The following is a 1,153,433-nucleotide window of genomic DNA, read 5'->3' on the forward strand; positions in this document are numbered from 1 at the left end:
GGGCGACCCCGCGACACTCAGCGCCCCATCCCGGCGGACGCGGCGGCGGAAAGCGACCCGGGCCGGGTGGGGGGTGGGGGGACACGACGCCTGCGATCGCCACGCTGGCCGCTCCGGCCCCGCCCCGCGGGGGCGCGAGTAGCCAATGAGCTCCAAGAGCGGCGCCGCGTCACGCCGCGCTGGCCAATCGCGGAGGGCCACGACCGTAGAAAGGCTGCGCGGCGGCGGCCCGGCCCGGCTGGGCGGCGGCGGCGCGCACTCGCGAGGACACTCTACGGCCATGGTGGTGGTGGCCGCCGCGCAGAGTCCGGCCGCCGGGGCCCCCAAAGTCCTGCTCCTGTCCGGCCAGCCCGCCGCCGCCGCCGCCGCCGGAGCCCCGGCCGGGGGGCCGCTGCCGCTCATGGTGCCGGGCCAGCGCGGCGCCGGCCCGGAGGCGGCGAGCGAGGGGCCGCCGCAGGCTCGCAAGCGGCAGCGCCTCACGCACCTGAGCCCCGAGGAGAAGGCGCTGCGGAGGTGGGCGCGGGCCCCGCGCGGGCGGGGGCTGCTCGGGAGGCGGCGGGCGGGGCAGGAAGCGTCGGGGGGCCCCGCGTCGTCGGCCGCGGCTCCGCGCTGGCTCCGGGGGCTCCGCCGTGGCGGTGGGGGGCGGGCTCGGAGCTCGGCCGGACCCCGGGACCCTCCCGAGGCGGCCCCCCGCAGCGCCCGGCGCGATCGCGGGAGAAGCCCCGGCGGTGCCTCCGGAGGCGCCTCCCCGAGCGGCCACGGGCAGGGGCCCGGCGTGTCCCCGGCCCCGGAGCCGGCGCCGCGAGCGGGAGGGCGCTTGTCCCCGCGCCGAGCGCGGCCCGCCGTGGGTGGGTGCTGGGGGGCCCGCGGGGGAGGGGGGGGAGGAGCCCAGTTTCCCCTGATGCAAGAGGAGTCGCGCTCGCGGCCGGCTGGACCCGGAGCCGGATGACGCAAGAGCGGGAGGTGCTCGGAGCCGCCCAGGCCGGGCTGGCGCGGAGGGTGGAGGGCCGAGGGGGTCCCGGGGGTCCCGGGGATGTCGCTCTCGGTCCACCCTCGCTGCCGCCGCCGCCGCCGCGCGTTCTGGTGGAAGCACCGGGAGGAGACCCACATTTCCAGAGAGACAGACAGACAGACAGACAGAGGGATGTTTGAAGATCGAGGCGGTTTCAGTGCGACTGTGTTCCTCGTCCTCAGGAAACTGAAAAACAGAGTAGCAGCGCAGACGGCCAGAGACCGCAAGAAAGCGCGAATGAGTGAGCTGGAACAGCAAGTGGTAGATTTGGAAGAAGAGGTAAAAACGCCAAGTCCGGTGTCATTCGTCCCCTGCCTTAGTGACTGTGTCTGCTCCGTGTTTCTCATCCCCTTTCAGATGCGGAGGATCACGTGATTGACGGCTAAACTAGGGCCAGAGAGACGGTTCCGTGGGCTGAGCACGTGGGTTGCATACTGGGGGGCCTGGTTGGTCCTCCCAGACCCCCCCGAGTGACCCGGAACACAGGGCAGGGGCTGGTGCCATCCCTTACGCCTACGTTCAACTAAAAGAAATAAGGAGAGTATGTGAGGAAGCTTGATGAGAGCGAAGTGATCGGCCCCCTGGTATTTGTTACTAGATCTCTCTGGAGATTGTAAATTATTCTGTTTCTTGACGAAAAGTAAACAGGAAATCATTGCTCAAATTCGAGTCCTATCCTAGCTTGGTTAAAAGTCCACGAAGTTGTTTTTCCCTTTGACAGTCTACTTAATGTTACTGTTGATCTAATACATTCTACTGCCAGTCACACATTTTGAATACATGAAATATTCATATTGCCTATATTCTTTTTTAAAAAACATACTGGGGCCAGAGTATAAAGGGTAAGGCTCTTGGCTTACATGTAGCCAACCTGGATTCAATCCCAAACTCCCTATATCATACACCCCCCTAGCCCCACCAGGAGTGATCCCTAAGCACAGAGCCAGAAGTAATCCCTAAGCACTGCCAGGTATGGCACCCCGATTTTTTTAAATAGGGTGTTTTAAATACATACCGAAATTTAAGCTAGAAATCACCATTTGCAGAGGTTTGCATTACTTGGAGACATTGTGCCATTCCTGACCCCGTAAAATAGAACTTTTAAATAGTCTTATTTTCATAATTACTACTTTGCTTCATAATACTTATTGTGAACAACTGCATAGTTTTTCAAAAAATCAAGTAAAAGGAAAGGAAGCCAATTGTAGTGAAACTCACATCTGGTGGATTTTTTTCTTAAATCAATTTGAAGACATGATTTGAAAATAAGCTATTATAGATTACTATTATTGTATTGTTTGGTACTAATCTGTTCGACATGATTGCACAATTTATGTATTGTTTATTAGTGGTATCAGCTGAAATTGATTAGATGTCATTCACCATATGGGGAGTGGATCATTAGTAAATTCAGATATTAGAATCTTTAAGGCATATAGTGCAGGGATTTAGGTGCGTGCTGTCCACACTGCTCACTCCAGGTCAATCCCTGGCACTGCATGCCTATGGTCTTCCGATCACTGCCAGAAGCCCTGTTTTCTGTTTAATGTGGCCCCAGACAGAAATTAACTAATAAAAGATTCTGGAGAAAAACTGTATAGACAAAAGTCTTGTATTTAATACGGTAAATTAAGAAGTCTTAATATTTCCTGTCTACAAAAGCGTAAGACAGTAAAAATAAAACTTTTGTGGAAACAATTCATAGAGTTGGGTTCTTTAAAAAAAAGCATCAACTTTTGGGGCGGGAGAGATAGCACAGCGGGTAGGGCGTTTGTCTTGCACGCGGCCACCTGGGTTCAATTCCCAGCATCCCATATGGTCCCCTGAGTACCGCCAGGAGTAACTCCTGTGCATCGCCAGGTATGACCCAAAAAGCCAAAAAAAAAAAAAAAGCATCAATTTTTGGTATAGAGGCTAAGAAGACTTGATAATCAGGACTTGGCACATAGTAGGGTACTTAACTATTGAATGGAGAGATGTGGGGTCTTGGTAGATTATGATATGGGAATAAATATTTAAAAGAAGTATGAAATAGTTGTATATCAACAGTTTCAGTTACTTACTTTAAAAATTTTTTTATGTGGCCTCATGCAAGGCACATGCCTTGCCAGCTGTATTCTCTCTCTGGTCTCTGTTTCAATTTTTTTTTTTAAAGAATAAAACTAGGCCTGCTCTTCAGCCCCCAGTTCTCCCTTGAACATCCATTTCATTTGCTTGTATCTTTTGCTTTCCTATTTCCACTCCTGAGAAACCTGTTTTCTAACAAACATTTCCCTCTTTCTCTCCCCTCACATCTTTTCAAATAAATTTCAATAAATTGTCCTGCTTTGAAAAAACAGCCCCCCAAAAGCCCAAGTCTAGTTTCCTCATTCAACCTTTCATGTTAAAAGTCTTTTGCTGTTTTTAGCCAAAATATAGTTATGTGCATGGTTGAAATCCAGTGGATTTCTCAAGAAAGAACGAGATATTTTAATAGCCTCTAATTCATTTTGTTCCAGAACCAGAAACTGTTGCTAGAAAATCAGCTTTTACGAGAGAAAACTCATGGTCTTGTGGTTGAGAACCAGGAGTTACGGCAACGCTTAGGGATGGATGCCCTGGTTACTGAAGAGGAGGCAGAGACCAAGGTAAGTCATCTCCTTCACTTGATGTTTTGAGTGGAAACTGATCAAAAGTGACATGACCTCAACTAATGACAACTTTTTTTTTTGCCTTTTTTTTTTTGCTTTTTGGGTCACACACAGTGATGCTCAGGGGTTATTCCTGGCTCTGCACTCAGGAATTACTCCTGGTGGTTGGTGGTGCTTGGGGAATAGGATGCCAGAGATTGAACTCTGGTCGACTGCGTGCCTTACCCCCGCACCACTGTTCCGGCCCGACACTCATTTTTCAAATGTATAGTGAGTAGTAGGAAGTGCTAATAAAAATAAATGTTATTGCAAATAAGTACAAAAAAGTGACCAGCAAACTCCACCCTGTTACAATTAAGGAGAATCTGAATAAATGATCCTCTATCTGCATCTGAATTCCCAAAATGTGACTAAAATTAAGGATTTTTTTGGTGAAACAATAAAGAATTCTTTCTGATAGAAGTTATTTAATACTCTTTGGACAATGGCAAATTCAAACAAAATATTTACGGTGCCTAATACAGTTCTGCTGTATGAAAGGAATGTTAAGGGCAAACTGAAAAATAAAAAAATTACTGCCTTGCTCTTTCAAGCACGAGTTTCCCTTGAATACTTAATTGCTTGTTCTGACAAGCTCACATTCTCTTAAAAATGTATTCCTTTTCTCTCCTCCCCCATCTTTCTAAGTTTCATTCAATTAAAAATTATCTTGCTTCAGAAAAAAATTACTATCCAAAGGATTCTGGGCCTAAATTCAAGAGCTTACTAATATTATTATTGACATCCTCAGAATGTTAGCCCTACAGCCAGGGAGAGGGCTTAAAGGACTGTGCCACATGCTTTACATGTGACGGGGCCAGATTCAATCCCCGGAGCATTTCTGAGAGTGGCCCCTGAGCACTATCAGTTATGACCCCCAAATAAAAAGATGTTAGTCCTGCTTGAATCTTTGCTTGGAAAGGAAAAAGGTTTTAATATACAGAAAAATCACAATGAACTGTTAGTCGGAACTCCCTTTTCTAATTTCTCAATGAGCACTCCAGAAACTGGAATAAAGGAAAAGAAAAATTTAAGCCGAGTTTTGGGGCCATAGTTCTAGCACAGGGGAAAAGGCACCTACTTGCCTTGTACATGGCTGCCCCAAAGTTCCATCCCTGCCATTGGATATGGTCCAGTGGTCCTCTGAACCCAACCAGGATGATTACTAAGCACAGAGCCAGGAATAAGCTCTGAGCACAATCTCAAAAAATACTTTTTTCCCCGACTTTCATTAGACATTCAGAGCCAGGGAGAATATTCAAGGGTTAAGGCATTTAACTTGCATGCAGTCAACCCCAGTTCAGTCCTCAGCATTGCATTTGGTTCCCTGAACACTGCCAGAAGTGATTCCTAAGCATAGATCCAGGAGTCGGCCCTGAGCACTGTAAGTGTGGCCTCAAAATGAGTTGAGACTCACAGGCTGTCTGTTGAATGTTCTCAGAAATTTGTGGCTATTTGAGGTGATTTGCTTTGGTCTTTCTTCTAGGGGAATGGAGTGAGGCCGGTGGCCGGGTCTGCTGAGTCCGCAGCACTCAGACTACGTGCACCTCTGCAGCAGGTGCAGGCCCAGTTGTCACCCCTCCAGAACCTCTCCCCGTGGATTCTGACAGTGTTGACTCTTCAGACTCTGAGGTAGGCATGCTGTAGCTTTACTAAAGAGCTAGGTCATTCTGTTTGATGGCGCATATCCCTAACTAGATGGATGAATGCTGGCTTTGGTTTGGTTTAGTTCAAAGGCAAACACTGCCTATTTCCAGGTGATTTAGGAAAAGAATGAGGTATAAATGGGTCAGGTGGGTCCTAGAGATTTTCCTACAGCATGTTGGTTGGTATTATGAAACTTAAAGAAGTGTGGTGGGGGAAGGGTGGAGAGATAGCACAGCAGGGAGGGAGCTTACTTTGCACACAGTGACTCGAGTTCGATGTCCAGCATTCCATGTGGACCCCTGAGCACCACACAGAATAATTCCTGAGTGCAAAGCCAGAGTAACACCTGAGCATCACCGGGTGTAGCCCCCAAATAAAACAAAACAAAGAAAGTACTCTGGGGGCCAGAACAGTAGAAACTAGTGGAACAGGCAGGGTGCTTGCCTTACAGAAAGTGGTCTAGGTATTTTTCCCTAGTATGTTGTTGGACCTCATTTGATTTTTGCTTCCTGCAGTCTGACATCCTGTTGGGCATTCTGTTCAACTTGGACCCGGTCATGTTCTTCAGATGTCCTTCCCCAGAGTCAACAAGTTTGGAGGAGCTCCCAGAGGTCTACCCAGAAGGACCCAGTTCCTTACCAGCCTCCCCTTCTCCACCACTGGGGGCGTCATCAGCCAAGCTGGAAGCCATTAATGAACTAATTCGTTTTGATCATGTATACACCAAGCCCCTTGTCTTAGAGATTCCCTCTGAGACAGAGGGCCAAGCTGATGTGGTAGTCAAAATCGAGGAAGCACCTTTCAGCCCTGCAGAGAAAGATCACCCTGAATTCACTGTCTCAGTGAAGGAAGAACTTGTAGAAGATGACTTCGTCCCAGAGCTGGGTCTCTCAGATCTACTTTCATCCAGCCACTCCCTGAAGCCGCCATCCTGTCTACCGGATGCATACAGTGACTGTAGATACGAGAGCACCCCGTCCCCCTTCAGTGACATGTCCTCTCTGCTCGATGTAGACCACTCTTGGGAGGACACTTTTGCCAATGAACTCTTCCCCCAGCTGATTAGTGTCTAAGAAGTAATCCAGTGCTGTTGCCCTTTTCCGTGACCGTCACACTGCCTGGAGGACAGCAGAGAAAGCTGTCTGCTTCATTCAGAAAGCCAAAGTAGAGGGTGTGCAGTTTTAGAGAATGCCTTTAAAGTATTTGTTCAAACTTCACAGGTCACCTAAAGTATTGTCTTTTGACACCCAGCAGTCTTTAAGGTACTCGTGTTTTCCTATAATTCAGAATTGTAATTTTTATATTGTACCTTTGTCTTTAGGGTAGTGGTTTGCCCTAAAATACTTATGTTAAGGGTCACTGGAAAAATGTCTCAGACATGAGACTTAAATATTCACCATTTCTCTTTCCCCTCTTGGCTTCCCAGGCTTGTTTCCCATGTTAGATTCTCTAGTTTGCTTCTGCAAGCAGAGAACACTACTTGAGTGCGATACTCTCCACTCATGTACAGTTCAAGCAAAGATAAAGAATCTTGTGTAAAATGATAGAAATTTACTATGTAAATGCTTGATGGAATCTTTCCCTGCTAGTTTAGCTTTTGAAAGGTGCTTTCTCCATTTATTTAAAACTACCCGGGCAATTAAAAAGTGCAATGAGCCGCTTTGTTCTTTGATTCCTTAATGGGTCTTTAACTGTTCTCTTTAGGTGTTTCACTGTTCGCTGTGGTAGGGATATACTTGCCATCACTGGGGATGCCCCTTTCTTATTGCTATTGTTGACTAGTGTAGGAACCGTTTCAGGTAAATGCTGGGGGTCCCCCAAGCTATAGCAGTGCTGGGTGCTCTATAGTGCCAGGGATCAAAGCCACAAGGCATATATTCTACTTGAGCCCCAGCCTCAGCATGCCACTTTTTAAAAGCAACTGACGACTACCCTGTCCCCCACAGACAATCCTTAACTATTGCCTGGCTGCGCCAAGTGACATAATTTACTCCGAGAAGTCACTATAGTTCTTTAACCTTATCCAGATTGAAATAAGTGGCAGAGCTGAACCTTTACAAGGTTCTTGCAATATTAGGATAGAGGACATACCACTAAATATCAAGGTTTCTTGCCATTATTAACAAGAGTCGATGCAGTCTTAGCGCTTGATAGAAACAAAGCACCTTCCTAATCACTTGAAAGTTAGATATTCAAGTTCCTTGGAAGGGCTTTCATCTACAGATATTATCTGTACTCTCTAACTTGTTTCACAAAAGTGAAAAGTCTAGACATTGCTAAAGCCAAAGTTTAATCCTATTGCTGCGCAATTCATATTTGCTAGGAACTTAGTTTCCTGCATAAATATAAGACTATAAAAACCTTATCACCTGGATTTCTAAACTGAAAGCTTTAGAGCTAAGTATCTATTTAGGAACACACAAGCAGCTGTAATTAACAGATGCATTTTAGGCCTCATCATAATGGCACAAGCATCTGGAGACTGGGACTCAAATAATTTACATTCAGTGACAACATATGAAAGAGGCAGCTGTACTAACAGAAATAACAAGCCATACATAACTTGTGTAAATTATCAGGGTTTTCGTTTCCTGCACAGATGGGTGGTAATTACGAAACACGGGCTCAGCCTTGAGAAAACACCTGGTATTCAAGGACATCTTCATATTGAAACATTAAGTTTAATGGTTAGAAATAAAAAGGTATTTTCCTGAAAATACAAGGCAAGACGTTCACTAAATGCAGAAGATTGTTCGTAACTGAGACGGAAATAACTGGTGCCAGATGTCTGTACACCATTTCTCTGGACCTTGCAAGTATTAGTCCCTGTGCTCCACTGCCTCTCTACTTGGTATGCTATAGGAGCAAAACAGAAGGGCAGAACTCTAGGCAGGTGACAGTGCCTAGTTGGGCATAAAAACTTGACCCTAGATCTCAAATTCTCCAAGAATGGCTTAATGGCTAAAAACACCAGGTTGAGTTCACTCCTCAGGTCCACCCACATGCTCCAAGTGGGGTTCCAGTGGCTCAGTGTGCAACCTGACAAGCAGGCTATGTGAACCCTGGAACTCAAGTGTGATTCCTCGTAAGCACTGCAGCCAGGAGTCTGACCACCCTTACCCCAGCCCCCACTGTCCTCAAAGGGAGCACTGTATGAGCAGTAGGCTCACTCCAGCCAGCAATCTAAGCAGAATGTGTGAGAGCACAACTAAATGTGAATCCTGGTCAGCATGTATACAGGCAATGCAACTTAAGTGTGCAAACCCAGATGAGCTGTGAGCTCAAGTGTGTGAGCACTGCAACCAGATGCGCAAACCCCTCACCACAACAAACTGCTACCAGGGAGGGAGAAACTAAGTGTGTGATGGGTGGTGCCCCACAATCAAGTGAGTGGGAGTACCACTGAAGTGTGTAAGCACCCCAACCAAGTATATTTTATGCCCTATCCCATCCCATCATCACAGAAAGGTCACGGTCGGTCCTCCCGTTATTCATCGATTTGCTCGAGCGGGTCCAGTAACGTCTCCATTGGAGACTTTGTTGTTACTGTGTCTGGCATATCGAATACGTCACGGGCAGCTTGCCAGGCTCTGCCGTGCGGGCGAGATACTCTCGGTAGCTTGCCAGGCTCTCCGAGAGGGGCGGAGGACTCGAACTCGGTTCGGCCATATTGGCCGATTGCAAGGCAAATGCCTTACCCACTGTGCTATTGCTCCAGCCCCACAGAATAAAGAGAAAAAAATAAGCGAAATTCATTAGAAACAAGAAAGTGTTTTCTCACTAAGGTGTTGAAAGACACTATTTGGCATGCCGGAATTAGTTTAACACTATTATTTCATCTAGTTCATCTTTAAAACGGTACCAGGGACCTTATAGCTGAGACATCTGCCTTGCATGTGGCTACTTTGGCCATAACCCTGGTTTGATGCTCATCAAATACAGTCCTTTGAGCACCGCCAGGAGTGATTCCTGAGAACCAGAAGTAAGCCCTGAGCACGCAAGTGTAAGCCCAAAACAAAATAACAAAATGCCATTGGTAGGACATATGAAACCAAACCATAAGACTGAGCTTACAGTTTTTGTCTCAAGAGTTTAAAGTTACAGTGCCTTCATGAAACATACTTTATTATAGATTATTTCAATTAAATGTAAATGACATTTTAGGTATTACAGTTAAAAAGCCTCTAAAAACTATTAGGTCGGAGAGATAGCACAGGGGTAAGTAGCCTGCTTGGCATGCAGCTGCCTCTGATTCAATCGCATCACCACACTACATGGTCCCTTGACCAAGCACTGCTGGGAATGTGACCCCTGAGCAGAGCTGAGAACAGTTCCCAAACTCTATTGGGTAGGGTTCAAAACTGAAATAAAACAAACAGTGATCAAGCTGGAAGAATCTTGGACCTGGTGGTTGGCTAATATGACTAAAATTTCTCTATATTCCTAGGCTTTAGTTTCCAGGCCTTTAAAATGAAGCAAGATTCACTTCTATCATTTTCAAATTTTGATTAAAAAAACCAAAGCAATATCCCAACTTTTCTGCAATTGCAATCCAGACTTAATACCATCTGCCTGCAAATGCGAGGTCCAAATTCATCAGTGGCTTTAAGTGTATAGGCAATACTGCCCCCCAGTGACCTGTTAATTCTTAAGAGAATCGGCCATGTAATTATCTTATTCCCATCTTTAAAATTATCCCAAACCTCTCTCTGTGTACTCTAGGTACCATTTCCAACTCCGTATTTGATCCTTCTAAAGACTGAATAGGGGCTGGAGAGAGAGCACAGCAGGTAGGGCGTTTGCCTTGCATGTGGCAGACCCGGGTTCAATTCCCAGCATCCCATATGGTCCCCTGAGCACCGCCAGGAGCAACTCTTGAGTGCAAAGCCAGGAGTAACCCCTGTGCTTTGCTGAGTGTGACCCAAAAAGGTAAAAAAAGGTAAAGGCCCTCCCGTTGATCATCGATTTGCTCGAGCGGGCCCAGTAATGTCTCCATTGGAGACTTTGTTGTTACTTGTGTTTGGCATATCGAATACATCACAGGTAGCTTGCCAGGCTCTGCCGTGCGGGCGAGATACTCTCGGTAGCTTGCCGGGCTCTCCGAGAGGGGCGGAGGAATCGAACTCGGGTCGGCCATGTTGGCTGTGTGCAAGGCAAACGCCCTACTGCTGTGCTATCCCTCTAGCCAAAAAGCAAAAAAAAAAAAAAAAAAAAATTCAATATTGCCAACTGAACACTGGTAATCACCACTGAAATCAGTTAAGACAACTGATAGAAAATAGTACCAAGTAGCTGAGTATAGTGGAAATCGGTTTCAGGATAAAAAAAATGACCTTTGTTTCGTTTTGGGGACACACCTGGAAATGCTCAGGGACCAAATGGAATTCTGCGGGTTGAATCCAGGTCTACCAGGTTCCATCCCTGGGTGCCATATGGTCCCCCACCACCACCCAGGCCTCCCTAACAGGAGTGATAACTGAGTCAGTACTAAGTCCTGAGCACTACAGGGTCTGGCTCAAAAACAAAAAACCAACAGAAAAATAATCTTTAGAACAAACTTCTAAAAATAAAAATGAAGTCCCTAATACATGAATGCTACTTTGATTACAATTTAGAGAAAAGCAATGATACCTGACTTTATTGACTCAAGTATATGAATATAATATCTCAAAGGTCCAAAACACACATTTTATTGAAAACAGTAAAATACAGAAACACCAGATTCTCATTTTTAAAGTAAAATTGACAGCATTTTTCAGAACTTTCCTAACACTATGCCATTCATATCACTATTAAAAACAAAACTAGTCCAAATCCAACATTATGAACCTGTTGATAAACATTCTTCTTATATTTCTAGCTCCTATCTTTTTTCCTAAATTTTACATGTGCACCTTTTCAAGAATGAGTAGCAGGTTTTATTTTTGCGTTTTTAAAAAATACCAATCTATTTCTGACAACCAAACTTACTTTCTCCATATTAATTTCAAAAAATCAAACCACACACACCCTACTCAGCTCACAGAAAATATATGTTTGTTCATTAAAGCTCACCTGCTTCAGAAACTTTTCTCTTCAGACACTAGCATAAGAAGCTAATGTCGATCCATGCGTCAGAAGCTGTACAAAACGAAAAGACCTGTTAACTCCTAGGGACAACCTTAAGGCAAAAGCAAAAGCTTCCCACTCCAAAAGAAAAACAAAGCGAAAGACATAGGACTGTGGCTCAGATGAGTAAGCACCACATGGATGAAGACGATTTGTACAAACATATGCCACATCAAGTTTTAAAAGGAGCTTTAAATATCCATTTTCCTGCAGAAATAATTATCATGGCAGATAATCTGACTCCTGAAACAAGTTCTGTTGGTATCCCATGAACAGAACCTCAATTCCCTCCTCTTTTACCAACAGCATTAGAGCCTTGTTCTGTGGGCTTGTTCCTCCTTTTCATTGTACAGACTGCTGATGAGAGAACTGTCCCAGGAATTCCTCCAGAGGACAGGCAGTATGCTGGGCCCTCCTTCGGAAGGCAGTTATCTCCCTTTCCAGCCTGACTTGGAAACTATGCTTACCTCACTTCACGTTTCTACGTTGTACTCAAACCAACCTTTCAGCGTGGAGATTTAAGGCTACAAAATTTTAAAGTTGGTCCCATTACTCAATGACTTCAAGGCAGGAATTTTTTAAATGGCATGAGTCAAGCGCTTGCACATCTCAACAGAATACAGTTTACATTCATCTCTAAATCTGAGATTAAGAAACTATTAGCTGGTTTCCAACTGGTTTCAATACTGGTTTGAAGTTTGAATAATCTTATCTTTAGATATTAAATATTGTTTAAATATTAAACATTAAATCTTTTCCTGACTATCCAGAAAGAAATAGAAAAAGCAGGTACAACAGGCAAGAGAAGAAACAGTCCAAATAACAGACTTATGACTTCTACACCATCTGTAAAAATGAGAGGGATTTCAGCATGGGTTTAAAAAATGCCTGGGAGTTGGTTTCTAAAAAGTCACTTCTACTTGAAATAAACATTTTTTTTTAACATAAGTATCTGTTCCTACGAAGAGGGAAGAAAGCCAGATAACAAAACAAAGAACTGGGGTGGTCTGTAGTGTGATGAAAGGGCCAATCTTACACTATGATACTCATTTCATAAGTTATAGTGGGTATTCTGCAGCTCTAAAGGAATTGTTGCTGTACTTTGCACTACAAGTGCTTGCCACACAGAAGATAATTTCCTGAGAAACAAAAAACTTTCAATCTCGGTTATCAATACCTTAAGCCTGGTTGAAGACCTCAAGATGAAGATTTCCTGATAGCAGGATGCTTTTTCCTACTAGTTTTAGGCTTACCATGTCATAGTTGGAGGACTAGGCAAATTAGCTATTTCAGTAAATATGGGTGTCATTTGCCCAAAGTTCTGTCAACTATTCAGTCCTTTTTCTCATTAGCCTTAAAAAAACAACTCTGGGCACCACTTTTTTTTTTTAAATGACAGAAATTTCCTGGGGTTAGCTGACAGCACTTTCTGGGGATTACCTAAACATGGGATGCTTCTTCCACAATTTGTCACACTTTGTTTGAAACTTTCAGAGTTAAGTTGTCAACATTACTGAATAACTGTATTTATCAATTATGTAAGAGAAACCAAGGGGAAACAGTAGCAGAAGGCAAAAAAAGCCTTGAAGGAAACACTTTTCCTTTGATTTTCCTAAGTACAGAGGTGAGCCACGATGCTACTATTTAATCAAGAAAGCTACAATAAGTTGACAACAAATACCCAACCCCAGAGCCTGTTCAATTTCTTAGCAATAGGCTTAGGCTACTGCTTCTTTCCCTCCTTCACACAAACCATATATATGTGTGGGTAATAATATAAATATTTGTGTAGATCTGAGCTTTGTTGATTCTGGTGAAATACATTATTCATATACATGAATACAAATACATATATTCACCAGGGTTAACAAAGCTCCTATCTATAGACAAAATCCTTCTTTCTTAATGCATCTCCATCAAGTACCAGAATGGTGTTAGACAATTTGATGATGACTAAGTCACCCTCTCACATATAGCTTCTATACTTGCCACTGTAGTCTGTAATGTCACGTTTAAGTCCCCTAAAAAAATTGCTTTTCCCTTGAGATGCGCTTCCTTGGCAAAATGCTGAACTCCAGAAATAGCTACCCAAAATGAGAGGCCCACCCCAGATCATAGGTGGAGATATTAAGACACCCGTTTCATAATGCTCAAGTCCCTTACTATACAAACTGACTCACGACTGAACACATGAGCCTTCTAAATGTGGACAGCTTTAGTGCAGACACCAATTTCTAGAGTTCCATCTCTTCTTCTGTGCAAGCTGCTGACTCCAAACTACTGTAAACAGGCATCGCTAATTGCTGAGGCTCCAAGAACAGTTCAGTTCTCTGAGAGAAGGCAGTCGCAGGAGTTGCATGCTTAGTTTGGCTCTCTCCTGGGTAGTTCTTAGCATTAGATGATGGCTTTGGCTTATCAGAGAGGAGTTCAGGGAGAGGTTTCCAGAGCACAAGTTCCATGGAAGGACGGCTCCTAAAACATTAGAGATGCTTATAAAATTTTTAGAAAAATATGTCAGGATATAAAAACAAAAGACATATGTCCAAAAAAAAGCCAATTAGTTAAAGTTAATATTTGAAGTGAGAGCACTAGATTGGAGAGATGGTGCAACAGTGAAGGCACTTGCCTTGTATGTAGCTGACCCAGGACTGATCCGAGCATTGCCTATGTCCCCTGAGCACTACCAGGGATACTCATATTAGTAACAGGGGGGAGGGGGAGGGAGGGTAGTATTTAAGGCACTGGCTTTGCATGCAGGTAACCTCCGTTCTATCCCTGGCACCACATGGTCCCTAACCACAGGCTCAGTAGTTAGCCCCCCAGCACGACTGGGAATGACCTGGGACCAGCTCCCCCCAGCCCCTGAAGAAAATTATTTCTATGGGCTGGCAAGATAACTCAATGAGATGAGTTTATGCTTTGCATGCAAGAAGGCCCAGATTCAATCCCTGGAACTGTGCGGTCTCCTGAGCAGTGAGCCACGAGTTAAGTGCTCAACACTGTCCAGTGTGGTCCCTGAACCAGGAACACCAAGGTATCCCAGTTTGAACCAGAGCAGTAACTCAAGTGGTAGAGCACATATCTAGCAAGCAGCTGCTGAGTTCTATTCCTACAGAATAGGTGCTATCCCAAGTTCTGCCTGGACTGGCCCCTCACTTCTAAAAAATGTATCTGGCAAGAGAGAGAGAAGTACCTGCTGCAGAAGCAGGCTGTGGGAGGTGGGGGCGGGGGGAAGGAAGGGGTGTTGGAACATTGTATGACTAGAACCCAATCACGAGCAATTTTATAACTGTGTATCTCAGGTGATTCAATAATAAATAAATGAACAAAATGTATCTCAACTCTAACCTTTGCTTAGTATAGCTAAGAATGATGTTTTTTGAAAAGGGGCTAACTCTGGGCCGGAGCAGAAGGACCTGGGGCCTCTCTGGCAGTGTACAGGCCTAGCAGTGCTCTGTGACCAACAGGGACATACCCAAGGTGCTGGATAAGGAGAGGCCTGCACAGCACCAGGGACTAAACCCAGGGCTTCGCACATGCCCGGCATGAATTCCACCACTGGAGTCATATCCCGGGCCCTTGAACTGCAGTGTCTTTCGCAATAAGTCAAAACACCAATGCTGGGGCTAGAGTGATAATACAGCAGGCAGGGTGTTTGGGTTTGATCTCCAGCACCCTATATGGTCCCCCACAACACTACCAAGAGCAATCCCTGAGCACAGGCCAGGAGTTAGCCAGTGCCTGCCCTTTAGTTCCTACCCACCCAGTGATGGCTTGATGGCTTCTGGGACTCAGGCTAACTGCTCTCTTAGGGTGGGGTAGTTCTATTATAAGCTCAACAGGGCTAGAAGCACTTCAGCGACTTAACATCTAGCAGCAGCCGAAGCCACTATTTATATAAAGTCAATAGCTCTCTTCTACCCGGCATCTTTGCGACTGTGTCCTAGGAGAATCTTTCTGTACCTAAAACTCACCCCCAAGGAACAGCTGATCTTTATAGTCCTTTCTAGGGAATAACTAGCAGTGCTTTATAACTTGCCTACCATTTTACAAGCAGGTAATGATAGTATCATTGAAGCTCAGGAATTACAGAACTATCATCAATTTTTATCTTTTTTTTTCTTTTTTGCGCTTTTTGGGTCACACCCGGCTATGCACAGGGGTACTCCTGGCGGTGCTCAGGGGACCATATGGGATGCTGGGAATCGAACCTGGGTCGGCCGCGTGAAGGGCAAATGTCCTACCCGCTGTGCTATCGCTCCAGCCCCATCAATTTTTATCTTAAGAGGTTCTTTCATTTGTTCTCCGGTTTCCCCTCCTGTCTTCGCACCGCCCTGCCACTGCTGCCTACTGAGGGCTTGTTGTGCTCTCACTTTGTGCTTCTACTCTGATGATTTGGAAAACCAGTTAACTGAACTTATTAAGCGGTAGCTAATTAAGAGCAAACAGTTCTTAGAGCTGAAGCCCTGTCCTGAGGGCTTATCTACTATGAGACAAAAATGAGAGTTTTGGTTTGTGCAGGGGTAAGTAACTCGAGCTGCTTGGAGACTTGTTTCTTAGGTCTCAGAGGTGCTCCCAGGTAACTAAATGAGCCAGGGAAAGCTGGGGGCTCTCCTAAGTACTTTCATTTACAAATATTAGAACCATGATGTACTTCAGGGCTACGGAAGAATCCAGGGGAGGGGTTGGGGAGACGCTGGCTTAACGGCGGGAGCATATGCTCTGCATTCCTGAGACCTGAATCTTATCTCTGGTACTACAAGGTACCCTGAGCACCAAGCCAGGAGTAGGTAGCCCCAAGCACTGCCAGATGTGCAAAGTGCCCTCACTCCTCAAAAAAACAAAACACCTCAAGGAAAGTAGACAGATAAGGCCATGATTTCTGCATCTTCAAACTTCTGCTTTATACTGTATTTTATTCACTCCCAATGAACTTCCAAAGGACTATCTCCAACCTAGGTTACTCACAAAACCTAAAATAACCTTTCCTGGCTGGCAATAAGGAGATAAAGATGGCTGTGACTGGATGGCAATGTATAGATACATTTTGTAAGATTCAGAATCAGGAGACCAGGAACAAAAACTTACATGGACTCTATCATTTTCTTTGTAAAGACTTCATCAAATTCCCTCTTCAAACCTGTTTTCATTGTATCCGAAAGGACAAGACTAGGGAGATGGTTAATATTTCTGTCTGCTTCAACTTCTTCATCTTCATCAATTATCCTAAATAAAGGTAGCAGAAGCAAAGAAAAAAATCATGTAGTAAAGCTATTATTTGTTTCATCAATTGAACATAATCCCCCCATCCTCCTATCCCAGTTTTTGGGCCACACCTGGCTGTGTTTAGGGCTCAGGGCTTACTCCTGGCACTATGCTCAGGGAACCATATGGGGTACGAGGGATCGAACCAGGATCAGCTGCATGCAAGGCAAATGCTTTAACCCATGTGCAATCACTCCAAGCCAGGCTGTTTCACTCGGGTGCCCCAGAGCGGGGGCGGGTGAGAGTCCTACCTGCCCCAAGGGATCCAGCCCCAGAAGTCAAAAACTCCCAGAATTCAACCGCTGCCAGGCTCATGGCAGCTCTCCACATACTCAGGCTGAGCCTCACCCAGGAGTGAACCTATTATTGGAAACTTTATACCACACATACTCCAAGAGTACCATACCACATTTGATGGAGTTCAAAATAGGAGGCAACCAATTATAGATGGAAATATTTTTTTACATATGTATAAATATATATATATATATATATATATATAAAGCACACAAGGCTCTACTTCTAACAACATGTTAGTAATCTCTTATAGAAGGGCTTAATGGCCTGTGGGTGGAATACAACAATCCTCACCCTCTTTCCCCTAAGGAAACTTTTTTTGTAGCATTTTCAGCTGTTTTTCAGAACAAACAATACAAAATATATTATTTCAGTTCTACTTTGGGGCAGGGATTGGGGTTCGGGATGGAAACACCTGATGTATGGTGGTGGGAAGGTGTCATGGTGGTGGGACTGGTGTTTGAATATTAAATGTCATGAAATATTGTGAACTACTTTATAAAATAATTATAAAAAAAGAAAAAAAGTATTACAGAAAATGCAAGAATCAAATAAAAGCAACAGATACTGCAGAAAAAAGATCACATAAAATGTAAGTCTCTCTCTATATATATACACGTATATACACATATATATATAATATCAATGAAAAAAGTATAATTCAGGAGTTATCAAACATTCCCTAAGAGTTTCACATTTGATGCAAATCTGAAAAATGTGTCCTTATAAACTAAAAAATTTGCATTCAGAAGTAGCAAGTGAAACTATTTCGTATATTTCCATGAGAAAAGCTTAATATGGCGCAGTGTCGATACTGAACCCAGGACCTTACACTCAGAAAGCAAATGCTCTAATGTTGAATTAGAATAAGAATCCCCATGGAAAATCTACCATATTTAAGAAAGTAGAAGGAAACCACAATTGCACCCAAGGTTACTATTACACACTCACACCCCCATCATTCCAGTGCCCAAGGGGGCAGTTTCACCCACTCTGGGAAACACTGAATTAGATCTTAAGAAGCAGATGATATAGAAAGAGCAAAGCCAACTATATATGCTACCCATTTACCTGTCTTCAATTTCTTGAAGCTTTCTCCGGGCAACTTCACTCTGTGGTTCTCCAGTTGTCTGATCCATTTCTTCACAAGCAACATCTATCATGCCAGGGGCAGAAAGGCCACTAGTGCACAGATTTACTCCATGTCCCTCTAAATCCTGATGTGCACAAAGAACCCAGTCATTAGGACCAGCACAGAGCCCTGCTTCAGTTAGTCTTTTCTTTCTTACTGGACAACTGAAAATAAAGCAAAAAATAAAATTCAATAATGACCCTGACTGATAGTGAAATGCATTATACCCCTACCTCTCATCAAATTCATAGATTTTGCCTATTCAGATCCTAACATTCAATGTAGGAACTCAAGTCATTCCTTCTGATCTCACTCCATAAAGGTCAGGTGGGAAGAAATCACAGATCTCACAGCAACAGTTCAGTACCAGTTCTATTTTGTCAGATTGTGGATGGATGCTTCAACAAAGTGCTCATATGTGGAGGTAGTCCAGCAGTCATCCTCTGTCCTTGAGGGCAGAATATATCAGTTCTATTCCAAGACTGACAGATTCATAGAACACTAATTTCTTGGGCCTTTCTGAAAACATCAAGTGTTCGTTTGATCTAAGTACCTGACTAATGGGGTGCACATTGCTTCCCTCCTACAACTTAGCAACTTTGTTTCCTAGAAAAATTATTTCAGGGAGCTGGAGCAATAGCACAGCAGGTAGGGCATTTGCCTTGCACGTGGCCAACCCAGGTCCGATTCCCAGCATCCCATATGTTCCCCTGAGCACCACCAGGAGTAATTCCAGAGTGCAAAGCCAAGAGTAACTCCTGTGCATCGCCAGGTGTGATTTCCCCCCCGCCAAAAAAAAAAAAATATATATATATATATATATATTTTTCAAAGACTGTGGAATTTACCAAGTATTATTTTCTAGATTTTAAATTGAGGGCTTGGGAAAGCTAAAATATGCCCTCTGAAGTGTTATGCAGTGACTAACATTTTGGAGACTAGAACCCAAAGTTCCTAACTCCTACCAGAATGTTATTTTCACTAAAATTTCCTGCCTCCTTTCACTGAACTATTCAAGTTCTTAACTAAGAACAAGGATGTGCAAGCACCCCAATGTCTCAGTAGCCAGAAGTTGTCTGAAGCGAGTTAAATAGAAAACGGAGCCAAGTTTATGTACTTAGAAGTACAATTAAGCCTGGGCACCAGCAGGGCAATCGCAGGATCACAAAACAGTTCTGCAACCAAAAAAAGTTCACTAATTAGCTTCTAAGTCTTGAAACTGAGGGTATAGAAGCAGCACAAAATGTACAGGAAAAAATTTCTATTTCCTGTTAAGATTATGAAAACTGTTAAGAGTACTGAGGTAAATATACAGTAATAATGCATTCCCCAACCTGTATTTTTAAAAAGAAATCAACAATTATATGTTCAGTTCATAATTAGCTTTCCTTTTTTGGTTTCAGTAACTGGACCCAGGGCGTCACACACACAAAACATGTGCTCTTGAATTGGTTTTTTTTTGAGGGGGATGGGGGTTGTGGGCCACATTCAGAGATACTCAGGAGCTATTCCTGGCAGGGAGTGCTAGGGGACCAATACGTGGTGTTGGGACTTTGACTGGAGTATGGTCACATGTGAGGCTAGCACATTTCCTGTATCTCTCCCACACCTATAATCATTTTAATTAACAAAAGAACATTAAGAATGTCTTGTAGGGGCTGGAGTGATAGCACAGTGGGTAGGACGTTGGCCTTGCATGCGGCCCACCTGGGTTCGATTCCCAGCATCTCATATGGTCACCTGAGCACCTGTCACTGTCACTGTCCTCCCGTTGTTCATCAATTAGCTCGAGCAGACCCAGTAACGTCTCCATTGGAGACTTTGTTGTTACTGTGTTTGGCATATCGAATACATCACGGGTAGCTTGCCAGGCTCTCCGAGAGGGGCGGAGGAATTGAACTTGGGTCGACCATGTTGGCTGCGTGCAAGGCAAACGCCCTACTGCTGTGCTATCGCTCCAGCCCTGAGCACCGCCAAGAGTAATACGTGAGTGCAGAGTCAGGAATAACCCCTGTGCATTGCCCAGTGTGACCCAAAAAGCAAAAAAAAAAAAAAAAAAAAAGTATGTCCTGTAGTATTTGGATAGCTTTAAAGTATGTGGTGTTTTAAAAAGTGGAAGGGAAAAAATTATACACCTAAGAAACCAGCTAAATCAAGCAGAACATATCTAGCGAGAACAGATAATTTCCTAGCCTACCTAACAATTCAACTCTTTGGGGCTGGAGCGACAGCACAGCGGAGAGGGCGTTTGCCTTGCACGCAGCCTACCCAGGCTCAGATTCCCAGCATCCCATATGGTCCACCGAGCATCGCCAGGAGTAATTCCTGAGTGCATGAGTGAGGAGTCGCCCCTGTGCTACACGGGGTGTGACCGAAAAAGCAAAAATAAATAAATGAAACCCCAATTAAACTTTTCTTGTTTGTGGGTTACACCACATAGGATTCATGAGGTGCTGGGGATCAAGTTCAGGGCTTCCAAGGCAAAGAAAGCGCTCCAGCCCTTAAAATTCATCTCTCTAGCTCCTCAAATATTGAATGTAAATGAGTATAAAGACCTATGCTCTCAAGTATTCAACATGATGTAATTTATATTAGCTCATGTTTATAGGTCTAATACGTAGAGATCAAAGCTGATCCAGTGCTGGTGGCTGGAGCAATAGCACGGCGGGTAGGGTGTCTGCCCTGCACGCGGGGCCAACCCAGGTTTGATTCCCAGAATCCCATATGATCCCCTGAGTACCACCAGGAGTAAATCCTGAGTGCAGAGTCAGGAGGAACCCCTGCATCGCTAGGTGTGACCCCGCCCTCCCCCAAAAAAGTGAATCAAGTGCTAAAGAAAGTAAGTCACAGAGAGAGCTCGGTAAGTTAATTCACGCTTTCCCTGCAGGAGGCATGGGTTTGATCTCTGGTGCTACATAGTCCCATGATGCCCCGAGAACTGAGCCAGGAGTAACCCTTGAGCACAGCACTAAAGGGTGTGCCCCCAAAACTAAAAAGAAAATAATATTTTTATTTTTATTCATTGCTTTTAGGCCAAACCCAAAGATGCTTGGAGGTCACTCCTGGCTCTGCACTTAGGAATCACTTCCGGCAATGCTCAGGGGACCACATGGGATACCGGGAACTGAACCCAGGTAAGACATGGAAGGCAAGTGCCCTACCACTGTACTACTGCTCCAGTCTCCAAAAAGTAAGATTTTTAAAAGACTTTAAAGTACTGTAGAGAAGTAGGAATGTGTCAGCTGGGCAGCACATTCTAGCCCTGGACATCAGTTGTCCTCATTCTCATAAAGTCTTCTGTAATGTAATGGTGGTTAACTTTTGAAGTTAATGGTTTTTCGGTGTTTTCTTTAGAGAGCAGGAATGGGCTCCAGGGCCATTCCTGCTTATACCTCGTAGGACAGGTAGTTTACCGCTTGGGCTGGTGATGTTATGCTGCTCAGGCGCTGTGTGCTGGGAGTCACCCGGTTTCAATGCAAAGCCTCAAGCACCGAAAGCGATCTCCTAGGCCCCAAGCCAAGAGTTTTCACATTTCACACTTTTTATTTTTGAACAGTACTTTACTTTTGAACAGTGTTTGATCAGAATACCTTTCAGGATACCACAAATGATTAAAGCAAAACATTACCCTCTGGCGCTTGGGGAAAGGGTTCAAAGGGCTGGAGTGTCACCAAGGAGCCCCAGATTGGGCCTCCGGCACCACATGCTGCTCCAAGCACTGCCAGGAATCCCCTCCTTCACCCCTCCCCCAAGTCCCTGAATCCACAGTAAGTCCAAAGCCAGAAAAGAAACAAATACTGTGAGGTGCTGTATTTTCTTTCCTATTAAACTAAGGCAATATTCAAATCCACTGTTATGAACCTTTTTCAGTAAGTTTCCACTGGCAAAATAATCACTTACAAAGTATGATAACAATAGACAGATGACAAATTTGTGGAAAATATTTATAAGACACATAATACGCTGAATTTAATTAAGATTGCTTATAGATTAACAAGGACTAGTAAGTCAATAATTTGTAGAAACATGTTTACATAAGATTAAACACACAAAAAATAAACACAAATGGTCTAAACAAAATGTTCGATAGCACAATTTACAAAAAAATTCTTTGATTAAAAATAAAATCACGTGCTCATAAAAAAAGGGGGGAGGGGCCTGAGGATAGGGCACTTGCTTTGCAGCTGCTGACCTGGGTTCGATCCCCAGCATCCCACATGACACCAGGCCCAGAGTCAGGAACAAGTCCTGAGCACGGTGTGACCCAAACAAAAAAGAACAAAAAACAAACAAACAAAAAGAGAAAATACTATCCAAGATACAACGATGTCAGCACCCAATGATGCTCTTCTCCCACCCTCCTTACAGGCAAACACTCTCTTTTACAGTATTCCTTCCAAAAATATACAGCAATTCAAGCCCAGAGGAGGCAACACTAAAAACGCTACTTCTCAAGAAACACTGAACCTATTGCCGAGCGCAAGTCTCCCCCTGATGCCGCACCACAGTGCCTCTCCCTCCCGGCAGGGCCAAGTACAAAACCATCTGAAAACGAATGTGAAGACCAGGCGAATGACAGCGTTAGTGTTGAGACAGCTGGGCCGGAGGATGTTGCGCGTCAGGAGCACAGTGCTGGAGCGACTTCTGTTCTTGAGCTTTCCACAACTACCAAGGAAGACTCTGTAGGTGTTGAAATGACGGTGCCAGAAAACAATCCATCTAAAGCTGAAGGCGATACCAAAGAAAGAGACCTGGAGAGAAGCGATGAGAAGACAGAGCCTAGAGACAGACCTCAATCTGCTGGTGACTCAGCAAGTAAAGGCCCAAGAGCTGAGCCTCAGCCAGACACACACCTCCAGCGCCACCTGCAGTGGTGATGAAGATGTGGATGGAGAAGCAGAAAGGCAGAGGATATTTATGGATTGGGAGAATTAATACAGTCAACACGCTCATACCACTAAAAGTAAAACGCAGATTCAGGGGGCTAGAGAGGTAGTATAGTGGGTAGAGAGCTTGCTTTGCAGGCAGCCAAGCCGGGCTTGACCTCGGCATCCCATATCGACCCCTAAGCGCCTCCAGGAGTGCATAGTATTGCCAGGTGTGGTCCCAAAACAAAGATACATAAAACATACATAAAAGTAATATACAGATTTAATTCACTCCCAATAAAAATTCCAAGGATGGGGTCAGGGAGACAATTTACTGGGCAAGATCACATCCTTTGCGTGCAGAGCCCATGAGTGACTGCCAGCAGAGGACATTTCCATAAGCACAGCCAAGTACAGCAGAGATCACCGTACAGGGGAGATCACTCCCTCCCATCCCTATCCCCAATTCCAATCACATTATTTAAGGAGACAGAACAGAAATAATAAGATTTTTTTTATTGGAATCTGAAAAGATCTCAAAACAGCTATTAGCAATCCTGAGGAAGAAAAGGAAAATAAAGACTTCATATTACCTGACTTCAAACTATACTACAAAGCAACAATAATTAAAAACTGTATGTAACTGGAACAAAAGTAGAGATAATATATCAAAGGAACAGAACTGAAAGCCCAGAAATAGAACCATACAATTATCAGTATTTGATTTGTGACAAATAATCTAAGATATAAAAAGGAGAAAGGAGTCTCTCCAGCAGATGGTGTTTTGAAGACTGGACAAGCACACACAAAAGAATGAAGCTAGACCACTCTTTAAGCTCATATACCAAAAAAAAAAAAAAATAGGGTCAGAGCAATAATACAGCGTTTGTCTTGCATTCAGTCAACCCAGGTTCGGTCCCCAGCATCCCATACGGTCCCCCAAGCACCACCAGGCATAATTCCTGAGTGTAGAGCTGGGATAGAACCTGGGTGTGCCCTAAAAAGGCAAAATAAAATAAAATGTATTAAATTTTAAGTCCCCAAGAGCGATAGCACAGCGGTAGGGCGTTTGCCTTGCACGCAGCCAACATGCCGATCCGAGTTCGATTCCTCCAGCCCTTTCGGAGAGCCCGGCAAGCTACCGAGAGTATCTCGCCAACATGGCAGAGCCTGGCAAGTTCCCCGTGACGTATTCAATATGCCAGACACAGTAACAACAAAGTCTCCAATGGAGACGTTACTGGGCCCGCTGGAGCAGATCGATGAACAATAGGAGGACAGTGACAGTGACAAGAACAAATTAAGACACTAAGTCATAAAGTACATACCCAGGAAATAACATTGGTAAAATGCTCCAAAACGTAAGTTCTAGAAATTTCATTTTTGGGGGGGAGAGAGAAAACCATAACCAGTGGTGCTCCAGAGCCTCCCCTGGCTCTGTGACCAGAGGCCATTCCTGGCGGTGCTCGGGGAACTCTATGTGCAACAGCGGGGATCAAACCCAGGCCAGCTACATACGGCAGGTACTTTATTCCCTGAATTATCTCTCTGGCCCAAGAGATGGTTTCAGAGTTGTTTCCGCAACAGAAAGGGATATGAAAGTAAAGCAAGTAATTGGGAGGCAAGTAACTGGGTCTAAATGAAAAAGCTTTTGTACCGTAAAAGAAATTAAACAATATAAAAAGGCAGACACTGAACGGGAGAAGATACCTGTCAGGGCCAGAGAAGAGTGCATCAGGTAAAGCGTTTCAGTTGGACCTAGCTGACCTGGGTTCCATGCCTGGCACCCCATATGATCCCCTGAGCACCACTAGGAGTAATCCCTGAGCACAGTAGGGTGTGTCAGCCTTCCACTCCCAAAATATTTCCACAATGTGTATCTGAAGTTACTATCAGAGGTACATAAAGAAATCACAAAATTTAACAACAACAACAACAACAAAATTGGTACAAAGTTAAATAGGTATGTCTCCCAAAAAGGAAGAGAGAGCCAAGAGAAATATGAAAAAAATGATCACTGATTATCAGGGAAACGTAAATTTATGCCACAATGCGATACCACCTTTACAGTTGTGCAAACAGCTTAGTAAGCAACAATGCCAATGTTACAAGGGGCACAGAGAGAAACTCTTACATACCAGCACAGTAAACTGGTTCAAGCCATTTTGGAAAAAACTATCGAGCTTCTTCAAGCTTCTTCAAGAAGCTAAAGCTAGGGTACCATAACAAGCACTAATCACACCACTTTTGGATCTGTATCTTCTTTTGTATATATATAATACATAACACACACATGTATGTGCACACAGACACACATACATGTATACATATATACATATATATACGCACAAACACACATACACCCTAACTTTTACTGCTGTGTCATTTAAAAGCTAAAATATGAAAGCAACCCAAACGGCCATCAATGGATGACAGGATGAAAGATGATGTGGTAGAGGTTGGAGCGATAACGCAGTGAGTAGGCACTTGCCTTGCACATAGCCTACCCAGGCTCGATCCATAGTAACAAATGGTCCCCTGAGCACTACCAGGAATGATTCCTGAGTAGAAAGCCAGGAGTAACAGCCAGGTATGTCCCAAAAACAGTAAGAAAAAAAGGTTGATCTGGGAGTAGTCCCTAAGCACTATGGTTTGACCACAATGGAAATTTTCCACTCCTACTAAATGGAAGAAGCTTGAGAAAACTATGCAATGCCAGTAAGAAGGAAAAAGTCAAGAATTTTTTTTATTTCACTGTGTATGTGTGCATCAAGATATGAAATTGATGAACTGAGAAAACAAAAGAACCAACAACGGGACATTGATAACAGAACTTTAGGTTACCTGAGAAGGGTGGAAGGAGGATGCTAAGGGTGGGGGAACACACGCAGTGCTAAAGAGAAAAAGTTAACGAGATAATATAAAACAAATTAAAATAAATGGGAAGGGGCTGGAGCAATAGCACAACAGGTAGGGCGTTTGCCTTGCACGCAGCAAACCCAAGTTTGACTCCCAGCATCCCATATGGTCCTCTGAGCACTGCCAGGAGTAATTCCTGAGTGCAGGGCCAGGAGTAACCCCTGTGCATCACAAGGTGTGACCCATAAAGAAAAAAAAAAGGGAAATCCAGAGGTCTGACTCAGTGGTAGAGTGTCTACTTTTCACGTGTGAAGTCACAGTCCTATGTAGCAGTCTTATTCCCAGATTCCTGGTGCCACAAGATTGTGATCCTGGGCATACTATAACTACGTGTGAGCACTGCAACAAGTACAATTACATACTACAACAGCAACAACAAAAATAGTTGAGATATACCCAATTACCTAGTCCTGAAAAATTTTCTACTTAAGGAATTATAGCACATATATTTTTTTGCTTTGTTCTGTTTTCACTCCTGGCTCTGTACTCAGAGATCATTTCTGGTGGGATTTGGGGGACCATATGGGGGATTGAGGATCAAACCTCGATCAGCCACGTACAAAGCAAGTGCTCTACCAGCTGCACTCTTTCTCTAACCCAGTACACACAATTCTTCTATTTCTTTTGCTCACGTTATGCTTCGAAGACATTCATGTTGATGACTATAGTTTTTGCTTGTTCTGCAGAATAGAACTCTACTGTATGGACTTGTAATTTACTTATTCACTGTTGAAGGATATCTGGGTTGTTTCCAATTTGAAGCTATTATGAAGATTGCTACAAATGTTTCTGTGTATCTCCTGTTGCCTTTGATGTATGTGTACACAAACTCAGGGGAAGAACTACTTGAAAGTATGTTTTCTGCTTTATTAGATGTCAATCTATTCCCCAAAATGCTTAAATCAAATTATAACTGCATCCATCGTATCTGGGAGATTACGATGCTCCATAACCCATCGAATACCTATGGTTGTATATTGTATAGTATCTTACTGTAGCTTTCAAGTACATTTTCCAGGCTGGAGAGAGAGTTCAGCAGGTAGGGCAGTTGCTTTGCACACACCCAGCCCAGTTTCGATTCCTAGCACTGCATGGTCCCTGGAGCATCACCAGGAGTGATCCCTGGGAGCAAAGCCAGGAATAAGCCGAGTACCACTGAGTATGACAAAAATAAAGAGAAAAAGGACATCAAATAAAGTGTACTTTCCGGCTTGCTCTTTAAACCCTTGTTCTCTCTTGAACATATATTTCGCTTGCTTGTCTTTATGTCTCTGCTTGCTTTATCCATTCTAGAGAAGCCTGAATTTTCTCTTGAACGTGGAATTCCTCTTTCTCTCATCTCACATCTCGGTTTCTTCCGTAAAGGCTGTTTTGCTTCAAGTTTGCTCGTCAAGCCCCTGTTCTCCCTTGAACACGTATCTCACTTGTTGTCTCTATGTTCCTTTGCTTACCTAGTTCCACTTTGGAGACTGTGTTCTCTCTCAAACACAAACTTCACTTTTCCCCTCACATCTTTCTGAGTTAATTTTAATAAAAACTTTCCTGCTTGCGGAGCAATAGTACAAAAGGTAGGGCATCTGCCTTGCACAAAGCGACCCTTAGGTTAGAACCAGGAGTAAGCCCTGAGCACCGCTAGGTATGGCCCCAAAATAAAAACAGAAACTTTCTTGTTTAAAAAACAAACAAACCAAAACCAAAAAAAGTTTTTTTGCTTTTAAAAAATTAACAGCATGTATTTTCCTAAAGTCTGAACTCTTCAAAAGATAGTTTTGTTTGGTCGGTGATCTGAGTAATCTTTTTTTTTAAACTAGTTCTGTAATAAGCTACTTTTCTATAACTCTTTTGTTCCATCAGTGCTTGGGGGCTACTCCCAATTGTGTTCTGGGGGTGAGGTTGGGGTAATGAACCATGCAGAGGTGGGGATCAAACCCAGGACTCTAATATGCAAAACTTGAGTTCTTTATAAAGGCTATTTCCCTGGCCCACGAGGTATCTCCTTAAAATATTAGTTTTGGGGCCACCTCTGGGATCAGTAGTTAATCCTGGCTCTGTGCTCCAGAATCACTCCTGGTAGAGCTGAGGGGACCAAACGGGGTGCTAGTGACTGAACGCAGGTGAGCTGAGTGCAAGGACAGTGCCTTATTCACTGTACTATCTCTCCTGCCCCATCACTTTTTGACACTTGTATAAAGTGGCAGCAAAAATTTTTTTTAAAAAGTTCCGGTGAGAAAATGTAGAAAGAGGAATTCCCACTGTGAAAAGGAATGCATGTAAATTGGCAGCTCTTATTTCAAAATGAAAATGAATATAGACTTTGAGACCCAACAGTCCTGCATCTGTGCATTCATTGTCCTATTTGCAAATATATACAAAGAACTTTAAAAGTTCATGGTAGATCTGTTAGCTATGGCAAAAGATTAAAAATACTTAAGAGGGGCTGAACAGCAATACACCAGGTAGGGGATTTGCTTTGTCTGCAGTCGGCCTGGGACCTCATGTAGTCGCCCGAGCCCAGCAGGAATGATCCCTGAGTATACAGCAATGCCAGGTGTGACCCAAAACAGAAAAATAAAAATAACTTAAATGAAAAGGTGAATGTTTTTCAGCATGAACTTCCTGTAATATATCTAACCATTAAAAACTCCAAGGTATATACAGTTGTAAATGTGTAAAATTTTATATCCTCTTCCAAAGAAGAAATAATGAGCGGACAGTGCCTCACAGAGAACTGGGAATAAGGAAAATCTGTACCCTTTTGCACTCTGGGAATTCTTCTGAGTATGCAACAATAGTCACATGATTAAAAAAATTTTAACATTACTACCAGCTAAGTTACAAGTTTCTTTCTAGTGTAGTAACTGTACATTAAAACCATAAACAATAAATAACACTATTGAAACATGTTACCTAAACTATACTACTAATAAAAAATGTTTCCCTCTAAACTACCTGTCACCCTGTTAGGGCAAAAAAGGCAAACAATGTGACAAATTCCTTGTACTTTCTTTTCAGATATAGCCACTTAATTTTGTTGACAAAAATACAAAAATCCTTAACAAAAGTTTGGTGAATCAAATCCAACAGTACTTTTAGAGACTCGTAACCAAGTGGTATTTGGTTTAATATATGCAAATCAATCACTGTGATATACCACATCTGTAGCACTGTCCTCCCGTTGTTCATCGGTTTGCTCGAGCAGGCACCAGTAACGTCTCCATTGTGAGACTTGTTACTGTTTTTGGCATATCAAATATGCCACGGGGAGCTTGCCAGGCTCTGCCGTGCGGTGGCATACTCTCGGTAGCTTGCCGGGTTCTCTGAGAGGGATGGAGGAATCAACCCGGGTTGGCCATGTGCAAGGCAAATGCCCTACCTGCTGTGCTATCGCTCCAGCCCAGACAGAATTACTTTATGGAAAAAATAAACTGGGAATACAGGGGCCAGAGAGATAGTACAGCAGGTAAAGTGCTTGCATTATACACAGCCACCCCAGGTCCAATCCCTGGCATGGTTCCCTGTATGGTTCCCTGAGGCCCAGCCAGAAGTAATCCCTGAGTACAGAGCCAGGAGTAAGTCCTGACTCCTGCTGGGTGTGGCTCAAAAAACCAAAAAAAAAAAAAAAAAATCCAAAACACTTACAAAACTGGGAATACAGAAGCATATCTCAAATCCACAGCTAACACCATAATCATAAGAAAAAACCAAAAAATCCTCAAAACTTTCATAACCTAAGCTGAAATCAGAAATAAGTCAAAGTTATGCCAATGTCGATTCTTAGCACTATTTTTTCAACAAAGTTTTAGAATTCCTAACTAGAGCAATCAGGTACCAAAAAAGACAGAATTTGGGTGAGAAAATAAAACAATGATTATGTGCTTAGCAGATAACAATACACATAGAAAACCTAGACTGAAAGAAAAAAAGAAGAAAACCCAAACACTCCACCAAGAAACTACTAGTATAAATGAATTAAGTAAAGTGGCAGGATGCAAAATCAACACAAAAATTTTGCATATTTACTTGCAACGAATTTTGAGGAGGAGAAAAAAATCTATTTACAATCCCATCAAAAAAGGATAAAACAGGGTGAAGGATGTGGCTCAATAGCAGAGTAATATTTGGAACGTGTGAGGTTCTGGGGTCTGGTTCCTGCTACTGTGGCACTGCACTGTAGCACTGTCCTCCCGTTGTTCATCGATTCTCGAGCGGGCCCAGTAACGTCTCCATTGTTAGACTTCTTCTTACTGTGTTTGGTATATTGAATGTGTCACGGGGAGCTTGCCAGGCTTTGCCATGTGGGCGAAATACTCGCGGTAGCTTGCCGGGCTACTGTAAAAAAAAAAAGAAAAAACACCAAAAACCCTGCAAGTGCATGTCGAGCAGGGCAAGAGTATAGGGGTTAGAGCAGGTTACATGACAGCTGGATCCCTGGCACCTGACAGTCCCCTGAATACCAATGGGTGGGGCTCTGGAGCCCCAGTGCATCACCAGGTCCAAGCAGCACATCGTTTGGTACCCCCATATGGTCTAAGTCAACCTGGAGTGATCCCTAAGCAAAGAGCCAGGAGTAAGTCCTGAATACTGCTAGTGTGGCCTCAAAATAAACACTGTCACTGTCTTCCCGTTGTTCATCGATTTGCTTGAGGGGGCCCAGTAACGTCTCCATCGTGAGACTTCTTGTTACTGTGTTTGGCATATCGAATACGTCACAGGGAGCTTGCCAGGCTCTGCCGTGCAGGCGAGATACTCTCGGTAGCTTGCCGGGCTCTCCGAGAGGGGCGGAGGAATCGAACTCGGGTCAGCCATGTTGGCTGCATGCAAGGCAAACGCCCTACCGCTGTGCTATCGCTCCAGCCCCAAAATAAACAAAACAAAAAAAAAAATAGATCTGGAGCTACAAGACTTTGTTAAAAGAAATAGAAGACACAAACTGAGATCAGAGACACAGTACAAGGGTTAGAGAACCTGTTTTCCAAGTCACTGACCCTTGTTTGATCCTTCACCATGTATGATGCCCCAAGCACTGTCAGGAGTGATCCCTAAGCAAAGAATCAGAAGTAGGCCCTGAACACTGCTGGTTGTGGCCAGAATATTCGCCTCAAAAAAAAAAAAAAAAAAAAAGAGAGAGACAAAAGAAAGGCAAGTTATACAATGTTCACGAACTGGTTAAGTAAACACAGTTAAAATGGCCATATAACCCAAACACAGATTCAATACGATCCCTATCAAAATTCCAATGGCATTTTTCAAGGAAATAGAAAAAAGAATTCTAAAATTTTTACAGAATCACAAAAGACACCAGAAATCAACGTAGTCCAGAGGGAAGAACACTGGAGGCCTCTCACTGACTTAAACTCATAATGTGAAGTACCACTACTTGACAGCATAGAATTGGAACAAGATTCACAGATCAACAGAGCAGAATTTAGAGTCCAGAGATAAGCCCACACGTTTTAGGGCATTTGCCTTGCACAGCTGACCTAGATTTAATCTCCAGCATCCCATATGGTTTTCTCAGCACTGCCAGGAGTGATTCCTGAGGGCAGAACCAAGAGTAACCCCTGAGAATCCAAAAACAAAAACAAAACAAAAATCCACAAATGATGCTGGGAAACCTTGATTAAACCATATATCAAAAAATGAAACTAGATCATTATTTAATACCACACACTAAAATAAACTAAAAATGTATTCAAGACTTAATATAAGACCCAAGACCATGAAATACACAGAAAAAAACAAAAGGTAATGTTTGGACATGAAAACTTTGAAAAGTCATCTACAAAGGCAAAGGGGACAAGCAAAATTATCTGGGACTAAACTGAAAAGGTTACAGCGAAAGAAATCACAAAACAACAAAAAGCATCCTCTTACCAGAAGATATTTTCATGCCACGCATCAGATAAGGGCTTAATCCTAAAACACAAAGAATTCGCTGGAAGACTTGAGTGCCCATCAACAAATAATGAGATAAAGCAGCCCTGGACCCCAGACCCAATGAAGGACAATTAAAAAGAAGAAAATCTTGCCTGCTGCAACAAAAAGAACAGAAGTTGAGACAATGATGCTAGGCAAAGTTAGCCAGAATGTTAAATTCAAGTATCAACTGGATCCTCCAACAGACAGAGGTTAATTACCAAAGTAAACAAACAAATCTCAAGTGAAGCGAGTTTAACAACACTCGGGCCACCGTGCCAGGGGAGAAGGGAGAGAAACGGGGTGGAGGTGCTGCGTGTCCAGGGTGTCCGTGTGATCACCAGCACGGAACCGCAAGTTTAAGTGGGTGCCAGGAGACTGAGACACGTGCAGGTGTCACTCCCAGCTCCCGGGATGCATTAGAGGACTGAAAACCGGTGGCAAAGCAACGTAGCCTTTGGTTTGATTTTTGGCACCACGAAACGAAACGAAACGAAATAACGAACTGGCCGACGTCCGTTCAGTGACCATCAACGAACAGGTGACAGCCGAAACTTACTCATCGTCCTCTTCCTCGCGCTTGTGCTTCTTCCTACAGTGAAGCATGAAGCTGAAACAAACAAAATTGGCGCATTGAGAACCGTGCGGGGCTGGGGGGTGGGGTGCCGCCCCCCACCCCCCCCAGCCCCGGCTGCCCGTCTCCGCTCGCGCGCGGGGCGCGGGGTGCCCAGACCCGCGCACACGGTCGCTCGGGAGAAAAGTTGGAGCAGCGTGACCGTGCCCGCGGTCCCGGGGGTGGGCGCCCCGCCGCGGGACGGGGGGCGCCCGCGCGGGGACAGCCCCCGGTTCCCACGCTCGCCGAGCGTCCCGGGGGCGCCGAAGTCGTCCCCGGAGGCGGCCGCGGGGGGCGTCCGGAGGGCAGCGCGCCCGCCCCGCCCGCCCGCCCGCCCGCGGGGCTCCTCACCGTCCGCGCGCCGCGCTCCCGCCCGGGCTGCTCGCGCCGACGCGGGGTCCGGCTCGCGGGGCCAGCTCGGCGCCGTCCGGCCCCGGCGCGAAGGCCCGGCCCGCGAAGGCCGGCGGCGGCTGGAGGAACTCGGCGCCGCCGCCGCCGCTCAGGGGGAGGCCGCCGAAGGGCCGGCCGAGCGCCGCCATGGCCGCGGAGGGGAGGAACGGCGCCCGTCGCCGCGGCCGCACGCGTCCCCGGGCCCGGCGTAGCGGCCACAGCGCCTGCCGAGCGCGCCCGCCTCCGAGCCCACTCCCGACCGCACGTCACGCCTTCTAGAACCCTCCACCCCGGGCCGCCCCGGGGCACGCCGGGATTTGTTGTGGGGGGGGGGGGGCGGGGGCCGAGCGGCCGCCGCGGGGGCTGCTGGGAGTTGTGGTCCTGGCCGACTACGGGCAAGATGGCGGCGGCAGCGCTGGCCAGGGCTGGGGGATGGGATGGGACGGGATGGGATGGGTGGATTGGGTGGATGGATGGGTGGATGGATGGATGGATGGGTGGATGGATTGGGTGGATGGATGGGCGGGTGGGTGGGTGAGTGGACAGACGGACGGACGGACGACGGACGGACGGACAGGGCCTAGGAAGTGGCGTAAGACTCGACTCATCCTCATTTCCCCCAAGTTGTTGGCCGCCGTACTTTGGTCTCCTCGGTAGTAAAACCCGAAAACTGCAGTACCTGTCTGCATGGGTGCTATGAGAAAAGTAGGCGAATTAACCTCTGGGACCCTGAGAACCCACTTGACACACAGTTCCCCATGTTATCAACTACTAAGTCCTTCTATGCCTTTCTGTTGTTGTTGTTGTTGTTTGGGGCCACACCCGGAGGTGCACAAGGGATTACTCCTGGCTCTGCGCTCAGGGCTTACTCCTGGCAGGACTCTGCAGACTTAGGTGGTGCTGGGATGGGTCAGGAACGGAAGCCCAGTACCTGTGGCAAACACCTGCTTCACTGTTTTTTTTGCTTTGTTTTGTTTTTTTTCTTTTTTGGGTCACACCCAGCGATGCACAGGGGTTACTCCTGGCTCTGCACTCAGGAATTACTCTTGGCAGTGCTCAGGGGACCATATGGGGTGCTGGGAATCGAACCCGGGTCAGCCGTGTGCAAGGCAAACGCCCTACCGGCTGTGCTATCGCTCCAGCCCCACACCTGCTTCACTGTTCTATCTGTCCGGTTCCTCCTTCTATGTAGCACTGTACCACTGTCCTCCCGTTGTTCATCAATTCGCTTGAACGGGCACCAGTTCACAACAAATTGTGAGACTTGTACTATTTTTGGCGTATCGAATATGGCACAGGTAGTTTGCCATGCTTTGCTGTGCGGGCGAGATTCTCTCAGTAGCCTGCTGGGCTCTGATTTAATATAAGTGAAGTTGTTGATACCTTGAAGGGAAAATTGTGTGGCTTAAAGCTAGAGTACATACCTTGGTTGTATGAGGTCATGGGTTCAAAAATACAAACTGGGGCCGAAGAGGTAATACAGCAGGTAGGCCATTTGGTAGGGCACTTGCCTTACAAGCAAGCAGTCCCAGGTTCAGTCCCCCGCATCCCATATGGTCTGCCCTGAGTAATTCCTTAGTGTGGAGCCAGGATTAACTCCTGAGCATTGCAGGGTGTGGCCCAAGAACCCAAAACAAACAAACATCTGATACTGGCAAGGTACAAAAAAGTCTGTTAGGCACTGAGTGGGCCATCTGGAGATAAAGTCTTAGAGGGGTTATCAGGGTTAACCTACGCTATACCATACGCTATACCATACGCTATACCATACCCACCCTACGCTACCCAACTGCTCACAGTCCATTTTTCCCACCTCAGAACGTGGCCCCATGGCACAACCTGAGATGATTATTTCAGCTGACCTCCAGCCAAAGAAGATACCCAGAATAGAACAAAGATGACCCTTGCAGTGAAGGACCATCAGTAAGTAGGTGACAGAAAGGACTTGGGTGTGATTTGAAGAAAAACTCAAAAAAACCTTAGGGTTTTCCTCTCTTATTAATACTTCCAGGAGGCAGGGATGACTCTTGGCTTGCTTAGTTCACATTTCAAGGTGAGACAAATGAAGAGACACTAAACCTGTAACTGGCAAAGATGCAGCAGTCCCTTATATGAGCCAGAAAAAAAAAAGGGAGTGTTTAGTCATTTTTGTGGTGTGAACAGTGTTTACTTTTTAAATATGGTAACAAGAGTGATTCTTGTTTTTATTTTGATTCATAAAAGTCACATTTTTGTCCTGATTGATGTTGATGTTACCTAATAGAAACTGCTTCAGAGGGCTGGAGAGATAGCAGAGAGGGTAAGAGAGATAGTACAGCCAGTAGGACACTTGCCTTGAACATGGCCAACCGAGACCTGGGTTTAATCCCCAGCATCCCATATGGTCTCCCCAGCACCATCAGGAGTAATTTCTGAGAGCAAAGCCAGGAGTACTCCCTGAACATCACCAGGTGTGACCCCAAAACAAAAGAAAGATGAAAGTAGTAATGAACCCCTTTCCCCTGATATAATGTTATATAGTGTATTTTTTTTATGTTTCTTAGTGACATTTACAATTAAGTTTAGCCTCCAGTTCGGTTATTACCCCAACTCAGTTTTGAGTAATATTCTAGTAATATATGTGCATATATATATGTATGTGTGTGTGTGTGTGTATGTGTGTGTACGCATGCGCGCGCACAGGTGCACACGTGTATCCTAAGAAACTCCTGCAAATATTTTCAGATGTTACATATACAAAAAAGCAAACCGTAAAAAAAAAAAGGTAAAATTTTTGGCCTGGGGTGCCAGAGTATAGGCCTTGTTCTATCCTCAGCTTTAATCCAAAACATGGTTTCCTGAGTACTACTAGGTGTAGCCCAGGTCCGGCTGAGTCCAACCAGCATTGCAGTGCCAGTCCTGAACTCAAAATGGTCAGACTCGCACAGCACTGCCTGGAATGACCACTGCTGGAGAGGGTCAAAGCCAAAAACAAATAACAGCAACAGATGACTTTCTGTGTTATTATTATTGTTATTATTATTTTGCTTTTTGGGGGTCACACCCAGTGGTGCTCAGGAATTACTCCTGGTTCTGCACTCAGAAATTACTCCTGATGGTGCTGGGGAGACCATATGGGATGCTGGGGATTAAACCCAGGTCGGCTGCATGCAAGGCAAACGTCCTACCTGCTGTACTATCACTCCGACCCCTCTATATGTTATTTTGAAACTAATGTTGCACCTAATTATGTTTCCTGATTGTCTATCCAAATTCATTCTTTTCTTCATAATTCTATACTAAGATATATGCCCTTTAGGTCTGGAGTGATAGCACAGTGGGTAGGGCGTTTGCCTTTGCATGCAGCTAACCCGGGTTCGATTACCAGCATCCCAAATGGCCCCCTGAGCACCGCCAGGAGTAATTCCTGAGAGCAGAACCAGGAGTAACCAACCCCTGTGCATTGCTGGGTGTGACCCAAAAAGAAAAAAAAAAAAACCGAATACATCACGGGTAGCTTGCCAGGCTTTGCTGTGTGGGCGGGATATTCTCGGTAGCTTGCCAGGCTCTCCAAGAGGGGCAGAGAAATTGAACCCGGGTCAGCCCTACCCAGTATGCTATCACTCCGGCCCAAATGTTTTTATTAGTATTATTATTAATTTTTTAAGGAAATCAAGCTGTGGACAGTTCATAGCTATGAGATAGTGACTTTATCCTAAACATCTAGACTTTGCTCCATTTAAAGAAAGGAAGGAAGGAGGAAAAAGGAAGGGGGGAGGGAGGGGAAAAAAGCCATGGAAGGATAGTGCTTCAGTGGACTCAGTCAAGGCCTTATTCTCGTGTATCTGAGAGAAATTTCCTGAAGCTCGGACCTCTGGAAGCAGCAGACAAGGGTTTCGTGTATGGTCTCCCTCACTAGCCTGGGAAGTGCAGAACATGAGAGTGGGCACTAAGACATTTTTGTCTTATCAGGGACAGTGCAGGCATGCCTCTGTGACACACCAGTCCTTTCTCCTTAGCTCACATTATCAGTTGTCTTTAAGGAAAACATCAACAATATTTTCTAGTTATGAAACTCATAGGTCCTTAGAAGGAAATGAATGGGTGGGGGTTGGAGAAAGGCCAGAGAAGCGAATCAAAAATCAGCTTAACTCTAGTCTCTTGCATGCGGCTGAGTCAGGCTCGATCCCTGGCATCCCTGCCAGAAAGTAATTCCTGAAAGTGCAGAACCAGATGTAATCCCTGAGCATCACCGGGTGTGGCCCAAAACAAAACAAACAGAAAGAATGTCCTTGCAGGGTCAGGGTCGGGAGATGGCCAAAGGGCTGGAGCACAGGCTTTATTCTGGGATGCTGTTTCTTATTTTCCTTTGGTAATGCTAGGAATCCAGTTTAGGGCCTTACAGAAGGAAGGTAAGGAAGTAGTCTACTGTTAATCTATATTCTCAGTCCTGGATTACAGACTTTGTGTATAAGAGCCTTGAGTTCAACCCCAACACTGCCTGTCTCACCCCCACCAAGCACAGCTGGTAGTAGGTGGCCTACTAGTGGCCTAAAAGAAAAATAAAGGAATTTCTTTCCAGTCTCCCTCTCTCCCTCCCTCCCTCTCTCCCTCCCACCCCTCCCTCCCTCCCTTCCTTCCTTCCTTCCTCACACCTGACTGTGCTCAGGGTTACTTCTGCCTCTGTGCTTAAGGGATCATTTTCAGAAGGGCTCTGGGGACCCTGTGTAGTGCCTGGAGTTGAATTGGGCTCAGCCATGTGCAAGGCAAGCAGCCTCTCCACCTTCCTGTCCTTCTTTGTGTATTTGCACGAGCACACGCCTGTGGGGGGTATGTACTCCACCGATAGGAGCTCTGCATTTTCTCAGCTCCCTATCACTATGAGAACACAGTTACCCATGTCTGATATAAAGATGATAAAATGGGCGGAGAGATGGGATAGTGCATAAGGCACTTGCCTTGCACACTGCTGACCAGGGTTTAATCCCCATTCTCCAAAACACTGCAGGAATGATTCCTGAGCACAGAGAAAGGAAGGAGCCCTGAGCATGCCAGGGGCAGCCCTCAAACCAAAGCTAACAAACACACACACACACACACACACACACACACACACACACACACACACAAATAAAACCAGCTAAGGCTTAGAAAGTCTGCCAAGAATATCCACTAAGAAGATCCCTGTATTGATCAGGGTTCTCTAGAGAAACAAAATAAATAGGAGATAGCTAGAGATAGGTAGATAGATAGATAGATAGAAGAGGGACTCTATTATAGGAATTTATGGCTTGATTTCTTGGTGGGTAGATTTAGACTCTTCATCTTCCCTCAGACAAGCCTGAAGCAGAGGCTCTGGGCTTCATCCCACATTAGAGACCTGCTCTAGACAGGAACCTCACGCAGGGCGGTCCTTGCCTCACATTAAAAAAAAGAAGAAGAAAGAAAGAAAAAGAAATCGTCTTACGTAGTATTAGAAACAGAAGTTCCACTGTTTTTGTCTGTAGGCTAGAGAATCAGAAAGATGGTAATATAATTAAGTTTCAGTTCAGAGGTCTAAGAATAATGGGGTTGATGTAAATTCTTTTTTTTTGGGGGGGTCACACCCGGCGATGCCCAGGGGTTACTCCTGACTCATGCACTCAGGAATTGCTCCTGGCAGTGCTCGGGGGACCATATGGGATGCTGGGAATTGAACCTGTGTCGGCCATGTTGGCTGTGTGCAAGGCAAACACCGGACCCGCTGTGCTATCGCTCCAGCCCTAATGTAAGTTCTTGTCTTAATTTGAATCTCAAACTGTAGGAACTAGGGATGTGGCTGAGGGGTAAAGTACATATCTTGGTTTCTCAAACTGCATATTTCTCAAGCACAGCTGGCAGCAGGCCCTCATCAATATCGGGTGTGGCCCAAAACATATATATATATATATATGTGTGTGTGTGTGTGTGTGTGTATGTATAAGCATATGGTATGTATATACAGGCATATGTGTATCACCTACAGTGATTATTATCATTGATACTTTGATAACAGTCAGGTTATTCCTGACTATGAATTCAAAAATTACTCCTGGTGATGCGTCGGGGCCCATATGGGATGCCGGGGATGGAACCTGGGTTGGCCTTGTGCAAGGCAAGCACCCTACCCATTGTGCTATCGCTTTAGCTACTCATTTTATAATATTTGGCTCTCAAATAATATAATTCCCACTACTTTTTTTACATTTTGGCAAGGGGATTCTGGGAATTGAACACAAGGCCTCACACAAGTTGATACATACATATATATATATATGTATATATATATAGCACAGCGGGTAAGGCATTTACCTTGCATGCAACCACCGACCCAGCCAAGCTGGGTTTAATTTCTCCACCCCTCTCAGAGAGCCCGGAAAGCTACCAAGAGTATCTCGCCTGCACAGCAAAGCCTGGCAAGCTCCCCGTGACGTATTCAATATGCCAAACACAGTAACAAGTGTCACAGTGGAGATGTTACTGGGCCGGTCGAGAAAATCGATGAACAATGAGAGGACAGTGACAGTGATATATATATATATATATCGGCCATGAGACATCTTATTATGACATCTTATTATCTCATTCCTACTTTAGACAAACTGGCGGGCTACCGAATGTAACCTGCCCACACGGCAGAGTCTGGCAAACTCCCCGTGGCGTACCCAATATGCCAAATACCAGTAACAATGATGGGTCTCATTCTCCTAAAGAGCCTTGAATATAGCACTTTCTTAAAAATCTCAGGGCTAGGATGAAGGAGACGTTACTGGGGCCTGCTCGAGGTAATCATCGTGATATGGAGAGCCCGGCAAGCTACCGAGAGTATTCGATATGCCAGACACAGTAACAACAAAGTCTCCAATGGAGACGTTACTGGGCCCGCTCGAGCAAATCGACGATCAACGGGAGGGCCTTTACCTATATATATATATATATATATGGATATATATCTTCCCAGATCAGCCCACCCACTATGTATTTTCTATTCAGTTAACCAATTCAGATACTTCTTCTGGAAATATCCTCACATTCAGAAATGATGTTTTACCAGATATGTGGATATCCCTGATCTTAGGTAAGTTGACACAAAAACTGACCCTTATAGTCCCATAGAACATAATACTAAAAGTGGCAACACCCACTATTTTCAAGAATGGTATGAAAACTGCATGTTCAGATGTTCCCACTGACATTTCAAGGGGCTCCTTCTCAAAAACAGCATTTCTTCTCGGAACATGAAAGAATTGGGATGGAGACGTAGTTCAGTCCTTGATACAAACCCCAAAAACACATACCTAGACCCAGAACCACCCGCACACACACACTGACCCCCCCTTCTCCCCTCCCCCCCCGCCCCACACACTGGATACTGCTTCTTCCCCATCTTAGTGAACTGCATTTTGATGAAGATGAAGAACTGGGGCTGTCAGCATTACCGTGATCTCATAGGCTCCTTTGGGAGATTTCTCACTGTTCTTTCTACTGCATGACCCTTCCATTCCACTCGGTGCTAGGCATCGAGATTTTAGTCTGCTTTGCCACCTTGAAATAAAGTTTCTCTCTCACTTTATTTTACTATTTTGGGGCCACACCCAGCTATGCTTAGAGCTTATTCCCGGCTCTTCACTCAGGGATTATTTGTGGTACTTGGGGAACCCTATGGGTTGCCAATGATAGAACCTGGTCAGCTGTCTGCAAGACAAGGGCCGGAACTGCTGTATTAGATCTCTGACCCTGGCTTCTCTCTTGTTTTAAACTCTTCCACAACTCTCCCTTACTCTTGGGAGAAGGTCCAACCTCCTTTCCAGGAAGCAAATTCCTTCACGATTCCTCTAATTTCCTACCTCTCCAGTTCATTACTTCTCATTCCCTCCTGCTGCTTCAAGCGTTCTGTTACACTTCTTAGTTCCTCTCTCTCTCAACGCCAAACTTTCACATACATTCACCTTCTCCCTGGTAACAACTGCCATCTTTGGCCCCTAAGTAGGCTCTTTTAGCTTCTCAAATCTTTGTGATCCTTTTGGAGTTAGAAGAAAGGCAGAATTGAAGACCGCAGTCAATGGCAAGTGGTCCTAGTTCGAGCCTTATGGAATGTACTCTGCCAGCAGCTTGAAAACAGGAAATTAAGGGATTTCACACAGCTCTTTGGCGCTAACATCAATGAGAAGAGCCACAGTGTTCTTGGTTTCCTTGGCGCCCGTGACTAGAACAAAGAAGCCAGGGTCTTCTTCTAAATGGGCAATTGGGTTGAGCAGTGAAGCATCACCCCTGTTTCTGCGCTGTCCCAAGGAATGATGGGGTTCCTGTAGACATTCTGAGCAGTCTATTGTACTTTGGACTCAGCTTTTTATATCTTACAGGTTTTTGTTAAAAGCCATTTAAAGTTTTACTGAGAGAGTTTCCGGTACTCTGATGTGGTCTACAGGTTTCCTTATATGATTTCTGCACAGTGTGAGAATGTGTGAGTTGGCATTGATCCACCTCAGGGCTAGTGTGCACATTCTAGTGGAGTTACGGGATTTGATCAAAGGCAATTTCTCTAAGTGCTGCTTCTGCTAGCTCACTTTTTTGAACTCTAGAGACTTCTGTTCATTAATGTGACCAATGTTAAATTTTTTTTTGTTATTGATATGAGAGTGGTATTTAAGAAATGTAGATTAGGAGTCAGAAAGATGGTATAGCAGGCAGGGCAGTAGCCTTGCATGCTGTCAACCCTGGCTTGATCCCTAGTATTCCATATGGTCCCCTGAGAAGTGATTCCTGAGAGAAGAGCCAGAAGTAAGCCCTGAGCACCACAGGGTGTTGCCCAAAACAAACAAACAAAAAATTAATTTACTATCCTGGCATTTATATCACAGCGAGTAGGGCACTTGCCTTGCATGCAGCCAACCCAAGTTTGATCCCCGGAACCCCATATGGTCTCTCAAGCCCCTCCAGGAATGATCCTGAATGCAGAGCCAGGAGTAAGCCTTGAACACTACCAAATGTGACCCCAAAGTAAAAATAAAAATAATTAAATGAGCCCTTCATTTGCCCATACTAAAAATAGCAAGTAAATTTGAGTGTCGTTGTCATCATCTTCTCCTCCTTCTTCTCCTTCTTCTCCTTCCTCTTCCTCCTCTTCCTCTTCTCTTCTTCTTCTTCTTCTTCTTCTTCTTCTTCTTCTTCTTCTTCTTCTTCTGTCTTCTCCTTCTCCTTTTTCTTCTCCTCTTTCTCCTCCTCCTCCTCTTTCTCCTCCTCCTCCTCTTCTCCTACTCCTCCTCCTCCTCTTCTTCTTCTTCTTCTTCTTCTTCTTCTTCTTCTTCTTCTTCTTCTTCTTCTTCTTCTGTCTTCTCCTTTTTCTTCTCCTTTCTCCTCCTCCATCTCCTCCTCTTCCTCTTCTTCTTCCTCCTCCTCCTCCTCCTCCTCTTCTTCTTCTTCTTCTTCTTCTTCTTCTTCTTCTTCTTCTTCTTCTTCTTCTTCTTCTTCTGTCTTCTCCTTTTTCTTCTCCTTTCTCCTCCTTCTCCATCTCCTCCTCTTCCTCTTCTTCCTCCTCCTCCTCCTCCTCTTCTTCTTCTTCTTCTTCTTCTTCTGTCTTCTCCTTCTCCTTTTTCTTCTCTTTCTCCTCCTTCTCCATCTCCTCCTTCTCCATCTCCTCCTCTTCCTCTTCTTCTTCTTCTTCTTCTTCTTCTTCTTCTTCTTCTTCTTCTTCTTCTTCTTCTTCTTCTTCTGTCTTCTTCTCCTTTTTCTTCTCCTCTTTCTCCTCCTCCATCTCCTCCTCTTCCTCTTCTTCTTCCTCCTCCTCCTTCTCTTCTTCTTCTTCTTCTTCTTTTTCTTCTTCTTCTTCTTCTGTCTTCTCCTTCTCCTTTTTATTCTCCTCTTTCTCCTCCTTCTCCATCTCCTCCTCTTCCTCTTCTTCCTCCTCCTCCTCTTCTTCTTCTTCTTCTTCTTCTTCTTCTGTCTTCTTCTCCTTTTTCTTCTCCTCTTTCTCCTCCTTCTCCATCTCCTCCTCCTCCTCTTCTTCTTCTTCTTCTTCTCCTCCTCCTCCTCCTCCTCCTCTTCTTCTTCTTCTTTTTCTTCTCCTCTTTCTCCTCCTTCTCCATCTCCTCCTCTTCCTCTTCTTCTTCCTCCTCCTCCTCCTCCTCTTCTTCTTCTTCTTCTTCTTCTTCTTCTTCTTCTTCTTCTTCTTCTTCTTCTTCTTCTTCTGTCTTCTTCTTCTCCTTTTTCTTCTCCTCCTTCTCCATCTCCTCCTCCTCCTCCTCCTCCTCCGCCTCTTCTTCTTCTTCTTCTTCTTCTTCTTCTTCTTCTTCTTCTTCTTCTTCTTCTTCTTCTTCTTCTCCTCCTCCTCCTCCTCCTCCTCCTCCTCCTCCTCCTCCTCTTCTTCTCCTCCTCCTCCTCCTCCTCCTCCTCCTCCTCCTCCTCCTCCTCTTCTTCTTCTTCTTCTTCTTCTTCTTCTTCTTCTTCTTCTTCTTCTTCTTCTTCTTCTTCTTCTTCTTCTTCTTCTGTCTTCTCCTTCTCCTTTTTCTTCTCCTCTTTCTCCTCCTTCTCCATCTCCTCTTCTTCTTCCTCCTCCTCCTCCTCCTCCTCCTTCTCCTCCTCCTCCTCCTCCTCCTCCTTCTCCTCCTCCTCCTCCTCCTCCTCCTCCTTCTTTGTTTTGAGGCTACACCCGGCAATGTTCAGGGGTTACCGTATGGTTAGCATTCCCTTTTCTCTCGGGGATCACTCCCGATGATACTTAGGGGACCATACGGAATGCCAGGGATCAAACCCAGGTTGGCTGCATGTAAGGCAAGCACCCAACCTGTTGTACTATCACTCCAGCCCTTACACTTGAGTCTTTTGTTTTCTTTTGGGGCCACACTGGGCAGTGCTCAGGTGTTGATTTCTGCTTGGTGCCTGAGAGACCATCTGGTGCCTGAGTTGGAGCTCAGGCCTCCTGAATGCAACATCGGTGCAGTTGAGCAATTGCCCTCGACACCCAGATTTTATTTTGGTGGTGTGGTCTGGGGGACTTTGAGTCACACCTGCCAGTGCTCAGGGGTTATTCCTGCTTGGTGCTCATTGGGGATTCAGCCAGCCAGGGTCAGCTGTACGCAGGGCAAGTGCCTGCACCCCTGTTCTATACCTCTGGCACTCAGGTTTGGTTTCTGGTACCCATTCTGTTGAGGAGGGTTCTTGGAAACATCCTGCCACTAGAATGTTTTTCTTTTACTTCAGACAAACCTCTGTGTAAGGAGTTTTTAGGAGGTAACAAAACCAAACATGTAAGATCTGGAAATTGGAAATTATAGAATTAAGTTGTATGACTGCTTACAAGTGTAAAATGTTTCCATACGAGGCAGAATCTTGCTTTCTGAAAACCTGGCAGATTCAAGTTTGTAGCAAAGCAAAACAAAGAAAACATAAAAGCAAGAACCACAATAAAACTGGAAGGACCAGAGAGTCAAAGAAGCCACAGGAGAAATTAGAAAATGCTTTCAGTTTAATGAAAATAAAACGCAATATAAAACTTACAAGATTCAGCAAAAGCTAGGCCTGAGGGAATTTTGTAGCTATAAATGTCTGTTTTAGAAAAGAAGAAAGATTTCAAACCAATAACCTAAATTTCCACCTTAAGAAACTAAAAAAATATCTTACAGGGAGTAAGACACTTGCTGTGGATGCAAATGACCCGGGTTCGACCTCTCGCACCCCATATAATCTCCCAAGCCCCACCAGGAGTGATCCCTGAGCCCAGAGCCAGGATTAAGTCCTGAGCACCGTTGATGTGGTTCCCAAACTAATAACAATAATTTAAAAAGAAATGAAGCTATAGGCAATGATTCTTTGTATCGTTTATTATTTGTATCTCCTTTGTATCCTTTATTACATATATGATCGTGTTCTGTGTTTCATTAAGGTTTTTCTATTGAAACAGAAGGGTCATGGGAAAGTTCTGGATTTGCAGCAAATCTGGTTTTCTGGTTTATGGGTTTTTTGGTTTGTTTATTTTGTTTTGCTTTTTGGGACACATACCTAGTGATGCTCACATACCCTATTCAGCACTAGGGAATTAGTCCTGGTGGTGCTCAGGGGACCATATAGGATGCTGGGAATCGAACCCGGTTTGGCCACATGCAAGGCAAATGCCCTCCCTGCTCTACTGCCGCTCTGCCCCCAGTTTTATGTTTTTGTGTTTGGGGGCCTTATTTAGGGCTGCTCAGGGGCTACTCCCAGTTCAGTGCTGTGTGTTTTGGTTTGGGTTCTGGACCACACCTGTTTGTGTCCAGGGCTTACTCCTGACTCCTGGCGAGGTTTGGGGGACCATATATGGTGTTAGGGATTGAACCCGGAGCTGTTGTGTGCAGTGCAAATGCCCTCCCCACTGTACTATTTCTTCGGCCTCCAGTGCTGAGTGTTGCTCTCAGCAGTGCCCAGTGGACCCTATAGTAGTACCAGGGATGAATATAGGTATTTCAAATGCCAGGCAAGCACTCTGCCTATTCTTGAAGCAATATGTCAGGAGCAGAGCAGGCCTGAGGAACCCACTGAGGCTGCTATTTGAAAAGCAGACTCATTTAGGGCCTAAGGAAATAGCACTGTGAGTTGGAGGGATTGTGTTGCATGAAGGAGCCCCTGATTGAGACCCAGACACTATATGGTCTCTTGAGCATCTGAGTACTGACAGTGTGTCCTCCCTAAAAATAAAAGTAGAAGTTTTCTTGCTGGATTTAAGTCTATGCTCTTAATGCGTGGAATCTGACTATAACTGTGTATTACTAGTGTCATGGGCTGGAGCGATAGCACAGCAGTAGGGCGTTTGCCTTACAAGCGGCCAACATGGCCGACCCAAGTTCGATTCCTCCGCCCCTCCCGGAGAGCCCGGCAAGCTACTGAGAGTATCTCGCCCGCAGCACGGCAGAGCCTGGCAACACAGTAACAACAGGTCTCATGATGGAGACGTTACTGGGCCCACTCGAGCAAATCGATGAACAGCGGGAGGACCGTGACCGTGACTAGTGTCATTATTATTACACTGTAGCATTACATGGTTTCAGAACAGCAGGGGGCCCAAAATAAGATCAACTGTTTATTGCACTGGAGGGTATTGGGCCATACCTGGATGTACTTATGGCTTACTCCTGACTCTATGCTCAGGAATCCCTCCTGGTAGTACTCGGAATCATATGTGGTATTGGAGATTGAACCAGAGTTGTCCTCATGCAAAGCAAGTACCTTAACCCCTATACCGTCTTTATAGCCCCCTCAATTTGAGTATTAACACTCAATCTTTGGGGACAGGATCGATAGTACGATCGATAGTAGGTAGGGCGCTTGCCTTTCACGCAGCTGACCCAGGTTTGATTCTCAGAAACTCATATGGTCCCCTGATCTACTCCAGAAGTGATTCCTGAGCACAGAGCCAGAAGTAAGCCCAGAGCACTGCCTGGTGTGACCACAAAAAAAAAAAAATAAAAATAACCCACCACCAACTAAAAAAAGTAAAACGTACAGATTCCCCATGACAGCGGGCCTGCCTGACTTGAGTTCAGAGAAAGCCACACTCACGTGTGGAGCGGCATGGACTGGTTGCTGGTGGGTGAGACACACTTCTTTCATATATTTGTGGTGGTGGTGCTGAAACATTTATGCTTTGTCAAATACTTGTGTATTCTCCATAGTATTTATAATGTAAATAGCTGCTGCTTTTAAAGCCACTTGGCAGAGGCTGGAGCAATAGCACAGTGGATAGAGCGTTTGCTTTGCATGCAGCTGACCTGGGTTCGGTTCCCAGCATCCCATATGGTCCCCCAGCACCGCCAGGAGTAATTCCTGAGTGGAAAGCCAGGAGTAACCCCTGTGCATCGCCGGGTATGACCCAAAAAGCAAAAATAAAATAAAATTAAAAAAAATAAAGCCACGTGGCAATGGCACTCAGCACATTCTCACTATTGGACAAGGCCATCTTCCTAAATATGCATATGCGCTGAAGCCAGGAGTCCTATCGTCTGAAGTTGAGGCCCTGAATTTGACTTTCCCCCAAACGGTTACTATGAGCCATGTGGGCACATGCAGCCCAGCCTTTCCCTCTGTGAAAATGACAGCCCCTGACTGAGGGACCAAGTGAAGAATTCTCTAAGAAGCGGAACACGGCACCCTCCTGGCACACCTACCACCCTGCTTCTCTTTCCCTGCTCCTCTAAGCTGGAAACAATTGTCCAGTGGCCTCTGGGCCTGGAAGCCCCGAGGGCCCCATCCAGCCTGTTGCGGACTCAAGCTCAGTCCTTCCTCATCGTCTTCCTGGGTGTTTTCGAGAAGGGGCGCCCCATTCTCCAGTGCTCACATCAGAAACTTGAGGTCTCGTATCGCAGAATGCCCCAAGTCTCCCCAGTTCCCCCTCACAATGCTGCCTCAGCTGAGGACCTATCACCTCGCCACTAGACCCGAGACCGCCTTGCCACTTCTTCCTTTCCCAGGCTCTGCACCCTTGCCTGATGTGGCTGCCTCTTCTTCAACATCACATGGACCCCTCCCGTAACTTGCCTTGCGCGCCACTATCTCTGTTTCCCTGCCTAAACATGCCAAATGCCTCATCTCTTTTAAAACGGAGCTCTGGGGCACTGCCTCCAAGGAGACAATCAGGGTCCAAGTTAGGGCTCCCTTACTCCTGCTCCCATCCCATTCCTTGTTTGTTTGGTTGGTTTTGTTCTGTTGTTGGGCCACACCCGGCGATGCTCAGGGCTTACTCCTGGCCCTGCACTCAGGAACCACTCGTGGCGGTGCTCAGGGGACTATATGGGATGCCGGGACAGCCTCTTGCAAGGCAAACACCCTCCCTGCTGTACTGCTCCACCTGGTCCATTCCCTGCTTCCTGACACACGTTTACAGAGGCTGGAGAAGGGCTCCTTAATTCTGGGGGTTAGCATATGCTTTCCTGATGGCCTATCTCAGCTGGGTTCCTCATTACTGAGGGTCTGTGTTGGTTCATATTTCACAGGTGAGAAAACGAAAACAAAACCCAGCTCAGGTCACCTGGAGACCAAGAGGAAGTGCCTGATGTTAAATCCAGCGCCCCCGGAAATCTGCAGGGCCACAGTTACAAGCACAGTCTCATATTTTATTTTTTGTTCACGCACCGCCTCCTCTGCAGTGCCGCTCTCGCTCTGCTTTTCTTGGCTGAGTGTGCTGGGTTTTGTTTCTCTCTCTCTCTCTCTCTCTCTCTCTCTCTCTCTGGTTCAGGGTGGTGGTTTGTGACATCTGGCAGTGCCTGGGGACTATTCCCAGCTCAGTGCTTGGGGCTTGTTTCCGGTGGTGCCAGAGATCAAACCTGAGTCTCCTGTAAGCAAAGCATGCACAACAGTCGGCCAGCATTTCCCCAGCCATTTCTTGTTCCTGTTTCTTGGGCTGTCCTCGCCGGGGCCCCTTGGAGGGGAGTGGGTTGAGTTTCCCTCCCCGCCCCGACCAGGGCTGCAACAGCCGAAGACCTCCAGAACCAGCCACCACCATGCTGAGACCACTCTCCGCACACATGAAGGTACCGGCAGAGGAACAAAGCCACGCGGGTCCCGGGGCTGAGATCTCCAAGCCTGCTTGGATCGGGGCTGAGCATCCTCCACCCAGATCCTCCATATTCCAGTAGGCAGGGGTCACACCCACCAACTGGCCCCCTGGCGCTGTGTTATCCCATCAACGGCCAAGACCCAGAGACTATAAAATTCAGCTCCCAGAGGCACGCGGCCGCATTTGCAGCCGTGCAACATCTTATTATCTCATTTCTACTTTGGACAAACTGGCAGGCTACCGAATGTAACCTGCCCACACGGCAGAGTCTGGCAAACTCCCCGTGGCATACCCAATACGCCAAATACCAGTAACAATGATGGGTCTCATTCTCCTAACCCTGAAAGAGCCTTGAATATGGCACTTTTTAAAAAATCTCAGGGCTAGGACGAAGGAGATGTTACTGGGACCTGCTCGAGGCAATCGATGAATAACAGGATGGTTGTGATGTGATGTTGTGATGTTTCTTGGGCTACACCTGATGATACTCAGTGATTACTCCTGGCTCTGCAATCCTGGTGGTTCTTGGGAAACCAAGTGCGATGCTGGGGGTGAACCCGCGTTGGCCACGTGCAAGGCAAATATCCTAGCGGCCAGTTGCACTATCACTGCAGCCCCAAGTTCTGTTGATTTTGAATCCCCATTTTCCTGCCTGGGATCTGAAGACACTTGACAACTGGTGTATGTGGCATATGCCTGTGAAATAGCACCCTGGGGAACAGTACCGAGAGAAAGTCTTGGTACTGAGTCTCCAACATGTTTCCTGGGCCAATCACACTTGTGGCTGGTTCCCCCACAACACAGGGAGGTAACAGGGAGGTAATTAAGGGAATGCTTAATTCCTTAAGCGTTACCTTGTGTTGTGACTTCACAGAAGAAGAACCTTGGGAGCTGGTGCCTGTTTTTCATCTGACTTTTCTTTCATGCTGACTTTTCACCAGGCTTCTTTTCTCTTAATTTTGGTGTTGGGGTCACACCCAGTGGTACTCAGGGCTTACTCCTGGATCTGTGCTCAGGGATTAGTTATGGTAGTGCTCAGGAGACCATACACAGTGCTGGGGATCATACTAAAGTTGGCTTTAACTCCTGTATTATCTCTCTGACCCTCTCTGTTGATGGAGTTTTGTGTCCATTTGCTCTAGTCAACCCGTGTCCTGAGAGAGACAACATACTGAGTTGTCTGGGTTCTCGTAATGGTTCATTGAACCTAGGCCCCTTGGCACGGCCTCTCTCTCTGCTTAGCTGGATTCTGCTCCCCTTCTCCCCAAAGCCGCCTCTCCGCTGCCCATGCCTGGTAGCGATCCATCCTTTTGCCCATGAAGCTGTATGCAAGGGCTTCAGAAACAGGACTGGCACCAATGTCTGCTACTGCTTGGCAGGGTGCATGTCCTGCCGAGTGGTCTTTCGTACAAATTGTTTAACCCCTTGAGTGGTACGTAATCTTTCTGGGATCAGAGCCCTAAGGAAACAGGCTTTGGAAACAACTGGTTTGTATCCTTGCTCTTAACTCCAAGCTTCTGGGAGCTCTTCATCTGTGAGATGAGTTGCAGTGGGTTTAATTGGACAGAATGATGCAAAGTTACTCTGTGTAGTGCCTAAATCACAAAGTATGCAAAAAGCGAAAGTTTTCCTTGCTGTTGAGTCCTTCATTAGTACAAAGTTCCTCTCTCCAAATGGAGAGGAAACAGCTAACTCAGCATTTCCCAAAGTGAATAATACCATCCCTTGGGATTCTGGCATAAACTGGGGGGATGCAGTTGCCTCAGATGAAATTGAGGGGGTGCTTTCTGTTTATCTGCTTTAAAGTCATAGCAATTTCCAGGGGGGTGTCAAACAATTTTATTTTTTCTCAGAAATGGGGGCAGTGGGCCAAATAAGTTTGGGAACCTCTGATTCAGCTGTTCTGTGTATCTTTCAGAGCCATTTGTTGATTTTGGTGCTTGCAACTTTGTTGAAAGTATAATATTTACTCTCTTTTAGGAGGCAAGTTGCAGGCCAGGAAGATAGTACAGAGGGTAACGCCACTTGCCTTGCAGAGAGCAAACCCTGGTTCAATACCTGGCACTGCATGTGATCTCCTGAGCCCTGCCAGAAGTGATCCCTGAGCACAGAGCCAGGAGTCAGTCCTGAGCACCGCCAGGTGTGGCACCAAAACAAAACACACACACACACACACACACACACACACACACACACACCCCAAAACCTGTGATTTGTCCTGACACTTGTATTAGGAGAGAGTGAGAGAGGTGGATGCTTACTTTTCTTCACTTAATCTTTATTCTTTTTTAATTTAATTTTTATTAGTGAAACACCATGAGGTACAGTTGTAGACTTACAAATTTTTGTGCTTGGGTTTCTATTATACAATAATCAAGTACCCATCCCTCCACCAGTGCCCATTTCCCACCACCACGGATCCCAGTATCCCTCCCACCCTCCGTCCCCCCCCATCCCACCCTGCCTCTGTGGCAGGGCATTCCCTTTTGTTCTCTCTCTCTTATTGGGTGTTGTGGTTTGCAAAAGAGGCAATGGGTGACAATCATGTTTGGTCTGTAGTCTACTTTCAGCATGCTTCTCCCATCCTAGGAGGATCCGCCCAACACCCTTTATTTGGTGCTCCCTTCTCTATCTGAGCTCCCTTTTCCCCTAGCATGTGTGGCTGGCCTCCAAGCCATGGAATGAACCTCCTGGTACTTATCTCAGCTATTCTTGGGTGTTTGTCTCCTATTTTGTTACTTTATGTTCCCCAGATGAGTGCAATCTTTCTATGTCTGTCCCTCTCTTTCTGATTCATTTCTGATTCATTTCGCTTAGCATGATACTTTCCATGTAGTACCACTTGTATGTAAATTTCACGACTTCATCTTTTCTAACAGCTACATAGTACTCCATTGTGTAGATGTACCAAAGTTTCTTTAACCAGTCATCTGTTCTCGGGCACTCAGGTTTTTTCTGGATTCTGGCTATTGTAAAGAGTGCTGCAATGAACAAACAGGTGCAGATGTCACTTCGACTATACTTTTTTGCCTCCCGGGGATATATTCCCAGGAGTGGTATTGCTGAATCAAATGGGAGCTCAATTTCTAATTTTTTGATAATCGTCCATACTGTTTTTCAAGAGGGCTGAACCAGTCGGCATTCTCACCAACATCTTCACTTGATCTTTTTTTTTTCTTTTTCTTTTTGGGTCACACCCGGCGGTGCACAGGGGTTACTCCTGGCTCTACACCCAGGAGTTACTCCTGGCGGCGCTCAGGGGAGCATATGGGATGCTGGGAATCGAACCCGGGTCAGCCGCGTGCAAGGCAAATGCCCTACCCGCTGTGCTATCACTCCAGCCACATTCACTTGATCTTTAATCTTAACCGGCCTTCTAACCGTCCAGAGGTTCAGGAGTAAGCCTCCTGGAGCGCTTTCATCTGGGGACACTCAAAAGAGTTCCTGGAATCAGAAGTCCAGCTAAACTCAGGGCTTAGACTAAAAGGGAAAGAATGTAGAACAGGAAAAAAAAAAACCTCCACTGTCTTAGAAGCTGTGACTCAGACCAAGTTTTTGTTTTTAAAAAATTTTGGGGCCACACCCGGCTTTACTTAGGGCTTACTTCTGGCTCTGCACTCAGGGATAGCTTCTGGGAAGCTCAGGGGACCAGATGGGGTGCTGGGAATTGAAGCCAGGTCAGCCGTGTACAAGACAAACGCCCTATTCCCTTTTGCATTGCTCTGGGCCTCAGACAAAGTTTTATTATCTATCCCTTAAGTCAGAAATGGTTTTGGGAGGCTCAGGAGCCTTTCCAGCTAGGGGCAACAAGGTCAGGGGGAAGGTTCTTTGAAGTTTCTCCAGAGTTGTCATTGGAGGCAATGTTTATCTGATTTCTTTTTGTGATCAGATTCTTTTGGTCCTGATCATTGTTGTTAAGGAATGAAGAGGCAGAAGTATTTCAAACACCTCTTTCATCTCTCTTTGCAGGGACAACCCACTTAGTCAGGACACTTGTTTGCATTGTAATTATTGAAAGCAGAACAAGCACTTAAAGGAGTGAGTTTCAGCAGCCTGTCTGCAGACTGGTGCTGGTCCTCAAGATAAGTGATTGCTGCTTAATACAGGGTATTCCTGGATTGTATTGTGGTATTATTATCAACACGGACATGTTAATATTTATTGTTGCTACTTGCTTTTAATAACATAACACAAGCCCTATCTGTACTCAGGGCTTACTCCTGACTCTGTGCTCAGGGATCACATCTAGCTGACGGACTCAGGAGACCATATGTGGTGCTGGGGAGCAAACCCGGGTTGACTGCATGCAAGATGAGCATCTTCCTCACAGTATTATCTCTTTGACCCACATACAAACATTTTCTTTTTCTTTTTTTTGGGCTTTTTGGGTCACACCCGGCGATGCATAGGGGTTACTCCAAGCTTTAAACCCAGAAATTACTCCTGGTGGTGCTCAGGGGACCATATGGGATGCTGGGAATCGAACCCAGGTCGGCAGCATGCAAGGCAAACGCCCTACCCGCTGTGCTATTGTTCCAGCCCTAAATATTTTCTTATAGGTTTAAGAAAAATTCTTCCTTGGTGATCACTATAATATTTCTCCCATTTATCACTGTTTTTGGGTGTAAAAAGTTGAAAATCACTGATTAAAGGACTTCTTGTTGGGTATTTTAGACAAGTAACTTCATTCTTCCTGTACATTGCAGAGTGCTACTATGACTATGTTTTTTCATTTTTTACTGTTTTTTTTTCTTTTTGGGTCACACCCCGCAATGCACAGGGGTTACTCCTGGCTCTTCACTCAGGAATCACTCCTGGCGGTGCTTGGGGAACCATATGGGATGCTGGGAATCGAACCTGGGTCGGCCACGTACAAGGCAAACGCCCTACCCGCTGTGCTATCGCTCCAGCCCCTTAATTTTTTACTTTCTTTGGAAGATCCATAAATTCTAAAATATTAACTGAGTATAGCTGAATCAGAATTCACAAGATATAAAATCCTAGACAAGGGGAAACTGTGTGCAGTTGATAGTTTGCAGCCTTCCCTTCATCCAGTTTGCAGGTCTAGGAGTTATATTTAAATCTCAGTTCAGGGGGTTGGAGCAATAGCACAGTGGGTAGGGCGTTTGCCTTGCATGCAGTCAACCTGGGTTCGATTCCCAGCACCGCCAGTGATTCCTGAGTGCAGAGCCAGGAGTAACCCTTGAGCATCAGCTGGGTGTGACCCAAAAAGAAAAAAAAAAATCTCAATTCAGGAGCTGAAGCAATAATACAGTGGGTAGGATGTCTGCCTTGCACGAGACCAACCCGGGTTTGATCCCTGACATTGCATATGGTCCCCTGAGTATGTCCAGGAATAATTCCTGAGTGCAGAGCCAGGAGTACCCCCTGAGCATTGCTGGGTGAGTCTCAAAAAACAAAACAAAACGAAACACCTCAGCTCAGATCCCTGATCTTTTCAAATATAAGCAAGCAATTTTAATTTTAATTAAAATTGTTGTTGTTGTTTTGGGTCATAACTGGTGATGCTCAGGGGTTACTCCTGGCTCTGCACTCAGGTGTTACTCTTGGCAGTGCCTGGGGGACCATATGGGATGCCGGGGATTGAACTCAGGTCAGCCACATGCAAGGCAGACGCCCTACCTGCTGTGCTATAGCTCCAACCCCTAAGCAAGCAATTTTTTCCAAGAGCTCACAAACCATTTTTTAGAGTTATAAAAGAAATTTTCTATTCTAAATGACCTTGGGACAGAGAAAAAATGTTTTTTTTCTTTCTCTAAATGAATCAATAATTTTTTTGGTTTTTCTTCTTGGATCACTCCTGTGGTATCGGGGTTTCCACATCCTGGAAAATGATTCAGTAATTTAAGCTACATTGCCGAGGTCCAGAGGTGAAGTGGAGTGGCATTGAGCTAAATATGAATGATATGGAAATTATGGTAAGTTTGTTCACTGTATGGAGAGAAGTTAAAATGCTCTGCTATACCAGGATGGAGCTGAAGTCATGGCTAGTGTTTAATGCCAGGCAAGTTTTTTGTGTGTGTGTGTTTGGGGACACCACATCCACTGGAGCTCAGGGCTCGCTCCTGGTGGTGCGGGGGGGGGGGGGGGTGGAAGAGGGGGGAGGGAGCACAGTGAGGGATCAAACCTGGAAGGCAGGCACCTTACCTGGTGTACTAGCTTTCCGGGCCAAGATACACTTTTTTTTTCCTTTTTGGGTTATACTCAGGGGTGACTCTTGGCTCTGTGCTCAGGAACTACTCCTGGTGGTGCTTGGGGGACCATATGGGATGCCAGGGATTGAACCCGGGTCGCCGTGTGCTAGGCAAACGCCCTACCTGCTGTACTATTCCTCCAGCCCCTCCAGATACACTTTTGATAATCTTTTCTAGCTTTTTTTGTTTTGGGTGGTCTGACCAGGGAATGCTCAGGGCTTTTGGCTCTGTGCTCAGGATTCACTCAGGATTCACTTGGGTTGCCAGGATCAAACCCAGGATGGTCACCTACAAGGCCAGAGCCTTACCTGCTGTACTAATCTCTCTGACACAGTATCCACATTTTGAAACGTAGGCCAGACTCCTTTTAGCAGCTTTGCATGATCACCAAACAGAATGCACCTGAAAAATATATTAAAAGGAAGGTGGGGTGGAGGGAGGGTAAGGGGATTCCCTGAACAAAATACCCTGAAAGCCACACTGAAAGGTAGATTGCCTGTAAGTGCAGGACCTACCCTAGGACAGATGTCAGGGAGGCCAGCCAGCCCAAGGCCATCTCTGGCCCCTAACTGGTTTGTAAATTGTGGCCCCAAAGGCAGCATCCACGTATTGGAACAGAGCAGGATGTCTCACCAAACACACACTTACTGCCTGTCTTTCAGAAACCTTGGTGAACTTCCACTTAAGGCATCAGCGGGGCCCCTCCCCGACCACTAACCCAGCATCGCTTAAACTTCCATTCAAACCCCTTTTCGCCAGAGGAACATAACAAGATTGAGTGCTTCCAGGAACAGTTGGGATTTGTGATTGTTTTGTTTTGGGGCTACCTCAGTAGTGCTCAGGAGTGACCCCTGGCGGTGGTGAGGGGACCATACCTTGGTGCAAGGCAAGCAACTGAATCCCAGCAGCATCTCTCCTGCCCAGCGGTTGGTTGTGGATTAGTTTTTGGTTCCACGGTTTTTTGTTGTTGCTTTGTTTTGGAGTCACACCTGCTGGTGCTCAGGGCTTACTCTTTTGTCAGGAATTGCTCCTGATGGAGCTTAGGGAACCGTATGGGGTGCTGGGACAAAACCTGCGTGCAAGGCAAGTGTCCTACCTGCTGTACCAGCCCTGGTTCCATGTTTTGAAATTTTTACCATATCTCAAGTTTTCATGATCCCTTCACTTGGTGATGTGGACCCAGATGGCCTCAAAGTTTAAGAAGCTAGGCCCTTAGCCTGGAAGGTAGGTGTGGAATAACATACAGAACTTATCCCTCAAGTAGATGAACAGCATAATACAGGCCTATGCATGCTTGAACCCCAGCTTTAATTAAAATGACCCAAGAATGACAGCAACTCTATTTATAATGAGCAGAAGCCAGAAAAGAAATACACGAACTTTTATTTTTCAAATGCTACAGTTAGGGGAGCTAGAGGGGAATCTTCTTTAACTTGATCTTTTCTTCTACGTTGGAAAAGTATTTCATCTTTGTTAAAATCTCCTTGGCTTTTTCAAAGTCATCTGAAATAGAGACATTCACGTGAGGCTTCATTTCAAGCAAGAATCAAACCAGGTCTCTTGCTCAATGGAGAACATCAGAGTGAGAGAGAGAGAGAACATTTGGCTGGTTAAGGGGACGAAGGGATTAAAAAGATGCAGAAAAGTAGCTGTATGGGATTCAAACTTTAAGTTAGAAAAATGGATTCTGAGGGCCGGAGCGATAGTGCAGCGCTCAGGGTGTTTGCCTTGCACTCAGCTGACCTGGGTTCAATCCCCGGCATCCCATATGGTCCCCCAAGCAACTGCCAGGAGTGATTCCTGAGTGCAGAGCCAGGAGGAACCCCCGAGTATCGCTGGGTGTGACCCCAAAACAAAAAACAACAACAACAAAAGGATTCTGAGGCTGCAGAGATAGTACCATGGGTAAGGCCTTGCCTTGCATGGGGCTGACCCAGGTTCGATCTCTGGCACCCTGTATGGTCCCCTGGGTCCCTGCCAGGAAGAAGCCCTGAGCACTGCTGGGCATGGCCCCCAAATAAAACAAATTCTCCCCACCATAATCCCAGCAAATCAATGATTTGTGCTTTAAGAGATTTTCCTTACTTTGGGGCGAGAGAGAAAGTACACCGGGTAGGGATTTTTGCCTTCTACGTGGCCAACCTATGTTTGATCTCCGGCATCCCATATGGTCTACGGAGCACTGCCAGGAGTGATCCCTGAATGCAGGGCCAGGAGTAAGTAACCCTTTAAGCATCACCAGATGTGGCATAAAAGCAAAAACAAATAATTTTTCCCCTAGGGAGGCCAGGGAGACAGCTCCAAGGGTGTAGTAAATCCCTGCGAGCTCGAGGCTTGGGATTAGATTCCCCAGGACCACCTGGATGTGACCCTGGTGGTCCCCTGCACCAGTGCTGGGCCTGAGCACTTGGGAGATCACCCCCAGGAAACTATTAAAGACTTTCCTGCCTATGGTGACGGTTCACCTCATATGGTCTCCCGAGCCCCGCCAGGAGTGACCGGCGGGGTGCAGAACCAGGAGTACGCCTTGAGCACTGCCAGGTGTGGCTCCAAACAGAAGGTCTGGTGATCTAACTCTGAGAAGGGTGCAGAAGCGCTGGGTCCTGAGGCCCGGCACCAAGCGCCAGGGGCTCCCGGTCTCCTGCAGTGATACCCTCGGAGGGCTTGGTGGGTCACGAAGGGTGATTTTGCACCCAATGGGAGGCTTGGCGATATCTGTTTTGTTTTGTTCTGTGCCTTCGGCCATATCCGGCAATGTTTGGGGCCTGCTCCTAGCTCTGGGTTTGGGAGACCACGTGGGATACTGGGGACTGAACCTGGGTCAGCTGGGTACAAGGCAAGCAAGCGCCTTACTCCCCGTACTCTCCAGCCCAGTGTGGCCACCTCAGAGACATTTCTGGAGGTCACAGTGAAAAATGTGTACTGACAACTTCCGAGCAGAAGCCAGGGGTGCTGCTCCAGGTACTGCCGAGCAGGATCCCCGCAACCAAGACCTATCTGGCCCCAAATGTGGGCAGTGCCAAGGCTGAGGACTCATCCTGAGATATATGCAAAAGTAAACACTATTCCTTTCTACTCATCTATGGTTTAAACGAAGCAGAACGGTTGATGCAAAAATTCAGGAGTGGTTATTATGGAAGGGGATGCAATTGTAAATTGGAAACGCAAGGGCATGCTTTATTTCTTTATTCCAGTTAATTTATTTATAAACAGTTTTAACTGTGGTGATATTGACGTCCATGAAATTGACCACTTCCACCATTATTTTGGTTGTTGCTTGATTTCGGTCACACACCCAGCGGCGCTCAGGGCTTATTCCTGGCTCTGCGGTCAGGGATCACTCCTGGTGGGGGGGTCAAGGGACCATATGGGGTGCTTGGGACCGAACCCGGGTCACCCAGCTGCAAAGCATGCATCCTACCCACAGTACTATCGCTGCAGGCCCTGATGCTGGATTCTTGACTTTTAGCATCGAGTGGTTTATAAAGTACAATCTGTTTCTTATTAAATGCCTAATGGGTCATGTCATCCAGCAAACCCAGCAAACCGCCTCCATTCCCGAGACTCAACAGATGGTTCAGCTAGTCCTTGACAAAGGCAGCAGGATAAGAAATGAATTGGCAGTGTTTAGAGAAGAGAAATTAACGGACAGTGTTGAGAGTGTCTCATCTTACTGTCTCTTCATGTTTGTTTCACTCACCCCAGGAAGATGGGGCCCCCTGCCTCCCAGGCTCTGGGAGGGAAGGAGCCTACGGTGGCCAAGTCAGATGCATTCCCCATGAGCCAACAACCCTAGCCAGCTTTTTATAAACTTCACATCTGACCCTACTGAGCCCCCGCTCACCCTTGTTCTTCCTTAAAGATGGAAGTTTTGGGGACAGAGAGTTTGCTCAGGAGTCAGGGCACACGCATAAGATTCTGAGTTCTATCCCTGACACTATGATTCCTCCTGAGAGTCACTGAGTGTGTCCCTAGAGGTCCCTGGCATTGTGGGGCCCAAACATGGAAACTTCCAGTGGTAGAGTATCACTGTCCAGTAGTCCCCAGGAATCCTCCATGCCAGCAATGAATGGTCAGTTATTTCTATAAAAGTTCAGTTTGTTTTTTTTTTTAGTTTTTTGGGTCACACCTAGCGATACACAGGGGTCACTCCTATCTCATGCACTCAGGAATTACCCCTGGTGGTGCTCAGGGGACCATATGCTGGGAATCAAACCCGGGTTGGCCACAAGCAAGGCAAATGCCCTACCTGCTGTGCTATCGTGCCAGCCCTCAAGTTTTGTTCCTCCCAGTCTTGTTAACCACTAGTGCACAAGGATTCTAACTTCTTGTGTCCCTCCCAATGCTTACAATTTCTTTTTGACAGTAGTAGCTATCCTGGTGGTGTGAGGTGTACTCTCACTGTGGTTTGATTTTCCCTCAACTAACAGCTAGTCATGCTGAGCTTCCTTTTGGAGGGAGGGTATGGCATGGCCTCCCAAGCAGGGGCTGAGGGGGCCTGGAGGCCATCCAGTGACACTTGGCAACCTGATGGTAGCTGAGAGCAAGGGCCGGAGGACGGGATGCCGGGTGAGCCTTGCAGTGCTGGGTGCACCAGAGCTGCCTTGGCAGCACTCAGAGGATGCCAGGGCCACACTCGGTGATGCTCAGGAGGTAATATGGACCCAGAGATCAAATTTGGGTCACACACATGCCCTAATCCCTGCACTATCTCCCTGGCCTCCGGTTTTGTTTCTATTCATATAGTTACTAATCATACAGGTATCTTCATTATGTTCTATTTCCTTTTGTTTTGTCTTTGGGTCATACCTGGCGATTCTCAGGGGTGACTCCTGGCAGTGCTATGGGAACCATAAGGGATGCCAGGGATTGAACCTGGGTCAGTCATGTGCGAGGCAAGTGCCCTCCCCGCTGTACTATCTCTCCAGCCCCACACGTTCTATTTCTTAAGCGAGGTGATAGCAGACATGGATGCTTGTTCTGTTACCATTCTTTAAATTGTATTTACACATTATGTATTCATAATAATAATAAAGTACACTAAAGTAAAATAACAGCTGGGGTTGGGGCCCAGTAAAACACCATCTGGCCATTTTAGCCAGTGAAATGGCTACTTGGGTTTCAGGCAGACTTACTGGGCTAGGCGCCTGTCTTTTGCTGTTCATCTACAGCCCCCCTGCGTATTTTTAGTTTTGTTATTTTTGGGTTACACCAGCTGTGCTCAGTGCCTACTCCTTATTCTGTGCTCACTCTTGACAGAGCTCAGGGAACCATAGATGGCGTCAAGAAACTGGGGTTCGCTGCTTTTAAGGTAAGCCCCTTAACCTCTGAACTATCTCTCTGGCCCAAAATGTGTTTTTGTTTTGTGTACATGTGTGTGCGTGCGTGCGTGCATGTGTGTGTATTTTGCTTAGAAGAAGATACTGCAGTCTGCAGTCTCTTTGACCTGAGAGCCAGGTGCAGTAAGAGACGAGAACAAATGTTTCACTGGTGTCATGGGCACAGCTCTGCATGCATTTTCTTCCTGGGCTTTGCAGAAGAAAGGGGCATATGCTGGGCCACGTGCTGTGTTGGCTCCCGCCCCCTCCCTCATCTCATCTCCTCTGCTCTCGTACAGAGAAGGGGAACACTGTCTTGCACTTCCTCTTGCGCAGTCATGGTATTGCTGAGCTTCCAACTTGTTTTTGCATCCAGATATATAAAAACTTAAAAGGCGAAAATGCAGACCCAAGTATATTTTATACTTTCCCATGTCCCTATCCTGGGATGGGTGTGTAATAGCTATTATAGAATAAACCTCTTTTCAAAGGAAGTCAAGAAACAAAGGAAGTACCTTGTTCAAAAGCTCTGCTCACACTGTCAGTCAATTCTTTCTGTTTCTCTGCAAAAGAAAAACCATTATCTTCACTTTTCTACTTAAGCAATCATGATTTGGAGACAATACTATGTCATCATTTTGGTTTGACAACATGGCAGGGAGGTGCCATAACTTTGGTCACTGTCCCTTGACCAGCAGTTCTTGCTCAGGGCAGAGTGGCTGATCCAATTATGGGATCCTTTTTTACCAATGTAAAGCCTGAGAGGCCATAACGAACAAACCAAGAAAGAATGAGAAAAGGCCTTGATGATCGCTACCAGCCTGAGACTTCCAGATTCCAGCCAAGAGTTAACAAGGTGGACAGGGGATCAGCCAAACACTTGTCAACCACACACCTTCCCTGGGAAAACTAATCGAATAGGTCATGTTGTCCTTCAAGACAGTGTCAGAAGCCAAAGAGATAGTCCAGCAGGTTGGGCCTTGCAAGTGCCAGTAAGAATTCAATCCCTGGCACCCCATATGTCTCTTGAGATGCCAGGAGGAATCCTTGAGCATAGAGTGAAGAGGAAGACCAAGCACAACCAAGTGTGGCTCAAAATAAACACAATAACAGCAACAACAACAAAATGACAAAAAAGGACAGAAGATGTCAAATGAAGCAAAGGAGCAGCCACTTTTTTCTACTTGTTTCTTTAGTAGGAAATAATCATTTTTATTTGTTTTGGGGCCACACTTGGCAATACTCAGGGGTTACACCTGGATCTTCACTCAGGAATTACTCCTGGTGGTGTTTTGAGGATCAGACCCAGGTCATGCAAGATAGGTGCCTTATCTGCTGTACTATCTCTTTGGCCCAGGAAATAAAGAATTTTGTATTTTGGATATAAAGAAATAAGTATTTTGGATGTAACCAGTATCAATCATTATTATGGTATCTAGTTTCAAAGGACTTTCCAATATATTCTTTGTTTTTAAAGTTTTTGGTCCATACCTAGCAATGCTCAGGGATTTCTCTTGGCTCTGCACTTGGGCATTACTCCTGGCAGGACTTGAGGGACCATACGGGATGCCAGAAATTGAACCCAGGTTAGCTGCATGGAAGGCAGCAAACACTCCAGCTCCTGATTGACTTCTCTGTTAATTATGCACTCACTTGCTAGTTATAGAGCCTCTATTATACTCAAAGTACTGTTCCGTGGGTACTGGGAATGGATGGGAAGCAGTGACACAAGTTCTGATCCTGTAGAACTGTCAAGTCTAACAGGGGAACTTGAGAGAAACTTGAGACTCCTCTGATATTCTTACATAGAGCATTATGGAGTTTTTATTTGGTTTTGGTTTTTGTGCTACATCCAGTGATGTTCGGGGGCTACTCCTGGCTTTGTGCTCAGGATCACTCCTGATGGTGCTCAGGGGACCACATGGGATGCCGGTGATTGAACCCTGGTCAGCTGCATGTAAGACAAGCACCTTACCTGCTCTATTATTTCTCTGGCCCTGAGCAGTATGGTTTTCGCTGGTTATTTCTACAAAGGAGCAGTACCCAGTATAAAAAAAAAAGGTTTAAACTATAGGTACCACAGTCTAAATGATGATAGCCCTCATATCTGAAGGAGAAACATAAATACAAACTGGGGTGGGGAAGGTTTCTGGCAGAAGCAACAGCATATGCAAAGGCCCTGGGGTAGAAAGGTATTACCCCCAGCCTTTGCACATGGTATAGGTAAAGAACTGGAAATGGCTTGTGTAAAGCAGAAGCCAAATAGTGCAAAACCTTATAAATTAAGCTGAAGAGTTTGGTGTTTTAGGTTAGGTTGGAAACCTTACCCCTTGTTGGAAAAATGAACGAGGCAAAGTGCTTGTCCTGTGTGCAGCTGACCCCAGTTGGAACACTGGCACTGAATAGTTTCTTGAACACCCAAAGAAAGGCCTGGGGCTGGAGCCATAGCCATAGTGAGTAGGGCGTTTGCCTTGTATGTGGCTGACCCGGGTTTGATTTCCAGCATCCCATATGGCCCCCCAAGCACCACCAGGAGCAATTTCTTAGTGCAGAGCCAGGAGTAACCCCTGTGCATCACCAGGTGTGACCCAAAAGAGAGAAAAAAAAAAAAAGAAAGGTCTGAGTACAGAACCAGGAGTATCCCTGAACACTGCCAGGTGATTTCCCCATCCCGTCTGTCACCCCACTCACCCTCCCCAAATAAAAGTTTGATTTTTTAATCTAAGAAGAATGGGAAACTACTTAACACTTTTTCCTTTTAGTTCTGGTGGTGCTGGAGGTGCTCATCGGCTACTCCCAGCTTGGTGCCCAGGGATCACACCTGGCAATGCTTAGGGGATCAGGAGGTGCCAAGGATCAAATCTGGGATTCCTTCATGCAAAGCAAATTCTCCAGCCCTTTGAGACATATTCACAGTCCTGCTACTGAATCAAATGTAAGCAAGGTCTAGGATCATAGTAGGTCTGAGTGTCCCAGAGGTCCCATGGTGACAGATGGCAGAGGTACACATTAGATGTGCCTTGAAGGTCCAGCTGGATCCATCAGGGCTCCCTCAGATGTTCAGGTGACAGCATGGTAGTAGGACCGGTGGAGATGGAGAAGGATGGACAAACTTGGGACATTTGAGGTCATCCTTCAAGATTTGGTAAGAGGCCATGAAGGGTGCCTCCTCAGGGGTTTGGACGTGTGCAACTGGACTGTGTTATTCTCTGTCAGAGAGTCAAGTTCTGGGGGAAATGAGGGGAGATGCTCAGGAGTTCCATCCTGGGCACATTGAATTGGAATGTGTAAGTGCCACGAAGGCCCGGGAGTATCGTTTTGCTCAGGACTCAATGCCATGTGCACTGCCTGATCCACAGCGGGCCTACCACAAACATTTGTGAAACCATAGCCATGAAAACCGTTGGAATAGGCCTTGATGCATTTCTACACAGCGTGGTTTACTTGTCTTTTTTCTAGGAGGGGAGTTCGGGGAGGGAGGGGGTAGTTGGGCTGGAGGTATTGAGGGATCACTCTTGGTGGTCAGAGGACTACACATGGCACCGGGATTTGAACCAGGTTTGGCCACTTGGGAGGCAAGCACTGTACCCACTGTGCTCTCTCTCTGGCCCTCAGCATGGTTCATTTTGTGTGTAAAACTGGTTGGTCTATGGAGTCCAGTTGTTCGGTTAAGATGTGAAGGTATTTTGTAGCTGTAACACTGACAAAAAGGTTGACTTTAAGTAAAAGTGATTATCTTTGATAATGTGGAGGGCCTTCATAGAATCAGTTCAAGGCATTAAGAGCAAAAACATGTTTCCTGGACAAAAAGAAATTTTGCCTCAAAGACCTTCAGAGATGTTTTCGCTGAGTTTCCAACTTGTTGGTTTGCCTTAGGTATTAAAATTCGTTAGCCACCCCAACTAGTTAATTCCTTGAAACAAATTTCTCTCCCCCAGCCCTACACACACACACACACACACACACACACACACACACCCGTACACATAAACTGTTGGTCCTACGGAATAAAGTAGAAAGCAAAAGCAAGACGGGATCAAAACATCCATCTTTGCTCTCTATCTGCGATATCTCAGGCATTTCCATTTCTGAGGCCGGTTTCACTCATGAGCCAATAATTTAAATGGTGTTATGGGTGGGACAGAGCCAAACAACCTGAAAATTACTATTATCTTGATTTGAGACTCCCTGCTAGAAAGGGAAGTTGTAAATCTAACCTCCAGATAAAATTGGTTTTAATTCAATCCCAGAAAAATCCTCTCCGATTCATTAGAATAACCCATATTACAGTCTTTATGCTAATTTCCCATTTAACAACGGACATCTATTCCTGACAGCAATCAATTGCATCTGGTGGCATTTTATCTTTTACCTCTGACAACAGACTCAATCTCTTTCATGGCAGCTTCACTTCGAGCTTCTGTGAGTTTTTCATTGATTTCCATTATTTCCATGAGGAACTGTGTGTCCATTTTATAATCTGTTCCTTCAGTAATCTCTATTCCACGGAGCTTTAGCTAGTGGGGCAAAAAACAGGAGAAAGAAGTTGGGTTCAAAAAATCATGTCTAGCATCATGCAAACACCACTCACACTTTAAAATATCAGATAAGCAACACCTTCTGCTGGGGTTGGAGCGATGATATAATGGGTAGGGCATTTGCCTTGAACATGGTTGTCCTGGGTTCGAACCCCCACATCCCAGATGGGTCCCAAAGCTCTGTCAAGAGTAATACCTGAGTACAGATCCAGGAATAACCCCTGTGCATTACTGGATGTGGCCTCAAAACAAAAACTGCATAAATTAAAAAAAAAAAAAACCTTTTCCTGTCCTTATCATGAAGGTGTGAGAGAAGGGTGCTGACCTCTGGAACTGACGCAAGAATGCTGGGAAGTTGTGATGGAGATCTCCAAGCCCACTTGGATGGGGACTGGGCCTCCTCCCCCCAGGTCCTCAGTTTTCCAGTAGCTTGGCAGACACACCCACAAACTGCCCCATGTAATCTCACCAACAGCCAAGACCCAGAGATTATATAAACTAAAGCTCCTGGAAAAGAGCACTGCAGAATGTGCTGGACATTATATTCTATCCATAACAAGCAATACGAAACAAATCATTGAGACTTTGCCTTTTCGGCAGGTTTGAGCAGTGGTGGGACTGGTGTTGAAATATCGAATGTAACCAAAGTAGAGAGAGAATATGGGGGAAATTGTCTGCTACACCGGCAGGGGAAAGGTTGGAATGGGGTGGGTGGGGGGAATACTGGGGACTTTGGTGGTGGAAAATGTGCACTGGTGAAGGGTTGGGTGTTTGATGATTGTATGACCAAAGCTCAAACACGAAAGCTTTGTAACTGTATCTCACGGTGAATCAATATAAAGGGGGGAAAATAATAATAAAATTAACATTCTGAATTAAGAAAAAAATGTGGCATTCCTGCCCAATTTAATCAGCTTAATCAATGGCTGAATAAACAGTACTCCCACATTATTGGAAAAAAAGTGCTGGGAAGTGACCATCCTCAGTTACTGGGAACTGCAGGATCCTGCGGGAGTTACTTCTCTTCTCAGGAGGCTGAGTTAGACGTGTGCAAAGTTCCTACTCAAAATCCTTAGCAGCTCACCACCTCCTTTCCCCCTGAAAAACAAAAACCCCCGAAAACTCTTTCCCAAGAATCATCACCCAGTTCTTCAGATGGTAAGAAAAAGAAAAAAAGGCTGTTGATCAAATTAAAAAAATGAAAAAAGGCTTGTGTAGCATCTTGGTGTTTTGTTGTTGTTGTTTTGGGGCCATGCCCGCTGATGCTCAGAGTTTACTCCTGGCTCTGCACTCAAGATTCGCTCTTGGGAGGTGCTCGGGGGCCCGTATGGGATGCTGGGGATCAAACCTAGGTTGGCCCGGTGCAAGGCAAAGGCCCTACCTGCTGTACCATCATCCTGGCCCTTACGTAGTGTCCTTGCCGTGGACTCCCATTGGCTTCCTGACTGCCCAGCACCCCCAGGCACGCTGCCGCTACACAGCAGGGGGCAGGTGTTTCATGGGGAGATGGAGGCCAGGCAGACCGTCACACAGAAAAGGGCTGGAAAATCACCTTACAAGGTAAAGTCCCCTGCTCAGGGGGGCCTGCAGGGTCTTATAGGCGTCATTCACCAGGGTCGAGTGCTTCTTTGAGAAGTCCTTTTCGGTCTGTCAGTAGAGAGGAAGACACGCTTATTACCATCCATGTTAGTCACCTTACATTCACTGACTGTTTCATAAAAGACTGCTGGGCAGGCGCCTGAGGAAGAGAACCAGGTCGAGCTCATGTGGGACAAGCTGCTTCTTAATTTCAGTGGGTGGTTCGAAGTGGGGAAAAAGCCAGGCCTAGGGTCTGGGTGGCTGTGGTCATGCAGCCACAGGGAGGGGCCGGCTGTCCAGTTGTGTCTGCTCATCCACAATCAGAGGGTTAGGCTCTCCACCCCAGGCTCAAGCATGATTTGGTGTGATTAGGCCTGGCTGGTGGCTACCTGAGATTTCTGGCTGAAGAAATCTGGGTGGACAAGCCGCTGTAACTGCTGGTACTTATGCTGGAGTTTCCCAGTGTCAATTCTGAAGGAACGGTGGCTGGAAGGAGAATGGGGGGGGAGGGGGAGAAAGTCACGTCAAATACTGATGGAGCTGGGGGCCTATTTTCTGCTCTCATGTGGCCAGGCACAAGAAACATCTAGATAGATAATTTCAAAATATAGGAGATGATGTGACAGAAAACAGGATAAAGTCAAAGATAGTAGTGGACGCGGACAAAGAGAGAGATGGCATTTGAGCTATCCTGAATAATGACGACAATCAATTGAGGACCAGAAGAGGATCATCCAGGTGGAGGGCACACACACACACACACACACACACACACACACACACACACACACACAGTGGTTTTGCGGTGGGAAAAGATCGGTGCTTGAACCCAAAAGCCCAGCATAAGTTGTCAGTGAGGGTGGGGCTGGGGGCCCAGATATAAGGACATTTCTAGTCCATCTTGTCATCTTTTTTTTCTTTTTCCTTTTTCCCATGCTTGAGTGCTCAGGGATCACTCCTGGTTTGGCTCTTGGGCCAACTTTTTCTTTTACTTTTTTCACCCTTGGTTTTTGGGCTACACCCGGGTGATGCTCAGGGGTTACTCTTGGCTTGAACTCAGGAATCACTCCTGGTGGTGCAGGGGGGACCGTTTGGGGCGCCGGAGATCATACCCAGGTCAGCCGCGTGCAAAGCAAGCGCCACACCCACTGTACTACTGCTCAGGACCCAAACTTGTCTTTTCAAGGCACACATTCCTTCATCTCTTTCTCCTACTTATTTTTTTTTTTCCTTTTCGGGTGACACCCGGCGATGCACAGGGATTACTTCTGGCTCTGCACTCAGGAATAACTCCTGGCGGTGCTCAGGGGACCATATGGGATGCTGGGAATCAAACTGGGTCGACCTCCTGCAAGACAAACGTCCTACCCGCTGTGCTATTGCTCCAGCCCCCCTTAATGTTGTTTTAGAGGTGAAGGGGTGGGGCAACATCTGGAGGTGCTGGAGACTGCACCAGGCTCAGGGCTCTGTGACCACTCCTGGCAGTGCAGGTATCAAACCCAGACTTCCTGTATACAGAGCAGGAGTTCTAGACCTTTGAGCTACCTCTCCAGTCCTCTTCCACTTATTTAATTTTGGTTGGGGTCGGGGTCAGAGCCCGCAGTGCCAGGAGGTGGGGCCACTCCCCTCCTTTCCACAACCTCCCCTTCCCCCCATCCCAGGGGCTGCGGAGCACCCCTGTGGTGTTTAGGGACTATCCAGGCCCTGGGATCATTGGTGCGCCAGCCCAAGGAGCCACCTCCTCGAGCCCCTCTTCCTCCTCCCCTTCATTTTCAGCCCGTTTCCTTCTCTTCCAGCAGTGTGCCGGGTCTCACCAGTTTTCCTGCGAGTTTAGACCCACCTAAGGCTCAACCTCACCGACACCTCGCCCTCACCTCTCCGAACTCCTCAACCTTGGGGAGGGCGGAGGCGGGGAGAGGAAGGAGCTGGAAAGACCCACTCTGGGCTCCTGTCCCTCTTTTTTGCACTTTCCCCGTACAACGCCTCCCAGAACGGGTTTTTAGATTTCTTTTTTTAAACTTTCTTTTTGTTCTAGTATGACCAGGGCTTACTCCTGGCTCTGTGCTTCGGGATCACCCCTGGCGGGGCTCGAGGGACCATATGGGGTGTAGGGGATTGAACCCGAGGCAGCCACGTGCAAGGCAAGTGCCTGAGCCCTGTCCCCTGGCTCTTAAGTTACCCCCAACGGCCCCTGATCCATTCCCCATCCACTCCCGCCTCGATCCCTCGCCCCCTCCCCGGCGGTCTCTCCCCACCCCCCTCCGTAGGGTTCCGCCCACCTGTCTCCTACCGGTTCCGCCTTCTTCCCAAAGTCCTCACCCCCCCTCCGGCCCCCAGCCCTGGCGGCCGCCGACGTCCCTCCGCCCGGCCACGCGTGTTACCAGTCCAAGAGGCTGAAGTAGTCCCGAGTGGGGTCAGGGGGCTGCAGGGAGTGGCACTGCGGGCAGAAGAACCCATCTCCCCGCGCCGCGCCCCCCGCTTCGCCGCAGTTCCAACACCGGGCCGCGGCGGCATTGCAGCTTAGCGGCCTCCTTCTCAGAATCCCCGCGGGCCACGACCCCCAAGCCCGGAGGAAGGCCCCGGCCCAGCAGCCCGACATCCGGCCCGCGGCCTGTCTTCTAGCAGCGGTCACCGGAGGGGGCAGAGCGGGAGCCGCGGCCGAGCGAGGGGTGCTCCTGATTGGCTGGAGGACTGCGGAGGGGCGGGACCACTCGGAGGGGAAAACTTGGAGCCTGTGTCCCGCTCTTGGTTCTAAACTACACTTCCCGGCAGGCACCGCGGCCGCGCCTGCTCGGCGACCTCCGCTGCTCCTGATTGGTCGCGCCGCGGCGGAGGGGCGTTCTGATTGGTGGAGGGTGGAGTTTGTATATGCGGCTTTAGCGCCACGCTGTTGGCTGCGGCTGCTAGGAATGTGCCGCTTCAGGTGGGCTCACGCGGTGAGTCATAGTGGGGGAAACTGCTCTCGGTTGTGTGTGGGTTCGAGTCCCCTCCGCAGGGCTTTAGTGCACGCGGAATATCCCGAGCTTCCGCTTCTTCTGCTTTCGCGTTGGGAGGGGGTGGGGAGGACTTGAGATGCCTGGGAGATTCTTCCTTCTTTGTAGGAAACAGCGTGCTGAAATGCACTGCCCTCCCCCTCCCCCCTTACGAGCTGAAACTGGCCCAGACGTCAGACTAGGGAAACAAAAACGTTGTGACTTTCAGAGTCAGTAAAGTTGCTTTGGAAATAACTGCATGTTGGTAATTGTTACCATACTTCAGGTTCAGTCTTAAAAATGCCCACAGGGCATCCGACTCTTGGCTGCGAAGGCACAGGCTTTGGAAACACAGCCCTGCTCTGTGTAAGAGGAAACCCCCGGGAGTGCCCCTAACTAAGTGTGTGTGGTAGGGGGTAGTGCTACTCAGTATCTCCGTTTGAAAAAAACATGTGTTGTTTACTTGTAAGGAGATTTTGAGTGTTGAAGCCTTGGGGAAGGGGATTATTCAGCGTTTCTGGGGCAAGAGTGATCATGCATCATCTTTCTGGGTGTGTTGGGCTCTTTGAGACTGCAATTCTGCCCTCCAGGTATCAAACATTACTGGGGGAGGGGCATTCGTGCATCATCTCAGTTAATCCAGATTTTATCTACCTTTTATTTCCGTTAAGGAAATGGGCTCAGTGAGGTTGTGCTCCACCTAGAGGTGCTATGAAAATTTGATTCGGATGTCTTGAACCTGTTTGCCTCTAATCACACCTCTATGGATATTTTCAGGGTTTATGCCAAGTGATTTATTTATTTATTTGCGAAGTAGTGGGGTGTGGCCGGTATATAAAGCGGGTTTTTTTCCTCTTCATTTTGCCACTATTACTGAAAAACAAAAAATACGATGAGCGTTTTTTATTAGGAAATGCCCATATCTTTTCTTTCTGGGTGAGGCCGATTGTGGTCTGACCTCTCGGAGCCTTATAGATCATGACCTATGAGAGCAGCTAATACCTGGCACACACACTGTCTTTTTGCCACTTTTTCAGGCCTGAGAAGTCAGAAGTGGCACAGGACAAAGCCAGAGTGGCTGACTGCTCTGTACCCTCTTCCTGGTGTGCTCTGCAAACAACAGGAGCTATCTGGAAAGCTGAGCAAATGCAGTATGTGGGACCCATGTTTATTATATTCTGGGGAAGTAGAGGGGATTAAAAAACGCATTTTTAAAATGAAGTTGAGGGAACTGGAGAGAGAGAAAGAGAGGGAGTGAGTGTGAGTGTGAATGGATGAGTGTACTGGGCCAAGGCGCTTGCCTTGCTTGTGGCAGACCCCTTCCATCTCCAGCAACACATGTGGCCCCCCACCTTTGTCCCCAGCACTACCAGAAGTGATCCCTGATCACAGAGCCAGGAGTAACCCCCTAGTATAGCTGGTGTGACCCCAAACCAAACCAACCCAAACCCGAACAGATTAAAGGCCAGGGATTTGTCTCAGCAGTAAAGAACACTTGCCCTACCTGGGTGAGACCCTGGGTTGGTCCCAGACAGCGCAAAAAGAAATAAAAAAATTAAGATTAGGAATTATCGCTTTGCCGTATTTCTATTAACAGTTTTAACAATTCATCATATTATTCGTTTTTAACTTTTAAAATTTTTTTGTTTGCATTTTTTTTGTAATATTTTTTGGTTTGTGGGCTACATCTGACAATACTCAGGGGTTACTCCTGGCTCTGCGCACAGGAATCACTAGTGGCAGTGCTCTGGGGACCATATGGGATGCTGGGATTGAACCCAGGTTGGCTGTGTGCAAGGCAAGCTCCCTACCCACTGTACTATTGCTCTGGCCCATTTATTTTTTTTAAGCCATACCCAGCAGTGCTCAGTGCTTATTTCTAGGTGTGTGCACAGGAATCAGTCCTGGTGGTGCTCAGGGGACCATATGGGGTGCCAAGGATCCAATCTCAGTTGGCCATTTGCAGGGCAAGCACCTTACCTGCTGTATTCTAGCTCTGGCCTACCCTCTACTTTTTTGTTCGGGTTTTATTTTCTTCTGGTCATTTGTGACTGTCAGAAAACTGATCTGGTGAAAATGATTTGATAAAAATCTCAGCTCAAAAGTATAGAATTTTCTTTCAGTTTATTCATTTATGGTTTTTTGGGCCACACTCCGCTGTGCTCAGGGCTTACTCCTGGCTCTGTGCTCAAGGATCGCTCCTGGCATGGCTTTAGGGGATCATATACTGCTCTGGAGATGAACCCTAGTCAGCTGCTTGGGAGACTGGTACCCTACCCATGGTAGGTCTCTCTGGCCCAGAGGTATAGAATTTCTAGTTATAGAATAATAGGGCTAGAATTTTAGGATGTTTGGGGTTGGGGCAGTAGTTCAAAGGGTCAGTGCACAGGCTTGATACTGGAGGTCTGAGTTTGAGCCCATGTGGTCTCTTGAGCACCACTGGGTATGACTCAAAACCCCAAAATAAAAAGAATGCCTGTTTTGATTTTTGGGTCACACCAATGGTGCTCAGGGCTTACTCCTGGCTCTGTGCTCAGGGATCACTTCTGGCAGGGCTTAGGGGACAGTATGAGATGCCTGGGATAAAACCCAGTTTGGCCGCCTGCTAGGCAAGCGCCCTATCTGCTGTTCTATAACTCCGGCTCCCATTAAAAGAAAAAACCCAACTCATTCTTCCCTTTTTCGTGGTGTCTGGGGGTGGGGGGTGGGGGGTGGGGAATAGTGTTTGGGCGACACCTAGTGGTGTTCTGTGGCTCCTCCCAATTCAGTGCTGGGGGTTGGGGGGTGGGGGCTGGTCTGTCCTCCCTTCCTTGCAGTGCTCAGGGGACTATTCGGTGCTGGCGATTGAGTGCAGACTTCCTGCATGCCAAGCCTGAGCTCAGTCCTCTGTGCTCTCTCTCCAGCCCTTTCTCATAAACTTTTGAAGTTTTGTCCCTTGAAATGCATGCTCTGATTGTTTCCTTGTCCCGTTTTGAGGTGGCGATGTCTCATGAGAAGGATGTAGAACATCAGCAACCCCACTGCAGTGCCTCGCAGTGCCAGGGTAGTGGCGGGGCGGGCGCCCAGGCCCCCGGCGGCCTCCTGCTGCCCCTGGGCCCCTCCTCCCAGACCCACGGCTCCTCCTCCCAGTCACAGGGCACTTCCAGCTCCTCCAGCAACAGCGTGCCCACACCCAGCCAGTCCTCTCAGTCCAGCTCCGGGACACTGAGCTCCTTGGACACAGTATCCACGCAGGAACTCTCCAGTATCCCCGAGGACCAGGAACCGGAGGAGCCCGTCCCCGTATCTTGGGCTCGATTATGGGCCCTGCAGGATGGATTCTCCAATCTGGGTAAGAGGGTGTGTTCAGAAAACAGAGGCTGAAGAATACTCTTGGGGTAATGGGGTCGTTTGAAGGCAGTGATTGAGGAACAGCGGGGCCGTTTGTAGGAGTACCCTGTTTCTCAGCTGCTGGGGATCCCCTTCAAGAAGCATCAGTTGGGTTTCTGCAGGATGCTCTCCGTCTGAGAGGAAGCTTTCTCTCTGATCCTCAGAGGCAGATTCATGCAAACTTGAAAACGTTTGTCATATAATGAGAAGCTTCCCATTGGCAGCCACTGCAGAACCTCCAATCTGTAGTTTCATCATGGGGAAGATGATTTGTTGACTCCTGTTTATTAAATTTATTTTAGTTGATTTGATATTTAAAGAGCGATTACTACCGTGATACTGGCTAACTCTTCCATCCCAATGCATAATTACCATTTTAATTTTTTTTTAGATCCACTCAGCAACTTTCAACTATATTATGTTTCAACATTATTATGTTTTTGTTATTGTTTGTGGGGGGGCACACCTCACAGTGTTAAGAGTTTATTTCTGGCTCTGTGCTCAGAGATTACCTTTGGAGGGTTCGGTGGACCATATGGGGTACCAGGGGTAGGACCTGGGTCAGCCGAGTGCAAGGCAAGCACCCTACCTGCTGTACTGTGTATCACTCTGGCCCCAATATTACATTATTATTAACTGGGCTGGAGTGATAGCACAGCGGTAGGGCGTTTGCCTTGCACACAGCCAACATGGCCGACCCGAGTTCGATTCCTCCGCCCCTCTCGGAGAGCCCGGCAAGCTACCGAGAGTATCGCCCGCACGGCAGAGCCTGGCAAGCCCCCCGTGACGTATTCAATATGCCAAACACAGTAACAACAAAGTCTCCAATGGAGACGTTACTGGGCCCGCTCGAGCAAATCGATGATCAACGGGAGGGCCTTTACTTTACTATTAACTGGAATCACATTAGTCCTCCAGTGGACTTTTTTTTGTGGGCGGTGGGGTGCACTCGATTTGCTCGAGCGGGCCCAGTAACGTCTCCATTGGAGACTTTGTTGTTACTGTGTCTGGCATATCGAATACTCTCGGTAGCTTGCCAGGCTCTCCGAGAGGGGCGGAGGAATCGAACTCGGGTCGGCCATGTTGGCTGCGTGCAAGGCAGACGCCCTACCCGCTATGCTATCGCTCCACTCAGGAATTATTCCTGGCAGTGCTCAGGGGACCTCACGAAATGCCAGGGATCAAACCCAGCTCAGCCACGTGCGAGGCAAATGCCCTACCTGCTATATTATGGCTCTGGCCCCCTGAACTATATTTTTTTCCCTTTTGCTTTATGGATTTTTTTGCCAGCCCTGGTGATTCTCAGGACTTACTCCTGACTCTGCTCAGGTGTCACTCTGGGCAGTGCTTGGGGGGCCTGATGCAGTGCTGGGGATTGAACCAGGGTCGGCCACATGCAAGACACGTGCCTTAAGCCCCAATTTTGTTATCTGTTCATCCATGGTCAGACATTTGGGTTTTTTCCAGACCTTGGCTATCATGAATTATGCGGTCGTGGACACACGTGTACATATGTCTTTTGGAATTTCAGAACTGCAGGGACCTCACCTGGTGCCTGCAGGCAGCGTCTGCGTCTGAACTCAGGCCCTCACACTTGAGTGGGCATTGCCTGTCTCTGCACCATCCGTCAGTCACTCCTTGGTGGTTTCCAGGTGCTGATGTGCATCTCGGTGGTGGTGTCCTTGTTTGGTTTGGGGCAAGTGTCTCTGGGGCAGAAAGTGAGTGGAATTGCTGGTCATAAAGTAGGCATTTCTGTCTTTCTTTGTTTTGTTTTTGATTTTGGGACCATTCCCAGAGAGGCTGAGGGTTTACTCCTGTGTGTGTTCAGGACTTACCCCTGTCTCTGTGCTCAGGGATTACTCCTGGCAGGGCTTTGATCCCTGGCACAGGGATCAAACTAGAGTCGGCCACATGCAAGGTATGTGCCTTAACTCCTATACTAAGTGTCTTCGGTCCCTGAAACTCGCCTTCAACAGAGGCCTTAGGATACCACCTCACTGCCCACTGATTGTGTTCTGACTAGAATGTGGGGAGCCACTATAGGAATAAGCTAATTTTCAATTTTTGTCCAGATTGAGAGGGAAACTAAATGCAAGACCATTATAAGCAGGGGGGCAGTGAGACCCCTGGAGTGCTTGGGTGAGAGCTGGGTGGGAGGTGAGCATGGAGTTCACACCGGCGCATTCTGAGTCCAGAGAGCTGGGACTGAAATATGACAGACCACCAGGCTGGCCGTGCCTGGCACATTTGGGGCACTGCAAGAGGGTCAAGGGATCTGGGTGTGGCAAAAAAAGGAGGATGAGGAGCGGCTGCCCGGTGATAGGGAGAAGTGTAGGTTTTACTCTTAAGTCTTTTGACCATCCAGAGAGCTGGGAATGAAGGGTTGTAAATGTTATAACTGGGGCCAGAGCAATAGTACAGCAGGTAGGGCATTTGCCTTGCACACAGTCGACCTGAGTTTGATCCCCGGCATCCCATATGGTCCCCCAAGCACCGCCAGGAGTAATTCCTGACCACAGAGCCAGGAGTAACCTCTGAGCATTGCTGGGTGTGACCCAAGAAGAAAAAGTTATAACCTCTTGGAGGGTTATAAATGTTAGGGAGGGCTGTCGGTGTCTCTCAGAATTGAAGGCACAAAAGGCAACCGATTTATTCTCACATAAGGTGTAGCACTGTGGGCTTGCAAGTCCAAGAGACCTGGGGCCGGGAGCATTTGCTCTGTAGTCAGCTTATACCTTAAGCCCCCATTTCGTACCCGGACGCTCCTTACCCTTTCCCAGAATCTAAGTATTTAGGATCAAGTGCTTAGTCCTGCTAGTAACTTCTTGTTCTCAAAAATACAACTGAAAAATTAAAAAAAAAAATGATTACCGCTGGCAGCAGTTAGCTCAGACCCTGTTACGGCGGGTCCCGTAGGTCCAGTCTGCTCTGCCCTGGCCAGGCAGGCAGAGGGCAAGCAAGGGAGTCCAGGCGGTTGGGCCTTTAGCTTCTCTGGGGTTGTAACAGTCCTCATACAGTAAGTAGGAATTTATTTCTCCAAAGAAAAGGCGAGAATTTCCCCTTTTTTTGGGGGGTGGTGGGTTGGTACCCCCAAGCGGTGTTCATGGGACCCAAGGGCAACTCACAGTAATGCTCAGCCCAACTCTTGCTAGTTGGGTCAGCGCTTAAGCCCCAGTGGTTCTGGGAGCTCTTGGGCGGCTGTGCAGTGCCAGAATTGGACTTGGTCCAGTCATGCATGACACGTGCATGCATGATGCCTGAGCTGTTTCCCTTGCCCCTCTGTGAACTTTTTTTTTTGTTGTTGCTTTTTGGGTCACACCCAGCATTGCTCAGGGGTCACTCCTGGCTCTGCACTCAGGAACCACTCCCTCCTGGCGGTGCCCAGGGGACCATATGGGATGCTGGGGATCAAACCCAGGTCTTCCGGGTGCAAGGCAAACGCCCTACCCGCTGTGCTATCACTCCGGCCCCTCTCTGAGAACTTTTGTTGTTGTTGGGGGGGGCGGGCAGTGATTTCTACTGAAGTCTCTGCGCCCCCATGGGTGTCTTATGTAAGGAGAGAGACAATCACTTTCTCCCAGTCTGCCTCTGCCACCCTGGGACCGGGTGGAAGACTAGGAATGATAAAGTCTGTGATGAGCCCCTGGGTGGCAGCCCCTGCCAGCCCCACCAGGTGGCCGATGCCACTTGGTCTTCTCTGCATGGGAGTTGATCCCCATCATCGAATTTCTGAGGGCTGGAGAGAGGAACTGCGCTTTGCAGGGAAGGAGAGCCAGCCCTAGGCCTTCCCCGGGCCTTCCAGATTTGTCCTGTCTCACAGAAAAGCATTTCTGGAGGAGACAGCAGTGAAGTAAAAACATTTTATTTGGAGGCTTTCGGGAAGGGGAAGGCGGAGAGGAAAGGGAGGGAGTTAGTAGGCCGCTCCAGAGGTCCCTAGGGAGAGAGCCTAGAATGGCCTTCCTGATCACCTTTTATATGGTTATTCTTAGGGTTGCCTAGGTTTTGGATTTCCTGCCAGAGGTAAGGGTTGAGCAGGTATTGTCTTCAATTGGAAGAGCTTTGAAGTTTTTGGCAATCTATCTCCTTAATTGCAGTCTCTGTCTCTGCTGACGTTTATCTTCTCAGTTGGAGTCCAGCCTCCTCAGGGTCTGTTTCTGGTGCCAGGAAGGTCTTATCAGGCCTTAGTTCCTGTGCTCACAGGTGAGCTCTTTGCAGCTTCAGGGCTATTTGGTTTTATTTCTTCCCAGGAATTCCATTGCCCTGGGCCCTTTCTTATCTACCTGCCTGCCTCACTATTGCAGCCAAAACTTCACAGGGCTTACTCCTGGAAGTAAGTTCAGGAATCCCTGATTCATCTGCGTTCAGGAATCCCTGCAAAACTCTGGGGACCATGTGGGGTGTCCCCGGGATTCAACCCAGGTTGGCTTCACAAATGCCCTACCCACTATACTATCTCTCCATAGCTCCCTTTAAAAAATTAATTTTGACCACACCCAACTGTTCTTGGCATTACTCTCTTTTCTGCTGCAGTGCTGAGGTCAAGCCTGGGTCTCTTCAATGTAAACCATGAGCTCAACCCATCAACCATCTCTCTGGCCCATGTTATAAGAGCTTGATAAACAAATTTATAACTTTGATGACCTTCTTTGGCTTTTTTCCCCCCCTCCATGTAGATTTTAGAAATGATTTTTTTTTTTTTTTTTTGCTTTTTGGGTCACACCCAGTGATGCACAGGGGTTACTCCTGACTCTACACTCAGGAATCACCCCTGGCGGTGCTCAGGGGACCATATGGGATGCTGGGAATCGAACCCGGGTTGGTCGCTTGCAAGGCAAATGCCCTACCCACTGTGCTTTTGCTCCAGCCCAGGAATGATATTTAACGGTATTTGCTATATGGCAGTCAACAGCTCTCTGATGTGTGCTTTGGTGTTACAGAGTGTGTTAATGACAGCTACTGGTTTGGGAGGGACAAAAGCTGTGAATACTGCTTTGATGAGCCACTGCTGAAAAGAACAGACATATACCGGACTTACAGCAAGAAGCACTTTCGGATTTTCAGGGTAGGTGACAAGAATCCTTTTTTTTTCTTTAAATTCATGTATTTATTTGTTTGAGGGTCACACCCTACAGTGCTCAGGGGTTACTCCTGGCTGTGAGATCAGGAATTTCTTCTGGTGGGCTCAGGAGACCATACGGGATGCTGGAGATTGAACCTGGGTCAGCTGCATGCAAGGCAAGGGTCATACCCACTGGACTTCCGGCCCCAGCTGACAAGTATTCTCGTATTTGGGGGTTGGAACCTTTAAGTGTCTTCCCACTGTACATTTCCTGCATGAAGACTTGGTTTATTTTACTTATTTTTGGTGGTGCTGGGTCTGAACTAGGGGCCTCGAACATGTAAGACATAGGCTCTTTCACTGAGCCACATCCCTGGCCCCTACTGTTAAACTCTTGAATTAACATGTTCTCTCTTTCAGGAAATGGGACCGAAAAACTCTTACATAGCGTACATAGAGGATCACAGTGGAAACGGAACATTTGTAAATAAAGAGCTTGTAGGGAAAGGAAGACGCCTTCCTCTGAGTAACAATTCTGAAATTGCACTTTCAGTGTGCAGCAATAAAGGTAATCTCATTTTATGTTGCTGGCTTGCTGGATTTCCCCCTGGTATAGAAAGGAAAATTCATGACTATATTCATTTGTGGTATATATAAATATACGTATATATAATAGAAGACGAATATCCATGGCCATGGAAAACAAAGGTTAGGAGGACTGGTCAGTGGTTGGAACTAACCACAAGTGTGTGTGTGGCTGAGGATGGTAAGATAGAGAAGAGACCAGTATAACAATAATAGCTGGGAATGATCACACTGAGCAAGAACTGAGTGTTAAAAATGGGTAAAACAAGCGGAGGCTGCTACTATTTAGTATAACTTGGTACACTTTGGGGTGAAGAGGAAGAGACTTTTAAAGCATTATTTTTTAAAATGTTTATCTACGCGTTTCAAAATAGATTTTAAGCCTGAAAAAAAAAGTGGGTAAAAAGATATTCTTGATAACCTTTCAGTATCAATATTGTAAACCACAGTGCCCAAAAGGGGGTGGGGAGAGGGAGGGAGTGAGGGAGGGAGGGAGGGAGGGAGGGAGGGAGGAGACCTGCCATAGAGGCAGGCAGGGGGTGGGGGTGGAGGGTGTTGGGAGGGAACTTGAGGACACTGGTCTTGGCAAATGTACACTGGTGGATGGATGGGTGTTGGAATACTGTATGACTGAAATCCAATCATGACAGCTTTGTAAGGGTCTGTCTCACAGTGATTCAATGAAAAAGTTTTAAAAAAATGAAAAAAAAAATAATAAAATAGGAGCTTAATGTAGCTTAATGTAGGACTGTTGCACTGTCCTCCCATTGTTCATCGATTTGCTCCAGTGGCTCAGTAATGTCTCCATTGTGAAACTTGTTGCTGTGTTTGGTATATCTAATATGGCACAGGGAGCTTGCCAGGCTTTGCCTGAGCAGGTATATACAAAAAAAAAAAAAGGAAATTCACATTGTTGCTGTAGGGAGTCTTGTGAGCTGGTTAGCATTTAAGTTTCGGCTCAGTCCTAGGTTGCGGTTTTTAGTTATGAATGACTTTCGGCAAGACAGATTTTTTCCAAGGAGTGTTAAAAGCTAGCGGCTGTCAGGTGAATTATATTTGTGCTCTTTATTTATTTATTTTTACTTTTTGGCTCACACCCAGCGATGCTCAGGGGTTTCTCCTGGCTCTGCACTCAGGAATCACTCCTGGCAGTGCTGGGGGACCACATGGGATGCCGGGGATCGAACCCCAGTCAGCCACATGCAAGGCAAATGCCCTCCCCGCTGTGCTATCACTCTGGTCCCTATTTGTCCTCATATTGTGTGAGTCGCTGCCCACTATACTTACTTGTAATTCCCGAGTCAGTTTTCCGTGGTAAATATGGAATACATAATGTACAAGTAGCATTCCAATTTTGTAGATGAGAAAGTTCATAGTTCATTGTACTTTTTTTTTTTCTTTAGTCATTACTGTCTTCTATATCTTGGAGTTGAGATTTTTTAATTTGCTTTTGCTGCTGGTGGTACCGAGGGTTCTTTCTGGCTCCATGCTTCCGGGTTGCTCCCTGCAGAGCTTGAGGACCTTGTGATGTCAGGATTGAAACCAGGCCTCCTTGTACACCAGCCCATTGACTAGTATCGCACACCTGTAACGTTAGTTGCACAGAAAGAATCCTTGTTTCTTTTATTAAAAAAAACACACACACAGAGGACAGAGTGACAGACAGTACAGTGATTAGGACATTTGCCTTGCACGTGGATGACCCAGCTTCTGTCCCCAGCATCCCATATGGTCCCCTTGATGTCGGTGGACCCCACGGGTGGCTCACACGAGTTGGGAGGAGAGAGACGATCACTCTCTCTCACTCCGCCTCTGCCACCCAAGAATCCCTGGGTAGGCTAGGACCGGTAAAGTCTGCAGTGAGCCCCTGCTCGGCACGGGCCTAAGCCCCGTCAGCCCCACAAGGTGGCCGTCAAGCCACACCTGAAGTCCTCTTGGTCTTCTCGGCACGGGAGTTAATCCCCGCCACCCGATTGCTCGGGGAGCCACGGACTCAAGCTGGGGCGAGAATTTGCTCTTTGCAGGAAAGGAGAGGCCAGTCCCAAGCCTTACCCGGGGTTTCTAGGGCTCTTGTCTCGCTCGCAGAAAAGGAATTCCAGGAGTAGACAAGCAGTGAAGTAACAGATTTTATTTGGAGGTTTTGGGAGAGGAAGAGAGAGGGGTAAGCAGATAAGTGGGGAAATGAAGAGTAAGAGAGTAACGCGCTCCGAGGGAGCGCAGTCTTCTCCAGAAACGGAGAGAGCCTTGAATGGGCTTTTGAGTGGGGTTTTATAGGCTCTTGGGGTCATCTTGGTCCGGAAGCTCTGGAATCTTCTCTGGGCTGATTCACCAAAAGTGGATTAAAGGATGCAGGTGTGTCTGATGGCTCCCCGGTGAAGGATCAAATTTCTTCGGGGTCTGCTGAAGGGCTTATCAGGTCTTGTTTCCTTCCCAAAATTTTGTTATCTAAATTTCATTACCAAGGGCCTTTCCCTGTCTACCTGCCTACATCACCCTAAGCACCAAGAGTAATTCCTGAGTGCAGAGCAAGCAGTAACTCCTGAGCATCGCTGGGCGTGACCCTCCCCCCCAAATAAATGAACAAACAACCAGAAACCCGCAAGATTCTCCAAACCATCTAAGAAGGTTCAGTGATTGGGGGGTGACCTCTTAAAAATAGAGGTTCCCATAGGCACTCTTCTGGAGATGCTGGTCCAGTAGTTCCATTCCAGGAATTTAAATTTCCTGCCCAGGGGCCTGAGAGGGTAGTATAGTTACACTTGCTGATGCTGGTTCGATCCTCAGCACCCTGTATGGTCCTCTGACCCCCGCCAGAGTGATCCCTGAGCACAGAGCCAGGAGTAAGCCCTGATCTCCTTGGGGTGTGGCTGCAAGACAAACAAACACAGAAAACAGACATTCCTGCCCAGGAAATTCTCCTGTAGTCAGTCTTCAGGCTGACACCCAGAAACTGCATGTTTTAAGAGTGACTCAACTTTCGGTGTGTTTTGGGGCCTCCTCTGTAAGTGCGTGAGAGCTTTCCTGGCTTGCTTCAGGCTGGACTGGGTGAGGTTCTCTCCCTCTGATCCTCAGGAAACTCTTCAGTGTCTTGAATCAAATTTGGGCAGTTTCTGCAAGCAAAAACCCAGTGTTCCAGCCCTTGGAGTTACTTCCCTGGCCCCGTTCCTAGTATTTCTTCCCCCATTGATAATGATAGGGTAACCAGATAGTTTTCCTACATGTTGATGAGCACGTATTTGAAGGGGCAACAAAGCCCTGGAATTGGCCTGCCTTTCACATGTTCAACTGTCTTTTTCTAATCGTTCCGTCCAAGGGGCATCTCTTGTAATTTTTTTCCCCTCCTTTGGTTTCTGGGACACACCTATCAGTGCTCAGGTGTTAGTCCAGACTGTACTCTGGGTACCATGCAGTGCCGGCCTTTGGCATACATAGCGTGTGCAGGGCACACCAGCTTTTTGAGTTCTCTCCCAGGCCCACCGCTTCTAATTTTGGGCAGGCATCACGTAGACTAAACAAGGCCCTGATTGAAATAAATCACATTGGACTCCACAGGCTGCGTTCAGCATGTTGATTGGGGAGGTGTGGAAAGGGCCCACACCCAGCTCTGCTGAGAACTGTGTTCCTGGCTCTGTGCTCAGGGTTCATTCCTGCGGGAGCTCAGGGGACCTTAGGTTGACTGCACGCAAGGCAGGTGCCATCACCTCTGTACTCTTTCTCTATTTCCACATACTTGCTGACATTTTGCTAGACGTTTGCTTATATTTGTACTTTATCATGAAAATCTAGCCTATCTTGAAAAGTTGGGTATCTTCCCGTACTGAAACTGTGATACCATAATTGGAGGATTTGAAGTGACAGACTCCTTTTAGATGGGGTGATGTTGTTGGTGCCCAAACAGATTGTTAGGATGAGTCTGTGGAGACTAACCCGCAAAGGGGCAGGACCCGTAGACCATGAAAATGGGGAAATGGGGTAGACGTAGACCCCATGAAAATGGGCGAGAGATTCTGAAAATGGGTGTGTCTGACTGGTCTGGAAAGGGTTAACATCTCTTTCTTTAACTGTCTTTAGTTAGCCTTCACCTAACTTAGTATAACAAAGAAGCAGTCTAGCCTTTCTCACAGATCCCAGAAGCAGCTTGGCTTTGAAATGCAGACATTCTCACATTCCCCTTTTCACCCCAGGTGAGGATGACTCCAGAATACTTGACCTTGGCTTGACCTTGCATTCTTCTATTCATATATTCAAATGGTTGTAACCATTTGGCTTGCAGGCATGACAGAACAGTGTATGCCTTGATGTCTCAATGTAACTCCTATTTTCTATGATTCATGACTTCACTGTCATGAGCCCATTAGAGGTGTATACTATAGGATGTCACTGTCCTCCCGCTGTTCATTGACTTTTCAATGGGCCCAGTAACATCTCCATCATGAGACGTTGTTGTTACTGTGTTTGGCATATTGAATACGTCACGGGTAGCTTGCCAGGCTTTGCTCTGCAGGTGAGATACTCTTGGTAGCTTGCCAGTTCTCTGAGAGGGGTGGAGCCATGGGATAGTAAATAAAAAGAGGGACACTCTTCCTTCGGTACAGGGCCTTGTAGTGGGCTCATGATTGTCCTTGATTTCCAATTTCTCTGAGTCTCAGCACCTGACCAAAAGAATATTCACACAACAGATGTGTTTTCTGCTCCACATTGTCTTACACACATTGTCTTAACACTCCTCACCCCAGCCTTGCCTGTGGTAAGGTGTCACCTTCCTGGAATGTGTGGGCAATGAATTTGCAACCCCTGAAGCTGACCTTGACATTTGGGGGCATTTAAGAATCTCTTAAAGCCCCAGATTGTCATGCTGCTTAAACAGCAGTGCCCAGGGGTTACTCCTGGTGATGCTTGAGGAACCATATGGGGTGCCGGGGATTGAACCCTGCTTGCTGCATACAGAGCAAGCACCCTACCCTCTGTACTATCTCTCCAGCCCCATAGTGTGTTGTCTTTTGTTTGTTATTTTTGTTTCTTGGGCCATCCAGTGGTGCTCAGGGCTTACTTCCGGCCTTGTGTTCAGGAATCCTTCTTAGCAGTGCTCAGGGACTATATGGGGTGTCAGGGATCAAATCCAGATGGGCAGCATGTACCCTACCCACTATAGACAAGTGCCCTCCCCACTATGCTATCGCTTTAGCCCCCAAATTTCAGTCTTTAAAGCTAGAGATGCAAATTTGCCACTTTGAAAGTTAGACATGTACTGCTTCTACAAAGATAACTTCATCAGGACTGGAGTGATTTCACAGCGGGTAGGGCGTTTGCCTTGCACGCGGCCTACCTGAGTTCGATTCCCAGCTTCCGATATGGTCCCCTGAGCACCGCCAGGAGTAATTCCTGAGTGCAAAGCCAGGAGTAACCCCTGTGCATTGCCAGGTGTGACCCCCCCCAAAACAAAAAGATAACTTTGTCAAAGTATGTGATAACAGACTGTAGACTTGACCTGCAATCTAATGTGCATCATTAGCTTATTAAACGAGAAGATTTTTTTTTGTTTTTTCTTCTTTTGAGCTATTCCTCGAGTAATGGAGAAATAAAAGGAATTTTGTTGTTATTTGGGAACCACACCCAGTGATGCTCAGGGCTTACTCCAGATTGTACTCAGACATTTTTGGTGGTGCTTGGGGAACCATATCATATGGTATGCTGGGGATCAAACCTGGTTTGACTGCATGCAAGGCAAGCACCCTACCTGCTGTACGATTGCTCTGGCCCCTGAGGGGAAAATTTATTTATTTATTTAGGCTTTTTGGGGTCACACCTGGCAGTGCTCAGGGGACCATATGGGATGCTGGGAATTGAACCCAGGTTGGCCCCGTGCAAGGCAAATGCCCTACCCGCTGTGCTATTGCTCTAGCCCTGGGAAAAAAATTTTAAGTGTTATTTACAAGTAGGTTCAAAATGGTTTGGTGTATAAAATACCAGGTGTGGAAAGTTATAAATAGCTAAGAGAAGATAATGGTAGTATGATGACCTATGATCTAATTTTTAGTGGAATATTTATTTACTTGTTTGTAACCACTTTTTTTTTAATTCTAGTCTCAAACTAATTGCTTTTTGGTCTGGATTTCTAATCTGGACAGATTAGAACAATTATGAGGACAATTGATTAATATTCTGACATCAAGAAATATGTCCAGCATTTATTTATGGATTTTTTAAAAAAATTTTATTAGTGAAACACCATGAGGTACAGTTGTAGACTTATAAATTTCTGTGCTTGGGTTTCAGTTATATAATGATCAAGTACCCATCCCTCCACCAGTGCCCATTTCCCACCACCACGGATCCCAGTATCCCTCCTACCCCCCCATTCCCCCATCCCACTCTGCCTCTGTGGCAGGGCATTCCCTTTTGTTCTCTCTCTCCTTTTGGGTGTTGTGGTTTGCAAAAGAGGCATTGAGTGGCAATCATGTTTGGTCTATAGCCTACTTTCAGCATGCTTCTCCCATCCTGGGAGGATTATTTATGGATTTTCTTTACTATGGTGAGAATAATGCTGTGTTTTCCATAAAAATCAAATTTGACTATAGCTTTTCTATAAGTTATGTGATTTGTTAGCTAAACAATCCCTTTACAGTTAGATGGTAAATGCAATAATTGTCTTAGAATTCATGTGTTTGCTAAATTTTAGGAGCTTTAATGAAATTAACAAGTCCTATTTCTCTCCCTTTTTCCTTAGTTTTTGTATTTTTTGATTTGACTGTGGATGATCAGTCTGTGTATCCTCAGGAATTAAGAGATGAGTACATCGTGTCAAAAACTCTTGGAAGGTAAAATGATTTATCTTACAGAAATAACACTTAAGGCTTTTTTTTTTGTTGTTGTTGTTACTTTTTTATAATCTCTTTTCGCTGTGTACTTATAGGGTATACCTGTTCATGATTGATATTGGTTTAGTCAATGAGCATCACTGAAATGAAGAATTTTTCCATAAATTTTATTTTTGATAGCTCTTATTTATTTTGTTTTGTATTTTTGGGCAATGACTGGCAGTTCTCAGGGGTTACTCCAGGCTCTGTACTCAGGGATTACTCCTGGCAGTTCCTGGGGACCATGCTGGGTGCTGGGGCTCAAGCCTGATTTGGCCGCATGCAAGGCAAGTGTCCTACTCAAGACACTTTTCAGAGGGTGAGGCATACTCCACAGAAAGGGACAGGGTATTTATAAATGAAATATCTAATAAGGGAAATAGAGAATGGTCTCATAGAATGCAAAGACATAAAAAGACTTTTTACCCCACTGAAAATGGGTGAATATAGGGCTGAAGTCATAGTACAGGGGGCAGGGTGTTTGCCTTGCTTGCGGCTGACATAGGTTCGATTCCTGGCATCCCATATAGTCCTCTGGGTACTGCCCTTAGTAACTCTTGAGTGCAGAACCATAAGTAACCCCAAAGCAGCAGCAGGTGGGGCCCCAAAAGAGAAAACCAAACCAAACCAAAACCAGAATGGGTGGATGCTAACTAAACCAAAAGTGGTAAACATTTCACCGTATTTACAAATACTGAGTCATTCTGTCCCTCCTGAAACGAATCTGCTATCTTGTCCGTTACTAGAGCAGCCGAAATCATAAAAATTAAAATCGGCAAAGGATTTGAATAGAGAGTTCTCCAAAGAAGACAGTTGACCAAAAACCACATGAGAAGATCCCATGCCTCAGCCATCTTTAGGGAAATGGAAATCAAAATCACGATGAGATACCCGCTTTGTAGCCTCAAGGGTGGCATATGCAAGAAACCGAGGGAAACGGCCTATGTGTGGCGAGAATGTGGAGAAATCGGAACCCCTTCACTGCTGCTGGAGAATGTGAACTAGTGCAGACAGTGTGGGGGACTTTGGGGTGGTTTCTTCAAAAGTTAGTCCTCACAGCACCCACCCATTTTCCCTCCCAGGTAGACACACCCCCAAATTGAAAACAGGTGTACAAGAGCAAAACTGTGTGCAAAATGATCTAGCCTTTAGAGCCAAAAGGTAGAAAGTCCCAGTGTCCACCAACAGGTGAATGGATTAGTAAAACGTGATCTGTCCTTGCCCTGGAAGTAGGGTTGAGGGCGATACCTGGCTGAACTTAGGAGTTACTCCTGGCTCTGTTTAGGGGTCACTCCTAGTGGTGCTTGGGGGACCATTTGTGGCACTGGGGATCAAACTGGGGTCAGGTGCCTTAAATCCTGCGCTCTCTCTGGTGCTGTAGTGGAATATTATTGAACTCTAGGAATGAGAAAGGAATGAAATACTGACTCATGGTATAAGGTGAATCATGATAATACGCAAAATGGGATGCCAGACACAGCCAGGGCGTCATCGTATGATTCCACTGCCATGAAATATCCGGAGCCGGCAAATCTAGAGAGACAGAAAGTAGATTAGATTAGATTGTCAGGGTCTGGGGACAGGATACTGCGGAGGTATGGGTTTTTGTTTTGGATGGATGAAAAAGTTCTGGAACTGGGTAGGAATGATGGTTGCAAGTCATTGAGGAAGGACTTAGTGCTGCTGAATTGTATAGTGTGTGTGTGTGTGTGTGTGTGTGTGTGGTGACACCCGGTGATGCACAGGGGTTACTCCTGGCTCTGCACTCAGGAATTACCCTGGCAGTGCTCAGGGGACCATATGGGATACCGAGGATCGAACCCGGGTTAGCCGCATGCAAGGCAGATGCCCTACCTACCTGCTGTACTATTGCTCTGGCCCCCTGAATTGTATACTTTAACGGATTACAGGGGCCAAAGCAATAGTACAGCGGGTGGAGTGTTTGCTTTGCATGCAGCCGACCTGGATGATACATGGCATCCCATTTGTTTGCCCCACCACTGCCAAGAATAATTCCTGAGTGCAGAGCTCGGAGTAAGCCCTGAGCATTGCTGGGTGTGAACCCCCCCTCCCAACCTCCTATCCCCCACCCCTCAAGGGTGGGGGGATGGAGAGCCTGATTTGAGCTCGCCTTTGTAAATAAATAAATAAATAAATAACAGATTTTAATCGGGGGGTGGGTGGCGGGTGGCAGAGTGATAGTACAGAGGCTATGGAGCTTGCCTTGTATGTAGCCAACCAGCCTGGGCTCGATCCTCAGAACCCCATATGGAACCCTGAATGCAGCAGAGACAGGAGTAAACCCTGATCACAACGAGGTGTTGCCCACAAACCCAAAAAACAAACACGAAACAGACTATGATGGTAAAGTGTGTGTTATGTCCGATGAGCAGTAAGAAGGAGCTCTTAGGCCGCTTACCCACAGTGGTTTTAAGGTACTGTGAGACTGGCAGGGGGACCCTAATAGGAGTTCCCTTGGCCAACCTTCGGAGGAGAGCCGTAAGTCGAGTTCTGGGTACATTCTTCCACCATAATAGTATGCCAATTAAATGCAAATATTTGACGCATGCAGCAAACAGGTTAATTTTGTAACGCATTCATTTCACTTTGCAGGTATCACCGTTTTATTTAGGGTGTAATTTGTGACATAAGTGCTTATCCTTAGAAGATAGAGAATATTAAAGAAATGAATCCATGAAAGTAATTTACATGTTTCTTGTTTCAGATACTGTGTGTGTGTGTGTGTGTGTGTGTACTGAAGCTGCAGGCCTGCTCGGCCCTGAGGTGCCAGGGAACACTGGTGCCACCGTGGACAGTGCTGGGAAAGGGGTCCGGGTAGTATCAGCACTGAACTGGGATTGGCCCTATCCCCTGTGCTGTCTCCCTGCCCCTCAGGTGGCTTGCTTGTTTTTTTTTTTTTTTTTTTTAAGGAGGCCACACCTGGCAGTGCTCAGGGTTACTCTTAGCTCTGCATTCAGCGATAACTTTTCTGTTTTTTTTTTCTTTCCTTTTCTTTTTTTTTTAAAATGATTTAACCAAATGGTCCAAAAGTGGGGGGGGGGGGAGGAGGGAAGGAGGGAGGGAGGCCTGAGATGGGAGTGGGAAAAGTGGGACCATTGATAGGAAAAGTACACTGGTGAAGGGGCAGGTATTGGAACATTATATGACTGAAATCCAATCATGAACAACTTTGTAAATGTGTATAGCGCTGTGATTCAAAGAAAAGTTTTGGCACTCTGGTTTACTCTCCTGTTATTGATAGGGTTTCACACATACCTTCACCACCCTACACTTCATAACACAGCATCACCTCTTCCTCGTAGTTTTTTGGTTTTATTTATTTTTTTGTTGTTTTTTTTGCTTCTTGGGTCACACCTGGCGATGCTCGAGGGTTACTCCTGGCTTGTGCACTCAGGAATTATTCCTAGCAGTGCTCAGGGGACCATACGGGATGCTGGGAATTGAACCCGGGTCGGCCGCGTGCAAGGCAAACGCCCTAGCCGCTGTGCTAAAGCTCTAGCCCTCTTCCTCGCAGTTTAATGCTTTGTTCCACTGCAGATGTATGCGCTCCCTATTCTGTCCCACCAGGATCACTCGTAGGGGGACTCAGGGCACCGTCTCTGGTGCTGGGGCTTCAGCCCAGGTCTGTGTGTGCAAGCGCCTTCCCTGCTAGACTCCAGCCCTTCGGTTTCATTTTTGCCATCCTCAGCCATTCTGTCATTTTGCTTGTTTCGTATTTGGGAGCTACGGCCAGCTACACTCAGGGCTTGAGCTCAGGACTCAGTCCAGGTGGTGCTCTTGGAAGGATCTACGTTGCCTGGGGCCCAAGTGGGGTCAGCCTCATGCCAGGCAAGCGCCTGAGTCCTGTACTTTCTTCGGCCCTAGCCATTCTGTCTTACTGATTCTCTTATTTCTGGGGATTATCACAGTCAAACTTATTGTGAGTCTGTATTACTCAGCTCGAATTTAGAGGGATGGAATTTGGAGCTGACTCATTGTTATTGTGAGACTTTGTTGTTATAGTTTTCATCCTTCTAGGTCCTTGACACTTGACCTGGACCAGATTTCATGTGTTCTTTGAAAATTGCGACTGTAGAAGTGGAAAAACCTTGTGGTCAGGGTGACTCAGTTGCAGCTCATGATGAAAAGGTCCTGACAATCTTTGCCTTTATTTTTCCCTCCTAGTGGTGCCTGTGGAGAGGTGAGGCTGGCTTTTCAGAAGAAAACATGTAAGAAAGTCGCCATCAAGATCATCAGCAAAAGGAAGTTTGCTGTTCACTCTGAGAGAGAAGTAGTGAGTACCGCATTTTATTTTTATTTTTATTTTTTTATTTTTTTGCTTTTGGGGTCACACCCGGCGATGCACAGGGGTTACTCCTAGCTCTGCACTCAAGAGTTACTCCTGGTGGTGCTCAGGGTACCATATGGGATGTTGGGAATCGAACCCGGGTTGGCTGCGTGCAAGGCAAATGCTCTACCCACTGTGCTATCTCTCCAGCCTCAGTACCGCATTTTGGATTGCTTAGCTGTTCTGAAAACTTTTATCTTCCCCAGATCGTTTTAGAGTGGTGATTTTTGGGGACCAGCAGAGATTTTCAGCTCAGATATGCAAATGTATATCCAAGAACATTGAATACTTTTGAGCATCCGGATGGATTTAGTAAACTTACTTGGAGATCTTTTGGTTGTACATAGTAATGTACCCAGCAAGAAATTTCTCCCTGCCCTCCACCTTGTTTCAAGATTGCTTTCCACAATAAATGAAAGGGAAAAATTAGGGAACAAAAAAACCCCTTTATAATCCAGTCCTGGAACCACACAGCTGTTTTCAGTTTTTCCTTTCTCTCGAGCCTTTGTTCGTATGATTCATGTTTTTAAACGGTTGAAATCATGTCATATATACAGTTTCCTGTTCCGCTTTTCCACAGAAGCATTAATGCGTGAAGTTTCCCGCTAATATATCGTTTCTGATGATTGAGCTTCTATTGCATCGATGATCATATTCAACCATTGCCCTCGTGCATTATTTCCGTCATTTCCAATGAATGTTGTAGCATTTAGAGATTTTTAGTTTTGGGTCCTAGTGGTGTGGTAGGGGGCACATCGCTCAGTGCCCCAGGCCCAGGGCCACTCCTGGCAGTGCTGGGATGGGGGTGGGGGCCATCTGATGCCCAGGACCGGACACATCAGCTATGTTCTCTGCCACTTGAGTCACATCCCTGGCCCCTGAACTTTTGAATCTTAATTAGAAATTAAATTGTTTTAAAGTAACTTAATATAATAGCTATTCTTTTTTTAAGAGAGGAAACTTATGCCGACACATCAATTAAGCAGAGGCAGCTTTTTATAACTATACTTAAAAAGGAATAATGGGGGCTGGTGCGATAGTACAGTGGGTAGAGCATTTGCCTTGCACGTGGCCGACCTGGGTTCGATTCTCAGCATCCCATACAGTCACCCAGCACCGCCAGGAGTAATTCTGAGTACAGAGCCAGGAGGAACCCCTGAGCATCGCTGGGTGTGGCCCAAAACAAAAAAAGGAATAACGTTTGAAACCAAGTGTCCCTGTCTTACTATAGAATTGAGCTACACAGAGATTGTAGTAAACAATTGCTTTCAGCAGGGGAAAAGGACAATATAGCACTTCACAAGCTATTCTTTTTTATTTTAGTTTTTAAACTTTGGGATTTGGGGCCACTCCTTAGTAGTGCTTGGGATTAACTCCTAGCTCTGTGCTCAGGAATCACTCCTGGTAGGCTCAGGGCACCATATGGGATGCCAGGGATTGAACCAGGTTGACAGCATGTAAAGCAAGAGTCCTGCCCTCTCTAGTCTTAGTAGCTGTTCTTTTTCATTAAAAAAATTTTCAGGGTCCCAGAGAGGCAAAAATGTATAGTTGAAGTGACATCTGCACTTGTTTGTTCATTGCAGCACTCTTTACAATAGCCAGGTAAAGGTAAAGGTAAAGGCCCTCCCGTTGATCGTCGATTTGCTCGAGCGGGCCCAGTAACGTCTCCATTGGAGACTTTGTTGTTACTGTGTCTGGCATATCGAATACTCTCGGTAGCTTGCCGGGCTCTCCGAGAGGGGCGGAGGAATCGAACTCGGGTCGGCCATGTTGGCCGCTTGTAAGGCGAACGCCCTACCCGCTGTGCTATCGCTCCAATAGCCAGAATCTGGAAAAAACCTGAGTGCCCAAGAACAGATGACTGGTTAAAGAAACTTTGGTACATCTACACAATGGAGTACTATGTAGCTGTTAGAAAAGATGAAGTCATGAAATTTACATACAAGTGGTACTACATGGAAAGTATCATGCTAAGCTAAATGAGTCAGAAAGAGAGTGACAGACATAGAAAGATTGCATTCATCTGGGGAACATAAAGTAACAAAATAGGAGACAAACACCCAAGAGTGGCTGAGATTAGTACCAGGAGGTTTACTCCATGGCTTGGAGGCCAGCCACACATGCTAGGGGAAAAGGCAGCTCAGATAGAGAAGGGAGCACCAAATAAAGGGTGTTGGGAGGATCCTCCCATGATTGGAGATGCATGTTGAAAGTAGACTATGGACGGAACATGATTGCCACTCAGTGTCTCTTTTGCAGACCACAACACCCAAAAGGAGAGAGAGAACAAAAGGGAATTCCCTGCCACAGAGGTGGGGGGATGGGGGGATGGAAGGTGGGAGGGATACTGGGACCCATGGTGGTGGAAAATGGGCACTGGTGGAGGGATGAGTATTTGATCATTGTGTAATCAAAACCCAAGCACAAAAATTTGTAAATCTACAACTGTACCTCATGGTGTTTCACTAATAAAAAAAAAAATTGGTGCTTTCGAGGCCTGTGGGCCCCACAGCAACTGCCAACTGATGGAGGTGGCGGTTCATTGTGAGAGCCGAGGAGTAGGTGCTGCTCAGGCCCGGGGTGCCAGGGATTATCTGGGCCACCCCAGCAGGGCTTGGGAGTTTCCAAGGCTGCACCCAGCAATTCTTTGGGAGCTGTGTGGTGCAGGGAATTGAACCAGGGTCATGCACAGGCTAGACGTGCATAGTACAGCTGTAGTACCCTTGTCTTGCACACGACTGACCCGGGTTCGATCCCCAACATCCGACCCATATGGTTCCCTGAGCACCGCCAGGAGTAATTCCTGAGTGCAGAGCCAGGAGTAAATCCAGAGCACTGCCTGGTGTGATCCCAAAACAAAAAAACAAACAAAAAAACCCCCAAAAATCAAAAAGACAGAAAGAAAGACACACATCGTAACCTTTAAACTGTCTCCCAGCCCTGCCCATTCATTTTATTGTATTTCCATAAAGCATGCTCATTGCATGCGAAAAGTGGCCAAATGCATGACCCAACAAATTTACATAAATCATAGCCCCTAATCATATTTTCCTTGGTGACCAACTGTTTCTGGCTTTCCTACCGAGCGTTTTGAAATGTCTACTCCTCCCCCACCCTCAGCCCCCCACGAAAGGCAGTGCCACTCTCTCACACAGCAAGAGTTATTTCCTTTCTGTGTGCACTGGGTTATGGTCTGTTCCCCTGTGATTGTGGATTTGGTTCCCATTTTGGCAGGGGACAGGGGGCAAACTTGGAGCCAAGTTTTATTTCTTAATTTCACCCTTCCAATCTTGTTGAACTCTTAGCTCTCTTTATCATCAGAGTACACCCTGACTTGGTAATGAATTTAACGGCTTACAGGAAGAGGGAGACTTAAAATTAAACATCTGGCTTTCGTAGCTGAAGTTCATTTTACATAAATATGTAACCCTACCTCCTCTTTGCCTGTGAAGGGTGTAGCCCGGGAGATTGTGTTACTCAGTTCATCCTTTTGGAATTGTAATGGGGAGAAATTTCAGTTCCCTGACGTTTCCTCTCATCAGACTCTCAGTAAACATGTCAGAAATCAGAACCCGAGCGTGCTGTGTTGCTAGAAATCTGATTTAACATGTTCTTCATACAGTTTAACTGAATTACCTTTTCGTCTATGCTTTTGTTTATTTTGGTTTTAGAGACACACCCGGCGGAGCTCAGGAGACCAGGCAGTCTTTTCAGCCATCTCTCTGGCCCCTATTTTACCGTTTTTGTGAATTTAAACATTTCTGCAGCTCCTGAAACAATGGAGTTTAAGCAGTTGAGCTGTGGTATCAGAAGAAACTTTTCTGGCTGTGGGAACCGGGACGAGGCAGCATTCTCTGAGCCTCAGTAAACTCTCGAAAGTGGGAATGATTTTAGAACCCAGTTCCAGGGGCATCTGAGATGATTATTTTTAAACAGAACTTGGCGTCAGGCCTGGTAATTTAGTTCATGCTTGTGCTATTTGCCAAGCATTTGATGAAGTCATTTTTGTGAATTATTTAAGTCGTTGACCTTAGGCTTTGATTTTTCTATATAAGTAGAACTCAATTTAGTATTTGAAAAGCCTTTCATCAACAAAGTTTAGAAAACTACAAGTATATGAACTATTTATAAACTATAAGTAATTTCTAACTATGGGCTATTAAAGTACTTCTTTTTTAACTCAAGGATCCAGCTCTCAATGTTGAAACAGAAATTGAGATTTTGAAAAAACTGAATCATGTAAGTATATGACCAGTATTTACATTCTCTTATCTTGAAATATGGGAAGTAGCAGTTTCATAAAACTAGTGTTCGCTTGGCTTCTTTGAGCATGTGAGTATGCATGTGTATGTTTCATTCTTGCTAACACTCATGTGTGCATGTAGCGTGTATTTCATGCTTGCTAATACATGTGTGTGCACATGTAGTGTGTTTCATGCTTGCTCATACACATGTGTGCACTTGTCCCTTCCGAGCTGTCATTTAGCTGATGAGCTTTATCCCAGGATATTGAGAGGACAGTATACAGATTTCATGATTAAGGCACTAGGGAAATGGTTGGGGGGGGGGGGGCGCACGTGTACTTTGCATGCATAAAGTTCCAGGTTTCCTCCCTGGCATCACCTACTTTTCTTCCCTGTCCAGAACAGCCAACTGTGGCCTGCATGGTCCCTGAGCACTGTTTCAGTGACCCTGGTGACCCCCGGCATGACAGACCCTCACAGTACTCCATTAGTAGGCCCAGGAATTGAATTGTCCAGCTTGGTTGGTTTTTTGGTCCCTTGAGCACTGCTTGGAAGTCTTCTAACTCCCCAAAAGTAAAGATTTCTTAAATAATTATATGATCCTTTCATTGGCTTAGTTTTTCATCAAAGGATTTGGTACGCTGCCGCAGACTGGCTCGGTCGGGAACCACCAGGCTGAGGGACGTGGGAGAAGGTTTACAGGAAAGCAGGAGATTCGGCGATGACAGACAGACACCAACACAAGTGAGGTTGAGTGCTGCTGCGATTTTACTGAGCACAGAGTTCCTTTTTTATACAGTCAAGGCAAAATCATAGAACAAAGGGCCAGAATACAATCGGACATTACATCATATCGTGGTCACTTATTGGTGACATATTCCAAAAAATATCGAGGGACAAAAACACTTTCTTAATACACTTCCTGCTTCAAATTAGGACAAAACATTTACCTATGAATTCTTTACAGTGATTACACAGGATTTAATGTCTAACCATGGTTCCCCTTTCTACAGAGTTCTTTATCATTGTTTTTCTTCAGCAACTTTTGTTTTCATCTGACAGGGTCTTAACCACACATCACAATCCAGGAAGGGTCTCGGACCTTCCCATATATTGGTTTGCAACACTTTGTTTTTCTGTTAATAAACTCCAGGGTGTATGTGCTTGAATCAGTTTTTGTATGGGGGGATAGAGGTTTCACAATGTCCCTCATTCTCTCAGACGGTAACTTATTGTTTTCTTTTATGTTAGGCACCCTTGCTTGAAATTGAGGGCTGTACTGTATGCTAAGGATCTAATTGTTTCAGCCACAATATTTGGCGGTTTTTCTGGCTCCTGTTATTGTTTGGTTTCACTTATGACTCCTGACCTTTGTCAAACCTAACATCTCCTTAGTTTCCTACAGATTTCACAATGATTAAAAGCAAACTATAACTACAAAGCTTCTACTTATTAATTCTAAATACCTAACTTATAAGTAAAATTGGCAGGCAACCATTATAAACTCCATCCGGGATGCAGAAGAGCCACATACCAAAGTGCCACAGAAGCACACAAAGCAGGATAAGAAAAAGGGGGCGCCGGAGGCATAGACCCAAAGGTCGCGAACCTCCCTTTCCCGCGGGACCTGGGCCAGGCCCAGGTCACCTTAGCAGGTTGCTACGCGGGCGACACCATTGACGGCGTGGCAATTCCTCCCTTTTTATTTTTTAGACGCTCGGCATACAGATCTTCTTTAACCCGTTGGAGAGATTGTGCCATGCCTCTAAAACAACAAGGAAATATGAACAAAATAACTCCTATGACAGCTGCTAATAAGGCAAATATAAGAATATATTGGATCCAATCTAATGGGTTTAATGCTTTGATTCCAGCAGTCAGGCTAGTAGCCAGGTCACTTAATTCCGTTGTCTTATCATACGCTTGACTCATGGCTGCAATATCTCTTTGTATTCCTTCAAGATCATGTGTAATGGATTGGTCTTGCCAAACACCCATGAGATGATGTTTAACCTTATTCCCATCTAAAGAGGTGTTGTATGGCAAAGGGGTAACGCAAATAGCTTTAAATTGTTCGTGACAACGGGTTTCCATTACTCTTTTTAAATTATTAACGTCCTGACCAAGGGCTAACACTACTTCTTCCAATACATTTAATTTTGCTTCTAATTTCTTATCAATAATAACTTGTTCAGATAAAGCAAACGTAATATTTTTGTTTAGGTTATTCACAAAATGGGCTGTATGAATTTCTTGGACCAATGCTGTTGTGGCTACTGCAAATGTGGTAATGATAGATATTAATGCTGTGATTCCTAAAATCAATGCAGCAATAAACCTTTTTGGTCGAATTAAAGCTGTTAACTCTTCAAGAACTTGCATAGCTGAATTATCATACCAAGTTATATTGGGTAAATGTACTGGTAACATCACAAAAGATGGCCTCCATACCAATAACAAGACTGTTGCATTATTCCTTTGTTCCGGAGAGACACAATTAGTTAAGATGCAATTAATGCAAGACACATGATAGGAATTGTTACCAAAGGAAGTTATAGCTAAATTTTTTGAAGACCCCAATAACACAGCATAAGGATAAGAAACACAACTTCTCACAGCCAGGATAGTAGTTTTTGACCACTGTCCAGGGCGGTCTTATAACACCATATTAGAAGCAACAATTAAGCAAAAAGGTCAAAGTGTATTCGCTGTCTAACAAAAGCGGTAATTCAGTTAAAAATGCAGGGCCCACCCAGAGCTAGAAGACTCGCTCTAAACCTTCCCTTAATTCTCGCATGGAGTTTTTAATCACTACACTGTGGTTAACATAAAAGCAACATTCTTCCCCCAAGGCAGCACACAATCCCCCCTCTTTCATAAAATGCAAGTCCAGTCCTCTGCGGTTTTGAAGAGCAACTTCCGAAAGAGATGTCAGAGAATCCTCGAGGTGAGAGATGGATTGTTCAAGGCACTCTAAATCGGCATCCACGGCAGCACGAAGTGTGGCTAGACCAGAGTGCTGAGAAGCCAGGGCAGCGATGCCTATGCCGGCGCCCACAAGGCCAAGGATGAACAGGGTGGTGATGGTGAAGGCGGAGACAGGCTCACGGCGGAATCGGTGGGGTGAGGCAACATCGCTTGGAGTCTGGCATCTACACCCCAAAGATCAGGCCTGGCTAGCACCTGAGATCTGCTCTGTGAGATAAGAGAAGCTGCCTCTAACAGCAAGGTTTCTGTGAGATAAGGGAAGCTGCCTCTTGGAGTATACTGAGATTATTACTTAAGGCTGTTTGAAAGGAAAAAATGTTTAGCCTCATCCAAACTAGTCAGAACATTCTTCTAGGACAGATTCTCACTTAGCAGATGACTCACAATTTACAACACAAGTTCAGTGTCCTAGAAGGATCTGATCTTACAAATTAACAGATTCTGACTAGGGGGAAAGCTGATTAGCTGGTTGGGGAGGAGAGCATATAGATATAGAAGTGATTACGAAAAACAAAGGAATGGAAGTAACTCAGGAGCACTGTGATGGGTGTAGCCTGATAAACCTTAGCTCCTTGTGTCAAGGGAGAATGGACAAATCCAATTGTTATCCTATAAATTGCCACTGTTTAGGAAAATAAGGAAACTTAATGTCTTTTGTACCTATGTAGTTTGTAAAAGCGGCCTAGTTTTTCATTAAAGTTAGCTGAGGCTTGTAAGATAAGGTCTTGCTTTCTCTGAACTCTTATTTCACTTTAGCTTCAGGCTCTAGTTCCATAGCTCTTCTAGATACTACAAGATTCTTAAGATCAAAAGGATTTCAACTGTTAATCACATAATCATTAATGTTATTCTACCAAGAAATTTAGATTGAGAATTCTGCTTTCTCTATAGGCTCAACCTTCTGATAAGGATTAACCCTTGTCTAACAGGTTCCAAAAACAACTGCATTTCTTAAATCACTGGGTTGCATATCACTAACTTCTCTAAAATTTCTACTTCTGATTTCAGCCTGGTTCCAACACTCGAGTGTTTCACAGAGACAGATAGACAGACAGGCAGACAAAACAGACAGACAGACAGACAATGAACTGACTAAAACACCAAACATACATGTGCACACATCTGCAATTGATTGATCAATCTGACCCTTCAAAAATGACAGGGAAAAACTGATGGTCTGAGAAAGGAAGGGACAGTCCCCAGGGCGGAGAAACACTGCTCCCCATTTCCCAGCCTGACCAGCCAGTCTCCTGCTTGTTAAAAATGGGTCAGGAAAGCGCTTTTGTTGATATAAGCCGGCAAAATAAACTATGACAAAGATGTTACCGTTTTTTAGCCAAGGCTAATTCTGAGGCAGGGAGATTCTTATCAGACATGGGGATTGGCTCCTTAGTGACACACTTCTTTGTTTCTGATGTCAAACAGTTAATCATAAGATGTTGCATTTTCCTGCCTCCTCTGCTTTGATACTCCTATTTCTTTAGTTTACCTGCAAAGATCTGACTCTAAAATAATCTGGTAATGCAAACTGCCATTTACTGGCTATCTTTCCCCACTATACTCAGGCAACAAGGTGTTACAGAGGTCAACAAGATACTCTTTATCTAAACTACCTAGTTGGAGGCTCCTAGGATGTTTTTCTAATTGCAAGCAATAATCTATAAAAAAAAAAAGGATGGTTCCTTGGCAAAACTTTTTTTCCAGGTCTGTCACTTTGGCCTCTCCAAGGGGATTCTAAGCCCTTGTAAATTGGCCTTTACTTTGGCCTTTTACCCCCCCCCTTTTTTTTTTTTTTTGAACTGTCTTCATTAACATTTCAATTGACCTCTATCTTCTAGTTAGACCTGGGTGGGGAAAAGGATCTTATGCCTGGAAATTGGCCTGCCTTAGTTTCCCAGAGTCTTTCTCACTAGTGGGCTTCCTCCTAGTGGAGGGTGACACAAAACAGGCAAAGAAGGGGTGCCTCTTTTGCAGAGACCATTCACACAGAGGTTATCACATTCCTTCCCCATGCCCCCTAGAGATTTCCAGGGGAGTATACCTTCACAGCAGATTTTCTACAGGTTACCTCTTTTACTGGAGCCACATGGTTTGTTGAGAAGGAATCTTGTGGGGGCCAATCCACATCAAAAGAAGGTCATTCTGATGAACAATAAATGCCAAACTTTCTTGACCCTCAAGCCCAGATCCTGAACTTTCCTGTGGATCTCAGAGAAGTGATTAAGAATTAAAGCTTTGGGGGTCGTTCGATTCTGACCCATGTTAAACAATCTTAATTAACAGAACTAGGAGAAAGATATTAAGAAAATACACACACTAGGAACACACGCACAGATCACACTCCTACACTTGCTCGGACCGGTCCTCCACTTACACGGGTGCGCACCACACTCACCAGTCACACAGAGATTTCTGAATTTGCCCAAAGGGCGTGTACGTGATTTTCACTTTTGAGGTTTCAGTTCTTCCAAGTCTTCTCCTGGCGCCAGGTTTTCCAGATCAAGTTACTAATTAGCAGTGCATAACTCTGGAATTCTGCAGCCAAAGAGAGGTCAATTTTCTCTTGCAAATACATTTTAGGGTTGTAAGGGGGAGGTCAGGAAGAAAAGGTAGGGAGGTGTGGGGGCCATTTGCACTCTAGATATCGGGCAGCCTCCTGCTGGAGGTCTGCCTCATCTCTGGGGATAGGACAGAAGGGAAGTCATGGTGGGGAGCAAAGGGTGGATCTGTGGGATTGTCCTTAAGAACTGGGTATAAATGAGGAACATTAGCCTCGGAAACAGGCATGGGGATAGTAACCAAGGGGCACTGGGATATGGGCTTCTTCATGGGAGAATGGACAAATCCAATTGTTATCCTATAAATTGCCACTGTTTAGGAAAATAAGGAAACTTAATGTCTTTTGTACCTATGTAGTTTGTAAAAGCGGCCTAGTTTTTCATTAAAGTTAGCTGAGGCTTGTAAGATAAGGTCTTGCTTTCTCTGAACTCTTATTTCACTTTAGCTTCAGGCTCTAGTTCCATAGCTCTTCTAGATACTACAAGATTCTTAAGATCAAAAGGATTTCAACTGTTAATCACATAATCATTAATGTTATTCTACCAAGAAATTTAGATTGAGAATTCTGCTTTCTCTATAGGCTCAACCTTCTGATAAGGATTAACCCTTGTCTAACAGGTTCCAAAAACAACTGCATTTCTTAAATCACTGGGTTGCATATCACTAACTTCTCTAAAATTTCTACTTCTGATTTCAGCCTGGTTCCAACACTCGAGTGTTTCACAGAGACAGATAGACAGACAGGCAGACAAAACAGACAGACAGACAGACAATGAACTGACTAAAACACCAAACATACATGTGCACACATCTGCAATTGATTGATCAATCAATTTCTTTTCTCTCATAAGAAGGTACGCTTCTTAAGATATATATCACATAAAACAGTTGACATATTGTATTTTAGACGAAGATGCTAATTTTGTAAAGTGGGCTTAATTAAATCTGCAGGTTTGGGAACTTTTTTTGTTTTGTTTTGTTTGTTTTTTTCCTTTTTGGGTCACACCTGGCGATGCTCAGGGGTTACTCCTGGCTCTGCACTCAGGAATTACTCCTGGCGGTGCTCAGGGGACCATATGGGATGCTGGGAATCGAACCTGGGATGGCCTTGTGCAAGGAAAACGCCCTTCCCACTGTGCTATTGCTCCAGCCCCAAGTTTTGGAACTTTTTATGTGGAAGATGGGTTTGGCCCACCCACCCAAGGGGAATATTCCTGACTCAGTTCTCTGGGTACCACTTAGTACCAAGAATCAAACTGCATGCAAAGCCTGTGCTCCAGGGCCAGAGTGATCGTTCAGCAGATAGGGCACTGGCCTTGCATGCAGCTTCCTTGCGTTCGATCCCCAGCACCACATATGGCCCTGAGCCCTACCCAGGAGTGAGCGCAGAGCCAGGAGAAACTGAGCACCGCCAGGTGGTTACCTGAAAACAAAACAAAACAAAAAACAAAAAAAGCAAGTGCTCTATTCCTTTGAGCTATCTCGCTGGCCTCTCCCTGCAGTTCTAATAACTCTAAATACCTTTCGATGTTATCTGATAGTTAGAGCAAATCCTGGCCATAAATCTGATTAATTGCCATCAGGGACTTTAGGAGCGGGAAGATGAAACTTAGAATTGTGGTACTGAGCTTGTTACTGTCCCTCCCATTTCTTCATGATCTCATGCAGCCTTATGAAATCAGGAACTCGGTAGGTACTTGGAGTTAAACTTGGGGAGCTCCAGTCTGCCCAGCAAAGGAGGATCATACTCTGGTTCTGACCAGCCAAATAACCAAAAGATTTCTTCCTTCTTTCACCCAAACAAACTCAGAACTGCCAAAATCAAAGCCATCAACACAATAATGTCACAGGTTTCTGTAGAACTCACTCGTGGGAAGAGCTGCAAGCCAGGAGAGTCTGAGTGGCCAGTTTCCTGCCTGGTCTCTATTCTTTTGGGGTTTCATTCTCTCCCCTACATTTGACTCATTTCCCCCAAAGGATCTGGGATCTTTTTTTTTCTTTTCTTTTTTTGGGTCATACCCAGTGATGCATAGGGGTTACTCCTGGCTCCGCACTCAGGAATTACTCCTGGTAGTGCTCGGGGGACCATGTGGGATGCTAGGAATCGCACCCTTGCATGCAAGGCAAATGCCCAACCTGCTGTGTTATCCTCCAGCCCAGGATCTGGGATCTTTTGTGAGAGAGAGAAGCCCTCTTTCTGGGGTGGAGTTGCTTTAACTCTCTACCTTTAATCCTTAAAAAACTTTCACTGGTGTCGGCATCTCCAAAGGGGACAGTCTCGCCTGTCTTGCATTCACTGAAGTTAAGATGTGAAGATGAATTCTAGACCCTAAAGAAGAGAGCTGGAGGCGGGAACTCTACTACAGCAGGCAGGGCACGTCCCTCACCTGCAACCAACCTGGGTTTGAACCCTGGCCCTCCATAGGGTCCCCCAGAGCCCACCAGGAGTTATCCCCGAGCAGGGAGGCAGGAGTAAGCCACATGAGCACTGCCACATGCGGTTCAAAAAAAGTGTCCCCCTCCCGCCTCGCCCCCCTCCAAAAAAGTCCTTGGGGATATTTCTTGGCAGTTGGCCAGTGTACAGGTGTGAAAAGGTTGAACAACAGTGCTGTCAAATTCTTCTAAGATTGGAAGAACTTCCCTTGCGCTTCCTTGATCAGTGGTTGCGCCTTGCCACAGGCGTCCCCGTTGCATTTGTCTGAAGCTGCATAGCCCTTTGGCAGCATGGTTAGCTCCCTCCCCGTCCCCGTCCTTGATCCAGTATATGGAGTGGCCCCCAGGTTCCTTCTGCTTGGAGAGGTGGCTTGGAAGTGCCCCTCCTACCTGCCTCCTTCGAGCACCCACTCACTCTCCAACTCTTTCTTTCCCTCTTGTGGACCTCGCGGATTCTCCTCTGTCTGCTCTCGGGTCAGGCCTCCTGAAAAGTCTCACTACGTTTTCTTCTGTCTTCTCCCCTTTCCAGCCTTGTATCATCAAGATTAAAGACTTTTTTGAAGCTGAAGATTATTACATTGTTTTAGAATTGTAAGTAGTTCATTTTTTGTTGTTGCTTCCATTTAAATGCTCACCAGCCGGGAGAGGGACCCAGGCTGGCGCACGTGTCTCATCCTGGAGGATTCTGCATCTATATATTAGTGGGGCTCAGAGAATATATGGGGGTGGCTCGTATCAATCCTAGAAACTTCCCCATATTACCAAAGTCTGGTAGCTTAGAGCAGGTTCTCGACTCTCGCTGGGCTCTGGACTAATCCGAGGGACCACAGGTGAATAGCATGTAAGTGGGGGCCGTGGCTGGCCGTTGCTGGGAACAACTTGTAGGACAGGAGAGGCCACAGGGAAGGTAACAAAGGTTGAAGGAGCAGCGGTTGGACAAAGGAAGAGAAACATGGGCACAGAGAGGCCAGCGTGTCTTCTCTCTCTTCTGCCGACTGCCTGCAGATTAACTTACTCCTGCTATCACTTTTCTGAATGGGGATCACAAAGCCCCAATGTACAGAGAAAGTGATGCAAGGAGTGGCCAGCCTGTCCCCGGCAGAACCCCCACATGTGTAGAAGCTCACCAGGGCAGCTGGGGGCCTCGTCCACCTCGCCACAACACGAGACCAAGCCGCGCTGACATCAGTACACAACAGCCGGAGAGTCCAGCCTTGCAGGGGGAGGCGGCCCCAAGGGCTGGAGCACACAGTTTTTTTTTTTTTTAAATAACCCGGGTTCCATTCTCTTAGCACATGGTCCCCCAGCACTGTTGGGAGTGACCCCTCCAAAACCAAATCAATATATTAAGAAAAAAAAACTTAAAAAGCTCTTTTTTTTTTCTTTTTGGGTCACACCCAGCTATGCTCAAGGGTTTCTCCTGGCAGTGCCTAGGGCACCATATGGGATGCTGGGGATTGAATACGGGTTGGCCGCGTGCAAGGCAAATGCCCAACACATTGTACTATCCCTGCAGCCCCCATTAAAGCTCATTTAAAAAAAAACAAACAGGCCTGTGTTTAGGCTGGGGAGATATTACAGGAAGTAAGGTGCTTGCCTTGCGCATGGCTGACTCAGTTTTGATCCCTAGCACTGCATATGGTTCCATGAGCCCTGCCACGAGCAACCTCTGAACACAGTCAGGTATGACCCAAAAAATGGGGTGGGGGAAAAGAAACGAAAAGGAGAAGTCCTGTTTTATTTGTTGTGACAAAGACCTGAGCAATTGTTCCTGAGTGAGTCCGGCTGTTGTTGGAATGGCTGTTAAGGCAGACAGGTGATGCTTGCTCTGGAATGGTACTTTATGCCTGTTGGGTTGAGTACCTCTTTTTTTTTAAAAATTAATTAGTTAATTATTAGTGAAACACCACGAGGTACAGTTGTAGACTTACAAACTTTCGTGCTTGGGTTTCAGTTATATAATGATCGAGTACCCATCCCTCCACCAGTGCCCATTCTCCACCACCAATGATCCCAGTAGCCCTCGCACCCTGGATTGTGTACCTCTTGTGTAGGAAATAAAGAGCTCGGTCATAGCTCCCAGGAGGCTGGATGTTTCCTGGTTTGCTAGAGGATCTGCCTGTTGCTGTGAGAGGAGAAACCGGAACCTGACTGAATGTAGTTAACCGTTTAATAGTAATAACAGTAGTACAGTAACTGTGGCTAGTGTGGATTAAATACCCTTAACATTTTACAACAGCCATTTGCATGGAGGGTGGGAGGGCGTGTTGGAGTTTTTGGGTCATACCCAGCGATGCTCAGGGGTTACTCCTGGCTCTGCACTCAGGAATTACTCCTTCTGGTGCTCAAGGGACAATATGGGATGCCGGGGATCGAACTCAGGTCGGCCCCTTGCAGGGCAAGTGCTTTTCCTTCTGTACCTTCTGGCCTGACAACAGCCATATTTATGAGGCTGAAACAAGCTCAAAGGGGTTCAGTACCTTGCGGGATGCCCTACTGCAGGCTCAGAGCAATAGTTAGCAGGTCGTGAAGCAACCTTGCTGCAGCCAACCTGGTTCCATCCTCTGCACTTCACACGGGCCTCTGAACCCTGCCAGGAGTGATCCTGAGCACAGAGCAAGGACTAAGTTCTGCGTATCACCAGTGTGGCCTGAAAACCAACCCCTTCCCCCACCCCAAAAAAAAGGAAAGAAAAAGCCAACCCAGCGACCTGATAGAGGTGGAATTCAGACCCTACTACTCAATACCAGTCTCAGAATCCTGGCGGGGGAGGGAAGCATTGCAAAAATGAAAATTCTAGGTCTCTGTTTTCCTTTTTTTTTTTTGCCTTTTTTGGGTCATACCCGGCGATGCACAGGGATTACTCCTGGCTCTGCACTCAGGAATTACCTCTGGCGGTGCTCAGGGGACCATATGGGATGCTGGGAATCGAATCCGGATTGGCTGCGTGCAAGGCAAACGCCCTACCCGCTGAGCTATCTCTCCAGCCCCCTAAGTCTCTGTTTTCTACCTATGAATTATGTGGGTTTCTTTGGTTCTTTTCTTTGGGTGGGGTGGGGCTTCTTTTTAGTTTTGGGGCCACACCCAGCGGTGCTCAGTGCTTTCTCCTGCCTTTGGGAGTAAGGGGACCACATGAGGTGCTGGGGTCAGCCCTGTGCCAGGCACACTCCTTCCTTTTGGCTTGGCAGTTTCCAGTGGGAACATCTTCACTGTGGGAGAAGCTTAATGTTTCATTGCCTTTAAAAGTGGCAGCAGGGGCTGGAGCAATAGCACAGCAGGTAGGGTGTTCCCCTTGCACGCGGCTGACCTGGGTTGGATTCCTAGCATCCTACTTGGTCCCCCAAGCATTGCCAGGAATAATTCCTGAGTGCAGAGCCAGGAATAACTCCTGAGCATCACTGGGAGTGACCCAAAAACAAAACATAAATAAATGTCACTGTCACTGTCCTCCCGTTGTTCATCGATTTGCTCCAGCGGGCCCAGTAATGTCTCCATTTTGAGACTTGTTGTTACTGTGTTTGGCATATTGTGTAGTTTGCCAGGCTTTTCCGTGCGGGCAAGATATCTCAGTAGCTTGCCAGGGCTGGAGCAATAGCACAGCAGGTAGGGCATTTGCCTTGCACGCAGCCAACATGGCCAACCCGAGTTCAATTCCTTTGCCCCTCTCGGAGAGCATGGCACCAAGAGTATCTCGCCTGCTCGACAAAGTGGCAAAGCCAAGGTATTCAATATGCCAAAAACAGTAACAAGTCTCACAATGTTACTGAGTCCGCTCGAGCAAATTGATGAACAATGGGAGGACAGTGACAGTGATCATTCTATAAATAAATAAATAAATAAATAAAAATAAAAGTGGCCTAAAGAGTGATTTATGCTGGCTGCTCTGGCAGGTACGGAGCTCCATGATGTGTACGGCTCGCATCTTCAAGGCCCTGGCTTTGATCCTGCAGACCCCAGACAGAAAAAAAGTAGATCTTTGTCTTAGTAAATGTGTTTCATTTGTGTTCCTGTCTTTTATCCAAGTGAGTTTTCCCGAAGAAAAGTGCCCTTCCCCCCTCTTTGGGGGCTGGGGTGGCAGTAACAGTATGTGTGGGTGGGGCACTTGGCCTTGCACACGGCCAATCTGGGTTCGATCCTTGGCATCCCATAGGATCCCCTAAGCACCACCTGGAGTAAGCCCTGAGCATCGCCGGGTATGCCCCCAAACAAGCAATGAACCCTCGTCCTTTGCCTGTGTGTTTCAGGATGGAAGGAGGAGAGCTGTTTGACAGGGTAGTAGGGAATAAACGCCTGAAAGAGGCTACGTGCAAACTCTATTTCTACCAGATGCTCCTGGCTGTGCAGGTAAGAAGCTCTTCTTTAGAGAATCTGCTTCTTTTGTGTTTATTTGGCGAGGGGTCACACCTGGTGACCCCCAGACTCCTGCCTCTGTACTCAGGAATTATTCCTGGTGGTACTTGGGGAACCACATGGGACGTGGGGGATTGAACCCCAGTTGGCCACATGCAAGGCAAGCACCCCCTCCCTGCTGTACTATTGCTCTGGCCTCTGAGAGAACCTACTTCCAGAGTCAGGCAGAAGCCGAGGGTCCACGGAGGTAACCTGTAGAGCCATATGTGTGTGTTTGTTGGAAAAAAAACTTAACGAGTAAGCTTGCTGTGGAGCTTAAGACAAAGAGAAGGGGCTGGAGAGATAGCCCAGCGGGAAAGGTGCTTGTCTTGCACGCAGCCAACCGGGTTCGATCCCCAGCACCCATGTGGTCCCTGAGCACAGCCAGGAGTGACTCCTGAGTGTAGAGCCAGGAGTAAGCACTGCTGGGTGTAGCTCAAAAGCCAGATCCAAAATCAAAAAGAAAGGGGGGCCAGAGGGATAGCCCAACGGGCTCATGCACATGCCTTGCCTGTGGGACCCCCGGCTTCAGTGTGCAATGCATGAGCTCCTGCCCGTTTAATTCTCTGTCCTTTACTTGATTTTTAAATTTTATTTTTATTTTGGAAGCCTGGCACTGGCTCAGGGATTACTCCTGGTGGTGCTTGGGGAATCATAAGTGGTGCCAGGGATTGAATTCAGGTCCACCAGGTGCAAGAAATCGAGCAAGAGCCCTGCCTGCTGGATTATCTTTCTGGCCCCTTTGTATACTATTTTATTTTATTTTATATTTATTTATTTTTTTCTTTTTGGGTCACACCCAGCGATGCACAGGGGTTACTCCTGGCTCTGCACTCAGGAGTTACTCCTGGCGGTGCTCAGGGATGCTGGGAGTTGAACCCGGGTTGGCCGCGTGCAAGTCAAACGCCCTACCCGCTGTGCTATCTCTCCAGCCCCTGTATACTATTTTAGAACATAAAGTTTTCTATTTTTTTTAGAATGTATTCTCTTGTTTGACGAAGAAGTCTGACCATCTTATAGGTGGGCGTCCACGTGATCTTTTGATGTCTCGTGGAATCCAATCAGTAATGGCTCTAGTCCAGCGGTTGTCTGTAAACCTCATTACATGTCCAGCCCATCTGATTTTTGATGTCTTGGCAAATGAGACAGCGTCTCTGATTCTTGAGCGTTGACGAAGATCAGAACTCCGGATTCTATCTCTCATTTGAGTGAATCGTGATATTCCAAGCATAGTTCTTTCGATTCCTCTTTGAGAGACCCGAATAGTGATCTATATAATAATAAATGATAATAAATAATAAATAATAAATGATCGGTTTGAGGCTCTACATGTTCCTAAAATGAACAGATACCATTGGGCTACGCTAGCACGCAACCGTGATGAATGGAGACGTTACTGGCACCCGCTCGAATAAATCGATGAATAACGGGGATTAAGTGATTAAGTGATTAAGTGATTCTCTTGTTTGTTTTGTTTTGGCTTTTTGGGTCACACCCGGCGGTGCTAGGGGTTATTTCTGGCTGTGCACTCAGGAATTACTCCTGGCAATGCTAGGGGGACCACATGGGATGCCAGAGATCAAACTCTAGGTCGGCTGCATGCAAGGCAAACGCCATACCTGCTGCTCTGGCTCCGAGCATAAAGTTTTTGAGGACTGTCAATCTTTGAGTAATATTTTGGGGAGAGTGCTGTGAATTGAGGGCTATGCTCAGTATTTAAGCAGATAATTTTGCAAGTATGTATTTTAATAGATTCTTTAAAATATGGTCCCAAAATATTTATATCACCAAATATTTGCCTTAAAATCTTCATATCACTTTTATATTTTTTTTTTATTGGGTAACGGGGCTTGGACCACTTACTTTTTGGCATTTTTGTTTTTTGGGTCATGCCCGGGCTGGAGCGATAGCACAGTGGGTAGCGTGTTTGCCTTGCACGCAGCCAACATGGCTGACCTGAGTTCGATTCCTCCGCCCCTCTCGGAGAGCCCAGCAAGCTACTGAGAGTATCTCGCCCGCGCGGCAAAGCCTGGCAAGCTCCCCATGACGTATTCGATATGCCAAACACAGTAACAAGTCTTACAATGTTACTGGACCCGCTCAAGCAAATCGATGAATAACGAAAGGACAGTGACAGTGACAGGGTCATGCCCAGCTATGCTCAGAGCATACTGCTGGCTCTGCACTAAAGGATCATTCCTGGCAGGTCTTGGGGGCCCATATGGGGTCCTGGAATTGAACTCAGGTAAGCCTCATGCAGGGCAAGTACCCTACCCACTCTGTTATCTTGCTGGCCCATTTGACATTTTTATTACTGAACTGACACCTTTTATTTCTGCAGTTGTGAAGAGGTATGTATTATGAAGTGAAATAACAGGACTACTGTTATAAATTGCTTTTTTTTTCTACTTTAGAAAAAGTAGATTTTTGGGGCCGGAGCAATAGTACAGTGGGTAGGGTGTTTGGCGTTTGCCTTGTAAGTGGCCGACCTGGGTTCGATCTCCAGCATCCAATATGGTCCCCAAAGCACTGCGAGGAGTAATTTCTGAGTGCAGAGCCAGAAGTAACCCCTGAGCATCACCGGGTGTGACCCAAAAAAGCAAAAAAAAAAAAAAAAAAAAAGCACTGGTAGCACTGTCCTCCCATTGTTCATTGATTTTCTCGAGTGGGCACTAGTAATGTCTCCATTCTGAGACTTGTTACTGTTTTTGGCATATTGAATACGTCATGGGTAGCTTGCCAAGCTTTGCCGTGCGGGCAGGATACTCTCGGTAGCTTGCCGGGCTCTCCTAGAGGGGTGGAGGAATCGAACCCGAGTCAGCTGCATGCAAAGCAAACGCCCTACCCACTGTGCTATGGCTCCGGCCCGAAAGAAAAGAAAAGAAAAAGTAGATTTTCTTAAACTAGTAAACACTAACTCATTGACACAGTAGTTTCCTATGCATTTGGGAATACCATTGTAAATTACATACAGTTTCACATACTTGAAAGAGGCGATGTCTATCTTTCTTTCTTTTTCACATATTCCTCCAAAAATCTAAGGGTTGTGCCATCCTTTTTGTCTAGTACCTTCATAAAAATGGCATTATACATCGGGACCTAAAGCCAGAGAATGTTCTACTCTCGTCTCAAAAAGAGGACTGTCTTATAAAGGTAAGTAATGAATGGTCTCTGTGTGACCACTGAAGCAGATTTCTGTTCAGAAACTGATTTTCAACAAATCAAGTTAAAAAGTGTAACTATGAATTTGAAATTTTTTTTTTCCTTTTTTTGGTGTGGGCATGAATCTCAGAGCTGTGTGCATGCAAAACTTGAGTTCCACAAGTGAACTTTTTGGAGGGGGGAGATGAGATAGAAGGGTTTGGGGCTATATCTAGCAGTGCTCACGACTTATTCCTGGCTCTGTGCTCAGGGATCACGTGTGGTGATGCTTGGGGGACCGAACGTGGTGCTGGGGATTGAACTGGGATTAGCAGTTTTATCACTTGGCTCAAGAATTCATCAAGCATTCTTTTTTCAGGGCTTGAGCGATAGTGCAGCGGGTAGGACATTTGCCCTGCACGTGATCGACCCTGGTTCGATTCCCAGAATCCCATATGGTCAGTCCCCCGAGAACTGCCAGGAGTAATCCTTCCCCATCGCTGGGTATGATCCGAAAAGAAAAAAAAAAAAAAGAATTTTTTTTTTTTGAGGGTGGGGACTGTAAGACCCAGCAGTTCTCAGACTTACCCCTGACTCTGTGCTCAGGGCTCAGGATTGGTCACTCCTGGTCGAGCTTGGGGGACCATATGGGATGGCGGGGATTGCATCTAGATTGACTGCATGCAAGGCAGATGTCCTTCTTGCTGTACTGTTGTTCTGATCCCACCGGCCTCACTTGTAAAGTGTTATTCTAAAAATTATTTTAGGGGCTGGAGCAATAGCACAGTGGGTAGGGTGTTTGCCTTGCACGCGGCCAACCTGGGTTCGATTCTCGCATCCCATATGGTCCCCTGAGCACCGCCAGGGGTAATTCCTGAGTGCCAAGCCAGGAATATCCCCTGTGCATCGCCAGGTGTGACCCAAAAAGCCAAAAAAAAAAATTATTTTAGGGCCATATGTGCATGCTTTGCATGTGACTGACCCTGGTTAGATATGTGACACCGCATATGGTTCCTGTACAGAGCCAGGATTAAACCCTAAGTACTACTAGGTGTACTAGGTGTGACCCAAACCTACCAACCCCAAATATTTTAGAGATTAATTGATATTGTTTCATTCCTAAGAGCATTAATCCTCTAAGAGCATTGAGTCCTACTATAAACTGCTTTTTTTTTTGCTTGTTATTTAGAGGGATTGAAGAGGGGTCCGGGTAGCCGGGAGAATTGGATAGCCTGTCATCTCCTTCCCTTTCATGTCAGAAGGCACTTCCCAAAGTTGGCTTCACTTTTCAATTTCTTCATCTCCTTCTGAGGAGTAAAATAGTTACGACACCCAACCCAGGTAGCTCCTCAGAATTTCGGGGTTTCATTTTGTCATTGTGAGGTGCTGGGCATCAACTTGAGGGACCCCGGGCATGGGACACGTGACCTCTGCTGCCAAGGAACAACCCTATGGGCTAGAGATGACAGTGGGTGAGGCACGTGCCTTGCACACAGTTGACCCAGGTTCTACCCTGGCACTATGTAAGGTCCCCTGAGCACTGACAGGAGTGGTCCTGAGCACAGAGCTAGGAAAAAGCCCTGTGCATCTCTGGGTATAGTCCCCAAGCAATAAAAGAAGATGCAGCCCACCTCAGAATTTCTGGGTGTGCCTGGTTATAAGTATCTTTTTCCATTTGTCCTGTGTGCGGCCACATGCACAAACCTGGGGTCTGTGAGAAACCAGGATGCTCCGTAAAATTCTAGACTGTCTGGTCTGTGCCAAGATGTGTGTTATCACCTTTTGGGGAACTTTTTATAAATGTACAAATCATAGGTAACTTGAAAAACATAGGTCTGGATACTTTGGCTCTAGAATCTTATCTATTTAATTATTGTTATTATTATTATTATTATTATTATTATTATTTTGGTTTTCTTGGCTGCAATAATAGCACAGCGGTAGGGCATTTGCCTTGCGTGCAGCCAGCCTGGCCCAGCCGGGTTCGATTCCTCCATCACTCGGAGAGCCCAGCAAGCTACCAAGAGTATCTCGCCGACACGGCAAAGCCTGGCAAGCTACCCGTGACATATTCAATATGCCAAACACAGTAACAGCAAGTCTCAAAAAAAAAAAAAAGAAGATGTTACTCGGCCAGCTTGAGCAAATCGATGAACAACGGGAGGACAGTGTTTGTTTTCTTGACCACACCTGGCTGTGCCTTAGGGCTTACTCCTGACTATGCTCATGGATCACTCCTACTGGGGCTCAGGGGACCATATGGAGTGCCAGGGATCGAACCCAGGTTGGCTGTGTGCAAGGCAAGCACCCTGCCTGCTGTATGATCTCTCCAGCCCCTGGATTTTAATGAAATAGCTTGCAAAGTGTAAAATTTTAATGATATAGCTTGCAAAGTGTTAAAAAAAAAACTCTTTAACTTGAACATAAATTTGCAGATTCCAAATTAAGACCAGGCAGGAGCTATAGGATTGAACCTGAACTAGGGCTGGTGAGACTGTGCAGTGGGTATGGTGCTTGTCTTTTAAGAGCTGACCCAGGCACCCCTCAATCCCCAGCACCCCTCAGGGTCCCCTGAACCCTGTCAGGAGTAATGTCTCGAGTTAGTTCTGAGCACAGATGAGTGAGCCCCCCCCCCAAAAAAAAAAATAAACCAAATGAACCTGATCTAGCTTGCGGGACTCTGGGGACTTACAGGCCATGCTGAACTTTTTGTTTTCTGACCTCGTTAAAAAATTACTCCCTTATGTCCTTAATTTTAGATTACCGATTTTGGGCAGTCCAAAATCTTGGGGGAGACCTCTCTCATGAGAACCTTATGTGGTACCCCGACGTACTTGGCCCCAGAGGTTCTCATGTCCTTGGGAACTGCTGGATATAACCGCGCCGTGGACTGCTGGAGTTTAGGCGTTATTCTTTTCATTTGGTAAGAAGAGATTTTTATTGCCTTGGCGTCTGGTTGGAGATAATTGCATGCAATCAGAAATGTGTGCAGGTTGAGAGCTTGTGTTTAATTTAGGTCATGTTTGGAGACAAAATGAAACAGTAGTGCTAACAACAAAATCTGTGTATCCAAATGCCACCGAGAATGCCACTTGATTTCTTTTCCTTTCTCTCTTTGCCAATATTAAGCCTTAGTGGGTATCCACCTTTCTCTGAGTATAAGACTCAAGTGTCTCTGAAGGATCAGATCACCAGTGGAAAATACAACTTCATTCCCGAAGTCTGGGCAGAGGTCTCAGAGAAGGGTATGGATACGGAAGGGGGACCAGCCCTGGGCTGCTAACGTGTGGGCGTGGCGGCGGGACTTTGCTGAGCTTGTGATTGTTTGCACCTGTCGACTCCGCTCTTGTTTCTCTGCCAGTTTCATTCTGTCAGTTTCATACCGGGTGAGAGGCGGCTGATCTCATGCGGTCTCTGACTCCATCCATCCAGGCGGGCAGAAGTCCTGGCTCTCTGATCACAGACAAGTTACTTATGTCTCTAAATCTCCTTCCCTCCCTCCTTTTATCTCTCCCTTCCTCCCTCCCTCCCTTCCTTCGTTCCTCTTTCCCTTTCCTCCCTCCTTCCCTTCCTCCCTTCTTGGGTCATTTCCAGCAGTTCTCAGGACTTACTCCTGGCTCTGCATTCAAACCTAGGACGCACACTCCTACCCCAGTCACCTGTGTGCCTCACCCGCTGTCCAGTCTCTCCGACCCTCTTCCTTTATTTCGTAAAGGGGTCACAATGGAACTGACTTAAAGTATTTTTTTTTTTTTGGTGAACATTTAGTGTAATGAAAATGCCTAGTCCCTGTTCAAGTGTGCAAAATCAGGAGTTCCAAGTTTCCCTTGAGTAAGCAAGCGCCCTAGGGCTGAAAATAATTAGTGACTTGTGGTGGGAAATTCAAAGCGCAACTTTGTAATTCTTAAAAGATTTTAGAGACTTTCTCTCTATGTGTTGTAGTAGTGCCAGCATAGACCGTTGTGTTCCAGTGTCGGCCAGTCTAAGGAATAATATTGTTGCAATACTCAGGCACCCACTTAACTGCGGGCTGTCAAGGTTGATTCCTGCCAGGCCTGCTTTCCTAGGAGCCTTGTGCTGACCCAGGAATTCTCACCATCAGCTGGAGGGGCTCAGGGAGACCCAGGACGCAGAGTTGAAGTTCAGGTCTTTTTTTTTTTTTATGTCTCTTTTTAAAGTTTATTGTAAATTTTTATTAAGATGCCATGCTTTACAAAGTTATTCATGATGAAGTTATTTGCAGCATGTAGTGTTCCAGCACCCGTCCCAACACTAGTGTTCCCTTCCCTCCATCAGTGTCCCCAGTTTTCCTCACACCCCCATGAGTGCAGTTGTAATGGGTCTGAACTGGAGTGCAGCCGTAAGAGAGAGAAAAGGGGCTTGAGGTTGTGACTATGAATGAAGTTCTCAAAGGAAGAACTGGGGCATGTCCTTCTCCCTCCTGACTATCTTCGAGCCATCTCAGGCTCCTTAGTGTGACCCTGCTCAACCTCTCTCTCTCTCTCTCCTCCTCTCTGATGTTGACTTGTGGTTTTGGCCAACCGGTAGTAGTTGTGCCCGTTCAATGTGTTTAATCCTTTTCAGTCTGACTTGCCAAATGATCTTATTGCCTTAGCGCTAGACCTCGTCAAGAAGTTGTTGGTGGTGGACCCCAAGGCACGTTTTACGACAGAAGAAGCCTTAGGACACCCCTGGCTCCAGGTGGGTATGGGTGGCACTGTCAGGGGGAGCCCTGCTCTGTGCCTGGCGTGGGACACAGAGAGTCCCCTTTCTGTTCACGGTGTGTCATAGCTCCTCGCAAGTCTGTGTTGTGTTGCTTCTGATTGGGGGTTGGGTTGGGGCGGTGCTGACCTCATTCCAGCCCTCAGAGAGGGGAGTCCTTTGTGTCTTTGCTGCTGTTGCAGGTTCCCATTGGACGTCAGGCCTTCCATCCGCTGAGCGCGCAGTTCCATTAAGGGCCTATCTTGAGTCACTTCTGTGTGGTCTCTGTTTCCCTCTGTTCAGGGATGGGGGTCCTAAGCCCAGGAAGCTTGAACTCACAGCCTTACTCTGGGGGTGACTGATCTGCCAACTCCCAGGGCCCTTTCCCCCTCCACTCTGCCTCTGGGCCTTTGGAAAGATTGGTGTGTGTGTGTGTGTGTGTGTGTGTGTGTGTGTGTGTGTGTTTCTCTTTTCCTACCTCCACACTGAACTTTTTTTACCCAGGCCAGTTTGGGTTAGCAACAACAAATCCTTTTTTTTTTTTAAAGTCAGTGTTGGGATGTTGCCCTGGAAACAGCAAACACCCTCGCCCTCCTCCCTCCACCCTCCAGTCTGTCAGATGATTTATCACTTAATAGACCACAGAGATTTGAAACAGCAGGACCCTGGAGAAAAGGAATTTGGAAACAAAAGGACCTTTGCATGTGGGGATTTAATTTTTGATGAAAAAGGAAAACATTCCTCCTGGCTCTTTTCTCGGGCTCTGGAAAGCAGTGTAGAGGTCCAGGAGACTGTCCATCCTTGGGAAAGGGTTTTCATCAGCCCGGGAGTTCTAAGAAAGCACAGCCTTTCTTTCTTGTACGTTTTGTCTCAATTGCAAACTGTTGCTAACCACCAAGGAAGAGGCGAAGTTCAAACCAGGCAGGGTGAGGTGGCGGTGGTGGGGGGGCTGGGGGTCGTCATTTGAATTTGCTTTTGTTTATTTTTTTGAAGCAGCGGAGGGCATGAGCATTAAGGTGCTGGGAAGGATGCAGCTGGCCCTTCTAGCTCATTGGCTCTTGATAGTTCAGGTTTTCTTTTGGGCGAAAATTCAGTGTTTTGGCGGGCACAATTGCCTTTTTGTTTTGGCACGGGCCTGAGTGTTTGGAATGTGAGTTCCGGTTGGTTTCTGTTCTGTCTTTAACATAGGGTCCAGTTGCGGGGAGCAACCCTTATTTCCATTTTCTCCCTTATTTACTGCCTGAAACAGAGGGTTCTTTCCTGCCCACCTCCTTCTAGACATATTCTGGTTCCAGTCTCTGAATAGATGGTCGGGTCTCGAAGGAAGGGTCCCATAGCTGTGCATTCCCACCTGCGTTACTATGTGATAAAACTCCCATTTTCCTGTTAGTGGTAATTAATGGCTTATTTCAGTTTTGGGTTTTGTGGGGTTTTTTGGTTTTGTTTTTTGCTTTTTGGGTCACACCCAGTGGTGCTCAGGTGTTACTCCTGGCTCTGCACTCAAGAATCACTCCTGGCGGTGCTCGGGGGAATATATGGGACGCTGGGAATTGAACCTGGGTTCGGCCGTGTGCAAGGAAAACACCCTACTGGCTATGCTATTGCTCCAGCCCCTCAGTTTTGGTTTGGGGGCCACACCCAGTGATGCTCAGGGATCACTCCTGGCTCTGCACTCAGGAATTACCCCTGGGAGGGGGGGTTGCGCCCAGGGCACCATGTGGGATGCTGGGGATTAATCCCAGGTGGGCCACATGCAAGGCAAGTGCCTGCCCGCTGTACTGTCTATCACCCCTGCCCCTGGAGCCCTTATGCTTTTGTGGCTGCCTGTAGCTTCAGCTTCTGCCCTGCCTCTGTCCCACGATGGCCGTGTTCCTCAGTGGCCAGTGCTGACAGTTTGTGGTCTACCTCTCCTTGCCCGGGGCTCAGTGGTCTTTGTCCTGTGGGTTCTTGATGCTGTGGATGTGCTTGTGTGAAGGTCTGTGTGCAGGCGAGGGGCCCGAAGAGGAACTCTTGTATCTTGCTTATCTCTACCCTGAGCTCTACCTGCTGCCTGGCTAGTTGTGCCCCATGCCAGCCAGATTTCAGGTGACCGGAAAGATGAACTGGACAGCCCTGTGCAACCCCCTTCCACCCTCACAGGTTTCTCTTGAGATCTTAGTGACCTCTTTGGAACCATTGTCTACAAATATATGTACAGTACTGGGGAGTTTGCTTTAAACTTATGAATTAGGGGGATTTGTCCAAAATAGTGGAGACAGCATTTTCTTTTCTGTTTTTGTTTGGCGGCCACACCCAGCTTATTCCTGGCTCTGCACTCAGGGATCACTCCTGGCAATTCTTGGAGGACCATATGGGATGCTAGGGATTGAACCCCAGTCAGCTGCATGGAACGAAATCCCTTTACCTACTTTTAACCCTCAGATCTTGTCCAGGGTGGTCATTCCCAACTATTGTTTCTTAGACATATTTTTACTTTAGGGGTCACATTCAGTGGGGTTCAGGGCTACTCCCAACTCAGTGCCCAGATTCCCATGCTGGGGAATGGATCCTTGGGCTCCCATATGTTAAGTCATCACCCCTGCCCTTTCCTTTGATTCTTTTTTTATTGATGTTTGGGGGTCATACCTGGTGATGCTCAGGGATTACTCCTGGCTCTGCACTCAGGAATCACTCCTGGCAGTGGGATGCCAGGGCTCAAACCCGGGTCAGCCACGTACAAGGCAAACACCCTACCCACTGTGCTATTGCTCTGACCCTCTTAATTCTATTCTATTTTTGGGCCCCACCTGGTGATACTCTGGGGTTACTCCTGGCTCTGCACTCAGCAGTCACTCTTGGCGGTGCTCAGGGGACTGTATGGGATGCCGGGATCAAACCTGGATTGGGCAGCATGCAAGGCAAGAAGGCACCTCACCCTCTGTACCATCTCTCCAACCCCTTAACACTTTTGACAAATCTTGGCGAGTCACCAACTTGGTGACTAGGTTCACGCTTCCTGCACCTTTTTGTCATTCCGCTGAGCTGCTGTCACCCTGTTTCTCACTAGCTGTCCAGCATCCTCCGCTCCTGATGTCACTGGAGTCTCCGCCACCAGAACCCTGCCAGCTGGCTAGCAAGGAACCGAATGATTTGCGGCCCGCAGAGGCTCAGGGCCTGGTGGATCTTGACCAGCAAAGCCCCTCGTTGCCACATCCCAGCCTTATTCTTGTTACCGAAACTTCATCACTTGGCTGTTTGCCATCCTAAGCTGCTCCATCTACACAGCTCATTTGTTTGCATGACTTTTTTTTTTTTTTTTTTTTGGCTGTGAATAGAATCTGTGGAGTGCCGAGTGCCTGTTTCAGTAAGCAGCTTAGGAACGGAGTTGTACTGAGCCCTGCCTGGACCGCAGACCTGCCCCGGGCCTGTAGACCTAAGCCACATGCAAATTGGAGCTTTGAGTTTTGATGAAACCCAGCGTGTTCGGCGTCTTGGAAATCTGAGTAATTCAGGACAGGAGCCCAACCTAGTAGCTGACGCATACCCAGCACATTGCCGAGATGGTGGTGTCAGAGATGGTAGGATCTCTGGACGCCCAGGAAGATGTGATTTGAACCACTGACCCCTCTGAGATGTTGTCCCCTTCCACTGCCAAGCATGCTTTCTTACCTGATTAACAGTGAGACTGGGACTTCTCTTTTTTTTTATTTTAATTTTAAATTTTATTTTCATAAAGTTGTTCACGATAATTAATGACATTCAATATTTCAACACCCATCCCACCACCATTACATCTTCCCGCCACCATTATTTCGAAGTTAATCATCACCACTCAAGCCTGCCCCACAGGCAGATGCGAGATAATTTATTCTGTATTTCTTGTTATAAATAGTATGGGACGTCTGTAAGGGTCTATCTCACAGTGAGTCAACAAAAAGCAAATATATATATAATATATATATGTATATATATAGCACAGCAGTAGGGCATTTGCCTTGCGCGCCCGTCTGAGCCAGGTTCAATTCCTTCACCCCTCTCGGAGAGCTTGGCAAGCTACTGAGAGCATCTCGCCTGCACGGCAGAGCCTGGCAAGCTCCCCATGACGTATTCGATATGCCAAACACAGTAACAACAAGTTTCACAATGGAGACGTTACTGAGCCCGCACGAGCAAACCGATGAACAACGGGAGGACAGTGCTACGTGTGTGTGTGTGTGTGTATATATATATATATATGTATATATATGGGCTGGAGTGATAGCATAGTGGTAGGGCATTTGCCTTGCACGCAGTCAACATGGCCGACCCGAGTTCGATTCCTCCGCCCCTCTCGGAGAGCCTGGCAAGCTACCGAGAGTATCTCGCCTGCACGGCAGAGCCTGGCAAGCTCCCCGTGACGTATTCGATATGCCAGACACAGTAACAACAAAGTCTCCAATGGAGACGTTACTGGGCCCGCTCGAGCAAATCGATGAACAATGGGAGGACTGTGACTGTGACATATATATGTATATACACACACATATAATGAGATAACACTCCTGGGATTATAAAAGTTTAAATAATAGAGGTCCAGAGCCATCTCTGCAGTTAGCTGCTCAGTTCCGAGAGTCATTTGTAAGTCTCTGGGTCATTGCTGTTAATGTGCTTAAATGGCACCCAGAGGCAGTTTGTGAGTGGGACAGCCAGGACCCCGTAAGGGCGGGGAGATGGGAAGGGATGGCCCAGTCCCGACCCCATGAGGCCTGGTGTTTTCAGTCACTGATCCCGCATACCTGGGTTTTAGTGGATTTAGTCTGTTACGTGAGAAGCCCAGGTCAAGCCCGTGAAGATCAGTAGTGAGGGTGGCAGTGATCGGTTTCTGGGAGTTGGGGGCTGCTGTGGTTCATCTGGTGCAGGTGGAGAGAGGACGCTTGCTCCCATCTGAGTGAAATCAGCCAGGTGCATGGTCTGGAGCCATCCCTGCAGTGAGCTGCTTGGTTCCTAGATTCCTTTGTGAGTCTCTGGGACTTATTTACCTCAGGGCTGGGGAAATAGTACAGAAGTTATGGCAATGCCTTGCTTGTGGCTGACCCCCTTTCCATCCCTGGCGCCATATATGTTCCCTCGAGCACCACCAGGGGTCAGTCCTGAGCACCTCTCTCCTTCGGATTGCTGTCTCTTGGCATGGGATGCAGTTTCTGAATGTCTTTTGCCTGCTATCACATGTGGGTCTCTCCACAGAGAGATCTTAGGTGTTGGGTTTGATTCAGACAGTGTTGATCAGCACTCACTTCTAATGAGAGGACTGGGGACAGGCGCACTTGAGAAACGTGTGGTCTTTGACCCTGGAGTTTCGACCTGGGCTTGGTCTTTTGGGGGTTAGACACCTCTGCCCCTTGGCTGTTGCCAGGGGCATCCTAGCCCCCAGGTGCCAAGAACATCCCTTCCGTTCAGATACAGCCAATGGCATATGCTTTTCCTCTCCACAGGATGAGGCCATGAAGAGAAAGTTCCAGAATTTGCTTTTTGAAGAAAACACATCGACGGGTTTGCCTCACCTCTCGGCTCAGGTATTTTGAACTAATGAATAGGGGCTGGAGCGATAGCACAGAGGGTAGGGCGTTTGCCTTGCCTGCGGCTGACCCGAGTTCAATTCCCAGCATCCCATATGGTCCCCTGAGCACCGCCAGGAGTAATTCCTGAGTGCAGAGCCAGGAGTGAACCCTGAGCATTGCCGGGTGTGACCCCCCCCCCAAAAAAAAGCAAAAAAAAAAAAGTAAAGAGTTAATGAGCAGGGGTGATCAGTTGGGATGAGTTAACAGCAGTTACTGGGGTTGCTCTTTTTCCTTTTTCCTTTTTTCCTTTTTCCTTTCCCTCCCTCCCTTCATCTCTCTCTCCCTCCTTCATCCCTGGAGGCCCCTGGAGTAATCCTCGTTCCCACTGGGCCCTCACATCCAACTGCTGGCCTGGTTTGTCAAGAATTGCTAAGTGAAGGCATCACTAAGTCAACGATGGTTGGAGGGATTGCTTGGGATGGGAGATTTGTGCTGAAAGTAGATAAAGGGCCAAATGTGATGGCCTCTCAGTATCTGTATTGCAAACCATAATGCCCAAAGTAGAGAGAGAGAGTATGGGGGAAATTGTCTGCCATAGAGGCAGGGGAAGGGTCGGGATGGGGGAGGGGGACACTGGGGACATTGGTGGTAGAAAATGCGCACTGGTGGAGGGATGGGTTTTCTATCATTGTATGAATGAAATTCAAATAATGAAAGCTTTGTAACTATATCTCACGGTGATTCAATTAAAAAAAGAAGAATTGCTAAGTGATGCCCCCCACCCCCATCCCTGGGTGTCCTGAAAGCCACTTGAGAGTCTGTGTCCCCCATGAAAGGGTGGAAGGAAGAAATTGAAAATTTGGATAAGTGTTTGATGCTTTATTGATTATAATTTTATTTTTCTAAAGTTCTTTGTAAGTAAAAGGTCCTTGTAAGTATAAGTATCTATCCATTCTTCTTTTGTTGTGGGGAGGTGCTGGTGTCTGGGGGCACACCTGTCGTGCTCAGGGGTTTTATTCCTGGCTCTGTGCTAAGGAGTTACCCCTGGTGCTGCTCAGGGGACCATATGAGTGCCAGGGCTCAAACAGGTTGGCCACTTGCATGGCAAGTACCTCCCCCTGTACTATCTCTCTGACCCCCCTGTTAATTTTTATCCTGTCTTATTTTGGTGAATTACACTCTCTCTGATCTAAGAACCCCCCCCCCCCCCCACCACCATCAATTAATAATGGGGAAAAGATTGTTTGCCATCAAAGATTTTCTCTTCCAGTGAGAGCTAGTAGAGTCACTTTTTTTTTTTTAAATTTTTTATGGAGCAATAGCACAGCGGGTAGGGCGTTCGCCTTACAAGCGGCCAACATGGCCGACCCGAGTTCGATTCCTCCACCCCTCTCGGAGAGCCCGGCAAGCTATCGAGAGTGTTCGATATGCCAGACACAGTAACAACAAAGTCTCCAATGGAGACGTTACTGGACCCGCTTGAGCAAATCGACGGTCAACGGGAGGGCCTTCACCTTACCTTATTAGTGAAACTCCATGTGGTACAGTTGTTGACCTTACAGATTTTAGTGCTTGGGTTTCAGTTATACAATGATTGAGTACCCATCATTCCACCGGTGCCCATTCCCCAACTCCAATGCTCTCAATGTTCCTCCCACCCCTCTCCCCCATCCCACCCCACCCCTGTGGCAGGGCATTCCCTTTTGTTCTCTCTCTCCTTTTGGGTGCTGTTTGCAAAAGAGGCATTGAGTGGCAGTCATGTTCGATATATAGTCAACTTTCAGCATGCATCTCTCATCCTGGGAGGCTCCTCCCGACACCCTTTACTTGATGCTCCCCTCTCTATCTGAGCTGCCTTCTCCCTCAGCATGTGCGGCTGGTCTCCAAGCCATGGAGTGAACCTCCTGGTACGTATCTCGGCTATTCTTGGGTGTTAGTCTCTGAATTTGTTACTTTATATTCCCCAGATGAAAGCAATCTTTCTATGTCTGTTCGACTCTTTCTGACTCATTTCGCTTAGCATGATACTTTCCATGTAGTACCACTTGTATGTAAATTTCATGACATCACCTTTTCTAACAGTTGCATAGTACTCCATTGTGTAGATGTACCAGAGTTTCTTTAACCAGTCATCTGTTCTCGGGCACTTGGGTTTTTTCCAGATTTTGGCTATTGTGAATAGTGCAGCAATGAACAGAAGTGCAAATGTCATTTCGACTATACTTTTTTGCCTCTCTGGGATATATTCCCAGTAGTGGTACTGCTGGGTCAAATGGGAGCTCAATTTCTAATTTTTTGAGAATTGTCCATACTGTTTTCCAAAAATCAGTATGAATCAGTCAGCATTCCCACCAGCAGTGAAGGAGGGTCCCTTTCTTGCCACATCCACACCAACACCGGTTGCTTTTGTTCTTTTGGATGTGGGCCTAGTAGAGTCACTTTAAAGGCTATGATTTAGAAAAAAACTGCCAAGAGCTGGTAGGGTTTTTTTTTCCTTTTTTGGGTCACACCCGGCGATGCTCAGGGGTTACTCCTGGCTTTGCACTCAGGAATCACTCTTGGCGGTGCTTGGGGGACCATATGGGATGCTGGGAATCGAACCCGGGTTGGCCACATGCAAGGCAAACACTAGACCCACTGTACTATCGCTCCAGCCCAAGAGCTGGTATTTTATGCTGCTCTTTGTCCATAGATAGTCCGAGTGGTTGGGAGCACAAGGGAGAGAATTGTGGGGAGGTGAGGGTCTATATGTGATTGAGGACAAGCAGTATGTCTTAGTGTGGGAAGTTTTCTGTGAAGTGCCCCTACATCATTAAATGCACAGTGGGGGACTTTACTCATCCTCCTTTGGTCTGTGTGTGGGAGCACACCCAGTGGTGTTCAGTGCTTACTCCTGGCTCAGTGCTGGCGGTGTTCAGGGCTGTGAAACCAGGGATGGAACCCGGGTCAGCCACATGCCAGACAGTCGCCTCGCCCTCTGTGTTATTGCTCGGGGCCGATTTTGCCAATTTTTTTTTTTTTTTTTCTTTTTGGGTCACACCTGGTGATGCACAGAGATCACTCCTGGCTCTGCACTCAGGAATTACCCCTGGTGGTGCTCTGGGGACCATGTGGGATGCTGGGAATCAAACAGGGGTCCGCCGCGTGGAAGGAAAACGCCCTACCTGCCGTGCTATCGCTCCAGCCCCGATTTTGCCGATCCTAAGGAAGCAAATTGTTCTCTTTGACCATGTCGCCCTTTTCATCATTTCCAGCCTTCCACGAGTCAGAAGCGGCGCCTGGAAGGGGATGCCGACAATGCTGGCCCCAGGAAGCGCCGGGCTGTGTGTGCCGCTGTCTCATGAGCTCAGGCGAAGGAGTCATGGACCTTCCCAGAAGCTGCTGCGATTCCCAACCCCCGTCCCCCCATCACTTTATTTGATTAAGGGAACAGTGACTCTTCTCCCATCATCAATACACTATTAAAAGGTAGTTAGAACTGTGCTTTCACTTGAGCTCGCTGCCTGGTTGCGTGCCGCAGTGCGCAGACATTCATTTGAAGTCGGGGGTGTTTGGTTTGGTGCTCAGCCTTGGCTCCCACCTGATAGGTGCCTCAGGATGTTGCCCTGGACAAGCGGTTGCAAATTAAATTGTAGCACTGCCTGTAGCACTGTCCTCCCGTTGTTCATCGATTTGCTCTAAAGGGCCCAGTAACGTCTCCATTGTGAGACTTGTTGTTACTGTGTATGGCATATCAAATATCTCACGGGGAGCTTGCCAGACTTTGCCGTGTGGGCGAGATACTCTCGGTAGCTTGCCGGGCTCTCCGAGAGGGGCAGAGGAATCGAACCCTGGTCGGCCAGGCCAGCCGCATGCAAGGCAAATGCCCTTTAGTTTAGGGCCCACACTTGGCAGTACTCAGGGCTTCCTCCTGACTGTGCTCAGGAATCACTCCTACTTGTGCTTGGGGGACCATACACAGGGTCAGGGATCGAACTGGGGTCTACCTGGCTCCAAGCAAGTACTTTTCTCGTTCTCGCTCTGCTACCTCTCCACACCAGTTTTTTTTTTTTTTTCTTTTTGGATCACACCTGGCAATGCACAGGGGTCACTCCTGGCTCTGCACTCAGGAATTACCCCTGGCGGTGCTCAGGGGACCATATGGGATGCTGGGAATCGAACCCAGGTCGGCAGTGTGCAAGGCAAACGTCCTATCCGCTGTGTTATCACTCCAGCCCCCCATGCTGAGTTTTTTAAGAATTGTGATGTACAAAGTTACTGGTCGTTGAGTTTTGGACTTAAAATATTTTAGCACCAGTCCCACCACCAGTGTCAGTTTCCCTTCAGCAGTGTTCCCAGTACCTCCCCATCACCCTGAGCCTGTCACCTGGAGAGGAGGCATATTTTGAAATTTGGATCTCAAGGTTTCAGTGTTGTGAAGTCTGTGTTTTGGATACAGCTATACCACTCCCCCACACCGGCAATTTACTGAGGCCCTTGGCCCTGCCCCTCTCCACTAGGCCACTAGCCTTTTCCACATTACTTCCCACCTGTCCTTCTTCTTCTCCTCTTCCTCCTCCTCATCCTCCTCCTCCTCCTCATCCTTTTCCTTCTTCTTCCCTTCCTCCTTCCTCTTTTCTTCCTTCTTCCTCCTCCTTCTTCTTCTTCTTCTTCTTCTTCTTCTTCTTCTTCTTCTTCTTCTTCTTCTTCTTCTTCTTCTTCTTCTTCTTCCTCCTTCTTCTTCTTCTTCTTCTTCTTCTTCTTCTTCTTCTTCTTCTTCTTCTTCTTCTTCTTCTTCTTCTTCTTCTTCTTCTTCTTCTTCCTCCTCCTTCTCCTCCTCCTCCTCTTCTTCCCCTCCTCTTCCTTTTCTTCCTCCTCTCCCCCATCCTCTTCTCCCTCCTCCTCCTCCCACTCCTCCTCTTCCACTGATAGTGCTCAGCACTTACTCCTGCCTCTTTGCTCAGGGATCATTCCTGGCAGACTCGGCGGACCATTGGTATTGCTGGCTGGGGGTTGAACCCGGGTTGGCCATGTGCAAGACGAGTGCTCGACCCACTATGCTATTGCTCTAGCTCTCCCTCTTTTTTGCTGGGGAGGGGAGATTTGGGCCACACCTTACAGTGTGTGGCTTACTCCTGGCTTATCACCAGGCTCACTCCTGACTCTGTTCTCAGTTTTCAGGCATCACTCCTGGTGGGAATCACCCCAGGACCATATATGGTGCTAGGGATTGAACCCAGGTTGACTGCTTGCGAGACAAGCACCTCACCTGCTGTACTCTCCTCAGCCCCCACCTGCCTCGTTTTACTTCTCCCCTATGTCCTTCTCCTTCCTATACTCTGGGGTCATGGTTGGTTTAGCGACCTCTTTTTACTGTATTGTATCCATCCTGACTTTTTAAAATTTTTCACTGTCATTGTCACTGTCCTCCCGTTGTTCATCGATTTGCTCGAGTGGGCCCCGTAACATTGTGAGACTTGTTACTGTGTTTGGCATTTTGAATATGTCACGGGGAGCTTGCCAGGCTTTGCCGTGTGGGCGAGATACTTTCCGTAGCTTGCCAGGCTCTCCAAGAGGGGCAGAGGAATCAAACTCGGGTCGGTCATGTCGGCCGCATGCAAGGCAAACACCCTACCCGCTGTGCTGTCGCTCCTGCTGTTCAAATTTTTAAAAAAATTTTATTTTTATAAAGTTGTTCACAATATTTGATTACACTTAGTATTCAAACACCAGTTCCCCCACAATTGCACCTTCCCACCACAGAATTTGGATGTCTCCATCCCGAACTCCAAACCCTACTCCCAAAGCAGAACTGAAATAATTTTTTTTGTACTGCTTCTTATGAATAGTTGCTAAAAATGATCCAAAAAAGGTTTCTTAGAGGAAAGTGTGTGAAGATTGCTGTATTTCACCCAGGAGCTTTTAAGCCCTTCTATAAGAGATTAGTAACATGTTGTTAAAGGTTGAGTCTCGTATGAAAGTTGGTTGCCTTCTACTGGCTGGCTCCGTCGGAGCGGGGAGGGGAATAAACCAGCTCCCCTCTGGATTGCTCTGCATATGGTGTATCGGTCTATCCTCTCTTCCGAGAGATTTATTGTTGAATCTCTGGATCATGGTTATTGATGAGATTATGATGGTGCCAGAGATGGCTTGTGGGGGTGACTGCCAAACTGCCAGAAAAGGCGGGAGATGGGGGGAGGTCACCCATTCCCGTTTCCATTGAGCCTGAAGTTTTCAGCCATGCTGACAGATTTCAAAGGTTTCTGCAGCTGCTGAAATTTGCCAGGAAAGGGCACCAAATGATGGGGGTGGGGTTGTGGAGAGTAGCTTTCCCAGGCCTCAGGAGATGGCTGGTACCTGTGCACTTATTTCACAGGCAGTGTGAATTCTTCTCACCTTGACAAAGACACACACACATACTCCTTAGACACTGAAGCCTTGGGCTGGTTAAGTTGCAAAATCAGAGTTTCCCTGAAGGGGAAATGGGACATCAACTTCATTGCCTTTGACACCATGCAGAGTCCTATAACCAAATAACTGAATATTTCTGAAGCCATACTTTATAATAAAAGAGAAAAGTTCTTCCATCAGTTCAGGTCAGTGTCTTCTGCCAAGTTAATCATGCATGACTCTTCATTTCCAGAGCTGTTTGGCCCTGGGGAACGTGGATAAGACATGAAGATGTCATGTTGACCCAGAATGATCCTGGATGTCTGTATGAAACCTGGCCTCTGGCTGGCTGACCTTGTCTGGGTCCCACAGCGATGCTTGGGTAGTGATCGGTGAGGAACCCAGGCTTAGCAGGGCCGAGCAATTTCAAGTGCAGAACTAAGACTCAACCCGGGGCTTCAGGATGAAAACGAATGTGGGGCCCAAGACATAAAAATAAGGCATCTGACTTGAACATGTCCACACATTTGATCTGGGTTTGATCCCCAGCAACCCACATGTGCCACGTCCCGCACAGCTAAGTCGAACATGGTCCCCGGTGCGAAGGGAGAAGGGCAACGGGGTAAGCTGACAGTGCTCATGCAGCATTTATTGAACAGGCAACAGACTTTTATAGATCTCCAGAAGGGAACATACATTGGAAAAATATATAGGAATGTTCAGTATACAAAGTTTGGAATGTACTGGGCTTTTATTTATTTTATTTATTTTGCTTTTCGGGTCATACCTGGAGATGCACAGGGATCACTCCTGGTTCTGCACTCAGGAATCACCCCTGGCGGTGCTCAGGGGACCATATGGGATGCTGGGAATCGAACCCGGGTCAGCTGTCCAAGGCAAACGCCCTACCCGCTGTGCTATTGCTCCAGCCCCTGTACTGGGCTTTTAGACATCAGTGATGTTTTTCTATAATTACATAGTTTCCATGGTATTTTCCTTGGTTATATATTGATACACCTTAGCAACATGGTCTGCCACAAGAACTGAAAAAAGCCTGCTAGAAAAACAAGAAAGTCAGCCCTTAGATTGTGTAAACCCAAGACAATGGTTTCTATGAACCAGCCTTTAGACAACATGTCCCCAGGACAAATTTCTTAATATTAACTAGCACAGGCTCCCAACACACTTGGATCCCACCAAGCCTTGACAGAAGTGATCCCTGAGCACAAGACGAGGAGTAGCCCTGAGCTCTGCCAGGTTAATCGTCGATTGCCTCGAGCAGGCCCCAGTAACGTCTCTTTCATCCTAGCCCTGAGATTATATTCACGGCTCTTTAGGTGAATGAGACCCATCATTGTTACTGGTATTTGGCATATTTGGTACGCCATGGGGAGTTTGCCAGACTGCCCTGTGGGCAGGCTACATTCGATAGCCTGCAAGTTTGTCCAAAGTAGGAATGAGATAATAAGATGTCATAAAGAAAAGTTCTGATAAGATGTCGCGAGGCCGCGAATGCGGCCGCGTGGTTCCGGGATCTGGATTTTATAGTCTGGGTGGAAGATGCTCGACTCCAATTCGAGTAGGCTTGGAAGTCTCGGCCCCGGAACCCGCGTGGCTTTGTCCCTCTGCCAGTACCTTCATGTGTGCGGAGAGTGGTCTCAGCATGGTGGTGGCTGGTCCTGGAGGTCTTCGGCTGCCGGAGCCCCGGTCGGGGTGGGGAGGAAAGCTCGACCCACTCCCCTCCAAGGGGTCCCAGCGAGGGACATCCAGGCCCGGGGGCAAAAGACTGCACTGTTCTGGCGCCGTGTAATCCCATCAGCGGCCAAGACTCAGAGACTATAAAATCCAGATCCCGGACGAGGACGAGCTCTGCCAGGTGTGAATAAAAAAAACGAAACATCTCATCTCCATAGTTGCATGTTCAACCATGCTTCAATATTTACTCCCACTGATAAAACTGAAAAGAGGGCTGGGGGGAAGGCCTGAATGGCTGGAACAAGTCTTGCATGTGAGAGACAGGGCTTGATCCCTGGCACCCCATGATGCCTGGAGCATCTCTGAGAGAGCTCCCGTGCACAGCTGGGGCAGGCCCCACAGCACCACTATTTGTGTTCCTGGGGCTCAAAACAAGGAAATGAAAGATATGCTGGAGAGAACATCCCAGTTGGAGCACAAGCTTTACTACAGGATGTCTCGGTTCCATCCCCAGTACCTCAGTCCTCTGAGCACGGAGCTGGTCACACCAAGTCGAGGGTGACCCAAAAGACAAACACGGTAAATTCTCCAAAGGGGCTGATGTAGACATCTTTAATGTTGGACCTACTATGAGTCGGTCCAGCTCTGTGATCTGGAAGCCTGGACACCGTAGGCCAGGACTAGGCCCATGCAGATTACATCTTGGAAAAGATGGGTTGTTTCAAGATTATAGAAGCTCGGGCCATTCCATTGACCAACTTCTCTTTCTGACCTGCTCCTCTTGGACCTTCGTCCAGCTGATGTCAGGCACGAGGTAGCTGGCACATCAGATCATGAATCTCACACACCTGGTTCAGATGCTGCTGGTGAGGCAGCTGGGGCCGCGCATGCAGGCAATGGCAGTGGTGGCTGTGGTGCTGGTGGTTGGCAATCTCCAGTCAAAGGGTCTGTGAGTCTTCTGAGGCTTGGCCGGTCTGGTGGAAGGGGCCAGCTGGGGATTTAGATGGTTTTCATATGTAAAGGAACAAGCCTGAGATCGCCAAGTTAGATGAGCTGGAGCTCATTTTCACATTTATTGTGAAGGTGGTTGTTTCTTAGGGCATTTTCCCCCCTCCTGGGGCAGAGTCAGGCAGCTCCTCTGATTCCAGGACTTGGTATTAATTCCCTCTGATTGTACCTGCTGTGCATGGCAGGGTAGTAGTCTCCAAAGATGTCTTTATCTGAATCCACGGGACTTAGAAGTCTATTCTTCTATGTGGCGAAAGAAAGTTTGCAAGTGTCGTTAGGATCTTCAGACAGGAAGATTAACCTGTATTCTTCAGGCGGGCTCAATGCCAGCCTAGAGTTCCTTCTATAGAGGCACAGGAAGAGGGAGAAGGGATAGTATTGCAATCTGAAAACAGAGGAAGAGGTCACAAGCCAAGAATTACAGACAAACATTAGACAATGGGAAAGGGGAAAAAAGGATTCTCCCCTCAGACCCTTTGGAAAGAACCACAGTCCTTTACACTTTGACTTTAGCCAAGTGCAAGTGATTTCACACTTTGGATCTATAAAACACGAAATAAAATTTGTGCAAATTCTGGACATATGGCTCGGTTGTAGAGCATCTGTCTTGTGGACATCTTTAATGTTGGACCTACTGTGAGTAGGTCCAGCTCTGTGATCTGGAAGCCTGGACACCCTCTGTCTTGTAGTCATGAAGCCATGAAATTTTTTTTTTGTCTGTTTTTTGGCCACACCCACTGGTGCTCCGGGCTCTCTCCTGACTCTGTGCTCAAGGATCACTTCTGGCTGTGGTAGCCTTGGAGAACTATATGCAGTGCCAGAGATCAAACTTTGGATTGTGGGGGCTGGAACGATAGTACTGCGGGTAGGGCGTTTGCCTTGCACGCGGTCAAGCCGGGTCCGATTCCCAACATCCCATATGGTCTGAGCACCACCAAGGAGTAATTCCTGAGTGCAGAGCCAGGAGGAACCCCTGTGCACCGCCGTGTGTGACCCAAAAAGCAAGCAAGCAGACAAAAAACCTGGGTTGTCTATGTGCTAGGCAGGTGCCCGGCTTGCTGTACCACATCTCCCAAAGCCATGAATTGGTCCCTACCTTACTCCATGTGCCACAGTGGCCCTCTGCAGCACTGCTATTGTGGACTCTGGTGCCACAAGTATGCTGTCTCCAGTGAAGTGCAACCAAGTGTTGGAGCACTGAGTGCGACAACAATAATGGGAAAAGGAGTGGGAGACAGGCACATTGTGTTTCAAGTCACAGTCACCTAATTCGGGGTGATTTGTTATAGCAGCCATAAGGAAATGACATTCAAGAGGAGGATTCAGCTGCTGACCAGAACCCACCCCGCATCCACCTTCTCTCTCTAACCAAACCTTTCCCTATCTCACCTCACTTCAGTCTCTCCCCCTGCAATCCCGGAAGTGTTACAGTCTCTCTCTATCCCTTCCCACCCCTAACCTCCTCCCCATCTCTGTTTTGGTAACCTTGAATCTATTATCAGAGTCCAAGACAAGTCTGTTTCACACATTCAGCATGGTTTATTCTCCTGCGTTTTCTTTATACACCACATATGAGTGAATCATTCAGTATTTGTTGCCCTTTTTCTTTCACTTACCATTAACCCCTCTGGTTCCACCCAGGTGTTCTCCAAAGGTAGGATTTCATCTTTCCTAATCGTTGGAGGCCAACTTGCAGTGGTTGGGTGCAAGCCTTGAACACGCCGAGTCTTAGGTTCAGTCTCTGGAGCTTCATGCCCCAATTGCCCAGCACTGCTGGGAATGGCCCTGCTGGGCATCAGGCTCTGCTGGGTCCCCACTCATGCCTGGGTGTGGTCCCCACAATTAAAACTAACGTGATAGGACTGGAGAGGTGGTGGAGCAGGTAGGGTGTTTGCCTTGCATGCAGCTTACCTGGATTTAGTTCCAGGCACTCTATATAGTCCCCTGAGCCCAGCAGGAGTGACCCCGATGCAGAGCCAGGGGTAAGCCTTGAGAACCACCTGGGTGGTGCGGGTGGTGGTGATGGTTCCCCTTTCCTTCAAAAAAAAAAAAACCCAAAAACACAAACTAAAGTGGCTTTCATATGGTAGTTCTCCATGCATGTCGCTTTCTGTCTTTAAAGACAGGAGCACAGGTAGAGGGAGCCTTAGAAAGTTTATTCTTTGGTTACACCCAGCAGTGCTCAGCAGCTACTCCTGGCTCTGCACCTAATCAACTTTTGGGGGAGCAAGAAAATATGGGTGGAGAGTTGAGATCCTGTGACGAACTGCCTAGGGCAGGTAGGCGAGAAGGGGAGGGCCAGGTCTTGTGAGAAAAAGTCTCTGCTGCCTTCTGAAAAATAAGTGTGTGCTCCTTAAGTCCCTGAAGTTCAATGATGGGGCAGTGAACAGTTCTCGTTGCTGGCCCTACATCTGAGGGTCCCCATGGTAATCGCATCTCTATTCTTCTACAGAGTAAGCATCCTCTAGCCCCCTCCCACCCTCGCGCGTCTACTCTATGTCCTTTTGGAGTGGCAGATCTTACCCCTTCCTAGAAGATAGCGATAAAATATTCTCTACCACTGTTTGTTTTTGAGCCACACCCGGCGATGTTCAGGGGTTACCCGCTGTACTATCTCTTTGACTCTCTACCGGTCATTTTTTTTTTTTTTTTGCTTTGTGGGTCACACCCAGCGACGCACAGGGGTTACTCCTGGTCTGCACTCAGGAATCACCCCTGGTGGTGTTCAGGAGACCATATGGGATGCTGGGAATCGAACCCGTGTTGGCTGCGTGCAAGGCAAACGCCCTACCCGCTGTGCTATTGCTCCAGCCCCTCTACCGGTGATTTTTATTCGTCCTTGATTGGCGTGCCTTAGACGCTGTTGTGCTCCTCTTCCGTGATTGGCTCAGGTAGGAACATGTGACCCAGACGGCTCGTATGAATCAACCCTAAGGCTTTGGCTGGAACTGGTGGGAGACGGCGCCTGCTTTTCTGGTCAGATAGGAACTGGGAAAAGTGGTCACGACGTTGTGGAGAGAATGGCATGAGGATGAAGTCATTCCTGGGAAGCAAAGCTGAGAGAAGAGATCAGAGAAAGACGTTCTTGTTTGAGCACCTGGGTCAGGCTCTGTCTGGTAGTGTGGTACCACCCCGGGATTTTTCAATTACTTGATGGGTACTTACTGGCTTCTACAGATTGGCTTGTTTTGTCATTTGTATCTGAAAAAGGCCAGATTAATGAGTGCAACCCTCTACAAACAGCAAGGGATCCTTGGAAACTTGTCTCTTCACGGCCAGTGGGGAAAGTCATTCTGTGCTGTCGCTCCTCTGCCAATGTTAGGGTTTTCAGAGAGGTTTGGGAAGAGTCTCTGCAGCCCCAAGGTTGAGCGAACCCCGCCCAGCTAATTATACCGCAGTGTCTGGGAGTCCAGGCCCCTTTGATGCAACTTTTAGGAGTTTTGGAAGCGTAGGGCCAGGATGATTCCAGCGGTGCTAGGGGCGTGCCAGGCACCGTGCTCAGGGATGCAGCCGCATCAACCTGCAAAGCTCCCGCCACCAGCCCTGCCAGATCTAAGGCTCCGAGCCCGCTCTGGAGCTGCAGAAACCAAAGCTCCGGCTCTTGGCCGGGTCCCTTGTTTAAGACGTCCCGATCTGGAAGACGTGGAGGCGAGACACCACTCCGGGAGTTGCCCCCTCTACCATTACCGAATTCCGGAAGGCCTTGCCACCCAGTTGCCACACGGCCTGGGACACTTGATGCGGCTTCTTTCTGGAACCCTCCAACGCGTCTTAGTTTTGCAGACCTTCCTTGCGACGTCCACGAAAGCCCGTGGCATGCCTCGAGCTGTGCACGGAGTCTGGCATCGCCGTGCACCTCAGTACGCTGGCGCACGTGCCTGCATGCGTGCACGTCGGGGGGGTGGAGGTTGTGGGGTGGGGGCGCCCTGACCGTGGCACCCTTTTGCGGGGTCGGGGAGGGAGGCATTTCTTCCTGGCCCGCGAGCCCCCGCCCCACGTGCACGGTGCCCAAGTCTGGCGATGCCAGGCGGGGGGCGGGCTGGGGGGGCTGGGCCCCTGGGTGGGGGGTGGGGATGCCCCGGCCGCCCGGCGGGCGGGGGCGCCCAGCCGGGAAGAGTGAGCCCTCCGGGCCGGGCCGCCGCGGAGGGGGCGCGCGCCGTGCCGGGAAGAGCGGCCCGCGGGGAGGGGGCGCGGCGGGGGCGCGCGTGCGCGGTGCGGCCGGCGCGGGGAGGCGTCGGCGGGGGCGCGCGCGCGTGCGCGGCGGGAACATGGCGCGCGGGGCCGGCGCGCGCGCCTAGGCTGGCGGGACCGTTAGCTGGAGGCGGACGCGGCCGGCCGGGGCCCCGCGCGGGGATGGAGCCGTCGCCGTCGCCGGCGTCCGAGCCGAGCCCGGGGCCGGCCCCGGCACGGAGCCGTAGGCGGCGGGAGCCCGAGTCGCAGCCGGCGCCGGCGCCGGTGAGTGCGCGCGGGGCGCGGGGCGCGGGGCGCGGGGCGCGGGCCGGGAGACTTTCTTTGTGGAACTCCGGGGGTGCCAGCCGGGCCGGGCCTGGCGCGGCCCGGGCGCTCGCGAGGCCGTGCCGGGGCGGGGGGAGCGCGCGGGCGACCCGGGGCGCCCCTCGGGCAGCGCCGCCCCCGCGCCCCGCCCCCGGCCCGGCCGAGACAGGTGTCGGCCCCGCCCCCGGCCTCAGGTGCCCGCGGCCCTCCAGGTGCGGGCGCGGCTGGGCCCGGGCCCGGGTGAGCGAGCCTGGCGGCTGCATCGTGCCGCGGCTGCTGCTGGTGGCGGGCACGCTCTGCCCCCTGCCCCGGGCAGCTTCGGCGGGAGTTGGGGGCCGTCGGGGCGGGCGGAGGACGTGCAGCCGCGGGGGCCTCGGGGGTGTGGCCCCGGCCCCGGGAGCCGGGAGGGACCCCCCCACCCCCGCGCTGCGTTTCCGCGGCCGTCGGGGCGGAGGAAATGAGCTGGGGCGCGCGCAAGGCAAAGGCGGACACCCCCCGCGGCCCTTGGGGGGCCGCGTCTAGGAGGGTTATTTTGTTTTCTCCTTCCTTTCACGCTCGATCTCGAAGTTTTTTTTAAGGGGCGAACTTGGGGGAAAGTGTCCCGCGAGCGCCAGCCCGCGCCGTTTCTAGCTCACCAGGACACCCTGGCGCACTGCTTGGCACCCCACGAGATGCTCCGAGAATATGCGCGTGGAGACGAAAGGACTTGGGGAGTTTCCAAAATAGGACTCCCGCAGGCACTTTTAAGGAGCCAGTTTGGAGATTAGTATCTGTGTCAGATTTAGCCCGTGCAGTGATTCCCGCTCACCACCCCCCCCCCCTTTTATAATGCCATGTTTTCAGTAGTTTTAGGCAAGAGCGGAGTATACATTGTTTAGTGTAAACCGTCGGCTGTGTTTTACCCTAGCCAAATTAAATGAATCCTGAATAAAGTTTTGAATAAAAAAAAAATAAAGCATGATACTTTGTCTTCCTCTTTTGGGAACACTAGGCTTACAGAATTCTGTCTCTTTGACCCAGGTAAATATTTACATTTTCATCAAAGCAGATGTGAATTGCTGTTTATCCAGTCAGGAAAGTCAGCAATTTGTTCAGGTCCCTGAGTTATGTTTGTCGTCTCAGATTCAGGATGAAAGAATGCTAGATGCTAAAATGAAATTGACATTTCTTTTATATTTCAGTTTTTTAAAAAGTTATGTTGAATTTCAAGGGTTGATTTTTGTTTTCATAGTTTTTCTGTGTTCACTTGAAAGAATATGAATAGGAAGCCAAAATTATTAGATCTGGTAATGAGTGGGCATTTGGCTTGCACATGGCCAACTCGGGTTCAAGTTCAGGCATCCCAGATAGTCCTCCAAGCACCGCCGCCAGGAGTAACCCCTGAGCAACTCCAGCTGTGGTTCCCCCCACAAAAAAAAATTGAACTTGAGGGTCTGGAGTACAGTGTGTTTGGGCACTTGCCTTGCACATGACCTACCTCAGTTTCTTCCCTGGAACCCTTCCAGGAGCTCCAGAGTCAGGTGAAAACCCTGAGAAGTGCTGGGCATGTCCATATACAAACACCTGGATTTGATCAACAACAACAACAACAACAGCGACAAAAAACAAAGTACAGGAGTTGATACTGCATCCTTAGAAGAAACATCGAAAAGTTGATGCTGTATTTGCAAAGTCATTTTTGAGATCTGTGCGGATGTCTTTTTCTTTTTCCTTTTTTGGTGTTTTGGGCCACACCTGGCTATGTTCAGGCTTACTCCTGACTGCTCTCAGGTATCATTCTTGGTGGGCTTGGGGCGCGTTACGGAGTGCTGCGGATCAAATGCTGTAAACTGTGTGCATTTCCTTGCCCCGCTGTACTGCTCTCTCTGGCCTGTGTGCAGATGACTTTAAAAAAATTTTTTTTTTGCAGATGTATTTTGTTTTTGTCTTGGGGCCATACTGGACAGTGTTTAGGGGTTACTCCTGGCTCTGCACTGAGGAATTACTGCTGGCGGTTTTCTGAGGACCACACGGGATTCGGGGAATGGAACCCGGAACAGCTGTGGTGCAAGGCAAGCGCCATGCCTGCTGTATTATCACTCCGGCTTCTCAAAGACTGTCACTGTCACTGTCCTCCCGTTGTTTATCAGTTTGCACGAGTGGGCCCAGAAACATCTCCATTGTGACAATTGTTACTGTGTTTGGCGTATTGAATATGTCATGGGTAGCTTGCCAGGCTTTGCTGTGCGGGCGAGTTTTCAAAGACTGCAATGCCAGGTGTCTCCCAGAGCACTGTCTCGTGTGCCCCTACCAATGCGCCCCCCAACCTTGCTTTGTTAAGATATAATTTACCTATCATAAAATTATATAATTTACCTATCATAAAATTAACCTCTATAGTGTACAAGTGACGGTGTTACAATTTACTCACTCAATGTTCAACATCATATATACATTATAAATGTTCTAGATCATTATATTATAGCATTTTCATCACATCCCACAAAAATTCCCAATGCACAGTACCATTTTTGTTCTTCCTCCCAGTCCCTGCTAATAACTAATGTACTATCTTTGCATTACACTTAATGTAATGGAGTTTTACAATATTTAGTCCTTCATGACTTGCTTCTTTTCCCTTGGCGCAGTGTTTTTAGGTGCATCACATAGTCATATGTATTATTACACTTGCCCTTTCCTACCAAATAATATTCCGTTGAATGGATATACCCCATTTGTTATTCATTTGTTGTTAATCACGTGGACTTTTCCTACTTCTTGGTTATTATGAATATTGCTGCTCCAAGCATTTGTGTCTTAAGTTTTAGTTTTAGTAAGCACATATGTTTTTTGTTTCTCTTCGTGCATATTCATATGAATAGAATTACCAGGTCATATGGTAACTCTTTTAACCTTTTGAGGCTCTGACAAACTGTTTCCTAAAGCACTGCATTATTTTACGTTCCCACCAGAAGTGTGCGGATGTCCCAGTTTCTCTGCTAATGCATGCTTCTGTCTTTTAAACTTTGCCGACCAAGTAGGTATAAAGTAGTATCTCCCTGGAATTTTGATTTTTATTTCTCTGATGACTAGTAAGTTATTTGTGTGGATCTGCTTATTGGTCATCTGTGTGTCTTTGATTTTTAGTAGGTCCTTTATTTTGGGGAAATCTCCGGGAGGGACAGTCTGGTGGTGCACACACCTTACTCCTGGACCTGTGATTAGGGAATCACTCCTGGCCAAGCTGGGGAACCATATGCCATGCCGGGGCTTGAACCAGGATCGGCCTTTTACAAGGCAAAAACGCATTGCACTGTGTACCCAGTCCCTCAGTTCTTTTTATTTTTTTTTTGAAATGTTTAAAAATTCTTTGGGGGGCTGGAGCAATAGCGCAGCGGGTAGGGCGTTTGCCTTGCACGCAGCCAACATGACCAACACAGGTTTGATTCCCAGCACTCCATATGGTCCCCCGAGCACCGCCAGGAGCAATTCCTGAGTGCACGAGCCAGGAGTAACTCCTGAGCATCGCCGGGTGTGACCCAAAAAAGCAAAAAATAAATAAAAAAAATAAAAATTCTTTGGGCCACCTGATGGTGCCCATGGATCACTCCTGGGGCGGGGGGGGGGGGGGGGGGGCTCAGGTGACCGCCTGTGATGCCTTGCATCAAACCTAGGTTGGCCGCGAACATGCAAGGCAAGTGTCAGACGTTTGCCTTTATTTTAAATTTTTATTTTAAAAATTAATTTGGATTTTGGGGCCGCACTTGGGCTATTCCTGGCTCTGTGCAGCTCAGGAGTGACCCATGGCAGTGCTTAGGTGCCAGGAATTTGAACCTGGGTGCAGCCACATGTAAGGGAAGTGCCTTACCTCCTGAATGAGATCTCCATCCCTATCCCCAAAGAAACCCCGTGTCTGGGAGTGCGCGCGCACACGTGTGTGTGTGTGTGTGTGTGTGTGTGTGTGTGACACACACACCTGGCAGTACTCAAAGGCTATTTCCTGCGGGGTACTCGGGATTGCTATTGGTGGGTGCTGCGGTAACCCTGGAGTGCCAGGATCTAACCTTGGCCTTCATGAAAATTAGGTGCTTCAGGCCTTTGAGCCGTCTCTGTGATTCTAGGTTATTATTTTTATTATTGCTTTTTTGGACCACACTTGGTGGTGCTCAGGGCTCCTGACTCTGTGCTCAGAAATCCTTCTTGGCAGGCTTGGGAGACCATAAGGGATGCCAGTGATTGAACCCAGGTTAACCTCATATAAACCGAATCGCTCTGGCCTCTGGTCATCTCATTCCTGCCAAAAAAGTATCCGAAATTTTTATAGGGATTCTCTTCACTCTGTCCTTTCAGTGTCGTTTTGTAGATTTCAGATCCAAGTCTTGCATTTCTTTCTAAAGTTTATTCCTGGGCTGGGGCTGTACCTCAGTGATAGGTACACAGTTTATGTATTTCAGGCCCGAGATCCAATCTGTGGCTCAAGAAACTTAAATAATTTTATTCTTAAATATTTTATTCTATTTGATGCTGTTTTTTTTTTTTAATAAAAAAAATTGTATTTACTTAGAAGCATTCAGAATGTCAACAAAACAGCTGCAACTTTTTTCTTTTTCTTTTGCAATTACAGAGTGGTATTCAGTTAACAGAACAACAATTATTTCGTAGAAGCTGTATCAGAGACAACTGAAGATGAAAAAAACTACCATCCCCATATATAACTAATTTGTGCTGTGCACCAACAAGAACCTGCTTTAAATTTCCATGCCAATTTACAACCCCCATACTGTACCAGGCAAGGTTAGTGGCTATTGAAAATACCACTGGGACAGGGCTATCTAAAGACACATTCGGTAGTGTGTTAACTATACAAAAAAAGACACTGTACAGTTTAAAAACAAATCTTACACAGCCTTACATTTCAATTTTTTTCTTTAAAAGGAGTGAGTTGTGTACAGGGGGGTTAAATGCTTTATAGACAAGAAAAAAAAACTGCGCTAGAACTGACTTATTCATCATCATCATCCTCTTCTTCATCTTCGTCTTCTTCATCCTCCTCTTCTTCCTCATCCTCTTCATCCTTGTGGCAGGGCAATCCCCTGTGTTCTCTCTCTCCTTTTGGGTGTTGTGGTCTGCAAAAGAGGCATTGAGTGGCAAACATGTTCAGTCCATAGTCTACTTTCGACATGCATATTTGATGCTGTTTTATATAGAACTATTTAACATTTTAATTTCATAGCGTTTTTCATTATTACTACCGGTTTGCTAGTAGAAATATAGTTAATTGGTGTGGTTTTTGTGTGTGTGTGTATGTGTAGGATCGAACCCACATCCTATATTCCTGTGACCTGCACCCTCAGCCTTACGTCTATTTTTGTTTGGGTTTGGGACACTCCTGGTGATGCTCAGGGCTCACTTCTGGCAGTGCTCATGGGACCATATGGGATGCCAGGATCAAACCTGAGTTGGTCACAAGCATAGCAAGTGCCCAACCTACTGTACTATCGCTCCTGCCCTTGGGCTGCATTTTTTAACTTAACTGTAGGGACTTGTAAAAAAACAAACAAACCATAATTTAATTGTAATCTTGCAGTAATCTTTTCTTTCTACTCTTCCTCCTGAAATGGGAAGAATTGTTTCTGAAAATGTAAGAGTGCTGCAGATCTGTGATTCTATCTAAGTTTTAGCTCTGCTACATGCTAGTTATAAGACTTTAATAATCTTAATTATTAACTATCTCAGTGTCCTTGTACGTGTAATAGGACAATAATATTCATTCCAAACAGTTCTTTAAAAAAAGAGAATGTAGGAAGGCATTTATAACAATACATTTGTTAGACTTGATAATTAGGAAAAAGTTATTTTGTTAATTAACTGCATTTAAAAGCAAGTAACAAAAAAAAAAACCCAAGAAAATAAAAAAAAAATCAAGTAACAAAAACAGAAAGCTAATGAAATCCTGTGTGTGCTCATTCCTGCACATGAGTGGGCAGGCGCGCGCACACACGCGCGCACACACACACACACACACACACACACACACGCATGCATGCACAATCTCTCAGACTCACTCCAAACAAACCCGAAACCACATAAAGAGAGAGAGAAAGAGAGAGAAAGAAAACCACAAAGGAAAAACCACAAACCAGAACCTCAAACCTCTTCCTGTCCCCATCTTTTTCTATGGCTCAAGAAATCCCTGTGAGTGTTTAAGGAACCATGCAAGACAAAATCTTATACCACAGGGACTGGAGTGATAGTGCAGTGGGTAGGGTGTTTGCCTTGCATGTGTCTGACCTCGGTTTGATATCTGGTACCCCATATGGTCCCCTGAATGTTGCCAGGAGTGTTCCTGAGGGTAGAGCCGTGAGTAACTGGGCATGACTGGGTGTACCCTCGCACCCCCCCCCCCCCCCGCCAAAAATAAAAACCAAAAAAAAAAATCCCCAAACCCTCCCCTCCAAATCTTATACCACATGATTATAAAAACCATTTAGAATCTAAGGTTCTCTAAAGCACGTTCTCAACCTTTCCCATCCTTGGCCCCCTTTCAACCTTATTTCCTCCCTGTGACTCCCTATATTCCTAGCTGACGTCCCACAATGCCTTTGGGAATCACAGTGATTTGATTTTCACCTGTGGCTTCAAATATTCTCAGAGCCCACAGTTGGCCATAGGGCCCTGGCTGAGAAACTTTGTGTTACTGGGATAGAAACTGGGTTGGCTGCAACAGCCTACCTGCTGTACTATGACTCTGGGCCTACTTTTTTGGGTTTTTTTAGTAGAAACAATGTTTAATTTTTTTTGCTATTCCCAGTGGTGCTCAGGGAGCCATGTGGGGGCTAGGAATCAAACTTGGATCAGCCATCTACAAGGCCTTACCTGCTGCACTGTCTTTCCAGCCTCTTTATTTTATTTATTTATTTATTTATTTATTTATATTTTGAGGTTTCTATTTGAGTTTAGCATATCGAATATGTCACGGGTAGCTTGTCAGGCTTTGCTGTGCGGGCGAGCTACTCTTGGTAGCTTTCCGGGTTCTCCGAGAGGGGCGGAGGAATCGAACCTGGCGGCTGGCTGCGCACAAGGCAAACACCCTACCACTGTGCTACCACTCGGCCATAGCACAGTGGGTAGGGCGTTTACCTTGCACGCAGCCAACATGGCCCACCCGAGTTTGATTCCTCCGCCCCTCTCGGAGAGCCCGGCAAGCTACCGAGAGTATCTCGCCCGCACAGCAGAGCCTAGCAAGCTCCCCGTGATATATTCAATATGCCAAACACAGTAACAACAAAGTCTCCAATGGAGACGTTACTGGGCCCGCTCGAGCAAATTGATGAACAACGGGAGGACAGTGACAGTGACAGTCCTATTTGAGTTATTTTATTTTTTTAATATAAATTTATTGAATCACTGTGGGAAAAGTTACAAGGTTTTCAGGTTTAAGTCTTGGTCATGCAGTGATCAAACACATTTCCCTTCACTAGTACTTATTTTTCATCACCAAGAACCCCAATATCCCCCCACACCCCTCCCATTGCCTGTGAGGCAGATGTATTCTACTTAACACTCTACTTTGATTACATTCATTATTTTGACAAAAGATGCACCATTATTGTTTAGAGTTTACACCCAACAATCAGAACTGCTGAAAAGGCATTGTGAAATAATTTGTTTTCTACAGTTAGTTATAAGAACCGTATGATGTCACATGGCCGCGATAGTGGCCGCGTGATTTTGGATTTCTGATATTTTACTTATTAAGCCTGGAGGTATTTCTGCCAAGAGCCAGATAATTACGAGATTGGTTTCTTTGGCTCTGGAGGCATGGCCGTGCTGGAGAGCCACTCGTGACCTTGGTAGGGCTTGAAGGATGAACTAGAACACCCCCCTTCCCATGAGGTTTCAGTTGCCCGTCGCCACTGGCTCATACCTGGCTTTCCAAAAAGCTCCGAGGCGGCTGCCATCTTGCTGCCCAGGGGGAAAAAGGCGGAAGGGAGCGACACCCCTTCCCTCCCAGGCAGGCATGGTACCAAGGATTAATGCAAAGTCCATTCACTTCATTCGCTTTTCTGCTGCAAGCTACCGGGCTCTGCATTAAATCCTTGTGCTTCTGGAGCCATGGCCATGCTGGAGAGCCGCTCGTGACCTTGGTAGGGTGTGAAGCTTTCCAGCCTCTTTAAAGTAACATGATTTAACAAATTTGGCACTTACAGTTTTTGTTTGTTTTGAAGGATTGGTATTTAAAAACAAACAAACATGGGCTGGAGCAATAGCACAGCGGGTAGGGCGTTTTCCTTGCAGAGGCCAACCCGGGTTTGATTCCCAGCATCCCATATGTTCTTCTCCCAAGCACCGCCAGGAGTAATTCCTGAGTGCATGAGACAGGAGTAACCCCTGTGCATTGCCAGCTGTGACCCAAAAAGCAACAAACAAACAAACAAACAAACTTTGTTAGCTGGGAGGGGGGGTGCAGGGGAATGTAGCTCAGAGGTAGAGCACTTTGCATGTGCGAGACCCCCAGGTTTGCTCCCCAGAGCTGCAAACACCAAAGCCCTAGGGACAAGGCCAGCACTTGAATTTAAACTTGATTGTTGTGGGGCCACATCTGGCAATGCTGGGGAGCGACCATGTGGTGCAGGGGCTTGAACCCAGGACCCCGCTCAGACATGGCATGTGTTCTGCCACATGGGTTACATTCCAGGCCCCAGCTGCACTTTTGTTTCGCTGTCTTTTCTATATATTGGTATTCATGTTCCACTGGAAGAAACCAGAGACACAATACAATCCATATGTATTGCTTGGAACAGATCTTGCTCATTGAATGTGTACTCATACGAACCAAACAAAACAATTGCTTGCACAAAAAATATTATTTTAGCAATAAACAGCTTCTCTCCAAAAATCACAACTCTGATAAAATTTATGTCCTCCAAACCCCTAGATGAATAGGTCAAACATTTCTGTGAGAAAATATTAAATCAAAGGTGGATTTTTAATATAATTAGATTTTTTTCATAGTTACAATGCTGTTCATGATTGGGTTGCAGTCATATAATGTTTCAACACCCGTCTCTCCACCAGTGTACATTTCACCATTTCCCACCACCAGTGTCCCCAGTTTCCCTCCCATCACCCCACTCCTGCCTCTTCTCCCCCCCTTCCCCCCGTCTCTGTCTTTCCCTCTCTGTCTCTGTCTCTCTCCCTCATCCCTCCCGCTTTGGGGCCTTATTAAAGGTTGATCTTTATTTAAAAGATATCTCAGCTATATAGTGCTGGATGTAAGGAGCTTGTTTGGCAAATGACTGGCTCAGGTTCAACCCCTGGACCCACTTAGGTCCCCTGAGCACCACTGAAGTGTTCCCCTGAAGCCAGGGCTGGGAGTCGCTCCTGAGTACAGAGCTAAGAATAGCACCTGAACACCCCCAAGCTGCTCCCCACCACTGTATCCCTGTCATCCTGTTGTTCATCGATTTCCTCGAGCAGGCAACAGTAACGTCTCCTTCGTCCTAGCCCTGAGATTTTAAGAAGTGCCACATTCGAGGCTCTTTCAGGGTCAGGAGAATGAGACCCATCATTGTTACTGGGTTTTGGCATATTGAATGCACCACAGGGAGTTTGCCAGACTCTGCCGTGTGGGCAGGATACTTTTGGTAGCCTGCCAGGTTCTCCAGAGTAAGAACTAGATAATAAAAATTAAAAAATAAAAATATTTTTTCACTATTTGATTTTTTTAATTGAATCACCTTAATATAACAGTTATAAAGTTGTTAGTGATTGGTTTTAGTCATACAGTGTTCCACCAGAAAAAAAAACAACGATTTTTATTTTATAAAAGCTGCATGTGCACATTATACCAAATTACAAAGTATAAGACAAGCGCGTGCACACACACACACACACACACACACACTCCAGTCAAGTTACCAAGAGTCAGGGCCAGAGAGATAGCTGAGGTGGTGCAGTGGATGCTTTGCACGTCGGAGGCCCAGGTTTGGTTCCTAGGTTGTGTATTTCCCACGCACAGCTGGGAGTGATCCTGAGCGCCGGGTTGGTAGTAGGCCCTCAGCACCTTGGTGTGGCCCCAAACAAATACATATTTGTATATAATTGATTAGAGTGATTGTTCCTATTGATAGGGGATCTGTACCCTGTGGTGCTTGGGGACAACCCCAGGCTCAGTGGGGGATTGCTTCCAGAGGTGCTTGGAGGACCAGTTAGTTCTGGGGACTGAATTCAGGGCTTCTGCCAGCAAAACAGCATTTCATCTCTCGTCTCCTTGAGCTATCTCCCCATTCTGATAGGTAAAGGTAAAAGGTAAAGGCCCTCCCGTTGATCGTCGATTTGCTCGAGCGGGCCCAGTAACGTCTCCATTGGAGACTTTGTTGTTACTGTGTCTGGCATAGCGAATACTCTCGGTAGCTTGCCGGGCTCTCCGAGAGGGGCGGAGGAATCGAACTCGGGTCGGCCATGTTGGCCGCTTGTAAGGCGAACGCCCTACCCGCTGTGCTATCGCTCCAGCCCTTCTGATACCCTTATTTATTTCTTGAATCCTTCCTGTACATATTTCCTATCATATGTATATACTTAACCACAGATATATTAAATTTAATATTTGCCAGTAAAATTAAACAGGGGCCAGAGCGATAGTACAACAGGTAGGACATTTGCCTTAAACGGTTCAATCCCTGGCATCCCATACGGTCCTCGAGCACTGCCAGGAGTAACCCCTGAGCTTTGTCAGATATGATTCCAAAAGCCATAAATAGGTAAATAAAACTAAACAAAATCACTAATGTTGTCTTAAAGTCAGCTTTACTTGGGTATATTTGAATGAAATAATGTTTACCAATTAAAGGTGTCATAGTTCTGACAAATGCATGTAATTATGTTATCATAAGTCAGTAGATATAATAGGAGACCATAGATTTTTTTTTTTGTGGGAAGGCCATACCTAGCTATAATCAGGGATTATTCCTCGCTCTGTGGCAGCGCTTGGGGGACCATATGGGGCTGGGGATAGAACTTGGGTTGGCCTTGTCCAAGGCAAGTCCCCCGCCTGCCATTCTTTTTTTTTTTCCAGCCCAGAAGACTATAGCTTTTTATTACTTAGTAATTCTCCATTGCATATGTCCTGAAGTCTGTTTTCTATTAATAGCTGATAAACATTGTTTTCAGCTTTTGGCGAATTATGAGTAGAGTTACATATAAACAACCATATATATATACAGGTTCTCATTTCATTACATATACAGATGTATATAAGTTTATGTGTACATATATAATATATATTATTATATAAAATTTATTTGGATGGGACTTTTTTGTATGTGAGCATTTTTGTATGTTTATATGTGAGCCTATATAGATACTGTCTAGAAACCTTTATGTATTTTTAATGACTAACCCACTCAATTTTTTGGTGGGGGGGCACACTCAGCATTATTCAGGTGTTATTCCTAGCTCTGCACTCAGGAATTACTCCTGGCAGTACACAGGGGACCATATGGGATGCCAGGGTTGGAACCCGGGTTGGCTGTGTTAAAGGCAAGCACTCTACTTGCTGTAATATTGCTCTGACCCCATCCCCCCTTTTCATGTAAGTAAAATTTCCTCTTAGTAAGTGCTCAGAAAATACCTAATTTTTCTCCCAAATTCCAAAATAATTGATTGTGTCAAGATTGGTATCTAATCCATGACAGTGCCTTATTTAATGTTCCTCAAGTACCTTTTAATTGAGTGTGGTCCATTTTTTCATTACACTGATTCAAAAAGCAGGTGGAGACCACACTAGTTTGTCCTACAGATGTTGGAAAAACTTCTGGGTTTGTCCAGTAGCTTCCATGTACTATATAATTTATCTGTTTACCCTGTTTCCTAAAGAACCAGAAGCTGTTGGGACAGCTAATCTCTGACAAAGAAGCCAGGTACAGGAGTAAAGACAACTTCTTCAAATGGTGTTGGTAAAACTGGATAGCTACATTAGAAGGAAGAAAAGGATGGAAGGGAGGGAGGGGATCCATATCTCACACTTTACACAAAAATCAATTCAAAGTGGATCAGAGACCGTAAGATTCGATCAGAATCTATATGTACACTGAGGAAAACTCAAAGATATTTTCAATGATGCAATTCTATTGATAAAGACAGCAGAAACGAAAATAAAAGGGACTATGTCAAAAAGTTTCTGCTTGGCCAAAGAAATGTGAGCTAAAAGTAGCAAACTAAGAGTAGAGCTTCCATTCTACTCTTGGTTTGATTTCACTTCTTCATAACTACCCCACTGAGTGGGAGAAAATATTTGCACAGTATGATAGATAAGAGATTAATATCCAAGATCTACAGCTCACAAAGATCGGCCTCAATAAATTCAATAATCCTGTAGAAATAATCCTAGAGGAAATGGACACTTCTCTGAAGAAAATAGGTGGCTAGGTAGTGAACATATGAAAAAAAAATTTGGGGGGCTGGAGTGATAGTACAGTGGGTAGGGCATTTGCCTTGCACGCGGCTAACCTGGGTTCGATTCCCAGCATCCCGTATGGTCCTCCAACCACTGCCAGGAATAATTCCTGAGTGCAGAGACTGGAATAACCCCTGTGCATCACTGGGTGTGACCAAAAAAGCAAAAAAAAGTTCATAATTTACTATTAGGGAAACCCAGGTTAAGATGACTATAATATGTTCCGTACAGCAATAAAAATGACATATATCAGGCTAGGAACTACCTGTACTCACAGGACGTGGTGAAAAAAGAACTCTAGAATGTTGTCTGGTTTAGTTCCTACGGAAAACAACATGGAGATTCCTCAATAAACTAAGAGTAGACCTTCCATATGACCCAGTGATTTCTCTTCTTCATATCTGTCCCAGAAAATATATATGCACATCTGTGTTCAGGGCAGCACTTAGTACAATAGCCAGGATATGGAAACAGCCAGGCTGTCCAGTGACAGATTAGCGGATATTGAGGTTGTTGAGTGTATCTATCTTTCTCTGTATAAAGGAATATTGTGCAGCCATAAGAAATAACGAAATCATGCACTTTGCTGCAACTTGGATGGAACTGGAGGATCGCATGGTAAGTGAAATAAGCCAGAAGGGCAAAGGCAAATACCGGATGTTCTCACTGATCTGTGGTATAGGGGGAATGGAAGGTACGAAAGATGGGCAAACCATTGGCTCTAGCTCGCAGGAACAGAAACGCCTGGGAAGGAGAGAAGTGGAGGGGGTGTGAGAAGAGGAGGTTGGGCAGGGAGTTCGGGGCGAGGCTCAGGGTTATGGCCTCAGTTGTGTGCGTGTGAGGTATCTGTATTGAGATCATCAGAGCCAACATTACTGTAAGCATGGGCCCCAGGCTAAAATATTTAATGAGACAGTTTGTGTGGGGGGAGGGAACCTGGGATTATTGGTAGAGCGATGCTGTTAGGATTGGAGTTGGAACGTTGTATGTCTGAAGCTCTATTCACCACCTCTTAAATCTGCTCTGTAGCACTCACTGTCCTGCTGTTGTTCATTGATATGCTTGAGCGGGCACCAGTAAGTAACTTCTCACAACAACTTGTGAGACTTGTTGTTACTGTTTTTGGCATATCAGATACGTCACGAGTAGCTTGCCAGGCTTATGCCGAACGGGCGAGATACTCTCGGTAACTTGCTGGGCTCTCTGAGAGGGGTGGAGGAATCAAACCCAAGTGAGCCACGTGCAAGGCAAACGCCCTAACCACTGTGCTATTGCTCCAGCCCCTACAATAACAAAACCAACATAATTAATAGGAAACGGGGCAAAAGATCTAAACAAATTCCTCAAGAAGAAATATATAGAGGGCCAATAAGCATGTGAAATGATACTCAGCATGATTTATCACTGAGTAACTGCAATTCAAACAATGCTGACAGAATACAACACACCTACTAGAATGGCTAAAATCCAAAACACTGAAAATAGCAGATGCTAGAACTGTGGAGCAATAGAAATTCTCATACTGTACTGGCGTGAATGCAAAAATGATACAGCCACTTCAGCAGTTTCTTACAAACTGAGAAGTAGTCTGGTTATACAATCTAGCAATTTTGCTCTTAGTATTTTGCCCAGATAAGAGTTGAAAACTATGTCCACACAAAACCCTACACTCATTTATAGTAACTTTATTCATAATTGCCAGAAACACTAAGTTAATGTGTCCTGCAAAAGATGATTAAACAAACTGTGTTGCATCCATCACTTCACTTATCACTTAATCCCCGTTATTCATCGATTTACTCGAGCGGGTGCCAGTAACGTCTCCATTCATCCCGGTTGCGTGCTAGCATAGCCCAATGGTATCTGTTCGTTTTAGGAACATGTAGAGCCTCAAACTGATCATTTAGGGTCTTGACGAAGAAGTCTGACCATCTTATAGGTGGGCGTCCACGTGATCTTTTGATGTCTCGTGGAATCCAATCAGTAATGGCTCTAGTCCAGCGGTTGTCTGTAAACCTCATTACGTGTCCAGCCCATCTGATTTTTGATGTCTTGGCAAATGAGACAGCGTCTCTGATTCTTGAGCGTTGACGAAGATCAGAACTCCGGATTCTATCTCTCATTTGAGTGAATCGTGATATTCCAAGCATAGTTCTTTCGATTCCTCTTTGAGAGACCCGAATAGTGTTCTCATCCTGTTTTCGTAGGGTCCAGGTCTCTGAGGCATATGTTAATGCAGGAAGAATAGTGGACTCAAAGAGATGTGCTCGTATGTGTTGCATCCATACAATGAAATATTATTCAGTGGTAAAACAAACAGGCACAAAATGTTAAAAATAAACCTTTGGGGCCTCTTAAATCATGGTGTCTAAATAAAAATGAACAGAAAACTAAAAGCTGTTGGATGGAGGTATGACGCAGGTAGTAGAGCTCAGGCTTTGCATCTTTGAGACTCTGAATTCAGTCCCCAGCATCATGTGGCCCTCATGCAAGCGCCCCCGACCCCCAGCACCATAACTCCTTATTGCTGAGCTGTTGAGACCACTTGGGAGGCCCTCACCTACAAAACAAAACAGGAAGTAAAACCCTAAAAACTGTCGAAAAGGACTCTGCACACAAGTTACACATTTTTGGCAAAGAGTAGATCATTAATAATGTCTGCTTAAGAGGCTAGAGCGATAGTACAGCAGGTAGGGTGTTTGCCTTGCACGCAGCCAACCCGGTTTTGATTCTCAGGATCCCATGTGGTCCCCCAAGTGCCGCCAGGAGTAATTCCTGAGTGCAGAGCCAGTAGTGACCCTTGAGTATTGGCTGGGTGTGATCCAAAAAGCAAAAAAAAAAAAAAAAAGTCTGCTTAATGTTTCCATTTATGGATGGTTTTTCTTCTTGTTTTTATTTTGCTGGTTTTTGATTTTGTTTTTGGGCCACACCTGGTGGTACTTAACTTACTCCTGGCACTATCAGTAATAGAGAAGGAAAATAACCGAGTTATTTTTAGACAAAAGTATGAATTTGGGCCCCCCAACTTACACCATAAGCAAAAATGGACTCAACATGAACAGAAACCTTAAATGGCAGGACCGGAACGATGGAAGTGTAGGGCCTTGGTGGCACTCAGAGTGGGAGCCTGTGCCCTGAGGATGACGTGGCGCCTCGTGGCTCCTGAGCACGGCTGCTTAGCTCTGTCACCAGCACGTCTCTGAGTGGTCCCGGGTTTCCCAAGCACAGCTGGAGGGCCCTCCCCTAATGCCAATATAACAGAACAACGGAGAAGATCTTTGTGATCCTGGGTTAGGCAATGATTTCCTTTCTTTTGGGGGGGGGCACATCTGACATCACTCAGGGCTTACTCTGGAGGGCTTGGTGGACCATGTAGAGAACCAGGGCTTGAACTTGGGTTGGCTTCAACCAAGGCAAATGCCCTACCTACTGTGCTGACTCTCCTTCAGTTTCTTTCTTTGTTCTTTTTTTGGGCCACACCTGGTGGTGCTTGGGGGCTCCTACTGGTGCTGATTGGAAGTCACTCCCTGTAAAGCTTAGAGCCTCTGTGGTGCCAGGGATCCAATCTGGGACTCACAGAGGAAAAGCATATGGCCTTAGTTCCTGCAGTGATGCTCTCTTTAGTAGTAATGCTTCTTTCATCATTATTATTTTTAGGCAATATGGTTACAGCAGTATTAGCATTTATGTTTTATACACCTTACAGTTACTATACTCACCCCACCAGTATACCCAAGACTCCACATCACTGTCCTTATGTTGCTTCTAGTCTGTCTCCTCTGATTTCTTCACTATCCCAAAAGCAAAAATAACAAAAGAAAAAGGAGATAAGTTGGATCATGAAAATTGAAATTTTTTGTGTCACAGCTGGTGAGATAGTGCGGCAGGTAGGGTGATCACCTTGGATGCAGCTGACCCGGGTTCAATCCTCAGTACCTCATTTGGTCCCCTGAGCCCTGCCAGGAGTAAGGATGTGTAGATACTGGAGCTCCAGCCCCTGGGGATGGGAATGTGAAGTGGTGCAGTCATTCTGGACGGCAGGGGGGGAGTTCTCGAGAATGCTGACTGTAGAAGTGCCATCACGGTCACGGTCACGGTCCTCGCGTTGTTCATCGATTTGCTCAAGCAGGCTCAGTAACATCTCCATTGGAGACTTTGTTGTTACTGTGTCTGGCATATCGAATACGTCACGGGGAGCTTGCCAGGCTCTGCCGTGCGGGCGAGATACTCTCGGTAGCTTGCTGGGCTCTCTGAGAGGGGCGGAGGAATCGAACTCGGGTCTGCCGTGTTGGCTGCGTGCAAGGCAAATGCCCTACCCGCTGTGCTATGGCTCCAGCCCAGAAGTGCCATATAGCTTAGTAATTCCACTCCTAGCTAGAGGCTGGAGATAAATGAAACATTATTCACAAGAACCTAAAAGAGAGACAACACATAAGCAAAGGAGCTAATTGCTGAGTAGATAAACAAAACGTAGTTTATCTGTACAGTGGACTGTTACTCAGTCATAAAAAGGAAGACGTGCACATGATAATAACACATGATCCAATGAAAAAATACCTTGAATATAAATATTGCTTTGAATAAAAGGAAGCAACATCAAAAGATCACATATTGCATGATTCATTCATGTGGAATATTCAGCCTAGTCAAATCTGTATACACAGGCGGAATGGGTTAAGAATTTATCCCAGACCTGTAGGGGAGGAATTGAAAAGGACTGCTAATGTATGGGGCTTCTTTTTTGGGTGCTGGAAATAGTAAAATTGTGGTAATGGTTCTAAAACTCTGAATAAAAGTTACTGAGCTATACCCTACACAGGGCTGAATTTTTATTTTGGAGGCGAGCACAGGGATTGAAACGGGCATCATACATGTCAAACATGTACTCTGTCATGGGGCATCATACATGTCAAACATGTACTCTGTCATGCCTAGCCTCTGTAATCTCTTCAAACACCGTTGAAGGACTAGAGAGACAGTGCAGCAGGGACGGTGCTTGCCTTTCACGTGGCCAATCCAGCTGCAATCCCGAGCACTACCAGGAGTCATCTCCGAGCACAGTCAGGCGTGAAAACAAAACAAACCAAAAAGTAAATAAAATGCCATTGAAGATGTTTCCCTAAAGTCTTCATTCTCCTCTTGTTTTTGTTTTCACTATCATAGTTTATTTGCACTGGACAGGAATAACCTGATGCCTGTATTCTCAGGCGTTCCTGTCATTGAAGGCTGTCTCAGAAATGACAAACTGAATTCAAAGCTAGTTAGCATCTATGTATAAACAATTTGAAGCAGCTAGAGAAAAAGATCAACTCTAATCATGTAGTTAAGCCCTTATTTTCTGTCAGTATTTTGATTTAATAATATTTTTTCTCTTTTTGGGGGGTCATACCCGGCAATGCACAGGGGTTACTCCTGGCTCATGCACTCAGGAATTACTCCTGGCAGTGCTTGGGGGACCGTATGGAATGCTGGGAATCGAACTCTGATCATCCACGTGCAAGGCAAACACCCTACTCACTGTGCTATTGCACCAGCCCCTAATAATATTTGACAACTGCAAATATTTTGAGAAAATTAAGACAAATAGAATCCTTCTGCTTTCTAAAATATAATAAAATTTTACTAAGCATTTATGTAGAGAACACCTAAATTAAGATGGGTACAAGGTTTCTGGATATTGTGTGAGCCTGTCTCAAGTCCCTTTGAAATAATCAGCATTATAAGTGACTGTATTTTATTTAATTTTGTTTTGTTTTTGATTACTTTTTATTGAGCCACTCTGTAACACTCTGAGTGTTACAAATATATTTGTGATTGAGTTTCAGGCGTACAGTACTCCAACACCAATCTCTTCACCAGTCTTCACTACCTTCCACCAATGTCCCCAGTTTCTCTTCCGCCCTCCCATACCCATTATTTATTTATTCATTTCTTTTTATTTCCCCCTTACACTATATATACACATTGTGGTTTACAAATTGTTCTTGATGATTTGTTACAACCATTCAATATTCCAACATTAATCTCACTACCATTCGACCTCTCCTACACCATTATTTTCAATTTTTCCAACTACCCCTTAAGCCTTCCCTCATAGCAGGCCCTTAGTCATTTGTTTCATATTGTTTGTTACCAATAATTTGCTAACAGAATGATCAAAAATATTTCTTAGAAGTTAGTGAAGATCATTGTGTCTCACCATGGATCCATTAAGTCCTTGTATAAGAAATTACTAATATATTGTTACACGTTAAGCCTTCTGTGTTTACACTTTGTTAATCAAGATTGACTGCCTTCCACATTACAGTCCATCCAATCTTTTGTTTATGGCTTATCAGTGTTTTTGGTTTATTTGTGGTTTGTATCTGGTTTATCAGTGTTGTAGAGTTTGAGATGTCGCATGGCTGCATTTGTGGCCAGGAAGTCCAATATTTGAACGAGATGATATAGCAGGAGTTAAATTTTTGACTGGGTGGTGGCTTTGGGGCATGTGTGTTACTGCTGGGGCTTCTGGAAGTACAGGGAGATTGGGGGGAGGTAGCCCATCCCTGACTTCATGAAAGCCTGGCAGATTTCAGTATGCACAAAACCTTCGTACCTGAGTTTTTCAGCAGATTAATTGAGACTCGTCTGAGCGGTAGAGTCCAGCTAGGGACATGGTGGTGATTGTGCAGTGTAGAGGTTTTCAACTGCCGGGGCTCTGCATGGGCAGGTGGTGGACTCATCTGCCCTCCTCCAGGGTGCCCTGGACAGTGCAGCCTTGTGCAGTTTCCAGAAGCATCTCTGCAACTTGGCCTCTTTTGGGATTTATTTATGAGTCCTTGGATCATGGCCAGTGAATGAGCTTATATGGTGCCAGAGCTGGTTCATGGATGTGACTGCTGAGACTTTGGGAAGTACAGAAAGATGGGGGAGGTAGCCCGTCCACGACCATGTGAAGGCCTGGATATTTTAGTCACAAAGCCTGCATACCTGAGTTTTTTAGCAGATAAATTTATGGATGAGGCTCACTTGAGAATATTTTAAATTGCAGATATATCAACCTTTTTGTATTTGAACCTTCATGAAGTTGAACCTTCATGTACGTGCCTTCATGTACTTAAAAGGTTACAGTACCAAATAGTTGAACAGAGGAGACTGTTCACCAAACTTTTCTGTGTTTTATTTTATTTTTGCTTTTTGGGTCACACCCGGCGATGCTTAGGGGGTTACTCCTGGCTCTGCACTCAGGAACTAGTCCTGGTAGTGCTCAGGGGACCCTATGGGATGCTGGGAATCGAACCTGGCAAACGCCCTACCTGCTGTGCCATTGCACCAGCCCCTGTATTTCAATAAGCTAAGGAAATGCCTTTTGTTTTGGAGTTAACTGTTCACACATCAGGGTGTGTTCTCCTCCTCCTTTCAGAATCTCCATGATGCCAATATTATCTGGAGTTCATGTGCTTTTATTGGCCATTTAACCTGTGTGTAGTGTTGTCTTTTTTTTTCTTTTTGGGTCACACCCGGCAATGGACAGGGGTTCTTCCTGGCTTATGCACTCAGGAATTTTTCCTGGTGGTGCTCAGGGGACCATATATGGGATGCCGGGAATCGAACCTGGATTGGCCGTGTGCAGGGCGAACGCCCTACCCACTGTGCTATTGCTCCACCCCCTGTTTGTAGTGTCTTGGCACTTGGGAGAGCACACTACAGTCGATTGCTCAATTTTCTGAGAAATGCTAAAAACTCTCCCATGCTTTTGTTCTCTGTGTGATATTTGTATTGAATGCTTCTTGGATTTTTTTTCTTAATTTTAACTTACATCAGAAACAGAATGTTTGAAAGTTCCCAACTGTCCAATAATAGTCTTACTAAATTCATTGCACCTTAATCTCCTCAGAGATTCATGAAATCTATGAAAGTTGTTCTGAAAGTCGGCCATAGATTCCAGTCTACTGTATAAGAACTTAAGCTTCCATCAGGCATATTTGGAAAAATCATGTACTTGTTTGGCAGCAGTGTTCCTCCATTGTTATCGCTAATGTTTTGTGCTTAGCGTGTGTCAGGTATAAGTTCTATATATAAACTCATTTAATTATCTTATTTTTTTTGGCGGGTGGCACACCCAGCGACGCTCAGGAGTTAGTCCCTGCTGTGCTACCTCTCCATAAACTCGTTTAATTCTTTCGTATTTAAAAAATGTAAAGAATTGTGATTTAGGGCTGGAGAGTTCGTACAGTGGGTCCGGCACATGCCTTTGATCCCTAGCATCCCATCTGGTCCCCTGAACCCACCAGCACTGATTCCTGAGTGCAGAGCCAGGAGTAACCCCTGAGCACCACTGGGTGTGGCCCTCAGAACAAAAACAAAGAAAAAGTTTAATCTTTATAATATGGAAAAGATGTTTTCAGTGTTGTTGAGTCTGTGCTTTGGATATTTGACTCTCCCAGTCCCTCATTTTACCAGCGTGCCTGCGGCCCCTGACCTCTGCGCCTCCGTTACTTCCCCTTTTTCTCTTCCTGCCCTACATTTCTTTCTTTTTCATTCTCTTCTCTATATTCTGGCCTTAAGGGTGGCCTTAAGATGGTCCCCTCCCCACCTTTCTATATTGCATCCCTTTGCCCAGTTATTCTGTAGACCACGGATAAGTGAGATTATCCTGTTTGTCTCTCCGACTTCACTCATTGTGACATCATCCAGTTCCATCCAGGGGGGTGTGCACGATTTCATCATTCCTTGCTTTGTGTATATATACCACATCTTCACAATCCATTAAAATACATTTAATTCTTAGAATGTAAGTAGGAAACTGAGGCACAGTGAGGTTGTCACTTGCTCAGTATCACACAGCTAGGAATCTGATTGCCCGAATTCTAATTCAGCAGCTTAGTTCTAGCAACACGTCTTTTTTTCTTTCTTCTTCTTTTGTGCCTGCATTAAAAACAATTGAGGTAATACTGATTTTTTAAATTTAAATTTAAATTTTTAAAAAATTTTTATTTAAATATAATATATATAGCACAGCTGTAGGGCATTTGCCTTACAAGCGGCCAACATGGCCGACCCGAGTTCGATTCCTCCGCCCCTCTCGGAGAGCCCGGCAAGCTACCGAGAGTATTGGATATGCCAGACACAGTAACAACAAAGTCTCCAATGGAGATGTTACTGGGCCCGCTTGAGCAAATCGATGATCAATGCGAGGACCGTGACCGTGACCGTAAAAATTTTTATTAATGAGACACAGTACAGTAGCAGACTTACAAATTTTTGTGCTTGGGTTTCAGTTATACAATGATCAAATACCCATCCCTCCACCAGTGCCCATCCTCCACCACCACTGATCCCAGTATCTCTCCCACCCACCCCCATCCCACCCTGCCTCTGTGGCAGGACATTCCCTTTTGTTCTCTCTCTCTCCTCTTGGGCACTGTGGTTTGTAAAAGAGGCATTGAGTGGCAGTCATGTTTGGTCTATAGTCTACTTTCAGCATGCTTCTCCCATCCTGGGAAGATCCTCCCAACACCCTTTATTTGGTGCTCCCTTCTCTATCTGAGCTCCCTTTTCCCCTAGCATGTGTGGTTGGCCTCCAAGCCACAGAGTAAAATTCCTGGTACTAATCTCGGCCATTCTTGGGTGTTAGTTTCCTATTTTGTTACTTTGTGTTCTCCAGATGAATGCAATCTTTCTATGTCTATCCCTTTCTTTCTGAGTCATTTCGATTAACGTGATACTTTCCATGTAGTACCACTTGGGTAAATACTGATTTTTAGCATAGTATATGTTTCAGATGTACAGCCTTATATTTCATCACCTGTGTGTGAATACTGTTGAAACTCCATTCCACTCCACTCCCTTTTTCCCTTCTGGAAACCCGCGTTCTGTTTTCCGAAGCAAAAGGGTTTGTTTCTGTTTCATTCTGCTGGTTCATTTGCTTTCTTCATCTTGCACATGAGTGAACTCATATGGTATTTGTTTTTCTCTGTCTGTCTTATTTCACTTAGCATAATCCCCTCAAGTTCCATCCTTGTTGTCACAAATGGCAAGATCTCCTCTTTTGTGTTTATAGCCAAGTTACATTCCTCTGTGTATTGACAGTCATGCTTTGCTTAGTGATAGGAACACATTCTGAGAAATGTTTTAGGTGATTTTGTCATTTTTCTCTGATCTCAAAGATGTGTGAGGCCGCTTGCTGGCCTAAAATGCAGAACTGTAGGCGCCCATGTCCATATGCAGTAGGAATTTGGGGACTGCCATCTTACATGCTGGCGTAAGTGCAGATCAGATGTCCACATGCAGCCGTTCTGCTGCGTGCTTCCGCATACCACTTCTGTAACCCACTTCTTTGTCCACTTTGTCAGCTGCCAACGTGCGCTTCGTTCTTTCCATATACTGAAGTTGCAGATAATGCTGAAGTGAGCATAGGGGTCAAATATGTATTTTCCAGATAAATATCCAGAAGTGGAATAAATGGGTCAGGTAGCATTCCCCAGCCTTAATTGTTTTTGAGGATTTCCAGAGTTTTCCATAGTATCTGTACCAATTTCCACATCAATTTTCATCCCCACCAACAGTGTACTAAGCTTCCCTTTTCTCTATTTTCTTTTTTCTTTTTTTCTTTTTGGGTCACACCCGGTGATGCCCAGGGGTTAGTCCTGGCTCATGCACTCAGGAATCACTCCTGGCGGTGCTCAGGGGACCATATGGGGTGCTGGAAATCGAACCTGTGTCGGCCATGTTGGCTGCGTGCAAGGCAAATGCCCTACCCGCTGTGCTATCGCTCCAGCCCCCTTTTTCTCTATTTTCTTGCCGACATTTGTTGCCTATCATTTTGATAATGCCATTCTAACTGGTGTAACTGGTATAAGGTGGTGTTTCATTATGGTTTTGATTTGCACTTTCCTAATAATAACGATGGCAATTATTTATTTATTCTTGTGTCTGCTGGCCATCTGTGTCTTCCTTGGTGAAATGCCTCTCTCTCTCTCTCTCTCTCTCTCTCTCTGCTTTTGTTTTTTTTTCTTTTTTTGTAGGAGTACAGCTATTTATTCAGCCACTGATTAGCTGATTGAATTGTGCATGAACTCCACCTTACTTTTTTTTTTCTTTTTCCATTTTTTATAATTTTATTTATTGAATCACCGTGAGAGCAGTTACAAAGCTTTTGGGTCTAAGTCTCAGTCATACAACGAAACACCCGTACCTTCACCAGTGCCCATTCTCCACCACCAAAAATCCCAGTATACCCCCATCCCACACTCTCCCCCTGCCTGTGGGGCAGATGATTTCCACATTATTCTCTCTCTCTCTACTTTGATCACATTCAATATTTCGACACCAGGCCCACCATTATTATTTGAGATTTACCCCAACACTCAGATCTGCTGAAAAGGCAACAATAGACAATTTGTGTTCTATTGCTGGTTATGACTAACATATGATGTCGTGTGGCTGCAGTAGGGCCATGTGGTTTTGAAATTCTGAAATTTTAACACTTAAATCTGGAGGGATTTCTGCCAAAAGCCACTGGGTTTAGAGATCTGCTCCTGAGTCTCTGGGATCATGGCCATTGAGCAGCTTGATGAGGAGCCAAAGAGGCCTTTCGTGGGCGATGACTTGGGGTCTCATTGGGGTGGGGAAGACAGGCCGGCTCCACCTCCCCCCCCCATCCTGTTAGACCCAACAAGTTTCGTCACTGCGGGCCCAAGCCTGACTGTCCAATGGCCTCTGGAGGATGACAGCCACCAAGTCACCAAGAGGGAGCAGGTGGAGGGACAGCACCCATTCCCCCCTGGGGTGGCCCGGTGACAGTAACCTACTGCGGGGTCCGGACACATTTCTGACAAAAGCCGCTGGGTTTCGAGATTTGTTTCTGAGTCTCTGGGATCAAGGCCGTTGAGCAGCTTGATGAGGAGCCAGAGAGGCCGTTTGTGGGCGATGACTTGGGGTCTTGTTAGGGTGGGGAGGACAGGCCCGGCTCCCCCCCCCATCCCGTGAGACCCAACAAGTTTTGTCACTGCAGGCCCAAGCCTGACTGTCCAGTGGCCTCTGGAGGATGACAGCCACCAAGTCGCCAAGAGGGAGCAGGCGGAGGGACAACACCCTTTCCTCCCTGGGGTGGCCCGGCGACAGTAACTGTGGAGTTCGGATGCATTTCTGCCAAACACCACTGGGTTTTGAGATTTGTTTCTGAGTCTCTGGGATCATGGCCATTAAGCAGCTTGATCAGGAGCCAGAAAGGCCATTCGTGGGTGATGACTTGGGGTCTCGTTGGGGTGGGGAGGACAAGCCCGGCTCCACCCTCATCCCGTGAGGCCCTGTGTGTCTCATCACTGGCGGCCCAAATGTGACTATCCGGTGGCCTCAGACGGATGGTGGCCAGGGGGAATAGGCCAAGGCACTAAACCTATTCCCACCTGGGTTGGCCCAGCACACTGGTAGCCTACTGCAGAGACCAGACGCATTTCTACCTAAAGCCACTGGGTTCTGAGATTCGTTTCTGAGTCTCTGGGATCATGTCCATTAAGCAGTTCAATCAGGAACCAAAGAGGCCTTGCCTCCAATTATATAGCTGAGCCGGAGGTGGTTTGTGGGTGTGTTTCCCACATACCTAACTTTTGGCCGTTTACTTTCTTGGTAAACTTTGCCCCAAGTTTTTGGGGTCTGGCCAAAGGCACAGCAGCAATTTTGGGGTATCTGGAAGTCTGAAGGTGCCATCAGGCTGCTGATGCACTCGCCTCACAGGTACAGATTGACCTGCTGGCGGCACCATACCCCCTCTCTTTGCTTTTGGACTACCAAAAAACAGTGCTCATGGCTTAGTCCTGGCTCTCATGTCAGGACTCACTTCTTACCGTGCTTAAAGTTGAGCACATTAGAGTTAGTGCATTCCTTGGGGCTGGAGAGATAGTAGAATGGATAGGGTACTTGCCTTGCATGTGGCTCACCCAGCATCCCATATGGTCTTCCGAGCACTGCCAGGATTAATTCCTAAGCGCAGAGCCAGGTATAACTGCTGAGCATCACCTGGTGTGACTGAAACACAAAAACGAACAAAAGAATTAATATGTGTGTTTACTAGTTAATCATTTACTAGTTACCACTGGAGCGATAGCACAGCGGATAGGGCGTTTGCCTTGCATGTGATCAACCCGAGTTCAGTTCCTCCATCCCTCTCGGAGAACCCGGCAAGCTCCCAGTAGTATCCCGCCCGCACGGCAGAGCCTGGCAGGCTCCCTGTGGCGTATTCGATATGTCAAAAACAGTAACAACAAGTGTCACAATGGAGACGTTATTGTTGCTCCCTCAAGCAAATCGATGAACAACTGGGCGACAGTGTTACTGTGTTATGGTGTTTACTAGTTAATATTTGTTTCAAATGGTTTTTCTGTACTTGGTTTTCTGTCATCGTCATTTTCTTAGTGTATGTGTCAAATTTGGTTGCTAAAACCAGGTGCTGGGTCTATTTGACTCACAAGCTGAAACTTACAGATTAATCGATCCCTGATCTATATCTTATAAAAGTGTTTCCTAGTCCAAGATTCAACTTTAAAAACATGCTATTTTTTTTTTTAGGTTTCACTTTTATAAGAATAAAATAGGAATCAAGTACCTCACCATAACCAGCAAACCAGCTCCAAGGTGGCTACAATAAATAAGGGTTCACCCGTGAGGAGGAGTTTGGGGGTGTATGTGTGTGAGAGTTCTTGGAACTCACAGAGGTAGTGGGGGCTGGGGGTGGACACCTGGTTCCAGCTCCTCATGCTAGAGAAACTGACCACTCAAACAACTGCATAACAAAACTAGTCATGTCCCAATCAACACAATATCAAACTCCAGTCACTGTCACTCAGCAGACAATGGTGTTATTTTCCCAGGGGACTGGGAGGTGGGGAGGAATATATATGCAGATGGACCTGTCACAGAAGTGCCATGGGAGAATGTCCATCCAGTGACAGGCAGGCTCTGATGCCCCTGTCACCTCCAAGTATCGCGATGGTGTGCACCAGGACCTTGCTCCTTGGAGCCTGCGCACAGAGTCAAGAAAGCTGCTCACAGACCCCCCCCCCCCCACCCCCGCAGCAAACATGGGGGCTCAGGGCCAGTGAGGCACCAAAACTGCCTTGGAGGGGGGCAAACAGTCCCAGGCTTCTCTTGTCGTTGCTGGGGCCATGACACAGCCTGGACAGGGGGACGTGGGGGGCCGCTAAGGTAGGCCTGGATGTCAGGTAGCAACTTTTGCGACATGGAAGTGAGGACAGGAGAGACAGTGTGCCCAGCTGAGCCCACGCTTTGCATGAGGGAGGCCCGGATTTGGCCCCTTGCTCTGCACTGTCTCCTGAGCTCCTGAGTAACCCCTGAGCCCTCGTAGGTGAGGCCTGAAAAACAAAAAATGGAAATGAGAGAAATTGACCTTGATTCTGTTTTATTTCTCAGGCAGAATGCCATGGAGTGGTTTGTAGGAGATTCCTTCTCTTAAAAAGAAAACTCAGTTCAGTAAATTAAAAATATCATACTGATTTTGGGACTGGAGAGAGAGAGCACAGCGGGTAGGGCGTTTGCCTCGTATGCGGCCGACCCGGGTTCGATTCCCAGCATCCCATATGGTCCCCTGAGCACCGCCAGAAATAACTCCTGAGTGCAGAGCCAGGAGTAACCCCTGTGCATCGCCAGGTGTGACCCAAAAAGCAAAAAAAAAAAAAAAAAAAAAGGGGCATTTGCCTTGTCTGCAGTGACCTGGGTTCAATCTCTGGCATCCCATATGGTCCTCCAAGCCCTTCAGGATCACCCAAGAGGGCGGAGCCAGGAGTAAGCCCTGAGCACCACCGGGTGTGGCCCCCAAACAAACAAACAGCAAACAAAAATGGAACTCTGAGGACTGATGAAAGACTCTTGGACGGAAGGAAGAGGAATATGGAAGCTGCAGATTGGAAATTGGTTATTTCTCCTCCTTTTTATAGGAGATGGTTTGGGGCCTATATGGAGGGTTATACACCTAGTATTGATCAGCAAATCCTGGAGGATTGATTTATAATCACATTTCTGGGAGAGCCAAAACTGTTCAGCCTCAGTTTGGTGAGATGAGGGATTGGTGATATGGGGGCTTGCTCGAGGTAAAGGTAAAGGCCCTCCCGTTGATCGTCGATTTGCTCGAGCGGGCCCAGTAATGTCTCCATTGGAGACTTTGTTGTTACTGTGTCTGGCATATCAAATACTCTCGGTAGCTTGCCGGGCTCTCCGAGAGGGGCGGAGGAATCGAACTTGGGTCGGCCATGTTGGCCGCTTGTGAGGCGAACGCCCTACCCGCTGTGCTATCGCTCCGTCATTTCATGTTGGGTTTGTCTTCTACCTTTTGTTAGCAATGGGCTGGAGCGATAGCACAGCGGGTAGGGCGGTTGCCTTGCACGCAGCAGACCCGGGTTTGATTCCTCCATCCATCTCGGAGAGCCCGGCAAGCTACCGAGAGTATCTTGCCCTCACGGCAAAGCCTGGCAAGCTACCCGTGACATATTCGTTATGCCAAAAACAGTAACAACAAGTCTCACAAATTGTTGTGAGACGTTACTGGTGCCCGCTTGAGCAAATCTATGAACAACGGGAGGAGAGTGCTACAGTGCTACAGTGAGAAAAAAATCGTGTAAGACTTGAAATGGATAAAAAAAGATTACTGGCTATCTTCAAGAACTGGGAAATAGCATAGTTTTCTGGGCTCTCTGGTTCTACAATTTTGGTGATTTTCTTGTCTTTGTGCTGCCTATTATGTTATGGGTAAATTAGAGCAACACCAGTATGCTTGTCCATAGCTACTGAACTCTTAAATGCCTTATTTCCTCTTTGTCTAAAAGTTGGGAAAGTAATAGTGCCAACTTCACAGGGTTTTATGGCAGTTAAATGAGTTAACACATGTAAAGCACTTTACCTAGATACAGATTAAATGTTCAGTAATAAAATAATCATATGTAAATTGTGTATATACTGTTTCTTGTAAACACAGTATAGTTTGAGCATGCTAAAGTCGTCAGGATAGCTTACAATAACATTTTGTCCACATTTTAAAAAAACCACTGTGATTTACAAAGTTATTCATAGTTGAGTTTTAGAGGTGCGATATTGCATCACTCCATCCCACCACCAGTGTCAACTTCCCTTCACCAATTTTTCTGTGCCCCCTCCTATGTCTCCCTCCAGCCTGCCCTCTTGACAGGCTGGGTTGGGTTGTTAAAGTCTGTGTCTCTTGATTTCAGCGTTGTTGACTCTGGATTTTTGGGTCACATCTGCCGGTGCTCAGGGGTTATTCCCAGCTCTGCACTCAGGAATTACTGCTGGCGGTGCTCGGGGGACCATATGGGTGGCCAGGGATCAAATCCTGGTTGGCCTCGTGCAAGGCAAATGCCCTACCCATTGTGCTATTGCTCCAGCCCCTCATCTGTCTCTTCTCAACCCTACTCCCCTTCACTATTTCTTTTCTTCTCCTCCCTATTCCCTGGGGCTGAGGTTGAGCAGGACAACCCCCCCCTTTAAAACATTGCATTCCCTCATCCAGTTATTTTAAATACCACATATGTGTGATATACACACATTTTTTCCCCTACAAATTAATTCGTTAACCTTGGCAGTTGTTAAGCTAGAGTCAACTGAAAGCTCTTAAATATATTTTGATGAGGGGGTGGTGGGGTGGGGATGTGTTTTAGCCATATCCAGTGGTGCTCAGGGATAACTCTGGTAGTGCTCAGGGAACTGAGCACTGATACACAGTACTGGGGATTGAGCCAGGGTTGCTGAGTGCAAGGCAAGCGCTTTAACCCCCGTAGAGTCTCTCCAGCCCAGCTCTCAAATATTGAGAAATAAAAAATATTTAAATCGCGTGGAGAGGTATTTTCCTCAAATTATTTCTGTTATCCCCAAATAGTTTGACACTGGGACATCTTGTTTATGTTTTGGTTTTTGGGTCACACCACCTGGTGGTGCTTGGGGACTAACTCTTGCAGTTCCTGGGGGACCACGTGGTGCTGGGGTTTGAACCTGGGGCTCAGCATGTAAAACGTTGCCTGTGCTCAGGATACTGACCTGTCTCCAGCCCTGATGTCTTTTTTATACAGAGGTGGGGGTGGGGGCAGGTATTGGGTCAAAGCAAGTGCCTAATCTCCTGTGCTATGATGCCAGCCACCCCCGAAATATCTTTTATTTTTTATGGTTTTATTATTTTAAAGACATTTATTTATTTATTTATTTGTTGCTTTTTGGGTCACACCAGCAAAGCTCAGGAGTTATTCCTGGCTCTGTGCTCAGGAATTACTCCTGGTGGTGCTCAGGGGACCATTTGGGATGCCAGGGATTGAACCCAGGTTGGCTGCATGCTAGGCAAATGCTCTACCTACTACATTATCACCCGTCCCCCCTTTTTTCTTTTTCTCTTTTTTTTTTTTTTTTGGCGTCACACTATATGGGATGCTGGGAATTGAACCTGGGTCAGTTGTGTGCAAGGAAAACGCCCTACCTACTGTGCTATTACTCCAGCCCTTAAAATGTTCTTAATTTTCCTCATTCTTATTATATTGTATACTTAAAGTGTACTAGCATTGAACTATCACTGTCATTATCACTGTCCTCCCGTTGATCGTCGATTTGCTCGAGCGGGCCCAGTAACGTCTCCATTGGAGACTTTGTTGTTACTGTGTCTGGCATATCGAATACTCTCGGTAGCTTGCCGGGCTCTCCGAGAGGGGCGGAGGAATCGAACTCGGGTCGGCCATGTTGGCCACTTGTAAGGCGAACGCCCTACCTGCTGTGCTATCGCTCTAGCCCAGCATAGAACTATTTATACTAATTTTAAAAATTTTATGCCTTTAAAAAAGAAAGATACACAGTTACTGGAAATTTTTTTGTCAACTGGTTTACAATTTCTTGGAATTTCAGGAGTTTAACTTTATTCAAGTATATGTGTGAACGTGTCACACATATATAAGACAATAAATTAAAAAAAACACCTCTCATAGTGGGCTGGAGCTATAGCAGGGAGGGCATTTGCCTTGCAAGTGGCCAACCCGGGTTCAATCCCCAGCCTTCCATATAGTGCCCCAAGCACCACCAGGAGTGATTTCTGAGTGCAGAGCCAGGATTAACCCCTGAGCATGGATGAGGGATTAAAGAAAAGAAAAAAAAAAAAAGAAAAAGAAAGAAACATACTGAGGGAACAGCTAAGGAGCAGAGTCATCACTGCTGGTCTGCAGGACTGATCCTTACATGAGAAACACATTCTTAGCAACCTTGAACTCATGTTCACCTCTGCCTTTTGTGTTATTCATATCTTAAGCTTCACGAGACAGAGCTCTTATTCTGCACAGGTGATGCCCATTTTACCCTTACGTGTTCTTTCCTCTGTTCTCCCTGCCTGCCTGTCTGTGTTTTTGTCTATGAGTATTTTAGTTCAGGTTCACTGTAGACAAATTCTCTGTTTTTGTTTGAACAAATATTTGTTTTAACCATTTGAAACATTGAGACATGATTCCTATACTGTAAAATTCTTTATTTTAACCTGTATGTCTTAGTTTTCAAAAATATTTTTATTTCACAACCATCCCTGCTGCCTGATTCCAGAACATTGCATTACCTTTAAAGGCATTCTTACAGTTGTTAAGAATCACTCCCCTAGTTGCCTTCTGTTAGTTCTTGTAATTTCTGTCTCAGTGGGTCTGGCTTTCCCATGGGGGAAGCAAAAATATGTCATTGGTATAATTACAGAGAGTTATTTTTTCTCTCTTTTGGGTCGTACCTGATGATGCTCAGTGGTTACTCCTGGCTCTGTACTCGGGGATTACTCCTGGCAGTGATCAGGGACCATATAGGATGTCGGGGATTGAAGGGGGGTGAGCCACGTGGAAGGCAAACTCCCTACCTGTTGTACTATCGCTCCGGCCCTTAAATGAGAATTTAAAATCCATCCTTCCTTCCTTCCTTCCTTCCTTCCTTCCTTCCTTTTTCCCCTCTTTTTCTTTTCCTCTCCCCTTCTCTCCCTCCCTCTTTTCTCTTTCCCTCGTCCCTCCCTCCCTCTCTCCCTCCCTTCTTCTTTCTTACTCTCTTTCTCTCTCTCTCTCTCTCTCTTTCTCTTTCTTTTTTTCTTTTTGGTTTCTGAGTCACATCCAGTGATGCTCAGGGGTTACTCCTGGCTCTGCACTCAGAAATCACTCCTAGTGGTGCTCAGGGGACTATATGGGATGTCCAGAATCAAATCTGGGTTGACTCTGTGCAAGGCAAATGCCCTACCTGCTATGTGCTATCTCTCTGGCCACATAGCTTTTCTTTATCTTCTTAATTAGTATTATTCACTCTGTGTTTTATATATATATAATATATATATAAAATGGGTGGAGCGATAGCACAGTGGTATATATATAATTAAGAAATATATGAATTCTAGGGACCGGAGAGATAGTATAGGAGGTAAGGCACTTGCCTTGCCTGGGCTGATCCAGGTTCAATCCATGGAACCCCATTTGATCCCCCACGCCAGCTAGGAATGATCCCTGAGTGCAGAGCCAGGAGACAGCCCTGAGCACTTCCAGCTGTGCCCCTCCCAAAAACCAAACTCAAAAACTAACAAAAGAAATCCATGGATACCGCCCTCCTCTGTCATGTCAAATTCATGGGCTGCGGAAAAGGTCGAGACGGGCTCGGGAAATCACACTCCCTAAAACATTTAGAAAAATATTTCCACCTTTCCCTTCATGGCGCTTGTCAAGACTCCCGAGGTTTGCACACAGGCCTGGTTGTGCTCGCCCCGTGTCACACACGGGTGTGGTGCTCTCCTGCTCAGCCATGGTGTCTGCTGGGGCTCACCCCCGCTGAGTTGTGGTTCTTGCACTTGTGCTCCCCAGGAATCACATGCATGACCGAGGTGCTCTTCCGTCACTGCAGTGCTGCTCACACACACCTGGAGGTGCTCTGGACTTGGGCACTTGTCATGTCAAGGTTATTGCCATGTTCGGGGGGTGGCCAAGTAACAGGCCCACCAGCGCTTCCGGTGCAGGGCCATCCCCTAGGCCCTCAGTTCTTTTTCATTCAGGGAGAGTCACTGATGCATTCAGGGAATGCAACCTGGGGTTCTTGCTTTCAAAGTGTGTACTCCCAAACCGCTGAGCTATCGCTCCAGCCCAAGATTAGTATATTTTTTTAAAAATCCATATACAAAATTGCATTCCCTAGCCTCCTAAGGCCCACATTGTGACCAGGAGCATGGACACATGCATATTGGGACAAATTAGAAGCTTCTGGGGAGCACCAACAGAGTGTATTTTTCTCTGAAGTTTGTGGACACTTGGTGGTGAGGATGGTGTTTGGGATTCTCAGTATTTATAATCTTTCTGCACTCGCTTTAACTTTTCCCTGATGTTTTCCTTTGCTCTCTGTCTTAATAGTTTACATCAGTGTTTGAAGTCATTTCTGCTGCAGCTAGATCCTTCATCCAGAAGGTCCTTTGATCTTATAATGTACATCTCCCCTCTCAGATTCGCAAAGAAAAGGTCTGGGATCTCTTTTTTCTAGAGAAGAAGTCTGTTTGACTTTGTTCATATCAGGATCTTAAGTTCCTCAGGGTTCCTTGCAACATAGTTTGGGAAATGTTTACATTAGCACATATGGAATAATGGACTGAAGATCTTTAAATTTTTTTTTTTAAACTTGGCTGTTTCTTTCCATTTTTATTTAGGGATTATGATTTACAAGACTGTTAGGGCTTCAGGCACACTACGTTTCAGTTCCACCCTGGCAGAAACAGCGGACGAGATAAGGTGCATGCCTTGCACCCGTTGACCCTGATATGCTCTCTGACATATGATCCCCTGAGCACTGTCAGGGGTCATTTCTGAGCACAGAATCAGAGATAGCCCCTGAGCATCACAGGGTGTAACCCCAAAGCCAGATCAACAAAACCCAGCCAACTCCCCACTCACCAGTATCAGCCTCCCCCTACCAAAGTATCAAGGTCCTCCTGCACACCCCACCCTGTTGACAAGCTCATAACAAGTCTGTGTGTGTGTGTGTGTGTGTGTGTGTGTGTGTGTGAGTGTGTGTAGCTGGAGTGGTGGAATGATAGTACAGTGTGTAGATCACTTCTTTGCATGTGTCCAACCTGGATTTGATCTCTGGAACCCTAATATGGTGCCCTGAGTCCTTCCAGGGTTGATCGCTGAATGCAGAGCCAGGAGTAAACCCCAAGCACAACTGGGTGTGATCCAAAAATTCGAACCATTTCTTAAAAAATTTTAATCTGTAAACATCACATGCTTGCAGTACTAATACTTTTTATGGTTTTAACATAGACAATAGACAGTCTAACATAGACAGTCACCTCACCTTCCCACCACCCAGATGCCGAAGATCCCCACCAACATCCTTCAGTTCACCTTGTTTTCCCCTACCTCCACCTCTCCCCCCAACCCTTATTCCACCTTTCATGCATTCTCAGTTCTGAAATTCAGGATTAAGAGTTTGCCGTCCCTTCGTATCTTCCATTTCCTTTTCCTATTTCTCTCTGTATCACAGAGAGAGATTTGTCCTTGTCCTTCTGACTTCACTTTAACATGAAACCCTCCAGTTCCGACCAGGTTGCAGTGAAGAGCCTGAGTTCATCTTTCCTTACTGCTGTACCCTATTTTATTGTGTATACATTCTACGACCTTGCTAGCCATTTATCTGTTACTGACATTTGGGTGGCGTCCATATCCTGGCTATCGTGTTGAGCACTGCAGTGAACATAGATGTGCCTACATCTTTTCAAATCAATGATTTGTTTTTGTTTTTGGGCCACCTGGTGACCAGGCTCTGCACTCAGGAATCGGTGCTGATGGTGCGAGGGTTGGCTGCATGCAAGACAAGCACCCTACTTGCTATATTATTGCTCTGACCCCCTAAAATCACTTTTGTGTTTGAAAAGTAGATTAAATTCGACTCTCTCCTTTGTTGGCGTTGAACTGAAATTATTTTTCTTTTTAAGAAGGAGAGGTCACGATCACGATCATCCTGTTGTTCGTCAATTTCCTAGAGTAATTTCCAGTAACATCTCCTTCTTCCTAGCCCTGAGATTTTAAAAGAGCCACTTCAATGCTCTTTCAGGATTAGGAGGATGAGACCCATCATTGTTACTGGTATTTGGCATATCGGCACGCCACGGGAAGTTTGCCAGACTCTGCCATGTGGGCAGGATACTTTTGGTAGCCTGCCAGGTTCTCCAAAAGGAAAAATAAAATAAGATGTCGCGCAGCCGCATTTGTGGCCTTGTGCTTCCAGGAACTGGGTTTTATAATCTCTGCGTCTTGGCCGTTGATGGGACCAACCTGGCAGCTGGTGGGTGTGACGCCTACCTACTGGAAGATGGAGGGTCTAGGTGGAGAAGGCCCAGTCCCAATCCGAGTAGGCTTGGAGACCTCAGCCCCGGGACCCGCATGCCTGGATTCCTCTGCCAGTTCCTTCATGCATGAGGCCCTTCCAGACGTGTGGAGAGTGCTCCCAGCATGGCCGTGGCTGGCTCTGGAGGTCCTCAGCTTCTGGGCCTCTGCTCGGGGCGGCGGGTGGGGTGGAGAGAAACTTAACCCTCCCCCCTCCAAGGGGCCCCGGTGAGGACAGCCAGGCGCGGGGGCAGGAGACTCTGGAGACTTAGGATTCGGCACTCTCAGAAGGAGAGGATGCTGCAATATTAGGATAATGTCTTTCATACTTCAGAACTATTTATACCTTCGTATTTTACTTCAAAGGCAATTTTGTTATTTTTTAAATGTCATGCACCTCAATTTTTATTTGCATATTTAAAAAATTATGTTGTTTTTGTTTCGGGACACATCTAGTGGTGATCAGGGCTTGATCCTGGTTCTGCACTCAGGAATCACTCCTGGTGGACTCAAGGAACCATTTAAGATGCCAGGGATTGAACCCAAGTTGGCTGCATTCAAGACAAGTGCCTTACTTACTGTACTCTGTCCACTACACCTCAGTTTTTTTTCTTTTTTTGGTTTTTGAGCCACACTCAGTGATGATGCTCAGGGATAACTCCTAGTTCTGCATTCAGAAATTACTCCTGAGAGAGCGAAGAGGATCATATGGGATGTCAGGGATTGAACCTGACTTGGCCATGTGCAAGGTGAGCACCCTACGGACTGTACTATCTCTCTAGCCCCTACACCTCAATTTTTTAACACCTCAATATATATTTATTTTAACACCTCAATATTTTAAATACAGAGTTTAGAATTTATAGCGCAGCAGGTAGGATGCTTGCCTTGCACGCGGCCGATGCCAGTTCTATTCCTTCGTTCCTCTCGGACAGCCCGGCAAGCTACCAAGAGTATCCCACCCACACGGCAGAGCCTGGCAAGCTACCTGTGACGTATTCGATATGCCAAAAACAGTAACAACAAGTCTCACAATGGAGATGTTACTGGTGCCCGCTCGAGCAAATCCATGAACAGTGCTACAGTGCTACTCAACTTGTCTAGGGTTATGATGACTATTTTCCAGAATGAAACCAGTCCTGTGCACTGTCAGTCTTGTCCGTTGGCTTAATGATGTAGATAAAAAGTTAAAAACCAAAATTGTTTACAACAGGCAAAATTTATGTAGACCATTCATTTTCTTCTTTTTTTTTTAATTAAAAAATTTTATTATGGAACCGATATACAAAGCTATTGATACTTGAGTTTTAGTCATATAATATTTCAACCCCAGGCCTACCACTGGTGTCAACTTCCCTTCGCCAGTGTTCTCATATTCCCTCTCCACCCCAACCCCCAGCTCCTCCTCACCGTCAGTTTGACAGACACATTGCCAAGTTTCCGTGGTTGCCACTTAGATCTCATGTTTTCAGTTTTGCTGATAGATCCTTCATTTTCAAGTGATATGATTTGAAATTCATAATGACAACAATAACCAGAATACATTGTGCAGAACACATTAGCCATTTCTGGCATGAGGAAGTTGAGATATATAACTTGGGCAATGATATTTGAAATTTCCAGGATATACCAGTGTTTCCAATTATTCTGGCAGTATAGGATATGATTGATACCTCTGTAAGCCAAGAAAGAATAGTTGCATATTTGAGAGATTCCATCTGCCTTTCTTCCTCTTCTTTGTGGGATTTATTCTTTTTACAAATATCTCTGTCTTGTATCTAATGATCGTGTAGTTAACATTTTGATTTTTTTGTTAATAATTATTATTTTTGGTTTTTGGGTCACACCCGGCTGTGCTCAGGGTTTGCTCCTGGATCTCTGCTTAGGGATCATTCCTCACAGTGCCCAGGGGATTATATGCAGTGCTGGAGATCTAACCAGGGTCAGCTTGTGTGCAAGGCAAATGCCCTACCTGCTCTACTGTCTCTCCAGTCCTCTTAATTTTTAAAAGTAGATTTAATGTCTTCTCATGAGATGACATGTTCCAGGTGTATGGCATTTTAAAACTGTATACATTATATCATGATCTACATACAAGTTTCATTTCTGTCCACCTTTATTTCACATTTTGTTTTTGGGCCCTCACCTGGCAATGCTCAGGGCTGACTCCTGGCACTGTGCTCAGGGGTCACATCCAAGGCAAATCCAGGTTGGTTGCATGCAAGGCCAGCTCCCTGCTGTGCTCCCTACCTGCTGCGCTATCTCTCAGGTCCCCAGCTGTCAGTTTTAAATGATACCCATCTTAATATCGTTGAGATCATTCTATTTATAGAGGTTTATATTTTGATATTATCCTTAGTAAAACTTTATTTTTAAAAATTTTTTGGGTTTTGGGCCACATCTGGTGATGCTCAGGGGTTGCTCCTGGCTCTTTGTAGGTTCAGGAATTACTCATGGCAGTGCTTGGGGGACCATCTGGGGTTCTGCGAATCAACTCAAGTCAGCCATGTGCAACGCAGGCGCCCTCTCCACTGTGCTATTGCTCTGGCTCCCCTTGGTATAACTTTAAATTGCCAAAGGAAAGCCTGTGTAGCATTTTCTTTCATTCATTCATTCATTCATTCATTCATTCTCTTAGTCAGAAGTGCAACTATAAATATGTGCAAATCTGTAGCTATACACACACGTACACACACACACACACATCCAAAACAATATGTGTATACCTTAGTTTGCTATCTTTCAAGGCATACAGGTTTGTTTTGGACCATGAAGAATGTCTTTATTCTCTTGAATGTCAGGCAAGGTATTGCTCTGGATTTTTTTGGAAGTTTGTCTCATAAAGTTTCTTTCCTTGTAGATTCCTCTTTTTGGTGCTAAGACTCTTGGCCAGAGAAGTCCTGATGGGCCAGTGCTGAGCAAAGCGGAATTTGTGGAGAAGGTTCGTCAGAGTAATCAGGCCTGTCACGACGGGGATTTCCACACGGCCATTGTTCTGTATAATGAAGCCCTGGCTGTTGACCCTCAGAACTGCATCTTGTACAGCAATCGATCTGCAGCCTACATGAAGATCCAGCAGTATGACAAGGCCCTGGATGATGCCATCAGAGCTCGACTCCTCAACCCTAAATGGCCGAAGGTAGAGATTTCACCTACGTTCAAAGTCTTTGTGTGCTGATTCCTGATTTTAATGTAACTTTACTGACTCACTGCATTTCTTTTCTTTTTTTTCGGGGTGGGGGGCACACCTAGCAGTGCTCAGGGGTCACTCCTGGTTCTACACTCAGGAATTATTCCTAGCAGTTCTTGAAGAGAACAGGGCTTGGGAAAAAAACAGAGGAGACAGGAAAGGAGGGAGTAGGGGAGAGAGAGAGAGAGAGAGAGAGAGAGAGAGAGAGAGAGAGAGAGAAAGAGAGAGAGATGGGGAGGGAGACGGAGAGGGAGCGGGAGAGAGGAGAAAGAGAGAAAGAAGACAGAGACATTCTCTGAAGAGAGAGAGACAGAGGAGAGAGAGACAGAGATACAGAGACAGAGAGAGACTCAAGAGAGAAGTCAGTAGTTTTACATTTCTTCCTAAAGCCAGTTTTTCTTTCTTTTTTTTTAAAATTTTTATTAGTGAAACACCATGAGGTACAGCTGAAGACTTACAAATTTTTGTGCTTAGGTTTCAATTATACAATAATTAAATACCCATCCCTCCACCAGTGCCCATTCTCCACCACCAATGATCCCAGTATCCCTCCCACACCCCCGTACCCCCATCCCACCCTGCCTCTGTGGCAGGGCATTCCCTTTTGTTCTCTCTCTCCTTTTGGGTGTTGTGGTTTGCAAAAGAGGCAACGGGTGGCAATCATGTTTGGTCTATAGTCTACTTCAGCATGCCTCTCCCATCCTGGGGGGATCCACTCAACACCCTTTATTTGGTGGTCCCTTCTCTAAGGCCAGTTTTTTTAATTAAAATTTTTTATTTCCCCCTTGTACACCGTGGTTCACAGAACTGTTCATGATATGTTTGTTACAGGCATTTGGCTTTCCGTTTTTCCATCACCAGTCCCACCAGCAGTATGACCTGCCCTCCACCATTGACCCCATTTTCCCAACCACCCCCCAAGCCTGCCCCCTTGACAGGCACAAAATCACTTATTTTGTATTGCTTGTTACAGCTGAGTGACTAATGGAACTATCAGAAAATACTTCAGCAAAAGAAAATTTGTGAAAACTGTTGTTTCACAACGTGGGGTCACTGAGTCCCTGCCCGAGGGTTTGCTGAGCTGTTTGTTGCTAGCTGAGCCTTCTGTGTTTTTGTTCGTGGTTGTAGTCGGCTTCTCTGTTACTTTCCCACCTCATCAATGTGCTCCTACTGGGCTGTCAGTACTGTGGAGTTCGGAGGTGTCTTGGCTGCCTGCCCCAGATCCGCCAGGATACTGAACTGGGCTGTGAGTGTGCACAGCGGCAGTAGGGGGATGTGGGGCTGGCTGCTTGGACTGCCCACCCCGGCTCTGTGCCGACCCTGGAGTTCTCAGCCCGAAGACTCGTGTCCCTGGAATTTTCAGCAGATGGGCGTCTTTGCAGAGCTTCGTCCTAAGGCAGTGGAGTCGGCAGCTCAGGGGCGTGGGTGAGGCTTCAGCAGAGTGGGGGCTTGGCTTACCCCCCTCACGAAGGTACCCCAGAGAAAAAACACTTTTCAGTGGTGGCTTATCACACCATTTGAAAGTTAGAAGGGTGTTTTTGGGCACAGACCCGGGATTGAGATTTCTTCCCCTACTCCAGTGACTGGGTTTGGACAAATATCTTATGTTTTCAATAACTCCAAAAAAAAAGGGAGTTAAGAAAAATGGGGATAAGAATACTTATCTTCAGGCCAGAGTGGTAGTACAGCAGGGAGGGCCCGTGCCTGGCAGACGGCTGACCTAGGTGCAGTCTCCGCATCCCATATATTCCCCTGAGCACCGCCAAGAGTAATCCCGGAGTGCAGAGCCTGGAGGAACCCCTGAGTATCACCAGGTGTGGCCCCCAAACAAACAAAAACCCCAAGCCCCAAACAGCATAGCTTCTAAGGCTATTTTCTGAAGATTAAAGATAATTTGTCACTTGTATATACATTACTTTTCATTTTTTCATCATCCTGTTATTCGTCGATTGCCTCGAGCAGGCCCCAGTAACGTCTCTTTCATCCTAGCCCTGAGATTATATTCAAGGCTCTTTAGGAGAATGAGACCCATACTTGGCTTATAGTAATTATGGTTTTTAACATTTTTATTTGCATTCAAATGAGAAAATTGTTGTAGCCTTAAGCTGCAGGTGTGCATCACTGAAAATTGACATGCGCATAACTTGCATTAATTTTTTTCACTGAAAGTTCAACGATAGTATTCACCATGTGGTTGTCTCCTTTGTCGGGGCTTACCCACCTCTTTTCCTTGCTGGTAACCACCGACTGACCTTAGGTTCAAAGGTTTATCTTTTTGTTTTATTTAGTTCATCTGTTTTCTCTCTACTACAGATGACTGGAATCATCTGGTGTTTATCTTTCTCCATCTGGTTAACTTTAATCTCCTCTAGGTTCATCTTTATTCTTGCAAATGGCAGGATTTTCATCTATTTTTTTCAATAAATATTTATTGTGTGTTATATCTTATCTACCCATTTGTTATTCTGTGGGCACGTAGTTTGTTTTTCTTTCTTGGCTATTACAAATAACGCTGCAATAAACAGGGGTGTGCATTTGTGTTATTGAATCAGTACTTTTGTATTTCGGGGGTAAATACTGCGGAGTAGAATAAGGGTCAAATGAAATTTCTATTTTAAGTTTTTTGAGGACTCTCAAAAACTGATATCCACAATGATATCCACAATGATGGAATTTGGCCCAGCACCACAACCTCCCCACTGGGTTGGTCTCGTCCCCCCACCCACACACACTTTGGGAACTGATGCTTTGGGTCAACGGGCATTCCCACTGTGGAGGGGTATCTCGTTGTTTTGATTTGCTTTTCCCTGGAAAGAAAGATGATGAACTCATTAACCATCTATGTGTTCCCTTCCGAGCAATGTCTATTCCGGTACTCTGCCTATTTCTCATGGTGCTTTCTTCCTTGTTGAGTTTGAATTCTGTGTATATTTTAGACATGCGCCCCAGGTCAGATATATGACATGCAGATATCTTCTTCCAGTCAGTGGAGTGTCTTTTTTTTTCCCTTTTGGGTCACACCCGGCGATGCACAGGGGTTACTCCTGGCTTTGCACTCAGGAATTACTCCTGGTGGTGCTCAGGGGACCCTATGGGATGCTAGGAATCGAACCTGGGTTGGCTGCATGCAAGGCAAACGCCCTACCCACTGTTCTATCGCTCCAGCCCTGCGTCCTTTTGTATTGAAGCAAGTTTCTTGAACGGTTTGATGTAGTTCATTTGTTACTTTTGTTTTCTTTGCCATTGTAGTCCCTAAATATGTTTTTTTGGCTGACATTAGGAGTCTAGCACCTGCTTCCTTTCAGGTAGTTTATGGTTTTAAATCTTACTCCATTTTGGATTAATTTTTGTCTGGGTATTAGTGGTTAGTTTCATTCTTTTGTATGTGGCTGGCCAGGTTTTCCAACTTATTTTTTATTTTTCCAAGATACTTTCCTTGCTCCATCGTAAACTCTTGGCACCTATGTCGTAAATTAATTGTATATGCATATATGGTTTTATTTCTGGCCGTCAGTTCTGATCAATTCTCTAATTTTATTGTTTGATTTGGGAGAGGGGGCTTGGGGCCCCAACTGGCAGTACTGAGGGTTTACTCCTAGCTCTGGGCTCAGGGAGCACTCTTGGTGGGGCATGGGGGACCATATATTGTAGTGGGGATGGAACCCGAGTCGGCCACATGCGAGACAAACACCTAAGCCCCCGAACTAGCCACTCTAGCCACTGTGTTTATACTGTTTTAATGACTGTTGCTTTGTAAGGTAAAGGTAAAGGTAAAGGCCCTCCCGTTGATTGTCGATTTGCTCGAGCGGGCCCAGTAACGTCTCCATTGGAGACTTTGTTGTTACTGTGTCTGGCATATTGAATACTCTTGGTAGCTTGCCTAATAGTTTGAAATTGGGGAGGCTAATTCCTCCATTCCTGTTCTTCCTCCCCCACTCAGTTGTGTGGGCCTTGCAGTTTAGTGCTTAGGTCTCTCTCCCCCCTCCCCCCGCTGCCCCGCCCTGCCTCCACCCCCACCCCCATCTCTCTCCCCTGCCCGTTGATGGCAGTTGTAAGTCCTTGTAGGGTATTTTGCAGATCTCTTAGACTTTTTTTTTTTGCTTTTTGGGGTCACACCGGCGATGCACAGGGGTTCCTCCTGGCTCTGCACTCAGGAGTTTCTCCTGGCGGTGCTCAGGGGACCATATGGGATGCTGGGAATCAAACCCGGGTCGTCTGCATGCAAAGCAAACGCCCTACCCGCTGTGCTATTGCTCCAGCCCCTCTCTTAGACTTTTTAAATTTGCTTTTAGGATTACACCCAGTGATGCACAGGGGTCACCCCTGGCTCTACACTCAGGAATCATTCCTAGGGTGCTCAGGGGACCATATGGGATGCTGGGAATCGAGCCCTGGTTGGCTGTGTGCAAGGCAGAGGCCCTACCCATTGTACTATTCCCTCCAGCCCTGGATCTCTCTCTCTCTCTCTTTTTTTTTTTTTAAATCTGTACATGATCCTGTTTTCTGCAAGTAACAATTAGTCTACTTCTTCCATTCTTCCACATACGCCTTTTACTTCTTTTCCTTGCCTCATTGTGCTACTTAGAATATCCCGGATGGGTTTGAATAGAAATGGCCAGTGAGAACTTCCTTTGTTTCCTGGGAAGCTTTGAGCCTCTCATTGTTGAGGATGCTGACCTTAACCTGGTGGAGGATGGTGGGGGATGCTCCCTTCAGTTTCTGTTATGAATGAATGTTTGTCTATTGAAATTCTAGTCTCCTCCCACTTAATTTATTAATGTGTGGATTAAATTCACTTTCAATTTTTTCCACTTCTTTCAGTTTTTCCTCCTTCTTCCCTTCTCTTCGTTGTTGCTGATGCAGTGACTTAGAGGGTGCACGTACCTGACTGTGGAACCTGCATATTTGATTTCGGTGTTTATTGTGGAGGGTAGTGGGGCACGCAGGTCATTTGGGTGCTTGTACACTTAACATCTGCTTGCCAGGGGTCACACACTTGTCCCCAGTGCTTTCACATGTGCTTAGTGGGGGGGTCACGTTCCTTTAATTCTGGTGTTTGTGCACAGTGTGGCTGTAGTAGTCATGAAGATCCTTCGGTACTCACAGGGACTTGTGAGAAGCTCTACTTCCTGTGAGTTTGACTGATGCTACAGTGAGGAGATCATTTGCCTTGCATTCAGCCCAACCCTGTCGTCCTATCCCTGGCACCACATATGGTTCCCTGGGCCTACCACCAGAAGTGATCTCTGAGCACAGAGCAAGGAGTAAGCCCTGTATACTGGCCGGGTATGGTCTCACCCAAAAGGCCCCCCAAATTGTGAATAACATTGACTTTTTGTTTGTTTTTTGGGGTGGGTAGAGTGTGGTACTGGGGATCAAACCCAGATTGGCCGTGTATAAGATGAGCAGCCTTCCCCTGAACTATTTCTCCAGCATAAATTTTGAATAACATTAACTTTTATTCTTGTAATTTCTGTTGACTCTACAGTGGTGCGTATTCCTTTACTTATAGTATTGCTAATTTACATCTTTTCAAAAAATCTCATAAATTTGTCTAGATGCAGTTGATTTTGTTTATCTTTCCAGATGATAAGCTATTAGTTTGGTTTTCTTTTTTCTTTGTTTAAAAAAGTATATTCACTGTACTATTACTCTGATCCCCCCAATTAAAAAATTTAAATGGGGCTGGAGGGATAGTACAGCGGGTAGGGTGTTTACCTTGCATGTGGCCGACCTGGGTTCAATTCCCAGAATCCCATATGGTCCCCTGAGCACTCCCAGGGGGTAAATCCTGAGTGCAAAGCCAGGAGTAACCCCTGTGTATTACTGGGTTGTAACCCAAAAAAGCCAAAAAAAAATTAAATACATAAATCAAGGTTATAGCTATTTTGACAATGGACTATAATAGACGTAAAAAGAAATATCTGAACTAATAAACAAAGTGACCTCAAAATAAAGTTTAAAATAAAACACCTTGACAGTCTAACACATCTCTACAATTATCTGAACTAATCAACACATGAACCAAGTCAACCTAAGTCTTTTTAGGAATATTTTATATTATGTTTATTTTATATTTATACATTTATAAATATTTATACATATTTTAATCTTAATTAAGTTTATATTAACTAACCTGGTTACAATCGTGTTAATATTTGTACTCTTAGTGTTACTTGGGGTAGGGACCTTGCGGACGGCACCTGGGACCCCTGGGTTCTTCTCACTTCTCAGCCAACAGGGCCCACAACTCAGTGGAGGTCCCACGGGGGCCCAGGCGTTTCTGGCCTACTCCATGGCCACACTCGAGCTGGGGAACTGCAGACCATGCAGTTCAGATCAGATGGGGGTCAGCCGCATGCAGGACACGTACCTCAACCTGTGCTTTCTTCCCGGGATCTAAATTCAAGAATCTAACGTAGGTTCTTAATAGCCTCACTGTACTTCAGTTAGCAAGAGGGAAGTATGTTGATCAAATGAGATCAGATCAGAAGGCATCCCTCCTGGAAGCTACAGTAATAATAGCAATGTTTGGGAATATTATCTACAGGTAATGTTTAAGTAAAATGAAAATCAATTCTTTTAATAGCGCTCTTCAAAACTAAAATATTCACCAGTTTCCTGCAAGGGAAAAATCATTATGTTGTATCAATAACTAGATTTATTTAGTGACTCCACTGTTGCTATAATAATGCAAATACAAAATAAGGAACATAAAGACAAAAATTAAAAACCACAAAATTAGCAATACAAACAAAATAAGAATGTTTCAGTTTTCATAGTAGTAGTATTTTAATTTCCAAAAAGACTGACATCATTTCTGGAGCAGTTTTCATGACTTCTGATCTAAAATGGGCATGTTAGAGTTTTTGTTTTGATTTTTGGTCTCGAGACAATTTTTGGTCTCGAGACAACAGTTTTGTAGATGAGAGTGAAAACCCTGAGGGTAGTTGTCTCCTCCAGGATCTCAAAACTTAGCAGCAAACTTTCATTACAGGAGACAAGGCAGATAAAAACCTTTAAAAGCTGAGTGTCCTAATAAATTTTAAATGCTGTCACACATTTCAAGTCTGCTGTTCAATCGACAGCTATCAAAGATAAATGACGAGCTTTCACTTCGCGCGAGAGTATGCTCATTCTCCTTAGCGATAGAGAGGGACCATCTGGGAAGTGAAACTTGTCAACTGCCACATTATTATAACTTGGCCCTTAGAACACGCTTGTGTCACGACAAACAAATCTGAAAATCGAAGTGACTGAGCTCCTATTTCCTGAAATTCCTTTACAGCAAAACTTCCTTTCTTGTCAGACTTCCTGAATCATTTCCTAAGGACACGGCTCCCATCTTAAAGGAGTTGTTTTTCCCCGCCCCCCCCCAAAAGCCTGGTTGCTGAGGCGATGCTGTGGCCTCCGCATTATCCCAGGCCGCCGACACTTGGAAAAAACTGGCCGTTCCTCTTAAGTCAACATGGTAAAATTAAAACTAAATTTATAAATAAGTAAAAAGAAACAGCGGGCTTGAGCCGCTTTTCAATTCCAAATAGAAGAAAGACGCTAAATCGTGGCAGCTAGAAAAAGCTGTGGGTTTTCGTCTTTTAGTAGTGGGGTTCCTCCTTAGTGGCACTCAGGGCCAATTGTGGAGAAACTCTGCTGCAATGTGACCCTCACGGTCCAGAGCCGAAGTGCCATTCTGGTGCTGTTGGGGTCCGTGGTGCTGGTGGGGCTGGGCGAGTGCGGGGGCCTCCCACACACAAACCATGTGGTCCAGCCCTTTGAACTGCCTGTCTCCCAGTCCCTTAGACTTTTCTTGAACAACAAGGAAATCAAATTATTTTGTGCCTTCTAATATACTTACCCAAGAAAAGACAAAAAAAAAACCAAAAAACCACTCCCCAATTTTACCCCAGCAGGTTTTTTGTTTGTTTGTTTGTTTTTGTTTTTTTTTGGGTCTCACCCAGCGATGCTCAGGAGTTACTCTGCACTCAGGAATTACTCCCGGCGGTGCTCGGTTACCCCATCAGTTTTTATCCTCTTACATAAAAAAAAATATTAAATGTATGTGTTAACAATATGGGTCATTATACAGCTGTTAAAATAATTGTGTTTAATTAGCAGAGAAAAACAAGATCAGTGCAGAGGCTGGAGAGACAGTACAGTGGGTAGGGTGCTCACTTTGTGCAGGCAGTTGGATCATCAGTACGAGACACACACACACACACACACACACACACACACACACACTGCTAGGAGTGATCCCTGTGCAAAGACCCAGGAATAAGTCCTGAACAGTACGACACACACACACACACACACACACACACACACACACACACACAGTGTCAGGAATGATCCCTGCACAAAGAGCCAGGAGCAGTGCTGGGTGTGGCCCCTAAAACAAAAGGAAGAACAGAAAACAGAGTGCAGAGACAACACTTTTAAATTATTCCTTTTCTTAAAACACAAAAACAAAGCCCAGAACCCAGGTAGGTAGCCTTCTTAGTACAGTAGGGATGGCTCTCTAGTAAAAAGAGGAGCAGGAACATAGTGCAGGCATTAAGGCCCTTGGCTGAAAATTTCTGGGAGGGGCCCTCAGACCTTCCGAGCACTATTTGGGATGCTTTCCCCTCCCCTCCCCCACCAAATAAAATATGTGTGGTGTATGTGTGTTCACATATGTTCATGTATGCAGAAGCTACCCGTGATGTATTTGATGTGCCAAACACAGTAACATGGAGTCTCAAAATGGAGACGTTACTGGGCCCGCTCGAGCAAATCGATGAACAGCGGGAGGACAGTGCTACGGTGCTACATAATACTCAGAATACTTCAACTAGGTAAAAGCTTCGTCTAGGACTAGAATGGGGGATGGGTTGAGAACAGATAAACAAAATATCATTATTGGGGGCTGGAGTGATAGCACAGCAGGTAGGGCGTTTGCCTTGCACGCGGCCCGACCCGGGTTCTATTCCCAGCGTCCCATATGGTCCTCTGAGCATGGCCAGAAGTAATTCCTGAGTGCATGAACCAGGAGTAACCCCTGTGCATTGCTGGGTGTGACCCAAAAAGCAAAAAAAAAAAAAACAAACCCCAAAAATATCATTTCTGTTGTTTGAAATTTTTCCAAAAGCAATTTTTGGTTCCTTTTGTAATTCTGGGTGCACATGTCTAATTTGTAGATTAACTTCAAATTTAGTTTCAAATGCATATAACTAATCAGAACGGTAAAAAATAAAATTACATGAGGGACCAGAGTACAGCAGCAATAGTACAGAGATAGCAGGACACTTGTCTTGCATGTGGCTGATCCGAGTTTGATCCCTGGAACCCGGTATGGTTCTCTCGACCTGCCAGGAGAGACCCTTGAAGGCAGAGCCAAGAGGAAGTGCACCACCAGGTATGTCCCAAAAAGCAGGAAAAAGAAATCACTTGTTTGAGACATAAGAAATAAGGACTATATAAGTCAGTTACTACCCCCAAAATTAATGTAAGATTCATTTTGATAAGAGTTATCACCTTTAAAGTTGACTGACAAGTTTCACTTGTGAGAAACTCAAGTTCCACTTGAAGAGATGCCTTGCATTCTTCCATAGAAACCACGTTTCCTGACTGTTGTTCCGTCTGCCTACAAAAAGCTTCTGAATAACTGTAATCTTACTCTCTTAAAAGCAAGAACAGGGCAGAGGGGAAGCCCAAGGGGCAGACCATGTGCCTTACACACAGGAGGGCCAGGCTGATCCCTGCCACCCCCTGGTCCCCAACCACAGCCTGGAATGACGCCTCAGCAAAGAGCTGGGAGCAGCACCCAAAGCACTACCAGGTGTGATCCCAGACACACACACACACACACACACACACACACACACACACGTAAATAAGAGAGAGACAGAGGAGGAGTAGAGAGAGATTACATCAAGGAGCTAATCAAGAGACTGGAGAGATAGCATAGCGGGTAAGGCAAGGCAAGCTCCAACCCAGCTTTGATCTGCAGCATCCCTTATGGTGCCCCAAGCACTACCAGCCATGATTCCTGAGTGCAGTGCCAGGAGTAACCCCTGAGATTGCCTGGTGTGGCCCCCAAACCAAAATAAAAAATAAAAAAATATATGGCCAAAAGAAGATAATCAACTATAAATATTTACTGTGGTTTATAACTTCAAGATCGAGTCCACGACCAATTGATGGGGGTAAGGAATTCCAACCAGGTGATGAGCAGAGAAGGACATGCAGGGTGGAAGATGGTGACCCCCCCATCCCAGAGAACTGTCTTGCCTGCGTGATCACAAATATTAGTTCCTATCAGAAAACAGGAAGGAGAGTATTTTTAGAAAGGATGGGTCGGAGAGCACCCGGATGGGGGTCATGAAAAAAATTCCGCCACTGTGTCACGTCGCCCACCTGCCCTGCTCTTCAGATTCACGAACTAAATCTCCAAGGAGATGCAAACCAAACAGCTGAAATTCATGGGCACACCAATCCCGGCTCCTGAAAACTGGGGGATGCTTTCAGGAGGGGGTTGGGCTGAGTCTCCACCTGCTAGCTCCGGTCAGCTGCACCCATACCCTCTGCTGCACCACCAGTGGCCCTCACCCTAACCCTACAGCTTCACTCAGAATCTCTGCAGATTCTGTAGACCCTGCGGCTTCTGCAAGGCGTGGCCAGGACATCCCCAAATTCCACAGCACTGAAATCCCTATAGGGCACACCACATTGGGTGAGATAGGAACGTAGAAGCCAATGGCCCGCAGCAATCAAAACAGTAATGCAGAAGGCTCAGCTAGTTGCAGACAGTTTAGGAAACCCTCAGGCAGGGACGCAAACACCCCTTCTTGCCCTTTGTGAGAGAGAACAATCTTCACAAGTTTTCTTTCACTGAAGTGTTTCGGATAATTTCTTCAGCCATTTGGTTGTAACAAGCAATAGAAGACGAATTATTGCGTGCCTGCTGAGGGGGACGGGCTTGGGGTCGTTGGGGAAATGGGGACAATGGTGAAGGAAGGTCACTTAGGTGGTGGGATCAGTGTTGGAACATCGAAAGCCCCTAACAACTCTATTATGAATGACTTTGTAAATCATGGTATTTATTTATTTATTAAATTTATTATTTTTATTAGTGAAACACCATGAGGTACAGTTGTAGACTTACAAATTTTTGTGCTTGGGTTTCAGTTACACAATGATCAAACACCCATCCCTCCACCAGCGCCCATCCTCCACCACCACGGGTCCCAGCATCCCTCCCACCCCTCATCCCCCCCATCCCACCCTGCCTCTGTGGCAGGGCATTCCCTTTTGTTCTCTCTCTCTCCTTTTGGGTCCTGTGGTTTGCAAGAGAGGCATTGAGTGGCAATCATGTTTGGTCTATAGACTACTTTTAGCATGTCTCTCCCACCCTGGGAGGGTCCTCACAACACCCTTTATTTGGTGCTCCCTTCTCTATCTGAGCTTCCTTTTCCCCTAGCACGTGTGGCTGGCCTCCAAGTCATGGAGCAAAATTCCTAAACCATGGTATTTAAATTAAAAAAAAAGAAAGAAAAACATTTGCTTGTGTACTGGCCCTCAGAGGGATGTGCTGATGTAATGAAATCTGTACAAGGATTTCTCTGTGAGTGTGTGTGTGTGTGTGTGTGTGTGTGTGTGTGTGTGTGTGAGAGATGGGGAGGCTCATAGAGAAGGATTTTTAATTAAGTGTTCAGCCTACATTTTTATCTTTGTTAAGGTTTTTGGAGAATAGACAAAAACATTTATATTATGTTAGCCCAGCGGAGTTTACTAGTTTTAGTTTTGAGCCTAGCTCTTAATTCCTTTTGGGCCAGTTGCAAATTTAGTCTTGAGAACTCAAAACTTTTATTCATTTTCGGTTTTGCGGCCACACCCAGCGACGATCAGGGGGTTACTCCTGGCTCTGCACTCAGGAATTACTTCTGATGATGCTCGGGGGACCATATGGAATGCCTGGGATTGAACTCAGGTTGGCCATGTGCAAGGCAAGCACTGTATGTACTGTACTCCAGCCCGTATTTATTCAAAAATTTGGGGCTTTTGCACCACTCTTGGTGGTATTTAGGGCTTACTCCTGACTCTGCGAGCAGGGATCACTCCTGATGGGATGGAGGACCACATGAGGTACCAGGAATTGAACCCATTGTTGGCCATTGCAAGGCAAGTGCCCTACCTGCTGTACTATCTCCCTTGTTCTTCAGAATTTTTAATATCATTAAGCAGAATGTACCAATGTTTAGAAAATTCAGAGCCAGATAGATTTTAACCCTGGTTTCTGTCTTACTCTCTGATTCCAGGCAAAATATTTAAATCTCCCTGAAACTTACCTTAGATATAAACTAGAGAGAGTCTGCTTATGTGCTCTTCAGTCTGGTTTATGATCTCAAGATCTTTAATCCATTTTTGGATTAACTTTTGAGCATGTTGTGAGATAGGTATGGAAGTTCATTTTTCAAAAAACGTGATTGACCAGTTTTCCCAGTACCATTTGTTAAAGCGTCTTTCCTTGCTCCACTTTATACTGTTAGCTGTTTTGTCAAAGATTAGCTGAGTGTATACTTGAGGATCTGTCTCAGGGCTTTCAACTGCATTACATTAATCTGAGAGTCTGTCTTTATTTTAGTATCACATTGTCTTGATGACTGCAGCTTTCTAGGATAAAGTTGGGAAAAGAAAAATCTCCCATTTTCATTCATTCTTTCTTTTTTTCTTTTTGGGTCACACCCAGTGATGCTCAGGGGTTACTCCTGACTTCACTCAGGAGTACTCCTGGTGGTGCTCAGGGGACCGTATGTGATGCATGCAAGGCAAACACCCTCCCCGCTGTAGTATCACTGCAGCCCAAAACTCCCATTCTCCTTTTTCCTAGATTGCTTTGGTTATTTTGGGGCATTCTATCACCATATATAATCTGGAAACAATCCAAGTATCTAAGAATAAATGGCTGGATAAAGAAACTGGTTTATTTAGACAAATGGAATACAACTCAGCTCTAAGAAAAGATGAAAAAGTGTAATTTGCTGCTACATGGATGGAACCAGAGAAGGTGATGCTGAGTGAAGTCAGCCAGGAGAGAAAAAGATCCAGAATGTTCTCTGTCATATGGGGGCTATAAAGCAGCATAGTCACAGAATAACAAATGACCAAAAGTAACAGAACCTTGGGACATAAGCACCCATCTTCAGAGTGGAGGTCATTGTTGTAGAATAACCTGGGAGGGGGTGGAGGAGGGGAAGAAGGGAAGGGGCGGGCAGGGGATCAGGGACAATGGTAGAAGGAAGTGGACCCACTCGTGGGAGCTGTGGTGTTGGAATGCTACATGCATGAAACCCTCCCGTTGACAGTATTGTAAGATTGTAAAGCACAGTGACTAAGATATCATTTTTTTAAAATGTAGGAGCACTGCTTTTTATTCAGCCCTTGATTAAGCTGGTTGAATTGGGCATGAACTCAACAAAATAAAATTTCTAAATAAGGGCCGGAGCAATAGTACAGCAGGCAGGGCATTTGCCTTGCACGTGGCTGACCCCGGGTTGGATCTCCAGGATCTCATATGGTCCCCAGAGCACCACCAGGAATAACCCCTGAGCATTGCTGGGTGTGACCCAATCCCCCCCCAAAAAAAGTGAGAGAAATTTCTAAATAAATAATGATAGACCACCTATAGCAGACTATTGTGTCAGGGAAAACTTTTCAGAAATAGTTCAGTGAGCCCTTAGAAAGAAGAACTCGGGCCCTTCGGCTTCTCTGTTTCCACAGTCACTGGTCTAGTCAGGTTCTCACCATCCTCATTCAGTTTCTGTTCCCATGCACCTACTTTCCACCTCTCACAGTCGTTCATACTTTACCACAAACGAAATTATGGTGAGGCATTCCTGAAACATCAGAGTCACGAGCACCCCAGACCTGTTCTTCCACTAAAGCAAAGGAGAACTAGCAAAGTTTGTCAAAAACATCTTTTTTCCCCTCAGAATTCTGGAAATTGGCCAGCAACTTGTAGCACAAGTTTCTCCTCAAGAAAGATGGATGACTCTCAAAGAACAACAAACTTGTGGGTTCCCAACTTAGGCTATTTTTATCCCTCTTTCCCCCAGCTCTCTCCTCGGCTTGAAAATTGGCAGTCTCTCCATCACAAAACCTACGAGAACCAAAAGCTTATTAGGAGCCAGTAGAGGAATCAGAATGGCTTGGAGCGACCCCAACACTCCTTATCCACAGAAACCTACCACTATTTGATGCGTGTTGTGGTTCCCAGGGAAAGCCCTATTCATAGAACTTTCTCTTGACTCAGAGATGGCTCCATGGAACAGCCTTCTCTTTGCTTTCTCTTCTCTGCAGGGCTTGTGTCCAAAAAAAAAAAAAATAAATAAAATCCCAAACCCAAAAATTTTAGTCAGCAGCAGCAGGAAGTTATCATCACTGTTGCCTGAGCAGCAAAACAAGTTGTACAAATAAGAAAAGAAGAAATAAAAAAGAGAGAAAAAGAAAAATCTGGAAAATTAGATGTTCACACCAAGCTTTGATAAATTCCAAAGTATCCTTGGGACTCTAGAAATACCCAATATTCGAGAAACTCCCTGAGAAACCCCTTATCACTCACCTCTGGCTGAACCTGAGGTTCTACACAAGCAGGAAGTGAAAGCTGAAACAGTTGGGATAAGTCAGTGTTGAAGGTGTTTCCTAACGGAAGGGAATAACGCCTTCATCAATAGGCTGGAGCACTTAATTGTTCCAGTGATTGAAAGAACCTGGGGCCAATCAGTAGCTGATCTCAAAGTCAACCGAAGCTTCCGTGATTATACGTGACAGAGAACATGCACTTTTAAGAATTAGTTCGGAAAAATTATTAACAGAAAAAAGACAACAAAAGCAAATCTGTTGTAGGGAGTGATCTAATTTCCATAGTTATCATACTATACTACTGAAAACACCCGATTTTCAATAAACAATTACAAAACACTCTCTGTGTTGAAAATGTTTCTCTAACATTGCCAAATATTGAGTGGGAAGAGCCATCAGCACTATCTGTTTCTGATCCCTACAGTCATGTTAAGGGACATTATCTCAGTTAAAAACAAACTTTCTGGAAAAAAAACCTCTCATGTTGGACTAATAGACAAAGACATATCATCAACATAAACAAAATACTGTAAAATGCCCGCTCTCGCGCGGCTGTGTAAAGTCCTTCACTTGGGGATTGATTACACATGGAAGGATGTTCCCAGGCTCTCTGGCAACTCTCTCTCGCCACCCGACTTCGGTGCTCTCGAACTGCTTCCTCACCCGGGATGGCTGTTGCCTTGGACAGATGAAGGAAGAAAGAGGGTCAAGGTGGTTGCTAATTGGTTGCTGTTTATTAAATCTCTCGTCTCTCCCAGCTCTCTCCAACCCTCTCTCTAACTCACTCTACAACGCTCTCCGTGATTCCTCTCCAATCTCCCCAGCCACTCTTACTCTCAGCTCTCAGCCTTCTCTAACTCACAACCTTATCTCTAACTCTGTGTCTCTTCTCTCCATCTCTGTCTCTTCCTCAGTCTTCTCGAACTCTCTGTCTCACTGTGACCCTGCAGTTCTTTCTTCCTGCTGTATCCGTCCCTCTGTCTCTGTCTCTCCTTCCTTTCTCGAACCCCGCAGCAACCTTCCTTCTCCTCCTAGCAGCCGTTCTTTTTCTTCTCTCTCTATGCCTTCCCAACCACGCCTTCCCACAGGAAGTGTGATCAACATTTTTTTCCCAGTCTTCCCAACCACCTGCATCCCACAAGGGCAAAACAGTCCCTAAGGTGTGTTTCTCCTCTCCTTAGACCTGCAGCTTGGTTAACATCTTTAATTCTACTTCCAAATATTTGCCATTCTGTATAGACATAGTAATAGACACTTTTAGGCTTTTAGGGTGACTCTCCTGGGGACATCTCACACAGACTCAGTCTACAGTGATCAAGCTGGATCAATCATTCCTAACCCCAGCAGGGTCCAAATCTAGCTGTTACTTTCTGGATCATGACAGAATTTGTCCATGACCAAGCTCTTAACTTATAGTTAAGCATTAGGGCATTTCGGCCAGGCCCATTTTGATGCCAGGATAGCTAGTTCACCGCTTGCCCTGGGTCCATCCAGTCCCTCGGCGGGACCCTACTTTTGGGAATCTAGGAAGTAAGGGCAACTGAGGCTTAAGTCGAGAGAGCAGATGTCCAGGAGGTAATATTATCTTGAGTCAATCAACTCCCAAGCCACAGGCTTGTCTTTTTAACTGTCTTCCTGTATCTATACAAAAAGCAATTGCTTTTAAATAGCCAACCTTGCAAAGGATAGCAAGGAGAAGAGAAAGACAATACTTATAAGTCAGAGTCTGATAAGGAGACAAGGTAATTTACAGGTTGGGGGGCAGTCAACAAACACAGCTCCTAGCAGCCAGGGAAGAAGGGCAAACCAATATTATCCGACAAAATACTAAAGAAACCATGTCTAACAAATTTAAGGACAGTAAGAGTATGATATTTAACCACAGGATATCAGTAAGAATTTCCATCATTTAAAACAGGACATAAAAATTACATTGACTGGCTTCTACTGTAAAAGAGATATGATTTGAATGGCAATAACACACAGGCAGGAGAAGGGAATGGGGACTATATTAGGGCAAAGCTTTTGCTAAAAAGTTAATTACAACCCACCAAGAAACCCTGCAAAATATGTAGTAAAAAGAACAAGGGAGTTTATGGTATGCCAAGAAATGTTTAAAATAAAGCACGGAAGTAATGCAGAAACAGAAAAGACTTTTTAAAAATTGGCAAAAAAGCTGGTGTAAATCCTGCCTGCCTGTAAGCATACTAAATAGAAATAGATCAATGACTTAAAAAAACAGGGCCTGGAAGAATAGGTTTTAAAAAATAGAAAATTGAGCCAGGGGCATAGTTCCGCAGTAGAACACTTGATTTGTGGGATTTTTGTCTGTCTGTTTGTTTTGGGGATACACCTAGCAGGGTTCAGTGTTTCTTCCTGGATCTGCTCTCAGAGATGACTTCCGGTGAGGTTCTGTGATCTTGTGTGATGCTGGGATCAAGCCTGGCTTGGCTGCCTGCAAGGCAAGCGCCCTCCCCACTGTACCATCTCCAGCGCAACAGTAGCACACTTGGCTTGTGTGTGAGGCCTTAGATTTGATCTCCAGCACATCGTGCACCCTATCCCCCAACCCTCAACCCCCCCCCCCCCCCCCCACCAAAAAATAGCACCGTGGCACTGTCCTCCCGTTGTTCATCGATTTGCTCAAGTGGGCCCAGTAACGTCTCCATTGTGGGACTTGTTACCGTGTTTGGCATATCAAATACGTCACGGGGAGCTTGCCAGGCTTTGCTGTGTGGGCGAGATACTCTAGGTAGCTTGCTGGGCTCCCCGAGAGGGGTGGAGGAATTGAACTTGGCTTGGCCGGGCCGGCGGCTTGCAAGGCAAATGCCCTACCGCTGTGCTATCGCTCCAGCCCTTAACCAAAAAATAAAGAGCTAAATTTTACTGTTGGAATTTTAACATACATATAGGTGGGGCTATAATTCCCCATATGAGTGAGAAGTATGTAAGCTATTAAACCTTTTGCTTGATGTTTTCGTGGGGTGAATACTTCCTACACTATGCAGTGGTGCAGATCTGAGCATTTACTGCTTGGGCCTGGGGTGCTGGGGCCTCCTGGGACACCCTTGGTGGTGCTTAAGAGTCACCAAGGATGGACATCCAGCAGTCCTGGAGGAGGACATGCAGCCTGGAGGATTGACCTCCAGGCCTGCCAGGAGGCCCGTTTTGTGGTCCAGCTTCCTCACCTATCTCCCTTGTCCCCGTTTTGTTTACAACAAAATGAAGTGAGTCAGGGATGTAGCTCATTCCTTGCATGTCTGAGATATGGACTTGATATTGGCCTAACGATAAACTGTCTAGCACTGTGACACTGTCCTCCCGTTGTTTATCAATTTGCTCAAGCGGGCCCAGTAACGTCTCCATTGTGAGACTTGTTGTTACTGTGTTTGGCATATCGAATATGTCACGGGGAGCTTGCGAGGATTTGCCATCCATGTGGGCGAGATACTCTTGGTAGCTTGCCGGGCTTGCTGAGAGGGGTGGAGGAATTGAACACCGGTCGGCCGAATTGGCCGTGTGCAAGTCAAATGCCCTACCTCTGTGCTATCGCTCCAGCCCAAACAGTCTAGAAGACACTTTATTTTTTTTAATTTAGTTTTTTCATTTTTAATCGAATCACTGTGAGATAGACGCTTACAAAGCTGTTCATGATTAAGTTTCAGTCATACAGTGTTCCAACACCCATCCCTCCACCAGTGTACATTTCCCAGCACCAGTGTTAAGGACACTTTGGTTTCCAAGACACAAATAGGCGGAAAGGATAAGGATGAGGAAAGATACATGTACCACACGAACAAAACTCGAAAGAGGTTTTGGAATTCGGGATGGGGAGAACAGCACCAAGGACTGGAGCACGTACCGTGCATGCAGGAGGCGGGTCTATGTGCCAGCAGCACATCACGGGAAAACAGAGGAAACTGAACATTCTAAGTAACCGGACTTCGTCGACTTCTGTAGCACACCCACACGAATAAAGAGCGCGATAGCCATTTTTCTCAAGTGCACATGAAAATTATTCAGAACAGACCATATGTTAGGCCATAAAAAGTCAATATTTTTCAATAGATTGCAAAGTATGTTGTCCAATAACTGTTACTGCAATTTGAAGTCATTAACAAAAGGAAATTTGGAAAGCCACAGATCTGTGGAAATTAAGCAGCATAATCATAAACTTTAACGAACTGGACTGTAAATTTTTATCCTTTTAACTAAAACCTTCCAATGAAGGTTCAGAGATAACGGTTCCAAGCAGAAGCACATGCTGGCATGTGTGGGTCTCCAGGGTCCGTTCCCAGCACCGAAGGTCCCTTCGTGCAGCCTGGGGGACGGCCAGCACCACTGAGTGTGGCCCTTGGTTAAAAAAAAAAAGCAAAAAACCTTATAGTCACATCCCCTCTGTGATAAAACATCACATCCTCTCTGAATAAAACATCACCTCTACACTGTATTAGAAGACCCTCTCTAACCTGACTCTGCTCGTCTGAACAACATCACCTCCTCCTGTCTCTTCCACTCACTCGCCCGCGAGCTCCAGCCTTACTGCTGTTTTCTCCAGGGACACAGTTTCGCTTCAGCTTTCCTCACTGCTGGGATGTGCCTTGCCAGCTCTTCATGCTTGCTTCTTTCCCGCCTTCTCTAAACCACCTCCTCCTGTCAGCTACCCCATGTCTCTGAAGTTCTCTCCCCTCACTACGCGTTTCCATTTCCTTCTTGAAAATCATCTTCAGTGTGCGTACCACTTTCATGCACCAATGTAGGCCCTCATGACTTTATTTTCCGCTCTCCCTCACTGGAATATGTGCTGCCTGGTTCTTGGTTGAAGTACGATGGTCCAGAACTATGCCTTAGTCGATAGGCGTGCTCAATAAATAATTTGTGTTTTGTTTCTAGGATACGCCCAGTGATGCTCAGGGGTTGCTTCTGGATCTGTGCTCAGGAATCACTCTTAATGGTGCTCAGGGGGATCATACAGGATGCTAGGGAGGAAACCCTGGTCAGCAGCATGCAAGGCCAGTGCCTTACCTGTTGGCTGTTGCCGCTGCCCCAAATAAATCTGGCTTTGAAGAAATAAACTAAAATCACAAAACTCAGATAAGACCAAAAAGGTTTGCAGTGAATCACAAATCACGAATCACGACCATCCTGTTATTCGTCGATTGCCTCGAGCAGGCCCCAGTAACGTCTCCTTCATCCTAGCCCTGAGATTTTTAAAAAAGTGCTATATTCAAGGCTCTTTAGGAGAATGAGACCCATGATTGTTACTGGTATTTGGCATATTGGGTACGCCACGGGGAGTTTGCCAGACTCTGCCGTGTGGGCAGGTTACATTCGGTAGCCTGCCAGTTTGTCCGAATGTAACCTGCCCACAATGAATGCACACTGTAAAAGTGCAAAAGATTATTTTATGCATTATTTTATTAAACCCCAGAGCCCCAAGTACAATCTCAACAGTAGCATGAACATCAGAACCCCATGTGCAAACTCTGTTGCCCCTCAGTGGAGTGTGTGCGTAAGCGTGGCAGCTAAATTAAGGATGCCTGAGAGTATTGGAGAGTGAAGGGAAGCAGGCAGGAGAGAGAAAAGAGGGGAGGAGGAAGGGGAGGGGAGGGGAAGGGGGAGAGAGAGGGAAGAGAAGACGAGAGAGGAGAGGGTGGAAGAGAAGGGGAGAGAGAAGAGGGAGAGGAAGAGAGGGAGAGAGGGAAAGAGGGAGAGAGAAAAGGAGAGGAGAGGGAGTGAGAGGGAGGGGAAGAGAGGAGAGAGGAAGGGAGGAGAGAGAGGGAGGGATGGGGGAGAGAGGAGGGGGGGAAAGGAGAGAGGTAAATGGAGAGGAGAGGGGGAGAGGGAGAGACGATTCTCAAAACATTAGAAATCGAGCTCCCATCTGACCCAGCAATACCACTCCTGGGAATATATCCCAGAGAGGCGAAAATGTATAGTCAAAGTGACATCTGCACTTGTTTGTTCACTGCAGCACTCTTCACAATAGCCAGAATCTGGAAAAAAAACCTGAGTGCCCGAGGACAGATGACTGGTTAAAGAAACTTTGGTACATCTACACAATGGAGTACTATGCAGCTGTTAGAAAAGATGAAGTCATGAAATTTACATACAAGTGGTACTACATGGAAAGTATCATGCTAAGCGAAATGAGTCAGAAAGAGAGGGACAGACATAGAAAGATTGCATTCATCTGGGGAACATAAAGTAACAAAATAGGAGACTAACACCCAAGAATGGCCGAGATTAGTACCAGGAATTTCGCTCCATGGCTCGGAGGCCAGCCACACATGCTAGGGGAAAAGGGAGCTCAGATAGAGAAGGGAGCACCAAATAAAGGTGTTGGGAGGATCCTCCCAGGAGGGGAGAAGTATGCTGAAAGTAGACTATAGACCAAACAGGATTGCCACTCAATGTTTCTTTTGCAAACCACAACACCCAAAAGGAGAGAGAGAACAGAGGGGAGTGCCCTTCCACAGAGGCAGGGTGGGATGGGGGAGGTGGGTGGTGGGAGGGATACTGGAACCCATGGTGGTGGAGGACGGGCACTGGTGGAGGGATGGGTACTTGATCATTGTACAATTGAAACCGAAGCACAAAAATTTCTGCAACTGTACCTCATGGTGTTTCACTAACAAAAATTTAAAAAACATGTAAATGATGGAGAATGGGCACTGGTGGAGGGATGGGTGCTTGATCATTGTATAACTGAAACCCAAGCTCAAAAATCTGTAAGTCTACAACTCTACCTCATGGTGTTTCACTAATAAAAATTAAGAAAAAGAATGAGCGAGAGAGATGCAGAGAGCGCTGTGAACAGAATTCCCATTCTCGAGGGGCAGGAGCCGAGTACAGTGTGAGAGTCACCAGCGTGTCCTGACCTGGGCGAGTGGAATAGTGAGGCACAAAATTCCACAGCCTTTGGCTGAGGAGAAAGCAAATCTCAGAAGGGAAATAACCAGAAAAGGCACACTCAAATTCAGTCTTTCCACATATTTAAGCAAACTCTTGGGTCATTTATATCCAGAAGAAATTCAAAACAGTTTAACCAAAAGACAAACTATCTGAACCGAAGCCAGTTATGCAAGCAAGGAGCAAAGTTTGCAGTTCTAGTCTAGGTCAAGACGATCATCTGTCAAACTAAATTAGCAATCAAAGAAAAAAAGAAAGGAAACTTTCCCTGAGAGGAAACATCTCAGGAATATTTAAATAAACCAATATATGTTGCAGGAAAAAAGAGACCAAGTCACAAAAACAGAACAGGAAAGAGATGCACAGCTGATGTGCTTGAGGCCTATTCTTGGCCTGTTGAACTAGGGTCACTGTGGACAGGTGACCACTCAGTGGTGCTGAGTTCAAACTTGGGCCTGACAACTCTTGGAATTGGTCATTAAGAGACAGAATAGGGGGCTGGAGCAATAGTGCAGCAAGGAGGGTGTTGCCTTGCTCACGGCCGGCCCAGGTTCGATTCCCGGCATCCCATGTGGTCCCCCGAGCACCATCAGGTATAATTCCTGAGTGCATGAGCCAGGAATAACCTCTCTGTGTCGCCAGGTGTGACCCAAAAAGCAAAATAAATAAATAGAACATTAACTTTTCATTAAACAGTTATCTATTGACATGATATAAATTTTTCTCTATATCTAAAAGTTGGAGGTCTATTTCCTTATAGTAAATTACTCCTGGTGGTGCTCAAGGGACCTGATGGGATGTCGGGGATTGAACCCAGGTCAGCTGCCTGCAAGGCCAGTGCCCTCCTCACTGTACTATCGCTCTGCACTCAGGAATTACTCTCGGTTTTGCTTGGAGGACCTATGGAATTCTGGGAATTGTACCCAGGTCGGCCACGTGCAAGGCAAACGCCCTACTCACTGTGCTATCGCTCCAGCCCCCAAGTATCTTTATTTTGATGCTTTTTTTCTCTTGGTTCTACCTGGTTCTTAGGGACACTGGGGATACACCCGGAGCCTGCTTGAGGGACCAGATGGCTCCAGGGATTATGCAGATAGAGGCATGTGCTGTATTCCTCTGCGCAGTGCTGGACTGCAGGGTGGACCCCATTCTCCTCCGAGCAGGGCATGCACTCGCATGCTGAATTTCATCCCCAGCCCCTGGATGACTTCTAAATAGTAACTCTGCCAGGGATAGACTCAAAGGTGACATAAACTTCTGATTAAAAGCTCTAATTTTTCTTAGGATGTAATGTTAAATTTAGGTTTAAAGTCAATGTAGATAATAAGTTTTTATTATTAGGGAAGCAAGGATGTGATTTATATGAAGTATATTGAGAAGGAAAATGTTTTAGTGCTTCTGGCCTCTGGTGCCTGCTTGAGGAAGCTTTCCTAAAACCTGGGATGGAGATGGAGCGCACCCTGGGTTAAATGAATTTCTCAGGCTTGTGCGCCCTCTTGTGTTTGTAGTGAAGGCTTGTACTTTTTTTTTTTCTTTTCCGGTCAGACCCAGCGATGCAGTGCTCAGGGGTTATTCCCGGCTCTGCACTCAGGAATTAGTCCTGGCAGTGCTTGGGGGACTATATAGGATGCTGGGGATTGATCCCAGGTTGGCCACTGACAAGGAAATTGTCCTACCCGCTTACGATCGCTCCAGCCCCAGGGCTTGTACTTTAAGTGACTTGCATTCAGGAGTTGGGCTGAGCTTTTTTGGGAAGAGGCAGATAAAAAGGTTGCAGAAGAAAGGATAGACTTCCAAAAATTATTACCTGGACACCCTATTATAGAGAGGGAAAATGTTACGTGTTTCTGCGGTTATGTTTCCTACATTTACTTTCATACACTCTACCTCAAAATCTGTTAGATTTAGTTAATACGCTTAGTGGGATAGATGTCACAAAATGTTAATTGCTTTTAAGTGTTAAATAGGTTATTGATACTTTATATGAGGTAAAGGTAAAAGGTAAAGGCGCTCCCGTTGATCATCGATTTGCTCGAGCGGGCCCAGTAACGTCTCCGTTGGAGACTTTGTTGTTACTGTGTTTGGCATATCGAATACGTCACGGGGAGCTTGCCAGGCTCTGCCGTGCGGGCGAGATACTCTCGGTAGCTTGCCGGGCTCTCCGAGAGGGGCGGAGGAATCGAACTCGGGTCGGCCATGTTGGCTGCGTGCAAGGCAAACGCCCTACCGCTGTGCTATCGCTCCAGCCCTTTAGTAAATTATTTTGCTTGATCAAGTTGGTAAATGCTTCTTCCCACACTGTCGGCCCTCAGCAAATGTTTGCCATGAGGAAGAATGGAAAACGTAAGTGTGATGATCTATATTTTTCTTTTCTTTCATTCTATTGTTTATTTATTTTTTGTTTTGGGGCCATACTGAGTGTTTTTCAGGGCATACTACTGGCTCTGCACTCAGGAATCACTCCTGGCAGTGCTTGGAGACCATATGGGATGCCAAGAATCGAACCGGGGTCAGCTATGTGCAAGACAGCTGCTTTACCTGCTATATTGTCTCTCTAGCCCCTGGTCTGTATTTTTTTGTTTGCTTTTTGGGTCACACCTGGCGATGCACAGGGGTTCCTCCTGGTTCATGCACTCAGGAATTACTCCTGGCCGTGCTTGGGGAACCATATGGGATGCCGGGAATCAATCCCAGGTTGGTTGCGTGCAAGGCAAACGCCCTCCCCACTGTGCTATCGCTCCAGCCCCTGACCTGTATTTTCTTATTCACCAAAAGAATTTAAATTAGTTGGATACCTTCCAATTTGACTCCCCCCCCAAGAACAAATAAAATCATGAGTTTATTTCAAATGTCAAAGTCATTCTGCTCTTGAAATGCCCATAAAAGTTAGCATGCTGGTTTATTTATTTAGTTATTTATTTATTTTTGATGGGAGAGGGATTGCCTAGTGGTGCTTTGGGGTTATTCCTTCTGCTGGACTCCCAGCAGTGCTTGGGGAACCTACGGTATCGGGGATCGAACCCAGGTTGGCGGTGTGTGAGGCAAGCTCTGTAAGCCCTGTGCTCTCTCTCTGTCCATTGACATGTTCTCTGGGATCAGTTTGTTATTCTGGTTCAAGAGACAACGAGAGAACAATGATTGTCAACCATTTGATTGTTTGAAATCAAATGTGAAGTTAAATTAGTATGTAATTAAAATAGGACCTTAAACCTCGTGACACTGATAACTATATTAAAACCTCAATCTGTAGCCTTCTGGTTGGCACGAATCCTCCCTCCCCTCTCTCTGGGCCCTTCATGGACTGAACTACTCTAATTCGTGCATTCCAGGAGAGCAGATGAACTCCAGTGTAGGTGCATGAACCACTGTGCCAAGCTGATGATAGAAGCTTCATGGAACATTCGGTTCAAACAAGGGAGGAATTAAAAAGATAATTATAGGGAGCCTGAGAGAGAGTAGCGTGGTGAAGATGCTTGCCTTGCGTGGGGCCGACTCTGACTCAGTTCCCAGCACGGTTCATTTCCTGCAATTGCGGTGTGTCCTCTGCACCACTGGGAATGACTCCTGAGCACAGAGCAGGGAGTAGTCCCAGAGCACTGCCAGATGTGACTCAAGCCTCCTCCCTGTAAAGGAAAAAGATAATTAATAGAGCTGGGGGTCTGGCTTAGCAGCAAAGCATAGGCCTTGCATGCATGAGTTCAAAATGGGCTCGAGTCTCTGGTTCACTAACAAATAAATTAAAAGATGATTATAAAAAGTTCATTGCAAAAGACGCAGAATTTGATAATGCCCTGCTTTTCTGGTAGATAATAAATGACATTTAATTTTTGTAGGTAAATTATAGGCTGGATCACACAATTTAGAGATAAAAATAAAAGACTTTGTATGCTCTTCTTGATTAAATTATCAAATTTAATAAATCTACACTTTAGGGCTGGAGAGATAGTACAGGGATTAAAGTGCTTGTCTTTAAATTTTTTTATTGTGCTTTTAAAAATTTATTGATGAAACATAAAATTTTTTTATTTAGTGGATATGTAAGATTCTTCATGTAAATTCCTACATAGTTCTATAACTTCATAGTGCCAGTAATTAGTCCATTCTTGATTTTTAATGTTTATTTATCTGGAACAGAATCATATAATTTTCACTGAACATGCATTCCACTAATAGTTTTGGTGCCTATCAAATCACTAATTCAAACAATTTTTTTTTTGGAAAAAGTTAACTTATATGTTTTATAAAAATACATATATATTACAATTTTGCTACCTCATATCAAGAATAACCAGGTCCAGGATTCTGCACCTTGTGTTTATTATATGCAGTATGTAATTTATGTTTTGATCTTATTTAACTACATTATTAGCAGATTTAAGGGAATTCATTTTCTATGGACAAATTGTATACAGGATATGTTGCATCTCTTCAGATCCAGGACACTCTATACGCTACTTTGTAAATATTTAGTAAACAGTAATTGCATGCTTATTACCATGTCAAATATTCCTCCATTATAAATAAAGCTCCTTTTTTTTGCTTTAGCTATAGGTTGTATAGATCTAGTAGTGTTTACAACATGCAAATTATGTTTGTATGTAAAAAATTTTTTTTTCAACTCCCTGTCAGCTGCGTGCAAAATAGCACTGTACTATTGCCCTGGCCTTATCTTCTCCATGTTTACCAGATGACTAAAACAGATCTGGAGGGACTGTGATTTGTCTAAATGAATGCTGTATATGAAATTCCTTGTAAAATATTAAAGCTAAAAGTATAAAATAATTTTATCTATTAGGCTTCACAAACTTGGGCCTTTTTATTTTGTCCAATATTCATTTCTATGCAACATACATTTTCCATATACATAGATCATATATTGGCTAGTTCCCATAGTGCTAGTTACCAGTTAGCCTGCTCTATACTAATTTTGGTGGTATTCATGGTGCATTAAAGCTAGTGTGGTATCTAATATACTTCTTATCATTTCTTCTATCTTCCTGTTCACAGATTGAGACAACTCTTTGTTCCTTCTACTGTCTACATTTGAAGTTGTGAGCTAGGGGAAAATTATGTTAAACAGACTCAAGTACCAATACAAATCTTGTATTCACCAGAGTCTCTCAGATATTTCAATAATGGACATCAGTTAAAAGAAAAAAAGGACTGAGGATATTGTACAGTGGGTAAAACCTTTGTCCTGCAAATGACTGACCCAGGTTTGATCCCTGGCACCCCATATGGTCCCCTGAGTTCACCAGGAGTGATATCTGAGGGCAGAACCAAGGATAATCCCCAAGAATAGCCAGGTGTGGCCTAAAACGGAAGATAACAACAACAACTACGACAAAACAAAAAACAAAACAAAACAGGAAATGATGCAGGAACAAAGCAGGACGTGACTGTCAGGAGCTAAGGGGCATAGGGAATTGTTCAGTGAGTCTAGAGTTTTAATTTTGCTGGAGGAAGAGTTCTGGAAGTTTGTTATATAGAAGTGTCAATATGTTCAACACTACTGAACGGTATCTGTAAAATGACTCCGATGGTAATTTTTGTCCTGGTGGATTCAAAACACAGTTTCATATATCAAATGTTGGACCAGAGATAAGTAAAGAGATACTTGCCTTGTATGTAGGTGACGTCAGTTTGATCCCTGACACTGTGTAAGTTTCCTTTAACGTATCTAGGAGTGATTCCTGAGCACAGAGCCAGGAGTATGCCCTGAGCATTGCCAGATGTGCTGCTATAATTTATCCCCCACAAAGCAAATATTTCAGATGTTCAGAGCCTGCTAATTAGAATGAGTAAATGATATTTCACTTCTCTCTAGTGACTGTGAGTTAAATTTAATGAGATCTCGGTATTATAGAGTGGCATTTGTCTGCAGTACCTTTATCACCACAAGTAAAATATGAACTGGGGCTTAAAACGTGGGTAATTGCTGTGTTTTGTTCAGTTCATATGTTGAGAAGCGTTTCCAGTTCTAAATGCACATTGCTTTTTCTTCCTGGTTTCTCTGGCAAGAGGGGATAGATGATGTGAAAGCTCCGTTCTTCCACGGGGGAACCTTCTTTTCGGAAGTCTGCCTGGCACTCCTTCCTCACAGACTACGTGGAGATACCTTAGGCTTTGCAAGTTATTAAGCGATTAGCGGAAGATCCCAGTGTAGTCGTCTGTACGTGGTATCACAGGAGCGCTTCAATTTCTTCCAATAATAACTGTCAGGATCTCATTATTCTAACTCTTCTGAAAATGTTAGGAGATACTGCTGTTTTATTCCTTCGTCTGAAGATTTAATTATAACATAACTCCCCTAAAAAGTAATTTATTAGAAACAGAAAGACTCCCTAACTAATAGCAAAGTAATTTCCCCTTTTCAGTATTAATTTTTCTCTCCGTGCTACAAAGTAAGCAAATCAAGCAATGTAAATCAGTAAATACGTATTATGGATACTTAAGTAACTTCCCAACTCACCGAGAACATTTGTACTGCATGTACTGCAGCCCTGATCCAATGCCTGCCCACCTCTCTGACTTCATCTTTTTTACTCGCGTTCCCGCTGCACTTGAACTAGATCCTTTTCCACCCGTTCGTTGACTTTTACATTTCCTTTTCGCTTGGGACCTTTGGCACTTGCCACCTAGAATTGTCCATAGAGTTTTGTCTTTATGTGTGGCTATGATATTTTCTTACATTCTTCTAAATGCTTAACTCTCTTTGCCTCTTTTATTCTCTATAGCATTTTTCATTATCTGTTTTTTTTTTTTTTTTGGCCATGCCTGGCTATGCTGAAGCTTAGCTTCTGGCTCTGTGCTCAGGGGTCACTCCTGGCAGTTCTCAGGGCACCATATGTGATGCTGGGGATCGAACCCTGGTCCGCTGGGTACAAGACAAGAACCTTCCCTGCTGTACTATTTCTTCAGGCCCCTAAACATTAAGAAAAATTTTTCTTCTTTTTTTTTTTTTTGCTTTTTGGGTCACACCCGGCAATGCACAGGGGTCATTCCTGGCTCATGCACTCAGGAATTACTCCTGGTGGTACTCGGGGGACCATATGGGATGCTGGGAATCGAACCCGGGTTGGCTGCGTGCAAGGCAAACAAACGCCCTACTCGCTGTGCTATTGTTCTGGCCCCAACCCTGAGGTTCTTAAGCATAGTAATAACCCCTTTCTAAAATTGGTAGACTTTATTACGTACTTTATTGCCAATTACTCAGAAATAAATATGACACTTCAAGAGAATATTTATTTAGGGAAAGCTTACTTTAGAGGAATTATGTAGCTTTCTGGTTATGTTTTTAGTATAAAATAATGCTCTCTTTTCCTTTTTTACGCCATTGTTTTCTCAGAAGAGTAGAAGTGTGGTCTAACCCCCAGGAGGCAGTAGTATACCAAGGATAGGACTGCTTGAGCTCCAAGGCCGTGGAAACCACACTGCGAGTCTGTTAGTCATTAGTGACTTGCTTTAACGTATAGAGACTTCTCTTTTTATTGATCAGAGGTGAAGGTTTCAACAGATATTTTAACTTTCCCTTTTCTATGATATTGTATTAACTTGTTTTGAGTCTTCCCCCCACCCCCTTCTTAAAGAGAAGGAATTCTGTTTATGAGGGTTCTGTTTACTTTAGTACTTGGAATGTGATAATATCTGGATTGTTATCTGTAAACAGTGATACCTAATCTTATGCTATCTTATTTTCTAAGAATCTATGGATTTTCTAAAAGTTAAGAATTTAAAAAGTTAACACATTTATTATTATTAATAATAAAATTATTGACAATGAATTATTCAATATAAATGAAAGATGATTGAATAATAGTGTCAATATTAATTTGGCAGTGAATTTCAACTTTTTTTTTCCCCTAAATTTCGAAGGAGCAGGACAGATGTAAAACTCTTGACAGGGGCTTGTTGCTTCAATGTTTCTGATTTATGAATTTCATTTTAGATCTTACATGGTTTCCTGGCTTACTGCCTATTTAAAGACTCCTACCTCAGTGAGTTTGGGTTAGCTGTCTTCACTGAATCAGTGTAAGTGGTGTTCAAAAGGAAGAAAAGGAAGTTAATTTATTTATTTTCTGCTCAGGGATTACTCCTGGCACTGCACTCAGGAATCACTCCTGGTGGTTTTTTTTTTCTTTTTGTGTCACACCTGGCTATGCGCAGGGTTTACTCCTGGCTCTGCACTCAGAAATTACTCCTGGCGGTGCTTGGGGGACCATATGGGATGCGGGGATCAAGCCTGGGTCGGCCGCGTGCAAGGCAAATGCCCTCCCCACTGTACTGTCACTCCAGCCTACTCACTGGCACTTTCTTCTTTCAGGAAGACCCTCTCTGTATTCTCATAAAAGCTTATCCTTACTCCTTGCCCTGAGCCGTCACACAGTGTTAGCCCAGTGTCCGGTCTCTGTGCCTCACCGTGGGTTAATGAGGGTGGACACTTTTCATGTCCACATGCATCCTCCAGGCCGGGTTTGGTGATTGGCACACAGTAAAATCAGTCACAAATACTGCGGATGAATTCCACCTATGTGTGGACTTGAGATACTTTAAATAAAGTTTCTTTGTGCAGAAGCAGAAAGATGCCATTCACACAGGTTTTCTTCTGTGGAGGAGTTGGGAGTCGTTTTCCATGATGCATCGTACACAGGCGCAATGTGTGTTTTACACAGTGCAGTATATTTTTAAGAATTTTTTATGGGCTTATTATTTTTTGGAGTTTCCTAAAAGCACCGTCAGAGACTTACAGCTGATTTTCTTCCTCTGCAGTCTTTCTCAACCTTTTTCCTAACTGTGGACCCCTTCCAACCCTTATTTCCTTCCTGTGGCCTTTCCTGTCCTCCTGCTTTTCCCCACCCCCACAATTTACATAATTTTCACCTGTGGACTATTGTGGTGGGCCATAGCCCTGGTTGAGAAGTTATCCATGGTGGCAGCTGCCTGTCTGCAGACCCAGGCAGTCCGCAGGTGTGAAAAGGTGGAAGAAAGCTGTGCTGTAGTGTTTCCCAATATGGGGGTACCCACTCCAGGGGTGCTTGCAGGACCGAGGAGGTTAGTTGCTGTTTCTGGTACAGTTTGGGGGTTTCTTTCTGTAGATGGAACTGGAGGATATCACACTGAGTGAAGTCAGCCAGAAGGGAAGGGGCAGATACAGAGTGATCTCACTCATCCGTGGGTCTTCAAAATGTACAGCAAGGTAGTAAAAAAGGTCCCCAAGCAACGGAATGGGAGAACTGACCCACAAAATATTGAGTTGGGGCAGGGGAATGAAAGGGAGGGATGTTGGGGTTCTTGGTATGGTGTTGGAATTATGCGCATGAGAAACCACTGGTGATAGTAATATAAGCTATGGAATATCAAGTGAAAAAATTGAATAAAACTTAGGGTTTGAGGGAAAAAAATAGGGTAATCAAACCTAATGTTTGAAACCAGAATGAACATAAACCTCTGTGAACTGGCTTTCACACATTGCTGATAATTTACATTAATTTTATGTTGTGTGATGAAAATACAAATTTTAAATTAAAAAATATGATGAAAAGGTAGATTTCTTGGGCGGGGGGGCGAGGGGAGCATTGAGCAATTTTTTTTTTCCTGTCAAGAGGATGGAAATAGCCCAAATAAGTTTGGAAATCGCTGCTCTGTGACAGATAAACAGGATTTAGATTTTCTTTTCAATTGTCTGGAACTGTTTTCAGAAGGGAGTTTGGCACATTGTTACATTGATTACTAATTCTTGGAAATTATACAGAGTTGATGAGAACCAGTGTTATAACTGATTTTAGAAGAAGTGTTGAGGCTGGATTTTCATGTTTTGTATTAGGGTTCCTAAAAAAAACAAAACACAGCAAACTTCTCTCTACATAAGGTGTTTATTTTCTATTCTCTATAGAGATATGAAGGCTTGAACCCTCCTTAGCCCGACTCCCCACGACATGGGTATTACCCTAGTACTGATTTTCACTCAGCATATGTATGAGTCATCCATATGTCAACCCGGGTGGCTTAAATATGTGAGTGACTTATGGCACCGTCTGTCTAGAACTTTGGCTAAAGCTTGATTCATCCCTCTCTCACTTGCCTGTAATGATGAGCTATACCTTCTCTCCCATCAGCTGTCTTAAAAGGTGCCCACTATTTGGTGCTCTCTTCTCTATCTGAGCTTGTTTTTCCCCTAGCACGTGTGGCTGGCCTCCAAGTCATGGAGCAAAATTCCTGGTACTAATCTCGGCCTCTTCTGGGTGTTAGTCTCCCATTGGAAGCTCAGATAGAGAAGAGAGCACCAAATAAAGGGTGTAGGGAGGATCCTCCCAGGGTGGGAGAAGCATGCTGAAAGTAGACTATAGACCAAACATGATTGCCACTCAATGCCTCTCTTGCAAACTGCAGGACCCAAAAGGAGAGAGAGAGAGGACAGAAGGGAATGCCCTGTCACAGAGGTAGGGTGGGATGGGAGGATGGGGGGTGGGAGGGATACTGGGATCCGTGGTGGTGGGAAATGGGCACTGGTGGAGGGACGGGTACTTGATCATTGTATAACTGAAACCCAAGCACAAAAATTTGTAAGTCTATAACTGTACCTCATGGTGTTTCACTTAAAAAAAAAAAAGGTGCCCAGTGTGAGCTACAGAGATAGTTCAATGAGCTGATACACATTTTTCCTGTTGGAGACCCAGGTTCAATCCCTGGCACAGCATAATCTCCGAGAACCTAAAGAGGGAGTAGTTCTTGAGCACCAACCAATATGACCCCCAAGCAAATAAAAAAACGTGTGAAAAGTGTATGGTTTTGTTTTCTGGGTCCATACCCAGCAGGGTGGTGCTTAGGGCTTACTCTTGGCTCTGTGCTCGGGGGTCACTCATGGTGCGGCTGGGGGGACCATATGCAGATGCTGGGGATTGAACCCAAGTTGGTTGCATGCAAGGCAAGGACCCTCCCTTCTGCGGTATCTCTCCAGCTCTCTGTAGGTACTTTGTTGTTTTTATTTTTCATCATCTGGAACATGCAATGTGCTAAAAAATCGAAGCTACAGGGGGAAAGAGCCTCGGATTTTTGTTTTTTGGCTTTTTGGGTCACACCTGGTGATGCTCAAGGGTTACTCCTGGCTCTGCACTCAGAAATTACTCCTGGTGGTGCTCGGGGGACCATTTGGGATGCCGGCGATCGAACCTGGCTTGGCTGCATACAGAGCAAGCACCCTACCCTCTGTACTCTCTCTCCAGCCCCATAGTGTGCTGTCTTTTTTTGTTTATTTTTGGTTTTATTCGTGTCACACATCCAGTGGTGTTCAGGGCTTACTCCTGGCTCTGCACTCAGGAATTACCCCTGATGTTGCTTGGGGGACTGTTTGGGGTGCCCGCATTGAACCCAGATTTGCCGCATGCAAGGCAAGCACCCTACCCACTGTATTATTGCTCTGACCCCTTGAATTTTTTTTTTTTTTTTGCTTTTTGGGTCACACCCGGTGATGCTCGTGATGCTCAGGGGTCACTCTTGGCTCTGCACTCAGGAATTACTCCTGGCGGTGCTCAGGGGACCATATGGGATGCTGGGAATTGAACCCGGGTCGGCCGTGTGCAAGGCAAATACCCTACCCACTGTGCTATCGCTCCAGCCCCTGACCCCTTGAATATTTTTACTGCAATGATTAATTTAGTTATTTGGGGCTCATTGACACATAAGTGCAAGGAATTCCCTCCCTCCACTCCCCCCTTACACACACACTTGTGATTTATAAGAATGAGGAAATAACTTAAAAAAAAACCTTGGGTTTCAGGTCAAACCTGGCTTTCTTCAGGGCTTACTCTGGGCTCAGCACTCAAGGGTCACTCCTGGTGGGGCTTAGGGGAGCATTTGGGTGCCGGGACTCAAACAAAGGTTGGCCACAGGCAAGACAAACATATCTACTGAACTATCACTCTAGTCCCACTAATTCTTATTTTTGACGGTATCTTTCTAGAGTGAATATTAAACACATCAATAAAAGAATGAGAAAATTTCTTCTTCCAAATGTGATATAAACCTTGAATGATAGAGCTATAGGTGTTTTTTTTTCTCTCCCCGTAATTCCAAAATCTCATTCCTGAGACGTCATTATAATCTTTCCTACCTTGCTTTTTCTTACAGCTCAAAGTATACAGCAGTAAACTTGTGAATTAAGACGGCCTTTAGGTTTGTGGGACCCTTAAAACATCTTTCGATCATTATTTTGGGTGCTTTAATAATTGCTTCAAATGCTTAGAATATAAAATTAAAGAAGTTTAAAAAAGGTATGTAGTCAAAAATGAAATTTCTTCCATTTCTGTCTTCTAGCTTTCCACTTACTCTCTCCAAAGGCAACTGCTGTTACTAGATTTTTTTTATTTTTGCATCCTATGGGAGTTTATAAATGTTTGAACCTCTGTTTCTGTACACATATAAATATGTATATAAGCCTTTGCTACATATTTAGCTATATAAGTAGTACGTACAGAGACATAGAAGTACTAGTAAGCATATACGTATCGGTACTCAGTTTGTATATTATTAACAGTAAAGAAAACAGAAGATTAACAATGTCTTAGGAATAAAAGTGTTTTTCTTTAAAAAAAAATTCAAAAAAAATTTTTAGCCACACCTGGCTATGCTCAGGAATTTCTTCTGGCTTTGCACTTAGGGACGTGGGCCTAGGCTGTCTACATGCGAGGCAAGCACTTGACCCATTGTACTGTCTCTCCGGCCTCAGGAATGAAGTTCTAATCTAATCTAATCTAATCTAATCTAATCTAATCTAATCCAATCCAATCCAATCTAGTTCTAATCTATGAGGGCTGATTAGAGCTGGGGCATAAGAGCTGGGGAGTTGGGGAGGTCACTGTGGAAGGTGAGAGGAACCATGTGGGGAACCCCTGCAGGGGTCTCAGGCTGGGTGGGAGATGGAGGCAGCCCGTGGGTCATCGAGGAACGTCCACCTCTCCCTGCAGGTCCCGACAGGCGCTGCTCTAGGTCTTGCTCCCAAATGCTTACGAGTCCAGCATCTGCCTCTCTGCTTCTAGCCACCTCCCACAGAGCAGTGGCTGTGATTTTTCCAGTTTGCGCAGGAGGCTTCCAGGATTTCTGACAAAGTCGGACCCAAATCAATGCTGAGAAAGGGATTCTGGGAAATATGGGGGGCTTCGAAAAGTGGAGGACCGTGCTGTTTCCCAGCTCAGATTTTTAACCTGGGGGCGATAGAGAGTGCAGCAATAAGGCATTTATTTGCCTTGCAGGCAGCCGACCCGGGTTTGATCCTCGGCATCCCATTTGGTCCCCCAAGCCCTGCCAGGAGTGATTGCTGAGTGCAGAGCCAGGAAGAACCCCTGAGCTTGCTGGGTGTAGCCCCCAAATCAAAAAACCAATATTCTGAACCTGAACATGGAGGGAAAACACCTTAAAAAAACCCCAAACCAAGTATAGCTCTTTTTTTTTTCTTTTTGGGTCACACCCGGCGATGCTCAGGGGTTACTCCTGGCTCTGCACTCAGGAATTACTCTTGACGGTGCTTGGGGGACCCTATGGGATGCTGGGAATCAAACCTGGATTGGCCGGGTGCAAGGCAAACGCCCTACCCGCTGTGTTGTCGCTCCAACCCCGCAAGTATACTCTTAGCAGCATTAGGCCTTTGGTCACTCAGGATTCAGGTTTTATTATTTTATTCTTTTTTAAAAAAAATGTGGAAAAAAGTGGTGGGGGGCATTCCCATGATGCTTGACCAAGCAATATGGCCCTTATGTTTCTGTGCTCAGGATCTTGTGGTATTTAGGGGGACTTTCAGGTGCTGGGGGTTGAATTTAGGGCCTTGAATTTGCTGTATACGTGGTCTGCCCCTTTGAATTATCTCCCTAGTGCCAAGCTTCGGTTTTTTTAAAGAGAATGAAAGATTTTTGGGGGGTGGCCACACCCAGCAGTGCCCAGGAGTTACTCTTAGCAGTGCTCAAGGGACCATATGGGATGCTGGGGATCGAACTCAGGTCAGCCATGTCCAAGGCAAAGGCCCTACTTACTGTATTATCGCTCCAGCCCCAAAGAATGAATTTGACATGAAAGGATCCTTTTTTGCTTTTCTTGGCCACACTTTACAGTACGCACATACTGCTTCTGTTGCAGTGCTCTGGAGTCACTCCGGGTGTACTCAGGGAACCGGGCAGTGCCTGATATTGAACCTGGGCCTCCCACATGTGCAGCTTGTGCTCCCAGCTTTGAACTATTTCTCTTGGCCCCTCTTTTCTTTTTTTTTCAATTTGGAAATTTTGTTTTGTTTCATTTTGGAGCCACATCCAGCAGTGCTCAGGACTTACGGGCTCTGCACTGAGGGATCCTGACTTGGGGGACAATGTGGGCTGTTGGGGATCGAACCTGGGTCAACCTTGTGCACTGTAAGCGCCTTGCCTTCTGTGCTATCTCTCTGGCCCCTGGCAAAAAGTTTTCATTCACGATTTGAAATTCCGATGTAGCTGGGGAACCTTTACACCCCGACCCTGCCAAATTATCACACCAGTATACTCAGTGGTGCTTAGGAGGCATCTGCTACTTGAGCTGCAACATTCCAAGACTATTATTATTTTTGACAGGTTTTGTGATCTTTATTTATTTATTTATTTATTTATTTATTTTTTGCTTTTTTGGGTCACACCCGGCGGTGCACAGGGGTTACTCCTGGTTCTGTACTCAGGAATCACTCCTGGCGGTGCTCAGGGGACCATGTGGGATGCTGGAAATCGAACCCAGCTCGGCCCCATGCAAGGCAGATACCCTACCCACTGTGCTATCGCTCCAGCCCCTCAAGACTATTTTTTGTTTGTTCTGGGGACCACATCTTATAGTGCTAGGGACTACTCCCAGCTCAGTGCTCAGGAGTCCCTTTGGTGGTACTCAGGAAGCCATGTCATGCTGGGAACTAAAACCAGACCTCCTGCATGCAAAAGCATGCGCTCTAGCCTGTTGAGTTCTGTCTCCCTCTGACCCCCAAGACCATTCCCAGTCCCACACGAGTGTCCTTGGGTAAGTCCGAGAATTTCTGTGAAATGGAGATAAAGTTTACTCAAGTTTGATTTGGGGAACTAAGTAAAATGGCCTAATTACTGTGAAAGTAACTTCTTCCTACTTCTAGGACATGATAAATTCTCCATGATATTTGTTTCCTGCTTCCTTTCTTTTTTCCCCTTCCACGCTAGACTTGAAACAGTGCTAGGATTCATGTCTCCTACTTCAGTAAGGTTTATTGTTCCTCCATGTCACGATTGCTCAGTCTGAGATTCCCATTGGTCTCATCCAGTGAGCACTTTCCAGACTTTCTGCATCAACTTCCTCATCAGAATATTGTTTCCCAGCCCCTGAAATCATTCTCCCACAGATCTACCAGAAAAAAAGCTTTCTGAAATGAACGCCCAGCCATTTAGTATCTCTCCATCATTTACAAGATAAAATCAATCATTTCTGGCACAGAAAGAAAAATAAGAAGCACTCAGTTGTCTATGTGGGCTTGCCGTCTCATAAGGTATGTGACTTTTTATGTTTAAATTTGAGTTACAGGGTCAGGGATGTAACTTAGTGGTAGAGAATGTGTGAGCCCAGAGTTAAGTTCTTGGCACTTGGAAAATAAGGACAGTAAGTTCAAGTTAATTACAATGATAAGAAATATAAAAGTTTAGTTCCTCAGGCACATTGGACGTCTGAAGTGTTCAGTAGCTTCATACGACTAATGGCTACCACATTCGTCTGTCTGGGCAGAGAATATTCTCATTATTGTGTCAAGCTCCATTAGACAGTGTTGATTCAGGTCGAAGATGTACAAAGCGAAGACTGGGGACAATCTGGCATTGTTCCGCACCCAGTTGGCCTGGACACAGCAAGCAAAGGTCCTGAGAGCAAATATTACTATCATGCAGTTATGGTTCCTGCGTGGAAACGGAATCTTCCTTGAGAGGAGGAAAACCGAAAGGCCATCAGGTGTGATGGTGGTATTTGGAGAGGAAGGTGCTACCCCTGTCTTGATATGAGCCTGTGACTGAGCAGTCAAGGAATCGTGTTGACTTAGTGACAGAAACAAAAGGAATACTGCTAAAATCTCTCCCCTTCCTTTGTTTTGCACCAGGTTGAACGTTTATCTCAGGGAAGAAAAATATGGTGCAATTTTATCATTAAGGGAAAGGAATTAATGTTGAGAAAGTTTCTTGGGATCGTGACCTCCTGGTACATACTATCTCGGACCTGATAGAAAAACGCATCTGGATTTTTGGCTTAACCAAATCAAATCTTGCAAGTAGAATATGCTTATTTTTTTTCTTTTTGGGTCACACCCGGCGATGCTCAGGGGTTACTCCTGGCTCTGCATGCTGGGATTTGAACCCGGGTTGGCCGTGTGCAAGGCAAACACCCTACCTGCTGTGCTATCGCTCCAGCCCTGCAAGTTGAATATGCTTTTGTCGAGACAAAGGAGATATTTTTATTCTCTCTTGGGTCAGTAGTCATCATCTCCAGTCTTTGTATGTATTTTCTGTTCAATTTGTAGTTCAAGAATGCTATCACCATCTTACTCCCATATGCGTAAGTTATTAATGTTGTGATTTTTAGAAAGCTCCTGGATATTAATGCATTAGGTTCCTGGGTCTCCGCAAATTAGGACCCAGACTAAGGGGGCATCTGTAAAATGTAAACACTTAAAAAAAAAAGTAGACACTGACAAGTTGAAAAAGAGATTTTCAAAGGGAATTGTGGATATTTAGCCTAACTCTTTAGTTCAGTTAACTAAAACTGTACTGTTTCCTTAGTGCTACATTTCACATTAATCTTCTGCTATATCAAACACCTGATTTTAAAGGAAGAATGTTTGTCATCTGTTTCTTATCTTGTATTTTAATTTTCAATCCTGAGAAAGAAATACTCGTATTATCCCATTTAAATAGATGCAGTTGTTTTGTAGATATTAGAGCTTTTCTTGTTTATTTGTTTTGGGGCCATACCCAGAGGTGCGCAGGCTTTACTCTTGGCCCTGCACTCAGTAATTACTCCTGGTGGGTCTCTGGGGAACCATATGTGATGCCGGGGATTGAACCTCAGTCGGCTGCATGCAAACGCCCCAGTCTGCTGAACTATCTCCTGATATATTTATAACTTTTAGTTGTTTAAGAAGGGCTGGAGCGATAGCACAGCAGGTAGGGCATTTGCCTTGCACGTGGCTGACCTGGGTGACCTGGGTTCGATTCCTCTGCCCCTCTCGGAGAGCCAGGCAAACTACCGAGAGTATTTCACCCGCTCAGCAAAGCCTGGCAAGCTACCCGTGATGTGTCTGATATGCCAAACACAGTAACAACAAGTCTCACAATGGAGATGTTACTGGGCCCACAGTGACAGTGGTTTAAGAAAACCAGTTTGTATTTCATCAATTCTTATAAGATTGCCAATCACAAATTGTAAGTGAAACTGACCTTCTATTCAACTTCCTTTGTTTACGCCCTGTAACCCTTAAAAATGAACTTTAGGGGCTGGAGCAGTAGCACAGTGCGTAGGGCGTTTGCCTTGTATGCGGCCAACCCGGGTTCAATTCCCAGCATCCCAGATGGTCTCCCCTGAGCACCGCCAGGAGTAATTCCTGAGTGCAGAGCCAGGAGTAACCCCTGTGCATTGCCAGGGGTGACCCAAAAAGTGAAAAAAAAAAAGAGCTTTAAAAAAATGGGTATACAGAATTGCTGTGAGAAAGAAGAGGTGTTTGCATGGCAAGTGGATGAAGGGCAGGCTGGGAGGCATGTAGCACTGTTCATCTGTGGTGTCATGTAGCTGTGGAAGAACCAACCAAGAGCCTCACCTGGTTTTGTTTATCAAGTCCAGCTGCTGGTGAACGTAATCTTTCTGGGCACTGGGCTTGTGCTTTTTCCATTCCGTTGGCATTTATTTATTTTGATTTTTTTGGCCACATCCGGCAGCGCTCAGGACTTACTCCTGGCTCTGTGTCAGGGATCATTCCTCACGGGGTTGGGGACCATATGGGGTGCTGAGTATTCAACCTGGGCTGGCCAAATTCAAGGCAAGCACCTTATCCACTGCACTGGCTCTCTAGGCCCTCCTTTGGTTTTGAAAACGGCTATTTCGTAGGTATCACCTGGAATGTACTCATTCATATATTCGAGAAACCCCTGTTACCATACTCAAGTCTTAGATTTCTTTATGAATCACAAGTAAAATGTTCTTCCCGAGTTGCATATAAAAACTTTAGATGAAGGAATGTGACTTGACTGCAAAAGTATTCTTCTCCTTTGTCTTCTTTTTCTTTTCTCTTCTTTTTTTCTTTTCTATTCTTTTCTCTCTCTCTCTTTCTCTCTCTCTCTCTTTCTTTCTTTCTTTCTTTCTTTCATGAATAGAACTCTTGTTTTTAATTTGATGAGTGGGGAACTTTCCAACTCTAACCCTGTCTTTACAATCTGTCTTGAATTTGCAAAAAAGATTCATTCCAATTTTTCAGACATAAAACTGTTTAATAGACTTTTTTGGATTTGCCTGTTCTCTAGTCATGTTGGGTTGCCATGAAATTCTGCAGAAGCCATTTCATGGATTTTGGCCTTCTTTTTCATTTGCATATTTATAGCTACTACTTTGATATTAAAAATAGTAAGATGGTGTTTCACCCTAGTCTTTAAATAATTAAATAATACATCTTTGCATTTTTTTTAATTGAGTGCTGTTACCAGGCAGGTCTTCTCTGAGAAAAATATGAAAGCACTTTCAACATCTTGGATCATTTAGTTCATTTTACTTACCCTCAGTGAGACATAAGCTGTGTGTAATTTTAAGACTGTTCAGTGTTTAAGCATGGACCCTGCTTCTGCTCTGTTTTCTCAATGGCACTACGAAATACATGTTTTCATCCTTGTTTTCTGGGATCATGTACTACTCCCCATTGCCCTTGAATACTGTACCAAGTATTTAAAACATTGTAAGCCCCACCGCTGCAAAGAGCTTGCCCAGTTAGTAATTCTGATATATTCAGGTAAGATAAATCTGAAAGCCTTTAAATTTTTTTAAACCATTTAAAAAAATCAAATCACCATGCCATACACAGTTACAATGGTGTTCATAATTGGGTTTCAGTCATACAGTGTTTCAATAGCCATCCCATCACCCACCACCAATGTCCCCAGTTTTCCTCCCTCCACCCCCACTCCAGTCTGTCTCTCTCTCTCTCTGTCTTTCTTTCCTTTTGGGCATTATGATTTGCAACACAGCCCTCTTCTCTGTCCTAACTTCTGTCTTGCCCCCCTCCCCCTCCCAAGCTCTTCTGCAAGCTTCCAACCACGGACCAGTCCTCCTGGCCATCATTTCTATTGTCCTTGGGTGTTAGCCTCCTACTCCCTTCTTAAGTGTCCCACAAATGAGTGCCATCATTTTGTGTCTGTCCCTTTTCCTCTGACTTATTTCACTCAGCATGATACTCTTCTATGACCATCCATGTATAAGCAATTTTCATGACTTTCTTTTTCCCAGGGGCTGTGTAGCATTCCATTGTCTAATTCTTTAATTGTTAATTTCTTTAACCAGGTATCTGTTCTCAGGCACTCAGGTTGTTTCCAGATTCTAGCTATTGTGAATAATGCGGTAATGAACCTAGGAGCGCAGGCGACTTTTCTACTGTGTGTTTTTGGGCCCCAGGGGATATTCGTAAGAGCAGTATTGCTGGGTTATATAGAAGCACAATTTTTAGTATTTTGAGAATGCCCATATTGTTTTCCAAAAAGTAAAAGCCATTTTTTAGTCTTATAATGCATTTATTTATTTTATTTTTTTAAATTAATTTTTATTAGTGAAACACCATGAGGTACAGTTGTAGACTTACAAATTTTTGTGCTTGGGTTTCGATTATACAATGATCAAATACCCATCCCTCCACCAGTGCCCATTTTCCACCATGGATCCCGGTATCCCTCCCACCCCCATCCCCCCATCCCACCCTGCCTCTGTGGCAGGGCATTCCCTTTTGTTCTCTCTCTCCTGTAAAAGCCATTTTTAGTCATAATACAGTATTCACCGAGGAAAAAAATATGGGTAGAAATTATAGGCATAAATATTTGTTTTATAGGCCACAAATTATTACAGTAGTATTGCTTTGTATTATAAAAATAACATCCTGGGGTCATAGAGAAAGCTCAGTGGATTGAATGCTATGCATGCAGGGTTCAATTCCTGGCACTGCATGGTCCTCTGAGTACTTCTGATTCCTGAGCTGGGATTAGTCCCTGAGCACTGCTGGCTGTGGTCTCCTAAAAACAATAACAAAATCCCAGACAAATATAAAAATATACCAACTCTTAAGGGTTCAGGGCATCGTGGTTCATTGGCAGAGTGCTTTGCATGCATGAGGTCCTAGGTATGATCCAGAAATGACACACCAAAAATGAGACCACTCAGTGTTGTTTATTAGTTTTTAGACCACACCTGGCGGTGCTCAGGGATCACTCCTGGCAAGGCTTGAGGGGCATATGGGATGCAAAGGATGGAACCCGGGTCAGTCACATGCAAGGCAAGCACACTGCCTGCTATTCTGTCTCTTCAGTTTCCACTTAATGTTAGTCTGAATAAAAACGGCTGTGCTTCCCAAAGCTTTCGAAAGAGAAGACTCAGGTTTGTAAAGTCTTTAACTCTATTTTATGCCTTGTACCAGGTACTTGGCGGACTACACATATCAGTGTGTTATTTGTAATGCATGATCTACTAGTAAGATTATGCTAAGTAACATAGATATCTGGGAAAATAACTGTGTGATAAATGCTCTTGCAGTGATTGTCTGTGTATAAAATCATAATCATTGAATTACATATGTTATTATATTAGCCCTACTTGTTGAAACATCATGGTGTATCTGTTTGAGTGTTACTCGTGATTATTATTTTCCCTAAATATTTCTCCTCTAAATCACGAGTTGCTACCTATTTATTCCTTGGAATTTCCTGATATTATTTCACTCACCACAAAGTTACCATTTTTTGGGTAGTATTCCAGAGTATAGTAGCTATTTACAGAAATATTATAAAATTATTAAAGTCAAATAATTTTATAAGTATAATTTTTAAATTATTTGTAAGGTAAAGTTTTTTTTGTGAAGCAAGAGACTTTTCATGGAAACTTATTTAGAAAGATGTGACGGGAGAGAAGGAGAGATTTTTTTTTTCTTTTTGGGTCACATCCTGTGATACTCAGGGGTTACTCCTGGCTCTCCACTCAGAAATTATTCCTGTTGGTACTTGGAGAACTATATGGGATGCTGGGGATTTGAACCTGGGTTGTCCATGTACAAGGCAAACACCCTATCTGCTGTGCTATCGCTTTGGCCCTGAGAAGTAAGTGTTTAAGAGAGAACACAGCCTTCTGCAGAGTGAAAATAGGCAAGAAAAGAAAACAAGCAAGATCATGTTCAAGGAAGAACATGGGCTTGAAGAATAAGTCGAAAAGTTTTTTTTTTTTATTAAATAAGAGATAGCAGGGCTGGAGCGATAGCACAGTGATAGGGCGTTCGCCTTACTAGCGGCCAACATGGCCGACCCGAGTTCGATTCCTCCGCCCCTCTCGGAGAGCCCGGCAAGCTACCGAGAGTATTCGATATGCCAGACACAGTAACAACAAAGTCTCCAATGGAGACGTTACTGGGCCCGCTCGAGCAAATCGACGATCAACGGGAGGGCCTTTACCTTTACCTTTAAATAAGAGACTGAGAATTTCTGGGAGTTCCAGTGGTGCAATCGGTTAGTGCGCGGTACTTATATGGCAGTATGTGCAGAGTTAGATAAATGGTAATTTTTGTTAATCCCAAGAGGATATAACTTAAATTCCCTAGGATTTTAGCTTCCTAAAATGATCTTTGCATTATTTTTAGAAATGGGTAGGTGAAACACAAAGGTCTAGTTTTTTTCTTCCCCCAAATGTCATATTTGTTAGATCACTATCACCAACTTGTCAAAAAAAATAAATTGAGATTAGAAAATGTGTACTTCTGTGTTCATTAGGAAGACTATTTAATTCTACACCTTACACAATGTTTAGTACATTGCTGGTGTTGGGTAACTATTGTTTTTCTAGCATTTCTAGTAAATGCTTAATTAAGCATAGCCATGTTTGAAATTTGTGTGAAAACAGCATTAGTTCTAACTCAGTAGGATACATTCTTGGGATTCTTGAAAAAATAAACTTAACGTCCAGCACAAAGGACGTATCTCTGGAGAGGTCAATGAGAGTGCAAGATGGCAGGGCACTTAATTCAGAACAGATTAGGGCTTCCCAGGGGGCAGGGCTTGCAGCATGGGAGGGTGAGGGTGGTCAAAAGAAACAAGGTCTAATAATAGGGTGAATCTGGTCTGGGATTTCAACGCGCAGTACCGTGGCCAGCAGTTAGCATCACTGGGTTGTCCATTTGAAAGTTACTAAGAGCACAGATGTAAACACGGGCGTTACACTGAGATAAATGATGCATGATAGACGTTAAGTAAACTTTGGAGTACTAATTTTAGAATCCATACATATCTAAAATCTTTATATTGAAAGCGTTGAAATTATGCGTTATGTCAGTTATAGCTCAATTCATCTCGGAAAAATGAAAGACATTTTCTGAGGGGGAATAAAAGAGATGGTGTTGTGCCTTAGAAGATTTGGAGCAGAGGGACCAGAGCAGTGGGTGGGGCTCCTGCCTTGCACGAGGCTGACTGGGTTTGAGCCTCTGTGTTTCTTACCATCCACCGAGCCCTCCAGGGATGATCCCGGAGCGCTGCAGGGAGTGTAGTGGAGTCACATTGAAAAGACATAACCCTGATGAGAAAATTAAGAAGGTCCAGGGCTGGACCGATAGTACAGTGGGTAGAGCGTTTGGCTTGCATGCGACCAACTTGGATTTGATCCTCAGCATCCCATATGGTCCTCTGAGCACTGCCAGCAGTAATTCCTGAGTGCAGAGCCAGGTGTGACCTGTTCTGCCCCTTTCCCTCGTGGGGCAGGGGTGCAGGGGGGGCAGGTGGGAAGGAAAAGAAGAAGGTTCAATTTTCCTCTCAGATCAAAGAATTACCTTTGATTTGGCAGAGAAGTCATACCATCTCTAGGTTGGATAATGCCCTTCTCTCCATTTCCTTGTTATCCTTTTAGTTTACTTTGTCACACACGACACTGAAATCATCTAGGTAGATATTTTAAAGAAATAGTATCGAGTACAGGCTAGGATTTTTCCAACCCATGTCTTTGATAGTGTAAGGTGGGACTACCAGACAGTTGTCAGGACCCGGTCAGAAAGATGTGGGTGTCCACTTTTCTGAGAAAGAGAGAAGTGGAGCATTCCACAAACCATTCAGCCCCTGCTTGACAAGTAAAGGAACAGAACATTCTCGACATCATTAACCCCCAGCTAGGTGTAAACATCTGGGCTGCTGTGCAGTTGAGGCAAGAGACCCCTTCCTTCCCTCCTCCTTGCAACTTAAGATATCAAGCGTGCACCCAGCCTGCCCAGAGTGGCACCTTTCCTCCAGAGCTAGATAATTTATTTTCTGTTGCTTACTATGAATATCATGCGAGGTCGCACGAGGGTGCTTCTGGATTCTAAAATTGTAAATGGTTGGGGTCCAGAAACATCTCTGTAGGGAGCTGATCCATTTTGAGATTCATTTGGGAGTTTCTGGATCAAGGCTGTTGATGCGCTGAAGTGGCGCCCAGAGGCAGATCGTGGGCATGACAGCCAGGACCCCAAGCTGGTGAGGGAGCCGAGAAGGGCGAGCCCATCTCCAATACCGTCATGTGGCCTGGAGTCGTAGTCCTCGAACCCATGTACCTGGGTTTTTCTTCTGGAAGCGGATGGAGAGGGCACACCCGCTCCATCTGAGATGCCCTGGTGGAATTGGCTTGGTACCGGGTCCCGAGAGATCTCTGGCCAACTTCTGTCTTCCAGGCTTCACTGCTGTTTCTCTCCAGCGTGATTCTTTCAATAAAGCCCTTCTCACTTGCAAGTGGAGTACGGTCTGGCTTCTGGCAGTCTAGCCTAAAAGCATTTTTTTAAAAAACAATGAAAACTTGCCAGCTGCCCAAGGACACAAAAGCATACTGCAGAAAAGACAGCTACACACCTCTGTTCATTGCAACTCTGCTCACAATTGCCAAAATTTGGGAACAACCCAAGTGCCCCAAGATGACTAGATAAACTACGGTACATATGCATAGTGGAGTACTACTCGGCTGTAAGAAAAGATGAAGTCCTGCAAGTTACTGCAGCATGGATGGATCAGAATGATGTTCGTATGTGGGATAGAAAGAAGCTGTGTTAGGGGAAAAAGAAAGGTCCCAGAGCAATAGAAGAGGGAAAGCTGGTCTTTTTAGGAAGTCTGACACTAGGGTGGGGTGAGGGGAGTAAGTTAGGGATAGTGGTGGAGGGGGAAAGTGCCTGCCATAGAGGCAGGTGGGGAGCCGGAGGGGCAGGCGGTGGGAAGGGGGGGCTGGGGGCATTGGTGGAGAGAAGTGGATGCTGGCGAAGGGACAGATGATGAAACATTATATGCCTGAAACTTAATATTGATGAGTTTTGTAACCCTGTAATTCGTGGTGATTCAACAATAATAATAAAAGATAATGAAAAATGGAAACAGCCTTAAGTCCTTTATTAGGTCATATGAATCAGGTCCTTTTAAGGAGTGAATTATGCTGGCCTCTTCAGATTAGTGTCCCCACTGCTGGCGATCATAGTTTCTTATGCCATCAGTCACTCAGAGGGTGAAGAGGTGCACTGTTTCCCACATCTCTGCTGGAGCAGCCTGAAAGTCTTTTGTGGAAGTCTCCGGTTGACTTTCTTTAATCACAGACTATCATTGTGATTTCCTTATCATGGTTTCCCCAGTGTTAATTTGTGTCTGACACATAGCAGGTCCTTAGTAGTTGTTGAATCAAACCCAGTTTTGAAAGCTAAAAAGAAGTGAGCAGTAGGAATGAATATCAAAGAGGAAATTATTAATGACAAAGTTACTATATGGGATGCCAGGGATCGAACCTGGATCGACCGCATGCAAGGCTAGCACCCTCCCTGCTGTACTGTCATTGCAGCCATCAAAGGAAAAGTTCTTGAAGGAAACAAAAAGTGCCATGCTAGTGAATACATGAATGACAAGAAAGTAAAGTACCCTTCTTGCTGAGAGGAAGAAAGTTTTAGTGGTCTGGAGAGAAAACTAAATAAACCACCATGACATTTTCTTAATACAAAGTAATGCCATAGTTCTCTTTAATTATGTGAGAGTCGGGAGAAACGAGAAAGTTGCAGAAGAAAATTTGAAGCTAGCAGAGGTTGCCTCATGAGATTTTAGGGAAGAATCCCATCTCCATAAAGGTGCAGGTGAGATGGGGCCAGAGACAGCTCAGCAGGTAGGGTTTGATCCCTGACACCCCATATGGTTCTCCAAGCTCCTCGAGAAGTGATTTCTGAGGTCATAGTAAGCTCTGAGCACTGCCACCTGGTGTGGTCCCCAAACCAGAATAAAAGTGCAGGTTTAGTAGCACGTATTGACAAAGTAGCTTCAGCTCTTTACCCAGAAGATGTAACAGAAGACAGTTGACGAATGTGACTATACTAAGCAGCAGATTTTTCAGTGTTAGACTAAAGAACCTCATATTGTTCGTCGATGCCTCATCCAGGGCTTTTGCAGTGAGCGTGAAAAAGTAAGTTCTTGGCTTCAAAGCTTCAGGAGACAGACGGACTCTGTTAGGAGGTCATGCAGCTGGAGACTTGAGCTCAGAGCCAATGCTCATTTACCATTTCAGAAATCCTAGGGCCTTTAGGAATTACGCTAACTGTACTTTGCTTATACTCTATAAACGGAACAGGCACAGAGTTTGGGTGATGGCACATCTGTTTACAACATGGTTTACTAAATGTTTGAAGCTCCTTCTTTGAGACCTTACTGCTCAGGGAAGGAAAAATACTCCCTGATAAGTGTTACTGTTCCTTGACAGTGCTCTTGGTTACTTAAGAGCTTGGATGGAGAAGTGCAAGGAAATGAGTGTAATTTCCACACATGCTAACACAACATCTTTTTTTTTTGGTAGTCCGTGGATCAAAGGTGTTTCAATTTTCAGATCTTATTATTTAAGAAATACATTTCATGGAGCTGTAGCTGCCCTACTGATTCCTCTGAGGATCTGGATAAAGTGAAAAAAAAAAAAGAACCTTATGGAAAAGATTTATCATTCTAGATGCCATTAAGAACATTCATGAGTCATTGGAGGAGGAACAAAATATCAACATTAGCAGGAGTTTAGAAGTTGGTTCCAACACTGAGAATGACCTTGAGGGATCCAAGACTTGAGGAAGTAACTGCAGATGTGGTGCAAATAGCCAGAGAATTCGAGTGGAGCTGGAAGATGTGAGAATTGTAACAATCTCATAAAAGTTTAATGAATGAGTTGCTTTTATGGAGAAGCAAAGAAAGGGGTGTCCTGAGACCGAATCTATCCTGGTGAAGATGCTGTGAATATTGTTGAAATCACAGCAAAGGATAGCCTGGCACGGGGTCTGGAGGCATATGTTTCTCTCTCGCTTTAGAATGTCTTGTCTGGTTCCCACCCACCCCCCATTTTATTTTAACTTTAACCAAAACTTTATGTTAATTTCCTTACTTTTTTATCTTTATTTTTATTTTTGCGTTACATCCAGCAATGCACAGGGGTTACTCCTGGCTCTGCACCCAGAAATTACTCCTGGCGGTGCTCAGGGGACCATATGTGATGCTGGGGTTCGAACCCGGGTCAGCCGTGTGCAAGGCAAACGCCCTACCCCCTGTACCATAGTTCCAGCCCCTGTTAATTTCCTTTAAAGACCAGAGATACATCTACACTCCTTTGTGACCTTTCCTTGCCTTACCTTTCTTCAGTCTTCTCATTTTTTCACCATTTTGGATGCAAGGGGTCCCCACACCTGGGTTGGATGTGATGCTGCGAGGATTGGGGTGCATTGTCTATGGGGCTGTGTGCTGCCTGGGATCAAACTCAGAGCCTTGCTCATGCAGGGCTTGGACTTTATCTTTTTTTGGGGGGAGGCACACCCAGTGATGCTCCGGGGTTACTCCTGGCTCTGCACCGAGGACTCAGTGAGTGCAGTAACTGTGCTTAGGAACCAGATGGGCTGCTGGAGATAGAACCCAGCTTGGCTGCGTGCATGGCAAGTGTCCTGCCTGCTGTACTGTCCCTCCAGCCCAAGAACCTGGACTTTATCTTGAGCTGTGTCACCAACCCTACTTGCCTTTTCAGCAGGCTTCCTCTGCTAAGTCTACCCCTTTTGCAGCTTATTTTATAATTTACCCCCCCGATATTTTTTATTTCTCTTTTTATATATATTTTTGGGTTTTGTTTTTGGGTCACACCTAGTGGTGCTTGGGGGGAATTACATTGGATGCCGGGGATTGAACCTAGGTCGGCTACATGCAAGGCAAGTGTCCTACCCGCTGTACTATCTTTCCAGCCCCTTTTAATCGAGGTAAATATACATAGCATAGAAGTTTGCATTTGAACAGTTTTAGGTATACAGTCCAGTGGCATTAAGTAATCCACTTTTTTTTTTTTGCAGAACCATCATGATCTGCTAGTTAGTTTTCTTTTTCTTTTTCTTTTTTGTTTTCTGTTTTTCATCTCTCCATGTTGAGTTGGGAGGATTTAACTTTGTCTCCCACCCCCTTTCTGGCACATAAGCACACTTCTGTACTCACTGGCTCCTAATATAATATCATACATTTGCATATATTAGTATTGATTGTTCCTATTAGCATTGCTCTGAAAGGCAATTCACAGCTGGATCATTTCGTATGCTATGTTTGCTTTTTTATTTCTTGTAAAAACTTTGCTTTCTCTTGAATTAATAATAATTCCCTCACTGCCTCCATTTTTTGTTTTCTATGTATTTATCACCAATTAAGTCCCAAATTATTTCTTAATTCCTTCCCTTCTCGTTGCATTTTAAATACACTTAGTGTTTGGTGAATTTCATCTTCTTGATGGTCTCAATTAAATCTCAAACTCTTCTGAAATTTAATTATTGGATTCTGTTAATACTGGATTTCTTTCTCCTCATCTTTAGCTTTTATTTCACAGCCCTTCCTTTTCAGACTGAAGCTCTCCCTTGTCTGTAGCTTGAGTTCAACTCTGGTTCCTTATTCTCTTAAGTTCTGCAATTCTTCATTCTCTTCTTTTGGCAGTATACTTTCTTTTAAGTAGCTGCTTGAAAAGGAGTGCTTGGGAGGTAAATCGTTTGTTATACCTCAATTCAGAGAATGCTTTTTCTTCTCTTTACACTTGATATTTTGATTTTGGTAGGATTCTAGGTGGAAATAAGTTCCCCTTAGAGTTTAATTTTCTTCTACTTGGGTTGCCCTTCTATCAGGCTTTCTCAAGTTTCAATCATCCAAAATTTTTATCCCTGTATTATTATCACTCATATTTTACTATATGAGCCTTGGCTTCCTGCCCTCCCTCCTCCTCCCCTTACCCTCAGTACCCCTTCCCCCACCCCCCACACACATAGACTCAACCACTGGCCTTCATCAGTGGCCCCATATGAAAGTTGTACTTTCATACAGTGGCCACGCCTGGAGGTACTTGGGGCACCCACCTGGCTCTGCACTCAGGGATCAATCCTAGTGGGGCTCTGGGGGACCATATGTGGGGCTGGATTGAACCTGGGTTGACTGTGTGTGAGGGAAGCCCTGTATTTGCTGTGCTGTCACTCTGCTCCTGCCCCTAAAGCTTTTTTTCCCTGTTGTTGTTTTGCTTTGGGGCCACATCTGGCGATGCTAAGGAATTACTCCTGGCTCTATACTCAGGAATCACACCTGGCGGTGCTTTTGGGACCATATGGAAATTGGGGAATGAGCCCACCTGAGTGTGTGCAAAGCAAATGCCCTACCCACTGCACTCTGGCTCCAACCACCTGCCCCTAGAAGTTTTTTTTTTTGACAGTGTTGTGAAATTTCCTGATGATTTGTTTTAAGAATACTGAATTGTGTCTTTGACAGTTTCTTTCAGTCAGGAGACCATGCAGTGCTAGGGATCAAACCTGGGCATCCCGCATGCCAAGCGTGTGCTGCAGCCCTTTGAGCCATCTCCTCAGCCAACCCCTTCTTTTTCAGTTTAACCACCCTGTCTTGTTTCACGTCGCAATGTCTCTTTTATGGTTATCATACAAATAATGGTAGTATTTTTGAATCTTGATTTTTTTCCTTTTTTTTTTCAAGCACAGTATGGTTTATTTATTTTTTTCAATTTTTATATATTTTATTTTTATAAAGTAGTTCACAATGGGTGGAGCTATAGCACAGTGGGTAGGGCATTTGCCTTGTATGTGGCTGACCTGGGTTCGATTCCTCCATCCCTCTCGGAGAGCCCGCAAGCTACCAAGAGTATCCTGCCTGCACGGAAGAGTCTGGCAAGCCCTCCATGGCATATTCAATATGTCAAAGACAGTAACAACAAGTCTCACAATGGAGACCTTACTGGTGCTTCTTGAGAAAATCGATGAACAATGGGAGGACAGTGCTACAGTGCAGTTCACAATAGTTTATTACAGATAATATTCAAACACCAATCCCACCACCAAGCACCTTCTCACCACAATAAGAGTTAAGTGTGTAAAAGTTGTTGCATTTCATTCTGGAGCCATTAAAGCCCGTATATAAGAGATTGCAAGCAGGTATGTTAAAACCAAAGAAATGTGTGATACTTTTGGTACATCAGTGGGCTAGAGTATAAGAGGTCGTGCGGCCACTAATGCGGCCACCCACTCCAGGAAATACTGCATCGCTCTCTTCTGGGAGCTTTAGTTTATAGTCTCTGGATCTTGGCCGTTGATGAGATTACATGGAAGGGGCAGTTTGTGGGTGTGACTGCCTCGTTACTGGAAAACTGGGGGGCTGGGGAGAGGAGTCCCAGTCCCGAACCAAGCAGGCTTTATTTCTTGGAAAATAAGAAAACGAAAGCAGAATTAGCAGATATTGTTTGTGTAGCAAAACAGAAAACTTCCCCATTTTATACGCATACACTCAAAGAAAATACAGGTTTTTCTTTTTTTGGGGGAGGGGGGATTGGGCTGGGTGGGTGGGCGAATCTTTCCATGAGCATCTTATCCAAGAAAGCAGTGACAGGTCAGGAAGGAACAGTGCAAGTAAATGGCAGGTTTGTTTTTTTAAAACTTGTTTTAACTAAGTCAGCTTCTCTGAGGATATGCTCCTCTTTGACTAGTCCTTCCTTCCCTTTCCCCCTGTTGTGCCTGAAGATGTTCTTTAAGTAATGTGGGTGGGGGGGCTTTTGTCTTTAGGTAACTTTGTGGTGGTAAACAAGAGTGTGTGGCAGGTGTATCCTGTCCTGGTCTTCACTGGTGTCTGCTGTGGGTGTGTCTCTGGTTATGTTCCAGACTCACCTGATTGCTGAGGTGTTTTATCCTGTCCTCGGGAGTCATATCTCCAAAACACATGGAGCTCCCGGCGCCTTTAGGTTTACGGAGGCCACGGGACCTTGGAGTATCACAACAAGCTCATTTACTTGCTAAAATTGTTTATCTTTCTTCCAGACCATAATGTCCCAGGACCATGCTGCAGTACAGTCTTCAGTCCTAGCTTCGCAAGGCAGAAGCCTCCCCCTACTTTTGATGTAAAGCCCCCTTTGGAAAAATTTGATATGCTAGGAGAGGAGGGTGTGGACTGCTCTCTCTCACTTTTTCTTTCTGCTCTTTGCAAGGTTCTGAAAGTGTCATTTTTTCCCCCTTCCCCTGACTAGGGCCATAGTGGCAGATAGGGTATAAGGAAAGTTATTTGACATTAAGGAAAAATATTTTATTAAAATTTTATTATTATTATTTTATTCAGGCTCAGGGGCAGGAGACTGCGCTGTTCTCTTCCAGTAGGCAGGGGTCACACCCACCAACTGCCCCCCCCAGCGCCGTGTAATCCCATCAACGGCCAAGACCCAGCTCTCGGAAGCATGTGGCCACATTTGCAGCCGTGGGACATCTTATTATCTGATTCTTTGGACAACGTGGCAGGCTACTGAATGTAACCTGCCCACACAGCAGAGTCTGGCAAACTCCCTGTGGCGTACCCAATATGCCAAATACCAGTAATAATGATGGGTCTCATTCTCCTAACCCTGAAAGAGCCTTGAATATGGCACTTAAAAAAAAATCTCAGGGCTAGGACGAAGGAGACGTTACCGGAGCCTGCTCGAGGCAATCAACGAATAACAGGATGATTGTGATCGTAATTATTTTATTCATTTGCCATGAGATATAGTTTCAAAGCTGTTCATGGTTGGGTTTTAGTCATATAATATTCTAACAACATCCATCCCTCCTCAAGCGTACATTTCCCACCACCAATGTCCTCAGTTTCCCTCCCTCCAGACACCTCCCTCCCCGCCTCTTCTGCCCGACCAGCCTCTGTGGCAGGCACATTTTTTATTTCTCTCTCTCTCTCTCTCTCTCTCTCTCTCTCTCTCGCATTATGGTTTGCAATACAGGTACTGAGAAGTTACTGTGTTTGAAGAAAAAACATTAAAAAAAACTACCCTAATTGTATTAATGAACTATTGTATTATATAGTAGGAGAAGTTTTGTTATCTCCCTGGTACTTGATCATTGTATAACTGAAACCCAAGCACAAAAATTTATAAGTCTATAACTGTACTTCATGGTGTTTCACTAATAAAAAAAATTAAAAAAAAGATATATCATCTCCAAAAAAATAAATAAATTAAATAATCTCAGCACTTCTGAAGGTCTTCCTCCTTTAACAGTGAATATATTTTCAGTTATTTCAGTCATGATTTGTGACAAGGTGATCTCAAGACAAAATTAAAATTAAGAAGAAGTTAGTAAAAAGCTCTTTTTATATTGTAGCATTTCAGAAGTGGGCCAGAATGTGTAGGTTCTGTTTTTTTTTTCTTTTTGAGTTAGACCCAGCAATGCACAGGGGTTACTCCTGGCTCTGCACTGAGGAGTCACTCCTGGCGGTGCTCAGGGGATCATATAGGATGCTGGGAATCAAACCCGGGTTGGTCATGTGCAAGGCAAACGCCCTACCCGCGTACTATCACTCCAGCCCTGGGATGTGCAGGTTCTTATTGCTGCTTTTTCTTTGGGTCAGATACAGTTTTTCAAAAGATGGGCATATAAATAAATATGCATTCTAAGAGCGGACGGAAATATGTGGTCTAGGAATCCTTTTTGATGGTGCTCTAGCACTTTCGAACTAATCACTTCAAGCACTATATCTTGTTCTTTATTGTTCCTGCAGGATATAACAAAATGTCTTTGCTGGTACATTTTGAAACATAATTTTGCATAGAAATTTGGGTAGATGGAAATTGTTCTTAATTTTCTCTTTTCTGGAGACAGGCTGAGCATGTATTACCCAGGTATATTGATTTTCTTGTCTGCCCAGCTGAAGTGAGTAATAGTTTTTCTCTGCTATGGATTATTAAGTCAGCCTAGAGTACTGTACTATATATATATATATATGAACCTCATTAGATATAGAGAGATTGTTCCCTTTGAGAGGGTTTCTGTGTTGTATTCATCTTTGAAAGTCGGAGAAAGCCTATTGACCACTTCTCTTAATCTTTACCCCAAATTAGTACCTAAGCACATTTGTTTTTATTTTAATTGGAATCTATTCAATTTGTAACTAAAATTTATATCTTTTCTCATTTTTGAGTTATTTTTTGTATATTTTACTAGGTAGGTATGATTAATTGTTTGAAAATTGCTGTTAGAGTAAGTGTTACTGATGTATAATGTTCACATTGAGGGAGTTGGAGTGGCAAAATTTGAAAAAATATCTCAGACAAAAATACATAACAGCTCTCTTAAGACATTATGTTAATCTCAAAGCAAACAAATATCTGATTATTTCCTTGAAAGATTGAACTGCAACCAAATTTGAAAAGTGAAGTAAGTTCCAACATTAAATTTGTATGTTACTCTGATGTGACATTTTCTAAGTTGACTTACAATTGATTTCAAACTTAAGTGCTTTATTTTTTAAATTGTTTTGTATTTTTGGGCCACACCCAGCAGTCCCCAGGGCTTACTCCGGGCTTTGCACTCAGGGATCACTCCTCGTGGCACTCGAGAGATAACATGGGGATGCCGGAGATTGAACCTGGGTTGGCTGTGTGCAAGGGAGGTAGCAGGAGACAAGGAGAGAGTGGGAGGTACTGAGCATGCTCATGTAGGGAGAGGGCAGGGGACCCGTCACTCAAGGGTTGAGAGCGAACGCTTGCACCAGGAGGCGCAGTACATGTTAGATCCCCTGCAGGGTCGGACCCACACCAGCCCTGCTTCCTGCCAAGTGATATCAAAGCCAGCAATATCGGTCCCCCGGAAAGCCAGCAAACAGGCTGGAGGAGGAAGAGGAGCCAGCATCAAAGTGGGAGGACATCCAGAACCCCTCTTCTGGGGCATCCTAAGGCCACCTGAGGGTTTCTGTGTTTGCCAGCCTGGCTCTTGTCCAGGGTGGGGACTGACAACCTGGTCTCTGGCCCTTTTTTAGAGTTTAATGCCAGGAGTTCAGACACCTCCCGGGGAAGCTCATTTGGAATTGAAGATGGCCTCCTTTTTAAGGCCCTTGGGCTTTCCTCTCTGCTGTGGCCCTGGGCTGTGGAAGCCACACACTTGTTCCTCCCACTCTTGGGGCCATTGCTTGCATCAAGGCTTTTCACCTGTTGGCTGGGTTGATGGTCCGACGCCAAGGAACGCCATCTATGCCAGAGGTTAGTAGCTGCAGGTCAGGAGACAGGTGCTTGGGCAGTGGCCAGTGTTCAGGTGTGAAATGGTTGCAAAACCACTGACTTAGCATGCACTTAGGGTGCTTCCTGCCTCTCTCCAGAGTCTGGAGCCCCTGGATTGAAAACAGCCTTTAAGAGACTTAAAAAAAATTCATAGTACCTTTTAGACTCTGAGAATCGCCCTCATTCTGTTGCCTGTGACTACTGTTGGGAGTGTGGCTTGACCAAAGTCCAAACCCACAGCTCCTACATCACTCTGCTCTTGTCAGCACCCCGGGAGAGAGTTTGGGCTGGGGTGGGGGGCTGGCAGAGCCTACAGAGCAGGACTGGGACACGGCAGAGGGATTACTGATAACATGAAGCAGCTGGGGAATCTTGGCCTGCAGACCAGGCATAGGGAAGGGGGAGGGGGTGGGGAGGTGGTGTATCATGCCCCCCCTCAGCCTGGACACTTGCAGTTCCTCGGGGTGGGGGAGGTTGCATTCATGTTGGTCCCCCAAAAGTGGATGCTCTGTTGGCATAACTTCTACATTTTTTTGGCACTACCACCCTCCCCCCCACCCCCCAATTGCTAACTTGGTGCAGGAGTGTCAGGTGACAGGTATATACAAGACTCTGGGAAAATTCCCCTAGCTGACACCTTGCAACTTATAGATCTGATATAAGTTGCCCAAAGCCAAGGGGCAGATGACAGTTCAGTTCAGCACATGGTAGTTCATACTCCAGAAGTGAAACCAGGGGCTGGAACGATAGCACATTGGGTAGGGCATTTGCCTTGCACACAGCCATCCAGGGTTCGATCCCCAGCATCCCATATGACTCCCCGAGCACTGCCAGGAGTGATTCCTGAGTGCATGAGCCAGGAGTAACCCCTGTGCATTGCTGGGTGTGACCCAAAAAGCAAAAAACAAAACAAAACAAAAAAGAAGTGAAACCAAGTTAGAAATTAGAAGAATTTGCCGCAACTGACAGAGCACGAATGGAAACCTAAGGGAAAAATTGAGGACAGTGGAACTGAATAGCCCGCGTGAAAGAAGAATTTTAAATGACAGGTAAAACCATGCTAAATGAAATCAGAAAAAACAACAGTAGGAGATTTCTAATAGGTACGGAGGAACTTAAGCAGCTTCAAACAGAAGTAATGGATTAAAAAGAAGAACAGTGGCTGAGCTGGGGATTACAATAGAGCTACTTCAGAGCAAACGAGAAGAGACAGTCAATAGAGTTGGTGAATTGGAAAGTATTAGAGTGGAAACCGCCAAACTGAACAGCAAATAGAAAAAAGTTATTAAATGTGAAGCCAGGAGCTTGATGGTTCTACATCGAGGAACAATATTCACACTGTCGGGGTCCCAAAAGAAAGCCGGAGAAATCTGATTTGAAGAAATAATAGCTGAGAACTTAGAGGCTCGGAGTACAAACAAGATATACCCAACTGACATGCCCCAAGGACATGAAATGTTAAAAATGAAAAATAAGAACAAAACAATAAGCGTTTGGGGGAGGGTAAATTGTATGTAGGGAACTCCAGTTTCTCCTCCAAAGACTTTCCTCAGAAAATTTACAGAACAGAAGGAAAGGTGGTATTCAGAATTTTGAAGACTTCAACCAAGAACTCTGCCCTGCTAGATTATCATTTAGGGTAGAAGGAAGAATCAAAGTTTTATAGAGAAGAAAAAGTGAAACAGTAATCACTACCCAATCAGCCTTGTAAGAAATTTTAGGGGGCTGGAGCGATAGCACAGTGGGTAGGGCATTTGACTTGCATGCAGTGACTCGGGTTCAGTTCCCAGCATCCCATATAGTCCTCTGAGTACCGCCAGGAGTAATTCCTGAGTGCATGAGCCAGGAATAATCCCTGTGCATTGCTGAGTGTGACCCAAAAAGCAAAAAAAAAATTTTTTTTTTGAAGTGCTATTACTCTTTCATGAATACAAGAAGTATTCTCACCTACTAGTGGTGAGGCTTCAAGATTATTGAATGTGGGAGCACCAGGCATGGGGAAGAAGAGTTACTCAACAATGAGGTTTGGGAAAGTGAATGTGGACCCGACCAGCCTCGTAGACCACAGGCTGTAGAACCTCCCCACGAACCTTCTGACACCCTTAAAACCAAAACCAAAGCTCTGGTGGAAAAGCACAAGATCTGGGAGAAGGAAGCCAACCAAATGCAGCTCAGGTCCAAGAGGAGAGAGTTGGGGCAGACTTGGAGTGCCTGCCTCGCAGCAGCACCACCCCCCTGCCCCCAGCGTGTGGTCCCAGAGATGCTGCTCTTGGGGTCTCCCTGGTGTGTCATCTCTGGCACCCCAAAACCCTGCGTGCTCCAGCACTGTTCCTGGCAAACACAAGAGAGGGAAGGCCACAGCTGAGAGTGCCACTCCTCGAAGGTACTACCATGAACCAAGTGTGTGCGTCCCTGGAGGGCCCTGCCAACAGGGATCCCTGGATGCAACCCCCAAGTTCTCAGGGCTGCCCTCTTCGTTCACTGGGCATCTTCTGCAGCTGGAGGGGCTTCTCGTGTGCTGTGGTGTGTCCTGGCGGCTAGAGTCCGGGGGTCTGCGTTTGCTCTGGGGAGAGATGAAGGGGAAGAAACGCTTAGCTGCAGAGCGCCGGGATCCTGGCCTGGGGGGCAAAATGGGGATCCATGGGGGTGAAATGGTGATTCTGAGGAACAAAGAGGGCCCCATTGGAGGCCTCAGTTCCTTGGGATCTGGGACTGTGCACTGCAACTACATATGGGAGCATCACAGCTGCGTAAGGGACCCCCTCCCCACCACCCCACAGCAGAACAGCAGCAACAACAAAGGGAGGGGAGAGGGGTGGCGGGGAGAAAGTATAAAATCAGAAAATAAAAGAAAAACGAAACCATGACAAAACAAATTGAAAAAAAAAAACCCTCCTAAAATCAATAAAATATCAATAAATACTTTATACATTTTTTTTTTTTGCTTTTTGGGTCACACCTGGCAATGCACAGGGGTTACTCCTGGCTCTGCACTCAGGAATTACTCCTGGTGGTAGCTTAGGGGACCACATGGGATGCTGGGAATCGAACCCCGGTTGGCCACGTGCAAGGCAAACGCCCTACCCGCTGTGCTATCTCTCCAGCCCCAATACTTTATACTTTTATTTCAGTATTTTAAATATTGATAGTCTGAACAAATCAGTTCAAAGGGCTAGTGTGGCAGAATGGATTGAGAAACAAATTTCAAATTTCGTCGTCTATGGGAAGCATATGGGAAGCTTTCAAGGTGGGGTGCCTCGGAGTGGTCCCCTACACCCTGTTGGGAGCAACCCCTGAGGTCAGCACTGGGAGTAGCCCCTGGGTGTCACTGGGTATGACCCCAAACAAACAGAGGGAAGATACAGTCATGTTTATGCAAGAAAACATATTTTCAGCCCAAAGAACTAATGATTAAGGGTTTAATAAACAAAATTTATACTTATTAATATGTATTTTCCCCAAGAAGGAATACCAAAGCACATCCACCATTATTAGTAGAAAGAAAGTGGGGCACTTGTTCTGGAGTTGCCTGCAGCCCAGCTAGAGGTGCCTAATTTCTTTTACTTTTTGGTACACTCCGTTTTGTAACTGCTGACACCTCTCCAATTAGGAGAGGTAATTTCCCCCTTTCTGGGTTGCCTGCATCTCGGGCTGCCGGCATCTTGACTTGTGCTGTGTAATGTTTCTGTGTGGCTCATTCTTTTTCCTTCTTCTCTCTCTCTGAAGAATCCCACATTCTCCTCAGAATCAGCATCCGACCTAAATAAGACCATTTTACTTTATAAAAAGTGATATCAAGGGGCTGGAGCGATAGCACAGCGGGTAGGGCATTTGCCTTGCATGCGGCTGATCCAGGTTCTGTTCCCAGCATCCCGTATGGTCCCCCGAGTACCACCAGGAGTACTTCCTGAGTGCAGAGCCAGGAGTAACCCCTGAGCATTGCTGGGTGTGACCCAAAAAGCAAAAAAACGAAAAAAAAAAAGTCATATCAATAATATAATCATATACAGTAGTTGTAGGGGATTTTAACAGCTCATTTACAGCTGTAAATGTATAGAACAATTAAACAGCACAAATAAGGAAGTAACAGCCTTAAATTCTGAACTAAGGGTTCAGAGAGATAATAGTTTCTACAGTTTGTACATGGCTGACCTGGCTTCAATTTCCTGAACTGCATCTGTTGCCCCAATGCTAGGAGTGATCCTTGAGCACAGAGCCAAGAGTAAGTCCTGAGCACTGCTGGGTGTGGTCCCCCCAAAAGAGTAAAAAAATTATGACCTAGGATAAATGGACTTAATAGATACATGTAGAACAGTTCACCCCCTAAAAGTGAAATTTACATTTTTTTAAAGACCATGAGGAATGTTTAAAAAGATATACCAATTATACTGGGAAACAAAACAAATGTTAGTAAACTTAGAAAAATTGACATTAGACCAAGTATTTTATTTTGGACCACAGAGCTGTAAAGTTGAACTTAACTGCAGAGAGAAAATTGGTAATTCTCAAATACGAGACTAAGCGCTGTGCTTCTCAGAAACCATGAGATCGATGAAGAAATAAAAGCAGAAATTGAAAAATACCCAAAGACACGTAAAAATGAAAACACACATTATTAGTACCTATGGGGTGGAATGCAGTGAAAGTGGTACTAAGGAAAGTTAATAGTGATTCAGATCTTTATAAAGAAATAAGAAAACTTATATACAATTTATCCTTGCGGTTAAAGCACCTGGAAATAGAACGCCACACGAAACCAAAAATTAGCAGAAGGAAATAAGAAAAATCAGTAGAAATAGTTTAAATAGCAATAGCAAATATGAAAGGTCAGTGCAATTTAACTTATTTATTATTACTGTTATTTGGTTTTGGGGCTGTGCTCAGCATTACTCCTGGCTCGGTGCTCAGGGATCACTCCTGGCGAGCTTGGGGGACTGTTATGGAGTGTCAGGAATTGAACCCGGCTTGGACAGGCACAAAAGGAGTGGCTTATTTGATGTACTATATCTCTGTTTGAAATTATGCTTTTTTAAAGAGATAAAGAAAAAAAGGATAAAATCAATAGACCTGTAGTTGGGCTTACAGAGAGAGAACCAATAAATCATCACAAATGAAAGTGGAGAAATTACAACAGATACCAGAGAAACACAAAGGCTTATAAGAGGCTGCCATAAACAACTACATGCCAGTGAATTTAATAACCCAGAAGAAAGGAATAAACTTTAAGACAGTCTACCAAGGGGCAGGAGGTAAGCAGGTAGGACTGCAGGTAAGGTTCTTGCACGTGGCTGACCTGGATTCAATCCCTGGCATTCCATTTGGTCCTTTGAGCCCCGCCAGGAGTGACCCTGAGTGTAAAGCCAGGAATAATCCCTGAGCACCGCCACGTGTGGTCCCAAAATAAAAAATCCACCACCACCACCACCAACAAAAAGATAGTCTACCAGGACTGGTACAAGAAGAAATAGGATGAATTGATCAATAGCAAGTATGGATATGTAGAACTTATCAGTCATCAAAAAACTGTCATCAGAACTATTACCCAAAAACAAAAGTCCCAGACTAAATGGATTTACCAGTGCAATTCATCAAACCTTGAACGAACATAAACCAACCAGAGAGACAGTACAGCAGGTAAGGCACTTGCCTCGCGTGTGGCTGAAAGCAGCAATTGTGAATGTGAATGAGGATGTGGAGTTAAAGGAACTCTCACATGTTGTTGGTGGAAATGTGAACGAGTGCAATCACTTTGGAAAAATGCTCTGAAGCTTCCCTCAAGAAGCTAATAATAGAGCTGCCAGCTGACCCAGCAATCCTTCTGGGTTTCTATTTAAGGAACATGAAAGCACCAACACAAAAAGTTATACGTACACCCCACTGCGTGTTGCAGCATTATTAGTAACGGCTAAAACATGGAAGCTGTCCAAGTGCTTATCGACTGATGATTGGGTAGAGCTGGTAATTCACACAGTGGAATACTATGCAGCTTTCAAAGAAAGATGACACTTTCTCATTTACATGAAAAAGAAAGGACCCAGAGGAAGTTACGGGAAATAAGTCAGAAGGAAAAAAGACAAGCATTGGGTGCTTTCATCAAAGTATATAAAGCTATAAAATTGATGGATAGGGGGAAAAAAACGAGCTAGAAGATACCAATAATAGAATTAAGATTACTTTAGGAGATGAGGGAAGAGGGTGATTTTTGTTGACAGTGGGGAGTGGGATAGCTGTGAGGAATAGAGAAAGTCAATCTGAGTGAGGTCGGTCATTTCAGATTCCTGATGAACTCAAACAAACTTCTGTTTTCGAAAATGAGTTTTGCTGTCCAGTAATTTGAAACTAGGCTGTACTCATAAACTCCTGTGTCAATTAGGTTATCTACTGACATGCAGACATTTAATACATATTCTGAAACCACATAAAAGTAGTCTTTGCATTTATTGATACTAGAAGTTACATTTTGAGGGGCTGGAGCGATAGTTACAGTGGGTAGGGCATTTGCCTTGCATGCAGCCAACCCGGGTTCGATTCCCAACATCCCAGGAGTAACATCCAACAACCCAACATCCTGAGTGCAAAGCCAGGAATAACTCCTGTGCATTGCCAGGTGTGACCCAAAAAGAAAAAAAAATTACATTTTGACTTCTGATTTATCCTTTGTTATTTAGTTATTTATAGAGGAAAGGCTGTGCTTGTTCAGTCTGTTAATATGGATAATTTTACTAATGTTCTAGAATCTCTTAGCAATTTTTTAAAAAGTCTTTTACAATAAGCTCTCAAGTAAAAATGCTGCAAAATTACATCCTAAGTAGAAATATTATCCACTAATTTCAGAGCTTGGTGGGGTATGCATATGAATAATATAGGCTAATAGTTTTTAAATGGATAGTTTTGAACTAATAGTTTTAAACCTAATTAAGGATGAAAATGTTGAAAATCCTTTATTAATGATACTTGTCATGTAATCTGTAAAAAAACACTCGGCTGAAAAAAAGGGCATTACTTTAAAAAGAGAAAGCTAGGGCTGGAGAGACAGTAGAGCTGTTAAGGTGCTTGCCTCGCGTGTGCCTGACTCAGGTTTAGAGATTTGAATAGGTAAAGGAAACAGAGTGGATACAAAGCAGAATCCACAAAAATAATTTCACGCCTAAGCATGCTGTAGAAAAATCTGTCTGGGAGTCAGCCTTGAAGATTATCCTCTTTTCTCCTGGTGGTCATCATGTTCATCTGATTCTTTCCTACGTGTAACGGGACTTGCCTTTGTAATGAGCGGGATATTTTGCAGAGGAAGGAGTGTGACTTCTCAGGCTAGGCTATGAGAAACATCCTGCATTCTTCCCTGGCCTAGTCTCAGAGCACTGTGGGGTGAAGCTGAAGATATACTCCGAAGAGATGAAGCTGCCCTTGTAAAGGTCCAGTGGGGAAGGACAGACTCCAATTCCACTGTCAGTTTAGGAGGCAACTGAGTAAGTGGAGCCTCAGCCCTGCCTTTTCCCCCCTTTTCTTTATTCGGTCACACCTGGTGATGCCCAGGGCTTATTCCTGGCTCTACACTCAGAAATTACTCCTGGCGGTGCTCGGGGGACCATATGAGATGCCGGGGATCGAACCTGGGTCAGCCGTGTGCAAGGCAAATGCCCTACCCGCTGTGCTATCACTCCAGCCCCAGCCCTGCCTTCTTGGGTTTGGTTTTGTTTTGGGGCCACATCTGGCAATGCTCAGGATATGCTCCTGACTCTGCCCTCAGGGATCACTCCTGGGAGGTTCAGGGACCAAATGGGATGCTGGGGATCAAACCAGGGTTGGCTGCATGCAAAGCAAGAGCCCTGCCCATTATATTATCTCTCCGGGCTCTTGTTCAAGCATGCGCACGCGTGCGAGCGCGTGTGTGTGTGTATGTTTGTGTTTGTGTGTGTGTGCATGCCTGTGTGCTTTTTCTTTTTTTTTTTTTAATTTTTATTAGTGAGACACCATGAGGTACAGTTGGCATGTGTGTTTCTTTCTTTTTTTTCTTTTTGGGTCACACCCGGCAATGCAGAGGGGTTACTCCTGGCTATGTGCTCAGGAATTACCCCTGGCGGTGCTCAGGGGACCATAGGGGATGCTGGGAATCGACCCCGGGTCGGCCACGTGCAAGACAAACGCCCTACCCGCTGTGCTATTGCTCCAGCCCCTGGCAGGTGTGTTTTTTAATGGGATTATTGTGTCAGCCTTTTAACATTGAGGAAGGCAGGACGTAAGATGTGAGTTAGGGTGAACACTTGCCTATTTCCCCTCTACTTATGGGGCTATAGCGGATGTTCACTTCCCCCACAGTTCCCTAGCATTTGGTGCTCGTGGTTGCATTCCTTCTAAGTTGGTTTTGTATCCACTTGACTGATAGAACTATGAAACATCCCCTCTATTTTAAGTGAATGACACTGAAGATGCCCAGGGCTATCCCTTAAAATAGCAACCTTGTGATCTTTTTCTAATTTTTCAAACTTATTTTTGAATTCTAGAAAGTAGAAATTTTTTTTTTCAAAGACTCCTCAGATGTTTTCATTTCTCCTCGGAAATGCCAAGTCCATTAAAACATTTCTTTTGACATGATTACACTGTCAGATAGACTTGGGTGGAAACAGGAGTTTTTTAAAAAATATTTCTTTCTATTTACAGTTTTCCACTGATGCAAATAAGAAAGGTGCAAGTCTGGGGGAAGCAAGACATGTTCAGTATTCCTTAACAGCGTGGGTGACAGGGAAAATACAACCTAGTGAAAAGTGATTTCTGAGAGCACCGAGTTATTTGAACAGGTTCATAGATACTTAGGATTGATGAACTAAAATAGTCACGCTTTAAATATTCATAGCTTGAATAAAGATGGAACCGTACTCATGTTGCACTTTGGAAGGGGACCTGAGGTCTGTGCTACTTTGGCTAAAATTTCAAAATGAATTGTAGTCACAATTCTGACACTGTGGCTCTCTGTCCCTAAGATAATCTTGGAAAGAAGCCTTTTTTTGGGTTCTTATGAATCAGGCTGTTTATGAACATAGGGTGCCAATATTCCTTTGAAGTGCTGTTTTTATATTCTTTGGAGGCGTGCCTGGAAGTGGTATTGCTGGAGCAGATGGCCTCTCCATTTTTGGTTTTTAAAGGAATCCCCACCCCGTTTTCACGGAGGCCGTACAATATACGTTCCTTCCAGCAGTGTACTAGGGTTCTTTTGCTCCACGTCCTCAACTGGCACTTGTTCCCAATCTTCTTGGCATGTGCCATTCTCACCAGTATGAGGCGATATCTCAGGATATTTTGATTGTAATCATGAGCTCAGTTGGACATTTTTATGTGAGTCTGCGGGCCATCCATCATGTCTTCTTTGGAGAAGTAGAATGTTTTTAGGTCTTTTGCTTATTTTTGTGATTGAGTTGCTTGCTTTTCTGTTACTGTGCTGAGTTCTTTATGTATTTTGGATATTAACTCCCCTGCCCCCCCCACTCCCCCCCCCCCCACACCAGGTATATGAGGTGTGTGTGTGTATACAATATCTTCTCCCAGTTGCAAGATTTTTTGTGGTAGCTTCTTTTTCTGTGGAAAACCTTTTAATTTGATGAGTTCCATTTGTTTATTCTTGCTTTTGTTTTCCTTGTCATTGAAGTTGCATCTCCAAACACCTCTAAGGGAGCAGGAGAGATAGTACAGCGGATGTGTCAACCCGGGTTTGATCCCAGGACCCCCCAGCACCACGATCCATGTGTGCATCCCTGGGAGTGACTCGTGAGTGACAGGAGTAAGCCCTGAGCCCTGCTGGGTGAGACTCCCCCCAGATCAAGCCAAAAGGGTCTCAGATTGTACCACCTATGTTTTCTTCTAACTTATAGCTTCCAGTATAGAATTTAAAATGGCTAGTTTTTGTGAATGATGATAAATAGTTCCTTCTCCTCCTCCTCTCTCTCCATCTCTGTTGTGTAGTCTTGGCTCCTTTGTTGTAGGGAAGAAATCCAGATATGTGTGGGTGTATTGCATTGATCCTTGTGCCTGTTCTTTTTTTTTCTCTTTTTCTCAGAATTTCTTGGGCTATTTGGTAATTTTATATTTTTTTTCTTAGTGAAGCAAAATAGTTTTATTTAGTCTACTTTGAGTTTTGGGCCCTGATGGTGTTCAGGGTAGGGCTTGGGGAACCATATTTGTTGCCAGGAATTGAACCCAGGTTGACTACATACAAGGCAAGCGCCCTACTGGTTGTACTATCGCTTTGGTACTAAAATTTTGTTTTGTTTTGTTTTGGAGGTGCCCAGTGGTTACTTCTGGCTCTTCACTCAGGAATTACTCCTGGCAATGCTTGGTGGGTCATTTGGGATGCCCAGGATCAACCCGGTCAGCTGCCTGCAAGGCAAATGTCCTACCTGCTATGCTATCGCTCCAGTCTCTAAAATAGTTATTTAAAGTAATTTAGGGATGGGTAATTGGTGGCAGGGTGGGGAGGGAGAGAAAGACAGAGAGAGAGAGAGAGAGAGAGAGAGACAGGGCGAGGAGAGACACAGAGAAAGAGAGAGCACATGGGTTTGGGGAAAAAGCAGAGAAGAGAAAGAGAAATACATGCTCAAGAGAGAACATGTGCTTGGAAGAAAAGTCAGTTATTTAAATTTTTTTCTTCCTAAGGTCAGTTATTATTTTTTTCTTTTTTGGGTCACACCTGGCCATGCACAGGGATTACTCCTGGCTTTGCACTCAGGAATTACTCCTGGCAGTGCTCAGGGGACCATATGGGATGCTGGGAATCGAACCTGGGTTGGCTGCTTGCAAGGCAAACGCCCTACCCACTGTGCTATTGCTCCAGCCTTGCCAGTTATTTTTTAAACTCCACCCAAATTTTGAATTTGCTTCTTCTATGTTGGAAACATAGAAAATCAATGGATTGCTAACAAAATGATCAAAAAATTTTCTTAGAAGAAAATTAGTGTAAATTGTTGTATCTCACCATGCAGACATTAAGTCCCTATAGGAGGGATCACTAAGATGTTGTTATAGGTTAGGCTTTCTGTTTTACTGTTTGGTTGGTCGAGATTGGTTGCCTTCTATGATCTGGAGTGCTACTACTGGATTATCAGTGTTGTAGGGTTTGTAGATGTTGGAACTCCAGAATTTTTAACCTGATGTGACAGCTGGAGTTAATTTTTTTTAAACTGGGCAGCAGCTTTGGGGTGTGGAAATGACTACTGGGGCTTCTGGAAGTACAGGGAGGTTGGGGAAGGTAGCCTGTCCTGCATCTGAGAAAACCTGGAGATTTTCAGTCACAAAGACCCACACACCTGAATGTTCAGCAGGTTAATTTATGGGTAATACTCTGCCCCAGACAATGTAATTTGGCCAGAGGCATAGCAGAAATTTTGCATTGTGGGAGTGAGTGGCCCATGGGCTTCTGTTTGGTGGGCTCTTGGGCTGGCCCACCCCCCTCCAGGTGCCCCGGATGTCTGCCATGCGTGGGTGTCCAAAGGACTTTTGGTGGCTGATTGATCTCTTTGGAGAGTTGTTCTTGAGTCTCTGGAGCAAGGCTGGTAGATGAGTGAGTTTACTTGTTCCCAGAGGAGGTTTGTGGGTATGACTCTCTTCTATTTCTTTCAGTAGTTATAAAAATAGTTTGAAATAGTACAGGCATTTCCATTACTTTGGTTGGTTTATTCCAAAATATTTTATCTTTTAAGTTTTACTTTGTTTTGTTCTGTTTTGGGCCACCCCCAGAAATGCTCAGGGGCTCTTCCTGGCTTCTGTGCTCAGGTGTGACCCCCCTGCCCCCCCAACCAACAGTGCATGGGGACCATGCAGTGCTGGGAGTGAACCAGACTGCCTGTGTGCATGGCATCTACTTAATCCTTTGAGCTTTCTCTCATGCCCTATTTTATCTTTTTTGTAAAAAGAAATATGATTGTAAATCCATTGTAAATTATAATTAAGAAGTGATTAATTTCTTTTTCCTTGAACTCACTGTTTGCATAAAATGCAACAGATTTCTGTGTATTAATTTTGTATACTGCCACGTTCCTGAAATTATTTCTGATATTTTTGTTGTATGCAAAGTCTGTAGAGTTTTCTGTGTATATTATCATCTATAATCGCTATAATTTTGCATCTTTTCCAATTTGAATTCCTTTTGTGTCTTTTTCTTGCTAATTGCTCTGTCTCGGACTTTCACAACTCTATAATGGTGTGAAAAGTAATGGTGAAGCTGGAGAAAATGTAAGAGAGCCCGAGGGGATAAAGGAAAAAGGTCAGAGTAGAGGTTTGAGAAAGGAAGGATGGATTTTGTCCACGTTACAGTTATATTCAGAACTTACGGAGAAAGAATTACAGATAGGGGAATGTAATTAAGGAGCTTGTAGTGTTTTAGTCAGGATTAAATTTACTGACTGGCTAGAACTGACCAGTATGGATTAGTAATTAGAATTGAGTTCTTGTTTCTGTTAATTAGGTATATAATTGTTGAAGAAAATTGTTCTCTCTCTCTCTCTCTCTCTCTCTCTCTGTGTTGGTGATTTTGGGGGCATTTGGGCCACACCTGATGGTGTTCAGGGCTCTCGCGGCTTTGTGCTAAGGGCTAGTTAGCAGTTCTTGGGGAGCCAGGAGGTGTTGGGGATCAAACTGAGGTTGGTTATGTGGAAGGCCAATGCCTGATTTCCCTGTATTGCTTCTCTAAGACCTCATTTTTCTTCCTGTCTGCCCTTCCCTTCTCTTTGTTGTTTTTGTTGTGATAACTGGGGCCATTCTTTTTCTTTCTTTTGCTTTTGGGTCACACCATTGGTACTTGAGAGCTACTCCCAGCTCTTTGCTCAGAGAACCAGATGGTAATGGGACTCAAACCTCTCCAGTGCAAAGCATGTGTCAAGTCAATTGAGTATGTTCTGTCCCTGTGTCTTTTTTCTCACTAAGGCAAATATAAAACCAAATGAAGTGATCTTGGAGTCCCACGTTTTAATTCTAAAACGTTCAGGACTTTTGTGGGCAATTGAACAACATATCAGGGAATGAAATGCACGGATACATAGAACAAAACCCCTAAAATTCAATTAGGACTAAAATGCTTAATTGAGGAATTTTTTTTAAACAGAGCAAAGCTAATTGTTCACAGATATAATAATTTCTTATTTTAAAAACTGGACATTTCTTTCTGCTATACTGTTCAATTCTTAATTAGTTTTATTATATTTGAGATTTTATATTAGATTTTAAAAGTTTATATCAGCTGTCCAGTTGTAAGCATTATTGATTTTAGCTCGTCAACATTTTTTATTGATCTAGTAGAAGTATGAAACTATAAATGCCTGAATAGTGAGATAAAATTCAACTTAATAATAAACAGTCCCTTTTTTGGTGGATAAAGTTGGTCATACCCACCCGTGTTTGGCGCCTATTCCTGATTCTATCTTTGGGGTCGCTCACTGACAGTGCTCGGGGTACCATGCAGTGCCAGGGATCAAACCCGTATCAGATGGTGCAAGGCAAGTGGTTTAACCCTGGTACTATCTCTCTGGTCTCCTAAACACACAGTTTAGTAGATACCTAGATACCTGTATAAAACAGTTTGATTTTGTAGAGCCTGCTGGTCCATGCTAGAATTGTCCGGGATACCTTTTCCAGTCACCGGTCATGTCTTAGGAAAAAAATTTTTGGTTTGGATTGATGACCGGGCCAAATCTATTAATTCTTTATCTATGCTGGAGACAGCCTTTGCTCTGCTTCAAAGCACCGTTCAACCTTCAGATTTGCTTTGGGGTATTGGGATCCTTTATCCTTCCAAGATGATCTGGGGTTACATCGTATCTCTAAGGGTAACACAAATGGTCTCCACTTCTTCTGCTGTACAACGGTGTCAAGACCAGGTGATGCTGAAGTGTGGAGAAGAAAATAAAACACACTTGGTAGAACTTTTGCCCTTTGTTGCATAATGTTTAGATGATAATAAAAAATAGTATTTTGGAATTATGTGACAAAGAAGTTTTACGAGAGCAGCTCTGATGTGTGATGGGAGAGAGCTTAGAGGCTTATGGGCGTCAAAGATTGTATTTGTGATGAAGTAACTGTGTGTTAAAAATTATGATTGCAGATGTCCTCACTCAAACACTGTGTAAAGATGACTGCTCACTGTTAAAACGAGTATCTCGAGAGAATTATTTATGTTAATCTTACCGTTACTTCTCAATCTTTCCCTTAAAACCAGAATTTAATGGAGAGGCAGGCAGGAAGCATACGTTCTGACTTTGCACAGTTTAGTTATTTATTTTTTTTTTTTGCGAGTGAGAGTTAAATGATACATATTTGTGGAATTGTTTTATGATATTTTCTTTGACATGCCTTAGCTTTAAAATGTCCTGAGGAATATTGCATTATATCATAAAAGTCTGACTGTGGATGGAACCCAGCCATATTACAGTGGGTGAATTTTTCATGACTGCCTCCCATGGTTGTTAAATAAAAAATGATAGCTTCTTGGATTTGGCTGCACTGTAAAATTGTGACTTTGAATACTCGATTCATAGACTCGGGTGGGAAGACGGCAGACAGGACACAATGTGAGAGGCGGTGTTTTACATACCTTATGAGAGAGAGAGACAAGAATCTTGAATGTAGTTTTGCATCATTTATTATAGAACTACTTAGGTGAAATGAATTAACTATAGCAGCTCTCCTTGTTTCACCTTCATTCATCAGCGGATGTAGAAGAGGGTGGTTGTTGATTAGAAGAGCCTTTGGCTGCCTTTGTGCACATCAACACTTATTTGGTGTCCCAGTCACAGACCAGGACAGTGGTGCCACAGAAGGTTGTGATGCTGCATTTCTCTCTCTCTGTCTCTCTGTTGGTCTCTCTCCCTTTCTCACCCCTGTTACATTCTTCTTCTTTCTTCTCCTTTCTTTTACCTCCCCTTTCTCCCTTACACACAAACACACACACACACACACACACACACACACACACACACACTTATATTAAGAGTGTCACTTGAGGGGCTAGAGCGTTAGCACAGCAGGTAGGGCGTTTGTTTGCTTTGCACATGGCTGACCCAGGTTCGATTCCCAGCACCCCATATGGTCCCCTGAGCTACCGCCAGGAATAATTCCTGAGTGCAGAGCCAGGAGTAACCCCTGTGCATCGCCAGGTGTCACCCGAAAAGCAGAAAAAAAAAAGAATGTCACTTGAGGCCTGGGGGTGTGACTCAGGGTGGTCGAGCAGAGGCCTCACGAGTGTGAGGTCCCGGGTTTGATGGTCAGTGCCACGATGTGCTTCTTCAGCATGTTGGATGCAGGCCCCACAAAATTTTTAGAAAGCACTTGAAGCATAATTTACATACAAGGAAAATGCACCTATTTAAAAAAATGAGCTAATATGTCTGTATGATCACATTTCCACACCCCCCCCCCCCGGGTGCTCACTGTGTCCCACCCAAGCCAACCATTGCCCTGCTCACTTGTCATTATGGATCAGATTGTTTTGTAATTCAGTGAAGCACAGTCATTTTTATTTAAAAAATTGATTTATTATTTTAAAATTTTCTTATTTTATAAGGTCGTTCACAATATTTGATGACATTTAATATTCAAACACCAATCCCACCACCATGACACCTTCCCACCACCATATTTGGGATGTTTTCATCCCAAGCCCGAATCCCTGTCCCAAAGCACAACCAAAATAATATATTTTGTATTGTTTATTATGAAAAACTGCTGAAAATGCATCAGAAAAGTACCCATAGAGGAACCAGTGTGAAGACTGTTCTATTTTGGCAGGGGCTGTTAAGACCTTCTTTAGGATATCATTAACATGTTCAAGTTTGAGTGATATGAGCTTTCATCTATATATTTATATATATCTGAACAATTAAGCATATATATATTTCCTTCTGTGATTGGTTGCCTACTATTTGAACCCTATCAAATGTGGTGTGGAACTCTTGGAGAATGGGTAGGGAGTGTCTTATCATGTGTCATTTGGCTGCATTTGCTGTCCAGGAATGGGCTCACTCGTGTCTGTGAGGAGTGGCCTTGAGCATGGTGGTGGTCGGGCTGTGGAGGTTTTTGGCTGCCAGACTGGGTCCCTTGGGGTGGGGAGGGCTCTCACCCGACCCCCTCTGGGGCGTCCCGAGTGAAACAGCCTGGCGCGGGGCCTGGTGGCATGGTTATGGCGGGTGTCATGTTTCTCCTTCCAGGAGAGAAAACTGTTATGGTCATTTGTATTGGACAAAACGGGAATGTTTGTACATCAGGTAGGGTGCTTGCCTTGCACACGGGAATTAATTCACTTCCTGGCACCCCCATATGGTTCCCTGAGCCCTGCCAGGGTGATCCCTGAGCGCAGAGCTAGGGGTAAGGCCTGAGCACTGCCGGGTGCCTCCATCCCCCCAAAACAATGATGTGAGGGGGTGAAAAGGAAAGGAACACGTGTTCAAGAGAGAACATGAGTCTGGAGGGGCAAGCAAGCGAAGAGACATACAAAGATATGTGCCCAAGGGCTTGAAAAAGAGCAAGCCGAGATTGGTTCTTTTCCAGAATTCTCTGTGTGTGAAGCATAGAGCATGGGCTCTTGTGTTCCAGTCCTTTGCTCGACTCGATATTTTTGTGAGATTCATTCATGCCTTTCTGACGTCATAATTCATGTTATTGCCATAGAGTTTAGTGTTGTGGTGTTTTCGGCTACCACACTTCATCCCTTCCCCTTCCCTCTCCCTCCTTCCTTCCCTTCCTTCCTGCCGTTGCGAAGACCAGGGGTCTGTGCTGGGGCTCTGAGAGGTGAACTGCGTGGACTGTGCTGGGATTTGAAATCGAGACCCTCGGCTAGCAAGGTGGGCGCTCCAGGTCCCCGCCCTGTTCCTGCAGGACCACCCGGCACTTGCTGTGATGCATCCGTCACCCGTCGCTGGCACTAAGGTGGCTGCGGTGTCTCACATAGTTATTAGAAGCAGTGCTGCCACAAAAATGCTTGGTTGCACCATTTCGTACACAAAATGTACCCCAAATAGAATTTTTTATATATATATGTATATATATGTATATACACACACACGTATATATATATATTTGAGTTAGTGTTTTTATTTTCTTTTTCTTTTAATTATTAAGGGGTATACACTTAGCAGTGCTCGGGGGGCCTTGCAGTGCTTGGGTTTGGACCCAGACCCTCATACATGTTAAAGCCTGTATTGAGCCACTCTTTTTTTGACGGGGGGAAGATGTGGGGACACTATGCTTGGCTGTGCTTGGGGGGCTGCTCCCTTCTTGGCACTCAGGGATCTCTTCCAGTGGAACTCAGGGGATCATGTGTTGCTGGGGCTCAAACCCGGGGCCTCGCACACGCGAGGTGAGTACTTTACCACGGAGCTGCCACTGGTGGCCCCACGTGGTGCCCTGCCACTTGAGCCACACCCCTGGCCCCTTTCTGCTTGTTTGTGGGCCACCTGGCCGTGCTCGGGAGCCACTCCTGCCAGTGCTTGGGAAACCGTATGCGGAGTTAGAGTTCAGCCAGGGTCACGGCTGCAGCTGATGTTAGACAAGTTCCTTAACTTAACTTTGGGCTAACTCTCGCCCATCTCTTGTCCTTATTTTAATTTTTTCTTATTTTTTGAGGAAACTTTGTCCTATTTTCCGTAGCAGTTGGTTGGATTTTATCCCCACTAACAATACACGAGTGTTTCCTTTTCACTGCATCCTTGTTTGAACTCGTTTTTCTTTGCTTGTTTATTCGTTGGTTGGTATTTGAGCCACACCTAGCAACCTGGCAGTGCTCAGGGCTGACTTCTGGCTCTGTGCTCAGGGATCACTTCTGGCGGGGCTCAGGGGATCATATGGGGTGCCGGGGATTGAACCTGAGTCAGCCGTGTGCAAGGCAAGTGCCCTACCTGCTGTGCTATCTCTCCAGCCTTCTAAATGCCTGTTGAAACCCTGTGAATTCTTGTCTCCCAGTTCAGTATCTTTAAAAATTTTTATTGCATCACAGGGAGAAACAAAGTTACAGTTCTTTATGATTTTCAGTCTTACAGTGTTTGAGCACCTGTCCCTTCACCACTGTGCCCACATCAGTTTTCTGAAGGATCAGATCATAGGATTGGGGTCCTGGTATTCAGTATCACCTATCCCCCAGGGTACACTTCTGCGCCTTAGAATGTCTTTCTCTGTGCAGCTTGTTACTGCTGCCATTATAACCTTAGTGTTCTATTTTTTTCTCTTTTCAGTTGTTTGTGGATTTAAAAAAAAATTAGAGCTGCTTCTTTCAACATTTCTTGACAGTGCTTGGGGGACCATATGCAGAGTGAGAGTTCAACCAGGGCCACACCTGAGGGTACTCAGGGATGGTACGGGCACATCTCCTGTTGTTACTGCTTGTCAGAAGGCAAATATATCTGAAAGCATCTTGGTGGATATAGTATTTTTGTTGGTAGTTTTCCAGCATTTTGAAAATCCCATTCCACTGTCTCCTGGTCTGGTCTGCTGGGAAGTTTGATGCGAGCTGAATGAATTGATTTTTTTTTTTAAATCCTAGGTGACTTCAATAGCCTTTCTCTTAAGCTCTTTATATTTTTACTGTGTGTCTTGGTGTAGGTCTCTTCGTTTAAGTTGCCATGCATTTTATTGACTCTGTGAACTCGCATAATCAGTTCCCTTTTCACGTTGGGAATTTTTATTATTTCTTGGATAAACTCCCTGTTTTCTTTTGTCTTTCTCTTTCCCTCTGGGATGCCCTTGTCCTTATGTTGCCTTCCATTGTGCAGTCTGATCATTCTTGTAGAGCTGCTGCTCTAATTTATTTTTTTGGGGGGGGGTGTTTACTTATTTTGTTTTGGGACTACTCCCAGTGATGCTCAGGGTTTACTCCTGGCTCTGCTCTCCGCAGTCACTCTTTGGCAGGCTTGGGGAACCCTCTGGGGCACAGGGGATTGAACCCTGGGTCGACCTGTGCAAGGCAAATGCCCCACCCAGTGTACTATTGTTCCGGCCCTCTTTCTCCTCTTCCTCCTCCTCCTCCATGTTAATGCTAGGGTTTCATGCATAAAATATTCGACCTTCTCCTGCTTCTCCCTCTTTCTTCTCCTTCACCTTTTTTTTTGCCTCTTCTTTTTTTCTTCTCTTCATCTGCCCTTTATTTTTTTAAATTTTGAGTTTTGACCAGACCTGAGGGTACTCAGGGCTTACTCATGGTGTCAGTCATGGTGCAGTGAACATAGAGGTACAGATGTTATTTCTACTGTGCTTTTTTTGCATCCTCGGGATATATTCCCAGCAGTGGTATTGCGGGGTCATATGGAAAAAAAAATCATGGTGGTGCTCAGGGATTGAATTGGATTCTGCCATGTGGAAGTCAAGCAAGCACCTTACCTCCCTGTACAACCTTTCCCATCCTTTTCATTAAACAGACAGACGAACAATAAAACTTTCTTTTTCTTCCTCCTGTATCGTCTATACTCCACTATGTTTGAGTGTACCAATTCAGTTCTTCATTTGCTCGGTCCCACTTCCATAGTTTTTCCCTGGCATATTTGGTTTCATTTCTTGAGCTCTTCCCATCCTAAACCTGTTATTATCATTTTTTTTTAAAATTTAAAGAGTCAGTTTCTTCCTTCTGTTACTGATTTGATTTCTGAGCTCATAATTTTATTCTTTCTAAGTTTTGGTGTGTCTTTGATGATTTTTTTCCGAGTTCTCTTGTGTCACTTCGATTTGCCTGTTTTGTATTTTCTTCAACTTTGATGCCTTTCTTTATACTGGCAGTTTTGAATTATTTATCTGATTTCCCGTATCTTCGAGCTGGATTTCTGGAGAGCTGTTCATACTCCTGGTGCTAGATCCCATTGAGATGTCACAATGCTCTTTGGTATTGTTTTTGTCTGCGAATTTTGCTAATTTCATTTTCCATGTTTACATTTTTTTAAGGCTACCTAGATTAGTGACTTAGAGGATTAAGTGACTTTTACCTTTCCAGTTGGTGCTGTTGTATTAGATATTATTTCCTATGTCTGATCTTACATTTTAACATTTTCCTACTTATGTATGAACAGTTTTTTTTTTTTGGGGTGGGGGGATGTTGTTGTTGTTGTTGTTTTTTTGATCCACACTCGACTTTATTCTGAGCTTACTCCTGGTTCTGCCCCCAGTGATCATTCCTGGCAAGGCTTGAGAACTATAAATGGTGCCCTGGATTGAACCTGGATTGGCGTGTGCAAAGCAGGTGCTTTATCCGTGGTACCATCTTCCCATTCCTGGGATTTGAGGGTTTATATTCAAGTTGTTGTCTTAGCAGGGTGGGGGAAAGGGCGTGGGAGAGTGCAAGGGGTCCTGAGAATGTGTGTGTGAGAGAGAGAGGGCGGGGGGAGAGGGAGAGAGAGGGGGAGAGAGAGAGGGTGAAAGAGAGAGACAGAGAGACAGACAGGAGAGAGAGTGAGCTGTCCCTTCTTTCTGGAGCCCGGACAAGTTCACTGGCATGCTCACCATGCGGCATCCTGCTATGTCTACAGTAAAGAAAACACAATTTAATACTCGGGATGCATTCTGAGAAATGTGTCATTAAACAGATTCATCACTGTGTGACCCTTATGCCATATAGTGGTCCTGACCAAAACGGCTGGGATTCGCCGGTGTGGACATTTGGGATCGCCACAGGGTGTGCAATGATCCCCCCTCATTGACTGAAAGGTCCAGGGATAAGCGGTTGTGTTTATGATCTTAGCATTTTTCCAGCTTGCAGTAGGTTTGATTTTAGTCTGCGGATGCTACGTTATATGGCCGTGACTTAATCATTTTATGACTTAAAAGTTTGTACCTTTTGTTTCCCACCCCCCATTTTCTTCTCCTTTCCATTCTCCCCCGCTTTCTGGAAACACCAGTGCCTTCTCTGTGTGAGTTTTGCTTTATTTTCTTGTTTGTTTTTTAGATTCTACAGATAAGTGAAACCAGATGGCATTTGTCTTTGTCCGACTTTTTTTTTCCATGTAGCATAATATCCTCATCTCCAGGTCCGCCCATGCTGTTGCAAATAGCACGATTTCATTTGATTTCATGGCTGAGGGGAGTTCCATTGCGTGTGTGTGAACCACATCTTTTTTATTCATTTATCGAAGGATGCTTAGGTTGTTTCCTTGTCCTGTCTGTCCTGAGTGTCACTGCAGTGTAATTGGAGTTCATCACGTGCCCTTTTGAATGTGTGTTTTAGTTTTCACTGCATAAATACCCAGAAGTAAAATTGCTAGATTATAGGATAGCTCTAATTTTAATTTTTTGAGGTAGTTTACATTGCTCATATTCATCTGTCAATTGTACGTTTGTTTGGATGGGTTTGGGCCACACCCGGTGGTGTTGCTGAGGGCTTACTCCTGGCTCTGTGCTCAGGGATCACTCCTGGTGGTGCTTGTGGGGCCATAAATGGTGCTTGGCTGCACACAAGGCCAGTGCCTTAACCCCTATATTATGTCTCTGACCCTGTCTATTGTTGATTCTGAATTTGGCATATTTATTCTAAAGATTTGAAGATACACATTTCCAGCAAACCTCTGCTTTTTTGCTGCACTGTATAAGTTTTGAGTCTTGTGTTTTCATTTCTACCCATTTCAAAAATACTGTCTTCTATCTCAGTGTTTTTCTCTTGACCCATGGGTGGTGCTTTAAATAAACTAATTCAGGATTTCTGTTGTAGCTTTTTGTTATTGTTGTCTTATTTAATATTGAATATTTTCACTCATTTCTTTATTTATTTGGGCTGGAGCGATAGCAGAGCAGGTAGGGTGTTTGCCTTGCACGAGGCCAACCTGGCTGACCCGAGTTCGATTCCTCCGCACCTCTTGGAGAACCCAGCAAGCTACTGAGAATATCTCGCCCGCACGGCAAAGCCTGGCAAGCTACCGTGACAAATTCGATATGCCAAACACAGTAGCAACAAGTCTCACAACGGAGATGTTCCTGGGCCCACTCAAACAAATCGATGAACAACAGGAGGACAGTGCTACAGTGCAGTGCTATTTATTTATTTATTTGCTTTTTTGGGTCATACCCGGTGATGCACGGGGGTTACTCTTGGCTCATGCAGACAGGAATTACTCCAGGTGGTGCTTGGGGGACCATATGAGATGCTGGGAATCGAACCCGGGTCGGCCTGTGCAAGGCAAACACCCTACCTGCTGTGCTGTCGCTCTAGCCCCTCACTTACTTAATGTATTTTTATGGGCTCAGGGTCATTCCTAGGTGATGCTTGGTCCAATGGCCTGTGCATGGTGATATGATGCCTGGACATACTGGTACACAGGGGACACTACTGCCACTCCCAAGGGTGCCAGGGATTGAGTTCAGAGTCTCACACATGCTAGGAATTTGCTGTACCACTTGCGCCATGGTGGTAGCACAGCAGCACTATCCTCCCATTGTTCATTTATTTGCTCGAGTGGGCAACAGTAACGTCTCCATGGTGAGACTTTGTTATTATTATTATTATTATTATTTTGCTTTTTGGGTCACACCCGGCAATGCACAGGGGTTACTCCTGCCTGGCTCATGCACTCAGGAATTACTCCTGGCGGTGCTTGGGGGACCATATGGGATGCTGGGAATTGAACCCGGGTCGGCTGCGTGCAATGCAAACACTACCTGCTGTGCTATCACTCCAGCCCCATTGTTGTTACTGTTTTTTGCATATCTAAGATGCCATGGGGAGCTACCAGGCTTTGCCGTGCAGGTGGAATACTCTCAGTAGCTTGCCAGGCTCTCAGAGAGGGGCGGAGGAATCGAACCCGGGCAGGCCGCATGCAAGGCAAACGCCCTACCTGCTGTGCTATTGCTCCGTCCCTTATTTGTTGTAAATAAACACCTTTTTAAAGTTTATCTTAATAAAATAAATAATCCCTATTTAATTTTAATTGTGTGACATGTACACAACATAAAATTTTGTCACGTTAGCTACTTGTATAGAATTCAGGGGTATTAAATATGTTTACGTTGTAATGAAACCACTATAGCACAGCAGGTAAGGCATTTTGCCTTGCACACGGCCATGTCAGCTGACCCGAGTTCGATTCCTCCGCCCCTCTTGGAGAGCCCGGCAAGCTACCGAGAGTATCCTGCCTGTACGGCAAAGCTTGGCAAGCTACCTGTGACGTACTGGATATGCCAAAAAAGTAACAACAAGTCTCACAATTTGTTGTGAGACTTTACTGGTGACCGCTTGAGCAAATTGATGAACAACGGGAGGACAGTGCAGTGCTACAGTGTTACTATTAATATATCTCTAGAATATTTTCCATCTTGCGAAAAAGGAAACTATATTTTACTAAATAATAACATCCCATTCTAGAATGTGTATTCTGCTGTTAGCACACAACACATACTTCAATATGGTTGTAATTGCTTTGAAAGAAAATATTTTCTAATTTATCATGTCATTTGGGGTTATCTTTTCATTGATTAATTTTTCTCCTGGCTATTTTTCACTTTTTCCCTCTTCATATTTTGGCACTTTTTGATTCGATTGTGGACATTGTTAATGTTTTATGTTGTTTTAAAATTTTTTCTTTTTGTCATCCTTTAAGAAGTGATTGGCTGTTTTAGCAGGCAGTGATTTATAGAGTTGTGTCATTCCTTCGTCTGTTGTTCCTTTCCAGCTGTCTTCAAATACCTCTGTCTTCCTGAACTTCTGCTCACCTCTAACTGTACTATTTGGGAAAATCTCTCTGCTTGGTATTAAAGAGGGTCCCAAAAGATAGAATACAGAGTACACATAGGCCTTATCTCATTTATTTTCTTATTTTCTGAAGAATCTCAGTTTTTTTTTTTGTCTATTATCCAGGGTCTAGAAAGATATATTTAATACATTTTGGCTGGAGTGATAGCACAGTGGGTAAGGTGTTTGCCTTGCATGCAGCCAACATGGTCGACCCGAGTTTGATTCCTCTGTCCCTCTCAGAGAGCCCGGCAAGCTACCGAGAGTGTCTCGCCCACACGGCAAAGCCTGGCAAGCTACCCGTGATGTATTCGATATGCCAAACACAGTAACAGGTGTCACAATGGAGACGTTACTGGACCCGTTCGAGCAAACTGATGAACAAGGGGAGGACAGTGACAGTGATTCTTGTTACAACAAAGCATGAATTTGTATTGTGATTTCATTGTTACCAGAAGTGGAGAAAACCTCTTATTTTAACTTAGTAGGTGACACTTTTGAGGATGTGGTCAATAGCAAGTAAGTCTAACAAAGATTCATTTGGAGAGATCTGTGAATATTGCGCTGAGATCTGAGAAGATCTGACTTTGTAAGTAGTCTTCCCATGTTTTATGGTGAGGGTACAAAGCCGTGAATTGGTAACTATGGCAAATGGAATGAAGACTGGGTCTGAAAAGATGTAGTTTCATATGGCATCTGCCTCTTGTGTGACTTTAGAAATATGCAAACTCTTCAAATACCCATTCTTCTGTAAAGTGAAGAAAACATATTAGACTGAGCCAAGATCTGAAGCCATTTTAATCACAAAACTCTCATTCTGTACTTTATAAAGCTCTCTGAAGTTGAATTCCAAATCCAGTTGTTTAAAAAGGCAGAATCTGCGTTGTATCCCTGGCAAAGTTTGTTTCTTATTTGATCTAGCTAAACAATGAATCACGGAGGAGAAAAGCAGCAGAGTATTGGATTTTAGAGCATAAAGGGCATTTGTTCATAAATATTGTACATCCTAATAGTGTTTTATGCAAATAGGTGGTAAAATGCTCTTATGTTGTCTGTGAGTTTGCATAGGATTTCACTTAGAAGCAACTTCCTGCAGGGAGAGAAACAACCAAATATATGGATATTAAATTCTTAATCGCTCTTAAAAATTTTCACCCAACTCCTTTAAAATATTAACTATTTTGATTATGGATAACATGCGAATGGTTCTAACTATGAAAGGTTATTAAGGGGAACTTATGGGTATGCAGAAATTTATCTTCCTATCACCCTCCCTAAACTTTCAAAATCTAGTTTCTCCATCCCCTCTCGGAGAGCCCGGCAAGCTACCGAGAGTATTCGATATGCCAGACACAGTAACAACAAAGTCTCCAATGGAGACGTTACTGGGCCCGCTCGAGCAAATCGACGATCAACGGGAGGGCCTTTACCTTACCTAGTTTCTCCAGAATCCCACCTCAAAAGCAGTGCTTTTGAGTTACCAGTTTCTTATTTGTACTACCACAGAGTGTGCATATTAAAATATCCTATGTATATCGGGCTGGAGCGATAGCACAGCGGTAGGGCGTTTGCCTTGCACGCAGCCAACATGGCCGACCCGAGTTCGATTCCTCTGCCCCTCTCGGAGAGCCCGGCAAGCTGCCGAGAGTATCTTGCCCGCACGGCAGAGCCTGGCAAGCTCCCCGTGACGTATTCGCTATGCCAGACACAGTAACAACAAAGTCTCCAATGGAGACGTTACTTGGCCCGCTCGAGCAAATCGATGATCAACGGGAGGGCCTTTACTTTACTTTATGTATATTAGAATTATGTGTATATACATACCGAGCAGTATACAATATATAGCCCATTTATTTTTGCTTTATTTGATTTTTGATGTCTGTTCATAGAGAACTACTTTGGTCTCTCAGCTGCTCAATATCGAGCGAAGAAAATTTGGACATCCTCCACTAGTTAACTCTTTTCAAAGCTTTACTGTCTTTTTTTTTTTTTTTGTGGGGGTTACACCAGGCGATGCACAAGGGTTACTCCTGGCTTTGCACTCAGGAATTACTCCTGGCAGTGGTCAGGGGACCATATTCGATGCATGGGAATTGAACCTGGGTTGGCAAGTGCAAGGCAAATGCCCTACCTGCTGTGCTATCGTTCCAGCCCTCGTACTGTCATTTCAGTGCTCTAAGAAGTATATTTACTTGAACTTTCTTCTTTTATTGTAGACTATTGGCTTGAGACTTGGTTTCTGCTGCTTTTTTTAAAAAAAAACCAGGCATAACATTTTAATTTTTAGGTATTTTGATATGCTAGTTTTTTTTTTTAAATTTTAGGCCTTGGGCTCTTTCCATTATTCTAAAAAAAACATTTTTAAAATTGTTATTTTTTGTTCCTTTTAAGTCAACACCTGGTACTCAAAGCCTCCTCCTGGCTCTGTGCTCGGGATCACTCCTGAAGGGCTTCAGGGACAGGGACCATACAGGGTGCCAGAGATTGAACCTGAGTGGGCCACGTGCTTGGCAAATATTTGCCCTATCTACTATCCTATGGTATTTGCTCCTGTGTCCTTTTAACATACAAAGATTTCTTAAAATGCTTTCAACCTACTATGTATCTTGTTTTCATTTCTTGGGACATACCTGGCGGTGCTCAGGGCTTATTCCTGGCTCTGTGCTCAAAGATCGCTCCTGGCAGGACTCTGGGGCCATAAGTGGTGCCAGGATCGAATCCACACTGGTCAACTGCAAGACCAAAGCCTGTTGTACTATTATTCTGGCCCTCAACTTATTGTATTGTTATTTTTATTTATGCATCTCTTTGTTTCTTTAGGTATTTCAATTTTATTTCTGTGAACTTTAGATGGTCAAACTATAATTTAAGTGGTGTTTTTGAAATACAATGAATAGAGGCACTCTTTTATTACTTTTTGTTTATGTTATTTTCTTCTCAAAACTTATAATGTTGAGTTTTATAAACTAAAATAAATGAGGAGAGCAAAATATAAACAGACATTTCTACAAAGAAGACAACATATAGATGGCCAATAGACACACACACAAAATAAAATCATGTTTATTATTTCAGAAAATTCACTCATGAATTTAAAATGTAAGACTTAAAGTACTTGAATGTAAGATTATGGCCTGGATGTTATAATTATGCAAATTAAGAGGAATAAATGTCTTTTGAGTTAAAAAGAAAATGAAGTGGTCTGTTTGAAAGGAAACAAAAAAATGAAAGCCCAAAGTGTATTACAGGGAATGAAAAGCAAATAAAACTAGTTTCTATTGGAAATGGACTGCCAGATTTGTAAAATCATTGCTATAGCATGAGTTACAGCCAAACTCTTCCTGCATCGTGTTAAAACATTGTTGAATTGGGGCTGGAGTGATAGCACGGTGGGTAGGGTGTTGTTGTTGTTTTGTTGTTGTTTTGCATGCAGCCTATCTGGGTTTGATCCCCAAGCACCCCATGCGGTCTCCTAAGCACTGCCAGAAGTGATCCCTGAGCACAGAGCCAGGAGTAAGCCCTGACCACTGCCGGGTGTGGCCCTCCCCCCCAAAATATAGAATTATAATACATGATTTTAAGTATCATATTTACGTTTCTATATTTACGTTGAAAGCTCACTTCTTTGCAGTGTAGAATATGCTATTCTAGGCTTTAGTTGCCCGTTGAGAGATAATATACGGTAATATAAGGGACCACTTAAGAAAAGGCAAGAACCTTTCTTGGGTGGGGTGCGGGGCATGCCACATGCAAGGCCCGGTAGGAACCTTCCTAAAACGTATTTTTTTAGGGGGCCAAGAGTGATAGTACAGTGGGTAGGGCATTTACCTTGTATATGGTGAACTCAGGTTCGATCCCCAGCTTTCCTTATGGTCCTCTGAGCACCAGGAATGATCCTTGAGCACAGAGCCAGGAGTAAGTCCTGAGCACAGCCAGGTATGACTCAAAGACGGCAAAAAGATTTAAAAGTATTATTAATTTTTTATTGTGTCTCCGTGAATTACACAGTTATTCCTGACTGCATTTCAGGCTTACAGTGTCCTTTCACCAGTGTCCACTTCCCTCCACGACTGTGCCCATTTTCCCTTCTGCTCTTCTTCCAGGCTCTGTGCTTTCCTCCCTGTTAGTCACTGTGATTTACAATGCTGTTACTGATAGGGTGCCATGCATCTTACTCGACCACCTTTCAGCACCCCCTCCTCCTTCCTCCCACCATTGTCCTAGTGCTCCCGCCCTTGTGCTATTAGCTTCCCAGTGGCAAGCTTCCTCCTGGAGACCAGTTCTCATGTTAAAGGTAAGAATCTTGAGTAGTATAGAGCGAGCTTTTATGATATTACTGGCAAGTATATTGTATCATACATTATAGATATCCCAAAATACTGTTTTAATCTTTGCTTTGAGATCATGTACCCTTTACGACTTTAAGAGAAACAAAGGTATGTGCTTTGTATTTCTTCATCAATTTATCGTTTCCTGTGTGTTTTATTCTTTTTCAAAGATGTATTTGGTGTCTGTTCCTTCAAGAAGAAAAAACACTTCCTATAGAATTTTTATAGGGACGTCTCATAGATAATAAATTTTTTGGTTTTATTTTTATTAAAGTGACTATTTGGTCTTAATTTTTAAAGGCTGTTCTCAATGGATGTGGAATTCTTGGTGGACAGTTTTTTTTTCTTTCAACATTTAAATATATATTTTATTGTCTTCTGGTCTCATTTATTTTACTAATCCAGTATTTCCTATTTCAAGTTTCTGTCTCCCATGCTTTTTCACTGTGGTAAGTTTTAGAGTAGGAATTTGGTGAGGCAGCGAGTTTTGTTGTGAATTTGCCAAGCCACACAATTAAAGTTCGCGCGTCAGTTTTAGCAGGATCTTTCCCAGGTCTGCAAAGAATGAACGATTATTTAACAATTGTCATGGAAGCTGTATGAATATCAGACCGCAACTTGAACTGAAAGTCAACAGAATTGGGCTTGCCTTTTTCTTCTTTCTCTAAGCAGTGAAGTGTGCTCAAAATAATTCATCCAGTGTCATCGACTTGATACTCACGATTGTCAGCATTGCAAAGTGTATCAGTCACGTGAGCCTGTAAGGCACTTGATCACTTGGCATATTATCAGATATGGTCGTGGTTCATAGTAACTGTGACACCTCCACATACCATGTTTTGTGAGTATCTCATTTCCCTCTAATAAGGAGCTCAGGGGCTGGAGCAATAGCACAGTGGGCAGGGTGTTTGCCTTGCACGTGGCAGACCTGGGTTCGATTCCTCCATCCCTCTCAGAAAGCCCGGCAAGCTACCAAGAGTATCTGCACACATGGCAGAGCCTGGCCATCTCCCCGTGGCGTATTTGATGTGCCAAAAACAGTAACAACAAGTCTCACAATGGAGGCGTTGCTGGTGCTCACTCGAGCAAATCGATGAACAACGGGAGGACAGTGCTACAGTGCTCAGGAGCTCAGACTCTCCTCAAACTCCAGGGTTCAAGCAGACTGATTCCAGAAGTCCATTTTTTAGAACTTGGTTTCCTGGCACCATACCCTGAAATAATTCTGAATAAGTCTGTGTCCAATCAGGAGATAGTGATTTAAATATGGAAAAATTATTATGAAAAATAATGAACTGGGGCCAGAGTGATAGTACAGCAGGTAGGGCATTTGCTTTGCATGTGGCAGACCCGGGTTTGACCCCCGGCACCCAGTATGGTCCCTTGAGCACTGCAAGGAGAGATTCCTGAGGGCAGATCCAGGAGTAACCCCTGAGCTTCACCAGGTGTGGCCCAAAAGAGCCAAAAAAAAAAAAAAAAGAAAAGATTACTAAAGGATGTTAAAAATTTATCTTGAAGATTAAAACAATTTCTCTAGGGTACTATACGTTTTATGCAGATTATCCAAGGAAGGACAGACTTTGGAAGGCTCCCCTTCCTCAGGGTTGGAAACTTTACCGGAGTGCTCATTGGACTGCAGAGAAGTTTTTGGTTGACCCCAGCCAGGACGGGTTTGTATGCAAACATGAAGCAACTCTTGGGAACTGGCAAACCTCATGCTGATTCCCTCATGTTGGTGAGCAGTGCCATGAAGAGGACGTGAGAACAGCAGCGCATGCAGCACCTAGAGTATTGAGCATACACGTTGGTAGGGTGTAATTAGAGAAGGTGGTTAGAGACGAGGCGAGTTAGAGATGGGAAGGGGACCGAGGCAACCAGGTGGGCAGCAGAGCTGGAGCACAGAGTGGGGAGGGGGGTAGGGGGGAGGACCAGCAGGCTGAGGGTGCTCAGTGCTCTGCTTCTCAGGGCTGAATGCCATGAGCGGTCCTCATGCTGACATCACAGAAGCAAAACCAGTATGGCAGTTGTTGTGTCTTCTCCCTGCAGAGAAGGTTCCAGAAAGTTCTGTTCCATGTTGAATGTTGAGAATTCCTTCCATTGCTGTAGGGCAGGTTCCGAAAGATGGATTTGGAGTTGATAAGGCAATAGATAACACACATCTCTCAGGCCAGTGAGACTGGCTTTCTATTCAAATTTAATTGTATTATTATTATTATTATTATTATTATTATTATTATTATTATTGCTTTTTGGGTCACACCCAGCGATGTTCAGGGGTTACTCCTGGCTCTGCACTCAGGAATTACTCCTGGCGGTACTTGGGGATCCATATAGGATACTAGGGATTGAACCCAGGTTGACTGTGTGCAAGGCAAATGCCCTACCCGCTGTACTATCACTCTGACCCCTATTATTATTATTTTTGTTCTTGGGTCCCACTCCATGATATTCAGAGGTTACTCCTGACTCTGCACTAGGATTTATTTCTCACAGTACTCAGGGACCATATGGGATGCCAGAGATCAAGCCAGGTTGCCTCATGAAGACCATGCACCTACCTGCTATACTGTCTCGGACCCCTCTGTTAGAATTTTCTATTCTCTTCTCTGTGTGGATGGGGATTATCCTACAGCAGTAAACTGCACAGGGAAGATTCTTACTAGCTGCAGTTCTCTTTCTTCAGGGATTGATTCTTTCCCATTTTCTGTCTTTCTGGGGGGTTATTCTACATCAGATAGTTACTTTTATCCCTTTCATCATTATAACATTTACTTGGGGAGATTCTGTTTTACTTAAATATGCACAAATATGTCTATATATCTATATCCATTTTGGTGGTAACTGCATTTCACTCTGCCATTACCGAAAGTGGAATATTATTATTATAGAAAGAAAAAAATTTAAACTATGAAAGATATTTGATGGACCAATTTCATCAAATGTATGTTGAAAATTCAAGATGTATCAAATGAGATATGCTATTTTAGTCAGTCTTAATACTAGGTACTTATTATCTCCAGTGATTTTTCAAATTAAGAGTCTTGAAGCTCGGAGAGAGAGGAAGAGGCTCTTAATTCAATAATACCACATGACAGCTATTAGTTGTGTGCAAATGTATCTGCTATATTAATTAATTCTTGTATGTGTTTGTATGAGTGAACACTACAACTTTGTTCATAGTGTTATTATAGAAGTAAAAAAAGTTTCGTAATATTGTATTTTGTCTTCACTAGAATCTCTATCCTTCAAAAGGCTGAAATGATATGTCATCTTATTTTATCTTTTTAATTGTATTTTTGGATTTTTTTTGTCACACCCAGTTGTGCTTAGTGCTGACTCCTGGCTCTGTACTCAGGGATCACTTCTGGCAGCTTTGGGGGACCATACGGGGTGCCAGGGATTGAATCTGGGTTGGCTGCATGCAAAGCAATTGCCCTATCACTGTACATTGCTCTGGCCCCTTCATATTTGTTATTAATTCTTATGGCACTTGGAACATAGTGGGAAGGATTGACTGAATTGATTGATTTCTGTCTAAAAAGGCTGCAAACACTTGTCATTGATATATTATGAAATTATTACCTAGTTTTTAAAATTTAGTAGTTAATTCTTTTGGGGGGAGTATTGCCTGAAGCCCGAGGGGTCACTGCCAGAGCATTAGGTCACTCCCAGGTTTTGGAAGTGCTAGGCCTGATGTTTAGGTATTTGGGGGAACCAGACAGTGCTGGGGAGCAAACCTGGAACCTTGCACATACCAGGAAGGCGCTTCAACAACTTCTTTTTTTTTTTTTTTTGGCTTTTTTTTGGGTCACACTCGGCGATGCACAGGGGTTTACTCCTGGCTCTGTACTCAGGAGTTATTTCTGGCGGTGCTCAGGGGACCATATGGGATGCTGGAAATTGAACCCGAGTTGGTCGTGTGCAAGGCAAACGCCCTACCCTCTGTGCTATCATTCCAGCCCCCACTCCAATCCTTTTGACTGTTTTTCTGGTTCTTGGTTTATTCTTTTTTTTTTCTTTTAGGGTCACACCTGGCGATGCACAGGGGTTACTCCTGGCTCTGCACTCAGGAATTACCCCTGGCGGTGCTCGGGGGACCATATGGGTTGCTGGGAATCGAACCCGGGTCTGCGGCGTGTAAGGCAAACGCCCTACCCACTGTGCTATCGCTCCAGGCCCCTCTTGGTTAATTCTTAAATATGCATTCTGTTTATTTATTCTTATGACCCCATGAGGTTTTCATTAACATTCAGGATAGAAAATGAATCATAGAGCTTCACAGACTACATGTATAGTCTTGGTTGCAGAGGCGTCTATCCTGGAAGTAACTGCCAGAGGAAATTCAGTATGGCACGGTGGGAGGGGAAACCTTGCTGGGGTAAGGAATGACTCTTTTGAGCAGAAGGAGGAAACCTATGGAAAGTAACTAATTTTTGGAAGGAAGAAAATAACTCACAAATGTAGGGAGAATCGTGGGCAAGTTCAGCTGTTATGTGGGCTAGAGAGATAATTGAGCAAGTAGGGTGCTCGCCTTGCATGTGACTGACCCACGTCTGGTCTCTGGTATCGCATATGGTCTTCAGAGCACTGCAAGGAGTGATCTCTGAGCACTGCCACACTTGGTGTGGCACAAGACCAAACCCCCACTAAAAAGTCCTGTTCTTTTTTTTTAATTGAATCACCATGAGATACAGTTACAAAGCTTTCATGATTGAGTTCCAGTCACACATTTCTCCACCAGTATACATTTCCCACCCCACTGTCCCTCCTGCCACCCCACCCCACCCCACCCCACCCCCTACCTTTATGACAGGCACTTTCCTTTTCACTCTTTCTCCACTTTTGAGCATTATGGCTTGAAATACAGGTACTGAGAGGCCATCATGTTTGGTCCTTTGTTGAAAAGTCCTGTTCTTTTTTTTTTTTTTTTATTAGTGAGACACCATGAGGTACAGTCGTAGACTTACAAATTTTTGCACTTGGGTTTCAGTTATACAATGATCAAATACCCATCCCTCCACCAGTGCCCATTTCCCACCACCACGGATCTCAGTATCCCTCCCACCCCCCATTCCCCTTCCCACCCCGCCTCTGTGGCAGGGCATTCCCTTTTGTTCTCTCTCTCCTTTTGGGTGTTGTGGTCTGCAAAAGAGGCATTGAGTGGCAATCATGTTTGGTCTATAGTCTACTTTCAGCATGCTTCTCCCATCTTGGGAGGATCCTCCCAACACCTTTTATCTGGTGCTCCCTTCTCTATCTGAGCTCCCTTTTCCCCTAGCATGTGTGGCTGGCCTCCAAGCCATGGAGTAAAATTCCTGGTACTAATCTCGGCCATTCTTGGGTGTTAGTCTCCTATTTTGTTACTTTATGTTCCCCAGATGAATGCAGTCTTTCTATGTCTATCCCTCTCTTTCTGAGTCATTTCACTTACATGATACTTTCCATGTAGCACCATTTGTATGTAAATTTCATGACTTCATCTTTGCTAACAGCTACATAGTACTCCATTGTGTAAATGTACCAAAGTTTCTTTAACCAGTCATCTGTTCTCAGGCACTCAGGTTTTTTCCAGATTCTGACTATTGTAAAGAGTGCTGCAATGAACAAACAGGTGCAGATGTCACTTCGACTATACTTTTTTGCCTCCCGGGGATATATTCCTAGGAGTGGTATTGCTGGGTCAAATGGGAGCTCAATTTCTAATTTTTTGAGAATCGTCCATACTGTTTTCCAAAACGGCTGAACCAGTCGGCATTCCCACCAACAGTGAAGGAGGGTCCCTTTCTCGCCACATCCGCGCCAGCACCGGTTGCTTTTGTTCTTGTGGATATGGGCCAGTCTCTGTGGTGTGAAGTGATATCTCATTGTGGTTTTGATCTGAATCTCCCTGATGATTAATGATGTAGAGCATTTTCTCATGTGCTTTTTTGCCATTCGGATTTCTTCTTTGAGAAAGTTTCTGTTCATTTCTTTGCCCCATTTTTTTGATGGGGTTGGATGTTTTCTTCTTGTGGAGTTCAACCAGTGCTTTGTATATCCTTGATATCAACCCCTTGTCAGATGTGTATTCGGCGAATATCCTTTCCCATTCTGTAGACTGTCTTTGTATTTTGGTCACTGTTTCTTTGGAGGTGCAGAAGCTTCTTAGTTTAAGATAGTCCTATTTATCTATCTCTGTTTTCACTTGCTCGGCCAGTGGCGTGGAAAAGTCCTATTCTTAAGCTTGAACCTCTCACCTTGCTGTTCTGCATTTTGGGTTTTTGTTTAAATCACATTTTGTTGATTTACTTCTTGGCTTCCAGCACTCTAAAATTTTGGGAGTATAGCTTTACTTTATATGTATATCACTGACATCATCGCACTGTCAAAATGACCTCCTCTCCCCATTCCTCCCATTCGCATTCCCCTTTCCTCTGGTTACCATCATCTTTCCTAGAGACTTATTTTTGGGAGATAGCTGAAAGAGAAAGAGCTCATATTTTATTTCTGGGATGTCCAGATTTGGTCCATGACACTCTCTAGTTTCCTGAACACTGCCAGGCGTAGTCCCTGAGCATTGCTGGGAGTGACACAAGAAACCAAACATCAATGACAACAAAAAGTTTTTTTGTTTATTTTATTAATTCAGTTGCTTGGGCCATTTATTCATCTGTTATGGTGCATTCTGAATGTTGTAAAGACTTTCTTCACATTGGCAGCATAGATTGATAGACGTGCAAAGCCAGTAAATAATGACACCATTAGCTTGCTGTTCCCCTGAAGCAGATATTTTAGGGAAGTGTTTTACTAATGAAGCTAGAATGACTGATTTATCTTAATCTGGGTTCTGATTTAATTGTTCTCAGAGGTTATGGCTAGTCTCCACAGTGTGCTGCCACTTGATGTTGCTAGCTTAAAAGTTTTTATTGATAATGTTTTTCAAAAGGCATAAGAATGCTGTGTAATTAATATTTGGCTATTTAATTCTCCTGAGCCTCAGTGATTTTTGAGCTTTGGTAAATTGCAAGAAACTGGAAAACCAAAAAGAGAGGGACTAAAATCATCTTTATTTATTTATCTTTTTAACATTTCTGAAATTAAATAATTGTGAATTAGGGTTTTTTGTTGTTTCGAAACTGTGTTTGTGACTTTCAGTTAGAGGCAACTTCTCGAATTCTTTGCATTTTTTTCCTTTGGCTTAAAAGGTAAAGGTAAAGGCCCTCCCGTTGATTGTCGATTTGCTCGAGCGGGCCCAGTAACGTCTCCATTGGAGACTTTGTTGTTACTGTGTCTGGCATATCGAATACTCTCGGTAGCTTGCCGGGCTCTCCGAGAGGGGCGGAGGAATCGAACTCGGGTCGGCCATGTTGGCCGCTTGTAAGGCGAAAGCCCTACCGCTGTGCTATCGCTCCTTTGGCTTAAAAATCTTATTTTAGAGCTTAGGTGATTGCTCAAAGAGCTTAAACATCTACTATACATGTAGGAGACCCGGGTTCAAGCCCAGACATTTTGTGATCACCTGAGCACTGCTGGGAACAGTTCCCGAGCACTGTCCCAGGAGTATCTCCCTGAGTACTGTTGGGTATGTTCCCACAAACAAACAAACAAATACTTTGCATTTATAGCCCCGGGGATGTAGCCCAGCAGTAGAGCTTTTGCCTCCATGTGTGAGGTCCTGAGTTCGATCTCTAGCACTCCAAGAAAATCGAACCGACCAACAAAACAAAGCAAAAAACCAACCTCACACTTATATCCCATTTCTGAGATTTCCAATGTATTGTATTTATCAACCTGTCTTTTGAGGTCTTTGCATTTCTGGTGAGAAAATTTAAAAAAACACATTAAAAATCCTCCTTTTCCTTTTTCCTCATGTATCTAAATTGTTACTTACCTGCCTAACACAGGATAAATTGTTTGAATACTTCTAAATATTTTATAACCTTTCCCCTCCCCCTCCTCCAGGATGTGTGTTTGGGAGAGGGAGTTCCCCTCAAATTTATCTTAATAACAGTTGACTTAAGAGAGGACCTCAGTGCTGCAGGAAGATGTACCATGCTTTTAAAAAAATGGTATTTGGGTTTCTTCCCCATCCCTGTCTCTTTGCCAGCATGGTCAGCAGTCTTTTAGGGGAGTAATGCTTTGTATTGTTTCTGCCTTTTTTGATATAATCTAACTTAGATGGAGGACAAGCTGGAAAGTTATGAAAGATCCTTAGCTGAGTCTTCCTCTAGGACTCTCCCTGAGTCACATTCATGCGGGTTCCCCATGTTCTCGCCTCCGCTGGATTCCCTGACAAGAGTTTGGTCATTTTAACAGCAGAACCACCGCTCTGCTGTTTTCTTTGCTGTGTGCTGGCGAGTCCAGTCACGTGCTTTCTGGGGAATCCGTGTCCTTGCTCACGAACTTGGGGTCATCATGCAGCTGACCCGTCCGGCTCCCTCAGCGCTGAGGGGTCTGCCTGTGCAGACACACCAGCTACATCAGCAGTCTCAGATAACAACTCACCCCCATCTCCCACATCCCCATATCCTCCCAACACCCCACCGAAAACCCTGGTGGAGCAGGACTGGAGCAAATTCACCCAGGTTGGTGGACCCTAAAGTGAAAATCCCTGTGACAGGCCAGGCTGAAGATCGCTGATCTTAGAACTCTCTGGAAAAGTACCTCCGAGGACAGGTGAAGCCAATGCAGGTGGCATCTGATGCAGGCTGTGCAGACTTTATTCTTCTTCCTCCTCCTCCTCCTCCTCCTCCTCCTTCCTCCTCCTCCTCCTCCTTCCTCCTCCTCCTCCTCCTTCCTCCTCCTCCTCTTCTTCCTCCTCTTTCTCCTCCTCCTCCTCCTCCTCCTCCTCCTCCTCCTCCTCCTCCTCCTCCTCCTCCTCCTCCTCTCATATCCAGCGATGCTCAGGGGTTACTTCTGGTTCTGCACTCAGGAATTACTCCTGGCGGTGCTTGGGGGGACCAAACGGAACACTGGAGATTGAACCCGGGGTCAGCCGTGTGTAAGGCAAATGCCCTACCCGCTGTACTATGGCTCTGGCCCCCAGACTTTCTTTCTTTTTTTTTTTTATAGACTTATAAATTTTTGTGCTTGGGTTTCAGTTATACAATGATCAAGTACCCATCCCTCCACCAGTGCCCATCCTTCCCCACCATGGGTCCTAGCATCCCTCCCACCCCCCATTCCCCCCCCCCCCCCCATCCCACCCTGCCGCTGTGGCAGGGCATTCCCCCTTGTTCTCTCTCTCTTCTTTTGGGTACTGTGTTTTGCCAGAGAGGCATTGAGTGGCAATCATGTTTGGTCTATAGACTACTTTTAGCATGTCTCTCCCACCCTGGGAGGGTCTTCACAACACCCTTTATTTGTTGCTCTCTTCTCTATCTGAGCTTCCTTTTCACCTAGCACATGTGGCTGGCCTTCAAGTCATGGAGCAAAATTCCTGGTACTAATCTGAGCCATTCCTGGGTGTTAGTCTCCCGTTTTGTTGCTTTATGTTCCCCAGATGAATGCAATCTTTCTGTGTCTATCCCGCTCTTTCTGACTCATTTCGCTTAACATGATACTTTCCATGTAGTACCACTTGTATGTAAATTTCATAACTTCATCTTTTCTAACAGCTACATAGTACTCCATTGTGTAAATGTACCAAAGTTTCTTTAACCAGTCATCTGTTCTCGGGCACTCAGGTTTTTTTTCCAGATTCTGGCTATTGTAAAGAGTGCTGCAATGAACAAACAATTGCAGATGTCACTTCGACTATACCTTTTTGCCTCTCTGGGATATATTCCCAGGAGTGCTATAGCTGGGTCAAATGGGAGATCGAATTCTAATTTTTTGAGAATCGTCCATACTGTTTTCCAAAAGGGTTGGACCAGCCTGCATTCCCACCAGCAGTGAAGGAGGGTCCCTTTCTCGCCACATCCGCGCCAGCACCTGTTGCTTTTGTTCTTGTGGATGTGGGCCAGTCTCTGTGGTGTGAAATGATATCTCATTGTTGTTTTGATCTGCATCTCTCTGATGATTAGTGATGTAGAGCATTTTCTCATGTGCCTTTTAGCCATTCTGATTTCTTCTTTGTGAAAGTTTCTGTTCATTTCCTCGCCCCATTTTTTGATGGGGTTGGGTGATTTCTTCTTGTGTAGTTTAACCAGTACCTTGTATATCCTTGATATCAACCCCTTGTCGGATGTGTATTTGGTGAATATTCTTTCCCATTCTGTAGGCTGTCTTTGTATTTTGGTCACTGTTTCTTTTGAGGTGCAGAAGCTTCTTAGTTTAAGATAGTCCCATTTGTCTATCTCTGTTTTCACTTGCTCGGCCAGTGGCGTGACATCTTTGAAGATACCACTAACTTCAATATCGTGGAGAGTTTTGCCAACTTTGTCTTCAATAAACATTATGGATTCCGGTCTGATGTTGAGGTCATAAATCCATTTCGATCTTACTTTTGTGCATGGCGTTAGGCAGAGATCTGAGCCCACTTTTTTGCATGTAGCCGTCCAGTTTTGCCAGCACAATTTATTAAAGAGGCTTTCCCTGCTCCATTTCACTTTTCTTGCCCCCTTATTGAAGATTAGATGATTATATGTTTGGGAGGAGATGTCAGTATATTCAACTCTGTTCCATTGGTCTGCAACTCTGCCTTTGTTCCAGTACCATGCTGTTTTGATTATTACTGCTTTGTAGTAGAGCTTGAAGTTAGGTAGGTTGATTCCTCCCATTTTCTTTTTCCCAAGAATTGCTTTAGCTATTCGTGGGGGCTTATTGTTCCATATAAATTTCAGGAGTGTTTGCTCCATTTCTTTGAAGAATGTCGTGGGTATCCTTATAGGGATTGCATTGAATTTGTGCAGTGCCTTGGGAAGTATTGCCATTTTGACAATGTTGATTCTCCCCATCCATGAACAGGGGATATTTTTCCATTTTCTCGTGTCCTCTTTTATTTCCCGAAGTAGCGTTTCAGACTTTCTTCTTAAAAGGATCCCCACTCTGTTTTTTTTTTCACCCCCTCAGAAAATTTCCATTAGTTAGGTGAAACACCCAGACAGAGTTGGAGTCAGGAGCTACAGAACGCCAAGATTCAGTTCCAGAAGTCCGGCAAACACAATGAGAAAGGCCCAGTGTTCCTTGGTGACATATCAATGAAGTTATTATAGAAGTTCCCATGGAACTCTTCAGGAATGGAATAAATACCACTGAAATTTGTATGGGACAATTAAAGAATCGGAATAGCCAATGCAATCCTGAGAAAAAGGAAGAATGGAAGAATCATGGGCTCTGACTTCAAACTACAGTGCGAAGTTATCATAGTCAAAATAGTAGGGCATTGAGTTAAAGATAGACCCACAAATCAGTGCACTAGTATTTAGAACCCAGGAATAAACCTACATAAATGGCCCGTTAATTAATGGCAATGGAGCCAAGAGTGTAAAGTGGACAAAGGGAAAATTTCCTTAACAAATGGCGTTGGAAAAACTGAACAGCTAGAGAGGGATAAAACTAGGTCACAATTTCATATCATAAACAAAATTAATTAACATGAGTTACCTGATGTAAGACCTGAAATAATAAAATAATGGCAGAACCAGTGATTCCAGTTATGTCGTTGATACTCACCTCTTCACAAGAGAAACTAAAGCCAAACTAAATATATGGGATTTCACTGAACTAAATGCTTTAGTGCAGTGAGAGTACTACTGTCTAAATGAAAAGCACTGTAGTGTGTGAGGAAAAGAATACTTACACAAACAATTGACAAGAAGCTAGTGCCCAAGAGATAAAAAGAACTCAGTGTCACAATTCAACAAGTGAAATAATCCACTGAAAAACCTGGGCAAAAGACCTTAAAAGATACTTCTCCAAAGATGACATCCAGAGGCCAGCAGACAATGAAAGAATACTCATTATCTCTTTTTATTGGGTAAATGCAAATCAGAATATCAGTGTAATACCTCTGTTCCCCCTTGAGAATGGCCCAGATCCAAGAGACCAGGCCCAGCATGTGTTGGCAGGGGTATGAAGAAAAAGGAACTTTGGCACACCACCCGGGGGAGCGGGTGTAGACCGATGCAGCCTCTGTGGAACAGTGTGGGGGTTCCCCAAAATAATAAAAATAGATCTTTATGATCTCAGGCACAGGCAAGTACCAGTCTGCTTTCTGTCTCTATGGAATTGCTTATTCTGGACATTTGATGTAAATAGAATCTTACTGTACTTGGTCTCTTGCAGCTGTTTCTTTTCATGTCTATTGTTTCCTAGGCTCATTTATATCATGTATATCACGGCCACGGTCACGGTCCTCCCGTTGTTCATCGATTTTCTCGAGCGGGCCCAGTAACGTCTCCTTCGTGAGACTTGTTGTTACTGTGTTTGGCATATCGAATACGTCACGGGGAGCTTGCCAGGCTCTGCCGTGCGGGCGAGATACTCTCGGTAGCTTGCCGGCCTCTCCGAGAGAGAGGGGTGGAGGAATCGAACTCGGGTCGGCCATGTTGGCTGCTTGTAAGGCAAACACCCTACCTGCTGTGCTAATGTAATAGTACTTCATTTAATTTTTTTCTAATTCTTTTTCTATGCTTCAGTTTGTCTGCTGTCTTGCCTACATTCTAGTCATTCATTAATTCTTCTATTAGTAAACAAACAAACACTGTCCTCCCATTGTTCATCGATTTGCTCGAGTGGGCCCAGTAAGTCTCCGTTTTGAGACTTGTTACTGTGTTTGGCATATTGAATATGTCACGGGTAGCTTGCCAGGCTTTGCCATGCAGGTGAGATACTCTCGGTAGCCTGCCGGGGTCTCGGAGAGGGGTGGAGGAATCGAACAAGGCTCGGCTGGGCTGACTGCGTGCAAGGCAAACACTCTACCGCTGTGCTATCGTATTCTCATTATCTGCTTAAATTCCCATTACATTCCCAGTATATATGTCATTCCATTTTTAGAAACATTATTCATGGGAAAAGCTTTTGTTTTCTAATATTTTTGCATAGCCTGTGATTTTCTTGTTTATTTCCCCCACCTCTTGGTTGTCTGTCTGTCTTGGTATATCTGATGAGTTTTGGTAGGACAATGTATAGAATAGTTGATGATTCTGCAATCTTACCATATTTTCTCCTGGAGAGGTTCTTTCCTCTGTCAACAGAGAGAGAGTGGTGATCAACAATTAACTTAGAGATTGGCCTGCAGTTAGCTTTCTAGAACTTTCTACTGAAACCTCTCTGTGATCCCCAGAGCTTTTTGCCCTGGTGGGTTCTAAGCTGTAAATTTTGTCTGAAATTCAATATTCTGAAACTGCTGAAAATTCTTTCCTTCTCTTGAAAGCTTCCAGTGACACTTTCTGTCAACTGTGTTGTGGAAAAACACAGTTGGCTTTTAGGTTTCTCCAATCTCTACCTGTCTTCTCTAGGATCTTTGCCACTCAAGTCTCTCATTGTGTTTTACTTGCCCTAGGATGTAGACAAAGCTCTGCTTGGGTCTGTATCTTCCAGAAGCAGCCTTCTGTCTGGAGGAAGGCCACAGGTGAAATTTTTAGCCTCTTAAGCCTTTACCTGGAATTGGCTCCAGAGAAAAGGGGGTAGCAACACACACCCACTCACCTGTGCATTCCTTTCTCTTCTGTGGGATCTCAATTTCTCTGTTCGTAGTACCCTCACCAGCTCTTCAATGCCTTGAATACCTAGATGCTGCCCTGTACCACTTGTGGCTCACACTTGACTGTGGCTTAACACAAATTGCCGTGCCAGTGTCAACATGTTAGACAGAAATGAAAAAAATCATGTATGATGGGTCAGAGAGATAGGAGAACAGGTTGGGGCTTGCCTTGCAGGCAGCTGGCCCAGGTTCTGTCCCTACCACCCTATATGGTCCCTTGAACATTGCCAGGAGTGGTTCCTGAGCACTGTCTGGTGTGGCTCCCAAACAAAAGAACGTATTCTTTACATATTTAGGAATATGTATTTACCAATTTATTTTGGGTCTTCCTGAGCGGTGCTCTGAGGGGCCCAGAGGCTGCTCCGTGGGGATACCCTCTCTGACTGTGAGGGTAGGATGGTCCTGTACCCAGCCAAGACTGGTCCTACTCAGGATCATTAGTGTCAGGGGCCAGGTGGCAGTGCTTAGGGGCCTGTGGTGTGTGGGACGAGCAAGTCAGGGGGTGCTTCGGTGCCAGGAAATGAACTCAGGTCCCTGCATGCAAGGACTGTGCCCCTTACCACTAAGCTATCTTCCTGGCCCTCATTTATTTTTTGGGGACCACATTCATCAGTGCTTGGTGGCCTCTTGGGTATTGAATCTAGAGCTCCTGAAGCAAAGTATGCCCTCAAGTCCTTTGAGCCATCTCTGTGCTATTTCGAACTAATTTTGGTGCCAGAGTTGGTCCACAAACTACTCATTCTTCCAACTTGGCCTCACTAGATTGGCTTGCTGGTTTTATTTATGAGCTGAGCAGTGTTGCTCCGACATGCACGCTAGTTTTTTGTTCTCTGTGCCAATTGACTATAATTATTCACAGTAAAAAGGTTTGGGGGCTGGAGAGATAGTCCATTTGCATGTAGCCGGCCTCATAAGGTCCCCCGAGCCTGCCAGGAGTGATTCCTGAGTGCAGAACCCAGAGTAAACCCTAAGCACAGTTGGGTCAGTCCAGAAACCAAACAAAGAAACAAAGGTAGACGCTTGATACGAATTACTTCAGATTATGGAAATTGTACTTCAGAGTATACACGCTGCTCACACATGGAGATGTTGGTTTATGGATGTATGAGATATATTTTTATGAGCAAATATAAATGTATACTCATGTCTATTGTGTCTGTATGAATTTGTGGAAGACTTTAGTGTAATTACAAAATACTTTTAATTTTATTTTATTTCTTGGGTCATACCTGGAGGTATTCAGGACTCACTCCTGGTGGAGCAGGGGGGCCATCTGAGGTGCTGGGGATTGAACCCGGGTCAACCATGGGCAAGGTGGGTGCCCTTCCCTCAGTACTATTACTCCGGCCCTACAAAACACTTTTAAAAGTTGTCTCTTAATTTTATGCTGTCATTTTTGTGCAAGTAAGCATTATATCTCAGATTTTCCAGTCAAGAATTTGAAAAGATGGGGCTGAAGTGATAGGTCAGCGGGTGGAGTGTTTGCCTTAACACGTCCGGCTCGCGTTCAATCCCCGGCATCCCATATCGTCCCCCAAAGTACCATCAGGAGTAATTCCTGACCACAGAGCCAGGAGTAACCCCTGAGAATCTCTGAGTGTGACCCAAAAAGAAAAAAAAAAGAATTTGAAGAGACTGTGAGTTGCCTTTGTTTATTTCCTGTTTTAGGGCAGCATTAAGTCTCCAACTACCTCCAATCCAGTACTTTTCCCCCACCTACCTGTATTTGGAGCCCTAGAAATTGGCTTCTATGTAAATCGGTTTTTCTTGTTGCCTAATAAAGTGAAATAAAGTACTTTTAAAGTAGTGTATCTCAGACATACTTAGAGGATAAACTTTGTTTCTCTTCAACTTGTCCTAAGGAGGATATATGCTCACAAATAGTTCTGTTTTGCTTTAACTGTCAACACTTAAAAGTGATACATTTTATTTCTATCTTGTCTGCTTTTCTTCATTCAGTGAAATGACCAAAGCAAAACTGGAAGTGCCAGAAGAGAAATAAAACCCTTGAATTGCCTGCAGAGAGCGGCTTTTCATTCCTAGCAAGCCCAAATTACTGACGGTTTCTGGGTCTGATTGTCAAATTATTTCAGTCACATCCTTTGTCAGCTGCCACTTATGCCATTATCAATGGTTTGCTTCTCAGTACACATTTCTCTTTTTAATCTCATTGACAGTTTTTGATCTGTTAGTACTTGGGAAACTTTGTACAACACAAGTTTTGCACTTGTTTTCAAGGTAACAATACTATCTTTAGGCCTCAGAAGAGAACTGGAATAGTTTTCTTTTATTTTATAGATGATGACATTAAGGTCCAGAGAAAAGAAGACAGGTGCCTGTCTTTACTAAAGACAGGCATCTGGTTAGTCAGTGCACCAGTATAAGAATGGAAGGGGCTGGAGCGATAGCACAATGGGTAGGGTGTTTGCTTTGCATGTGGCCGACCCGGGGTCAAGTCCCAACATCCCATATGGTCCCCTGAGTACCGCCAGGAGGAATTCCTGAGTGCAGAGCCAAGAGTAACCCCCAAGCACTGCCGGGTATGACCCAAAGAGCTAAAAACGAATGGAAAAGAAAAAAAAAAGGAAGAATGGAAGTATCTCATACAGCGATCTTCAGTTTCCCCATCATTTTAATTTCTTTAGTTTTGGGGCCACACCTACCGGTGCTCAGGTCTGACTTCTGGCACTGTGTTCAGGGATCACTCCTAGCAGGGCTTGGGAGACCCTCTGGGGTGTGAGGAATCAAACCCGGGTCAACTGTGTGCTAGGGCGTGCCTTGCCTGCTAATAGCTTAGCTAGTATTTCTCCATGATTATTTTTTGAGTCCTCAATGAGGAGGGTCTAGAAGACTAAATGAGTGAAGCGCATTATTTTTCAATGTTAACAGACTTTTCAGCCCTCTAAATGAATCATGTCTTTTTGAAAGAGGCCTTTGGCTTCCTAATTAATTGATGAATTCTCCTAGACTGATTACTTCAACATAAGTTTGGTTGGTTTGTATGTTTCACCGCTTGTTTAATCTATACTAATGCTTATTATTTTTTTATTTAATTTTATAAAGTTGTTCACAATATTTGATTACATTTAATATTTGAACACCAATCCCTCCACCATTGCACCTTCCCACCACAATATTTTGTATGTTTGCAGCCGGGCCTCCAAACCCTGCCCCCAAAGCAGAACTGAAATAATTTATTTTATATTATTTGTTGGGTTGGAGCGATAGCACAGTGGTAGGCCATTTGCCTTGCACACGGCTGGTCTGGCTAACCCGGGTTCGATTTCTCTGCCCCTCTCTGAGAGCCCGGCAAGCTACCGAGAGTATCTCGCCCGCAAGGCAAAGCCTGGCAAGCTCCCCGTGACGTATTCGATATGCCAAACACAGTAACAACAAAGTCTCACAATGGAGACGTTACTGGGCCTGCTCGAACAAATCGATGAACAATGGGAAGACAGTGATACAGTGCTATTGTTTGTTATGAATAATCCACTAAAGATGATACAAAAATGTGTCTTAGAGGAAAGTCCGTGAAGATTGTTGTACATCACCCAGGAGCCATTAAGCCCTTCTATAAGAGATTAATACCATGTTGTGAAGGTTGAGCTTTGTGTGCTTATATCTATATCTGTATAAATATATTTTCCCCTGAGATTGGTTGACTTCTCCTGTAAACCCCATCAAATGTGGTGTGCTACTCTTGGTATATCAGTGATGTAAGGTATGAGATGTCGTGTGGCCACAAATGCGGCTGAGCCTTCCAGGAATACATTCTCTTATGGGTGAGGCTTGACTAAGCGTGTGGAGAGTGGCCATGAGCATAGCGGTGGTTAAGTGCTGGAGGTTTTTGGCTCTCAGGGCTGGGGCAGGTACAGGCCTCACCCACCCCCCTCTGGACTCCCCCGAATGAAACAGCCTGGTGCGGGGTCTGGGAGCATGGCTATAGCATATCGTTCTGTGCTGTCTTTTGAGAGATTTATTATTGAGTCTCTGAATTGTGACCATTGGTGAGATTATATGGTGCCAGAGGTGGCTTGTGAGTGTAGAAACGGGAGGACATGGGGGAAAGTCACCCATTCCTAGTTCTGTTGAATCTAGGGGTTTTAGTCACAAGTCCCACATAAAGCTTGTTTTTAGATGATCTGAAATATGTCCTTTCTGATCTTAGACCAGGTTTCTGTAGATGTAAACCAAAAGCTTCAGGCAGGAGAAAAATTGCAGAAATAGCAATTTGGAATAAGTTTACTTTTAGCGTATTTTGAGATATTAAAACAGCGTTGGGGAAGTAAAGAGTTGGGAATATTTTATGTGTACAGCTCTAATTAGGATAATCAGAATGTTGGTTTAGTGGGTGTTTAACAAATATATTTATGAAATTTACTACTAGTTTTTTTCAGTTATGATTAATTGTGGGACCTATGTTAACCTGAATATTTGGAATGAACGTTCTTGGTTTGATGGTTGAAACATTCTTTACCTTAAGCACCTACAAAAGTTTCCCTATCATTAACCTAGCCTCACATCTGCTGGGATGTTGGATTGAATGAGTTCACTGACTGTTCCATCTCTCTGGGCTCTGCCTGGAGTCCCCTAGATATAATTCAATTGAAGAGAGGCGTGGGAAGGGGGATGGAATACTTGCTTATTCTTGGTGGAAATTTCCCATTTTTCTCTTGAGTCAAACCACTTTGCTGGGCAAGGCACTTACTTAATGATGCCCTGTTTTTTTGCCTAGAGCATGGCAAATTGTAAGAAACTCTTCAGCCATTTATTAACTCTTTATAGTCTTGATATTTAGAATCCACCCGTTTTTGCCTTTGGAAGGCAGTTTTCTCCTGTGATTTTGGGGGGACTGTGTCCTTCAAACATTGGATGACAAGTTGAAAGACAGAACTTAGAAATGGAATGTATCAGGGAGTTCGTTAAGTGCTGGAGCTGGTGAATAGTTTGCTGAATAGTTTGAATTATATGTATTTTAACTCAGCAGTTAGTATATGGTATAGCATATCTTTGATTTATCTTACTTTTGGCTGTCAAAGAATGCTAAATTTCTGCTTTTATCCTTTTTACTTTCATATGATAATAACTATATTTTAAACCAGATCTTCTCCGCTAGAGAATTTGAATGAAAGAATGAAGAACTTCAGTTTTATATTTTTTAGTAAGACTTTTTAAGTTTCATTAGTTTACTAGAGAAGAAATCTAAAAAGGGTGCTTTATGGGTTTGCTTTTCTTTTGGTGGGTGGGGGGCACACCAGGCTTGCTCAGGACTTACTCTTGGCTCTGCTCAGAGATCACTCCTGGTGGTGTTTGGGGGACTATATGGGGTGCTGGGCATTGAACCCATGTCAGCCATGTGCATGTGCATGTGCATGTCAGCCATGAGCGTACCCATTGTACGCTCTCTCTCTTCAGCCCCTGGGGCAGGGGTGCTTTAAAACCTAGGAAACCCCGCTTTGCCCCATAGCAACGTGCAACACTGAGTAAAGTATTTATTATCTCTGAGTCCAAGTTCCTCAACTATAAAATGGATTGCAGTATTACTTACTTGCTACAGAATAGTGAATTTTGGTGAATATTATTAAGTTATGAAAACAATTCTATGTTATTGGAATATTATGCATGTATTTTACAATTTGATTATATCTCTTTCAGAACCAGTATTGTGTATTTAATTCCTAAATGGATTTTGGTTTCTAAATGCTTAAGTAACTTCCCCCCACTGCACTGTCCTGTGGTGGGGACTCCAGACCCTTGGATGTCTGCCTTGGTACATGCACACATAGGACAGGGGCTGCAGTTAGGAGATCATGTGTGCCCTGGCGCTTTCTAAACCACGAGGCATCTCCTAGACGCTTAGAAATAAATAGTTCAGGGAGTAGGTACCTTGCCGTGCATGTGGCCAACCCTGGTTCCTCCTTGATACCACACGATTCCCCTGAGCAACACCAGGAGTTACCAGTGAGCACCAAGCCAGGCATAGCCCTGGGCACAGCCCTAGGGACCACTAGGCGTGCCCCCCCAAAATTTAATAGCTTTGTCACATTAAAATATGGATAATAATCTAACTTCCAAATATGCATTCCCTGAAATCTTCTTGTAAATGGATGTCAGAGAATTATTAAGAAGATGTAATGTTTATTATTTCATCACTTAAAAAATCACTTAACTTCCCGTTAGCCGTTGATTTGCTTGAGCGGGCGCCAGTAACGTCTCCATTTGTCCCTGTCGCGTGCTAGTGTAGCCCAATGGCATCTGTTCGCTCCGGGAACATGAAGGGCCTCAAACCGATCGTTCATGATCTTGACGAAGAAGTCTGACCATCTGGTAGGTGGGCGGCCACGCGGTCTTTTGACATCCCGTGGAATCCAGTCAGTGACAGCTCTAGTCCAGCGGTCGTCTTTAAATCTCATTACGTGACCAGCCCATCTGATTTTCGACACCTTGGCAAATGAGACAGCGTCCCTGATCCTTGATCGTCGACGGATGTCAGAACTCCGGATTCGTTCTCTCATTTGAGTGAAACGTGATATTCCAAGCATAGCTCTTTCTATTCTTCTTTGGGAGACCTGAATGGCGTTCTCATCTTGTTTGCGTAGGGCCCAGGTCTCTGAGGCATATGTTAATGCAGGAAGAACAGTGGAATCAAAGAGATGTGCCCGGAGCCGGAGGTTCTTCGTCCTCTTAGCTATTTCTTCGACGTTCTTGAAGGCGTTCCAAGCCGCTCTCTTCCCTTGGATGTCTATAGAATTTCAGGGGTCTTCATTACATACACCATGGGTAGTGGCTAGTGCGCACCCATCTTCAGATGAGAACAACTAAAAGGAAGGGATGCTGATGTCCCCTTGGCGTTGCCCAGAGGGAGGTTCCTTGACCCTCGGCTTCAGACTCTGAATTGCTGGTTCTAAGAGCGCTACTATTCGCTAAACTACCCTAGTAACAGGCATTTTGTAGAGGAAGTCTCCACTTGAAATCTTTCAGCAACATCTTTGCACTTCAATTGTTATGCACTTACACGTGTGGTTAAAAAGTCTTAGATGAATGGAAAACTGTAACTTGATGTGAGCCATATTTTTTTCCTCAAAGTTTTTCAGGAGTTGAAAAAAAAAATAAATGATTGAGGGGCTCTTCCTACGTCTTTGAAGATAGTGAACACAGTTTTTGAAAACTATTTTGGGAGATCCTAGACGCCACTGTATAATAACTTTAAAATCTCTTAAGTGGGATGTTTAAATGATAAAAATTAGCATATTAATGAAAGCCTTTCTCCGCGAGAAAAGCTGCTTTGATTTTTATTTCATAATAATTAATTAAAAATATCAGTTACACGAATTATGATTTACAGCTCTTCTAGCAATTTCCATCTATCTGCATAATACAGATTCGCTCTAATCTCCTGCATAAAAAAGGGCGGTAAACAGCACCTGGCAGCCCGCCGCGGGCGGTGGTGGTTCAGACCCTGGCCAGGCCGCTTGCCATCCCCGGGCCCTGGGCAGTGCAGCGCAGCGGCGAAAGAGTTAACGGGAGCGGCCTGCAAGATAAGATGACACCGTGTTTTTTTTTTTGTGTGTGTGTGTGTTTTTTTTTAATTTATTAGGGCAGAGGGAGGGGGCGGCGTGGACGGGATGCGCTCCAGCCCCCTCGGCCTGCGGCTCCCCAGCCCGCGGGGACGGTGCAACTGCGTTTTGGTGGTCCCGGCTCGCGGCTGCATGAGGTCACCCAATGCGTTCCATATGCGGCCCCCGCCCCGCCGCGCAGGCAGAGGCAAGGCTTGGGATGGAAAAGTCATTTCTACGAAAACACGGAGTAGTAAAACAAGAATGTTCTGTCCCGAGCCCGGCCGGCCCGCCGGTAGCTGCCAAGTCCGAAAACTCCCCGTCAGGTTTTTCCCTCTGCAGGCTCCAGCTTCCGACCCGGGGCTGGCGCTCGCAGGCCAGCCCCGGCCCTTTGGAAGGCCTTTGGGGCCACGTGTTCCTGCTCTCGGCCTGATAGGGAGACCCGAATGAAAGTCCCGTTTTTCGCCAGCAAAGTCAAGTGGGAAAGTGTTTGAGCGTGCTTGGTCTGCAGCAGAAGGAAATGATTAATTGACTGAACCAACTTGCCAGATTCTCCCTCTCTCTCTCTCTCCTCTCTCTCTCTCTCTCTCTCTCTCTCTCTCTCTCTCTCTCTCTCTCTCTCTCTCTCTCTCTCTCTCTCTCTCCCCCCTTCCTCCCTCCCCCCCAGTAGAGCAGGGTTATCTGAGTGATTCCTACTGCTCATCCTTGTTCCACTCACTCATGTATCAGAGAGGATTATGATTGTTGTGTTTTAATTATTCCCGTTGCTCTTCTTTAAAGCATGATGTTCTAGTGGTACCAGTAATGGATACGTCTTGTACGTAAAGCAGTTGATTTCTCTTAGGAATCCGCAGCCTTTAAGAATAGAATACAGGGCTAGAGTGATAAGCACAGCGGGTAGGGCGTTTGCCGACCCTGGTTCGATTCCCAGCATCCCATATGGTCCCCTGAGCGCCCCCAGGAGTGATTCCTGAGTTCACAGCAAGGAGTCAGCCCTGAGCATGGCCGGGTAGGACTCAAAATGCAATAATAATAATAAGAATAATAATAAAAGAATGCATAGCAATACAAAAAAAGTAAGTCTTCAGTTATTTTCTTTCTACATTTTACTAAGTCTTAGTAAAATTTCAGTATAATTTTTCTCTTTTCTTTGGGGGGGTGGAGGATTGCATGAGTGCCTCCCCAGCAGTTCTCAGAGAGTGGGAAGTGTGTGTGGGTCGCTATTCCCTGAGATACTCAGCCCAGAGCTGTGGTGTTTCTCAGGCAGCCTGTACTGGCCCTACCTACTCAGTAGTGCTCTGCTGGTCATGTGTTGTTAGAGACCAGATTCCAGGCCGAGCAAAATCACGTGCTCCTAGCCTTTGAGCTAGCAGCCTATACCCCAGTGGTCCTCCTCTTCCTCTTCCTCCTCCTCCTCCTCCTCCTCCTCTCCTTCTCCTCCTCCTTCTCCTCCTCCTTCTCCTCCTCCTTCTCCTCCTTCTCCTCCTCTTCCTGCTCCTCCTCCTCCTCCTCCTCCTCCTCCTCCTCCTCCTCCTCCCATTGTGAGATACACAATTACAAAGTTTTGAGTTGTGATTAGGTTCCACTTAAATGATATTCAAACATGCATCTCTTCACCAGTGCACATTTCCCACCACCAATGTCCCCAGTTGCCTCCTGCCCCCACTTGTCTGCCTGCCTCTCTCTCTCCCCCCCGACCCCCAGCTTTGGGCCTGATAATTTGCAATATAGGTCCCAGTGTCATTCTTAAACTGGAACCTATGTCATCTTGAACAGTTCAGTGTTTTATACATCTCATATGAATGTGTGATTTTAATATTGCATAAAAATAATCCAAATCCTTGCTTGCTTTGCTTGCATGCGGCCAATCCAGGTTTGATCCCCGGCACCTTATATGGTCCCCAGTCACTTCAGGAGTGGTCCCTATGCACAGAGCCAGGAATAAGCCCTTGCATTGCTGGGTGTGTCTCCAAGACAAGCAGTTTCCCCCCTCCCCCGCATCCCTCCAAATTAAAGATAAATAAGAGTAATATTTGCCCCTCATATATTAGACGATGTAGTAACTATAAAAAATTTCATAAAGTAAGAATTCTATTAACCTTTTGTCGTTGTTTTGGGAGTCATCATGGTGGTACTTGGGGACTACTCCAGTTTTGTGATAGGGGTTGCTTGGGGAACCGTGTGGTCCTGGGGATTGAACTTGAACCACCAACTTGGGCCTCCTGCGTGCAGCCCATCAGGGCTTCTCCCTCACACTTGTTAACGTTTTTACATATTTTCGTCTTGGTGTTTTCTGTATATGTACCCACATATGCATATACAGGAGCATACATACGCACATATACGCATGTTTATGTAAGTATATTTTAAACCTCTGAAATTAAGATTTTTCTTGACTATTTCTACTTAATGATATATCACGAGACTTTCTCATGTCATTAACGTGTCTTTAGACGCCTCTTGTGAATTTTTCCTTTAAAAAGAACATGCTGCAGTTTGGACTAGGAAGTTTATGTCTTTTCTCATTTCCCAAAATTTAAGCCAGGAACCAGTGGATCGGATTAAGTAGGAAGGTAGTTGACATTATCACTCGACATGTTAACTCTCACATTTGCTTTTTTTCATTCTATATTAGAGCATACTATAGAAAGTGTAAAAAAGTGAGTGTTGGTATATAACTTTGTATCAGAGTTTGTCTTAGAGTGTTAATAACCAATGGTTAATCACCACCACTTACTGTTGTCCATGTTTGAGTATAGAAAGAAAAGTGAAGATTGGTACATGGATGGATAGATAGCTAGCTAGATAGATAGTCATACTTCGGCCGTGCTTGAGGCCATTCCCAGTATTGATCAAGGGACCATGTGGGACCAGGAATCAAACCCTGGGTTCCAGCATACAGATCATACTCTCCAGCACTCTGAGTCCTTTCCCAAGCCCTCCAGGTTAGAGTATTTTCTTTGCTTGTTTGTTTTAGGGCCATAGCCAGTGGTGCTCAGGGATTGGGACTTGGCTTGGCTCCTGACTCCAAAAGGATTTTTTTTCACTTTAAAGTTCTTTTACTTTAGGGCTGGAGCGATAGCACAGCGGGTAGGGCGTTCGCCTTACACGCGGCCAACATGGCCAACCCGAGTTCGATTCCTCCGCCCCTCTCGGAGAGCCCGGCAAGCTACCGAGAGTATTCGATATGCCAGACACAGTAACAACCAAGTCTCCAATGGAGATGTTACTGGGCCCGCTCGGGCAAATCGCCGATCAACGGGAGGGCCTTTACCTTTACCTTTAAAGTTCTTTATTATGAAAAGATTTCATACATTACAGAAGTGGAAAAAATAGTATAATGAACATAAGTAAAAAATTGTAAAAAGAGAATCTCCTTTGTAGTTTTGTTTCACCTTTGTATCATCCTACCCCTACACTGTATTTTCATTCTTCTTTTTTTTCAAAATTTTTTAAACAGAGATCGCACCCAGGGAAGCCTTGGGTGAAGGGCTTAGGTCCATGCCTGGCTTTGCCCCTGGTGGTGTAGGAGCTGAGGGTCCTGGGCTCATGCCGTGGTGCTGCCCAGACGCAGTGTGCTGGGGGCTACCAGGGGCACTCCCTGGTGTAGCTTGGGAAACTGTGCAGTACCAGGGCCTGAAGTCAGGACTTTGCACATTGCACTTGAACTTTTTCCCCAGACCGTCCTCTGGATTTTCCTAAAACAATGGAAAGTTTTCCATAAAATTATATATATATATATATGTGTGTATATATATATATTTTATCAAAGTAGATTCTCTTTCAGACCTGTGAATGAACATGCCTAGATGCTAACTGCTATAAGGTATGAATCAGTGGTCAGAAAATTATTATGATGGCGAAAGCCCCTAAAATCCATTTAGCAAACATTTTCTGAGTGCTCGTTTACTGCACCTGGTGTGGAAGATGCAGGATACCCGTGTTAACTGTATCTTCTGGGAGCCTACTCTGTAGAGAAGGAGAATGCAGATAATTACTACATACTTTTAATATAATAGAGCAAGTGTTGAGTTTATATATTAGATTTACATATGTGTATTGTGTTTGTATGTACATGTGAGATGTATATTTATGCACGTAGCTGCATGAACAGACATATATACATACACATATGTAGAACGCTAGGGGATGTATTTAACTCAGAATGTAAAAGTTCATATAGTAACGACTACATGTTTCAGTCTTCCCATTGATGACAGTTACCAGAAAGAGACACTTAAAAGTGATGGAGCAATTTAGCTGGTATTTATTACAGAGGTGAGTGGGAAAATGGATTTTTTTTCCTCTGCCATATTCACGATCAGATTATTGTAGAATGCAGGAAAAGAAATATATGTTGTTTCATTGCCAGGTTTATATTAAAGATCAAAGTCTGTAAATGCAGCAAATATAACAAATTATCGATTTACATGAGTCTATTGACTCAAGGGTAGCCATGAGTGAATTGGAGAAGCTCATCTTTCCACTATTGATCCACACTTTTAACTAGCGTATCTGTTCCCGAGACTGACTCGCTGGGAAATGCGTCTCTCTGAAGCATGAATTGCAGTTGGCCTGCCCGGCTTTCCTGCGAGATGGACAATTACTGTGAAACTGGCAATCGTTAGGTCAGTGTTTGACTCTGTCACAGCCGGCTACTGACTCTAATGACTGCTAATTAATTTTTTTTTTGGTCAAATCGTTTCATTATTTATTAGCATCTTGATAATCTAAAGGGTTTTTAAAAAGGTTTTCTCTAACCCTGTTCGGGCTTAGCTGAAGATATCATTAAATGTGAAATGTCAGTGCTGATGATAATAGGAGACGAACGTTTTCCCTACAACATTTTAAAGCTTAGCAGCCACCATAAATCCCAGCAAATCAGTCAGAGAGCCCTTTTGTTACCATCATTTCTCAGATGTGGTAACCAGTGCTCAATGATATTAAGTGACCTTTTCAGCGTTTACCTCGCAAGTTGTAAAGCGAGGGGTCAAATTCATTTATGCATTCAACAAATGCTCATTGCGGATCTGCCTGTAAAAGGCACTGGGGAGAAAGTTGTGAAAACTCCCGGCGCTTAGGTCCTAAGGGAGAGACAGATATTAAACTAATCAATCACGGGATTAATTATTTAATTACGGTCGTGATTAATGGAGCAAAGGAGGATAACACAGAACGAGAGCATACAACCGGAGGATCTGACCTCATCGGATTCCCTGGAGAAATGCTTCGCCTGAGTTGTGAAGGAAGTGGCGGAGATGGGGGGACGTGTTCCAGGTACTGGGATGGGGCGGAGTCCTGGGGAATAAGGAATGTTGTGCGGGAGAGAAACGGAAACTAGGCAAGTGTCTGTGAAGCACAGGGAGTGAGGGAAGAACATCTGGTGAGACAGTCATGGGTCAGGGTCCGAGTCTCAGACTTTTTCAGCAGAAAAATTCAACAGATTTTACAGCATTTATCTCTCACAAGGTAGAGAGCGATGCAGTCTAAAGGAACACAAACAGCCCATGTAAATTAGAAAATTCACATGTGTACAGTCAGTCAAAAGACATACTCACAAGTCAGAAGCCAGCTGTGAATTTTTATGAATCTTGTCATATTAAACGATAACTTGTTAATGAAATAGCCCAAACCAGGGTATGTTTGCTTTTTTTTATCTTGGTTTAAATTATTATTCCTGGGCGTGAGTGATGGTACAGCAAGTAGGGTGTTTGCCTTGCATGCAGCTGACCCAGGTTTGATCCCCAGCATCCCACATGGTCCTCCGAGCACCGCCAGGAGTGATTCCTGAGTGCAGAGCCAGGAATAACCCCTGAGCATCGCCGGGTGTGACCCAAAAAGCAATCAGGCAAGCAAACAAACAAACAAACAAAAAAGGTATTATTCTTTTTCTTCTTATTTTAAAAAAGTTTCTTTGATACACCCCTGGCTGTGCTCAGACTTACTCCTGGCTCTGTGCTCAGGGATCACTCCTGGCAGTGTCCCAGGGGACTCTGTGGTGCAGGGGATCAGTCTCCCAGGCTGGCCACATGAAGGCAAGCACCCAACCTGCCCAACCAGCTCTTCAACACCCCTCGCCCCCTCCCCAACACACACACCCTTAAAAAAAAAAGGAGGTCTTGAAAGATTTATTTAGAGATTTTTGCAATGAGAGCCTTTCAGAATTTTATAAAGGTTTGTTAGAAGAATGTTTAGGTGCTAACCTTGTATTATTTCTTTAGAAATAAGTCCTGACAGTTTCTACTGTGTTGCTACTCAGCAAGTCATATCAAGGGATCTTTAAATCAGTTGATGAACATTTTCTAATCTACAGCTCACTTGGATGCAGAGATAATGGGGATCAGGCTATATATTAGATATTGATACTCCATTAAAAATAGTAGATATCTCTTAACTGATTGTTATCTGATATATTTACAAGGCCTTAGTTATAGACCATCCCCCAAATGGATATTCTGTTCTGTTGGGGAAATATGTATTAGTATACTCTGTGAGCTTTGTAAGTCTTAAAAAATTTGGTTGGGATTCATAATGCTGTTGTAGATGCTAGAGAAAGCTCTTAGTAACCATCAGCTCTTCAACTTAAAATATTAGAACACACTCTAGAACCCCAAACTTAATGTGTCAAAAAGGAGTAGATATTCTAGGGGAAGAGGTGGTTATTTTTAAAAAGTATATTTCTGATAGTGCATAGATGATCAAGTGTAGTATAGATGATATAAAAAAGTAAAAATAAGAATAATAGCATTATCAGTTTACCATGACATGGATGGGCTGGGACAGTATGCTGAGTGGAGCAAGAGAGCAACAAAGGACCAAAGGCAGCACAATAGGGAGCTGATCTTAAGAACCGAGTTTGGGGAGGGGCACTTGAAGGGGGTGCAGTGAAAGGGGGGGTTCTCTGGACCTTGTGGGAGGGAAGCAGTACTCTGGAGATGGAAATAGTGCTGGAGTTATGTACTCATGAAACCATCATTAGTGTTGCAGTTCACAGTGCTTTAATCAATAAAGATTTTTTAAAAAGAGAATAGAATAATGAAAAGACTTCTGTCTCGTCTATTTGCATAATCACGAAAGTGCAGTGTTTTGACATTTATCTGGGAAAGCCTTACTCAGTAAGATTTGAATTCGTGGAGCCATAGCGCCAGTTGTATGGTCTGGAGTGCGTGCAGGAGGCCTGATTTGACCCCCGTTACCATCTGAGCACTGCTGGGAGTAGCCCCTGAATACTGCTGGGTGTGACCCCAAAACTAAAACAAAAAACCCTTTCAAAAAAAGATTCAGATTCACTTTTTAAAAAATCAAGATCACAAAGAGGATGCTTTTCCCCAACAAATAGGATTTTAAAAACAGACATATATATATAATAGCTGTTTTGGAGTTGGGTAGATAGCTCAGGTGGTACAGCTTATGCCTTGCCTATGTGGAGCCCCAGGCTCTATCACTGGCACTGCTGGCATAGTCCTGGTGGCCCCTGAGCACTGTCAGGTGTGTGACCCAATATAAAAAAGGACTTTAAAAAAAATTGAATCATTCCGCCCCTCTCTGAGAGCCCGGAAAGCTACCGAGAGTATCTAGCCCTCACGGCAAAGCCTGGCAAGCTACCCGTGGTGTATTCGATATGCCAAACACAGTAACAATAAGTCTCACAATGGAGATGTTATTGGGCCCACTTGAGCAAATCAATGAGCAGCGGGAGGACAGTGCAACAGTGCAGAATCACCATGAGCTACAGTTATAAAACTTTCATGTTTGAGTTTCAGTCATACAGTGATCGAACACCCATCCCTCCACCTGTGTACATTTTCCACCACCAATGTTCCCAGTGTCCCTCCCCCCTCCCTGCTGAACCCCTCCCCTTGCCTTAACGACAGTTTCCCTTACTCTCTCTCCTACTTATGGGTCTTATGGTTTGCAACACAGATACTGAGAGGCCACCACGTTTGGTCCGAAAAAAGGAATTCTTGAGTCTTCTCAAGAAGTAGAATAATAAGGAGTATAATATAATTTCCATCTTTTTCTCACTACAGCCACTTTGACATTCGAAATGTGAAGCTCCTTTCCACATAAATGTATGAAATATAAGCTTAATATGTTTTGAAGTAATGTCCTGATAATATATGTATTGTTTCCTTTGTCATGTCAGATAATAGAATTCTGCAAAAAATAAAACCATCTTCTCTCTAGTCTCTCTACCACTAACCCGCATCGACTTGAAAAACCACCATTTTCTTCTTGTATAACATACATACAGAAAAATGCAAAGGTGTAAGTGTACAAGAGTGAGCATATCCATATGGCCATCTTTCGAATAGAAGAAATGGCCTTGGTCCTAGTGTTCCTTTCCCTAAATTATCCCCCTCTTCCCTGCCACAGTGCCTATTAAAGACCAGTTCTGTTCGTCTTCATTTTGATTGCCATTGGGTATTTGATATTCCTCTATGAGGTTTCTTTATATCCCAAAAGAGATAGCTCTCGTTTGAGGAGATGCAAAGTATTGTCACATTTTTTTACTTTATGTGTGTGTGTGTGTGTGTGTGTGTGAGTTTAACTCTAGTTGAATTTTACCAGTTTTTGCTATATGGTTCTACAGGTATCTCTTTTTTTTTCAGAATATTTTCTCACATCCTTTGTAAGAGTTTGTATTTCATTTATTAGTTTTTAATATTTATTGCTTAACTTCTAAATATAACCTTTTTTGTTATTGATGTCTAGCTTAATTGCTTTGTCAGAGAAAACTTTATATATAACCAAAAGTCTTTGAAATCTATTGAAATTTGGTACTTTTTAAAAAAAATTTAGATTTTTATTAGTGAAACACCATGAGGTACAGTTGTAGATTTACAAATTTTGGTGCTTGGGTTTCAGTTATACAATGATCGAGTACCCAGCCCTCCACCAGTGCTCATTCACCACCACCACCACCACCACGGGTCCCAGTATCCCTCCCACCCCCCCTCCCCCCATCCCACCCTGTCTCTGTGGCAGGACATTCCCCCTTGTTCTCTCTCTCCTTTTGAGTGCTGTGGTTTGCAAAAGAGGCATTGAGTGGCAATCATTTTTGGTCTAAAGTCTACTCTCAGCACGCATCTCCCATCCTGGGAGGATCCTCCCAACACCCTTTATTTGGTCCTCCCTTCTCTATCTGAGCTGCCTTTTCCCCCAGCATGTGTGGCTGGCCTCCAAGCTATGGAGTAAACCTCTTGGTACTTAAAACCTGGTACTCTGCTATTCTTGGGTGTTAGTCTCCTATTTTGTTACTCTATGGTCCCCAGATGAATGCAGTCTTTCTATGTCTGTCCCTCTCTTTCTGACTCATTTTGCTTAGCATGATACTTTCCATGTAGTACCACTTGTATATAAATTTTATGAAAATTTGGTACTTTTTTAAAACCTAGTTTAAGTCAATTTTTAGAAGGTCAACTCTCTGGAGATATCATTTATATAAAATAAAATACACTTATTTTGAGTATTTTTGTTTTGTTTTGATTTGGGGCCACACTTAAGATTTACTCCTGGCTCTATATTCAGTTCATATTTCATTCCAGAAAGAAATGTTCCACTGTTTTGTGAAATCTAGCCAAATAAATACCCTGTTTTTCAAGTTTGCAAGTAAATATATTTAAAGGGAAGTATATAGAGTGATTGATGTGTGTATTATTCCATCCACAGAGCAGAATACTTAGATGCTTTCTAGTTTCTTTATTATTTCATTTTGTAAATTGTTTTGTTTGTTCATTTTTGTTCATCACATCCAGCAGTGCTCAGGGCTTACTCCTGGCTCTGCACTCAGGAATTGCTCTTGTAGGTTCAGGGGACCATATAGGATGCTGAGGATTGAACATGGATTGGTTGTGTACAAGGCAAGTGCTCTACCCACTGTACTATCTCTCCAGCCCTCATTTTGTGAAATTAACTCAAGATTTTATTTTATTCTTTATCTAACCTTATAAAACTTGAGTTATCAAGAATCAAACAGAAGTGTGTTGCTAGTAGCAAGCAAAAATTGTTACTGCTAATGGAATTTGTAGGGTTACCATAATAAGGAATTGTCCATTATAAATGTTGAGGTTTCTTAATATTGTAGACTTTAGTGTAATTAGCTGTCTCCTAGAAAGACTATTATTCAAAAGAGAAAACTAATCTGAATATTAAGGGTAAATTGGACCTACATTAGACTTTAATTACCATTTTCTGATCATTTTCTCTTTGTGATGATGAATCTGTTGATAAAAATATTTTTTACGGATTATTACATATGTCTCATATCACCTTTGAATTCTTTTTTTTTCCTTTTTTGGGTCACACCCAGCGATGCTCAGGGGTTCCTCCTGGCTCTGCACTCAGGAATTACTCCTGGTGGTGCTTGGGGGGACCATATGGGATGCTGGGGATCGAACCCGGGTTGGCCACGTGCAAGGCAAATGCCCTGCCTGCTGTACTATTGCTCTGGCCCTGGTATTTTATCCAAGTTACTAATAGATCATGTTAGTAGGACAGTGGTGAGTGGTGGGAATGAAAGCATTTGCAATCGTTTAAGGAATGATGGGAAGGATTCAGAGAGATAGTATAGGGCACAGGGCACTTGCCCTGCACATGACTGATCAGGGTTCGATCCCTGTCATCCCATATGGGCCCCACAGTGTCACCAGGAGTGACCTCTGAGCACTGCTAGAGGTGGCCCAGAAAGCTAGAAAAAAAAGAAGATGGAAAGAATGCAGAGAGATAGTACAGTGGGTTCGGCACTTGCCTTGCATGCAGTTGACCCTCGTTGGATCCCCAGCACCCAGTATGGTCCCCTGAGCATGGTCAGAGGGATCCCTGAGCACAGAGCCAGGAATAAGCTCTGAAAAAACTCCAGGTATGTCCCAATAACAAAAATGAAAAGAAATGATGGGAAGACAGTATTGGAGAACATGACTGTATATTGCGAATTAAGTCACCCGAGTCCCCCCAGTTGTGTAATTAATATGTTGAGATACATGAAACATTCTAACAACTTAATTTTCTTGACAAAACTCTCTCTGGAGACTGTGATCTACTCCAATTTGGATGAGTTTCTCTGCAGCTATTGTATTATGACCTTTATTTACCGTCTGCCAAGGGCTGCCTTTGCTCCCTCTTAGAATTGACTCATTATCTTCTGGGTCCTGTGTCATCCCCCCATCTTTACGATTGTGAGGTACAGAGAAGTTTTACAATAAATTAGACATAAGGGAGAAAATGTAAAACACTGCAGCATTGCCAAAAAAATCTTTACTTTTATGAAAAATGAATAGTTTGGAGGGTTACGTATACTAGGTTGGAGTTATATATCTTAATTTTGAAAACAGTGACCAGCCATTCCTTTTCTCTTTTTTGCTATTGAAAATTCTGATGCAGCTTCAGGCCTTAATTTTTTTCATGTGAAGTTTCTTAACTTTTGAAGCCTCTAGAAGTTTCTTTGTCTAAGGTGTGTTCTAGGGAGAATCTGTTTTCATTTACTCTACAGAACACTTGAATAACTCCTTACCTAAAGACCTACATATTTCAATTCTGGAAAGCTTTCTCGAATGAGTTTTGAAACTTCCTTTTCATGATATTCCCTGCTCTATTTTTGCTAAACCATTTTTTTCCAGATGTCACAAATCCTTAGCTCTTATCTTATGGCATTTTTCTCTTTTGTTTTCAACCTCTCTTGTTCCCTAACAAGTATTCTGCAGTTTTTCTTCAAATTTATTAATTTTTTCATTTCTTGCCTATGACTTATTTGTAAGAACATTATTTTTTGATTATTCACTTTTTTTCCCCAGTACCGTCTTGTACTAGATAAAAAGAATAGTTTGTCATTTCTTAAAGGTATTCTTTTGTGGGGGGGCTGGAGAGATAGCACAGTGGTAGGGCGTTTGCCTTGCATGCAGCTGGCCTGGCCGACCAGGGTTCAATTCCTCCACCCCTCTTGGAGAGCCTGGCAAGCTACCGAGAGTATCTTGCCTGCACAGCAAAGCCTGGCAAGCTCCCCGTGATGTATTCAATATGCCAAACACAGTAAAAACAAAGTCTCCAATGGAGACGTTACTGAACCCGCTCGAGCAAATCGATGAACAACAGGAGGACAGTGACAGTGACAGTGACATTCTTTTGTGAACTATTCTCCTTCAGTCTGTTTCTTCTACATTTCTCCTCTCGTCCTTACCTCTACCACCCATTCTTCTCTGTTTATTAAGGTTCTGTTTTCATATTCAGATATTTTTCTCAAATGTTAGCTGGTCTTGGATCTTTGTCTAAGGCACAGGGTGGATACATACTGGTACTACTGGTACTGGTCTTTTGATATTGTTGCTATGAGATAAGACACTGAGTTGTTTCCTGGCCTGAAATTTTTTGGTTTATTTTGTTTTTTTGGGCCACATCTGGTGATGCTCAGGGCTTACTCCTGCCTCTGCACTCAGGAATCACTCTTGGCAGGGCTTGGGGAACCATATGGGCTGCCAGGGATCTTACCTGGATTGGTCCGTGTGATCGCTCTGGCCCGAGGATGAACTTTTTATGTCAACCTGGTTAGGTTATTTTGGGGGTGGGGGCAGTGAGAGGGGTGGGGTGGGATTTTTATTTGATTTTGGCCTAAAGGGCAGTCTGGCAGTGCTTCTCAAGTCCAGTTGGAGAAGAGGTTCCAGAAGACTCTCAACACTCATCAAGTAAGATTTCAATTTTTATTTCATATAGGATCCTACACGTAAATGTAGGATCCCCACTGTCCCTTACGGCAGTGACCCGGTGTTGAACTCTCCAGCCGATGATGTTGTGCTGTCTTCTTCCAGGGCGGGAGGAGGAGCTGTTAAATTCTTTGAAAATATGTCTGTGGGGTCTGATTGCTTTTTGCATTTTTTTATTAAGGAAATTCAATCTGGGTTTGATCCCTGCCACTCCATTTGGTCCCCTGGGGTTCACTAGGAGTGATCCCTGAGCACAGAGCCAGGAGTAAGCCCTGAGCACAGCTGGGTGTGGTCTAAAATCAAACAGAAAAAAAAAGAAAAGAAAGAACATTTTAAGCACATGGAAATAGAGAAAGACCAGTTCTTATATATAGTTACTAACTCATGACACATTTTTTAGTTAATTAATTTATTTTTTATTTTTACTAGTGAGACATCATGAAGTACAGTTGTAGACTTATAGATTTTTGTGCTTGGGTTTCAATTATACAATGATCAAAAACCCATCCCTCCACCAGTGCCCATTTCCCACCATCACGGATCCTAGTATCCCTCCCACTCCCCATCCCCCCATCCCACCCTGCCTCTGTGGCGGGGCATTCCCTTTTGTTCTCTCTCTCTTATTGGGTGTTGTGGTTTGCAAAGGAGGCAATGGGTGACAATCATGTTTGATCTATAGTCATGACACATTTTTTAAAGGTACTTCCTGAGATCACTTTATTCATGTGTATTTCAATCAGATACATATCTATAAGGGAAAGAGACATTTAAAAAAGCAGAACATAACTGTAATACCATCATCACACCCAAATATAATTAATATTAGTATCTCATTAATATCTGTAGCACTGTAGCACTGTCCTCCCGCTGTTCATCAATTTGCTCGAGCGGGCACCAGTAATGTCTCCATTGCGAGACTTGTTACTGTTTTTGGCATATCGAATATGCCACGGGGAGCTTGCCAGGCTCTGCCTTGGGGGCGGGATACTCTCAGTAGCTTGTTGGGCTCTCCAAGAGGGGTGGAGGAATCGAACCCAGGTCGGCCATGTGCAAGGCAAACGCCCTACCCGCTGTGCTATCACTCCAGCTCCTTAATATCAGATAGCTTAATCGGTGGGTTCAGATTTCCTGTTATTTCATTTCTGCTTCCACTTTCTACCTCCTGGCATGTTTATTTTACTCATGATCTAAATTAAGAGCCATGTACTGCTAGCACCTCTAGCTCAGTCTCTCTGTCTCCTCCCAAGTCCTGGCTCCTGTCGCCTCGCTGACTTTTGTCGTTGCTCTAGTTCACTTTCTGACTCTTGCACTTTCTCTTCCTCTGCAAGCTACTTGTGGGAAGACAGATTCAGCTGTCATAGGGTTTTTCAGTCTGAGCTTTGCTGTTGGAATCTTTGTCAGAGTTTTGAATACATTATAGTATCTTTTCTATTTCCTGAAAGTCGATGGCTGGATTTAGAGGCTTTTGGTCAGTCTCACTAATGCACTTAGGGGTATGTGTCTGAGACCAGACTATTTCAGAGAAATGTGGCTGCATACTTCTAGCATGAAAGACTAATATCTTGTTTTCTGTGTTTTATGCTTTTAGCCCCTGCTGGTGATTGCCTAGATCTTTAAATTAATTCACAGTTGTACAATGAAGATATTCTCATTTCATTCCATCTGCATTTATTAGCTAGTGAACTCTATAAAACAATATTCTCTTAATCAGGAATTGGGTTATCTGTGATTTGGTTCCTATAGAAAGGCAGGATGAATGTTTTTGTTCCTTATTGTTTGGTTTTGACAGTAATGAATTGGTTCCTTTATATCCTTCGAAGGAAACAAGTGAATATTTTTTCCCCCTTTGTTATGTATCATCATGGAATGTTGGGCTTTATGTCTGTCAGTTTTTTGTCATGTTACTCTCTTTTAAAATTTCTTAACTTTTGAATGTAAGAAATTGCTGGAGCAATAGTACAGGATTTGCATGTGGCTGATCCGGGCTCAATCCCTGGCACCCCAGATGGTCTCCCAAGCCCCACCACAGTGGTCCCTGAGCCTAGAGACAGGAGTAAGCTCCGAGTACCACCAGGAGTGGTCCCAAACAAGAAAAAAAACAAACAAAAAACCCAAACAAAAACCTTTTATTTAATTTTAAAAAATTGAAGTAAAAAGGATTTGCAAAAGTGTAACTTTTTAAGTTTCAGGAGGTACAAAACATTGTACCACACCTTATACATTATATATACATATATAATGTATATACATTATACATTATACCACACCTACCACCACAGTAACTTTATTTTCCTTGTTGATCTTTGTTAGGGGAGGGATCATAACCTTGAGGTGGTTGGGGGTCATGCAATACCAGGGATTGAGCCTAGGCAGGCAGAACCAGTATTTTGTGTTGTGTTCCAGATCCCATCACTGGTCTTTGAAAGTTATCTTACCATTGAGAAGAACATGGTATTCTGAGCACTTTTTTTTTAATGTGTGTGCATTATCTGTCTCACACCAGACTCAGGCATTTCTCTAAAGAATCTGCTGTCTCTACGTGGCCGAGCACATGTGTCGTCTGATCACATGTGTTGTCCGCATCTCCCCTTTTGAGATAGATGTAGACGTTCATGCTTTCGAGTATAATGCTGGGATGTGTGTAGGGGCTCTCTCCGCTCTCTTTTTGCTTTTTGGGTCACACTGGAGATGCACAGTGGTTACTCGTGGCTGTGCACTCAGGAATTACTCATGGCAGTGCTCGGAGGACCATATGGGATGCTGGGAATCGAACCCGGGTTGCCCGCATGCAAGGCAAACGCCCTCCCCCCTGTGCTATCGCTCCAGCCCCAGCCCCAGCCCCTGTTCTCTCTCGAGTGCATTTCTCTCTCTCTTTCTCTCTCACTCTCCCCCCACACCTTCAAAAAACCTCCAAATAAAATCATTTACTTAAGTAATAATAATAATCTGCTGTCTGTGGAGAGAGCTGAGTTGATAAGAGGGGCTACTTGCTTCTTAAGCAGATTGTCACTTGTGTTTTAGGTGAAAAAATGTAAGTGATATTAGAGTTTCCTTGCGGGACAGGGGCCTCCCAAAGTGTTGCCAAGTGACGTCCAAGGGCCCCACCTGTGATTTTGGCCAACAGTTCAATGTAAAGGCCTGAGAATGTACGTGGGAAACCTTGGGTGCATTGGTGCTGTGAGCCTCTACGATCACACCCAGTGGTACTCAGGAGCCTACAGGACTGTTCCCAGCGATGTCTGGGGGACCATGTGGTGCCGTGACTTGAACCTGGGTTGCATGCAGACTAGACATGCACCCTAAGTGCTGTGCTAGCCCTGACCCTACATGCCGTTTTGTAAAAGTACATAGTATATAATGGTTTTTATTGGACTCTTCTGTTGTGTGTGAGCCATTTTCATTTTAAATCAGTGAAGCATTAAATTGGGGGGTAAAATTGCTTTGAAGAGCAAGAGCCCTGGATGATTCTCTGCTTACTCAGTTGGTAAAGTCAACTTCCCATTCTGCAACAGCCAAGGCCTACTAGTGTCATTTAACCCACACTTCTCTGAACCCATCCTGTGGCCCTCCATGAAAGCCGAGCTCTGAAATTGTTGCATGAACTTCCATCTGTATTCATTTCAGCATGTCTTTGTTGATATTAATAGAGGTGCATTTGAATAATTAAAAAAACCTCATGGGATGGAACTTAGTGATGTTCATCGTTATTTCTTTTTCTCCCCTGAGTATGTGGTTAAACGTGTGCTCTCTACCCCTGAAATTAGTCATATATTACTTGCTCTGATGAAGGGAATGCCCAGGAATCAGTACACAGTTTGCCATTTTCTCCCCCTCCTCTCTCTTCTTTCCTCTCTGTCTCTCTCTCTCTCGTTCGCTCTCACTCTCTCTCTTTTTCTCTCACTCTCAGCTTTTTTTTTTTTTTGTGACACCCAGCAATGCTCAGGCCTTACTCCTGGCTCTGCATACAGGAATTATTCCAGGTGGTGCTTGAGGGACCATATGGGATACTTGGGGATTCAGCCCAGGTCACCTGTATGCAGTGCAAACGCCCTACCCGCTCCAGGCTCTGCTACGGTCTCTCTCTTCTACCTGTTGCATGACCAGCCTTCTTTCACAGTTGAGGGGCTCACGGCTGGTATCTGTGAGTGAGATTTGCAAAGAGCAGAGCAATGGACATGCAGGAAGAAAAAGGTGGTGAGGGCATGCTGTTGTGGTGTAACCTCATTTTCTTTATTTCCGCCCTGGGACTATAAACCTAGTTACTCAGAAAATTGTGCTGCTGCTTTCCTGATTCCTGCTTATGCATTTCAAATGAAAATATATGGATAATACATCAAAGATGTACGGATTTTTAAAAAATCATGGCCGTTTTGTAATGCCTTAAGCTTCTGAAGGATAATCTGGAGGGCTTTTTAGGGCCACACTTGGTGGTGCTCAGCATTTACCCCTGGCTTGATGCTCAGGGAATCACTCCTGGTGGTACTGGGGATTGAACCAGGGTTGGTTGCATGCAAGGCAAGCATCTTAACTGCTGTTCTGTCTCTTCATACTGTACAAAGGATGAAATTCAAAGTGCTCTGAGGGTGAGAGGTTTAAGGATTATCTTCATCATTTCTTTTTTTTTCACATGGTATTTTTTTTTTTTATTAGTGAAACACCATGAGGTACAGTTGTAGACTTACAAACTCTCATGCTTGGGTTTCAGTTATACACGTTCTTCATTTCTTTACTACTTAAAGTTGTATTATAGAACACAGGAGTAAAGTTTTTAAATTTTGTTCTTAGATTATGTTGCCTTTGGGCATGTTATTCCCCTGTTATGTTTCTTTATATCCCACATGTGAAGAGTGATCACCCTGCATCCATTCTGCGCCTGACTAACTTCACTTAGAATGATACTTTCCAGATCCGTCGATGTGGCAGAAAATTATATGATTTCATCTTTTTTTTTAAATGGTGGAGTAGTAGTATTCCATAGTTTCTTTAGACAGTAATCTACTCCTGGAAACTTGGGTTGTTTGTAGATTTTGGCTACCTTGAGTAGTGCTGCATTGAACATAGGTATGCAAATGTCTTTTTTGAATATGATGTTTGGGGTCCTTGAGGTAGATGTCAAGAAGTGGAATCTCTGCATCATATGGAAGTTCATTTCTTAGTTTTTTTGAAATATGTCCATATTGGTTTTTAAAGAGACTAGATAAGGGGCTGGAGTGATAGTACAGTGAACACGGCATTTGCCGTGCATGTGGCCAACCTAGGTTTTATTCCCCGCATCCCATATGGTCCCCTGAGCATTGTCAGGAGTAATTCCTGAGTGCAGAGCCAGGAGTAACCCCTGAGCATCTCTGGGTATGACCCAAAATCCAAAAAGCAAAAATAAAAAGATTAGATAGGTCGACATTCGCACCAGCAGTGAATGAGGGTCCCTTATCCCCCTTTTTCCCTCTCCATGCTAATAGTGATTGTTTCTGCAATTTTTGTTTTATTTTACTTTTTTTTGTGGTCATGGGGGCCAGTCTTATTGGTATGAGATGATATTCATTATTGTTTCAATATGTACTTCCCTGATGATAAGCAATACAGAGCATTTTTCATGTGCCCTTTTGCCATCTGTGTAGCTTTTTTTTTTTTGTTTTGTTTTAAAGGAAAAGCAGTATGGTTCAAAGTTTTGTGCTGTTGGTTTTCTCTCTTTCACTCATGATTGCTTATTTCCTCAAATGGTTTAATCATTTCAAAAACATCATAAGTGTGCCAGAGAGACAGCTCAATGGACTTAAGATCGTGATTTGCAGGCAGGAGGCCTGGATTTGATCCCTGGCACCACATGGCCCCCTGAGCACTACTGGGAGCAAATCTTGAGCACTGAGCCAAGCCTGGAGTAGTCCCTGAGCACCTCTGAGTGTGGCACAAAGACAAACACAACAATCAATACACGCTAATTTGAACTTAATTGTTAGAATCCTAAGGGCCTGAATTTGGGATTATCTATTTCTGGGAGGAGTTGCATTTATTTGTGTGGGAAATTGGTGGTTCTTGGCTGGGGAGAGGAAACAAGTGATTGGAATGTATGCTTTGCATGTTGGATCCAGGTTTGATTCCCGGAATCCTATGGCATGGTCCCCGGCTTGGTCCCCGAGAACCTGAGTACTTCACTAGAGAAGTAGAACCATGCACTGCTGGGTGTAGCTCAAATATCAAGAGGGACAGAGGTTTCGAGGTAGGGGTTGGGGGATGGGAGAGAGAGGTCAAGGGTTTTATAGATCTTGACACGGTTTAGCACAATCCATACATTTTGGCTTAATTTTGGGCAGGAGATTCTCAGGTATTTCATCCAAATTTAGTTCCTCCATGCTCCCCCAACCCCCTTCTTAGAGATTTTCTTAATTTTCTTGTCAGTCCAGAAACATTTAAATATTAAAAATGACAGCAGACCTTGGACATTCTTGTTTAAAAGAGGAAGAGTCTTTTTCAGTGGGCACTTGTCTTGCACACGATTGGCCTAGATTTGGTCCCCAGCACCCCATATGGTCCCCCGAGCCCCCCAGGAGTGATCCCTGAGTGCAGAGGCAGGAGTAAGTCCTGAGCACCATTGGGTACGACTCAAAAGCCAAAAAATTAAAACAAAAACAATATAGCAAGGCCCTGGAGTCAACCAGGTGTTTCACAGCAGATGAGTGGATGATGCAGTGGTGACATATATACACAATGAAATGCCACACAGCTGCAAGGAAGGATAGAACCACGCAATTTGCAGCAACTTGGGCGGAGCTGGAGGGCATCGTATTGAGCAAGCAAGTCAGAAGAAGACAGACAGTTCACTGACGAACTCACTTATCTGCGGTATGTAGAATAACAGGACAAGGGAAAGCAAGGCATCAAGGGGGGATACCTAGGTCCCCCAGGTACCTGAACTATAGAACTGAGGATAGGGAAGGAAAGAAACTGCGGGGGGTGGGGAAAGCAAGAAGAGATGGATGGAGGGTGACAGACAGGGACAGGGGCAGGGGCCATGGACACGCCAGTGGTGAAGAGGTGTCATGTAACTATATATCTGAACCATAGAACCAACAGCACTCAAAGCAGGAGATCCAAGTTACAACAGCCTGGGGCTGGAGCAATAGCACAGCGGGGAGGGCGTTTGCCTTGCACACAGTGGACCTACGTTCGATTCCCAGCATCCCATATGGTCCCCCGAGCACCACCAGGAGTAATTCCTGAATGCATGAACCAGGAAGAACTCCTGTGCATTGCCGGGTGTGACCCAAAAAGCAAAAGGAAAACCAAAAAAGAAAAAAAAAACCCAGTTACAACAGCCAAACTTAAGAATATGCCTATCAAGGAGAGGCAGGCTAGGAGGGTGGGAGGCTAGAACGGGGGTATGGTGGAGGGAAGGTGACACTGGTGATGGGATTGGATTGGTGTTGGAAGTCGTATGCCTGAAACTCAACAATGAATAGCTTTATAAATCATGGTACTTAAATAAAAAATTTATAAAAATGAAAAAATAAAAGAGGAAGAGTCTTATTCTGGCTGTCATCAGCAAAAGTTCTAGAAAAGTCAAATACTTGCCATATTCATCATTCATAACATTCTGTTTCATCAGTAATAGTAATTTCACAATCGTATGTATTTACTATGAATTTTCACAGTTACTTACCTTCACAGCAGCAAAGTATAAACCCCTTAAAAACAAAAGTTGGTATAATTGTTATTAAAGTCAGTCATTTCCCAGAATGTAAAAAAGACTTTATAAATCATAATATGTAAGGACATTTTTTTATATTAAATTAATAAAAAGCACTCATTTGTTGTATTTTATTTAAGTATTTTCATGCAGCCACACAGAACATGCTTCCAATGGAGAAAGAAAGAATATGTATATTTTATAATTGTGTCAATTACATATTCACGTGGGTAGGCATTGAAAATGTATGTTTGAAAAAAGCTCTTGATTTACTGTGTCGGAATTATGGAGATTTCGCTCATTTTATTTTAGCGTTGTTCTTATAATTTCGTACCAGCACGGTCTCTGGAAGAGTAAGCCTTCCCTGCCCTTTATCTTACTTGGTTTTGCTCTGAATTTCTATCATTTCTATTTGGCCCTTGGTTGTTATAACAAAGGAAGATGCTGAAAATTACACACAAAAAGTTGATTAGTTGTAATTCTCATAGGATTTGAGGGATTGCCCCTTTCTTTTTTGGCAGTCTACAAATGGTTAAACTTGATGTAATACTAATGAAGAATTACAGAGTTATTTGTTCGACTTTGCCACTTGGGACACTTGGAAAATGAGACAATTCATCTCAGTGTGCAGCCGGTCTCATTTCTTAAAGAAAATTAATTAATGCAGTTTGTCTTCCTCCCATATCTCTGATGAGAGTCCTTTAACTCTACCTTGACTTTTCAGGTTTTACTTTTCTTCCCTGGATGTATCTGTTCTCTGTGGCTCCTGGGTTTCTCTTAGCCTGATAAGTAAGAGTAATTTTCCTCACTTGAGCCTGTATTTGTAATTTTAGTACACTTTAGACAAGACAAAGGCATTGGTGTTGTATGCCCTGGAAAAAAGTGTTCCTTCCAGAAGAATTTCAAAGACATCAACCCATATTTAGGGTGATCTAGTCATTATCTTTCTCTTATAATTGTCATTGTTGCTGTTTGTCTTCTTTTTGGCAAGATGAGTCAGTGTGTGAGCATTCTCTCCTGGTGGTTCTTACTCCTTACTTAAATTTATTAACAATACAACTCTGTTTCTAATACCTGTGCATTAAAATAAAGTACCTGTAGAATTTAGAACCATATTTTAGTGGGTTTTTTTTTGGAAGAATAGGGAGTTGTTTTCTGTAATTTTAACACTTATAAGCAGAAATGCAATTTCTTTTCAGGAAATGGCCCAAGCAGTTTGTTAGTCTCTTTGAATATATTTTTTGCTCTATTTTCACAGTGTGGACCTCACATTTTAAAAGTGAAATAGTACTTGCTCATTTTCATTCTTTTTGACACTCATCTGCAAAGATGGAATTTCAAAAAAAAATCTAGCTTTTAATCATATTTTAAGCTTTTTTCCCTCTCCCACAGACCCAGGAAGAAATCAGTTTGAAAAGTAAAATTGTTATTGGTTATCTCCCATACCACTGTTGTATAAAAGTTTTTTAAAATCATGCTGGCAAGAATGAAGAATCGACATGAATATATTCAAAGCCAACCGAAAGAAAAGATGCAGCGAAGAAAGGATGGAAGGCAAGTTAATTAAGTAAGCACCTCATGTTAAGATAGCAGTTTGTATTTTTATATGAAAATTAAATATGGAACTCACTGCTACAGATTATTTTGGTTATCAGATCATTTTATAAAATACATCGAATACCAACTTCCATTTGACTAAAAATTAAATATAATAAAGATAGCTCGACTCAGTCATGATGTAATATCCATTCAACAATGAAAAAGATTTGAGTTCTCCTAAGATTTGCTGATTTTTTTTTTATAATTTTCTCGTTAGAGAGTGTCAGGTCATTTCATCCACTCACAACCTTTTAAAAAAAAAATGTTGACTGTGTAGATTAAAGAATACTCTTCCATTATTTCCCCTGTGATAACTGATATCTGGCAGTTGAAGGAATGGTAACCTTTAAAATGAAATAACTGTCATAATATCATAGCAGAAAACTGACAGAGTGGTAAAAATATGCTGGGCTTTGAGGGGCATTCTAAGGGGAACAGCTTATAGATATTTTTATTAGAGCCTTACAGGTGCTGGGCTACTGGGTATGATCAGTGTCAAGTACAAGAGATGGGACAGACACGCAGCTCATGTCGGATGGTTCTGAGGGAACCCAGAAGAATCTCGAGATTTCAGAGAGCAGTGTTTGGTTGACCTGCAGTCTTTTTTCTCCTTGCCTTTGTTTAATTATTCCTCTTGCCCTAAGTTTTCCTGTAATTATTTCAATGCAAATATATGCAGATTTTGTTGTTCAAGGGTCTTTGGGGGCTGTCATTATGGGAGTTTCTTTTCCAGCCACAGTCTGTTAGGAGTGAGTATCCGGGAGAAAGATCTCGGATAAGGGACCTGGGGATAAGGGGAAGAGATTAATTATGGAGTTAGACTAAGGGCACAAGTACAGGGGATGTTTTTTAAGGTTGTTTACTCCTGAGGCTCCTAGGCAGGGCTCCCAGGAGATCCAAATATTAAAAATGACAAGGCATGGAGTTTGCCTGTTTTCACAAATATGTTTGACATTCTGAGATGCTAGAATCATAAAGCCTTTAATAAAATTCTGGGGGTGATAGGTTATGGCTGTTGCAGAGCTTTTGAAGATCAAGGTCAAAAGGCTGTTGCTTATCAGTCTTTAAAATGTTGAATTGTGTATTATGAAAATACATAACCTCAGAGTAACCTACTCACTAATCTACTTCATATTATTTTTTATATGTATAACTCAATGTTTCAGAATATTTTATACTTCTTTAGTACTCTCTTAAATTTCATATTGGATCATATACTTAATAGGAAGCTATAAATCCAACTTCCACTGATTATGAATTAAGTTTGTGCTGTACAGTTCTTGCATGTAATTTTTGGCATACCATAGCGAAGGAAACTATTCTACCTTGTTCTGATACCAAGTTATCGGTAGGTGCAATTGAAATAATGGGTTACAAATGTGGCCTGAGTAAATTTGTGTAAGTTTAGAAGAGCCTCAAATTCTTAAAAGTCATGAGTTTAAATGTGTCAGTGGAAAGCTCTTTCTTAGATTATTTAGCTAATACAGATACTTGTCTTGAGGAGTAATGTTGAGGTTCACATTTCAACTCTGCTACTTACCAGCTATATATTATGTTGGGAAAGTTGCTTCAACTGGTTTTTTTTTTTTTTTGGTCATACCCAGTGATGCTCAGGGGTTACTCTTGCACTCAGGAATTACCCCTGGCGGTGCTCAGGGTACCATATGGGATGCTGGGAATCAAACCCAGGTTGGCCGTGTGCAAGGCAAACACCCTACCTGCTGTGCTATTGCTCCAGTCCCTGCTTCAACTGTTTAGTACTTATATTTGTCAAATGTGTATAATGACATTTTTTTACCTCATGGAGTTGTTAGAAGTATCAATACTTTGTGAGACCACAAAGTATTGAAACAGGGTTGGGCACATACTAAATGTGCAATAAATGTTGACATATTTAGAATAAAGTTTTTTATATGTCGATGAATAAGTATACTTTCTTTTTGTGATTTAATTTGCATGTGTGTGTGTGTGTGTGTGTGTGTGATACCCAAAGGGACAAAGTAAAGCCTCCCAAAATACATCTATTGAGCAATATCTCCAGCCTCTCTTTTAAACACTTTAGGACAAAATTTTCTTTATCGATTTAAGTCATTATTTCTCTAGCACCTATAGTATGGAAGGCATCTACAGTATATAAGATTCTCAGGAGATTAACAGAAGAATTAGACATAGATTCTGCTTTCAAGATGGTAGAAAATGGTAGAGTGACAATTTTGTCTGGTTAAAAACAATCCTTAGTAGAGGACCTGCCAATAGTTCAGTGGCATCCAGGGCCTACCTTGTGGGTGTAGTATAAGGTCTACAGCTCAATGCCTGATACAACCACATAACCTGCATGTCATCTGGCAGCTCTGCTGTTTGTGATTGGTGTCTCTGCTCTCTGATCCCTGGACAACAGCACTTTCTGACTATGCCGTAGTCAGGGGTGTGGCCCCTGGTGAGCATCATGAAATGATATTTGAGCAACCACCAGCAGGAAGTTCAAGCCCGAGTACCCCAGCCTGCCCTGATGAACACGACAGCCAGAATGTGTGCAGGAACCACAGTGGAGGAGTGTGGCCCCGGAGAGCGTGTGTGAAGGCCACAGCTCAAGGAGTCCAACCCTTGGGGAGCATCACAGCTGAGTGTGGAAGCGCCCCCGCTCGCTGAGCACTCCCTGGTGAGCACCACAACTGGGAGTGTGTACAACCCTAGGGCATTGCAGCAACCACAGACAGTGACTGTGAAGGGAGAGTAAGCAGAGGTTTTTTCTGTAGGTTACTTCTCAGTTACTTTTTCTTTACTCCTTTATCGTTTTCTTTGTATCTCAAGGGGCTCATCTTTGGTTTGAATTTTTAAGGTGTTTGAGATATAAATATGAACTAAGCCAGATGACGGCTCTCCAATAACATTTTTTGGGAGAAGAAGTGAAAAATCATTTCAGAGAGAGAGAGATAGTGCTGCTGAAGAAAATGAAGTATCTGCTTATGGAGGTGTGGGGCTAGACTAAAAACTAAAATTCTATAGTTTTGCAAACCAGTGGTAAAACAGTGAAACCTGTTTCCACAATGAATAAGCAGTAGTTTATGTGATAGAGTGTAATTTGGTCTCATTGAAGAGGTAACTTTAAAGCAGTCCTACATCAGGGCTGGAGCAATAGCACAGCAGGTAGGGCGTTTGCCTTGCATGCGGCTGACCGGGGTTCGATTCCCAGCATCCCATATGGTCCCCCGAGCGCTGCCAGGGGTGATTCCTGAGTGCAAAGCCAGGAGTAACCCCTGAGCATCGCCAGGTGAGACCCCCCCAAAAAATAAAAAAAATAAAGCAGTCCTACATCGAGTTGCTCCGGCATCCGGGCACTGTGGCGGTGCTGAGCGCATATGGTCCTTTTCACCAAGAAGTGGGAGGATCATTGGTGGTAGAGATTGGGCACTGGTGGAGGGATGGGTACTTGATCATTGTATAACTGAAACCCAAGAACGAAAGTTTGTAAGTCTACAGCTGTACCTCACGGTGTTTCACTAAGGTAAAGGTAAGGTAAAGGCCCTCCCGTTGATCGTCGATTTGCTCGAGCGGGCCCAGTAACGTCTCCATTGGAGACTTTATTGTTACTGTGTCTGGCATATCGACTACTCTCGGTAGCTTCACTAATAAAAAAAAAAAGCGAGAGGAGATGCAAACACAGGACCAGCCCATGGAGGGGGAGTTGGTGGAGATGCTCGCTTTTCAGACACAGTTCATGTTCCTGAGCATCCACGCTTTACACTCCAACAAAGAGCCCATCTGCAACTCGACTGATGAGCTGGGTAAGATTCGCTGAGAGCCTGATCGACCCCAAGCAGTGCCGCAGAGAACAGTGATGTCCTGATAAGTAACTTGGGCACCACCGGGACAGAGGCCCTTATGGAGCTCTGCAGGTGGGCACCGACATCTCCATGACTGTCCATTTCGCAGTTGGTTTTACTCGACCCGCCTGCTGGCAGAGAAGGTGATGGTCACCACTAAGCTCAATGATGATGGGCAGTATGCCTGGGAGTTGTCTGCTCCTTCACGGTCTAGACTGACATTGGTGAACCGATGGGTCAAGGGACTAAGGTTATTCTCCATCTTAAAGAGGACCAGACCGAGTACCTGGGGGAGGGGAGAATAAAGGAGGTGGGACCAGGATGACAATGACAGTTGGAAATGACCCCTCTGGACAAGGACTGAGTCCTGAAAGGAGGCAAAGGGACAAACATGATAACCTTTCCTAACCTCTCAGCACCTTCTGCCACCCAGGCAGGATGGGGTGGCGGGACATTGGTAGCGGGGACATTGGTAGCGGGAAATGTGCACTGGTGAAGGGTTGAGTACTGGAATATTAAATGACTGAAGCCCAATCATAAACAACTTTGTAACTGTGTCTCTCATGGTGATTCAATAAAAAATTAAAGAATTCAAAGAATATGTAAAGAGTGCAGTGGGTAGGGTGCTTGCCTTGCATGCAGCCGACCCGGCTTCCTGGAGACCATATGGGATGCTGAGGATCGAACCCCAGTTGGCCACATGCAAGGCAAGCCCCATACCTGCTGTACTGTCGCTCTGGTCCCTACAATGCAGTTTTGTCCTAAAATGTTGTCTGTGAAAAAGGGATAGTCAATTCAATAGTTGATAAGGTAGTCTTGAGCTTAGATTAAGAAATAAGAGAGGTAACTTTCAGAGAAGAACTTAAAATGAATTTGATAAGGGCTAAAATTTTGGGTTTTGTTTACATCCTGGGTTTATTTACCAAAACAAAATTTGGGAATTTAAAGAATGTTATCTCTTCATATTGTTTGATCTTCCACTGTCATAACGGACTTCAAATTATTCAATTCTTGTCTGGATTAGAATCCCACTTTTACTTTGTATATCTTAATGATCTTCATCATTTCTTTTATCTCTCAGAGTCTTAGTTTCTTATATGTAGGATGGGAGTAAGGAATGCTTATTATATGTATTCATATACAAGTGTGTTATATTTTGCCTGACTGTACCAGGCACAAGTACTGCTAGCACTAAAAGGGTAGTTTTATAATATTCTGTGCTGGGGCCAGGGAGATAGTACAATGGGGTAGGGCGTTTGCCTTGCACGCAGCTGACCCATGTTCAATCCCTGGCATCCCATATAGTCCCCCATGCACCGTCAGGAGTAATTCCTGAGTGCAGAGCCAGGAGTAACTCCCGTGCATTGTTGGGTGTTATCCAAAAAGAAAAAAGAATCTGTGCTGAACCTCTGGTTCTTTCTACGTATTACAACTTTCAATATATATTCTGTTAATCTAGGGTTCCTTAGCAATGTAAATGTTGATACTTGCTTTGGGTATACACTTTCACCCTTTGTTTGTTTAAATGGGACTAATTTAGGTAAAACAATGGATTCTTTAAGTCAACTCAATCAATTTAAAGATAATCACTGCACTGTATTAGCCCATAACTGTGTTTGGGCTTCTTTTGGAGGTTTGTAGGCATACTAGTTGAATACCTAGAAAAATCTGTCTTGCTTTAAAAAAAATCTTTCTCTTTATATATAAATGTATAAAAATAAAAAATTACTGGTATCAATTAGCCTATGTTAATGCATTAAAAATGAACACAAAATAGATAAATCCTACAAATATACAATTAAGTCAGAGCGAAGGGTGAAGAATTAAGAAAATTTTAAGGGAAAATGTAAATGGGCCTATAAAAGTATAAAAGGAAATAAATTTCTTTTTGAATAAATATTTGTTTTGTTTTGCTCTGATTTTGAGCCACACCTGGCAGTGCTCAGAGACTATTTCTGGCTCTGTGCCTAGGAGTGATCTTTTGTGGGAATTGAACTCAGTACTGGGAACTGAACTCTGATCAGCTGTGTGTAAGGCAAGTGCCTTAACCCTTGTGCTATATCTCAGATAACTCCTCTTCCTCCTCTTCCTCCTGTTCTTGTTCTTCTTCCTTCTTCTTTCGTCTTCCTATAAAAGAGAATTAAAGTAGGTGTGGGCCAGAGTGATTGTACAGTGGGCAGGGCCCTTGTCTTGCTTGCAGCCACACTGGGTTTGATTCCTCCACTGCATATGTCTCCTGTCCTCGGCTGACTGCCAGGAGTTTTCCCTGAACACAGAGCCAGGAATTTGCCCTGAGCAATCCTGGCTTTTTTGGGGTGTGACCCAAAAAAACAAACAAAAAACAAATGAAAAAAAAAAAAAAGGAAATGTAGGTGTGTTGTCACAGGGTATACTGGTGATCAACAAAATTAAGCAGATGAGAGAGAGAGAGAGAGAGAGAGAGAGAGAGAGAGAGAAAGAGAGAGTGTTTGTGTGTGAGTGACTGTTGTACCAAAGAAATAGAAAAGAATTTTCATATAAAATTACCAGTCTGAAATAAAAATCAGCAAAGGGAACATTATTCAAGCCAAAAAAGATGAATTTTTTTTAGAAAAATGTCATATGAGAAATAATGCTTCATAAAAATAATGTCTCTCAGAGCCAGACAGATAGCCCCAGGGCTAGTGCGCTGCATGCTGGATGCGTCGTGTCGGTCCTACCACCTCATGTGTCCCCCAGCACTTTGGGGGCAGCCTCCGAGCGGCAAGTCAGTAGAAACTCTCAAGCCCAGCTGGGTGTGCTCCCACCTCCTCCCTTCAACACAACCCCCGAACGAAGTGCTTCTATTGAGGTCTAAGGTATTTAATGATCTCATTTTATATTGCTCATGGATTGGCCTTTCCTGGCCACTTTCTATTAAGTTCTTATAATTCTCTGCTTCCTACTTTGCTTAAATACTTTTCGCATTACTCACCACCCTCTGATGTAGCATGTGTGTGTATCCATGTTTACATAGGCCATGTAATGAGTGATTTTTTTTTTCTCATAATACTGTTTACTTCTCAGGACCAGGAACTTTATCTGGTATGTTTGATACTCAGAGTACTGGGTTGTCATTGTGAAATGATTTGGCAGTTCCTCAAAATTTTAGACATGAAATTGCCATATAATGCTGCGATTTCAATCCTAGACATAGAACCAAAAGAATTAAACACATGTACTCAGATAAATACATAAGTTTACATGTTCTTACAGCACTATTCAAAATAGCCACTGGGTGAAACTGGCCCAGTGGCTATTGATGGATGGATTTATGGGGCTGGAGCGATAGCACAGCAGGTAGGGCTTTTGCCTTGCACGTGTCTGGCCTGGCCGATCTAGGTTCGATTCCTCCGCCCCTCTCGGAGAGCCCCACAAGATACTGTGAGTATCCCGCCCGCATGGCAAAGCCTGGCAAGCTACCCGTGACGTATTCGATATGCCAAACACAGTAACAAGTCCAGTAACAACAAGTCTCACAATGGAGACGTCACTGGGCCCACTCGAGCAAATCAGTGAACAACGGGAGGACAGTGACAGTGACAGATGAAATATATATAGGAGCGATAGCACAGCGGGTAGGGCGTCTGCCTTGCACGCAGCCAACACGGCCGACCCGAGTTCGATTCCTCCGCCCCTCTCGGAGAGCCCGGCAAGCTACCGAGAGTATTCGATATGCCAGACACAGTAACAACAAAGTCTCCAGTGGAGACGTTACTGGGCCCGCTCGAGCAAATATATATATATATATATATATATATATATATATATAACATCTGCCCATTTCATGTGAACGAACATAAGACACATGAAGGAAAAGTGGGGAGAAACTGCTTCTGAGTGGGAGGTTTTGCTTTGGAGTTGACTCAGGTACCTTGCAGTTAGAGACAGTGACTGTGCGGTGCTGTAAATGTGCTGGGTACCACTGTCTTGTTCACCTTCAACTGATGAATTTTATGTTATGTAGATTTTCCCTCTGTAAGTTATGTTTTTAAATACTTGCTTGTTGAATACCAAGTGTGATGGGTTTGCTGCTGGGCCGGTTCCCACCGCTACCACCTCAGCAACACGGGGGAGAGGAGAACAAGCAGCAAGTAGACTAAAACTGTGCAGAAGTATTTGACTCAAGGACTGGAGTCCTTTTGCCTTGCACGTGGCCGACCCGGGTTCGATTCCCAACATCCCATATGGTCCCCTGAGCACTGCCACGAGTAACTCCTGAGTGCATGATTCGGGAGTAACCCCTGTGCATCTCCAGGTGTGACCCAAAAAGCAAAAAAAAAAAATTGGCTTAGTCAGGAACAGGATGGTGCTTGATTGACACGGAGTGCACAGAAGTAGTTACCCAACCCTGGTGGGAAAGGAAGGGCAGAATGGAGTTAAGATTGCCAGTGCCTGGGGTCTCCGTAAGGTGACATTCACTTGTCAAGTTCAGAGATGCTAATTCTTTGACTCTTGCCTTCCCTGGAGACTGCCTGCCTGTACGGCAGAGCTCATTTCCCTCCTCTTCCTTACTTGATCCTTTCTTGTGGATCCCACATCACAGCTGAAATCTTTCCACGGCAGCACTGCAGCCCCCAACCACCCCTTAATTGGCCAGAAGTCTCACTGGTGAGTGACATGCGCTTTCATCGTCGGGGGATGGAGGAGGACAGCAGTACCCAGGAATGAATACACACGCACGCCAGTTCCACATTTGAATCCGCTCGTTTTCACCCCGGCGGCAAGAAAAGCTCGCTCGCCTTAAAAATAGAACAAATCTCCCATCGTCTCCTTTCGCTTGCCTCCGTTCTGTTGCTTTGTTGTTCTCTACAGTGACTGTCATCGATCAGGCTTCCTGCCTTTTGCTAACCAGAAATCGAGATCCACTTGGATTATTGTGAATTTATATCCAAGTGTCCAGGCTGGGTGTTTTTTGGTATGAAATTATAGCTTTTTAATATATGTCCTGCAACCACAAAGTACGTTTTCACTGTTCATCGATTTTTATCCGCTATTTGTATTTCCCTGTATTTAATTACCAGCAGGGCATTCTCTCTCTTATAGGAAGCTCAAAACGAGGAAATAGCTAAGCAGGAAACCCAGGCTTCTTTTCAGATATTTTGTTTAGTTTGGGAGCTCTGCTTGGTAGCTCTTGGGGAGGTAATCTCAGAAGTCTCTGTATACAGTGCTGGGGGTCTCTGCAATGTATCAGACCCAGGCTTCTGCATGCGAACCCCACATTCCTGCCCTTCTAGCCACCTCCACAGCTCTGTAACTTTTCATTTTTGCTTTTGTGCTACACTTGGGGTGTTCCGGGCTTGCCGTTGGCTTTGTGCTCAGGGATCACTCCTGGCAGAGCTTCGGAGCTCTTATGGGGATCAGAACCTGGGTCAGATGTGTGCAAGGCAAGTGTCCTACCCACTGTACTATCACTCTGATCCCTGTAACTTTTACGAAATGGGTATTAACAGTGAGCAACCGAAATATCTGTGGGTTTATCTATTTATACGATGAGAGTGATCTATCTCTGGCATGTCAAGTGCTTTTTAAAAATATAGGTCCTAGTATATGATCAGGGTGACAATTCTTTTAAGAAACATAATTTTGAAAATGCAGTTGGGGAAATTGGGGGGTAAGTTTCTTTTTGCAGCAGTGAATACTTGACTGCATTTCCCCTTTCTCGGTTTGCTCTCCTCTCTTCACGATTCTCACTTTTATCTAATTTGAAAGGAAGCAGTCTTAAATGGGTTTTTTAAAAAAGCGTTAAAGGTAATATGCGTAGGTGAATGAATGAAAGAAATGCCCTTCCTTTCTTTTTAGGTTCTGGAAGCTCAGCTTTTAAACTTGGTTCTGAGGTCCGTATGCAGATGCAACCCTGGAGAACTGTAGAAAAGATCTAAATAAAACATCAGTTTACCAATCATCAGATTGTTAGTATGCTAGCGAAATGCGCCAGACTGCTTTTGACAGAACCAGAATGAAAGGGTTTTTAAACAGCACGCCAAATGCTAATTAATTTTCTGAACATTTCAAGATTCCTACTGATTTCATATTTCTAAGTCTTTCTGTAAAGTCTGTGACCCGATGTGATTGCCAGAAAGTTGATGATGAGGTCATAAGTGTAAAATTTTAGTTTTATGGCAGGATTGTTGGCACGAAACCCTCAGGATCTATGTATAGCTTTAGTTACATGAGAACTAAGTTCCTGAGAAAACAAGAGAAAGAAAATTGTTGGAGATGTTTGCAAAAATTTCCCCAACTCATTAAACAAACGCTGTTAGAATGAATGCTTGCTGCAGCGCTCTTGTCTCTCATATGAGCCTTTGTGAGATTGCTGTGGTAATCATTGTGACTGACATTCACATCTGGAGACTTGTAAAATCTGCATTTTGATAACCCCCACTTGGCTCTGCCTCGTCTTCTTGAGCTTGCCTGCCTTCTCTCCCTCCCTAAGGAAGGAGGTGTTCAGTGTGATCGGTAAAAACGATTCCTTCCGATGGTCTTATTTTTCATTTCTCACGTTGCTTAATATGTATTGGGAATGTATGTGGGGGTTTGTTTTAACAGAGGGCTGGAGGGGAAAAGAAGTCAGAGGAGTGGGGACTGGGATTCAAATGGGTGTGGTGGAGATGGGAAAGGCAAGGATGCAAAACTGAGATGGGATGGCAGATGGCAACGATGGAGAGAGTGGGGTGGTGGGGCATTAGGGGTGGAGACAAACGGGGAGAACAAAGATGGTGATTTTAAGGCTGGCATCAGTGAAAATGTATCAGTGGAAGCTTCATTACTGCGCGTTGAAGCTTCGCCACTCTGATGATCACCTACTCTCCACTGTCCTTAAAATGCTTATTAATTAATGGCTGATTCATTAATTATGATTCATCAGCCCTGATACTTCTGTGGAGCTTTCATGCCACATGGAGACATCAGAGCCTTTTGCTCGAATGGAAATGCTCTGAGATGCAACAGCAGTGCCTCCTGTGAAATCATATTGAGGTCAGACTTGTTAGCCTCTTGTGGGGAGGTAGGTCTTTGCCCTTGCAAACAAAGGTATTTTCTAGCTTCTTTCTGAGAGTTTTTGATGCAAACTTGGGAGACCGCTGGCTGGAAGGGAAAGTAGCCCGCTTGTATTCGACAGTGTTGTCTTAGCGGGTGTTTCCCATGACTGTTGGTCTGTCTTGAAGAGAGTACCCGATGGGTCAGCATGGAGTATCCTCTGGGTTGTGGCTCTGTGTGGATACCTCAGAGGTGTTTCTTTTCTATTGTGCATGTACATTTGGGCAGAATTTGTGCTTTTGAAATTTTTTTGGGGGGGGGGAATCACACCCGGCGATGCGCAGGGGTTACTCCTGGCTCATGCACTCAGGAATTACCCCTGGCGGTGCTTGGGGGAACCGTATGGGATGCTGGGACTTGAACCCAGGTTGGCCACATGCAAGGCAAATGCCCTACCTGCTGTGCTATTGCTCCAGCCCCTATGGTTCAGTTTCTTTATTCACCGAGCACCTTCCTTGAGTCAGATGGATGCTAGATGCTGGAAGATCCGACATGAGCAAGTTAGAAAGGCCTGCGCCTGTGGGAATTCATGTTTTGGGGAATGGAGGTGATGAGACAGTAAAGAATTAAACAGAGTGATTTCAGTTAGTGATGAGTTCTGAGCAGATAATAAATCTGAGGGGTGTGACGAGAGGGTCTGGTGAGAGGATCTGTTTTAGACAAGATGGCCACAAGAAGAGAAAGCCACTTTGAGAATGTAATATATTAAGTGAGGCCTTCATGAGTGCAGGCTGGGAAAATACCTGCAAGTTGGAAGGTCTTGTAGTTGGTTGGCTCTGCTAAGAAAGAAAGAAAGAAAGAAAGAAAGAAAGAAAGAAAGAAAGAAAGAGGGAGGGAGGGAGGGAGGGAGGGAGGGAGGTGGGAGGGAGGAAGGGTGAGCTGGATTTTGGATTATGGAAGATTTCAAGCACAGATAGGCAACTGGAGAGAAAATATAATGAACCCTCAAGTCCTCTTCATCAGTTTCAATAATTATCTCATGGCCATCTTGTTTCATTGGTGAGTCTTTCCTTCCTGTTCCATCCCATGTTATTTTGACATTTACAAAAAAGAGACACCCTGTTATTTTATCTAAAAATACTTTCCTCTAAGGTGTAAGAGATGAGAACTTTGAAAAATATGATCTTGGATCAGCAGAGCAGATTTCTTGTGTTAATCTGAGCACACATAATCTGTGACCAGCGGTAGGTAGACTAGGCAATGTTGATCTCTGTGGCTCTTTTCTACACATTTAGGATCTTTGACGGGGCCATCTTGATGTTGTTTCCGTCTAGCAGCTGCTGTTGGGTACCTGTTTGTAGTAAAAGCAGATGAGTCAGTTTCACCGTGAAGAGCAGTTGAGAATGAAAAAATGTTTTTCAAACCTCTGCTTGCCCTCTCACCTTCGATGACATCTCATTGACCAAAGTTAAGTCAGAGTGGCAAGGGACTACAGATTCCGGACAAAGCGTGGGAGAATTCAGGAGTGCCATGCAATCCAATCTAAGCGTGGAGAATGGTTTTCTCTTGCAGTTGTTTAAACCAGAATCCAAGTAAAGTCAAAAGTGATTCGTTGCTTTTTTTAAGTTTCCCCTATTCTCTGCTCCCTATACCCCAGCTGCTTATATCCTGTATTTTTAAGAGAATTAGGAATTCCTGAGAGATGTTGGGAAGATCACTGTGATTGGAATATGTAATTTCTGATGAGAGGGATCAATGACCAGGCTTGGGAGGTGTCAGTTTCATTCAGTGCCTTGTGGATTATGGGAAGGAAGCATTTTGGTTTTTGTGCTAAGAGCAGTTAGGAAGTCATGCTGGGTTTAGAACTGAGAAATGACATGATCTGATTTATAATCTGTTTTTTCTTTTTAAAAATTCTTGGTACATTTACATGCATTAAATGTGTGCAAGTGTATATACTCATGTAACTGCTACATCAGTCATGATATTGAACATTTCCATGATCTCAGACTGTGCCCTCTTGACTCTTCATAGTCAGTCTCTCTCTCGTATCTTTCTAGTAACCACTAATCTGGTTTCTGTCATCACAGATTAGTTGTATATATTCCAGAAGAACATCAATGTGATAATTCCCATGTATTTCTTGTATCTGGCTCCTTTCACCCAATGTAATGTATGTGCAAATAATCTATGCTGTTTCAGGTATTAGGAATCAATTTAGTTCTATTTGACCATACCACAATTTATTTGTTGATTAATATTTGAGTTCTTTCCTATGTTACTACTGCGAATAAAGTTGTTGTGAGTTTTTGTGTACAAATAAGTCTTTTTAGAAACATGTTTTCATATTTCCTTGGGTAAAAACCCAAGAGTGGTATTGCTGACTATATGGTTTTGTATATGTTTCATTTTTATGAGGAACTGTCAAATTGCTTTTCAAAGTTATACCTCATAGCTAATCAAGAAAAATAAATGAAGGCCACAATGAGGCATGATATTCTCCTAGTAGATTTAGAGAAATGCTGTTTAGAACAGTTTTGTGGGGAATCAGTAGGAAATATTGTACTTCATAAGTAGGACTATTTGTTGTATAACTGATTTTGAAAACTGAGTTTGAGAATATTTTGAAGGTTGATCTTTAAACTTTATTCTGTAATATTTGACAATAAAAGACCTAGAGAAACTATTGTAAATGCACTAGGAGATACACTAGAAATTCGGAAGCAACATTATAATAGCAAAACCCTGGAAATTACATGTGCCCAAGGATAAATTATGCATATTCACATATTATAATATTAGGCACTAGGGAAAATGAATGAACTGCAATTACATGCACCATTGATAAAGTTAATAAACAAAACTAAGTAATGTTTTGTTCAGGCATAATATGATTAAAAAAAACTATGTCAGAAAGGCAAGAGGACCATAAACAAAACATTAGGAATAATCACTTGATCACTTGACATCCCGTTACTCATCGATTTGCTCGAGCGGGCGCCAGTAACGTCTCCATTCGCCCCTGTCACATGCCCAATGTATAGCCCAATAGCATCCCTGTCACATGCCCAATGTGTAGCCCAATGGCATATGGTATAGTATAGCCCAGTGGCATCTGCTCATTATAGGAACACAAAGAGCCTCAAACCGATTGTTTAGGGTCTTGATGAAGAAGTCTGACCATCGTGTAGGTGGGCAACCATGCGATCTTTTGACGTCCCATGGAATCCAGTCGGTAATGGCTCTAGTCCAGTGGTCGTCTCCAAATCTCATTACGTATCCAGCCCATCTGATTTTCGATGCCTTGGCAAATGAGACAGCGTCCCTGATTCTTGATCATTGATGGAGGTCAGAACTCCAGATTCTTTCTCTCACTTGAATGAAGCATGATACTCAAGCAAAGCTCTTTTGATTCCTTTTTGGGAGACCCAAATAGCATTCTCATCCTGTTTTCATTGGGCCCAGGTCTCTGAGGTGTATGTTAATGCAGGAAGAACAGCGGAATTGAAGAGATGTGCCTGGAGCTGGAGGTTCTTCGTCCTCTTAGCTATTTCTTTGATTCTCTTGAAGGCGTTCCAAGCCGCTCTCTTCCTCCTATGCAACTCAGGTGCCAGGTCATTCATCATGTTGACTTCTCGACCTAGGTATATATAACTATTGCATTTGGAGATGTTCTGTTGAGAGTGAATGGAACATCAGGAACGAGACCGTTTCTCATAAACATTGTCTTCATGAGATTCAGCTGTAGTCTGACCTTTCCACACTCACGGTCAAAGTCGGCCAGCATTTGTGCCACTTGGCTAATGTTTGGTGTTATTAGAACAATGTCATCAGCGAAGCGGAGGTGGTGTAGTTGCCGACCATCTACCTTCACTCCCATTCCTTCCCATTTCAGACGCATGACGTTCTTGAGGGTGGCACTGAAGAGTTTTGGTGAAATGGTATCACCCTGCTGAACCCCTCTCTTGACATGGATGATCTCTTCCTTGTAGAATGGTGAGATCCTGGTAGTGAATCCGTAATACAGCTCATGGAGGATCCTGATGTATTGAGTTTGAATGCCCTGTTTGACTCGGGCTTTGATGACTGCTTCAGTCTCAACAGAATCAAAGGCCTTCTTTAAATCAATGAACGTTAGACAGAGTGGCATCTTGAACTCCTGAGAAACCTCAATGAACTTGGTTATCATGTGGATATGGCAGGTGGATGGAATGGTGAAGGTAGATGCAAATTATTGGTAGTGTTCTAGACCTGGATTGCCTTAGAACATGCAATTTTCAGTATATGTCTCAGTATACTAAGTATTTTAGAAGATCATACACACTTAAAAATTATGGTGACTTTTCTGTAGGAGAGTGAATTATAGTGAGTCAAAAAAGGGACTGGTTTTATTTACAGCAGAATTCATGGTAATTATTGTAGGAAAAAATTAGTTCCTACTTTTTTTTATTTTTGAAGGGAACAGTGTTTTTGACAGGAGCAAACAAGCTTGGTGACCCATCCCATAAACATGATTTTGGGTTAATGCTCCTCCACTTGCACTTTTTCATTTTGTGAGTTGGACACATTTTACGAAAGTACTTTTATAGCATTAATTCATCACTTAGTCACTTACCACCTGATTGGCATCTACTTGATTATAGGATTGATGTTACTGCTTACAGTAATAGTCAGAATAAGCCTTTAAAGATAGATTACATAAAGAAGCCAGATTTTTCACATAGGTAAAAGAGCCAATCAAGAATTAATTACTTTTCAATTTCCCACTCTTGCTTTCACTTTGTTTCTGTTGTGTTAGCTGACTCGATTTCCTTTTATCAAGCTTCTTACTTTTTTAAGGTCTCTTTTCCCCTTTATCTCTTCTCTTCATCTTTTGTGTGTTTTGTTTGTTTACTCTGTCATTTCGGAAGAGCACATGGCCCAATACTTTCCTTAGGAGCATTACAGATGTTTCTTGTTCTCACATTTTATTTAATTCTAAGTTTAGAAATTATTTCCCCTTATTGTTTGTTTTTTTAGTGTATTTTTGTTGCAACTGAGAAGTCCAGTAATCTTTTGCTTCCGGATTCTTTGTATTTTTTCCTTTTTCCCTTTGGATGTTTGTAAGATCTTTTCTCTATCTCCAGCATTCTGTAATTTCACAACATTCCTTAATATGGATATGTTTAGATTCCCAGTATTCAGGTAACTTTTTACCAAATTTACAAGTAAATATTTATAGCTTTCTTTTTAGAAATTTTTCTTCATTCTCTTTAGAGCACTCTTTGTTTCTTTTTTTTTTATCATTTTTTTATTAGTGAAACACCATGAAGTACACTTATAGACTTATAAATTTTTGTGCTTGGGTTTCAGTTATACAATGATCAAGTACCCATCCCTCCACCAGTGCCCATCCTATCCCACCACGGGTCCTAGCATCCCTCCCCCCCCATCCCCCGCCCCCCCCCCCCCCCCCCCCGTCCCACCCTGCCGCTGTGGCAGGGCATTCCCCTCTGTTCTCTCTCTCTTCTTTTGGGTACTGTGTTTTGCCAGAGAGGCATTGAGTGGCAATCATGTTTGGTCTATAGACTACTTTTAGCATGTCTCTCCCACCCTGGGAGGGTCTTCACAACACCCTTTATTTGGTGCTTTCTTCTCTATCTGAGCATCCTTCTCACCTAGCACATGTGGCTGGCCTTCAAGTCATGGAGCAAAATTCCTGGTACTAATCTGAGCCCTTCCTGGGTGTTAGTCTCCCGTTTTGTTGCTTTATGTTCCCCAGATGAATGCAATCTTTCTGTGTCTGTCCCTTTCTTTCTGACTCATTTCGCTTAACATGATACTTTCCATGTAGTACCACTTGTATGTAAATTTCATAACTTCATCTTTTCTAACAGCTACATAGTACTCCATTGTGTAAATGTACCAAAGCTTCTTTAACCAGTCATCTGTTCTCGGGCACTCAGGTTTTTTCCAGATTCTGGCTATTGTAAAGAGTGAAGAGCACTCTTTGTTTCTTTTGTTGCTGTTTTCCCCTTGGTTTTTCTTTTTTGAGCCACACAGAGCAGTGCTCAGGGATGACTCCTGTCTCCATGCTCAAGGATCACTCCCGGCAGGACTCCGAGAACTATGTGGGGTACTGGGATCAAACCCCAATTGACTGTATGGAAGGCAAATCCCCTTCCTGCTGCAGTATTGCTGACTCCCTTTGAGTATTCTGTTACTGAGAATTTGAACCTAGTGGAATTGACCTTCAAAATTTGTATTCTCTTCCCAGTTTTGGCTCTGATTTCTGGGGCATCCCCCTCTAGATTATCTTTCTATTTTACTTGAAAGTTCTTGAGGCTGGAGAGATAGTGAGGGTTGAGATGCTTGCTCCCTCTGTAGCCCACTCCTGTTAAATTCCTCGTATGGCATTATTGCCCCCTGAATCCCACCAGGAGCGATCCCTGAGCACAGAGCCAAGTGTAAAACCTGAGCACAGCCGGGTGTGCCCTCTCTCTCCAAAAATGAAAGAAATTAAAAGTTTTCATTTGGGCCAGGGATGTGACTCTGTGGTACCACACTTGCCTTGCATGTATGAAGACCTGAGTTCAGTTCCTGATACGGCACAGTCCCACGTATAGCCAGGGACTGACCCCCAGCACTGAGCTAGCAGTATCCTCCAAGCACAACTAGATAGAAGTTAAACAATTTTTCTGTTTCTTTTAAAACTTGATTTATACACCATAGTTTACAAAGTTGTTCATAGACAGTTTTTTTCAGGCATTCAGTGTCCCAACACCAGTTCCAGCACCATCACCAGAGTGACCTTCCCTCCATCAATGTCCCATTTTCCCAACCGATCCCCAAGCCTGCCTCCCTAAAGCAGGTACAAAATAATTCATTTTCTATTGCTTGTTTCAACTAAATAGCTGTTGGAATTATCCAAACACAAGTAAAAGAAAATTTGTGAAAATTGTTATATCTCACTGTGGGGTCATTAAGTTCTTGTTTGAGGGTTTACTGAGATGTTTGTTGCTAGTTGAGCCTTCTGCATTATTGTCTTTTATGGAGCTCAGTTGGGTTTTATGCTGTGTTTCCATCTAATTTGGTGTGTTTCTAATAGGGATGTCGGTATTGTGGAATTTGGAGGTGTCACGTGACCGCGTGCTCCAGAAACTTCAGAATCTGTAGAACTGGGCTGACGAGTTTACATGGCAGCGGGTGTGGGATGTGGATGTGGCTTCCGGGGATTCTGGAAGTGTGAGGGGGTTGGTAGGCTGCCTATCCCCATCCCCCTCTCCAAGACGACCCCAGAATTCTCAGCCTGAGAACAGGTGTACCTGGAATTTTCAGCTGTTTGGCATCCCTGCAGAGATTAGTCATGAAGTAGTGGCGTTGGGCCATTGGCATGGTGGCAGCTGTGGTATGTGGGCCATTGGCATGGTGGCAACCGTGGGGTGTGGGTGCAGCTGCTGAAGCTTCAGCAGGGCGGGGCCAAGCCCTGATCCCCTCCCGAGGGTACCCCAGAGTTTTCAGCTGGGAGACCAGTGTACCTGTGAACTTTAGGGGCTTGGCTTGCATCTCCTCAGAGATTTTTTTTTTATCTCCTCAGAGATTTAATGGTTAATCTGTAAAGCTTGACCAGACCAGTGGATGTCTCTGTGCTCAGGAATCACTTCTGGTGGGACTGTGGGTTGTGGTTCAATTTCTTAAAAAAATATATATATCTCTATATAAATTTCACATAGCATGCAACTCACCATTGAAGGGCCTGGGATGTATCTCAGTGGCAGAGTACATGCTTTGCGTGACTGAGGCCATAGGTTTGATCCCCAGCATCACATACACACAAAAAATTTGCCCCTTCAAAAAATGCACAAAACAGGGGCTGGAGCAATAGCACAGCGGGTAGGGCGTTTGCCTTGCATGCGGCCCACCTGGGTTCGATTCCCAGCGTCCCATATGGTCCCCGGAGCACTGCCAGGAGTAATTCCTGAGTGCAGAGCCAGGAGTAACCCCTGAGCATCGCTGGGTGAGACCCAAAAAGCAAAAAAAAATGCACAAAACAGCAACTTTTACGTTGCTCATTAGATTGTACAACCATCTACGTCATCTCATTCCAGAAAAATTTCATCCCCCAGAGAAACCGCTATCCAGTGAAACTCGGTTTTTCTTTCTCTCTCCAAGCTTCTGGAGAGGAGGAGGGGCACTGGCAGGCGCATGTCAGGCTTCTCATCAACTCAGCCCCTTTGTGTCTCTCTCTTCATTTCCGTTCCCAGGGGTTGCCACTTTTGAGCCTGAGAGTGAATTCAACATAAATTGAGTTGTTTTGTGGCTTCCCTCACTAGCTTATGTTTGGGTTCTGCTAAGTCAGTTGCTACTTACTCATCTGTGTTCTAACTCTTTGAACATTGCTGGTTTTGCCTCTTCTGGTTTCTTTTTCCATGTGTGAGTTTACAGCAGTTTTAAAGGCCATTTTCAAGTGATATTTTTGGAAGAGGGAAAAAGCCTAAATACATATGTTTAACCCACCCCATTTAATAGTAACTGTTTTCGAAAACTCCTGTAACAAAGTACTGCAGGTTGAGTGTCTTCTGCAAGAGGAATTTATTTCTTAGAATTCGAAGACCAAGGTTATCAGTGGGTTTGGTTTCTTTTTGTTGTTGTTGTTGTTTTGGGGTCACACCGGGAGATGCTCAGGTCTTACTTCTGGCGCTGTGCTCAGGGATCACTCCTGGTTGGGCTTGGGGGACCGTGTGGTTTGCAAAACTGCTACTGGAAGGGTATATGCATATATCACTTTTACCTCGTTCCAGCACCCCGTTCTTATCCAAAGGGATCATTTCCAGCTGTCACTGTCCTAGTATTCCTTTTTGTCTGCACCCCCCATTCCCCTTGGTGGCAAGCTTCATACCATAAACCAGTCCTCCTGGCCCTTGCTTCTACTGTCTTTGGGTTTTATTCACATACTATTTCTTTTATATCCTGCAAATGAATGAAGTCATCATATGTTTTTTCCTCTCCCACTGAATCATTTTACTTAGCATGATACTCTTCATGTCTATCCATGTATAAGAAAATTTCATGACTTTATTTTTCATAACAGCTGTTGTATTCCGTTGTGTAGATGTACCATAGTTTCTTTATCCACTCATTTGTTTTTGGGCACTTGGGTTGTTTCCAGATTCTGACTGTTGTGAATAGTACTGCAACGAACATAGAAGTGCAGATGGCTTCTCTGCATTGTATTTTTGAGCTACTAGGGTATATTCCCAGGAGTGGTATTGCTGGGTTATATGGTAGCTCAATTTCTAATTTTTTGAGAAAATGTCATATTATTTTCCAGAAAGGCTGGACCAATCAGCATTCCCTCCAGCAGTGAATGAAAGTCCCTTTATCTCCACATCCATGCCTGCATTGGTTGTTCTTTTTGATATGTGCCAGTCATTGTGGTATGAGGTGATATCTCATTATTTTGATTTTCATCTCCCTGATGTTTAGTGATGTAGAGCACTTTTTCATGGACTTTTTATATTTCTTTTGTCATTTGTATTTCTTTGAGGAAGTTTCTTCCCAGTTTTTGATGGGGTTGTATTTTTGTTGTTGTCGTTATTTCTTGTAAAGTTCTCTGCCTTATGTATCTTGGATCGCCTTATCGGATAAGTGTTGGGTGTATAATTTTTCCCATTCTGTGGGCTATATTGTATTCTGATCACTGTTTCCTTTAAAGTGCAGTAGCTGCTTAGTTGAATTTTGTCCCATTTATTTCTCTTTGTTTTGGGGCACTTTCCCAGCACCACTTGTTGAAGAGGCTTTCCTTGCTCCACTTCAGTTTTTTTTTCTCCTTTATCCAAGATTAACTGATCATATACCTGAGGGTCTGTCACAGGATATTCAAGTCTGTTCCACTGATCCGAGAGACTGTCTTTATTCTAATGTCATGTTGTTTTAATTACCGCCACTTTGTAGTACAGTTTGAAGATGGAGCCTGGTTTTTTGATGTCTCATTCTTTTCTTTTTTTCTTTTTCTTTTTTTGCTTTTTGGATCACACCCGGCGATACTCAGGGGTTACTCCTGGCTCTGCACTCAGGAATCACTCCTGGCGGTGCTCAGGGGACCATATGGGATGTTGAGGATCGAACTCAGGTTGGCCGTGTGCAAGGCAAATGCCCTACCCGCGGTGCTACCACCCCAGCCCCTTGATGTCTCATTCTTGAGCTTGTATATGTCTGTAGTTTCCATTGGTCTTTCCTCTGCATGTATGTATGTCTGTATGTCTGTGTTCATGTTCTTTTTTTTGAAAAACACCAGTCTCTTGAATTCAGACTCATTTTACTTTGATTATTTAAAAAGAAAAAGAAAAATCCTATCACTTAAAGCAGTCACATTCTAAGGGGTAGGACTTCAGCATAGGAATACAACTCATGCCATGAATAGTTTTGACATGCGTTTGATGCTTTGATTTTTATTGTTTTCCTCTCTGTATGTCTCATTATTTTCTTTTCATATGCCAAAAACAGTAACAAGTCTCACAATGGTGCCCCCTTGAGCAAATTGATGAACAATGGGAGGACAGTGCTACAGTGCTACATTGCATAATGTAAATAGTATCTTTTTGGGAGTGGGCTGGCCATACCTTGTTGTGTTCAGAGCTTATTCCCAGCTCTGTGCTCGGGGATCACTCCTGGTGGGATGTGGGGGCTATACAGGTGCTAGGGATTGGACCCAGGTCAGCTGTGTGCATCCTCCTCACTGTACTCTTGCCTGAGTAAATCTCATATTTAGGGGACTAATTTAATGGGTAATTTACCCTTTATATTTTTGAATTATGTTTTTTTCCAGTTATAATAAGATTGTAATGTTTTAGCTAAGATTCTTTTACCATTCTTTCACAAGAATCAGAAAGTCACGGGTCAGAAAAAGGATAAGGCAGTTGCTTTGCACACAGCCAACCCGGATTCAATCCCTGGCATTGCATATGGCCCCCGACCCCCAAACTCTGCCAGGAGTGATCCCTGAGTGCTGAGCCAGAGTAAGACTTGAGCACAGCTGGCTGTAGTTCAGAAAATTAAAAGAAAAGAAGTTAAAAATGGTCTCACTTATCTTATGTCTGAATGGTTTAAAGCCAATTTTTTGGGGCTTTTCTTGGTCACACCTGGTGATGCTCAAGGGATACTCCTGGCTCTGCACTCAGGAATTCCTCCTGGCGGTGCTTGGGGGACCATATGGGATCCTGGGGAACCCAGGTCAGCCATGTGCAAGGCAAACGCCCTACCCGCTGTGCTATCGCTCCAGCCCCTAAAATAATTTTGATTATAATTTTTCTTCACAACTCTTTAATTTCATTTTCTAAGAGCTTATAAAATTTTTAGTGTCAATTTTTTGTGCTCTCTCTTGTGTTTCTCTCTTTCTCTCCCATCATATTTTCCAAACATTTATTTTACTGCACTAAAATAAAAACTAAAAAAATTTTGATATGATGCCATACTTTTTGTTATTGTTACTGTTCTGGTTTTTTTGCTTTGTTTTCTTGTGGGGGCCACACCTGGTGGTGCTCAGGGCTTACTCCTGATTCTGTGCTCAAGGATCACTTGTAGTGGCTTGAGGAACTGTGTGGAGTAGAACCTGGATTGGCCGCATGCAAAGCAAACACCTTACCTGCTGTACTATCTCTCCAGCCCCATGATGGCATGCTTTGAAGTATATTTCCATCCATTGTGATGGATATTTGTTGAGATTTTTCAGTTTAGAATTAAATACTCAGGAATTTTCTTTTTAAAAAAAAATGTGCCACACCCAGCGATGCTTGGGTTACTCCTTGCTGTGCACTCAGGAATTATTCCTGGCGATGCTTAGGGTCATTATTGGATGACAGGGATTGAAATTGGCTTGACTGCATGCAAGGCAATTACTGTGCCCACTGTACTACTACTCCAGCCCCTCTGGAATTTTCTTGAACTCTTTCTTTAACAGTTTTTCTGTCAGTTTTCTCTACTCTTATTTACTAGAATATTTGCTTTGTCAATGTTGGCCTTCATAGACTGAATCTTGATATTTTTCCATCATCTTTCCTGTCCTTGTCAAGTCATTTTTCTTTTCATTATACTTTTGGGACCTTCCTTAGTTTTGTTTTCTTTTTCTTTTTTTTTTTTTTTTTGCTTTTTGGGTCACACCTGGTGATGCACAGAGGTCACTCCTAGCTCATGCACTCAGGAATTACTCCTGGAGGTGCTCGGGGGACCATAATGGATGCTGGGAATCGAACCTGGGTTGGCCGCTTGCAAGGCAAATGCCCTACCCGCTGTGCTATCGCTCCAGCCCCAGACGCTTCCTTAGTTTTATCTTACGGTTCTCCTAATGATTCCTTAATAGTTATTAAGTATTTAATTACCAAGAGTTCTTTCTGATTCCTTGAAGTTTGTTTTCTTTCTTTTTTAAGTTACCAACTTTTTATTTTATGGTTGCAGCTTCTTCTTTTCTATATTTGAGGGCGCACACACATATATTTTGTTTTTTGGAATCTATATACATAAAGCTATACAAACAGGATGCTTAATTGAATGATTTATCACTAAGCAAACACCTGTGAAATGTCTAGCCAAGACAAGGAATAGAATGTAATTCTCTTCTCCTTTTTCTTCCCACGCTTCGCCCACCCATAATGATTAGTTCACTGAGAGTCATAATCCCCACTGGTATAAGAATAACTATACAAGTTCGTCTCTGCCATCATTCTTTATAAAGAGAATGGTAGGCATTAAACTAGGAAATGTCATTGTATTAAAATAAGAGTGATAGGGACATCAGGAAGAAAATTATCCAGGGTGGAGAATGGGATATGAATGTGATGTTTGATCTGAACTAATAAAGGGGTGATAGCTTATAAATAGAAGCTCTTTTATGTTTCTTAGATGGTGACATGGTATTTGGGGCTCTGATTACATATATGGAAAAAACGGATGCTTTGAGGAAAGGTTTCTGATATTAACTGTGTCATTCATGAATCAACCAATCATGCGTCGTTTGTTGAGTACTCACAATTCAGGGATGCATGGAGCCCTGTCACTCCCCGCCAGCGATTCCAAGAGGCTCTTTTTTCTTCAAATGGGCCTTTCTTTCCAAAGGGCGGGTCCTCAAAAAGGCCAGTAGATGAAGCATGAAGCTTTCTCCAAGCACAAGAGCTGTATCCAGGATAGAGCTGGCAAGAGATTGGAATATTATGTTAATGTTCTCCGTGTTTTTTCTCATACAGAAATCACACTTCACTGATTCCAAGGTTCAGTGGATTAGAGGAAAAATCTTAAACACAAGAAGATAAATTTAAATCCTTTATTAACCTATTTGATCATCACAGAGTATTACTGGATAATTCGTGACTAGTGGCATGTATTTAGAGTTCACAGATAATCCTATTTGGGTGACTGCTCTCTGCTTCTGACTTTTCATGCTCTCTGTTCAAGTGATTAATGGGCACTTGACTTATCCGTTGTTCAGGACACTGCTTTTCCTTCATTGAGTGCACTAGTATCTTCCCAATTTATGTTAAGCGGGCATCCAGCCCCCACCCTCTTTTGTTAGAGGGCCTTTTCCAGGATGAATATATCATTAGTTCCCATAGCATTCATTAGCTTTAGCATTTCAACCTGGATTAAGTTTCTGTTACGTGGAGATTTTGTTTTCCACATCACTAATCAAATGACTGCCAAAGACATTTTATCTTTTCATGTGAATTAAAGATTGAAGTACTAAGAACTCCAGCCCAACAAGGAAGGGGAACACTTTCTGGGAAAAAGAATAATGAGTTCATACCATTAAAAAGGCAAGTAAAACAATGAGAGAATAAATATCATTTACAAAAACACAACTTCCCAAGATCTGGAAGGTGAAATGGTTGGTAAATGTGTGTGTTTCTTATTGTTGAAAATGAGAAATGCTTCTGTCATTCTTTTGAGATCTGGTGATTCATGTGAGAGGGAAGTGTCAGTATTGAGCTTTTCAGGTAGGCTTGGTTTGTGAAGTACATTTTGATTTCTGTGTTGATTATTTAAATTTGTAGACCTTAGAGGTTGAAATGTAGAAAAAGTCTTCTCTTATCAGCTTCAGGATTTGAATATAACCCTTCAGGATATCCACTTCTCTTATACTACTATCTATCTGCTAAAACCTACTCCTTTTCCTGAGAGAGAGAGAAAGAGAGAGGGAAAGAGAGAGAGAGAGAGAGAGAGGAAGGGAGAGAGAGAGAGAGAGTGAGAGAGAGAGAGAGTTTTCCTCCCAAATAATCAGTTTTGTGATTCTCTGGACATCAACTGGTGATCCTGTAATTTAATATGTATGTTACTGTCACTGTCACTGTCCTCCCGTTGTTCATCGATTTGCTCAAGCGGGCCCAGTAACATTGTGAGACTTGTTACTGTGTTTGGCATATCAAATACATCACGGGGAGCATACCAGGCTTTGCTGTGCAGACGAGATACTCTTGGTAGCTTGCCAGGCTCTCCGAGAGGGGCAGAGGAATCGAACTCGGGTTGGCCATGTCAGCTGTGTGCAAGGTAAACGCTCTATCCACTGTGCTATTGCTCCAGCCCTAATATGTATGTATATTTTTATATATATGACAAATCAATGGAATATTAATTTATTATATGTAAATATAATACTTGGGGGGTTGGATCACACCCAATCATGCTCAGATCTTACTCTTGGCTCTGTGCTCAGAGATCACTCCTGGCGGGGCTGTAGGCACCATATATGGTGCCGGGGGTCAGACTTCGGATGGCTGCATGCAAGGTGAAAGCATTCAGTGCCTTACCTCCTGTGCTACCTCTCTGGCTCTCTGGCCTAGAGTCTGTTTTAATTTTGATGGTCCCTTTAGTGAGTGCAGGCCCCACAGGGTGGGGCTTGCTGGTCCCAATGTGCCCTCCTGTCCTTCCAGTTCTCCCAGTCACCCAGTGATCAAATGGAGGTCCCTGAGTTCTCCTCCTCCAGTTTGATGGTTTGCTGCTCCACATCGCTAGCCATCAGGGAGATGCAGATCAAAACAACAATGAGATATCATCTCACACCACAGAGACTGGCACACTTCAAAAGAACAAAAGCAACCAGTGCTGACGTGGATGTGGGGGAAAAGGGACACTCTTTCACTGTTGGTGGGAATGCCCACTAGTTCAGCCTTTCTGGAAAACAATATGGGCATTCCTTCAAAAACTAGAAATTGAGCTTCCATATGACCCCACAATACCACTTCTGGGAATATATCCCGAGGAAGCAAAAAGGCACAGTAGAAATGACATCTGTGCCTATATGTTCATTGCAGCACTGTTCACCATAGCCAAAATCTGGAAACAACCCAAGTGCCCTAGAACAGATGACTGGTTAAAGAAACTTTGGTACATCTACACAGTGGAATACGATGCAGCTGTCAGGAGAGATGAAGTCATGAACTTTGCTTATAGATGGATAGACATGGAGAGTATCATCCTAAGTGAAATGAGTCAGAAAGAGAGGGACAGACATAGAAGGACTGCTCTCATTTGTGGAGTATAAAACAATATAACATGAGGCTGACTCCTAAGGAGAGTAGATACATGGGACAGATAGATTGCTCCATAGCTGGAAGCCTGCCTCATGAGCAAAGGGGAGAAGGCAGCTGGGATAGAGAAGGGATCACTAAGAAAAAGATGGCTGGAGGAATCGGTCAGGATGAGATATGTGTTCAGAAAGTAGACAAAGGACCAAACACGATAACCTCTCAGGGTCCGTATTGCAAACCATAATGCCCAAAAGTAGAGAGAGATTATGGGGAATCATGTCTGCCATGGAGGCAGGGGAAGGGTGGGAAAGAGAGGGTATACTGGGGAATGTGCACTGGTGGAGGAACGGGAGTTTGATCATTGTGTGATTGTAACCCAGACGTGAAAGCTTCTATCTCACGCTGATTCAGTAAAATTTAAGAAAAGTCCAAAAAAAAACAAGTTTGATGCTTTGCTACCGATGTTCATACATACAGGAAAACACCCTATAAAAGAGGTGAGTAAGGTAGGGTAGGGGCAGGGATGCTTATCTTCCTGGCCTTCTCTGGAAGCTAAGCCTTCCCAGGGCTTGAGTGAGTTCACCAACTCAGATGTTCTAGGAGACGTTTTGGAGTTTTAATGAACTCTCCAATATATAGTTATGATTGGTTGAGCTCACCCAGCAGCCCTGTCCTTCTCCTTAGAAGAAAGGACAGGGCTGGAAGTTCTCATCATGCTGGCCTTGATCTTGCTGGACGCCAGGCTCCAGGCTGAAGCTATCGAGAGGACTTCGTGACCAGTGAATCATTAGTTTATGAAAGATTCTACTTCAGGGTCAGAGAGGTAGTACCGGGGTTAAGGCACCTGCCTGAGCAGGCCCCGGTTCGCTCCCCAGAACAACTTATGGTCCACTGAGTCCCACCAGGAGTGATCCCTGAGCACAGAGTCAGGAGTAAGCCTGAGTAATGCCAAATATGGCCCCCCAACCAAAAATAGGATACTCCTCCAGAAGTACTAAGTATATTTGGAGCTCTGTGGCAAGAGCTGAGGGCAAAGGCTCGCTGTATGTAGAGTTTATTGTACCATGTCCACCTCATGGAAGTGAGTCCTTTCAGATGCTGTTTTTATGGTTCCAGTCTCATCAGATTCCTCTGTTCTTTCTTTCTTTCTTTCTTTCTTTCTTTCTTTCTTTCTTTCTTTCTTTCTTTCTTTTCTTTTCTTTCTCTGTCTCTCTCTCTCTTTTTTTGCTTTTGGGTCACACCCAGAGATACACAGGGGTTCCTCCTGGCTCTGCACTCAGGAATTACTCCTGGCCGTGCCTGGGGGACCATATGGGATGCTGGGAATTGAACCTGGGTCGGCTGCTTGCAAGGCAAATGCCCTACCCGCTGTGCTCTTGCTCCAGCCTCACCTCTGTTCTCTTTCTTTAGGGCCAAATATAAAACCTGAAAGAGATCTTGTTGCATTCTTGCTGATGTTTCGACTGCTGCTGTGACTTTAAGGAATTTTACTTTATGGTTAAGGTATTCTCAAGTCATTCTGGAGCCAGAACCTAGACCTCAAAGGGGATATGAGGATGACTGATGTGGTAGAAATTTGGGGCACTGTGATCATGAGGGGCAGATACAGGTTATTTTTGTTTTTGTTTTTGTGGGAGAGGGGAAACAGTGAGTTACGGTTCTTTTCAAATTACATCGCACAGCTGTTTGTTTTGTTTTTGGTCTGCGCCTGGTGATGCTCAAGGGTTACTCCTGGGTCTTCACTCAGGGGATAACTCTTCTTTTAACAAATTTTATTTTCATAAGTTGTTCACATTAATTGATTACATTCAATATTTCAACACCAATCCCACTACCATTACAACCTTCCCACCACCATTATTTCGAATTTTCCCACCACCATTCAAGTCCGCCCGCCCAGGGAAGATGCTAGATAATTTATTTTCTATTGCTTATTATGAGTATCATGAGAGATCACGCACTTCTGGATTCTAAAATTGTAAATGGTTGGGGTCCAGAGACATCTCTGTAGGGAGTTAATCCATTTTGAGATTCATTTGGGAGTCTCTGGATCAAGGCTGTTGACGTGCTGAGAAGGCTCCCGGAAGCAGATCATGGGTGTGATAGCCAGGACCCCAGCTGGGCCGAGAGACTAGAAGGGACACCCATCTTCGCTGCCCTGTGGCCTGGAGTCTTAGCTCCTGAACCCACATACCTGGGCTTTTCTTCTGGAAGCTCCTGGCCACCACGGTTTCATCTGGAGTGGGCAGGGAGGCCACACCTGCTCCATCTGAGGTGCCCCAAGGCTTGGTACGGGGTCTGGAGAGGTTTCTGATGACCTCTGGTGAGGTCTTCCGGGATTCACTGCTGTGTCTCTGGATCAAGGCCATTGATGCACTGAGATGGTGCCCAGAGGCAGATTGTGGTCATGACAACCAGGACCCCAAGCAGTCTGGGGATAACTCTTGGTGATGCCTGGGGGACCAGATGGAATGCCGGGATCAAACCTGGATCGGATGTGTACGAGGCAGATGCCTTGCCCATTGTACTACCACTCTGGCCATGCATAGCTTTTTATGCTTTCAGTTCATTGGACTTGTTTTCCATCTCTGGTTGGCCTAACAAAACGTTGAATTTATTGCAAAGATTCACTGGTATCGTGTGGAATCCAATGGCCTGATGTATCAGCTTGGCCACATGAAGGAAATGAAATAGAAATCAGAAAGTAATCACCGTTTTTTTTCTTTTTTTTAAAAATTATTAGTTTCCTTTTGCTGCTGTTACAAATGACCCTGTGCTTAGTGGCTTAATCAACATGGATGTATATTAAAGTTGCGGAGGCGCCCATGGACTAAATCAAACCCGCTGTGCTCAAATCAAGGTGCTGTCAGAAGCTCCAGGGAAGAATTTGTTTTCCTGCCTTTTCCATCTTCTAGAGTGACATTTCTTGCATTTCCTGTCTTATGGCCCTTCCTCCAGCTTCGAAGCTGCATGGCTTCTTGCTTCAGTAATTACATTACCTTGAATACTAAAATCTCCCTGGGCTTCGCTCATATCAGAGCATTTGTAATTTTATTGAGGGCTTACCTGGATAATTCAGGATACTCTCTCCATCTAAAGATGTTTCTCTGTTCTTTCTTTCTTTCTTTCTTTCTTTCTTTCTTTCTTTCTTTCTTTCATTTCTTTTATACTGTATTTTTTTGAGGAATTCTGATTTATAATATGGTTCATGATTGTTTCGTGCATGTATCATTCTAATACCACATCCACCACCAAAGACCCTGCTTCTACCCACCAATGTCCCAACGGTCACTCTCACCATCCCCCAACCTCCAAACTCAGTTCTGTGGACCAACACTCCAGTTCTGTTGCCTTTTGTCCGTTTATTGCTCCCTTAACCACACGTCTTAACTTGTTCACCTTTGCAAAGGACTTTTCAAATACAAGATTTACAAGATTTACATAGGGACCTGGATATCCTTGGGATCTATTATTCCATTTATTGCATTCTCTTTTTTGCTGTTCTCCTCTTGTAAGCTGATCGTGCATATTTTTTTTTTCCCTGAAGACCAGCTTCCTTTGTTTTGGTATATAGATATAAAGGATATTTAATCCACAGTGAAAGTCTAAGTTTCTCAGGTCACAAAAGAATAGTGAAAACGTAGTAGACAAGGGTTAGTTTGGAACCCTAACTTGGTCACATGTCCTACTCTGGTCCAGTTTTCTGTGGTCAGGGATTTTGGGCGGTACAAGCGAGTCTGGAGGCTTTTGGTTTTACTGAGGAGATGTACTTGTCAGAGAGAGAAAGCTACGTGAAGGACTTAAGTGGAGTTAGTTAATTCAGTTACAGCTAGAGAAAGAATAAATGTCTGTTCCTGAAAATCATTGGAGTGCTTTGGTTGTACCATGGAGGATGAGTCTAACAATAAAGGTAGATAGTTGACAAGTCTTTTTTGTCTCTCACTTGATTTAAGAGCAAATTGTAGGATCATTAACATCAGCGTGGCATTGTAGAGGTAAATCTTTCTGGATAGTGGTTCACACAGGGACTCACAGAGTGGGAGAAGGCAGCCACAAAGGAGAGAGCTCTGCCATGCTCACCACACAACGCCTTTCCTGATGTGGGCGTAGTGGGATTGGTGAATCTGCAGGAGAACCTGCCTGGCTGTTCTGTTAAAGTCCCACCAGCCTCAAGGTATCGTGTTAAGTGAAATGAGTCAGAAAGAGAGGGACAGGCAAAGAAAGATTGCACTCATCTGTGGAATATGAAGAATAAGAATGGGAGACTAACACCCAAGATAGTAGAGATAAGTACCAGGAGGTCTGCTCCACAGCTTGGAAACTGGCCTCACATGCTGGGGGAAAAGGCAGCTCAGATAGAGAAGGTAACACCAAGTAGAGGATGTTGGGAGGACCCATTCGGATTGAAAGATGCGTGCCAGAAGTAGACTATCGACTGAACACGATGGCCTCTCAGTACCTCTATTGCAAACCAAAACACCCAAAAGCAGAGAGAATAAAAGGGAATGCCCTGCCGCTGAGGCAGGGTGGGGTGGTGGGGGATGAGTTGGGGGTGGTGGGAGGGATGCTGGGAACATTGTTGGGGGAGAATGGGCACTGGTGGAGGGACGGGTAAATGATCATTGTATGACTGTAATGCAAACACGAAAGTTCGTAAGTTTGTTAACTGTACCCCATGGTGATTCACTAATAAAATATTTAATAAAATTTTTTAAAAAATTTTTTAAAAAATCAAAAAATTTTAAAAAAGTCCCACCAGCCTCACAAAGGCGACCACCAAGCTTCCTCCAAGACCTACGTGATCTGTGGGGGATGGGAGTAGGTCACTGCTACCCAAGTTTTGAGGGAGCCATGGTTCACAGATTATGTTCTATGCACGAAAAGGGAAAGTCAGTTCTGTTCTCCACCAGGTTCTTGTCTAGGGGTGTTGTCTAGTCTTTTTGTTTTTGGGCCACAGCTGGCTGCGCTCAGAACTTACTACTGCCTCTGGCTTAGGGATCACCCCTGGTGGGTTCAGGTATACATCTGGGCAGCTAGGATGGAACTTAGGTTGCCATATGCGTGTAAGGCAAGAGCCACACCTGCTGTACTATCACTCCAGCTCCTTGTCTGTTGTTGTAGAAAAGAATTTCAGAAGAAGAAGGTGAAGCAAGATATGTTTATTAGGGGCCTTAGAGATAGTACAGGAGTTTGGGTGCTTGTCTTGCATGCAGCTGACCCTGGTTCAATCCCTGGTACCACACAGGGTCCCCTGAGCACCACCAGAACTCAGAGCTAGGAGAAAGTCTTCTGTATCACAAGGTGTTGCCCCCACCCCCAAACAAAAACAACACAAAATGGTTTTATTAAATAAATATGGAAAGAGAAGAGGGGGAAAAAGAAACATCATTCTTGAGAGAGTGGAGAATGTTCCCTAAAACACAGGAAGGAAATTTGGAAGGAAACCATGCACTTGGATATGGGGGTGACTTTAGAACGAGTTGGGATGCACGGAGGACTCCGGTGTGAGCGCGCCAGCCTTGCTGCTCCAAGCTGGTTGGATACACCTTCTCCAAGCTTGAGACTCCCTGTGCAAATAAGAACCCCTCATCAGGACCACCCATGTCATGGAAAAGGGTGTTGAGCCTTGGTCTTCTCCCCTCGGTCTCCTCAGGGCCCATGTTCCTGCTGCTGATCTCTTGATGGGTTTTGGCTTTTACTTGGCATCTTCAGTTTGGAGCTGAGGACAGGTTTGGGCCACTCCCAGACCTTTCTCATTTCTTTTTGTTGTTGTTGTTTGTTTGCTTGCTTTTTGGGTCACACTCAGTGATGCACGGGGTCTCTCCTGGCTCATGCACTCCCCTGGTGGTACTCGGGGGAACATATGGGATGCTGGGAATTGAACCTGGAATTGCTGCGTGCAAGGCAAACGCCTTACCGTACTGTCGGCTCCAGCCCTGATTTTCATTTATTTTTATGGCTTCCTGAAATCGCCCGGACCTCCCAACCTGATGTGTGGAGAAAGGGAAGAAGGGCTAGTCCGGTGTAAAGGAGGGATAAGAGGCACAGACTGGCTAGTATAGAGTTGCTTGTCATTTCTGTTTTTTATTTCCCAGAGGATTTGCTCATTTAAATAGCTTTTCCCAACACTTGGATAGGTGATGTAGTTCTGGGATTGCAACCTGAGGCTCTTCTAGTTGGATCAGAACCCGAGGATACTGTTCCTTGAGTCTCCGCACCATCCGGAGACTAGCTGCAGACTTGGAGGGTTCATACCATTTCACATTTTCTTCAGAGAGAGCACTGTGTTTTTTGCCCCTGAGTCAGGCTGTTTTCGGAGGATGATTTCCTTTGGCTACATGATCTCCTTTTTATAGCGTTTTGACTTTGCACCGTCTGTGTCTAAAATAAGCAGATGTTTTATGAGATCTTTCAGATTTCTTTCATTTTAGGCTACCATAAAAATTCTAAGCTCGTGAGTGCCTGGAGCATGCCTTTATTTTATATATGCTTGTCTACTTATAATTCCTAATATGACAGTTTCATGCTGAAGACTAATTGAGGATCCATTAATTGATGGCACTTGAGATAGAGGAAAATGACCACATTCAACCGTATATTGTGAATCTGGAAACAAATTGCCGTTGCAGCTGCCTGAGTGAATGGGCTCACATGACGTGTCTGCGTGGTGTTAGATGCCAGATCAATAAGGACCGAATTATTACTATGATAATTGAAAATCAGTATTCAGATTCAATGAATAAAAGCATTGTTTTTTTGGTCATTTTTATTAAATTTTCAAGAATTCCAGTTATTAGTCTTTAATGCGATAGGCTAGGCTTTATATTAGAAAAATATATGATTTCTATGATTGGATAAGGGGGTGTTAATTTTTTTCACAAAAAAGGGCCCCTTTTCAAAAATAGCCCTTCTAATGTGTCTGCAGGTAACTAGTTGCAACTTCACACCTTCAACAGAGATTACTTCGCTAGGTTATAGAAAATGTTGGCGTAGGTTTATTGGGTGCAAGAATGCTGATTATAGGGATTGGGGAAAAATAATAATGAGGGGGTTTATTCTTAGAAACTAATGATGGATTGGGGTGGGTACAGCCAGAGCCTGGGCACCCATAAAGTACAGGCGATATGGGTGCTGACCCACGAGGATATTCAGCGTGCTCGTCTCCCAAGCCATCTGGTTTAATGCATTTATATGAGCAAATTAGCGATGTAAATTCAGCCGTGCTGGATTCCTCGTACAAGGCACTGCTCTGTATTGGTCACATTTCCCTTTCTCGGTGCGCACTGCACTTTCTTAGATGACTTTTGTGTGGTATACTGTTTATACTTTATTAGCACTTCACCGTGGAATTTTTTGATGTCTGGACATGCAACACAGATGGAGTTCAAGGGAGGGAAAAAAAGAACTGTGATAATCTCATCAACATTGTTCTATTTCCCTTCATGGCTCAAATGCTACCGAATATCCTGAGTAACTTTCTGCCACCTCTAAGTTAAGATTTTATCAGTGTCCTCAGTACAACCCTGCATTTTTTATCCCCTGTCAGCTCTTTGTTTCCTCAGCTTTATTAGGATATAACTGACGACCAGCATTACGGAAGAGTCCGGTGTGCAACTGGTGCAAAAAAACTGTAGAGCTGAATTCAGATTCTAACACCAGCAAAGTCTTGAGGCTAGATAGTACAGGGGGTAAGGCATTTGCCTTATATGTGGCCAATTCCCTGGCATCTCCTATGGTCCTCTGAGTAGCACCAGAATAACCTTGAGCACAGAGCCAGGAGTAAACCTTGAGCATTGCTCAGTGTGGACCAAAAAACAAACTTAACCAAAACCAAACCAAACCAAACCAAACCAAACGGCCCTAATACCAAGCAAAGCAAACAGAAAATAAGCAAAATCTTAAGGGCCGGGACATTTGTCCTTACCTGGTCCTTCCCCAAAGTCCAAGGTATGAAGAAAAACCTTAATTGGTGAATCCTTACTCAAAACTCTTTTCCTTAGGTTGGCAGGTAAGAGGGATTAATGAACTCAGGAGGGCAGTTCCTGAGAGATTGATTAATCACGTGGCAGCCACGTCTTTCCTAAAAATGTGCTTTCTGTCCTCTAAGAATGGCTTCTTGTGGCCAATACAGAGGGACAATTCCACCATGTTCTCAGGTTCCCATCAACAAACTAAACTTGATTTTCTCTCGCCAAATCTTTGCTCTTTAATATTGGCAAGCAGCGGATCCCACACGAGGGGCTCAGTAATGATTTGATATATTTCATATTGTAAAATGACCATCACAGTATTAACACCTAACACCCCCGTCACTTTATATAGCAACTTCCAAGTCTATAAAACAGTATCATTATTTTGGGCTGCAGGATGGGGGGGCTTTGGGCCAACTTGGTGATACTGAAGGACCACTCCTGGCTAACTCCCGGCACCTTCTGGGGAACCTGGTGGTACCAGATACTGGGCCTGGGTCTCCTGTATATAGATCCTCTCTCATTCCTGTGAGCTGTCTCTCTAGCCCCTACAGTTGATATTCTTCATCCAAAAGTTAGGAGTGAGCAAATGTAAATTGAATGAGGTCAAAACTGAAGTCCTGGAACTAAGGAAAAATGAGATACACTCCTTGCCATGGTGGAAATTCCTCTCTGTTCCCAAGTATTCACTTCCTTTTCTTCTTCAGCACTGAACTCTGCCATTATTAACTGGACATTTGGAGACACCCAGAGTCAAGACTACGTTTCCCAACTCACAACCATAGTATATTCATAAAACTAAATTCTAGGGCTGGAGTGACAGTACAGCGGGGAAGGCATTTGCCTTGCACATGGCCAACCCGGGTTCAGTCCTTGGCATCCCATATGGTCCCCTAAGCACCTCCAGGAATAATTTCTGAGTGCAGAACCAGGAATAACTCCTGAACATCACTGGTTGTGACCCACAAAGCAAACAACAACAACACCAAACCCCAAAACAAAAACCCTAAATTCTAGCCAGTGGGACATAATCAGAACTGTCAAATCCGGTTTCTCAGAAATACCTTTATAGGAAGGATGTACTGTACTCTTTCTTACTGAATAGAATGCAGATCTTATGGCTGGTGCTTAATGCAGCTGTTCAGAGTATAGTTGATATCTTTATATCAGAGACAGAGTGAAGAAATGAGAATGAGCTTATACAGGGAGTTCTCTCAGCCTTGAACTCTTGATCTAGAATTTTGTTTATATCAGAAAAAATTAAACTTTTCTTGTTTAAATTAAGTCATTGTTATTTTTAGTTATCTAATACCTGTGGCTGAATCTACCCCTGAATAATTAGTGTGTTCAGATAGCAGGCTGTTTGATAGCTGTTGTAAACTTGGGGGAATTGACAATTTCTGGAATTTACAACATTTTCTGTTCTGATCATCTAGTTCCAGCTTATTGTGCTATTGCCATTTTTCCTACATGCAGAATTCCCCTGAATAATTATGTTTTAGGGAGACAGCTGACGAACATGGTTTTCTCCCCAAATGAGAGAAACCAGAGTTGTAAACCTAAGTCAGTAACCAGAAAATAGAAACCTATGATGTTTTATAGTTCTGCTGGTTATATATGATCGTTGGACACAGAGGTGCAGAAATGCAGTTAGAAATTGAAGTTTGGGGGGGAGTCTATAAAATGGAAAGCATCTGGTGTGAAGTCTGTAAAAGACCACAATGTCAGGTCATTTCACGTTCTTTTTGTGAGCTTAAATTTGGCTTAATATAAATGGCTTCCAAGTTGTATTGCTTCCTTCTGTTCTGGAAGAGGGCATTAAAGCAGTCAGGAATATTGTAGCTCGGTAAAATCCCAGGAGGCTCAACACTGGCTAAGTATCATCTCCTCTCGTATTGAAAACGAAGTGATAATAGGGGATGAGCTTAGGGATAAGAAAAACACAGAGATAAAGTAAAACCCGTGATACTCAGAGAGGAAGCTTTACACGTTTTTCTGAAGATGATACAAGTCTGAGGAATCCCTCCCCCCCCTTTCTGCAAACAATCGAAGACTGAAAGAATAGAACCACTTTCTTTTCTTTTTTTTTTAATTAAAAAATATTTTTAAAAAATTTTTGGGTCACACCCAGCAATGCACTCCTGATTCTGTGCTCAGGAATTACTCCTGGGGGTGCTCAGGGGACCATATGGGATGCTGGGAATCGAACCCAGGTCGGCCCCGTGCAAGGTAAACGCCCTACCTGCCGTACTATTGCTCCAGCCCCACCGCTCTCTAATTTCCTCTTTTTTTTCCTCATAGAGAGGCAAAAACCTTTCTTATAGAAAATGGAAAAGTGAGCATCATCCAAAAAAACCCTAATATAGATTTGATTGTAATCGGGATCTATGATGCTCGTACGGGAAACTCACCTCTGACCTTCTCCTGACTCTTATGAAGGCACAGACATGGTTTGCCTTTATTTTCAACATCACTTCCTTTCGCCACAGTTCACCAAAACCCTGTGTCCCATCAGATTCCAGATTTCATAATTTCCTGTGCTTTTTTTTTGGGGGGGGGGAGCGGGAGGCGGTGTTTAAAATTATTCTAGTCCAATTTTAAACTCCAGTATAACTAATTAAAAACATTGCTCTTCTCCCACGCCCAGTGGGAAGGCTTCACTGGGAAAAAGTCTTTTTCCCTTCTCTTCCCCGTCTTCTACTCTTCCAACATATTAGAAGGAAGGGGATGGAAAAGGATGGAATATCCCTATCGGTGCCCTTGTCGTTCACTCGCTATTGCTGCCGCAGTTTCCCCAGTCAGCATTGCCAGGTGTCCCCGCATGCCCGCTCTCTTCTAAGCCTGTGCTTAGATATTGTAGTGGTCTCACAAGAAGCATCTCCATTGGAGCTGCTTTTTTTTCCTTTTCTTTTTTAAATTTTTATTAGTCAAACACCATGAGATACAGTTGTAGACTTGCTACAATGATCGAGTACCCATCCCTCCACCAGTGCCCATTCTCCACCACTACTAATCTCAGTATCCCTCCCACCCCCCACCCCCCCAATCCCACCCTACCTCTGTAGAAGGGCATTGATGTGAGGGGAGTTCCCAATCTGTCTCCTGCAGCCTCTCTCAGCAGCCCCCTCTAGTGGTGTGTCCTCGAACCTACCTCCGTTGGCACCCTCTTGCCCCCCCAGCGTTTCTCTTTCCAGGGATGCCTGTCAAGTGTTTCAAGACGCCTTCACTATTTAAATTTTGGAAATTCTCGCATCTTCGCCCTCCCCCTCCCCCCACTCCGTGGGAGTTTAGCGCGTTCTGCTGTTGGTCTCCCCTACCCGCCTCTGGCTAGTTCTCTCAAAGTACCAGGATAGATGATGAACACAAGAAAAATCTGGCAGTTCTCAGATTTTTGCTCGGAAGCATCAACTTGGAGCTTTGTTAGACAGACAAAGCTCAGGCCTGGGGTGGGCAGGCATTATCTGTGTCAGCATGTCTTACAGGTCAGTGGTCTTTATTTTGTTTTATCATATATTTTTTTTATTAAATCACAGTGAGACACACAATTATAAAGTCATTCATGATTTGGTTTCAGTCATATAATGTTCCAACACCCATCCCTTCACCAGTGAACGTTTTCCACCGTCAACGTCCCCCAGTTTCCCCTCCCACCCCACCACGACAGGCACTTTTCTCTGTCTGTCTGTCTGTCTGTCTGTCTCTCTCTCTCTCTCTCTCTCTCTCTCTCTCTCTCTCTCCCCCTCCTCTTGGGAATTGTGGTTTGCAATACAGATACTGAAAGGTTATCATGTATATTCCTATACCTACTTTCAATACTCAGTTCTTGTCCAGGGTGACCATTTCTATTATTGTCATAATGGTCCCTTCTCTATCTCTATCCTAACTCCCCTTTGCCCCCATCCCCTACTCCACCTCCTTACACACACACATACACACAAACACACGCACACACACACACACACACTCTTGTAGCAAGCTTCCAGCCATTGAAGGTCAGTGGTCTTTAACCTCTGGTCTGCAGACCAGGGCTGGTTCACAGGCATTAGAACGTTGAAAACCTCTGGTCTGCTGCCTTGGTTGGGATTGTTGGTCTGTGAGCCAGTATATCAGACAGGGGTTGGTCCACAGATTTGAGCAACACTGCCATTTAGTCGACCTTCTCTGGATCATGGCCCTCTGTCCACTTGCTGCCCTCCAATCCTACCAGTTGGCCCCATAGGTGATGCTGTGGCCCCCTGTTATGTGATTTTCGCCAGTGTCCACCTTGGGCTATTCTGGGGCCCCACAGGAAGACCACCTAGACCCTGGTTGCTGGTTGAGAAATGGTTCCACCAATGGCCAGAACTAGAAGGTAGAACAGGTGTTCTTGAGGGCAAGACCCAGGCGTTAGTTCAGATTTTTTTTTCAATTTAGAGACATATTGAAAAAACAAAACAAAACAAAACATGGGTGAGGAATCAAGACTCAGGTTGGGAGATTAGGGGCCCAGGCAAGCTCATCGCATTGTTAGGATGGAGCAGTGGCAGCTACAGGAAAGAAAAGAGACGGTAATTATCTACAGTACTACCTGCTCTCAGGAAGAAACAAACTGGTTTTAGAGTGTGGATCGGCCTGGTGGGGAAGAGGGAAGGTGGAACTTTGATCCTGTTTTGAGAGGAAGGAGAGAGAACAAGGCAGTTGGTAGTAAGTTTCTGTTCACCTTTTGTAGATTTACTATGGGAATAAAATATTGGTGGGTCAGGGATGAGACTTAGTGGATGAATAAAATATTGGTGGGTCAGGGATGAGACTTAGGCCTGGCATATAGGAGGCCCTGGGTTCAGTCCCCAGCATTGCAAAGGGGAGAAGGAAGGGGCAAAGAAATAACTCGAAGGAGCTGGGGTACACGCTTTGCCCACTGAGCACCACCTTTGATCCCCAGTGCCGTGTGGTGCCCTGAAGAAGTAACCCCTGAGCATCAAGTTGGGAGTAGCTCCTGAGCACGGCCAGGGGTGGCCTCCAAGCTGCTCCCCCCACCACTGTCACTGTCACTGTTCTCCCATTCATCAATTTGCTTGAATGGGCACCAGTAATGTCTCCATTATGAGACTTGTTACTGTTTTTGGCATATTGAATACGCCATGGGGAACTTTCCAGGCTCTGCCATGCGGGTGGGATACTTTCTGTAGCTTGCCGGGCTCTCCAAGAGGGGCGGAGGAATCGAACCTGGATTGGCCGCGTGCAAGGCAAACGCCCTACCCGCTGTGCTATCGCTCCAGCCCCCCCCACCCCCACACTAAAAAAAAAAGTAATGAAAAAGGAAAGGAAGAAAAGGGAAAGAGGGAAGGAGACAAAAAAGGTTGATATCTTTGGAGTAGGAATATAAAACTCCTAAACCAAACTTGTTCACTTGCACACTCACAAATGTTCCTGTCCAACCACATCTAGGGGGCCTTTTGGGCTTGAAACTTTAGTGTTTGTTTGTTTGTGGGGTTTTAGGACGTTACCTGGCAGTGCTCAGGAGTGACCTCTGAGTGTTCTTGGAGACCAAATATGAGGCTTGGCTGCATGGAGGCAAGTCCCTCCTGAAGTGTCTCTCTAGTCCTGGGCTGTAGGATTTAAGGATATTTCACTAGAGTACACAGTTCATCAATGATTTTGATAAAACTAGAGTACATTGCCGTTATTCTGATAAATACTTAATAGCATTTTTTAGAATCTGAGTTTTAAAAGAACAAGATGTAGCCTCTCATTCAATCGATGTTTGTGCCTTTACCAAATCCTGGTTTGCATTAAAACTTTTATTTCAGGAGGGGATTGTAAAGGAAGATATTGACAAATAGGCTTAGATACATCTGGAATCTTTCAAACTGTTGGATGCATTTCTGGGTAGTTTTTAGGCTTAAATTTGAATTGAAGTTGATACCACCTTTATGCTAAAATTTGCTTCTTGAAAATAATTATTATAGGAATTACCCCCTTTGGTGCTTGGGCAGGGGCGACCTTGGGGGTCACTCCTAGTGGTTCTCAGCCCAGTGATAGTAAGCTGGTTGGTTAACTGCTATAGCTGATGTTGCCTGGGCGGGGGAGGGGACATGTGCCTGGGGAGGGACAGGGGGGCATGGGGAAGGTGAGGGGACAGGCATCTGGGGGAGGGGGAGAGACATGTCCCAGAGACCATGTGGTGTCAAGGATCAAACTTGGGGTTTTGCACAGGGTGCGTATTTATCCTACCACTGAACTCCTTCCCTTTCTCCTAAAATCTCCTCTCTAGGGCCAGAGTGATAGCACAGCGGGGAGGGCATTTTGCACGCGGTTGACCCAGGTTCAATCCCCGGCATCCTAATGGTCCCCCAAGCACCACCAGGAGAGATTCCTGAGTGTTGAGCCAGGAGTAACCCCTGAGCATTGCTGGGTGTGGCCCAAAAAGCAAAACAAACAAACAAAACACCCTATTCTCTAACGTATTGCATTCATGTCTGGATAGATTTGTTATCTCATGTTTTAGTAGCTTTGTTGCTGTTGTTATTTATTTTTGTAGCTTTTGAAAACTTCAGACTTGGCATTCTTATTTAAATGTCTTTGGTTATTTCAAATCATACTTTAAGCTTTTTCAGGTAAAACTTTTATCATCTTTTATTATTTTTGTCTTGGTTTTGAGGCCACACCTGAATGTGCTCAGGGCTCCTGGCTTTATGGCCGGGGGCCCATACGGGCTGCTGGGCATGGGTTAAACTCAGGTTGGCAGAGTGCAAGGCACATGCCCTGCCTGTGTACTCTCTCTGGTCCTTTGACCACAATTTTTAAAATATAATGTAAATAGCCAGGCACGGTGGTAGGAGACTCTGCGTTGTTCTCTTCTAGAAGCTTGGTTTTATTTATTTATTTATTTATTTATTTTTAAGTTTTTTAAAAATTTTTATCAGTGAAGCACCATGAGGTACAGTTGTAGACTTACAAATTTTTGTGCTTGGGTTTCAATTATACAATAATCAAATACCAGAGGCTTGGTTTTAATAGTTTCTGGATCTTGGCCATTGGTGGGATTACACGGCAGTTGGTGGGTGTAACTGTCTAGTTCCTGGAAGATGGGGGATCTGGGTGGAGGAGGCCCAGTCCTGATCCAAGCAAACTTGGAGATCTCCGCCCCGGGTCCCGCACACCTTGGTTCCTGTGCAGGTTCTTTCATGTGTGAGGCTCATCTGAACGTGTGGAGAATGGTCTTAGCATGGCTACGGCTGGGTTCCAGAGGTCTTCAGCTGCTGAGGCTCTGCTCCCAGAAGCACGTGTCCACATTCGTGGCTGCGCGACCTCTTTTTGCTCTCAGAGAACCCGGCAGGCTACTGATAGTATCCTGCCTGCATATATGCCTGACTGGGAACACCTGTAAAGGTGATTAGAGGCTGCCCCAAAAGCCTCCATCCCTCTTGGAGAGCCCCGCAAGCTACTGAGAGTATCCTGCCCGCATGGCAGAGCCTGGCAAGCTACCCATGGTGTACTCGATATGCCAAAAACAGTAACAATGGTTCTGACCCTGAAAGAGCCCCCAATATGCCATCGGGCTTCACTAGCACATGACAGGGACGAATGGAGATGTTACTGGTGCCCGCTCGAGCAAATCCATGAACAACGGATGACAGTGACACAGTGAATGTAAATAGATCCTTGTTTAATGAAAGCAGTAAAGTGTCACTTATCTTTTTTTGGAGTTCATGGTTAATGTGAAATTTATGTGAAAGAGTGGATATATAAGAATATCAGAGGTTGTTTTGAAATTAATGAGAGGGACATAATCCTACAACATAATAAGACATACTTTAAACAAGCAATCACTAAAATGATATAATATTTGATTTCACTATTATAGCTAAAACTCATTTACAAATAACTAGCTATGATGAGAAGCTGGAAATTTCTATAATCATGAGTTTTGAATTTTCAAATATGAAAATTGTGACTTGTCATTAAAATATCACTGTATCTCATGAAATAGTTTTTCTTTTTTTAAAAAAGATCTCTTATTAAGTTGGAACTGACTTTGACTGACGCGCTGCCTACTGCGCTAAGGAGGCAACTTTGACACATAGAATAGTCGCTGTTTTGGATTGGAACTTAAAAATTTTACACTTACGTTTTAAAATTGCTGATTATAAGGAAAACCTTTCTGCCTGCTTGGTTGAGAAAAAAAATTGTGCATAGGATTTTTTTTTTAAATTCTTAATCTTAGGTGAGATGTATTAACATTCACTGTTATAAAGATCAATTTTGTGGGCCAGGAAGATGTCAGAGAGCTGGAGCTCATGATTGCATGTGGGAGCCCTGGGTTTGATCCCACAGTACGTGGTCCTCTGAGCACTGAACTGGGAGTAGCTGTGAGCACTGTAAGACATGACTTGAGAGAGGGAGAGGAAGGAAGGAAGGAAGGAAGGAAGGAAGGAAGGAAGGAAGGGGAAGGAAGGAAGAAGGGAAGAAGGAAGGGAGAGGAGGAGGAAGGGAGGAAGGAAGACATTTTTTCTTCATTTGACTTTTGTTCTGTTTCATTGTTTCTAACATGCCCAAAACAAGCCATGATATAAGCCCTGGTGGTTCTTAGTAGAATTTTATGATACTGACATTTTATCATATCTTTTGAATGAGCTGTAGGCTGTGATAATTATCCAAAATTATTCTGTGGATTATACTTACAATAAATTGATATTATCAGCGCATGCCCATGAATAAAATAACCCATTCAGCTAAAAATGTCGATGTGTTTTTCTCAACTTTCCAAGCTGCTGACAGGGCTTTGCTAGTTTTTCCCCCTCCATTAATCTGGTGCTAGAAGACAAGTGGCATCTCAAGCCGTAGATTTACAAAATTTATGAGAGAGAAAGTTTTAAATAGAGCATTAACTTGATTGTTGTGCAGATTAATAGGAGATATTGTTGTGTGAAGTGATACAGGTTATTTTTAAATAATACCTTTATTGTTATCTATTTCATAAATTTACCCTTTTAAATGTATTTTGAGGCTTGGAATGCATCTCAGTGATGGAGTACTTGCCTTGCATATGTGGAGTCTTTTTTTTTTCACTTTTTGGGTCACACCCGGTGATGCACAGGGGTTACGCCTGGCTCTGCACTCAGGAATCATTCCTGGCAGTGCTCGGAGGACCAAATGGGATGCTGCGAATCAAACCCGGGTCAGCTGCTTGCAAGGCAAATGCCCTACCTGCTGTGCTATTGCTCCAGCCCCATGTGTGGGGTCTTGGGTTTAATCCCTGGCACAGCGTAAGAATCCCTGTCCCTGTCCTTGTCCTCCTGTTGTTGATCAGTTTGTTCAGGCAGGCCCAGTAATGTCTCCATTGTGAGACTTGTTGTTACTGTGTTTGGCATATCAAATACGTAACGGGGAGCTTGCCAGACTTTGCCATGAGGGCGAGATACTCTCGGTAGCTTGAGGGGCAGAGGAATCGAACTCAGGTCGGCCGTGTCGGCCGCGTGCAAGGCAAATGCCCTACCCAAAGGTATATTGTTCGTGGATTTCTTTGGCATATCCAAAGTTCTGCAGCTACTGTGCAATTCTAGAATGTTCCCGTCTGCCCCCAGACACCCCGCAGGAGGCTCTGTGTGCCCTATCTGGCAACCGACATCTGCTTTCTGTTGACTTCCCTGCCGAGACATTTCACATAAATGGAATCAAACAATTTGTGGCCACATAATTTTTTAGTAGCAAAATATCTGAATCTAAGCCCAGAGATCCCAGCATTCTCACCAAATCAAGTTTGAGAAAAAAGCCAGTTATTTGGCTTGTTTGTTTGTTGGGGGTGGGGGTGGGGGTGGGGAGGTGGCAGCAGATTCGGATCATACCTGGAAATGCTCAGGGCTTAGTCCTGGATTTGTGCTCAGGAATCACTCCTGGTGGTACTCAAAGGACCCCATGTGATGCTGGGAATTGAGTCAGGATTGGCCGCATGCAGGGCAAGAGCCTTGTGCCCTATGCCAGCTCTGCCCTGCCCCTTCACCCCCAATTTAGTTTTATTACCAGACTGGATTCTACTTTCCAGGAAAATGGGTGAAAATTGAAAATTACACATTTGGTGTTGAAATTCATCAGTCCAACAGTACAAAATAATATGTGAAGAAACTGCTTTCAAAGTTGTAGGGTTCGAGAGCAGCTAGGGCATTTGCTTGTATGCAGCTGACCCGGGTTCCAGCCCTGGCATCCCATGTGGTTCCCCCAGGCACTCCCAGAAGTGCAGAGCCAGGATAGCTCTTGAGCCGTGGAGGTATGACCCACTCCTCCCACCTGCCAAAATAACTTTGCTGTTACTGTTGTCATCCTGTTGGGGTCTTTCTAGCGGAGCTCAGGAGGACCCATAAGCCAAATCAGGCAAAGACCCGGTGAAGCCATGCTCCTCTGGGCCTTCGGTGCAAGGGGCCCCCTGGCGCCCTGGTGGTGTTGAGGAGGCTCCAGGCCACACCAGGCAGTGTGTGATTAGGGGCCTCCAGGGCAGTACCCATTGATGCTTGGTAGACCAAGGAGTGCCAGGAAGTCAGCCAGGGTCTGTCACATGCAAGGACTTAACCTCTGGCTCTAAATTATTATTTTTATTATTATTGCTTTAGTTTTAGTTTTGGGGCCACACCTGGCTGTGCTCAGGGATTATTCCCAGCTCTCAACACAGTGATCACTCCCAGTAGGCTCCAGGAACCCTGTGTGGTGCCAGGGATTGAACCCCAGTCAGCCGAAAGCAATCAAGTGTACCCACTGTACTATCTCTCCGCCCCAATTTTTTTTTAAAACTTTTCATTGTTGATTTTGGTTTTGGGGCTATCCCCGGTGCTTGGGGGCCAGTGCCATATTCCATGTGGTGCTGGGGCTGGAACTTGGGCCTCTGGCAAGCAGAGCCCACACGTCTGTTTGTCGCCCTGTGCGCTCTCGCAGACCCCGTCTAGAATTATCAATGTTACCGTGAGGAATGTGGAATAGAAACTGGTACAAGAAAACCCCTTAAAGTAGTCAATGGATATACTAAGAATAATTGCAGACATGAGTTACATCTTTAACCCACTTGGCAGTTTTCTCCCAATTCAACTTTTCCTGTTTATAGTATATAGCTAACATGGAAAGTTCACTTTTGCCAGTGTTCTATAGCAGATGGCTATCAAATAATTGTGTTAGATGGTAAAAATTGATGCCTGTTTTTTTTTTGGGGGGGGGAGGGAGAGCAGGGGTTGGATCTTATGAATTATCTCCAATGTAGGAAAGATGGTATTTGTTTTGTATATACTTTTAGAACAGAGATTTCCAAATTTATTTGGATTACCGCCCTCCTTCTCAGGGATAATCAGCGTATTACTGAGCGCCTCTCGGAAATTCAGCTTCTTTAAGTGAGTGAACAGAAAAATTGCAGTGCCTTCTCATCCCCACGGACACAATTGCTCAACTTTGGAAAACACTGATTTGAATTAGAACAAAAATGGGGGTCAGGAACGTGGCCTACCAGCAGGACACATGTCTTGTCTGTGTCCTGGGTTCCATCCCGGGCAGTGTGGCCCCATGTGCACTGCGGGTGTGATGGTGGTTAACCTTAATTAAGCACAACTAGTGTGGCACAGATGACGCTGGCACCTCCATCCCCTATAGGGTCCCAGAATATCCAGACCCTAAGTAAGCACCTATAGTGTAGCCTTTATCTATCTATCTGTCTTAAAGAAGGCTAATCTTTATTTATTTATTTAATTTATTTTGCTTTTTGGATCACTCCCGGCGTTGCACAGGGGATACTCCTGGTTCTGCACTCAGGAATTACTCCTGACGGCGCTTGGGGGACCATATTGGATGCTGGGAATCGAACCCAGGCCACCGCGTGCAAGGCAAACGCCCTACCTGCTGTGCTATCACTCCAGCCCTCTGGTGTAGTCTTTATTTGAAAAAAAAAAAATCTGGCTATTGTAAAGAGTGCTGCGATGAACAAACAAGTGCAGGTGTCACTTTGACTATACGTTTTTGCCTCTCTGGGATATATTCCCAGGAGTGGTATTGCTGGGTCCAATGGGAGCTCAATTTCTAATTTTTTGAGAATCGTCCATACTGTTTTCCATTGAAACCCAAGCACAAAATTTGTAAGTCTACGACTGTAAGTCTACAACTTAAGACTACAAAATTTGTAAGTCTACAACTGTAAGTCTGCAACAAAATTTGTAAGTCTACATGGTATCTCACTAATAAAAATTAAAAAAAAAAAAGAAAAACCCAAAACTTTATGGGAAATCTCTTCATGATCTAAATTGCTGGCACTTAATTTGGTGGTCAGAATATCCACTGCTTGACTGGTCCTTAAACTTCTGAAGTAGGAAGGAAAAGCCCTTACTTTGTAAAACAGGATGGCCCAAGAGGCAGCACTTAAAAAAATTAACATATGAATGTTTTGACTCTCCTACTTAAGACAGCCTGTCAGTTTGGCAGCTCGGAGCCCTTTATTTCTGTGTCTTCTCCCTTTTTCATTTTTCTGTTTTGACAAATGAGATTGTACTTTTGACAAGTGATTTGTACTTCATCTAAGGATTTCGTCGTGTTTTTAATTTATTTATTAAACCATCTAAAGATCGTTTTATCCACCCATTTTTAGATCATGTAAGATTCTGCCTAAGACAAATGAAAATAGAAAGTGATAGTCCTGGAGTTCTTGCAATAAAAGATGATTGAGCACCAATTATTATCCGACTGATATTGCATATTTTTAAGACGCCTGTATTTCTTTCAGTTTATCATCTTTGGACTTGGGCCTGGCCATAGGGCCGAGTTAGGGGAAATGGGCCTTTCTTTGAACTACGTGCCGTGCTGTTTAGAACCGCGGGTACTAATACTTATGAAAGTATCCCTTAACAAAAGACCCTGCACCGCGCTGAAAGTGGGTCCACAAAAGGAAATCCCGCGCACTTAATCTTACCGCTTCACTGATATTAAAGTCTTTCACTCATTCAGCAAATGTTTCAAGGCGAGCCTAATAAGCACCTCGCACTGTTCTAAATACTGGACTTGGAGGGCTGAGCGCGGCTGACCGCTCTCCATGGACCGTCCACGCTGTTGGGTGGCGCCGCCGAGATCAAAGGAGTCAATAGTGTGATTTCAAAGGACAGTCAGTGGTTGGAAGAAAAATGAAGTCATAGCCTATATTGAGTGGGGAGTTGAGTTCTTTTTGGCCCAGGAGATCTCTCGGAGGACTCGCTGTGTGAAAAGAAATATGAATATTGAGAAGGAAATAGCTCTTCTGGAGGGAAGAACTGCAGGCAGGCATTGTTGCAACCAATAAAGGCATGAAAGAAGCCTCAGGTATGCCTGGCCTCTGCCGGGCAGGGGGAAATAGGGTGAGTGAGGTGGATGAATGGTTGTGTGCGTCATAGTAATGTGTGAGGGCCATGTGGGTCAAAGTCTCTTTGTGTGAAGGGAATCCAGCCTCCCACTTTTTTTAATAAGAGATGATAGATATGCTGGGAGTGGGGTCACACCTGGTGATGCTCAGGGGCTGTTCCTGATTAAGCTCAGGAGTGACCCCTGGTGGTACTCAGGGACCCAGCCAGGGTCACAGCCAACACAACGGCCTGGAAGGCAAACGGCATGACTCCTGGACTGTATCTCTCTGTCCCCAAATGGAATTATTTTTGTGTTATTTATCACTTTTTTTTAACGTTGCAGAGCTGTAATAATACACTTTGAGGCAAATGAGGTTCAATTACGGTCCCACCACCAGTGTCAACATTCCTTCACCTCAGTCCCCAGGCTCCTTTCCCCTGTCCAGCCCACCTCCTTGACAGGCAGATTTTAAAGTTTTATTATTTAGTATTATTATTTTATCATTATTTTACTTTTGGGCTGTGACTCCAGACAGAATCCAAGGAGGAATTTTTACAGTTTCCTCCCTGGGTTTCATAGAGCCTTATTTAACCCTTTTATGTGAGCCTCTGAAAGCACCAAGTCAGTCTTAGGAGGGCACAGGAAAGGCGTGAAGGGTTAGTCACTAGAGTTTGGGCCCCATGCTTTCAGCAGCGTTGACACATAGATACCACACCTCTACAGCACGAAAATGTTCCAGGTCCCTGTCTTTGCTCTGTGTTAGTCCAGATCACCCCATTCTCATCCCCTCTTCATTTCTCTCCTTTCCTGACCTTTCCATCTCTGTAATATAGGGCCAAGGATTTATCCATGCAAAGGGAATTATTCAATGTTCTTCCTTCCTTCCTTCCTTCCTTCCTTCCTTCCTTCCTTCCTTCCTTCCTTCCTCTCTCTCTCTTTCTTTTTTTCTTTCCTTCCTTCTTTTTCTTTTTCTTTTTTTTAAATCGTGGGCCACATCCAGTTGTGCTCAGGTGTTACTCATGACTCTGAACTCTAGGATCACTCCTGGCCATCCTCAGGGATCATACGGGGTGCCAGGGATTGAATCTAGCAGGCAAGGCAGAAGCCTTACTCATTGTATCATTTCTTCAGCCCTTAAAATGGGTTTTAAAATGAACTTAAAAAGCGTGATTCTGTAGAAGTGCACCCTACAGAAGGATCATTCTGACGACATCGAGAGACCGAAGCTCAAGAAGCAAAGTGGAAACTACTGCAGTGGTTCAGCTGATATTCATGACCTCTGGGGCTGAAGAGAAAGGGGCCAAGGCGAGGAGAAGGAGCAGGCAAATTTGTGTTGGAATTTGTAGGTAAAGAGCCGAGGGCTTGCAACGTTGGGGGTGCAGAGAGGAGAGAATCGAAGGTTGCCAAAACTTGTGGTGTGAACTGCTGTATGACCAGAGGTGCCGTTCACTGAGGTAAAATCAGGATTCTTGGCGGCAACCCAGAGTTTTGTGCCTGCTACATGAGAGTTTTGTTGGGCATCTTAGCGGAGATGTCGGCCAGCGGTTCCCCTTCTCAGCAGTTGCACAGCTCTGAGCGAGGCATTTGTGGCATCAGTCCAGGCTCATCAAGCACGAGACAGTATGTTGAGGCTTGAAGCCGGTGGAGATCTCTGGAGGAATAATTCTAGGCAGCGAGAAGGTGGACCTGTGCTTAGTGCTCTCCAGCAGACACGTCTCTGACATAGATCTGTAAGCAGGAGCAAAACCCTGTTCAGGATAAGCAAAGGCAAGTGTCCCTGCGTGGCTCCGTTGGGAGAACCGGTTGCAGGTAACAAACCAACGGTGACTGTCTGAAGCAAAAGGAGCTTGGATCTCAGCCTAAGGTGCCACAGTGACTGTTGCATCCTGGGTGCCGGAGCTGGACCCATGACAGCTGAGCTGCATTGGCGGCAACCCAGTTGCCTTAATACCGGTGAGCCAAGGTACTGCTTTCTCCAGTGACTGCCGCTGGGTGAATTCTGTGACTGTTACTTGTGTCACTTGTTTCCTCTTCAAAGGTCTGCTGAAGAAAGAACTGGGCTTATGTCTTTGTCTGCGCTGTCAAGGTGCGCGCGTGTGCGTGTGTGTATGTATGTGTGTGTATGTGTGTGTGTGTGTGAGAGAGAGAGAGACAGACAGAAAGAGAGAGGTTGTGTGCATGTGTGTGTGTGAGAGAGAGACACACACACACATACACACCCCCCTGGGTGGAGTGTGTATGAGAGAGAATGAGATAGTGAGCTGGAATGTGTGTGTGTGTGTGTGTGTGTGTGTGTGAGAGAGAGAGAGAGAGAGAGAGAGAGAGAGAGAGAGAGAGAGACAGAGAGACAGAAAGAAAGAGAGTTGTGTGTATGTGTGTGTGTGTTTGAGAGAGAGAGACACACACACACCCCTGGGTGGAGTGTGTATGAGAGAGTGAGATAGTGAGTTGGATGGGGTGTGTGTGTGTGTGTGTGTTTGTGTGTGAGAGAGAGAGAGAGAGGCAGAGAGAGAGGCAGAGACAGAGAGGGAGAGCGAGAGAGACAGAGCGAGAGAGCTGGATGGTGTGTGTGTGTGAGAGAGAGTGAACTGGGAGGTGTGTGTATATGTGTGTGTATGTGTGTGTGTGAGCGTGCACTTATGTGTGAGAGAGTTAATATTTTAGTTTTCTTTCTGAGAAAGAGTTCCTTCATCCTGCCAGCACTCAGATAATGAGGGAGGTACCCTCCCTACCCCACCCTCCCCAGAAACAAAAACAAAAACAGAGGAGGGAATTCAGATACCAGACAGTTCAGTTACCACCGTAAAAATGTGTCAGTTGGTGAATGTAATCCATTTGGTTGCTTATAAACTTAAAATTATGAAGTTAGCAACAAGTTCATAGAGGGCCTCCAGATGGCCCTAGGAATAGCTTCCCTTTATAGACTTGCCTCCCATCCCTTTTTCTTCCCTGGGGTCGAGGAGGACCCACATCCCCTTTGTCTCGTCTCTCCAGAGCCTTAGAAACACTCCTGCAAGTCCCCAGCTCATGCATCTTTCTTAGGTACAATTTACATGTCAAACAGACATGCACACAGTTATCCTACATACTACATATGGTTGTTTTTTTCCTCCCTTTGTTTCTTTAGGAATCCAAAGTTGCATATTCTGACCCAGATACCTGACAACTAAATATGTTCACGATAAATTCTGCGATTTTTTTTTATTAAAGAATACATTTACTGAAAATTTCCCCAGATTGACAAATTACACCACAGGAAAATTACACATGCTCTGGAGTTATGGCTGCCTGGAAGAAAGAAGTATCCCCATTTAATCAGATTTATATGAGAAAAAATGTATAGCACAGCTGCAACATTCTTATGATACAAAATTAATTGCTTGTCAGAAAGATAACAAAGGATGTCCAGGGTAACACCCGTGTTCTTTAATAAGCATCTCCGGAGGATGGGTCACTGCATGCTTGATTTTTGTTTTCCTTCAGAGTTAAACTTTATCATAATTTACTCGTAAATTGTTTTCTTCCGTCAAGATTTTTTTTCTTTTGTTTGGGGGCCACTTCCAGTGGTGGTACTATGGGTTGAATCTGGCCTTCTGCATGCAAAGTCTGTGTCCTGCAAACTATCTCCTCAGACCCCAAATCTTTTTTGTTGTTGTTGTTTTGTTTTTGTTTTGGGGCCACACCCAGCGATGCTCGGGACTTACTCCTGGTTCCTGTGCTCAGGGATCATTCTTGGCAGGGGGATTATATGGTGTGACACAGATCGAACCTGGGTTGGCCACATACAAGGCAAGCTGTTACACCACCTACTTCCTATACTATCACTCTGGGTCTCAAATTTTGTGTTATAAGCTTGGTAAGGTTTAGGGTTTACCCTGGTCTAGACTAGTTGACCCCTAGACTAGACCAAGGGTTTATACGTGGATGGTCATGGAGAGTATCATGCTAAGTGAAATGAGTCAGAAAGAGGGTCAGACATAGAATGACTGCACTCATCTGTGGAATATAAAATAACAAAATATAAGACTGACACCCAAGGACGGTAGACCCAAGGAATATTGCTCCATAGTTGGAAGCCTGTCACATGAACCGGGGGAGAAGGCAGCTGGAATAGAGAAGAGATCACTAAGTCAGTGATGGTTGGAGGAATCGTGCGGGATGGGAGATGTGTGCTGAAAGTAGATAAAGGACCAAACGTGGTAGCCTCTATATTGCAAACCAGGATACCCCAAAGCAGAGAGAGAGTATGGGGAAAATTGTCTGCCATAGAGGCAGGGGGAAGGCTGGAAAGGGGGTTGGTATACTGGGGACATTGGTGGTGGAGAATGTGCACTTGTGGAGGGATGGGTGTTTGATCATTGTACGACTGAAACTCAAACACTGTAACTGTATCTCATGGTGATTCAATTAAAAAAAATTTAAAAAAAAAAGAAGAAAGAACATGAGTGTTGGTCCAAGCTGACTGGTTGAATGGGCCAGTCTTGCAGCCTGGGGGAATTCCTGTCTCCAAGGAATTTCTGCTTTCCTTGGCTGAGCTCACCTTCCATCCTGCATCCTCATCCTAAGCCCAGACCCTGTGCCGGTGTGCATTTCTGAAGCCATGGGGGCGGGGGGGGGGGAATCTTAAGGTTTACCTCATTTGTTTTTGTTTCCCTCAAGGTTCAGAGCGCTGTTCGAGTATTGTCCGAAACAGTATTTTTTTTTTCTCCTTTATTGTCCACCCAATTTGCTAGTTCTCTCAGGCACGTAAGCCTGGTTCCTGCCACTCCATCAGAAATGGAATCAGAAGTCCTATAAGAAAAACGATGACACCACTGAAATTTAATAGCGGCAGTTCTGGCACGTCGTCCCCCTTAAGCGCACAATCCAGGGAGAAGAGCTTCACATATAGTACATGTGTAATGAGAAGTAATTTAGCCTTGTTGACAACTGTATTTTGGTTAGTTGCAGTTACTCTCTCCATTTTGCAGAGTTGGAAATGGAGGGACCCCAAACGGAAGTAGTACAGGATTACACAGTTTATGATGGAGTTAAAAGTTGAACCAGGCTGAACCAGCAAATAAAAATTGCTGCCTCTGGCCAGGGAAGTGGCACAAGTGGCCCTAGGTGTTTTTTGTTTCCTTTTGTTTCGGTTTTGATTTATTTTTTATTTTTTATTTTTTTTATTAGTGAAACACCATGAGGTACAGTTGTAGACTTACAAATTTTTGTGCTTGGGTTTCAGTTATACAATGATCAAGTACCCACCAAATACCCCATCAAGTACTCCTGGTGGTGCTCAGGGGACCCTATAGGATGCGGGGGATTCAACTCTGGTAGGCCATGTGCAAGACAAGTATCTTACAGTCTTTCAGGCCCCCAAGTGGCTGTAGTTTCAGTTCCATCCAATTCCCCAATACCAAATGGTGTTCCCTGACCTCGGCCACCAGATGTGACTTTTATAAAATAAAATTAAAATTGCTACCTCCAGAAATTGGGTAGGTCTCCTACCCCGTACAAGCTAGGCAGTGAATTACATTATGTTTATAACATTGCTCAAAATTTACCTTTTTTTTTTTTACTGCTCTCTCTGTCTCCCTCATTCTGTCTCTCTCCCTACCCCCTTCATACCCCCTTCTCCGTCTCCTACACTCTTCTTCCATCCCTCCCTCCTTGTCCCACACTCCATTCAGAGTAGAATAATCTTTTTCTTAGAGGCCACACCTGGCAGTGTTCAGGGGTTAATCCCAGCTCTGCACTAAGGAATTACTGTTGGCAGTGCTTGGGGGACCCTAGGGGGGTGCTGGGGAGTGAACCCGGGTCGGCCTTCTGCAAGGCAAATGCTCTCCCCGCTGTACTAGTGCTCTGGCCTCAGAAGAATAGTCTTTTATCCTACAGCTCACATCATCAAATTTCTTTAGCACTTAACTCCAGACCTTACTACTATATACATTTTCCATATCCCATACATATATTTCTTCTCACTTCCTCAGACTCTTAAGTCGCAAACTCGGTTCTGTCTTCTTATTTAGTGACCCATATCACTAGGATATGTGTTTCATGCGGAGGATCACTTTCATTTTGAGCACTGTAGCACTGTCCTCCCGTCGTTCATAGATTTGCTCGAGCGGGCACCAGTAACGTCTCACAACAAATGGTGAGACTTGTTACTGTTTTTGGCATATTGAATATGTCACGGGTAGCTTGTGGGCGAGATACTCTCGGTAGCTTGCCGGACTCTCCAAGAGGTGTGGAAGAGTCGAACCCGGGTCGGCCATGTCGGCTGCCTTTTGAACCCAGGTCGGCCATGTCGGCCGCGTGCAAGGCAAACGCCTTACCTGCTGTGCGATCGCTCCAGATCGTATAAATCTTCCATTTTGAGGATCACTTTAAAATCCTCCCCACCCACTCTCTGTTTTTGTTTTGGGGTCATGCCTGGTGATGCTCTGGGGTAACTGCTGGGAGCAAGGGGAAGGGGATGGTGGGACACCATATGGGAATGGGAACCCGGATCAGCGACGTTACCTAACATGTTGTTTCTGTTGCCCGGCATCATAACCTTTTCATTCTCTTTTCGTTCGCTTTGGGTTTTGGGCCACACCTAGTGAGACTGAGGGGTTACTCCAGGCTCTGCACTCAGGAATTACTCCTGGTGGGGCTCAGTGGACCTATAGGATGCTGGGGATGGAACCAGGGTCAGCCAAGAGCAAGGCAAGTACCCTCCCTCTTGTAACCATTGTTCTGGCCCAGCCTTTTCATTCTTTGTTGTTCAGTTGCATCAGGAACGTAATTGGTTTTTCTATTAGTATTTTGCCTGGGCCAGGGAGATTGATCAAAAGGATGAACCTGCCTGTCCCTTTGCATGCCCGGATCCTGGTTTGATCCCAGCACCATGGAGAGTGGCCCCTGAGCATTGCAAAAGAAGAAGGAGAAGGAGAAGGAGAAGGAAGAGAAAAGGCTTTAAAAAATACTCTGTTTTAAATTGTGTGCCTTTTTATTCTAAGTCAGGACTCAAGAAAAAGAGTTTTTAGGGGGACATTTATTAATTTGTATTTTCTTTCTGTGATTTTTCTAGTAAATACATGTTGGCAGTTTACTTTTTAGCCTTAGTTTTTCCTTTTGTAAAAAAGGGCATAATACTTGTTCTTCTTCACTAAGGTGGTAGCACTATAGCACTGTCCTTCGTTGTTCATCGATTTGCTCGAGCGGGCACCAGTAACGTCTCCATTGTGAGACTGTTTTTGGCATATCGAATACGCTATCAGGAGCTTGCCAGCCTCTGCCATGCAGGTGGGATAGTTTCGGTAGCTTGCTGGGCTCTCCGAGAGGGATGAAGGAATCGAACCCAAGACAGCCTCATGCAAGGCAAATCCCCTACCCGCTGTGCTAGGAAGAATCAAATAAAAAATAAATTTGGGGCTGGAGCAATAGCACAGCGAGTAGGGCGTTTGCCTTGCACGCGCCTGACCCAGGTTCGATTCCCAGCATCCCATATGGTCCCCTGAGCACCGCCAGGAGTAACTCCTGAGTGCAGAGCCAGGAGTAACCCCTGTGCATCACTGGGTGTGACCCAAAAAGCAAAAAAAAAAATTTGTAGACTATTTTATGACTCGGCACATCAGCGGGTGATTCTTGTTGTTCCGAGAAGTGTCATACTCACAGTCCTCTGGGCTTCATCCCACCGGACCTTGTGTGGCCTCCACTTACGTCCCTCTGTGTTCTGGCCGGTGCTTTGCTCGTTCTGTCTGAGCACTCCTCCCCAAGCCCTTTCTGCCTGTTGAAAGCCCGTGTACCACCTGTGCTGTGAAGCCGTCTCAATCCCTGAAGCTCCCACGAACCATTCTTCGGGCCTCCCTGGTCCCCTGGGAGCTTCTGGGGACAGGCACTCTGATCTCCACGCAGTTAACCTGCATTCGTGCCCGGGCTTTCGAAAGCCTGATAATAGCAGGATTTTTAAGTATCCACTTCTACAGCTATTTTTATTACTATTTTTCCATTGTGGAGGCCACACCTGGGGGTGCTGGGTGTCCGGGATCGCTCCAGGGAGCCACCAGGGCTACACCTACTGCAGCTGCAGGGCCCACTAAAGGTCACCCCCTGGCAGTACCAGGGATGAGAGCCAGACATGCGGTGCCAGGGATTCAACTCAGGGTCTCGCTCATGCAAGAAATGCACTTTACCCCTGGAGACACATGTCTGGAGCCTTGCTAGTATTTTTTATTATTATTATTATTGGTTGCGTGTCTGTTTTCTCCACCAAGCTACTATCTTCCTCAAGGGCAACGTTTATCTGATCTATTTTTATCTTCCTTTATAAGGCCGAGCATAGTTGCCCGTACATAGTGAGTACCGGGTCACTGTGGACTGAATGGAGAGCAGTGGGCTTTTTACCCTCTGCATGCCGCTTTACTGGCTTCACTGGGGGAAAAGTGAGAGGAAATCTTTCCTGGAATTTATAGAGCAGTTCCCCCCCAAACCCCCCCAGTGGAATTGGAGTATGGTCCTGAATCAACTTGGCTGTATAACAGAAACCTTGCTGTGCACAATTATTTTGATTTTCTTCTTGTTGTTCTTTTAAAACATAAAGTAAACCAAGTTCTTAACCATTTTTTTTTGGCGGGGGGGGGGAGGTCAAACCCTGCAATGCACAGGGGTTACTCCTGGCTCTGAACTCAGGAATTACTCCTGGCGGTGCTCGGGGGACCATATGGGATGCTGGGAATCGAACCCGGGTCAACGTCTGTGCTATCGCTGCAGCCTTAGTTCTTAGCATTCTTAACAGTCCCACCAGGAATGATCTCTGAATGCAGAGACAGGAGCAAGCCCTGAGCACCACCAAACCAGATGTGGTCCCCAAACCAGATTGGGTACCAAAGTACTCAGTAGTGTGAATTATCACAAAGGAGACCCCCATTTCCCCCCTCCCCAGTAGATTTATACCTTTGTTCCTTTCCTTTCCTAATATCTCTTTAGGTACTTGTAAGCAATTTAGAGGTCTTTAGGAAAATTAATATATTTGCCAAATTGTGTTTTACATTGAGTTGAATATTCCGCTTATAAAACACAATCAGTGTAAATAAGAACAAGGTTAGCTTTTTTTTTTTCCAAACAGATATTTACCCTGTGATCAGTGTCAGACTTTTCACTCCTTAGGGTATCTTGAAGAAATTCCCAACAATAAAAAAAGGTGTGTTTTTTCCATTCATTTCCTTTCTTGCTTTTGTTCAAATTTGAATGGGCAAATAGTTATTGAGGAAAATACTATTTTAAGAGACTGTTTTACAGTACCTGCTTATACAGAAGTGATTTGCAAAGTGCTACGTTAAAAAATGAAGGAGTTCTAAACGCTGCCATTTACAACTCGATTGCGAGTAACTGCAATCTGAAAAATCGTGTTCTTTCTGCTTGATATTGGATCTTTGAAACAGTAAATCAAATTCTACCATTTTTGTTCTGTCTTAGCTTGTTTTATATAAATAATTCCCAACGGAGAAAGTGTATTGGTGTTGCAGTTATTCTAAAAATATTTCAGGTAAATTACAGTTTATTTGATTAAGCAAAATAAGGCCATAGAGAAAAAAAATAAGTTCATTTCAGATCATATTGGTGTGTAAAGGCATCTAGGACCTGGCCTTCTATTATGTGGTACCTATTAAATGAAAACAGAAACAGCAGAGAGCAGGGGAAGAAATGTCATCTCCCTTACACGTAAGTGACATGGAGGAAATATATCACAAAAATGAAAAACCATTAAAGCCTCTATCAGTTTGAAGTTTTGAACTGATTCTCTTCCTGTAGAAATAGAAATATATTTTCTTTGTCTCTTTTCCTGATGCAATCCACTTTATCTTAGATCCTCATCCTACCTATTTAAGTAACCAATGAAGTCCAACTGCACCTGAACACGGGAAGTGATCGCAGTCTGTAGACCATACATGGGACACATGTGGATTCTTAGAGGCTTTTCGAAGAACCAACCCCTGTTTTAGGAACCATGTATGTCCCTCCACAAGGTAAAATGAAGCCTCAGGTGGTTTAAGTCAGAAGTCACAAATTATGACTTGTGGATATGGATATTTAGATCTATAGACTTGTTTAGTTTGGCTTATTAAGATGCTTTCAGAAAAATGTGAGCAAACAAATCAGGAAGTTTCTAGCTTGTCATGGAATTTCAGAGGCTCTGTACCATTAGAGAGGCATTCCTTCTTGCTGATGCCTCTTGAGTCAAGTTGGGTCACAGCTACCTATGTTTCGTGAGTATCTAGCCCCAGGCTTGCCATCTTCATGATTCCCCTATGTCTTAATCTTGACTCAGTTTCATTTATTTATGTTGCCTGCTTTGCTTTTCTGGAAATGTTTGTTGGATATGAATTCAGAGGCAGAATGGAAAGTAGAAACTTAAAAATTTTTTTTCAAATTTATTTTAATGTAGACAAACCCCACAACTGTTGATACAGTTCCACAGTTGAAATTGATTAGATAATAAACCTCTAATGTAAAATCAATATTAAAAATCTTTTTTGGGGTGTGAAATTAAAATTATTTTTAATTGGATCACTGTGAGGTCTACAGTTACAAAGTTGTTCATGATTGGGTTTCAGTAATACAATCTTCCAATACCTGTCTCTTCAGCAGTGTATATTTCCTACCACTAATGACCAATGTCCCCAAGTTTTCCTCCTGCCCTGTTCCCCCCCACAGACTGCCTCAATGGCAGGCACTTTTCTTTTCTCTCTCTTTCCCTCTCTCTCTCTTTCTCTCTTTCTTTCTCCTTTTGGCATCATGGTTTGCGCTATAGGTACTGAAAGGTTATCGTGTTTGCTCCTTTTCCTACTTTCAGCACTCAGTTCTTGTCCAGGGCAAAGAAAATAGAAATTGTTCTCCTGACCCTTAAGCAACTGTAGGTTCCTGACCTCCTTAGTAAAGCAAATATTTATAAAACCCAGGCTCTAGCATTTCTGTCACCAGTGACTTGCCATGAGTCACTGAATCAGTTCTTCACCCCCTATGAATTTTAATTTTGATATCAGTATATAACAATCATGCACATTAAAAAAAAACAGACTTATAAGGCCAGGGGTGTGACTCTGATAGAGACCCTGGGTTCCATCCCGGGTACTACACAGACTCAAAATTGAAAGGCTTGCATACAGATAACTCCAAAAGTCATCGTATCTTTTTATGTATTCAGTTCCTTAAAACTGCTGCTTTCACCAGGGCCTTTGCTTCCTGCTAATACTCTCGGTGCCCTGCATTCTGAAGGGTGATGTCGGAACATCTTTGCTTGGCCTTCATTGTTCCCTACCAGTTCGTTTCAACAGACCTGACCAAAGTAGCTTTTACTTTGTGTGTAACGGAATGAAATTTTGCCCACTCACTATTTCTCTCTGCACCACACCTCAGTTTGTTCTTTTATCGAATATCTATTAAGCACTTCTAGGCACTGGATATTTTTACAGAGCTGAGCACCACAAAGCTTCTGCTTTAACGCATTATATTTTAGGTAACTCAGTGTTTTATATCTCGAACACACCTGGCAGGCCCATCTCCTTCGCTCCTATTATTCTCCTCCCCTCATTGTTTTATCCTGCAAGTATATATTGATTGCTTATTGTGTCACTGTTCGCCGAGGTTGATATTATAACAGATCAAAGCCCCTGCTCCCTTGGAATTTATGTTCTTGTGGGACAGATAAGGCATTAAATGAACAAGCACATAAAGCATATGTCATGTATGAAGTAAAGTGTAGCAGGTAAAGAAGATAGAAAATAGCATGGTGTGGGGCACAGTGCTGTAATTTTGGAGGACATAAGAGAAGGTCTCTCTGGTATATTTGGGCCAAGTTCTTACAGAACTGAACATGTCAAAGAGGGTGTCTGGGAGAACTGTGAATCAGATGATATGTTTGGTTTGTTTATGGGACCGGAAGGTGGCCAGGAGGGCAGGGACTTGACAGGAAGCGGAAGTGGGTGTAAGAGATGAACTCCAAAAGGCAGAGGAGTTCAAATCTGGAATTTATGTGTGGTAAACTCCTTAGCTCTGTCTCTAGAATAAGTAGTATCTTCTCTGAATTTTTACTTAAAACACCTTATGAAACTTTAATATTTTTTTCTGGTTTTTTTTGGAGGGGGGCACACCTGGTGGTAATCAGAGCTTGCTTCTGGATCTGTGCTCTGGACCAGTCCTGGGGGCGGGGGGGGGGTGCTTAGGTGACCATATGGGTTACAAGGCAAGTGCCCTATCTGCTGTACAATCGCTCAGGCCCCTCCCTGGTTATCCTGTTTGCAGTGATTTCTCCTCCTAATTCTTGGGACATTTAACTGGTAGCACTGTAGCATTGTAGCACTGTCCTCCCATTGTTCATTGATTTGCTCGAGCGGGCACGAGTAACATCTCACAACAAACTGTGAGACTTGTTGTTACTGTTTTTGGCATACTGAATATGTCATGGGTAGCTTGCCAGGCTTTGCCATGCAGGTGAGATACTCTCGGTAGCTTGCCGGGCTCTCCAAGAGGGGTGGAGGAATTGAACCCGGGTTGGCCATGTGCAAGGCAAACGCCTTACCCGCTGTGCTATCACTCCAGCCCATTTAACTGGTAATATAATACATTTCTTTTTTTTTTCTTTTTGGGTCACACCTGGCATTGCACAGGGGTTACTCCTGGCTCATGCACTCAGGAATTACTCCTGGCGGTGCTCAGGGGACCATATGGGATGCTGAGAATTGAACCCGGGTTGGCCGCGTGCAAGGCAAATGCCCTACCCGCTGTGCTATATCACTCCAGCCCTAATACATTTATTTCTTAATTTGCTAAGAGCCTGGTTTCCTCACTCTGGATCTTCTGTTTTGTCCCAGCTTCTTTGCAGCATTCTTTAGCAGACAAGCGTAGTCTTCTTTACCTTGAAAGCCTCTGTGATGCTTTTCACCTGCTTTGTACTTTTTGTGAGTCTCTACACGCAGGTGGCGGCAGTAGGAATTTGCAAGTAATGTCTGTGAAGGAAGAGACAAGGGTTTGGTGATGGGCTAGATACACGGAATGATTTAAAGTTTTAGTTTGTGATCCAGGAGGATTGTCAGAGAAAAAAAAGAGAGAAAATAAGGAAAGCTGAGAAACACACTGGGGGTAGCTTGCTGCATTTGGTTTGGAATTGATGGAAATCTTTATGTTAGTCGGACAGCCAGGTTGAGCCGCACAGAATGATTTGGATATGTGAGAAAACACATCATGTATTGGTGTTCTTTGTGACTGCTGCCTGCAGTGCATAATTTCAAGATCAGAGATTGCCTCTTAGTCCTGTTTCTAGTACCTGGAATAGGGGCTGGCATAAGTCACCAGCATTTGATACTTGGATGGAGATGGGAGCAGGACTGATCCGTGGCTATACTGTGTGCCAAGACAAGGTACTGGAGTCGGGCTGTGGTGCTTCTGAATTGCAAGCCCAACGCCTGCTATGTGTTGTCGTCTTGCTTGAGCACATGAATCCTCTGATTTCTTTGCCCTCCTCTGGAAATGACGGCAATAATGCCTTCTTCCTACAGCAGTGTGAGGCTATGAGTCTAGGCCCAGCACAGAACAGTGGAGTAAGAAATAATACCTCCACCTCCAGCTGTACTTGTTAATACTGTAACTGTGAAAAGGATAGCACTCAAGGTGAATTTTAGGCTCTTAAACATAGGAAAGATCCCAGAAGCACGGTTTCAGTAATTTTTTTTTCTCTACCCTATGCCGAGATTGAACCCAGCAAGCAGAGCATGTGCTCTACCACCTCGCCACACACGCAGCCCTATTTGGAGTATTTTGATGCCATTTATAGCCTGGTCTATCTGTATATAATCACCCATATCAGCCGGTCTTGCCAGTAGATCCACACTTCTGACTGTAGTATGAGCAGCATGGAACAGTAGACTAATCATAAAATATTACTGCTCCAGTTACTGTTATTATATGTATTAGTTATTCCAGTCATTTATACTACCTGATGTATTCCATAGCATTGAAATAACCTCTTGATCAGATTGGAGTTAATAGCCATGATGGATACCAGTTAGAGATATAGCATAATATTTTGCATTACGAGATATAATTCCTTAAATAGGATGGACTTGTTTTGCAGAGGGTGAGTAAGAATCTCGATAGGGATGGGGGGCAGGGTTGGGTTTGGGGGACAAACTCATGAGTGCTCTAGGGATCGTGCAGTGTCTGGGATAGAACTGGGGTCTTCTGCATGCGGAGAGCGTGTGCTCCAGCCCTTGAGCTATTTTCCTGGCCTCCACCAACCTTGTTTAGGGTGGTAAATTGAACTCTAAACCGAGAGCAGAGCCTATTCTTTACTTTTTCAAATTCAGATTTTTAGTTTTTAGTTTTATTTTATTTGCTTGCTTTTTGGGGTCATACCCGGCAATGCTCATGGGCTACTCCTGGCTTTGCACTCAGGAATCACTCCTGGCGATGCTCAAGGGTTCGTATGGGATGCCAGGGACCGAACCCGGCTTGGCCGCATGCAAGGCAAATGCCCTCCCCACTGTACTATCACTCCGGCCCCAAATTCTGATTTTTAAAATGTAGAGAATTATTTTTTAAAGTGTCGCTTAATCTCTCATATGCCTCACACTTCTTTCTTTTTTTCTCCCTTCCTTCAAATCAGATGTTAAGAGTTTGCAGCATTTGGGTCTAGAGTTCTTTCCTTTATTATTCCCTAAGCTCCTCTCCCCCTGCACCACCCCTCCATATAACTCACAAATGTTAAGTACCTCCTTTGAAATGGTTTCCTGATTCAGTGGGTCTCTTCTGGCCGGGATTTTGTGAGGAGCTGTTGGGAGTCTTTGAAACCTCCCGCTGGATGTACTTTTTTTTCCTGCTCCGGAGCAGATGTCGTGGCACTAAGACCCAGAAGCCGTTTGCTCCGTGCGGCTGGAGCTTGGGCAGGCGGTGCTCGCGCTGAAGGGAAGGAAGTCATTAGTGCAGACTGGGCTGCGGAGTTGGGTTCTTGCAGGATTTCCTTCCAGCCTTTCCCCACTAAGGTTCTTGGGAATTAAGAGGAGAGAAAAAAAAATCTAAACACACAAACCAAGTTTTCCTATTTACGTGTTCAGGGGAGGTAGGCATTTCGGGGGGGAAGGACAGCTCCTTTCACCCAAGTTATCCAAGAAAGAAGAGAGAGAGAAAAAGAAAAAAAAAAAACAGCATCAAGAAGCTCTGATTACAGATCTTTGGAATTTTCTTTGCAAAATTCTACAAACGACAAATACACCCAGAATTTTGGGAATTGCTCCAGGCTGCGAGTGAGGGTTTGATTGCTTGTCTAAATCTTTTTTTTTTTTTTTCCCTTTCCCTCCCGGGAAGAAGAGAATTCGCCAAGAGGGGGTTTGGATGGCAGGAGCCCGCCCGGATCTCCGCGGCAGCTAGCGTGCCCGCTCTGCTCTCGGAGGGAGGGTCTCGGAGACCCCCAGCCGCAGGCGCGGTCCGCGGGAGCCGGCTGGGGAATGCCCGGGCCGGGCCGGGGCACGCGGGCGCCGGCGGGGACTCCCTAACCGGCTGGCAAGTGGGCTGGGGACGCTTGGCATTGAACGGAAGGACGCCTCCCGGACTGGACTCTCTCGGGGCGCCCCCCGCGCTCGCTCGAGACCATGGGGGAGCACTAGGGGGGCGGGCGGGAGGCAGCATGTCTTGCAGTCGCCGCTGCCCTGCATCTGCCCCCAGCCCCCTGCATCCAGCATCTTGATGTTTCCCGTCTCGGCTGTACAAATATGATGAAATGGCAGCCCCGGAAGAAGGTAAGTGTCCCGGAGTGGGCGCGGGCACCCCCTGCACCCCCTCCGCTGCCCCTCGGGTCCCCCCGCCGATCCCCCCTTCCCCTCGTGGGCTGGGCCGGCCCGCGGCGGCAGCTCCGAACGGCCCCGCCGCCCCGGCTCCTCCCCGGGGACTTTGGCCGGACCGTCCCTGGGGGACAGTCCCCGAGTCCGGTCCGCGTCCACTCCCCCGCGTTAAGTTTTTCCCTGGGCTGCCTGGACTCTGCGGGCTGACAGCTCCCGCGAGCCCCCGAGCGCCCGTCGTCGGCGTTCCAAGCCCGCTGGCGATCCCGTTGGCAGGAGCCGGCCCGGAGCTGCCAGGCACCGAGGACGCGGGGGCGCCCGGGCTCCGGGTGGCCGTTCGGAGGCTGGGAGGGGGGTGTGCGTGGTGTGCGTGCGTGTGTGTGTGTGTGTGTGTGTGTGTGCGCGCGCGCGCGCTGCACCCCAGTCCCCCGCCCCTCGCCCCGGACCCCCCTCCCCCCTCCTCCAGGACCCCGACCCACGGTCGAGTTTCCCAGCGCCCCCTCCCCGGCCCCGCAGGTGGGCGAAGTGGCACCTACTTCCCCAAGGGGTTGCTCGGCTCCGAGCCGCTGGCAGCCGCTTCCCCAGGGCCCCGCTGGGGGGCGAGCATCCCCAGCGCAAGCGGCCGGTCCGCGGGTCCCCGCCGTGGGCGCCGGGTGGGTGGGGGGCCGGGCCGGGCCGGGCCGGGCCTGCAGCCCGCAGCGCTCCGGGGCGGCCGTGTGGGCCCGCGTGCGGGGCCATTGTGCACGGGCGTGCGTGCGAGTGTGTGTGTGTCTCTGTGTGTGTGTGTGTGTCTGTGTGTGTGCGCGCGTGTCAGCGTGCGCGCGCGCGCGTGTGCATCGATCGTGGGGGAGGGGGCACTTTGCTTTTTTGCGAGATTATTTCCTAATATGGCTCCTTTGTTGGGAGAACTCGGGGAGGAGGAAAAAAAAAATCCAGTGGTTCTATCAAAATAAATTGCGATTGGTCCCAGAAATAACGTTTCTAAATGTGGGACTGGCCCCGACCCTGGGGCCGCTGCGCGGGCGAGAGACTCTTGGCTCCAAGTTGGCGGTGGCTCGCCCGCCCGGGGCTCCCGGTCCGCTAACTTGTGTCCGCCGACGGGCTCGCGGCACAGCCGGGCTCCCCCCTCCCGGCCCCTGCCCGCCCCCTCCGGGGACCCCCGCCGGCCCCGGGTCGCGCTTGACCGTCTTCCGAAGGGGGGACACGGAGCGGGGCGCGACGTGCGCGGCCCCTCCCGGCCCCGACCTGCCCCCGCGCCGCTCCCGCGGGCCCCGCGGACTCTGCCTTTGTGGCCCCGCGTGTCGGGGGCGCGGGGATGTTCCTCCCGGGCCCGAACCCCACGCGGTGGGAGACGCGCGAGGAGGCACCGTGGTGTGCGTTTGCTCCTCGCCGGGTCTCGCTGCCTCCGCCTCGCCTGCCTGGCGGGTCGGCCAGGGCGTCTCTGATGATACCTGATGGATCCGACGTGGGTCCCTGACGCCGAGTCATCCCTAGCTGGTCCTGAAGTTAGGTCCTCGCCCGGTGTGAGTTCTGACCCCAGAGCCGCTGTCAGGGAGATGGGCTCATGTGTCTCTTTGACAGATGAGATCTAGGCATCTCTCCCTCGTGCCCCATCCCTGCCCCCCCCCCCCAAGCCTTACCAGCCCCCAATAAAAATCAGATGAGGAAAAACCCATAGAAGAAACCATATAATTAAGCAATTTTAAACAGATGCTGCTTATTCCGGAAGCACACCCCCCTTTTCTTCTATATTTGTAAATTGCACGTTTATGAGCACTTTTTAAGATGCCTGCGATCTATACATTCATAAGTGCCTGCTTTCCCCCCCATAAGCAGTAACTCAAGTGGTCTTCTAGCTCCCCCCCCCCCCCCCACTGATATTGCTTGAACCACGGAGGTATTATTCTTGGCAGTCAGGTGGATTTTTGGACTCTGGAAGATTCTGTTTCAAGTGTTAGGATTCACTCTGCAGTATTTATTCACTCTGCGGCGCTTAAATGGCTATACCAGAAGGTTGTGTTTATTCTTTGTATTCCTAATCCCAAGTCATCATAAGGATCCAGATATAATGCTGCACAGTTCACAGGAGATTAAAAAATAATCCAAGTCACCAAAATACTTTCTAAAATATTTGGTGGTGACTTGCTCCAGAACAATCCTTGCTTCTTGTACATGATGGAAATGGAAACTTCCTTGGAACAGACTCCGCATTCAACTCTGGGAGGGCACCAGTCAATCTTTCAAAAGATGAGGTTTATTTTCTTACTCTCACAAGAATGCTCCCACGAGCAGATCACGGCCCATGTTTTCTGGCTGGGTCTGCTAACACGTTTGGAGGGGTACAGTCATATGCCATGTGTTTTGCCAAATTGTTTTATAAAAACCATTTACACTCCAGATGAAAAGTGATACTCCATTGATGTGATTGGAACCAAACGAGGGAGGGAGGGAAGAGCATCTGTAGCAGAGAGCGGGTGGCTGGAGCCCTGCTCGGACGGGCGCTGGGAATTTGCCGTCATGGTACTCAGTTAGCCACTACCAGCTCCGGCTTTTATCAATTCTGGACTCATGAGAAAGAATGACCCTACGTGTGCTAGGTTTCTTTGTTTCTAAGTGTATTAGTTTGGGTGCATGGTTGAAGGAGATCTCTTTATTCCTCTCCCTCTCCCTCTCCCTCCCTCCCTCTATGCCTCCCTCCCCCCCATTCCCCCCTTTCTCTCTCTCTCTCTCTCTCTCTCTCTCTCTCTTCCTATCTCTTCCTGCTTACTTGCCTGGTTAAAGTTAACATTAAAATTCAAAATGAGAGCTTTGGAGTATTCCATTAGGGTCAACAACTACCTTTTCACAAAGAAACCACAAGAACTATGATAAATGGTGTTCTGCCCTCAGGACCAGTGAAGAGTTTAGGACTCATTATTCCAAAGCACATGTGCCTCCTGCCAAGAGCCCCCCCCCCACCCCACGCCCACCCCCCCACCCCCCCAGTAACTTCCCTGCAAAGCAAGATTCTGTGAGGTTCTGGTCACTTCCTGGTAAGAATGGCATTAATGTCATGTAAATTGCAGCACCTGCTCTATGCAAGGTGTCGCTCCTTGTGTGTGTGCATTCATCTGGTGCTCATTCATGGAGGGGCTAGCTGTTGTATGCATTTTACTGATAAAGGAAGCTGAGGTCTGGAGACCAGCAGTGGCTTACTCAGGTCACATGAACTGGCAGTGTTAGAACTTGAATTTAACGAAGCTTCACTTTATTTATTTTAACAATTTTGGTTTTCATAGACAAATTATAGTAAATGCAGCAATTTTAATAAGCTTTATTTATTTTTTCTTTTTGGGTCACACCCGGCAATGCACAGGTGTGCAAAATTCCTGGCTTTGCTCTCGGGAATTACCCCTGGCGGTGCTCAGGGGACCATATGGGATGCTGGGAATCGATCCCGGTCAGCTGTGTGCAAGGTAAACGCCCTACCTGCTGTGCTATCACTCCAGCCCCAAGCTTTATCTTTTGATATTTATATTAGAGTTAAAGGTAAAGGTAAAAGCCCTCCCATTGATCGTCGATTTGCTCGTCGATTTGCTTAATTAATTAAATCTACTATCTATTTGCTCGAGCGGGCCCAGTAACGTCTCCATTGGAGACTTTGTTGTTACTGTGTCTGGCATATCGAATACTCTCGGTAGCTTGCCGGGCTCTCCGAGAGGGGCGGAGGAATCGAACTCGGGTCGGCCATGTTGGCCGCTTGTAAGGTGAACGCCCTGCCCTACCCGCTGTGCTATCACTCCAGCCCCAAGCTTTATCTTTTGATATTTATATTAGAGTTATTCACTTTAAACACATGTTCTTTTCACTAGACTTCTTGGGAGTTTTGATAACTGCCTCTCTTTCACAAAGAAACATAAATCTCAGAGAAGAGATGATCCCAGCATAGATTAACTATCGTTTTTGTCACTCACTAGTGCTTACCAGTACCAGTATGCTCTTCTTTCTTGGGGCTGGCGTGATAGTACAGCAGGTCAGGCGCTTGGCTTGCACACAGCTGATCCTGGTTCTATCTTGGGCGCCCAGTAGGGTCCTCCAAGCCTGCCAGGAGTGATCCCTGAGTATAGAATGAGGAGTAAGCATTGAGCACCCCTGGGCACGGCCCCCAAACAAAAAACAAAAAGGGATACTCTTTGTTCCTCCCCTTCTTAAAAAAAAACAAATGCTTTATTACCTCTGAATTCTTGTAGCATGGAATCTTAGGGCCCCTTAAAGCCATTTGTCTTTTATTGATAGCACCCATATACGATCTTTTCATGTCTGTATCCTTCTATCTTTATGAAAACCCAGGTTCTCATTTACACATCAATCTCTTTGAGGTCAGAAACCACATGCCATGCCTTTTTTTTTGGTGCCAAGGTTAACATAATTTCTCAATAAATATTTGATGTGAAAGTGAAAAAAGAAATATATATATATTTAAGATTTGTATTTTTTTAACTTTTTCTAAGAGTTGATATAAACTTAAGCTGTAAACAGTTTAAAGTATTTCAGTTTGGTGGGAATGATAATACAGTGGGTAGGGTGTTTGCCTTGTATTCAGTGGACCTGGGTTCAATTCCTGACATCCCATATAGTCTCCTGAGGCCCACCAGGAGGGTTCCCTGATCTCAGAACCCAGAATCGATCCTGAGCATTGCTGGGTGTGACCCCAAAACAAATTAATTAATAAAGAAGATCAAAGATGTAGTACTCCTAATCCTTTGTGAATACCATCAGGAAAGGGGCAGTCATATTTTCCACAAAATCTCTTTGAAAGTCAGGGTTGAAATACACTTCCTGAGGCTGGAGAGATAGTGGGGAAGGCCCTTGCCTTGGATGTGGATGATTTGGGTTCTTCCCCCAGCACCACAGATGGTTCCTTTGACGCTGCCAGAAGTGTCCCTGAGTACAGATCCACGAGTAAGCCTTCAGCACCACAGGATGTGATCCCAGTAACACCTTCCTTCCCCCCTTTGGTGGGGGGAACCCACCTTCAGGCTCTGTGGAGCTGAATTTTGTTTTGATTGGGGGTTACACTTCGTTGTGCTGTGCACAGGGCTTACTCCTGGCTCTGTACTTAGGGATCACTCCTGGAGGGCTCAGGGGACCATATGGGTGTCCGGGAGAGAGCCTAGGTTGGTTGCATGCAAGGCAAACGCTCTAGCTACTGTATGTTGCTCAGCCCCTGGGGAACAGGCTTTGATCGAATGTCATGATTCTTGATTCATGTCAAATGGCAAATATATGGATAACATACACCTGCCCCTAGTTTCACGTTCAGAGGCGCTCACACAACACACTGTTTTCATCTGGTATTTGTAGGAATGATAGTAATTAAAATGCTCACCTCACAGGAACATGTTTGTTTACAATTCTGAAGTGATTTCTGCTCTTTGAAATCCAAGGATTAGTATCAGATAACACTATGTAAATAAGAGTGTAGTGGAAACCTTCCTGAAAGCTTCTGGCGAGTGGATTTTTTTCATTGCTTATCTAATGTTATTTTACTGTTCACACATAATAAAAGATCATTAATAGGAATATGTCACATAAACTACATTAATTATGTCATTTGAGAATCATATGATGCATTTATCTTGTTATGCTTGTCACATTAATATAATGTGAATCTGGCTTCTTAAGTGACTTCTGATGGAGCTTCGTCTAAAGAGCCTGTTTGGAACTCACTTGTGAGCAGTCCATCTGTAAATTGGTGACTTGGAATGGCTTATTATTGCCACAAAGAGTGCTTTTCTGTATTGAAAGGCTAGGTCTCAAGTTTTGATAGAGTTGCATTTCACTTGCCTGAGTACTGTGCTGGTTTGTGCTAGTCTGTTTCATAGGGTAAAATTAAACTTCAAAATCATTGAGCATGAGGCCAGGAATATGGCTCAAAGATAGAACACATGCCCTGGGTTCAGTCCCTACCACTGACACACCACACGCATACAAATATATGGGTGTGCGCACACAGACACACACACACACACCACAACTTTCTCCCTCTGTCTCTCTGTCTCTCTGTCTCTCTGTCTCTCTGTCTCTCTCTCTTTCTCTCTCTCTCTCTCTGAGAGTGATGAAGCATTGTGGACTTAAAAAGCAATTATCAAGGGAAGTTTAAAAAATTTCCTAGTATAGGGGTTGGAGTGATAGCACAGCGGGTAGGGCATTTGCCTTGCACACAGCTGACCCGGGTTCAATTCCCAGCATCCCATATGATCCCCTGAGTACTGCCAGGAGTAATTCCTGAGTGCATGAGCCAGGGGTAACCCCTGTGCATCACTGGTGTGACCAAAAAGCAAAAAAAAAAATATTCCCAGTATAGTTCTTTTGCATATCCTGTTCTCAGATCAGTGCAAGCTAGAGAGCAGGTTTGTAGTCTGACTGTCCTGGTGTCCTTGGGCATGCCACTTAATCTTTCAATCCTCATGTCCCACTGTTAGAGTTTAGCACCTCGTTATCACTTGCCTATCCATGGAAATGGCATCGGAATGATTTTTCTTTTTCTCCTTTCTTTGTTTCTCTGCTTTTTCCTTCTTTTGAGAGTATTGTTAACATAGCACACATCTGCTCACTTTATTCCTCTACTTAGAGCCTTGCTGTGTTTCTTGCTGTTCAACATAGTCCTCCAAAGTGGGATAAGCATACTTTGGGAGATTGTAAGAAAGTGACTGGGGTATGGGGAAAACAGGAGAACTTCTTTACGTGTTTTAAAAATAATCAAATCCACTGCTGGTTGGAATGTTGTCTGGTTCAACCCAGACAACATGGAAGGTTGGAAAACAGCATTGAGGGTTGTCAGTAAACTTAAAATTGAGTTACCATATGACCCAACAATTCTACTTTGGGTAGAATGACCCAAACCCTTTTCTGGGTATTCCCAGAAAAGAAAAACATTCATTCATTCAGAACATACACACACACACACACATGCACACAATAATACACACACACCATTATTCATTACTGCAAAGATTTGGAGTCAGTCTAAATGTCCAACAACAGATTAGTGGTTCATGAGGAGGTATATATACACAGTGGAATACTATGCAAGTGTAAGGAATGATGAAACCATGCAGTTTGCTGCAACATGGATGGAACTGGAAAGTATCCTGTTAAATGAAATAAGCCAGAAAAAGAAGGACAGACACAGGATGATGTCACTCACATGTGATATTTAGAGTAACTGGAGGAGGAAATGCAATCTTTTAAAGGGGGTATTTCACCCCAGAGTATAGAGGGAAGGAAAGAAACAGGATGAAACGACAGGGGAGAAGAGAGAAATTAGAAGTAACAGGGACCAGGTCGGGGAGATTCAGGTACATCAGTGGTGCTAAGGAACGACGGAGCTGAATATCCAAACTACAGAGTCAACAGCACTAAAATCACGAGCTCCAAACTCTAGAAACCAAATTTAAAAGGTGCCCGTCAAGATGGCAGGCTGGGGCGGGGGTAGTTGGAGAGGGAATCTGGGAATACGGACGGAGGGAAGTTGACACCGGTGGTGGGAGAGGTGATGGGACATGGTGGGTCAAAAACCCAACTCTGAATAACTGTGTAACTCACTGTGCTTAAGTAAAATAAAATTTGGAAACAAACAAAAAGAATAAGAAATAAATGAACTCTCTGAGCCGTAGTACGTACAGCAGGGAGGGCACTTGCCTTGCCCGTGGTCAACCTGGGTTGTCTCCCTGTCACCGCACACGGTTCCCTGAGCACTGCCAGGAGTGATCTCTGAGCATAGAGCCAGGAGGAAGCCCCGAACATAGCCGGATGTGGCCCCCAAACAAACAAAAGGGCAAAAGCAACAATAGGAAGACAGGAAGTCCACTGAGAGATCCTTTTGACTTGCTGCTTGCACCCTCGTGTGTGGTGTGTGTGTGTGTGTGTGGGGGGGGGTTGTCCTGGGGTTCATTTGCCCTTCTTTCATATGCACCGGTGAGCTGTAGTTTCTGTCATGACAGAACTCGCTTAAGGGACTCATTAAAGAGAAAAAGGAGGAGGGACATAGTGAGGAGCGCCCTGCTCGAAGGCCAGACTGTCCGTGTTTGAATTCCAAGCGCCCACTTAGTAGCTGTGTAGCCAGGTTTCGCTTAACGTCTGGCTTTCAGCTCCCTCATTTGTTGAATGTGAATGGCACCTTGCTCAGAGTGTGACTTTGAGGAAAGCCTGCCAGTGGTTTGTGAGCATGCCGGGTGCATTCAAAGTGCTGGCTTTTTTTTTTCTCCTGGTAAGATCCTACCTTGCCAGGTGCAGCTAGCTGGTAAGGGCTCTCCGGGTTTTCACACATTTGCATTTCTTTCACTCAGAAAACCCGCTCCTCATTCTTCTCTTAACTTGCCTTTCTTTTGTCACTGGTCATCCCTACCTACCCTTCTCCTTAGTGAATCGGTCTATAATGTCTGAACATTGTTGGTCACCCCTCTACTGGGACCATGTTTGTTAAGACCCCGGTCATAGTTTTGGGTTGTCTTGCTTGTTTGTGTGGGGAGCTGGTATTTGGGCTTTCTTGTGGTGATGTGACTTTCCTGTTAGTCCTGCTCTCTGGATTTTTGTGCTCACAGGGGTAGGGGTAGGGTGGGGTTCCTCCAAGCAGCGTTTCGAGGGTCTGGGGGAACAATCCTGGTGGTACTTGGCTAACTGGGCTGAATGGTTCAGTGGTGTTGCTCTAATCGTATGGGGGAGGGGGTCTCCGGGTATGTGGTATGTGGTGCCAGGGATTCAAATTGGGGTTGGCAGAATGTAAAGCAAATGCTTTAGCCCTTGTACTCTCTTCGCCACCCTCAGAGTTCTGCATTCTCACTGTATGTGTGTATGTATGTCCAGCTCAACTCGTGTAAGATTTCAGTGGTGTAGGCACAGGACTGCACAAGAAAATGTTTTTAGAAAATGTAGCAGATTTATGGAATAAGAGAGCCAATGAGTTTCTGTCAGTTGGCAAAATTTTCTCTGACCTATTTATTAGAATGACTAAACTGTAAGCTAGTTTCTCTCCGTTTTCTCAGCCTCTTACTAATACCAGATTGACTACAAGGGAGGGTGATTGAATAAAAATGTACAAACTTCACCTTACCCCTATTAAAAATCAACACAGTTACAATTGTGCAACATTGTGTCTGTGGATGAATTTAAGATGTTATTTTTTTCCCTTTTGTTTTTGGGCCATAACTGGTGGGGCTTAGGGAATCATGTGATGCCAGGGATCGAACCCTGGCCTCCAGCCCGTAAAGCCTACACTCCATCCATTGAGCTAGCTTTCTGGCCCCCAAATGGTTAATTCATTTGTAATTCACAGAATAACATCAAAGGGTGTGGTTTTAGCTTCACTACCATAGAAAACAAAGGGGAGGGGCATTTACTTCCATTCATAACCCATTCATAACCCCTGTCCAACCAAGACATTAGAATAGCAACACCAAGGTTATAAACCTCTGGAATAAATATTTATTCCCTTCAGCCCGAAGTCTTTTTTGATTTTTGTAAACTGGGAGGGAATGATCACATGAGAAAATCTACTTCCAGGACCACTGGAGAAAGCTGGGGTTGGCTGGTGGCCGGGATGAGGAGCGAGGGAAGTCAGGGATGAGAAGATCTGATTTGGCACCTTGGCTGTGTAGAAACCAGCCAGTAAGCGCTGCCAGGGGAGAGGCTGCAGAGTTTAATTGGCCCAACTTCAAGAAAGGGCACCAGCAGCCACCTTCATTTTGCTAGTCAGTCACAGTGATGACATGCTGTGGAAAACACCACGGAAGTAAGAAAAGACCCGAGGTCCAGGCTGGCCCTGTCAGCCCTCGCTTCCACGGCGAATTCATTATATCATTAATAACAATGCATGTCTGAGCTTTAGGACTCTGCCTTTATTGATGTGCCAAGACCATGTAGTTATATTGAAAGCCATAAAAATGAGATCATTTCACTGACATGTTCAGGATTTACATGACGCTTTGTTCTGAACTTTCTTGTTAGTCCTTTTATTTAGATCTTTTTGCTGGTCGGGATAGGATGGGTTTGTGCCCAGCAGTGCTCAGGGTGTCTGGGACCACTCCTGGTGATACTTGGCTGAACTGGGCTCAGCGGTCAGTCCAGTGGTATGGGGCCTTTCAGGGCTACATCTAGTGGTACTCAGATTCCTTTCAGATCAAGGAGCGTAACTAGGAGTCTTGTATTGATTTAACTGGAGCCTCTTTTTTTTTCTCTTTTTGGGTCACACTCAGCAATGTACAGGGGTTACTCCTGGCTCATGCACTCAGGAATTACTCCTGGAAGTGTTTGGGGAACCCTATGGGATGCTGGGAATTGAACCTGGGTCAGCTGCGTGCACGGCAAATGCCCCACCCACTGTGCTATCGCTCCAGCCCCTAACTGGATCCCCTTTTTCCCCCAGAACACTGGAAGGCCGTAGTGGTTAAGACCATCTGTTAATTCCCTGTCCCCTCCCTGCCTTCTTCCCTTCCCTTTCCTTTGTTATTGCCATCACAGTGTGTGGGAGGATGCAGGGGGTTCACCCTGCACTACCTTGCCCAGGCATTTAGTTGCAGGGCAGTGCCAGGGTCACATACACTGGCAGAACTATGTTCTTACCCTTGGCAGTGATGCGGAGTGATGCTGGACTGAAGTATTGGCCTCACACTTTCAAGGTGGGCGCAATTTCTTTCTTTTTTAAAACTTTTTATTAGTGAGACACCATGAGGTACAGTTGTAGACTTAAAAATTTTGGGTTTGGGTTTCAATTATACAATGATCAAATACCCATCCCTCCAACAGTGCCCATTTCCCACCACCACGGGTCCCAGTATCCCTCCCACCCCCCATCCCCCCCATCCCACCCTGCCTCTGTGGCAGGGCATTCCCTTTTGTTCTCTCTCTCCTTTTGGGTGTTGTGGTTTGCAAAAGAGGCATTGAGTGGCAATCATGTTTGGTCTATAGTCTACTTTCAGCATGCTTCTCCCATCCTGGGAGGATCCTCCCAACAAGGTGGGTGCAATTTCTGATCCCCCTTCCTGGGCTCCTCTTAGGTTTTTTGGGGGCTCTTAATCAAGATTTTCAGACATTAATAAAATTGTTGTATTGATGAGAAGAAGAAAGAGATGTCCTATGAAGCGATATGACATGGTCCTTATGGTGGAATTTGGGTTTTTACTACTAAGAGTTTTTTTTTTCTTTTTCTTTTTTTTCCAGCACAGGGTGGGCGGGAGAAGAAAAGATAAAATGCAGGCCAGTTACTGCTGATACTTTTGGTAAAGGTATTTGCTTGAAGCATGGCAACTTGCTGGTATTTGATGATATCTGAACTAGGAAGAGAATAATTTACTGATTCGGTTAATAGATTGGGAATGAAAGTGATAAGCATCAGTAATCTGTGATATTGTAACCTGAATGAAAGGTCCCTAGGTGAATAGGGTCTGTAACTGTGAACTGTGGATTTGGTTTGGCCAAAAGGTCTAATTTAAACCTCTCAATGACATAGAATCCAGCCCAAATTCAGAGATTTTGTTCTTATTTTTTGTTGTGCTGTTTTTCAAGTTTTCTAGGTTAGACTAAGGTGGTTAAATAAGCAAGATATTTATTTGATGAGCAAGATATTGATTATGCCCTTGATAATCTGAGAGATATATGAGGGAGCATGGTCACGGGAATGAAAACATTATGGAGATTTGATAAATATGGCTATAACATTCCATTTTATGACATTGCCTTGGCATATCTGGCTGGCATATTTTTCCAATAAATTTATTTTTAAAATTCACATAATAAAAAAAATTGGAGGCTGGGGATGTGGCTTAGTGGCAGAGCACATGCCACACATATATAAGGCACCGGGTTCAGACCCAACACTGCAAAAAGCAAACAGAAAACAAGCAAAAAACTGTGGTAGAGGCACCCACATCAGAGTTTGTATGAAGGGTAGGTCAAATTATATATTACAGGAAGTATATACAAATGTCTTTGAGAATTAATGACCAAGGAGTGCATAATTAAAAAATTCCCCATTAGTTGCCATTTATTTGTATATTTTCTAATGTTGAAAGAGAGATGATTATAGTTTTATCTATGCCCTGGTATCTATTTTTTTAATTAAATTATTTAAAAATATTTTTTCAAAGATTACCATGATTAATAAGAATATAATTGTTTGTTTTGCTTCAGGAGTATAAAAGTAACACACTGGGGCCCAATACGTAATTCAAAGTGCTGAGCACACACTTTGCATGCGGGAAATCCAGGTTTGATCTCGGCATCACATGTTCCCCTGCCCACCCCCAACCTCCATCCCCCTGCCCCCTGGCAGGGGAAAATAAAAGATACCACGCCATCTCCACCACTCAGGAACTGACACCCCTCATCACAGTCCTTGGTACTTTTCACACCCCTCTGCCTTGGGAACCTTGATTGTGTGGTTGGAGCCTAAGACTCGGTTTCGTTCAACTTCGTCTTTTCCCTGGCTTTGCTTCTTTAATCGCTACTTCTGCCAGTCACCATCCAGTCCTTGTCTTTCTCCTCTGACTTGTTTCATTTTGTAGAACCCCCTCCCCCAGTTCTGTGCATGTTATCACAAGCAGCAAAGTGTCATCTTTTCCAACAGCCAAGTAGCAGTCTACTGTTCTTTTATACCACATCTTATTTATCTTCTCATCTTTGAGCCATTTGGATTGTTTCCAAGTCTTTGCTATTGTAAGCAGGACTGCAGTGAACAACGGTGTACATCTAGAGTTTCAAATGACTTTTGTATTCTTTGAATATATACCTATGTGTGGATTTGCTGAATCTTGTGACAAGTCCATTTCATTTTAGTTTTTGAAAAATTTCCATATTGTTTTACATAATTTGGAACCAGTTTATATTCCCACCAGAAAAAGGTTAAGTTTCTTTTTCTCCATATCCTGCCAGCCCCCCCCCCCTTTTTTATATGATAGAGACCGTTTTCACTTGTGTAAGGCAATATCTCATAGTTTGATTTACAGTTCCTTAATGTTCAGTGATGGAGAATCTTTTTTCTTTCTCATGTGCCTATTGGCTGTGTATGTATGTGTTTTCTCTGGCCTAATAATGTTTGCTTATCTCCTCTCCTCATTTATAAGATTTTATTTATTTATTTATTTATTGTCTTTGGGCCACATTTGGAGATGCTCAGGGGTTACTCCTGTTCTGCACTCAGGAATTATTCCTGACAGTGCATGGGGGACCAAATGGGATACTGGGGATTGAACCCAGGTTGGCCACATGCAAGGTGAACATCCTACCTGTAGTACTATGTCTCTGGCTCCTCTTTCCCCATTTTTGTTTTGTTGTTGTTGTTAGGTTTTGTGTGTTCTTCATATACCTTGGCTATATAAAGAACAAATATGCAAATATTTTCTCCCACTTAGAAGATGTCTGTTTATTTTAATGATAGTTTTTTTGGTAGTGTGGAAGCATTTTAGCTTGATATAGTCCCATTTGTCTCTTTTTGCACCTCCCCCCCCGCTTCCTTATGGAGTTGAGTCATCAAAGACTGAAGCCAGCATCATGCAGTGTCTCGCTTATGTATTTGCCTTTGTATATTATAGTTTCAGCTATAATATCTTAAGTTTTGCATCTGTTTTGAGTTAGCTTTTGGGTATGGTATGAGATACTGATCCAATTTTCATTCTTTCACTGCCCAATTTTATCAACACTATTTATTAGAGATAGTTTCTCTCTTCAGTTTTATACTTTTGACTCTGTTATCATAATTTTGTTGTTCTTCTATGTGAGGGGTCGGTTTTAGCTTCCAAATTCTATTCCTTTGGTCTGTGTGATTGCTTTTATTTCAACACCATATTGTTTTGACTACTCTAGTTTTAGAGTATAGTCAGAGGCTGTGCTATCATCTATCTTCTTTTCTTATGATTACTTTGGTTATTTGGAATCTTTTGTAGGAGATGTAGATTAGAAAAGAAGAAATGAAACTATCACTATTTGCAGATGTAATAATAAACATAGGAAAACCTAAAGGCCCCACAACATTACTAGAAACAATAGACCAGTTAGTAGTTATTACAAGAAACAATATACCAGTGGGATCAGTTAGAAATATAAAGTGGCAGAATACAAAATAAATATATAAAAATCCATGAACTCATTGTTGTTGACCATTTTGTTTATTTCTAAATCTTGGCTATTGTACGTAGTTCTTCAGTGAACACAGGCATGGATATATCTTTTCAAATTAGTTTTTGCATTTCATTGGGCAATAACAAATGAGACGAAAGAAATCAGAAACTCAATGTGATTTACAGTCGCATAATAAATTAAGAATCACCCTTACACAGGAGACCCAAGTCTTGTGTGTTGAAAACCAGGTTGTTGTTAAAAGAAATAGAAGACACACAGACATGGAAAGGTGATGTACACATAGATTGGCAGAATTGGCAGTGTTAATAATAACTATTGTAGTGGCTGGAGGAATAGGACAGGGTCAAAGTTCTTGCTTTACATGTAGCCGACTCCAAATTTGATCCTTGTCACTGAATATGATCCTTCAAGCACAGAGGGAGAGACCCTTCAGCACAACGGGGTGTGAACTTCCCAAACAAAATGATCACTGGGGATCGAAATTATATACAGGTCAGGCACTTGCCTTGCATGTGCCTGGCCCTGTTTGATCTGGGAAGGTTCCCTGAGGTTCATGAATATTTGGGAGCGCCCCCGACCCTTCCAGAGACTACCCTACCTAAGGTCTTATACAGGTTTAGTCCAAGGCCTAACAAAATTCCAGTAGCATTCTTTAAGGAGCAAGAGCGTCACTAAAATATGTTTATGGAGAGTTGGCACTAGGCGCTCAGCCCACTCTCTGGCCTTGGGTAGCATCTTGTTCTGCTGTGTGTTAGAGTTGCTAGTCTGTCACAGAGCAAGACAGTTAGAAATGGACTCCATAGGCCTAACTGACATAGCTGGGAGGGCAGAAATGATGAAAATGTTAGGGTGATAGTCACTCCGAGCCCTGCTTCAGCGAAGGCAAGATGAGGTCTCCTTGGTGGGGAACCTTGGTGGGGAACCTGTGTAGTCCAAAAACAGGACTAAGGGGACAGGGGAAAATGGCATTTGAAAGTGGAAATAGATGATGTATGAATGAATGACAAAATATTTAGATATATAGACTTTACTAACATTGGAAATTGATTAAAGGGCTGGAGCTATAATACAGCAGATAGGGCATTTTCCTTGTATGTGGCCGGCCCGGGTTTGATCCCCAGCATCCCATATAGTTCCCTGAGCACTGTTAGGAGTAATGAGCCAGTAGTAACCCCTGTGTATCACTGGGTATGACCCAAAAAAGCAAAAAAAAATGATTAAAGTAGTATGAAGAAAGTGAGTAGATTATTTTATTTTTCTTGTTTAAAAATCTAAACATAAAAATTCTAATATTAAGAGATACCAGTCAGGGCCAGAAAGATAGTGTAGTGGGTAGGGCCCTTGCCTTCCATGCAGCTGACCCAGGTTTGATCTCTGCCACTGCACATAGATCCCTGAGCACTGTCAGTAGTAACCCAAGTGCACAGTCAGGAATATGCCCTGAGCACACCAGATGTAGCCCAAAAATGTTTTTAAAGGGAAAAAAACAGTCAAAGGAAGGACTTAAAATTACAGATTTTTGCATGTGTGTAATTGCATATTCAGTATAATTTATGTTTATACTAACCATATAAACTAGGAAAGTTTAGTAAACATAGAAGTTGTAATATCACCATGGATAATTTAAAATATTAATATATTAAAATGCACAATTTTGGTTAAATAGAGCCAACTATTTAAAATGTTATATGTATATAATTCTTCATGGGCTCTGTAACCATTTTAGAAGCCAATTTCAGTGATAAGCTTCTCAATAAGAATAATGACAATAACAACAACAAAAAACCCAACAATTAGGGTCACATATGTGGCTCAGTGGTAAAGCATGTCTTGCATGTGTGAGACATAGATTTGATGCCTGGAACCAGCAAAAAAATGTCATTAAAAATAATCGAGTTATTGAAAATTTACTATCCTAGCAGATGCAACTATGAGTAAAGCTCATCTCCTCTGTGGGGCCAAGTGCATAACTAATGAATCCAAGGTAGCATGTGTTAATCATAACGGAGGGAGAGAAATGTTTTCTGGAGAGTTAATAATAAAAGGAGAGGCCACAACTGAATTGGTGGAAGGAGGGACAGGATTTTGGGGTTGGGGGTAGGAATTAGTAGGCCCAGAGAATCTGGGTGGTGGAGTAGGATTTCAGTTAGACTCAGTGAACTGATTCTTACCAGATGGAGATGAGGAGGCCGTTGTGTGCAGTGAGAATAATGTAGGGAAAGGCAAGCTCGGAGCATGTTTTTACAACATGGTAAGGGATCCCAGTTTGGCTGGAGAATAGATCCGCAATGCCAGCTGAAATCCAGACAGTAATTGGTCCCAAAGATGTGAAATTAGGTTTTCACATGCTTATTCTTCTCCTAATATCAGTGAATAACTGGTTTTCTCACATTCTCTTATTAAAGGAAAATGAAAAACGGAGTAGGTTGCAAATGATGGAATTCTATTTGGCTCTGCTAGGAAAATACGACAGCAGCTGTTTACATGTTTTTCATCATTGCCTTGTGCATTTAAAAACGATTCTCCCCATTGTTTCATGCACAAGTCTACAGTTCACTCAACTTTATCTTTGAATGTTTGCCATTCTCATTTTGTTTGTACTCCTTTGGGTAGTATTAGTTACCTGGTGATAGGACTATCATAAATTTGGAATTCCAAGTGTTTCCAACTTTAGAATGTTATCCCTTTACTACACATATTATGGAGTACCGTTAAACAGTCAGTTTGAGGTCTATAGCACAATTCACAAAGCAATAATCTCTTGTATTTCCAAATAAAGTATTTGAAGGGAATGATATTTGCAGAATGTGCTATCGTGGTAAATTTAGAGAGTACAAGATAATTACTTGTAATTATGGCAATTTCTGTAAGGGAAATCATCTTAATTTGTTCCTACTAAGAAATAGAATTGTTCTGCTCATAGCATTTGAATCTTTTTAGGAGATTAATGCTGTGTGCCTTCATTACTTTGAATGGACATTATAGCTTTTCACTACATCTGAAATTACCCCTTTAATTCATGATCTTTTTTGAATTTCTGTTAAATGAAGTTTTCACTTTGGAGAAAAAATCATATTCTAGTTGTTGGAATTAGTTATTGGAGAGAACTTACTGTCCATCGTAAGCAAATTGTGAAAAAAATACCATATTTCTACTGGGAGAATAAGCTCCCAAGGAATTTATAGTCTGAGATGGTGAGAAGTCTTTAATTCATATTTAGAACAGTCTTCTGTCACCCTGTTCCCTGAAGATAAAAAATTTAGATGGCCTTTAGACTGATGGGTAATTAATTGCAATGGCTTAAAAGGAATGTGTCACTGGGCATTTTTATGAAGACAAAATTCTAATTTTAAATATTTAATTACACTGTTTGGGAAAGGTACCCTGTATGTAGTTAAGACAAATAAAATTGGAATGGGAAGAATGGCTCCTACTAGAATATAATTAATTGGAAAGGATATTGAAAAAATAAATGATGGGCATATGTCCAGATAGATGACAAAGGTGCTAAGTCTGGAAAATTAAATATCACATTATGGTTGCCTATGGGAATAAGTTATTTTAGTCTTAAGAGCTTCTGGGTGGCTTCAAAAAATTCTGAGATTTTCAATTAACATGAGTTTCTTTACATTATAGAATAATTTCTTTTGGCTTAAGTACATTGAGGCTGGTGCTTCAGTTCTGAAATTTCAGTCCCGTACAATGCCAAGTGTAATACTTGACACTTTGAAGATGCTTTTGTGCTTTAAGACTGAATGGCAATTGGCCAGAGAGATAATTAAGGTGCTTGCATTGCATGTGGCCAACGCTGGTTCGCTGGTTCGATTCCTCAGAGCACCACTGTGCGAGGCCAAACCCCTTCCCTGGAAAACCAGTGAATAGAATGGTATAAAGTTAGAGGTGACGGGCTACTGCCACTCTGGTGGTGGTGAAATGCTGAAGCAGTTTGAAACAATAATAGGAAACTGTTCTAAACTGTTGTAAACACCTTACCGGATTTTTTTGACTGACAAGAATAAGGGAACTCTACCCATTCCTCTCAGTAGCAGTCAGTAGCCATGCTGGAGGACGGCAGCTATTAGCCGGAATTAGGCAGAGCTAAAGAGAGGCAGAAGCTACAAGGGACTCCAAGGCAGTCGTTTAATTTTGAAGTGGCCAGCTCCTTTGTGAAAGGCTAAACTTGGAGTCAAACGTGCGTTCATTGACTGAATGAGTGTTTATTAAAAGTCTTTGATATGTCAGGTGTTGGCTACTTATACCATGATGAGGTCGAAAAAATGAGTTGCACTTCATAGTGACTCCATTAGTTCAAGATTTGGGATTGTTCAGTTTATCTTTGTGAATGTTTGGCTAATAAGTTAATAACTACGTTTGAGACAACCAGCGGACTATAAACATTCTAATAATTAATGAAGTATTAGACCTCAGGCATGTCGATTCAGATATAATGGAATCTCTATTCTCAAGGAGCTCATAGTCTAGACAGGAAGCCGGAGGGGAAAATAAATGATTGTGATACAATATAACAGTGACACCGCATACACTGAAAAACTGGGAAAAGCAGGTGATAGAACATTGCACTATGTGTAGAGGCTGTCTAGTTTTTAATAACTATACAGACTTTCTCATCATTTCATTTTCATTACAGTGTTTTTTTTAAATTTAATTTTCATTTAGTCATCGTGATTCGCAAAGTTGTTTAAATCCTATATTGTAATATAGGATTTCAGATATACAATGTTCCCACCTATGGTCCCACCCCAACCATCCACCAATGACCCCAGGTCTCCTCTAATAGGCCCCCTCCACCAATTGATAGATACAATTTTAATTTAATTATTATGTAGATGTACCATAGTTTCCTTATTCAATCATCTGTTCCTGGGCACTCCAGATTCTGGCTATTGTGAATAGTGCTAAACTGAACATATACATGCAGATGACATTTCTGCTGTATTTTTGTGTCCCTGGGGTATATTCTTGTAAGTGGTATTGCTGGGTCATATAGAATTTTGAGCCCCCTCTTTTATTGAGTAATGCCCACATCATTTTCCAAAAAGGCTGGACCAGTTAACATTCCCCAAGCGACAATGAGAGTCCCTTTTTCCCCTCATCTGTGCCAACACTGGTAGTTCTTGCTCTTTTTTAATATGTGCCAGTCTCTGTAGTATGAGATGACATCTTGTTGTTTTGATTTGCATCTCCCTGATGATTAGCGAGGGAGAGAACTTTTTCATGTGCTTTTTGGCCATCTGCATTTCTTCTTTGAGGAAGTTTCTGTTCATTTCTTCTCCCCATTTTTTGATGGGGTTGGAGGTTTTTTTCTTTACACTTCTACCAGTGCCTTACATACCTTGGACATTAATCCCTTGTCTGATGGGTAATGGAATACTATATGACTATTAGGAAAATTAAAGTCATAAAATTTACCTAAATGGATTGACATGAAGAGTTTCATGCTGAGAAATGAGTCAGAAGGAGAGGGAAAGACAGAATGATTGTGCTCATCTGTGGCACATAAAAAGTATAGTATGAGACTAATACCCAAGGACAGTAGAAACACTGGCCAAGAGGATTGGTCTACAGTTGGAAATCTGCCTGGTGCTGGGGGAGAAGGCATTTGGGATTGAGAAGGAACCACTATGGCAACAATAGTTGGAAATGAATCACTCTGGGTAAGAACTACATGCTGAAAGTAAGTAAAGGAACAAACATGATAACCTCTTAGTGTTTGCATTGCAAACATAATACTCAAAATGAGAGGGGAGTGAAGAAGGGAGAGAGGGAGAGATGGAGAGAGGGAGAGAGGGGAGAAGGGAGGGAGGGAGAGAGGGGAGAAGGGAGGGAGAGGAAACCTGCCATAGAGGCAGGCTAGGAGTGAGGGAGTGTATGAGGGAAACCAGATCATTGGTGGTGGGCAGTGCACACTGTTGGAGGGATGGGTGTTGAAATATTGTATGACTGAAACCTGATCATGAACATGTTTGTAACTGTGCATCTCACAGTGGCTCGATTAAAAAATTAATTATTCTATTACAATGATTTTTAAAAATAAAACAACCAATTTAAAAATGGATCGCCATTTTGATTTCATTTCTTCTTTTATTTATTGAATCACCATGAGAACAGTCACAAAGCCTTTCAGTTCAAGTCTTGGTCAGTCATACAATGGTTAAACACCCGTCTTCTTCACCAGTGCACATTTTTCATCACCAAGAACCCCAGTATACCCCCACCACCCACTCCCCACCTGTGTGGCAGATTTCCACTTTACTCTTTCTCTCTCTCTCTACATTGATCACATTCAATATTACGACAAAAGACCCAACATTATTATTTGGAATTTTCCCCAATGTTCAGACCTGCCAAAAAGACATCATTAGATAATTTGTTTTCTATTGCTGATTGGGCTGGAGCGATAGCACAGCGGTAGGGCATTTGCCTTACAAACGGTCAACATGGCCGACCCGAGTTCGATTCCTCCGCCCCTCTCGGAGAGCCCGGCAAGCTACCGAGAGTATCTCGCCCGCACGGCAGAGCCTGGCAAGCTACCTGTGACATATTCCATATGCCAAACACAGTAACAAGAAGTCTCATGATGGAGACATTCCTGGGCCCGCTCGAGCAAATCGATGAACAATGGGAGGACCGTGGACCGGATCGTGATTTTGCTGATTATGAAGAGCATATGGTGCCGTGTGGCCAATAGCAGCCACAAAAACTTGGATTTCTGATATTTTGGTAACAAACCAGAGGGATTACTACCAAAAGTCCCTGGGTTCCGAGATTGGTTTGTGTGCCTCTGGGATCATGGTCGTTCAGAAGCCAGAGGAAGCGTTTGAGGGTGGCAACCCAGAGCATTGTCATGGCGGGGAGCAGGGCTGATTCCCATCCCATGAGGCCCCACGTGACTCGTCAGTGCAGTCTCATACCTGGCTGTTCATTAGGCTCTAAAAGATGCAGGCCACCATGCTGTCACCGCAATGGGGGACAGGTGGAGGGACAGACACCCTTCCCCTCCCAGGGCGGCATAGCACCATAGTTAAATGCAGTCCAGATGCATTTTGGTTGGGCATTATATTTGACTCAGATTTTCCCACCACCATTCAAGCCTGTTTTCAGGGAGAAACGCTAGATCATTTACTTTCCATTGATCACTTTGCATATCAAGAAATGTTACACAGCCACATAAGCGGCTACGCGGTTCAGAAAATAGTCCTGGTACCCGCATACCGGAGCCATGCTTGTAGAAGCTCATGGTTGCTGGGATTCCATCTGGAGAAGGCGGGGAGACAGCACCTACCCCATCTGGGACCTCCTGGTGATATCGGCTCAGTATGGGGCCCGGAGAATTCTCTGGGAGTTGTGGAGCCTGCCAGCCGTTTTTTTTTTTCCCACTGCTGTGTGCTGTAAGATGGCACTGGGGGTGGATTGTCTCATTTATTATTTTCATATTGTTAATCATTCAGTTCCTTTTAAACACTTTCAGTAGATAATGCATTCCCTACATATTCAACTCCAACTAGATTAATTTTCACAGTTGGTTCCTTTTTGGGAGAGGCTCATCCCTGGTGATGCTCAGGGGTTACTCCTGGCTCTGCACTCAGGAATCACTCTTGGTGGTTCTATGGAACCTTAGGTTGCTAAGGATCGAACCCTGGTTGGCAGTGTGCAAGGCAAGTGCTCTACCCAACTGTACTATCACTCCAGGCCCCACTTTGCTTTAAGTACTCTTATTTTTTGTTCTCTTAATGAGTGTTGTCTTTAGCCTTTTTTGTGGGACTGGGGGTGGTGGGTGATAGGAGGCTTACGGTATAAAGTTCTTCCTTTTCCAGTATTTTAATTTGGATCATGTGACTGCAATATTCCCACCTTAATTTTCTCCCTTGATTTTTCAAACTGGGAGAAGTGGTCCTTAAAGCGTATTTCACTAAATTCTCTGAGGAGAAAAAAAAATTCTCTGATTAAGTAAATTTAGCATTTATGTACATATGGTCTTCCTTTTGGAAAGTCACTCAGCATATTTTGAGTTCTGAGAAATGAAAGGAGCAGAGAGTATTATTTATCTTTATTCAAGTAAATATTTTGCATTTGTAACCTTTTTGTTGTTTTTGAGCTACACTTGGTAGTACTAGGGAGTGGGGTGGGGGTGGGTCACACCTGGTAATGCTCAGGGGACCATGAGATGCTGGGGATTGAACCTGGGTGTCCTGCCTGCAAAGCGTGTGTTCAGTTCATTCAACCACTTCACTAACCCTATGACTTATAGCACAGGTGGGTAGGGTGTTTGTCTTGCAAGCTCCCCACCTGGGTTTGATTCCTCTGTCCCTCTCAGAGAGCCCGGCAAGCTACCGAGAGTACTTTGCCCACATGGCAAAGCCTGGCAAGCTACCTGTGACATATTCGATATGCCAGAAACAGTAACAGCAAGTCTCACAATTTGTTGTGAGAAGTTACTGGTGCCCGCTCGAGCAAATTGATGAACAACGGGAGGACAGTGCTTATATATAATATTTTGCCTTTTGGGTCACACCCGGCAATGCACAGGGGTTACTCCTGGCTCTGTACTCAGGAATCACTCCTGGTGGTGCACAGGGGACTTATGGGATGCTTGGAATCAAACCCGGGTCAGCCACGTGCAAGGCAAACACCCTACCTGCTGCGCTATCGCTCCTGCCCCAATTTAAGTATATATATATATATATATATATATATATATATATTTTTGCTTTTTGGGTCACACCTGGCGATGCTCAAGGGTTACTCCTGGCTCAAGCACTCAGGAATTGCTCCTGGCGGTGCTCAGGGGACCATATGGGGTGCTGGGAAGCGAACCTGTATGGGTCATGGCTGCATGCAAGGCAAACGCCCTACCCGCTGTGCTATGGATCCAGCCCCCAATTTAAGTATATTTTTTGTAAGTTATAAGTCTCTGTGTTTGGGCTGGAGAGATAGTACAGGAGTTGAGATGATCACTCTGCATGTACAAACATGGGAGGGACATCTGACACTGTACTCGGGTGCCAGTGACCCCTGAGCTGAGAGCTGGGAGTAGCTCCTGACACTGTGTAATAATTTTACATGATATAGTTATATTTATAACATATAAATTTTATATTTATATTACCCACAAGGTGTGGCCCCAAATCCTCAATCTCCCTGTCCCCCAAAGGCATACATGTGTCAAGAATTGCTTTCTTAATGTATTTTTTCTGTATTAGCTACGAGAGTTGATACACAGAGTTAATACAGAAATATATATTTTTTTACATGACTGAAACAAATGGAGATAAAATAACAGACAAAGGAAGGCAAGGGAAGGAAATAAAATAAGACTATAGGAATAGAGAAGAATATTGTAGCTATGGAAAGGCAAAAAGAAAATGTACCATGGAAAAGTTATAAAATGTTACTAAGATGTGACATTGTGAAATCCATTTATCAGGTTTCCGGATTTAACATTTCCCAAGAGGTATGAAAATATTGCTAAGTGCCAAAGTATTTTTCTCACATTTAATTTTTTTCACAGAGCTTCAATCATTTTTCTACTGTTTTTCCTGAAATAATATTATCTGAGAGTTCTACTTTATTATTAATGGGTAAAGACTCATGGGCCGGAGCTATAGTAGAGTGGGTAAGGCATTTGCCTTGCATGCAATTGACCCAGGTTTGATACTGGGCATCCCCTATGGTCCCCTGAGCACCACCAGGAGGATCCCTGAGCGCAGATTAGGGGGAGTTTGTGGGCGGATAGAAAGTCTCTTCATCTGCCCTGATGCTGGAACTGGAGAGAAGTGCCTGGAGGTCTCCTGAAATGCATAGATTCTTATTTTTTTCTTTAAGTGCTCTTATTTGTTGTGGTCTTTGGAGGGAAAAGGCAATTTCTGCACTTGATTACGAGGTGGTCAGGAAGGTCCAGGAGTCTACTCTTGCCCGTGAGCTTCTAGAAGATCCAGAATCTGATGGCTGCAGCAGGCTCTATGTGGGCTCAGAATTTTTCAGGCAGATTTTGCAAGGATGCCGCCTCGAGTCAGAGACCTGGAGGACTGGAGCCACTTTTTGGGGTTAGGAAAGAGTTATTTTTGGAAACTGGAGTGGCCTGATACAAGTCTTTGGGGAAACCAACTGACTCTAGGAAGATAAATTGAGAAAACTGGGTGTATAAGTCAGACTTTAATTAATTGAATTATTTATGATTTTCAGCTTAGTTTTTTTTTTTTTTGAATCTTGGTTTTCCAAGTCTTTTTGAAACAGCTTTACTGAGGAGAAGCAGAGAGATGCTGTGTAATTTTCCTTCCTTCTTACTAGGACAGAGATTCACCAAGTGCCGTTGAATTTTGGTGGTATGAACCCACCTGTTGGTGCCCATGGGCTGGTGACAGTTCCTGTTAAAGTAAGGGGACCTTGGGGGCAAGTGGGGCAGGAGATACGACTGGCCTCTGTGCTTTTGTGTGCAAAAGTGTCCCTGGACTCTCTCCAAAGTTCCTCACCCCGTTGCCACTGGTCGCAGTTGAGTTCATTCTTCAAGGCCTTACTCAAATCCTTTCTTTCCCTGTAGTGCTTTACTGAGAGCAGTTTGATCAGTTGATCAGTGTGTTAATTGATTGTTAATTTGTGCAGTGCGTATTCATTACACATGATGTATCAGTTCATCGGCATATCAAGGAGATGCGTCAGACTTCCTCTGGGTCTCCAATGAGTTAACTGTGCACTGCTTACTGCTTGTTTTGATCCATTTGTTCTATGAGATTTAAACCCCTGAATGTGGTTTTATTTATCCTCTCCTGTTGCCCAGAAGAATGCCCCATTGGTGCAAGGCGTTCAGCAAGTGCCTTTGAGTACATTGAACTGGATTCTGTTTCTGACACAGAACCGAAGATTGATGGAGATTAGTCCACTAAACTTGGAATTCATATGATAGACTAATATGGGAAGAAAGCAGATTTCTGACAGCTTGTATTAAGTGACACATCCAGCTGTATTTAGTAAGTCAGTAATTGATGAATTACTAGTTTGATACTCTTACGTTAATTTGCGAGCCACTGAACTATAGTACATTACTTTAGTTTATTTTAAATAAACCAAATAACCAAAGAATTATGTTTTAGAAATATAATTTGTAGTAGAAACAAAGGAATGGATCTTTGTTTAGATGTACAGTGATTTAGTAAGCAATGGAGTCAGATGTCAAAAGGCTTTTAGGTCACTGGTTGAGTAGCATTGTGGTTTATTATTTACCTTTTGCCTACCACAAATGTTCTTCTAATCCAAGAACCCAGAGTAAATGTTTGCTGAGCGTCTCTGCAATGCCTAAACAATGAAATATTCACATGCTTTAGTGGGAGCAAAGTTGAATGGCAAACAGCTGCCAGCAGCTATTCCTCACTGATCTAATCCAGGAGGTTTGTGAAGAGGGAACATATGGATGGGGGCTAACTGGAAATTAGCAAAGATCTAAATGTTTGACTAGATGTGGTTAGAGTTTGGTGTGGTAACGCCCAGAGGTGAGAAATGACCTCCTGTCAAAACTTGAGTGGTGAAAAAGACCTTGACTAGAAAGAGCTCAAACTCAGACACAACTCTGTGTGTGTGTGTGTGTGTGTATGTGTGTGTGAGTGTGTGTGTAAATGTGTTCTAGAGGCTGGATAAAGAGATAATAATCAAAAGGTCCCGGAAAGACAGAAATCCTACGAGATGAGTTGCAAAGCATTTATGAATGTTCAATCTTGATACAGTGTTTTAAATATTTGAATGAAAGTATTTTATTTATTTATTTTGAATACCCATCCCTCCACCAGCGCCAATTTCCCACCACCACGGATCCCAGTATCCCTCCCATCCCCCAAACCCCCCTTCCACCCTGCCTCTGTGGCAGGGCATTCCCCTCTGTTCTCTCTCTCCTTTTGGGTGTTGTGGTTTGAAAAAGAGTTAAGTCTGATTTTCAGGGAGAAACGTTGAATGATTTAGTTTCCATTGATCACTTTGTATATAAGGAGATGTCGTGTAGCCACATAAGCGGCCGCGCGCACAGTTTGGAAAGAATGTCCCGGTGTCTGCTTGCAGGCTCATGGTCATCGGGGTTCCATCTGGAGAAGGCGGGATGCAGCACCTACCCCATCTGGGACCTCCCGGTGATATCGGCTCTGTTTGGGAACCTGGAGCATTCTCCGAGAACTGTGGTGCCCCCAGTTGGTTTTCTTCTTTGTTGCGCTGTAAGATGGCGCTGGGGGGCGGGTTGTGGGCGTGACTTCCGGAATCAGAGGTTGCCTGGGAGCCAGGGCAGCCCCATTGCAGTTTGGAAAGAATGTCCTGGTGCCCGCTTGCATGAAAGTATATTTTTAAGTCATGGAAATATTGAGGGAGGAAGTAGAGGTTCTCCAGAGAGACAGAGGGTTTTGTTTCAGGCAGGGCTTCCCAGGAGCCAAGACATAAAGGTATGAAACAGTAGACTTATTTACTGTTGCTTCCATAAATTGTGATTGGCAATTCATTGATTAGAACCTAATTCCTGTACACCTTGATGGGCAAATGGAAACCAGAAGAATCACATTTCTCTGACTTTGTAGGATAGCACCTGTGAAAGAGTAAAAGAAGAATCTTGTTGCATCTTTTTACGAGCAGGCATGTCATCAGGAAAGTATTTTAATTTTCCAAATGATTTCCTGAGGTTCAGTCACATGAGTTCAGTAGGCCAATAAACTTGGCATTTTCAGAGGTAAAACCTAGGCTCTGGATTGTTGCAGTGATGGCAGAGAGTGAGAGTAAGAGTGTCTGGGCAGACTTGATACCGCTCTGCCACCATCCCTGTGCCACCTGTGACTTCTGTGAAGCCACTGCGTAAGTCTCTTTACATTGGGATTGCTGGGTGCCTTCTCCCTGCAGGTCTCCTGTCCCATCGGTGATGGTGGCCTGTGTGCCGTGTCGTCATCTGTACTTGCCGGCTCTGTCTTGGATGTGCAGAGACAGGTAGAGATCATGTAACTGTTCGAATGATATAACTTAATGGAGTTAAGAGTTTATTTGCGCAGCAGGATTTATTATAATGGCATCACGGGTGTAGTTCAATATTTATAGAACCAGAGCAGGTCTGAAAGAGAGAGCTATAATTTTCAGTCATACTTTTCATGAAATTTGCTTGGAAACTCTGGGTTGTAATCTGTTTTGCAGATTTGGTGGGGACTGAGTCTGGGGTTGGGGGCAAATTCCAAAGATCCTGAGGGATGCTAGGAATCTACTGTAATCTTTTGGTTTGGATCACTAATCTGGAATCTTTTTCATGACAGATCTATGATATCTTCATTAACAAACTGAACTGGGGCTGGAGGTGTGGTTCGGTGTGTAGAGCATGTGTGTCGCATGTGTGAGGCCTTCCCTGGGTTTGACCTCCAGCACCACTCATACATACATAAATAAATACTGAACTCTTGGGGCTGCAGCGATAGCAGAGTAGGTAGGGCATTTGTCTTGCACGCTGCTGACCCAGGTTCGATTCCCAGCATCCCATATGGTACCCTGAGCACTGCCAGGGGTAATTCCTGAGTGCAAAGCCAGGAGTAACCTCTGAGCATTGCCGGGTGTGACCCAAAAAGCAAAAAAGCAAACAAACAAACAAAAAGAACAACCAAAAAAAAAAAACCAACAAAACAAATGGGAACTGGAGCAATAGCACAGCGGGTAGGGCGTTCGCCTTACAAGCGGCCAACATGGCCGACCCGAGTTCGATTCCTCCGCCCCTCTCGGAGAGCCCGGCAAGCTGCCAAGAGTATTCGATATGCCAGACACAGTAACAACAAAGTCTCCAATGGAGATGTTACTGGGCCCGCTCGAGCAAGTCGACGATCAACGGGAGGGCCTTTACCTTTTTGTAGATTAGTGTTTATTTATTTATGGATTAGTGTTTTTGTGGGTTAGTGTTTGTGGTATTGAATTTTGTGACTCTAAAATAGACATTGCACCTGCCTGTTTATACAGTGAATTTCTTCCTGCCACTGACGTCTTGTAGCAGGAGAACCGTTCAAGTATGAAGTGAGGGGATGACAACTTTCATATTTTTGAATATCGCTTCTATTTCAATGTTGTGTCTGAACATTTTGTGCTCTGCTGACTTAACAGAGATTTTTTGCATTTTGTGCGCTTCTGTTTGCCTGCTTGCCTGGAGCCGCGGCGCTTGGACGCACACACAGGTGCCCTCTGCGGGGTGCAGCCTTCCATTGGGGTGCTCGGGCACATGTGCAGGCGCCGGACTGTGAGTGTCCTCTCAGCCACGCTGGCCCCAGAACCTTCTCCTGGCGCCCTCCTGTTCTTCTTCGCCGCAGGCTTATTTATAACTTCCATCCACAGGTCAGGAGATGACCTTACGGAAGGAAGCAAAGCTGTTCTTTCTTAAAGGTTTCGCTCAATTATGTGTATTTTCTCATGAGTGAGAGAATCGGTTTTTCAGAGTGGGTATTTCAGTTGAGAACAAAAAATTCTTTTGCTTAGTGTGCTTTTTACTTTATTCATAAAAGGGTGCAATGGACCAGCCTATGTTAGATTCCTCTTCGGTTATTAAATTGACGCAGGAGAAAAAGAGAAGAGTACAGCGGTTAAGGTACCCAGGTTCACTCCCTGGCATTGTATAATCCTGCAAGCTCTGTCAAGGTGTCCCCCCCCAGTGGTCCCTGGCACAGCGTGGCCTCAGTCACACGCATTCTCCGGCCTTAGCATTGAATGGTCTCGCCAAGTACTGCCAGGAGACGCCTTGGCCCTCCTGAGCTCTTCTTGGGAGACCCCCCCCCCCAAATAAATCAGTTAATAAACGTATACCTGGGGATGGGGAGGTGGCTCAAAGGCTAGAGCACATGCTGGAGTCCTGGGTTCTATCCCTAGCATGACCCCAAGCACCAGGAGTAAAACCCAGAACTAGTGAACTAGACACTGTTGAGTGTGACCCAAAACAACTAAAAGAGTAAAAAGAAGGAAGGAAGGAAGGAAGGAAGGAAGGAAGGAAGGAAGGAAGGAAGGAAAGAAGGAAGGAAGGAGAGGAAGGAAGGAAGGAAGGAAGGAAAGAAGGAAGGAAGGAGAGGAAGGAAGGAAGGAAAGAAGGAAGGAAGGAAGGAAGGAAGGAAGGAAGGAAGGAAAGAAGGAAGGAAGGAGAGGAAGGAAGGAAAGAAGGAAGGAAGGAAGGAAGGAAGGAGGAAAGGAAACAATAATTATATAGAAATATATGGCAACAAAATTTGTCAAAGTGCCATCTTTTTGTTTATATATTTTTAATTGAATCACCGTTAGATACATTTACAAAGCTTTCATGTTTGAGTTTCAGTCATAGAATGATCGAACACCCATCCCTCTACCTGTGTACATTTTCCACCACCAACGTCCCCAGTATCCCTCCCACCATCCTCACCTCCCTCCCCTTCCCCCCCCTCCCCCGTCCCCCTGCCTTTATGGCAGACACTTTCCTTTTCACTCTTTCTCTACTTTTGGGCATTGTGGTTTGCAGTACAGATAAAGTGCCATCTTTATAGATTGCTTTTTCAGGTAAACCAGAATTGTTGGGGCTGTTTCTGAGGTATTCGGTTTATAGTCAATAGTAGCACTAGCCTCTGCCGGTTGCAAGTCAGGAGTAGGGTACTTTCTTTCTTGTGCTTGGTACCAATGTGTTTGTTTGGGAGCTGTTCCCAGTATGTTCCTGGGACTGGCTCCTGGCAGGGCTGGGGCGCCTTGTGGTACTGGGGCCAGGGCTCTGGCCTCCTGGTGCAGAGCAAGCACACTAGTCCTTTGATGTCTTTTCCCAGCCTCAGTGTCATTCTAATGTAAAAAAATTAGTTCTAAGCCTTATTAGGTGATAAATATGATACTTAGTCTGAGGATAAAAAGAGGCATTATATGTTGAAATAAAATGTAATCGACATAAAATGTAGCAAAGAGGAAAGACACCCATTTCCCTTTTTTTTTGGTCTCGGCTAAAATCGTATTTAAAATGTTGTTCTTGGGTATGTAACTATAAAAACAGAATTAGAGTGTTTGCTTTCAACTGCTTGGACAGGAAAGAAAGAGAGCCAGAAGTTCAAAGAGTTAAGGTGAATGCTCATTCTTTATTTTTCAAGTGTGATTTTGAGGATTATTGTAGTTGTGGCAAAAAGAAACTCCCGGGAAAGCACAGACCTTTCAGCTGGTTGTTTGTATTGAGTCATTTCTAATTGGTATCAAAGTCTTTTCTTCAAAGAAAAAAAATGTGAACTTTCGAATTATACCTCATGTGTTCTTTACTGAACTCTACTTATTACTTAGTAGTGAATAAAAACAGGCTGGTAATAGGAAGGGACAGAAATCGCCGTGCTTATTACTCAAGATGAGAAGTTAGTCATCCAGCCAAAAGCTTTCATCTGTCTTCTCTTACAATTAAAACAAAATCTATTAGTCCTGTCAATCATCAGTCAGCTGGGGTGATGACAGGGGTTGTACAAACACCAGCAGTAGCTGCCAAAGAACCAAAGATGTAACTTCTTAAAATCAAACTTGTCCAATATGAAATAAATCAATCTTTCATGAGCGCTTGTTGCTTGACTTCTGATAATCCGAGGATTAATATTCTGCAATATGCACTTGAGACGTTTTCCTTTTACTTGTAATCATCGGTAGCTTACTTTCTTGAGAGCTCTCTGAATTTCAGTGCCATTTTCGAGGTGCTGCTGGGAAAAATAGCGTTCTGAGTTAGCTGCGTGTTTGTGATGTTTGGAAGAAGTGAGCAGAGAGAAACGACGTGCACGTAACATGTCTGAGATTTATTTAAAGTGAAATAATGTTGTTTGTCTATGTGTCTGTCACGGTTGTTTTGTTCATCATGGAGTGCTTCAGTCTGACTAGAATGGCAAAGTACCATGTCTTAAAAAGGGGGTTCTTTTTTCACAACGTCGACTGACTTTTAGCAGCATCTTTCCAGCAAGAACCCTAAGCCAATTGCCTTTCTTCTCAGTGGCCCTCAGTCAGTAAGAAAAGTCGAAGTTCTGTGTTGGCTTCTAAGTTTAGTTTGATCAAACAGTTGTAGGTGGAACTTAATTTTAGCAGAGGATTAAATGTTCCGCTAGGTAGAGTGATCCTGTAGGTGAAGTTTCATCTATTAAGAGGTGAATCCTTGGGGCTGGAGCAATAGCACAGCGGGCAGGGCGTTTGCCTTGCACGTGGCCAACCCGGGTTCGATTTCCAGCATCCCATGTGGTCCCCTGAGCACCGCCAGGGGTAATTCCTGAGCGCAGTGCCAGGAGGAACCCCTGTGCATAGCCAGGTGTGACTCAAAAAGCAAAAAAAAAAAAAAAGGAGAATCCTTGTCAGGGCAAGCAGTGCAAATAACCTGGTTTAATACAAGACAATATAAGAAACATCAAGGGCCAGTGAGATAGTACAGGAAGTAAGGTGCTTACCTTGCACTCAGGTGACCCTGGTTCAATCCCTGGCACCCCATATGGTCTCCAGAACGCCACCATGAGTGGTCCCTGGGTATGGAGCCAAGAGTGATTTCTTAGCAAAGAGCCAAGAGTAAAGCCCTGGCCCAGTCCACCCCTCAATGCCCCCCCTTCCCCAACTTTGAAAACAGGGAAGAGGATAGATACTTCCTGCTGAGAGGCCAGAAAAAAATTATGGAAGGAATAGTATTTTAATTTTTCATGAAAAATAGGTAGAATTTCTACAAGTGGATATGAAGGAGGGAAAAATACAAATTTTAAACGTAATAAATTTGAAAAGGAACTGTTTACATAGTAAAAATTAAGGCTTCAGGTCTTTATATATAATTATTGGTTACAATTCCATATTTTATAGGGGTTATTTAGCTTTTCAGTTCTTAAGAGAGGGAAAACAATTCATCAGAGTGATGGTTTCTAAACTTCACCGGTTATTTAATCATCTAGATCTAGCAGTCTACTCATTTCTGGATTTTTCTCCTCATGAGTTAGTCTCAGTAAATCTTGAGTAGGGTTCAAAATACATATTTTAAAGTTCTCTGAGATTTTTGACTGGCCAGGTTTGGAATATAACCATCCTCCTCCTCGTTCACTAAAATAGCTTTATTTCTTCCCCATCCCCCATTCCCAAATTAAAAAAAAATTAGATTCTTTCAACTTTTGCATCATTATTTGATTCTTGAGATTGTAGTGTGCAAGTGAGATTGGAATGCTATATGTAGGAACATAGGTGCTCAATTACATTTTGTAGACTAGGTTAAAAAGTAGAAATCTAGTAAACAACCTTAAAATTAAGGTTGTACTGAGGAGCGTTCTACTCAGTGCTTCACTCCCTTTATTGGTTCTCTCTGTGATTTGGTCATAGGAAAAGAAAAACACTTAGAGTTTTTTTTTTTTAAGTCCTACATATTCCTTGTAGCAATGCTTTAAGAAGCACTGATGGTTATATTCCTATAACATTATGAAAGGTAGTTCAATAAAGTGAGTCATATTGCTGTAATGGAATTTTAAGCCTCTTTTGTAACCTGTGTTTTTGCTTCTGCACTCAGTCAAAAATCTGTTTCCTAGAGATTCTGCAAAGGAAGTGTATGCTGATGAATATTTTGAAGTTCTGAGCAGTTCAACTGCTGTCATTGGGGGTTGAACTGTGTAGTAGATTTGATTTGCTACAGCTTCTTTATTCTACTCGCTCAGCATTTTCCTGGCAGTTAATTACACAGTGGCTTTAGGGTGCATTCCATAAGATGCTGAAGACACAGCTTCACTGAAGTCTGACACACTTTCTTCCTTGGTTACATAGCTAATGGCCACTCCGGGATAATTAGTGAGAAGAAATTCCAGTGGCCCAATTAACTGTCTTCTCCAGGTTTTCTTTCTTAGTTCCTCTTTGCTCAGATCTTGAGAGATAGCTTCCATTGTGGATTATACTTGAAGAGTGTTTCAAAACCGTGGTTTCTTGGTCATAGCCAGACAAAAGGTAAAAAGATCCGTATTTCAGTATGTTGGGAGCTCTGTGAGAAGTTGATTGTATTTTAGGAAAACTGTAGTTTTAGTACCTTTCTTTTAGTACCAAGAAATTGCTCATATTTTCAGACTCAGTCATTCTTTCCTCCTGCCCTCATTTATGTAGTGAGAAGGCATAAGGTTACAGGATCAGTGCTAATAGGGTTTCCAAAACTTTGCCTGATATGTAGATTAGTAATCAAATATCGTGCCATTTTTCTGTCAGGAAGCTTGACTTGGGATGTTGTAACTTACTGAGGTAATGAAAATGCATGTGCATATGCCTTGGAAACAAAACTATGTGAACACGTCAACCACAGTGTTTGGTAGGTAGATAGGGTCTAAATCTCATAAATTCCTAAATCATCTAAACCAGCCATATGTCATCTGTCTTTTAAAAACTCACTGCTAACATAGCTCCAATGACTTCATTCTTCATCCTAAAGTTCACGTGAACATTAGGTTCTTCACATTGCAAGGTGCAAGCAAAGATCTTTTTCTAAACTTTAGCCAGACTGGGGAAAGCGCCTGTTGAGAAGAGCCCCCCTGCACGGTCGCGTTACGGGAAAGTTATTAGTATTCTTCTGGCTCTACTATGGAGACATCATATTCTATGGACGTGTTCTTTGTAGACAGTAGGTTCTCAGTGAACGTTTGTTGATTGAGTGCCTGTCATGGAGTTTTATCATGTGAGTTCTAAATCTTTCCTTTCTCTTCAGTCTTTCTGTTTGGTTCAAAGATTCCAAGCCCTTTATTTATTTATTTATTTATTTATTTATTTATTTATTTACAGGCCCCACTGCTATCTCACCCAGCCTTTGGCTTCATTGTTGTATGCTGGGCTATCCCAAGGGACTAGTGAGGGTTGGGAGGGGTAACTTAAAACCCTGGAACAGTGAAACGGGAAGATCACATTGCCGGGGAGCACCCTGACTTGTCATGTTTTATTGAAGCAGAAAGATTGATGGGCAAAAGAAAATAATAAGCTAGGACTATAACAACAAGAAGTTCCATTTCACAGCCTGGAAAAATCGTCTTCTGGGTTGTCTTCTGCAAAGAAAATGACACGGAAGTGGGGGTGGATTGTATCTAGGGTGTAAATGACCCCACGATAGCACCAGTAATCTCCATCACTTCCGATGGACACAGGAAGGGCATCATCTACTGGGACTGTTGAGAATTCTGTAGGATGTTGTGATGGTACAAGGCCTAGTTTCCTCTGATATTGTCTCATGCCATCAACATTTTTGTTAAGCTCTCTTTCAGTGAGTAAGAAAAAATAATCAATCCATAGGTAATGTGGCTCTTGCATGAGGAAATTAAAGATACCAGAGCTGGAGAATCAGACTGTCAAACTTACTGCTCATTACTGAGGCTGGTTTCTCCCATGCATACTTTAGAGTTCTGTGTACTTTGCCAAAAGAAAAATCGGGCAATTGATTTATGGAGACTTCATTTTTAGCTAGGTGGTATTTAGAAAATTCAGATTTAATCCTAAAACACTGAAACTTCTTAAAGACATCAGCTCTAAGTCCTCTTTCTTCAAGAATACTGTTTTCCTAGAAATTTTGAGCTTTGTAAATAACTATTTTCTTAAACCTTTTATTGAAGGTTGCAAAATGTGGAATGTATATACATTTGGTATCTAAATTTTAAAAAAATGACTCTGGCCCTCTAAATAAATTGCATCATTATTTGGATTATGCCCAATTTAGAGGTTGAAATGCCTGAGACAGCACGGAGGGAAGATTTGCAGCTGTAGTAGCATAAACTAAAAAATTTTTTTCTTGCCTTTCAAATGAATACAACTCAACAAATTGGGATTTGCTGGCATTTCTTCTGCATCTCCTAGCTATGTGATCAGAGGTGCATTATGTACCCAGTTAGAGCCTTAGGTTTTTCATCTTTAAAACAGGATAAAAAAAAACCTTGTCTCGTGTCAGAGGGCTTTTATTAGGAACTCAAGGGATATATGTGAGAGCATTTGGAAAAACGTAAAGCAGTTCATTATTATCATTTCTCAAAAAGGGAATTCTAAGTCATATTTACCTTTTGGTTGCTCTGGTCTATGATAAGTAAATCTGTATTTAAGCTTCTCTTTATATCCAAATGGGATTTCACCATAGTTCAGGGGTCACAGTGAACATATGTTTCATTCTGATTTAATAAAATGATAGATTTTTCCATTCGAATCCATGCCATATATTATTTTTCAAATAAAAATAATTACTATTTCTCTGCATACCTCCAAAGGATGGCTTCTATTTTCTATAATTGTTCCTTCATTAAAAAACTTTTTTTTTAATATTTCAAGGGGATTTCATGTATTATCTTATTTTCTTTTGTGGTTAGAGGAATGTGTTAATTAAACGCAGATCCAATACCAATCCTGGCACATGCAACAGACCCTCCTCCCATTTGACATATTTTCTTTTATCATTTTCTTATGTGGTCTCAGAGCCACTTTTCAATCCATCTGGCAGTGCTCATATTAGGCCAATTTTAATTAAGCTTGTGAATTAGGCTCTGAGACCCTGTCTCAGAGATTTTACTAGGATACAGTTTTAGATCATTGGTTTTACCATAAATCAACAAATTATATAATTAAAACATTAAAAGTAAATCAGCCCAATCTGTTCATCCTGATTACATGTTTTTTTTTAAAGTTGTAAATATTGTCCTGATTATTGGTTATTACCTCATTTATGTCAAAGAAATATATTTTGAAACCCCGTACAAATTCAGTAACTGAACTATACGGATCGTGAATGCATTGGACAATTAGCAGAATTTTACTTCTTCTTTTGGTGCTTGGATCGTTGGGTATTTCTTTCTCCCTTGTTTGGGTAACCTGCATCCCTGATCCGTTTTGCTCCCTCTAATCCTTCCCCTTCTCTACCTGCCAAAACAGTGGAGCACCCTGGCCTTTGGGATCCTTGTTCTCTTTCTATTCCCCTGGTCTGCACGGCTCCTCCTTTTCTGAAGTACACGTCTCTGGGGAACTTGTTTCCTTGCTGGATGGTTTTCCCACCAGAGCCCAGCTCTAAAGCGATTTTCAACCCAAGCCTGAGATAGCCTAGTGTGACGAGAACCTGGTCTTTTAAGAACTTAACATGCTGGGCTTCGTCCACCCTCTCCACCATCTTACGTTTTTCTAGGGGGCTGTAGTCAGCAACCCAGATGTTTTCAATATTCCTTCCTTCAGACACCCCTGAGTTACTGTCAGATCAACTGCAGATTTACTGTTACTCTCTCGAGAGCTGTAGAGCATCTGGGCAGGGTGTTTGTCTCTGAAAGGTCATTTCCTGGTGTAAATTCCAACCAATAGAGAGCCAGCCAGAGCCTCGCCTTTCCCACTCTCCTGTGCTCATTTTATTGGGCAGCAAAATTGAGACTCCATTGTAGTGCCTAGATGTGCTACAAGGTCACAAAATTAGATGATGGGGTGACGTATTATTGGTAAACAGAATAGGTGAAAATAAGATTTAAGCTCTAAGCCTTGACATGTGTCTTAAGTTTCCCAGTGCTTTAGATAGACAATTGTTTGCATATGAATTAGGCAGTAGTTTAGTCTTCTCTCGATTGTAGTAGTCCCTTCGAAGTTCAAAAATAATATCGTTTCTCATCTCTATTGGTTTCTCTGTTCTTTGACTGTTCGTTGTACTTTGCTTTTGAAAAAAACCCACACAAAGAGTAGTTCTTTTATTCTGTTATCAGTATCGTCCTGAATTATATGGGGGTATCATAGTGGGAATCATATTGGAGGGGGTAGTATCTAGAGTTTATTTGGTACTTTCCAAGTGCCCATTCTTTTTTTTTTTTTGCTTTTTGGGGTCACACCCGGCAATGCACAGGGGTTACTCCTGGCTCTGCACTCAGGAATTGCTCCTGACGGTGCTCAGGGGACCATATGGGATGCTGGGAATCGAACCCAGGTCGGCTGCGTGCAAGGCAAACGCCCTACCCGCTGTGCTATCGCTCCAGCCCCAGCCAAGTGCCCATTCTTGATTTAAGAATTTGGGGCCAGTGATTTGTACCATCCTTACAGTTTTTTTTAAAACCTTAACTAACCTTCTATGAAAATAGGTCCAGGGAGAATGGCTGAAGTGGCTGGAGTACGTGGTTTGCACACAGGAGGCCCAGATTCAATCTCCGGCACCACTGGGTCTCCTGGGCCTTTTGAGTATGCGCCCCCCCTCTCCCCACTCCCCCCAGTGTTCTGAAAACAGATTTATTTCTTTAGTATTCAAAATAGTTTTTGACAAGATAGTATGAAGTAGAGGACATTCTTTCAGCTTGATTATAACAAAATTCATTCTATTCTCTTTTGTTTGGAGACCACACCCAGCAGTGCTCAGGCTCTGCCTGGGGTCAGGGGATCATATGTGGTGCCTGGCATCAAACTCAGATTAGCCACATGCGAGGCAAGTTCCGTGTTTACTGTACTATTGCCCCAGTCCCACAAAATTGATTCTTTTGAACCCACGTGGCTGTTTTCCAAACCATTTATGGTATCTAAGTACTAAGTTTGTTTAGATTATATGCTGTCTCAGGATTTTGTGAAAATATGATATAATTCACATTGGTTATTACCCCTCCCGACCCCCAATAATAAATCTGATGTCAGAAATTAACTGGTATTGGCACCTTGCTTATTTTTTAAAAAAAATTATTTCAAAATTTTTTACAGACTTACAAACTTTTGTGATTACGTTTCAGTCATAACAGTGGTCGAGTACCCATCCCTCCACCAGTGCCCATTCTCCACCACCAATGTTCCCAGTATCCCTCCTGCCACCTCCCACCCCAGCCCTCTCCCTGCCTCTGTGACAGGCACATTCCCTTTTATTCTCTCTCTCTCTCTCCTTTTGGGTGTTATGGTTTGCAATACAGTTACTAAGTGGCCATATGTTCTGTCCATAGTCTATTTTCAGGTACCTTGCTTCTTTAAGGAAGCCCACCGGAGTCTGCTCGCAATCCCCACAGATTGACCTAATACAGCAAGTGAAATGATAGATGTGTGTATATGTGTGTGTGTGTGTGTGTGTGTGTGTGTGTGTGTGTTGGTGGGGGTGTGTGTGTGTTCACTTCTGTCACACCCTGCAGTGCTCGGGAGCTACTCCTGGCGTGGTGCCTGGGGGTCGTGTGGTGCCAAGGATCAAACCCAGACCTCTGTCTTGGAAAACCCGTACTCCTGTCCCGTGAGCCATCTCCCATGCCCAAAATGATATGTTCAAAGTCAGCAAACAAGGGTTAGATGAAAAATTTCAAACAGACAGAGTTTGCCTGTGGTTTCTCTCCTGGCCATCCCCCGGAAGCCTCCCCGTCCCACACCTGCTATACAGTCCCGGGCATCTCTGTTCCCAAGGGTAGAAAGAGGAGAGGAGCTTGGAGCAAAGTGCAGTGCATGTTCAGACTAGGAGATGAACAGAAAGTAGGAGAGTCAGAGGCGATGGGGATATGGGGAGAACTTATTGAAGCATGGGGGGGGGGGAAACTTAGTGGAATCCCAGCGTCCCCTCTGCAACTAGAACAGTAGGTAAGTGGTCAATGACCTGTTGGTCTACTTGTCGACATAATCTGCCTGCTCTCTTCATGGGACATTTATTTTTAAATTAAAAAAATTTTTAATTAAAATTTTTTTGTTTATTAATTTGCTTTTAATCGAATCACCATGAGATACACAGTTGCAAAGTTGTTCATGATTGGGTTTCAGTCTTACAACGTTCTCGGGGGCTTTCATACCAGCGTACTAGTCTTATTGCTCTAAAGTTCTGATGCTTTCATAGTTGATTATTCTGAAATCACATTGCTCTGCAGGCTCTTTGTCTGAGGAAACACACCAGCAGGGTCTAGCCCTTTTGGAGAGCCGAGAGTAGTACGTGATGTTTCTGTTTGCCAGAGCTTGACTCGGCAACAGAGGGTGTGGTGGTCTCCTGCTCGCTCTGGTCAGGAAGATCTAAGTGATTTCGGTGTTCCCTTTGTGTCTGCCTGTGGCTGCTAAACCAGCAGCACTTACAGTTCCTACTGGACTGGAGCTGGGCTTTGTAAGGCGCTGCTCTCCCTGCCTCTGAAGCAGAGATCATCAATAGCAAAAGCCATTAAAGTGACATTAGAACCGTTGCTGTGAAACTGGCGCTTTCCTGCAGGCATCATTTCATCCCGCGCCATTTTGGAAAGGTTGTGGCTTGCCTTTAGTTGTCAGGAAAAACGGGGCTATCTTATTTATAATGAATCCTTGCAGGTGAGAGACTGGGTTATTATTTATTTATTTCCGTATTTATGTATGTGTGTTTTGATTCATTTTGCAGAGGTTCTGAAGGTAAGTAAGAATGCTCTTCTGAACGAAAATCCTTATCTCAGTCTATGTTCTGGTAATGGACCTGCTACGGTCTGGCTAAACCGGGAACGGGAATGCTCAAGGAATGCTCACTGGGAATGCTCACTGTGGAGACGGCTTAAGGGATGGAGCGCAATCTGGCTCCCATTAGTGCGTGGTCCCCCAAGTACCACAGCAACCAAGCACCATGACAGGAATAGCTCGTAGGTAGCAGTAGCTACGAGCCCCAATCAACCAGCCAACCAACCAACCTACCAAACCAAACTAAACCAACCAACAGAAAAGAGTTGAACAACCACATGTGCTTTCCCGGCTTTCATCTGTGTGACTGTCATTAACAGCCAGACTTGAAAGTTGTTTTGGGGGGGTCGGGGACTCGGGGGTTGCACTTGGGGCAGAGGTTTTGTGTGTAACACGCTTGTTGCAGAGCTGGGGTTCACAGTCTTTACTGCAGTTGGGCAGGTTACACTTGTGGCCCTGGGAATTTCACCTGGCAGTGCCTAGGATTAAACTCAGGGCCTCATGCTTGCAAGGCAAATGCTCTACCACTGAGCCACGTCCCTGGGCCCAGGAAGAAAAAATAAATTTTTTTTCTGCGTTGTGGGTAGGGGAAATCATGACATTTGGTTGTTTCTGGCGACTGCTTCTGGGAAAGCTTGGGAATCATACAGTTTTGGGGAGAACCCAGGTCTCTCATGAGAGAGTACAAAGCATGTGCTCCTTTGAGACATCCTCCCTGGCCCTCAACAGAAATTGTTCAGAGTGAGGAAAGAGGGGCCAGAGAGATAGTACAGGAGTAAGGTGCTTACCATCGCATGGCCCACCCGGGTTTGATCTCAGGCACCACACATGGCCCTCTGAGCACCTCTGGGAATGATTCCTGAGCACAGAGCCAGGAGTAACCCTGAACACTGCTGGATGTGCTTCCCTATGCCCCACCCTCCCAAAGGAGTGGCAAAAGATATGAATATCTAAGATTGACTAGAGGAATTTCAATGGAGTTTTGCTGAACATATCAAAAACAAATTAATACCTACTAGAGAAGAGATTTTCATTATCATATTTAAAAATTTACCTGCAGGGGCTGGAAAATAGTACGGTGGGTAGGGCACTTCTTGCTTTGCATTTGACTTCTCTGGGTTTGATCCCCAGAATCCCATATATGAATCCAAGCCTGCTGGGAGTGATACCTGAGCACTGCTTAGGCCCTGAAAAAAAAACAAACCAAAAAATTACCTGCAAAGTAAGCAAACTTTTTTCTTTTATTTTGCAGAATAAATAAAAATGATCTAATCTGCAACATACCCATATTAATTACAGAACTAAACTGTTACTCAGTGTATATGTGTGTGTGTGTGTGTTTCCTGTTGTTTCAGTTGCATTTAAGGAGGGGGAAATTACTAATGAAAAAAAAATTGTATGTTGAAGTTGACATAATTAGAGTTGACTTTATCTTTGGGAGAGGTTAAAAAGAAAAAAAATGTTACAGTATCTGTTCACTTTATTTGCTAGATCACTTAATTACTGTTTGTCTTTATTAGAGGCATTTTAATCTTTGTATTCTCACAAGTACATACTAAACTGTTCATGTTAACATTTCATAATTGCATCTCTAAATGCTGGTTTTCTTATCCTTATACTACTTTCAGCCCTTCTGAAAGGCTTCTTCTTGTAAGATACTCTTTTTTTAAAATGATCTCTTTTTCTGCCTGCTTCCCCCTGGCGGCTTGGTGGCCGTCATCCTCCAGAGGCCATTAGACAGTCAGGTTTGGGCCCACTGAGACGAGACATTTTGGGCCTCATGGGATGGGGGTGGAGCTGGTCCTGTCCTCCACACCCCAACGAGACCCCAAGTCATTGCCCATGAATGGCCTTTCTGGCTTCTGATTAAGCTGCTTAACGGCCATGATCCCAGAGACTCAGGAGCAAATCTCAGAACCCAGCAGGTTTTGGCAGAAATCCTTTGAGATTTAAGTGTTAAAATTTCAGAATTTCAAAATCATGCGGCTACTACTGCAGCCATGTGACATCATATGTTATTCATAACCAGCAATAGAAAACAAATTGTCTACTGTTGTCTTTTCAGCAGATCTGAATGTTGGGGTAAAATCTCAAATAATAATGGTGGGTCTGGTGTCAAAATATTGAATGTGATCAAAGTAGAGAGAGAGTAATGTAGAAATCATCTGCCCCATAGGTAAGGGGAGGGTGTGGGATGGGGGTATACTGGGGTTTTTGGTGGTGGAGAATGGGCACTGGTGAAGGTATGGGTGTTTCATTGTATGGCCAAGACTTAGACCCGAAAGCTTTGTAACTGCTCTCACAGTGATTCAATAAATAAAATTATAAAAAATGAAAACAAAAAATAAAATGATCTCTTTCTTTCCAAATCCCAGCTCAGTGCTTAGAAGTCAGTTTTCTCTTTTTTATTACATGATGCTTCTTATCATAACCTTTTATCATAATTTAGTATTTAATAAAGTTCCATATTTGGGGGTGCCTCCCAAGCCATGCTCAAAGGTCACGGGGTCTATTCCCAGCTATCCCCGGCCTACCATGCCCACAGTTCTATTGAAGGCCTGAGGATGTGATGCTGTTTGGGGCCTGCAGTGCTGAGGATGCCCAGGACCAAACCCAGGGATGTTTGGAACGTATTGGATCATACCCAGGATGCTCAGGAGGTCATGTGCTGCCAGGGATCAAACCCACCTACCAAGTGACCTAACCCCCCAATTTTCTTCTTGCCCTCCACTGTTTATTTTATGCATATATCTCAGAATTATGACAAATCACAAATAAACTTAAGATTAATGTAGATCAATTGGCTACCACAATTAAGACAGTGGGTGATGGGTGGGCTTACAACTGTCGGGGTGACAGGAGATGGCTCAAAAGGGCTGGTGACATGCATTGTTTGTGGGAAGAAGGCCTGGGTTTAGACCCCTCTGAGCACCACCCAGAGTGACCTGAAGCTCCACGCTTTGAGTATCCCTGAGCACTGCTGGGCATGGTCCAAGAACAAAAAAATTAAAAAAAAAACCGCAGAAAGCTGTTTTGAATAACAGAAGGAATTGGATATGTTTTGTACTAGAATGGGACCTATGACATGTCCTCAAATATTTAAAGGATTACTGTGTGGAAGAGGAATTAGCATTTTTTTACACTGTTTTAAAAGGTGTTTGAGACAAAAAAGGTTTTAAAAAAGAGGGCTAAATTTTATGCTGAGTAAATTTCATTTCTAAGAGAAGACAAGTGCAAGGACCAGCAGAAATGACAGGAATGCATGTTCTGGCTTATGTTTTTGTGTAAAATTTACGGTTTTATGTGAGAACTTTCATATCATTAGAATGATCTACTGATCTCTGTCTCTGTCTCTCTCTGTCTCTGCTTCTCTCTCCTGTTCCTGTTTACGTCTGTGGTACAAGCCTCCTGTCAGTGGGATTTAAACCTCAAGTGGAAATTGAAGTATCTGACCTCTCAACTTTATTTGATTCTGAAAGGTGCACTATTCGAGCTCTTTACCAGAGGGGTCAGTAAACAATAGGTCTGATTATGAGCATGATCTCACTTTTATTTTTTAATATTTATTTATTTATTTTGCTTTTTGGGGTCACACCCATCGATGCTCAGGGTTACTCCTGGCTCTGCACTCAGAAATTACTCCTGGCGGTGCTTGGGGGGATCATTTGGGATGCTGGGAATCAAACCCAGGTTGGCTTCATGCAAGGCAAACACCCTACCCACTGTACTATCACTCCAGCTCCTGGTCTCACTTTTAGTTTTAAGTTTAGAACTGTATGACTTGACAATGGCCGTCTTTCTTCCCGGGACTGTCACCAGAGGAGAAGGGCGGATTGAAATTCCCAGGTTGTGAGGGTTGGATTTTGTATAACATTGCAAGGAGGGTGAGGAACCAAGGACAAGAGTCATAAATTGTAGCTGGAAGGTTAGAGCTTATTCTTTACCCTGTGATAGCTCAGAAAGGATTTGACTCCAAGTTTAATGAGTGATGAAACGTGATCTGAAGAAATTCCTCGAAAGAAAATACTTTGCTTCCTGGTTCTTAAATGACTCCTAATTGTACCTTCCGTTTAACATGAGATGCTTGTTCTTCTTGTTCATGTGCTTTCAGAATTTGAGGTGATGGTTCAGAATTCACTTGAGAAGCTCACTTTAATTGCAGGTTAATTTTCAGCATGTGTTGGTGGACTAAAATAGATTCTAAAATAGAATAAATAGAATAAATAAATAAATAATAGAATAAATAAATAAATAAAATAGAATAAATAGAATAAAATAAAATAGAATAAAATATTCTAAAATAGAGGATAAAAAAAGATTGAGCTTTTAAAATGAAAGCTGGGGCCTTTTCTTCAAAATATTTGCTGATTATGTTTTCTTTACAAAGTTCAACATGAATTTGAGAGTCATGGAATGTCTAGGTGGAAGGGGTCTTCGAATTTATCTGATCCAATTTCCTTGTTCTTCCTAAGGAATTAAAATAAATTTCTTGGAAGTGAGACTGGAAAATTGTACTTGTCAATAAAACAGTGATACTTTAGGAACACCCTTTATTATTTTTTAATATCATTTGCTACTCTCAGGAAAGTCTACCGCCTAGCATCTCATTAATTCAGTCTACTCTATAAAAACTTTTTTACAATCCCGAAAAAACTGAAATTAGATTTAAGTTTCTGTAAAGAAATTATTCTGCATTGTAACCAAGATATAAGGAGGCTCGATTTGCTCGAGCAGGCCCAGTAACGTCTCCATTGGAGACTTTGTTGTTACTGTGTTTGGCATAGCGAATACGTCATCACGGGGAGCTTGCCAGGCTCTGCCGTGCGGGCGAGATACTCTCGGTAGCTTGCCGGGCTCTCCGAGAGGGGTGGAGGAATCAAACTCGGGTCGGCCATGTTGGCTGCGTGCAAGGCAGACGCCCTACCCGCTGGGCTATCGCTCCAGCCCTTTTCCGAATTATTACCACTGAACAGAACCAGTTCTGTCTTTCTTTGTCATCCTGCAATTCAGTTGGAACTTCGGAGCCTTAATTCTCCTCTCTCCAGCTCACTGCCCCTGGAGAACTGTTGGCTTTATGGCATACAGGGATGCACGTCTGACTGTGCATTTAGCACTGTGCCAGGTCCAGTAGCCTGGTCTTTGGCTCTTAAATGGCCCAAAGAAGTGATTGACTTTGTTAGAAGCAGAAAGAGAGGAGGTAAGAATTTGTCAGCAGAGTATTTTTACCCTTTGCATTAATTATATATACAAACAACAATCATACAATGCTTCTAAAAATACCTGTACTGAAGATGTTATTGTGATCTATAACAGCTACATGCATTTTTCTTTCCTGTAAATAAGATTAGAGTTTTGAGAATTTTACTCAGTAAAGCAGTTCTGAGGATAACTAAGTCATATCTGTTTTGACTCTTAGCCTTACAGAGAATCAAAAAGACATTTTGTCTTGTCTGAGCAACAAAGCATTTATAAAACACTCTGTGCATATACAAAAAAATTTAAAAACATGTAATAGTTATCTCATAATCCCAAACCTTGGAGTCCTAGCCTATGCTCATCATCGTTTTGAAAAAGTACCGGGCCCAAAATATCAGAAATGTTGAAAATTAGCATAGCTGTTTACTTTTCTCCTTTTCGACTTTCTACAGAACTGTCTTTACCCCAGGTGTAGGAAAAGTCTTCGCAGGGTGGTAGAGTGGTGTTGAGGAGACTGGGCAATAGCACAGCGGGTAGGGCATTTGCCTTGCACATGGCCAACCTGGGTTTGATTCCCAGCATCCCATATGGTACCTTGAGCACTGCCAGGGGTAATTCCTCAGTCCATGAGCCAGCTGTGCATCACCATGTAACCCCTGTGCATCACCGGGTGTGACCCAAAAAGCATTAAAAAAACCCCAAAAAACAAAGAGTAGTGTTGCTCCTCTTCTCCAACTAGGCCAGAAAGTCTTAGAATAAATGGAGTTCTTCTGGGGTGCCTATTGAAAGAAATATACTTGCTCTTAAATGGGTAGAGACTTGTCTGTGATGTATCAAGAAGAACAGTACTTATTCAGCTGTTAAAACATGAAATGTGGTCTGTCCTTTCTAGTTGTTGCTTTCAAGTACATCTATCTTGCTTCAGATCTGCCACAGATACACTTCGTTAACACAAGACTAGAATTTCTAGGACAAGAGACTCCTTAGAGGGCCAAAACTCACCCAGTAAACATTTCTGTTAAATTTTTAAATAGCTTTTCCAAAGTTTAAAGCATCTCTCTGAATAATGATGAGCTGAAAGTGGTCCCATTTCCAACAGAAAGTGAAGCACAGAACAGAAATTCATTATGAGTTGGTTCTTGTCAGAGAGAGAGCAGACTAGTCCCGGGTTAACTGGAGAACTGGTCGACCTGGGACCTGCGTGTGCCCATCACGCATGCGGCATGTGACTTGGATGCTGGAGACTTGTGTTTCTGCGATCAAGCCTTTCTCCCCATGCTTAGATGCTCAGTAGGAACATATTTTGAACTTTGCATGTAGCAGATGTTACCGAAGTTTTGGATTGTCTTTCTGGGTTTCTCCAGGATTGTTTTGCTGGATCCCAGTGGAAAATGCCTTTCTAGCCCCACAAGGCTGTGCCTCTGCAACACAGCAGGGCTCGGCGCTTCCCCATCTGTCTCAATCATAGACTTCCCTCTGAAATTCAGGAGAACGTTTGCTGCGTTCAGTCATTAACAACTGTTTCAAAACAGTCTGATTTCTAACAGTTGGTGCATGTGGAGATACCTAATTAAAATAATTCCAGTCTTGTTAATAAGATAAGTGTGTTTTCTAGTTGCTGCGGGATTATCGCTATCAAATACAAAGGGCATAAGGCTTAGCTGAGTAAACGGTGCCTCTGTTCTAGTCCCTTCTGGAATCCCATTGTGATTTAAGAATTAAACCTTTATTTATTTAGTTATTTTATTTTAGTGAATGGAGGAGGTAACCAGAGAGATTGCTGATAGGAATCAGCATAACCATAGACAAAGTACCAATAATATAATACCTATGAATTCCATGGGAAATTTGGTTGCCCAGAGAAAATCACAGGATTTGAAATCCTAGTTCATCGTGAAAGTGTGTGTGTGTGTGTGTGTGTGTGTGTGTGTGTGTGTGTGTGTGTGTGCTGGGGTTGAATCCAAATCCAAGTCCCACTGCCCCTGCATCTGAGACGTGTTCTCTACTTCCAAGCCATATCTTCAACCCCAAGAAAGAGATTCCGGGCAAACATTTATTTATTGTTTTGCAGTACCTGAAACTGAATCCAGGGCCTCGCACATGCGAGGCAAGTGTTCTTCCACCAAGCCACTTTCCCAGCCCTGAAGGGTCCTTTTTTATAAACTCTTACCATCACACACTCTCTCCACAAAGCTCTTAGTTGAAATTGATCTCTTCTTTCTCTGAACTCTTTATCTATATCCTTCTCATGGGATTTTGTGTTTTCTGTTTCTGCTGTTACTGTATATATACACATGTGACGTAAATGCTTGTTGAATAGATCCTATGACAGGCTACTCCAGACTCTCCTGGAACCCAGTATAGTGGTGTGGACGTTGAGATTTCCTCAGTAACTTGTGAGAGTATGGCCAGGAGAAAGAAGCATTTTTTTGAGTAGGTTTTAATCTGTTTTATATATAATCACATTCCAAGTCTTGAGAAGGAATGCAAAACCTGTACTTAGTTAGATAGGAATGTTTTTATTTTTTAAAGTCCCCAAATCCTGAAGTTAAAAATCGCTTTAAAATTTCTGCATATTGAATTTTATATAAGAAGTTGACACATGGCCTTAGCAGAATCAACATAACATGCAGACTGAATATCAAGTATACAAAACCTTCCTAAAGGAAATCCAGAGGGCCAGAGAGATAGCACAGTGGGTAGGGCACTTAGCTTGCATGTGACTGACCCGTGGCTGACCCAGGTTCAATCCCTGGCACCACATATGGCCCTCCTAGCCTGCCAGGATCCCTGAGGACAAGTCACTGTGCCCTACCCTCTAAAATAATCCCAGAGCCCAAAGCTTAGGTCCTCTAGAAGCTGAACTGCATTTAGCTCAAAGCTAAAGAGTGTGAAGTTTGCTATCTTGATAGTATACCCTCTTAGATTATAAACTACTAATTTATAAACCAAAGGCTTCCATGAATTTCAGGCAGTAATAGAAAGTGTAACATATTGATCACATACTACTTCCATTGGCCTTTGGTTAATCCCAGCTCTATATAATTTTTTTTTTTTTTGCTTTTTGGGTCACACCCAGCGATGCTCAGGGGTTACTCCTGGCTCTGCACTCAGCAATCACTCCTGGCGGTGCTCGGGGAACCATATGGGATGCTGGGAATCGAACCCGGGTCAGCCTCATGCAAGGCAAATACCCTACCTGCTGTGCTATCGCTCCAGCCCCCTCTGTATGATTTTTTGAAAACAAATTCTACCACTGTATTCTCAGAACACTTTTCTGACTCTTGGTGATGATCATTGGCATAAATACAGACCTCTTTTTTTTTTTCTCTTAACTCTGTCCTCTCCAGATAATTTTCATGAAATGAGCAAGAGATTTTTGGCAACTGGCGGACATGCCATTGTTAACGCCCCTTAGAAGGAGTGCTATAGGGGCACCTGCAACTATAATGAGGCCTTTCGGATAGAGATGATGGAAAGGAAAACTGGAGGCAAGGAGGAACCTGGAGGCAGGAGGGCTGTGATAAGTAGCAGCAGAGAAGTAGGCAGAACAGGCCTGGAGTTTGGCCACCGTCTTTGAGAAGACGGTGGGTTTGTTGTAGGGTAGCACTGGTCCACTTCTGCCAGCACCATTTCTTTCCAGTGTGTCCTGAAAACACTGCTGACGTTTCTAGTTCTTTCATCCCATTCACACGCACATTGCCTTTTTGTATGTCTTTCACTTCCGTACTCTTGTCATTTTAGAAGCAAAGATATTATTAAATTTCATGACTTCATCTTTTCTAACGGATCATTGTATAACTGAAACTCAAGCACAAAAATTTGTAAGTCTACAACTGAACCTCATGGTGTTTCACTAATAAAAATTTTAAAAAATTAAACTAAATCTGCGGTAAAAAAAATTAAACAAAAGCTGCAGTTAAAAAACATATTAAATGTTAAAAAAGATATTATTAAAAGCCAAACCACAGTTACCTGAAGATGAAAGATGGGAGGCCATTGCACCACCTTTCTGGGCACAGGTTTCTTTGTTTAAAAATCTGTCTTCCCTACTGCTTTTTAAAAACAATTGTGTGTGTATACATATATATATATATTGAATTATTGTGAGATACACAATTACAAGCTGTTCATGACTGGATTTCAGTCATACGATGTTCCATCACCATCTTACACCAGTGTCCATCACCATCCCATCACCAATGTCTCCAGTTTCCCTCCTGCAACCTCCCCCCAACCCTCTCTGACCTGCCTCCCTACTGCTTTTGATGGACTTCTCTAGTCCTGGGTCACGAATGCTACCCAGATTTTTTTTCTCACAGAGATTTGTGAGAACTCTTAACCCCACAAATCTGTTTACCTCTCTAACGGCAGGGAGCCATGTCAAGTGTCCAATGCTCTGTGGCCACCTCTCATGCCCTTACTTTCCCTGGAGCAGTAGAGACTGGCAGTTAGGAGACAGGATGCTGTTTATAGTCAGGTGACAGATTTGATGGGTTGTCGGGGTGTTGAGAGTTAGAGTGACCCCCACTTCATGCTTCCTCTGAGGATTTTGGGTGAGAGAGCTGGAGGAAGGGCCAAGGGGACATTGACTGGAACAGTGATCTCCTAAAGTATCTCTGCAGTGGACCTCAGCCAGGACAGGCACCATGAACAATGACCAACAAGCTTTGACCTTAGTACCTGGCATCATTCTGAGCAAGGGCTCAGGGCAGTTGTCCACTTAAGGTGTTGGACTGTCACTGTGGTCTTGGTGTGTCCTTTCATCGCCACATTACCATTTTGTACCTTCATAGTACTGATACACAGAATGGTCCAGCTTTTTCATTTTGTTTTTAATCAACTAGTTGATGGCTAAAACAGAATGTTTGGGTCAGTTACATGTGTCCACTTTGTCTTGTTATAATAGTCAGTTGGCCAATAGCATAGACTGGAAAGATTGTGTTCTTTGTTCCTTCTGGTCATTTCATGGAGGGAAGTTTGGGCTACACCTAGAGGTATTTATGGTGAACACCTGTCTCTGCACTCAGAGATCACTCTTCACCAAGAGTGTTGCTTGGTGAACACTAAACCACATGCAAGACAAGTATCATTCCTTCTGTGCTATCTCTCCAGTCCATCCTTCTGGTAATTGGGAAAGAAATATGGAAAGAATCAGCTGATAAGCTTTATTTTGGTTTGCTTATTAAACAGTAGGGCTGGAGTGATAGCACAGTGGTAGGGCGTTTGCCTTGCATGCAGCCAGCCTGACCGAACCAGGTTTGATTCCTCTGCCCCTCTCAGAGAGCCTGGCAAGCAACCGAGAGTATTCAATATGCCAAACAGAGTAACAAGAAGTCTCACAATGGAGATGTTACTGGGCCCGCTCGAGCAAATCGATGAACAATGGGAGGACAGTATTAAACAGTTGAGATTGAAGTATTGTAGGGGCTGGAGAGATAGTACATGTGGTAGACCCAGGTTTGATCTCCCAGCACCCTATGCAGTTCTCTGAACACTGCCAGGAATGCAGAGCGAGGAGTAACCCCTGAGCATCGCTGGGTGTAGCCCAAAACCAAACAAAGCTACCCAAATTAAAGGGGCATAAAAGTACCTGAAACCTTTGAGGTGGACTATTCTCTTAGGCTGAATTACCTCTGGAGACTGAAGGTTGTATGGACTCTTCTGTGAAACTCATACCACTGCAGGTTGTATGTGTCTCTAGCTATATGTGTCAAAACAATTAGACACATAGTATCAAGAACATTATAAAGTTTGGTTTATAGTAGGATGATTAGAGATCAAACTCCCATTTTGCAGAGGCTGCTGAAACAGAGGTATGGACACATTGGAAAAAATGGTCAGCTTTAATGGGGATAAAAGTTGCCATATACTTTAGGGTCAGTGATTAGGACATTTGCCTTGATTGCAGCTGACAGGGTTCAATCCCCAGCATCCCAGATTGAGTACCCGTCTATTGAGCACTGCCAGGAGTAATTCCTGAGTGCAGAGCCAGAAGTAACCCCTGAGCATTGCTGGGTGTGACCCCCGTCCTCTTAAAAAAAAGTTTCCATATACTCAGAGTGCCTCTTGCCTACAGGGCGTTTTCCTTTTTTTTTTTTTTTTTTATAATTTATTTATTTATTGAATCACTGTGGGAAAAGTTACAGAGCTTTCGGGTTTAGTTCTCAGTCATGTAGATACCAAACACATTTCCCTTTACCAATACTCATTTTTAGCCCCGAACCCCACTAGACCCCCACCTCCCACCCCTCCCAATTCTTTGTGAGGCAGATGAGTTCTAGTTAATACTCTATATACTTTGACTAGATAGATTATTTCGATAGAAGATGCACAATTATTGTTTAGAGTTTACGACCCACCCCCCACAATCAGACATGCTGAAACAGCGTTGTGAAATGATTTGCTTTCTATAACTTGGTTTAAGAATAAAATGAGGTTTTAAATTTCTGCTATTTTACTTATTGACCCTGGAAGAATTTCTATTAAAAGTTAGCTAGTTAAGAGATTGGTTTCTGTGCCCTGGAGTTGTGGCCGTGCCGGAGAGCCGCTCGTGGGGGGCAGCTGGCGACCTCGGTGGGGCGTGGGGGACGGCCCACAAAGCCCCCCTTCCCATGAGGTCCCCGCCGCTCCCCCGAGCCCGGCTCAAACCTGCTTTCCACAAGGCTCCCGTGCGGCCGCCATCTTTCTTTCCAGAGAGGAGCGGGCGGGCCGGTCAACGCCCCTTCCCCTCCGGGCAGGCTTGGTGGCGCGTTTTAACACAAGTCCATTTGCTTTTCTGCTCCAAGCGGCTGGTTCTCTGTGCTAAGTCCTTGTGCCTCCGGGGGCCGTGGCTGTGCCAGAGAGCCGCTCGTGGGGGGCAGCTGGCGACCTCGGTGGGGCGTGGGGGACGGCCCACAAAGCCCCCCTTCTACAGGGCGTTTTCTGAGAGATTGTTACTTCATATCTGAACAATAATGCCAAAGTCTTAGAATAACTCTTTTGCTGGAGAGGAACCCCATTTTCTAGGATATTGTAACTTTATATCTAAACAGTACTGCCAGAATCTTAGAATAACTGTTTTGCAGGAGAGGAAACCCTGTGTAAGATTGAGTCCATAACTTGCTGCTATCATAGATTAATATATAGTGGTCTGGCTCTTGAACCTGGATCTTCTGACACAGCTGCACTGCAAATTTCCACAGTTTATGTGATTTATTAAGATGAAAAAAATCTAAGCAGACCTGCGAGCAGCTAGGGCCCAAACATCTAAGGCAGAAGCCAAGAAAGCAGAGCTTTTGCTACGTCGTCAGAGGTTATCATCAGATAACATGTGACAATCAAAATGAAGTGACAATCAAAATGAATCTGAGGGTGAGTTACTTAACCACCTTTTGGGGTACTTTTAGGTAAAGGAAGTTGTTGCAGCTCTTATTTTTGTATATGCCACCATGGGATTTTTTTTTCGTTTTTGGGTCACACCCGGCGATGCACAGGGGTTACTCCTGGCTCTGCACTCAGGAGTTACCCCTGGCGGTACTCAGGGGATCATATGGGATACTGGAAATCAAACCCAGGTCGGCCACACGCAAGGCAAATGCCCTACCTGCTGTGCTATTGCTTCAACCCCACATCATGGAATTTTTAATGAACTCATTTTCTATGTTTAAAAAATGACAGCACTTGTAAACTCTGCGTCTTCTGTCACCACGTTAGGCATTATTATTCAGTGTGGACTCTGGGAACTGAGTTTTCTCTTGCACCTGTTACTTAGCTGCTGCTGGAAACAGTTATTCCCCAGAGCCTAACCATCCTCAGGCTTCCTCTGTCCCACTTTCCTCCTAGAAAGTGGGTATTAGTGTTTCCCTGTATTGCCATTTCTGGATTTCAGAAGATTTTAGTGCCCAGTGTATTCCTATGTATAGGTAAATGTACTTTTGGGAGTCCAAGTATAAATGTAATTAGTACTGAAATCAGACTTTAAATTTGGACTAAGGGTAGGAAAACTTGACCAGGAAGTCTATGGGTGGGAGATCTTGGCTTTTCCTATGAGAAGAGTTAATCCAAAGCTCGCTTATCGAGGGCCTGGGAATGTAATTCAGTGGTAGAGTGCCATGAGCCCCAGAACGGCACGATTAGTCTCTGATACCACCCCCCATGGCAGAGTTGCATCCCAGCAGTATTGTTGTTGGTATCTCTGGCACCACAAGCGTGCAACCTGTAGCCTTTGCAGTAACCCCCACCAACAATAACAATGATGGCAGCAACAACAGGGAGAGGGGAAAAGAAATCAAATCAAATGACCCTCAGAGTAACAACAAGAACAACAAAATCCCGTGTCTAAAACAAAGCACTGTTCATTAAAAATTAAGGGTTTTCGATAGGTTGATATTTAGGTTTGGCGTCAAGGACCAGCCAATTAGTTTGATTATGTCTGTGTTTGAGCTGGACAAGTGGTAAGTCAGTGGGACTTCTTCCGCCCTTTCTCCTGCTCCTCCTTTTCCAGAAAACTTAGGGTATAAAATCCCACTCATGTGCTAATACAGAAGTCATGGTTATCTGTCCCCTTTATGATAATCAGCCTGACATTTGGGATGTGTGACATATGTCTGTGAATTGGTCAGCGCACTGTTTCTGGGGGTTTCCACATACTTGGGACTGTGTAGCAGTGCAGATATATTTCTGATTTTCACTTTTCTGAATTTTCTTTAGATCCATTTAAATGTGTGGGTTTTACTTTTCCTTTGGCGACATGACTCGAATCATCTCTTTGTGGGCAAACGATCTATGGCCGCCAATTCTAGGAGGAATCATTTGGATCATTTTATGCTTGCTTCTCTCTCATTGGCTCTTTGACATGTGAAACAACTTTATTCCCTTGTCTGTGAAACCTCATCTTCTGCTTCCAGCCACACTTTTTACTTCCTTTCAGACTGCAAGCTGTTTTGTTGTTTTTTCTTTAACTTCACCTCTCTGATTCCCTTTTTTTTTTTTTTTTTTTACTGGGCCTGCCTAGCAAATTGATGAACAATGGGAGGACAGTAACAGTGACAGATTTATATCATTAATAATAAAAAATCATCAAACTGATAGTTCAATATTTACTTGTAAACTATTCTGAGAAAAATAAAGGTTTTTTTCCCTTTGCTTATAATGTTTTATTGCTTGTTTGTTTTTTGCAGTGTCGGGGTTACTCCTGGCTCTGCACTGAGACATCACTTTTGGGGACCAGTTGAGATGTTGGTGACTAAACCCAAGTTAGCTGCACACAGAGCAAGTGCTTTACCTTCTATGCTATCTCTTCTGACCCCTCCTTTGCTTTTTGACCACATATGACTGCGATCAGGCCTTACTAATGGCTCTGTGTTCAAGGATCACTCTGGTGTGCCCAGTAGAAAACCTGGGTCAGCTGATTTCCTTTTTTTTCTGACATTGCCACTGTTCTTTTATTTTCTTTTTTACATTAAAAAAAACTAAACATGTGGTTTACAAAGTTGTTCTTCATACAGTTGTTTTGGGCATTCAGTATTCAAGTACCAATCCCACCACCAGTGGGACCTTCATTGTCCCCAGTTTCCTTGCCCTTTCCCTCATATGAGCCCTCTTCCTTGGCAGGCACAAAATAATTTATTTTATATTGCTTTTCACAACAGAATAGTAAGTGAAATTATAAAAAAAGTAGTTCTGAAGATGAAAGTTTGTGAAAATTGTTATATCTCACAATAGGGTTATTAAAGTCCATGTCTGAGAATTTACTGAGCTGTTTGGTGCTAGTTGAGCCTTCCTTGTTATTGTTTTTGCTTATTGAGCTTAGTGGGCTTCTGTGCTGCTTTCCTGTCTAATTGTGCTCCCACTGGGCTGCTAGCATTGTAGAATTTGGAAGTGTTGCATGGTCTCATAGTGGCCATGCACTCTAGGAGCTCCAGAATCTGTGTACCTAGGAGTTTGGTTGGCTTGATGTCTCTTCAGAGATTAGTTGTGAGGCAGTGAAGTTGGATAGGGACTTGGCCCACTGCTCTTCTTTCTTAACTGAAATATAATCAGGAATAAGATAAGCTAAAATATTAATTTAAAAGAAGAATAAAGCCTCCGCCTTTTCAGTATTTGAATATGTATTTTTCACCTCTTAAAAATAGTTAAGAATCTAGGGGCAGTAGAAATTAGGTTATATAATGTACATTTCTTGAACATACACATTTGCTTAGAATATAGAAGGCTGAAACTGGAATACTAGAGCGATATTAACAAGTGCCCCAGGGAAATTGACATTACTGTTCTGGCTATTGCCATCCTATGTACTTTCCCCCAATATTTATGTATACATTTCAAATTCATTTACATTTTCTCGATCAGTTTGTATAATGTGGTCTCTAAGCTATAAGGATCTATTTTTTCCAGTTGGAGAATAAATTGTTTATGATTTTTGGCTTTGTATGTATGACAAGGAAATGCCTTCAAAGGCAAGGTGGGAGTCCAATTGCTACTACAGCTACTACTGATGGTGTGTGTGTGTGTGTGTGTGTGTGTGTGTGTGTGTGTGCGTGCATGCACACATGCACGTGCTAGAGTTTAGGGGAGGAGCCTAGGCTTAATGAGATACTGAACAGAAGGACATAAACTATGCATATTGGCACAGGGAAGAAAGCAGTAATACCTGGCTTGGGAATGTTAGCTTTAAGTAAAAATTCATTGATGCAGATTCTCGACTTGATGCTAATTTGTACAGACCTGCTGGGGTCCATCTGGAATATCTGAATTTATTAGATGCGATGAAAACTTACTGAAATAGAAAGGTGAAGACTTTAAAAACTGGATTATAAGGGCCTGGGAGATATCTCTGTGGTTTAGAGCAGGGCTTCTTAAACCCTTACTGCTTACAGCCCCCTTCCATCAAAGAAACGTTGAGGTGACTCCAGTTATATCGATTTATAAAATAGGTCAACAAATCAAACATTTGCTGACAATAAATAATAAAGGATGCTTAAAACAAATACTTAAAAAAGTACACAACCCTACATGGCGATCAGTTTTCAAAGGCTATTGGGACTAGAGCAATAGTACAGTGGGTGGGGCATTTTCCTTGCACACGGCCAACCCAGGCTCAACCCCCAGCATCTTATATGGTCCCGGGAGCCCCACCAGGAGTGATTCCTGAGCACAAAGCCCAGAGTCAGCCCTGAGCACAACTGGGCATACCCTTACTCACCCCCCAAAAGCTGAACTCCAGCATTGCAAATGGGAGACAACAGGGTCAGTCCTCAGTGCCTTTGCACGTGCCAAGTACAGTCCCATGAGCTCTGTTCTCTGATCTCTTTGGCATTCTGCCTCCAGGTTTATCTAAGAACCACAACTGAAGATTGTAATCCCTTCCCCCCATACATACACAAGCTCATCAACCAAAAGATGTCCGAGCCCCACTCAACAGAAGGAGCAGGAACCGGGGTGAGGACTGGGGCTGAGTACATGAACTTGCACCCCCGAGGAGAAAGTCATGATGAAGAAATTATGCCAGTACCACAGCCAGATGTGCCATGATCCCTGGTCACTGGACAGCCACCGTCACCATGACGGGAAGGGGTGCAAAAAAAAAAAAGACTCAGGTTGTAGCAGAGTATATAGACTGTAATGTTATTTTAATGTATCTGGGGCAAGGGGAAAGATTTATAGGGTATACATCATGATGTTAACAGTACTGTTCTCTGGATGATTGGAATGTGGAATGCTTTTTTTTTTGCTTATACTTTTTTCAATGCACATGTTTCTATTATTATATGAGGCTGTTTTGAAAACTGGCTCTTGGGGAGGAATATTTCATAGGGTCTCCTTGTAGTTGTAGATGAACATGGTTATTGGTGTCAGGCAAGGTGAGATGTGACAGGACCAAGTGCCTTGAAAGCTTAAATGCTGAGTCTTTGATGCCATAAAACACCAAGAATAAAAGAGCCTTTTATCTTTTAACTGATGGCACTTAAGATACATTTATCAACTTGTGTGATTATGACAACCTTACCTTCCTAATTATGTCTTAGAGTGATAATAAAATTGGTTTTTATTCTCAGATTATACGCAAAATTATATTGTACTGGAACGAGATCAGAAATGAACTGGGTGACTGGGAAGCCGGCTTGGGATTTAAATTTTACAGAGATAATGCAGAGTTCATGGTATTAAGAGTTTGGCAGAAATCCCCAGGAGTTAAGAAATTTCAAACAAAGGCTGACAGGAGACAGTTGGCTGAAAAATGAAAAAGTCTGGTAGAGTTGAAATGCATCATATATTAGGATCATCAGCAATGCAATGAATTTTCATTGCCAAATCACTAAAGTGAGACAGTTAAAAAAAACTGTTTGGGTTTCTTTGGTCCACGTTAAAGCTTTTTAAAAAATCACATTCTATTTGAATCAGCTATTGGAGTCCTATTTTTCTAAATTGAAGTAGGAAGAAGGATACAAAAATAATAAACTGGGAATTCAAGGAACAATGACAATAGGCTGGAAGGACCCATGTGGGAGGGAAGCCACATTTACTCTGAGAAAAATATTATTATGAAGCTGCGCTTTACTTGGGTTCCAAATTCAGTAACAAAAGTGAAAAACGAACTTGTTCAAATGACCTTGAGAAGTTCTTAAAAAATTCCACACTAGGATCTAGTAAATTCAATGCAGCAGGAGGTTTCCTCCGGTATTAAAACAAAGCAACATTACTTTGATCACCAAAGTAATAGGCTTGGCTTGTATTCATGGACCATGGTGTTTGGAGAAAAAAATGATGATTTAGATACTAGAACGCATGGTGAAATGTCTGTACTGTGAGCAGCTCATGGAAGCTGAGACTGACAGGGTGGGGGGGGGGGCGAGCCGTGACAGCATCCCTATCTACATGTCAGCTCTCTCTTCGTGGCCCTCTCGGTCCTTCCTCTTCTTCTGTCTTTCCCCCTCTCCCACGCCATCTTTCCTGAGCACAGCTGGGGCTCCAGTAACCACATGGGCTTCTCAGCTCTCAGAGTGACCGTGTGAGGCCCTTACTAACTCTTCTCTGGTCTGGAGTGGGCGAGGCTGGTTGTGTCCTAGCTGAGTCGGGTTTTACCACACCTTGTCCTACCCATGTTTCTGGATGCGCTGGTTCTTAGGGCCATGGGTCACCTTGGGTCTGAACTGGCTTTGAGGGCAAGCCTCCTACTCTAGCTGCCTTTAAGATGTTCTGGCCTGGTTCACACATTCTGAGAATTTGTAAATTTGGAGGCCTGAAATTGGGAATGTGTGAAGGGATCCTGAACTGAAGGCTTGATTCATGGGAGGCTTTCCCTAAGTCAAGTTCATGTCACCTGATCTTCTCTGTAGGGTCTAAAAGCTGGTTTTAATAGTACAGAAAGAGCACTGCATGAAAGAGAAAACTTGGTTCCGTACCGAGTTTGACCTCTCATGAAGTCCGTCTTTCTTCATCTTTATGCTGCTCACACCTTTCTGAGAGAATTTTGGTGACATCGTTGAAGAGACTGAAATATTAAAGCATCTCTAATCAAATGAGTACAGGTGGAGAGATATTACAAGGGTCCAGGTAATTGCCTTGTATATGGCTGACCTTGGTTCAGTTCCTTGGTACCATATGGTCTCTCCACTAAGTATGGTACCAAAACCCATCCCCCCTAAAATAGAAAAAAAGACAGAGTAGTAGTTCAGTGTAGTTACAGACCATCACAGTCTGGATGCCTCTAAATATTATCCTAGCTGGCATAATATTTGCTTGGAAGCATCTCCCTGACCTGGAAGATATAAATATTATATGAAAGTATCTAAAGTCCTCAATGTTTTAGAATTATAGGGGACTTTTGCTATATTTTTATTCTCTTATCCGTTTGCCTTCCTAGAGAATATTATTAAATGAAGGGATTGGACTTTAATTCATCTCCCTTCCCCACCCCCCCGTATGTGACTATGTGACATGTGGCGTGAGAGGAAACTGGGAACATTGGTGGTGGGAAATGTGCACTGATGAAGGGACAGGTGTTGGGACATTGTAGGACTGAGACTCAATTATGAACACCAACTTTGTAACTGTGTATCTCTCAGTGATTCGATTAAAAATTTTTTAAAAAGATAGTCAATACATTTTTCTGCCATTGAAATGCAAAGATATTTGATTCTTAATTTTGAATTGGTCTGCACACTTTGCTGGTGTGCAAAGTGACCCCAGGCATGCAGAGGTGAAATGAGACCTGGGTGAACTCATCCTGTGTGTAGAGGAACAAAGCGAGTGTCTGACTCTTCCGGTGGACCTGGATGGTGTGCAAAGACACAGAGACAGATCGAGGTGCCCTCTTTGGAGAAACATTTTTCCTAAGCGTCGTCAGCTGGATTATCACATGTCTGCTCCCTGCAAGCAGAGAGCAGCATTTTGTTTAGTCTGGTTGGAGATACTCGGGGTGGTTTTTATTATCATAGTGTGGCTATCGGAGACTTCCCTTCCACAGTCTTATAGATTTCATTCTCTTTAATTGGGATCGGCGGGAGAGAAAGAATAGCATTTATTTGGCATTCTTGCCTTTTAGGGCTGTGGGTTATTGATTCAGGGGCCTCGATGGTAATGCTTGGAAGTAAAGGTTCCCTGGAGAGCCCCCGTGGTAGAGGGCACAGGGAAAATGATTAGAATTTAAATCTCCAGACTCCACTGAATTTGTGGCTTCATTAAAGAGAAAAAAAAATAAGGGGGAGGGGAAGGAGGAAATGATGTGGGCTGCTGCTGTAGGCTTTGTTTAACACTGGTACCCGCAGCCGGATAACTCAGAATTATAGCCTTTCCACGTTGAGCTCCGACACCATGTGTGAACAGCCATGGGTGGACAGGCTGCTCTGACTGCCAGGCGTCGTTTTGTTCCGTGCTCATTTCCAGCCAATCAACACTTGGCTTGGGCTTTCTTTGAGCTGGTGGAATCGCTCCGACTTGTTGGTGGAACATGTAATCACCAAATTGCACACATGCTCTGTTCTTTGATGTGTCACTCTTGAAGAATTCTGCTTCTCCCAAGTCAGGTTTGCCTTTTAGACTTGCTTATCAGATACCGAGCGTGGTTAGGTACCAAGGGTCCATTCTGTGATTCGCAGAGGCAGTGCCCAGGAGTAACTGGAAGAGCAGAGATGGCACACGGGACCTGGTACCAAACCATCATGTGACCTTGGTCAGATCACTCCCCTTGCTAAGCATTGAATCCTCTGTACTTAGAGGGAAGGATTTGGATTCGTTACTTCTGGGTTTCTTTGAACTCGCAAATTTTTGTCATTCTGTGGAACGAAACGCAGTCCAGTTCATCTTTGACTTTGAGCTAATCAAAAAAGAAATATATATTTTTTTTCTTTTTGGAGCCTATGTTTTTCCTGTTGAGAACTCTGTTGGAGAGTGGTTAAGAGCATGGACTTTGGGGCTAGACTGTCTGGGCTCGAGGCCTAGTTCTGCATTTTTCCAGCTGATAGCCTTGACTAGTGGCTTAATCTTGGTGCTTCAGTTTCCTTGTCTATGACATGGTGATATTAGTCTTGCTTACCTCCTAGGGTTAAGAAAGGTTGCAATTAATTAGGTACTAAATGCAAAACACTTATTATAGCACCTGGTACTCAAGCACTAAAGTATTGGGCTGAAGAGAAGTTACTCAAGTGTTACTCCGTGGGATTGAGCACATATTTTGTGTGCTGGAGGCCCAGGTTTGATCTCACATGGCCCCCCAAGAACAGGGCCCCCATCGCACTCCACTGGCTATGCTCCCCTCCTCCTGAACCAAAAAATATCCAGCGAAAGTATTTAGGGTTGGAGAGATAATACAGGGGTTCAGGCATTTGTTTTGATCAGGCTCACACTGGATCTATCCCTGACTCTTCATGTGGCCCCCCCAGGACTGCTCAGTATTCCTGAACACAGAACCAGGAGTAACCCCTGAGTACGGCGTAACCTCTCCCCTGACTTAAATGTTATTAATTGCTGTTTCCCAGTGATTTTACTCCAATAAGCAATACTTAAAATAGCACATATTTTCCTAGCATATTTCAATAGATGAAAAAGGCTGCCAAAATTGTTTGGAGTCAGAGGGAAACATCATTATGGTGTTGTAAATATGGAAAAATTTAAAAGAAGAAAATAGTTAGGTATATTTACTACATTAACATATGTTTTGTAAGCCTGCAAAGAGTTCCAATCAGTAATATTTTACTAGTGAGTCCATGAATTTCAAGATCTGCTGTAAGCATTTTTTAAGCATTAAGGAGAGGCATCATAATACTTGAGAATCAACAGAGCTGCAATTTTAGCATGGTGACCTTAGGCAGGAGCGATAGCACAGCCAGTATGGTGTTTGCCTTGCACACGGCTGACCCGGGTTCAATTCCTCCGTCCCTCTCAGGGAGCCCGGCAGGCTACTGAGAGTATCCTGCTCGCACTGCAAAGCCTAGCAAGCTCCCTGTGGCGTATTTGATATGCCAAAAACAGTAACAACAAGTCTCACAATGGAGACATTACTGGTGCCCGCTCGAGAAAATCGATGAACAATGGGACAACAGTGCTGCAGTGCTTAGGCGGGTCACTTTCTTACCAGGGGGTTTTATTTTTCTCATGAGACAGCTATGTTGTTGGAATATCTTCTCTTTAAAGCCTTTAAGATATCTTAGAATTCTAAGATTTAGGATCCAAAATAATAAACCGAAAGAACTTTCAGCATTAGCCATAGTTGTGACTATTTTTAATATCCTAAAAGAAATTTCACAGTGGCTTTCCGATTTGGCCTGCCTTTAAGAACAACAAGCCACAATTCATGTCCAAATAGCTCAGAGACCTTGGGCACATGATGTTTAAAAATGTTGCTCTTGTTTGCATGTATTCTGTGATGTAAATAATTTGGGTGAACAGTGTATGTCGGGATGAAATCCCCCTACAAGGACAGAGGAGTTGTTGACACATGGTTTATATAAACATACAATCAGGATGGATGTTGAGATGGTTGCTGCTTTATAAGGCAAAATGTTCTCTGTGCCATACCCGCCTTCCTTACAAGAAAGAAGACAGGAGAGGGAAAAATTGATTTGTTCTTTTTTAAAAAGTGATATCTGTCAGGTCATTGTATTTGTTAAAAGCCATGCTGGGGGCTGGAGCAATAGCACAGTGGGTAGGGCGTTTGACTTGCAGAAAGCTGACCCGGTTTTGATTCCCAACATCCCATATAGACCCCTGAGCACTGCCAGGAGTAATTCCTGAGTGTAGAGTCAGGAGTAACCCTTGTGCATCGCCAGGTGTGACCCAAAAAGAAAAAAAAAGCCATCTCTAAATTGGACGAAAGGAACATTGTTGGGGGGAGGGCGGAACATTGTTGGAGGGGGGCAGAGAATATAATACAGGTGTTAAGGCACTTGTTTTCTTTTTATTAGTGAAACACGATGAGGTACAGTTATAGACTTAGAAATTTTTGTGCTTGGGTTTCAGTTATACAATGATCAAGTACCCATCCCTTCACCAGCGCCCATCCTCCACCACCACGGGTCCCAGCATCCCTCCCACCCCCCCATCGTCCCCATCCCACCCTGCCTCTGTGGGAGGGCATTCCCCCTTGTTCTCTCTCTTTCTCTCCTTTTGGGTCCTGTGGTTTGCAAGAGAGGCATTGAGTGGCACTTGTTTTACACATGACCAAACCTGGTTCAATCCCCAGCACCCCGTATGGTCCCTGAGCACTGCCAGGGGTGATCCCTGAGTGCCGTAAACCCTGAACACAGCCAAATCCCTCCATATAAAAAGTAAATGAAAAGAACATTGCCGGGATTGGGATATAACATAATGTACTTCTGATCTGCAGGTATTGTGTTTATTTATTGATTGCTTTGGAGACCACCCCTGGCAGTTCTAGGGGACAGGAAGGCAGAGAGTTCCCTCCTGGTGATGCTCAGGGGGTTGTCCCATGCCAGATGGTGCTCAGGGGACCATAGTGTGGCATATGGAGTCCAGGCCTCCAGCATAATGAGCCTGCATCTAGTCAGTTGAGCTCTCTCTGGCCCTGCAGGTAGCTTAATTGAAACTCATGCCCCTGTCCAGGGGCTTGAAGCTAAGAGTAAAACCTAGAGGTTTTTCCCTTAAAGTGGTACACTACTTATTCATCTCGTTGACACGAAGACCTTTAAAGCCGGTTCGGCAGGAGTCAGTGTACTATCCCGAAGGCCACACTATCAAGCGCTGTGCATTCTACGTGTTGGAAGGTTCATGAAGACAAAGCAAGAGACCACCCTCGTGGAGACTGGGCAGTTGCCCAAGCAGCTGTGAAAGTGAGCTTTTCTGTTTGTCCCTGTTTGTCTCAACTCATCCTTGAATTTCATCCTGAAGCTTAACCCCACCGAGCAGAAAGATCGTGTCGCACATTGGGGTTTTAGAATCGCACTGATACTGTCGGAGAAGGAACCCTTTGCTGTACTTTCATTTTATTTTGTTTTGGAGCCCCTCCTAGCAGGGCCCAGGGAACTCTCTGAGGTGCGGGTTAGCATACCCAGGTAGGCATGACTCAGGAAGTGCCCCCTCGGCTGTCCTATCTCTTTAGCTCTGTAGAGGCAATCTTATTATAACAGGATTAGCAGAAGCTGTTGACTTTAGTGATTTTGGTGTGATGAATTGGACTCTTAGCAAGGAAGGACTCCCTCTGTGACTCTGAGAGTTCTTGGGAAATCCAGAATTTGGATTTTAAATTTGAGGAAGAAGGCAAGAGTGGAGGAAACAAACAACAACAACAACAAAATGTGAACTGCTTTCAAAATTAAATCCAATAACCTCTATGCATTATATCAAGGCACTGAGCAAGTGACTTTGGAGAATTGGGCACTTTCCTGTAACATACTGGTGTTCTATGAAATTGTACACAATAAAACCTATAGAACTTATGGGGGAAATTGGTTTATGTGTAGACTACTCAAAAGCTATGCAACTTTGAACCACAGGATCAAACAAACCAATTGCTTAGATAGCTCAGGCGGGGCAGCTCAGCATGGGTTGAAGTTGCCATAGATATTAAAAATGCACTTACAAAGGAGTGAAAAAATGCTGACTTGCAGCAGTCTAAGATAATGCATTTGAAAGTGGAGCCCTGAGCCAGTGGGGTTGCCATTAAGGTGAACACAGAAGGAAGGAAGGCTTGCCCTAAGATGAGAACCAGAAATTACGCCTCTCTTAGCCTTAGAACAAGCACTCACTTTTCACTTTCCTTAAATAGAGAAAGGACCTTGTCTGTACGGCAGCGCCACTGGAGCCATTTCCCATTGCCTTCTGAAGGTTATCTCTTGATTCTGCTATTCCAGCTCCTTTCTGCCTACAGGGGAAAAAAAATACATACAAACCAGTACCATTTCTATATTGTTCTGACACGAGCTCTGAATATTTTCAAATATTTCAAATGAGCTAAGAGCGTGCTCTGGGAACACAGATTTGTAGAGAACAGCTACAGACTATGAAAGGGCAAGACAGGAACTCTGTCTACGTGGAATTGGGCATCGAGCTGAGAATATGAGAAATAAAATTAAATGATGAAAGGTCCGAAGTGGTTCAGGGAAACAGTGCAAGAATTGGCCAAGTGCAGGCTATAATTATCCGGCAATGACTGCAAGCGGTACTGTTCTTGGAATTCAGAACAGGATGGTCAGGATAGCTTAGGACCACATGGATCATGAGTTTTTCCATCTGACTTTTTGGGTGAAACGATCTAAAAGCAGCATTTACCTTAACGCGTCAGAGGAATTAGACTAGAGGTTCCCACACTTATTTGACCTATTTCTCTTTCTCAGAGAAAAGAAAAACTACTCAGCACCCTCTCTGGAAATCTGTCAACTTTGGGGCTGTCGTGCTAGTACAGCGGGTAGGGCGTCGACCCGGGTTCGATTCCCAGCATCCCATATGGTTCCCCGAGCACTGCCAGGAGTGATTCCTGAGGGTAAAGCCAGGAGTAACCCCTGTGCATCGCTGGGTGTGACCAAAAAAACAAAACAAAACAAAAATCTATCAACTTTAAGCAATAGAAAGCACATGCATAGCACACACTCGACGGCTCCTTCTTCCCTTCTTCCCCACCCCCACGCGGCCCGTGCCCCATCATTTCTGCATGCTGACTGGAAGATTGCCTACTTTGTGAATCAGTGAGTCACGCAGTTCTTAAGATTCTATACTCTGTAGTTATTCTCTCTCCCTTATACTTCTCCTCTTGCTCCCTTTGACCTCAAGGGAGTTTTTGATTTATTTTTTTTAATTGAATCACAGTGAATTACAAAGATACATATGATTGAGATTCAGGTGTACAATATTCCAGCACCAATCGACTACCAATCAACTACCCTCCACCCGTGTACTCAGTTTCTCCACCCCCCAGCCCCACCCTCCCACCCCTGCCTGCCTCTGTGGCAGGTACCTTTCCCCACCACCATTGTTCTAGTGTTCCTTTCCCTAACTTATAACTTACTATATAACTCATTGTTTCCCAGACCGGACTATCCCTTATCCAGGTTGCTGGACTATGGAAATCGCCAAACTTCCTCCTGAGGACCAGTTCTCCTGCTCTTTGTGTCTATGGGGAATTCTTTTTGTCAAAAGCTCTCAGAGAAGGAAGAAGCCTGTATTTGATGCTGCACCCACCCAGAGAGCGGCAGTTCGCAGCTCCTTTTCTTGCTCCACCTCTTGGGCCCGCTCCCAGCCCTCAAACTCAGAACTTACAAAAATGAAATCTCTCTCTCTATTTTTTTAAAGTAGGTTTTATTATCTCCATTTACAACAGAAGCGCTGAATATTTCCAGTGATTTACTCAAGGTCATAAAGATGGTAATTAGCTGCTCAAAGAAAGCCTCTCCTTGTCTAATTTTTAAAGTCTGTTCTTTCCCCTTAGGAAGTGCATTAGGCAGGTGAATGGATTTAGGAAGAGCAATGGGAAGCCTGTTGTGGAAGCTTTGTGATGGGGAGCTGAATTCTTGGTGATCGTAGGAAAGGGGAAGCGTAAAGATGTTATGGATACATAGAGATATTTGTGGATATATATGGATATATATGTGTATATATATCACTGTATCACTGTCATCCTGTTGTTCATCGATTTGCTCCAGTGGGTGCCAGTAATGTCTCCATTTGTCCCAGCCCTGAGATTTTAGCAGCCTCTCCTTACTCTTCTTTCCCAATGCTGCCGTATTGGAGGCTCTTTCAGGGTCAGGGGAATGAGACCCATTATTGTTACTGTTTTTGGCATATCAAAGACACCACGGGGAGCTTGCCAGGCTCTGCCATGCGGGCAGGATACTCTCAGTAGCTTGCTGAGAATACACACACACACACACACACACACACACATATATCCAATATATATATATATATATATATATATATTCGATATGCCAGACACAGTAACAACAAAGTCTCCAATGGAGACGTTACTGGGCCCGCTCGAGCAAATCGACGATCAACGGGAGGGCCTTTACCTTTATATATATATATATATATATATATATATATATATATACACACACACATACATATATATATGCATATATATATATTTCCCTCTGATTTGTTGCTTACTGTGTGAACCCCATCAAATATGTGTGGTAATTATGGAAAATGGGTAGGGATTGTCTTATGATGTATACATATATAGAGGTAAAGGTGTTATGGATATAGACTTGAAAGGCCTTTAAGACGAATGGGATGTGGGTGAAAATGGGATGTGTGTAGAAACTAGTATTGAAGATACCCACTTAACTGAGAGGACACCTTCATTTGGTACCAAGATATTTAATGCACATGTTTCTTGCACCCAATACTAGTTTATACATTTTTCTCTTTTTACAACAAAGCACTGAACAAAGCAAATGCTCTCTTTCATGGGGGTTGTTTTCAGTGTGGGAAAGGAAGACAAAGACCTCCCCTAAGGGCATCCAGGTAGGAGATGATGTCAGAAATGTTGGGATCATGATTAGAACTTTGGATTGTGGGGGCTGGAGCCATAGCACAATGAGTAGGGCATTTGCCTTGCACGTGGGTTCTATTCTCAGCATTGCCTGTTATCCCCCGAGAACCTCCAGGAGTAATTCCTGAGCACAGAGCCAGAAGTAACCCCTGTGCATCGCTGGGTGTGACCCAAAAAGAAAAAAAATATAACTTTGGATTGTGCTCTGGTCAGTAGCCACCAGAGTCACTGTCACTATCACTGTTCTCCCGTTGTTCATCGATTTGCTCGAGTGGGCCCAGTAACATCTCCGTTGTGATACTTGTTACTGTGTTTGGCATGTTTGGCATATCGAATAGGGCACGGGGAGCTTGCCAGGCTTTGCCGGGCTCTCCAAGGGGGTGGAGGAATCGAACTCGGGTCAGCCTTGTTGGCTGAGTGCAAGGCAAACGCCCTGTCCACTGTGCTATCGGTCCAGCCCAGCCACCAGAGTATTTGGAGCAAAGTAATGAGATGACTTAGATGTATCTCCCTAGCTGCTGGGTAGGGGACAGGATGCATGGGCATAGGAGCCATATTTCTTTGCTCATATGGGAGGTCCCAGTAATGTAGCAAGAGAAAATATTGGTTTAGACCTAGTAGTTGCTCCTGGGTTCTGAGATATTTTTTGTAAGTAGGACTAATTGGATTCGCTAAAGGATTACACGGGGGGGACTGAAAGAAACAGTGATACCATTTAGATTATTTGACCTAAGCCACTGGCGGAAAGGAGTTTCCGTTTATTAGAAAGAGGAAGAATATACAGAAGGAGGTTTAGGGGGGAGGATTTGAAATTAAGCACTCAGCTTTTGATGCCTATTGTACACCCAAGTGGATATTTGAGTATACATTTGTAATTGACCGGCATTATACTTTTGAGAGCTCTAGTGGTTATGACTATGGCCACTTGCCCTGAAATCACCAGTCTGGTCGATGGAGATAGGCAAAGACATAGAAACTCACCACAAATCTTGGATATAAAGACTGGCGAAGGGATTCATGAACGCATTACTCATGTGGGCAAAGGTTCTCAAGCTTAGGAATGTAATTTTCCTCCAGAAAGACCCCTGGTACTGAGGAGATAGCATGAAGGGCTAGCATGTGTATTCTGCTTGCTGGGATCAAGGGTTTAATCCCCTGAACCATATGGTTTCCTGAGCACTAAAGATAGGAGTAGTCCCCATGTCCTGCCAGATATTTAACAAACAAACAAAGAGACAGACAGTAAAAAATCATCAATCAATGAAAAAATACAAGTAAAGTAACAAAATAAGTAGAGAAGTCTACAAACCAAGTATCAGGGACTCAGATCTTAAAAAAGAAGACAAAGGCAGAAGCCAGGAAAGGAAAGCGAGAGAAATAACGAGTGGATGACCGAGTGAATAAATAAAACTTCTTTCTGCATCCGACTTCTTGCTGCTGCATCTTCTCCAACCAGAAGAAGTTTGATGTATTAAAAGAAAAACTGTTTTCAAAAGATGTTTTCTTCTTACTTACACCGAGTAAGAAGAGACTGAGAATTTATCACTGAACTGGACAACAACACAGAAATAACTGGTGATCTTGCTTAGAGACATTTGGTGGAAAGGTTTCAAGAAAATGGCAGATAACGTAGCAGTAGACAGGATAGATTGGAGGCTCTGGTTTTTGGCATATACACATTCATGATAGACATTTTCAAAAATTCGCCCCTTTGTACGTGTGAAATGTTCCTTGCTATCTCCCATTCTTCACTTTTTTCTTCTGAAGTTGTATTTTTTCTGTTATTAGTAGAGTCATTGCCCATGGCCACTTGGATATTGATCTGTTTGACTCCCATACGATTTTCTAAATTAAGACCTGAGCTCGAGGGGGCTGGAGCGATAGCACAGCGGGTAGGGCGTTTGCCTTGCACGTGGCTGACCTGGGTTCGATTCCCAGCATCTCATATGGTCCCCTGAGCACCGCCAGGGATAATTCCTGAGTGCAGAGCCAGGAGTAATTCCTGTACATCGCCAGGTGTGACCCCAAAAAAAGCAAAACAAACAAACAAAAAACCGTGAGCTTGAAGGTGTATGGTTCAGTGATGTGGTTTGGGCTTCTGCGCATTCATCTACCATTCCCGTTCAGTTGCTCTTTGGTTGTATGGGGGAGCAGCAGGACTCTGGAAACGCCATCAAAGATCCGTTTCATGGGTAACCCCATCAGTCAAAACTACTAGAGCTACCCTTTGAAGATGGTACAAAATATCATATTTCCGGTGCCTCAGTTATGCCAGCAACAGCTTTGAGATTCAGTCAGCTACCCGTGTGGCAAAAGCAGTCCTGTACCCTTGCCAGAACTATTAGAGTCTCAGGATGCTCTGGTCACCGCTGTGCCCTGTGGGTTGGTATGTTCCTGTTTGTATCCCGACTCAGAATGGACTATGATCTGACCTGTGTTGGTTTGAAGGGTGGTTACTTTGTTCCTTTGATTGCTTCTTTTCTTCATTTTTCTTTAGGGCTAAAGCATCCCCCCCTTAACGGTTCTCTCTCTCTCTCTCTCTCTCTCTCTCTCTCTCTCTCTCTCTCTCTCTCTCTCTCTCTCTCTGTGTGTGTGCGTGCGTGCGTGCGTGCATGTTGTTAGTTCCAGTGGAATCATTAAGTTCATCTGGCTCTGTCTGTTCCTGCAGTACTTATCTGTTAGCTTCGAATTTGAGTATCGCTCTCGTTATTTGCTGGTGTTCATTTTACTCTTCTGCTAAATAATGAAAAATAGGTGTTTCTTCCTCTAGAGTCTCCTGCCCCGTGCACAACAGGTATGTCTTAGAGTGGCATGGAAATCAAAGGAATGCTTCATTTTTTAATCTAATTGGGTGAGGCATCAGGGAAATGCATGTTTTGGAAGTGTATGCAGAGCCTAATTTCTTAAGGAAAAAAATAGTCTTTAAATCTTGCAGTTTTCTTTGGCAGAAGAACAGTATCAACATCTGGTTACCAAACTGTGGTACCCTTAAGAGAACTGGATGTGGTCCAGTTTCCAATAAAATATTGGATTAAGTGACTTCACTTTTTAAATTATTTTCAAGCATTTTAAAATCTTCGTCCTCCCTGTAATTTGCAGTTTGCATTACTTGCAAGCAGTGATTTTCGTTTACGTGATGAGTCACTTTCTATACCAACATTGGTAAGATACCACACACACACACACACACACACACACACAAACACACACACACATCATCATCATCATCATCATCAGAGTGAAAATGCCAGGTTACTAAAATATAGCAGACAAGTAGGCACCGGGTCCTAATAAGGGAGCCCCATCTTTGAGTTCTGGGTTGGAAGGAGGGAACTGATGTAATTAGGCATTGATTTTTTACCCAGGAGCTTTACACACATACCACTTTTTAGAAAAGAAGAAGCCTTTCTGGTAGGTTTATTCCTTCTTTGGAACAATCTGCTGACTCAAGAAGGGCAGATAGAATTCTGTTGCCACCGATTTAAAACCTTGGAAACTTGTGAGTTGCCTACAGTCTACCAGTGGGGGAAGTGGAACCAGAGCCCAAATTTCTCATCTCTCTTCTGTTCCCTCCACTTAGTCTCCTGATACTTTTCTGGCTGGATTGAGAGGAAGTGGTGTGTGGGATGTGAGGACGATAGAGCTCTAAGGAGCTTTGCTGGTACATTTTTCTTAGATCAGATTTCTCATACTAGTTTCTCCTTCCCCTCCCCTGCCCTCCCTCTCTCCCTCCCTCCCTCCCTCCCTCCCTCCTTCCTTCCATCCTTTCTTCCTCCTTCTCCTTTTCTCTTCTTTCTTTCTTTCTTTCTTTCTTTCTTTCTTTCTTTCTTTCTTTCTTTCTTTCTTTCTTGATCTCTCCTTCTCTCTTGCTCTCTCTTTCCTTTCTTTCTCTCTCTTTCTTCCTTTCTTTCTTTCCCTTCCCTCCCCCTCTCCTTCCCTTCCCTCACCTCCTTTCACTTTCTCTCCTTCCTTCCTTCCTTCCTTCCTTCCTTCCTTCCTTCCTTCCTTCCTTCCTTCCTCCCTCCCTCCCTCCCTCCCTCCCTCCCTCCTTCCCTACTTCCTTCTCACTCTTTCTCCTTCCTTCCTTCCTTCCTTCCTTCCTTCCTTCCTTCCTTCCTTCCTTCCTTCCTTCCTTCCTTCCTTCCTTCCTTCCTTCCACACCCAGCTGTACTCTGGGTTTACTCCTGGTTCTGCACTAAGGGGTCACTCCTGATAATGCTCTGGGAACCATGTGGCATTGGAACTAAAACTCAGGTTGTCGTGGAGTTCATGCCTGCTTAATCAGTGGCTGAATAAATAGCAGTACTCCTACATTAAAAAAAATTTTTTTAAAGGTTGTGTGCAAGAAAAGCATCTTACCCACTTTACAACCTTTCCCTCTCTAATGGTCTCTTTTAACCATTGCATATCGAGTGCATGTATGTCACCATTACCAAGGTGAATATTGCCCAGTTCTCTGGGATTTCAGAGCAGGGTTAGGTAAGGCAGGCATGAAGTAAACATGACATTTCACAAAGGTTGGCTTTTGACAGTCCAGAGCAGTTGAGATTTATGGAAACGTTCCCAGTGGCCAGAGCATTCATCTATAAAAATGGAGTATATTCTCTTCAGTCTTGTGACAATTAGAATAGATTATCAGATAATCCATGGATAAAGTATTTAGAGAAGTACCTGGCACAATATAACTGATCAATAAATATCGACTTTAGTTTTATGCTTTTTCTACTTCATAAAACTGTTTTTACCAGATTGAAGTGAGTAAGAAGGTTGATAATTAAATACATGGATCTTTTAGACAGGAATAGTAAAGGGAAAAGACTCTGCTTTGATTATGGAAATTTCCCCTACAAATTATTACTCTAATATTAAAAATTGATTCGAAGTGATTGGATTTCACATAGCATGCAGAATTATATAAGACAGTTCTTTTTTTTTTTTAAAAAAAGCTGTATGTATTTATTTGTATCATGCCTAATTATTATATACACATATCCCCACATTAATTGGATTTGTTTGGGGATTTGTTTTACCACTGGTGATGCAACTATGGGAAGAAAGCTTCTTGTTTGTTTGTTTGTTTGGGGGCTATACCCAGCAGTGCTCAGGGCTTACTCCTGGCCTTGCGCTCAGGGCTCACTCCTGGCAGGTCTTGGGGGCCCATATGTGGTGCTGGGGATTGAACCCAGGTCGAGCAGGAAGCTTTTTGACTTTGCTCTTTGTGAACCATGATTTTTATGCTGCACCAGTAGTATTACTGGATTATTGCCAAGTAGATATTCCTATTTTATTAAATCAGACAGAAAATTCTCTCCTAGGGGCTAGGCCTAAAATGTGCTAATTTTGGAGTTTGTTCACTTAGATTAATGGTGCAACTCTTATGGCAGTAGCATGCTAACCGTACTTCTTTAAGAAAAAAATCCCAGATTTAAAATTTTGAAGTAATTTCAGACTTACAGAAAAGTTGCAAAAACATAAGAATTCGACACCCTTTATGCAGCTATATATATATATATATATATATATATATATATATATTTGCTTTTTGGGTCACACCCGGTGATACACAGGGGTTACTCCTGGAGGTGCTCAGAGGACCATATGGGATGCTGGGAATCGAACCTGGGTAGGCCTCACGCAAGGCAAACACCCTGCCCGCTGTACTATCACAATCCAGCCCTATGCAGCTTTCTTTAAGTATGAACATTTTGAGCAAGCATAGCATAGTTATAGAAACATATAAATGAGTGCTGGAATGGTACTGTTAACCAAATCAGAGCTTTTGCAATTTGAAAACGGACATGACCATTTGCCTCTCGTGTTCTGACTTGGCTCTAGCACACCACCCAGGTGCCTGGACTGCACTTACCGGAGATCACCTTGCATCACTTCTGTTTTGTTTTGTTTCTTTGCATTTAGTGTGAACATTTTAGTTTTGCTCGGAGATCAGATGTGGCTCAAGGGAAGCGTCCTAACCCTCACCCTGTCTCTTTGGCCCTTAAGTCACTTCTGAAGTGTGACTCGTCCCCCTCGTCTCTGTCAGTTTTTCAGCATTTGCAACGGTACAGATCTGTTACTGAATATTTTTCTACTTCAGAAATAATGTTTATGTCCAATGGTGGGAAATACATGTAACATTTACTGTTGCAACCATTTTAAAGCATACAGCTCTCTGAAGTGCACTTATATTGTTCATTAACCAATCTCCAGCACTTTTTATCTTTTAAAACTGAAATTTTAAAAATTCATCTCCTATTGTTGCTTTCCCCAGCAACATCGCTTCCCTCCCTCCCTTCCTCCCTTCCTTCCCTCTCTCCCTCCCTCCTTCCCTTCCTCCCTTCCTCCTTCCCTCCCTCTGAGTTTGATTTTTGGAGGCGTGTCCTGTAATTGCAACAATACTGTTTTTGTCCAAGGTAACAAGTATATTGCATTGATCATGATGCCCTCCAGGTCCGTCTACTTTATAACATGTTACAATGTTCTTATTTTCTTTTTTAGGCAGTTAGATGCTCTTGCTTTTTCTACCATGTTGTCTTTGTCCGCTATTGTGACAATGCTTATTGCGATATTTTTGCGGGCATACAAATTGAATACCTGCTCTAGTTTCTGCTTTGGGGTATGTACCTGAAAATGGAATTGCTTGATCATCTGGTAATTCTGTTTAACCCCCCCTCTCTTTTTTGAGGAACCAAGCACACTATTTTCCAGTTTAGCTCTTACAGCGCTGATCATCACGTTCTCTCTCCTACCTCTATTTTACTCTGATACTTAGTTGAAAAGCGTTTTCATTAGGCCTCTGTTTAAAGAAGTTGTTCCCTGGTGCCAGATAGCTGGCTCCAAGAGCCAGAACACCTGCTGAAGCCCAGGGTTTGACCCCTGGCACTAGATGTTTGTCTACGCATCACTGGGAATGACCCCTGAGTAATGAGCCAGAGGGAGCACCTTAGCATTGCTGAGTGTGGTCCAGTGGTCAGCAGAAAAAGAAAATCGTGAACATGGGACTCCTCCGTGTCCCTTACATTGTTCCCAGTGAGTTTTCTATCATTCTTAGCATTGTTCCAATTGAAATATTTATTTTCTCTGGATGCATGTAAGATTTGTGTTTGTTTTGGGCCATTCCGGGTGGTGCTCAGGGATTACTCCTGGCTCTGTGCTCAGGAATCACTCCTTTCAGGGCTCAGGGGACCACACAGGGTGCTGGGGATTGAACCTGGGTCCCGTGTGAGGCAAGCACCTTATCCACTTAGCTCTCTAGCCTTGTGATTATTTCTAAAAGTATTTAAAAGTGCAAACAGCTCCCTCTCTATTCTCTCCCCTGTTTATTTTTTACCAGGGCTAAAACAAAATTCACAGTACTCCAGTCAATGTAGAAGGTAGTAATTCTATTCTGAAAGCAACTTCCCCTCCCCTCCGCCCCCCCCCCCCCCATTCGGTGCATAGTCTATGAGTTAGACTTGAATTGAAATCCTTGCTTGCCCTTGTATCAATCTACAACAAAATGATTCTGCTTGCATAATTCCAAACTGCCAAAACTGTTTGTAAAGGGGAGCCCCACTTCGTTCTTCATAGGGTCGATGGGAGAATGAACTAGGTTAGTGCATGAAAGTTCTTGCACACAGTTCAGACTTAATAAATGGTGGCGATTACTTTTACTCATGGTAAAGTTCACACCAGAGGTCTAAAATGGAGATGACCATATCTCACTCAAACTTTCCAGGATCTGGCTTCCTTTTATTTATGGGTCTCTTTCCTTTGTTTTATTTACTTATTTTGGCCACACCCAGCAGTAGTCAGGGCTTTCTTCTGACTCTGTGTTCAGGGATCACTTCTGCAGAGCCATGGGGACCAATGAGGGGTGCCAGAAATTAAGTCAGCCGTGTGCAAGGAAGGCGCCCTACCTAATGTATTATCTCTCTAGCCCCTGTTCTCTTTGTTTTTTTTTGGTGTGTTTCTTAACAATATTTGTATATGACTTTATAGTTTATGGAACGTATTCTCATGCGTTACCTTATTTAGTAGTTGAACTGTTGCCTTTATTTTCCATTAAGGAAACACAGAGAAAATAAACACTAAACGGAAGGCCAGTCAGCTAGTAAATGGCAGAGTCACAGCGAAGTCATTGATTAGATAACTACAGTCCTGTGTCCTTTGTATTATCTGTGCTATTTTCTAGTGAAGCATTTCACCTGTGTCTAGGTATACATGCCATTTCAGCAACAATGAATGCTTTATTGTTTCAAGGCAAGGATAATGAGGAACCTTACACTTCATATATATATATTCATATATATGTAACCTTACACATTATATATGTCTATGTTTATAATCTAAATAATATAATTCTTGCCCTGAAAGAATATATACTATATTATGTTTGATTTACCTGATATCCATAAGGAGAAAACATAACTTTTAGTGCTTAATTCTCCAGAATGAGGGTGATTATTGATCAATTAATACATACTTGCCTAGGACATGGTTAAAAGGCACTTCTTCAGATTATGGAAGTATAACTGCACTCTTGAGAGAATTTAATTTTGAAAATGACTGTCTTCTTTGTAGATACATTTACTGCATTTTTTCCCAGGGTTAAGTCTCTACAGAATCACATCAAATGGAGCTGCTGTTTGAAAATTTTATGGAAGTTATAGTGATTGGTGGATTTCATTTATAGATCAAATGTCTGAGTAAATATCATTATTTATAGCTAAATCCGATCAAAGCAATAATTTCACAATCACATACGGAATTTAAAGCAAAAAGGAGCCTCTGTTTTCTGTTGAGATTAATGATGGTTTCATTTAAAAATTAATCATTATTTTGAAAACTTTCTCATGTTGCTTTCAGAAACAAAATGGAGTAAAATAAGCAAAACAAAAAGCATCCTTATATTTTTTAAAATTTTTATTAGTGAGACACCATGAGGTACAGTTGCAGACTTACAAATTTTTGTGCTAGGGTTTCAATTATAGAATGATCAAATATCCATCCCTCCACCAGTGCCCATTTCCCACCACCACGGATCCTAGTATCCCTCCCACCCCCCATCTTCCCCATCCCACCCTGCCTCTGTGGCAGGGTATTCCCTTTTGTTCTCTCTCTCTCCTTTTGGATCCTGTGGTTTGCAAGAGAGGCATTGAGTGGCAATCATGTTTGGTCTATAGTCTACTTTCAGCAAAGCATCCTTAATTTTTATGACATGTTTTGTTGATACTATAGCATCTTATAAGAAGAGACTTCTTTAGGTGACTTAATTACATGTTTATCATCATAATATAATTATTGTAACTGATTGTTTCTCCCCTTTGCTTCCCAAGTATTAGAATAATTGTACAACTATTTTGGTTGGGTTTTGTTCTTTTATCTATAATTCTTATAAATTTAAGCAAAGGTTTGTTATTTTCAGAAGTTAGTTTTGGCTAAATCATTCTGTAAGTTTAGTATAGTTGTTTTGTAGCATTTTAAAAAAATAATTTTTTGTTGAATCATCATGAGATACTGTAGCATTGTAGCACTGTCTTCCCGTGAGATACATAGTTACAAAATTGTTCCTAATTGGCTTTCAATCATACAACTTTTCAACACCCATCCCTTCACCAGTGCACATTTCCCACCACTAAAATCTACAGTTTCCCTCCCACCACCCTTCCTCTCTGTCTTTATCTCTGTCTCTCTGTCTGTCTCTCTCTCTCTCTCTCTCTCTGTCTTTCTCTCTCTTCTTTTGCACATTATGGTTTGCAATACAGGTACTTAAAGTTTTCATATTTGTCCCTTTACCTCCTTTCAGCACTCAGTTCTTGTCTAGAGTGATCATTTCCAATTGTCATTGTTTTAGTGATCCCTTTTCTATCCTAAGTGCCCGGCCCCCATCCCCACCCCCATCACTTGTGGCCAGCTCCCAACCATTTCATTCATGGGCCAGTCCTCCTGGCCCATGTTTCTACTGTCCTTAGGTATTAGTCTCATACTGTTTCAGTATGAAACATTTTATTCCACACAATACTCTCCATCTCCATCCATTTCCTTGTTATTTCCTTAAGTACTTGTATATCTTTCATGATTACCTGTAAAACACTTCAAAACACACAAGAGCAAAACATTTCTATAGCTGGTGGGTCTGTGGACTGGAGCGATAGCACAGCGGGTAGGGCGTTTGCCTTGTAAGTGGCCAACATGGCCGACCCAAGTTCGATTCCTCCACCCCTCTCAGAGAGCCCAGCAAGCTACCGAGAGTATCTCGCCCGCATGGCAGAGCCTGGCAAGCTCCCCAAACACAGTAACAATTGTCACAATGGAGACGTTACTGGGCCCACTCGAGCAAATCGATGAACAGTGGGAGGACAGTGACAGTGAAAGTGGTGGATCTATACTTACTTGTGCTATCCATCTATTAAGAACAGTTTTCCATTGTAGACTTTTGGGAGATGTGATTGGAACCTATGGAGCCCAGAGCTCTTCACCTTCTCCTTCCCACTGTGATGTCCGTTAGTGGCCTTAGACTGTCCAGGAATACTTAGTTGTACTATTCTGCTTAGCCACTCATGTCTCACAGTGCTGAGGGTGGAGCTTGGGTTGGGTGCAGGGTGGGCATGTCTAGTAACTGCTGTGCTATTTGCAGGCCTTCTGCAACATTCTCCACCCCTCGGTTCTTTGCTCAGTATTGAGAGAAAATTTTAGTAAAACAGTCTGAGCATTTGAGATTCTCATCTTGTATAAAACACTAGATTTTTAAAAATAAGCCTCAGGTACTCTATGAAAGATGGATTTCATAAATTTGGCACTGTTAGCACTGTTCTCCCGTTGTTCATCGAGTTGCTCGAGCGGGCCCAGTAACGTCTCTTTTGTGAGACTTGTTGTTACTGTGTTTGGCATATCGAATACGAAACGGGTAGCTTGCCAGGTTTTGCCGTGTGGGCAAGATACTCTCAGTAGCTTGCCAGGCTCTCTGAGAGGGGCGGAGGAATCGAACCCGGCTAGGCCAGGCCGGCTGCACGCAAGGCAAATGCCCTACCACTGTGCTATCGCTCCAGCCATAAATTTGGAAGAAGTTAAAATCAAAGTCAGGGGGCTGGAGAGATAGCGCAGCGGGGAGGGCATTTGCCTTGCACGCAGACGACCCAGGTTCGGTTCCCAGCATCCCATATGGTCCCCTGAGCACCACCAGAAGTAACTTCTGAGTGCAGAGCCAGGAGTAACCCCTGTGCATTGCCAGGTGTGACCCAAAAAGCAAAATTAAAAAAAAAAGTCAATACTTGCTGACTTGATTCCAAAAAAAAAAAAAAATCAAAGTCAGGCTTTAAGTTTCTTTTCAAATATTATTTGTGGAATTGATGAAATTGGAATAAAACTTAACTGAGTTTCAGGAACCTCTTTTTTTAAAAAAATTTGAATCTCTGTTGAGAGTCACTTGTTGAATCTCTGTCATAATAACTGGCTTAATAAAGTTAGGTGCTTGATAAGTGCTTATTTGAATAAATGAAAGGTTCCCGTAAATAATGTGAAGGTACTACTAAAGTGTAACGTTAGATTCAGGTTTGAATGAACCAGTATTAATTGTTCAGATCCCCTCATTTTATATGCCTTTTTCTTCTTGTGCCTTTTATTGGGGGGGTGGGGGCTTGTAGGAGGTGTTCAGGAGGCCTGAGTCTCCACCCACTGATTCTTGGCCAACCAGGCTGGCTGTTCATTAGAATGTGATGCTCCTCAGGTCCTGTGGTGCAGAGGATCACCAGACCTACCTGAACAGTGCTCTGGAGTGTTCCAGTTCATGTCTGGCCTCCAGGGCTGCCCCCAGCAATGCTTGGGTGAACCATGTGATGCTGGGAGTCCAACTTGGGTTGGGTGCCGGAGGCATGCCCAGTGACTGCTGTGCTATTTCCAGGGCCTTGTGCAGAATTCTCCACCCCTCAGTCCTTTGCTCGGTATTGGAAGAAAAGAGAGACTTACCTCCATGCGAACCCCAGGCTGAAATAGCCACATCGCCTAAGATGTTTCTAGGCTTTGAAATGGCTGGTGTTGGTCATTGATCAGTTGCTGTGTGGCCCATTCTCCAGCTTCAGAGTTTTCTCCCTTCCAGCCTAGATCTTGCTGCCTTTCCCACTTTCTGTGGCACTGAGACTAACGTGTGGGAGAGCGGAAGGGAAGGGACAAGAGAAGGAAATGGTGACATTCGGGATCTAGGAGAACCTGGTCTGGCCTTTGAATAATAGGAACAGTTACCATTTTTAAAAAAATATTTTAAAATGTATTTTATTCTCATAAAAGTATTTCACAGTAGTTCATTACAGATAATATCCAAACACCAATCCCACCACCGAGCACCTTCCCACCACAATAAGAGGGAAGTGTGTGAAGGTTGTTGTGTTTTATTCTGGAGCCATTTAAGCCCAAATATAAGAGAATACAAGCCAGTATGTTAAAAGCCAAACAAATGTGTGCTACTTTTGGTAAGTAAGTGGGTCAGAGTATAAGAGGTCTGCGTTGTTCTCTTCTGGGAGCTTTAGTTAGTCTCTGGGTCTTGGCTATTAATGAGATTACATGACTGCCGGGGACAGTTTGTGGGTGTGGCTGCCAAGTTACTGGAAAACTGGGGAGCTGGGGGGAGGAGGCCCAGTCCTGATCTGAGCGGGCTTGGAGATCTCACGGGTTCCCACATACCTGGGTTTTTCTGCTGGCTTCCTCTTGGGTGAGGCCCGTCCGAGTGTGAGGAGAGTGGCCTTGAGCATGGCGGTGATTGGGTTCTGGAGGTGTTTGGGAACAGTTACCATTTTTACCCAGCACATGCAACAAGGAGCAGAGTCATGAAAAGAAAAATAGAAACCCTGTCTTACACTATTAAAAAAATACACACACACACACACACACACACACACACACACACACAGGAAAAGTGTACTAATGATAAGAAGGTGGGGAGAGAAAGCGGCTGAGGGTTCAGAGAACATGGCTGGGACTGTCAGAAGAGAAAAACAAGCCCATGTGAGGAGTGAGATGCTGGAGTTTCAAAGCCAGAGTCAGTTTTCACTGAAAATCCTGTAATTGTGTGCCTGGCTGTGTAATAATAACATCCTGTAGTGAAATGACTATATTCACTTTGTAACTGAAATGCAGAATATCTTAAATATATGTGTTCTAGGGGGATGGGTGCTTCAACTTACAGAAATTTATTAAGGGAAAGTAGCTATTTTTAGTAGCACTAGCTCAGAAACTTTACAATTAGAAAGGACCAATTCAGAGTCAGCCTACGAAATCTATCCTGGGCTACTCTTGAAGATGTCCTGTTTTCTGTTTTCTGACTGGAAGCAGATTTATCTGGAAATAAGTAGTTGCATCATTGACTCGTTTGAACCTAATTTGAAAACAGCTGGTAGTGAGTGAAGGTGGTTGGGTTGAATGTGGGTCAGCGTGCTGCAGGCTGCCTGACCAGAGACTGAAGTCTCCCTCTCTCCCACATTTTCTTTTTGACTTAGATGTGGGAGCAACCATTTTTCCGCCTCAGTGACAGTTAAAATGACCTGTAGTAAATACTTGGAATTGTAGCACTGTAGCACTGTCCTCCCATTGTTCATCGATTTGCTCGAGCGGGCCCAATAACGTCTCCATTGGAGACTTTGTTGTTACTGTGTTTGGCATATCGAATACGCCACAGGGAGCTTGCCAGGCTTTGCCATGTGGGCGAAATACTCTCGGTAGCTTGCTGGGCTCTCCGCGAGGGGCGGAGGAATGAAGGCAAACGCCCTACCACTGTGCTGTCGCTCCAGTCCTTTGAATTATAGTAGCACCCAAATCCACAAAGTCCATGATCTTTTAGTTTTCAGTGCCGTGATTATTCTCTACTTATTATAATGTAACAGAAGTATAATTCCTAACTGTCCTGGAATATACCACAGAGCTTGAAAATAGTCATTGTGTTTTCTTTTGGTTTGGGTAAAGAAGAAATGAGGCTCTAAGGTAGAAGGAGCTTTGAAAAATCTCACTTCTTTATGGATTTGAGTCTTCTTCTCCAACCGTCTTTAGACTTGTTCGATGTTGCGCATGTACTGGTAGTAATATGAGTGTTTCCTGTATTCCATATCTCAAAGTTTCACATCTTGGATGTTTTCTTTCAGGTTATTTAATTATCAAGAAATCAGAAATGATGGTTTTCTGAGGTGAGGCTTCTGACATTTTTCAGGGAAGACTTTGTAATATGGACAGTAGGGTGTTCCAGGCATTTCATAGCTTCACTTTGTGGTTTCAGTTACCCATGGTCAACTGTCACTGCAAAATAGTATGCATGGTAAGGGGCTGGAACGATAGCACAGCGGGTAGGGCATTTGCCTTGCACACAGCCGACACAGCCGACCCGAGTTCAATTCTTCCGCCCCTCTCGGATTGCCCGGCAAACTACCGAGAGTATCTTGCCCACACGGCAAAGCCTGGAAAGCTACCTGTGATATATTCGATATGCCAAACTTAGTAACAAGTCTCACAGTGTTACTGGGCCCGCTCCAGCAAATCAATGAACAACGGGAGAACAGTGACAGTGACAGTGATGTATGGTAAGATAGATTGGAAGCGAGTTGAGAGACGATAGCCACACAACTTTGATTTCAGTGTATGTTTAAAATGTAGGGGTGGATAGATATGTGTATGGGTTAATAGCATTGAGATTTCAGGTCTCCATGGGATGTCTTGGAACATAGGCCCTGAGAATAGAGGGATCCCTCTGTAGTAGTACATGCAGATTGGTTTAGGAGGTTACTAGCATCACAGTGAAGGTTCAGATGGATGGGGAATGTAAGACTGGTCAGATGTAGAATCGGGGGAAGAAGGTTAACAAGAGGACGGTGGGAGAGTTCTTTGTGGAGCTCCATAAGCTGAAGCTTGCTGAGCTGAAGCAGGAATGTCTTGCTCATGGGAAGAAAACCAAGGAAACGAAACACGATCTCCAAGCATATCTTGAAGATGCTGAAGAGGAAGCAAAATGAGGAGCGATGAAACAGAAGAAGAAGAATCTAAGCCCTTAGGACTGCCAGTGAAGGGGAAGGACCCTCTATATAAAGATTGTTGATGCAGCAGCAAAGAATAAAATGATAAAAATTACACATGAAATAACACAGACTGAGAGAATGCAGAGCATGACTGAATGGTTCAATATCCCTGTGAGTTTGGAGAGCAAGAAAGCGACCCAAGCATTTGCCTTGCACTCAGTCAACCCGGGTTCGATTCACAGTATCCCATGTTGTACCCCAAGCACTGCCGGGAGTAATTCCTGAGTGCAGAGCCAGGAGTAACCCCTGAGCATTGATAGGTGTGACTCAAAAAGCAAAATTAAAAAAAAATGCAGCCCAAAAGGTGGGATTTGGGCTTTCTTCAGTTTCATCAAAAGACCTGACATCTGATTCCAAACCTATGGTTAACCTGGACAGGCAAAAGGAAGGAGCTCAAGGAATCATCGTGAATGTCTCTTCAATCTCTAGGAAGTCTGAAGATGATGAGAAGCTGGGATCAAAGGAAGAAGCGACATGGGATTGTCCTAGGTTCTGCTGAAACTGGAACCACAGAGGATGTAGAGGCAAAGAAGAGAAGAACAAGCAGGGTGCATTTGAATTGCCAGATGAAAAGCTCTCACTCTTTTGTTCTCCAGTGGTTCCCTGTGCTCTGGTTCTTCTTGGTCACCTATGTACTTAAATGTACAGTCACGTGCCTCATTTGCCTTACTGCTCTTCCAGCATTCAGTTTGCTGTAGTTTTAAAAATTATTTTTGTTTCTTTTTTTTTCTTTTTTGGGTCACACCCAGCGATGCTCAGGGGTTACTCCTGACTCTGCACTCAGGAATTACTCCTGGCAGTGCTCGGGTGACCATATGGGATGCTGGTAATCGAACCAAGGTCAGCCGCGTGCAAGGCAAATGCCCTGTACTATTGCTCTGGCAGGTTTTAAAACTTATTAATTTGCTTGTTAATTAAAAAATAGAAAATAAGTAGAAAAGTCTATTTAACCCTCAAAATAGGTACAACTTGCTTTAAAGATATGCAGTATATAGGGGCTGAGGAGAAGATTAATGTGCAAGCTCTGTTCACAGAAGCTTAGTTCCCTGAAGGGTGCTGGAGAGGGCCCAAAAGTCTGAAAAATAACACATAAACAATTTTTTTAAAAGCTTCCCAGTATATTAAGAATCAAGGTTTAACTAAGAATTTTGTGACAGCCCTAATTATAGATGTTGAATTATTATGGCAACTGGGTTATTTATCAGTTTCTTTGGGGGCCACACTGTCAGGGTTCAAGGCTTACTCCTGGCTCTGTACACAGGGATCATTCCTGGTGGGACTCAGGGACCATGTGTGGCACAAAGATGGAACCTGGGTCTGTCACATGCTAGGTAATCACCTTACCCGCTCTATAATCCCGTCAACCTAAGTTAAGGCAACTTAAAAAATCAGGTCTGCAGAATTAACTTCCTGAGAATGCTGGATGCCCTAGAACAGACGGGGTGTGGGGGTGTGGGGGGTGGGGTGGGAAGGAGGGAGCAGTGTGATTGAAGCACAGTGAGAACTGATGTTGTTGAAGAATTGCAGGGGACAAGTGCAGCTGAAGAGGATTGAAGCGCCTGAGTCAGATGGTGGAGAGGCAGGGAGGGAACCAGAGGGTGGAGGGAAGCGTCAGAACCATGATGATCCTCGTCTTTTGCTTTCTGAATTCCCTTCCTCCCCTAGACTGCATGCAACATGAAGCCAGGGCATCAGGCTCCAAAGTCATCCTTGGCATTGGCTTCCTGGAGCACAGGTGATGCCAGCCAGGCTAGGCATGGACACATGTGTGATGGTATAGTGGGAAGCATAGTTCACTGCGAGGGCACATTTTGATTTACAGCTAGCATTCAGACTTCATGTGAAACTAACACAATTCCCAGAAACTTCCTGAATTATTTTTGATAATTTGACTTATCATTTAGTTGTAACAAGCAATAAAAATAATTTTGCGCCTGCCAAGGGAGCAGATTTCTATAGTTCATTTCTACATTTCTAATATTGTATTTATTTATAACTGTATATTCTCATTTCTCATATACATACAAGCATATATAATATGTAAACATCTATTCTTTAAATTTTTACAGACAACTTTTATTCTATCTTGTGAGTATCTTAGAAGATTGAGTTCTCTATGAATGCCAACAGCCCATACTAGCTCATTCTAGAGATTTTTGCTTCCTTCAATAAGTCACTATAACTCTCAAGGAAAAAAAAATATCCCAGTTGGTTCATGTTGACATTTTCCTTTAAGGCGGATGAAAGACACTTTAAATTAATCATGAATCTTAAAGCACCCGCTGCTCTTTAAAAAACATAGCCAATTGTCTGATGTGTGTAGACTGTATGAAGAAAGGATTCCTTTTCCCCCCTTTTAGCACCAGTCTTATTTTGAATGATCTGTTACTAATCTAATTATAGTACCTGTTATAACTGGTCACAAAGAGGATAACATTTCTGTCAAGTCTTTCAGCAGCCTTCATGCCACAAACCGATCTCCCCAATCACCTTCTCATTTCCCGAAAGTTTACAAACTCGGTTTACTTGTGACCCATCAGAGTACCATCCTCGAAGGTACTGTGAGACTCTATCCCTTGAATGGGAAATTTCTGTGCTACCGACTAGCAAAAAGCCAACAAACAAGTGATCAGAACTTTTTAATATTTTATGAAATACTATAAATTCAATCAGCCCTTACATGTAGCCCTTTTTTTCCAGTATCTGTCACTGTCCTCCCGTTGTTCATCGATTTTCTTGAGCAGGCCCAGTAACGTCTCCATTGTGAGACTTTGTTGTTACTGTGTTTGGCATATCGAATACGTCACAGGGAGCTTGCCAGGCTTTGCCGTGAGGACGAGATACTCTCGGTAGCTTTGCCGGGCTCTTTGAGAGGGGGCGGAGGAATCAAACTCGGGTCGACCATGTTGGCTGCGTGCAAGGCAAACGCTGTACCCACTGTGCTATCGCTCCAACCTTTCCAGTATCTAGCCTTACTGATCTCTTTTGCTCTGTCTGCTTAGAGGATGCTGAATTAGAATCATCACTTCTAAGGGCAGGTGAGTCAGATAAGAAAAGGTAATCAGAAAGAAGCTGATTACCTTGCTTCTTTTCTAATCACCACTCTTGGATTCTGGGCTGGAGCGATAGCACAACGGTAGGGCGTTTGCCTTACACGCAGTCAACATGGTCGACCGGGGTTCAATTCCTCCGCCCCGCTCGGAGAGCCCGGCAAGCTACCGAGAGTATCTCACCCGCATGGCAAAGCCTGGCAAGCTACCCGTGACGTATTCAATATGCCAAACACAGTAACAACAAGTCTCATGATGGAGATGTTACTGGGCCCACTCGAGCAAGTCGATGAACAATGGGAGCACTGTGCTACCGTGCTACTCTTGGATTCTAATATTCAGCTATTATATGGCACTCTCTAGAATTTGTTTTCCAAATTGAAACATTAAAGAAAAGATCTGAGTCTATGTGTGTTTTCCTAAGTTGGGAAAGATGGAAAACAATGGACATTCTTAGCAGTGGCTCCTTGAAAAGTCATATATCTTTCAAGCCCTTGATTCACATCCAAAGTGCATTAGCTCACTATTGTAGTTTGACGAAAGAAACTGACAGTGTATGCATCCTGGCTGGGCTTTGACCTTATTCTAGATTGTTGGAGCTCTTTCTCTTTTAATAATATTAAATAGTTATCGTCTTAAGACCCTATATGTAGGGGAAAAAGCATTATTTAAACACCATAGTTTACAAAGTTGTTCATAATACAATTGTTTTGGACGTTGGGTGTTCCAACACCAATCCTGTCACCAGAGTGACCTTCCCTCTATCATTGTTCCCAGTGTTTCACCCACCTCCAAAGACTGCCCCTTTGGCAGGCAAAAAAAAATTGATTTGATATGGATTGTTACAACAAAATGATGAGTGGAATTATCAAAATATAGTTCAGTGAAAGAAAGTTTGTGGAAATTGTTAGATCTCACAATGGGGTGATTCAAGTTATTGTCTGAGGATTTCCTGAGTTGTGTGTTGCTAGGGGAGGCTTCTGTGTAATTGTTTTTGCTTATTGAGCTGAGTTGGCTTATTTGCAACTTTCCATCTAATTTGCTGTGCTCCAACTGGGCTGTCAGTCTTGTGGCATTTGGAGGTGTCTCTCTCCAGGAGCTTCAGGATCTATATAGAGTTGGTATAATTCTTGGCCCACCCCCTCCCAAGGCCACCCCAGAGTTTTCAGCCGGAAGTGGGGCGTACCTGTGAGTTTCATCAGCTTAGCTTCTTGCCTTCTCTTCCGAGATTGGTCAGGAAGCCGGGTTTTTCCATGGTGGCAGCTGTAAAATGTGGGTGTGGTTGCTGTGACTTATGGCGGTATGTTTGGTCGGAGTGTGGGCACGGTTGTCCACCCCCACTCTGAGAAGACCCCAAAGTTTTCAGCCAAATACCAGTGTACCCAGTTGTTTCATCAGCTTGGCATCTCTTTATTTTTTTCTTTTTGGGTCACACCTGGCGATGCACAGGAGTTACTCCTGGTTCATGCACTGAGGAATTACTCCTGGCGGTGCTCGTGGGACCCTATGGGATGCTGGGAATCGAACCTAGGTCGGCTGCGCGCAAGGCAAACGCCCTCCCGGCTGTGCTATTGCTCCAGCCCCTCAGCTTGGCATCTCTATAGAGATTGGCTGTGAAGCAGTAAAATTGGACCCATTGTATGGTGGTGGCTTTGTGGGGGCTTTGGCAGGGCAGGGACTTGACCTGCCCCCACCCCGCCAGCCCCGTTCCTGAGGAGACCCCAGAGTAGAAAGTGAACCCTTAAAGCGTTTTTATTTTTTGGAATATTTTCTACAAACTCCTATAATGGATGTAGTTAAGATTGTACTTTTCTCACTCCTTTCATTGTTTTTGCACATTCCTGCAGCACCCCACTGTTCTGTCTATCAGTTTAAACACCCCTCCTACCAGACAGAGCATTTACATGTCGTAGCGCGCGAATCTAAATGTTAGTTCACAGTAATATTGCAGCATCCTGTTGACATAAGGGCTTGGAGCCATTCTATGTAGTCTTTCATCATCACAGTAAAAAGCAATCTAAAAATAGGACAGCTGTGTATCACTGAGCTTTTGCAGTCATGTAAAAAAAATAAATTTGGTAGTTTAAGTAAAAACAAAGTAAGGAGAAGCAGCAATTTTATAGATTACAGATTTGTTATGGAGGGCCCTATCCCAAACTTGATCTTGGCTAACATACATATTCCAGTCTTCTTTTTGTCTTAGTACCACCTCCAGTGGTGCTCAGGAGTTAACTTCTGGCGGACTTGGGGGACCATATAGGATGCCGGGGATCGAACCAGAGTTGGCTGCATGCAAGGCAAGTGCCCTGCCCTCTGTGCTATCTTTCCTGCCCCCCCCCCCCACCTATTCCATTCTTATTTCTTTATGCCTTCATCACTGTAACCTTGTTATAAGTAGCACTGTCCTCCCCTTGTTCATTGATTTTCTCGAGCGGGCACCAGTAATGTCTCCATTGTGAGACTTGTTTTTACTGTTTTTGGTATATTGAATACGTCATGGGGAGCTTTCCAGGCTTTGCTGTGTGGGCAGGATACTCTTGGTAACTTGCCGGGCTCTTTGAGAGGGGCAGAGGAATCAAACCCGGGTCGGCCGTGTGCAAGGCAAACGCCCTACCCACTGTGCTATGTTATAAGTAGCTGTCTAAAATGCAAACTCAGATAGCCTGCATTGCTCTGTCTCGCGAACTCAGTTTTCTTATCAAAAGGCTGAAAGCAAAGTGGAAATGAAATGAGTTAATGCTTGAAATTCATTGTTTATTTTGAAAACATTGTTTTTTGTTTGGAGGCCATGCTGGGCTATGCTCAGGGATTATTTCTGGAGTTTCATTCAGTTATATTCAGCAATTATTTATCGTTGCTCAGAAGTGATGTCTGGTATGCTTGGGAACTGTATGCAGTGCCAGGTATTGAATCGGGGTTGGCCGCTGGCAAGGCAGGCCCTTACCCCCCCCCCCCTCTCTCTGTCTGTCTGTCTCTGTCTCTCTCTCTGTCTTCAAAATTCCTTTTGCTCTCCCTCCCCTTTGAAAGAGCTTTATTGAGATAGAACTAACATACAGTCAGTACGTTTGTTTGTTTTTTGTGTTGTCAACGATGATCATGCCATCCCAGTCAGGATAGTGACTCTTTGCACAGAGAGTTTTCTCGTGTGTCCTGGTCAACTCTTCTCTCAGTGGGACACTTCCCTGATAGCAACCAGCCTAATTCCTAGAAATCACTTTGCATTTTGTAGACTGTTATATAAATAGACTCCTATAGTGTTCGTTCCTTTGGACTCTGGCTTCTGTTACCCAGCGTGTACCGATAGCATCACCTGTATCAGTGGTGCTCATCGTGGGGTAGTATCCCTCCCCCTGCTCATTCTACGACAGTGAGTTCATCAGTTCACCCTGTTGAGGCATTTCTAGTTTTTCACTATTACAAATAAGGTGACTATAAGAATTAGATACATGCTTTTGTGTAGATATGTGTATACAAAGAAAATGAATATATATTTCCTCTTGTCTTGGGTAAATATCTAGGAGTGGGAAGACTGGATCAAATGGCCACTGTCTGTTTAACTTTTTAAGAAACTGTTAACCTCATTTTTTGTTTTGTTTTGTTTTAATCATTGTATCCTTTTACATTCCCACTGTCAGTTTATGACATTTCTGGCTTCTGCAACATCTGGCGTCTGTAGTCAGTCTTCTGAATTTTAGTATTTATATGTAGTCTTTGATTATGGAAGAGGATTTGCATTTCTCTAATGATAAATGTCATGAAATCTCTCTTCATGTACTGATGTGCTCACTTTCCTTAAGAGTTCAAATCTTTTACCAGTTTTGCATGACATTATTGGTTTTCTTATAGTTGGGTTGTTTTGGTTTGGGGGAGTGTAGAAGGGAAGCGACACTGGGTGGTGCTCAGGGGCTTGAGGACCAGTGTGCTGGGATCAAACTTGGGTGTCTGACATGCAAATCATAAACTCCAGTTCTTGTCTCGATCTCGCCCACCTTATTGCTGAATTTAGAGAGGTTTTTTAAAAAAATTTTTATTAGTGAGACACCATGAGGTACAGTTGTAGACTTACAAATTTTGTGCTTGGGTTTCAGTTATACAATAATCAAGTACCCATCCCTCCACTAGTGCCCATTTCCCACCACCACGGATCCCAGTATCCCTCCCATCCCCCATCTACCCCATCCCACCCTGCCTCTGTGGCAGGGCATTCCCCTTTGTTCTCTCTTAGAGAAGTTTTTTTTAACCCCAAATTTAATTCCTTTATCAGACAAAGGTTTTTATTTAAGTCTATGGCTTATTTTTTTTACTGTCATAATTACCTTTCAATGCGGAACTGTGTGACCTTGGACTCTGGACTCAATGGGACCCGGAACAGAGGTCCTCTGCCTGCTTCCCCCAGTCTCTGCAAAGCGGCCTCAAGACACATTATAAGACACTTCCTACCCATTTATGCCTCTCAGAGAGCCCGGCAAGCGACCGAGAGTATCCCACCTACAGGGGCAGAGCCTGGCAAGCTCCCTGCAGTGTATTCGATATGCCAAATACGGTAACGACAATAAGTCTCATTCCCCTGAACCTGAAAGAGCCTCCAATCGTTGGGAAAAGAGGAGTAAGAAGAGGCTGCTAAAATCTCAGGGCTGGGAGGAATAGAGACGTTACTGGCTCCCGCTCAAGTAATTCGACGATCAATGGGATGCCAGTGATACAGTGAATTATCTTTAAGGAGCAGCAGGGTTTTTTTTTTTCAGTGTTCTTATACTGCATTTAGCACAGTATATAGGGCGCTTGCCTTGCATGCGGCTGACCCGGGTTTGATTCCTCCACCCCTCTCAGAGAGCCCGGCAAGCTACAGAGAGTATCCCGCCTGCACAGCAAAGCCTGGAAAGCTCCCTGTGATGTATTTGATATGCCAAAAACAGTAATAAGTCTCACTATGGTGCCCACTAGAGTAAATCACTGAACAATGGGAGGACAGTGCTACAATACTACTGTGTTTGTTTGTTTATTGAATCACCATGAGATACAGTTACAAAGTTTTCATGTTTGAGTTTGAGCCATACAATGATCAAACACCCATCCTCCACCAGTGTACATATTCCACCATCAGTGTTCCTAGTATCCCTCCTGTCACCCCCACCTAACCCTCCCCCTGCCTCTGTGGCAGACAATTTCCTTCTTATTCTCTCTTTCTCTTCTTTTGGGCATTATGGTTTGCAATACAGATACTGAGAGGCCATCATATTAAGGATCAGCAGTTTTAAATTTTAATAAGATCCTTTTTTTTTCAATGTGCTGTTTTGTGAATTATGCATTTGGTGTGATATATAAGAAATCTTTGCCTTCTCCAAAGTCATAAAAATTTTCGCCAGTCGTTTTCCTCTAAGGCGTGTGTACAGTTTTTAGGTTGTATGTTTAAGTCAAAGGCTTGTTTTTACTTCTTTGCATATGGTGTGAGGTATGAATGAATTTTCTGGCATATAGATATTTCAGAGTTCCCACACCTTTGTTGAAAAGGCTCTTCGTTCTCTACTGCATTGTCTTTGTAGTTTCTCTAAAAACAATGGAGTTTTCTTACTGTGCCCATCTGTTTCTCTGCTGTATTGTTCAGCACCATGAAAACAAAAACAGAGCAGATAAAGACCAAACTCGTTGGAAAACAAGACCTTTAATTATCTGGTCCAATTTAACTCTCCTTCTTCCTCTCTTACCAGAACTGGTCTCTTCCTGTTACCCCCCTTCATTTCCGCCACCCGGGTTTGCTGTGTGGAATGGTTCTTGTTTCCTGGCTGTGGCTTTTGTGCCTCTGAGTTTTTTCATAAGCACTTTCCTTTGCCTGAGATATTCTTCCCCCAGGTGAAGCATCATCTTCTTTGATGCTGCCCACTATTGCCTAAGCTGAGGTTCTGCTATGTCACCGAAGCACCAAAGCATTTTCTATGGTGGTTGTCAGTGACTCTGTCTTTCCTTACAGAGTAAGTGTGCGTCGAAGAAAATAGGGACCAAGGATGAGAACTCAGTAGGGTAGAAATGTTGAAAGATGAATGGTGGACACAGCAGAGCAGGGTATAGAAGGGAGTGTTTGACGAGAAAACCTGGTAGAGAAGAACATGTGCTGTGTTTCGATTTGTTTGTTGTGGTGAACAGAATGTCATATAGGCTAGATAGGTAAAGGTAAAGGTAAAGGCCCTCCCGTTAATCGTCGATTTGCTCAAGCGGGCCTAGTAACGTCTCCATTGGAGACTTTGTTGTTACTGTGTCTGGCATATCGAATACTCTCGGTAGCTTGATAGATAGACCATATTTTTTCCGGTGCATTTCTTTCCCTTCCTTCCTTCCTTCCTTCCTTCCTTCCTTCCTTCCTTCCTTCCTTCCTTCCTTCCTTTCCTTTCCTTTCTTTCTTTCTTGGGTTGCCCAATGCACCATCACGATCACGATCATCCTGTTGTTCGTTTATTTCCTCGAGCAGGCACCAGTAACGTCTCCTTCTTCCTAGCCCTGAGATTTTACAAGAGCCATTTCAATGCTCTTTCAGGATTAGGAGAATGAGACCCATCATTGTTACTGGTATTTGGCATATTGAGTATGGCCCAGGAAGTTTGCCAGACTCTGCCATGCGGGCAGGATACTTTTGGTAGCCTGCCAGGTTCTCCAAAGGAAAAATGAGATAATAAGATGTCACATGGCCACGCGCTTCCGGGAGCTGGGTTTTATAGTCTCTGCGTCTTGGCCGTTGATGGGACCAACCTGGCGCTGGTTGCAGCTGGTGGATGTGACGCCTACCTACTGGAAGATGGGGGGTCTGGGTGGAGAAGGCCCAGTCCCAATCCGAGTAGGCTTGGAGACCTCAGCTCCGGGACCCGCACCATATATATGCACCATATATATGCATATATATTTATATTTAATGGCAGAGTCTGGCAAGCTCCCCGTGATGTATTCGATATACCAAAAACAGTAACAATAATGGGTCCTGAAAGAGCCCCCAATGTGGCAGCGTTGGGAAGGACGAGTAAGGAGAGGCTGCTGAAATCTCAGGGCTGGGATGAATGGAGACGTTACTGGTACCTGCTTGAGCAAATCGATGAACAACGGGAGGACAAATGAAGTGATACAAGTGATTTGTATTTATTGAATCACCATAAGATACATAGTTACAAACTTGTTAGTGATTGGGTTTCAGTCATTCCGACACCATCCCTTCACCAGTGTCCATTTCCCTCCACCAATGTACTCAGTTTCCCTGCCGCTCCCCTTCCACAGCCTGCCTCAGTGGCAGACACTGTTCTTCTTTCTTTTAACTCCCTTTCCCCTTTTAGGCATTGTGGTTTGCAGTACTGTTACTGAAAGGTTTTCGTGTTTGTGACTTTACCTTCTTTCAGCTTCGTGTGTTTCTTTATTAACTCCTCAGGCTTCTTGGTTGAAATTTGGTATTGCTTCTTTAGACAGTAAAACACAGCTAGTATAGGACAGAGGAAGTAGCAGATGACAGTGATCAAGGAAAGTATGTTGCAAATAGTGCTTTCAGCAGAAACATACGTGCACAGGAGGGAGTCGTGTTGGCCCTTACAGGTGCCAGATTGTGGTTCACGCTTTCTGTTTTAGTTTCATGTCGTGCTTTAAACCTGTGGAAATCGGTGTTAAGAAATAGTGATATGTGCTATATTTTGTGTTGATTTTAAATCATTTGTGGCGAGCACTGACACCCAATGCTACTCTCTTTTGCACATAGTTATAAATTTTTAAATCCCGATGAAAAGGATTTAATTAGAAATGTTGGTGTACTCTAATTTCTGTCCTATTTTTACATTGTGTTACTCAATGTTTGGCAGGATTTCTAATAACACTAATAAATTCCAATTAAAAGGAGAAGTAATTAGAAGTAAAATACAAGTAGTCACGTGTGTGTGTGTTAATATGAACCCATAGAATTTTTTGTTTGTTTAAGAGAATGGACTTCATCAAGAGAATAAGATTTGTGTTCTTACAGAATTGCCAGAAAGTCTCTAAGCATAGTCACTGAGCCCATTAACACTAATGAAAAGAGTCACCCAAGGGGATAAGATGGATGTGTTGTGTTTGCATGTAGTCATCTCATGTATGTTTTCTGTTCCAGAGTTTCTGAAAGCTTGCTTCTGCATTTTCAAGTTCAAGTGCTTTTTTCCCAGTAGCTAAGCTGTGAGACACGACACATTTTGTTGCTATCTGTCATTTAATGGCCTTATTTCCTAATTTTGAATATAACCTAAATCAGTCTGATCAAAGCTAACAGTATATGTTGACATTGAAAGAAAAATAATGTTTCTAAGTTTTAGAATTAATGTTGATTGTGAGAAAAGGGCACCCTATACCTCATCTCTGAGCATGGTGGGTTTGCTTCACAACAATTGGGATAGCTCAGAGAATTTCTTAAAGGCAATATTTAGTGTGATATAATGATAGGTATATGTCATTCATGATGCGTTTACCCAAACCATCGAATATACATAACAGCCAGACCAAACCTCAATATAAAGCATAGACTTTGGGTGCTAATGGTTGGCAGTGTAGGTTCAATCATTAAAACAAACATTTCACAAGATACATGTATGCGTGTGTGTGTGTGGGTGCGTGCGTGCGTGCGTGTGTGTGTGTGTGTGTGTGTGTGTGTGTCGAGGGTATATTTTGAAGCCACTTTTGTCTGCAGGGGACATTACTAGGATGTTGGAATGATCCAGCAGGGCATAGTAGTCTCAAACCAGAGCGGCAGTTGTAGCCCTGGTTGGTGTGTGAGGGGATGTTTCCTGGTTTCTGCTGTGAGTGCGCAGGTGCGACTGGCAGAGGGTTTCACTTCCATGATATCAGGGTATCTCTGGACCTATTAACTGTGTCTGCTTAGGGGTTGCCTAAGCATGCAGTGTTGGAGTTCTTCGTCAGCTTCACCTCTCTGGGTCAGATAGTTTCGTGAAGAACTTCTGTGGATTCGAGCACATTCCCGTGTCTCAGATTTTCTCTCTGGGTAGAATGACACCCAGTAGACTAGCTTAGCACGGTCTCTAACAGTATCTCTGTTATCAGCAAGCATCTGCCTGGCAGGTGATTGGTGTCATGTGGACTTAACCACTCGGGCGGGTTCTGTTTCTTGGAATCCAGCCATGTACCCCCGCTTTAGGCTTACAGGTAAGTGAATACCTTTGGATCCAGTAGTTGCTGAAAAAAGCTCTAAAGTATATATGGAGCTACTTTGTTTATTTGTTTTGTTTTATCACTCCAGTAGGCAGGCCCCAATAACGTCTCCTTTGTCCTAGCCCCGAGATTTTTAAAAAGTGCCATATTCAAGGCTCTTTCAGGCTTAGGAGAATGAGACCCATCATTGTCACTGGTATTTGGCATATTGGGTATGCCACGGGGAGTTTGCCAGACTCTGCCGCGTGGGCAAGTTACATTCGGTAGCCTGCCGGTTTGTCCAAAGTAAGAATGAGCTGGGTTTTATAGTCTCTGGATCTTGGCTGTTGATGGGATTACACGGCTCCAGGGGGCCAGTTGGTGGGTGTGACCCCTGCCTAGTGGAAGGTGGAGGATCTGAGTGGAAGATGCTCAGCCCTGATCCGAGCAGGCTTGGAGATCTCAGCCCCGGGACCCGCATGCCTTTGTTCCTCTGCCGGTACCTTCATGTGTGTGGAGAGTGGTCTCAGCATGGTGATGGCTGGTTCTGGAGGTCTTCGGCTGCCGGAGCCCTGGTCGGGGTGGGGAGGGAAACTCAACATTTTCTCAAAGAAGGAAAAAATGCATGATTGGTTTGGCTGAGGTCTTTTCCTTGACCTGATTACTGAATTAAATTTGTCTGATAAACAAAATCTGAGCTGAGAGACTGTCTCAAAGGTGGTTCTTCAAATGGGTGGGACACTCTTTTGTTTCATTTTGTTTTGAGGACACACCCAACTAAGCTCAGGGGTTACTTCTGACTCTGCTCAGGAATTACTCCTGGCAGTGCTTGAGGGACCATATGGGATGCTGGAGGTTGAACTTGGATCGAGTGTGTGCAAGGCAAGTGCCTTACCTGCTGTACTATCGCTCGAGCCCCCAAACAGTGTCTATTAATGAAATAATCTGATTATTAAAGATATCGCTATTGGCGTAGTAGGGATTGACTTTGTTATATTGTACTGAATGTATGTGGATATATATGCAATATGTATAAGAATCTGGAAGGATTCTAGGTACTTAAGGTAAAGCTCCTACCTGGAAAATGAAAATTGAAAAGTGGGGATGTGAAGGCCACAAAGAAAAGGGCTGAGTAGAATAATGGAATGCAGACAATAAGAGCCTGTTGGTCCTGAACAAAAGCCACCAGTGAGCAGGGCCAGGACCCCTAAGGGTTCTCCTGAATCCATTGCCTGCAGCCCCTCCATCAGAGGGTGTGTGTGTGTGTGTGTGTGTGTGTGTGTAGGACCCCTAAGGGTTCTCCTGAATCCATTGCCTGCAGCCCCTCCATCAGAGGGTGTGTGTGTGTGTGTGTGTGTGTGTGTGTGTGTGTGTGTGTGTGTGTAGGACCCTTAAGGGTTCTCCTGCATCCATTGCCTGCAGCTCTTCCATCAGAGGGTGTGTGTGTGTGTGTGTGTGTGTGTGTGTGTGTGTGTGTGTGTGTTGGGGGCAGGGGGCAGGAACTGGGGTATTTCAGGCTAGAGGCAGACAACTATTTCAAAAGAGTAAGTTCCCCGACCTGAAATGTTCCATCTTCTAAGTCTGGGTATGAATTTTATGATCTACGAGGTTATTATTGGCTTAGCACAGGGCTTTCTTTCTTAATTGGAGGTGCTTTGTGGGCGCACTGTTAGCATCGCAGCTGATTCCTCTTGTGTTGTACTGCAAATTGCTGATTAACTGCTTTTACGTATGCAGAGCTGACAAGTCGGCTCATTTAGAAACAAACAGCAGTGCTCGGAGGAACTAGTCAGAAGTTCAAACTGACATTTAGAAATTGTAAACCCGCAGACTTCATGACGAGTAATGCTGTCAGTTTAAATTATAGCTTTTCCACCTAGAGATAGGATAAAGAGCGCCAGTAATATAGCCCGTGACCAGTGTATTAGAGTGAGATTCTGCTCTAGTGAGCTGAGAGATTGTGCTATTTGGAGCTAACATCCAGTTGCACTTCTCTTTCCTGGGATATTTTCTGGGTGATCGGCCAGTGTGAAGGGGCGACTCTGTGAACGGTTGTTGTAGCAAATGCATATTCGTTCAACCAAAAAACGCTGTGGTCTTGCTTCAGGGGAGAATTTCGAGTAACTGAATGAGGAAACAATGACTGGGAGAACTCGGTTCCTAAAATAAAGGACGTTGTGTTTGCATGAGAAAGTTTATCCACAACGTCCCTATCAGAATAGCTGAGTTATAGAAAAGTACGTGGAAATGAGGGCAAGGAGGGCCTGGGTTGTAGAAAATACCTCCCTCTTGGATTTTGGTATTTCCTCTCCTAAATACTACCCGTTAATCTCCATTGTTACCTTGCAGTCGGGCATTTTTATTTTCTGTTTGTTTTAGGGGGGTCACACCTGGTGGTGTTGAGTGCTTACTCCTGGCTCTGTGTTTGGGGATCACTCCTGGCTCTGTGCTCAGGGATTACTCCCAGCTACGCTCAAGGAACCATATGCGGGGCTGGAGGTCAAACCAGGGTTGGTGCATGCAAGGCAAACCCAAGGATCCATGCTGTGCTTTCTGCCTACACCCTCTCACTGGCTTTCTGAAGAACTTCCCCCCAATTAAATCAAAGAAGCAGCGGTCATATGGTGACAAGTAGAAATCTAGAGTAACGTGTCTCCTCTCCAGCTAGAGTGACTGCCAGGTGATTGGGAGGGGAGGGCCCCATTGGCGGGTGCATATTAAATTGGATACATTGGGTAGACACCAAATTTACCACCACGACTTAAAAAAGAATTCTCAGGCTATATGTTTTAAGAAAAGTCACTGGCATTTAGAATATAAAGAAGTCTTTAAAAAAATTGAATAACTTGCTATCATTGACAGAAATAGTCTCTACTGAATGGTTGGTTGCCTGGCTCACGTGGAGTGATCCTTGGACTAACTCTCTTCTGTCTTGCCCTTCACATCCCCCCAGAAAGGAGTTCTAGACTGGGGGAGCCCAAAGACAGGGGTTCCACGCTTGCTTTCCATGCTGTGGGCAACCTTTCCCTCTTCTGCGTCAGGGGCCACCTGCACCTCCCATTCGCTTGTGGCAAAACTCGAATGACGCCGGAACCATTTTACGGCCCATGACGCTGTACACAGACATAAGGTGGGGTTTCTCCGCCTGGTCGGTAGCAGAGCCGGAACCTGCTTCATGGGCTTGCCAGCGGTGCTTGCTAAACAGCACTATTTGTCACTGTCTTGAAATGATGCACGATTCTACTTGAGGATTTGTAGATTACAAGTGAAGTCAGGCGGGGGGCTCGGGAACCTGCACGGAGGGCTCGGGGCCTCTGAGCCCCAGCCTTTTGCTGCTTCTCGCATTATTGGGACGAGCTCTCAGCTGTTCGCTCCTCTGCTCCCGCCCGAGACAGCTGCCACGATCACTCCCAGCCAAAGACCTGGCGTCTGGGCACAAGAAGTGGGGGTACTGGCCAGGGTCTGGGTGCCGGTGAATATGTCTCCCTGGCTCCGTGAGCATCCTAGTGCCAGAGGAAGGAAGTCATAAGTAGCACATTAAAAAACTCACCATTTGTTTGGAGAGAGACTCCAGAATAAAAAGATTTTTAAAAAAAGGTCTTCTAACTGCTTTTAAGCAAGATAGCCCCACATTGTCATTTTGCATGGGCCCCCACAAATTATGTGAATGCCCAACCCTCAAGTAAAGTGGTCTCAGTATAGTAATTTCTAAACCCTACCTTTTGAGCCCTTAAAGGTCCCCACGTCACCGTGACTGACATTGGCAGGTTGTTAGCCGCTGAGTAGGGAGCAGCAAGGGAGAAGGACATGGAAGAGTGACCACAGGTGAAGTATGAACAGCGATTTCAACAGGCTTGTTCAAAAGCTGGGGGAAATTAGAGGAGAGAGTGAAGAGTAAAAGCAGAGGAATGTGTGTGTGTGTGTGTGTGTGTGTGTGTGGTCAAATGACAGTATTTAAATATTAAGAAGGGAACTTTAGAAAATAAAAAGCTGTCTATAGTAATTTCCAAACTATGTACTGAAAATTCATCATCCAGGTCTTGCATTTCTTTCTAGAAGTTTTCCTTTTCCAAGGTAACAGAAGGTGCCTGAGGTTCTTTTCTTTTCTTTTTTTCTTTTCTTTTCTTTTCTTTTTTTCTTTTCTTTTCTTTTCTATTCTTTTCTTTTCCTTTCTCTCTCCCTTCCTTCCTTTCCCTCTCCTTCCTTCCTTCCTTCCTTCCTTCCTTCCTTCCTTCCTTCCTTCCTTTCTTTCTTTCTTTCTTTCTTTCTTTCTTTCTTTCCCTTTCTTTCTAAAACATGAGTAGGGGCGGGCAGTGTGAGGAGTTGAATGATGGCACCCGGCCATCCGTGTTTGGCTGTCACTTCAGCTGTCTGGAGCTGGTACTGGAGCAGAAGGCCACACAGTTCCTTCTCGCCAGTCCTGCAGTGCAGCAGGGCAATCTTCTGCCCTGCATGCAGAGTTTGGGTGAGAGCCGGGTCGGGCTCTGAGCACTCAGATAGATGGGCAGCCCGAGGGGCAGCTGTCCTGCTAGCTCCTACAGGTGCCTGGGTTAGCTTGGGTCAGGGACCACACTCCTGCCAAACTGAGGGAACTAAAGTTAATTTGCTGCTGTGGTAAGAGAATCGTTACTGAATTTGAAAGTGATAAACAGCTTTTATTTTGATTACTGGGTCTTTATTTCAAGGGAACTAGAGTTAATTGACTGTTGTGGTAAGATATTATTACCGAATTTGAAGGTGACGAGCAACTCTTTTTGGTCACTTGGTCTTTATTGTTTTCTCTGTAAAATGGGACTTGGAATTCTCACCGCACAGATTGTTGAAGATGGGACCAAATGCGAGGAGAGAAGAAACATGCCTGGTGGAGTTGGCAGCGGGCTAGGTGTTTGACAAATATCAAGCTCTTTTCTTATTCCTTTCCCCCCACCCTAGAGTTTTCAGTGGAAATACCTTTCCTAATGTAAGACAAATGAACACAGAAATTATGCTCGAAATCAATTAGAAATTTAAATTGTGCTCCGTCGCATTTCCGTTGAAAGACAGCTTTCAATGACAATTCCTATTCCACGGGGGTTGGAAGGAGGAGGTAACTTTGGTAAAGAAAATATTTCTATCTATTAAAAATTTTGTAATGGCATTTCTTTATAAAGGCAAGGGGATCTTGACGAACTCTATGGATCTCCCTTTTCTATTTTAAGATTCCTGCCCCCCCCGGCCAGCCCCCCTCGTTGTTGATGGTGTAATGACCGGGATGCACATGCCCTGGACCTAATACACCACACATTTTTGGCTGTGGTGCTCACTGGGCCTCTCCATCAGCTTGCAGTGCTCAGCCAGCTCTGTCCTCCTTTAGTTGTGGCACGTGCTCACGTGCTTCCGGGGCATGTGCGATTTTCGCTGAGGCGCACAAGCTGTTTTCTTTTTATGAGGTCACACCCAGCGGTGCTCAGGGGTAACTCCTGGCTCTGCACTCACTCTGCACTCCTGGTGGGGATCGGGGGACCACATGGGATGCTGGGAATCAAACCCGGGTTGGCCATGTACAAGGCAAACGCCCTACCTGCTGTGCTATCCCTCCACCCTCATGAGGCACACAAGTTCTGACTGTGACACTCACTAGGTGACACAGTGGTGACACACCTATCCTGGCATTGTTCCTCAAATACCTGTTTGTTGTTAGCGCTCACAGGGACTCACACCCCTTTTTATGGTCCTGACACACACTTAGTTTGGATGTGCTAGGCGCTAAGAGTTATGGTGAAGATGGTACGCATATGACTTTTGTATGAATGTTTTTGTGTCTTAGGGGTGAGGGCAGATAGTGAGAAGTGGATTTACTGATCATAGGGGAGCTCTAGTCTTACTTTTTTTTTTTTTAAGAAATCTCTGTATTGTTTTCCACAGGAGTCAAACCAGGCAACATGACCATCAGCAGGGGGTGAGATTCCCTTTTCACCACATCCTCACCAACACAGATTGTTCCTTTTTTTTTTTTTTTTTTTGCTTTTTGGGTCACACCTGGCTATGCTCAGGGGTTACTCCCAGCTTTGCACTCAGGAGTCACTCCTGGTGGTACTCAAGGGACCATGTGGGATGCTGGGAATCGAACCTGGGTCGGCTGTGTGCAAGGCAAACGCCCTACCTGCTGTGCTATTGCTCCAGCCCCTTGTTTCCATTTTTGTTTGTCTTATGTGCTATTCTCAGTGGTGTGAGATGATCGCTCACTGTCATCTTGATTGGAATCTCCCTGATAGTGATGATGAACACTTTTTCATGTGCCTGTCAGCCATTCATCTTTCTTCTTCAGAGAAGTGTCTGTTTACTTTGTCTCCTCATTTTTTGGATAGGGTTTTGATGCACTCAGCAATATTGGAAGTTCGTGAGTAATTCAAGGAAAGCAAAAAGTATTTTGGTTGCCTGCTCTATCAATATATAAAGTGATACAAAATGTATTAAATTGATCTTTAATGCTCTTTACTCCTAGTGTAGAGTGAGACTGTAATATAAGAATTGATTTTGTGTGTATGTTTTATGTATGCCTTATTGTTTTCAAGGTGTATCAACATAGACACACTATTACATAGTGATTTATAGTACGGCATTTGGAATCGGGCAGATCTTTGCTTAAATCTTGACTCTGTCATTTACTACTTGTATGACTTAGCAAGTTACTTCTCTTTCAGTCTCAGTTTTCTTATCTGTGACATGAATATAATTGTAGGGTTGCTTAAAAAATTCCATGGTAAAATATACAGAGATTTTCGCATAACATCAGGTATACTATTTTTTTGTATTTGTATTTAAAATAGTATTGTTCATATGTTCTCCCAGTAAATCTGAAGTAACGAGGGACATCAGGTATACTTTTAAGTATTCCAATAATAAGATACCTAAAAATAAATTTTTGATCTTAAAATTTCACTTTATTAAAATTTTTTATTATAGTTTGACAATAGAGTTGCAATTATGTTTAGGTTTATAATACAGTTTCTTTTTAATGCAATTCTCTTGAGTAGATACTAGGACAGTGGTCATTTTATAATCTCTGTTTTGCCTCTGTCAGTCTGTATTATTAAGGATTATACTGGACTGGGATTTTCTCACCTTCAAAGTAAGACCTCCCTGGCTCTACCTCTTCAATTATGTCTTACTGTCTATTACCTGTGAGGGAAACTGGCGGAAAATTTTTAACTATTTGATTCTGTTGTCCTCATCTCATCTTCTTTTTCTTACGTTTGTATCATTTCTGCCCTTTGTTTTGAATGGTTTCCTTGAACTCATCTTCCGAATTACTAATTATTTGCACTCTTTGCCCTGCCCGTTGGAGTCCTTTTCCCCAAATGAAGTACTTCACTCCCACTCTTATTTCAGTTTAATTCTTTTTCGACTCTTTCTGGTCATTTTTCGTAGTAAGAATTTATTTTTAGCACACAGGTATTCCCAACCCATTACATGGTACCTGCATGCATGTACCCCTGCAAATCCCCTCTTGAGATACATACTTTCATGCTTTAATGCTGGAGCTGCACTGGGGTTTTTCCTCCAGGCTGGAGAAGCCCACATTCTCTCTTAAGTCTCTCTCTGTCTTTCTCTGTCTCTCTGTCTTTCTCTCCCCCGCCTCCCTTCCCCAGATTGTCTAAATAAAACCTGTTTTTACTTCCAAAAATTAATTTTTATTCTCTTCTTTTGTGTTTCTTCTCCAATCCAACTTTTTTTTTTTTTTGCTCTTTAGGTCACGCCCGGTGATGCTCAGGGGTTACTCCTGGCTTTGCACTCAGGAATCACTCCTGGCGGTGCTCCGGGAACCATATGGGATGCTGGGAATCGAACCCGGGTCTGCCACATGCAAAGCAAACATCCACCCGCTGTGTTATTGTTCCAGCCCCCAATCCAACTTTTTGAACTTAATTCTTTTGCTCTGTTGAACAATACCCATATCTTCTGGTGTGAATTCTTCCTTCTGCAACACAGCAGGTGATGCTTTTCCAGTCCCTGATGCGTGGGCAGACCAAGTGGACTCTTGTCTTTATTCTGGTAGTTTATGCCCACTGGGCACTGTACCCCATGCTGAGGGGGCTTTCCCTTACTTGGCTAGGAACTCAGACATATAGCTGCCTTTGTTTTCTTTTTTCTTTTTCCTTTTTCTTTGGTTTTTGAGCCACACCCAGCAGTGGCCAAGGCTTACTCCTGGCTCTGCACTCAGGGATCATTGCTGGTGGGCCCAAGGGACTCTACAGGGTGATAGGGATCAAACCCAGGTTGGCAACATCAAGGCAAGTGCCCTAACCACTGTGCTTTCATCACTCAGGCTCAACCCATTGTTTTCATGTGTCCTTCCCATTCTGGATTTTTCAGATTGAGATTGTGTCTTTTTCTAGTAGCCCTATCATTTATGCTCATCGCAGGGACAGGCAGTCACTGTGGTTACCTAGGCACATACTGGTATCTAATAGCTCCCTCCTATGAAGCCCTATTAAGTCCAATGTACACCGTGGTACCCAATATCTCTTGATTGAGTGAATGAATGAATGAATGAATGTGGTCAAAGGCATGAGTTTCCAACTTTTAAGTTTTCCTAGACCTTTGGTGAAAGTTTAGATTTTATTTTTCAGTGTTCTTCTGCCTAGTCTCCTTTGAAGTAAACTATAGAATCTATTTTAATTAAAGAGGACTGCATTAGAGGGAGGGAGAATACCCATCAAACTAAAACACAGTAGAGAGTTCAAAACTGCATTAGGAGTCAGTGATCCAGAGAGGGAGGTAAATATCAATAAGCCACTAAAAGATTTTTTTTTTCAGGAGAATCAGTGAAAATCCCCCAGGGATCTTCCTGAAAGGAGAGAACAGCGCTATCAGCTTCCCCTATATCAACCATTTGTGTTGTTTTTTTTTTCCCATGAAATTCACCTCCTTATCTTTATAAGCAGACGGTGATAAAAGATTGCCGACTAAGTAGTGTGTTTTTTCTTGACTTCCAAAGCCACTTTAATTTTCTCATAAATACCACGATAATCTCACTTAAACTAAGTGCCTCCTTCCATCTCCGGCAGAGCCAATTTTGCTGCTTTTCAGCTTGAGGAGGGTTAATGTTGGCTCCGAATGAACATCTGCTGGTCCCATATTGACACAGGAATAAATTATTCAGCATGTAGTATTTGGGAATTTAAAAGCTCCTTGATGAATTCAACAAAACTATATTATGTCTCTGACATTCTAGGGTTTCATTATTTTGTCTTCAATTATTCACAAAGGCTTTTCACCTCTCAAAGCATATATGGGATTCTCCAGATCAGGCAAGCCCAAGGCTGAAACAATGGAGGACTCTATTAAGATGCCATGTTTTCCTTCTCGTATTGGTGATATTTTTCTTTGGAGGTGGACTAGACAACTCTTTCTCCCCACATGGCAAACTGAAATCTGCAGTGAGGGAGGCTGTTTTTGTTTGCAGGGTACACGCTAAGGTTCAGCTCTGTGTAAGTGTTTCCCGAAGGCTTGAGGATATTTCTTAGGAATGACAGCAGTGATTCTTGGGCTGGGAATGATAGAATAGGTAGGGTGTTTCCCTTGCATGTGGCTGACATCCCTGGTTCGATCCCTGACATCCCATATGGGTCCCCCAAACCTCACTAGGGAGTAATCCCTGAGCACAGCTGGGTGTGATCCGCAAACAAAAAAGAGCCTCAGTAAGTCACTGTTAACTGTTTTCTGTATATGTGTAGAGTGGCTCTTTAAGATATGGGGTCTTGCGGGGATGGGGTGTGGGGGGGGCTTCTGGGGACTTTGGAGTCCTTGTCTGCCTCTCCACCACCACTGCATTAGCCCAGGCTTCTTTATTTCTGTATTGTTGTGATCACTTCCACTAACTCAGGAATTCTTGTGTGTGTGTGTGTGTGTGTGTGTGTGTGTGTGTGAGAGAGAGAGAGAGAGAGAAAGAGAGAGAGAGAGAGAGAGAGAGAGAGAGAGAGAGAGAGAGAAACTGGGGCAGGGGAGGGGAGGTGGAGAGAAATGGATCCCTTTAGTGGCCTGGTATCCTATGGTTTGGGATCTGATTATAGAAATATATATCCTGCCCCAGAGTCTTGTACAGCTCAATGTGTGAAATAATACCATCATGGTTTAACCTCATCCAGACCTCAAAAAATATTTCATCCAAGCCAAAATGATTCCATTCTTGTGATTAACCCCAAAGCAAATTTTTGGAGAGTTTGAGCAAAACATATTAAACCGTGAAAAAAAAAAAAGCAACCTATTCTTGGATCAACAAATAACATATAGACGATCAGAACTTTTAAGAGACTCCAGGGGCTGGAGAGATAGACAGCAGGTAGAGCACTTGATTTACCTGCAGCCGATCCAGGCTCCATCCCCAGCACTGCGTATGGTCCCCCGAGTCCTGCAGAAATGACCCCTAAGCACAGAGCCAGGATTAAACCTGAGCGCTGTCAGGTGTGCCCCCCCAAACCCAAACCAAAAACAACAACAACAAACCTCAAAAGACTAGAGACTAAGAATAAAGGTCTAATTTTTCCTTACAGTGTTCATACACAAAATACATTATGTTCTTAAAATTGCCGATCAATCTGCGAGATACATATAGATGTGTAATAGGAAAATAAGTGGATGTAGGTGTGGAAAGGTTTATTTTATCTGAAATGTGATTAATGTTTGAATTTCCCTTTTCAGTCTGCTCTTATAACCTTTTATTGACTATATTTTGTAGTGTATGAAAAGTACAATTATTTACTCATTGAACCTCATCAGTAATACTGGACAGATATGCAGGCTTTCGACACAAAGATAGCATCTCAACTTCAGTGTTACCTAATCTAGGTTGCTTTTTTTATCTACTTGTTCCCAGGGGGCCTCACCTGGAAGTACTCGGGGGTTCCTCCTGGTTCTACACTCAGGAATCCCTCCAGGCAGTGCTCAGGGGACCATATGAGATACCGGGGATCAAACCTGGGTTGGCCCTGTGCAAGAGAAGCACCTACCTGCTGTACTATTGCTCTAGGCCCTCTGGGTGACTTTTTAAAAAGTATAGTGTGAGACCAGCTGAAATGGGCACTTGAACGTTGTATGACTGAAACGTAATCATGAAAGTTTGTAAATCTGTAATGGTATCTCAGGGTGATTCATTAAAATAAAATAAAAAGTGTAGTGTTCTGGAAGATGAGTAGTCATGCCATGGAATTATTTCATTCCTCTGTTTTTTTATTCTTTTTTAACCAACTTGTGAGTGGGGAAAAAAAATTTTTTTAAAGTCTTTTCTGAGTTACAGTAAGGTATGCTTTGTTTTCCTATGTTGCACCCCACCATACACAGACATACGTTATAGTCACTGTCACTGTCACTGTTCTCCCGTTTGTTCATCGATCTGCTCGAGTGGGCCCACTAACGTCTCCATTGTGAGACTTTGTTGTTATTGTGTTTGGCATATCAAATACATAACAGGTAGCTTGCCAGGCTTTGCTGTGCGGGCAACATACTCTCAGTAGCTTGCCGGGCTCTCTGAGAGGGGCGGAGGAATCAAACTCGGGTCGGCAGCGTCGGCCGCATGCAAGGCAGATGCCCTGCCCACTGTACTACTGATAATAGCTTACACTTGTATCAAATGAATTAAAGACCTTTTTAATGATTTGGTCACAGTTATCCTCCCAATTCACATGTAACATAGATCATGTCCGTGTTCGTTTCTGTTTTTCAGAAGAGGAAACTGAGGCCTAGAGTGGCTGGGGTTTGCCGGAGGACACAGGCTGAGGAGATGGGAGCCCCGAGACAGGGGCTCGGGCCTCTTGGCTTCCTCCCAGCGCTCTTTCCTGGCATAGGTGGCCAGAACGCCGGCTCTGTGCTCTCAGCAGCGGCCTCTGCTCTGCACGGGCAGATGAATGGGCCTTGGTTCCATCCTGGTAATGGACATGGAGTATGTGCCCCCGGGCTTGGTAGGAAGTCAGCGACGGTAGTGAGCCATGTCCATTTAAAATATTAAATCGTATCAAAACTTATGACATTTAAAGTGCATTTGCAATTTAGTTAGATAACAATTTTATCTGTTTCTATATAATTACAGAGGTTTTCCGTCAGTTTCATTTAGCAGGCTGGAAAAAGATGACCTCTGGATACGTGGCCTTTTCCTTTCATGTGTGTGCGTGTGTGCATGTGCACGTGCATGAGAGAGAGAGAGAGAGAGAGAGAGAGAGAGAGAGAGAGAGAGAGAGAGTGTGTGTGTGTGTGTGTGTGTGTGTGTGTGTGTGTGTGTGTGTGTGTGTGTGATGAACTTGGGGAGATTTCATTACTTCCTGCCCAGCCTTTTCAAGGGCTCTGATTATCTCTAGTGCAGCCCGCGAACCTTTTGTCAGCTGACAGCAGTCAGGATTTCCATGTGGCACAGAGCAGCAGATTATTGATTTTGTTTTTGGTGTCAGGGCAGTGTGTGTGTCACTGGAGGTGGTCTTGTGGGCATTGAGTTCATCAGCGATTATGCAGAGGGCTCACTTCCGCTGGAGCTCAGAGGGAAATGTCAAACAGGACAGGACGAGGTCCGTTTCTTTTCCAAGGGAGCATCGGGGGATTTATACTGGAGAGAAACACGGAGCTGTCACCTCCCCGCCAGCTTTTCATTTTGATTTCCAGTTGGCGTGTGGAAAGCGCCTGACATTTAGTTTCTCTGTGTTCACTTGAGCAGGGAGCGTGGGATCAGGATCCATTGATTGGATAGCAGGAGTCTATAACTCTTAAGTAGCTTTCAATCATAAATGAAAGGTGTGCATATTTGAAAGTGCGCCCCCAAGGATGGATCTGTCTGTAGCCTGGGGACCCCGTCCCATCCAGTTTCAGACAGACATGGGGTTCTGGGTCCAGCCTCATGATGCCTCAGAGAAGTTTCATCCCCTCTCAGAAGGGCTAATTATAAAGACTTTAAGAAATCTGCTTTTTGTTTTTGGGGAGGGGCGGAGAGGGGATCAGAGCAGGGCACACCTGGCAGTGCTCAGGGCTGATCCTGTACTCAGGAATCACTCCTGGCGATTGCTTGAGGGACCATATGGGATGCCAGGGATTGAACCCAGGTTGGCTGTGTGTAAGGCAAGTGCTCTCCCCATTTTACTGTCGTCTGGTTCCAGCACTTTAAGAAATCTGTGTGGTGCCAGGGAGATGCCTCTGCAGTAGAACTCATGTCTTGTATGAAAGAGATCTTGTGTTAGGTCCCTGGTGACACAGAAAAGAAAGAAATCTGTGTGTGTGTTATCCTTGGCTCTGATAACCCCCACGCACTGGCTGAGCTTGCACCTACCACCCCCGGAAACCCCACTGAGTACTGAATAACCCCTCTGCCCTGGCCCCTCAGCTGCATCCCAGCATGCAAAGATTGGAGGCCCATGAGAGGATGCGAGGGAGCCCGTGTGTGTGTGTGTGTGGTCAGGGAGCGGCGGTCCAGCTGCTGCTTTCGAATTTCTTTTGGACAAATCGAGACCACACCTGTGAGTTCATCTCCTCTACACGTTTTTACCCAGGGAGGTGGGGGTCACTTCCTTCACAGCCCTCAAGTACCAGATGAATTCTCCACCACCGAGGGGGGTCAGTTCTAGATTCACTTTGGAAAAGTAGAAAGTCATGTCCCGGACCCCGAACCACTTGCTTCATAACTCGAGTGACAGTCTGCTTTGGTCTTGGCTAGTTTATAACAGTCTTAGAGGGACACACCCAAGTCCTGTTTCAGATGTGTGGGACAGCAGAAGTGTTCTCACTTCTGGTTGGCCTCACTGCCCCCTGGGGGTTAGTAGCCAGCTACATGCCCTTGAAGCATTAGGCACCCTCTGCATGTATACTGTTGCCTTAAAACATACACATACATATTTGGGGGGCAAGGGAGAAGCCTCGAACAGGTCTACTGTCAAGCAAAATTCAGAGGATCCAGGAGTCACCCCTGGTGAAACCCAACCCTGCTTTGCTGGCCGGATGTTCAGTGCTTGGACATACCCCCAGTGTGGTGCTGCTCAGGCTCCTTAATCCTAGGGGCTTTCGGGCCACCCTGTTGATGCTTGGGGGCCACCAGGACTACACCTGGCAATGCTTAGGGGGCCAGGTAGAGCCAAGATCGAACTCTGGGCATCATGCCTTGCACGTCAGCCACGTACGTACTCCAGCCCAGTGAGTCACGTCCCCCATGCTCTTAGACACATACTGGCTAATGCCTCTTAAGTGACTGGTGATGAAACTCAGTACAGGAAGGTTTAGGGCTGCAGTGTGAAACGGACCTACTAATGTTATAAAGGGAGCGAAGGAACCCTACCCAGGAGGAAAGTAATGACTTCCAAAATCTTTTCCTTTTTGCAGGGGTGGAATGTGATGGGAGAAGGGGGTCTGGGGCCACACCCAGTGCTGCTCAGGGACTCTTCTTGGCTCTGCTGGTGACCCCTGATGGTGCTCAGAGAACCATCTGCAGTGTTGGGGTAAACCCCAGTCAGCTGCATGCAAGGCAATACCCAAACCTCTGTTACTGTCTCTCCATTCTAAGACCGTTCCTTAAAAATCTACCCCGCGGATCCCAAAAATGTTTGTAAACAATTATTGTTTGCTTATTCCTGACTTAAAATTATTTCCTCTTTTGATTTAAGACGCTTTCTTTGTTGCTGTTCTCCGAAGTGGGTGTATCCCATGCTTGATCCTAATTTCTATCGCATCTCCTGCCCAGTGGATCAGATTTCTTATTCTGTTTTCTCCCTCTCAGTGCAATGATCTTCATTGTCTGTATGTGAAGAGTTTTGCATGTTTACAGAAATTTATGGTCTATAAAGTCAGTACCAAGGGATGGCTCTGTTATGGGGGCGGGGGGAGGAAGCACCCCACAGGAATCACCAAAACATCTTGTTACAAGAACAATTGAAGTTGGGAAGGATGGTGTCTCCTGGCACGCGCCAAAGCACAGCCTCTAAGAGAGGGAGTGGGGGTTCGGTGTTGTGCCCAGGAGCAATAGAAATGCAATGGCTTAGACATATTCTCATAGTTTACCCAGAAACTTAAACATGTTTATGAGGAAGAATGAGAACCTGCAATTGAGGAACATGTAAAGAACATATATCGTGTGTCTGAAAATTTTTTCCATTCATTTCATCATCCTGTTATTCGTCGATTGCCTCGAGCAGGCCCCAGTAACGTCTCTTTCATCCTAGCTCTGAGATTATATTCAAGGCTATTTAGGAGAATGAGACCCATCATTGTTACTGGTATTTGGCATATTTGGTACGCCACGGGGAGTTTGCCAGACTCTGCCCTGTGGGCAGGCTACATTCGATAGCCTGCAAGTTTGTCCAAAGTAGGAATGAGATAATAAGATGTCATAAAAAAAAGTTCTGATAAGATGTCGCGCGGCCGCAAATGCGGCCGCGTGGTTCCGGGATCTGGATTTTATAGTCTCTGAGTCTTGGCCGCTGATGGGATTACACGGCGCTAGGGGGCCAGGTGGTGGGTGTGACCCCCGCCTACTGGAATTTGGAGGATCTGGGTGGAAGATGCTCGACTCTGAAAATGGCAGAGAAATATCATGGGATGTGCATGTTTACAAGATGGTTATGAAATAGAAGGTGACTGGTGGTCAAGAAGGGGACATTGGGGTGGAGAATGTGCACTGATGGAGGGAGGGGTGTTTGATCATTGTATGGTCCAAACCCGAACATGAAAGCTTGTAACTGAATCACATGGTGATTCAATAATAAATTTTTCTAAAAAATGAAGGGCACTATATAGATACAGATATATATATAATTATATGAATATCTATACCTACATATAAACCATAGTCTCCACTGGGCATCTATATATAGTCTATCTATCTATCTATCTATCTATCTATCTATCTATCTATATCTATCTGTCTATATATATAGAGTATAGTCCCCATTGGCCATATATATCAATATATCTACACATAGTCTATAGATCAATCTATCTCTATATATCTATATATAGACTATGGTCTCCACTGGCCATATATATACATATATAGACTATATTATCTATCTATCTATCTATCTGTCTGTCTGTCTGTCTGTCTGTCTATCTATCTATCTATCCTATAGTCTACACTGGCCAGGAGTCCCCAGCCAGGGCCCAGGGACTTCTCAATGCAAAAGTATCCTTAAGATTCTGTCTTTGGCCCTACCACGGCCAAAGGAATGCAGATACAATCTCTCCAAGGGAGAGATGGTTACAGCCTCCAGACTACCAGCCTCAGGTCAGTCAGTCCAAATTACAAACAAATTTCTGTAACCAAAATTGGAGTCTTCCTAAATTGGAGTGGTGAGGAAGAGGAGGGATGGAAAAGAGAAGGGGTGAAGTTGCAAAAACCTCAGCGGTTTTTATGGATACTCAAGGAGGTTATTCTTCAAGTCCCACCCCTTGTCCAGGGACCATGCTCCAGTGAAAGCATTACCAAGTTCTGGTACCCAGTTTTGGCAATCTCAGTGGTGCCCATGTCCGTTACCAAGAAAGATGCTCTGAGAACCGGGGCGGGGGGCGGGGGTGCAGAGTTAAGCCAGAGTTCGTCACCACATCTGCTGCCTGTTACCTTCTCTTGGACATTTTATTTCCCCTCTGCACTTTCATTTCTGCTCAGTAAAATGGCCTCGAGGAGACCTGTTTTTCACATTGTTGTAGCAATTAAATGATATCTTATAGGAAAAGCGTAGTGCCTGACATTTAATACTCACTTTTCTTTCTTTCATACCACCTACTGACTCCTGTGCCGAGATTTAATGAGAGGTTATAGGTTTAGAAGTTGGAACGGGTAATTCAGGTTAGTTACATTAAAAATTTGTTGCCTGTGAACGTTGACAGTTTTTTTTTTTTTTGGTCTGAGAAAGTTTTAACATTGAACGCATTTCTTGTTGTCTTAAATACTTCAGGATACTTTTGTCTGAAACGAAGATGATCGACTATGTAATTGTTCAAGATCCCTTCAAGCCCTGCGTTTTATGATTCTCTGTTGTTGCTATAAAACCATACAATATGCCTTTCTGGGGTTGTAATTTCTGATTTCTGTGTTGTAAAAGTCTTTGGGAAAAAATGAGTTTCATAAGACACTTTCCTTGTTTTGGAGCATTAATGTTTCTGTGAAGAGGTTTTCTCTTAGGAATGTAAACACAGGACCATGGAGATAGCTTAGTAGTCAGGGGAGAATTCCTGCTATGTCCCAGGACCCGAGTTTAATTCTCAGCACCACATCCACTACTGGTACCACAAGGGGTCCCCCGGTGGTCGCCAGAACTCCCTGATGGGTCCTGGCAGCGCCATACCCTGGACCCTAGCGCTGAACTGTTAACCCAGGGGCTGAGTGTTGCCAGGAGTAGCTCCCGGCCCTCTGAGCACTGCTTGGGAGCACTCCCACTCAAGAATAAAACCAACCAAAAATTGAATTTCTTTTTCAAACTCAAGTTTACTTTGTCTTGGGCTCTGTGAGCAAGTTTAGGCAAATCCTCAAAGGTCACTGTCGGCATCTCCACCGATTCGGTGATTTCATATCTCTCGGAAGGCAGTGGGGGGACAGGAGGCTTGAGAAAGGAGATGGATCTGGACCTGAGGGTTCATTAGCCCCAGGTACTGTCTAAGGATGTTTCAGGAGGCGATTATTCGCAGTTATGTCTGGTACTTCCCATGGATTTTCATGGGGGCTGGAGCGCAGGGTGGAGCAGATCCCTAACTTTGAAAATTCTGTTTACCAGCATTTCACTGGCCGTAGTTTGACATGCTCCTTTGTGGTCCCACATATTTGAGACACTTGTGGGCTTTTCATCTCAGTCCGCATGATGATAGTAAGATATGCTGGGTATACTTTTTTATTTTGACGGGGAAAAGCATTATGACTAAATCCCATGGGATAAAATCTTTTTAAAATTTATTTAATTATTAGTATTTTTTAATTATTCAGTCACTGTGAGAGACAGTTGCAAAGCTTTCACGATTAAGTTTGAGTCATATAATGACCGACCACTACCCTCCACCAGTTCATGGAATAAAATCCTCAGGCAGGGAGACTGCATGCTACAATGGAAAGAGCAGGAATTTATTTGGGAGCCACACCTGGAATGCTCAGGGGTTATGTCTGGCTCTACACTCAGACTCCTGGTGAGACTGGGAGGACCACTTGGGATGCCAGGGATCCACCTTGGGTTGACCACATGCAAGGCAAGAGCCCTACCTGCTATACTATCTCTCCAGCCCCAAGGAGCAGAGGTTTTGATGTTAGATTTGGGTTTGAGTCCCAGCTCAATTGCTTAAGAAATATCTCTGACATGAGATAATCTTCTCAGTCTATCATGGGTTCATCCTCCCCTTTTCCAGTAATTTTGGGGAGACTCCCAAGAAGGACATAGGAGGCCACAAGGGGTACACCAGGGAAAGCCTTGGGGGCCATGTGGTGCCAGGATGGTGCTTGCTGGCATCCAGATGCAAAACAGGCACTGCAGCCCTTTGAGCCATTCTCCCAGCCCTGAGTGAGTAAGGCTTGTTTTCGGGCAGTTGAGAGGATTAATTTATGTAAAGTACCCTATATGCACAGACCCGCCCCTTCCATTCCTTATTCATAAAAGAATTAGTCTGTCTCTGCATGGAGCCAGAGCCTTATGAGATGAAAGGAGAGAAAAACCCTCTCTTCTTTCTCCCAATTAATGTCAGGGAGACTAATTTTTTTTATCCCTTTGGGAAACTTATCTTTCCCAGAATGAGCTATATCTTATTTCATGCATATTGTAGAATTGGATGATCATACAATACACTTAAGACTGGGGCACATATGTAACCTAGGTGATTGCTACTGTAATAATTCTCATTGCTAATAATACCAACCAAAAGACTTTAATTTTTTCTTCCTGGTACCCTTTGTAAAGGCATTCCCAATTTTTCAGCATGTGTCAGATGTGTTCCTACAATTTCCTAATGTGTTCAGATGCTTGAACTTGGCAGGTGAAATCAGGGCTCAGTACTAAGACAAAGTATTTGTACACCTGTGAATTAATTCTTCAGCACGTTTCAGACAGATCTTTGGTTTCCCATTCTTTGAATCAGGAGGAGAGTCAGAGACATTTTGAATTGGCATTCTTCAGGGGAAAAAAAATCGCATCATTGAATTTGCTATTATTTTCTTGGTCATACTGCGTTAGGCAATCTGTGTTCCATTATTCCTTTCTGCTCAGCAGCGGGACACAGCTTGAAGGCCCGTGTTTGGAATATAGTCCAAGTGCTAAGTTGTGTGTTAAGATACCAGAGCTGATTGCTGTCGGTGAGATCACAGGATCGGCATATGTGTGGCTAGCATGTTCTTTTGGACACACGATTTAAACACCAAATAACTAGTCGAAGGGCTATTGTGTTTTGTTAAGGCTGCTTTTATTTCCCTAGAAGTTTATAGTATTGCTGAAACTGTTAGTGGATATAGACATATGTTTGTATGTAAACGGTGGCATATATTTAATATTGAAATAATCCTTTTCCTTGTTGTTTATACAAGCTTCTGAGGAAGTTAAAGTACCACCACACTGGTGTGATCCAAGTTGTCACTGTTTGTGTGATGTTTTACCAGGTAGAAGCTCGTTCTGATCAGCACCTGAAAGCGGTCGAACGGTTTTCCCACTCTGCGGAGTATTCCCTGTGAAAATGTTGCTGTGAACGTAATGGACTTCAGCTCGTGTCTGTGGACGTTCACACGTGTTCCAAATTATACCTCAGGTTCCATATTTTACAAATTTCAGTAAAAGAACTTACCTGTATTCCATAAGTGCAGTCCTTTGGAACCCTGTAGCTGGAGTCAGGCCAGTTGTGTGATTGGGGAGGCATGCTTGGCAGTGTCCAGGCTACTCCTGGCTTGGTGCCCGGATACAGGGATCAAACCTGGGCCTCCTGCAAGCAAAGCATGGGCTTACCCCAGCACGCTGTTTCTTGCATCCCCTTTATCAGAAGCTCTCTCCTCTCTCCTTCCCTCCCCTTCCCTCCCCTTCCACTTACCCAACCCTCTCTTCTACTTCTCTACCTCCTCTTCCTTCCCCTTCCTTCCCCTTCCTTTTCTTTCTCCTCCTGCTTTCCTGCCCCATGATCTCCAGTACTGTCAGTGTTGGGGGTTCCTGCATGTAGCGTTCCAACACCCCACCCTCTGAATTGTCTTTCCTTTTTCGTCCAGCCCCCCATCCTGGTAAGCTCGGTTCTGCCAGACACTTTCAAAGAAAAGACTTTTCTGGCCTCTGTTTTCTAAACATGAAATTGCTTCATCTAAGTTGTCTCTCTGATCTCTGAGGATTTTATTGTAGATACAGTTCTGTGAACTGCAACATTTTAGAAATAGTTCTTACTACTATATTAATATTAGCTAAAATCTAGAAATTTTGTATACGTCATGTGTAAGGTGGTATATCTTCTCATTAGAAGATGAAAAGACCTGTGCTAATTTTCCTATCTGTGCAATTTTCCTTCTACCACCAATTACAAGTTGTCATAGCAAAATATTTTTTTACTTAGCCTGAGCACGAGCGTGTGTGTATGTGTGTGTGTGTGTGTGTGTGTGTGTGTGTGTGTGTGTAATCTGGCTGTCTAGTAACAGAGACTGAGGTGAATTAAAAGGATTTGAAGTTTCTTCTTAAGAGTGTAATAAAACTTTTATCTAGTTCTGAATGTGTATGTATTTATATGATTTTTGGAAAAATATGCTATTCTTTCAGTGATTCTAGCTTCTTTTATCTGTTAGTTCATTGTTTAGTGATATTATGAGTGCAGTTTATTGTACAGATTAGCCATACTGTATGGACACATTTTCTTGATATTATTACCATGGCTGGCTTTATTCCAAAATCTAATTTGATTGGATCTGTATGAAAGATTCACTGTCCACTGTCCTCCCATTGTTCATCAATTTGCTCGAGCGGGCCCAGTAGCACTGTGAGACTTGTTTCTGTGTTTGGCATATTCAATACGTCACGAGTAGCTTGCCAGGCTTTGCTGTGAGGGCGAGATACTCTCGGTAGCTTACCGGGCTCTCTGAGAGGGGCAGAGGAAGTGAACTTGGCGCATGCAAGGCAAACGCCCTACCCACTGTGCTATCACTCCAGCCCATGAAAGACTACTGTTTTAAAGTAAAAAAGATATCCTTTTTACTTTGGCCCACACCTGGTAGTCTTGGGATTATCCCTGGGTTTGTCCTTGAGGGTTGCATCCGGTGGTGCTCAAGGCCCCGTGCCATGGGTAGGGTGAGCCGGGGACTGGGGGACTCAGGTTCCCACATGCAGAGCAGATGCTCCACCCATTGAGCTTTCTCTCTGGCCCCAAAAGATGATTCTTAGCACATTATATTCCTGTGTATCTAATGTACACTCTATATATGTATTGTATACATCGAATCTTAGATCTTGTAAATGAATTTCATCTTTGTCCACATTTTGTTTTTTGTTTTGAGGCCATCCCAGGTGATGTTCAGTGCTTCTGTTAGCAACATGGGGCTTGGGGAGTCCTGGGAGTTGAACCTGGGTCAGCTGCATGCAAGGCAAGCACCCTGTCTGCTGACGGCTGTACTATTGCTCCAGCCCCAGGCTGTGTCCACTTTTTCTTTTTTTTTTTGCTTTTTGGGTCACACCCATCGATGCACAGGGGTTACTCCTGGCTCTGCACTCAGGAATTACCCCTGGCGGTGCTCAGGGGACCATATGGGATGCTGGGAACCGAACTCGGGTCGGCCACAAGCAAGGTAAATGCCCTACCCACTGTGCTATCGCTCCAGCCCCATGTGTCCACTTTTATCTACAGAGAGGAAATAACAAAATGACTTTCAAGTCAATATAAGCTAAAATAGAAGTTTTCTGAGAAATTAAAAATTCTGTAAAATGAGATGTCAGGATAGAAAAGTATTGAAAAATTCATAAACTAAAATCAGTGTGCCAGTCACTGGGTGATAAGATTAAATAGTGAATTTTTATTTTTGATGTGCTTTAAAAATTATCCTAAGTTCTTTAGAATGAACTTATATTCTTCAAAATATGTATTTTGTTTGTTTTTGGGGGGGACCACACCCAGTGGTGCTCAGGACTTACACTTGGCTCTGTGCTCAGGGGTCACTCCTGGCAGTGTTTAAGGAACCATTTGTGGTGCCAGGGATTGGCTACATGCCAGATAAACATCCTGCTTGCTGTATTATAACTCAAGCCCCAGAAATAGATGATGTTTTGTTTTTTACATTGGTATGTATTTGTAATCTATGTTCAGATTATAAATACATACAAGTGTTCCCCAGTATTGGTATAATTTCTGATAGAAGTTGAGCTGGTTTCATTGCATATTGCAGAGTCCTGTAATAATCAGGAGGTGTGATCAGTTCCCAGAGTCCTAAATTTTACTAGTGTTATCTATCTTTTATCTTTAATTAATTGAGCTACTCCTTTTCTTTCCAGTTTTTTCTTCTTCCTTTTTATTTTTTAATTGAATCACCACGAGATACAGAGTTACAGAATTGTTCATAATTGGGTTCAGTCATATAATATTTCAACACCCATCCCTTCACCAGGGCACATTTCTTACACCAATATCCCTAGTTTCCTTCTTTGTCCCCCCCCAAACACTAGCAGGCACTTTTCCTCTCTCTCCCGCTCCCTCTCTCTCCCTCCTTTTGGCTTTATGGTTTGCACTTCAAGTACTGAAAGACGATCATGTTTTTCCTTTACCTACTTTCAGTTTTGTTATCAAATATTGTCCTCCACACGTCCATTCTTGTCTTCGCTTCTTTTTACTTGGTTGAACCAAGGCAGCGGGTACTTTTTGGATTGTAGAGACAGAAGCATCCTAGGATCCCTGGGGGACCAGTTGACACTGGGATGGCTTAAGGCATCTTTGTTGCTAGTGTTGTTGTTTTGGGTCTACATCAGTGCTCAGGGCTTGTTCTTAACTCTCTGCTCAGAGATCACTCTTTGGGAGATACACAAAAACAGCTATATGTACCTTCAGAGATGTTAGAATACTTCATCTTATCTTCCTCTAGTTTAACTCAATAATTCCAGGTACATTTTATGCTGAAGAAAAGCCAACTGAGCAATTAAAAAAATGTGATATTTTTAGAACTTTCATTAAGCCCATAAAATGTTATTTTCTCATCTCTGGCCATTTCATCGAAGACCTTGATTATAGACACTGTTTATTAGAGAATCTGGAATGCATAAATCAATTTTGACATTCTCTTTGATAATGGTCTAATGACAATGGGACTTGTTACTAATTACTGTAGTAACTTCTAATTAATGAGAATTGTGACTTCAGATTAGTTTCCTTCTAATTAGTACTTTGTCATTTTACATTGTCAGAAAATGGTGTTTGCTGGTCTTGAGGAAAGAGTTTCATTTGGCAATAGGTGGTTCATTAACACATGGAACGAGACTGGCTCACACCCTACTTGCCAATTTCAAGTGTTTTGTGAAAAGGGAAGGCTTGCCCTGGAGTGGGAGAAGAACAGTTTCTTACCCAACGTTTTTATGCTACTGTTATAGAAAAAAACATATTTTAAAAGGAGGCATTGAAATGAAGCAACTCTGGTTATCCAGAGACTAAACCTTGGAGTGATTATGGGAGTATTGAGGAGGAGAAATTTGGGGAGCCCCATCAGGTAGCCACGCCATAAATAAAGAGGATCACATTTCTTAGAATATGATTTTAGAATATTAAAGTCATGAAGAACCTGAAGGGGTCCCTTAACCCAGCTCCCTTATTTTATTTTTTATTATTTAAAAATTTTGCTCAGGCGGGCCCAGTAACGTCTCCATTGGAGACTTTGTTGTTACTGTGTTTGGCATATCTTATTTTTAAAAAATTTTCTTTTGGGGGTCACACCTGGCAACGCTCAGGAGTTACTCCTGGCTCTGCACTCAGGGATGACTCCTGGCAGTGCTCAGGGGCCATATGGGATGCCAGGGCTCAAACCTGGGTCGTCTGCATGCAAGGCAGACATCCTACCCACTGTACTATCACTCCAGCCCCTTTCTTGTTTTAGGAACTGAGACCCAGAAAGGAAAAACTAAAATTCACAGAGTCGTTCAGTAAGAAACCTAGGACTGGCCCAAGGTTTTGTTACTCCCTGTCCAGCAGGGGTAATTCACGATTAGTACTAGAACTATTATTAGATCATTTCTGTGTGAATCACTGTGCCATTGGTAAGATAAATCATCTAGATGGTTTGTAGGAAATATGATTATCCAAAGAAAAGTAGTGATAAATTTTCTCTAATTGGTAAATCTTCATACAAAATTATTCCAGAAGATTTTAAGTTCTTTGACCCTAGCAGAGTAAGGGATGGTGAAGTATAAGGATTCTTTAAATCTTGACTTGTAAGTAAATGCTTTTTATTTACTTATTTTATTGCTACCTTTTTTATTTTCTCCTTTCCCCTTATTGTGTTGTTGCTATGATTGATGTCTGAGGTCGCATGCTTGGTTGTGGTGCCTGGTGGGAGTTGGGCACTTTGTTTTTTTTTTTTTTGTTTTTTTTTTTTTTTTTTTTTTTATTTATTGAATCACTGTGGGAAAGGTTACAAAGCTTTCAGGTTTATGTCTCAGTCATGCAAATATCAAACACATTTCCCTTTACCAATACTTATTTTTTACCATGAAGAACCCCAATAAAACCCCACCCCCCACCCCTCCCAGTCCCTGTGGGGCAGATGAATTCTAGTTAACACTCTATCTGCTTTGATTAGATTCATTGTTTCAATAAAAGATTCACCACTATTATTTAGAGTTTACCCCCCCCCCCAAATCAGACATGCTGAAAAAGCATTGTGAAGTGATTTGCTTTCTACAGCTGGGTTCAAGAATTAAATGTTGGTTTTGGATTTCTGCTATTTTTCCTATTGACCCTGGAAGTATTTCTACTGAAAGTCAGATAGTTAAGAAATTGGTTTCTGTGTTCTGGAGTCGTGGCCGTGCTGGAGAGCCGCTCGCGGGGGGCAACCGGTGGCCTCGGTAGGGCGTGAAGGGCGGAGCGAAACGCCCCCCTTCCCATGAGGTTTTAGTCGCCCCCACACTCCCGGCTCATACCTGCTGTCCACAAGGCTCCCATGTGGCCGCCATCTTTCTTTCCAGAGAGGAGAGGGCGAATGGGGCAACACCCTTTCCCCTCCGGCAGACTTGATGGCCTGGATCAATGCATAGTCCGTTCACTTTTCTGCTCCAAGCTGCTGGGTTCTGCATTAAGTCCTTGTGCTTCTGGGGCCGTGGCTGTGCTGGAGAGCCGCTCGTGGGGGGCAACTGGTGACCTCGGTAGGGCGTGAAGGACGGACCGGAACGCCCCCCTTCCCATGAGGTTTTAGTCGCCCCCACACCCCCGGCTCATACCTGCTGTCCACAAGGCTCCCATGTGGCCGCCATCTTTCTTTCCAGAGGGAGGAGGGCGGAAGGGAGCAACACCCTTTCCCCTCTGGGCAGAAATGATTGCCTGGATTAACGCATAGTCCTTTCACTTTTCTGCTCCAAGCTGCTGGGTTCTGCATTAAGCCCTTGTGCTTCTGGGGCTGTGGCCGTGCTGGAGAGCTGCTCGTGGGGGGCAACTGGTGACCTCGGTAGGGCGGGAGTTGGGCACTTTGGTCGGGGTTCCTGTACACCCCAAGTTGACTCCTGGGCGTGGAGAACATCCCATAAAGTTAAAGGGGAAAAGTCACACACCCAGCGTCCTGGATTGTGGGACACTGCAGGCAAGATGGACCCCGTGCCTTGTGCCTCCTCAAAGCTGGTCTTTTCGGGGAGTTTTCCAAGTTGTCCCCGGGGTCAGAGCTAGGACGATGTGAGGGAGGGACTGTTCAGGGGTCCATGGTGGGTCTTTGATGATTCTCAGTTGGGCTGGAGCTGGTTCCTAACTTTATGAAATTCACTTGAAATTCACATCACACATGCCCCTCTAGGCTGGCCTGCTTCCGGTTCACTCGTCTGTTTCAGCTGTGCATTGGGAGTGAGTTTGTGGAGTTGGGGGGGCTGTGCACCCCATGGTGATAGCATGCCCTGTCCCAGGTTGCATCTCATCTTGTGTCTCTGCTGTGGAAACTCTTACCAAGAGCCACCCAGAAAACCCCGAGTGGCACACCCTGAAATTTGGGAGGATGCTGATTTATTCCACAGGCTGGCTCAGCTGAGCTTTTGCTGGAAAGACCGACCCCTCCCACACAACAAAGTCGGAGGTTTCACTTTCTGGGGTGTCTGAGGGGGGTGGGTAAAACCCTTTGCAGGTAGGTAGCTGGCAGGAGAGTACAGAGGCTGAACTTCTCAGAATTTCCTTTGCAAAACAATGTTAAGACTGACTCAAGGGCAAGAGCACATGGGGAGTTCATTCCAGGGTTACATAGTGAGACAAGGACCATCTCTATGACACCCAGAATATATTCTGTGGTGGCACCATATAGCCCAGACTTACCTGTCTGTGCAGTTCCTTCTCTGGGATTAATCAGTTTGAAACTGAGACCAGGTGTCTATTTTCCTCATCACTCAGAGCTGCTGGTATAGGCTCTGGCTCTCCTTCACTCCAAACAGGGATTATGGTGTTGAAAAGGAGTGAGGACTCATCTATGGTGGTTTGATACAAAAAAAAGGGTTTTGGGTCTTTATTTAGGACTGTGTGTGTGTGTTTGCTTTTTTGGGTCACACCCAGCGATGCTCAGGGGCTCCTCCTGGCTCTGCACTCAGGACTCCTGGCTGTGCTTGGAGGACCATCTGGAATACTGGGAATTGAATCCAGGTCAGCTGTGTACAAGGCTAAACCCCTACCTGTGTGCTATCACTCCAGCCCTATTTAGGACTTTTGTTATTCCATCTGGGTGGAGGATGCTCAGCCCCGATCCAAGCAGGCTTGAAGATCTCAGCCCCAGGACCCGCTTGCCTTTGTTCCTCTGCGGCACCTTCATGCATGTGGAGAGTGTCTCAGTATGGTTGTGGCTGGTTCTGGAGGTCTTCAGCTGCCGGAGCTCTGCTTGGGGCGGGGAGGGAAACTCAACCTGCCCCCCTCCAAGAGGACAGCCAGGTGCGGGGGCAGGAGACTCTGTGCTGTTCTCTTCCGGGAGCTGGGTTTTATAGTCAGTATAATGTATAATGTAACCTACCCACACGGCAGAGTCTGGCAAACTCCCTGTGGCATACCCAATATGCCAAGTACTAGTAGCAATGATGGGTCTCATTCTCCTAACCCTGAAAGAGCCTTGAATGTGGCACATTTTAGAATCTCAGGGTTAGGACGAAGGAGACGTTACTGGTGCCTGCAATCCACGAACAACAGGATGATCGTCATCGTGATCGTTACTTGAAAATGTGCTAGTTAGTTCTGTCAGATTCAAGTCAAAAATTTCCAAGGCTCTCACATGGTGAAGTGGAAACTTTCTTGTTGGCTGAAGTGCTCCCTGGCATCCTAGAGCAAAGAGACACTCTGACTTCCTTGAATCACTCGTTGCTGGTTGCTGGGAGGAAAGGTTTGAGGGAATGTGATTTCTCCAGTCTGTTTTGATTTCAAGGGTATAGGTATCTATCTGCTAAGTTCCATCTATTTATGTTGAAATCCAGAACCTTCCTCTCAGGGGAGGATGAGAGAGATAGCAGGAAGAGATCACATTTCTAAGCCTCCCTTTGGTGTTTTCTTAAAAGGTTTTTTCATCGTTGTTACTTTAGTTCAGGTTTTATTTCATTTTAATTTATTTTGGGTTCAGATGCTTTGAAAGAAGCAAAAAAAGAAAAAAAGCTTTTCATCTCCATGAAATTAAACTTTTTAAATTTAAATTTAAAATTTTGTTTACGCTGGCTCTTTCGACTGAGCTTAAATATTGCTTCAGAAATGACCCCTTCTGATCTGTGGTCTCCCTGGCAAATGGAATCCATGTAAGCACTTGAATTTCAAATGCACGTTTTCCCCCTTTTAAACTGCTGCTCATTGCTGTAGTAAGAGCTCATGAAAACCATCTATAGTTCATAAGGCTGGACTCTTGCAGTGAAATGAGAGGCCATTAGAACCATTGGTCTTATTTCCACTGAATTAGTTAACTGCCTGTTAAGGTTCAGAGCTTATTGACCAATAGGCATTTATTACTCTGGCCATAATGACACAATGATTTCCATTAAATTCCAGAGTTTATGGAAATAAAAAAGAGATCTTACAAAGAAAGTGGTTAGTGGTTGCATTTAATTATTAGGATTAATTAGGCATTTAAATGTGGGTATAAAGTATGTTTTAAAAACAGTCATTCTGTTTCATTGCTCTGAGCCAGTTGTGCTGAGAGGAATGGAGATTTTGTTGTTCTTTCTGGAATGTATTGTTGGTTTTCTTTCTTCCTTTTTTTTTTCTTTTTGGACCACACCCAGTACTGCTCAGGGCTTACTCCTGGCTTTACACTCAGAGATAACTCCTGGTGGTAATTGGTGGACCATATGGGATGCTGGGGATCGAATCTGGGTTGGCCCCATGGAAGGCAAGCACCCTACCCACTTTGTTCTCTCTCCAGCCCCTGGAATGTATTACTGATTTTCTTGTTTCACAAAGTGTGTCTACTGAAATTGCTAAGTCTTGTCTTCAGACAAAACCTTATCAATACTATGGGATATTTGGTAGTTCAACATTTGCTGTTAATAACAACCAGGATAATTTTGAAATTAATCAACATAGTTGTCACAGGGTATTAAATGTGCTCATCTGGGAACTTAAGAAAATTGTGTCTGATTTTCAAGGTCTTTTCATGTGAAAAATGTCTGTGTTTTCATCCCTTCTATATTATTTCATTATAGCCATAATTAACTATCACTATAATTACCAAACTTTTTTTTACAGAAAATATCAATTAAATTAGGGGCTTAGTGCATTGTTTTTGAACTCGTAGTGGTTAAAAATGTTGCTTAGGAGCTAGTTAAAAGAACTCATTTAAAAATTAATGTGTCCTGAAAGAAGGCAGAAAGAATGACAGATTATGGAGTGGAACCTAGTTTTTAAGCTTTAGGGATTCTATCCATTACATTAAAAATTAATGTGGCTCTGAATATTCATCTTAAGACCCCTTGAAATGATAAGCTGCAGAGTCAGATCTTCTTTTCTGTCGAAGACTCATTTGCAAGTGTCAGCCAGCAGCCCTTTCAGAGAACGTGAAATGAGTTTCTTAATTTGCTTAAAAAGTGTGTTTTCAGAAAGTTGATGTAACCAAGCATATTTGCATTTTGTCTGGACAGGCTGAGTCTCCTTCACTGATGTTGGTTTGGATAATTTTTCCGCTAAGAGCATGACATCTATTCAAACCCAGTGACCCAAGAACATGATGGGTTAAGTTTTATAGGATGAATTCATCTCTCTCCCTACTGGGTACCGTGCTCAGTGCATAAAGGATCTCGATATGCGTTTAGTCTGGGAATTTTAGCAGCGGTGGGGGCGTGGGGAGCAGGCCCCAGAGAGAGGGCACCACCTCTGACCACCCTCCTCTTGGTCCATCACGGCTGGGGCAGTGCCTGGGAGGAGCGGGACTCACAGCAGCCCCCAGGGGCTCCTTCCAGGTGTGGACACTCAAGTCGCGCTATACTCGGAAAGAGAACTTCCCGAGAAGACACAAAGACACAGACATTTTACTTTGGAAATAAGAGGGAAAGAAAAAGGAACATGTTCTTGAAGATTTCTGTTTTGAGGGGCTGGGAGGGGGGCACACCCAGCGATGCTTAGGGGTTCCTCCTGGCTCTGCACTCAGGAATCACTCCTGGCCGTGCTTGGGATCATCTGGGATGCTAGAGATGGAACCTGGTCCACCGCATGCAAGGCAAGAGTTCTACTGCTGCACGATCACTTCCTCCCTGAAAGCGGATTTGTCCAGAGAGAGGGGAGGGAGCATCCTAGAGTCCAAGGGGTCAGGATGTGGTGACTCCCAGGAGCGCAGAGTCCCCCATACAGTTGAGGGGAAAAAGCACAGGGAGAACAGAGGCAGTGGGCAGTATCCAAGGTGAAGTGCGAACCTAAACCCTGGTGCCCCCGCAGTGGACAGGTGGGAAAGAGCCCCAGCAGGATGGAAAAGGAGGGCTTTGCCCATCAAAGCTGATCTTAAAGGCTCTTCCCAAGCTGTCCTGTCTTGCTATCTGATATTGACTAGGGTCATGTCAAGGAAGAACTACCCAATTCTCCCCGAATGGGCTCCAGCTGGTTCAGACTTTCAGAAATTTGCCTGAAATTCATTGTCAAGGGGACAACCCCACCCCAACACACACACACACACACACACACACACACACACACACACACACACACCTCCATGCTTGTCTGCTGTAGAACTGAGATCTGCTTCAGAACTGAATGGGCGTAAGTCCGAGCATTGACTTTGGAAAGCCCAAAAATCACAGGGTTGCATCTTTCAGGTATGCAGAATGAGAAAATGGATACCAATAGAAGGGGCCACTTTGTTTTGGGTGGGTGTGCAGAGCTATGGATCTAAAGCAGAGCCTCACACGTGCTGGAGCCACACCTCCAGCCCTGGAATAGAATTCTTTAACTAATATTTATTGATGGATAGGTAACATGGCTATCTAGACTCTGCGCATGTAAATAGGAATTAAAATGACTCCTTGCCCTTGAAAATTAATTTTCAGTTAATTTTGTTTGTTTATTCATTCAGACATACAGTAATTGTAGGATATGTACTCAGTGTCAAATGCCGTACTGGGTATATAAAGATGGAAAGGCATTGTTTCTGCATTTCAGGAGCAGTTGGGGCTGTGAAATTATCCCTGGCATTTCCATTTGGAACTGGAGAGTGTTCTTTTCTGAAACTCCCCTTTAAAGGGAAACAGCATGCTCTACAACTTCAGAGTCATCCAGATTTACTTTGAATCTAAGCTATTACCTTGGGTACATTATTTACATTTTACCTGCTGTAGGCTCCTTAAATTTAAAGAAGAACATAACAATCTACCTGGACGACCATTAAGACTAAACAGGATATCCTTTTGGGATAGGGGGAGTGGGGGGGCAGGAGGGATACTGGAATCAGTGGTGGTGGAGAATGGGCACTGGTGGAGGGATGGGTACTCGATCATTGTATAACTGAAACCCAAGCACAAAAGTTTGTAAGTCTAAAACTGTACCTCATGGTGTTTAAATAATAAAAATTTTTTAAAAAAAGACTAAACAGGATTACTTGTGTGAAAATATTTGTCCTGTAATTCAGTGACTTTTTGTATGAACTATTTCATTGTGAACTGGCTGGATAATGTGAGCACCATATAGCATGATACTTAATAGAAAAATACTTAAAAAAAAAAGAAAAATACTTAAACATATTCCAAACAACTGACTTGGAAAAAAAGTTTTAAATAAGTTCTAAAAGACCATATTCAGTTAGTAGATGTACTTTGTCTGGCTTTGAAACTGTTCTTCAGGTATTTAAAGTGCTACTTTTACATATCTCGCCAGGTTGATTTTGTGTTTTTGTAAAGATTAATGATCTCTCCCTGTATACTTACAAAGTGTACAAGCCTTGAATACATATATATGTATATTTTAAGTTGAGAATATTTGATAAAAGGTGAAACAACCACATTCAAAAATACCAGAGATGAATTCAACTAAAAGCATGAAGCAATTTTGATTCTGCAATTTAAGCTTTTCTGAACAAATAGTACTAGAATTAGTACAATTATATATAATGCTATTCCTGCTATGTAGTTATGTAATGTTTCAGTTTAAAGTTTTGTAGAAAGTGAGCTTAAACATCAGAACAATGTTAATGTCAGGGTGAAAAATAAATGATCTCATACCCCACTGGATTATTCATAGACTGGGCAAATAAGGAGTCATAAGGCAAACTGATAAGAGAAGACAGAAAAATTTATTAATGTACACTTGAAGAAAAACTGAGTGACTTACCACTTGGTGTCAGATGCTGTATTTAAATAGCTCAGCTAATGCTTAGGCCAATTGGGGAAAGAAAGGAAAGAGGAGGAATAGTCAAATAATTTAGGTTCCACCTTCTTCATTGTTAAGTTCCACCTCTTTCCCTGATGAGAACTTCCCCTTGGAGACATCCTAGATGGGGATATTTATATATAAATATCCTTTGAAAACAACCAACTTCTGTCTCTGTCTCTATCTCTGTCTCTGTCTGTCTTTCTCTCTGTCCCCCTCCATACCTCTCATCCTCTTTCTCTCTCTATTTTTTTAATGTACCTTACGGAGTTTATTAAAATGGTGTAATATTTTGGAAAATTGTGTGACATTTTCATAGAGTTCATCATCCGGCTAAACTCTCACTCAAACTCGAAGGAATGGTACACTATTTTCTAGATAAACAGCAGCTCAGGAGGAACTTCATAGACTCGAAAGCAAACCTAAAACAAGGACTAAAGGGGTTACTATAAGAGAAAGACAAACCCTACAACCACAGCAGACCCTTACAAAAAGATGACACAAAACCCCATAACAGTAATCTTTCTCAATGTCAACGGTCTAAATTCACCATTTAAGAGACACAGAGTGGCAAAATGGATTCAGAGACATTCTGCTGCCTACAAGAAACTCATCTCAACAGGCAGAGCAAACACAGACTCAAAGTGAAAGGATGGAAAACAATCCCGCAAGCAAACAGCTCCCTCAAAAAAGCTGGGGTGGCCATACTAGTATCCTCTTTCTCTTGATCACTCCTAGGCCTGGGATCTGGATCTGGATGCCAGGGATCGATCCCTGGCCAGCTGCATGCATGGCAATGCCCTACCTGATGTACTATACTTTGCCTTTTCTTTAGACCCTCTCCCATGGAATTCACCTTCTTGCCAGAACAAATTTTGGGTGTCAGAGTGTTACTCCTCTGCATTCAAAATCTATGATCTTCTTAAGCTCTGTGGAGCTGTGTCATTGCTCCACAAACCCACCACTATGGTTACGTGAGACTCTTAGAGGCCAATGAAGAAGACTAGTTTGGAACTTTCTTAGCAGATCTAGGTGCAAATTGTGTGTGGGCATATGAGCATTAATCTTCATGCATGATTTCAAGCCTCCAATTTATTAATATACTTATATGTGGTGGCTCTGCTTCTTTCCAGATGCTTTTGTGAATTTAGATTATTTCAGCGAATAGGTAGTTTTAAACCACATTGACATTATCCCTTAATAAAATGTCTGCACATATCTCAATCAGAGTAATGTGTTAAGTTTCCAGTTATATGGAAACTGCTATGCTATTACCGATGACTCTTTTTTAAAAGGAGAATTTGTTTGTTCCAACTCTATTGTTTCATTTTTTGGAATTGTAGCCCTCATTTCATAGGACCGCATCGCCAATAGGACGATTATGCTGATGAATGAAAGCGTTCCGTGCCTGTTGGCAAGCACTAAGTGGACTCTAAGCAAACTAAAACTCATCGAATCTTAGCAGGGCTATTAAGAAAATAAGTGCAAATTGTCAAGAGAAGAGAGATTTGTTCCTTAACATTATCACTTGACTCTTGGGTAAGAAATGTTAGACAAGGAAGAGACTATTTCAATTTGTCATCCTCCTGAGAACTCAAGATGTTATCTCTGGGCTGAAATAAACCATTCCTTCCTCTACGCAGAGAAAATGAGAAAATGGTTTATGCCCAGATTGGTCCATTTCGTTAGGAGGACAGTCACATAAATAACTACCTAAGAAAACAAAAACAAAGAAAGACCATGGGGAAACCTGAGTCCCTGGCACAGACCCTTTCGGGGTTAAAGTCTCTGTAAATAACCTGTGCCAAACAGAACCGCCTCTGAGGGACAGCTGTGTTGTGGTCAGAGCAAGACCTTGGGAGACCTAACCTCTCCCAACCTTGCTTTCTCTATCTATAAAATAAAAGCCCCCTGCCTTTTTCATAGAGGGGAAAGCTAGATTAGCTAGAGATTGAGAGAAGGTTCTGCGGTTAGTGAGGTTAGTGATATGTAGCAGACAATAATGGAATTACTGAACATGCATCAGCTGTGTGATGAGGCTATTTATAAATGCATAAAATCCTGGGGTGCGCATAAAGAAACAGCACGTATCAATAGCACTGTTAACACAAGTCCGATTTATTATGTTTATGCCATTTCTATTAGGGGCTAGAGCAATAAATAGTACAGTAGCCAGAAGAGGCCCTTGCCTTGCGTGCGGCTGGCCTGGGTTCAGAGAAGGTCCCCCGAGCACCACCAGGTGTGGCCCAAATACCAAATAAATAAATAAGAATAAAAGACACCTCTGTGTCTGGGGAAAGAGAGGGCAGGAGATTAGCCTTGGCAGAGCAGGGAGAAAGTGGGAGGTGACAGGATGTAATGCCTGGTTTTCAGCCTCAGTTTGGGTTGACTGAATTCTTTCTCTCTGGCTGTGCCTCTTGAATAAATTTGACTTTACTGCACGGAACTCAGTTTCCTCATTTTAAAAATTAGGATAATAACCTTCCACTTTCTTTTTTTATGTTTAAAATTCTAATGCTGCATTTAAAAAAATTTTTTTATTTGAATCACCGTGAGATCCACAGTTACTAAGTTATTCGTGATTGGGTTTCAGGCGTGCAGTGTTCCAACACCCATCCCTTCACCAGTGCACGTTTCCTGCCATTGGAGTCCCCAGTTTCCCTTCCGGCCCCCTCCCCCAGACTGCTTCGATGGCAGACACCTTTCTTCTCTCTCTCCCCTCCCCCTCCCCCTTTTTCCTTTTGGGCACTGTGGTTTGCAGCATTGTTACCAAAAGGACATCATGCGTATCCCGTTACCTCCTTTGAGCACTCAGTTTTTGCCCAGTATGATCATTTCAGGCTATCATTGTCATCGTGGTCCCTTCTCTGTTCTACCTGCCCTCCCCCTCCCCCTTGTGGCCAACTTCCTCCCATGGACCCATCCTCCTGGCCGTCCTCCTGGCCCTCCCATGTTAGTTGCAGACTCCACTTTATGATAGGCTGATAAGTGTGCAGAGTGATCTTTCCAGCCTTGAGGCCTCCGGGCTCCCCACCAAAATCTTTTTGGCATCTTTAACGCTCAGTCTCAGCGGTATCTTTCCTGAGTGTCTTTTTATTTTACTTTATTTATTAAATCACCGTGAGATAGAGCATTACAAAGCTGTTTATGATTGGGTTTCAGTGATACGGTATTCCGACACCCATCGCTCTACCGGTGTAATTTCCCACCACCAATGTCCCCAGTCCCCATCCCCCCCAAACACACACCAGCCTGCCTCTATGACAGGTACCTCTCTCTCTCTCTCTCTCTCTCTCTCTCTCTCTCTCTCTCCCTCTCTCTCTCACTCTCTCTCCCTCTCTTTCCCTCTCCTCCCTCCCTCCCTCTCTCATTTTAGGCATTATGGTTTGCGATACAGATGCTGAAAGATTATCATGTATATTCCTTTACCTACTTTCAACACTCAGTTCTTGTCCAGAGTGGCTATTCCCAGCTATTGCTGTCATACTGGACTCTCCTCTATTTTACCTATCCTCTCCCACACACTTGTGATAATTTCCAACCATTGACCAGTCCTCCAGGCCCCCATTTTCCCTGGCCTTGGGTATTAGTCTGAGTGTATTTTTAAACCAGGATTTTCCCCCATACCAGTTTTTGTTACTGCAGTGCATGTTGCTTCTCCCTTTGCACTCGTGGGGAGTTTGTCCTGGTTTCCTGCCTGTCTTTTGCATGAGATGTGAGTGCTGGGGATGGCATCTTCTCCCCCTTGCATTTCACTGGTTTGGCACAGAGCACTGAGCCACGAATTAAGGAATGAATGAATGTAAAGCACCTGAGTGAGTGTTGATAATTTGGGAGGCACTCATTGACGGTATAAGGTAAAGGTAAAGGCCCTCCCATTGTTCATCAATTTGCTTGAGCGGGCTCAGTAACGTCTCCATTGGAGACTTTGTTGTTACTGTGTTTGGCATATCGAATATGTCACGGGGAGCTTGCCAGGCTCTGCCGTGAGGACGAGATACTCTCGGTAGTTTGCCGGGCTCTCCGAGAGGGGCAGAGGAATCGAACTCGGGTCGGCCATGTTGGCTGCGTGCAAGGCAAACGCCCTACCGCTGTGCTATTGCTCCAGCCCCCACTTATTGAAGAACAGTTATAATAATAGCGGTCATTGTTAGTAACTGTACCTCTAAGTATAGATGTAGGCCTCTACTTTTTGCCTTAGAGCAATTTTATTTTGGGGGTGGGGGAAGGGGCACACGGGTATTACCGGACAGTTGGGGTAGGGGCATCTGCAAGGTCAGGATTCTAACCATTGGGAGTTGTAGCTGCGTACAAGGGAAGTGCTTTAACCTTTGTCCCATAGTGCTGGGACCTGCTCTGTTTTGTTTCGTGGCCCGACAATTGGATGTTTAGACCCAGTTCTGCTGTGCTTTATGGGTTGGAGGCTTAGGAAGCTTCCAGAGTTTTTCCAGCAGTAGCTGGGGGTGGGGGGAAGGGAGACACAGCAGAAATAAACGCAGGTATTGAATAGGTGGGCAGGGACGTACGATCCAACTCAGGGCCTTGTGCGTGCTGGGCACGAAGCCCATCCCTGGACTCTCTCCTCTGCTCAGAGCAGTGTTTTCAAACCCGCTGGCCCCCACTGGCCGGCAGCAGCCTGACCACTGGTTGAAAACCATCACTGGAGCACTGTGTGAGCTCAAGCACCACCTCCTGCGAACCTGTGCCTCTTCACTAGGGGAAATGAGGGGGAAATGATGGCTTTACCCTTCTGCTGAAAACATAAAATTGGTTCTGGTTATCCACAGTAGTTATGTCTTACAAAGTGGGGCAAAGGCTAAATTAGCAACCACAGAACCTTTGCCTCTGGAGTTAGATTTCTGCAAACTTTCTGCAAGTCACATGTTTTTTTTGCCACCTGGCCAAAACATAGCCTTGTTTTATACATGTGCTTCTGTTTAAATACACCTGAGCTCTGAGCTTACATACAAAGAGTAAGAAAGTAGATGTATTTCTTTTTTTTTTTTTTTTGGCTTTTTGGGTCACCCCGGTGATGATGTTCAGGGGTTATTCCTGGCTCTGCACTCAGGAACGACTCTTGTTGGTGCTCAAGGGACTGTATGGGATGCTGGGGGTTGAACTCAGGTTGGCTGCGTGCAAGGCAAACACTGTCTTAACTGTGCTAATGCTCTGGCCCCCTAGATGAATTTCCTTACTGGGTAACTCATGGCCAGCAACACTCACTCATGCTTGAAGTAAGCTTATCTAACACAGATTTTCTCCATAAAGCACATCACAGCCCTCTTGTGCTTAGAAGCTCTTCAGCACCGCACTCGGGACATTTGGAACAGCTAGGCCACTAATGAAAAGAACACTTGTGTTCATGTGAGAGCTGAGCTTAGGGGGCCAAGTGTCAGCTCTTTGACCTCCTCTGGGAACCACGTGGGTGACACTTCCCGCTGCTCTGCCAGTGCCCGTGAGTGAATGTGAATATCATGATTATTGATCTGGGGGTGGCAAATCAATCCTAGCAAGTAGATGAATTCACAAATATAGACCCTATCAATAATGAGATCACCTGTACCTGTATATTATTTGTATTTAATATCACAACAGTCTCCTGCCCCCGCACCTAGCTGTCCTCACCGGGGCTCCTTGGAGCGGGGAGGGTTGAGTTTCTCTCCCCCCGCCCCTCCGCCCTGAGCAGAGCCTCAGCAGCTGAGGACCTCCAGAGCCAGCCACAGCCATGCTGGGACCACTCTCCACACATGCGGACGGGCCTCATGCATGAAAGAACTGGCAGAGGAACCCAGGCATGCGGGTCCTGGGGCTGAGGTCTCCAAGCCTACTTGGATTGGAACTTGGCCTTCTCCACCCAGACACCCCATCTTCCAGTAGGTAGGCATCACACCCACCAGCTGCCGACAGCGCCAGGTTGGTCCCATCAACGGCCAAGACACAGAGACTATAAAACCCAGCTCCTGGAAGCGCGTGGCCGCGAATGCACGAATGCAACATCTTATTATCTTTCTTTTGGAGAACCTGGCAGGCTACAAAAAGTATCCTGCCTGCACGGCAGAGTCTGGCAAACTTCCCGTGTCGTACTCAATATTCCAAATACCGGTAACAATGATGGGTTTCATCCTCCTAATCCTGAAAGAGCATTGAAATGACTCTTTTAAAATCTCAGGGCTAGGTAGAAGGAGACCTTACTGGTGCCTGCTCGAGACAATCGACGAACAACAGGATGATTGTGATCGTGATCACAACATGTTATGTTTGGAAAGACACATACATAGCAAATAATTTTGTATTAAACATTTTTTTTATTCCACTGTAGTTTTGCTATTTTTCTCACTGACACCAAGTTCTTTGCCTCTCCGGAAATAGAAATGTACGAGAGGCCAGACTGCTTTTGTGGTTGTTTTGGGGGCCATACCCAGTGTTGCTTAGGGCTTACTCCTGGTTCTGCACTCCGGAATCACTCCTGATGGGCTCAGGATGCCAGGGATTGAACACTGCATTGGTTGCGTGCAAGGCAAACGCCTTACTATCAGTTTGGCCTCAGAACTGCTTTTCTGACCAAAGGTCCCTGAGAGAAAGAGCTTGGGGAAGGACACAGGGAGGGGACATGCATCTGAGCACAGTTGCACTCAGTACCGCTGTGGCGATTGCTCCCAGGAGAAAGCCTGATGAGTGTTGTGAGCTGGGTCTGAAGACATCTGTTGTATCTGGAACTCCCCTTCTGTCACCAGGAAATGTTGCCCTCGGCTCCAGGAGATGTGCTTGCCGGGCTGGGGTGCCCAGTTCCCCAGGGCTGTGCTGTGGCTGGCACACGCCCTGCAGGTGGCCAAGCCTGGTGGCCAGACAGAGACTCCGGGCCTTGGGTGTCAGAGGTCCCAGGGCTAGGAGCTCTCCCCTGTCTTGCTGGGGTGGGGAGAAATTTGTCATCCAAAGGTCATATGCCTGAAGAATTTGTAGGCTGGGGAATGGTCTGCCTTGGAGGCAAGTTCTCAAGGAATTTTCTGGCAGGGCTTCTTGATTGGAGCTCCAAGTCCAGCTTTCTTTCTGTCTCTGTTTTATACAAAGGACACTTCATTTTCATATATATTTTTTTCATTTGACAGGAAGGGTTGTCACACAGGCTAGGTGTCTGTGTTTGTGCTTGCTTTTTATTAAGATGCCCAGAACAGGGGCCAGAGGGTAGTCCAGGGTTGTACAACATGCGGTAGACCTGAATTTGATCCTCAGTGCTTTATACAGTCTCGGAAGCCCTGACCGGAGTGATCCCTGAGCATAGGATTAGGAGGAAGCCCCGAATACAGCAGGTATGCTGCAAACCCCACCCCCTCAAAAAAAGTCAACCAAATGCCAAAAAAATTTTGATTTTCAGGTTACCTTTAAGTATTTTTTTTTTATTCTTCCACAGTACTCACAACCCTGATCATAATAGATTTATCGCTTGATTTTATTTGGGTAGTAGTTTGTCCTCATTTGGAAAAATCGAAAAATAGGCTAAATCCTAATATGAACATGAAAATGAGCATTTATCTATTCCCTCACTGAAAGACATTAGGGTTATTCCCAGTTTGGAGAAATTACAAATAGAACTACTATAAACATTTGTTTATACTAAAGGCTTTTATGTATACAGGCTTTGTGTAAGTGGATGTGTTTTACTTCTCTAGGATAAATACCTAGAGGTACTGTTGCTGGATATAGCACATCTGTATTTCCCTTTATAATGAACTGAAAGACATTGCCCGAAATTTGTGTTCTACCAGCATTTGAGCTTTGCAATTGTTTTGTGTCCTCACCAGCTCTTGGGATTATCTTTGCTTTTCTGTGTTTTTGCTGTTCAAACAGGTATATACATTTTTTTCTTTGCATTTCCTTAATGACTAACATAGTGGAATATCTTTTCAAATGATTATTGCCCTCTGAGTAGCCACTCGTTGGACCATTGTTTCAAATCTGTTGTCCATTTTTAATAGGATTGTTAACTAACTTTCACGTTTTCATAGATCTTTGTATATGATCACTGTCACTGTATCACTGTCATCCCGTTGTTTGTCAATTTACTCAAGCTGGTGCCAGTAATGTCTCTATTCCTCTCAGCCCTGAGATTTTAGCAGCCTCTTCTTACTCGTCTTTTCACAAGGATGGGAGACTCTTTCAGGGCCAGGGGAATGAGACCTGTTGTCGTTACTGGTTTTGGCATATTGAATAAGCCACAGGGAGCTTGCCAGGCTCTGCCCGTGCGGGTGGGATACTCTCAGTAGCTTGCCAGGCTCTCCGAGAGGGATATATTTACATATTTCTCTCTATGATTTGTTACCTACTGACTGAACCCCACCAAGTATGGTGTGGTAGTTATGGAAAATGGGTAGGAAGTGTCGCAGCCATGGGGTCCAGAAAGCAGTGTGGAGCGTGGTGGGGGTTGGGTAGTGGAGGTCGGCTGCCGGAGCTGGGTCCCTTGGGGTGGTGCAGAGTTCAAACAGGTATATACATTTTTTTCTTTGCATTTCCTTAGTGGCTAACAAAGTGGAATATCTTTTCCAGTGATTATTGCCTTCCGAATAGCCACTCTGTTGGACCATTGTTTCAAATCTGTTGCCCATTTTTAATAGGGTTGTTTCCTAACTTTCACATTTTCATATATCTTTATATGTGATAGTTTTTTTTAATGGAAATGAAGAAAAGGAGCAGGGCAAGGGAAAAAGGGAATGGGAAAAATTAAAGGGCAATGAGAAATTCCTTAGAGTCCTTTCTAAGATTGCAGATTGTCCCTGTGTTGGGGACTCCTTCAAGGCTTCGCCATTCATAACTCTGCCTTAGTTAGACTCTGGATCACCCAGAGGTGAAAACTTGGCTTCTTTTTTTGCTCCCAGGAAAAGTGACTGCATTGTGTTATCTTGGTCCTTGTCGCCTCAAGAAAGAATTCACTCAGGAGACCTCAGACAGCAGAGTGACAGGTTTTATTAAGAACAGGAAAGGGAAATAGGGCACCTGGGAGACAGAGGGAGAAGGCTCGCCCAAGAAGTGAATGAGCTGTGTGGGTGTTCATCTGAGTGTTTCTCCGAGTATGGGCCTTTCCCATCATTTTCCCCCTGGCGTCTTGCATCCTGGGACCTGGCACCGGGTGGTCTCATCTAAGAATGAATGACCCTGCGGCCAGTAGCACCCTTTGCCCCTCAGGAAGCGCTGTGTTAGGAGTGTGGTTTTTGCCATTCTTGGGCTTGAGGTCCCCCCCCAGGGTGCTTTGGTTCCGGGATGTTTTCTGGGTTTGCATTCTGGGGTTCCTGGGGGATCCTCCCTGATCTCATAAACCTCCCCTGCTCTGCCTGGCTACCTCCCTGAGCATAAGTCTGGAGAGGGGGCGGTATGTGTGCGCTTGCTTCCCTCGCTTTCCCGGGTACAGATGGCTGGCTTGGCAGTAATATTTTGAACAACTTCCCCCAGCAGTTCTGGGCTCTGTTGCATGCCTCAAGTGCAGTCCTGCCACTGGGGAAGGGCGTCATTCATTTGCATTAAACTGCTTTCCAGGAAGGTAGATTTTCGAGGTAGGCAACACAGAGCCAGATACTTACCTTGCAGCAGTTGTGCACAGACAGATTCGAGCCCAGGAAGGTCAGCCCTGATCTCTCCAGAGCCAGGAGTCTTGTTCCTGCGTGGGACTGTCACCAAGATAAGGAAATGGACAGGGCAAGGCCCGGTGGTTACCAGGTCACAGACCTTTCCTGCCACTTGTAAGTTACCTTTTCTATCGGTCGAGCATTTATTTTGTTAGGGTCTATTAGTAACTGTCTCAAAGTTCTGACAAAGTCCGAACAAGTGAGTTTAGTGATTTTCAATGGGCCTTTCCAGTGTTACTCTGGAGCCAAGAGTAACTCAGCCAGATGGCACAGAGGGGTGCCCAGGGTCATATCCAGCCAGTGCTGGGGCAGGGCGTCACCAGGACTCTACCTGGTGGAGCTGATAGGGGACATGTGGTACCTGTGGCCCAATTCTTGGCCTTGTGCATGCAAGGAGTGTGTGCTGTCTTGTTGAGTCATCTCACTAGCCCCTTTAAGATTTTTTTTTTAATATGGGGTGGAAGAGATAGTACAGTGGGTAAGGCGCTGCTTGCCTTGCATGCAACCGACCCAGGTTCGATCTCCAGCACCCCACGGTCACCTGTGTCCCAACAGGAATCATTCCTGGGCACATAGCTAGGTGTAATTCCTGAGCACCTGCAGGAGTGGTCCCAAGCAAACAAAACAAAACGAACAAAAAACCCCCAAACAAACAAAAAAGTACAAAGCAAACAAAACAAAAAATTGTTTTAAATTATATTACTAGGTTTACAAGTAAATAGATACTACTCCCTGTCCCCCCCCCCTCCCGCCCCGCAGGGATTAAACTCAAGGCCTCACACCTGCAAGTGTACTACAGCTGCCTTACCTGGCTCAAGGGCTGAAATGCAAATGAAATTCAGGGCCCAGGGATTGATGCCCAACACTGCATGTACTCCAAGAATTGAGGAGAATAAACTCGGTGCAGCTGAGCTGGGGTAATCCTCAGGCCCTGCTGGATGGCAGTTATAAATTTCCAAAATTGGTTTATTTGGGGTTTTTTAAAATTTTTTAAAAATCCCAGATCACAGGCATTTTCTTCCAAAAGTTTCTAATTTGATTTGTTTGCATTTTGATCTGTGTCCTAATTTGTGGAAGGGATGGTTTTCACTCTCTGGCTCAGGAACTGGCATCTGTCTCGTGCTTGCTTTTTTCTGTAGGTGCTCAAAAGTTAACAATGACTGGTGTGGTGAAGTACTACAAAATGCAGGTTAAAGGTTCTTCTTCCTTTTCTTTCTTCTTCTTTTTTTTTAATGAATGTTCAGCGGTCCTAATACCCATTTCTTAAAAAGCATTTCCTTTTGGGGCTGGAGCGATAGCACAGAGGGCAGGGCGTTTGCCTTGCACGCGGCCAATCCGGGTTCGATTCCCAGCATCCCATATGGTCCCCTGAACACTGCCAGGAGTAATTCCTGAGTGCAGAGCCAGGAGGAACCCCTGTGCATAGCCAGGTGTGACCAAAAAGTAAAAAATAAATAAAAAATAAAAAATGTTTCCTTTATTTGTTCCTTTCCCAACTCTAAAAATATCACTTGTTCATCACGAATCACGAATCACGACCATCCTGTTATTCGTCGATTGCCTCGAGCAGGCCCCAGTAACGTCTCCTTCATCCTAGCCTTGAGATTTAAAATTAAGACAGTGCTATATTCAAGACTCTTTAGGAGAATGAGACCCATCATTGTTACTGGTAGTTGGCATACTGGGTACGCCACGGGGAGTTTGCCAGACTCTACTGTGTGGGCAGGCTACATTCGGTAGCCTGTCAGTTTGTCCAAAGTAGTAATGAGATAATAAGATGTCATAATAAGATGTTGCGTGGCCGCGTGGTTCCGGGAGCTGGTTTTTATAGTCTCTGAGTCTTGGCCGTTGATGGGATTACACGGCGCCAGGGGGCCAGTTGGTGGGTGTGACACCCCACCCCACCCCCGCCTACTGGAATTCGGAGAATCTGGGTGGAGGATGCTCAGCCCCGATCCGAGTAGGCTTGGAGATCTTGGCCCCCGGACCCGCTTGCCTTTGTTCCTCTGCTGGTACCTTCATGTGTGCGGAGAGTGGTCTCAGCATGGTGGTGGCTGGTCCTGGAGGTCTTCGGCTGCCGGAGCCCTGGTCGGGGCGGGGAGGAAAGCTCAGCCCGCTCCCCTCCAAGGGGCCCCGGCGAGGACAGCCAGGCGCAGGGGCACTTTTTCATATATGTGTATATGCCCCACTTGTTCATATATGTGTTTATCTAAGATCCGGCCTATGTTTGGTGTCCTTGATACTTTTTAGCCCTTCATCAATATCACACTATGTTGATCACTGTGGTTTTTGAGGAAATTTAAAAATTGGGTTCCATGAGGTGTCCAGCTTTTTCCTCTTAAAAAAAATAGCTTTGGCCATTTTAGTTTCCTTTGTCTTCTTCTATAAACATTTAGACTCAGCTGCCTAAGTGGACCACAAAAAAAAAAAAATCTTGTTTGATTTCCATGAGAAATGTGTTAAATCTGTTTATTCTTTCTGGAGCTTTTGCCAATGTTTTTTTTTTTTATTTGATGTGTTATTTTGAGTGGGAAAAGATGCTGTAGGTCGAACTTAGGGTCACGTAGATCCGAAATATATGCCAAGCTACATCTCCATCCCAACTATACTGTCTTTTATAGTTTAATTTCTAGTTATTTGTGGTTAGGAAACTTGATTGTGTTTTTTGCAAGACTTGAATCCTGTATCCATGGGCCTTGCACAATTCACTGGTTGGTTCTGGAAGCTTTGAGGGATGTCCTTAGGAATTTCTATGTAGCTAGTCATTCATATTGGTCGCCTGCCGATCTTACAATGTCTTTATTCCAGTCTAGTTCTTGGAACATCTTCTGAAGGGTTAGAGAATTTGAATTTCACAGTTCTGTTCCCCCACCCCTCCCCACCCCCTTGACCCTCAGAACTTGAGAGAAAAAATTCTTTTCAGCGCTGGGAAGTAACTCAGGGGTCAGGGCACATGTCTTGCATGTGTGTGGATCTGAGTCTTGGCGCCAGCGCCCCAAATGTTCCCAGCTGTGGAGCGAGTGCTCCCCAATACTGCTCTTGAACACTGCTGGGCCATGCATTGAACTGTCTGGCCTAGTTGGTTGGTTATCACTGGGAATGACCCCCAGGGTACTGAATGCTAAGCCCCCTTTCCAGCATACTCTCCACTCCCACCAAAGACACACACACACACACACACACACACACACACACACACACACGTATATACCTCTTTCCATTGCCTTTTGACCTCTATGGTTCATAAGGAGAAATCCGCCATCATTTCCATAGTTGTTCCCCCACAGATCTTGTGACTTTTTCCTCTGGCTGCTTACATGATGATTCTCTCTCTCTTTTTTTTTTTCGGTCTTTAACTGTCAGTAGTTTATGTTTTTAAGTATGGGTCAGGTGGGTCAAACCTATTTGGAGTTTGTTGACCTTTCTTAAATCATAGGTTCAAATCTTTTACAAATTTGAATTTTTTTTGGAAGAAGGGGTGGTTTGGACCACATCTGGTGGTGCCCCAGGGATGGAGGGCACTGCAAGGGAGTTGGTAGTGCTCAGGAGACTGTGCATGGTGCTGATGATGGAACCTGGGTCAGCCACCTGGAAGAAAAGCATCCTACCCACTATACTATCTCTCTGGCCCTAAATATGGGAAATTTTCATTCACAAATATTCATTCATGCTTTTTTGTCTCCTATTGAGACTCCAGTGACATAAACATCCACCCTTGGGCTGATGCTTGGGCTCTCTTTGTGTGTGTAAGGGCCACACCTGGTAGTGGACGTTCATTCCCCCTGGTGCTTAGTGGGGGATTGTACAATGCCAGGAATCTAATCCAGACTGAGTTTTGTTTTGTTTCTCAGGTATAATTTTTTGGTTCATCTCTGTTGATCTGTTTTCAAGTTCTCTGACTTTTTCTCTGTCATCTCAATTCCACCGAGTATACTCTTAGAATAGCCTGCTTTGGTTGTTGGTTGTTTGCGTTTTTCTTTTCATCCTTTCTGTCTTTGCTGAGAGTGTCTACATTCCATTTGCTTTGGTAGTATTGGCTCTGACCTCAGGCAGCTTGGATATGATAACCTCAAAAACCCTCATTTTAACTTTTGTGCCATCTCAGAGTTGGTGATGCCTTATTTCCTTGTAGCCTAGGATTTTTCTGATCCCTCACAAGCCAAGTAATTTCATGCGGTCCTGGATATCTCTGTATAATTGTTCTATGTGATTATACATTTTAAGAAGACTGCAAACTTCTTTCATTGGTTAATGAAAAATTTACCCGGTTTGGTTAAGGCTGTCAGACCCAACCTGTTTTGTGGACTGTGGTTCCAGTTTTCAAAGTCTTATTTATCCCTTTAGGATCTTTCTTTGTTCCACCAGGGACGAGTCTGCGAGTAGGTGGTAGTCTTCTCAGTGGCGCAGTTCTCAGTGTTTGGTGTGTATTGAAAATCACATTCATAGTTTTTTATGAAATTGCCCTCATAAGCTCTCTCAGGTAGCTGATCCCCCAGCTATTTCTAGCTTGCAGGCTGACCTCCTCCTTTTCTATCCTATAGGTCAAATCAGAACTTGAGTTTCCATCCCCGTTCATGAGTTCCCTGTGGTCACATCTCTTAGAGGCATCAAGTAGTGGGGAGGTGAAAAGGGGTAGGGGAGAGAGAGAGGAGAGAGAGAGACAGAGTGAGAGAGAGAGAGAGAGAAAGAGAGTACTGGGAAGTATGCACTGTTGGACCACAGATGCTGAGATCAGAAAGCAAGGTCCCCTTCCGCTGAATCTGAGATATTGCCGGCAATTCTTGTCACTGCTAGATTGCTCCAGGTAGGTGCTGGTTAAGTGACACGTGCACTTCTGGATGGCTCACACTTGAATATGGTTTAATTAGCGCACATCGCAGCACCATTGTAAATGTGTTAACCAGGAATTTTTCTTTCACTCTTTATGGTGCCCAGGAGTTCTCTTTCTTATCTCTCTGGAGGAGGAGGATTTTATGCTTTCTGCTCATACCCAATGAGCACGAGTTCCTCATCAAGCAAGTCATACAAGATGGGAAGGAAAACCAGATAGAACAGGAAACTCATCGCTGGTTTGGTACTGTTTTGAATTCTGGTCTCTTTACTCATTTCATCTGGTGCCATTTAAATTCAGAGTCCTCGGACTGCTGTTCTCGGATGTCTTTCCCGGGTATAGTTCTATTCAGTGGGAAAGCTTGGCTACAGACTCCATCATGCCTAGAACGGGCCTCCTTCTATTTTCAAAAGATAGAATGTACACTGCCAATTTGTTGTGCTGGTAAGGACTGGGAGGCAAGCATTTTTTCTTTTTCTTATCTTTCACTGTGATATTTGGTGTCTGAATATACAAGTGCTCATGAAAGAAGAGAATTTAACAATGGGAAGGAGAAGGAGGTAGTCCAGGAAGCTTGTCAGAAAATCCCAGGTGAACTCTTTTGTATTCTGAGTGCTTCTCTATTCGCCCTTCATTTCTGCCCTCACAGCCTACATCCTTTTCATGTCTGTCTCCTCAATAAATGCTCTTTCCTGGAGATTCTTAGGGCTAACTAGTAAATAAGCCACTGACAAAGGTAGAGGTCGCCCATGCTTTCGATTGCTCTTTTCAGATTGTGCTTTCTCTGACAAAATCAGTAGAGAGGGACAATTGCAAGGTTTCGGGGGGGGGAGGGGGTGGTTAAACAGAATGGAGATGGGAAATTGTGTGAATATTTATTAATTTTCTTCTATAATTTTTTCATGTAAAACTTTTCCATAGACCGTGGCAGAGGATATTGGTAGTGGAGAAGGTTGTGCAAGAAGATTGTGGGAACTTTTTGCATCCTCCACTCCAATTTGCCATGAAGCTACAGCTACTCTAAAAGTAGCTGTAATTAATCAAAACATTCATCCCAGAAACTTTGAGTAAATAGGACATTGCAGGAGATGTGTTATGCTATTACATGGCCTTTTCCATGGTGTAATGCTATTTGGTATATAATTCAAGTTCTCATTTGAATTATAATTGGATGAGAAAAGCCTAAATTGTTAGATCACAAAGATCAAGGAGTGAGCAGCTAAGGGTAGAATTTTATCTGCTGAGGAAAACACAAGATAGAATCCCTATATTCCAACATACTGTGCTTCTAGCAAAATGCTTTCTAAAGGAAACAGGCTCCTGTTATCTGGCTTATGTATTGTGGTAGGCAAGATACAATATATATATGTATAGGTAAAGGTAAAGGCCCTCCCGTTGATCGTCGATTTGCTCGAGCGGGCCCAGTAACGTCTCCATTGGAGACTTTGTTGTTACTGTGTCTGGCATATCGAATACTCTCGGTAGCTTGCCGGGCTCTCCGAGAGGGGCGGAGGAATCGAACTCGGGTCGGCCATGTTGGCCGCGTGTAAGGCGAACGCCCTACCCGCTGTGCTATCTCGCTCGCACGGCAGAGCCTCGCAAGCTACCCGTGATGTATTTGATATGCCAAACACAGTAACAACAAAGTCTCCAATGGAGACGTTACTGGGCCCGCTCGATATATATGTATACATTAATGTATACATTTATATATAAATATATAGCAGTAAATGAGAATTCTAGCTCCTCTAATGCCCACATTGTAGCTTTCCAATGCTTGTCTTCATCACCTATTCTCTCTAGCTACCATTGTTTGGGTTTTTCTGTTTTCCATTCTTCTCTGGTCTTACCACATTCTCCAGAACCATGTGAGGGGGAATTCTGGGGGCCTGAACTCATGCCGAAGCCAAATGTTTTCTTGGAGAATGTTCACAGAGTTCCCTTGGTTTTCTTCCTGGCAGGATTTTATACCCCACTCTGCCCCTCTCATAGTGGTAAGGCACAGATATGGGAAGTTCAGAACCGTCACTGCTCGAGGTAACTTCCAACTTCTTTCATTGTTTATTTTTCAAGCATAGAAGAGAAACTACAGATGATGGTATGAATATATTTTATAAGCTGGCATATACTTAGGCATTGGGAATTCCTCCAATACTAGAATTTTATTGGCGATTTTATTCCTGCTGGTCATTTTATCTTTTATTTCCTTTCTTTTTTTTTCTTCATTTCTTTTTAAAACAGGATTTCGCCCTAAATATCTTTTAAGAACACTGTTGATGCAGTTCGTTCAGAATTAATTGTGGGAAAAGAAGTAGCTGATAAGTGAAAGAATCAGGATTTAAAACAGACTTTCCTTTCGAAATTGACATTAGGGCACCACACGGCAAGGCCGGAGAGAAAAACAGTTCGCAACTGCAGAGGTGGTTAGAACTGTATGTTTCGGCCATTAGGACCTCTGACTCTGGGCTGCACACCTACTAATGGTATTTCTCAAATAGTCTTCCGTCTCCGGCTTGTACTTGCAGCGTAAACTGACTAGTGAAAAACAGAAGTGTAGCTTTCTAGAGAGAGAGGAATGATTACTCCCAGCTGAGGAGGTAAACTCCACCACCACATGACGAATGTGTGCTTTTCTGAGTCTCCAGTTTTATTTATTTATATTTTTGATATAAAGTATCAGCACATCGGAGCTAGAGAGAATTCACTTGTAAAATGTCAAAAAAAAAGAGAGAGGAAGCAGAACAAATTGTACTGCAGGTAAAAAAAAAAAAATCCATTTCAGCTGCCAAACAAACATGCTTTGGCCAAGAAGGTTGCTGATGATTCCTTTTGTTTCTCTCTGATTTAAAGCCTCATGCCTGTAATCTAATTAACATCGAACTGAGTTGCAAGTACAGTGGCCTGTTTGGTTCAATAATAATACATTTATATGAAAGGTTAATGAAATGAATTTTCCCTCCATCCAATTCATTAAAAATTGTTCTACAATCAACGGTTACTAATGGAATAGAGATTAAATATTCATGTTCATAAATTTTCGGTGTCATTTCTGATTTTCCTTCATTTTTGCCTCTGTAGGTTGAATTTTACAAGTACAAGAATTCCCAGACAAAAAGCTTGATTTAGAGGTTAATTGCACACCATTAATCCTTTTTATAAAAGAGGTAGCTTTGCATGGTGGCTAAAGAGAGTTTGAGGCAGGTTTTTCTCGTTCTGTAGCTGATCAAGCAAGTTTTATTGCCACCTCTTTTGTGCAATAGTTAGAAGTATATTATGAGTGTTAGTGATGAACTTTGGAAAGGCACCTAGCACGGAAGTGGACAAAGCCATGTTCAACACATGATTGCCAGAAAAGGCTCTGAAAAATTCAATACCTACATATATGCAATAGAACTTCTAATTGTAGGACTGAGGGGGGAAGATGAGGTTCTTGGTCAATCTAAAACAGAATTGGGCCTTAGAACATCTCGTGGCAATTCTCTTTGTCTGCCATTCATAATTCTCATCATCAGGATAAAGTTTCTGAAAGGAAGGACTGTTTTTTTGTTCCTACAAACAAATTTTTTTATTTGTTTTTGGCTTTTGGGGTCACACCAGGGGATATTCAGGAGTTATACTCATGGCTCTGCACTCAGGAATTATTCCTGGCAGTGCTCCGGGGACCATATGGGATGTCAGGAATCAAACCCAGGTCGGCCACATGCAAGGCAAATGCCCTACCCACCATACTATCGCTCCAGCCCGCACACAGATTTTTTTTTCGCCGCTTAGTTTCTGCTACCTCTTTATTTCCAACTAGGGCAAAGATTCTTAGATAAATCTGAAAATAATGATGCAGTTTCTTTCCCAAATAATTTGCTAAATAATCACGGTCACGGTCCTCCCGTTGTTCATCGATTTTCTCGAGCGGGCCCAGTAACGTCTCCATCGTGAGACTTGTTGTTACTGTGTTTGGCATATCGAATACGTCACGGGTAGCTTGCCAGGCACTTTCATTTTTGTTTTTGTTTTGGGATCACACCTGGTTGTGCTTCAGGCTTACTCTTGACTCTGTGCTCAAGGAATCACTCCTGCTGGTGCCAGGGGTCAAACTAGGATCAAAGCTGGGCAAGGTAAGCGCCTTAACCCTGTACTATCTCGAGACACTTTAGTTTTTATTTTCAGTCTATAGGCCTCCTCTGTGGTGCTTGGGAGGACATGTGATGCGAGGTGTTGGACCCGGGGTGCCCACACCTTTAAGCTGTCTCCATGGCCCCCAATATATAAACTTTTTTTTAAAATTTAAAGTTTCCCTCAAATATTTTAACTTCCTTACAGGCCTTTGAAATAAAGATGCCAAGCATCAGTTAACTGTTTTCTTAATGACTCAAGGAAATCAGATCATTAGGGTCATTGATTTAGGTCTTGAGCCTAGTTTTTGTCAGCCCTTCGTTTACTTGTTTTCCAAGTTGTTTGTTTTTTTGTTTTTGTTTTTGCTTTTTAGGTCACACCTGGAAATGATGCACAGGGGTTACTCCTGGCTCTGCGCTCAGGAATCACCTCTGGCGGTGCTCAGGGGACCAAATGGGATGCTGGGAATCGAACCCCAGTCGGCCTCGTGCAAGGCAAATGCCCTACTCGCTTTGCTATTGCTCTAGCCTCTCCAAGTTGGTTTCCCACCTGTGAGCAGGTGAAGCTGATGAAAGCATCCCAGTGAAGAGCAGAAGCGGGACTAGAGGAACAGTTCTTGTGAGGATGCTCTTCCCTTCAGGGTTTTTAAAGTACCACTTAGGGTTTGGGGTTTTGTTTTGTTTTCCATATGTGGTATCAATTAGCAACTTTCGTTTGTTTGCTTGTGGTCCACACCTGGTGATGCTCAGGGCGTGCTTCTGGCTTTGTGCTCAGTAATCACTCCTGGTGGGCACGGGATACCATATAGGATGCTGGGCAACAAAGCCAGGTTGGCTGCGTCCAAGGCAAGAGTCTTCCTCCTCTGTCCTCTCTCTCCAACCCACCTCTCCAGCTCCTCCGAGGCCATCAGTATCATCCTCCCAGAAGTGGAAATGGAACACGAAGTTTGGTTTGGTGAAGGGCCTTAGCTAAGGGCAGACTGCTGAAAAGGAAGCAGGACAGTGTTCCAACGCCAGCTGGAAGACTTTGTTCTGCCACAGCTGCCTGGGAGCGAGGCACAGACTTCACCTCAGAGCGCTGGTTGTTGCTGTTTCTGTTTAGCGTAACCCCGTCCACTTCCCAATTTAGGTTTGTGTTTGCTGTCAGAGAAAGAACTCCAACACTGCTCCATCCTGTTCAGTCGCTTCTACCCCCTTGTGGCTATTTAAATCTAAAGTCATTAAGATGAAAGAAAGTTTCCTTTCTTAGTCACACTAACCACAGCGGGTAGGGCGTTCGCCTTACAAGTGGCCAACATGGCCAACCCGAGTTTGATTCCTCCACCCCTCTCGGAGAGCCCGGCAAGCTACCGAGAGTATCCGATATGCCAGACACAGTAACAACAAAGTCTCCAATGGAGACGTTACTGGGCCCGCTTGAGCAAATCGACGATCAACAGGAGGGCCTTTACCTTTACCTTTACCTTTAGTGAGACACCATGAGGTACAGTAGTACACTTACAAATTTTGTGCTTGGGTTTCAATTATACAGTGATCAAATACCCATCCCTCCACCAGTGCCCATTTTCCACCACCACGGGTCCCAGCATCCCTCCCACCCCCCATCCCCCCACCCCGCCCTGCCTCTGTGGCAGGGCATTCCCCTCTGTTCTCTCTCTCCTTTTGGGTGTTGTGGTTTGCAAAAGAGGCATTGAGTGGCAATCATGTTCGGTCTATAGTCTACTTTCAGCATGCTTCTACCGTCCTGGAAGGATCCTCCCAACACCCTTTATTTGGTGCTCCCTTTTCTATCTGAGCTGCCTTTTTCCCTAGCATGTGTGGCTGGCCTCCAAGCCATGGAGAGAAATTCCTGATTTACTAATTACTAATCTTGGCCATTATTGGAGTGGTTAGTGTCTCCTAAAGTAACAAAATAGGAGACACTAACCACTTTTTGAATGCTCAGTGGCCACAAGTGGCTGACTGAGCCCCTGATATTAGTGAAAAGAAAGGTTCCATTGTTGCAGAAAGCTCAATGGGGGGATGGGGGCGTGGTGGAGGCTGGAGCCACAGCACAGCAGGTAGGGTCTTTGCCTTGCATGCTGCGACCCGGATTCGATTCCTAGTATCCCATCTGGTCCCCTGAGCACCGCCAGGAGTAATTTCTGATGCGAGAACAGCTATCACAAACAAGACAAAATATGCTTGGCAAAAATCACTTGTACGTCTGAGATCCATATAAGTGCCTATTGCAGTCAAGACCATCAAAACTTTTTAAGGACGTGGATTTGTGGCCCACACTTTAAATATCAGTGATGTGAGGGAGGGTTTGTGGTACAGCAAATATGACTCTGGGTTCCACAAGTGGCACCGCAAATAAAAGAAAGCCACATAAGATAAATAGTATATTTTGTGATCGATCATATGTGAATGTTTATATTTTACTTATTGTGTATCTTTGTTTTATGTAATACTCCTTGATTTTCCCACACAGGCCTGGGAGTGTAACTGCACAGGAGAGTTTTTGCTCTTGTATGAGATCCTAGGTTAATTTCCCAGCACCATAAAAATGAAAGAAGAAAGAAAGTTCATATTCTCCCATAAAATATATTCCTAAATGAGAAGATAATAGCTAGTGTATAGAGTAGCACATTTTCAAATATTGATTGACACGTTCAGTGAGTGGGGAGTATTCCTAGAGAAGTGAAAAAGTAAGATCTCAAATTGCATTGCAAATCGAAGTGGCCATGGATGCTTGGGGGAAGGCTAGCTATTATTTCATAGGCTTCATCCTTTGGTTTTTTGTGCTTTAGCCCTTTCTTGGTCCATTGCCTATAACGATAGACAGATGGACTAAGCACAGTTACCCTTTGCAATTTTGGAGGCTGAAAAGACCAAGAGGAAGGTGCGATCAGATTTGGTGCTCAGTAAATCCGTTGCTGGCTTCTTAGACTGACTCATTGCCATGTGGTATTCTTGTCTAGTTTCAGAATCAGAGTAGTGTTTATTCAGAATTTGTTCTCCTTTTCAATTTTATGGGAAAGTTTGAGAAGGATAGATATTGATTCTTTTTGAAGGCTTGGAAGAATTTTCCCCAGAAGCCATCTGATTTGGCTTTTGTTTTGGGGGAAAGTTTTTGATTACTGCTTCAATTTCTCTCTTCTTAGGTCTTAGAATTATAATCATTTGTGTCGTGTGTGGTGCCAGGGATTAAACATCCCTTGCCCCTTAACATACCAACGTTGTATCTCTTCTCTCTTTTGGGGGGTCCTGTTGGGACACAGCTAGATGTTTTATGGGGCTACTACTGGCTCTGCGTTTGGGGATACTCCCCAGTAGTATGGAAAGGATCATGTGATACAACATACTCACTTTGGAGGGGTGACATACCTTCCATCTGTGTCAAATTCAAGGCAACAGAAATAATTGCCACTCAGCAATTTTAAAAACAGTGCATACATTAGTTCATCGTATATTGTTGCTGAAATTTTGCAGATCATTGCTATTAGTAGGCAGTCTCTGCAGGTGGAGGGTCAGATATTTATAGCTTTTTACAGTCTTCTCTCTCATCTATGATCAGCTTGAAGGAACGATGACTTTTTTTTTTGTTTTGCATTTGTTTGGGGGCCACACCAAGCTGTGCTCAGGGATTACTCTTGGTGGGGATCTGAAGACCATATCTGGGGATCAAACCTGGGTTGGCTGCATGCAAGACATGTACCTTATCCAGTGTACCATCTCTTTGGCTCCAGAACTATCATTTTTTTTTATTAGTGAAACACCATGGGGTACAGTTGTAGACTTACAAACTTTCGTGCTTGGGTTTCAGTTATACAATGATCAAGTACCCATCACTTCACCAATGCCCATTATCCACCACCAATAAACCCAGTGGCCCTTCCCTCCCCCATCCCTCCACCCCTCCCCACTTCTGTGGCAGGGCATTCCCTTTTGCTCTCTCCTTTAGGGTGTTGTGGTTTGCAACAGAGATATTGAGTGGCCATCGTGTTCTTTCTATAGTCTTCTTTCAGCACACATTTCTATTTGCATCCCGAGCGAGTCCTTCAAACACCTTTTACTTGGTGTTCCCTTCTCTAACTGAGCTGCCTTTCCCCCCAGCATGTGCTGCTGGCTTCCAAGCCGTGGGGCAGACCTCCTGGTATTTATCTCACAGAACTATCATTTTTAAAAGTCCTGGTTTGCTTTGTTTTTTTTTATCATAGTACCTGTACTGTAGATCTTCTGGGAATAAAGGAAGAATTAGAAACTTAATTCTTACCCCCGAAGAATATTTATATTCTTTGTGAAGTTATTCAGTAGCATGTGTGGAATAGTCACTGTGAATTCTTTGTGTCAGACAATGCCTAAATGAATGACTTTGAAACTTGCAAATCCAGGCGTCCCACTGATTAGTCCAGTGTATTAGCTAGCATAGCTCCATGCAAGTTTTTTATCTTGGCAAGATCTTCTGCTTCTAAGTATCTTTCTTTGGGTCTAGGTGCTTTCCGGAGTTACATATATTGCCAGCCCTATTCTCTATGCTACTTAACCAGTATCAGAATGAGGGCTGGGTAGAGTTGAGGTAGACTGCAGGGAGACCTAATACAGGGGGTATATTATCTGAAGTTGGTTGGGTCCCATCTTCTGTTCTGCTTCCTAGGCACCGCCTTCTTCTGTTTCTGCTCAGTTCTAAGTGCTCACAGTATGCCCTTCCAAATAGGAAGCAACTTCCGGTGAAGTCTGTGATGGGAGGAATCAGGCATTTGCCTTGCCTGCAGCTGACCTGGGTTTATAACCCCTCCCCCCCAAAGTCCGCCACCAGGAGTGATCCCTGAGTGCAGAGTCAGGGATAAGCCACCCTCCCCCCTCCAGCACAGCTAAGTGTGACCAAAAACAAACAAAAGTGAGTAGTAAGGAACCAGCCAAAGAGAATTGATGAACTGTAGAAGATCATACATTTTCTTGAAGGGAGGGAGAATCTCAGAAACACGTTTCCCTCTTGGCTTTGAAGAGGCCGGCAGACGACCCGTGAGATGAAGAGCCCCAGCCCCCAACCAGAACTCAGAGGGTTCTGGTTTTGTTTGAGAGTATCCAGCACTAGGATTTTCCCAGCTGCACCAGCCTTTTATGGACAAGTGTGAATAAAACTCGGTGATAGGAATTGAATAACACTGTTATGATTTTTTTTTTTTTTTTTAACACTGTTATGATTAATAAAGTATTTAAAATAGTGATTGGGCTCTCTTCATGTTCCATTAACCGACAATTGTGTGTTTTTGTTATGATCCCCCTCTTCTCCATTAAATAAGAGCGTCGCTAATTTTATTGCGTACTTACTCATTGTCAGTCACTGTGCTGATTTCTTTTCATTCCGTGACAACTCACAGTCTCGTTTTGATCATCATTAACTTAGTGACATAGCTCTCACAAAAGAACAGACAGCTATTTTGTATTTAATAGCTATTTGTGTATTTGAATATTTCGGGGGGGGGAAAGTTGGGGAGCCCCCACTGCATGAGTTTGGAGCAGGGAGTTATCAGGGTTTGACTAATTATGCTCTCTTGACAGGGATACAACTCTAAGCTTTTAACCAGGGGAAAAAGAGAATATTTTTGATTTGGGGACTAGACCCACTGGTACTCACTGGTACCCACTGGCTTACTCCTGGTCCTGTGCTTAGGGATCACTCCTGGCAGTGCCTGGGTTCCTCCATAGAGTGCTGGAGATCAAGGCCACTCCCAGGCTGTAAGGCAAGAGCCTGAACCTTTGCACTGTCCCTCCTCCCTTAACTGAAATTTTTTTCACAGTGCTGGGCTGGGGATTCTAGAATGGCTTAAAGGGAGGACGAGGGTAAACCTTTGAGTCTTTTATCCCATATCTCTTTTAGAATCTTCTCCTGAAGGAAGAAAACCAGGATTATGGGTGGTATGATCCAGTCATGGCTTACCACATCTCACTCCGAGCATCCTAAGCCTATGGGGAATGCAAACTATTTCAGAACTGTCGTCTGAACTTGACACCACCACTTGCATTTAATACTGAGCTTTTTCTACCTTTCCAAGAGTAGATGAATACTGCTTTTCAGTGACTTTTCTTTGGCAGATGGGGGAAATCAGTTGTCCTTCCAGGGAAGTGAAGAATGATGAAAGTTTTGCTTTAAAAATGCAAGACCTTCATGTTTGGTCTATAGTCTACTTTCAGCATGCTTCTCCCATCCTGGGAGGATCCTCCCAACACCCTTTATTTGGTGCTCCTTTCTCTATCTGAGCTGCCTTTCCCCCTAGCATGTGTGGCTGGCCTCCAAGCCAATAAGAGAGAGAGAGAACAAAAGGGAATGCCCTGCCACAGAGGCAGGGTAGGATGGGGGGGGGGGGGGATGAGGGGTGGGAGGGATACTGGGATCTATGGTGGTAGGAAATGGGCACTGGTGGAGGGATGGGTACTTGATCATTGTATAACTGAAACCCAAGCACAAAAATTTGTAAGTCTACAACTGTACCTCATGGTGTCTCACTAATAAAAAATAAAAATAAAAAATAAATAAAATGCAAAAAAAATGCAAGACCTTATCAGAATTCTTTAAGACTAGTTTAAGTTTTTGTTTCATCCCCCTCCACCCCCCTGCCCCTGTTGTATTTAGATGTCATTAGTAGCTCAGTGGGCTACTGCACATGTTTTGCATGCATGTGACCCGTGTTCCATGTCCAGCACTGCCAGGAGCGACCCCAGAAAGAATAGTAAAGAGTAGTCCCTGATCATGGCCGGGTATGATCCTAAAACAATAAAAAAAAGTAGAATACTGATTTGAATTACATTAATTGCCAACTGATCGCCACGATAATTATTATGTGTTTTAACATAAACGAAATCAATGACTACTGAAATTTTTGTCTGCTATAATGACTACAGTTAATAGGTATTTTCATGTCTATCTAGAAACACATATACTTAAAATATTGATTTAACGTAGCATTTCTAGAATTCTGTAAAATAGAGTTATTTTTTAGTTGGCATGTCAGTATAAATTGCCTATTAGATTATAGAAACTACCTAAGATGAGAAATGAGAAGGGTGATGAAAAATGGCTATAAACACATTAAAGATTAAAGCAGTGACTGAGTTTAGTGAAAGGAAGTAATCTCATGAATTAGTAATGAAAGTGCATTCACAGGTTATTGTCTTCCTGGGGTCTGAGTTTTAACAGCTGCTGGTAGTTTAAACTAATAGAAGCTTGAATAGTCTATAATCCGAGTATTCATTCTGCTTATGGATTGTTTCTTAATAGAAACACTAAATAGTATTGCCTATCTTAAATTACCTCAAAGGGTAGTTATAAAAAGGAAATAAGATCCAGTAAGTAAATATGTTTTGCAAACATGAGAAGTGCTCTCTCACGCTCTTTGTGTGTATACATATGCAATTTAAAGTTAGATAATTATGTTTACTGAGTAGTATAGTTTTAGGAGTTGCTTGAAATTTTTATTTAGATCCCATGAATAAAATGTGTGACTTCTAAAGTATATTGGACTGAAAGATTAAATAAGTGTCATAAACATGTAGTTTTCTTAGAGGATTTTTATTAAGATAGGAGGCCAAATATTTTAGAAGCAGATGTTGTAATATATGCCATAAATGCGTTAAATGGTGTCATTTTTAAATGTACTATTTAATCATGTACAAGGTCCTTGGCTGGCTACGTACTAGAAACACTTGGTTCATTTCCTTGTTTTTACTCTCCATGCTTGAAAACAAACTATGCTCATTTCTTTTAAAAATATTTTAAGAGAAGGAACCACTGTGACAATAATAGAAATGATCACTCTGGACAAGAACTGAGTACTGCAAGTGGGTAAAGGGGTATACAGAATAACCTTTCAGTATCTATATTGCAAACCATAATGCCCGAAACGAGAGGGGCGGGGAGGAGAGAGAGGGAAGAAAGAGAGAGAGAGAGAGAGAGAGAGAGAGAGAGAGAGAGAGAGAGAGAGAGAGAGAGAGAACAAGTGACTGCCAGAGAGGCAGGCAGGGGTAGGGTGTGTGGGAGGGGAAACTGGGGACATTAGTGGTGGGAAATGTACACTGGTGAAGGGATGGATGTTGGCTCATGATATGACTAAAACCCAATCACAAACAAGTTTGTAACTGTGTCTCATGGTTATTCAGTTAAAAAATTTAAAACATTTTAAAAAACAGAAGATACTTTATTGTTATTATGGTAACATGGTCAATGATAGTGTTTATGTTTTGGGTGTACAAAGTTACTGCACCCCCATGTCTATTGAAATGCCAAGGACCCTTCCTCCCTGTCCTCTAGTCCTCTCCTCTCCCAACTCTCAGCACACTCAGCCCCACTTGGTGACCTCAGTCATTTTGTCAACATCTAAGGGTTTGTTTGCACCAGATACTATTCATTACCTTGCATATATGTATAATATATATATATATATATATATATATTATGTGCTGGAGTGATAGCACAGCGGGTAGGACTTTTGCCTTGCACGTGGCGGACCTGAGTTCGATTCCTTTGTCCCTCTCGGGGAGCCCGGCAAGCTATTAAGAGTATCCCGCCCTCACAGCAAAGCCTGGCAAGCTATCCATGACGTATTCAATATGCCAAAAAATGTAACAAGTCTCAAGATGGAGACGTTACTGGTGCCCGCTCAAGCAAATAGATGAACAAGGGGGGACAGTGCTATATATATTACACACACACACACACACACACACACACACACACACACACCACACCTTAGCGAGATCATCTGACCTTGATACTTGGTACTTTTCCCTCTGGCTTCTTTCCTTAGACACGAAACCATTTTAGTTTCATCCAAGTTGAAACAAAACTCAAGATTTCTTCTTCTTTTTTTTATAGCAGCATTGTGCCTATACACTACAGCTTCTTTATGCATGTATATGTCATTGGTCATCGGGGTTTTTGCAGATCTGGGAAATTATTGTAAATAGTGCTGCCATTATTGTATATAGGTGGACATATATTTTCAAGTTAATGGTTTTGTGTTCTTGGGCTGTCTGCTAAGGAGTAGAATCACTGGACCTTATAGAAGCCCTGTTTGTAATTTTTTTGGAAACGTCTCCATAACGTTTTCCACAGAAGCCGAACCACACAACGCATCTGGTAATGGTGAATGAGGGCCCCTCTCCACCATCTCTTGACTCCTTGGGCTGGGTGATAAGCGTTCCCCCGGTGTGAGGTAGCACATCATTGGTGTTTTTCTCATTGATTTCCAATTCCCTGATACTCAGTGATGACGAACACTTTTCTCATATGTCTGTGAGCCATCTGTATGTCTTCTCTGAGCAAAATTGCATGTTCTTAAGCCTTCTTAAAACTTAAATATTTTGTTAATTTTCTGCAGTTAGCTGGAAGGAAGAATATTTTCCTACAATCACAGCTTATAATGCTAGTTTTTCAGTTTATCCAATTAAAGAACACGGAGACAGTGTTCTTATTTTGTTTCTAAACATGGCACACATATTTTCTCTTTATTGTGAAAACTTTGCTTTCTGCTTTACATGTTTTAGGGCTGCTCTTTCACATTGGTATTTTTCAGGTTGTCACACCTCCCCCACCATCAGGGTAACGGCTTTTAAATTCTGTTTGAAAATGTCACTAAATGTGCCATGCTATGTTACTCATTATTAATATTGTATTAATAATCACATTGATTTTTTTCCATTATATAAAAGGAGAAAAAATATTTTCCCCTCCCCAGGAGAAAATTTTTTTAAAAACAAGTGCAATTTGAATGCCTCTTATTTACCATGTCTCTTACTTAGGTACTATGCCAGACACTTTGGTAAAATGTAAAGAAATCCCATAATCCCTACCTTTGAGAAAGTTATGCTCTTAGAAGTGAGATTAAAAATATCTTTAAAATTATCCAAAGTCAATAAGAATGCTATATTAGTTAGTGTCCCCAAATGTGATGATAATGGTGTTCGGTGAGTGGAAAGGAGTGAAGGTTTTCAATATAAGTATGATGCTTAATTTTCACAATGCTAGAGGAAACAAAATTTGATGGCAAGTTGTTTGTTAAGTTTTTGAGCCAAGACCAGATACCCAGTGATCTCCGTGGCCTAGTGAACAGTTGTCACCAGCGTCCTTGGCGCCTGGCATCTAAGTAACACGTGTGCCTTCCCTCTCTCTTTGCAGGCATACTTCCGACAGGGCGTCGCCCTCCAGTACCTTGGACGTCATGCCGATGCCCTGGCAGCCTTTGCCTCTGGACTGGCTCAGGACCCCAAGAGTCTTCAGCTTCTCGTGGGGATGGTAGAAGCGGCCATGAAATCTCCCATGAGAGGTAAATAGCAGCGGAACGTCTGGGCCAGCACAAGAGAGGAACCTTTACAACCATCAATAATTTAGATGAGAATCCTCGAAAATCAAATTTGCAAGAGGCTGATATTTTAGGCAACATTAGATGAAGAATCTTTTTCAACAGCTGATACAACTGGGGGAGGAATAGATAGCAGTAAGGCCCAATGGCATGGAAGAGTGTGTGTATATGAGTTTATATATTATACATACATAATATATATTAGTTTTTAATTAATTAGCTGAAGGGCTGGAACGATAGCACAGCAGGTAGGGTGTTTGCCTTGCATGTAGCCAACATGGTTGACCCAAGTTCGATTCCTCCACCCCCTCTCGGAGAGCCCAGCAAGCTACCGAGAGTATCTTGCCTGCACGGCAAAGCCTGGCAAGCTACCCATGACGTATTTGATATGCCAAACACAGTAACAACAAAGTCTCCAGTAGAGACGTTACTGGGCCCGCTCGAGCAAATCGATGAACAACGGGAGGACAGTGCCATTAATTAGCTATTTGACAATGGATAAATGAATTGCCTTCTCTAGATTTGCAGATTCAAGAATCCTGACACTTTTTGCCATTGAAAGATCGTGTAAGTCTGAGTCACAACACCTCTTGTAGTAAATTGCTTTGCTTCTTTAGACCAGTATGCTGTCTAGAAAAAAATCAAATAATAGAGGACATTAAGCATTCTAATATTTCTTTCTTGGTGAAGGGTGGGGTGGCAGGGGCTGCAGTCCTCAGGGGCCATTTCCTTGCTCTGGCTGGGGGATCATTTGTGGTGGTGGTGATCAAACTAGGGTTGACCGCATGCAAGGTAAGCATGTTTCTCTCTGTACGATCTCTCCAGTCAGTGAAGATTGAGAAGAAAGTTGTATCTCACTGTGTGCCTTGTCTCACTTTTTTAACAGGTGCCTTTAACTTGTTAACAGGAAGGAGCAAAAAACAGACTGACACTCTTTGACATGCGTTTCTCCTGTTATTACTTATATTTTTATACTGATGAGTATTCTAAAACAATGAATGGAAAAATGGTACTGTGAAGATTGGAGTTGTAAGGCCCTCCAAATATTGCTTCCCTTTGAGGAACGTTGGTGTTTGAGGAATGAGCTCTTAATGAAGATTAGACCAGAAGTGTTCACTAGTGGTCCTCTCTGTGAAGTGATGGTGGCAATAAGGAAATTTGGTGGCAAATAATAAACATACTTTTGCATAATAAATATCTTAACATATCAATTAGATTGAGTCCAACAGTCCATTTGCTTTTGTTTCTAAATGTTCTATTTTTTTTTTGAATGAGCCTAAAATTTTGATGGCAGTATCATGCCTTATTTTATCTACGTTTGAAGATATTTTTCATGTTAGGTAGTTTAATATACTAGCTCGTGCTGCATTTGGCTCAAACTATATGCTAAGTAAAAGTCTGATGAGCTACATGACACTCATTTGGCCTCTGGGCAATTCATAACTATGAAAATATTTCCCTGAGAGAGGAAGGTTTCTCGTTTTAGAACAAAAGTGGCAAGAAAACCTCTCTTCATTTGATTTTATAGCCCCATACAAAGCGGAGCCTTTGCTAGAGGAACCTAATGGTCTCTCCCACAGGGGGTCTGCTGTTAATAAACTCTGACTTGGAGCAGATGCGCTTGGAGCTCCAGGGCTTGAGAGGAAATGGACAACAACAGCAACAAAATCAATCTGTCTCTCTCTTCCACTCTTCCAATATTTTCTTATTTCTCCCTATATCCCTATACAAGCAACTCACACGGAACTTTTTTTTTTAGTTTATGATACCCCTTCTTCATTTCAGGTATTTCTGCTGTTGTCTTAGAATATCGGAGGGAATGTGTTGAGATCAGCAGAATCCCATGTATCATTTTGCCTTTAAAGCAGTTTGCTTAGAGAAATGTTAAGGAAATCTCCCCTGCATGGTGAGAAATAGCTCAGTGCTGCCGTCTCTCTTAGGGTTTCCATACCATGTTCTTTCCCTTCTTATAAAGAGTGACCCTAGGCCAACCATGGAGAAAGCCGTCTCTTACAGGGGACGAGAGTGCATCCATTATTTTTTTTCTTTCCTGAAGGCAATTTAATTCGTCTCATATATTTTGAGCATTGCCTTTACCTCTGTTTTTATTCCAGGTGGGATTTTCTTTATCAACATTCTTTTATAGAAAGTTTATGTATCCATCACCTTATACCTTACTGACCTCTCTTTGGTTCCTGTGGTTGTAATTCACAAACTCTGTTATCATTTGGGGTGTGTGTGTGTGTGTGTGTGTGTGTGTGTGTATGTGTCTGCGTGTGTGTTGCCAGGGATTCAACCCAGGGCCCCATACATGTGAAAAACATGCATGCTACTAGTAAACGCCATGCCTGGTCCCTACTGTCCCATTTTTGGAGGGGGAGGTGGCTTTCGGAAGGCCCTAGGATCCTTCCTAGTGATGCTTGGCTAATCAGGCTGCTGGTATAATTCCAGCCCCTGAGCATATGACACTGTGTACCTGAGCGGTGCCAGATCATCCCAGGCTACCAGCAGTGCTCCAGGGCCCTCCTGCGATACTGGAGCATTGTGTGGCATTGGGGGTTGAACCAGGCCTGGCCACCAGCAAGGCCTCTGCCTTAACTCTGGTATTAGCTCTCCCACCAGTGAGTGTGTATTATACTGTGTCTAGCTTCTCAGGCTGGGTCTCCTTACATGGAGATCGGATGTGCTGGGTCACTTGTTGTCACTTTGTAGTTCCCTCGTCTCTCTGCTTCTGGAAGCAAACCGAGTTCCCAGGAGGCACCCGGCTTTTCTGTTGGCTGACCTCTTCTAGAAGTTTCGATCTTTCTTTTTACTTTTTGTAAAAGTAGAGTAGGGTTAGGGCGGAGCCATAGCACAGTGGGTAGGGCATTTGCCTTGCACACGGCTGACCCAGGTTCGATTCCTCCGCCCCTCTCGGGGAGCCTGGCAAGCTACCGAGCGTATCCTGCCGCATGGCAAAGCCTGGCAAGCTACCCATGGCATATCTGATATGCCAAAAACAGTAACAAGTCTCACAATGGAGACATTACTGGTGCCCGCTCAAGAAAATCGATGAACAACGAGAGGACAGTGCTAGGGGACAGTGCAGTGGTACAGTAAATGTAGGGTCAGGGGCTGGAGCCATAGAACAGCAGATACGATACCTGCCTTGCATGTGGCTGACCCAGGTTCCATCTCTGGTGCCCCATATGGTCCCCTGAACCTGCCAGAAATGATCCCTGAGCACAGAATCAGGAGTCATCCCTAGCACAGCTGGGTGTGTCCCCAAAAGAAACCAAAAACAGTAGGGTCAGTCTATATCAATATACTCTTGTTGCCAAATGAACGTGATGCGTTTATCCACTTGAAACTTATTAGCAAACCCAGTGCTTCCTATGTGGGGAGCATTCATTTAACCACCTACCAATATCCCTGCCCCATTATCTATTCCTTTTAACTATTGTTGCTGTGTCTGTTTTATCTTATTTTATTTTATGGTTTCATCAGATATTAGTTGAACTGCCACCCCTCTTATACGTGTGTGTGTGTGCACTTATGCGCTCATGCACACATGCGTGTCGTTTTATAGAATGGATTTCCCTTACATCACTAATGAACACACAAGTGTTAAATATGAAGGGACCCTTCTTTTCACGACTTCTCCAGTTACCTTTTGCGGATGTTCCATTTCTCCTTTGAAGATCATCTTCCAGCCATTTCGGCTCTTTGTATCCTATTATGCAAATGTGGATGTTATAGCTTAGCACCACTGCCAGCCCCAGATTTAATAATTACAGAGTGAGATTGAGTTTTCCTTTATTTGTTCCTCTGAAGGTGCCAGGCTGCTTCTCGCTGAGGGCTCTCTTGTGTATATCCTCTCTCTTCCTGTTAATTCAGTAATCGAAAGACGATTACATTTATGGGACATCACCTGCCCTGGTTTCCACCCACTGTGGTGTGTGCGCAGGCAGGCGGGTGGGGCCGGGGCAGGTGGCCTGTCCACCTCCCTCACGGGGCGGGGGGAGGGATGCTCTCCTCTTCTGTTTGTTGGTTGGTTTTTGCTTTTTTGGTAACACCCAGCTATGTACAGGGGTTACTCCTGATTCACGCACTCAGGACTTACTCCTGGCAGGGCTGGGGGAACCATATGAGATGCTGGGAATCCAACCTGGGTTGACCGTGTGCAAGGCAAACGCCCTACCGGCTCCAGCCCCTCTTTTCTTGATCCTATGTTGAACTGCTTCTCGATTCTCAATTAGGCAGCAGTCACTTTTCACCCCAGACTTGTCTTTTTGATCTATTGTGTTAGAATAACTTTTGCTCCCCCAAATGAAAGAGGGCTGGGGGTCCCAGGCATCCTGTGTCTGCATCTCTGTCCCTGACCTGATAAGAAGAAGTAGACCCGGGGCCAGAACAATAGTCCAGCAGGTAGGGCCTTTGCCGTGCACTTGGAGGACCCAAGTTCGATCTGCAGCACCCCAGCTGGTCCCCCGAGCCCGAGCCCACCAGGAGTGATCCCTGAGCACCTCTCAATGTGACCCCCAAGACAAAACCAAGAAAAGGGAATTCAGTCATACCCTGCTTCTGATATTTGGAGGATCAGGGCAGCCAGGGCTATGGACTGGGCTGGCCCATTATGGGCACTGTTTCTTTTCTGAGGGTGTGTGGGGTGCTTGCAGATCCCAAAATCTGCCCCTTTTGGCCTGGCGCTTTGGAGTGGATCTCTGCCACCCACCTCAGGAGCTGTGTCAAGCCGGATGGCCAGCACTGACTGGATTTTAATCTCATTTCTCCAGAGGGCCTTTGCAGTCCTCTGAGAGTGAGGTAAATATAAATAAACAGATGAACAAAATGTGAAGTGGCTTGGATCAAGCGCAAAACTGTCCCTTTTTATTCTGAATTTTGGGGGGAAACTGTGTGTGTTTGTTTTGCTGCGCTAGGCAGCAGACCCAGGTCACACACGTGTAAGGCAAGCACTCTCCAGCTCAATGCAACTGCCAGCCCCAAAATAGGTTGTTTTCTTTTGAATATGAAAAGGAAGATGCTCCCTACACCCCCCCCCCATGGTAAAATGTATATAACCTAAAATTGACCCTTCTATCTGTGATTAGTTATAGAACTCAGTGATCTTGACTATATCGATAATGCATTAGGCCAGCACAACTATTCCTTTGCAGAACTTTCGTCTTCTCAATTTAATACTGTAGGGGCTAAAGAGATAGTACAGCAGGTAGGGTGTTTGCCTTGCATGCAGCTGACCCAGGTTCAATTCCCAGCATCTTCTATGGTTCCCTGAGCACCAACAGGAGTAATTCCTGAGTGCAAAGCTAGGAGTAACCCCTGTGCATTTCCGGGTGTGAACAACAACAACAACAAAAAAAAAACAATTTAATACTGTACCTATTCAACAACAATTCATCTTTCTCTCCTCAATCCTCTTCTTGACAACCACAGTGATATTTTCTGTGAAATTTTTTTTTGGTTGTGATTTTGGGGTTAAACCCTTCGGCACTTAGTGGCTATTCCAGAGCAATGCTCGGGGTTGCTTCTGGAATATCTAGCGTTCTGCGTGGTCGAGGGATGGAACTTGGGACCCCACATGCAAAGGCTCCAGCCCTTTGAACCAGCTTTGGGAAAAGTTGGAGCCTTTGCAGTCAGGGAGGGGAGCAGCGTAGTAAAGATGACCTGGAAGGTTCCCCAACCTCTCGATGGGACTTACGCAAGTGCTTCTCTGGTGGCTCAAGCAGATGCTCAGCAGAGTGCCCTTCTTTTGGTACAAGGCAGTGTAACGGCCAATCACATCTGTCCCTCAAAAGTCTAATGGCCAGTCACATCTAGCCCTCAAAAGTCGTAAGTTTTTACTCTTCCATTGCTATTCATCTCGTGCGCTCTCTGTCTGGCATCATTACAAGAACAGGGTTTCGTCCCATCTTGCCTCTAATTGGCTACTCTGGACTCTCTCCCAGCTCACCCAGCCCATCCTTTGTTTTTCGTCTTGCTCAAACTCTCTCAATCGAAACTGATCTGCCATCCTTTCATCCGTTTCCCCATCGCTGTGCAGGAGCGAGGCCGTCCTCCTGAGGGTCAGAGAACATCGTCCCTCGCTTTCATTCTCATCTCCAAGGACAGACCTGTCCCAGACACCCTGCAGTTGCTGGATAATGCTGTTTTCTCCCCTCCCCTCTTCTCAGTTGTCTCTTGCTTCGAAAGCTTTCCCAGACATCCCCAGTTGAGACCCCTTCTCTTCCAGGATTCCAGGGCATGTCCCTCGGGATTGAAAGTTGAGTCATTGTTTTAGACATTGCTAAGAAAAGGAATGCCTATGATGAAACTCCTTTCTCATTGCACTCTTTTATTTATGTGAGCTGGAAAAGGTTATTTCGATCCATTTAGAAATGGAGCAACAAGCCATTGTGTAGCATGATGTTTTTATTAATATGTGGACACATATGCACCTCAGAACTGATGAAGTAGTGTGCAATGAAGTGTATCTTTTAGCTGACTGTGTTTTTTTCTCATTTGTTTTTGTTGGGGGCCATCTCTGGCCCTGCTTGGGAGCTGCTCCAGGCCTGGTGCTTGAGGGTCTTGCTCTGCGGGGGCGGGGTTCTATCCTAGAGCTCCTACCCTTGGCACCATCTCCCTCGCCCCACCCTAATTTCTTAATGCCTTTGCGTTTCAAAAGATATAACTGGGCTTCGTCGGTTTTGCAAAGGACTTTTGCATTCTTCTGGGGAGGATGGGACATTTGCTGCTTCATATATTATCATTGTTTCCAGAAAGAAGAACATCTTAATAGGTCTTTGTTGCCAACATTCCATTCTGCATAGCCTGATAAAACAGCAGAATCTGTCCCTTTGCCAATAGACTCAGATTACGTGAGAATAGGAATTAGAACCAGAGAATAGAAGGATTAGGAAGGATTTTGGAGCTCATCTCATCAAGTCATTTCATTTTTATAGATAACCAAAGATGTAACTTGGGGCCAGGAGTATTGCTCAGATTAAATACATGCTCAGCATGTGTGAGGCCCCAAGCTTGATCCCCCAAATATACCCCTCGCCCCAGCATCTGGTGGTCCCACACATTGCCTGGATGCGGTGCTGGTGGTCTCTATCACTGTTTGGTCTAAGTATAACTGCATTTGGACCGGACAGATAGTACAGTGGGTAGGACGTTTGCCTTGCACACGGCTGACCTGTGTTTGATCTCCAGTATCCCTTATGATCCCCTGAGCACAGCCAGGAGTAATTCCTGAGTGCAGAGCTAGGAGTAACCCCTGAGTATCACTGGTGTGACCCCAAAAGCCAAAGTAAATAAATAGATAAAAATAAGTAGAACTGCATTTGCCATCCAGAACACCTAATCATCAGGGCGGGCACTGCTGGCATGAATACCCTGGGGATGCCTCTCAGGGCTTCCAAATGCTGCTGTGGAGACCTTTCCACAAATTCAATTCTATTCAATCACAAAAATGTTTCTTACCATGTAGGTTCCCTAAAAGCTTACACAACTGCCGACCAGAACTTCTGATTAGCAAGCATGAACCGATGAGACTTTACTTGCAGGCAAAAGTAGAGAAATTTGTTGTTAAAAGTTTTTTCATTTACATAAAGCTTAGATATTGAGTCTATCTCTACGTGTACATTGGATGTGCACATACGTACATTCATACGCATTTTTCATGTGAATGTACATTACTGTATCTGTGCAGCATTTATAGACTTTCAGTAATCAGCCCCACAGTCTGTCTCTGTAGTTGACAGGGAGGAGTTTCCATTTCTTTAACATCCAAGTCCCTTTATCCTTAGCTCAGTACTTTCTGTCATTCCACACATATCAGCGTTCTTCTCTATAAATCTTCGTTCTATTCAGCATCCCCTATCATTTGACACCTCAAGATTTCTGCCTAGCCCACATCCAAAAGAACAAAAGCAACCAGTGCTGGCGCAGATGTGGCGAGAAAGGGACCCTCCTTCATTGCTGGTGAATGCCGACTGGTTCAGCCCTTTTGGAAAACAGTATGGACTATTCTCAAAAAGTTAGAAATTGAGCTCCCATTTGACCCAGCAATACCACTCCGGGAATATATCCCAGAGAGGCAAAAAAGTATAGTCGAAGTGACATCTGCACTTGTTTGTTCATTGAAGCACTCTTTACAATAGCCAGAATCTGGAAAAAAATCTGAGTGCCCGAGAACAGATGACTGGTTAAAGAAACTTTGGTACATCTACACAATGGAGTACTATGTAGCTGTTAGAAAAGACGAAGTCATGAAATTTATATACAAGTGGTACTACATGGAAAGTATCATGCTAAGCGAAATGAGTCAGAAAGAGAGGGATAGATATAGAAAGATTGCATTCATCTGGGGAACAAAGTAACAAAATAGGAGACTAACACCCAAGAATAGTCGAGATAAGTATCAGGAGATTTACTCCATGGCTTGGAGGCCAGCCATACATGCTAGGGGAAAAGGCAGCTCAGATAGAGAAGGGAGCACCAAATAAAGGGTGTTGGGAGGATCCTCCCAGGATGGGAGAAGCATGCTGAAAGTAGACTATAGACCGAACATGATTGTCACTCAATGCCTCTTTTGCAAACCACAACACCCAAAAGGAGAGAGAGAGAACAAAAGAGAATGCCCTGCCACAGAGGCAGGGTGGGATGGGGGGATGGGGGGTGGGAGGGATACTGGGACCCGTGGTGGTGGAAAATGGGCATTGGTGGAGGGATGGGTACTTATCATTGTATAATTGAAACCCAAGCACAAAAATTTGTAAGTCTACAACTGTACCTCTTCATTTGTCACTAATAAAAATTTTTAAAAAATGATTTCTGCCTAAAATACTCTCCACTCTTAGAGGGAAATGGCAAATATTTGCCTAAGCCTCATTCTCTTGTATTTTTATTTGGGGCTACTTTTGGTGCTCAGGGCTCACTCCTGACTCTGCTCTGGGATCACTTCAGGCAGTGCTAGTGAGACCATAGGTGGTGTCGGCAATCAGACACCAGTCAGCTGCGTGCTAGATAAGCTTCTTACCCAATGGCTTATCTCCCTGGTTCTAGCTAGTCCTGTTTTTTTCTTCAAGAAATCAAATCCTGCTTCCTTATTTATTTATTTATTTATTTATTTATGCCTTTTGGGTCACACCTGGCGATGCACAGGGGTTACTCCTGGCTTTGCACTCAGGCATCACTCCTGGAGGTGCTCAGAGGACCATATAGGGTGCTGGGAATCAAACCCAGGTCAGCTGCATGCAAGGCAAATGCTCTACCTGCTGTGCTATCGCTCCAGCCCAAATTCACCTTCCCTAATAGATACAAAATGTTCTCACATATATGTGGGACTTAAAGCTACACCCCAAGGTAGCAACAAAAATCCAAAGGCCATATGGGAGCACTGTTCTACATAATTAAGGTGGGGGGTGAGAGGAAGGGGACTGTCTTTCCTTGGGGGAGAGGCATGGGTACACTGGTTTTGGAATTATGTCTGTGAGAAACCATTACTAATAGTATTGTAAACCAAAAAATAAAAATGCATAAGAAAAAGTTGAAAGCAGAAACAAAGTCTGCTTCCCTTAAGCTTTCTGGCTATTTCTTGTGCTCTTTCCCAAACTCTTATGACATTTATTGCATATTAGCAAGCATTACAATTTATCTCTATGCAATTTTTGTTTCTGTTTTGGTGCCACCTCTGGTGGTTCTCAAGGCTGCTCCAGATGTGGTCCTCGGGTATTAGGGGGACGGTGAGGTGCCACGGATTGACCCAGGGCTCTGGGGAACTGTGTAATCTAGATCTCTGAGCCTTCTCCTTGGCCTGTAAAAACTTTTTCACTGAATCTACTCTGCCATTTTGCCGTTTTGCGAGTTTCAGGCCTGCTGCATCACTGTCTGTGTATGATACAGAAGTTCACCACTAAGAGTCCTTTATCTGTTCATGAATTTATATAGTTTTTCCCCTATATTCTGAACATGGAAATTTGATAATTGACCTCTTGTTCATTCAATTTCTTTTTCGTGTACTGAACATTTGTACCGAATGTAACCTGCCCACACGGCAGAGTCTGGCAAACTCCCCGTGGTGTACCCAATATGCCAAATACCAGTAACAATGAGGGGTCTCATTCTCCTAACCCTGAAAGAGCCTTGAATATGGCACTTTTTAAAAAGTCTCAGGGCAAGGACGAAGGAGATGTTACTGGGGCCTGCTAGAGGCTATCGACGAAAAACAGGATGGTCCTGATCGAGGCTATTGAACATTTGTACAGAAAGTTCTTTGTGTTGGGGAATCATCCAAATATCTCCTTCAGAAGGGACCACTTCTGGCAGTACTAGAGGGACCGTAGGTGGTGTTCTATGAAGGCTAACTTTAGTGGTCTTCTCTCTTCTTTCTACTGTTGTCTAGTTTTTGGAGGCCTGATGAGATGGCTTTTTTGTTTGTTTGGTGACCACATCTGGCAATACGCAGGGGTCACTCCTGGCTCTGCACTCAGGAACTGCTCCTGGTGGTGTTCAGGGGATCATATAGGGTGCCAGGGATCAAACCTGGGTCAGCCACGTGCAGAGCAAGCTCCTTACCCACTATACTACCTCTCTGACCCCAAATTTTTCTTTCTCTCACTTGGCATTTGGTTGCCGTTGTTAAAAAGAAATCACCAGCTGAAGCAGAATCACCTTTACTGCCCATCAGTTGTTTTGGGTTGTCTATGTCTGATGTCTCACTTTGGAAATTCCCTCACTTCATTCCTCTGCCTCCTGCTTTGTTCTTGACACTTGACACCTTTATTTGGTCCAAAATTTCTGCCTAAAATACCCTCCACTCTTATGGGGAAATGGCAAATATTTGCCTAAGCCTCATTCTCTTGTGTTTTTATTGGGGGGCCACTGTTGGAGCTCAGGGCTCACTCCCGACTCTGCTCAGGGACCACTTCTGGCAGTACTAGAGGGACCATAGGTGGTGTTCTATCAAGGCTGACAATAAAGTATCCTCATTTCCCATCCTCTGGGACTGGGGCTCCCAGCATTGACTCAGGAGTGGAAAGTCCAAGAAAGGGTGGCGCGAGATGGGTGCTGGAGGTAGTGGTGACTGTGGTGACTTCCTGTGCCCAGGGGAGATTCATTAGGTCACAGTGGAGTCGGCATTGCAGGCTGGGATGCCCTGGTTTAATTGCGACAGCTAGCTTACCGTCACACAATCGGCCTTTCGGGGTATAGTTTTGACTCTGAGTGTAGAACCTAGTCCTCCACTCCTTCCGTGGCTACTGAGTGCCTTTCTTGTCTACCTAAAACCTGCCAAGCCTGGTTCTTTGGCTAGCAATTCACATTGTTGCCCAGGATTCCTGCTACCCACGACCTTCAGCGCCTCCTTCTCAGGTGTCAGATGTTGGGGAGATTATTTACTCACATTCCTCTTCATTTCTTCTTTTTTAATTATTATTTTTTAAAGAAATTTTTTAATTGAAGAATTGTATTTACAAAGTTACTGAGAGTTCAGTTTCAGGCATACAACATTTCAATACCAATCCCACCATCGGTGCCAACTTCCCTCCACCAGTCTTCGCATCTTCCCTCCCCATCCCCAACCGCTGCCCCATCCCCTGCCTGTCACCTTGACAGGCACATGACAGAGTCCCAGTGGTGGCCACTTAGATCTCATGTTTTCCATGTTGTTGAGTCTGTGTTTTGGATCTATGGCTCTACCTCTCTCCCGTATCACCAATGTATCAGAAGCCCTGATGCCTGTTTACCCATTACTTCCTGTTGTCTTCTTCCCATCCTTGATTTATTTTTTAAAAATTAATATTTATTTGTTATTGAGTCACCATGGGCTGGAGCAATAGTACAGTGGATAGGGCATTTGCCTTGCAAGCGGCCAACATTGCCGACCCTAGTTTGATTCCTCCGCCCCTCTCGGAGAGCCCGGCAAGCTGCCGAGAGTATCTCGCCCACACGGCAGAGCCTGGCAAGCTCCCTGTGATGTATTTGATATGCCAAACACAGTAACAATTGTCACAATGGAGATGTTACTGGGCCCTCTCAAGCAAATCGATGAACAATGGGAAAACAGTGAGTCACCATGAGATACACAGTTACAAAGTTCTTCATGATCAGTTTTCAGTCATACAATGATCCAGTACCCACCAGTGTCCATTTCACACAACCAATGACCCCAGTTTCCCTCCTGCCCCCCACTCACCTCCCCTCGCCTGCCTGCCTCTATGGCAGGCATTTTCCTTCTCTCTCTCTTTCTCTCTCTCTCTCTCTCTCTCTCTCTCTCTATCTATCTATCTATCTATCTCTCTTTCTCTCTCCACCCATTTCTTTCCTTCTCATCCATCTCTTCTCTAAATACTAGGATCAAGGAGGGTTGGAGCGATAGCACAGCGGTAGGGCGTTTGCCTTGCATGCAGCCAACATGGCCGACCCGAGTTCGATTCCTCCACCCCTCTCGGAGAGCCCGGCAAGCTACCGAGAGTATCTCGCCCGCACAGCAAAGCCTGGCAAGCTACCCGTGACATACTCGATATGCCAAACACAGTAACAACAAGTCTCATGATGGAGACGTTACTGGGCCCACTGAGCAAATCGATGAACAACGGGAGGACAGTGACAGTGACAGTGACAGGATCAAGGGTGATGTAGGCATCCACCTTTACAACAGTACATTTTTTCATGCAGTATTCTATATACCATGGATAAGTGAGATCATCCTGTGTTTGTCTGTCTTCTGTCTCGCTTCTTTCAAAACAGTATCTTCCATTCCCAACCAGATTGCAGCAAATGGTATGATTTCATCATTCCTTACAGCTACATAGTATTCCACTGTGTATATGTACCACATCTTCATAATCCATTTATCTGTATAATTAAGATATGGAATCAACCCAGGTGTCCAATGACATTCTTCTTCATTTCTTTTCTTTTTATAAAGTGGTTCACAATATTTGATTGCATTTCATATTCAAACACCAATCCCACCACCATGACACCTTCCCACCACCATAGTTTGGATGTTTCCATCCCTAACCCCAACCCCAGCCCCGAAGTAGAACCAAAATAATTTATTTTGTATTGTTTGTTATGAATAAATTGCTGAAAATGCTCCAGAAATCTTTCTAGAGAGGAGAGTATGTGAAGATTGTTGTATTTCACTCAGGGGCCATTAAGCCCTTCTATAAGAGATTACTAATATGTTGTTAAAAACGTATCTATAATATGTTTTATATCTGTACATATCTGTAAAATACATACACATATATATCTGTAAAAACTTATTTCCCTCTAAGGTTGGTTGCCTTCTACTTTAAACCTCATCTTGGAGTATGAGTGGTGTGAAGTAGGAGATGTCCAGGGATAGGTTTACTTGTGGGTGAGGCTTGACCCGAGCGTGTAGAGAGGTGTCGTGTGCATGGCCGAGGTTGGGTTCTGGAGGTTTTCAGCTGCCTGGGCTGGGTCCCTTGGGGCAGGGAGGGGCCTCACCCACCCACCTCCAGGGTGCCCCAAGTGGAACAGCCTGGCACGGGGTCTGGCAGCATGATTATGGCATTGTCGTGTTATGCTCTCTTCTGAGAGAGAAAGATAATTAGTCTCTGAATCGTGGCCCCATTCTTAATTATTTCTAAAATAAGGGTATCTCCTGGTTTTGTTTTTTTAATTCTAAAAATCCACTATTTTTGCTTCTGACTAGTGGGATGCTAGCTGGCTTCCAGATCGATCTGCAAGTGTACCGCTCAAAATCTTGCACTCAGTATTTCAACCTGGTGTATTGTTCCTGTCTTTTCTAGCAATTTCTGGGTCCTCCTGCTTGCATTTCACCCTGTTGGTTAACTAGCATTTACTGGGACTACATACCCTACCGCTTGCCTCTCGACAGGTGTAAAAATGTTCTTTGTTCTCTGTTTAGTGATCTGACTAAAGGGGAAAAAATTGCTTCAGGCACTAGTAGGTTTCTAGGTTTCTGTGATAATGTTGATTCAGAGATTTCTTTAGTGGAGAGTTGAGGTTGTAAGTCATAAATTATACACACACACACACACACACATACACACACACACGCACACGCACACACGCACACACACACGCGCGCGTGCACACACACACACACGCACACACACACACACCCCAAACTACATTTTAATACCATCCTGTTATACAAAAGATTCATGATTTGAAGGGATCAATCTGCGTATGACTCCCCCACCCCACCCCCTCCCTTTACACAGTGGAACAACTTAAAGTCAAGTCATTTTTCAGGAAAGCTAAAAGCAAGTGTGTTATAAGTGCCACCTCGTTGTAGGATTATAGTCATCAGCCCTGCAATTGTCTTTTAAAAAGTCAATCAATAAAACAAAACAGGGCTGGGAATGTAGCTCTGCTCCGTGGAAACCCCCCGCCCCCCTCCGCCCCGCCACCCCGGCCTCTCAGGCATGAGGCTCAGAGACTGATCTCCGGCATGTCAAAAGAGCAAAAACAGTCACAGAGCTTATTAGTCAGCCATTCCCAGACAGCTTTAGCAAACGTGCTTTGCATGCCAGGTGTGTTGGGGCTTTTACCTGCAGGGCACAAGCATATTAAAATTCAGTGACCACAGTGCGCCCGTTGTCTTGGAGCTAATATATGGTGTAAACAGCCCTGTAGTGGTCTTCCAAGTTAGCTTGGAGAGTTTTCCACTTCATTTGATTTGGGGCAGGGGCACTCTACGTCTGGAGCCCAGTGGTCCCTGTGGGCCACCCACCGTACAGTACTGGGGACCAGTCCCCAGACCTCTTACATGGATTGCCAGTAATTTGCCACTTGAGCTGTGTCTCTGGGAGTGTATTTGAAATAGTACTGCAAGTGGATCACGATCACGATCACGACCACCCTGTTGTTCGTCGATTGCCTCGAGCAGGTGCCAGTAACGTCTTCTTCGTCCTAGCCCTGAGATTTTTTTTTTTTAAAGTGCCATATTCAAGGCTTTTTCAGGGTTAGGAGAATGAGACCCATCATTGTTACTGGTATTTGGCATATTGGGTACGCCACGGGGAGTTTGCCAGACTCTGCCGTGTGGGCGTGTTACATTTGGTAGCCTGCCAGTTTGACCAAAGTAGGAATGAGATGATAAGATGATAAGCTTCCGGGAGCTGAGTGTGATGATCTCTGGATCCTGGCCGTTGTTGGAGTTACACGGCAGTTGGTGGGTGTAACTGTCTAGTTACTGGCAGGTCCAGTCCCAAACTGTGCAGGCTTGGAGATCTCAGCCCCGGGTCCCACACACCTGGGTTCCTCTGTCAGTTCTTTTATGCGTGAGGCTCATCCAAGTGTGTGGAGAGTGCTCCCAGCATGGCCTTGGCTGGGCCTCGGTGGTCTTCAGCTGTTGGGCCCTGGTGGAGACAGTCAGGCATAGGGTAGGAGACTCTGTCTTGTTCTCTCCCGGGAGCTGAGTGCGAGTGGAGCGGTCTGAAATAGTCACGTACCAAACTGTGCATTCACACTTAGAAAAAAAACACAGCAGAAGTTCAGCTGTGAAGATTAGTGTGGACTGAGGGAGCAGGGGTCACTCTTTGGTAAAGGGGGGGCGGAGAGGCTGTGCGCATCATGTTCCCAGCTGGAGGCAGAGGGAGGATAGCCAGGCAGGGAAAGGGGAGCCCTGATCAGAGAGAGGCCAGAAGAGAGAATGAATGCCGCATGTGTGCTGAGTGGGGGCAGGGTTGCCGACGATGCTACTGGACACGCTGGAGCAGTTGTGGGGGCTCAGAGTTGTCTGTTTGAGTGGACAGTGAGGGGTGTGCAGTCATCTGTGTGAGTGGACAGTGAGGGGTACAGGATGCGTAAGTGGACAGCGAGGGGCGAAGGGTGCGTAAGTGGACCATGAGGAGTGCAGGGTGCCTAAGTGGACAGTGAGGGGTGCAGGGTGTGTAAGTGGACAGTGAGGGGTGCAGGTTCATAAGTGGATAGCGAGGGGGTACTGGATGAAAAAGTTGAAGACTACTTTTGATCTCTGGAAAGGTCTGCTTAACTTTAGTCATCTCAGAAAGACTGGCTTGTGGGTTACCTCACATCCTCTTTTTTTTTCTGTTTTCTCAGACTCCCTCGAACCCACTTACCAGCAGCTTCAGAAAATGAAACTGGACAAGAGCCCCTTTGTGGTCGTGTCCGTGGTTGGACAGGAGCTGCTGACCGCCGGCCACCACGGGGCCTCTGTGGTTGTCTTAGAAGCTGCCCTGAAGATCGGCACCTGCAGCCTCAAACTCAGAGGCTCCGTCTTCTCCGCCCTGAGCAGCGCTTACTGGTCTCTTGGGAACACAGAGAAGAGCACGGGTTACATGCAGCAGGACTTGGATGTAGCCAAGACCTTAGGTAGCTACGCTTCTTTCCTTCATTTCTTCAGTGCAGGAGAGCATAGGAAGCTGTTTAACTGGTATTGACAGGAGTAACATAGACAGTGAAAAGTGAGTGGGCCACTAAAACATTCTGTTTTCAAGCACTAAGTAGTCTGTGGTTTTTTACAGTACAAGGCCCCCAGACCAAAAGATAAATACTAACATATTCATTATCCTCCCCAGAGACTTGGGCTAATAGGTTTACTGTCCCAAACAGAAGTATGGTTAGCATGAAATGAACATTTCATCTTAATATTAATATTTACCTACCTTTGGATGCATCATTATTTGGCTCAAGGAAACTGCAATACAGTGGCCAATGTGGGATGGTGGAGCCCAGTTCCACCAACTGTAGGGATGGGAGCATTAGAAACCTGGCATTGCCACTGACTAGCTGTGTGACATAGAGCAAGTCTCCTCATCTCGGTGCAGTTACTGGCTTCTGGTTGGGATTACCGTGGTGACAAGGACCCAAGGGCTCCTGTGGTGACAGCAAGAAACACAGTGAATCTCCCCCTCAGCAGAAGCTCCATATATTTTACGGGAAATTTGGTGTCAAATGACTGAACCAACAAGGAAATGATTATTCAGAATCAAAGGTCATTAGAAGAGCTGGTTTGTGTCAACTTCTTTAGCGTTTCATTTCCTGGACACCAGTGTCCCTCACTGTAGTTGCCTGCGCTTACAGCAGAAGTAATTGTTGTCCAGAGATCGAAATCCCAGGACCTAACTTCCCAAAAAAAATCTTAGAAAGCAAAGCAAAGCAAAGCGTTGCAAGCATGTGGCTCTGAAATTAAAACGGCTTTATAAATTAGGGGTCACACTGTGCCTTCAAGGAAGTTTGATGTTTCTTCTCCTCCAATGCAGGTGACCAGACAGGAGAATGCCGAGCTCATGGGAATCTGGGCTCTGCATTCTTCTCCAAGGGAAATTACCGGGAGGCGCTCACGAACCATAGGCATCAGCTGGTGCTTGCCATGAAGCTCAAGGATCGAGAGGTAGGAAGTTTACTCGAAGACCGAAAATGTCCCATTTTGAAACACGGACTCTCTTTTTGCTGATCAGAAAAGTTCACGGGGGCTGGGGATAGAACCCAGTGGTATAACACAGACTTCACATGTCTGAGGCACTGGGGTTCATCCAGGTACTTTCAAATATTGCTTTTAGAAGTTGACCATCATTGGGGCTGGAGCGATAGCACAGCGGGTAGGGCGTTTGCCTTGCACGCAGCCAACATGGCCGACCCAGGTTTGATTCCCAGCATCCCATATGGTCCCCCGAGCACTGCCAGGAGTAATTCCTGAGTGCATGAGCCAGGAGTAACCCCTGAGCATCAGCGGGTGTGACCCAAAAAGCAAAAAAAAAAAAAAAAAAATTAAACAAAATTTAAAAAAATTAAAAAAAAAAAAAGAAGTTGACCATCATTGCTTCTACCTCATCTCAGCATCATAGGCTGGACGTCTTACCCTTCCAGGCACTGGAGAGATGGAGGTAAATAAGATCTGGTCCTTGAGCTCGGTTCTAGTGGCGTGGTCATATGTGATGTTATTCTTCTCACGAGTGCTGTGGAGTAGACAGATGTAAGTCAGTCATAATACGTATCATCACGATATCGTCTCCAAATGAAAGAAGCATTAACGCATCATTTAAAAGGGAGAATTATTATCGCAGCCCTCCTTTCCCCAGGCTGTTTCTCTGTGGGCTTGTCAATCAGATAGTAGAAGTATATTCAGTCTGTTAGAGAGGCCTGCATCAGACCCATAAATAATTATCATCCTAATATTTATTTAAAGATTATCATCCTAATATTTATTTAAGATGAAGTGTAATAGTCTCAGAAGTGATTTACTCAATCTGCATTTGCAAACCACAATGGCCAAAGGGGGGAGGGGGGAGAGAGAGAGAGGAGAGAGATAGGTACCTAGCATAGAGGCAGGCTGAGGGTGGGGTGGGGGGTGATGGGAGGGAACCTGGGGGCACTGGTGCTGGGAAATGTACACTGGTGAAGGGATGGGTGTTGGACACTGTATGACAGAAGCCTAATCATGAATAGTTTTGTAAGGGTCTAGCTCACAGTGATTCAGTAAAAAAAAAAAAATCTTGGGGGAAAAGAAAGAAGTGACTTGAACAGGAAGTGCATTTAGGGTGGAAAGAGGGTTATGGAGTCAGGTGGGTCCAGGCCTGCATCCTGCCCCTGCACTCACTGGCCCTGGGAACTTGGAGTCACTAACTCCTCTTTGCTTCTCTTTTCTTATTCAGGCCAAGAGATGATTTTATTTTTTGAAACCCATTTGTGATAGGATTATAAATAATATATGTAAAGCACCTAGCTTGGTGCATGAAATTCCACAAACGGGAGCGTATAATATACTGTTAGTAATAAGGAAGAGAAAGTTAATGGCAGAGGCAACAATAAACTTACGAATCAATCAATGCGTTGAGAAATATATTAAGCAACATTTACATCGCAGGCTTCGACTGTGGTACATTATAGAAATTAATTCTATTATTTAAATGAGTCTGCATCTTGAAGCCGGGTGCCAGGACGGAATTGGGAGATGAAGAAAGTGTTTGTTCCACCCAGGAAACTGAAGTCCCCCCCGGGAGGGACCTCTCTCCTCTGTGGAGGTTTGAGAAAAAGCCCTGAAAAGCTGCGTGACTAGACCCGTCCCCGATGGGCTTATAGCCGGGCACCTGCTTCCCCTGGATGAGACCCTTGGCTTCCATCCCTGGCACCAGACAGAAAAGAAATTATTTAAGGGATATAGACTTTGGGTGATTTTATTCTCAGGGGAGTTACCTAGACATTCTTTCTCCCTTCTTTGCCTCATTTCCGTTCACGAACTATTCTTATAACCAATGATCTGATTTTTTTTTTTTTGATGTTAAGAGACTAAAAGGAATCAGACACCTGGAGGCAGCTGTGCTGATGGCATGAGCAGGGAGCACTGTGGGTCCAAGGATGGGGTTCTGAGGTGGAGTGCATGCTCACAGCAGCTAGGAGGCCCTGGGCTGGATCCCCAGCATCCCCCCTCGGCCCCAAACCAAAGATGAGTCCCAGCTTTAAACACCAGATTAGTCTAGGGACATTTAATGAAGGGACGGGGAACTATCCATTAAGTCACCAGCTGTATTTAGACTCTTGTTTTGCTAAACTTTTCGATGTATAGATTAACCCAATCACATCCCTGGATACTGTAGAAGTTGGGGGCATAGGACTGTCTTCGTTTTAAAAAATCATTTAGAAATCATTGGTGGAAGAGACCCCGGGATAGTGCTTGTACCAATTCTCTCCCCCAAACCTTCCTCCAAGGATGGGAGAAGCATGCTGAAAGTAGACTATAGACCGAACATGATTGCCACTCAATGCCTCTCTTGCAAACCACAACACCCAAAAGGAGAGAGAGAACAGAGGGGAATGCCCTGCCACAGAGGCAGGGTGGGATGGGGGGGATGGGGGTGGGAGGGATACTGGGATCCGTGGTGGTGGGAAATGGGTACTGGTGGAGGGATGGGTACTTGATCATTGTATAATTGAAACCAAGCACAAAATTTGTAAGTCTACAACTGTACCTCATGGTGTCTCACTAATAAAAAAACAAAATACAAAAAAAACAAAAAAAAACCCTTCCTGTCTTAGAATAGCCACCTATTGCAAATCCCCTCCCCTCCCCTCCCCTCCCCTCCCCTCGACACCACCCACCTACCTTCCTTCCTTCCTTCCTTCCTTCCTTCCTTCCTTCCTTCCTTCCTTCCTTCCTTCCTTCCTTCCTTCCTTCCTTCTCTCCCTTTCTCTCTTTCTCTCTCACACCCAGCAATGCTCAGGGGTTCCTCCTGGCTCTGCACTCAGGAATGACTCCTGGTGGTGCTCAGGGGACCATATGGGATACCAGGGGAATGAAACTGGGTCAGTCGCGTGCAAGGCAAATGCCCCACCTGCTGTCCTATCTCTCCGGCCTCCACTCTTTGTTTTCTTAGTTAGCTAAAAACCGTTTCCTTATTTGGCAGGGAGGCCCACCTGGTGGTACTCAGGCTCCAGTTCAGCTGTTCCAGGGAGTGTTTGGGGACCACACAGTGCTGGGATTAAACCCTGGCTTCCAGCTCTCTCCCCAGCCCCCATTTTTCTTAACTTTTAAGGTTGATATTTGAGTGCTCCTTCTTGCCTAGCTGCAGTTAACTGGAAATATCTATTCCCACATCCCTTTCACCAGCCACCAATAGTTAAGACAAGTCAGTACTGGTTCAGAACTTAAGGGGATCTACAGCCGGAGTGATAGCACAGCGGGTAGGGCGTTTGCCTTGCAAGTGGCCGACCCGGGTTCAATTCCTCTGCCCCTCTCGGAGAGCCCGGCAAGCTACCGAGAGTATCCCACCCACACGGCAGAGTCTGGCAAGCTCCCCGTGGCGTGTTCGATATGCCAGACACAGTAACAACAAGTCTCACAGTGGAGAGCGCTCAAGCAAATCGGTGAACAACGGGAGGACAGTGCTCCCGGATGTCTAAAGGGAACTATTACCATTAATATGTGTTTTATTTAGGTTCCAAGTTCCAGGTAGCCAGTCTCCTGGGATTCAGTTCGGTAAAACACGATGTGTGCCCATGAAATGCTTAACGCGCAGAGCACTGTGGTGGGCGTTAAAAAAATATTGATGTGATTCTGTTTTAAAGCCTGATGTAAATTTCAGGCTCATGACATACAAATCAGTCTCTGTATTTACTATGTATGTTCCCGCCGAAAGTCTAACTTTCCTCATTCACCCTAGAATTTCTCCCTTTTACCTGATTTACCTGCCTACATTCGTTCTTCTCAAGTAACTACCATTTTGTTCCAGTTGCCTAAGAGTTTGCTGATGTTTTATTTGTCCCATTAGTTTTTTGTTTTTCCTTTGAGGGCATGGAAGGACACACCCAGCTGTGCTCAGGGCTTAATCCTGGCTCTGCACACAGGGATCACACCTGATGGGGTTTGGGGACCATACATGGTACCAGGAATCAAATTTGGGCAGCTGTATGCAAGGCAAGCCCCCTGCCTGTTGTACCATCTTTCCAGCCCCTAGTTCTGTTTCTCAGTTTTCCCCATTTGAGTGAAATTGTATAGTGTTGGCTTTTATCTTACTTACCTAATATCCTCTAGGTCCATCCATGTGTTTGCAAATAGCAGAATCTCCCTCTAGGTAGCAGAATAGCTTTTCTTTGTGTGTGTGTGCGTGTGTGTGTGTGTGTGTGTGTGTGTGTGTGTGTGTGTGTGTGTGTGTCCCATAATCTTTAGCCAATCACTGGCAAGTAGGCATTTTGGTGTTTATTGTCTCATGGTAGTGATGATGTGATGAATGTTGGAGTATATATCTGTCATTCAGGGGTTTTTTTCCCTCATATTTATCTGCTACTTAGATAATTGGATCATATAGAGTTTCCGATTTTTGATGACTGCACTGTTCTCATTGGTTGCAATTTTTAAAAAAAAAAAATGTCTTTAACCAGTCATCTGTTCTTGGGCACTCAGGTTTTTTTCCAGATTCTGGCTATTGTAAAGAGTGCTGCAGTGAACAAACAATTGCAGATGTCACTTCGACTATATATTTTTTGCCTCTCTGGGATATATTCTCACTAATAAAAATTTAAAAAAATAAATAAAATGTCACTGATTTACCATTGATGTATAACACTCTATGTTGAGAGTATAATTAATTACACATCTTGATAGATACATAAACTCCTCAAGACCCTCCACCAAAAACTAGGACTTTGGTTAAATATCCAGGTGAGATAATGCTGGATCACATGGTGTTTCTGTTTTTAGGTTTGTTCGGTTTGGCTTGGTTTGTTTTGGAGCCATACCCAGTGGTACTCAGGACTTACTTCTGCCACTGAGGGTCTGGAGAGACTATCTGGGGTGCCAGGGATCAAACCCAGGTCATCTGCCTGCAAGGCAAGCACCCTACCTGTTGTACTATTTCTCATGCCTCTGTTTTCAGGTTGTTTTTGTTTTTTCTCTTTTTTTTTTTTCCAATACCCATCCTTTCACCACTGTGAAGGCTGATCAGTGGTTGGATGCTTGCCACAAGGGTGTGTGCGGGGGGGAGGGAGTGCAGGGGAGGGGGCAAAGGGCAGTTATGATACAGAAGGGACCAACAGGACAATAATAGTTGGAAATGATCATTTTGGACAGGAACTGAATGTTGAAAGTAGTTAAAAGGATATATCTGGTAATCTTCCATTACTGTATTACAAGCCATAAGGCCCAAAAGGGGAGAGAGAGAGAGAGAGAGAGAGAGAGAGAGAGAGAGAGAGAGAGAGAGAGAGAGACAGGTGGGAGGGAAATTGAGACCATTGTTGTTGTCGGTTTTTAAAGCAATGTCCAAACCATTTTTAATGGAAATTGCACCAATTTACATTCTCATCAATAGTGTATATAACATGGGTAGACTTTAATGATTACTTTTCCAATTTCCTTATAATAGACCTATTCAGGTTTTCTATATCCTTCTGACTAAAACTTGAGAGGTTGTAAGATTCTGAAAATTCATCCTTGGGACCAGAGCAATAGTACAGTGGGTAGGGTATTTGCCTTGCATGCGGCCGACCCGGGTTCGATCCCCAACGTTTCATATGGTTCCCCAAGCACCGCCAGGAGTAATTCCTGAGTGCAGAGCCAGGATCTGGGTGTGACCCGAAAAGCTAAATAAATAAATATAAATAAAAGTTCATCCATTTCTTCTAAATTTTCCTACTGGGAAGCATAGCAGTATTCTGAAGCATCTGTTCTAAACTCCTCCTTTATTTCTGAGGGTTTTTTTCTTTCTTTTTTCTTCATGAGTTTAGCCAAGGGTTTGTCAGTCTTTTTTTTTCCTTCCAAAACCCAGTTCTTGGTTTCATTGATCATTTTATATTGTCTTTTACTTCCATTTTACTTATTTCTACTCTAAAATTTATTACTTCCTTACATTACTTTGGGTTCATTTTGTTCTTTTTCCAGTTCCCTAAGATGTGAGTTAGATGGCTTATTTGAAATGTTTTCTGATTTCCTGATGTAATAACCCTGAATTGCTACGAACTTCTCTCTTAGCGATACCTTGCTTCGTGTCCCATATATTCTGGTGCCTTGTGTCTTGATTCTCATTTGTTCCCAGAAACTCTTATTTCTTCTTTGATTTCCTCATTGACCCATTAGTTTTTTAGTAGCATGCTGTTTAGTCTTACGATGTTTGATTTCTCCCCAGTTTTCTTTTTATGGCTAATTTCTACCTTTATGGCATTGCGATGTGGAAAGAAACTTGATGTGCTTTTAATAGTCAGTTTATTGGCACATGTCTTGTCACGTGGTCTGTCTTGGAGACTGTTCCTTGGGCTCTGGAGAAGAAAGTGTATGTGGCTTCTGGAGGGTGGAAGCCCAGTAAACCTTGCTCTTGCTCATGTAAGCCGGTTGTTTCATTATTGGTGTTTTGGTTTTGTTATGCTATCTCATGGTGAGATTAGAATGTAAAAGTCTCCTACTTCTCTTGTGTTGTTAATATTTTGCTTCAGGCCTCCTGGTGGTACTCGTATGGTACATTTTGCTGTACTCTTCATTTGGTACAGATACGTGAAGAAGTGTTAAGTCCTCTTTTTGTATCGGTCACTTAGTCATTATGTAATATCTATCCCTGTCCTACTTTTTCTTTTGATGGTATTGAGTATCACACCCAGTTCTCGTGCGTGCCTGGCTTGTGTGTTGCTGAGCTATATTCCAGCTCACATTTTTTTGGCTTTTGGGGTCACACCTGGCAATGCACAGGGATTACTCCTGGCTCTGCGCTCAGGAATCACTCCTGGTGGTGCTCAGGGGACCACATGGGATGTCAGTAATCAAACCGCATGGCCACATGCAAGGCAAATGCCCTACCCGCTGTGGCCCCAATTCCTAGCTCATCTTAATACATCTTCCAGTACATTCCAATACATCTATTCTGCCTCCCTTTTAAGGTGATCATTTGCGTAAATGATTGTTATCCAGTCTTACATTTTGAGTCTGTGCTTGTCATTAAAATTCAAGTAGTAGAACAATTTTTTTTCTAATCTATACATTCATTCTGTGTCATTCATCCAGTGAATTCAGGCCATTGAAATTTATTGAAATCATTGAAATGAAAGAAAGTATTAATGCTCTTCTATATTGATTCTGGGTGTTTTTACAGTTTGTTTCTTGGCTTTATTTTAGTTACTCTGATATTTGGTGACCAAGATCTATTTGCCTCTCTCTGCTTGCCCTGAGTAATTTTTCCCCTTTGAGATTATCAAGAACTTTACTTACATTTAGTGTTCTAAGATTGTATCACTTATTAAATTAAAGCAAGTAAGTTTTAAATACTAAGAGATTCATTATTGCTCTGCTCCTTTCCTACCTTTCATGTTTCTTTTTTGAAAATTTTTTTCATCAAAGAGCCATAATTTACAAAGTTACTGATAGTTGCATTTTAGGCATACAATAATTCAACATCAGCCCCTCCTCCAATGTCAACTTCCCTCCACCAGCGTTCCCAGGTTCCCTCCCCACCCCAACCCCTTCTCCACCCCTGCCTGTCAACTTGACAGGCACATTACAAAGTTCCCGTGGTTGCCATTTAGATCTTATGTTTTCACTTCTGTTGAATCTGTTTCTTAAGCAGCTTACTACGTTCAGCTGTAGTTTCTTCATCTTTTATCAAAGACCACTTAATATTTCTTGCAGAGAGGCAAACAGAACTTGGTCACCAAATATCAGAGTAACTAAAATAAAGCCAAGAAACAAACTGTAAAAACACCCAGAATCAATATAGAAGAGCATCAAGAAATGGTTTAGGTGCATGACTTTCTTTAACTGTTGTTTATAAGAAAAGCTTTGTATCACCCTTCAGATCTGAATGATAACTTACCTGGACGGAGTCTTCTTGACTGGAGCCCTATTTTAGGCAACACGTTGGCTATGTTATATCATTCCTTTACAACCTACGTATGGAGTTTCATTTGACAAATGTCACATGGTATGGTGTTTCCTTGTGTATTAATATTTGCTTTTCTTTTTGCTCTCAAATTTATTTGAGATTCTATTTCTATTATAATTTGTTATAGATTCTATTTCTATCTTTGGCTTTTGCATTTTCATTTCATCATTTCATCATCCTGTTATTCGTCGATTGCCTCGAGCAGGCCCCAGTAACGTCTCTTTCATCCTAGCCCTGAGATTATATTCAAGGCTATTTAGGAGAATGAGACCCATCATTGTTACTGGTATTTGGCATATTTGGTACGCCACGGGGAGTTTGCCAGACTCTGCCCTGTGGGCAGGCTACATTCGATAGCCTGCAAGTTTGTCCAAAGTAGGAATAAGACAATAAGATGTCATAAAAAAAAGTTCTGTTAAGATGTCATTAAAGATGCTTTTGCATTTTAATGACATTATAAGATGTCATTAAAAATGCTTTTGCATTTTAATGACATTATATCTTGGTGTTCATTCGTTTGGTTTTATTTTATTTGGAACTCTTTGAGCTTCCTGGTTCTGGGTATGTTTCCTTCTCCGAATTTGGGAAGTTCTCGACTATTAGTGTTTAGCGGGGGGGGGGGGGGGGGGGGGGTGCGGCAGGGAGCATACTTGGTGATGCTTAGTGGATAGTCCTGGGTTGGTGGTTAAGGGTCAACCCTGGCAGTGCTTGGAGTACTGGAGAACGAACCCCATGCTCCAGTATGCAAAGTGTGCACTCCAGCCCATTGAACTACCTTCCTGGCACTCAGTGATTACCTTTTCAAATATTTCCCCCTGATTTTCCTTTCGTTCTAGAACCCCTATTATGTGAGTGTTATTCTTCCTGTGGCTGTCCCATATATATCTTTCCTTTATTTTTTAAAAATTCTTTTGTATTCTGTTCATTTTTTAACTGATTTTTTTTCTTCCTTAATCCTCAAGCTCACTGATTCTATTCTCAGCTTCCAAAATCCTGCCATTGAACCCTTTTTACTGTGGTTTATTTATTTTTTTAAGTGCAGCATATTTTTTTTATCTCAGTGATTTCTGATTAGTTTTTCCTCAAACTATCTATACTTGTTGAAGTTTTCTTCTATGAATTTTCTTCAATTCAGTGAGTGTTTTTGTTCCTTTGAAGTCTTTGTCAGGGGATATAGAAATATCCAGAATTTGACATCCTTCCTGTGTTTCATTGTCATTCATTCGGGCAGGTAAATTCCTCTGCTTCTCCATTGTACCCCATGTGACTTGGGGGCCAGGGGTCAATGTGCAGGTCAGTGCTGTATTCTGGGGTTCGTGCTGGCGAATTCCAGAGACTGTGGATCTGAGTTGGTGTTGAACTGGGGAGTTGTTTGGAATGTGTCACCATATGGGTCCTATTTGTGTGTCTCTTCAGCTCTTCTGTCGACTCTACCATTGAGATGTTTGTGTTTTGTTGTTGAGTGGCATGACTTCTTGAAGTATTTTTGCTATTCAGTTAATCCTTTGTCAAATTTACATCCATTGTGGGTTTTTTGTTTTGTTTTATTTTGTTTTTGAGCTACACCAGCGATGCTTACAGATTACTCCTGTATCTGTGCTCATGGATCACTCCTGGTGGGCTCAGGGAATCAAATCGGATATTGGAAGTTGAGCCTGGGTGGGCCACCTGCAAGCACTCTACCCACTGTCCTGCTCCTCCAGCCCCCATTACGGGGCTTTCTTAAGCTTTTTCTTGACAGAGTGTAGGAGAGGTGTCTATTCTGCATGTTTTATCGTTCACCATGTGAAAATGATCCCATAGCTTTTTGCTGATTCATTAGGATTTCCACTTTAATGCATTTTCCCCTGTAAATGATAGTTTTGTACATTTCTTTGCTTATGTTGTGTACCTCCTCCCCCACCCCCACCCCTCTTAATTATTGTACTGGTTAGAATTTTGATAACTCTTCCCCAAAGCAATCCTATCCTTTAAGCATAAAGAGTTTTACAAAGCAGGCACTTTTCTCTGGTTATCCTCTTCTTCCATTGTATCTGTGACCTCAAATTATACCCTAGTTATCCTTTTGCATTATTTTGATATTGAAATAGAATACAGGAAACTGCCTTATGAAGCAAAATATTAACCACCATGAATGCTAGGGCCATTGAGGATACTGAATTACATAGTTTGCCTCTTACATCTTTGACTATGAGGTTTTCCCATGAAGCAAGGTGGCAAGCCGAAACCTCTTTGTTTACTTTAGAAAGCATCAGGCTCTCCCTTAGACTGCTACCTTCAGGTACAGCAGAAGTGAGCCCTCCTTCACAGGATTGTTCATTTGGACCAACCTTCTGTCTGCTTTGATGGTTTCCAAATTAATTCTAGGTCCCCGCAGAGCCCTTCTTGTGAGCTAATATTGTCAGAAAAATGAATAAATCACACTTTATTACAGATGTTATTCTCTGTTTAGGGAATCTGAAATGCAAATATGCTGATGATTCTGAAAGCTTCCCCCCCTCCGCCTCCCCCCGCCATCGTTCGGATTTCCTTCCTGAACTTCGGCTGTCTTCTCCAGCTCTGCCCTGGATGCCTACCTTCCATTCAGCATGCCTTATTTCACCTCCCATCTATGCCTCACTCTGCACTGACCACCTGTCTAACTGCTTTGCCCTTATATTTGGTCTCTTGTTTGGTTCTTTTTATTCACCAATGGAATCTCTTTTTCTCTCCGAGCTCCCTTGTTCCAGGCCATTTATTATCTGCATTGTTGTAGTAGCCAATTCTCAAAACTGTCCACACCTTTTATTTGGGGCGGGGGTGAGTTTTTGTCACACCTGGAAGTACTTGGGAGAGTTACTCCTTGCCTTGTGATTGGGGATGGCTCACAGGAGCGCTTGCTGGGCCATAAAGCACCAGGGATTGAACCTGGGTCAGCCGCACACAAGACAATAGCCTTAACTCCTGTAGTATCTTTCCAGCTCTCTTTACCATTTCATAAATGTTCTGTTAAAAGCAAAATAGAAAGGAAGTCTGTCCCTTGAATCTGGCAGTGTAACCTGAATCACAACGATTGGCAGATGATTTATTTCTAATACAGTGTGACTTTCAATAATAGTTAAGCCTGGATTTGAACTTAGGAGTAACCGCTTATTACCATGTGGCCCCTAACATTCTGAGTTCCAGGCCAGTGAGTTATTTCCAATTTTTCACTGCTCTGAAAGAATCTGTCATGAACATTCACTTATACATATTTTTAAGCATCTATACTTATACCTGAAACCATTTGGCTGGACATATGTTTAGATTTATTAGATTTCTGCCAGCTTTCCAAAATAGATTGACCAAGTTATAGCATAAGCAATTTAAGAGATTGCTCGGCCTTAAAGTTAAAAAGTTAAAAAAGAAAAAGGAATATGGAAACACAAATATCTAAGTAAACAGTTTTATGTGTACATAGACGGAGGAAGTGGTTCTGATAGTAACTAGTATGTTTACTGTTGGAAAATTAAATGACTTCACATATAAAGTGCTAGCTTATCACATGCCTGAGATAAAGATTTAAAAAGGAGGCTGCTACTATTATTGGGGTAGCTACATCAATGATTCCTATGAACATTGCATGAGTTACATATCATTTGTTTATGATAAAAATTGTTTTTCCCCAAATGTTCAAGCAGACTTTCCCCCAAAACTAAGAACTGATACATACAAATCTTTGTTTTTCTCCTTAGGTTTTGGAGACGTGTGAGTGTGCGTGTGTGTGTGCGTGTGTGTGTGTGTGTGTGTCTGTGTGTTCATACTTACACAGGTGCTGTTGTAAATTATATTTTAGAGTTTTATTTTTCTCTGGTTCTCCTTCTCTACCTAGGCACGTATGTCAACTCTCAGAATAGGGTTATTTGCTCACGTACCGATAGTCCTATATACTAATGATTTTTTTGTTATAAAATATATGTTAGACTCTCCATTCCCATCTGGTTAAGATTGACTTTTGAAGATTGCTGCTTTTACGTACCTGGAGCAAACACAGGGCCTCACACAGGAAGCGCTCAGCTGTTGAGCCGTGTTATTTCCTGTGTCCAGACTTAACCTCTGGGATTGCTGCTTTGGTTTTCCAACGGGCAGTGCCCTGGAGTAGCAGTGTTTGTTTCTTCCCAGACTTCAGGTGTGAGAGGAGGAGAGGGCCATTCTGGTGGAGAGCGTCCTTTCACTCTTGCCCGTGGAGGAGAGGACCAGCTAGAGCAGAAATTCCCTTTTTTTTGTCCCTCTTCTCTTGTTATCATTTCTTTGTGCTCCATAGCTGTGACCCCCTAATCCCTCCTATCACCCAACTACAGGGATCTCCTGGCACTAAAGGCCAAGGGTGAGACTGCAGTGCTTGGATTTTCACTGATGGGCGAGAGGTCTGCGTCCACCACACTCTGTACCAGTGGGCCTCCTCTCGGGCTGCCCAGGAGGCCCAGCTCTGATGGCCCAGCGGGGCGTGGCTTCAGCGACTGGCCGGCGTGCGTGGGGATGTTTGCCTCAATGCTGTTCTTCACCTTGGACACTCTAGTGTTCTCGGATCTTTGAAGGCACCTGCTAGTGCCCCCGGGGAGATGTAGGGTCCCCCATGCTCAGCACTTTCCCTTGTACAGTCAGTGCCAGATTCCCTCATCTACCAGCTGAGCGCTGGCTGTGTAACTGGTGATTCTTGTCACTAGGATGGCCCAGCCCTGGTGGTGGGCGCCCTGTCATGTCAGTATATGTGCTGCTGAAGCAAGCACAAAAGCTTTTTTTCTGGTCACACCCAGGAATGCTTAGGAGTTCCTCGGGGCTCTGCACTCAGGAATTACTCCTGGCAGTGCTCAGGGAACCGTATGGGATGCTGGGAATAGAACCTGGGTAGGCCATTGCAAGGCAAACGCTCTACCCGCTGCACTATGCCCCCAACCCCGGCCTGTTATATCAGGACTACTAAAATTTCAGACTTTAGAACCTCGTGATTCACCCTGAGTCTGGAGCCAGAGTGGGTCTTTCCCTCCTTAGAACTCAGTTCTCCCGAAGCCAGGCCTCTCCCCGCACTTGTTCTGGGACTCCTGCCTCAGTGACTTTGAAGTTCTTGAATTTGCTACAAAGGTTGCTGGAGGTCTGATACCCTCCCAATCCTCCACCCCTTTTTCCTATTCTTCCCATGTTCTGGGCTTTAAAGCATCCATCTCCCTAAATGCAGGTCCTGGCACTGAGGCGATGCCCTCTGGTGATAGAAGGATGGGAGTTGTTGTCTGGCATGAATAGCTGGTCCCTGGTTGCATTTTAAGGACAGCTTTCCCTGACACCATCTCTTTTCTCCCTCACCCACATTTTTAACTTGAAAAAGATTTTCTTGAGTAGCTCACCAAAAGGCTGTTGTATGCGCACCAAGATTTGAAAGCAGTCTCTTGGATTTTTTTTTTTTCAGACAGCAATTGGCCACTTCTCTCCCTCAGATGCTGCAGTTATAGCTCTCATGTCTGCCATTCCAGGGCTGATCTTCTGCGCACTGTCCAGTTTGGGGCTTCAGGAGGGAGAGAAGAAGAACTGGGTTATGTGAATCCATCCTCCAAACACACGGCTATGTGGTGCTTACTGTCTGTCAGGTTGTCTGGGGCTGTTGGGTATAAAGATGAATACACCATTGTTCTTGTTCAGGGACTTCATGTCTTTTCAAAACCTCCTTCAGTTTTCTCCTCTTGTGTTGATAAATGCTTATTTCCTGAAAAAAAAAAAGTATCAAGAGTTGGACCTGAGACTAGAGTATGGCGTTAAGGCTCTTGCCTTGCACATGGCCAATCCTGGTTCAATCCCCAGCATCTCTTATGGTCCCCAGAGCATTGCCAGGAGTGACCCCTGAGCACAGAGTCGGGAATAATCCTTGCAGCACCACTGGGTGTGGTCCCCAAACACAAACCAAACCAACAAAACATTGAGGGTCGTGATAGGGTAAGATATAAAAATGTTGGCATATAAGTCTAGACTCCTGAAAACCTCTGTCGTGTTAAAAATCAATGTCACTTCCATCTGCACTTGTTTGTTCATTGCAGCACTCTTTACATAGCCAGAATCTGGAAATAACCTGAGTGCCTGAGAACAGATGACTGGTTAAAGAAACTTTGGTACATCTACACAATGGAGTACTATGTAGCTGTTAGCAAAGATGAAGTCATGAAATTTACATACAAATGGTGCTACATGGAAAGTATCATGCTAAGTGAAGTGAGTCAGAAAGAGAGGGACAGACATAGAAAGACTGCATTCATCTGGGGAACATAAAGCAACAAAATAGGAGACTAACACCCAAGAATAGCTGAGATAAGTACCAGGAGGTTCACACCATGGCTTGGAGGCCAGCCACACATGCTAGGGAAAAAGGCAGCTCAGATAGAGAAGGGAGCACCAAATAAAGGGTGTTAGGAGGATCCTCCTAGACTATAGACCAAACATGATTACCACTCAATGCCTCCTTTGCAAACCACAGCACCCAAAAGGAGAGAGAGAACACAAGGGAATTCCCTGCCACAGAGGCAAGGTGGGATGGGAGGATGGGGGATGGGAGGGATACTGGGATCAGTGGTGGTGGAGAATGGGCACTGGTGGAGGGATGGGTATTCGATCATTGTATAATTGAAACCCATGAACAAAACTTTGTAAGTCTAGAACTGTACCTCATGGTGTTTCACTAATAAAAATTAAAAAAAAATAAAAATCAGTGTCACTTCAATTCAAATTAAAAAAAAAAAACCTGTTTTCCTCTCTTTGATCCTGTGACTGATGGTCTCTGCTTTCCTCACATCTCAGACAGAGGGAGCTTAATGAGGCCCTGGAGTAAGTACCAACCAAGCCTGCTTATGTTTTCTCTTCTGTAGCTACTTTGCTCTCTAGGACGAAAATCTAACATTCATTTTTGATAGGATATTTACTTTTGATAACGCCTTTCACATGAAATATTTCTAATGAAATTCTGTATGATTTGGAAATTTGAAGTTCAGTGATAATTGTTATCAGACTTAGCACCTGTGGGTTAACAGGAACTGTTACTGAGCCCTGAAAAAGTCCACTTTATGACTTTATGAGAGAAAGGAACCTTCTGGATTTCCTTGAGGATGTGGCTACAGGAAATCAGTGGTTTTGTCATGACATCATCCCAACCACAGCACTTTCTTTGGAAAAAATGCTGTTTTTCTTGGACCTTTTGGCAGACATTTTCTTCATCGTTAGGAATATATTTGTAGGGCTAATATGAAATCCACACAAAGGTTTCTGGGGTGTCCGTAAGAGAGACAGCGGCAGAGAAACAATGGAATAAGGTAATTATTTTACTTCCTGTTGTGCAGGAGAGTGGTTGAAAAGGTAAAAAGTATTCCACTTGCGCATAGACCCATATCCTCACGGGGAGTTTTAAGTTTAGGAGGAGAAATCTTGGCAAGTTTTTCATTGGTATGTAACTTCCAAGCTTTTGTGAAACAAATAAGATTGTGAAGCTGTAAGTCTTCAAATCATTGCAGACTGTGGGAACTGGCAAGTAGACACGTGCAGAGAATGGAATGAGGACATCGATTTCTTGATTATGAGATTTGTGTTACAAATCAACCAAACTAGACCTTTTAGGCCAGTAAGGAGTTATGAAAAACTCATTTCTTCCCCCTCTTAATGATACAGGTTTTTTGAAAAGAAATTGGAGAGCCAGTGCACATGTGTGTGGGTGGAATGTGTGCGAGGATTCCAAGTCATTCTGCCCTCTACTGCTTCTTTTATTTATTTTTAGTGGGTTTTCCAACTGGTGCTTAGAGCACCCAGGGGTCATTCAGCACAACTTGGCAACCAGGTCCAACGCTGCTCTGGCTTGGAGATGCTGGGAACCTCCAGGGCCACCCAGACAGTGGATGGGAGTTTCCAGGGCCACACCTGGCAATACTTGAGGGGTCTCCAGGACTATTCCAGGTGGTGCTTGGGTAGGGGGCGTGTGGTATGGAGGTTGGCCTGCAGCATGCAAAGCAATACCATCCCCCCACCTCCCACTGCCCGCTCCAACGCTGGGATCTCTCCTTGCTCTCTGCTGGTCCCATTTCCCCCAGCAATACTTTAAAAAAAATCTGCTTTACTATTACACCACTGATTTCACTTTGGGCTTTCATCTTCTAGCAGTGGTGTTTGGCAGTGTTCTCCGCTACAGGGTAGAAGGAACTTCCTTCCAACAGGGAACTAGGGTGTATAAATCCAAACTCCAGCTTTACCAGTAGCGGGCACATATGATGGAGTGAGTCAGGCAGCTGGAAGACCGGATAAGACCAGTGGCCTTTAGACACATATTTTAATTCTCTAGAATTAAAAGAAATTAAAAATCACCAGTTCCCCAATCCCAACACTATGGTTTAAGTGTTCTAAGTTCTTTAGCCTGCCATATCAGACAATACAAAGAATGATTTTCTGTGAGAATGTTTTCCTAGGCTAGTGTCCCCAGCCTCTAGTAGCTGTGATCATTAAGACTGAACAGAAGGCAAAAGGGCATCATGATGATTCAAATACCACCTTCATTTTCATTTGCCATTTTCACCTTTTTTTGGGGGGGGGAAGGAGGGGTCACGCCGGCAATGCACAGGAGTTACTCCTGGCTCATGCACTCAGGAATTACTCCTGGTGGTGCTCAGGGGACCATATGGGATGCTGGGAATTGAACCCAGGTCAGCCATGTGTAAGGCAGATGCCCTCCCCACTGTGCTATCACTCCAGCCCCACCATTTCACTCTTACTCGCTCAGGGTACAGTGTATGAAAGAAGGCACTACTTCTGATGGCGAAAGGGCTCATACCTTTCTCCGCACATGTAGCCACTAGACATTCACTCGGGGCAGAGTATAAAACAAAATGTAAGAACCTCCGTGAAGATACTGGAGATGGGCCCAAACCAGGCAGAAGTGAAAGAGATTGAAGACTTTGACAAATAGCACATGAATTCCCTGGTTTTTCCTTGTAAATGTAAAGATGCAGTGTGTGTGTGTGTGTGTGTGTGTGTGTGTGTGTGTGTGTGTGTGTGTGTGTGTTTTGGGGAGGAATGGGGCAGTGCTGGCAATGGAACCCAGTCCCTTGTACGTGCAGATCACGTGCTCCATCTTGAGCCACATCCCTGACCCAAATTTCTTGCTTCTAAAATTGCTCAGGGGCTGGAGCGATAGCACAGCGGGTAGGGCGTTCGCCTTACAAACGGCCAACATGGCCGACCCGAGTTCGATTCCTCCGCCCCTCTCGGAGAGCCCGGCAAGCTACCGAGAGTATTTGGTATGCCAGACACAGTAACAACAAAGTCTCCAATGGAGACGTTACTGGGCCCGCTCGCTCGAGCGGCCAACCTGGGTTCAATTCCCAGCATCCCATATGGTCCCCTGAGCACCGCCAGGGGTAATTCTTGAGCACGGAGCCAGGAGTAACCCCTGTGCATTGCTGGGTGTGACCCAGAAATAAAAAAATAAGAAATAAAAAAATAAAAATGAAATTGCTCAGCTGGCTGCCTGGGGTTTGTTTTCCTTCCTTTCCAAGTGCCACTGAAAAACTGCAGTCATCTTCCACTCTCGGTCTCCAGTGTATTATTGGTAGTGTTCACTTTGGCAACTAGATAGATGGTGACTGAAAAAAAATAATAATAAATATTCAGAAGACAGGGACTAAGTTGTCAAAAACGAATTGCAAACATTTCTGAAGAAAGTTAGGCTTAAACAGTGAGAGGTTTCCAAATGTCATTGTAATACTAAGTAAACCGAGGGAAGAGAAGGAGGACTTCCAGAACTTGATGTATTTTGTGTTTACTCCGTAAAAAAAAAGTGTGAAAAAGTTTCTTCTTCTAGAATTTTGTTAATAATTCTGGAAATAATTATGCTAATATTTCCACATTCGCAGCCGCACAACCTCTTATATAGTCTAGCCCATTGATGTACCTAAAGCAGCTCACATGTGTTTGGTTTTAACATACTTGCTTGTATTCTCTTATATACATTCTTCGTTCCTCTCAGAGAGCCCAGCAGGCTACCGAGCGTATCCTACCCGCATGGCAGAGCCTAGCAAGCTCCCCATGGCGTATCCAATATGTCAAAAACAGTAACAATAACAGGTCTCATTCTCCTGACCCTGAAAGAGCCTCCAATATGGCACCATTGGGAAAGATGAGTAAGGAGAGGCTGCTAAAATCTCAGGGCTATGAGGCTGGAGTGATGGCACTGCAGGTAGGGCATTTGCCTTGCATGCAGCCCAACCTGGGTTCGATTCCCAGCATTCCATATGGTCCCCCGAGCACAGCCAGGAGTAATTCCTGAGTACATGAACCAGGAGTAACCCCTGTGCATTGCTGGGTATGACCCAAAAAGCAAATAAATAAATAAAATAAAATGTCAGGGCTGGGACGATTGGAGATATTACTGGTGCCCAGTCGAGCAAATCGATGAACAATAGGATGACAGTGATACAGTGAAAGTCTTTTGTTGTTGTTGGGTTTGGGGGTTTTGTCTGTTTGTTTTGTGGCCAGAGTGTCAGCACCAGATCTCACAGTGCTCCGGAAACTTGTATAGGGGTCAAAGAAATTCATTGCCGAAGTATAGTTTTCACTCATCCAGGGTATACTAAGAAACACAGCAAGGTGACTGACAAAACCGAATGAAAGCAAAGCCCAGGTGTCTGATCACAGAACTTGGGCTAGTAGATGGAGCGTGGGACAGGCCCCCTGAAGTGGGAGGGAGGCCCACTAGATTCTGCCGGAAGTTACTGGAATGTGGCAGGCATGTTGTGATATGTAGTATACTTCTTGAAGAAGTGTGAAATTGTACCTCTAAAGCATGTAGTCTTGTAAATTAGCATTATAAACAGTCACATACGTAATTAAAACCTTAAAAAAAACAAAACCTCCGCTTTGCTCAGTGGCAGCCTCAGGTCTACCCAAAACACCATATTGCTAATTGAAAAATTTCCCCAATATCCTTGCATGGTGACTTGAAATATAGTTAGGCATCTTTTGACAGTCTCTATGGAGACTGGATTTAAGTTGTTGAAAAGAAAACTAGAACAACAGTAGCAATCCCAACAACAATAATTCAATGTCTTGTGGTACAGTATCTAAGGATTTTACACGTACATACACACATACATACATACGCACGGATAGTTATAGACCTGTCTTAGAAAAGCAAGCTAATAATCATGGAAAAAATAACTTTTGTGGAAATCGTGGCTAAAATTTCCCTAAATTTAGTAAAAAGAAATAAGTATATAGACTCTAATTATTTAACTAACTTTAATAATAAATACAGAGGAAATTCATGCCTCTGTACATTTTTTAAAAATTTTTATTAGTGAAATACCATGAGGTACAGTTGTCGACTTACATATTTTTGTGCTTGGGTTTCAGCTATACAATGATCGAGCACCCATCCCTCCACCAGTGCCCATTCTCCACCACCACTAATCCCAGTATCCCTCCCACCCCCGACCCTCTGTACATTTTTAACTAATCTGGGATAAGTTAATTATAAGGAGAATATCTTGACTTGAGCCCTGGAAGAAAGGAGTAGCCACAATTTAAATGTGACTGACTCCCGCTGAGAAATAATGGAGTCCAGAGAGTGTTTCCTTCCGATGGAAACGTCCATGGAAGCTGTGACCCCAGCACGCACACACACTGGCACTTACATGACTCGGCAAAAATTACTTGCATCGAAAGTTGTTCATCCTAGCAAAATCCAAGAGAAGCCCAAATGCCCTTCAATGGGGGAATAAGCTACTGTATTTCTGGGGAGAAACTCCTAGCCGTGTGAATGAATTTCAGAAATATGAGACTGTGTGAAAGAACACATCAAAGGCATTTCCTTTATGGATCTGTTAGCAGCCAGTTTCAGACACGCCAAACTAATGGCGGTGAAAGCAGTTAGGCTCTGGTTGTCTCCGGGATGAAGCCTAGCGGGGATGAAGTCTCCTGATCAGAATGGGGCAGGGGGACGATGCTTTTTCTCCTCATCCACATTTGCATGAACATCCTTTAACTGGGTCTATGGGTCCATCAAAACTCAAATAGCAATCTTTAAAATACACTGATTTCACTATATGCAGTTATGTTTTTTGTTTTATTAAGTAAATATCGAAGCCCTGTTTGTGAAAGTTATGTGGTGGAATTTAGGAGGAGATGCATTATCTGAACATATGCCTGCAACTTAAATTATGTCAGAAAACAGATGGATTGATGAAAAGATGGACAGAGATTTGAGAAGGCACGTTTTGCAAACACACACTTGGTTGACACTCCATCATTTCAAAGGCTTCGTACAGATGCCTTGGCCTTCGCTGGATCCCTCCTTCAAGTTTTCTCCATATTTATAATTTTCACATCAAATGGTCGAAACCCTCAAGACCAGAGAATGTGGTGTTGAAAGAGGGACAGGCAGTAATTCTACTGATCACATTTCTTGATGGGAGCCAACCCATTTGGAAGAAATGTTCACGGATGCTGCTGTCTTTGCACCAAAGACCCTACCCCTCTCGGCCGTACAGAGCACAGTGGATTCCGCCGCTGCCTTCTTGCAAAATGTTTGTGTTTGCATGGAGCCAGGTTTAAGGGAGCAGCAGCACTAAGTGAGACACACATGCACCTTGATGGTATGAGAGGACAGAGGGCACAATCTCACCTCAGCTGCAGGCGGGGCTGCTTATCTGGACTTCATGACAGTAACATGACAACAACGACTCTTCCTCCTCCTCCTCCTCCTCTTCCTCCTCTTCTTCTTCCTCCTCCTCTTCCTCCTCCTCCTCTTCCTCCTCCTCTTCCTCCTTCTTCCACTCCCTCTTCCTCCTCCTCCTCCTCCTTTTCTTCTTCTTCTTCTTCTTCTTCTTCTTCTTCTTCTTCTTCTTCTTCTTCTTCTTCTTCTTCTTCTTCTTCTTCTTCTTCCTTTTCCGCCTCCTCTTCTTTCTCCTTCTTTCTCCTTTATCTTCTCCTTTCTCCTTCTCCCTCTCCTCTTCCTCGTCCTCCTCCCCCACCCCTCCCCCTTCTCCCTTTTCCCTCCTCCCTCTTCCTTCCTCCTTTCTTCTTCTCTTAACTGAGATGATGATTCGTGTTCCTCTCCCAAATCCACCTTCCTCTCCCGTGGAGAAGCCAGGGTCTTAGATAGAGCTGGTTGGGAAAAAATAAGTTAGAAGAAAATAACAGTTGTGGGAAGATCAAGAGGGACTTGTCTTGAGGCCATCAGAGCGGGCACCAGTGGTGAGCTCCTTGGAGCTGAGGCCTGTTCTGGGACGTGGTCAGGCAACCTGAGTCTTCACAGTAACCTTGAAGGGTCCTCCGGCCCTTTTCCATTCTCTCTCTGTAACTGGACCTCTTCCCCTGAAGGTCATCCCATAAAGTCCACCCCCCGCCCCTGCTGGGGTCTTCCCATGGAGGAAGTTGTTCATTTTTCCTTGCCTGCAAGTTCGAGGCCCAACAGGAGAAGTAGAACCTTGAGTGGAGCCACTGACTTTTCTCTTTCTCTCCTTTCTTTCTTCCTTCCTTCCTTCCTTTCTTTCTTTCTTTCTTTCTTTCTTTCTTTCTTTCTTTCTTTCTTTCTTTCTTTTTTCTTTTTGGGTCACACCCAGCAATGCACAGGGGGCTTACTCCTAGCTCTGCACTCAGTAATTACTCGTGGTGGTGCTTTGGAGGACCATATGGGACGCTGGGAATCGAACCCGGGTTGACTGTGTGCAAGGCAAACGCCCTACCCCCTGTGCTATCCCTCCATCCCTGCCAGTGGCTTTTCTTACAGTATCAACTGTGGGCAGCTGTGGCTTCCTTCCATTGGGGTGGTAGGATAGGGCAGGTGGTCAGTGATGGGTCACAAGGAACAAGTCCTCCGTAGAATTTAGTGGTCATTACCAGCATTACCCGTAGGAAACAGGAAGCTCATAGAAATGAAGGAACTTGCCCAATAGCCAGTGGAAGCTTCTACCTGATATACTTAGAAAATAGTTTTCTTCTGACACTAACTCTGGCGCTTACTTCTAAAGATCCTGAATGAATGAAGTACTTTACTATGACTCTCTTTGCTGAATGTTAGAAGTGAGTCTCTTGTCACTTGAAATGATGACTGTCACTGATAACTATTATATGTATGTGATTCAAGTTTACTATTTGTTAATGAATGTCATCATCTCATCATAGACATGATTTCATCATATGCTCACAAAAATCTAAAGCACCACTGAGTATGGCCCTAGAGTTTCCAGAGGTCCCCCAGGCACTGCCACTAAGGTGGCCCTCGTGGTTCCCACTACTTCAGGGCCCAGGTTATACCTTATCCTTGGTCCCTAGCACTGACCCATCAGCCCAGTTGACTAGGTATCACTGGCATTGATCCCTGAACGCCCTGAGCACTTCTGCTTAAGAGCCTTCCTTCTCAGATAGAGAAGGGAGCACCAAATAAAGGGTGTTGGGAGGATCCTCCCAGGACGGGAGAAGCATGCTGAAAGTAGGCTATAGACAAAACATGATTGCGCTCAATCCCTCTCTTGCAAACCATAGGACCCAAAAGGAGAGAGAGAGAACAAAAGGGAATGCCCTGCCACAGAGGCAGGGTGGGATGGGGGGGGCGGGGGGGGGGAGGGATGCTGGGACCTGTGGTGGTGGAGGATGGGCGCTGGTGGAGGGATGGGTATTTGATCATTGTATAACTGAAACCCAAGCACAAATATTTGTAAGTCTATAACTGTATCTCAAGATGTTTCACTAATAAATAAGAAAGAAAGAAAGAAAGAAAGAAAGAAAGAAAGAAAGAAAGAAAGAAAAAGAGCCTTCCTCCCTTCAAATAGAAAAAAATCACTCAGGACAAGTATTAGGATTTCAGGATCGGATGTTCATATAGTTTTATGTAATTCAGTAATGTCGAGAGAGACAGACTCTTGGGCTCTACTGAAGCCTTTTGCTTGTAATACATGTTCAACCCATGTTAGATTCTGAACCAAGCACTAAGAGAACCAACCAGAGTCCAAAGGGAAAAAGATCCAGGAAAAGGATGGTGCCTGCTGAGACCACAGCACTCACTCAGCATCCAGAGGACTTTGAAAGCCCCTGTGTCAAAGGTAATGACTGATGCCAGTTTGCCATCCTAAGATGCTGATACTCCTGTCGGGAGGTGGAAGGACTCCACTGGCAGAGCAGCTGCTGAGTTAGCTTGCCCTCCCATGATTCTTACTTGGACCAATATGTTCTGGGGACTGTGGAACTTCGGAGAAAATGAAGCAAATTGGGACAGATCAAGAAAAAGTCAAGGCACTTAGCTGGCAACTGGCCGATCTTCTTTGGAGCCCTGGTACCACACAGTCCCCTGACCTCTGCCAGGAGTGACCCTTGAGCAGTGCCAAGTGTAGGCCCCTTCCGAAGCAACCCTGAAATAAAGAAAATTAAGCAAATTATTCCATTTTATGATGGAGAATCTTAAAACTTCAGGAAAGTGAATAATTTTTCTTAAATCACATAGCTAAAATGTATTAGAATTGTGATTTTAGAAACGATATAACATTCTAGGTATTTCCAATAGAATTTTAGTGTAAATCACTTATCTCTGCTTAAATGGGATCTAGCCTATGTCCAGTTTTTAAGAAGATAATTAAAAGCAACAACAACCCCAGAAATGATCATTTTTCTGCAGTTCATTCAAATTTCGTAAGGGTATCACCGAGGTTTGTTTAATTTCATGTCATTGTGGGTTAGAACAATTAGAATTTGATGAGAATAGATTGTCAGAACAACGCCCCTCCCTTCCACTGCTACAGATGATCCAAATTAGGAATCCTTTCTTATTTTCAGTTTTACTTCTTTATAAAACATTGTTTTCAAAGCAGTAATCAGAATCTTTTATTCTCTCTGAATATAAACACTTTTTGCTAATTATCATAAAATACGTATGCATCTTAAACTTCTCTCTTTTTTAAAACATAAATCACATTCCAAAGAAATCACTGTTGAATTGCTTATCGCTTTTATTTCTTTTTCTTTTTAGAGATATGAATATTTAATTATTTCGACAAAGTTCAAGAATGTAGAGGCAGCATAGTTAAGATATAATATTGGTAATTTTGAGCAAGCCCTGATTGAACCTTTGAGAAGAACTTTCTTTGGAGACTTGCTTATTTCTTCATTTCTTAATCCACATTCCTTTGCAGATCCGCTAACCAGGTGGTCACAGGTACCTGGAGCTATGTAAGAGCTTGTCTTTTGGCTTTTCCCGGAAGATAAGTCAAGATGCCAAGAAAATCTTCTTTTTAAATTGTGTGTGTGTGTGTGTGTGTGTGTGTGTGTGTGTGTGTGTGTGTGTGTTTTACCATTTCCATCTCTGGTAATACTTTACTAATTAATCAGCCAATTACACGGATCCTATTTAGAATTTGTCATCATTAGTTAAGCCTAAATTTTTACCCCTTAACTATCTTTTAGGAGGTTTCATTAGGAAAACCCAGAGATCACAATGATTACAGAATAACTTAAACACTTAAGTTTTTTTTTTAAAGCAGCATTTTAAAATCCTCAAATATATTCGACATCATGCTGATGAGAATTTACAAGTAGTATGTGGTGAAGGTCAGTAAGACTTTGGTTGTGTTGAACACTTATTATGTGAGTTAGGTCCTTAACCCATTTGAAGTGTCAGTCTCTTAATCCTTAAAACGGGTAATACTCAAGGGTGGGTTGAGCCACGATGTTTACATAAGATGGGCAGTTGGTCAGTAGGTATCCGCTGTTCCATTAGCAACATGAGGGTCCGCTGCCTGCTTTTCTGTTTAGCCTCCTCCTCTAAGCTGTTAGAAAATTTGGTTTCCTATCACTCGATCACTTGACATCCTATTACTCATCAATTTGCTCGAGTGAGCACCAGTAATGTCTCCATATGTCCCTGTCACGTACTAGTGTAGCCCAATGGCATCTGCTCGTTCTAGGAACACAAAGAGTCTCAAACCGATCATTCAGGGTCTTGACAAAGACGTCTGACCATCTTGTAGGTGGGCAGCCACACGATCCTTTGACGTCCTGTGGAATAGCCCAGCGGTAGTCTCCAAATCTCATTACATGTCCAGCTCATCTGATTTTCAACACCTTGGCAAACGAGACAGCGTCCCTGATTCTTGATCGTCGTCGGAGGTCGGAACACCAGATTCTTTCTCTCACTGAGTGAAGCGGGTTACTCCAAGCATAATTCTTTCGATTCCTCTTTGGGAGACCCGAATAGCGTTCTCATCCTGTTTTCATAGGGTCCAGATCTCTGAGGCATATGTTAATGCAAGAAGAACAGTGGAATCAAAAAGTTGTGCCCAGAGCCGGAGGTTCTTTGTCCTCCTAGCTATTTCTTCGATGTTCTTGAAGGCGTTCCAAGCCGCTCTCTTCCTCCTGGGCAAGTCAGGTGCCAGGTCATTCATCATGTTGACTTCTCAACCTAGGTATACATAACTGGTGCATTCGGAGATGGTCGTTCCATTGAGAGAGAATGGAACATCAGGAACGAAACTGTTTCTCATAAACATTGTCTTTGTGAGATTCAGCTGTAGTCTGACCTTTCCACACTTACAGTCAGCCAGCATTTGTGCTGCTTGGCTAATGTTTGGTTTCCTATATGCACCACAAAGCCCCAGAACTCTTACCTGCATGTCTGATCTCTCATTCCTAATTCAGATCCTTCTCACTCCTAAATCCAAATCAGGGAGGTATTTGTTTTCCTTTCATATAAAAAAAAACTGGACTCTATAGGGCATCTATTAAATCTTCTTCTGTATCGCTTTCTTTCATTTGGGGGTGGGGGAGGGATGGCAGGGTTGGAGGATGCCCTGATAGTAGACTAGGGGACCTGGTATCACTCCTAGTGGCAGTGGGTCAACTGGGGCCAGACAGTTCAATATTAGAATCTGAGGATACGGTGACAAGGTCCACCAGAGCCACCTCAGCAGTGCCTGAGGGCCTCCAGAGGTAGACCTGGTGTCAAACTTGGGGCCTTGCAAATAAAAGTCATGTACCCCAGGTCTTTTACTGTGTTTGGGAAGGTGTTGGGCCACACCCCATGATGCTCAGGGCTTACTTCTGGTTCTGTGGTCAGGGCTCATTCCATGCAGCACCCAGAGGACCAGGGGTGCGTCCGGAGGTGGAACTGGGGTCAGCCGTGGGCCAGGCCTTACCCCCAGTACTGTTTCTCCAGCTCAAGTTCTTTGAACCACCTCCCTGACCCAAGCTCTCACTTTTCTTCAGATCAATTACGATTGCATCAACTGGGGAATCAGAATTGCTGCTAAACCAAACCCAGCAACTCCCATCATGCACCTTGTGTATTGATTTGATGTTTCCAACATTTTAATATCAGAGCAGGGTGGTGCAGTAGAGCACATAGCTGAAAAAAATATTTTTTAACTTCCTCTTCTCCCCAAATAAGTTAAAAGCCTATTATTTTGGTCTACTGCAAAATACTTCTACTGTCTCCCCCAAGACAGCCTGACTTGCCGTCTTTCAAAACGGGGAGGAAGAAAAAGTCATTTTCATGAAAGACAGTTCTAAGTTTGAGAAAGCGTATTTCTGCCAGTAACTGCATTTCCCGAGACTCAGGAGACTCTGGGAGTTCTCCTTTGCAAAATTGTTGGAATAGAAACATATTCAGTGCCTGCAACACCTGAGCTAACGCTCTGGTTCTGAATATTGTGCAGTTTAAAAACCCCTTCACGCTTACAAGATCTTATAAGAAAATAATTAGAGGGAAACAGCTGCAAAATCGATAAAAGTGCTTTATGAACTGTCTCTCCAGCCTGCCTGTGTGTGTGTGTGTGTGTTTTGTGTTTTGCTTTAGGCTAACCCCTGGTGGTATTGGGTATTTACTTGAAGGACTCTCTTCTCTCTTTGTTCCAAGTGAGATAGTCTGAAGTAGGGCAGTTTTGCTGATGCTTTTACACCGGACTGATAGATTCTGTGTGTGTATTATGATGCTGAGGCTTGAACCTGGAGCCTCACATACAGGGTGTACCCTCCCCTCCTGAACCACATCCCCCATCTTCCACTGATGGAATTTATTAAAGTTGCTTTATAAAGGTAGAATTTTTTGGAAAAAAAATTGTATAATGCTGCCTAAAGTAGTTTGTTTCTATTAAAATTTGGGTGTGATAACTGCTAAGTGTCCAGCCAATCAATAAATGGTTCCCTTAACTCTGAGAACTCTGAGTTCAAAATACTGTATTGTAGCTGCAGTGATCGTATAGTGGGTAGGGCACTTGCCTTCTACACAGCTAATCCGGGTTTAATACCTGGCACCATATGGTCTCCTGAGCACCACCAGGAGTGATCCCTGAGTGCAGTGCCAGGAGTAACCCCAGAGTGCCACCAGGTGTGGCCCAAAACAAACCCCCAAATCACTTTTATTTACTGCGCTTTAAACTCCTGTATGTACAAGAGTATTTTCATTGTTCTTTTATCTTTGATCCACCCTATCAAATTCGTCACTTTCAAATTCATTCCCACAAGTTTCTTGCCTGTGATCCAAACTTTCTTTGTGTTGACTATTCTCATAGTTCCTCCCCTCTGGGTTCTTTTCTTTTTACTTATCTTGAAAATTGGTCCCTCTGGAAGACATCCTTTGCAATGGTTCCTGCCTGGATCTCAGTCCCTCCATTATTTCACAACCTCTTGTAAGCGACCAGTGGAAATTCCCATTTCTGATTGTCCTTTGAACCCAAAGAAGGGGTAGTTGGAAGAGATATCAAGCATTACATAGAAAGGGGAAAAGGAGCCACCAAGGAATCATCCGCGAAATGATTTTGCAGCTGAAGTAATGTTAGACTTTTCTTAAATAGTAGCATGCGTCTACATTTAAGTAAATAATTATTGACATATTTGCACACAAATTTGCACAAGCATTTTTAAGGAATTTTCGCCAAGTGAACTTACCTGATTTGGGTACAGTCCATTGGCTAGGATGCTCCCAACAGCCCCACTATCCTCTGCTCTTCTCTTCATCCTGAGTTAGCCACCCCCAGAGGCTGCACTTGTGAATTATAATAACAGAGGTTCGTCTTTCCTGTTTTTCTGAACTTGAAATGTGTGGATTTATGTGGGATAGCTTCTTTTGTGCTCAACTTCTGTTCACTATCATATTTTTCAGAGTCTTATTGTTGTGGAAACCTATAGCAGGAAATGTTCTTGTAAATTTTTCTCTTTTTCATTTGGTCTGGGCATTTTTTTAAGTTCACTTATGTGTACAGCATTCCTTTAATGTTTCCTTTCCACCAGTTTTATTATGTAACGGACATATAAAATTGTTCAAGGTGTACATCATAATGTTTTGATATTTGTATTTTACGCTTCTCTGACTTCAGTTGGATGTTTGGATTTTTTGTTCGTTTTAAGATTTTACTTCTAAATGAGCTGTTTTAATATTTGTCGTTGACTTATAGTCACATAGATTATCCTGTTTGTACCATGCTGTTCAGGAGTGATAGTATCTTAACTTTGAACGTATTTCAAGACTTTATGGTTTTTTTTTTTTCATTTTCCCTTCCCCATTGTATAAATGTACAATATATATTTGTGTGTGTGATTGGTGCCAGGAATCAAACCCAGATACATTTTATATTTTTGATGTCTCATTTTCTATATTTATATTACATTTATATTCCGTGACTAATTATTATAACTTCTCTGCTTTTTTCCCTGGCTTTTCAGCCACTCCTGGTGGTGCTCAGGGCTTGTGCCTGGCCCTGAGGTCAGTGATCACTCCTGGCAGGGCTTAGGGAACCATCACCATCTGGGCTACTGGAGATCAAATCTGGGTCAGTTGCATGCAAGGCAAGCCCCCTACCCACTGTACTATTGCCCTGGTCCCAGCTACTTTTGTCTTTTAATCTTCATGCTTGCTTTGTAAATGATCGGTACAATACTTTCACTTTTCAAGTTCTTTTAGTTTATGCTTGCCTGAGAATCTCTTGTTCAATTCTGAATGTAAAAAAGTATCAGTGGTGTGGGGGGGGAGAGAAAGAGGGAAGGAGGAGAGAGAGACAGAGACAGAGAGAGACAGAGAGAGGAGGGAGAGAGAGAGTGAGAGAGAGAGAAAGACAGGGAAATCCCTTGCCATAGAGACAGGCAGAGGGTTGGGGGGGTTGGGGTGATGGGAGGGAACCTGGGGACACTGGTGCGAGGAAATGTACACTGGTGGAGGGATGGGTGTTGGAATATTGCATGACTGAAATCCAATCCTGAACAGCTTTGGAAGGGCCTATCTCACAGTGATTCAGTAAAAAAATTCTCTATGCAAAGCACTTTTCTTTCAGTACTTTGAGAATGTCATACCACCCTCTCCTGGCTCCTAAAGTTTTTGGTTTTAAAAAAAAAATCCACTACAGGAACTGTAGAAATAGTAGAACAGACAGGGCACTTGCTTTGCGTGCAGCCAACCCTGGAATCCCCAGCATCTCGGATGGTTTCCTGAGCATCTCCAGGAGTGATCCCTAAACATAGAGCCGGGAGTAAGCCTGATGTGGCCCCAAAACAAAAACCAAATCAAACAAAACTTTGCTAAAACCCTTATAGGGTTTCCTTTGTATATGATGGCTTCTTTTCTCTTCCAGCTTTTTAGATCTTCTCGTTAACTTTTCCTAATTATAAAGTATCTTGGTGTGATCTCCTGGTCTCCTTGGGGTCCTCATATGTGGCACTCTCAAGGATTCCTGTGTCTCTATTATTTCCTTGCTTGGATTTGGGGTACTTTTAGCTCTTATTTCCTCAGATAGCTTTTCTAGTTCTTTCTCTCTCAGTTTTGGAACCTTATATTGTACATATTATTCTTTGTGTTTGTGTGTGTATGTATGTATGTATACTAATGAGTACTATGGTTCCTCATTCTTTTACAATTTAGAGCTTTTGAATCAGATTAGGAGCCTCGAAAGCACCTACCCCCATTTTACAGCAGAGGCTGTGAGGGCCCGAGACAGATTGGCCTCCAAGTATGCTCAGTGATTAGTGGCTGTTCTTGAAGCAAGAACACTCAACTTCTAGCCCATTGACTTTTATACTGCATTATTGGTGATGTAGGCTTTATGACTTCTACCATCTTACTGAGTCTGTAAACCATGCCTAATCAGTTCTACAAACTCCACTCAGCCTGAGTTGGGGAGTAAGCAGGGCTACAGCACATGCTTTGCGTGGAAAAGCCCAGGGATTTATTCCCCCACCCCGCCCCAGCTCTGCTCAGGGAGTAACCCCTAACACTGCTGGGGTGACAACCCCTTAGATTACTGAAACCAACTCAGCCTGCTTCAAAGTTATGGAAACACTGTTAGATATGGACGCATTCACAAAACTGTGCTGTTTATTTGTTCTTTTATTCCCTCCCTCCCCCCTCTTCACACCCAGCAACTCTCAGGGCTTACTCCTGGCCCTAAGCCACCCCTGGCAAGGCTCAGGGCCCATATGCAGAGATCGAACCCAGGCCAGGTGCATATAAGGCAAGTGTCCCAGCAGCTCTATCGTCTCTGTCACCCTCACCCTTCTCCACACAGTATTTTACGGATAGAATGAGCTTCTTGTTTTCAATTTAGAGCGGCTAATTCATTACGCTCATTCCCAGGCCCTGGGGAGATATTACAAGTGGACAGGTGCACAGGCGTTGTTAACAGAGATCCAGTTTGATCCCTGGCATTATATGGTCACTTCCCATCACTGCCAGAAAGGGCCCCAGATAATAGAGCCAGGCTGTGCCCCAATAAAGACAAAGAGACAAAGTACATTCCTAGTTTCTTTCCATTTGAAGTGCGATAGAGAGTGCTTATTAACAGCAGTAACTCAGCTCAGTGGAGAAGAAGGAGGCCTATGGAAGTACGAAATCATATACACAGGCTGCTAAACCACAGAATATTGTTTTGGCGTTTTTCAAATCTACTTTGTAAACGTTTGCATGTTCTTAATCTTATTTCTAATCAAGATGATGCCTTTCTCCAATCTGTTTTATCAGTGAAGTCTGTAGCTTCTCTCTCCCGAAGGATAGATTTGTAATTTCAGGGAACACAGTGTTGAACAAGTAGCGAAAGACTCTGATCAGGGTGCTCCGATCCAGCAATGTCTTTAGTTGGCAAAGTCTTTATGGTCACACAGACTAGTGACTTGTTTTCCCCAGGAAGTATAAAGTCACATATGGGTTGCGCATCCACTTGCACTTTAGTTTTTATGTTAGGAAAAGTGGACATTGAGAATAGTAGTGTAAATAGAAAAGGGCTTGAAACTGAGCGACAGTGAAGCAGGGAGGGCATTTGTCTTGCATACGACTGACCTGAGTTTGATTCCCAGCATCCCGTATGGACCTCCATGCACCGCCAGGAGTGTTCCCTGAGTGCAGAGCCAGCAGTAACCCCGAACATTTCTAGGTTTGACCCAAAAACCAACAAAATTAATTAAAGAAAAGAAAATGACTGTAAAAAAAGGTACCATTGGCTTATAGTAGTATAAGTATATGTTTTGGGAGTTCAGTGTTGCCGTACCAGAGGTCTAGAGAGAGAGTACAAGGGTAGGGTACTTGCCCTGCGTGCAGCAAACCTGGGTTTGATCCCTGGCATCACATATGGTCCCTCAAGGACCATATTTGTTCTCAGGAGAGCACGGATTCCTGAGGGCAGAGCCAGGAGTAACCTCTGAGTACTGCCGGGCATGGCCCGAAAAACTGAAACAAACAACAGAACCACACCAAAGCCACCGTTAACATACCTGTCATCCTCAACCCCCGTCAAAGAACCTTGTAGCAAGGAGAGTTACCATCCCTCTCCTTGCTAACCGCAGTTCTGTCATCAGAATCTAAGAACTTATTTTTGTTAGACGTTGTCTGTTTCCTTGTTTTCTTTTACTTAAAGACACGAGTGAAATCATTCAGTTTTTGTCTTTCTCCTTTTGGCTTGTTTCACTTAGCCTGGTCTCCTCCAGTTCTCACTATACTGGAGCAAAAAGCAGTATTTCTTCCCTTCCAGCTGGGTTGCACTCCACTTGCAGAGAACACCACCCCCTTGTCTGCTCAGGGCACTGAGGTCATTGCCAGAACTTGGCTCTAGAAATTAGGACTATGATAATCATGAATGAATCTTTCTGGGTTTGTGTTATTGGTCCTCTTCAAACAGCTACTTAGCAGTAGAACTGTTGGAGCATATGGGAGTTATGTTTAAATATTTTGAGCAGTCTCTCTACTGTTTGTGATAGAGACTGAGTCAGCATACACCCCCACCAAGAGTCAGTGAAGGTTCCTCTTTGTCCACACCCCATCAGCACTTGATTCTGGCCTTTCACGATAGAGCCCCATTCTCCCATAGGTGAGATCATACCTCATTATCATTTTGATTTGCATTTCTCTGATAATCAGTGATGAGGAGCTTTTTCCCCAGCTTGCCTGAATGTCTTTTGTGGGTGAATGTTTCAGCACTTCTTGTGTTTTTAGTTTTGTGGGTTTTTTTGTCGTTGTTGTTGAGTTTTGTGAGTGTTTTCTATAATCTGAATATTTTGAATAGTCAGCCCCTTTGTCAGATGTTTAGTGTGTGGATATGTTCACCCATTTCGTAGGCGGTTCTTTGTTTTAGTGTTCGTTTCCTTTGCCTGCAGAAAGCATTTCAGTTTGGGGTAGTCTAATTTCTTTTCCATCTTTATTTGTTTTCCCCATTCCCTTCTCTTCATTGTCACTGCTATAGTGATGGGGAGGTTTGCGGAGCAGCCTGGCAGTGGTGCTGGCACGGTTGGTTGTGGGTCCTACATCTTCAGTTGGGGTGCTCACACACCCACTGGTTGTGGTGATTAACAGGCATTTTCTGTGATGCCCACACAGGGGTCCTCCCGCCTTCAGTTGTGGTGTCGACCCACACATCATATGGTACCACCAGAGAGCTCTTGTGGTCTAGGGATCACAGACCACAGAGCCGCCAGGATTATGCTTGGCACAAGCGCCAAGGAGTGAATGTATGGTCTGGGCCTGGCAGTTGCGGGCACCCCCAGCCACTGGCCTCCCCCTGGCTCCCCCACCCTGCTTCAGGCTTCCTTTCTCATGGAGTAGAACCACTGAGCATACCACTGGAAGTCAGGATCTGGGGTGGTTGTGCCGTTTTATTCAATTTATTTTTGGATGTGAGTCTGATAGCCAAGTCTTTCATCCTTTTTGAGTGAACATATGTGATGGTGTGAAATAGCGGCCCAGTCCAGTTTCATTGTTTTCCTTGTGCCTACCCAGTTTTCCCATTGTTAGTTGTGAGAGAAGCCACCCTGTTCTGTTTTATGTTCTTGGCTCCTTTGGCATAAAGTAGCTGCTTATGTGACCAAGGATTTATTTCTGGATCCTAAATTCTATTCCATTGGTCTAATATCTCCTTTTAGTTCATACTGTTTTAATTATTGTAGCTTTATAGCATACTTTAAAGCCAGGGACGACAGTGTCTCTCATCTTAGTATAACTTTAACTATTGGATGGGTTTGTTGTTCCACACAGATTTTCCTTATTATATCTTCATTAAATACCAGTAGTGGAGGTTAATTATAGTCAGTACAGGATCTGTGTATATGTAAAAGTGACTATAAAGTGATGTTTTGGTTGTCCCTTTAATGACAGTGTAATCTGCACTTGATGACAGTCTTGAAAAGAAATCTAGTGTTGCTTCTGACTTTCAAAGTCCGACTGTTAGATAGTGTCTGGTCTAGGTATTATTTCTGGGGGAAAATGGAGCTCAGGAAGCCTGGAACCCTTCTAGTGTTTCTCAACCTGCCGTGAGGTCCAAGAGGTGCTCAGAACCTGTGGTGCCAGGATTATCCCAGACACAATAGCAATGCTCCAGGGTCTCCAGGGCTGCATCCAGTGATTCTTGGGGGACTATCCGGTGCCTGGGATGAAACAAAGTGAACATACAAGGTCATCTACATACAAGGCAAGCCCCTGTGCTAGCCCTGATATTATGACTTTTTAATAGAGTTGCTAGGGCCTGCTATTGGAGTAGGCTTGGGTGGTGGTGGTGGTAGGGGGGAATTTTGAAATATTGATGGTGGGAAGGTGTAATTGGTGGGATTGGTGTTAGAATATTGAAGGTAATAAATTTTTGTGACCAATTTTATAAAAATAAAAATAAAATTAAAATAGTATTGCTAGAATCATAACTTTATAAAATTGTGGGTTTTCTCATCCCCCCCCCCCATTTTTGTTGTAGAATAAATGTAATCCTGAAGAGTAAAATTTCCATTTTTTTAAATTTTTGGGTCACACTTGGCGATGCACAGGGATTACTCCTGGCTCATGCACTCAGGAATTACTCCTGGCGGTGCTCAGGGGAACATATGGGATGCTGGGAATCGAACCCACGTTGGCCACATACAAGGCAAACGCCCTACCCGCTGTGCTATTTCTCCAGCCCTAAAATTTTCAATATTTTTAAAGCAGTTTTAGGACTCAAATGCTGCCTTGGTATGTCTCATATGCTATTTTTTGCCTTTTACTCTTCACAAGAATTAAAGGAATAATAATAATAATAAAAACATAATTATGGTTAGCAACAAGAAATGAAGCAGTCATTCCCTTGTGTCCAGACCCCAGGGACAGCAAAGCATTCCTAAAACATAGTTTGAATTTGAAAGAACCTAGGCAAAGCACCTATAGCAGTATTTTCCAGTGTGAACAGTGCCACCCCAGGGGCTCTGGAGTGATCCAGGAGTAGCCTGGGGTGCCTCAGGGGGTGACTTTTCCAGGGAGGCACTTTTTTTGGTTTGCTTACTTAAAGAAGGTAGGTCTCCAATCATTGTTTCTCTGGAAAGGGGGCTCTTGGCCAGATAAATTTGCTACGCCTGTTCCATAGCATTCTTCTAGTTTAATTAATGAAGCAACCAAGGTGGGATTAGAAGTAGATTTGGAACAAGTCTGTGGGTCGTCTGAGTCCCGATTCACAGTTTCTGCTGTTGATCCCTGGTGATTTCCCACAAGTGTTTACATCTAGTCAGGGGGTTTGGTATTTTTCAGTGTGCAACCGGGACTATATCTCAGACTTTTTCTGACCATAGATATTGATGGGGCCAGTACAGATTGGGCGCATGGAATGTAATTGTCACTTTCCTTTTCTTCTGTCAGTTATTAAAAGTAAGCTTTTACAAAAGTACCTGGTTCTCTCACCCTGCCCCTATGTTATAAAATTATTTTTTAAGCAGTGGCCTCCTGTTGTTCATCCATTTGCTTGAGCGGGCACCAGTAACATCTCCATTTTGAGACTCTTTGTTATAGTTTTTGGCATATCAGATAGTCATGGGTAGCTTGCCAGGCTTTGCCTTGGGGGCGGAATACTCTCAGTAGCTTGCCAGGCTCTCTGAGAGGGGTGGAGGGATCGAACCTGGGTCAGCCACGTGCAAGGCAAACACCCTACTCACTATCTTCCTTTATTCCCAAAACCCATCCTGGCAAACAGTTGTACTTGTTCTCTCTCTCTCTCTCTCTCTCTCTCTCTCTCTCTCTCTCTCTCTCTCTCTCCCTCCCTCCCTCCCTCCCTCTCTCCCTCCCTCCCTCCCTCCCTCCCCCTCTCTCTCTCAGAACCAGAGAGCTTGCATCCCAAAGTCCGCATGTCAAATGCCCCCACTCACACGTGTTTGGCATTTCGTCCTGCAAGGTCCTATTCACCTCAGGAGCTGGTTTATTGTGCCACATTTCCCCATCTTGGGACATTATGCAAGAAGTCAACAATTCCTCCCCCAAGACAATACTGTTTAATGGAGCTAAATAGGTCTGGCTAGAAAGGGCAAAGTACAAAAATAACTTTAAAGCTCAGAACTGGAAAGAGTGTTGAGAGACCACAAGGACTTGAAAGCAGAAATTAAAAGGAAAATGAAGAGAGCGAAGCAATGTGTTTCTAGTTGGGCAGCCTTCCCCCGCGGGACCCTGTATTCAAATACTCTTTGACATCGCATTTGAGTCCTTAGCTTCTAAAGCCCACTGCTACCACAGAGACTCAACAGTGTGTAATGGTTCCTTCATCTCCTGGGCCTTCAGACGCCTCCTGTTACAGCCCCACATTTAAAAATAGCCGGGAAATGAGGGAAAATCATAAACTAGCTGTAATAAAATTAGTGCTTGCACGGAAGACTATTGCCAGAGAACAGCTTTTCAAAAGTCCGTGCTGCCAGAGGCCTCTGGATGTTGGCAGTAGTCAAGCACACACTGGCCAGCACGTTAAAACCGGAATTTGTCTTTTTATTAAAGATAGAGGGGTCTTCTCTGTTAAGATCATGAGTATAAGTGCTTTTAAGTCATAGAGAAGGGTCATAAAACAGGAACTGTCATAATAAATAAATGTGTCTCTTTTTTCTCACGAAAAGAGGCAGAAAACGGAAAAAGAAATGTTGGATAAAGTGAATGGTGTCTAAGAAAGAAATAAAATTTAAGAACCTAGATGTCTAAGGAACATCAATACCAAAACACGCACTCTTAAAAGTCTGTAAAGGGGAAGAAAGTGGGAATCAGACTTGAAGGTACAGGGTGGATCATTGCATTTCCCATTAAGCGCATACTTAGGAGTCCTGGAATTCTCATTACGATCAGAGAGGGAAACCAGTTCTCACTTAGAATCAGATTCTCTGTAGGTTCCAGATCCAGCGCTGGTTCAATGACTTTTGCTACTGAGTCTGCGTTACCGAAGCAATTGGCCTTCTTTCCCACATTTATCATTCACATAGATGAGCCCTTAAGGATGTACTTGGACTGTCTTGAAGGATGTACTTCAGTGACCTGGATGAAAAGATTTTTACCTGACTTCACGGGTCAGTCTTTGAAACAGACTTTTTTGTTGGCACTGTCTCTGCTCTTGTTCTCCTTTCCTACACCCACGGTAGGCAGTTTGGATCGCATTTCCCTGCCGAATTTTTTGTTTCTAGAAGCCTTGGAAAGGGTGAGCTGGAAGATTTCATACTAATGCTGTTACGAGGGCCATTCAAGTGAGAACTCTGGTGAAATACACCGAGTTGGATAGGCATTTAAAGCTTTCATTTTAACTAAACTCTCTGCTCAGGCTGCAGGGGACAGACCATTAATCTGGTTCATATACTCCATTTGCTTCTAATCTCTTGAGTATACAGAGTATGCATCTCCCCTCTAAGTGGACAAAAAAAAAGAGCCCATTCTTGATGACACTTTAGGCTTCTGCATGCCCTTTCCGTTTAAATAAGATAAAATACCTGATATTAAACTTGGAAAATGTCAGTGAGAGGATTTCACAGCAGCTGACCAGCTCCCGTCCCAAAGGACTTGATCCCTGTCTGGTTCATAGGAAGCAAGGGCATAAATCATTTTAGAGATATTGCATAAACAATCAATGAAACCTTGAGCAAAGATTTTGGAGTTTAGAAGCAATCTAATTGATGTGGCTGGCCTTAATATGTTTAGAGAATGCTCGTTTCTGATTAGGTGCTGCAGGTTTGATTCATGTTTGATGTTTGACAAGAGGATTGATGCACAAGGGAAATTCATATAATGATCTTCCTTTGAAGAACTAAAAGAAATTTAAACCCTAGCACATTTGGTCTGATGATTCTCACACATTCACGCTTTCTTTTCATTCTCTGCTATTTCTCTTGGCTGCAGAAAGAATTGGGCATAGGTGAAGGATCCCTGGAAAGCAAGAACTGGGATCTTCCCACTGTCACTGTCACTGTCACTGTCACTGAGAATGTGCCATGTGACCCGTTTATGGGCTGCCAAAAAATAATAAGAATCATGAAAACTGGGGTTTTGTCCGAACATTGTGTTTCTGTGAGTACCCCAGCCCATGTGGGGGAGCCCCCAGGAGGATCTTCCCACTGAATGTCAGAAATCACTAAACATGCTGCCCTGGTACCTAGCGATTTTGGTGTCCCAAACTTCTGTGACACAGCAGGAATCTCTCAGCTTGCGAACTTCTTTTCAGATTCATGTGCCAAGATTAAACTCTTGAATACCGGAGAAGGCTTTCCAGGAAATGGGTAGAAATGTGGTTGGTTTTCCTTCTTAGTAGAAACTATAGTTTTTCCCCCTGTAATTAGGTAGCCGGTTTCTTTCAAGGTTAAGAATCAGAAATCACAAAAATTGGAATTGTGAAAGACTATAGGTTTCTTAGCCCAGTGTTGGGTATAATATCCCGCTATACTCCAACGTGCACCTATACAGTTAACTATAATGCAAGATAATTTTCTCAAATGGCTGTAATCTTAGCAAATCAGTGTTCTGAACACCTTTGAATTTTGAGTTTAAATATAGCATAATAGGAAAGATACCATATTTTATGCAGCTATATTAAAATATGTTTACAAGCTCTTGAAGAATGGTAGTTTCCCAAGACTTATTCAGAAAACTCATATTGTTCATGTACTGTCACGTAGCCATTCTATCCCGGTTTCAGTTATTCTAGGATCAGTGAATAAATCCTTTTCATATTCTCAGTAACTAATACGTGTCACTTTTCTGACTCCCCCCCCCCCCCATTAATGCAGTAGTGGCAAGATGATCACAAAATCTCAGTGACACAAAACCATACACATTTACTTTTCCTTACACATGTCTGGGCTGGAGCAATAGCACAGTGGGTAGGACGTTTGCCTTGCATTCGGCCGACCCATGTTCGATTCCTCTGTGCCTCTCGGAGAGCTCGGCAGGCTACCGAGAGTATCCCGCCCGGATGGCAGAGCCTGGCAAGCCCCCCATGGCATATTCAGTATGCCAAAAACAGTAAAAGCAAGTTACTGGTGCCCGCTCGAGCAAATCGATGAACAGGAGGACAGTGCTACAGTGCTACACATCTCTGACCAAAACTGAGTTCAGTGGCACTTTCTCCAGTGTTGCAGTGTGGATCGGCAGCTTCAAAGATCTGGCCCAGGCTCTCCCAGGTTCTGCTCCATGGAGCTTGACCTCTTAACAGGTCACCCGGGGCATGCTCTATGGTGAAGGCAGAAGGTTCAGTGTATGTTAAGCCTTTCCTTGGGTCACATTCGCTAATATCACATTGACACTAAGCAAGTGAACATGACTGAGCCGGAATGAAAACCCCAGCACCACGGAAGACCTGACTCATGGGCTCACAGTGCACTGACTCTACCTCAGGGTGGCAGCTTCATTAGCTCACAGATGAGCATGACAGGAGAATGATAGACCTAGAGTCCTAGGTCCAGCAGAGCTGCTGTGGGGCTGGAGCAATAGCATAGTGGTTTTGGCATTTGCCTGGCATGTCTCTGACTCAGGTTCCGTCCCCGCCACCTGATATGGTTCTCCAAGCTCCTCTAGTGGTGGTTCCTGAGCATAGAGCCAGGAGTTAGCCCAGAGCACACCCAGATGTTGCCCCCAAAACCAAGAAAACAAAACAGAATAGCTGTTGTTGTCAGTACTATCTCATCACTTCCGAGAAACTAAAAACAGACAGCCCAGGTAGTAAGGGCAGGAGAAAGAGCTGGAGAAAGGGTAACTAGAATCTTTTTACCAGACACGTTCAAACTTTTAAAATTCAACAAAGACATAAAGGAAGAACAATTGTAGTTTTAGATTTTTTTATTAAATAGTTGGTGGTGGGGGAGCCATGCCCGTCAGTGCTCAGGGCTTACTCCTGGCTCTGCACTCAGGGATCACTCCTGGCAGTGCTTACCCACATAAGGTACTAGGTACCAAATGCAGGTCGGCTTCATGCAAGGTAAGTGTCCTGCCCACTCTACTGTCGCTCTGGCCAGAAGAACTCTTTTTTTTTTTTTTTTTTTTTTTTTTTTAGTTTAGTACTTGATTTTATTTTTATTTTTTTTTTTATTTTTTTTCCCCCTTTATTTTATTTTTTTTTTAAAGTTGTAGATTTACAATTTTTTGTGCTTTGGTTTCAATTATACAATGATCAGATACCCATCCCTCCACCAGTGCCCATTTTCCACCACCATGGATAATATCCCTCCCACCCCCATCCCCCCATCCCCCCGTCTCTGTGGCAGGGCAATCCCCTGTGTTCTCTCTCTCCTTTTGGGTGTTGCTGACTGAAATACGGAGTTCACACATTTCTGCCTTGATGCTGTTGAAGAAATGTTGATGAGAGCCTGCAGCAATAGCACAGTGGGGAAGGCATTTGCCTTGCATGTGGCCGACCAGGGTTCGATCCTCGGCATCCTATGTGGTCCCCCCAAGCACTGCCAGGAGTAATTCCTTAGTGCAGAGCCAGGAGTAACCTTTGAGCATTGCTGAATGTGACCCCAAAAGCTGTCATTGTCCTTCCATTGTTCATTGATTTTTTTTCTCGAGGGGGCCCAGTAACATCTCCATTGGAGACTTTGTTGTTACTGTGTTTGGCATATCGAATACATCACGGGTGGCTTGCCAGGCTTTGCTGTGCGGGCGACCTAGAAAGCTAAAAACAAAAATCACTTAATCACTTAACTTCCCGTTAGTCGGCGATTTGCTCGAGCGGGCGCCAGTAACGTCTCCATTTGTCCCTGTCATGTGCTAGTGTAGCCCAATGGCATCTGTTACCTTATGTGGGTAAGCACTGCCAGGAGTGATCCCTGAGTGCAGAGCCAGGAGTAAGCTGAAGAGCCTCAAACCGATGGTTCACGATCTTGATGAAGAAGTCTGACCATCTGGTAGGTGGGCGGCCACACGGTCTTTTGACATCCCGTGGAATCCAGTCGGTAACAGCTCTAGTCCAGCGGTCGTCTTTAAATCTCATTACGTGACCAGCCCATCTGATTTTCAACACCTTGGCAAATGAGACAGCGTCCCTGATCCTTGATCGTCGACGGATGTCAGAACTCCGGATTCTTTCTCTCATTTGAGTGAAACGTGATATTCCAAGCATAGCTCTTTCTATTCTTCTTTGGGAAGAATAAAAAAAAAAATCAAAACAAAAATGTTGAAGAAATCACTTTTGAAGGCCATTTTTTTAACATTAAGATTTCTATGACTCAGTTGTTACTATGTGTTTCTTTTTTCTCTACCTTCTCATTTGGGCTGGAGCGATAGCACAGCGGTAGGGTGTTTGCCTTGCACGCAGCCAACATGGCTGACCAGAGTTTGATTCCTCTGCCCCTCTCAGAGAGCCCATGAGCTACCGAGAGTATCTTGCCCTCATGGCAGAGCCTGGCAAGCTACCCGTGATGTATTCAATAAGCCAAACACAGTAACAAGTCTCACAATGTTACTGGGCCCGCTCAAGCAAATCGATGATCAACGGGAAGACCATGACCTTCTCATTTACTATTATTTTGGCCAAGTGATTTTGACTTCCTGTTTCAACTTGACTACCTTTAGCATTTGTTTTGGCCCAAGAATTTTAAGTCCACAAATCAGGTGGCAGGTCAGTCACCAACAACCTGACATTCGTTATTTTTGGGGTTTTTTTTGTTTTATTTATTTATTTTTTTATTAAAAAAATTTAAATAGTGAGACATCATGAGGTACAGTTGCAGACTTACACATTTTTGTGCTTGGGTTTCAATTATACAATGATCAAATACCCATCCCTCCATCAGTGCCCATTTCCCAACACCACGGATCCCAGTATCCCTCCCACCCCCCACCCCCTCATCCCACCCTGCCTCTGTGGCAGGACATTCCCTCTTGTTCTCTCTCTCTTATTGGGTGTTTATTTTTGAATAGTGCTGCTGTTCGTTGGAGCAAATGGCACCAGGGAACAGTGGTCACTATGTCCTGTGCCTCTCCTGTGTCCTATGTTGGACACGCAGCAGATACTCAGAGTCTTACCGTATACCGTGGAAGTAGGGGAAGATCATCTCCATTTCACAAATGACTGAAGGGCTCTCTTTTTTGTTTGCTTGGGTTTTGTTTTTATTATTGTTATTTTGTTGTTGATCACACTTGACCATGCTCAAGACTTACTCGTGTCTTTGTACTCAGGAATCACTCCTGGCAATGCTCAGCTGATCAGATGTGGTGCAAGGGATTGAACCAGGGTCAGCCTTGAATGAGGCAAGAACCTACAGCCCTGTATTATCTCTTCTGAGGAGGGTCTGTAGAAATATTTCAACAGGTGATCTTATTATCTCCTTCCACAAAGGCTGTTTGAGAATGAGTGAATTAGCACCGATAACATGTATTGATAAACTGTAGTTACTAGTTCTTCACACAGACTGAAATCATGGGACGATGACTGGTAGACTTACTTGGAATGACAGTCAAGCAGTCCATCATGCCTCCCATTCTGTTAATTTTGTGTTTTGTGCAAATTTCTAATACGAAGTTCTCAAAATCATATTTTAAAAAGTAGAGGATGCATGTGTGGATTATAGCCTCTCCACTTCCTCTAGACTCTGGTGAAGTTTGTTGCCTTATTTTCAAGTTGCTGGTGGATAAAGTAGATGAACGTGTCAAAATGGCTATTTTTGTGGGGCCCCCAAATGGAATGTTTGTCGTTTTGTGGGTCAGCTTCATATGCAGTGCCATTGTCTGTGACGGTAAAATGAGGGGTCATTTAGCGATCACCAGAGTTGTATATTTATCCTGCACCCTGTTCTTAGACACAGAGCTCAAGGGCCAGCCTCTCTTCCGGTGCATCCATGGTATGTCCCAGGCACCATCAAACCTAAACCTAAGTTCTTCATCCCCTCTCCCAGGGAGTCTCTCTGCCTCTTCCAGCTCCCCTGATGCCTCATGCAGAAGCCTGGAGACATACTGCACTCCCACATTTTCCACCACCAATGCCAACTTCACACTCCATCCCGGCTTATCCACAAACACACCTGTACACATGCACACAGGTACATCTCCATAGCACCCGCTGGTGATTTATATGTAGCTGTCTCTTTGAAATGTATGTTCCACCTCCTTCCCAGATATTGTTATGGAGACCCTCATCAGCTCCCCCTGCACACATGACAGATTTTTTTTGTTTATGTTCTTGTACAAATGATGCAATGGGCAAAACCCTATGAATTTCTGCCTTTTGGCCCTTTCTTTCCAATACTTCAGAGAAGAATTTCAAAGTGCAATTGTAAGCACGGCATTCTCCAATATCCAGTCCACCAGTGACTTACTATAGCTCACAAATAGAGTTTCAAATGCATTACTCTTGGCCGTATTTGATCCAGGTCCTAATCACCTTTCTCTGCCATGTGCAGGCACTCTGTGAATCCGAGCTTCTAGCTTAATGAATGTTCTGCTTCTTTTGTCCTGAGATCAAGCGTCATTCTCTCTGGCCAGCCTCCCCTAAACACTACATCAATATCTGTAGGATCTCTTGCCACAGGACCCCTTTCTCTAAAGTAACATACATGTTACTGGTGAGTTTTTTGTTGTTTTGCTTTATATTCTTTTCTATAGCCTTACCCTCAATATACATTTTTATGTTGCTGGGTTTGCGACGTTTAATTTGGACTGTTGTGTGTGTGTGTGTGTTAGATTATGTGAAACATAAATCCAGCAGTTTTGTTTCAAAAATCTTGAATTGGTTGCTCAAGCCCTCTAAATGTTTATTTACTCCTCTATAAAATGTGAATAAAAGCAAAAGTGGTTCTCCAGGACTATTAAAAGAGATGCATGCCCACAACACATTAATATCATGGGTCGTTCATAGTAAGGCTGTCCTAATAGATGCAGACCATTATTATTAATCTCTTGGTACCAGAAACTGCCTCGTTTATTTCTTGTCCATCTCATTCAGAACCTTGTATAAAGTTTTACCTTAAAAGCCTCTCTAGTGGCTTTCTTTAAACCCCTCTAGGAGAGAGGCCCAGGGTTCAAAGGGCATGCACAAGACTTGCATCGGGAGCTCGAGTTCAAGTCCCAACAGCACAGCCTCCCCTGAACCCCACTGAGTGTGGCCTCCTCAGACCAACCAACCACGTGAAATGTAACACCTGTGATTCTAAAATTCTTCTGGATTAGTCTCTGCTCTCCTCCTCCTCCCGGCCTATCCCCCCCTGCCTTCTTTGTCAGGGACTGTACATGGCCTCACACGTACAATTGCCTGTGCTTTGCCACTGAGACACTTCCCAACCCTTCTTCCTTGCCTTTGCAAGGAAAGGAAGAAATTATGATCCTGCCTCCAGCCCCTTATTTCAGACCGTGGTTTGGTTCCGATCCAGCACCTACTCTGCTCACTCACCAACCACCTCTCATGGTCTTATGAAGTATTCCTCAGCGTGAAGAGAGCTCCGGGATTCATTTACAGTTGGGCAAGATTTGTCATCTTCACCTGTAATTACTATGGAAAAATCAGTCCCATCGGTCTGGTATTGGCCAGCTTCTGATTGAAGGCTTAACTGTGTAATTTTACTTAATATGTGAGAATATTAGTTGGCACCCAGCAATCTTGTGCTAGATCTGTCAAACTAGGTCCCTTCATTAGCACGGCTTTTGTTTTATACGTGCTCTTTAGCTTTAAGAGTGGAATTTCACAGTTGAGTATATCAGAGATGAAGCTGCATAAATAGACTGTTAGTTTACATTAAGTTTCGGTGACTAAAAGATATTGTGGATAAATGAGAGTTACTCGGGATACTTGCATGCAAATAAGAGTAGATCAAAGAAACAAATTGGATAATGAATATTTGCGTTGAAAATGTAACTTTCATTAGTCTTGCTGCTGTGTAGAAAACTACCCCCCCCCCAGTTTAGCAGATCAAACTATTGTTTGCATAAAGTCTAATTTACAAAGTTGGTAGCTATGATAAATAAGGATTTATGTCAGATACAAATGGTTGGATTATGTTAGTCATTTGCTTAAACCTATTCAGCTTCTTTGTTGCAATAAATAGGATCCTCTGAGTCTGTGCTGGTCTGTGGGAGACTCGGTCTATCTATTATCTATCTATCTATCTATCTATCTATCTATTTATTTATTGGCCCTTCGGTCACACACTGCGATGCTCAGGGGTTACTCCTGGCTCTGCACTCAGGAATTACTCTTGGCAGTGCTCAGGAGGGAGCATATGGGATGCAGGGGATCGAACCCTGGTCAGCTGTGTGCAAGACAAATGCCTGCTATATTATTGTGCTCTGGCCCCCGTGGGAGGTTTTAGCCTTGACTTTGCCTCCAACCACTGATCTTATTCAATGTAGCTGGACAGACGATAGACAGCTCAGCCCGGATGATGTTTCCTCTAGTTTCTGTAACAAATTGTGTGACCCTGTGTCTGTAGCACTATTCTCCCATTGTTCATCGATTTGCTCGAGCAGGCCCAGTAACATCTCCATCTTGAGACTTGTTGTTACTGTGTTTGTCATATCTAATAGGTCACAGGTAGCTTGCCAGGCTTTGCCGTGCTGACGAGATATTCTCGGTAGCTTGCCCAGCTCTCCGAGAGGGGCGGAGGAATCGAACTCGGTTTGACCTGGTTGGCCAAGTGTAAGGCAAACACCCTACCTGCTGTGCTATCGCTCCAGCCCAATGATGTTTCCTCTAGTTTCTGTAACAAATTGTGTGACCCTGTGTCACAGCTGCTTATTTAGGATGCTTCTCTACAGATATCTCTGCTACAGAAAGACTGTTAGCTGGCAGAGCAGTCTAGAGAACATCAGGTAGGGTACTTGCTTTGTGTGCAGCAGACCCTAATTCAAATCCATGCTATCACATAGGGTCCCCCAAGCACTGGAAGGATCACTCCTGAGCGCAGAGCCAGGAATAGACCGAGTATCACCAGGTATAGCCCAAATACTGTCCTACCCCCCACAAAAGATCATTAAACTCAGTGTTAGATTAAATGCAGTAGACTTCTTCTGCAGAAGTTCTTGCCATTTTGAATGTGCTAAGTCGCCTTGTTTTTTTTTTTTATAAAAGCATCATAAAACACACTAGACTGGTTTGTTGCCTAAAACCAGTGAAAGAGATTCCTTCGTTTGCACAAACTAAAACCCAGGATCCTTAGAGTGGCATGCAAGACTTACCACGACCCATGCAAGGCTTTCTGCTCCAGGCCTGGGGCCTTCTCGGTGAGACTGTTGGCCAACCTGCCCGCTCCCCCTGCCCACTCTGATTCTCTCTCAAGTAGGTCATGTCTTCTATGATATAAATTTCACTATTGCCTTCTTTATTTTTTCTGTTGTTTTGTTTGTTTGGGGAAAGGGGTCACATCCAGCAATGCTCAGGGGTCTCTCCTGGCTCTGCTCTCAGGAATCACTCCTGGTGGTGCTCTGGGAACCATATGGGATGCCAGAAATCAGATACCCACCGTACTCTGTCTCTAGCCCCTTTCTGGTTTGTTTTTATTTTCTACTAGACTTTTCTACCACAATCACAGATCATATGTATGTATTTTCTTCTCTATTTCCACCCAGCACCTGTAATACTAGGGTAGATAACAATTTGTTGAATGATCTGCTTTTCTGCATGAGAAATTCAGAGTCTAATCAGCGTGATTTTCCAGAATCTAGACAGAAAAGTTCTGAGTTTTCCTCCCTAGGTCTGGTTGACAGAGGTCCATGCAAAGTAGGAGGATCCCTGTGAAGAAGAGGAATCTGTCTGGTGAATGCAGTGACATCTCCTCAAGGACCAGGGAGGAGGAGGCGAGGCAGGAAGCAATTAGGGCAGAGCTGGGGACGGTTCACCTTCCTGCGCTGTCTTCTCCTGCAGTTGCAATCAGGGTCACAATGAAGGGCCTGACCGTGAACCTGTAGTTCAGTTGGTCCTGAGTCTGTAAACACTAGCCCGTCATTCTCTCCACATCATCTCTACAGGATGCTGAAGCATGAAAAGTTTATACAAGGAGCATATCCGTGCTGGGACGTTATCTTGTTTGGTTTAGGCTTTGGGGTCATGCCCAGCAGTGCTCTGGGATTACTCCTGGCTCTTTGAGCAGGGATCACCCCTGGTAGGGCTCGAGGAACCATACATGGTGCCTGGCATTGAACCCAGGTCAGCTGTATGCAAAGTAGATCCCCTACCCACTTCCTACATGTCCATTTCCTAGGAAGTTTTTGCAATGACAAGTAATTTTGCAGCAGTTTGGTTGCTTTTGATCTTTTTTTTTGGGGGGGGTGGAATTTCTTCATTTTATTGCTGGGTTTTGGTGATTTCAGCTTTTACTTTTCAAACCCATCATGGGTGAGTTTCTCTAACTTTATATTTGAAGAAATATAGAAATAAAGGTTAGATTGGAGGCTTGGTGCTATGATGATAATTTTAGTTCTTTCCACAGAGAAATAGAGGGTTTTTTATTTTTATTTTTATCTATACAGCTTGATGGCATTGCTTTTTTTTATTATTTTGTATTCATAAAAAATATATAAAAATTTAACCAAGTTCTTTTATAGGTAGGTAAAATGCACCACTTCTATTCCTTTAAAGAGAACAGAATACAATAGTATTCCAGAAAGTTGGCCCCAAATTTGTCCTTGTTAATGCAAAATATTATAATACAAAATCATAACAATCAGTTTTCTGCTTCTTCCACTCCTGCTTCATAAAAAGAGAATTGTTTAGAGGTATATTTATATCCAGTGAGAATATGCTTTGGGGCATGTGATTGCCTGAACAAAGCACTAGCTCTACTAGTTCCTAATAAATTATTACATTTTCCACATCTGTTCTTGTCTTTCCTCCGAAGCATTCATCCAAGGGAACACACCATTAACCGAAAAGACCAGGATTGTGGGAAGACATTTTCCTGATAAATGCATTGACAGTTGATTTGTTGTGATTAGAGGGGAGCCTCGGGAGTCGAAGGCGGGGGGCTGGGAATGGACTTTCTGCCTCTCCCAGCAGACATTGTCTACCCGCCATGCCCTTCCTCCTGTTCCCAGACATTTCCTCAGAGAGAAGTCACATGACCCTGTCACTACAGCCATCACCACAGTTTTTAATGCCAAATATCTAAGTGTCTTTAAAATGCAGCACAACACTTCTAAAGGCAAATAGTGGAGTAGTTTCATCTGACATTTCCATTATAGCCGCTCTTAGTGGATTCTAGACATCATACATAAAGGTGGCTAGCTGATTCTTGCTTAAAAAATCATGATGCAAAGCCATTGAGCTGTCTTTTTGTATTTGATGCTCCATCCATTGAACATGCAACACATTTTTTTTTAGAAATGTGACTTGATCTGAGGCTATCTGCAATGGGGTGAACTAGATATTTCTAGCTTTTATCTTATACTGTGGAGATAGAGCCATTTCTCCTCCTTTTGTGACATACTCTTGTATTTCTAAACAAAACCAATTATTTTGTTCTTTTGGTACTGAATCCAAATGGAAAAGAAACCTAAAATGTTAAATTGTCACCATTATTTCAGTTACTGTCAAGTTGCTACTTTATGTAGAATCGAAAATTGTGTGTCCAAATCAGACTTGGCATCCACGGTTTATTTTCATGTCTCTAAAGTTTTTGTAAGTCAGTTTTTGTTCATGCGTTAAATACTTAATGAGCACTTTTTATGGGCCAGGAACATGGCGTGAAGATTTCAGGACAAAGCTGATCTCCATTCAATCCTTTCAGATCTTCAGGACTCACAGTTGAAGAGAAATGTTGTTGGGTAAACTGGGAAATACAACAATGGCAGAAATAAGTGGCTTCTAAAGAGCCGTGCGTGTCCTTGATACATGCACACTGACTCCATTTGCTCCCCACAATGCCACAGTGTGCTTTGAAGATCTTTGTCTTTGCTCCTCATGAACCTGTGTCAGAATTCCATTGGAACGTGAGTGGAAGCGTGAGGACCTATGATACACATAGGACCTTGGTGGAGGTGGGGAGCGTGGGGGGGCACACCTGATGGTGCTCAGGGCTTACTAATTGTGCTCATGACTTACTCCTGGCTCTGTGCTCAAGGATCACTCCCAGCAGTGCTCAGAGGATCCCAGGGATCCAAGAAGATCTGCTGCATGCAAGGCAAGCACCTTACTCCAGCCATGGAGATACATTTTCACGTCTCACCTGCCCATCGACAATTGACATTCTGCAATATTATAATCTTTGTTATTCTCAGAAGTGCGACATGCTTTTTGTTTGCATTTCTTCTGTTGCTAATGAGTTGTTAGCCTTTGCGTCCCCTTCTATAAATTAGTGCTTGTTGGGGTTAATGTCCTTTTAATTTGCTGGTGGTTCTCAGATGCTCTAAGGTTCATGCCGTTTGCCATTTTCAGACATTATAGCTGTCTTTTTTTGATTTCCAAGTGTGTTGTGAGATATGAAATTGTTTTTGCATTTCATTGCATGGTGCCCTTATTTTATAAAAAAAAATGACTGAGAAATTTAAGTATAAACTTACTAATACTCGGCCAAAGTAGTTAAGTAGATCTCAAGAGTTGATTATATGCAGCTGACTCCTTCACCACATATAGTCCCCCAAGTATTGCCAGGAGTGATCCCTAGGCATAAAGCAAAGAGTAAGCCCTGAGCACTGCTGGGTATGGCTATAACTATCCTGCCCCCAAAATAGAACCTGATTTTAAGCCTCTTAACTGGATGGAATTGCAAGCCATGGGGGCTCTGTGGTGACTGAGACAGCAAATCCCCTGTTCCCCTGCCCCCCCACTCATGGAGCTTTTATTCACATGTAGGAGACACTGAAGAAATTATATATATATATATATATATATATATATATATACATATACACACATATATATGCTCGAGCAGGCCCAGTAATGTCTCCATTGGAGACTTTGTTGTTACTGTGTTTGGCATATCGAATACGTCACGGGGAGCTTGCCAGGCTCTGCCGTGCGGGCGAGATACTCTCGGTAGCTTGCCGGGCTCTCCGAGAGGGGCGGGGGGATCGAATTCGTGTCGGCCATGTTGGCTGCGTGCAAGGCAAACGCCCTACCGCTGTGCTATCGCTCCAGCCCATATATATATATATATATATATATATATATATATATATATATATGTATATATATCTCATAGAATCAGATGTCAGGGAGCAGTTGGGAGCATGCTGCATTGGCTTTTCTAGAGCTACTCGGTAGCGATTGAGGTAATTTGAAGTTTCATGTATTTTTTAATGCATATGAATAAAATCTCCCCTAAAGTTTCCATCTATGATTAAAGTAAATGCCATAAAATAGCTACCATGACCATTTCTATGAGTTTTTCATATGCAAAACATGAAATTACTTACAGTAGTTTGGAAGTCTAAATAATTGTTTTCATTACAAGGCTGGAAAGAGAGTACAGTGGCTAAGGTGCTTACCTTGCATGTGGCTGACCCGGGGTCCATCCCTAGTACTTATATATCCACACCCCCCCCCCCCCACGCCAGCATGGCCAGGAGTAATTGCTAATTGCCAAGCCAGGAGTCACCTCTGAGCATAGCTGGGTGTGACTCTTCAAAAAGAGTTTCCATTTCCTTATTGAAATACATTCCTTTGGAAATCATTATATATGGGCCGGAGAGATAGTATAGGAACTCCGTTGCTTGATTTGCAGTGGTTCAGTCCCTGACACTGTATATGGTCCCCCGAGTACTGCCAGGAGTGACCCCTGTGTACAGAGCCAGGAGTAAGCCCTGAGCACCGCCTGGTGTGACCCAAACACCAACCTTCCACAAATTACAGGATGTGGAACTGGTCTGCCAGCTGATTTAAATCCCATCACATCTGTCACCAAAGTCAGGTTCTACCTGACTTTGTGACCTTTGAACATGAACCTCTTTCCTTGAACGTTCAGATCATTGAAAAAGACTCTAGTCAGGCTGATACGAAGGAGCCTGGCAGTGTAAAATGAGTTGGGGGGTGGCGGGGGGTGGGGTGGAAAGCAAACATTCACATAAACAAAAAGCACAAAAAGCCAAATGTCCCAGGAGCTAAGTTACTGAAGATGAACAGCTTCTCTCTGGTTTCAGCTGTCTTTGTCTTCATTTTAGATAAATGCTTCTTGGAAGCCGAAACACTACTATTTGCATTCATGGGTTTAATCATGGCAGTGCCAGCTTAACTCTCTGGCTTCAGTTTTCTGGAAGTACATACCACCAGCCACCTCTTCCTTTTTGAGCTTGCAGCCATTTTCAACTCCAAACATCTCAAGAGTTTGGAATGCAGAACAGCAGATGTAGGTCAAAAAATGATGGTTGGCAGCGTCATCTGATTTCTTGTCATGATACAACTGGAGCTCTGTTTGTGTTCAGGAGTTGTCACTGCTCTGCCAGTGACTATTTCTGCTTCTGCATAATGACACAAGAGGTGTTGAAAATCAGATGGAGCCGCCCTATCAAGGGAATTGGAGAAAGAGAGAGAGGGAGGATGGAAGAAAGAACTGGGGATGGGGCCAGGGCTGTTCTGACGGATTGTAGCTGACCACGCAGCTCTCACACATGAAAATGATGCTACTTGAATAATGTTTTGGTGATTTCTGAGTTATTTCTTGCTTCACATAATACAATATAATTGCCTCGTCAAGAGTGAAGTAGTAACTGAGTGGAAAATATTTTACCACTAGCTTATAACAACCACTTGTCTTTGGGATATAGCACAGATGCTTATGGACCTGATTGGACATTTGTTTTGCTCCAATCATATGACATATGAGATACAATGATACAGAGGAAGAAATTCTATTTTTGATTCTGGATAATTTTTTAACTGGAGTGTAAGTGGGACTACTAATCTTGTACTCCTTTCATTGTTTCAAAGTCCACATTTGCTCTTGTCTTAATATCCTTGATTAGAATGAATATTGTCATTCCTCACATTTAACTGTGAAACATGACTCAGGAGTTTAAATTGTTTAAGATTGCCCCTATTCATCATGTGCCGCCATGTATTTGCGGATCACTTTGCATCTGAGGCAATAATTTACACATATTCTATTTGTGTTTCTCTCAACAGTGTCTGAGACAGCAGTGGAGTCTCTCTCATGTTTTGTTCTCAACTATTACCCTAAACCTGGTGTTAGAAAATCTTTAGTAAAGGGACAGGCCCTAAACCTGGTGTTAGAAAATCTTTAGTAAAGGGACAGTGATATTTACTTGATTAAAAAACAGCTGGAGAGGGGCTGGAGCGATAGTACAGTGGGAAGGGTGTTTGCCTTGCACACTGCTGACCCAGGTTTGATCCCCGGCATCCCATATGGCCTCCCAAGCACCACCAGGAGTAATTCCTGAGTGCAGAGCCAGGAGTAACCCCTGAGCATCGCTGGGTGTGACCCCCAAAAAGCAAATATAAATTAAAAAATGAATAAAACCAGCTGGAGAGAGTACAGGGGTAGCATGCCTGCCTTGCAGAGATCCGACCAAGGTTTGATCCCCGGCATTCCATATGATCCCCTGAAACAGCAGGAGTGATGTTTCCTGAGCACCACCAGGAGTAATTCCTAAGTGTAGAGCCAGTAACCCCTGAACAGCTCCAGGTGTGAACCTCCCTTCAAAAAAAAAAAAGCTATAAAGTATGGCCATGTTCCAATAGACCTTTTATTATTAACAAAAATAGACTGTGGGTGGGGGTTGGTCATTCCTTTCTCTAAACCAGTAGCATCCTAACTTCTTCTAACGGGCCTTGTGTGGTCCTCAGTGGCAGCACCGCTGAGTCCACTGTGGTTTGAAAGTTGGACCTTCAGACAAACTCAGCACTGAATAATAATGAGTTCCCTTGATTTTTTTTTAATGAATATCAAACAAAGCCTATCATGGCCATCTTTTTTAAAAATGAGAGTTTTGATTCAGATAAAGGCATGTGATAACCAGGGTTCAATTTCCTGTCAAGGGCAATGTCATAGCATGAAAACTAGATAACAGTGTAGCTCAAGCCCTGGTCTGCACTACTTGATCGCCTCTTTGTCAGCGTCTCTGCTGGTCCTTCCAGGCCAGCCACAGGAAGAGGCACATTTTACATTGTACCTACATCAGTGTGAGTCCCTGACACTGTCTTTAGTTTGCTTTCTAGCCAGTCTCTCCATTGCTGTGCCATCTCACTACAGTCTAACACCCCCTCGCCTCCAGATTGCTTCTGTTTCCTTAGGAGGTAAAATTCTTTTAAGAATGATCTATTGGAGAAGGGGGCGGAGCAATAGTACAGTGGTTAGGGCATTTGCCTTGCACATGGTCGACCCAAGTTCCATCCCTGGTATCCCATATCGTCCCAGTCGGCCTTCTGCAGGGCAAGCACCCTCCCCGCAGTACTATCTTTCAGGCCTCAGATCTTTCTTTTTAAAGTAATTCTTTACCAGTCACGTGACTAGAAAGCTTTGAAATAAATGAATATATTACATTATTGTATTTTATTGTACATTATTGTATATGAATATATTACATATACAAGCACCCTCCCCGCAGTACTATCTTTCAGGCCTCAGATCTTTCTTTTTAAAGTAATTCTTTACCAGTCACGTGACTAGAAAGCTTTGAAATAAATGAATATATTACATTATTGTATTTTATTGTATTTTATTGTACATTATTGTATATGAATATATTACATATACAAGCACCCTCCCCACAGTACTATCTTTCAGGCCTCAGATCTTTCTTTTTAAAGTAATTCTTTACCAGTCACGTGACCAGAAAGCTTTGAAATAAATGAATATATTACATTTGTAAAGGCAGTTTAAAGACTTTGTACTTAGGTTATGTTGGTCTCTCTTGAGAAAGGATAAAATAAAGAAAAAAAATAAAGCTAAGCTTGCAGTTTAAGGGGCTGGAGCGATAGCACAGTGGGTAAGGCGTTTGCCTTGCACATGGTCGACCCTGTCGGCCCAGGTTCGATTCCTCCGCCTCTCTCAGAGAGCCCGGCAAGCTACTGAGAGTATCTTGCCCACACGGCAAAGCCTGGCAAGCTCCCCGTGACTTATTCAATATGCCAAACACAGTAACAACAAGTCTCACAATGGAGACGTTACTGGGCCCGCTCGAGCAAATCGATGAACAACGGGAGGACAGTGCAGCGCAGTGCAGTTTAAGAGCGGTAGAGGTTTTTTTGGTTTTTTTTGTTTTTGTTTTTTTGCTTTTTGGGTCACACCCAGGGGTTACTCCTGGCTTTGCACTCAGAAATTACTCCTGGCGGTGCCATATGGGATGCCGGGATTGAACCCGGGTCGGCCACATGCAAGGCCCTACCCGCTGTGCTATCACTCCGGCCCCAGCAGTAGAGTTTTGAGTTTTCGAGACCTAACAAGTGTTTCAGTCAGGAATGACAGCATAGGCCTTGCTTTGCTTTCTTGCTTTTACAACCACATCCACAACCCCAACCACATCCGTGTGCTCGGGGGCAGCTCCAGCTCTGTGCTGAACTTGGCTTCTGCTACTGAAATATATTTTCTCTTTAATCCGTTGAGGACATCGAAACTGGCACACTGGTGTGACCAGAGCATTTGAAGTGTGCTGATGGCTTTCTCGACCATAGAAAAGGTGACGTTTTAGCTCGACTTCACAGTTTACAATTTTCCTAGAGCCTTGAAATACTGAACATAGTTTATAAACCTGACAACTGTCTTCTGGGATACTGATTTGTTAGTGACACTCATCCCCCACCCCTTGTGTGTGGAATTAACCTCCCGAGTTTTAATGTAGGTGTCTGGAGAGGGCTTTTTTATCACCACAAAAGCCCCCAGGCCTTCAGAGCTGGGGGCGCCCCGGGACAATGAGTTGGTCTCCTCTTGAAATGGTGAGTGCGTGGCTGGTCTTCAGGCCTGACCTCTGAGGTAATGTCTCAGAACTGAGTTTTCAATAAAATAGATAAAGAATTTTTATTAAGTTTCCTGAGCTGGAAACACATCCATCGTCTCATTTTGCCCGACAGTGTGTTTACTCTGAAGGGCTTGCCCGTCTCCAGGAGAGCGTGTGGCCGCCACGGGTGGGGGACACAGAACCCCTCCGCAGGGGAAGTGACGCTTGGCCGCATCCCAGTCGCATTACAAGTCCTGGTGGAGAGGCTGCCCTTTGCCCTGGTCCTCGGGAAATTTATCAGTTCCTAGAGCGACGAGAGATTGCAAGACATTATCTCACTCGGCCCTCTGACTCCCAAGCAGGAATTCACTTAAATTATCTCTGCCAAAGGAACATGTCTTCACGGCCTACTTTGTGTAGTTCAAAATTGACTTAAACATGCATTCAGAAATGACCTGTGGGAGATCCGTTCTCCAAACGCCTAAGATTGTCAGGAGATCTCACTTTGCTGCCCTCTGAGAAGTAACCATGATGAAACTTGTGCATGGAATGTGCTCAGGGTACCAGATCCTAAAGTAAGAATGTTCTATGCATCCATTTATTGACTCTTCACGGCTACCCAAGAGACACCCCACCCCCACCCTCCTCGATTCTATTTTTCTCATTTTACAGATGAGAAAAATGCAGCATCAGAACTCCCAAGTTGCAGAGTTGGGATTTGAAATCCAGCTTTGTCCTGTTCTAGAAGCAACGCTCGCAACATCTGTATCATCGTTTCCTCCACCGATGGCACTTTTTTAGTTTGTTGTTTTATTGTGTTTTTCCTTCTGGGAATAAATTGGTAGACTATGTAAAGAATTAATGTAATGCAGAGTGCGCAATTTGAGGGATTAATAAATTAAAGTTGTTCCCGTGTGTCTCCCTTCTTATTGACTCGCACATGAAGTTTTTATGGCTGGAAGGAAGTATTATTTGCTTACCAGTGGTTGGTCTATAGGAACGTTTGCTTCTGTACCGTCTCCCTTTGTGAACCACCACACACTACCCTGCAAGTTTTTGCCTGGTCTTCCTGTGGGGAAAAGCAGAGACACTTGAATAGTGAGTGAATTATCAAGTCTTCATGGAAAGAGGAGAGACATCTGCAAGAGAAATAAGCCTGTGGACCTTTATTCTTGGCTCTGTGGCACGGAAGCTCTGGAGATTTTTCTGGCACCTTGGATATGATGCTTTCTACCTCCTTAAGTATGTGGCAGTGGAGAACAAACTCCAGTGAAATTTCAGTGACATGTAAGGGCAGAGTTGCAGCCAGAAAAGTGCAGCCATTACTGTCCAGTCTTTTCTCCTTTCTAGCTATTGAGCTGGGGGTAAAAGAAAAAAATAAAAAGAACCAAGGCAAAACATTATTCTCCATTGGGGTAGTGCACCTTATAGGCTGAGTATGTGACTATCTTCACAGCCTTTTTACAGTTGGTTGTGGTGAAAAGTAGGCTCTGTCTTGAAGCCGAGTGTCCTTCTTAAGAGCACCTTGTGGGTTAACTCTTGATTGTTTTATGGCAAGTAAGAGCCTGAGAAAGTAGTAGGTATTAAAGCAAATTCAGCCCCCAGCCTGGCCCCTGGTTTCCAGGCTAGCTGTAGTGAGAACTGTCAGGGAGATAGATGGGGACTCGGAGGTTTCCCGGAGTTTGCAGCCATGTGTGGGCACCACATGTGGTGTGTTCAGTGAATACAAATACAAGCACACATGCTGTTTCCATTAGGGACACTTCAGACCCCTCTCTGTCCCCAGCCTTACTGCAGAGTTGAAGGGGTCATTTATCATAGGCCACTTACTGACAGTGACTGGTGTTCGGGCCCAGCTACAAGGAAGGCAGCAAACAGTTTGACTTAGTTCTTTGATAATGTTTAGCTCATTTTCTTAGTCACAAGTTCATTTGCAAAGGAGAGCTTGACATCTCTGCTTCTAGAGTGGAGGATACTAAAAATGCAAATCTAGGGCCTGGGAGTTAGTACAGCAGGTAGGGCACTTGCCTTGTGTGCGGCCAACCTGGGTTTGATCTCCAGCAGTCCATATGGTCCCCAAGCCCCACCAGGAGTGATCTTTGAGCACAGAACCAGGAGGAAGCCTTGAGTACCACCAGGTGTGGCCCAATTGCCCTCTCCAAAAGGCAAACCTAGCCTTATAAACCTTTCAGCAATTCCGTGTAACACACACAGTCTCTTGGGATGGGTCTGTCTTCTCTGAAGCCTGTTCCCACACTGGGTACAGTCTGTGTTAGTCCTTTACAAGTTACAACCTATTTGAGGGGGTTCCATTGATCCCTACTTCTTTGCTTCCATTGAATGGACAGGGTCTTTCTTCTTGACCGTGGTCAAGTATTCTCCTGGGTTTGATCCCCAGCATCCCATACGATCCCCAAACCCTACCCCAGGACTGGTCCCTGAGCACAGAGCAGGTATAAGCCCTGAGCACCACCGGATTTTTTGGGAGTCCCCTCCACCCCATAAGTCTTCCCTGGGTTTGGTATCGCCTGTGTGTACTTGGAGAATGGTGAGATGCCACCTGCCAGAGATCCCAGGCTGAAGCCATGTGTTTCTGTTCCTGCCTCTGTTTATGGCGGGAACAGCATGAAGGCTGGCATGAGTCTGTCTCCTCACCCCACTCTGGTGCCCAGCCCGGTGCCTTCCACAGGGCAGCGGCTGGGACTGGGGACTGGGGAACAGAGATGAGCTTCTGGGTGAGCAGCCTGGAGTGTGCCGGGAGCCTCCCCATCTGATTCTCATCACCCTGTCCAGATACACAACCATGTAGGCTGTTTTCTTTCCGGAGTGTCGTCACTGGACATGCTCGTTACAGAGTGTTGACCCCAGCGGCTCCCTCCGGCGCCCCAGAAACCTCATCATCTCTTGTTTACACTCCCAAGAAAAGTCGTGTCTTACAACAGAGCACTGGGGGGTGGATTTGGGGTTGGTATTTGGTTGGAAGCCACACCCAGTGATGCTTCTGACTCTGCACTCAGAAATTACTCGTGGTGGGGCTCAGGGGGCTATGTGGGGTGCTGAGGATCAAACTCAGGTCAGCCATGTAAAAGGAAAGCTCCCACCCACTCGCAGGACTGTTGCTCCGGTCTAGCTCCAGTGTTTGGGATTTTTAAATTTTTTTTTTAATTTTTGCTTTTTGGGTCATACCCAACGATGCACAGGGGTGACTCCTGGCTCTGCACTCAGGAATTACTCCTGGCAGTGCTCGGGGGACCTTATGGGATGCTGGGAATCAAACCCAGTTCAGCCGCATGCAAGGCAAATGCCCTACCCGCCATGTTATCACTCCAGCCGCCAGTGTTTGTGATTTTGATAATTGCAACCATTTCTGGGTCTTCTGCAGCACTGCCCTGCACTGGACAAATCATGTCCTCAGCCTGGGGTGTAGTGGAGTTTCTTACTATTTCACTGTGTTGCTTCCATGCTGATCACTTTCAAGAAATGCATTTGCTCCCTAATCAGGTGCTGGGCGATATACTGAATTTTCTTCCTTTTTGTTTATTTATGAGGGTAGGGGAATGGGGGTGGAGCTCCACCCAGCAGAGATCAGACGCCAGTCCTGACTGTTCAGGAGTGAAGCCTAGCGATGCTTAGGAAACAGAACCAGACTTGCATCTTATCTCCTGCCCTATCTCTCCCTCTCTCTCTCTCTCTCTCCTCCCCTTCCTTACTAGAACCACTTTCATGGAGTCACTTTTAGTGTCTTATTTTTGCTAATATGTCCAAAGTGTTTTTTTCCTTCCTGTCTTTCTTCAAAGGCCACATAACAAAGTGGGAATCATAGGATCTGAAATCTGATGTGAAAACCGATCCTTCAGTCCTACTAAAATGTGCCTGTTGCTTCACCCCCTTTGGCCTTGGTTTTCTCGTTTGAAATGTTGCTAGGGCATCAGTTAGGTCAGATCCACATGTTAAGTGCTAAGTGTGGTCACAATGCTTATCACCACGGCCAATTATGCTCTGCTCTCTGTAGCATATATAACACAAGTGCACGCGACATGGAAGTAGCAATATGAGGTAATGTGATAAAATTGTGGAAATATTACCTCGAAGAATTACAGGGTCCCGAAAAGCAGAAAAGAATCTGAGAAATTATCCAGTCTCCTTAATTTAATACCTATTCTATCTATCTCAAACTGTTGTTTTGGAATATCACAAGTCATTCCAGGAACGATAGCACAGTGGTAGGGCGTTTGCCTTGCGCTCAGCCGGCCTGGCCAAGCCGGGTTCGATTCCTCCGCCCCTCTCGGAGAGCCCGGCAAGCTACTGAGAGTACCTTGCCCGCACGGCAAAGCCTGGCAATCTACCCGTGACGTATTCGATATGCCTCACACAGTAATAACAAGTCTCACGATGGAGATGTTACTGGGCCCGCTTGAGCAAATCGATGAACAACGGGAGGACCATGACTATTATAGATGAAATCCATTACCTGGATTCAAACACAGGTCTTGGGCCAGATAGACAGCTTGACTGGCTGAGCGGCTGTTTTGCATGTTGGGAGTCCTGGAGGGGTCCCCTAGCACCTCATGGTCTACCGCGCATCATTGGAAACAGCCAGACTTGGGAGTACCCAACAGCCAGAATCGGGAGTTGCCTTTGAGCACCATTGGGCATGGCCCCCAAACAACAACAACTACAAAACCCAGCCCCCCCCCTCTTTCTCTGGTTTTGGACCACATCCAGTGGTGCTCAGAACTCACTTCTGGGAGAGCTCAGGAAACCATATGTAGTTCCAGAGATGAAACCTGCATTAGTCTTGTGCAAAGCAAGTATCTTATCCACTGATCATCTTTCTGGCACCGTTACTTTTGTTGTTGTTGTTATGTCCAGGTTCCTTGCCCCTGGAGCATATTCTAATAGTTTCCTTCTGTTTGTCAAATCAATGAATTTCCAGGGTATGTGGGACATGATGTTGGGTTCATAAAGATTCATCTTTTCTATCATCAAAGTTAAAAGTGAATGCCAAGATGCTAAAAGTAGACTATAGACCAAACATGATTGCCACTCAATGCCTCTCTTGCAAACCACAGGACCCAAAAGGAGAGAAAGAAAACAAAAGGGAATGCCCTGCCACAGAGGCAGGGTGGGGTGGGGAGGATGGGGGGTGGGAGGGATGCTGGGACCTGTGGTGGTGGAGGATGGTCACTGGTAGAGAGATAGGTACTTGATCATTGTATAACTGAAACCCAAGCACAAAAATTTGTAAGTCTATAACTGTACCTCATGGTGTTTCACTAATAAAAAAATAACAAAAATAAAACAGAACAAAACAAAAAAAAGTGAATGCCAAGAAAAAAAAAACACTAGTTAGTTGTGCTTTTTAGTGGAGAAAAGACTTCGGGGGTGGGGGGCCAGACAGAGTAATAGTGCAGCAGGTAGGGTGTTTGCCTTGCACGCAGCCAACCCGGGTTTGATCCCCAGCATCCCATAAGGTCCCCCGAGCACTGCCAGGAGGAATTCCTGAGTGCTGAGCCAGGAGTAACCCCTGAGCATCACTGGGTATGACCCAAAAAGCACTCCTCCCAAAAAAAAGAAAGAGAGAAAGAGGAAGGAAGGGAGGGAGGGAGCGAGGGAGGGAGGGAGGGAGGGAGGGAAAGAAAGCAAAAGAAGAAAAGACTTCAGGGAAGATGTGGATAAGCTGCTCTTTGAAGGAAGGGTGAGAGTTTGATAGCAGAATAGAGAGAACTTTGATTAATCTAATACTAAAGATAAAAACACCAAGGAAAAGGGCCAACGTGGTTAATTTTTTGCAAGGAGGGGGCACACCTTGTGGTGTTCATGGCTTACTCCTGGCTCTGATCAGGGTAGGCTCAGGAGACTGTATTAGGTGCTGAGGATCCAAAACAGGGCAGCTGCATGCAGGGCAAGCATCTTATCTGCTGTACTATCTCTGGTCCCAGCATGTTTAACATTTATTCGTAAATTGCATTCCTTTTAGTGCATCACAGGAAAACATTTAGTGCGTACAGAGTAATGGTGGCTTAGAACATTCTAATTCTAGATCATAAGCATGTAGTATCTGAGATGTTTCTTCTGCGATGCTTCAGAATCTACCCCTACAGAAACCAGCTTTGAGTTATGACTATTATTGATTAATTGTGTACCTCAGACTCAGCTTCCTTATGTATGCAACAGGGAAAGTCACTTATATGTACCCCATACTTTACAGAATTGTCCTAAAGATGACGTGAAATAAATTCCATGAGCTAGTAATAATAGTATGGGTGTTAGCTGTGATTGTTAATAATAGGAGCAATATTATCTTGCTAGTGCATTTGGGTTTTATATTAAATATAATTGGAAGTCAATGATTTCCCCCGCCCCTCCCTGTCACAGAGCATGGAAAGCTGTTAAGATCGTTACTCAGTCTTCATGCATCTATTAAAGAAAAATTCTGCTTCTGGACGTTAACAAAACCCCAAAGGGAAGCTACGGTTCACTGTCACTTGCGAATGTTAGCATGACTTCTGAAAAAGAACTCTCCGCGGACATGAAGGGAGGCCTGGCTCTCCTTCTCCCTCTCCACAGTGAACTCTAAGGGCATCTGAATGATAACTGCATTCTCTCTTAATAGATAACGTCTCCACTTGAACTCTTCTTGCTTGTAGGCATGACACCAGCAACATCAAGGCTGCCGCTCTCAGTAGACCTCCTTCTAGGTGTGTGTGGCTGGCCAGCGAGATCACTTTCACTTCACTGAGCTGTGAAATTGACACCAAATTGTGCCATTAGCTTGTTTCTGAAGGGTATGTTGTGCTGGATGTTCTCTTCTTGCGTGCATGGTACATGAAAAAAAATTGACAAGATAAAAATGTCCCATAAATGAGCATGAGGGAGGAAATTTAGATGTAATTTGTTGTGAATTAGGAACGTTGAATAATGTATCAAGAGCCCCTGGAAGTCTAGGTGTTGAGAATTCTGATCAGCGTTTCGTACTTGGGGGAAAAACAAAATGTTAAGCTTCAGGTTTCTCTTTTGAAGCTTTCTCAAATTTTCATTTGCCTTCTTTATACCCTGCTAGCAAGCGTCTAATCTTGCAATCAATCAAGTCATTCTATAGAACTGATCTATCTGCTCTCTTGATTTGGAGGTGGTGGGATTTTGTGAGGGTTTTCCCCCCTTTCTATAGTTAACTCATCATTTGACTTTTGTTTGGGGTGGGGGGTCCATCCAGCAGTGCTCGCAAGCTGCAGTGTCAAGGATTGAACCCGGGCCTCCCTCCAGCAAAGCAGAAAAACTAGCCCTTGAAACTCTCTCCCTTAAACTCTAGCTAACTCCGGTGCTAACCCTGCATACCCACTTTCCCAGCTTTATGACCCAGAACCTATCACCATCTTACTGCCACGTTTATTTACTCCTGGCATATAGAGCTCATCTTCTAGCATTTCTGAAAAAGGTGCGCCTCACAATCCTTGACAGCCTTGATTCTGAAATTTTTGTATATGAATTCTGTTCATTCTTCTCACTTCTAGAATTTATGTTCCAAGCGTTCTGTATAGCCAGTATCTCTGACAATACCTGTCATGTAATAAATGCACAATAAATATTTGTTGAATAAGAGAATAGAATGAATTGTCTGGATTTAAAGGATTTGGGGGGAAAATCTTCTACATGAAATCCTGTATCCTTGCTCACTGCGACCTCCACTTCAGTGTTTCTTTATCTCAGACTCCTTGTCCTGTCGAATCCAAGGAACATTCTTTTTTCTGGTTTCCATCCCCTCTAACCTTCAACACACACACACACACACACACACACACACACACACACACACCCCTAGTGAGGTCCCTAAAAGCAGTGAGCTAGGGCAAATGTCGGATATTTCCTATAACTCAAGCTTAAAACTCTATAAATATCTTCCTGATCATAGTTTGTCTAAAGATTCTGTGTCAATAGTTAATAGTCCAACTTCACTGTTTTGAATGGGATGTAAGAATTGAATATGTTCTTAACCAAAAAAAAATGTAAATACCGAACTCTTTCAGATTTTAGTGATACTTTAATTTTTCATTATTATGCCTATATTGAATTTGTCTTGAATTCATTTGTTGGTGGGTGGGGGTATTTTGGGTGGTGCTCAGGGACTATCTCAGTGCTCAGGAATGACCCCTGGCAGTACTCAGGACACCATGTATGGTGCTGAGGATCAATCCAGGATCAGCTACGTGCAGAGCAAGTGCCTTACTTCCTATTCTATCTCTCTGGCCTCTTTAAATTAATTCTTTTTAGAATATTCAATCTTCTTTTTCAAGCGCTCATAGTTCATCAGTTTGCCTTATGTTATGTAATTAATGTGACAAAATGAGTCTCAGCCTCTTGATAATAACTCATCTTCACTCACCTGGTACCTGGCCTCAGCATCCAGAAGTCTTGAAATTTCCCCTGTGTTGAGAGGGGTACAGGTGTCTCTGGTTATGAGGAGAGGATAACTCCGGGGACTTTCCTGAAGTTGGAGGCTGGTTGCCAGGGAAACCAGTGTGAAAAGGGGGCAGGTCTTTTCATCTTGCCTTCTGATTTCCAGGAAGGGAAAAGGAGCTTGATGGTGAGTTCAATTGCCAAAGACCAATGAGGTCACCAGTCAGGCTCATGGAATGGAAAAACAAAACCTCAGAGGTGGAGATTTGCAGGAGCGTCTGTGTGGGTGATCCCGTGGGAGCTTGGAGAGACGATGCTGTGTGGAGAGGAGTTAGATGCCTGTATGATCCTTTTTTAATAAATCGGCAATTGAGTGAGTAAATGTGTTTCCTAAGTCCAACATGCTCTTTTATCAAATTAATGACATCTGAATGAAGGGGTCCTGGGAACCTCTGATTTCTAGCCTATGAGTCAGAGGCAGAGTTACCTGGGCTTGTGACTGGGAATGGAAGTCCCAGGAAGGATGGCTGGGAACCTCCTATCTGGGACTGGTTGGTCTGTAGCTCAGGTCACCAACTGCTTTATCAATGTATATTGATAGTCCCATCACTGAAACATAATATTTAATGCCAAATAACGTATAAATCATGTATGTCCCTTCCAAGGTATATTTTTCTTTATCTTTATTTAATATCTTGACATAGTGCGGATGCTCATGGCCAGCATCTGCGGTGGAGAGTGGTTTGTGGGCACGGAACCCTGTGGCATCTGATGTTATCTTCTGGTGCATCATGTCAGAATTGAGTTGAATTTGTGGGCACAAATGCCCGAGAATTACTTACGCAGACACAAGTGGAATGGGCCCAGCAACCCCACTGCCTGTTGTTTAATTCCGAACCACTTTTAAATTCTGTGCCAGGAACGTGAATGCTTATTTTAACATAGCCTTTAGTTTTTATAGGATTGTAAGTGTTAAAAAGTTGGAAGAGTGTACAAAAAGCTGCTATGTGCCCTTTGTCCACGTGCAATTGCGATTTTGTCCTACTTGCTTTAACATCTTCTGTCTTTCCTTACTCTTTTGTGAGGGGGGACATACCTGGTTGTCCTTGGGGGTGGGGGTGCTGAGTCTGGCTCTCTGCTTACTCCCAGTGGTACTCAGGGGGCATGTGGTGCAGGGGTTCAAACAGGGACCCTCTGTATGCGAAGCCCATGGAGCTCTCTCTCTCCAGCCCCTTCCTTGATGTTTGTATCTTGAAACTTTTGTGAGCAAATTATAGATACATATCTTTACCCCTTAACACTTCAATTGGTGTTTATTGGGGGATAAAAACATTTTAAAAAACATAATCATAGTGCAATTTTCAAAGTCAGAAAATTCACATTGATTCAATACTATTAAGTCGACAGCTTATATTCAAATGTTGCCAATTGTCCTAATTCTGTTTGATCTGGATGGGATTTTTGTTCTTCCAGGATATCGCTCCAGCGATAGGACAGCGGTAGGGCATTTGCCTTACAAGCGGCCAACGTGGCTGACCTGAGTTCGATTCCTCCACCCCTCTCAGAGAGCCCGGCAAGCTACCGAGAGTATCTCACCCACATGGCAGAGCCTGGCAAGCTACCCGTGACATATTCGATATGCCAAACACAGTAACAACAGGTCTCATGATGGAGACGTTACTGGGCCCGCTCAAGCAAATTGATGAACAACGGGAGGACTGTGACTGTTTCAGGATATAATCCTGGGTTGTGTATTGCCTTTAGTTTGCCTTTCTCTTTAATCCACCCAGAATCAGACTCCTTCTTCATGTTGCCTTTACCTTCCATGCCCAGGGTGCTTTGAAGAAGATAGACTATTTATTTGGTGGAATTTCCCTTCATATGGGGTTTTCTCGGTTGTGTTTTTCTGACAGGAATCTGCAGTGGTGCTTTCAGTGCATCCTCTCAGGAAGCATGTGGACAGGTGAATTTTTTTTGACTGTGCCTGGGCTACTCCCGGCAATGTGCAGGCCTGGTGATGCTCAGATACCAACAGGACCACCACAGCAGTGATTTATGGGACCACCAGAGCTATGCCTGGCAGCACTTGGTGGGCAGGAAGGGGGAGGGTATGTGGTATTGGACACAGGACTTTGCTCAAGCTAGACATGGACTCTACCAGATAATCCAGAGCCCAGCCAGTGGGCAGGGGAATTTTGATCACTTTGTTTCAGGAAAGTATGCCAGGGGCTGGAGCAATACCACAGTAGGTAAGGTGTTTGCTTTGCACGCGGCCAACCCAGTTTCGATTCCCAGCATCCCATATGGTCCCCCAAGCACTGCCAGGAGGAATTCCTGAGTGCAGAGCCAGGAGTAACCCCTGTGCATCGCTGGGCATGACCCAAAAAGAAAAAAAAAAGGAAAGAAAGTTTAAAAATAAAGTATGCCAGTTTTCTCCCTTGGTTTTTCTTTGTTCTTTTGAAATTTCGAAGTAATTTGGAGGGAAAGATACTTTGAAACGAGGCCATCTGTGTTTCTTGAGTATTCCTCTTACTTTAGTTGTTTTATATTTTAACAGGAAAAATAAAAAAAAGAGCTTTATGGGGCAGAAGATACAGTACAGGGAATAATGCACTTGCCTTGAATTGGCCGACCCTGGTTTGGTGTCAGCAACACCAGGTCCCCAAGCATCACTGGTTGTGGCCAAGGAGATCTCAGGGTGATTGCAATGCTGTGGAACCTGCCCCTTGCATTGAACCACTTGGCTGATTGGCTGAGAATTGCTGATGGGCACCCCTCGTCCCCACTCCATTCCCCCCAAAAGATTTCCCTCCTGAGCCAAGGCTCTCGGTCTAGTTTCCCTGCCCATTTGCTAGAATCCATCATTCATTTCTCTACTTAGCTCTTGTTCCTCTTAGGAGAGAATGGCTTTTAGAGATCAAGAAATTGACTGTAGGTATTTCTCATTGCTAGTTATCAATGTGGAGTTTTTCCTCTAGAAACAAAGTAAGGTGGAAAATATTGGTGTACCTTAGCATACACCACTCCATATACACACGTAGGTTTATCTATCACTGTTTCTATTCACTCTAGTAAAGATTGAGTCATCAGAGATCCCTTCCCTTCCAGACCAAACCACAACAAGCAGTTCGGTCTCATTTTCCTTCTTGTCATATTTGTAGTTGCCTTTTTTTCAACAGCGAGGACATTGGCTTTGGTTAGCCTGACTCGATTTCCTCAGCCCTTTACTAAACAGAAAGTTGTTTCGGGCATGCTAATCCATTCCATTCCGTGAAGTGAAGCAAAAACCAAACCCTCTGACTGGAGAACAGTGTTTGCTTGGGGCTATTTTTGTGTGGGGGCACATAGTCAGAAGTCCAAAAGTTTGAATCTAACAACATCTCTTAGGTAAGTTCCCATCGGATAGAATTATGTTATTCCTTTGAAATGCAGAAGTGATAAGGGTGTGTATTGAGGGGGGTGGGGGGAGAACTCAAGACGCTTGTCTCCTACAAGGAAAGTATTTCAGGAGCCACCAGAACATCTCGGAGCAGCAGAAGCCTGTGGTCCTCAGCTGCATCTGGATGTAGCCTATGTCTCCATCTATTTTCCCAAGGTCCTTTTCCTTTGGTCTTGACTGTGACAACATGATGACCCCATTCTGTCTGTGTTCCCAAGGGGTGTGAGACTGTGATGTCAGACCACAGATTTCCAACATGGGCGGTACTATCTCTGGGAACTCTGGCCCCAAGGGGGGTACAGGGGGCGAGAAGATATATTAGCCTCAGATATAATCGGGGGCACTTTCTGTTTGTTCATTTAAAGAAGGTGGGCTTCCAGGGGGCTCTGAGTTATTTTTTTAAATATATTTTTTAAATTTTATTTTCATAAAATCATTCACAATCATTGATTACGTTCAATATTTCAAACACCCACCCCACTACCATTATTTTGAATTTTCTCACCACCACCCAACCCTGCCCCATAGGCAGATGCTAAATAATTTATTTTGTATTGCTTGTTATAAATAGTCTGAGATGTCACACAGCCGCTTTTGCAGCCATGCACTCCAGGAATTCTAAAATTTTAAATATTTTAGGGGTCCGGAGGCATCTCTGCGTCATGCTGCTCTCTTCCGAGATTCGTTTGTGAGTTACTGAGTGATTTCTATTTCCTGCAGAGGTGACAAGAGGCCAGGTGAGCTCTAGATGCCTGACCCTGAGCATCCTGAACCTTCTTCCGTGGTAGTAGTGGTGCTGGGGCGGGGCAGAGGGAGTTTGAGGTGGAAGCGCCAGGCTCCGACCCCACCGTCCGCAGGGCCGAGACTGAGCTCGGGTTCTTGCACAGACTTCTGCCACACAGAGTTTTCTCAGTGGGATTAAGAGCTTACTTACACTAGTCAGTTCTTAAAATACACTCGCAAAGCAACTTCTGATTTTCTTTCTTCCCTAAAAATGTTTTCAATTAAATCACTGTAAATAAAAGCTATAATGTTGTCCACGATTGGGTTTCAGTCATACAATGTTCCAACATCTGTTCCTCCACCAGTGTCCATTTCCCATCATCAATGTCCCAGTGTCCCTCCTTCCACACTCTATAGTCTGCCTCTATGGCCAACACCTCTCTCTTTTTGTCTGTCTCTCTGTCTCTCTCTCCCTTTCTCTCTCTTCTTTTGGTCATGGTTTGTGATGCAGGTACTGTAAGTTTATCATGTATATCCCTTTACCTACTTTTAACACTCAGTTTTTGTCCAGAGTGATCACTTCCGACTGTCATTGTCATAGTGATCCCTTCTCTTTTCTAATTGCCCTTTCCCCTACTTATGACAACTTTCCAACCATGGGCCAGTCCTCCAGCTTCCGATTTTCTTGCGGGTAGACTTCCAACTTGAGCTGTGAACTTTCACATGATTGCCAGGGAGGGGACTGGCCTCTATTACAGAAGCTTCTTCCCCGAGGCTTTGTCAATACCTAGTATTATAAGCCTTGGCCATTGGAAAGGAAAGGTTTATTTATGGTGTTTAATATAGACCACTCATGTGACAGATGGAAAATCACAGGCCTGAGAGAGTAAGAGCGACTTTCCCAGTTAGTTATACTGTCTGGTGAGAAAAAACCTTCTAAGATAAACAATCTTGTAGAGGCACTTGAATAAACAAACAGGACAACAGAAAATCCATATGAGGTGCTTGGCATTGAACCTGGTCAGCTGCATGCAGGGCAAGCACTTTTACCCCCCCCCCACCTCCAGTGTATTTTTATTAAACCTTTTATTTTTCACAATTTTGTTGTAAAATAGGCATTTATTGACGTGTTCAAATAAATTTGCCATGTTCTCAAACAGAATTTGTACACAGTGCACAATAAAACTGCATTTTGTGAGATCTAATGCTATCCACTTATAATGAAGGAAATAAAATAATTATTATATGAACAAAATTATGTGATAATATACCACGGTAAATTTACAAAGCCGGAAATTATGAGAAGAGTTACCCAAAACTCAGACATAACTCTTTTAGATGACTGTTCCTATGAATGTACTTATTGTCCAAAATTATTTTTAAAATCCAGAATTTTAAACATTAATCTTATAGGATTAATGTTTCTAAAGAAATAAGGGAAGTTTAAAAATTGGGAAAATGTTAGCACTATACAAACAATGCCTTGTCATGATATTGTACCTTAACAGGAAACACACTGTCCATCAGTTTTGCAGATTGTTAAGATTATTCCTGCTCTTCACGCAGCTTCTCAGTCCTGATACACATGGGAATCAGTCCTTACTCTCCTCCCAACTGATCATGTCATTCCATCGAGTGTCACATCTGTGAAATAATCTACTGGGACTCTTGGTTTCAAGAAACAGACATTTGCGAGACACCCACAATGAGAAAGGGGGTTGATCCTAAGGATGTGTGAGTCTGGGTAGAAGCTCCCAAAGGACCACTGAGTTCCCTTACCTAATGGACCACTCGTGTTCTTCTCTCCAGATCACTGCTGCCCCATGGAATGGAAAGTGATGGTCACTGGCCACCCCTGGCCTAGTTCCTTGCCCCAGAGGGCTGCCTCAGGCAGCCTGTCTCTGTGCATCCTTGCAGTTTCAGCTTCACGTTTTTAACTACCTCGTTTTAAAAATCCTCATTTAAATTATTGACAATGGCTCAATCTGTTAGGAGTTTGGGTTATTCGTTTGTTTGTTTGTTTTTCACATTCGGGGCCACCCAGGAGGTTACCGGACAACCAGTGCATTGGCTGCCTGCCAGTTAGCCCTCCATCAGCACCCAGGGTCTCAGCAGTACGGAAGTGGCTGGAATCCTATGTATGTGGCACACAGGGCCACTCTGGCTCCCATCAGAGGCTGGAAGGAGGGAGAAACTTCCCTGGAAAGGGATATACAAGCAGGCCACAGCGACAGGACAGTGGGGAGGGTGTTTGCCTTGCAAGCACCGACCCAGATTCAACTCCCGTCATTCCATATGGTTCCCCAAGCCCTGCCACAAGTGTTCCCTGAGCATTGCTATGTGCCCCCCAAAAGAGAAAAGAAAAAAAGACAACACAAGGCCGTTTCCCCATGAGCTTGTCTGGTATTGAAAAAAAAACTAATTTCCAGTTTGTGTGTTGTGGGCGAATACTTGAAGAAGTTACCCACAAATCCTAGCTCTCTCCGCTGAGAACTTTCCTTTTTTTTTTAATTAATTTTATTGAATAGCTGTGAGATAGTTATAAGCTTTCATGTTTGGGAGCTGAGAAATTTCTAAGGTGCTCTGAACCACTGTCATCACGTGTGTGCATTCTCAGTCACCAGGTTGCAATAGTACTAATAGCATTAAGCCTTCTAGCAAGTCAGAAAAGAAAATTTCCTTTCAATATTGAAGCTGTTGAATCATACTTGTTTTATATAAAGCAAAATATTCTTTGTTAAAAAGCATTCTTTATTCTTACATAAGTGTCACTTTCTGATATCACCAATGCCAGAATTGCTGACTGGTTAGAAGGGCAAATGGCCTGGTGGGTTACTGTTCTGTTTCCTCAAACAAATACCTTCCTGTGAGGCATTTCTTTTCCTGGACTTTCCTCATGGCCATGCATGACCTGACAGAGCTGGTGCTGGCTGAGATTCTGTGTTAGCTGTGTGGAGACTGCTAATATTCCACCAGCCAGTAGACTTGTAAACCAAACAGAACTCAGAATTCAGACGCCCTCCACAAGCTCTTCATGATCAATGACAGATGCGGTTCCTCTGGTTTGTCTAGTAGTGGGTTTATCTTGTGGTTCTAGTAGCAGTAAGGAAACTGACAGACACAAAGTATACATTTTGACCTCTGCAAGTAGTTTAGAATTACAGGTTAGAAATAGGAGTCTAGACTCATTCCTCTGTCTTGTGTCTCAAAGTCAAGAGACACAGTTACATTCCTTCTAGATGCCCTTAGCCCGAGTATTAAAACTCTTTTGTCTTAGCATCAAGAATACATCTATTCTTAGAGAAGGGAGCACCAAATAAAGGGTGATGGGAGGATCCTCCCAGGATGGGAGATGCATGCTGAAAGTAGACTTTAGACCGAACATGATTGCCACTCAATGCCTCTTTTACAAACCACAGTGCCCAAGAGGAGAGAGAGAACCAAAGGGAATGTCCTGCCACAAAGGCAGGGTGGGAGGGATACTGGGATCCGTGGTGGTGGAAAATGGGCACTGGTGGAGGGATGGGTGTTTGATCATTGTATAACTTAAACCCAAGCACAAAAATCTGTAAATCTACAACTGTACCTTATGGTGTTTCACTAGTAAAAATTTAAAAAAAATAAGAATACATCTATTCTCAGACTATTGGTTCCATGCCAGTACCATGTTTCATTCATGTATCGGTTCCTTTTCCCACCCCTCACCCACCTGCCTGCCTCTACCTAGGTACTGGAGAATTTCTAGCGTGAACAGGTTATTAGAAAAAACCTAGAGATATTAACTTTAAGGCTATCAAAATAAAAGCAAGTGGCAGGACGGTCACAATTGTTGCATACTACTCTATAATATTTATACACCCATAAAATACTTGGGACATATTTTTTTACCAGTACAATATCCTCATGTAGACACACACATGCACCTCTCTTAAACTTTTCCCCCACCCCTGCTGAGAACTCACAAAAATTGAATAATGAGGTTAGACTTCCTATTAGGTCATTCCTCTTGGCCCAGGAGAGTTAGAATTCTGAGGCTGGAATGAATGAGAGTTCAATAGTTTACATTATAGGAAGTGTTTTGTGCCCAGAAAGAAAAAAAATCGTTTAACTCAACACTTGACTTCATGTCAGACCTTCCTCACCTGGCGTTACTCTGAAAGGAAGTTTCCCTTTCTGGTGCGTCTCCATTAACTGGTCTGTGTATCCCCAAACATTGACAGAGGCCAAGAGAAGGTCCCTCAGGCATGAGCCATGCCACATGACAGGGGAGTGCGGGGGAGGATTCTGAGGAGGTGGGGGGGCGCAGGGAGACACACCCCACCCCACACCCACACCCATCTTAGGTTGCAAGCAGCCATGAATGGATTGTAGTAAGTTTTGTCGGAGTCTCTTAAGTTAGATTGAATAACCTGCAAAAAGCTCCAACAGGATCAATAAGCCTTTTATAACCCACCGAGCTCTGAGCTTTCTATGGACCGGGCTACTCAGGCTCTCTCTCCTGCTCCCTCTTCTGCTCATCACCACACCACAGGCCTGATGTCGCCCCTGCCAGCAGAGAATGTGCCTGCCTTTCTCTCTGTCAGGTTTAGTTGCCTTTCACTGTGGAAGTGACACCAGTTGGCGTCTGTGGTTGAAGGACACAGAACTCCTGCCACAAAGACTTTGTTCTCTTATGTCCCATGGGTGACTGGCAGCTGGTCACAGGCAGGGAAGTGAAGGTTTCCACTATAAATATTCTCAGGATCCCTGTCACATGGGTGTGTGTGTGTGTGTGTGTGTGTGTGTGTGTGTACACATCTTTCTTTATCACTATTTTGTGGCAGCTCTTGTTAGATTGTTGTCCACCTTTCAGTTCATTTTTAAATTCCAGTATCCAGGCTGGAGGGATAGCACAGCAGGTAGGGTGTTTGCCTTACACACGACCCACCCGGGTTCGATTCCCAGCATCCCAAATGGTCCCCTGAGCCCTCCCAGGAGTGATTCCTGAGTGCAGAGCCAGGAGGAACCCCTGTGCATCGGCGGGTGTGACCCAAAAAGCCAAAAAAAAAAATCCAGCATCTTGGATTGTTTTATAGACGGGCAATTCCCCCAGACTCCCTTATTCCGAAGGAGAAACGTTGCCATTTATATCTGGTGACAGGGGAGATATTCAAGAATTCTGCCGTACCTGACCTGGGGGCTCTGAAGGAGGCTAGAGCGAATACTGGCCTCCCCCATGATGGTTCTTAGCTGCTGTCTCCTATGCATGCAGAGTGAAGGGGCTGGCAGGGATACACTTTCCTGAGCTGCGGCTGTTAGCAACCTGCGTTTTTCTTCCCGCTCTAGTAACCTCTGATGCGGAGAGGACCCCCTGACTTTAATTATACCATCTCAAATAAATGACTAGGGGAGGAACAGTGAAATTAGTTGACTCTTGAGTGTGTATGTTAGCGCTTCTGTTTCATATTTTATTTGTCTCCACTAGAGTGACTAGGGGTTCCAGGTGGAACTGAGTAGTTTCAGAGCTGGCATTTACTGGGAACAGGTGATTCATTGTGTCTGTAGTGAATGTTGTTCCAAGTTAATTACTTCCTTGAACCAGCTCCCCAGCAACGCCCCCAGCACCCAGCTGGGAGAAGCCCCTGAGGATTTCCGGGTGTGGCCTGACCCTCATACAAATAAAACTTAATTACTTCTTGATCCACTTGCTCTTCTTTTATCTTAGCTACCTTAACTTACTTTTTGTGCTTGTTTCTGAAGCCAAATGGAGAGTTTATTTGTTCTTTGTAAATTTTGTTTGTTTGTTTGGGGGGCATACCTGGTGATGCTCAGCGGTTACTCCTGGCTCTGCTTTTAGGAATCACTCCTGATGGTGCTCAGGGGACCACACAGGGTGTTGGGAATCAAACCCGGATTGGTAATATGCAAAGCAAGTCCCTTGTCTGCTGTACTATTTCTCTGACACCATTTTGTTGTTGTTCTTGTTGTTTAGGTCTCTTCTACCTAGAACTTGTTCTGTTCGTTTCCTTTTGTTCGTCGAGTCAATGTGCTGCGCTCAGTACTGAGGTCTTAGAGAGTCACTTGTTTTTTCTCTCATCAAAGTTAAAAGTAAATGGCAAGAAAAAAAAAACACTCGTTAATTATGCTTCTTAGTGGAGGAACACTTCAGGGTAAGCTGCTCTTTTTCAGGGTAAGCTGCTCTTTGAAGGAGGAGTGAGGATTTGATAGCAGAGTACAGGGAACTTCTCCAGTTTAATATAATACTAAAGACAAAAAAATCAGGGAAAAGGAACAGCCTGGTTAATTTTGGGGGGTTTGGTTGGTTTGTTTTTGGAAGGCCATACTTTCCAAAGTTCGCAGGACTTACTCCTGGCTCTTTGTTAAGAGATCACTCCTGTTGGGCTTGGGGACTATATGGGGTGTCACGGATCAAACCTTGGTCAGCCCCGGGCAAAGCAAGCACCCTACCAATTGTACTATATCTCCTGCCCAAGTTCTTTTTGAGATTTTTTTTCCTTTTTGGGTCATACCTGGCGATGCACAGGGGTTACTCCTGGCTCATGCACTCAGGAGTTACTCTTGGCAGTGCTCAGGGGACCGTATGGGATGCTGGGAATCGAACCCTGGTCAGCTGCGTGCAAGGCAAACACCCTACCCGCTGTGCTATCACTCCAGCCCCTCTTTGTGAGTTTTTAAAGGTAGAAGACATTCTATTCAGTGAAACAAGATCAGCTCCCTTTTCCTTTGAAACAAGCCTTATTATCTTATTGGAGTGTTGTTTTTATTTTCAAACTATCTGGAAAGATTACAACCATTTGTGGATTTAAATAAATTTTTCAAAAGAAGTTCCACCTGAGGGATGGATATTTGATCATTGTATAATTGAAACCCAAGCACAAAATTTGTAAGTCTACAACTGTACCTCATGATGTCTCACTAATAAAAATTTCAAAAAAAGATATCAATCATCTCAAAATTAAAAAGAAAAGAGTTCCACCTGTATATGATTACTGCCTTAGAGAATCTTTCTCAGGGTGGTGTGTACTTCAGAGTTTTCACTTTAAAAATTTAGACTTTTAAAACTTTTTTTTTATTGTAACAAAAAAACAAACACACACACACACACAAATGTTTGGCCTCTTTTAAGGACAGTGTTCACTGTTAACCCATCGCTGCAGTTAATAGTCATCACCGTGGTCCATCTTTTCCATGTTTCTAACCTAAGATCTATACTTTTTTTCTTTTTTTAATATTTTATTTGTTTTGAGTTTGTGGGTACTAATGCCCAGGGACTACTCTTGGTTCTGTGCTCAGGGGATCACTCATAATGGAGGTGCTTAGGGGACCATACGTGGTGCTGAAGAGTAAACCAGGACTGAAGCGTGCAAGGCAAAGGCCATAACCCCTCTACCATCTCTCTGGTCCTGACCACTGTTCTTTTTAAACACAAACTCCTTGTTCCCCTCTCCGTGTGCCACGCAGACCCTGGTGGTGACGCTTTGCCTCTGATTTCTATGAATTTGACTACACAGAAGAGCGAAGGGGATGATTTTAAAGGATCATATAACGATTCCTGTTTGGGTTCTGGCTTACTTGACATAACATAAGGTCTTCAACATTCTTCCCCATAGCAGCCTGTATCAGAAATTCTTTCATGTTTGAGTCTGAATAATTTCCCATTGTGTGTACATAACAGCGTTTTGTGGATCTGTTCATCCGTGATGAACACTTGGGCTGCTTTTACCTTTTGACTGTTGTAAGCAGGGCTGCCACAAACAGAGCTCCAAAAAACAGGTTTGAGTTCCTGCTTTCTGTCTTTGGGGAATATTCCCAGCGGTCACGTGGCCCTCTTTTGAGGAACTGCCGTACTGTTTTCCACAACTGCCGAATTAGTTTTACAGTACCACTAGCAGTGTATCAACCTCCAATTTTTTCCTCCCATCTTCACCAACAGTCGTTGTTTTATTTCTTTTTAGAAAACAAATAAAAAACCCCTATCACAGCATCCTAATAGAGGTGAAGGGTGATCTCATTGTGATTTTGGTTTGATTTGAACATCTTTCTTTTTCTTTTTCATTTTTAGATTTCTGATATTTTACTAATTAAGTCTGGAGGGATTTCTGCCAAAAGCCGAGTAGTTCTGAGATTGGTTTGTGTGCCTCTGGGTCCATGGCCGTGCTGGAGAGTCACTCGTGGGGGGCAACTCGTGGTCTCAGCAGGGCAAGATGGACGTGCCGGTTCCACCCCCCATCCCATGAGGCCGCAGAGTTGCCCCATCACCACCAGCTCATACCTGGCTGTCCAGTAAGCTCTGAGGAGGGGCAGCCACCATGCCGCAGGGGGCGTGGGGGAAGGATGGAGAGTGGCAGAAGAGACAGACACCCTTTCCCTCCCGGTGGGGCACAGCACCATAGCTTACTGCATAGTCCATTCACATTTCTGCCAGAAGCTGCTGGGTTCTGAATTAGGTCGTGTACCTCTGGGGCCATGGCCATGCCAGAGAGCCGCTCATGGGGGGCAACTCATGGTCTCGGCAGGGCAAGAAGTGAACATCTTCTTACCTACTTGCTGACCATTTATATGTCTTCTCTGGAGTAATGCCTATTCAAGTCCTTTGCCTCTTTGCAGGGACTGAAGGAGAACTGCATATGAAACATGTACTTCTCCACTGAGCTACATCCCTGGCCCCCAACTACTTTGTTTATAATTGAATTGGATTATTTGGGATATTTTACTGTTGAGTTTTAGAAATCCTCTACATATCCTGAATATTGGCTCCCTGTCAAGTTTTGTTTTCCCATTCTGTGTCTTTTAATCTCTCAATGTGTGTGTGTGTTGTGTTGCTTTTGCATAAAAAGCTTTAAATTTTCCTAAAATTCCTTTTGTCTCTTTGCCTACGCTCTTGGTGTTATGCTCGGTAAGTTCCAGCCAAATTCCATGGCCTTTGTTTTCTTCTGGGAGTCTTTAGCTCCTTGATTTAGGTCTTGGATGCATTTTGAGCATATTCTTACATATTCTATAGTTTAAAGGATCCAGTTACATTCCTTTGCACGAAGAAGTACTGTTTGACGTAACAGTACTTGTTGAAAGGACTGGCACTGCCCCAGTACCATATGATCTTTCTCATCTGTGGCACAGGAAGAAACAAATCCAGAATATAGACAATTTCACTAGATATCGACCCTGGGCACTGTATTATAGAACTGGGAATATAAGTTAGGGGGTAGTGGATAGGGGGAATGATGAGGTAGACTGGAAGTAACTCAGAGGCATTGGTGACAATCTTGGGAACTTAGGTGGTGGTTAACGGGGACAGTATATATACCAAAAATGAATATCAAAGCTATTGTAAAAACATAACCTGAACTTTAACACTTAGAATTATTTTTAAAAGACAGTGGTAGAGGGGCATGGGCACTTTGGTGATGATACAGTAACTTTATACATCATAACTAAAAAACAACAGTATTATGATGGTCACGGTCACGGTCCTCCCATTGTTCATCGATTTGCTCGAGCAGGCCCAGTAACATCTCCGTCGTGAGACTTCTTGTTACTGTTACTGTTTGGCATATCGAATACGTCACAGGTAGCTTGCCAGGCTCTGCCGTGCGGGCTCGATACTCTCGGTAGCTTGCCGGGCTCTCCGAGAGGGGCGGAGGAATCGAACTCAGGTTGGCCATGTTGGCTGCGTGCAAGGCAAATGCCCCACCCGCTGTGCTATCGCTTCAGCCCAGTATTATGATATTGTTACTAAAATGCAATGAAACAGAACTAAACAAAATGACTGCTGTCTCCCCTATTGAATGCTGTCACTGTACTGATGAAAGATGAACTCACCATTATTAGGAGGGTTTATTTTGGGGGCTCTCTGTTCATTAGCCTAACTGTCTTTATGCTAGTACCATATTAGTTAATAGTAAGTTTTGAAGTTAGTAATTATGATTCTTCCCACTTTGATTTTCTTTCATGGGGGGTGAGTGCTCAGGGATGATTCCTTGCTCTGTGCTCAGTAGTCGCTCCTGACACTGTTCAGGGGACCACATGTGTTGCCAGGGATTGAACTGGGTTGTCTGCATGCAAGGCGAATAATCTTATGCATGGAACTATTTCTCTGTCCTGAAAATCATTTAAAAAAAAAAGAAAACTTCTGTTTTCTTTCTCCAGCTTATTTATTTTTAGCTCTTTGGGGACTCATGAATTTATTCCATATTAATGTTAGGATGGATATTTTTTAATCTCTGAAAAAGTTCAGTTGAGATTTTGGTAAGACAGTTGAGCCTAAAGATCACTTTGGGCAGTAACCATAATCTTAGCATTAAGTCTTATGATCCTGAGTAAATTTTTTGCCTGCTTTAATTGTTTTTTCAGTAAATACCTTTTAGTTCTCAGAATACAAGTCTTTCTTCTCCTTGTCTAAATTTAATAACTTATTAAATCTGTACTTGTTATTATTGGGGGGAGGGCCCCCTAATCAGTGCTCCAAAAGTCTGAGAGCCGCTGCCAGGGATACTTTGGCCAATTGGATGAATCAGAGCTTAGGCCAGTGTGGTGGTGGCCTTAGGCCAGTGCTGGGGGGGAGGGGGCAGGTGAAGCTCCAGAGCTGTGCCCCGTGGTGCTGAGAGGCTTGCGGTGTAGGGGGTTGGATTCAGGACTCCACGCGTGCAAGGCATGAGCTCAAGCCTTTCAAGCTGTCCTCCCAAGCCTTCTGCTTCTTTCTAATTTATTTATTTATTTATTTATTTATTCATTATTTATTTATTCTTTTGCTGTTATGTACTTGGAATGGTTTTCTTTCAAATTGTTCATTGTTAATTGTAAATGCAACTAAATAGAGTGTGTGCACAGCAATGCATACACACACAAACACATGCGCACGTGCGCTCACGCTCACACACACACACACACACACACACACACACACCCATATATTTAAAGCTTTTCAGGCCCATATTTCTTATAGGGAAACTTACTTCTAGGCCTTCTCATACTTCCCAGTGGGATTCAGCAATACAAAACTTACTAAATATCAGCTCTGTCACTTACCCAATTATCAGGTTTTTTTTTTTTTGCTTTTTTTGGGTCACACCCGGCGATGCACAGGGGTTATTCCTGGCTCTGCACTCAGGAGTTACCCCTGGCGGTGCTCAGGGGACCATATAGGATGCTGGGAATCGAACCCAGGTCAGCCACGTGCAAGGCTAATGTCCTAACGGCTGTGCTATCTCTCCAGCCCCCCACTTATCAGTTTTATACCCTTGAATATTTCCTTAGCATTAAGAGGAAATTGTCAAGTAAGTTTGCTGTAAAGATGAAGTGAGATTAGTGTGTGTGTATTTACTAACCCCTCAATAAATGTTGGCATTCATTCTGCTTATTTATTTTTAAAACCTGTATTTTGCTTTTTTTTTCCAAGAGAGGTAATTCTTGAATTGAGTTTGAAAGCCAGATAGAAGTTAGGTATGGGCAAGGGTTGAAGAAGAAATAAATAGCCTTACCAATAAATAAATAGAGGTATGAAAGGTTTGCCCTCTTGGGTAACTATAATGACTAAGAATATGGTCTTTATAATTAGGTTAATTTTGATATTAATTCTAGCTGTTATGCATCTTCATTCTATGTTCTAGGCCAATCATTTATTCTTTCTGACAAGTGACTCGATAGATAATTCAAAATGGAAATTAGTATTTTGAGCTGAGCTGAAAATACAACCAAGCCAAATTTGTAGCTCGCTGCTAACACATCAATTTAGGTGGTTGATCATAGCACCAAGTGACTCCATTGTCAAAGAAGGACCTCATATCTTTAGCTTAGGCAACCAGGAAAAGAAAAGTAATCCCAAGACAGAAGAAAGGAAATAATAAAGATCAGAGCAGAAATCAACGAACTAGAAAAAAGAGAAAATATAGGAAATCAATTAATCCTAAAACTGTTACTTTGAGATCATTAAATGTGACACCCTGGCCATTCAGATCAGGGTAAAAAAAGCAGAGAAAATGCAAATTACCAGTATTGGGGATGAAAGAATGAATATCACTACAAACATTAAAAAGGTAATGTTGTAATATTATAATTATGCTAATAAGGCGTACCACCTAGGTGGAATTAACAAACTCTCTTGACAATAAAAAAAACTACCAAGCTCACTTTAGAGTAAAGCAGTGACCTGGAAAGTGCTATATTTGCTAAAGAAATAGAAATAATAAATTAAACTCCAACAAAATAAAGCCTGTTATTTGCAAGATACAATTGAAAGAATAAACATAAAAACAAGCAATGCAATTTAAAATGGGTAGAAAATTTAGAGTTGGAGTAATGGTGTAGCAAGTAGGGTGCTTGCCTTGCACACAGAAGACCCGAATTCAATTCCCAGCATCCCCAGCAGCCCCCTGAAGACCACCAGGAGTGATTCCTGAGTTCAGAGCCGGAGAAGCCTGAGCATTACCAGAAGTGACCCCCCCACCCCCCCCCAAACAAATAAATAATAAAATTGATGGGGGCGGAGAGATAGTCCAGTGAACAGGGCATTTGCCTTACACAGAGTCAACCTGGATTCAATGCCTGGCACCTCATATGGTCCCCTGAGCACTGCCAGGAATGATTACTAACTGCAGAGCGAGGAGTAAGCCCAGAACACTGCCAGGTTCTGGACCCCTCAAAAAAGGATAAATAGATAAAGTAAGTGGAGAATAAAATAGCTACTTGATCAAAGAATAACAGTATGACAAAGACAACTGAAAAAGTGCCCCCCCCCCCACAGCAGCAGGTTTTAGGGATTTGGCCAATTAAACCACAAAGAGAAGCCCTAAATATTTACTTGAATGGTTAAAAATAAGTATGGCCAGCTCATGCCTCAGTGAAGATCTGAAAGAACTAGGATTCCCGTTTGCTACCGGACCTAGAGTAAAATTCTCTCAGTTACTTTGCAAAGCAATTCTGAAAACACAACCACTTTGCTCCTCGTCATTTAACCGAAAGAAAAGAAAGTCTCTGGGCAGGTAACTCAGTGGTAAGAACTCACCTTGGACGTGTGGGCCCTGGATGTGATACTCAGGGACACACACACACACACACACACACACACACACACACACACACACACGGAGTAAGGGGAGAAAAAAGATAGGTCCACAAAGACTGTTTTTTTTTTTCACATGAACATTTATACAATTTTATCTATAATATCCCAAAAGTAGAAACCATCCAAATGACCACCAGTGGGTGTATGGATAAACTAATTGTGATTATATCCAAACAAAGGAATGTTTCTCACTAATGAAAAGGAACAAACTATTAACAGATGCGTGGATGAAACTCAAAAAAACTTTTTTTTTCTTAGTCAAAGAATCCCATCCTTACTCATCCCTCCCCCAAAGAGTTCATATTACATGATTCTCCTTATTTAAAACACTAAAAAAAATACAGTCCATCTTTAGGCACAGAGAATAATTCATGTCCGGAGTGGGTGAGTAGGGAGAGAGCAAAAGTAGAAGTTATCAGAGGCAGAAGAGAACTTTGCGGGGAGAAGGGAATATCCACGCAGTGGTGGACATGTGCACTGATTCCTGCACTTCAGATAAAAACTGTTCACAAAAGACACGAAGGGAACATTGCAAGACAGTCCATAATATTGGCTTTGGGGTGTTTTGGGGGATTCAGCCCCATCAACTAACAATACCAAACCACACCAGATGGGAGTTGCAGAGGTAGCGCCAGTGGTCCATCCCAAGTCTAGCACAGGTGAGGCCCAGAGATCAATGGTGGGCTGGCCTTGTCCCCCATCTTGGTGTGGTCCTGGTGACTTTTGGGCACCAATGAGCACAAAAGGCTAAACATGTTGGCTGTGGTCTCAAGCCCCCTGACCGCTGCTGAGAGCCCTGTTTTTTTTTTTAATAACAAATGGGGTTATATCAAACCGAAACACTTCTGCACACTAAAGAATTGATTGTTAAAACTAAAAGACATCTGGCCCAGAGTCATAGTACACGGGGGGTAATGCTTGTCTTGCATGTGGCCAACCCAAGTTCAATCCCTAGCACCCCATCTGGTCCCCCGAGCACCTCCAGGAGTAAACCCTGAGCACAGGCAGGTGTGGCCCCAAAACAACCACGAAACTAAAAGACATCTTACTGTGTTGGAAAAAAAAGTGTTTACACACCATTCATCTAACAAAGGATCATCTAAAATAGATAAAGAACTAATAAAGCTTCATGGAAAACAAATGACATCATCCCAGAAATGGTGTGGTCACCACATATCCCTGAAACATAAAAACATTTGTACTCTTGTGAAACAATGTTACTTCAATAAAAATAAATCCAAACAAACAAAACTGACATTATTTATTTTATGTTAACTCCTTCTCTGAACAAATTGCATGCTGCTCCTTTGAATTATGTGTGCGGTTCTGGTATTCTGATCATTTTTATGTTCTTCTCCTATCTGTGTTATTGATCGCTCGTTGCAGAAAACTTAGTTTATCTCAGCTTGAAGAGCTGCACAGAAACATTTCCCCCAGGGAAAGTAGGAGCAATCAACCTGGGGTGACGGAATGAAAATTTGAGGCTCTCTTGGAGGGTTATGGCAATAGCTATGGAGTTCACTGCGGGATCATGCCAAGAAACCACCTGTGTAGTTTAAGGAGTATGTGGCTTGGAGGCTGTGAGTCTGTTTTGCCCTTGCCTGGTTCTTAGTAACATTGTGTGAGTGCCTTGACTTCTGCACCAGAGTGACACAGTGTAAGGCTGGGGAGAATCACTGTGAACACGTTTCCATTAGGAGCGAGTTGTGTTAAATGAGGAAGCCTCTTTAGTTAAGCAAAGAAAAGAACGTATCCACAGACTACGTGAGACCTCGTGAATTCTGGTTGGGAAGTTCAGCCAGAGCCTGGCAGGGGACTGGAACCCAGGTGAGGTCACCCCCTCCGCTTGGCTTCCTCTCGACCTTCTCTTCCTCCCATTCTGCCTTTTATTTTATTTTGCCCTTTGGGTTACACTTGGCAATGCACAGGGGTTACTCCTGGCTTTGCACTCAGGAATTACTCCTGGTGGTGCTTGGAGGACCATATGGGATGCTGGGAATCGAATCTGGGTCGGCAGCGTGCAAGGCAAATGCCCTACCAGCTGTGCTATCGCTCCAGACCCCCCATTCTGCTTTTTATCCCTTCTCCTTCCTTCGCTTCCCAGAGCAAAGACTTCTTCTTCTCCACACCCACTGGCTGGACACACAGCCCTGCCAAACCCAGCCCGGTGGCCCCTTCTTCTTCCCAGGATTGATTGTAGCTCTGAGTTCAGAGTCCCCAGGGCCAGGTAGAAAATGCCCAGAAATGGGACTGGAGCCATAGCACAGAGGGTAGGGCTTTTGCCTTGCATGTGGGTGACCCGGGTTCAATTCCCAGCATTCCACATGGTCCCCCAAGCACCGGCAGGAGTAATTCCTGAGTCCATGAGCCAGGAGTAACCCCTGTGCATTGCAAGATGTGACCCAAAAAAACAAACAAAAAGAAATGAAAGAAAGAAAGAAAGAAAGAAAGAAAGAAAGAAAGAAAGAAAGAAAGAAAGAAAATGTCCAGAAGTGAGTCGATGATGAGCTTGCTGGTTTCTGGCTTCTCTCAAGATGTGATGCACAGTGGATGGAGGGGTGGAGCCTGGGAACAGTCTCCAGGACTGCCTGGGACAAGGGTGGGGACCACTGCAGGTGCTCTTGCAAAGTCGCTGGTCAGTGTCTCAGCTCCACCTGGCCACGAGGGAGAACGTGTTTGGCAGCCCACGTTGCAGCATAACTTCATGGAGCATGATGGGGGCCAAGCTTTACCTGGGCCCCCTCCCTCCGTCCTGTGCACTGGACCTTTCACCCCACCATGTGTTGTAGGCTGTTCTGCAGCCCCCTGCCCTCCGCCCTCTCACGGTCATCAGGCGCACCCTGGTTGTGACAACCAGGCAGGATTCCAGATATTTCAAGAGGTACCATCAGACACACATCATCTTGGGGGGGAACTGTAGAAATTCAGCATCGTATAAACGCATCCTGTCCATGCAAGCATGCCTCGGTCTGAAGGGAACCGCCGTCCCCAAGCCAGAGTTCACATGAGGGCAAGTTTAGTAATTCAGGCTCTGGGTGAAAGCGTGTTTCTTAATCAAGTTAGGTTTTGTGCCATCACATCAGTGCATTTTACTGCCCTTAGAAAGCCATTTCTTTTCAGTTTCTTGTTTTCTGATAGAGTGGTAAATGGTTTGTTTGCATAGAGAGCAGACGTACATTAAATATTGAACATAACCACTGGCTTAATTGTATTTGTCTTCTGTAAAATACTCTCTTGTCTCTTGGTAGGGAGAATCTTTACAAAGGCGTCTCTTCGGGAAGTTCAGTCTCTAGATGTTCAGGATGGCTGAGGCCGACTGTGGAAGTGTGAAAACAGATCAAATCCGGCTCCAATCACCAACGTGTAGTGTACAGACGTTGGAAGCTGGTGAAAGTGGATTATAAATGACTGAGTTGGGGGCGGAGAGCTAGGACAGCGGTTAAGCTTGCGGGTAAGGCTTGCATGTGCCTTTCAGGTGCTCCACCCGGGTTCAATCCCTGGCAGCCCATATGGTCCCCCAAGCCCACTGGAACAGTTCCTGTGTGCAGAGCCAGGAGTAAACCCTGAGCACCACTGGGTGTGGCCCAAAACCAAATCAATAACTAAGGGGCCAGGGCTGCCATAGCAGCTTCCCTGAGACACGCCTTCCTTTCTTTGTCTTTGTTGTCATTGCTGGGGGACCGAGACGTGTCCACTTGGCCGCTCTTCTCATGGGGCCAGTGGGGTGGGCCAGGGCACACTCTTTAGCTGTGATCGAACAAATGCTCACAAGGTTGCATTCTTGGCCACAAGAAGTGCTCACCCACCTGGCAAGGGTGTGCTGGCTACCTCAAACACAGCTGTGGTGCTGGGGGGTGGGGGTCTCAGAGAGCAGAGGGACGAGGGCCACACAGGGTGTTCAGCAGCAAGCAATGGGGGTCAAACTTACAGCCTCAAACTTGCAAGCCATACAAGGGTTTTATTTTGTAATTTTTTTTAAAAAAATTCTGCTGCACAACTGTGAATGGGATTGTTTTTAAATATCACTTTCTTCTCTTTCCTTATTTACATATAGGAAAGCCATGGACTTTGGGGTATTGATTTTGTAACCTGCCGCTCCACTATACACATCAGTTGTTTCTAGAGGCTTTTGGGTAGAGACCTTAGGGTTCTCTAAGTATAGTTTCATGGCATCTGCAAAGAGGGAGCATTTGACTTTCCCACCTGGGTGCCCTTAATATCTTTTTCTACCCTAACTGTGATGGCAGCACAATAATAAATGATGGAAGGACAGAGCGAAAAGTTGGCAAAGTATCTCCTCTACTAATCAGTTCGCTTTGAAAATCCTCCCTGAAAAATAAACACTTTTTAAAAGGAAAAAAAAATATTTTAACACCGTGGTTTGCAGTAGCCGTAAATGATAAGGCTTCATGTGTGACACAGTCCAGCACAGCAGTCCCTACAAAGGTGTCCACTTCCCTTCACCATTGCCCCAGTGTCCGTCCCCCCATCAACCCCATCCTCCCCCATATTTCTCCCCATAGTGGGCTTCCTATTAAAAACCAGTTCCAGTTTCTCTTGCGTTTGGGACACTTCTTATTCCTCTACTATGTTGCTTTATATCCCACAGATAAGAGAGATCATTCTGTCTGTCCCTCTTCTTCTGACTCTGTCACTGCACTGTCATAGCACTGTCCTCCCGTTGTTCATCGATTTGCTCGAGCAGGCACCAGGAACATCTCCATTGTGAGGCTTGTTGTTAATGTTTTTGGCATATTGAATACTCCACGGGGAGCTGCCAGGCTCTGCCATGCGGGTGAGATACTCTCAGTAGCTTGCCGGGCTCTCCAAGAGGAACAGAGGAATCGAACCCAGGTCAGCCGCGTGCAAGGCAAACACCCTACCTGCTGTGCTATCGCTCCAGCCCTGGGCTATTGCTCCAGCCCCCTTCTAACTCATTTCTTTTTTTAATTACTAATTTTTATAAAGTTGTTCATGATGATTTCTTACGTTCAATATTCCAACACCAATTCCACCACCACTGCACCTTCCCACCACCATTATTTCCAATTTTCCCAACCACCACTCAAGCCTACCCCGATAGCAGGCCCTAAATAATTTATTTTAGATAGTTTGTTAGGAATAATTTGCTAAAAATGATCAAAAGGGTTTCCTTAGAAGAAAGTGTGTGAAGATTGGCGTATCTCACCATGGAGCCATTAAGCCCTTGTCTAAGAGATTACTAGCGTGTTGTTACAGGTTAAGCCTTGTGTGTTATAGTTTCGTAATTGAGATTGGATTGGCTGCCTCCTGCTTTGCAACCCACTCAGCGTGGTGTGCTACTCCTAGTATATCAGTGGTGTGAGAGTTTGAGTTCCAGGAATTCTAAAATGTTGAATGGGGTGATGCAGCTGGAGTTAAAATTTTAGCTGGGTGGTGACTTTGGGGTCCGGAAGCATCTCTGTAGCTTGTTGATCTCTTTTGAGATTTATTTATGAGGTTTTGGATCATGGCCAGTTAATGAGCTTATTTGGCGCCAGAGGCAGTTCAAGGGTGTGACTTTCAGGCTCCCAGGAGAACAGGGGGGTGGGGGAAGGTCGCCCATCCTCAACTTTATGAGAGCCTGGAGATTTCGGTCACAAAACCCCTCTACCTGAGTTTCTCAACAGATCAGTTCCTGGAGGAGGCTCCTGACTTACATCAAGGGAAGCCAGACACTTTCATTTGCCACTGACCACCCTCCCCGCCCCCCTCCTTTCCTTTCCCTTCTTTTTTGCTACACGCTGTACAGGCTGCTCCCAGCTCGTGCATCCATCTCAGCTATAGCACAGGTAATGCGTGCTCTAGCCCAGGGCACCATCTCCCCCAGCTCCTCTCCATAAGCTTTTAATGGTGACCAACAGACATGAATACTTTCTCAGTTTCACTTTCTTGTTTTGGGGGGAAGGAGCAAACTATGCTCTCCAAAGGGGCTTCATTAGATCCACCAAATAGGGTTTGAATCTTCAAATTTTTTCTTAATATACTAAGGCCCTTAGGGCTGGAGTGATAGTACAGCAGTAGGGCGTTTGCTTTGCACGCAGCCAACTTGGCCTACCTGCGTTCGATTCCTCCGCCCCTCTCAGAGAGCCCGGCAAGCTACCGAGAGTATCTCGCCCGCGTAGCAAAGTCTGGCAAGCTACCCATGACGTATTCGATATGCCAAACACAGTAACAACAAAGTCTGTCAATGGAGATGTTAGTGGGCCCGCTCGAGCAAATCGATGAACAACGGGAGGACAGTGCTATCGTGCAGTGCTACTAAGGTCCTCACTTGTGCTTCCTTTGAGGGAGAAACCTGTTATGGGAAGGGCATGGAATAAAGTCACAGTTGCCCCTTAGAGGAATGGAAAGGACAGAGAGAGAGAGAGAGAGAGAGAGAGAGAGAGAGCGAGCCTGCTATAGGACTTTATATGCTATACCTGCTATAGTTCTATATATCTATATATAGAACTGGCCCTCAGGGCCCCAGAAGGGTTGGCTCAGGATGGTGCTCCCATGGAGCACCCCCACCACAGTCAGATCTGTGCCAGATCAAGTCAGCAGGCAGACGAGCTTCCCTGTTCCTGGCCGTGTTCTCCCCACGAGTCTGGCTCTCAGGGCATATTAAGCAAATTAGTTCTTCTTTCTTTCTTTTTTTTTTTTTGGTCAGCATTTCTAATGCTGTCCCTCATTACGAATGAAGTGCTTTATTGTGTTAGGCCAAAGGGCCATCTTCAAACACGGATCTCTGCATATTTTAAAATCAGATGAGAAGCTGTGTGCATAACGCCTCCCGTTTCCAGGGCTGACGCTCTTCCTCGTGGGGCAGCCAGCCACACAGGGACCGTGTAGAGATGCCTGGGCCTCGCCCCCACCCCTCCCCGACAGGGTTGCTGTGTGTGCATCTACTGTCACCCTGGGAAGATTCCTTCCAACTTCGAATCTTTTGCCAGAGAAAAGAGTGGCCCAAGGTTACTGTGTGTGGGGAGGGGTGGGGCGGGGCAGAGGGAGGGTAACTGGGGACATTGATGGTGGGAAATGCGCAGTGAGGGAGGGATGGGTGTTGACCACTGTATGCCTGAAACTCAAACATGAAAGTTTTGTAACTGTAGCTCCCAGTGATTCAATAAAAAAAAATTGTCACCAAATAAAATTATTTATCCTCTAATGTTAATGGTCTCATTAAATACATTCATAGTTATAAGGATTTTCTATTTCTTAGCAGAAATTAAAAGTTTAGAGAGTTATAATTGTTTTACCATGAAAATCCAGAGTATTTGTCCTCTTTTAATGCATTCAGTTTTTTTTATAACCTTCACTTTTTTTTTAAATTTTTATTAGTGAGACACCATGAGGTACAGTTGTAGGCTTACAAATTTTTGTGCTTGGGTTTCAATTATACAATGATCAAATACCCATCCCTCCACCAGTGCCCATTTCCCACCACCACGGATCCCAGTATCCCTCCCACCCCCACCCCCATCCCACCCTGCCTCTGTGGCAGGGCATTCCCTTTTGTTCTCTCTCTCTTATTGGGTGTTGTGGTTTGCAAAAGAGGCAATGAGTGACAATCATGTTTGGTCTATAGTCTACTTTCAGCATGCTTCTCCCATCCTGGGAGGATCCTCCCAACACCCTTTATTTGGTGCTCCCTTCTCTATCTGAGCTCCCTTTTCCCCTAGCATGTGTGGTTGGCCTCCAAGCCATGGAGTAAAATTCCTGGTACTAATCTTGGCCATTCTTGGGTGTTAGTCTCCTATTTTGTTACTTTATGTTCCCCAGATGATAATGCATTCAAATTTACTGAAAAAATTTGCTGGTGTTGTACATATCCCAATAAAGTTTAAATGCTGCTGATTTTTTTCTGATGGGGGAGGGTGGGGAAGAGATTACTCTGCATGCCCAGGCCTTGTGCAGGCCTGGTAACTTACCCTCTTCGACCTCACCTGGGGGAAGGTCACCAGCTTCTGAACATTCGTTTTATTCATTTGTTTCGGGGGGCACACCAGGTGATACTCAGGGAGAGATATTTGGGGACTCGGGGGATCATGTGGGATGCTGGAGATTGAACCTGAACTGGCTGCGTGCAAGCCAAGCGCCCCTATCTGTGGTACTGTGGCTCTGGCCCCCTCCTCATTCATCAGCACTGCCCTCGGCCACCAGCCCCCCTCAGCCTCTGTCTGTTATCTCGCTCTGGACTTGTACATTAGGTTCAGTCATTACTGTCTCCCAGGCACCGGCCAAAGGAAGTCGCCCTCACATGCAGAATTAATTTCCAGGAGGAAATGCTTGTGCACTGGCCCAGACACTAGAGATACCCAGGGCCAAGGCTGATGTTTTTCTTGTCAGTGGAGGGAGAGGGACTCGCAGGCACCGTGGGGTCATGTGGGTTTTCTGGGTGAGCCATGCTGGCTGCCCGGGAGCCACGGTGGGGGGCAGGGGGGCTACTCCCCTTTGAAAACACGTGGGTGTTGGGTTCTGTTTGACCTCTCACATCTGGTGATCAGAGCTTGGGGTCAGCAGGGGAAACGGCTGACTGTGCATACAGATTTGCAGTTTGTCCAAAAAAGATTGAGTGCTGTTTTTTCAGCCCTCCGTGTCAGACTGCCCCAGCACCAGCGTTTAATAAAGAGCAGCTAAGCGCGGACTAGTGCTCCCATCCACATGGCATGAGGCAGAGCTGCCATCTGGGCCATGAGGGGTGTCGGGGAAGACAAGCGGCCAGAACTAGGCTTTTAAGCCAGATCAGTAAAGCCAAATTTAATTATTTCCTGGGTGGTTGTTGTTTTGTTGTTGTTGTTGTTTTCCAAATTATTTCTATGTCTTTGTTTTGGCCACACCCAACAATGCTCAGGGCTTACTCCCAGCTTTGTGCTCAGGGATCACTCCTGGTGGGGTTCAGGGAACCCCATGGGGTGCCAGGGATCAAACTCAAGTCAGCTGCGTGCAAGGCAAGTGCTCTACCTGCTGTACTATTTCTCTGGCTCTGGGTCTGCATTTTTAAACCCATTTTATTGAGTGAGATGCCAGCTACTGTTTCAGATGCAAAGGATGCAAAACTGGACAGATACAGCTTTTTCCTTCTCCTGTAATCTGGTAGGGCCAAGACACACCAAGAACACAGTCATAAGTCTCGAGCCTAGGGAGAAATCTCCCAGGGCTGGAGTGCGTGCTCTGCATCCTACGACACCGGCTTTGATCCTTGTCACTGAGAGAGACCCTGGAAACCACTGGGAGCGAACCCTGAGCATTGAACTGAAAAGAGTCCCCAGCACTGGGTATGGTTCCCAAACCAAAAAAAAAAAAAAAAAAAAGCACTGTTAGCATTGTCCTCCCGTTGTTCATCAATTTGCTCAAGTGGGTCCAGTAACGTCTCCACTGTGAGACTTGTTGTTACTGTTTTTGGCATATCAAATACACCACAGGGAGCTTGCCAGGCTTTGCCGTGTGGGTGGGATACTCTTGGTAGCTTGCTGGGCTCTCTGAGAGGGACGGAGGACTCAAACCCGGGTTGGCTGCATGCAAAGCAAACACCCTACCCGCTATGCTATCGCCCCATCATAAATTGGTAAGTGGAAGCATGGAAATGGGTACATTTCCCAGGGAAGGCTGCCTTTAAACTGAGTCCTAAGAGATGATCCGGAAATGGACAGTGCCCTCCCCCAACTCCATACATACATACACACACACACACACACACATACATACACACGCACACGCACGCACCCCTAGACAGAGCTGCAGAGAAGATTTCAGCACAGGCAGGATCATTCCATGTCCAGGAATAATCAGCCCTTCTAGTCCTTCGCCCTCTAAGATGTGCCAAGCCTGCAGGAAGAGAATTCCAGATGGGCCCCACAACTGGATTTCGGTGACGCCCATACCCCTCTCTGGGCGCTGGTCTTATAGGGATGGGTTTAGACTGCACCTGGGGTCTTTGTCAATGGGAAAACTACTGAAACTCACCCTGACTTGTCTTGCTTAGCTCCCAGCACCTGCCTTAATGTTCAGCCTCTGGAGCTATTGGCCAGCAATGTCTGCAGTTAGCCTTGCTGCCCTGGCCTGTGTTTTTCTAGACACTCACATGCTCCCTAAGTTTTATATCTATCACCTCACTGCATTTCTTTTTGGAGGAAGGGGCCTGCAGTAGGGGCTGCAGCAAAGACCTGGTGCACTTAGACCCCCGTGATGTGTGAATGCCATTTCCTGAGGTCCATGAGGTGCCAGGACCCAACCCCAGGGCTCTTGCATGCAGAGCAGCCGCTCCCAGCACTGGACATCACCTGCCAAGCCTGCTTCATTGTGTTGGGGCCACATTCAGTGGAGCTCAGGAATCACTTCTGGCTCTGCAGTGAGAGATCATTCCCGACAATGCTCGGAGGACTGTATGGGGGTGCTAGGAATCGAACCCGGGTCAGCCACATGCAAGGCAAGTGCCCTCCCCGCTATGGTATCTCTGCTTTGTATTCTCACCCAGCAGGCTCGAGGGCCTGGCTTTTGCTTGGTTTCCTACTTTGCTTCCTAATTCCCAACACCCGAGCTTTGCCTCCTCAGCTCAAGTCCAGGCCTGAGTCCGTTTGTTATGTCTTCCTCCAGTTCGGTTCCTCTTTCCATGGTCCAGCTTTCTCTCGAGCTCCCGTTCCAGTTTTCAGCTGCTTGGATTTTTGTTCCAGACAACTCCTTTCCCAGAACCTTACCCCTGTCCCCTCCTTATCATGAGTGCCTGTATTTTTCTGCATTTGTGACCAAGCCACTGACTCGCAGGAACATCTCCTTTCTCCTTAGAATTAAATTTGTATTGGGAGGGAGAGAGGGGTGCTGGGATTGGAAACCTGGAAACATTGGTGGAGGAAAGTTGACACTAGTGGTGGAATCAAAGATAGAACATTGTATGTCAAAAAAAAACAACTCAGAATAACTTTGTAACTCATGATGCTTTACTGTCTGTCCGTCTGTCCTCCCACTGGTCATCAATTTGCTCGAGCAGGCTCAGTAACATCTCCATTGAGAGACTTGTTGTTACTGTGGTTGGCATTTTGAATACGTCATGGGTAGCTTGCCAGGCTTTGCCGTGTGGGCAAGATAATCTCAGTAGCTTGCTGGGCTCTCCGAGAGGGGCAGAGGAATCGAACCCCGGTCACCAGGGTCGGCCATGTGCAAGGCAAACGCCCTACCACTGGGTTATTGCATGATACTTTAATAAAATTAGATTTTAAACAAATTTTAAAGACTAAATTAGTATTGATAACAGGCCAGTGACTCTCTTCTATAACTCAAGACCCTCCTTTTCCCAACTAGTAACATTGCTTGCTCAAACATATCAATGGTATATACCTTTTCTTGGGTGGGAGACAGGGGTCCCTGCACCTGAAGATGCTCGGGGTCATTCCTGGTGGTATTCAGGGGACCATATGCAGTGCCGGAGAATGAAAGGGGTCAGCTGCATGCAAGGCAGGTACCTTTTCATTTTTATTTTGGGCCACACCCGGCAGTGCTCAGGGGTTCCATCTGGCTCTGAGCTCAGGGATCACTCCTGGTAGGCTCACGGTCCATCTCTGGTGCCAGGGATCGAACCTGGGTCAGCTGCATGCAAGACAAACACCCTGCCCACTGTCCTATCAGCGCCAGCCCCTGTACTATCTCTCAGGCCCCACCAGTGGTAATTCTTCTTAAGGTATCTTTATGACTTAATTCCTGCCTGCTGGCTTTCAGGCCCTTTTATCACCCCATCCCTTTGCATGTGGTGGCTATCTGTGTGTCACTTTTTTTTTTTTTTGCTTTTTGGGTCACACCCGGCGATGCACAGGAGTTACTCCTGGTTCATGCACTCAGGAATTACTCCTGGCAGTGCTCGGGGGACCATATGGGATGCTGGGAATCGAACGTAGGTCCACTGTGTGCAAGGCAAACGCCCTCCCCGCTGCGCTATTGCTCCAGCCCCTGTATGTCACTTAAAGCCAGGAAAACATAGCAGCAGCCCTAGCTCTACACAACTATGTTTGTGAGATGGTGTCCCGTGAGCTTACAGCAGCCCTGTTGAGGAAGTCCACGTGGCCCAGAGTGTGGCTCAGGACAGCCTCCCCTGACCTCCAGCCAGCCCCAGCAGCTCTTAGTCCTGAGCTCCAGAAGACAGAAGACAGAAGATGCTGGTACCTGTGCAAGTTGGGGAGTAGCTGAGCCCCCACATGAGATCCCAGACCGGTCCCCCAATTACAGCCCCACACAGGCACCAGCAGGCGCGCAGTTGGCCTCCTGATTCACAGAGTCGCGAGGGAATAAGCGCCCGTTCGGTTATGCTCTGGGCTCTGGTCATTCTGTTACATGGCGAGGTCTCCATGGGGCCACGCAGAGACAGCAGGTGGAGTTCGTGTTCAGGTCTGATCCTCAACAGCTGGTAACTAGATGTGTAATTGTACTTCATTAGGCATCTCCCCCCCGCCCCTCCCTCTCTGCCCCACGAGGAAATGGGAACATTTTCTTTACAGCAAGGAAAACGGTTCATCACCTTCGTTGTCTTGGTCCCCCAAACACGTGTCCTAGATATAAAGGACGCCCAGTGGGGACCAGCAGCTGGAGCAGGAAAGTGTGAAGCCACGGGGATGTGTCAGAAGGGCTGTGTGCAGACAAAGAACAAAGGGAAAACAAAGGGATTCTGGAAGGCTTCCTTGAGAGTGGAGGCATTCATGGTATGTGCAGTCCACTGGCTTAGAATAAGTATTTGCTGTCACTTTCGAAATTGAGGCAACTCACAAATATTTACTAGTAGGAAATGGAAATATTTACCTGCATTGTAAGATCTCTTGCTTTCAGAACAGTGTTTGACGGTTTTATGATTTATGCATTGCTTTGATATTGATTTTCCTCTTTATGGTCATTTCTTCTGATCCTCAGTGATTTAGCTTCTCTTGCCTTTTGCAGATGTGCAAAAATGGAATTGTCTCCATTTCATGTTGCGGGAGGGGGGGAGAGTTGAAGATAATACTTTGTCAATACTACTGAATGCAACTTGATTGATGTCTCTTATGAGCGTCACGGCACATCTATGAAATGCATTCTTTTACAAAAAATGTTCACTTTGTTAACTACACAAAGCTAAGGTCAAAGGGATTAAGTCATAAGCACTTAGGGTATTATTAAGTCTCAGAGACGTAACTTAACCCTAAATCACTCAAAATCGTGGCTTTCCTCTAACTAGCAGCTCCCCAGAGTGTGGCCTCTGAACCTCAGGGGTACTCACTCCGTTCAGGAAATCCATAGGGCCGAGATTATCTTTTCCAAAGAACAAAGATGTTATTCATGGGTGTTTTTAAATTTTAGTTTTGTGAGGTCAGGGACTAAACACAGAGCTTTCCACATCCAAGGCATGTGCTCTAACACCAAGTCATATCCCTGGCCCTGGGGATATTAAGCAAACAAAAAAATTTAACCGTTGATATCTTCACCAAAATATTGGTGGGAAGCAAACTTCTGTTGCATCAAGCGTGAGTCTGGACAGTGGCACTTGGCTGAATTAAAAGACATTATATCCTTCATTTCCATAAACTTGTAGTTCAAGGGAGGTGGGAGGGATCCCTTTTCACTTAATAATTCCATCAATGAAGTAATAAAAAACATTAATTTAATTGAATTTTCCACCCTCATCTTCATGTATTTTTTTTTCTTTTTGGATCACACCTGATGATGCTCAGGGGTTACTCCTGGCTCTGCACTCAGGAATTATCCCTGGGGGTGCTCAGGGGACCATATGGGAATCGAACCCGGGTCAGTCGCGTGCAAGGCAAATGCTGTACCCACTGTGCTATCGCTCCAGCCTCATCGTCTCTGTGTCTTTTAATGTCCTATTGAGAAAATGGGTAATATGTGTAAGTTACCTGGCTGCAAACCCACCAATACCTTAGGCTTGTCACATAGAGGACAGCACACATGCTGTTGTCTGGGTTGTGAGTTGAATGGCTGGGTTTTTTTTTCTTTTTCATGGAACACATTTTGTGCTTAAATTAAAAAAGACTTACCAGAAAAAAGTTTGGTTTTATGGACTTGAGTATACGCAGACATTTAATCCAAAAATGAGTAGCTTATTAAGAAAGGGGGTGGGGATCACCTTTTTTAGAAAGTCACCAAATCTTCGTTCTCAATTCCAGGCTTGAGGGAAAAGTTAGAATTCTGGGTAGGGTTGGAGCGATAGTATTGTTCATAAAGGCGCCAACCTTGCACACGACCAACCCAGATCACCGGGAACCCATATAGTCCCCCAAGCTCACTGGGAGTGATCCCTGAGTGCAGAGCCAGGAGTAAGCCCTGAGCACAGCCTTTTATTTTATTTTGGGTGTAACTCCAAAATAAAAATACTCTTGAAAGCTTGTATGTATCATGGTGAGTTTGACAACCTCTAAGTGCTTAGAGATTTTCTGATGAGATTGGTGCGTTTTTAGAGGGTGTATATGAGATGTGTCAGCACTTTGAAAATCCATAGACAGTCTAAAACTGGCCTCCAAATAATCCAGGCAAGATGGCGTCAGTCATGTGTCAGTAGAAAATCCACTTCAAGAACAGGGTAGAGTTAATGGAGGGAAGTGGATGCTGGTGAAGGAATTGGTGCTCAAACACTAGGCCTGAAACTTAATCATGAATAACTTTGTAACTTTGTAATTCACAGTGATCCCATTTAAAAAAAAAAATATATATATATATATATACAATACAAAACAGAAAAACAGAGTAAATCAGTGTGTCAGTGTAACAGAGCAAAATGGTCATTGCTATGGTCCCGGATTTCACATCATAGCTAACCTTTGACAAATTACCACTTGTCAAGTTTTGGTATAGTATTTAGGAATAACATTCACAATCACATCTTTTATAATTATTTATCTGTGTGATGCTGGGTGCAGTCATGGAGTTCAATCAAAACAGCTGAAAATAAATACAGAAACATGAAAATCCAGCTGTTTTGTGTTAAGCAAGTACGAACAACTTTAAAATATAAAATGACACTACTTTATTTTCATTTTCATTATTCTGTTGCTTAAAGAAGCATAATTAGCATTCATAAAATGTATCGCTCATATTAGCCTGTAATGGGTTTATAATTTGAATGGGTAAACATTTGATTTCTTTTTGTTTTAATCGTTTTGGATATTAAATACTGGTATGTATTTTCCACATAAACCAAAACTCTTTAGTTTTGTCCTTGTTGAGAGCGTAAAGGGGTCCTGGAACTGGGAGGTAGGTTCAAGGGCAAGAGCGTCTCCTTTGCATGTGGGAACACCTAGTTCCGCCCCCTCACCACGGGTTCTGAGCATCACTGAGAGTAACTCTTGAGAACTGAATTGGGCAAAGCCCTGAGCACTGGATGTGGCCCCTAAACAAAGAAACAAGCAGCAAAATATTGGACCAAAGAGATAATACAGCCATGAGGGTGTCTTGTCTTGTATGTGGCCAATCCCAGTTTGCTACCCAGCACTGGATGTGGTTCCCCGTATGCCCCCAGGAGTGGTCCCTGGGTGTGAACCAATCTCTCTCTACTCCACCCCCTGCACACAAAGGAAAAGGTGTCATAAGACCACACTGGGTTTAAAAAAAAAAAACCAAATTCAATGTACAATGTACATTCCTGTACCTCTATGTCTATTCCAAGTTTAAAATGTCGTGTTATAAGGGGACCAATTTGATGAAGCACCTGCTTATATTTTTAATTTCATCCTCCTTCCTTTTCCCTTCAGTGTTGTTCCCTTCACTGGTGTGATTGGGAGTTACACACATGCCTGGCCGGGGTGTGCACACGTTTCAGCAGTGGTGCTGGCTGGGAGGGTGATACTCACTGAGCTTTGCATTCCTCTGGTTGTGCTCACACACGGGAGTCTCACCTCCTGGACACAGTGATGGCCCATCCTTTATAGTTGCAGTGCTTGTAAGGAGTCACATCTCTTTTCCTGGAGCTCATACACAACTGATTGGGTCACACTGGGCACATGTGGGGAAGCAGGGGACTGAATTTGCAAGCAGAAGCTTGGAAGTGGGGTGTTCCACACTCTGGTGCTGTTCCTTCAGGCCTTGATCAAGTTGCTTGATGATGCATTGTTCTGGCCTGATGAGGAGGAGCCTGTTTTACCTTTATTGTAATTATTATAAGCCTTGATTTTGCTATTGAGCTTGAGATCTACTAATGATAGATTACATAAATTACCACTTTCCTCCCCCATCACCATCCCATTTGTATTAAACGGGATCCATAAAGTAGACATGATTTGGTTGATCTGATATAAATAGGTAGGTAGTAAAAACTTATTGCATATTCATGTCTGAATTTATCATTACATCATTTGTAGATTTTTCTGGCCAGTTACAGTCAATGTTAATGGTGCAAACCTGTGGACTGTTTTCCTGACCTGTTAATACTGGTTGCTGTTAAAGTTGCCATCAGAATAACCCCTTCATCTTGAGGTCTGAAAACAACATGTATTGGGATTTTTTTTTTCCTTTCCTTTTATCTTATTAGTAGAGCGATTCTTGGGACTACAGCTTTAGGACGACATGTATCCCATATCATTAACACTCAGCTGTTAGGAGCTATAAGTTCTAGACTTGGACCATTTAAAAACACTTAGTCACAGCCAGAGTGATAGTATACCAGGTAGGGGTGCTTGCCTTTCATGTGGCTGACCCCGGTTTAATCCCCAGTATCCTATAGGGTCCCCCCGAACCTAGCCAGGAGTGATTCCTGAATGCAGTGCCAGGAGTAAACCCCAGAACCTCTAGGTGTTTCCCCCACCAAAAAAGCAAAATTGATCCCCAAAAACAAAACAAAAAATTCTTAGTCACTACGAGCAATCTCTTGTCTGTTGCTGAGGGTGTTTCCTGTCTGCCCCATACCCAAACAGTTTCAGCGCATGAAGTTTCATCACATGAATGTTACTGAAAATAATATTCACTGTCACCAATATCTTGAGTGGCCTCCTGATCGATAATAGCAAGGGTGGGGCTGGGCCTCTGTGCAAGGTGCCAAGATCTTGCTTATCTCACTGACTGCATCTACTTTGTCTTGTTTTTTATTTTTATTTTTTTTCTTCTTGAGTCACACCCAGCGATGCTCAGGGCTTACTCCTGGCTCTTCACTTAGGAATCTCTCCTGGTGTTGCTCAGGGGACCGTATGGGATGCCAGGGATCGAACTCAGGTCGGCCACATGCAAGGCAAACGCCCTCCCTGCTGTACTATTGCTCTGGTCCCTGTCTTATTTTTAAACTTCCCTCGTGTAAAAAAGGGCATGTCAGGCACATATAGTCATCTCAGTAGGATTAAACATAGAAAAGGTGACATAAACGCAATCCATTGCTTTCTGCATCCCACTTTACAACACACAGCTTGTGTTTTACTGCCTACTTGATTCCAAATGCCTCATAGCTGAAGAGCCCACTCAGAGCTAAAGCTGTTAGCCCTGCTTTGGGGGCGCCCAGGCTCTTGACTTTGCTGCAGGGAAGAATTCAAGAATGAGTCAGGGAACTGAAGCACGGAAAACAGTTTGCTAAAGCCAAGTATGTACTCGCGGTCAAAGTGTAGGCATAGTCTAAAGACAATAGCCTCATTTCTGAGCAAGATCGGTGGTTCATTAAGATCAAGAACACGCACCGAGCCAGAGTGTGGACGGACTCGAGACACACCAAGTTTCTAAGTGAAATAAGCAGTTTACTGTAAGGAAGAGTAAACACTCTGAGTCAGCATGCTGGCACACTACTGAGGGAGTAGTGCCATTTCTACACGCATTTCTAGATTGCATAGCTATAGAAATGGGGTAAGTTAAATAGGGGCAAAACTTGCATGGGATTTCAGAGAAGAGGAGAGTGTTGAAGATCATGATTTCTCGGAGTCAAAGCAACACCTAGATTCTAACCCTGTGTGTGTGTGTGTGTGTGTGTGTGTGTGTGTGTGTGTTAAGGGGGGAATGTGCCGGATATGGCAAAGGATTGCCATGACAGTTGTGAATTGTCATGAAGCAAGTAGGTATAAGTTTTATAGTATGAATGTTTTCACCTTCTGGCTGGAGCTATAGCACAGCGGGTAGGGCATTTGCCTTGCACATGGCCAAGCCGGGTTCGATCCCCAGAATCCCATATGGTCTCCCGAGCACCGCCAGGAGTAATTCCTGAGTGCAGAGCCAGGAGGAACCCCTGAGCATTGCCAGCTGTGACCCAAATAAAGCAAATAAATAAATAAATAAATAAATGTTTTCCCCTTCCGGCGCCAAGTATTTAGGCAGAAAACTGTTGGTAGAAGCACAAAACTCTGTTAGGCTTTGTTTTGCAAGCTTGCAAAAAAAAATAATAATAATAATCAAAAGTGGAAAGGGGGAAGGGAGTGTGATGGTGACATGTGACAGGGCCAGTAGTTCATTGTCCTTGTGTGGCACCAAGATGCTCGCTTAAGGGAGTTGCAGAATATTGTCATCCATGGGTTTTGCATTGTCTGCACAGTGGTTATTTTTCCATTGAGAGGGAAAGTTTTCTGAGTCCGTCTAGGTCAGCAGTGGACACCACTTAGACTGGTCATTCTCCTGCCTAAGTGGCTTCACTGCTCACCAGCACATTCACTCACTCACCAGGTCCGAGCTCTCCTGCTCGCAAGGACCTTTCCTACATTCCTTCCATCCCACTCACCAGACCCTGTGTGGGTCAAATTGATCACTGTCCTTCTTTAGGAAGTTCCTATAAATGAGCTATGAGAGCCCGGCAAGCTACCGAGAGTATCTCGCCCGCACGGCAAAGCCTGGCAAGCTCCCCGTGACGTATTCGATATGCCAGACACAGTAACAACAAGTCTCACAATGTTACTGGGCCCGCTCCAGCAAATCGATGAACAACGGGAGGACAGTGCTACTTGTTATTGTCAGGGAGCAGGAGAGAAATCCCACATCACCCCCCGCTTCCTCTTGGGTTGGAGGAATAATCAAAACAGCAAAGATCGGACAGGTTAGCAAAGGAAATATCAATTTGAGAACATGCTCAGGGGAACTGCAGTGATTATGCAGACCCCAGTTTCTAGCCAGGGGAAAAGAAAGGGATATAAATCCTGAGTGAGGAATCTGGGCCACCAAAGGCGAGGGCGGGGAGCTTCCTACCCCAAGGAGGAAGTGACTATCTTTGACTCCAAGAGGGAAAAGATGAGTTTCTCAGATTTGGAGGACATGTTTACAGACAAACCTGTTACACCTGGATGATACCCCCCAAATGACGTCCTATCTGGGTCATCAAAAGGGGAACAGTGATTGCTCCTGTGAGTAGAAAAAAAAGTAGGGGAGGCTAAAGACAAAAGCATCACTCCAGCTGTTGGAACCTTTGTTGTTCTTAATTTAGAAGATTCTGCACACGCCTGAAACAATGGTGACAGATTTGCCAGAGCTGTCTCCATCCCACCCCCTAGACTCCTCACTTGACCTTAGTTCCTCAGATCAAGTGATGCTTATTGGGCAGGCCCACTCTGGACATCTTTTTTTTTTTTTTATATTTTGATGAATTTATTTATTTATTTATTTTTATTGTTTTTTATTAGTGAGACACCATGAGGTACAGTAGTAGACTTACAAATTTTTGTGCTTGGGTTTCAATCATACAATGATCAAATACCCATCCCTCCACCAGTCCACTCTGGGCATCTTGAGGGAAGTGCCCCAATCCTGCTTAAGGGGCACCAGTCTGACATTCTGTGACAAGTGTCCATGCAGCAACCCAGAGCCTTCCTGCCACACATCCAAGTCTTGTCCTTAGTCCTTCCAGTGTTGAGGGGGTGACTGCCTGTCTCAGTCACTGGTTGCTCGGGATCAGAAATAAAGCTGAACAGAGACGTATGTGTTCTCACCACTAACCCCAAGTACTCTGCACAGAGGAAAGTGCCTCAACGCACTTCATTTAGACTTTCCTAGTACTTAAGGTCTTAGTCGTCTTTTGGCGGACCAATCTCGGTGGTGCTTAGATTCCGTGCATGTGTCACTGGGTTCTGAACTGCCAGTCCTCAGGAATTGGGGGTGTCCTAAGTGCTGGGGACTGAACCTGGGGCCTAACACAGGCAAGGCAGCTGCCCTCTTGAGCCCGCATTGTTGTCACCACCACCACCATCACCCCCCCCCACACACACACATAGGAATGAGCTGAATCAGTCATACAGCAGGTACTTGCCGTCACTTATCTTGCCTGCAGCCTACCTGGGTTCGATCCCAGCACTCCATATGGTCTCCAAGCCCTCCAGTAGCAATCCCTGATCACAGAGCCAGGAGCAAACCCTGAGGAGAGCCAGATGTGCAGCACCCCCACCCAACATGTGTGTGTCTGTGTGTGTGCGTGCACACACACACACATACACACACACATACACACACACACACACCAAATACAGATTGCCATGAGTGGATTCTGCAAGTCTGGCTCTTTTTTTCCCCTCTAGGTTTCCAGATGCCCTTTGTATACAAGAGTCAGAAGAGCAAATAAAAACAAGTCTCATTTTTGCACTCTGCCTAATGATTTAAAAATACTTTCCCAGGCTTCTGCGAGAAAAAAAAATGAGTTTTATTTCTATTTTTTTTCAGAACTTCTTATTTTATTTGATGCTTATAAAACCCCAAGGGTAAGTAGAGAACGATGGTTTCAATCCCATTTTGCGCAGGTCACAAGGACTCCCTGGCTTCTAATTCTACTCCAGCTTCTATGTTCTCACCAAAGAGATCTTCATATATGTGTGCATGCTTTAAAATTACTTTAGAGTCTTGGCAACTAGAGGTGGCCTTGCTCTAATTTCCTTAGAGATGAAGTTCAGAGTGAGGTCCTGTTGTCATGTAGAAAATTGCCAAGTAAGGAGCCAAGGACCAAAGAGGGAAGGGGAAGCACCCTTTTTCACAGCAAAACACAATTAGCATGATCCATCTCGGCCTTCATTTCCGAGTATGTGAAGTGGTAGCTGGGCACTGTGTGTCACGAATGCACGTGGTGTTTCAGTGTGGACAGTCCCACACAGACCATCTGACCCACTCTCTTTTGTGCTTTTGTTTTCGTCTTTTCTGACCCACCTGGCAATGCCCAGGTCTGATTCCTAGCTCTGTGCTCAGAGATCACTCCTGGCAGAGCTCAGGGGACCATATGCAGTACCAGGGATGGATTCAGGGTTGGCCATGTGCAAGACAGTCACCTTAACCCCAACCCTGTCTCTCCCTGCCAGCCACAATCCTTTTATACAGACAGAAGGACAGAGCCATCGAATGAATTCTGAAGATTCAATGGTAGCTAATCATGTGATAGAAAAATCTGATACTCTGAGGCGGTGGGTGGGGGGGTGGAGGGATGGGAGGGGATTCTCTCGTGTAAACTGAGTTGCTTAACAAGGCTGAGTGTCGGTGAATGCTTTTCGTTCAGCTGACCTGTTTTGAGTCAGTGATCTAAAGTAATTTTCCTTGGCAGGTCCCAGATGATTCTAATGAGCAATTGGACTTCTGAATGATTGGAGATTGACCCTTATACTATGTAGAGGATAAACATTCCCCATCTTAAAATCACAGCCCACAGTTTCCTAGCAGACCTCTTCCCAGAGTCTGGAATTGGTTTCAGAATCCATTCCAGGTATTGACTTTGACCCTTCTTTTAGTTTTTCTTTCAGAGCACTTTGTTTTAGAACAGAGTGAATTGTCCAGAGCTAGATTTGTGGTTTATTATCTTATGTAAGTACTGGTGCATAAGTATTGGCACGTGTTCACTGTGTCGGCTTGAATGAGGGCCACACCAGGTAAATCAGGGGAGGGTGTCATGTGGTTGTATGGTTCCTTTTATTCCCATCTTTTGGCATCTTGGAACTTCCTTGACTCCAGCTGGTGGCAGAAGGTGTTCAGACCACAGAATCTGGTTCTGTTGTTCCTCCCGTGAGGGGCTCTGTACTTTGCATGTGGAGGCAGCCAGGAAAATCTTTACTCCTTCAGCCTCTGTGAATGAGGCACCTGCTGAATGCTTTCCTTTGTTTCTTAGAAATCAGGATTTGATACCCAGGTTCCATTCTGGTTCTATGTTTGGCCCTCAAACACTGTCAGGCGCTGCTGGGTGTGGCCGCCCCAAACAAATAAAAAAAACTTTAGAAAAATTAAAAATTTGGATTTGTGGGTGCTAGTGGGTTCTCTTGGGAAATATGTGTTCCTGTTAATCCGTTCATCAAGTATTAGGCAAGGTAATTTTTTTAATTTATTTTTTTATTAGTGAAACACCATGAGGTACAGTTGTAAGTAAAGTAAAGCAGTTGTAGACTTACTAATTTTTGTGCTTGGGTTTCAGTTATACAATGATCGAATACCCATCCCTCCACCAGTGCCCATTTCCCACCACCTCGGGTCCCAGCATCCCTCCCACCCCCATCCCCCCCATCCCACCCTGCCTCTGTGGCAGGGTATTCCCTTTTGTTCTCTCTCTCCTTTTGGGTCCTGTGGTTTGCAAGAGAGGGATCAAGTGGCAATCATGTTTGGTCTATAGTCTACTTTCAGCATAGGCAAGGTAATTTTAGCCAGGTTGCTGCTGGACAGAAGTGACCACACATTCATACACACAATATCACACACCGACTAGTTGTAGAATGATTGCCTCGTGTGAAATGCTCCAAGGAGCATCTAGGTGGCTCAGTTCTCCCTTGCCCCTTGTTACCTTCAGGGTCCATCATTTCCCAAGGCTGTCCCTGAGCTCCTGTGCCAGGTCACACACACACACACACACACACACACACGATGATTTGGCCAACAAGAACCTACATCCTTAATACACAACATAAGAAAACACATCCGTTTACTGTCAGGGTTCTAGCACCATCGCAGCTGAGTTTACACATAGCATCTAGGAGCTTCCTTTAAATGCATGTTTGCAGACACAGGGCTCTCTCCTAGAATCTGCCACACTCAGTAAGAACAAGGCCCCCTCCTTTCCACATAGAGAAACTGAGAACAGGACTGGGTGCCCTGCACCTCATCAGCCCTGTTAACTTTCCCGCCTCCTCTGTAGTGCTCTTTGGGTGCTATATCACAGGTTCTAAAGTGTCGACTAGGCATACAATGATCGAACACCCATCCCTCCACCAGTGTACAATTTCCACCACCAATGTCCCCAGTATCCTTCCCCCGCCCCGGCCCCCCAGGCCTGTTTCACCCCTCCCCCTGCCTCCATGACTGAAACTCAAACATGAAAGTTTTGTAACTGTAGCTCACGGTGATTCGATTAAAGAGAGAGAGAGAGAGAGAGAGAGAGAGAGAGAGAGAGAGAAAGAGAGAGAGAGAGAGAGAGAGAGAATAAAGTGGCGATTAGGTCCATCTTTCTCTCCTTACATCTGTGTTCTTAGGTGCTTTGCCGTGGGCTCACACAGTGAGGCCCCCACAAGGGAAGCCGTTGTGGGCCTTATTCTCCAGCCCAAGTAGGCTGGAATGAGGAGGGCTTTGCTGTAGCCTTGCCTTGGAGTAGCAGAGCCTAGCCTCATTTCTTCGCTTTTTTTCCCCTCTGCCATGGCAGCCGGGTCATGCTCAGGAGTCAGTGATTTGTGTTCTTCTCATGGAAGGCTGTATTGAGTTTTAAGATGAATTTGCTGACTTGGGGACCTGACAGTGCTCAGAGGTCACTCCCGGTGCTCAGGGGGGAGCAGACAGTACTGGAGAATAGAACTTGGGCCACCAGCGTCGGAAGTCTGCACTCTGGCCCTGGGCTTTCTCTCCCCAGCCCCCGAGGGGGAAGTTTTGAAATGAATTATAGTTTATCATAACAGTAAAAGAATGATGTATTGAAGCCAATTTTGCGCCCCCTTTCTCTCAGGCTGCTCAGCCCCCGGGAAATCAAGTGGCATTATCTTCAAAGGACTTACTCCTTATTATTTATACTTGGAATTTTTTCCCCTTAAAATGTAATTGGCAGGTAACCTGCTTAATAGATAACCCCCGACGGGGATCATCTAAATATTTACCTTGGGAGGATTGTTCGAAATGTCCCTCCCTAATAGCATTTTATATGCTCCCAGGTTGGAATGTTGGAATGAATTATTTGCCCTACTGGTCCTTCTCCGTGTCCTTCAAAGTTTTATCGCCCCGGCCCCTCCAGATCCCGCCCCGAGCACAGGCTTCTCCCCATTATCTATAACCACATGAGTTCGCTGCACTTAAATTACTTCCGAATAGCTATTTCTCGTCGTAGTGCTGAGTACAGGGCTAATAACGAGGACGGCAACTCAAAGATCGGCGGCTCCTGGGGCAGAAATGTGCCTGTTTTTCTTTCTTTGGGGGGGCTTCCCCCATAGCCAAAAAACCAGTGGCTTTTCAAACCCCCCCATGGGACCCTTCTCATTGTTTATGAAGCCCTCGCACTAGTTAAGGCCAAAAAAAATGCAGTTCCCAGATCTTAAATGATTTAACAGAGAAAATACTAATCAGACCTCATCCACTGCAAGGGACAGATGAACCAGATTTATACATCAGCCACAGAGGTTCCTTTATGGCCTGATGTCTGGCCAGTGTGATAAACCGGTCTCCCTCACTCGCCCTGGACACTTAACACTGCTGCTGGGGCTCACAGCAAGCCTGTAATTAGCGTGGAAGGTGATTAAAGTTGAAAGATGATTAGAAAGTAGCCACATTCCTGTGACTTCTTTGGAGACGCAAATTCAACAAAAGATCCGCCAGCCTTGTCAGGCGCCTGAGCCGCTCGGTGGAGAGTTATTTTCTACTACAGAAAGCCGAGGAGTAGAACCACAATCATCTTAGGTTTTTCTGCCCCCTTTTAAAAGATATATATTTATCATCACTTCCCGGTCTGTGATCATGGGCTTTTGTGTTTTAATTAGCAATTAAGGCAGAGGATCTTATAGCTGACCCAGGGCGTAATTAGAATAATCACGGGAGTAGATTTTTTGCAAGCTGGCTTCCAAAAGGCAGGAGGTGGGATTGTAAAATAATGTCCTGTGTTAGATCCTAGGACTCTGCCCTCTCCATTTCCCCATTTCCCAGTCACAATCCCCCTTCGGAGGTGATGAACCTGTTTGCAGCCCACGTGTTCAGTTGGTGGGAGAAGCTGAGGGGCTTCATCTCCTCTCATTAGATATTTCCATTTATTTTATATTTATACCTCTCCTCATTAGATATTTAAAACCTTCGTGTGAACCAGGGGATGGAAATGAATGTTATTTAATAAAAATCAATGTGCTGCTCTTCCAGTGGGGTTATTTCCATTTCAGCTTGATCTCTAATGTGACATTAATGATTCTGTGGTTTGTGAGAGGAATTCCTGGCCACAAGAGGAAGCTGGGGGCTCTTTCTCTGATGAGGAAATCAGACCTTCCTTTTCACATTGGCTCCGCTCGCAGAGTTTAATTTCTGTGGATTTATCACATGCAAGGGCAAATTGATCACATCAAATGCCTCCTGCCGCTGTTCAAGTAATGTCTTCATCGACAATTCTCATTGAATTCATACCAGCCAGAGCGCTCAATCACTCACCTGCGTGATATTTTCCTATGTTAATCTCAACTCACTCCGTTCTTTGGGGGCCACTAGATGAAAGTGTCATTTTATTAAAATTTAATATCAGTTTGACCCTGGAATGTGGCCAGGCAGCAGAATTTCCGTCACGTGTAAAACTTGATCTGGGCTTCAGGGGCACGTGATCTTTCCTGATCTTGTCACATGTGTTAATTACTGAGTACCTGGACCAGGGGCTCTGAGCAGAATAAGGGTTAGACACTTGTGGGTTATTGACTCGGAAATAAATACTCAAATCTATGTAGAGAAGTAAGTGGAATTCAGTAGTATTCCGTGTTGTGTGTGTGTGTGTGTGTGTGTGTGTGTGTGTGTGTGTTTTCTAGTGTTGTAATGTAAGCACATCTCTTGCTCTTTTCTGTATTCCTCTGGAAGGCTTTAAGTCCTTTTTCTTCCCCGTTTCCGTTCAAGCGGCAGTAAAGAAATAGAAAAACACTGCAGGCAATGTTTCACAAGGACCCTTCTGATGAAGATAAGGCTGCTGGAGAGTTGGCTGTTTGCTCTTCACTGTGATCATATTTTACCTGGAACACATATTCATTTTTTGGCATTTGGTCTGAAATCCGAGAAGCTAAATAAATAATCAGCGTTTTTAAGAGAAGGATAGGGAAAATGTGAGTAATAAAGTAGTATTTACTGCTACCAGGAGTCCTCATCATTTAGACACTTAATTTTCTTTGAATGAGAGTGGAGATACATCGCTGTGTTTTCTAGTGCTCCCCCTAGTGCCTGGCATTTATGAGTATTTAATAAATTTTTATTGTAATTAATATCCCAAATGGGTTGGGGTTTTCTCGGGGGGGGATGAAAGGACTAGAGGCCCGGGAAAGATTAAGTGTGTGAGTGTGTGTGTGTGTGTGAGTGTGTGTATGTGTTTTATGACTTACTGTTTGGCTGTGTCTCGGCCATCGTGATTTATTTTTCCATTGTGATCCTTGCCTGAGGCCTCATACCTCGGGAGGGTGTTTACCCCACCAAGCTTTGAGAGTCAAGCTGGGATTTCTTCCGTTGGACACATGGCCTGGGATGAGCAAGGACTTCAAAGTTAGACAGAACTGGATTTGAATTATTTTGTATTTCAAGCTAGAAAATGGACACAATTCCACAAGACTAGAGCTAATAGGTACAATGGACAGGGAATCGCAGAAAAATCCCAATATTGGGCATTGGGCTCCTCCTTTAGACAAAGTCAGTGAGTCCAAATGAATATCAGAATAAGCAACTTGGCCGACTCTCAGCCGTAGCTCTGGTTTCTATATTTGCTAATAGCCCAGCTCAGTCTCTCCCAGGTTCTGATTGTTATCGAGTTCTTTTCAGTACGTGATTTTTTTCTTCATCCAATCATTTAATTACAGAATATTATTTTCAGTCAAATGACTCAATAATAATAATATGTCTATGTGGTACAGTTGTTAGCAGAAGAATCACTGAGATGCTTAATTGGACAAAGTATTATCTATGAATATTCATCCTATAAATAGTACCAGTTCCCAGAAGTTAGCATGATCATGTTAATACATTAACATCAATAAAGCCAAAATCAACTGTGATGATATTAGCACATTCTTTTTCCCCCTTTTTGAGGGAAGGGTGATGGGAGAGTTCTAAGTATTGTTCCAGGAAGCTGAGGGGTCCCTTCTGGTGATTCTCCACAACCAGACTGGTTACTCAATACAAGAGCCCAGGAGGTGCTGCTGGGGTCCTGTGGGAGCCAAGGATTATCCAGGCCACACCTGTTGGTGCTCAGAGGCCTTCATGAGGCTCAGAGGAGGCCGTGTGGGGAGTGAAACTGGGGTCAGACACATGCAAGACAAACTCCCTACCCCTTCCCCAACTCTCCAGCCCCTCAGCAGTTCGTTCTGCGAACAGTGTGTTAGCTGTTTGTCTCTGGGGGAGCTTGTGGGTCAGTCAGTGTCCCCCGAGCTGACCAGCTGTTTGCTGAGCTCTGTGCTCTGGCGTCTGAGAGGTCCCTATCATATGGCGCTGGGCAGAAAGGTCACATCAGGATGCATTGAGGGAAGTGTTGGCAGCCAGAGGTCAGTAAGAGAAGTTTCTTATTAAAATGAAGATGATGTGCTGGGGGGAAAGGCAGCTGAGATAGAAAAGGGACCACTAAGTAAAGGATGCTTGGAGGACCCACTCAGGATGGGAGATATGTGCTGAAAGTAGACTATAGACTGAACTGGATGACCACTTAATACCTGCATTGTAGACTAAAACACCCTAAAGATGAGAGAGAATAAAATGGAATGCGCCTGCCAAAGAGTCGGGGGGCAGGGGTGGAGTGGGAGTGATGGGAGGGATACTAGGAACATTGGTTTGGAGAATGGGCACTGGTGGAGGGATAGGTACTTGATCATCGTATGACTGTAACATAAGCACGAAAGTTTCTAAGTCTGTAACTGTACCTCATGGTGATTCATTTAAAAATGCACTGTGCTGGGGTGTGGTGCCCACCAGCAGGTCAGTCTGTACTTGTGAGGTGAGTGCATCAGCAGCCTGATGGTACCTTCAGTCTACTAGATACCCCAAAATTGCTGTTGTGCCTTTGGCCAGACCCCAACAACTTGGGGCCAAGTTTACCAAGAAAGTAGATGGCCAAAAGTTAGGTATGTGGGAGACACACCCACAAACCACCTCTGGCTCAGCTATATAATTGAAGGCATTGATCGAGCTGCTTAATGGCCATAATTCCAGACACTCAGAGGCAGGTCTCAGAACCCAGCAGCTTTTGGCAGAAATGCATCTGGTCCCCGCAGTAGGTTAATGGTGTTGGCCCACCCCAGGTGGGAATAGGTTTCGTGCCTTGGCCTGTTCCCCCTGGCGGCCCGGTGGCCGCCATCCTCCAGAGGCCTCTGGACAGTCAGGTTTGGGCCCACAGTGATGAGACACGTGGGGCCTCATGGGATGGGGGTGGAACCGGCCCTCTCCTCCCTGCCTCATTAGACCCCGGATCGCTGCCCACGAACGGCCTCTCTGGCTCCTGATCAAGCTGCTTAACAGCCATGATCCCAGAGACTCAGGGACAAATCTTGGAACCCAGCAGGTTTGGGCAGAAATTCCTCCAAATTTAGTTGTTAAAATTTCGGAATTCCAAAATCGTGTGGCCACTACTGCGGCCATGTCACATCATATGTTATTCATAATCAGCAATAGAAAACAAATTGTCTACGGTTGCCTTTTTTGGCAGATCTGAGTGTTGGGGTAAAATCCCAAATAATAATGGTGGGTCTGGTGTCGAAATATTGAATATAATCAAAGTAGAGAGAGAGTAATTTGGAAATCATCTGCCCCACACATAGGGAGAGGGTGTGGGATGGGGGTATACTGGGGTTTTTGGTGGTGGAGAGTGGGCACTGGTGAGGGGACGGGTGTTTCATCATTGTATGACCGAGACTTAAACCCTAAAGCTTTGTAACTGCTCTCATGGTGATTCAATAAATAAATTTATAAAAAGGAAAAAAAAAGTAAGGCAGAGTTCATGCCCAATTCATTCAGCCTAATCAATGGCTGAATAAATAGCAATACTCCTACATTTTAAAAAAATGCACTGTAGCACTGTCCTCCCATTGTTCATCGATTTGCTCCAGTGGGCACCAGGAATGTCTCCATTGTGAGACTTGTTGTTACTGTTTTTGGCATATCAAATATGCCACAGGGAGCTTGCCAGGCTCTGCCATGTGGGTGGGATACTCTCGGTAGTTTGCCAGGCTCTCCAAGAAAGATGGAGGTATCAAACCCAGCTTGGTTGCGTGTAAGGCAAATGCGCTACCCACTGTGCTATCGCTCCAGCCTCATTAAAAAATAAAAATAAATAAAGATGATGGATAAACGTTTTCCAAAAACCATTTTATGGAGCAATAAATATCCTAAGAAGAACGTGGGGGTGGGGGGGATCCTCCCCAGTAAGTCACAAAGTCGTCCCTTCAGCATTCATTGGTGTATAGCCAGGGATGAGACTTGGGGCCTCTTCATTCAAAGCTCTGTGCTCTAGACCTCTGTGCTCTCTCTCCCACCCCAGGAGAACTCTGAAGGCACAACATCAATTTCCTTAGGATGGAAAAGTCAGAAATGACAAACGTCAGCGCTGTAGGGGGTGTCCCTAGGGTTAGCACCTTTGTTGAAAACCCAGAAGACACATTGCAGTTCTGGCAAGCACAGAGCTGGGGAGGATTGGGTGAGTCCAACAGGGAGATGGGCGGGAGGGGGGCCTTAATGGGAGAGCAGGAGGTGGGCCGGGTCGGGTCTTCGGACTTCTGCGCGTTAGACTCCTGACCAGAGAGAGCCATATAGAGTAGCATTCCGCCGAGATCAAAGAGCTAGCAGTTTAGTTTTGCCGTTCAAATAAACAAGCCGAGCCCAGCTAAATAGGGGACTGCATTAAAATTCATGGGGACTTGACCTGGAAATGGTCACAGTTAACTGTTCTGTCAGAGGAGTTAGACACTGGGAAGCTTGGGGCCATTGGAAGATTGGACCCTAATTCCTGCTGAGAAACTACCAGTGGAAGTGAGAGGCTGGGGGAGGCTGAAGGGCAGGAAGGTGCAGGGGGCGCTGGGTAAGAAGGGCCCCAGGGAAAGGGCTCTGTGAAGGATGCAGGTACTCTTGTGGTGTGCGTGGAACAGGAACACTGGCTGCCCAGAGCAGTAACGCTAACACTATTGTAGATCTTATACCTCCATAAAAAAATTTTTTTTAATTAGGATTCCTAAACAAACAGGACAAGCTTCAAGTTAAAAGTCACCACCATATATTGAATGTCCCCCCGTGTTGTTCCCAAATATAAAAGAGAACATCTGTCAAACCGCTGCAGTGTGGGGCATAAAGATGAACACATTCTCACACACCCACACGCCCCCTCCCCGCCGCAATAGCTTCCACAGGGAGTTCGTTAATTGCATTTTACAAATCTAGAAGCTGGAGCTTTAGAAGGTTCAGTAACGAGCCCCTTACATCTTAAGTGAGTGGGTGGTGGTGGGGAGGGGTGGAGAGTGAGAGGGAGGGACGTTGGGGTCTTTGGAGGAAGGGAGGGTACACTAGTGGATGTAGTGTTGCGATTATGTGCATGAGAAACCATTATTAGCAGGATTGTGAACCACGGGATTATTATTTTTTTTATTTAAAAGCCCCAGAACCCCGTTGGCTATCCCAAAGCCCCCATTAGCTGCATTTTACCATGCTTTCTTATATCCCCAAATGCAAATGTATGCAGGTTAGTGTTGCGACTCCAATTTTGATGTTTCTGAATCGATTAAGATGCAGGATGGGATGAGGTCAGAATGACCAAGATTTACATCCGGGGCATGCCTTGAGAACCAAGGAGAGTTACAGAGTCTGTCTCTGCTTCTCTGAGAGGGGGCTGACACTGCCTGGTAGGATTGCTATGGAGTTAGAGATGGCATGTAAAGAGTGGAGACCGGAATCACCACTCACTTGGCCCTTGTGCACTGAAGCTCTGCCAATCTGAACTGTGTGCGGTTCTGTGCCCCTAACCGTTCTTGTACAGGTCATAACCCCTGTTCTGACGTTCATCTCTCACTTAGTTTGGTTTCAGAGCCTCACCTGCCAGTGCTCAGGGCTTACTCCTGGCTCTGCACTCAGGGATCATTCCTGGCAGGCTTGGAAATCACGTCGTTTGCCAGGGATCGAATCCTGGTCGCTGGCATGCAAGTGAAGTACTCTGCTTGCTGTGATCGCTCTGATTCCTTGATCGCATTCATCTCTTACCCATGATCCTAGTGAGAGATCCTCATTAGTTCATCTGAGTCTTCTCTTCTTCCTATCCCTGTTTTTTGTTTCCCATTGATCAGAAATTCCATCCATTTTCCTGGCTGCATTTTCAGCTCCCGTGCTTCCTGTCAAGCACTCAGTTGGCACTGCCACCCTCCCTCACGCTCTCTCCCTGCTTTCATTCATGTCCCGTGCCTCACCCAGACTGATTTTTCCTGAGATTTGAAATCCCAATCTCTAGCCCTTTTGCCTCTTATCCTCCTCCCCCTGGCCTTGTCTCACCCCACCTTTCTCATCTCTCTATGCTGTAGCATCTGTATGCCCCTGTCTGACTCATTTTACTTAGCAGAATGCCTGCAGAGTTCATCTGTGTGGTATTGAATGGCACCGTTTCCATCCTCTTGGTGGCTGAATAATAACCCATAGCATCACACTTCCTGTGTTTGTTCATCAAAGGCCAAATAAGTTGACTTTATATCTTGGCTATTGTAAGCAATACCACAATAATCATGGGGGGGTGTATTTAAATTTCGGAGTAAGTATTTTTATCTTCTTGGGGTAAATGTCTTGGAGAAGAGTTGTTGGATCCGTTGGTAGTCCATCTTTAATTTTTAAGGAAAATAATTAAATTTTACATTCAAATTCAAATTTGAAGTTTGCTCTTAGCAGTGCACAAGAATTCCCATTTCTGCACATCCTTGTCAGTACTTGTTATTTATTTGTTACATAGTCATTCTGACAGGTATGCGGTGATACTTAAATAAGGTTTTGATTTTCATCTCCCTGGTGATTAGCAGTGATGATCATCTTTGCATATACTTCTCATCCAGACTTTAAATGTTTTCCTGAGAGGGCTTTGCTAACACTACATCTTTTAAAAATTATTTTAAGATTTATTTTAATGTAGACAAAAGCCACAACTGTTGATCCAGTTCCAGAGATGAAATTGATTAGATAACAAAGCTCCACTACTAAAATCGATAAGTATAAAAACAATTGATTTTTGTCTGAAAATTGTTTTATCTGGTCACAGGGTTAAGTCCTGTTTAAGAATTGAATAAGTTGTTGGTTGTTAGTTGTGCCTTCGGTGTTGCTGTTTTTGTTTATTGAGTTTAGTCAGCTTCTATGTTACTTTCCTATCTAATTTGGTGTGCTCCTACTGGAGTTTCTGTATGGAGGGATTAGGAGGTGTCCACAGACTTTTGGGTCTATGGTCTGGGTCAACAAGTTGACTTGGCAGCAGCTATGAGCAGTGGGCATAGCTGCTGGGGCTTCTGGAAGTATGAGGGGGAGGGAGATGCTATCAACCCCAACTCTGAGAGGACCCCAGAGTTTCAGCATGAGCACTGGAGTACCTGAAACCATTTGCAGAGTGGCGTTTCTACGGAGAATATTTGTGAAGTGGTGGAGTTGAGTCCTTGGTGTCACTGCAGTGGTGGGGGTGAGCTAACATTAAATCTTGCTGTTTCCACCTGTATCACCTACCCATCCCCAGATCCATTAAACATTGGTGATTTCTCACTCAAGAACTACACTCGACACTAGTCCCCAACCATTCACAAAAGCGGAGTAGGTCATGCTCATTGTTTTACCTCCAACCTAGCTGGCAAGTGCTAAGTGCTTTAAATTAAAAAAAAAATGCTGATTTGCTGGTTTAGATAAGTGAATTTTGAAATCAATCGAATGCTACTTCTGTCCTCAGCATGCACTCCTGGTTAAATGATCTGACTGGCCCTTAGCGGTCTCACTTCTGAAGTGAGCTCACACCACCCAACTCGCAATGTGGAGTGAGTTGCAAGTGAATCGCTGCCTGGACACTACGTGGCCCTTAGTGGACGCTAACTTTCCTTCACAGTTGGACAACCAGGGCTCTGGCTCATGGCAACCAAGAGCAGAGAAATACTGCGACCATCCGAGACTGCCCTGGCAAGCACCACAGCCAAGAGTCCAACTCCTGGGCATTGCAGCCAGAACAACAGCAATCCAGGGATGGAAGCAGGGAAAATGGGGGGAGCTAGAAGAGATTTTTCAGGAGGCAGCACTGTGCTTTCCAAGACAGAAAAGCAGAGCATATTTGGTTGTAATACCTACCTAACACACAAGTAGCTCTTGACTTGCATATCCAATAGAGCAAGTCTCCTAGAACCTATTATCAACCGCTTCTCGGAGCAGACTTGGTAATCTTGCTCCTGCCTAGAGGAGGCTCCGAGCCATTTCCAGCCTTCTCAGCCGGCCTCTGTTTATATTGTTCCTTGATTGCTAGTTGGAGATGGAATGTTCAAGGCTGCATTTCTGTTTATTTGTTCCCGACTCTGGGCCCGAACTGCCCTCCTGTGACTCTTAAGTTCTCGAGGTTCTGCCTTCCTAGCTGCCTCCCCTGCCCTGCAATTGAAAACCCACTTCTCTACTGCATTTTCCCAAGCCGTGCTTCATCCAGATGTTGCTGCATTCCGAACTGCCTTGGAGAACAGAGCCCTGTGGTACCCACGCCTTCTCTATCTCTGACCCCATTTGGTTCTCCTTTGCTCTTTCCAGAACATTCTTTTAAATTTAGAATGAATTCAACTTGGATTTTAAAAAACCAATAAGAAGTCAGTTTTTTTTTTTAAATTGTAAGGCAGTACATGCTGTCGGAAATTTAGAGGGCAGGCCAGAGCAGCAGTACAGCGAGTAGGGCGTTTGCCTTGCTCGTGTTCAACCCCGGCTCCACCCCCAGCATTCCATGTGGTGCCCAGAGCACTGCCAGGAGCAATTCTTGACAGCAGGGTTGGGGTGGGATGTGAGGGAACCGGGGCCCTGGTAAGGGGAAGTTGACACTGATGGTGGAATTAGTGCTGAAACATGACAGAAACTCAACTACAGATAACTGTGTAAATCATGGCACCTTAAGGGGAAAATAAATAAATTAAATAGAACTAAACAGAATAAAAGAAAACCTGTTGGAAAAAATTACATTCCTCAGATATTTCAAACTCAGTTTATATAGTTCTACTTTTGTTCTTTTATGCATAATTTTTCATGAAATGGGATTGCCAGTTTTAATCAGTGCTCTGTATGATCATTAGGCTATTTCTACTACTTTGACTATCTCTACACCAGTTTTTTTCTTTTTTTGTTTGTTTGTTTTGTTTTGCTTTGGGGCCTCACTTGACCAGGGTTTGCTCTTGGCTCTGTGCTCAGGAACCAATCCTGGTGGGCTTAGGGGACCATATGGGATGCTGGGGATTGAATTCCAGTTGGCTCCATGCAAGACAAGTGCCCTACCCACTGTACTTTCTCTCTGACCCTCCACCAGTGTTTTTTTTTCTTATTTTTCTTATTTATTTTCATGACTATAAAAAGTTTTTTTTTTACTTTTTATTAGTGAAACACCATGAGGTACAGTTGTAGACTTACAAATTTTTGTGCTTGGGTTTCAGTTACACAATGATCAAATACCCATCCCTCCACCAGTGCCCATCCTCCACCACCACTGATCCCAGTATCTCTCCCACCCACCCCCATCCCACCCTGCCTCTGTGGTAGGACATTCCCTTTTGTTCTCTCTCTCCTCTTGGGCACTGTGGTTTGTAAAAGAGGCATTGAGTGGCAGTCATGTTCGGTCTATAGTCTACTTTCAGCATGCTTCTCCCATCCTGGGAGGATCCTCCTAACACCCTTTATTTGGTGCTCCTTTCTCTATCTGAACTCCCTTTTCCCCTAGCCTGTGTGACTGGCCTCCAAGCCATGGAGTAAACCTCCTGTCCACCAGTGTTTTAGAGGACATAGTTGAAAGTAGAATTGTTGTCATACAAGATAGTCTCTTGCTTCTGGTATGTATATATAATATATATCCCCCAAAACAAGTTGGGGTCACATTGCATACATAAAGCACTATAAACCACTTTTTTTGTGTGTTTTAGGGCCACACCTGGTGATGCTCAGGACATACTCCTCTGCACTCAGGAATCAGTCCTGGTGGGACTTAGGGGACCATATGTGATGCCAGGGATCAAACCCAGGTTGTCCAATGCAAGGCAAATGCCCTTCTCACTGCCCTACCTCTTCAGTCCCATAAACCACTCTTTTCTTAATATTACCATGAACTCTTGGTAGCACGTGACCCCGTGACTAGGCTGCTTTTCCTGTGTGGTTCTGGTCTAGCATGGTCCTACAGGAGGGTGCTGGGTTCTCTCCTGCTCTGCTGGTAGGAATATAAGTTGGTGACATCTTTGAAATCTCTGCGTCTGGAGTGCCAGAAGAAAGTTACTGAATCTAAGAATGATTTTTACGACTCTTGATTTGTTCAGTCAAGTTGCTTTTCAGAAAGGAGTCTCCAGTTCCTCCCCCTGCTCTCAGTGTGTGCTCGCCCCCATCTCTCTGCGTTCTCATCAGAGGCGAGTTGTGAAGTTTTTCAGGCCAGAAATGTAGCCTTGGTACCTAAGCTTGAGCCCTGGTACTGCCTAAATAAAACTGAATAAAATTATGTTTTCCCACTTTGCTATTTGAAAAGGTGAAGTAAAATCTTCTGTCAGGACGTAGTACTGTGGGTAGGGTACTTGCCTTGCACACAGCCGACCAAGGTTCTGTTCCCAGCACTGCATGTCATGATCTCTAAGTGCAGAGCCTAGAGTCACGCCTGAGCATCACCAGGTGTGACCCCCCCACACACACACAAAACAGCAGCAGGAACAACACACCTTATGTTCTTTTCTGTCCTCTTAGTGACTTAGTGAGTGATGGTGAATTTTCTCATTTTTGGCTTTTTTGCATTTTGTCGGTGTGTTATGTGTTCGCTCATCCTTTATTTGTGGTGGATTTTTTTCCAGGAATCTCTTAACCATTTAATTTCTTTCACAATGCATTCGAAAGTTTTAACATAAAAAGTTTTCTTCAAGTCATACTTTTTTTATTTTATTCCTTGGCATTTCTATTGTTTAAGACTCAGGAAGTGCTTTCCCCATTCAGAGATTTAAATAATCACCCACACATTTGCATCCAGTTTTGTGCATTCTGTTTTTTCTTGTCTAGCCTTTTAAAAATATGCCTGCCATTTCTTTTGAAGACCTGTGTATTTTAACCAGTTGTTCCATCTCCATTTACTTGATCATTTTTCATTTCTCCACTGATCTTATTAACCAGGATTTCTAAAGAAGTCTTTAGCATAATTTGAAACAGTAAGATGGCAGCTAAATATGTTTCTTATGATTAAAAATTTAACACAAATATGAATCATGGCCTAGAAGCAGGAAATGAAGTACATGTTTGGAGAACAGCAAATAATGCCAGGAGTTCTGGGTTGTAAGGAGATAATGATTCAAAAGAAGGTTGGAATCACATGGTGAGAATCTTTACTTGCCAAGCATAAGGATGAGAAAGCTATGCTTTGGGGAAATTAATAGAGTAATAGCACGGAAGGAGTCACAGCCAGACGACCTGTAAGACACTCTAAAGCAAAGCACATGAGGAATTAGACTCTGAATGGGAAAGTTCTAAAGCAAGAATCTGAGTCTCCAAAAGAAAATATATAAGGACATAAGAGAGTCGCGCAAAGGAATGAAGTGGGTTTTGGATGGGAGCATCTCTGAGGGATTTGCTAGTTCTCATGGAAACCAAAGAAGACTTTTATTTTTTGTACTCCATCAGACATACTTCAGAGGTAGATTTAGTTGGACTTGCCCATTGATAAGAAAAGGTGACTTAGAGACATCAGAATAATTTCAGAGACAGGAATATAGCTCGCTGGTGCATGGACTCCTGAGTAGACCAGGCTTGAATCCTAGCACCACAGACTTACTCATTGGATGGCCTTGGACAAGTCACCGTCTGTGAAATGGGCTGATAATAGTATTTGCTTATAGGATTATTCTGAAGATTAAATGTGTTCATACATGTAAAACATTTAGGCCAGACACAAAAAATTCTTGGAACCAAGCAGCTTGCTGCAGAGATGCCTCCAGACTTTGCAATAGGAGCTGATCCCTCTCATTCCCCTCCCCCTCCCCGCCCCATGGGACCCTGAGATGACGCCCACCAACTTCCTCAGGCTACTATTTAAGATCCTTAGCAACCCTGATCCAGAGACACACAAAAGAATCTCGGAGCCAAGCAGCTCGCTGCAGAGATCTCTCCAGACCCTAATTATTACAATTTTATTTGCTATTTGTCATATGCTATCCATATCAAGCAATACAAAATAAATTGTCTAACATTGCCTTTTCAGCAGGTTTGAGTGGTGGCGGGAAAATTCAGAATAAAAATGGTGGGGCTGGTGTCGAAATAGTGAATGTAATCAAAGTAGAGAGAGAGTATTGTGGAAATTGTCTACCACACAGGCAAGGGAAGGGTTGGGATTAGGGGGGATCCTGGGGACTTTGGTGGTGAAAAATGTGCACTGGTGAAGGGATGGGTATTTGATCATGGTATGAACCGAATCTCCGACATGAAGGCTTTGTAACTGTATCACAGTGATTCAATAAAATAAATGAATAAATAAATAAATAGCACTGTAGCACTGTCCTCCTGTTGTTCATCAATTTGCTCGAGCAGGCCCAGTAACATCTCCATTGTGAGACTCTTTTTTTGTTACTGTTTTTGGCATATAAAATGCATCACGGGTAGCTTGCCAGGCTTTGCCATGCGGGCGGGATACTCTCAGTAGCTTGCCGGGCTCTCCGAGAGGGGCGGAGGAATTGAACTCGGGTTGGCTGCACGCAAGGCAAACGCCCTACCCGCTGTGCTATCATTCCAGTCCAACAATAAATAAAATAAAATAAAATAAAATGTTTAGGCCAGGGCTTGACACACACAGTAGCTTGGGAATAGGGGATGGTGGTGGTGTTGAATATGGGAATGAGCACTATTGTGAGGAGCTCGGGCTATGGGCTGTTGACTTGAGTCCAGATCTCTTGGCCTCTCTCAGCTGTATGACTATCGGCCCGTTCATTTCCCTTCCTCTGTCTCATCTGTAAAAGGGCAAATAACAGAATCTTTATCATTGTGTATAAAGGCTTCGATTCCGTGTTCTGCTTCCAAGTCAGTTTGCCACATTCTTTTGAAATTACTTGGGCTTCTTACTGAGCACCGTGGAACCAGGTGGTATGTGAAGTTAATTAATTGTGATTATGATTACTCTGCTTTTCATTTCCTTGGGCTGTGCCAGAAACAGCACCCCGGGTCTTACCCATGCTGGACCCTGCTGAGCCCTGTTCCTGGGTCTCTTTTTCTTTTGAAAATTCCCCTTCTGCCTTCACCCCGCAACAGTATGACTCTTGTGTCTAAGATTCCAGACTGAGCTCACGTAGTAAGAAGTCACCGGCCCGGCTCTCCTTCCCTTTGATGGGTCTCACCTCCATCCATCCACACACTGTCGAAGCCTTTATGACTTCTCACCTTTGTCCTTCAGCTCCTACCCCTGTCTCTTATGCTTCCAGTCCTGACCCAGATACAGTTCGCCTTGCTCCCTGCCTGGATGATTTCCCTGTATTGTGGAGTTGGAATGAATCATTGCTTTCATTTTGGGTTGTGGAGGAGGTTTTAAGCCTTGCTTTCTCTCTGTACCAGTCACTAACACGAGACTTTCCAGCTTACCTAAAACTTTTCAATAATGTCAATATATCAAGCAAACTATTTCCCCCCCTGGAAAAATCTTCTGTGTATTTGTATCCCATTACAAATCTGGATAAAAAAAAATTTTTTTTTTTTTTGCGGGGTGGGGGGCAGGAGACCTTGCCCAGATGCTCTTCTGAGATGTTGTTCTCCTGAGAATTCCCTTTGCCTCCTTCCTGCCTTGTAAACTGATTCCTGGGCTGCAAGCTCTTTTAGTTTAAGTGTTTATATTGCTGGAGCATGGAATTCCCTTGGGAAAGGTTCCATGATAAGTAAAGTTTTCGAGACTTTGTCTTCAGATTCTTTAATTTTGCCCTCAGACTTGATAGTTTGGCTAAGAATAGAATTCTAGATTGAAATGATAATCTCCCAGAATTTTAACATTATTCGTACCATTGTCTTCAAGCTTTCAAGTGCTATTTGGAAGCCAAATGGTACTTTGAGTCCTAATTATTTGTATAGTTGCAAAGATTTTTCTTTTTGGGTTTACTTGGAATCTTACTTTTATTCCAGTTCTCCTGAAATGTCACAATAGATGTTTTCTTCTTCATTTGTTAGAATTGCATTTCTAACAAATTTCTAATTTGGGGGAAATTTTTTCAAAGACAATATTTTTGGATGGGGAATTTACCCAGGGCACATGTAAGCACAGGCAAAACAAATGTACTACCACTGAAGCCACATCTTCAGCTAGGAATTTCTTTTTTCAAAAATAAAGATGGGGCTAGAGCTAGTACAGTGAATAAGATTCTTGCCTTGTACACAGTCAACCCGGGTTCGATTCCCAACATCCCCTTTGGTCCCTTGAGCACCACTAGGAGAGATTCCTGAGTGCAGAGCCAGGAGTAACCCCTGACCATCACCAGGTTCCCCTCCAAAAAGAAGTTTGATACTTTCCCCCTTCGTTTTCTTTGTGTGGCTAAAATTTTAAGTCAGGTGTTCTTAGTAGTTCCTCTTAAAAAAAAGATATTATATTTTCCCCTTTATTTAATTTATTTTTTAATATCCCACTCTATTTTTTTCTTTTTATTAGTGAAACACCATGAGGTACAGTTGTAGATTTACAATTTTTTGTGTTTGGGTTTCGATTATACAATGATCAAATACCCATCCCTCCATCAGTGCCCATTTTCCACCACCATGGATAATATCCCTCCCACCCCCAGCCCCCATCCCACCCTGCCTCTGTGGCAGGGCATTCCCTTCTGTTCTCTCTCTCCCCCTGGGTGCTGAATATCCCACTCTCTTAAGTGATGTTTTTCTCAATTTATTCTATTTTATGTGAAACATCCTGAAGTTATTTAAAAATTGGAAGATTTTTTGTTCTCTGAATATTCTTTTTATGTGACACTCATGCTTTAATATGCCACTTTATGTTTTTGATGACTTTATTGTTGTCTTTCTGTTGGTGAATCATTAGTTTATAAGGGTATATAATTCAAAGGGTGTATAATTCAAAAGCCTGACACTTCTACATGTGTAAAGAATTACCATACCCACTAGCAAAGATCCATATTATCACCAAAAAGAACTTCTACCCATTCTTCTCACTAACCCCTTTATTCCTGAGGTAACCTTCAGGATTTTTTTTACTGAGTTTAGCAATTAGTTATATTAATTTTGCCAGTTTGTTAGTTATATTCCACATGTAAGTAAAATCATCCAGTAATTGTCTTTCACTTCCTTACTGATTTCATTTAGCGTAGTCGCCTCAAGCCCCACCCATTTTGTCCCAAATGGCACAATTCCATCTTTTTAACGTCAGAATAGTTTTCTGTTGTACCTATAAACCACAGCTTCTTTAGCCCATGAAGACAATTTTTCCAAAAATAATTTTTGACCCTTTTGTTTTTTATTTATTTATTTATTGCTTTTTTGGGTCACACCCAGCGATGCACAGGGGTTACTCCTGGCTCTGCACTCAGGAACTACCCCTGGCGGTGCTCGGGGGAACTGTATGGGATGTTGGGAATCGAACCCAGATTGGCCACGTGCAAGGCAAACACCCTGCCCACTGTGCTATTGCTCCAGCCCCAATTTTCGACCCTTTTATTCTGTGCCCCTACCCACCTCCCCACCAGTTTCTTTTTCCACTTATTTAGTTCAGTCACTGTCTTTGGGTCTCCTCGTGTTCCCTGTCATCTTGGGTTGCCCAGATTAGGAGTAACTGCTAGGGCCTCCATGTGCTTGGATGGGCCTTGTGCACAGATGTGACTCCGTGCAGGTCAAAAAGACAGTGAGTTTGGTTGACTTGGAGAGATGCGCCTTCATGTTCATACGGATACATCTCTTCTTGTTGAGAGTGCGGAGTCGACCACCCCTCAAGGATAGAGAACAGAGCCGATAAAGCAAATCAATCACATAGCGAAGTTTATTGTTCCAGCTAGCTGGGGTCCAAGTATCCACCCGGTGCAGCAGGCTTCAACAAGGACACCGAGCACTAGATTCGGCAAATTCTTATACTTTTATTTTGGCAAGTAAGCATTACTCAGCAGATTTCTATTACTTATAGAATACACATATATTTTGTTGTTGTTGTTTTGGCAGGCAACTTCTTGACTGTTACATTCCGGAGATCTAATCTCCTTCCGGGGATGTAACCTTTGACAAAACCATCTGTTTTTTTCTGCTTTTCTTATTCCTGGAAGAGGCCTGAGTCACTCAGAGGCCCCACAGCCTGTCACAGCAGTTCTCCGGCTAAGTGGGTCCTAACATTCTTTAAGCCAGTTTCCCCAAGAGCTTCCACTCTGCTGCCAGAAGGTACACCCGCAGCTGCCAGCAGAATAGAAAATGGGGGCTGGAGCGATAGCACAGAGGGGAGGGCGTTTGCCTTGTGCTCGGCCGACCCGAGTTCGATTCCCAGCATCCCATATCGTCCCCTGAGCACAGCAAGGAGTGATTCCTAAGTGGAGAGCCAGGAGTAACCCTTGTGCATTGTCGGGTGTGACCCAAAAAGCAAAAACAAACAAAACAAAACAAAACAAAAAACAAAATAGAAAATGGACAGTGCTTGGAATGGAAAAGAGGTGTTCGGGGAGGCACGTATCATCCTTCAGGATGCAGATTTCCATACACCTTCCTTCTTTGGGTGTATTTCATTTCCTCCTCCATCTCCCCATGTCTGCAGAAAGTGGACTTCCCTCTGTGGCCAACGGGGGAAGAAGTCCTAAAATCTCTCTGCCTCTTCCCCAGCGTTATAGACCGTCTTCTCTTCAGCCCTCCTCTCCGCCCTGAACTTCAGAAGCCTCAGGAGCTCAGTTCCTGCTCTTCTCCATGGATCTGCAGCTGGACTTGGCACTCCTCCTCGCAGACAGCTTGGTTTTTTGTTCTCCTTGTCCTACTAAATCAGTTACCATTCATCCATCTGCTTTCCAGCTTCCAAAATGCTGTGGATAACTTTCATCTGCTGGCTGCTTTACCAATCTTCCCCCACCCCCACCTTTCTTCCGTGAAATTACGGCTTTAACAAATTCTTCCACTATTGTCTTAACTGGGGTTTCAGACACAAGTCGAGAAGCTTGAAGGTTTTCATTTGCTCTCATCACCCGGAGGTCAGTGTTCCTGGCCTCCTTTCAGCCCATCGGCTGTGAGCACTCGGTGGCAGGTGCCATTCTCATTGTGCTTTGTCCCAGGCAGGACCCAGGACAGAGGAGGCCCTCGAATGTTTGCGCAACAAATGCATGCATAAATCTCTGGGCTGGGCGGGAGGCACCAACTCTGCACGGCAGTGCTCAGGGCTCACTCCCAGCTGGGGGAAACACATGGGGCAGTCAAGGTTGAGTAAGAGTCGGCTGCATGCAAGGCAAGCGCCTGCCACCCTGTACTCCCTCTCCAGCCCCCCAGATGAGCACATTTCCAGCATCCTTTGTTGATTTTGCAGAGCGTTTGTCTCCTTGATGTCACTTAGCACCAGGGGTTTCCCCTGCCACCGTGGATTCCATCCAGCACTGTAGAGACTCCTGTCTCCTTTGAACGCGGCTGGTAGTCACAGTATGCTCCGGTGACTTAGAATTCCCAGTGGGCATTGTTATGCGGTGGGTTTTATTAAGTATCCAGTGATGAATCTATCTCCCGGTCTCTTATTAGCCCCCTGAAGCACACCCGAGATGCCCCAGCTGACTTAATCGCCGCCCTGTTCCCAGGCTCTGACAGATGTGTAATGTGCTGCTTCGGTTTTCGCCCTCTTATGGGACCCCTGAGAAGTGTGAGGGCCACTCTTTATCTTGTTCGGAGAGGGCAGGAGAAGCATCCCAAGAGGAAATGTAATTCATGCGGGCACATCTGGATTTTTTTTTCTGTAAAGGACCGGCAGAGCTGTCTGGTACCAGAGCACAGTTTGGGAATGGTGAATCTCTTCCCGTGGTTGTGGGTTCAGCAAGAGATTGTTGCCAAAAAAACAAAGTGGGGTGCGACCATTATGTGAAGCGTTAAAAAAAAAAGTCGTGCATGCGTGCTAGGGGAAAAGGGAGCTCAGATAGAGAAGAGAGCACCAAATAAAGGGTGTTGTGAGGATCCTCCGGGGGTGGGAGAAGCATGCTGAAAGTAGACTATAGACCAAACATGACTGCCACTCAATGCCTCTTTTGCAAAACACAGGACCCAAAAGGAGAGAGAATAAGGGGGAATGCCCTGCCACAGAGGCAGGGTGAGATGGGGGATATGGGGGGTGAGAGAAATGCTGGGACCCGTGGTGGTGGAGGATGGGCACTGGTGGAGGGATGGGTACTTGATCATTGTATAACTGAAACCCAAGCACAAAAATTTGTAAGTCTTTAACTGTACCTCATGGTGTTTCACTAACAAAAAAATTTTAAAAATCGTGCATGAATTACTTGCAAAAATAAACATGGGTGTAGTAATTATGTGGAGTAGGGGGAAGAGTTAGGCCATGAAGACAGTAAATTTTGTTACAGTAAAATTTAGGTTCTGAAAAAAAGTTCTGTTTGGGGGCAACTCAACAAATGCAGATATAGGTTATTTGTTTCTTTTAATTTGAATTGTATTGTTTGGGGGGTTGGGGTTGTTTGTTTTGATTTGGCTTTTTATTTTTGATTCACACTTCTGACACACTCTCTATGATAGATTAATGTCTTAGTCTCGATATTTGTTCGCTCTTTTTCATTCTTCTTCTTCATCCCTTCCATAGATCACAGGTTGTGTTCGTGTTGTGGCTCTCCCTCTCTCGAGCATTTCCCATTATTCTTAGATTCAGGATCAGAAAGAAGCAGAATGAAGTGGTTACTAGCAGAGTCATCTTCCGTTTCGGAAGCAAAACTGTACTTCACCTCTGATTCTCCTTCCTCTCGCCTCCTCATCTTAACCCTAAAAATGACAGAAAATATGATGTCATTGTAATCATGACCCCTCAACTTAGACTTTACTAGGGGGAAATGTGCTCCCTCTTACTTGAGATGAGGCCAGAGCAGGAGGAAATGGCCTTCTACCCACCCCTGCAGTGAGGCACCCTCAGAAATACCTGAAACCTCTTCACCTTCTCCTGCTATTTTCTCTCCCCAGAAATAGCTATTTTTTTTCCTCTCCCCCTGAGCCCTGCCCTCTTACCTTTCACAAGAGCAAAATAAACCAAATTTATTCCTACTTGCAGTTTTTTTTTTTCAGAAACTTCAGAGGTTTCCATACAAAACCCATAATTTGCAGAAATTTCTATATAATGGCAGGATTCTTTGACTGGAACCTTCTATAAATGAATCCTACCACTGCAGGAATTGTTTTATTTGTCCTGTCAAGCTCCCACACTCTCAGTGGACCATATGAGATGCTGGGAATTACACCCGGGTTTGCCGCATGCAAAGTAAGCGCCCTACCCACTGTGCTCTCTGCTGCCCCACATTTCCCTTTTTAAGGCGTACTTAAACTGTCCTGCCTGGGGGCACAGCGGGTAGGATGTTTGCCTTGCACACGGCAGACCAGGGTTCGATTCCCAGCATCCCATATGGTCTCCTGAGCACTGCCAGGAGTAATTCCTGAGTGCATGAGCCAGGAATACCCCTGAGCATCGCCGGATGTGACCCAAAAAGCAAAAAAACAAAAAAACAAAAAACCTGTCCTGCCTGGACTCACAGCCCCCTGCCACAGATGGGGTCACTTCAAGCCCCTTGTGGAATAAACACAAACCCATTCATAATCCATCTTCTAAATCTTGTGTTTACAGAATTAGGAGTTAGGGTCCTGGTAGAGCACATGTTTAGCATGTGAGAGACCCTCAGTTCAATTCCTGGCACCACAAGTACACCTAGCACCCATGCATGTAGGAGTTAATTAATTTCTTAATTCCTATTAATTTCTTTTAAGGTAACCGCTGAGTGGTTAGGGCACTGAACCAAGTTTGATCGCTGGACTAGAAGTCCGCAAGCTTCACCAGGTGTGGTCCTGGAGCGCTCCACCACCCCCACACTGCCAGGGCAGCCCTGGTAATCCACAGCACGATATCCTCAGGCCTTTGCATGGAACCATCTGCCCTGCTGGCAGAGAATCTCTGGTGCCCCGCTCCCCCAAGGAAAAAACCAAAAATGAGAACAGCGGAATATCTGTGTTAACAGACATTTTGGAACATTTTCTGCTTCCCCCCACACCCCCAGCTTACCAGCCACATTAATCATTCATAAACTTGGCACGTTCGGTAAACTTTTCGCCCTACATCTCTGCATTTATATGTAGCCCTGAGGATAATATGAATCAAATAAACTCGTCTCTCTTTTAGACTAATGAACAGCTTGGTAATTTGAAGACATCCAAAGATCTAAATAAAAATAGAGTGAAATAAAATTCGGAGTCTACCCATATTTGTAAAGCAGCCTGACAATAGCCATGCATTCCATTCTGCAGATTTGGTACACCCTCCCCTAAACCCTTCTAAGCACCTCCTGTGAGCAGCAGTAAATTCTGGTTCTTTTCAGAAACTGATGCCCTGCCTTCTTCCTCGTGTTCTGTCTGGGATATCTGGGGAAATCAATGCAGTAATATGGAAATACTTGGATTTGTAGTCAGGTAGGCATAGATTTAAACCCCGATTTTCCTCCTCCCACTTCTTGAAAATTGATTTGACTTTGGACCAGTGCTTAATGTCTTTTAGCTCACCTGTCAAGCGGAGGTAAAAATTTCCACCTTGAAAGGTCCAGTGGGGAGTTGGGATATTGTAAATAAAACGTATGCTGTAATTCATTGTTTCATAGAAGCACGTTCTTTTTCAGATTGAGAGCCTTTGAAATTCAGGATGATTTTATAATCAATAAATCTTAATAAATATATCTATTGATGATTATCAATAAATTATCATCTATCATTGTTCAACTGAGACTTTTGTTGTTTGTGGTGCATATTATACAGTGCTTCTTTTTTTTTACTTTTTGTTTTTTTTATTTTAATTTTTTAATTGAGTCACCATGAGATACATAGTTACAAAGCCGTTCATGATCAGGTTTCAGTCATACAATGACCCAACACCCATTCCTCCACCACTATCCATTTTCCACCACCAATAACCCCAGTTTCCCTTGCACCATCCTATACAGTGCTTCTTAAAGAAATGTCAACTTCAATTTGATGAAATATGGTATGCTTGACTCAATGAGCAGTAGGCAAACTTTTGATGAGGATGATTTTTTTAAAGAGTAAATGATGTGTAGGGAGTCAGGATATGCCCAATGGTCAAGCAGTTGCCTGCATGACTTCCTGGGTTCTAGTCCTGGCATTGTCAAAAGAGTAAAAGTCAAAAAGAATTTGGAAGACTGACTTTCACTAGTTTCCCTCAACTCTAATGTGGGGTGCACTTGTGGTTTGTCTTAGAAACACCGTTCTGTAACCAAAATAATATTACCCACATTATCTCACCCGCACGACAAAGCCTGGCAAGCTACCCGTGACGTATTCAACGTGCCAAACACAGTAACAAGTCTCACGATGGAGACATTACTGGGACCACTCAAGCAAATCTATGAATAACGGGAGGACCGTGACCGTGACAGTTTCATCATGTTCTATCTCCACACACACATTGCAAAGGTAAAACAGAGTCAATCCTATGAGACTTTGCAATGATGGGACTAGTGTGATGAGGAGTAGCAGGTAGAGGAAGAAGGTTAGAAATGAACCATGAGTTCGCTGCAGAATGTGGGCTGAAAGAGAGCTGTGTCGGGGATAATTCTATGTGTTTGCAGCGGTAGGGAAGGTCCAGGCATCATTTCCCTTAAAGATTCTGAGGCGTTGAGAGGTATGGGTCTTGTTTATTCACTTCAGAGTTCTTAGTTTGAAATGCAGTGTTCTCTAATCCTGAACAACTGAGAAATTTTATTTATTGTTTTTATTGTCAAGTGAATTAGAATTTTCTAACATTTAGAAATAGATTTATGGTGGCTAGTGAGGGAAAATATAGAATGAAGAATGATTCCAAGCTTATATATAATGAAGAATGATTCCAAGCTATAACAATTATCTTTATTTTTTAATGTATGAATGAACGGCTGTGAGATACACAGTTACAGGGTTGTTCATGATTGGGTTTCAGTCATACAAGGACTGAAATACAACTGAGAAATTTTAAAACTGGCTTGCCAGAGATATCACTGACAGTTGTAATTAGAAGCTCTGTCAATATAACCTATATTTAATGTCAGCTTGGATATTTTGGAAATTAAGCTAATGTTGAAAAGGAATTTAGAATCTTTGCCCAAAAGAAATACAGTTCTTCCTCAGTGTGAATATATTGTTCCTTTTTTATGGGGTCAGGACGTGGAGAGGCAAATCTTGGTATAATATCTTCTTTCATTAGGGATTCCCAAAAAAGAAATATTTATGTGCTTACACACCCAAATAATCTCTGTGCCAAAGGAACAGTGATGAATACCACATAAGGGAAATGACATTTTCAGGTTTTTTAATTAATGTAACAAGAGAGGGGAAGGAAGGCACTAATTTGGTACATTTGAAATTTAAATAATGTACAAAACAGAGTAAATGAATATAAATATATGTCTTTAAAATTACTTAATTTACTCAGTTTTATTGGTGTTTAGCATCTGTAATAACAGCTCGCAGTAATTGAATACTTGCTGTGTGCTGGGCACAATTCTAAGCACTTTAAATGTATGCTTATAATAATGCCATGAGCTAGATATCATTCCCTTCACTCTACAGATAAGGAAACAAGGACAGAAAGAATAAATGACTTCCTTAAGGGAACATAGCTAGCCAGAGGCAGGCTTCAAACCTAGAGAGTGCTAATAACTGTTCTTTTGGATTTGTTCATTATTATTCAAGAGATAGAATCCAGAGTTGTTAGAGAGTTACTAAAATTTGATTAAAGCTATTAAAGTTTACCATTGAATTTGATCCTGGCTTGGATTTTAGAGGGAGAAAAATCAGTATGCTTTTAAAATATATTACAAATCTCATCTGCTCACATTGTCTCGTTACTTCCAAAAGTGATAGTCATTGTTTAAATAAACTTAGAAACTCATTCTGAGTGTATATGATTGGCATTTAAATAAAGATTATGAAGTATAAGGCAGGGTAGCTGTAATTTTTAGTGAGAACTGCTCTTCTTATGAAAAGCTGCCTGCAGGGCCAAAAGATGAAAAAGTCAGTGGTCATGTTGAACGAACATTTGATAGTTGGGAAAAAGGGATGGAATTCACTTCCTGCGTTAGCCACGGGAAGGGGAGACTTGAAAAAGGCAGTAAAGGTTTGTGTTTGGGGTGACTGGGAGGCCTGGTGGAGTGTTTGGTGAGACACGGGAAGGAGGACGCCAGCTGGAGTGTGGAGATTTGGACCCCAGTCCTCTCGGTGTTAATCCTTATGACTTGACCATTGACCAAAATCATTGCGATGGCAGCTGGGATAGAGGAGGGATCACTAAGTCAATGATGGTTGGAGGGATCGCTCGGGATGGGAGATGTGTATTGAAAGTAGATAAAGGACCAAAGATGATAGCCTCTCAGTATCTGTATTGCAAACCATAATGCCTAAAAGTAGAGAGAAAGAGGGAAACTATCTGCCTTGGAGACAGGGAAGGGTTGGGATGGGGGGGGGGGGGAGGATACTGGGGACATTGGTGGTGGAAAATGCGCACTGGTGGAGGATGGGTGTTCGATCATTGTATGACTGAAACTCAAGCATGAAAGTCTTGTAACTGTAGCTCACAGTGATTCAATTAAAACAAAAAGGGAAAAAAAGATTTTTAAAAATAAAAAAAAATAGTTGCTATGGCTTCATCTTAGTTTGTAGATTTGAGAGTTCAATTGTAAGAGATTTTCAAACTCTGCTACAAACAACCCATTCAGGTGCTATGGATAAGAAAAGGTACTTAATTTTTCTAAACAGGTAAAGTTGATTTTTTTTTTAATTGAATCATCGTAAGATAAACAGTTACAGTTACTCATGATTGGATTTCAGTCATACAATATTCCAATACCTGTTCCTTCACTGGTGCACATTTCCCACCACTGGTGTCCCCAGTTTCCCTCCAATCAATATCACCCCCCACCCCAGACTGCCTCTGGGCTGGAGCAGTAGCACAGTGGTAGGGCGTTTGCCTTGTGTTCAGCCAGCCCAGCTGAGCTGGGTTCTATTTCTCCACCCCTCTCGGAGAGCCCAGCAAGCCCAGCAAGCTACCGAGAGTATCTTGCCTGCACGGCAAAGCCTGGCAAGCTCCCCGTGACGCATTCAATATGCCAGACACAGTAACAACAAAGTCTCCAATGGAGACGTTACTGGGCCCACTCGAGCAAATCAATGAACAATGGGAGGACAGTGCACAGTGCACCCCAGACTACCTCTATAGCAGATCCCTCCCCCCACCCCGCCCTGCCTCTCTCTCTTCTTCTGGGCATTTTGGTTTTCAATACAGGTTTGTCATGTATATCCCTTTCCCTCTTTTCAGCACTCAGTCTTGTCCAGAGTGATTATCTCCAACTATCATTATCATAGTGGTCGCTTCTGTATCCTAACTGCCCTCCCCAACCCCCACCCCCACAGGGCCTTTCCTCTTGTGGCAAGTTTCCATTCATGGATTAGTCCTTCTGGCCCTTGTTCCTACCATCCGTGGGTATTAGTCTCATATAACGCTTTTTTTCATATATCCCACAAATGAGTGCAGTAATTCTATATTTATCCCTCTCCTTCTGACTCATCTCACTCAGCATTATACTCTCCATGTCCATTCATTTATAAGCAATTTTCATGACTTCATTTTTTTGCTAACAGCTGTATAGTATTTCATTGTGTAAATGTACCACTTAATCACTTAATCACTTAACTTCCCGTTAGTCGGCGATTTGCTCGAGCGGGCGCCAGTAACGTCTCCATTTGTCCCTGTCGCGTGCTAGTGTAGCCCAATGGCATCTCGTCGCTCCGGGAACATGGAGGGCCTCAAACCGATCGTTCATGACCTTGACAAAGAAGTCTGACCATCTGGTAGGTGGGCGGCCACGCGGTCTCTTGACATCCCGTGGAATCCAATCAGTAACAGCTCTAGTCCAACGGTCGTCTTTAAATCTCATTACGTGACCAGCCCATCTGATTTTCGACACCTTGGCAAATGAGACAGCGTCCCTGATCCTTGATCGTCGACGGATGTCAGAACTCCGGATTCGTTCTCTCATTTGAGTGAAACGTGATATTCCAAGCATAGCTCTTTCTATTCTTCTTTGGGAGACCTGAATGGCGTTCTCATCTTGTTTGCGTAGGGCCCAGGTCTCTGAGGCATATGTTAATGCAGGAAGAACAGTGGAATCAAAGAGATGTGCCCGGAGCCGGAGGTTCTTCGTCCTCTTAGCTATTTCTTCGACGTTCTTGAAGGCGTTCCAAGCCGCTCTCTTCCTCCTGCGCAGCTCGGGTGCCAGGTCATTTGTCATGTTGACCTCTCGACCTAGGTACACATAGCTGTTGCATTCGGAGATGGTCGTTCCATTGAGAGCGAATGGGGCGTCAGGAACAAGGCTATTTCTCATAAACATTGTCTTCGTAAGATTCAGCTGTAGTCCTACCTTTCCACACTCACGGTCAAAGTCGGCCAGCATTTGTGCCGCTTGGCTGATGTTTGGTGTTATTAAAACAATGTCATCGGCAAAGCGGAGGTGGTGTAGTTGCCGACCATCTATCTTCACTCCCATTCCTTCCCATTCCAGTCGTCGCATGATGTTCTCGAGGGTGGCACTGAAGAGTTTTGGTGAAATGGTATCACCCTGCTGCACCCCTCTCTTGACATCAACGATCACTTCTTTGTAGAATGGTGAGATCCTGGTAGTGAATCCGCAATACAGCTCACGGAGGATCCTGATGTATTGGGCTTGTATGCCCTGATTGGCTAGGGCTTCAATGACCGCTTCCGTCTCAACAGAATCAAAGGCCTTCTTTAAATCAATGAACGTTAAGCAGAGCGGCATCTTGAACTCCCGAGAAACCTCAATGAGTTTGGTTATCGTGTGGATATGGTCGATGGTGCTGAATCCTTTGCGGAACCCTGCTTGCTCACATGGTTGTCCTTCATCTAGTGTTCTGCCAATCCTATTCAGGATGACTCGAGTGAACAACTTGTAGATGACAGACAATAGGCAGATCGGACGATAGTTGCCAATGTCATGGATGTCTCCCTTCTTGAACAGTAGTACGGTCCTGCTGGTTTTCCATTGAGATGGAACCTTGCATTCAGACAGGTAGCGAGTGAAGAGCCGAGCCAGTGTATTGATGAGTACTGACGGCAGGTTCTTCAGGTGTTCAGGTCTGACCTTGTCTGGGCCGGGTGCTGTTTGCTACACTACTTCCACTACCCAGCCGTCGCCACACTCCAGGACGCTTTCCGGAACCGCGCGGCAGCTCCGGCCGAGACCCACGCACAACTGAAGACCCACAGAACAAGCCGTCGCCACACTCCAGGACGCTTTCCGGAACCGCGCGGCAGCTCCGGCCGAGACCCACGCACAACTGAAGACCCACAGAACAAGGTAAGCGGAACTCTCTGAGACCTTGGACTCCAGGCTCGGCGGACCCAGGGACAGAGCTTCTCTGCTTGCTCCCACCACCACAGGTGACAAAGGGATTCTAATCAGGAGCCCCACCCTACCCTGCCCTGTCTGCTTCCATCAACCACCCAGGGATCGAATTGTGCACAGGAGACCCACCCTACCCAGATAAATACCCCACTGGCAGACTTCCACTCTCGACACTACTTCCACTACCCAGCCGTCGCCACACTCCAGGACGCTTTCCGGAACCGCGCGGCAGCTCCGGCCGAGACCCACGCACAACTGAAGACCCACAGAACAAGGTAAGCGGAACTCTCTGAGACCTTGGACTCCAGGCTCGGCGGACCCAGGGACAGAGCTTCTCTGCTTGCTCCCACCACCACAGGTGACAAAGGGATTCTAATCAGGAGCCCCACCCCCCACCACCACAGGTGACAAAGGGATTCTAATCAGGAGCCCCACCCTACCCTGCCCTGTCTGCTTCCATCAACCACCCAGGGATCGAATTGTGCACAGGAGACCCACCCTACCCAGATAAATACCCCACTGGCAGACTTCTACTCTCGACACATCATAAGACACTAAATACCCGTCTTCTGGAATTGTCGTACCATATTTGATAGGGTTCAAATATGGTAACACCTACAAGGGTGATTAGAGGTCACCCCAAAAGCCTCTATACCTCTCGGAAAGACTGGCAAGCTACCGAGAGTATTCCGCCCGCACGGAAGAGCCTGGCAAGCTATCCGCTGTGTATTCGATATGCCAAAACCAGTAACTACAACTGGTCTCATTCACCTGACCCTGAAGGCTTCACCGACATGGCAGCACTGAGAAGGATGAGAAAGGAGAGGCCGACAAAATCTCAAGGCCGACCTAGGCTGCCACAACGAAGGAAGACAAAAATGATCGTCTGTACTTTCAATGCACGTACGCTAGCATCAGATGCATCCATCGAGGACCTGATGGTACAAGCGCGAATGATCAAGTACGACATCATTGGTCTGACCGAGACAAGAAGACACGAATCTCACCATGCCGTTTTCGACACTGGAGAAGAATTGTTCCTCGGAACATGCGATAAAAGAGGTGTTGGAGGCGTCGGTGTCCTTATCAACACAAACTTGGCCAAGAGCATTGATTCATTCGAATGCCTAACAACCCGAATCGGACGTTTACATTTGAATAGATGTGGCTCACTGCCTGCAGTTTCTATCTTCGTTGTCTACGCACCAACATCTCATTATGATGAAAGAGAAATCGAGAAGTTCTACATGGAGCTAGAGAAATTCTATAAAGAAGACCACACCTTCTACAAGATCATTGTGGGTGATTTTAATGCCAAGATAGGACCGAGAAGATCAGCTGAAGAACTTCACATCGGAACCCATGGCCTAGAATGGAACGAACAGGGTGAGAGACTGTCTGAGTTCATCATGTCGACCAAGACCATTCATGGTAACTCACAGTTCCAGAAGGCAGAATCTAAACGATGGACATGGGAGTCTCCCGGTGGACGATTCCACAACGAAATAGACCACATCATATTCAATCGACGGTTTTGCCTGACTGATGTCGCTGTTGTCCCAAAATTTCGAACGGGATCGGACCACCGTCTCCTTCGTGCAAAATTCTACTTCACAGAGCGGGGAGAAAGGGCTGCAAAGTTCAAAAAGAGAACTCCCAGAACGACCACCAACTGGGAACTCTTTGGTACTATTGCGGCAACATGGAAAGATGCCATTGTTGACAACATTGACGAGGAATACGATCGACTGGTTCAGCACCTCCATGAATGTGCGAGGAACGCCAAGAGAGAGATAGCCACAAAAAGTCGCCTATCTTCGAAAACTCTTGAGCTAATTCGCCAGCGTGGTTTGGCGCATGCCTCAGGCAACCGCAAGCTAACGTCCGAGCTTGCAAAGCAGTGCAGAGATGCGATCAAGGAAGACCTCAAAGAGAGAAGAGCAGAAGTACTGGTAGATGCGGCAGAAGCCGGGAAAAGTATTCGTAACGCCCGCCTGTCCTTCGCCAACTATAAGACCAAGATGACTGCCCTCCGACGTCCTGATGGATCCATCACATCCTCCAGAACGGCAATGGAGAAGATTATCCATGACTTCTACTCAAATCTCTTCGATAGCCATGTCCACTTGCCGACACACCAAATTCCACAGGATGGGTATGTCGTTCCCAACGTTCTCCCTTCCGAAATCCGACACGCCATTTCGTCAGTGTAAATGTACCATAGTTTTTTTTATCCAGTTGTCTGTTCTTGGGCACTCAGGATGTTGTCCAGATTCTGGAAATTGTGGCTATTGTGTATAGTGCTGCAGTGAACATACAAATGCAGATCGTATTCCTGCTGTGTGATTTTGCACCTCAATGGGATGTTCTAGAAGTGGTTTGCTGGGTCATCATGATCATGATCACGACCATCCTGTTGTCCGTCGATTGCCTCAAGCAGGCCCCAGTAACGTCTCCTTCATGCTAGCCCAGAGATGTTTTAAAAAGTGCCATATTCAAGGCTCTTTCAGGGTTGGGAGAATGAGACCCATCATTGTTACTGGTATTTGGCATATTGGGTATGCCACGGGGAGTTTGCCAGACTCTGCCATGTGGGCAGGTTACATTCGGTAGCCTGCCAGTTTGTCCAAAGTAGGAGCTGGGTTTTATAGTCTCTGAGTCTTGGCTGTTGATGGGATTACATGGTGCCAGGGGTCCAGTTGGTGGGTGTGACCCCTGCCTACTGGAATTTGGAGGATCTGGGTGGAGGATGCTCAGCCCCGATCCGAGCAGGCTTGGAGATCTCAGCCCTGGAACCCGCATGCCTGTGTTCCTCTGCTGGTACCTTCATGTGTGCGGACAGTGGTCTCAGCATGGTGGTGGCTGGTTCTGGAGGTCTTCGGCTGGGTCTTCTGAGAGAAAAATTTCTAGTTTTTTGAGGAATGCTCACATTGTTTTCCAAAAAAGGCATTCTCACCTACAGTTTCAATTTCTCCCCACATTCACATCAGCACTGGTTGTTCTTATTCTTTTGGATGTGTTCCGGTCTTTGGGGGGGGGGGGGTTGAGATGATATCTCATTGTTGTTTTGATTTGCACCTCCCTGATGATTAGTGATGTAGAGCATTTTGTCATGTGCCTTTTGGCCATTGTATTTCTTTGAGAAAGTTTCTATTCATTTCCTCTCCCCAGTTTTTGATGGGGTTGGATGTCTTTTTCTTGTAAAGTTCTACCAGTGCCTTATATGTTGTTGATGTTTAGCCCCTTATCAGATAGATATTGGGTAAATATTTTTTCCCATTCCACGGGCTGTTTTTGCATCTTGGTCACCATTTCTTTCAAGGTGCAGAGCTTCTTAGCTTCTTGTGGTCCATTTGTTTATCTTTGCTTCCTTTGCTCATTCAGTGGTATTTCATATTTGAAGATGCCTTTAGCTTCAGTGTCATGGAGGGTTCTGCCTACATTTTCCTCCATGCACTTTAAAATAGCGTGGTATTGGAATAAAGACAGACCTGCAGACAATGGAATAGAGTTGAATATTTGACACAGACCGAATATTTGACACAGACCCTCAAATATGGATCACTTAATCTTTGATAAAGGAGCAGAAATATGAAGTGGAGTAAGGAAAACCTCTTGCTGGGAAAACTGGACAGTCACATGCAAAAAAAAAAAAATGAAATAGGCCTCTTTCTAACACCAGGCACAAAAGCCAGACCAGAATGGATTAAAGACCTCAGTATCAGACCTGAAACATAAGGTACATGAAATAAAAGGTACTTTAGAAGAAAAGTTGGCCTTAAAAGTCTGGAATGATAGTACAGGGTGGGGATAGGGCACTTGCCTTGAACGCAGCCAACCTTGATTCAATTCCCTGTACCCCGTATGGTTCCCTGGCCCACAAGGAGTGATTCCCAATTGCAGAGCCAGTAGTAAGCCCTGAGCACCGCTAGGTGTGACAAATGAACAAATAAAAAGAAGACCTTAGGATAAGTAACCTAAATAACTATATTAAATAACCACCCAGTCACATGTACTTATCATTTGATTTAAATAAGGTTTGACCTTTGAGTACGATCTCTGAGGCTCCTTCCAATTCTTAAATGCATTACCCCTTTCAAATTCAAGTTTGGAGTCATCTTGACAGGGAAATAGGTTACATTTACTAGAAGGATCAGAGAGCTGAGATTGTGGGTCCTTTATTCCTAAGCAATCGAAATCCTGGAAAGTCTAGTGTGTGTTGGAAATTGTTCTTCTTTTTTTAAAAATATCTTTATCAAGGTGATGTGATATACAATAGTGTTAATAGTAGACTGGTGCATATATCATTCCCACAACAAACCTACCACCTGAGTGCCCTTCCCCACAGTCCTGCAGGCCCCTCCCATTCAGATCCCAATCCCTGCTAAGCTCAGTTCTGTGGACCCACTCTCCAGGACCATTACCTTTGGCCACTTGTCGCTCCTCTACTGTGTATCATTAAAGCCCACATATGAGAGCCGTTGTTCTCTTTCTGTCCCTTTCCTTCCTCAGCCTGACTCGCTTCTCTCAGGACAGAACCTCTAGTTCATCCATTAGTGGCAAAATCCTTTCTTCCAGCTCCATAATATTCTGTTATAATCCATTTATCCATAGTCAGACATTTGTGTTCTTTCCATGTGTTGGCTTTCAAAGGGGGAGTACACATGTGTGCACATATCCTTTCAAAGTAATGCTTTTGCTTTTGTATTTGAGGGGGTAGATACCAAGAAGTGGTAACTCTGGGCCATTCTTTTTTTTTTTTTGAGAAATCTCCATATTGCTTTCCATAGAGGTTGAACCAGACGACATTCCCACCAGTAACGAATGAGGGTCCCTTTCCTCTCTGCCTCCTCACTTGCGCTGGCCATTTCCAGATTTTTGTCATGTCTGTCATTCTCACTTGCGTGCTATATGGATTTGCATTTCCATGATCCTAAGTGGCAGTGAGCACCATTCCATATGTCTGTGAGACATCCATGTGTCTTCTTTGGGGAAGTGTCTGAAGTAAAGGTTCTTTGCTACCTTTGGGGAGAGCCAAGGTCACGTTCCTCCTGGGTGGCATCAGAGGTTCTCAGCCATTTCTTCATTTCCTAACGTCTCTCCAGGATTCTTAAAGCCTCCTTCCCATCCGCTTTCAAGATTTCTTATTTAAGTCACTATGTGCTAACTCCTGCACATAAGCTATTTCTTTTTTCCTGGGGCTTTCTTCCTTCCAAGAAACGTCTCCTCTGCTGCTTTCATTCGCAGCTGCACAAATACATGTTTTTCGTCTCCCTCTCCTAATTTCTTCATTATACGCTGCCCAACTAATGCCAGATTTTATGATTCAGTGTAAATACTGTCTAGAGGAGATGATTGACTGCCTCCTAACCCCCTGTAGGACTGAGCTTTAAAGCCCTCTGAAATTCAGGTTGGCTGGCCAGCGTGGAATGGAAAAGTTTTGATTGGACTACAAGAGCATTATGGTCGAATGTTTCCTAACGTTGCTCATAGTATTGCCTGCGAAATTTGATGGAATTATGTCATAAAAATCTCTTTGGAAGCCAAGTTATTTTACCTGCCATTCTCCCAAGTCAAATGAAGATGTAAATGACACTACGAGTAGGAAGCGGGTTTTTTCCATGAGGTTTTTTTCCCCCTTTTCTCCCATGGCTGTTGTTGCTGCATACACTTAATGGTGGTGTTTGTTGGGATCACAAGTTACTCTACACAGATGACACTTTGTAATGGTGGTTCTTGCTCATATATCAGTTGCAGAACTCAAGGTGGGGGAGGGTGGCAGGAAAGGGGCACATACTTGGTTGTGGGGTGCTGGGGATTGTACCCTACACTGAGGCATCAGGGTGCTGGGGTGTTGCAGCCAAGATTTCAACTGGGCGCATGTGGGGCTGTGCCAGGGATCTAACCCACAGCCTCACACTTGCAAAATAGGTGCCTTTGCCACTGAGCTGTCCCTGAGCACAGTGTGTTTTGTAAAGATTATCTGAGTGAATTACTTCAAGTGAGTCAGGGAATTTACTGGCAACCACTGCAAAGCAACTCCCTGATAGACTGAGTAGATCTCTGGGATCTTGGTTGTTAATCATGTGTGTGTCTGTGTGTCTGTGTGTGTCTGTGTATGTATATGTGGTAATGTATATGGTGTGTGGTAATCTTGGGGGTTTTTTATTCATTTTGGGCCATACCCAGTGATACTCAGGGGTTATTCCTGGCTTTGCACTCAGGAATTACTCCTGGCTCTGTGCGCTGGAGACCGTATGGGCTGCCAGGGATCAAACTCATGTCAGGCACATGCAAGGCAAGTGTACTATCCCCCGCTGTACTATCACTCTGGCCCAAGAAAGGTGGTTTTCCATTGAATAAAACTCAACTAAAGAAATGTGAGAGGAGAGAAAGAGAAAAGTACGCAGGCAAGAGAGAACATGGGGTTCTCCAAGAGTGGAAAATCAAGCAAGCGAAGGTGCATAAGATATAAGCAAGTGAAATTCCTGGTACTAATCTCGGTCATTCTTGGGTGTTAGTCTCCTAATTTGTTACTTTATGTTCCCCAGAGGAATGCAGTCTTTCTATGTCTGTCCCTCTCTTTCTGACTCATTACGCTTAGCATGATACTTTCCATGTAGTACCACTTGTATGTAAATTTCATGACTTCGTCTTTTCTAACAGCTACACAGTACTCCATTGTGTAAATGTACCAAAGTTTCTTTAACCAGTCATCTGTTATCGGGCACTCAGGTTTTTTCCAGATTCTGGCTATTGTAAAGAGTGCTCCATGGCTTGGAGGCCAGCCACACATGCTAGGGGAAGAGGGAGCTCAGATAGAGAGGGGAGCACCAAATAAAGGGTGTTGGGAGGATCCTCCCAGGACGGGAGGGGCATGTTGAAAGTAGACTATAGACCGAACATGATTGTCACCCATTGCCTCTTTTGCAAACCACAACACCCAACAAGAGAGAGAGAACAAAAGGGAATGCCCTGCCACAGAGGCAGGGTGGGATGGCGGGGGATGGAGGGGGAGGGACACTGGGATCCGTGGTGGTGGGAAATGGGCACTGGTGGAGGGATGGGTATTTGATCATTGTATAATTGAAACCCAAGCACAAAAATTTGTAAGTCTACAACTGTACCTCATGGTGTCTCACTAATAAAAATAAAATAAAATAAAAAGATAGAAGCAAGTGAGGTACGTGTTCCAGGGAGAACATGGGCTTGAAGAGCAAGCCTGGCTGCTGATTTCATGGCCTAAGAGCAATGTTGATTGGAGCTGTTTGTAGACATCATCTCAGATAGTTGCTGCCTGTGACTGAGGAGGATGGTGTTGGGATGTAAAGCGGGAAGGCGGGTCCCGGAGAAGGCGGGAGGCGCGTCTGTCCTGCTGATGTTCCCAGTGTTTTTCTCTGCTGTTCCACACCGTCGCTCGGTTTGCAGCCCTTCAGGAGGAAGTCGCGCTCACTCTTCCATTGACTGCAGCTTGGCAGTTACTGCACATATGCAATACACAGATGCCTGTTGTATTGCATCAAGTTTACATGAAGCATCAAGGGTTTTTTTTTTCTTAAAAAAAAAACACCATGAAACCATTATAAATTCTGGCAGTTTTTATGGTATAATTAAAATGTCGAACAGGATTCCTCTGGGAAACTAAATGCAACTCCACTATTTATAGAGCCAGCAGAGGTAGTGTTTCTTGCCAACTTTCATATCTTATGACCTATAAATTGCTCTTAATAGCTAATCTGTCATCCCAGCTCCTCATACAAGCAAGCTTGTTTCCTTATTAATCTGTTAATTTGCATCTGCAAAGGACATTTACAAATTCTTGGTTTGAAAACATTGCTGGGTGAAGGCTGGATATTATAAATAATTTATCACCTGTGATAGCAACGCTCAGGTCTAGGTAATAGATCTTTCTGACATTGTATTATTCTTCCAGCCCTAATATAATTTTGATAAAAGTAATTATTATGAAGGCTCCTCTGGCCCCACCGTATGAGAGAGAGGCTGGCAGGTTACCGTGAGGAAGCTGTCACTATCACAGTCTCTGAGCTCACAGTAATGGACTTAGTCTGACCATTTTAGGATTTGGGCTCATAGTCATGGATTTAGTCTATCCTGCTAGGATTTGGGTACAGGGGGAAGGTTGGACCACACCAGGTGGTACTCTGGGGAGATTCCTGGGTCTGCACCTAGGTTCTCTCTTCCCAGAGTTTGGGGAACTCTCTGCAGTGCTGGGAACTGAACCGGGATTGGCTCTCACCCAGACAAGCACCTTCACCCTGTATTTTCACTCCAGCCCTGCAGACCAACTGTTTCAACTAGAAAATAGTGCTTCAGTGGAAGGAAGAGGCAGAGACGCACAAGTCTCTGTTACCTGTAATAGTTGAGGGCTATTCCTCTAAGGCTAGGTCATGCCCATGAGGGCAGTCTAAGTAAATTGGTTATGATAAACCTGGCCTCAGTTATTGAGGAAACGGTGATGACTATTGAAAACCATGTAGTTCAGCTGTTTCCTGTTTGCATGGTGTCATCCTCGGGCTGTGACTGTGCGTCCGCAGTGCTTAGCCCATTACAGAAGCTCTCTCCCTGTCATGCTCTGTAGTATTTGAGTCTTTTCCAACAAAGCTTGTTTGCTTGCTTGCCCTCTCCCTGTCTTCCTTTGTCGCAATGACGGAAGACACACACTTGGTCACGGTTCTTTGGGGCACAGCCTTCCAGTGTGGTGCTCAACAGACTTGGTCGCCACGCAGAGAGGTCGCCTACCTGTGCCATGTCCGAGTGGCAGTGCCTCAAGCAAGCCACTTGGGCTGTGTAGCCAGGCCGGGGATCGAACTTGCAGCCTCACGCCCAGAGGGCAGCCATTCGAGAGCCCTTTAATACTTTATGTTTGTCTCTATGTCATTGATTCCCCACCCTCCTCTATTCTAGTTCAAAAAGGATTTGTGGTTTGCAAAAGAGGCAATGGGTGACAATCACGTTTGGTCTATAGTCTACTTTCAGCATGCTTCTCCCACCCTGGGAGGATCCTCCCAACATCCTTTATTTGGTGTTCCCTTCTTTATCTGAGCTCCCTTTTCCCCTAGTATGTGTGGTTGGCCTCCGAGCCACGGAGTAAAATTCCTGGTACTAATCTCGGCCATTCTTGGGTGTTAGTCTCCTATTTTGTTACTTTATGTTCCCCAGATGAATGCAGTCTTTCTATGTCTATCCCCACACCCAATAAGAGAGAGAGAACAATAGGGAATGCCCTTTCAAAGAGGCAGGGTGGGAGGGGGGATGGCGGTGGGAGGGATACTGGGATCCGTGTGGTGGAAAATGGGCACTGGTGGAGGGATGGGTACTTAATCATTGTATAATTGAAACCCAAGCACAAAAATTTGTAAGTCTACAACTCTATCTCATGGTGTCTCACTAATAAAAATTTTAAAAAATTTAAAAAATTAAAAAACAAATAAAAAAGTAAAAAGGATTTGTGAAAGCAGGAAACAAACCAGAAGGGAATAAATGCAAGGAGTGAAAGGATGAGGGACATGTGGTAGGTTGGAACTAAGTTAGTGTTTGCACTTATGAGGGGCTCCATCTGGCTGTGAAGGGAGGCTCCGCATCCAACGGGAGCTTCCTGGTGAGCCTTGCAAAAAGCTAGACTCAATCCATGCGCAAGATTCCCTTCCAGGGCTGAAGCACTAGCACAACAGGGAGGGCGCTTGCTTTGCATGCGACCGACCCAGATTTGATCCCAAGTACCCCATATACTTCCCTGAGCCCCATTAAGAGTAATTCCAAAGCACAGAGCCAAGAGTAAGTCCTGAGCACTGCCAGGTGTCGCCCCCACAAAAAAAACAAATAAATAAAAGACGCACTCCTTTGTTAATAGAACCACAGGAGGCTCCTTGGTAGAAAAATGATTGAAACATAAAGGCCCTCCCATTGATCGTCGGTTTGCTCGAGCGGGCCCAGTAACGTCTCCATTGGAGACTTTGTTGTTACTGTGTCTTGCATATCGAATACTCTCGGTAGCTTGCCAGGCTCTCCGAGAGGGGCGGAGGAATCGAACTCGGGTCGACCATGTTGGCCGCATGTAAGGCGAGCGCCCTACCCGCTGTGCTATCGCTCCAGCCCATTGAAACATGAAAGAAAAAAATTTGTTTGTTCTTTAAAGATGAAGTTGGGGGCCTAAGAGATAGGGGAGCAGTTAAGGTACTTGCATGGCTTATAGCTGACCCGAGTTTTCCTAGCACCCCAAATGGTTCACACAGCCCTGCTAGGAGTGATCCCTGAGCACAGAGCCAAGGGTAAGTCCTGAGCACAGCCAGATGTGGCCTAAAAACACTCCCCCCAAAATAAAATTTGTCGCTACTGTACACTGTCCTTCAACAGTATGGCTTGTAGCATGTAAAATTTTTGGTCCATTTAAATTTTTGTGGGCTGGAGCGATAGCACAGTGGATAGGGCATTTGCCTTGCATGCGGCCAACCTGGGTTTGATTCCTCCGTTCCCCTCAGAGAGCCCAGCAAGCTACCAAGAGTATCCTGCCTGCACGGCAGAGCCTGGCAAGCTCCTCGTGGCGTATTCAATATGCCAAAAACAGTAACAACAAGTCTCACAGTGGAGATATTACCAGTGCCCACTTGAGCAAATCGATGAACAATGGGAGGACAATGCTACAGTGCGACTAAATTTTTATGCAGAACTACTTATCAGCTCAGGTGAAGGGTGTGTTCGAAGGCTGAGTATCTACACCAGATGGAGATTCCGTGGGACTTAGTACTGTGGGACGGATGCAGACGCCACAGGGCTTGAGCCAGTCTTTTGTTTCATGGTTGGTGGCTGTTGGTTCCCCCTAAGCAGACAAGAAATTGGGGCAAATTTTACCTGCTAGACTTTTGTACCTGGGCTAATACAGGTTTTTCGAAATTAGCTAAGTTTCTTATTTTCACATCCATTACTCTCACATTTAGTTTTTCTGTAAATAAGCCCAAATGTTTATCCAGAAGCAGGGTGAGTCCGGCAGTCCATCCTCTAGCCACTGGAGAGTGCTAATGGTGATGATGGAGACGGGACAGGATTAGCACGTGCTCAGTAATGGTCAGCTCAGCCAGATCATGCTGCTAATGTCCAGGTCTCAGCAGCCTGAAGACAATGAAAGGGAGTGTTGGGAGGATTCTCCCAGGATGGGAGATGCATGCTGAAAGTAGACTATAGACTGAACATGATTGCCGCTCAGTGCCTCTTTTGCAAACCACAGCGCCCAAAAGGAGAGAGAGAACAAAAGGGAATGCCCTGCCACAGAGGCAGGGTGGGATGTGTGTGTGTGTGTTGGGGGGGTGGATACTGGGATTAAAGATGGTGGAGAATGGGCACTGGTGGAGGGATGGGTACTCGATCATCGTATAACTGAAACCCAAGCACAAAAATTTGTAAGTCTACAACTGTACCTCATGGTGTTTCACTAATAAAAATTTTTTTAAAAAAGGGAGACTGCTCAAAGCACTAGTTTACATGGTTTTCATCCTGGTGGCCTGCCTTGTGACCCCCTGCCACCAGCAGGAGTGATCCCCAGACACCGTGCTGGGAGTAACTCCTGAACACCACCAGGCATGGTTAAAAAGAAAACCGAAAACAATAACGACCAAAAAATTGTTTGGTTTTTTTTTTTATGCAACACATTGACAAAGATGCACTTCCACTGGGTGTTCACTGCAGACCAATCTGGGCTGTCTTCCCCACTTCTCTGATTCACTCTTTGAGCTCAGGGTACATAAAGTGAGTTTAGCACAAAGACAAGAGAGAATGTGGGGGGGATAGTGAGAAACTTGTGCACTAGGTCCCTAAAGCTTGCCCTGGAAGTGGTGAGACTTTGTGGTCACAGCAGGCTACAGGGGCATTCAAAATGCACTTCATGCTGGCAGGAAAGCAATCTTCTTTCTCCTTCCCTGCTCAGATGAAAAGGAGCCAGTCTGTCTGCCACTAGGTCTAAAGATTGCTCTGAATACCACTAATGTGGGGCTTTAGAGTGATAGTACAACTGGTAGGGCACTTGCCTTGCACATAGCCAAACAGGTTTGATCCTGGGCACCCCATGTGATCCCCCAAGCACCTCCAGAAGTAATTCCTCAGTGCAGAGCCAGGACTAAGCCCTGAACATCAATGAGTGTGGCCCCCAATCCCAAAATGAATAAACATCACTAATGCTTTAAATGTATCTTTGGAGGGGGTGTGGTGGTCCATGCAGTGCTCAGAGGACCCAGAATCCTCCCCTAGCTGTATCCCAGACCAGATGGTTCAATGGTTGGACCCAAAGATGTAGTGAGATGCAGTGCTGCTCAGCCCCACTGCCAGGGACCACCAGGGCCACATCTGGAGAAGCTGAAGGGCCATGAAGTCTAAACCCAGTGATGCTTGGGAAACTCCATGGTATACAAGGGTCCTATGTGGACGACAAGGTGGATACTCCTGATCTACAAGGTGGATACAGTCTCCTTGCCCTCTTCAAGTATCTCTTATTTGCATCTGAATGAGCAATTATTATAATTAATTGATTTGTTATTGTTATGACTGATCCTCCTTTGTCTGTAAACTTCATGAAAACCCATGAACTTGAGGATCTAATTGTGTCAGCAACCCATAGAAGTCTGAGAGCTCAGTGTAGAGAGAGACCAAACAGCCTCCGACCCTCATCAGGAGCTCTGGGTTCAATTCCCAACACCACACATTTGCCTGAGAATCATAGGTAACGATAGAGTCAGAGGAACCCCCTAAGGACTCCTGGATGTGGCTCAAACACGAAACCTGTGACAAACACCTGTGACTCTCATTGTTTGGGTGGATTATAGATCCTCCAGTAGAGACCAAATTGTGTGCCATCAGATGGGCGTGAGAAACCGCACGTCTGAACATTGGCTCTGAGATGGCTTTTCTATTCACTGTGTACTTTTCCTCCTGTTGCCTGATCTCCTTGAAACTAGCTTTATCTCCTCATGGATATCATAGCACTGAAGAGCATTGTTAGAATAATCAAATGAAACAACATGCAGGGAAACTGCTTCAGATTTCCTAAGTGGATGGACAGAATTCATCCCAACTTTGCTGCTTCTCCCTATTACTCTCCCTGCAGGTCTAAATGGCTTCTTGTTCTCCAACATAACACATTCTTCATGCTCCGTGCCTTCGCGTGTGCATTTTCTATTTTTCCAGAATTATCACCGACCCCAGTGAAGCGCATGCTGTGTATATTTAATTTTAATTGCTAGACCGTTTTGGAACTGTTTCAGATGTACAGAAAAATCGAGCATCCAGTGTTTTCACACGCTTGCTTTCTCCCCACATTCAGTTCCTCCTTATGCCCGCATCTTCCATCACTGTGCGGTATTTGTTACACTTGACAAAACTATCTTGACGTAGTAACTAAAATTCATCGTTCACTTAAGCATCCGACTCTTGTGTGGTGTATTCTATGGGTCTTGACGAATGAATAAAAATCTGTGTCCATCATTACACTATCACACACAGTTGTTTCTATGACTGAAAAAACTGTGCTCCACCCTCTCACCCTTTCCTCTCATTTACCTGAACCCTGACCTCTGAACCTTTTCAATCACAAAAGTTTTGCCTTTTCCATAGTATTAGATAATGCGAATCATATAGTAGCCTTTCTAGACCGTCTTCTTTGATTATGCTATAGATGTTTAAGGTTTTGGGGAGCCCAATAGATAATTTCTTCTAGGCACTGAATCCTATGACATGGTGAGGTTTTTATCTACCAGAGTTTACCTGTTTATCTATTGAGAGGCTTGTTGGTTTCCTCTAACTTTTAGCATTTGTAGATAAAATTGTTGTGGACATTGTTGTGGGCACAGGTCTTTTGTCTTATTAGGGCAAACAGCTGGGGATGCAGTTATGTACAGTGAAATTAGGATAGGTTTTGTAAGAAACTGCTACCTATCTCTCAAAACAGCTGTCCTGTTTTGTGCTCTCACCAGTAACAAACCAGAGTTCAGTGTTCCCGTTGCTTCATAGCCCCACCAGCACTTGGCACGGTCAGTTTTGGATTTTAGTATTTCTAATAGGGATGCAGTGCTTTCTCGGTGTTATTTTAACTTAGAATTCCCTAATGTCCTGATCAGGAGCGTCTTCTCCTGGACTTATTTACCATTTATGTATTTTCCTCAGTGAGATTGCTATTCAGACATCTTGTCCACTTTTAGGTTGAGATGATTGTCTTCTCATTTGTTGAATTTGAGTGTGTGTGTGTGTGTGAGTATGTGTGTGTGTATGTGTGTGTGAGTGTGTGTATGTGTTTTGGATATAAGTACTTTATCAAATACATGTTTTGAAATTTTCTTCAAACCCATGACTTATTTTTTGTTCTTTTAATAGTATTCCTTGGTATTTTGGGGGGGGGGGGGAGCCACACCTGGCCACGCTCAGGGGTTATTCCTGGCTCTGCACTCAGGAATTACTCCTGGCGGTGCTCGGGGGGACCATATGGGATGCCGGGGATCGAACCCGGGTTGGCTGCATGCAAGGCCAATGCCCTCCCCACTGTCCAATTGCTCCGGCCCTCCTTGGTATTTTCAATAGTACCCTTTGCAGAATGCAGATTTAAAATTTAATAGAGTTCATCTTATTAAAATTTTCTTTCGTGGATCATGGTTTAGTCTCAAATCTAAAACACTCATTGCTAACATGATTGGTCAGCAATGACCAACTTTTCTCCTGTGTTATCTTCTACTAATTTCATAGTATTGCTTTTTTGCATTGATATCTGTCATCCATCTTGAGTGAATTTGCATAGCTGATATAAGGTTAACATCTAGATTCACTTTGTTCAGTTGTTACAAGGTTATCTGTTGAAAAGACAATCCTTTTTTCATTGAGCTATCTTTTATTCTTTATCAAAAAATTAGTTGACTAAGGATCTAAGCAATAGTATAGTGGATGGGGTGCTTGCCTTGCATGTGACCAACCCAAGTTTGATCCTCGGTATCCCATATGGTCCCCCGAGCCCACCAAAAGTGATCCCTGAGCGCAGAGCCAGGAGTAAGCCCTGAATAGTGCAGAGTTTGGCCCTCCCCCAAAACTAGTTTACTGTATTTTTACGAGTCTAGAGAAGTTTCCTGAGCACACAGGTGAATGAACAAATGAATCAACCAATCAGGAAGCCCCTTATACTTCAGTATCTGACGAATTTTGACACTTGAAGTAAACTGATTTTTTACCAACATTAGATTAGATATGGCAATTGTTCTGAAATGCCTATGGATAACAGAAAAGTAACAGGAATAATAATCTGGTTTTCAGCATATGAAAATATTTCCCACCATGACAATTTTTTGTGTATTTAACTCTGGCCCCCGTGTGGTCTAACTTACTGCTCTATTTTTTTAAGCAACCTCTGCTACATCTTTGTAACAAATAGAGTTAAGGGAGTGTGGTCATGGTTGGATTAGAGGGAAAAACTAAAAATGTAACTCCAGGAAGCATCTTCTGTGTTCTCAGCACTGACATAGGCTCTTCACAAAGCATTATCTTATTTAGTCCCTATCAAGGCATGGTGAGTCATTCCTAGCCCAATTTTACAGGTGAAGAAACTGATGCTCAGAGACATTCTATATTCTTAGGCAATATCATGCGATTTGTCTTTTGATCCTATGCATGACTGCTCTCAGAGTCTCCTCCTATTTTTCTACATCTTTCTTGGCCTATCGGGTTGTGGGTAGGTACCCGACACCTTGGGTTTGTGGGCACTGAAATGGCAGAGAATATAAGATACTTGTGGGTTGAAGGCAGTGAAGAAGAACAGCCATTATTTCTGGTACAGGTGGATCCCTACTCACCCACTTATATTCTCTACAATGTGTCCTGAGTCCTACCACATCATATAATCATTACAAAATCCACAGACAAGAAAGGAGAAAACCTCCCGGAAGGAAACATAACATGAGGCCCCCATAGCCACGTGGCCAGACTCCACTCCAGGCTGTTTCACTCGGGAAGCTCCAGAGGGGGTGGGTGAGAACCTTCCCCGCCCCAAAGGACCCAGCTCTGGCAGTCAAAAACCTCCACAATCCAACCACTGCCACGCTCAAGGCAGCTCCACATGCTTGGGCCAAACCTCATGCATGAGTGAACATATTCCTGGACACATCATGAGACACTCACTACCCATTCTCCATAATTACCACACCATATTTGATGGGGTTCAGATAGTAGGCAACAAATCACAGTCATGATCACGACCATCCTGTTGTTCGTCGATTGCCTCGAGCAGGCCCCAGTAACGTCTCCTTCGTCCTAGCCCTGAGATTTTTTTAAAAGTGCCATATTAAAGGCTCTATCAGGGTTAGGAGAATGAGACCCATCATTGTTACTGGTATTTGGCATATTGGGTACACCACGGGGAATTTGCCAGACTCTGCCATGTGGGCAGGTTACATTCGGTAGCCTGCCATTTTGTCCTAAGTAAGAATGAGATAATATGTCGCATGGCTGCAAATGTGGCTGCGCGCTTCCAGGAGCTGGGTTTTATAGTCTCTGGGTCTTGGCCATTGATGGGATTACACGGCGCCAGGGGGCCAGTTGGTGGGTGTGACCCCTGCCTACTGGAATATGGAGGATCTGGGTGGAGGATGCTCAGCCCTGATCCAAGCAGGCTTGGAGATCTCAGCCCCGGGACCCGCATGCCTTTGTTCCTCTGCCGGTACCTTCATGCATGTGGAGAGTGGTCTCAGCATGGTGGTGGCTGGTTCTGGAGGTCTTCGGCTGCCGGAGCCCTGGTCGGGGAGGGGAGGGAAACTCAACACACTCCCTTCCAAGGAGCCCCAGCCAAGACAGCCAGGCGCGGGGGCAGGAGACTCTGCGCTGTTCTCTTCCAGGCAATAAATCATCGAGGAAAATATATATATATATATATATATGCATATATATATTTTCAGATATATATACCAAAGCTCACATCACCCAAACTTGAACAACATGTTGGTGATATCCTATAGAATGTCTCAATGGGTCCTGCCAAAATAGAACAATCCTCACACTGTTTCCCATATGAACACTTTTTTGTGAGCCTGTTCAGCAGTTCTTCATAACAGACAATATGAAATATATTGTTTCAGTTAAGTTTTGGGACAGGGATTGGGATTTGGGATGGAAACATCCCCAATTTGGTGGTGGGAAGGTATGACGGTGGTGGGATGGGTGTTTGAATATTAAATGTAATCAAATATTGTGAACTAACATATAAAATAAAAGGTAAAGGTAAAGGTAAAGGCCCTCCCGTTGATCGTCGATTTGCTCGAGCGGGCCCAGTAACGTCTCCATTGGAGACTTTGTTGTTACTGTGTCTGGCATATCGAATACTCTGGGTAGCTTGCCGGGCTCTCCGAGAGGGGCGGAGGAATCGAACTCGGGTCGGCCGTGTTGGCCGCGTGTAAGGCGAACGCCCTACCCGCTGTGCTATCGTTCGCCTTACAAGCGGCCAACATGGCCGACCCGAGTTCGATTCCTCCGCCCCTCTCGGAGAGCCCGGCAAGCTACCGAGAGTATTCGATATGCCAGACACAGTAACAACAAAGTCTCCAATGGAGACGTTACTGGGCCCGCTCGAGCAAATCGACGATCAACGGGAGGGCCTTTACCTTTACCTTTATAAAATAAAAATATTTGAAAAAAAAGCAGAAGGGAGAAGGCATGCTACATGAGAGCAAAAACATGTGTAACTTGAGAATAATGCCCAGTGATCTTGTCATCACCGTGATTTTCATTAAGGTCATTTGAACTGTATCTTGTGTCTCCAACTCAGCCCCTTAAAGGTGATTTGGAAGAATTCGGAGCAAGTTTTCTGCTCTAGGTCCCTCACCGTCGAAACTGAATGGCCCAACGCAGTTCTTCTGAGAACGCTGGGCTCACAGAGCAAGGGCGACTGCCTCGCGTGGGCTCAGCCTGCAGCTGGAAGTCGTGCTTTGGCAAGAACGGGAGTCGTTTGTTTCTTGCACAAAGAGAAAAGCATTATTTCAACCAGATCGTTGGTTAGAATCGCTTGTTTGTGTGCATTTTAGGATTCAAATACAGATGTTCCAAAACGTTTCCACTGTGGGGAGCAGCTGCCGCTATTCCTGCGCAGAAATCTCCCCGAGTTAATATACAAAGGCAGAGGGAACCTTGGTGGCAAACGCAGCATCTGCAAGAGGTGGGGCCTGTGATTTCCCCATAGATAGCAACACTTCAGACTCTTGTTAACAGCCCGAAACCATCTTTCAGATCTCAGCTTTATTCTAGGGAACCAGGACAAAGAGGAGTGATTAATCTGTAATTCACAGAGCTGATAAATATCATTGCACGTTCTTTGCCCAGGGGCTGTCAAACACTGGACTTCCTTTTCTGTGGCAAACGAACGAGAGATGTTTGGCCCTCATGGGTGATGATTTCAGTTGTCATGACAAGCGCCTTCCAACAGAGAACACAGCCCAGCCAGCCTGCGGGACCCAAACACCCATCCGCATCTTAGTGGAACCTTCACAGAGGACCTGAATGTTTACCCAGGATGTTCACACAGCCCTCCATCCATTTGATGTCATTTTAGCCCCTGGGAAGCCAGCAAATACACTTCCATAGCCAGCACCGTTCATGAATTTTTTAGAACGCAGGCAGAGAAATAGCAATGACTTTATCAGGCTTACCCAGAGATTGCCTCAGAGCCAGCATCCTCGTCCAGCCATTCAGACACTAGACCGAACCTCTCTCATTTCAGAGGCTGTGTGCTTCGTAAATCACAGCATCCTTTCTAGGCCTCTTGGTTTCCTGGACACCCACGGCCCGGATTCCAGCTTGACAGGATGGCCTGGTAATGGCAAGGTACCAACTGAAGAGTAAATGCAGGCCTGCCTCCTTCCCCATCCCCCTCCGCCTCTACACACACACACACACACACACACACACACACACACACACACCAGGGAGGAAATGCCCAAATGCTCTCTCTCCTTATGTTAGGGGAGCTTCAGCAAGACAGTGCCTGTGTCTGCCTGGCATCTCGGGAAATGCAGAACCCAAGGCTGAAGATCCCAGGGCTATCATTTGGACTTGCCAGGAACCATAAGTTTCTAAGAACAGTGATGCTCAGGGTGTTGTTCCTGCCCCAGGCCTTATAAATCCATCCCCTGCAGTGTTCACGGGCTCATTGCCTCCAACCAGATCCCCTCTTTGGAATTATCTAGTGAATTATTTATGGTTTACACATTTGACAGAGGCTTATGGCTCAGCGAGGAAGCACTCCGTTCCTGGCTTACTGATGATGCCCAGAAATGCCGGTCTGGAAGACAGGGGAAGTTCAGGGGCTCCAGGTCCCAGAGCTAATAAAGGGCAGTGCAGTTTCTGAAGCGAGTGTGTCCGACTCTGGGTCATAGCGGCTCCGTAATGAAAGAGCCATGTGTCTTACGCCCAAGACGACCAAGATTTGCGGCGGGAGGTTTTGTGGACTGTGTCCTACTCCCTCGCCAGGCTTGGATAGAGAAGAATCCCAGTGGGTAAAGAGAGGAGAGCTCGGGACAGAGCTAGAGGAAGGAGGCCGAATCTGGCCCGCAGCCAAGCGGGAGAAAGAGACTTCTGGGGCAGTGGTGGGACACTTGTGAGCAGGGCAAAGGCTCGTGTGCTTGGTGCTGACAGAGACCCCGCTTCCGGTGCTGACAGCGTCGCTGCTTCTGCCAGAATCACACTCAGAGCTCACGAATGTCAGGGAATTTGCTCTGTTCTCCACCCCTCGTGTGTGTTGGGGGTGAAGTGGTGGTGGTGGAGGGGAGGGGGAGAGGGGGCAAGGGGAGGTGGCAATTTCTAAATATCGATTTCCTCTTGTTTCTCTAAATCTTTCTGGGCACTGCAACTTAAAATGCTATGGAACCTTTTCACCTTTCCCCAAGTTGGGATGACATGTACATCCCCAGCTTTGGGCCCCCTCCCCCCCACCCTCCCAAGGGTCATTTGGCAACTGGCCACACCCTTTGCTCTCCCTGGATCCAGCATTCAGGTCAGGAAAGAGGCGCATCGTGAAGAAGGGGGAGAGGAGCTATTTCTAGCTCCAAGTTCTGGGCACAGGGTGAAAAGGAAGGAGGGGGAGGGGAGGCGAGCCTCCGGCTCTCCAGATATCCCGACTGACCTGCCCTGAAGAACCTTGTCCATCAGCACAGGATAGGAGGCACCCAGGAAGAGTCCAAAACCTTTGGGCCACGGGGCTGGAGCGATAGCACAGTGGGTAGGGCGTTTGCCTTGCACGTGGCCAACCCAGGTTCGATTCCCGGCATCCCATAGGGTCCCCCAAGAACCGCCAGGAGTAATTCCTGAGTGCATGAATCAGGAAGAATCCCTGTGCATCACTGGATTTGACCCAAAAAAACAAACAGAACCTTTGGGCCATCTCCTTTGTTCCTTTTGGTTACCCCTATGTCTTTTACAGCCAAGCAAATCATTTCCAGTCAGTGTTATAAAAAAAAAAAATGCAGGGAAAACGTATCCTCTTTACACACATGCACGAGTGACAAGCAGAGCCCAGGGGCCGGGAAGATACATTTCTGCAGAGACTGACTTTGGAAGACCCTCTCAGGGAGAAAAGTTGAAAGAGCCACTGTGGCATGGACATGAGTATGAGTGTGTGTGTGTGTGTGTGTGTGTGTGTGTGTGTGTGTGGGATGGGGGGAGGGGGCGGCGTGGAATCCAGTGGAAACCCCGCAGCCCTACTGTGCAGAGGGTTTAGGTTGAAAATTACCCACCGTTTCCCTCCGGGGATCATCCAGGGCTCATCTCTCTGTTGGAGCCCCCACTTATGATGTCACTCGAAGGGACAAGGGCAGAAGCACGGGAATTTCCTGTGAGTCCCAGGTCCTGGCCTCTGTAGTCATCACTTGAGATGTTTCGCCCTCCACAGCCAGAGCAGGGTTACAAGGTTGCTTCCCTCCTGGGCACTTTTCGCACTGTGTTACGTGTAACGATTCATTTTGCTCTTCAGCTTTTTCGGAACACATTGGTGCCAGCCTCCAGTGGCGGCTCACGCTTGGATGTGACTTAATGCAAATTTCAGCACCGGCATCCACAGAGGCTGCTAGCATATTAGAAAGGCCACTAGTGGGACTGGAGCGACAGCACAGCAGGTAGGGCATTTGCCTTGCACGCGGCTGACTCAGGTTCGATTCCCAGCATCCCATATGGTCCCCCGAGCACCACGAGGAGTAATTCCTGAGTGTATGAGCCAGGAGGGGCCCCTGTACATCACCAGGTGTGACACAAAAAACAAAAAAGAAAAAAAAAGGCCACTATGTTCCTAAGGTGATGGTCATGTGGACGGCAGCCTGATCTTCTGGGGGTGGGAATTGAAAGTGGCTGATAACGCCCCCATGGTCATTTCTTTGCAGTTTTCCACTGACTCATGCTCACTCTGTTCTGTCCAGGTCCACCAGGAATTGGAGTTGGATGATGACAGCAAACTCAGGAGCATTTTTCTTTTTGCTTTTTGGGTCACACCCAGCGATGCACAGGGGTTCCTCCTGGCTCTGCACTCAGGAATTACTCCTGGGGGTGCTCGGGGGACCATATGGGATGCTGGGAATTGAACCCGGGTGGGCCACGTGCAAGGCAAATGCCCTACCCGCTGTGTTATTGCTCGAACCCCGCATTTTTCTTTTCAGCTGAGATAAACCACAGCCATTTTCTGGTGGGCTTTCATTTCTCAGATTTATCACTCCCCCCTCTCTTTTTTCTCTCTCCCTCTAGGCAGCCTCATCAGCCCTGAGCAGTCTGGGCCACGTGTACACTGCCATTGGCGACTACCCCAACGCACTTGCCAGCCACAAGCAGTGTGTCCTCCTCGCCAAGCAATCCAAAGACGAGCTCTCCGAAGCGCGAGAGCTTGGCAACATGGGAGCTGTGTACATCGCCATGGGTGACTTTGAGAATGCCGTGCAGTGCCACGAGCAGCATCTGAAGATTGCCAAGGAACTGGGCAACAAGCGCGAGGAGGCGCGCGCCTACAGCAACCTGGGCAGCGCCTACCACTACCGGAGGAACTTCGACAAGGCCATGTCCTACCACAATTACGTGCTGGAGCTGGCGCAGGAGCTGATGGAGAAGGCCATCGAGATGCGGGCCTACGCGGGCCTGGGCCACGCTGCCAGGTGCATGCAGGACCTGGAGAGGGCTAAGCAGTACCACGAGCAACAGCTGGGCATCGCGGAGGACCTCAAGGACCGGGCAGCCGAAGGGCGAGCGTCCTCCAATCTGGGTAAGACCCCACGTTCCGGGCCAGAGAGATCATCCAGGACTCAGGGCACTTGTCTTGCTTGACGGTGACCCCAGTTGCATCCCCAGCGTCGCAAATGCTCCTGTACCCGCCCAGGAGTCATCCCTGAGCACAGAGCTAGGAGTAAGCCCTGGGCTCGGCCATGGGTGGTCCAGTCCCCTACAAAATGACAATAAAACAAAGAGAAATAATAAAGATGGCAAGGTCCAGGATCCAGGCATGGGTTGGAAATCGCTGAAGCTGGAGGTGCCCATCAATTTTTTTTTCAGGAATCAGTGTATTTGTATTCCAGATACTTGCTTCATAGTGTGTGTGTGTGTGTGTGTGTGTGTGTGTGTGTGTGTTGTATATTTCCCTGAGCTCTATTTCCCTGGAGCCTGCTTGCTTTAAATCACACCCTCCTGTCACCGCAGTGCTCTAAGGATCAGAACGCTGAATCCCGGGAGGAACAAACATCCCAACCTTCTAATCTGTCCAGAGAAAAGAGTGATCAGATTTATCTAATTAAAGAGGAGGGTAATGAAATGAGGATACAAAGCTACATTTGGTTTAAATGAAAGAGAAGCGGTTAGGTGATCATCAACGAAAGGGGATTTGAGAGGAGTTTTGCTTACTGGGATTTCTTGACTTTAACTTTCCAGAAAATATTGGGGGTTTTTCCCCCCCTCTCAAAAGTAAGTGTATTCACAAGTATGAGCAACCCCACCCCCTGGGGTCGGCCAGGCAGGGTTCGTTTTAATAAAACTAGCTGAAGTATTTTTTGAATGCTTTATTTAAAATAAGATTTATGATCCTTGTTTTGGGGAGTACATGGGGACCATAAAGATGTTTGTCAAATATGAGGAAATCTGTTTGTAACGGTAAGAGGCATTAAGATTTGGTAACTACTCTGTAGAAGATATTGTTATCATATCCTCACATATTTGTGGATAACTAGTGAGCAACAGGCAGGAACAGATGTTTCTGGAAACAGCCACAGAGCTCAAGCCTTGGTGAAGGAACCGAGAGCCCCAGCTCCCGCTCAGGCCGAGGGTCTCAGCCTGGAGAGAGGATAGAAAGTACCAGTATTCCCTAGTGGATTCTCATTAGATCATCCTAGCAGCTGAATGCCCAGGGGAGCCCTTTTTAATGACAGAACCTAAAAATCCAGGGTACCCCGAGGTACCCCTGTCTTTCTCTCAACCCTTAGCACGCCTCCCTCTGACTGTGTGTGTGCAAATGGATTATGAGTAGAGGTGTTAGAAAAGCAGTCTGGAAATCCTTGAAGATGACTCAGAAAGCAAGGCTGAGCCCAGAGTAGATCGAGAGTCTGAGGACCCTGTCCAGAATCGCCTTGTTACGTTGACGAAAGTGTGTACACCACACGTCTGAGGTACTGCATCTCAGAGTGGTTGCCCTTTTTTTTCATCCTTACTCTTCAGGAGCTTATCAGTTCATTGAGAAAATAGGGTTAAGGCCTAGGCAGACAGAATCTTCCCCGAGAGACAGTGCTGAAGGGGCTGTTGTAAAATTCCCAGGAGGGAGAAGCATGAGGATGCGAAGCGTTTGTCCCCCCTCTGGGGGACCTTATAGAACAGGGGAGACTTGTCAGGGATAGGGTGGCACCGACGATGAGGGACACGTGAAGAAAAGATGACTTATGACTAGGCCAGCCTCTTCAAGGGATGATAGCATGATTGATTAGCCTACAGGGATTGTTCTGGGGGGCTCGGTAGAAGATTAGTATGAAAACCAGGCCAGTGAACAGGAACTCCTGACGTTTTGAAATGTAGGAGTGAGGTGTTTTAGATAGAGCGTTAAGGAAGATTAGCTGATTGGGAAGGCAGTGACAAACTGTGACAGAGGATTGGAGGATTGATTAGAAGTTTTGGGACTGGAACTTGAGCAGACTCAGTGCGTTATTCAGATTTCCTTTTTGTGTTAGGTTGGTTTGGGGGGGGGGGGTGCTCCCAAGAAATGCTCAGAGGACTTGGGGCCACTCCTGGCACTGCTCAGCCAACTGGGTTGGACTCTTTGGTCTGATGCTGCTTGGGTGCTGCAGTGCCAAATACCACCCAGGGGGCACCACCAGGGGCACACCCAAAAGTGCTCAGTGGGCTGTGCTGTAGGGTCAAACGGGGTCCTGTGCCTGATGCCCAAACTCTCCTGTGCCATCTCCCCAGCCCATTGTGCCATGTTCCATAAGTTGTATTTTCCAGTGATTACTCATTTCATCTGGGCTGAATGTGTTGGCAGGAATTTACTTACAATACTTCCTTATTTCCTTTTTTATGATTGTAGGATGTATATTGGTCATGCCTTCTTTTGTTTCTGTTCCTGGTCATTTGTGTTTTGCTTCTGGAAACCCCATCCCTCTTTCTGGATCATTCTACGTAGAGATTGATTTTTTTTTATTTTTTTAACAATTTGGTTTTTGTTTTGCCATACCTGGCAGTGCTCAGGGCTTATCCCCGGCTCTTTATAGTCCATTTCCAAATTGGGTAATGAGATATCTCCCAGTTCCTTATTTTACACTACGGTTTTAGTGATTTGGGGTCTTTTCTGATTCCATACAAACTTTATTACAGGTTGTTCTAAGTACTTTAAGATTGTGATCTGAATTTGAATGGGGAATGCGTTGAATCTATATGATAATTTAGGTAGGATGTATGTTTTGACAGTGTTGATTCTTCCAACCCTTGAGCATGGATGATTTTTCTCATTTCCTAAGGTCTTTTACTATCTCTTTTTTTAAGTGATTTAAAGTTTTTATGGTATAGATCTCCATGTCTTTTGTTAAGTTTATTCCTAGATACCTGATGATTTTGAACACCATTTTGAACAGGATGGACTCTTTGATTGCATTCTTCTCTGATTCATTATTTGCATAAAAGGATGCATTTAATTTTTATGTATTGACTTGATAGCCAGCCATTGTGCTATCTTGTTTCTAGGAGTCTTTCTGTGGACCCTTTAGGATCTTCTCTGTATACTATCATGTCACCTGCAAATAATGATAATTTGACTTCTTTTCCAATTTGCACCTTTATTTTTTTCTTTCCTGATTGCTGTAGATAGGATTTCTAATATTATATTGAATAACAGAATATACAGTGGACAGCTTTGCCTTGTACTGACCTCAGGGAATGCTTTCAGGTTTTCACCATTTAGAGGGATACTGCCTATGGGCTTGTAATAGATGGCTGCTACTATCTTGAAGCTTCCTTCCACCCCTACTTTTTTTCTGCAATTTTATACATTTTATTTTTATAAAGTAGTTCACAATAGTTCATTACAGTTAAATATTCAAACACCCACCCCACCAGCGAGCATCTTCCCACCACAAAAAGAGGGAAGTGTGTGAAGGTTGTTGCATTTCATTCTGGAGCCATTTAAGCCCGTATATGAGAATACAAGCAAGTATGTTAAAACCAACCAAATGTGTACTACTTTAGGAACACCAGTGGGCTAGAGTATAAGAGGTTTGCGGCCATGTGCTCCAGGAAATACTGTATCTCTCTCTTCCAGGAGTTTTATAGTCTCTGGATCTTGGCCATTGATGAGATTGCATGGCACCAGGGGCAGTTTGTGGGTGTGACTGCCAAGCTACTGGAAAACTAGGGAGCTGGGTGGAGGAGGCCCAGTCCCATTGATGGTTTTGATATGAATGACTGTTGAACCTTATCAAAACTTTCTTTGCATCAATTAATATGATAATATGCTTTTGAGCTTTCATTTTATTAATGTGATGTATTATGTTCATTGATTTGCATATGTTGAACGATTATCTTGATTTTTTTAAAGAATTAACTTTTACTTTAGTTATTTATTTAAGTGCTTGTGGGGCTGGAGTGATAGCACAGTGGGTAGGGCGTTTGCCTTGCATGCGGCCAACCCAGGTTTGATTCCCAACATCCCATATGGTCCCCTGAGCACCACCAGGAGTGATTCCTGAGTGCAGAGGCAGGAGTAACCCCTGTGCATCGCCGGGTGTGACCTAAAAAGCAAAAAAAAAAAAAGTTATTTATTTAAGTGCTTGTCAGTTTGCAAGTTTATTTTTGTTTTTTATCATTTTCTTTTTATCTACTTACTTTGGCTATTATTTGTTTTTATCTTTGTTGAATTCAAAGAATCTCTAAAATAATTTGTAGCTTTTCTCTAAACCCTATGTTGTTCAGAAGTGTTGCTTAATTTTAAAACAGTTGGGATTTTTCTATGCACATCATTGTTATCTAATTCTAGTTTCATGTCATTGTGGCCAGAAAACACCCTGTAGAATTTCCGCAAGGTACAGAGCCCCTCAAAATAGGGTCCAGTTAGGTTCAGCTAGTTGAAGATGTCTTAATTGGCTTTGTTTCTATTTTTTTTTAATCTGTATGTTTTGCCAATTGGTAGGAAGGAAATGGTTAAAATCTGTAGTATTCATTGTGGATTTGTTTGTCCTTCTTTTAATTCTTTGAAACTTTGCTTCCTGTAATTTGAAACGCTTTGGGTGAATATTCATCTGTGATCATTTTGTATTCCTGACAGATTGGCCCTTTTATCATCACGGAATGTTCCCTTTTTTGTTTTACCATCGTTCGTGCCTTTTGGTCTTGAGGTCTGCTTTATATGATATGCGTATTCTCACTCCAGCTTGGTTATGTTTATTGTTTATGTGGTTCATCTTTCTCCATCTATTTGCTTACCCTCTTCCGTGTCTTTATATTTAAAGTTTATTGAGTACACATGACATATAGTTGGAACTTGCATATTTTTTAAAGATTTTCATAATTATGGTCTTCTACCTAGAGAATTTTATTCTTTTCAATTTTCTCTAATTACTGTTTTTGTTATATTTGGGCCTATCATTTTTCTGTTAGTTTTTGTTTGTCCCGTATAATTTGTTCTTTGTTCTTAACCTTCTTTGGGTCGACTTAATGACGTATACTTAATTTTATTTTTCTTTGCATTGGCTTTTAATGCTTCCTCTGTGAGATTAAATTATATATCTTTAACTTCTACCAACTTTCCTTTATATAATATTTTACCAATGTTCGTAAAATATAGGTACTATCCAAACATACAGATCTTTTTACTGCCACTTCCTATTGACTTCCTGTTCATATTCATTTATGGTGTAGCTGTTGTATAACTTATTTTAAATAATTAAAAGAAAAAATAATATCTTATGTTTGACAACATAGGTATTAATTCAGGGTGTTAGCATTCATTTCTAAAGATCTGAGTCTCTAATTGGTATAACTTTTCTTCGGTCTGAAGAATTTCTTTTAGCCTCTTCTGATGCAGGTCTGCTAGTTTCATTTTGCCTCTTTTAAATGTTTTCCTGAGGGCTGGAGAAACAGCACAGGGTTCAGGTGCTTTTCTTACATGAAACTCACCCTAGTTTTATCCCTGACACTGTGTATGACACTAAGCACTACCAGAAGTATTTTCTGATCATAGAGCCAAGAGTGATACCTGAACACAGCTGAGTATAACCCCAAAATAACCCAAAATTCACAAAACAAAAATTCACAAAGAATTTTTTGCTGGACATAGAATCCTAGGTTGATAGTTTTCCCCCCTCTTTCAGCAATCCAGAGCTGATATGCTCTGTTTATTGGTTCCCATTTGTTCTGATAAGAAGTCTTTAGAGTAATCATTTGTATGGAGTGTGCTTTTTTTGTGTGATTTTCTGGGTTTTCTCTCATTTTGGTTTTTAGTAGTTGAACTATACTACACCAGTCTCTTGTATTTTGTCCTTCCTGAAATTTTTTTGGACTGCAGAATTTGTGTGGATAGTGTAATCTTTCCCAGATTTAAGGAAATGTCTGTTATTTTTCATCTATTTGCTCTTTTCTTTTTCTGCTTAGGAGAAGGTATTATTTCAGGTATTTTTATTTTCCCGAGTTTTACTATTTTTCCTTTATTCTATAGATTTGAAATTTTCTGTTACTCTTATCTTCAAGCTCACTAACTCTTCTGTTATCTGCAGTCTGGTCTTAAGCCCATCCATTCAGCAATGCAGTTGAAGATCCTCTAAGTCTATTCTCACTCCTGTCACTAACTGCTAGTGTAGGGACCCCAGAGCTACCTTAATAACGCATAATTTATAAGAAATTGTTTCAGAATCCACTGAAAGCTGTTGTGATCACAGTTCTGGTTTATTTCAGTAAAAAATATAGATTAAAATCAGCAAGGGAAGAGACACAGGGTGTTGGACCCAGGAGAATTATCAGCACAAAGCTTCTAGTCTTTCTCTTGGCCAAGTCATGGACAGTGCTAACTTTTCTAAGCAATAATATGCCATGATAGGCCCAGGCTGTCATCAGACTCAGACTCACATAAGCCTTGATATTCGGAGCTCCTATTGGACCTTGATTCTGTGGACAGAGTTAATCACCTGCCTGGATCATCTGGGTTTTCAGTTCTTCTGGAGGTTGAACCTTTTACCTTAAATCATCGTTTTGGCATAGACTATCAGCCAGTGGCCATGCCGCCAGGTAAACAAAGACACTCCAGGGCTGCACATTGCAGGAGAATTTAGAAATTACTTCCCACTGCTGAGGCCAAAGACCAGACCTCTGTTTGGACAAGTTGGTGCTTTACTATAAAAGTGAAATTTTAGTCTTATATCCACATATTTTATTTCATAAATACATGGTGATTGTTAGCTCTAGAACTTTTGTTTCTTCATATCAACACTTAAATTTTTCTGTTAAGATTTTGTGTCTAGGGGCTGGAGAGATAGTCCAGCAAGTAATGATCTTTTCTTGCATGCAAGTGACTCAGATTCAATCCCCGGCACCACATATGGTCCCACAAACCCCAGTAGGAGTGGTCCATGAGCCCAGAGACAGGAGAAATCCCTGATCAAAGCTGTGTGTGGCCCAAAACAAGTGAACACTCACCCACACCCCAAATTAAAAGGCCCTCCCGTTGATCATCGATTTGCTCGAGCGGGCCCAGTAATGTCTCCATTGGAGACTTTGTTGTTACTGTGTCTGGCATATCGAATACTCTCGGTAGCTTGCCGGGCTCTCTGACAGGGGCGGAGGAATCGAACTTGGGTCGGCCATGTTGGCTGCGTGCAAGGCAGACGCCCTACCCGCTGTGCTATCGCTCCAGCCCAAATGTATATGTTTATTTGTTGCATTATTTTTTACGTAGCTGAGCATTATTTTGAAACCTTTGGTTTTATTTGGGGTCCTTGCCCAGTGCTTCTTAGATGCTCCTCCTGACTCTGTGCCCAAGGGTTACTTCAAGCTAAAATGTGGAACAGAGATCTCAAGGAGCCACACACCATAAGGAAAATTGAATTTGGAGCTTGAATTCAGCCAAGTTAACTAGTAAAGCAATGCAGGGGGAGATCATGTATTACTGGTGATCAAATCAGGCCTTCCACATGCAAAGAATGTTTTGCAAACACTTAGCCCATTGAGCTATCTCTCTAACCCATCAGAAGCTTTTAAAATATTTCCTACTGATTGTAGGGGCCAGAGCACTAGTACAGTCGGTAGGGTGTTTGCCCTGCACACAGCTGACCCAGGTTCAATCCCCAGCACCCCATATGGCCCCCCTGTGCACCTCCAGGTCCTGAGTGCAGAGCCAGGAGTAACGCCTGAGCACTGAAGCACTGAAGCACTGTAGCGCTGTCCTCCCGTTCATCAATTTGCTCGAGCGGGCACCAGTAACTTCTCACAACAAATTGTGAGTACTTGTTGTTACTGTTTTTGGCATAACAAGTACATCACGGGTAGCTTGCCAGGCTTTGCCGTGCGGGCAGGATACTCTCAGTAGCTTGCTGGGCTCTCCGAGAGGGGCTGAGGAATGGAACCCGGATCGGCCGTGTGTAAGGCAAACGCCTTACCCGCTGTGCTATCCCTCCAGCCCAACCCCTGAGCATCACCCAAAATAAAGCAAAACAAATTTTTTTCCTACCAATTCTGTATGAGTCCTCTCAGAGATAGATCCTTATTGAATGCCTGTCTTGTTGTTGTTGTTTTGTCACAGTTTGAATACAGTTCATATACCACACAATTTGCCTACTTAAAGTATATAATTCAGTGTTTTCAGTATAGTCACAGAGTTGTGCATTGATTACCTCTTGGCTTAAGCACTAATGACATTTAGTGCTTTCATTTCCCAGTGACTAATACAGAAGGATTATTATAACACTCTGAACAGCACTTTAGAAAGAGTCGGAATTTTACGGCCGGGAGATGATGGTACAGCAGTTTGGTTACATGTCTAGCGGGTACCCTGCTCTGAGTTCAGACACGTGCTCTCCTGACCATCACTAGGTTCAACCCTGGAGACCCCTGGGCTTTGTTAGGTGTGGCCCCTGGTGGTTTAGGCACTACAGGGCCTGAGTCACTCATCCTTGGGTCCTAGCATTGAACCCCGGGCTGAGCATCACCAGGAGTGACCCATAAGTCCCCTGAGCACAACTTGGGAGGCGTCTGCCAGCAGAAATAATAAGACTCTAAATTCTAAATTCTCAGAACAGTTTTGTTTTTGCTGTTGTTTTACCAGTTAACTTGGCTTAGTTCAGGCTTCAAATTCAATCTTCTAGATGGTGGGTGGCCCCTGATCTCACCTTTTAATTTTACTTGGGTCACATGCATATTTTAGGAGCTAAGCAGGGATTTGGTTCAGTATTCCAGTCTCACCACCAGGGCTCTCTCTGGGATTTCCTCTCTGGTTCTTCAAGGCTGTGCGCTTCTCCCTGCTAGATTTTTCCTCTCAGAACATGACACTTATTGGGACTTGCCTTCTGGCCACGGAAATACATCCATGCTTTCTGACGCTTCCAAAATGGAAACTTGGCCAATGCCGTTCCCTTCGTCAAAGGGTTTTACTCTCTCCTCCCTGCAGTTTCTTGCTGTTTTGTTTGTACCCCATGCCTTTAGATTTCTTCTAGCCACCAATGTAATCTCTGTTATTGACAGGAGAGCTCTTGCGAAATGAGCTTCTCCTCTATGACTGGAAGCAGAGAGCCTGTTCAGTTTCAACCCATTGCGCCTCAACTGGCTTCATTTTCCTCCATCTGAAGACCAGCAATGTTTTCTGTATGGCTGAGATAGCTTTAGTAGTTCTAAATTTCCCTAATCAGTGTGTAGCATTTGGCTTGCTCTTCTAACTGTACCTTAAAATTTTCTTGTCCTAGAATAGCCAAGATCAGTACCAGGAAGATTACTCCATGGCTTAGAGGCCAGCCGGACATTCTAGGGGAAAGGGTAGCTCAGATAGAGAAGGGAGCACCAAATAAAGGTGTTGGGAGGATCCTCCCAGGATGGGAGAAGCATGCTGAAAGTAAACTATAGACCAAACATGATTGCACTCAATGCCTCTTTTGCAAACCACAACACCCAAAAGGAGAGAGAAAACAAAAGGGAATGCCCTGCCACAGAGGCAGGGTGGGACAGGGGGGATGGGGGAGGGAGGGATACTGGGATACATGGTGGTGGAAAATGGGCACTGGTGGAGGGATAGTTATTTGATCATTGTATAATCGAAACCCAAGCCCCAAAATTTGTAAGTCTACAACTGTACCTCATGGTGTTTCACTAATAAAAATATATAAACATTTTTTTTTCTTGTCCTAGACCAGAGAGATAAACAGGGGGAAAGTGCTTGTCTTGCACATGACTGACCCCAATTTGATTGCAGGCACTGCTAATGGTTCCCCAAGTACTGCCAGGAATTAGCCCTGAATACACAGCCAGGAGTATACCCTGAGCACCACTAGGTGTGACCCCAATTCTCCTTCCAAAAATAACTTCTCTTTTGGTTTCTGTAAAGCATCACTATCCCAACTTTCTTCTTGGCTGTTCTTTAGTACCTTCTTCATTAGTATTTCTTGTCCCTTTAAAATCTTTTTGTAAATGTTAGTCTTTCCAGACCTTTTGACTATGTACATAAAGACATGGCAGTACAATCCTATATATAAACATACATATGTGTGTACAGATTGCTCCTATTTTTAAAATTTGGATTGTGATCATAATTGATATATTTTCTTGTAGCCTACTTTTCTTCCTTCTCTTACAGTCACTATAGTCCCAAGTAGAACCTCTTGTGTGCAGGGAGGCACTCAATAAATATTCATAAGGTTATACTTAGTCCAAGCTTATACCAAGATGTGCCCAGGTGAGTGACAGCCCTTGGAAAGAAATAGAAACACTAAGAGGAGGAATGTATTGTAAGAAACCTATGGTTCATTTGATTTTGAACATATCAGATGTGTATTTCTCTTAATGTAAGGTGAGCAAATGGGACTGGAAATGAGTATCACATGACATCATCTTAATGGCACCTATCAGATACGGAAGGAAAACCAACCAGGTGATTGAGTCAGGACCCCAAGCAAAGGGGATTTAGGTGGCACTGAAGGAGAAGAAAGCTTCCAGAACTGGAAGGAATGGGGTTTTTCACAAAGGAGACAAGGAAAATGGGATTGGAATCACTAAGAATTACTCTTCACAATAGGCGTTTCTTGTGCTTATCTGAGGGAAAAATAGATAGAACTTGTGTAAAATGGAGTAAAAGACACGGTAGCACTGTAGCACTGTCCTCCCATTGTTTATTGATTTGCTTGAGCGGGCCCAATAATGTCGCCATTGTGAGACTTGTTGTTATTTTTTTTGGCACATCGAATACGCCATGGGGAGCTTGCCAGGCTCTGCCATGTGGGCAGGATACTCTCAGTAGCTTGCCAGGCTCTCTGAGAGGGGCAGAGGAATCGAACCCGGGTCGGCCACGTGCAAGGCAAACATCCTCCCTGCTGTGCTATCGCTCCAGCCCAGTAAAAGACAGAAGACAATACATTTTTGTCTTGTCACCATCTTGATTTCATGTAAAATAAAATAAAACTTGGCCAGCGAGATAGTTCAAAGGCTGGAACACATGTTTTTCGTGGTTTGATTGCATGGTTCCCCAAGCACCACTGGTTGTAACTCCTGAGCATGGCACTGGAAGTAGCCCCCAAGCACTGGCAGATGTGCCTCCCACCCCAAATTATAACAAAGTAAAAAGTTAAGCAAGTCAAAGTATTTTGGCTCTTCTGACTTCTTACCCATAGCATAAAATAGCATCACAGTGAAATTCATGCCCAATTCAATCAGCTTAATCAATGGCTGAATAAATAGCAGTACTCGTACACTAAAATAATAACAACAACAAGAACAATAATAATAATAGTAAACTGGCATCATCATTTACATGTTCTTTTCTGCTTCTAACAATGACGGCCACAGAAAGGGATTGGGGGTGTCCTTCTTATGTTCTAATTTCGACTGTGTGGAGCCAAAGCAGGTCCGTCTGGAGAGTCAGCCCTTTGTTAAATGCCTTCCACTCTGACCCTCGTGAATCTTCTCATCCACTGGAGGCCAAACAGGGCTGTCTCACAGCTGATTCTGAGAAAAACCACAAGGAGCAAAGTGAGGAAGGAACGCAGAGGGATGGTTGGTTTCTTTCCACTTTCCATTCTCATTCCTGCTTTCTTTTCTTTTTCTCGTTCTTTCATTTCCCTTTTCTCCTCTCTGGAGGAAGGCATCCCTCTTGCTTGGCCCCAAGGCACCCTGGAATACCTGCAGAGGTGACCCCATTGCAGGAATGAGTCCAGCAGGTACTGCACTGGGGTTGGTTCTGTTTCTCACTGGGGTCTAATCGGAGCGAGGGAAACACTGCTCACCCCCAGCCCCCGAAGGCCCCGAGCTCTGTGATCAACCTGTGGGAAATGGTTGAAACGTAAAAGTCGCTCTCAATTTTGAGTCAAAAAAACATTTTCTATTTAGAAAACGGCATATTTGAAAAAAGAAAGGGATGCTACCTAGAGGTAGCATTCTTTCCTTCAGCTCCCTCTTAACAATTATTTTGCACAACAAATACTTATTGAACAGGTATTATCGGAGAAGCGTGGCTGTTTCATTTCATAAATGAAACATTTATCATTTAGGAAATGATGTGGACCTCCTAAATTTATCAGGTCCACATCAGATCCCTGCCTGGGGTCTTTCATGTCACAGACATATGTGGAGACCTGCTCTGTGTCATGTGTCTCTATTTATTTTCATAGTTCATCCCCTCTGCAACCCCTTGAGATGGGGCACAGCAACCCATTTTACGCGTGATAAAATCAAAGCCCAGGAAGGTAAGAAACACTTGACTCGTGTCATCGCTCCAGAGTCCCCCAGCTGCTTGGCCCCTTTTCATGTATGTTTTCACACCCATCCTAGGAATCATGTACTGGCGGAAAGTCGGGTAGCAGCTCTTTCTTTCCTCTTATCTGCAGTGCCACGAGATAATAGGTGGCAGAATCAGTGACTCTAGGGTGATTTCGGAAACATTACCTAAGTGTCTTCCATGCTGATCATTTTTAAACACTAAATTCTGGCCATTTGAATCAGAAAATTTAGAATCCCCAAGAAGCAGTAAATAGGACCATGCATTATCTAGATAACATACATATATTTGACACCTTAATTATATGTTGTTCCTAAATAGATTTTTGTCAGTTCAGTCACTGCTGTGAACATATGAAAAAGTCAATATACTAAAGAATCTTCCATCAGTGTTTGTTTGGTAAGAGAAAACATACTCTGTGATAAAACGATAGCTTTCTAGTTACTGCATTTTCATTTTGTCATGTCTTGGACCAGATCTGGCAATGCTCGGGGATAACTCCTGACTCTGTGCTCAGGGCTCACTCCTGACTCCGTGCTCAGGGCTTACTCCTGGCTCTGTGCTCAGGGCTTACTCCTGGCTCTGTGCTCAGGGCTCATTCCTGGTGGGTCTTGGGGGACCCTGTGCAGTGTCAGTAGTCAAACCCAGGCTGAGGACTATTTAGCCCCTGCATTTTCATTTTACAGGACAGATTAGGTTTTCTGTATTTCTGTATCTAAAGCCTAGCCTTAGAGGTAAAGGTCTACAATAATTGTCAGTAAAATTCAATTGATTTAAAAGTCAAGTCACACTCGTTGGTTATTTCTCATTGGAAATTCATAGTGTCTTTTATGAGAGCCTATTCGAAATAACTGCCTTAAATTTCAAAGGTCCACAAAGCCTCACATAGTTCTTGGTCTAGCCACGTGATCCCTTCTGTTTGTGTGTAATAGTATGTGTGTGTCCTTCTGCTAGTCCTGTGAGAGAAACTGTTCTCTTTCTCTTCCTCTGATGGAGATCCAGACGTTGACGCATGTCTGTGACTTACTCAGAATTAGAGGGTAGGACACAGAGTTGAGGCAGAACTTTTGGTCCCTTGGTGCTGGGGCAGTAGATCCATCTGCGAAAGCAAATTCCCACCAGCACGGTGGCGTCCAGAAGGGGCCAGGCTAGGATGACCTGGCCTGTCCCATAAAGCCTCCCATCTTTCTTCTTCCCCATCCACCCCCTCCTTCTTCACCCCAAACCTAGGGAGATGAAAAAGAGGAAACACCCTCAGGAGTTTTCCTTGAAGCCATGTGCTTGCCTTAGAGGCAAGATCTACTGGATCTGCATCAGAAGAGTTCACAGACAACATCAGGGGACCAGCTCTTTCTGCTTAGCCGTTAGCTCCCTGTGACTTGTACTGAACCAGGCTCTCAGCATCCATATTACACTTAGCCCTCGCCATAAAGCTCTGTGGTAGGCCTGGCAGTACAGGAACTGACCCCAATTTCTGTCATTCATAAGCAGGGTAAAACAACTCCACGCTTGGGTCTTCTCCCCCTTCCCTCGGGCCACCCCACATTCACTGAGAGGTTCACGCTGGTGCAGGAGACACTAGGTGGGCACTGTAGCACTGTAGTACTGTCATCCCATTGTTCATCGATTTGCTTGAGCAGGCACCAGTAACATCTCACAACAAATTGTGATACTTGTTGTTACTGTGTTTGGCATATCGAATACGTCACAAGTAGCTTGCCAGGCTTTGCCATGCAGGCAAGATACTCTCGGTAGCATGCCGGGCTCTCAGAGAGGGACAGAGTAGTAACCCGGGTCGGCCGCGTGCAAAGCAAACGCCCTACCCACTGTGCCATGGCTCTAGCCCATGGGTTGGGCACAGTCTCATAATTTTCATGATCCAGGAAGCCAGGCCTTACACCGCCCTCATGCAGTTCCAGGGAAACCTTCAAGTAAAAACAGCGTGACTCCGATTCTGAAGTCGATTTTTCCTAAACAACAGAAGTAAGTGAACAAGAACGTCCTCCTCCCCTGCTTGAGAAGAGAAATGAGACGTGGAGCCCATCCACCGAAGCAGGAGCCTGTTCTGATGGAGCACCAGAGCCCTGGCAGAAAATGATTCAGACCCTCATTAGGGTTATGACACGCACATCCCGTGCGGGGCCCCACACCTATCAGTGCCTAATAAATATTAATAATATTTATTCGCTCCTTGAGGTCAAGATTTGTCACCCGGCTTGTCTAGACATTGCTGTTTAAAAGGAGCTGTGATTTGCTTACAGATACAGCGCGTCCATAAACCTGGGAGCAGAGGCAGCCGGGGCAGTAAATCTCGGTCAGACTGTACTTTGGACTGTGGCAAGAGACGCTGCAGAACTGTTGTTGGAATAATGAAGTGGGTGCTGGCTGCCAGGTCCCTGAGTTCTGTCTCCAGCCGGCAGCGTCTAGCAGTAAATTAGCTTATGTTTCAGCTTGGCAGTTGGCACTTGGTTCATTTGTAGATGCTAATTGTAATCTGATGTTATCAGCAGCAGGTAATTGAAATGGGCTTGATGAATTACTTAATTTCTTTTAATAGCTGAGTCTTCAAGAACTGAATAAAGAAGATAAGGTGATCGGGAGGAAAAAACGCAGCCGCTCTGTCTTTCTAATTAGTGCTTGGAGGTTGTTCCTTCTTTACACGAACGGTTATGAACATGGGAAGGCTGAATAGGTTTAGGAGTCAAAAGCCCCCGTGGGGGGCATTTCCTGTTCTGCCGCCTGGTCCTGAGCATTGATAACTCTTCTCTTAGGAGTTCAGAAAGGGATCCTTGAGCGATCACTTCAGAGAACACGGTTGATTTCAGGACACGGTTCCATTTACCCACACTCAGTAGCGTACTGCATGTGAGGTCTGGATGGACTGCATGTACTGCATGTATTGCCTCTTCAGCATCCACCTCCCTTCAACTCTCATCTGGGACCACTTCCTGTGGCAGGGGTGTAGGGGGAGGGGAGGGAAGGGGGAAGTCTCCCAATGTAAATGATTGGCTACTGCCACACACCTGGCACTGACACACACACACACACACACACACACACACCCCCACACACACACCTGCCTGACCCTAAATCTTTCCATCTGCAGCAACTCCTGTGTTGCCCTGTGCTTGGCCGGCAATAGTGGGTTACAGATGTGACCCGGGTTTTGCCATCTGTGCTGGACCCTGCACGCTGGACCTTTGCCACATGACTTACAATGAGCTCTGGGGGTCTTTTCTTCTGGAATCATTTGACTCTGCTCCGAGTCTCCTGTTCGCTCCTTAAGGAATCCATCTGTTCCGGGGGATGACTTTGGAGGAATTTAATTTTGACTGATTTGTTTTTTGAAAGCCGAAATAACAGCAGAAAATGTTGCTCATCAGAATCTGGTCTCCAAGGCAGACATTTGGAGATGATAAAAACAAGTGATTTGAATCACCTCTGTGCTTCTCCTCCATGGCAAGTGCTGTTTAAGACGGCTTATTGTTGGAATGTTCTAGGTCTCTGGGCCACCAGCACGGTTGCGGCAGTAAGTGCCTTTGATGGGATAAAGGGGCATTGCGGGGCTTTGGTGATCTGGAGCCGAGTGGTAGCTGCATGGCTTGCTCATTTTGGGTAAATGTGCGTTTTGCTCATTTTGTGAAATTGAGTTGTATACTTATGGCCTTTCCAACTATTTGTTATACTCTAATTAAAGGTTTATTTTAGTCCTGAGAATGCTGTTTTCCCAAGCATGTTCGAATGTATCCACAGGCAGTTTTCTCAGCTTGCCACCGTCTCTTGGCCTGGCCCTTTCAACAATTCCTCCATTCTGGTCTCCCAGCTTCCCCGGCTCATTTTCCACACTGCTGCCTCAGTGGTCCTGTAAGCCTCAGCTGCTTAATCTTCTCATGCCACTTCTGTACTTAAAACCCTGCAGTGTCTTTGAATGGGCCTCGGGGGCTAGGGATTTGGCTCAGACATAGAGCACTCGCCTTCTAGCATCGGGTCCCAAGTTTGATTCCCAGCATTGCCAAATCATAATACTAATTTATAATAGCACTGTAGCACTGTCTACTGTAGCACCGTCCTCCCGTTGTTCATCGATTTGCTCGAGCGGGCCCAATAACGTCTCCATTGTGAGACTTGTTGTTACTGTGTTTGGCATATCGGATACTCTCGGTAGCTTGCCAGGCTCTTCGAGAGGGGCGGAGGAATCGAACTCGGGTCGGCTGGGCCAGCCGCGTGCAAGGGCTAACGCCATACCCACTGTGCTGTCGCTCCAGCCCAATTCATAATAATAAAGAAAAAAATCCAGGAAACTTTATTCTCAAGCACTGGCCCCAGTTTGTAGTTATTAGTGATGTTTTCCTGCTCTCCCCCCTTACACTCACTGTTCTCTGTGCCTCAGAGCCCATTCACTCCTCAATCTTCCTCATGCCATGTCTTCTGCTTCGACTATCTTCCTCCTCCTGTCAAGCCTGAAAGGTCCATTATTCAATCAAATGTCACTCTACTCAGGCCTGGCAGGAGATGGTGCTCATCTGTTTTCATGGTGCTCATTTGTTTACCTCTAATATTTTCTCCATGACGCTGATGATGTGTGAAATTATTTACCAGCTACTAAGAATGGGCACAATATATCTTAGTCATAGTAGTAGTAGTTGTATGCAGCCTAATCATCCAGTAGTTGATGCTGGTCCATGGTAGTACACTGTGTCTGTATCATGAATTCATGAAGGAAAGAGAGAGGGGAGCACTGTAGAGAGGCCCAGGAACTAGTAACTGGAGTCACCATTCAGGCAGTCCCTTCCCTCCTCCAGACTTACTATGTCCATCCATTTGTGTCTTCCTGCCTCCTCTAAGTCCAGGGATCATTCCTACTGCTCCTAAGTCCATCACCCGGAAAGAATCGTTCTGGAAAACAGTGGCAGTTTCTGTACCGTTCTATAGCCCATCAGTGTAAATGATCTCTAAAACTCCGTATGACTCTACAAAGCCCTAAAATCCTTTCATTTCCCCCCCGCCCCCCTGTGAAATGACAATGCATCTGGAAGCTGGAATGTGATCCTTAAAGCCCTTTTTAATAAACCACAATGATCATTAGCGTGAGAAATAGTTAGAGCAGCAGGTAGTGATTAGGTTTTATGATCCTGTTTGAATTGTACTCCTCGCAGTTTGGACCAGTGCTGAATCGAGTACCATTTTCTCATCTTTTATACAGAGTTCTTTATCCTGAAACTGAAAGAGACCATCTGATTAGCAGGCCAGCCAAATAATATATTAACCTTTTGGGATCTTTATCCAAGAAGTTTACAAAGCATGGCTAAAAGGAGACCCTTTGTGCAGGTTGGAAGAACCCTAATATTTATTGCTCTGGGACAAGAAAATCACTAGGTTATCACACTGTTTCTTCTTTTAAGTACATGAGCTTAACAGTCTATTCTCCCCCCACACTTAACATCTCGCCTTAGGAAACTGTTCGGAGCTTCACTTTTTAGGTATTCAAATAACAGGTTCCGTGGAGAATAGATGAAAAGGGCTTTATGATCTCTCCAACACACCTTTGAAGTGGCATTAAAAGTCACGGTACTAATAAAAGGAACGACATTTATGGAATGTTTCCAGTGTTGTAACACTGTGCTGAGTGTACGATGCTCCATTATTTTATTTAAACATTCAGAAAGAAAGGGCTTATTATTCTCATTTAGAAACGAGAAGCTCAAAGAACAGCAAGGTTAAGTTGACAAAGGGTCCAGAGCGAATGTGAGTTAGGGCTGGGGTTTGAGCTCAGAGTCGTCAAGATCTAAAGTCTTTGCTATTTCTTCTGGCTCCCCTGGCTTCTTGCAAGCGAATGCCTGAAATTATCTTGGAAAGAGCTAAAGCCCTGGCGTTTTGTCGTCGCTGGGATAGTTGGAGATCGTAGCTGGAGGGACTGGGGATGTGGTATTTCTCTTTAAGCACAACTTTTCATTCTCTTTCACTCATCCCTCTTTTATGCTGGGTGAATGTACACACACACACACACACACACACACACGCAGACTATAACTGTGCTGGTACTCAAACCTGCATCCCCCGCCCCAATCCCCCATTTCCAGCGTGAAATCCACAAGAGGCACAAGTGTTTAAGACTCTCCTCGGTGTAATTAGGTATTTCATGCTACCTTCATAAAAGTCGCTTTCACCGAGAACCACTTTCAGCATGTTCCAGAAATTCTTCTCAAGGCTATCTCTGACACAGCAGAAATTGCACTGGTTGAATTACATTAATGCTGGAATGCAACTTTGAGTTGGTAGTGCTGATTCAGCCTGTCCCCACTTGACTTTCAAATGACTTTCTTTAGTGCCTGAGTACAGGTTCTCAGTTTTCAACCGTTTTTTTCTTTTTGCTTATTTGTTTGTTTGTTTTACGCTGTCTTTTCTGCCTATTGAAGGGTTAAGTCACTCTGGGAAGTGAGCACTTTCATTTTCTAGTAAAACTTGCAGTGGTGCCATTTAAAAATGTTTCCAAGTGCAATTAAAAAGTGAAGTCAATGCTTTGTTGTTATGTGTCCAACGTGCTTGTAGAGCAAGCCCTCATCCCAACAGCCCCAGTGGCAAAACAGGGAATGAATTTGTGTTCTCGAGCCAGAATGTCAGAGTTGGCCATGGATTTGAAACAACAGTAAATCTGTAATTGCTTTCTTTCTGATTTCAAATGCAAGTCCCCATCAAATCCATTCTCTAATACCGAAGAAGACAAAGACAGCTTATAACGTGGCCCAGCTGCTGGAGTGCTCTGGAGGGAGATATAATGTGCTCGGTGACTCAGTAAGCAGAAGGTAATGGACTAAAAGTTAGCGAGCTCTTCACAAGGAGATCTGGAGTTTAACCAGGAATTTCAGACTGTCAACCTTAACAAAACAGATGGTGTTCTCCAGTTCGTGGCACCACGCAGGGAGCTGGCATGTCTGTCTTGACAACTCCTGGTCCTTCTTCAATGTCTGATGGAGAAAGACACCCCCTTTGTCCCTAGTGAAGAACTCTATACGAAACAAAGGGGATACGGAGCACCTATGCACTCAAGTTTTTACTGGACATTTTGTCGCCTTTTCCCTTTTCTCTGGAGAGATGTCACTGTCACTGTCCTCCCATTGTTCATCGATTTGCTCGAGCGGGCCCAGTAACGTCTCCATTTTGAGACTTGTTGTTACTGTGTTTGGCATATTGAATACGTCACGGGTAGCTTGCCAGGCTTTGCCGCGTGGGCAAGATATTCTCGTTAGCTTGCCGGGCTCTCCAAGAGGGGTGAAGGAATCGATCCCGGCTGAGCCGGGTTGGCTGCGCGCAAGGCAAAAGCCCTACCGCTGTGCTATCGCTCCAGCCCAGGGAATAAGGCACTTGCCTTGCATGAGGCTGACAGGATTCAATGCCCAGCACCACCTTGGTCTCCCATGCATATTCGGGGTCACTCCTGAGCCCAGAGCCAAGAATGAACTTGAGCACTGCCAGGTGTGACCTACCTCTCTCCCCTTCAAAACAGAAAAAAAATCCTTTTTGTTTTCCTTTTATTTATTTGTTTGTTTGTTTATTTATTTTGCTTTTTGGGTCACACCCGGCGATGCACAGGGGTTACTCCTGGCTCTGCACTCAGGAGTTACCCCTGGCGGTGCTTAAGGTACCATATGGGATGCTGGGAATCGAACCCAGGTTGGCCGCGTGCAAGGGAAACGCCCTACCCACTGTGCTATCTCTCCAACCCCTTTGTTTTCCTTTCAAATTAAAAAAAAAAAAACTGTGATTTACAAAGTCATTGAGAGTTGAGTTTTAGGCATATAACTTTTCAACGCCAGTCCCTCCACCAGTGTCAACTTCCCTCAGCACCCCATTTCCTTCTGTCAACTTGACAGGCACCTTATAAAGTTCCAGTGGTTGTCACTTGGATCTGGGGTGTTTGGTGTTGTTGAGTCTGTGGTTGGGATCGCTGGCTCTAGCACTCACCCATATCACCTGTGGAACTGACTTCCTGATGCCTGCTCACCCATTATATCCCATTCTCTTCTTCACCACTTCATACTTTCTTTCCTTCTCTGTCTTTCTGCTCTCGAAACACTGGGGTCAAGGGTGATCCAGGTATCCCCACTTTTACAACAGTTCATTTTCTCATCTAGTAGCCTATATACCACAGATAAGTGAGATCTTCCTGTGTTTGTCAAAAAAGAATCCTTTCGGGTGGACTTTTTTTCCTTCCTGCATTTGTCAAAAAAGAATCATTTTGGATGGATTTTTTTTTCTTTCCCGTGGTAAGGTAAAGGTAAAGGCCCTCCCGTTGATCGTCGATTTGCTCGAGCGGGCCCAGTAACGTCTCCATTGGAGACTTTGTTGTTACTGTGTCTGGCATATCGAATACTCTCGGTAGCTTGCCGGGCTCTCCGAGAGGGGCGGAGGAATCGAACTCGGGTCAGCCATGTTGGCCGCTTGTAAGGCGAACGCCTTACCTGCTGTGCTATCGCTCCAGCCCCAACAAACTCAGGTTTATTGCTTACAAGGCCAGCATCTACCTGCTGTACTACCTCCTCCCCAGCCCTCTACTTCTCTCTCAACTAGTTTAATGTTAGTGTGTATAAACCCAACTGACTTTGTTGATTTTTTTTTTACATTGTCATGGAAAATTTGCTATCTTAACTTTTTGGCTATGATTTAGCAGTACAAAGCATAGTTGCTTTTGTTTGTGTGATATCCCCATTATCCTAAATAATATATTTTAAATGATATTTAGTGACCCTAGTCCCCAGACTGTATATGACATTCCCAGGATTCACTTTCTAAAATGGAAGAGTTTGTGCCTCTGATTTTGCTCACCTCTTCCCACCCTTGATTATGTTGTGGTATGATCTTTTTTATATCAAACTTACTGGGATTTGCCTCTTTTTTTTTTAATAAATTTTGGAGTCTTCCAAACAGTGCTCAGAGGCTCAGGGACATGTTCATTAACATTCTGCTAATCTGGCTGAATAGTTCAGTGCTGGGACCTGATGGGGCTCTGGGGCTTTCACGGCCATATTCAGTGGTGCTGGACAGGTCGTCCCAGGGATGGAACTTGGCTCCTTGTCCCCTGACCCCTGAAATATCTCTCCAGCCCTATTGGGAATTTTCATTATGAAGATAGTGAAGTTTTGTCCTGCCTTTTCTGCATATATGGAGATGATCATATGGTTATTCTTCACTCTGGTGTATTAATTCATTGATTTGCATGTGTTGAACCAACTTGCGTCTTAGAGTATATTCCACCTGATCTTAGTGTATGGGTTTTTTTTTGTTTTTCTATTTTATTTTACTGTTTTTTAGTTGTGAGCTAATGCTCAGTAGTGCTCAGGGGGTTCCCTCGTTGTGTTTAGGGGCATAATTAGTGTCGGGGATTGAACCCAAAGCCTCAGACATGCTAGGCATGTGCCCTTACACTTGACCTACCTCCCTGGTCCAGTACATGATCCTTTCAATGTGCCACTGGATTTGATTTGCTGGTATCTTCTTGAAATTTTTTTTATATTTGTGCTCACCAGAAATATCAATCTCTGTTTTTCTTTACTTTCTGACTTTGAGCTCAGGATACTGGTGACCTTGTTAGATCAGGTCAATGATGTAGAAGTGAGTGCTCCCTCTTATTCAATTTTCTTTCAGTATTTAGAAGAATTCAACCATAAAGTCACTTTTCTATGTCCTGGGGTTTTCTTTGTTGGCAAGCTTTGATTACTGATTCAGTGTCCATACTTGGGTTTGATGTGTTCATATTTTCTGTTTTTTTCTTGGTAGATTGTATTTATAGTTCTAGGAACTTGTCTAGATTGTCTGATTTGTTGACATATAATTGTCAAGAGTAATCATTTACAATCCTTGGCATTTCTGTAGCATCAGTTGTAATGTCCACTTTATTATTTATTCTTTCATTGTCTGGGTGCACTCCCTTTTTTTCTTGGAAAGTTAAAGATTTTTCTACTTTATCTTTTTTTTTTTTTTTCGCTTTTTGGGTCACACCTGGTAATGCATAGGGGTTGCTCCTGGCTCTGCACTCACTCAGAAATTATCCCTGGTGGTGCTCAGGGGGCCATATGGGATGCTGGGAATCGAACCCAGGTCAGCCGTGTACAAGGCGAACACCCTACCCACTGTGCTCCAGTCTCCTCTAATTTATCTTTTTAAAAAAACCAGCTTTACCGGTCTCTTCTATTTTTTATTCTCCTTTATATTTTCTCTATTGTTTGTTATCTCCTTTCTGCTAACTTTGACTTATTTTGTTTTGTTTTCCTAGCTCCTTAAAGTTTAAAGTTAGTTTGAGCTCTATCTGTTTTCTTAATATAGATATTTATCACTATGAACTTGGCTCTTACAGCTGCTTTTTTGCATATGTTGTTGCATTTTCATTTGTTTCAAGATTGTTGGGCCATGTCTTCCCCTTAAAGCCTGTGAGTTCCTTGTAGAGAGCATCTAGTTGGCCTTGGTTTGTCATTGTTTCTGTCCATTCAACTAGCCTGTACACATTAGTAGGTACTTTAATCCATTTGCCTTTTAAGGCAATTATTGACAGTAATATTTATATTGCCATCTTGTGTTATTCCTGTTTTGTAGTTCCTTTATTCTTTTCTTCCTGTTGTTCTATCTTATTTTGTGAATTGACAATCATCGATAATGGCATATTTTTATTTCCTATTTTGTACGTATTGTAGGTTTTTCTTTTGTGGTTCTCACAAGTGTTACTTGAAAGAGCTTTTAATCATCTATTTTAAGCGATTGGCAACTTTTCTTATTACGTACAAAAAGGTCTGCCTTTTTAGGTCCTCTCATACACATAATATTCTACCTTTTAGTTCCCTCACACAAATTATGTTGTTGTTGTTATTGTTATTGGGATGCTGAGAGAAGGGGCAGTACTGGAGAGCTATTCCTGGCTCTGTGCCTGTGAGTTGTTCCTGGCAGTCCTCAAGAAACCATGTTACTAAAATGGTGCCTTTTAGTTTCAGCTTGAAGAAGTCCTGTCAGCATTTCTTATATGTAGGTCTAGGGGTGATAAACTCATCCACTGTGTCTATTTGTTTGGATGAAGGACCATTTCTCTGGGTAAAGCATTCTTGATTGGCGGTTATTTTTAGCACCTTGGAGGTATCATTCCTTTCTCTACTGACTTGCTGTCAGCCTATTGAGAAATCACTGCTGGTCTTATGGGATATGGGGGTCTCTTAAGTGAGATAAGTATTATATTTTTTCTCTTCTTACGGATTCTTGACCTTGGGTGCTAGAGAGATAGTACAGGGGGTAAGGTACTTGTCTCACACACTGACCTGGTTTGATTCCTGGCATCCCATATGATCCCCTGAGCACTACCAGGAGTGATTCCTGAGTATAGAGCCAGGAGTAACCCCTAAGTATTGCTGACTATGGCCCAAAAGCAAATAAACAAACAGAATTCTTGGCCTCTTACATTCTATGCATACACTCTACTCCTTAAGGTACCTCTTGGCTTGTACATTTAGAAAATAAATTTTTAATTGAGTCTCTCTGAGATACACAGTTATAAAGTTGTTCACAATTGAGTTTCAGTCATACAGTGTTCCAACACCTTCCTTTACCCAGTGTACCTACCACCAATGCCCCCAATTTCCCTTCCACCACCACCACCCCCATCCTGCCTCTGTGGCAGGCACTTCTCTCCTCTCCTCTCCTCTCCTCCCCTCTCCTCCCCTCCCCTCCCCTCTCTTCCCCCCTCCTCTCCTCTCCTCTCCTCCCCTCTCCTCTCCTCTTCTCCTCTCTCTTTCTCTCTCTCTTTCTCCCCTCCCATCCCCTCTATCTCTCTTCCTCCCTCCCTCCTTTTATACCTTTCTCTCACTCTCTTTCTCTCTCTTTCCTTTTGGGCATTATGGTTTGCAGTACTGGTTATTGCAGCACTGTTCACAATAGCCAGAATCTGGAAACAACCCGAGTACCTGAGAAGATATGACTAGATAAAGAAACTATGGTACATTTACACAATGGAATACTATGCAGCCACCAGGAAAAATGAAGTTATGATATTCGCTTATAACCGGATGGATATGAAAAGTATCATGCTAAATGAAATGAGTCAGAAGGAGAGGGACAGACATAGAATGACTGCCCACATTTGTGGGATATGAAAAAAAAAAATAGTAGGAGCCAAATACCCAAGGTCAGTAGGAACAAAGACCAGGAGGACTGGCCCACAGTCATACATTTTTTTCAATCATGTTTCCATAAGACCCTTAAATTTTCTTAATCCCTTTTCATTCTTTTACCTTTGTCCTGGCCAACTGGATAATTTCAAATCATCTGTCTTGGAACTCATTGATTCTTTCTTCTGCTGAGCCAAGTCTGCCTTCGAGATTCATTATTAAATTATTTTATTCATTCATTGTATTTCTCAGATCCAAAGGGATTTTTTTTGTTTCCTTCTTATGTCTTCTTTCTCTCTTGTTGAACTTATTTTGTCCTCAAATTATTTACCTGATGTAATCGCTTTATATTCTCTGTAACTCTGAGTATCTTTAGAACAATTATTTCTTCGTTGGGCAGTTCCTCAGTCTCCATTTTTTGAAGGTGGTGACTGGAGTTTCCCTGGTTCTTCATAATTCCTGCAGCCTTACATAATCTCCACAGTGGAAGAAGCAGTAACCCATTCCCTATGCCAGGGACTGACTTTAGCAAGGAAAGACCTTTGCCTGTGAGTGCAGGTATTCTGGAGGATGCTGTGACCCTGAATCTAGCACCAGATTTATATGGCCAGGGTCCAGGGAGGGGTGCAGAGAGTTACTGACTGAGGCCGAAGCATGAACATTGTGGTCTTTGGCCAGTGCCACGGAGAATCTATTATTGAGGTCCGTAGCAGTACACCCAAGTTAAGTGACTTGGGTCTGTAGCAGACAGCACTGGAGCCCATAGCTGGTGACGTGCCCATATCCAGCAGGGGTCCAGCTGCCGATGTAGTGATTGGGGCCAGTTGCAAACACATATGAAGTATTGGGGCTCAGTTAGGCAGCAGAGTCTGAGGACAAGTGTGCCCACACTGACAACTACCCTAACTTGGTATACTGTCTGGGCTGGCTCTTGGCTCACAGCAGTGGAGGTCATTGTCCAGGGGGTCAGTCTGGGGCACACAGTTGTGTAGTCAGAGGGACTAACTGGTGGGGAGCACAGAGAGGCAGCCAGTGACTATGGCAGAACTTGGTTTGGACCCTCCAACTGTCGTGTGGTCCCTGAACATTGGCATGCCCCCCTTGCATGCTCAGCTTCCAGATGGTTTTTGTACCCAGTAGTGGCAGCAGTGACGGGACATGAGCTATAGGTGTGCAGTTGGACCCCAGAGTCGGTGCTCGGAGGTAGGGACCAGCATTGAGGTCCAGGCTAGTGTTCCTGCACTTGCACAGCTGCAGGTGGGTAGCTGCGGTGACCTCCACTGCACCTCTTGGACTCTGGCAAGGACATGGGGAGAGGTTCAGACAGCTGGAGTCAGCAAATGTGCTCACCCCAAATAGGAGTGAAAGCCGGTGGGATCTGAAAGGGATCTCCAGCAGCTGTGCTGGTTTTTTGTTTGTTTGTTTGTTTGTTTGTTTGGTGGGGCCACCCTTGGCAGTGCTCAGGGCTCACTCCTGTCTCTGAGCTCAGGTATTTCTTCTGGAGGGATTCCGGGCATCATATGGGCATGGAACCCAGACTGGCTGCTGGTTGGCCCCTTTTGCAGAGGGACCTCTGGCATTATCTGTGCTGCAGGACCTGAGGTACCACTGATGCTCTTGTGGTCCACTTGTCTTTCCTATCCTTGACTCTGAGTGCATCTCTCAGATTTACAGCTTTCTGAGTGGGCTGGAAGGAAAGACCCACCATGGAAGTGGAGACATCAGAGAGCTGGGAAGGGGCTGGTTGTTCACTGGGTTATTTCTGACAGTCTCAGCTGGGGGACTCCTGCAGCTGAGGAGTTCTACAGAATTCTTTATTGGCTCAGGGCCCTTTTGGGTCAAGGAGTGGGACTGTTACCATGTAAGTGGATTTTCCTGAGCAAGCAGCTTCTTGAGTATTGTGCAAAATTTACACACAAAACTCAGAAGGTTGGGGCTGGAGCAATAGCACAGCGGGTAGGGCATTTGCCTTGCAAGTGGCCAACCTGGGTTCAATTCCCAGCATCCCATATGGTCCCCCGAGCACCGCCAGGGGTAATCCCTGAGTGCAGAGCCAGGAGGAACCCCTGTGCATTACTGGGTGCGACCCAAAAAGCAAATAAATAAAATAAAATCCTTGGGATATTAAAAAAATATCAGAAGGTGAAGAGGTTGGAGTTTATTGTCCATTCAAGTAGATGAGCCCAGGTCCCTCCCCAGGGCACAGGCCTCTCCTTTTACCTATACATGACATCACTTATCCTGTCTTCTGATGTCCAGTCCAGCGTACTGAGTCTTATGTCCTGACCCTCGCCATCTGCCCACTTCCAGTGTAGGATGACCTGGTCTGTCTCTAGTCCTATTTTCTATTCAGCACGTGCTTTCCTTCCTTCCAAGGAAGGAGAGTATGTGAGAGATGTCTTGGTACCCCAACCTTCCACTTCTGCTGTATTCGGATGATTCAGGCAGGATTTTTTGAATCTTTTTTAATTATTTTGTTTTCCTTTATTTCCCTTTATTTAAACACTATGGTTTACAAAGTTGTTTATGTACAGTTTTTTCGGGCATTCAGTGTCCCAACACCAATCCACAACCAGAGTGACCTTCCCTCCATCATTTCTTAGGTATATTTCTGAATTTTTTTTTGCTTTTTGGGGGTCACACCTGGTGATGCACAGGAGTTACTCCTGACTTTTCACTCAGGAATTACTCCTGGTGGTGCTCGGGGGACCATATGGGATTCTGAGAATCAAACCCAGGTCGGCCACGTGCAAGGCAAATGCCCTCCCTGCTGTGCTGTCGCTCCAGCCCCTCTGGAATTTCTGAAGTGACATAAGAACTCTCAGTTATTTTCATTCTTGCATAGATGCCCAATAGTTGGTATAGGTGAGAGACAAAGACTGGTGTTTCCTACCTTGCCCTCTTGGTCACATCCTTCTTCCTTCTGGTCTCTGCTGCCAAAGCCTATTTTCACTAGCTGGCTGGCATCCTCCTTCTAAAAAGAAACATTTCAAATGAAAGGGACCATAGAAAAATGCCAAGTCATAATCTGGGCTAAGAAGAAAAGAGCCCAGATTTCAACCCCACCGCCATCCTGGTTCACCAATTTTTTGAGGAAAATGATCAGTTTTGGACACAGTGAAGGGAGAAACCTCGCCGGGGTGATCATTGATGGGCTTTCACCCCGAGGTGATGGGGCTGGGGGTGTGGAAGTCAGCACCCAAACTGGGCTCCAAACCATTTGTGAGTGGCGTGCACCCTTCTGGATTCTGACTTGCAACAGATAAAGAAGTAGAGATGGAGGATGAAAGAGAAGAAGGACGGAATGAAAGAGTGAAGGAGAGGGAGGAAGGAGGGAAGGGAGGGATGTAGAAAGGAAGGAAGGGAGAAGGGAGGGCAACGTGCTTTGATGACTGGTAGGTAATAAGCAAGGCAACATCACCTCAACTTGACTCTACTGAGGACCTTGATGGCCACATGGTTTTCTCCATTTTGTTCTTCTGCATGAACAATATCATGCGGTTGGCAGCTACATGGATGGACCCAGAGGATACCATGCCAAGTGAATTCAGGCAGAAGGAAAGAGACCTATGCAGAGCTATCTCCCCTATGTGGGACTCAAAGAAACATAGCATGGGAGCACCCAAGGGCCCGAAGCAGCACAGTGGAGCACTGACCCATAGAGTTGAGTTGGTGGAGGAGGGGGTTGGGAGGGAGGAGTACTGGGGGCCTTGGGGGCTATACACTGGTTTTGAGTGTGATGTTGGAATTATACGCATGAAAAAGAAAAACTGATTTTTGTTAAAAGCCGTAATAGAAAGTTAATCTTGGAAGTCCTCATCTAATGATGGTAGTAGAACGCTAATCCTGGGAGACCACAGCGAAAGACGAGCAAAGTGTCCCTTGCTGGGAGGCAGAGTGGGCTCAGCCCACCGCACAGAGGTGCACCTCTGCGTTCCTTGACCTTTCTAACCATCAGCTTCCATCCCGGGCCATGGCTGAGGGGCCATCCCCAATGAGACCAGCCCCTCATTGCACTGTCTCCAGTCCTTCTTTGCACCCTTGCGTTCTCTGGACCTGGCCAGGAGCCCGGCCCCTCGCTCACCACACTGCCCCGTCCGTGGCTTGTGGGTCTCCCACCTCACACCACAGCCGCCTGGAGCTCAGCTCTTGACGTGCTCATCTCTGATTCCCTCTGAGTTGATGAGGAGTGCTTAGCACATAGCCAGCACTCAGAGAACGGCGCTACTGCAATTATGTGCCGAGAGATTTGTGTCTTTCAAAATAAGCTCACAGATGTCTCCACTCATCTCAATTAGTGAGATGTTCAAAAGCAGACCGGGCTAAAAAAATGACCAGAGCACAGCAATTTTAGCTTTCCAGCAGTTGTTTTGTTTTGTTTTGTTATGTTTTTAATTAAAAAAAAAAACCGCAGTTGCCAGTTGTTTTGTAATCATAAACCCAGATTCTGGAGACATTAGCCAGTCATCCCAGGAACTTATCTTGGAAGTACCTGGAAGTAGCTCTCTAAGCCGTGTCCTACTGGGGAGCCGGGAAAGACCTGGGGCACTCGGGGTCGAGGAAGAGCCTTGGCATAAACAAGCCTGACTTTGGATCGTGGTGTCACCGTTTTGGAACCGGGCGATGTGGGTAAGTGCCGTTAGCACTTGAACTGTCAGTCTCCTCATCTGGAAAATGTATTTAGGAAAAGAACCTCTAGGTTGCCAGTAAGCGGGCTGGGGCCAGGGCCCTGGGGTTTTGGGGATGGCTAAACCGAACCTTGCAAAGCCCCTCACCCAGTGCCTGGCCCAGGAATTGACACTCAGACATCCAGGCTGCTCTTAAACTCAGACCTTCCCGAGGTGTGCACCACAGGCCCCTTTATGCCCCTTTTTCCCCCTCTTCTGCAGACTTTTTCCTCCCCTTCGGAGAGCTGCCTGGACACTGGAGATATTGAAAGCAGTTCCTTTTTGTAGAAAACCTGAAGATTTCTGACCTTGACGGATTTCTGGGTTTTGTGCTATGAAATTTACTAGAAGTTTCCTCCTATGCTGACTTTAAAACAGACACACACACACAATCATGAAAGACGCACTTTTCTTCCCTTATGTGGTTTCTACTCATATGGCGTGCCCTTTCCCTATTTTATTTATTTATTTATTTATTTTTGCATTTTTGGTCACACCTGGCAATGCACAGGGGTTACTCCTGGCTCTGCACTCAGGAATTACCCCTGGCGGTACTCAGGGGACCATATGGGATTCTGGAAATCAAACCTGGGTCGGCGTGTGCAAGGCAAACACCTTACCTGCTGTGCTATCGCTCCAGCCCCTTTCCCTATTTTAATGTTTTAGGCCTTCAGTGTGATCTTGAAAAACTTTCTGTTTCTAAATATATTTGCAATAATTGCAAAAGCAGCGGTGCAACAAACATTCTCTTAGCTCTGCTCTCTTTTTCTCATGCTCCTGGAAGAAGAGGGTCTACTAAATATCGCATGAGAGCAGTCCTGGGTAAGAAACACATTTATCTATGTTGTCTTCCAGCCAGGGTTTCTTACTGGAGCCCCGTAGATCTCGCTGCTGACTTGGGGGATTTTTATCTCTGTCTTGATCAATGTGCTCTCCCACACACGGTTAGACTTGGGGGAAAAGGTCTTGGGATCAGATATGAACTGGGATCTGGAATGGTGGCTAAGCATGTTCCATCTGGCTCTTCAGTTCTTTATTTTATTTCAAAAACTATTCCAGGCGGCTGGAGCGATAGCATAGTGGGTAGGACATTTGCCTTGCACGCAGCTGACCCAGGTTCGATTCCCAGCATCCCAGATGGTCCCCTGAGCACCGCCAGGAGTAATTCCTGAGGCCATGAGCCAGGAGGAACCCCTGTGCATGACCCCCCCCCCAAAAAAAGCAAAAACTATTTCAGCGATCTATCCTCTTTGGCCTCTTTTTTAAAAAAAAGACGATCGACCCCACAGAGGTTGACTTTCTTATTTATTCACTCCTGTGTCCATTCATCCGCTGAGTCCTTTCTTCACCCATTCTTCCACCTGGCTGTCTGTCAAATAATTTTTGAGCAGCTACCATGCTAGAAGCATTTTCCCTGCAAGATAAAGCTTCGAAGAGGTTAGGTGTCAAGAGATGGGTGAGTTTCAGCTTTGTCGTTAAACACCATTTCCAGGGAAAGGGGAAATGACTTGCCCCAAATTACATGTGACACGGATATTTTTTTCCCTGTGACATTTTATCTAATACATCCCAACAGTAGATGTGACCAGTGCCCGGGTGCCGTGGTGGAAGCACTTTTCCTCTTGAGATTCTGGAGGAATGTCCAGATGATTATGTTGTGTACTTAGACACTTAAATCATGTCAGCATTTCAAGAATTCGTCCCAAAAGCTCACTTTATTCCGGGGAGGCCCACCGTGGTGATGGCATTTATGAATGGCAACATTTGCACCATGTTGCTTTTACTTATATGAGGGTTCTCCAAATGCTACATTTTTATTCTGCAAAACCATTAACGTTGGTGGACAAAGAATGTCACTGATTTTTTCCCCTCCTTCCTTGCCTTTCCTTTGTTCTGTTTTTATGGCTTCAGTAACAGGAATTTTATTACAGCATTTTGTGTCCTCAGCTCTTTTGCTGAGGCTCTGCATAATTTATGATCTAGATTCCAAAATGTTAGTGAATTGCTCCACCAGAAATAATGGAATGTGACAGCAATGGATTCCACATTCTTGGCCCAAATATTTGTGTCTGTGGTTTACAAGTCATTTCAGAGCACGATTGCTACATTGCTCAAGCTGTGACTGCGAATGAATTCTGACAAAAAGAAGAGATCTCGGGTAATTACAAAATCACAGAATGGGTCTGGGGAACACGATTCCAATATGGGTATCGGGAAGGAGCGCATGTGTCCTCAAGACCCCCCTCACCCACAGATATGTTTAGCCCCTTTACACCTCTTTGTCCTAAACCACATCTTCTGGGTGAAGGGTAAGTACCAGATTTAGGTCCCAGGGTGTAGTGAATCAGCATTTTCTGGACACTTTTCCAACCTGACTACCGAATATGTTTTCCTTCATGACATACCTTTGTAAAATTGTTTTTCCTTCCTGGGGTAAATACCTCAGTGATGCAGTGAATGTTCGGCCTCAGATAAACTCAGAGGTTGAAGTCCATAAAGTGTTTAGTTCCTTTGACATGCATTCTTTCTGGGTTATCTCTCGAGTTATCCAGGAAGATCCAGAAATAGCTCCTCCTGGAAGTGACTTACATCATAGTTACTGCAGACAGACTGGCCTTGTTTTTGTTTTGTTCATGGGGCTGGGATCAAACCCAGAACCTCACACATGCCAGGCATGTGCTCTTCTGGGGGATCATGTTCTTCTCCCTGGCTTTACAATTACCAAAGAGACTCCTTGGTGTAACAGATGAGTCCCTCGCTTCGGTGTTGATATATATTTTGTTGGTGACTTAGAAGAGAGGTTTAGCAGTTGGAGAATCAACTGCATAAGGACTTAGAATTAAGGTGACATCCATGGAGCAAAACATAGAATTAAAACCCTTGCCCAAAGTTCTTGGACTCTTTTTGGCCCAACTTGATCTATAGGTCCTTTATACAAACGCTTGTGGCAGAGTTGGTGGGAAAAACTATTAGTGTGGATGCAAGCATGCTGTGTAGGCTTATGTGTGTGTGTGTGTGTGTGTGTGTGTGTATGTGTGTGTGTGTGTGTATATATAATTGTGGGGGAGTCCTCATAAGCAGTTTGAAATTTGATGCTGTGGTCATACCACCCAGATTATGAGCAAAATTAGTATGTAGAATTACATACAGAGCTGTACATGCACCACCGCTGTCTTACCAAACTCTCCAGTGAATTGTGATGACAAATGCAGGGTTTCTTTATTTATTCTTTTAATTAGTATTTAGGGAGGTGTAAAAAACTCTGAGGGTGGCAAGGGGATAGCCCCACTGGCTCTTCCCCTGGTTGCCCAGGGTCTCAGGGTCTTTTGCCTGGGGCAGTCAGGAACTTGGAATGCCTTTTAGGTGGTGTTCCCTTTGAATTTGGTGCGCCCCCAGGAAGGGCTTTCTTATGTTGATTTTGCTACCTGACTGGGTGCAGTGTCAGCCCAGAGTTTGGGGGAGTTGGGGGTGAAGAGAGCTGAAGAGAGAGAGCAGGGCAGCATGATGGGCTGTGGAGAGGCTAGCAAGGGGGACGGGACAGAGAGAAGAATGACAGCATTTGTCCATGACCAAGCTCTTAACTTATAGTTAAGCATTATGGCGCTTTGGCCAGGCCCATCTCAATGCCAGGGTAGCACATAGCTTACCGCCTACCCTGGTTCCATCTAGTCCCTCGTTGGGACCCTCCTTTTGGGAGCGCTAGGAAGTAAAGGCAGCTGAGGCTGAGGTGAGAGAACAGATGCCCAGGAGAAAAATATTACTGAGAATCACTTAACAAAAGCCTACTGTCTTCTTGTGTCCATACAAAAAGGACATTGCTCTGAATAAACTATGCAAAGGACTTAGGGAGAAGAGAAAACCAATAGTTACAAGTCAATAGAGCACAAAGAAAGAAGTTACAAATAAACACAGAGGAATGGGAGCACTGTGATGGGAGCAACCCAATATACCTAAACTACCTGAGGCTATGCAGGAAGGACAAAACAGTGTTATCCTACAGGGAGGAACTATTTTAGTCTTCCTAGATGCAGTGATGAGCAAAACAACTGAATTGAGGGCGAAGGCTGGGCTGGTCTATCATGGGGGTTAAGGAAGAACTCTTTGAGAAGGGAACTTCTGAGCCGAAATTAAATGGAGAGCCCCTTCCAGTGAGCCAAATGTGCATAAATTCCATTTTTTTTGTACTCCATGTTGGCCCTCAGATCAGGTTTTATCATCTATTGAAGTATAGTTTATTACAAAAAAAACTTGCTTGTGTGATTGCTTTTGTGTTTATTAATAGTCTTCCTCCTCCTTCTCCTCCTCTTCGTCCTTCTACATTTGAAAATTCAATACGCCATTCTACTCTCTGACCATCCTGGCTGGCCCAGAGTTTACAAGATTTACAGTGGGCACATTGTCCCCATGAAAAATCCAGAGTGAAGAATCTGATCTGAAACGGGCTTATTTATAATTTATGAATCTGTGTGTCTGGATCGCCAAGTGAGTTGTAAAAATTTATTAGACTTCATTATACATTTAGTTAATCTCTGCTGCCATTGGGAAGGCGCTTACACGGAATGGGCAGTTTCTGGAGAGCGCAGACATCTGGGGCACCTGGACGGGAAGAAGTGCCCATGGGTCCATCGGTTCCCACCTCAGGAGCACGGGCAGTCCATCCTGGCAGTGAGAGAGATCTGAATTTCCCCCTCTGGGGCAGAAGGTGACACAAACGTCCACCTTGGGGGAGATGGGACAGGGAGATCCTGGTTTCTAGGGCAGAGTGTTCTGGAAACGGGATGTGAGCGAGACAGTGCAGATAGCCTTCCTGGCACTGTGTGGCAGCATCAAGGGCTTCTTTAGAGAAAGTGTCTGTGAGGACCTTATTAGCTGAGCGCCACTCCCTGCTGGGGAGAGGGGTGGGATCCAACCACTTTGAAGCTTTCTCTGTTTTCTATCAAGTTTCCTCTCCTGGAGCAAGTGCCAGCCCAGAGCTCCTTCCTGACAAGGCTTCTGGCTGAAAGAGCCCCAGAATCCAAGAGATCATTTCTGGAACACGGCTCGCTTTCATATCTCTTCGATTTGATTTGTCCCCGTTAACATCCCAACAGACCCCCCCTGACCTGAGAGGCAATGCATGTCCAAGATGAGCGAAGACACTGCTCACAAGCAGCTTTCCTTAGGTCCTGGTGCTGAGGAGCAACTTCTTCCCTCACCGGCACACACGGTGAATCCTTTTACCACTCAGCCAGGATGCAGGGCAAGGGCTCCTAAGGGCGCTGCGCCTAGTCCTCTGAAGTGAGCCTAAAGCATGGAGCAAGGAGCATTATTGGCTCAGGACCAAAAGCCAACTGCAAGGAAGGGATGACACCTATGAGGGGAAGGAGACTGTCCCTGGAGCTGTCACTGTCACTGTTCTCTCATTTTTCATCGATTTGCTTGAGCGGGCCCAGTAACGGCTCCATTGTGACACTTGTTACTGTGTTTGGCATATCGGATACGTCATGAGGAGCTTGCCAGGCTTTGCCGTGCAGACGAGATACTCTCGGTAGCTTGCCAGGCTCTCCGAGAGGGGTGGAGGAATTGAACTCGGGTCGGCCATGTTGACTGCTTGCAAGGCAAACGCCCTACCCACTGTGCTCCAGCCTGTCACTGGAACATTTGATGACAAATATCAGAGCTCGAGCAGCACTAGAGGGATTCTATAATCCAGGCTCCTTCGTGTTTAGAAAGACGAAGGTGGAGGGTTGGGGGTTTCCATCACAGGCTGGTCCATGGCCAACAGCATGAGCTCCCAGTATTACAGCGCCCGGGTGTATTGTTGGTTCACCATGTGTTTCTTCCGTGGATCATACTTCCTCTCCTTGATATCACTCTTGCACTGGGCGGGGGTAGCCTTTTAATATTTGGCAGTTGGCTGTCTGAAAATTGTTCTTCTAAGGCTCGTTGTCCCTGAAAGCACTTGTGAATAAGACTGGGTAGTCGACGAAGAGGGTTGTTAAAGCCATCTCCTTCCCGCTTGCGCTCACAAACATTTACTTTTAAGTTTGCAACTGTACCACAGCGGTGGCACTTCCCCTATCCTGAGGGCTGCCACTCATTTCCTGTACCCACGTTTCACTTCTCCATGTTTTCTGGTCTGGCTCTCCTCCCAGATAGCCAAGGCTGCCTTGAAGACCCCAGGCCCCAGGCCCTTGAGTCTGTGGTTTCTGTCACCAGGAACCACCAATGGCTGCTCAGATGCCCTCAGTAAAATGTGCTTGTTTGGGTGACATGTGTCCACTCTGTCTCATCTCCCCTTCCCCCCCAACTCAGGATGGCTGACAGGAAAATGTGGAGTTTTGTGATTTATGCTCATGTTGGTCTTGACGGGGAGTGCGGCTCCCATGCGGTGTTCAAAGGGCCCATCAGACCAGCTGGTTCAGCGCATGGGTTTGACTTCAGTGTGGCTCGGTCCCGGATTTGTCAAGGCCCATGTGGGGCACCCCAGAGGCACCCAGAAGCCTCCAGGGCTCCAAACCCCCTGGTGTTTGGAGGGCCATGAGGTGCCAGGGATCGACCTCAGTCCTTGAGTGAACAAGGTATGGGCCTTGGGCCCCCTGAGTTGTCTCGCAAGCCCTGCTTGTGTCTGCCACTTAAAGTATTTGCATTTTGAGAACCAATGGCCATGGTTATTCCTGGTACCTTTGAACTGTCCTCGAGGCTCCTGTCTTATCTTTGGGTTCAGTTCAAGGATATTGATTTCCTCTTAATGGAATAGAAGCAGCCTGAGATCTTTCCCGCCTATTGAGTTATGTTTGATGTGGAGACCAGGCAGTGCTCCTTGGTGATTAAGAGCTCAAGCTATGGAGTTAGAGGGGCACTGGGTGTTTCTTATCCTGCTTACGGGGGTTATCTCTGGGCACGCTGTATGGCTTCACTAAGCCCCAGGATTTTCCCACACTCTTAAGGCCAGGGAGAAATTGACCACGTCAGTATCATTACAGTTCTCTGCAGCAAGGTCTGACTGGATTGTTTTCCTTCCCACCTCCATGCAGATGGAGAGATGGGGTTCTGCCAGAGTCAGCATCTTGCTGGCGACACTGGGTAGGAGGAAAGAGGCCGAGCCTCACTGCCGGCTTCCTCTTTTTATTAGTTATTCGAGCTTCCTGCTGTAAATATTGGTCAACATGGACTCTGTGTTTTCAAAATTGTGAGGTGGGGGCGGGGGGGAAGTATTAAGGCCTTTGAAGAACTTTGCATTTTGTTTCCCAAGACTCTAGCAATACAGCCCTTTGCCATTGTTGAACACTTATAAAATCAAAGTGTCCACACAGCTTTTAACAGTATCTGAGGATCATAATATTTCCAGGTCAGATGCTGGTTTGCTTCTGACTCTGGTTGAAAAAACATTCCACAGACAGAGTCCAGAGGTGCCTAAGGAGGACTTGGAAGGGCCAGAAAGATAGTATGTGTGTAAAGGTATTTACCTTGCATGTGGCTGACCTGGATTCTATGCCCCACACAGCATATGGTCTCCCGAGCCCCACCAGGAGTGATCCCTGAGCATAAAATCAGGAGTGACCCAGAAATCGAAAATAAAGTAAAAGATGGGCCTGGATGTCACTTAGAAAGCAACAACAGTAGCATCGATAAAAAATGAAACCAACGCGGGGGCTGGAGCCATAGCACAGCAGGTAGGGCATTTGTCTTACATGCGGCCAACCCAGGTTCGATTCCCAGCATCCCATATGGTCCCCTGAGCACCGTCAGGGGTAATTCCTGAGTGCAGAGCCAGGAGTAACCCCTGTGTATTGCTGGGTGTGACCCCCCCATAAAAAACAACAATGAAAAAAGAAAAGAAGGAGTGTGATGGTTTACGAATACATGAACTCGTGGGCATTCCTGTCTTCAAAAAAAGTAGAGCCCAATGCACCTTCCCCTAATTGGGACAAATTCTGAGACTCCCCTCTTACCAGCAGCCTCTGAAGGGTATGATAGCTAAGACCACATCTGAATAAAAGACCAACTTCTACTTGATTCTCACCTCCTCCTAGTTTCCTCACTGTGGGGAAAGCACACTCTTCTACCCTCGGCTGTCCGTGCTTTCCAACCCTCTGAGGACATCTGTGGACAAGTTTCCTCTGGATATGAAGGATCCCCAAGAGATCTCTTTATATTGAGGTGCTGGTGGCAATGGGAGTGACATTCTCTAAACAGATGATTGTGCTGGAAATTGCCTGGTCTTCTCCTAGCAACCTTCTGAGGAGGAAGAGGAGGAAAGTTGCAGAGAATTAGCCCTCTCCTGTTTGACAGGTCTGAATCCCACCCCATCCCCCCGACCAAGCAATCTCAAGGTTTACTTGAGATTCCTCTCTAGAACCCTCCTCCCCCGCAACCCCCTGAAGGGCTGCTGCGTGTGAAGAAGCACGTCACTGCTCAGCTGTGGAACAAAACTCCAAGGGTGGGATCGGAAAGATGGTTCCCATAGCAAGGAACTGTGCAGTGGGTAGTTCTCCCTAGCATCTCCAAAGAACTTGCACAAACCACACACACACACACACACACACACACACACACACACACACACACACACCCCTCTACACATACACAAGACCAGCATTTGGATGTCTGTCCTAACGGCAACATCAATGGCCAATTTTGCCCAAAAGACCAGCAATAGCCAAGAAAATGCTGGTTAAGTAAGAGCCATTCCTCATGATTGTGGAGTTGGTTTGCGGTGAAGCCAGAGTCCACAGTCCCAGGGCAGCCCACTCTCCGGAAGGGCCATAGCCATCCCACAGGCAGGTTCATAGAGAAAGCGGAAGTGAACGGGTTGGCCGTCTATGACACCTGGCCGTCGCTGTGATCATTTTACTATAGTTTGCAATAGAATTAGTCTGAGTTCTTGTCACAGGGGAAAGTGGGGTCAGCACATGATGTGCCTGGCCTGCTAGCCCATCCCAGCATCCATATGCGTGCCCTCCCATCGCTGTTCTGACAGCTTGTTGGAGAAGTAAGATTCTGTCACAAGGTCAGAGTCCAGTGGGTGCGGGAGTTGAGGTGTCCCTACCCCTCCTAGCCAGTGTGAAATTTGGAGAGCCCTGCATTCCCATCCCCAACTAGAATATAGCAATGTGTCCTCTGTCCCCTCAGGTACAAGCAGTGCATTGTTTATAAAACAAAGAGTCCACAGAAAGGTGGGTGGGAGGTAGGCGAGAGCCCTCCCAGGGAAACACCGATGTTGGCATGATGTAGTAGAGACGTTAAGGTGAGCACCACAGAAATGCTTCTATGAGCACTCTTGAAACAAATTTACTAAGGAAAATAATAAATAAAGGTACAGAGAAGAACGAAGTGGAAGCTTTAGAACTGAAGGCAGGAACTGAAATACAACATTCAGGGGGAGGGTGGGTGGCAGGGTAGAGGGGCCAGGCAGACAACTGATGAATGTGAGGATAAAGCCAGACATGTTATCTAATTGAATAACAGAAAATCAGGAGAAGAATAAGCCAACGAGAGCTTTGGGGGACACATGAGACTCTCCCAAATGATCCAGCATATGTGTGTCATTTGAGTCACAGAAAGAGGAAAAGGGGCCAAGAAAGAATACGAAGAAATAGTTGCTGAAATTTCTTCCAACAGTTTATGTTTCGGTAGAAATATCAACCTACAGATTTGAGAAGCTGAGAAAGCGCCAAAAGCAGAAATTCAAAGCACGCTACGTTGATTCACATCAGAGTTAAAAAGTTCAGAAGATTAAACCCAAAGAAAAAAAAATTGTGAAAGCTACCAGAGAGGAACAGTGCATTGTCTCTAGGGGGAAACAATTTGAATGGCAATGTAAATGAAAGAGGCCAGAGGAAGTGGCATGACATTTTTCAAATCCTGATAAAAGTACTATTTCACTTTAGAATTCCATAAGCAGTGAAAATGGAAAGGAACGGAATGTGTTCTCAATTGAAGGACAAATTAGAAAAAAGGCTGCCTACTCAAAAAATGGCTAAACTCAAAGAATTTCTCTTAATAGAAAGGAAATGCAAAAGAAGGAATTTTTATAACATCTGGAAGGAAGAACATGTTGAAAACAAAAAAATGATAAATACAATGGACTCTCTCATTTAGAAAAATATGCAGAAGAACTCATCGAGGCCGTCAACAGCAGCTATTTGGCATCCATAGAGCACTTCCCAACAAGAGAATAGTTATTCTTTTCAAGAGCCCGTGGAATATATGTCAGGGTAGACCACGCCCAGGGCCCCAACACAAACCTCCACAAATGCAAAATAGTTAGAAATCAGAGTATGCAGCCAGACCATAATGGAATCAAACTGGAAGCCTGTATGAGGATGAAACACTTGGTAATGAAATCATAAGTGGGTTGAGGAGAAAGTCTTAAGAAAAATTAAAAACATTGATTTGAATGAAGTGAAAAATAGAATTTATGAGAATCGGCTGACATAGTACCGAGAGAAATACATAGTACTACTTAACAGTAGGGAAGAGAAAAAGTCCCAAGTCAATAATATAAACTCCTGCTTGAAGAAACTATAAAAGGAAAGGCACAATAAGGGACCGCGGGGATAGAAGGGGGTGCCCAGTCCGGGTTCCATCCCAGCAACACGTGACGTCCCCAACATAATGAGTGTGGCCCTAGAGGCTTTGAGCACTGCCAGTGTCAAAGACCGTCAGGTCCTCGAGGTCACTGCAGAGTCTGAGCAGCACCGTACCCTCTCACTCTTGCACTGAACCACCAGCCCTGCTGACCAGATGACATAGGAAGTGAGCGTTGGGTTTCCCGTTGAGCCCCTCCCCCCCAACAAAAAAAGGAAAAACAAAAAGACTAAAATAAAAAAAAGCTAAAAGTAAGTAGCAGTGAAATTGAGGACCAAAAAACAATCAAGATCAATAAAACTACGAGCTGATTCTTTGAAAATAGCAATACAGTCGACAAACCTGTAGTTATAGTGACAAGGTGGGGTGGGGGGGACGGGGAGAGAGAAGGCAACTCTTGGGAATGAGATAGGGTCTCAGTAGAGACCCTGCAGACATTAAAAGGATAGGAAATAGGATGGACAACTCTAAAGTCACACGTCCCACAGCTCTCTCGGGAAGTACCCCTTGCCCAGCATATACTAATTAATATAAATAGTCTTATAACTATGAATAATAGCACTGCACTGTCCTCCCATTATTCATCAGTGTGCTCGAGCAGGCACCAATAATGTCTCCATTGTGAGACTTGTTGTTACTGTGTTTGGCATATGGAATATATCACGGATAGCTTGCCAGGCTTTGCTGTGTGGATGTGATACTCTCAGTAGCTTGCCAGGCTCTCCGAGAGGGGTGGAGGAATTGAACCTGGGTTGGCCGCGTGCAAGGTAAACGCCCTACCTGCTGTGCTATTGCTCCTGCCCATGAATAATACGGGATTCTTTATTAAAAAGCTCTCCCCAACAAATGTCTAAACTTAGATTATTTCCACTGAGAAATCTACCAAATGTTTAAAGAATGAATATCAAAGTTTTCAGTCTCAGAAAGTAAAAGCAGAGGTTAAGTTTTCCAACTCATTCCTATGAAGCCACTATCACTTTTTTTTATACCAAACTCAGGGAGAGCCATAAACATATACACATGTATAGACAACAGACACATGTATAGCTAATGAATGTGGGTACAAAAAAAAAATCTTAGAACCATGGCATGTTAGCACTGGAAAGATGCTCTCAAATGCTCTCTGGTCTAACTCATCCACTTTATTGATGAGTAAGCCTGTGTTTGGGAGGGTTTCTTTACTAATCTGAGATTGCACGGCAGATTTATGGCTGAGTCAAGGGGAAATACATTGATTTTAGCTGTCAGTATGTTTTAATGCTAAGGAGGGTCTGTGAAAGTCACCAGCAAAGAGCCACGCTTATGAAGTATCTTGGGAACTCTGCTTATGAAGCAGGTAGGAACCCTCTGACCCTCCAGGAGGGGCACCCCAAAAGGGTTGAAGCAACAGCTCTGAGCACTGACCCCCTGAGAGATCCCCCAGTGCACGCCTGACTTTTGCATTTTGTTTTTAAAAACTCACTGTAGCATTTTTCTTTTCCCCAAGAATGGGACCCTTGAGACCATGGTCATTGAGATGTCACCACCCCAGTGATTTGCCTCTGACTTGCTTGGCTCCTGGCCACATGTTTCTGAAAGCAAAGTTTCTGAAGCTTGACTATAATGAATGGTGTCTTTCCAGGGTTGCCTAAGGGGTAAGTTCAGGGAAGAAACTAATCGGAACAGCAATTGACTATTTAGAGATTAAGTTATAAGGGGCTTATAACTGAGCAGGGGCTTCGTACCAGGTACTATGCTTGATCCTAAACGGGTACTCTGTGCTCAGTCCTCATCTCACTGAATTATTAGCTCAACCCATTGTGGTCGGTATCATCCCCAATATCATGGATGAGAAACTGAGACTTGAGGAGGGTGAGCAATGTACCCAAGGCCAGAGAATGAGCCTGGGGCATATAGATACTTATAAAATTGATCAGGGAGCTGATCTTCAGGCAAACCATATTTCCTTTCTTTTTGAAGTTTAGAGTCAGCACCAAATCTCTTTACACAGTAAGCAATTATTTCGCAAATATTTCTGATGAAAAGAGGTCCCTCTGGATTTTTATTTTATTTTTTGATCGGATCGCCATGTGATACACAGTTACGAAGCTATTCATGATGAGGGTTCAATCATACAATCTTCCAACACCCATCCCTCCGCCAGTACACATTTCCCACCACCAATGTCCACAGTTTCCCTCCCGCTACCCCCAACTCCAGCCTGCCTCTATTTTAGGCATTTTTCTTCTTTCTCTCTCTCTCTCTCTCTCTCTCTCTCTCTCTTTCTCTCTCTCTCTCTCTCTCTCTCTCTCTCTCTCCCCTCTTGGGCTTTAAGGTTTGTAATACAGATACTGAAATGTTACCGTGTTTGTTCCTTCACCTACTTTCAGCAAGCTGTTCTTATCCAGAGTGGTCCATTTCCAACTATCACTGTCATTGTGGTTTCTTCTCTGTCTCCACTGCCTTTTCCCGCTTACAGGATTTTTCAACGCCTAATCCTCGCCTGAATATCTCCACCACCCAGCACTGAATAACATACTTACATGGCAGGCACTGCCAATGTTTGTTGGGTGCCATGGTTCTTGTCATTATTGTCTGAAAGCATCCAACTCTTCACTCCCCTCATGACAGATAAGACTGTGTTCCACATTACTACAGCAAGAATGTGGAAACAACTCAAATGTTCAGTGACAGATGAATGGATAGGGAAGTTGTCGTATACGGTACCCAAAGGAATACTACACAGCTGTGAAGAGAAGTTGCCATCATGCATTTCCCTGCAGTGGAAATGGAACTGGAGGGCATCATGTTAAGCAAATAATCCAGAGGGAGAAGAACAAATATTGGATGATCTCATGCATCTATGGGATATAGAGAAACAGCAAAATAAGGAAAGAGAGAGTATTGAACAGAGACAAACCCTTGACCTTGGATCACAAAGCCTATTAGTAAGCAGAGTGAGCATTAGTAAGGGTGGAAGAAGTAGAGACCAGTCTAAAGAGGGCACAGGGGCAGTGATGAACAGTCGTGGGCTTTATTGATGGTGGGATACAGTGATTTTGTGCAATAGTACCTTATACTTGAGCACTATCATGACAATATTCTTTCTAAAGTACAATTTATTCATTCCTTTATTTACTTTGTTTGGGGGCTATACCCGGTGGTACTCAGAGATTAGTCTTGGTTCTGCACTCCTGGGCTCAGGGGACCATATTGGATGCTAGTGATTGGCTGGAGCGATAGCACAGCGGTAGGGCTTTCGCCTTACAAGCGGCCAACATGGCCGACCCGAGTTCGATTCCTCCGCCCCTCTCGGAGAGCCCGGCAAGCTACCGAGAGTATTCGATATGCCAGACACAGTAACAACAAAGTCTCCAATGGAGACGTTACTGGGCCCGCTCGAGCAAATCGACGATCAACGGGAGGGCCTTTACTTTACTTTACTAGTGATTGAACCCAGGTGAGCCTCATGTAAGGAAAGAGCCCTACCTGCTGTCCTAAAGTACAATTTTAAAAGAAATTGTGTCCCTCCCCCCCCCAAGAGAATGGAAAAAAGAGATTTCCATGGGCTGGAGAAACCGAGGAAGGAATGACTCAGGGTTATGATTCGATCCATAGGGTGGCAACGTGGAGATCTAGTGTATGTAAAGTTGCATATTTGTCCATAGCACAATGATTGTGCTGCCGTTTACACAGGTCTAATGTTAAGCAAAACCAGTGACATTGTCAAGGAATACCATTCATTAGGAAGATAAGGCAAGGGACGTTTCTGAAGCATCAGAGGTCATTTCTTTTTATTTTCCCGAGGTAGAACGTTCATGCCAAAGCTTCCTGGAGATTGTACCTCCATCTTTTGCTTATCTTCAAGAACAAAGGAAGAACAATGCTTAATTTTTTTTTTGCAAGGGAGGCAGTTCAGATTGAAGGCAGTCCTTAATTGAATCAGAAGTGGACCCAGAGCAAGTGGGAAAAGACGGTCAGATTTAAAAAAAAAAAAAAAAAAACCCTTCAAGTTTTTCATGTAGGATTTGTGACTTAGACTGGTTCCTTTATAGGGGCTAAACTTGCTCTAGAGTCTCTCAAAATAAAAACACACATGTCGATGGTTCAAGAGCGTCAATCATATAAAGATATTTCCCCAAAGTCCATTAAGGAAGTCCCAGGCTCGCTGGCCTCCATCAAGGGCTTTCCCACCCATAGTCTGCAGACGAAAAACAGTGTCGCCCACGGATCAGTGGTGCTCTGTCTCCTGGGGCCTCGTTAGAAACGGACGCTCGGACTTCGAGGTGTCTGTACGTTAACAAGATCCCTTGTGATCCTCGTGCACGCAAAGGGCTGAGAAGTCTTAGTCTGAACTGCATCTCCAGCATCATCTCCCTGCCAACTTAGCGTGAACAGAGCAGAAAGTGGCACTGACCCTCCTGCACCCCTGCCCGGGGCCTTCCCCAGGATGGAGGGGAATCCTGCTCTTGGGAGCAGAGCTGTGCCTTACACTCCGACAATGAGCGCCGTGCCAGTCCCTTGGCACAGGTGACCCTCTTGGGGTAAGCGCCGTCACCCTGGGTTTTTTGTTTTTTATTGTTTTGGTTTTTTCAATTTTATTTTTATAAAGTTGTTCACAGTAATGTGTTACATTCAGTATTCCAGCACCAATCCCACCTCCGTCATACTTTCCCACCACCATTATTTCAAATGTTTCCAACCACCCCCCAAGCCTGCCCCCAAAGCAGACCCCTAAATAATTTATTTTGTAATGCTTATTATGAATAATCCGCTAAAAATGATTTTTAAAAGTTTCCTTGGAAGAAAGTGTGTGGAGGCCAAAACGATAGTCCAGCAGGGAGGGTGTTTGCCTTGCACGTGATCAACCAAGGTTCGATCCCCGGCCTCCCATATGGTCTTCTGAGCACCGCCAGGAGTAATTCCTGAATGTGGAGCCAGGAGGAACCCCAGAACATCACTGTATGTGAGAAAAAAAATGGAAGAAGAAATGCATGAAGATTGTTGTTTCTCACCCTGAGTCATCCCGTCTTGCTGTTGAGGAACGTGATAGTTTATCAATTGCCCAGGATCACACAGCCAAGAACTGCCGGTCTGTGAGAGTTCTCAGGTGTCCAGAAGCCCTGCTCTCTGCAGGTGGTTCAGAAACGGGAGACAAATGAGCAGGGGATACAGCCATCGACCTCAGTCCAGGCTGCTTTTTATGGTCACCTGGGAACCATAAGACAACTCTGCCAGCCACTGTCCACGGGCACTGGGGCTACTGAGGCAAAACACCAGAAACTGTTTCAGGAACAGCCAAGCTGCAAGGCTGGAATCCAGCAGTCTGAAGTTGGATGAGGCTGGGGGACCTGCTTCTAGCCGTGGCAGAGGGCACCTGGCATGCCTGTGGGACCTCTGTTTTCTACAGAGCGCTTATCCCATTCCCGATGGGGGCTCTACCCTCACACCCTCGTCACCTCCCAAAGGCCCCCAGCTGCTAGAGCCATGACCTTCGGGGCTCAGGGTTTCAGCGGCAGAATTTTGAAGGGACGAGAATATTCATCCTCTAGCATACCCACCTTGGGGATTTGGACATCCTTGGTCTGGGACCCAGGGCTGGCGCTGGGATTTTCAGTGTTATCCTGGATTCAGTGTGTGTCCTAAGGCTGAGATCTATAGGTTTTTACCTACTCGGTAAAGATCTCTCCACTGGGCATGGGCACTGTTAAGTTGTTGAAGTGTTTCTCCAAGTGGGTATGCCCTCCTTGCCCACTCCAGATGAAACCCAGGCGGCCACAAGCTTCTGGAAGCAAAACCCAGGTATGCGGATTCAAGGACTAAAACTCCAGGCCACAAGGTGGCAAGCAGAGATGGGCTGGCCCTTCCTGTCTCCCCTTGTCCCCACCTACTTGGGGTCCTGGCTGTCATGCCCACAATCTGCCTCAGGGCACCATCTCAGTGCGCGTCAATGGCCTTGATCCAGAAACTCCCAAATGAGTCTCAAAATGGATTAGCTCCCTACAGAGATGTCTCTGGACCCCAACCGTTTACAATTTTAGAATTCCAGAAGCATGCAGCCGCAACCCCCATATCTTCATAATAAGCAATAGTAAATAAATTATCTAGCATCTGCTCCTGGCAGGCAGGCTTGAATGGTGACGGGAAAATTTGAAATAATGGTGGTGGGAAGGTATAATGGCGGTGGGATTGATGTTGACATATTGAATGTAATTAATGTGAACAACCTTATGAAAATAAAATTTAAAAAATAATAAGTGTCCCTCCGGTGGGAGTCCACGAGCTTTGTCTGCCTTACCAGGTAGACCCTGAGATCACCAGCACAGAATGTCACGGTAGTGGAGTCCATAAGTAACTTGAAGTACTGGGTGTGTTTTATACACAACAATCACTGTATCCAAGGAGGGAATGAGTCCCTAAAAGGAGGGGAGGAAGTGGGGAGATATCACCGGGGTCCAGGGAGCACGCTTTGCATGCCTGGAATCCCAGTTCCATCCTTGGCACCCCTTCTCTCTCCCCCGACCCCAAGCATCACAAGGTGTAGCCCCAAAGCTTTCCAAGCACCCCTGAGCAACATCCCAGAGCTCGTGCACCAAACCATCTGGTCTCATTGGCTGAGTATTGCCTGGAGTGGCCACTAAACCCTCTGAGCACTGCTGGACACCCCCAAATTAAATATCTATCAATAACTTTTGAAGTCTATAACAAGGACAGTTCCCTTCATAAGCAGCCCAGGCCCCATCTCCAGGCTCCACTTAATTACACAGGTCTCCTCAGGACTTGGTGGGAACCATGAATGGCTGTCCTAGCCCTGCCCCATCGCTCGGAAGCTCAGAGCAACTCAGTGCTTCCCAAAAGAAGTATTTCAGCTCAGCCTGGCCCTGTCGTGTTTCTCGGGGAGAAAACCGAGGTTCTGAGAAAACGGACAATTTACAGGTACTTCAACTCAGGATAATGCTTCCTAGTCTGTGTCCTTCTCTTGGCACACTGTTTTCTATTAGCAAAAGAAGGCGCTTGGGGCTGGAGCAATAGCACAGCAGGGAGGGCGTTTGCCTTGCACACAGCCGACTCGGGTTCGATCCCCAGCATCCCCTATGGTGCCCCAAGCACGGCCAGGAGTAATTCTTGAGTGCAGAATCAGGAGTAACCCCTGTGTATCGCCAGGTGTGACCCAAAAAGCAAAAAAAAAAAAAAAGCACTTGTCATGAGAGTCAGTCCCTGAGAGTTCAAGTTAGCTCAGCAAAGACTTTGGGGGGAATCTGATGTGAGCCAGAAACCAAGCCCCGTGCCAGGGTCCTAGAAACGAGGATAGTATGATTGTTTGCTCACTGGCCTTTTTGTTTTTCTTTCCCCTCCAAGGGATTCTAGAGGTGAGAGCATTTTCTTGGCACATGAGCCATGTTTGTGGGGCAGACACTTGAAGCCACCGTGTCCCACTTCCTGTCCCCTTTCTGCCTTGGAGGCTAGAAAGATGGGCAAACACGTCCCTGCCTGGTGGAAAGATAATGCAAGTCACGTATGTGTCTGTGGCCTTAATAATATGTTGTTTGACAGCACCATAGCGATAGGACAGCAGATAAGGCACTTGCCTTGCATAGGGCAGACCCAGGTTCAATCCCTGGGACCCCATATGATCACCTGAGCCCTGTCAGGAATGATCCCTGAGCATCAAGCCAGGAGTAATTCCTGAACAGTTCCAGATACAGACCCCAAACAAAACAAAACTAGTATGTTGTTTGTCCCAACACATCAGAGCATATCACCTCAACATCTAATCAATATGAAAATTAATGATTATTGGCCAGAGCAGTAGCATAGTAGAGAGGGCATTTGCCTTGCACGCAGCCAACCTGGGTTCGATCCCCAGAATCCCATATGATGAGTTCAGAGCCAGAAGTAACCCCTGAGCATCACCGGGTGTGGCCCAAAAAGCCAAAATAAATAAATAAATAAATAAATAATGACAAAACAGTTTTTATACTTAGTCCACAAAATCCCATGGGAATTTTCTGTTTCAGCCTATCCTTTATCTCAGTTCAGAAAAGCCACGTGTCATAGTAGCCCTATACCAGTGGCTGCCATATTAGTGTACATCTAGTTTGCTAAGACACGGGTGAGAGCCTGCCTTTGTTGGGGGTGTTAGTGGTCTTGAAGCTGCCATTTCTACTTTGTAGGGCGTGTCAGAGCCCACAGTAGACTAAGTGATGCCGAATCTCTTCTGAGATGCGATGGTGCACTAGGCTTCCTGAAGCTCCCCACTTTCAAGGTGCTCTCCTTGGGCGAAATCGATATTTCTTAGCCCCTCCAGGTCTCCTAGGCCTGGCAAGCCTCTGGTTCTGCCTAATTTTGATAGTGACATGGTTTTAAAATAGAGTCCAACATTGTGGTTCTATCAAATATTTTTAAAAATTCATCTAGGAACCAGAGAGATAGTAAAGAAGGCAGAGCACTTGCCTTGCACATAGCCAACCCGAGTTCCATCCCGGCATCCCGTATAGTCCCCCAAGCACCACCAGGAATGATTCCGGAAACGCAGAGCAAGGAGTAACTGCTGGGCATTGCCAGGTGTGGCCTCCAACGCCCCTCCCACCCCTTCCTCAAAAATCCATTTAAACATAGTGTTGTTTTTCCCAATTTTTATGTATTTTATTTTCATAAAAGTAGTTCACAATAGTTCATTGCAAATAATAGTCTAACACCAATCCCACCACCGAGCACCTTCCCACCACAAAAGAGGGAAGTGCGTGAAGGTATTTCATTCTGGAGCCACTTAAGCCCAAATACAAGAGAGTAAAAGCAAGTATGTTAAAACCAAATAAATGTGTGCTACTTTTGGTAAGTTGAGGCCACACAGCTGTGGATGCCTGTGTTCTGTGTCACTCTCTTCTGGGAGCTTGAGTTTATAATCTCTGGGTCTTGGCCATTGATTAGATTACATCGCCCCAGGGGGGCAGTTTGTGGGCGTGACTGCCAAGCTACAGGAAAACTGGGGAGCTGGGGAGAGGTGACCCAGTCCCGATGCGAGGAGGCTTGGCGATCTGAGTCACAGGTTCCCGCATTAAACATGGTGTTTTCTTTTAGAGGGAAAAATTGTAATTGGCTTGGTCCCACACCGGGTTCTAGAGTTCTCTTCCAGGAGATGTTAATAAGACTGAATCTCTGCTGCCCACGCCTTTGGGATACTGGATCTTCCCGCTGGACAGCTGACTTGCACATTCGCATGTGGAAGGCTCTGAGAAGTCCTGCATTCATTCACTTTGTTTACCGCACAGCCTGACACTCACTGGGCCAGGAAAGGCACCTGTGTCTTGGGACCATCTGTTAACGTTTCCCGGGCCGCAGCTGCTCTACAAGAGGCAGAACTGTGGAATGACTTCCATGACTCGGCTGGGACTGTATTTACATCAGTCCAGCTTTCCCGCCCAAAGAGTGAGGCATGGAACTTTCCCTTTCTCAACGTAAATGTTCATAGTACGGACCAAGAGGGCACCTCTAGGCCCTAAACCTTAAAACCCATCACTTCTTCAGTGGAAATACTGTCACCCCTCCTCAACCAGGACTTTGTGGCCCATGCATGAGCCACTTAGAGAGCCCCAAGAGGTGGACACTCTTGTCCAGCCCTGGAAAATGGAACGGAGCGACCCACAGTTCTCCCTGGGCAGCCCCGGCCAATTGCAACACGCATGATTTCGAGCAATCTGATTCTGCCTGGGGCCCAGAGCAATAATTAGATGAACGCCTGGATTATTTTATTAAGAAAAAGCTGCTTGTTCTTTGGGGGGAAATCCTGCTGCTTCTTTCTTGGCATCCCCCTGGCACCTGGGAGATTAGAGACGGTTCTCAGAATTGGCTGTGCGCGGCTTCAGCAACTGGAGCTCTGGTCAATGTAGAAACGCTTTAGCACTGCAGGAAATGGTTCCACACAAGCTTGGACAAAGCCGCTTGTCCACTCACTTTCTCTGGGCTTCTCAGATCCTTAGCGAGGACAAAGACTATTTATTCCCTATTGTTTTTATTATGTTGTTGGGTGTTTTGTTTTGGTGGGTTTTGCCTCCAGGGTGCGGAGTATTTCAATAATCGTCTACACCGACTTTGCTGCTTTCTCGTTTCCATTTCCCCAGCTCCTCTAAGAATTGGAGATGGCACTCTGCCGTCTCTAAGGCCTCCATGTGGTTGTTTTTTTATTTTCCCCCGCCTAATTTATGCAGATGCCTCGTGAGAGAAAACTCATCCTTTTGTCTCTTGCCCAGTTTCTTTTTTAATAAGCTTTGCAGCATGGAACAGAAATTAATGGATGGGTATGTTTAAAGCATTGGTGAATTACTTATGAGTGTGTTTTTATGAGGAATAAATTTCATTAATGATTTTTTTAAAAAATGACTGCTAAGCCAATTAGCCTGTTGGATTAATGATTAGTATAATCCGTTATTTTTCAAAGCGACCTCTCCGATCTGTTGCACAGGAGAGCACATCAGAGAGCTGAAGGGGAGGAAAGGGGGTCTCAGCGCTTGCCTTGCACAGAGCTGACCCTGTTTCAACCTCCGCCAGCACGGATGATTCCCTGAGCACAGAGCTCGGAGTGAGCTGTAAGCACTGGGGGATGGCGGGGAGCAAAGCAAACACAGGGAAAGAACCAGGGATCTTCTTGTTCTCAGCTCCCACAGGCTTACTCAGAGCTGTTTTTTCCTGTTATCAAAGTTGAAGTTCTCTATTCTTTGCTTCTCACTTAAAAGAGCCATTGACAGTATTGGGGCAAGCGGGGGTGGGGGGTCGGGCGTCATCAAAAAGCAGCATATCGAGGCCACGGAGGTTGTGTACTATTTGAAGAGCTTCCCTTCCCACACCTACCACCCCGTGCTGTATCGGGGTCCCCTCCCCTCGGGGTCAGGAGTGGAAACCGTGTGTCCGTCCTCTCCTCTCCCACTGCGGCCCCTCAGGAAGTGTTCGCTGCGAGGATGAAAGCATCTTAGCAGATTAGGCCCAAACCAACAGAGGTGACGAAATCAAGTTCTCGTTCATTCTGGAGGGTTCCCGGGACCTGGTCCTCTGGAGAGGAAATAGGGACCAGGTGCCTGGAACAGGAGCCAGGGGCCAGACTCTGGGTGCGCGGTTGCCTTTCTTTGTACTTCAGTTTCTCCGTCTGGAAGATGAATGATTGATAACCTGGCACCCCGTTCCCCCCCCCCCCCCGCCATACTGTAAAGATAAAGAAGGAGAGAGAGGAGAGCGCAAGATGGGTGGGTCTCCCCCTCGGAAGTTGTCACTGTTCCCATTTCCCCCGCATTCATTTCCCTCCTTTGAAGACCCACAGAGGAGTGCTCTCCAGAGTAGAGGGGTCGAACCAGAGAGACGTGGAAGATTAAGGGAGCTGAGTGATTTAGAGTCCCATCTTTTTTTCAAGGAATCAGGGAGCCTGTGGAACTTTGTCGTCAAGCACCATCTTCTCCTCCCCCCACTCCAAGTTGATTTTCGGGGGGTGGGGTCACACCCGGCGATGCACAGGGGTTCCTCCTGGCTCTGCACTCAGGAATCACTCCTGACAGTGCTCGGGGGACCATTGGGATGCTGGGAATCGAACCCACGTCAGCGGTGTGTAAGGCAAACACCCTACCTGCTGTGCTACTTCTCCAGCGCCCCCCCAACTTGATTCTTTAAAATAAATAAATAAATAAAGCTTGAGAGAACCGTAGACCAGGACTAGATCTCAGACTATCTCCCTCAGAGTAACCCAGAAGTCTCCCTCAGCTTCGCTCGTGAAAGCCTGGCTGGGCTCTTGCCCTGAGATGCTATCACAGAGCAGACTGGGTGACAGCTTGAACTTGATCATCTAACTGAAGCTGGTCCAAACTCTCAGTTGACTGCTGTCTAATTGTGCAGCCCTGGGCAAGTTCTTTAGCCTCTCTGGCTCACCTGGAATATGAGACGCTTCTGTGCTGGACTCTGGTGCTCTCGAGAGAACACATTATTAACACACGAATGACATTATCAACACACATAAATCTCTGTTCCAAGAGCTCAGCACAAAGAGCCCAGAGCCCAGTACAAAGGAAGTCCTCAAGAATTTTAGATGTTGGGATCTAAATTTTAGATGTTTTAAATTTTGAATGTGGGGACGGGAGGGAAAGAACACACCTTGCATGTGGCTGACCCTGGTTCGGTCACCCAGCACTATATACAGTTACCCGAGCACTGCCAGGACTAACCCTGAGCTTTGCCAGGTGTGCATACCTCCCCCCATTATTTTTTCACTATCAAAGTGAATATTCTTTTTTCTTTCTTTCTTTCTTTTTATTGAATTGCCGTGAGCTACAGTTATATAGCTTTCATGTTTGAGTTTCAGTCATACAATGATTGAACACCCATCCCTCCATCAGTGCACATTTTCCACCACCAGTGCTTCCAGTATCCCTCCCCTCACCCCCGTCCCACCCCTCTGCCTGCCTTGGTGGCAGACAAGTTCCCTCATCCTTGCCCCAGGGATTGAATTGAGCTAGGAACTCTGTACATCACCCTCTGTCTTCTAGTTCTTATTATATATTTGGGACCAGCATTTGACCAGCACCCACAGGCCAAATCTCTCAGACCTCAAGCCTTGAACTTCATATGAGTAAATGTGTGATGAACTGACTTTATTTGAAGGTCAAACAAGGATAAAAATAGATGAAAACTTACTCTAGAGTAAGTAAAAGGCCAGTTGTTCTCAGGATGTGACTTTAAGTTGTTTACTATTGGAACAAAGATAAAGGTTTCTACAAGTGTGGCTGCCTTATGAGGTACAAATCAGACATGAAATAAGATTAAAAATCATAAGAAGAAAGCAAGGTGATGTGGTGTATGAGGTGCAGGTGGGGCCAGAGAAGGGATCAGATGAAAAAGATGAAAAGTAGAAGGAAAAATTGCAAGGAACCTAAACATCTAAACTATTCAGCAGAGATAGAACTGAGCAGAGCTGGGTTGGGAGAGATAGCACAGTGGGTAGGGCACTTGCCTTGCATGTGGCAGACCCAGGTTCAATCCCCGGTATCCCATATCATCCCCCGAGCCCACCAAGAGTAATTCCGGATTAACCAGGAGTAACCTGAGCACTGCCAGGTACAGTCCAAAAATAGCAACAAAAAAGAAAACTGAGCAAAACTGCTATGGTGGGCTTGGAATCAGTGCTGAGGAGTATTCCATGAATACACCCAAGATGAAATGAAGAGGGCTGGAATGATAGTACAGTGGACAGGGTGTTTGCTTTGCACGTGCTCGGCATCCCATATGGTCCCCCAAGCACCACCAGGAGTAACCCTGAGCATTGCTGAGTGTGACCCAAAAAAGCAAAAAAAAAAAAAAGAGAGAGAGAGAGAGAGAGAGAAGAAGAAATGAAGATAAGAATTAAGAAGTTATGGCCTGAGAGAGAGAGTACAGTGGGTAGGGTGTGTGCCTTGCATGCACCAGACCTGGCTTCGATCCCTGGCACCACATATAGTCTCTGAGTGATCCCTGAGCACCACCAGGTCTGACCCCCTCCCCAAAAAAAAAGAATTAGGAATGAGGATGAAACATTTCAAGCGGTTGTTGTGCCCCAGATGGCTTCTGCTGTAGCCCCAGGTGTGAGCCTGTCCCCCACCTGGCAGCCCTTCTCATCAGCATCCCTGATCAGTGCCAGGAAGTGCGTTTCCTCTGTCATCTCCTTCGTCCCCCCTCATATTGAATGGAATCGCTTGTCTTGAGTGATTCCACTGACAGCCATGATTGGTGCCTTCTCTCCCAGCACTTCCTGTTCGGTCACAGGGTAGGCAACATTTCCTTTGTTCTGCAGAGCAGAGCTATGGGTTCCAGATTTCCCAAAGGCTGCAGAATTATTCCTGAGAGCAATATAATCACTGTTTTCTTTACTAAGAAAGCTCCTTGAGAAATGATAGGCCAGATTCTTTAAAACCCATATTGAAAGGCCTAATTTCAAGCAAAGACTCAATGGCAGAAGCCTATTATCAGGTGGTTTTTTTTTTTTTTGGCCTTTTAGAGTATGATTTTATCTGCAGCACATTTTAAATTAAAATCAGTCCATGAAATATGAGCTTGGTAATACCAATAAAATGATCCCTGTGGAAGAACGAATACCCAGAGGGGCTGGAGAGGTAGTACAGCAGGTAGAGCGTTTGCCGTAAATGCAGTCAACCTGGGTTGGATCCCCAGCACCCCATATGGTCCCCTGAGCCCTCCAGGAGTAACCTCTGAGCACAGAGCCAGGAGGAAGCCTAGACATTGCTGGGTGTGTCCCCCCAAAAAGTATGAATAGTCAAGAAAGACACTAAAATGGTAGTGTTGATAGTCTCAGAGAAGTTACAGATTTTTGCATTTTTTCATATTTTCTACATTGAATATAGTTATATTTTTTCTTAAGAAACAGAAACTCTGATTTATGATGACTTAAAGCAGCGATGGGGAGCCCCTAGCCTGCAGGCTGTGTGAGGTGGCAAAACCCTCAGTGACAGGACTGACCCATGCTTCATGCCATCCACCTGTATGGTACAGCCAGCAAATTATGTTATAAATATCCAGACTCTCCTTGTTCCTCATCCCTGACTTAAACAAATTGGGGTTTATTTTTCTCATAAAATAATGAGTATGAGGCATTGGTTTATACATCAAGGACTATGACTCTGCATTTATAAAGCCTTTGTCTCCTACTAACCCCTTATGCCTCCTGGTCACAGGGTGGCTGCCAAAACTCCAGATATCATGACTATTCAAATCAGAAGAAGCAAAGGCGATTGAGTAGTTATCTTTTATGTATACTTGCTGCATAAACAAAGCCTTTCAGGAAATGCCTCCACTTTTGTTCAGCTAACCTCAACAGTATCATTACACCAACACACCAGATACCCAAAAAGCCTGGGAAAATGAATTTAGTTTAGCTTTCCAGCTGCTAGACAGAGGTATCAGGTGAAAGGGGAGAAGTCAAGAATGAGACTCGAATAAGCCTCTCCTCTCTGGCTGAAGCACTTTCAAAACATCGTGTGTTTTATATATACTTAGCACTGTCCTCCGTTGTTCATTGATTTGCTTGAGCGGACACCAGTAACATCTCACAGCAAATTGTGAGACTTGTTGTTACTGTTTTTGGCATATTGAATACGTCACGGGGAGCTTGACAGGCCTTGCCGTGTGGGCGAGATACTCTCAGTAGCTTGCCGGGCTCTCCGAGAGGGGCGGAAAAATCGAACTTGGATCGGCCATGTGCATGGAAAATGCCCTACCAGCTGTGCTATCGCTCCAGCTATATATATAAAACGCTCCAGCTATATATATAATGTTTTATATTATATAAAACATTATAATCTTAAATATATATATTTAAGATTATAAACATTATAATCTTAAATATATATATATTTAAGATTATAATGTTTTACCTTGATTCTCTTTAGAAGCTAAATAATATAAAAACCTGCACCCTTAAAGACCAAAAGGAAAACCTCAGAAGCATTCAAGTCTGTGCTGGACCTTGACCCTTGTTTGGTTACAGGATGGGAGCAGATCTGATCCAGAGGCTTCTTTATTTGTGGAAGAACTAATTGGCTGGCATTAGCAGTAGGAGGACAAAGAGCTGGTGCAGCAGGTCAGACAGACAGACAGGAAAAGGAACTGACCTCTTTCTGAATGGAGGTGTGCCAGCTGCACCAAACATTTGAGGACCCCGAGTTGAGTGATTGCTACAGGTTCCTCTGATCACTTGAGCTGGGGGCTTAAATAAAGAGGGTTTACCTGAAAGTGGTTTGCAAGGACCTTCTAGCAGGACGTGTTCAAAGATCAACTCAGTGATGTGCATGAGCGAGCCAGCCTCAGGAACCCGTAACGCTCTAAATAAATCCCTCACAATTAAGCCGAAAGGGCGGGAAACAGAAAGCCAAGGATTCCCACTTGCAATCCCGCTTTGCTCTTTTCCACGTTTTTGAAGTCGCCCACATGCACAGCCTGCGTATTAATAGACAAATGAGCAGAATATATGAATCACTTGTTTTGATAGCATTATGCTTAATCTAGCTCGAACACTTCACACAATCATAGAGTTTGAGTTTTCTCTCCAGTGTGAATGTTTAAAATGAAGCTTTTCAGACCTGATTGCCTTGGGAAAGCTGCTTCCATAATTCGCTCTCCAGCCTGGCTGGGAAACCCATCTGTCTTTGCAATTGCCTTTGCAAAGTGAAATCATTTTGAAGGGCTGTTCTTTTGGCCAGCGTGTCTGCTCCTCCTCCATTTCCCCAGGCACTTCCAGGGCTCCCTGTGGGTCCGGGCGGGCAGACCCTGCCATCCTCACATCCTTTCTGGGCGGACAGCACAGGGCTGTCCCGGGGCGAGGCTTTGTCCTCAGCCTGGGCTGCAGAGATGAATTCAGTGACCACTTCGGAGTCCCACAGAGGCAAAGTGCTGGGCCCAGGGGCCGTGGCTGGCCTCTTGGTCCCTGCTCTGTGACTCAGTGACCCTGCTGATCTCTCCAAACTACCTCATGGAGCAGACCTGGCCCTTGACCTTTGTTCCAGAGCCAAACAATGGTGGTCCAAGACCTTTGCAAACCGCTAAGCACCATGAAAATGTTAGTTGTCACTCTGCTCCCCAGTTCCACAGACGTGTTTTGAGCTTTAGTTTATCAGACATAAAATTAGTAGGCAGTAGTACTTGTGAGATTAACATTTAGGAGAGAACTCTGAAAGTGCATATTTGGGATATCACGTCACTGATTCTTAGATCTCCAAAGGAGAATTTTGTATATTGTGTATTATATTTTGTCTTGATTATTGCTCTTCCATCATCCCCATCATTTGTAATATTATGATTATTTTAGTAGCATCATAATATTACCCTTTTATGAAGTATCAGAAAGAAATGTCCTAATTATCAGATGATGTTATCAAAATGAAATATGTTGGCATCTTCTCATTTATCTTCCCAGTGAATTATACGGGTACAAAGCCAGTAAGCCAGGTTTCAAGATTCAGGCTTCCAGTTTCTCGTTTTTTTTGTTTTGTTTTGTCTCAACTGTTGGAAACGAACCAGCAGACTTCCTAATTAATTAGCCTTGCTGATTTATTTTAACTACTTCACCTGGATAACAGTACAGAAATGAAGTTGTTTTTGTCAGGTCATGAGTGAGTGCCAGGGGATAAAATTACCTCAGAGCTTTGTGTTTCTCAGTGTGATGCTGTTGGACGCTATTGTCCACAGTCAGAAATATTCCACTGTGAGTTTCCAAATACCTGGGTGGGGCTGTGGGGACCTGCATCTCTTCCGTGCTCACGAGCCCCTGAAAGAAGTGGGCGCATCATGGGCAGAGCTCACCAGGGTCGCCTCCAGCCCCAGACTAAGGCTTTCTCTGTTGATCTGGACTCCAGCTCCTTTGGGCCCTCACCTTGGGGATGTGGTGGTATGCAACACTTTGACTTGTACTAAGGAGTCAAATGATGATGCACAGGAACAATTTTTAATTTTAAGGTTAATGATTTCAAATATTGGTCGCTGGAGCAGTCGGGAATACAATAGACAATGGGGTGTCATTCTTTGGCGTTCTCCATTTTGCTTGGCTTCGTCACCACCGTCTGAGCCAGATAAAGACATGAGGTCCCGAGCAGTCACTTCCCTAAAGAACACAAGACAGCACCGTGATGTGAGGTGGTCAAGCCAGGAACAGGGAACAGTCTGGCCACAGCGCCTTCCACCTTAAGACATGGTGACCCCCTCAAATGGAGCGGGTGTGCCCTCTCTGCCCACTCCAGATGAAACCCCAAGGGCCATGAGCTTCCAGAAGCAAAACCCAGGTATGCTGGTTCAAGGACTAAGACTGCAGGCCACGTGGCAGCATCAGAGATGGGTTCCGCCCTTCCCATCTCCCTACCCGCTTGGGGTCCTGGCTGTCACGCCCATGATCTGCCTCCAGGCACCATCTCAGCGCATCATTGGCCTTGATCCAGAAACTCCCAAATGAATCTCAAAATGGATTAGCTCCCGACAGAGATGTCTCTGGACCCCAACCATTTACAATTTTAGAATTCCAGAAGCACGCAGCCGTGACCCTTCATGATATTCATAATAAGCAATAGAAAATAAATTATCTAGCATCTGCCCCTGGCAGGCAGGCTTGAATGGTGATGGGAAAATTTGAAATAATGGTGGTGGGAAGGTGTAATGGTGGTGGGATTGGTGTTGAAATATTGAATGTAACCAATGTGAACAACCTTATGGGGGCGGGGGGGGAGACATAGTGACCCCGTCATAGTTTCATCCGCATCATGAAGGCTGGTGGACTTGGGGCCATAAAGCCCACTGCCACGCACTTGGACCCCAGAGGGCAACCCGGAGGCAGGCAGGTTCCCGAGGCAAGGGCAGCTCAAATGGCTACAGATAGAACAAGGGTTCTGGGGTGCTTCCCTGTTGGAGAACGTTTCACTCCATAAAGGACTTGATTCCCCTTCCAGCATCAGACAGGGAATCAATAGAAATAGAAAACCCAGGCTGAGGAAATACAGGCAGAGGTAGGAAAACATGAAGGAGGAGAGTGCGGCCTTTGCAGGTATGGGGGGAGCCGAATTCTTCCCCTCGGACCCCCACAATCAGGAGTGCCCAACCCCAGCCTCCAGAGAATGTTGATGTGGAAGAACGCAGTAGAGTTCAGTGTTCTTTTGCTCTTTTTTTTCCCCCCTCATTTATTTTGGGATCATACTCAGAATAGTGCTGAGGCAGTGTGGGGGTGTCTTCCCAAATGATGTCGGGAGTAGGGGCTGTAGTGTTAGGGATCAAATCTGGACCTCCTGCGTGCAGGGCACATGCTCCAACCCTTGGCTCCCAGCTCCTTCATTGCTCTCTCTAATAAGAAAACGTGATTAAGAACCAAATCAGCGGGGCTGGAGAGATAGCACAGGGATGGCGGTGCTTACCTTACATGTGGACCACCCAGGTTTGCTTCCCCAAGCACTGTTGGGACCAACCCTACACCTAGGAGTAGCCCCCAGAACCTCTGGGTGTGGCCCAACCTCATTACCCCACCTCTCCTCCAAATCAGCTAACTCTTGGACATTCAAATTAAATTTAAGGGACTGGAGCGATAGCACAGCAGGGAAGGTGTTTGCCTTGCATGCGGTCGACCCAGGTTCGATTCCCAACCTCCCATATGGTCCCCTGAGCACTGCCAGGAGTGATTCCTGAGTGCAGAGCCAGAAGTAACCCCTGCGCATTGCTGGGTGTGACCCAAAAAGAAAAAAATTAAATTTAAATTTAGGGACTGAAGATATAGTCCAGGGAGGAAGGTTTGCTTGCCTTGCATCCCTCTGATCCCATATTGAATCCCAGGCACTGCACAGAGCTGGGAATGGTTCCTGAGCAATGCAAGGCATGGCCCAACATCCTCCCCTGTCCACCCAATAAATAAATAAATAAGTGAAACCCATTCTGTATGCATGCAAGGTAATATTTGGCTCAAGTTTGTAGATTCTTCCTGGACGCATTTAACCAGAGTTGGCATGTAGCCAGCTCATCCCATCCCCACCTCAGGAAATGTCTACTCACTAGATTTTTTTCTCCCCAACTGTGTAAGTGCATGGCTGAAAATTTCAGGTGGTACCCAGAGCGAGGAGGGTTGGCTCTGGATGGGCCCATTTGTTAGGGTGTGCTCAGGTGTTCCTGCTAGGGAACATGAGAACGACGGGGCTCTGTTCCTTCCTTCCTTCTTGAATTTCCCTGGATGAAGTGAGTCACGAGGCCAGGTCCAACTTCTAAAGAATCTGGGGGAAACTTAGAGACAGTGAGGAGACTTAGAATGGGGGAAACATGCGTCAAGGCTCCTATAGGTTGATGAAAAGGCCACACGAATGGTGGGGGTACAGATGTGGCGCAGGCCAAGATAAAGGGGTGCTGGGCTGCTCTCTGCATGGCCTGGCTTGGAATCTGGTTGTCCACACCCTGGGAACGGATCTGTGCCATCCTTTGCAGCCTGGTGAGAACCCTAGAAGGTGACCCCACTCAATGGGGCGAGTCTGGTTCTTAAGAAACTCTGCTTGGGGGCTGGAGCAATAGCACAGCGGGTAGGGCGTTTGCCTTGCACGTCGCCGACCCGGGTTCGATCCCCAGCATCCCATATGGTCCCCCAAGCACCGCCAAGAGTGATTCCTGAGTGCAAAGCCAGGAGTAACCCCTGAGCATCGCCGGGTGTGACCCAAAAAGCAAAAAGAAAAAAAAAAGAAAAAAGAAAAAAAAAGAAAGAAACTCTGCTCAAGGGAGGAGTGGGAGTCGCTATCTCTGCCTTCCAGGGCGCCCACCCCAGACCTCTGAAAATAAAAGTGCCATTCGCTTCCTATCACGCCAGCTCCCCGTAACATCCTCTGCTTTGTTCACTTCCAGGGGTGCCCCCCGCCTCTGATTGTGTTCCGGGATGGAGACCAGGTCTCCCTTGCTGGTGACTGATGGCGGGGCTCAGCCTGGCAGGCCCAGCCAATTTTTCACTGGGTTCTGGGCTTTGCCCCAAGTTCTTGCCAGGGACCCACCACAACCATTAGGAACGGCTGTGCCCAGCACTTCCGGCCTGGCCATCCATCTCCAGACCCCCCCCCCTCTCTGGCCACCTCCTTCCTTCTTAATAGGTTTAATGATCACTTCCTCCGCTCCAGTGTGCAATTCATCTTCCCCACAGCTTGGCCTTGGGATCCACAGCTGTCCAAGACTGGGGACTTTTTGAGCCGTTCACCATTGAGCAGTGTTGGCATAAAACAGGAAGTGGGACATATCTGAGAGCTTCGGAACCTCAGCAGGGGTGAGCGAGCTCCCAACCAACTTCCTGGCTCTGTCACTGGGCCAAGGCCTTTGGACTGGGGCAAGAGGGAGCGACAGAGAGAGATCTGCTGGACGAGGAGGGTGTCGGGGATTGAGCAATGAGGCCCTCTCTATCTCTTCCCACAGCTCTTGATTCCCCCCCAAGTTTGGCCCTAAGATGGATAAGTTCTGGAGAGCTCATGTGTAACATAGTGACTCTAGTTAACGATGCTTATTTGACTTTGAAATCTGCTAAGAGAGTGTAGCAGAAGATGTTTCAGCACATGTGCTCATGCGCACACATGCACGCACGCACACACACACACATACACACACACACGGTCTGCTTATGTTCATGGACTGTGGTGATCATTTCAGAAGGCCTCCATGTATTCAGTCATCCCACTACCTACTTGAAACACGTACAATTTTGTAATTTTACCGCAGAAAGCAGGGGAGAAGAAAACAGAGATGTTGCCCAGTGGGTTGGGTTCATTTGGGGGAAGGGGCAGGGCTTCCCTGCCCTTACTGGAGCACACTGTTCCGCATGGAGACCAAGGGAGGGCCCTTGGAGCGAACGCGTTGTGACCCAGCGCCCCGTGTCCTGCGCCCGGCCTCCCTAAATTGCTGTGTAGGCGAAAGAAGATGACAGACTCTTGGCTTCACTTACCCCTAGGGAGGACCAGGAAGGGCCTGGTGGGTTTGGAGGGGAAAGTCGACAGATATAATTAAGATAACGGATAGCGGAAGAGACAGCTGATGGCTTAAGAGTTCTCCAAAGGTGACGCCCCCCATATGATTACATCTCCTTCCTCCTGCTCCATTCCCAAGCCCCCTGGGACTTCCCCGGTCTCCACTGTGTAGTCTGTCTTTGCTCCCTAGATGCAAATTGAGCTCGGTTGCAAATCCATCTGTTCCCCAGAGCTGTCAGGAGGCTGGTCTGCCACAACAGTATACTATACACACAGTGCCTCGTTGAGAAGAAATGGCTACTGAATCTTACCACCTTTCTTTCCAGGACACTTCCCCTTCCTTCCAGGAAGGGAGCCCATCACAGACCCTGCAAATGCCTTATTTGGTTCAAGGGTCGGTGCTGCCCCCTAGAGGCCCCTGTCCTTGAGAGGAAGTTCTCAAACCTCCAGAGGTCTGACAGGAGAATGAGAGCCTCCTGCCAGTCCTCGGAGAGAGTTTACCTCCCCAGGAGATGCTCATCGCTGAAATCATGTTAGTCCTTTTGGTACTCTCTGGCATCTAGAAATATCCATACCTGCGGCTGGGAGCTGGTCCAGCCGTTAAGTAGAACTGACCCAGGTTCACATCCCAGCACCTCATGGTCCCCCAGAACACCACCTGGTGCCTCCCTGGAGCCCCCCTGGGCACCACCAGGTATGTCCTGGAGGCCTTCAGCATCACTGGGGTCGCCTGGGTACCCCGGTATTGCAGGGCACAATCAGAATTACATCCTCGGGCCCTTGTGCTGAGTTGATGATCCAGTTGGTTGTGAATCACTAGAGAGGCCCCCATAGTTCCTGAGCACTACTTGGAAGTTTCCTTGATTTTAAATATCCACAGCAAAGGTATGGAGAGAGAGAGAGAGAGAGAGATCTATACGAAGACATAGATTCATATAGATAGTCTCTAGGGTTATTATCTATACATATCTATATACCTGTATTGTTCCAATTTTTGTATATGTGCTTCTGAAGTGAGCACATAGGTCAAGAACTCAACATGACGAATGACCTGGCACCTGAGTTGCTCAGAAGGAAGAGAGCAGCATGGAACACCTTCAAGAGCGTCGAAGAAATAGCTAAAAGGATGAAGAACCTCCGGCTCTGGGCGCGTCTCTTCGATTCCACTGTTCTTCCTGCATTAACATACATCTCAGATGTATGTTGATGCCCTACAAAAACAGGATGAAAATGGTATTCGGGTCTCCCAAAGAGGAATTGAAAGAGCTATGCTTGGAGTATCACACTTTACTCAAGTGAGAGAAGGAATCCGGAGTTCAAACCTCCGTCGAGGATCGAGAATCAGGGATGCTGTCTCGTTTGCCAATGTGTAGAAAATCAGATGGGCTGGCACGTAATGTGATTTGAAGATGACCACTGGACTAGAGCTGTTACCAACTGGATTCCATGGGACATCAAAAGATTGTGGCCACCCACCTACGAGATGGTCAGACTTCTTCGTCAAGACCCTGAACAAACGGTTTGAGGCTCTTTGTGTTCCTGGAGCGAGCAGATGCCATTGGGCTGCACTAGCACACAACAGGGATGAATGGAGATGTTACTGGTGCCCACTCAAGCGAATTGATGAGTAACGGGATGTCAGGTGGTCAAGTGGTCTACATACCTACATCTACCTCCAAACTTGCTCCACTGGCTAAAATAAAGGAGACTTGTCTCTGGACTTATAGTAACCTGAAAATGAGGTAAGAAGAGAACTCCACCTGGCTGTATTTCTAATGGGGAACCTTTATTTGGGTCTCGTGCCTTCGATTTTAGCCATTGACTGAATGCCTCTCCCCAAGCTCTGGGCCCGATGCACAGAGACATGTTAAGGTCTGTGAAGAAAGAGAGAACTTGATGCCAGAAGTTGAGCGGGAGAGGAGCCAGGGCCCCTAACGTTGGCCAAAGGGGTCCCTGTAGAAAGCGGAGCCCTTCTCAGGAAAAGGGGTGATGAGAACGCTCAGTGGAGGTTGAGACACTCCTCTGAACAATCATTCTTGGCCACCGATGATCAGCCTGTCCTTTCAGAGCCTTGGAAATGGGAAGTAAAATTAAATGTCAGAACTACGAGTAAATCAAAGCCCAGAGACAAAGCACGCTGGGTTTTCTGTTGCCTCCCTCCCGTCCTGGAGAAGGCCACAGAGGTGGGCAGCCAGGCTGGTTTCTTTCTCAGCCGAGGTCCCAGAGATAAAAAAAAAAAAAAAGTGAACTTAAACTTCCACATTGGCATTCAGCTCTGAAGATGATTTTCCCAGAAGGTCACACCTGTCACCCCCGCCCCCCATGGTGGCTTCATCATCTGATTGAACTCTCTGCCCACACACAGACCCAAAGAATAGCAGCCGAACCCCCACCCTCAGAATCCAGTGAGAAACATTTTGCTAATCAGGTTCCGGCTGTTCTCCTAAACATACACTTCATTTCCCACCCACCCCCCCTGCTGGCGTGTTTTTGTTGCTGGTGGTACCAGGGATCGTGGCTTAGTCACTGTGGATGAGGCATCGCACATTTTGTTGAAGCATGACAGGAAGTCCACGGGAGATGGTAAGGGGTGCCACTCTCCGTGATGTGGGCGGGGCTGGGGGGCCAAAGTCACGGCCTTACAGATGCAAGATAGACTCACCGGGCTGCACCCCTAGGGAGCACTCCTGCTGGAGCATTTCTAAAGCAAATTGTAGGCACCGTGTCATTTTATCTGAAAATACACCTGTCCGTGTTTCTAACAGATGAGAACTCTCTAAAGCACAGCTACTATTCCGCATCTTACCCGGTGAGACTAATACCCGTGTCTTCGTGTCTCCTGATTATCTGGAGAGCAGGTGGGCTGGTGCAGCTGAGGATTTGTGGGCTGGGAATCCCGGCCTCGGCTCTGCCATGAGCTCCCGTCCCGCCCTGGGCCTGGATCACACCGTTTATACCGTGAGCCTAGGAAGGTGTCTTCCGGTTCTTCTGAGAATAAGTGGTGATTTGGTTAGGAATGGGTAAGAATGTGCTAAATGTTTCTAAAGGAGGGAGGAAGGGAGGAAGGGAGGAAGGGAGGGCAGAGGGATGGAAGGAAGGAAGGAAGGAAGGAAGGAAGGAAGGAAGGAAGGAAGGAAGGGAGGGAGGGAAGGAGGGGGGAGAGAGGAAGGATGGGAGAGAGGGAAGGAAGAAGGAAGGGAGGGGAGGGAGAGAGGGAGGGAGGAAGGAAGGAAGGGAGGAAGGAAGGAAGGAAGGGAGGGAGGAAGGAAGGAAGGAAGGGAGGGAGGGAGGAAGAGAAGGGAGGGAGGAAGAGAAGGGAGGGAGGGAAAGAAGGGAAGGAAAGAAGGGAAAGGGAAGGAAGAGATGAAGGAAGGGAGGGAGAGAGGGATGGAGGGAGGAAGGAAGGGGAAGGAAGGAAGGAATAAAGGAAGGAAAGGATGGAGGGGAGAGGAAGAAGAAAAGAAGAAGGGAGGGAAGAAGAAAGGAAAGTGGGGAGGAAGGAAGACTCTACCCGCTGTGCTACCGCTCCAGCCCCCAGACAAGATCTTAAGAGCAGGGAAAGGAAGGGCAAAGAAAGCCTTGAAGCTCCTGGATTCTGGGAGAGGTCTCCTAGGGCAGGATTCCCCAGAAAGACCAAAACCTCTCCCCTTTTATGATTCCTAACAGAGGAGGCATAGGGGTGGCAAGGAGGGGCAGGGGGGACGTGGCACAGCATTTTTCGCTGAGCTAAAGCTGGCGGGCTGATAAAACAGGGGTGAGGTTGATGATTCTCCTCTGGCATCTGCTCGTCCTGGCTGTTCAGGTCAGCGGGCACTTCCTGGGCCCAGCCCCCAGACATTCCACAGCAATAATGGGACGTGGGGCATGGCCTGTCCCTCCCCTCACACGGGCCCGGGGTCCCTCTCACTTTCAGAGAATTCCCAGCAGGAAAAGGCATCTGCAGTTCTTTTTTGCTCCCTTGCATTCTTGCTGATGTTCTCACTGCAGTGGGAACTGCTTCTGGAGAGCCCGGACCAGCTCCCTCCTCCCTGGGCTTTGTTGGTGGCCTTCCCGGGAGCAGACAGCAGTGCCCAGCACCAGCTGTGTCCCCTCAGTCCCCTGTCCTGGGCGCCCACCAGCCTCTGTCAGCAACCGCTGCTGTTCCCACAGCACTGACCATTCGCGACCCAGAGGGCCGGAACCCCCGGGGGTATTGCCACCACCCCAGTCCCACACCCGGTGTCAGCCCCGGACTCGGATGAGCAGCTTCTGCCCCCACGGGGCTTCCGCTGAGTTCCCGTGCCTGCTGCCCTTCGCCGCCCACCCTCCCGCTGACGGGCCCTCTCTGCGCGCTGCCATCTGAGTGACAGCTCTGGAAAGTCAAGCTGTGGCGTGGAAAGGGAAGGAGGATCCTCAGATTATCCCCTCAGCATGTGCAGTCACTCTGCTGGCAGCTCTCGGGCCGCTTTTATGTTGCCTCAACAAAGAGAAAAGCTGCCAAGAGCAAGGGGGTGGGCTGGGCTGGGGAGGGGGGTGAGGAGGGGTGCCCAGCCACACAGCAGAGACACGGGGCAGATGGACACCGTGCGCGCTGCCCCAGCCCCACCAGCTCTGCACCCCAGCCTGCGTCTTTGTGCATCTCAGCGCTTGGGAACCTTCTCGGGCGTCTCCATCCCACAGGCCCCCCTGGGAAGTTGGAGGAGGAGAAGGGGCCGTGCGCACTGGCTGGCGGTCAGACCCTCTCACCCGTCACCAGTTTCTGTCACGAGCCCATGAGCCCTGGGCAACCATTATCATCCCAACTGCTCCCTGTTAACCAGTTCAGGCTCCGAAAACCAAGGGGCAGCGGCTCAGGGTTCTTCCTTCCATCCTTCCTCTTGCTCTGCTCACCGCGTGTCCGGAGACCAAGCCCGGAGTTGCAAAGCTCACTGACACGATTGTGTTTCTCTTCTCAATGCTTTTCAGTGGTTCTAATCTCTGACTCTAGTCATAAGGCAAGCACAAAAACAAAGTTTTCGGTAGAGGGGGAAAAAAAATAAAGAAAAACGAAGACTGTTAAGATGGGCAAGTGGACATGGCTATCAAAGAGATTTGAGTAGAAGTCATGGATAATCTTCTCCATTGCCGTTCTGGAGGATGTGATCGATCCATCAGGACGTCGGAGGGCAGTCATCGTTGAGACGGAAGCGGTCATTGAAGCCCTAGCCAATCAGGGCATTCAAGCCCAATACATCAGGATCCTCCGTGAGCTGTATTGTGGATTCACTACCAGGATCTCACCATTCTACAAAGAAGTGATCGTTGATGTCAAGAGAGGGGTGCGGCAGGGTGATACCATTTCACCGAAACTCTTCAGTGCCACCCTCGAGAACATCATGTGATGACTAGAATGGGAAGGAATGGGAGTGAAGATAGATGGTCGGCAATTACACCACCTCCGCTTTGCTGATGACATTGTTTTAATAACACCAAACATCAGCCAAGCGGCACAAATGCTGGCCGACTTTGAACGTGAGTGTGGAAAGGTAGGACTACAGCTGAATCTTACGAAGACAATGTTTATGAGAAACAGCCTCGTTCCTGACGCCCCATTCGCTCTCAATGGAACGACCATCTCCGAATTCAACAGCTATGTGTACCTAGGTCGAGAGGTCAACATGACAAATGACCTGACACCCGAGCTGCGCAGGAGGAAGAGAGCGGCTTGGAACGCCTTCAAGAACGTCGAAGAAATAGCTAAGAGGACGAAGAACCTCCGGCTCCGGGCACATCTCTTTGATTCCACTGTTCTTCCTGCATTAACATATGCCTCAGAGACCTGGGCCCTACCCGGGAGCAGACAAGATGAGAACGCCATTCAGGTCTCCCAAAGAAGAATAGAAAGAGCTATGCTTGGAATATCACGTTTCACTCAAATGAGAGAAAAAAATCCGGAGTTCTGACATCCGTCGACGATCAAGAATCAGGGACGCTGTCTCATTTGCCAAGGTGTCGAAAATCAGATGGGCTGGTCACGTAATGAGATTTAAAGACGACCGCTGGACTAGAGCTGTTACCGACTGGATTCCACGGGATGTCAAAAAACCGCGTGGCTGCCCACCTTCGTCAAGATCATGAACGATCGGTTTGAGGCCCTTCATGTTCCCGGAGCGAACAGATGCCATTGGGCTACACTAGCACGCGACAGGGACAAATGGAGACGTTACTGGCGCCCGCTCGAGCAAATTGACGACTAATGGGAAGTTAAGTGATTAAGTGTTAAGATCAGGAGCCAGAACAATAGCACAGTGGGTAGGATGTTAGCACTCCGGTCCTGAGCCCACCAGGAGAGTGATCTCTGAGCGCTGAGCCAGAAGTTAGCCCTGAGTCTTGCCGGATATGGCCCCAAAACACAAAAAGGAAACTTAGCTGAGGGGGCTGAAGCCGTAGTACGGCGGGTAGGGTGTTTGCCTGGCACACAGCTGACATGGGTTCGATCCCTGGTATCCCACATATATGAACCCCGAGCACTGCCAGGAGAAATTCCTGGGTGCAAAGGCAGGAGTGACCCCTGAGCATCACTGGGTGTGACCCAAAAAGCAGAAAAGAAAAGATAAGAAAAGAAAAGGAAAGAAAAGAAACTTAGCTGATTACGGTTGGAGCCAGGCTTCTAAAACAAGACTTCTCAAAGGCAAGTGAGAACCATGTTTCCATGGTGATTTACAGTGCTAGCTTACCACCTGTGTCTTCAGGATTCCGGGACTTCCCCCGTTGCCTTACCCCAAATCTCACACTGCTTGCTGCTGCTTCACGTCATCTTCACCACCAGTGTCCTGTTGGATCCAAAATCACGGAGGGAAATGCAAACGCTTAGGGTGGGGAATCACTGGCAGAGCATCAAGGCAGTGGGAGGAAGGGCTCCAAGCACCGTGCTGAAATGCCCGCTGCACGCCCCCCACCCCCTGAACCCCTGCCCCAGCGTAGCCCTGGTCCTCATCAACCCTCTATTTTGGGTTCATCTCCTCTAAGGGTACCGAGAGAGTCCACTGCTAAAGGTCCTCTCGTTCCGTAAATGACAGAGAGGTTCTTCTGCTTCCCACCGGTCCACTGCCCTTGGCATTGGCATTCAAGGAGACAGAATAAATCCCCAGGAATGTGATTCCCACTGTTGGTTGAGTTCCCCAAATCCCATCAGTCCTCTTTCCACCAAATTCATAATTGAAAAACGTTGAAAATGCAGATAAGCCAAAGAAAAATCAGCACAGCACTCCCCCCATGCAAACATCATTAGGGTCGTGTTTAAATACATTCTGTGCCGTGCATGTCTGTACACAGACCAACAGATGTGTGTACACATACCTGGAAATGGTTTTTAGCGAAATGTGCTGTTTGATGACTGTTCCCTCAAATACTGTCATTTTTTTCCCATGTCAGTTAACTTCTTCACCACAATTTTTAGTAGTACCATGTCCTTCCATCATACAGAGAAACAGATTTATTTCTTCATTATGAGATATTTTACTCAGGCACAATAACTACTTGAGGGGCTTCTGTCTTATCCAAACTTTACCTCTCCCTCGAGGGAGTATTTGAGTCATCACAGGCAGCGATCATGTGCCTGCATGCCTTCATTTGACCTTCCCACCATTCTTCACGGTCAATAACAAGATTGTGATTCTCCTCACTTTACAGATAGCACTGTATAGCACTGTCTTCCCATTGCTCATCGATTTGCTCGAGCGGGCACCAGTAACGTCTCCATTGTAAGACATGTTATTACTGCTTTTGGCATATCGAATACGCCACAGGGAGCTTGCCAGGCTCTGCTGTGTGGGCGGGATACTCTCGGTAAGCTTGCCAGGCTCTCTGGGAGAGATGGAGGAATCTAACCCGTGTCAGCCATGTGCAAGGCAAATGCCCTACCCTCTGTGCTATTGCTCCAGTGCAGTTTATAGATAAACTTGTAAAAAATTCAGAGAGGGGGAAAAATATTTATGATTCGTCCCGTCCTCTAGGTTCAGTTGATGTCTAGAGGTGTCTACAGCCAGAGAGACTTAGTACGGGTTTAAGGCACTTGCCTTGCATGGGGCTGACCCCTGGACATCCCATGTGATTCCCCACCCCAGCACTGCCAGGAGTGATCCCTGAGCACTGAGACAGGAAGAAGCCCTGAGCACTGCCAGGAGTGACATGGGCCCTCTCCCCCGCCCCCACCCTCACCCCCAAAAAATGTGGCCAACCAACCCTTCTCAGCTCACCACGCTGACGGCCAGAGAGGGAGGAAGGCCAGGCCAGGGAAGCAGCCCCTGACGTAGCTGCCGCTGGCGTCGGCCAGCCCTCTTCCTAACGCCACCTCCCAGCTTTCTTTTATGATCGCCCTCATTTGGAACCGCTTCCTATTTATGATATATCTCATTTTGAATGGCTTGTAAAAACAGTCGCTTGGCTTAGCAGCTACGGCGGAGTTTATGAGGTTGTTTGAAATACTATTACTGCTGACGGTAAACTCAATATTGCAGCATTACAAGAGATTTTTGAAACAAAAGATCATCCAAATCCCGTCCCATAATAAGTCGATTTATACAGGCGCTTGTCCCCTGCAGGCCTCCCCCAGGCACACAGTGAGCCCCCCACACCATTGCCGCAGAGCCCTGCTGCCCTCCTCTTTTTCTAGTTGCCCTGATGTAAGCACCATCCCCGTCATCCCTGTCATCCCCGTCCCTTCATTTCTCTGTCTAGTCTCCATCATTATCGTTTTTAATGGCAGCCGTTGAATTGATAAAGCAAACATACTAATGGGGTTCCCCCATGTTTGCCATTGAAGATGCTTCCAATGGCCCAATAATCTGCTCTTTAAGAGTTTTGACCAGGAGATGTGAGCTAAGTAGGGGTATTTCTTTTTGGCTTGGGGCCATACTCAGTGGTGCTCAAGGCTTACTCTTGGCTCAGTGCTCAGGAATCACGTCTGGAACTGCTCGGGGATCAGAGGTGGTTCTGGGCATTGAACCCGAGTCATCTGCATGCCAGGCAAGCGCTGTAAACACTGTGCTGCCTCTCAGGCCTCAGACTGCACGCTCCTCTCCAAGGCCACATTGAAGAGGGCTACTTGCCCGGTGCTTACATTTCCCCTGTGCCTGCCGTGGACACATTCCCAGGAGCAGGATTTGTAGGGTACGCACAACAGTGCTCACGTGCTCCTTCCCAGGCTCTTCCAAGCTTAAAACCAGTGCAAAATGTTGACCCATTTCAGGGCAACCAGATCAGTGTAGGGGATATTCAGAATGTGGGGGCTGCTGAGTTGCATATGTGAAGTGACCCTCAGGCTCTCTGGTTTATTCTTTTTCTTTTTTTGATTGAATCACTGTGAGACACATAGTTATCAAGTAGTTCGTGATTGAATTTCAGTCATACAATGTTCCAACACTGGTCCCTACACCAGTGTACATTTCCCACCCCCCACCTCCCACCTCTCTCTCTCTCTCTCTCTCTCTCTCTCTCTCTCTCTCTCTCTCTCTCTCTCCTCTCTCCCTCTCCCTCTCCCTCTCCCTCTCCCTCTCCCTCCCTCCCTCCCTCCTCTAATTTCTATTGTCTTTGGGCATTGTTCTCATAATTGTGTTTTTTCATATCCCCTAAATGAGTGTTTTCATTGTCTGTCCCTCTCCCCCTGATTCATCTCACTCAGCTTGATATGCTCCATAACTATCCATGGATAAAGCAAACTTAATGACTTCATTTCTTCCTAACGACTGCATAGTATTCCACTGTGTCTGTTTGACTGTGATGGGAAATGAGCATCCCTGTGCCCCCCACCCATGACTGATGACTCCCCCATGTGCTGGAAGGGTGGCTTCTGCTCCCACAAATAGCCTTTGCCTCCTTCAGTAAATGGGGTCCCCATTTTCTTTAAAAAAAATCACACTGTGTGGGGCTGGAGTGATAGTACAGCGGGGAGGGCGTTTGCCTTGCATGCGGCCAACCCAGGTTTGATTCCCAGCATCCCATATGGTTCCCTGAGCACCACCAGGAGTAATTCCTGAGTGTAGAGCCAGGAGTAACCCCTTTTGCATCGCTGGGTGTGACCCAAAAGGGAAAAAAAATCACACCGCATGAGATCTTTACACACAATAACTATTGGGATTTTTCTTCACTGTTTAGTATCATTTCCAATGTCAAGTTCACCTCTCCACTTTAGATCTCAGCCTATGATGTAAAAATGGGGTTTTCATGGGGCCGGAGCAATAGCACAGCGACTAGAGTGACTGACTTGCAGGCAACCAACCTGAGTTTGATCCTCAGCCTCCTTGATGATCCCCTGGGCACAGAGCCCTGAGCACTGCCAAGTGTGCAATGCCCCCCCCCCCAAAAAAACAAACCCTCCTGACTTTTGTCACCAAAGCTGTCCGTGTGATCTTCTTGGGTGTCGAGGCTCAGAGCCTTGGGTGTCCCCTCCCTCTGGAGCGCTCCTGCCCTCTCTTCCTTTTGGCTTCCCTCATGAGCTTGGAGGGCATGCGAGTGGCCGCTGGCCGTGTGTGTCCCTTCCTTCATCGTCCCCTCCCTCTTTCCCGCCCTCTGCAGGAATCATCCACCAGATGAAAGGCGACTACGACACGGCACTGAGGCTGCACAAGACCCACCTCTGCATCGCCCAGGAGCTGAGCGACTACGCAGCCCAGGGCCGGGCCTACGGCAACATGGGCAACGCCTACAACGCGCTGGGCATGTACGACCAGGCCGTCAAGTACCACCGGCAGGAGCTGCAGATCTCCATGGAGGTCAACGACCGCGCCTCCCAGGCCTCCACGCATGGCAACCTGGCCGTGGCCTACCAGGCCCTGGGCGCCCACGACCGGGCCCTGCAGCACTACCAGAACCACCTCAACATCGCTCGCGAGCTGCGTGACATCCAGAGCGAGGCCCGGGCCCTCAGCAACCTGGGCAACTTCCACTGCTCCCGGGGCGAGTACGTCCAGGCCGCCCCCTACTACGAGCAGTACCTGCGGCTGGCCCCCGACCTCCAGGACATGGAAGGAGAGGGCAAGGTCTGCCACAACCTCGGCTACGCCCACTACTGCCTGGGCAATTACCAGGAGGCCGTGAAGTACTACGAGCAGGACCTGGCCCTCGCCAAGGACCTGCACGACAAACTGAGCCAGGCCAAGGCCTACTGCAACCTGGGCCTGGCCTTCAAGGCCCTGCTGAACTTCAGCAAGGCCGAGGAGTGCCAGAAGTACCTGCTGTCCCTGGCCCAGTCCCTGAACAACTCCCAGGCGAGGTTCCGTGCCCTCGGTAACCTGGGCGACATATTCATCTGCAAGAAGGACGTGTGCGGCGCCATCAAGTTCTACGAGCAGCAGCTGGGCCTGGCCCACCACGTGAAGGACCGGCGGCTGGAGGCCGGGGCCTACGCCGCCCTGGGCACCGCCTACCGCATGCTCCAGAAGTACGACAAGGCCCTGGGCTACCACACGCAGGAGCTGGAGGTGTATCAGGAGCTGAGCGAGCTTCCGGGCGAGTGCCGGGCGCACGGGCACCTGGCCGCCGTCTACATGGCCCTGGGGAAGTACACAATGGCCTTCAAGTGCTATGAGGAGCAGCTGGAGCTGGGCCAGAAGCTCAAGGAGCCCGGCCTGGAGGCCCAGGTCTACGGCAACATGGGCATCACCAAGATGAACATGAACGTCATGGAGGAGGCCATCGGCTACTTTGAGCAGCAGCTGGCCACGCTGCAGCAACTCAGCGGCAGCGAGGCGGTGCTGGACCGGGGCCGCGCCTACGGCAACCTGGGGGACTGCTACGAGGCCCTGGGGGACTACGAGGAGGCCATCAAGTACTACGAGCAGTACCTGTCGGTCGCCCAGAGCCTGAACCGCATGCAAGACCAAGCCAAGGCGTACCGGGGTCTCGGGAATGGCCACAGGTGAGGCGGACAGAGGGGAGAAGGGCTGATGGGCCCGCTTGGGGAGGTGGGGGGGGGGGGGGCAGAGGCAGCTGGAGCTCTGCAGGGGGAGCTCGATGGCTCGATGTCCACACAGCTGCTTGCAAAACGTGTCTGTGATTGGAATGAGGCTGGGAATGTTAGCAGGTGAGTAAAAGGGAGGAGACAGGGCCAGAACCATAGCACAACGCATAGCACAATGCATAGCACAACGCATAGCATTTGCCTTGCATGCAGCTGATCCAGTTTCCATCCCAGGCATTCCATATGGTCCCCCTCCGAACACTGCCAGGAGTAACCCTTGAGCATAACCAGATGTGACCCCCCCCCCAAAGCAAAATAAATAAATAAAAGGGAAGAGATGGATATACCTGGGAGGTTGGGTCTGGGTCCAGGCAGATAGAACTTGAGTGGTATGAAAAGTCAGCCCAGGGCTGGAGCGATAGCACAGAGGGTAGGGCATTTGCCTTGTATGCGGCCAACCTGGTTTCGATTCCCAGCATCCCATATGGTCCCCCAAGCGCCACCAGGAGTAATTGCTGAGCGCAGAGCCAGGAGTAATCCCTGTGCATCACCGGGTGTGATCCAAAAAGGAAAGAAAGAAAGAAAGAAAGAAAGAATGAAAGAAAGAAAGAAAGAGAGAAAGAAAGAGAGAAAGAAAAAGAAAGAAAGAAAGAAAGAAAGAAAGAAAGAAAGAAAGAAAGAAAGAAAGAAAGAAAGGCCAACCCAGGGCTTCCTGCGTCCAAACGCAGGGCCTTTTTGATGCCTTCAGAATGAGCAGGCAAAGAGAGTGTGACCCCGTTTAACTTTCCCTAAGATTTCCTGGGTAACAGAAAGGAGTTCTGCCACGTGCTTTGCCTGTCTCTTCCTTGGGGGTCCCACTGTGCTGCCCCTAGGGAGAGTCTCCTAATGACTGCAGGATGGCATCATCATGAGCTGTCACACAGGCCAGGCAGTCCACGTCCCTGGCCAGACGGATCGTGCCATGTCCATGATAATGCTTGTACCATCCCCCGCTATGCGGCACGGAGCAGACTGTGGCCCAGAAATGAGAGCCAGTCAGAAGACACTCACGTGCCCTCCACACTGGCTTGGAGGCCGGCTCCCAACCCCAGCCAGGCTCTCTCAAGCCATGCCTCCACCCTGCCCAGAAACCCCACCGTAGGCCAAGAGGAGCCTTTTCTCTCTGGAGGTGGAGACCCCCGGGAAGGTCTCTCTTCCCAGAATATACGGCCTGTTCAGAGAGCCGGGGGATTAGGGCTTCTGGAGCGGAGGAAGGGGCAGGGGCCAGACTAAATCATCCCCTGCAGAGTACTTAGAGCAGCTTAGGGTCCAAGATTTATAGCCATTGTAAAGCGATTTCAAAAGCCCCGTCCGAGCGGTAGTGGACACCGGGGGCCCCGGAGAAGCGACTGGCCCGCTCAGCATCATCGCGCCTATGAATATATTTTATGTCCCCTCCGGGGGGGTGGGGGTCCCGGTGAGTCGCCAGCTCCCCGGGAAGGTCACCCAGGGATGACTCTCTGAATTGCTCTCCAGATTATGAAATTCCCCTGCATCTCACTCTCCCGGGCACGCGATAGATCTTAGCCAGGAGAGGAGTTAAGCGCTCCTATCGTAAGTGACAGTGACAAATGCGTCTCATTTTCTCGGGGGCTTTAGCATGTCCGCACCTGCACGAAATAATATCGTTGCCTCTCTGTCTGCCTTCCCCCCCTGCCCCCCTCTCCCAGGGCCATGGGGAGCTTGCAGCAAGCCCTCGTGTGCTTCGAGAAGCGGCTGGTGGTGGCCCACGAGCTCGGGGAGGCCTTTAACAAGGCGCAGGCCTACGGCGAGCTGGGCAGCCTGCACAGCCAACTGGGCAACTACGAGCAAGCCATCTCCTGCCTGGAGCGCCAGCTGCACCTCGCACGGGAGATGAAGGACCGGGCCCTGGAGAGCGACGCGGCCTGCGGCCTGGGGGGCGTCTACCAGCAGATGGGGGAGTACGACACGGCCCTGCAGTACCACCAGCTCGACCTGCAGATCGCCGAGGAGACCAACAACCCCACCTGCCAGGGCCGGGCCTACGGCAACCTGGGCCTGACCTACGAGTCGCTAGGCACCTTCGAGCGGGCTGTGGTGTACCAGGAGCAACACTTGAGCATCGCCGCGCAGATGAACGACCTGGCGGCCAAGACCGTGTCCTACAGCAGCCTGGGCCGCACCCACCACGCCCTGCAGAACTACTCGCAGGCCGTCATGTACCTACAGGAAGGTAAGGCTGAGGGCCCGTGGCTCTCCCAGTCGGCTGAGGTGGCATGTCCACAGGGCAGGCCGGAGGAAGTGGGCGGCATCAGCACCCGGCTCCCAGCTGCGGGGCCTCCAGGTGTCTCTCCGTAGAACTGAGGCCTTACTGGGCGTCTCCTGCTGGGATTGCTCTGCCCAGCCTGGGACCAGGACCCCTTGCTTTTCAGAGCCCTCCCCAGGGTGAACAGTTCCTTCCCACGCACATGGCACCCAGCCAGGCTCCTGGGGAAGGGCAGGGCCTGCGTCAGGGGCACCACCCATTGTCCCTCTAGAAAAGACCCACGTGGCTTTAATGTACAAAGGCCAGTCGGTGCTGATGGGGCCCCCACCAGGGCCCCCTTTCCCAGGACTTCCTCCCCACAGGGGCCAGTGTCTGTGCCACCCAGGTGTTGAGGCACAGCCAGGAAGTGGCAGCTTTTCCTTCTGCACAGGTAGGGTCCATGCAGAGCTGTCCTCGGATGCCTGCTTTGGAAGAGGGGTCTGGGAGATGCCCGGTGATCTCCTCCACCTCTGTGTGCAGGGTTGGGGCTTTCTGCACTAAAAAGGCCCCCTTCTGTGTCTCCCCTGTGCATGCACACACCCACTCACACACACACACACACACACACCTACCTCCCTCCCCATTTCATCTGCACACTGGGGCAAGGAGTGACTTGCTGGTTGCAAGCAAAAAGCTGTTGTCATTCCCAGGCTTCTTTGTGGAACTGGATTTAAGGATCATGAGACCCTGGAGGGTTTATCTTGCCGCTCCCGCTGGCGGCTAAACCACGCAAGGCTCAAAGGATTGAGGCTCACTCACCGGGGGACCAGTGGGTGAGAATGTGGGGCTCGGCTGTGGGGCTGTGGCCCCTAAACCTCTCCACACGGGGGGTTTGGAGGGAGGGGGTTCTAACCAATAGGGATGGGGCACTCAGCTCTCGGACTCAGACCTGGACACGGGAACGTAGAGCAGAGGGCAGCGTGGGTCAGGCGAGGTACGGGTGCTGATGGACCTCCAGGCTCCCAGGCTGGGGGTGAGGCTGGCAGATACTCTGCCTCAAGTGCTCAATCCTTGCATTGGCCCTGAGGTCTCCCTCCCTCCCTCGTGCTCCCATGTACCTGACGGGGGTGATTCGCAGCTGGGCTGCCCCCTTTCAGATGCCCGAGTTCTCCTCTGTTTCCCAAACAGCAGTTTGCCCCATGGTGATTCGGACCCTACCCGCATGGGAATCTTCACTTGGGGTTTGTCTTTTCTCTGGTCATGAGCCCGGCAGAGACCCACATTCTCGTGGGGGCCCCTCCATGGCGCCCATCCCCGGGTCTCCTCGCGGCCTGACTAGGTGCCTCTCCCTGACAGCTCCGGGCTGGCACAGCCGCCCTCCAAGTGCCCTTTGAACTAGCCCTTACCCTCTTCCCGGGAGGGGCACCCACCGGCCTGGAGTCTGTAGATGGCAGCTCCCAGCCCTACCACCACAATGTCTCACCCAGGGCCTGGTCTGAGCCTTTTGAATCGTCCCATCTTTCCATCGGGCGATTGGGTTTGACGCTCCGAGCTCCCAATCCTCAGTCCAGCTGTTAATTTTACAAATGACGGGAAGAAATTCAGAGCCACCAAGTGACTTGTCCAGACCCTGCCACTAGCCCTTGGGCACACCAGGCTCGGGGACGAGTAAATAAGAGACTTCAGAGTCCTCAGAGGCAGAAGCAGGCGAAACCCTGGAGGGGGCCGGATCGCAGCCTGTCTGTGGGCTTGTAGCACTTCGTCATTGAACCTCCATCCACCTCTGGCCCCAGGAGGGTCCCTTCTGCTGGGAATCAGGCCGAGTCCCCTGTCTGTTCTTCTTACCCTTCCATCCACAAATTTCACTTCCAGGCCCCAGACCCAGAGTCCGTGGGCAGTAGCTAGCTTTCCTGAAGGCTGCATGCTGCCAGCCCATGGAAGGTGCACGCAAACGTCTACCCTGAAACAGTGGCCCACAGGTTTGCCCCGTCGCCACCAATCATCTGTGTTCCTTCTCTGTGAGGTGTCTCAAGGGTGAAAAATATGCCCGCTGGACCTCAGAGACGGTGCAGCGGGCAGGGCGTTGGCTTTGTACAGGCAGACCCGCATTTGATCGCTGGCACCACATTGGGTCCCCTGAGATCCCCCCCCCCCCCCCCGCCAGGAGTGAGCTCTGAGCACCACGAGGAGTATTCGTGTTATCTGAGCAAAATCAAAAAAACAAAATACCAAAATCAAAGTATTAGTGGTATCTGAGCGGTCTGCTAACAGGATTGAACCTCCCAAGGCCATGTCTGAGTTCTGGGTTTTGTGCGTTTGGAGACTCAGAGCCTTTTGCAGGCTGGAAACGGAGAGCATCCATTCTTAGCCTCTCTTCCCGGACCCAGCCCATCCCAGGGCAGAGAGAGGCCTGCCCAGCCTCGGTTAGAGAGGGACAGAGGAGTCTTGTCTTTGCGTGCAGATTTGAGGCAGAGCCCAGGGTGATTCATGTTATCTCCTGTGTAATCGAAACCAGAAGATGCAGAGAAGGCTGGGAAGGACAAAGGTGCAGACAGTGATTGGCTGCCCTCCGCCTTGGCTCCCTCAAAGTCCCTGGAGGTGATCGCGGTCCTGAAATCCAGAATCTTGCGATGGGCAAATAACCACCACTGTAGGGCTACCTGAAGGCCCAGTCGGATGAGTGTGGCCTCATTGAAAGCTTCCAGGTCACACACTCACTGGCTCGGGGCGGGGGTGGGGAAGGCTTCAGAGGTACCTCAGCTGCATTAAAGCGAAGATCAGATCAGCTGGGCACGGCGACGGTAGGGGCACTCAGTCTGCAGTGTGAGAATTCTGCACGAGGCCAGAGATGCTGCCCTGTCAGCCTGTGTGTTAGCTCAGCTGCTGGGCTGAACGGTGAAACTGGCCTTCGAGGCATCTGCCAGCCCACAAACCAGGTTGGGTGTTAAGTTTACCCAGCAGGAGTTTTCATTCACAACATCACCTGCGGGGCTCACATCTGGGAGGGCGGCCAGGTAAGACGCCCTCAGCCGCCGCCGTGTCTGTGCCCGTTTCTGGCCCTGGACTGCACTCGTGGATGAGTGGATGGGAGCATCTAGGAGAGGTGGATGCCACGGTGGCCAGAGGCCGGCAGGGATGGAGCTTCCAACAGGCTGTGTCATTGACCTTCTCTGTGCAGACCCCAGGCCAGCTCCCGGCCAGCTCTCCTTGGCCAGGTGAACCGTCTGTCTTCTTAGTGTTTGGTAAAACGTCTCTGCCTCCTTCCAGGTTTGAGGTTAGCTGAGCAACTTGGCCGCAGAGAAGACGAAGCTAAAATCCGCCACGGACTCGGTCTGTCCCTCTGGGCCAGCGGCAACCTGGAGGAGGCCCAGCACCAGGTGAGAGGAAGCACCTGTGTCCCCAAAACCCTGGGGGGCAGCTATGTCAGGCACAAGCCCCGCCCACAGGTGGCTCTCCTGCTCCTCCCTCCTGCTGGGATTTCCAGGGCTGACACTTGCAGGAACCTATTGCCACAACAGCCTGGAAACGCCGGGGAGAAGGTGGCCGGCGATCACAACTGGGGCATCCTGGCCACAGTGGGGCTGTGTCCCCACCACTGTCCCGTGTCCAACCTACAGTGTGACATCCCCAGAAAGCCCACCCCAGTACCGCCCCCCTTCTCTAGCTCAGAGTCTCTCTGTCTCAGGGCCTCCAGCCTCAGCCACCCCCTCCTGCCCTGAGCACCCCATTCTCCTCACTCTCACTCCGGCCTCTCCATGCTCTGAGACATGAGGGTGCTGACCCAGGGTGGGGGGCCAGGCAGGGGGCAAGAGGAACTTTTTGTTCCCTGTTTGGTTCAAAATTGGTGCTGTGGTCACTGAAAGGCTGATTTATTTTTTGTGTTTTGTGTGTGTTTTGTGTGTGTGTGTGTGTGTGTGTGTGTGTGTTTTAAGAAAACGTCTTTTTGTTTTGTTTTGCTTTGCTTTTTGGGTCACACCCAGCATTGCACAGGGGTTACTCCTGGTTTATGCACTCAGGAATTATTCCTGGCGTTGCTCCAGGGACTGTATGGGATGCTGAAAATTGAACCTGAGTTGGCCGTGTGCAAGGCAAACACCCTACTCGCTATGCTATCACTCCAGCCCCAAGAAAACGTTTTAAAAATATTTTACAGCACAGCCTTTATAACCAGTGGTCCTGACCCAGATCTCCTTATCCATCCAGAAATGTTATCAGAGGGGGCACCCTGTATGGCCCTCTGAGCTTGCCAGGAGTAAACTCTGAGCACCACCAGCTGTGGCCCCAAGGAACAGCAAAAAATAATAATAATAATAATTTTTTAAAATTTAATACAAATAGAAATGTCAGCATTTGACTGGGCTTGATCTAATGCTTCTTCAGGGCCTCGGAACCTACCTGGAAATAAAGATTCAGCCTTTCAGATCTTAAGAGCAATTTTTTGTTTTGTTTTGTTTTTTCGTTTTGTTTGGGGTCCACACCTGGTGGTGCTCAGGGCTTACCCCAGGCTCTGCGCTCAGGGATTGCCCCTCACAGTGTTCAGTTCACGGGACCACGTGGGGGGTCGGGGATAGAACCCTGCTCGGCAAGACAAGCCCCCTCCCTGCTGTCCTATCACTCCAGCCCCTTAAGAGCAAATTTCAGGCTTTCCCGGGGATGTAAGCAGAGGTGCTGTGTAGTCGGGGATCACAGGATGTGGATCAGGGGAATGGACGGTGAGGGACGGTGGTTCGGGGGAGTAGGTAGCAGGGGACAGTAGTTTGGGGGACGTGGGTAACACTCTTTGACCTCTTGGCAGCTGTACCGGGCATCAGCCCTGTTTGAAACCATCCGCCACGAGGCGCAGCTAAGCACGGATTACAAACTCTCACTCTTCGACCTGCAGACGTCCTCCTACCAGGCCTTGCAGCGGGTGCTCGTCAGCTTGGGTAAGAGCCTCGGGGCTCAGAGGAGTCCCGAGGGCCCCAAGCACACAGGCTCACCTGAACTCACCCAAAACACCTGCAGCCGCCCCCTACCCAAGAGGGGATTCTGGTGCCTGCATCATCTCGGCACCGGCGTCATCTTCAGGGGGGCCCACGTTAGGGAAGGGACCTCTAGGCACTGTGAGCCGTCCACACGTGTCTCCATGTCCTCAGGGACAGGATTATTGTTTGAGCTGAGGTCCATTCCATACTCCTCTTACTCCTCCTGGCAAAGGATTTAAACCTCAGAACTCGCTAGTGCTTGAAAGCTGTTTCTGGGGCCGGTTAGCTACCCTGGGGTTAAAGCACAAGCCTGGCATGTGGCTGGTCCTGGCATGATGCCGAGCACCTGGTCCCCTGAGCACGCAGGACTCCTGCACTGACGCACTGGCCACTGGCTCTGAGAACTGCCCGGAGAGCCCCTGGGGGCCTCCTGAGCACAGCTTGGAAGACCCGTCCCCTAAAATAAAATGATTTTTCTCTCATTCTCTCACCCTCCCCCACATCAAGTATGGGGATTGAACCCTGGGTCTTGTACCGGCAAAGCCAGTTCTTTATCACAGAGCTACATCCTCAGCCCATTTTTCTTCCTGAATATTCCTCAGTGTTTCCATCCAATTTCTAATCCCTCTTGCTGGGGGACGCCCGTTATCTCGTTTAAAGCTGATGAATAAGAGCATAAAAAATAGAAAGCAACAGACTTTCTAGTGAGGATAAGGTGCAGATGCTATAGCAGCACAATGCAGGGGGCTCTGACGCTTGTCCTAACTCTATGGAAGAGCCGTGCAGAGCCAGACAGAACCCCGAGACGGGCATGGTGGCGGTGGCCTCCAGGGCGCACCAAGGGGCCTCACCAAGGGGGCCCCCGCTCCCAGGGCCTGAGTATCAGCAGCCAGCCGGGATTGATGGGCGCACACACAAATGCCTTCTTTTACTTTATTAAGTTATTAACTGGAACAGCAGGAATGATCTCTGTGCATGCTGGAAAATTAGCCCCAAAGTGCTAGACAGACTTAACACTGTGATGATAATAGATAATAAACTGTCATCCCAGGCAACGAGCACATTTTCCAGAGATACATTTTTCAAGGGGACTCTGGGAGTATTCATCCACAGACAGTGAAGGACGGGCCTCACCTCCGACTTCCAAAGACATTCAGACACGCCAGAGACGTTAGCCTTGATCCCCCATTCTGGGTGGGGGAAAGCAGTCTACAGAAGGGGACAGGTAGAGGCCGGGGAGCACAGAGTAGGTGGGATGCAAGCCGGCCCCACGAAACGGTCACTGGAAAAACTGTCGCTAACGGTGGGAGAAAGCAAACACTCTGCCAGAAGGGCGGGTGGGTCTTGGCCGTGGCACACGGGAAATCCTAGCATGAACAGAATCAACTGTGAATCATGGTGCTGCAGAAAACATTGGCTAGACAGAACTTTAAAAGGCTTGTGGCACGGCTGGGTAGCTGTCTCCGAGGGCTGAGCAGTCGGCTGTGCCTGCAGGAGGCCCAAGTTCCACATCCCCACTGTGTCGCCCTGGGGTGAGCACTGCTTCAGGTGACACAGAACCAGGAGTAGCCCCCAGCCCTGCCGCATTCAGATCCTCTCCCCCCACCACCAGCAGGAGAAGCAGAAACGCCACATGGCAGAGAAAATAGGGCAGAGGCCGGGAAGAAAGAGTGAGGAACATGGAAGGAGGGCAGCTGCTCAGGCCAGAACCCCTTCCCTGGCTCTGGGGCACAGGCCTGCCCACCCCGATGCTCTTCCTCCCTCCAAGAGCCCACCCCACTACACCAGCCCCTGCACGGGCTCGGGGCTCCCTGGGGCTTTCTGGATTTGAAACTATGACCTGGCAAGCGCCCTTAGTGGGGGCAGTAGGAACATATGTTCAGTAGAGGAAAGCATGTTTCAGTGGCCAGGCCACAATGTGGCTTCTGCGTCAGTCTCACCACACCCGTGACCAAACCCCGGGGTCTCACACTGTCCTGCCTCTGAGTCCCCTGAAGAGCCATACAGACACATTCTCCCCTTTCCAGGCAGGGGGCCGGTTGATGACAAGTGCAGGGTCTCGGGTCCTCCACGAGGAGACGCCAGCAGACTGGGGAGCAGCTGGGAATAGGGCGTGGAGCGGGGAGATTGGGCAGGGCTGCTGGACAGGCAGAGGGAGGTCTGGTTGAGGGCTGAGGACTGTGCTATATGTAGCGTGGGACCCAGAAGCATACACCAGGCACCCATCGCGGGAGTCGGAGGCTAGTTGACGTTGGCTGGGGGGCTGGGGGAGGGTCTGAGGCCACAGCACAGTTCCCCACGCACCTCTCAGCCCCTCCCTTCATCTCCCAGGCCATCACGACGAAGCCCTGGCAGTGGCCGAGAGAGGACGGACGAGGGCCTTCGCAGACCTGCTGGTGGAAAGGCAGATGGGGCAGCAGGACTCTGACCCATACTCGCCCGTGACCGTCGATCAGATCCTGGAGGTGGTGAATGGGCAGCGCGGCCTGGTGCTGTACTACTCCCTGGCTGCCGGCTACCTGTACAGCTGGCTGCTGGCCCCGGGAGCAGGTGAGTGCACTCTCGAGGTCACGGACTGGGTGAGACAGGGACGGGAGGTGAAGTGAAGCAGCCAAGGGCATCTCTCTGCAGCCGCACCTCAGCCTTCGTTGAGGCGGTTCCAGGCGGGCCAGAGTGGGAGCTGCCTGGGATGTCTGGAACAGCCTGGATTTCTCCCGCCCTCTAGATATCACTGTTCCCAGCGGGAAGACGTCCTCACTGCTGGCCTCAGTTCACCAGAGGCCCTAATTTTAGGCAGCTGTTGTTCATTAGCCAGTAAGGTGACAGCTGCAAGTCCTGACGAGTTCGTTCCTGCTGGATGTGACTTAACCCCGCCACCCTGCGTCAGGCTAAAGTTAGACTAAAATGATCTGATTGTGGCCACTCCATCACTGTCTATAAATAAGATCTGGAGCCTAATATGTCCATGTTGACGAGGACCCCATCTTTAACTTCAGAAGTTTAAAAAAAAAAGTTTTTTCCCCCTTTGATTAAATCAGCACTAAATGTTCAGGCTGTAACCGTTTCACTAAATACAGAAGCTCTAATTAGCTGTGAAGCCCATATTTTTTTTCCATAATAAAATGCTGATGGCTTTACTGCATTGGAGACACACCAGATCCAATTAGAGGTTATTGACTAGAGAAGTGAATCTTATAATTGGGAGTGTTCAAGAATATCTGTAAGCTCAAACTGCCACTGACAAGGGACAAAATCCTTCTTCTGTTTCTGACCCTTTGATTTCAATAAAGGGATGGCTGCTTTCTGGAATTCTAAGCTCTCACACCTAAACATTCGGGGCCTCGGCCTGATTTTATCTATTTTCCTCCTGTCATCCCGTGCTTTTTTATATGGTCTGCTCCACAGAGAGCAACCTCCACGCATGAAGATGCTGTAAGCCGTGGTGCTCTTGGGGACTCACTGAATTTGCAGCCCCAGCAAAAACGCCTGTGTGTCTTCATTCCCAGGGGGTCCCCGTGCCCAAGAGGAGTCGGAGAATGACGGGGGCCTCACACTGCACCCCACTTGCTGGTTGTTAGGTTGCAAGGGGATGTGATTTGACAGGCGGCAGTTTCAGATCCTCTGTCATAATGAGCCATGTATAATGAGGGCCGTTTGTGGCCCGCACCCTCTCTTAATGAGACTCCGAAGCCATGCACACCTCATTACCATTGGCCAATAGGCCAGAAAGACCCTCTGGCTTGTCTGTCTCCTCCAGCCCTTTTATTTTATTTATTTATTTATTTATTTATTTATTTGGGCTGGAGTGATAGCATGGCAGTAGGGTGTTTGCCTTCTGCGCGACCAGCCTGCCGAGCCAGGTTCGATTCCTCCACGATTCCTCTGCCCCTCTCTGTAGAGCCCGGCAAGCTACCGAGAGTATCTCGCCCGCATGGCAAAGCCTGGCAAGCTACCCATGATGTATTTAATATGCCAAACACAGTAACAACAAAGTCTCCAATGGAGACGTTACTGGGCCCACTCGAGCAAATCAATGAACAATGGAAGGACAGTACTATTTATTTATATTACTCTTCTTTCCTTTCATCTCTCCTGGTCTCTCTTGACAGACCAGGTAGTCGAGCGTTGTGTTTTTTTTGGGGGGGAGGGAGGGGGGAATATTATGGCTCACACCTGGTGAGGTTCAGTGGTTATTCCTGGCTCTGCACTCAGGGATCCCTCCTGGAGGGACTCAAGGAACGTGGGTTGGCCATTGCTAGGCTAACGGCCTACCCATCATACTATTGCTCCTGCAGCCCATAGTTTTATTTATTTAAAAATAAAAATAATAAGAATAATAATGTAAGGGTTTTCAGGATAGTATAGAGTAAGATAGCACAGTGGGTAGGGCACTTGCTTTGCACCCAGCCAACCCAGGTTTGATCCCTGGCATTTCATAGGCTCCTTCCCACCCCCCAAGGCACTGCGAGGGGTAATCCCTGAACAGCCAGGTATGATCCAAAAAACGAACCCAAAAAAGAGTTTCCAATGTTTTCATGTGTCATCTAAAAGTAGAGGCTGGCTTGTGTTTGCCTCGGGGGAAGAAAAGGCCTTGGGGCCTCAGCATTTCCATTCAGTGGGCTGCACTTGGGCCTTGCCTGTGGGTTTTTGGGGAGCAGGTGTCTGGCAGGGGGTCCTTTCCTGAGAGGCCATCTCCCCAGGCCGGGTCTCCTGGCAAACGTGTGTTCTGAGCTTTTGAGCTCTCTGCCAAGCAGCCCAGGCTCTGGGCACAGGCAATTGAGCCTATCATATCACAGAACAAAAACCCCAACAGTCAAAGTGGCCCCATGGGGCTGAGCAAACACGACAAACTCCTGGGACCCTTGGTTCTCAGGGTCCTCTCACCTGGTGCCCACATGCCTCCGCTTGCTGGAGACGCCTTAGATCATCAGCCTTCCTCACCCCTGGGTGTCCCCTCAAGGCCACTTCTCCTTCCCTCAGCCCTGAGTGGGTGTCATGTGGGCTGTGTGCATCTCGTTCCAGGGATCCTGAAGTTTCATGAGTACTACCTGGGCGACAACACAGCGGAAATCTCCGGTGACGTCCAGGCGGGCAGCAGCGCCACCCTTCCATCGACCACCAGCTCAGCCCTGGAACAACTCATCACCAATGTGCGGGAGGCCCTGGGGGTGGAGTCCTACTACTCCAGGCAAGTGGCAGCCGGGCTCTGTTCTCAGCTCGGGGCTCGGGTCTGGTTCCTTCTCTTGCCAGGGTCCGCTTCGTGGGAGGAGTCTTTGGGAACACGCCTTTCCGCGCACCTGCTCTGTTCATACTTCGTCCTACAAACACAAGATGCTTCCTCATGCTCCCCTTTGTCCTCCTGAGTCACTGCCCGGCCGGCAGGAAGAGTTTCTGCCAAGCCACCCATTTCTGAAGGCATGCTTTTAGAATGTTTAGACAGAAGTATGACTTGAACTTGCTTCTTAAAACGCAGTTTTTATCATTGTCATTGTTGAAAAGGGATCAGCTCAGTGTGCTAGCCGAGAGAATAATTGAGCACCAGTGACAAGATCTATGCCTGTATCTGTGCTTTGAGGGGGGCTGGGAAGAGGCAAGTTGGACTCCTAGTATCAAGAAGACAGAAGTGGTTTTTGCAACAGTTGTGAAAGTTACATGCCGACAGACCCAGTTTAGCAAGAGACACTGTTTTACATGTGGATAAGGATTCCTAACTTCAGGAAGAAGTCTAAACCAGGAGGGTGCCATAGAGATGGGATGCCACCAGATTTACTGGGAAGGTAGTTGTGGAGAGTCTCTCTCTCTCCCCAGTAGATGATCAGAGTTGAGAAATCCTGGGGGAGGAGGCAGAGAAACAGTACCAGGGTTAAGATAAGGCCCTTGTGGCTGGAGTGATAGCACAGTGGGTAGGGTGTTTGCTTTGCACGTGGCCAACCCATGTTCGATTCCCAGCATCCCATATGGTCCCCCAAGCACTGTCAGGAGTAATTCCTGAGTGCAGAGCCAGGAGTAACCCCTGACAATCACGGGTGAGACCCAAAAAAGCAATAGTAATAGTAATAAGATAAGGCCCTTGCCTCATGTGCAGCTGACCCTGGCTTGTTGCCCAACGCCGCACATGGCCCCCTAGTCCCCTGAACATCATCAGGCATGGCCGCCAAATAAGAGCAAAGAGAAGGTCTGTGTGTCAGAGTCTGCAGTGCAAGCTGATGTCAGGACCTGGGGCACCTGCTCATGTCTCAACTGATGTCAGCAGCTGTCATGCAGACCCCAAGATGCTGCTGGCCTGTGGAAATGCCCGGCTACCAGGGTGCATTAGGCACTGCCAGCAACTGGGTTGGTATTTAGGGGGATGGAGTTCTCAGATGGAAACAAACCATTGAAGAAGGGAAGGTGAAACCCGGCTTTGGGGCACAGTCATCCCCTCCAGCGCCCACATCTGATGGAAACCCTGAAGTCAGCCTTCCTAATAGCCTGAGCCAGAATCGGTGTAGGGATTCCAAGAGCCGAGACCACACCCAGACACCAGGCCAGCACTGGTTCTGGTTGCAGTGATTGAAATTAATGACAGAGGGCCCTCCAGACAGGGGCAGGTACCGTCCCTCTGCCTAACCCCAGGAACCCCAATTCCTGTCATCTTCTAGAACTCAGCGAAAAGCTCCAGGTACAGGTGGCAGTGGCGGGAAACACCAGCCTCACGGGGCAGGGGTGGAGTCAGCCCTTCTCCTTCCTCCCACCCTGATGGGACTCTGAGATGACACATGTGGCCACTGTCTACTTAAGTTCCCACACAGCCATGATCCAGAGATGCACAAACAAATCTCGGACCCGAGCAACTTGCTGCAGCAATCTCTCCATACCCTAATTATTAAAATTTTAGAATCCCTAGAGCGCTGGCCACTCTTCCTGTTGCTCTTGCGACTGTGTGACGTTACATTGCATCCATAACAAGCAATACAAAACACATTGTCTGGCATTGCCTTTTCAGCAGGTATGAGCGGTGGTGGGGTCTGGTCTCAAACTGTCAAAGGTAACCAAAGAAGAGAAAGAGAGTACTGTGCAAATTCTCTGCCACACAGGCAGGGGTTGGTGTGGAATGGGAGGGGGGTGGGAATGAATACTGTCCTTCTCCTGTCTGAATATTTTGCGGGGAGGTGGGCTGGAGTAGCTCCCAAGCAAGACTCAGGAGACTTGGGGGCCCTTTCCGGTGGTACTTAGCCAACTGGACCCCACAAATCAATGCGAGGGCCCCAAGGATGCAGTGCTGTTTGAGCCCCGGGTGCCAGTGCTCAGGGGCCTCCAGGGATGCACCCAGCAGTGCCCAGGGAGACCATGTGGTGCCAGGAGTGGAAGTCGGCTCAGCCGCCTTCAAAGCTGTGCCTTCACCCCTGGGAAAGGGGTCCCAGCCCCCCTCGTGAATTCCTCCTGTCACAGTGTGACTGAGGAGAGGCCCAAGTTTAGTCCCCGACGATCAGGTCCTGCTCAGGCCGAGCCCATTGATTCCATCTCTCTCTGCTGGACATGTAAGACCCTGCACCCCAAGAAATGGAGGGTTCGGGCTTTGGGGAGCGCCTTCGTTCAGTCCCCCTGCTACTGGGCTATGCCAGTCTCCTTTCCCTGCAGACCGTCCATCCCCCTCTCCCTATGGACAGCTGGCCACAGGGAGGAAATGCGGTGCTAAGAAGCAGTTTCCAAAAATGGGTTTGAAAGGAAAGAGCTGCTTTTATTAAGTGTTTAATAAGAACTGCCTGTCCCTGCCTCCCAGATCAAAAGAGGCGTTGATTGAAACCACCTCGGAGAGCAGGGGCCTCCCATAAGGGGGCCATTAGCAGTCTCAGACATGTCTTCTGTTGGCAATTCTGACAGTCTGCAGAGTCCCCCTGCTGCCTGGGCACCTGAGACCAAGCCGTGGCACTTTGGGAACCAGTGAGGCTGTCTTCAATAGCAGGCCAAGTCTGGAAGTGGTTTTAGATACATTGTTGTTGTAGATTGCCCATATAATAGGGCAAATGTCTGTCATAAATGAATATTAAGTATTAATCAATCACAGCTGTTTGAGGCTTATTTTCTTTGGGGGATTTTCTATATTACTAAATGTTTTTACAGTGAAAGTTGTATTTTATCATCAAATGCGTTTTCTTTTCTCAAAAAATGTGATTTGTTTAGATCACCCCAATTCATAAATGCTGACGTATCAGTTGGTTCAAGACTCTCTGGAATGGGGCTGGAGCAATAGCACAGCGGGTAGGACGTTTGCCTTGCACACGGCGGACCTGGGTTCGATTTCCAGCATCCTATATGGTCCCCCGAGCACCGCCAGGAATAATTCCTGAGTGTAGAGCCAGGAGTAACCCCTGAGCATCGCTGGGTGTGACCCAAAAAGCAAAAAAAAAAAAAAACTGTCTGGGAGTGAGTGGGCTGGACTGGGCAAAGAAAGCAGAGCAGAAGGGAATGCACCGCCAAGACAATAGAAGAGGATATTGCAGGCTGGAGGCAGCTCCGAACTAGGGCCACAAGCTGCAAGAACCTGTTCCTGAAACCATGGGTCAGAGGATCAGTGGGAGTTGGCTTCCTGAGTGGTGGCCACTAGCGCACTGCTAGTTAATCTCCCTCACCATATCCCATAAGAACCCCAAATCAGCCCCTTATATGGAGGATAGGGCAGCCTGACCACCCCAAACACATTAGGCCAATAGTCCATTAAGCCCCTGCTCCAATTAACATTACACCTAAACCACAAAAGCAATGATGAGTACAAGATTCCAAACTGCGAAGGTCACAATAGTCAAGCAATATAGAAACTCACCAGGTTTAGTGGGTGAAGACTCTAGCCCAGGTGACCCAGCCAGTAATAATGAGTTATAAAACCTCTCAGATGAGGAATTTGGAATGGAGTGTTAAGGATGCATAACGGAGCTCAAAGAAACAATGGAATGAATGCACTGTCAATGAAATACAAGAGGATATGAGGGGGGCTGGAGTGATAGCACAGCGGGTGGGGCGTTTGCCTTGCAAGCGACCGAGCCGGGTTCGATTCCCAGCATCCCATATGGTCCCCCGAGCACCGCCAGAGGTAATTCCTGAGTGCAGAGCCAGGAGTAACCCCTGTGCATCGCCGGGTGTGACCCAAAAACAAAAAATAAAAAGGATATGGAGGCATAAATGAGGAAAATACAAAGTAAAATACAAACAGAAATAACAGACCTGAAAAGTCTGGTAGGTGAAATGAAAAATTCACTGAAAGGTCTCAGCAGCCGAGGAACAGCTGCTGAGGACAGAATCAGTGAGCGCCAAGATGAGGTGCAGAGAATCTCCAGATAACAGCAGAAGATGGAAAAACATCTCCACATAAACAAACAGATGGCAAGAGAACATTTGGATGAATTTAAGAGCAATATGAAAATCAGTGGGGTACAAAAGGGACAGGAAGAAAACCCCAAGGAAGAAGCAACTGTCAAAGTCATCATTGCTGAAAAATTCCCAGAGCTGAGGAGTGCATGCATCCAGATCCAGGAGGCCCAAAGGATGCCAGCTAAAATAATCCAAAGCCAAACACTCCAAAAACCCATCCTAATCAGATTGATGAACAGCATAGATAGAGACATAATACTGGAAGAAGCAAGATCAAAAAAGTAAACTGCTTATAAAGGAGCATCCTTAAGATTTACAGCAGACTTATCTGATGAAACCCTCCGGGCCCAAAGACAGTGGTGGGATATAGTGAAAAAACTCAAAGAAATGAACACCTCACCAAGAATACTTTATCCAGCTAGATTCTCATACTTGAAGGAACAATACACAGCTTCACAAACAACTCAGGAACTTCATAGACTCAAAACTATGGTTACAGGAAAAACTAAATGAGCTAATTTAAGACAAGCTCCTCAAACACACCAAAATCCTGCAGAAAGATGGGACAAAATCCCATAACAATAATCTTCTGGATGTCAGTGGACTAAATGCACCAATTAAGAGACACAGAGTGTCAGGATGGATCAGAAAATTAAACTCAGCCCTCTGATGCCTTCAAGAAACACATTTGAATAGTCAGAGTAAACAGACACTCACAGTCAAAGACTGGGAAATCATTCTACAAGCAAATAACTCCCTCAAAAATTTTGGAGTGGCCATACTAGTATCAGACCACATAGACCTCTGACCGAAGAAGGTTACAGTGAAGGTCATTTCTTAATGATTAAGGGATCTGTACACCAGGAAGAACTTATACATATATATGTACCTAAAGAGGTACCAGCAAAATACTTAAAATGACTGGTCATAGACTTGAAAAAAGTCATCAGTAGCAACACAATAATAGTTGGAGATTTCAACACATTTTTGTCACCTCTCAATAGATCAGCCAGACCAAAGCTCAGCAAGCACATATTATATTTGAGGGAAGAAATGGAAGAGAGAGGGTTAGTAGATATATGTAGGACATTTCATCCCCTAGAAACTGATGCACATTCTTCTCCAGTGCACGTGAGACATTCTCCAAGATAGACCACATGCTGGGTCACAAAACATAACTCCATAAAATTAAGAGAATAGAAATTGCACCAACTATCTTTTCATACCACGATGCACTGAAAAGAGAAGTGAATCAGACCCAGAAGTGGAGAATCAAATCAGAACCCTGAAAATTAAACAGCTCACTGCCGAAACAATGGAATGAATGCACTGTCAATGAAATACAAGAGGATATGAGGGGTGCTGGAGTGATAGCACAGCAGGTGGGGCATTTGCCAGGGGTCACTCCTGGCTCATGCACAAGGATGGTTTAACACCCAGTGGCTTAGAGAAGAGATCAAGGAGGAAATCAAGATTCCTGGAAACAAGCTAGAATGAAGTTATGAGCTACCAGAACTTGTGGGACACAGCAAAAGTCGTGTTAAGAGGAAAGTTTGTAGCTGTGCAAGCATTCATCAGGAAGAAAGAGCCCACATAAATAATTTAACCTCCCAGCTTAAGATTTTGAAAAATGGCCAATAAAAGAAGCCCAGACCAAGCAGGGGGGAAGGAAATAATAATACTTAGAGCAGAGATTAACAAGTTGGAAGTCCAGAAACAATCCAAAAGATCAACAAAACAAAGAGCTGGTTCTTTGAGAAAATAAACAAGATCAATAAACCACTGGTAAGACTCACAAAGAGCCTCTGGGCCATGTTTAAGCGCCTCACTGGCCTTGATCCAGAGACTTGATCCAGAGCAATGAACCCAGAAGACAGCAGCTCATCAGAGATTTCTCCAGACCCCGTGCAGAGCCAATTTCACCAGGGGACTTCAGATGGAGCAGGTGTCCCCTCAACACCCACTCCAGATGAACCCTTGGTGGACACAGACTTCCAGAAGAAAAACTCAGGTACTCAAAGAAATGGGTAAATTCCTGGATTCCTATAATCTCCCAAAGCTGAACTAAAAAGATTTGGAATACCTGAAATGATCTGTCACTATTGAGGGAAGTGAAACAGTAATAAAAAGTCTCCCCCAAAACAAAAGCCCTGGCCCAGATGGGTTCACTAGTGAATGCTTCCAAACCTTTAAAAAGAACCTGCTATTACTCCATGGCTTGGAGGCCAGCCGCACATGCTAGGGGAAAAGGCAGCTCACATAGAGAAGGGAGCACCAAATAAAGGGTGTTGGGAGGATCCTTCCAGGATGGGAGAAGCATGCTGCGAGTAGACTATAGACCAAACATGATTGCCACTCAATGCCTCTTTTGCAAACCACAGCACCCAAAAGGAGAGAGAGAACAAAAGGGAATGCCCTGCCACAGAGGCAGGGTGGAATGGGGGGAATGAGGGGTGGGAGGGATACTGGGATCTGTGGTGGTGGAAAGTGGGCACTGGTGGAGGGATGGGTATTTGATCATTGTATAATCGAAACCCAAGTCTACAACTGTACCTCATAGTAAGTAAAGTAAAGGCCCTCCCGTTCATCATCAATTTGCTCGAGCGGGCCCAGTAACGTCTCCATTGGAGACTGTTGTTACTGTGTCTGGCATATCGAATACTCTCGGTAGCTTGCCGGGCTCTCGAGAGGGGCGGAGGAATCGAACTCGGATCGGCCATGTTGATTGCGTGCAAGGCAGACGCCCTACCCGCTGTGCTATCGCTCGGTACCTCATAGTGTTTCACTAATAAAAATTTTAAAAATAATAATAAAAATAAAAATAATTAAAAGAACCTGCTCCCCATCCTTTTCAAGCTTTTCCAGTAAATTAAAGAAACAAAAAGACTTTCAAATAGTTTCTATGAGGCAAATGTCATCCTGATACCAAAAGCAGACAGAGACACCACAAAAAAAGATAAGTACAGGCTGTTAATCCCTGATGAACACAGATGGGAACATTCTCAACAAAATACTAGCAAGTTGGATCCAACAACTCATCAAAAAATTATATCAAATATCAAAAGACCAAGTAGGATTCATTCTAGGGAGGGAAGGATGGTTTAACACTCACAACTCAACATAATACACCATATCAATAAAAGAAAAGATAAAAACCATATGATCATATGATAGATGCAGAGAAAGCATTTGACAAGATCCAGCACCCTTTTTTTAGATTTTTATTAGTGAAACACCATGAGGTACAATTGTAGATTTACAAATTTTTGTGCTTGGGTTTCAGTTATATAATGATCGAATACCCATCCCTCCACCAGTGCCCTTTCTCCACCACCACTGATCCCAGTATCCCTCCCACCCCCCATTCCCCCTCATCCCACCCTGCCTCTGTGGCAGGACATTCCCCTTTGTTCTTTTGAGCATCCTTTTTTTATTTAAAAAAAAATTCTCAACAAAATAGGAGTTGAAGGAACTTTCCTAAGTATAGTCAAATCCATCTACCACAAGTCCACAGCACACATTATTCTCAGTGGGGAAAAAACTAAGAGCCTTCCCTCTAAGATCAGGAACAAGATAGGGTTGCCCACTCTCACCACTTCCATTCAATATAGTACTGAAAGCACTTGCCATAGCAGTTAGGCAAGAAAAAGATAACAAGGGGATCCAGATAGGAAAGGAAAAAGTCAAGCTATCACTATTTGCAAATTACATGATACTATACTTATAACATCCTAAAAACTCTACAAAAAAGCTCCTAGAAAGAACAGGTTTCATGGCAGGTTACAAAATAAATACCCAGAAATCCATGGTTTTCCTAATGAAATAACGAAATAATGAAAGAGAAGAAAGATTTTTTTTTTTTTAAAAAATCCCATTCACAATTGTGCCTCAGAAAATCAAGTACTTTGGAATCAACTAAAGAGGTGAAGGACCTATACAAAGAATACTACAAAACACTGCTTCAAGAAATAAAAGAGAACACTAGGAAATGAAGATGCATCCACTGCTCATGGATCAGGAGGATTAACATTGTCGAAATGACAATCCTCCCCAAAGCCTTATGTAGATTCAATGCAGTCCCTATAAGGATACCCAAGACATTTGTCAAAGAAATAGACAAAACACTCCTAAAATTCTAATGGCACAATAAACCCCCACAATTAGCTAAAGCAGTCCTTGAGAAAAAAGACGATGGAAGGTATCACCTTTCCAAACTTTAAACTCTACTAGAAAGTAAATGTAATTAAAACAGCACAGAGACAGATCCTCAGACCAATGGAACAGACTTGGATGTCCTGACACAGATCCTCAAATTATATGATCTCTTAATATTTGATAAAGGAGCAAGAGGGGCTGGAGCGATAGCACAGCGGGTAGGGTGTTTGCCTTGCATGCGGCTGACCCGGGTTCAAGTACCAGCATCCCATATGGTCCCCCGAGCACCGCCAGGAGTGGTTCCTGAGTGCAAAGCCAGGAGTAATCCCTGAGCATCACCGGATGTGACTCAAAAGGCAAAAAAAAAAGGAGCAAGAAATGTGAAGTGGAGCAAGGAAAGCCTTCAACAAGTGGTGCTGGGAAAACTGGAAAGTTACGTGCAGAGAAAAATGAACTCAGATCTCTATAACCAGGCACAGTAGTCAGATCAATATGGATTAAAGACCTCAATATCAGACCTGAATTCATAAGGTACTTGGAGGAAAATGTAAGCAGAACCCTCCATGACAGTGAAGGTAAAGGCATCTCTAGAGATGAAACACCACTGACCAAACAAGTGAAAGCAAAGACAAACAAATTAAGCTAAGAAGCTTTTGCATCTCAAAAGAAATGGTACATACAGAGACAGCTCACCGAATGGGAAAAACTATTTCCCCAAAGCCCATCAGAAAAGGGGTTAATATCCAAGATATAAAAGGCACTGGTAGAACTTTACGAGAAAGAAACCTTCAACCCCATCAAAAAATATGAAGAAGAACAAAATTTCCTCAAAAAAGAAATACAAATGGCCAAAAGGCACATGAAAATATATTATACATCACTAATCGTCAGGGAGATGCAAATCAAAACAACAATGAGATATTATCTCTCACCACAGACTGGCACACACCAAAAAGAACAAGAACAACCGGTGCTGGCATGGATGTGGGGAGAAAGGGACTCTCATTCATTGTTGGTGGGAATGCTGACTGGTCCAATCTTTTCTAAAAACAATATGAGCATTCCTCAAAAAACTAGAAATTGAACTGCCATATGACCCAGCAGTACCACTTCTGGGAATATATCCCAAGGGTGCAAAAATACACAGCAGAAAGGACATCTGCACTTGTATGTTCACTGCAGCACTATTCACAATAGCCCGAATCTGGAAACAACCCAAGTGCCCTAGAACAGACAACTTATTAAGGATACTATAGTACATCTACACAATGGAATACTATGCAGCTGTTAAGAAAAATGAAGTCATGAAATTTGCTTATAGCTGGAAGGACACGGAGAGTATCATGCTGAATAAAATGAGTCAGAAGGAGAGGGACATAGAATGACTGCATTCATTTGTGGGATATAAAAATATATAGTATGAGACTAACAACCAAGGACAGTAGAAACAAGGGCCAGGAGGATTGGTCCGTGGTTGGAAGCCTGCCTTAATTGCTGGGGGAAAGGGAATTTCAGCTAGAGAAGGGACCAGTATGAAAATGATGGTTCCAAGGGCTGGATGGGAGATGTGTGCTGAAAGTGGGCAAAGGACCGAACATAACCTCAGTATCTCAATATCTGTATTGCAAACAATAATGCTCAAAAGGAGAGAGAGAGAGAGAGAGAGAGAGAGAGAGAGAGAGAGAATAAAAGTTCCTGCCATAGAGGAAGGCTGGCAAGTGGGGGTGGGGGGAGGGGAGGAATACTGGGGTCATTGGTGGTGGGAAGTGTACAGTGGAGGAGGGATGTGTGTTGAAACATTGTATGACTGAAACCTGATCTTGAAAACTTTGTAACTATGTAACTCAGGGTGATTCAACTAAAAAAAATTTTTTTTAAAGACTGTTTAGGGTGGCATACCTGGTAGACCACTCCCAGCAGTTCTCAGAGAACTGGGTGGTGCCAAGGATAGACCCTCTGTCTCCCTCATGAAAATTCTGTGATCCAGCCTCTGAGCTAGCTCCCCAGTTGCCACCGGATATCTCGTGTGCTGGTCAGGGAATAAGTCAGCATAACCCACATCACAAGACAGTTTGGTGTTACCATCGGTTGCTGAGTATCTGGCCATTGAGTAGGAAGAGCCTTAGATGTACTCTCCAGAGAGGATGTGGTGCCTAAGTGTGATATTCAGAGCTGCCCAGTGAACAAAAGCAAGATCTTAGAACCACCCACAGGCTCATAATAAAAGGGGGGGGGGGGGGTGTCTCTGGGTATTACCAACAGCTTTGCCATACCTTTAAGTAGAGTTCAAAACAAGCAAAGCAAACACATTCTTTGGGGCAAGATATGAGATCACTGGTGTGGAAAGGATAGTCAGAGGGATTCAGGATGGCACCTGAATGTGCGTTCATTCCTGCCGGAAGTCAAGTATAGAATGAGTTCAGAAGCTCTGACGTTCTTAGCAGCCCAGCAAGAAGTGGAGTTGGTGTTCTTATATGACCTCAGAGATCACCCCTAAGTGAATCCCCTCTGGTATTTCTCATGAAAGTTTTTGTGGGAGCGGAGTGGGGGGAGGGGAAGGTGCTGGGGACACACACCCATTGGTGCTTGGGGCTTACTCCTGCTCCTGGCTCTGCATTCAGGGGTCACTCCTGGTGGGCTCAGGGGACAATCTGTAGTCCAGAGGTCGAACCCGGGTCAGCTGCATATAAGGCCAGCACCGCTGTTCTCTCTCTTCAGCTCCTTTTTATGAATGTTTTTTTTTTCTTTTGGGGTCACACCCAGCGATGCTCAGGAGTTACTCCTGGCTTTGCACTCAGGAATCACTCCTGGCGGTGCTCGGGGGACCATATGGGATGCTGGGAATCAAACCCGGGTCGGCCGCGTGCAAGGCAAATGCCCTACCTGCTGTGCTATTGCTCCAGCCCCCTTTATGAATGTTTTAAAAAACAGAATTCTTGAAAGTAGGTGGGTGCTTCCCCAACTCTCCATGAGAGGGGCAATGTGAAGAAGGAAGGATTCGCTTAAAGACAGGAAGCAGACAGGCAGCCGTGCAAGGAGAGGCCTCTGTGCCCGGCAGCGGGCAAGTGTGAGTCCTGGAACTGTGGCTCCAGCGAGTCAGACACCAACTCTTCTGTGCCCCTGAGTCAGGGACCAGTGCTCCAGGGGACCTGCCAGGCATTTTCTGTATTGTATGGGGAGCTGGGTAGAGACAGACAGCACAGGACTGAACTCGGGGCTTTGCATATGCATCCCATGTGCTCTGCCACTTGACCCCCCGGACATTTTTTTTCTTTTTATCTGTTGTCCTGGTTCCTTTGTTCGTAATTACAAAACTTGCAGTGGGGGCTGGGGGGGAGGTTCGTGCCAGAATGTGGCCTGTGGAGAAGGGATGGAGCGGATCTATCGTGCAGGCCTTCACTGCTTCTCTCGGGGTCCACATCAGCCAATGGCTGCCTCGTGCCATAACCAATTTTATTTATAAAAAAAAAAAACCTCTTTGCGGTAATCAAATCTCAATATCTCTGACTTTGTATACCGTGCCCTTTGCCCCAGTGAAATTCCCCAACCTTTCCTTTCTGATTGATTCTGTGCGGCTTTATTGAGCAATCAATATGTGAGACATTTTAATATGGAACTCCAGGAGCTCTCTCTTCCTTTTGGGGAAGTAACCCCAAAGAGGAACACCCCCTCCCCCAAGATTCTCTTTGACCGCCCTAAGAGACATGTGTCTCAGCCCATTTGTACTTGGAGGGCTTGAAGACGCTGAATGAGGCAACCCTGGAGGGGTCACCCTCCTGAGAGGATCCCCCCCCTCCCCGTGTCCGACCCATGGGTTACCACGTGCATACTAGTTGGGTGCTCCTGCCAGCGCCAGGGCACACCCCAGCAGCTCAGATTCCCGTAGCCGTGGGCGCGGTTCTGGCTGGGCTCTGTGCCAACAGCTGTTCCACTCTTGGCCTTCCCAGTCTTATCTCTCGGTGACCTGAGACCTTTCTGCAGGCCACCAAGCACCCCAGCAAAGCACCGAGTCCAGGTACAGCTCAATCCTCCTCCACTCACGCTTATTCCCTGGGCTGGAGCCAGCCGGGGGCTCCTGAACTTCTCCAGGAGGGCGAAGTCTGTCTCCCTTCCGGGGTGGCTGCCCATGGGATGAGCAGCACACCCCCCCCCCTCCCACCCTGAGATCTGGAGCGGGTCGGCGGGTGCTCGCTGGGCTGGGGCACCTTCCTCCCTACGACATTTCACAGTTAGGCCACACTTTTGCCCCTGCCTCGCCCCTCAACACCTGCCAGATGTGGGGGCCTCCTCCCTCTCCTTCAACAGAGAATCATCTTCCCCTCCTGGCTGTGGAATCTGGGGGCCTCTTTATCCCCTCCCTCACTACTTGGCCTCTCCCTGGGAAGCGCCAGTCCTGCTCAAGGACTCAGCCCTCCCTGCCAGCAGGCACCCACTTCACAGTCAAGGTCTGAAAACCCAGGCCTGTTCTCAGGCGATGCCCCCCAGCGAGGGCCTGGAGTGCCACTTTTGCCCCTTGACCTTAAAGCACCCCTCCATCCCACGCGGGAGCCAAGTTTCCCTCGATGATCTCTGGGTCTCCTTTTCCTTCGTTGCTGCTGCATCCAGCTTGAGCCTGTTGGCACTTGCATGCAGCTGGTTCCATTTGGGTCCCCAGGACCACCAAGGAGCTGGGAGTCAGGACTGGGCCCCGAGCATTGCCACGTGTGGCCCCCAAGGCCTAAATAAACAGATACTCCGGAGTCTTGCCCATTTGCTTCTGGAACCAGTCGTCTGTCCTGCCCCGGTACGAGACCTCAAGCAAACAAGTCCACGTGGCCACTCGGGCCTCCTATCTCCTGCTTTCTCCTCCTCTTCCTCTTCCAGTGTTCTTGGCTCTCTGCTGTGAGCACACTTCTCGAAAGCTCCTGTCGATACTTGAACCAAGAGAAAACGATGGTGCCTAAGGAGGAGGGCCTGGAAAGGAGGTCACTCCGCCATCCACCAGGCCATCCACGCTGCCCTCCTCTGTCCTGGTGGTGGCCAGGTGCTTCCCTTTGCCCTGACCACAGTGGCCTGTCCCCCCACATTTGTACCACCTTGCTGCTTCTACCAACACGGGGTACCCTGGAGGTCTGTCTGCCCAGCGGCACATGCTTTCCCTCCGAGTCCCAAACACGGGGTGACTGGGACTTGGGACTTGACCTTAAAGCACCCCTCCATCCCACGCGGGAGCCGAGTTTCCCTCAATGATGCCTGGGTCGCCTTTTCCTTCATTGTTGCCGCATCCAGTTTGAGTCTGTTGACACTTGCATCTAGCTGGTTCCAGTTGGGCTTGAGCTGGCTTGAGCTCAGGAATTACTCCTGGCGGTGCTCAGGGGACCAGGCAGGATGCTGGGATTGAACCCAGGATGGACTGAATCCAGGTTGGACACATGCAAGGCAAACACCCTACCTGCAACCACCAGGACCACCACCAGGGAGCTGGACCCCACGCATTGCCACGTGTGGCCCCCAAGGCCTAAATAAACAGATAAACAGACGCTACAGAATCTTGCATACCAAGAGGTGGCATCCCCTCAAGCAAGTCACGAGTTGCAGACCTTGGACTGGCAGCCACAGCATCACGCTGGCCCCCAAGCCCTGTACACACAAGACGCCTGCTTCCCAGCCTTGCCCCGACTCATTAAAACTTCCAGAGGCTTCAGCTCTTCTCTCCGGCTTTTGATGGACTTATGCTAATGCTGCCAGGAGTCAGGGCTAATGAGCAGGGAAGCGGCGGAATTGATTTAAGTCTCTGTCACTCCCGCAAAGCTCGCTGTCTGAGAAAGACAAAGTTATCATCGTAAACTTGTCCCTTTCTTTCTTCCCCTGCACGCAGTGAGTCCCCTAATTAGAGGCATGGTGGGGGACGGAGGGTGCGAGAGGGCTTCGATTCCCCAGCGGGCCTAATAAAAGCCCCACTCTCAGGCAGGAGCAGAACCTCCCCACCTCCTTCCCACCTCCGGGTCTGTCCCTCGTGAAAGGCTCAGCCTCGTGCCCTCCGCGGCCTCCCTGCTTGCTCATTTGCTGCAGCTGAACCCCTGGGACAGAAGCCACGTGCCCCCTCCAATCTCTCGGGGAGCTCAGTCAACAGTGGATGTCCCCGTCCACCTATGCCCAGAAGCCTGACGGACATATCCCGTCCCCAGAGGGTCTGACAACGGCAAGATGTTCCTCTGGCAGCAGAAGTGAGTGTCTGCGTTGGCTAACTTAACAACTGGATGTGCATCACAAATCAGTTGTCACCTGAAGTTTGAACACTTGCAGAGATTAAATGCAAAGACTGGGACAGCCGGAGCAATAGTACAGCGGGGAGGGCATTTGCCTTGCATGAGGCCGACCCGGGTTCAATCCCCAGCATCCCATCTGGTCCCCTGAGCATCACCAGGAGTAATTCCTGAGTGCAAGAGCCAGGAGTAACCCGTGAGCATTGCCGGGTGTGGCCCAAAAAACCAAAAATAAAAATAAATAGATGCAAAGACCACATGAGCCATGTGCTGGTTTTCTTTCCCTGAACCGTGCGCTGTGAACCATCTGGTTTTTATTTTATTTTATTTTATTTTATTTTGGCTTTTTGGGTCACACCCAGTGATGGTCATGGGTTACTCCTTACTCTGCACTCAGGAATCTCTCCTGGCAGTGCTGGAGGACCATATGGGATGCCAGGGATCAAACCCGGGTTGTCTGCGTGTAAGGCAAAAGCCCTCCCTTCTGTGCTATCACTCCAGCCCTTTATCTGGTTTTCATTGTAGACTGGCTTCACCAGGATGTTTGGGTGCCACATTTCCTGCGGAGACTTTAGGGACGCCCCTTGGCCCTATGTCCGAAAGAGTGGTTTGAGTAGAGCTGGTGGTTTGGCTGTTGTGGGCTCCGGCTGGCTATTTGTTCTGTCTTAGCCCTTGCTGGGGTGTGCTTCCTTCTGTGCTGTCCTGGCCACTCTCCCACTGGACTGATGTCCACTGAGAGTAGGCAGCGGGCCTGTCCCGCTGCCTACTCTCAGTGGACATCAGTCCAGTGGGAGAGTGGGCCTGGTAATGGACCATCAGGACAGACAGAGCAGTGGCTAGCTCGCAGGGAATGGCCATGGAATGGCGAAATGAAACAGGCCTACCTACCATGACCCTACATAAGCCATTTATTTGTGATGGTATCACACCCAAAGCTAAGAAAATGTCAAGAAAATGCTCAAGTTAGTCTAACTGGGCTCAAGAAAAGATCATTTTGCAATGACACAGAAAGCACAAACTGGACTCACACCAGCATGAAATAACAACAAAATAAGTGTGTGTGTGTGCACACACACACACACACACGCACAGTTTTTCTTTTAACCAAGCATCAACTAATGCTTTCCTGGATCTTACTTCCTGTCTGCTTCTGTGTTGATTCTTTGATTCTGTGTTGAGGTTTGAGCTCTCAGTCAGAAAGCTCCGTGTAGTTTACCTGTGAGTCAGAATCCAGGATTATGGTACATTGGAAGTGGATAAGTTTAAAAGAGAGACAATTAGAGTGGGGAGAAAGTGGCAAGGAGGGGACAAAGCTGCCTAACATCTTTGAAAATGAGCTATGTGAAAATAAGAAAAAAAAAATTAACGAGTGGTGCAGGGCATAGAATTCTGGTCCTGTAAAACGTGAGACATTTCACTCCTCCGGGGCAGGCAGGATCTCTTAGAAGAGACACAATTTGCCTTTCATCTTGTTCCACTCAGTAACACTAATAAACCAAGTTGCATAAACTATCACATGGTTGGGGAGGTGGGGGAAAGGAGGAGGAATGAGAGGGGAGGAGATGGGGAAGGGGGAGGGGTGGAGGAGATGGGGGAGGGGTGGAGATGGGGGAGGGGTGGAGTCTTCCCAATGCAACTCCATCATTGTGCGTAAGCATCAGTTTCCCAATGAGAACCTCTGAAATGGCTTCTTTTGGGACAGAGGAGAGAGAGGTGGCCTCTGTGGGCAGTTGTCCTGTGCCAAAGGTGTCCAAATTCACTCTGCATCCTCAGCGGCCTTGGAGGGAGTGAGGCTCTCCTGGAAGCAGAAAATTCAGCCCCTCAGAGACTTGTCAGGGGCTCACGGCTGGTTCATTGGTGGGGCGGCCATTGACTATATTTGGAAAGGGGTGATCATGAATAGTGCCCGAGGCCTCCTGGGACCCTGGGATCCTGTTCTCGATGATTCTGCCTGGGAATGAGAAATAGACTCAGGGCATCAGTGAATTCATTCAGTTTTTGCAGTTTTTTTTGCTGTCCCTTTGGAGATTGAAGTTGACCTACTTTTCCTTCTCATTCTGGAAACCTCCACCAGGTCTCCAAGCACCGGGTATTGTCCAGTCTCACTGACCTCAGCTGAAAAGCAAAATGTAGAAAACTCGGCAAGATGAGAGAGTAGAGAGAAAAACGTTATCACTGTTCAAGTGTCGCACATTTATTTAAAGTCTTACCAGGCAGGGTAAAATTTGAGAGCCCGGCAAATGGTTTCTCACAGAGAAATGAAAGTCCTTTGGCGCGTCGAATACTTTCCCCCCAAAATGAATAAATCCTTCATTGCCCTAGATATTTCTTGAAATGAAAATAGTCCATATCAAGCCATATGATGAAAGCAGTAATTCGGCGAATTGAGACTTTACTACTTTCTAGTCCAACATTAAAGTGATCTTTTAATCTGGCACACAATTCCCTGAACTCTCTCCAAATAATTGCTCTGGTGGTTTTAGCTTAACCTTGAAGCAGGCTCGGAACTCTTGTGTGTTTGACTGCATTTGAAGGAGAGAAACAGTTTTTAAGCACAGGAGGCTTACCTTTGCGTCAAGGTGGGGAGCGTGGGGGGCGGGGGGAGGGGCGGGGAGAGGGAGGGGGTGTTCTCCCTCTCTCCCTCTCTGCTCCCGAGCCCTTTAGCCCTAGCGGGTCTAGCGGGGACCCCCCGGGGCCCATCCTGGAGTCCTCTGAGATCCTGCTGGACTGTGCCCACGAAGATTTCTCTCTTTGCGACAAGGAGACCGAACCTCAAAGACACGCATCCTCGGCCTCCAATTCAATGATAGAGTCAGCCAGAGAGCCCCACGAGCCTTCAGACTGGGCTCCCTGCAGCTCCCTCGGGCCATTTGTCTCTCTTAACGGAAGCATATTTGTTGCGGATAAGCTCTCATTAGAAAGATTTGCCAAGGCGCAGGCCAGATCTTTGATTGTAATGGAGTTTGCCCTCGGTTTGAGATATGGGCTTTTCCTGGGCTTTGTCACAGTATTTATAGAAATAAAATGTGAGTGATACTAATAAAGTTCTGAATTATCTTCCACAGAGCGCTAAGCTTTCAGATGAGCTATGTTTAAGTCAGTAGAATATGGACGAAGATGCGGGGGGGGGGGGGGGGGGGGCAGGGGGGACTGTCTTTTTTTTTTTAACTTAGCCATGTGGGTTAAAGGATAAATCTGAAGCGGCTTACATTCAAAGTGGGATCCGAGCCAGGGAGCCCAGCAGAAATAAATGTCACTTGGTGTGCTGAGACTCTGGCTAGAACAAGAGCTGTGAAGGGTCCGGAATGAATCCAGGGCAGACACCATCAGCCGCGTTTTCCAAGTTAAGATGGCCTGGTATCCAAATAGAGTTTGAAATCTTTTATCCATTCATTCCTGCATCCATTATTCATTCAGCATCTACTTGCAAATGTCCCCCTGATGTCGCGCAGTAGGCCCTGAGGGGGCAGAGGAAGGAGGCAGTGCTCGGCTTCAGGGACTCACAGGCCCGGCATGTGGGTGGCGTGAGCAGACACAGGCAAAACGGAAGCTCACAAAGGCCTAACCAACTGCCATCAGGAGGGAGGCCAGGCTTCTTACCCCCTCCAACCTCCAAATCTCCCTCCGCCCCTTCCTTTCTTTCTCTTTCTTCTTTCTTCCTCCTTCCTTCTTTCCTTCCTTCCTTTCTCCTTTCCATCCTTCTTCCTTCCTCCTTTCCATCCTTCTTCCTTCCATCCTTCTTCCTCCCTTCCTTCTTCCTTCCTTCCTCCCTTCCTTCTCCCTTCCTTCTCCCTTCCTTCATCCCTTCCTCCTTCCTTCCTTCTGTCTTTCCTTCCTCCTTCTATCCTTCTTCCTTCCTTCCTCCTTCCTTCTTTTTCTTCCTTCTTTCTCTTCTGTCTCTTTTCTCTGCTCTCTGTGTCTCTCATTCCTTCCTTCCTACACCTGCTAATAATCAAGAGTTTTACTGCTGACTCTGCACTCAGGGATCACTCCCAGCAGTGCTTGGGGGGCCATCTGTCATGCCATGGATCGAATCTGAGTAGATCACATGCAAGGCAAACACCCTACCTGCTGTGCTCATCCTGCTGTGCTCATGCCCTACCAGCTATTCTACCACTCTAGTCTTTTTTTTTCCTCCCTCGTACGTGGTGCGCAGGAGTCCTGGGGACTCTACTGCCAAGTCTTAACCGTCATTTCCAGGGCCAGAGGATTCCAGGCTCTGCATAAACCCAGGGATTGTCCAGCCTTCCCTGGTAGTTCTGGGAGCCTTCCAGACCACATTCGGCAGTCCTTGGGGGTCTTCAAGACTTGTACCCCACAAGGCCTGTGGTTCTAGGAATGGAACCCAGGTCGGTCACATGCAAAGCCTGTGCCCTAAGCATTGTACTCTTCCTCAGGTGCTATGTATTTTCCTTTGTTCTAGCTGAGATTTTCAGTCCTTCCTATGAAGAAAGCTCCCACTAGTCTAACTGGAGAGGAGCTTGGCCACTGAGACATTCAACAAACCCTGGTGCACACTCTGTATCTGGCTACCAGCATTGGGGGGGGGGGGGGACATGGGAGGAGGGTGGAGCTGGAACCCACAGTGTGGGTTCTTGTCATCACCTGCTGTCTGATAAGAGAGATGGGATACACAGATTCCCTCCCCCACAACCCCTGGCCATACCCAGGCCCTTCAGCCTGTGGCCAACAGTTTCCCCTCGAAGCTTTTGGATGGCACCAGCATGACAGTGCCCACAAGCAGAGCTGAGGGCCAGGGGCACCTGCAAGGCTCCTGTCATCAGGCATGTGGAGAGAGGTGAGAGTGGGGAGTGCAGGAGAGGGGCAGGTGCTCAGGCTGGTGGGGCAGGATGGGGTAGGCACCACCCCCACCAGGCAGCCAGCCAAGACCAGGCTTTGGAGGCTGTGTGACCTCAGTGAAGGCCAGAGGGTTGCATTTGAGAGAGGCTCCTGGTCCCAAGTGACCCCAGGACTCTGGCTCATATACTGCCCTGCACTCTCCAAGCGGCTTGGATTAAATATTTGATGTGCCTGTTACTTTTATTGAGGGGCCCACCACACCCAGCAGTGCTCAGGGGTGACTCCCACTCTGCATGCAGGAATTACTCCTGGCAGTGCTCAGGGGACCACATGGGGTGCCGGAGATCAAACTGGGGTGAGTCACATGCAAGGCAAATGTCCCACCTGCTGTACTCTCGCTCTGGCCCCAATGTGCCCTGTTACATTAAGAAAAATGGGAATGGGGCTGGAGCGACAGCACAGCAGGCAGGGCATTTGCCTTGCACACGGCCAGCCTGGGTTCGATCCCCAGCATCCCATATGGTCCCTCGAGCACTGCCAGGAGGAATTCCTGAGTGCAGAGCCAGGAGTCGCCCCTGTGCATCACCAGGTGTGACCCAAAAAGAGAAAAGAAAAGAAAAGAAAAGAAAAGAAAAGAAAAGAAAAGAAAAGAAAACTGGGAACATTTTAGTGGTGGTGGCATGGGTGGGTGGGGTGGGAGGGGGGGCGGGTATTAGTAATCAGGCTCCCATGCAGTGCTCAAGAAGCTGGGGGCCCTTTTGGTGATTCACAGCCAACCAGGCCTGCAGTTCAATGAGAGGGTCAAGAATGCTGAGCTGCTTAGGCTCAGGGTGCCAGGGATACCCAGGCCTCCCCAGTTGCTTGGGGGCTTCCAGTCTCCCAGAATCAGACTGGGCAGTACTCGGGGACCTCTAGGGCTGCACTTGGCAATGTTCAGGGGCTAAGTGGTGCCAGGAATTGAACCCAGATTAGCACTTGCAAGATGTGTGCCTTCATCCCTGGACTGTCTCTCTGGCCCCTGAAAACACAAATCATTTTTAATGCCCTACTGGCTAGTCTGAGGAGATGATTCAAAGGACCGGAGTGCAGACTTTGCATGTGGGGACCCCAGGTTCAATCCCTGGTGCCATGTGGTCTCTTGGGGACCACTGCAAGCAAGCCCCAAGTTGGGAGGAGCCAGTAGGCACCAGTGAGTATCACCCCAAATATCACACACACACACACACACACACATACACACTTGCAGACTCACTCATGCACACACGCATGCATGCATACACATACACATACACACCTCTCTACTGGGCAGTTAAAAGTTCTGTTGAGCATCTGTCTTCAAACAAGACCTATCACACATATAAGAGGAGAGGGCTTTCTTCTAGAGAAAAATGGGGATTTAATGTGCTGACTTGGAAATACTGGAAGAGCAAATCAAGTATGAAATATATGCATCCCTAGTGAGGCTGTTGGCTGTGGACGGGTCACCTAAGATTGGCGCTCAGGGGGCCGGCAAGGTCTGAGCTGGGTATAGCTGGTCTGGAGACCCCCTTGACATGACCAGGCCTGACCCCTCAGAAGCCTGCCCTCTGGAAGGCAGAAGACTCTCCTACCCCGTCTTCTCTCGGAATTCCCCTTATCCTCTGGGCCTGGTGTCAGTGAACAGAAGTTACAGAGTGGGGCTGGAGCAATAGCACAGCGGGGAGGGCATTTGCCTTGCACGCGGCCAACCCAGGTTCGATTCCCAGCATCCCATATGGTCCCCTGACCACCGCCAGGAGTAACTCCTGAGTGCAGAGCCAGGAGGAACCCCTGAGCATCACTGAATGTGACCCAAAAAGCAAAAAAAAAAAAGTTACCAAGGACCTGAAGAGGACAGGCTGGCTTGGGCCTGGGCGGGTTTGTCTCTGGCTGTCCCTGAGTGCCGCAGAATGTGAGCTGTCGGAGGGGCCCACAGCCCCCATCTTACCCCAGAAAACATGGTCTCTGAGATGATTTTGGCCTCGTAGGGTGTTTTCTTAAGTGAAAAATGATCACAGTTAGCATTGCCTGACCCCTGTTGGCCCGATCATTGCATCAGGAATAATAATGATCTGATGGCCGAGCAGGCCCGGAGAATGTCAGCTCGCTCAGGTTCAAGGTTCTCGGCAATCTCCAGCCATCGCCTAGTGGGTGGAGAAAGGAGGAGCGAGAGCTCAGAGTGGAGCTGGCGTCCTCACTTCCTCTGTTTTCACGCCTTTCTTGGGAAGAGGTTCATCTTGGGGGCTATATCCCAGGGCTTGCCTGTGCCCGTCGGGGAAAACGTGGGTCCTTCCTCCCTGAAAGGAACTATTGTCTGGGAAGTGTCCACACCTCGTGGGAGGCCAAGCCCTGTGCGAGGGGGCAGGGACAGAGGTATCGCTGGGGTCTGCCTGGGTAGGGAGCCCCCAACCCTTTGGAGCATGAGTTGCAGGTACCTGACCCCTCGCTCCCATGTCTCCTTCCTCCCATTCACTCCCACCATCTTTGCTTCCGCTTTCCAGCAAGCAGCACGCTCGCCTGCTACAAAACTCCAGGGGTTGGTGCCGGAGAGATAGCACAGCGAGTAGGCTGGCTGCCGTGCCTACAGCCAACCTGGGTTCCATCCCCGGCACCTGATGCCCTTCCCTGAGCACAGAGCCAGGAGTCAGCCCTAAACACAGCCAGGGGTAGCCCAAACACTCCCTGCCACCTAGAAAAAAGAAAAAAACAATCTCTAGACTTCAAAAAGCCCAGGCTGAGGGTACAGGGTTAAAGCGCTCGCCTTCCAGAAGCTTCCAGGCAGATGGTCTCACTCCGGTCTCTCTCCTCACCACCTGATTCTCCACCTCGGGTCTCAGTGCTGCAGATTCCCAGGCGCCTTTCCAACCATAAGTGCGTCTGTGTACCCCAAGGGTCACGCAGAGATCAACAGCAGGCCGGACAGAGCTACTCTGCACCCTTGGCTTGAACTTGGACCCCGTGTACAAGGGCCTACCATGTTCCTACAGGGGAAGGGAATGGGTCAGCCCGTTTGACAGTGAGATACCAAGAACAGCATTGTGTAGCGGTGAAAGACTTTGATTTCAGGTATCATTTTACTCTTTAAAAAAAATTGCTATGAAAAGGGGGGTGGCTGGAGCAATAGCACAGCAGGGAGGGCATTTGCCTTGCACGCGGCTGACCCGGGTTCGATTCCCAACGTCCCATACGGTCCCTCAAGCACCACCAGGAGTCATTCCTGAGTGCAGAGCCAGGAGGAAGCCCTATACATCCCCAGGTGTGACCCAAAAAGACCAAAAAAAAAGTATCTTCATGATCCAACCCGGTACTTATTTAAAGACCAGCATGCACCATGGGTCTTGATTGTAAAAAAAGTAGTGAAAGCGTCAAAGGTTCAGGACGGGGTTCCCCGGGAGAGCCTGTGCCTTCCGCATGCGAGGCCCTGCGTTCCATTCCCCAGAGCAGAAGCAGCAGAAACCACACTTGAAATGCTCTTAGACACTCTAGAGCCATTTGCTGCTGAATGTCACACAAATGCAAGCTTGCTTCGTGCTCCTAGGCTGTCAGCTTGAAGGCGTGGATGTAACACAAGCCATCATGAGCACATCAACTGCATGGTTAGGGAGACATGACAGAGTCAGGGCAGAGAGCTTTGGAGGGCAGCGAAGACTGCCTTTTGCCCTGGGATGGGGTGTGTGTGTGTGTGTGTGTGTGTGTGTGTGTGTGTGTGTGTTGTGTGAGACCCCTTAGCCACCTAAGGCAGCAGACCCCCAGACAGTGAGTTCTAGTGTATTCCTGCATCCCCAAGCAAATCCACTGCATTCAGGAGACCTGGGTACCATCCCTAGAACCTCACAGTCCCTGGTGCACTGCCATTAGAAGTCCTTGAGCACCCCTGGGTGTGGCTTGAAATTTTAAAAAAATAAACAGACAAAATATAACTTGGCAGAGAATTCGAGCTTTGAAAAATAAAACCAAGGAAGTCCTATCCGTGAGAAGCATAAATATCTGAAATTTCAACTGCACCTAATAAAACAGAATAGAATTGACAATGCAAAGCAGTCCCTTAAAGGCAGATCAATGGAGAGTGTCAGATCTTAAGAGCAGAGAGAGAGAGAGCGAGAGAGAGAGAGAGAGATTTCTGAGCAATAGAAATCATTCTTAAGATGATTAAGATGATTTCCCACCCCCCAAAAAATATATTGGGAAAGAATAAATGCAGAGGTCTGAGGGATAAGATGAAAGTTATTTCATGTGCATGTAATTCATGCCAAGAGTTCCAGGACTCTGAGGGACAGGGCAACAGCTCCCGGCGTCTTGCTCAAGGTCCAGAGTTCCCTCCATGCAAGCTCTGCCAAGCACTGACCTGGTGGCCCAGCATTGCTGGGCTGGAGGGTTGGAGGAAGGACATAGAGAATCCATGAAGTGGGGGAAAAAATCAAGGAAAAAAAATAAATAATGGCCCAAACCTTGCCATTTGGAGGAAGACAGTGCCGATATGTCAGGAATCTGTGTCCCCAAGCAAAGTGAGAGAGGAAGCACTGCTGTGGCATAGTCTAGCCAGCTTTATGAACGGGATCAAGAAACTTCTGGAAGCAGACAGAGGACCTCTGCCCGTGGTGTTCAGGGCAGCCGTGTTGCAGCTTGCACATGCACGGGATGGGGGCAGAAGTCAGTGGAGCGATGTCTGTCTTTCTTTTTTCTGTCTTTAATTTTGGGGCACACCTGGCAGTGCTCAGAGCTGACTCCTGGCTCTGTACTCGGGAATCACCAGTGGTGGTGCTCAGGGGGACCGTATGCGGTGTCGGGGATGGAACCCAGGTCAGCTGCCTGTGGTATCACTCTAGCCCCTGGAGTGGTGTCTTGTTTTCTTTTCTTTTCTTTTTTCTTTTGCTTTTTGGGTTACGCCGGCGATGCAGGGGCTGAAGTGATAGCACAGCGGGGAGGGCATTTGCCTTGCACACAACCAACCCCGGTTCGATTCCCAGCATCCCATATGGTCCCCTGAGCACCGCTAGGGATGGTTCCTGAGTGCAGAGCCAGGAGGAACCCCTGGGCACCGCCAGGTGTGACCCCAAAACAGCCAAAATAAATAAATAAATAAATCGATTCATGAGTATGAGATTTCTGCATTGTGCCTTGAAAAGTATTTTTTGGTTTTTGGTTTTATTTACTTTGCTTTTCGGGTCACACACAGCGATGCTCAGGGGTAACTCCTGGCTCTGTGCTCAGGAATTACTCCTGACAGTGCTTGGGGGACCAGATGGGATGCCGGGGATCGAACCCGGGTCAGCCGCATACAAGGCAAACGCCCTACCCACTGTAGTATCGCTCCAGCCCAATGCCTTGAAAAGTTAAGGATTGTGGCATGTCAGATTTGGCTGCCCCTCGTTCTTTCTGAACCTTTGTAAGCAAGTTCTTGGGCATCTTTAGGGGTGTGTCTGCTTGTTTGTGTTTGGTGCCACACCCCACTGTGCTCAGGGCTGACCCCTGGCTCTCTGCTCTGGGATCAGTCACGATTAGTCACCAAGGGCGCCTCCCAAAGGAAGGACAATCTGGTGGGGCTTGGGGGACCAGATGAGGTGCCAGGGATCGAACCCAGGTCAGCGGAGTGCATGTCAAGCGCCTTCCCGCTGTACTGTCTCCCTGGCCCTGCTGGGCAACTTTTAACCCGTTTGTCAAATCTTTAAAACACCCTATAAATCTCTGAGACTTCCTTGTACAGCCTCTCACCTAGCTGGGCATTCAGAAACGGGCAGTTTCCCGTCTTCTCCCCCCTCACCTCAGTCCTCCTGCCCTTCCGGGGGTCTCTGCAGCCCCCACACCCAAGCGGCCTCCACTTCCCAGCGGCTCCGTACACAGAGGGCCGCTTCCGTCTGCCCTAGGTCTCACTCACATACAGTCTCCACACTTCTCTCTCTGGGAAACACCACCACCGCCCCGTGGGTCACCTCACGTCATCGCGTGTGGCCGTCACGTGACTCTCCCCTGAGCAGAAGGGCCGGGAGCCCTTTGTGGCTTCTAGCTTGGGACCCCACGGCAGGCCTCTGCCAGGAAATTGATGAATGAATGAGTGAAGAGGCATCACCTGCTTCTCACCCATCTTACCGCTCAGTAATGTCTACAAAACACAGGGACCTGTCATGGCCTTGACTTTCTGCCCAGTCTCGCTGGATTTGTGCAAACAGATACTCTGAGGTGAACGGCGCTCCTCTTCAGGCACTCAGAGGCAAGTGCTCCTCTCTCTACAGCGGTGTTCGAGTATGCGGCTCTTCTTCTCAGCGCTGGATGACTTTGAGAAGGGGGCAGGGCGGGATCAGACCAATAGTATGGTGGGGAAGGCGCTTGTCCTTCATGCAGAGGACCTGGGTTCTATCCCCGGCATCCCGTATAGTCCCCGAGCCCTGCCAGGAGTGATCCCCTGGGTGCAGAGCTGGACATAATCTCTAAGCACCAGCAGGTGTGTCTTCAAAATACAAACCAGGGGCTGGAGCGATAGCACAGTGGGGAGGGTGTTTGCCTTGCACGCGGTTGACGTGGGTTCGATTCCCAGCATCCCATATGGTCCCCCGAGCACCGCCAGGAGTAATTCCTGAGCTCGGGGCCCTGTGCATTGCCGAGTGTGAGGGACCCAAAAAGAAAAAAAAAAGCAAAATACAAACCAAAGACAGGGAGAGAGAGAAATAGGAAATGATTTTAGATCCTAGTGAAAGCTAAAAGCTCTGTAATAGGATGTGGATGTTGGAGCCCAGTCACAATTAGTCACCAAGGGCGCCTCCCAAAGGAAGGACAATCTCTAGGGGAATTTAGCTCAGGGAAGAGATGTGGATTGTCTACAGAGGGAATACACACAGATGTGGAGTGACACAAGTCGGGGATGGCAGAGTGACAAAGGGTGGCCGATCCCTGCCAGAGGGGACCCACACGCCAAGAGCTGGCCGGTCCTGGGACAGTCGCGTGACAGAAGGGGACAGCCGGCGAGTGGACGCGCTGTAAGCCATCACCGGACTCTCTGCCCGGGCCTTTGAAGGCGTCTTATCTCATCTTTGCTTTCGTCCTGACCTTCTCTTCCCTTTTTTTCCGGGCCAAGGACAGACTCCAACCCTGACTGAAAAATGAAGTCCAAATGACACGTTTGGAACCCTGTATTTCAGCCCAGAAATATTGGGTTTTGCTTTGTGATTGGCACAGAGAGCCACCAGCTGAAATAGCCCGACCCCAGGGGGCACCTTTGGCGCGGCCTCAGCCCCGAATGTCCGGATCTTTGCATCAGCCCGAGCTCTGCATTAGCTGATGTGTTTCAGCTGCGTGGAGGGAGAGGGAGGGGGGCGGCGGCAGGCAGCATCCCCGGCCCCGCTGCCTTCCCCTGGGTGCAGCTCATCACTCTCTCCTCTCCCTGCCTCTGTTGGACCACCGGATCCTGGAAGACAGCTGAGGATATAAGCCCCTTGATTTTCTCTTTCCCAAACCGGGCACCCAACAAACCCCCTCTGGCCTGGCAAAGCATGACTTTCTGTGGCGACCAAGAGTTAGAATACATTTAATTTATAAGGAAAAGTGTTGGTGGCCGGAAAGATAGTACAGCAGCTAGAGCACTTACCTCGCACACAGCTGACCTGGGGTTCAATCCCCAGCACTCCATATGGTCCCCCAGAAGTGACTCCCTAAGCATAGGGCCAGGAGTAAGTCCTGAGCACCACCAGGTGTGATCCCAAACACACACACACGCACACACACACACACACGATTATACACAAATTAAAATGTTCACTGTATTTTAAGAACCTTTAAAAGCAACTACTGGGGCTGGAGCGATAGCACAGCGGGGAGGGCATTTGCCTTGCACGCGGCCAACTGGGGTTCGATTCCCCGCATCCCATATGGTCCCCTGAGCACCACCAGGAGTAACTCCTGATTGCAGAGCCAGGAGTAACCCATGTGCATTGCCAGGTGTGACCCAAAAAAGAAAAAAAAAAAGCAACTACTTCAGGCCATAGAGATAATACAGGGGAAGGTACCTGTCTTGCAAGCTTTAGACCCTAGTTTCATCCATCACAAAAACCACATATGATCCCCCTAGTCACAGCCAGGTATGGCCCCCAAACTAATAGCAACTCAAGGAAATACATTTATCTATGAGTGTTACTATTTGTACTCCAAATGTGCGCCAGAATGCTAATCCAATGGGCACTTACCTTGCATGCAGCTGGCCCAAGTTTAGTCCCCAGCACCCCATATGGTCTCCCAAGCCCTCCAGGAGTGATCCCTGAGCTCTGAGCACTGTTAGATGCGACCCAGAAACACCCCCCTCTCCCCAGAAGACAATATCAGTGAGTATCATTGGGTAAAACTCGTGTCCGGAAGAGCTTGTTCTTTCTAGGAATTCCTTTTCTCTAACAAGTGGGGCAGGGTGAGAGCAATGTACCTGCCCCCAGAACTCCTGTCCTGAGCTCCAAGACGCCCGTATCTAACCTCAGCAGGCAGAAGACCTGTGAAACCCCCTCCCTGGGCTTCTCACGGGCACCCCCACACCCCACCAGGCAGCAGCCTGTCTCCACCTGCCACCGGTCCACAAGCCCTGCAATAAAAACCCCCTCTGCAGGAGTGGGACCCGCCATGGCCCTCGCTCTTTAAATCTGGATTTTGCAATATTCCATCCTGAGTCTTAATGATGCAGATCACTGCAGTTTGTCACTTCTCATGAGGCACAGAGTAAATCCTGGGCCGCAGAAGGAGCAATTCTCCCGCCCTGTCTTATCTTGGACGGAAACTGCTTTTCTGATTTGCTTTCCCTACAGCCACTACTGACTTCTTTTTCACTATGACTTAAAAAGAAAAAAAAAGAAAAAAGAAAAGCCTGTCCACCCAACCCCTCTGATTATTTTGAGTCCACTTGGACTCGGTGCAAATGCCCCATAGCCGAGGATATGGTCCTCCTCATCCAGGGGGACAGAGGGCAGGAAGAAGCCCTGGGCCTAGTGGACATTCTCCAGCCCTCTCTGGCAGCTTTGCTTCTGGCCCCGATCATGCTGTAAACCTTGAAATGAATATTTAGTCAGCTGGGAACCCCACCACGTGCACGCTCAGGCTCTGGGGGTCTCACACACACACACACACACACACACACACACACACACACACACCGTGCCTGATGGTCCTTTGGAGGCATGCACAGCCACTCATCTATTTACATCCCGCGTAACCATAGAAACCTGTTGTGCCATGGAGACTTGAGGAAGTCTGCTGCCCTCCAGGAAGAGCTGAATAAAGCCAGCGCCGACCTGCCTCTTCCCGTTGGGTGACTTTGTGATTGGGTAGTGATGAAGACAACGTATTTCCTTTTATTTCCACATCTCTGGACACTTTCTAGAAAGTGTAGGGTATGGCCGAAAAAAAGCACTTGACATATTACTGGAGAACTTGCATGGCCAGCTCACATTTGGAGGATATGACACACAGCTTGTACTCCATTATTATATTATTATTTGCGGGGAAGCCGCACCCAGCCGTTCTCAGGGCTTGCTCCTGGTCTGCTCTCAGTGACCATTCCTGGTGGTACTCAGGGGACCATGTGCAGTGTTAGGGATCACACCCAGGTCAGCCACATGCAAGGCAAGTGTCTTAACCCTGGCACTGTCTTCCTGTGCCCCCCTCCATTAATTATTTTTTAAAATGGCTGGACTTCACACACACGCACACAGACACACACACACACACACACACACACACACACACCATACCTGCTGTGGAAAAATTACCTTTGGAGGCTGGAGCGATAGCACAGCGGGTAGGGCGATTGCCATGCACACGCTGATCTGGGTTCGCTTCCCAGCATCCCATATGATCCCCTGAGCACAGCCAGGAGGAATTCCTGAGTGCAGAGCCAGGAGTAACCCCTGTGCATCACCGAGTGTGACTCAAAAAGCAAAAAAAAAAAAAGAAGAAGAAGAAGAAAAAAATTACTTCTGGAGAATCCTTAGCATGAGGAATTCTGCAGTGCTAAAGATCCCAGTTTAGGAGTAGAGAGAGTGCAGTGACCAGCCCTGGGGCCTCTGGGCTTCAGAGCTGACCTCTGAACCTCTGACTGTCCTGTCCCTCATTGCCTGGTCCAGGTGATGATGTCCTGGCCCTCACTGACAGTGTGTCTGATGGCCCGGCCTTGTCCCCCCACCATTCTCTGTCCAGTGTACTCATTCCTCAGCGGAAATCCGCAGCTGGAAGTCTCACCTGCGTCCTCTTGCCGGGGACACTGGCTGCTCTGTGACCTGTCACCCAGCCTTCTAGGGCTGGATCCCAGCTGTCCCTGCTTCCTGGGCTTTGCTGGTCTCCGCTTGACTGCTGTGTGAGAGGGGAGGCAGCAGAGGAACCCACCTTCTAGCCAGGGGCACCCTTTCGTCTCCCCCCCCCCCGCCCCCCACCCAGTCTCCAACCTTCCCATTACCTATCTTGACCGGATGCCTTGACAACTGCAAGATTTAAAATGACCAGTTAAGGGGCTAGAGCGATAGCACAGTGGACAGTCCATTTGCTTTGCAGGTTCGCCAACCCAGGTTCGATTCCCAGCATCCCATAGGGTCCCCTGAGCACCGCCAGGAGTAATTCCTGAGTGCAGAGCCAGGAGGAAGCCCTGTGCATCGCCGGGTGTGACCCAAAAAGCAAAAAATAAAATAAAATGACCAGCTAAGTCCGTTTTCCTGGTGCATCTGCCTTCTACTCCCGCCCCAGCACCTGTCTTGCTGGGTCACTGGAATGGGGGAAATGATGAGCCAAAGAAGCACATGGTGTGTTCTCAAGGCTCATTCCACAGCTCATTCCGTTGGGAGTTTCTCTCTTCCTCTTGCGTGTTCTCTTTCGGTTGGCCGTGGACGGCACCACCGGCCCACGCCACTGCCTGCCAGAGCTGGTTTTGTTTAGTCGTTTTGCAGCTACCCGGTCCTTCCTACTTCCCCAAGACTTTACAAATATTGATTAATTATGAGCCGGCATCCTGCGCCTGTCCCCAACTCCACCACCGCCCGCCCCCGGGAGTTGAGGAATACAAATTCCATCTCGTTTCCAATTAATTCTGCACCTTTCCATTTGGCAAATACATGTGTTCCAGGGCTTTTAATCGAGCAAGGAGCCCCCTTTGGCTCTTTTGTCTATTCCTGGGATCATTGAAAGGAATTAGCCAGGATGTCCTGGATGCTGGGTTTGCTGCGGGATGACGCGGGCGCCCCCTGCTGACGGGACGTGGGATCCGCCGAGCCCGCGGCGGCAACTTCACCCCAGCCGGCAGCGGGGCAAGCGGGGACCCTATAGAAATTAGCCGTGGGCTGCAGGCGGTGGGTGGTGTGGGTGGTAGGCTATAATCAGGGCTGCTCCGTCCTGGAGTTTACTCTTATTGTTATTATTTTCTTTATTATTGTTATTTAAATGGAGGAATTAGAATGCAGGGGACGTTTCCTACTAGCTAATAACCATTTAAGTTGCATTTGGGGGCTTTCACGACTTGACACAGCTTTTCAAAATCTTGAGCCGGGAAACCCCCTACCGGGTTAATGTGGCAGAAAAAGACAAGAAGTGCACCAGCCAGCAGCTCTCTGTGCAAGACCGCCGGAGCATCTGGCAGGAGAGAGAGGAGAGAGAGAGAGAGAGAGAGAGAGAGAGAGAGAGAGAGAGAGAGAGAGAGAGAGAGAGTCAGAGACACAGAGAGACAGAGAGACAGAGAGACAGAGGCAGAGAGAAACAGAGACAGAGAATCAGAGAGAGAGAGACAGAGACATAGAATCATAAGGGACAGGGGCTGGAGCAATATTACAGCAGGCAGGACGTTTGCCTTGCACGCGCTGGCCTGGGTTCGATTCACAGCATCCCATATGGTCCCCTGAGCACCGCCCCAGAAGAGTAATTCCTGAGTGCAGAGCCAGGAGGAACCCCTGAGCATTGCTGGTGTGACCCAAAAAGCAAAAGAAAGACAGAAAGAAAGACAGAAAGAAAGAAGGAAAGAAAGAAAGAAAGAAAGAGAGAAAGAAAGAAAGAGAGAAAGAAAGAGAAAGAAAGAGAGAGAAAGAAAGAGAAACAGAGATAGAGAATCAGAGAGAGAGAGAGGCAGAGAGAAACAGAGAGCCCGTGTGCACAAAATAGCAAGCGACCAAGTCCGACCAAAGGTAAAAGGCTTCAGTATTAACTGGAAAGTTTCGTATCCGTTTGACTTGGTCCAGAAAACCAGCGCTCCTGCCGATCGGGCTCAGGAAACAAACGCTGAATGCAAGCAGGAAACTCTTTCCACCCGAAGTTCGGAGTTAAACAATACCCGCTCTGACGGTGACCCCAGACAGGCAGGGGAGGAAGCCCTCAACCCTGTTCTAGAAAGTTCCTAGAATGGATTAGGGACCTGCTGACCCGGCCATGGCACCCTCCCCAGCCCTCCCGAAAACTGGCCCCCAAGCCCAACCCTGCTTTTTTGAGGAAAACTTTTCTTTCTCAAACCAGCCTCCTTCCCTCCAGCGTGGGGTGTGGGGGTTCTGGGTTTCCCCAGAAGGAGCTGGAAGGCCCTTTTGACTTAAAAGGTGCAGGTTCTGTTTGCCGGGGGACAGATTTGGTTCTCTTGGCTGGAGTCTGGGGCAGAGCTGGGTGGGGCTGATTTGCAGTGAGACATTCTGTGGCTGTCTCAGGAGAGGGGTACAGCCACGGGGGGCAGGGGTTTGAGTATGGGTGACTGAAAACCCCCGCTGACTCTGAGGCACTGTGTCAAGCCCTCGGAGACTTCCAGAGTCCCAGCATTCAGCCTTCCTCTCGGCCTCGACTCCTCTTGAGACCCTACCACCACTGTTAGTGGGAGGAAGGACCCCTCCCCCCCGCCCCTGTCCATTTAACAGATGGGAATGACCAATCTTCCAGTAGCTGAACTCTGGACTTCGCCTCTCATTCAGGGGAAGCTTCTAGAAGGCATCAAGTGGAGGCCTGGGCATGATTCTCGTTTATGGGGGTCGGGGGGCGGCCAAGGCATTGTGAAGGGAGAGTAGCCTGGCCGGGAGAGGGGTCCGTTGAGAGGGGTGGCAGGTGGCCACGGTCAGTCTCTGGAGCATATGCTGGGCACTGTTCACGACCCCCCTGCCCATAACATCCATCCTTCTCTTTGTTGCAGCCCCGAGGGTGGGTGGGGGTCCCCCGCACAGGCAGAAATCATGGGGTCAGGCATGCCAGGGGTAGACCTCATGGGGCCCAGCGCTCTCCTTGGGCCTCAGCCACCCTCCCCTCCAGAATGTTCTGCTGTCAGGGCAGCTGCCCAGACCCACATGGAGTTTCCCAGGCCCTTCCCGGATGCCTCTGAGCAGTGAAGGGGTGAGGGGCAGATGTGCCCTCGCGGCCTGCCGAGCCCCTTACTGCCCTCCTGCCTAGGGCGCTCAGTCGCTCCTGGGGAGTGTCACAGGGTGTCACTGCAGCCCCCCAGCCCTGGGGGGCTCCCGCGAGCTGCGACTCAGGGCCTGGCGCTCCACACCCTCCCACTTATCTAACTGGGCGACACCCTCTGTTTGCAGGCCGCACTTGTGTCCCCACCGTCCTCACGCCTCTGCTGCTCAGTGCCCCGGAGCCCGGGAGTCATTCCTGGGTTTACCTAAGCAGGGACAACTGTCCATCCACAGGCCAGCAGGCCATCTGCCCCCAGAGCCTTTGCAGGACAGGGGGGAGAGGAGAGGGGTGGAGCAGGGCAGGAGTCCGTTTCAAGGGAACTTGGATTTTTTATTTTTTTTGCTTTTTGGGTCACACCTGGCGAGGCACAGGGGTTCCTCCAGAATTACTCCTGGCAGTGCTCAGGGACCATATGGGATGCCAGGAATTGAACCCAGGTCGGCTGCATGCAAGGCAAATGCCCTACCCGCTGTGCTGTCGCTCCAGCCCCTCGAGGGAACTTGTGACCCAGGGCAGGCATCCAGGAGGAGGAGAGGATGCCTCGCTTCCCCCATGCCTGCAGGTAGCAGTAAAGAGACCCCTGAGCCCGGGCTGGGCTTGTGATCAAATACATGAGGTGGTCCCATCACTTTCTGCCATGACTCCACAGTGGTCGAGAGTGTGGGAGGCACCATTACTACCTGGAAGAGAGTGACCCTCCCCCGAGCCTGTGTAGGGTGGAGGACTGCCTGGGGCAGGGTGGGGGGCTGTCGGAAGAGTGGAGGGGGGACCCAAAGCAGTGGTACTCAGGACTTACTCTCCACTCAGTGCTCAGGGCTCAGGCTAAGCTCAGTGCTCAGGACTTGCTCTCCGCTCAGTGCTCGAGACTCATGCTAAGCTCAGTGCTCAGGGGACCATATTGGTGTTAGAGCTGGAACATCAGTTCGGATGGCCACATGCCCTGGAATGACAAAGGCCATGGGCAGCTCCCGGCTTCCTCAGTCTTCACCGCCCTTAATATGGACCGAGATTCCCGCCAGCAGGCGTGGTCTTGCTGGGCTCGATGGCTTTGGGGGACTCGGGGTTTGGCTCTTGGTTCATTTTAAGTGGAAGCGAGCGTTTTGAGGCAAAGATGGGTCTTGCAGCTTGAGGGGCCTGATCAGAGTGACTCCCCTCCCCCAGCCCCCGCAGCCTCCCACAGTGTCCAGCAGGACACCTTCCCCGGCCTCTCTGCATGGCCTTGTGGTACAGAAGTGGGCTCTCTCCACTTCCCGTGAGCCTTGTCGGGGCACAGGGGGCCACTTGGAACCCCTGACCCAACAACTCCTGCAGTGCGAGAGTGACCGGAGAGCCCAGGAAGGACCCACCTGCGTGTGGACAGCTTCAGACTGCTCACATGGACTCTGTTGATGCGTTCATCCTTGTGGCCATCAGAGCCATTGCAGGTGTCACAGCTGGGAGGCTTTCAGTCCTTTCTCCTTTTCCCTTAAACAAGCTGGAGATCTTTGAGGGTGGGGTGGGGGTGGGGGGCTCTAGTGAAACTAGAATCTTCCTGTGGCGAAGCAGTGCCCTGACTCTGAGCTGAGTGTGCTCAGAAACTGAAGTTCTGCCATGTTGTCTATTTGCCAAAGGGCGTCCCTGGGCCTCGCCGGGCAGTGCGGGACGAGCTCAGCGCGGCTCACACCCTGTCTCCCCAGTCTCACTGCTTCCCACATCAGGGGCTGTGGCAGGGGCACACGGTTCTGGGGGCTCCCAAGAGGCCTCTCCCCCGCCCCCTCCTCCCTGCTCTTGCTCTACCCCCTGGTCAGGGCAACTCACAGCCCTGGGACCCGCTCAGAGCCGGTCACTGTGTGCAGCCGCGCGTGCATGTGCTTCAGGGTTCCTGCATCTCGGATGCTCATGGCGCTCCAGTGAAGGAAGACTCATCTCAGGTTGGAGCGATGATAGCGCAGCGGGTAGGGCATTTGCCTTGCACACGGCCAACCTGGGTTCGATCCTGGCATCACATACGGTTCCCAGAGCACCACCCTGAGTGTAGAGCCAGGAGTGAGTCCCAAGCACCGCCAAAAAAATAAAAATGAAAAAAAGACTCATTCTGTATCTTCTACACTGTGCATACAAGTACACATGCACCAGTAATGCACACACAAACATACATCTTTGCAAACAAAACATGCACATGCATGCAAACACCCCTCGGGCACACATACAGTCACACATGCACAGGTGATGCCTACAAACATGCCCACCAGCAGACACATCCCACGTGACCAGGACACAAGCAGAGAAGCACGTCGACCCATGATGTACCCATAACATGCACCGGCAAGCACACTCCGCACAGTACAAACCCGCATGCACACGTAAGTCACACATTGGCACGACCATGCATGACACACACAGGTGAGCACACATCCACACCCACACAAGTGCCCGTGCAACACATGTGCACATGCATGCACACCAGCAGACATGCCCGTGCTCGAGGTTCACACCAACACATGCACACACGTGTGCACTTGCAGACACATCCATGCTCTCTACACACACACGTAGACACACACAGACACATCCACGCTCACTGTTCACACCAACACATGCACACACGTGTGCACTTGCAGACACATCCATGCTCTCTACACACACACGTAGACACACACAGACACATCCATGCTCACTGTTCACACCAACACATGCACACACGTGTGCACTTGCAGACACATCCATGCTCTCTACACACACACGTAGACACACACAGACACATCCACGCTCACTGTTCACACCAACACATGCGCATACTTGCACACACATCTGTGCTTGTTTACACTCACACATGCACACACACACCTGCACACACGCAGACACACCCCTACACATCCCTCCCACAGCACCGCCCACTTCCTTAGAGCCCGGGGCGCTGGCTCTTCCCGCCCCTGGGCGCAGCTGCTCTGGGGGTTCTGCTGGGTCTTCCTGACATGACAAAGGCAGAGGGACGTGGCAGAAAGAGTCCCAGTCACTTCCTCGGGGAGGAGTCCTTTGCCAACCCCTCGCAGCAAAGGTTTCAAAAACAAGAGGCCAGTAATGGTGTTTCCCGTGGATTACAGTCATCCTGTCCTCATGCACACGGGTTCTGGCACCCGCGACAGTGAAACCATCTCATTTATCTGATCACTGTGTTTACTGAAGGAAGAAGGCGCAGGCAGGGGGTGTTCCTCTCCTTCACACGAGGAGAGACTAGGTAATTCCAGGCCTCGGACGAAAGCAGAGTACTCAGGAAACGCTTGAGTTAAAATTGCACCATTGCAATTTAATAGTATTCCCAAGGCCAGAGGCGTTTCTTGAAAAAAAAAATTCAAATGATCTTCAGAAGGCATTTCAGAAGAGGATTCATATTCCTTTATTAGTTTAACAACCATAGTGCGTATCAGATCCTGAGTGTGTGAGAGTGTGTCTGTGTGTGTGTGCGTGTGCGTGTGTGTGTGTGTGTCTGTAGGTTTCTAGCAGGTAAATATAATCATCTTTCTTCAGGCCAACAGCAGGTCTGTCCTATAAATAACTCATATTATAGTGCGGATTGCAAGTCTTGGGATGCTCCGGAGAAAATCGGTTTCTGGAGTAGCAGAGAGGAGCAAGGAATTCAGCCTGGCCTCATCCACTCCTCACCATGCCCGGGGCGCCGAGGGACCTGCACACCGTCTCTGAGTGTCCATACAGTTGGATGCTGGCAGGGCCCACTCCCATCCACGAGAATCCGTCGGTGGACCGGTGGTGACGGCTGCTTCAGCCCCACCGTCGCCCACACAGACCCCATGGGCAAGCGAGACAGTGTGTTGAACCCGACAGCACCACACAGTGGATGTGCTGGACCCTGCCTGCTCCCAGGGCGTCCCTGATACCTGCTGATGCTTCGGGTGTCTCCAGGCCCATGAACCTTTGGACTGCAGAGTGGACAGGGCACCAAGCAGGCTCGCTGAAGGGTGCCAATGCCAACCCTCCCTTTGTGGTTGATTTTAGCACATCTGTCCTAGACTGTGGCTCCCTCCACCCCGCTCTCGGGACTGGGCTGCTCTCCTGTGCATCCTATGGGCTCGAATGAGGCCAAGCACCCCCGCCCCATCCCCCAGCTGCTCTGAGACCACCCAGGACCCTGCAGACATTTATCAGCCCTGTTCCTCTCTCCCAAGGGGCTGGAGCAATAGCACAGTGGGTAGGGCGCTGGCCTTGCACACAACCGACCCAGGTTCGATTCCTCTAACCCTCTCAGAGCTACCGAGAGTATCCTGCCCACACGACAGAGCTTGGCAAGCTCCCCATGGTATATTCAAAATGCCAAAAACAGTAACCACAAGTCTCACAATGGAGACGTTACTGGTGCCCGCTCAAGCAAATCGATGAACAGCGGGATGACCCTGTTATAGTGCTACAGTGTTCCTCTCTCCCCCAACATCACTCTGCCCAAACGTTGGCTGAAACCAGAGAGAGGGGGAGATGGCAAGGACACGGGGGGACCTGAGATCCCTGGGCAGCCTTGGACTAGAGGGGGGCAGTGGGGAGGCCCTGCACAGCGCCACTTCCCTCACCTTGACGCCAGGCCTCCAGCTCTGCTCCCACCCAGCTGTCCCTGTTGGGGTCCCCCTGAGCCTTCAGAGTGGGCCTTTATTTATTTATTATTTATTTATTTATTATTTTTGCCTTTTGAGTCACACCCGGCGATGCACAGGGGTTACTCCTGGCTCTGCACTCAGGAATTACTCCTGGCTCAGCTGCTTCAAGGACCCGTTTCCCCCCTGACTGAATAGGCACCCTATTCCATATATTTATGTGTGTGTGTGTGTGTGTGTGTGTGTGTGTGTGTGTGTGTGACTGTATAGATTGCATGGGTTAAATGATTGTTAAATGCATTCAAGGTTCATTTGGGAGCCCAGAATAAGGTGCATCTTGGGGGGGGGGGGGGGTATCTCGTGTACATTTGCAAAGATGCTCCTTAAAGTGTTCAGCTGTGGTTGGTAGAGTGTTCTGTGAGGATCCACTCTATCCAGTTGGTGGATGGTGTTTAGCTCTCTGGATTGGTTTCTATTTCGTCTCCCAGTTCTGTCAGCTGCTGAGAAAGGTGTGTTGAAATCTCTTGACACTTACTGTTCAGCTTGTTAGGTTGGCTGCCCATGGAGAGATAGGTACACGCTCAGGGTCATTTTAAGTTCTTCCTGAATTGACCTTTTTTTATCACTGCACAGTGTCCCTCTCATTCCCAGAAGATAGCTTCCTTTGCTTGGATGTTTTGACAGTGGTGTCCATCTTCACAGAGACGAATGCTTGCCTGGTGGCAATTGCTGTAGCCTCTTGTAACCTACTGGAGTTATTGTCCTTCAAGTGAATCTTTGGAAGAATTTAATTTTGTCATTTTAAAAATTCCATTGTGTTATGGAATACTATGTAGCTGTTAGGAAAAATGAAGTCATGAAACTTACATACAAGTGGTACTACATGGAAAATATCATGCTAAGCGAAATGGGCCAGAAAGAGAGGGACAGACACAGAAAGATTGCATTCATCTGGGGAACATAAAGTAAAAAAATAAGAGACTAACACCCAAGAATAGCTGTGATAAATACCAGGAGCTTCACTCCATGGCTGGGAGGCCAGCTGCACACTCTAGAGGTAAAGGCAGCTCAGATAGAGAAGGGAGCACCGAATAAAGGGTGCTGGGAAGATCCGCCCAGGATGGGAGATACATGCTGAAAGTAGACTATAGACTGAACATGATTGCCACCCAGTGCCTCTTTTGCAAACCACAACACCCAAAAGGAGAGAGAGAACAAAAGGGAGAGGAAGGGTGGGATGGGGGGGAGGGATACTGGGATTGGTGGAGGTGGAGAATGGGCACTGGTGGTGGGATGGGTACTTGATCATTGTATAACTGAAACCCAAACACAAAAATTTGTAAGTCTACAACTGTACCTCATGGTGTTTCACTAATAAAAAAAAATTCCATTGTGTTAACCTCTATATTTAGACCATTTACATTTAATACAATTATTGATAGATGTGGATTTCTACATTCCCCATTACTAACTTTTTTTCTGTTTATTTTTTATTCTTCTGTTTCCCTCTTTCCGCCCTCTGTAGGGTTTTACATGTTAAAATTTTGGGGGGGGGACTGTTTGGGGGGCAACACTCAGTGGTGCTCAGGGCTTACTCCTAGCTCTGTACTCAGGGGTCACTCTTAGCAGTTCTTTTCTCTTAGCAGGGGTTGTCTGGGGTGCCAGGGATCAAACTCGGGTCTTCCATGTTATCATTTGAACTCTTTTGTAAATTCCATTGTGAGTTTGCTCTCCACTATTAGAATAATATATAATTTTTCTGATGTTTCTGTTTTCATCTGGTATAATCTCCCTGGTCTGATGCACTTCCTTTTCGCAATTATCTGAGACTAAATCAAACTCTCTAATGGAAGTCTCTACGTGTTTACATCAGTCACCTATTGCTGAATAACTGGACCACCAGCTTAGTGACTTGGAAGTACCACAGTTTCTGACACTGTGATGTCTGTGGGCCAGGAGTCTGTTCATAGACTGGCCGAGTCCTCTGCCAAAGACATCCTGAGTGTCAGCCCCGGCTGAGGTCCGCTCTGGACACTCAGCAGGAGAAGGATCCTCCTCCTACTTGTTTCTTAGATTTCTCTCTCTTCGCCACATTGGTCTGAGAACTTCCGTCTCTGCGTCCTGTTGGCCGAGGCCTCCCTGCACGCCTTGCCAGGCGGACGCCTTCCCCACGACTGCTTTGCTTCACCAAGGGGCGCGAGCCGTGACGCCAATGGAGTGTCTTCCCGTGACCCAGCCGGCACCGTCCTGTATGGCTTCATCTCAGAGGCAACAGCCATTGCCTTTGCCAGACTCTGTCAGAGACGAGCCACCATCCTGCTCACCCTCAGGAGGGGCCCATCGCCCAAGGCCTGAGCAGAAGGCCAGGCTAACGGCAGCCGTTGAGGGTCTGTCTGCTCGTTTCTCTATGCCAGTTTCCCTTCACCTGACAATGTCTTCATTTCGCCATCATTTCTAAAGGACATTTCCACTGAGTATGCAATTCTGGAGAAATATTTTTATCCTTTTCTTTCTTTTTCCGATGTGGGGAATCAAACCTTGGGCCTCCCAGGCGCAAGGCCAGTGTTCTACCACCAAGATACAGCCTCGACCCTCATTCTTTTCTTCCAACACCTAAAAAAAATGCTTTGGTTTCCTTCTGATATTCCTGGTTTCTTCCTTAAAAACAACAATACTTTATTCTGTGTGCTTTGTTGCTCTGTTTTTGTTTTAGGGCCACACCCAGCAGTGCTCAGGATTTACTCTTGGTTCTGCTCAGGAATCACTCCTGGCAGTGCTCTGGGGACCCCATGTGGTGGCAGGAATGGAACCCAGGTCAGCTGTGTGTGGTATAAGTGCCCTATCCACTGCACTATCTTCCTGGCCTCACGAGAAATGAGCAATCCTTATTCATTTGAATTGTTTATCCATGTACATAATGTACCTTCTCTCTCTATTTGTGTGTGTATATGCATACATATATATCACTTTATCACTTGATCACTTGACATCCCGTTACTCATCGATTTGCTTGAGCGGGCGGCAGTAATGTCTCCATTCATCCCTGTCGAGTGCTAGTGTAGCCCAGGGGCATCTGCTCACTCCAGGAACACAAAGAGCCTCACACTGTTCTTTCAGGTCTTGACAAAGAAGTCTGGTCAGTATCTTAGGTGGGCGGCCACATAATCTTTTGATGTCCTGTAGAATCCAGTTGGTAAGAGCTCTAAGTCCAGCGGTCATCTCCAAATCTCATTACATGTCCAGCCCATCTGATTTTCGACGCCTTGGCAAATGAGACAGCGTCCCTGATACTCGATTGTCGATAGAGGTCGGAACACCGGATTCCTTCTCTCACTTGATTGAAGTGTGATGCTTGAAGCATAGCTCTTTCGATTCCTCTTTGGAAGACCCGAACAGTGTTCTCATCCTGTTCTCTTAGGGCCCAGGTCTCTGAGGTATATGTTAATGCAGGAAGAATGGCGGAGTTGAAGAGATGTGCCTGGAGCCAGAGGTTCTTTGTCCTCTTAGCTATTTTCTTCGACGCTCTTGGAGGCATTCCATGCCACTCTCTTCCTCCTGCACAACTCAGGTGCCAGGTCGTTCATCATGTTGCATTCTCGACCTAGGTACACATAACTGCTGTATTCGGAGATGTTTGTTCCGTTGAGAGTGAATGGAACGTCAGGAATGAGTCCGTTTCTCATGAACATTGTCTTCGTGAGATTCAGCTGCAGTCCAACTTTTCCGCACTCATGGTCAAAGTCGGCCAGCATTTGTGCTTCTTGGCCAATGTTTCGTGTTATTAGAATGATGTCATCAGTGAAGCAGAGGTGGTGTAGTTCCCGACCGTCTACCTTCACTCCCATTCCTTCCCATTCCAGTCGTCGCATGACGTTCTCGAGGGTGGCACTGAAGAGTTTCGGTGAAATGGTATCACCCTGTTGAAACTCTCTCTTTACGTTGATGATCACTTCCTTGTAGAATGGTGAGATCCTGGTAGTGAATCCATAATACAGCTCATGGAGGATCCTGATGTATTGAGTTTGAACGCCCTGTTTGGCTAGGGCTTCAATGACCGCTTCCGTCTCAACAGAATCAAAGGCCTTCTTTAAATCAATGAATGTTAGACAGATTGGCATCTTGAACTCCCGAGAAACCTCAGTGAGCTTGGCTACCATGTGGATATGGCCGATAGTGCTGAATATATATGTGTGTGTGTGTGTGTGTGTATAATATCACATATACACACATATATATGCTTTCAAGATTTATATATATGCTCTCTCTGTATGTATGTGTATATACACATATATGTATATATATATATATATATCACTTAATCACTTAACTTCCCGTTAGTCGTCGATTTGCTTGAGCGGGCACCAGTAACGTCTCCATTTGTCCCTGTCGCGTGCTAGTGTAGCCCAATGGCATCTGTTCGCTCTGGGAACATGAAGAGCCTCAAACCAATCGTTCATGATCTTGACGAAGAAGTCTGACCATCTGGTAGGTGGGCGGCCATGCGGTCTTTTGACATCCCGTGGAATCCAGTCAGTAAAAGCTCTAGTCCAGCAGTCATCTTTAAATCTCATTATGTGACCAGCCCATCTGATTTTTGACACCTTGGCAAATGAGAGAGCGTCCCTGATTCTTGATCGTCGATGGATGTCGGAACATATATATATATATATATATATATATATATATATATATATATCTCACTTGTCACTTGTCATCCCATTGATCATCGATTTGCTCGAGTGGGCTCCAGCAACAACTCCATTCATCCCTGTCATGTGCTAGCGGAACCCGATGGCATACTGGGGGGCTCTTTCAGGGACAGGGGAATGAGCCCGTTATTGTTACTATTTTTGGCATATCAAATTCGCCACGGGGAGCTTGCCAGGTTCCGCTATACTACTTCCAATGTTTTTTTTTCCACCTTTGTCTTTAGTTTCCTGCAGTTTGAATAAGACACGTCTGGTCGTGGATTTTGTTGGGTTTCAGTTATCCTGCTTGTGGTTTCTGCCTCATGATATATAGGTCTGTGTCTGGCAATAAATTTGGGGCGTTTTCATCTGCTCTTCCTTCAGTTTCTGTTCCGCTCTATACTCTCATCTCGTGCTTGTCCTCTGAAGACGTGAACGTTAGGACTTTCTGTATGAAGCCACGGGGCCCTTAGATTTATCTGCTTATTTGTTTGTTCGTTTGCTGGTGTGGTGTGGCGGGCGGATGGTGTTCTCAGTGTCGTCGTGGCCCGTGGCAGTCAGAAGGGCCTGCGCCTGCTCCTCCAATACTCACTCTGACCCCACAGTTCCCCTTGCTCCACAATTTCCAGCTTCTCTGCCCTGTGACTCACCGGGACGCAGGTCCTGCCACCTGGAACTCCATGCTTGGGACCCTCTGGGTGACAGGCAGGACCCCCATTCCACAGGAATCTCCCCCCATTCCTTGCTTTTCCTGCACGGTCCTCCAGGGCAGCCTGTGACATGGACTGAGCAGGAGGCTGCCACAGGCCCGGCTTCCCACAGGCCCCGGCCTCTGCGCCTCCAGGTCTGCGGTGGTCCTGGGGGCCACAGCACGTGGCCTCTGCCTTTGACAGACCTTTTGTCATTTTGATCACACAGACGGACGACTCAGAGCCCCCGTGGGCGTTGCTGCTTATTTTACACTGCAAGACATTCTGTTACAGCCTGTCAGACGGGGGGATGACTTGATTAACTCGAAACGTGTCAGCTCGCTCCCGAGCGGGAAACATGGGCTTAGGCTGGCCGAGTTCTTCCCCGGTTGCAGCGCCATCACCTGGGGGCCGGCCTGTCTCCCCGCCTGGAAAATGGGCTGCCTGTTCGGAAGTGGATAGACGCGCCCTCCCCTAGCCCGGAGCAGGGCGTCCTAGTCACTGTCTGCAGTGGAATGGACTCCACCTGGGAGCATGACTCAGAAACCATACTCACACTGCTGCTCCTGGTGCACCCTGTGTGCAGTGTGTATGCACGCATGTGTGCGTGCGTGTGCATGTGTGCGTGAGTGTGTGTGCATGTGTGCATGTGCATGTGTGCACGCACGTGGGTACGTGTGTCTGTGCGTGCACGCGTGTGTGCGTGTGCTTCTCTGTGTGCATGTGCGCACATGCGTATGTGTCTGCGTGCACGTGTATGCATGTGTGCATATGTGCGCATGCTTGTGTGTGTGCAGTGAATATATGTGTGCACATGTGCTCGTGTGTGTATGCCTGTGTATGTGTGAATGTGTGTGCGTATGTGTGTGTATGTATGCGTTTCCGCATGCATGTGTATGCATGTGTGTGTATGTGCATGTGTGTGCGTGTATATGCGTGTGTGCACACCTGTGGGTGCGTTTGCACGTGTGTGTGTGTGTGTGTGTGTGTGTGTGTGCGCACGCGTTTGCTGAGAGCACAGTCCCATGCAGGCAGCACCCCCGCTAAAGGTTCTGCTCGCTGAGGGGCAGGGAGCTCCCCACCAGCTGCTCTTTCATGCCGCACAGAGGGAGGAGGCCCCATCGGCGAACCCCCACCCCCAGCGTAGTACCTGCGCCCTCTGACTGGCCTCTTGGGCTCTCCTGCAGGGCCTGCGCCAGCAGCGAGACGGAGAGTGAGGCCGGGGACATCATGGAGCGGCACTTTGAAGAGATGAATGAACGACTGAACTCGGTCACCGACCCCACCGGCTTCCTGCGCATGGTCCGGCGCAACAACCTCTTCAACAGGTGCGTGTGTGCGGGCCGAGGCCTGCCCAGCCCCTGAGCAGGGGGCTGGCATGACCGGGCTGGGAGGACATGCAGACGTGCTCTGTTCCAGCGCCACCCTGCCCGGCCGGCCCCCAGGGCACTCTGAGGCTCAGAGACAACAAGGCTGGGGACCGAGCAGTCATGCAGCAGGGAAGGTATTTGCCTTGCATGTGGCCAACCCGAGTTCCATCCCTGGCACCCTTTATGGTCCCCTGGGTACCACCAGGAGTCATCCCTGAGCACAGAGCCAGGAGTAGTTCCTAAGCATCACCAGGTTGTGGTCCCAAAACAAAAACCAAAAATAATAATAATAATAATAGGTAGGGTTGTAGCAGTCACGTCCCCTCTGGCCACAGGGACCATGGCAGAAAGATCTCCCAGGTTCTCTCGGGCCTTGCCACAGCCACGGTCAGCCCGCAGAGGACAGCCAGGACAGCCCAGCGGGCGGAGGAAGTGGCAGTGCCCCCGTGGGGGTGGCAGTGCCCCCGTGGCAGTGCCTCTGTCGGCCATTGTGTGCTGGGCGCCCGCACCAGCCCCGCTTCCTGCCATTATGGTGCTGACCCGATGGACGTCCCCAGGGGGACCCCGAGCAGGCAGCCGCCCTGGTGGGAGCCAGAACTGTGAGCCCGTGTCCCCCCCAAGTCTGGCCCCGCCCCCTCCCAGGCACCCCATGAGGCCTGTCTCCCCTGGGGTCCCCCCAGGCTGTGCAAAGCTTGGGGTCCCGGGCCCGGTCCGGCCACACGTGCTGGTGCCTGTCTCCTCGTTGCTGAAAGGGGGCTCACGGCCCCCCTCTGGGTTTCCCTCCTGTTAGAGTGGAAGGAACAAGAACTTGCCGGCTGCTCCCAATTGCTTGCACGCCCCAGAGGTCCATCCTGCTGCAGGCGCTCGGTGTGGGCAGACTGCGCCAAGTCATGTCCCTTTCTTTAGTCTTATTTCTCTTAAGTTTTTTATATGATTTGCAAAGTTATTCATGGTTGAGTTTGAGGCATATAATCCCACCACCAGTGTCAACTTCCCTCCACCAGTGTCCCCATATATTCCTTTTTTTTTTTAGAGGAAGTGGGGGGGGAGTCACCTGGCAGTGCTCAGTGATGATTCCTTGCTCTGTGCTCAGGGCTCACCCTGGCTCTGTGCTCGGGGGTCACTCCCAGCTCTGTGCTCAGGGCTCACTCCTGGCTCTGTGCTCAGGGGTCACTCCCGGCTCTGTGCTCGGGGCTTACTCCTGGCCCTGTGCTCAGGGGACCCTCTGTGGAGCTAGAACTCAAACCCAGGTCATCCACATGAGGCAAGTGCCTCACTTCCTGTATTACTTCCTGTATCTCTGTGTTTTGTTTTGTTTTTTAATTTAATGCTTAAGAACCATGAGGGGAGGGGCTGGAGCCATAGCACAGTGGGAGGGCTGCCCAGCCTTGGGGCTCCCATGCCTGCAGCAGGCTCACCCTGAACAGCCACTTGGGCAGGGGCAGGGGAAGGGAGGGAGGGAGGGAGGGAGGGAGAAGGGAAGGAGGGAGAAGGGAAGGAGGGAGGAAGGGAGGAAAGGAGGGAGGGGTTCCCTTCAGAGGAGAAATGGTGCGTGCGCAGCCCTGTCTCCCTGCTTGAGCTGAGGCTGCCTGCCTATGCCGGGCTGCCCAACTCACGCTTCCCGCAAGCCCGACCCCCAGGCGAGGTCCCATCTTGAAGCCTTTCCGAGTCCGGGATCCAGAAGGAACCAGGCTGCACGTTGGCCAGGGCCTGGGGTGAGGAGGACGGGGGCCCAGGACTCCCCAGAGGATGGGTCCTGGGGAGATGCCCCCTACCCTGCAGGGAAGGCCCTGCAGAGGGAGGTCAGGGCGTGCTCAGGCCTGGCTTGGCTGTCCCTGCAAGGGAGCACAGTCAGGGAGCATCTGCCTCCCTGCTCCGGCCACACCGCCTGGCCTGGGGGTGCGTGCAGCAGAGAGAGGCCCCTGGCGTAGGGAGCTCTGGCAGAGCCGCTGACCGGGGTGGGCCCCGGTCTGAGACCCAGAGAGCAGAGGCGCCCCACCACCACTCACTGTGCGGGGAGTGGCCCCCAACTCGGGGCACCCCCGGTCTGGTCAGTGCTGCTTCCCGCTTTGACTCCCAGCCCCCACACTCTGCCCCGGACCACCCAGCTCCTGGCCGGGATCCCGTCTCTGTCCTTGCTCACCCTCACAGCCTACATGCAGAAGGGAACCAATAAGCATCGTCGGTTGCATGAACTGATCAATACAGCGCGTGTGGGAAACCCGTTCCGCCTCCCCCCACCAACCACCACCTCCGTCCACTGCAGCCCCGAAGCCCGGCAAAGGACAGCGAGCCAGCGCCACCTGCTGGACAGACGCAGCACTGCGGTGCTCAGTCCTCAGCTGGCCACTGGGCCTTCCTGGGCAAGGAGGCTGGAGGCCCTGGGGGGCTCCCTGGACGGGCTGCATTGATGGGTGCAGAGTGATGGGTGCAGAGGCGAGGGCAGAGGGCAGGGCCAGGACCGGGTCCCGGGCTGCTCTGTGTCCCGAAGAGCCCAGCGAACAGCCTCCCTGATGTATATCTTTGCCCTAAGCCCCAGGTCCACCCCTGGAAGGAGCAGCTGTGTCTCCCTCTGGGCCCTGAGGGGCGCCGTGGGCGTGGAAGCCCATGGCGGGGGGGGGGGGGGGGGGGGGGAGGCTGGGGGGGACAAAAGGGGTGCTTCCTTCTGGGCTGCCCCTGCTGCGGCTGCGGTCAGGGCCCCAGCCGCGTTCCCCCTGGGGGAGGAAGAGCCTCCAGCCCCTTGCCTTGGACCTCAATCGAGGGTCTCCCAGTTGGGATTTTGTTTGTGTTTTTGTTTGAACCCGCTGATTATTTTCTGGGTTGGGCTCTGCTTTCAGAGAGGCTCTGGTTTGGAGGTTCAGTTCAGTGGGCATCGGGGAGGTGGCTCAGTGGTCGAGCATTTGCCTCGTGGTGGTGCTGGGATTCTAACCCGGGGGTGCGCAGGACCCTGGCTAGAACCCCAACACCACCCAGGCCCCCAGAGCCACCACAGAAAGGCCAGAGGCTTGTTCTCAGCGGCTTCCTGTTTGCCCACTGCAGGAGGCTGTCGTGTCAGTCCAGGGGTGACCAGCCTGGGTGGGCTGGCCAGGGCCGTGTGCAAGAGGCGTTGCTCCAGGCCCAGACTGGGGGGGGGGGGAGCATAGAGGCTAGGGGACCCCCTAGGGTGCAGGGCAGCAAACATAGGGGACTCTGGGGTCCCCAGGCTCAGACACAGGTGCCTGCCCCCCTCCCCCGGCCCACTGACAGAGCCTCCTTCTTACAGCCCCTGCCTGCCCTGGGAGCAGACGGAGGCCAACACGTCCCAGGAGCCCCTGTGGCATGAACAGGGGCCCATGGTGTGTCCCCACCCTGGCCCAGCCTCGTCATGTGAGGGGGGTCCCTGGTGGGTCAGGGCCTCTTTGTCTGGGAAGAGCTTTCTGAGTTCAGAGCACTGGGGTGGGGGAACCCCACACCGTTGTCTTTCAGCCCTGTGGTCACAACATGGTCAAGGGACACAGCCCCCAGCCCCGCGTGGCTGGATTCCACAGACACAGGCCCCTTGAGGACCCAAAGCAGAGGCAAGGGGGCGAGTGATGGCCAGGCCCCCTCAGAGGAGAACACAGCACATAGGCCACGCCTCCAGTGCTCCAGTGCGCCTCTGGTGCTCATTATCCAGTGCTCCCACAATGCTCATTTCCCAGTGCTCATATTCCAGTGCTCCTAGTTCAGAGCTCTTCAAGCTGCCCTGCGGAAGCAGTGACTGAGTGTCACCCTGGTAATGCACTTCACTGGCCATGAGCAAGGAAAGACTCCCAGCCTGCCCACTCTTTCCTAACACCTCGGCTTCCAAGCCAGCAGCCCTTGGGCCTGAGACCTCTGCTCTACCCCCTCCTGCAGGGGACACAGTGGGAGGCAGGGGGTCCCCTAGCTCCAGGCTCTGCCTGGCTCTGGAATGCAGGCAGAGGGAGACTCTGCTGGGAACATCTGGAAACACGTTCCTCCCCACTTCTCTCAGTGCCCAGCACCCAGCGGGCCAGGGAACAGGCAAGTCCCCGCCTGTAGCCATGAATCCAGTAGGTGCTGAGGCCTTGGGGCGAGTGGGGGGTGTCCCAGAAACCTCCACATTCTGCACAGGGTGGGAGTCGAGGTGAAGAGGCAAGTCGGCGGGGGGGGTCCTCGCAGGATGTCCCGAGGCTGGGTTGAGCCACCCCACTAGGGAGTGAGGGACCCTTCCTGCTGGCCCTCTGCCACTCGCCAGGGACCAAGGCATGCAGCAGGGCACAGCGGGGCACAGGGACGGGAGGCATCCATCAGGAAGGCTTGTCCCCTTGGTCGGTGGGAAGCCCTGGGGGTCGTTTGATGAGGAAACTCATTTTCTGCAGGGGGCGGGGACTCTGGGGGCTTTGCCTGGCAGTGCTCAGGGCTTACTCCTGGCTCTGCACTCAGCAGTCACTCCTGGAGGTGCTCGGGGAACCACACGGGATGCCAGGGATCAAATCCAGGTCAGCTGCGTGCCAGGCAAACGCCCTCCCCACTGTGCTCTCTCTCCACCCTCCCCACCACCTCCAATAAAGCAACTCATTAAGCTCAGGGCAGGAAACTAGACTCGGAGCAAAGCCCCCAAGGCCAGGCGTGAAGACCCAGGACCCTGGTGGCTGAGCTGTGCGAAGGTTGGGGGAACCCACTGCCTATCTCCCTGGTGGGCAGATGCGTTTGCCGGACCTTCTGTCCTCCCGTCCGCCCGTGAGCCGCTGCCCGTCCCGATGGCCCCCACGTCCGCCTGCCCATGATGGCACTGCGGATGGGCCTGGAATGTCGCTGACATGCGTTGGCATCCCTGGCGCACCTGGCGTGCCAGGCAGCACCCATCCCAGCTTGCTGCTCTGTGGCGGGCGCCTGCAGGGGTGCCTGAGCCCTGGCTTTCCCGCACCTGCACCCCCTCACCCCGGGGGTCTTCCCCTTCCCCAACAGGAGCTGCCAGAGCATGACGAGCTTGGTGAGCAGCACAGCGTCCCCCAGCAAGGACGGGGCCTCGTCCCTGCCCCGGAGGCAGAGTTCAGCCGTGCGCCCTCCGCTGCGTGCCCTCTACGACCTGCTCATCGCGCCCATGGAAGGGGTGAGTGCCCGGGGCCCGGCTGCCCACCACTGCGCCCCTCCCCAGGGGAGCTTTCCCGGACCCTGAGCTGTTCTGAGTGAGGCAGGAACTCAGACTTGCTGTGGGTACACCTGGGTTCCCGTCCCCGCCCCCGCTGGGCACTCAGGGGGTTCCTCACTCACTTGCTCCTTCTGGGCAGGGTTGGCAGCTGACCCCGGGCCACGGCCACCATAGGGTATGGCCAGGACGCTGCCCCCCTCCCTGGTGGTCTGGCCAGGACCTGGCTGACAGCAGAGCCCCCCGTCCCCCAATGGGTCCTGTCAAAGGCACATGTGGGGACTGGAGAGATAGCACAGCAGGTAGGGCATTTGCCTTGCACGCGGCCAACCCAGATTCAATTCCCAGCATCCCATATGGTCCCCTGAGCACCGCTAGGAGTAACTCCTGAGTGCAGAGTCAGGAGTAACCCCTGTGCATTGCCGGTGTGACCCAAAAAGCAAAAAAAATGTGGGGCATGTGTTTTTGCAAGGCGGGGACTTCTGGGGGCCTGGGCTTTGCACCTCGCCTTCCAGACATGGCTCTCTAGGGCCCGGGGCTGGGCTGAGCTCGTGGTGTCAGTCCTGGGCCCTGCCAACTCAGCCGGCTGTCCCCCAAAGCCGTGGACAGGGGTGCCACTCAGCCCGAAGCAGGAAAGCCCAGCTCAGGGGCTAGGGCATGAGCACTGGAACCCCACCGCGCCGTGCTGTGCCCTCACGCAGAGAGGAACCCCTCTCCCCCGGCATCCCCCAGCCCAGCCCAGGGCCCTCTGAGCCTGGGGTCCCCCAAAGGGCCTGTCTTCCTCTCACCACCATCCCCGGCTGCAGCAAGGGGCCAGGGACCGACAAGGGGGGGGACCGTCTCAGGCGGGTCAAGTCGAGGGGAGCCCCGAGGGCTGGCAGCCAGCCAGTGGCCAGTCATGTCCCTGCTCTGCAGCGTGGGCCGCGGGCCAGCAAACAGCCCTGTGTTGGGGTGACGGGCCTTCCGGCTGACAGCGTAGTGTGGCCTCAGGAAAACGCTCTGGGACCCTCAGGGTTGTCGGCTTCCTGCCCACTTGCCTGGTACTCACACCGGCACTGCCCACTCCAGGTGCCTTCCCTCCGGGGGGGCCCTGTGTTCCCCTCAGGTAAGGCAGAGCACACGGGACGGGAGACACTGCCCTCTTCTGGTCACTGGGCTGGTCACTGCCACTGGCCCTGCAGAGCTGCAGTGCCTACCCCCAGCGCCACAGACCCCGGCCACCCCACGCATGGCCCCCGGACGCCCCGGCTCCTGTACCCTGCCCCATGCACTGGCCTCCTTTCCTGGCTCTTATCCTCCTCCAGCCCAGATCCTGGCCTGGCCTCTTGTCCACCAGGGCAGCAATACACACCCACCTCGGGGAGAGCAGCCTTGAAGAAGGGCCAGAGCACTGCAGGCTTAGGGTGCTGTTTTAGGAGGCCACTGCAGGAAGGAAGGCCCTGGCCGGCCCCAGACCCAGGGGGCACCCGCCACTTCTGTTGTCCACTGGGGGCACCTGCTGAGGAGATAGGCCCACACCCCCACAGCCTCCTTCAGGGTGCAGCTGAGCCTTGAAATGAGTCAAGCAGGGGCTGGAGCGATAGCACAGCGGGGAGGGCATTTACCTGCACATGGCTGACCCGGGTTCAGTCCGCGGCATCCCCTATGGTCCCCCAAGCACCGCCAGGAGTGATTCCTGAGTGCAGAGGCAGGAGGAACCCCTGAGCATCGCTGGGTGTGACCCAAAAAGGAAAAAAAATGAGGCAAGCAGTGTAGAAGAGAACACCCCACTCTAGAGTCTCAGAGATTCTCTGCTGCACCGCTTCTGGGAGTTAAACAACACGGACAGATTTGGCTGCCTGGCGCAGGATCCTGAAACCAACCTCGCCAAGGTGAAGCGTTGGAGCTTTCTGCTGGCTCAGCAACCCCCCCCACCCCAGAAGGGCTTGGTGGGACAGACCATGCTGGGGTCAAGGCTCTTGCCCTGAGCGCAGCTGAGCCTTGCTCCATCCCTGGCACTGCATGGTCCTCGGAGCACTGCTGGGTGCAGGTATGGAGACCTCGAGCACCACTGGGGTGGCCCAGGATCCCCGGAGCTGGCCGTGTTGGCCAAGAACCCCTGGGAAGGGCCCCTAGGCCTCCTGAACATACTTGGGACCCCTCCCCCACCAAAATAAAAGCATCACCTAGTCATGGAAGCTGGAGTCCCTCTTACCCCTTAGTCCACAAGTATTTGACTTTCCCCACTTTGCTTTCAGGTCCCCAGAGACTTGACCCCTGGGGAGAGGCCAGTGTGCGCCACCCATTCCTGGGACGCCCGGCTTTACCCGAGGGGGACACAGGTACCCCGGGAGGGACCAGAAGTCCCCACTACCCCTTAGTCTATCCTGCCAATGAGCATTCTCTGGACTCCACATAGTCCTGGCCACGCAGGATGGTTCAGAGGCTGGGGGTGGCTTCCCCCACGTGGTGCTCAAAGACCAGACCACCGTGGGGGGGGCAAGGCAGGCCGCTGGCCACAGCTCAGATCCATGGGGCTGCCCCCGCTGCCAGCCCCGCCGAGCGCCACTAGGGGGCAACACGGCACCGTGGCTCTGGCCTGCCGTGACCACGTCTCGGAGGGAGAGCCCAATCCCAGAGGCCAGGTGCAGGCAGCCAGACTCGCCCCTGTCACCGCTGCCAACAGCTGCCATGGCTGCAGGCCACCATCAGCACAGCGAGTCAAGCGCCCTGGCACGGGACGGACTCTGGCCACAGCTGTCCTGAGACCAGCCTCCCCTCAGCTGTCAGCCAGGGCAGCCCCCCACCCCTCAGGTCTCTCTAGGGGGACGCGTCCCCAGCTGCACACCTGAAGTCAGGAACCGGCCCCGTGTCTGGGAGAGGCCCAGGGTGGCTTGCAGGTGTCCCATCCCCAGGTAGACAGGCTGTGGCCCTCTGTGTCCACGCTGGGTCTCATTCTTACTCCTACATGGGAGAGGGCCAGGCCGGGCCCCCAGAGGACAGACACACACATACACACACACACACACACACACACACACACACACACACGTCTGTGGGAGCCCCAAGGAACCTTGCAAGTGTCCCATCCCCAGGGGGACAGGCTGTGGCCCTTTGTGTCCGCTCCGGAGCTCATCCTCACTCCCATCACAGGGGACAGCCAGGCCAGGCCCCCAGAAGAGACACACGCGTGCGCACACACACACACGTCTGTGGGAGCCCCAGGGCAGCTTGCAAGTGTCCTGTCCCCAGAGGGACAGGCTGTGGCCCTTTGTGTCCACGCTGGGGCTCATTCTCCCATCCCAGGAGAAGCCCCCAGAAGGCAGACACCCCCACCCCACCCCACCCTCAGGAGCCAGAAGCCTGGAGGAGGCAGTGGCCTAGAATTTGATCAGGGAGCCCCACCCAGACCCAGATCTGCAGGGCTCCCAGCAGCCTGGCCTCATTCTGCCGTCCCCGAATGTCCCACCACACACCTCTCAGCCCCCCTCCCATGCGGCGGGCCCTGACTACCCGGAGAACAGATCCAGGGACCCCCTTCCCGGGAGCACCCCTCCTGGGGTAGCCCGGACTTAAGGGGTCACGTGCGGCGGGCAAGCCGGCCGTATGGACCCGGGGGTCAGCCCACACCCGCTCTCAGGGCACGTGGCCGGCGTGTCCAGCTGCGCCGGCCGCGGCCCAGGGCAGGCTTGGCTCGGGCCGTGCCGGGCATGACTGTGGGGGTCGTTCTGGGGGAAGAAGACCCTTGCCAAGAGCAAGGTGGGAGCAGCCTGCAGGGTCGAGGGCCGGGCGGTGCTCGGACACCTGCGTCCCTGAGCCTGGACGTCCAGCGGAGGCTTGTCCGCGAGAGCAGCGTGGCCGGACCCCAGGGACGGCGCGGGGGCCCTGAGGACCCCCCTGCTGGGGGTTGGCTCATCGATGTCCCACGGACACTTCTGGAGCGCTGCTCAGATGAGAGGACACGTGTCCCCCTAGGGCGGCCAGCGCGTCCTCTCTGAGGACTATGCAGAGAAACTGGGGTCAGGGACTGGCCGGGCACACCCGGAGCCAGGGGCGCACTCGCCTGGGTCACTGCATCTGGCTGGTCCAGCCCGGCAGGTCCTGGTGAGCAGAAGCGCCCAGCCACGGGCCATGTGCAGGCACCGGAGATCTGCGCGTGCCCGCCCCTGCCCCCCCACGGGCGCGTGTCCGACCCCTGCCCCCTACGTGCCTGTGCCCGCCCCTCCTACACACGTGCACGTGCCTGCCCCTCCTCCCCTACACGTAGGCGTGCCCATCCCTCTGCCCGCACACGTGCTCGTGCCCGCCCCTCCCACACATGTGCGCGTGCCCGCTCCTCCTGCCCTGCATAGGCGCGTGCCCGTCCCCTCTTACCCAACACATGCCCGTGCCCGCTCCCACCTGCCCCAGACGTGCGCGTGCCAGCCCCGTCTTACCCCTGGTTTAAAGAAGAGGACACAGCGCCCCGGGCCCGGCTCCCCCGCCCCGGCCCCCAAAGCTCATGAAAGGCTGTCAGGTGGTCGCTCTGCCTCCGACTTAGCCAGTGCCCAGTGCCCAGTGCCCCTGCCCCTGCTCGGACTTGGGGCAAATCTGCGGCTGTTATGTGGCTGGCCCCAGACTGCAGATTGAGGGTTGAGTTTCTGCGTCCCAGTCCTGGGAGGAGCACGGAGCCTGCTCCTTTGCACACGGCTTGGGTCACGCCAGCTCTGTTGGGCTTCTTGCTAAGACTAAACACACCCCTAGGAAATGCGGGCTTTTCTCCAAGGAAAGGAGCCCTAGAAGGTGCTTTGGGGGATCACAGAGGTGGTCCAGCGGGCAGGAAGCAGCAGGGAGCCCAGAGTTCCCCAACCATCACTGGGTGGGTCCCCAAACCTGGAAACAAAATTCTGCTTGACTAATAGTCCTTGGCCCGTACATGGTTCTGATGACTTCGGAGGGATCCCAATTCCCAGAAGTCGTCTGAGGGGAACCTTGGTTTGGATCAGGACTGGGGCGTCTGGCCTAGGGGATGTGAAAAGTTCATGAAAACACGTGATCTGGCCCCAGGCCGTGGCGGCACACACTCATGTACTCACCTTGCATGCACATAGATGCACACGTGCACCCACGCACACACGCGCACCCACGCACACATGCTCACAGCCCACAGTCCATCCGTGCCTGTGTTGTGTGGTTCGCCATGACATTAGAAATACTCAGGGAGGCAGTACAGCGGGTCAGGCACTTACCTTGCACGCAGGTGACCGAGTTCGATCCCCATTATCTCATTTGGTCCCCCAAGCAACACCAGGAGTGACCCCTGAGCACTGCCAGTTGGGGCCCAAAAACTTAAAAATATATGCTCAGGTGGCCCTGGGTGGGAACACGGTGTCGGCCCCTAGCAGGACAGTGAAGTCTGTTCCTTCTGATGCACCCATCTGAGCTTCATGCTCCTCCCTTCATGCGGCGAAGATGAATCCACCCCACCCGCCGGGAGCAGGCAGTGTGACAGGCTTGGGCTGAGCTTCTGACCCCACCTTGGCCCTGGCCCAGGCCTCTCCCTCCAGGCGCCGGCCCGGTCCTTCCTGCTCAGTGGACAAAGCTTCCTCCTGTTCCCAGGCTGGCTCTGCTAGCGCATCCCGGTCTGGTCTGGAGAGAGGCCCCAGCCATGCAGGTTACTGGGGAGGGTCCCAGAAAGATGCATTCCCCGCTAAGAGCACCCAAGGACAGCCCGCAGTGCAGCGGGAAGTTGGGTGGGAGTCCCACAACCCCCACAGACTGCATGGAGAGGGAGCTGTGGAAGGCCGGTTCCAGGTTGGAGATGAACCTCCCCTTCTATGCTCTGGGGGGGGGGGGCTTACACACACACACACACACACACACACACACACACACACCGCAGAGGCTCAGCACTGAGCAAGCTCTGAGGTGCTCCAGGAGCAAAGCTAGCAGAAAGCCACCTGCAGGGGGCACCCTGTCACCCGGCTGTAAACCACCCTCCCGCCCTGAAGCAGGGTCACTCATCAGTGCAGCTGGAAGCTCCCCCACCAGGCAAGGGCTCATCCCCCTCCTCCTCCTCCTGCGGCCACACCTGTGGCCCCTGGGGCCTGTGCTGGAACACACATTGCCACAGGCCAGAGGGAAGGGACAGTCCCGGCGGACGGTTCCAAGTGTCCTCGCCTGTGCTGGCTCACAACTGGTCTCCACCGGCCAGCACAGGCCCCTCCCCAATCCACACACCATCTGCCGGCCGCCATGCACTACACCCGGGGACGCTAATGTTGCTGGCTTTCTGGTGCTCCAGTTGGCGTGGGCTCACAGTTTATCTGCCAGCACAGGTGACGGGCCTCTGTCCCAGGCACCGAGCAGAACTCGGAGACCCTGCCAGCATATCTGTCTGTCCAACCGGTTCAGTCCCTTCTCCCTTGGCCTTAGCATTGGTGCCACCAAGCTGTGGTCACCTGCTCCGAGTTCCCTTTGGGGTCTTTTGCCCAGTTCGGAGGCCATACGGGGACCTCCAAACAAGAGTCTCCCAGAGGGGCTGGAGCAATAGCAAAACGGGTAAGCATTTGCCTTGCACGTGGCCGGCCCGGGTTCAATTCCCAGCATCCCATATGGTCCCCCGTGAGCACTGCCAGGAGTAATTCCTGAGTGCAGAGCCAGGAGGAACCCCTGCATCGGTGGGTGTGACCCAAAAAGAAAAAAAAAAGAAGCGCGGCCAGTCCCCTGACCCCCACCCAGCACACAACCCAGCCGGGGTGCTTCCTGGGACAAGTGGGCCAAGGCCTTCCCCACGCAGGGTGGGCAGCAGGGGGGCTGCTCTGAGCATGGGGCAGCTGGGTCTGGCACCCTTGCCCCCGTCTCTCAGGCACAGCCCCCAGACACTCCCCACTGCAGGGCCACACGGGGGTTTCCTGGATAGCCCTGTTGGGGATGCAGGCCCAGGGGCCAACGGGGAGGACAAGGCATTGGGAGTTGGGCGCTGTCCCCCGGCAGTGCAAAGCGCCACAAGGCCAGCACCACCGCCGGAAATCAGGCCAGAGAGCAGACAGAAGAATGTAACTGCACACAGAGACGAAGACACAGGGGGCAGAGCAGGAGTCCGGCAGAATAATCCTAAGAACCAGTGCCACCCCAAGCACCAGGCTTAGGGCTGGCACAGTCCACGAGAGGGTCCTCTGTCCCCACCCTGCAGCACAGGGCAGCATCTCCTGGACACCAGCCCTGGTCTGGAGGACGTGTCCACCACCACCCTGCCGCCCCCGCTTCGTCTTCGCCAGTGTCTCTCTGTGTCCCTCCTGTCCCGACGCAGCCCTGAGAGACGCAGGCTTGGTGTCTCAGGCCTGTCTCGGACAGAGGGCTCACCCCCTTGGGGGCCTGGGGCACCCCTCCTCCAGGGGCGCGGGTCCTTTCAGGGGTACCAGGGTCCCTCCTGGCCCTGGAGGAGGTGAGGGGGAGAATTACAGAGGCTCAGACTTCCCGCAAGGAGTCCCCAAGTGCCCTCTAACTCCCGCCCACGCCCTGGGGCGGGGGGCACCTGGGGACGCCCACGCCAACCCCACCCTCGCTTGTTCCGCAGGGCCTGATGCACTCGAGCGGCCCAGTGGGCCGGCACCGGCAGCTGGTCCTGGTGCTGGAGGGGGAGCTCTACCTCGTCCCCTTCGCCCTGCTCAAGGGCACCTCCTCCAACGAGTACCTCTGCGAGCGCTTCGCCCTCATCTCCATCCCCTCCATCCGCGCCCTCGGCCCCCAAGCCAAGGTAAGGGGGAGCAGGCTGACTCCCCTGTGTGGGGGGGGCTCCCACGTGGGGGCGGGGGGCATCCTGAGCCGGGTCACTCCGCACTGAGGGGCAAAGCCATGGAGCTGGGCGAACGGGGGACCCCCACACCTCGCACCCCCCAGGCTGCACCCCCACATTCAAGTGCTGACCACAGCGTGGGGGTCAACAGGGGTGGAGGGGTTGGAGGGGGGCAGGCCGGGCGATGGCTGGTCCAGCAGAGCTGTTCAGGCCCAGAGTTTCAGCACTGCAGACAGAGCTGCATTTGGGGGACCTGGGGGGACCCAGCTCTCCTTCAGTGAGAGAGCTCTGAGGGAGGACAGGCAGGAGGGGCCAGTGCTGTCCCCTTCCGAGTCCAGGCTCCTCCCACAGCCTCCCGTGGCCCTGTCACCACTCGGGCACCTTATGAGCCAGCCAACTCTAAATCCTCTCGTCCTCCTCCAGACACCTTTAGAAACCCCCAAACCCCAGTTTTCTTCTGCCCTGGTGCCGGCACCCCTCTGCATTTTCCCCATGCAGGAACCTCCTCCAGACGGAATCAGGCAGGACACACACACACACACACACACACACACATACCCTGGTGGCAGGAGGTGGCTGCTGGCCTAGGAGCCCGGCATGCCTCAGAACCAGCATTGGCACAGCTCTTGCTGGACAGTTTCTACTCCTTGGGCCTTGGAAATCTAATCTTGGCTCTTTTTATTTTTTTTCTTTTTGGGTCATACCTGGCGATGCACAGGGGCTACTCCTGGCTCATGTACTCAGGAATTACCCCTGGCAGTGCTCAGAGGACCATGTGGGATGCTGGGAATCGAACTCGGGTCGGCTACATGCAAGGCAAACGCCCTACCCGCTGTGCTATTGCTCCAGCCTCTAATTTTGGCTCTTCTTGTGTCTGCATCATACCTTTTGCCTAGACAGTGCCTGTTTGAAGTGAGAGACACTGTTTGCTCCTATTCCTGCCATATCCATGGCTGTCAGGCAATCCTGACCCCAAAGCCACGTAAGGCCCCCGCTGTGATATTCCCACCCCCACCCCACAGCCAGCTGCCTTGCTCTGCTACCAGGGCACCTGGGCATGGCGCTCTGCTCATGGCAACAGCCGTTAGCGGGCATTTCACCAACCTCACCAGACTGGCAGAGCCAGGCGGGCCCCAGGAAACCTAACGGGTGTTCCTCTCACAGAGCTACCCAGACTCTTCGCTGCTTTCCAGAAGGCACCAGGCAGAGGCACCAGAGCCTTGCTGGGCCACAGCCCAACCTGACAGTTCAGTGACCTTTGCACTGAGTGGCACGGGAGAGAACCAGGGTCTTCTTTTTTAGCGCGTGAGCCTCTGACAAATTTTGTTCCGCCCTGCCTCCCCTGAGAGAGATCTGTGTTTGCATGCCTGAGCACCCCTCAGAGCCCTCATCATCGGGCTTGGGGTTGCTGCCACAGAGGTGTGGGTGAGGCATGGGCAAGCTGGCCCGCAGCCCTGCCCCACCACCCTCCTTCTGACGCAGGAGCTTGACCGCGGGGCACTGGATTCATCCTGGTCCCCAGGTGCTTTAGAAATGAAAATATGGAGTTATATAGATGCTCAGACTCAGAAAAGTTTTGAAGAGATAGAAACGCCCCCGTGGGGGAAGAACTTAATGTGGGACTGAGGACGGCTCATTTGGGGTGGGTTTGTACAGGAAAGTTAGTCTCCGTGTTTCTTACCAAAGCATCCGGGGCTTCCCTGGGTCGTCTTGTTCATTTTGACCCGTTTGTGTTGCTAAGAAGGATATCCTGGGGACGAGAGAGATAGTCCGGCGAGCAGGGCACTTGCCTTGCACAAGACTGACCCGGGTTCAGTCTCCAGCACCCCATGTGGTCCCCTCCCCCCACCCACCTCGAGCTGCCAGGAGTGGTCTCTGAGCACAGAGCCATGAGCACCCATCAGGTGCCTCCCTCCCCCCCAATAAAAGCAAAAGCAATAACATCTGACCTTCCCACTTAGGGACATCCTAGGGACACATTTGACCTCTGACCCAAGACCTGGGGTGTCATCTATGGCCTTGAGAAACTGTGGGCACCCAGTCTTTGGGGGAGGGCCCTTGACAACCACGGGATCTGTAGAATGTGGGACGGTAACAGCCAAAATTAAGCGGGTCTCAGCAGCTGCTGGCGAGGGAAAACGGAGGCCGAGGCGTCCTCTTTCACCACACCACCCCCCTCAGGGGACCTGGGAGATAGGAAAGATCCTCCGACGGTCCAGTGCTGACTGGTCTTCAAGATCTTGCCGGTGGGGGCTGGGGCGATAGTACAGCGGGGAGGGCGTTTGCCTTGTACGTGGCCGACCCGGGTTTGATTTCCAATATCCCATATGGTCCCCTGAACACTGCCAGGAGCAATTCCTGAATGCAGAGCCAGGAGGAACCCCTGAGCATCTCTGGGTGTGACCCAAAAAGAAAAAAAAAAGATCTTGTCAGAACAGATCATGTGAGACATGAATGAATGTGGCACGGGCCGACCAGGAAACCGGGTCCCCAGGGGGTTGAAGGCGAGCCTGAAGGACGTTGTGGCAGGGACGGGAATGGACAGTGTCAGCTGAGCCGGGAGCTGGCTGTGTTCCCCTCCTCACTGCCCAGGGAAGCCCCGCCTGCCCACGACCACCTGCCAAGCCCACATCCTTGTTCCTTTGCAGACTCAGCTGCGGAAGAGCCCGCCCACCTACTCCAGCTCTACCTCCATGGCCGCCGTGGTGGGCAACCCCAAGCTGCCGTCGGCCGTGATGGACAGGTGGCTGTGGGGGCCCATGCCCTCGGCCGAGGAGGAGGCCTACATGGTGTCCGAGCTGCTGGGCTGCCAGCCCCTGGTGGGCAGCGTGGCCACCAAGGAGAGGGTCATGAGCGCCCTGAGCCAGGCCGAGTGCGTCCACTTCGCCACGCACATCTCCTGGAAGCTCTCGGCCCTGGTGCTCACGCCTGGCCCGGACGGCAACCCGGTGGGCAGCAAGAGCTCCTTCGGCCACCCCTACACCATCCCCGAGAGCCTGCGCGTGCAGGACGACGCCAGCGACGGCGAGAGCCTCTCCGACTGCCCGCCGCTGCAAGAGCTGCTCCTCACGGCCGCCGACGTGCTGGACCTGCGACTCCCAGTCAAGCTGGTGGTCCTGGGCTCCTCGCAAGAGTCCAGCGGCCGGGTCACGGCCGACGGTGTCATTGCGCTCACCCGCGCCTTCCTGGCCGCCGGGGCGCAGTGCGTGCTGGTGGCGCTCTGGCCCGTGCCCGTGGCCGCCTCCAAGATGTTCCTGCACGCCTTCTACTCCTCGCTACTGAACGGCCTGAAGGCCAGCGCCGCCCTGGCCGAGGCCATGAAGGTAGTCCAGAGCAGCAAGGCCTTCTCCGCCCCCTCCAACTGGGCAGGTAAGAGCGGACGGGCTCGAAGTGATGGGACAGCGGGGAGGGCACTTCACCTGGCGCATGACTGCCAGGTTCAACCCCCGGCATCCCATGTGGTCCCCTGAGCACTGCCAGGAGTGACCCCTGAGTGCAGAGCCAGGAGGAAACCCTGAGCATCACCAGGGGTGGCCCCCAAAAAAGCAGTGAACAAAACGAGAGTGGGACCCAGGGCTAGGGAGGGATCAGTCCTCAGAGACCTCCACAAGGGCTGGAGGTGGCAGGTGGCCAGGAATGGGAGCTGGGCAGGGGTCAGGGGAGACCCTCATTTGCCAAGACCCTGCCCTCTGCAGGGCTGTCACCTGAGGCACAGAGGTGTCCCCCCACCTTGCTATGCGAGCATAAACATTCTTCCCAAATAGGGGGCCAGAGCGATCACACAGCAGGTCGGCCTTGCATGCAGCCAACCCAGGTTTGATCCCCGGCATCCCATATGGTCCCCCGAATACTGCCTGACGTCATTCCTGAGTGCAGAGCCAGGTGTAGGCCTGGGGCCCCCAAACAAACAAAAACTCCTTCCCAAGTTCAGCAGGGGTCTTTTTTTTTTTTTTTTTTTTTTTTTTTTGCTTTTTGAGTCACACCTGGTGATGGTCAGGGGTTACTCCTGGCTTTGCACTCAGGAATCACTCCTGACAGTGCTCAGGGGACCATATGGGATGCTGGGAATCGAACCCGGGTCAGCCACATGCAAGGCAAACGCCCTACCTGCTGTGCTATCACTCCAGCCCAGCAGGGGTCTTCAGATGCTGTTCTGTGACCTCTGTCACGTGACACCCCATGACTAAAGACAAGAGGAGTGTGATGGTTCTTTCGGAGCTTAGGTTTGACCAGGCTGCGGTGGCCAGGCCAGGCGCCTCTGAAACTCAAGTGTCGCAGGTGGTCTCAGGGGACATCTGTGCTGGCCCTGGGCTTCTTGTCCCCTGTTCACAGAAAGGGCAGGAGTCCTGTGACAGGTGATCTCAAGCTAAGGGACAGAGACCTCACCTTGCAAGGAGCAAAAGTGACCTCAGGCCCCCGTCCTTGGCAGGCCAGCCCAGCTGGGGACAGGCCGACCACACAGCTTGGATCCTGCTGCCAGTGGCCTGTCTCTGTCCCTTCCGCCCTGCCCCTGGTCAGGCCACAGACACCGACGCCCACCTCACACCCAGACGAGCGCCCCGCGGCTCTATTTTCAGACATTTACGCTTTATTTCTCAAGGGGCAGGAACAGAGCCCCTACTGTGTATGGGTCTGTTTTGGAAATGGCTTTTGCCCAAGTCTTTCTCTCGAAATTGAAAAATCCAGTCAACCTTCCCCACCCAGTTATTTCCGTAAGGCGGGTCAGCCCTGAGGTGGAGCCCGGGTCGGGGGGGGGGGGGTAGGGTGGGGGAAGCCTGGTGGGGTTGTGGGCATGGGGGCATGTCACACGCCTCAGGAGGAAACAGCCAGAGCCAAGTCTCGTGTCCTCACATGGCTGAAGAGACAAGAGCGTGGGCCTGGAACGATAGCACAGCGGGTAGGGTGTTTGCCTTGCACATGACCGACCCGGGTTCGATTCCCAGCATCCCATATGGTCCCCTGAGTACCACCAGGAGTAATTCCTGTGTGCAGAGCCAGGAGGAACCCCTGTGCATCTCCGGGTGTGACCCAAAAAGAAAAAAAAAATAAAAAGAGAGAACATGTCCCGCAGAAGTGCAGTGGGTGGCCTCCCCTGGGACTGCACCCCATTCCTTGAGGTAGCCAGAACAACAGCGGGTGCCAGGGCTGAGGCCGGGCTCTGCTGCCTCAGTCGCCTCAGTCCGAAGCAAACCCCTCCAGGGCTGGAGCCATAACACAGCACGGAGGGCATTGTCTTAATATACGGCCAACCTGGGTTCGATTCCCGGCATCCCATAGGGTCCCCCAAGCACTGATCCCTGAGTGCAGTAGAGCCGGGAGTCAACCCTGAGCACTGCCAGGTGTGGCCCCCAAACAAACCAACCCAAAGCGACACCATTCTCCTGCCGCCTGGCACCCACCCTGCGCAGCACCCACAGAACCCCGGTGGATGTGCAGGAACCGTGTGCTGGTCGTGTGCCCCCTCTGTGCACAGCCCCATCATCCGAGTTTCACCGACAGCCATGCAGATTCTGTCCCGAGGAGGCCGTTGTATTTTGTTTGTTTGCTTTTTTGGGGTTTTTTGTTTGGGTTTTTCGCAGCCAGTGAAGCTCAGGGCTCATTCCTGCCTCTGCCTTCGGGAATAACTCCTGGAGGTGCACAGGGGGGACCCATATGGGGCCCTGGCGCGCAAATCCAGGTTGGCCGTGTGCAAGGCAGGCGCCCTCCCTGCTGTCCTCTGGCTCCAGCCCCTGCCGAGGCTGTTTTATACTGATGTGACCTTAATAATAGGCTGTGGCTCGTTCACGCTCTTTAAAAGACCCTTTCCAGGGCCCGAGCGATGGTACAGCAGGGAGGGCATTTGCCTTGCATGAGGCCGACCTGAGTTCAATCCCCAGCATCCTATATGGTCCCCCAAGCACTACCAGGAGTAATTCCTGAGTGCAGAGCCAGGAGTAACCCCCTGAGCATCACTGGGTGTGACCCAAAAAGCCAAAAAATAATAAATAAATAAATAAATAAATAAATAAAAGACCCTTTCCAGTTCTTGCTGGGGGCAGGGGTGGGCAGCTTAGAAGTTTGAGGCACAGGGGCTGGAGCGATAGCACAGCGGGTAGGGCATTTGCCTTGCACGCAGCCGACCCGGGTTCAATTCCCAGCATCTCATATGGTCCCCCGAGCACTGCCAGAAGTAATTCCTGAGTGCATGAGCCAGGAGTAACTCCTGTGCATCACTGGGTGTGACCCAAAAGGCAAAAAAAAAAAAAAAAGAAGAAGTTTGAGGCACTGACCTGCACCCTCTGGGCCCTGGGAGGGGAGCATCATGGGCCCACAAGGAAAGGGCTGGAACTCCCAGAGAGAGAACATGTGGGTCTGACCCGGCCCAGGCCAAGGTGGCACCCCACCACCACCCTGGCACCTTTCTCTAGTGGTCCCAAGTCACACCACCACATCCGCACCCAGATCTGTGCACATTCTAGTGGACACAGGTGCACTTCAGAGACCACCAGACAGACAGTGGCTGAACCAGGACAGGTATCATCTTCCGGGGCGGCAGTGCCGGAAGTGGGGAGAGGGAATGAAGGGTCCGGTGCCCCCTCCTGCCCGCCCAATCCACAGCTCCGCTCACTGGCCTGGGCCCACCGGGAGGAGAGCAGCCGTCCAGGCTAGCAAGCCACCCCCGCATGGGCGCAGCTGCCTCTCTGCCATCCCAGGGCGGGCAGGCGGGTTCTGAGATTCCCCCTCCCCCGGCAGGCTTCATGCTCATTGGCAGCGACGTCAAGCTGAACAGCCCCTCGTCGCTCATCGGCCAGTCCCTGGCGGAGATCCTGCAGCACCCGGAGCGCGCCCGGGACGCCCTGCGTGTGCTGCTGCATCTGGTAAGCAGGGGCCGGGCAGGTGGGGGACGGGGGCTGGCGGGAGTGCAGGGGCATGGCCAGCTCCCCCAGCCGGCTCGGACTGCCCTTCCCCGGACACCTGCCCCCCTCCTCCGGGAGCCTGTGGCGTGGCAGACTGGCCTGCACGTCTCCTGGGACTCTGTGTCCCCTGGGGCTGGGCCCTGAGCGCTGCCTCCCCTGCTCTCCGCCCCCAGGTGGAGAAGTCCCTGCAGCGGATCCAGAACGGGCAGCGCAATGCCATGTACACGTCCCAGCAGAGCGTGGAGAACAAAGTGGGCGGCATCCCGGGCTGGCAGGCCCTGCTGACCGCCGTGGGCTTCCGGCTGGACCCCCCCGCCAGCGGCCTGCCCGCAGCTGTCTTCTTCCCGACCTCTGACCCCGGCGAGAGGCTACAGCAGTGTAGCAGCACCCTCCAGTCCCTGCTGGGTGAGTGGGGGACCCTGCGGTACCTGTGGGGCGAGTGGGGGACCCCCCGGTACCTGCTGGGTGAGTGGGGCACCCTCCAATCCCTGCTGGGTGAGTGGGAGGACCTTCGGCCCCTACTGGGTGAGTACAGGGACCCTTTGGTACCTGCTGGGTGATTAGGGGACCCTCTGATCCCTGCTGGGTGATTGGGGGACCCCCTGATCCCTACTGGGTGAGTGGGGAACCCTCCGATCCCTACTGGGTGATTGGGGGACTCTCCAATCCCTTCTGGGTAAGTGGAGGGACCCTGCTGGGTTGAATGGGGGATCCTCTGGTCCCTGCTAGGTGAGTGGGGGACCCTCCAGTCCCTGCTGGGTGAATGAGGGACCCTCTACTCCCTGCTTGTTGAACCCATTGGGCCCCTTGGGAGCTGCCATCTACCCCAGCCTGCCTGGAATATCCCTGCAGGCCCCATCCCAGCTTCTGAGTAGAGGACACAGGTCACCTGGCCTGATCCACCCATCACAGGTGGGCACCTCAGAGACAGCAGCCACTCTCCAGGCTCTGCCTCTCCCGGGTGACCTCAGAGCTGGGCAGGCTGGTGCCATGGCAGTGACCCAGCCCCTGCACAAAGCCAGGCTCAGCATGCCTCTCCGTTGGGGCTGAGTATGCTCTGTGCAGGGACCTGGCTGGCTTCTAGGGTGCCACAGAGGTCAAGGCTAGCCCTCGCCACCACCCACCTGTCTTCCCCAGCTCCGACAAGCGGCTGTGCATCAAGGTGGCCTGAGATGGTGGGTGTGGGGCCGCCGCATTTAGCCTTCCTCAGGGGCTACTCCTGGCTCAGTGCTCAGCCCTGGGCCTCCTTCACGAGGAGCATACACCTATGAGCCCTTTGTACTCTCTCCCGCCCCTGTCCTGGGGTTTTGCAAAATGCCACCAAGGCTCTTTGGGCTCATTCCCCTGAGAAGGAGGCAGGGCTCGGGGGGGAGGCTCCGGAGGTGACTGTCCCTCCCTCTTCTCCTTGGTTCAGGTCTGCCCAACCCCGCCCTCCAGGCCCTCTGCAAGCTCATCACCGCCTCTGAGACGGGCGAGCAGCTTATCAGCCGGGTGAGTGCTGGGCCCAGGCCCGCGGGGTGGGCATGCGTGGAGAGAAACGGTTTGGCCCCAAACGGGAGACTGAAGTGAGCCGGTAAGACTCAGGCTTTTTCGGCTTTTGGAGTCATAGGAACAGGTGAGGGCTAGAAGGGAGAGAGCTGAAACCTCTGGACCCCTGACCCCACACACTTAGGGACCTGCAGGGAAATGGCACCTGTGACCCCATCCACTCCCCGACCATCCCGCTCTGCAGGACCCACTACCATGCCACCCTGCCCACCAGCCTTCTCCCCACAGGGCCAGAGTTACAGCCCTGTCTCACACCAGCGGGTGGAACACCAGCCCACAAGTCAGTGCTGGGGATGGACAGAAAAACACCCTCGGCTACTAAACTGGTCCAGCCTCTGTGGAAAACAGCATGGAAATTTCACAAACATTCAACACAGAATTACTGCCTGATCCAAAAGTTATACACACACACACACACACACACACACACATATACACACACGCACACACACACACACACACACGGGCACCACTACATTCATTGATGAAAGCCCCATTTCCAATACCCGAGATTTGGACAAAACAAGCCCCCGATGACAGATGAACCCATACGGAAGTCCTGGCCTGTCCATACCCCATGCTGGTCAGCTCTTGGAAACAACAGAGCCTGTCCCCTTGTTACGGCATGGGCTGAGCTGCAGAGTCCTGCTCAATCGGGTCAGCAGGAGAAGGACATACCAACTGACCTCACTCGTGTGGAAAGCCAGGGCAGAGACAGTAGCCAGTGGAAACCCACCCTTGGACTCTGATCACAGACCGAGGTCCTGGGAGGCAAGGGGTATGTTAGTTCCGAATTTCAGATCCCCAGTTGTGAAGAGACCAAGTCCACACAGGATGATGCAAAAGCAAAGGAACTTTATTGCTAGCTCAAGCTAGGGTCCAAGTCTCATCCAACGCAGTGCAGTCTTGACAAGGACCCTGACTCCAAATCACAGACGGCTTATGTAGAGTTCAAAGTTTCAAAGTTAAGCAAGCACTATGGTGACACTGATCAGGCAACAATTAAACAATCGTTTCCAATAACAGTACCAGTTTTATGACTTACCTAGGCTGCCCATTCCTTATGGTTAACAAAAGATCATTTCTGGGGCATAAGAACTGAGGCACAGTGATTGATTGAGCCCATTTACTGGGCCCAGGAACTACCCAGGTGGGTTCAGGTTGGCTAGTTACACATTGTTTCATTGCTGAGAGATTGAATCTGTTTCAGTCCCTGGAACTGAAGCTGAGGCCTACCTGATTTTTCTCATTTCTGCCGCCTGTCATGGTTGCACTCTGGCTTGGTCTGAGTGGTACCCGCCAGGCTGTCCCACTGGGGAGGAAGCTTGGCCCTTAGGCGACAGGTGTGGTCGGCTAACACCATGCCCCTCACACATGTAAGCATGACAGTCTGGTAAACCTGTGAAAATCCCTTTGGATAAGAAGTACAGCATGAACGTGAAAAAAGAGGGGCAATATATCCCAGTCCTGGACCAGCCCACTGAGGCCAGCATTGAGCCTGAACCCCAGTCATGGGTCTGCTTTGGAGGGATGGGCAGTGGAGGTGGAGGCCGGCCTCTAAAGCGACAGAGACGGAGGCACAGGAGGCCTGCCCAGCCTTCAGCCTCGGGGCTTCTCACCTCCAGCCGGATGGGACAGGCTGGAAGCAGCCCCCAGAGGGTCATCCAGCCCTGCTCTGTGGGCACGCTGGAGTGGGATGACCCAGGAAAACCAACCTGTGCACAGTGCTCGGACCTCACGGCAGGTGTCACTGGAAGCAGAGAAGTTCCCAGGTGCCTTCTCCATAGCCAGAACCGTGGCCTGGAAGTTGGGGTTTGGGCAGCAACTCCCTCAATCCACTGACCTAGGAGCATCTCACACAATGACCCAGGAACGCGGTTCTGCGCGAACCCCTCTCGCGGCCCTCCGGCACGTTTCCTCAGAGCTCACGTTGGACAGACCGAGGCAGGGACTTCTCTGAAGAGAGCCTGGGCTGGGAAGGGCCGGACCCCAAGGCTGGGATCAGCGAGGACCGTGGGGGTAGGGCTCAGAGTCCAAAAAGTGGCCACGACTTGGCAGCCCACACTCCGCCAGGTTCCAGGGCCGTATCCGGGGAGTCACCGTGGCCTTGGAGTCACAGAGTGGCCCGCTCACGCCTCCCACGGAAGCCCATCCTGCTCCGCTCCTCTCCTGCCCACGCGGGCCACCATGCGCGCACGGCCACCGCTGCCCCTGCGTCTCCCTGTGTCCCCGCTGCCTCTCCCTCCACTCCCCTCCCCAGCGCGGGCCTGGCGTGGCGCTTCCCACAGCAGCGATCAGCTCATGTTGCATAAGGACCTGTGCTTGAGTCTAAACTCTCTTCTCTCTCTCTCTCTCTCTCTCTTTCTCTCTCTGTCTCTTTCTTGTCCTTATAATCTGCTGGCCGAAGGCTGTTAAAAATATGGTTGGAATGGTGAGTACCACTTTAAATAGCAGCTCCTGTCAGGTGAGCCCCTGCAACCCTCCTCCCAGTCCCTCCCTTTGCAAGCAAGCAAGCAAGCGCTGAGCTTTGAGGCCCCCTCCCGTGCGCCACCGCTGCCTAGTGCCACCTGCACTGCATATGCCAGCTCGCACCCGGGCTAGGGCTACCAGAGCGGGTAGCCCTGAGGTCCTCCGTCCCGGCCCTCCTTCCCTGCTCCAGCCTACTGCCTTCTTCACTGGGCCTTTCCACTGTGGCCGGAACAGAGAGGCAGGAGTGACACTGTGCATTCCCCCTCAAAATCCCCCCAAGTAGTTTCACAGACTCGCAGGAAAACAGGAACAGCCCTGCCCATGTGCCAAGGACCCCCCGGGGGTCCCTCTGGGGAGGGCTGAGGTTCCAGCGTGTGGCTCTGGGTTCTTGGCCCTTTCCCCCGAAACATCATGAATGCCGAAAAGAGGAAGATCATGTGTCCTCTGACCCTTAGCTTCTTGAGCTCCGGGTTCATATGGGGTGGGGTAGAGGAGTCACGAACCTTTTTAAAATGTTAGAATTTATCATCTGTCCAGGTTTGTTCTGTGTGCTATTCTCTATATCTAGGGAGGAGCTAGAGGCAGAAATTTCAGACACATAATTTCCTTGCAGGTGGGAAAGGGTTGAGACGCCCCCTCATCTAAGGCCCCAAGTCCCTCTCCTCAGGAGGGCAGATGTGAGGCTGGAAGCAGACTCCCTAACTTATTCATGTTTCCCCTTAGTGTTTCTGGGGGGAGGGGCAACCCAGCGGTGCCCAGGGGGCTGCTCACAGTTCTGTGCTCCCAGTTCTGTGGTGCAGGGATCAAACTCGGGCTTCCTGCATGCACAGCCAGCACTGCAGCCCGCCAAGCCTCCCGAGGCCACTTCAGGAGTGCCCTAGAGAGAACCACGGGACAGGCGGCAGGAAAGCACCGCAGTTCAGATGGGGTGCTCAGGGAAGCCAACGGTCATTAGCGGCAACAGTGGCTGGTGACAGAGGAGTCGTCTGGGTGGCCAGGGGCCCGGGGTAGGTGGGGAGAGGAGGCCTGGAGCCGGCGCGAGGCCTCACGCCACTGCCCTTGCTCAGCTCCACCAGGTGCTGGTCCAGCTGCAGGCCGGCGAGAAGGAGCAGGACTTGGCGGCGGCGCCCATCCAGGTGTCCATCAGTGTGCAGCTGTGGCGGCTCCCCGGCTGCCACGAGTTCCTGGCCGCTCTCGGTAGGTGCACGGGGTTCCGGAGGCTTCTTTTCTATCCCGCCAGCCCACCACCAACCAAACTGGTTTCCCTGGCTTCTCTCCGGCTTTGTGAGTCTCCGACTCTGCCAGGGATTGAGGTTAATGTTCTTCCATACCGGATCACTTTGAATGGGCTACTGGAAGGTTCTGCTGCTTCCATGGAGCCAAATCTATTCAAAACGTTCAAGAGACACTCATCTCTCTTTCATATCCATCATTCTAATTTTGGGGGCTTTCAGGCCACACTTGGCAGTGCTCTGGAGTGAGCCTGGAGGTGCTCAGGGGACCATGGTTAGTGCTGGGATTCGAACCAGGCTTGGCCATTTGCAAGGCAAATGCCTTTATGCACCAGTGCTGTCTCCCTGGTCTTCACTGTTCCAAGAGCAAGAATCAGCATTGCGGGGCAGTCAAGCCCGGACTGGATTACGCAGCCAGAGAACAACGGCTTCACTGCTAACTGCTGACACTGGCTGGTAGTGAAGTCGGTGGTTTCCCGTGGGTGGCTTATGTAAGGTGAAGAGAAGAGAGAGGATCCCTTTCTCCTGATCCACCATGAGCACTCCTGGACCAACTGGGAAGTCTAGGACTCAGGATGGAGCAAGGATTTGCTCTTTGCAGGAAAGGAGTCCAAGGCCTTACCCAGGGTTTACAGGCTGTGAGTAGACAAGCAGTGAACTATAAACAGATTTTACTTGAAGATTTTTTCAGAAGAAGGAGGGAGAGAAAGTGAGGGAGGGTAATGCATTCAAGGAAGAAGGTGGGCTTCTCCAAGGATGGAGAGAGCTCTAGTACACATCTCAAGAGGGGAGATGTGGGCAACACATGTACTTGGACACCACATGTGCTCGGCCATGTGGACACAAGCAGCACATGGGCTCAGGCAGCCTGTACATGCCCTTCCTTTGTTCTCAGTAGCTTTTCTAGGGTTTCTCCACCTGCCCCCATGTGGGGCTTTCTAGCTAGGTGATTTGTTGGTAGGGTGGTTGCCAAGGGGGGCCTTGCCTTGGTCTAGAGTTTCTCTTGGGGGGGAGGGTCATTCAGGTGTCGTAAATCTCCTTCAGGTTGGTGATTGCAGTCTCTCTCTGCTGAACTTTGTGTCTCTGTGGGGTCCAGCCTCCTCAGGGTCTGGCACTGGCACCAGGAAGATCTTCTCAGGCCTTAATTCTTGCAGCTTCAGTGTTATTGGATTTATTAATTCTCAGAAATCCCATTGCCATGAGCCCTCTCCTATCTACCTGCCTGCCTCAGTAGGATTATGAGGGAAAGACCTTCCTTGGGCTCCCCCAGGCAGCCTGAGATGCACCCCCAGGGCCCGTGTGCAACCACAGACATATCCTTCTGCCATATGGGATCCGGCCAGGGCAACTGATGAGTCCCAGGAGCCTGTGACTTGCCGAAGACCCTGTGGGGCTTCCTTGGGAGCACATCATCGACAAAGGGTTAATTCTGTTTGATTTTGAATAGCTAGTATCCAGAAAATGCTCCCAGCACTAGGAGTGAGCAGAGGCCAAAAGCCTTTTCCCTCAGGGCGTTCAGTCCAGTGGGAATGGACAGAGGATGGACAGAGGAGGCCTGGCAGAAAGTGGGGGGTGGCACCATGGACCAGTCATCAGCATCCTGAACACTGGCTGGAACAGAGAGTGTTTCAGGAGGGGAGACCCTGGCCGAGCAAGCAGTCAAGGAAGAGCTGAGTGTGAGACGGGTGGGGGCATGCGGGAGAGGAGACCTCAGGGCCCAGGGGAGGCACCTGACTTTCACTCTGGGAGGCTTGAAAGGATGACGTGGCCCCACTTCCATCTGTCAGGGCCCAGTCATCTTTGTCTGTCCAACTTTTTAGATGACCTTTCCCAGCTCCCTCAATTTAGGGATTACTCCATTTGTTTTTTCATTTATTTTATTTATATTTGGGAGACAGAGGGCAGTTCTCAGGAGCTATTCCCACCTCAGTGTTTCAGGGTGGCTCCCTGGGGTGCTCAGGAGACCATACAGCGGTGGGGATCAAATTCGGGCCTCCTGAGTCCAAAGCATGGGCTCCAGCCCATTCAGCTATCTCTCCAGCCTCTCATTTGCTTTCCTAGGCAAGGGGTGGGGGGCTCAAAAATCTTCCAAGGACTCTGAAGTACCTGCAGATTAAGTAACTGGCATCCTTGCTCAGGTGGAGATTTCAGATACTTGGTTTCGTTTAAACTCAGTGAGCTTCCATCCCAGTCAACTCATGAATGGAGGCAGGAGAGAGGCCAAGTCTATACTGGGGGCGACTCTGCACATCCCCAGCTAGCTGTGGGCTGGCCAGGGCAGGGACTCAGGTGAATCAGCGGATGAAGCTAAAGCCTTTCTTGACAATGGGTAAGGCTCTTCCTCACAGGCCCAGAGATTCCCTGGCTTGGGAGTGATGGAGCTGGTCTCCTCGCTGAGAAATCCAAGTTCAGACAAGTACAGGGTTGATGGAGCACAACATCCCGAAACCTCTCTGTCTCTTCCTGGGAGAGTGGAGATCTTCCTCGGGGCTGGGCAGTTTCCCTGACTCTGCATCTTGTCAACTCATTGGCCTGGACCACAGATCCTGAAGTCTCTGGACTGCGCGGCCGCATATGCACTCACACTGGGCAGACGCGGCAGTCTCACCACCCCCATGGGCTGTCCCTGATCTCAGGGTTCTGTTCCGCTGGAGCAATTCAGCCCGTTGTTTGTTGGGATACAGCACGACGGTTTCCACCTGAAACAGGATGTTTAATAGCTACTGAGAGCTGAGTTCTCTGAGGCCTTCTTGTTGCTTTCCGAAACTATTTTCGAGATGGTTCAAAAGGAAAATGTTTCATAGCAACCAGAACGCTAAGTGGCTCCTGAGCTAACCGAGCTCCCAAAGGGAATGATGGAGTCTCAGTTCAAAGTCAGGACCTCTGAACGAGAAATCACAGACAGACACACAGACAGGTCTCTCCATGGGTTGAGTCACTCTCTTGAAAGGTGAAGCCGCTGTACTGTTTGACCCCTGCACTCTGAGCCGCTGTGAGCCAGGAAGGACCCATCAGAGGCACCTGTCCCCAGGGACAGTCTGCATTGGCTGAGGTGGCAGAGTGGGGACTCTCAGCCTTAAATCTGATTTGGTGATGCCCACTTGTGGGCACAGCCAATCACTCTGGCATTCTGCATTTGGTGTCTCCCTCCTGGGCACTTCCCTGGGAGAAGGGCCAGGTGCCACATCTCTGAATGGGCCTGAGTGCTGCGTCAACAACTCATTAGCCAGTCTGCTACCCTTTGTCGCACGCTCTTCATCTCATTAGAACTTAGCTGGAAGGAGCAGCCTCCCTGGGCTTGGCAGAGCCCGTGGAGCCCCAGCAGGGAAGGCCAGCTGGGAAAGGAGGCTCTCCAAGGCAGAGAATGTGCATGGCACCGCTGACCACCACCCCCGTCCCCTTCTCCTCCACCCTCCTCCCCCAGCCCCGTGGACTAAGGATGCTCCTGCCTTTCCCTAGCCAGACCCACTGCTGAAGGAGAGGGCAGTCTTTTTTTATTTCAAGGATTTTTTTTTTTTTGCTTTTTTGGGTTACGCCCAGCGATGTACAGGGGTTACTCCTGGCTCTCCACTCAAGATTTACTCCTGACAGTGCTTGGGGAATCATATGGGATGCTGGGAATTGAACCCGAGTCAGCTGTGTGCAAGGCAAACGCCCTACCTGCTGTGCTATGGCTCCAGCCCCCAGTTTGTTTTGTTTTGTTTTGTTTTGAATGTGGACAAAGCCACAACTTTCAATTCTAGAGTTGAAACTGATTAATGAAAAAGCTCCAATATTAAACTTGATACGTTTTTAAAAAGTTTGTGTGAAAATCGTTCCATCTCATCATGGGGTTTGTTAAGTCCTTGTTTCAGGGTTTACTTAGCTGTTTGTTGCTAGTTGAGCCTCCTGTGTTATTGTTTTTGTTGAGTTTAGAGGGCTTCTACGTTACTTTCCCATCTAATTTGCTGTGCTCGCACTGGAATTTCAGCATGGAGGAATTATGGGGTTATGGTTGACATCGAAGTGGCTGTGGGCAGTGGGCGGGGCTTCCAGAAGTACAGGGGAGTGGGGGAGGTGGGCCACCCCCAATTCCAAGAAGACCCCACAGTTCTCGAAAAGACACCAAGGTACCTGAAATTTTTCACAGTTCAGTGTTTCTGCAGAGTATTAGTAAACCGGTGGAGTTGGGCCCTTGGTGTGGCTGCAGCGGTGGGGGATGGGTGCGGCTGGGGCTTTGGCAGGGCAGGAATTGGGACTCACCCAGGAAGAGCTAGTCTTGTCCTGGATAGTCTCCTTTAACATGCTGACACCAACACTGACAATCTGTTGTAATTAGACCACATTCAAGTGTGGGCCGGGTAGTAGACTCGGGTGGCCACGTGTTCAGTACATTTCTAGGAATGACTGGAGCAAAGAACAAAAGGGTAAGGAGCCCTCCTGACTTCTGAGAAGTGGGCAGGAAGTAGGAACGTCAACGGGACAGGGGCTGAGAGGGCCAGATCGGGCAGTGTCTGACTAACCACACACACAGTGTGAGGTGGGGGGGAAGAGTGGGGGCGTTGGGGGCGAGGTGGGTGAGCCCGCTGTGGGGTTCCAGGAGACGATGGGTGGAGGTTCTTCGGGATAACAGATCTTCCCTGAGAAAGCAGCTGTCCACTTCCTTTGTTCCTCCAGGATTTGATCTCTGCGAAGTGGGTCAGGAGGAAGTAATACTGAAAACCGGGAAACAGGCCAACCGTCGCACCATGCACTTTGCGCTCCAGTCCTTGCTCGCTCTCTTTGGTAAGAGCCTCTGCCCCGCCAGTCTACACACAGTGCCCCCCACCCTCTGGCACACGCCTGCTGGCCTCTGGGTAGGCGGGAAACGTGGAGGAAGATTTCAGTGTGCCTGAGTGAGGGGCTCTTCGAGTCACACAGTCACTGTGGCTGCAGGAACCCAAACTGCTCGCTCTGGTCAGGGGGAAGCAGTTCAAATCCAGGCCAGGTGTGTGGTGACATCCTGCCTAGGGCGCTGAAGAACATGAGCACAGAGCAAGGGATGGGACAGGAGAATGGTGGCAGCAGAGCAGACACGGTGGCTGGGTGTGCCCACCTTGCTGTGGCTGTGTGGGCAGAACCCGGTGTATTCTGAGGCAGTGTCGCCTGAGGGGTGGGGACAAAACGCTGAGGCATGAGTCAGCAGGAAGGAGGTGAGATTCCCCGTTCTGGGGAACAGCAAACAAAATGATCTGTAGCCCACTGTTGGCGATCCTGAGAGCGGCAGAGGGAAGGGGTCCAAAATCCTTTGTGGGCACGTTTAGAAATATCCATCAGGCAGCTGGGCACCCTAGTCTGGGTCTGGATATAGCTGGTTGAGCTGTGTCAGGTCCGAGGAAAGCGGATTCTGCTTCTGGGCATGAAAGTTCAGAGGCCACAGGGGGGCCTTTATAAGAATAGGTTATAAGAACACCACCTTGATAAGAACAGGGGTGAAGGAAAGCCGGGGTGAGAGGTAAAGTTGGGGGGAAAAGCACTGCAAGAGAGCAAGACCAAGAGCTTTGGTGGGAGGCAGATGCGGCTTCAGGCCGTGGCCGTCACGGGCTGCCCACGGGCACTGGGCCCTGCTGGAAGGAGGTCGCCACGGTCCGTGATTGAGGGAGCAGAGCGGAGCTTTTTTGGGGTGCCGCAGGATGCAGCGTGAAGGCTCCAGGCTGCCCTGTGGCACGTCCACTCCTCGCTTCTCGGTGTCCGCGCCGACCTCGGCTCGTGTCAGGGTTGCAGCGGGGCGGTGGCCGCTGGACGTGCCCGGCCGGCCGGCGAGGCTTCTAACCGGCCCCTGCTTGCGTCTGCCCTGCAGATTCCACCGAGCTGCCCAAGCGCCTCAGCCTGGACAGCTCGTCGTCGCTGGAGTCCCTGGCCTCGGCGCAGTCGGTGTCCAACGCGCTGCCCCTGGGGTACCAGCACCCCCCGTTCTCGCCGACGGCGGCCGACGGCCTCGCCTCGGACGCCATCTCCGTGTACAGCCTGAGCTCCATCGCCTCGTCCATGAGCTTCGCGTCCAAGGCCGAGGGGGCGGCGGCGGCGGCCGAGGCGGGCGCGGGCGCGGGGGTCCCGGCGCGGGGGCCCAAGGGCGCCTACCCGCAGCGGGCCACGCTGCCGCGGAGCCAGGCGTCCCCCCACGCGCGGCCCGGCGGCGGCGGCGGGGCCAAGGACGACGACGAGTACCAGGGCTTCTCCATCATCAGCACCGAGCCGCTGGCGGCCTACGCGGAGGGCCGGGCCGGGGGGCCGGCGGCGGGGGTCGCGCGCTTCTCCCCCGACGCCGCCGCCGCCGCCGCGCGGGGCCGCCTGCAGGCGTCCGTCAGCTCCAAGGGCAGCGTGAGCACGCCCAACTCGCCCGCCAGGAGGGTGACGCTCATCCCCAGCCCCAACTCGCCCTTCCAGAAGGTGGGCCGGCTGGCCAGCCCGGACGCGGGCGAGTCGGACCAGTCGAGCACCGAGACGGACAGCACCGTCAAGTCGCAGGACGACGCGCCGGGGGGCGCGGGCGGCGCGGGCGGCGCGCTGGACCCGCAGGAGCTGGCGCAGAAGATTCTGGAGGAGACGCAGAGCCACCTGCTGGCCGTCGAGCGGCTGCAGCGCGGGGCCGCGCCCGACGGCGGCCCCGGCCCGGCCCCCGCGCCCCCCGCGCCCGCCGCCGTCGTCTTCCGCGCGTCCGAGACCAGCGCCTTCAGCCGGCCGCCCGCGCCCCCCGCGCCGCCCGCGCCCCCGGCCGCGCCCGCCAAGCCCCGGCCGCCCGCGCGCAGCTCGTCGCTGCCCCAGGCCGCGTCGGGCCGCGCCAGCCCCGGCAGCGCCTCGGACGCGCCCGGCTCGCTCGAGGGGGCGGCGGCGGCGTCGGGGGCGTCGGTGTCGTCGGCGGCCGCGTCGCCCCGCTTCAAGCCCAAGTACCCCAGCTCGCCCTACAGCGCGCACATCGCCGGCTCGCCCCGCGGCGCCTCGCCCGCCGGCAGCGCCCCGTCGCCCGCGCTCTCGTTCGCGTCGTCGTCGGCGGGCTCGGCGCGCTCCAGCCCCGCGCCGCCCGCCCCGCGCGCCCCCGCCGCCCCCGCCGACGCCAACGCCAACGCCGACGCCAAGGTGCAGGCCGTGCACGACCTCAAGATGTTCGCGCAGGCCGGGGGCCCGCCGCGCGCCGCGCCCGGGACCCTCACGGCCCGCCGGGACGTGCTCGGCCTCCTCAACCTCTCCCCGCGCCGCCGCGACCAGGACGGCGGCGCGGGCGCGGGCGCGGGCGGCGGGGACCGGCTGGAACTGCGCGAGCTGCCGCCCGCCCGGCGCCGCGACGCGCCCGCCGACGGCCCCTGGGAGGCGCCCGCCGCCGCCGCCGGCCCCCCGCGGCCCCTGCGCCTGCCCGCCGCCAACGGCTACAAGTTCCTCTCGGCCGGCAGGTTCTTCCCGTCCTCCAAATGCTAGAGCGACGCGCGCGCGCGCCCGCACACACACACACACACACACACGTGTGCTCGACACCCACACACACGCATCACCACACGCGCGCACACACGCCAACCCCCCCCACACGCCACCACACAGACACGCACCCCACCACACACACCACCACACGCACACACACGCCAACCCCCCACGCCACCACACACCAGCACACACATCACCACATGCACACGCGCACACCACCTCACACATCACCACACGCGCGCACACACGCCAACCCCCCCACACGCCACCACACAGACACGCACCCCACCACACACACCACCACACGCACACACACGCCAACCCCCCCACGCCACCACACACACGCGCACACCAGCACACACATCACCACACGCGCGCACACACGCCAACCCCCCCCACACGCCACCACACAGACACACGCACCCCACCACACACATCACCACATGCACACACACGCCACCCCCCACACGCACACACGCGGCACCACACAGGCACACACACGCGCGGCACCCGCACACACACATACATGCCCACACACACACACACACACACACACACACTCCCCACCGCGGACCAGGACTTCTGTGGGCTTGGTTCCGGAGGCCCACGGACCGACGAGCCTCCACCCGTCACCAAATGTTTACCTTCGAACTCCCCGGCTTCTCATCTTCGACGTGATTCTGCCAGAGGAATTTTTATATTAGAGATCTATATATACGTGCAAACGTGGTCGTGGTTCCGCGGCGGGAAGAGGAAAGGGAGCACATATTTTGCTAAGAGGTATATATGCAATACCTTTTATACACAAATACAACAGAGCTTTTTTTTTTTTCCTTCAAGGCTTCAGGTGCTGGTTTTGGGGGTGGGACATACACAGTTTCTCTACTTTGGATTCCACATGCAAAGCAAGCGTTACATCAGCCAAATACAGAATATTTTTTTTTTCAAATGCCAAATGATTTGTAATGAAATTCTAGCGATTCGGGGTGTGTGACATTGACAGTTAGCAGGGACAATGCAATAATTCTCGTCTTTGAGACCACCCTTCCATCCTGAACGCTGCTCCTCCATCGAGCTCTTGACAAAATGTCCTTCGGGCACCCCTGTCAACCAAACTTGAATTTTCTTAAAAAAAAAAAAAATTTACATACCGTCTTATCCAGGCATTTTAGAACTATGCAATTGTGATTTGAAATGCAACTTTGTGCTTTTAAAACATTACAGACCTTTTTTGTACGTGGAGAAGCCACTTGGTTTTACTATCAACAGTACTTTGCATTTATAGTTCTTATTTTTAAAAGCTCAAAAAGATTTTTTAAAATGTCAGATTTTTGAATAGTCATCAATAAGTATTCAGTTTGGGCGGGGGGGAAGGAGTTGAAAGTTCTCAGTTTCCTTATAAGCAAAAGAAAAAAGAAAAAGAAAAAGAAAAGAAAAAATCATCCCATAGCAAACTAGATTCATCCGGAATCTCGCCTTCCAGCTCCTACTCCCTTTCTCAGCTGCTTCATGTTATTCTCTCCTTTTCCAACTTGAGGCCTCTCAAACCCCTTCTGTCTAAAGCTGTAGTCTGGGGCCCCTCGCGCCTGCCATCTGAGGGACAAGCTCCTCCTGGCAGAGGATTCGTTTTGGGCTAGAGAAGCGGGACCTTCTGCTGGGATTGTGTCTGGATTATTGCCAGAAAGGGATAGAAGCATCCCTGAAAATGTCCCAGGAGACAAAGGAGGACTTTTCCTGCAGCTGGGGCAGCGGACAGAGACTGTAGCCCAGCTGGGACGAGATGAGACAATAGACAGGGGTAACTTAATTTATTTTAATAAAATACTGCAAACCGCGTTAGTAATGAGTTGAGTTGGCAAATGTAAACCTCTATTGCAAAGTATTCTATAATGAAAATCCCGCCGTCCTGACTGGGAGGACGTCTCTTTCTCTCTCTCAAAGGTGAGGGCCACTGGGCAGGGTCCCCTACCATCCAGGCTGGACACAAGGGCCTGGTGGCAGGGCTGCTAGAATCAGGAGGCCTGGCGAAAGCTTTGAATCTAGGTAGATTCACACTTTTGAATCAAACACTTACCAAGTGCACCAGGTCCCCACCCACACCTCTTCCTCGCTATAGTCTGAAAATAGGAAAGGTTAAGACTTACCCCTTTGGGGGCTGGAGCGATAGCACAGCGGGTAGGGTGTTTGCCTTGCACACGGCCCACCTGGGTTTGATTCCCAGCATCCCATATGGTCCCTTGAGCACCACCAGGGGTAATTCCTGAGTGCAGAGCCAGGAGTAACCCCTGTGCATCGCCAGGTATTACCCAAAAAGAAAAAAAAAAAAAGACTTACCCCGTTTGTGATGTTCTCCAGAGCTGTATGACAGAGGGTTTCAGCCCTGTTGACTCTAGGAAAACGATAAAACTGTCCCACTCTCACCCTGATCCCAACACTGGAAAAGACAAGCGACAATAAGGCCAAGGAGGAAACAAAATAAACAGTAATAAAAGTAAGCCAACTTCCCAGCACTGTGCATTTAGATAACAAAAATCAGGTCCTCAACAACAATGGAAAATGAACCTCACGGTACATTTCTGAATCTGTCTGTTGTTAGGCTGTTCTGTTCTCGGCCATCTTCCCAAGTGCCAAAGAGCCCTGGAGAAAAGGCCGAGGGTCTGACTCTGTCTCACAAGACGAGGGGAGGCCCTTGGCCCCCTCCAGCACCTGTCTGCCACCCAGATCACTGTCCACGGTGACCTCACCAGTCAGAGGGCTCGTGGACCCTCACCCGGTTTAGTTCTATGTGCATTGTTGTTTCAGGTTTCGTTGAAAAGTCTGATGGTGGCATATGTGCTTATTATTATTATTATTATTATTATTGTCCTAGACAAAAGCTTCAGAGAAGGGAAAAACAAGCTTATTAAAGAATGGGACCAATTTAAAAATCACTGTAGGATCACCCCTCATTTAGGTTTGCTGTCAGTCTTTGTGCTTTCTGAAAAATGAATGTAAAATCAAAGTCGCTACTGAAAACAAAATGTGTCTAAGATGACATGGCACTCGGATTTTTTTTTTTTTTTTGCATAGGTCAAGGCTGACAAACTACATCTTCACTGGCATAAATCTGGTTAGTGGCCTGGCTTTTTATGGCCACAAGCTAAGAATGGATCTTACATATTTCAATAGTTACATAAGAAGAATATAATAGTCTTGGTTTTGCCTCAACCCACGAGGCCCAAAAGTCTCCAGTACAGGTGACAGAAAACTCTGTTAGAATAATGTTTTGTTCCATCTAGGGAAACTTAGTGTCGCTGCATCAAATGAAATGAATTGGCGTGGATGGGAACCCTGTGCCACGCAGACAAAAGCCAACAGCCCCCTCCTGGCCCCGTCTCTATTCCACTTGGAAATGGTCAACAGACGTGGGTGGTTTTACAAACGGGGCCAGAGATCTAGTACCAGGGTTAAGCTGCTTGTCTTGCACACTGTCAACCCCAGTTCCGTCCCCAGCAACACATAGGGTCCCCTGACCCCGGCCAGGAGTGACCACTAAGCACAGAGCCAGGAGTAAGCCCTGAGCACTGCCAGGTGTGACGCATTTTCCCTTCCCCAACCCACCTCAAATTTACAAACATTTTTTCCCTCAAAAATTACAGATAGCATGGGATTGATTTGATTTTCAGTGCAGAAAACTTGAATGTCCTGTTCCATTAGAGGCAAGTACACTGACACCAGCAAAAAAATCTTTTAGAAAGAATGGCATCGTCCACAAAACAAGGCAGTAAACTCTCTCTCTCTCTCTCTCTCTCTCTCTCTCTCTGTGTCTCTCTCCCTCTCTCATTCTCATCCGTGAACTTCTTCCTACTGCTTCACCAATTTCATCCAAGTCAAACCCCAAGACAAAATTAGCTACTAAAATAAACATTTTGATCCACACTGGATCTAGTAAAGGTGACATGGTTTTCGCTACCACCCCGTTTCTAAAACTCCATGGTCCACACTGATTCTCGCTGGGTCTTGGGGGGAGACGGTGTCCAACCCACTGTCCATCCCTGCACTCCACTGGTTCGCTGTGCCCGCCCGGTCCTGCCACCTTCCGCCACAGGCAAACTCAGTTTCGGTTCAGGCTGGAAAACAAACCCCCCTTCGACCATGCTCTGGGTTGCTCTTAGCAAGTGGGCAGAAAAGTGAAAACTGTATCATTTTCAGCACCTATCTTGTTGTTTTATTTAAGATGATTGTATATGTGGTTTGTGAGTCGGGCCCTTGTTGATGCCAGAGCCTGCCAAGATGTCCCAGGCGAGGATGCCTGCGGCCGCCTCGCCCCACCTCAGCCCTTCCCCCCGTGGCACCCATGCCCCCCGAATGCAGCGTGAGCCAGCTTTGGCCTCCACGGACTCTTTTTGTAAATTATACTTTCCAGATGGCATTAAACTTTTTATATTATGAAATTTACCCTGTAAAAAGAACTTCATATTTTTATTGAGATTGCTAAGGCACTTGGCCTTCCTTTGTGATTTCGGTGTCTATTAAAGCATGGAGTCCCTCAGTTTTAAGTGGCCTACCTGAGTCATTTTCTACCCGCGTTCCCTACTTCCTAGGTATCTCTACATCCAGCATTTGTGAGAGGTTATTTCCGTCTGTGCTTTTATCCTCTTAAATACACTAGCGCCTCCATTCCTGCAGAAAGACGCGTGAGAACGTGAGACGGGGCATAGTAGGTAAGGCAGCATGTGACTGACCCTGGTTCAATCCCCAGCGACACATATGATCCCTTGAACCACGCCCCCCTTGCCCCCAGGAATGAGTCCTGAGCATCTCCAGGTGTGGTCCAAAAAGCAAAATAAAAGAAGTGCAAAGGGGTCGCAGCCTGGGTACACACAGCCCTGTTGGGTGGGGAAAGCGCAGAGCTGAGTGCTTTGAGCCTCTGGGGTCCTGGCTGGAGGATCAGAACGATCTATTTATGGAAGTGCTGAGACCCTAAAGATCTCCGTATTACCTAAGGAAGATTTGGGGGGTCTTTCAGGAAATGTGAGAAGAAGGAAAACTGTCCTACATGTAAAGGACGGGAGAGCATAAAGGAATAATGACCACAGAATTAGGTAAGTGGGACTCAGCTAACACAATCCTGACTGAAAAGAATGTTCCCATTTGGATAGCAACAAACAACTGAAACACAATCACTGATCACTGATCACGGTCCTCCCGCTGTTCATCGATTTGCTCGAGTGGGCCCAGTAACGTCTCCGTTGGAGACTTTGTTGTTACTGTGTTTGGCATATCGAATACATCACGGGGAGCTTGCCAGGCTCTGCCGTGTGGGCGAGATACTCTCGGTAGCTTGCCGGGCTCTCCGAGAGGGGCGGAGGAATCGAACTCGGGTCGGCCATGTAGGCCACGTGCAAGGCAAATGCCCTACCGCTGTGCTATCGCTCCAGCCCACTGAAATACAATAATCCAATCATACATAAAATGAGGGTGTTCAAGTGCTACAGGTTGTTTGCAAAGAGCAGAGTAGGAACTGGAGTGTATAGTGCAGCAGATAGGGTACTTTCCTTGCACGCAGCCAACATGGGTTTGATTCCCGGCACCGCATATGGTCTCCTAAGCCCTTCCAGGAGTGATTTCTCAGTGCTGAGCCAGGAGCAAGTCCTGAGCTCCACCAGTGTGTACCGTACCCCCCACACCCTCAAAAAGAGTAGATTATTTTTAGAATAAGTTCAACATGCATTATCACAGAGATAGCGAGGGTTGTGTTATTTCAACGTAGCACTGTCATTCCGTTAATCATCGATTGACTCAAGCGGGCGCCAGTAGCATCTCCGTTTGTCCCAGTCCTGAGATTTTAGCATTGTAAACTTCATGCTCTCTCTCTCTCCGCGGATGCAGCACGCCAGGTGGATGTCCTTGGACATAATGGTGATGCGGTTGGCGGGGAATGCACAGAGGCTGGTGTCCTCGAAGAGCCTCACCAGGTCGGCCTCGCACGCCTCCTGCAGCGCGATGACGGCCAAGCTCTGGGAGCACAAGTTGGTCTTGAAGTCCTGCGCGATCTCACGCACCAGCCCTCTGGAACGGCAGCTGGCGGATCTCGCATAGCGCCACAGTGTCAGGCCGGTAGTAGTGTGGCTTCTTTACGCCACCCGCGGCTGGTGTGCTCTTACAGGCCACCTTGGTGGCCAGCTGCCTATGGGGCACCTTCCCACTTGCACGCCGTCTGCTTAGTACGAGCCCTCTCGTTCTTCCCAACTCAGCTGGAGACTCCTTCAGGGTTAGGGAAATGAGACCCATTTTTGCTACTGTTGTTGGCATATTTGGTACGTCATGGGTAGCTTGCCAGGCTCTGCCATGTGGGCTGGATACCCTTGGTAGCTTGCCGGGGTCTCCGAGCTGGGGGGTGCGAGATGGAGGCTTTGGGGGCGATCTCTAATGGTCCCTGCAGTGTTCTCAGTCTACCGAATGTAAGCTCCTAGTGACCGACCTGCTGTAACAATTTGTACGCTGACAACACGCACCTGCCTGGTCTCCGGGCAGGACTTGGGGGCATCTGCGGCCTCAGGTTGATCTCCTAGAGGTGGATGGAGTGCGCCCAAGGGTTGTTGAATAGGTGGCAGAGCAAGACTCCATCGCATAGGGTCTGTGCCAGGTCGAACACCTGTGCCGAGTCCCAAGTCACTTAATGGTGGGTGGACAGCGTCCTGCAGTGGACACGTCATTTCGCGGACTACTGTCACTGTTCCGTGCTCGATGCTGTTGTGACTCGGCCCAGCCGGGGGGCGGAGGTCGGTGATGTTGTGGCCACCGCCACGGTTTTTCGTCGCCCTGCTGACACCATTCTGTCTTAATCCCGCAAAGCAGCCGGTGATGCCCAGCAGGAATCATGCACAGAGTTCCAGCAGGGATCACACGCGGAATTCCATGCCTGGCATGCTGAGTCGCACATCATCCAGAGCGAGATGGTGAGCCGGGTTCGGGTGAACTCGGGCATTGGTGCCATCTTGTCTCACATGTTTTCAGAGTAGTAGCGGAAAAATAGTAAATTTTATAAAATTCGTTTACCCTAAAGGAAAAGAAAACAAAACATATTTCAAAAGTAAGGCAAACTTGGACCAAAGAGATAGTACAGTGGGTTGATCGCTTGCCTTGTACATGGTCAACTGGGGTTCAATCACTCTTCAGCACTCCACATGGTTCCCCAAGCCCATCAAGAGTGATCCCTGAGTGCCAGGTATAAGCCCTGAGCAACCAAGCCCCCTCACCAAGTGGGACAAAACAAAAAATAGTAATCATCAATGTGAATGATACATAATTAAAAAGAAGATTGACGGGGGGCTGGAGCGACAATACAGCGGGTAGGGTGTTTGCCTGGCACGCAGCTGACCTGGTTTCAATTCCCAGCATCCCATATGGTCTCCCGAGCACTGGCAAGAGTAATTCCTGAGTGCAGAGTCAGGAGTAACCCCTGTACGTCGCCCAGGTGTGACCCAAAAAGCAAAAATAAATAAATAAAATAAATAAAAATAAGAAGTAGATAAGATAATAAGATGTCACAAGATAATAAGAGAACCAGGCAGGCTACCGAAAGTATCTTGCCTGCACAGTAGAGTCTGGCAAACTTCCTGTGTCATACTCAATATGCTAAATACCAATAACAATGATAGGTCTCATTCTCCTAGCCCTGAAAGAGCATTGAATATGGCTCTTTTAAAATCTCAGGGCTAGAAAGGAGACATTACTGGTGCCTGCTCAAGGCAATCGATGAACCACAGGATGATCATGATCGTGAAGAAGTAGATTAACAGATGAAAACAGGACATACATTCTTTTTAAAACTATACGTGTACATATATACTGTATATATCTATATTAAAAGACAATATATGTAGAATAAAACAGAATATTTCTAAGAGAATATATATAATTCAGTGGTGAAGCACATACTTTGTCTGTATAAGACCTTGGGTTTGATCTCTGTTAGCAAAACAAACAAAAATTATATACTGTTTGATTGGGGGATGGGAGGACTATGAAAACATACGGGACATTTAAATAGTTGACAGTAAAAGGATCTTCAAAGAGCTATAGCAAGCACCAAGAATAAAGATCAGTTGTCTTATTTTTGAAAGACAAGCAGAAAGACACAATTCTAAATTGTCATGGAGTCAGCCTTTTAGCTTCAAAATCCATCAGGTCAAAACTGGGGGAACTACCAGTGTGGAAAACCACACTATCAAAAGGCGAGATTTTGTGCTCTCCTCTGAATGTGAGTCAGACAACTGAGCAAATGGATTTCTGACGGCTAGTTTGGTCCCAGTCTCCCAAAGTAGATCTGTATTCTTCAAAGCACCATGGGCTCAATCATGCACACAGATCATGTATAGGGGTCACATAAAAAGGCTTCATCTAATCCAGCACATTGCCACACCTAAGGCAAAAATAAAATAGCTCACTCAGCAGAGGTAACAAGAAGGTAACTAAAAAGTCACCAATCTCGGGGCTGGAGCGATAGCACAGTGGGTAGGGAGTTTGCCTTGCATGCGGCTGGCCCGGGTTCGAATCCCAGCATCCCATATGGTCCCCAGAGCATCGCCAGGAGTGATTCCTGAGTGCAGAGCCAGGCTAACCCCTGAGCATTGTCGGATGTGACCCCCCCCCCCCAAAAAAAGTCACCAATCTCTTAGCTATCTAAATTTTTATGTGTTTATTTTGGGGGACACACTCTATAGTTCTCAGGAGTTACTCCAAGCTCTAAACTCAGGAATTACTCCTGGCAGTGCTCTGGGGACCATATGGGATCCTAGGGTTGAACCCTCATTGACCACATGCAAGGCAAACCCCCTACCCACTGTGCTATCTCTCTGGCCCCCTCTGAGCTATTTTTTTTTTTCAATCAAGCAAATTTTCTCTCAGGGATTTTGTTCATGACACTACTTAATTTCCCTCTGAAATATGGATCGTTGGGCCTGGAGCAATAGCACAGCGGGTTGGGCCTTTGCCTTGCACGCGGTCGACCCGGGTTCAATTCCCAGCATCCCATAGGGTCCCCCAAGCACCGCACCGCCAGGAGTAATTCTTGAGTGCAGAGCCAGGAGTAACCCCTGAGCATTGCTAGGTGTGACCCAAAAAGAAAAAAAAGAAAAAATAAAACATGGATTGTTCCATCAGTCTAACACAGCCCAGGATTTCTGTCCTCGTAATAAAAGAAGAAGCTTAGAACTGGATCACTGGTCCCTTTCTCTTTTTATCACCGCCCAGTTCACAACACTTGCATCTCTTAATGGCCAGCATTCTCTTTCTTAGATCTGCAGGTGGGCTCCACACATTCAGGTCTCACCATAATCTTCTTTGTAGTTTTAGCCTTTTTCCAGAAAACAGGCTTAGTCTGACCTCCGTAACCTCTCTGCTTCCTGTCATAACGACGCTTTCCTTGGGCAGACAGGGAACCCTTGCCCTTCTTGTACTGTTGTGACTTTGTGGGGCTGATGTTTGCCACACTTCTTACAAAAAGTCCGGCAGGTTTTCGGTACGTTCACCATGCTTGCGGCAGCGGTGTCCTAGAGGAAATAAAGCCCCTCTGAGCTATTTTAAGATGCATTAAACAGTTTACAAACCACTGAAGAATTTGTAATACAAATAAAACCAAAAAATATCATATAGAAAAATAGATTACCGGGGCTGGAGCAATAGCACAGCGGGTAGGGCGTTTGCCTTACACGCGGCCCACCCAGGTTCGATTCCCAGCATCCCATATGGTCCCTCGAGCACTGCCAGGAGTAATTCCTGAGTGCGGAGCCAGGAGTAACCCCTGAGCATTGCCAGATATGGCCCCAAACACAAAAAAGGAGGAGGGGGGGGGGGGAGGCGGTGGGGCGGGACTTCTGGCAAAATGCAGTGCTAGTCAGCTAGCCCTGTGAGGGAAACAGCTGGAAATTGGTCATCCAACCTCTCGGGCCCTCAGCTGACCGCAATCTTAGCTGATATTGAAGAGATTCCTTCCAAGGACCATTGGGGGGGAGGGGGGACAAAGCAGCATGCTTTGAGCAGTGGAAGAGCACTGTTTATTTCAGTGGTGGACCTAGTTGAGCTCATGCTCCAAAGACTGGGGCCCAAAACAAAACACAAACAAAAAAAACAACAAAGAATTGGGGCTGGAGCAAATGCACAGTGGGTAGGGCGTTTGCCTTACACGCGGCCCACCCAGGTTCGATTCCCAGCATCCCATATGGTCCCTCGAGCACTGCCAGGAGTAATTCCTGAGTGCAGAGCCAGGAGTAACCCCTGAGCATCGCTGGGTGTGACCCAAAAAGCAAAAAAAAAAAAAAAAATAGATTACCTCCTCCAGAGCCACATTGGGGGTTCCTGTGGTGCTGGAGTTATTCATGACAGAAATGTTTCTTATTCATTCTATTCAAGTTTGTACAGTGGCCCACAATCTTTCTGAACTAATAAAACATTCACTGCTATTTACATGTGACTTTTAGGAACTATACACATGTTTTGGTGGTTTAGAATGAAAGTGATATAGTCCAGACAGCTCAATATCATTGAACCATCAGTCCCTGTGGGCTGGGTATCCGCTGGTCCTCTGGGAGGTTGCTCTACCACAAAAGGAAAGAAAATGAAAGGTCCATTTTATTGATGAACCTAGGATTTAAAAAAAAAAAACTCTAAAAAATATCCTGGTCAAGGAGTGGCTGAGATTAGTACCAGGAATTTTGCTCCATGACTTGGAGGCCAGCCACATGTGCTAGGGGAGAAGGAAGCTCAGATAGAGAAGAGAGTACCAAATAAAGGGTGTTGGGAGGATCCTCCCAGGGTGGGAGAAGCATGCTGAAAGTAGACTATAGACCAAACATGATTGCCACTCAATGCCTCTCTTGCAAACTACAGGACCCAAAAGGAGAGAGAGAGAGGACAGAAGGGAATGCCCTGTCACAGAGGCAGGGTGGGATGGGAGGATGGGGGGTGGGAGGGATACTGGGATCCGTGGTGGTGGGAAATGGGCACTGGTGGAGGGATGGGTACTTGATCATTGTATAACTGAAACCCAAGCACAAAAATTTGTAAGTCTATAACTGTACCTCATGGTGTTTCACTAATAAAAAAATTAAAAAATAAAAAAATGAAAAAAAAGTACAGAAAAAAAAATATACAGAAAAAAAAAATATCCTGGTCATTAAAAGTCTATGTTTTTAAAACTAAAAAAACATAGACTGGAGAGATAGCACAGTGGGTAGGGTGTTTGCCTTGCATGCAGCTGTAAATGGGTCTGTGTGTGTTCCACTACTTGGGAATGTTTGCTGATGAACACAGAGATGGCATCTTGGAGGGGTTGAACCGTGGTCCTGAGTCAGCATCCCATCAACACATTCTCATGTAGAAAGGCAGTGAGCACTATGCTATGGAGAGCAGCATGACCCTAAAAACTAGATAGGCCAGATTTTCTGGGTGACAGTGTCATTAGACAAGAAGCCAATCTATTATATGCTTAAGAACATGAAACATGTATGTGAACATGAAGCAAGCCCATGCAGTTCCACCACAGAAGGCACCATGTTAGAAGTGTGTCTTGCTATGGACTGTTCAATTAGAAATTCTCTGTAGTACCAAAAAGTCTATAGATTCCATCCAAAGAGAGATACAGAGCTAAAAAAAAAAAAAAAAAAAAAAAAAGCATCTGTGCCATACTAGTGCAATCCTTATGACCTTCAAAAGTACTATTTGTTGGGGCTGGAGAGATAGCACAGTGGGTAGGGCGTTTGCCTTGCATGCAGCTGACCCGGGTTCGATTCCCAGCATCTCATATGGTCCCCTGAGCACTGCCTGAGTGCAGAGCCAGGCGTAACCCCTGTGCATCGCTGGGTGTGACCCAAAAAGCAAAAAAAAAAAAAAAAAAAAGTATTATTTGTGTTCTCTAGAATTGCCAAAGACTTTGCACTATCCAATTTTGTAAGATCCATTTTGCTGGAGGCTTCCCTGGAAGGAGAGAGGAGAGTTCTTAATGAAGATCTGATTATGTTCCCAAGGACCTCACCATGATGGCCAGTGCAAAAGGCAAGAACAAGAAGTATTGCCTTTAGTTACTCGGCTGCTTATTTAATTTGGCGGGGTGGGTGTGTGATTTTGATTTTGTTTTATTTGGGGGCCACAAAAGGCATTGCTCAGGGGTTCACCCTGGTTCTGCATTCAGGAATTATTCCTGGCACTGCTCAGGGAATGCCAGGGATCCAACCCAAGTTGACTGCATGCAAGGAAAGCGCTTACTCGATATACTATTGCTCTGGTCCCTAATTTTATTTTCTGATTTGGGGGACCACTTCTAGCAGTGCTCAGGGCTTATTCTTGGCTCTGTGCTCAAGGGTCACTCCAAGCTGAACTCAGGGGACCATATACCTTGCCAGGGATTGAACTAGGGGTTTATCTTGTGCAAGTCAAATGCCTTTGGCCCTTACTATCTCTTGGTCCTGCTTCTTAAGATAGGTATGCTAAGACTTTATTTATATATTCATACTGCTCAGTGGCTTTTAACCTCAGATTTCCTGGGAAGGGTCTGCAGTCTGGTATCTTTCTCAACTTCAAAACTTTCTTCAACTTTTCCAATGAGTATGCATGCTTACAGCCTCTAATAATACTAAATAATGGCAAACAGCAGGGGACTGACAGCTAATGCTGCACGCACCCCAGCAAATGAAGCCACAACATCTGGATTCAGATCTATTAAAGGGACAATGTTGGCATTAAGGAAACATTTTGCCTCTCAAATGAATTTGCATCCAATCTCTTGATATTTATTAAAGTTGCGACAATTGTGCATTTGGGCTTCAGGGAACAATAATCGCCTTAAATATACAAATATTCTTAATACCTTTATATTAAATAAAAAGTTTTCAAATTCTGGAAGAACATTAAATCCAAGCAGCAGAAGTCAAAATCTACTCATGTATTTAATTGGGCTTGTCAAATGAATTCATTCTGATCCCTTTGGCAGCCTTTTTGCCAGGAGTGGGCCTCCCTCCCCCTCCCCCCATACAGTTTCCAGAGTACAACCATTTGGTTTTTGAACCAAAACACAGAAGTCAAACAAAACTGAGATATCACCACGAACAAAAACGGGAGCGAGTCTTGTACACTCTTTCCAAATTCTCTGCCCAGGGAGCTGTTCAAACTCTGTGGGAGTAAGGAGAATACAGTCAATTAAAATAACAATGAAGAAAACGTAAATGATATTGCAAAGGCTCAAAGAAACGTGGGCACTTCACCAGGTGCAGAGCTTGAGATGGGGGAACGCCAAGCCCTGCGCTCCAGTCCAGCCTGAGCAGCACCTGGACCTGGGCCTGTCCAAGGAACCAGAGGGCATCCCAGAGGAGAGCTGCCGTTCCACACTCCAGACTCTGCTCTTCGGGAGGCTGTAGAGGCCAGAGCAGGGCCAAGGCGCAAGGTCAGTCGACGGAGGGGAAGGTCAGGATCAGAAGAAAAAGGAAAAGGCCCCCACGGTCTCTTCTTCCTCTTCCTCCTTCTCTTTCTTCTTCCTCTTCCTCTTCCTCTTCCTCTTCCTCCTCCTCCTCTTCCTCCTCTTCTTCTTCTTCTTCTTCTTCTTCTTCTTCTTCTTCTTCTTCTTCTTCTTCTTCTTCTTCTTCTTCTTCTTCCTCTTCTTATTCTTCCTCTTCCTCTTTCTCTTCCTCCTCCTCTTCTCTTCCTTCTCCTTCTCCTTCTCCTTCTCCTTCCTCTTCCTCTTCCTCTTCCTCTTCCTCTTCTTCTTCTTCTTCTTCCTCTTCCTCTTCTTCCTCTTCCTTTTCCTCTTCCTCCTCTTCTCCTTGTCCTTCTCCTTCTTCTTTCTCTTCCTCTTCCTCTTCTTCTTCCTCTTCCTCCTCCTCCTCTTCTCCTTCTCCTTCTCCTTTCTCTTCCTCTTCTTCTTCTTCCTCTTCCTCTTCTTCTTCTTCCTCTTCCTCCTCCTCCTCTTCCTCTTCTCCTTCTCCTTCCTCTTCCTCTTCTTCTTCTTCTTCCTCTTCCTCTTCTTCTTTTTCTTCCTCTTCTTCTTCTTCCTCTTCCTCTTCCTCCTCCTCTTCTCTTTCTTCTTCCTCTTCCTCTTCTTCCTCTTCCTCCTCCTCCTCTTCTCCTTCTTCTTCCTCTTTCTCTTCCTCTTATTCTTCCTCTTCCTCCTCTTCCTCTTTCTCCTCTTCCTCTTCCTCTTCTTCTTCCTCTTCCTCTTCTTCCTCTTCCTCTTCCTCCTCCTCCTCTTCTCCTTCTTCTCCTTCTCCTTCCTCTTCCTCTTCCTCTTCCTCTTCTTCTTCTTCCTCTTCCTCTTCTTCCTCTTCCTCTTTCTCCTCTTCCTCCTCCTCCTCTTCTTCTCCTTCTCCTTCTCCTTCTTCTTCTTTCTCTTTCTTTTTTTTGTGTGTATGCATTTTGGATCACACCTAGTGTTGCTGAGGGGTTATGGGTTACTCCTGACTCTGCAATCAGGAAGTATCCTGGAAGTTTCCGGGGGCCCATCTGGGATGCCGGGGATCAGACCTGGGTCAGCCAAGTGCAAGGCAAAATCTCTACCTAATTTGTACTATTGCTCCAAATCTATTTTTGTTTGTTTATTTGTGGGTCACACCTCACAGTACTCAGGGCTTACTCCTGGCTCTGCACTCAGGGATCATTCCTGGAAGGCTCTGGGAACCGTCTGGGATGCCAGGACTTGCAGGCAGATTGGTTATATGCAAGGCAAGTGCCTGCCCCACTGTCCTATAGCAACAGCCCCCAATTCTTTTCACATCAGTTCAATCTGTGATAGCTTGAATAGATCAGGTTTTTGCAGCATGGAGCTGGAGGGGAATGCTCCCAAAGTAATCATGTGACCTGAAGTCAGAGTGAAACCACCTTTTCAGACCAGAGAAATGAAAACAAAAACTCGGGGTGAGCGGAAGAATGGGCAGTAGAGAAAGGAGAAAAGAAAAGAGGTTAAGTCTCCACAGAACCCAGGAAGGCTGGTGTGCGGCCTGCTCTCCAGTTCCACTCTCGGTTTCCTTTCATCCAGCCTTTCCAGGTTCAATTCTTGGTACCCCGGGTGGTTCCCTGAGCCCTGACAGGAGTGATTCCTGAGAGCAGAGCCAGGAGAAAGCCTGGAGCACTGCCGCTGTGACCCCAAAACAAAATAAAAAGGAAAGTATATATTCAAAATAAAAAGAAAGGGGCTGGAGAGATAGCACAGCGGGTAGGGCGTTTGCCTTGCACGCGGCCAACCTGGGTTCGATTTTGAGCATCCCATATGGTCCCCTGAGCACCGCCAGGGGTAATTCCTGAGTGCAGAGCCAGGAGTAACCCCTGTGCATTGCCAGGTGTGACCCAAAAAGCAAGCTACCGAGAGTATTCGATATGCCAAACACAGTAACAACAAAGTCTCCAATGGAGACGTTACTGGGCCCGCTCGAGCAAATCGACGATCAACGGGAGGGCCTTTACCTTTACCTTTACCTAAAGTATATATTCAAATTAATCTCTTTGTGTTCTGGTGATTGATGTTACAGAGTGAAATTGCTGGATCATAGGAGAGCTCTACTTTTAGTCTCTTGAGAAGAGATTAAAATGCATACTGTTTTCCACAGATGTTGAACCAGATGACATCCCCACCGAGAGTGTGTGAGGGTTCCTTTTTCTGCAGCCTCTCATTTATGTTTATTTTTTAATTTTTTAAATAATTTTTTAAATTTTATTTTCATAAAGTCTCCTACCCCCGCGACTGACTGTCCTCGCTGCCCGGACCCCTTGGAGGGGAGTGGGTTGAGCTTTCCTCCCCGCCCCTACCAAGGCTCCGGCAGCCAAAGACCTCCAGGACCAGCCACCACCATGCTGAGACCACTCTCCGCACACATGAAGGTACTGGCAGAGGGACATAGTCACGTGGGTTCCGGGGCCGAGATCTCCAAGCCTACTCAGATTTGGGCCGAGCATCCTCCACTCAGATCCTCCAAATTTCAGTAGGCGGGGGTCACACCCACCAACTGGCCCCCTGGCGCCGTGTAATCCCATCAGCGGCCAAGACTCAGAGACTATAAAAACCAGCTCCCGGTACCTCGCGGCCACGACATCTTATTATGACATCTTATTATCTCATTCCTACTTTGGACAAACTGGCAGGCTACCAAATGTAGCCTGTCCACACGGCAGAGTCTGGCAAACTCCCTGTGGCGTACCCAATATGCCAAATACCAGTAACAATGATGGGTCTCATTCTCCTAAAGAGCTTTGAATATAATCTCAGGGCTAGGATGAAGGAGACGTTACTGGGGCCTGCTCGAGGCAATCAACGATTAAAGTTGTTCACAATAAATAATGACATTCAATATTTCAACACCAATCCCACCACCGTTACACCTTCCCACCACCATTATTTCAAAAGTTTCCCATCACCACTCAAGCCTGCCCCACAGGCAGATACTAGATAATTTATTCTGTATTGCTTGTTATGAATAGTATAAGATGTCTGTAAGGGTCCATCTCACAGTAATTCAACAAAAAAAGCAAAAAAAAAAAAAATGTATGAGATAAAGTGTCCACACGTGCTCCTGGGATAGTGAAAATTTAAATAACTGGGGTCCAGAGCTATTCCTGCAGTGAGCTGCTCAGTTCTGAGATTCATTTGAGAGTCTCTGAATCATGGCGGTTAATGCCCTTATGTAGCACCTGGAGGTAGTCTGTGGGCGTGACTGCCAGGACCCCAGACGGGCGGGGAAACGGGAAGGCCTTGCAGTTATTTTTAATATAGGTTTTTCTTCCTGGTCTGTGGTGAGGTGGGATCTGGCCGTCATTTTCATTTGTACTTCTTTGATTCACAGTGATGAGCACTTTTCTTTCTTATCACCTGCTGACACCTAGATGCTTCTCTTTGAGAAAGTATCCAGCTCTCTGATGGGATTTCGTTTTGTTGGGTTTTTGGATTTTTTGGTTTTTTAGTTTGTTAGTTTGTTTTGCAGTTTATTTGGATGTTTTGTTGGGAACAGAGGCTGTGCCTGGTGGCACTCAGGATATACTCCTGGCTCTGTACCAGAAGTTGCTCCCACAAGAATGCAGAGGATCATCGGGTGCTGAGGGTCAAACCTGAGCTCCCACATGCAAAGCATGCGGTTATTCAATTCAGCCCAGGGTTGTATTTGGGTTTTCTCACTGAGCTTTGTGAACGTTTTATTTTTTTATTTTTTGGCCGACCCGAGTTCGACTCCTCCGCCCCTCTTGGAGAGCCCGGCAAGCTACTGAGAGTATCTCGCCCGCACAGCAGAGCCTGGCAAGCTACCCATGATGTATTCAATATGCCAAACACAGTAACAACAAAGTCTCCAATGGAGACGTTACTGGGCCCGCTCGAGCAAATCGATGAACAACGGGAGGGTCTTTACTTTTTTACTTATTTATTTATTTATTTATTTTGGCTCTTTGGGTCACACCTGGAGAAGCACAGGGGTTCCTCCTGGCTCTGCACTCAGGAGTTACTCCTGGCGGTGCTCAGGGGACCATATGGGATGCTGGGAATCAAACCCGGGTTGGCCGCATGCAAGGCAAACGCCCTACCCGCTGTGCTATTGCTCTAGCCCTGCTTTGTGAATGTTTTAGAAAACTCCTGTCTTAATTCCTTATTGAGTATATGAGAGAATTTTCATATTACCCATCACTTCTTTTGTTGTTTTGAAACCTTTTAGTTTGATGTGGTTCCATTTGTTTATTTTAACCTGTTTTCTTGACCCGTGGAGGCAAATCACAAAGACACCTTTGAAGTCAGTATCATGTGGAGATCTGCCTACTCCCACCTTGGGTTCAGATCTCACAAGCAGGTCTTTAATCCATTTTTGAAGTAACCTTTGTGTAGGCTGTGAGACAGGGATGAAATTTTTATTATTAAATTTTTTTGTGGCTTTTTGGGTCACACCTGGTGACGCACAGGGGTTACTCCTGGCTTTGCACTCAGGAATTACTCCTGGCAGTAGCTCGGGGGACCATATGGGATGCTGGGAATCGAACCCGGGTTGGCTGCATGCAAGGCAAACTCCCTACTCGCTGTGCTATCACTCCAGCCCCTGAAATTTTTTTAAAATTTTGCACGTGACTAGCCAGTTTTCTCAACACTTTCTTAAACAAGACAAACACAAAATATTAACCGTAGGGGAAATTATCTTTTGAACATCAAATATCATCTGGAATGCTCTCCCTCCTCTTTTCCTCTGCGAAAAGCTTGAGGTGGTCCTAAGCAAGGTTGGCAAGTGCGTGGGGGGAGGCGTGAGTAGCACTGGGAGGGGTATCGAGAGGGGAGGCTGATGGGGAGAGGACAACCCTAACGCGTGGGATGGTGGCTCAGGAGTCAGAGCACAGGCTGGACAACAAAGGTGTCTGTCCCCATGGAAGAATGGTGACTCTGACCCCTGAGTGGGTAAGGGAAACATCTCGCGGGGAAAGTCGTAAGGGCAGGGACAATGAAGACACGTCACATACGGTGAATCAAATGTAAAAGGAATCAAGTCTGTCACTCTCAGAGAAAGAAGTTAGAGGGGGCGGAGCAATAGTACAGTAGGGAGGGTGTTGCCTTGCCTCGGGTCAACCCAGGTTCGATCCCGGGCATCCTATTTGGTCCCCGATGCACCACCAGGAGTAATTCCTGAGTGCAAAGCCAGGAGTAACCCCTGAGCATTGCCAGGTGTGACCCAAAAAGCCAAAACAATACAAAGACAAAACCCAAACAGACAAACAAATAGAGAAAAGCTAGAATAAATCCTACATACTGTTGGGCTACCGAATGTAGCCTGCCCACAGGGCAGAGTCTGGCAAACTCCCCGTGGCGTACCCAATATGCCAAATACCAGTAACAATTATGGGTCTCATTCTCCTAAAGAGCCTTGAATATAATCTCAGGGCTAGGATGAAGGAGACGTTACTGGGGCCTGCTCGAGGCAATTGACGAATAACAGGATGATCTGTCTGTGACTGTTGGGCTTGAACTGGATGTATTGGTACAAATCAGTATTTTTCAACTATCAAATGATCATTCAGTCAACTGAAAGTGATGTAGGCTGGTAGAGTAGGGAAGCACCCCCCTCACCCCCACGCCCCCATAATATCTCAACAAAAGGGAAGTAATAAGGCCACCAGTGCTAAGTTTGTCCCTCCTTGTGGCTGTAGAAAGCAAGACCTGCTAAAACCTTCTCCAGCAGCTGACCAGGAGGAGACTGGACCCCTCCCTACAGAAAGGGCCTGAAGGAAATTACTGAGAACCCTCAGTTCCTTCTTTTATTCTGATTAACCCTCAGCTAGTCCAGATCAGAGAAGGTTGGACCCACCCTCCGACAGAAGATCCAGTAGGAACAAAGCTGTTTGATCATTGTACAATCGAAACCCAAGCACAAAAATTTGTAAGTCTACAACTGTACCTCATGGTGTTTCACTAAGAAAAATTTTTTAAAAAAAAAAGGAGTTTTTTTTTTTTAAATATTTGTCTCCCTTCAAAAGAATAAGGCCTTCTCATCAAAATGGTTCCAGGGCTGAAATATTTCGTTAAGTAGTACAAAAAGAACCATTGGGACATGTCAAAAGTGCACAGATAAAATTAGAAAGAATTTAGAAAGGCTTGAGAGTAAAGTACAATGAGTAAGGCACTTGCTTTGAACTCACCCAACCAGTATTTGGCATTCCACAAGATCCCCTACACACTGCCAAGAGCGATCCCTGAGGGCAGAGCCTGAATTAAGCCTTGATCATTCCTGGGTGTGGCCCCAAAGCACTGTCCTCCAGTTGTTCATCGATTTGCTCAGTTTGCTCCAGCGGCCCAGTAACGTCTCCACTGTGAGACTTGTTGTTATTGTAAACAAGCAAAAATTGAAAGAGAGCCTACAGGCTAAATCAGATCATTTAAACATCCAAATAAACAATGCTAGTTGCTTAAGAGCTAGTACAGTGGGTAAGTCACTTGCTTTGAAGAGACTAGGGTCCTCTCCCAGGGATCACACATGGCCCTTTGAGCAGAACCAGAAGTGAGCCCTGAACACCAGCCCGGCTTACAAAGCAAAACAAACAAAACACCATGTATACACACACAAAAGTCAAACTCAACAGTGCTACTAAGGATTAGAATCCACGAGCAAAATCAAAATCTGAGTCCTTGCTGACACAAATCAAAAAGAATGAATGAGGAACAAGATACTCCATCTGCAAGATGTATTTGGGTCCTACTGTGTTTTGTGTTTTTAGTTTGGGGCCACACAAGTCTGCTCGCTGCTCAGGGGACCATGCAGGGATATATAACCTGGGGGTCCCACACACCCAGCGCGGGTTTCAGCGCTGAGCCAGCTCCCGGCTCTCTCTAAGTCTTACGAAGGGTTTTCCACATGGCTCCTTATCATCTATCATGTTTTCTCGCTTTTGAAATTTACGAAAGCTAGCTGCTGTTTTCTGTTTTTTGTTTTTGTTTTGTTTTGTTTTTGTTTTGCTTTTTGGGTCACACTTGCGTTACTCAGGGGTTACTACTGCCTCTGCACTCAGGAATTACTCATGATGGTGCTTGGGAAACACTATGGGATGCCATGGTAGACCCCGAATCCAGGTCAGCTGTGTGCAAGGCAAATGCCCTCTCCACTGGACTATCACTTGGGCCCTGCTAACTGCTGTTTCAATGTCCTTATTTCTTCCTTTTCTATCGTCTGTGCCCTGTCAGGTGAGTCCTGCTCTTTCAGGATTCTGTTTTGCTATTTTGCAACACTCTTTATTTATTGAATCACCGAGAGAACAGTTGAAAAGCTTTCAGGTTTAAGTCTCGGTCACACAATGATCAAACACCCATCGCTCCACCAGTGCGTATTTCCCACCACCAAGAACCCTAATATACCCCGTCCCACCCCTCCCCATGCCTGTGAGGCAGCTGATTTCCGCTTAACTCTCTCTCTACTTTGATTACATTCATTATTTTGACAAAAGATGCACCATTATTATTTGGAATTTTACCCCAACAATCAGACCTGCTGAAAAGGCATCATGAAATAATTTGTTTTCTATTGCTGTTTATGAAGACTATATGAAGTCTTCATTTTGGATTTCTGATATTTTACTAATTAAGTCTGGAGGAATTTCTGCCAAAAGCCGCGTAGTTCCGAGATTGGTTTGTGTGCCTCTGGGTCCGTGGCTGTGCTGGAGAGCTGCTCATGGGGGGTAACTCGTGGTCTCAGCAGGGCGGGAAGGACGTGCCGGTTCCGCCCCCCTCCCCATCCCATGAGGCCGCAGTTGCCCCATCACCAGTGGCTCATACCTGGCTGTCCAATAAGCTCTGAGGCGGCGGCCACTGTGTTGGGGGGGGGGGGGGAGAGTGGGGAGGAGATGGAAGAGACAGACACCCTTTCCCTCCGGGGCAGGGGGAGGGGGGCGGCAAGGCACCATAACTTAATGCATAGTCCATTCACACTTCTGCCAAAAGCTTCTGGGTTCCGTATTAGGTCCGTGTGCCTCTGGGGCCATGGCTGTGCTACAGAGGCGCTCGTGGGGGGCAACTCCTGGTCTTGGCTGGGCGGGAAGCTACTTTCCAACACTCTTGCTTACTGGTTAGGTTAGGTGCTGAACTTTGGACATTGTTGGGTGCTAGCTTTGGGGGAGAGGAAGGGTATGCCTTTAAAAATCCATTGTTGGAAAACGGGAGACTAACATCCAGGAATGGCTGAGGTTAGTACCAGAAATTTTGCTCCATGACTTGAAGGCCAGCCACATGTGCTAGGTAAAAAGGAAGCTCAGATAGAGAAGAGAGCACCAAATAAAGGGTGTTGTGAGGACCCTCCCAGGGTGGGAGAAGCATGCTAAAAGTAGTCTATAGACCAAACATGATTGCCACTCAATGCCTCTCTTGCAAAACACAGTACCCAAACACAGTACCCAAAAGAAGAGAGAGAGAACAAGGGGGAATGCCCTGCCACAGCGGCAGGGTGGGGCGGGGGGGATGGGGGGGTGGGAGGAATGCTAGGACCCGTGGTGGGGGAGGATGGGCACTGGTGGAGGGATGGTACTTGATCATTGTATAACTGAAACCCAAGCACAAAAATTTATAAGTCTATAACTGTACCTCATGGTGTTTCACTAATAAAAAAATGATAAAAAAAAAAATCCGTTGTTGGGGCTGGAGCGATAGCACAGCGGGTAGGGTGCTTGCCTTGCACGCAGCCAACATGGCCGACCCAGGTTCGATTCCCAGCATCCCATATGGTCCCCCAAACACCACCAGGAGTAATTCCTGAGTGCATGAGCCAGGACTAACCCCTGTGCATCGCCGGGTGTGACCCAAAAAGCAAAAAAAATAAATAAAATAAAATAAAAATAAAAATCCATTGTTGATTTGTTTGTTTGTTTGTTTTCCCCTGTGACATGGTTATGTTACCTGGAAACAGCTCGAGTCTTTGGGGGTCTGTTTTCAAGCAGTGCAGGAAGCTACTAACTTCATCTGAAATCTAAATTACTAAACCGAATTAAGTAACTAATAAAGCTCTAAGATGTCCTGAATAAAGGCATGGGAGCCATTGCAACAAGCATGAACTAGTAATAGGATATTTATCATGTAGTTGTAGACAGTTGCATAGCTTCCATTTCATCAGAGCAAAGGAGCTTGCCAAGCCAAAAAAAAAAAAGTGTACTTTTAACCAGAGTCATTCATGCACACACACATGAAAAGAGAAACACAATAAAGGAACATTCTGGATCCTACAATTTTCTCTCAAAGGAAATAAGTTATAATAAAGTCCCGGTAGCCAAAGACCTCCAGAACCAGCCACAGCCATGCTGAGACCACTCTCCACACACATGAAGGTACCAGCAGAGGAACAAAGGCACGCGGATCCCGGGGCTGAGATCTCCAAGCCTACTTGGATGGGGGCTGAGCATCCTCCACCCAGATCCTCCGAATTCCCGGAGGCGGGGGTCACACCCACCAACTGGCCCCCTGGCGCCGTGTAATCCCATCAACGGCCAAGACCCAGAGACTATAAAACCCAGCTCCCGGAAGCTGGGAATGAGATTTTATTGTCTCATTCTTACTCTGGACAATCTGGCAGGCTACCGAATGTGACCTGCCCACACGGCAGAGTCTGGCAAACTCCCTGTGGCATACCCAATATGCCAAATACCAGTAACAATGATGGGTCTCGTTCTCGTAACCCTGAAAGAGCCTTGAATGTGGCACCTTTTAGAATCTCAGGGCTAGGACGAAGGAGACGTTACTAGTGCCTGCTCGAGGCAACCGACGAACAATAGGATGATCGTGAAGGTCCCTGTTCCTTTTCTACTCTTAGGGCAAAAACAACTATTTGAGAATTTTAAAACTTTTAGGCTGACTATCCATCAAGGAACAGTTATTTTTATTTCAGTCTTTGAAAAATATCCATGAAAGCAGTTTTGAGCAACAGGGTTCTAAACATGCCAAAGATTTCACACCTGAATGTGCAGGTGGTGGGATTGCTTTAGGGGACCACCCGAGCCCCCAGCTGTCTCTACTCTTTTCTAACCCAGATTCCCAAACACACACATGGCACATGTGACTATTCAAATAATACACAGAAGAATGTTGTGGTTTCTACAGAATTTTTTTTTGGTTTCTGTTAGGTCTTTTTGTTTATTTGTTTGTTTTTGTTTCCTTTCTGATACATCCTGAACACAGAGAAGCACCTGGCATTTAGCACATTCTTTTCTGAAAAATAAGTGGGAAACAATGGCTTTTCTTTCCCTTTCAAAATGTGCAATCAAAGTCTTCTTTGAGAGAAAACCCGAGAGCCAGAGGATCTGCATAATGCATTCAACAAATCTCCAAGACCTGTTTTTAAACGTGCATCAATTTGGATATTTTTGTTACAATGGGAAAACATGCAGAAATACTTTGTCACAGTTTCTTCAGCTTCCAAAGGGTTTCGAGAAGCTCAAAATAAAAATAGAGAATAAAATTGGTTCCCTAAAAAAAAAAAGAAAAAAAAACATAAAGGGAAATCTCACTGGCAAAGCACCTGTCCTTCTAGCAAATGCCTGAGCACTAGAGAGTCTGAGCGCAGCACAGGCCCACCTGGTCCCAGTGTGGTCCCTTGACCCGGAACCCAGCGTCACATCCAAGGGTGTGGTTTCTGGCACGCCCCAACCAAGTGGGTGCCTCATCACAAAAGCAAAAAAAATTAAAATAAAATAAAAATTAAAAAAAGAAAAAGAAAAGAGAAAATGACAACAGCAATGTCAGGTGACAGGGAGGAGGGCAAAGGAGGAAGTTAAGTTCAGTGGTGTGGTCCGCCTTGGTGGATATGGCCAGCCGTGGTTGCTGTAACCATGGCGGGTAGGGAGGGAGTAGTAGCAGCCTTAGGTTTAAGAGTTATGGGGCTGGAGCGATAGGGCAGTGGGTAGGGCTTTTGCCTTGCACGTGGCCGACCCGGGTTCTATTCCCAGCATCCCATATGGTCCCCGAGCACTGCCAGGAGTAATTTCTGAGTGCATGAGCCAGGAGTAAACCCTGTACATCATCTGATCTGATCCCCCACACACACATCAAAAAAAAAAAAAAAAAGAGTTAGGTAGGGGCCGGAGCAATAATACAGCAGGGAGAGCATTTGCTTTGCATGTGGCCGACCGCCCTTGGATCCCTGGCATCCTAATGGTCCCCTGAGCACGGCCAGCAGTAATTCCCGAGTTCAGAGCCAGGTGTTATCCCTGAGCATGGCCAGGTGTGGCCCAGAAGATGAAGTTTTTCATGCACATAACTACAATATCACAACCATCCTGAGCATCACCAGGTGTGACCTATAAGGTCAAGAAAAGAAAGAGAGAGAGAGAGCTACCCACTCTTTTCAGTTGAAGAAAGGAGGAAGGGGTCTTGGGGTCCTTGGGAGGGAGTGTACACAGGTGATGGTTGTGGTGTTGGAATATGTGCAACTTTTCGTCTTCTGGGCTTTTCAGTGCTCAGGGGTTACTCCTGTCTCTGGACTCAGGAATTATTCCTGGCTGTGCTCTGAGGACCATACGGGAATTGAACTGTGGCCAGGCCACACGCAAGGTAAATGCCTTACCTTTTGTACTGTCTCCAGCCCCCCAAAGCTATTATTAATAACATTGTAAACATAAACTACAGAATCTCAATTAAAAAAAAATGTTAAGGAAGGTTGATTGGGGGAAGGACGGGGGAGAGGAGGCTCAATGGTTGTTTTTTTTTGTTGTTGTTTCTTTTCTGAAAGGTAATGGGCCAAATACATTCAGGATAGTCTCTAGTTGTAGTGCACTGTAGTCTGATGATTCACAAAGCTCCTTGGAATCCTCCCCAGGGGCACCCGCAAGTAGATGGTGCTTCCCTCACCGAGAAACTATTTTTAAAGTTTCACATCGGTTCCCAGGGGGCCACACCTGGAGGTGCTGGGGATGAGGACAGGGCACTCGCTATTAGGGACCACCTTGCACAAGCTAGATGTGTATTCTACCACTGCCCCTCGGCCCTGAAACACTTCCTCTGTTCCCTGGCGGGTGCATCCGTGCTGCTGAGTCTTACCCGTGGGCAGCACCTTGCTTCTGCTCTGGGCTCCCGTCAGCCACCCCTGGCATAAGGAACGTTCAAGGAACTCTTCCAACCCAGAAGCCATCGAGCTCTTCGTGTTTCTCTGTCACTTCTTCCCCCTTCTGTTTATTTACTATTATTAGAGCCTGAAACTAAAGTGAAATAAGAGTTCCGAGAATGCAAGGCTCTCTCTTACAAGCCTCAGCCAATTTTAATGAAAAAATTAAGCCATTTTATAAACAACAGAGGTACAGAAGCCATTAAAATAAAGTTTCCTCGTGTTTTCATGAACAGTGGCAGTTCAAGTATTTTCTTACACTAATATCAGAGTTTTCGTTTATAGTTTGCTGCAGGTTGACTTTAAGTTGACCTTGCGACCACTCACTACTTTCGGACTAGCCGGAACCATAGCGTAGCGGGTAGGGCGTTTGCCTTGCACGTGCCTGACCTGGGTTCGATTCCTCTGTCCCTCTCGGAGAGCCTGGCAAACTACCGAGAGTATTCACCCTGCACGGTAAAGCCTGGCAATCTCCCCGTGACGTATTTGATATGTCAAAAACAGTAACAACAAGTCTCATAATGGAGACATTACTGGTGCCGCTCGAGAAAATTGGTGAACAACGGGAGGACAGTGCTACAGTGCATTATTATTATTATTATTATTATTATTATTACTACTATTAGGTAGTGGAGGTCGGCTGCCAGGGCTGGGTCCCTTGGGGTGGAGAAGGCTCTCACTCACCCCACTCTGGGGTGCCCCGAGTGACAACAGACTGACGTGGAGTCCAGCAACACATCATAAGACACTCCCTACCCATTTTCCATAATTACCACACCATATTTGATGGGGTTCAGACAGTAGGCAACAAATCATAGAGGGAAATATATATATATATACATATATATGTATATATATATGCCTCTCAAGAGCCCAACAAGCTACCAAGAGTATCCCACCCACACGGCAGAGCCTGGCAAGCTACCTGTGGCATATTCAATATGCCAAAAACAGTAACAATAATGGGTCTCATTCCCCTGACCCTGAAAGAGCCTCCAATACGGCAGTGTTGGGAAAGACGAGTAAGGAGCAGCTGCTAAAATCTCAGGGCTGGGACGGATGGGGACGTTACCGGAGCCCGCTCAAGTAAATTGATGAACAATGGGATGACAGTGGTTCCGGGATCTGGATTTTATAGATTTTATAATCCAGATCCCGGAACCGCGTGGCCGCATTCGCGGCCGCGCGACATCTTATCAAAACTTTTCTTTATGACATCTTATTATCTCATTCCTACTTTGGACAAACTTGCAGGCTTTCGAATGTAGCCTGCCCACAGGGCAGAGTCTGGCAAACTCCCCGTGGCCTACCAAATATGCCAAATACCAGTAACAATGATGGGTCTCATTCTCCTAAAGAGCCGTGAATATAATCTCAGGGCTAGGATGAAAGAGACGTTACTGGGGCCTGCTCGAGGCAATCGACGATTAACAGGATGATGAAATGAAAATGAAAATGAAATGGGATGACAGTGATACAGTGATTATTATTATTATTGTTGTTATTATTGTTTTAGTTATTAAGAAAGCGGCTCTGGGCTGGCATCCAGGAAACCTTGGGGAGTCCCTAAATCTAGGAGGCTGCTGACCAGTTGCCAAGTTCCCAAGAGAATTCTTGCCCCGGCCAACTTCTGACTGATTCCAGCAGGGCACCAAGTACTGGGCTTGTGAGCTAACTCAGGAGCATGGTGAACGTTTTCCATTTATTACTTTCTGGGTTGTCTGCGCTGGCTTTTCCCTCTCTCCCTTGCTGTGCTCTGAACTGCAGGCAGAGGATTTTATGTTTATTGTGGAATAAACTGATCAAAGGAATGTGGATCCAAGGGTTTCCTGTTAACGTGACTCATAAACTTTAATTGTTTATTACTCTGAAAGACAGCTTCTAATTACCACAGCTCTAATATCTTACTTATCGTGTATTGAAAAGTTGTCTGAAGGGTAAAATGTGAATGAATAGCATCTCAACTTCCTTTTTCTGAAAATGAAGCTGAACCTTAAAATGATAACACGAGGGCCAGAGAGATGGTACCGGGGAAGGGCACTTGCCTTGCACACAGTCAAACCAGGCTCGATTTTTGATATCCCATATGGTTCCCCATCCCCACCAGGAGTGATCCCTGAGCACGAAGACAGGTAAACCCTGAGCACTGTTGAGAATGGCCCGAAATCCCCACCCAAAAGATTTCAATCAGGATTAGAACACAGTTAACGGATAAAAAAATAATACTTCCCTACCTTTAGTTTCCATGTGAATGTTCACAATTCCTCTTTCAGAACCCTATACCATAGAATAACGATCCAACAAGAACGTTCGGGCTCATTTAAGGAAACATCCAAATATTTTGTGAGGGCGAAACTGAGGCCATGACAAGCTGCAGCTAACAGTAAGTCTCAGCGAGGCCTCAGTTTTTGTTTCCCTGAAGCAGGACTTGCAGTTTCTGGTAAACTCCCAGATGAGTAACGTGCCAAGATAAGGAATCGGGCAGTGGAGTCTGACCGGTCACAGGGGGTCACTGCACCCTCCTTAGAAACTGTTACTCACCATTGTCTAATTGTTGACCCCTGTTGTAATAGGGCCAATGCTAAAAATAGACCACTATATAAATTGCTTCTTAACTCTGAACCCTATATAAACTGCTTGTGATTCGGAGTCAAGACTCCACTGTGTTGGATGAGATGTGGATCCTAGTTCGAGCTAGCAATGGCTTGAGCTAATAATAAAGTTCCTCAGCTTTTTTTTTTCTTTTTGGGTCACACCTAGTGATGCTCAGGGGTTACTCCTGGCTTTACACTCAGGAATCACTCCTGGCGGTGCTCGGGGGACCATATGGGATGCTGGGAATTGAACCCGGGTCAGTCGCATGCAAGGCAAATGCTCTCCCCGTTGTGCCTCAGTTCCTCTCTAGCCTCAGTTCTTCTTTTGCATTATCCTGTGTGGACTGGGTCTCTCCGTGATTGGGGATTCGAAATTTGGGCACAACAATGTTAAGAGCTTGGGGGCTGGAGAAATAGCACAGCGGGTAGGGCGTTTGCCTTGCACGCGGCCAACCCAGGTTCGATTCCCAGCATCCCATATGGTCCCCTGAGCATCGCCAGGAGTAACTCCTGAATGCAGAGCCAGGAGTAACCCCATGCATCGCCAGGTGTGACCCAAAAAGCAAAAAGTAAATAAATAAATAAATAATTTTAAGAGCTGGCGAGACAGTAACCAGTAAGGTTACTTGGTCTACCTTGCTGGAGGAGACCAAACTCATTTCCCTTCCAGCTACTGCACAAGGTCCCTGATGCTTTTCTGGGGCCTATCTCTGAGCACAGAGCCCCAAGTAAGCCCCAAGCACCTCTGGGTGTGACCCCAAAACAAATAAAATAATATCTTTTTTAAAAAATCTAAAACATTTTTAACTCCTTAACTAAGGAAGCTTTTTTAAACTCGCTGATCAACTCACCACAGCTCTCACAAAGCAGAACCCTTAGTTATAAACTGCTGAAATTGAAAATTTTTTTTTTCTCAACTAACCACCAAAAAAGAGAGAGAAGGAAAACAATGAATGCCCTTGGGAATAACAATCCACTTTGCCTACGTGTTTGTGTATGATAAAAAAAAAAAGCCTATTTTTAAATTTTACCACCCAACCCCCTCGCCACCCCTGTCCCTTCTCTTAGAGACTGTCACTTGTGTAAACACACAAAAGGACGGGCAAAGGGACGGCAGCGGCCTATCTCTCCTGCCGCCCGCGTTCGGTAGTCTCAGGCCGTTTCCCCACTCCAGGGAGGTCAATGGCGATGGTCAGGCGAAGGAAGGAAACGCGGGCCAGGCTGGTTGGTCTTAGCAGCAATTTATTACAAGGAAGAGATGTATGTCATGGAGGCCCCAGGATCTCTCAAGCACGTGCTCCCTTTTTCTCTCCGCTTCTGTCCTCAGTCCCATCTTCCCAGGTTCTCTGACACACATGTTCCCCCCACCCCCCCAACCCCCAGAGCCCTGAAATCTCCCTTACAGATCATGGTACCTCTAAAGGGCGCAATGTAGTGATGTCATCAAAAGGAGTTACAGAAAGAACATTGAGGCGGCAAAACATACATTGTTTCTTTACATCCACAGGCCAGTAATCTTGGCCTCACTTTTCATAAGCTACAAACACTTGGATTAGCACATCAAAGACCAGTCTGCTAGAGCCTGGAATCTCAAAGATCAGCCTGCCTGGAGCCAGGCATCTACATCCCCAAGATCAGGCCTGGTTTAGCACCTGGGATCTGCATACCTAAGACCAGCTAGGTTCCTGTGAGATAAGGGAAACTGCCTCAATATACTGAAATCATTTACTGAAGGCAGTTTGAGGGGGAGAAGAGTTCAGTCTCATCCAAGCTAGTCAGGACACACGGGAAAGCAGTTTCTAGGGCAGACTCTCACTGAGCAGATTGACTCACCCTAGGACAGAATTCCCTGGGTGTGTTTCTCCTCTCCTTGTCCAACAAACATATAAGCATACATAATATAAATCATTTTGTATGGACACAGTAAGAAATACCTTAAGCTTATAGAATTGCTCTCCTAGGGGCCGTCTCGATCTCAGACTGCAGTGCTCAGGCCAGATATCTTTCCTATTCTTAGCAGCAGGGTCCTAGTCTCGTCATTACTTTTGGATCCTGACAGCATTTGCCTATGATCAAGCTCTTAACCTGTAGTTAAGAATCATGGCACCTTGACCTAGCCCATCGCGATGCCAGCGTAGCACATAACTTACCGGCTTGCCCTGGTTCCATCCAGTCCCACGTTGGGACCCTGCCCTTGGGGTGCTAGGAAGTGAGGGCAGCTGAGGCTTAAGTTGAGAAGGCAGATGCCCAGGAGTGAATAATATTCAAGGCCTATTAAATCCTAAGTTATAAAGCATAATATAAATTGTCTTCCTATATCTATACAAAAAGAACATTGCATTAAACTATTCAAAAGACAGGAGAGGAGAAAGGCAATATTAACTTACAGTACAAGTTCAGTGTCCTAGCAGGATGAGACCTTACAAATTGGTTGGGGAAGAAAGCACAAAGAAGTAGTTACAGACAAAGTAATGGGAATGACTCGAGAGCACTGTGATGGGTGCAACCTGATAAACCTAAGCTCCTTATACTCCAACAGTCACTAGCCTGTCACAATGGCCAGGGTTGCTCTCATGTCTGGGCGCTCTCTTCTGCCTGTGGGGCCTGCACGGCTCACAGGCAGCGGCAATGACCAGAGGAGCTGGAACTGTGGTCAACACGGGCACTCAGCTGGTAATGGTGCTCCTGTACACATTCAGCTGGTGGTAATGCTCCCACGCACTCAGCTGGCAGTGGTGCTCCCACACACTCTCAGCTGGTGGTGGTGCTCCCACACACTCTCAGCTGGCGGTGGTGCTCCCACACACTCTCAGCTGGCGGTGGTGCTCCCACACACTCTCAGCTGGTGGTGGTGCTCCCACACACACTCAGCTGGTGGTGGTGCTCCCACACACTCTCAGCTGGTGGTGGTGCTCCCACACACTCTCAGCTGGCGGTGGTGCTCCCACACACTCTCAGCTGGTGGTGGTGCTCCCACACACTCTCAGCTGGTGGTGGTGCTCCCACACACTCTCAGCTGGTGGTGGTGCTCCCATACACACTCAGCTGGTGATGGTGCTCCCACACACTCTCAGCTGGTGGTGGTGCTCACACACACACTCAGCTGGTGATGGTGCTCCCACACACTCTCAGCTGGTGGTGGTGCTCCCATACACACTCAGCTGGTGATGGTGCTCCCACACACTCTCAGCTGGTGGTGGTGCTCCCACACACTCTCAGCTGGTGGTGGTGCTCCCATACACACTCAGCTGGTGATGGTGCTCCCACACACTCTCAGCTGGTGGTGGTGCTCCCATACACACTCAGCTGGTGATGGTGCTCCCACACACTCTCAGCTGGTGGTGGTGCTCCCACACACTCTCAGCTGGTGGTGGTGCTCCCACACACTCTCAGCTGGTGGTGGTGCTCCCACACACTCTCAGCTGGTGGTGGTGCTCCCACACACTCTCAGCTGGTGGTGGTGCTCCCACACACACCCAGCTGGTGATGGTGCTCCCACACACTCTAAGCTGGTGGTGATGCTCCCACATACACTCAGCTGGTGGTGGTGCTCCCACACACTCTAAGCTGGTGGTGGTGCTCCCTCACACTCAACTGGTGGTAATGCTCCCACACACTCAGCTGGTGTAGTGCTCCCACATACACTCAGCTGGTGGTGGTGCTCCCACACACTCTCAGCTGGTGGTGGTGCTTCCATACACACTCAGCTGGTGTGGTGCTCCCACATACACTCAGCTGGTGGTGGTGCTCCCACACACACTCAGCTGGTGGTGGTGCTCCTACATACTCAGCTGATAGCAATGCTGCACACATGCTGGTCAGGGCATTGCCCAGGAGCTAGGTGGCACTCACACAGTGCTTGTGGGGCAGGGCTCCACACTCCACAAAACTGACAGCCCACTAGGAGCACAGCAACTTAGATGGGAAAATAACTCACTGGGCTCGACATGCTACACCCCCCTAGGCTGGGGTGCTTCCACGTGTCTGGCTACAGCCCACCAGAGATCCCATTCTGGTCCCCGTAACTCAAATTCTCAGTCCCCCATTCACACGGCAAGTGCTTGCTCTGTCACCAAGCCCCTCAAATCGCATTTTAAACAAACCAGTGGTGGCACCCACCTCCCACATGTGGACGACGTCCCAGCTTTCACAGCCTCATGACTAATCTCGGAGGAGATGGCAGCCAGGCCACTAGGACACTGGTCTTCAGGCTGAAACTCTGGGCCACCCGCGGGAGGTGGATGGGCTGAATCCCCGCCCTGCCGCAGCCCCCCCAACTGCACTCACACCCCACAGTTGCAGGCTTCAAACGGCCCAGCTTCACTGTCTCACCAGTAATCTCTGAAGAGACGCCAACTGACACAACTCCCCGGACACAGATCCTGGGGCTCTGCAGCACGAGGCCATGCGGCACCTCCACGCTCCACAAAACTGACAGCCCACTAGGAGCACAGCAACTTAGATGGGAAAATAACTCACTGAGCTCAACAGGCAAAAGTATTATCATAGAGGGGCTGGAGCAGGTACAGCGGGGAGGGCGTTTGCCTTGCATGCGGCCGACCTGGGTTCGATTCCCAGCATCCCATATGGTCCCCCGAGCACCACCTGAGTGCAGAGCCAGGAGTAACCCCTGTGCATCGCTGGGTGTGACCCAAAAAGCAAAAAAAGAAAAAAATCATAGAAGGCTCAACAAGCAACAAACAGCTCAGTAAATCCTCAGACAATGACTTTAATAACCCCCTTGTGAGATATAACAATTTTCACAAACTTCCTTTTACTGAACTATTTTTTGGTAATTCCATTCACCGTTTCCTCGTAACAAGCAATATAAAATAAATTATTTTGTGCCTGCCAACGGGTAGGCTTGGGGGAGGAGCAGGAAACTGACAATAAAAAGAGGCTTTATGCAACATAAGGTAAAGGTAAAGGCCCTCCAGTTGTTCATCGATTTGCTCGAGCGGGCCCAGTAACGTCTCCATTGGAGACTTTGTTGTTACTGTGTCTGGCATATCGAATACTCTCGGTAGCTTGCCGGGCTCTCCGAGAGGGGCGGAGGAATCGAACTCGGGTCGGCCGTGTTGGCTGCGTGCAAGGCAATCGCCCTACCGCTGTATGCAACATAAAAAAATTTTTTTTAATACAACACACATGGAATGAAACTATAACCCAATCAAAATTATATTACTATTGCATTTATCCCTATTTATTTTAGGTTTGGGGGGTTGAACCCTGGCCTTATAAAGTAAAGCATGCTTTCTACCACTGAGCTACATGCTTCGCCCCATTAATTTTTGTTTGATCAACTAATTCTAATGCTGTAATCTACTTAGAAACTGACCGTAGAAAAACCCCTATTTTTTTTTTTTTTTATAAAATCTCTCTAGCACAAGGAGAACAGTGTAGTGGTTCCAGAGGTTGGGAATTTGAAATAACTAAAATGCAAGTTATTTGGCCATTTACCTCAATAGGTAAAGAATAAACTTAAATTTGAGGACTGGAGTGATAGCACAGTAGATAGGGCACTCGCCTTGCACTCAGCCAACCCAGGTTTGATCCCTGAACCCCATATGGTCCCCAAGCACAGCCAGGATGATCCCTGAAGAAGTGACCCCTGGGCCCAGTGCTAGGAGCAATGTTCTGAGAACCTCTGGCTGTGGCTCTCCAAAAAAAACAAACAATAAACAAAAAACAGTTAAATTAAAAACTCTTTCTGGAAGTAGACTATGGACTGAACATGTTTGCCACTCAATGCCTCCTTTGCAGACCACAACACCCAAAAGGAGAGAGAGAACAAAAGGGAATGCCCTGCCACAGAGGCAGGGTGGGATGGGATGATGGGGGTGGGAGGGATATTATCCTTGGTGGTGGAAAATGGGCACCGGTGGAGGGATGAGTATTTGATCATTGTATAATCGAAACCCAAGCACAAAAACTTGTAAATCTACAACTGTACCTCATGGTGTTTCACTAATAATAAGAAAAAAGAAAAAAAAAGAAAAATAAATAAATAAAAAACTCTTTCTGGGAGCTGGAGTGATAGCACAGTGGGTAGGGCGTTTGCCTTGCACGCGGCCCGACCCAGGTTCGATTCCCAGCATCCCATATGGTCCCCCGAGCATGGCCAGGAGTAATTCCTGAGTGCATAAACCAGGAGTAACCCCTGTGCATCGCTGGGTGTGACCCAAAAAGTAAAACAACAACAACAACAAAACACCCTATTTCTGGGTTACACTTTTTTGTTTTGTTTTTGGGCCATGCTCAGGGCTTGCTCCTGAGCTCAGGAATCACCCCTGGCAGGGCTCAGGGTATCTGGAATTTAAGCCAGGTCAGCATTGTACAACGCAAGCATTATACCTGCTGTACTATCTCTCTGGTCCCCAGGGTATCTTATTTTATTTATTTATTTATTTACTTATTTTTTAATGTAGGAGTACTGCTATTTATTCAGCCATTGATAAATCTGATTGAATTGGGCATGAACTCCACAGGGTATCATTTTTTTTTCATAACTTTATTTATTTCTTTTTTCTTCTTATATTTATTTATTTATTGAATCACTGTGGGAAAAGTTACTAAGCTTTCAGGTTTAAGTCTCGGTCATACAATGATCAAACACCTCTCCCTTCACCAGTACTCATTTTTCACCACCAAGAACCCCAATATATCACCCTCCCATCCCTCCCAATGCCTGTGAGGCAGATGATTTCTACTTAACTCTTCTCTACATTGATTACATTCATTATTTTGACAAAAGATGCACCATTATTGTTTAGAATTCTCCGCCCCCCCCCCAACAATCAGAATTGCTGAAAAGGCATTGTGAAATACTTTGTTTTCTATAGCTGGTTATGAAAATCATATAATGATTTTGGATTTCTGCAAAGAGTCAGATAATTACGAGATTGGTTTCTGTGCGTCTGGTGTTATGGCTGTGCCGGAGAGCCGCTTGTGGGGGCAACTCGTGACCTTGGTAGGGCATGAAGGACGAGCTGGTACTGCTCCCCTTCCCATGAGACTGCAGTTGCCCCGTCACCGCCGGCTCATACCTGGCTTTCCAATAAGCTCTGAGGCAGCAGCCACCTGGTATGCAGTCCAGATGCATTTCTGCCAAAAGCCGCTGGGTTTTGAGATTTGTTTGTGAGTCTCTGGGATCATGGCCATTAATCAGCTTGAACAGGAGCCAGAGAGGCTGTTTGTAGGCGGCGGCTCGGGGTCTCATTGGGATGGGGAGGAAAGGGCCGGTTCCACCCCCATCTGGTGAGGCCCCACATGTCTCGTCACTGCAGGCCCAAACTGACTGTCCAGTGGCCTTTGGAAGATGGCAATCACTGGACCACCAGGGGGAACAGGCCAAGGCACGAAATCTATTCCACCTGGAGTGTCCCAGCGCCAGTAACCTACTGCAGGAACAAGACACATTTCTGCCAAAAGCCTTTGGGTTCCAAGATTCATTTCTGAGTCTCTGGGATCATGGCCATTAAGCAGTTCCATCAGGAACCAGAGAGGCCTTGCCTCCAATTATATAGCTGAGCCGGAGGTGGTTTGTGGGTGTGTCTCCCACATACCTAACTTTTGGCCGCTTACTTTCTTGGTAGACTTTGCCCCAAGTTTTGGGGGTCTGGCCAAAGGCACAGCAGCAATTTTGGGGAATCTGAAAGCCTGATGGTGCCATCAGGCTGCTGATGCACTCGCCTCACAGGTATAGATTGACCTGCTGGCAGCACCATACCCCCTGCCACAGGGTATGATTTTTAATACAATAAACTCATCTATGCCCCCGCGCCTGGCTATTCCTCGCCGGGGTCCCTTGAAGGGGAGCGGGTTGAGCTTTCCTCCCCGCCCTGGCCAGGGCCCCAGCAGCCGAAGACCTCCAGGACCAGCCACCACCATGCTGAGACCACTCTCCGCACACCTGAAGGTACTGGCAGAGGGACAAAGCCACGTGGGTTCGGGGCCGAGATCTCCAAGCCTACTCGGATTGGAGTCGAGCATCCTCCACCCAGATCCTCCAAATTCCAGTAGGCGGGGGTCACACCCACCAACTGGCCCCCTGGCGCCGTGTAATCCCATCAGCGGCCAAGACTCTGAGACTATAAAAACCAGCTCCCAGAACCGCGCGGCCGCATTTGTGGCTGCACGACATCTTATTATAACATCTCATTTCTACTTTGACAAACTGGCAGGCTCCCGAATGTAGCCTGCCCACACGGCAGAGTCTGGCAAACTCCCCGTGGCGTACCCAATATGCCAAATACCAGTAACAATGATGGGTCTCATTCTCCTAAAGAGCCTTGAATATAACCTCAGGGCCAGGATGAAGGAGACGTTACTGGGGCCTGCTCCGGGCAATCGACGAATAACAGGATGATTTGTGATTTGTGATTGTGAAACTCATCTATAGAATTGGCATTTTCCCCTCCCCACACACCTATTAAAAATGAACGAAAAAAATTATTTCTGATTTTGAAGATCTTTGTTTTTATTATTTTGAATTACAAACATCCTTAAAGAGGAAAAGAAAAATGAACATGTTAGGGCAGGGAAAGCTTCTGTCTTATCAAACTAGCTTCACTAAGCTAAGTCTTAATCTCTACTTAAAAATAAACCAACTGGGGGCTGGAGCAAGCATAGCGGGTGGGGCCTTTGCCTTGCACGTGGCTGACCCGGGTTCGATTCCCAACATCCCATATGGTCCCCCGAGCACTGCCAGGAGTGATTCCTGAGTGCAAAGCCAGGAGTAACCCCTGAGCGTCGCCGGGTGTGACCCAAAAAGCAAAAAAATAAAATAAAATAAAATAAAATAAACCAACTGGAAGGAAAGAGTCATAGAATCTTTTTTTCTTCCGTTTACAAAGACTTTATAAAGTTATAGAGAGGAAAAGAAAAAACTACTCAAAAATCCTATATGAAGCTAAGATTTTTTTTCAAAAATCACTAAAAAAATCACTTAGATGAAACTACTATCAATATCTGTGGGATACTCTTCCCTGCTGTTTTAGTCTAGTAATAGAGACACATAACTTACATTTAGTCATGTTAAGTACACAGCATACACTCAATGGTGTGTGCAAGTACCACCATCCTTCTTGAATTTTATTTTCAGCTCAAAGAAACACCCTCCAATCAAATATATGAGGCCTGATTAAATATTAGGTATGATTTAGGTGCAGACACCCTATCAAATATATATTATTTACAAAATAGTTTCTCCAATTCTGTAGATTTTCTCTCACTGGGATTTCTTTTGTAGTTTATTTGGGGGGCTGGGTGAGAAAGGTGGGTCCTGTATTACTGTGGGGATCACTCTAGACAGTACTGGGTGTGGGGTGTGGGGTGTGTGGTGCTAGATGCATGAACATTTTTTGGTTTGTTTGAGGGTTGGGGGCCACGCCCATACCCAGAGCTTACCCAGCTGCTCACTCCTGGCTCTGTACTAGGGATCACTCCTAGGACTCAGACCAAATGTGGTGTCCAATATCAAACCCGGGTCTGGGCATGTGCAAGGCGAGCCCCCCCCCCCCCCCGCTCCCCTCCTCCCCGCTGTAGATCTCCCCAGCCCTGAACCCAGAGACCCAGAGCATAGCTTATGCAAGAACTGGGGGCCCCAACACTTGAGTCCCCTTCCCACCTCCTGAGTTTCTTTTGCAGCAAACGAGTTTCAAGTTACACCAAGTCTGGTCGATATTTTTTCTTTTCTTTTTGTGCTTTCATTTTCCTAACAAAGAAACAACTGCTTAATCAGCCCGTGCTGGCGCACCCCACCTGTGGCTCACACTTGGATATGGCCTAACACAAGCTGCAGCGCCAGCATCAATGTGTGAATCCCAAATTACAATGATTTATGCCTGACGCTGCGTCTGAGAGCTTTGTGTTTTCAGGTAATGTTCAGGTTTCAATTCACTTTTTTTTTTTTTTTTTTTTTTTTTGCTTTTTGGGTCACACCCGGTGATGCACAGAGGTTACTCCTGGCTCTGCACTCAGGAGTTACTACTCCTGGCGGTGCTAGGGGACCATATGGGATGCTGGGAGTCGAACCCGGGTCGGCCGTATGCAAGGCAAACGCCCTCTCCTCTGTGCTATCTCTCCAGCCCCTCAATTGACTTGTAATTTTTGCACATGGTGTAGGAACTCCCAAACTTATTCCTTTGCCTTCTTGTCGAATACCAGTTGGCAACAGATGAATGAATTTGTTTGGGAGCTCCCAAATTCCATTTGTCTATATGCTGATCCTTTTTTGACAATAATACTGCTACGATTACTCTAGGTCTTTCGAAACCAGGATGAGTGTGTACCATGATATTCATCATTTTCAAGGTAACTTTGACAGTTGTGGGCCCCTTAAACTTTTGTATGAATTTACTTCACATACTTCGCAACGTTTCTGTGGTTGCTTTGACTGAGGATCATTTAGAATTGTGCTGTTGTGAAGAAGAGGGACAAGTCTGAAATGCCTGCATTCATTTGTGGTATATAAAAAAATATATGTAGTAGAAGACTAATATCCACGGCCAGGGAAAACAGGAGTTAGCAGAACTGGCCAGTGGTTTGAACCAACAATAGAAGTGTGGGGGTCTGAGGGTAGGTAAGATAGAGAAGAGACCACTGTGACAATAATAGCTGGCAATGATCACGCTGGACAAGATCTGATGGTTAGAAGTAGGTAAGGGATAGTCTTGATAACTTTTCAGCATCAATATTGCAAACAACAATGCCTGAAAGGAGAGAGAGAGAGAGAGACAGAGAGAGAGAGAGAGAGAGAGAGAGAGAGACAGAGAGAGACAGAGACAGAGACAGAGAGAGAGACAGAGAGAGAGGAAGGGAGAGAGAAGGAGAGAAAGAGAGAGGAAAAGCTCCTGCCACAGAGGCAGGCAGGGTGTGGGGGGGTGATGGGTGATGGGAAGGAACCTGGGGACACTGGTGCTAGGAAATGGACACTGGTGGAGGGATGGGTGTTGAGATACTGTATGATTGAAATATAATCATAAACAGCTTTGTAAGGGCCTATATCACAGTGATTCAATTAAAAAGAAAGTTACGGCACTGTACAGCACTGTCCTCCCGTTGTTCATCGATTTTGCTCGAGCGGGCCCAGTAACGTCTTCATCGTGAGACTCATTGTCACTGTGTTTGGCATCTCGAATACGTCATGGGTAGGAAAAAAAAAGAATTGTGCTGTTGCACCAGAGAATGATAGTATAAAAGGAAGGATGTTTGCCTTGCATGTGGCCAATCCGGGTTCAATACCCAGCATCCCATATGGTCCCCCCAAGCACCATCAGGAGTATTTCTTGAGCGCTTGACCAGAAGTAACCCCTGAGCATCCATGAGTGTGCCCAGAATAAACAAAAACAAATACCAACAACTAGAAATGTACTGTTAGTATGTGTGTGCTTAGAAATTCCTTGGTTTTCTTCCTATTATTTATTTTTCGCTTCATTCTGTTGTTATCGAAGAACAGAGATTGTTGACTTCTAATTTAATTTTCTTGCATTAGAGAGGACATTTTGAGCAATTTCAATCCTTTACATTGTGTTACAATACTCTGTACACATGCCAAGGATGTAGTAACCCAATACTAATGAATGTAGAGTTTTCCATGTTTCAGTTAGATCAAACTCACTGATAAATTCTGCTCAAATATTAGAGAATTTGCTGACTTTGTCTATCAGTTACAAAGAGAAGCATATCAAAATTGCCAACTCGGGGCCAGAGTGATAGCACAGCGGGTGGGGCGTTTACCTTGCACGCGGCCAACCCGGGTTCCATCCCTGGCATCCCATATGGTCCCCCAAGCACCGCCAGGAGTAACTTCTGAGTGCAAAGCCAGGAGTAACCTCTGAGCATTGCTGAGTGTGACCCAAAAAAGCAAATAAATAAATAAATAAATAAAAATTGCCAACTCTAATTCTTTTTTTAAAATTAGTTTTGTTTCCTTTATTTATTTATTTATTTATTATTTTATTATTTTTTGTTTTTTGGGTCACACCTGGTGATGCTCAGGGGTTACTCTTGGCATTACACTCAGGAATCACTCCTGGCAGCACTCAGGGAACCATACGGGATGCTGGGAATCGAACCTGGGTCAGCTGCATGCAAGGCAAATGCCCTACCCACTATGCTATCGCTCCAACCCCGCCAACTCTAATTCTTGAATTCTTTTTTCAAAATTTGAATTCTGCTTGTATTTCTTTGTTTTATATATTTTAGAGCTCAAAGAGTTGGTGCATCTCAATTTTTGATCTTTCTGAATGTTTAACCCTTTCATAATTATGAAAGCCTCCTTAGCTTTAAGCAACAGGTTTTAAAATCTATTTTAAAAATTTATTTGTTTTACAATTAAGTTTGAAATTTATCTTTTTAAAAATAATTTTAAGAAATTGTTTTGGTTTTGGGCCACACCTGGATGTTGTCAGGGATCACTCCCAGAGGTGCTTAAGGGACCATATGTGAGTCACCTTCCCAAGGTAGACCTTGAAGAAAAGCCTTACTCACTGTACTAACACTCTGCCTCCTGGTTTTAGAATCTATTTTACTTGATATTAATATCGCTTCCCCAGCTAGTCTATGGTTATTCATTACATGTTGCATCTTTTTATATTAATTTATATTCAACATAGTCATATCTGATTTTATTTTTTTTTAATTTTTTTTAATTAGTGAAACACCATGAGGTACAGTTGTTGACCTTACAAGTTTTTGTACTTGGGTTTCAGTTATACAATGATCGAGTACCCATCCCTCCACCAATGCCCATTCTCCACCTTTAATGATTCCAGTAACCCTCCCTCCCCTCCCTTGCCCCCATCCCATCCCACATCTGTAGCAGGGCATTCCCTTTCGTTCTCTCTCTCCTTTTGGGTGCTGTGGTTTGCAAAAGAGGCATTGAGTGGCAAACATGTTCAGTCTATAGTCTACTTTCATGCATCTCCCATCCTGAGAGGATCCTCCCAACACCCTTTACTTGGTGTTCCCTTCTCTGTCTGAGCTGTCCTTTTCCCTAGCATGTGTGACTGGCCTGCAAGCCATGGAGTAAACCTCCTGATACTTAGCTATTCTTGGGTGTTAGTCTCCTATTTTGTTTCTTTATGTTCCCCAGATGAATGCAATCTTTCTATATCTGTCACTTTCTTTCTGACTCATTTAGCTTAGCATGATGCTTTCCATGTAGTACCATTTGTATGTAAATTTCATGACTATCTTTTCTAACAGCTGCATAGTACTCCATTTTATAGATGTACCAAAGTTTCTTTAACCAAAAAATTCATATCTGATTTTAAAAATCTCTTTTTTGTGTGTGAGTTTTTGGGCCACACCTAGCAATGCTCAGAGGTTACTGCTGGCTCTGCACTCAGGAATTCTGCTCAGGGGACCATATGGGGTGCCAGGGATCAAAGCTGGCTTGGCCATGTGCAAGACACATGCCCTTCCTGTGGTACTATTATTCCAGCCCTGAATTTAAAATCTCTTACAGATAGCATATAATTTAAATCTTGCAGTTTGACAAGACTTGTCTTTGTTATATTTACTCCATTCATATTTAATGTAGTTATTGATACGACTAAATTTATATCTGCCAATTCACTATGCTTTCTATGAATCAGCATTCTTATTATTAACGAATACTCAGCAGGATATATGATCATAACATTATTTTGGACTTCAATGTTATATTTGGATTTCTAATTTTTTTTAATTTCTAAGTTTGCAAATAATGTTGAAATAATTTAATGTGTCTAATTCTTTGAAATAAATTTCCTTACATGGGATAACTAGGTCAAAAGTTTTATACATTTCATATTCAGATATATACTACTAGAGTTTTTACCAAAGAAATTAAATCCCTCGGGGACTGGAGTGATAGTCCAGCAGGGAGGGCGTTTGCCTTGCATGCAGCTGACCCAGGTTCGATCTCTGGCTTCCCATATGGTCCCCTGAGCACCAGCATTCAGAAATCAGGAGTGATTTCTGAATTCAGAGCCAGGAGTAACCCCCTGTGCAGCACCAGGTGTGACCTAAAAAAGAGAAGAAGAAGAGGAGGAGGAGGAGGAGGAGGAGGAGGAGGAGGAGGAGGAGGAGGAGGAGGAGGAGGAGAAGGAGAAGAAGAAGAAGAAGAAGAAGAAGAAGAAGAAGAAGAAGAAGAAGAAGAAGAAGAAGAAGAAGAAGAAGAAGAAGAAGTTAAATTCCTCTTATAGTAACTCTTGAAGAAGTCTGTGTCCCCACATCTCCACATCTGTCCAAATTAAACTTAAATCTCTAATTTAGGTAGTCTGATGCTATTTTGTTTTGTTTTGGGGGTTGAACCCAGTTGCAAGGCAAGTGCTGGCCGCCTCACTGCACTCTCTTCACAATCTGACTGTATTTTTGTTAACTTCCACTTCTTGCCTAATCTAGTCTTCCTTCCTGCCGTGATACAGTGATTGATAAGTAATCTACCCTTATTTGCCTCAGTTCCTCACAGAGATCTAAGACTCTTGTGGATTTTGAAGTGATAAGAGGCCCAGAAACAGCTTTTGTTATTGATTTGTCCCTTGACCTTTGTCTTGGTAGAGGAATCCTGGAGCCCTTGTCATTTCCCAGCCAACAGCAGTTTCTTATTTTTCTAATGAGGCAAGACTGAGGGGTGGGGGGGTGGGGGGGGGTGGCCCTAGACTGGGGCTGGTCACTAGGATTACAATCTTGGAGTCATCAGCTCCTGCCCACCCAAGCTCTGATATGGAGGAAGGACTAAAAGCCAAGGGAATGATTGATCGGGCCCAATGATGAAAACTCCATCAGAAAACCCCAAGTCACGACCCTACAGTGGAGAAAGGAAAGTCTCTTCTAGAAACAGTGCTGGGAAACCGGGACAGCCACACTTGAGAAAATTTAAAGGAAATTAGCAGGTACAGAAAATGTAACCAACAAGGACACAAAGATTTGGACATGATGCCTAAACCACAAAATACAGAAGAAAACAAAAGTGAAAGGCTCATGATGTCAAATGCAGAGATGCTTTGGGGAATAGATGCTGTGGGAAAGATTTAAATAACAATATTAATCAAGGAATAAAACTAAAATAAAGCAATTTTGGTAAAAAAAAAAAAAAAAAAAAAAGAAGAATCTCCCAAGTTGGCAATTCGTTTTGCTGCCAAGGCTTACAGGTAACAAGTTATTTCCTAATTTATGTTAAGAGTAACAAACTAATACATTCCCTATACATAACAATTTGTTCAGATGCTTCAAAATTAAACGTGTGTTATTTTTTTTAACTAGGAATACTAACTCTTTAGTGTTATACCCAATTAGGACTGGAGTGATAGCACAGTGGTAGGGCGTTTTCCTTGCACACAGCCAGCCCGGCTGAGCCCGGTTCGATTCCTCCACCCCTCTCGGAGAGCCTGGCAAGCTACCGAGAGTATCTCGCCCCCACGGCAAAGCCTGGCAAGCTACCCGTGATGTATTAAATATGCCAAAACACAGTAACAACAAGTCTCAAAATGGAGACGTTACTGGGCCCACTCGAGCAAATCGATGAACAACGGGAGGACAGTGATGCAGTGATACCCAAGTGAAATAATCCTGTCTTGCAGCACTGTTGGCAAATAGGAAAAGAAGTCAAAATTAAACACATAACAGCAGCAACAATGACAAATTGCATTTATTGAACCATCACCACATCTGAGTTTAGAACATTTTCATCACCTTGAGAGTCCCTTCGTGACCCAGTCCATCACTCATAGACTGTGGCAGCCACTGATTTAATTTCTGTCACTACAGTTTTAAGGTCCGGCGTTTCAAACATTACACAAAGCAATGAGCTCTGCAAAATATTTTATTTGGCATAAGTCAAACAAGTATGGAGTTTAGAAAGCTGACCCGCCAGGGCCAAACCCCTAGGAGGAGAGCAACCCCTCCCTTGTTTCCTGGATCCTTTTATATCCTAAAAAACACAAGAGGCTTTCCTGACCAGCTTGTGCCGCTCCCTGGTGACCTTTTTCCTTGATTGGTTTGGTGGTTATCTCCAGTGACTTCATACAGGGGTAATAATTCTGCTTTTTCAGCGGACTCCCATAAGTGGATGGGAGTATTTCTACCTTTTCGGCTGATCCTCAGAAATAGGTGCTATCTGGTTCAACTGATGGTTACTGGCAAAAGTTGTGCTTTTCTGAAATGGCTGTGCTGATGTGAAGCAAGGCTAGCAGGGCTAAGTATTGCAGGAGGGGAGTAAGCCTTCACACAGTTAGACCTTTTCTAGAATGTCATATACTTGGACACACAGGATGCATTCTCCATGTTTACACTTTTCATTACACATGATTTTGGTATCGAGTTTGCTCCTTTTTATGGCTGAGTAGTATTCCACTGGATCACATCATATTGTAGCGTGAACTTGAGCTTTACTTATACATCGGACAGAGTGTCACTGAATATGATAAAATGTCACCTGACTTCCTCTTGTGAACTAAATGTTCAAGTTTTTGCCTGGTCTTTTTCTAATTTGGTTCTAATTTGTTGGGAGTTCTGATCTTGGTTCTAATTTGTTGGGAGTTCAGTGTAAATGGAGTGATGCTGGCCCTTGAGACATCACCGTCATATACAACTTCATAGCAGAGTATTCTGGGTGTGCATAAGTGCTCTTTCAATCACTTTATAATTTTTTACATGATTATCTCTGACGTATCTGAAATCTGAGTTTATCTTGGTGTGCAGTGTGAGATTTGGATCCCAGTGTTTTTTTTTTTTTTTGGTTTAATTTTCCATCCGCTGATCTCAACATTACTATTTAAAACTCGTTTTCCAATAGTGATTTGAGATGATTATATCCATCGACCAAATCTCCAAAAGATTGAGTCTATATATGTGGAATTTATTTTCTGTTCTACTCTCTTACATGTAATGTTACCACATCATTCAAATTTTAATAACAAAAGCTTTGCCCTAAATTTCTGTATTTGTCAAGGTTAGTCATACTCTATTCATGCTCATTTGTTGTTTTTTTTTGCGGGGAGGGGGCACATCCACCCATACTCGGTAGTTGCTCCTGGCTCTGCACTCAGAAATAACTCCTGGAAGAGATCAGGACACCATATGGGATGCCAGGGAACAAACCCAGGTCAGCCACATGCAAGGCAAGCCCTACCCACTGTACTATCTCTCTGGCCCCTGGATTTCCTGACTATACTTGCTTGCTTATTTTTCCACATGAATTTTATAATTGATATTTCCATCTACTGGGGACACACACAAAAAAATCCCTGTTTAATATTTTAATGAGAATGTGCTTACTTTTTATGGTAGGGGACACACCTGGCACCATTTTGCCTGAGGAAGCAGTGGGAGCTGGCAGATGCAGTGTTCCAGGACTGAACCCAGGGGTTGGGGATGTAAGACATTTGCTCTATCACCAAACACATCTCCAGCCCCTCGTGTACATCCCAGTGAGAGGAGAGACTGACATCTCTGAGATACCAAATGATCCTTTCTAAGAATACCACCGTCTTGGTTCCCCTTGTTTAAGTCTATACTTACATGTTTCAGAAGGGTTGTGAAAGGGTCTACAAGAAGCTTCTAAATTTTTTGTTCACTCAGGAATCACTCCTAGTTGTGCTCAGGGGACCAAATAGGATTCTGGGTAACAACTTGGGTCAGTGGCTTGCAAGGCAAACACCCTACCTGTTGTACTGTCGCTCTGGCTACCACTTCTAAATATTTGCATAAATTACATCCCTGCTTTTGTCCTGCTTTTCTTTTCTTCTTTTTTTGCTTTTTGAGTCACACCTGGCGATGCACAGGGGTTACTCCTGGCTCTGCACTCAGGAGTTACTTCCTGGCTGGTGCTCAGGGGACCATATGGGATGCTGGGAATCGAACTCGGGTTGGCCATGTCCAAGACAAATGCCCTACCCGCTGTGCTATCGCTCCAGCCCCTGTCCTGCTTTTCATTTCTCTTGAAAATGGCCATTTAGCTTCCATTTCATCATCAAGATGACCATGGAAGACACACGGACGTGACAAATGCTGCGTGTTGATTTGAAGAGAACATTTTCGTTTTACAACATAGTAATCTGATTTCAAACTAGATTAACAGCTGTTGGATTTAAAAGCATTTTACATGTGATCTCAAACCCAGTTTAGAGCTTTTGTCTCTGTAGAACATGGTAATATTGCCATGTTTTTAAAAACGTGTACTTAAAATTAATGGCAAGAAGAAGCACTCAGTGTATTTCCTGTGTGACAGAAAAAAAATAATAAAAATGTAAAGGTCTGCATAAGCTGATAGAGTATGCTTAAAGATTTTAGTAACATTTAATTTTAAACATTTTCACCTAGATATTAGATAATTAAATTCAATGGGAAGTAAAAAAACATGAAATAATAAAGGCATGTCATGAATAAATTTACTACTTTTACACAACACAGTGATCTCATTATATATTCATTTTTATCAAGAAAAGCAAGTTTGGGCTGGAGTGATAGCACAGCGGGTAGGGCGTTTGCCTTGCACACAGCTGACCCGGGTTCGATTCCCAGCATCCCATATGGTCCCCAAGCACCGCCAGGAGTAATTCCTGAGTGAAGAGCCAGGAGTAACCCCTGTGCATCGCCAGGTGTGACCCAAAAATCAAAAAAAAAAAGAAAGAAAGAAAAAAGAAAAGCAAGTTTTCACTGACCACAATTCTGTATTATTATCAATAACATATGATTATAAAATCTCCTTTATTTTCCTTTTACCTACGCTATTTTTCTTCTTTTTTGCTTTTGGGTCACACCTGGTGATCAGGGGTTACTTCTGGCTCTGCACTCAGGAATTACTCCTGGTGGTGCTCAGGGGACCATATGAGATGCCAGGGATTGAACCCGGGTGGGGCACATGCAAGGCAAATGCCCTACCTGCTGTACTATTGCTCCAGCCTACCTACACTATTTTTATTTTCAGCTTTATAGGCATACCATCAAGGTACTGTAGTATTGTAATATAGGCTAAGATTATTTACTGATTGCTTTCAAACCACTTTAATGACAACTAAAAGATTTGACACTTTCAAAGCAGGATGTATTATGATGGAATATCTCTCCTTCCCACTAGTCTTTATGAGAAGAAAATTGTAAGAAAAATTAAAGAAACCAGAAAACTTAATGTATTACTTATAGTAAGGAAAGAAGACCTTGAAGATACTGTATTGTTTCAGTTAAAGAGAATATTCCCTCAAGCGCAAAATCTTATCTCTAATAGATAATATGTGAAGATTCTGCACAAGTGAAAACAGAAAATGCAATTACATTTTATTGCAAGAAATTTAGGAAACAAATTTAAAAAAAAAAGTAGCTATTCAAAAGTGTTACCTTAGGCTGTCTCTTAATAGTTCCTTTTCACAAGTGTGAAATTTAATGAAGGCAACAGCATTTACAAGCAAGACCAAAATGGTATCTTAATTACTAGCTACATTTTCTTAGGCAACAAGAGATTAAATGAAAAAAGAAATTAGTTTTACAAATGGCATCATAGATCTTCATGTTACACCCCCCTCCATCAAGTCCCAGATGGTTATGTATTTTGAACTTCCTAATATTGGAGGCAATTTTCTTTTCCTTGGGCACACCTAAATCCATCACTACTCTAAAATATCTATTATTTTTTGAATTGTTTACAAGAACTGAAGCTGTTCATCAAAATGATCTGAAATGTTCTGGCCCTTACTAGACTTTATAAATAAGACTCTGCCATTATTGCAAAGGTCTTTAACTTTACAGGTTAAAGCAGTATCAGTGCCAATCTAAACTAACAAACTCAAAAGAAGAGCCCCTAGTCCAGAGCATTCTGCAGAACCTAATTGTCAAAGCCTGTGGGTCAAGGGTAAAGGCTAGGTTAATGCTACTGCCGTCTGTCCTGTAAATTCATGCCTTCAAAGGGATTCACCAGGCCCCATGTGTGATGCTCTCTTCAGCTGAATGTTTACTATTAAACTCTTGCATTATTTAAAAAAAAAAAAAGATCTTGTTACTAATGGTCTACCAACTCCTAGTGGAATAACAATTCTACTTCAGGAAAGGAAAAAAAAAAAAACTACCAACAAGCACCTAAGAGCAATCAAAAGCAGGAAAATTCTGCAGTGGCTAACTAGTGGCTCATTTTTACGTTTTTTCCCTGGGGCCAAGGAGGTCTCCATCCCTGCCAAGCCCAGGAACTAAAACTTACCTTGAAAAACAAAACAATAACAAACAAAACTATAGTCTTACCTTGTTCCTTTTCCAAAGGAAAGCTTTCAGGGTAAATGGAGCAACTGGCCAGGGAAAAGAACAGCCCCAAAGGAGAAAGCAGGAAAGGAGAAACCCCCTGAGTAATAAACTCTGTTCCCCACCACTCCCCTGCTAAGCCTCAAAACACAGGCACAAAAAGAGACTTTAATAGTTCAGTTAAGGCTTTTAAGAACCGGTCCAGAGGCTGGAGTGATAGCACAGCCCGGGGGTAGGGCGTTTGCATTGCACTGGGCTGACCCAGCTTTCCCAGGTTTGATTCCCAGCATCCCCTGCGGTCCCAGGAGCACTACCAGGAATAATTTCTGAGTACAGAGCCAGGAGTAACCCCTGTGCATCACTGGGTGTGATTCCAAAAAGAAAAAGAAAAAAAAAAAGAACAAATCCAAAATTTCTGACAGTGCTCTCCGTGAGGAGAGGCTGGGATTTTGCAGTTTGTAGATGGGCAAATACAAAGGCTAGATTTTGAGAAAAATACTACTCAGGATTCCACATTTGCTTTGCACACCGCTGACCTGGGTTTGGTCCCCAGCGTCCCATACAGGTCTCCACAGGTGAAGGCCCCCAAATAAAAACAAATGTAAGAATGAGATATTTGTTTGCTTGTTTGCATCACACTCAGCGATACTCAGGGGTTCCTCCTGGCTCTGCACTCAGGAATTACTCCTGGCGAGCCTCGGGGGACCATATGGGATGCGGAGGATTGAATCCAGGTGGGCCACATGGAAGGCAAACACCCTCCCTGCTGTACTATCACTACGGCTCCCGCAAGAATGAGATTTTTTTTTTAACTCCATTTACTTAGGAATTAAAATAGCAAGATCCAGCTAGATGTTATGTGTAAGACACACTTTTAAATACAGAGTTACAACAGCAGAATGTAAACGGATTGAAAGACACACTTTAAAATTCACACTTTAAAATATCGCTGGGGCGATAGCACAGCGGGCAGGGCATTTGCCTTGCACGCGGCCAACCCGGGTTCGATTCACAGTGTCCCATATGGTCCCCTGAGCACCGCCAGGAGGGATTCCTGAGTGCAGAGCCAGGAGTAACCCCTGTGCATTGCCAGGTGTGACCCAAAAGGCAAAAGGCAAAAAAAAAAAAAAAGTTTATACTTGGACGTTCTATCATTATATGACTGAAACTCAGATATGAAAGTTTTGTAGCTTACAGTGATTCAATAAAAAATAAAAATTAAAAGAAGAGTTTATACTTACACTATCTACTAAGTATGGATGTATTACGTTCATTTAAAAACAATGTGCAGGGCACTTGCCTTGCATACAATGACCCAGGCTCAATGCCCAGCACCCCTGATGTCCCCTGCATCCTATTAGGAATCATCTCTGAGCACAGAGCCAAGAATAAGCCCGGAAGGGCTGGAGCAATAGCACAGCGGTAGGGTGTTTGCCTTGCACGCAACCAACCCGGGTTCGATTCCCAGCGTCCCATACGGTCCCCTGAGTAATATGGTCCCCAGGAGTAATTCCTGAGTGCAGAGCCAGGTGTAACCCCTGTGCATTGCCGGGTGTGACCCAAAAAAAAAACAAAAAAAAAAGCCCTGAAGTACTGCTGGGTGTGCCTGCAAAAGAAAAAACAATAAAGTAATAATTAAAAATAAACATTGTGGAGTTCATGCACAATCCAATCAGCTAATCAGTGGCTGAATAAATAGCAGTACTCCTACAAAAAAAAAATAAATAAAATAAATAAAAATAAACATTGTAAAGGGTAGAATACCTGGATCAGCCTTGGCCCCCAAAATATACAGAGAAGAGACAGATGAGAAGCAAAAGGAGGCAAGGATCTAGGTCCATCAGTGGTGTTAAGGACTGACAGAGCTAACTACCCAAACCCCAGTCAACAACACTGAGATCACGAGACCCAAACCTGTCGGTCCGGCAGGCTGAGGGTGAGGAGGTAGGAGAGGGCACACTGGTGGAGGGAAGTCAACACTGACTGCGGGGTCTTTACTGGAGCAATGTGAGTCGAAAATCCAACTCTGAATAAATAGCAGTACTCCTACATTCCAGCTCCCAGAAGCACGCAGCCGCATTCGAGACCGCGCGATATCTTATTATCTCATTCTTGCTTTGGACAACCTGGCAGGCTACCTAATATAACCTGCCCACATGGCAGAGTCTGGCAAACTCCCCGTGGCGTACCCAATATGCCAAATACCAGTAACAATGAAAGGTCTCATTCTCCTATCTCTGAAAGAGCCTTGAATATGGCACTTTTTTAAAAAATCTCAGGGCTAGGACGAAGGAGACGTTACTGGGGCCTGCTCGAGGCAATCGACGAACTCCTACAATAAAAAATAAATAAATCAGGTCAGAGCGATGCACAGCGGGTAGCATGTTTGCCTTGCATACAGCCGACCCGGGTTCAATTCCCAGCATCCCATATGGCCCCCCAAGCACCTCCAGGAGGAATTCCTGAGTGTAGAGCCAGGAGTAACCCCTGAGCATCGCTGGGTGTGACGCAAAAGGCAAAAATAAATAAAAAATAAAATTATAGTGATTATTTCATTAAAAAATAAAATCCAAATTCGCTTTGTAAATCATGGTGCTTTAAAGTAAAGTAAAGTAAAGTCCCCCCCGTTGATCGTCGATTTGCTCGAGCGGGCCCAGTAACGTCTCCATTGGAGACTTTGTTGTGACTGTGTTTGGCATATTGAATACGTCACGGGGAGCTTGCCAGGCTCTGCCGTGCGGGCGAGATACTCTCGGTAGCTTGCCGGGCTCTCCGAGAGGGGTGGAGGAATCGAACTCGGGTCGGCCATGTTGGCTGCGTGCAAGGCAAACGCCCTACCACTGTGCTATCACTCCAGCCCAATCGAGCATGGTGCTTTAATAAAATAAAATTTGGGGGGGGGGGAATGGAATTTAAAAACATAAAATAAAAACAAAACAGAAACAAAGGAAGGTCAGGGAGATATCTCAGAGTTCTGGAGTGCGAGCTCCCCTGAGAACTGCTGAGAGTAACTGGTGAGCACTTGTCTGGAGGAGTCCCCAGCACTGGTGGGTGTGGCCTGAGTCCCACTTACAAAACCAACCCAGATGCCTTCCTTTCAAAAAATGCTTCCTTGCTGAATCACCATCAGCAGGATCGGCAGCAAGTCGTGGGATCATTGGGTTTGGCCTCCCTGTTCGTGGCCCCTCTGGGCGCCGGCTGTTGAAGGTTGGGTGACTGTAGCGGTGTGTTGAAATAGAGTGACAGTGTGTTGCTTACCAGCTCCCTGACATCTCTCTTCACGAACTAGTTCTCTGCTGCATGGTTTGCTCTTCATAAGTATCTCTAAAAGAAAGTTGAGCATCTTTCAAAATTGAAGTCGGGGGTTGGAGCGATAGCACAGCGGGTAGGGCGTTTGCCTTGCATGCGGCTGACCCGGGTTCGATTCCCAGCTTCCCATATGGTCCCCCAAGCACTGCCAGGAGTGATTCCTGAGTGCAGAGCCAGGAGCAACCCCTGAGCATCTCTGGGAGTGACCCAAGAAGCAAAAAAAAGAAAACAAAAAAACCCCCCAGAATTATTGAAGTCGATTTTCTCAAACGCGCGCACTGCTTTGTTGAGTTATAGAATACATGAATTTTGGGGTCAGAGTGGGTAGGGAGGGGGCTTGCTTTGCACACGGCCAACCTGGGTTCGATCCCCCAGCATTCCCATAGGCTCCTCTGAGCACCGCCAGGAGGGATTCCTGAGTGCAGAGCCGGGAGTAACTCCTGAGCAATGCAGGTTCCCCCCCCACCCCCCCCAAATAAAAAACAAACTTGGAAAGTCATTTGTCACCATTCCATAATGATCACAACACATACACCAGGTGTAGGTCCCATCTCAAAAAATCACTTTCTTTGCTTACCTATCAGAAGCAACTTCTTCTTTTATACCTTAAATTTTTTTTAACTGAATCAGGAGATGCAGTTACAAAGTTATTCATCATTCAGTCATACAGTGTTCAAACTCCTTTCACCAGTACGCATTTTGCCACCAATGTCCCAGTTTCCCTCTCCCCTCCCCCGGTTCCCACCCCCACTATGAGATCGTGACAATTCAGTCACAACTTCAGCCGCCCCTTGTCATTCTAGTTTTCTTGCTATTGCCACCATATACCTGCATTTACTTCCTCCTGAATTCCTGAACCCTGGGAGCCATCCAGGGCTCCTGGCGATGTGGATATTTCTGCCTCCTCCTGTGATTGATAAGGTTCTTATTGGCATCTAGAGAGGGGAAATTCTCTTCAGGTTTCTGACTTTGTCCTGAGCCATCAGAAGAATCACTTATCTACGGCTGCTCGAGCTTTATGAAATGCAGTGCTTAACCAAGGCGTGAAAGTCTAAACAGCTTATCGATCCATGGTTCTGCAGAAGGGCTGTGTTAGCAGGCATGAGGGCAGCATGAGTCTTCTTTTACATACCCACCAGAGTGCTTGGGTTACTGGGTCACTGACATTTGGAAAGGAGTTCTTATTTCCGGAGCAATAGGCCTCAACAGTAAGTTTGCAGTTTTCACTAAACAGAGGTGTATATAATAAGGTCTCCATTTTTGTTCCTTTTGGAGTCACACCCAGCGATGCTCAGGGGTTACTCTTGGCTCTTCACTCTGGATTTACTCCTGGTGGTGCTAGGGGCATCATATGGGATGCCAGGGATTGAACCCGGATCAACCACATACAAGGCAAATGCCCTACCCACTGTACTATTGCTCCAGCCCCCGTGTTCCATTTTTAAAGCACAAGTTGAGGAGATGTGACATGATTGTTATCTTGCATACAGCTAACCTTGCCTCTAGCCAATTTCTGGTCCCCCAAGCACCAGGAGTGACCCTTGAATGCAGAGCCAGGATTTTTCAAAATGGAAAAACGAGCCCAGTACTGCTTCCATTTAAAGTGACCAGCTGCAGGGGGTGGAATAAGAGGAGCAGCCTGATGTCTGAAGCTTGGAAGACAGGCACTGACTTCTCGGGAGCAGGGAAAGTGACAGGTGACATCTACTTCCAATAAGAGGCTTACATCTACATTGAACATATATTGCTACCATGACCCCCATCATCAGTTGCTTAGTTCCATCTTCTGGCTAATGTGTTGCAGCTTCTCCATCAGCAGGTGATGCTTCAGCACACACTTGGAGGATGTGGCGAGGGAACCTTCCCTTCAATCTCAGGAACGAACCCCTACCAGCGTCCAACTTCTGAGGTTTCCTCACCTCCGCCTTCAAAACACTGAAGAGAGTTGTGGGAACCCTTGTTTAGATTAAACGGTTCTACAGGATGTTGTATCTGACCAGATTCTCTATCCAGACCACTGCAGCTGTCTCCCTAACTCTGAGAAGACACTTTCACTTTCTTACCATTGGTGGGTTCACTCAAATACCACTTTTATTTTTAAAAAATTTTAAAAAATTTTTTGCTTTTTGGGTCACACACGGCGATGCACAGGGGTTATTGCTGGCTCATGCACTCAGGAATTACTCCTGGCGGTGCTCAGGGGACCATATGGGATGCTGGGAATCGAACCCGGGTCGGCTGCGTGCAAGGCAAATGCCCTACCCACTGTGCTATCACTCCAGCTCCCACAAATACCACTTTTATTTTTAAATTTTGTATGGAATATCCGTGAGACAGACCACTACAAAGCTGTTCACGATTGGGTTTCAGTCACACAATGATCCAACACCCTCCCTCCACCAGTGTACATTTCCACCACCAATGTTCCCCATTTCCCTCCCTGCCCACCATCCCCCAACACCGCCCTCCACCCCTCTCCAGGCTGCCTCTAGGGGAAGCACTTTATTTTCTTTCAGTTTTTAAGTCACAGCCAGCAAAACTCAGGGCTTCCTCCTGACCCTACTCAGGGACACTCCCAGTGGGTTCAGGGCACCATATGGCAGCTGGAGATTGAACCCGGTTCAAGCTGTGCAAAGTAAGTGCCCTCCCTAACTGTACTCTTTCTCTAGCCTCGAATATCATTTTTTATTCCCTGCAAGGACCTGTGCATCACATCCTGGCTTATGGTTTGGCCATGAAGGCCTGCTTTTAGCCTGTGTTGGCTTTTGGCATGACTTCCTCACCAAGTTCAATCATTTCCAGCTTTTAATTTAAAGTGATGAAGAAAAAAAAAGTTCAAGACATGTGACTCTTCCTGACACTTGAACTCTGAAAGGCCGAGGTGGGGTTATTAATGGGCCTAATTTTAAATATTATCAATTCAGAGAACACAGAGGCTTGAGGAGAGAGAGAGAGAGAGAGAGAGAGAGAGAGAGAGAGAGAGAGAGAGAGAGAGAGAGAGAGAGAAAGAGATGGGAAAGTGCGTTTTGATTTTTGGGCTCTCCTAAGCATCCCTTTCCCACAAGTAGAATAACCCTAAAGGCAAATTCTAGTTATGCCAGGCTTGTCACCTGTCACCTCAATCCTTTTTGGTTTTTTTTTGGCTTTTTGGGTCATAGCTGGCAATGCACAGGGACTACTCCTGGCTTTGCACTCAGAAATCACTCCTAGAAGTGCTCGGGAGGCCATATGGGATGCTGGGAATCGAACCCAGGTCGGCCACGTGCAAGGCAAACGCCCTCCCTGCTGTACTATCGCTTCAGCCCCACTGCAATCCTTTTTCAACTTGCTCTACAAATCTAAAATCTTAAATCAGTATTTTCCTTCTGGGTTTTGGGCCACACCCAACAGTGCTCAGGGGCTACTCCTGGCTCTGTGCTCAGGAATTACTTCCAGTGGTTTTTGGGGAATCAGGCAGAGCTGGGGGTGGAACCTAGAATTTCAATATGCAAATCATAGCACTCAGTCCATGGAGATATCGCACTGGCCCTGAAACCTTCAAAGACTTTTAGGGCAAGAAATCTAAGTCAGGATATTCTGTGCTAATTTTTTTTTTCTTTTTGGGTCACACCCAGCGATGCTCAGGGTTTACTCCTGGCTCTGCACTCAGGAATTACTCCTGACGGTGCTCAGGGGACCATATGGGATTCCGGGAATTGAACCTGGGTCAGCTGCGTGCAAGGCAAATGCCCTTCCCGCTGTACTATCGCTCCGGCCCTGTGCTAACTAGTTTTAAAAATATTTATTTATTATTTTTGCTTTTGGGGTCACACCCCGCAGTGCACAGGGGTTACTTCTGCCTCATGCATTCAAGAATTACTACTGGCGGTACTCAGGGGACCATATGGGATGCTGGGAATTGAACCCGGGTCCGGCGCATGCCAGGCAAACGCCCTACCCGCTGTGCTATTGCTCCAACCCCCTAATTTTAAAAATATTTAAAAGCAACAATAACAAGAGAAGTTAAGCCCAGAGTCACCAACTTGGGAAAATAAGGAATCCAAACTTCAACAGCCAAAATTTAAAATGTGACTGGGCACCCTGGTGGAGGGAAGGAGACACCGGTGGAGGGGTTGTGCTGGAATATAGAATGTCTAAAGCCCAAATATGAATCACGATCACGATCACGACCATCCTGTTATTCGTCGATTGCCTCAAGCAGGCCCCAGTAACATCTCCTTCGTCCTAGCCCTGAGATTTTTAAAAAAAGTGCCACATTAAAGACTCTTTCAGGGTTAGGAGAATGAGACCCATCATTGTTACTGGTATTTGGCATATTGGGCACGCCATGGGGAGTTTGCCAGACTCTGCCATGTGGGCAGGTTACACTCGGTAACCTGCCGGTTTGTCCAAAGTAGGAATGAGATAATAAGATGAATATGAATGAATATGAATAATATGAATAACCTTGTAAATCACAGTGCTTTGTTTAAAATTTTTTAATTTAATTTATTTCTTTAGTTCGGTCTTTTCCTTTAAAAAAATCTTTAATAGAAAAATTTAAAAAAAAACAGGCATTACTTTGGCTTTCTGTCATTTCCTCTTTCTTTTTATGTTGGTGTGTTATAGTTTTTCACTGTAACCAAGAATGCCACTTGAGAATCTAGTATTGACGTACTAATGCCTTGTCTAAAACAGTCTTTGCTATTACTCTATGCAGCATCAACAGCTAGTACTTAAAGACGCTTTTAGGGACTCTACTTGTGTTTACCTGGAAACAATTGATTCCCTTTAGAATTCTGGTATTTCAGACCGCTTTAATCACAGCAGTTTGCAGTTCTCCGTGTACCTGTTGTCCATTTGTATACTTATTGTCATTGATGAAGTGTCTCTGTCTCTTTCCCCTGGGAAAGTAAATTTTTAAAGTTCTCATTACAAGGGGGAAAAACATGTAACTATGGTGATGGATATTTTGGTGACTGTTTTACAACTCACACAAAATATTCTGTAGACAGAAATGCGTAAGCCAGTACTGAGAGATAGTCAAGTTAAAAATTGGTGAGATACCGTCTTCTTGGATTGGAAATCTATTGTTACAATGTAAATTCCTCCCAAACTGATTAATTAACTCAAAAGCCAAGCAAGGGGGCTGGAGCGCTAACACAGAGGGTAGGGCGTTTGCCTTGCATGCAGCTGACCCGGGTTTGATTCCCGGCATCCTATATGGTCCCCCGAGCACCGCCAGGAGTAATTCTTGAGTGCAGAGCCAAGAATTAACCCTGAGCATTGCTGGGTGTGACCTAAAAAGAAAAAAAAAAAGCCAAGCAGGTCTGTTTCTGTATAAATAAGCTTGGATCAGAACGATTGTCCAGGGGTTAAGGCACTCGCCTTGCATGTGACAGACTCTGGTCACAGGAATCCCATATGGTCACAGCATCTGAGTATGGTCAGGAACGACCCTTGAACACAGACAAGGAGCAGCCCCTGAGCAAACACTCACTGTGGCCCCAAATCTCCCTAAATCAGTGAGTTCTTTCTAAAATGTGTCTAAAATAGCGGGGAGGGGGGGAGTGTTTAGGGGACCGCAGCTGACTGTGTTCAAGGCTTACTCCTGGCTCTGCACTTTGGGATTACTCCTGGTGGACTTTGGGGACCATATGGGATGCTGGGGAGCAAACTCGGGTCTGCCATGTGGGAGGGAAGCGCCCTACCTGCCGTGCTATCTCTCTGGCCGCTAAAAATGTTTTGATAAAGAACAAATATGAAAGATTGATTCAAGATTTGCTAGAAGACCAAAAGTAAGTACAGAGAGAGAGAGAGAGAGAGAGAGTAAGAAGGGAATTGTCTGTGATAGAGGCAGGAGGTGGGGTGGAGTGTGGGTGGCGGGAGGGATACTGGAGACATTGGTGGTGGAAAATGTGCACTGATGGAGGGATGGGTGTATGAACTGAAACTCAATTATGAAAGCTTTGTAACTGTAGCTTATGGTGGTAAGGTAAAGGCCCTCCCGTTGATCGTCGATTTGCTCGAGCGGGCCCAGTAACGTCTCCATTGGAGACTTTGTTGTTACTGTGTCTGGCATATCGAATACTCTCGGTAGCTGTAGCTTATGGTGATTCATTAAAAAAATTTTTTTTTTAAAAAGACTTGCTAGAAGGGCTAGTACACAGGAGGTCAACTGGGGACATTGGTGGTGGAAAATGTATCCTGGGGGAGGTAGTATGTGTGTAATATTGTATGACTGAAATCCAAACATGAACAACTTTGTAGCTGTGTATCTCACTGTGACTCAATAAAAAACATTTTTGATTAAAAAAAAAGGGGCTAGTGTGAAGGTTAAGTTGCCGGCCTTGCATGAGGCTGATGTGGCTTTGTTTCCAGCATCACGGATGGTACCATAAGAACTGCCAGGAGTGACCCTGGGCCGAGTCAGGAGTGAGCTCTGCACACCACTGGGTGTGGCTCAACCTCCGTCCTTCAGTTAAAAAAAAAAAAAAAAAATATATATATATATACATATAGGTGCCAGAAAGACATTGTAGTCGTTAAGACACACACACACTGCACATGACCATCCGTTTCCAAGGTTAAAGTGTCCAGTGGAAGGACTAAGAAGCAAAAAGGAAGAATAAGCGAAGACACTTGGAAAGGTGAGTGGGTGAATTTAAGTAAGAATTCACTGGTTTGGCACTCGGTGACCTTTCGGGCCGTGGGCGGGGCGCGGTCCTGCGAGAGCTGCGGGAGCTGCAGGGCCCAGGGTCCAGCCGCCGCGATGCTTCAGAGCCTAATGAGGACCGTGTGGACGCCCATGAGGCCCCACTACACGCAGGTCTACCGGGAGATCTGGGTGGGCATGGGGCTCAGGCGCTTCATCATCCACAAGATCAGGAGTGCAGATGAAAGAAGTAAAGCTTTGAAAGGTTCGAGTCCGGCGCCCGCCCATGGCCACCACTGACCAGCCGCTCCCGGAGTGCTGGGCACTGACCAGCGGCAGCCCTGCTGTGAATGTCAGCATGCTGTTCGGAGGGGCCGTGGACGGCCAGTGGACTGTAGGGAAGCCTGTCCTCGTGGCACAAATAAATGTCCTGTAAGATGCGCCCACAAAAAAAAAAAAAAAGAATTTACTGGTTTATCAAGCAAGCAAAAATGTTTTAAGGCTGTAGCACTGTAGCACTTTCCTCTGTCGTTCATCGATTTGGTCGAGTGGGCACCAGTAATGTCTTCATTGTGAGACTTGTTACTGTTTTTGGCATATCGAATCCGCCACGGGGAGCTTGCCAGGCTCTGCCGTGTGGGTGGGATATTCTCGGTAGCTTGCTGGGTTCTCCAAGAGGGATGGAGGAATCGAACCCGGGTCGGCCGCGTGCAAGGCAAACGCCCTACCCGCTGTGCTATCACTCCAGCCCTGTTTTAATACTAAGAAAAAAAAATAATGGGTCCAATATATACTTCCTTCTGCAATGAAAAGCTCCCCTCTGAAGGATGAGCCTTATCTAAGGTCTCCAGAATGGAATTTATAGGGGTCATAAAGAGAGTATATGGGTAAGGCATGTACTATCATATATACTTGGCGTGCACATGGCCAACTCTGGTTTGACTCCCTGCACCTCATTTGATCCCCCCAATACTGCCAGGAATGATCCCTAAGCAAAAACAGGGATAAGCCCTGTGCACACTTGGGTGCGGTCATATAGCCCAAAATAAATAAATATTTTAAAATAATCCAGACAGGGTTGGGGCTGGAGAGATAGTATCTTACATGCAGCTGACCCGGGTTTGATCCCTGGCACCCCATATGATCCTCCAAAACCCTATCAGGTGTAACACCTGAGCACAGAGCCAGGAGTAAGCCCTGATGTGCACAGCTGGGTGTGGCCCCCAAATTAAATTTTTTTAAATTAAAAAATAATCAAAACAGGAGGGTCTTAAAGAGATACTTGGATGCCCATATTGATAACAGCATTATTCACAAGTTGAAAAGTGTCAGCAACCCAAATGTCCATCAGTGAAGAAGTAAACAGAATATGGTATACAGCTATGGTGGAATATTATTAATTCCCTTAAAAAGGAAATTCTGATGCATGCTATGATATGAATCCTGAAAATATTACGCTAACAAGCTGATCACAAAAAGAAAGTGTTGCACGATTCCACTTATTTAATATTCACTTTAGTCAAAATCATAGAAGGTAGGATGGCGGTTGCCAGGAGCCAGGGGAAAGGTAAATGGGGTTAGTTTAATGGATGGAAATAGTTTCAGTCACACAAGATGAAAAGAGCCACAGTGCTGCATGCACAACTCTGGAAATGGAGGGGCTGGAGGGACAGGCGCAAAACAAGCATGACCAGAGGGAAGGGCACTTGGCAGACCAGGGTTCGAGCACCTGGCATCCCATGTGGTCCCCTGAACACCACCAGGAGAAATTCTAAGTGCAGAACTAGGAATAGCCTCGAGTATTACTGAGTGTGGGCCTCCAAACAAACAAAGAAAGATGAATGTATTAAATAGTAAAGTATACTTTAAGATGACTGGCATCATAAATTTATTTATTTTTTTGAGGGGTGTGACACCCAGTAGTGCTCAGGGACTGTTCCTGAATTAAAGTCCAATGCCATAGGACAATGGCTAAAATGTGTTAACGGTAATCGGGCATAATGACTCTGGTGGTGTGAGAACATGGCACAACCACTTGGCAAATCTATTTGGCAGTCTGTCCTAGAATTAGATGTGTATTTGTCTTATAATTTGAAAGACGATTTCCTGAGAAACAAAAACATTGCGTCAGAAACGTTTCAGCACCATTAAACGTTCCTTTATCTCTAGTGGGAACAGTGAGAAGAACTAAAAACAAGAAAACCCAAAATACTCTAAAATAAGTGCATTTTTAAACATCAAATACAGCCCACCGAAGGAGTATCACTCAGCAATGAAAATAACTGAAGGGTCTGCGACACTAAGGAATCTCAGGACCCTTAACGTAGTGAAAGAAGCCAGACGCAAAAAAGCACAGATCCTATGCTTCAGTAATATGAAACTCCAGAGCAGGCTAGTCTAATTTACAGTCTGAGAGAACAGTTCAAAGCGTTCCTGGGGTAGACGGCGGCCGCCTGTCAGGTGAGAAACACAAGGAAACTTTTCAGAGTCGTGGCTGGTTTTCCACCACTGGTCCTTGGACCATGGCCCATTCACTGGTGCAAAAGGTTGAAAACTACCGTGGGATAGCAACGCAAGTGTGTCTTGCTTCTGGGAAGGATGGCAAGAGAGTGCACTTAACAAAACTCTTCCAACTGCGCGCTTAAAAGGGGTGCATTTTACTCTATGTAAATCATAGCTCAGTGCAGTTACCACCTTTTTGCACATTAAAGCAGAACACAGTTTATCCCTTATAAAATAGGGGTAATCATACTTTACGTGAGCCGAGTAGATGGGTCAGGATTAGGTTTATGTGAAACACTTTGGATCTGGCACACAATAAAATGTCAAAAACTCTTAAAGGATAAGCTCTTCTTAAATTCAAATAACGGTGTAACAGAGCCACTGTAATCCAGTGACTCTCAACCACGGGCAATTTTGCTCTCCAGAGGACACTGGGAAATGTCTGGAGAGGTTTTTGACAGGGAGCTAAGGGGGTGGGGACAGAAGTATGACTGGTATCTAGTGAATACAGATCGCAAACACTGTTAAACATTCTATAATGCATGAACAGTCGTTACAACCAAAAATGATCTGCAGCTAGTACTGCGGACTTGAGAATCCCAGCACAATGCACAGAAAGAAAACGCATGAAGTGTGCATAATCCACATGGAATTCAAACCCAAATGGAAATATAAATATCATCTACAAAGAGAAAAGCAGGTAAGGAACAAAGAATAAAAACATGGCTAGGAAACAGAGAAAGTTCTGCACGTACTCCATGGGGAAATGTAAGATGAATACATGAAATGGCGTTCTAAAACCAATTATGTAGCATGGGACAAACATTCATATTGTCATGAGAACTAAAGTCTGTAGCATGTGCCAAAGATGAGCAGGCAAATTTCTAAAGGAAGAGCTGGAGCAATAGCACAGTGGGTAGGGCATTTGCCTTGTACGTGGCCAACCCGGGTTCGGTTCCCAGCATCCCATATGGTGCCCTGAGCACCGCCAGGGGTAATTCCTGAGTGCAGCGCCAGGAGTAACCCCTGTGCATTGCCAGGTGTGACCCAAAAAAGCAAAAAAAAAAAAAAACAAACTTCTAAAGGAATACTAGGATATATACATATACATGAATAATTATAAATGCATTTAAATCATCATTATAATATCTATCTTTAGTGATAGAGAAAAATGGCCAAAACTGAGTTATATGCTACTTTAAATTCTGTTCTGCTTTCCAAAATGCTGTAAGCTTTTAAACGATCTTGAACTGTCACTAAATACCTATTTCATACCAGGTAGTATGCAAAGTGCTTTATAAACTTTTTCTTTCATTCCTCACAATAAATCTACATTGTCCATATCAGTGATTCCTTTGCACAGACGGAATAAGCTATGTCTCCCAGAGACAACTGAATCAATGCACAAGGTCAGCAAGTGGCAGGACCTGGACTCAGGTCCTTTTTTTTTTTTTTTTGGCTTTTTGGGTCACACCCAGTGATGCTCAGGGGTTACTCCTGGCTCTGCACTCAGGAATTACTCCTGGCGGTGCTCAGGGGACCATATGGGATGCTGGGGATCGAACCCAGGTCAGCCCGCGTACAAGGCAAACGCCATAACCGCTGTGCTATTGCTCCAGGCCTGGACTCAGGTTCTCTACTGAGAAGTCCAGTCCAGTCTCCCTGACAGTGAAGAGGTAACACAAGCCATTTTCTAATGCCTGAGCAAATATCAAGAATATTTCTAATTCTCACAAACCTCATCTCAAAATAATTCTGGGCAGATGTGGAAAATGAAATGACAAAATAAAGTTATGTACACAGAAGAACATGCATAGATATGAAATCACGTATGTAATTTCCATGGCTCACAAAGTCAGAATTAGAGTTCTGATTACATTTGAAAGATGATGGTAATTTTTCTTCTTGGGTTTTGGGCTACTCTCTGTGGTGCTCAGGACTGACTCCTGGCAGTGCTCAGGGAACCATATGGGGTGCCAGTGATGGAACTGGGGTAGGCTGTGTGAAAGGCAACAGCCTTAGTCTCTAGACCGTCTCTCCAGTCCCATTCAGACTTCTTTACATAGTAATGACTTTATTAACTGATGCATAAAATTAGCATTTCAAACACCCACATGATATTGTTGGAAATCTTTTGGTTTGCCTAAGCGAAAGCCATATTACTCTCACTAGGATGAGCTCTTTGCTTCGGAGCGATGTTAAAGAGAGTAATCCTGGTGATTGGGGGAGGCATCATTTGCTCAATCCTTTCAGGCCTCTTGTCTGTAAACCTTCTCTTTTTTTGAGGACTGAAGATTAGATAAGAGGGATAAATAAAGACTTTAGAATAAGGTCTGAGCTACAGGTGGTGGGGCGGGGTGGATAGTTAGAGAAGTCCACTATGACAGTGATAACCGGAAATGATCATTCTGGACCAGATCTGAGTGCTAGAAGTAGGTAAAGAGATAAGCATAACCTTTTTTTTTTTTTTTTTTTTTTTTGCTTTTTGGGTCATACCCAGCGATGCTCAGGGGTTACTCCTGGCTCATGTACTCAGGAATTGCTCCTGGCGGTGCAAGGGACCATATGGGGTGCTGGGAACCGAACCTGTGTCAGCCATGTTGGCTGCATGCAAGGCAAACGCCCTACCTGCTGTGCTATCGCTCCAGCCCCAAGCATAACTTTTTGTTACCTGTATTGCAAGGCATAATTCTCCAAAAGACAGAAGAGAAAGAGAGTGAGAGAGAAAGAAGAAAAGTGCCTGCCACAGAGGTCTGCCGGGGGGGAGGAGGGTGTTGTTGATGGGAGGGAAACTGAGGACTTTGACAGGAAATGTGCAGTGATGAAGGGAGAGGTATTGGAACATTGCATGACTGAGACACTCATGTACAACTTTGTCACTGTGTATCTCACTGTTATTCAATTCAAAAAAGGAATAAATGGCTTAAGAGGTTCCTCTCTATATTCAGAAATTCACGGTCCTCCTGTTGTGCATCGATTTGCTCCAGCGGGCCCAATAACATCTCCATCGTGAGACTTGTTACTGTGTTTGGCATATCGAATACGTCACGGGGAGCTGCCAGGCTTCGCCGTGAGGGCGAGATACTCTCGGTAGCTTGCCGGCTCTCCAAGAGGGGTGGAGGAATCGAACTTGGGTCAGCCAAGTCGGCTGCGTGCAAGGCAAACGCCCTACCGCTGTGCTATCGCTCCAGCCCATCCAGAAATTATGAAATTATATTTCATTTTATGTGCGTGTCCACAGAAAATGCTTAAATTTTGTCCAGTTTTTTGATGCCAACAATTTTTGTCACTTTTTCTTAATATGTTCCTTTTACATATTAACGTAAACCATTAACTTTTGAGTTAATGGTTACTACCTCCTTCACTACTCCTACCCTCAATATTCCCTCATTCTACCATGTTCTTTTTTTTTTCTTTTTCATTCATTTTTTTGCGATAGCACAGCGGGTAGGGCGTCTGCCTTGCACGCAGCCAACATGGCCGGCCCGAGTTCGATTCCTCCGCCCCTCTCGGAGAGCCTGGCAAGCTACCGAGAGTATTCGACATGCCAGACACAGTAACAACAAAGTCTCCAATGGAGACGTTACTGGGCCCGCTTGAGCAAATCGACGATCAACGGGAGGGCCTTTACCTTTACCTTTTACCTAGCTAATTTTGAATTTTCTCTCTTTCCCAGGATAAATAAGTCTAAACTTTGTTATTTATTTATCTTTTTAGTGAAGGAGTTTTTTTTTTTAATGGAATTTAGAACGATACAAAGGATGGGGGAGGAGGAAAGGAAATCGTATTGGAGAGGGAATACGAGCTTGAAAGAGAAAGCAGGCAGAGACAGAGAAACAATCAAGTGAGATACGAATTGAAGGGAGAATACAGGCTTGAAGAGAAAGCCTACCGGAAGCTCCCCGTGGCGTATTCGATATGCCAAACACAGTAACAACAAAGTCTCATAATGGAGACGTTATTGGGCCCGCTCGAGCAAATCGATGAACAACAGGAGGACAGTCACAGTAAGGACAGTGACAGTAATGCTTATTCTGATTTTGATTTTTTTTTTAAATTTTTGTTTTTTTAGGTAACCCTTGGCGATGCTCAGGGGTTCCTCCTGGCTCATGCACTCAGGAATTACCCCTGGCGGTGCTTGAGGGACCATATGGGATGCTGGGAATCAAACCCGGGTTGGCCGCGTGCAAGGCAAACACCCTACCCGCTGTACTATCACTCAGGCCCTTATTTTGGTTTTGGGGACTAAACCTGGTGGATCTCTAGTTCGTGGTGCTGAGAATCAAACCCAGGGCTTTATTTATGCGAGGCAGGGAGGACTCCACCATGAGTCACATCCCCAGGTCATCTTCAGGATGTCGGTGTTTTGCGTTTGGCCTTGCTTTGGGGCCACACCCAGTGGTGCTCAGGACTGGCTCCTGGCAGTGCTAGAGGGACCAATCATATGGAGAGGCTAGTGACCAAGCTGGCTGCATGCACCTGACCTCCTGTGTTATCTCTGGTCGCAATTCTTACAGTTTTTAATTTTTTTTTACTTTACTACGAATCCTTGGCTGAGAAAGAGAGACATTATTTTCAGTCTAACGGTTTTGGGTTACAAAGGGAAAGAAAGAGTAAAAGAGAATGTGCCTGCCACAGAGGTGGCAGGGGAGGGGGGAACGGGGGGTGGGAGGTTACTGGGAGCATTGATGGTGGAGAATGGGCACTGGTGGATGAATGGGTACTTGATCATTGTATGACTGAAATGTAAGGACGAAAGTTTGTGAGTCTGTAACTGTACCTCACGGTGATTCATTGAAAAAAAAATAATAATGATGGTTTTGGGTTCTGTGTGCTGTGTGCAGCAACTATGCTCTATAAAGTAAAGTAAGTAAGTAAAGGCCCTCCCGTTGATCATCGATTTGCTCGAGCGGGCCCAGTAACGTCTCCATTGGAGACTTTGTTGTTACTGTGTCTGGCATATCGAATACTCTCGGTAGCTTGCTGGGCTTTCCAAGAGGGGCGGAGGAATCGAACTCGGGTCGGCCATGTTGGCTGCGTGCAAGGCAGACGCCCTACCCGCTGTGCTATCGCTCCAGCCCTATAGACTAGAGAATTAGCCAACACTGATAAAAGTTACAGAGATGCTCTAAAATATTCTAATTTTTCTCGGGTAGTAAAGCATGTTAACCACAAATCCATCCACAATGTTTTCAATGCTACTTTTATTTCAGTTTGCGGTACATCTGGGGGAGATACAATAACCAAAACGACTATAGGGGGCTGTACTACTGTAGTACAGAATTTATGATGCTTGTCTTGCATCAACCAGGGTTGATCCCCAGCATCCCATATGGTCCACCAAGTACTGTGAGGAATAATTCTTGGGTACAGAACCAGGAGTAAGCCCTGAGCATTGCTGGAATTGGCCCCAAAACAAATAGACAGTATTACCTTATTATTTTCTTGGTTCCTGAAGTACCTGTCTTAAATAAGCGTTCAAATCTGCACTTGCTCTTTCTTACCTCAGGGATTTTGACCATAATTGTTCTTTCCATAATTAAGAAAAGTCATTTGACATAAAGATTGCAAACATATCTTTTTTTTTTCTTCTTGGGTCACACCCGGTGATGCTCAGGGGTTACTCCTGGCTTTGCACTCAAGAATTACTCCTGGCGGGTTGCTCAGGGGACCATATGGGATGCTGGGAATCAAACCCAGGTTGGCCGCGTGCAAGACAAACGCCCTACCCACTGTGCTATCACTCCAGCCCCTGCAAGCATATCTCTTAGTGAAAAGATCAGACTTAAATTTTTTTTAAAAATCTGGTTTAGTAATCATTGTTTAGTGATTTTTGCACAAGTCATATAACTGAGATCTCTGAATTTCAGCACTCCCCTTCCCCCCCGGGCCACATGCACGTTCAAAAACCTCACCCATGATGATGATCTGGGAGAACGTCTGGCATATACTAGGCAACCCAAGCTAATCTCATCTTCTAAGCTCCCTGAGAACCAGATGCATTTGCCTCGAATTCTTACCATCCAAGCAACAAGTGCTTTCCACATCACAGAAATGCACCCAATTGCAGGCACTGTCTTGGGAAGAAGCTTCTAGCTTTTGGGTCAACACTTCATTTTCGGTTTCTAATGTGTTTTTAGGTAACCTTGGCTCCACTTGAAGTCTTTCAGTGTCAGACACACGAGAGAGGGTTTCTACAGAAGTCCCTTTACCTTTCATTCTTATGCTCATCTTTCAATAGCTACCTGTGTTTCTTAGAATATGCTTACAACTCTCTTACTCCAAGGGCCAGGTCCATAGCATGGCGGGCAAGGTGTTTGCCTTGCACACGGTGGACCCAGTTCAATCCCCCGCATTCCATACAGTCCAGAGGGGTGATCCCTGGATGATTTGGACAGTCAGGTGTAAGCCCTGCACAGAGATGCGGGTGGCTCAAAACAAAACAAACCAAACCTCTGCTCCAACTTAACTCCCTCTTTAGTTCCAATTTATCTTCCCTTCCTGCTTAAGACTTCTGCCTGCTACCCACTCCCTAAATAGTCCAAACTCCTTCCAGCCTCCTGGTCTGTTTTCCTCTATCTGGAAGGCCTCTCAGGCTGGATTATTTATAACCTTCGCCTCCAACTTGGCCTCCTGAGACTGAGTCCAGCCGGCCACTCCTCTGCCTCCCTTATTTGAATTTATTCGCGGCCATCGCTGGACACTGCCAAACGCTCTGCTGTTTCCAAGTGAGGCCAAGACCTTCATCTATTTCATCCCCAGCTGCCTTTGAGCACTGCCGGTGATCCGAGGCTACTGCTCGTCCGAGGGCCACCCTTGGGCGCTCAGGGTGCAAGCCCAGGTGCAAGCCCAGGTGGTGGGGGTCAGTGTAGGTACCTCTGACCTGAACGTGTCCTGCTCCTTGATCTGAAGGGCAAGTTCCTGTCCTAAGAGGGACTCACTCTCTTTGTCCTTTATCTGGCTTTTGGGTCACACCTGGCGATGCTCAGGGTTACTCCTGGCGGTGCTGGGGGGCCCATGGGGGATGCTGGGAATCGAACCCGGGTCGGCCGCGTGCAAGGCAGACGCCCTCCCCGCTGTGCTACGGGTCCTAAGGGGGCCTTTCTCGACTGGGAGTGTCGGGTCGTCAGGCGCTTCGCGGGATCCTGGCTTCGGGGCAGAGGCCGGTGCAGGTGCGCGTTGCCACAGCTGCTGGCCCCAGAGGCAAGTCAAGCCGCAGACGTGGCTTCTCCCTCCCGCGAGGCTGGCGACGTCCCGGGCCCCGGGAACACGAACGTGAGCTGCAAACCCGGCCAACACCTTCCTGCGGGACCCGCCGGGGCCCGCGGGGATTCGCAGAACCTGGCGTGGCCGGCACACCGTCTCCCAGCGATTCCTTTCCGGGGAGCAGCCTCGGAAGTTCTGTGTTTGTCCCGGGGGCGGGCCGGCTCTGCAAAGCAGGTCCGGAATCTTTCGAGCCCGTCCGAGAAACACACAAACACCCCAACAACAACAACAACAACAACAACAGCACACCAGCTTCGGGGCCGGAGTGGTAACACAGCGGGGAGGGTGTCTGCCTTGCACGCGGCCGGCCCGGGTTCGAGCCCCAGCATCCCATATGGTCCAGCCGTGCACCGCCGGGAGCGATGCCCGAGTGCAGGCAGGGCAAGGAGTCTGCCCTGAGCACGGCCGGGTAGGGCTCAAAAAGCCAAAACAATTAATAAATAAATAAAAAACAGCTTCCAGGGCACGCACCCCCGAGACCCGGCTGCACACGGGAGCCTCGAGGGGCCGGGGCGGGCGGGCGGGCGGGCGTGCGGGCGGGCGGGCGGGAGGAGCCGAGCCGCGGCGGCGCCGCCTTCGCGCAGCCGCACACGCGCCGGCCGGGCCGCGCAGCCGCACTGGGGGCTCCGCGCGGCCAGGGCGGGGCGCGCGCCGGCGACGCCGCCGGCCCCGGGCGCGCGCCGACGTCACGGGCCGAGCGGAAGGGCGTGTCCGCGCAGGCGCGGCGGCGGCGCGGCGGGCCGGGGGCGGGGCCGCGCAGGCGCCGTGAGAGGCGGTAGCGGCGGCGGCGGCGGCGGCGGTAGCGGCGGCAGCTGTGCGGGGCTTCTGGGAAGATGGTGCTGATTAAGGAATTGTAAGTGGGTCGGGGGGCAGCACGGCGGCCCCGCGGCCCGGCCGGCGGCGGCGGGCGGAGGCCCGCGGGTTGGAAAGCGGCGGGGTGTTCCTGAAAGGAGGGGGAAGGGGGTAGAACCCGGGCCGGCCGCCCCCCGCGCGCGCCCCCTCCCCCCGGCCCGCGCCCCCGGCCCCCGCGGGCCCTCGGCGGCGCGCGCCCGGCGACCCCCGGCCCCCCGGGGCCCTGCACTCCGCGCCCGGGGTCCCCGGGGCCCAGGCGGCGGCGCCGGGCCGGAGCGCGTGGCTGGGAAGGCGCGGTCGGGAGTTTCCGCCGGGACCCGCCGCCGCGGGGTGGGGGGTGGGCGGCCCCGGGGCGGGGGCCGGGGGCCGGGGGCAGACCCCCCCGGGGGGCGGGGAGACGGGGCCCAGCCCGCGGGGTCGCCCGGCAGCCAGCCCCCCCGCCCGGCCGCGACCCAGCGCCCCCCACCCCGGGAATCGGCTGTCACGGCTACCCCGGGTGGTCGGTTCCCCGGCCACGCGGGGCTGTGGGGAGAGGGTCTGCAGGGTTGGGGGCCGCAAGTGTTTTTGGCTGTTTGTTTTTCCATTCTGGATTCATTTGGCCTTTCCCCGCCTCATCGTCGTCATCTTCATCATCACCGTCGGTTCCCTTCCCCGTGTTCTTGGGTTTCCTTTTGTCCAGGCGCCGCTGCCCCTCCCCGGCCTTTGGAAACCCATCCCCAACCCCCCCCGCCCCCCGACCCCCTATCCCGCCGCCACCGTAGCCAGGCGCTCCCCTGGGACCCCCCCTCGCCTGAGTCTCCGCGTCCATCTCGCCCCCTGACCGCTTCCTCCCCTTGCCCGTCCCCGGCCTCCCAGGCTTCCGCGTTTCTCCCCTGCCCGCTGCTTCCTCCCACCCCGCGTCCTGCGGGGGCTCCGCCTCCCGGGGACCCCCCCCCCCTCCTCCCGGGACCCCAGCAGCACCGCCAGCACTTAGTGTTGCCCTTCCTGCTTCCTTCTTCTCCGTAGCAGTGAGCATCACCCGTGGTGCAGGTGTGCTGGCCAGTCTCCCCTCCCCTGACCCTCTCCCCCCACCCCAATTAAAAGTGTCTGCTCTGTTGGGGGCGCAGGGCAGGGTCTGCTTGGCTGCCCTTGCACTCAGTAATACTTGCTGAATGCACTTGTGAATGAGAACCCAAGTCAGTGACAGCAGCAGGGACCGTATGAGAAAGAGAGGCAAAATTTTTTCTTTTTTTCTTTTCTTTTTTTTTTTTTTTTGGCGGTGGAAATTTGAACACCTTCCATTTAAATAGGAAACATTGACTTCTTGGTGGCTTGATGTATGCAGCTTGCCACCCAGGTTGTTGGTCCAGCGTCCCGTGCAAGTGCGATCTCCATTAGGTGGCTCAGTGATGTGGACAGGTGGCACTTACCAAGAGGATGGAGGAAATCAGACAGGGAAATGGATTTGGCCCCCGCAGTTGCAGGACTGATTGGAGAGCTCAGATGATGTGGTCATTTTTCTTTCAGTAGCGCTATTTCCTCCCTCCTCAGCTGTGAATTAAGTGTTCCGTGGATTCCCTAGGCAGTTGTTTGAGGTGTATCAAGTGAACTCATGGAAAGCAGTTCCCGCTGGGAATTTGCACATTGTCTTTATTTTTTATTTTTTTTTTTGCCGACCTCTACTTCCATTGTCAAAATCTAAGTAGATCTAAGTGACAAACGTTGTCTGGCATCCAGTGCCGCCTTTTCTTCCTGAAAAGTGATCAATACATTTCATGATGTTCACAACTCACGTGTCTCCCCTAGTCTTTTCCCTTCTCCACTTTCAGAAGGCAAAAACTATTTTTTTCTTTCATCAGCTTCTCAGTCGCCAGACCAGCATCTAGTTTAGGGGAAAGGAAAGAAAGGTAAATCTTATCTCAAATCCACTTTCTAAATTTTTTTTGGGGGGGCCACGCCCAGCAATACTCCTAGCTCTGCACTCAGGAGTCACTCCTGGTAGTGCTCGGGGGACCATATGGGATGCCGGGGATCAAACCCTGATCAGCTGTATGCAAGAAAAACGCCCTACCTGCTGTACTCTCTCTCTGGTCCTTCTAAAATCATTCTTAATTGGGAACAATGGATATGTTATACCTCTGTGAAACTGTAAATTATTTAGCAAATGTTTTTACATTTTTTAAAAAACTTTTTGACGTGAATTAAAAGGTTAGAAATGACTTTACAAGGTGGAGTGTTCCTTTCAAGTTATTACTTTAGCAATAAATTGCCATTAGCATTAAGTCCTGGTTTTATTGAAATTTTTTTTATGGCAGCCACACCCTGCGAGGTGGTTGGGAGACCACGTGGTGGAGATCAAACTCAGGAGCGTGCATGTGCTCAGCTTGTGCTCTGCCCCTTGTTCCATATCCCGCCTCCCAGTCCTGGCTCGGAATAATCTGTCGTTAGTTGGAGAATTATTTTCTCCTGAGAATATTCAGAGAAGTTTGAAACCTTTCAAGTTGCTCTTAAAAATGAATCCTCTCTTAAGAATTATAGTGGGGAATGTGCCCGGCTCTCACATTTCATTGAGCAAACGTTCAAGAAGTTACTTGACTCATTCAGAATATCTTCTTACCTGTCACTTAGATTTTGTTCAACAAGATTTCCTGAAAGTGTTAGATATAAAAATAGGATTCTTCTGCTGGTGCGTGTTAAAATTACTCAGCAGTGATTGTGATTTTTGTGGCGCTTGGGGAAAGTCTTGTCTTCTTCCTCTGTTTCCTCCTCACTTCATTCCCTCTGTCATCTTGGATCTGGCCTTTGGGAACCCCCACCTCACCTCATCTCACCTCACCTCACCTCACCTCACCTCACAGATGGTAACTTTTCCTGTACTTTGCAAGGTTTTCTGTAACCAACGGATTTTTTTTGGGGGGGGGGGTTATCTGTAGTCATGCCACTTGCACCACTTCCAGGATTCCTTGTTGCCTGATGAGTGTAATAGATCCCTGAAAATACACTCCCACCCTTCCTCTCCCGCCTGTCTGCCCCTTCCTTTCTCCGTCCCCCTCCAGCCCCCAATTCTGTTAGTGTTAGTGTGAGGTGAACAAGTTAGTGCGAAGACTTTTCACCCCTTCCCAGTCATTGTTGGGGTGGGATGGGACACAGTTGATTGTGGTGCTTGCACAGAAGATGAAACACTTGGCAGGGTATGTGCATGTGTGTGGCGTGGAGGTGGGGTCACACCTAGAGCTTCATCCCTGCACGACACGTGCGCTACCCCTGAGCCGCATCCCCTGTGCGGCTTTATTCTTGATGAGAGTAGGTTGTTAGCGACTGGTCACTTGGAGAATGTTCGTTGTCTTTAGATGACCGTGCTCAGCGCACAGCTGAGTGACTCCCCGTGAGTGAGAAAGAGGGATTGGCAGAAGACTTAGCAGTTTGTTTTTCAGTCAGAGTGGTACACGGATCTATAGCATTATAAATAAAGCTTCAGAAATCTGCCATAACGCGATCACGGTCACCTCCCAAAGGCTAGTGAACAGGCGACATGCTTCACACAAGGTGATCTGAGTATTCAAACATGTATGTTTGAGGAGAATAAATGTTAGCAACTGGTTTGTCCAGTCACAAACTCTTGAACAAGATCAAACAATCTGGGGCCAGAACGATATAGCACAGCAGCTACGGTGCTTGTCTTGCACACGGCCGACTCAGCAGTGATCCCTGAGTCCAGAGCACCACTTGGTGTGGTCCCCAAATAAAACAGAAACAAACCACACACACACACACACACACACACACACACACAAAAGAAGAAAACCCCAAACAGATCCACCTAGCAATCTTTTATGTAGAGTCGTCCCCGGAACATAGCTTGACCAGGTCTGCTCTGTGTTGAGTGGGAAACATTTTCTTGTTAGACAAACTCCACGGTATATGGATCCACAAACTCGCACTAGCAAATTCATGAAGCCCTCTGGTTCAGTCTGCACGCACTCCGTTTTGTACACTATCGTTTTCATTGATGAGTTTTTATGCCTCTCAAGAGGTCCAGAAGTGGTGGTTTTATTTCTTAGTTTAAAGCCCGTAGAACTGTAGGGTTTGCCAAGGCCCTCTTCCATAAATCACATCCTCGTAAAAGCTCATTTCAGTGTGGAAACCTGTTTTAAAGCTGTTTCTAACACATACCCTCCTTTTGTCTTTCTAGCCGTGTGGTTTTGCCATGTTCTGTTCAGGAGGTAAGTCTCTTCTGCATTATTTTATCTATCGGGTTGGTTTCGTCGTGGTTGCTTGTTTGGGAGGCCCTGTCCAGTGGTGCTCAGGGACTGTTCCCAGCTTGGTGCCCAGGGGCCGCGTGGTATTGGGCATCAGACCTGGACCTCCTGTTGCAGGCATCCAGCAGCCCCATGCGCTCTCTGGCCCCTCACCTGGTTAGTTTTGATGTTCATTTAAATATCTTTGTTGATTTCACTTATACCTGGACATTCAGTACTTGTGACAAATCACTGAAGGTCACAAGTAATTGCCGGCAGGGCAAGGGGTAGCACCGACAGTGAGTGCTCCCGACCTTCTGGCTCTGTGCTCCAGAGTTACTCCAGGGCAGTGCTCTTGAGGACCGTGGCAGTGCAAGATCCTGAACCTGGACCTCCCTTATGCACGGCCTGTGTGCCAGCCCATTGAGCTCTCTTTCCAGCCCATAAATAAGAAATTAATTTTTGTGTGCATTGCCTAGTCCTACACGGATCCAAAACGTGTTGTTTGAACACTCGGTGCGGGACTTTTTTTTTTTCGTGGTATACCAGAGAAATAGACACAGTCTACTTTATGCTGAAAATGTTCAGCTCTTGTCTTTGGGCCAAAGTCTGCTTTCTTCTAATGTTCGGTGGTTGTTTACATTCCACTGAGCAATAGGAAATAAGCCTGTTCTATCTTGCATATGGAAACCCTTGAGAGTTTCTGATGCCAGTTTTCTCTCCTCTTCCACGCTCTTTGTTTCGTCTTCTCTGCACGAGGTCATAAGGTTAAATATTCCCAGCCTGCATGTGTAGTCAACTTAGTCTCTTGACATGACCTGTACACTCTCTCACTCGCCGGTTTCACTGCCGCATATGGTGTAATTAGTGCCCTCTGCCGAAAGCAGCACTCTCGACGTGATCTGGCCGGCACGTAGGGAGAGATTACCGTTCCCCTTGGTCTGCGCATGAGACAGAAATACATCACCTGTTCAGAATTTGCGTGTCCCGCAGTTACTGCCAAGAACGAGGATAAAAGTAGACCTGGGTCCTGAGAAATCTGCAGATGTGTAACACCAGAGCACTCTGGGTTCTTCTATAACTTGCATACCAATGGCACTTGCTCGGTTCCTTCGTTTCCCTGGAGCCGAAGGATTGGAAGCAGTGAGTTGGAAGTGGGACAAAACACACTGATAACCTCAGAAGTGATGTGACAGCTGACACGAGACAGAACGCACAAGAAAATAAAATGTGTGAGCTAAAATAGAGTAGCTGTCTGGCACTGTTGAATGCAGATTTGAACAAAAGCTGTGTATATCACAGTCATGCCTGAGATTTCACTTCAGCAAGAATGCTCAAGACAAGGCACCTTTATTCTTTATTTGTACAGTTAATCGCTTGAACTTGAATCTGGAAATTGATGTTTGTTCCTTTTTTTTTTTTTTTTTCCTCTTTTGCTAGGTTTCAGGTAGTTGACTCGACTTCCTAAAATCTGTCTGAGTCTTGGGATTGTCACCCAGAGTAATCCAGTCAGATTCTGGTCATGCTTTGCAAACAGGCTTCCTGTCTCACCTCATTCTTGAAAGGAGGGCTGAAAATTTGGCCCCGCAGCAGTGCACTCGCCTTTTATGTGAGGCTTTAGGCTCAGTCCCCAGCACTTCCTCGGCACTGCCAGGAACGACCTCTACCTGCAGCCTAAAAATGAAGTAAGGGAAGTCCCTGCCAAAAGCCACAAATTAGGGCTAGAGGCAGTAGTCAAAGCACTGGTCTTGCACGCACCTGCCCTGGACTCAACCCCTAGTTCCCGAGCCCACCCGGAGTGATCCTGCGTTCCACTTGGTCTGCCCATCCCCACCCCCACCGCCCACTTGCCCCCAAATGGCAGTCCTTCCATTAAAAAATTTGAATACTGTGTTTCTCTGTAAATGTTTGTTGCTATATCCTGACCAAAATCACTTTGACCTTTTGACTGAGAAACATTGGATAGTCTTACTAACTTTTTGGGGGGTGGGGCTGGGGATTGGGGGGACCGTACTCGGCAGTGGTCCCGGGCCGTTCCAGACTTCTGTTCGGCAGTGCTCTCTGGTGGTGCCCAGGGCTCTGTGGATAGTGCCAGGGTTTGGAGCTGGGATCAGCTGGGTACAAGGCAGGTGCCCTTACCTCCTTTGGTAGCTCAGTCCTTCAGGACTACTTTCTTAAACGAGTGTTGAAACAGTGCATTTTTAAGATCTCAAGGATTGTCGTATTTCTGAAGTAACCCTGGTATTGCAATGTGAGAGCCCAAATAAGACCTCTCTCTGCAGTTTAAAAGCCCCACATCAGCTCATTGTTTAGGCGCTTGAGAAAAATGTCTGGTTCCAGCTTCCTGAACTTCTGAATTGAGAGAGAAAAAGAATATTTCCCTTGGTTTTTTTAGATATAGTCACGGACCCCAGAATTTAGAAATAGGGACGTCTTTAGAAATTGTGGTACTTTTCATTCCTCAAGTGTTAACTTTTGAATTACTGCCTAGAGGTAGATCCTTGTAACTTTTCTTTGCAAATGTGCTTTTGGAAAAAGAAAAACACTGCTCTGGTCTGTCTTCTACATTGGGAAGAAGAAATCTAGCCAAATTAGAACATAGAGAAGGCCTGGTTGAGTGACCGAAACAAATCAGAGCTTGAAAAGGTGGTTTTCTATCAGTTGTTGGGACTGTCAGTGGTTTCTCTACCTTGGCAGAGCACATCAGTGGGGACCGCTCAGGAGTCTGGGTTGCTTGACGGTGAAGGAGGCCGTCAGTAACTTTTTACCTTTTATGGTACTTACTGGTAATACTTTAAAAATATTTTCTGTTTGTTGAGGACTTCACAATGAGCAGTTTGGTCTTGGGTACTCAGTGCTGATGCTCAGTGTCCTGGTGGGTCAGGGTCAAATTCGGCATGTCGTACAAAAGGGAGAACGACCCAGAGGCCTTCTCATTTTGAACTGTAATGGGATGGTTCTGTGTATTTCACACTTGGGTTATGCAGCTTGCAGTCCTCCTGCACCATTCTTGAGGACTCCGTTCTATTTGCTTCGCCTTCTTAACGAGTGACAATGACATTCCTACCACTCCTTCCTAAGAGTTTTGTGAGTCAGCTGGTAGATAATGTGAAAATACTGTGGAAATTATATATTACCCCTCTCTCCCATGAATCCAGTGACAACTTATTTTCTTGATAAGTGGATGGTGCATATTAACGCACCAGGTTATTTACAATCAGTTTTTTTTTTAAAGTAGTGGAAATGTTATAAGAACGTGGTTTCTCACAGCTGTGTGACTGATCGTCTGTCATCCTAAATGTACTACCGAGTCGTGTTAAGTTATATAGAACCTACATGCTGAATGCTTTGGTTGTGCTTAGATCCTCCAAAATAAGAATTCAGCAGTCTGTGCAGTTGCTAAAGGCTTACTGAAACTCTCTATTGTTTGACATTTCAGTATCAGGTTGGGCAGCTGTATTCTGTTGCAGAAGCTAGCAAGAATGAAACTGGTGGCGGAGAAGGAATCGAAGTCCTAAAGAATGAGCCTTACGAGAAGGACGGAGAAAAAGGACAGTACACACACAAGATTTACCATCTAAAGAGGTAAGAACGTGTTCACATGTGATACTTAGTCATGTTATTAAGTAAGCATGCTCGACTGACAGGCTTATTAAACATGTAAACTAGTGGGTGTGCAGAGATACACATTTGTTGTTGTTTTGTTTGGGGGCCACACCTGGTGGTCCTCAGGACTTAATTTTGGCACCACAACCAGGGACGACTCCTTCGCCCTCGGGACCATCTTGAGTCAGGTAAAAGCCAGGTTGGCTGTGTGCAAGGCAAGCCTCCCACCCACCATACTACAAAGCCCTTGTGGCTCCAGATAAGTGGTCTAAAGTGTCTGCACTCACGGGACCTGTTGAGTTGGAAAGCGTTCCCTGAGAGGGGAGGAGCGAGTCGGACTGGATTAGGGCTGTGTGATGCCCATGAATGGTTGACCCAGTCATGCAGAGATGGCAGCTGTGGGTGGTTGTCTGCGAAGGCTTGGAACAGGAAAGGAGAGAGGATGGCAGTAATAGATCTCCTGGAGTGGGATCGATAATGGCCACTCAGTAGTAAACCCAAACCTGTCCATTAAGGCAGGCACCATCTGGTACCAGAGTCAGGGGAGAGAAATTCACAGGACGGGGCAATCAGACATCTGCACTCAAAGTTATCAGTGTGTCCTGTTCAAGGCACAATAATCGTATGACAGCGGTATTGTGGACTAGCAGAGAATCACACGGTAAGTGCTGAGGTCTTCAGTGTGCTGGAGGAAAAATCTATCACAACAGGTGGGAGGTCTGGCCCCTTAGACTTGCAGTTCAGCATGCTGAGACATGCCCACAGTCACTAGCAAGTCGAGCTCTGTCCCTGCGGATGTTAAATTTCTGTCCACTAGTTCTTTGGGTCACACCGTATGTGTGTGGGATTGTGGACTTTGCTGGCCAAGGTGGTTGGCAAAGGCCCACAGCACCTTATTTCCCTGTGCCAAGGTTCATTTTGTGTAACCAAGGTGTCTGCATTTTCCTGACCCGTGTGCTTTCACCTTTCGGCAAAAACACTTCTTAATCTCAGTCAGAAGGTTGAGGAACATCTTGACAAGGTATTTGGAAAAACCCAGTGTGGTGACCACCGCGAAGAACATTCCAAATGTCTGACTTCCTTGGTCCCAGATAATAGTTCCTCACAGGCTGGCTCCTTCCTACCCTCTGTAACTCCCCGCGAGCTGTCGCCCGTGTAGCGGATCCAGCACAGTATGTTCTCCCCGTGTTCTGATCTCTGCAGTACTTAGCTGGGAGCTCTCACTCATTCCCCACAGAATCTTCTCTAGAGAAAGATCGAAAGGTGTAAGAGGGGAAAGCTGCTGGCTCATTTCACCTCTATTGGAAGCAGAGAGAGGCTGTGGGCCCAGGCGGGCACTGGGACTAGAATTTGCCCTCTTGCTTTGCTCTCCTGCCAAGCCCTAGTGAGGTTAAAGGGTTTCCCGTTTCCTGAAGGGAATTTCTGGGGAGTTTACAGAGAAATTCTTCCAAAAACATGGGTTTCAGCGGAACATTTTCTCATAAGTCTAGTCTCATTTTCTTCTAAAAGTTTAACTTAATTAAAGACATTGAAGATTATCTACAATCTTAAAATTATATTTTAAGTTATCAATAATTAATATTAAATCATACAGTAATTATATGTGATATATACCTTGAACAAGGTCCCGAATTCTGGGGCCCCAAAGAGAATACAGCAGCTAGGGCACTTGGCTTGCACGCGGCCGCCCTTTGTTCCTCAGCATCTCGTCTGGTCCCCTGAACCCCCCAGGAGCAACCCCTGAGCATCACTGGGTATGGCCCAAAACATTAAAAGAAAGATGTTCCAATTCATTTTAGCTTCGCTCAGAGGACTCTGTAATAAACAGTCCCAGTTTACTATGACCATTTTCTGAAATTGTCTTACCATGCACTTGGAAGTGGGAAATGGGGAAGGAGGGCAGGATCTGTGGGCGTAGGGTTTTGAAGCACGACAAGGAAATGTAACTATTAATATGCCACCCCAGAGGAAAATTTGGAGCCCTCCTAAAGCCTCTGGAAGCATGCCGACCAATTATCTTCTTTTTTTTTTCCTTCTTGGGGAAAATTAGTTTTGTCTGTATTCCTCAGAAGCAGGGAATTTTCGCCATCTTCGTTCAGTTGTGGGCCAGTCGTGGATCATGAGATTTTGGTCTCTTACTGTGTCTTCTAGAAGTCATCCACTTGGAGTGATTATTCCTATCCCACAGATTGGAATTTCAAGTCATTCTGTAATTTTTTCCCACCTCCTATTTCTCTCTCTTAATTTGCAGACGTTAGTCTAGCTTACCAAATTTCTCTACCTTCTCCACTTACCTCCATATCGATTGCTTCTCATTTGTTCTGGATTTTTATTTTCAGTTCAGGGGTCATACCCAGTGGTGCTCTGGGGTTACCTCCTAGGGTGTGTGTGACCCCTGGCTGAGCTTATCCTAGGGATCCAACCCAGGCCTCCTGCCTGCTGAACAGGTCCGGGGGCCCGCTTCCATTCTTTTGGCTGTTTTAAACAGTGCTGTCCTGGTGATGTACAAGTTTCTGTGTAGACGCGTTTTACTACACTCGTGCGGAATTCCTAGGTCAGTTGGTAGTTCCTTTTCTGAAGAACCCCCAGGTGCTTTTCCAAAGTGTATTGTGTATTCCCTCCGGCAGTGTATCAAGACTCTAGTTTCTCCACTTCTTTACCCATACTTGTTGTTTCAGGTTGGTTTGGTCTGGTTTGGTTTTGATAACAGCCGTACTGTTGGGTCTATCCTGAGACTTTTCCTCTGACTGATTGGTCATTTGTAGACCCATGAAGAAATCTGTTCAAATCTACTTTTAGTTGATTTGTCTTTTTTTGTTGTTCTTGTTGTTTTTGAAGTTCTTGATGTAAAATAGTTCACTATCAAGTATGTGACATGCCTTAGTTTTTCCTAGTGTGAGATAATGTCTTTGTAATTCTGGAACTGTCTTTCCTTATGTCTCTTGAGGCTTAAAAAGTTGATCATTTTGGGCCAGAGAGATTGTATACGGGAGAAAGACACTTGCCTTGCACACAGCCAGCCTGTGTTTGAAACCCAGTACCACATATGGCCCCTGAGCACAGAGCTGGGAGTAAGCCTAGAACACTGCTGGGTATGGCTTGAGCCCCACTCACCCTACACACCCCTCCCAGAATGTGTAGTTTTGATGAAGTCCAGTTTGCTTATACTTTCTTATGTTTATATTTTTTATTTTTCGGTATTATATCTAGGAAACTATTGCTCAGTTGAAGGCTACAAAAATCAACAGGTTTTCTTCTGAGAATTTGATCCTTTAATCCATTTTAACTTTTACTCACATTGTGCACAAAAAAAAGGTCACAAAAGAAAAAATTTCAAATTAAAAAAAATTTTTTTTTAACCAGGTTGTGTCATTACCCTTATCAGAGGCCTGAACAACAGCAAAAAATTAAGACCACAAAATGGGACCCCCGCCCTCTTTTTTCCTCTCCTGCTCCTCGTACTGTCCTCCTCATCTTGATTCTTTGACTTCTGTTCAGTGCCCTCTGGTCCTCTGGAGACATCGTGACTCACAGGGGCCAGTCTCTTGTTATCGCAGGACCTTTGATCGAGCTTGTCTTCTGCCCCCAGAATGTTCCCTCCACACCCTCAGCCTGGCCAGGTCTCTTCCTCTAGGCTCTCTCAGCATCCTGGCCCAGGCTCTCACCCTTGCCCTCTTCCGGGGCACCTCCGGGAGACACAAGTGAGGTGATTTCCAAAGCCCTTCAGGAAGCATTGCTTGTGTCTTTTATTTATTTATTTATTTATTTATTTATTTTTTGCTTTTTGGGTCACACCTGGCGATGCACAGGGGTTACTCCTGGCTCTGCACTCAGGAGTTAACTCCTGGCGGTGCTTAGGGGACCATATGGGATGTTGGGAATCGAACCCGGGTCGGCCGCATGCAAGGCAAACGCCCTACCTGCTGTGCTATTGCTCCAGCCCCACTTGTGTCTTTTAAAGAGGATGCTTCTGTGTAGTCAGACGTCCTCTAATCATTTTGTTATTTTTATATTAATTTTCCACTCGATGACTTGGGAATTGAAAAGCAGACTATTAGTAATGGCCTTGAACACGAGCTCACGAGGCGTCGAACATAATTGACTTTGATTACAATCATCTCTGAAGGAGTCGGGTACACCAACAAAGAATTGGTGGGCCATTAAATACAGCCAGTCTCTCTCTCCTCACAGCAAAGTTCCTGCCTTCGTGAGAATGATTGCTCCGGAGGGCTCCTTGGTGTTCCACGAGAAGGCCTGGAATGCATACCCCTACTGTAGAACAAGTAAGCCTCGCCCCGGCGCCCGCCTGCCTCTCACCCCCTACTGAGCTGGGGGGGACACTCCTCCTACGCTCCCTTTTGAGAAGGGAGCACTAAGCAAAGCCTGCCCTGGTGCCCATGGCAGAGACAAAGCTGGGTTGGGTTGGGCCAACACATCTTCGTTAGGGGATGCGTTCCCAGGTGACAGCCACCTCACACTCCTTCCAACCAGAATAGCCTCCAGGGATGAGCAAATAACGAGAATACAGAGGCCGATGAGAGTGCTCATCCTGCTTAGAAATGTCTCGACAGGGTTTGAATTAAAAAATAGAACTGAATTCTGAAAGTGCCCTGTTGTTTGCTAAACCTTGTCAATGATCTTTTTTTATGGCTTTTTGGGTCGCACCCGGCGATGCACAGGGGTTACTCCTGGCTCTGCACTCAGGAATTACCCTATGGGATGCTGGGAATCGAACCTGGGTCAGCCGCGTGCAAGGCAAACGCCCTACCCGCTGAGCTATCACTCCAGCCCCAAGTCAGTGATCTTTTACCTTGGTGCTGTTACTTCTTTCACCCTTGTTAAAAGATTATTCACTTCATAGTCAAAAGCCCCGTCACATGTATGAAAGCCTGGGCTGCAGACACCAGCTAGTGGATCCTTTGTTTACTGGGATTTTATTTTTTTTGTGACGGTTTAAGTATTGGGGCAGGTGATTTTAGTTCTGACTAATGTTTTGCAATCTTCCCCCCACCTCCCTGCACCTGTACGTTATGCCTCAGTTGTAACGGTGAGTACAAGTTTTTGTGTTATTTACTCTTTCTCTTGGCTTTACGTAGCAGTTCTTTTCATTTGCCGTTAATGATTTCACCGCATAATTGTCGCCCCAGTGTTATCACACTGCTTTTAAGACTGGCACACTTCAAAAAAGAGCTTCACTAAGGGATAATAGCCCACCTATTTTTCACCCACAGAAAAATTATTTTCTGCAAGAGATCTGTACCAGTTATGCAGTGAAATACGGTTTTCCTTGCTTTTTCCCCCCACTGAAACTACATGCTGCTGTCTAACTCCTTTGCTCCTGTGATCAGTCCACGCTGCACCCAAGTTCCCAGTGGTATCGGCTCTTGCAGTTTCGCTTGGGTGTTTGTTACTGACCTTCTTTTGCTCTGCTACGTTGATGCTAGATTCGCTCACTAATTCTCACACCTTCTTAATATCAGCTCTGCATGCTGCATGACAAACAGGATTGTTTAAATTATATAAAAGCATGCACCATTTGATTTGCCCGGTAAGTCAATAAAGATAGGTCAGTTTTTCCCTTTGCCACTGGGGGTCAAAGAATCACAGCATGGGTGCTTGTGCTGGGGACGGGTCCCGGGAGCGTGAGCCCCACAGCCCAGTAAGAGGTCACCATCGTCTCGTTGTGTTCTCTACAGAATGAATATATGAAAGATGATTTCTTCATTAAAATTGAAACATGGCACAAACCAGACCTGGGAACGTTAGAAAACGTAAGTTTTGGCTCTTTGCATGCAAAGCCCCCGAGAGTGGGTGTCCTGTCGTCTGCTTGTCATCCCCAGAGTGTTGGCCTCTGCCTCCTGGCCGTCCAGCCCTGAGAATTGTGCCAGCTTGCGGTGAGGTGGGCATGCCACTTGGAACTCCTGGCCTTGCTCTGTCAGGAGCTCCCGTGAACTTTGTTGAAGCTGCTGCTTTATCAGCAACTATATTTATGCAAGATCATGAAAGCATAGGTAAACAAAAGTCAGAGATAATCCTCAGACCAATTTAGCTCTTCTAGATTCCTTCGACTTTCTGTTTCTGTGTATTTGTCAGAGCTTCTTGCGGTAAATGGGTGGCTTCAGTTTTCACCTCCATCCTGTTTGGCAAGAACGTGTGTGGATGTGGAGAAATGGCCAAAAGGAGGGAGAAGATACTTTGATTTATGTACAAGAATATTAAGAATCTCCTTTTTACAAGCTGACGCACATTTACCCCTCAAGGAAGTTCAGAGGAGGCAGATGAGACTCGGCCTAAGGCTGAACCTCTGACGCTGTCGGTCAAGGAACTGGGGAGGGGACCCCGGCAAAGACGAATGTCCTTGGCTCGGTGGTCTCCAGTATGTGGCCATGGACAGCAGGAGCATCTGGGACCTGCAGCTTCTCAGGTTCCTCCTCACACCGACGCACTGACTGCGGCCGGGGGTGGGGAGAGCAGAGATCTGCTTGCATATCTCTGTGCAGTCGAACTCCACAGCACCCTTGAAGTCCGTCACGGGAGAGTAAGTGGTGATGTGGAGTCCTAGCACTGTGATTTTACGTTGTTGGCATCTCAGAACATTTTGAGGTGAGGTTTGTAATATTGGACGTGAGTTTTTCTTTTAGATTGTTTCACGTCTTACATTTTGGCTTTTCCTACTAACTCTTGATTTGGGGGCCACGCCCAGCGAAGCTCAGGAGCAGCTCCTGGCTCTGCACTCAGGAATTGCATGATGTGGTGCAAAGGGGCGGCAGGGGCGGGGGATGTCAAACTCGGACTGACCACGCACTCGACGAGCACCCTGCCTGCTGTACTCCGACCTCCCGTTTCCTAATGACGCTTAAGTTAGACTGAGAAGATTTGGTCCACATTTGATTTATTTAATATTGTTTGTTTTTCTTGTTTGGGCCACATCCATCTGTGCTCAGCGTTTGCTCCTGGCAGGTCTGCGGCGACCCTTTGGACCTAAGCTAGCCACTTGCAAGGCGGTTCCCCTACCTGCTGTAGTATCTCTGCAGCCCTGATCGACGTTTGATTTAAGCTGCCGTTTCCAGCTTTGAAATGGGCTTATCTTTGGCAGTTTTGAAATAATTCTTAACTGATTCAAGGTGAACTTTCAGGAAGAAATGATTAAAGAACAGGAGATGGGGAAGCGTTGGCATCATTCTGAAACTGAGTAGCTTCAGGATTAGTATGTTGAGCAAAGGTTTTAGAACATTCATTGCAATCTGTGATAATCTGACCATAAACTCGCCTTAAGTTCTTGAGGATCCAGAGGCTGCAAGGACTTTATAACATTTTGTTCGGGTTAAATCAATGTTTCCCAAGATGGGTGATATTCGGGGGCTCTGGAATGATCCTAGAGTGCTGCTACGTCATGGATAGGTCAGGTAGATTTTACTTGCTCAATCTTGTCTAAGAACGACCAGAAATAAGAGGTTTGTGTTTGTTTGACAGTGTCCTTGGTGCTTTTATTATTTGGGTACATCAGAGATAACAGAAGATTTCTACAGAAGGCTAATTTCACAAAGTAGGAATCCGGAATTTTGTTCCTCGTAATTTACTCTAAGAGACTCAAGACAAAAATTAAATTTGTAATAGTTTTCCCTAATAAGAGTAAACGCCAGGGACCCAAGCGATAGTACGGTAGGTAGGGCATTTATTTGCCTTATGCCTGGCTAACCTGGGTTCTATCCCCGACATCCCATATGGTCCCCTGCGTACTGCCAGGAATAACCCCTGAGTATTGTTGGGTGTGCCTCTCCCCGCCCCACCCCTCCAAAAAAAGTGAACTCCAATTTTGTCTCTTGCTGTCTTTTAGGTCCATGGTTTAGATCCAAACACTTGGAAAACTGTTGAAATTGTCCACATAGATATTGCAGATCGAAGTCAAGTTGAACCAGCAGTAAGTACCACCCACTGCTCAGCATTTTAACCTGTCACCTGTAAAACTGTTTTCTTTTGTATCTGACCTACATTCTTGCGCAAAAATAACGCCTGAAACAGGAAGAAAAGAGGCGATTTCTTTTCTGTGCAGAGTTCACTTTTGTACAGACGATTCCTTTAATAAGTTCCAGTATACCGGCAGCGGTTTCTTACAAGAAGAATTCTTTGAGCTTCTCTAAATCTCATTGGGTCCCTTTCACCACCAAGTATGACTAAACGCAAACATTGAATTCACAGGTAACTTCTCTTTAACTCAGCTGAGGCTGCGGTCTTGGGTGGGAAACGGCTGGTGACGAGTATCTCGGCTTAAAGGTTGCCTGACTTTCTTGCTGCTTCCTCGAGGCAAACAGTGGCTGTCTGGGCCGTTTGTAAATGTTAGCTCTGTTCTTATTTTGTGTCTGTGCGCAGCGCAGCTTTGGTTTTGTGGGGGCACGGCTGTGAGCCTCTTTCACTTCAGACTGGTGTGTGATCCCCCGACTTTCTGCTAATGTAGACAGACAAAACCTCGGGGTGAGATTGAAGCCCCTTGTTTTGTCATGGGAAAACCTGCATGTCTCGTGTCCCTTTTCATTTCATTCTTGGGGATTGTTCTGCATTCCAGCAGTGTTGTACGCGGAATAGAAATAACCCGCACCCTGCAGAGTCTGGTTCTCCTGTTGAAATTCCAAGAGAACCCTCCCGAAACACAGGTCGCCGACCTTCTCTCAGCAGTCACGGGGCGGCTCTGCCAGCAGTTGCCCTCCGTGTCCGGGCTGGGTCTCTTCCCACTCTCTCAGGGCCCCTCCTTGCTTGGCATGTCTGCAGATCCTTGTCAGTGGTTCCATTTTTGTTCGTGTTTTTGGCGGGGGAGGACCCTATGGGGTGCGAGGGATCAAACGTGGGTCGGCCCCTGCCAGGCCTGCGCCCTCCCTACCCACTGTGCTCTCTGGTCCCACTCTTCATCCGCAGTTCTGAAACGATAGTTGTGCTGTCTTTGGGAGTTGCTCTGACGTTAGAGTTCTTGGCACCTGTGAGATTACGGAGTACGTTTCCCTTCGTTTCCCTCTTTCTGTGCGTGGTGCCAGCGAGTGCGCCCTCAGCCTCACACCTGCACTCTCCGAGCCGCACCCCTGGTCCCTTCCAGGGTGTCTCACTCCGTACATGTGAACGTGTCCTATTTCAGGAACTGTTCGTTATGTTCAGATTTATGCCTTCCACCTCGTGTCTTTCTCGGCCTGGCTTCCTTGGTGTGGGAGAACGGGGGTAGGAACTAAGGTCGTGGCAGGGGAGCCACGAGAGGGTCAGGGTGGCTGTCACAGATGACCCGGAGCACCGTGACACCTGAGGTTGGTGCCCTGGAACGGGCATTTGGATTCTGCGGTGCTGAGAAAGGTCGTGCCCGACAGAGTCACCCCGTCTTAAGGCTCACAGGTGTGCCTTCATCTTGTTCCCTGGCAGAACACAAGGCACCTTTGGTTGCGCTGGAGGGTTGCGGGTAAGCATTGTTCTGTCACGGGAATGGACTGGGCTTGCAGTCGGTGCCAGAAGGAAGAGGATCATGCAGGAACCCGCCCTCCCTTTCCTCCCCTCCCCCATCTCACCCTCAGAAAGGAGCCAATACTGCTGCCCTCGGGGCATAGCAGTACTTGCCTCAGGGGCCCCGGGTGGAAGGCGCTCAGGTACCTGCAAGGGCTGAGCAGGGGGCTCACTGCTGGGTGGCCTGTGGGGCCGAGAGCACCAGAGACTTCCTGTTCCCAAGTGAGGAAGGTGAGTGTCACCTGTGTGGGGCCATCGCTGCCTTCACACATCCTGGAAGTAGGTGGGCTGCAGGTTTGAGTTGAGCTTCTGCCACCTACTGGCTCAGTAGTCTGGGCAGGTTGCTCTCCTTCTCTGTGCCAATTTTAACCTGGAGTGAAAATGGGCTGATTAAGTAGCTCACAGGATTATAGGCGAGCTCTCAGTTTAACAGACGTTCATTGTCATCGTCCTTCCTATCGTCTGTGTTCGCACCAAGCCTGGGGATAAAGCGTTCATGTCAGACGGGTAGTTTCACTTTTCAGTGTTCACAGCTGCTGAATTAGAGTCTGGCGTGTGAGTATAGCACGTCTGGTTCTTGCAGTCACCTGCTGATGGGCATTTGGGTTGGTCCCACGTTGGCTGTTGTAAATAGTGCTGCTGTGAACATGTGTTGTGGCTTTGTGTTTCTCTTCTCAGTTTCGCGTTCTAAAAATACAACCGATGAAGTAGGGTTCCTCGGGCATGTTGACGTGAAGAAATATGCATGTTTTCTACTAGGAAAAGGGTATGAAGGAACTCGAGGTCACTATGAAGGGAGCCTGTGATAGATTTTTTTTTTCTTTTTGGGTCACATCCGGCAATGCTCAGGGGTTACTCCTGGCTCATACACTGAGGAATTACTCCTGGCGGTGCTCGGGGGACCATATGGGCTGCTGGGAATCGAACCCGGGTTGGCCATGTTGGATGTGTGCAAGGCAAATGCCCCACCCGCTATGCTATTGCTCCAGCCCCCCGTGTTGGTTTGTTTTTTTTTGGGGGGGTGGTTTTTTTGGAGTGGGAGGAGGGCTTCCACATGATGCCCAGGAGACTTGGGGACCCTCCCATCTGGGGCTGGAGGGGACGCTGGTGCCTGGGAGAGAACTGGGATCGGCTTGCGTACCAGTCGTGTGTCCAGACCCTGCCCTGGACTGTCTCAGACCACCCTCCCCCCTCACTGTCTTTAATCCCAGGGAGGGTAGGAACTGAGCATTGAGCTGCCTGGTGTGTGGAGTGTGAGGACGGGGGTTGGGGCACCACAGTCCTGGGCCAAGCATCTGTTTCACAGGGGGTTGGGCAAGAGACCTAGGTGTGGGCCGAGAGCTCTGGGTCTACCCTGGCCCTGACACTTGCCCTTTAGGCTCTCTTTGGCCTCCGCTGGTTAATGTTTGGCCGAGGATCAGCTCCAAGATCAGACCCGGCACCACCTGGTCATCCCTTCTTACTCCGGATCAGTTTGCTCTTCCGTTGAGCTCATTCGTCCATTTGGTTCTGCTTCTATGTGTTGGGTGAAAACTTGAGACCACAGTGTTGGGCAAAGGAGGAGAGCTGTGCTAGAGCCTCTGCAACTCTTCAGTGGCGGTGCTGTGGTGGGCAGCCTGGCTGTGGGTGGGAGTCTCACCCTTCCCCTCGGTCTGAATGAGACGGCCCACAAGGACCCGGCGTCGCTTGACTGTGAGAGTCCGTCTAAGAAATTCGTCACTTGGAGTTTGTCATGTGAACATTCTGGCATGTACTTGACTCACCCCGATGAGACAGTTTATAGCAGACACACCTAGGTTACCCACAGGGGCGACTGTGGAGTTCACAGTTCATGTTCTGATGCAGTGAATGGCATGAAGTGGAAACTATTCATGTACAGCAGGTCTTCCGCACGGTTCAAAGTGCTGCAGAGAAAAGAGCCAGTGATGATGTGTGGGGATGAAAATCAGGAAAGAACGAGAGTCTGGGGGCTGGAGCAATAGCACAGCAGGTTGGGGGTCTGCCTTGCACGTGGCTGACCCGGGTTCAATTCCCAGCATCCCATATGGTCCCCTGAGCACTGCCAGGAGTAATTCCTGAGTGCATGAGCCAGGAGTGACCCCTGCACATCGCTGGGTGTGACCCCTTAAACAGAAGAAGAACCTGAGTTTAGCAGGAAGGTGAGTGGGGTTTGGATAAGTGGAGCGAGCCTCCTTTCCCCTCCCCCTCCTTGTGCTGTGTTTCGTGTCCTTGTGTATTCACTCTTCTGTCTGTAGAGTGTCTGTCTGCTCTGTTGATCTATTGTCTCCCCAGCCCGTGATCACGTCAGTACTAGTGAAGGCGTTAGAGTCAACGGATTGTAGACAAGTAGAATACAAGCCCAGGCACAGGGGCGTTTTCCAAAACTGCAGGGAAAGTTGGAACCGTTTCTAGAATCAAAGGGGAACTTGGCTGCCCAGACACATTGCTTTCGCATCGATTTGTGTGACCTGAGAGCCATTCAGGTTGTCAGCACGAAGCAACTGGAACTTGGCCCTGCGGAGTCCTCTGTCCCCTGACACCCAGCGCAGCACATCCTGTTGGACAGTAGTCACTGTAAGATTCGCCTGGAATGCTTCTCTCCAGGCTACAGAGTGTTGGCTTCAGGGCCGACTTCCCCATTTTTACCAGGGAGGAACTGAAGCCCGGAGAAACGATAGTTTTTCTCAGAATCATAGAGCAGCTGCTGGAAGGAGAAATCCTGACTCTCAATCACATGTTCTCGCGCTCCTTGGTGCTTCCTCTCCAGGATGGCTTGTGCTTCCTCAGCGCGGACTTCCTCTTCTGCACTGTCCTGTGTGCGAGCGGGCAGGCAGCAGCGTCTGTGATGTGGCAGCCCTCAGGACTGGCCCTCCTTTCTCTCTGCCCAACGTCTGTGTACTGCAGCATGTAGGCCAGATTTGACCCACAGTGAGATCATTCTTCCTCACAGTTGAATTTTTCATTTTCAGCTCCTGTTCATTGCCTTGGTGTGTCTTGTCCTCTGTTCGGGAACCCATCTCTCTCTCTCTCTCTCTCTCTCTCTCTCTCTCTCTCTGTGTGTGTGTGTGTGTGTGTGTGTGTGTGTGTGTGCAGGCTGAGTGAATACTTGTCAGGGGAACCTGATGAGCTGGAGGCTATAATGAAATGAACTCCCCAGTAAAGCCTTAGTAGAAAATCCTTTTGAATCACGAAAGCTGGCACGGGGTGAGGAAACTCAGAATGCGTTGCCTGTGGGAGTGAAAAATCTCGGCACACCTTGTGTAAGCAGAATTACAATGTATACGCCCTTTAACCCAGCAACATTCCACTTCGAGGAATTGATCCTCGAGTAAGTGTGAAGTGAGAATTCTGTAAACCCGAGACTGGAAACGACTGGAAACCCAGTTCTCCGTCAGGGGGACCTCTCTGAGCATCGTGGCCCTCCCCCACCCCCACCTGAGGAGCTTCTCCGCTAGACTGAGCTTTTTGCCGATACCTGACGTCTCTCAAAGAGAGAAAATACCGGCCCTGTGTGAAAATCGGGCTCTCCCTTCGTATGCTTTCACTGTCTGTAGCTTTTTCCTCCTGTCAGCCATTCCTGAAAATACAGTATTTGACCACATTGGCTTTAATTAGCGTATTGTTAGAATCGATCTATTTTGTGAGTTACTGTTGTCAGTCTTTTGCCGTACCTGATTCTTAAACTGATTCATAAACTACACAGGGGCCCGTGCCGTCTGTGGCTGCAGTCATTCAGCCTCTGGGTTCAGTGCCTGGGGATCTTGGACGGTGTCACCTTTGTGGCACTGCCTTTCAGGACATGGAGCTGATGGCTCAGGGGCATGGTGGAAGAGACTCTAATGTATCCATAATGTATCCTTGGGCATCCATTTTCTGTTGTGCAACACATCACAGATTTGGTGGCCACGTAAGTCATTGAAAGGCATGACCACTCCTCACCTTTGTCGTAGTCCGTTGGCGAGAAGCAATCGCGTGTTTGGCTCGGGTCCAGGGGTGGAGATGTATTGCATAAGTGTGTGACTGGTGGGGTGGGGGTGCGGTGGGGGTAATGGTCAGGTTTCATCAGGGTGTGCCTGCCATGCCAAAGGTCAGTTTTTAGTAAGTAAACTCTGCTCTTCAAGGGCGCAGCGCTGGGCGCTTAGGAATGCGTTAGTCAGCAAGGTGGGTCTTGACAGAAGGGCCTTCTGGGGACCTGGTGTTCCCTGCGTGCACATGAGCGTCCTCACCGTGACCGATTCTCTGAATCCTTGGTTTTCTTCGTTTTAATGAATTCTGTTATTTCTTTAAAAAAAAAAAGAAAAGAAACTTCTTACATGAATTACTTTCCCCGCTATTTTTGACCACATTGGCTTTAATTAGCGTATTGTTAGAATCGATCTATTTTGTGAGTTACTGTTGTCAGTCTTTTGCCGTACCTGATTCTTAAACTGATTCATAAACTACACAGGGGCCCGTGCTGTCTGTGGCTGCAGTCATTCAGCCTCTGGGTTCAGTGCCTGGGGATCTTGGACGGTGTCACCTTTGTGGCACTGCCTTTCAGGACATGGAGCTGATGGCTGTAAAATAATGGATTATACAAGTAAGTTTGAGAAAGTAAGTAGCCAGGTCTCCAGAATCAGGACAAAAGTCAAGATAGTTGGAGTGCGAGGAACTAAAGTTAGAAGTGACGCTTGAATCTTACAACTCCACCTGGTGGGGCTTTTTGGTCACTGCAGGTTGATTTAAAACAAACAAGTCCAGACATTTTAATGCAGATTGACTGATGGCTTTTAAGGTTCAATGCTGTCTGCTCAGAGCCTGGTGTCAGATGGCTAATGTCTTACTCTCCTTACAGACTTGCTGGTTTTGGGTTGTGCAGATGGACTATGCTGACCGTGTGCAGAAAGCAGTAATTGCACCCCCGTCTGTGTAACTGAATCCTTAAGTAGGTAGTTTGACATATTTACACAATTAGAGAATGACACTGTTGCAGGAACCCTCATCTGTCATTGTGATCCAGGGTCACAGGATAATTGATTGGTTGAATCTTATATTTAAGTGCATGGGTTATATGGGGCTTTTGTTGGTGACTTCGAGAAGTGTGTCTAGGACTGTTGTCCCTGGCATCCTCCGTGGTTCCTTAGAAGAAACATAATTGCACGTTGGCTCAGGAGACAAGCTGAACAGCCTGAGCTTTCTGCGTGGATGCCCCACCTGCCATGGGCAAAAAGTGGCATTGCTACAGGCTGTCAGGTGTCACGGACAGGCTCCTATTCCTGACGTTCTGGCGCCTCGGAGCACCACCTACGCCAGCATGCCCCCTCGTCCGTGCACCCCCTCAGCCCATCTGTTCCATCCCACCCAGCTATCGCTCGTGGAAGCTTCACTCAGGAAAGCGGACCCCGCTGAGGGCCTGCACCAGGCCCGTGTTGTTTTGAGCAGGACCCTCAGAGCCGGACAGGGATGAGCCACTTTGTAAGCACATGGCAGATCAAAGAGGGTTTGTAGCTTCTTTTCATTTTCCTCTGTTAAAAAGAGAAATTGAGGTTCTTTTAGTTTTCAACGAAAAATGATTATCACGGTCATCAGTTTGTCCTTTATATCTCTGTTGCTTATTCATCTAAAAGTTCCTCACTCTGGACCATTCACCTCCAGTTCCTTTCCATCTGATACCCGTAGGAAAAAAGTCTCGCTCGCAGAAAGACAGCTTGCTGTGGGGAGTTGGTTGGTGTAGATTCCGCACAGAGGTGAGATCGTACAGTCTTTGTCTTTCTCGGAGTTGACTTACTTCACGTAGCCTGATGCGTTCCGGGTTCATCCCTGCTGTGGCTTTTGCTAGGATTTCCTTGTTGGGTTTGTGTGTGTGGGGGGGGGGGGTTTAGGTAATGCACAGTTGTTTCCATGCCTTGGCCAGTTGTAAATAACGCTGCTCTGAGTATGCTGATACGGTGTGTGTGCAGGTGTGTGTACACATGCAGGATGTAATCCAGAGCCTCACATGTGTGAAGCATGTGCTCTACCACGATCTAAACTTAAATTCCTGCTGTCGTGCCCCACCCCCAGTGTATGAGTTAGTATTTTCACTTTTAAGAATATATGTATTTATTACAAGCAGGTACTAAACCACTGGGTAGTTAGAGATACTGTTTTCCATAACGACTGTCCCGCTTCACCTTTGTACCTAAGCTCGAGGTTTCTTTTTCTTCGTGTTCTTAGCCTTTTGCTTTCTTAAGTAGATCTCAGACGATACCTCAGTTGTGATTTTAATTTTGCTGTGCAGGATTTTTTCCCCCTTGGTTATAATCCCCCTTGTTTATTTTTTATCTTGCTATTTGTGCTTAAGGTTTCAGATTCCCAGGAAAGCGCTAACAAGACCCATTTCAGGGAGCTTCTCTGTTATTTTCTTCTAGGAGTTTGGGGTGGCGGGGACGGTGCGCCTCACGCGAGGCTCTGGGTGCAGTAGATGCTGAGGGGCTGACCAGGGCTCCCGCGTGGAGAGCATGAGCTCAAGGCCTCCAGCCACTTCCTCAGCCCCTTCTAGGGAGGTGATGGTCTTGCATCTTGTATGGATTTAATTCCCTTCAAGTTTTGAGCGTACATTTCGTTCTTCATAGATGAGCATCCAGGTATCCTGAACTACTTATTGAAGAACTTATCTTTTATCTACTGAGTATTCTTGGCTCCTTTGACATACATTAGTTGATCAGAAGTGAAGCGTTTGAGTTTGGGGGCTCCCCTTTGTGTCCCACTGGTCTCTTGGTTTATCTCTTTCGGTAACCAGCTTTATAGTTCAGGTCGAAATCACAAAGTGGAATGCCTCCTGTACTTTGCTGTCAGAATTTGTGTCTTGTAGGGATTTCTTTTGTGTTTCCAAGAGATGCCATTGGGATCTTGACGGGGATTCTTTTGGATCTATAAAGTTTTAGCAGAAGTACTATTAAGAATTTTAGTTTCTCCAATCCATGAACATAAAACTTCTTAGGTCTTTCATTTCTGCCATTTGTCTTCCGGTTTTCAGAATAATTTTTTTCCTGCAAATATTATGTAAATAGATGATGTAGCGTATGACTTTCCTTTAAATCTGCAAATTATCAGTTATTTTAAAATGAGCAATGCCTTTTATTTATTTATTTATTTATTTATTTGCTTTTTGGGTCACACCCGGTGATGCACAGGGGTTACTCCTGGCTCATGCAGTCAAGAATCACTCCTGGCGGTGCTTAGGGGACCCTATGGGATGCTGGGAATCGAACCCGGGTTGGCCGTGTGCAAGGCAAACTCCCTACCTGCTGTGCTATTGATCCAGCCCCAAACAATGCCTTTTAGATTGAAAAGTGTTACCATTAAGTTAACTGTGAATCAGAGTATTCTGTATAAGACACTAGAATATAAGTTTTGACTTTTTTTTTTAGTGAGGCGAGTGGTTTACAATACTTAGAATCGTAGTTTTCGTGCCTGCATCATTCCAGCAGCTCACCCACTGCGAGTGCTCCTTTTCCCTCCCAACTCCAGGCACCTCTCCCATCCACCCCTTCTCTGCTTCCCCGGACTCAGCTCTGTAGACACAATCTCCAGTTACGATACTTTTGTCCATTTGTCGTTCTCTTACTGTGTTTCTTTATGGCCTGCATAGGAGAGAGATCTTATATTGATTGTGGAGGTGGTGACACCACACAAATATAGATGAATCAAGATGAATTCATGAAATTCCTCAGAAGTAGCAATCAATAAATTGAACGTTTTTTTTTACTGATATATATAAATTTAAAAAATACAGTTGGTGTGAGCAATCTTACGCCAATACATTTAAAAACAAGTATATAAAATAGATGAGTGTTACAGTCACAGTTTAGTATGAGCGAGAGGTAAATGGAAAAATAATTTTAGGGGCCGGAGTGATAGTACAGCCAGTTGGGCGTTTACCTTGCACACAGCTGATCTGGGTTCGATCCCCAGCATCCCATATGGTCCCCCGAGCACCGCCAGAAGTGATTTCTGAGTGCAAAGCCACGGTATCCCCTCTGCATTGCTGGGTATGACCCAAAAATCCAAATAATAATAATAACTTTGGGCTGGAACGATAGCACAGCGGGTAGGATATTTGCCTTGCACGTGGATGACCCAGGTTCGATTCCTCCACCCCTCTCAGAGAGCCCAGCAAGCTACTGAGAGTATCCCGCCCGCACAGCAGAGACTGGCAAGCTCCCCGTGACGTATTTGATATGCCAAAAACAGTAATAACAAGTCTCGCAGTGGAGATGTTACTGGTGCCCGCTCGAGCAAGTCGATGAACAAAGGGGAGGACAGTGCTACTACGGTGCTACTAATAATTTTAAAGGTTTAAAGTCCAATTAGGCTTATAAAATTGTGTTTTATCTTAAAAAGGTAATGTTGTTTAGACAATGTTAAACAGTACTAAAACATAGATAATTTGGTATCTGCATTATTAAGTAAAAGAACAATCTTCAGATATAAAAAAAAATCACCTTTTTTTGACTAGGTATAGAGTGTTCAAAATAAATACATCCAGTATTTTAGTGTAAAATTCTGAGCTAGCTAGAAATAAGCAGATTTTTTTTTAAATGGGCAGGGTGGGGGTCGTTGCTGCACCCAGCAGTATTCAGGGGGTTACTCCTGGCTCTGCACTCAGGAATCACTCCTGGCGGTACTCGGGGGCGTCTGGGATGCAGGGATCAAACCTGGTCAGCCACGTGCAAGTCAAGCGCCTTCCTTGCTCTGCTATCACTGCAGTCTCAAGGTGTTTTTGTTTTTCTTTTCTTCACTGTATCCTTCCGTTCTGGGCTGGAGCGATAGCACAGCGGGTAGGGCGTTCGCCTTACACGCGGCCAACATGGCTGACCCGAGTTCGATTCCTCCGCCCCTCTCGGAGAGCCCGGCAAGCTACCGAGAGTATTCGATCTGCCAAACACAGTAACAACAAAGTCTCCAATGGAGACGTTACTGGGCCCGCTCGAGCAAATCGACGATCAACGGGAGGGCCTTTAGGGCTGGAGCGATAGCACAGCAGGTAGGGCGTTCGCCTTACAAGTGGCCAACATGGCCGACCCGAGTTCGATTCCTCCGCCCCTCTCGGAGAGCCCGGCAAGCTACCGAACACAGTAACAACAAAGTCTCCAATGGAGACGTTACTGGGCCCGCTCGAGCAAATCGACGATCAACGGGAGGGCCTTTACCTTTACCTTGATCCTTCCGTTCTATTCTGAACCAAGGGGTTTCTGTGACAGATTCGCCGTGAGTCTTCCGGACTTGGCTTTGTTTGGAAGCTCCTTCTCCGATCCTGTTGCTTTCTGTGTTCTGTCTTTGGCTCTGTTGTTCTGATTACAGTGTGGCCTGAAGATGTTCCCTTCGGGTCTGTGTTCGTGAGGACCTTGCGGGCCGCTTGGTCTGGGCGCTTGTACACCCCGGCTCTGGAAAATTCTTTCCTGGTTTCTTTACGGTTCTTCCGCTTCCTGTCTCAGAGACTCGTGTTTCTTACATTCTTTTTTATTTCTGGCTTTCTGTTTCTCAGGGACGCTTGACTTTTATCTTGTTCCATTTGACTTTGTCCCCTAGTTCTCTAGATCTTTTCAGACTTTTTTCTCGTCTCCTGTTTTCTAGAGGTTTCCTGCATCTCATCTTGATGCGGCTGTTGTTATTCGGGCCCTCTGGTGAGCGCTTTGTGCTTTATTTCACCTCGGACTGCCTGTACCACCATTAACCGCGCTCCCCGTGGCGTCTTTAAAGTCTGTATCTGAGAGGTGCAGGGCTGGGCGGTGCTGGTGGAGCCTTCTGTGCTGTTCTTTTCACTCGCCGAACTTGGTGGGCTTCTGTCTGGCCTCCTGCGTGTTTGCCGGGCTCCGAGGGGGCTTGACGTTGGTCCGCTGGAAGACGTCTCTGAGGAGGAAGGCTCGGTGCTGCTCTCTCCTCTGGCCAGGCCTCACCTGGTGGCAGGAGGTTTGAGTGTGTGTAGTCTCAACCACGGTACTTGCGTGGCCGCACTCACGAGCAGTGGTGAGTGAACTGAGGAGCACGGGGTTCGGATGTGACCTGGAAGCCTGACCGAGCCGGCGAGGGTCTGCGATGCCGATGTGGGTCTACCGAGGCCAGTTTCAAAGTTCCCTAATTTCTAAAGTTGTCACTGTTCCACAGCCACAGTGAAATAGCTGAGAATTCTTTCAGTGTCCTGATGAAATGCACATGCGTATCTTCTCATTTTCAAACTACGTACAGATGAGTCCATTGACATCTGCTTCTGCTCTTTTTTAAGGCATAAATTCGAATCTGGCCTCTTTTAATCATCTCCAGCACTTTGTCTAAGTAGCTTTCCGTGATTTGTATACAAGAGTCACTTCCCAGGAGAGGAAGATTCTTTAAAGTGTAAGCCGAAGTGTACACACGATTAACATCAGAGGGACCTTCGTTTTTGGAAGTAATTTGAAAGAAAATGAGGACAGTTTAAAAAAAGGAGGAAAGAAATTGGAACCATATTCTTAGGTATTTACGTGTAGCCAGAAAGCCGTGTCCATCTCCCTCCACGCGTCGTGCTTCCTCCATAGCGCGTACTCTGGGACTGAATTTCTGTGATGTTCAAGGGTTTTTTCCCCCCTTGGTAGAAATGTTTAGTCCAGTATTTTAAAGCTCACGGGACTAAAAATTCTGTGGTGGAAGCATTGGCGTTCTAGGTAGATGTCAATAATTAGCAAATATTAATTCTGTGAAAATGTTAAATTTGGGGGAGATGTAGCCTAAAAATGTCTCTACTTAGACACAGAGAGGAAGTACACAAGGCTGAGTGCATGCTAGCATGAAGAGGCCGAGGTTCGATCCCTGGCTCGGTTGGGCATCACATGGTTCCCCGAACACTGCTTAGAATGACCCCTGAGCACACGGCAAGGAGTAGCCTCTAGGCAGTGCCAGTTGTGGCCCCTGGCGCCCCTCCCCTTTTTGTGTCAGTGTATAGAGTGTATCGATTTGTTATGAATCGGTTTTCCCGATGGCGTGTTCCCAAACCCAGTGGGGCGCGTCCTTCCCGGCATCGTGTCCACCGAGCGCGGAAGGGCCCTGGTGCCGTTGGTGCTCCCGACCCAAAGCGCGTGTCTTGTTCACGGCACTTGCATGTCTTTTTCAGCTGCTTCCCCAGCCCCGTCCCCCACTTGGTATTTCCATGCTGCGAGCTTGGGTGTCTCTTTGGAGCCTCATTGCCATGTCCGTTTGCCATGGTCTTGGCTCTTTTCCCTCCCTCCTTTCCTCGTGTGAATCACTTGCTCATGAGGGGGACAGGGGTTCTGCAGTGTAAGCTCCATGCCGTAGCGCCCCCCGCCCCTTAGTCCTGGTACCAGCTCCACCTGGCTAAGGCACTTCCCTCCTCTGTGGCGCTGGGGTTTTCCTTGTGCTGGATTCTGCACGGCTCCACGCCGCCTCTTTCCGCTGGAACGCGTATTCCAGGAGGAGCTTCTCGGGGGCGCTCCTGAAACCAGGGGCGGCTCTACTTCCTGGGTACCCCGGGGAACGCAGGCTCCTGGAGAGTGGCGGGGCTGCCCAGAGCTCAGCATCCCTCACTCCGTTTGCAGTTTCTTCAGCATCCTTGTTTGGTCTCCTTTCGGGTCTGCCCCGGTGTGGCCACAAACAAGACAGCACTTGTGTGCCTCACAGTGGTGGGCAGGATCTGCCCACTGGCACGGTTCCGAACATTCTTCGGGAGTTAAAGAGATTCTTTTCCGGGCCTCGGAACCCTCCTAGGGAACAGCGCTGACTTCAGAGCGGCCTCTTGGGGCCTTGCAGCGACTCCAGCCTCAACACTTCCAGCCCCCTTCCCTTCAAGCACAGTGTCTGCCCTTGGGCAGCTTTGGGAAACGCAGATCTGACTGCCCGTGTGCAGGGTCCGAGGAGGTTCCGGGGCTCAGTGTGGGCCTTGAGGGGTCCTGCATGTGCTTGAACCTGGGGGTGCACGAGCATGGGACTGCAGAAGCGTTCCCCCTCAGGATCCCTTTAAATTGCCCGAAAACGGGCTCATTTCATGGCTGATTCTCAGTGAGGTTTTGGTGACTGCATGTAGAGAAACCTTTCACAGCTGAATGTTGTGATCCTCACATTCACTTCTGTGATCCCACCTGGGGCCAGAGCCGCCCATTGAAGCAGCTCGACTCTAGTGCTCGATGGATGGTGGGGACCGTGGAGAAGCCTTTGTAGGATTTTGGAAGCAGGAAGGAGTTTCCGAGAGCATTTTTGCTGCCTCGACGCCCCCTGAGCCGCGTAAGCAGTGGGAGGGAAACCAGGACTCCACGAAGGGCTGATGGGCTTCCGTCCGCGCGACACCTTCTCTCTGTGCCAGTGTTTCTCCGCCTGAGTCCCAGCCTTGTCTCTTCCCTGTGCCCCCCACCATACCTCTTGACCCCACAGCCTCGTGCTGGGGCTTCCCGTTTGCACCATTTTTACCTCTGCTCCCCTTGGGGCTTCCAGGGGCCCACAGTTTGAGGAATCCTGTTCTGTGTGATCTTACCTTTGTAGTATGTTAAGAGAAAATTTTATTTCTTTAAAACAGCCACTCACCTGCTTTTCCATTACTCCTTCTGAGTATCCCAGAACGCCAGTTCTCATCAGCGACTACCACCAGTTCCATTACTGCTGCATTCTGACCTAGTTTGAGATTTGCGTGTAAGTGCGTACCCCAGAATAAAATACGAAATATGTAAGACGTGTTTCGGTGTGGTCATTCACCAAGAACATCACTCCTGTTCTCATTGTTCATTTAACAAATACTGACAGAACTTTGTTTTTTTCTGGGTTGGTAAGGAATTTTTTCCCCCCCAGGTAAAAAAGCAGTGGTATTTTTCTAAAGAATCTTCAGGGTTCCTAATCAGTGAGCATGGTAAAGTGTTTCTAAGTGTCTAGAGTTGGTCCTGAAAGTGTTTCTAAGTGTCATAGAGTTGGTCCCTAAAGTGTTTCTAAGTGTCTTAGAGTCGGTTCTTTCTGGTGCTTGCTTAGGGTGAGGGTGTTTGAGCCTCTATGCCAAAGGGTGTGTTTCTCTCAGGTGATAGAGACCTAAGTTAGGCCTCAGGCTGTAGTCAGAGGCGGGGTTCAGCTTGTCTTGAGGGCTGGGAGAGAGAGTAGGTGAGGCACTTGCCTTGCATGCAGCTCACCAAGTCTGATCCCAGCCCTGCCTGCTCCATTGGTCATTGCCAGGAGGGAGCCCAGAGCCCCACCAGCTGTCACCAGAAAACGGTTATAGAACTGAGAGGCTTGGCGTGTGGGCCTCCAGGCTAGTACTTGGTTTTGTTTTTCCTTGGGTACTTAAAGAGCCGCTGCCTCTGTCCGCTCCCAGGTGGCACTGATGGGCTTGTGGGGCTCCTTGAGGGTGCCGGGGGGGAAGCAGTTGATAGGAGCCCCACAGGGGTCTTAAAGCCGTGACCGGTGTCAAGGAAGGGAACTGTTCCACTCAAGCCTCGCGGTGTTCTTTTCCGTGTTGACCGTTCCTTGGTTATGATCCGTTTGTGTGGCATGTCGTGTTCAGTAGTGCCTGGCTCTCAGAAGGCCCACTGGGCTTTGGAAATGAATGCACGGGCTTGTGCTGGCGTTTTCCGTTTGGTTTCGGGCCACACCTAGTGGTGTTTGTAGACGTGGCCCTGGGGTCGCTGCACGCAGCACTCGGGACCGTGCAATGTGGCAGATTAGACTCGGGCATCCTGTCTGCCACACGTGTGTTCCAGACAGTGGCGCGCTCTCTGGCTCCAGAAACGTTTCATTTGGGTGCTAAACAATTGGATCTTTCCACAAAAAGTTACTCCTCCTTCAAAAGATAATTTTTCCTAAATGTCAGCCTTGGAAAGCTGAGGACCGTATGATTTATTTAGACCTGTACGTTCCCGTCAGCCGCACCTTGAACAGAGATCCCTTTCCCGGTTGGGGGAAGGGTTCGAGCATATCTGTTCTTTTGATGGCAGATTCTGTAGGCTAGCACACAGATGTTACGGATTTGTGCAGTTTGGCCACATGGACTTCAGAATTCTGGAGAAGTCTCAGAATCGTAAAATAGACTTTTAAAGTAGTCTCTAGTAGAGTTTCGTTTTTATATTTTGATTTTCTGTTTGTTTGTGGGGGATTAACCCAGCTGTGTTCAGGATTTAATCCTAGCTCTGCTCGGGCATCCGTCCCGGTGGTGCTTGGGGGACCGTATGTGGTACTGTGGGTTGAACTGGGGTCAGCTGCTCTTAGGGCCAGTGCCTGACCAGCTCTGCACTCTCTCTGGCCCATGTCTAGCTTATTCTTGCTTGGGCGGGAGTGCTTTGGGCTTTCGCCTGATTCAGTGCTCCTGGCAGGGACCAGGAATGGGACCCAAGTGGGCTGCTTGCAAGACAAGCCTGTCCCCCATTCTTCTCTCTCTTCGGCCCAAAATGACACTTTATAAAAGTCAGCCTAAAAGTCAGCAGCTCTTCTTTCTTAACCTTGGGCAGATGACCGGCCGAAAGGGCCAACACTGACTGGCGCTCCAGTTTGTTCGTTCCAATTGATCAGAATAACATTTGAGATGTCCGTTTTGTTTCAACTGTTGCTTCTTCCAAAGAAGGGCTCTCTGCTTCCCAGCACCGAGCGGTGAGTGGCTACCCAGTCCTTCTGCTCTGAAAAGAGCTTTTGTTTATTAGAAGGCAGTGGCTGGCGTCCAGACGGCCGAGGAGAGCCTGTGGTTGCCAGTGCTTCTCCTGGTGGCTCCCCCAAGTGCGAGCGCACACTCGATGCCAGGGAGTGCCTCTTCCTTCAGCCACGAAAATCAACTCGGGCACTCGGTTCAACCTTGAAGGTTTTTAAAATTCATCGCGTGTGTGTGTGTGTGTGCCTGTGTGTTGGTGGGGGTGTGTGGGGAACAGGGGGTGCCAACAGCTCTTCATTAAAGTCTGTGCCTCATAAAGATGTGAGAATTATGGCCCAGCTTCGAACTTAAAATCACTTTGGGACCGAGGAAAGGAAAAGCAACTCCAACGCAGGTTTTGAGGTAGCAGTGAGATTTTTTTCCTTTTGCTCAGAGTTTTCGCTTGCCAGGTCCTCGTCTCATCTCACCTGGACTCCTCTGCGAACATTCTGTAGTTGAGACCTCTGTTGTAGTGAGTTACGAAGGTTTTCTGCCCCATCCTTATAGGAAGACTGCTTCCTATTGAAAAGACCCTCCCCCTCTTCCCCTGCTGGTGCTTGGTCGGGTACTTGGAGCACACTTGGGCAGTGTGCCCAGCAGTGGATTTGGAGCTTCTCCCCTTTCCTGGAAGCCGAGTTGGATGGCAGTGCCCTCTTGTGGGAACAGAACAAATCGCCTGTTTCATGCCTGCAAACTTGAGCAGGGACGTTGCAGTTCTCTTAAGAAAGCTGCGCGTACAGACATTTAGCGCTGAATAATTTCTCACTTAGAACCCATTATTTTTTATTATTATTTCTAGTGTGTTGCTAATCCTGTTTGGAAAGGAAGAAAGTCAAGGGGTTGAAGTAGAATCACCTTATTTTCGGGACAAGGAATACCAGATAAGAGAAAGAGTTTTTCTGAGCTGCCAACGTGAGCATTTTTTAAAGGGGCCAATATACGGGTGAGGCAGCAGAGATCCTTTCAGGTCCGGGCCTATTGCAGCGAAGTCACATCGAATTTTTGCAGCAAAATCGCTTCATTAGCCTGTGTTTCCACAGCGGCATTTGAGCGCCAGCTTTTCTGCTTAGCCATGGGAATGGAATTGATGGCCAGGGGTCTCATTTGTCACCCCGGTGGTGCTGATATTTTTAATGATTAATATTTGTCAGCAGTTATTTCCTATTTAATGTTAAATGAGCGCTAATGGGCTGCCTGGGGTGCATGGAGGCAGAAGCAGCTGCTCCGAAGGGCGTTTGGAGAGGGGCCGCTCACCTGTGAGCCCTCTCCTCCGCTCCGCTTGGCGGCCCGGCAGAGCGAGCCCCTGGCTGCCCGTCTTCGAAAGAACGAAGTGTCTTTCTCTTTGGACTCTCAAACGTAGTCTGTTTGGGGAGTATGTTACTAACTTAAAATGACAAGTGTTTACATAGACTTTTAACAAGGTTGAGCATATCCATTTGGTTAAACATTCTGCAGTGTCTTGAGCTTCAGATATTTTTGAATGCTGTGATTTGTAAACATGATGCTAAGATGCTGCAGTAAGAAATCGATGGAGTCGCTTGTGCAGGAACCACGGGGTCAAACTCCTGCCCTGCAGGCCCTTGGGCTGTGTGGGGGGGACCCACTCCCACCCCACCCCACGTCTCCCCAGAGGGTTTTCTGCTTTGCGCCTTACCTGCGCATCTCTTCCTGGAGCACGAATACTTGCTTACCTTACTATGTTGTAGGGCGTAGAGTCTTCCTACATCTGTTACTGTCACAGTCACTGTCCTCCCGTTGTTCATCGATTTGCTCGAGCGGGCCCAGTAACGTCTCCATTGTGACACTTGTTGTTACTGTGTTTGGCATATCGAATACACCACGGGTAGCTTGCCAGGCTTTGCCGTGTGGGCGAGATACTCTCGGTAGCTTGCAGGGCTCTCCGAGAGGGGCAGGAGAATCGGACTCGGATCAGCCGTGTTGGCTGCTTGCAAGGCAAACGCCCTTCCCGCTGTGCTATCGCTCCAGCCCCTTACTACATCAGGCTTTTTAAATTCATTTTACAGTTTGTTTATTTTTGAGCTGATGGCCCCGAAACCGCTGGTCAGCCATACCATCACTACTGGGGGGATGACTTTGGGGTGAACATTTCACAGTTCCCTTGGGCCTTGGTGGAAATCTGGGGGGAAGATATTTTCTTTTTTGTTTTTGTTTTTCCATGTTCTTCTGCTCCCAAACTTATCTGTCCATGGGGAGAGCTTTAACCTGACACAAGGTTTTTTGGCTAAGATCATCTACAAGTTATTCATGCATAGTTATTCATGCATTTGTAAAGCATTGTAGGTAACGAGTCATAGAGAGACATAAATGCCTCTCGGAGGGCCCGGCAAGCGACCATGAGTATTCTGCCTGCAAGAGTATTCTGCCTGCAGAGCCTGGCAAGCTCCCGGTGGTGTATTCGATTTGCCAAAAACAGAAACAATAACAAGTCTCATTCCCCAGACCCTGAAAGAACCTCCAGTCATTGGGAAAGACGAGTAAGGAGAGGCTTCTAAAATCTCAGAGCTGGGACGAATGGAGATGTTACTGGCACCCGCTCGAGTAACCCGATGAACAACAGGATGACAGTGATTTATTTATTTTCTTTTACAATTTTATCTATTTTGCAACTTATTATTATTCTTTTGTAATTTAACTTATGTAGCTCAAATTCCGCTTTCTTTCCCTCTCAATGTGTCCGCTTCCTGAGATCAGGGATCTATCTCTCTGCCTTATAAACACCGAGTTCCTGGTGCCCGAGGCTCTGCTTTCTGGCCCCGCTCCGTTGAGGACCCCTCCCCTGTCTGCGGCCCACCCCAGGTCACTTCTTTATGCAGGGTCTCTCTGCCAGTAGAGAGATCACCCAGACAGTCCTCCGCTCATTAGGAGCCTGGGGTTCGCTGCATTTCTCCTTTCTCAGTGCGGTAGTTTTTAAAAATTCAGCCTTTAGGATTCATTGGTGGAAAGCCAGTAAGGATGAACGAGAGGGCTGAGTTAGAGACTATTTTTTAATGCTGTTTTGTTCCTCTGAGGTACATTCAGTAACAGAAACTAGGCCAACAAGTTATTGACAATTAGTGGCCCTTTGGGAATCCACTTTAATGAATAGATAAGAATTATTTGTAATTAGCATAATAATTATATGCAAATGAATGCTTCTGAATTGCTCTAAAACACTTCTGAACTGTTTAAACAGCCCTCCTGAGATCTTGTTACTCTATTAATTTGTGTAGCAAATCTTTTTTTCATAGATCATGCAAAGATAAACTTCGGTCCAGCTCCTGTCCGAATTATTATGAATTCCAAGGTGGTCGGACCTGAATTAATGAGGTTTACTTATACTATATTAATGGTACTCTGTGGGAACCTGAAAGGGTGAGAAGTCATTGGGGAGGTATAATTAAAAAGAGAAAAGAAAGCTGCTCATTTGAAAATAACTGTTGAAATGAGCGTCTTAAACAAGTCAGTAAATGTTATTTCTCTTTGCACACTATTTTCTTGCTATTGCAGAATTTAATGCAAATATTTCCTCCGTGGAGTCTGGCTTGAATTTTGTCAGCTCCAGTTAGACGGTCAGTAGGGCCAAGATTGGTAGGATCCAGGACCTTTGCGTTTTCTAAGTCCCGTCATACTAAAAAATGCAGGGCAGTGGTAATCAGTGAGGTTTGTCTTATCTTCACATCGTATTCTACCTTTCCCTCCATCGTGGCCTTAAAAAAAAAGCCATTTAGAGGGTGTGATTGGCAGAAACAGTCTCCGCCGAGTTGAGCACTGGTGCCCTGTGTTATATTTTCAAATCAGCGATCAGGAGGTGCTTTAACAGGAACCGCATTGATCACCTGATGCTACAGGAAGGCGAATGTTCATAGCAGGCCGCGTCGCCCGATACCCCTCTCATGCCTCTGGGTTCGCTATGCAGAATTGTCGTCCTGTCACCCCCCGCTTTTTTCTTTTTGGCAGGGCGGCAGGCAAAGGAGGGAGTGACCTTCATAAGCAGGTGTTGGGGGTTGTTAGTGTCTGGCCGGGCCCTCTTTTTTTTGTGGCTTACACTTCTTGCAGCTGGGGGATCTGTTTCTGGTGTCTGGGCCCCTCTTTCTTTTTCCACCAGCTAATCAAGAAACTACCAGCATGCCTCCCACCACCTCCTCACTTCCCCATTGGTAACCATGAATTAAATCTGGGTTTCAGGACCTTAAGGCCCGGTAGAGATTGCGTACTTGCTTTTGGAGGGCCAGCCACTCAGCTCGAAAGATGAGTAGAGCTAATACTCTTTGTCTCCGAAATGAATCTAGTTTCTGTTGAGAGTTTCTAGTGAGAGCCGTCGCTGGTAACAGATGCACACCCAAGAGGTAGCGCGGCTTCTGCATGCCAGCGACAGAAAATAGTAATTTATAAGAATTTAATGAATGTACTCTGTGACTCCAGCATGGAGACTGTATAATCCATTTACTTACCATATCTTATTTGTTCTCCAAAGGGTGTCCTGCCTTTGACTTGCCCGTTTGCGCTGAAACGCGAGTTTTCAATTAAATAGAGGCGCGTGCACACTAATCTGCGTCTGCTCTATGCTGATGCCATTGTGTTTCCCGTGGCCCGTGCAGAGTGTTGGTGGAGCTGGCGGTACCCAGGGACATCACACCTAACTTGATAATGATGGCTTCCCTGCGCCCCGGTCCTGGCGAGGCCTCTGGGCATGATGCAGATAATTAAAATTTGATCATAAAGATTTCCAAACACAGTGCACCTCAGCAATAAGATTTTCCTCCTTTTTAAATACGATTTTAGAACTCATTTTTCAAAAACACATTTTCTTGGCCTAGTGAATTTGCCTGCTTGCTTCTCTTTTTTTTTTTTTCCCAAGGATTACAGAAAGTGCATAGCAAATTCAGCCTTCAGAATACCCAGGAGCTGAAGACTCAAGTAGGCTACAGCTGTCTTCACCCACAGTATTCTAAAAGAGCTAATGAGATGAGAAGTCTGCAGCTGGTGGCAAGCACAATACGCCATGAGCCAAGGGCTTCTCTTCATCAGAGCCTCCCCTTTCCCCCTGGGAGCCCAGAGGAGACAGAATACTAACAAAGCCAGCAGGCTGTCCCATTCCACGCGATTGCTCATTTGCAGCTATAATTGGTAGCTGAGGTTGCATCCTGTATGCTGGAACTGTCATACATGAAGGAATATATTTGTTCGTTGTGATATGGATATAAGACGGCCAGTTTTCAAATATAGAAAGATGCCGACCAGATACCCGGTAATAGAATTGTAGCAAATAACTGTTCATCGTATTAAATGTTTGTTCCTGGGTTACAAAACGGAGGCTGTTACAAGTTACACCTGCTTCTTAATATCTGGCTGCTTAATTCAACTGATTAAACATTTACGTATTCAACGAACACTTTTGAAAAATGCACAAAATTCCTGGGTTTTGACAAGATGTATTTTCCTCGTCTGTCAAGGTTAAGGTGCTATTGTGAATAATTGGGCTTTATTACATTTTCAGTATTTCTTCAGTGTTTCCCACTTTTGACTCGAGAGAAGAGAGGTAAAGAGGAAAGACTTTGCTGTGGAGATATGCGTATGTGCGCGTGAGATTTTACAGACGCACGCGAGTGCCTGACGGGATCGCTCACTTTGGTGTCTGTGTGCCTGTGCTTCTTGGTGTTTTTGAAATGGGCTTGACTGGCCAGAGTGTCCTCCTGCCTGGAGTCGCTGGAATGAGCCCTGAGTCCTCAGAGGCTGGGAAGGCTTGCCGGGAAGCCCAGCGGGTGTGAGCCACCACACCCCCTTCCTGAGCGTGTCTTTAAACACTCTCTAAAACGAGGTGATAGAGTCAGGTTTCTGTTCACACCTGTAATTCTTCGAGCTCCAGAATTGGGGAAGTTCTCTCTGTGAACAGTTGGCACTAATGCAGTGGAGACTGGACTAGACTCTTGGACAGTGTCGTCATTAGGACCAGAGAGGAAAAGCTCTTAGGCTCTGTAGTCAGTTGATCATTTCACAGGGTCAGTAAGAATCCCTCCGATTCCATGCTCGTATGGGAGTGGAGTTACGAACAAGTATTGACAGAGACGTTCAATCCATCTGCTTACGTTTCTACTGTCACTGATGCATAATCGTGCTCCGCCCTGTCATCAGAGGTGAGTCACATCCTGGACTCATTCACCCGCAAGTGAGGATGAATTCTCATGACCCCTGTTTAGGGCAAGCTCATTTTCTTTTCTTTCCTTTTTCCTCCCTCCCTCCCTCCCCTCCTCTTTCCCTTCTTTTCATCTCATCTCTTTTTCATTCTTTCTTTTCCTTTTTGGTATTTTGGTTTTGGTTCACACCTGGCTACGCTCAGAAGTTATTACACCTGGCTCTGCTCTCAGGCATTACTCCTGGTGGTGCTCGGGGGAACAGGTAGGATGTTGGGGATAAAACCTGGCTTGGCCGCGTGCAAGGCAAGCGTCGAAGCCACTCCAGCCCTGCAAGCTCATTTTCTTTCTTAAGTTAATTCTTGGTTTATGTGCTGACCTTAACATAGACTATCAGTGGGGTTTTTTTTAATTATCTTTTTTTCCACTAGCTCTACTGCGGTTTGTGCGAATTTTCACTCCTGAATTCAGTTCTTGATTTTTTTCTCTCTTAAAGCAAGCAGTTTACAAATTGACAGAACAATCTGTATTTCATCAATTCTCAGATTTCTTCCGTTTTCTCCCCCTTATATTTTATGCATTCGAAAATCAGGATTTGTTTTTCAGTTAGGGCTTGTTTTACTGGCTGAGTGTTTTCCTTCTTAGTGGTACATAAAATCGTGGTGCATCCTCTGATGGCCTCTGAGATTGAGGAAAAGTGCTGTTTATTGTGCGAGTCAAGCCAGGCTCACAGATCACAGGTTTCAGTAAACATACAAGCAGAGAATCCAAAAACATTGGAGAGTTTTGCTCCATGCGGTCCACTAACTCCCCAGTTAGCAAAGAGAGAGGAATAGGTGAGGGGGTTCTTTCAGATGGAAGAACTTCCACGCACTGCCCACACCTCCAGACATTATACAGATAATTCCTATTCAACCATAAAAATATTTGTAATACCTAACAAGATTTTTATTTTGACTCAGGTTTAAAACTCGATTTAAAAATGCATTTTCTTTCAGCCGGTGTCAGTTGGTTTTAGCTCTGACCAGAATTCATTTCTTTCCAGACTCTGTTGGAAGCTAACTAACTATACCCCTGAGGTTTCAGCTACCTATGCGTGTGTGTCTGTTTGTCTGTGTGTGTGTGAGCACGCACGTGTGCCTTCCTTTCTTCCTCCCAGTTAGATGGTGACCCATAGGAGCTAGGACCAAGCCCATGTTCACCTCACCTCCTGAGACCCTCTTCGCTCTGTGTGGCAATTGTTCAAGAAATAGACCTTGGTTGAAGGAAATGTGCCAAAAGTGGTTGTTTATGCAATACTGAATACTTTGAATTTGGCCTCTGGATTTTCATTGTAAGTCTGGGATAGAGAAGAAAATGGTTCCCCCCCCCCCCCATGTTAGCAGAATGTTTTCTGGCTCATGGGGAGTCCCCGTCACGTGGAACAGTTGATTCCTTTCATAGCAATAGATTTTTTTTTTTGTAAATGTTCAAGGGTGGCTCTAAACTGGAGTTAAGATTTATTTCCTCTGTTGGCAATAATTGCACTATTCGTGTGGCCAGGCGCGTGGAGTCCAGGCCTTCAGCCCCTCATGAGCTCATCCAAGTGCTCATCCACGTTTCTTTTGCCTGTGTGTTATTGACTAAGACTGTCATTCTGTGTCACACAGTTAAAACAGGGAGATCTGGTGTGAACGGCTGGTCTGCTAGTGTAATCAAGCCCAGAATTGGACTTCTTCATAGCTCCTACCCAGATAGTTTTTGGACAGGCTGTTTTCCTGGGTCCTGTAGTTATCTGCTTACTCTTCGAGTGGCAAATTTTCTTTTCTACCCATACCTCAGTGCTTTTGCCCGTCTCACATAGTATCCTAAATTTTTCGTGAGTTATTTCTGTATACATTACTTAGGTAACTGGTAAGCCTTCATTAGCTGCGTCTCAATTTGTTTGTTTTGCTTTATGAAAATTAGTCGTAGTTGACAGTGTACTCAGTGTTTACATTGCTCCTTTATCTAGAATAAATGATTTTTCATAAGTGCCTAGTTTGGCTGGTTCCTCCGAAGTACACGGTACCTCCACAGATGGTGGGAAGGAATTCTGTGCTGATTCAGAAAGGAACGTTCTCCCTTTGCAGTATTTCCGCTGATCTCTCTTCACTGTTCCTGTTACTGCTCTTTGATTTGAACTTGGACATCATCTTTTCAATAGTTATTTTAAATTTCATTTAGAGTTGGGGCCTGGGCCACCCCTGACAGTGCGCAGGGCTTTCTCCTGGCTCAGGGGTCACTCCTGGTGGTGCTCTGAGGCCATAAGGGATTCCAGGGATCAAACCCAAGTCAGCTGTGTGCCAGGCTGGCACCGTAACCCATTGCACTGGCTCTCTGGCCCCAGTCATTTTTACATTCTTTTCATTTGGGGGCTGTTCCTGTCTTCGCTTGGAGCTTCTCGGTTCTGGGCTCAGGGATTACTCCTGGCAGTGCTCAGGGGACCATACAGGGTGGGGATCGAACCTGGGTTGGCCACAACCAACGCAAGTGCTTTGCCTGCTGTGCTCTTGCCCTCTCTGGGCTCCTCATTTGTGTCTTTAGATTGTATGTGCTCATGCGTATAGTGACAGAAAAATGTATTGCAAAACAGATCAGATTGAAAAGGTTACCTCCTTCCATTTTCTCTATTCTTACAGGCAGGGGCTAGCAAACCAGAAGACATGCATGTTAAAGTGTTGCATGCAGCCTAAGCTTTCAGGCCATCCCCCCGATGCATGATAGAACTGACTGGTGTTCCCATTAAAAAATCCCAAGCCCCTCCTTGCCCTCTGTGACAGGGAGGGACTGACACGGCCAGGTCCCGCCCTGGTGTCAGCAAGGGTGCGGGAAGGCTGGCCCCCTGGGGGGCATCTGCACACACCCAGCCGCCTTTGTGAGGAGACCAGGGACGCTGCCAAGTGGGCCTTTCTCCTCTGTCCTTTTCACAGTAGTTGCTCTTGGCTGGGTGTTATTCCAGTTTCATGGCAAAAGTGTTCCTTACTTCCCTGTGAAAATACTGGAACTGTTGGAAAAAACGTTGGAAGATTTGTTCTTGGAGCTAGCTAGCTTTCTCATTGGTACACTGCTGATCTTAAGATCTGTATTAGTTTTTATTACATAGAATTTAAAACATGGAGAACCAAAGGGGAAGCATCCAAGAGTCGACGCGTATTCCTGCCTTGTCGGGAAGTGGGTGACAGGGATTGGTTTCTGTCATGTTCTAGTAGGTGCAGAGAGGGCTGTTGTGTTGTGGCAAGGCTGAGATTTTTTTCTCTGGTTTTCTTCCTCCCCCTGACTTTGTTTTGTTTTGCAGGACTACAAAGCCGACGAAGACCCGGCGTTATTCCAGTCAGTCAAGACCAAGAGAGGCCCTCTGGGACCCAACTGGAAGGTACTGTCTGCTGACCCTCCTGACAGGCAGCGCCGGGGCGGCAGAATGCCTGACAGGCCCCGCGTCGGGAAGAGCGGGTGACGTTGAAGTGAAAAATAGAAACAGCACAAAAATAGTTTTATTTGCGATAAGGGCTCACAGCCCGTTGCAGTTGGCCAGCAAGTGTGTGCTGCATTCACAAACAGAACCTCACCGGGCTGTCACTTCCGCATAATGCTATTCGGAGAGCTCTTAACAGAGACAGCTGACTTGGTCTCGGGTATCGAATGGTTCTCTTCGGAGAGTTGAGGCAGTTCAGAAACGCACGTTAAACGAAGGTGTACCGTTTTGAACTTTGTCTTTGTAGAAATGGCACGAGTTTTCACCCAAAATTACATTCTCGGCCTTTTAATAGTTAGTTTTGAGGCATGCCAGACAACGATTTCCATGGCAAGTCACCGTTCCCTAATAACACGTCTTTGCTCTGTTCATGGGAGAAAAGCAACGTGAAGGTAGAAATTCAAATTGCTGTAGAAATACAGTGCCTTTTTAGAGACATTACTGAAAGGAAATGACAAATACGCAGTCTTAAATATGCTGATGGCAAGTTATTACGACTAATTTGACAGGGGCAGGGGAGCATAAAACTTGAACGTGCCCAGAGCAGACTTCCCATCAGCAGGATTTTACTTGGTGACCGATCTGTTTATGCCGAAACCGGTCGCAGGTCATCGAGAAAAGATGTCTAGGTGGTCGTCAGTGCTTGTAGATTGGGAATTACATTAATGGCTCCACAAATAATCCGCCAAATGGTTCTTGGTAGGTGTCCAAATGTTTTGTGACCTCTCGAGCACATCAGTTAACACGAAGGACAGGTCTAGCTCTGTTTCATTTGAAATGATTCATAATGATCTTATTTTCGTAGTTGTCTTCTGGGTAGAGTTCAGTTTAAGAATCTCACAACTTACTGGCCGTGACCAGAGACTTCTGAACTTAACACCCAGCAAGGGGTTGGTGTCATTTTAAAATTAAGGAGCAAAATCTGTGTGTGATCTACCTTTACGGAGCGATAGCACAGCAGTAGGGCATTTTGCCCTGAGCGCAGCCAGCCCGACTGAGCCGGGTTCGATTCCTCAGCCCCTCTCGGAGAGCCTGGCAAGCTACCGAGAGTGTCTCGCCCGCATGGCAAAGCCTGGCAAGCTACCTGTGACATATTCAATATGCCAAACACAGTTACAAGTCTCAAAATGGAGAGGTTACTGGGCCCGCTCGAGCAAATCGATGAACAACGGGACGACAGTTTGTTTAAATCAAAAAGGACACCCCCCTCCCTAACCCCCCTACACGTGTGCCACCCTCCCCCCCCCTTCCCCAATCTTCTTGCTTTGATTGAAGGGTGAGGTTCCCCGAAAGGGCCGTGCTGCGTCCTGTGTTACGGATGATCGTGTTCACTCTCGCGTGGCTCCTGTAGGCACCAGCCAAGTTTAAGACAGGCCACAGAAGTTGACGCTGTGACTTTGTACCTAATTTTCAGCCTTAAGCGAACTAAATATTTTTGTTCGTGACTTTTTAACTAACATTGCTTTATCTTGTATTGTGGAGTTATACAAATCTGAAGTGGTTTGGTGTTTTGAAAGAACATGAGTTCGACGTTTCTTCATGCTGCTGCGTGTGTCTGAGTCTGTCACTGGCTTATTACCTCCCAGTAAGATGCTGACTGATAGTGAGGCTCTTCTCCTCATTTGCCGGGCTGTTACCTTTCACCAAATGATGGTGGAAGCGGCTCCTGTGCAGACTGAGTTAACTACTTCGCTGAATCTCCGCATTCCAGTGAATTACCATGATCTCAGGAATAACGAGGGTAATCATGAATAATTACACCGTCCACTCGCTGCTTCGAGGAAAAATAAAGACTAAGGAGGATAACTGCTTAACAGCGTCCAGAGACCCGGGCGCCGACACGCTCCTGGCAGCCTCTTGTCTGTGGGGCAGGCCCTGTCTGTCAGGGCATGTGCTCCTGGCGGTGCTGGCCAGCCGCGCTGGGGGACGCTAGCTGCACATGGCGGCGTTTCTGCAGCAGAGGGGGGGTCGGAGGACGTGGCGATGAGGGCAGGAGGGAGGAGGAGCCCCCGCGCCCGACTCCTTCCCCGGGGTGGTCTGTGGGCCGCCTCCTGTCCGTGGGCCTCCCGCTCTCGGGGCCTCCCCGTTGGAGTCCACTTTCTCTCTTGACCTTCCACGGCTGCCCCTTGACGGAACATTGCCTTGCCAGGACAAATTCCAGATTAGATTCAAAACAGATACGGGCACGGTGCAGAGTCCTTGTTGACCCACAGTCGTATTTGCCTTCGGTGTTCTGGGGTACTTGCTGCGTCTCTGCACCGCGCACGGTCCCTCTCCACCCCGCAGGGCCTTCCTCCGAGGCGAGTCTGGCTCATGGGGGAGAAGCTTGGCGACAGCTGGGGAGAGCCCGCAGGGTAGCTGGCATGTCTCTCGCCCCCTTCTCCATCCCGTGGCCCCGGACTGTGGGAGACCCGGAGGTGGCGCAGACTGGGCCCTCTGACTCCTGCTTCACCCGTCACCGCCGTTATCGGGCTTCCAGAATCCGTCCTGTTCGCCAGCATTCAGTAATTCCTGTTTGCAGTCAGGAAATCTTGGGCGCTGTGGAAGCTACGTTTTAAAAGTCCATCATGAGGATAACACAGCAGGGAGGGCACTGGACTCCCAGGCAGTTGACCCAGGCTCTATCTCCAGCACCCCAGGAGTGATCCCTGAGCACAGACAGAGCCGGGAGTAAGCCCTGAACACCTTTGGGTGTGGCCCCATGACCCCCCCAAAAAAAACAAAACAAAACCCATAATAGCCAGAGCCAGGGAGATAGTGCAGATAGTCGAGTGTGTGCCTAGCATGTGCAGGGCCCAGGGTTTCTACCCAGGACCACATAACCCTGCCCCGACCCCCCTCCCCAGCACCGCCATGGGGTTCAGCTCAAGTAGCCCCTAAAAATTACCTCAAGTTTTCACCCACTCAGAGTGCTACTGAGTGGGGCCCTGCTTTGGTGGGGTGTTCTTGGTGTTTGTTTTAGCTCCATCATGAGTCTGTCAATACGAGCCCTTACTCTGAGCCTCGGTTTTCCTGTCTCTAAAAGGGGAATGATAATAGTGACTGCCTCTCAGAGTTGTGAGGACTAACTGAAGGGATGAATGTTTCCTCAGCACAGACGTGCAGGGAATCGTACCTCTGCTACCATGATCTTGAGAAAAGGCCATCATTTATTGGGGCTCCTAAGTGCTGCTTTCTACTGTACTTGTGACACCCCGTTTCTTTGACACCCAGGGATTCTCCTAATTCTCTTGTCTGGAAATGGTCGAACATGTCCCCCAGGGCCTTTCTGTACACCCTGGTGGTCGCCTGTGCTTAATCTGCGCCTACATCGGGCCACAGGAATCAGAATTCACAGTGTACAGACCCTTTGCTCAGCAGGGCCCAGGGCCTGCCGGAGAGTGAGTTTTATAGTCTCCATATTATTAAGGATACAGATCTTTTTAAAGATATAAACAGATTTTTTATTTTTATGAAAGTAAACCTAGACAAGTAGACCTTAATTCTGATTTGTTTTTCCTCTGAAAACAAAAACAAAAGTTGCAGATACTAAGGTGGAGACTCGACTTAGTTATTGCATAACCGGATTTCTGCTTGGAGGCAGAATTTTTGCACTTCTCGTGGCCGTGAATGTTGCACTTCTCCGTTGCATGGCTTATACAGGTGTGACATGGGAATGTGCTCTGGTTCATTTGGGGTTTTGAAGCATGTGGTAACATGAGGGACTAAACTCTGCTGGTGGCTTATCATGAATATTTTACCTGGATCTTCCTTTATCTTCTGGGATCTGGTGAGAAATCCTCATTTAACAAACTGAAACACCACTTTTGAAGATCATGGTGTCATTTTCCCCCTCCCCCCCAATATCAAAGCCTCGCTTTAATCCAGATAATTTTTTTAATCCAGCTAATTCATGAAGACTTAAGCGTTTGCGTCTAGCATAGGCACTATAGTTAATTATTAGTTTACTAAAGACTTTATTTGCGGACTTGGCCAGAGATTTGGTCCTGACAGTGCTGGACATGTCTCAGAAACTCAGATCTTGTGTCAGAACATAAAGGTATAAGAGGATCAGGTCAGATGAAGAAATTGATTCAAAAACATATATGTGGGTACACATACAGACACTCAAGTGTCTTATCTAGTCATAAAGGCATTTCCTGTTTAGTATCTGCGTTACTAACTTCAGTCTGAGCAAAGCTTACCAGGACTTGAAGTTCTGACCTTTCAGAATAGTTTGTCATATTATTTCCCAAGTTCAGGCCATCTTTAGACTTGGTTTGGAATTGCCCGGTTTTCTGTTCTGGGAGTCTTCCCAGTCAGTGGAGGGCAGCTGTCTCTGTAGATTTCAGGAGTGCTGATTTGTTTCCTGCTGTGGTCCTGAGATAACTTCATACCTCACATCTGTGAGAAGGAGGTAGAGACCATGACCTGTAAAGATAGTGGTGTTGGGACTAGCGGGAAAGTGTTTAGCGTTCTCAAGAGTCTGAGGAAGGAACACTGGTTAGACCATGGTGCACCTGATGTGGCAGCTATATTTTAAATTCCGTGTAAAAATAAGTAACACTATGTATATTAAGTAGTCATTGCTTGTGGAGGATTTCCCCCCAGACCTGTTCCTTACCTTCCAAAAGCTCTGTGCCCTAAGAGTGATGTCTGATTGAGTCTCGCCTTATCTTGGACACTGAGTCTCAGTTCTAAGGACACAGGCACTGAGGGATAAAGTATCTTCTTTAGGTTCAAAAGTGATGTGGCAGGATAGTGTCATTTCTGTCGCTGTCTGAGACATGCGGTTTTCTTGATGAATTTCATTTGAAGGATGAACTTGTGCTTCAGCTTGTACATAATGTCACTCCTAAAGTAATTGGACGCTGCCTGAAGCACATGTCATAGATCTGATTAGTAAAATGGGTGTGAGCTACAAAAATAATAAGTTTGGAGACACGGAAAAAGTGACTGGTTATCCTCTCACACAGGCGGTAAGCTTTCCTGTCCTTTTTGGGCCTGTTTATATTAAATTGGTTTGACCCAGGATTAGTTTAATCTTTTGACCTTTATCTCACCTTTCCTTATTCCACTGAACATTTCCCATTTGCCCGGCCCGATAGGAATCGCTCGCCTTTGAGCGTCACTGAAGTGCTTTGTCAGGGACATTCTCATGTCACTCGCTGTGTCTCCTGTCAGGGTGGGGGGCTGTGTGTTCCTTTCCTCAGTCCCCCACTTTGTTCCTCTTGTCTCACTGTATTCTAAGGCATACACTCTGCCTGCCTTGCTTGTGGCAGCCCCTCAGACAAAGACCTTCTCACGGCTGCTGAATGTGAGTGAGGTTCACGTTAATGATCTTAAACCCAGTAAAAAGCGATGGTTGGACTTGATCCATATTTTCAGAGACTATAATGGTGCATCATCTTCGTCATATAGACCTGTTGGCTACCAACACCTACACAGAATTGAGGTGTTCACTGGCGAAGTTTCTGTACACACGTTTTCCACGGATCCTGTAATTGTGTGTTGATATTTACTGATGCATGCACTGGCAAAACACCAGCAGTGCATTTATTTTTAACTTTCTTAATGAAATCTGGCTTAGAAACTTACACTACAAATCAGCAGTCGAAAGGGAGCCTTCAGATTGCCTACAACTGGAAAAATCAAAATAATGAGGAGGATGTGAGCCTCATCTAAAGCACCGCGCCCTTGGAGAGAGAGTGCTGGCCCCAGTGAAATGCGGCTTCTACCCAGTCCGTCTTCCTGGCACTGCTTGCTAAACGGGGTGGAGGGGAAGCAGCCTGTTCGTTGGCAGTTCGCACAGGACCAGGAGAGAAGCGCACTTTTAGAAAGCAAGTTTCCAAAAATGCCTTTGTTTTTGGGTTTGGGGTGTTTGGGTTGGGGGTCCCCCCTTCTTTAATTTCTGTGTATTTATGTGTCGCAGATAGAAGAAGCTAGCTCTGTGCGTGGCAAGGACTGACCGCTCCCCGTCCCAGTCAAACACACTGTGTTTTGTTTAGTTATGTTGTGCGGCTTCAGCATACGTTACTCCCCCTTAGGCCCCAGCCACATACCTCAGAGTAACCGAATATGCGTTGTTAAATTAAAAACATGATTTGAGTTTGGGGGTTTCATTTATAGTTAGAAACATGAAATGTAAGGAATTCAGTGAATACACAAACGATCCAGAAATAATTTTGGAAGCATTTCACAACTAGCTAGTGCTTGCTGGATTACAGATCAGACTTAAATTATGTGGAGATGAGTCACAATTTAAGCTTCGTCTCTTAGTCCATGGGTTTCTTTTTGTAGAACATCTGATTCCCCCCCCCCCCTCGGTAACTCACCAGTCTTTCATTTTCAACTGTTGTTTTAAATTTTCACGCTTTACCCTACGTAAAACTTAAAGTTGTGAGTAAGTAGTTGTATTTACTCCCAGATTAGGAAAGAGTTAATCCTGTTTTTCCTGAGGCTTGGATATGTGAGGTTTGGTCTGGACCGGAGTTGGTGCACGTGGGTGCGAATGATCTGATTTCAGATTACGACTTTATTTGCTTTGGCATTATGTTTGTCACTAATGGAGGAAGGGGAAAGAATTGGAAAATGTGGGTATTAAGGCCGAGAGAGGAAGCACCTTCGCTCCCCTCAGCAGTGATCGGATCGTCCCAGGAGCTCTGCAGACGAAGTGGAAATCCTTGGGGTTCTGCGACCGCTCAGGTCTTGGTCTGGATGTGAGGCCCCAAATACCTGTCCCCTTGAGACTTTACGCATTTTAAAAGTTACACGTTTCTGAAAATATTCATGATCATTCTGAAGCATTGATCATAGTTTACATGCATGCCTCAATTTTTTTTTAAAGAAGTTGAAGATAAACGTGGAGGGTACAAAATTTATACATGAAATGTCTTAATTGGAGCTTGGAGTTCAATTTTGCTGAGCTTTGATTTATCAGAAATGTTTAAAAGAGGTAGGTTTTTCGTTTGTGTATAGTTGAAGATGATGTAAAATCTAAGACAAAATAAAAATGACTGAGGACAGAAACTTGGATTCTGTTTTTGACATACCAGGTTTCTTTTCGATTACAAAGTGGTATTGTTTGGAGAGTGAACAGTGTACACAACAGAAAACAAAACTCAGTTGTTACCTCACGGTGTGCTGATATGATCACATAGTAAATACAAAACATTAGCTGCGTTTGATTGAAGTAGCTAATTTTGTGACATGTTAATATCATGCCTAGATTATTGTGCCTCTCCTCATGGACACTGTTCCTTGACAAGATGATTTTTAATAGTTCTGTGCCGTGTAGGCCTTTTCTTACCTTCATACCTCTCTTTGCGTGTTTCTTTCCTGAAGTTGGTTTCCTTAATGTGTTTCAGTTGGATGGAAAACAGAAAGTCCAAAAGGGACTTGAGTATACACTTTTGTGGTGGCTTTTTCTTTGGCGGAGGGAGAGGGGGCATGTCCAGTGATGCATCCCCCAACCTCTGTGCTCCTGGCCCTGCCCTGTATGTGCATTTTAGACCTGAAAGACGGGGAGAACTTCTTCTTTTGTTCTGTCTCTTAGGTTTGGTTTTGTGAAGTGAGGCAGAAATAGTCCTATTTGGGAAGTAAAGGGAGGGAAGGAGAGAGAGAGACGTTCAGGAGTTCAGGAGACTGTAAGGGGGCTTCTCCAGAGCAGAAAAAAGCCCTGTCACTTTTAAAACGAATTTTATAGGTCAGCTGTAAGATTATAAATTGTCAGTATTCCCGTGGTCGATTTAAATAAGCAGCCTGCTGGGATCACCAGAAAGAACGTGAAGAGCAAAGGGGGTGATTGTTGAAAGGATGCGAGCGCCCTGTTTTCGAAAGCCCAAGTTTGGTTTTGTGTGTTTGTATGCAACGTGGCTGGCTCTTTCGTGAGAACGAGGCTTCTTCCTCGTCTGTGTGTACCAAGGTGGGGGATTCTGGCAGCCAGAGCTCTTCTGGAAATCAGCCAGGGCTTCCGTGGGGCACCAGGCGTCCAGTGATGGGGCGTTTCAGAGTGTGGCCATCAGCAGTGCGTAATTAGTAGGGCTGACAGAGTCTCTCTGGGAGGTATCTTTGGGCAGTCTGTCTGGGAGGGTCTCAGGGAGACATTCAGCCTGAGTGGATGGTTAGGGGGATATTTTGTGAAGCCTGGGCATGCTCCAGAAGTTAAATGCAAAGCTCCAGCAAGTTTTTCAAGACAAACCATTGGTTGTGAGTGCGTGACTTAACACCAGCAGCCTGGAGGTGAGGTTTACTCTCCTCTGACTTCAGTGTCACATCCGTGGCTTAAGAGAGACCCGAGCGAGCGTAGGATCCGGTCTACCTACGACGAGAATCTGTGTCATGGAATCTGCAGCCCAAAGCCTCGTGGTCCCAGAGTAGCCCCTGTGGCTTGGTAAAAGAAAAGGGTCTCCCCCCCCCCCCCCCCCACGCTCTTCAGGTTACCTGCGTCTGTGGATTTCGGTGACACCTCCCTGCCTCTTCTGTGTCCTCAGACAGCACCTAGCGTGGATTGGGTGTGAATGGCACCCGCACTACATGGGCTGAATTAAACTTGACTATAAACGCTAACACGTCCATGCCACCTTCTCAGATTGGTAACTGGAGGGACAAATGCGGTCATGTCCAGAGCTTGCTCCTGGCTCTGCTCAGGAATCACTCTCGGTGTTGTTCGAAGCACCGTATGTGGTGCTGGGATCAAACTGGGCTTGTCCACAAGGAAGGCGAGCCCCTTAACCCCTGTCCTGTCTCTCATGATCTGGTGCTATGGGTGACATAGAACTCGTCTACAAAACGGGAAAGCTTGCTCCTGTGTCTTCTCGTTTAAATACCTGTGATGTTGATCTCACTGAGTTACCCTGTGTATTCAGTGAGGTCATTGAATCAGAAGGTGAAACATTCGCAAAGGTTTCCTCAGGAAAGTTAATCATGCAGGACAGTCCAGAACTTGGAGTCAATATTAACAGTGCCAGGGTAGAATTTATTTATTGATTGTATCCAGAGAGTCCACATGAGGCTGGAGTGTCATTGAGAGTTGTGAGGAGTGTGGTCCCATGCTGTGACGTGTAGACGGAGCGTCACTGGGAGGTACTGGAGTAAGACCTGGAGAGTCATGCGACCTGGAGAGTCATGCGACCTGGAGAGTCATGCATGGAGGATGTCTGCACGTGGGCAGAACAGGGAGAATAGTTGTGCCAGCACGGCAAATGAGCAGGTGGGACAGCAGTGTCCTGTGGGGCCGATGCCAGCATCATCTTGAGTGCTGGGGACACAGGGGCCATGCCGGCGAGGGTGCTTCAGCTCTGACGCCACCCTGCAGTTCTTTGTAAAGCGGGTGGCAGTAGTCGCACATAACCGTCTCCTCTTGTTCTTTTTTTTTTCCCCTTTAACTTTCCTTTTGCAATACAGGCGGTCAGAATGACGGTCAGTCAGCGGGAGGGAGATCCCCCCAAACCCACCTCTCGTTCCCGGAGCTTCAGGTCCTCACACGTGGACTGGATTTCTCGTTGGTCGGAGGCCCACCTTGGGGCTCGGGGCTCCCAGGACGGGCCTTTTCCCAGCCCTGCCAGAGTCTGCTTCTGGGCTCCACGTCACTGTGGGAAGACCCTGCTTTCTGTGCCCGAGGGGGTCTCTGCAGGCAATCCCCCAGGTGCAGGGAGCCCATCCTAGGCCCTCCTGGCCTGGGCCCACTCCACTACGCCTCCAACCCTGCCCGCCGCAGGGCGTGGGAACCACTCCATTAGGGGATCTGGTGAAAACACTCCTACCCCAAACCAGCATGCTGCTAGGTTGAATTTACTAAGGAGAAGCCTGCATTAAGTCTTCTAGAAATCATTGGTAATAGCATGGCTTACAGCCCTTCCCACTCACTTACTCCGACAAAACATTTCTAAACCAGGGCCTAAACGGAAAAGTGAACCGTGCCCCCCTCCAATTCATCAGCTGTTAGCGGTTTGCTGGTCCCCCCCCTTCCAATTCCTCCTTCCCTCCCCTCTCTCCATGTAAAGACTTTAAATGTGTGTGGTTGGATCTTAAAATGTGGATTCCTCCCCCCCCCCCCCCCCAATTTCTCTTTTAAACAAAATTCTCTATCGTAAACAGCCTTAACTCCCCAACTCTGCAAAGTGTGATCATTCGTAGAAATCCCATGTCTAGATTTGCACTCGGATGCAAGAGCCTGGTAGATCGTCTGTGGGGGGGTGCCCGGAAGCGCGAAAGCCCTCGGGAAGGCTTTCTTTAGTGGCATTGCCGCTCCCGCGGCCAGGGCTTTGACGGCATAGAAGATGACAAACCTTGTGCCTGGGTTTTTATTGTGCCTCCCCGCGTCCACGGTGGGAACACGATAATGCCGTTAGGAGAGCTCTCGCACATTAGAGACTCGCTGTTGATAGGATGTGGATAGAATTTGGTATTTAATGGGAAATCTGAATAGTGTAATTCGAGGCCGAGCAGTGCACCTATTAAACTGGAGAGCCGGGGAAGTAACGACATCTGTGGAAAGAGAGTTTGTGGCAAGGGAACGCCGCTGCTTTCGCTGAGATGATTTTGAATTTCCAAATACCTGAATTAAACACATGTGAGACCGTAATTTTCTTCATGTATGTCTGTGATGTCGTTACACAGCAGTCAATTTTAATCAAAGCATAAACATTGAAGTCACGATGTCTCCCTTTCGCTGTCCCTCATCCAGAAGGAACTCGCGAGCAGCCCCGACTGCCCTCAGATGTGCGCCTACAAGCTGGTGACCATCAAGTTCAAGTGGTGGGGCCTGCAGAGCAAGGTGGAGAACTTCATCCAGAAGGTAGGAGATCTGTGCAGGAGTCAGGCCCAGACTCGGTGGGGCAGTAGCAGTGGATGGGGGACTTCCTGATAGGTAGCGCTCTGTTCCCCTCTGTTTTCCCCCCAAATACAGTAGACACTAGGATCTCTTTTATTTATTTATTTATTTATTTATTTATTCTTTGCCCATACCCTGGGATGCTCAGGGGACCGCCCCTGGTACTGGGGAGCTAATCCAAGTCGAATAGCTCTCTGGCCCTTTAAGGCCTTTTCTTTGGGAAGGACTTTTTTGTTTGAGGTGCTTCCCCCCTTTGGGCCACTCCTGGCTCTGCATTCAGGAATCACTCCTGGCTGTGCTCAGGGGACCGTATGGGATGCCGGGGATCGAACTTGAGTCAACGGTGTGTAAGGCAAGCGCTCTCTCCGCTATCCTGTCTCTCCAGCCCTCAGTATATTTTTCTGATGTCCAGCCCAGGGCTCTGTCTACAGACAGCCAAAATATACTCACAGGGGCTCCTCTGGTCCAGCTCGGCCCCGACACACACTCGCCCATAGCCTTCCTCTTTCTCGTGTGATGTTTTCTTTAACCAAGGGGGACATACTCTGAGGGCCCAACTCTGTCTCTTCTTGACTGTCTTGATTACGGTGAAAGCGGCCTGGGTAACATGACCCAGAAATAGGGAGACTTTCAGTTGTGTGAATACATACGGTTGTCAGTAAATACACATGAAGGATACGGACAGTTTCAGCATTTGTTTCCTCTGCTGGGAACTTCTATTTCAGTATTGTTAAAAAGAAGCCCCTCTTCCGTCTCCAGACCTGTAACTCGTGCTGAGTTTTGCCCGAACTTTTTCTACTTTTAGGCTGTGGCTGCTGTTAACATTTTATTTTAAAAGACTCTTAAAGGCCTGGAAACTTTGATGCTTCTCGGGCCTGCTTACAGTTGGCCCACGGTAGGCACGCTGCAAGTTTTGGCTCCTTTCCTTCCTGTTGGATCATAATAATACATTACCAATCCAGCTCTGATAAATAGAAGTTACACGTGTAACTGATGAAGTCCCTTCTGTTCGTGGAAAAAATTTCAGTGTTGAGGTTTGTCCAAACATACTAAAGTACTCACTGTTCAGTGCACTTTCTTCTTTTTGTGGGAAAGTTTAGTCACACTTGAAAAATTTGGCAATTAAAACCGCTAATTATATGTGAGGAGTGTGTATATACATCATGTTTTTATATGTGTGTGTTTACTCTAATAACATTAGAGTAGAAAAATTAACGGGGACTGTGCATTGGTTCTTAATTTAATAAAGTGTTTTATCCAAGAACCAGGATTTCCCCCTTTTCAGACTGTTATTGTATTCCACCTCGCAGCATTCCTGTGAGTTCCAGAGGTGTTACGAATGACACTGTATTTTTTTTTTTTAAAAGAATCGAGTTGGCCTTTGGACATTGACATTTAGAAGAAAGGTAAAATAAATCAGATTTAGCGTTTACATGCACGTTGGGTCAGAACTTGCAAACATTTTCAGTTCCCACTAAACTAGGCCGCTCAGGCATGGAGACTGTCACCTGTCACGGGCCACTTCCTTCTCACTTGGTTGCCTCGGTGGATCCCCCAGTAACCTAGAGTAACCTTTGCCGATGAGATACATATAGATTTCATGGATCAATTTGGACATACCAGGTTTTCTTCTTTTTTTCTTTTTGGCTCTCCCCCACCCATCTAACACTAATTTTTTTTTTCTTTCAAAAGCAAGAGAAAAGAATATTTACAAACTTTCATCGCCAGCTCTTTTGTTGGATTGACAAGTGGATTGACCTGACAATGGAAGACATTCGAAGAATGGAAGATGAGACACAGAAAGAGCTAGAAACAGTAAGACGTTTCATTCGCTGGGAAGTCTCTCTCATTCCCCTTTTCCAGACCTGTGCATGCGCTTAGTTACGTGTAGACTTAGAGTTAAGAAGTGTGTTGATTAAGAGCCTTTGTAATCCTCATAGTGGTTTCCCAGCCCTTCATGGGTTTCGGGTTCTTTATTGTTGAACCTCTTCTGTGAGAGGCTTTGCCACCTTTAAAGTATCCCATCGTCCTCTGTTTTTATGTGTGTTCGTTCTGTGTTGTGGTACCTGGTTTGTGATCCTTTTAAACACTTGTGTTCTGAGCCAGACTTGCCTCCCATCTCGCTTGGTTGACAGAGCAACTTCCTGAAGTTGCCCCAGAAAGTCCCAGTTGGTCCCCCTGTAGAGAAGGTGGAGCAGGCCTTTCCTGTCACTCACTCCAGCCATGCCGCCTCCCTCTTCCTGCATCCAGCAGAAACCCTGAGGGCCGGAGAGTAAGGAGAGTAAACGCCCGCCGCCGGGGAGCACCCCTTTTCTTTCAAGGGCAGATTCTTCCCCCCACTTGCTCTTGCCTATATCTGGTTCTGCTTTTGCTCTGGGCTCGGCTTTTCAGATGAAAGTAAGGCCCCACGGGGGAAATGAACCCCAGGCATGTCCAGAGCCAGTGACTGGTTTCCATGCAGTCATCGCGAGTTCTGCCAGCAGTCCCGGCCTTGGAACCCGCGCTGGCCAGGGTGCTTCAGTAACACCCGTGTGTGCGCAGGAACTCCGTTTAATCACAGGAGAATGGCCGCAGAGCAGGTCCTCTGGCACAGAGGGAAATCTATTTGTCTGGCACACAGCATTGCAAAGAATCTGTGTTTAAAATTGCTTACATTTGGTGATTACAGCGGATCTGCTTCCAATTAGCTTTATACAAACCTTCTGAGAGGACCAGGACATATTTTCTTTATAAGGCAATAAAATGTTTTAACCTTATCTTATACATAAAGTAAACTGAAAGCAGTCTCCAGCTCATGAATGGATTTTGTTCCAAAGTTTTTTTTAAGTTGCGTTTTGGAAATTTGGTACACGTTTTCCCAAAGAGACAACATTAAAAAAATCGAGGCTTGGTTTCCAGGCCAACCAATGGGAGCCTCTGGGACTTCATTTTCTCATCTACAGTGGGGCTGGAATTTTAGCTCTCGGAAAGGGGGCAGAAAACGGCCTCAACCCTGACTTTCAGGCGGACCCGAGGCACAACTCGCACGGGCCAGGGTGAGACTCTTGGTGCTTCCTGCCGTCTTCCCTCAACCCTCTCCCCCCGCCCTCCTCCCTCCTCACGGGTCAGCTGCCCTTCCCGAAGAACAGCGGAGGCCCGCACAGTTCCTTCCTCTCCGCTGTGCAGCCCAGCTCCACTCACTCCTCTCGGCTGCTCTGGACACCTGGCCCGGGTCCCTGGCCCCTCTGTGCGGCTGTATCAGCTGGCCAGTCGGATCCAGCGGGATTGATCGGGAGCACTGACGGGATCCGCCCAGGTCCCGCCCTGGTGCTCCAGACTCTGGCACGAAGACACCCTCTGTCAGAGGATGTGAGCTGAACTTTGAGGTCACTGTGGAAGAAAAGGAGGCGAGGGAGCCCTCCCCGAGAGACCAGGTCCCTCAGAACGAGTTCCCTGGGAGGGCGCTCCCCTCCCTCTGTAGTCCTCCCACTTGGGACGAGAGTCCCTCCCGCCGCCGCCACTGGCCGGGGCCTCCGGGCGGTGCTTCTGCTTGGAAGCACTTGGGAAGGTCTGAGGGACACGCCCGGACTACCAGATGGAGCCAGGTCCCATCCCTGGCTGTGCCAGAAACCAAACACCAAAACCATGGACCGCCCTTACGGAGTGGGTCTGGACAGGCACCATCACTGGTTGGGGGGGGACCCTAGCCAGCCTTTTCCCCCTTCTGTTAACTATATCGAAACTGTTGTTAGGCTTTTCAGCATGTGGATGTAAAATCCCTGTTGTTTGGTTGGGGGCTGGACGGGGACCTTCCTGCTGCTTTGCGGGGCCTTTGGACCTGGGCAGTGCCCTGCCTGCAGGCCCGGCCCCGCGCAGCCTCCGCTCCTGGAGAGCAGGGCGCATGCTCCGGTGCCGCAGCAGGAGGAACTAACCCCTGCCCCCTGGCCCTGTTTCCCGACACCAGTGGTAGAATCGCATACGTTGCAGTTCTCTTTAATCTGCAAAGATGTTTCCTTTGCAGAATGGGCCTTGGCTTGGGAAGTTGGCTGTGAGAGAAAGGCCCGGGCCTAGAGTCCTGCGGGGGAACGCTGGGCTCGGCACGGCCACTGAAGGAGTCACGGTCACTGTCACTGTCCTCCCGTTGTTCATCGATTTGCTCGAGCGGGCCCAGTAACGTCTCCATTGTGAGACTTCTCGTTACGTGTCTGGCATCTCGAATACGCCAAGGGGAGCTTGCCAGGCTCTGCCGTGCGGGCAAGAATCTCTCGGTAGCTTGCTGGGAGCTCCGAGAGGGGCGGAGGAATTGAACCCGGCTCGGCCAGGCTGGCTGCGCGCAGGGCAAACGCCCTGCCGCTGTGCCATCGCTCAGCCCCACTGAAGGAGTACCCTGGCCAAACAGCACACCTGGCTCTGGTGGGGGCGGGCAGAGATGAGTTTGGAGTTGTGAGATGTGTCTACTGCAGTTGTTCCTTCTCCATCTGTTCTTTCCTTTCCTTTCCTTCCACTGCCTCTAGGTGAGTGCCAGGAGTCCCTGTCCTCAGCCTCTGTCCTTGACCTTGTTTCTGTGCCGACTTCTTCCTTATGCCCTCCCCCCCCCCCCCCACGCCTCTGTTCAGTGACTTTCCTGTAGAGAGCCCCCCTGAGGGCCCCTGGTCCTGGAGGCAGCAGAGGGGCCACCCTCTGCCTTCTGGGTCTGGTCTAAGGACACGGAAAACACGAGCCAGACTGGGGGCCTTTGCTCACCTTGCGTTGGCCAGTAGTCTGGGTTTGCCCTCGGCTCTCGCCGGTAATCGCAGGCTCTTGTTTCCTGAATGGAGAGGTGTAGGCTTTGCGTGGCCTAGGAGAGCGTCTGCGGGACCCTTTTCCCCACCCTGTGATTACTAGCAGGGCCACAGAACCTCTCTCTCCGCGGGGATGTGGTCGTAGGCAGCTGCCCTGTCCCAGTCTCCTCTAGGGCCTCTCTCTCTCCTCTGCTTGCTAACCCAATTGAGAGTCTGATTTCAGCCCCTCATGATTTTATTTTACGTTTAGATGCGTAAGAAGGGTTCCGTCCGAGGCACGTCGGCTGCTGATGTCTAGATGAGTCCCCTGTAGGGTCAGAGACAATATCAAACTGTGTAAGTGAAGAACTGGGTAAAAAGAATGTTTCAAAACCAAATGCCTTTGTTTCAACACCAGCACCTTGTAGCAAGTCCACTGGCCAAAGAGAATAAGTGTTAAGTGGGTTCAGTTTGGCAGCCAGCACTCCCTGGAGTTGTCGCCTTCTGAGAGTTCTGTGTGGAGCAGGTTGAGTTGCCGAGTCCCCGCGCCGGTGGTGAGGGTTTTGCTCTCGCAGCCCTGCTGCCAAGCCCACCCACTCATCAGGAAGCATTGTCTGAGAAGCCCACGGGTTTGTTTTTTCCCCCCATCAAGTGCCGGTTAATTGACCTATTTCTCAGTAGGACCGTTTGTGGTTTGGTAACGAAATAGGTGAAACCTCTTAAAATCAAAGATCTTTTTTTCCCGCCCCATACGGGCCAACCTCAGTAATTTGTTTCAGTGGAGATTTTTTCCACAAGAACTGAAAAGTCCTCCTTTGATGTTTAATGTTCAATTATCGTTACCGTTAGCTTTACTATGTATAAACAGACTTGGGTTCACTGACGAATATGAAACATTTGTGCGATGTTATTTCTTGAGCGCATTTTAATGCCCAGATAAGACATTTTTTCCCGAGAAGAGCAAAAGCCTCAGTCTACCCCACATAGTGAAGTTGGCCAAAACTTGACAGAACGCTGTTGTTGATGTCGAATCGTTGTCCAGACCGAACTGCAGTGTTCGTCAGGAAGGGAACCAGATGGGTGCTCTTGTGGTCCCTGGGCTCCCTGGACGCTAACCGCTGACCAGGGCAGGCGTGAGCTTCCAGAGGCGGGCAGACCTGCAGTCTCCACAAGCCCCTTCTTTAAATTCCATGTCCACTTAAGGATGCGTTACTGTGGCTTTTGTTAAGTTCTTCTTTGTCTCTTTGGTTTATTTTTGCTGCTGGTTCGTTTTCCCGCTGATGAAACAAGTAACTGAGCCGTTAGTGAGCCCCAAATCTAACTCTTCAGAGAGTCCAGATTTTTGAAATGCAACTGTCGGGGCACGTTGTCTGCCGGGGGTCCTGCTCCCCCGTGGAGGAGTCCCTCGTGGCGTGGGGGCGAGCGTGTGTCGCGGGCTGCTGCGTGGCGTGTATCTGTCTCGGCGCGTGGACTCACAGCCGGTCTCCCGCTCTCCCTTGCAGTTACGCAACCAAGGTCAAGTGAGGGGAACCAGTGCAGCCGGTGACGAGTGAAGACGCCTCTGACCAGTCTCTTGCAGTGTTGATGCTTCGCAGCGTGTGCGTGTGACTCCCTGTCACCCGCACAGGCTCCCAACCACGTGTGTATATATGTTCCTGTGTGTGCGCACGTCTGTAGCTGTATATAAAACGCATGTAGAGCTACAGGTCAGAATACACACACTTGTGTATATATGTACATACAGACCTACTGAAGGGACTAGTACGATTTCTCCAAAGTACTGTACCTGTCTTCAGCAAGAATGCAAATGAGAATATTTTCAATATATACCTGGAGCAAATTTTAATAATTATCAGAGTAATACCATTAATGGGCAAATTGACTGCGATGTAATACTAGCTGGTATGTTTCATAAATGTCAAGTGCGGACCAATATATATATATATATAATATACATATATATATAGACTTTTATTACTTTTTTGTTCTTTTAAATCGGTCTCTTGTAAATTTTTATTTAGTTCACATGCATCAGACTCCCACAGAAAAATGTATTCAGAATATTTCGGTATTCCAGTGAACCTGGAATGTAAACTCTGAATGTATTTATAACGATTTCTTTCTGGATGGCCATTATTTTAAAGCCAAATTGGAAAAAATGTCTTACTAGTAAGAAGTAAAGTTGTAGGCCAGTTTTTACTTGTTTGCCCTGAGAGGGGAAAATCCTTTTAAAAAAGAAGTTCTGGTTTTTATTGGATTTTTGTATCTTGAACTTCAAGTATTTTTCTACATCCAGCCTAGCAAAAGTGGAGATGACGGTTTGTGATTTATAATGAACACTAAACAATTCCCAGGCTCCCGTTAGGCCCCCTGGGAAACGGCCGGAGACGCGGAGAGCGTGGTAGGTAGGCTGTCCAGAAGGATTAGAGGTGGGTCCCGAACTCCCACCACGCCCCGTTCTGAAGTGACTTTCCTGACCCTGCAGCTTGGAAACTATGCAAAAGGCTGGAGGATTCCCAGCTTACCGGACAGCCTAGAGACAGGCTGAGGCTTTGCTCTCTCCGGGGTCAGCAGCACATGGAGGGGGGCATGCCGGCAGGAGACCGGGGGGACGGCAGAGGCAGCGGGAGGCGTCCGCACGGGGACCGGCCCTGCTGGAGTGTTCTCTAGTGGGGTGCTTCGGAGCCCGTCCTGAGCACGCGTCAGGAAAACGCTGCCTGGAAGCTGCCGCTGTGTCCCTCCCATCCCACTCCAAGGGTGGGATTTTTTTTTTCTTCATTTTTAAGAACCAACAGCTAAGATTAGGGTGGGAGCCAGAGCCATAGGACAGCAGGGAGGGCGCTTACCTTGCCCATAGCAAACCCAGGTTCTATCCCGGCATCCCAGCGGGTCCCTCCGCACACCGCCAGGAGCGATTCCTGAGTGCAGAGACAGGAGTAAGTCCTGAGCATCACTGAGTGTGACCCCTCCGGAAACAAAAAAAGAGACCAAAAGACTTCTTTTAAAAAAAAAAAAAATCAGATTTCTCGATCCAAGTCCGCTATTCCCCTCGGTCATCCCTGGAAGCTTGAACAGAATCTTGTTGCTGCCTTCCGGTCACAAAGTGTCTCGTGAGCCCGGTCCCTCCCCGAGCCCACCGGCCCCCTAGTCACATCTCACTCGGAACCTGACAGCTGACAGTCCTTGCCCTCGCTCCCCCCCACCCCCCGTCTCCCTACGCATCCTGTGTCCCCCTCGGAAGCCACCGCAGGTGGGCGTCACTGCCGCAGCACAGTGCCCCCCATCCCCTCGCCAAAGCAGACCGGACCCACCCGCCCCTGTGCCGACGCCCACTGTGTCCTCAGGATCAAGACTGCTGTTTACTCTCTGGGCGCCGTGGTGAGATGGGTTTTGTCAGAGCGTGGTCACTGTCCGCGGAGTGTCCGAGGCGCGGAAGGTGCCGGCTGGCTCTGCGGAGCAGGGGCCCACCCTCCCTCTCCTCGGAGCGAGCCGAGCTCTCCTGGCCTCTGCGTGTGGCAGCGTCGTGAGCCCGGCGCGTGGATCTTAATGTCTTTCTAACAACTGTGGAGATTTGAGGGAATGTGTGGTGAATGTAAAATATCTAGTTTACTCGGCAGTCTCTTGTGTAAATTACAGTAAAACAAAGTAAATGAAATTTAAACAAAAAATAAATTTGATCACAAAATGCCACTTGCGTGCTTGAGTGGTTGTTTCCCCGACGCCACGCCGGCTTCCGAGCGCCACAGACCCCGTCTGCCGTTTGTTCAACGCTTTTCTCGTTTGCAGGCCTGCCACGCCGGGGAAAATCAAGAAAAATGGCCTTTTATTATTTCTTTTTATTGCAAACTCCCGTTCTTGAAATGCGCGCGTTGCCACATTAAGTTGTTAATTTGCTTTCTTAACTAATTTTCAGTCTCTACAAGCGAGGCAGGAAGCTGACGAAGGAACATCGCTTTTGTTCTGTTCGTTTGTGTTCTTTCTCACAGGGAAATTAAGGAACGCCCTGAGAATCCTGAGGATGGGGTTGTTGCCGCCCTGTTCTGATCGCTCCAGGACTAGTTGTCTGCATCCGGGCTCTTGTCTTACCTCCTACCTCCGTTGTAGGACTTTTTTTTTTTTTTGCCCCCCCCCCCCCCTCGATTTTTGGGTCACACCTGGCGATGTACAGGGGTTTCCTCCTGGCTCTGCACTCAGGAATTACTCCTGGCGTTGCTCGGGGGACCAGGTAGAATGCTGGGAATCGAACCTGGGTTGGCCGCGTGCAAGGCAAATGCCTTGCCTGCTGTGCTATGCCTCCAGCCCCTGTTGTAGGGCTTTTTGTCTTTTCTGGTCTATATTTGGGAATATGTGAGAAGTGGTGTGGCTTTAACTTACATTCTTGGTGCCCGTCTTCCATTTCCTGCCGTCATCTTCATAGCATCGATTGGTACACAGTAGCACCCTCCCTGGCATCTTCCTCGTGGTCTCCATCACCCAGCGCCCAGGGCTGAGACTCCCAAGGCACCGCAGGGAGGGAAAGCACGCGGCCATCCTCGGGGGCGATAAATGACCGTGCAGAGTGATGCAGGGCTGGCCGCAGCCCACGTTACACGGGTCACAGTGAAGAGTCCGCCCCAGGCAGCTACATAACAGGAGCTCAGGGTGATGCCGCCTCCCCTAACCCTTGTCGAGTGCCAGCCTGCGCCCACGCCGACTCTGTGTACGAGCTCTTCTGTACGATTTTCCTTCTGCTTCTATTCCTTTGCCACCACGGCCCCCGGGAAGGTCTTACCCTGTGCTGTGGCCCAATGCCTGACGTCCCAAGCCTCTCTCCCCGCCCTGGGCCTTCCCAAGCGCTGCATCCTCTCTGCCCCTCCTGTCTCCTCCCTCGGCAGCTGAGTGGAGAAGGGGGTTGGAAAGGCGAGCTCGGGCTTGAGCGCCCGCACCGGAATGTCAGGGCTGCCAAGACGCTCAGCTCTGACACGGGCACCCCGCGTGTCGGGGTGTCAGGAGATGGCGAGCCGTCTCTCCCCACCACCCTCACTGGCTCGCTCGGGGAGACTTTGGGACTTGGCAGAACTGGGAGATTGAGGAAGTGCTGGGGGACGGGTTAGAGGGGCTCCCACCAAGCTGCGTGCTTCCTAGGACCCCCGCTGGTGGTGCTCAGGGAGATGTTTTCTGCAGAAGAATTAAGAAACAGCAGCGCCCTTCGGAACCAGTCCTTCCAGCCGGCCGGTTTGCACAGACCCTGCCATGCCACCTTGCAGCCCTTCCAGAGTCCTGCTGCGCATTTCAAGTCACACTTCAAGTTTGGGGCCCCCGACACCCAACTGTCCACCCCTTTCTTCCTCCTGGAAGCTCCATGTTCCCGGGCATTATTGTCTAAAAGGGATTGACGACCCAGTGTTGTTTCCCTGCCAGAGTCGGGGTGTCCGAGGCACCTCTCCTTTGGGACTCTGCTTTCCTGCCCCGTCAGTTGAAATCATGACGGAAAGTTTGTTTCTGGGTAGGGAAAAGAAGTCCCGTCTATCCGACCCAGAATCTTCACGCCAGGGCTACTGGTTTGAAAAACATCAGCTCACGCCCTTGGAAGCAAGAACCTCTCGACCCTGGTGCAGATTACCTGGGGAGCTCCCAGCCACCCCCTGTCTTGGGCCACATCTTCAGTGCTCAGGGGTTACTCTGGTGGTCCCTGTGGGACCATGTGCTGCTGTGGGTAGAACCCAGAACCTTAATGTTTCTTAATTGAGATTTTGTGAATTATAGTAGTAGTATTGATGGTTTCTCATGCACATCATTCCAGCATGGTGCCCACCTCCAGTGTCCCTGGGACCCCCCCCCACACACACATTCTCAGCTGTGTGACTCAGTCTCCCATTTGTTGCCTTTGGCTCTCTATTGCCACCTCACTGTGTATCTTGAAGTCACATCTTTGAGAGATGGTTGTGCAACTCTCCCTTTCCTTCTGACAGACTTCACTCAACTTGATATCTTCAAGTTCATCCATCATGTTGCAGATTGCACGATCTTGTTCTTTTTAGGGGCTGGAGCGATAGCACAGCAGTAGGGCATTTGCCTTGCACGCAGACAACATGGCCGACCCGAGTTCGATTCCTCCACCCCTCTCGGAGAGCCCGGCAAGCTACCGAGAGTATCTCGCCCGCACGGCAGAGCCTGGCAAGCTCCCTGTGATGTATTCGATATGCCAGACACAGTAACAACGAAGTCTCCAATGGAGACGTTACTGGGCCCGCTCGAGCAAATCGATGATCAACGGGAGGGCCTGTACTTTTTACTTTCATTCTTTTTAGAGCTGCGTAGTATTCCATTGTGTGTATATTCCACACCTCCACTCGCCTGAATGGGTTGTTTCCGTGTCTTGGCCATTGTACTAAGTGGAGCAGTGAACACGGGCTCATTAGTGACTTCCGTTTGATGTGCTGTGTCTTCAAAGAACCGGAGAAGGAAACTAAGGAAATTCCCAGTCTTCTGGGAGATCATGGAGAATCTTCCAGAAGTTCTCTGTGAAGTCATCGATTCCTGCCAATTCATCCCTCATTTGAATCTTACAGACTGCTCCAGTAGGCTTGATCTTCCCTAAGTGCATGTATTTCTACACCTGTGAGGAAGATCTTGGGGATAAACTGCCCCCTGCCCTCCCGCCCAAGGACTGGCTAGAGGCAGCCCTCCTCGGGGACATAAGTGGACACTGAACTTCCCTCCTTTTTCTGCTGGAACTTCCAAATTCCACTCACGCCACAGTGAACAGACCGGCTTAAGCTGGAGTGTAAGAGTCCTGAGCTGGACCAGACTGCCAGGGATGTTAGGGGACACTCCCAAGGGAACACCCGCAGGTTTGCCCACTCCCCCGAGCCCCACAGCAGCCCAGGGGCAGCCAAAGCCCTCCCCAGTCCCTCAGCCATTTGCTTCCTGGGGCCAGTGATGCTCCCCTGACGTGTACGTAGCCTTGGACACTTGGCCCAGGGGCAGGGACGCTGCTGATGGCTCTGTTGGCAGCCTGGGAAGATGGTGGCAGCTGTGTGTCCCCTGATCCCGAAACACCGCCCCCCCCCCCCCCATGTGTGTGAGGCAGAAGGAAGATGGTGCTGGTTGCTGCACCCTGCCATGCGTCAAGCGTCTAGTAGACGGCCTTGGTGGCCAGTCCACTGAACTTCATGCTCAGCCCTGGATAATCTTTTTTTTTTTCTTTTTTGCTTTTTTGGGTCACACCCAGCGATGCACAGGGGTTCCTCCTGGCTCTGCACTCAGGAGTTACTCCTGGCGGTGCTCAGGGGATCATATGAGATGCTGGGAGTCGAACCCTGGTTGGCCGTGTGCAAGGCAAACGCCCTCCCCGCTGTGCTATCTCTCCAGCCCCAGCCCTGGATCATCCTTCAGAGTTGAAATCTGCCTGTCCCATCCCTGCTGGCTGCCGATGGGGTTCACGTAGTCAGGCCAGACCTTTGCCCCGCAAGCTGGCCAGGGTTCCCCCGTGGCCCTGGGCGCAGGGTCGAGGCGGTCTCCTGCGGCGTTTCTGAGCCGCAGTCCAGTGCTGTGCTGGCCACTGCCTCCTCGACGCCTTCTCGAGGCCCCTGCTGGGGATCGGGCGTGTGGCCTGCGGTGTCCAGTAACGATGTGCCCCACAGCCCACATCCAGATGGACACCCTCCCAGCGCCGCTTCCTCGCTCCCAGAACCCCAAAAGGCCAGAGACATTCTCAGCCCACCCGAGAGGCTGGGGCTGCTCCCCGTTTGGGATCTCCATGGCCCTTCCCCCCACGCGTCACTTTGCAAGGGCTGATACAGGAAGGACGCCTGCAGCAGGCCTGGTCCAGCCCGGATGGCAGAGCAGACAGAACGGCGGCCCTCGTGGCTTGAGACGCGCGGTGGGTGGGCGTTTTCTGTAGCCAGCCTCCCACAGATATTTGGGGTGCTGCTTTTTGGAGCATCCAGTTGGAGGAATGAAGGAGGGGTGTCCATGCCAATAAATGCAGCAGGTGGTGAGCTGGCTTTGGCCCCCTCCAATCCTTCCCCCTCCCTCCCTCCAGTGGCCATCAGGGGGTGGGAGGGGCTCCAGGGCTATCCCCAGCTCTGCTTAGGTGTCTTGGCAGTTCTTGGGACCATGCAGTGATGGAAATCAAACCCAATTCTCCTGCACACACTCCACACACTGTCGGTCCTATTTTTGGTTTTGTTTGGGGGCTGCAGTTACGGGATGCCAGGGATCAAACCTGGGTCAGCCTCGTGCAAGGCAGGCGTCTACCCACTACACTCTCTGGCCTCCACTCTCTGCCCCCCCATCACCACCCTCTTTCACGGATGATGAAACTGAGGCCAGAATCACATCCGTCTCGGTCACATTCAGAAGTTCGAGTCTGCACCACCCAGGGAGGAACAACAGGTTCCCCCCCCCCCCCGCCCCATCCCCTCCTCCCAGGCGGGGTCCAGCTCACCTCCTCGTCCTCCCCAGAACCGCCACATCCCCTGCTCCCAGCGTCCACGTCTCCGAGAGAGGAAAACGCTCCAGAGGCCCCGAGTGAGTTCTTAGCCGCTTAGGAGCAAACTTGCATGACTGATTCTTCCCGGAGCCCGGAGCCAAGACACATTTCTTCCTAGACAGTGTTGAATTTCCCCTCAGCCTCGTCAGGAAATTCCCAGGCTGTATTTCATATCCAGCAGAGACGGCCTCTGCGAACGGCATCCCGGAGCGTCTCCCTGGGACCCCCTCAGACTGGATGCCGTGCCGACGGTCAGGAGGGCCCAGAGCCCAGTCTCCGCGGCTCTCGGACTAAGTGACCTTGGAGGACTTGAGGCGGGGAGGGCGGCCGCGGGTGATTCCCAGAGGTCCAAGTGGCCCCGGGCCAGGCCGCCCACTAGTCCCTCAGCTGTGGGCACGCTGGGGCTGGACCTTCCTTCAGGAGCCCCCCACGGTGGTCCCGTGAGTTCGGCAGCGCAGTGGGGAGTCATTTCCCCTCCTTCCGCCTCTTCGCCTTCCGGCCCAGTAGGGGGGACGCATGGGGCTGAGGAATGGTGCTCCCCTGGACGGCTGTCGGCTGGGCCGCGCTCTGCTGGGGAGAAGTGTTTTCACTTGGGCATCAGCAGCCCATGAGCTCACAGCTCTTGCTCAGCCATCGGCGGGGGTGGGGGAAGGGGGGCACTTCCTGGATTCCTCGGACCCCCTCCAGCCCCCTCGAGCCCCCGAAGGCTCAGATTTTCCACCGAGCGCTGGCGGTCAGCGCTGGCTAGCTCTCTACACACATGCGTGTGGGCCTCAAGCAGGGGCTTCTGCGCAGATGACCCCCTCCCCAGGACCCTGCAGGGGGTGGGGGGGGATGGCCTGGGGAACGCCATGGGCGACTTGGGCACAGCCCTGGCTCTGGGCCGCCAGGATGAGGTGCTGGACCCCTTGGGTTGGCTGAGGCCTTTGTGTCTGTCTCCGCCCCCCCGCCACCCCCCCCACCCCCCGGCCCGGTGACACGAGCTTCCGGCCCTTCACGACCAGCCTGGAGATCAGGGAGCAGGTTGGGGTTCCGCTCATGGCTGCTTTCTCTCTCCAGGAGTTCAAGAGCAGCACCCCCCACCCCCACCCCCCACCCAAGCCTGCCTCATCCGGCCGACTGAGCCAGCGGCCAGCCTGCACGTGTGCCCCTCGGAGTTTCTGCCTCCCGCCAACGGAGTTGGGGAGACACATGGCCCGGCGCCCACAGCCCTGTGTCCATCTGCGTGGGAGCAGCTCCAGCTGGCAGGCAGCCTGGGGGCCACGCTGCCCTGGCTCACCCCCGAGCCTGGGGTGTCCGGGGAGGGTCTTTTCCAGGGCTAAAGCCAGGCCAGTTCCTGGGGTCCATCGGAGGCCAGCGGCCTGCCTTGTCCTCGGCCCCCGTTGTCCGCATCCTCCAAGCCAGCAGCTTGTGCTGAGAAAACAGACGAAAGCCGAACCAACATTGCCTAGGAAACAGCATCCCGCGCTGCGGCCGGGGCAAGTCCACACCCACCGCGCCCGCTTCTAGCCTGGCATTGAAGGTTTCGAAGGGGCCGGCCTCTGAGGAGGTGCCTGGCTAAAGAGATCCTTCCCAGACCCCCCTGGACTCCCGCCATCCGCCTCACATCTGGAGATCACAGATCCAGCCTGGAGACCCCCGTCTCTCCCACCGACTCACCTCCACGCTGAGGGGCTTCAAGGGAGTGGGGGGCTCTCACGCCCCTTCCTGTTGCTCCTGCCACCTCATCATCCCAGAGTCCGGGTCCTCGGGATCCTTCTCCCCTGGCCAGCCTCCCCAGGAGGACACCTGGCGAGGTACGAGCTGAGCCCAGGCCAGCTTGGGGCAGGCTCACCGCTCGCCACCTCGTCAAGCCGCACATGGCAGGTCTGTCCTGCATCAGGCCAGAGGAGCACCCCAATTCCACCCCTCTCCTTCCACGCCTCTCACACCAGCACCCTGTTGTTTGAACACATCAGCCGTGCCCCAGCACCCCCCTGCAAGCCCCCCGGCCCCCAGGAAGAAGCCCCCCTCCCCCACCCCCCACTTCCTGGGGAATATTTTGGTTTTATGACGAAGGCGGCTCCCTGTTTCTCTCGTGCGTTATTATTATTACTATTATTTTTTTGCCTTTTTGGGTCACACCTGGTGGTGCACAGGGGTTACTCCTGGCTCATGCACTCAGGAATTACTCCTGGCGGTGCTCAGGGGACCCTATGGGATGCTGGGAATCGAACCCAGGTCGGCCGCGTGCGAGGCAAACGCCCTACCCGATCTGCTATCGCTCCAGCCCCTGTCGCTCGCGATCTTAATGAATTAACTGGGTCCGCCGCGGCCCCCCGCCGTGTACGAGCCGTTCCGCAGTCTCGGCCATCTTCGTCAACCTCACACAGCCGCGGTGCCGGGTCCTATTACAGTAATTGGCATAAACTTTATTCTTTTGCACAGAGATTTTTGGGCCCGCTGAGAATGCAGAACCATCTGCCATAAATTGAGACTGGTACGGCTTATTTTGGTGAATGCAAAATTGGATCCCATTCCTTACTCTGTGGCTTGATTCAACTTCCAGATGGTTAATCCACATGAAGTAATAGGAATGCACCCCAGTTCTGCTTAGCTGAAGATGGAGACGTAATATTTATTTGCGGAGGAGGGGAGGCCTTCCGAACGTGGCCCCGGTGGCAGAAAGATCCCTAACGGGCAGCCCGGAGCCACCCGGTGGCCCTGGGAGCCCCCGCGGGTGCCCCCACCCCACCTTGCCCTTGACCCAATCTCCAGAGGTTTGGTTCTCTCCTGGGCTGCCGCTTATCGGTTCTCTCTGTCTGCCCGTGGAGCCGGCTTCGCATCTGCTTTGACTTTAGTGCCTGTGACATTTTCATTAATGCTTCTCCGGGGTTCAGCCTTCTTCCCAGTGCCCTGCCACTCACAGCTCAGCTGTGCCAGAGGGGGGCTGCTGGGAACGTGGCCCCGTGCTATTGACAAGCTCCCACATCTCTGCCTGCTTTGGGCCCGTCACCCCCTTCTCAGTGTTTTCGGCTTCTTAGACTGGCTAACTTGTGCTTAAGGCTCTGAAAAAAAAAAAAAACCCAAAACTGAAAGACTTGACCAGAGACTTAGGTCAGCAGATTTGGGGAGAGCTGGGTGTCCCCATGGGCCCAGAGCTCTTATTCCCAGCAGTCTTGACATCCCTTGGATGGGGATTATACCTCCACCCCTCTCCCCATCAGCCTACTGGCCTTACTAGGCCTTACAGAAACTAGGCCTCAAGATCTCGGGGAATCACCTACGCTTGGATCACCAGCGGAGTGTGTTAAAAACAAAAACGGGCTGGAGCAACAGCACACAGGGTAGGGCGTTTGCCTGGCACGCGGCCGACCCGGGTTCGATTCCCAGCATTCCATTATGGTCCCCTCAGCACCGCCAGGAGTGATTCCTGAGTGCACGAACCAGGAGTAACCCCTGTGCATTGCCGGGTGTGACCCAAAAAGCAAACAAAAACAAAAAACGGAAAAAAAAAAAACAGGGTTGGAGTGATAGCACAGCGGGGAGCCTTTTTGCCTTGCACACCCCCGACCCGGGTTTGATTCCCAGCATCCCATATGGTCCCCCAAGCACTGCCAGGAGTAATTCCTGAGTGCAGAGCCAGGAGGAACCCCAGTGCATTGCTGGGTGTGACCCAAAATGCAAAAGAAAAAGAAAAAATTACAGAGAGATGGCACAGTACTAGGTAGGGTGCTTGCCTTACTCACAGCTGACTCGGGTTCAACTGCCGGCATTCCACTTTGTCCTCTGAGCACCACCAGGAGTAATTCCTGAGCCCAGAGTCAGGAGAAAACCCTGTGTGACCCTCCCCCCCCCCAAAAAAAAACCAGACTCCTGGTTTCCAAGTAAACCAGACAACCCAGGTCACCCCAATTTGGGCAGGTGGGCGCAGAGGCTCCATCTTAGACCAGCAGAATGAGAACCCCTGAGGGTTTCAGCCAAGGGAGCTGCATTTGGGGGAAACCCTGTTCTTGACTTTAATTTGAGGGTCGTGTGTCATGGCGGTGCTCGGGGAGCCGTACACAGTGCCAGGAATAGGAACGGAGCCTCGAACAGACAAGGTTGCTGCCTCCCCTACACTCTCTGCAACCGGAAGTTTCATTTGTTGCTCCTGGATCAAGTGCTCAGCCCAGCAGCGTCATCCTGGAGGGTTGCTACTCAGGCCTGGCAGTGCTCAGGGCCAGCAGGGCCCCACTCGAGGCTGGGGCTGGAACGCAGGGCCTTGCACTGTCTGGGCACTTGCTGGACCACCTATCTCTCTCTTTTTCTTTTTTGCTTTCTGGGTCCCACCTGGCAGTGCACAGGGGTTACTCCTGGCTCTACACTCAGGAGTCTCTCCTGGCAGTGCTCGGGGGACTATATGGGATGCTGGGAATCGAACCTGGGTCAGCCGCGTGCAAGGCAAATGCCCTACCTGCTGTGCTGTTGATATTGCTCCAGCCCCTCTTGCCGCCCGCACTTTCCTTCTTACAAGGGAGTCCTTCAAACGAGCCCTTGAACTTGGGGGACCCAGAGCTGGGAGCCACCAAGTGCCTTCACACCTGCACCCCAACTCCCTCACCTGCATGTCCGGTGCCCAGTGGGCACTATGCTGCCGTCCCTGAAGTCCAGTTCCTTCCTGCCATCTCTGTCTCGACCCTGAGTTGCTACACAGATGGACCCAGGGGCCAGTAACATCCACGGGAGGGGAGATGCTCCAAACGTTCTGGGGTGGGTTTGATTAGAAATCAGGTCCAGGAAATTCTCGTAGCGCCTAAGGGGATCTCAGATGCTTTGGGGGTTTTGTTGTTGTTGTTTGTTTGTTTGTTTGGGCTTTTTGGGTCACACCCAGCGATGCTCAACGGTTACTCCTGGCTCTGTACTCAGGGATCACTCCTGGCAGTGCTTGGGGATCGTGTGGGATGCCGGGGATCGAACCTGGGGTGGACGCGTGCAAGGCAAATGCCCCACCCGCTGGCCCCCGATCTCAGACTTTTTCTTTTTTTTCGGTCACACCCGGCAATGCTCAGGAGTTACTCCTGGCTCTCATGCACTCAGGAATTACTCCTGGCAGTGCTTGGGGGACCGTATGGGATGCCGGGGATCGAACCTGGGTCAGCCACGTGCAAGGCAAACACCCTACCCGCTGTACTATCGCTCCAGTCCCTATCTCAAATTCTTTTGAACATAATGAAGTGCTCAACAATTACAGTAAGCGGGGCTGGAGCGATAGCACAGCGGTAGGGCGTTCGCCTTACAAGTGGCCAACATGGCCGACCCGAGTTCGATTCCTCCGCCCCTCTCGGAGAGCCCGGCAAGCTGCCGAGAGTATCTCGCCCGCACGGCAGAGCCTGGCAAGCTCCCCGTGACGTATTCGATATGCCAAACACAGTAACAACAAAGTCTCCAATGGAGATGTTACTGGGCCCGCTCAAGCAAATCGATGATCAACGGGAGGGCCTTTACTTTACTTTACTAATATTATGTGATCTGAAGAGAAACCAGAGTATTGGGCTGGAGTAATAGCACAGCGGGTAGGGCGTCTGCCTTGCACGCAGCCAACATGGCCGACCCAGGTTTGATTCCCAGCAGCCCATATGGTCCCCCGAGCACCGCCAGGAGTAATTCCTGAGTGCATGAGCCAGGAGGAACCCCTGAGCATCGCCGGGTTTGACCCAAAAAGCAAAAAGCAAAAAAAAAAAAAAAATTACAGTAAGGAAGTCCATCTACAAGATACTAAAATGGAGCCTTTGAAGATGGAATTGTGGTCCCCACACCGGCCAGTCATCACGGGAGCCTCCAAAGGTGGGAGGAGCCAGGGGTGAGTTACTTTGGCTCCCGGTGACGGAGACTTGGCTTCCCAGGATAGATTTCAGCTGTTGAAAGTCGGTTTCTGCAGACACAGCCTGGCAGGAGACGAACTCGGGCGGGGCCGCAGGCTGGGCCGGGGTGGGAATGGGGCCAGGGAGCCCAGGAAAGAGGCTACACCTAGAGGAAGAAGGGGAACCGGCTTCTGCACCCCGCCCCACACTCAGCCACCTGGGCAGGGCTCTGCCTCTCTCTGTCCCCTGAGTGCCCACTCCGGCATTTCTCCAAGCTGCCTTGGCACGCTAGGCAGTAGATCCTGCCTCTTCTCAGTGGAGTTTCCATTTTTTTTTTTTTTGCTTTTTGGGTCACACCCGGCGATGCTCAGGGGTTACTCCTGGCTCATGCACTCAGGAGTTACTCCTGGCAGTGCTCGGGGGACCATATGGGATGCTGGGAATCGAACCCAGGTCTGCCGCGTGCAAGGCAAACGCCCTACCTGCTGTGCTATTGCTCCAGCCCCAAGGAGTTTTTATTATTATTATTATTATTATTATTATTATTGAGATCCTTGGAGGGGAGCGGGTTGAGCTTTCCTCCCCGCCCCGACCAGGGCTCCGGCAGCCGAAGACCTCCAGGACCAGCCACCACCATGCTGAGACCACTCTCCGCACACCTGAAGGTACCGGCAGAGGACCAAAGGCAAGCGGGTCCGGGGGCCGAGATCTCCAAGCCTACTCGGATTGGGGCTAAGCATCCTCCACCCAGATCCTCCGAACTCCAGTAGGCGGGGGTCACACCCACCAACTGGCCCCCTGTAATCCCATCAACAGCCAAGACTCAGAGACTATAACACCCAGCTCCCGGAAGAGAAGAGTGCAGTCTCCTGCCCCTGCGCCTGGCTGTTCCTTGCTGGGCTCCCTTGGAGGGGAGTGGGTTGAGCTTTCCTCCCCGCCCCGACCAGGGCTCCGGCAGCCGAAGACCTCCAGGACCAGCCACCACCATGCATTCACGGCCGCGCGACATCTTATTATGACATCTTATTATCCCATTCCTACTTTGGACAAACTGGCAGGCTACCGAATGTAGCCTGCCCACACGGCAGAGTCTGGCAAACTCCCTGTGGCGTACCCAATATGCCAAATACCAGTAACAATGATGGGTCTCATTCTCCTAAAGAGCCTTGAATATAACCTCAGGGCCAGGATGAAGGAGACGTTACTGGGGCCTGCTCGACGCAATCGACAAATAACAGGATGGTCGTGATTCGTTGTGATTTGTGATTATTGAGACAGCAGGCACGGGCAGGCACCCGTTGCACCCCCCTCCCAGACTCTGCGGTGCTGCAATGTGTGTGAGTGTGAAGGGTGACTGGCCGGGGGCACCAGGGATGGCTCAGAGTCCCTCACCCACTGGAGGTGCGCAGGAGGGGAAGAGGACTGAGGCACCCAGGGGTCCTCCTTGGCAGGGGCTGAACCTGCCACTGGACCCTGACCGCAGCCTGGCAACGGGCAGCAGGACGGAGGTCAGACTCACCACCCAGGTCAACACCCAGTTCCAAACGAGGTCAGGTATCCATGGGAGCCTGTGGGGTCTCTCTTCAGAACCCACCCAGAGCTGGGCCCCTGCCCTGCGTCCATCAGAGTGACCCCACCTGGCCCGGTGGTGCCGTCCTCTCTCCCACGATGACTGCTCGAGCCCTCCACAGCTGGCTCTTGTCCCTGCCATGGAGCAGCCAGGTTTAAGTGTCCCCTGAGTGGCCTCCCACCTGTACTCAAAGCCCAGTGCAGGACACATTCTGCCTTGTGACCCCTTTTGCTGTTGCTGTGCCCCCCACACACACTCCACCCCACCCCAGCCACGCTGGCCTCTTCCAGCTGCTTCTCAAACACACAGCCAGGTTACCACAGGGCCTTTGCACGGGTGGCTCCTGTGACCTGGACACGCTCACTGGCTCCTCCCTGGTTCCACTTATGCTCAAATGTGCCCCCCTTCAGGGCAGGCCTTCCTATATAAAACAGCCTCTCCTGCACCCCACAGAGGCCTCTGTCCGATACACCACTCATCACTAGCTGCTCTGTGTGTGTGTGTGTGTGTGTACGCGCGCGCACACATGCACGCACGCATGCTCATGTACACTCATGCTTGCCCACCCCAGCACCTACATGTGTCTGGCCTCCCCTGCCCCCACCCAGCCAGACTAGATGTTCCAGAAGAGTCCTCCGTGCCTGGCACCAGGCCTGGGCTGCCCGGGTGCTCGGTGAGCATTGGCCAGTACTCCTGTCTCAGACAGGCCAGCGGCTCTCGCCCGAGCACCCAGGCAGTGGGGGCAGAGCTCACGAGCTCACAGCACAGCTCCATCCATGTGCAGTCTTGGCCCTGAGCGTCTCTGCACCCCAGCGCGGTGACTCGAAGCGTCCTGTGTAATCGGAGCACAACTGAGCATATGGCAGAGCTTCCGTCGGGCCAGCGGCCGGGCTGACCCCCGCCCTCTCGGGGAGGCTGATGCTCGCTTGCCCGGCCCAAACTGTAACCCGGAGCCCAGAGTGCACTGTGCTCCAGACCCCAGGGGCAGACTGGGGGAGGAGAGTCATGCTCACAGGACTTAACCCCCGGACGACACAGGGCTGTGTGTCCAGGGGTGATCTCATGGATTGTGTAGTACTGTGGCACTGTCCTCCCGTTGTTCGTCGATTTGCTCGAGCGGGCCCAGTAACGTCTCCATTGTGAGACTCGTTACTGTGTCTGGCATATAGAATACGTCATGGGGAGCTTGCCAGGCTTTGCCGTGCGGGCGAGATACCCTTGGTAGCTTGCCGGGCTCTCTGAGATGGGAGGAGGAATCGAACCGGGGTCAGCCGGGTCAGCCGCGTGCAAGGCAAATGCCCTACCTGCTGTGCTATCGCTCCAGCCCACCTGGATTGTGTAACCAACATAAGTAGCAGAAGATTCCCACCGGCTGGGTGAGCGGCTGCCCAGCCGGGGCTGCCCTGGATTCGAGCAGTAGAGCTGTGTCCTGCTCCCCACTGACCTCCTCAGGCCCATCCAGGTCCACCCCCAGCCCAGTCTCACTCATTTTCTAGGGGATCCAGTTCTGTGCAAAATGGCTTCTGGGGGAGGAGAGTTAAGAGGCCGGGAAGACAGTACAACAGGTGAGGCACTGGCTCTGCATGCAGTCGACCTCGGTTTCAATCCCTGGCACCATATATGGTCCCTGGAGCACTGCCAGGAGTGATCCCTGAGCACAGAGCCAAGAGTAAGCTCCAAAGTGAGAGAGAGGGAGGGAGGAAGAGAGAGAGAGAGAGAGAGAGAGAGAGAGAGAGAGAGAGAGAGACTGACTAACAAAAATTAAGACATCAGCTTGGTCCCCAAGTCAGTCAGGGAGTGAAATTTCTTTCCAACAGTGCTATGTGCTTCCAGGAACTAGGGTGTGCCTTGCAGGGAACCAGTTTAGAAGGAAACTTGGAAATCACCATCAAGATTGCTAAAGAGAGTGTCTCTCCAGAGAAAGTGGATATCTCCGGAGAAAGTGTGTCTCTTCGGAGAAGGTGGGTCTCTCTGGAGAAAGTGTCTCTCCAGAGAAAGTGTGTCTCTGCAGAGAAAGTGGGTCTCTCTAGAGAAAGTGACTCTCTCCAGAGAAAGTGGGTCTCTCTGGAGAAAGTGGGTCTCTTCAGATAAAGTGTGATTCTCCAGAGAAAGTGTGACTCTCTAGAGAAAGTGTGTCTCTCCAAAGAGAGTGGGTCTCTCTAGAGAAAGTGTCTCTCCAGAGAAAGTGGGTCTCCCTAGAGAAAGTATGTCTCTCCAGAGAAAGTGGGTCTCTCTAGAGAAAGTGTGTCTCTGCAGGGAAAGTGTGTCTCTGCAGAGAAAGTGTGTCTCTCCAGAGAAAGTGGGTCTCTGTAGAGCAGGGTTGGAAATAGCTTCTGTGTTCATGTGGGCGAAGAGAGAAAATAAGGGATCTCCCCAAATAAAACCTGCGACAACAGTTCAGAGCGGAGGTGGCCTCTCCACTCACCGCCAAGATCAGTCTTGGAAGTTCCCCATGAGGGAGAACACAAGTCCTCAAAGAAGCCCCGGATTCAGGCACCTCTTCCGCACATAAAAACCACCTCGGGGGCTGGAGTGATAGCACAGTGGCTAGGTCGTTTGCCTTGCACACGGCCGACCCGGGTTCAATCCCCGGCATCCCATATGATCCCCTGAGCACCACCAGGAGTCATTCCTGAGTGCAGTCAGGAGCAACCCCTGAGCACCACTGGATGTGACCCAAAACCCAAAAACACAAAAATACCACCTCCCTGGGGCCGAGACTGGCCCTGCCCCAGAGGCTCAGATGCAGGTGTGGGGGCCACCCTAGCAGACAAGCAAACACAAGACCCCCCAAACTTCCCTGCAAGGCGATGAATGCTGCTTCTTGTTCCAGAGGCGCAGAGGGGTGGTGGGTTCTGGTGGCCCGTATCCAGGGAAAGGGAAGGACAGGGAGTGGGCGAGGCTCTGCTGGACAGTGGCGTTTGCCCATTTCAAGGGCTGCCCAGAGCTGTTGGAGACCATTGTCCAATGGCCACCCACGGCTGGACTCTCCTGTAGGGATGCGCACCTGTCAATCAAAAGCAGTCAGGCTCCCAGATCTGCGGACCACGGGGTGGCCTTCTCGCTGAGGCGCATGGGGCTGTGTCGTGGGCCGTGTCGTGGGCCGTGTCGTGTGCGCCTGCCCGACCTCCCTCTCCCCTACTGCTTTCCTGCTGTGTCCGCTCCTTTCTGCTCTAGCTCCGGGTTCAGCATCCCACCCTCTTCCTGCGAGCTCCCCTTTCCTTCCAGGACCACAGCTGTGCTTTGTTCCCTCCCCTCTCACCCCCCCCACACACGTGCATGCACGAATACACACACTCACACATACACACGCACACACATGCATGCACACATGCACACACACGTACACACGCACGCATGGACACACGCACACACATGCATGCACACCCACACATGCACGCACACACACGCACGCACACATGCATGCACACACATGGACACACACATGCACACTCACGCACACATTCTTTATTTCACCCATTTGTCCGCAAGTAGCTTCTCAGTCAGGCGGGATCCCGGTGGCCCCGTTAACGAGGTTCTCTCCTCAGGGGCCTCCGAGGTCAGTATTCCCCTCTTCTGGGCCCACAGGGAGAAATGTCCACGAAGGTTTCTGGAACGCAGGCCTGTGTGCAAGCATGCATGTGCGTTCATGGCCATGCGTGCATACGTGTGTGCAGGCGTGTGCGTGCATGCCCGCGGGTGTGTGTGCCTGCAGACGGGCATGCGTGCTTGATGGTGCGTGTGCCTGTGCGTGCCTGCTGCCTGCCTGTGTGTGTGCACATGTGTGCGTGCCTGCGTGAGGGCGGGGGTGGCGGGGGGAAGGTTGAATCAAAGGGAGGCTGGGAACTCGGGATCCGGGGGACGGCAGAAACGTTTCCATCTCCCTCATCGCAGAGGGGGCCTCGCTCTGCCCATCTGCTGGCCTCGGGAGTGGTCCTGCGGGGCTGGCGGGGAGCCGGGCAGGCACACAGGTTGAGGCAATTAAGGGATCATTTGGGTTGAGTCATCCTGGCGGAGGCAGGGAGCCGGGTGTCAGGTGGGTGGGGCCCCTCACCATAATTGCTCCCGGCTTGGACGGGGGCGGCAGCCACATGAGTTCATGTTTGGCTTGTTAAGGGCTGGGCCCGCTCCTGCAGAGGGGCACCGTCTGCAGAGTCTACCCCAACCTGACACCGGGTGGAGTGGGTTGGCGGGCAGGGGGAACCCGGACCCTGGGCAGGGAGCGGAGAACAGAGCAGTGAACGGTGCTGGCTGGGTCCCAAACAGCGATGGCGCTGTCTGGTGGACGAGAACAGCGCCGTGTGGCGTCCGTTCTAAGAAGTGCTTCTCGTCCTCTCCCTCGTGCCTCAGTTTCTCTAAAATGGCCTAGGGAAAGCGGTGCTGCAGAAGAAACACCCAGTGGGGGAAGCTGGCTGTGCTCCAGACCCTGATGCCACAAGGTTTAGTCCTCTTTGTCTCCACAAAGGGGTACTGGTGCCACACCCTGTTTTTGTTTTTGTTTCTGGGCACAGGGGTTCCTCCTGGCTCTGCACTCAGGAGTCACTCCTGGCGGTGCTTGGGGGACCATATGGGATGCCGGGGATCGAACCGGGTCGGCCGTATCAAGGCAAATGCCTTCCCCGCTGTACTATCACTCCGGCCCCTCCACACCCCTTTTTTTCCCTTCTGCTTTTTGAGATCACACCCGGCACTGCCTAGGGGTTCCTCCTGGCTCTGCACTCAGGAGTTGCTCCTGGTGGTGCTCGAGGAACCATATGGGATGCTGGGAATCGAACCTGGGTCGGCAGCATGCAAGGCAAGCACTCTACCCACTGTGCTATCGCTCCAGCCCTATCCACACTCATTTTATGGATGGGAAAAATCAAGGGGTCAAAGGACACTCTCATGGCCTAGTTACCTTCCCACTAAGTGAGAAGATGCAAAATCTGGTACAGTGGGATTTTGGGGGGGGGGCGGTGAGGAATTTTATCGGGGCTCAGGGCCACCCCTGGCAGAGCTTCTGGGATCCACACAATGTCCAGGATCAAAGCCAGGGCCCGGCACAGGGCAGGCTGATGCTCTACGCCCCAATCTCTTCCCTGGCCTGCTGACTCGGGCTTCGTGCTCCTATGCCACACGCTGTCTTTAAACTTTCAGCTCAGGGCGGGACACTTTGCAGGCGCTGGATTGCTCTGTCCTGCCAGCAGCTCCAGACACGTGGAATCTCGAAAAAACATTTGCCGCTGCCAGCTGTCCCCACCGCACTGCCTGTCACTGTGCCCCACTCACGGCCACCCAGCCAGACTCGACTCCGAGGCCTGGAGGTGGAGAACCGACGTGCAGGTGGTGGGAAATGCTAGAGAACTCGCCTTCCCAGCATGACACCAGGGGCCTTGGGGGACGAACTCCCCAGATCCCTGCTCCCCTCTGCCTTGGCGGGGTGGCCCGGCATCCTGAAGGTCCTGGCATGATTGCACCCCCCGGGGGGCCCACTTGAGTCGCTCACTCCTGCCTGCAGCCTCCATTGGCTTCCTTCTCCCCACCCCCGCCCCGTTCCCGACTTCTGCCATCACCTGACAAGTGAGGCTCTGGCCTCGTCTTCCCACCTCGGGGATACATGGGGATGCCTGGGGGGGCAGCAGAGCCGGGATGTGCGGAAGAGACTGAGTGACCCGGGAGCCCTGAGACTCGGGAAACCGAAACGGGGGGCCCGGTCCTGGGATGCCCGGGGCCAGGATGCTGAGACCTCCATGTGCCCGGCTTCATGGGGTCACCCGGTCCCAGAGCCAAGGCGTGAGTGACGCACCTGCCTCCGTGCCCTGGCGAGGCTGCCTCGGGGGCAAGCCCTGCTGCAGCTCTTGCCTTGCGACTCCAGCGCCAGCAGCTCATTCTGGTCCCGCTTCCTAGGCGGGATGAGTGGGCCTCGCTTTTCTCATCCAAGCAATGGGCTGGCAGAGGCCCTTGGGGGTCGCGGGCTGCCAAGATGATGCCTGAAAAATAACATGTGGACAAGCGCGTCCTGCAAGAGCTGGGCCCAGAGTCATCGGCCAACTGCGAGTTTGAAAACTCCCAGAAGCTGAGTTTACCTTTTCCTTACGAGATGCCCTCGCCAAGGAGGCATTGGAAGGGCTTCAAAAGATTCTGTGGAAGGGCTGGAGCGATAGCACAGCGGGGAGGGCGTTTGCCTTGCGCCTGGTCGACCCGGGTTCGATTCCCAGCATCCCATATGGTCCCCTGAGCACCGCCAGGAGTAACTCCTGAGTGCAGAGCCAGGAGCAACCCCTGTGCATCGCCGGGTGTGACCCAAAAAAATAAATAAGTAAATAAATAAAAAGATTCTTTGGAGGGGTGAGAGGGAAGGGTGCAGAGGGTTAGGCTTGTATGTGGCAGGCCTGGCTCAAATACCCGATACCATATTTGAGCACCACCAGGAGTAACCTCTGAGCACCTCTGGAGTGTCTCAATCCAGGAAAGATTAGGCACGAGCCAGGGGAGGGGAATTGTCCAAAGAGCCGAAGTCCCTGACTTCCATCCCCAGCACTTCATGGTCTCCATGAGCAGCCCTGGTGACCCCCAACACTCCTGGGCCTATACCACACTGGGAACTACAGGCAGTGCCAGCCCAAGCACTGAATAATCCAGCCTGGTTGGTCAAATATTGCTGTGAGTGACCTCTGGGCTGCCTGAGCACTGCTAGGGAGCACCGCGCCACCGCGCCCCTCTCCACAAACACACAAAATATTATGTACGAAATATTCTGAGTCAGCATGTGTGGACCACGCAGAGAGAGTTCATGAAAATTCACCTTATTCCCTGGACACTCTCTAGACCCCTGCTAATATGAATCTTTCTGACTCTCACCACAGGGCCTTTGCACAGGTGGGTTTGGCGGAGTCACAGCTACTCCTTTCCTTGCTTTGTGTCCTCCCCGCTTCCACTCTTAGCGTATGTGGGACTTCACTGGGGAGGCCCCCCAAAGCCCCTCTGCCTCGGCCTCTCCTTGTGTTCGTTGTGTGACCCTTCTCTGTGTTTGACCTCCTCCACTCCCGATGCTGACTTCCAGTGCTCACTCGGTGCTTGTTGAGAGAACTACACTGGAAACCCAGGTCACTTGGAAACTCCCAAGAAGCGATTCCAAAGCAAAGCACCCAGGTGGGGGCAGGAGGAGAGGGGACAGGCTGGGGGCAGGACGAGCCTGCGTCCACGGGCCACCTCTGCCTGGGATGGGTTGAGCCCGTCCCTCCAGGAACTGTGGGAACTGGCAAAGCAATCCGAAAAGCAGGTGGCCACGCCCGCACAGACAGACAGATGGACGCTGCTTTTTCACTCCCTTTCAAGAAGGGTCTCTGTCCTCACCTGGACATGGGAGACTCGAGAACTCTCCCTGGCGCTGGAGCCTGGAGAGGCAATGGGGGGAGGGGGTGGTGGTGGTGTTGAGGCAGCTCCTTTAATTGTGCGTTGAAGAGCCGATGGCCAGGCGGGGCCCTATGGACACCCCAGACACCGTGGTGGCCTGGCCTGGCTCTGTGGTCTGCGGGGGGCAGGGGGCAATGGTTCAGGGGTGCGGGGACCTTTGTTCTTGAGACTTGGGCAGTTCTGGTCTGCCATGGGGGCTCCCCCTGGCTATTTCGTCCTCTTGGGTTCTAAGTTGGGGTGGGGAGTGGAATCAAATCTTTGGGGCCTCGTCTCTAAAATAGAAAAAAATAGGGGCTGGAGCGATAGCACAGAGGGTAGGGCGTTTGCCTTGCACGCGGCCAACCCAGGTTCGATTCCCAGCATCCCATAGGGTCCCCCGAGCACCGCCAGGGGTGATTCCTGAGTGCAGAGCCAGGAGGAACCCCTGAGCATCGCTGGGTGTGACCCAAAAAGAAAATAAATGGAGCTCACGGGGTGAAGAGAGTGTGCAGGGGACTTTCAGAAGTGCCAGAAAACCGAGTTGCCGTTCTTTCTTTTCTTTTTGGGTCACACCTGGTGATGCTCAGGGGTTCCTCCTGGCTCTGCACTCAGGAATTACTCCTGGCGGTGCTCAGGGGACCATATGGGATGCTGGGAATCGAACCCGGGTCGGCTGCGTGCAAGGCAAACGCCCTACCCGCTGTGCTATCGCTCCAGCCCCAGAATTTGCATTTTTAATAGTTGCCAAGTTGTCCATTGCTGTGGCATCTCAGCAACCACTGAGCCAATGCTCCCCTCTCCCCTCTCCCTCCCCCCCTCCCCCCCGCCCCAGCTCTCATTCTCTCCAGCAGGAAGCTTTTGGATTCTTCCTAGACGTCTATCTCAATAGGCAACACTAGACTCAATCTCTTCTCTGGATTTTTTTTTTTGGGGTAGAGGGGGTTGAGGGCTGCTATTCAGTTTCCTCCTGACAATAAATTCTAACGTGAGATTGGGCTCTGCCGCTGGCCCTGTAATTTGGCCAGGGAGGATGAGGGGGAAAAGAGCATTCCCTGCATCTGGCCAAGAGCAAGTCTGCCCTGGCTGGTAGTGAGTGCCCTGTGCCTGGAGGCATGCAAGCCCACCCTCTCGTGGATCTGACAGCTCTTCGCTGGGATTCTCAGGATGCCAGGTCCCCGCCTGTTCAGGGACTGAGGACACAGGTGACAGGTTTCCAGCCCAGGAGGAGGCAGCAGAGGGCGGAGTCAGCGACCTCACGGACAAGCCAGACTGTGCCTTGCCCACGGGCTGCGTATCCTGGGCTGGGGGGCGGTGCTGCACCTCGCCTGGCTCTGGGGGCCCAGCTCCCACCCCCTGCAGTTCTCTTCTCAGGGGCTTCACCGGGCCCCTGGCAGAGCCATGTCTGGGCCTTCCAGCTCCATCCTTGCTTGCAGAATCTGTTAACCCATTTTTCAAAATTTTATTTATTTTTGCTTTTTGGGTCACACCTGGAGATGCTCAGGAATTACTCCTGGCAGTGCTCAGGAGGACCACATGGGATGCCAAGGATCGAACCTGGGTCGGCCACATGCAAGGCAAACACTCTACCCTCTGCACTCCTGCATAAATATTTAAATTAATCAAAACATTTAATTTAAATATTTAAATCAATTGCAAAATTTAATCTAAATATTCGATTTGAATATCTAAATTGAAATACTTAATTTGAATATTTAAATTAACTGCCGTATTTGATTTGAATATTTAAGTTAATTGAAATACTTGGTTTGAATATTTAAATCAAAATCGCTGGAGCAATAGCACAGCAGTAGGGCGTTTGCCTTGCACGCAGCCAACCTGGCCGACCCGAGTTCGATTCCTCCGCCCCTCTCGGAGAGCCCGGCAAGCTACCGAGAGTATTTCGCCTCCACGGCAGGGCCTGGCAAGCTCCCCGTGACGTATTCGATATGCCAAACACAGTAACAACAAAGTCTCCAATGGAGACGTTACTGGGCCCGCTCGAGCAAATCGATGATCAACGGGAGGGCCTTTACTTTTACTTTTTACTTTACTATTTAAATCAAACAATTAAATATGCTGCAGATCTACTAGATACAGAAGTGGTGCTTATAAGACATCAACGGCTAGGGACACTTATTTTTTTTTACGTAATTTAATTATTGGGGTTTGGGGGGCCACACCTGGCAGTGCTCAGGGTCTAATTCCTGGTTCTGTCCTCGAGAATGACCCTTGGTGGCGCTGGGGACTTGAATCTGAGTCTGCGAGAAGGAAGGCAAGCACCTTAGCCCCCTGAACTATCTCTCCAGTTCTAGAGATGCTTAAAATAAAACTATTAAGCATAGTGAGTTACAGAGTTACTCAGAGTGAAGACAGATACAATGTTCCAGTACTGACCCCCCCCCCCCCAAGACTTCCTCCACCTACTTCCCTCCCAGCCCCCACCCGGCAGCCTGTCCCCTTCCTTGACAGACACACTTTTTTTTTTTCTTGCTTTGGGTCACACCCGGCGATACACAGGGGTTACTCCTGGCTCATGCACTCAGGAATTACTCCTGGTGGTGCTCGGGGCACCGTAGGGGATGCTGGGAATCGAACCCGGGTCAGCTGCAGGCAAGGCAAATGCTCTACCAGCTGTGCTGTTGCTCCAATCCTGACAGACACATTTTTAAGTCTCTCAGAGGCACTTTTGAAATGTCTGAGGTTCTCTGGCTCTCCCGCCCATCCCCCCCCAGTGTCTTCAGGGATCATCTGACGTGATGTCAGCTTGGGGCTGGCCGCCCGCACCCTTCTGTTTCTGGGTGACCTGCCACTGTCACTCCACTTTCTGTTTTGACTTCAGTTGGGAGAATGACAACTCAGGGGTTCTGTCCCAACGCCGGGCCAGTTCACGGCCTCCCTCCATGAACCATGACCAAGGTCCTTTGGAAAAGGAATCCAGGTCTTCCTCTGGGGACCCCTCCCCCCCTCTTCCCCCTCTGACTGTCAGATTTGGGGCTAACTACATTCCCCTGCCTCTGGGCATGGGACCTTGTTGTCCACTTGCCAGAAGGAGGTCACAGTGATTGGCTGGGGAAGGGGCCCCTCAGAGCAAGCAATTGGCTGAACCGGGACCTTGGCCCAGAGTACTATGTAATCACCTTCGAGTGCAGTTGTCAAACCGCAGGAGGAAAGCCTTGATCTTCTGGGGCCTATGGTCTCATTAGAGAGGGAGGATCTCTCTGGAAAGAGGCCAGAAGAGAACTAAGACCTCGAGAGAGGCCGCCTTCTAAATGGAGCACCTGGATACAGCCGTGCCTGAAGCCTCAATTGTATGAGTCAGTGAATTTCCACTCTTGCGTCAGCCGGTTTGGGCAGGTTTTCCATCCCTCTCCTCCTAACTCCTGTGTTGCCTCTGGTCATGCCTCCTTCCAACACAGCTGCTGCCTTAAAGCTGCAACCGTCTTTCTGAAGGACAAAGCCGGCCAGTGGCTTCTGTTGAAACCCTCCCACTGTTCCCCCGTACCCGCTGGATATTATGATTTGGGCCAGACTCCCTAGTCTGGTGCTCAGGCCCGCCAGGCCTAAATCTGTCCAGAGCAGCTCCTCTCCTGTCCTGTCAATCAAAGGAAGCCATGCAGGAAATTCTGGTTAGTGTCTTCCCAACGCACCCTTCCACTGCCCCTCAGGTCAGGCCCCCGCCTCCACGGAACTTCTCTTTGCCTGCTACTTCCAGGACCTTTCCCTCGGGGTGGCCAGGAGTGTGTGTGTGTTGTAGGATTGTAGGATTGGTGTTGTTATTGTTTAAGGTGCCAGGTAGCGAATCTACAACCTCCCGTAAGGATGGCAAATGCTTTGCCCCTGAGTGATACCTCTGCTTCCATGTGTTTTATTTATATGGTTTGGGGACCACCCCCTTGTAGTGCTTGGGGGGGGGGCTACTCCTGCCTCTGTACTCAAGAGTTGCTTCCAGAGGTGCTGGAGAAACCAGGGGGTGGGGTGGGGGATCGAACTTGGACCTCCTGCATGCAAAGCACACACTCCAGTCTTTTGAATTATCTCTCTGCCCAACCGGGGTGTGTGTGTGTGTGTGCGTGCGTGTGTGTGTGTGTGTGTGTGTGTGTGTGTGTGTGTGTGTGAAACACAGGACCCCCCCAATGGCACAATGACAGAGGGAGATTTGGGGGTGGGGTAGAGGAGCCTACGATTTCTGCTTTTACTAAGGGCCCTGGGAAGCCCCTCCGCTCTGTAAAATGGGTACAGCTGGGGGCTCTATGGCGCCCTCACCTGGTGAGGGGCTCCGAAATGCGTCTCTGTAGACGTCCCGGTGGTCCCCTTCCCCCCACTGTGTGCCCTCTGCCCCATGTGCCCAGAACCCCTGGGCTTCCTTTCCGTGACACTTTCTTTCTTTTTGTTTTCTTTTTGGGTCACACCCGGTGATGCACAGGGGTTCCTCCTGGCTCTGCACTCAGGAGTTACTCCTGGTGGTGCTCAGGGGACCATTATGGGATGCTGGGAATCGAACCCGGGTCGGCTGCGTGCAAGGCAAACGCCCTCCCCGCTGTGCTCTCGCTCCAGCCCCTTCCGTGACATTTTCACACTCTGAGTTCTCAAGCTGGGAAAGTTGCAGGCACCTCCAGAGGAGCTGGATTCCCCCCCCCAGCCCACCCCCCTTTCCTGACTCACTTGCCCCCTCCTGGAGAGAAGGGGGTCGCCGAAGCCAGGGCTTCCCCGGAAAGCTATCCTGGCCCAAGGGGCACTTGAGTTTTCTGGACTGGGGGGTTTGTTTCTGCTTTGGAGCTGCACCCGGAGATGCTCCCGGCATCGTGAGGGCTCTGTGCTTTGGGATCCCTCTTGGCAGGGCTCGGGGGACCATCTGGGCTGCGGGGGATCGGCCCTAGGTCGGCTGCGTCCAAAGCTCCCGCCCCGTCTGCTGTGCTGTGGCGAGTTGAGTCTCTCAGCAGACGAAGCCTGGGCCCTTCGCTGTTTCCTCCACGACAGTCTTGGGATTTTTTCCCCTCCCTCCTTGCACTGAGTTGCTGCATTTATTTGGAGCCAAACAGCTCCTCGCCCCAACTCCTCTGCCGCTTTCAAAACCCAAGGCCGCCTTCAGCACTGCCGGCCCAAACCGCGCTTACATAACCTGCGGGGACACTAAGTGTTTGTGAGGCCGGTGGCCGGGCCCGGGCGGCCCGAGCCGGAGCACAGGGGACATTTTGTCCTGCAAGACGATGATGCTGTTTGGGGTGTGTGCGTGCGCGTGTGTGTTTTTCCTCTCCTGAAATCCAAAAACAGCTCTTTTTGCTCAAGCTGTCAAAAAGGAGAAGGGGTGTGTGTGTGTGTGTGGAGGGGGGGGGAGGTCTGCAATCATCTCAGCCCTGGGCCCGAATCAAGAATTGCAAACGCCAAGAGAATATTTTCCAGAGGCAGAGGCGAGTGGGGGTTGAGGAGTTCTGGGAATCGGAGGCCGAGCGGGTGTCACTTCCAGGGGCTTCATCTCCTGGCCGCTGCCTCCAGAGATGGGCTTTTGTGCCGCTGGTCAGCGCTCACCATAGTCTGGGCCCCGTGAGGGTGTCAGGCACTTACACCCCCTGCCCCCTCACGACTCATTTGCTTGCAAATGGTTCCTGGAGTCTGGAGAAGGGGGGAGGGCTCTGGTATGATGACCTGCATGAGGCTGGTGAAAGGTTCCCTTCTGCAGGACCCTCAGGCAGACACGCACCCAGGGAGCCGCAAGTAGGCGCCAACTGCATGCACCTGGATGCAATGTCATCATTCATAGGACCTTCTGGCCAAGTTGCTGACCAGACTGAGGCTCCTCTCAGGTCCTCTGAAGGCGACTCTGGGGGCTGCCCCGGGGGTAAACGCATGTGGCTGCATAGACTGGTCAGTCTGGGAGGTGCGCACCCATCACCTGAGCTCTGGGATCAGTCCCTCAGTTTCACCAGGTTCATAATTCTGCTCCACAAAGGGAGGCAAAGAGCACCGGAAACCGCTGTTGGGTCGCCGACCTCTGCGTGCTGTTCGGATCTTGTCCAGTTTGATTCTTAAGGCACCACCCCGAGTCAGGCCACTGTGGGGTCTCAGAGGCGCCGGGGACGCCCAGAGCTCACACAAAGCAGATCCCGGAGGGGACCCACCACGGTCACCCACTTGAAAGGCACATCCTGAGAGTTTGCCCTGTACTGGTGGGCAACCTGGTGCTAAGACAGTCCCTGAGGAATCTTGGGGAGAGAGGGCAGGAACTTTATCAGATGCCCATCCTGGCCAGGAGTGGTAGAGGGCATAAAGGTGCCGAAAGGAGTCTGCTGGGCAATCAGGGGAGGCTTCTTAGAGGTGGTGACGTTCTACAGAGAGTCTATCAGCCTGGGAGGTGCACCCCGATGGAGGCTACTTTTGTCCTCGCCATCAGCTGTGCCCCCAGGAGATTGTAGGATGTGTATGTAGGGTGTCATCCATCCACCCGCACGGATGGATGACGTCACTGAACCAGCACGGAGGGACTTTAGGCTGGAGGAAGTGGCTGTGTTCGACAGAATAATGGCCCCAAGATGATTCCTTACAAAGCAAGAGGGACTTTGCAGATGCGATTCCAGCCGGGGACCTGGTGACGGAGGGATCACCCTTCCTTAGCTGTGGGGAAGCAGTGACTCACAGGCGCCATCCGAGAAGAGCACCCCTCCCTTCTTGGAGGGAGCACGGCCGTGGGACAACGTGGTTTGGCAGATGGCAGGAGGATTTAACCTAGGAGTGGGGTCACCTTGAGGGGCTCTTAGGCAACAAAAGTGTCAAGAAAATGCAATATCCCTGAGAGCCTCCAGGAAGAACCCAAAATTTTATCTGAGGGGAGCCCAATCCCTAGAACCATGAAGACTCTTCTAACCTTCAGAAATGTAAAATTGTGTCGGAGAGATCATACAGGGGTTAAGGCTCTCATTTTGCATGCGGTTGACCCCAGCACCCCTTATGGCACCTTGAGCCCTGCCAGGGGTGACCCATGAGCACAGAGTGAGGAGTAAGCCCTGAGCACCTCCAGGTGTGGCCCCCAAGCCAAACCGAAACAAATGAAACCAAATCAAAACAGTCTCTGGGCATGAGGACATCACCAGGAGTGACCCTGAGCACGGAGCTTAAAGTAGCCCCAATGTGGTCCACCAACCAACCCCCCACCACACACACACCCGTGAATGAAATGAAAAGGGGTAAGCGCGGATGACGTCAGAAGCTCCGCACTCTGTCCTCGGCTACTGGGGTGTCCTGCCCGCCCTCTGCTCCAGGGAACGGCTTTCCTTCACCTGTCCACCCCTCACACAGCTCGTGGGAACTGTCTTTTGCTTAACATCTCAAGCGTAGGGACTGGAGCAACAGCACAGCGGGTAGGGCGTTTGCCTTGCACGCAGCTGGCCCGGGTTCGATTCCAGCATCTCATATGGTCCCCCAAGCACCACCAGGAGTAATTCCTGAGTGCAGAGCCAGGAGTAACCCCCGTGCATTGCCGGGTATGACCCAAAAACAAACAAACAAAAAAAAACCCCAAAAAGCATTTCAAGCATAGACCCAGAGAGACAGGGCAGAGATTCGGGTACTCGTCTCCAAGTAGCTCTGTTGTGATAATGGTTCAAGCCCCAGCCTTGCATATGGTCCCCCAAGCACTGCAAAGGGTAAGCCCTGAGCACCCCCCAGTATGGCCCAAGTGCAGCCCTAAAACTCCAGTGCAGCGGCCCCAGAATGTGACTCAGTAGCTGAGCCCCTGCCCTGCAGGCGGAAGTCACCAGTTTCAATCCCTGGCACCCCCCACGCTGAGTGCAATCTCTGGGGGTTTGGATCTTGTTCCAGGTTGCAGGTACAGACTCAGCCCCATGCCCCAGTGACTGTGAGCACCCAAAGTGTGTAATTCCTGACTACTGAAATAACACATTGGCGGGGGTGGGGAGGGAAGGAGCAACCACCACACACACACACACACACACACACGCGCACACACACACACACACACACACACACACACACACACACACACAGAATTAGTGCAAGCATGGCCAGATACCCAGGGAGGAGAGAGGGCTTCATAGAAGAGGCGTCTGGGGGACACATTCAGAGTGAACTGAAGGGGCCGATGGCTGTGGGGTGCTTTCTTCGGTGGTGAGTCCAATTTGGATATGGTGTACACGCTGTGTCTGTGTCTATGACTGTGGCCAGCAGGAAGCAGTTCTGAAGATCAACAGATCCTAGTGCAAGCCTGACTCTTTCACGTGGACGAATATACACACCTCAGTTTTCCCCATCCCCAGAATGGGTCCACTCTGCTCCATTTCTCTAAGTGCTGAGCCCAGGCCAAGGCCCAGCAGGTTGACACCTGGTACGGGTGTCATAAATCATAGCTGACCTTGTTCTTCTGAGGGCTGCTGGAATTCACTCGTCTTGGAGGCTTCACAGGCCAGATCGGAGGCCCCAGTCTGCCCTGATACACAAAGCAGAAGCGGGTGGGGGTGGGGTGGGGTGGAAAAGATTCCACTTCAGTAATCTTCCTCCCACCCTTGTGCGCGTGCACGGGTGTGCGCGCGCGCACACACACACACACACACACACACACACTCTTACAACATGTTCCTTAAATGATTTCAGAGCCACTTTTCTCTGTGAGCTTCCCTGCACTCCAAATATCTTTTGGGATCTAAAAATATATTTGCAACAAAGAGGCCTTTGTCCTTGGGGCCGGGCAGTCTGGTGGGCTATTACTGGAAACGTGACCAGCAGCTGCGGTCCACAAACCTGCTGTCTAGTGCCCAGATGCAGCGATGGTGAGGGTGAGGGTGGGGATTCAATTGGGCTTTTTGTTGAGGCTGGAAGGGCCATTAGCCATGGGACCCTCTAGGCCAGTGGCCTGCTGGTGTCCCCGGCCCTGTGACTGACCAACCATGACGGCGCAGAGAGGGGCACCCATCCTTTCAGGGGAGATCTTTGGCCAACGTCACCCCACATGTGAATGGCCTACTGCGATTTGTCTTGGGTGCCTGAAGCCCAGTCCCGTGCCCTCAGCAGGCCCGGGGCGAGGTTTTAGGACCAACCATTCAGCAAACAGAGGTGGAGTCCCCAGTAGGCACAGCGCCAGACTCAGGTCCTGGGGCGTTGGTTCCGGCATTCACTGGACAAACGTCGGTTGAGCTCCTCCTTGGTGCCCGGAGCCGGAGAAGCCAAAGCAGAACCCACCGTCCTGCAGGCCAGTAATGCACACACCATGTCTCAGGTGCGTTGGCACAGACCCAGAGCCCAAGGGGGCAGTCCTGCCACTGACTTTCTCCCCAGCAATGGGAAGAGCTGTGTGTGCTGTAGGGACACACGTGTTTGTTACTGCGGCACCATTCACAGTAACTGAAAGAGAGAGAGGCCTCGAATCGGGGCTGGGGAGGTAGCCCAAAGCCAGGCAGCTGAGTCTGATCCCCAGCACCACGTGGTTCCCCCAGTCCCGTCTGGAGTGTATTCCCAGCAATGCTGGCTGCAGGTTGCACGACTTCTCACAAAGCCCCTGCACCAAGAGCATTGCGAGGAGTGGCTCTTCGCGCCCAAGCTCAGCAGGTGAGCTTCCTGCACCTGGCCAAGAAGAAATATTCAGCACGTCCATCAATGCGCTGCGGATGTCCTCAGCATTATAGATCTCTATCTACGGTGCTCGCACGGCCACCTCTGCGGACCGACTCTTCCATGCAATCCTCAGCAGCAGCACGAATGGGTTCAAACAACAGTGAAGTGACCTCTGTGACAGACACAATGAATGAGCGCATCCTTCTCTCCCCATGCAGGGACCTGAGCGCTCCTCCGCCCCTTTGCTACTTTTTTTTTCTTTTTGGTCTTTTGGGTCACACCCGGCAATGCACAGGGTTTACTCCTGGCTCTGCACTCAGGAATTACCCATGGCGGTGCTCAGGGGACCATATGGGATGCTGGGAATCGAACCTGGGTCGGCCGCGTGCAAGGCAAATGCCCTACCTGCTGTGCTATTGCTCCAGCCCCCGCCCCTTTGCTACTTCTGCTCTCTGATTGGTTACATCCCAAGTGCAGTTTGTGGGCTAACCAATCGGAGTGCGTATGTAAATGAAGGACCAATCGGAGCTCTTTTCTTACTTGGCTCCTCCCTCCTCAAGTCTTGAATACAGGGGAGTAACCGCACCTTGGAATAGTCTTCAGTCATCACAAAGAGTGAGGTCCGGGTACACTGCGGTGCATCTAGGGAAGCTTGCCACAGAAGGTGGCAGACTGTTATTTCTTTTCTATGAAACGTCCAGATTTGGTCAATCCTCAGACAGAGGCAGGCTGGCAGTGGCCAGAGCACCAGGGGCAGAGAGAAAGGAATGGGCCTCCGCATATTGGCTACCATTGTTCCTTTTCTTGTTTTTTTCTTTTTTGAGTTACACCCAGCAATACTCAGGGATTCCTCCTGGCTCTGCACTCAGGAATCACTCCTGGCGGTGCTAGAGGACCATATGTGATGCCGGGGATCGAACCCGGCTCTGCCGTGTGCAAGGCAAATGCCTGCCCTGCTGTAATATCGCTCTGGCCCCCCAGTCATCATTCCTTTTGAGAGCAGAAGGTAAGAAATGATGTGGCCTTACAGTCTCGGGCGTGGACTCAGTCTCCTGAATTTGAGATTGCTATTGGAGTTAATCTAAAATGTGCAAGGCTTGGGGCTGGAGTGATAGCACAGCAGGTAGGGCGTTTGCCTTGCATGCGGCCAACCCAGGTTCGATCCCCAGCATCCCATATGGTCCCCTGAGCACCGCCAGGGGTAATTCCTGAGTGCAGAGCCAGGAGGAACCCCTGTGCATTGCCGGGTATGACCCAAAAAGCAAAAACATAAATAAAATAAAATAAAATGATGAAGTTCGTGTTAGGTACATGTCACTGTTCTGAACGTTAGAAGGTGACGTTCACAGCAGCCCCCCCAGACAGGCTTCTCACAGCCCATTTGGTGAGAACCCCAAGAGGAGGAGCTGGGCGTCCCCTGGGGTGTGGACCTCTGGTTGCCCAGGCCTGCGAGTCACATAGCCCCTGGGCCTGGACCTTATGGAGGGGGTTTGCAACGACCCCTAAGAACTCATCTCAAACCCTCTGGTTTTCTCAGTTACCCTGGGTGAAGGCGTATGCGGTCATGTTGGGAACTTGTCACAGTAGAGAGGGCTCTGGCAGGCCAGTGTGTGTGTGTGTGTGTGTGTGTGTGTGTGTGTGTGTGTGTGTGTGTTGGGGGATTGGGGAGCATGCGTAACCAAGCTGAAGCGTCTATGTGACTGAGAGGAGTTTCCAAGGCCAGGGGAGCCAGGCTCATCATCTGCCTTCTTCATTGCCACTAGCTAGGAGATGCCCCGACATCTGTGCCTGGGGGATCCGGGTCCCTCTGGATTCTCGGGGTGCAGCAGGAGGAGGCATGAGAGAGGACGTAGCATCCTTCCCATTCAGGATCTAGGCCTTCTCCTGTGAATGCAGAGTTGGCCTGCAATCTCCACTCGCACATGGCAGATCAGCGTGTGCAGATCTTCTTGGGATGCTTTGCTTCTTGGGGAATCTCTCTTTGGAGGCTGACAATTCTCTCTCTGGGGTCCTGGGCAAAGAAGGGGCGGGTGTTTTCTAGGTCTGAAGGAGTTCACAGTGAAGGGTCGTTGCTGATTTCCTCTGTGACCTCGAGGAGCCTTTTGTGAGTCAGCTGGATGTTCATCTGTGCCATATCCCGGCCAGAGCATGAGAAGGATCCAGAAAGACGCTTGTGGTCTTAGCTAGTTCTTTTAACCCAGGGATTCCCCAAATTCATTTGACCTCCTCTTCACTCTTTAGAAAAAAAAGGTTCCTCAGTACCCTAGTGGAAAGACGCCTTCTTTAAGTGAATAAACAGAAAGCATCCCCTAGTGCCCATAAGAGTCCATCGCCCGCCCAATCCCCTTCGAGAAAGTGGGGGCACAGCAGGTGGCATTGATCACTTTGGTGAAACATTGTTTTAGAAATGAGATCTTCACGGCGCAGGCTTGGCCAGCTTCCTGTCTGGGCCAAACAATTGCTCACAGGTCCTTGGTCCTGGGGTGGGAGGTGGGGTGCTTGCCTTCATGTGGTATCTAGTGGGTCATTCCCCAGCACCACATTTAGTGCTCAAGCATTGTTGTAGCACTGTAGCACTGTCCTCCCATTGTTCATCAATTTGCTCGAGCGGGCCCAGTAATGTCTCCATTGTGAGACTTGTTGTGACAGTATTTGGTATATCAAATACATCACGGGTAGCTTGCCAGGCTTTGCCGTGCGGGCTAGATACTCTCAGTAGCTTGCCAGGCTCTCCGAGAGGGGCGGAGGAATCGAACCTGGCTTGGCCCGGCTGGCCACACGTAAAGCAAACACCCCACCACTTTCTCTTCAGATCGTATAACTCTTCCGCTCAAGCACCAACAGCAGTGATCCCTGAGCACAGAGCCAGGAGCTGCTCCCGAGCACCTGTGGGTGTGACTCTCCAAAAATAAACACAAACCAAAATTATTTATAGGTTTATATGACGTTTTAATATCTGTCTCATTTTATAGGGCTATAAATTTCAAAGGGGGGGTACAAGATTACTTTATTGAATTGAGTTATCACTATAGTTATGGAGAGACAATTGCTCCAAACAGCAGAAAGAGGTTATACATGATGGTGAAATTATTATGTGTGTGTGTGTGTGTGAGTGTGTGTGAGTGTGTGTGTTCTGGTTTGGGGCCACACTCTGCAGTCCTGGTTCTGCACTCAGGAATCATTCCAGTAGGGGGGACCATATGGGGTGCCAGAGATTGAACCCGGGTCAGCACTTCTATTGTAAATGCCCTACCCACTGTGCTATCTCTCCGGCCCCCCAAAATATCTTTATAATGTACAATTATAATAAACATTGTTTTATAAAAGAATGACGAGCTCTGAGAAAGGCATCCCCGATCACACTGAACCATGGTCAGATGCTGTCTCTGTCCCGCGGAGCGTGAACTGAACTTCCTCAAGGCTGCGGCGCGCCATCACTGTTTCTGCTTCTTGCTAATTGGTGAGAGCGCCGATTAAATGCTGTGTGAGATGAAATACCGATTGGCTATAACTGGCATGAAATGTCTTGTGATATTACTCGATAAAATGTATTTTAACGCCTAATTGAATAATACATGCTGAATCTGGACAAATTTACATAAAATTTTTATCTGTGGGTTTTACCTAGTGTCTCTTGGAAAAGCCGCTGGCCCTGGTGTAGCTGATAGAAAATAGTCAGAGGGTACAGCATTGCGGGGTGAGCCCCGCACCCCAATTCCTGTTCACGCTCAGAGCCTGTGAACACGGCAGAGTTTGGAACTAGGGCCTCTGCAGGAGTCACCCAGTGAAGAGGTGGGCCAACTGCATTTGAGGGACCCCACCACCACCTGGTCCTTTGAAGGCCCAGGAGAGACCCTTTGAGCAAGAGACACACAAGGAGTGACCGAGGGTGACCTAGCGAGGCAGGAAGGACTGTAAGGGTGTAGCTGATGCCATGACAGGCGGCAGAAATCAGCAAAATCAGCTCGGCCTCAGGTTCAGTTCCTGGAACGGAAGCAGATTCAGTTTCCCATCAATGAAATAATGCGTAACTAGCCAACCTGAACCCACCTGGGAAAGTTCCTGGGCCCAGCAAGTGGGCTCAACCAATCACTATGCCCCCAGTCAAAATGACCCAGAATTTGTCTTTTGTTAACAGTAAAGAATGAGTAGATTATGTAACCAGAAACTGCTTGCTGCCTGAAGTCGGGGTCACTATTAAGAGACCATTCTGGGGGCCGGAGCAATAGCACAGCCGGTAGGGTGCTTGCCTTGCATGCAGTCGGCCCGGGTTTGATTCCCAGCAGCCCATATGGTCCCCCGAGCACTGCCAGGAGTAATTCCTGAGTGCATGAGCCAGGAGTAACCCCTGTGCATTGCCAGGTGTGACCCAAAAAGAAAAAAACCCCCGCCAAAAAAAAACAAAAAAGAGAGAGAGACACCAATCTGTAGGCGAGATATTTGACCACGGTATACTGGAATAAAAGTCCTACTGCTTTTGCATTATCGAGTTCGTGTCTCTTATCTGTTAGAGTCTCACCACTTGGAAACCCATAGTCCGGGGCTTAACAGGACAATCCCCAGAGCCTGGCCCTGTCCACAGCTGACGTCCCACTTCCTCCAGGACGGGGACAGAAGAAGCCCCTTTCTGCTGCTTTGAGATCCTGATGTGACACGGGCTTGCTCCTGGGTAGGAGTGGATGGGTCCAGGACACAACCACACCAGCCTGTCCTGTGGCTGCTTCTCAGGGGGTTTCTCCAGCCGGTGACGGGCCATGAGGGAAAGTGTGGACAGTGGTTAGAAAGAATGGTTTTGGGGGGTGGGCGGTGGAGAGACTCTACGGCAGGTCACATGTTTGCCTTGCGTGTGGCTGACCCATATTTTGATCCCTAGCACCCCATGGGGTCCCCCAAAACCCACCAGGAATGATTCCTGAGTGCAGAGCGAGGAGTAAGTCCTGAGCACTGCTGGGTGTGGCTCTAAAAAAAACAAACAAAGAATGGCTTGGGGAGGGGAAAAAGGAGGGGAGACACTAAGGAGAAGGAGAAGGAGGGAGGAAAGGAAGAAAGAAGGGAGGGAAGGGAAGGCAGGAGGGAGGACGGGAAGGAAAGGCAGGCCAAAATCCATCTTTGAATCCCAGGCCTGAAGCCATGGGCATCATACTTTTGTGTTTGGGGCCACACCCACAGTGCTCTGCACTCTGGGATCATGCCTGGTGATGCCCAGGATAGAACCCAGGTTGGCGGCATGCAAGGCAAGCACCCTTCCCTCTGGTCTATCTCCCTGGGGCCCTGGTCAGACATCTGTTGAGTGACTGAGTCCATGGTTATAAAGGCTGGCACACACCCATGCTCAGTGAATGACAGTAGTGGGGAGGGGGAGGAGGGGGAGGGGTGGGGAAGTGGGAGGCAGAGGACCAGAGTGATGAAGTGACTTGGCCAAGCTCATCCAGAGCACCAGTGGCGGAGAAAATCAGGGGCCATCAATCCTGAGATGGCTAGACTCTCGCTAACTGCATTAGTTCTGAAAACACAAACAAATGAACAAACAAAAAAATCCCATAAAACCAAAAATCGCATCCTGGGGCCGGAGCAACAGTACAGTGGGGCAGGTGTTTGCCTTGCATGAGGCTGACCCCGGTTTGATTCCCGGCATCCCATACAGTACCCTGGACTGCCAGGAGTGATTCCTGAGCACAGAGGTCAGGGAAAATCCTGAGCACCACCAAGTGGGGCCCCAAACACAAAACAAAACAACAAGTCCTGAGTGTCTGCTAAATGCCAGGGGTCGAGCGAGGCATCTCGAGGAAGGAGATACAACCCTGGGGCCTTGTGGAGCTTGTGGTCCCGTTATGGACAGAAACAGACAATAAAAAGGGGTGCGGTGAGGGTACGAGCTGGGTGAGGGCTGGCTGGAGGCGCAGAGGCCTGGGAACAGGAGGGAGAAGGGTGCTCCAGGGGGAGGGCTGCTTTCTGAGGCTCTGGGTGCAGTTTTTCAAAATTAGGTGACCTTGGGCTGGAGAGACAGTACAGAGGTTAAGGCGCTTGCATGGCACGAGGCAGATTCTGGTTGGATCTGGGTCCTGAGAACCCTGCCAGTGAGTGATCCCTCAGCACAGAGCCAGGAGCACTGCTAGGTATAAGCCAAAAAAAAAAAAATGAGTTGACCCTGACCCAAAGTTAGAAACATATTACACACACACACACACACACACACACACACACACACACACTGTTTTGTTTTCTTACTGGAATACTTCTTGCATTGCTTAAGGTGGTTTATATTGTGTTGAATAAATACAGCATTAAAAATAATTTACCATTTTAGGGCCTGGAGCAATACCACAGCGGGTAGGACGTTTGCCTTGCACGCGGCCGGCCCAGGTTCAATTCCCAGCATCCCACAGGGTCCCCTGAGCACTGTCAGGGGTAATTCCTGAGTGCAGAACCAGGAGTAACCCCTGTGCATCGCCAGGTGTGGCCCAAAAGCCACAAAAATTTTTTTTTACCATTTTAGCCTTTTTCATTTGTGAGTCTGATTTTGGGGCCACTCTCGCTGTGCTCAGGGCATATTCCTCCTGGGTCGTACACTATTCATCTTCCTGGTTCAGGGGTCTTTAACGTAGAGTCGTATTTTCAAAGCACATCCACATCTCAGTGTGTGTCAGAATTTCATCTCGTGGGGCCAGGGAGATGACTCAGCGGGCTAAGCGAACTCTCTCCGTGTGCCAGGCCCAGGCTCGGTCAGGGACCATCTAAGGTGCGGGATCAAACCCAGGTCGGCTGTGTGCTAGGCAGCCTCCCTCCGTGCTGCACCATAGCTCCGGCTCCTAAATGGATTTTATCCTGAGACTTGATCATAAGTTGCAACTCGAACAGTGCTCACAAAAGGGGCCTTTTGGGATGAATAGGAGTTTGTTGGGCCAGAAGGGCCAAGGACAGAGCTGGGGACGATGGGGCGGGGCCTGAACAGAGAAGTCTGGTCTGCAAGGGCCGGGTTGCTCAGCAAAACTGTTAGCTGATTGGTCCATACTGCTTTCTTGGAAGGCCACGCCACTGTCACTACTCATTCATTCATTCATTCATTCAGCTAATGTTTATGGAGCATCTCCCCGTGCCAGCAAGCAGCAGAGTCTTTGATGCAGGCAGCCCCTGGCAGGGAGCGTGGGGCGCGGCTGGGGAGACTGGGGTAGTCCAAGGAAATCTGCAGGTCAGGAGGGAGCACCGCAGAAAGCGAGAAAGGAGAGTCCCAAGAAAGAGAAGGGGACCCCCGATACGTCTTTTAAAAAATTAATTTATTTTTTATTGAATCACTGTGAGATGCTCACAATGGAGACGTTACTGGGCCCGCTCGAGCAAATCCATGGACAACGGGAGGACAGTGACAGTGACAGTGACACTGTGAGACAGAGCATTACAAAGCTGTTCATGATGGAGTTTCAGTCATACAGTGCTCCAACACCCCTCCCTCCACCAGTGTAATTTCCCAGCACAGTGTCCCCAGGTTCCCTCCTGTCCCCCCTAAAGACCCCCACCCCAGCCTGCTTCTAGGCACTTCTCTCTCTCTTTCTCTGTCTCTGTCTCTCTCTGTGTCTCTCTCTATCTCTCTGTCTCTCACTGTCTCTCTGTCTCTGTCACTCTGTCTCTGTCTCTGTCTCTCTCTCTCTCTCTCTCCTTTCTCTCTCTCTCTCTCTCTCTCTCTCTCTCTCTCTGCGTGTCTCTCTTTATGGGTCTCTATCTCTCTGTCTGTCTCCCTGTCTCTGTCCCTCTGTCACTCTCTGTCTCTGTCTCTGTATCTCTCTTTCTCTCTGTCTCTGTCTCCGTCTCTCTCTCTCACTTCGGGCATTACGGTTTGCCATACAGATGCTGAAAGCTTATCGTGCGTAACCCTTTACCCCATAAGTCTTCCGAGGCCCTGGGGAGCACGGCGTGTGGGCTGTCTTGATCTCACGCAGGTCTCGACTGGGGGGACCCAGGTGAGGAGGGGGTCCGGTGGGGTGATGGTCGGGGTCAGGGTCAGGGCTGAGGGGACGGATTCCCAGCCGGTCGGGGATGGACCAGGACCCAGGAGCGCGCGTGTGGGCGCGGACGTGCGCGGGCACCACCCGGGTGAGGGTCCCGCTTGGAGCGCGCCCGAGACCTCTCCCTGCGCGGGGCGGCGGGGGGCGGGCAGGGACGCCGGCCTGCTCCCCCGCTGCCTCCCTGTGATTTAAGAGGCATTTTCCTTTCGGGTGATCTAGATTCCAAAAGGCTGCATCCATCTCTTAGCCCCGGTGTAGCCAGCCCGTCTGAGTTATAGCCGCGGCTCTGCGCGCCCCGGGGAGGAGGAGGCGTGGGGGGCGGGTTGGGCGGGTGGGGGGGGGGTGGACCCTGGCTCCTTCCTCCTGCTCCCGGGCCTGGAACATTTGAGCAACATTCCTGGCTGCCTTGGAAGTTACCAAACCCAGATGAGCTCATCCGAGCCAGAGGTGGGGGCCCGCGGCTGGCGCCCGGCGCTCACCAGGTGGCCCCGTGGCAAATGTGAGAGGCGGCTGGGGCTCAGCTGGGGAGGGTGTGCCCTGCACAGCTGGGGCCTGGCCCCCCAGAACCCTGGGCAGGCTGGCTGGCTGGCCGGCCGGCCTTGCGGGCCCGCTGCCCGGGGCTGGGAGTTGGCAGTGTGGGGGCGGGGAGCCTGGGGGACCCCACAGCCAGGCTCTGAGAGGCAGCACCTCGTCAATCCTTCGCTGCTGCCGCCTTGCAGGAGAGGACCGGGCCAAATGCAGTAGTTGCCGTTTATTGAGTGTTAACTATGTGCTAAGTGCTCTGGGCCCAGTTCACCAGGCCTGCTGCGACACTCAGCGCTGGGCTTCTCCCCTCTGCCGCAGAGGGGGAAACTGAGGCTCCAAGCATGGGGAGAGAAGAACGTGGGCAGAACTAGGACCCAGCTGCCCCTTTTCTGTGCTCCTGCACCCCTTCTAGTTCCCCGGGGAAGCCAGGGTGGGGAGGTAGAGTTTGGGAAGCCCCCAAATCCCAGCTTCTCTTCTGTGGCAGCGGGCAGGGGTGGGGGTGGGGGTAGGGTTTCCGAGCGGTCCCCCTGGGGAGCTCTGCCTGTTTCCTGCTAGGCTCCTGCTTGGCAGAACACAGACTCTCTCGGGAGAACCTCCCCCTCCCCTACCCCAGAGTAACCACCTCCAAGTTCCCTTCCATGAAATGGGCACATCTCTGGCGAAGAGAGAGTACTGGTAGGGGGAGTGGGGGAGGGGGAGGGGCGCTTGCCTTGCAGGCCCCAGAACCTGGATATCAAATCCTGACATGCCATATGGTTCCCTGAGCCCCACCAGGAGTGATCATGAGCATAGAGCCGAGAGTAAGTCCCAAGCACAGCCAGGTGTGCCTCCCTCCCAAATAACTAAACCAAAAGGAAATCCAAACCACATAAACAAAAATGGGGGTGCATTTTATTTATTTATTTATTTATTTTTTGCTTTTTGGGTCACACCCGGCGATGCTCAGGGGTTACTCCTGGCTCTGCATTCAGAAATTACTCCTGGTGGTGCTCGGGGGACCATATGGGATGCTGGGAATCGAACCTGGGTCGGCCGCGTGCAAGGCAAACGCCCTACCCACTGTGCTATCGCTCCAGCCCCGGGGGTGCATTTTAAAGGGTGGTGAGGGGAGAGGCTTTAGCAAAGGTAAGCACAGAGTCAGCCAGCATGCAGGGACCCCCTGAGGCCTGACACCTCCCCTTCCCTTCTACTGCAAAATGAAAGAGGCTCACGCTTCCCAGGAAGCCCCCATTTCCTGATAACCTCACCCACACACACACACTCACTTCTCAGGGGTCGGGGTGTCTGGGATGCCAAAACCCACCTCACTTCATCCCATCCTCAGGCGCTGCTGGGACCAGATTGGTCAGACTGGGAAACTGAGGCACGGAGCGAGGAACGAGCAGCTCAGGCTCACAGATCTGGGGGTGCTCTGGGCAACCCTGGCAGCCCCTTGGTGGTGGTGATGGGAAGCAGAGAGGGGTGAAGAGCATTGGGCGGAGAGACCCCTCACAATCCCCCGTTTGCCGTCTGCACTGTGGCCACACACCATAGGGCCAGGGTTGTGGGGGGCAGGTTTTGGGGGGTCTTTTCTGGGACCAAGTTGGGGTTAGCTACCTCTCCCCTACAGAATGCACCTCCTTCTCCAGGCAGCCTTCAGCCCCATCGAGGGGAAAACTGAGGACTATGTGACTTAAAAGACTCGTGGTCCTGTCAGCTCATCCTCGTTTTCCATCTTAGTTGCTCCTACGCTTGGCGGAGTTGGGTGGGTGACTACAAGGAAGGGTGGGGGAGAAAAAACACAAACGAAAAGAAGGGGGTGAGATGGGGAGGGGGGGAGGCATGCTAAGTTGGGTTGTTGAATCATATGAACCCCGCTGAACTTTCGCATTTTTTGACTGATTGTGTGGTGCTTTATGTGTCTTCTTCTTCTTCTTCTTCTTCTTCTTCTTCTTCTTCTTCTTCTTCTTCTTCTTCTTCTTCTTCTTCTTCTTCTTCCTCTTCTCCTTCTCCCTCTTCCTCTTCTCCTTCTCCTCCTCCTCCTCCTCCTTCTTCCTCTTCCTCTTCCTCTCCTTCTCCTTCTCCTTCTTCCTCTTCCTCTTCCTCTTCCTCTTCCTCTTCCTCTCCTCCTCCTTCTCCTTCTTCCTCTTCCTCTCCTTCTCCTTCCTCTTCCTCTTCCTCTTCCTATTCCTCTTCCTCTTCCTCTTCCTCTTCTTCTTTTTCTTCTTCTTCTTCTTCTTCCTCTTCTTCTTCTTCTTCTTCTTCTTCTTCTTCTTCTTCTTCTTCTTCTTCCTCTTCCTCTTCTTCTTCTCCTCCTCCTTCTCCTCCTCCTTCTCCTCCTCCTTCTCCTCCTTCTCCTTCTCCTTCTTCCTCTTCCTCTTCCTCTCCTTGTCCTTGTCCTTGTCCTTGTCCTTGTCCTTGTCCTTGTCCTTGTCCTTCTCCTTCTCCTTCTCCTCCTTCTCCTTCTTCTTCTGAATGGGGGACTTTTTCCAGGGGAGGCAGGAAGGGGCCAGGACTTCTGGGCCATCAGCTCCAGTCGGTGGGGCTGGTTTGAGTTATTTTGGGAGCAGGGCTCGGGGTTCGGCGCCCTCAGCGTAGACAATGTTAAAGAGAATCTCCTGGCTGTGTGCTGCTGGGGCAGAGACAGCCCGTAGCAGGTGGGGTTGCTCCACACACCAACGTACCCGCAGACCCACGCCTGCCGCCTATCAGCCGTGTGACTTCTAGCAAGTTCCAGGGACACGGGGGGCGGGGGGAGGTGGGGGAGACCCACCTGACCTCTTGGGATCGTTGCCAAGATTAAACGAGGCCAAGGAGCATTTCTGGTCTCTACAAAGGGGAGGTGCTTCTTAGAGTGGGGGCGGGGGGGAGCCCCACTACTGACCCCCTAGACGACCCCTGAACCCGTGACAGAATAGTTTGGAAGCGGGTGCTGGCCTGAACAAGGCAGGTGTAGCTGGAGAAGGGGGGTGCACGGAGGAGAGCTCCAGCCAGGCAGCGGGTCATGGAACCCTGGCCTTGTGGGGGGACTGGAACCCCCAAAGGCAGAGGCGAGCATCTCCATGTTCTCCCTGTGGGGGGAACCAGAGGCCGAGGCTTCTTGGAGCAGTTCTCAGGAAGGACCACCCCAGAGGCTCCATCATTGGGCTCCATCATCCGGCTCCGTCATCCGGCTCCATCATCCGACTCCATCACCTAGTGAGGCTCTGCAAGCCTGTAAGAGGGGAGGGGTGAGTGCATGTTATGGGAAGGGGTGAAGGAGGGGAACTGAGCCCAGGCTGGGATTGTCTAGGGGTCAGAGAGGAAGAGTGTCTCAGGCTCCCCCAATTCCCTCTCTACCCTGCTTCTTGGGGCTCTCTGCCCCCAACTTATGCAGCATAGGTGATGGGCCTGGCGCCTGGGTGTCTGCCGGGAGTCCAACTCTGCCTCTCTCTCTGCTGGGTGGCTTTAGGCAACCCCCTTTACCTCTCTGTGCCTCCGTTCCCTCCTTTATAGAAGGAGCTGAAGCAGAGAGCCCGTGCCAAGGCCAAGATGCGCCCCCAGCTCATCTGACACGTGTCCTGGCGCAGGGCTGGGTGCTGCCACCTGCCTGGGGCCTCCTGGTACTCTTGGACTTTTCTGCAGACCTGGCACCAGGGGCTGGTCAGGTTGGCAGCGCTGATGTTGGGGCTGTTCGTCTCTCGGTGCTCCGGGATGGGAGGGGAAGGTGGGGTTCCCAGGGAGCAGCCTCTGGAGTGGGCACTGGGGGCTGCTTGCTCTGAGCTGGCCGTGGAGGGCTGAACGCAGGCCCTTCCCGGCTCCAGGGAACCAGGTCCAAATGGCTCCAGGACCTCTGGACGTGAAGAGCAGGGAGCCCCCCGCCTCTCACGCTGCTCCCGTCCCATCCAGTCCAGGTGCATTCCGCGCTCACCTCTGAGAGACAGGCCACACTTTGCTCCAAACTCTCTCGCTCCTCACCACAAACCTGCCTTCAGGGTCTTCCCACGGTGGTTCCTGGTGACCCCTTGACCACCGCATCCTGCCCCTCCCTGTTCTGCTTCAAGCACAGTGCCCCCTGGATATCGCGCTCCTCCCTGACCCAATGCCTCTGCTCTGGAAGCCGGTGCCCTGCTCTGCTTGGTAGACTCCTATTTTATCTTTAAAACCCTTCCCAGGGGGCCGCACCATCACATGACACCTCTAGGCATTCGGAGCAGTCCGTCACCCAGTGTGGGAGGTTTCCTGGGCTCTGTTTGCTCTCGCTCTGTCCCAGTTCCCATGCTGAGCTCTGGCGCACAGTAGGCCCTCACTCCGCATTGATTCAGTGGGACAGATGGTGGAGGGACCCCCAGAGATAGCAGAATCCTTCCTGGTGGGAGGGAGGGAAGAGGTTGCTTAGCGACCAGCAGCCAGCAGCAAGAGGAGGCATCCCTGTGCGGGGCCCTAGCTTCCACGCCTCCTCTCTCCTATCACTGGACCTTCCTGGACACTTCAGCTCCCATTGCTCCCTGGACAGACACTGGACATCCCCCCTCCCGTCCCCACGCCCCGTGAAACCAGCATGGCATGGGGCGGGGAGGTTGAAACGGCCCCTTCTGCAAATCCTCTTTTCCGTCCAAGAAAGCCTGGGGAGGTAAAACAGAATGCCAAAGAAACCAGATTTCTCCGGGATCCTTATTCTACACTTCACCTCCCTGATCCAACTTGTAGAAATAATGACGACGGTGATAACCGTGATGATGATGATGATAATAATAATAACAATAATAATAAAGACCACCGTTCACCGCGTGCCTGCCATCTGCCACTCTGTCACTTTGGAAACACTCTCCGCCATCCCTAAGCTCCGTGTGAATTGGCTCTGGTCCCCCTCCTCAGCAGGGGAAGAGGACGCTCAGAGGAGGAAAGCATTTGCCCATGGTTGCACAGCCCATTGGCGGCGACAACAAGACGTGTGTCCTGGTAGGCCAGGCCCAGTCCCGGGCCCTGTCCACTCCCGAGGGGCACTCATTCTGACCGCTCTCTGGCCTTGGGGTCACGAGACAGATCCCGTTTGCTCTGGGCCTCCTGTGTGGGCGGACAGGTCCCCGCGTGCAGGCGCGTAAAGGTTGCACAGTTTGGGGGTTCCCTGTGACGTGTGGGAGGCAAGACTCAGGACATGCAAGTGTGAGTCAGGTTTCTGGGGGAGACCCCAGCCCCCCTCCTCGCAGATAGGCGCCGCCGCCGCCGCCTCCTCCTCACCATACCATCTACAACCGTCAGGGGGCAGCAGTGAGCAGGGCGCCCCAGGGCTCACCCCATCAGGGCAAACCACGCGGGAAGCCCTGGGCTCAGCCTCCCTGTCCCTGAGAAGGTCTGAGGTTCGAGTCCTGGCCTCATGGAGTTGGGAGGGAGGGGAGTGGTACCCGGGGGAAAAGTGACGAGCTGGATCCCACCCAAGAGGGCTGGCAACAGCCAGGAGGGAGGGCCAGGGCACGTGCATCCGAGTGCGTGTGTGCACATGTGCGAGCGTGCAAATGGATGTGTGAAGGCGCGAGTGTGCAAATGTGTGTGAAGGCGCGAGCGTGCGAGTGTGTGTGCGAAGATGCGAGTGTATGTGTGTTGCGTGTGAGTAGGTGTATACGTGGGTGATTGTGTGTGTACGATCACGAAGCAAAGGCAGGGCCGTATGGCGTGTGAATGTGAGTGGGTGTGTGTATGAGTGTGAAGGTGCGAGTGCATGTGTGGGCGCGTGAGGAGGTGTATGTGTATGTGGTTGTGTGTGTATGAGTGTGAGTCAAGGTGTGCGTGTAAGAGCGTGTGTGTGTGTGTGTGTGTATGTGTATGAGTGCGTGTATGTGTTTGTGAAGGCAGGAATGTATGATGGCACACGTGTGAATGTGTGCGTGTACAAGAGAATGATTGTATGTATGACTGTGTGTGTGAGCGAAGGTGGGAGTGTCTGAGTGTGTGTGTGCGCGTGGGTGTGTGTATGTAAGTGATTGTGTACTTAAGTGTGTAGATATGTGAGTGAAGGTGAGAGTATGTGAGTGTGAGTGAGTGTGCGTGGGTATGCATATGTGAGTGGTTGGTATATGTGTGTATGCGTGTGAGCGAAGGTGAGAGTGTGAGTATTGTGAGTGTGCGTGGGTGTGTTATGTATTTGAGTGATTGTGTATATAAGTGTGTATGCGTGTGAGTGAAGGTGAGAGTGTGTAAGTGGGCATGGGTGTGCATATGTACATGTGAGCGATTGTGTATCTAACTGTGTATGTGTGTGAGCAGAGGCGAGAGTGTGGGAGTGTGTGTTCTGTGTGTGTGTGTGGGTCTGTGAGCTGGTATGTTGTGAGTACATGCAGACACGTGTACACTGGGGCCGCGTGCACGCATCTGTGGGAGCCTGACTGGCCGGTGGGAAGGGACTTGAGGGTCCACAGCTGGGTGATTTTGTTTTTTGGGGGAGTGGGAGCCCCGGGCTGGCTCGGGTCCTCCAGGCTCTCAGCCAGGCTGGGGAGTGTCTGGGGTGCTCCGGGGTCCAACCCAGCTCGCCCGCTGCTTGCCACTAGCTCAGGGCGCCCCTCTCCAGCCTGCTGCCCCCGTCCGTCCGCCGTGCCTCCTCCTCCCGGCCCTTTCCAGGAGAGCCCCTCGGCCCTGGCCCGCACACGCGGCACCCCAGGAGGGCCCAGGCGGGCAGGAGAAGGGCCCGCGAGGGCTGCCTGCCGGCGGGCACGCGGGCGGCGTCCGGGCGCTAGGGGGCAGTGTGTCTGTTCCAAAGACACCCGCCTGCCGCCGGGACCTACGTGGGTGACGCAGGCACAGGCGGGGCACCCGCGTCTCACACCCACCGACACGCGGGCACACGCGGTGGGAGGCAGCCGCGCGCACAGGCCGAGAGGCCTGGGACGGGACAGACCCGCCGCCCCCAGCCCCAGAGACACGCAGGGGCGCGAGGACACACCCCCCTCCTTCACGACAGGCGCACACGCTGGCCACAGACACGCACACGCACACCCCTCGCAGAGTGGAGGATGACCCAGACACGGTCCTGCATACATGTGCACACACCGTACACAAGCACACACACGCACACACATGCATGCACACCCATATGCACGCGCACACACACACAAACACACACCCCTTGTAGACTTCATTCTTGGAAATAGCCCCAGAACAACACTCCCCGCCTCTCCCCCGCCTCCCACCCCCAGGAGGTGGGGAGTTCACAGAATTATTCCACAGGAAACCTGGCCAGATGTTGAGGGGACCCCCTCCCAGCTTGGCATGAAGTCATGCCTTCGCCTGGAGTAACCCCTCCCCTCCAGAAGCTCCCCCAGACTGCGGGCCGGGAAGGCCACTTTCTCACTGCTCTGAGCACCCCCAGCGTGGAGAGGTCCCCACTTTTCCTGTTCCTCCTGCACACAGAGACACAGGGCTCCTTCTCTTGGCCCCAGTACGGGTTGTCCCTGGCTAGGCAGGGGTACCCGGTGGCTTCCGTGGGTGCCAGGCCCTCCCAGGCTCAAGTCTGGGGTGCATGCTGAGGGGGCTGGGTGGGTTATCGGACGTGAACCCAGAACCTTTATTCCTTTGTACCGAAGCAGCCAGCCTCAGTCTTCCACTGCCTCTCACCTCCCTGTCACTTTGCTAAGTAATAATTTCCATGTCCAATTCCATTTCTTTTCTAGTTCTGAAACCTCTAAGCTATCAGCAAGAGGATAGTTCACATGAAAACTAATTACACAAAATCAATATTTAATCACAGACCAACAACCTGATCCTGCAGAAAAATCCTTTTAAAACTCCACTGCCCTGTACAAATACTTCTTCCCGATGCTTATTTATGGACCCCAGTTTTGGTGGGGGTAATTTTCATTTTTAATTTCAAAAATAAAAAAAAATAGCTCTGGACACCCACCCCAGGGAGGGCGGTAGCTCTGAGTTGGCTTCTGAGTTTTCAAGTTGCAGGTTTTTATTGTTTGTTTTTATTTAAAAAAAAATTCTTTTCTCTTTCCTTTCTTTTTTTCCCTTCCTTCCTTCCTTCCTTCCTTCCTTCCTTCCTTCCTTCCTTCCTTCCTTCCTTTCCTTTCTTTTTGAGGGGTGGGCATGGTGGTTATGTTCGTTGGAGTCCTACTCCCCCTTCCCCTCACCCTAAGTGGGCCACTTTTTCAGCTCTTGGGTTCTGCAAAATCCCAACTGTTACCTTCCATGGCCGCAGCTCTGGGGAACCTTGAATCCCTGCATGTGGTGGTAACTTTTTAACTTCGGGCCACTGATGGTGGAGTGCTTAATCTGAGGTTTTTTAAATAAAAAGGGCTCTGGGGTTGGTTTTATTATAACGTTTATTTCATTTCAGATTTCATGCGCAATTTAGCAAATGCTAGACAGACTTGGGCGATAAACACGTTCTTTTGTGTGTGTGGGGGGAAGGCCTTTTTATACACCATGCTTAATTTTATTTAGATTTAATAACGATGTCAGGGGCCCTTCAAAGAAAGAAAGTTGCTTTTATTTTTTTTCTCCCTTTCTCCTAAGAATACAGTGTAGCTAGCAAAGTCACCTCAGTGCTGTTTTATGGAATGGAAATGAAAGGCCTTTTTCCAACCTCTTTTCTCTCTCCTACACACACTTTACGGAGAAACACACACGCACACACATGCACACACACACCAACACTCCTACGCACACTTACAGAGAAACACACAAACACCTACATACACTCTACACACACACACACACACTGTCGCAGAATAAACAAGTCCTGGACCCTCCATCAACTCGAACTTCCAACTTCTAATTGCAAGATAGATTTCAGCCTCAGTGGGGGATCAGGAAGATCTAAACATTTAAACTAAGATTATTGGGATAAATATTTCATAAAGAGCAGGGCAGATATTAAATTACTCCTATTGATTTTAGTATCACAACCCAATTCCGTTCCCTGGCCTCTTCAGTTTAATTGATCTCTTAAGGAGGCCAACCCCGCGCCCGCGGAGCGCCCGGGCCTTGGCGACCCCAGAAGGGCGCTGCACCCCGCGGCGGGGGGAGGGGGGCTCCATCTGCACCCCCCACTGTGCCGCCGCTTCGGAGCTGAGCTCCTTGGATGTGCCCCTCGCCCCCCTAAAGTGGACGAATGAGGTCCAGAGAGATGCCAGCTGCCAACCGGGCACCCGGGACAGTGAGGACAGGGTATAATTGTGGGCGCCCTGGCGAGGGGAGGCGGGAGCAAAGCCCCCGAGGCTCTAAAGCAGAATCTTAACTTGGGGGGGGGGGTCCTCGTCTTTCGCCTCCGGGGAGAAAAAAGAAAATCCTCCGGCCGGCTAACTTGGGCGTCTCAAGCGAGCAGGCGGCAGCCGAGAGCCCGGGCTGCGTCCCGGAGCCCGCGCGCACTGGACCCCGGGCGACTCCGAGCCGAGTCCCGGAGCTCCGCCGGGCGACCCTATTGTCTGAGCGCCCCGCAACGCTAACCGCCCGCCTCCCCGCCCCCTGCCCACCCCGCAGGGCTCGCTCGGGTGGGGGGTGGGGAGTTGGGAGCCGTGCGAGTGGGAAAGGGGGGGTGAACAAAGCTAAGCTCCCGCCCTCCTCCGCCTCGCCACCCCCGTGCGCCCCCGAAGGCCGCGGGGTCAGCGCGCGCGCCCCCACCCCCGAGCCCGGTGCCCTGGCGCCGGCCCCGGAGCCGAGATCCGCGCCGGAGACCCCGGAGCTGGAGGAGTGCGGGCTGCGGGCGGGGGCCCCCGGCAGTCGGCGCCCGGGACCACCTTAAGAGCGAGCCCCGCCCCGCGCCCCGAGCTCGGGCCGCGCTGATTGGTGCAGACGGAATGGCTGAAATTGATTGCTGAAATGCAAAACTTGTTGCTGCTTCTCCCGGCGCTGGGCGAGAGGCAGACGCAGAAGAGGGGAGCCGAGACCCTCGCAACGCCCCACGCAGAGCCCCCCCAGCCCGAGAGGGGCGCGCGGACCCCCCAGAACTGCCCCCGCCCCCCACCACTCCCGGCTCTGGAAGCGCCACCGGAACGTCTCCGCCTGGCCGGCCCAGCGCGCCCCCCGACCCGCGTACGCCCCCCCTGGCCGGGTCCGAGGGGCGCTCGCGGAGCATCTCAGCGCCGACGCGGGGACCCCGAGCTTTGGAGCGACCCAAGCCCTCGTCGTCTCGCTGCCCCCGCGCGCTGGGAGCGGGGCGCGCGGAGACCCCCACGAACTCCGGAGGAGCCCGAGCGGCGTAGCCCAGGAGCGGCCGGCGGCGGACGTGGCGGCCGAGCGGCGCGCCGGGGCGCAGCGCACCGGCCGCGGCGCGGGGCAGCCGCGCCTTCCCCGGCGGCGCTCGGCTCCGGCACGGGGCGCCCGCGCCTGCCCGGCCTCGCGCCGCCTGCGGCTCGGCGGGGGCCGGCACCGGTGATGTGGAGCGCGGCCTCCAGTCCTCCGAAGCGCTGAGAAGCCGTCGCCGGTGGCTCGGGGCGGACGGGGACGGCGCTGCGAGCGGCGGTGCTCGGCGGAGCTCGGACTGCGGAGCGCGGGGACTCCGGGGGGAGGGGGGAGGGAGCCGCTCAGAGGGTGCCCGGGCGCCGGCCGCGGCTTGGAAGGGTCTCCCCGGCCTGGCCCTGAGCAGCTCCGCCGCGGACTCCGGCAGGCTTCGGGAGAGGACTCGGGGCTCCCGGCCCGACCCGATCGGACTTGAGAAGGTGACCGCCCTGCTTTCCCTCGCGCCTTCCCGCCTCCTGCCCCCGACTTAACTTTTTGTCTCCGCTCGCCCGCGGCTCCCCCCCGCAGACCGACTCGCCGCTGTGCTGGCCGCCGGGGCATGGGCCCCCCAACTAGGCTCCCGGAGGCCCCGAGGCGCCGCAAGATGTGAGAGGCCCGCGTCGGGCACAGCCAGAGCTCGGGGAAGCGGCGCCGCGTAGCCCCCAGCCTCTCCGCGCCCGGGCGAGGTGGCGGTGCGCGCTGCGCCCCCGGGGTGCTGAGCGTCGGGGAGCGCCCGAGCCGGGGCCGAGAGGAGTAGCTGGCCGGAGACCGGGCTGTCATGCCCTATTGATCCCCCGCCCCCTGCCAAGTATGTTTGGGCTGGACCAATTCGAGCCCCAGATCAACAGCAGGAACGCTGGCCAGGGCGAGAGGAACTTTAGCGAGGCCGGAATCAGCATGAACGCCCACTTTAAGGCCCCGGCTTTCCACGCGGGGGGACCCCCCGGGCCCCGTGGACCCCGCCATGAGCGCGCTGGGCGAGCCCCCCATCTTGGGCATGAACATGGAGCCCTACGGCTTCCACGCGCGCGGCCACTCGGAGTTGCACGCCGGGGGGCTGCAGGCGCAGCCGGTGCACGGCTTCTTCGGGGGCCAGCAGCCGCACCACGGCCACCCGGGAGGCCACCACCCCCACCAGCATCACCCCCACTTCGGGGGCAACTTTGGCGGCCCGGATCCGGGCGCCTCGTGCCTGCACGGGGGTCGGCTGCTCGGCTACGGCGGCGGCGCGGCCGGCGGCCTGGGCAACCAGCCGCCCTTTGCCGAGGGTTACGAGCACATGGCGGAGAGCCAGGGGCCCGAGAGCTTCGGCCCGCAGCGGCCCGGGAACCTGCCGGACTTCCACAGCTCGGGCGCCTCGGGCCACGCCGTGCCCGCGCCCTGCCTGCCGCTGGACCAGAGCCCCAACCGGGCCGCCTCCTTCCACGGCCTGCCCGCTTCCAGTGGCTCCGATTCCCACGGCCTGGAGCCCCGCCGGGTGGCCAACCAAGGGGCCGTGGACTCGCTGGAATACAATTACCCGGGCGACGCGCCCTCGGGACACTTCGACCTGTTCTCGCCCTCCGAGACCGAGGGGCCGCTGCCTCACTACGCGGGGGGCCGCCAGGTTCCCGGGGGCGCTTTCCCGGGCGCCCCGGCGATGCCCAGGGCCGCGGGCATGGTGGGCTTGTCCAAAATGCACGCGCAGCAGCAGCAGCAGCAGCAACAGCAGCAGCAGCAGCAGCAGCACGGGGTGTTCTTCGAGAGGTTCGGTGGGGCCCGCAAGATGCCAGTGGGCCTGGAGCCCGGGGTCGGCTCCCGGCACCCGCTCCTGCAGCCCCCGCAGCCGGCCCCGCCGCCGCCGCAGCAGCCGCCGCCGCCGCCGCAGCCGCAGCCGCCGCCGCCGCCGCAGCAGCCGCCGCCGCCGCCGCCGCCGGGGCTTCTGGTTCGGCAGAACTCGTGCCCGCCCGCGCTCCCGCGGCCCCAGCAGGGCGAGGCGGGCACGCCCAGCGGCGGCCTGCCGGACGGGGGCCCCATGCTGCCCAGCCAGCACGCGCAGTTCGAGTACCCCATCCACCGGCTGGAGAACCGGAGCATGCACCCGTATTCCGAGCCCGTGTTCAACATGCAGCACCCCCCGCCGCAGCAGGCGCCCAACCAGCGGCTGCAGCACTTCGACGCGCCCCCCTACATGAACGTGGCCAAGAGGCCGCGCTTTGACTTCCCCGGCGGCGGCGGCGGCGGCGGCGGCGGCGGCGGGGGCGGCGGCGGCGGCGGCGGCGGCGCGGGCGTGGACCGCTGCGCCTCGTGGAACGGCAGCATGCACAACGGAGCCCTGGACAACCACCTCTCGCCCTCGGCCTACTCGGGCCTGCCCGGCGAGTTCACGCCGCCCGTGCCCGACAGCTTCCCCTCGGGGCCACCCCTGCAGCACCAGGCCCCGGAGCACCCATCCCTGCAGCAGCAGCATCAGCAGCAGCAGCATCAGCAGCAGCAGCAGCAGCATCAGCAGCAGCATCAGCAACAGCATCAGCAGCAGCAGCAGCAGCAGCGCCAGAACGCGGCCCTCATGATCAAGCAGATGGCGTCGCGCACCCAGCAGCAGCGGCTGCGCCAGCCCAGCCTGGCCCAGCTCGGCCACCCCGGGGACGTGGGCCAGGGCGGCCTGGTGCACGGCGGCCCGGTGGGCGGCTTGGCCCAGCCGAACTTCGAGCGCGAAAACGGCGGCGCGGGCGCGGCGCGCCTGGGCGCCTTCGAGCCGCAGGCGCCGCACCTGGCGCAGGAGAGCGCGTGGTTCCCGGGCCCGCACCCGCCGCCCGGCGACCTGCTGCCCCGCCGGCTGGGCGGCTCGGGGTTGCCCCCGGACTGCGGCCCGCACGACCCGGGCCTGGCGCCGCCCCCTCCGCCGCCCGGGGGCTCCGGGGTGCTGTTCCGGGGCCCTCTGCAGGAGCCGCTGCGGCTGCCCGGGGAGGGCCACGTGCCCGCCTTGCACTCCCCGGGCCTGCAGTTCGGGGGCGGCCTCGGGGGGCTGGGCCAGCTGCAGTCGCCCGGGGCCGGGGTGGGGCTGCCCAGCGCGCCCTCCGAGCGCCGGCCCCCGCCGCCCGATTTCGCGGCGCCCGCCCTGGGGGGCCAGCCCGGGTTCCCGTTCGGCGCCGCCAGCCGGCAGGCCACGCCGCACAGCGGCCCCGGCGTGAACTCGCCCCCGGGCGCGGGCGGGGCGGGCGGCGGCGCGGGCGGCGGCGCGGGGGGCGCGGGGCCCGCGGGGGGCGCGGGGGGCGCCTACCCGCCGGGGCAGCCCGACTTCCAGCCGGGCCAGCGCGCCTCGGCCAGCAAGCTGGGCGCGCTCTCGCTCGGCTCCTTCAGCAAGCCCAGCTCCAAGGACAACCTGTTCGGCCAGAGCTGCCTGGCCGCGCTGTCCACCGCCTGCCAGAACATGATCGCCAGCCTGGGCGCCCCGAACCTCAACGTGACCTTCAACAAGAAGACCCCGCCTGAGGGCAAGAGGAAACTGAGTCAGAACGAGGCGGACGGCGGCGGCGCGGCCGCGGCCGGCACCCCGGGCTCGGATTACTTCCCCGGGGGGCCTGCCCTGGGCGCGCCCGGGCCCGGGGGCCCTCCGGGGAGCGCGAGCGGCGGCTCCAAGGCCTCGGGGCCGCCCAACCCGCCCCCCCCGGGGGACGGCACCAGCCTCTCCCCCAACTACACCCTCGAGTCCACGTCGGGGAACGACGGCAAGCCGGTCCCCGGGGGCGGCGGGCGCGGCCGGGGCCGCAGAAAAAGGGACAGTGGCCACGTGAGCCCGGGGACCTTCTTCGACAAGTACTCGACGGCGCCGGACAGCGGGGGCGCGCCGGGGGTGAGCCCCGGGCAGCCGCCCCCGCAGGCGCCCCCGCAGGCGCCGCCGCCGCCGCCGCAGGCGGGGCCGGGCGTGGCCGTCGGGGCCGGCGAGGCCCGGGGGGCGCCGACGCCCCACGAGAAGGCGCTGACGTCGCCGCCGTCGTGGGGCAAGGGGGCCGAGCTGCTCCTGGGGGGACCCGCCGGACCTCATGGCGTCCCTGGAAGGGGGCGCCAAGTCGGACCGTAGTTCGCCGCACGTGGGCGAGTTCGCCCCGGACGAGGGGAGCACCAGCTACGCCAACGAGGACGAGGTGTCGTCCAGCTCCGACAACGCCCCGGCGCTGGCCAAGGCCGGCCGCAGCCCCCTGGTGACGGGCTCGCCCAAGCTGGCGCCCCGAGGCGCGGGCGCGGGGGAGCTCGGACCCAAGGCGCCCGCGCCCGCGCTCGGCCTGGCCGGCCTGTCTACCTCTACCTCCACCCCGGACAGCTACGGCGGCGGCGGCGGCGGGGCGCACCCCGCCACCCCGGGCCTGGAGCAGGTCCGGACCCCGAGCAGCGGCGCCCCCGAGGAGATCCACCCCCTGGAGATCCTCCAGGCCCAGATCCAGCTGCAGCGGCAGCAGTTCAGCATCTCCGAGGACCAGCCCCTGGGGCTCAAGGCGGCCAAGAAAGGGGACTGCGCCGTCGGGGCGGCGGGCGCGCAGGTGGGCGACGGCGAGCTGGGCAGCTGCTGCTCCGAGGCCGTCAAGAGCGCCATGAGCACCATCGACCTGGACTCGCTGATGGCCGAGCACAGCGCCACCTGGTACATGCCCGCAGACAAGGCCCTGGTGGACGGCGGCGGCGCGGACGACGACAAGACGCTGGCGCCCTGGGAGAAGGCCAAGCCCCAGAACCCCAACAGCAAAGAAGGTAGCCGCGGCCGGGCCCCTGCCCCCCTGCCCGCTGGGGGGACCCTCCGCCCCGGGGTCTGCGGGCAGATCCCTCTCCCCACCCCACCCCCCTGCCCCGGCCTGGTAGGTGGCAGGGACTCCCCCAGCCCAGGCTCAAGCACTCGCAGTCTTTGGGGGCGGGGTGTGTGTGCGTGGGGGGGGGGGGCATCATTGCCGGCTCCTTGCTCTCCTCTCTGCCCCTCTCAAGTTTTAGCTGACCTGTTGGACGTTCTGAGGACTGGGCTCCCCTTTTCTTTCAAGCTCCAGCCCCTCCTCATCCTGACTATTTCGGTGGCTCCCACGTTTTTAGGAGTCATGTGCCTCGGTTTCCCCCACTTTCCTGCTAGGGTACCTGTGTCAGTGCCTACCCCACCTCCTTCACCCCGCTGCCCTAGTTCACCAGCCTCCAGCTTGAGTTTCCTGTCCGTGCCAGAGCTAGCTTTTTTTCTTTTTTTTTGGAGGGGGTGTGGTGGGGAGAAGTTATCAGCTCTGGTGTCTGCCTAATTTGACATTTGTTCCTAATGAATAGGTGTTTTGTCTCTTCTTAACTATTAGAGCTTCCTTGGAAACCTGCAGACCCGTGGGGGGTTTGCCGAAGGCAGACGAGTTGGCACTTTCCTTTTTCCGGGGTGCATCGCCTTGACGTGGGGTGGGGTGGGGTGGGGGTCATGCTGTGTGGCTGGGACGGGGTCCGCTGGGCGCGGGGGTCAGCCAGAGCAGGCAGCCCGGGTAGGGGTGGTGACGGGGGACAGGGACTGAATGAACACAAAGGACCCGCGTTGTCAGTATCTCGCCTGGCTTGGGTGACAGATGTTGCGTCCCAGTTAGGGTTTTTATATTCTAAGCTGCTGACCCTTCTCTGGGTGGGACAGGTGGGGGTTAGGAAAATGCAGGACTCTGCCCAGCCGGACTAGGAAGTTTGTTGTTGAACCTACAGAGGAATGAATCAGTGGCTGTTGGGTTGTATTGTAACAGGCCTGTGTGAGAATGGGACCTTAAAATGAGGTGACAATCTTCTCCGCCTTCTCTCACCCCCACTCCTTCTAACCCCTTTCTTGGGCAGCACCCATCCCTGAATCCCCTTCTTGATCTCCCTGGAGAGAGCATGAGTCTGAAGCCAGTGGTTGGCGAATTTACCTCGTCTTGGGGGAAAAAAAATGTGTCTCTGATGCTTCTTCTCTGAGAGTTCCTTTTTCCCTAGCCCAGTTCACATCCGGTCATCTCTTAAGCCTGGGTTTAAGTGAGGTGAGGGTCGGGTGTAGGAGATGAGGATGGGGTAGGGCAGGGTGAAGGGAGGAGGAGGGGAGCAGGGAAGGGTGGCCGGCTGGAGCTGGGTGGCTCGGGGGCCCTCCTGGGCCGCCTTCCCCCTGCTCCGGGTGATCCAGTTCAGAAATGCAGCCCGGCTGCCTGTTTCTCTCTTTGTTCCTCCCCTGCCCGGCCAGGCCAGCCAGCCGCTGTCTCATTTGAGGCCGGGTATTCAGCATGCACTACGCTGCTGTGGCCAGAAGCCTTCGAGCCTCTCCAGGCTTCTGGCCGGCAAAGCCGTAAATAGGTTAGTTTGGGACCCTGTGTTTCCTTCTGCTCCCCCCCAACCCCCCGCCTCCACCCACCCACCCCCATGTCCCTTCTTTTAAAAATGGACTTGGACACAGGGTCTTGCCTGCTCACCCCCCTTCCTTTTATTTTCTTGTACACAACATCTCCAGTCCGCCGATCGATAGCTGGTTAGCACAAATCCCAGCCCCTGTCACTTCTACCTGCCCGGGTCCCAGAGGCCCGTCCCTGACGCCCCCTGTCTCTCCTCTGTGCCCACCCCCTGCACTCCTGGTAAATGAAGGATTCACCGGTCAAGTGGGGTGGAAAAGTTTTTTTTTTTTAAACCCACCCCCAGGCCGCTAGTAAGAATTCATAAAGAAAAACCGGGAGTCCATTGCCCACCAGCCAAGATGAGGTGTGGAAGTGTTTTGTTTTTCTTTTTTCTTTTTTCCTGGGATTTTCTTTGAACTGTGAGGATCTACTCTCAGTCTAACTCATCCATCTGTACAGGGATGGGGCAAAAAAAAGACGCGGGGAGGGAAGGAAGAAGTGTCATTCAAGAAGTGTTTGGTGTGGTGGGTTTCCCCAGCCCAGTCAGGTAGATGAGAGGGAACATACTTTGGGGAAACCGGTTTTCTGTCCCTTTGGGGTTGGTCCCCCTAGAGAGGAAAAGGGAGCAGCTTCTGGGGGGGCTCTGCTGGGGGACACCCACTTCACCTCCTTTGTTTTCCTCCCTGTGATGGGGAGGACAGTTTCCAAGATAAAGCTCCGAACTGAGGTCACTTGGGCCGCTTTGGAGGGGTGCCTGCCTGAAGCTGCCCCCCTTCCTGCCAGGAACAAACTTTTCCTTTGGCTGACACCCTCCCCGCTCCTTCCTACTGAGGAAGCGGGCACTGAGACCGTCTCTGACAGGCCCCTGAGTCCTCCAGCTGAAAGCAGAGTGAGGGATGCCTCTTTGACAGAGAGCAGGAGAAACCGTTTTTCAACTGTTCTGCTTTCCTTAAGCACATCCCTGTAGGCCGGGGGTGGGGGTGGGGCGGGTGTCCAGCGGTGTCAAATACTGACCTCCTTGCTGGGGTCCCAGCCCCAGCCAGTGTGTTTTCCTCCCCTCCACATCCCCACCCCTCTGCCCTTCCTCTCTGAAGCCCGTTCTTTTTTTTTTTAAATGATATTTTATTTTGTCACGCTGTAAAGCACGCCAGTACTAATGTGATTAAATATTAACACCGTTTCTGAAATTCTGCGCTCCGATGACAAAATACTAGTCGGTATTTAACAAAATGATCCGTGCTCGGATTGGAGAGAAGGAATAAGTCTTTAGAATGGCGCGAGCAGAGCAGACCCGGGGACGTGCATGGATTGTCTTATGGTCTGGAGGTGGCCTTTGGGGGGAAGAGAGACAGCTAGTTGCAGAGCTGAGGAAGTCTAGGCCAGAATCGCAGGTTTTGACCATAAAGTGTGTGTGTGTGTGTGTGTGTGTGTGTGTGTGTGTGTGCGTGTGTGTGTGTTTTCCCGACTTCTTAATCCATCCAACAACTTTTCGAGAATGAAACTGGGCATCTCCTTATGAGGCTCTGTTTGCACAAAACTGGGTGGTTTGACAAAGAGGGGGGAACCCCCCTACCCCCACCCAAGTTTGGGCCTATTCAGACATCTATGAAGTCTAGGATTACGTACATTTGAGATTCGTTTTCTAAAATCTGTCCACCTGTCTTTGTAATGGGTGGGCGACCGTGGGGGCATTGAAAAAACAGCTAGAGGAGAAATCAATAATTGATGGAAAAGAAAGAATCTTAGGTCAGGAAAACTACCTCCCCGGCCTCCTGCCCAACCTCTTTCTGCCTCTTAAAATTTTCAAAACTTGGGTTCAAAACTTGTAATACTTCTATCCATGCTCAACTTCCATTCCAGTGTGAGCTCTCTCTCTCTCTCTCTCTCTCTCTCTCTCTCTCTCTCTCTCTCTCTCTCCTTCTCTTTCTGTCTAGAGTACTCTACAGACAGGCTTTCATGCATGGAGAGCGTTTCCTTATACCGGAGCTGGGCGTGCACTGCTGCCTTTTGGTGGGGGGTGGTGATGGTGGAGTCAGCTTATTTGCCTACAGAGATGTGGGAGAAATTTTCGGAACTTCATGCTTCTCTTAGCTTTCGGAAGGCAGGAAAAACAGAACTGAGTATTACTAAGCATGCGGGATTCGGGGCAGTGCATGTCTAGAGAGGAGGGGGCAGGCCCGGAGGTTGGGGAGGGGGCTCTGAATGTTTGCGGGAGTTGTTTCTCCTACTCCCTGCTCCCTGCTCCCAGAGAGCATTTTTGAAGGCACTCTCAAAACCTGATGGGTTGAAAGCAAGGCCCCAGGCACTCCTGGTTCCCAGCGAAATCACCCAGCTAGGCAGGGCTGCATGCCTTAATGTGACTTTTTGCAATCTCCCCCCGTGTAACCCAAAACTTCGCAGGTGTTAATCAGGAGAAATGTAAACAGATAGGAGTCTAGGATGCACTACTACTGTTCTTTGGTGCTTGTTGAATATTTCATGGCTGTCATAAACCTGTCTGCTTCGCCCGCCTCCCGACAGAAAACCCCAGCCCTGCACCCATTTGCAATTATACATTTCCACTAAATATTAATAAAGGACCGGGATGTTTCGGGGGCTGAAGCTTATTGCTGTTGAACTTGTCCTGCTTTCTGACACGCAGTTCCATTTGATTTTATTTCTCCTCCCGGACTCCTTTGGCTTTCAGTGGCCCGTCTTCTCAGCACTTCTCTCTTCTTCCATTCAGCGTGTGGATGGAAGGGTTTGCCTCCAGGAGAGCTTTCTCCCACGTACCCCCATTTAGATTTCTCACCGGCCCCTGTGGGTCGACTGGCAGTCAGAGATGGTTGAAATATGCTTCTCTTTCGTGGAGGTTTCTAGAAAAAGGAAAACTAAGAGCGAAGAGGGTTAGTTCATCTGATTTCTCTTTCTGGCGTTCAAATTCTAGGATTCCTGATGTGATTTTGTTTGCCTGACAGAGGTATGTAAAATCCACCAAGAATCCTAATAGGTTCAGAAAATAGAGTTGCCCTCCACCCAGAAGTTATGGGTCCTCCCTCTGCTGATGGGAAACCCACGTCTTCCACAAACAGGCAGGAGACCCAGGTAAAAATGGAGGAGGGGGAATTCTTTCTCCTCCCTGGAACCCACTGGCGTGTCCCCTCGAGGGTCCTTGGGCTCGCCTGACCCCCTCCCTCCTGGAAGACTTAGCAAAATCACCCCGACCTTTCTCTCCACGTGAGTGACACAGGGGTCCCTTCTTGGCCACGGGGCACAACTTTTGCCGACACATCCAGGAGGGGCCTCTTAGGCAACAATTTCCTGTTTCCCTCTGTTGGGGTGGGTTTAGAGGTTACAGGCTGGAAGCCCCAGGGAATAGGATCAGATGGCTGGGCCGTGGGTGACAATCAGCAAACCTCTTGGGGGTTCAGGGCAAGAGAGAACCCCCCATCCTCCCAGCTCAGAGAGGGGGATGTAATCTTGGGGGGGCCCTGTCACTAGTTGGGGGGGCCTGTTACTTTTCTCCAAGCTCCTTGCCCGCTCTTGGATATTCCATCCCGTCTTCATCCCGGGAGAGCTGGGCTACAGCATCCCGACGGCAGAGAACGTTCTGTCATGCCGTGCATGGCGTCTGCTTCCGACAGCATCTGAGTTCAGGCGCGTCTTGGCCAGGCAGGTCTGAGCGGGGGCTTGGATTGCGTGTGGTGGGGATGTTGGTACAGACGCGAGCGCGTGACAGAGCGACACGGGCCGGGGCGATGTGCAAGTCTCTTCGCCGTCGTGAGACATGTTGGGGGCCACACGAAGTGGCGGTGGGGGGAAGAGTTGGAGTGAGGTGGGGGTCCCCAGGGGGATCTGTCTAGAGCACAGAGGCAAGGGCAGGGCGGGGGAAAGCAGGATTGCGGGTCCTTTGGCGTGGGACGGGACCCCTCTGCCTCCCCCGGGCCCCTCCCCAGCACAAACACGTCTGCGTGGTCAAGTGGATTTCTATTACATCACCCAGAGAGGCGTCCAGTTTTGCTCTTCGTCTGCTGGCCAGGGAGGGGGGCCGGGGAGGGGAATGACGCTGAGTGTTCCCTCTCGCTGGCCTCAGCCGACAGCTTCTGCCTCTGTAAGGGACGGAATGAGTGCGAGGCCTAAAAATAGAGGGAGGATTTTGAAGCTTCTCCTGACGGCTGAAAGCTCAGCCGCACGGGCCTCTGGGCCAGGGGTGACTTTGATCTGGAGTATTCCGGCCGCAGACAGACACGCACGCCGCCCCTGGCCGAAGTCTGGGCTGTGGGCTGTGCGTGCGTGCGTGGCGGTGCCTCGCCGGCTGCGTTCAGCCATCAGGAGAGGGGTCTTTGAATCAGTGACCCCCCATCCCTGCCACTTTACCCCTTTCCGCATCCGATCCCTCCCAGTTGTGGGAAGCCGTCTCTGCTTTTCATGTATGGAAATTCCTCGCCTTCATTTTCATCTGGGGGGACCCACCGTAGTGGCCGTGGGGATTAGCCACAGCCTGGCCCTTGGGGACCCTCTATCCAAATGCACAACAGCTTAGCTGGCCGTCTCCGACTCAGGGGCTTCTTGACCCCCCCCCCCCCCCAATTCAAAACCAAACCAAACCAAACCAAACCCTTCAGACACGGCCACTGGGGAGTCCCTCCACCAAGGAAGAGCTGGCTCTTGGATTCAGGTGTTCTGCCCAAGGGGTCACCCAGGGCAGAGATGACCCTAATCAGTTTGTCTTCTTTGGACGGTGATTCTCCCACAAGGCAGGAACCCTCAGCCTCATCCCAGCCGGTTGCTTTGGGGTGTGAATGAGAGACACATTGTGGGTGTGCAGTTTGTGGGGGGCTGGGGCCCCCGGCCCTAAACTTCTTTTGCTTACAGTTGTGATGGAAAAGCACAGCCCAGTCTCATTTCGTGAGCAAGGCGTTTCGGGCAGGGCCTGTGCTTTGTTCCTGGCCTGCATTTTAATCAGGGCCTCTGGGGTTTGGGAAGTAAGTGGGGTGGGGGGTGGCTCTCACCTTAGGGTTTGTCCAGAGAGGACCCAAGGTGAGGAGGAGAGGGGAACTGCCCTTGGTCCCACCCCCCCCAACCCTCTCACCCTCCAGTCGGAAACCCCCGAAACCCTAGGGGGGTTTTCCACAGCTTCTGAGTTTGAACCCCATGAGTCCATGTTGGACTGACACCCCCTGTATCTACCTACTGTTGGACCCAGGGCACCCCAGGGTCTCCTTGTCCCGGTTGGCTGAGAATATTGGAAGGTTTCCCTCCCCATTGCTACTTCCCTCCGAAGCCGGGTCTGGAGTGAGAAGTTTCTAGCGATTGTGTGTGTGTGGCGTTTCGTGACTTAAACCCATCATCGCCTGGACTCAGATGCCCTTTCAATGCACAGGCGTCGCGGTGGAACCGTTTAGAGCTCTTTGCTCACGCCCGGTAACGGGCGGGGGAAAATCTGGAGGTCCCAGAGGAGTATCTTACAGGGAATAGACTTGTCCAACAAAAGGAGGGGGGGGCGGGTGCGCCCCATCAACATTCCAGCACAGACTCCCGCTGTCGTGACCAAGACAGACTTTCCTGGGGTTTGACCGTTCGAGCTCAGGGGCTCAGGAAACGGAGGCTGCCCTGTCCTCTCCAGAACTTATGATGCAAGGGCTTAATTTCCTTGCGACTTTTGACCTCTCCGTGGAAGACCTGAGTGTCCCCCCGACAAGAAGTGTGGCTCTCTTTTGTAGTTCTTTGGAAGCAGTGTGGCGTTGCTGGGCTAGACTTGGGTCTGGATGGTTCCAGGGGTGTGGAGTAGCGGTCCAGGGGCGCGGGCTCTTTGGTACAGGCATGGGGTGGGGGTGGGGGGTTTCCTGGCCAAGGCTGGCTTTGGAGAAGTTCAGCGCGTTGAAGCAGAGATGAGGTTGTGGGGGGCAGGCCTGTGCGGGCCGCATCATCACGTCTGAGGCTATTGTCCTGCCTTCTGAGAGCCTCTGAGTAACTCGCAGGGGCTGAGCCGTCAGCAGGCGTTTCTCTCTTCCAGCACCCGCTCCCAGAGGCCTCTTTGGGGTCAGCTGTAGAACCCACGGATGCATTTGAGTCTCAGGATTTAAAAATAAAAACCCTCCCTCCCTCCTCGCCATCAGGGTTGGTTTTAGTTTGAAAGTGTGTTGGGGGCCCCGAGGTTGCATTTGATCTTGAAAATTTCACTCGGAGTGAAATTTTGTGTGTGTGTGGCATTTCGTGACTTAAACTGCTTGGTGCCAGGTGAAATCTGTCTGTGGATGCATCCGGGGGGTCGGGGAGACTCTCGAAGCATCCCCCCCACCCAGTGTGCTCTTTCTGGTCATTTCGGGGGGCTTTCTGGGTTGGAGGGGTTTAATGAGGCTCACCAGCACAGGCCATTCCCCTGTGTTAGCATGCGTGCTGTCACGAACACTCTTGCTTGCCTGTGCTCTAGTTCTATCCACCTGCTGGTCTGGGGAAAGCGGGAGTGGGGGGCAGAGATGTCGACCTTTCTCGTTCTTGCGAAAGGCTGTTTTCACTCGCTCTCCGATATGGGAACGCCAGCATTGTGCCATGATTGGCAGCGACCACCAGGGATGAAGTTCTTTGGAGGAGCCCTCTGGGGCCCGAGAGGGGTGTCCCCCCCCCCAGCCGTAGCAGGAGTGGCTTGCTTTGAAACCCCCTCCCCCAAACTCGGCCTGGCCGAGAGAGGAGGCTGGGTCCACACCGAGCCCTTGGGAAACTGTTGGAAAAGTTCTTGAAAAATCATCGGCGCTCTGAAAAGTTTCTTGAAAATGTTTGGTGCCCTGAACTGGACATCCTAGACCCTGCTTTTCTGAGAGAGAGAGAGAGAGAGAGAGAGAGAGAGAGAGAGAGAGAGAGAGACAGAGACGGAGAAAGAGAGGGAGGGAGAGAGACAGAGAGAGAAGGAGGGAGGGAGGGAGGGAGGGAGAAACAGAGAGAAACAGAGAGGCAGAAAGAGAGGGAGGGAGAGAGACAGAGAGAGAGAAGGAGAGAGGGAGAGAGACCCACCAGCACCCCTTCTTCCCGGTTGGAATCCTAGGACTTTTTCCTCCCAGCTTTCGTGGCCTGCCATGACTCCAACTGTTACACAGTTGGGGTCCAGGGGACAGAAAATGGGGACTGGTGGGAGTGGCTGAGACTGGGGGTGAGTGAAGCCTAGGGCCTCCTCCTGGCAAGGTCTCATCAGGGACAAGCAGACAGAGAGGCGGAGGTCCACCGCAGCCTGTGGCCGCACTGTGGGCGTGGCAGCAATCAGAGGCCGAGCCGGGCACGGCCCGTGAGGTGTGCGTGGGCCCCTACAGGCCCTGAGTGCGTCGTTGGTTGAGTCGTGGTGAGGTGCCTGTGGCCAGCTTCCCCCTCTGCAGACCACTCTGCCCCCGTCACCCCCCTTCATCCACCACACAGGCGTGAATCACCCAGAGATGCCTGGATCTTTCCATGAAAGAGGGGGGCGGTGGGGAGTGGGACAAAGGGGTGGCTTGTCCCGGGTAACCCTGGAAAGTGATCTCCACCCAGACTCGCCTCCCTACCCCGAGCCCCTTTGGGGACAATCCTGGAGACTCGTCCAGCTGTCTAGAACCTTCCAGCCGTTCTCTCCCACATGCTTTTTGCACCCTTCTCCTTCTTCCGAAAGGCGTGGGACAGAAGTAACGGATGTGGCAAGAGGTGGGTTTCCCCGAGTTGAGATGGATGAGATATGGGAAGGCATCAGAGCCACAAGCCGTCTTTCTCCTGCCCTTCCCCGGCGGCCAGGGTCCGGCCCGCGGGAGCCCTGAGAGCTCGAGGCCCAATTGGCCCCCCTACAAATGGACCGTTTTCATTCCTTGCCACGAGACTTCGGGTGGTGGTTTCGTAGCTGAAGGAGGGAAGAGGTTCTGGAGTAAAATCTGGCATTTTCAAACAGGAGCAATTTCACGATCCTTAGCCCGTGACTATTTCTAAATTGTCTGGGTCTAAAGCTTTGGAGGCCTCTCGTTGGTTTTTCTGCTTGTGTGCATGCGTACCCAACCACCGGCCCGAGTGGGGTCTTCAAAGTCTTTAATGAGAAATTAGAAACAAAAAAAAATTTTTCTTTCCCCAAGAAGCAGTTTCTATAAAGTTTTGGGCCCATTCGATCATAAGTAGCTTATTGGTCTCTGTGTGGCCCACTTGTGCCGAATTTGTAATCCTGTTAGACCTCTGGGACAGGTGTGATTAATTGACTTGTACATTTCACTCTTGAGGGCCAGTTTCTTTAATAAGCATTTATTTTGTGCTCCGCGCGCGTGTGAAGTATTTCGCGGGGATTAGACGTGTGTGTGAGGGGGTGGGGTGTGTGTGTGTTGGGGGGGAGTGTTTGTGGATGTGCATTAAGTTTTCGCTAACGGACCTGCTCTCCTGTCATGGAATAAAGACACCCCCTCTCCCTCCCCCCAAGTCACGGCTTTTCCCCACCTCCCAGGCCTGGAGGACTGGCCCCTTCACCCATCCCTGGAGGGGAGAAAGAAGGATCGAGCCCCGATCCTTTGGGAAACTGCCTCCAGTGCGTCCCCAGCCCCGCAGGCTGCCGAGTTGCGGGCGTTCATGGGGGACCTGGTTCCCTGGAAATTTCCAGCATTGATTCTTAATGGTCTGGGAGCTGAGCCAGCCTGGGGAAGAGTTAGGAATCTTAAACTTCTTTGGGGTTCCTTCTATTCTGCAGGGTGACAAATGGTGGTGCTGGTGTGTGTGTGTCTGTGTGTGTGTGTGTCTGTGTGTGTGAGTGTGTGTGTGTGTGTGTGTGTGTGTGTGTAACTTCCAGAGACACGCAGGGTTTGATTTCCAAAGAAGGAAGAAAAAGCAGGCGTCGGTCTCGAAGCCCCGAGAAGGGGAGCGGGCTGAGCCGCGGGCGCTCTGGCCTGGCCGAGGAGCTGGGCGTGTCTCCCTGGCTGGCCGTGTGGCATCTTGACAGCACGGGGCATGTTCACGACCTTCCCAGGGTGCCCTCGGCCCCTCTGTGGACCCCTTTCAACCCTGTCTCTCTGCTTTCACGGGATGGTTTAAAATTCGACTTGAATCTTTTTTTTTGTTTTGTTTTTTTTCAAGAGAGAGACTTTGGCCCTCACCTGAGAGCAATTAAGGGGACTCCCCCTCTCACAAGCCCCCCCATTTTCTTAGTTCCTCCCACCCCCCTTTCCTACGGAGACCTGGCTCTTTCCTTTTTCTTTGTGGCCTGGCGAGCCAGCCCGAAATGAACTTGAGGTGCTGAACAAACAGGCAGTGCGAGAGATGAGGAGACAATTTCTTTTTTTATGTGGGCCCGTTAAAATCTAATGGGCGCCAGCGTCGGCCTTAAATTCGGAGAGGGTCTTTATCTAACCCCAAAGAGCAGAGTCATTTCCGGTGGTTATGACACCCCAGGCTGGGCTACTAAATCTGCCCGAAGACCGCGGAGGAGGTGGGGGGGCCGGGAGCACACCTGTTACCTAGCTCAGCTCGAACGCTGCCGTTTCTGGACCCCTGGCCTGAAGGGAAGAACAGCTCGGCTTGGGCAGGCGAACGCAGAGGCCCCCATCCTCGGTGCCCTTGCACTTCCTTAATGAATTAATTTAGCTCCCAAACATTTGGTATTAAGTAAGGAGTTATTTTGGGAATCCGAAAAGAGAAAAAAGCTGCAAGAGATTTTTCTTTCTTTTTTTTTTCTATCTTTCTTTTTTTTTTAAACTTTTTTTTGGGGGGGCGGGGATGGGGAGGAAGTATTGCATTTTGAAGTTCGTGTCGACGGGCCGCCAGGCGTACCCGCCATCGCGAGGGCAGACTGGCAAAAACAGCTGCCCTGTTCACCGCCTGTGTTTTGACTTCCCTGCCAGGGGGGTTTTTTTCCCTTTTACTCTTCCTCCTCCACTGCCTCGCACACCTCCTTCCCTCAGAAGAGAAGAGGCCGCAGCCCCCCAGCTCCACGCAGTGTGCCTGTAGCCGAGATGACTCTCACCCTTCCAGGGAGAGAAACAGGCGTTAGCGGCAAGATAGCAGCAGCATTACTCTCTAGCTGTGTGTCTGTGTTTGCTTTCACGTTTAAAAATAGTTTGTTTTCCTCTCCTGAATTTCAGCCTTTCCCTGGGAGCCTGTTTGATGGGAACCGTGTGCGCATGTGTGATTTGCGTGTGACATTGCACATCTGCACACACACACGCACACACACACACGCGCACACAGACACACACACGCACACATGCACGCAGGCATGCACGCGCGCCGTCACACCAGGCAAGTGCTTACAATCTCACAACCCAACGTAAGTTGCGATTTGACAGCTGGCGCAAGGGACCCCGGGCCCGATCGTTTGCTCTTAACTTAAACCATCTTCTGCTTTCCTCCCTCACACACGCACACTCCCCACCCTCCTCCCTCCACAATATTTATTTCTTCCTTGGAAAAAAAAAAGGAATGTGGGGCCTGTGTGCTGAGGTCCCCGTTGGAATAGATTTTCAGGGGTTATGTATTAAATGCGTCGGAGGGTGATTTCAGCCCTGAGCCCGGGCATCCTGGTACTAAATGGTCGCAGCGCCTATTATAGAGAGGCAAAGAATATTGTAAATGGCTTATGCAGAAAAACCATTTAGATAAAAATGCAATTTTCCCTTCTGCATAGAGTGCTAAGAATTAATAGCACGTTCTTTCTAAATGGGTATTTTTATATTATATTTTCCCCCTAATGAAATTCTTTTCCCAAACAGGAGTATGTTTCATTTTCAACTTTGGAGCAAAATGGATCTGTTTGGAAGTCGGCCCCAAGGAGTGGCCCAGTTTCCGGTCTGCCCCTTTCTCTTCCTCCCCAAGACTCTGCCACGAGGCTGCTTGTCACGTCTGCGAAAAGGCACAAGGTTGGCCTTCCGTGAAGTCCTGAACTCGGGCCGGAGCGACAGCAGCCTCGTGGCAGACTTTGGGGGTGACATCCGGCACCAGATGGAAACATTGAGGTGCATTCTTCTTGGCCGGAAATAGCAAGAGGGACTGACTTTGTCTGCCTGGGACATTCCACACCCCCCCCCCCCCGCCTTCTTCTTGGGCTGAGTTAGGGGGTATTGGGGGGGTTAGCGAGTGAAGTTAGCTTGTGCTCGGTTCTCACCTGGGAGGCGGACCCCATCACCAGCCCTGGCGAATGTCCCACCAGACCCCTTTGGCCTGTCTTCCTCCAGCTCCCAAGAGCAGGAGGCCCTCAGATGCCATGGACAGGGGTGGGCTCGGAGGGGGCTCTGTGCCACAGCCCACAGGGTCACTTTGGAGCCACTTTGGAGAAGCAAATTCCAGGACTTTTTTTTTTAAATTCTTGAGTCACATCCTTGAGTTAATTGTGGCTCTGAACGCAGGAATCCTGGAATCACTCAGTGCTTGGGGCACCATATGGGATGCCGGGGACGGAACCTGGGTCAGTCACGTGCAAGGCAAATGCCCTCCCCGCTGGACTGTCGCTCCGGCCCGAGTTCAGGACTTCTCGGAAGGCCAACCTTGTGCCTTTTTGCAGACGTGACAAGCAACCTCCTGGCAGTCTTGGGATGTTTTGCACCAGCACCCGTGGCCGGCTTCCCAGCCCGTCCTTCCTGGTGGACGGCCATTGCAGCTGAGCTGCTGAGACATGGAAGTGTTGGGAGTTAAAGGGTCAAAGTAGGGGGGCTTCCCCACACACCTTGCCGGTAGACCTAGGGGCAAGTTGAACTTCAGCTTTAGGGTGGGAACAAACTCCCTTTTGTGTGCTCCTTCCCCGTGACACTTTCCAGTGGCGAGATCTCTAGCTCAGAGAAGGCAAGGAACTTAGCTAAGGCCGCCCAGACTGCTGCAGAGACAGGATTGAACCCATAGCTGACCGTGGGCTCTGGCCTTCCTCCTGACCCTTCTCATCTTAGGAGCTGGTTTTAGCTGGATCAGACCAGGACCGGGGATGTCTTAAACCATGTTTCCAAACCTCGGGTAGAAAGTTCCAGACCTTGCCTTCCCTGTCGCTGTACTAGTCCCTCTCCTTGGACGTTCAGTCATTCCGGGTCTCAGCTTCGGTGCCCCCTGGCCCCCTCCAGGGCAGTGGGCTGGATGTGGGCTTGGTTTCCTTGTGTCTAAAACTGGAACCATGGTGGCGGGCGCAGGGTGTGGTTGAGAGCTCGGCCACTGGGCCTTGTTCCACCGGCAGCAGCCTCACTTCCTGTCGGTGTGACCTTGGGCTGGTCACTTCCCGTCTCTGTGCCTTCATTCTCCATCAGGGAGCGAGGCTGACCCTAGTTCTGCCTCCAGAGGCTGAGTGCAGTGTGCGGCCGGGAGGGAACAGCTCTCTGGAGAGTGCTCGTGGTGCCTGGAGCCCAGGGCCAGTGTCCGAGGGGTCGGTGGGGCCCTGGGGTCCCAGGGACAGGGATGAGGCCCCGGCACTCCTGGGTGGGAGCTGCGGCCAGGGGGGTCTCGGGATTCGTGCCTCGAGGGCCGCTGCTGTTCGCCCCATCGAAGGGAGGGGGCGACCCGACCGACGCCCCCTGCCCAGGGGCCTGGTGGGACTGTTGCTCAGGAAAAGCTTCTGCATCCCAGGCCAGGGCCGCCGGCCTCCTGGTGCGGGGCAGTCAGCCCTTGCGTGGGCAGCCGCGGGCTGCTACCTCCTTCGGCCTGGCAGCTCTCCCTGGGCACGGCCCCTCCTGGGATGGAATCGGTGGATAAGCGGCTCTGGCCTTGGAGCACTTTATCTGGAGCCCACAGCAGGAGCTGTGGGCAGTCTAGGAGAGGCCAGAGGGAAGGGAACCTGATGGGGCCCTGGGTGGGGGCGTCTCAGGAACCGGGCAGGCCAGGGGGAGGGAGGAGATGGAGAGAGAGGGAGAGAGAGAACAAGAGAGAAGGAGAGAGTGGGCGAGAAGACTGGAAGGAAGAGAGGAAGGGAGAGAGAGAGGAGAGTCCTGGAGGGGCCGCGGGGAGTGGGGGGGAAGAGGCAGGAGAAGGAGGGACTGAGCGAGGGGTGTGGCGCCAGGCCAGGGGGGCTTTAGGAGTCTGGCAGGTGCTTCACTTCCCTGAGCCTCAGTTTCCCTACCTGTAACCTGTAACACAGTTGTGACCTCAGTGCCTCCTCCCAGGTTTACTGTGTGTGTGTGTGTGTGTGTGTGTGTGTGTGTGTGTGTGTGATACCTTAAGTCCTGGGGCACCCGGCAGAGGCCTAAGTGGGGGTCACCAGGGCTTGGACTCAGCCATTCTCTGTTCCCGTGGGGGACTCTGGACAGACGTTGTCCCCTCCCCAACCCCAGCCTCAGATCTGCTGCAGCTTGGAGAGAGACTCGCCTCCCCCAGGGCCTGGTCACTCTCCAGAGGCTGGCCATGTGCTGCAGGGACATTTGGCAAAGGCGGGACATGTTCGGAGTCGTCGCGGCGTTAAGGAGGTGGGCATTGCCGCCGTGCGAGGGGGAGAGGCCGGAGGTGCTGTCCGCTGCCTGCCCGGGACAGGGCCATCCACATCCCCAATAAATAAACAAGGGACTGACCACAGCCCGAAGGCCCGGGGCCAAGGAGGCCTGAACTCCAGAGGGTGTCATGCATGCACACACATGCATGCATACACGCTTACATATGCACACGTTCACACATGCTCACTTATGCACACACCTGTACGCATTCATACTCACATATGCACACTCATGGCAGAGTCTTGGAACGTTTTGTGCCAGCACCCGTGACTGGCTTCGGATCTCATTCACACACGCTCACATATGCACACACATGCATGCACACATGCTCACATATGCACAGGTACACACATGCCCACATATACACACATATACACACATGCTCACATGCACACATGCATGTACATATATGCACACATATGCACACATTCACAATGCTCACATATGCACACACATGCATGAACACATGCTCACATATGCACAGGTACACACATGCCCACATACACACATATGCACACATGATCACAAATGCACACACGCATGTACATATATGCACACATACGCACACATTCACAATGCTCACATATGCACACACATGCATGCACACATGCTCACATATTCGCATGCATGCATGCACACATATGCCCTTCTGCATGTGCACACACACGCACATGCACACATGGACATACATGCTTACAGTGCTCACATATACACGCAGTGCCCACATGTTGACACACATGCATGGACGCGTGCACACATGGACACAGGCACACACATGCACACGTGTTCATACAGGCACACATGCTTACATGGGTACACACATACATGGGTCATTCTGCAGACACACACATAGCACTGGTCCCGCGGCAGCGCTGGGCTGGGTGCTGGGGTCCAGGAGGAGGGAGGAGGCAAAACCCTTCCTTCGTGGGGCTGGAGCGTGCACAGGCTGCCGGCCCTGAGTTACGGGCTCTCGGCCAAGGGGACAAAGTTGTGCTCTGGCGTGTTCGCCGCTTCCCCTGGTGCAAACACTCCCGCGGTGGCTGAGATCATGTGCCCAGGGCAATGCCAGCCTCCAGTCGGCTCGCAGAGCTCCTGGGTCCTGAGCAGTATCTTCCTGTGCCACTCAGCAGGAGGACAGGTATCCAGGACAGCGCGGCCAGGGGTCTTGAAGCCGGATGAGCCGGCCTGGTGCAGGGGCAGTGAAGGGCTGGTTCGGGGGGAGGAGTGCCTGGCCGCAGGGCGCCTCCGGGACGGAAGGCCTGGAGTGTGGGCTTTGTCTTGGCACTGGGAGGGCAGAAGAGGGGGGTCTAATGGACCCTCTAGAGCCGAGGGTCTGAGACAGGGTCGCTTTCCCGCCTTTGTGCCTGCCCTTCCAGGGGGCACCTGGGCCTTGGCTTAGGGCTGAGGGTTTCGGGGGATGTCTCCTTCCCCACCGGGCAGGCCCCGGGTTCTTCCTCCAGGCGGGAGGGCCTGGAGCCCCACAGGGCCAGCCCAGAGGGTGACCCAGGCCAGACGTCACTTTCTGAGAGTATTTTTTTCTTTCGCTGTCTCTGTGACTCCCCTAGTTTGCACGGAAGTGGCCCCAGATGACCAGTGAATGCCCGAGGCTCAGAGGCACCCAGGAGGTCTGCCAAGGGTGCTTGGGACCCAGGACCCGGTGCTTAGGGTGCTTGGGAGGAGCGGGCGTGGGGGGCGGGGGTATTTGCTGTGTCCTGTCAGGGCAGACCCGCAGTTCCCATGCAGGGGGAATGGAGATCACCCCGAGAAAGGGGCAGAGGTCGGAGCCCTGGGGTGGGGCAACTTGTAGCCCCAACACCTCACTCTGCCTGTTTAGTGAATCCGTCTAGTGGATCTAGTGGATCTCAGGGCCTCATTCTGCCTGTTCAGTGGATCTGTCTGATTGAACTGGTGCATCTCAGCCTCACTGTGTCCCTAATGGGTCCATCTAGTGGACCTGTGGATTTCAGAGCCTCACTCTGCCTGTCTAGTGGATCCGTGTAGTGGATCGAATGGATCTTAGAACCTTACTCTGTCTAGTGGATCTGTCTGGTGGATATAGTGGGTTCCAGAGTCTTGCTCTCTGTCTGGTGGATCTGTCTAGTGGATCTAGTGGATCTTTGGCCTGTTTAGTGGATCTGTCTGGTTGATCTGTGGGTCTCAGAGTCTTACTCTGCCTGTCTAATGGATCTGCCTAGTGGATCTCAGAGTCTTACTTTGCCTGTCTAGTGGATCCATGTAGTGGATCTAGTGGATTTCAGAGCCTCACTCTACCTGTCTCATGGATCTGCTTAGTGGATCTCAGAGCCTTGTTCTCTCTGTCAAATGGATCTGTCGAGTGGACCTAGTGGGTCTCAGAACCTTACTCTGCCTGTCTAGTGGATCTGTCTAATGGATCTAATGGACCTCAGAGCTTTACTCTGCCTGTCTAGTGGATCTAGTGGGTCTCAAAGCCTTGCTCTCTCTGTCTAATGGATTGGATCTGTGCTTGTACTCTGGGGACCTCTGTGAGCATGTACTGCATCTGAAGGTGTCATTTTCCTTCCTGGATCCTTCCTCCTTTCCTGGTGAGGGCGGGTCATGTGTGTGTGTGTGTGTGGGGGGGGGTGAGTGGGCAGGGACGCGAAGAAAAGGCTTTGAGACAAGGAAGACCGTGCGGAAGAGCAAGGGGGAGACTTGGGGGCCAGTAGGTGGCCCACCATGAGAAGACTGGGCTTCAGGGATGTCTCCCTGCCCCCTCCATTCCCCTGAGGTGCTGTGGGGCTGAGGAGGTCTCCTCCAGGGCTAAGGACCCAGGCCCATCTCGCAGGGGTGGGGAAGGGTGGGGTGGGCCTGGCCTCAGAGTTCCCCTTCCAGCCGTCCCTCTCCCCTCTCTCCGACCTGGGACCCCCTTGTTTCCTCGTTTACTGATTTCTGGGTTAAACAGCATCCGGGGAAGATCCCGGCGTCTGCTCACTGGGTGACTTGTCATCTGGCTCACACAGCCTTGACCGGAGTTCTGGGGCATCCCCCGTGCGGGCAGGAGGAATAAGAAGCTCCCTGGAAAGGGATGCTGGGTTGTAGGAATTGGGGGTGTCGCTTGATGGGGTTGTGAGAAATACAACTTCAGAGAGCCCGGGGGCCACCATGGGGACTGTGGTGGGCAGAGATGACTATCAGTGTGGGGTGTCAGAAGTTTCTGGAAGGCTGGGCTTCCCCTGGAATTCAGGTCTGAGAACACCTCCCTCCCCCCAACCCCTCATTAAAACAGTGCTTTTCCTGGGGCTCCTCAGAGCTTGTAAGCCCCCAGACTCCATCGCCCCATTTCTGACTCTGCCCAGGCTTGGGAAAGTCAGCCCCTGGTCAGTGTTGGGAAACTTTCCTAGAATCACAGTCCGTAAAGAGATTTCCTCACACTTTCTATTCTGTGATCAGACGGGACCTGATTTTTATTTGTTTGGTTTTTGTTTGGGGGCCACCCCTGGAGGGGCTCAGGGCTTCCTCCTGGCTCTGAGCTCAGGGATCCCTTCTGAGGAGGCTTGAGGGACCACAGCAGGTGCCAGGGATCGATCCCGCCATATCTCTGGGCTTAAGCCCTGGGCTGTATCTCTGCCTGGTACCTGGTTCTGCAGGGCCACGATGGTCCAGCACAGCCCTGATCCCTGGGCCCAGACCCCAAACTGCCGTCACTGGCCCAGCGAGATGCCTTGAACTGAAGATTTCTTCTAAATTTTTCCCTCTGGAAAGCCAGTCTCTGCCCCTTCCCTGCCTCCAACCTGACCTTAGCGTTTAATCTAACCAAGGAGGGTGAGGAAGTGAGGGTACAGGGGGCAAAACCCTCCAGGCCTCCTGTGGGGGACGGTTCCTCCCCCCTGCATTTTAAGGAATGTGCAAGAATTGCACACCAGTCGCCCTTGGTGCCTGGGGGTTTTGCACTGACCCCTCACCCCCCCTTCTCCCCTTTCATTCCTAGAACAATCCACCCGGCCAGCTCCTCTGGGCCCTTTCCAGTCCCTGCCCCAAACTAAACCTGTTGTGAGCCGCAATGACCAGGCCTGCAGTCGCTTTGTCTGGTATGTGGCCTCGGAGGAGGGCTGCATGCTTCCAATTTGTACCCCAGCCCTCCTGCTCTGCAGGGACCAGAGCCTAAGGGGTGGGGGGCTCCAGAGAGGGGGAGCGAGGAGGCAGGAAGGGCTTGAAGGCTCCGAGGGTGGGGGCCCAGGCCAGCCCCTTGCGGGGGTCCGTGGGGGTCGCTGTCTGGCCGTATCTTCTCCCTTCTCCACCCTCTCCTGGCTGGCTCGGCCTGGGGCTTACACTGGACTGTATTCTATTTGGTTATTATTATTTTTCCAATGAGCCCAGACCGAGACCCCACCTGCCTGGTTCTGCCTGCCTGCAGGTAATTAAACTGGAGACTAACCTCTTAATTAGGGGGGATCCCTGATTTTTTTATTTATCTCCGATAAATTTCTTATCCCTCTTTAACTCCAGTTGCATGTCCCAGAGATCGGTGGGGACCCCCCTCCCTACCCCACCAGCCCCACCCTGGACATTGGAGTGAGTCCATCCCCCACCCGAGGGGGCCCCTTGGTACTGCCAGCTTGCTACTCCCTCCGGAAGGTCCAGGGGAGAGAGACGCCCCTTTCAGAGTTAATTAGTCGGAAAGCAGTGCCTGGTGCTCCCCCCAAGAACTCGTCTGCCACCTTCTCCTTCTCCAGTTCCCCCTTCTGCTCCCGTCTACAGCTTTCTTCAAAACAAAACCAAAAACTTTTTTTTTTTTAAAAAAAAGGTGGTGCTGAAATGAACTCAGCAAACGGAAATCGGCTGCCTCCACCTTCCTCTTTGCCCCCGACTTCTCCCCGACCTGTTGGTTTGATTTTATTATTATTTTTTTTACACAAACCGGATGCTTAATTTTTCTTCCTTCCCTTTTTTAAATGGGAGTATGACTGGAGTGCAAAATGTCAGGGACCAGCCTCAGTCTCTCCTATGGAGAAGAGATCCCAGATGAGCTTAACCCATAGGTGCCCGGGGCCCACCCTTTGCCCTCCTTAGGAGCTCAGGGCACGCGGTCACCAAGATGCCCACTCCTGCCGAAGGTTCCCGCTCTGCTGGCAGCGAGGGCAGGGGTGGGGTTTCTGGGCTCAGCTGTAAGTCCCTGTCCGGGATGCTCCATGGGGTCCCTGTGTGGATGCGGTTGGGTGGGAGGGGGCAGGTCCACCTACCCCAGGCTCTGGGCGCAGCACTGCACGGCACCTGGGAGGCGCGGGGTCTCTCGAGGGTCCCTTGCTGGGTTCTGCACCCCTGAGAACAGCATGCGGCCCTGTCAGTCGAGGAGCTGAGATGAGGTGGGGGGAGGGTTGCCCCGGGTGGGGTGCCAGGTCTCGTCCTGGTTTACCCCAGGAGCATCCTGGGAGAGGTCCGGGTTTCCAGATGGGGAAACCGAGTCCTGGTGAGGTGTGGCGTGCCCCAGCTCATCAGGTGGAGGCATAGACTGGGGGGGGGGGGCAGCTCTCTGCTTCCTGTTCCCACGGCCCTTAAACGGCGGGGGGGGGGGGGCGCTGGTTTGAGCCCTTCAGCAGCTCTCCCATGGGGTCTCCTCCTTAGGGGCCCCCCGAAACCAGTTGCTTCTGCTGAGACTGACCCACTGTGGAACACGAAGGCTGAGGCCTCCCATGGGGGGAGGGGGCACCTCCTTAGGGGAACGGGAGGAGGGAGACCCCGCCCCTGTGTGTCCAAGGCGGGGTGCTCAGGCAGGCCTCTCTGGTCCACCCTGACGGCGGCCGGTTGGCCTCAGTTTCCTCCCCTGGAAAGAGGAAGTGTGGGGCGGTGGGAGGAAGTGACCCACTCAGGCGGGCATTTGTGCAGGTGGCCGGAGCTATTCTCAGAGCGCTAGAAAGTGGGCTCTGGGTGCAGCACTGCACAGCGCCTGGGGGGTGCGGGTCTCTCGAGGGTCCCTTGCTGGGTTCTGCACCCCTGAGAACAGCATGCGGCCCTGTCAGTCGAGGAGCTGAGATGAGGTGAGGGGGAGGGAGGTGCCCCGGGCGGGGTGCCAGGTCTCGAGAGAATTGGGTCAGCGGGGTCCTGTGGGTGCATCTGTAAAGTGGGCGCAACAGCCGGCTGCTCTCTGGGGGGTGGCTGAGGACGGAAGACGGAGAGGACAGAGAGTAGGGGGCTGGGGCACCAGTGGGGGGTGGGGGGCATGCCCCATCCCGCTCACCCCACCCCCGCTCACTGTTCTCTGCCAGGACTCAGGCCCCAAGCTCAGTGTGAGGGTCTTAAGAGGTGCACATGGGGTCTTGAGTTCTCCCCTGGCCGCCTGGGCCTGCCTCCCCGCCCCCAAGCCAAAGGCCGGCTTCCCCCGGAGCTGCTTGATATTCTGCCGCGGTAAAATGAACTCATCCCGCCACCCGGAGCTGCTCAATGAAACCCCCGCACCCCGCGGCCTCTTCTGAGTGGCTCGACCCCCCTCTGGCTGCCAAGGGCAGTAGCTGAGGGAAAGGGGGGCACCTTTGCTTCTGGGCTCCCCCAAACACAGCGGCTCAGTCCCGTGTGTGTGGGGCGGGGGGCATGGGGGGGTGGAGCCCGGGGAAGGGCAGCCTGCCCTGGGGGCCTTGTTTGTTCTTGGCGCTGAAGTTGTGTGTGGAGCCTGCCCTGGGGAGACTGAGAAAGCGTGATCCTTCCCCCCAGCCCACCTCAGATGCGCCCCCCCCCCCCCAAGGCAGAGACCCAGTCCCGTTAGGCAGCACTGCAGCTCGGTGGTGAGGATGGAGATGATGGGGGTGATGGTGGTAAAGATGCCACGGGGCACCTGGCCATCCTCAGAGCCACGGGGCACCTGGCCACCCCTTTGCTGCTGGTTATGGAGGTCACGCAGCTACAGGGGTCTGAGTGGGGCTTCAGACCGAACCTGGCTCTCAGCACGAGGACCACCTACCTACCAGCACCCTGGATCCTGGGGGCGGGGACAGTGGTTTCCAGCTCAGTGGGAGGGGGGTTCTCGACACCCCTCCAGGCCCCCTGTAGTAGGGTTGTCTGAGGTTAAGTGACGTGGCACCCAGGGGTCCGTGGAGCGGGCAGCGAGTTAGGGCACAGCTGCACATCTGCCCGTGGGGTCGGATGCCTGTGCCCCCCTTCCCACTTCCCACTCCCACTGGTTCCTGAGGACCAGTTCGTACCCCGCTCCCCCCCCCCCGCCCTCCCCAAGGTCCCTGATAGCCAAGGGTTTCCAGATGGAAGCTGAGTTAAGTCATGTAATTACCCCTGAGACAATGACATTTAAAAAAATTTTTTTTAAACTCTTATCTTTATTACTTATTTATTGCTTTTTGGGTCACACCTGGTTTGATGCACAGGGGTTACTCCTGGTCTGCACTCAGGAATCACCCCTGGCGGTGCTCAGGGGACCATATGGGATGCTGGGGATCGAACCCGGGTCGGCTGCGAGCAAGGCGAACACCCTACCCGCTGTGCTATCGCTCCAGCCCCCAGACAATGAAATTTTACCGACGATTAACCCTGGGGGGGATCAGCCAGGACCCCAGGTGAGGCCGGGCCAAGCTGGGGCTCACCACACCAGGTGCTGGCTGGTCCTGGGGCCACCAAGGTCTGTCAGGGTTGATCTCCAAGGCCTCTCCCTGCCCCCCTCCCCCGTGCTCCCTGGGGAGGATGAGGAGGATGTGGCAGGATGCCCAACACAGGTCCTGTCTTGCCACTCTTCCAGAATCTTCCAGAAACAGAAGCCAAGGGGGTAGCATTTCCTCTCTGGGACTGCAGTCCTTCCACTCCGCGTCTCAGCTGTGGGACCTTGTCTCCAACCCCTCCTCCCTCTGAGTTCTGGTTTTTCCATCTGTAAAATCAGAGTCATTTTCAGTGAATGCCACAGTGAGCAAATGCTCAGTGAGAGAACTCTGAGAGGCAATATCTGGGCATTTGCAGACGACTGAGTTGCAGTCACAACCCAGCGTGCCCTTGTGGTTCTGCTCTTGTGCCGATAAAACTTTATTTGTGCGACCACTATGGGGGCCAGGGAGATAGCTCAGTGGTCAGGGGGACCTGGATTCAGACCCTGGGACCACACGGGCCCCTGAGCATGGCCAGGATGGTCCTGGTGCTAGCAGCAGAAACAATACGTTGGCCAATATTGTCAGGAGCAATAGCACAGTGGTAGGGTGTTTGCCTTGCATGCAGCCAGCCCAGCCGAGCTGGGTTCGATTCCTCTGCCCCTCTCGGAGAGCCCGGCAAGCTACCGAGACTATCTCACCTGCACGGCAAAGCCTGGCAAGCTACCCGTGACGTTTTCAATATTGAATTCAATATTGAATATATATTCAATATGCCATACACAGTAACAACAAGTCTCATGATGGAGACATTACTGGGCCCGCTCGAGCAAATCCATGAATAACGGGAGGACCGTGATAGTTTACCGTGATTGTCAGGAGTGACCCCTAAATCCCTGGCCACTTCCTAGGAGCCCGCTCATCCATCCAGACAGAACCGAAACAAACCCAAATAAAAGTGAAAAATAAAATTTGTTACTTATATCCAGAAAACAAACAAACAAACAAACAACACCCTTAATCCACAATGAGGCGAGGAAGGGGGTTACCCGACCCTGAGCGAATCCGAGAGAAGAGCTTCCCATAGCCTTGGCTCTGGGAAATGGATGGATGATAGGAACCGCAGCAATTATTTCCTGGGTGTGGAGCCCTTTTTTGGGATACAGTCGCGAGACAGTTGGGAGTTGATTTGTGCAGTGCCGTTTGCACGATGACGATCAACCCTTTTAGAGACTGTATGCCCCGCATTTTGTGTTCTTGGACCAAGGCGGGATCCGTGACACCATCTTGCTGGAGAGACAGAGGCTCAGAGAGGGAGTGTGCTCTGTTCAAGGTCACACAGCAGGGGCAGGCAAGGGTAGGACTGGAAACTCCCTGGGCACGCCCCTGTTGGGCAGCCTGGGGGCTTCCTACTTTCAGCACCTGGAAAACGTGTCTACCCGAGCCTGCAGCGGGGTGCCACTGCCCCTCTCCCTGTGGCCACTCCTCCTGGCATGGTGCCCAGACACGGGCCATCCAAACAACATTCTCACTGCCTGTGCATGAGGGTTGGGGGGTGCGTTGCTGGCCCCAAGGGGGCGGAAGACCGTATGGAGTGCGGTTAGTCCTGAGGGCTTGGGATGCCCCTTCTCAGTATCAGATGATGATGACGGTCCCGCTGTGAGAGTGTCACCTTGATGGCCCCCTCAAGGGTTGCGCTGAGTCTTTGAAGTTCCCTTGACCTGTAGCAACTGGAGAATGAGTGTGTGTGTGTGTGTGTGTGGGGTAGGTGATGATGATAAACTTTCGGTACCTTAAAGAAGGTTCTGTGGGAAACTGAGGCCGGGGGCTGTCCTCACGGGGGATCTGTAGATGCGCGTTGTTTTTTATTTACTCAATAAACCATTGGGCTGGAGCGATAGCACAGTGGTAGGGCATTTGCCTTGCATGCGGCCGACCCGAGTTCGATTCCTCCGCCCCTCTCAGAGAGCCCGGCAAGCTACCGAGAGTATCCCGCCTGCACTGCAGAGCCTGGCAAACTCCCTGTGGCGTACTCGATATGCCCAAACCAGTAATAACAAGTCTCAAAATGGAGCCGTTACTGGTGCCCGCTGGAGCAAATTGATGAGCAACAGGAGGACGGTGACAGACAGGCAGACAGACAATAAACCACTAGTGTGATCCCACTCTCCTTGGTCGGTACACTCTGCTGCTGCCGGGCCTTCCTGCAGTTGGGGAGCCACGTCTGACCAGTGCTCATGACTTGCTCCTGACTCTGCTCAGGGATCACTCCTGGAGGTGCTCGGGGGACCATACCTAGCACAGAGGATCAACCCGGAATTGGCTGCGTGGCAGGCAAGTGCCTTACCACGCTGCCTCTCTGGGCCTCCACCCTCCTTTGGAGAATAGTTTGTTTCAAACTGAGTTCCCATGAGATACAGTTACAAAGTTGCTCATGATTGGGGTTTCAGTTATACAATGTTACAAAGTCCTTCACCAGTGTCCATTTCCCACCACCAGTGTCCCCAGTTTCCTTTCCACACCGCCCACGCCCCTAGCCTGCCTCTATGTCAGACTTCTCTCTGTCTCTGTCTCTCTGTGTCTCTCTGTCTCTTTCTGTGTCTCTCTGTCTCTTTCTGTCTCTCTGTCTCTTTGTCTCTCTGTCTCTCTGACTCTGTCTCTGTCTCTCTGACTCTGTCTCTCTGTCTCTTGTCTCTCCCCCCCACCCCCCCTTTTGGGCATTGTAGCTTGTAGTAGAGGTACTGAAACTTTATCGTGTATATCCCGGTACCTCCTTTCAGCACTCAGTTCTTGTCCAGAGCCATCACTTCTATCATATCACAGTGATTCCTTTTCTCTCTGAACTGCCCCCTTCCTCACTGTGGCAATCCTTCTGACTCATGTTTGTGAGGAGACTCTTTAAAATGAGGACCTCCCCCTGGTACCTGGGGCCCCAGAGGCCACTCTGGGCAGTGGTGGATGGGCAGTGTGTGTTTGATGAGTAGATGTTCAGGCTCGGGGTCTTGGGGGCCACAAGAGCCACACCTGGCTGAAAGGAGGGGGTGATGCCATGGTGAGGATTGAACTCAGGGCCTCAGCATGCCGAGTGTTCAGGCCCCACCTTTGGGCTGTCTCCCTGGCCTGAGATGTGAGTCTTCATCTCAGTGACTCTGACTTGTCTGGTGCCCGTGATGGGGTCAGGTCAGATCGCGTCAGGCTGGCCTGGATCGACTCATCCTGCTGCTGAGAGCAGGGTCTGGCTCTGAGACAGCCTCTGAGGCTGTGTCTTGTCCCTGGAAGGGAGCAGTGGCAGGTCGCTGAGCCCACTGAGGGCATGGGGGGAAGTGGGGCTTCTCTGGGTGTTCCTAGGAGAGGGTCATTCCAGAAAAAAACTTTTGTGGCTCCCATCAAACCCCAGTTCACCTTGACTTAAGATACTTCTTATCTGGGAAAATGATGAAGCTGTTTTTTTTTTGGGGGGGGGAGGGAAGAAGAGGAAGTGAGAGTATTGGACCAGGAGGTGCTGGAGCACTCTCCCACCCCTGTACTTCTGGAAGTACTTGGGGAGGCCCTGGGGTGCTGGGGACTGGCATGGGACAGTGCCTTAACCCCTGTACTCTCTGCATCTTCGGGGGCTTGGTTTTTGTAAGAAAATGTGTCATGGGGCTGGAGAGATCGTCCAGCGGGAAAGGCGTTTGCCTGGCACACAGAAGACCTGGATTCCATCCCTGGCATCCCATAGGGTCCCCCAAGTACCACCAGGAGTGATCCCGGAGCACAGTCAGGCCTAAGCCCCCGAGCATCACCGGATGTAGCCCCCAAATTAAAAAAACAAAACCCCACCCTCTAGAACCGACCCCTTGGTTGGGGGGTCTCCTGCAGGCCAGGGGCAGGCAGGGTCCCTGTAGATGTGAGGTTGTGTTTCAGGAGTAGGACAATGATGGGAATGATGGGAAGTTGGGGTTCACATTGGGGTGTTCCAGGAAGGAGGGCACGAGAGCTGGCTGAGAGGCTGGCGGAACCCTCCTGAGGAAGGGGCTGCTTAGGGGTGGTTGAAGGGGAATGAACCACGGGAGGGGTCGCCACCCTGGGTGACAGTGTGTTGGGGTCTGACTGAGTGTAGCGAGGGCTGGGGGCCGGGCTCAGAGGGTCTGCTCATAGCCCTTCTCCTGGTTGCCCTCTGTTCACCTAACACATCACATCTGCCGCCAGCCACGTCTTCCAAGGGGCCACACGCCCTCCTCACAGCACTGGGCACTGGACTTGGAGGAAGGTCTGGCCCCTCATCCTGTTTCTCTGCACCTCAGACCTGGGCGAGACCTGAAGGAACTTTCCAGCAGGTTGGACACAGGAACTTTTTTTTTCTTTTTGGGTCACACCGGTGATGCACAGGGGCTACTCCTGGCACTGCACTCAGGAGTTTCTCCTGGTGGTGCTCAGGGGACCATATGGGATGCTGGGAATTGAACCCGGGTTGGCCGCGTGCAAGGCAAATGCCCTACCCGCTGTGCTATCTCTCCAGCCCCACAGATAGAAACTCTGTGGAATCCAGGGAAACCTGACCCTCCTCCCCATCTTGCACCATCTTCCTGGGGTGGCCCTGCTCCCCTCAGAGATGACAGCTCAGTGTCCTTCCATCCGGGGCACCCTGGTTGCTGCAGGCCTGGTGGGCCGAGCCCTTCCGTGTCACTCAAGACCTCCCACTTCCCATGTGTAGATCGGCTGACAGTCTCATGGTATAAACAGTTTGGGGATCCCCGTGCAGGGCCAAGTCACAAGCCAGGGGCTGGGACTCCCGCTTTTGATACAGGAGGGACCCAGAGAGGGCCGGGGACATGTCTAGAGCCACACCCCGCTTGGGGCAGGCAGATGCACGTCAGGGGTCGGGTGGGGGTGGGGTGGCAGCCACACCCCTCCCTGGACAGCTGGAGGCTGGCCGTGCCTGGGAATGGGGCAGGGGGCGGTGGTGTGGACATCTGGGACATCTCAGTTTGCTGCTGTCCTGAGGGCCGCCACCCTGGTTGGTCTTTGTCAAATCCCCACCGACGTCTCCAGCACCCCCATATCAGGTTGGTGCTCGTGGGTGGGTATGAGGAAAATCGGGGCTCCTGACTCAGAGAGATCTGGGTCCAGGTGGCAGCTGCCTTCTGGCTAAGCTATATGTCCCCAGCCCTGAGAGACTGGCCAATGAGACAGTCCCAGGATGGACGCTCTGCCCACCACATCCACTCATGCCCGCTTGTCCTGCCTGGCACCATCCACTCTGCCCATCAGTCTTCTTTCTGAGTCAACGCAGAGCTGTGCTGGGTCCCTGAGACCCGGCAGGAGTGAACTTTGGGCGCAGCTGCTCCTAGGACCTGGTGTGGCCACTTGCCCTGTCGCGGAGCGGCCTTCAGCTCAGCATCATGTGGACACGTTTTCAGGGAGCAGGTATTGGGTCCCCCCGGGGACCGGGCTGCGAGTCCTTCTGTGTGAACAGGACAGGGATCCCCTCCTAAGCCTCCGCCAGCTTTTCCTGAAGGGGTCCGAGAGTAAATGCGTTACTCATCTCTGCCATCAGAGGCTGGGAATAGCTGGAGATGAATGGAAATGAGCGGGCCTGGCTGGGTACTAATAAAATTTTATTTATACGAACAAGTGGTGGGCCGGGTTTGACCCACAGCTTCCTAGTTGGCCGACCTTGGGAGGTTTCCCCACCTGTGATGACATGGGTCTGAGAGAATAGAAGTGGGAATGGGAGAGGGGGATGGCGAGGAAGGAGAAGGATGTGTGTTGGGGTCTGTTCGGTTTAGGGTACCCGTGACTTCCTGCCCTGTCGGTGTGCATCAGTCTCCTTTAAGAGACCCGGGCCTTCCCTGTGGGTTCTGCTTCCTGTTGGATCACCCCTGTCACCTGTTTCCTCTGGCCCTGTTCCCGCCCCTCCTGCCTCTGCAAGGCTGTGTAAAAGCAGGGAGAGGGGGTGAGTCGTCAGCTCCATGGCTGTGCAGGGGGGACGCATAGGTGGTGACAGCTGGACCCCTTCCAGGCACCCAGTGGCTATGATGGGATAGGACTGGGATTCGCCCCTTGTGGGGTGTCTGGGACTCCAGTGTCAGGGTGCGAGTTGGAAGCTGCGGGCAGCTGTGGTGGGTTCAGTTAGACCAGAGCTCTCTCAGGGACCCTGCTATGATTATAGGGGGTGCTCTGAACTCCTTCTTGTTGGGGAAAGTCCTGTCCCCACTGAGGGACGGACAGGGCCTGACTCAGTTCTCAGCCCAGTGTCCTCACCAGGGCTGGGGCAGATGGGGTGCAGACTCCCCCTGCTGCCCCCAGAGCCCTGAGAACTTCCCCGGCCTGGTCTGCCTCTGGTTCTGGGGGCAAATGGGTTCTGTGTGGCCACGTCTTGCCATGGGCCTGGACACTGGGTAGCAGTGTCACTTATTTATTTATTTATTTATTTATTTATTTATGTTTGCTTTTTGGGTCACACCTGGCGATGTATAGGGGTTATTCTTGGCTCATGCACTCAGGAATTACTCCTGGCGGTGCTCTGGGGACCATATGGGATGCTGGGAATCGAACCCGTGTCAGCTGCGTGCAAAGCAAATGCCCTCCCTGCTGTGCTATCACTCCAGCCCTGCAGGGTCACCCTTGAACCCATGCCCAGTAAGTGCCTGTTGGGCTGGAACCCTGTAGCCTCAGCCCCTAATGGCCCTTCTCACCAGCCACCCCTGCGCCAACTTTAGGAACAGGCAGATGTTGCCTTAAAAAATGTTTTTTTTTCTGGTTTGGGTGCCACACCTGGTGGGGCTCAGGGGTCGCTCCCGGCCCTGTGTTTGGGGTCTGCTCTCAGCAGTGCTCCAGTGTGCAGGGCTGGGGACCAAACCCAGGGCTCCTATCTGCAGAACCAGTGCCCAGCCCTGTCTCAGGCGCCTCACTCGGCTAGGTCTTGGTCCCCAGAGTCATTTTCTGGGGAGAAATTGGAAATACGGGACCTGACTCAGGGCCACCCCGGCTGGGGGTTACAGTGCTGGGACCTGAACCAAAGTCATTGGCTTCGAAGTGACTTCGGTCGCCATGTGGCCCAGATGCGATCTGCCTGCTGGTGGTCATTGCTCCGATGGGTGCTGGCCGTGCAGCAGTGCTTGGGGACCCATTCTTCCAGGGTGGGGTGAGGGTAGGGGCAACAGGTCCCTGGCATCCTGCCAGCTCCACACTCAGAGATATGCTGTGGTGTTTTTTTTTTTTTTTTTTTTTTTGCTTTCTGGGTCATGCCAGGTGATGCTCAGGGGTTCCTCCTGGCTCTGCACTCAGGAATTACTCCTGGTGGTGCTCACTCGGGGGACCTTAATGGATGCTGGGAATCGAACCTGGGTTGGCAGCATGCAAGGCAAATGCCCTCCCTGCTGTGCCATCGCTCCAGCCCCGATCTGCTGTTCTTACCTTGGGACTGTTCTTACCTGGGGACCCCTCACCCAATCTGCAGTTTCTTCCAAGGGCTGAAAACAGGGAAGTTCTGGGCTGGAGCCATAGTCCCGTGGGGAGGGCAATTCCCTTGCATGGGACCCACCTGGGTCCAACGCCCAGTGCTAAATACAGTTCCCTGGGCCCAGTCAGGAGTGATCCCTGAGCTCAGAGCCAGGAGTCAGCCCTGAGCACCACCGGGTGGGCCCCCTCCAGTGGAAGTAAAACAAACGAAACAAAAGCCAGCACAGTGCCAATTTAACAGAACCCTCAGTGCGTCTAAATATTTGTCTTATAAAAATCCCCTTTGAGGGCCTGGGAGATTGTCCAGTGCTTGGGAACAGGCCTGATATGTGCCGGCCAGGGTTTGACCCTCACCCCCCACACACCGGGTCCCCTGAGCATTGCAGGTATGTGACCCTGGGGGTCCCCCCAGCTCTGTCGCAGTGGCCCGGGTAATTCCGGCCCTGCAGGGACCCTTGCACTGAACTGGGGCCTCATCAGCTAAGATTCCTGGTCCCCTGAGCACTGCATGGGAGCCCCCCAGGTCCCCTTAGATTGTGGGGGTGAAGCTGCCCCTGTGGCCAGGTGAGATAGGGGAGGGGGGTTCAGAGAGGGACTGTGACCCTTATGGAGGGTTGAAATGAAAGCAAGAAGGGGAGAAAGCAGAGGGGAGAGTGTGGGGCTGCCCTTGGGGCTGGGGAGACCCAGCGCACTGACCTTTTATTTATTCATTCTTACGCATCAGACTTATGCTGGTTTGGTTTGGGGCCACACCCAGCCACGCTCCAGGCTTCCTCCTGGCCCTGTGCTCAGGGCTCACTCCCGGCTCTGTGCTCAGGGCTCACTCCCGGCCCTGTGCTCGGGACTCACTCCCGGCTCTGTGCTCGGGGCTCACTCCAGGCTCTGTGCTCGGGGCTCACTCCCGGCTCTGTGCTCGGGGCTCACTCCCGGCTCTGTGCTCGGGGCTCACTCCCGGCTCTGTGCTCAGGAACTCCTGGCAGTGCTGGGGGTGGGGGACCCTGTGGGATGCCGGGGATGGAGCCTGATGGGTCTGCCGCGTGCAAGGCAAATGCCCCAGCAGCACCGAGACCTTCTTGCCGCTCCCCCTGACAGCATCCCCCATTTCCTGGGGTGGCTCGGTGCCTTGCAGCCCGCTGCGTGCGCTGCTTGCCTGGTCAGTGGGCCTTCCTCATGGGCCCTGGAGGATAGGCCTGTCTCTGGTCCCATTGCACAGGGGGTAAAACTGAGACCTGGGGAAGTTACCTGGGGTCCAAGGCTAGAACAATGCACTCCTGACTCATGGCGCCAGGCACCTGAATTGCTCCTCTGGGAGCAATTCACTTGGAGCATGGTGCAGGGGTGCAGGGATGCGGGTTGCAGGGCTGGCCCACCCATGTCCCTTAGCATCTTGACTAGAGACGCCTCTCAAAGGAGCCTGTCTGGCGACTCTCAGAATGGGAAGGGCTGCCCCCTAGTCCCATGGCTTCTAGAGGTCTCCCCACCTCCTCCTCTAGAAGGTTCTAGAATCCAGCCCCTGCCCTCACCCCACTCCGCAGCCTGGTCTGAGCGATGTGGACACCCCGGAGTCCACAGCTGGGGTTCCCTCCAATCAGGACCCTGGAGTGGGAAACCCCTCATAGGCCCCCTATGGGTAGTGGATGCCCCCCACTCTCCAGCACCCCCTGGCCACCTGGGGCTGAGGTGGCCACCCCAGCAGTGGCCTTGCCTGGGCGCACGGAAGGCTTTTCCTGGGCTGCTGAGTCACTCCGAGTGCTGGCTCCTGGTCACCCAAGGATGATGTGCAGGTCCCCTTCCCCTAACGCGAGAGGGCAGAGACGGAGAGGACGAGGCATCTGGGGTGAGGGAGGAGGGGCAGGGAGGAGGGGCAGGGATGCAGGGGCCAGGCCCCCGTGCCTTCTGGGTGTGCTTTGGGTTTTTGCTTGGGGGGGCTCTTCCAACGGCGCTCAGGGCTTGCTTCTAGCTCTGCACACAGGGCTCACTCCTGGTGCTGCTCAGGGGACCGCATGGGATGCCAGGGACGGAACCCAGGCTGGCCGCATGCAAGGCAGATGCCCTACCCGCTGTGCTATGACTCCTGCCCCAAGTCCCCGTTTTTTTTTTTTTTTCTTTTTGAGTCACACCCGGCGATACACAGCGGTTCCTCCTGGCTCTGCACTCAGGAATTCCTCCTGGAATCGCTCAGGGGACCATATGGGATGCTGGGAATCGAACCTGGGTCGGCCATGTGCAAGACAGACACCCTCCCTGCTGTGCTACTGCTCCAGCCCCAGCCCCTGGGTTTTTAATCTGTCACTTGGACCCACACGTTTACTTGGGTCTTCTACAGATCTGGGAGCAAGCCTGGCCCAGGCACTGTGGGACCCAGAGCCAGTGACATGCCCTGACCGGGCCGCCCTCAGTTTCCCCGTGACTTGGCAGGAGGTGGGCAGGGAGTGCAGCCTCTCCCCGGGGCTGAGCAGAGAGCGGTCAACCTCCGGATCCTTGCCTCGGTTGTCATAGAGACTCGGTTGCTGGAGTTGTCGTGAGCAGGCGTGGAGGAAGGGCGGGGAGGCCGGGAGCACTGGCTGGAGGGGGACGCTCCTCCCACCCGGGGCCTCCCCAGGCGGTCTCCCACCCCCAGCCTGGTCCTGGGCCCCTGGGAGTGTGGGTGCTGGTCTCCCGGCCTTAGCTTTACGCATCTTTCGGTCCCTTGCGTTGGTGGTGGTGGTGGTGGTGGCAGCCACCTGCTGGCTGCGGACCAGAGAGACAGTGATGAGCCCAGGTCACACCACAGGCGAGCCGAGGAGGAGGAGGAGGAGGAGGAGGAGGAGGAGGAGGAGGAGGAGGAGGAAGAGGAGGAGGAAGAGGAGCTGCCCGTCCAGATACTCAGTGGCTCCTTCTCTCTGGAGCCCCTGGCATGTCTGGCCTTGGAGTCTCCGGGCTGGACAGCTAACTCCCCCCTCGGCTGGCAGGCTTGCACTCTCTTCCCGCCCATGGGGACATTGAGGACAAGCCAGTGACCTTGCCCAAGGGGTGGGGCTGGCGCTGGGCAGAGTTGGGATCCAGATGGAGGGAGGATTTGGTTCGAGGTGGTCGAACCCAGTGTTGGGGCTTCCCAGAGGTGCCAAGTGTGGGAGAGGCATGAGCAGGGCTCTGGCTGTGCCCTGGGCCTGCAGGGGATACCCTCAGGGTGCAGTGGACGCCCTCAGGGTGCAGTGGCCACCTCCGGTGCCGTCGGCCATTGGGCATCCCTTTTCTCTTCCTCCCCTGAGCCTGGCGTTGATGATCTCCTGGAACCTCGTGTGGGCCTGGGGGCTTGGGGTCCTGCAGTGGGGGCGTCTGCTCCTTGGGCTGAACCCCCCGTATCCAGAGACATCGTCTCGCTACTTCGCTTTGGTGGCTTTGCTTCCTCTGGACTCCCCAGATGCACCCCCCACACACACCTGCCCAGGGCCAGGGCCAGTGACCAGGCGAGATGCCCCAAAGCCCACCTGCTGGGAAGTTTTTTTTTGGGGGGTCCCATCTCCCCTGGTCTCAGGACCCCCCTGCTCCTGCCTTCTCCCCCTGGGCTGAGGTGGAGCTGACACTCCTGCACCCTTGCACCCCTGAGCCCCCCACACCTGCACCCCCATTCCCCTGCACTCCTGTCTCCCATTCCCCTGTGCCCTTGCACCCTGCACCCCTGTCTCCTGCACTCTTGCACCCCTGCACTCCTGCGCCCCTGTCCCATGCACCCCTGCACCCCTGTCTCCCCTGCAGCCCTGCACCTCTGCAGCTGGAGCAGACAGGCATTGCTGCTCCGGTGGCCCGGGGTGCAGGGACCCCCTGCGAGCAGGGAGGGGTCGTAATCGGCCCGGTTAGGAGGGTCAGAGGCAGCGGTGGGGTGGACGGGGTTCTCTAAGTCAGGAGCGTCCAGATGGGGGATGGATCGGGGGTCCCTGCCTGTGGGATGCTGAGAAACGAGGCTTAGACCCCAAAGGGCAGAGGCCGGGGTGGACCTGAACGACCAGGGCCCTGGGAGGTTTCAGCAGGGGGAATAAGCTCACACGCACAGGACAATGGTCCTGGGGCCAGTGGGGAGACTGAAGAGGGGGCGGGGGGAAACGGGGCTCCTACTGGGGTCCAGGGGGTGCAGTTTGGAGCCAGCCCTTCCCCCGCCTCGGCTCCCAGCCTGAGTCTGACCGAGGAGGACGGGGAAGGGTGGGCAGGGAGGAGAAGGAGGGAGGACAGCCGAGGGTCAGGGCTGTGGCTGCAGGGCCGGCCTGGAGGAGGAGGTGGCCTGGCCTGTGACTCCCAGGCCCTCCCCGGCCTGAGTGGCAGGCGCCAGCCTCCCCCAGCCTCTCCGCTGGGTCCAAATAAAGGAAAACCCGAAATACTTTCTCTACCTTTGTCGGCACCGAGAGAGTCATCTGGCATTGTGTGCTGGGGCCCACACTACCCCTTACATAAGCTCCCGAGTTAAAAATACGCATGGAATTCTAATTCGCCCGCTCTGCCGCGATGGCGCACCCCGGGCGCCCCCCCCCCCCCAGCCTCCGCAGGCGGGGGAGGGGGGCGGCCCCCACCCCCACCGCCCTAGGAGCAGCCGTGACGTGACGAGGGCCCAGGGCAGCCTGAGGGCTACTGGGGAACCGTCCAGCCAGTTCCAGGGACAGCTGCCCTGTCACCTCTGAGACCCTCCCGGCGGCCTGCCTACTCGCTGGTCATCACACGGCCCAGGTGAACCCCAGAATCGCTCAGGCCCGTTCTGGACGACACCCACAAAGTTCCCCTTGGCCATCCTCCCCTCCCCCCAACCCCTTGCCATGGCTGTCCTTCCGTAGGAGGGGACAGGAGGCAGTGGGCAGAGCCCCCTCGAGGTGGAGGTGACGCTTGCAGCCCTTGGGGGTGCAGGGTGATGGGGGGGGAGGGACACCTGCCCCCGGGAGCCACTGTCCCCCAGCACGGAGTCTCTGATAGGACTTTCAGCGCAGACAAGGTGTGACAGAGTCTTGTTTTGCTGACTTCCAGGGCAAGGGAAGGAAGAGTGGGTGGGGTGAGGTGGGGTGGGCCGGGGTGGGGCGGGGCAGGGCGAGGGAGGCACCCCTCTGTGGGCTGCGCAGAAGCGAACGAACAAAGAATAATCCGGGCCTGTCCCACCGCCCTTCTCCCCTCACCCCAGCCGAGGCCAGCGCAGAGGGTCCTGGGCTAGCAGGGTCAGCTCGCGTGCCGGGGGTGGGGTCCCCTGGATGCTCCGGCTGGGTCCCTGGGGACCTTCAAGGCTGCGGAACCCAGACACAGGCACTGCCTGGGGGGGATGCACGAGGCAGCACAGGGAGCACTGTGCATAGGGTCAACCTCACAGCAGCGCCCCCGATGGCCGGGACTGTGATTCCCTCCCCCGACTTTGAGATTGACAGGTGAAGGACAAGCGTCCGAGTCTCCTGCTCGGCGGGGTCCCCTGGGGCCTGCCTGCGTGGAACCCTTGGGAGAAGCCAAGAAGTGTGAAGTGGCGCTGTGGCTTGACTGGGTGGGGGCAGAGGGGGAGAGGGTCCCGGCCCCACTGCCGCAACACAGAGCTGGCCAGAGCTTGTCCTTCAGAATGTGATCTGGGGGCCAGAGAGGCAGTACAGCAGGGAGGCCACTCGTCAGCACCCCGTACGGCCCCCTGAGCCCCTCCAGGAGTGATTCCTGGGCGCAGAGCAGGAGTTAGCCCTGAGCACAGAGCCAGGAGTCAGCTCCTGCATAGAGCCGGGAGTGATTCCTGAGCACAGAGCTGGAAGTCAGCCTTGAGCACAGAGCCGGGAGTCAGCCCTGAGCATAGAGCCAGGAGTCATCCCTGAGCACAGAGCCAGGAGTCAGCCCTGAGCACAGAGCCAGGAGTCAGCCCTGAGTACAAAGCTGGGAGTGATCCCTGAGCACAGAGCTTGAAGTCAGACCTGAGCACAGAGCTGGGAGTCAACCCTGAGCACAGAGCCGGAGTCAGCCCTGAGCTCAGAGCGGGGAGCCCTGAATGCTGCTGGGTATGGCCCCAAAACACCAAAACAAGTTCCCAGGGGCATCATTGTGGTCCTCGACCGGGGCTCCCTCTTCTGGGCCCACCTCTAGACAATGGCAGCCCCTACCCCTCACATGCACCAACTCCTAGTCTCCTAAGCCAGGCCAGCAGGGAATCACCACCCCCAAACTACAGATGGGGAAACCGAGGCTTTGCAGGGGGAGAAACGGGGGGGTCCTGGATTCAACCTCAGGGGGCACCTGCTGGGTTAAAAGGAGAGGCAGGGTCCTCAGGTTGGTGATCTGACTCACGGTGGGCCCTCTCCAGTGGTCCCCAGTGCTGGGGAGCTCCCTCCCCCCTACATGAGGGTCTCAGTCGTCCCATCTGGTCAGTGGGGATGGGCTTCCTGCCTGGTCAGCCCACATGCCCTGACTGAGCACATGCACTGTGCAGGGAGTGGAGATGAGCAGAGCCCACCATGCAACCAGTCTGATGGAGGAGGTAGGCAGGCAGTCTGATGGGGGAGGCGGACAGGCAGTCTGATGGGGGAGATGGGCAGCCAGTCTGGTGGGGGAGGTGGGCAGGCAGTCTGATGGGGGAGGTGGACAGGCAGTCTGATGGGGGAGGTGGGGAGCACACAGGTGCTTTGCTGGCAAGTGCGTCACCCTCTGTACAGTCTCTGTGGCCCCAGGTTGCTTCCCAGGTGGGAAACTGTCAACACCCCCTGGGGTTCTGCCCATGCCGGCCCCTGACTCACTGCTGGCCTCCCCCACGGCTGGTGCTCTCTCTCAGAGGGGCTGGTTTGATCTCTGGGTTCCGGCAGGGGGAGGGCCGGGGTGCCGGCACGCGGGGAGCAGGGGCTGACGGAGCGCTCTGTGAGCCGGGGCAGGCCCCGACCTGAGGCGGCTTCCTGGGACTGATTTATCTGCTGTCGCCTGCCCGGCAGTCCCAGGGCGGGCGGGGGTCCCCCCAGGCCCAGCTGAATGAGTCCGGCGGGAGGATGAGTTCAGTCATGCTCGGATTGTCAAGAACTGAAGACGAATCTTCTCTCTGCAAACACTCGCTGTGGATTCCAGACCCGCCGGCTGGGGCAGGGGGCTGCCCCCTCGCCGGGCTGTCCCTGAAGCTCATGTCCGCTCTGGGCTCCAGTGCCCGCTCTCCCGGGGCCATGGGGCGCCCAGCTGCTGGCCTCCTGGGGGAAGTGTTCGCGGGGTACCCGCCACGCTTGGTCCCAAGCCCTTGGCTGGAGTGCCCTGGCTGCGGAGGCTTCGGGGCTCCTGGGAGTAAGGGCCCCTTAGATAACCCGGCCTCAGGGGCAGTCGGGACCCTCGCCCAGGGAGCGTCCAGGTCCCTTCTTGGGGCTGCAGCCAGAGAGCTGGGCAGCCTGGCTTAGGGCTGGGCCTAACCCCCACCTCAGCACCCGCTGCCAGCGTTGTGTGGGCCTGCCTTTGGGGTTTGCTTTTTTCTGGTTCGGGGGGCCACACCCTGAGGTGCTCAGGGATCACTTGGGCTCAGAGGACCATGTGGGGTGCTGGGGATCAAACACATCCAGGTCAGCCAGGTGCAAGGCAAGTGCCCATCCGCTGGACTATCTCTCCAGCCCAGCACCGTTGCCTATCTGTGAAATGGGTCCACACATGACTGCAGAGGCTGTATGTGTTTCTGTGTGTGTCTGTGTATCTGTGTCTGCTGTGTGTGTGTGTATCTGTGTGAGTCTGTATCTGTATGTGTGTATCTGAATGTGTGTCGGTGTGTCTCTATGTGTGTATCTTTATCTATGTGAGTGTCTGTCTGCTAAGTGTTTATTTGTGTGTGTCTGTGTGTATATCTGTGTGTCAGTGTGTGTCTACGTGTGTCAGTGTCTCTATATGTGTATCTGTATGCGAGTGTCTGTCTGCTCTGTGTGTCCATCTGTGTGTGTCGGTGTGTCTCTGTGTGTGTCTGTATCTATGCAGGTGTGTATCTGTGTGTGTATGTGTGTGCCTCTGTGTGTCTCTGTGCAGTGGCTGTCCCTGGGAGGAGGCGCCCATGGGCCCAGGGGTGGAGATGTGAGCCAGGCAGGGGCCAGGCTGGAGTCCAGGGCTCAGCCCGGGTGGGCGATGAATCAGGTGCCTGGAGCTTCCTGGGTGGGGAGACTCCGAATTGTGTTTCGGAGACTGCAGCTCCTGCCTCTGACCCCCGCCGAGGGGCCAGCCAGCCAGGGACTCCAGTTCACGGGCAGGGCGGTCCGCTCTGTGTCTATCCCAATATGGGCATCCCTATAGATAGGTCATCCTTGAGGGCGAGGGCAGTGACCCTGCTTGAAGCATTTTTATTGAGGGCCTCCTCCTGGACCTTATTTATTTTTGGTTCGGGGGCCTTACCCGGTGATGCTTAACTGCTGACTCTGCTCAGGAATCACTCCTGGTGGTGCTCAGGGGACCAAGTGGGACTCTGGGGATTGAACCTGGGTCCGCTGCGTGCAAGAGAACCCCCCCTCCCTGCTGTCCAATCTCCCCGCCTGACAGTTCTTGGCTTGGTGCTCGGGACTTGCTCCCGGCACTGTTGGGGCTCAAACCTGGGACTTCCACATGCAAAGCGTGTGCTGAGCTCACAGATGAATCTTCCTGATCCTCACCCCAACTTTCCCAAGAGGGAAACGGAGGCTCACAGAGGGGAAGTGGCCTTCCCCAGCCGCCCCCTGCCCCAGTCCCCCACCACACCCTAGTGGGAATGTTGAGGTCACCAGATTATCCGCCGGGCCAGCTCCAGAACCAGGATGGGGACCGGCTGCGTTTCTCTGGACACTCCCGACCCCCAAATCCCTGAGTGGACGAGAGAAGGGATAAGGCGGGAATGGCTCCCCCGACACCTGGGTGTCTACGATGGTTCAGGGCGGGGCCCCCCAGCCCAGTTAGTCACCGCCTGGCTGTGCTGCTGGCCCTTTCCCTGGGAGGGTTTTCTCTGCAGGCTGGGGCTCGGCTCTGCCGGGAGGCACCCCCTTAATCCAGACAGCGGGATGGGCGGCTGCCTCCTGCCTGGCCCGGGGCCCGGGCCCGTGGGCCGCCCAGCATGCTGAGGAGGGCGGGCCGGTCATGGAGTTCAGTATCTGGGTGTGCTTCCTTGGCCACGGGGCCCCCTCCTCCTGCTTCTGTTGAGTCAGAGTCCCCGTCAGCCTGGCCACGAACCCTGCGTTTCTGCTCCCTGGCGGAGGGGACTGGGGCAGGTGGTTTCAAACCAGGAAACCACGTCGGAAGCGTGCGGATGCTGTCTCAGCACAGACAGAGCCCTGGGTCACGTGGCAACTTGGACGTGGTCTCAAGGGGCAGCTCCTTGTCCTCTGTCCTGGGTCCTCCTGGGTCCCGTCCTGCGTCCTGCCTGGCCTCCAGACCTCCGTTCTAGCTTCCAGGCTAAGTCTTGGAACATATGAATGATAATCAAATCAAATCAAATTCGGGGGATTGAACCTGGGCCGGCCGCATGCAAGCCCAGCCTCCCGCCTGCTGTACTATCTCTCTGGCCTCAACGCTCCTGCCTCTGTGCACGAGGGTTGCTCCTGGCACGCTTGGGGCTCGAACCTGGGACTTCCACATACTTGGGGCTTGAACTTGGGACTTCCACATCCAAAGCGAGTGCTTAGCCCACAGATGAGTCGGCCTGCCCCTCCCCCTTCGGAGTCTCTGCTTGTGTTTCTTTGGGGGCCACACCTGGCGATGCTCCGGGGTTACTCCTGGCTCTGCACTCAGGGACCATTCCTGGCGGGGCTCAGGGGACCCTGTGGAGGGCGGGGGATCAAGCCTGGGTCAGCCGTGTGCAAGGCACGTGCCCTCCCTGCTGCACGATTGCTCTGGCCCTGTTCTGTGTCTCAAACCCAAGATGGTTTTCAGACAGGGTTGGAGACTCATTTAGACTCCCCATGCCCACCTCCCCCGCCAAAGTGTTTCTTCATTATTGGGGATAGACACGGCTACTGATCTGGTTGGAAATTCCATCCTCAGAGGGCTTGAGCAGTTTGGAACTTAGAACAAAGTTCCCAACCCCAAATGGACCCTGCACACACGTCCCTTCTTGGGTTTGACAAGAGGATGGACTTGCGCTGACATGGCAAACTCCTACACATCCGTCAATACCCAGCTGAAATGGCCCCTCCTCCCGGAAGCCTTTCCTACTTTAGGTCCGGTCCATCGGAGATGGGCAAGCCCAGAGTTCAATCTTGTTCCCCACTCTCCTATTTTTCCATCCGGGTCTTTGCCCCGGTTGAAGTCCCACTACAGCAGGGGTGTGGGAAGTGCTTGTCTTGGTCTCCCAGCGGGTCCTGCGGAGGAGGAGGAGGGCTGGACGCGACCCCTCTTCTCCTGCCCCCTCCTGGCAGCCACCTCCCCCAACCCCGCCCCCCGGGCCTGGCTCGCCGCTAACCTCCTCTCCTCTTCTCTCTGCAGCCCACGACGTCCCGGCCAGCAAGGCCCCCTCAGCACAGCCCGGCAGCCACCTGCAGTGCTTGTCCGTCCACTGCACGGACGACGTGGGCGACGCCAAGGCCCGAGCGTCCGTGCCCACCTGGCGCTCCCTGCACTCGGACATCTCCAACCGATTCGGCACCTTCGTGGCCGCCCTGACTTGAATTGACAAGACCCGCCCTCTGTCCTGACCCCTGACCTGTCCCTCCCGCCTCTCTCCCCTCTCCCCTACCTCTCCTGGACCCTTGTCCTCCACCCCCTGCTCATTTGAAAGGGCCACTATTGCTGAGAGAATGATTCCCCCCAGCCCCCTAGATTGGTACCTGCTTAGTGGCATATGGACCGAAAAGGGTTAATTTAAAGGGATGGGGGAAAAAAAAACCTTAATTTTTTTTTTTTTAAAGAAGAAACTCGTCCGCCACACTATGTTAGCAGTGTTTACCCTTCTGCAGTTAGCAAACCTTTGCTTAAGTCTTTTTCCTGCTAGAGAATTCCCCATTTTTCTGTAATCTTGGCATACTTTTTTTTAGATGACCTCTTTCCTTGTTTTATTTTTATGCTGCTGTATGTCCAAGTATCGTTATTCCATAATGAGACAAGAGTTGCTTTCCTTTTTTTTTTTGAAATTCTCTTTTATTCTTGTTGCTTTTTCCCTCTTCCACTGTCCTCCTGACCGCTCCCCTTCCTCCTTCTTTTCTTCCTCCTCCTCCTCCTTCTCGTCTTCCTCCTCCCTCTCACCCTCCTCCTTCTCTTCCTCCACCCCCTTCTCCTCCTCCTCCTCCTCCTTCTTTTGCTTTGTTCACTGCTTATTAAAAATGGAAATCCTGAAGAACAGTCGTTCTGGAATATTGCCGGGTGAAAGTCGAATTGTCATCACCGCATTCTAGATTGGCACCCAACTGTCCTTGGGTCCCCAACAGCCCTACAGTGAAGGTCCACCCAACTCCCCCGACTTAGCTCTTCAGCCTGGGACTCTGTTTTGTCTGCGCCCTGAGAAAATAGATATCTTTTCATTCCTGCAAACACATATGCTCAGCCCGTGATCTCTGCATGGACGGACGCTGTGTCCAGCCGTTGGGTGGGAAAGAGCAGAAACGGCCACACCGGAGTTTTTGCTCCCTTCTCTGCATCTCTGTCTGTGCTGGTCAGCGGCCCTGACTGCGTCTGCGTGGGGGGCACTGTGCCCTGCCAGCTGTTGGGGTCTCGGGGCTCTGGGCTCTGCTGCAGCCGGGCCCGGGGCGGTCTCCGCAGGGAGGTTTGGAGGCTGTCTTCTCAGCCTCCCCCTTTGCTAACAGCTACCTTTAGCAGGGGTGGGAAAAAGAGACACGCCCCCCCACTTCTTCCTTGGGGTCCCCAGTTCTCACCTGTTGACGGGACCTCGAACTCAAGCCGCTTCCTTCTCTTTCCCCTACCCAGCAGTCCGGGGATGGGGAAGGCCCCCAGGAGCACTTTTAGAGGAGCTTTCCCTGACTCTTGAGGGGGGGTGCCTCTTTGCAGGAGTCCCCCGGGGAGCTTGTGGAGGGAGAAAGGGAACCTGAGACTCGCATGGAGTGATCGAGCTTTAACCAAGCAGCCCTGGGCTTGGCCCCTTTTGTTTACTGGAACCCGTGGCCGGCCTCCAGCGGTGGCCCTGCACACTGCCCGGGCCGGCTACTTCTCCTTTGAAGGGAGATGCGGGGTGACAGGGCCCACAGCGCAGGTGGAGGAGGGTGTGGGCATCCAGACATCCCTGTTGGCTGGACCTTCCAGACGGAGACCCCTGGGGATCTGGCAGAGACAGGAACCAAAACCTTAGGGTGCTGTGGGTGCCGGCAGAAGGCTCGGATGCCTCCTGGGGCCAGGGGCAGTGGGGACAGGCTCCAGTAGGCTCAAAGACGTGGCCACAGACGCTGCCCGGGGCCTTGTATTACCCCTTCCTGGGAGTTACAACCCCGAATTATTATTATTATTTTATTTTATTTTATTTTTTTTAGCAAGTGACCTGAAAGCCTTGGGCTCACCCTGCAACACCCACACGGTTCATTTCAGAGAACTTGGCCGCCAAGCCAGAAGCGCCTCGCCTAAGGTCTTCTCCCCACCGGCAGACGCCTCCTCCCTCCAGCTTGCCCCCGGGGGCTCAGATCAGGGCTCAGAGAGTCTGATCCTGGGGGCCCACACAGCCTTTCTAGGGGCTCAGCGGAAGCTGGTAGGGAGAAGAGCTCTGTCCTGGCTCACCCCTTCCCCTCACCTCCACCTCCAGAGAAAGGAACGGGGAGCGAATTCCCACTTCCCACTGGGTGCCGGGAGCTGGAGCTGCCCTAGTCTGAGCAAACAGCTGTTGGGAAACATCCTTTGATTTCTGAAACGGGAATGGTTTCTCCTTCATTGCTTCAGGGCAGGGAGCAAGGGAGCCTGACCTCTGCTTGGCTCGTCCTGCGCAGGGGGGTGTCCGGGTGAGTGGGGGTGGGGCAGGGGCTCATCAGCACTTGGCTCTAGGGGGTCCCAGCCACCCCGGAAAGCCCTGAAGGGTTCCACGCATTGGCTCCCCACGACCCCAGGATGGAACAACTCTGACAACGGCCCTAAGCGTAAAGGGGTGTGATTTCACTGGGTTCGGTTGGAGAGGGTGGAGGTGGACTGAGCACGCCCGGCCCCGAGGCCCTCCTCCCCCGGCCCGGCACCGCAGAGCAAACGCTTCGGGAAAGGAAACGAAAACGTTCTTGCACATGTAAAATATGGAAACTTAAACTCTGCTGTGTGTTACGCAATCCTGTCCTCTTTTTTGACTCTTTAAAGAAAATTCATTTCCGAGATGCTTGGTTGGAAGACTGTGTCGACAGCTCAGGAAACTGAGTGTTATTTTTTTCTTTCTTTTTTTAAAAAAAAATATGTAAAGTGCAGTCTTCTGTATTCCTGCATATTGTATATACCTGTATATGTTTTCCTGAGCAGCTAAATAACAATAAATATGACGTTAATGGTGAGTGTGGCACGTTTGTGGGGGGGGTGGCTCCATATCTCCCCCACCTCGCTGCCCCCAGGCAGTCCTGCCCTTTCCTCCATGGGGGCTTTACCGGCCATGGGGGCGCAGGCATTGGTCTGGATGCTGTGTGTGTGTGCGCGCGCGCACATGTGTGCACGTATGTATGCGTGTGTGTGGGCCTATGTGTGCGCATGTGTCTGTGTGCGCATCTGCGTGTGTTCATGTGTGTATGCATGTGTGTACCTGTGTGTGCTTATGTGTCAGTGTGCACATGTGTGTGCTTGTGTGTCTGTGTGCGCACACACATGTGTGTCTGTGTGTGCTTGTGTGTCAGTGCACCTGTGTGTGCATGTGAGTCTGCATCTGCATGTGTGTGCTTGTGTCTGTGTGTGCGCACATGTGTCTGTGTGTGCATCTGTGTGTGCATCTGCGTGTGTTCATGCATGTATGTGTGTGTGTACCTGTGTGTGCTTCTGTGTCTGTGTGCGCACACACGTGTGTCTGTGTGCTTGTGTGTCAAGTGCACATGTCTATGCCTGTGCGTCTGCGTCTGCATGTGTGAGCTTGCGCTGTGTGTGTGCATGTGTGCATGTGCGTGTGTGCGCTTGTTGGGTGTTGCCCGTTGGGATTCTCTGCAGCAGTGTTAACATTTGAAGCTGGCTCATGCTTCGTGGCCGTGTGGAAGGGGTGGGGAGTTGTGCATTGTGTGATCTTTACCATCATTCATTTTTTAAAAATTTGGGCAGTGCGGGGGGTCGAACCCTGGGCCTCACCCTACAAAACCAGGTTTCTACCTCCCAGGCTCAGCCGGACCCCTGTGCTGTGCCTTCTGCAGAAGCAGGCTGGGACCCCCTCTCCTCCCCGTGAGTCTGCGTGGGCCCAGCACCCTCTGCCCGTAGCCCTCTCCCAGGCCACCTCCCAGACCCCCACTGGGCGCGGGCTGACCTTGAGCGGCTGTCTGAACGGTGCCCTTCCCTGCCACCTGCCTTGGGTCCTCGCTGTCTTGGGGTCTGACCATCTAGACTCTTAAGGACGCTGTGAACACCAGTTTCTGGCCCTGGGTTCGATGGCTGGGTCAGCACCATTCCCCTCGTACCTGACCCTGACTGCAAACCATCAGTCACCGCTACCCCCTGGCCCACCACAGGTCAGAGGGTGTAAGCGGGCCAGCGAGCAGAAGGGAAGTGCGGCCATGCGGTGTGGACACTGACAGATGTCCCGCATGCGTGAGTCAGCCGCTCTAGGAAGTACCCCAGGTGCCCCCCGCTTCAACCCCCCCCCCCCAGACACATGGAGAGATCTGACAGCTTGAGGCTTTCACACGAGCTCGGGACCTGGGACGGGAAGACCCTCCCCCACCACCCAGCCTCAGTTTCCCTGGGTAGGTGTGGGTGCTTGAGGGTTGCTGGGTATTGTGTGAGTCCCAGAGAGGGGAGTGGGTGGTGCCCGGTCCTCTGACCAGACACTACTGTCCCACTGGCGTCTGCTGGGACGTCGCCCTCCCCGGCTGCCCCAGGTCAACCACAGCGCCCCCCAGCTGCAGCAAGAGTGACACAGCCGAGAGGGGACTCGCCTTCCACGCAGTCAACCTGGGTTCGATCCCCGGCACCCCATAGGGTCCCCCAAGCATACCAGAAGTGATTCCTGAGCATTGCCGGGTGTGGCCCCAAACCCCCGCCCCCCCAAATAAAGAGTGACACAGCCAAGATCTGTCCCTCTGGAAGGACACAGTGCCCGTTCCTGCGTCTCACCTCCGAAGGACCCAGTGGGAGATTTGGGTCCATATCATTCCCGTGCTCTGGATGACCCAACACACTCGCTGCTGCGTGCTTGGCTGGTCCCAAGGGCCAGTTCCGGAACTGCCAGGGCAGAGGAGTGGGCATAGGGGGGCACTTTATAGGAGACTCTTGTCTCCCTGAATTCTGTGGGGACCCCATGCTGGGGCAGAAGCGTCACATTTGCAGGCTCAGAGACATACATTGCCAAAAGAGAGAGAGAGAGAGAGAGAGAGAGAGAGAGAGAGAGAGAGAGAGAGAGATTTTTTTTTCTTTTTGGGTCACGTGGCTATGATCAGGGGTTACTCCTGGCTCTGCAATCAGGAATTACTCCTGGCGGTGCTCAGGGAACCCTATGGGATGTCGGGGATGGAACCTGGGTCAGCCGCGTGCAAGGCAAATGCCCTACCTGCTGTATTATTGCTCCCACCCAAGGAGAGAGATTTGATATCACCCCCGCCCCAAGTCCTCTGACTACAAAGTAGGGCAACGAGAGGAAGGAAATAACTAGATCGACAAAATAGTCAAAAGTGAAGGGAGGGGCCGGAGCAATAGTACAGTGAGTAAGGTGTCTGCTTTGCATGTGACCTTCCCGGGTTTGATTCCCAGCATCCCATATGGTCCCCTGAGCACCCCTATGCATCGCTGGGTGTGACCCAAAAAGCAAAAAAAATATTGAGTCAAATAAGATACACAGTTATAAAGTTGTTCATGATTGAGTTTCAGTCATACAATGTTTCAATACCTAATTGAAATACAATGTTTCAATACAATGTTTCTTCCCAATTTCAATACAATGTTTCTTCACCAGTGCACATTTCCCACCACCAATGTCCCCTGCATCCCTCCTGTTTCCTCACCCCCACCCATGGCAGGCACTTCTCTCTCTCTCTCTCTCTCTCTCTCTCTCTCACTCTCGCTCTCTCTCTCTGCCCCTTGATCATGATTTTAGGTCTTTGTCCTCTGGCTTCCTGTTGAAAAGTCACGAGAGAGGCCATGGACAGACAGTCCCGTCTGCCTTACGCATGGACGGGACTGGTGGCTCGTTTCAGACCACTGGGCATGGCCGAAGCAGGGGATCATCACCCTGAGCTCAGGTCACTCTGGGCAGAATAAGACGGGCGGGGAAGGGGCTCAGAGCAATTATACAGCCAATGAGGTGTTTGCCTTGCCTGTGACAGACACAGGTTCAATCCCTGGCACCCCGTATGGTCCCCCAAGCACCAAGGAGTGATCCCTGACCAAAGATCTAGTGGTCAGCCCTGAGAATTGCTGAATGTGGCCCCCAAAGTCAGTTGGCCCTAGGTCCAGGACAGTGGACACAAAAAATGGGCACATGCTGGGCACCCCTAGGCAAACTACTGTGTCTCTCTGAATCTCTCACCCCCGCTGCCAGCCAGGGAGGGGTTGGCAGCTACTTCCCCTTGGGAGAGGGTGGGGGCAGGGCGGAGCATTTCTTAGTCCCATGCCTGGGATTCAGTTCGGTGCCAATTCATGGCATCAAGATAGTCAAGCTGGCCCGGTGCTCCCGGCAGAGGGTCTGGCCAAAGCAAGAAACGCCTCTGGGTCTCAGTTTCCCCCTCTGGCATTGAAGACACTGGACCCACTAGCTGGCCACTAAGGGCCCCCTCTCAACTCCTCAGTCTCCCCCTCTGACGAATGGGCTTTATAACAAGTGCCTGGCACAGGGGCCTGGCCTGACTGTGGCCTAGAGACGGGCAGGAAGAAGCAGAGTTGAGAAGGTGCGTCCACGCGGGCTGTGTGGCCACTGTCCAGCTGAGGGGGCCCTCGCCCACGGCACCCCACATGCAGGAGAAGGGGCTCTGCACTCTGGGCCCAGCCAACATCATCCGAGGGGGAAAAGGAGGCCGAGAAGCGGGCAGTCTGGGGGTCCCGGTCACCAGGAAGGTCAGAACCCTGAGCTGGAGGAACATAGGCTCCTCTTGAACTGGGACCTTTTAGCAAAGGCCTGGGGGCCACCTGGGTGGCAGGGAATGGGCACGGGGTGCAGCCTATGGCGTGGGGTGGGGGCGAGAGGGATGAGACAGGGACTTGTGGCCATGAGTCCGTCACTCTGAGTCCTGCCCACTGCTTTGCTCCAGCCTCAGTTTCCTCATCTGCAAAGTGGTGCCAGTTCCAGCATCCAGCTTTGGAGACGTTGGGACTCAGTGCGCAGGAGACTGGGTGCGTGGCCGCTGCCTCTGTTTCTTCGGCTGCTGAGGGATCGATGGAGCAGGACGTGCTCAGCAGCTGCCCCCACTGCATGCAAGCCTCAGCCTCGGGGGCCCAGCAGAGGGACTGGAGGCTCAGGGGGTTAAAAGTCACATGACCCGGGTGCCCCTGCGCAAACCCCCCCTCCCCAGGACCCTGGGAGTTTCATTCTATCCACATCAGCTCCCAATAGGGGCTAGTGGGCTGGGCTCAGAAAGGCCCAGCGACTTTTCTGAGGTCACACAGCCCGTCAGGTGCAGAGCCTGGGACCCTACTTGGATCTTTCCTATTCTGCTTTCCCAGCCCCTCGTCACCCTAGACACGGGCTGGTCAGTGCCTGGGGCAGAGCCGGACACGTGGCACCCACCTTTGGGGGTGCTCTTTGCAGAGAAGGTGGGAAAAGATGTGGAGGAGGGTTTCCACATGCCCCCACCCCCCCGCCTCTGCAGAGGCCCCGTCCCCTCCAGCTGCAGGCGGACCGTGGGGATCCTCATCCTGGGACCCGCCTTTCTTTGGGGGTGGGAGGCCCTCAGGTCCGGCTGTGGGACAGGGGCTGGGGGCCACTGGGTCTTGGCGGCAGCCTTTGTCCTGCTATTATGTCCCCGCTGACCCCCTGGCATCTCCCCCTGCAGCAGCACATTCTTCCGGGGCCTCCAGAGCCCCCCGTCGGCCACCCCAAGCAGCCCTGTGCCTCCGCCTTTGTCCCCTGGAGGAGCCCTCAGGAGTTCTGAGCCCCTCGAGGACAAAGGGCTCATTGAGGCGCCTCGGTGGGGCCTGGGGGAAGGGACAGGCTGGAGGGCCGAGGGCCGACCAGGGCTGACCAGGACTTAGCAGGTCTGGCCAAGGCTGACCACAATTGACCAGGGCTGCTCAGGGCTTCTCAGGGCTGACCAGGGCTGACCAGGACTTAGCAGGTATGGCCAGGGCTGACCACAATTGACTAGGGCTGATTAGGGCTGACCATGATTGATCAGGGCTGATCAGGGCTGACCAGGACTTAGCAGTTCTGGTCAGGGCTGACCACAATTGACCAGGGCTGACCAGGGTTGACCAGGACTGATCAGGGCTGACCAGGGCTGACCAGGACTTAGCAGGTATGGCCAGGACTGACCATGATTGATCAGGGCTGACCAGGACTTAGCAGCTCTGGCCAGGGCTGACCACAATTGACCAGGGCTGCTCAGGGCTGCTCAGGGCTGACCAAAGCTGACCAGGGCTAACCAGGACTTAGCAGACTTAGTAGATCTGGCCAGGGCTGACCACTATTGACCAGGGCTGACCAGGGCTGACCAGGATTTAGCAGGTCCGGTCAGGGCTGACCATGATTGACCAGGACTTAGCAAGTCTGGCCAGGGCTGAACACGACTCCCAGGCTGACAAGAACTGACTACGACTGACCAGGCCTGACAAGGGCCTGCCAGGGCTGACCCAAACTGACCAGGGCTGACCACATTGGAAGTCCTGAGCAGGTTCAAATATCACCACTGCTCCTTGACCACACACTCCTGGACTGGGGCCGTGCGTAGAATGAGGTGATGGGAGGGCGGGAGCCTGGGGTGGGGGCGGAGGTGACTCGTCCTGTTACGTCTCAAAGGTCTGTCACTGTGGACACCAAGACCCGCCCCCCTGGACCCATCAGCTGTGCCTCCAAACCTGGGATTAGGAAGAATTTAAAAAACAGGACGGGGTGGGGCAAGACGGGCCTATTCCGTGTTCTTGGTGGGGTCCCCGGGGGCAGCCATCAGGGAAGGCCCTGGAGGGCTGGAGGGACTGTGCAGTGGGCAGGGCGCTTGCCTTGGACGGGGTTCCATCTGCAGCAGTCCACAGGGTCCCCTGAGCACTGCCCGGAGTAATTCCTGAGCACAGAACCAGGAGTAACTCCCTAGTGTCCCAAACAAAACCAAATAAACAATCCCCCCCCACCCCAGATGCCGTTGAATACTTGTCGTGGAGTATTATAGGCCCTGAAATATAGGGGCTGGAGCGATAGCACAGTGGTAGGGCATTCGCCTTGCATGCAGCCAACATGGCCGACCTGAGTTCGATTCCTCCGCCCCTCTCGGAGAGCCCGGCAAGCTACCGAGAGTATCTCGCCCGCACGGCAGAGCCTGGCAAGCTCCCCATTATGTATTCAATATGCCAAACACAGTAACAACAAAATATCCAATGGAGACGTTACTGGGCCTGCTCGAGCAAATCAACGATCAACGGGAGGGCCTTTACCTTTACCTTTACCTTATTATAGGCCCTGAAATAAAGGTCCCTTCCAGGTATTGGGGGGGGGGGTTTGCAAAGAGCCCCCTGACAGTAGTAGGGTCTTTTGTGGCTCCAGATCGTACACAAAAGTCGGGTCCTTTCTGGACCCATTCTTTCATTCTTTCACGCGCCCACCCACTCACCCCTTCATCCATTCTGCGGACATTTACTGGGCATCACCTACCTGCTGCTTCCGGCTTGGGAGTCCCACAGGGACGAAGCCGGTTCCAGGCCCAGGGAGCTTGGCATGGGCTGAGTGGGGCGAGGCAGTCCCCAAGTCCGTGACTGCCTGGGGCATGGCCCCGGGACAGAGACAGCTCAGGACGTCCACCTGCCAATCTCAGATGCCCCATGTTGTATTAGAGGTGTACGCAGGGGTGCCCTAGTGAGCAGATTTCCAAGTGGACGCCGGGGTGATGACCAGCTTGTACATGAGGGACAGGCATGGCCAGGAGTGGCCCAGAGGACTTGCGTAGTCGCGGGCCCCATAATCTGTTCCTCCTCGAGCATTGTACAGTTGTTGGGGTGTTGGGTGGGTGGTGTTTGAATCCCACTGGCTCTGCTGCTGGCTCTGTGACATATGAAGACAGTTTGCCAGGGGACTCAATATTGTCACCTATATAATGGGCTCCAGGAGCCCTTTGGGCCTGGAGGAAAAGCACTGTGGTGTCAAGTTCAAATCCCTTGCAGGCATGTGGTCTTGAGTTCAAATCCCTGGTCTCCCACATGCACCCAGCACGACTCCAGCAGTTCTGAGAGTCCCAGCACCGTAAACAAGTCCAGGCTGGTCCACAGCCAGGCACGAGTCAGTGACATGGAAAGGGGGGTGAGCACAGACACGGGCTGAGCGTGGGTGAGCGCATGTGTAAAGCTCACAGTGGCCCCCAGTGAGCACTGCTGTCGGGAACCGTGTGAGCTCAGCACCACAACTAAAGGAGCACAAACTTCAGGGACCCCCAGTGAGCACTGCTGTCGGGAACCGTGTGAGCTCAGCACCACAACTAAAGGAGCACAAACTTCAGGGACCCCGCGGACACGTCTGCCGGCACCACAGCCTGCTGCAGTCCACACCTCCAGGGGCGCCCCAGCACAATAGCAGCTGAGCACCACAGCTAGGAGTGCGTTGCAAGCGTGGGCGTTTGGGAAGATGGCGGGGAGGGCATATATATATATTTTTTTTTCTGGTTTTTATTTTTATTTTTTTAATTTTTTGCTTTTTGGGTCACACCCGGTGATGCTCAGGGGTTACTCCTGGCTCATGCACTCAGGAATTACTCCTGGCGGTGCTCAGGGGACCATATGGGATGCTGGGATTCGAACCCAGGTAGGCTGCATGCAAGGCAAACACTCTACCTGCTGTGCTATCACCCCAGCCCCCATTTTCTGGTTTTTAAAATATCTTTTTATTTTATAAGGCTGTTCACAATATTTGATTACATTTCATATTCAACCAATTCCCACTACCATCACACCTTCCCACCACCGTATTTTGGATGTTTCTTTTTTTTTCTTTTTTGGGTCACACCTGGCGATGCACAGGGGTTCCTCCTGGAACACTCAGGAGTTACTCCTGGCGGTGCTCCGGGGATCATATGGGATGCTGGGAGTCGAACCCGGGTTGGCCGCGTGCAAGGCAAACGCCCTCCCCGCTGTGCTATCTCTCCGGCCCCATTTTTGGATGTTTCCATCTCAAACCCCGATCCCTCTCCCAAAGCAGAACCGAAATAATATATTTTGTATTGTTTGTTATGAAAAACCGCTGAAAATGCTACCAAAAAATTATTCTTAGAGGAAAGAGGGTGAAGATTATTCTATTTCAACAGGGACCATTAAGACCTTCTATAAGAGATCACTAACATATTGTTAAAGGTTGAGCCTTGTGTGCTTATATATATATATATATATATATATATATATATATATATATCCGCACTGCAGAGTCTGGCAAACTTCCCGTGGTGTGCCCAATATGCCAAATACCAGTAACAATGATGGGTCTCATTCTTCTAACCCTGAAAGAGCCTTGAATATGGCACTTTTTTAAAAATCTCAGGGTTAGGACGAAGGAGACGTTACTGGTGCCTGCTCGAGCAATCGACAAACAACAGGATGATCGTGATCGTGATAGTGATATATATCTGTAATATATATTATATATTATATATAATATATATCACCTCTAAGGTTGGTTGCCTACTACTTTGAACCCCATCAAACGTGGTGCGGCGTGGGTAGGGTGTGTCCTATGCAAAGGTGTCCATTTGCCTCTGAGCGGTCCAGAAATAGGTTCACTTGTGGGTGAGGCTCGGCCCAAGCGTGAGGAGAGAAGCCGTGAGCATGTGGCAGTCGAGTTCTGGAGGTTTTTGGCTGCCGAGGCTGGGTTCCCTTGGGGTGGGGAGGGCTCTCATCCACCCGCCCCTGGGGCGCCCCAAGAGAAACAGCCTGATGCAGGGTCTGGCGGCATGGTTATGGTGACTGTCGTGTTATACTCCCTCCCAGGAGAGAAGGACATGTGATCTGGATGGGGGCCAATGGTGAGATTATCTGGCGCCAGCCAGGGGTGGCTTATGGGAGTGACTGCTGGGTCGCTGGAGACAGGAGGAAATGGGCAGGGGATCTCCGCTCCCGGTCCCGCTGAACCCAGAGTTCTCAGTCACAAAGTCCCGCATACCTTGGTGTTGTGGGGATTCACTCATGGGTTGGCCCGAGTGTGTGGGGAGTGTCCTTGAACGCGCTGGAGGTTGAGTTTTGGAGGTTTGAGGCTGCCAGGGCTGAGCCCCTTGGGGTGGAGAGGGGTCTCACCCATCCCTCTTTGGGGCACAAGGGCATCTATTTTTAAAAATTTTTAATATATTTTATTTTCATAAAAGTAGTTCCCAATAGTTCTTTACAGCTAGTATTCAAACACCCACCCCACCAGCGAGCATCTTCCCACCACAACAAGAGGGAAGTGTGTGAAGGTTGTTGTACTTCATTCTGGAGCCATTTAAGCCCGAATATAAGAAAATACAAGCAAGTGTTAGAAACCAAACAAAAGTGTGATACTTTTGATAAGTAAGTGAGGTCGAGTATAAGAGGATGCACAGACACATTTGTGGCCACGCGCTCTGTAAATTCTGCGGTGCTCTCTTCTGCGAGCTTTAGTTTATAATCTCTGGTCTTGGCTGTTGATGAGATGACATGGCACCGGGGACAGTTTGTGGGTGTGGCTGCCAAGCTACTGGAAAACTGGGGACCTGGGGGGAGGAGGCCCAGTCCCGATCTGAGCAGGCTTGGAGATCTCAGTCGCGGGTTCCCACGTACCTGGGTTTTGCGAGGGCATATTTTTAAGTAGATCTTTGGGCTGTTTCCTGGGAGGCAGGTGCTCGGGGTTACCAGGACCACAGCGGTGGTGTTGGGTCAGGTGCAGGGGCAGCCCGTGCGGTGCTGGGCACAGACTCTGGGCCTCCCGTGTGTTGGGCCAGTGTGAGGCCTCTTGTGGGTCTGAGCACAGAGGCTGGCAGGCAGCAGAGTGTGGAAAGAGCCGGGAACTGTCATTTCTGAGAAAGCAGCATTTCTCTCCGGGGGAGAGAAATTTCACTACGGGGCCACGTGGACGGGGTCCGGGAGATGCAAGGCCTCCACGCTGAGCTTCGGGCCCCATCCTCTGAATGAAGGGTCCAGAATTCTGATTTCTGGGCCAAGCATGGCTCTTGCCCCGTACCCCGGCTGCCGGGTCCTGGTGGCTGCTGGGCCCCGAGGAGTGGACTGTGTGGCCAGGCCAGCCAGGGGGTACATGGGGACCCCAGAGCACTCCGTTCTGAGTTCAGACTTGGCACATCTGGCCGGCCTGCCCATGCGAGGGCTCATAGTTTTGTGGGTTCAGGGCCCAGAGAATATGTGGGCCCTGGACCCACAAACACCCTTTTCCAAAAGACGGTGTGGGGAGCATTATAAGGACGGTGTCATCATAAGCCCTTAGTGTCTGTGTAATTGCAGGGGATTCTGGGGGTCCCTGGGTGCCTCTTAGGGTTCTGGGGCTGACTTGCATTCCAAGTTACCTTGGGGCAGTGCATGCCCTTCTCTCTCTGTCTCTGTCTCTGTCTCTGTCTCTGTCTCTGTCTCTCTCTCTCTCTCTCTCTCTCTCTCTCTCTCTCTCTCTCTCTCTCCCCCCGCCGGGCTGGAGGTTTCTCTCGTTATGCTCTTGGGTTTCTGGGGTTTGTCTTTCTAAGTAGCCCTTTAACTTAGCTCTCCGGAAAGAAATGATCCAATTTTTCAATTACGAGCGCGAGTCTCCTCACCCGTCTTTCCGTTGTGCCACTTGTAAGTCCCCAGGAAGACGTTCTCCTCTGCGTGCACCGTTGGGGCAGGGAGCACTTCAGCATGTTTGGGACTGGAGAAATGCACGTGGAGCTGGCCGGGGTTGGGGACGGTGGGAAACACAGCTCAGAAGGCACTCAACTGCATCGATTTTGGAGGGTGACACCCAGGGGTGCTGGGGGGCTCCCCTGTGCCTGAGCAATGCTTTGCCTGAGCATTTCTGCCTCCAGCTCCTGGGTCTTCTCCCGGGCAGAACTCGCTGTTGTCATTTCATTTCTTCATGTATGTTCAGCCGTCTACACGTATAGCAGAGCTGCGAGTCAGCCCCTGGCCTGGCCCTCTGACATGGCCCTCGCTGTCTTTTCTTTTTGGGCCACATCCGGCAATGCACAGGGGTGATTCCTGACTCTGCACCCAGGAATTCCTCCTGGCGGTGCTTGGGGAGCACATGGGATGCTGGGAATCGGACCCGGGTCGGCCGCGTGCAAGGCAGACGCCCTCCCCGCTGTGCTATCACTCTAGCTCCTGGCCCTCACTGTCTGTGCCAATTACAGGGGATTCTGGGGGTCCCTTGGTGCTTCTTGGGGTTCTGGGGGCTGCCTTTTTGCATTCCAAGTCACTTTGGGACAGAAAGCTCTCTCTCTCTCTCTTTTCTCTCTCTCTCCTTGCCTCCTCCCTCTCTCCCTCCCTCTTCCTTCCAGTCTTCCCCAGCCCTCCCCCTCCCTCCTCTCTCCTTCCTGCCAACTCTCCCTCTCCCTCTCCGTTTCCCTGTACCTCTCCTGTTCTCTCTTCCCTCCCTCCCTTCCTTTCTCCCTCTCTAGTGCTTTTCCTCCTCAGAGCTCCCCTCCTCTCCCCCTCCAAGTCCCCCCTTCCTCAGCCGAGTCCTCGTGGAGAGGAACCAGCTGGCCTCGCGTCCAGGCTCCGTGTCCAGCGTCTTTTCGCGAGATCCTCACCTGACCCGGTCAGATGACGCAGAAGAGCTCAGGAACCTGAAGTGACGCTCCTGAGGGCACCGTGGATGGGGGTCCTGGGCTTCATCTTGGGTACTTTATGGACCCCCTACCATCCCGGACCCGCCAGGCCATCCTGCAAGCTCACATCTCTGTCCATCCATTTCCTGTTCCCCCGCCCCTGCCTTGGCCAATTCCTGTTCACCCCCAGAACTCTGCTCCAACTGCCCTTTCGGTTAAGCACCCCGGAAGGGGCATTCCATTCCCCTTTTCCATGTGTGTTCGAAAACTGCTATTGCTCCTGGCCGGGTGCTAAATTCTGGTGAAATTCTGATGAGCAAACTCATGCGAATCTGTCAATGAACAAACACAGACCTGAACATGGGCACTAGCTGCAGCCACAGTCCTCAGGAGCATGGACTGGGTGCTTCGAAAAGGAACCATGGGTTGGGGGGGGGAGTGGTCAGAGAAATTCTTTGGAAGAGGCAAAATTTGGAATCTCGACCTTTCAGACTGACACGGGCAGGTGCAAAGGCCCGGGGGCAGGAAGAGCATGCGCAAAGAAGAGCAAGAAGAGGCCACAAGCAGAGGAGGACAGGGCAGGAGGTGGTGGTGGTGGTGGGGGGGGGGGGGTTCAGGCTTCACCGAGGACTGTGCCCTGGCCCAGGGGCCAGAAGGGGCAGCTGGTCCCTCACTGTGTCCCCTCGGCGGAGCAGGCCCTCGGAAGCTAAGCAGCTCAGATTGGAGGCAGTCACGTGACACACTCAGGGGGTCAGTATCCCCTCCCTTCCTCAGCTGCCCCCCCCATACCCTCTAAGAAACCCAGGGGCTGCGTTGGGGGTGGGGGTGCCGGGAGGCATGAAAGGTGCCCGCGGAGGGCCCGGGAGGGAGCTGGAGTGTTTCTCTTGGGGCGCCCCGCACCCGCCATCTGCAGCTCATTTTCCTGTGTCATTTGCATTTTTCTCTGAAAATCATTTTTTTTTAAGCTTCCAGCCAAATGCTGTCATGCTGGCTACAACTTTAAAGGAGCCCTGGGGAGCTAGTGGGCACGGGGTGTGGCCCTCCCAAGCCTCCAGTCCCCCGCCCTCTGGAGGCAGCTGACCGGGAGGGACTGGGCAGCAGCTGGCATTGGCTGAGGGGGCACTGTCTGAGTCCAGAAATCACCACCCACCCGCTAGACCCGGGGTTGCGGGGCGGGGTGGGCATTGCATGGATTTGGGCTCCAAGCACGCACGTCTGCTTCCAGCGGGCAGGGCCGAAGCTTCTCACAGATGGACAGATGGACGGATGGGGCAGCTCCTGCTGTCCCGTGAAGGCCGGGAGGGTCCGACAGACCCCACCTGAGGACGGTTCTGCGCAAACCAGACAGGCTTCACCCGGCCCCTCCAGTCCAACAGCTGGGAGAAGGTGGCACTGGGATTCGAATTAGGAATGCCTGCGACCTCAGCCAGAGGAAAGCCGACCCCCTTGAGCACCCAGGAAGTGTGGATCGTGGCCCTGGGAGTGTCTTGAGTACGAGGCTCCTGATGGCCTGTCAAACATGCCAGCATGGCTGGAGCGAGCAAGCGAGCGAGTGAGAGAGACAGAGACACAAAGAGAGAACCACACACACACACACACACACACACACACACACACACACACACAGAGCCACGAACTTCCCAGCGAGATGGCGTTTCCTTCTCACACTCCTTGATCTCGGTGCTCCCGTCCACACAACCTCCTTTCTCTTACCCACGAAGCAGCCCGGGGCCTTCTGCAAGGTCTGGCTAGAGTGTCAGCAAGAGTTTTGCCTACAAGTCTATACCGAGAAGGAGATGGCTCGGCACATCCCTGCAGGCACAGGGCAGCCGGAGAGTTTGAGGATCTGTGTGAGCATTTCCTGGCATCAAATGGAAGGGATGGAGGGCCATGGGGGGGTGGGGACCGAGGGGGAAGGACTGCAGAGAGACCGTAGGGCTGAGAGCAGTTCCCAAAGTCTTTGAACGGGGCCCGGGGCGTTGGAGGGAGTGGGTCAGGGACAGGAACCTCCACCGGTTGTTCTGGGCTGGAGATGAGGGGAGTAACTTTGGGAGAGGCCGGCAGTGCTGGCCAAATAGCTAAGTTTTGCCCAACAGTGAAAGTGATGGGGAAAACACGGTGGTAACTATGGGGATGGTGATGCTGATGGTGGTGGTGGCACTGGTAGTGCTGGCGATGGTGGTTTGGTGACTTTGGCGGTGATGCTGGTGGTGTTGGTGATGATGCTGATGTTGGCGGTGATGCAGATGTTGGTGATGTTGATGGGGATGGGGATGACGCTGATGTTGGAGATGATGCTGGGGATGGGGATGATGCTGATGTTGGGGATGATGATGGGGATGGGGATGATGCTGATGTTGGGGATGATGATGGGGATGGGGATGATGCTGATGTTGGGGATGATGATGGGGATGGGGATGATGCTGATGTTGGTGATGATGATGGGGATGATGCTGATGTTGGGGATGATGCTGGGGATGGGGATGATGCTGATGTTGGTGATGATGATGGGGATGGGGATGATGCTGATGTTGGGGATGATGATGGGGATGGGGATGATGCTGATGTTGGTGATGATGATGGGGATGATGCTGATGTTGGGGATGATGATGGGGATGGGGATGATGCTGATGTTGGGGATGATGATGGGGATGGGGATGATGCTGATGTTGGTGATGATGATGGGGATGATGCTGATGTTGGGGATGATGCTGGGGATGAGGATGACTTTGCCAGTGATGATGCTGGTGGGTGTTGGTGATGGTGATGGTACGCGATGGCTTTGCTGGGGATGCCGCACGAATCCTATCAAGCAGCATTTCATTTTAGAGTCCTCACTTCCTGGATCTCATGAGCCATGGCCATCTGGGATGAAGGTCACTTTCTTCTCACCCTTCAGGTGAGAAACCTGAGCCTTTTCGCCCGGTTAACAAACGTCAGTCTGGTTGTGGGGTGTGGGGCTGGCCTCCTCCTGAATCCTGAGCCCTTTCACAGTGCTCTGACTCCTCCAGCCTTTCTCCAGGCGCAGAGAAGGGTGTCAGTCGTTTTCCCTCACCCTTCACCTTTGTCCAGCTCTGACGCTTTGAGGCTAGACCCAGCAGCCGGTCACACCTCCGGCCGGGGGCTTGGCATCCCCTAGGCTTCAGCGACAGTGCACTGATCCCAGGAGGAGAAAATATTCCACAGCCCTCAGCCTTCTGTGTGCCAAACCCTGGCCTGAGCAGGATGCGTGTGGAGGAATTTGAATTCTCCATATGGATCTGATTTCCCTTGGAATATAAGCAAATGATGCTGGGCCAGGGCAGGGTGCGCTGGTCAGACGTCAAATATGCGGGTGATTGCTTCGGAGATGTTGGACGACTCCAAGACCCAGTGGGCCCGGCTGGCAACTCTGGGCTGCAGCAACCGGTGCAGGAATGAACAGCCGCATGCCATGGCCTGCCCTCTAGGCGTGCGAGGGACGTATGGACTGCAACCCAAACAGAGGGGAGCTGGGCCACGCTGGACCAGACACTGAGCCAGGCCGCCCGGACAAGAGTGGCCTGGCCAGTGCACAGCAGGAGACCCAGAAGTGAGGCCTCGTTTTCCTGCTCTGTGACCTGAGAGAAGGGTCTGGAACCTGGCTGAGATGTAACGTCTCTGCCTCTCCTCAGGGGCCAGCAGGGCTGGAATCTCTTTCACAGAGTCAGAGGCTGCCTCTGTCCTTCTGGGCACTTCTCTGCTCTTCCTCCTCCCCCCCCCCACCCCTCTGTGCGCCCTCTCATCCCCCCTCCCCGCCCCGTATTGCAAATCATAATATTCCACACTCTGACTGCAGCGATTGGTCTAAAGCTGACTCTGTGACCTCCAATCAGGAAACAGCCAATCAGGACATTTCCCTGGGATTTTGGGAGCAAAAGCACTTCCTTCCTCTGCAGAGAGCTGAGCTCCGGGCCATGTACCAGAGTCCCTGGTCCTGTGGAGAGGCTGGGAGGCGGGTAAGGGTGAGAAGTGAAGAGAGGCAGAAGGCAGAGGAAACAGACAGAGGGATTTGGCTTCCTGGAGATTTGCCTCATGGCCCTGCCCCTCAGCAGGACTGCAGGGGACGAGAACCAAGAACGTCTGTTGGACGTATGTTATTTGGACCCATGCTTCAGTCTTCACACAGGACTCGGGTAGTGTTGGTGCGAGTGAGCCTTTCTTTGCTTTCACGGCCCTTCCTCAGTTCGTTCCCTCGGTTGCTCCTCAGAGCCACTCTCTGAGGAGGACATCTGAGATGGACACCTCGGAGATGGACATCGTAACTATAGTTTGCGGAGACTCGTAATCACCGCTGCCCCATTTCTCACGAACACAGTCTAAGACTCTTGTCAAAATTATTGTGTCGAGCCTACCATGCCCTGTTTATAGTCCCTGTTTGCTAATCAGCCCATTTCACAGATATGGAAACCGAGGGGCAGAGAGGTGAAGAGAGCCCAGATCGTACAGCCGGCCGGTGTCAGAGCTAGAATTCAAATCCACTGGCCCGTGAGGATGGCATTGGTGTGGCAAGCAAAGACTTATGGGGCAACAACCATGTGGCAATCACTGCAGAACCCTTGGTGCCTGTACTTCTCCTGATGATAGGTACGTGGTTTTGATTCTTGCAGTGATTGGTCTAACCATGTGATTCCCAAAGGGCCAATCAGAAAATTTCCCTGAGGTTTTTGACCCAGGGCTGGGTGAATAAAGAGGTTTGGATTGATTGCTAATTTACTAAGGGGCTCGTGGTCGAAGAACGGGGGAGACTGAGGCTGAAGCCCATTGGTTCATCAGGTGTTGGCTCGTGGTTGGCTGATTTCAAAAGCCTTCCATGGAGGGACCCGAGCGATTGCAAGGCTGGTAGGACACGTCCCTGGCACCCCGGCACCTCATATAGTCCCCTGAGCACCGCCAGGGTGATCCCTGAGTGCCGAGCCAGGAATAAGCCCTGAGCTGTGACCCCAAAGCAAAACAAAACAAGACTTCCACAGAAAGGATTCCGCGCCTTCTCCCTCTCCTTCTCGCTGTCTCTTTACCAGGCCACGTTGGCCCTGCTCCTCTCCAGAGATGGAATCCACTGCCCAAATCTTGAATCCAGATGCCGCCTGGGTTGTGTGTTCGCCGAGAGAATGTGGTAGAAACAGCCCCGTGCCATTTCCACGGGCGCTGGAAAGAGAATCTGTAGCTTCTACTTCCTGGGACCCTGGCCCCTGCCGCCATGAACAGACACGCCTGAGCCAGGCTGCTAGAAGCCCGGGCAACAGGACTGAGCTGGCCAGGCCAGTCTAGACCCGCCAAGAGCCAGCAGCACCCCAGACAGACACAAGCGCGAACTCAGCTGAAATCAGCAGAACCCAATGGCCGACTCCTGGAGTTGCGGCAAAAAAGTGCTTGGCGCTGGATATCACGGAGGTGCTGGACTTGGTTGTGCAGATTTATTGCACCCAAGAGAACAGGGACAGTGGTGGGAGGTGGGGAGCAGGGTAGGGAGAGTCTCCCGAGGTCATCCTGGGTCACGCCTACTTAGCTGATGCCTTAATGAAGCACCTCGCGATGCTGTTCTGCGATGTCCACCCCGCTCACGGCCCCCCACCCCCAGCACGGAGAAGGTGTGCCCTTGGTCCAGAGCTGCGCTTAAGTGCCTGTAATTAATAGCAGGACTGACTCAAAGGCCCGTCCTGCCCGCCCCCCTCTGAGTGGAGTTTGCAGGAATTGAGTAATTGTATTGTTTATTGCACTAAATGGAACATTAATCAAGACGCTTGAAGGCGTCCAGGCTGTCCCGAAGGGGCCTGTGTTCTCGGCTTAGTAGCGTGCTGGGAAGTAGGTGTGGGGGGATCTCCACTGGGGACTGGGGGGTGCGGTGGGGGGGGTGGATGGGGATCCCCCTGCAGCTAGCCAGGTGCTGCGTCCCTCGCCTCCCCCTGCTTCTGGGCTTTGGGGCCCATTCTACAGATGTGGAAGCTGAGGCTCACGGAGAGATTTGCACAGATCACTCGCTGGAGGTCACCCAGCCGGGAGGGCGGAGGGAAAGGGTGAGAGCTTGATCCTGGAGCCAGACTGTGGGGTCCGTGGCCCCATCCCGGCTGGGTTCCCCCAGGGCTGCTGTGGGCGACCCCCCGGGCTGCTGAGGACGAAGCTGGCCGGTGGACACAGGAGGCCCCAAGGCCAGCTTGCCCACTGCTAATGGCGGGGGGGGGGGGCAGAGAGTCAGGGTGACGTCCTGCCTTGCCGGTGGGTGGGGAGGGGGTGTCTCTCTTCCGTCTGCCTCATGACAAAGGGGCTATTTTTAAAGGCCTCTTTTTATAGTTGAGACGCGTTCCTGTGGAAGCTAGCACCGGCACATCAGGACCACCTCAGGCTCCCTGGAAGTGACGTCCGGGGCCAGGAGAGGCCTCGGGCTGACGTCAAGCGGCCTGTCTGGGGGGAGGGGGCCTCATGAGTCACTGGCGCTCGGCACAGCTCCGGCTCTGCCATGCGGGAGCTGTCTGGTTGCGAGCTTCCCAGGGACAGGGACAGGCCGAGCCAGGACCGGCTGTTCCACCCCCCCCCCCCCCAAGCGTCTTCCCTGCCTCCCTGGGACTTCCTGTCCCCCACCCCGGAGACAGACCACCACCCCCGGCCCAGGACCCCCACTCTCCCATCCTGCTGGCACGAGGCGGCCAAGCGCTCCCTTGCATGGTTTGGGGCAGGGGTGTCCTAGCTCCTCATCACGCCTCCTTTCTCAGCTGCTCTCTGTCGCCTTCACAGGAAGAAAAGGCGTCTCGCAGCTAAAGAGAAAAACAAAATGCTGGGGCTGGAGCGATAGCACAGTGAGGAGGGCGTTTGCCTCGCACACAGCTGACCCAGGTTCGATTCCCAGCATCCCATATGGTCCCCCGAGCACCTCCAGGAGTGACTCCTGAGTGCAGAGCCAGGAGTAACCCCTGAGCATCGCCGGGTGTGACCGAAAAAGAAAGAAAGAAAGAAAGAAAGAAAGAAAGAAAGAAAGAAAGAAAAAACCACCCAAAATGAGAGCAGTGTCAGGAGGCCTGAGAATCTCTGGGATTCTCCACTACCCAGGTCAGTGGCTCAGTGCACGGCCCAGGCGAGCTGGTCCTCAGCCCTGCAGTGCGGGGTATGTCCGGGGCCTCCCAGCAGTGCTTGGGGCTCTCTGGGCTGTGCCCAGCTATGCAGGGGAAAGTGGGGTCAGCTACGTGGTCACACGTGTGCTGCTGCTCAGGCCCTGCAGTTCTGGGGCCGCTGGGACCCCTAAGGGTGAGAGGCCTCTGGGGCGGCACCCGGTGTGCCTAGGACCACACGGACCCGGGATCCAGCCTGGGTCAGGGCACGTAGGCCCTCTCCAGCCACTGCTGTTCTCTTTTTCGCTTTTGTTTTTGGGTCACCCTCAGCGATGCTCCAGGCTCTGCACTCAGGAACCACTCCTGGCAGTGCTCGGAGATACCAGGGATGGAACCCGGCTCAGTGTGTGTGAGGCAAGCACCCTCCCGCTGTGTACCATGGCTCCGGCCCCATGTGGTCCTCTTTCTCCCGGGAGGAGCGGAGCACAGAGAGGGTTGCCCAAAGTCCCACAGCCTTGAGGTGAAGTTTCCATCTTCTCCTCTGAGCTAGAGGTGGAAAGGGCATGACTGTGGCTTGGGAGTCCACGGCAGGACTCTTCCCACAGTGCTCTGCACCCATCTCTCAACGTTCAGTGAGCCGCCCCAGGGGTCATCCTGCCAGCATCCATTCTCTCACCGACTCTTCCTGCACCGTCCCTTGATGCTGGTGCCCCAGAGGCACGGCCGAATGGTCCAGCTGGGCACTGGCAAGCGAAGGGCTCCGAGGTGGGGGGGCGGGCACCTCTGGGCACCGATCCTCGCTTCCTGGCTGCCTGCGGTCCAGCCAGTTGCTAGGAGAGAGGGTCTGGGTGACTCTGTCCTTGCGGCGTTCACAATACTGCTAATGAAGCGGCCAAGAGGAGAGCACGGCTGGCGCCAGCGGGGGGACACTGGTCTGAAAAGGGAGCAGAGAGACGCAGCCGCAGCGTCCCGTGCCGGGCCTTCAAAAGAGCAGCTGTGGGAGCGGGTGGTCGTGGCGGGGCCGGGCTGGGGCGCGCAGTGGTGAAGCCATGCCAGCGCCCCAGCTGTGCTCGTCCCCGGCACCCCCCCTTCCCCCTCGCCTGCCCAGCTGGGCGCGGGCTTCTCTGCAGCTTCTGGAGAGGCCGGGGGAAGCAGCCACCAGCTGGCCCACGCGAGACGGTGCTTGGCTTCCACTTCCTCGTCTGCAGGAGTGCTAGGCTGTACTCAGTCCACTTCCTCCTGGGTCTGTCTGCCCGGGACGTGGCTACTGGGAAGTTGACCGGAGAATTTATAGATTTAATGTTATTACTTTGGTGCTGGAGCGATAGCACAGTGGGGAGGGCGTTTGCCTTGCACACAGCCGACCCGGGTTCGATTCCCGGCATCTCATCTGGTCCCCTGAGCACCGCCAGGAGTGATTCCTGAGTGCATGAACCAGGAGTAACCTCTAAGCATAGCTGGGTGGGATCCCCCCCAAAAAGTAATATTATTTTAATATTTTTTTGGGGGGGATGGTAGCTGGCAGTGCTCAGAGCTTACTCCCAGCACGCCTTGTGGGGACTCTAGGATGTGTTGGGGGTTGCCCCTGGGTCAGCTTTGTGCAAGGCAGGCACCTTGCCCGCTGTACAATCGCTCCAGCAATCCAGTACTGAAGTTGATTGGAGAATTTAGAAGCCCGATCAGTGCCCCCAGGAAAAGCCCGAGGGATGGATTAGTGATGTCTGCCTTGGGATGGGCTTGGCTGCCCAGGACATGAGAGCTGTCTAGGACCGCCTAGCTGAAAGTCCATCCATTCTTATCTTCGTTCATTCGTCCCACAAGTAGTTAATGATATGACACACACATTCTTTTTTTTTAATTTATTTTTTATTAGTGAAACACCATGAGGTACAGTTGTAGATTTACAAATTTTTGTGCTTGGATTTCGTTCATACCATGATCAAATACCCATCCCTCCACCAGTGCCCATTTTCCACCACCAAGGATAATATCTCTCCCTCCATCCCCCCCATCCCCCCCTGCCACTGTGGCAGGGCATTCCCCTTTGTTGTCTCTCTCCTTTTGGGTGTTGGATACACACATTCTAAGCACGTGTTTCTCCCTCTTTTTTTGCTCATTTCCCATCTATAAAATGGGGGGGGGGTCCCAAGGAGACTCATCCCCTGAATTGTGGACTAGGAAAATTGGGGAAGCCTGAAGTAGGAGAGGGAAAGGGTGTGTCAGGAGGGATGAGGAGGAATACTGGCATCTGGGTGGCACCTTGGGTTGTCGCTTATGGTAGCACTGCACTGGAGCACCATCCTCCCGTTGATCATCGATTTGTTCAAGCGGGCACCAGTAACATCTCACAACAAACGTCAGACTCGTTGTTACTGTGTCTGGCATCTCAAATACGTCACGGGGAGCTTGCCAGGCTCTGCCGTGCGGGCGAAATACTCTCGGTAGCTTGCCGGGCTCTCCAAGAGGGGCGGAGGAATCGAACCCAGGTCGGCTGCATGCAAGGCAAATGTCCTACCTGCTGTGCTATCTCTCCAGCCCGCATTTTATGGTCACTGTCACTGTCACTGTCTTCCCGTTGTTCATTGATTTGCTCTAGCGGGCCCAGTAATGTCTCTAGTGTGAGGCTTGTTATTGTGTTTGGTAAAGGTAAAGGCCCTCCCGTTGATCGTCGATTTGCTCGAGCGGGCCCAGTAACGTCTCCATTGGAGACTTTGTTGTTACTGTGTCTGGCATATCGAATACTCTCGGTAGCTTGCCGGGCTCTCCGAGAGGGGCGGAGGAATCGAACTCGGGTCGGCCATGTTGGCCGCTTGTAAGGCAAACGCCCTACCGCTGTGCTATGTTTGGTAATTAAAAAAAATTTTTTTAATTGAATCACCATGAGATACACAGTTGCAAAGCTGTTCATGATTGAGTTTTGATCATACCACGTTCCAACACCAAATACCCATCCCTTTACAGGGTACATTTCCCACCACCAATATCCCCTTTTTTCTCCTCAGTACCTCCCTCGCCCCCACTGTCTGCCTCTATGGTAGGCACTTTTCTTGTCTCTCTGTCTCTCTGTCTCTGTCTCTGTCTCTGTCTCTCTCTGTCTCTGTCTGTCTCTCTTTCTCTCTTTCCTCAGCCTTGTAGTTTGCAATACACACACTGAAAGGCTATAAATGTATATTCCTTTACCTACTTTAAACACTTGGTTCTTGTCCAAAGTGATCATTTCCAACTATTGTTGTTATACTGGTCCCTGCTCTATCCTAACTGCCCTTCCCCGCCGCCCCCCTCACCCCCTCTGCCCCCTTATGGCAAGCTTCCAACCATTGACCAGTCCTCCTGCCCCCTGTTTTCCCTGGTCTTGGATATTAGCCCCTGAGCCCTACTGGGGGGACCCAGGTAATCCCCAGCACCACAGGGCCGGACAAGCACCCCGTCTCTGGACCCTTGCCCGGATATTAGTCTCATACAACTATATATTGGATATTAGTCTCATACAACTATATATAATTTTTACATCCCACAAATGAGCGTAGCCATTCTTTATCTGTCCCTCTCCTGTTGAATCATTTCACTCAGCCTGATATTCTCCATGTTTTATGGTACTTTTTAGTTTGGGGGCCATACCCAGTAGTGCTCAGGGCTTACCCCTGGATCTGTGCTCAGGAATCACTCCTGGCAGGGCTTGGGGTTCCTCCATAAACACCCTGCCCGCTATACCATCATTCCGGTTCAATGCATGCATGTCACTGTAAACCAGGAGTTGGGGGCCCAGAGAGAGAGAGAGAGAGAGAGAGAGAGAGAGAGTGTACAGGGCTTATGTTTGATACTCTGCATGCAGCTTACCCCAGTTAGAAGCCTGGCATCACATGGTCTCCAAAACACTGGCAGGTGCATCCCTAGAGGGCCCCTGAGCCCTACTGGGGGGACCCAGGTAATCCCCAGCACCACAGGGCCGGACAAGCACCCCGTCTCTGGACCCTTGCCCGGAATCACCCACGTACCCAGGAAGAGGCCTCTGGGCTTCTTGGGCATCGCTTGGGAGTGACAAAGTAACAAATTCAGAATAGGCAACGGCAGGTAGGCTTGCTGGACTCCAGCCTGGCCCTGTTTTTCTATAGCGGTGGCTTCTCTGGTCCAACAGAGCTGGACTCCGGAATCAACAGTGGCCTTCCAGCCCCGCCAGCCTTCAGGATTTACCAGCGGCCCCTTCTCAGAGAACCCGTGTCCACCTCTGCCTTGTCCTCTCCGTGCTTTCCCAGCGTCCCCTCCCTTCCTTGTCCTGGCCGCCCTGCTGGGTCCTGGGAACTTAGCAGAGACGCAGCCTCCGTCTGACCCTCAGAGGCAGACCTTGAACTTGTGAGTCTGTGTCCAGCCTCGACCTCTCACAGGTCTCTGCTAGACTCCAGGACCCCTGAGCTGTCCATGTGGCTTCTTCCCTGGGTCCCGGCAGCCCCTCAGGTTCCTCCCCTGCCCTGCCCTTAGCTCTCAAACCCCAGCCCCCACTGTCAGTCTAAAGGAGGAGCTCTTGGCCCCCAAGACCCTGGGGTGAGGTTCACCTCCTGTCCTTGTGTCTGTTCTGGAGACCGGGCGGCTGGCTGGCAGCTGTGAATCTGCCTGGCAAAGATCACGCCAACCCCTGGCCTCATTATTTGAGGGTTCTGTCTTCCCCCTCTGCATCTTCTGCACAGGGGGAAGGGTAAGACTTAGAATGCTTTTCGCAAAGGTTCTGACACACAGTCTGCCTTCAACACGTCTGGCTGACGCCCTGCATGGCGCACACAATACATTGTGAAGCATTTGTAATGGGTAACACGAGGGCTAGCAAGATGCCTAAAACGTCTTTAGGAAGCATGGGGTCAAGGAAGGAAAGAACTAACATTGTCAAGTGTCTCTGGAGCTCCCAGAGAAACAGTGACAACCCTTTGGCGAGCATCTACTATGTGCCAGACATCTCCAAATTCGTGATGCCTTCAGGTCTGGTGTGCTCCAGGCGCTCAGACAATATTGCCAAGGTGGGCTTTCTCTTGCTTCTGTTTTCTTCTTCCAGACAAGCACCACATGCAAAGATCCTGGAGAGTTCTAAAATCGTCACATGTTCTCATCTTGGATCCCTTGTGGAACAGTAATGCAGTGGCAGTTCCAAGATCCATGGTTGATGTTGGTGTCTGGGTCACCTGCAAGGTCCTAAACCCAACGGCAGCTCCTGAACTCAGAGCTCTGCAGTCACCCAGATGTGGGTAATGTGTCCTTGAAAGTTCAGGAGGATGGGGCAAGTCTCTCTCTCTCTCTCTCTCTCTCTCTCTCTCTCTCTCTCTCTCTCTCTCTCTCTCTCGTCTCAGATGGCAGGAGAGGAGCCCCAGGATGCTGGTCCTGGGAGAGATGGCGTGGGTCGGGGAAGTACTTGAATGTCACAGGGGGTCTGTGACTCTTGATTCCAGGAGTGGAAGCAGGTCAAAGGCTTCTGCTTGGTGGGTGTAGCCTCCCTCCCTACCCCACTCCACCGTTGATCCTGCCCATCTAGGTCTGTTCCAGCGAGCTTCTCTCCCGGCCCACCCTACTGGCCACGTGCAGCCCTCTCTGCCCTGGATGGGTCCGACTGTGCCTCTCTGCTCTGTCTCCCTGAGGATGGGTGAGCAGCCCAATGTCAGATCCTCAAGGTACTGCTCAGGCTCTGCAGTGTGGGGGGGTCACCTGCGTGGTGCTCAGTGGGTCATGCAGTGCCAGGAATCTCCCCGGCCCAGGAACTTCACTTTTGAGTGCACCTTTGTCTGAGTCCGGCCCCGGCCGATGAGAAAGTGCTACACAGGAAGGATCGTGCAAACCGGAACCTAAAAACCCAGGCTCCACCGGGAGGGGTTGAAGGTCACAGAAGCAGAGTCTCTCCTCACCCAGGAAGTCATCCTGGATTGCCACAGTGCCTCCAGTCCCTTCTGGAATCTTCCCCTCTCCCAGCTGAGCTCCTGGCCATCCTCCGCGGGGTGGATTTGGGCAGCCTCCAGAGGGAAAGAGACGAGGCCAGCCGAGGGCTTTGTGAGGAGCCTGATGTGGGGGGTCCTGGGACAAGGAGGGGGGTGGCCTGACCATGGTGCATGAGCCATTGTTCTCAGGGACAAATAACTGGGGTGGGGGCACCTCCCCACACCTCCCATCTGGGCTTCTCTGCCTGTCCAGGGCAAGAGCTCTGAGCTTTCTTTACCATGTGACCCCAGTGTCCCCTACTGTCTCTAAGAAAGGGACTGCCCATGCATTTGGAGTTTCAAAATGGGGTCCCAGCTCCCCACCCCCCGAGTAGCTCAGTCCTCACGCCTAGGCACAGCTGAGCCCTGGTTGGGGTTGGGGGTCCACAGGCAAGCGACATTCAAAGGCCCAAAATGACGCCTTTCTTCCTTTTCTGTTTAGGTTTGGTTTGGGGCCACACCTGGCGGTGCTCAGGGCTGAGCCCTGTAATTCCAGGGGCCAAGAGAAAACAGAACCAGGAGAAAGCCCACCTCGGCAATATTGTCTGAGCGCCTGGAGCACGCCAGACCTGAAGGCATCACGAATTTGGAGATGTCTGGCACATAGTAGATGCTCTCCAAAGGGTCGCTGTTTCTCTCAGAGAACTGACAACGGAACCAGGGTCAGACCCAGGCGAGGCAAGTGCCTTTCCATGCTGAGTGATCTCGAAGGCTGAGAATGCGGTTCTTCGTGCCGTGCCCTTCCCAACCCTCCATCACCGTCAGAGGAGGAAGCCGGGACCTGGGTTCCTGTTGGGCTTGAGTCCCGCTGACAGGCCCGAGCAGGCAGTCTCGGTGCTGGGCTGCGAGCCGGGCCAGCAGCAGCGGAGCGTGTCTGCTGTCTAGCTGGGCTGCATTGCAAGGCGTTGATTTTCACTGCATTTCTCCCTATGCCCCATTTAGGACCTGCTCTCCACCGCACCCACGGAACGGTGTCAGAATGCTTCCTTGTCGAATAAGTGCGTCTCAGGGTCCCGATGAGCAGGTGCCGGCCGTGCAACTCCCATTCCTTCCAGGCCCGCAGCCAGACTCAGCGAGAAGGTTCCGGACCAGGGGAGAAGGTTCTGGAAGGGCACGTCACGAAGAACTGTGTTCTTGGCCTGCGAGATCACTCAGCAGGGAAAGGCAGTTGCCTTGCATGGCCGTGACCCTGGTTCCATCGTCAGCAGCCCCTTCGGCCCTTGTCCTCGGCAGTGGAAACCCCTCAATCCCCGTGAGCGGAAGAGGGGCCATCCAGAGGGTGCCCCTACGAGGTGCCAGCTTCGCTGGCGTCAGACCCAGGCGGATCCTGCATCCGCGGCGCCCCCCCCCACCCCCCCACCCCACCCCCGCCAACTTCCACGGTGATGGAGAAACACAGACAATAAGGCAGTGAACCGTGGTGGAGGGTTTATGAGGCGGCCATGCTCGAATGGTCGAAAGTTAGGGAAAATGTATTTATTACAACACTTTTCATGGGCAAGTTATCATTTTGTCAAACTTTATTAGAGAGACTAATTAATGGGTTGTAAAAAGTACTAGTGCGTGGCCAGAGAAAGAGCTGGTCCCGGGGACATTGGCAGCCCCAGGATTTATGGCCCCCGGGTTCCCATTTATTAATGCAGAGGAGGTGCGTGGAGGGGGTTATAGATGGGCTGGTGTGGAGCTGCACCCCTCCAGGGAGGCGGGGAGGCCCGTGAGGGGGTGCAGGCGGGAACCCTCCCACCCAGGCCTTTGCAGGGGGAAGGTGGCGAGGTGGGGGGGAGGGGGACGAGAGTCCCCGCTGGGAGGGGGCCATCGGGTCAGTGCCCCTGACTCCCACCTTCCTCCCTGTGACCCCGGCTCTGCAGCGTGGGACAGCTCAAGAGGACTCCTGAAGGTCCGAGAGGGACCGTGACGGGCAGAGAGACCGCAGGATTAACGGAGGGTGAAGCCGGGTGTGTCTGAAGGACACCAGGCACGGCGGAGAGGGAGCCCCGCTCTGCGGGCAGGGCTGGGCAAACCCTACTTGGGCTCCAGCACCCTCCTCCCCCCTCCAGCCCTGCTCTGTCCCCAGCCCTTGGCCTGAAACTCCTTCTCCTCTCCAAGTCCAGGTGCTGCCTCCTCCTCCAGGCAGTCCCCTGAGCTGTCTCAGGCTGGTTCCCCTGTGGACAGCACCCTGCTCCTCCCCTGTCCCCCGGGGATTTGATCCTCATCCCTGGGGGCTGTCTGTCTTCTCCTTGGGATGCCAGAACACGGCTGCCTCTGTCTTGTGCCCTGAGCATCAGTGAGAATCGGCGAGGGAGGAACAGGTGGGAAAAAGGCTGGGAAGCAGTGTTGGAGGGCAGTGCCCCTCCCCTGCAGCGCCCCTGCTCTCCGAGGCTCACGGAGGAGAGGAGGCCCCCTCAGACCCTCAGTGGAGACCTTGAGAGGGTCCTCAAGTGAGCAGCTGCTTGTCTCTGGGCACACCCAGAGCAAACGTCAGCAAGTGGGGGGCTGGAGAGATAGCACAGCGGGGAGGGCGTTTGCCTTGCACGCAGCCGACCCGGGTTCGATTCCCAGCATCCCATATGGTCCCCTGAGCACCACCAGGAGTAACTCCTGAGTGCAGAGCCAGGAGTAACCCCTGTGCATCGCCGGGTGTGATCCAAAAAGAAAAAAAAAACATCAGCAAGTGGGGGAGAGGGAAGAGGGTCTCAGGGGACAGACCCCGCCTGCGGAAACAGCCTGAGCGGAGCAAGGGGGGGCCTCGCACATGGGGGTCCCTCCCGTCCTGCCCGGCTCCCCCCTGCCTGGACGCATCACGCAGCACCAGTTGGTGGCCCAGTGGCTGAAGGCATGCACGCGCCACTCCAGACTGGTCTGGGGGATTATCCGGGAAGCTCCTGGCTCCAGGACTCCCCCTTCCCCTGCCCCCGGGGGAACTCGGGGTCCCTGGCCAGGCAGAGGGCAGGACACAGGAGCCCCGGCTGCTCCCAGCTGGCAAGTGCACGAGCCTTGTGACCCAGCAAGGACAGCCGAGCCCTGGCAGGGTGCAAGTTCTGCTTTTGGGCTCCTGACTGGGGTGGTGTGAGGTCGGCGAGAGGGAGCGTCCACCTGGCAACCCGCACGCATGGGGTCAGGGAGAGGACAGGGTGCCCAGCGCCCGGGGTGAGCCGGCCGCCCCAGCTCGGAGCTGCTGCTCGGGGCCTCTTTGTTCCTAACCCAGGCAGGGATGCAGCCAGGGGGCTTATGCTCCCCACTGTCCCCAGTGCCCCGGGCTGTGGCGACTTCTCCTGTTCAGCCCGTCTTCCGGTTCCTGCTGGAAGCTGGACGTGATGAACCTGTGGTCCAGCTCAGGGCCCGGGTCTGGGCAGCGCGAGGCTGTGGCTGCAAAGGGCTCCGGTCTGAGAGTGGGGGCCACCGCTGAGAGCTCCAGTATCCCCCGGGCAGACTTCCTGGTCTGTGGGGGAGGATGGGGGGCACAGAATGGGGGTCGCAGGCAGACTCAGGGCACCGAGCTTCCTGGAGAGGAGCCCATGCGAGCTGGGGATTGAGCATAAACGTTCCAGGGACAGGAAGAGGGGGTGGTCCCTGAGAGGGGGCCGTCCAGGACACAGAGGAAGCAACTGTATTGGAGGCTGACATAAGGGGAAGGTGAAAAACCACAATGCCCCAAAGGGGAGGGGAGAGAGAGAGAGAGAGAGAGAGAGACAGAGAGAGACAGAGAGAGAGAGAGAGACAGAGAGAGAGAGAATGTACACTGGTGGAGGGATGGCTGTTGGAGCACTGTTTGACTGAAACCTAATCATGAACAACCTTGTAAGCGTCTATTTCACAGTGATTAAATTAAAAAAAAATCATTAAAAAAGGAGAAGGCAAGGCTGTGGGGTGCCGAGGGGGACCCAGCAGGCTGAGTGTGAGAGCGGCTAAGAAGAGGAAGTTGAGGGCAGAGCCAACCTTGGCACCATGCCCTTGACACCTTTGCCTGTGGATCATTCTAGAATGTGGAACATTCCACTTGCATCCACCCTCCCCAGTTCCACAGGCAAAATTCACTCCTGGGAAGGAGAAGGCCCAGTGACAACGTGCCCCATCCCTACAACCCTACCTCGGGGGCCCAGGGGAAGGAGGAGCAGGGGGTCCCCACCGGGTGTGTCCAAAGACTGAGGACCAGGCTTTCCCCCGGGAAGAGCCCCACATTTGGGCATCCACGTCTCGTGGCCGGATCAACGGAAGAGCCTCGTGGCACATTCTGGGTGGGTTTAGTCAAACACCTACTTGGGGCGGGGAGGGCGGGGGCTGAGTGATAGCACAGGGGGTAGGGCATTTGCCTGCGTGTGGCTGACTCAGGTTCAATCCCCGGCATCCCATATGGTCCCTTGAGCACCACCAGGAGTGATTCCTGAGTGCATGAGCCAGGACTATAACCCCTGTGCAATGCCGGGTGTGACCCAAATAGCAAAAATAAATGAACAGAGAAGAACCTACTTGTGATGGGAACATAATGTGAAGCCGACCCAGAGACAGAGGGTGTGCTGGAGGGAATAAGCCTCAACGTCCCCCCTGGGGAAGAGAGCAATGGATCGGGGTGGGGCAGCCAAAGGCCCACCCAGCACTCGTGGGATGCTGAGGGTGATGGCTGATTCCTTGTCATGCGTGGAATTCTCACCATTCTCCTTGGTTGTTTCATGTGGTTTTCAGTGATCACTGGATCACTTGATCACTTGACTTCCCATTAATCATTGACTTGCCCGAGCGGGCACCAGTAACGTCTCCATTTGTGCCTGTCGCATGCTAGTGTAGCCCAATGGCATCTCTTCACTCCGGGAACATGAAGAGCCTCAAAACGATCGTTCATGATCTTGACAAAGAAGTCTGACCATCTGGTAGGTGGGCGGCCACCTGGTCTTTTGACATCCCGTGGAATCCAGTCGGTAACAGCTCTAGTCCAGCGGTCGTCTTTAAATCTCATTACGTGACCAGCCCATCTGATTTTCGACACCTTGGCAAATGAGACAGCGTCCCTGATTCTTGATCGTCGACGGAGGTCGGAACTCCGGATTCTTTCTCTCATTTGAGTGAAACGTGATATTCCAAGCATAGCTCTTTCTATTCTTCTTTGGGAGACCTGAATAGCGTTCTCATCTTGTTTGCGTAGGGCCCAGGTCTCTGAGGCATATGTTAATGCAGAAAGAACAGTGGGATCAAAGAGATGTGCCCGGAGCCGGAGGTTCTTCGTCCTCTTAGCCATTTCTTCGATGCTCTTGAAATCCTTCTGGTTTTCAGTGATTTGTTATTAATTCGTTTTTTTGTTTGGGGCCACACCCAGTGCTGCTCAGGACTTGTTCCCGGCTCTGCACTCAGGGATCACTTCTGGTGGTACTCAGGGGACTGTAGGTGGTGCCAGGGATGGAACTTGGGTGGACTGTGTGCAGGGTAGCTGTCCTTTCGGGACTACCTCTCCGGCCCATCCATTTGAGAGAGAAGTCAGGGACTCTTTGTTTACAGGGTGCCGGGAACATCTGGAGGTCATGGCAGCTGGCGGTGAGGGGGGTTTGAGAAGGCACCAGGTGCCCCCAGATCAGCTTTGGGCTCAAAACCTCTCTGGGGGATTTTCTGTTATCTTTAGGATCGACAGAGCCCACCTTTGACCCAACCAGCTGGGGCTTATCACAGAGCCTAGCACACAGTAGGTCTTCAGCAGCCTCCTGATTGGGCCCCAGAGGTGTTGCAGGTCTCAGTGAGACAAAGAATGAGAGCCCATTTGTCTGGGGGGCTGGGAGGAATCCTAGGAGGGAGAGGAGCCTGGGTGGAGGCACAGGGCTGGTTTTCGAGGGGAAGGGCACAGCTGGCTCTGCTCAGACATCACTCCGCCAGTCTTTGGGGAACTGTGTAAGTCCAAGGACCCCCTTTTTTTCCTTTTGAGTCACCCTCCAGAACTCACGGCTTGTCCTCCCCGACGGGAGTATAAAATGAGGCCCCCATAACCATGCCATCAGACTCCACTCCAGGCTGTTTTCACTCAGGGCATCCCCGAGGGGGGTGGGTCAGAGCCCTCCCCACCTCAAGGGACCCAACCCCGGAAGCCGACCTCCACTACCCAACCGCCGCCATGCTCCGGGCGACCACCGACACATGATAAGGCACTTCCTACCCATTTTCCATAATTACCACAGCATATTTGATGGGGTTCAGACATCAGGCAACAAATCATAGAGAGGAATATATAAATATCTGCCTCTCGGAGAGCCCGGCAAGCTACCGAGAGTATCCCACCCGCACGGGCAGAACCTGGCAAGTTCCTCGTGGCGTATTCGATACGCCAAAGCCATTAATGACAACAGGTCTCATTCCCCTGACCCTGAAAGAGTCTCCCATCGTTGGGAAAAGACGAGTAAGAAGAGGCTGCTGAAATCTCAGGACTGGGAGGCGTTACTGGCGCCCGCTTGAGCAAACTGACCAACAACTGTGATTCCTTTTGAGTCACACGTGGTGATGCACAGGAGTTCCTCCTGACTCTGCACTCAGGAATCACTCCTGGTGGTGCTCAGGGGACCCCATGGGCTGGCCGTGTGCAAGGGAAATGAGCTACCTGCTGTACTATCGCTCCAGCCCTGTAGGTTCAAGGATTGAACCTACATATCTGAGGCATATGCTGTAGTCCCTGGAACATCTTTGACCCCAAAGTTTCTCAGCTGGGGTGGGGGAGGGCGCGGAGTTTTGTTTTGGAAACCGTCTGGGGCTTCTGGAGTCACTAAGGCTGAAGGGGAACCAGTTTCTGAGTCAGCCTGCTTCTGGGGTCCTCAGGAGCTGAGGGGGGCCTCCCAGGGCGGTGGGTGTCTCCAGTGGCTGCGGGGGGGGGGGGGGGCGGGGGGGGTGGTCCATTTAATCCACTTAGGAGAGCATCCACCCTCTTATTTTGTTGTGCTTTCATTTGCATACAAATGGAGCCCCAAACTGTAGCTGGAAGTTGGGTTCCCTGCAGGAAGCCCCTCAAGGACTAGTTAGAAAGCTGTTGGCCCGGCCAGCGCCTGGCGCCTTCCACAAGACACTCAAAGTCCTCGAAAAGGTTGATTTATTCAGTCACTTAGACACACACATAAATGCCGTGCGTCCAGCGTGCCCGGCTCTGTGCCAGGCTCCAGAGACACGCGGTGTTGGAGAGAGTCCCAGCGAGAGAACCGGAGTCACGGCTGTGGGTCGCGAGAGGCGCCAGCAGGTGACAGGGAAGAAATCTGGCTTGGACTGGCTCAGAAGTCAAGATTCAAGCCCAAGTGAGTTGTTTGCAAAATCATTCTAGAAAGCACGGTAAAAGGAGTGGAATGCCATGGGGGGTAGGGGGCTGAGGGTGGGTTCGGGGGCCTCACACAGAACCCAATGGTGAGAAGTGGGACCCATTTGGGGAACCGGGTTCGATCCCCGGCATCCCATATGGTCCTCCAAGCACCGCCAGGAGTAATTCCTGAGTGCAAAGCCAGGAGTAACCCCAAGCATCTCTGCGTGTGACCCTCCCCTCCCCCCCAAAAAGTACCTACTTGTGCGTGTAAAGTTGGGCCATGCGGAGACCCAACTCTTTGTTCTAGCTAAGTTCCAAGGACATTTCAAGCAAGAGTTCCTTACTTTAGGGACCTTCCTTTCTCCCCCCCCCACCCAAGCACCTAAACACATGCTCTAGTCCCTCTTGGTGGAACAGTTTGGGGACACATGAAGTTGGGGGCACTTTGGTCATTCCCTAGAATTCCCAGCATGCTCTTCTGCGGGTCCAGAGACAACCGAACCGTAGCAAGCCCCTGAAAACAGCTACGACGGCTAGAGGACTCCAGCGGTCTCGGTGGCCAGGGGAACCACCCACAACCCAGCCAGTGACTTGAGACAAGAAACAGCTTGGGCATGTGGAAGTTCTGAAACCAGAGTGTTGCTTCATTGGGTCTGGAAGGACACTTGACACATCCTCAAGGAACGCCGCGGCTGCTGGGGGACCAGGTGCCATCCAAGTGAGCAGCTGGCACGGGGCCTCGAGAGGCCGCCCAAGGCGAGAGATCACGGAGCAGAGGCAGGGGGCAGGCTGGGGCCCCAAGTGCAGCTTGGTCCTTGTCAGGGTTTTCCCTCGGGGCAGTGCTGCCCAAAGGGGTGATGCTGGCCCCTGTGGGGGCTGGAACGGTTTTGTCACCGTTTCTTGGATGATTCACCGGCTTTGTTCCAGGGCCACACCCATCGGTGCTCAGGACTCACTCCTGGCTCTGCACTCCGGGATGACTCCGGGTTGTGCTCAGGAAACCGTGTGGGGTCCCGGAGATCAAGGGCCCTCCCTGTTGCGCTATCTCTGCAGTTCCAGTGCTGGGACGATGGGGAATGATAGTACTGTGAGAAACACCTGTTTGCTTACTTTGAGAAGCCATATCTCTAGGGTGATTGAAGAATTATTTTTTTTGGAAAAAAAAGGGCAATGGACCAAAGGGCAGGGCAGAGTCCATCGGGGGGGTCCCCTAACCCCCATTTATTAGCAAATGCTGGTTGGGGGTAGCCACTTCCGGGGGAACCAACCAGGCTAATTCAGTGGTCTTGGTTGGGGAACTTTGTAGAAGCAACACTTTTTCGGACTTGTCATTTATTTGGGGGGAGGGGCTCCCAAGCAGTGCTTAGGGGTCTTGGACCTCTTAGGGGGATACTTGGCCCAACTGATGGGCTGGCTCCATGCTCAGGTCTGAGGTTGCAGAGTGACTTGAGCCCTGGGGTGCTGGGGTGCCCCTGTAGATACCCACGATGGTCTTATTAGTTTGATTTGGGGCCATGCCGGCCGTAGTCAGGGCTTACTCCTGACTCTGCTCTGGGGTCACTCATGGTAGTGTCCTACCCCTGGGCTATCTCTCCAGCAACATGTAACCTTTTTTTAAAAAATATTTAATAGCCAAGATGGTTCTCTCTGGAGGCAGCAGGGAGAGAATCCATTTTCTTGCCTTATCTAGGTTTTGGACACGCCCTGTTTCCCTTGGATGGTAGCCTCATCACCCCATCTTCTATCTGTCTTCCAACTTTTCTTTCCACGGTCCTGTTGCTTTTCTATTTTTCTTTTTGTTGTTGTTGTTGGTTGTGGTGGTTTCCCTCTCTGATGCTTCCACATGCTTTTTAAAAAAATTATTTTTAATGAAACACCTTGAGATAGAATTATAGACTTACACACTTTCGTGATTATGTTTCAGTCATACTGTGATCAAGTGCCCATCCCCCCACCAGTGCCCGTTCTCTACCACTAATGTTCCCAGTTTCCCTCTTGTCATACCCAATCCTCAACCACCCCCCCCCCCCAACCCTGCCTCTGTGGCAGGTACATTCCCTTTTATTCTCTCTCTCCTTTTGGGTGTTACGGTTTGCAATGCAGGTAGTAAGTGGCCATCATGTTCGGCCCTTAATCTACTTTCAGCACGCATCTCCCATCCCTAGCGGGTTCTCCAAGAATCCCTTGCTTGGTGGTCCCTTCTCTATCTCAGCTGCCTTTCCCCCCAGCACCACATGCTTCTTATGGGCCTAGAGTTGGCATTGAACACGTCCAGGAAACATGATAATCCTCCAGTCTCAAGAACTTTCCCTGAATCCCACCCGCCGTCGTCCCAGGCCCTTGGCACTAGGGCGCGGGCATCTTCAGGGCCATTATCCCAGTGGCCACAGGTAGCTGTGGCACCTCCCTCAGCGGGTGCTGGGAGGCCTCCCCAGGGCAACGTGCTCTTCAGGCTGAGTCGGGAACGGACTGAAACGAGGTTTTCTGGAACAGTGACCAGTGTCCGGGCAGAGGTGGTGGCTCTGAGCTGCGGCCTTTGAAAAGATGTTTATAGGCCTCAGAGGAAGCCAGTGTGCTCAGAGCACAGAGAGGACGAAGGGACCCCGTGCGGGGAGGGAGCAGGCTCTGGACACTGGAGACAGGTTGCTGTAGTTTACTCTGGAAGGGAGAGCCAGGGCGGATCCCAAGCAGAAAAGGAACCGGATTGGCATCTTGAGGAGTTTTCTCTGGCGGGAGAATGGGCCTGTGGGGAGAACAGCAGTGATGATTGTGTCCCAGGCAGAGGGGGAGCTGGCGGGGAAGAGGACGCTGGGCCCCGGGAGCGTTTTGGGGGCAGAGACTCAGAGACTGCGGGTGGGGTGAGGCAGGCGGAGGACTTTCAGGAGGACCTCACTCCTGCGGGAGATATTTTGGCTCCCACGGTGGTTCCCAGCCGTGAATTTGAAATCACACGGTTGGTCAACTTACACGAAAACATCCGTGGCAAGTGGAATGACCCCGACTCTGTCCTCGGACGCACCCCAAAGCCAGAGGGGAGGAGGAGAGGCTCCTGGGGTGGGGGTGCGGGGGAAGGGAGCTGGAGGCAGGAGTTATGAAACCTCTCTCTTTTTTTTTTCTTTTTGGGTCACACCCGGCAATGCACAGGGGTCACTCCTGGCTCTGTGCTCAGGAGTTACCCCTGGTGGTGCTCAGGGGACCATATGGGATGCTGGGAATTGAACCCAGGTTGGCCGCGTGCGTGCAAGGCAAACGCCCTACCTGCTGTGCTATCTCTCCAGCCCCCCGAAACCTCTCTTTTTAAAAAAATATATTTTATAGTGAATCACCGTGAGATACAGTTACAGGCTTACAAACGTTCGTGATTACGTTTTAGTCATACAATGATCGAGCGCCCATCCCTCCACCAGTGCCCAATCTCCACCACCAATGTTCCCAGTTTCCCGCCCGCCAACCCCCACTCCATCCGCCCCAACCCGCTTCTGTGGCAGGTATATTCCCTTTCACTCTCTCTCTCTCTCTCCTTTTGGGTGTTATGGTTTGCAATATAGCTAGTCAGTGGCCATCATGTTTGCTCCATGGTCGACTTTCAGCACGCATCTCCCCTCCCGAGCGAGCCCTCCAAGCATCATTCACTTCGCGGAAACTCCCTTTTCTCTTACTCTCCTTTCTCTTTCCTCTTTTGGGCCACAACCTGGCTGTGCTCAGGGCTTACTTGTGGCTCCGAGCTCAGGGCTCACTCCGGATGGGGCTCAGGGGACCTGATGGGGTGGCAGGGATGGAACTCTGGTCAGCTGTGTGCAAGGCAAGCGCCCTCCCTGCCCTACTGTGGCTCTGACCCCTTTTCTCTTTCTCTTTGCCCATCTCCACCTTCCTCTCTTTCTTTAAGAAGCTTTTCATTTTCAATAAACCGAAGAAAGGATAATAGCATCCAAGAACCTCCAATGCCTCTGAGGTACACTAGGGAGAAAGCCCCAGCCTTGCTCCAGCCCATCTTTTTGTTTGTCCTCTTCAAAGGCACCAAGGAGCTGACTCAAAGGGTTCTGTGCATTCTTCATGTTCCAGTTGCCCTGGTTTTTCTCCCCAGCCCTGCATGGTCCCCTGAGCACCAACCTGGAACCCTGATGATCCCTTGTTTTGTTTTGGGGCAAAACCAACCAACCCAGCAGCCAACAAAGAAACACAAAAGCAACCACTGCTAATAGTTTCTTCCACGGCTTCTCAGGCTTTTGGGAGGCAACTTGCTTGTCCTGAAGTTTTATAATTTGGCATCGCAAGCTCACCTGGGTCAGGCCTTGGGAATCTGGGGGTCATGGTTAAGGGGTGACTCCCCAGGGAGTCTGAGTATCGGTCCAGACTTTACTTTGCCATGAAATTAGCATCGCTGGTCACAGTTTGGAAGTTCCCTTCCATGTCTGTCATACACATTTAAACTCAAGTTGGCGTGATTGTGGGTTCACAGTTATAGAATTGAGGGAAAATCTATTCCTCACTCTGAATCTGAACCAAGACGGACAAACTTCCATGTTGCTGTTCGTTCCTGCACATTTTCCCTACACATACCTCCCTCTCCGCCCCCTGACTCCTGGCCCCTACACACACACACACACACACACACACACACACACACACACATGCCAATCTTCCTTGTTGAATACTAGCTTTTGTGAAGGAAGGGTCCTGTTTTTAGGTAGGGGCCTTGGTTCTGATACCTCAGCTTATGGGTACCCCGACTTATCAGTTCTTTTCTTTCCATACCCAGTTTGTTTGTTAAACTGTGGATTTCCAGAAGCTTCCTGTGTGCTGGTCACCTCCCTCACCTCCCAGGCCCTTCATGGTCAGTCATTAGCCTGTCTGAGTCTGGGGGTGGGGTGGGGTGACAGTGGAGCACAGTGATTAGCGGTGGCTCCGAGACTTCCTGAGAGTGACTCCTGTCCCTGCCACTCACCAACGCTGTGAGCCCGGGGCATCAGGATAGAACTCTCCGGACCCTAGTTTCCTCCTAGAGTGATTGGAAGTGCTTTGCTTCTACCATCGTAAGGTTGAGCAGGGCAATGTGAGTGGTGGGGTAGGAGTCTATTAAGCTTGACAGATGCTGGCAAGTTAATGAAAGACTTTTTGTTTTACACAAACAGGAACCTAGGAAGTTCCCTCTTCTGCAGCTTCCTCTCACAGTGGGATGTTCAGCCCTGGCGGTCTCAGACCAGTCTTCTTTCTTGACTGTATAGTACTCCCCAGCACAGTCGCACCACCTTTACTTGAACTTGTGTGCTACTGGATCTTCCTAACGGGTTTTCGCCATCACCAACCAGCTTCCCAGTCTGTTGATCTTCACCACTCGCTCAACCCACCTCCAGAGCAAGTCGAAGGGAATGCTAGGTGAGACAAAGCCTCCTTCAGAGACAGTTTTACCTCTGTCTCCATTCTACTCCCTCCTTCCCTGACCAAGAACTGAGGGGGGTGGTGGAGGGGGAGGAGCACCCAGCGAGGACCCAAAAGTCGTGTGTGCGAACGTTCCCCCTTCTCGCCTGTCTTACTTGCTCCTGCAGTGAAAGAGATCTTAATTAGACAGTAATTAAGAGTGTTTTGGACAGCATGAGGCACTAACAGCCTCCCAGGTGCTTAATAAGTGCCAAGGCTGCCAAGAGAAAAATTTATTTAGCATCATAGGAGGCTCTGTGGATGCCAAGCTTGCCTTCAGCTGCGGTGCTGGAACTCCAGAGAGTGAAACGGGGCCAGGGCTTGGATCTCGGCTGAAGGGGGCGATCTGGGCAGTGGCGTGGACAGAGCAAGTGTGTGAGGGAGGGGAGGGGACCCCATGGCTCCGGGTTTGCAGACGACACCTCTGTTTCCCAGTTCCGTGACACGGCCAAGTTCATCGTGCAGCCTAAGTGGCTTCACATAGAAATCAGGGCCTTTCCTTTCTTCCGTTCTAGGTCCTTGCACACAGCAGTTTAGAACTGTGTCTCTTCTGTGTTTTGGGGGGTGCGACAGCACCCAGCGGTGCCCAGGAGCCACTGCCGACTTGCGGCTTGGGGGTTGGTCCTGGCAGGGCCTAGGGGACCCTACGAGGTGCCAGGGAAGATGGGCATGCAGACTCTGAGAAGTCTCTTCAATCCCTGAAGAGACTTGTGAGCACAGGGTTCTCATCAACCACGTCCCACCAGATGGTAACTCTGGGATTTTGATCTCTCAAATGGGAAGAGTAACCATCAGCTTCCTATAAACCCACTTTCCAGAGTGGCGGCGAACTTCATCTATTTGGAGGAATCAGCCCAGGACTTGGTGCCCATGAAAGGTTCCAAAGTTAGTCGTCGGTTTTGTTGGTGTTTGAAGTTGCCGAATATCAAAGGAGATAACGAACACAGAACCATCTCTTGGATGTGGCCCTTGGGGACGTCTGTGTGGCTGCGAGGGCCACGTGGGCTGCATGAATGGATAAAGCAGATGTTTTGGGGTCAGACACAGACTTCTCTCTCACCTGGTGGCAGTGCCCGAGCTGACGCTCCTGGCTAGGTGGCCCGCTCCCCCTCAGTCATTCAGGTACCCGGGATCCTTCTCTCTTGGGGCTCTACCGTCCTCAGCATGAGGTCTGTATCGCCTCCAGCTAACTAGCAGAAGAAAAGAGGCTGGACAGGTGGATGACCACTTGTTAGCCAAGCAAACTGGTGAGGAGGCCATCACTTTCTTTTCTTTTTTTTTTTTTTTTGGCTTTTTGGGTCACACCCGGCGATGCTCCAGGGTTCCTGCTGGCTCTGCTCTCAGGAATCACTCCTGGTGATACTCGGGAGACCATATGGGACGTTGGGAATCGAACCTTGGCTAGCCACATGCAAGGCAAACACCCTACCTGCTGTGCTCTGGCTCCAGTCCCAACACCATCACTTTTTTCATAGCCATTGGCTAGAGCTAGTCATGTGACTGAGGCGCAAGGGGCACTGGGAAATGTAGTTTTGGACCAATGGTCAGCTTCTCCGCCATGTTTCAAGGATGCAGGAAGAGAAGAAGACTCCTCTCATTTCCAGAGAGTGCCCGGGAAGGGTCCGAGAGTGGGGTAGTCTAAAGTCACAGCGGATTGTTGCTGAGGGTGTGTGTGTGGTGGGGGGGACTTCGGTTCCCTCCTTGAATCTGGGTTGACATGGGTGCTGGAACCACCATCCCTCCAGGGGCATTTAGAGGACACGGATCACCCTAGTGATCATACTCCTATGGCAATGGAGGAAACTGAGGCCCAAGGCAGGGCAGGGCAATCCCAGGACCTGACCCCAGACCTGGAGGTACATCTGGCCGCCCTGGAGGTGGGGGTGGGAGGCATGGCACAGGGTCCCACAGAGGCTGGGCAAGGGGCCCCTTCCTGCAGACCTCCCACCCCCAGGTCAGCCAGACTGCAAGGAGGCTGCACAAACGAAGCAAGGGGGGAGAACAAAGGACACTCATTCTTTCTGGAACCGCTGGTTTGTTCTGCCGGCAGGTTGGAGGCGCGGGCCCTGCCAAGCTCACTGAGCCTTGGGGGACCGTGCTGGACATCCTTGTGCATGCAGAACGTCACACGGAGCTTGGCACAGGGCACGTGGTGGGGGTGAAGTCAAGGGAAAGAAAGCCCCAGGGGGAAAGTTTAGCAAAATGGCCACAACTTCCCTTGAGTGGGGTGCTTGTGTCCTGCAGAGGGGCACAGGGCCCCTCCCGGGACGAGGCCGCTCCCTGAATCTTGGAGGCCGGGGTCACGGAGAGCTCCCCTGAGCGGAGAGGGAAACAGAGGCTGTTGCCTCGACTCCTGTTTGGGACCGTGCTGGCTGGTTGCCCCTTACCCCATTGTCTACTTGGCGCAGCCTCTGAGCTGGCCGCGTCCTGCAGCATTCAGGGTGGACAGGGAGTGCGCTGTCTGTGGGCAGAGAACCTTCCTTGGCCCGGTGGCCCGGGCAGCCTTGGCGCCTGCCCCGAGTCACAAGGCCGACGATGATCTCTGGACATCTATATTTAGGCCCGGCCTGACGTCAGCGCTGACAGATTTTTCTCTCTTGGCTCAAGTTGGCCGAGCACTTGCTCCATCGCAGGCAGGGTTCGAAACCCTCTGCACCCGTGTTGCTATGCGGACCCAGCTGGGATCCGCGTCTCTCTGTTTCCAGTGAGAAACCGAGGCTCACTCAGTGGGCAAGGACTTCAGCGGGACGGAACCTAGTCCCCGGGCCTGTCCTAACACCAGGCTCTGCCCTTGAGAGAATGCCCCAGATCTTGGTGAATGCAGGCTTTGCTGAGTGGGCAGGAAACGGAGACTCGGGCAACTGGTCGGCCTGGTCGTTCTCACGTGCGCGCCGCATGTGTGCGACTCCCTCCCCTCTGCTGATGCCCATGCCACAGTCACCTCCTCCAGGAAGCCTTTCCCAATCACCCTGGCTCCTTGGTGTCTGCTTAGCTGTTTCCGCCCCTGGACTCCTCTCGGGGTAAATCATCTTCCCTTGTTTACCGTGTGTGTCTCTCTCCCGAGGGCGGACCGTGTTTCTCCTCTCTCCCCCTCGTGACCTCAGTGCCCCCGGCTGGCATGTCGTAGGCAGATTCTATATATAGATGTCAAGTGAGAGGCCGACCCAGGGGAAGGCAAGAAGCCAGAGGCTTGGATGAGGCTCGGGGCGTCCGGGTGCCCCGAACCGGGGCCTCCTCCTGCTGGTGGGGTACCGGAAGCAGCACCCAGCCCCTCGGGACAGGGAATCCAGGCCCACAGGAAGGCAGGGGGCACCCAGGGCCTGGCCTGGCTCTACACAGCCTGCGTATGCCCCATGTCACCCTGCAGCCTCGGTGAATGTCCTCCCCGACAGGGAGCGCCCGGAGAGAGGTCTGGGCTCTGGTGTCTTGATGGCCCCAGTCAGGAAGGGCTTCAGGGACTGGGCAGGGCAGCTGGAAGGAGAGAAGTTGAGGGGTGGGGCCTGAGGGTAGGGACAGGGGCATTTTTATCCTCACTTTTCCCCCTTCCCCCTAGTCTGGCATCTCCTACACAGACCCAAAAGATCTTTTCCTTTATTTATTTATTTAGTTTGCTGGAGCGATAGCACAGCAGGTAGGGCATTTGCCTTACAAGCGGCCAACATGGCCAACCCGAGTTCGATTCCTCAGCCCCTCTCGGAGAGCCCGGCAAGCTACCGAGAGGATCTCGCCCGCACGGCAGAGCCTGGCAAGCTCCCCGTGACGTATTCGATATGCCAGACACAGTAACAACAAAGTCTCCAATGGAGACGTTACTGGGCCCGCTCGAGCAAATCGATGAACAATGGGAGGACCGTGACCGTGACCTATTTGGCTTGGGGGCCACACCCGGAGATGCTCAGAGCTTGGTCCCGGTGGCTCTGCACTCAGGAATCACTCCTGCTAAGGCATAAAACCTGGGTTGACCGCGTGTAAGTCAAGCACCCTCTCTGCTGTACTATTGCCCCAGCCCCAAAGATTTTTTCCTTTATTTTTATTTTTTTGTTTGTATCTTTTAAAAAAAAGTTTTTAAAAAAATTTTATCGAATCACCGTGAGATAAAGTTACAAGCTCTCATGTTTGAGTTCCAATCACACAATGATCACACACCCATCCCCCTTCCACCAGTGCACATTCCCCACCACCAGTCCCCCTGGTATAACCCCCCTTTCCCATCCTCCCCCGGCCTCCATGGCAGACAATATTCCCCATACACACTCTCTCTCTCTCTCTCTCTCTCTCTCTCTCTCTCTCTCTCTCTCTACTTTTGGGCATTATGGTTTGCAATGCAGATACTGAGAGGTTATCACGTTTGGTCCATTATCTACTTTCAGCACACATCTCCCATCCCGCACGATTCCTCCAAGCATCATTTTCTTAGTGATCCCTTCTCTGTTTTTCCTTTAAAAACTGCCAGATGCCAGGCCTGGTCCCGAGTATGGTTCCAGTTTTCCTGTAATTTGGGGGTGCAGGTGGTCCCAACCTGTGCTCCGGGGGGCTGGAGAGACACTCCCAACTATTCCCTGCTAAGTAGACTAGTCGCTGAGTACCAGGGCCCGAGTCTGCGGTGCTGTCCGGCTCGCACTCGGTGGTGCTCATGAGGGGAGTGGGTGCGTCATCGAGGGTGGGTGCGTGCCAGGCAGGGGTCTCTGGTCCTGGGGCCGTCTCCCTGACCCTGCTTGCAGGCACTTTATCCTAGTGACCTTGCAGCTGGATCCCAGCATCGGCCCCATTTCCCAGATGAGAGGAGTCCAGAGGTGAGGCAGTGCCCGCAGAGCAGGGGGTCTGCCCCCTGCCTCCCGCCTCCCGAGCCCCCCACCCTCGCTGCTCTGCTCGGCGCGGCCGCCTGGATTGGCAGAACTCCTCCCGCTCCAAGTCTGCCAGGAAGGCAGCATCTGCAAACTCTCATCCAGGGGCTGGGCTTCTCGGAGATTCTGACGCAGGAAGCCTGTCTGCAGAGTACAGAAGGAGAGCGGGGAGTGGGGTCCCGGGAAGCTTGGGGTGACTGCAGTGACTCTCATCCCCTTCCCTCCACCCCAAGGGGGACTCCCGCCCCAACGCCGCCTGGCCCAGGAGAAGGGTTGCTTCACGTTCCCCAAGGCCAGAGAGGACAGGCCGGACCTTGTGGTTGGCTGCTAGTGTGGCTTGTTTAACTTCTTCTTAGTCCCAGATCTCGCGTGTCATGGCGAAGGGTTTTGGAGGCAAGAGACTCCCCCAACCCCAATACGTTCCTACTAGCAGGTTCTGTACCCCCACTGGGTGCCACGGGAAGACTGTGCGCAAGTACCCACTAGGATTCTGACATGTCAAGCACTGGTCTGCCTAGGACAGTCTAACATTTTAAAAAGTACTCAAAATGAACAGGGAATCCACACACACACACACACACACACACACACACACACACACACACCCATGCCCACAGAGGTAAATGCTTACACACCACTCCTATGTCACCAGGAGGTAAAAACAAACAAATGTTTCCAAACCCCGAAACCTCCTTTGTCCCATTTTAATTTTTTTGGGGGGGGAAAAAGACTTTTCTAACATGCTGAGATGCTGAAGGTCTCTGAAAAACGGCTGTGCAAATAAATGAGAGCCCCGGGAAACAAGCCAGCCCACAGCCTGTTTTTACAAAGACAGTTTATCAGGGGGCCAGGAAATTAGTGCAGGGCTTAAGGCATTTGCCTTGCATGTGGCCAACCCCGGTTGGATTCCCCAGCGTCACACGTGGTCTCCTGGGTGCCACGAGGAGTAATGCCTGAGCACAGAGCCAGGAGTAAGCCCTGAGCACCTCTGGGTGTGACTCAGATGCCGCTCCCCACCCCACCTCCAACCACAGAATTCATTTGTGGACCGTCTGTGACTGCTTTTCTTTCAAGGGCAGGGATGGGAAGCTTATGAAGGTGGTCAGTCGGACTGAGAGGAACAGCGTGTCCAGCTCTCTTTACACCCAGCACAGCACTGAAACAGGAAGATTCTAGGCCTGTGTTTTCCAGCGGGGCACAATGGCCACGTGTGGCCACCAAGCCCTTGAAATGTGACTTCTATGAAGAATTGCATTTTTTTTATCGACTGTAAATCAATTTACATTTTAATAACCTCATATAGTCCCAGGGCTAACGGGGGTTTAAACACCAGGACCCAGACACTGTCCAGAGCTGCAGCCCCACCCCCAGAGAGACTCATGTGCCGGGAAAGGACACAGACAGGTCCCTGGGGCATGGCTTCGCTGGGTCAGGCCAGCACCTTCAGGGTTAACCAAGAAGCAACCTGGAAACTTCTGGTATTTTCTCCAAAGATGTTGTTTGTATTGATAGATTTGAAGATGATGCTTGAGCATGAGAGAGAGAGAGAGAGAGAGAGAGAGAGAGAGAGAAAGAGAGATGGAGGGAGAGGAAAGGGGAGAGAGAGGGAGAGGGAGAGAGGGAGAGAGAGACACACACAGACCCAAAGACAGAGATAGAGAGAAAGAGAGAGGGAGAGAGGAGAGAGAGATGGAAGGAGAGAAGAGAGAGAGGGAGAGATAAGAGATAGAGAGAAAGAGAGAGAAAAGTAGGGAGAGAGAGACCCAGAGACAGAGAGAGAGAGAGGAGAGAGAGAGGGGGGGGGAGAGGGAGGGAGAGAGGGAGGGAGAAAGGGAGAGAGAGTGGGAGAGAGGAAGAGAGATTGAGGGAGAGGAAGGGGGAGAGAGAGATGGAGGGAGAGAAGAGAGAGAAGGGAGAGATAAGAGATAGAGAGAAAAGTAGGGAGAGAGACTCAGAGACAGAGAGGAGAAAGAGAGGGGGATGGAGGGAGGGAGAGAGAGAGGGAGAGAGAAGTGGGGGAGAGAGACACATGCACAGAGACCCAGAGACAGGGAAAGAAGAGAGGGGAGAGAGAGAGAGACAGAGAGAGAGAGAGAGAGAGAGAGAGAGAGAGAGAGAGAAGAGAGGCCCAGAGAGAGACAGAGAGAGGAGAGAGACAGAGAAAATCAATGTCCTGCTGATTGTACCAGGAAGGGGAGTCGATTGCTGAAAAGCTGCGGCTGCGTATTGGGAAATAGATTTTTCTGCCCTCCAGACATTAGCTTGAAATTCTTTGAAATGAGGGCCCACAATCTGTGTCAGAAATGAAAGATTAAGGAGGTTAATATGCTGGGCCTCCCCTCCTCCTTTTTAATTTCCACGTCCCGGGTGCCCTTGGCCTCTGAGGAGGACGTTCAGACTCCTCCGTGCTGTGTGCAGTGCCCCTTCCCCCCACGACACGGGTGGTGGGGGACACGCACTCACACACACACACCCGCACCGCCTCCGGGACCTGGGGTCTGGGTGTCCACAGCAGAGGGAGGCTGAGCGGCCTTTGTTCCTGGGGAATTTGTGTGTGTGTGTGTGTGTGTGTGTGTGTGTGTGTGTGTGTGTGTGTTGGTGGGGAGGGGGTCAGGACCTCTGGCTCTGGTGACTTTCTCCCTGCAGGTCCTTCTCTGGGGATCAGAACCAGCCCCTGGCCCACTCTCACTCACAGCTACTCTGCAAACCCCGAGGACACCCGGGGGCTGAGGACACGCGGTCCCACCTCCCAGGTGCTGAGTTTCAGACCGAGGAGACGGTGAGAAAAGTGTGTGTTTGCACATCAAGCTGGCGCTCACGGGTTCTAACGCGGGTGAAGCACAGTGTGGAGTCCCTGAGCTGGCCTGGGCTGGGGTGGGGTGGGGGGGCTGAGACCGACCCTCCCGCCGTGCCGCCTGGGTCCAGGTAGCTGGAGCTTCTCCTTCCCTGTTGAACACGGAGTAGGGGGCTTTCAGCTCAAGCTTGGCCTCTGTGGCCCCGAGCTCTGAGGTTTGCTTTCGAGACTGCAAACAGCCTTTCTGTCCTTCGTAGCCCCGAGTGGACACACCCCAGCCAGTGCTGGTGCTTTGCTCACTCTCGGACCCTCTGGCAAAACCCGGGGCCGTGTACCAGCTGACCAAGGGCCTCGGTGGCGGCTCTGTGGGACCCCAGCAATCGCACAGAGAGAAAGGTTCAGGGCTCTGGGACAAGTACTGGTTCCTGCTTTGAGGGACCCCATGGCTGTCCAGAGCTGAGGAGGGGAGAAGGGAGAAGCAAGCAGGCTTCTAGAACGATCCCTGCGTGCAGGGCTGGGACTCAGCTCTGAGCATCTCCCAGTGTGGCCCCCAACTAAATAAAAATTAAAAGCAAGGATCCGTAGCATCTGTGTAGGAGATGCCGGGGAGGGGGGTTACCAAGTGAGGATAAACATGCCCCTGTCCCTACCCCCAGCCCCGTCCCCCGACTTCTCAGCACCCCCAGCCACCACCCATTCCAGAATGGCAGTGCAGCCAGGGAGAAAGTGTGCGGTCACCAGCACCGGCCAGGCACCCCTCTGTCCCCCCCGTCCCCCCGGCTGGTCTGGGCACCCACCAAGAGGTCGGCCCTGTCCTGGGAGCATCCCCAGTTGGTACCCACAGGACAGGCAGAGGCAGCCTGTGCAGAGACGGTAGATCAGGCCAACCCCCCGCAGAGATCACCCCTAGCGGGTTCAGGGGCCCATATGGGGTGCTGGGGATGGGACCTAGGTCAGCCATGTGCCGTGCAAACGCCCTCCCCGCTATACTATATACACTTCAGCCCCTCCTCCTGGATAGGGACCCTCCTGCAGTCCTACGTGTGACAAAGGTCAGGGGAGTTCCCAATGTGCTCAGCCCGACTATGCAGTGGTCAGACCCCACAGCCGTGCTAGGGCTCCACAATGCTGCTTCGTGGTGCTGGGGAGCTAGTCTGTGCCGGGCATCCAACTTGGGACCTTGCACACGCCAAGCATGCACCCCCTCCCCCCCCGAGCCTCACCCCCAGGCCCACCATGCAGGACCAGACTCTCTCTCTCTCTCTCTCTCTCTCTCTCTCTGGGTCACACCCGGCAATGCACAGGGGTTCCTCCTGGCTCATGCACTCAGGAATTACTCCTGGCGGTGCTCGGGGGACCATATGGGATACTGGGAATCGAACCCAGGTCAGCCACACGCAAGGTTAAATGCCCTACCCGCTGTGCTATCGCTCCAGCCCCACCAGGCTGTTTCTCTTTTGTTGGTGCTCCTCCGCTCCCTGTGGACTGGGATCTCCGTGTGGCCAAGCTGGCCGCGTCCATCCCATCCCTGCCTGTGGTTCCCTCAGGATCCCTTTTCCAGTTCCCAGAACCCGGGGAGGGCAGAGCTCTGACTAGGAATTGGGGGGGGGGTGCAGGCAGTCACCTTGAAAGGTGAGAACAGCAGCGCTGGCAATTTATTTAGCGCTTCTGTGTCTGCCAGGCGCTCCTGGAAATGCGTCCCGGCGCTTAACCCCGGGAGAGAGCAGGAGTGCAGACCTGGCCCTCGACAAATGCTTCCTGAGCTGCTGATGGCGCTTAACTCCATGGGGGTCCCGGGCGGCTTCGGTCCCTGGGTGGAGCCCGGCAGGAGGTTGTCCAGAGCAAACGGATTCAATTCTCCTCTGCTCCATGGGGGTGAGAACCACTCCAGGCAGGCGCCCAGATCTCTGTCCCTTCCTCCGGGGCCGGGGCCAAGGCCACCGGAGCTGGGCCTTCTGCCGGTCCAGGAGTCCAGAGTAGACAGGACAGGGGGTCCTTAGCGACCGGCAAGGTCGGGGGATTTTATAAGCCACCTGCCTCTAGAAGGCGTGGGAAAGGCCATCGGTCATGCTGGCACTCTTGTGCAGAAGGATGGAAACCTGTCCACTAGGTCACCTTCCCCTCCTCAGAGCCCCACTTCCAAGGCACACATCATTCTACTTCCTCTGAGGCAAGTACATCACCCCACATTCTAGTCACACACCTTCCCACTTCCCAGTCACACGCGTCACCCCACTTCCTAGTCACACTTATTGCCCCACTTCCCAGTCAGACACATCACCCCACTTCCCAGTCACACACATCACCCCATATCTCAGTTACACACATCACCCCACTTCCACGTCACACACATCACCCACTTCCCAGTCAGACACATCACCCTATATCCCAGTCACACACATCACCCACTTCCCAGTCAGACACATCACCCCACTTCCCAGTCAGACACATCACCCCATATCCCAGTTACACACATCACCCCACTTCCCCATCACACACATCACCCCACTTCCCTGTCAGACACATCGCCCCACTTCCCAGTCAGACACATTGCCCCACTTCCCAGTCAGACACATTGCCTCACTTCCTAGTCACACACATCACCCCACTTCCCAGTCAGACACATCACCCTACTTCCCAGTCAGACACATCGCCCCACTTCCCAGTCAGACACATCACCCCACTTCCCAGTCAGACACATTGCCCCACTTCCTCATCACACACATCACCCCACTTCCCAGTCAGACACATCACCCCACTTCCCAGTCAGACACATTGCCCCACTTCCCAGTCAGACACATCACCCCACTTCCCAGTCAGACACATTGCCCCACTTCCTCATCACACACATCACCCCACTTCCCAGTCAGACACATCACCCCACACGCCAATCCACTGTGCATGAAGGTGCAGTTATGTGGCCGAGCTCTGTGGGTGGAAGTGATCACCATCACCTCCTGACCCTCAACTCTTTCACTGTCTTGCTTTCTCCATCTGCGCTGCCTGCAGTAGGCTGAGATTCTCCCAGCTGGAAGGGCCTGGAGGGAAGGAACTGGGTTTCCCTGTGTCCATCTGCTGTCGGGAACACCGGGGACTTCCATGGGAAGAGAAGGAAACTCCTTGCCTTGTACCACAGGGCCAGCACCATCTCACTGCGTCTGCTAGAACCCTAACTCACACAGCGCCTTTTCTACACACCTAACGGGGCATGTCTCTGGGGCCAGGCACTGCACTCATGGCTGAGATTTTTGCTCAGGAACAGGATCGTGGCATCTGTCCTCTGGGGGAGTTCTCATTCCAGTCGCAGAGACAGAGAACGGACAAATTGGGCAATTCCAGAGAATTCTGCTATTGTCAATATAATAGAGAAAAAAGAGGGGCTGGAGTGATAGCACAGCTGGTAGGGCGTGCACGTGGCTTGCACGTGGCTGACCTGGGTTCAATTCTCGGCATCCCACGTGGTCCCCTGAACACTATCCGGAGTAATTCCTGAGTGCAGAGCCAGGAGTAACCCTTGGGCATCGCCGGGTGTGACCCAAAAAGCAAAAGAAGGAAAAAAAAGAAAAAAGAGAACTGGAGTCCCAGAGCGATAGGACATTGGGGAGGGTGCTTACCTTGGACACAGCTGGCCAGGGTTCGATCCCTGGCACCCCAGAGAGTCCTCTGAGTCTCATCAGGAGTAGTCCCGAGCACAGAGCCAGGAGTAAGTCCTGAGCATAGACAGGTGTGTCCCAGCAAACAAACAAATAAACAAAACAATTTTTAAAAAGAGAAAGAAAAGAAAAATAGTAAGAAACAGGAAGGGAGGTGGGAGATGTTCAATTGGCGAGGGAAGTTTCCCTGGAGGAGAGAAAAGTCCTCGTGTCCCGATGCTGAGGGCTGGAAGAGGCTGGCACTGCCAGACCAAACAGGAGAACTACCAAGGAGGGAGAGTAGCTTGAGCAAAGGTCCTGGGGTAGGAGCAGAAATGAGGTGGGGGAGGGATGGTGTGGGGGGAGGAAGCAATGAGGGCAGAGACAGGACTGGTGCTCACCAAGAAAAGTTCAAGTCACGTACGTGCCACGCTTCATGTGGAATACAGTGAACAAAATGCCACGGTGCTAGGACTCTAGGGCACTGATGGTCTGTCTGATACTCGATTCCTTCAAGCGTCTCTGCCGCCTTCGCTTGCTTGCCCCCAGTGATGGGGAGCTCAGCACCCAATGAGGCGGGCCCTGGCATCTCAACATGGTTTCCTGGGTTCCAGGTTCTTCCTCGCATTCCCTTGCGCTCGCTGTCGCCCCTGGGAGTAGTAAATCCCGCCCTTCTGTCTGCAGGAGCAGAGGCTCTGGGTGGCAAAGGAGACAGAACAGGCTCTCGTGGACAAAAGGCTCATGGCCTTTGAGGTGAGATGAGCTGTGATCAGGTCTCACAGGAAGGAAGCCAAAGGAGGAACCATTTTCATTTGGGGAAACCAAAGAGTGCATCATGGAGGAAGGGGTCCTTGCACTGCCTGGCGGGCAGAGGGATGAGGTGGGGTGAAGCACAAGGCGGAGACCGACAGCGGGCATGTGGAGTGGCTCGGGGAAGTCCTAGCTCTCACTCCTAGTTCTCTGAACAGTGCTCCGAGTGCAGCGGGGCGCAGTTTAGTACAATAACCCGTGTCTTTCCTGCGGGTCCCCTCCCCACTCCTTCCTCTGCTGGAGGCGTTTCAGAGTATTCTCCACGTTCTCCTCAGGTAGGGGTGCGGGAACACGGGAAAGAATCCAAGAGTCTGGTTTGCAGTGTGGAGATGTTGGGGGTCCGGGGGGAGCGGATCCTGGTGGTGCTCAGGGCTTCCTATTGGCTCGGTGCTCAGGGCACATGACGGGTGTGGGGGATTGAACCCGGGTCGAACATGTTGAGGCCAAGCCCCCTACCCACAACGTTTAGAACAGAATCGGCATCCTGAAAGGCAGCAGGGCCAGGGTGCTCTTTCATGAGGGGAAAGCAAGGCTGTCCTGGCGTTGGGGGCGAGAGGGGCTGTCCTGGGGGCTAGGCAAGACCCCACGGAGGGCAAAGGTGACCTTGGTGGGCAGGAGGCAGCGGGTTTCCTGCGAGGAAGTGGTGGCGAATCCCTCGTGACCACGCTGTTCGGCCAATCAGGCCGTCAGTTTCTACCTCCTTCCTCCTCCTTGCTGCTTCTCAGAATGTTCTGCTGTCAGTCTGAGACTCACCGGGTGGCGGGGGTGGGGGGGCACGGGGTTTGTAAGCCACCCAAAGTGAGAGCCTGTCCACGATCAAAGTCAGTCAGTCCGGAGGAAAGCGTGTCAGGGTCCTGGCCAGATGACCCCGGCACACTGGAGTACGATCTCCTAGCGTCACCGGACTTACTCCCTATGGGACAGGTAGGAGAGAAGCCTCTGTCCTGGTCCTCCGTGCACCGTGGACTCCAGCCGCCTCAGAGAAAGAACCACGTGGAGGGGGGGAAGCTGGTGGTCAATCAACAATCCCTTTATTAGCTCTCACAGGGGGGTTTTATATAGACATTGCAGGGGGCAATCTACGTGTATCACGTTTACCTCGTCAGGCTCAGTACAGATGTTAGTTAACGATTTACATCTCCTGCTCCCAGGGCCGGCGTATCAGCTCAGGCAAGTACGTCCCTTGTCCTCAACCAGAATGCCCACAAGTCCCTCTGCCCCTATAAACAGGGCCGGCTCTTGCTTTCAGGGGCAGGGGGTTTGGTCCAAGTCTCAGGCTGGCTGCTGAGACCCCCACAAAAGCGGACTTAAAAGACGTGGTCAGCGATGCGCAGGTCAGTGGAAATGCTGGAGATCCTGGATCCAGCCGTGCCTGAAGCTGCCTCTGTAAGTCCCCGACAGCTATGTGAGTAAACAAACGCTTTTGATTGGCATCTTCAGTGACTGGGAGCTGGGCTCTCTGCCCTGTGCTTGGGGTGTCCTGACTGGCGGGGGGTGGGGAGCAGGCAGGAGGGACTGGGGGAGGGAGGATGCCCTGGGTGGGGTTAGGCAGGACACGTTCTCCTGCAGTCCTGCAGTTCCTTCGGCCCCAGACCTGGCTCCTGAGAGCCAGAGAGGGCCCTGAGCCAGTGTGGACCAAGTTCCCCGGGCCCAGCGACTCTGCTCCATAATCTTGGCTCTGACCTGTTCCTCCACGACTTACCCTGCTGTGGGTGGGCGGGCACCACTGCAAGAAGGAGGAAGAGAGCAGCCGGCTGGGAAGGGGGCCGGGACTGTGCAGTCTCCTGAGTGAGTGAGTGAGTGAGTGAGCCAGCGAGCCAGCCGCCCTGCGCATCTGGAGGGGGAGCGAGCGAGCAGATGGCCTCTGGGACTCCACCGCGGCAGCTAAGTTTATGGCGTCGGCAGGTTCTCCTCCCGCTGCGTTTATGGGGATGTCTTCAGGATTTCCATCCTGATATACGAGAGCGGCTCTGCGGCCGGGGCCCCCTCCATCAGAGGGTAATCCGCGAGTAAATCATCGCCAACCAGCGGCAAGTGTTTGTGTGGGGGCCCCCGGAGCCCTGTGCACGCCGCTGGGGGATAAATCTTCGGAGTCAGAGTGCTTACTACTTGCGGGACCCCGGGGACCGGACGGCAGGGAAAGGTCAAGTGCAGGAGCAGGCGGGAACTTGGCCTTCGCTCCTGTTCTGGCCCAGAAGGCCGCGGGGGAGGAGGAAGATGATGGTGGCATGTGCTTCCTGGGGTTTTCCTAACGGAGTCTCACCAACGCCAGGCCGGGCCTCTTCCCGACACAGGGCACACTGCCATAAAAAAAAGATTTTCCGCTCATGGCTTGGGGACTGGCCCTGCTCTCTCTGGAGGGGTAGAGAGTTTCTTCCTGTTGCGGAGGTGGCCAGTGACTGCTGCCTTGTCTCTCTCGATGTCGGGACTCTCTCGGTCTCTGCGTCTCCTTCACGCCTCAAACTAAACCCCCGATTCCCGGGTCTGGTGGGGAGCCTGTCCTGGCTGGACCTCAGCTTCTGTGGCTTCCGCCAAACCTGTTGGGAATCGAGTTTCATATGGAGGTTTGGGCTGGAGCGATAGCACAGCGGGTAGGGCATTTGCCTTGCACGCTGCCGACCTGGGTTTGATTCCTCCACCCCTCTCGGAGAGCCTGGCAAGCTACCGAGAGTATCCCACCCGCACGGCAGAGCCTGGCAAGCTCCCCACGGTGTATTCAATATGCCAAAACCAGTAACAACAAGTCTCACAAGACGTTACTGGTGCCTGGTCGAGCAAATCGATGAACAACGGGAGGACAGTGCTACAGGGCTACGGAGGTTTGGGGTCCACCTGGTGTTCCGGGGATGCTATTGAATCTTGTGCAAGGTTGAGAGGGGGCTTCTCGGAAGAGGGTGGAACTTTTTTTTTTGCTTTTATTTTGGGGGAGGGGTCACACCCGGCGATGCTCAGGGGTTCCTCCTGGCTCATGCCCTCAGGAATTGCTCCTGGCGGTGCTCGGGGGACCATATGGGATGCTGGGAATCGAACCTGTGTTGGCCATGTTGGCTGCATGCAAGACAAACGCCCTACCCACTGTACTATCACTCCAGCCCAAGAGGGTGGAACTTTTCTGGGGTGGGAAAGGCTTCAGAATGTGCGCCCAGGGGACCAAGCAGAGGGCTCAGGGGCTGAGAGTGAATGTCTCACATGTGTGAGACCTTGGGTTTGGTCCCCAGCACCACGTTCTCCACCACACCCATCCTGAGCTGGAGACCCCCGCGCTGTGGATCGAGAGAAATTCTGACTTAGGAGACCCCGAGCATCAAAGCATCTGACCCAACTCAGCATCATAGGGTCTCCTGGACCTCCCCTGAGCTGGGGCAATGCAAAACCTGAACCTTCACACCCAAAATAATGTGTGCCTGGGGTGGGGGGCGTTGGGCATTTTCTTAGGTAATCAAAGTACGAGGCTGCTTCTGTTCATCTTGGCAAATCCTTAGGCCTCACTGGGGGTCTCTGGAAGCTGAATAAGAACATTCTCTAGAACCTGGGGCCAGAGCGATAGATAGTACAGCGGGAAGGGTGTCTGTCTTGCATGCGGGTTCAATCCCCAGCATACAGGTCTCCCGAGTTATGCCAGTAGTGATTCCTGAGTGCACAGCCAGGAGGAACCCCTGAGCAGCACCGGGTGTGACCCCCAAAGCCAAAAAGAAACGAAAGCAAAACATTCGCTAGAATCTGGGAGTCCCAGGGACATTCCTGTAGAAATGAGCCCCACGGGCACAGAAATGAGGTAGCAGAAGTCACACACTTGATAGTCACAGAGAACCGAGAATTACCTGTTGTCTGTCTGGGTCCCACCGCCGCAACAGATGTGACTCTTGGCCTCCCAGCCCGCCCCATTAAAAGCAGACTCTTATGTCTTCTTCCCTTGAAACTGGCCTGTTCTGGGATTTGCGTTGGCTGAGAAAACGCGTCAAAGCAATGTGAGTGCGTTCAAGAAAAGTTTCCAAAGCTCTCGCTTGTCCCTTTCCTCCTCGGCCCTCCATCTCCCTTGGAATTCTGCAGTCTCCCCCTTGGAGGTTCAGGTTGGCCAACTGGAGGTCAGAGGAGAGAGATGGACTTTGCCAGTCAGCACCTGCCTCCTCCTGAGAGACCCTGGGAGTGCCCAGCTGAGGTCAAGGAAGCCAGCCCCAAGCAGCAGAAGAATCTCCCTGCAGATCTCAGCCCACAACCTCCTGGGAAAGAGATGAACGGAGTTTGCAGGTGCAAAGCGACATAGTAACACAGTTACTACATAGTGACACAGTAACGACCAACCAACAGATCCACCCCCAGGAGTCAGAACCAGATGAGGCGACAGAAGAATGAAGAGAAGACCCTGTGTTCCGAGCAGTACAACGCAGGCACAGGCGTTACTGTTTATTTTTATTTAGTTTTTTGCTTTTTGGGTCACACCCAGTGATGCTCTGGGGTTGCTCCTGGCTCTGCACTCAGGAATTACTCCGGGCAGTGCTTGGGGGACCATATTGGATGCTGGGAATCGAACCCGGGTTGGCCGCGTGCAAGGCAAAGGCCCTCCCCGCTGTGCTATCACTCGACCCCCAAGCGTCACTGAGTTTTAAAGTGCAGGAGTGGAGCCAAAGAGATAGTCCAGCGGGGAGGGCGCTTGCCTTGCACGCGGTCGACCCGGGTTTGAGCCCGGGCATCCCATATGGTCCCCAGAGTGCCTCCAGGAGTGATTCCTGAGTGCAGAGCCAGGAGTCAGCCCTGCGCATCGCGGGGTGTGGTCCCCAAACAAACAAAAGTAGATGGTGAGGGAAGACAGGGGTGTGGTTAACCTTGGGGGTGAGTGACTGGGCGCACACACATATCCCGCCCCCCCAGGTGGGGATCCGGGTGTCGGTTTTGCAGGCGTGTCCACTGGGGCCTCTTCACGTTTCACCACGTGTGCATTTTTGTGCGGGCAGGTCATACCCTGCGCGAGATGAAAGCGAGGCTTCCTTCGTGATTGCTGGAGGGCCCGTGGCACTGCATCGGATGAGGAAGGAGCCCAGGTGCGGAGGGAGAGAACCACGTAGCGTGGCAACGCCCTGGGAAATTCCTCGAAAAGAGAAACCATCCCGCGGGGGCCTCAGCACAGACGCAGCCAGTCCAGCGTGGCCAGTTTTGCAATGCAGAAGCCCTCCCACCCTCCCAGCCCCCCACCCCCCCACTCCAGAAGCAGCAGAGATGGGTGCCAGGCACTCGATGGGGAGACGCCCTTCGGAGCTGGTGGCGGGGAGGGGAGGGGGCAGCCCGCCCTCTGGAGCCGGGACAAATGGGCTTAGTCCAACTCCGTGAGATTCATGCCTGATTGGAGACCAGCCTGACTCCCGACCAAAGTGAGGGAGAACAAAGGGTCCCAGGCTTGATTAACTGCAGTTCTCTCCCTCTCTCTGGAGTGTGTGTGCATGTGTGCGTGTGTGCGTGTGTGCGTGTGTGTGTGTGTGTGTGTGTGTGTGTGTGTGTGTGTGTGGACTTGGATATAACCGGTGTCTCTCTGCCACTCTGAGCCCCCCTCCACTACTGACTGCTCTGAGGGAAATTTAAAAAACAAAACAAAACAAAACACCCACCACCACCTCATGCCCGTGGACGCTGCCATGAACTCCCCGGGTGACCTGGAAAGTTGGTATTTTCCAGGGCCGGTAGGCGTTGTCCAGGGGGCCTCTCTTCCTAACTGGTCGGAGGATTGTTCTTGCTGCGGGCAGGTGCAGGGGCCCTGGAGAGGGCTGTGAGCACTGGGCAGGGGTGAGGCACCGCAGGGTGCAGGCACAGGGCGACCCTGCTTCAGGGGAGCCTTCATCCATTCCACAAATATTTACTGACCTAGGGGCCCTCCCCCAGCCTGTGCTGGAGGCAGGAACTGGGGGAGGGAGAGGGGAGAAGAGGAGGAAAGTGGGGGAGAGGCAGGGAGAGGGGGAGGGCAGAATGAGAAAGAGACAGACAGACAGAGACAGAGAGAGGCAGAGAGAGAAGGGAGAGAGAGGGAGAGAAAGTGAGAGAGGGGGAGGGAGAAAGAGGGAGAGAGGGAGAGGGAGAGGGGGGACAGAGAGAGAGACAGAGAGAGACAGAGAGAGAGGATGGGGGGCTCAAGCCGGCCACCAGGCAGTGCCTCTTCTTAGCCTGAGTGCTGCCCACGCCTGCCAGGCCTGTCCCTTCCTTGGAGGGTCCTCACTTCCCCCCGCGTGTCCAGGACCGTTCCCCGGGGCTGGGGGGGTGACATGTAAGCCTGGCTGTGGGGGCGAGTCCGAGGAAGCCCCAGAGGCCGGGTCTCCATCCCCAGCTCCGACCACGCACTCGCGGCCTGGGAACGGGTCTTGTCCCAGCTGAGGCCCGCTGGGGCGCGGCCGGGACGGCGGGAGCCCAGGTGGTGGTCACGCGTCCCCGGGGGGCCGCCCCTGTCACAGCCACACACGTCCTTTTGCAAACACACACGGCCCATGATTGATTCTCTGCCGTCCCCCCGCAGCCCGGAGGGCCTGGCTGAATGGCTGACGTGCAGCCCGAGCCGAGCCCCCCCTCGGACCCACTTCCCTGCCCTCTGCCCCGGAAGTCGTTTGTTTGTTTTCAGACACAGCCTTTATGTCCAGCTGAAAGGCCACAGTCCCCTCTGGAGCCGCCCCTCCGGCCCGGAGCCTGCCTGCAGACTGTCAGTCGGGGGGGCCAAGGCGGAGACCCTGCAACCAGGCTGGGTCTGCTGGGAAGGGGGGGCTCACAGTCGAGGGGTGACCGTGTGCCCGTGTCTCCGGACCGGCTGGCCCGAGGTGTATCTGGGGTGCGTGTGTTTGTGTACGTGTATGTGTGTGCGTGCGTGTACACGCATGTGCATGTGTGTGCGCACCCATGCATGTGAGTGTGTGTGTGTGAGTGCACGTGTGGTGTATGTGTGCGTGTCTGCGTGTGTGTGTGAGCGAATGTATTCGTGAGTGTGCATGTGTGTGTGTGGCTGAGTGTGCACGTGTGGTGTATGCGTGTGTGTGTGTGTGTGTGCGTATGACTGTGTGCACATGTGGTGTGTGTGCACATGTGCTGTGTGTGTGTGCACATGTGGTGTGCATGTGTGTGTGTGTATGTGTGTGTGTGTGTGTTGGGGATCGAACCCTAGGCCTCACCACACAAAGCAAGTGCCCCAGTGCTGAGTTTCACTCCCAGCCCTCCCTGATATTTGTCCCAGTGAAGCATCTTCCGTCCGGCCTCACCCTCCGAGCAGTCCCTGGGCACCTGCCCTGCCCGTCTCCCAGGGGCACAGAACGGGCAGGAGATGGGAGTCCTCGGGGTGGCTCCCTGGCATGCTCAGGGAACCATGTGGTGCTGGGGACAGGCCCTGGGCCTCCTGCATGCAAAGCCTGGGCTCCAGCCACTGCCCCCTCCTCCCCCAGGACGCCCACCCCCTCCCTCCCACGAACGTGACCCATCAAACACCCCGCCTGAGTCACTCAGGTTCTAAGGAGCCACCTGAAAACTTCTCCAAGAAGGGGCCTTGCGATTCAGTTGACCCCAGTGCGAATCCCAGCGCCCGCCCCCCCATGGCTCAACTTGCTCGTCCACTAAATGGGTCAGAAAAGAGTAGGCCTGAAGGGGAGTCGGAGGGGTCTGCCATGACCAGGAAGAGAGAGGAAGGCCCCTCACTGGCTGGGCATACCGATGGGGCTCTGAGCCTCTTCCTTCCTCTCCCTCTCGTCCCTGCTACCCGCCTCCCTCCTCACCTGGGTCTGCGCTGTGTTGCAGGGAGTCCTGGACTCTGAATCTTGAATGCTGGCTTTCGAGTTTCCGCTTTGCTACTTGTTGCTGTGTGGCCTTGGGTGATTGCGGCCCCTCTCTGGTCTGCACAGAGATCCCTAAGGCCCTTTCTCATGTTGAGTGCCAGCTGTGAGTTCCTGCGGGAGCTGGACTCAGTTTCCCTGATGAAATCTTGGCTCTTCTACAGCCAGCACCCGTGAATGAGCGTGATGAGATGAGCAGGTCATCTGCCGTGTCTGGGCTGCTGGCTGGACAGACCTCATGATTGCTCTGGCCGTGCGATTCTCACAGGAGCCCAGAGCCACGGTCTCTACCGCCTCCGGCCGCCACCATTTTGGTAGTGCCGAACGGATTGGGTGAGATTCGGGGGCCAACTTTGGCTTCCACTTGCCCCCAGTCTCTGACAGACCACTCTCTCCTCCTCTCCCAGGGGCTAATCTCACCTTCACATCCCTCTTTCCTTCCTTCCTCTCTGGATCTCGCAGATCGGGAAGCAGGTTCCTGAACACCCTCTCATCCATCCATACGCTGGTCCACCCAACCACCCATCCGTTCTCCATCCGCTCATCCACCTACCACCATCCAGCCATCCACCCATTCCTGCACCTATCCATCCACCCATCCTTCCACGCCTTTATTCACCTATTCATTCATTCATTCATTCATTATCCATCCACCCATCCATCCATCCATCCATCTTCCATCCATCAATCGTCCATCCTCCATCCCCCACTCATCATCCATCTTCCCCATCCATCCATCCTCCCCTCATTCATCCACCCGTTCATCCATCCATCCATTCATCTACCAATTTCTCTACCCATTTACTTATTCGTCATCATCCATCCATCCATCCATCTATCCATCCACCCAACACCCATTCATTCCATTTCCTTCTTCCCTTCCTTCCCTTCCTTTTTCTTTCATCTGTTCTTCCATCTTTCTGTCCATCCGCCCACTGATTCATCCATCAGTCTTCCTTCCACTATTTCATCTGCTTGTTGGGCGACCAATCTGTTCATCATCCATCCACTCACCCGTCATCCATCCATCCAGTGCCATGTTCTAGGAGCTCAGGAAGGAACCAAGCCCCTGTAGCCCTCCCTTGCTGGGGTCTCGTTCTACCGTGCGGAGGGGCCAGCAGGTCAGTAGCTGGTGATGATTTGGGGGTGCTAGGGGCTATGGTGGGGATGCTCAGAGCATGTCACGGGGGAGCGGGTACAGGGGGTGTCTCTAAGTCAGCCTGGAGGGGCCGCAGGGATGAGGGTAGAAGCCTGCTGAGCAGAGGGAAGAGCTGATCGCCCCACCCAACCCTGGAGTGGCTGGAGAGAGCCAGGAGCCGGCCCAGGTAACAGACACCATCACGGTCCCCCCGCTGTTCACAGAGGTGCGCCCCCATTTCCCAGAGTAGGAAACAGAGGCCCAAAGAGGCTGAGGCTTGACCCAGACCTGGCCCCCTTTCCAGGACAAACACCTCTTTCCCGTGGGGGGGCCCCGCAGAGGCAGGGGTCCTGGGGCTTCCTCCCAGAAGCTCCCGGGCTGGGCTGCAGGCCCCAGGGGAGGCCCCTCGTTGGGGGTGGGGCGTGGGAAGGCTGGAAACTGGTTTGGGGCGGTCGTGCTTTCCTGTCCCTGCCGGTGGCCCCTGCCTTTGTCCTCATGTGTCACTGAGGAATGCAGCGGCAGCCTGGATAAAGGCACCTTTGTTCCCAGGCCTCCGGAGGGGGAGGGGAGGTGGGGGGGGGGGAGGGCAGCCAGCCGGGAAGGGGTTACTGTCCCTGCCTTCTGCAGCCTGGACCTCAGGCCCTGGAATCCTCTGCTGTGTCTCGGAGGTGTTTCCTTGCTGGGTGCGAGGAGCCTTCTAGTCCCCAGCCTCAGTTTCCACATCTGATTAATGGGACTCGGCGGCCTGCCTTGCGGCCGTGGAGGTTCCAGTGCAGGACGCACCCCCCCCCCCCCCCCCGTTGATTGCATTTGCGCGGGGGGGGGGGGGTCTTGATGGATGAGAGAGAGGCGGCGGTGGCCGTGAGACACGCTCAAGGTCACTTTGCAGCGGGGCTGTGTGATGCCGGGGACTTGCCGAGCGCCAGTGTGAGGGGTGGACAGAGAGACAGTGCCGCGTGGCCCCGCTGTGAGTGGCTGGGTCCCAGGAACCAAGGCTTCCGCCTTGGGGTGGGGGCGCGAACCGACGGGTGGGGGTGCCCTGCGCGCCTGCCCTTGACTTTGAACTTAGGAAGGGCCCTGGGCTTGGCCCGGCCCAGAAAAGCCCAGTGTCAAGCTGCAAACTCGGCAGGTTCCGAGTGACCCCCGGGGGGCCTCGCCAGGGTCTCAGCCCTGCGCGTCTCCATCCCCCTGGGTCTGCGGCCTGGGCCTGAGCTGGCTGGGGCAAGGCCAGAGAACGAAGGAGCGGCTGGTGTGGCCTCGGCGCGGTGGTGGGGGTCAGGACGGGGGTCTTCGTGGGCCGCTGCACAAAGGCCTTTCCTCAAGGTCATGGGGGGGCAGTGTGTGTGGGGGGGTGAGCTGGGCCCCGCCCGCAGCTCCTCCAGGCTCTTCCTGCACAGGAAGGAAGGGTGGGAGCTCCAGGGGGCTGCAGACCCGGGGGTGGGGGTGGGGAGTGGACAGTGTGAGTTGCCCGGCCGGCGCTGGTCGGTAGGGAGGACGCGGCCGGCTGGGCGGGAGCTCCGTGACATGGCCCCATGCTCTCTCCCGCACTGACAGACAAGGACAGATGGGACAGGTGTGAGCACGCTTAGTCATGGTCCAGTTATAACCTTGGCCCTGGGGGGAGCTCCCTCTGCCCCCCCCCCCACCCCTCTGCCTCCCAGCAGCTGCAGCCAATCTCGGTGAACCCCAGGCCTCTCTTGGCTCACGGCACCAGCTGAGCTCATTTCCTGTGGAGGAGAGCGGGAGTGGAGGAGGCCCAGAGAGGGCAAGCGACTTACCTGACATGGAACAGCAAACCAGAAAGCGTTCATTCCCTCACTCACCCAGGAGGCAAATATCTCCCCCCGTCCTCCCCCCAGAGGTGAAGTGCGGGAGTCTTTTTAGGAAGCGCCTTCCCAGAGGAAGGCCTGGCTTGTGCCAAGGTATAGAGCAGGACCCCAGGGGCGGGACCTTAGGGTCATTAGGATGAGGTTCGGGAACTGGCCTGCTGGACTCCAAAACTATTGCTTTGCTGAGCCAGGGAAGGAGTGACTCTGGCCTGACAGCTGGAGAGTCTCAGGATGTTTACGTCACGGGGACAGAGTGCAGATGGCAAGGAGCTGGCCCAGGGAGGGAGGGTAGCCTGGGCCTGGAACCTAGTAGGTGCTCAATAAACAGGACCCGTTGAGCCGGACAATAGCTGTGGTGGAGACAGCTACCAGAGGCTCCATTTGCAGCCCAGGGTGGGACGGGAGGGTCTGAGTTGGCAACTTGGGATGTCACGGAAAGAGCGGGGAGGTGACTCAGCTGCTGGATGTGGTGGATGAGGAAGATCAGGGAGGCGATGGAGTGGGGCGGCAGGGAGGAGGACTCAGTGTCTGCTGGCGTGTGGCAGGAGAGGAGGGGCTCTCCGGGGAAAGACCCCCCTCCCCAGGGGGCCAGAGAGATGGTACAGGTGTAAGGCGCTTGCCTTACATGTGGCTGACCCCGTCTGGATCCCCAGTATCCTGCCCCCAAGCACACCAAGAGAGATCCCAGAGCACAGAACCAGGAGTACCCCCTGAGCACTTTAAAAAGACCCCCTTCCCCATTCTAATGAGGAGCTCTGGAGTCCCAAGGACATGAGCCCCTGATAAGAGTGGCAGCCTGCAGGTGCCAGGCTAAGCCTCAGAGGAGGGGCTTGTCATGCTCAGGGGAGCGACACGCTTTGGGGGGCGGTGCCCACTGGCCCCTGCTGGGCTGCTGGTTGGGAAGGGGACGGTCCCCCTGCCCAGCATTCGCAGAACTGGCTTCCCCTTTCCGACCACTGCACAGCGGCGGCTCTCAGAGCCGTGGACATGCAGTTCCTTCCACTTAGCCTCCACCACTCCTCCCCCCCACTGCCCTCGCCCCCTCTCCCTCCCCTCCCCCACTCCCCAGTCACCCTGTACAGGAGCAGAGAACAAACCGTTTGGTCCTTTCTTGGGCTCTGCTTGTCTGCTCACTCACAGGCTTTGCTCACAGAACGCAGGTGCCTGGCGGAACTGGCGCAGGACTTCAAGGAGGCGACGGTGAATCATTCCCTCCTGCCATGTCCTGAAAGACACCCTTTTTGGGTTTGTTCTGTTTTGTCGTTTTTGGCTTTTTGGGTCACACCCAGCGATACTCAGGGGTTCCTCTTGGCTCTGCACTCAGCAATCACTCCTGGGGGGGTGCATGGGGGGACCATACAGGATGTCGGGAATCGAACCCGGGTCGGCCCTGTGCAGGGCAAATGCTCTACCTGTCGTGCTCCCTCTCCGGCTCCAAGACACCCATTTTCCAGATAGAGAAAACTGAGGGTCTGGGTGTACAGTGCTGTGGGCTAGAGTCCCAGTATTGACTTCGATTCTGGAGTCTCATTCCCCCCCCCCCCAACCCCAAAGGTCTGAGAGAATATGTGGGAGAGCACCGGATACAAAGGGAGAGGTCAGGGTGTCCCCAAGGCAGGACCAGTCCTAGGTGCGGTGTGACTTCAGACCAGCCACTCACCCTCTCTGGGTCCCCCCCTCCCCCAGTCGCTTGGCAGAGGGGGAGCTCAGAGCTGCTGCCCCTCCGTGTCTGAAGCTAGAGGCTGCCATAAAAATAAATAAATAAATAAATAAATAAAGCCACAGCCCCCCTCCGCCCGCGTGCGTCCCCCCACCCCCACCCCCATGTGGTCGCTGCCTTCTCAGCCCTTATTTTTTTTGTCCGCTAAGGAGTCTAATAAATGGTTTGCTCTTTGACGTAACCATTAAGGGCTCCACTGAGCTGTGGGCCGCGTTTCCTCCCCTTTTTGGCTGGGCCTGGGGCGCCCAGCCACGGAGGGTGGCAGTGATGGATGGTGTCATCAGGGGCTTGCCCAGGGCGGGGGGCTGGGGGGGTGCGGGGCGCTGGGCAGCCCTGGCTCCCTCTCCCGCAGGCTCCTGGGCTATTCATTATGGGAGGAGGGAGTTGGAGTGCGGGGATGACGGGCTTCCAGGTGGGGGAGCAGGGGCCGGACTGGAGGTAAGGGCCAGTGCCCGAGGATCAGGAGTCCAGGGATGGGTGGGCAGTGAGCGGAGGCCGGGGAGACTAGGCGAGCTCAGTGTGCCTGATCTCAAGGCGCACACCAGAGTCACCAAATTGGGAGACATAAAAAACAAAAACAGGGGGCTGGAGCAATAGCACAGCGGGTAGGACGTTTGCCTTGCACGCGGCCAACCCGGGTTCGATTCCCAGCATCCCATATGGTCCCCCAAGCACCGCCAGGGATAATTCCTGAGTGCAGAGCCAGGAGGAACCCCTGTGCATCGCTGGGTGTGACCCAAAAAGCAAAAGCAAAACCCAGAACGGAGCGCACAAAGAGAGGGGGCGGCAGACGGCAAAAGCATCCTGCATCCTGGGGCCCCCGGCACACGCATCTGGTCCTCACCTCCTCCCGGAGTCCGCTTCCCACGCCCGCGGGGAGGGCCGGCCACGTGGTGCGTTTCAGCCAATAGCGCGTCCCGCTGCTCCGCCGCGTGGTCCAAGCGCGGGAGGCTCAGAGAAGTGATGCTCAGAGCGCGGCCCCGTGCAAAAGAGCCTCTGGGGTGGTCCCTGGATGCAGACGTAGATAGAAACGCCGCCAGGCTGTGCGTGGGGGTCCTCTGGACACCCTGGTGGCCGGGGGCGCAGAGGGGTCTTTCTTACAGAAGGAGAGAAGGGCGGAGATGCCACCAAGCCCTTGACGTTCTGAGCGTTAAAAGGCTTTATCCAGGTGGAGGGGAGGTTATCCCCTTGGCGCGCCTCCGTTTCCTGGCCTGGGAAATGGGGCAGTAACAGCCACCTCTCAGGGGATTGTGGAGACTCGGTGACTGGGGCGGACACACATCCTTACTCTTGGCACTGAACAAGTGTCCAGCCAGCTCTTGTTCCCTTTGCCAGCGCAGCGGCATGGGGGAAGCTTAATTTTGCTCCTGGATAAAGCCTCATTTGGAAATCCCAGAGCGCATGTCTCTTGGAGACAGAGATGGGCTGGCAAGATGTTCAAGGCTGCATTGTTTATACTACATAAGCGGAAACAGAAAGGACCAAGTGAAAGGACTAAGGGCTAAAGAAAAGACCGTTGCCTTATTTTGCCACTTCTTCGGACTTATTTTGCAACTTATTTCCTCTTGTTTAATGTTTGGGACTAAGGAGGCTCGGATAAGTTAAGGGACGGTAATGTATGTGCAGGAATACAATTCAGCCAGGAAAACCAAGTTTTAGAAGAGAGGTACTGACATTGAAATGATGAGGCTGTCAAGTGGAGGGGGAGGCATCCGCGGGCAAAAATAGAATTATGATGTGATTCTAGTTCTTGTCATAAAAATGTTCTCTCTTGCAACAGTGCGAAGGATTGTCTGAAAGGCAGGAACTCCGTGTGTGCACTGGGTTTGCCTCTGATGCCTTTTTGTTTGTCTCCTTCAGACTGATGTGTTGGTTTTGAGATTCTTTGGCGTCAGCTCCCTTAGGAGAGAGATCCGTTGGGTTCTTCTGTGGTTCTCACTACGGAACTCGGAGAGGGGCTCAGAGAGGGGCTCCTGAAACTGTCTCCATTCCACAGATGGCAACATTGAGCTCGATGGGTGAGCAAGTGAGTGAAGGAGTAAGTGAATGAATGCGTGAATGAATGAGTGTACTCACAACCTGTAACCAGGAGAGGGGTGTTGTCTAATGAGAAACCGTAAAGAAGCAGGGGTCTCACCCACCACACCCACATATGCTCTGGAATTTGCCCCCCCCCCAACCCCAGTAGCCTTCCCCCTCTTCTCTGAAGCTCCTCTCAGCATTTCCCAGGACTGAGGAACCCTGGGAAGCGGTCTAGCCCCCAGCCCCATACCCTGCTCCCCGCCAGCAGTCTCTGTTGAGTTTTGATTTGAGGAGGAGAGTGGAGAACAGTGTTGTGCCTTGTGGGAACAGCAAAACTCACTGAAACGGTATGTAAGCATGTGGTCCGACTTGGGGTAACGTCTTGTTTTGACAAAATTTAATTGAGATTCTTCGGTTTACAGTGCTATTTATAAGAACGGTTTCTCATGCAGATCGTCCCAACACCTTGATGGAGATGGAATTCTCTCGCACATCTGAAGGGACTGTCAGGGGCCTTTAGAATATTCTAGACTTCTGCACACCACCCCACATTAATTTTACGACCCTTTCATCGCCTCAGAAAGATACCCTGTACCCTTCAAGCTTCTCCCTCTCCCAACTTCTTCATCCCCTTCGTCTCGAGACAATCAGGAGTATGCTTTCTATTTTATGGATTTGCCTCTTCTGGGCATTCTATATCTACAAGATGATACATGATTGTTTCGGATGGGCGTTTTTCACTCCACGAATAATTTTGACAAGCTTCATCTGAGTAGCATCCAGCCTCCCACGGGGGCTGAATAACTTCTTGTTTCCCACATTTTGTTCTCTGCTCGTGACTCAATGGCTGTTTGCCCTGTGCCCACAATACCGTCAGGGCCATTTGTGTCCACTTTCTGGACATGGGTGTTTGCATTTTTTTTGGGGGGGGGGGGGAGGGGCGCATCCCTAGGAGGATGACCAGTTAGGGTACCGTAATGCTAAGGGGAAGTTTTTCAGGAATATAAAATTTTATTTGGGTAAATATATGTATATTATTTTATTTTTCATTTTAATTTTGGGGGGTTCCCCCAAGAGTGCACAGAAGCCCTTCCGGTGATTCTTATTCAGAGGCGCTGGAAATTAAATAGGGATTGATTCCATGCGAGGCTGAAGGCTTGTCCTCTCTCTCCCTAGGGATGTAAGGTTTATGGAATGGTGAGTGTGTGTATGAATCTGGGCACATGTGTCTGTATTTGGATGAGCTTCGTAGGGATGTCAGCGCCTGTGTGTGTGTGTGTGTGAGTGTGGAGTTGTCCACTGTGCACTGTAGCAATTGGGATGGTCTTTATTCGGCTCATGGAGGTAGGTGGGTGGGGTCTTCCTTGCAGGAGGCCTAGTACCGGCAAAACCTGGCAGGAAGAAGAGGCGGAAGTGAATTCTCTTTTTTTTGCAAAGTGCTGGGAAGCAGCTGGGACCACACCAGGTCCCCTCGCTGGGGCCCTGATTTTCTCTCCACCTTCCCAGCGAGGACCACCAGAACCACAGCATCTCATGCAAATCAGATGCAAATCTCCCCCTCCCGTCAGCCCGGAGGCGCCCAGAGGAGTGGGAAATATTCTCGTTTGGGTCCTTCCCTTCATTAATTTCTGAGCCGTAGTACATTACTCATGGATAATTAAGAGTGAGCTATTAATACAACATTTAATATTCAAGTGCAGCCAAGAGGAGAGAACTGTAAGTCACAGAATCCTATTCGACAAGACACTGCAGTTTAGCAGCGAGATTTTTTTTCCCCCTTCTGCCTTGTAGCTGCTTAGAACTGCCCACATCCAAGTGCACTGAGGGCTTCATTTATCGATAGGATACAAATAAGACCTTCAACCACCAGGAAATTTATTGGAGGAGTCAGGGGACATGGGAGGCTGTAATTACCCACACAAATGCGCCTGTCCCCAGGGGGCCTGGGGAAGCTGGGTGGCAGCCTGGCAGTCCCAGGCACCCGAGGGAGAGACCGCAAAGGGCTGGGTCCAGGCAGAGACAAGGGGGAATGAGACTCGACCATGAGTCTCTCTGCATCCCGGAGGACTCTGGTCCCACCTACTTCCTGAACCGTGTTCACTCCAGAGATGACGGTCGCTGCTCCACTTCCAGCTCTTCCAATTCGCTACTGAGAGACCCTCAAAATAAGGACCAGGGAGACGGCACAAAGTGGCCAAGCACAGGCCTGGTGTGTCTGAGCCCTGGCTTTGATCCTCCACATCGCTTGGCTCCCCCAAGCCAAAGGCATCACTGGGTGTGGCCCTGGGGGTCCCCAGCACCTCTGGACCTGACCACTGAAGCATTGCGGCCAGGACCACCAGCCCCGGGCACCATCTTGGGAGTGGCCCCAGCTCACTGTGCGATCCCCCTCTCAGTGGCCCCTAATGGGGAGGTCTCTAGCCAACGAAGAATAAGGCCCCTTCCTGCGTTTCAGCCTTCTGTGTTCCCAGGTCCGATGTGGAAAAAAGCTCAATAGAACTAGGATGGGAGGGGACGGGAAGGTAGAACAGTGGGAAGGGCACTTGCCTTGCACGTGACCACCCCAGGTTCGATCCCCGGAATCCCATAGGGTCCCACAAGCCCTGCCAGGAATGATTCCTGAGTGCAGAGCCAGGAGTAACCCCTGAGCATCCCCGGGTGTGGACCCCAAACAAAAAGAATACAAAACAGGATGGGAGACCAAGCATCTCTTGAGCATACAAAATCTCAGTCTCCAAAGCTGTAAAATGGGTGCAGGGCAGAGGGGATAAGCTCCAGTGCCTGGTCCCTGCCTTCCTCTGCCTCTCGATGATACCGTGCATGGCACAGTTAAAGCCTGGGGCTGCCGGTCACCATGTCCAGGTGGCAGGTGGAGGACATCATCCAGGCCTGGGGTAACCTGTCTGTGCGGTGAGGTTTGTGGACCCTCTGGGGCCCCACTGGCCCACCAGGAAGCCAGTAGGTGGGTCAGTTGTCCTGAGCCCACAAAAGATGAACTGAGCGCAAGCTGAAGCCACCCAGAGCACTCGAGGTGAGTTCCTGCTGCTGGAGGGACAGGGTAGGACAGGGCGCCCTTGCTGTTTCAGTGGTGACTTTTGCTGTGGGCCGAGGAGGGACCAGGGACGGGGCCCTAGAGGGGCCTGTGGAGGACAGAGCTGGAAGGGAAACTACTCTTTCTAGCTGGGGAAGCCCAGAGAGGGTGAGAAACTTTCCTGAAACTGTCCAGCAGCGCCCCATGCGGCCAGATCTCGCTCTCTCCAACCCCGTGCTAGGTGCTCAGCGGGGGATCAAGGGGATAGCTTGTGGGGAGGGGCGGAGGTAATCGGCCGGGTTCAGAGTCAGACTGATCTGGGTTTGAGCTCTATCTGCACCTCGTGGGACCCTGAACCCACACACCTTGTCTCAAGCCCCCGTCTCGGCTCAGACCCCATGTCCCTTCTTGGCCTGGTGCTGAAGGGCAAACCAGAAGCGGCTCCGTCCCGCCCACCTTGGGGCATGCCCCGCCCCGTGCCCATCTTGCAGCGAGGCAGTGGGTCAGGGCAGCAAGTCCCTCTCCTCCCGCTGGGCAGTTCTGCAGGGACAGGGACCTGTCCCGACTGGGCCTGTGGCCGTCACTTCCGCGGGTCCCCAAATGGCGGCACCAGCAATGGGTCATTTCTCCCACCCAGTCCCAGGGATGTGTCTCCTTTCCTCCTACCCAGGGGGTGGGTGATGAGACTGGGGGCTCTCAGGAAGGACACCGGGGAGAGGCCAGGCCTCGAGGTGCAGACACACAGTGGGCAGCTGCTCTCTGCTGGGTCGGAGCAGTTAGAGGGTCTGTCACCGGGTCCCTTTGGCTAAGCCCTGGTGGTCACTGCTGTCCAGGCCCGACAGGGTCCCACCGCCAGCCTGAGCCAGTGGCAAGTGAGGTTTCCTTTGGGTCCCGGGACGCTGGGAAGGTGGATGGGGGCTCAAGGGACTGAGGGTGTTTGCCAGAAACTTCCCTTCTCCCTGCTCCACGCTGGAGAGCTGACTTCCCATGAAACAAGTATCGAGAGGGGACAGGAGATTCCTCAAGGAGGACACACAGGTGGCCCCACGGGAGTACAAGAGAATGCTCTGCCTGACTCATAGGCATCAGGGAAACATCCGTCGCAACAGCGGTGAGATCTACCAGCTCATACCACGAGACTGGCACACCCCACAGAGAAGGAGAACCACCAGGGCCGGCGTGGATGTGGGTGGAACAGACCCTCACTCACTGCTGGTGGCCTTGTCCATTTGTCATTGTTTTCCAAATCAACTGGCTCCAGTTCATTTGGAAAACAATCTAGACCCCTCTAGAAACCGAGAACTGAGCTTTCCTACAATCCCAGCAATCCCACTTCTTGATACCGATCTCAAGAGCCCCAAAGTTCTATTCAAAAAAGCTATTTGTGGGGCAGGAGCAATAGTACAGCGGGGAGGGTGTTTGCCTTGCACACGGACGACCCAGATTTGGTTCCCAGCATCCCATAGGATCCCCCGAGCACCACCAGGAGTGATTCCTGAGTGCAGAACCAGGAGTAACCCCTGTGCATCGCCGGGTGTGACCCAAAAAGCAAAAACAAAACAAAACTATTTGCCATCTATATTCACTGTAGCCCTATTTACAAGAGCCCCAAACCCAGGAGCAGCCTGAGTGTCCTAGAACAGAGGAGTGGACGGAGAAGCGATGGTATGAATCTCTACACAATGGAAAATACTCTTTGGCTCTAAGGAAAAAAGAAATCATGCAATTTGCCTCTCCCTGGATGGATTTGGAGAGTGTCAGACTGGGTGAAGCCAACCAGGAGAGAGACAGACACAGAATGATCTCTCTCCCCTGTGGGTTAGAAAGAAGCACGGCCAAGGAATAACAAATGGCTCAAAGCAAGAGAACCTGACAGCTGGTCTACAGAACTGAGCTTAACGTGGGTGGGGGGGTGGAGGAGAAAAGAGGGCATGAGGGACCCTGGGACGAAGGGATGGAGGTCTGGCATCGGGATGGTGGATGCACGAAGCCTATTGGCTCCATGGTGCCTGCAATAATTCCAACAACAGTAGCAAGAAGAATCAGTCAGTCATGAGGAAGGGACTTGGGTCTGCAGACGTATGCCTTAGAATGAATGTTGGATCCTTGGGGTAAGGCATTCTTCAGTTTTGGGGTTTCTGACCTCACTGGGGTGAGGATTTGGGACTTGTTAGATGCAGCCTCATCCAAGCTCTGCAGCCTTTCAGCCCCATGATGACCCAGCGGACGCATCCTGTACTGGCTCGCTGGCTAGAACACTGCATGGGGCTGCCCTTGGCTGAGGAACTGCATGCGTGTCTCAGGATGCCTACCTCCCTGTCTGTGCCCTATGCCTCACCGGTCTTGCTGAAAGTGGGGCGAAATTCATTCTCAGTGGGGGTCTCCAGCAGTGGGCACCGGCACGTGTGCGTCTGTCTCTGCCCCTTCGGCTAGAGGGTAAGAGGGCAGATCTGTAGGTCTGGGGGCAGCTGGGGGTGCTGAGGGATATGTGGGGAGGGGGGCAGCTGATCCAGGGTCCTTACACCCACCACAGGCCCCCAGTTCCACCTCTCCTGACAGGTGGGAAAGAACACGGGAGAGCTCTTGTCTCGTGGACGGTGGTTGGGTCTGATCTCGGCAACTGGCACTGGTGGCTGGATCTGGTCTGAGAGGTGATTGCAGAAGCATGATGTTGTAATACAAGGTGAAGACGTGGAGCCTGAGTGTTCCCCAGAGTGGGAGGGAAGATGGTACATGGAGGAGGAACCTGGGATGCTGGAAGGGAGGAGGAGAGGAGAGCCCAGGGATTGTGTCCACCTACTGCCCGGGATGCACTGACCTGGGATGGTACTCATACCTACTTGCTCCCCAGCACTGGGTATGGGGGGCATTGCCCATTACTCAGCCAGTAAGTGAGGAGGAACATTGGCCGAAGATCCAGGCCCTTCCCTATAGGATCCCGTGCCGGGGAGAACAGAGACACTCCGTGGTATTTGTGAAGCAGGGACCCGAACTGCCTCTCTCGCTAGGCCAGCCCAGTGCCCAGCCTGGCCCTGGCCCTGAGACTTCGCAATTCTTCTTTTTATGTGGGAGGGAGGCACAGGGGCTACTCCTGGTTCTCTACTCTGAGAGTGCTGGGGATCAGACCAGAGCCTCCTGCATGCAAAGAGAATGTGTTACAAGACTTGGAGCTATCTCGCCAGCTCCCAGAAAGACTGTAAATAAATGGAGGAGTACAGGGTGTATGGCTTCCCCATCCACCCTCCCATCCATCCATCCATCCATCCATTTATCCATCCATCCATCCATCCATCCATCATCCATCCATCATCCATCCATCCATCCATCCATCCATCCATCCATCCATCCTTTCATCCATCCACCTTTAGACTGGATGTCTGTGTCTCATACAACTGTTGAATTCTAACTAACAATGGGGTTATCTTTGGAGAACAGGCATCTAAGGATGTGGTTGAGGTTGAATGGGGTCTTAGGGCGGGAGCCCTGGTGGATAGCATTGGTGTCTTTATAAGAAGAAACAAAGTTCTCTCTCTTTCTCTGTCTCTCTGTCGTTCCCTCTTTCTCTTCCCCCACCCCAGTAAAGGTTAGGTGGGGACTCCATGATAAGGCAAGTGTCCTAATGGCCTCACCTGAAACTGAGTTTGTCAGTAACTTGATATTAGGATTCCAGCTTCCCTGCCCCGGTGACTAGGTACTGCTGATCCCGACATTCCTACAGTGCCCTACAGTGTGAGAAGGTAGGGAACTCTGCACCATTCAGTCTGCAGGACTCAGTCATGGTGGTCTGAGAAGTGATACATATTCCACTTCCCATGCCCCTTCTTTCTTTCCTCTTTTTCTTCTTTCCTTCAATCATCATCCTTTTATTCTTCCATCCTCCCATCATTTTACCCATCCTTTCACACATTATCCATTATTCTTCCTGTTATACTTCCTGATATGTAAATCTACCCATCCAATGGTAGAGCCAATTATCAGAATCATCCTTTCCTCTACCCACCCTACATCCATCCATCCACCCTCTCATCCATCCATCTACCCACTCATCTATCCATCCATCCACTTATCTATTCATCCACCCATCCATTCATACACTCATCCACTCATCCATCCATTCATCCATTCATCCACCCACCCACCCCTCATTCATCCATTCATCCACTCATCCATCCTTCCATTCACCCATCCACTTCCATTATCACCCACTAACCCATTCTTCTATCCACTCACCCAGTCATCCATCCATCCATTCATCCATCCATTCATTCACTATTCCATCTAGTCATCTATTATCTCTCCATATATCAGTCCATCCATCCACTCATCCATCAGTCCATCCTCCTATCTGTTTTCCACCCACCCTCCCACTCACCCATCCATCCATTATACACACACGACATTTACTGTCCCCTCTCCCATCTTCTCTACCCTTCTCCCTTTCTCTCCCCTGCTTCACTGACCACCCTTTTCCTTTCCCCATCCTTGCTTCATTCACCCTCCTCCATCCCACCCGGGAAGTGCTAGTGAGACCTGGTCACCCTGTAGCCTGCAGAGAGCGTGGCTGGGATCACGGTCCGGTCTCCCCCGCTGGTGCTTGAAGGGACGTTTCTGTGGTTTCCATCCGTGGCAACTTTCCTAGGGCAAGTGCTCTTGCTCAGTAGTCACTCAGGAAAACGGTATGTCAGACCATCCCAAACTTACCCTTTGAATTTAATAATAATAATAATAATAATAATAAATCCAACCAGCCGTGTGTTAGCACCAGACGGCAACAAATACAAAATTAATTGTATTTACATAAATTGCAACGATTAAACCCTGACAGCTGTCCAGGTAGCTCATGCTACGGAGGACCGTCTTCCTGGGAGCGGGCTGGCTTGGAGGAGCCAGGTCTCTGCGGGGGACCCCCAGCCCCCCAAGGGAGCGCGAGAAGAATTCTGAGCTGCCTCCTCCACCTGCTCTACCTCGCCCGCCCGGGCTGGCTCCATGCAAATCACCCAGGAGCCTCATTTGCATACACACCAGCTCATTTCCATACTCCCCGGCTCAGGGGGGTGGGGGTGGGGGGCTGCCACCGAGGCTGGCTGACAGCAGCCCCTTTTGTTTTGCTATGCCATCCAGGGAGTTGCTCCTTCCTTCATCTTTCGAATGGGGAGGGGGCAGAGAAAGAAAGCCAGAGAGAAGAAAAGGGAAGGGAGAAACCCCTCAGACAAAGAGACAGGCGCCATCTGGGTACCAGGAAGAAAATGCTGCTGTCTGGCCTTGGGCCCTGGGGTGAGCCCGCGATGGGCAGACAGGGCCAGGGGCTGGCGGGCGGGGAGGGGGGGATCGGAGGCTGCCCGGCTCTGGCTGGAGTCCCAGCCTTGTCACTCACTTGGCTCCAGCCTCCCTCCCGGGCGGGCGGGCAGGTGACCGTCCGTGCCATCCCCACACGTGGCCAGGCCCCGCCTCCTCCTGCTGCCACGAATCCCGCGGCAACCCCCTTGGGGTGGGGTGGGCTGGGGGGAGGGAAGGCCCAGCGGCTGGTGGGGACATCTCCCCTCCACCCTGGCTCCGCCCTGCACCCTCCCCGCTCTCTGCCTCGCTTTCCCCCAGCTGGTGGGACCGGCTCTCTGTGGTTCCTTCCCGAGCCATGCGTGGGGTGACGCTGGTACAAATACCAACGGTCGTGCCAGCAGGAGCCCCGAGCTTCACACCTGCCTGGGGCCTGGGGTCCCACTGTCTCCACGGAACGCCAGGACATAGGAAGGATCCTGGCCAGGCTCCGGTCTTGGGGTGCTAGGGCCACCCTGCCTCTCTCGGCCACTGGGACCAGAACTCGGGGTACCTTGGAGGAGGAGGGAGGGGGTCCTTACGCCCCCACCTGTGGTTGTGGCCCTGCCTCACCCCCCCATTTCTCAGAGACCCGAAGCTTCTCTCCCTGCAGGTCCCCAGGCTTGGCACCTGCCCTCCTCCTGCAGGTTGCCGTGGGTGCGGGTGGGTGGGCAGGGGGTTGGGGTGCAAGCCTCAGCACACGTGGCTGGTTCCGGTCACAGACGGCCGCTCCTGTGCCTCTGGCCCTGTGTTTCCTGCGGCTTTCAGCACCACAGGCCCGAGGAGCAGGTCAGACCCAGGGAATGAGAGACCAGTTGGGAGGGGTGGCCCCGCTCCGCCCCCAGCACTGCCCGCCAGTGTCCCTGCAGCAGGAGGGGGCCTTCAGCTGAGGCTGCGGAGGGGATTGGTTCTTGCTTGTGTGTTTGTTCTGCTTTTTTTTGGTTTGGGGCCACATCTGGCAGTGCTCAGGGATCACTCCTGGCAGGGCTCGGAGCGGGGTTCGTATGGGGTGCCAGGGATTGAACTTGGGCCTGCTGTTCACGAGACAAATGCCCTACCCCCTGTGCCATCTCTCTGGCCCCAAAGGGTGTGGCGGGCTTGCAGGGAAACCGGAACTGGCTTCTTCTGTGGGAAGTTGGGGGACCCCCTGGTCCTGGATGCAGAGCCCTAAGCCCGCAGGAAGCCGACGCCCCTTCCATGGGTGGGGGGGGTTGAAGACCTTCTCTCAGCACCTCTCCCTGTCTCCCCCCACTCCTGACTCCAGCCCTGCCCGGCCCTCCCTGAGGCTCTCCGAGAGGACCACAACTCTCCCTCCCCCCGTCCCTCCCCCAAGCCCGACACTCTGTTCCGGGCTCACCTCCAACGTTTAAATTTAGCACCTGCAAAGCTGTGCGTAGCTGTGGCCAACGTGTCCCTCCCAGCCTGCTGTCCCTCCCAGCCCTCTGCTCTCCGTGCCATCTGGGGACCTTGCTGGAGCATGGGGGGGGAAAGGGACAGCATGGGAATGACCAGGAGTGCGACCAGAGGGGGACAAGTCTCCTTCTGGGTGCCCCGTCCCCCCACTTTGCATTTCTTGTTCATGCCTCCTTTTCTGAGGCAGCCCCATGCCCGCCTGGCCATCCGGGCCCTGGACACCTGCTTGCTTTGCAGGGTCCCACTGACCTGGGCGAGAGCCTGTGACTCTGTGGGCCTCAGTTTCCCCAGCTGTGCAGGGCCAGCTTTCAGTTCTTCCCTGGGTGGTCCCAGGGGGTGGTGATGAGAAGCACGAACAGGGGTAGGAGGAGTGTAGGGTCCAGGGTTCAGAGTCTCCCTTTGCTTTTTCCCATAAGCCCCTGCTCCTAACCCCAGGTATGTGTCTCCTAGGAGCGGGGACACATCCTGGGGGGCCTTGCTTCCCCCCCAAAGTCTGGCACAGAGGTGGTTCTGAGCATGGGTGGCAGTCGGGGAGCAGTGCCGTCCCGAGGCGAGGCTGTGGGAGGGCACCCACACAAGGCAGCCCAGCTGGTGGGGGCTGTGCGCTCTCCCACGAGGATCCAGGCCTGTGGGGGTGTCACGGCCGCCCGGGGAAGGTCCTGCATGTTCCAGTCCAGGAGGGAGCATTGAGTGCTGGACACCAGGGCCACCTGGTCACTCACTCTGGCAGGCCAGGCGCGGTGCTAAGGGGGCCAGCTGGACTCAGGGGAGGAGGGGTGAACTTGACACAGCCTCTGCCCCACTTGGTCCTGTCACTCCCGGGGACTTGGAGGTGGAGGTGGTGCACGGGGTGGGGGTGGTCCCCTGGTCGGGGACACGCTGTGCTGGGTGTCCAGATGGCGGGAGTGGCAGTGAATGAAGCCAGCCCAGCGCCAGGCACACAGCGGCCACCCCAGGAATACTTGAGTGGGCACCAAGGGCAGGTCTCAGCTTCCCACCACCATAGCCTTGGCCAGTCTGTCCAGCTCAGGACGGTCTCTGCCCCGATCCGGGGTCCGGCAAAGCATCAGAGCCCACGTGGTGGCCGAGCCGACCTGCCAGTGAGCCCCTCTGTGTCTGCCTCCCAGTCCTCGCTCAGCGGTCTCAGTTCTGTGGCTGACATGGGCACTTGGGTCCCCTTCGGGCGTTGGCTGACACTGTTCATTGCTGTTATTCCAGCTGTGTGGAAACCTTCCCTCTGATTTCCTCCACTTCTTGCTACTGTGCTCATGAACTTGAAATCACGCAGCATAAATCCACGTCTAGGGCACATTTGGGATGAAGACGGTGGAGGATGGTTAAAAGATACTGACTTTTTTGTTCTTTCTCTCTCCTTTAGGAGAACAAAAAGGAATTCCCTGCCACAGAAGTGGGGGGGGGGGTTGGGGAGGGGGGAGGGATACTGGGACCCGTGGTGGTGAAAATGGGCACTGGTGGAGGGATGGGTACTTGATCATTGTATAACTGAAACCCAAGCACAAAAATTTGTAAGTCTACAACTGTACCTCATGGTGTTTCACTAATAAAAAAAAAAGATTTTGACTTTTTTCCCCCCTCTTTTGGGGTCACATCTGGCGATGCACAGGGGTTGCTCCTGGCTCTGCACTCAGGGATTACTCCTGGAGGTGCTGGGATGCTGGGAATTGAACCCGGGTTGGCCACTTGCAAGGCAAACGCCCTCCCCGCTGTGCTATCACTCCGGCCCAGTTAAAAGATTTTGATTTCGATTTTGGGGCCACACCCGGCAGTGCTTGGGACTCACCCTTGGCTCTGTGCTCAGGGGTCACTCCTGCTGTGGTCAGGGACAGTCTGTGGTGAGGGCATCAAGGCTGGCTGCCAGCAGAGCAAGTGCTTTAAGCCCAGTTCTCTCTCTCTGTCCCCGGGAAGATCTTGGAGGTGAGAGATGCCCCTCACTAGGATAGGCTCTTTGTCATGATATTACTATTTTCTTTTTTGTTTTGTTTTGTTTCTAGGTTGGGGGGTTCATACCCAGCACTGCTCAGTGGTTACTCCTGGCTCTGAACTCAGGAATTACTCCTGGCACTGCATGAGTGGGTCCATTATTTGTGGACCCACTTGACCTATCATTTGTGGGGTGGCAGGAATCAAACCCAGGTCGGTCATGTGCAAGGCAAATGACCTCCCCACTGTGCTATCACTTCAGTCCCAACTATTTTCTTTTTCAAAATTTTTTATTAGTGAATCACTGTGAGGTGCAGTTACAGACTTACAAACTTTCGTGCTTGTGTTTCAGTCATACAATGCTTGAGTACCCATCCCTCCACCAGTGCCCGTTCTCCACCACCAATGGTCCCAGTATCCCTCCCACCGCCCCCACCCCATCCCCTCTACCCTGCCCAGGGCATTCCCTTATGTTCTCTCTCTCCTTTCGGGAGATGTGGTTTGCAATAGAGGTACTGAGTGGCCATCATGTTCGGTCTATAGTCTACTTTCAGCACGCATCTCCCATCCTAAGCAGATCCTCCAACCACACTTTACTTGGTATTCCCTTCTCTATCTGAGCTGCCTTTTCCCCCAGCATGTGAGGCCAGCTTCCAAGCCCTGGAGCAAACCTCCTGGTACTTATCTCTACTATTCCTGGGTGCTAGTCTCTCATTCTGTTACTTTGTATTCCACAGATGAGTGCAATCTTTCTATGTCTGTCTCTCTCTTTTTGACTCATTTCACTTAGCATGGTACTTTCCATATTGATCCACTTAGAAGCAAATTTCATGACTTCATCTTTTCTAACAGCTGCATAGTACTCCATTGTGTAGATGTACCAAAGTTTCTTTAACCAGTCATCTGTTTGTGGGCACTTGGGTTTTTTTTCCAGATTCTGACTATCGTAAACAGTGCTGCAATGAACATACGAGTGCAGATGTCATTTCGACTATACTTTTATGCCTCTCTGGGATATATTCCCAGGAGTGGTATTGCTGGGTTCCAGCCCCAACTATTTTCTATTAAACTCTTCTCCTCTTCCACCCATCCACCCGTCCATCATCTGCTGCCTTCTGCACTATCCATCCACCATTCCTCCACCCACCAACCACCCCTCCATCCATCCACCATTCCTCCACCCACCAACCACCCCTCCATCCATCCACCATTCCTCCACCCACCAACCACCCCTCCATCCATCCACCATTCCTCCACCCACCAACCACCCCTCCATCCATCCACCATTCCTCCACCCACCAACTACCCCTCCATCCATCCACACACCCACTATCTACTTCTCCACATCTATCTACCATTTCGTCCAACCATGATTAAGCTTGACACTTGACCTATTATTTGTCCGTCCATCCATCCTTTTATCCATCCACCTACCCACCCACCCATCCTTTCATTCTTCCTTTCCTCTATCACCCATCCATCCACTCATCCACCAGGCCACATACTTGTCTCATCCACACGCTTGACCCTCCCTCTCTCTTTCCCTTCCTCCCTCCTCCTTCCGTCCATCCCTCCATCCCACCCTTACACCCACCCCCTGATGCACCTATTCATCCACTTTAAAAAAATTTTTAAACATATTTTATTTTCATGAAAGTAGTTAACTAATAGTTCAGTACAGATAATGTTCAAACGCCATCCCACCACCGAGCACCTTCCCACCACAATAAAAGGGAAGAGAATACAAGCAAGTATGTTAGAAACCAAACAAATGTGATACTTTTGATAAGTACGTGAGGTAGATTATAAGACTATCACTTGATCACATGATACCCCGTTACTCATCGATTTACTCAACGGGTGCCAGTAACGTCTCCATTCATCCCGGTTGTGTGCTAGCATAGCCCAATGGCATCTGTTTGTTCTAGGAACATGCAGAGCCTCAAACCGATCATTCAGGGTCTTGACGAAGATGTCTGACCATCTTGTAGGTGGGCGTCCACGCGATCTTTTGATGTCCCGTGGAATCCAGTCAGTAATGGCTCTAGTCCAGCGGTTGTCTGTAAACCTCATTACGTGTCCAGCCCATCTGATTTTTGATGCCTTGGCAAATGAGACAACGATTCTTGAGCATTGACGGAGATCAGAACTCCGGATTCTATCTCTCATTTGAGTGAAGCGTGATATTCCAAGCATAGCTCTTTCGATTCCTCTTTGAGAGACCCGAATAGTGTTCTCATCCTGTTTTCGTAGGGCCCAGGTCTCTGAGGCATATGTTAATGCAGGAGAACAGTGGAATCGAATAGATGTGCCCGGAGCCAGAGGTTCTTCGTCCTCTTAGCTATTTCTTCAACACTCTTATAAGACTATATGCTCTGGAAATTCTTCGGTGCTCTCTTCTGAAAGCTTTAGTTTATAGTCCCTGAGTCTTGGCCATTGATGAGCTTGTATGGCGCCGGGGGCAGTTTGTAGGTGTGACTGCCAAGCTACTGGAAAACTGGGGAGCTGGGGGGAGGGGCCCAGTCCCGAACCGAGTGGGCTTGGAGATCTCAGTCACTATTCATCCAATTTTATTAAAATTCAACGTACCTGGCCAAGACATGTACCTTTCCTGTATTTGGCTCTCTGCTTCAGAGCGGGATGGCATGTCTCCCATGGAGCACTGCCGTGAGGAGCTCAGAGTCAAGTGTCTGCCTCTACGTGGCGTGCCCGACCCAGCAGGAGGCCCCACCGATGACAGCACCTGTGTCTAGGGGTCGGGTGTGCACCCCCTTCCTGCAACCCTCCACAAGTTCATTCCCAGGGCGCTCAGTCACATGGGGCCTTACCCACAAAAGGTGATCAGGGAGCTGGTATCTGGGTGCCACACAGCCTGTCGGCCGCCGTTGGGCCCCTGGCTCACTGGGGAATGGGGTCCCGGGGTGGGGGCAGGCTCTGTAGCTGTGGGGTCTCCACCTTTCTCTCCTGTCTCTCCCCCTCACTCCTCTTTCTCCTCCCACACTCCTCCCTTTCCGCTGTCTTTCCCCTGCCAGCTGCTCCCCACGCCTCCTTTCCTACCTGGTTGGTGGGTGAAGGGATGGTGAATGGATATTGTAGAAGGTCATGACAAGGGCCAGGGGCAGCTTCTGCTCTCCAGAACCCCCCGCCCCCACCCCAGACTCTCAGAACGCGTGGAGGACACGGCCCTGGGAACCAGAGTCCAGAACCCCAGCCTCTAAGCCCCTAGGACCTCAGAACTGGGGGTGAGGGGAGTCATTGGACCTGAGGCCACACCCATCAGGGCTTACAGTAGTTTATTTATTTATTTATTTGCTTTTTGGGTCACACCCGGCGATGCTCAGGGGTTCCTCCTGGCTCTGCACTCAGGAATCACTCCTGGCGGTGCTTGGGAGACCCTATGGGATGCTGGGAATCGAACCCGGGTCGGCCGCATGCAAGACAAACACCCTCCCCGCTGTGGCTGTGCTATCACTTGCAGGAGTTTAGACGGAGGCCGAGGTTAGCTAAGGGCTGGTCCCCGCTTCCCAGCAGCTGATCCTGCACAGCCACCAGCACCCGGGAGCAGAGGCTCAGGGATTCCCTACAAGGTGCCATGCACCGTTCTCAGCCACGTGGTGCAAATCCAGGAACCCAGTGGACAAAAGCATCCCAGGCAGCACACCACAGAGCTGCCTGATGGGGGGGGGGGGGTGGGGGCTGGCGCTCAGTGCAGCGGACGTTTCACCTGCTTGACTCACTGTCCACACACGGGGCCCACAACGCTTGTGTCCAAACTCAAACTTCCTGTGGCTGCAAAGATCGCCAGTCCAGCCTCAGTGTCCTTGATAAGCAATCCAGGAGGACAGCACGGTGGCATCCTTCTCTGATCTCTGTTGGGCGGTCTTCATCGCCC

The 1,153,433-nt window shown here is 47.7% G+C and overlaps 8 protein-coding genes, 2 non-coding genes and 1 pseudogene across 15 annotated transcripts; 7 read left to right on the forward strand and 4 right to left on the reverse strand.

Moving 5' to 3' along the window:
- The first annotated feature begins 227 nt into the window (after window positions 1-227).
- Window positions 228-6,982, forward strand: XBP1 (X-box binding protein 1). The gene is given in 6 exon segments (XM_056116594.1): window positions 228-513; window positions 1,195-1,291; window positions 3,511-3,639; window positions 5,168-5,203; window positions 5,206-5,313; window positions 5,844-6,982. Coding segments are annotated over 6 exon segments (1,161 nt in total). The 5' UTR covers window positions 228-280; the 3' UTR covers window positions 6,402-6,982.
- A 6,397-nt stretch (window positions 6,983-13,379) lies between these two features.
- Window positions 13,380-33,106, reverse strand: CCDC117 (coiled-coil domain containing 117). The gene is made up of 5 exons (XM_056116602.1): window positions 32,798-33,106; window positions 32,393-32,443; window positions 18,070-18,294; window positions 16,525-16,662; window positions 13,380-13,908 (listed from the first exon to the last, which is right to left on the reverse strand). Exons 1-5 carry the CDS (start codon window positions 32,983-32,985, stop codon window positions 13,671-13,673), a joined length of 840 nt encoding a protein of 279 aa, XP_055972577.1. The 5' UTR covers window positions 32,986-33,106; the 3' UTR covers window positions 13,380-13,670.
- A 4,996-nt stretch (window positions 33,107-38,102) lies between these two features.
- Window positions 38,103-38,242, forward strand: LOC130025915 (small Cajal body-specific RNA 21). The gene has a single exon (XR_008792820.1). It is a non-coding gene; the product is annotated as a small Cajal body-specific RNA 21 (non-coding RNA).
- Window positions 38,243-55,937: 17,695 nt separating this feature from the next.
- Window positions 55,938-68,682, reverse strand: HSCB (HscB mitochondrial iron-sulfur cluster cochaperone). 5 transcript variants are annotated; one of them, XM_056116595.1, is made up of 6 exons: window positions 68,387-68,682; window positions 66,395-66,491; window positions 65,985-66,074; window positions 64,262-64,406; window positions 60,405-60,452; window positions 55,938-56,074 (listed from the first exon to the last, which is right to left on the reverse strand). In XM_056116595.1, exons 1-6 carry the CDS (start codon window positions 68,602-68,604, stop codon window positions 55,983-55,985), a joined length of 690 nt encoding a protein of 229 aa, XP_055972570.1. In that variant the 5' UTR covers window positions 68,605-68,682; the 3' UTR covers window positions 55,938-55,982. The 5 variants fall into 5 exon arrangements, with proteins under 5 accessions (XP_055972570.1, XP_055972572.1, XP_055972574.1 ...); XM_056116597.1 differs by lacking the exon at window positions 66,395-66,491 and having other exon boundaries at window positions 68,387-68,524; XM_056116599.1 differs by lacking the exon at window positions 66,395-66,491 and having other exon boundaries at window positions 65,980-66,074; window positions 68,387-68,524.
- Window positions 68,683-70,045: 1,363 nt separating this feature from the next.
- On the forward strand, window positions 70,046-122,559 carry CHEK2 (checkpoint kinase 2). Its single transcript, XM_056116593.1, has 15 exons — window positions 70,046-70,128; window positions 71,954-72,308; window positions 77,284-77,408; window positions 77,826-77,973; window positions 84,718-84,808; window positions 89,033-89,141; window positions 93,381-93,434; window positions 101,949-102,010; window positions 105,664-105,763; window positions 108,875-108,961; window positions 111,709-111,872; window positions 112,079-112,194; window positions 113,565-113,650; window positions 119,101-119,181; window positions 122,421-122,559. The coding sequence occupies exons 2-15, from the start codon at window positions 71,960-71,962 to the stop codon at window positions 122,508-122,510; spliced, it is 1,662 nt and encodes a 553-aa protein (XP_055972568.1). The 5' UTR covers window positions 70,046-70,128; window positions 71,954-71,959; the 3' UTR covers window positions 122,511-122,559.
- A 9,947-nt stretch (window positions 122,560-132,506) lies between these two features.
- On the forward strand, window positions 132,507-848,527 carry TTC28 (tetratricopeptide repeat domain 28). Its single transcript, XM_056116601.1, has 23 exons — window positions 132,507-132,693; window positions 170,387-170,665; window positions 514,971-515,118; window positions 531,199-531,471; window positions 532,362-532,492; window positions 686,162-686,669; window positions 758,205-759,546; window positions 761,298-761,821; window positions 765,101-765,210; window positions 766,629-766,758; window positions 769,129-769,347; window positions 771,820-771,985; window positions 815,882-816,022; window positions 821,015-821,159; window positions 828,733-828,912; window positions 831,600-832,320; window positions 835,684-835,808; window positions 836,021-836,252; window positions 837,262-837,338; window positions 839,803-839,826; window positions 840,932-841,061; window positions 845,753-845,860; window positions 846,915-848,527. Exons 1-23 carry the CDS (start codon window positions 132,592-132,594, stop codon window positions 848,525-848,527), a joined length of 7,428 nt encoding a protein of 2,475 aa, XP_055972576.1. The 5' UTR covers window positions 132,507-132,591.
- LOC130025914 (small nucleolar RNA SNORA26) lies at window positions 345,309-345,431 on the reverse strand. Its single transcript, XR_008792819.1, has one exon. It is a non-coding gene; the product is annotated as a small nucleolar RNA SNORA26 (small nucleolar RNA).
- A 2,113-nt stretch (window positions 848,528-850,640) lies between the features above and the next one.
- LOC130025763 (uncharacterized) lies at window positions 850,641-858,048 on the reverse strand (annotated as a pseudogene).
- A 48,890-nt stretch (window positions 858,049-906,938) lies between these two features.
- Window positions 906,939-907,275, forward strand: LOC130025699 (ATP synthase subunit ATP5MJ, mitochondrial-like). Its single transcript, XM_056116459.1, has one exon. It carries the CDS (start codon window positions 906,952-906,954, stop codon window positions 907,132-907,134), a length of 183 nt encoding a protein of 60 aa, XP_055972434.1. The 5' UTR covers window positions 906,939-906,951; the 3' UTR covers window positions 907,135-907,275.
- A 10,077-nt stretch (window positions 907,276-917,352) lies between these two features.
- PITPNB (phosphatidylinositol transfer protein beta) lies at window positions 917,353-978,222 on the forward strand. 2 transcript variants are annotated; one of them, XM_056116458.1, is made up of 11 exons: window positions 917,353-917,455; window positions 921,626-921,656; window positions 925,111-925,256; window positions 929,469-929,566; window positions 930,972-931,048; window positions 933,115-933,198; window positions 958,804-958,881; window positions 969,647-969,757; window positions 971,486-971,608; window positions 974,804-974,889; window positions 976,035-978,222. In XM_056116458.1, exons 1-10 carry the CDS (start codon window positions 917,436-917,438, stop codon window positions 974,849-974,851), a joined length of 816 nt encoding a protein of 271 aa, XP_055972433.1. In that variant the 5' UTR covers window positions 917,353-917,435; the 3' UTR covers window positions 974,852-974,889; window positions 976,035-978,222. The 2 variants fall into 2 exon arrangements, with proteins under 2 accessions (XP_055972433.1, XP_055972432.1); XM_056116457.1 differs by lacking the exon at window positions 974,804-974,889.
- Window positions 978,223-1,026,556: 48,334 nt separating this feature from the next.
- MN1 (MN1 proto-oncogene, transcriptional regulator) lies at window positions 1,026,557-1,072,113 on the forward strand. Its single transcript, XM_056116456.1, is given in 4 exon segments — window positions 1,026,557-1,026,969; window positions 1,026,971-1,030,036; window positions 1,030,038-1,030,758; window positions 1,071,088-1,072,113. Coding segments are annotated over 4 exon segments (4,098 nt in total). The 5' UTR covers window positions 1,026,557-1,026,840; the 3' UTR covers window positions 1,071,270-1,072,113.
- Window positions 1,072,114-1,153,433: the final 81,320 nt, after the last annotated feature.

The sequence above is a fragment of the Sorex fumeus genome, unplaced genomic scaffold (assembly GCF_029834395.1).
Source record: "Sorex fumeus unplaced genomic scaffold, SorFum_2.1 ptg000032l, whole genome shotgun sequence".
NCBI classification, from domain to species: Eukaryota; Metazoa; Chordata; class Mammalia; order Eulipotyphla; family Soricidae; genus Sorex; species Sorex fumeus.

Excerpts from the sequence above, each read along its gene's own strand:
- CCDC117 (XM_056116602.1), bottom strand. The coding sequence starts at position 32,985 with ATGGCGGCGCTCGGCCGGCCCTTCGGCGGCCTCCCCCTGAGCGGCGGC. Across the intron at positions 32,444-32,797 it reads GGGAGCGCGGCGCGCGGACG|CTTCATGCTTCACTGTAGGA; the intron begins GTGAGGAGCCCC and ends TGTTTGTTTCAG. Across the intron at positions 18,295-32,392 it reads CGCGAGGAAGAGGACGATGA|TTGTCCAGTAAGAAAGAAAA; the intron begins GTAAGTTTCGGC and ends CTTTATTTTCAG.
- HSCB (XM_056116595.1), bottom strand. The coding sequence starts at position 68,604 with ATGTCGGGCTGCTGGGCCGGGGCCTTCCTCCGGGCTTGGGGGTCGTGG. Across the intron at positions 64,407-65,984 it reads TGAGCAGGGGACTTTACCTT|CTAAAGCTCCGTGGAATAGA; the intron begins GTAAGGTGATTT and ends TTGCCCCACTAG. Across the intron at positions 60,453-64,261 it reads GATTGAGTCTGTTGTCAGAG|AGAAACAGAAAGAATTGACT; the intron begins GTAAAAGATAAA and ends TTTCTTTTGCAG.
- CHEK2 (XM_056116593.1), top strand. The coding sequence starts at position 71,960 with ATGTCTCATGAGAAGGATGTAGAACATCAGCAACCCCACTGCAGTGCC. Across the intron at positions 105,764-108,874 it reads AGATGCTCCTGGCTGTGCAG|TACCTTCATAAAAATGGCAT; the intron begins GTAAGAAGCTCT and ends CTTTTTGTCTAG. Across the intron at positions 112,195-113,564 it reads GGCAGAGGTCTCAGAGAAGG|CGCTAGACCTCGTCAAGAAG; the intron begins GTATGGATACGG and ends TTATTGCCTTAG.
- TTC28 (XM_056116601.1), top strand. The coding sequence starts at position 132,592 with ATGGAGCCGTCGCCGTCGCCGGCGTCCGAGCCGAGCCCGGGGCCGGCC. Across the intron at positions 515,119-531,198 it reads CATGAAATCTCCCATGAGAG|ACTCCCTCGAACCCACTTAC; the intron begins GTAAATAGCAGC and ends CTGTTTTCTCAG. Across the intron at positions 832,321-835,683 it reads CGCCCCCTCCAACTGGGCAG|GCTTCATGCTCATTGGCAGC; the intron begins GTAAGAGCGGAC and ends CTCCCCCGGCAG.
- LOC130025699 (XM_056116459.1), top strand. The coding sequence starts at position 906,952 with ATGCTTCAGAGCCTAATGAGGACCGTGTGGACGCCCATGAGGCCCCAC.
- PITPNB (XM_056116457.1), top strand. The coding sequence starts at position 917,436 with ATGGTGCTGATTAAGGAATT. Across the intron at positions 917,456-921,625 it reads ATGGTGCTGATTAAGGAATT|CCGTGTGGTTTTGCCATGTT; the intron begins GTAAGTGGGTCG and ends TTGTCTTTCTAG. Across the intron at positions 933,199-958,803 it reads GAAGTCAAGTTGAACCAGCA|GACTACAAAGCCGACGAAGA; the intron begins GTAAGTACCACC and ends TTTGTTTTGCAG.